We start from the raw sequence: 949230 nt of genomic DNA, 5'->3' as shown, positions 1-949230 counted from the left end.
TGTCCCGCGGGGGTCTGGGGTGTCCCGGGTGGTGAGGGTCCGGGCTGCCCCTCGGGGGGGTCCGAGCTGCCCCCGCGGATGATCTGGGCTGTCCCGCGGGAGTCTCGCAGCCCGCTTCCCACCCTCGTCGCACAGAGGGGCTTCACCTGCGTTCCCCGGCCGCAGGCAGGCATCGATGTGATGAGCTGCGCGGACTCAGCCAGCGATGGCGCCAGGGCCTGCAGCCCCTACCGGCTCCTTCCCCCTTCCACGCCAGCCACTGGGGGCGGGGGGGGGGGGCAGACGTGTGACACCGTCACCCGTGTCCTGCCGATGAACCGTGAGGGGAGCAGGGGGGTCTGGCACGGCCGGGGGCTGCTCACACATCGGGCACCACGGGGTGCTCCATGCCTGGCATCTGGTCGGAGCCGCCGGCACGGGTTCAGGAGTTCAGCCCTTTTCCCCCCCGGTTCCCTGAATATCACCGCCAGCCTGCCTGAACAAATTTTTCCCTGGCTCAGGCAAGACGTTGCAGCGGGGACCCTTCACCTCGTTTGGGCAGCGGGTGTCCGCTCAGATGTGGTACAGAGGGGGCTGTCACAGGGGCGGGCAGGTGTCCTGGTGTGACAGGGACTGGGGAAGGCAGGTGGCACGGCTCCGTGTGTGCCGCACGTGCCAGCAGCTCTCCAGGGACCACGAGACCGTGACTGGGGACATCTATGGGACACAGGTCCCTGTGTGTGGCACTGATGCCTGCAGCGAGGTGGGGCATAGCCCACGCTGTCCCCAGAAGCCAGACATCTCCAGGTGGTCCGGGGTGGTATCCAGAGCCGAGGTGCCCCAGCACTTGCACCAGGATGCCTGCCACAAGATGCCTGTGGTGCCCAGACCCACACAGGTGTGGCCTCCCCACGGCACGTCCCCTCCGTGACATGGTGTCAGCGCATCCCCGCACATGCCTGCGGCGCAGGCAGCGGAACGGGGCAGTGTGGTGACACAGCGGGGACAGCAGCTTGACGGGGGTGCTGTTGGAGGGGGCTGGTGGCCTGTTGGGGGGGTGCGGGCGGTTCACAGCAGGGTCACCCCGCGGCGGTGGCACTCATCAGGGACAGTCTTTAATGTGCTGGGACGTAACCTCTGCTCCTTCTAATCATCGGCTGGACGGGTGATCCTTCACGAGCCCCCCAGCCCCCTCCCCACTCTACCCACTCAGACTCGGGCGGGGAGGGCTGGTACAAACCTCCCTGCCAGAATGTGGGGCCACGGCAGGCACCTCGCCTGGTGCAAAGTGTGGGGTTTGGACCCCCCACCCCGGAGTCCCTGTGCCCTTCTGCACCCCAGGGTGCTCCTGCCTGCTTGTCCGGGGTCCAGGGCTGGGTTGTTGGAGGCCTGGGCACTCGTGGGTGGGGGGCTGCGGGAGGCACCCGGGGCTGTGCAGGTTACCGGGGGGTGGCAGCAGCACACTGCATGTGGCAGAGCACCCCCAGGGTGTGTCGAGCTGGGAAGTCCTACAACGGCCAGACTCATCAGTATGACCAGTGCCCCCTCCAGCATCCCCAGGGTGCCATCCTGTGACCAACCAGGCGGGGACCAGCCGGGGCAGAGTGATGCGGGGTCCAGGGCTGTATTTCGGGGAGCAGTCTATGTGTCAGCCTCCACTATGTTCAGGCATACCCTGGTGCCATTCAGGCTGTGGGGACTCTGGCACAGCTGTGCTCCCTGCTTGGATGCTCTCAGGGCCACTGCAGGGTGACACAAAGGGCTAATCCCACCTGGCTGTCCCTGCCTGCCCCTGCTGAGACCTGGCACACTCGGTGCAGGCCAGCAGGCAGTTGGGACTGTGCTCGCCAGCCGGCGAGGCAGCCCCCCAGGGGTGCTGCTACCCACCGACCCCACCAGCCGGCACTGCCGTCTGCCTCCCTGCCCTTTCGGGACCGGGGCACAGATGAGCCCCGACCCTGGGCACGGCCCCACATGGGGGTCATGGGCACACAGCCACCTGTAAGACCAGCTGGGGGGGGGGCAGGGTGGCGGTTTCCAGGTGCCCCCCAGATGCCACAGGATTGGCATGGCAGCAGGAGCCTACCACACCCTGAACCTCCCGGGTGCTGGCTGTGTGGCAGGGCCGTGGTGCCAAGCCCCCTCCTTGGCCCCAAGCCCCCTCCTTGGCCCCATGCCTGGGCAGCCTGTGGGGCAGGATTGGCCGGGACAGGGCTGGCCCTGGTGTAAATCCGGCCAGGGCTGGCAGAGGATGGGTATCCCGCTTTTCCCCCACACTGCATCCCCATCTGCCCTGGCTCTGCCGCATGCCTGCTGCCTTGCTGACCCCGTGCCATGTGCCATGCCATGCCATGCCGTGCTGTGTCACAAGATTGTGGGTGGCCAGAGGGACTCATGCTCAGCAAATGCCAGCCCTGTGCTGCCAGGGGCAAACAGACGGTCCTGGTGCAGGCGCTGGTGAGTGCCATGGGGGTCGGCACTGCTTTTGGTGCCGTTGCCCAGGGAGTGTCAGTTTGCCAGCCAGGTGCCTGGCATTGCCTCCTTATCTGGGATTAAACAAACCCTCCTTAGATCTGGCGCCCTGCTTTGGAGATGCTGTCCCTCTGCCTGTGGGACCAGCCCTTCCCTACCTTGTGCTCCCATCATGCCTGCTGCCCTTCCCCCATGCTGGGCTGTGCATGAGTTCCTGGGGTGAAGAGCCCCCCAGACAGTGAACCCAACTCCCCTTGCTCTGGTCATGCAGTAGCCCCTGGCGTCTCTGCTCAAGGCAGGCAGCACCTCCAAAGCAAGGTGCAGAGTGGGACCATCTCTGCCTCTACCTTGGGGCACCTCCAAAACATCCCAGCACAAAATGGGACTCACTGGGGGGTCCCCTTGTCCTGCCCTGGCCAGGGGGATGCCCATGCCTTCAGTGTGATGGATTCTGTCAGCCCCAGTGCCGTGATGCCAGGCTCCCCAGAGCAGGGGTACAGCCTCCCTCCCTCGTTAGTCGCTTGTCTGTTATCTCCTGCTGATAAATTATACAACACAAGTGCCTTTGAGAGGCGGCCAGGCCTCCATCCGGTGGGGCGGCCTTTGGGGGGCCCACATCAGCCATTGTAGGCTGCTGCCAGCTGCCTTTGCTGGGGTGGGTGACAGGGACAGGGGTTTGGGCACTGTCCTGGTGACAGGGTGCTGGTGACGGGCTCCTGGGCTGCAATATGGACCCAAAGACAAAGCAGAGGAGCAGTGGGGGTGACAAATGTGCCTGCACCCTTGCCTGCACCCTGTGCTCATACCTGCTGATTGGAACCCTGCCTGTACCTGCCACCCTTCCTGCCTGCACCGCTGTCTGTGCCCCTGCCTTCACTCCTTGCTCATATCCCCATATTGTCTGTCTGGTTTTGGGTGCGGGGCGGCAGGGGTGCCCGGGCTGGCGGCCGGTACTTCAGAGGCAGCAGCGATCCCTGTTATCTGCCGGCACAAAGGAGCCGAAGCGCCGCCACCGTTACGGACGCAAACAAGGGCAGGGTGAGGCTGGGAAGGTGGGCAACCGCCGGCACCTGCGGGTACCCGCCACCGTGGCAACCCTGCCCATCCCAGTGGGGTATGGGGCAGGGTGGTACCATCCCCATGCCCAGGAATGGGGCTCCCCACATACACCCCGATGTCAGGGAGTTAGGGCCACGTGGGCTGCCCAGGGCAGTGCTGCCAGCCCGTGCATGTTGCATATGTGTGTGCACTTATGTGCTCTCCCACCAGCTCTGCAGGTGCCCCCATGGGGTGCAGCAATGTGGCCTCCAGGTGCCCATCCCTGCACCCTGCTGGGCTGGTCCCCACCTGGGCTGGGGGTCAGGAAGGAAGAGATGAAGCCGAAATTAGGCTGTTAATGAGCCCGTCTGTCACCAGGCCACCAATTACCCGGGCTGGGAATGAGGAGATGATGGACCGTGACTGGGGGAGGGGAGCAGGATGTCAGGGTCTTCAGCATGGGGGCAGCTGGGGGGTGTCACCATGTCTCGGCAGCTTCCTCTTCGCCACCTGCCACCAGCCACCCCAGGGACTACCAGACACATCCTGTGGGGTGGGGGACAGAGGAGACCGAGGGGTGACAGGGCCACAGCCCCAAGGGATCTTGGAAGGGATTAGAACCTTCTTTCTCCTTGCTGAGGTCCTGAGTGAAAAAATGGGTTTCTGGGGAAATCAACCCCAACCACTCTCCCTGGCTGGCACCAGTGTCACGAACTGTCTGTTCTCTGCACTCAAGAGCATGGAGAGACATGTGTCTAAGGGGAGCAGAGTCAGCAACTGTACCCTGGAGATGCTCCCAGACCCTCTGGCTGCTCCTGGTCCTGGGAAGAGGTATAGCAAGGAAAGGGGCTTATAGCCCTCCCTCCACTTTGCCCTCCTCCAGTCTGCTGTGGTGCATGTCAGAGGCCCCTGTCCCTGTCAGCTGGGATGGGCCAGGATGACCAAATTCCTCTGGGCTGATGCTGATGTCAGTTTTTCCGCGGCACCTCTCAAAACGGGGCCGGGTGCCTGTCCGGGCTGGCAGAGGGACAGGCCATCTCCCCAGCTGTCATCACTCTTGCCTGTCCCCACAACAGCCCTTAGCGGCACCAGGCCCTGGGAGGGACCCGGGGACTGCTGGAGCCTGGACTGGGAGCCTGCAGGAGCGGGTTCCTGCTCCTTCATGATGGCAAGAGGCTCCATGCTGGACACTGGCAGCTGCCCATTATGCCCCTGCCAGACCCACTGAGCTGGAGGGTGGGCTGGGATAAAAGCCGTGGTATTTTGCTAGGCTTGGAATTAACTTAGTGGCTTTGGAAGACAAATAGATTAGAGAGCTGCAGGGATTGGGGCAAGGATCAGCTAAATTGGAAGCGGAGGAGGGCGGGAGCGTCCTGCCCAAACCCTGCTGCCCCCTGCCCAAAGACCCACCCCAGCCCCATCCCTGCAGCACCCAAGCCCAGGGTGCCTCCACAGGGTCCTCACAGTCCCCTCCCATGACCAAGCTGGTGGTGGGACTGGTTGGGGCAGACTCTTCTCTCCAGCCCAGCTCTTGGCTGCACATCAGCAACCTCCAGGCATTGCTTCCTTACCTTTCCTTGCCTGTCCCTTTTCCTCTGTGCCCCTTTCCCTGCCTTCTCTTTCCCCAGCACCCCACATCCCCACCAGCATCCCCACTGCATCCTGGCCATGGGGATTCCCTTGCATCTCTCCTCACATGTCGTGAGGTCATGGTTCTGAAATAAGTGATCCCAAAATAAGCTTCCTCCTAGGACCCCATAAATCTCAGCAAAGCACCAAGTCATGGTGTCAGTCCTTCAGTCCCTTTGGCTGGCAGGGTGCCCTGCCCCATCCCCACGTGTCCCTCTTGGCACCTCAGAAGGGTTTGGGGTTTTGTTGCCACCCGGATAATATTGGGTCTCAGGGGCAGCTCTGCTCACTGGAGATTGGATCAGCAATAATGAACAACATCTGGGTGTGGAGTCTGGGGACAGAGAAGATGAGGGGACAGCCTGTCCCCCTCCAGCACCCTAGGCACATCTCTGGGGACACTGGGCAGCACCAGACCAACAGGCTTCACTACCCATTTTGGGGCGACACCTTCATGGCAGTATCCCCAGTGCTATTCATGACCCGAGCCTGGCAGGTCTCAGCCAGATTTTGATCGTACAGTGGGGAGAGAGTGCCTGGCCTGGGGGTCCTCGAGGAGGAGGGGGCTGTGGCGAGGAAGGCTGGGTGTGGGGGACAGCCTCCTGCTGCCGCGGCCCCCCCGGCGCCCCCGTCCCCCTCCCGCCCCCGCTTCCTGCGCAGGCGGCCCGGGGAGGCGATGAAAGCAGCCCCAGCAGATGTTTCTGGCTTGTTTTCATCTCATTAACTGTTTCCTCTTTTATTATGGGATAAATTATTAATTGTTCGGTGCGAGGAAGAAAGGAAAGAGAAATCCTGACGGAGAACCCGCAGGCTCTGGGGAGGGTGGCGGGCAGGGGTTGGCACAGCCTGGGGCAAGGGGTAGGCAGAGGGGATTTGAGATCTCTAGGGTAGAGGCAGCCCCTTGCAGTGACACCAACCCCAGCTGTCCCCCCGAAAAAGGGGGGCAATGTGGAATGCAGGAGGTGGTCCAGGAGTGGGGCGGGGGGGGGGGCTGCCGGCACCTGGCCTCTGTCAGCAGCTGAGGAAAGTAACCCAGACAGACAGAGCAACGGGAGGGCTGGGCATGGGATCCAGACATCTGGGCACCAGTTTCCAAGCCCCTTGCTCAGAGACCCCCAATCCCTTCTACCTACCCTCTCTGGCCCCTGTGGGCTGAGAATGGACACACTCGCTTCACCTCCTGGCCAAGGGGTGGGGCTCAGCCCCAGCCCTGCCAGCCCTGACCCCCACTGCTCCCCAGCCCCTGTCCCCCTGAAATATTCATGGCCCACAATGACGAGCTAATTTAATTGCCCTGATGAGAAGCTGAATAATTTAAGTTCTTTTCTAGCAGGTCAGGAGACATCATTAGCAGCTGATCTTTGAGCAGGGAGGGGAAGTGGCCAAGCCCCCATCCCGCTGCTTGGGGACGTCAAGTGGGCAACAGGGACCCAAAAGTGTCCCCATCCTGGAATCCCCATGTCTCCGTGGCATGTGATGACATCTGAAGTACCAAGCCCCCCTGACCATCCTAAACCCCACCGGCACCGTGGGGTGGGAAGGTGACCCCAACCCGGCATGTTGTGGCTCCCATGGTCCTGGGGTCCTGGTGGGCTCTGAGGCACAACCTCCCTCCATCCCCACCACTGACGCTTTGGTTTGCTGCCAGCAGCGATGGCTGGGATGAAATACGGCTGGGAGAAGGGCCCTGCGCGCTCCGGATTCCTGAGATAAGGGGACAGGCGGGACAGGGACCTTTATTTACATTTTTTTCCTGGAAATTTCAGCCTCTCTCTAGCGAGACTCCATCCGGCAGCCATGAAGATAAGAGGGGCTTCTGAGGGGGCTGTTGGGGGTCAGGATGCGTTTCAGGGGGCTTATTCCCTTCCCAGCCCCGATGCTTGCCCCAGTCCCCCTACCCTGTGCGAGTGGGGGGCACAGCTGAGCACCAAGGTGGGGCTCAGGACTGGCTCCTTCCACATCAAACTCCATGTTTCTTCCTCTCCACTGCTATGGTGGGGATCTGGGGGGGGCCTGATCCACCACATCCCCTCACCCCACTGTGTCGAGGGGAAGCAGTGTCTCCTGCTGGCTGGGCCCCACCTTGGTGGGAAAGGCCCAGCCCGGGATAACAGTGTTGTGATGGTCATGCCAGGAAATTTCGGGCCAGAGGCCACGGCAAGGTCTGCAGCCGGCTGCCCGATAACGCCTGGATTTCCTCCCGGCGCTGCCCAGTGTCCGGCTGGTGGGGAGGGATGTAGTGTGGGGGCTGTCCAGCAGCAGCCCCTGGTGCTCTGGCCAGAACAGCCCCAGAGGGCTGCCCCCTGGGGAGCACAGTGGAGCCCTGGGGGGGTCTGGCACTCCGGCAGTGCCGGGGATTCCAGGCTGTGCCCCTTGCAGCACTGGGAGTATCTCTGTCCCAGGGAGGGATGGGTGGGCGAGAGGGGCTCCTGCAACCTGTGGGTGCCTTCTGCACCTGAAGCCCCGGGGGTCCTGTCCCCACTGCCCCCATGGGGTCAGCTGGGGAGGCTTCCTGGGAGGTCTAGCACTGGCTGGAGTGGAGGACAGAGCCAGGACTCACTGTGGCCACCCCAGCTGCTGGCTAGGAAGGGGCACAGCGGCATCCCCACAGCCAGGTGTGCACCCACACGCACACCTTTGCACACACAGACACTAAAATATACACACACAGTGGCACTGACATCCCACACACAGACACAAACACCTCCTCCTCCACACATTCAGACACACACAGACAGGTTCACATGTGTGCATGTACCTCCATGTTTGCACACACGTGCATCTATACACCTGTGCACGTACAAAAATACATACAGATGTGCACATCAGGAGGTGTGTAAATGTGCACACATGGGCACTCATGCATGTGCAGGCACACACCCAAACCCATACATGCACACACACACACACACACACGGGTGGTCCCCATGCACATACACTCCCCATAAGTGCACACACACAAATACACGTGAACTCACACATACAAACACAGCCGTTCTCCGCTGCCTGCACGTGTGCTGCCTGCCCGGGGTACTGGCGGGTGCTCCCCATGCAGCCGCTGCCCCCCGGCCACTCTCCGGAGTTTGAGATCGAGGAGGAATTTTAAATGCATTGACCCCTGACCCGTTCCTGCCTGTGAGGGGAAGCCAGACCCCGGGCTGCCCCCAGCCGGATGGGGATGGGGGGGGGCCGCAGGGGATGGTGAGCCCTCAAAGCCCATGGAGGGCAAGGGGGGCACTTTGCCTCACCCCCCTTTTTTCTGCGCCCCACGTGCCTCCTGCCTTGGGGAGCACCAAGAAGGGTCACACCAAAACATTGCTGCCTGTAGCACTCATGGCTTGGGGATTCCACAGCTGTGTGCCCCACACCAGGGAGGGTCTGTGGGAGCGGGATGCCCCTGCCATGCCCTCTGCAAGGGGTCCTGGGCCCCCTACCCTGCTCCTGCCCGGCTCCTGGCATTCCTGCCTCCCGCACAGAGGGGCTGTGGTGATGGCAGTGTAATTAAAAACGCAATTAAGCGCTGCCACTTAGCAGAAAAGTCATACAGTTTGGGGATAATTATCTGACAATATAACAAGTTGCCCAACATTAATCAGGCGCTGATCTGCTCCGGCAGCTGTGCTCCCTGCTCCGGCCACACTCTAATGGCATCATTCAGGAGATAGCAATAAATCAGGCCCTTATGCAGGCCCCGGGGGCAGCACACTGTCCCCTGCCTGTGTCTGGGGTTTTTGGGGTGCCAAAGCAGCATGTTCCTCACCCAGCCCCAGGGTGCTTCTCTTCTGCCTGAGGGAGCCAAGAGCAGTGCAGGGCAGTGGGGAGGGTCCTAAGGGATCAGCCCTCACCCTAAGTTGAAAGGATGGTGGGACACCCCTGAAAGGGGACCTGCTGCAGGGGGGATGGCTGTGCCTGGGGTGATGGCTTTGCCTGGGGGAGATGCCCCAGGCTGGGGGCTGCCCACTCGTCTCCGGCAAGGGGCATCCACAACTCCTTGCCCTCTCCAGGGATGGCAAAGAGACCCCAGATAGTTGAGGAACATGGGGTGGGAGAGGGCACACTGGCTATCAAACCCATCAGTGATGTGGGGTATTAATGAGTATTTATGGCTTGTGTTTGTCAGTGTTAATGAAGCCTTTGCGCTGTAACAATATTAACTCTGAAGCAGAGGTGAGTCCTCCCTCTGCATCACCCCAGCATTGCCCGGGGACTGTTCCCACACCAGAGCAGACCCAGACATTGTCCCATCCTAGTTGACCTCCTAATGCTGTTCCCTGGCTTGGATGCTGAGGGGTCTCATGCCGCAGGGACCCCTTGGTGCCACATCTCCCTGAGCTGGAGATGAGCCCCTTACCCAAATTTACCCCTACAACCACTGTGTTGGCACAACTTGCTTGTGGCATGTTCCTCCTACGCTGCTTTGCCACAGCCCCTAGCTCTGCCCGTCCTTGTCCCCATCTCTGTCCCAGCCTGTCCGTTTCGGAGTGGGAAGCACAGCTCTGTACAGATCTGACTTCTAAGGACCGGAGATAAAAGCAGAGCTCATTGCCTTTGTTTGAGCTCTGGCCCGGCGTGGGCTGGGGAGGGGGAACCCACCAGAAAGAAACCAGCAGCTTAACACATTCACTTCGCCCCTAATTTGCCGGTTCTGCCACAAAATCCCATTACAAAGGACTTAGCGCTGCGCCCAGGAAGAGGTCACCGCCGGGGGCCCCCGAGGAGATTTTCCAGCCACAAAAAGCGCGAGAAAAGAGCAACCCCATCTCCCTTGAGCGCTTCCCGGCACGGCGAGGGATGGGCACAGTGTCCTGGGGTCCCCTGTCCTCTGCCCATCCCCTCCATTCTGCACCTGGCAGCAAGGAGAGCAGTTGCAGAGGCACAGCTGGGTCAATTCACCTTTATAACTCCCAAAACAAATAAAATGCGGATTGGCATTGATCCACAGGTGTTGAGCAGGGCCATAAAACACCAGTTCCAGCCAACGGGCGCTGCTGGAGAGCCAGCTGCACTGGGCTGGGTCCCTGCAGCCTGGTGGGGGATGTGGCTGTGGTGGTCCCCCAAAATGCATTGGAGGCAATGGGGTGACCCTACAACTGGGTGTACAGGGAGGGTGCTGGAAGCTGTGGTGAGCCCAGAGTCACCCCTGGTATTCCTGTGCCATGGGGACTGACTGTGCTGGGCTGGGCAGAGCCGCCTGCCAGCCCTGGGCACCCTGCTCAGGGTTGCAGGGGGGGGGGATTTGGGGGACCCTGAGGTCAGGCAGTGTGCGTGGGAGTGCAAAAAGGGCAGAGTGGGTACACATAGCTGGAGCTGGCCGTGGGTGGATGGGTGTGCACCAGCGGGTGCATCCACACAGCTGTGTGTGAGGGAAGAACACACACACCCCTCTGAGCAGGGCAGCCCCTGCACGAGTGGGCACACACACCTGTGCGAGTGTGCACAGACACGGGGACCCTCGGTGGGGCCAGGACAGAGCAGCTCACCGACTACTGCATGGGGCAGTGGCACACACAACAGCTCGACACAGTGGGGTGGGGGCATGAACCTCTGGGATTGGGACAGTGTGGGGCTGGGGCACAGCTGTGTGCTTGGCACTGCTGCTGCAGGCTCCGGGACGCTGGTGGAGCGGGGAGCGAGGCCCATTGGTGCTGAAAGGAGCGGGGGAGAAAGCCCGGGCGGGATGGAAATGAGCCCCCGGGGGTTCGCACAGCACAAAGGCGCCTGCTGGGGTGGGCCGGGACCTTCCCAGCCCCTCGCCACAATGTTTGCAAATACCAAAGGCCACTTATGACGGGGCCGCCAGCAGGGAGGGCGAGGGGGGCTCCCAGCATCCCCCTCTGGCAGGGGGCTCCTCGACCCTCGCAGTGCCTCATGGATGCCCCATGGCACCCCAGATGGTGGGGTGAGGCTGGCAGGGGCTGCCCATTGCCCTTGTCGGCGTCCCCTGTGCGGGAGCCAGGGGAGCAAGGAGTGTCGTGGAGGAATGTCCCCGCTCAGTGCCCACCATGCCGGGGCTGACAGCCCTGAAATCGGGTTGTCACATCCCGTCTGGGCAGCCCTTCACCTCCATTTGTGGGAGCTTGTTCGGCTCCCGCCTCATTCAGCCAACACAAACAGCACTTAACCCTCTGGCTCCCACCGGCCCAGGGTGGGGGGCTACCGCCCCCAGGCAGAGCACTGGGCATCGGGATGTGCCTGCCGTCATCCTGCTGCAGCATCCATAGGGATGAGGTGAGATACCCCATGGTGCCAGGTTCTTTGGAAGGGAAGTTTTGGGTCCCCAGGACCTCCCGCCCTCACCTCAGAGCCCCCAACAGACAGCGCGAGCCAGGACCCACTGCCTGCCCCGGGAGGGGAGGCTCATGCTAACCCCTCTGATACCCCACACCCTTCCACCACCGCCTCCCTCCAGCCCCCACGGCCACCTCGAGACCCCTTCCCACCCCCCCGCGGGGACACCCACCCGGCAGCAGCCCCAGCCGCCGATGAAAGCAGGAGCAGGAGCCTTTCCTTTGACACAATTAAGCAGCCCGGGGTCCCAGCGCCTCGGCTCGCCGCAGTGTGTTAAATTAATGTAGCAGAAAAAATCATTATGCGGGGACACAGATGGAAGTGACCAAGCAGAAAATGCGATGTGCAGCGGCAGAGGACCCCTCTTACCCGTGTAAACACCACAGGGAAGAACAGGTTTCCCAGCTCCCAGGCGAGGAGGTGACCGAAGCCTGCCAAGGGGCTTCCCCCCCACATTGCCACCAGGGCAGATCCCGTATGGAACCAGGCACGGGGGTCCCGTGGGTGGGTGAAGAGGGCAAACGGTGGGACCCCCTGGACAGCAGCTACCCCTGGTGCAGGAGGGCTGGCCAGCGAGCCGGGTAGTGCGTGTGGCCGGGCCGCCGCTCACAATTACCATGTCATTATGTGCCGGCACAGCCATGGCTAACGGAGCAGAAAAGCGGCCCCTGCTCAGCAGCCGTGGGGAATGGGGTGAGGGGGGCCCAGGGGAGCACCCAGAAACATGTGTGCATGCACCCATACATGCACTCCGCACATGGCCCTGGGGGTGGGGGCTCATTTCCCAAGTGCCACCAACACTGGGGACCTCTCCCTGGGTGCACACCTCAGTCTCACCTGCCTTTGTGGCCCCAAGGGACCTGCACTCACCGTAGTGACCCTCTCAGTCGCCAGGGGAGCTGCTTTGGAGAGGGCTTCTGCTCCCCTGGCAGATAAGCCCAGGGCAGACAAGGTCCTAGGGCTCTGCTCAGCAAACACTGAGAGCTGCAGGGCTGGTCCCCTAGACCTTGCACACTAGGAACCCCAAATACTGGGCAAAGGGTCCCCACACCAGGACCTAGCATGGGGCACAGCAGGATGCAGAGGGACAGAGGGGTGCTGAGCATGTGGGAAACATGGGGTCTGATGTCATCAAGGCAAACTGTTCTCCTCCTGTCTCATGGGTCCCACCTGCTTCTTGGGCAGGAGCTAGAGCCTTGCAGCATGAACCTACAGATTTTTTAGTGTGGCAGGGGCTGGGACTGCCCCTGTGTGTGTGGGAGGTTCCCACTGTCCCTGTGGGTCCCTAGACAGCCCAGCTCTTCTCTTGGTTGGTTAACCTTATACCCTCCAGCCTCCTCCAGCCTGGATTTTTCCCAGCTGGCCAACTCCTGGCAAAGGAGGGCTAATTTACATGCTTGCCCTCATTTCCCAGGAGCTCCCAGGTGTCAGTGTTTGGGCACTTCTCATGTCACCTCCCTCCGGGGCCTGGGATAGCGGGACATGAGGACGGATGGAGGGTCAAGGGGGCGGCTGGGGGTTGGCCGGGGTTATCACACTGGGGTGGTGTGGGATGATAACCAGAACTCCCTCCTGTCAGCACTGTGGGGTGTGAGAGCAGGATGGGGACAGGGACCATCCCTAAGCCCCTGTCCCCCACCTTGGGGATGCCTTGGGATGGCGGGTGCCTGCTCCTCGCTGCCTCCCTGTCTGGCTTTGTTTTCACTGGGCTGTGTTCCCACCGGCCCAATATTCATGTGGGCCCCTTCCCTCCCCGGGGGGCTGCTAATCCCCCCCGAAACGGGCCAGGGATTGTTGACCGAGCTGCCATATCCCTTGAACAAGCAAGCCTGGGCCCCGCAGCTGCCGCCGGATTAAGAGTCACCCTTTCGCTGCCACAGCCCCCACACCAGAGCCCATGGCCCCCCCATTATGCTCAGCCCCCCATCCACGATGGGAGGGGCAGCCAACGGGACGCCGGGGAGATGGTGGTTTGGGGCACTCCTGCAGCCAAAGCTGACAGGGTTAGTAGGGCTCTGCCAGCACCTGAAATGCTGGATCTGCTGGGTCTAGCTGGGTCTGGCTTGTGTTGGCAGTGCCTGGGGAGCAGGGGCAGGAGCATGCCACCATGCAGGAGTGAGCCCCAGGAGGGCATGCTGGTAGGGTGACACTGGCACTGTCATCAGTGGCTGCTGGGTCAGTCCCCTTCCTGCTGCCACCAGCCATGGCATAGGCAGAGCTATGCACGACAATGGCAGCGGGTGAGGAACAGCTCTCACGCTCCAGAATTGTGGGTCATTGGAATTACAGTAATTAGTGTGTGCTAATGGCATCTAATTAACACCCGACAGTGCTGATGCAGAGCTTGCTAAGCTGGGCACCTGACCCCTGCCCTGCTGCTTCAGTTTACCCACTGGCAGCATGGGTGAGCCTGGCACCTGGCTCCCCATGAAGCCAAGGGACATCAAACTAACAGGGAAATATCACATGGAGAGGGGACCAGCTGCTGGCTTGTTATCAGGGCCAGTCCTGCCAAGTGCCCCTGTCCGGGGCAGCCTGTGGCTATCTCGTTATCTCAAGAGCTTTTTCGAGGTCGGGGTGGACATGTCTGCACGCAGAAGTGGGTGTTGCTGGATGCCCAAGCCAGGGTGGCTTGGGGGTATCCAGGGGTGTCTTGGGGATGAAAAAAAAAGGGAGGGAAGGGCAGAGTACCCTGTTTCTGTTTGCTCCCGCTGAAGGAAGGAACAGTGGGTCTGCCTTTTGTAGGGGGAAACAGGCATCCATGGGTGCTATTCATACCTGGAGAGATTAAAAAAAATGCCTTTTGGTTCCATTGACAAGCCCCCAGAGCCTTGCAACAGCATTCATCCTAGCTAAGTGCACAGGGCAGATAAAGGGTCTTCAAGAGTCCCCAAGGAGCTGCCTGAGATGTTTGCTGTCCTCAGAATGCATTTTTTGGTGGCGAGCACCTTGTCTCTCTCTCGCAGGGACTCCCTGAGCCCTGCAGCAGCTTCAGCAGTGGTGCTGGACACCTACTATTGTGGGTTGTTATGAGGAAAAGCCCTTTACCCACACTGTGCCCATCCCAGCTGCTCATGGAGTTTCTGTCTCCAGGTGACATGTGACCTCTTCTGGGGACACCACCTTGAGGACAAGCCCTCCTCCCAGAGCAACTGGTGTAGTGGGTGCCATCCTCTGGAGGGTGGGCTTGGCCTCTCCCAGTGCTGTGGGAATATCTGGAGGTTGCGGCTAGCAGGTCGTCCTGGCTCCATGGGACATGGAGGGTTTCCCAGCACCAGCATTTAGGGGCATTTTGTGGCCAACCTCATCTGGGCAAGGGGATAGTGCAGGGGGAAAGGCTACTTCAGGAATTTCAAACCCTGGCACAAGCTGTCCTGCCTTCAATGCAGGCAGCGAGTGTGAAGTTAAGAGATAAAGAGGGAATTAGGAGATAAAGTCTGCGTAATCCCAGTTGCTCTATGCAATTAAAATGAGCTTCACCCCGCTGTAATTGGATGGAAGCTGCCTGGCAGCGTCAGCGCGACCGGGAGCGCTGGGCGAGCAGGCGCGGAGGATTCACCGCACCGAGCACCGAGACTTATCTCCCCGCCAGAAAAACTGAGAGGGCAGCGACACAGAGAGCGGGAGTTAATGAGATGAAAATGGAAAGCCTGGCACAAAGGATTAGCTCCCGGACCGCTCTACTGCTGAAATCCCAGGGTTTCCTGGGAAGGCTTTCCTTGCATCACGGATACATCCTGCCTAGGCCTGCTTTGCAGAGGAGGGATGTGCTTGGAGCAGCAATATTTGACTCTTCTTCACTACTTGGACCCCTCAGTTGGGACCGGGATGTCCCGGGAGCTCCACCTGCTCCATCGCAACAGCGCCCCAGTGCCCAGTTTCCCTCCAGAGGCTCCCTGCACAAGATGATCCCTAACAGCATTTACAGCTGCTGGTATTAAGTAGAAATGAAAAAACCCTAGTGCAGATTAAAAGGACACTGATGGAATGCCAGGAGAAGAATTACAGCCCTAATAAACTGCTGCCTTCTGCTGGGGGTGGGCGACAGGGGGGTTTACGAGGCCATTTAAACTTCACTGTCAGAAAGGTGTATTAAAGCCATAAAGGTCTCGTTGCCTCTCCTGTCCCCTGGATGCCGGAGCATGGCTGTGGTCATAAATCCACCTGCTCACAGCCCGAGGCGAGGGGCCCAAAGCCCCTGGTCCCTGGGAAAAGCCAGGAAGAGCAGTGAGGCCTCCTTGGCTGGGGTCTTGGAGGGTGACGTCAGCCCTGGCGCGAGATAAATGCCGACCGCAGGCCGGCAGGGACGGGATTATCTCGGCGCGGAGGCTGGGACATGCCTTGTCCATCACCCACCGCCCACCCGCTGGGAGCGTGTGAACAGGAGCCCGCATCCCTGGTGCCAGTGCACCCACCCTGTCCCCTGCCTGCCACCTGGGCCCAAGGGGACAATGGCTGGGACCACAGCACAGCTGCTGTCACACTCTCAGGGACAGTCTCTGCCCCACACCAAGCCCCAGATGTTCTGTGCTGCGGCTCCATCACCCAGGTCCTTGATCCCATGAGTCCCAGAGCTGAGGGCGTCATGGGACAGACCCTTCCCATCCCTCTGCCTGGCTCTCCCCCATCCCTGTGTGGTCCTGCATGTTTGTTTGCACAAGGCTGATGACGCTGGCTCACACACCTCAGCACTCATGCTCGGGTGCTCCTGCCCCAGGCTTGGCTTATCCTCCTGATCCCCTTCCTGCAAGGCTTGTCTGTGGATGGAAACATCCGCCACCTCCACGGAGCTTTTTGCCTCCCTCCTCTCCATCAGTGCCTCCTGTGGGGACCTTCTGTGCCATGACATTGTGGGATGGGGATGGGGTTTGGCACAGGAACAGGGGACAGGAACAGGGAGAGATACAGGGACAGGAATGGGGATGGTGCTGGAAGGTGCTTTCCAGAACAAACCACCTGGCACAGCCTGACTCACTGCCCCAGGGATGGGTCATGGTTTCAGCTTCATCCTCCTGGGGCGCAGTCCTGGCTCCCCGCCTGGATGACAATGGGGACAGCGGGATGGGGGAAACTACACCAGGGAGGTGGCAGAGGTTGAGCCGCCCTGGGAGGTGCTGACATGAGGCACCCTTCTTTTCAGGCACCAGCGTGGGGCTGCTGGGGTGGCAGGGATGTGCTGGGGGTCAATGGGGCTGGATGAGGAGCCCCAAGAGCAGGCAGGATCCCATGGGGGAAGTTATGGCTGGGTGACAGCTGTCTCTCCCTCCAGTATGCTCTGCTAGGAGCCCCTCTCCCCCTCCACTGCCCCAGTTTGGGGGCCCTTACTCCTTGCTGCTTCCCATGCAGGCTCATTAGCGAGTTCAGGGCGAGGAAACCCATTAATGGCACGAAATGACTTCAGGCTGTGGCACGGGAAGCGGAGATCCGAGCCCAAACCCTCGCACAGAGCGGGGACTGCTGCTTTTCCCCTTCCCTTTGAACTTCCCCAGCTGCCCGGAGCTGCGGTTCCCCCGAGCACAGACCAGGGCATCTGGGATGTTGGGACACAGCAGGGTGCGGTACCCGTATCCCCCACCCACTGCTGCGCCTTCCCCCTCCACGGGCTCAGCCCATCCAGCCTGGCTTCAGGGCAGTCCTCGGGTTCACAGCATCACTCTGGAGCATCTGGTTCTTGCAACAGGATGGGTCACTGGAGTTTTGGTTTTGCCAGGCTCCCGGTCATGCCACCCCCAGGGGAAGAGGTGGAGGGGGCAGGGGCGCTGCCAGGGCCCGGAAAGCCCTGCACTGGTCGCAAAGCCAGCGTGCCGGGAGGTGGCCGGGGGCCCTGCGTGACTCAGTCCGCCGTGGAGGAGGCAGAGGTGGGGTAGCGATACCAGAGCTAAAAAAAACCTGGCCGAGCGCCGGGGAGAGGAAATTTCTCATTAGCCAGAAATGTGTGGCTGAACCAGTCTGACACCCGGGGCGGCCCCCGGCCCCGGCGGCGATACTGGCCCCGGCTCCGAGGGAGATCAAAGTGGGAAGAGGAGCAACAAGGGGCCTCGGGGGCGGGCATGAGGGGGGCAGGGCGAAGGGGTCCCCCGGTGTGGAGATGTCAGATTTGGGTGGCAGGAGGGGCTGGGTGGGCAGTGTCCTGGGTGATGCTGCTCCACAGGGTGCAGGCAGCAATATCTGTGATACTCTGGGGATGGGCAGGGGTGATGGTCAGTGAAACCCGGGCAAGGCAAGCTGGCAGGGACTAGGGCATTTCTAGCTATCGCTCCTGCCCACGTGGCAGTCCTTTGGTCCTCTCATTCCCAAAGGAGTCAACGTTTCTAGCCAGGGCAGCCCTGGGTGGCAGCCTCAGCCCTACCAGCAGGGCCGCCATTGCTTTCCATCTGATTTTCCCCTGCAGACTCAGCCTTTCCCAGACCACACTGGGTCGAGGCATTTCCCTGGTCTTGTTTAATAACCCAAACCTGCTTTTTGCCTCGTGGTCCATCACTGGGTCAGATTCTGCTCCCTGAATAGAGCAGACGGGCGCAGTGTGATTGATGCGGGCGCATTTGCTTGCTGGCTGCTCTGCCAAAGACGATGTCAGCTCCCAGGCATCTGGGAGAGAGCTGCCTCTTGCTCCCCAAGGCAGCCCCCCAGCCCTCAAATCCCCTTTTCCAGAGCATCCCAGGCTGGCTGGCAGCTCCTGGGGGTCTTGTCCCTCATGGTCCCCCTGTGGGGACACGCAGACCTGATGAGGGGGTGAGGATGCAGCCCTGGCAGCAGTGGTCAGGGAGGAGGAACTGCGTCAGCAGCAGAGGACAGACGTTGCACCATGTGCAAATCCCCTGCTAGCAACCAAAGGAGACTGGAAGGAAGGAATGGAAAGAAAATGATTAAAACAATTTCTTTTTTTTTTTTTTAATAAAAAAAAAGCCCTGGGAAAAAGCCGTGTAGGGTCCTGGCACGTGAACAGAGTCTGTAAGTGGTCTTAAAAATTACCAATAAATAATCTTAACGGGAAACAGAAGGAGCAGAGCTGGGGTGTTCGTGGGTGTCTCGCGGCTCTTTGCGAGCATGGGAAAATGCTCTGGGTCCTGTCCCTCGTGATGTAGGGACAGCCCCTTTCTGGGCCATGGTGTGTCCCTGGCTCCGGCCACGAGGCAATGACCCGCCTGGCCGGCGTCCGGCCCGTCCTTGGCTGAGCGGGTGCAGGATGTGACACCCCAGCAAGGCTGTGCTGGCAATTCCCATAGCCACAGTGTGGCAGTGGGGACACGGCGGAGATTGTGGAAGAAGACCAAGCCCTCGCTGCCCCATGCCTCGTGCTGGCCTGCTGGGTCATGGACCAAGCCATGCCGAGCCGTGATCCCTTCCAGCTGTGCTGGCCCCAGGCGGCTGACAGGGCTGCGGGATCCTCTCCCTGCCAAGTCGTTGAGGTGTCAGCCAAGAGTTAGCAGGGAAAACGCCAAGCAGCCGCCAAGCCGGCCAACCCCTCATCCTCAGCCTTCCTCCTCCTCCACTGCAGAGAGCCTCCCACCATCCTGCTGGAGCCCTGAGCCCCCATCCCACTCCAGCAGGGTCCCCCCTTAGCACCCAGTGTACCTTCACCCCAGCTGTGCCCCAGGACCCCCCACCGCCGCTCCCAGGGTGTCCTCCCCATCCTGGCCCCTCCACCTGGGGTGCATGGCCCCCTCCTATGGGTCTGTCTGGAAAGGGATGGTTCCCCCTCCCCGAACTTTCCAGCTCTCTGCAGAGCAGGAACAATCGTAGCCTTTGTCTTCCCTTAATCTCCTGGTTAGGAATTAAAAGGGGGGAAAAAACCCAGCAGCACAAAAGACTCTTTTGCATGGGCTGGGAGAGGGGAAGCCCAGGGCGCAGGCATAGTGCAGGCAGGGTGCAGGCAGGGCTTGTCTTTCCCCCAGCCCAGCCTGGCCACCATGCTCCCCAAGGGCCACCTCACACTGTTCCCATCCCTGTGGCCCCAGGATGTTCCTGCAGAGGCATCCGAGGGGTGAGGGCTCTGGGAGCATCCTCTAGTCCCCTCAGGCCCTCAAAAAGTCCTCACTCATTGGCTGTTCTGGGAGGAGGCAAGGAGCATCTTTGGGGGGCACTCGGGCTGGGCTTGTGGTGCCGAGTGCCTCCTGCTCACTGCCGTGGGCTCGCTTTCACACACACAGTGCCCAAACACATCCTCACCCCCCCAGCGCAGGGCTCCCTGGCACCCAGAGCCCCCAAAGAACCACACAGGCACCACAGACCTCCATAAAATTCCTTAAATAATTTAATTGAAAAAAGTCTTTTTGTTAAAAAATATTTTTACAAACGCACGCTCGCATTGATTTCCCTGGCTGCTGTTTTTTGTTGTTGCTTTTCTTTCACCATGGAACAGAGCTTTCCCCCAGTGTGGATTGATATGGAAAGGGAGGTGGCAGGTACAGCATGAGGAGAGCTGCTGGGTGCACCCCTGGGTGCACCCCTGAGGCTGGGGGGAGAACCCAGGCTGGCTTCAGGAATGCCGCGTCCTGCCCCATGGGAGTAGGGTGTGCATGGAGAAGGCTGGGAGAAGGGGCTTGTTGTTTAAAATGAGCAGGGCCTCTCCCCAAAGCAAAGCCAGGCCAGGATGGAAGGTTGAGATGTTTGAGGTGCACCGAGGCTAGTGGGACTCCAAACCTTGCAGCAGCAGGGGCTGGGGGGACAAGGGAGGAAAGGGGCAGATCCTGTGCCCCACAGTGCTTCCAGGTGGGGGGCTATGGGGAATTAGCAAGCCCCAAATAGGCTCTGACACCTCTTTAGCCACTTGCTCTTTAAAGTCTCCCAGTGCCAGGGTTCCTTGGCCTGATCTGGGAGAGGAGTGAGGTCTGCCCAGCGCTGCTGTTTGGGGTCCCACTGTGGCAGGCTGGGGAGCAGACAGGATAGGGAGCAAGACAGGATGGGAAATCCCAGCAAAATGGGGCTGCAGTGTCCCCAGCAGCCAGCATTCCAGATACATCCTGCAAAGAAGAGATGGTGGGAAGCAGGGAGACTGTTGCCTGGTACAGGACCTGCTGCCAGCTGCCCTCCCGGACTTGTTTACTGTTCTCTGTGGAGAAGGACGGGGTTAATGAGAAACCCAAAGGCAGGCCAGTTCCAAGGAAAGGGGAAAAACAACACCTGCTCTGTCAGCCTGGGAAGGAGGGGAGCAGGGCCAAGTAGTGGGGAGCAAAGGGGCGCACCTCCTCATTTTGGGGAGCAACTGCTTGCCCCTTTGTACTGCCAGCAAAGCACCCCATAAGCCAGCCAGCAAGGTGTACTGCAGCCAAGAGGGACCTGAGAAACCCAGGACGAGCAACTGGTGGTCCCACTTGGCTACTATGGAGCAATCCCCCTTGGACTGAGGGCATGGGATCCCTGGCTCTGTTCTCCCAGGGGGTTACCTTGCTGCCTGCAGCCGGTTGGTTCACCTTGGTGTGTTCCCACCTGGCTCAGCAGCCGCCATTTCACAGAGAAGAGTGAGGCCAGTGATTGAGGGATGCCCAGGGGCTGTTGCAACACTCCTGCTGGGGGCCAGATTCTGCCCAGGGGGAGCAGAGAAGGAGCAGCACCCTGGGGAGAAGCCTCAGGGCTGTGGGGACCCTCTGGCACTGGGATGGGCAGTGTGCATGCCTGCTCTCCACTTGGCTTTCACATTCAGTGTTTGATTCCCACAGTTTCAGCCTGACTTGACGAGGAGATGGGGGAAAAAGTTGCTGAGCACCTCTAGTACATTAGATGGAGTTTCCTGACTGGCTCTGCTCTGGGACTCACAACCTCCACCCTATGCACCCCATGCGGAGCACGCTGGGTCTCCCAGCACTGCAAGGTGGGTACATCATCACTGCCTGGTCCCCGTGGGACAACCCAAAAACATGACAGCAAGAGAAGACGGGAGCAGAAAGGGGCATAGAGCCAGCTTGGGGTTGGCCAGGAGGAAGAAGAGGATGGCCCTGGTGGGCAGCAAAGCTGCAGGCAGCCAGGCCCATCCAATGAGAGCGCGATCGAGCAAAGGAAACTCGGGTAAAATTCTTATTGCCTTTATTCTGCCCATTGCCTCCCACAGTCCTGCGGCCAGCACACACCCACGCACGCATGCACACACTCACGCACACTCAGGCACGCTGGGAGTCTCTCCCTCGGCTCGGAGGAACCGGGCTGCAGTGAATCCTCAGGGAAAGGTGAGTGAGTCTTTTGGCAGCAATCACAGCGTGTGTCAGGAGTGGGCAGCCATGCCGGCGGCACCTGCTCCTTCTGCATAAAAGAGGAGGCTGCGGGAGCCGCGGCCCCGGCGCAGCCCCCACCCCAGCCCCGCTCTCCGGCCCCTCGGGGGGAGCGCGGCTGCCGTCGGTCTGGGGGCGGAGGGTCCCTGTGCAAACGTGCTGACGGCCTCGCTCTGCAGTCCAGAGCCGGCCAGGAGAACCAAGAGGGTAAGAGATGTGGAGCCAGGCAGCTGGTCCCCCTCCCTCCCCTTTCTGCTCCCTCTTTTCTTTTTTTTTTTAATATATCTCTTTTTTTTTCTTTTTTCATTTTTTTTGCCTAACTCCCTGCATAGTAAATCGGGTTCAGGTTCTGGCGTGCAAAGCCAAGAAAGGGAGCGAAGCCTTCCCTTCGGACACGTTCCAGTGCAGACCCTCGGACGGAGGGCTCGCCAGGGCTGGAGGAGAGAAGTGATTGTCTGGGGCTGGTGGCCCCAGCCCTGTCGCCGGCTTGGCCTCCCCCAGCTGCTTCCATTTGAGGACCAGAGTTAGGGAAGGGTTCTGACGTGTCTGATGGACTCAGTGGACAGGTCAACAGTCTGTGGCCTTGGGGAGGTGAGGGAAGTGAGGACTGGGGGGAAAACGGGGTGAAAAGAAATCCAAGAAGCAGAACAACTCTTCAAACCGATGAGCACCGAGACAGGGCGGGAAGCGGGATGTGCCATCTCTGTCCCATAATCCACCTTCAATATGAAGATGTGTTGCTGCCTCGCCGCTCCAGGACACGGGACGAAAAGCTGGGCTCCCTCTCGGCATGAGTGCCTTTGATCCAGGGAAGGGTGTCCAGTCCCATCCCGTCCCAGGCGACCGTCCGAGGCAGAGGAGCGCCGTGTGGAGGGGAAAACGGGAAGCTGGGCTGCACCGCAAACTGAACCTGGTTGGCAGGTTCCCTCGGTCCGTTCCAATGCAGAGTCCCCTGTGGTCAAACCTGCACTGGGAGCGTCTGGTTCATCTGCAGCCTCATGTCCTGAATGCTGCTCAATATCTTCTTCTGGTGCCCTGCTAACGTCACCCCTATCCTCAGCAGGTCCCTGCAAAGACAAGGTGAAGACTCAGCCCCCCACCAACAGCAACATCAGCATGTGGCCCTGCCCCATGTAGCTGCAAGGCTAGGGACCTATCCGTCTGCATTACAGCCCTCTGCTAAGCTCTGGTGCTCCTCTAACACCAGGGGACTGGATGCTGAATCCCAGACCTGAACTCCCTTGGGACTGGATGCTAAATCCCAGCCTTAACTCAGCCAACTACATGCCCAGGTGGGAGGAGGTGGCTGTCAGAGAGGCAAGTGACAAGGGACACTGTGCAGCAGCCCCAGCCCCAGCCTCTTCTCTCCTCTGCAAGCAGGGACTTACTCTGCAGTCATCTGTGCCACCAGGTCAAAGGAGGCAAACCCGGCATTGACAAAGTTCTCCTTGTACCGTCCCATTTTGATGGCATCCAGCCAGTCTCCCACAGTGGTGAAGGTGGTGTAATCCGGGACGGTGCGGTCCAGGAGCGGCTGGGAGATGCTAAAGGACAAGAGAGCCACAGGTCACAGGCAGCAGAGGGCAGAGAGATGTAACTGGAAGCAGGGGATATTTCTTATCCCTGTCCTCCCACAGTCTATTTCCAACCACTCCAGCATTTCCTGGGCTTGGGGGAAGCCCTGGCTGGAAACAGGGATGCCACTGACCCAGACTGGACGCTGGCGATGACTTTCAGGCTGGCAGCATTGCGGATGAGCTTGTCCAGCGTGTTGACGATCTGTGCAAACTTGGGCCGCAGGTTGCGGTCCCGCACCCAGCAGTCCAGCATCAGCTGGTGCAGTGCAGTGGGGCAGTCCATGGGGGGTGGCAGGCGGTAATCCTGCTCCACTGCATTGATCACCTGCAGAGAGACGTAGTCTGTGAGCCACCTGGGCTCCCACAGGCAGCCTACAGCCCGCAGTTCCCCACTCCCCAGAGAGCACTTACGTCCTGGTTGGACATGTCCCAGTAAGGTCGCTCCCCGTAGGACATAACTTCCCACATGACGATGCCGTAGCTCCACACATCGCTGGCTGAAGTGAATTTGCGGTAGGCAATGGCCTCAGGAGCCGTCCATCTGATTGGGATCTTGCCCCCCTGCACAGACACACAGCTCCCTGATTAGCACATACCTGAGGTGTCTCCCCCCGCCCCCAGATCAGTGGATCCCTCACGAGTGTCCCATACCAGGGAGCTGGTGTAGGTGGGGTCAGCCGGGTCATCCTCCAGAAAGCGAGAGAGCCCAAAGTCAGACACTTTGCAGACCAAGTTGCTGTTGACCAGGATGTTGCGGGCAGCCAGATCCCGGTGCACGTAGTTCATCTCCGAAAGGTACTTCATGCCAGCAGCGATGCCTCGCATCATTCCCACCAGCTGGATGACTGTGAACTGCCCATCATTCAGCTGCCAAGGGAGAGATCAGAGGGGCTTGCAACACACCAAACAGACCGAGGAAGGATCCCAATGTGCCACCATCATCTTCCTCCTCCCTAGAGCCACCCCTCTTCTCCCACCCCATGATGTCTATGCAGACCTTAGCTCCGGGGACTCTAGCATGACAATATAGAGGGGTGGGGAAAGGCTTGGAGTTGCTGTCCCCCATTCACAGCAGTCCCCACCCCAGGACAGGAAGGTATGGATGCTCACCCGGAGGAAGGAGTCAAGTGCACAGTTCTCCATGAATTCCGTGATGATCATGACGGGGCGGCTCTTGGTCACCACACCCTCCAGGTGGATGATGTTGGGATGGTCGAACTGGCCCATGATGCTGGCCTCGCTCAGGAAGTCCCGCCGCTGCCGCTCGGTGTAGCCCACCTTCAGCGTCTTGATGGCCACAAAGATCTCACGGCGGCCGGGCAGCTTCAGGCGTCCACGACAAACCTCACCGAACTCCCCTGTGGTGGGGAAGGAGAGAGGAGAGCAGCACAGTGAGCCATGGGACAGGGTGGGAGGTGGTAGTCTCAGCAGCTGCTGTGCCCATATCCAGGACTTGCCTGCTCCAATGACCTCCTCAATTTTCACACAGGAGATGTCAATCTCCTTGGCGAATTCCCGAACAGCTTCATTGGGGTCCTCATATGTGAAGGGGTCAATGTACACCTTCGTCCCAGGGGTAACTGCAAGGGCAGGAGTCATGACCAGGAGGGACACAGCACAGGTGACAGATGCCAAGTTACTTGGCTGGCTGTCAGCCCACCCCTCCTTCATTAGCAAAGGCTGTACCTTTGCCTGCGCACAGGGCAGGAATTGGGAGAGAGCAGGCAGAGCCCATTTGCTGGGCTCTCACACTCACCATATTGCTGCAACTTCTCTGTGTACTCAGGGTCGGTGTTGTTGCGTTGCTTCCTGCCCAAAGGAGACGAGAGGAGGTGTTCAGTAACCATCCCTTTCCTGATGGGGCAAAGACATTCACTGCCAGCTTCGAAATCCCAGCATAGACAGTCTATGCCAGAGAGCCTTCCCTCTGGCAGTCTGCGTGCAGAGCCATCCCTCCACCCGAGGTGCTATGGGAGGAGATGGCCTAGTTGTGCTGCGAAGATGGCAGAGCACAGCTCATGCTGGGGAAGGAGACCGGCACAGTCCTTCCACAGAACCCAAAGTCTGGGATCCCTGCATGGCAGGTCCAGTCCTTCGCTCTCAGACTAGAGCTGACAGAGCTCTGCCCGTAGGTCAGGGGAAGAAAGCTCTGTGGCACACAGGAGCAACCCCCCAAACCCAGCTCTGAACCCACCCTTCCCTGCAAAGCCAGTACCTGAAGCAGACGATAGCGATCACCACCACAACGATGACGAACACCAACCCTGCTGTGGCCGAACCTACGATCAGAGGCAGTTCCTGGAAAGTCTTGCTGGTGGAGCCTGGATGGATGGAGAGGCAGGAATCAAAGTCAAGCTAGGGAAGGAGCATGCATAGGAGTATGCATAGGAGGGCTGGGGGATGGAGGCAGCCCGGTCCTGGTACCTACCACCCTCTGCAGTTGTCTGAAACTCCGTGGGGAGGCTGTAGCGGCCATATCCAGCCACGGTGCGTGCCCGGACCTGCACCATGTACCGAGCATTGGCCTTCAGCCCATCCAGCCGCACCGAGTTCTTCTGGCTGGTGACTGTGTTGGCGATGCCATCACTCTGGCCTTGCTGTAGGGGAGACATGTGGGCGTCACCTCTGGGAAGCCCTCCCCTGTTTGGTGGCTCCCACATTCCCCAGGGACCATCTCTGCAGTGGCTCCCTTCGCCACAGAGCTGATGGCCAACTAAGAAAGGCTGGAGGAGGGAAAAGGCTGCTCCTGCTTTACCTTCTCCGAGTACTTGATCTCATAGTCAAGAATGATGCCGTTGGGTCTCTCTGGGGGAGTCCATGACAGGGTCATGCTGTTCCCAGTGCTGCTGTGCAGGTGCATTGTCGGCACGGCAGATGGGGCTAGGAAAGAGGGCAGAGGAAGAATGAGCCACTGGTGCCAGGCTCCCCCCCTCCACCATCCCACATCAGTGTAGGACCTGCTTGGATGATCTTGGTGGAAAGGCATGGAAAACACTGGCCTCCCCCAAGTTTCTGTAAGGAGGTGTGATCTCAACACCAAGGGGAGCCTCAGAAATAGTACCAAGGCTTCACCCCATGCCTAGCTGCAAACTGGTCTGGGGAAGTGCCCTGCCAGCCCAAACTGGGGCTCCCTCCCCTCCTCCACTTGCCAGGAGCTCCACGCTCCACCCCACCAAGACCCATGAAATCAAATCAGAGCGCAGTGGCTGGGGATTACCAGTATGCTGGAGCAGGGCCAGAGCAGGAGGAAGGAGGGAACGGCAGAGGGAGGGAATGGCTGGCTGCAAAGCTTTGGGCTGGTGCTGAGCCTTCCCAGGCCCACAGGGGAGAAATCTCATTTCCTTCCTCCTTCCTTTGCAGCAGGCACAGCATCTCTGGGGTAGGTCCAGGAGCTCCAGAGCTCTCTGGAGCATCTGCCAACCCTACCCTTCTCCACTTGCATGTGTTCTGATCGCATCTCCTCAGGAGACATGCGTTAAACAGAGAGGGCAGTTCACCCAGGGGATTAGATGCAGACGTGGAGAGCCATTACGCGGCACCACAAAGGACTGCAGCCTCCCAGGCTGTCAGCAGGAAATCTCTGCTCCGCTCTGCGGCGGAGATCCAGCCCCTGCTCCCTTGCAGCTCCACTGACCTGCCTGGTTGGTGGTGATGTTGACAGAGGCAAAATGGGGAGGGTAGGGACTCTTGTTGGAGATGCCATTCACAGCCTGGATCTCGAAGGTGTACTGGGTGTGGGCCATCAGGTTGCTGATGTAGATGCGTCGCTCGGTGAGGCCGAGCTGGCGCGGCACGAACTCCACGTTGTCGTCGCAGCGGGTGCACAGGCGCCGCTCCACACTGCACTTCTTGCAGATGACGTTGTAGAGCAGGTCATCCCGCCCGCCCGTGTCCTGTGGCTCGCTCCACTCCAGCACCAGCGATGTCTCGTTCACATTGGAGATGACATTGCGGGGGGCCGAGGGGACGCCTGCAGGGAGAATGGGGGGGTCAGGGATGGCATGTCCTCATGCCCAGCTCATGCCTGGCGGGCCCAGCATGCTCTTCCACCCCAGACATGGACCCTCACCACTTCCACAGCTCCCCTCGCCTCCCCTCCTTGCCCCGGGCAGGACTCACTGGTGCAGGCGCTGTCTGCAGGGTCTGTGTCTGCCCGGAAAAAGCCATTTCGACAAGTGCAGACCATTGCTGCTCCAGATGTGGTCCGGCTGTTGGGAGGGCAGGGAGAGCAGGGACCTTCCCCCTGCTTAGACTTGAAAGTTCCCGGGCCACATGCTGGAGAAAGGAAAAACAGACCTGAGTTATAAAGTGAACCCAGAAAGCATCCATCACCCTCAACAAGGCTGGGGAGATCCTTCCTCACTGCCCTGCCAAATCTTCCATCAGTGGCTTGAAGGCCACTTACAAATCTTTCCATCACTGTCAGCCATGCCCAGGTATGTAGCACCTCTGGCTGTGCAGAGTGGGCAAGAGTGGGCTGCCAGAGGGCAGGAGCACCAGCCAGCTCAGGCACAGTTCTGCCCAGGAAATGCTGCGCTCCAGCAGCAGGACCAGGGTAATTAGAAATGGGAAGAGCTGGTCACCACCAGCAGTACTAGGGGCAGGGCAGTCCATTCAGGAGACCACATCATCGGTTTTGTTTCTTCACTGCTCTTCCCAAGGGCTTTGCCATGCTCCCTTCCCCAGCTGGTTTCCCAACCCAGCACGCTCCATAAGGTCATTGATCCATTCTCCGGAATTTGAGCTGGAATTAAGGCTCAAAAGGAAAGGATTTCTCAGCCCTGCTTGCAGCAGCCCCTGTGAGAGGCCTCCACCATCCAAAATCAGCCACTCAGCCCCAAACCTTCCGCCTTGGGCTCTTCAGCCACTTCTCAGTCCCGGGGCGGTGGCACCTCCCGAGGTCGGCTCAAGTGGAGCACTGAGCGAGATGAAAACATTCCTGCAGGTCCTTGGCTAAAGAGCTGCTTCAGCATCACTGCCACCTCCCTCCTCCACTTCCGATCAGGGTCCTTCAAGGAGCCATAAGTCCTGGGATATGGCCTGATTGGCACCACAGGGTGTTTATTTGTAACGAGGGGCACGTGAAAGGATTAACAGCACTTGAGCTGAGGAGCAATGTGGCCTCAGGAACCCAACCCACACCTCAAAATAGCCCAATTTATCACAGTGCTGCCCAAGGAAGTGGATTCTGTGCTCTGTGTTTGCAGCCAGATGAGAGGAGAGACCTGCTGGTGCCACCTTTGCTTCGGCATAGCCCTGTCCCACCTGCCACCCCTGTCACACACCACCCTGAAAACAGGAGGAGGTTTCCTGGTGCTTCACCAGGCTGTGGCAAGTGGAAGTTTCCTGCTATGAGGCATCTCCCGTCACCCTCTGTGGAAGTTTTCCGGCTGGTTGCAGCCCCACACGGGGCGTGGAGCGCTGCTGAGTCACACGCTGCCGGGCCGGCCCTGCAGGGACCCGCACGCAGGTCCAGGGTGCTGTCCTGGGCCCCTGGTTTGACCAGACACCAGGAAGCAGAAGCCCCAAGGGAGAAGCCCCACTCCAGCACGGTGCTGCTGGGCAGGGGTATGTGAGAGCAGCCCCTCACAGGGGGTGTCACCCCGCTGCCATAGAGGGGACTGTGTGCTCTCCAGTCCCATTGCCTGCATGGGTGGCAGGAGCTACTTCCTGCTCTCAGGGTGTGAGCCTTCCGGCAAGGAGACTTCTTTGGTCAAAACAGGACCGACCACATGGCTCGACTCACTCCAGTTCCTTGACCTGAGCTCACCCAGCCTCTGGGCCTTCCCTTTGGAAATGAAAGCTTAGCCTGTCTCGACTGTGCAGGCTGGAGGGCAAAGGAGTGTGCAGACCTGCTCCTTGGCTAGCGATGGGAGGCCAGCAGGTCCAGGGCTCCCATCTCCCCAGCCTGGGACACCCTGGCCACCACAAAATGGGTCTTTACGTGGACAGCAGATGCCCAGAGGTCGCAGAGCAGCCTCAGCGCAGGCAGACCCACCCCAGCTGGAGTCCCAGGCGGTTCAAACTGGGTGGATGCAGATTCACACATAAGGAACCAGATTGTTGAGGAATGAGAGATGACTGAAACCTCTTGGACAGGAATGCTCTGGGCTCAGAAAGCTGCCAAACATGCTTTGGTTATGGAGAGGAGCCCAGATCCATCAGGGACAAAACCCCCTGAAATAACAGGCTTGTTGGGGGGAGAGTGAAGTCAGAGCAACCAGAGCTTGTGTGAAGCTGACAGCCCAAGCATGGCATGGCAGCTGGGGACAGCCAGGTACTCTGCAAAGGATGCAGGAGGGATGAGGGCACTTGGCCTCCTGCACATGCAGTGCCAGCTGGTGCCCGGTGGGTTATAGGTATGGAGGGGACAGTGACCTCCCGGATATGGGAGGAAGGGACAGGCAGAGCTGTCCTTAGGCAGGTGCCTGCCACCCCACAGGAGTGCCCAGTGCAGGCACAAGGGGTGAAGGTAATTTCTTCACATTCTCATGCTACCCCGGCAGGAGGGGGGAGAGCCATGTCCTAGCCCTGTTAAGCAGGGGAAGAGCAGGAGAGGGACCGAGGCCCAGATGCACTCCAGTGTTTAAGTTTCCAACTCTGCTTAATAAATCAGAGCATAAAGACCTCGGTGGCAGCATGACAGCTCTCAGCCGCCACATTTGAAGGCTGTAACCGAGCTGAAAGCTGATTCCAGGTCCCCGGTGGATAAGCCGCTGTGTCATCTCTTCTCTGCAAGAAACTGCCTGTACAACAACCACTGTCTTGGCCAGCATGCCGCGGAACGAGCCTGGGAGCTCTGGAGTGGGACCGTGACTCCATCCAGCCGGAGCTGGGAAGCCAGGCTCCCCTCTCCCTACTGAGAGCTTTGCATAAGCACTTTTCCTGCTGAAGTGTCCTCAAATAAAATAACAACTCTGAACCTCTGCACACAGATCACATCTCCTGGTGCTGTGCTGCGGTCACCTCTGGGGAGAACATGACAGTCACTGACAGCCACAGGATAACAGGTCAGGGAACCGAAGCGGAGCTCCCCGGCCTGAAGAGGAGCTGCTGGTTTGATGGGAGGGAGAGGCAGTCTGGCCTGACAGCAGGGATCGGCCTCTGAGGGGATTTGTGTGGGGTGTGGGAGGGAGGAGGAGGGCAGTAACAAAGCCCTGCTGCAAAGCTGCCCCTGCACCCTCTATGGAGCATTGCACAGCTGGCATGGCACGGCAACCTCGGCCATCCGGCTGCTTCTGGCAGCCCCTCCAGGATTTTCATCAGTTGCCCACCTCCAGGGCCTGATCCTGCCTCACAGAGCTGCAGCACGGGGCTGGGGGAAGAGGAGGGCACTATTCCCAAATACAATCCCCACACTGGTGAATAAAATCCAAGGAAGGGAGCTGAAAAAACCACCGAAATAAAACCTTCCTGGCAGCAGCAGAGAGCAGTGACTCATCTCACAGGCAGCCTCCATTATTGCACGGGATGCAGGCAAGCAGCAACAAACCCTGAGTGCATCCCCAAAACTTTGGGGTTCCCTCCCTTGGGAAAGGCAAGGATAGTCGTGACACATCAGGAAACACTAGCCCCAAACTACCGTGTCTCATGTCTCAACTGCTTTCCCATTCACACTACACTATTCCAGCATCCTTCCAGCTATTTCTCTCCCTGTAGGATGAAGCAGAATGCCTTGCTTCAGCCTAGATAAATTAAACTGATCATATCCCTTTGCCCAACAACCCTGTAATTTCTTTAGAGGCAGCAGCCGGGTTTGCTTGGGACGATCTGTGCTTTATGAACCGGCATGGCTTGCTCCCTTCCCGCTGTCATAAGAGGCTGCAGATGGAGCAGAACTGTGGAAGCAACAGCCTGGCTATAGCTGAGGCGGTAACTCTGTTTTTAAGTCTCTCTTAAAAGGCAGTTATTTAAAAAAAAATAAAATAATCACACTTTGGGTGAAAATATTTCACACCAGCGCAGTCCAAAAGTGGATGGAGTAAATCTGAAGGGAGGGAAGGGAAAGAGCCCTCAGGGGTTTGAAGTGGCATCCAAAGAACAGGCGGGAAAGCATTTTTTTCTTTTTTTTTCAAGAAAAGAAAAAAATTCAATAAGCAAAGCTGCCTCTCAAGCCACAGTGGGTCACAGGCAGTACAGCAGGGGCAGATTTCCTCGAACGTGTTACAAGTAACCCATTGTGGAGTTGCCTGGCTATAAACCGGCAGTTCTCCCTGCCTTCCCTGCTGCTGCCTTTGATCTGGGAGCCCGGGCAATTAATCCCAGGCAGTTTCACTTCCTGGGTTTCATGCAGCAAGCCCATGTTGCAATGCAAAGCTGCAAACAGTTGGCAAGTCCAATGCTTGCTTGGCAATTTTTTTTTCTTTAATTCAGGGTGATGTTTCCATTAGTCACTGATTGCAAGGGAAATTTATTTTTGCAAAAATTCTGTTTTTGGCCCCAGCCTGACCTGCACTCACCTAGTGACTGTGCCCAAATGTTCAGTGGCTGGTGCCAAGAGAAAAGGGACATCAAAAAGTCTGAGAAATGGGTCTCAGGAAAGTGTGGTGTCAGGCTGGACACTGTCACCTCAGGTGCTCTTATGGTTCGGGTATCCACAGACTGCACCACACAGCTTCAGTCTCCCTCCTGAGTGAGGTGTAGGCTCTGGGGGCACTGTGGTCCTCCTCCAGGACCCCCATGGACATGGGACCAAGCGACAAGGGGGCTCACTGCTCACACTGGCATGGCAGCCAGCCAGACCTCAAACCTTTCTTTGCGTGAAGCCAGCAACATGAGGGGTGCAAACCCCTATGAATTTGGCATGGGAGCACATGCCCGGGAGCACATGCCCAGGAGCACTTTTAGAGAGCCCCTTGACACCAGGTCCTCTGAACAGTTTGGGTGCTTGCTAACCAAAAGGAGAAGAGATGGGATTGCAGGGCTTGGCGTGCAAATGCAGTGTGTCCCTGTCTGTAAAGGAATATGGGGGCCTTTGTCCCCTTCCCTGGCCAGCAGCTCTTCTTCATCCTGCAAGAGCTGCCTCTGCAGCTCTGTGTGGCAAGGAGTGTGTGGGAAGCGGCACAACCCCCAGAAGGACCGTGTGCTAATTAAATAAAGATAATGAGGCTGAGAATGAGATGCCAAATCAATGCTGTGGCAACTCAGGACTAGAGCGCCAGGTACCAGCCTGGCGTATCGCCTTACAAAGCATGCCAAAGAATCTGTCTTCAGCTGGGCAGGATGAGCCCTCTGCTCCCGAGGGACTGGGATACAAGCTGCATTGTAACAGGTCTGAATGCAAGGCCTAATCTTGGCTCCGGATGGAGATAAAGAGGAGGAGGAGGAGATCTTCAAAGGCCACTGAAAGTCTGGGGAAAGGGGGAGATTTACAACAGGGCTTATCCCATCTAAGCGGTAACAGGGTATTGTTATTTATTAAAATGCCATCTGGCACTCTGGAGTGCTGCTCGCCTGCTCGGTGAAGCCTCGGAGGGCTCCCCAGGGTGGGAGTGATGAAACCCCAGCTCCGTGGGGCTGCATCCACACCTCTCTCCATGATGTGGGGGCCGGGAGCCTTCTCGGTGGTGCTGGACTGTCAAAATGGGATAAGGGAACATCCAGCCAAGAGCAGAAAAGGGAGCTTCAGCTCCAGCTTCTCCCAGCCCTTCTTCAGCTGTTTCCACTTAAAACACACGATCATATGGCGGAAAATCTGATCTTACAAGCGCAGCGCAACTTTCCCAGAGAAACGTGAGGACACTGCCGCTTCTGCCCAGCAAGAAGGCAGGCTGCCGGATGGAGACGTGCCCGTGGCTCAGCATGGCTTCCCTGCCTGCAGCAGAAGAAGCTGGGGTTTGGGGGGAAAATCAAAGGTGCCGGGAAAGCCGCCCACATGGGGGTCTATCCAGCTTGGGGGATGTGGAGAGGGGACCTCACTCTAGGCTCCAGCGATGCCCTGAGCCCAACTCGAGGAGCCTTCAGTCCTGCCTTGGGATGCTCCGGTCAGGCAGAGACCAGATGCTGGCTGGAAACGGTGTCACCTTGTGCCCAAACCCCACTCCCTGCTGGGAAAGAGCCAACACCCTTTATGGTCCAAGATATCCCAATCCAAGCAAGAAGGAAACCAGCTCCCCAGAAGCGTGGACCCCAGAGCACAGTTTTAAGTGGGGATGGATGCCTGGCACCGGTGTCCATCTGCCCCAGGAGGAGCCAGATCGGCTGCTCTCAAGAGTGATGTGGGGGCTGGGACACTGAAGTCAGGGCTGTGCTGGCACTGATGGTGCTGGAGGCTCTGGACACCCGGCAGAGCTGCAGCGCTGTGGAGACTGAGCTCTCCCCAACCAGCCACAGCAGCATGGCTGACAGCAACACCGCTCCCAAAGCCAACGGAGAGGCCAGCCTGGCCCGAGCCCCACATCACGGGCCGTCCCACATCGTGTGGCCCCTGCCAAGAGCAAAGGGCCGGCGCCAAGCATCCCGTCATCGGCGAGCATGAGGCATCCAGTGCTGGGGGCCCAGCCAGCATCCCACTCCCTGCTCAATGCCTCCAGCCAAGGAGAACAGCGACCTTTCTGCCCTAAAACCCCAGCCACTCCAGGGCAGGGTCCTGCCTGCCAGAGAAAGCTCCCAATTTAAAAATCACCCCAAGGGAGAGTAATATCCACTCAGCAGATTTTTCCTTATCAACACACCCAAACTGGGTTAAACTGCAACACCAAAGTTACTGTGGGAGAGCATGGCAGCTGCAGGACCCACACAGAGCTATCCTGCTGCTATGGTGGCTCTCCATCCCCAGCATCAACATGTGCAGGATTGTTTCCCTCTCTTCTGAGCAGGAAGAAGAGGCTTCAGACCCCCTGCCTTCATGCTGCTCCCCACCCTCCCTGCTGCTAGCTTTCAGCACTGTCAGGGGGAGCATGCATCCACATGGCTTCTCCCACAGCGCAGTGGAGCCCCGATCACCACCAGGGCTTCCGAGTGCCTCTGCACAAGCAGCGTGAAATCACACTTGCCAGGAACAATCAATAGGCCCAGCCACGAGCACTGCAGGAGGGAGAGAGGGGAGATGCTGGATATGGCAGCAGCGGCGAGAGAAAGGTTTTGGTAACGCTCAGGGGCTTAGGTGTGCTGGATCCCTGCTGAGGACCATGCCTGGAGCTGCAAGGAGATGCATCCTGCACTGGTGGTTGCAAACTAGTGTGTCACAGCAGACACCACACCAGTCCAGGCCACAAAGGCTTTAAGGTTTCCAAGTCAAACTGCAGGCCAGTCCTCTGAGAAACCACCCTGCTCCCTTCTCAGGGAAGAGCCTCCAAAACCAAACTGAGCTCAACACAAAACCACCTCCACCACGTCAACGCATCCGTGGGGACAAAAGCCATGATGGCTCTGCCATGCGCGTACCTTGGCACTGGGTATCCTTCATGGCCGGCTCGTACCCAGCGGCACATGTACACGCTCCCACAGGTACCATCCACTCGCCGTCACCGTTGCAGTACAGCTTTAGGGGCACAGACACCTCCACCGCGTTGGGGATGCAGGTGCCTGGCGCGATGACCAGAGAAGTGGGCTCGGCCCCCGTTAAAGTCTCCGGGAAGACAGCAAAGCCAGCAATGGTGTTGGAGCATTTCTTGTAGAAAGCCCGGACGGAGATGAGGGACATGCAGGCTCCCAGGTCCTGGAAGGCGAGGTAAAAGCCATTCTTGGAGAGGGGTCCAAAGCTGCGCACCTTGGTGTTCACGCGGCCAGACTCCAGCTTGGAGAAGCTCTCATCTGGGGCAATTGTATCCACTTTGATGTAGGGGTTCTCCATCCAGAAAGGGCTGTTTGCAGAGGCAGAATCCGTATCTGACTCATAATAGAAGAGGTTGAAGGTCTCTTTGCAGGAGCCGGGGATGTTGGGGATGCTGTTGCAGTCCCGCACAGTGAACTTCAGCTCCACGTAGACGCGCTGGACGTCCTGGCGCTGGATGAACTTGGTGCGAAGCCAGTTGTTCTGGTTGGCCTCCCGTACATTGCAGACCTGGTACGTGCGGATGGGGTTCATGGCCTCATCGTAACCGCTGACTTCTTCCCACTGTGAGCAAGAGGGGAAGGGTTAGATCCCCACTGGGGACATCAGTGTCACGGACACATCGTGAATGTGGCTGAGGGTGGGGGGGAACAGGCAACAGTCAACAGGGAAGGGCAGCAGCTGCACCTCCACCTGTCACAACCCTCCTGGTCATCAAGGTGACTAAGAGCAACCCAGGCCAGGGCCCACAGCACTCCTGCTCTGCTGACACAGAGTCAGGAGGAGATAGTTTCATGAGGCAAGGATAAGCATGGGAGGGAAGGACAAAGACACAGGTCCACAAAGGCACTGGTGAGCAACCCTGATTCCTGTGGGGCCAGGGCCAGCTGTGCCCTTTGGAGGTCAGGACCAGGGCTGGCTTCAAACTTACCCCTGTCTCTGGATGAGTTGTCCAGGCCAACTCAGAGGTCACCCACTTCGTGTCCATCAGGGTCTCTGGAGAGAAAGGAAGGAGAGAAAGAAGTAATTGGAGATGAAGGCCAAGATTAGAGGGAAAAAAACAGGAGGAGTGGGGGATAGGAGAGCTGAGCCTGACATTTCTGTGGAAAACAGCAACTTGGGGGGTGAGACATGGTGGGAGGAGCGGGAGTGGAGCAGACAGACTCCAGATTTCTCTTCTCCCATCAGGAGTACAGGAAGAGCGAGGCGTCCCCAGAGAGCTGTGCCGGAGCAGGCAAGCAGGACAAGGAGATGGCCAGGTGGTGAGGGGGGGATGGTGATGGGTTGCCACCCCCAGCCACTGGCACAGCCAGTTGTGCCCCCCGGCCAGCACAGGGGGTGCCAGAGGAGGGAAACCGGGCGCCCCCGTCCGCTCCCTCCCCCTCTGCTTTGGCAGGGTGCGTATTTACTGTGGCTGGGGTTGAAAGGGCCCGTTCCCATGACAGGGCGGTGTGGGCCAGGCAGGTTTATCCAGAGGAGGAGGGACTGGCAGGCTGCTCTCCCAGAGACGCCCCACATCACTCATTTTACAAGAGGGGAGAAGAATTTGACCGTCTGGCCAACATTCCTGGAGCAGACTACAAGACAAACCACCCCGGCAGCATTCCCCAAACAGCCCCAGCCCCAGCCTTGGGGGAGCGGGACGCTTGTCTGGGAAGAGCTGCAATTGCAGGCAGCTGTCGCTAATCCCAGGCAGAGCCGCGTGGCTCCACGCGAGCACTGCGTGCAAAAACCAGGAGCAAAATGCGAGGAAGAGAGTACGGCAACAGGCTGTGGAGCCAATGGCCCCGCTGTGGGCTGCTGGCCTTGTGACCCCCACTCCAGGGATGGCCTCTAGGCTGTTTGGAGGGAAGCAGGCACCTGGAGGTGTCTGGATTGTGGGTCTTCTGGACCCTTTTCTGCCTAAGGGGGGTCTAGTGCAAGAAGTGTGCAAATGCCTGGAAACCCTGATGTGCCCAGAGGGGCTTTAGTGCCTGCCCCAAGCGGGATCCTGGACCAGTGCCAAAACGCCTCCCTGATGAGGGCATCCCACTCCCCAGCTACAGGTATGGCCCCATCCCAAAGCCCATGCAGCTTCCCAAGGGCTGTCTATCCATCTATCCATCTATCAGCCCACTCAGGCCCAAGATGAGGGGCAGGGAGCCATGGCTCTCTAGCCCCTACAACCAGCAGTGGGCTGGGAGCCTCTCACTCTGGCTGGCTGGGGCACAGGACATGCTGGGGCAGCTCAGCTGTGCCGGCACCATGGCTCAGCCCCAGAGTGAGAGGCAGTTTCAACTTCTTTCCCTCCACCCCAGGAAAACCACAGGCTGACCTGGCCAGGGAGGAAGTGTGGAGGAGGAAGGAAATATTCACGCGTCGCAGGGTTTCGGATGAAGCCCGTCTGGAGGTAAACACCTTCCTCCCGCGTCCCACCCCGGGGAGACCCGCCAGCAGCTCCTGCGCCAGCACCCACAGACAGGCCGGGAGCATGGGCTGTGGGTGCCACTGCGGCACAGATAAACAAGCACATTTGGGGACACGTGGGCTCTCCGACCTGCCTCGCGGTTTGCCAGGTTCCCAGCCAGGCCAGTGAGCCTGCTTCTTGCCCAGGCTGCTTGCCTGGAGCAAACACAAGCACGGTCCCATTGTGGGCTGGTGGCACTGGCAATGGACATGGCAAGGGGGACAGAGGGAGGAAAACCCCTCATGGTGTTAGCTCCCCGGTGAGAGAGGGGCAGGGAGGCAATCTCTACAACAGATATCAGCTCTGATTTGCAAACACAGAGGTGGTTACTGGGTAGCGGTTATTTACTGTTTTCCAAAAACACAAACTAGGAGCATCTGGCAAAAACAAAGGCAGAGAAAGAAGGAGCCCTCTGCCAAGTGGGTAACTCAGGAGGGCTGGGGCACAGGATGGGCAGGATGGTGCTGGGCACCCATGAGGCAGCCTCTGCTCAGTCCCATGGCACTACCTGCCCAAGGAACACAGCAACACGCCGTCCCTGTCTCTTCCCATTTCCCACACCATCAGTTATTGAAGACCAATAGGAGCCCAAGTGCAGCTCTGTGTGGTCACAAGACCCCCAAGGATGCTGCTGCACTCCCCAGACCCCTGCATGGAGTGGCTACCAGGGCAGGCGGGCAGCGCCAGACCATGGGGGAGCAGGTTCCCGAGTGGAGCTGCCCACAGCTCTCCGAGGGACAGACCCCGTGCTGGCTGCCCTAATAAGGGCACAGTGGTGCCGTGAGGGCCTAGACGTGCTGTGCTGGCGGCAAGCAGAGCCAAGCATGTGCTCGGTGCTGACAGCGCTGCGCTGCCAAGTCCTGGTGTGGATACCCTGTGTGGGTCCAACCAGTGCAGGGCCCCACTGCCGGCATGGGCAGCTGGTGGGTGTTTCTGCAGGAGGAGTGGAGAAGGGATGCCCTGCGTGCTCAGGGCTGGGGCTGCTGATGGATGAGCGGCTGCAGTGGTGAGTCAGGCTAAGGAGATGGGAATCTGGGTGCAGGGTGTGCCCGCAAGCAGAGCAACACAAGGATCCCGTGGCAAGCCATAGCACAGCTTGGACTGACCAGACCATGGGGGGAGTTTGCTTCCCAAACCTGTCCAGGATGTGCGGGAAGCCTCCTGCACTCCATGAGGCTCCATGTAGGAAGCCCTTGCCATGGCAGACGTCCCCTCCAGCAGCATCCTTCCCCATGAGTGCTGGTCCTGGGCAGAACCTCAGCTTGGACAGGAGGCTTGCTGCCTGCATCCTAATTTGGCAGCATCTGCCATCTGACCAGCAGAGGAGAGAAAAAACTGACAGAGCCAAGTCAGTTGTTGGCGTGAGAGCCACGTAAACCACATGGAGAGAGTGGGAAGAGGAAATAATAAAAATAAAATCACTGAGCAACCCAGCTAAAGGAAACAGGCTGAGTGCAGAGGGCAGAGGGGGTTTCCTGCAGCCACAGGAGTGACCCAGGTGGGGTCAGCGGAGCTTCCCAGACCCTCACAGCCTGCCACAGTGAAGGTCGTGGGTGGATGGCCCCATGGGCTGCTGTGCTGCATGGTCCCAGGGCTGGTGGCACATGCTGGGCTGAGCCACAGAAACTGCTCTCTGCCCATAAAGCTGCCGCAGAGATCTCACAGCGGCCTGGGACCGAACCTGTGTCCTCCCTGGGAGGACACAGTGCCCAGGGTGGGGAGCCCAAGCACTGAGCTTCAGTGGTTCAGGAGCACACAGCTGCTCTCTCCCTTCCAGTGCAGGGTGCCAGAGGTGGGCTGAGAGGCGTCACTGGTGACTTCCCGGCACAGTTCAGGTTTGCAGGTGCTTCGAAGGGACGTGAACGGTGTCAGGGCTGGCTGAACAGTGAGTCAAAGACACTTCAATCCCGCACGCCACAGAGAGAGCCTGGTCCCATTAGTCAACGGGAAATTGGCTCCCAATTTCGCCAGCTTGGGGAAGTCACCCTAAGGCTTGCTTTATCACTGTCTGCAGTGCTGGGAGTTGTCCTCTCCTTACCTTCAGCTGGGCAAAAGCAAGGGATGGAGCAGGAGCCTCGCTATGCTCAGCGAGCGCAGATGGTCATGATCAACCCCACATAAAAGCAGTTCCATGGCAGAGTGGGATCGGGGACAGGGAAAAAGCCTTATTCCTGGGTTAGGGCTTTGAGCATCACTCCAATTGCCTCTTCCCTGCCCTGCAAGTCTCCTCCCAAGCACACCCTGTGCTGCAAAGACAAGGGGTACCCCCAGCAGCCCTTCCATCACCTCCACAGAGTCCCCAGCAGTTCACTAGGTGTTTGAAGCCCTGGCAAGGACCCATCTGGAGCCAGGGACCTCTTTCTCCTGGTGCAGAGGCTCAGGAATGCGGCGTGCATGGTCTGAGGCCAGCGAAAACGTTTGAACTCCCCCCTTAAGAGGCCCAGAGAGCCCGTCTCGCGCTGTTGAGCGGCAGACGCGCGCGGCAGCAATGGCTGAGCCAGGAAAGGGGGGGGAGAAATATCAAAATTCTTTCAAGATGAAGCCACTGGGGAAGACTCAATCGTCTCCACCAACAGGCTCCAATTTGAACGCTCTCTCCTTTGAATACAGGGACTGATGGCTTTTATCAGGATGTGCTGGCAACATAGAACACCAGCTCCTAGACCTAGTGAGGAGAAGGCAGCTCGCGCAAGTCCAGAGCATCCTGGAAGAAGGCAAAGGAGGGAAGTTACTAAAGACGCCCACGCAGCTTTGCTGCAAACAGAGGAACCTGTTCTACAACGTGTCCATGCTCTCTGGGAGTTATGCACACCATGGCACCATGGCTGCAGGAGCTCAGTGTGGGATGACTGGCCACATGGGCTACTTGCCCCATGCTGAGCTCCTGCAGACACCATCGATGGCTGGACCATTTGCCCCAGGACATGCCCCACCATGGTGGCTGCTCATAGTGGTGCTGGATGCCTCTCCGCCTTACTGCCATGCTTTTCTCCTCTGTAAGAAAAAGCAGCTTGTTTAGGGATGTACTTTAAATCTTGGTGACTGCCTGCTAGTCAAAAAGCCACCGAAAGGGGCATCTCCCGGTATATTTTAATTTCCTTCTTGGTTTTGAAGATAATTACGGCAGGAGCGAGTGGCCTCACATGCTCCCCATTCAAGCACCTATCGGTACAATTAATCCCGGCACTGTTCTGAGCAGCGGCACAAAGGGCCTTTGGTGTAAGGTCCTTTATCTGGGAACAAAGAGCTGCCTGTGGGAGAGAACCTGAGGTTGCACTTTTCCCGCTGACGAGCGTTTCCCGTACACAAAAGCTGAGCCACACCGAGCGCCCTGAGAGCACGTCAGGTCTGGGAGACCCCGCAACACGTTTTCTTGAAGCATGCAGCTCACCCGGATCCCTCCTCCTCCAGGAGGGTTCTTCCCTCTCTGACCCCAGCTAAACCCTGTATCCATCCTCCTGGGCAGGGGATGTCCCTGTTCCAGGGCTAGGGGACTTCATGTGCTGCCTGCATTGAGGAAGCTCTCCTGTCCAGCTCGGCCCACCATGCTCCGTGGATGGAGCACACCACAGACAGCAGCTTTGGAGCCTTCGTGTGCACAGGAGGTGGCGTGCTGGGAGGTTTTGGCACTTGGCAGCCCCTTGTGCTGGAGCTGCACTGCAGGGAGGGGAGGCTCTTGCTGAGGCAGCTGAGAGCCAGGAGAGCAGGGAGGGAAACTGAAGCCAGGGAGGGAGGCAGCAGGCAGGACATCAGTGGACTTGGCAGCACCCGGGGTGGGCAGAGGGTACCCATGGCGGAGGTGCCAGGCGTGGGGTTTGAGAGCGTGGGGAAGGTTCCGGCAGGCGCTGTCTGTCAGCTCCCTCTGCAGGGACGGGGCTGGCAGCACTGCCAGCATGCTGCACAGCCCACATGTCCTCGTCCTCCCCTCTCTCCTGAGGACCCTCTGCATGCCTGCCCACCTGAGCATCCAGAGCAAGGCCAGGGGGCTGTGCTAGTCCCACCCTTGCCCTCCTTGGCTGTCAGGCCAGGCAGGCCAGGCGGTGTGGTTCAGCCCAAGGGAAGGGCTGGAGCACTCCCTATCACCGCCCACGCTGGGAACCTGTCCTTATGCCGAGTAGGGCGCCTGCTGCTCCCCAGTGCCGAGGGGGAAGACGCAAGGCTGCCGTGGGAGCTGGCCTCCCACCTCCTTCCTCTCCAGGGGGATACGGGAGCTCTGACCACCCAGTCCCACCAATGTGCACTTGCCCCAGGTCCAGGGCAAGCCAGTGAATTGTCAGTGAACTGGGAACAAAGGGAAGAGAGGAGGGGAAAAAAGAGAAAAAAAAAAAAAAGGGCCTGTATCACAGCTGTGGCCCTTCATGCCAAGGGCGTTTGGCCCATCATCAAAGGGGATCGGATTTGCTGAGGCAAATGATGACACATCCACTTCAAGCGGGGCAGGTTCTGCCTGCTGCTGGAGGCGAGCCACCAGAGTGAAGAAGTACTGTGGGCACTTAATAATAGACTCATTATTTCTGCATTATGGCAGGGCCCAGAGGCCCCAACTGAGATTAAGGCCCCTCTGCACACACACCGCGCATGCACGTGCAAAGACAGAGGCAGTCCCTGTCTGGAGAGCCCAGCCAAGGGTGGGCAGCACTGCCAGTCCCGGCACCATTCACCATTGCTGGTTCCAGCCCTGCCAATACCATGGTAAGTTCACAGCAGGGCCCAAGACTGCCATTCCAAGGATGCTCCAAGGATGCATCCTCTATTTCCCAATTCCACACCTGCACTGGGGTATTAACTTTATGCCAGGAGACAGTCCCATGGCTCTGAGCCATTGGCCTTCTGCATCTTCCTCACAGTCCCCCCATCTGACCCCAACGCCCTTCACCTTCTGCACGGGCCAGATCCAGCTTTCAGGTGAGCGGGAGCTGCCTGGCACATGGGATGGAGAGGGACAGGAGCGCTCCCTCCATCCAGCCCTGCCTTGTCATCGACCCACTGGCCGCTAACCGGCTGAAGAGGGTTTTCCGGTCGTGTGCTCCTCACCAGAAGCTGTTTCCTGATGGCCATGAGACAGACTGAAGCATGTGAGGGAGGACAGGTGCCAGTTCTGCAAAAGGCAGATCAAGTGGCAGTGCCTGGGATGCGGGAAGGGATGGGTGCTCATTTCCTCTTGGTCATGCACCGGATGGAGGCAGGGAGGGCAGATTTCTGCCATTTCACGAGCAGGGTCATGCCTGCTCCAGCACCCACCAGCATCCCACTGTGTGCACCCCCCCCCCCCCCAAAGCGCTGCATTCAGAGCCTGGGACTTTTGCAGGACAGCAAGCTCCCGCCCTCCAGTTGCACGCCAAAGACACGTGCAGCCTGCTGCCCAAACCCTGCCAGGTCCCGCTGCCAGGTCCCAGTCCTGCAAAAAGGCTGTACTGACGCTGGGAGAGGACGGGAGCCAGCTGCTTGAGTCCAGCCCTGCACTGCAATTACTGTTCTATTAATACCACGGGAATTTCGGATGTCAGAGCCCAGTGTGCTACACCAGGGTCAGCTTGGCCAAGGAAGAGCTGCCATCCCTGCCCATGTGGTGGATGCACCCTGGTACTCGCTGCTTCGGCTTGCCCAGGAGGAAAAGATGCTTTTCCTGTGGCAGGCTGTGGGCAAGGGGAATGGACAGACCCCACAGACAGCCTCTCATTCCTGCTGCCTGACAGCCTGCTGCCAGACACACTGCTGGCCTCAAAATGATTGCTGCTCACTTGGGACAGGAATGTCCCTGCTTGGCCCCAGGGAAGGGGCTGCTCACTGCAGCTCCCCACCATGGGGACAACGTGACCAGCCATGCCAGGCAGGCAGGACCTCTACAGCCAGCAGGCAGGACAGATTTATAGGTCACCGTCCCCAGCAGGAATGGCCATGCCTCTGTCCTCCACTGCCACAGAAATAACTCATCCGATCAGGACATGCCAGACCTGTTCAAGCTGAGAATACCATTGACTAGGACATAGGCAGGAAATGGGCCTGCAAAGCCACCCTTGTTTCCAGGACATGCTATGATAGGGACGTTCCTGCCACCTCTCTCTGTGACCCCACTGCCCTGTGGCCGTGGTTTCACAGGGCAGGCATCCCCACAGGGCCATCAAGGTGAGCTGGGCTGGTGCGGGTGGATGTAGAGTCCCAAAGTCCCTGGGGGAAGGAAGAAAAGGCAGTCGGTGCTGCAGACCTGTCTCCGCAGGGCAACTGTTTGCGGCAGGCTGAGATCCAAAAGGCCCCTCTCCCCCTCCAGCTCCATTTTTTCCAGGTTGTACTTTTGGAAAGTGCACAGAGAAAGAGTAATGATATTTAAAAGAAAAAAAGCTCCACCTCTTCCCCAAAAAAGGTTACTCAGTGCACATCCAAAGGCTCGCCCCACAGACGGGTGGCTTGGCTGCCAAGCTCCATCCCATCCCGGCAGCGCAGAGCGGGAGTTTCTGCCAAGATCTCCCTCCTCTCTACTGCCTGGGGCAGTTACCCAAATCTCTGCACTGCTCTTTGCTCGCTTCCTCAGCTCTCTGAGAGCACCAAGCCCATCTGGAACTGCTTAAACCCAAATATTGCCCCCCCCCTTCCCCACCTCCCCCACCCCCAAAGTCAGATTCTTCCAGAGTTAAAACAAGCACAGAGTCAGGAGGGGGTGCCGGGCCGGGCTGACTCGCTCCTTCATTTCAGTTTAATTTCTGGGGAACTAGAATAAATCTGTTCCTGGCGATCGTTCAAGCCCTGCACATTTTTCTCATTAATAAAAAAAGGCCTTGGATAGCACGCCGCGTGTGCATGCCCCCCCTCCCAGCGGGGTCCCCCCTGCGCCCCAGCCCTCGCTGGGCAGGCGCTGAGCACCCGAGAGACAAGGAGGACTGGGTGAGGGAACATGGGGACAACAGTGTCCCTTCCCCAGGACAGGGATGGGTTTTGGCAGCCCTGTGCGATGGCCACACCTCACAGAGGAACAGGGAGGCTCAAATCCCCTTGCAGCTGCCGCTGGGGAGAAGAGTCCTGGGGGAGGGCTCCCCTGAGAGGGGACATCCCTGCTGCCCACCCCTTCGGCATTGCAGCCCCTGCAGGGCCCCCGGGGCATTCCTGGGGAGGGGGGCTGGGAAACAGGTGTTTGTCAACAGTTCCTGCCACATGCATGAGAAACACCAGGCCCTGCAGTGCAGCAGGGCTTAGCGATGGGCAAAAATAAAATTAAGAGACCCCTACAGCAAAATCCCCTCCGCCCCAGCCCGGGACCCACAGCCAGCACACGCTGGCATGCGCATGGAGAGCGGCCGTGGGGCCGGCGCTCGGCCCTGCCGCCGTCCTCCAGCTTCTTCCCAAGATGGCTCCCGTTCCTCTTCAGCGGGGCGGCCATGCGAAGCCAGCACTGGGCTCGCTCCCTCCTGCCTCAGGGAGCACGGGCTGGAGGGCTGGGCTGCACTGAGGGAAAAGAGGGCACCAGGGGAGGGATGCAACCCCTCTGGGAAAGGTGGCACTGTGGGAAGAGCTGCAATTGCAGCAATGGGGATGTCGCCCCACTCCCAAGCTCAGCACCGGAACTCCTTCGTGGCTGTGCCGAGGGTGGGTGATATCAGTGCCCGAGCATGGGAGGAGGAGGCTTCACCAACAGTGCCAAGCCTGTCCCTCTGCAGGCAGGACACCCACCTGCCCGCCCTACAAAATGGCTCCTACATGGAGTTCAGCTCTGCAAGGGAATGGCCCATGCCCTGCTGCCAGCACCGCCCAGCCTGAGCACAGGGCTGGGTTTGGAGCAACAACAACAACAAAAATGCAACAAAAAAACCAAAACACGCATTTGAATGGGACAGTCCCAGTCGGGTGGGAGTGTCACTGCAACAGGCTGCCTGGCCTTCAAGGTGGCCCATCCCCTGGGGTGCGGGGTTGTACCTGGCTCTTCGAGGAGGGGCATCCCCATCCCCACCATCCCCCAAACACTTCATGGAAATACACTGGACCTAGAAACAACGCCAACTCATTATGGCTTAAACCACAGAGAAGTTTGTGGCTGCTCCACCATGGCCCTTGGGTATAGTCCCCCTTTCCCAGGGTTCTCCTTGAGGGGGGAGGCTGACACCCACCCTGCGGTCTGCACCAGCTGGGAACGGGGATCCCGACCCCGGGGCCGCCCCAGCACCCTTCCCCCAGCACAGCTCCCAGGCGGAGACGCTTAATCCTGACAAACCAGTTTGACTCAGCACAACAGGAACAGCTACAATTTTAAAAACATGCAAGTCTGTGATTCAGATTGCTGGGGCTGTTTTAATTAAACGCCAAGCTCCCCTGCTCCAGCGGCAGCAGCAAACGGCTCACGGAAAGAAAATGCAACCAACTGGTTTCCCCAAATATCTCTTGCAGTAAGTCATCGCAACAAAACAAGGAGTTTCGGTTCATTCCTTAAAAACCAGAGGCCGCTATTCCCAATCGCAAGGGCCAGGCAGAAATGGTCCCACAGCCGCAGCCTTGCTGTACATTAAGGGAGAAATGTGGGGCCGCAAACGGACCCCAGTGCTGCAAGTTTTCCCTCTCCTCAGCTCTCCGCATGCTCCGCCTGACACAAAGGAAAGCCCTTCTCCTCCCCTCCTCGGGAACACGGACAGGCAGGCTTCCTTGAGTGCAGTTTTTAGTGAGGAATGGGAGATTTAATGAATCCAGCGAGTGTTGCGGAGCCCCACGACCCGCTTTCCCTCGCAGCCCTACCCCAAGCATCAATAAAACAGCAGGGCCAACTTGCCCCATCGCCCCGCCGAGAAATATGCCATTTCTGTGAAAAGTAATTAAACGGAAAGCAAATCTCCCTGCCAAGAAAATACCTGGCAGTTCCAGCACAGGGGTCAATTAAGTAGGGGTTTGCTGGTGCTGGGAGGAGCGTGGTCAGACTGTGTAACACCCGGCTGGGGTCTGGGAGCTGCCACTGGGCAGAACTCAGATGAGGAAAATCCTGCCTAGAAATCCTCCTGCACTGGGGGCTTCAGCTATTTCACTGGAGCCTGAGTAGGCTTGGGACTACGTGCAGCAACACAGTGCTTCTGCACAGGGGTTCGTGGGGAAGCACGTGGGAAACCCCAAGTTTAAATGGAGTCCTGGATCCAGAGAGGCTGTTCAGGGCAGAAGCTGCCTGGCAGAGCAGCTCCTTAGGAGAGCAGGTCCCTGTCCCAGCCCACCTGCACCCCCAGGGCAACAGGCAGATCCAGCCTGTGGCTGTCCATACTCCCTTGGGCCAGGGTATTTTGAAGCCTGGGGTTTTACCCTCGGATGGTCAGCAAGGGCCTGGAACGCAGCACGTTCCCCATGCTGTTCCACCACGTCCGCTCCCCACAGGGCCTCTGCTCCCACAGCCCTGCTCGAACAAACTCCTCAGCTCAAACCCCTGCACTGGAGAAAGGATCTGCTGTTGCCCCTGGATAGAACATTCCTTCTGCAGCCGGCCTGGGGACTGCTGAACCGGAGAAGAAAAACACATTGTGACTTCAAACAGACCCAGCGCACTTACAGGATCTGGAGAGAAACCATTTTCTCCTCGGCAGCACAAAGCCCTCACTGAGCTGCTGCCGAATGTGGCTTTTCCCCTCCACCCCCGTGGGGCCTTGTAAAGAAACCCAACTCCCTGCCATCCCCCCGGGAATGAGGAGCGCCATCCAGCCCCAAACCCCCTGCCCTTCCAGCCCAGCACCAGCCGCAAGACCAGCCTGTTGCCCCTTGGAGGGGATGGTAAAGTGGCCGGGTCTGGGGACCGCTCGCTGCTGTTCTCTGCAGGACGTGTGTGCAGATTTACGGCCACGCCAGATTTATGATCAGCACTAAAATATCCGAAGAAACGTGCACGCGAGATTTACAGTAACCGCTGGAACGCGCCGGTCCCCATCAGGAAGCAGCGTTGAGCGCGGACAGAAATGCCCAACGCAGCAGAAGCGCGGGAGCTCGCTGACCGTGATGTGAGCAGCGGCTTCCCAAAGCTGGGCAAGGCAGAAGCCTCTCCGGGCCAGCTGAAACTTTCCCTCCAGCTCGACCAAGAGCAAAGGAGAAAAAAAAAATAAAAAATAAAAAAAAGAGAATCCCAGGGGAATGGGGGCCAGCCCCAAAAATGCTGGGTGGCTGCCAGCCAGCCCTGAAGCAGTCTCACTGGGTTGGCACACAGCTGGGCCCTGACCTCTTGGATGGCGTGTTCGGCCCCTGACCCCTCCACACGTTCGTGAAGCTGAAAAAAAATTAGCGACTCCTCAGGAGGGGCTGTTTATTTTCTCTCCATCGGACTCTTCCCATTGCTCCATGCCCGGTCAGTGCTGGGGCTCCCTGCCTCCCCCGGGACACGCGAGACAGTGCCCAGGTGATGCTTGCTGGTGTTGCCAGCTCCCATGTCGGCTATCCTTCCCCAATTCCCAAACCGCTGATGGGAAGCAGGTTGCACAGCACTGCCTGCAAGCCTGGGGCCCCACCGGGCTCTCCGCCTGCAACTTCATCCTCCGACACCTCTCCAGCAGGCAGGGATCCCCGGGTGGGTGCTCGAGAGCCTCCATACCGGGAGGGCTGGGTACCAGTGGCTTCCCCTTCTGCTGCGGGCTCCCGCTTAGCCAGGAGCTCATGGACCCGGCAGGGCCCACCAGCTCTGATTCCTACGGCGTACAAAGGAGAAGGGTTTTTAATTTTTTTTCCCCTTTTAAAGAGAAAAAAAACAAATCGAAGGGAGGGAGGATGAAAAGGAACTCGGGCAACAAGCACTCCCGAAACTTTCTACAAAGCCCAAAGCCGGAGGAAAGATGTCCCCCCATCCACCTCAGGGGAGATGGGGCTCCTGCCCACGGCCACCCCCGGGGCTGCGGCCTGAACCCCGCAAAGCGGGACGACGGCAGCGCGAGCCCGAGCACGATACCGCCTCCGAGCAGCCCCCGCCGCCCTCCGCCCGGGCGGAGGCACCCACAGCTCCGCTCCAACTGGGGCTTCTCCCTTCTCTCCCTCCCTCCCTCCCTCCCTCCCTCCTTCCCTTCGGCAGTGGGTTCGGTTACCGGACACCGGAGCGCCGCCGCTCCTGGCACTCCTGGCCAGAGCCCTGCATACTTTGTGCCGAGACAAAAACCCGTCCGGGCCCCCTTCTCTTCCTCCCCTCCGGCGCGACCCGCCTCGCCCGTCTGGGGATCCCCAGTCCCTCAGTGGGGCCAAAAGCCGCTTTCCTCGCTCAAACCTAGGGGTGCTTTGACACCCCACGCACCGGGGTTCATCCTTCGAGGGGGGAGGATTAGTCCCCGTTCTATTTCCAACTCCACCGGAGCTCAGGGGTGGGCAAGCCGCGCAGCGCAGACCCGCTCGGGGGTGGATGTGGCACGCGTGGCCACTCGCCCCGGCGGTCCCACGCTGGAGCCGCGGGGGTTAAAGCGGCGGGCGCGGCGAGCCCTGCCGGGGAAGGGATGGAGCCGGACACGGCACACGGACACTCCTTCCGCGGCCCCACCAGTTCTGGCACGCCGCGAGCTTCCACTGAAAGAAATATTAATTTTCCAGCCCTCTCGGTCGTGGCGAAAAGCCTCGAAACGTGAACCGAGTATCCAACGAGGCGCCGCTCCCTGCCAGCAGCCGCCGTCCGCGGAGCAGCGCCGGGCTCGGTTCCACGGGGCGTTGACTCTGAAACCCACCGAGGGCGGCGGAGCGCGGGGAGCGGGGCTGCGGCGGCGAGATCCCCGCGGGGACAACCGGCCGTTCGCGGCGCCACGACGAGCTGAGCCACGACGAGTCGGCGGGCCGGGGACACCCCGGAGGGTGCGTGCGCCCGTGCGCACTCGCCCGGGCCCCGGCACGGCGGGCGGGGATGCCCGCCCGGTACTCACCCTCCAGAGCGCGGCGGCCTCCGGGGAGCAGCAGGAGCAGCAGGAGGGGGAGCAGCGGCGGCGGCGGCGGGGGGGCCCCCGGGCGGGCCGCGGCCATGGCGGGGGCGGTGCGGGCGGCCCCGCCGGGCAGTCCCGAGCTCGGCGCCACGCGCGGCTCCTCTCGCCGCCGCGCCACGATCGCGCTCTGGCGCCGCCGCCGCCGCCGCCGCCGCTGAGCCGTGAGGGGCGGGGCCCGCCCGCCAATCACCCCGCCCCTGGCAACCCGGCGCCCCTGGCGACGGCGAGCGCGGAGCCGATTGGGCGGTGCCGGGCTGGGGGGCGGGGCCTCTGCGGAAAGATGAATTGGAGGGGGCGGGCCCTGCCCGGCGCGGCCCCGCTGGCCCCGCCCCCGGCGCGCGAGGCGCAGGGCGGGGAGCGCGCCCCACCCAGCGGCCGCCCGCGGAACTGGGCTCTTAAAGGGCCCGCGCCCCCGGCCCGCCCCGCACACCCCCGGCCTGCCCCGCACACCCCCAGCCCGCCGTGAGCCTGGTACTGTGTGTTGACGGGCCCCTCTGTGCCACACTACCGGCAGTCTGATTTACCTGTGCCACCCATTGCCATCCCATCCTCTACAGTCCCATGCCATCCTCTCATGCATCCCACCCTGGGCCATCCCATCTCAACCCATTGCCCCCTAACCCATCCCATACATCCCATCCTACCTCACCCATCCCATCCCATCCCATCCCATCCCATCCCATCCCATCCCATCCCATCCCATCCCATCCCTCCTAACCCCATTCCATCCCCACCACATCATGATTCCCACCACAGGGACTCAGATGAGTGCTGGGATCCTGGCCAGGGTGATACCATACACACATCCCCAGGATCCCTTCCCCTACCCCCAGAGTGCCTTCACCATCACATTTCTTATGGGAGAAGGTGCTGACTACTGTGCATGCAGCCACAGCTTCCAAGCCTGTGAGTGCTTCAGTCTTCTTCCCCTTCTGTCCCGACATTGCCATGGAAAGGTTTTGGAGCCCTGTGTTGGACAGACTGCTCCCTTGGGGTGGTGTACACACACATTCTGTCCCTGTGGTTGGAGCCACATCATTCAGGACAGACACATACCTGCCGTGCCAGGTGCGGGACACAGGCTGTGACCTGTCCTGGCCCTCTGTGCTGCGTCTCCTCCTTGGATACCTCGGGAGGCTGTGCTTGGGCTTAGCAAAATCCCCCAGGTCCCTGATGTTGGGGCATGTTGATGCTCCTGGTCCCCAGGGGTGGCTGGAACTCCAGCAGGTCCAGGGGCAGTGGGGTGCATGACTGGTTGCATCACCCCAGGCAGCCTTGTCCCCCTGGCACAGCCATCTGGGCTGCCCCCTCCGCAGCCACCTGCCATCTGCCAGCAGCACCTTCCACACTGCTCCTGCCCCAGAAATCTGGCCCAGAAATTCCGTAGCTGTGCAGACCCAGTCTCAGCCCCGCACAAGCACAGTGGGGTGTCCACAGCCCAACGCTCCTGGCTACACTACCTGCAGCTGCTGGCAGGAGCTGGAATTCGGGAGGTTATCAGACCTGGCTGTTGTTGACCTCTCCTCTATGCAAACAGATGCAGAGCATGTCCATATAACCTCTGCCTTCTGCTGCACAAACCAACGCTGTGGATGGGCATTTTCCTTCCTTGTCCTGGAAGGATTCCTATTTCCAAGCCCTGGCCACAGAGATTGGCACAGGCCTGAGCTCTGCCTGGGCTACTGAAAATTTGGAGATGACCAATTCCTACTGCAGGAATTCTGGCATCCTCTGGGAGCTGCAGGGAGTCTCGGCAGAATGCTGTGCCCTGAGGAGTGCCACAGTGCCCCAGCACCACTAGGCACAGTTTCCAAAGGGAAAAGCCATGCCTGAGAGACGTAGTGTGCTAATTTAAGACAGGACATATGACATATGACTGTGATAAATATCTGAGAGGGACAGGAGATGCAGCAAGTGGGGCATTGCACTCTCCAGGTGAAAGGAAGCGGTTGAGGAGCAAAGCAGAGGTAAGGGGATTGCACTGGTGGAAAACACCAAAGTTTCAGCCAACAAGCAGAAGCTGTTGGTTTGGACACACTGTCACTCAAGGAGATGAGCAGTGGAGAAGCGAGTGACAAAGCCAGCACCACTAACACGTGCACTGGGGTACGATGCTGCCCTCAGTGGGGAAGGAGAGGGCTGGGGGCTGATGGAGATGTCGAGACTCTTAACCAAGGGCCAGACTCAGGGTGGGAAGATTTGCTGTCTCCTTATGAAATCACTCCTGGGAAATCCTCACTGCTGGAGACACCATACCAATTCCGGCAGCCAGAGCCTGCTGGCTTAGCGAGATGCAGAAACCTCGTTTATTCTGCAATTCCAGAGGTCTGAGTTACCCAAGCACAAAATTTCTGAACGGAGCACATGGGGAAATTGCTTATTCACACTTGAATAACTCAAAAATGGTTGAACCAATTTTACTTAAACTTTCTCCAAGAATTCCCCTTGGAGCCAAGCCATGCCTGGCAAATTTCAGCCCGAAAGGAATTTATTTCAGAATAGGATGAGAAACTGGAGCAGGCAGCGGGGGGGCGCGGGCTGGGGGAGGATGCTCCATACAATCGAGTCTCTCCCCACGTGCTGTAATTAATGAGCCCCTGCTCTCTCCCACTGGGCTGGTGCTGCCAGCCGACCCCTCCCCGGGGCCTCAGGCTCCCCTGGTGCTGGCGGGTGCAATGCCGTGGTCTTGACTGGAGCCTGAGGATTTTAGGGCAGGTCGATGGCCAGGGAGCCCCGGTTGCTGCCTGTGTGTTGCAGCTGGTGGGCAGCGTGGGGAGCAGCACTGGCAGGGCTCTGACGCCTGCACAATAGGAAATAACTGTGGTAACTGCGTGGTATTTTCTGGCAGGGGCTGGCTCTGTAATGTTAATCCGCCTGCTTGGGCAAGGACTCAGTACTGAGTATGGTGCTGCTGTGGCCCTCAGGGGACCGGGTGATGGCGTGGCTGGGGGACACACATGTTTGTATAGACACGGACATCTCCCGGCCACAAAATGTCCCTGCACAGACACTCAGCCTCAGTCCCCTCCAATGGCACCTCCCTGGAACTTTGGGGTGATGGATGGAGCTGAATAGGGCTGTAAAGAGGACCCCGTTGGCACGACATGGGCAGGGATGGGCTGAGAGCTGAAACACAGCACTGTGGGGTAGGCAGGGGAGCATGTCTGCAGCATTGACCTGAGTTAGGGATGTTTTGCCTTAGAACAGCCTACAGCCTGCATGGCAAAGCTGTGGAGCCCACAGTGTCCCTGGGAGGCATTCCTGTGCAGACAGGGAGCAGCAGAGATGAAAGAAAAACCTCAAAAAGCAGCAACGGCCATGGAAGTTCAGAGGACAAACCTCCCAGCCAAGCCCTCTCTCTGTAAGAAATTTCCTACCTAGAGACCCAATCCTGCTGAAGCAAGCCTGACTTTCACTCCCCATTTCCAAATGCAGTCCTTATGTGCTCCAGTGATGGGTCCACATCGCACAGGCACGTGCACAGTGTGTGTCAGACCATGGCCCCGCACACGGGTGCACCCACACACCCTGCCTGCTGCGCCCAGCCACCGCCCCTCACCTCCTTTGCATGCGGCAACCTCAGCTGCAATTTCATAAGGGAAGGTGATTAGGGAACAATTATTCCTATTTTCTCAGAAGATCTAAGGGGCATCAAATGAAACTACCCAGCAAGAATCTAAAAACAAACAGACGGGAGTACATTCCTCACCAGGCAGCCAGTCCCAGGAGCGCATCGCCACAAGGTAGGTACGGGGACGCGTTTGAAGGGTGGAATGGGGGAAAAAACCCTGCAAGACGCCTCTGTTGTCTGCTCACCTGGAGGACAACTGTGCTGGGGATATGGGAAGCTGGGTGGAGGGTACCACTGTAGTGGGGCCATTATGGCATCAAGTGACATCATCAAGTCCCCTGTCCAAAGGTCAGCACTCAGAAGGGCAACATCTGAGCAGGCACTTGGGGCAGCCATGTGGCTGCTGGGGGGTCCCCTATGCCCTCCCCAGTCCAAAGGGAGCCCCAGGGTGCCCTGTTCCCAGGGCTGGGAGTGCCGCCGGGTGCCAACTTGCCCAGCCGGTGTGTTTCCCGCCAGACCAGAGCGGGCTCCAGCCTGTCTCCTTCCCAGGCTCCCTGGGCTCTCGCCCCTCCGGGAGCTCCTCCCTGTGCTGCCAGGCGCTTGATGCTGCCAGCGGGTTGGGGTGGCTGGCAGCACCCATGCCAGCCCGGCTGGGCCCAAGCAAGGCAGCCACCTCCTGCTGCTCCTGGTCCCCACTTCAAAACCCTCTTCCGTCCCACCCACATCCACCACCCCTCACCTCTGGCAGCTTCAGGATGCAGTTTAACACTTCAGCACTTAAAATTTCAGGTGCTAATTGCTTAGTAATGAAAACTTTAATCACAGGGCAATTAAAACCTTAAGTAGCTGTGGGAGATCCATTCCACGTCAACAAAAAAAGAGTGCCGTCACTGCTTCAGCACCACCGTGGCACGGCAGGGCACTGCACGGCTGGGAGAGCCCATCCTGCCTCCTCCACTGCTCCCTGCTCTGGGGATCTGAGGAGCCCCCCTTCCCATGCCGAGCAGGAGGTGGCCGAGGAATGATCAGCTACTGCCGTAAAACTTAAAACCCAGCTAATTTCGGATTAAGTGCCATATGAAAGGGTTTTGTTATTTTAAATCTCCTACTTTCCAAATTCCCAGGATTAAAATTCTCTGCATTTATTTTAACCACATAACATTTGCAGACAAATCACTTCTCCCAGTGCAAAGTTTGAAGCAGGCTTAGCAGATCTAAAGCCTGGCCACAAGCTCCAGGGTGGAATTGCTGGAAGTGGCTGCCAGCAGCCGCCAGCCTTGTTTGCTGGCACGTGCTTGCAACAGAGCTCAGCCACCATTTCTGCAAGGGGAAAGGGCCTGCTAGGTGCTGGAGCCCTGTGAGGCAGCATGAGGAGGAAGGGTGGCTGTCATCTTGGGTTCTAGGCTGATTCCTGCACTGGGGATGTGCCCTTGGGAAAATCTGATGAGGCTTGTGTGTTTGGAGAGCCAGCCCTGTCCATCTGCCATGGGGTGCATGTTGCAACCATGCTGATGCTGTCCAGGTGACACTGTCCACTTCTGCATCACCCCTTTGTAATCAGATGCTGACAAATGTTGCACCAAAAATAAATAAAAATGCCTTTTCCCTCCTGCTCTGCAGCCCACTGTGGCCGAAAGGGAAAAGAGGCATCCAGCCTTGCATGCTTTTGGCTCTGCAGGAGGCAAAGGCTTCGGGGCTGGGGGACGATGTTTGGCCCCAGCTGCTGGGAGGTGTGGGAAACATGGGTGCCTGTGGGCAGCAAACTGCCCCCTGCTCTTTATCAAAAGCAGCATCAGTGTCTGGCAAATGTCACTCTCCCGCATGCTTCCCAGCTGGGAGGTCCATTTCCTCCTCCCATCGCCCCCTTCCCCTTGCAGCCTCCCAGCCCTGCGGCAGGATGGGGCACGGCAGGATGGGGACGCACTGAGGGGGGTGGCCAAGGGGCTGAGGGGGCCAAGGCAAGGATGTCAATTGGTGACACTGCAAGGGGGGTGTCCTCACCCAGCCTACTCCTCTCTCGGGAACTTTGCTGACCAGGCAATTAGCAGCCTGGCCCCATTACAGACATTTTAGGGGGCTGCAGCTGAAATGCCAGCGCAGAGACTCTTTGCATGCTTGGCCCTGAGCTGGGTCACTTTAGTCATGGGAAGCAGATAATCTCCAAACATGAAGATTTAGGAACTGAAACCTGCCTTGTGCCACAGCCTGACCCCACAAAGACATTCCTAACTGGGTGTTAGTGACCCCCAAGGGGGGTGACAAGGTATTTGGGGTTCATGCTCATATTCAGAGATGCTTGGCAGACCCTTCTGGCTGCAAAAATCTAAGAGGTCTCACCTGACCCTGCTTGTCCTGCAGAGATGGTTGCTCTCCTGGACTGAGCATGCAGGAACCAGCACCATGTCCTCTTGGAGTTGCCTCGGAGTGGCTGGAGGTGATGGTGGCAGCGAGCACAGTGGGGCTACAGCAGGGCTAAGCACAGAGCCTGGACCCCACCAGACTCCATCTGCCCACCCCCTCCAGGTGCTGTGGGCCAGGGGCAGCCCTCAGAGCAGGGTGTCTTTCCTGGACTCCGAGCCCAGGCTTTGGCATTCCCCAGCCTCAGGGGGGTACCCTGGTCCTGCTTCCCATCCCACCTGGAGCATCCCTTGCCCAAAGCCAGCTCCGGATGCTGCGCCTCTCATTGCCATGGCAACCCCCATCCTTGCCGGGTTGCCATGGCTCCCCGGCCCCCAGCCGCAGCAGCATCCTCAGCATTGAGAGGACCCAGTGATTTGGGTCCTCAGAGGCTGCCACCAGAGGAAATGCCATGTAGGGTCTGGGAATGTAGGGATGAGCCAGGGCTGGGAGGATGAGCAGCCAGGGCTGCTGATGGCTTGCTGGCATCTCCACATCATGCTGGGTTTGGGCTCTGGGAGCACATGGGACCTTGGGAGGCTGGTGGGGACAGGGTCTCCCAGGACCATCACTGATGGCACTGGGATGGCATCACTCCATGGGCTACCCTCACTCTTCGCAAACCTGCCTCCTTCCAGCCTAGGGTGTCTCTGCTTGGTGTAGCTGCCATGGGCCTGTAGGGTTGGGTTGGTGGGCAGACACACAGGTGCTAAAGCCCTTTGGTGTGGCTGTGTGCTGGCAACATCAACAGCGCCAAGTGTGTGTGTGACCACCCTGTTATCCCCTGCCCACTGTCCCCTTGAAACACCATTGAACCCATTGCAAACACCCCACCAGGCACTCGGGAGAAACCTCAGCACGGGGTTGCCATCGCGGCACTTGCTGTACCGGGGTTATGGCTGTGCTCAGCAGCAGCGCGAGCCCGGCGGGCTCCAGGCTTGGCGTGCTAAATAAACACAGCCACCGTGAGAAAAAGGCAGCCAGGAATAAATAGTCAAATAAAATAATAAGCTGAAGGAATAAACAAAGTGGGGATGTGCCTGGGCATGGCACAAGCCTTTGACGTAGCAATTCCAAGCCGGGCTCCAGCCCAGCCCCGGTGCCTGCAGGTGGTGGAGCCCAGCCTGCTGGCAGCACGCTGGCCAGACGCACCCCCACCCCAGTTTCCCCCCGGCTGCAGGGATCCCCTCTCCCCGTCACGCTGCATTCCTAGGGTGCCCGAGAATGAAAGTGCAAACACCCTGGGAGAGGTGCCAGGCAATTCCTGGCCTGCCCGGGATTTGCATCCGCTGCCCTGGCGCTTGGCTCGGGAGGGATAAGCCCAGGCTTAGCTATTGCTTCCCCTGGGGCCGGTTGCCAGTTCCTAACCAGTTTTGCTGTAGCCCTTTCCCACACTAACTGGGGTCAAGGGAGTTGTGTGGCCTCCATCCCACCTCTTCCCTCCAGCACTCAGGAGCTTTCATGGTTTAAACAATTTGCTGCAAAGCGAGGGTGGGAAAGGGGCAGCACTGAAGGCAGGGGTCTGTAGTTGGAGGGACTGGAGGGATGTGATACTGCAGAGAATCTGCCTGCAGGCTGCAAAGCTGGTGTGTAGACCCACGGCTGCACCCCCAGAGCCTGGATAAGATTTACGTGGTGGCAGAGTGGGGACCAACTGAGAACTTGCAAACTCAGTGCTTCCGGGGGGAAACCCACAACACGGGGCCCAGGTGGCAGTGGGGGAGAGGGCAGCTCAGAGGACTCTGAGTGTAACACACTGTCCCCATCACCACAAACCTCCTTTAAAACTCTCTGCAGGGCCCTGACACTTCACCTCCCTCCCTCTGCAGCTGGCATCCCGCGGTGCTCAGCCAGGGAACAAAGGAGTATGGTTTAAAGTAGCCAGTTATTTTAAGAGCCTGCACTGGCAGTGACAAGAGGAAAATAGAAAGAAAACCAGAATAAGCGACAAAAGAACATTCCCTGATACATACTTTCCCAGCAGTGCTTCCATGCATTCGGTGTAAAATCTATTGCAGGCAAAAAATTGAAATAAAAGGAAAATTGCCTCAAAGCCCATCCACAAAGCAGCACCTGGGTGTCCCGGTGGGGCAGGACATCGGTGCAACGTCACTGCCAGCAGCTGGGCACTCAGCCTACAGGATTTTGCATGTAAACTTCACATCTGCAGGTTTCCCTTGGCTTTCCAGCCTGAAAGGTTGAGTACAAAACAAATTGCTGGCATGCCATGCTTCGCTCTGCTGGCCAGGCAGATGGACCTGCCGGGGCCCCGGCACAGCCTGGCTCACCCTAGGAGGGAGCGACGGCAGAGCTGCAGCTTTGGCATGACCTGGACATCCTTTGTGTCCTATGGCACAATTCTGCTGAGATTTCCAAGTGAGCCTTGTTTGATCTTTGCCTCCACATGTCTGGAGGAGCAGCTTGACTTCTCCCTGGCTGTGGTGGGATGCTTTCTCATGCTGCTCAGCAGTGAGGCTCCGAGGATTCAGCATGTTGTAAAGAGGTCAGCAACATAAGATTTATCACCTCATGAGTGCTACATTCCTAAAAAGAGCCTGTCACGGCACAGCCCTCTCCACCGTTCACTGATTGGGATGCTGTACTGGCTATCCTGGCTTCCCCTGACTTGGGAAATGGCCCCCAAAGCCAGCAACAGTGTGGGCTTTTCCTGAAAGCATTAATGTGTGCCATTATACTGGGGAAAACCCAGTGAGAAGGTGTAGAGGAATGCAGGATGTGTTGTCCAGCAGCCTCTGGGTGCCAGGGCTGGTTCAGCAGGCCTGTGGTTTGGTGACCCTGGTGTGCCCCTGCCCACCACCTCTGTGTGAGCCTGGTGGGATGGGGAGGAGAAGAGTGGTGAGGGAGGACCTGCCCACTCCACACCAGCATGGAGGAGAAGGCAGGAAAAGCTGACGGGCAGAGAGGTGCACCTGGGACTGTGCTGAGCCCCAAAATGCCCCCAGGCTGAGAGCTGGTGGCCTCAGCACAGGAGGGGATCTTCTGTCCTTTGGCAAGTGGGCAGACCTGGACCTCTTGGCCACGGTGCAGATCAGGGGAGGTTGCTACAGTTCAGCCAGCCCAGAGATGAGGGCCATGTGTGGTGCTCAAATCAGATGCACCCCATCAGAAAGCAGCCACTGCTGTCCCAACCAGGTACGGCTTTGTCCCCTACAATGGCTACTCAGGATGCTGTGGCTCATCTCTGTAGTCCACATGGCAGCATGTTTTTTAAATTTTAACTGCTTACTAACCCCATGTTAAAACACCATGGAAAACATCCCCGACAAGCTGCTGGGATGCCAGCAGGAACATCCCTGCTCACTCCTTGCTGCAGGAACATCCCTGCTTACTCCTTGCTGAAGTCCCAAACTGCCCCTATACCATGCCTGGCAGCATCTTCACCTGCAGCAGGTATAGGAGCATGTGGGATAGACCAATGGGAAATGGAGACAGGGAGAGGACACTGACTTCAACCCTCCCTCTTGGCACCCACACAGACCCCCAGATGATGCCCATAAGGCTGGCAGGCTGTCGGGATGCTGAGCATAGCCTCTAGGACCTATTCACACTGTTTGGAGCAGGGACCCCCGAAGTGCCAGGCCCCCCTCAGCCAGGGGTTTGGCAGGTGCAGCCAGGGGTGCTCCACGTCCACCCAGGTTCTCGGCCTCCAGCAGAGCATTCGGGGGGAGGTCAAGCAGTTTCTTCATTCTCTCCCCCCTCCTTTTCCAAGATGAAGAATTTAATTTTAGTTTTTACAGCTCCTCCTAGGTGGATAAATCCCTTCCTGGCGAGTCCAAGCCCTGGAAAATCTTGTGAATCTAACGCTGGCCCTTCTGGCAGTCACTGCAGCAATTCCTGTTTCTCTCCAGCCGCACTCTGTAAAGTTTTATAGTTTCCTGGTTGTAGCTGCAAGGCCCCAGCCATGCCGAGGAGGGTGGTGGGAGGAGAGCCCAGCACTCAGGAACTCGAGGCCAGGGAGGTGAAGCAGGGAACCGCAGCCAGGTGAGATGTGCCAGGGAGTTGCCAGGTCCCTCCGCAGGCTCATCCGGGCAGAGATGTTTTGTGCAAGGGGTGGCACAGTCCTGCACATGGAGATGTGGTCCATCACGGCTCTCATCCAATCCCAGGGTGGATCTGGGCCAGCTCTGCCTGTGCACACTGGGATGGTGGCACAGAGATGCCATCCATCACCCGGTGTGGGGCACGTGCCTGGGGAGCAGGCAGAGCTGCCAATGGCACAGCCCTGCTGAGTCCAAGCGGGGCCCCACGGTGAAACCTTGTGCTCCTCCCTAATGAAAATCAGCTTTATATCTGCTTTATATCACCTCGACGCTGCTCCAGCCCCAGGGGGATGAAGAACCTGGAGAGCAAGCAGAGCTGCAGTACAGCCCATCACCTTGCCCATTCATCCCCATTGGCCATGTGCACGTCCTTGTACCTCCAGCTTCACAGTGGCGGCAGTGCTCCCCATGGTGATCCACTCCCCTGGGAGCCTTGGGCACTGCATAGAGAAGATGAACCATCACATCACCAAATCTATTGATTTTCTTTCTGATCCTTACCTGAATTTGGCAACTTCTGGTAGAAAATTTCATCCCCAGCAAGGTCAGGGGTGAGAGGATGTGGCTGTGGAAGGCAGAGAGAAGACCCTGCTAAATGCACCATCATGGCTAAAAATCCTGGCTGATGTTAGGTTTTACTAGGGAATCTGTGGAAGACTGAGTGCCAACACTGTAATGCCATCAGCTCTGTTAATACTTAAGCTCAGCCTTTGAACACCAAAGTCACCATGCTCAGCTCTGGCTGCTCTGTTGCCAAAAGGATACATTAAAAACAGCCCAGAGAGAGGCAGGAAGGTAATTTCTGGAGAAAAGGAAAGAGGATTAGCACAGAGAACAGAGGAATGAAAGGGTTGTGACAGTGGTACACAGCCTCCTGTGGTACCAGCCCGGTGCCCTCTCACTGAGTCCCATGGGGCTTCAAGGCATCAGAGGAGACAGAAAATTGTGGTTGGGGTGAGGAGGCTGGGTGGGAAACAGCATTTCCACTGCTGAACTCACACTGGGTCTTTCCCTCGTTCTCCCCAGTCACCCAGCAGCCAGGGAGAAGAGGGTGCCTGTGGATGTCGGGGCACCCAAGGGTGCTGGGGGCCATTGCAGCATGAGTGGGACCTGGGGGATGAGAATGCTCTTGAGTAAGTGCCACATGGGGAACTTGCTCCTCATCTTCCTCTTCATCCCAGTGGCCAGGCTGGGATGTCCCCATCCCCTCTGCTAGCGCCAAGTCGCTGGAGGACATCACGGGTCACAGAGCAGCACAGAGACCTGTCTAACCCTTCACACCCTTCCCAGAAACAACGGGCCGGGGGAGGCGGTGAGTGGGGTCATAAACTCTGCATTACCACTAATTAAGCACTTGGCTGTCACTGAGGCTTCCTAACACACCTCCTTCCCTGACACTTTTACTGTTTGGGGAAACGGTGTCTCGGGCCTTTGATGAACTTGCTATGAAGTTGAAAGGAGCTCTTGGCGCAGTGCCAAGGCCCATCACAATTGTCTCTCGGGCTGGAGATGGGAAATGACCCATTTATAAAAAGTGTAGTGATAAATTAGACCTGGGAAATGGGATCCACTGACTGTGGATAAAAGGCAGGATGGGCTGGACTGGCTGTTGGGTGCCCCTGCCTGTCCCCAATGCTGGTGGGTGCAGGTACAGTCAGGCTGGGATGAACCCAGGGGGTGACAAACCTTGTCCTGCTGGTGATGCCAACCCAGCACCTGGCCCCTGCTGTGGTGGGAGCATGAGCTGGTGGAAAAGGTGACAGACACCCTGCAGGACACCATGCAGAGGAGAACTTCTGGGAGAGTATTTATAATAGGGTATTTTTGGGGCAAAGCAAATTTAAAAGATGGAAATCCAGAGCAGGGATGAAGAGGAACACATTCCACTGTCAGGCTGTTGGGAGGAGCAGACATGATCCTTGTCCCACCATGAAGGCAGCTCATGGCTAGGGCTGAGGCACAGCCTGCATGCTTTGCCTAGGGAATGTGCAGTCCAGGGGGCTATTGAGCCCCCATGCACATGGCTCAAAGTGCCACCAGGACACAGGACCGGGCTGGGGTGCAGGTGACAGTGAGTGTGTGGCCATGCATTCCTGCTGTTCCCATGTGGGGACCCCACACACCCTGCCAGCACAGATCCTCCTGCTACAAGGGGCCAAGTCCATTCCTTGGGTCAGGGTGGGCCATGGGAGCCAACTCCTGCTGGGGTGCAGAGGCCCTACAAATTCGTTTCATGCAACATGAGCCAGGACCATGGGGGCCTCCCAAGCACCTCATATCCTGAGCAAGTGAAGGTGTGACTACGCTGATGCCTGAGTTCAGGAGCCATCACCCACAGCTACACCTTCAGCCACCTTCCGAGTTCTCCCTGTCCCTTGTGTCTGCCCCTTGCGTCTGCCCCTTGTGTCTGCCCCTCGCCCTACCTCCATCTGGCCATGGGTCACAGCTCAGCTCCGAGCTGGAAAAGCAGCCTAAGGGCTGCACTGCAGGATCACTCCAGGTTAGTTCAGGGCAGCTCCACAGAAGGCGGCTGGTTTTGCATGACTGGTGCCTGACCCCAGAGAGTGGGGGCTGCAGGAAGGCAGCAGCAGCCTTCCCTTTCCCTGTCCCCATCCCTGTTCCTGATCCCCAGGCTGGGGTGATGCTGGGCGATTTTCCCCTTCTCTTGACAGGCTCCTGCAGTCAGTATGGGGCAGGGGGACACCAGCTCTCTTCTTGCTTCAGCAGATTGCAATGGGTTCTGTAGGGCTCACAAGTCCACAGGGTGAAAGCCTGCCGGAAAGCTAATTAATGACTACCAATTAGCACTTGTCAGGTCCGGTTGGAGGCTGGGAACCGGATGCAGCAGGTGATAGGATTTGCCGTGCAGTTGAAGGGAGAATCCCTGGGTTTCACATATGCAATTCAATTGCCTATTTGCTGGCTGTGGATGGCCAGAAGCTCAACTGCACAAAGGCACAGCAATGGCTGCATGGGCTTGGACAGCTACTGAGGCTGCAGAGCGTGCTTTGGTCAAGGATGCAAAACACCAGCACCCAGAGATGCTGCTTCTCATCCCTCCTTGGGCTTCACCACCCACTGCAGCACAGGTGCCCACCAGGATTTCACCCCTTCCCCGGGGCAATGCGGGAGTAGCCCTTGGCATTTCCCTCCCTTTGGCATTGTGCATCCCTGCACATCTCTGGGGAAGGAGCTGGGGGAGATGCCTCTGCCTATGGTGAGCTCCCGGGCCAGTTGGTAGGTCTGGGGGTCCCTGCTGCCATAGAAGACAACACCTGTATCCCATCCTTTACACCCCTCAAACCCCCTCCATCTGTCTTTTAGGACTCTCCCTTGTGCCCCTGCTCTTTGCCCCACATTTTCATGGCCGCTGTACCGCAATATTCCCTATACATTTGAGCCTCAATTATTCCTAGCACTATATATGAGTGTGAGTATATGTATACATATATATTCATCTTATCCTCTTTGCATTGTGTTTCTCATTAATTATTCACATCTCATGAAATAGGAATGAAAAGAGATTGCACGATGCTGGCCGGAGTCTCACAGGAGGGAAATCAGCCCAAAGATTTCCTGCAGCCACTGCTGAGCTCAGGCATGAAACCTTTTGCCCCGGGGCACAGGGCACCTGCTGTCAGGGTTCCCCAGGGTGAGAACCTGGAGAAAGAGACCTCAACTGAAGCAAGGTTGCAGGGAGCCCCTCAGCTGCATGGAGTGGGGGACAGAGGGCTCTCCTGGCCCTTGGTGAGTTCCTGCCATGGTGCTCTAGCTCCAGCCTCTGGGTTTCGTTATGTATTTTTGACTGAAAGAAATCCCTTCCCTATGGAGGCACGTGCTGACTGCAATGGAGTCTCATCCTAACCTCCACTGGGATAGACTAAATAGGCAGGGGCCTGCCTCAGCCTTCCACTCAAAAAGCAGTTTCCCATATTCCTGAGCCTTCTCCAATCTTTCCACATCCTTTCTCAAGCCAGGACGCAGCATCCACTCCTAGTCTCACCCGCTGTACACAGAGCTGGGCACATCTTTCTCCTCTTTCCACCTTTTCTCCTTGGACAGTCACACCCTGGAGAGCACACAGGCACTGAGCCCTGGGGTCACTGCTCTGCATGAACGGGAACCACTGCTCCTGCTCCACCCAAATAGCACTTGCTTTTTAAAATAACTCTGTTTTCCCTCCCCCTTCTCCCTTGCTATTTAAAAATCTACTCCATATACTTCATCTATTCGGTTTTTAAGAGGTTATCAGGAAGAGAGGGTTGAAGAAGGTCCCTCATTGTCCCCTTTTAGTCTCTTGCTATACTGTCCTGTGCCTATCACCTTCGCCCTCCACTCCCCCACATGCTAGCTGTGTTGATTTAAGCAGTGGTACTGCAATATTTCCAGTGCTTTGCTCCATGCTCTCTGCCCATTGTAATCTTTTCTTTGCTCTTTTGACCATCAGCATATATTGAATAAGAGCTGTTAATTGAGCTGTCTGCATTGACATGTTGGGCTTGTACTTAGTGGCTATAATTAATTTAGGACAATATATGTGAATTATCTTGATTAGTCTATCCAAGATGCATCATCTTGCATGGGCCCATGGTGAATGTCGTATATCTTCGTGCAATCCTTTCCCACAGCAGCGAAGTCCTTCAGCCTTAACTAACCTAAATATGTCACGTTTTTGCTAACACGCTGCCTTCTCCACATCATTAATGAGTGTAATAAACCACACTGATGCTAACGCTCAGCAGCCTGCCTGGCCCTCCGCTAACCTCCTGCCACAGGGAATAGTGACTGTTCACACAGCCTGGAGGTAGAAACCAGGACCTGGTGATGTGGAGGTGCCTGGATACCTGGATACGTGCTGGGATGGGGGTGGCTTTGTGCAGTGCATGCTGCCGGGGGCTTTCCCTCCTCCCCACTGGGTTGGACCTCATGAGAGGTCCAGACAGGTCTCCTCCGAGGACTGTGCTATAGTTGGCACGTGGATCTGGGGATGCATGGTCATGTTTGCATTTTTTAGTGTCTTTTTCTGGGGGGAGAGGTGTGTCTCTGTCAGCTTTCCACAACTGAGGAAATACAATGGTGAATATGCTCAGCCCTGCTTCTGTCAACTTCCCCACTCCCCTGCCTCTCCACAGCCACATTTTGGCCACAACCTTTCACACCCACTGCTTGACCCCTGAAGAGAGCCTTTCTCAGGGTTCTCCTGGAAGTGTTCAGTGATGTTAGAACCTGTTTTCAGGCACAGTGGGCGATCCCCCACTCCTGTGGGAATGCTGGTATGGCTCTGGAGCCGCCACTGGTAGGACGGGTTATGCTTATGGGGACATGTAGTGGCTCGACCTGGAGAAGGGCTGGTGCTGGCTCCAGGGCAGGCCCTTTTTTAGAAGCGGCGTGTATCACCGCCGAGACCTCCTTTGATAGTTGCGCTACAAACAAACATGCAAACAAACCAACCAGACCTTCAGATATCACTCAGGCAGAAAAATACAATTACAGGGCTCAGGTTTCCAGCATCAGCCTCATGCTGGTGCTTTGGAGAGGCCTGAAACCAGTAAATGCTTAACTCTGCATCCATTTGCAGGTTGCTCTGAATTTCTCAAGCACTGCAGAGGTGTTTACCCAGTGCAATAGCGCACCAAGAGGAAATTTGGCAGTCCTGGTGATGTGTGAACCCAAGGCAGTGGGGAGATGTGGCACACACACCTCACATGCCGGCAGCCTGACCTTGCCCAAACAACCACATGCTGCAGGATCCTGTTTGGGACAGACTGAGCAAGATGGGAGAGATGTTTAGGCTAAGTCCTCGGTATTTAGCCTTCGGAATTTAACCCCGCTGGTTCTGATTATGGCTCAAGAAGTTCAGTTTCCATCACAGACCACCAGTTTTGGCCACTTAAGAGCAGTCGGTATCACCTCTGACCCCCTGACAAGCTTTATTGCTGCAGCTCGCAAGGAAGCAGCCTCATCGGCTGCCTCGTAAACCCCAGGGCTGCCGAGGGTTGGTCCCAGAAAATAAACCCCTCGCAGATACCCTCCCCCCCATGCACTCCCTGGGGTCCCTCAGGGCCACCCACCATCACTGGCCTCATCGCAGGATTCCGTGGTGGTGCGTGGGAGAGGGCAATGCTGTGGCAGCCAGAACAGTGCCACTCACATCTAGTGGCTGGTCTCTGGGGAAGGCTTCAGCAGGGACAGCGTGTCCACCTGGGGACACCCCTCACTGGCATGGAGTTTAGGTGACATTTCCTCAGAATGGCCTTGTTTCAGCTGTGAGTTGGAATGGTGCCGTTCCTGCCCTGTGAATGCTTCAGCTGCAGCCAGGAGAAAGCTTTCCTATGTGATTGCTGTTCGGGGACACGGCAGTCTCCCTCCTCCTCCTCCTCTCCCCAGCCTTGGTTGAATTACTGACACCCAACAGAATCAGGAGGGAGTTAACCTCACAACTATCACACCCCTTTCCTGCTTTGGGGGACCTCCTTGCAGCCTTGCGTGGGGGACGTGGGTGATGGAGGGGAGCAGCTCCATTCCACTGAGTCTCTGTCTCCATTTCCTGGCAGGCTGGGGACCAGGAAGGTGGCCCCAAGAGGTCCCCATCCCCACTGGGATCTCTCCTCCTCATCCTGAGCCTACTTGCTTGACATCATCCCAGCTCTTTCTCTCCTTGGAGCTTCTCCCAGGCACACATGGTCTCAGGGGCTGCCTGCACGTACCCAGGCCCTCAGCGCCACAGGCCATCATCCCAAGGTGCTCAGCTCAGGGATTTCTCCTGCTGGCCTGGGACTTCTGTGAGGAAATCACAGCCAGTGCCCACCCTGCTCCTGGCACACAAGCATCCCCAGCGTCCCCTCTGCTGGCATCTCCTCCTCCACTCCCAGATGCTCTCAGCTGTGTCTGCTCCCCCTGCCATGGCCTCTGGGTCAGGGACGGGCACTGGTGGCACCTTGGCTCCAACGTCCCTTGCTCTGGCTGCAACACTGCTGGGGATTCTCATCCAGACAAGCTGAAGGAAAACCTCCAGGAGCTTTTCTGCTTTTGTACAGTGAGCCAAGGCTCAGGATTTGTTTTGGAAACTCTCCCAGGGGAGGCTTTTTGGCTTGAATTTTTTTTTCCCTTAGAAGGATGAGGTGTGCCCAGTCTGGGCTCCCCGGCCCTGCCTGGAGAGAGTTTGGGTTTCTACTGAGATGGTGAGTGAAGCTCACGGGAACAAAACTGCATGCCTAGGCTGGCCTGCAGGTCTCCTCCAAGGGGACACAGTGCCATACACGGCCAATATCCTCCAGGAGAGATGAATCCCACACTGCTAACATGCACAGCAAGCAAACGCATGGGTGTTTAAATTAAGAAAAGTTAGTCTTCTGGGTTTTCCCGTGCCTCACAAAGCACCATGAAAGGGCACCCACCCAGTGTTCCACCTTCCAGGCCATCCCTGATGCCCAGTGCCAAACCACCAAGTGCTCCCCAGGACCCAATGCTGCCCTGGATGCAAGAGCCTTGAGTGGCTGCGGCCACCATCACTGAGGCAAGGAAGCTGCATCTCTCCCTGCATGAGAGCCAGGGGATGGAGGCACCCCACGGTGCTCGTGGAAGGGAGCAGACCCAGCAGCTCGTACCCAACGGGGCTCAGGACTCCAAGGGACTCTCAGGATGATGTTGGTGCCGGGGCTCCACCAGGGCTCCACCCTCCATCCTCCTCTCACGGCTTGCTAGGAGGAAGAGTATTTTGGCAAGAAGAGTGGTTTTTCAGGGGAGAAAGGGACAATTTAGGCTGATCTGGAGTCCCCCATCTCCCAACCACTGAGTGCACGCAACAGGGATGTGCGGGGGCACTGCTGGCCGCGGGGACGCTCTCCACAGGGACACAACGCTGACGTTGATACTTGAGACGCTTCAAACGGTACCGGCCAAAGCCCCCGAGAGCAGACTGACGGCAGAGCTGCTGGCGCCGTCCCCAGACGGGCTCCTCGGGTCCGAGGAGGGCTGCGAGCGCTCGCCTCTCTATTTACATTACGAGGAATGCACAAAACAGGGGGGCGCAGGATGGGAGGGGGGCGGTATTGGCTGATTGTTCCCAGGATCCCCTTGTCAGAAACCCTCCCTGCTCCGTTAGTGTCTCTTGATATATGGCTTGCATTAGGGGATGAAAGTGAGGCATAGCTTGGGGTTTTGGCACGACAAACCCCATTAAACTCTCTCTGGGAAAATGAGTCCAAAAAGCGTTTCGGGGGGTTGAGTCACTAACGGAGCTGTGAGCAGCATTTACCCGCACCTCCGCCAGCCTGGCCAGGGCAGGAGAGGGGAGGGTGCTGCCGGCGGCTAGAAAGTAGCTACAACAGCTCGCTTCACCCGCCCCCCACCCCCCTGCACCCGCCGTCCTGCCGGGGACCTGGGAGTGCTCAGAGGCAGGGCGACTGGCCCCAGCCCTTCCACCGTGCTGGTCCCAAATTCAGGCATCCCTCTGCCACCTGGACGTTTGGGAGTGGGGGGAGGAGTCGCAGATTTGGGAGTCTTCCCTGCTCTCTGAAAGCTGTTTTTGGGGAGGAGATGAAGACAGTATTCTTCCCCACCATCGCAGCCCGACCAAGGAGGTCACCCCACACCCTTCTCCTTGGGGTGCTCCACGGGCAGTGGGGTGCACCTCCTGGCACTCCACATCCCCAGCTGCTTTTCATTTCCCCAGGGACAGCAGGGCAAACCAGGGGGGACCCAGCTCAGTCCCACTCGGGTGTGCCACATGCTTAGTCTTCCACTGCTTGGAGGTCAGGTGGAGCAAGTGTGAGCCATGCTGGGAGAAATCAATGGGAGCTCTTATGACCTGAACTGCTGGGTAAACCCTCTCTCTCCCCAGCAGCGATAGGACTCAAAGACAGGCAGGAGGAGGGAGGGTCAGAGCAGCCCTGAGCCCATAGCCAGCCTCTGCCTGTCGTTCCCAGCCAGAGGGGCCAGGCAGCTCAGCCACCTGCCTGCACCCCCCAGCCCCACAAAGGCCACTCTGCAGGTGATCCGCTCCAGGGCAAGGACAGAGGACTGCCGAAAACTTTCCATCACCCGGTGAGGGAGCAGGAAAATACCTGTAGAGGCTGAGGCAAGAGTCAAAGCACCAGCAGGGATGGCAAAGCACAGGTGAAAGGAAAATTGCTCCTGGTCGGAGAAGGCAATCCTCTCCAAACCCAGCCCAAATCACCCTCTCTTCCCTGTTCACACTGTTTCCTGCTCTCTTTGATGAGAGGCCACATGAATCCCTGAGTGCCAGTTGTGCAGCAGTGAGAATGTATCAGATGCCAAGAGCAATGTAATAAGAAGATTGAGAAGAGGGACAGTGAGGACATTGTTTGCCTGGTTGCCCCCTGCCTCCCCCACTAGCTACTCTCTTACTATACCATGCTTGCCCCTAGTTTCCTTTTGAAGGGACCAGGAATTTGGGGACCAGGGGCAATGGGCAAAGGCAGAGCATCACAAATGTCTCTGGCTGCTGCCCATATTGGGTTCCTGAGGCTCTTATCTGGGGGAAAGGGTGATCCAAGCCCCAGCACCTGCCATGCTCCATGTGTCCTCAGACAGCATCCCAGGATAGATGGTGCAAAGGCACCAGGGGACTGCGAGTTACACTAGGGTTACCATCCTCTGGGACATCAAGCCTGGCTTCCCTGGCCTGCCAACCCTGCCCAGTGCTGACGCCAAATACCTCCTCAGCATCCCCCAGTGGGGTGATGCTCATGGGTGCCTATGGCACGGTCTGCCTGGGCCTTGGAGGGGAGGGGGCGGCTGTCAGGAATGAAAGGCAAGGCCCTGGAAGATGTCCAGCTCTATTTTAATTAACCTGAACAAGCCAGAGCTTAAGTTTCCGAGCCAAGCTGAAGTCTCCCTGTTAGGAAAAACCTGCAGTACCTGGCAGTAATTTAATAACTCTCATTTCGAGCTTTCTAATAGCAGTGCTGTGGAATGGCTCCAAACCCGCTGGTCTCCCTGCCTTTCCGCAATCAAGTTACCTTTATTGCTTTATAGCAATATTAACAGAGATACCAGTGTTAATGCCTCACCTCAAACTCGGCTGGCAGGAGCCTGGCACGGCTGAGAGGAAACCCGGCGGCACGTGGTGGGGCCGGGATGGCTGTCTCCCAGCACGCATTCCAGCACCCACCCCTCAGCCCCCAATGTCAGGCATGTGGCAGGGTGAGCTGTTACCCCTGGGATGGGGACTGGCTCAGTGGTACCCCAGGAGGTAGGATGCCTGTTCTCAGGAATAGTACACACCATCACTCTTGGATCCAGCCCTTTGCTGCAAGGGTACAGGATCAAATCCTTTCCCAGCCGCCACAGGGGCTGCCAGGATCCATGAGGGATGTGGCACCAGCCACAGCTGGCTTGTCCCCTGCAGCAAAGGAGGAGTTAGGGTGTCCTGTGTGGCAGGAACTGCCTGCCTGCCCCCCACCCCTCACAGGGCTGCAATTAGCTCAGTTGTATTAACCTAGAGGAGGGGGTCCATGGCTTGAGGTCCTTCAGAAATACTCCTCCCTCCCCTCTCAGGGAGGGCAGGATGACTTTCACTTTTGAACTGACAAGCAGGAGAGGGACAGATAGGAGACAAGTCCCTCCTTCATTTTGAGCCCAAATCTTGCTACTCTACCAGGAACACCCCATCACACACCTGGGGCCATGTGAGCTATTTATAGGAGCTCTCTCCTCTCTATCACTCACAGATGTCCCTCCATGGGGCTTTCCCTGGCTGTGGTCTCCCCCAGCTGAACCCTGTCACCCAGCAGCTGATGCTTTAGAGGGGTTCCCCCAACACTCCTGGCTCTGCCACAGGTTTATGATACAACTGTGGTGCTCCGAGAGCATGTTTGGAGAATGTGCTTCTTTCTTGCTGGCTGGACATTGTAGGGAAAGCTTGTCCTAAGGCACAGCCCTGACCAGGGGTACCACACAGGAATGTGGGTCGTGTCACCCTAGACTCCCTTGGTCAGCCCATGTGACAAGGGACAGATTTGTCACCGGTGCCATGAGCACCAGTGAGGAAAAGGAAGGGCTGAGGAAGCAGCTGGCATGTGGCATCTCAGCTCTCCTAACCCAGGCAGTGCCATCAGGGGAGTGGGGTGCTGGTGTGGGGAAGGCACACATGCCTGAGCCCTGCTGGGGCGGTGGCAGCACCACGTCCCAGGGGAGAGCGGGATTGTGTAAAAGCCCCTGGCTGTGGCTGGCCACTGGCATGGGAGCTGACAAAGCAACACTGTTCCAGTTTATGGGATTGGTAACAGCTGTCAGTGGGATATGGATAACCTGACATGGCAGGGACAGGATGGACTGCCCGAGGGGACAGGCTGACAAAGAGTGTGCCCTGCTGGGGGTCACCCAAACCCTACTGGTCCCCACTGGTTTCAGCTGGGAGCTGGGCTGGGGCAGTGGATGCTCCCAGGACTGGTGTGCTTTCCTGGAGCATCTCCCCATTTGGGTGGGAGGTTTCTCCCCAAGCAGGAGAGCAGAGCCGAGTGTCAGTCTGCGTGCGGAGCTGCTGCTAATACCTTCTTTGCTATTTTTAGCTCAGCAGCCTCGTGCTGTTGGTTTCAGTGTATTTTTTTTCCTCCCAGTAAATTCCAAATCTTTTTCCTCTTTCACCTTCTATTCCGAGATGCTGCCTGCACCATTCGGCTTTGATCTGCACTGATGCCAAGTGTGTTTTGAAACTCTAAGTATAGCACATCCCTTGAATTTCTCTTATCTAGCAAAGCAGTAATATCCTCAAAGAGCTCCAGCAGGCTGGTTAAAAACCTGACATTGCACGGCTCAGTCCACACCAGCTACTTCTCAGCCTGGTTCCCAGGCATCCTCCCCTCCAGAGTGCTCTGCAGGCTCATGACCCAGGCTGTGCATTGCTGCTGGTGTCTAGAAGTCGCTGTCAATCTTTTTTTACAGCTCAGAGACTGAAAAGGGCAGCTAGGAGCAAAGAGGGCCAATATTTATTTTTCTTTTTTTGTTTCCCCCCCAAAGATGCCTGAATGCAGCCTTGAATTTTGCATCGGAAGAATGATTGTAGATACAAATAATAACATTTTAGACTTCAAAATAACTGGTTTTCTGATGTAGGCAGGTAACCAGGTGGCCAAATGTAGTCATTTGTGACTGGCAGTGGATTGCAAGGGCAAAGATCTGAAGGCTGCTCTTAAATCCGTCCCCAAAATGTCTAGTGCTCTATACACACACTCTGTAACAAATTAATGTCAGATGCTGCACTTGGTATAATTAGACAGGATTTAGAGTGGCAGAGCCAGCAAATTGCTACAATTTATGTGAAGCCCCTATCCCGAGGTCTGTACCCGTCGCTGCTTCATCATCACTGAAAAGCCATTCATCAGTTGTAGGAGGGAGCCCCTGAATTGCTTGGCACAGTTTGGCCCCAAATTTGGCCCCTATATGGATTCCTGATGCCAGCTCCTTGGGATGCCCTTTGAGGTGTGGGGTATCAGTAGGAGCCCAGAGTGCTGATAAACTACATAAACCAAGAAAGACACGTACAGCATCCAGAGCCAGAATGCTAGGAAGCACCAATCTGGTTAGTAAATCTTTTGCTGCTTTTCCCCAATGCACAGTATGAAATAAAAAAAGGTTAAAAAAAGAAAAAGTGCCTTCATTCCCTAGTTCTCATTAAGAGATAGACCCAATCTGGCTTAACTAACTAAGCCAAGCTCTGGCAGCAGTGGCGCGTGAGTGGCGCGGGTCTGCTCCAAAGTGGAACCAGCTCCCAGCCCAACTCTTCAGGAAACATCTCATCCAGTGAACCTCGTATTTTTCCCACAAACTCCCCTCAAGCTGTAAAGCACATCTGGATAATTTTAGGCAGAAAGGGATTTTCCCAGAAAGTTGGAGGGGGAGGGGGGGGGAAGCAAGGGGCTGGTTATATTTGGAAACCTCTTTTAAGCACGGAGACCCCATTGCGGCGGCAGCATCGTGGGGTGATTGTAAGCGGCGCGGCGGCAAGGGCGGGTGTTGCACCGGCATGGAGTAATGTCTGGCAGCAATTTGTGGCCATGGGTGGGTTTTTCTCCTTGCAGCTTTGTTTTGGAGTGTGCTTCTGCCTGTACTCCCTCGGCTGCCCTAGGATGAAGCAGGGACCTGCTAAAATTCTACGGAGATTTGGTCCAGTGGCTCTAGGGCAGCTCCGGACATGGCACTGCTCAAAAGCAACGGAAAGACAACAAAAAAAGGCATTTTGAAAGGATAAAGTGCCCCGACTGCCTCAGGGCCCAGCCAAGCGTTTCTCGGAGGGGCCGGGCCGGTGATGAGGGTATGAGGAGGCAGCTCATCAAGCCCTTATTAGCACAGGAACTACTGAGTGCAAATTAACGCTCCAGACTCCGTCTTGTCCCAGCCGTATGGTGAGCACCGCGTGCGCAGCCACGCTGAGCAGTTTAATCAACTCAGAAAGCAATTTGTTCTCTCTCTCTCTATAACCTTGACAAGCCAGCAGGTTATTTTTAAGCACACCGGCAAAGGCAAAGGTAATTCCCGGCCGGGAGGCAGCTGGCTGGCAAACCATCGTGCTGGGCAGGTGAGCAACCCTCTGCCAGCTCTGCTGCCGAGCAGGCAAAACCTCTGCCGAAGCTCCAGCCCGTTCACCCCCACACACTCAAGTCAGGGTCACTCTGCCATGGGCACAGTCCGTCACCTTGGGGCAATGCAATTCCCCGATGCTGTTGACCTGAGGACACATGTGCACCCTGTTTGCTCTGTGCTGTGCTACGGAGAAGGTTGGAGGAACCAAGCTGTGTGCAGGGCTCAGGAACTGAGTAAAAACAAATAAGGCATGATGATTTCCCAGAGGATGGGTGAGTAGCTGGGGTACTGTGATGTAGTGGCATTGCTTGCCCTGCTTAATAATTCCTTCCCCCTGGAGAGGGCTGTCCCCAGGCAGGGAGGATGGAGGAGATGGTGTGTTGGGATGGCAGACACCCCTGCCACATGCACCCTGCCACTCAGCCTGCTCCTTCACCTCTCACATCTGATCTCCCAGTGAAGGAAGGTAGATGTTTTGCCAGGCATGGTGCCCACTGTGCAGCGTGCCCAAGGTCACCCAGGTACTGGTGTTGAAGCACCAGCCCAGATTTTGGCCAAGGCAGCTCCCTCCCTCCCTGCCACAGCATCCCTCCTCCCCACCGCAGTGCTGGCTGGGTTTGTCCTGCAGAGCCTCCTTCTTTCCAGAGGCCAACCAGACCACTATGGTGGGAGATATGGTGGGAGATATGGGACCTGGAAACCCGAGAGTAGGCGCAGCTGCCTCTGACATGCTCTGTGTCCTCAGGGCACTGGGCTGTGTTTGCTTTGGCCTGTGCTGCCCCAGCAGCTGCTCAGATGTGCTGGTGATAACATGATTAGCAGCAAATTAGTTAATTCTTTCCCAGCGAGCAGGGTGCATAGGGGCCGAGGCCACCTCCCCATCATGACCACTACGCTACCCTCAGACGTAGAGGTGCTGGGTGCTCTTGGGGATAATGCTCCCATGCTGGGAGCTGGAGATGGGAGCTGGAGAGGACCTGGAAAATGGGACTCCTGCCCCAATGATGATATGGTTCAGTGCCTGCACTTCAAGCTGATTTAAAGCAATGCCCAAGTTTATAGAGAATTAGTGAAACTAAGGAACGTTATTTTTCTTTATTAGGTTAAAGGGTAAGCAAATACAATCAATCTTGTCATGTATCACAAGATGTCAGCAACTTCCCACCTCAGCCAGAAAATTACCAGCTCCTCAGTGGATTGTGGAATTACATTCATAACCACAGAAAACAAATATATCCGTGTATATTTTAATGAAAACACTGAAGGTCGCTACCTCACATCATCATCACAAATAGGTTACTGCTGAGCTAATTTAATAAATAATGAAATCCAGGCTGTGGAGGAACCCCCACTTGGCACAAGATGCAGCCCACATAGGGAGACGAAGGTGTTGGTGAAGGGATCTGCAAGGTATGGAGCTGGCAAACACGACCCCAAACCCCAGACTGGGCTGGGATTTGCTGGCCCAGCCCCCAGCCCTGACCCAGATGAGTACAACCACAAGGTGAGGTGCTCTGCCCTGTGTTCTAATGATGCTCTACCCTGTGTTTTAGCTGTGGGGACATTTTGCATTGTCCCTGCTCTGGCTCAGTTTGGCTTCTTCCTTTAACAGCTTCCTAATTCAATTGCACTCATCCTCACCCTTCCCTTGCCATTCCTGGTGCAGATAACCTTGCTGAACTCCTCTTGGAGATTTACCAGCGGGAGAGAGCCCAGTCCAAACTTTAGAGTTGCTAATCACAGCTAATGAATTAACCAAGAGGGTGTTGATTTCCAATCTGAACATATAGGAGAGGGACAAGATCTGTCCTTCGCTCTGCCACATCTCCTGCATCCCGCCACAGTCCCTTGCTCTGACAGTGCAGGATTCTCCCCTCTCCTCACTCCATCCTCAGTCCCACCTGGCTCGAGGCCAGCCAAGAGTGAGGTGAGAGGAAAGCCCTTTTGAGCTGGGAAAACACAAATAATCATTGTAATAACGGCTGGTAGGATTCCAAGCTGCCTGCCAAGATCATGAGCTGCTCAGACAGCCCAAAGAGCAGAGAGGATGGACGTCAGCTGGCAAGGATGGGGCTGCCCGCAGTGGGGGGGGGGCAGAGGGCAGGGGATGCAGAGAGGCGAGGAGGAGCACAGGGTTGAAGGCTTTCCTGCCTAGCAGGATGAGGGATGTGGCCCAGCAGGGCCAGTCTCACCGTCACGGGCACTGTGCCATGAAGGAAGCTGTGTGTGCCGACCGGCGCTGCCAAGGGCTGCTCCTGCCCTGTGTCTGACCCTGCACTCACCCTGCTCCCCCCACGCAAGGGGGACCGAGTGACAGTTTATACAGTACCAGGCTGACTGTGTCTCTAAACATAAACTGGCGCTCTCCTCGCTCAGCAAAGGGCAGGACCGAGTCATCGCCTTTTGCAGCTCCAGGCCCCCAGCTCCACTGCGTCCACATGTCAGAGACAAATCCCGAAGCAAAAACATTTGGTGACGCTCAGCAAGGTCCCCCAGACTGCAGGCAGCAGGAGGAAGGGGGTGGCCCAGGCAAGTGCTGCTGTCCCCTTGCAGGGAGAGGATGTGGCAGGATTTTCCCACTCCAGAACAGTGCACCCTCCAAGATCTGATGTGCAGGGTGGGTGATGATGGCAGTGCTGTCCCATGCCACTGCAGCATTGTACCACAGTGGAGCTGGATCAAGCCTTGTATTTGAGGTGCTCGTGGGCAGTTAGTCTTGGATTATATCCTTCCTGGAGATGTTCTGCATATGAAGCCGGTAAGGCCCTCATCCCTAGTCAGGGAGGTCACTGTCTGAACCTCTCCCACCCACCTGGTGGAAGAGCCACACTGCAAGGTCTCTGTCACCCTTGTCACCCAGCAGGCAAAGACTGTGTTTCCCCAGAATTTGCTCTCCAAACCTGTCCAGGGAGCCCAGTCATCCACTCCAAGGGTCACACAGGCAGCCTGGGCCCTGTTTGGCAGAGTCATCGCTGCACTCCAAATCCCGACCAATGCCCAGACTGCAGTGACAGGCACCATAAAACGCACTCGCATGAGCAGACGCGCAGCAGTGCCGAGGGCTGGCTGGCTGGCTGCCTCCTCCAGAGAATGTCCCTGATTCAGAAGTGCCCATGGTTGCCCAGGCTGCTCAAGGCTCCCCCGGGAGCCCTGGCTCAGCCCCTGTGAATTGCAGGGAAGTCATGGCAGCTCAGAGTTGAAGAATTACTGGGGTTGCACAACTTGCTGCTTACCCAGCTGATGCAGGCTGAGAGCTGCCGTGCACACGCTGATGCTCACCGGGACCTGCAGCAGGGTGCCGTCTGTTCCCACATGGAGTTTGCCTGCACCACTTGATGCCCATCGGACAACGATGGCTCGAGCGTGCAAAGCCCAGGGGCAGGCGGCATGTGGCACAGCCACCACGTCGAACAACGCAGCTGGGGAAGCTGAAACATGTGCAGACACAGGCACACAAAATATGCAGCCCCCTGCGCCTGGTGGCACATGCAGACCCCCAGCCTCAAGCTGGACTCCTCTACCTGAACCCACAGCTTTCAGTTGAACCCAAACACCTTTAAAAAAGGTTTTCCAGCAGGACATGTGCAGGAGGATGGTGGGGATCTGTCTGCGCCTGGCGCTGCAGGCGCCCTGCATCCGCAGCCACGGCGTGCTGTCGCTGCGCAGGGCGGGCAGCCCCAGCCTGCCCTCATTTATCTCCCCTCCAAATTGTGAATGAACGAACTTTCTCCCAGAATAAATAACAATCGCTCAAAAGTTATTTTAGGGCTGGTCTCAGTCGCTGGAGTTTCCGCGCCTGCCGAGGCCCATCACATTGTTTTCTGCTGCTTTCCTTGGCACAGCCCCAATCCAGGGTTCAGAAGTTATTACTATAAAAGTCAAATTGCTTTGAGGGGGGAAAGGCTGGGAGAGGCAGGGTCGGCGGAGAGAGAGGGGATGGGATTCCTGGAAAGTCTCCAGCCGGGGATAATTGGAGCTGTGCAGGGTTGGACCAGTCCCCGCCGCGCTCAGAGGAGCGTTTCACCTGGCCCGTGGCCAGCGGGAGCTGAGACGAGGAGGAGGAGGAGGGATGGGGTATTGTAGGCACAGCCCCCCCCTACAATACGGTACTGCTGGGGCTCGGTGTGCTGGAGGGGTCCTGGGGGACTCTGGGCTCATTCCCAGCCGTCTCCTGGAGAGCCCCTGCCCATCCTCCTCCTCACAGCCCCTTCAACCTGTGCTCACCCCGCTTCTATTTAATTCTGGTTATTTCCCCATCTACAGCACTAATTACTTTCCTGCCTTTGCACTGAGGATTGCCTTAAGCCTTGAAGCATTAATGTTTTATTTCCCTTCTAAAACTTCCTCTTTCAGTGTTTGCCATCACAACTCGGTAAATTTTGGCCATCCCTAAAAGCAAATGTTCTGTCCCTTCACACCAGGCACCACACTCAGTTGCAGTAAAGCTGTTGACAAGATGCCAGTCCCCATTCGGCACCAAGCAGCATCTCCCTCCATCCTTTGGGCCTGTTTCCCAGCCCCTCTGCAGCCAGGGCTTGCCCTGGACCTTCCTCAGCACAACAGGGCAGGAGCAGCTCATGGATGTGGGATCTTAGTGGGGATGGGGGAACAGGCTACCTCTGTGTCCTCGTGGGATTGTGCCCTGGCTTGTGTCCCACATCCTTCAATCTAAACTCAATTTTTTTTTCCTTTTTAAAATGAATTACATGAAATGATCATGCTATGTGCCCATGCAACCTCATTAGGATTCAGTTTGCTCTCTCCTTCCCTCCAGGCTGCCTTATTTTTATTATTCTCATTATTTAAGGTTGACCTTACAGCAATGACCAGCATCCTCCTGGCAGATGGGGCCTCGGCTGTGCCAGCCCTTCCAACCCACACCCCAGAGACCTGCCCCAGGGTTCTCCCTGCCCTGAAACTGGAACCTCTAACCCACCACAGTACACGGTGCTGGGGAACCACTGCGAGCACCCTGCAGCCGGGACTCCCAGGCTGGGAGCAGGCAGGAACACAGGAGATAAGATGTGGCTCAGCTTTGATACGTGCAGCTCATATGCCTGCAGCAAAATCATCAAACACAGGCATCCACTCGGCGAGATGACCGCTGGCAGTGAGGCTTCAGAGGGACAGGGAGCAAGCACGGGAGGTTACCTGGCAGCAGGATGTGGCAGCAGCAGATGTGACCTGTGGATGCACTTCAGAGAGGACATCTTCATGAAAGCAGTGACTGGAAAAACCTAGCACTGCTCTCACTCCTGTTCCCCGTGCTTCTGTCCCACTGGTACTCCAGCTCAGCTCAGCCACCCTGGCATGGCACAGGGCACATCCCCAACCCCTTCCCTGCCCCATCACCTGCCAGGGAGCTGGGATACTGCACTACCTGTGATGCTCAGTGTGAGCAAATATAAAAGCATTAACTGAGAATAAATAAGAAAAATGTGACAAAAGGAGAGGAAAGCAAGCAGGGTGAATATCAGCTGCCATGGCAGCTGGGAGATAGGCAAGGGACAGTGTACCATGCAGGAGGGACCTCCCTGCCTGAGGGCATGCGGAAAAGCCCTGTCCCAGGGCTGCAAGGTTGCCATTCCACACCTGCAGCGACCCAGCACAAACCCCCAGGCACAGCTGCTGAGGAAAGTCTCTGCTTCTTGCAACTCAAATCCAGCAGAAGTATCCCTGGGGCCACATCCAGCTGGACCAGTGTGTGAAGTGGGCTCCTGGCTCCTCTGTACACTTTTTCCAACTAACTCTTCCTTTCTGTAGAATCACAGAATGGTTTGGGTTGGGGGGGACCTTTGAAGCCCATCTAGTCCAACTCCCCTGCCACGAGCAGGGGCATCTTCAGCCAGTTCAGGCTGACCTTGACCAGGACTGATCTTCCAGGATTGGGGCATTCACCAGTTCTCTGGTGGTGAAACCTGTGCCAGTGTTTCACCACCCTCATTGTTAAAAGAGTTGTTCCTTACATCTAATTTAAATTGACCCTCTTCCAGTCTAAAACCATTGCCAACTTTTCCTGCCCCTTTTAAACCCCCACTGTGAGCCCCTACCATCCCGCAGCCCCTCCACCGCCCCTCTCCTGCGATCGCTGTCCACCAGGCATGGCTGGTTCCTTCCCTATTCCTTCCCTAATGGATCTGACAGCTGCTCCCTGCACTGGGCCAGGTTTCGGTTTCCCCACGCTGAGGTTTTCTTGCACAGTCTGTTGCAAAGCAAGAGCCAGGGCTGGCTCAGCCAGGCGGCACCGGTGCTCCCTTCACCCCAGCACGGCTGCTTTGCCAGTGGGTCACCCTGCCAGTACCCTCACGGGCAGTCACCGGCATGCTGGGGACGGGAAGGAAGGAATAGAGTCGCAGGAATCAGATTATGAACTGAGTAATATCACATGTGGAAGGGCCTGTGGGAAAGGGGCTTCCAGGGCTATTTTTGCCCAACGAAAGTTGCAATTAATTTGCAGAGGAAGTCTCTCAGCATTAAGAAACCCTCCAGGCAGAGTCCGGACTCAGGGACACACATCACATTATTTTCTCGTTTAAAAACCATCGCGGTGGTGAAGGGGGCTGCTCCCCCCAGGCCGGCGCTAACGGGCAGCTGTGGGGGGAGCTGGGGAAGGGGGGAGCTGGCTCCGGAGGGGCAGGCGTGTTTGGAGAGGGAAAGGGAGCCGAAATTAACCTTGGAAAGCATTCAAATTAGGCTGTGTAATAAGAGACCCACTTCTCTGGGTAAATTTGTTAGGATTAGGGCTCATTGAGCTGTTGAGGAGAATTCAGCATGGCTCAGAGCCAGGGCAAAATGAAGCTCCTGGCTTGGTCGGCTGCGGGAAAGTCCAGGCTAATGGGCTTTGGTTCAAACTTTGATACGAAAAAAATCCAGGAACAAAGGCACTAATTCTTCCAAAAGCCCCAAAATCTAAGTTTATACATTTCTGTTTATGTTCATTCATAATAGATATACACAGCTGTTCTTATCATTCATATTCAAATTCCATATGCATCTTTAGCAGTTAGTACTCCTGCCTCAAAATGAAAAAGAAAAAAAAAGGCATGTGGAAGATTAAAGAAAACTGAAAACCAACCTGTCTGGGGGTGTGAATTCTTCCAGCATCTGTGTCTGAGCTCAGGTCCTTGCACTGGGGTCCAGCCTCGGGGCAGGAGAGGAATCCACTGCCATCCTGGGCTGGACATTTTAGGGACTTATTTAAGGCTCTTTGTCACCTGCCATGGACCTGTCCACTAAGCTCCCTCTGCCCTGGGTAGTGACGTGGCTGTGCCTCCAGTCTCAGCACACATCGGTGCACCCACAGATTCCCTGGTGATGCTCTACAAACCAGAGAGGAGTGGGCAAACCTGACCCTCTCCTCAGAGCTGGGGCATCTGTGCTCACACTGCCCTGGGTGAGCAGAAGGAAACTTTCACAAATTCAGTTGTTTTAAGCTAAAAAAAAAAATAAAACTGTGATTTTATATTACTTGGTCTTTTAAAAAAGTTTATCTCACATTCTGGAGGATCTCTCCTCTCTTCCTTTAAAACTTATCCCTGGACTAAGGAACAAAAAAAAAATACATTTAAATCTGGATATATCACAGAATATTTGCATCTTAAATCTTATTTTTTGATCCCTGGGTTTGCTGTTACAGACAAATCTAGTGCTGTTGAGTAAAGCTCATTAGTAGGAACCAGCTCTTAGAATGAGCAGCGGGGACACAGATAGCACAGATACTTAAAGTGTTGTCACTAGGTTTCAGAGTTAATCCTGCTGAGAAGTTCCCCTCTTAACTCTGAGCTGTTGTTGTGCACATCCATGGGGGCTAGAGACACCGCTATTGATTCTTAGGATTATTAGGGAGGGCTGAGGCTCCATCCCCCTGCCAGTGAATATGTGACCCGTGGTACCTCACTGCAGAAAGCAGGAGCTGCAGCAGTGGGACTGGACTGATGCAACAGCCCCTGACTCTCCTCCTGCTCACCTCTGCACACTGCCCAGGTGGGACTCAGGTTCTGAGTCCTGACACGGCCTGAGCTGTTGCAGGTGGTTCTCACACAGCTTCCAGAGCCAGGAAGGGGGCGACGCGCCCTGCGGAGCAGCGCGCTGCTGCCGTATTTACATTCCAGCATAAATTGGCTTCTCCTCTGGTCTCTCACGTGTCCTGTCCCGGTCCCCCTCCTGCTGTGCGTTCCCCCGGCCGCTGCAGCCCCTCCGTCTGGTTGAAATATCCTTTAATCGGGAGCTCATGTGTTCCGGCCACAGCAGAAGGGGGGCAGCAGCCTGGGGACAGGGGACAACTCAAGCACGCGCTGCCCCCCTCGTGCTGCACCCCAACACAGCCCGTAGTGCCTGGGGACTGCACAGGGTTGTACCAGCGCCTTCCCCCACATTGTCCTTGTCACCTAGGACACAGGTTTAACATCTGACTGGGACACGACCCCAGATGGATGTGTCCTCTACTCATGCAGTGTTTGGGTGCCTGTGAGACATGAAGGGGGGCGTCACCCCGAGGCCAAAAGACCCTCTCCACGATGCAGGAGGCAAACCAGAGGAGTGGAAAGCAGGCTCACCAGCCGTCTTTCATTTCATGAACAAACATATGAAGACCTGGAAGCAATAAATCCAGAGCTTGGACTACAAAACCAAACATGACTGCAGCTCTCCCTTGGAACAGGAAAGGGAGGAATGAGGACAGTCACAAAGCCAGCCAGGGAGCACAAGCACCACCAGGATGCTTTAGAGGGGCTGGATCAGGGTGCTCTGGCCAAAAACGTGTCCCCAAAAAGCTGTCTGTGCTGGTGTTTTTGAGCTGTCAGTCACTATGCCTCAGGGATGCACAGAGCACCCTTGGAAGCAGCCTGGATCAACAGGTCCCAGGGTGAGCAGCTGTCCCTCACCCTCCTGGGAGCAACAGGAGCAGAGCCTAGGGATGCAGAGGGTGCACTGGGAGGACACATACCCTCCAGGTGTATGGCATCACCTGCACCCCAAGCTCGAGGTACCAGCCCATGCAGCAGCCAGAGCCCCACGGGGGGCTGTGGGCCACGTGTGCTGTGCCAGTGGGGTGCTGTGCCTGGCTGCTGCCCCGGCACAGGGATGCCTCAGGGGTGCTGCTGTGGGAGGGGGCTGCCCCGAGCTGCTCTCTTGGCAGAGCTCTGCCTGTGCAGGGGCACCCAGCCAGGCAACCCCCAGCCTGGGTGCTGCCTGCCCACAGGAGCAGCGCTGTGCAGGACAACTGGGCTGAATCCCCCCTCTCAGTGTCCCACGGAAAAACAACTGAGAGCCACCAGACTCTGCTGCTGCAGGCTCCTGTCAGGTCTCCCCAGCCCAGCTCTCTCACTCCTGCTGCCAAAAACTCCCTTTCCCCCTCCCTGTCTTGCACCGGGGGCTGAGCTTTTGTGTTGCTGCACTGGCCCTGCCGAGACCATCAGGCTCACCTCCACCTGCCCACACAGCAGGAAGGATAGGTGTGTGCCCAGGCCATAGGGATTGCCCTCCAGCCAACACAGCTCACTTTAGGAAGCCCTGATTCCCATGCAGTGGGGGACATCCCACCCTGGAGCCTTGGGGAGTCCCACTCACACCGGGCTGGAGACCCGGGGAGGAAAAGAATGAGAAAATGACAGCAAAACCAACGGGCAGTGCAAGCCATTAGTGGGATCCCTGGCCAAATCTGCACTTCCCCATGGCCACTCTACAGTAATCCCAGAATCCCCACATCCCTGCCAGGTGCAAGGGAAGACTGGGTGCCCACTGGCTTCCCTCCCCAGAACCCTGCTCACCTGCGTCGATGATCTTACAGGTGATCTTTTCCAACACAGATGATTCTATGATTCTGTGATCTCCCCTGGCAGCTGGGGAAGCTGCAGCAGCATCGGAGCTGCCTTCTCCTTCCAGCACTCGGGCAAACTGCTATTTGTAAAACAAAGGTGAAAACATCAAATCAAATGGATGAGTCAGAGGAGAAGTTCAAAAATGGGGAGCGTGGGGAAGGGGAGAAGCAGGATCTCCATCTCCCCTCCCACCTGCCAGTAGGCAGGGAAGCAGGCAGGGAAACAGGCAGCACCTCGCCCGCTGGCAGCCCATCACGGCTTCAAAGCGGGCGCAGATCGGATCTAGCAGCCGGGGATGCACCGAGCAAGCGCTTAGCGGGGAAGGGAGATGGCTTCTCCGATAATGCAACGTGTGAACTCCCAGGTTTAAATTAACTAATGACTTCAGATGCTGCCGATAGTCTGCAGGGGATGGGGAGGAGTGATTTATGGCGAAAGATTATGCAGACTAATTAGGCCAGCTTTACCACTTAGGAGTTACCCAGCCAGGTTGGGGGCTGTGCCTGGGAGGACACACTGTGCCCCAGCCTTGTGCAAAAGGATGGGGAGCAAACCCAGGCCTCTCCCTGAAGCCACGGGCACCCTGGCAGCCTCCTCACCCAGGAGCATCACAGTATGAGCACAGGAGATCCCACCATGCACTACAGCACTTGCCCACAGCTGCCCATTCTCAGGTGCAGACAGAGGATACTCATGGACTCTCTTCTGCCACATGACCTGCACCTCCCCAAGCTCCCCAGCCAGCACGGGGGGCCAAGGGCACTGCTCAACCCCCCTGGACTGCTTTATGGCCATTTCACCACAGCTGCCAGGTGTCTGTGATGAAGTGTATGGTCAACAGGACTCACACCAAGGCTCTTCCAAATCCCAGTTACGTACACGCCAAGAACCAGTGATTTCCAGTGGCTGGGCAAGCATTGAGCGCAGCCTCATGCTGCACTGACTCACCGCTCTCAAGTGTAAGAAGTTGCCGTGGCCTCAGCCAGGAGAGCTTTTTATCACGTTATGGGAAAGCACTTGCAGTTTCCTTTTCCAGGAGCCCTGGATATAATAAAAAGGCCTCCTCAGGCTTCAAAGCGGGAGGATTTTCATTGCTTCCTGGGCCAAGAACAAAGCACCATTGAGCTTGGCCAACAGTTGTTGTCTCTGTCCCTTGAAGTGCATCAAGAATCCAGTCCTCAGGGCTTGGTGACGGCTTGGAGGGTTCAGTTCACAGGGACGGAGATAGGTTCAGCCTGCCCTTGTGCTGGACCCAAAGCACTCTGAGATGGGTTTGCCCCCCTTGCATTACTCCAGTTTCACCAAGAGCTGCCAGGGTGGCCATGGGTAAGGCACAAGGAGCACTGGTGGCCTGACCCTGGAGCTGGCATCACTTCCCCATCTACCCACTCAGTACCTGCAAGACAACAGGGTGCTGCTGTAGTGCATAACACGGTTTTCAGCAGGGATTGCATGCATGACTGTGTAAATAACACAGAGGTACCATGAAACCAGCTGTTTTCACGTTAAAATGAAAATTTAACAGAGTGACAAGCAGGAGCTGCAGGGGATGCAGCACAGGCTTCCTCAAGGAGACCACACGAGTCACAGCTTAATGCTGGGGCACAAACTTCCCACCACTTCCAAAGCCCAGCCCTGGGGTGATGCTTGCCCAGAGCAGTTCAGGGAAGTGTGGGGACTTCCTGCCCCTTAGCCCAGGGTGCCCACAGGGAGCTGGATCCCTGCTTTCAGCCTGCAGCCTCTGGCACTGCGATATGCCAGGGACAGACAGACAGACAGGGACATTTCCCAGATGCCTTTGGAGAAACAGGAGGTCCTTGTCGCCGCTATCAGCATGAGGCTCCTGAGCCCTTCCTCTGCCCACGCTGGGTCTGAGATGGAGCCCTTTGTCACCAGCGCATGACCAGCTGCCTGGGGAGGGTTCTGCTTGGCATGATGAGTCCCATCGCTGGAGATGGGGTTCTGGGGGGAAGGAACTGCTGTTGTCCTCATGGCTCCTTCTCTCCCACATGCAATGCAAGGAACCAAGTCGAACAGGACTGGGATGGTCCCATGAGCCCCTGCCTGCTCCCCACATCCCCTGCTGCCAGCCCACGCTCAGGTCCAACCACCTCACCTCAGTTTCCTGGGAAACAAAAAGCCTTTACGTTTGTGCAGAGACAGAGGCAGGAAAGTTCGCATGGTAAAAAAAAAAAAAAGAATAAAAAGTCAGAGGAAAGAGCTGACCCTGTGCTGCCCCACTAACACCACACTGCTGTGGCTGCCCACGATCTGCTCCAGCCATGCACAACATTGTTGGCAAGCAATTACTTATTACACAATATTTTTGTTTCCTCAAACCATTAATGAATTATTTAGGCATCTCTAGCAGTTACATGGAGAATGATCAACCGCTGCTCAGTGTGGGCTGCCTGAGGGCCTGCCAGGGAGCAGCTTTTGGGAAAAGCACCCCTACACCAGGACACTCCACGTGCTCGAGCAGAGCCACGGCACTGCAGAGCTCACTGCTGCAGTGTCAGCAGGGCAAAGCACACCACTCCTCCCCACAGAGGCTATCGACCAGGAGTAGGAGCTTTTTTCCAGAGCTTGAAGAGCAAAGTTCACCTGCTCCGCCTTCCCCAGCCCTTTCCTCCTCGCAACGTGCTCCAGGCACCTGCCCAGTGCCAAAACCATGGAGAAACTCGGCACTGATTTGTAGTGCGTGAAGGTAATCCAGAGCTGGAGCAAACTGTTGCACTGAGTCACTGCAATCCTTGGCTACCTGCTAATGAACACAGGGCCAGGATGTCTGAAACCTGCAGAGAAAGCCCTGGCTGTGGCTGCGGGAGAGTTCTGGCTGCTGCCAGCTGCAGCCATGAAACTTCATGAGGGTGATGCCAATCCTGGACAAAACAGTTCCCTCCAGCATGTGCATGGGCTTATCACATCAGCCCATCTTCCTGGAGCAAGGTACCACTCAGCATCCTGTGCTACCACTAACAGGTGCTAACTGGAGGCTCCTGAACCCAGGCAAGCCTCAGGGAAGGAGGTTTTCCAAACTACTCCAAGAAGCATCTTTAGTCTTGCAGATAAATGCATGGAACAATGAGGGGGTAAAAGCACTCTCTAAGAAAACTTCAGAAAGACACAAATTCTTCCATAAAATCACTCTTCTTGTTGGAAAGGCACATGGTGAGGATAGACCACTGCTGCTCCAGTGCTGGCTGGTGCTCTGAAGGTGAGAATAGGACCTCTGGCTTGCCTGCTGCCTTGTTGCCTAAAGATGTGGGATCTGATGGGAGAACTGGGGAGCTGGTGCTGGCCTGCAGCACAGGGAGGCTGTAGGGCTCTCTGCCCTGGAACTAAGGAAGAAGGCTATATTTTAAAGCCAAAATCCCTAGTAAGGGATGGGAAGCTCTGCTCCCGGCTCTCCCTTTCCTGTCAGTATAGTCAGCAGGCTACGGGTGCCAGGAGAGACACCAGTCCTGAGGAATGACAAAGGAGCTCCTGGGTCTTTCAGCTCAACCATAAAGTTTCTTCAGCCCTTCACTCCCTCACTCTCACACCAAGTTCACAACCTCTGCCTCAAACCCATCTTTGGGCTCACCTTGGACGGGCTTGAGGCTGCACAGGGGTCCTGGTGGGAGTCAGCCTCACTGCCTACCATGGATCTCACCCCCCAGCAAGGTCTGCATCCCTCCTGGCAGCCCTCAGCAAACTTGGTCATGGGTTTCTCCCAACACTTTACCCTCTCCCTTTTCCCCACCTCAGCCCCCTGCATGGCCTCAATTACTGGCAAAGGCTCCCAGAGGCCCCAGCCACTTGCAGCCGATCACAACACTCTTCTCAGACCTGGGGACCATCGCCCCCTCCCCTGCTTCCAGCTCCTGAATAATGTCTGATTCCTCTTGCTCATGGCTTCACACCTGTCTGATGTCTCAATCATCCCCAGCCTGCTAGTCCATAGCATCCCGATCACCCCATGAGCCTGGTGCACTCCTGGGCAGTCTTTTACCTTGTGAATTACTTCCCCTATGCCAAGGAAGAGCTAAGGAGGTGCAGATGAGGATGGAGCTGGGATCATGGAAGCCTGAGCCTGGGTACCAGTGTCTGGGTGCTCAGCCACAGCAAATCCCAGGAGAGAGTGCCCTCCCCAGGGAAAGCACTCAGCCCACTTTGGCTGCTTCTGAATTTGGTGGAGCACCTCACCCAGGCTCTATGGTTTGGGCAATTAGACCTTTCCCACAACACATAGCTACCATGGTGCTGGTCCCTCTGATGTCTCAGTGTTGAAAGCTGAGATGAGACCCGGAGGGAGGGACCCTCCATAAGCGAGAGGGAGTTCGCAGACATCACTGCAGGTCCAGCTTCCCCTCCTTCATCCCCAGCCCCACTGTACATCATGTGGGTCTCGCCCGCAGCGAGGCCTCCAACCAGAGAAACACTCGCTTTTTTTGTCGGGGCTGGTCTCCTCATGTTTATTTCCCTTTGCCGTGTGAGCAATTTCCCCTTCCCACACAGGGAGCGACGGCCCGCAGCCGTATCAAACGCGGCCGTGGGGATGGGGCCAGCCCTACCCCGTGCTGGCAGAGCCAGGCAGGGACGCACGGCCGTATCTCATCCGCTGGCATGCAGCACGCCGCCGCGCCTGCAGGAAACATATGTCACTGGTTAAACAGATCGTGAAAGCTTCAATCACTTCCTTATGGCGGAGCCGGGCTGAATTCATACCAACAGCCAGCATCTCCCGCACCTTTTCCTGTGAGTGGGACCAGCCCTCGCCCCTGTAGGGTGCTCCCCTGCTTCGGTGCTCCCCTGTCCCCATGGAGATGGGGCGGTCTCATAGAGAGCCGTGAAACACTTATCCAGAAAGACAAACTGTTTCTTGTCAGCACCTTGTTACCTCCCCGAAATGCTCCCCTCTGCCTGCAAACCCGACCGACAGGGAGCTCAGGGGTGGAGAAAGTCTCCCAAATTCACGGTCTATCACAAGGCTCCCTCCAGCATATTTGCCTGATGCACAGCTGCTGTGTTCGGGTCACTCTGTGCTTGCTAACAGCACATGGTCAGAACCCAGATGAGCCTCACTGGTCCCCGACCCCTCACCAACCCCTAGGGTAGCCTTGTAGGATTTTTTGGGCAGTGCATTTTATGGGCACGGGCTGTGCATGGAGGAAGGGACCCTCAGCTCTGCTTGTCCTCAGGGAGCCACAGGCAAAGCTTTCTTAGGGTGTCTCCTGGGCATCGACAGCATCTCCTGGGGCAATTTGCTCTGGAGCGATGTCAATCACACACTCTCTCCTGCTCCACTGATGGGGTTATGAAAGTTCCCAGTGTCAATAAAGTAGACAAACATAGCTGTCCCTTCCCCTTCAGCTGGGGTCCAGGGCTGCCCAGGCAGGTCCCTCCTCCTGCAGACACGGGTAGGTGTTGGTGAGACAATGCATCATCACAGAGTCTCTGCCTTTACGCTCAGTTTTCTCCCGTGGGCTGGAAGTTGCTTTTTTTGGAAGAGATGCAGGCAGGAAAGCTCATGTGGGCTTTGGTTATGAGACTGGCAGCTGCTGTCATCTGAACCCAGCAGAAGGAGATATCGGCAGGCCAGGCCAGCCTGGCCATGGGTGCTGCTGTGATGGCAGACCACATGCCAAAGAGCTCCCCCAGTTTCCCTGTTTTCACCCTGCCTTGCCCAGAGGTTCCCCTGTCTCCCTCTGCCTTCCTGCAGCCTTCAGCCACCTCCGCAACACCTCTTGCCTGGGACAGAGGGGAGCACTTGGCAATAACATCTTCCTTATGCGCCTGCAACAACAGCCAAAGTCCCAGGCCTTTCCTGGGATTGCATTTCAGTGAAATCCCCGCACCCTTACGAAAGGAAAGAGCAAGACAACAGTGTTATTTCTGCAAATACAAACACCCACAGAGATCCTTTCCCACCCCAGGCACTGGAGCCATGGGTACACAAGCTGGTATCATGTCTGCATGGCTCCCACCTCCCCAAGCTCTGCTCACCAAGACTTCACCTGAAACAGCCAGTTTGCTTAGGATGGTCCTCCTCCCTCCCTGCTCAGAAGCAGCACCAGTCCCAGAGCAGTGCCTGCTCATCAGCTCCGGCTCCTCTCTGCAGAATTGTGTTTCCTTACCCAAAGCACTCTCTTGCTTGTGAAGGACAAGGACCAAATCCCTGCTTAATCTCACTGGTGTGATCCGTCCAGGTGCCTCTGCTCCAGGACCATGCGCTGTGTGAGCAGCCCTGGTTTTGTCAGTATTGGCAAATCCAATCCCAGCCAGTGCTGCCTCCTGCCAGCTCATCAAGGAAGGGAGTAGTACATAACAGACCCCTCCCTACCCACCCCTGCAAACCACCTATGGGGTGCTGTCCTCACTCGACTGCTTTCGAACACACGTGGCAGCAAGTTGGTCCCCTGTGTGGCCACAGTTTCTTATGAGTGATGGGAGCCACCATGGCTCTGCCAGATCCCGTGCCTGCCCCAGGCAGGAGGTGGGGTGACTGCAGCCCTATTCCACTGCTGCATACCCATTCCCTACTCCAAAATCCTCAGGGTCGGGTTTGCCTCCCACCCACGCCTACTGTTTTGATGGGGCAGCCAGAGAGGAGCAGCCACCTTCCCAGCAGGAAGGAGTTGGTGGAGGATTGTGCAAAGGCACCAGGCAGTTCACACGGCTGGTTCCTGCCATGTTGATTGATGTTCCTGAGGAACACACCTTCACTCCAGTTCACCTGCTCCCTTTTATTTCCAGCGCCTGGGAGCCATCTCCCTGCCATGGCAGTTCTTGCATATCAGTATCAAGTGCTTGGCTCCACAGCTAATTTGTACAAATTAAACCAATTTTAAGGGGAAGAAGAGATGCAGACTCACTACCCATAAACATTTTGCTTTGTAGTCTACAACCTGCTCAAACCATGTAGCTCCTCATGGTAACAACATATAAATAACTCCCATCGCTGGTTACCAGTCTGTGTCTCCAAAAACATTTTTGGGCCAGACCCTCTATCCCTCCCCATCTGCCCGCAACTCCAGTCCTTGGAATTTACCAACACTTAAAAATATTTTATACATCCCTGTAAAATCACACACATTTAAAGCCAGTTAAGGCCTGAATTATGTTTTAAGAAGTTGTCCAATTTGTAAGCATCATAAAAACCTGAAACAAGTTATCGTAGAAATAACCACAGCGAAATTACTGTCCCGACTCGCAGCCGAGGAGGCCGTGACCCAGGTGCGGGAGCAAACAGCTCTCCCCGTGGCTAATGCAGCCTGTGAGTGGGAGGGCTGCTGGCACTTTTGGGGGATCTAATTTAACCATCGAATTTGCGGTAACCCCAGGCAGCTTTAGGGCAGTCATTACATAGTTTGCCTGATGCCATGAGAGCTTGGTTTTTCACCAAGCACAAATTTATCACCAGCACAGGCAGAGCCCAGTCACATTACACCTGGGAACCCCATGGGTGCTTGAGGGATGGAGGATGAGGAACTCCAGGAGGTGGGTGCCAAGACAATCCACTGCCCTGGAGCTGTTTGGAAGCATGGGAGGGAGGGAAGCATAACTTAGGCTGACAGGTTTTTTTTCCCCAAAGTATTTCCTGATGAGCCATGCTGGAGGAGATCAAGCCCATGCAAAAAGCTTTCCTACCAAGCCATACTATCTCATGTTTTGCATTTGAACAACCAGGCAGGGGCTGGTGAAGAAGGCTGCAGGAACCCTCAACAACACTAAGGACCAACTGGTACACAGGGTGGCTGCCGCTTCCCAAGTCTCCTCCAATTCATCTCTGCAAGGGACCACTGCCCTCTGCTACATAACCATTTTCTCCATCTTGTTTCATTTCCAGTAAGCATCCTGCTACATCTTGCTTTTTCTCTGAAACCCCCTTGTTTTTGCTGCCAGCTTCCAGAGAAGGAAAGGCACCATGGAACAGGATGCACCAGCTATTCTCAGCACAAGACTTCACTGGGTTCCCAGTCACTCTGAGCAAATCCAGTGCCATATCTGGGCCATTGGCTTTCCACCACCTCCAAGCAGGCTTTGGACATCATGGATGTGCACAAAAGGTGGGTCATGAAATGTGCAGAAAAGGACATGGAGCAGGACCCATGCTCATAAGCAAGCCAGCCCTCTGCATGGTAGGAGCAGCCGGATGCCTTCCCCATGTTTTGCACTCTCCATCTGTCTCCAATGCAAGGCAGAAGCCCAGCCTGGAAACCCGCTGATTCTTTCCAGAGCTGCAAAATGAAGCTTTTTCATCCCAAGGACGCAGGCTGCTCTGCAAGCTGCCCTCCTGCTTCCCTAAACTCTGACCAGATTTCACACTGAGCCTTCAAAGGGAAGGAGCTGGAGCAGCATCCCTGGCAGGCAGCACTATGGGGACTGGCCAGCTGAGCCCCCCGGGGTACCAAGTGGCCACTGGTCCCCTGGGCAAAGCAACAAGTTCTCATGGCAGAAAGGTGTTAACAAAGGCCAACCAAGCAGGCTGCAGCTCAGCTGCTGGCAGGGAATCAGAGAGCCCAGGTCTGTTTTGCTGCCAGGTTATCAGTGGATCCATCAAGGGATGCCTTCAAGACGCCAAATCTATCAGCTCTCCCATATGGATGCCATCCACACTGAGCCATTTCCTGCCTAATCAGTATCAGCCCTGCTCCTCCCTCCCCAAAATCACTCTTTACAGCCTGCTGCAACTCTACAAATATTTTTACAACAGGTAAAAAAGGCATGCAGCGCATCTCCCCCGCCCAACCCTCCCTCGGGGCACTCTGTGCACCATCACCATACCAACTGGGATGCAGGTGTGGGAAGACATCCTTGGGCTCTAACATTACTTTGCACTCTGAATTTTCACTGTGGCTCTGTGAACACCCCAGTGGGTACTGGAGGCCTCACAGGTACCCAGGAATAGGGGTGCAGGTGACAGGGGCTGGACAGGACCTCCCTGGGTGCCAGGGCAGAGCCCTGGTCAGGGTGTGCCTTATTTACCAGCAGAGAGGAGTTTACCTTGCAAAGGTTTCTGTGCCTGATAGCCTGGGATTATTTTGTCTTTCATGTGGTCTCTAATGAAAGGGAGCCTGGAACAGACGCAGATTTGAAAGAAAAGAGGAGGAGGAAATTTCTTAGCATAGGGTTTCGGTTCCCCTGCCTATAAACAGTGCTGACAGCGAGAGGCGGCGGTGATAAACACGGCGATAAGGGCCCAGCTAGACAGGTAATCTGGCACAAAAGGTCCGTCTGGAGAAGTTTACGCAGAAGTCGCCACACACTGTTTAAAAAACACAAAACCCTCAAGCCCTAACCAGTGCAAGTGGTTGCACTAGGGAATTCCCCCAGCTGCTTGGGCACAGGGTGTCCCTGCCAGGAGGGGGTTTACCCCATTACTAAGAGTGGTTCGTTTTCCTGCCTAGCAGCTGTGGCAATTCCCAGCAGAGGGGCTGCTTCCAGCAAAGGCACTCAGCATTCCCTCCACAGCCCCAAAACCATCTCACTTCCTCATCTGATGAGCTGTCACATATTCTTAGAGTTAAACGTCTTCAACGGGCGCCATTCGGGGAAATAATTTCTTCTGTTTAAAGATTCATTGATATTGGTGTTGGAGAGAAAAACAGCAGTTTTCCCTTCCTTGTGGTCAGAAATCGCTGCAGGGCAGGATTGTTTCTGATAACAATAAATAGCACCTTGGCCCAAGGATCATCCCACCGCTAGTGCCGTTCCCAGGGTCCCAGGTAAAGGGACCATAAATCCTAAAGCCTTGAATAAAGAGGGCAAATGTTTTAAGGCAGAAGCAGCACATATAAATTGTGCAGAACTTTATAAAAGCCACAGAAAATACATCCCTGCTGCACGAGCACCATAAGCCTTACACAACAGCCGGGATGATTCACGGGAGTGGAGAGGCATGAATCACCGGAGGCGGGTGAAACAGGTTTCTACCCTGTACCTGTAATGCAGAGACAGCCCAGCTTCGGCAGGGATCTTATCAATCCCATCCTCCTCCCTCGGCAGTGCTGCATGACTTGACTTGCCGGCATAGGCATTGCCAGGGTGTGATGGGAAGAGCCAGGGCAGGCTAAAGTGTTGTAGGAGAGCCAAGGAGGGTTTCTTTTAGACCAGCTGGTGCCTAGCAGGGACAGCAGAGAGATGCCCACTATTTTCAGGTGATAACAACGAAATATTTCTACAAAGAGCAGTGCCAAAGGGCAGAGATTGTATGTCTGGCCAGCACAAAGCCTCTGAAGTTGAAAGTGAAATACCCAAAGGCTCTGATGGCTCTCAATCACCAAGTGACCTGGCTGCTAACAAAAGAGCCAGCGAGGGAAATAGCCTGTTCTCTGGCAGGCATAGAGACGCGTCTCTCTTTAAGGCTGCGAGAACCGAATTGGTGGTTAGAGATGAAGGTGCTCATAAGAAGCTTAATTTTAAAACCTGTAAATTAACTAAGTAAGAAGGGGGCGAGCAGTCCTGGCTTCCTGAAAAGAAGTTCATGCCTCTATCTGCTAGGATGCTTTCTTCATTATCAGGAGGGCAAAGTAAGGAGAACTACTTGACATAATGTGTTTGGGGTTTCAAAGCTCTTTGACAAGGGTCCCTTATGAGAGACTATTAAGGGAATTAAATGCTTGCAAAGCAAATGGAAAAAGTAACTCTAATGGTTGGAAACACAGAGGCTAAACAGTCTATATCAATGAGGGCTACCTTCCAGGAGGCTATGGTACCCATGGGGAGGCTCCCCAAGTTTTCGTGTCAATACCAGTGGTGTTAAAGAGATGCCTTAATGATCTGGAAAAGGAGAATGAAAAATGTCATAAGAAAAACCTGGCAGAGGACTCGAATCGCACAGAGTGTTCAGAACAAGAGAAGACTACGGGAAACTTCAAAAGGCCTGAAAAGAACTTGATGGATGGGCCAGTCAATGGCGGATGAAATCCAAAGTAGACAAATGCGTAGTCATGCACGCTGCGAGGAACAGGCCCCACTAATTCAAACAGAATGTTAAAGCACAGAGGAACAGGAGAGACAACAGGGGAAATGCTCTGGTGCCAATACTTCCATCGATGGCACCCCCTCATTGGGGGTGTCATGCTCAGACCCAGTTGCTTCACTTTGGGGGCAAGAGGCCCTTTGCAGCCCTGCTTTCCCCAGGAGAAGCCCAGGGGCTGCACAGGCACAGAGAAACCCTGCCCATTTTTAGACACTGAGATCAGTGCAGATGGAGGAGGCCTGTCAGGTGAGATTAAGCATCTCCTCTGTCAGGAAGTGCTGAGCAAGAGCCCAATTTTGTGGGTTGGGATTGCTCTCATAGGGACCCTCATCTCCCACAAGGAGAGCCCAGTGAGACCTGCCAGGTGTTCATCCAGCTGAATAACCTCCTGACAGCAAGGTAGGGTGAAATACCTTGCCACCCTCCCCAGGGATCAGTCATCCTAGAGAATGGCTGCTCTGAAGCAGACTGGGAAGATGGGAAGTCCCATATGGAGCCCAGGTTTAACGGGATCAGCCAGTCTGGTGAGGTCCACGTGATGCCTGACCCCAATGCTGTCTCTCTCCTGGGACTGGGAGAGCTGCTTGTTTGCTCAGCTGGGGATGGTCCCAGCTCCTCACTTCGCCCCTCTCCCCCTGGTGCTGCCCAAACCAGCTCAGAGGAACTATGGAGCTGGGGCTGGACTTCTTCAGCCTTGACAGGTCCCCTCAGAGGGTGCGTGGAAGTGATAAACATCTACAGTGTCTTTGAAAGAAATGCAGATGTTGAGACATATCAGTCACTGAGCAGGGGAGCATGGGTGGGCAGAGGGTGCCCCCATGGGCTGGGGGACAGATGCCAGCAGGGTCCCAACAATGCACCCTGGTTTTGACACTTGAGAGGCACTAGGCTTTAGTGGGAGCTTTGCTTCGAGAGCTGGACACTCCAACCCCAGCACTGGCTTTAAAGAGCCCACACAGGCTGGGGAGGGAGAAAGCAGAAAGTAAACCAAACTGAACACCACTGGGCAGTCTGATGTGAGCAGGGACCTTGTGGGGAGCATATGGGGAAGACCTGGTGGAAGTGGTGCCGAGGAGGCAATGCACACACGGCTAGGAGCGGGGATGGGAGCGCTTGTTCCCACAGACAAAAGCAAGCAAAGGCACACGAAGAGCCCTGCCGGGTTTTTCCCATCCACTCACAGCTTTGTCAATGGTTACTTTTCCGCAAATAAATTCAATATTTATTTCCAACAAGTGGCTGGTGGGAGGTAGGGGAAGGAAAGACACTTATTGAATAATTGCACAACCCTCAAGAAAAGCCATAAATTACCCAGCTCTGTCACTATAATTTCCAGCCAAAGTCCTAATGAATCTTTCCCAACAATAGTGTAAGGACAGGTCTGAAAATGTATTGAACCATCTAAGCACTTGGGTAAGCAAAGCAGAGGCATTAATAACCACCACGAGACAGCCCACACTGCAGTGGGGACAGAGCATCATTGCCTGTCTTCGCCCCCATGGCCTCTGCCACAGCCGTCGCTGCCCCATCACAAGGTGAGGGTGGCTCTGGGGGTCACCAGCCCAAAAGAGGAATTGGAGGCTTAAATAGTTCAAAGGTTTTGATAATTATAGGCAAGAAAACTCAGCAGCAGGAAGGCATCACTAACAGAAATCGGTGCCTGAGGTGTGTCTATGTGTAGGAGAGAGGCGACAGTTTTGCTGGTTTACCCTGTAGTTTTGATCCACAAAGCAACAGAAGATGAGAGGTTTGTCCGCACAATGAGTCATGTTTCACCTACAGGCTTCAGCCCAGCACATTAATGTAAGAGCAGATAAAAAATACAGGCAATTTTTTTGCCAGACAATAACAAAATACAGTAAAAGCTTCTTCTGTGAATTGCTTCTCCAAGAAGTGTTTTTTAATTCAAACAGATCTTTTTGCCTTTTCTCCTCAAACTCTCCCAGCAGCCAGTATAAGGGAAGGTTAAAAAAAATAATAAAAATGAAGTACTCAGACAGTGGCAGGTGGGATGGGCAAAGCCCAGTTCTCTCCAGGATTACACTCACTCTCACAACTGTGGCAAACCAGCACCCTGATGGCCATGGGATCCTGGGGGCCAGGGCACCCAAACCCCCTTCTCCCAGACAAACCCAGTCCTGAGTTACAAGTCCAGTCAAATTCCTAAGACCCCGATATGTTGTATGCTTTCACTTCACGTTTCACTTCTGCACTTCAAATGCTATTCCCACCGTGAGGATTTACTGCTGCCGGGTTTGCACAGCCCTCTGCCGTGTATCACGTAATGCCATCTCCAAACCACCAGCACGGCTCTCTCCATGCTTACAGGACCCCCATTACTGATATCCGAGCACTTCACAAACAGTAATGGATCTAAGCCTGCAACCTCCAGCTGAAGCAGGGAAGAGGTATTACTCCAGTTTACAGAGGGGAAACCACGACACAGCAGGAGTGGCTTGCCCAAATCCATGATGAAATCTGTAGTGAAGCAGGTGATAGGGATGTGGTTTCGTATCTTTTGGATTAACATCCTAATACCAAGTTCGCCCTTCCCTTCCCATTCCCATGGATGGCCTTCCTACACCAAGGTTTCAGATGTTATTGCCTGCCCAGCCACACTGCAGCTTTCAGTCTGAAGGGATAAATCCCAGTCCCGCTTTGCCAGAGGGCACAGGCAGCTCTTGGGACCCTGGGGGGCAGCTGTGAAGGGGGGTCCCATGGGAGACCTCAGCCTCCTGCAAGCAGACAGATTAATGTTTCAACTTGTCTTGGTGTGACATTTCCATCTGGTTTGACAAACTAAACATTTGAGTTTGCAAATGTCAAAGTATTTCCATCAAAAATGTCGGTGGTGAAGTCTGACATTTCTTAATCTCTTTTTTGTTCCCATTCTGTGAACATTTTTGATATTTCAACTTTGTCTTGATTTGAGAGGGAAAACACATTGCAATTTTCGACCAGTTTAAGCAATTGCATATTTTAACCTAAGCCATTAGCTAGGTCCTGTGGGCTATTCCTGCCAGGAATAGACATTGATGGTGGCACTGGACAATCCCTCCATGAACCCCGGTTATTTACAGAGCGGGTTCAAAGTCACAGCCAAGAGCATGCTGGGAAGCAAGCATATGAAGTTTCCTTCCTCCAGGCTCCAAACCACATCCAACCTGCCCTTCACCTCCAACTTCTTGCTCAGCTTTTTCATGGGATCACACTGAGCTCCATCTCCAGGGGCCTGGGCAAGGGGCTTCCCACCACCTCCTGGTGCGTTAGTGGAAGAAGGAGCAGAAGTCAATACAGAAGAGCACGTACCATACGGAAATCTATAGTCAGCTGCATTTTGATACAGTTCCCAAAGTACCTAATTATGCAGCTCAGATTTCTCCCTGCTCCTCATTCCAGAGATAGCTCACCCTGAATCTTTATCAGGCCTTCGGGCTTCGCAGACTGAAAGGAGACATTCGGCTCTCCCTTCTTCCCAGCAGGATGGGAGGGCAGAGGTAGAAGGGCGACATACTGCTCTTGTCAGATTTGCGGAACGCGATGTCAGGGAGCAGGCGTCTGTGTGCACGTAACACCTAAAGAAATGCCTGACTTCCCCACGGAGCTCAGGCTCTGCTGGGGAAGGCTGGTGTGGAGCCAAGGAGGCAGCTGCAGCAGCACAGGAACACGCTCCGAGGGGGTCTTAGAGGGATTTGGGAGAGGGACAGCATGCACGAAAATTGCATCAGAGCAAGAGCTAATTGCCAAGATTAACAGGCTCCAACAAGTGAAGGGTGAGCACTTGAAGTATGAAGTGTCGACTGAGATGCGAGTGTTACCCACAGCGCCAAGCAGGGATGATGTGCAGAGGGGCAGAGCTACTTTTGAGTGATGAGGAGGCTACACACATCCATCTGCACCCCATTCCCAGGGGATGGGCAGAGGGAGTGAATGGCCTACTACCCCTTATCCACAGCAGGGAGGGTGGTTTTGGTGGGCAGATGTAAGGGAGCACAGAGCTTTATAAACCATGGTCCTCCACCGCAGGGATTTGCATGTTAGAGGTTTCTCAAAGTTGGGGTCAAGGATGGGCAGCAGCTCTGCCAAGGTGCCACTGTGTGTTATCCATAGCATGTCCTCACCCTTATGTCCCAAGAAAGGTGTAGAAATGCTATTTGCAATTAGGAACTGGTGACCTAACCAGAGAGACTTGAGCCTGGGAGGGAGCAGACACTGGGGCGCAGGTGGATGCCTGCTTGGAAAACCGGAGCCAGCTGCAAGAAAAATAAACACAGCCAGCCAGCTCAGCCGCTCAGCCAAGGGACATATTAACTGCACAGCCAGGGAGAGCTGCGAGGTGGCTGCAGGAGCTGGACAGCTTAAGAGATGGATGAACACCATGGCCAGGAGGATTTGTTGGTGTTTAAATTAAATGAGGATGGACATGGAGATACTCTGGCTTTGGCAGAAACCCCTGGGACTGCATACCTAGCACAAGGCAGAGGCCGATGATGGTGGTGTGCTGCAAGAGGAAAGGAACTGCCTATAGGAGAGGGCAAGAATACCACCACTGCCTCTGTGGATGAGGGGAGTGAAGAGGAACAGCTGGAGTGAGGGCTGCAGCCCAAGTCTAAAAGGAGCTTTGCAGCAAGATGTTGTCACGAGGAGGGAGGAGATGGATGGGTGCTGCCTGGGAGCACTGGACAGGTTGCAGAGCACATACCAGCCTTGCAATGGCAAAACTGTTAGCAAAAGGATTCAAGGGAAAAGCTGAGATACGGAAGTACAACCTGAAGGAGAAGATACAGGGAGCATCTTCTCCCACAAACAGCAGCAGTGGGAGTGAAGAAGGTGCCTGGCCCTGTGCTGAGCTCCCAAGGATCATTTTAAGACAGGGGTTCAGCTGGCATGTGCTGGGTCCTGCACTTTGGCCTCAACAACCCCATGCAGCACTACAGGCTGGGGACAGAGTGGCTGGACAGCAGCCAGGTAGAAAGGGACCTAGGGATACTGATTGACAGCAGGCTGAACATGAGCCAGCAGTGTGCTCAGGTGGCCAAGAAGGCCAGTGGCATCCTGGCCTGGATCAGGAATAGTGTGGCCAGCAGGAGCAGGGAAGTGATTCTTCCCCTGTACCCGGCACTGGTGAGGCCATACCTGGAGTGCTGTGTTCAGTTCTGGGCCCCTCAATTTAGGAAGGATGTTGAGGTACTGGAAAGTGTCCATAGAAGGGTGACAAGGCTGATGAAGGGTCTGGAGCACAAGTCTTATGAGGAGCGGCTGAGGGAGCTGGGGGTGTTTAGCCTGGAGAGGAAGAGGCTCAGAGGAGATTTTATCACATGCTAAATGGCCTGAAAGGAGGTTGTAGCAAGGTTGGGGTTGGTCTCTTCTACCAGGCAACTAAAAATGGAGCAAAAGGACACACTCTTAAGCTGCACCAGGGGAGGTTTAGGCTGGATATTAGAAAGGGTGATTATGCATTGGAATGGCTTCCCAGGGAGGTGATTCCATCACTGTCCCTGAAGGTGTTTAAGAAAAGAATGGATGCAGCACTTAGTGCTATGGTCTGGTTGACAAGGTGGTGTTTGGTCATAGGATGGACTTCATGATCTCAGAGGTCTTTTCTAACCTAGTTGATTCTGTGATTCTGTAAGTGGCTGATACTGCAGCAGGATCAGGAGAGTTGGGCATTAGTGACCCACAGAGGAATGGTGCCCACATTGGTGCCCTTCTAGGAATTTGGGCCTCCAGGCCCCAGAGGTGGGATGCAGACAGCTCTGCCAGTCTGTGTCTCTCCTGCTTAAATCCCAAAGGAAAAGGGAATTGTACACATCTGTGTTTGGCTTGGAAAGGCAGGAGTGCTGTGGAGGAGGATGATGATGAGACTCACACCAAGTCCTGGAGGAAATCAATGTGGGAACTGGAAGCAAAGCCTGGTTTCCCCAGTTGGCTGGCAGCATGCTGCAGGGCACTCACTCCTCCTTACAAGCACATCCCAGATGTAAGCACAAGCACAAGCACAAACCAGGTTTGGGGCAGGCGTGATTCACAAACTAGGGAGAGATGAAGTTCTAACAAACATTATTTGCAAACGTATCATTCAGCCAGCTCTGTTTCTAGGTTACACAGCTGACAATTTTGTAATGCAGAAAGAGAAAAAAGATCAAAACCAGCCAACATGTCAAGGAACATAAGCCACAGAAGACAAAACACAGGGGAAAAAAAAAAAGACCAGTTTTCAAAGAGAAAAGAGAAAGAAAACATTAAACCATGGGGTGCCTGGAGATCTCCGCCAGAACCAGGCAAGCCTTCCTCTGTACCAGGGCTGGGAAGTCAGAGTTGAAGTGATGAAAACTTGAAAACTCTTTGAGGGGGGGTTAATGGAGGGCAGTGAACATGGTGTGGGGCACGAGGGGGCCCCTGGCACAGCTGGGTCTCAGTGCAGGGTACAGTGCTGCTTACCCAGAGCCCAGCATGGGGATGTCCTGGGCTATTCATGTGCACAGTAAGTGGTTTGAACACAGCTGAGGTAGAAAGAAAATGCCTGAACGTCACTGCAGATATTCCCCCAAATGTGTCTATGCATAATGCAGCAGCATTCAAAACCCAAATAAAACATTATAGAATATATAAAGGGTGGGATAGAAAATACTATTATATAAAGCTGTCTTCACATCCAGACTGGGGGCCTTTCCAAAAAGATACACTTCAGCCAAACAAATGATGGAGCTTGGTACAGGGATAACCGGATGAGGTTTAATGGCCTGTAATAGGCAGGAGGTCGGACTAAGTGAGCTAATAGTTTCTCCTGGCCTTAAAGCCTATGAATGTAGGAATAAATCAAGGGAATACTTGTTTAGTTCCAGTCCCCCAGCTGCAAAATTATGATACAGAAGGAGGAGAGGGAAATTAGGGATGGGCAATGGAGGCAGCACGGGATGAGGAAGGGGATGAGGGAGGTTCAGGGATCACAGTGCTGGACAAACCCAAAAGCCACAGATGAAGATGCTGGGCTTTGCACAGCGTGTGACTGACCTTGGAGCTGGTGGATGGGAGGCATTGCTGCAGTGAATTACAGACATAAGAGGACAGCTGGTAAGGAGTGGCAGTTGCTGGGGCAGGAGGATACACACGCCTTGGGCCAGGATCAGCCCATGGCCAGTGGGACTAGGAGGAGATGCAAAATGGGAGCACAGGACACAAGAAGAGATGGCACCAGTCCCCATTCCCTAATGCTCATGAAGGGAGGAAGAAATCCCTCTGCTAAATACCTCATCCTGCAGCAGGTTGGGGCTGAGAAATCCCGGAATAAACATGGTCAGTGAGGAGAGGAAAAGCACCAAAAGCAGGGGCGTGAGGTGAGTAAAGCCACAGGGATGGCAGGTGACTGGTGGAATAAGTTGGAACTGATAAAATGTTCCAGGGAATACAGAGGGCTTATAAAGGCATTGGAGAAAAGAAGCACTAGCGAGACAGAAGGATAATAATAAATGAGAAAGGGACTGGAAGGAATGAAGAGCTTTAAAATGGCTGTTGCAGAATTGCTTTTTTAAATTGCTCTTTAAGGCGATAACTAAAGAGAAGAGGCATGGTCAATTAGGAAGTAATGAAGACCTTGTAAATACACTTACTGATAAAAAGCACGTAAGGGAATGCTTGACAAGCCCAACATACACAAATCAGCCGGGGCGAACAACATGCGTTCTGAATTATTAAGGGAATTCACTAACGAACTTAGCAAGCCTCCGCCACTTCAAAACCCACCACCACCACCACCAAAAATAAAATTGGAGTCTGCCAAATTCCGAGCTGGCGTAACAAATCAGTGGAGGACTCAGGGGGGGGTGGGGGTGGCGGGAACTGTCAGGGAAGGAAATAAGCACAAAGTAAAATTTAAAAGAAAGAAAAAAAAAAGGGAGACTGGAAAAAGAGACCGACAATTAGTAGCCAGGAAATTTGTTTCATCTTCTAGGCAAGGAATGCCACAAAAATTGGGGATTAAGGAAAAGGCATTTGAAGCTCCCAGAAGAGAGCAAAGCCACAAGCAATGCCAAGGATGAATTTATTAAGGATGAACTACGACGGTCAAAGCTGACTGGTATTTAACAGGACATTGCACCCTCTCTGGAGGCAGGGACTTGTGGATAAAGCCTGGCAGGACACACAGCATTTCACCTTGTGTCTCGTAGACTTTTCTTGGAGGAATTAACTGGCTGCAAAGTGAGGCCATCTCGGGAGCCCACATGGTGCAGTGGCTGGTGGAGGAACCAGCACTAGGTTTGGTCTTGCTCGGGATGAACATTAATGATCAAGAAGATAAATGGTAAAGTAATTGCATTTGCAGCTGATGCTTAATTAGGTCACACTGCGAACAGCAATAACACAACAGGAGCCAGGAAGGTTTGAAACACAGGTGGAACTGGGTGAGCAATGAGCCTGAAATGATGCAGGGACCTCAGGGGAAAAGGTATCCTCAATGTAGGTGGTGGGGAGACAGCTGGGAGTGGGGGGACAGCTGGGAGACAGCCCCAGAGTGGGGGGAAGCTGGAAGTAGCAGATTAGGTGGGATTTGTCAATGCATCTGTCCTGTGCTCTCAGAGCTCTGAAAGTCATCACAGTCCCTCAAAATCACCAGTGGCATGGCAGGGTTTAGCCAGGCGTTTTGCAAGGACGACACTGATTGTTGCCTTGCCTGGAGGTTTTGGGGCAGAAAATGTTGTTCTGGGGACCAGGAGAAAAATGCTCCCTTGGAGTCCAGGGGGGCTGGAGTGCTGGTTGCCTCATGTGGCATGGCCAGGGCTGAATGGCCAACAAGGAGAGATGACACCTCTACTCTGGGAAAGGGCACAAAGATTTGCCCAGCGTGGGAGGAAACCCCTTCCCACCCCACCCCACCTCCCAAACAGGGCAGGGCAAATAAAAGGATGGAGTCCCAGCAGAACGGGTGTTATTTGGGAGAGCTGTCAGAGTGCTCACTCCTGGGGCACCTCTGTTTCTCATCTGCCTGATGGAAGCTGACGTTGCATGAACCTTTCCGAGCAAACTCAAATTATTTTAATTTCTAAATCCAAACAGCTCCAATTATATCATTTCCCCTGTGCGAAGCTGGGTAATGCTCTCCCTCTGCTTCCCTGGCAGGGCTACATCAGCTGGCAGTGCTGGGGGCCTGGGGCTTGTTTGGGGGTGCCAGGAGCTCAAACCCCTCCCTATGCACCCCTGCTGCTCAGGGACAGCTCAAGGGGCACATTGGGACAGACCCCAGCAGGCAAGGTGAGGTGGGGTAATGGTGAGATGATTTAAATACACAGATGGAATTTCCAAGGCTCAGTTTTGCACGTGTATCAGAAAAAAGGGGAAAAAATCAGGCTTTTCAAAGAAATTAAAAATCTTTTGGATGAACTGTCCTATCCACAGCAGAGCTTTTTTGGTTTTCTTCCTTTTGCTCCATACAGAGCAGGCTCCCTTGGCAGGCTCAGGGCAGATTTCACCTTAAGGATGAACAACAAACAATTTGGTAGTTATGGAAATAAAGGGGTGAAAAAAGCAATTGAGGAAACACTTCCTAAACAACTCTGCTTAACTAATTAACTGAGTTTCTTCCTGCACTAGCCTGTCCCTCACAGCTTCAGTATCATCCCTTTGCAGAGGGTATATTGCACTAACACTTATGTATCATAATTGTTATTATACATCTCCAGCTGCCTTTGGTAATTTTTTTTCTCCCACAAGGAGCTCTCCCCCTTTTCTCCAAAATTGCTTCTGCCTCAGCACCCTTTTCCCACCTTTGCTTTACCCACAGCCTGTGCAGGGCAAGCAGAGCAATCCCTGGATGCAGCTCCTGCCTTTCACTTGCAGGTCCCTACAGCTTTTTCACCTCCACCCCCAAACCTTGTTGCCTCCAGCATCACCTCTTTCTCCTCTCTTCCCCTTGCTGCCTCCTCTTCCATCCCTCCCTGTGCTATTTTTACCAGTGTGCCAAGGTCTCTGCTTCTAGCAGCTCACAGAGCCTCTTCTCCAGCTCAGCCAAGCCAAAATCCAGGCATATTCCCCTCCTTGCACCCACAACTCAGCTCCCCAAATCACTGAGGGGCTTCTGCTGAGCCACTCGGTGCCACACAGTCCCAACAAACCTGGTCTCACGTGGACAAGCCAACCTGGTCTGTCACACACAGGAGAGGCTGACCCTGCTGCCACCACTCCTGGCATCCCTCCCTCAGCCCTGCCCTTGCTGCCTTTTAGCACCTCTGGTCCTCTCCAGTATCACTGGTTGTTGCTGGCAGGCCCTAAGTCCCCCACTTTCAGCACCCTGCCTGCACACAGATGGGGGCAAGGCAGGGGTGAACTGTTCTTGCTCCCCCCTGGAACCCCTTTGCTCCAGGAACCTCAGCTCTCCAGCACCATCTCCCTTCTAGGCTCCACTAGAGTTTGCCGGAGCACCCGCAAACACCTCTCAACCCCTCCATTTCTGGTTTAAATTCCCGGCCCCTTATCACATTACAAAGTAACCGGGGTGCCTCTGCAGTCCTCTAAACTTAAACACCTTTTATTCTCATTAAAAGGGTCTCTGCTTCTCTCTCACTTCTCTATCTCCCAGTTAAAAGCCAGTTAATTACTGTTGACTTTCCCAGCAGATGTTCTCGCTTCGGCACTGGTCGGAAACGCGGTGATTTGTGAACCGCAGGGCTCCGGTGTGGAGGAGTGAGGACCGGGACACGCAGGCCGGCAGGGAAAGGAGCCCTTCCCAGCCAGCCCAGCTTTTGAAAAGGGAGAGAGCATGGCTGCTTATGAGAAAGTCACTGGCTGTTTTTCTTGGAAAGAAGTAAAATCCTCAGATAGGGGTAAAATCCTGATTCCACAGAAAATGAAGCAGTGTGGATTTCAGTTGGGTCTGGTCAGAGGTTTATTTCCCCTTGTACAAGAAACCTCTCATAAATCACTGCTCTCTCCAAGGGCTTTTCAAAGCAGTGATGCAAAACAGAACTGCACTGTCCGCCAAAGGCTAGCCGGCCCCAAAGTGCGCAGGGAAGTGGGAAGGAACGGTCGGCCATCTCTGCTGTCCCACTGCTCTGCCCTGCCACGCTCCCCACTGCTCTGCATTTGTCCTGCTCTCCCTGCAGCTCACAAAACACCAGCCAAGGGCAGCAGGGATGAGGAACAAATGGGTGCTGGAGTAAGGAGATGGGTGACAGCGATGGATCAGAGGGACCTGGCAGCATGCTGCATGTTCCGAGGCAGAGAACACTTGCCGAGGGTATACTGCTGGAAGGGGGTCTGTAGGTGTATTGGTGGGTATGGGCACCCCAAGGCGCATGGGCACACCAATGGAGATGGGCAACCTGGCGAGCATGGATATTCCGTTTGGCCAGGGCATCCTGATGGGCATTCCAGAAGCCGTCCTCGTGAGCATGGGCATATTAGGGGCAAGGACATCCCAACAGGAATGGGCATCCTGGTAAGCATGTGCAGCTCCTGGCTGGGACTGGCATCCTCACCAATGCCTTTGCTCTGCTGGAGGTTCGGCGCCCTGGTGCAGACTGGGATAGAGAGGTATGAAGTCCCCACCAACAGGGTGCATGTCAAAGGCACCTTTTTCTGCAAAAATGCTGCTGAAAATACTTGCAAATATTGAAGCTCCTGGGCTAACAGCCATGCAAATCCCCCTGATGATTACAGTGACTTTCTAATATCGACAGAAACCTCTGTGCTAATGAAATGCACTGAAGTTAAGCAGCCGTGGAAATGCCAGTGTAAAGGAGAAAGGCCACCAAACAGGCACTAATGGAAACCCAAATCCCCAGAACTAACGGGCTGTGATTGGAGAGGAGAGAAGGGAGCAGAGGTCTCCTGTGCCACTGTCCCTGGACAGTGGTGTGACCTTCTCTGTCTTTGTCTGTGTGGTGCCACTGTCCTCAGAAAAGAGAGAGTGCATGGGTGGGGGTATCACTGAAACTGGACAGAAACTGGGAAAATATGGAGGAGTTAATCCCTTTATCCCTCAACTCAGGCACTTTGAGGTGCTTTTCCTTCCTGGGGAGCCCCCAGTGTGACTGGGAAGTGCCAACTGCGGAGTGAGTGCCTGAGGAATGCAGCCACTCGCAGCCCTGCCTGGCCCTGACAGGCTGTTTCCCACTGAGCTGTGGGTAGAAAATGGGATTTCAGCTTTTCCTTTTCATGGTAAATGTTTCTGATTCTGCCAGCCGATGTGTTCACCTCGCAAGTTAATAGGCAATAAGCAAAGCGTTGTCATTCTTGTTAAGGAGACAGAAAGGGCTCCATTTAAATGCAATGTGCCCGCGACATACGCTGGGCTGGGAGAATACCCTGCGCCTCCCGGCAGCGGTTCAGGGAGCGGGGAGGGCGGTTTGCATTTTCTCTGACAGCAGAGGCAGGCTGGGTGCATGGCTGGAATACACCAGCACTGAAAATAGGGATTTTTCTTATTTTTCCATCAGCACTGCCAGGCACTTGAGTCGAAAGCGACCTCAGACACAGGTTTTCCAAGCTGCTCCTGCATGGTTATCTGGACACACAAGGTGTGACCCTCTCCCAGCCCCATTCTGCCTCATGTGCTGCCACTCTTTGTAGCTGCCAGAGCACCACAGCCCAGGACTGTGCTGCTGCTGTGAACACCATCTTGCTGAAAAGACACAAGAAATAGGGACAGAATCCCTTCAGACACCATCCATCTTCCCAAAAAGGCTGCAAGGTGCCAGCAGCGTGGCAAACCAGGGTGCCCTGTGCTGCAAGCACGTTTGCTGTTGAACACTTTCTACTAATTGCATTAAAAATCTCACACTAAGATGAGGGTAAAGGCACCTGGGCGATCAATGAGAACACTCTCAAATTGACTCATTACAAAATCTCCGTTACTGATAGGGCCCTCTTTTTAAATAACGAGTGCTGGATTCTTCTTGCTTTTTAAAATTCCATTAAAAGAGAAATTGCAAAAGCTTTCTGACTCCTTTGATCATTTTTAAGGGTCCTTCCAATGTGGGAGAGAGGAGGGGAATGGTGCTGAGCTGAGGGAAGTGCTCGGAGGGGTGACTGCACTGGCTCTTCTCACATATCTGAGGAGAAATCCCTCAGCCACGTGCAGAGCACTCTGTGTGCCATCACAGACATGTTCACAGAGCCCAGAATTGCTGCTGCAGCTGGCCAGGCTTGGATGGTCCTGGCCCATGGGACCAGCTGGTGAAAGGAGAGGAGAAATGCCAGGGCCTTTGTGACCGGGGGAACTGCTGGTGCTTACATACGATGTCTGTGTCACCTTGGAGGAGCCTGAGCAGCTTGCTCTACAAAGTTGAAAGGTGTCAAAATTTGTGTCCCAGCCTTGACCCCAGCCATGGCAAGGTGTCTGTGTGATGGGAACGGGGTGGCACGAATGGAGACTGGGTTGTCCTGCCAAAGTTAGTGTTGGCATCACCATATCACCACATCACTGCGTCATCACATCACTATCACCGGACATCACCCTGGGGGAACCGCCACTGCCAGGACCAGGTCTGGGCCGTGCCAGGCTCACCACTGCCAAGGACATACAAGGTCACTGCTGAAAGCCTTCTCATTGCTGTGGCATGTGAAGGATCTGTTTCCTTACAGCCACGCACGTCCTTTGGCTTAAACACCAAAGCCCTGGCAGGCAAAACTTTTTTCTTTTGTCTTTTTATTGAAGGGCAGAATGCGCATGGGAGGGAACGGCAGCCGGGTGTGTTCTAATGAACCCTGATTTCTAGCAAAGCCTTTAATAGTATCTTGGTCTTGTGGTATCTTGCTTGAAAAATTAATTCAAATTGGTTTGGATATAAGCCTTTTCACAGAGGCTGAGAACAAGCTGAAGGATCTGAAACAAAAGGGAACAATAATATCTTGAGCTGGAAGGTGCTGTTCAGACCCAGCAAGGATTGGTGTTAGGCCTGGTTTTATCTAACACCTTCAATTAATTATCTAGGAGAGGGAACAAACAGCACCTTAATTAAATCTTCAGATGACATTACAGTGAAAAGGTGTTAGACACCAACAGGGATGTAGAAAGGGGCTGAAAAAGGCGGTGGAGAGAGCCTGGCTGACTCAGCCATGCCATTCGGGAGGAAGACCTGAGGCAAACTGGGTTCTCCAGGCACCCCTTTCCCACCCCCTGCCTCATGCTGCATTCACAGAGATTATTGTGGAGAGACTTCAGCGTGCTGGCTCCATCCCCAGCATCATTTTACCCCCAGATTCCCATCTGAACAGCTTTTGGTGCTGCCAAAGCCATGACAGTCGGAACAGCACCCACTCCTCCTGTCTGCTGCCCCCATGGCTATGCCAGTTCTGATCACACTGGACCATGGAAGACTTGCACTTCCTGTGGCTCCTTGAGCATCTTTGAAGCTGTGTCTGGGTTGGGCATGCTCAGAGTAAAGCCAAAACCCTTCAAGCAATCTGTTTGAGGTGGCAGAACCCAAGTGAACTTAACAGAGGCACACCTACAGTCTTAACTGGAAATGCCAGGTTTATTAATAAAGAAACTGAGCTAAGGAAGTTCTGGACAAAAAAGTTAATTAACTAAAAATGAAGCTTCCAGGGGAAGCTACATAAATACTTCTGGGAAAAAAAGTAAACACACAGAATATTTCCAAGAGAATTAAGAAGAGCCATAAGTATTTCAGCCTAGAAATGAGAAACTAATATTGTGAGCATAAAGATTTCAGTTCCTTTGCAGTTCATACATTTTATAACAGAAATCCAGACATCTAAAAACCAAAATAAAACACTCCAATAACAATCATAACTCTGACTCTCTCTTTTTCTTCTTTCCTGGCACCCAGACAATGGCTCAGAAACGCATCTCATAACTCGAGCTTGGCACCGGAAGGGACTTCTATAAAGTGGGGTAATTAAGCAAAAGTAACGTGTTATTTTAGAAATTACATCCTCGCCATAACATGCTGGAGGAGGATGCTGGGCAGCCACGGGCTGAGACCGCTGCTAAATGCATGCTGGCACCCTCGGCACTGAAGCCATTGGCATTCCCACTGCGGGGGTTACCCGTGGCTCAGGGTGGTTGCAGTTAGCCCGGATGTACTCAAGCTTTGCATTTGCAAAGACATAATTCTTAAACTAGTGCTTCACTCCCAGGTTCTCTGCTGCTGGGGAGGGCGGAGGGTAGGGCGGAGGTCAAAGCAAGGCTGCTCCTGGCAGAATGATTAATTCAGGCTGCGAGGAGCAGGGTTGTGGTGCTCTGGGATGACAAGCACTGACATCTCCCTTTGCCTTATTCTGCTGCACTGAGGCTGTATTTTGCATCTTGTAGCTTGCATCAGATGTTTTTTGTGTGGTGTGGCTAATAAACCAGCTGCTGGCAATTCCCACTCCCCTTTTCCACTCTGGCATTTTATTGCTGGGGCCGTTGTCCCTCTTTTACATCCTGGTGTTTATTTTTCCCTATTGTTTAGATTAGCTTTAACTTCAGGTGGACGCCAGGCTTTTATTCTGAAAAAAAAACAATCCCATGAGCAGCCAGATCTAACAACATCTTGCAAGTACCTCTAAATATTTCAGGGAGAGAGTCTGTCAAGACTGCAGGGAACGTCTCCGATCTGTGCTCATTCATAGTTTAGCACATCCCTCGCCTCCTCCCGCCTCCTCCCACCTCCACAAGTGATTGTGCCTGAGCTCAAACACATACGCACCTTCCTCATGCTGAAAACATGTCAGCAGCTTCCTGCAAGGAGCTGGGCCAGCCCGGGCTGCCAATCCAACTGCCCTGGCCCTGCTGGGGGGAGAGGAGCAGGAGGAGAACCGCTGCCTCCAATTAATCCTGAGCAAAGTCCCAGTGCAGCCAGAGAGAGCTCAGATTTATCTCCCGACTGCCTGACTTGGCTCCTCTCCCCCAAACATTTGGCAGCGGCGGCTGAGACGCGGCGGCTGGTGGAAACTCGCAAGGGTCCACTGGCGCTGGAGCTGCTTCAAGGAACCTGCTGAGGGTCCCTGTGGTGGGGTAGGACCCTCAGGGCACCCCAGGGCAGAGGTGCCCGCCCTGCCATGCTCTGGTCCCATAGTGTGCTGACTCCTTGCTCTGACCCTCTTGCCTGCTGCTGGGAGCTCCCCCTGGTCACTGCGTGTGCACGGGAACCTTGGCTGGGACCCGCGCCAGGCAGGAATGCCACGGGGAAGGCAACCCGCAGCCAGTGCCTAGCAGAAAGGATGAGCCGGCTGGTTAAAGAGCTGTGAAAATAACATTTTGGTTTTGTTTTGGTTTGTTTTTTTCCAGTAGTCCTATTAAAAGAAAAGATTTTTGAAATCCCTGAAGCCCGGGCAGAGCCAGCCATGCTGGCAGATCCTCCAACCTTAGAGCAAGGACAGTGGGAAACGGTGGCTGGGAGCAACGCCGAGATGCTGCTTAACCTTGGAGATGACCCATCTGCCCAGGCAGCTTCCTCCAGCCCTGCTGCGTGGGCACAGAGGGATAAAAGGATTCATGCTGCCAGCACAGAGCAGTAAGTCACTCTGAAAAAAGAAAAAGAGGAGCAGCAAAGGCAGAGGAAGATTGAAAAAGGGGTGGAATAAGTCCTGGGAAGAAGGAAAGGTGAAGGAGCGTTTGGGTCCAGCACTGCCTGGGGAGGCCTGGCAGGCTGAGCAAACCCACAATCTCCACTGCTTGATTCCTGCTGTGCCAAGAGTAACAGGATATCGCACGTCATTTGTAAATAAACCACGGCATCAAAGGAGTCCTCATCTCCGGCCCGTGCACCCATCCCAGCCCATGACTCTCTGGAGAGCACACCAGTGCTCCCAGGGAAGGAGCACAGGGAAGTATGAGGGCTTTTGGGGGCTTGTTCACCCACTGCACAAGGTGGTGGCATGTCAAAGGGGGTTATCCAGGTGCTTTGAAAAGGGACACATTGGAAGAATAGGTAGAGATGTCTCCATCCCTGCAGCCCCGACTGGTGGTCATAAGCCGCCCCACTGAGGTGCCAAGACGTGCAGTGACAGGAGATGCTCTGCAGAGTGAGGACCTGGGATAAGAAGAAGCTCACGGGTGTCACACGCCTTCCCCAGGGCCCTCCTGCCACCACCTCCGCCCAGGCGCGCGGGAGCCCGCCAAGGGAATAAGAGCTGCTTCGGCTCTCTGACTTCAAAGCTGTGAGGGGAACATAATGATGTGCGAAACGCTGAGCTGCCAGCTCCCCGCGGCCGGCCCCACGCTTCCTTTGGAGTAAATAATGCCGTCTAACGAGATGGTTTAATTGTGTCACGCTAATTCCATGAGAAAGGAGACAAGATTGAGCATGTGCGCAGTCACGGTGGGTGCAAGATCCCAGCCCACAAAGTGTTCCCCTCCCCATGGTGGCCCGGTCACAGCGGTGCTGCTGCATGATGCTCAGCCGGGTGTGAGAGGCAGAGACCACTCTGGAGACAGGGGGGTGGCTGGTGAAGCTGTCCTGTGCAAAAAGGTCCACTGCTCCAGGGCACCCTGGGGTGCACATGGGTGGGTGGTGGAGAGATGCCTGGTACTGGGCAGAGCAAAGAGGCCAGGGAAGGTGCTATCCCACACTGGGACCTTCAAGAGGCCAGGGAAGGTGCTATCCCACACTGGGACCTTCAGTTCATGCCTTGAGAGCCTGTGTGTGCTGCTGGGATGCTGGGAGTGGTGCCAGCCTGGGAAGCTATAGAGCGAAGCCAGAGTTCTGGCAGTGTGGAAGGGATAGCCTGTGGCTCGAGTTTGTCTGGGCTCCACAGGCATTCGCGGTACAAAGATACAGCATTGTCCTTGATCACAGCGCCTCAGGGAAGGATGCTGTTGAGCCTTGTCTGCCACTGAAGCCCTGTGCCGATACCTCAAGGCCAACCCATGGGATGGCTGCAGGCAAAAACCAGGTGGGAAAACCCCAGCAGCAGGACACGCTGTGCCCGGGGCACAGTCATGTCCCTGGTGATGGGCACGGATGCTCACAGACTGAGCAGGGCCATGAGCATCTTCCAGCTCACATCCAACCTGGTTCTTCCAATTCTATTTCTTAAATGAGATCAGGACAAAGGCCACAAGGAGCAGAAATGTGTACGAGGGGTAAACCAAGCCTGGGAAAACCCCCTGGTGAGCCTGAGCCGAGCTTGTGGCAGGATGTTTTGTAGTGACAGTCCCCAGTTTCCATCTCCACGGCAATGTTGCTTTATCTGGTAGTGCTTCCTGTCCCCCTGTGCAGGCATGCGCAGCACCACAATGCTTCTGGGTGGTTTATGGCCACTGTTATTCCTGTGGATTAGCATTTAGTTATTGTCTCCAGGCATCCTGACCCTGGTCCCCACACTGGGATCCCAGCTGGGGCTCCTGGACGCCAAAGCCCCCAGGCATGACTTCAGCCATCGGCCACATGTGACAAAGTGCTGAGAAGCCAACACCTGCGTTCACCATGAGCCTGGTCACCCCGGCCACTGTAAGCTCTTTCCGGGATGTAAACCTTTGGTTTTCAAGGCTGTTTTCTCACCAGATGAATGAAATAAACCAATGATTAAAAGGAAAAGTAGGAAAATAAATTGCACCATGTGCAGTCGTTTGGACACCCCAGATGGTTTGTCAGCAGGGTTTGACTTTCAGGTCTACAGCACAGATGGCTACCTCTGAAGCCAGGGGAAGAGCTGCTACCCATTGTGTGTGGCAGTTCCTGGCCCTTATAGCGCTTCCCAGAGGTCAGGGGCCGTGGTTCAGCCCCAGGGCAGCCCCAGGGTCTCATAGGTCCCACCACAGGGTGCTCAGCAGAGGCTCCACTCGTGTGGTTGTTGCACTGGATGGGTGACTCTGTGCCAATGCCCTTGGGTGCTGCCTCTTGTGCTGCTCTGTTTGCACCAGGTGATGCCAAAACACTTCGAGAGCAATTCAGCCAGGCACTATGCCAAGGGCAGGACGTGTGGGCCGACCTCAGACAGGGAGCACGGTGTTTATGAGGGGACATTGTGTCAGGGGAAAGCTAGGGCAGGTTGGGGAACCTCAGTGACCATGCCTGCCCTTCTTCCTGCACACAGTAGTGATGATGACAGCCGGCCTGTTCTCCATGAGCCTGCAGCCCTCAGAGCTACCTTCCTCCTTTTCCTCACAGATGTATGGTCTAATTTGGAGCAGCAACTCCTTGGAGTGGAGGCTGCATCAGTCTCTGCCTGGAACTGCCAGACACATCAGCGTGGTGGCATCGGCACGAGGGAGTAGCAATAATCATTAGCACTGGGACCGAGGACTCCGTGCTGGCAGTGATGTAGTATTTCCATTAGGAGCCTCACACCGTTCTATTACTGTGGCATTAGCAGGAACATCACTGCTGCTGTGGCAGCCCTGGGAAAGGGAGAGGATGTTGGCTGTGGTGGGGCAACAGCCGATCACCAAACCTCCCTGCTCTATTCCCAGACAGGATGCACTGGCAATGCTCATGTCATCACCCGGGGGAAGAAACCTGTCCCCCATCACCAGAGGGTCACCCCATCACACAGAGGGGTCTGTCCCAATGTTTTGGCACTTGGTTTTGTTTCCTTTTTTCTCCCCACAGCTCTCTGGTTTTCATTGTAAAGCTCCAAACTTTCCCCTCCACTTCCCTGCGTGCAACAACATTTCCAACTCTCCCCTCCTTGGAGACTCACGAAGGCTCCAGGAAGAGGGAGGTTTGTGATAAACAGATGGGAAATAGGGAAAATAGTCAAACAAAGAGAGGAATGAGAAGGAGAAGAGAACAAGGTGCAGATTCCTGGCCACTGGGGTGGGAGGGGGAAGCGGGTGGATTATTACGTTAGGAGCAGCTTCAAACTCCCAATTCTCAGGGCACAAAACCTGCACAATTTAAAGTAGTCAAAACAAACCCTTTGCCGCTATTTATACTTGGGCTGCCTGCAGGCGGCAAAACCTTGACTCCATATTCCAGGCCTAATAGATTCCAGGTGTTTTCCAATAAACTCCCCTCCTCCAGCAAGAAGACTGAATAAGCTCCAGGCACCTTTCGTTCCCTTGTCCCCCTCGGAGCAGCTGGAGGGAAGGGGCTGGCCCCCAGGGTGACCAATGCAGTGGGGCATCTCTTGCTCCCAACTTTCACTTCTGGGGCTGGAAATGCAGGCTGGGAGCTGGGACTGATGCTGCAAGGGGGTCTTTCCTAACTGAGGGGTGCAGAGCAGCTCTGGGGGTAACCTCTGTGAAGCTAGCCTGGCTCCCAGGTGTGATGGAACCAGTTCTATTTCATGGAACCAATGGGGAGTGGGAGATGGCGCTTGCAGAGGGGATGTTGTTTATGCCTGTTACATCCTCATTTCCCCTCCCCACATCATTATGGATGGCCATGGGAGGTCTGCTGCCTCTGGAGGGGGTCCAGCCCCATGGCCAAGCTGCATGGTGCAGCCCTCAAGGGCAGCTTTCTCACCTTCAGCCTCCAGCACTCTGGGGTGAAGGCTCTGTCCTGGCAATGCCTCACAGTGGTGCTGAACAAGGAGCAACGTGGGGAGCACCACAGCACCCAAGGAGAGAGCGCCCACCTGCATCCCTGCCTGCAACCCCGCTCCTGAAGGATGATTAGATCTTGCGGAGCAGAAACTCCCCTTTTTAAAGCAGCGGAGGAGAAGTGGTAAGTCATGCTTAGCATCAGGTAGTTAAGCTGGTGACAGGGGTCATGAGCAGGCTGTGTATTCCCCTCTGCTTTCCTGTTGCTCTCCAAGGGTGCTGGGCACAGCCAGGTTTTCTCCCTATTGCGATCCCTGCACCCTCCCAAGCCCACCCCAGTGCTCCCAGTAACATTTTACATATCAGCAATTATTCCTCATGAGCTAAGCAAGGTTCATTTGCAGCTCCCCAGGAAAAGGTGCAGGTCTGGCTAAAAATGTAATGTTTCAGAAATTACTTGAGTGGGATAAAGCCTAACCCTGGTGCTTTATCTGATTTACCCAGCTCTCTGAGAGAAGGGTGCTGGGACAGGGATACAATCAGACTGAGCCACAAAAACGCGCTGCAAATCCTGCTCCTACCCCCTCCATTTCCAAAGAGGTGTTTGTGAAAGAGCTGGGAACTGGTTTTGTTTTATTCATGTCTCAGAGCCAGCAGAGGCCACAGGCATTAGCACTGCATTGCACGTGGCAGAGAAAACTCCCCATCAGTTCCTTTAGTGTGCGGAGGAAATTAACCCTCAGCATTTGAGCTACACCCACAGATTTACAGACCCCATATCTGAAGGACCCGCAGCATCCCCTGGCTGCAGTGGTTAATTCCTCTCCCAAATAAATATTTGTGCCTGAATTCATTTTTTCCCCCTCCTTTGAAACCTCCAGCTGTGGCATCCTGCTTTACCTGCTAAGCTGGAGAAGCCTCCGCTATCAGATATCTTCCCCTGGTGCAGCTCAGGTCTCCTCTCCTTTGATCAACTGATTGGGATCCTTACATTTCTCACGGTAAGCAGGTCTTGCAGCTCAGCTCTGCCACGTATCTCAGCCTGCTTCTGATCTTGTTACCGTCAATATCCTTTGCAGGAATGAGGTCATCAAAACTGGACCCCCACTGCTCTCCCCCTTACCTCTGGAGTAGCATCCGCCCTGTCCACCCTGCATCCCAGCTCAGCCAGCAGGTGTGACACAGGGCTGGCACTGCCATCATTTCTGTGGGCAGAAACCCTACAGACCCCATGGCTGTGCAGCATCCCCTATGCCTGGAGGCTGCAAAACGCAAGCAAGGGCTGGAGCAGGAGCTTTGGCACCCTCCACCAGCACTTGCACCAGCGAGCTGTGTGCCTGCTCCTGAAACAATCCCTGGTCATTGCATTTATGGTCAGGATTGACTTTCCTCTTTTTATGTGCCAAATTAGCCGATTTATGGAGAAGCAGAGCCAGAGCATCTGAGGCTGCTTGTAAGGGACAGGAGAGGGTCAGCACTCGGGGCTGGCCCTCGTGGCAAGGAAACTACTCGCTCTCCTGAGGAGGAAAAGAGGTAGAGCTGAGCCCTTTGGAGTCATTTAAAATGAGACAAATAAAAAGAAAGCGCATCAGGAAAGACAAATAGTTTTCAGGCTTTGTGTTGGCATTTTGGCCTAATGACTGATTAATCTAAAGTGGAGTCTCCTTACGGATTCATGGGTGTCGATTGGATCAGATCGTTAATTCCAGTGTGCACTGGCCGTGATTAGAAATTCAAACCGGCAGAGCCTGTGGGGGAAGGGTTAAAGACTTGGGCCAGGAGGAGGGAGCGAGGCAGTGGGAAATGGAAAGGCATGGTCATCCCTGGAATGAGGGGAACACAGTGCTGTCACTGCAACAGCTGCTGCTGTGGTCCCAGGACTGATTTGCTCTGCAGCACTGGGTAAACATCTTTGTATTGGTAATGAAGACCGTCAAACACAACCTCAGGAAATTTTGATTGCATCCCCCAAAACTGGGGCGAGAGTGCTCAGACGGGTCCAGCGCTACTGCTCGGAGCAGACACAGCCCCAGAGTGGTCGCCATCCACTCTTCAGCTGTCGGATGTCAACTGATTAATTTTGCCTGGGATTAATTAAGGATCAGCCAGTGACCGCTGTGCTAGCGGAGGGCGCTGTAGTGACCTCTCCACTGCAGGCAGCGGTGGGAAGCTGGGGTCAGTGACCTCCTCCATGGACACAGCCACCACCGGGCCAGACTCTGACCCCAGCGGGGCGAGGTAGCATTGACCCCAAAGGCTGCCTGGGTCACATTTCATCCTGTGGAGACTCAAAGCCAGGGCCGGTGTGCGGGACTGTGGCAGCACATCACCCCCATGTTGCACCCAGACGCTTCTTAGGGGTTTCCCTCCACTTCAGTACTAGGTTTATAGTAAGTATTTTTCAAGGCTCCATGACAGCCACTTGGACAGGATGGCTGCGAGGACAGGGGCAGGTCGTGCCGGCTGGGTTGAGCTTGCTACTGGTTGGCACAGCCAGCTGTTAGGCATGTGCAGGACTGTCTCACTCACAGGTCTGTTGCCGAGTCATCACTTGGTTCAGGAACCGAGAGCACTGGACGGAGATGTTTTGGGGAATCAAAGCACTGAGGCTTTGGCAGACTCGGTGGAAATCTGAAGACAGAAAGGAGGCAGGAGGCAGCTGGTGAGCAAAAGCTGTAGCAAGATGTGTTACACTGGCATAAAATCCCCATGGCAGAAGTGCAGGTGAAAACGTTGCTTGCTCAGGGCTTCCACACTGGCTTACCATGCCCAACCATTCTCCTCCTGGCCCCTGTGGGAGGATGCACTCCCTCTGTGAGGAGCAGTGAGTCCTGGCGGGATGGGGTGAGGATGGCCATGGCAGCTGGCCCTGGGGTCACGTAACATCATGGCTGGAGCTGCTCTCATCGTGGGTGCAGCCTCTCAACCAGGAGCTCGCCCTGCCTGCTCCTCCACTTCAGTGCTCTGGCTTTGAGGGGGTGGATAATGACAGCCTGCTGTTTCATGTGGACGTGAACACCTGAGAGCTGCTCTGGGATGGCAACTGGAAGGTGAATCATCACAAAATCCAGTCCTGTTTTCCTCAGGAGGAGCCAAACACCTGGGTGGTGCTTCACAGGCGCAGGGGGTTCAAGTGACCATCAAACATGAACATGTGATGCACCTTCACTGTGCTCCCAGCAAACTCATCCTCACACCTACAGACAGCTAACACCCCGATCCTGCTCTCTGCAGAGCAATGTGCGGGAGGTTGTAGCAGCAAACCCATGCTGCTTGAGCCCCACCTACCACGGCTCCCAGGACCCCCACACTCCCATTTCCCTCCTGGAACCACCCTGTTCAAAGCAGCCTGCTCACAGCCATCCCAGGTGAGACCCATCTCCATCTGGGAAAACCTCCCAGCAGAACAACTCAGAACAAGGTGGAGGAAGGAGACTGTCTCCCAGGTCCCTGGCACTGAGTCTCAAGAGATGTGCATTAAAAGCACTTACAGGGAAATGAGTTTCATGGCATCAACCAAGACATGGGTGCTCAGGGACCCCTCTGGCAGCATGATGCATATGGGTACTATTTGGTGGAGCACTTCAGATTCCATAGGTGCAAACCACAATGCTTCTGCAGTGCTTCCAGCACTGGACACTGGATCCATTCCGCTTTCCCCTCTTGAGCACTCTGTGCTTGGCTGTGAGGGGACACCAGACACTGTGCATGGGTCCCTGTGCTGTTCCCTGGAGCAGGTAAGGGGGTGGAAGGGCCACACTGCTGGTGGTCCCCAGGCTGGTGGGCAGACCCTGCATGGGGTGGCAATGTGGGGTATCGCTTACAGGAGGCAGGCGCACAGGGAGGCTTGGGGTTCACTGCTCCTCTGCAGAGCCACCTTCGGACGGAAGGGAAAAAAGGAAAAGATGGGAAAGAAAAGAAAAAATTCCACACCATAGGGAAGATTTGCTCGAACTCCCCAGCTGGGACATTACCACTGCTATTGCAAGAGATCCCTGTCAGAGTTTTACAAAGAAAAACTACCAGGAGAAATACATAACCTTTTCTTAACATCAGCAGCTCAATTAACTAATGACAGCAAAGCATTCTCCAGTGTCACCAGCCCCACTGACTGCTAGGAGGTGGGGGCGAGGGAGGCCGCCTCGTATTTATACAGCTGCACCCGGCCTTTGGCTGGGGCTGGCTACTTACGTTTTATCTCTGGCGGGATCTCTCCTGCCTCTCGCACGCGTGCGCGCACACATGCTTTTGAGAAGTGAGTTCCACTCTGCACAAGAAGGTTAACAAATACCAGACTGCCTCTAAAAATACCTCCCCAATCGATTCTGAGCATAAGCCAGCCCAGAGTGCCAAAAGCTGTGAGAAAAGCCATTTGTTCCCTGCAGGATCACCCCTTTCCGTCTCCCCTCCATGCTGCCAGAAGCTCTGGATCTGTCCCGGACACCCATCCCACCTGGGTGCCTCTAAAAGGCTGGACCGTCTCCTACCACTCCGGCAAAACCCTCCATATTATATCATTTGTCTGTGTCGATTGATTCAATATTGAAACGCGACTTGTAGCCACTTGTATCTAAATAGAATCTAAATTGTTATTACGGCTCCATAGTCGCAGCTTCTCCAGCGTTGCCCCTCGTCTTGCCAGCTCCGCTCCACTCTAATTGCCTTCAGCACACTGAAAACATGAGCGCCTACAATTTGCAGGGAAGAAATTATCATCACATCTCCTTTCAGATCTCACTAAATGCTGTTGTGTTTATTCATTCACCCTGTGATTGCTCCCGGGGCAGAGAGCAGCAGGCAGGCTAATAGCAGGCAGATAGTGCTCACTTCTGATCAGAGGCCAAGAGGAACATGAAAAAAAGAGGGTATCCCATCTCCACACGTGCTGTGGGGACAGCTCCTGGTTCCCTGTGGCTGGGTGACCCTGGAGTCTTGGCTGTCACCATCCCACCTGCTACACCCTGGGGACAGCTGCCTTGGTGTCATGGAGCCGTTCTTTGCACTAGGCTGGGCATTGCACTGGCTACAATGGACCCTGGGTCCTGTGAGACTGGGGAGGCTGTGACTCCTTGAATGATGGGGAAACTGAGGCAGGGAGGGCAGTGGAGGTGGCTGGGATGAAAGCTTCGATGTGGGGAGTCCTGCTCCTGAGGCTTCTTTGCAAGGCAAGTTATTTCCAAGGCTGATCCAGGGTGGAAGCATCACCGGCTGCAGCCAGAACAGCTTGCTGGGCCACTGGTCCTCCTGTCAGGCTTGGCAAGAACCCATTGCACTGGGCAGCTCTGGCAGCAGCCACAAGGAGGGGGCACGGGCCCAGGCTGCCCATAAATCACCCACTGCATGTGTGTCCCTCGGCTCTGACCTCAGTGGGGCTGAGATTAATGGACTATCCGTTTAACCCCACTAGCCCTTAACTAGCCGTGAAGCGCAGGAACAGCTCACCAACAGCACCAGTGGGAACAGTCCTGCTCCGTGGGTGGCTGGGGCAGAGAGGATGAAGAGCCTCTCTTTTTTGGAGGAAAGCTGCCTGGGAAAGTCATTCTCTCCAAGCAGGGGGGAGCAGCTCTGCCACTTCTCCTCTGTGCAGGACATTTTTCATAATTACAAGGAAGAGCTCTGTCACAACAGCTCGACACAGCTGCAGTTAATACCTAGCCTGCTGCTGGCTTTTACAGCCGGTTCCTGCTCCACCTTCCGTTAGAGACATGAATGCAGGAGGTGGCATCTCCCCAGCACAGTGCTTCCCACACTGGCAGCACCAGTTATGTGAGAGGAGCCTGTGCAGAGGGGTGGTGCCAGCCCCTATGGTGGGTTCCCACACAGTGCCCCATACAGCTGGGGTGAAAGTATTCAGCCTTCATGGGGCAATTAGAAGGAAATGCACACAGCTACATCCCCAAGCCCCAGCAGTGAGGGACAGCTCACCCTCCCACCACCCCATCCTCTCTGTTGATGGTTTCTCATCTGCTGATGCCCAGCGTCAGGGTGAATGTGTTTGGGGTTTCTCACCAGTTCCCACCCCGGCTGCTCCTCCAGCCTGGGTCTGGCACTGGTCCCAGCAGTACCCAGCCATAGGGTGTCTTTGCACCACAGGAGGAGGCTGTGCAGCAGAATAAAGCCCCCGAGGCAGAGCCAAGATGCTTTTGCAATTGCTGGTGGTGACAGTGGTGGGTCAGAGCCTCAGCTGCAGTGCCGGTGTTCAGAGCCTCCCAGCTGAACCTGCCGCTGTGCATTTTACAGCAGCAAAAGGGATGGGAGATCAGCCTGGTGTGTCCTCAGACTTCCTCACCGGTCCTGTAAGGTCAGGGCGGGGGGCTCCTGGCTCTGTGTTGCAGCATAGTCCCCTTAAACAACAAACTATTCTGCCTTCCCAGCCCCAGCACAGCTCCTGGCTCCTTCCACCATCAATCTGCCCTGCGCATTCATCCATCTATAGCATTACCCCACACCATGAGGGGCACTGTACCAAGGCGTTTTCCCCATTTTCAGGACTCAGCTCACAGCCCTCTAGCACCATCTGAAACCCTTCTGGGTTTTTGAGACAACCGCTTCTTGGCTGCAAATGCAGCATCCTCATCAGTGGCAGGACCTGGGTCCTGTCCCTGTGGCATGGAAGGCTGAGGGACTGGGCTTTGTACTCTGCTCCACCTTCTTCCCCAGCCTTGGAAAGACCTGAGGGGTGATGGCCAGCCAGCATCACAGCATCACCAGTATCTGCAGGTATCAGCTCCCCTCTGTGGGAGCAGGGCTGGCTAGCTGAGGGTGGGAGTCAGATGTCCCCAAAACCACAGTGTTCATTCTTTCAATATTGTTATACAGGAAAATGGAGAGTAAATATGAATGAATTCAATATTAACCGTGTGAGATAGGATGTCGTATATTCACATGGTTAAGTAAAAGAAAGTAAATGGAAATCTTTATCACTATAGACTGCTGAATATTAATAGTTATTGTTTGAGTTGCTGCAGCATGGAAAAGTCAATTATAACCTAAGTGTAAAAACGTCCTGAATTATAGATAAACTAGGCGAGGAAAGAGACGAATCTTCACCACACAATACAAAAACCGTGATAAAAGAAGAAATAACGGTGATAAGAACTTTAAAACAGTAGCTGTCAAAACGCACCGAATGATTCTTTACATTAGGTAATGCTTTGAATAAACTGGAATCCTGAAAGGGTTAAATGCCTGCATGTTAAACACTTGCTTTATTTCTGCAACCTACACAGAGACATAGGCAATGGAGGGGAACTAACATGTTTGCATCTTCAGCACAAAGCCTGAATTTTCCAAACAACTCAACCCCCACACTGAGGTCGGGGTTTTCCAGCACCCTTTGGAGGATCAGAATGGTCAGGTTTCCCAAAGTTTTCAGGAACTGAGAGCTGAAAACACAAGGACGTGTGCCTTGGCAGTGGCTGCTGGGCCCTGAGCATTTGGAGAGATCGTTGTGGGTCCCTGCCTGGAAGGGAAACATCCTCCCTCTGCTCTTGTTAAAGCAGGAGCTGCCTTTGGGATACCACAGATCACTGACTTCCAGACTGGGAGGTGCAACAGAGCTGCTGCAGCCCCATGCCTCCTCATGGTCACACTTGTGAGATCACTTCTGGCAGCGAGAAATTAGGATACACACCATGAGCATGTTTCCAAAAACACCACAGAGGCCTGGATGGGGCTTGCTGCACCCCACATCCCTTTTGGACCAGGAACCAATCCACATTTCTTGCATTTATATCCAGAAGAGACATATGGATATCTCTGGGAGATCATCCTAAAGCTGGCTGAGATCTGGCAAGAGGACAGTTCTGCACAGCACTCTAGGGAAGAAGGGTTGCCATTCCCCACCCACCCCGACATCACTGCAGATGTGAAGGACACTGGTCCCTTGCAAGATGTCACCATCGTTTTCCATGACTGTTGCTGCCAGTGTGCAGGCACAGGAGGAGGTTACACCTTCTTCAAGTCCCTCTGGATCTCACATCATCCCAGCCTGCCCTGCTGACAGTAGTGGTTTTGGCTGGTGTCCTCCAGCCCTGCAGCTGTGTTAATCAACCACTCATCCCACCTGCATTTCTGTAGACAAAAGTGAGCCTTCTGCCAGCCCCATGACCTGAGATCTTGGTTGCCTTTATGGTAGAAGAGGTGACCCAGGCAATCCCTGGACTGTCGAGGGGCCAGGATCCATTTATCACCCAAAACAGAGGTTTCTGAATCACTTTAGCCGCACACGTCATTGCTCCCAGGCTGTGCCAAGTGACCCGTTATAGCAGGGGTAATAACAGCACAATTCCAGAGCGAGGAGGTTTGACCCAACACCAAAGGTGATGTGCTTCCTCTTCAGTAATTAACCCATACTGCTCCCACCCCTAGCCAATGCTATGTCATTATTTTGCAATCTGGATCCTTCAAACAAGTATCTCTGCAGGTCAGCAGCTCCCATCGGCATCATTTATCCCTGGAGGGCAGCACTGGAGTTTATTTATCGGCATTCACAGCCGAGAATTGCTTCCCCAGGGGAGTGGAGAGAGAGTCAGACTGTCCCTCCTGTGCCTGCCTGGGTGGGAGTAGAACAGAGGGAGCCGTGCTGCCTTTGTGCTGGGACTTGCTGTATTGATCCCAGCAGGGAATTACAGACTCTCACCGCTCCTCTGTCCAGAGGTGCTGGGTGCCGGCTGCACAATCCGCTGGCAGTGATGAGGGACTTGAGGCCGCTTACATTCTTGTGTGAAGCAGAAATGGGGCAAAGCCTTAGGTCCGAATGGAGTGAGCCAGAGCTGTGGATGGTGGAAATGAGGAACATTTCCCTTGCCAGCCTCAGCTTGAGAGCCTCCTATGAGTGAGCAGCCAAGGCCACCGAGCCCTCATTGTCATCCTGTCACCATCCTTGGCTCAGATCTGCTGCATATACCAAACCCCACTGCTGAGGTTGCACAACTATTTCCATTAGAAGCCGCAATTAAGGTCAAAAACTATTTCTATTATAACCCTGCTTTACTCACTCAGAACTTCTTGAAAAATTCTCCTTTTGCTCTAATTTTTTCCATGCCCTGAGCCCAGAGGCAAATTGGGAGTTAATGTTTAAATTAAGCCTATTGAAGAGCATCTGAGACGTGCGAGAAGCACACTGTCCTGCTTCGGAAACAGGCTGCATCCCCAAACCAGCACCACGTCCTGCTCTGGAGGGGGGGCTTTGCTAGATCTGAGTGGAGGAGAAAGCTGATTAATATTAAGCTGATTAATATGGGACCATTGTTTAGACATACCCCACAGAGCATTTATATTAATTCCACACTAGCACTGTGCTGTGACCCCATGTACTGTGCCCGTGTGTGGATATTCATGTAGCCTGAATATTAAAATAATTTCAAAATAAGGAAATGTTGGCCACACCCAAGATCAGAGCAGCGGCAGTGAACGGCCTGAGTCCCCTGCCCATGTGGTAAGCTGACACTTCTGCTCAGCCCAGGTAAACATCCACAGCCAAAAGATGAACCAGCACAGAAACAATTTGGCCTCAAAGCAGCCATGAGTGTTGGGGTCTGGCAGATCACCTGCCGCAGGTCCTTCAGCACTGCAGGGTGGGAGATGGGATGTAGGAAGGTTACAGTGACCAGGAGCAGACATTTGGGGGAGATCCTATCACTTCTGCTTGCTGCAGGGACATGGGGGTTGTTGCAATTAGTGTAATTTCCTTTAAGAATCTAAGAAAACACCAGTTCTCCAAATCTGCTGAAATTCCTACCCTTCCAGAAAGGCAGGTTAGCAGCAGCCAGCCGGCACCTCTGCTTGCAGACAGAATTTGTGACTCATTAAGGCAACAAATATGAACAAGATCAATATCACCATCTTGAACAACTCCAGGTATGATTGGCATGGAAAAAATCATCTGATTCAAGCTGTGGGAGAGGAGAAACACACTCTGGGGCAAGACCCTGCAGGTATTCTGCCCGTGCGGGGCAGAGAGGCGGAGATGAGCTGGTGTAAAGGCATAAGAGTGTTCTTTGGAGGAGGTCTCCATTTCAAGGGTAGTTTCTCCTCCCGGAGAGGCCGATCAGAGGTCTCAGGTTGTGTTCAGGGACCGGGAGTCGGGCAGACTGTTCTTGTGTGCATTAATCCCCTCCGTCTGCTCGCCATACGGGCTGCTGCGGCCGGCCCCGGCGGGGAGAGGAATGCTTTTGTTAGCCCAGCGCACTTGGCAGCCGGGAGGGATCTCTGGAAAGCAAAGCGGGCACTTAACGAACCGCGTCCTTCCATTATAATTAAAGTGAGACCCAGAAATCAAAGCTGTTATCTGCCTGCCCGCGACAGGCGAGACACTGCCCTCAGTCGCTGCCAAGCCGGGGTCCAAGCCGACCCATAGGCTTTCTGCCCCAAGGAATGGCTGTGGACACGGGCCAGGGCTGCCAGCGAGCCACTGTCACCAGCTGGTTTAATTTACAGGTAACCCGTCTCCAGCACCGGAGAGCGGCTGCAGGGTGCAGAGAGACCTCTGGCTGTCAGGGATCAATAGTGACAAGCTCCCCCCGTTTTCCTCCCAAGACTTCAGATGCTGGGTCACCTTCAGATGGGAGGAAAGCCATGGGTTTTGGCAGTGGTTCCCAGAATTGAAGTGCAAGCCTGGCTGTCATCCCCTACAGCAGGGCGATGGGGTGAGCATGGGGGATGCAACTGAGCTTTACCCTGCTTTGGACCAGCAGCAGTTGTCCAATGACTCAGGGGCAGCCTGGCAGCAAGTTTTAACCCCAATTGCCCCAGAATTTATATGCACAAGCATAGGATGAGGAAAGGATGGTTTTAGCAAGGAGGACCTCCCCTGCCCAGCATCCCAGGGCATCCCATGGGCATCAGCACAGCATCACACTCCCTGCCAGGCCAGGATGGCTCCTTGCACTGGGCTGGCGTCTCTGTGGCCGCTGCAGAGACCAGACTCGGCAGGACCCTTCTGGTTGGATCAACATCTAATGGCCACAGCTGGGGGGAACAGCCGAGCCGGGGATGAAGGGGTGAAAGGGCAACGACTGATTCACAAACCACCCAGTCACCAGAACAAAATTCTCCTTCTAACAAGGCATGGAGCAAACAAATTATCTTTGTTGTTAGGAAATCTGTAAGCACTTATGGTTATAATTACCATCTGTGGTTTTGCCATTCAGGTAAAGTAGCAGCAGCAGCTCCGATATGGGTTAGGCTCAGCCCTGCGAGCTGCTAATCAAAACCAACCCCTTTGCCTTCAGGTTGAAGATGATGTCAAACTTTATTGAACGTCCACCTTTGATGGCTTTACCTGAGACCTAGTAACATCTGTGTCCTACTCACAGTAGCTCTGAAAGGTAATATGTGTGGAAAAGTGAAGCTGCCTGCCATCTAAGCAGTAAGCTCCAACCGAAACATCACAGCTTCAGGAATCAATAAAACACAATCGAAAAAAAATAGAAAAAGAAAGTGTAAACAACAGAGACCAAAGCCCAAAGAACTGGTCAGAAGATTTATATGCAGCTTAGTTCAAATTTCTGTAATCTATTTAAATTAATAGCCACGTCCCATGCTAAATTGCTTCCAGAGACCAACAGCTTCCAGGTTATTTCATTCTTTGCAAGGGAAGCACAGAGGGGGACCTTGCCGTGGGCTTAAATACATGGTGCAACTCATCCTTCGAGGGCTGAAGTCCGGATGTGGAAGGAACCTGGACATGGCAGTGAGCTGGATAGGTCCCCCTTAACTGCTGCCCAGCACCTCCCTGCAGAGAAGTGCACTGGGAAGCAGGTTTGGTGTTGCTGTACCCTACTATTTGATGCTCTCATTTGGAGTGGGGGCAGGAGCATCCTTCTATGCTCAGTGCCCATCTGTGCTGTGCCCAGCTGAGCACAGCAGACAGCAGCACGAGGGAGCCCAGTCTCCATCAAGGAGGTTGTCCTCACCATGCCACATGCTCCAAAGCTATTTGGGCTTGCCCAACATTTTCCATTTTAAGAGCTTCCCTCAATTCCTTATAACTGTGCCAGCATTTAGCTGGAGTTTTCAAAAATAAGAAAATCCCCCGGAGCTGGGGGCACAACCCGGGCCAGGAAGATTTCAGCCAATGTGCCGAATGAGGTTCTGGAAAACAAAAATGGCCAAATCAAGAAATTTTTGCAGCCGCTTCAAGGAGAAGCTTGAATGCCTCTGCATTTGTGGTGGAGAGCTGAATTCCCCTCGGGTGCTACAGTAATTTTCCCAGTGATAATTCTTCCAAGTTGTTGCAATATCTTGAGCTTCTGAAACTCCTGGGTCACCCGTGCTGAATGAGGAGCTCGCCTTTGCTGACTGACAACTCAGAGGATTTATCCAAGCCCCAACTGGAACTGCCAGGAGAACAGAGCTCTCTCTGTCCTTTGCACCTTGCAGCAGATGAGGTGACTCACATTGCATGTGCAAACTCTTCCAATTCCGGGAAAGGAGAGAAGAGAGAAGAAAATTGCACAAAGGAAAGGGAAAGGGAGGAACGTGCCAAAATTCAGCCTGAGGAGGGCTGGGACTTGGCAGGGGCAGGAATAGTGCCACAGAAGTTCCATAGGAGTTCTTGGGCTGGATCACGGGATCCTCAGTCTCCTACAATGAGAAGGCAAGGCCATTTGTCAAGTACCACCTCTTATTGGTGCTAGGCAGAAACACTTAAATCCCTGTGGGTGAAATTCCCGATGTCAATGCCTATAATTTTCTTGAAATGGAGTAGCATCAGACTACCTAGACTGGAAGCTGCACCCAGCTTTCACCCCTTGTCTGTAAGCTCCCAGGAAGGAAGGTGCTCACAAAAAAAAAAAAAAAAATCAGAAAGGTGGAAGTCTCCTCCTCCCTCTCTCCATCACACACTTGGTATCTCAACACAAAACCCCACCTAAGAAGTTTGATTTTAACTAATTCTCTCTACCAGATACCACCTCTGGCAGAAACCAAGCCCTGGGAATGAGAGCCCCAAAAGCTGAAAGCAGGAAAATCTCCTGGAAACCATTACACAACCCAGCACTGTTGCGACATGTCTGAGGTATAATAAACAAGGTGCTCGACATACCAGCAATACCATCGCTCTGCCCTGCGTCACTGCCACCCACTTGCAGGAGACTTTTGTCTGTCCCCAAACCTCTTTTGAGCCTCAAGGGCCAGATTGAAATCCTACCCAGTATTATCCTGGTCACCCAGCCCCAAGGAACCACCGTCCTGGAGGGAGGTAACAGCCCTGGGAAAATGGTGTTGCATGGATTTGGTGTTGCTGTTCTTCTGGGTGGGACGTCTTCTGAGGTTTCACTGATACCATTTCTATCTGTTAGCACAGTAACCACTCTTACTGTGAGTGGTAAAAGACCTTTCCCTGCACCTTACCTGCTTCGTGGAGTGCAGAGCCATGCACGGTGCCTGCAAAACCCTCCATCCGACAGCATCCCTCTCCATACACCTGGGATCCAGCACCACAAGTACAGAACCTCTTGCCAAGGATGGAGAGGTTACCCCCCTCCCAGGGCAGCTGTTCTGTATAAACCATGTCCCACAGATTACCATCTGAGGGCAATATTTTAACCACAAACTATTACTGTTTACCCGTTACAGCGGCAGGCAGGTGCAGGATGCACTTTACACTGAGTCATGGCCGTGTGAGTTATGGCCAGGGGGATCAAGGCACTCAGTGGCACTGAGAGCTGCCATTGCTCTTCCCTTCGGTGTTACCTGGAGATGTCCTGAGGAGAACCCCCTCAGTTTGCCTGTGACTCTCCACAGCTTTTTAACAAGCCCTTTCCCTAAGCACAGCTTCTCCTTCTGCTTCTCACTGGCAGCTCCCAGAAAGGAGCCCTTCAGCCCCAGCCTTTCCCCAGATTCAGCGACCAACATCACGATACTGATCACAGGTGTCCCCCCAGGAGGGCTCAGCTCCCTGTGTCTCCAAGGAACAGGCAGCTGACAGGCAGAAGCCTGACAGATTCGCAGTCCTCATTTAGGCACCACCATCCCTGAGGGTGGGGGATGCTGCAAATGCTCCAAACTGAATGTGCGCCTTGGCAGGTGGCCACTGTCCCCCCACGCCAGGCTGAGGAGGAAAGCAGCCTTTGATCACCTTGGCTAAGGTGATGCAAGGTACACAGATGCAAGGTACACTTTGACACCCTGGCTCATTGCTGTTACCAGTTCACTGGGGGAAGGGAGGTTTTGGGGACAGCCTGATGGATGAGTAGAGAGCACGGTCTGGCAGCCAGCCTTGTGCTGGTCAGCATCACACTCCCTCTTCCACAGCCCACTGGCAAATTTCTTCCTGGAAATATTTGTAAAATGTAGGCAACTCTTTTAATAACTCCCACATGACATGCTTTTGAAAAAACCAAAAACCAAAAAAGGCAACAGAGTGTCAATGTTTCCTTCAAACTAATATCATGCTAATGCCGAGCACAGTGAGTGGTGGAAGAAGGTGAATTTACAGCAGATGCAGAAGGTGAAGTGCTGAACCCCCTGGGGTTTTGTTCCAGCTCTGTTGCAGACCCACCTGTGCTGGAGGAGACATCTGTGCTTGCATCCCCACCATCTCATGCCTCAGTTTCCCCAATGAACACAGGAGAAGGGAGGCCAGGAAGTGTATTCCTACCCACCAAGATATTCTGGAGATATGAGTGAGGAAAGAGCACATCATTGATGAACTACCCAGGCAAGCCCAAGCTGCTGCCCTGCTGGCAGCAAGGTGACTGGGAGAGAACCAGCCCTGCCATGCACAGGGACTGTGCTCCATCAGGATCTGATGCCTGGCAGTGGGGACAGTAGAGGCTGCAGAAAGCATCTCAAGGGATAATTCCTAGTGCCTGCACCTGGCTGGGGAATGAGCAAGAGGAGATGCTTCAGTCTCCTTTATCAGCCTAGAGAATGGCATGAGCAGCAGGGTCCCAGTCATGGCTTCCCCAGTCCCATTTCTGCCAATTCTCCTGCAGCAGCCCCAGGAGGATCAGCTCTGCCTGGCACTCACCCAACCCATGCAGAATCCCTCCCTGGCCTGGAGGAGAGAGGTGAAGGGGGAGGATGACACTCAGCCCTGTCATCCCAAGAGGCTTAGACCCTAGAATAGAATAGAAGTATCTTGAATTGGAAGGGACCCACAAGGATCATCAAGTCCAGCCCCTGACCCTATACAGGACAACCCTAAACCCTCTCCACTGAGTAACACAGGGGATAAGATTCAGTCCCCAAAAAATCCCCTTCAGGGAGCAATCAGAAAAAGGCTTAAATACTCTGGAAGACCCTCTCCATGCCAGAGAGCACCTCCTGCTCTGCTCAGCCTCCCACACCAGGTGTCAAAAATCCCACACTGCAAACATCACTGTCCCTTTTCCCCCTTGAGGCTTTTCACACCACGTGCCTCCCTCCACATTATCACACTGGCACAAGCCACTTCACCCTGTTTGCTGAAAGCATCCAAATTAGGAGGTCGGTGCAGCCAACAGCTCCGGGATGGAGCAAGATAGACTCACATCTTCCACACCACTGGTTTCCCAGCTTTCACAGGGTTGTGACTGTGCAGCTCCACAATGGCATTCACTGGCACAGGGAGCATTTACTGTGGGTAATGCTGGGGCTCTGCTGGGCTTCCAGACACCAAGATCTGCGTGTCTGACAATTCACATTCAGGAATGCTCATACATTGATATTTCCAATATTTGGGTACTGTAAAGCAAACGCAGATGATGTGGAGTCATTAATATGTAATAAGTGCAACTCCACTGTGGTGCTTTGACAGCCGCAGTTTTTCATAAGAGAATGACTCTTCTGAACACATTTTAAACCCAAACAAGCTTTTTCTTGGCAGCTGCTAGGAACTTGGTTTTTAGGAGGTTTCACTGGCTCAGAAGATTCCAGGGATGCCTTTGCCAAGAAGCCATCTACCTTTAAACCTCTACAAAGGTATAAAAAAGTCCCACAGGGCTGTGGGGGCATAACCAGGATGGCAGCAGCATGATGAGGGACACAGGTGGTTGGGGAAGTTCACTCCACAGCCCGTCACGTGGGCTGGTGGCCTAGCAAAAAGGGGTCCTGCAGCCCTAACCCAAATGGGTGGCACTGCCCCCTGGCCTGGGATCGGGTGGAATTTTTCTTGGGATGCTGTTGCAGGGGTGGATTTTTATTCCTTGGTTGTTTTTTCTTTAATTCCAGAGCCCTGGTTTCAGTCTGTGGGCTGACACTGGCTTTCAGTGCAGACATCAGGCAGCGCAGCTCTTCCTGCATCAGCTCACACCTGCTTCGTAAAGCTGCTCTCCATCCAACACACACAGCCTGTTTGCAAGCTCTGCGTATGTTTGCATAACCTCGGGTTTTTTTGGCCGGAAACCAGGCTTTTGGGAGGATTTCTCAGGCTTTCAAAACCCATCATGGTGCTGGGGCCGTGAGTATGTGTGCTCTAACCACACAACGTGATGGGCAGGAGGAAGGAGCGACGGCCGCGGGAGGGAAAGATGAGTCTGTCCAAGCTGCAAAAGCGGACTTTTTGGGATCACACCTTGCTTTTTTTTCTTTCCTCGGAGATATTTTCTTTCAAACATCATAAAAAGGTATTGGATATTCTTTCAAGGATGCCCAGGAGAGTTAGCAGAAGGGAAACCAGCCTGCAGCGTGGCTCTGTGGATAACTGATTGCTTTGCTCATTTTGGTCTGACCCAGAACAAATATGTTTCATTTTTCCAATGAGGTGGTAAAAAAAATACAGTCCCCTTATTTCTAGTTTACTTAGAGCTGGATTTTTTATTTTTTTCATTCTCTTCTTAATGCAGGGCAATTTCAGAACAAAAAGCCAAAAGAGGGACTTGAAAAATCACTTTTCAGGGTTTTCTTATTCTTGTCAATACAATTTGTCCCGCTCAGCCTGATTTCACAAACCCTTTCAGTCACCTTAAAACACCTTTTTTGTGGCCCTTTCATTGCTCACCACAGTCACCCTGTCCAGGTGCAATCCCCAGTGCCCCCAGCCAGGATGGGACAGCACTCCAGCACCAGCAGCTCCCATGCAGGATATAGCCAGCAGTGTGGTGTTCCCCTCTGCGCTGGGACCGTGCTGGCTGCTCGGCTTGGTGCCGTTTCCCCAGCAAAAGACGCTTCAGACTAAAGCTGAGATGCGGTTTGCCAAAATATTTGACAACACGAAACGCTGCCTGGCCGGGTGCCAGAAGCCCCATTTAAAAAGTGAAATTCGGCATGCTCCAGCCCCAGGAGCCGTTCCCACGCAGTCGGGGAGGGCAATGGCAGTGCCTGGGGGTGGGGATGAGGCAGAGGGCCCATCGCCTCCCCATTTTGACCGTGCTGGAGCATGAGCATCCCCGTAGGTCCCAGAGCTGTGGGAGACAGGCTGCACCTCTCCTGCCCAGATGACTGGGCTGAGGTGCACCCAGGCACCCTCTGGCAGGGCACAGAGAGCTCTCCTGAGATGGGTCATGGCTCTGGGGCAGCCTGCCCTCCTCCAGCAAGGCTTCCCACCGCAAACTCACCCTGACACAGCTTCCAGGTCCCACTGGCTCCAGCACAGCCTGCAGCTGAGATGCCAGCCTGGGTGAATGAGCCCTCACTGAATGCCAATGTTTCCCTCCACTCGCAGGTGGCTCAGGGGGACTGTGCCAGGCTGTCAAATGGTCCTGGCACTGCACTGTTTGCTGGTCCCCATTTGGGAGCTGTGAGCCATATGCCCTCCTTGCTGCAGCTTTCGTGGGACTCCCACCTGCCAAAAGCGATGGCTTGGGTGAGAAGCAGAGCACAGCAGGCAGCAAGGCTGCCATGGGGCAGAAAAACCCCCTCATGTCACTAAAAAAGGTAGAAGCTGCTCAAAGTTCCTGTGGCAGCATGACAGGATGAAGGCCAGGGCACACACACTACTTCTTTCCTTTGTAATCCAGTCAGGATTTAATGCCGGGTAAATCTGTCGCATGGACCTCATCTTTTTCCCTGCACTGTAAAGTGCTGAGCACACATCAGGGTGCTGTAAAACTAACTCATAATAAGAAATAAGGTCTTCCAGAATGAAAATCTAATGCATTATCCTCAGCACAGGGAGAGGTTAGCAGTATATTTGGGAGGCATCCCTGTCTTACGTGCGCTTTCTCCTCCTGCCCTCGCTGTGCCAGGTGTTGGGAATACCTTGGGTGCTCACTCACCTCTGTCCAGGCTGTTGCCCCTCCATCACAGCCCTCACAGGATGCCCAGAGCTGCAGCAGCTGCACAGGAAGATGCTGCCCATTGCCCTCCCACTCCCCCCAGCCCCCACTCGGAATGGCCAGTGTTGGTTTGACTCCAAACCAAACGCTCCAGCCTTTATTTGCATCACTTCATCTCTGTGCCAGAGAGAGAACGACAAAATTAAAGAGCAAAGCACCGCAGTAAATACAAATCTGAAAGCAGTGAGCAGCATCCCCGGCAGCAGTAACACATGTCCAAGAACTCGAAATCCCAGCGTAGAAAGATGGCGCTTCTGGAAAGAGGTAGCAGAAAAGAGGAAAGTCTTCTCCGAGATCCCTGAAGCATAAATCCCCGATTTGAGCTAAGAAGTAGAGCATTAAGATGGAAAAAAAAAAATCCCAACTCTTTGCCAGTATGCTGATGTTCATGAAAAGAATAAATATCTGGAAGGAGAGTAGCTGTTATTGCTGGAATAACACAATCACAAAGGAACACACCGCAGTGAATTACACTGGAACTAAGAGGGATGGACGCTCGCTCTGTACTCAATTAGGCACAGCTCTGAGGCAGGGAAACACACATTTTTCTAGAAATATTGTGCTTCTCCATAGCACAGAAACCACCTCCTGGATGGCAGAATAAAGTAAAAAAAAAAAAAAAAGAATAAAGGGAACAGAAATCTGCAGTATCATAACAGAAATCACAGATCAATGTGTTTGCCCTAGGAAATGAACAGATACACATCAGGACTTGGCAGCTAAAGGAGTCTCCCAAGCAAAGCAGAAACAGCTCAAAAGAGAAGGAACAAAACTGAGAGGGAGAGAAAGGGAAGAGGGAGCGGGCTCTGGAGCAGACACCATCAATCTGCACATGTGGAGAAGGAGTCAGCAGCAGTACCTGCCTCCCGACCAGCAAAAGCTGTACATGCAAAGAGGGAGGACAAACAGCTCTGAGAAAATACAGATTACTTGCTTCCAAGGAGTTTTTCTTGCCAAAATTTACAGGCCTGCAGTTCTCAGTTAATAGATGGAGCTCCCCTTAGAGCTTCTAATGGAAGAGGCTGAAATGAAAACCACCCGTTCCCCGAGGGAGAGGGGGGTCAGATCCAACCGCCTGCACAAATGTGTTCTGCATCATCTCTGCCGGGACAGACCCCTGGACACCTCATCACATGCCCTGAGATAACGAGCTATGTGGAAGTGGGAATGTGGATTTTTAAATTAAAAAGAAGAAACCGCCTAGCACAAAGAGATCATCATCAGAGGGAAATCCCAGTCTCCTGGCGCACCTCAGACATGTGGGGCTTTGCTTCTTCCCGCCAGGACACCTCCAGCCTGACCACTGGTGAATACCATGGGATTTCTGTGCCTCATCTGCCTGTGGGGTGGAGAGGGTAAATCCATTAAACTCGTGCAGATTTTAGCCTTCCAGCTCCGCTCCCCAGCAAAGAGTCACTCAGGTTTCACTTTGGTTCTGGTTGATACAAGGCGGAAAAAGGAGGGCAGAGCACTCAGCTCCTGGGCACCTTCTCTGTGATGATGCTGCCCCAGGTGGGCAAGGGGACTTGGGGACAGTGGCCAGCAAGTGCTGTGCCAGCTGCAGCCATCTGGAAGAGGCACCCACCACTCGTACCCAGCCAGCAACTACTCCAAACACACCGTAATCAATAACTCTGCCCCGACAGAGACACACTCCCAGACCTGCACAAGCTGGCAGGCAGCAAATGACACAATGGTAAAAAGAGGGACCCCAACAGCTATTAAACACAATAGGCAGCAAACGCCTCCATCGATATTCTGGACACACAGCCTAACTCTCACCATAAATCACTCCTGATAACACTGAGAACACAACCTTTGCAGAACTGGCAAGGTGTCGCACAGCTACACGGGCAGCGTTAAATGCAAACTCTTAACGGGATGACATATTTGCAGTTTGCCTGCATATGCCCTGCGTTGTCAGCCTGTTCCCAAACATACAAGGCAGGATGCATTGGAGTCCTGGCACCAAGCAGGGCACTGATGGATCCAAAGTGGTAATGGAAAAGTGAGGTGCCACGGAGGATTGAGGAGACTGGAAGCAGAGCAAAGCCCAACTGGCCCAACATCCAGGCTGTAACACCAACTTAAAAAGGCTGCAAACAGGGTGTGAAGGGACTGACCCTGCCCCTAGCATGTTCTCTGTTTGCACATTCAGCCCCTCTGTCCTCTACAGCCCTTTTAACCCCTGCAGCCACTTCTCTCCCCCTGGCAGCCCATGGGCAGCCAAGCAGGAGACAGGAAGGGGACCAGGACAGAGCGACCCCCACACTCAGCTCCTGGGGAACAAGGTGACCATAACAGTGATTCATCTGACAGGCCAAAGGCAGGTGAGTGAGCTCCCATTGAATCAGGAATATACAGTGAGGTGCCACCAGGAAAGACTGAGTGTAACCCAGGAGTGAAACCAGCACTCAAGACACAAGGGCACACTGTGGAGGAGAAAGGCACATGCAGCCATATATGTAGTATGGAGCATGCATATTTAGTGTATTTGCTTGGCAGATGGAATAATTTTGTTAACAGACTATTTAAATTCCTGAGGGGGTACCTGTAACTATTAGAAATTGATTTTATGAGCCTGTTATACAAACATTACTCTTCAAGGTCTAAAGCATATTGAAATTCTTCCTGTTCTCTCTCAAACAGATGGTGCTAGGAATTTTTCTGAACCTACTCGTATCCATAAATACTACCCGCCAATCCCTCTTGCAAGACAGAAACGATCCTAATTAGAACGGTAAGCCCTCACCATCTTTTCCTCATCACACAGTTACTATAAAATGCTCCAGAATAGGATAGTTTTGGCAAACCCCTCCCCAGGCAGCGGCCGTGAGTACTCCCCTATGTTTGTCATGATAGACAGAACAAAAAGGGCCTCGGTGCCTGGAAACAAGGCAGAGAGAGTGCGTGGGATAGTGACAGAAGTAGGCAGTGTCATCCTGGGCTGAGGATAACAGAGGGCTGGAGCTGGATAGGGTTGGGGATGCAATGCCAGCAGGATCACACCTCCAACCCCAGGTTCAGCAACACACTCAGATCTTCGGAGTACACCAAGAAATTGCAGAGAAATCAATGTAGAGGGTGATATTCTTCTACAACAGATAAAAGGGCTGGAAGGATTGATTTTTTAAGGAAAAATTAAAAGAGCTCAATCTGCCAAGCTTGACTAGGCACCAGCCAGGAGCAGGCATTGGGGTGGGAGAGCCTAATGTGGAGCCTTAGGTGTCCAGGGTATTTACACACCCTCAGGAGCTGCTTTCCAGAGCATTATGAGCCAAAGTGAGGGGGTCAGAGGCAGGTTAGCAGTGTAAATACAGCCTTGAGCTCCTCCGGGTACCACCCGCTTGTGTCTGTGGTCGGCTCGGTGGGTGTTCAACCAGAAAAGAAATTTTGCTCACTGAGATATCTTTCAGGCCTGGCAACAGATTCATTTAATCAAGCAGCCAGATTTGTTGCAGGATGAAATTAATTTTGTTCTGGGTAGGAGTGGAGGTAGTTGAGGGAGATGAGGGCTCCTATTCAGGGGAGAGAAACAATACTTGGTGTGATAAGGTGCCTGGCCTCGCAGCGTGAATAGCAAACTGCAGCTCAGATAGGGCACCGGATATTTTTTTTTTACTATACTGCCATTCATGAACAACCCTGAGCTCAAATACTGACATAAAGAGCATTCACTGAATGGAAAAAAATCATTAAAAATTGTGGTCTCTTCCTGGACAACTCAGCAACAGAAAGTGCCAGCTACATTTGTTGAATAAATTGCTTGCAGGGAATAGTTTTTACTAGGTCTAAATGGGATGAAATTAAGCATAGAGGAATGAATGCCAAGTACCACAAAACTGTTCCTGGGTGTGAGAGGTACAAGGCAGGGAGCAGCCTCTCCAGGCAGACCTCAACAAAAAGCCTTCTCCAGACCCCTGGTACCCCCCTCCACTGGGCACCCCTCAGATTTGGGGCTGTTTGGTCTGAATTTGGCACTTCCGTGTCTCATCAGCAGAGGGCAGGGGCTGGCCATCGAGTCAGGGACTGGGCCATGGCTGGGCAAGTGGGCATGAGATTTCGGGGGTCCCTGCCCCCCAGCAGCCTGGAAGCAGGTTTATCCAGATATCTTCCTGCCAGTCCCAGTCCAGTGAGGAGATTACAGTGGATTGCTCGGATTTTGGAAGGTTGGGCATCTCAGGTGCATGGGAGAGGAACAGAGATTGCAGGAATTAATCCACCCTTTCTCCTCTGGTTCCTCTGCTGCTCAGCTGCAGTAGCTGTCCCCAGGCTCCCATCCTCAGTCCATCCTCAGCATTCCCAGGCTATTTCCTTCCCTGAGACCCAGGATTGCCGCAAGAAACAACCATGGCCCCAAGAGCAGAGTCAGGCCTGAAACCAGCATCAGGTAATGCTTTCCACCCAGCTATTTTCTAGGACTTCAGGGAAGGGAAGAGGGTCTTATTAAAGAAAAGAAAAAAAAAAAGAAAAAAAAATCCCCAAATTATTTGTTATTCCATCTGCTGTCTTGTTTGGTCAGCCCAAAGCAGGAGGTATCACAGGATGAGGGCTGGCGCCCTCTAAGTAAACATTATAAGGTTGTTTCACAAACTCCATCCTCCATGGAGGAGACAACATCTTTTTTCCCCTTTAACAGTCATTAAGACACAGAGCAGCCCAGGGCAGGAGGCTCACAGACTGCAGCCCCCATGAGCAGAGACCTCCATGTCCTGGCAGAGGCCCTCCAGCCTGGCCTTGTGCCATTTGCAGCCAGATCTCAGCCCACCAACACCTCCAGGGCAACAGGCACATGTTGAGTGAGATACCTACAGGGATTCCCTGAGCTTTGGCCCGTGGGTGAAAGGCATCTGTGTGCTCACAGTGAACAACCGGGGAACAGAAGATCCTGCCGTGCCCCTGGGGCGATGGCGCGTCGCAAATTGCCATAGACAGGGGACTGTAATGCAACCCAGCAGCAGCAAAGACAGCCAGCATCCTTCTTGGCTGAATGCACTAATGTGTTGTGCCATGGAGCAGGGAGGTGACAAACCCTTGCCGAGCAGACCGGAGTTGACACGGAGGTCCAGGCCTCCCCTGCAGGGAAGGGAGGCTCGAGGGGAGATTGGGCTAATCTGCCTCAAGATCTCCTCAAGATCCAAGGGCAAGAGGAATGCAGCAGCGCTGGCCTGGTCTCGACCTACTCTCTCCTGCCAGTTTACAAGCACAAGTATTGGGAGTCCCTTGGGAAGCAGCTGGAGGAGGATGGGTATGGATGAGGGTCTGAGGACCTTGGGGTAACAACTCACCTTGAGCCATGTGGAGCTTTTTGACTTGACACAGGTCCCGGCTGCCTCTCAGAGCCATGGAGTATCTCAGGGGGTCCAGATGGATGGTGCACCCACACAGCCCCACTAGTTAAGGCAGGAATTGGACAGCAGGAGAGCTTCAAGGAACAAAGATGCCCTTGACCTAAGAACTGCAGTGGTTTCAAATCCAAGAAGCAGCTCCCTTTCCAATTCAGCACCAGCCACATCCTGCTCTGATCTGACAATCAGATAAAAATCAAGTTGAAATTGTGTCTTGTTGCCTACCCTCAATCTTGCTTCTTCTGTGGACGGGACAAGACCCCTCAGCAGAAGGTTCCTGCTTGTGTCCTCCTCCAGATGCCTCTGAGCCACTCTGGGGGACACTGATGGGAGGTGCTGTGCAAACCTGGGGTAACAGCAAAGCTCTGGATCCAAAAAATCTTCCCAAGAAGCAGAACCGATGGCTGGGTACATGCTGTGCAGGAGGTCACAGAGCTGAGAAGAGTATCCAGGTGCTTCCTCACCAGCTTCATGAGCGTTTCCATCACACTGCTACAGCAATTACAGAATCAGCCAAACGGTTAAAGAGGCTGGAGGGTTTGATTTAAATAAATAATAATAATTTAGTTTCCAAATTGCTCCCGCATTGAGGTGCTTCGGGCTTTGTGCAATGCAATAAAAACCCTCTCTAAAAACAACAAAACATGCTGAAATGTTATCAGAAAACACTACTCATTAAAATTAACAATTAAAACAAATTAGAAAGGCTCTACTGACACGGAGGGCGAGGGAGAGCATCCAAACGAGGAAAAATGCCTGGTAATTTTTAGTCACTGATAAGTAAAATAATGGTCTCATTTAGTACTGATTACCTAGAATTATTTAATTTTACTTCAAATTATTCAATTTTTGGTTGAAGTTACCTAGTAATTTTTAATTACCGATACATAATGCAGTGACGAATGGCTCTTATTTACCTCTGTCTGCACAGAAGCGTGCAAGAAATCAATAGGCATTTCTGGCACATTATTAAGCGACTTGATGAAATGACAGGAATGCTTTTCCCATTAGCAGGAATTGCTGAGCCCCAGCTGAGGATGAGCACCGGGGCTGGGCAAAGGGTGAGGGAGGAGAAGCCAGAGTAGCTCTAAGGCAGGGAGGCCTGGAACACAGAGCAGCTTTCGGGAAGCGATGGGGTCAGAGCTGGGAAAATGCAAATCCACCCCCTTGCACTCAGGAAAGAGGCATTTGGTCCATTTTTAGCAGAGAGCAGGCTCAGCCACAGACTCTTGGCTGCCTCATTGATTTTTCCCTCTTAATGGAAACAACCTGCAGGACTGAAAATATTTGCAAACTGCTCAGGTCAAAAAAGGGAGCAGCAATAACAACAGGGGCAGAGGGGAGGCTCTTCCAGGGCAGAGTTGTTCTGTGCCCCTTTCCCAGCATCTCTAGGATGTTTGCTTTCCCCTGGGCATGCTGCCTGCTCTTTTTTTTTGTTTTCAATTCTCCAGCAAGAGCATTCCCTGGGTATTTGCCCCAGGTGGACCAGTCTTGTTAAAGATATGAGGGTGGAAAGGGTCAGAGGAAGAGGAACTGACTCTGTCCTTAACCTGTGCATGGCCAAAGATCACCTCTTGTCACCTGCTGGAGAGCTTGTGCCTCCTGCCAGAGCCAGGAATGCTCAGCCAAGTCAGCCAGGCAGGATTAGAGCTCAAAATGATCTACATAAATCAGATACAGAGCCAGGAAAAACAGGAGGGTGTTCACCAAGACAAGTTCAAGGTTCAACTGAGCAAATACAGGGCTGGGGGGGGGGGAAGCCTAAATAAATACGGGGAGAAGCTGGCAAGGCAGCTGCTCTGCAGAAAAGAGGTGGGGGATGTAATGGATCGCAGGCTGAACACAAGGCAGGAGCACTGCACTGTGACAAAAAAAAATGAAAATATTTTTAAAAAAGTATTTTTAGGAGATGTAAAAAGAGTATCTCACCTCCAGAGCCCTCCTCAATCCTGCCAGAGTCCTGCCTGTGAATATGCCTCATTTTGGGTGATGCTGGCTGTGTAACACAGGTGGGAAATGAACAGCAAAAACATGGCTGATGGCAGCGAGACCTGCCAGAGATCTGCAAAGCCTTGGAGCAGTTGTATGGCTGGGGTGGGCCATCCCCCAGGGAAGGAGATGAGAGGCAGATACCCAGGCTCCTTGGGTGGTGGGATGCTGGAAGGAGGAAGGCCCTCATCTATGCTGAGTGAGAAACAACAGGCTGAAGCTTCAGGGGGGAAAATCCCCTTTTGGCTGCAATGCTCTTAGCTGCAAACCCATCAGGAGTATCGCCTCCACCTCAGAGGGGCTGAGAAACCTCCCACAAACCCAACAAGGCTTGAGCTGGTCCTGTCTTGGTGCTGGGCTGTAGCCTTGGCAGCTACTGCTCCCCCCCCAGGAAGGGGACATGATGCCTCCCTCCTTGCCATCCCATGGTCACATCCAGACCCATCTCACCCTGCCCAACGCCACCAAGACAGTTTGGCTGCTGAAGTGTTTTCAGCAGTCACTCCTATTATTTTTTTCAAATGAAAGAAATAGCTGTGAAACACATGATAAAAATCTATAGCTCTCACCACCAGCTTGCAGATAGAGTCCCACGACTGCTCATATTGGAAATTCAATTCCAATCAGCGTATTGGCAGGAAAGGATTAGGGTCAGTGCCAAACACATTCATCGTGGCCAGTGCTTTCCTGAGCCTCTGTGTGATCCACCAGCTACTCTGGTACCTGCAGAGGGCCCATCTTGGGAGCTGGATGCTAGAATGGCTCTGTAAAGGGCTCTTGTGTCAGCACCCCATGATGTGCCCTGTGGAGGGTGTGGGCACATTCCTTGGTGATGCCTCCACATGCCCAGGCTGTGCCTGCCTCTCTCCTTCCCTGAAATGCTCCCCTTCAGATCAGTGAGCCCTGAGGCAGCTGCTCTGCTCTCTGCTGCACAAGCAATAGAGCCTGGTGAGCAAAACCTTCAATGGTCCTTCCAACACTGTTCCCCCCACCCTCTGCAAGGAGCATTCCCTACATCAAGATCCATATGGACTAACTAGCACACTAACCAGGATTTAGCACAGAGCAAGTGCCTCCAGGACCCCCTTTCAGCAGCTCTGGGGAACTATCCCATCGAGTATCCCAGTCCAAGCTGCTCAAAGACACCACAATGTACAGCTTGGTGTACAGCAGAGACGAGGACACCAAATTGCCCTTGGGTGCATGATGGCAGGGCCAGGGAGTGCTATGCCAGTCTAAGGCAATACAACAATGCACATTGGGTTCAGGTGCCTCACTGTAAAGGAGATATTGGAAATAGAGTCAGGAGTGGAGAATTTCAAGCCATTGGGTTTTTTAGGAGCCTGGAGATAAAGCTGAATAAAAATGAGTAAGGTAGAGGCATTACCCACAGGGTCTTATCTGATCTGGCACCCGAACCTGCTATTGCCTCCACTTCCCTATCTTGAGGAGCTTTTTAAATGCGCACAGCTACAAATCACACCCTTTCAGTTTAAGTGTCAAATTAAATCAAGACAAACGCTCCCCTGTTCCACATTTCCTTTGGTCCTTGGCTAAGCCCTACAGCCCTTTCCCAAACCTCCACCTCCCACAACCTGGCAGAACCCCAAGCCTTTGCCTTGGGAGACATCTTCAGCCTGAACTTCCCATCCCTCTGGCATGCAGAGCTGCTCCACTGCCAGCCCCTCTTTTCAGCAAGAAAGTTACTGAAGACTTTTTGCAGAGGGAGGCTTGCTGTCAAACTCTTCCAGTCACCAGCTTTAAACCCTTTACCAGAAAAAGTCAGGCAAAACTGAAGCTCATCTTGGCATCCAGCTCACTGCATATAAACGAGTGTCCATCCCTTACGCAACAGTGAAAGTTCTACCGGGACAGATGGCTAAATACAAAGACCAAAAGCTAAAAACTGATAAGAAACTCATTTTTACACCAGCACATGATTAATGTGTGGAACTCATTGCCGTAAGATACAACGAGGCAGAGAGTTTTGTAAGATTTTAAAGAAGATCTGACATTTATGCGGCTAATAGAAGATTCTGTAGCTCCATGAGTCAAGGTAGATAAAAGGAAGATGCCTGGAGGGAAGATAAGGCCATGTGCTTCAGAGCATAAGCTAATGACTAATAGCAAAAGACAAAGAAGAAAGCACCCCTGGGAGGCTGGGTTTTTCCTGTGTACCAGGTGTTTGCTTGTACCTTCTCTGAAGGTCCTGGCACATGTTACTGCAGGATTGGATACGCGACGAGCTGCATCCCAGGCTTGCCCCAGGACAGCAACTCCCCTGCTCCTAAATTTCTACGTTTTGTTTTGGTTTTAAATTAGACCCAGATCTCAAAGGCCTGAGAAGCCTCTATCATTAATCCTCCTGACACACAACCTGGCTGCACGCGCTGGAAATCATTGCTCAGGGGTTGGCAGGGTTCCAGGCAGAGGGGACTCAGTGCTGACTCACGGTGGCCCCAGGGATGCTGACACCACGGGCAGGCACCAAGAATGCCAGCCTAGCTGTACCCACACAGAAAGGTCTTGTCTGAGCAAGAGCGTGGTGCTGCCTGGACTATACCAGCAGCTGGAAGGGCATGGGTGATGCTGGCAGGACAGACAGGTGCATTGCTGGCTGGCTGAGCCCCATCTCAACAGAGGGGCCACAGACCCCTGTACACTCAGGTACCCTCATTTTGGTAGTTGCTACAAAGTGTGAGGCCAACGTGTCACAGTTCAGGAGGCACAGTGGCAACTCACAAGCCTCTCCTACATAGCAGAGTTAGGAAAGATATCACCTATCCCGGGCTGGAGCCAAACCACAGGCACATCTCCACGAATGCTGGGTATGGTGGCATCAGAGCTTTGTGTGCACTTGCAGACATGTATTCCCACATCCCATCTCCATGCTCTTCCATCACACAACAACACAAGTCCACCTCCCACCTCCATCGGGTGTGCTGCTTCACTGCCTTCTCCTTTGAAGCCCCTTGTGCCTGTGAATCAACATCCAGAGCTGTCACTGGCCGCCTGCCGGAACGTGCTTTGTGCCTTGGTCCAACATATCTTACCTTTGCAGACTTTACATGATCTCAGCCTCCTCCTCCCCCAGTCTGTCTGTGGGCTCTGTCCTGCCTGCCAGCACACAGAGCTCTCTTTGTCTAGCTACTGTCCTCTGAGACGTGGATGTTTAGGTCCCAGGACCCATCCCCTTCCCCTACATCCCTGCATCCAACTTCCACTCCATCAGGCAGCTGTAGGGCCATTAACACCACCCAGGGACCTTACTTTGAGGTTTATGGGCCCAAATGCTCCTTATCTACTGACCACTTCTTCCACACAGAAGTGGACCCCATCTCTGGGGCCAGCCTGTTGCTCTCTGCCTGGCCCAGCTCTGCAAGAGGCAGGGCTGCTCTGTCTGCACAGCACCTTGGTGTTACTGGAAAGCGCCTCAGCTGCAAGGTGGAGATGGAGGTCAGAGCACTGGAGGATGATGATGATTTCAGCCCTGCTGTACAGTGCTTTGCTAGGACCAGTCGTTCCTTGCCTTCATTGCTACCTCCCCACACCCACTTTCCACTGTGGTGGGTTAACACTCTCTATCCCCCTGCAGTGGGGGATAGAGTGCCCCATGGGCACTACCACTCTCTTCCTGCCCAGCTCCATCAGCCCCCTTCCTCACCCCCCCTCTCCAGGGCTGCTACTCCCCCTCACACACCCCCATCCCCAGCAGGGCTGGCCTCTTCTAAACTTCCCCACTCCAGGCAGGAGACAAGTTCAGCTGCAGCACTCCTAGTCTAAACAAAAACAAGGGTGCAGCACCCCGACCTTCCCCTCCTCCCCCCAGTGCTCTCCCTACGTGCTTGTTTGTGCCTCTCCCAGTCATAGTCTGTCATTTACTGACAGCGTTTCTGCCTCCCTAATTTGGAGTTGGGAGATCTCTGAGGAAAGATTGCTTTTTCTTTTAATTGCATATCTCCACAGCACCCAGTCAGGGCACCAGAGCACACACAGCCCCATCAGGAGCCAAGTGGGTACCAGCTCCAGCTCACACTTGCGTTCATGCCATGCGCTGAACAGCCACAGACCAGTGATGAGCCCACCTTGACAAGGGCTACAAGCACAAGGAAAGGATAAAACCCTAAAATAACTCCCTCTGCAAGAAGCTGCCAGCAGCCAGACCTGTTGGGGAAACCCATCCCACCCTTCATCCCTATTTAAAAAGGCTCAGCTGCCACTCAGCAGGGAAGACCCAGATGTGGAGGAGCTGACAAGCCTTTTAGCATCCTGGCAGGTTGCAGTGAATGGGTGTGATTTGCTCCACCCTGATGTAGCAGAAAGTTCCAGCTGTGGGTAGCACTCCGGCATTTGTTACAAAACAGCTCTCTGCTCCCCACCCCTTTTTTTTTTTTTTTTTTTTTTTATTTTCTTAAGAGGAAAAGTATTTGCTTCAGACAGCATTTAGCAGAGCGCTGTGGTACCCGCCGGCTGCCCCCGCGTTGTCACAGCCCTGGCTGTGTGGTGCCCATGGCCCTGCTGCCATCTTCAGGGCATCTCCCACCAGCTCCTGCTGGCCCCGGGTTGCCGCGGCTCTGCGGGAGGGCGTTCCTGGCCACGGCTCCTCGGAGACCAAAGGCTGGGGGGAAAAAAGCCAACAGGCAAGTTCTGGAGGACTTTCCACAGCGCGATCCAAGAATTAAAAAAGCTAAACAGATTTTACATATTAAGACTACAACCCTTTAGTGCAACATTAAAGACTATTTACTTAAGAGGCTGTGGATGTTACGCTGGGAAGTTTTCCCTTCCACAGATGCTCCGAGCAGCAATGGCAGAAGTGTTTTATCACGTCGCTGCTGGAGCCAAAAATGCTCGTTACCCTCCGAAAGGGGGGGTTTGCCAGTGCTGTTGTAATGGGCAGCTGGTCCCTGCCTGCTGGCTGTGGTGCTTTGCTGCTCTGCTATCATGTGCCCAGGGTAGCCATGGGACCATCACCAGCAAGTCACTGCCCTTATGGTTAATTATAGAGTGAGGGCCGAAGGGGACGTGGAAGAGCATCCACAAATCCTATCCTGTGCCATTATCCCAACATGGCATCGCCCAACCTTCCCCTCCTCCCCCCTCCAGCTTCTCTCCTCTGGATGACCCTTGGGAAAGCTGGAAGAATTAGGGATTAACAGAGAAAAATATTTCACCTAATCAAAAAAATGATATAATCAGAAGAGCTCACTGCGAGCCCAGAAACCTGATGGGCTTTAAAGCTTCAAGTTCTTCTCCTGACCGCAGGGAGCCATTCCCACTCCTCCATTGGAGGTGAAAAGAAAGCTAACGCCTCCTGCTAAATCCAGATAACCCCGTTCATCTTCTGTGGCAGATCTTTAAAGTTTTTACTGGAGAAGAGCCAAACACCGGGAAACCCAAGTTTCACCTCCAGCCCGCTCTTGGGCCACCTGTACTCATGTTGGCACGGCCACGACAGCCCTGCGCTGCCTCCCGAGCCGGCCTGTGGTTTCCTCCCACCCCAGACGGCGCTCCTGGAGCTCTATCTCCAATTCATTATGCTAAATGGGAGGAACCAGAAAACCAGACTTCAAGTCAGCAGATTTTTACTGGGATGAAAAAAATAAAAAAGAGCAGGTTTGGCTTTTTGTAGACACACTTCCCACTGCAAGAAAGTGTGGGAAACCCCAGTGGGGCTAAAGGAGCCATTTTGCCCCAATCTTTTGATTGCTCTTCCCTGTCCAGGTCTGTACCCGCCACAGACCCAGTGATGTCTCCCGTGGTTTTCAAAGTTACGACCACCTGAAATTGTGTTTAGATGAGAATAGCAGCTTTCATTAATGTCTAACACGTCCCCTGTGTGCCCAAAACGCTCAGAAAGTCGAAGAAAAATTAAAAGCCATAATGTATTTTTTTATTCTTATTGATTTTTAAGCCTATCTCATTTTGGAGAGCTGGCTCATAATTTTGGAGCGCTTGTGGGATAGTATAAGTACCCAAGGCCTCATGGTAGGATTGTACAAAGACTTTTCCTCATGTTTTATTTTTCAGTAACCTTCATAGCTAAACCCAGTCTTGTGGAGAAGAGTTTTTAATATTCAGACTGACAAAAATAATTACTTTTCAGTATTATGTGATAAATCACCTGATAGGGCCATGGCACTGGAGTTCACGTGGGCAAGCTGGCTAGGACAGACCTCCAGTGAAGTGTGGGGACCAGCCACCCAATCCCAGGGCTTCCTTGCTTTTCCCTGGGTGTTACTGTACCACTCTGGACTAAACAACAGAATACTGGGAGCCCCAGGATGCACTGGCATCTCCCGGTGTGCATGAGGAGGCTCGGCTAGCTGTGCAGGGCACACCACGAACCCAGCGGCTCCATGTGCACATCCTTGCTCAGGAAGCCGTGCTTTAATCAAGGCTCTGGGATCCTTCCTTTGCTCGCCTGGGGCGGGGGGGATTTTAACTCTAAACACATTAGTGTGCGAGATTGAAAGGTAACGTGTCCTCCCGGGGCTGCCGAACAACGGAAAGGAGCCTGGGTTTCATTTGCACAGAGTGCGCAGTGGGAATTTCCCTAATCAAATAAAAAGAAAATGAAAAACTCACTCTCTCCAAAAGTTTAATTCTCTTAATTACATTAATTGGAGAAATATAGGAACCTCCTTTGCACGCCTTTCTTCTCTGCAGAGGAGAAGGGCTGCAGGAAGGGACTTTTTGTGCATGAGGGCATAAGCTGGACCTGCATCTGCTGGCAGGATGGGATGGGGATGGAGGAGGGACAGCAGGGATACTCTGTGGTCTTCCTTGTCCCAAAAAGAGAACAAATAAAAAATGTTTCCTCCACCCAGATCTTGGCCTGGGTAACTCTTCCACTGTTAGATGATCCATTCATCCCTCGAAAATGTAATGGGGATTTTCTCTGGCCCTCACTTGATTGCCATCAGGTATCAGAGGGGAGATGGGGAGCAGAGCGACTTGTCTCACCCCTGGCTTCTCCAAGGCAGCTGGGAGGAGGCATGTAGCCCTGGAGGGGGCTGTGCTGTGGGCTGAGGTGCTCTGTCAGCCCCCAGCCATGGGCACTCCCTGCCAGGTGCTGCCCACCTGCACAGCCTGGCCCCACCGCCCCGCCAGCACACGGGCTCCGTTAACGCCTCCTTGGGGAGAGCGGGGAGGTGACATCATGTCGAGCAGCAGAAGAGAGGGGGAGCTGCTTCCGCCCTGCTCTGCACAGCCATGGCCCCCAAGAGTCCCCCCGGGATTCATCCCGTCGGCTTTAACTCCTTTGCTACCAGAAGGAAGGGAGGAGCTTGCAAAACTGCCGGCCGCAGGGCTGGATGTGTGTGTTGCCTGTCCCCACTGCTGGCCATCCTGAGCCAAGTGGGGATGTTCACTGCCTTCACTGGGACCATCCCCCAGTCCCTCACAGCAGGGAGATGACAGGGAGCAACAGCATAAATACATCAAAAAGACCTGCAGATGTGTATTTCCCAGCCCTGCTTGAAAATCAGTGCCTTTGGGAAATGTGGAAGGAAGAGGGGTTTTGAACTTGAGCCTACCCCAGGCTCTGGCTGAAAGCAGCCTGACCCCCACCCAATCTGCCTCCAGCTTGCTGGAGGAAAACAAACCCTAAAGTGGGAACACGCATTGCTCTGCACTTGGGCAAAATGCCTTCCTCAAACAGTCGTAATTCAGGTTTCCTGGGGCACCCAAAGGGGCCTGGGGAGGGTCAGTGTTGGGGTGAGCTGGGGGAAACTGAGCTGGGTTGGACGGCAGCATCCCCCTCTGCACGCCAGCTCCCCGGCGGTCGGCCAGAGGCCTGCTCCCCACTGACACCACAGCAGGAAAGGTGACTCTATAACTATAATTTTAATATATAATGAGAAAAGTCTGTGTTTACTAAAAAAAAAAAATAAAAAAAATAAAGAAAATGGACATAGCCAAACCATTTGGCTGAATGCTTTTCTTGGGTAAAAAAAAAAAAAATAGGAAAGGAAAGACCCACCTTTGTAGGGGAGATCACGTCTGGAAAATTCCAGTCCAAATGACATAAGTTATGAGCAATTGAAAATTTGGATTAGAAGGGAATTGAGCACGAAACCTCAAGAATGAGCATCAGCATCCTGCTCACAGGTCCCCATTGCCCGAGCAGAGGTCGGCAGCGGGATTTTTCCCAGGGCACAACCCCTCCAGGCTGCTTTGGGGCCTGGGGAGGGGAGAAGGGGGAATCCTCAGGTGCTACAGGATGCTGGTAGAGCAGGGAAGGTAGAGGGGAGCCAGGCAAAATCCAGAGCATTCCCACTGAGCTGTGAGCATCAGCAAAAGCAGCTCTAAGACAACATAAATTACTCACAGCAAAACCCTTCACCCCAAACACCTCCTGTTCTCTCCTACCATCTCGGGGCAGGGTTGAAGCTACAGTCCAACCCTGGGCTGCACACAAAGCTGAACCTGCTGAACTCCTGTTGTTTCATGCTGGCTTAGCTCAGCTGGGGCAGCTTTGTGCCAGAAGTCTCCTAACTGAATTTACTCCTGGCTTGCCTCAGGTCAGGCTGTGCCAAGAAATGCACAGGTGCAAATTAAATCAATATACCTGGTGTGGGGAGGGAGGTGGGGAGGCAGGGGTTGTCTCTGTGGAGGGTTTGCACGGCTGTCACCAAATTGGCTTTAAAGCCAAGTGAAGCCAAAGTACTGCAACTTCCGTTTCAAAGCAGCCGTGGGTCTGCAGGGCTTTCCCAGGCCAGCACAGCTGTACCTGCCTCTAATGAGGATGGAGACACAACATGACACCAGCAGGAGCACCCTCAGTGTCCCCACTCCTGGGGGACAGAGACGTGCCCGTCTCATTTTGCACAGCTGCAAGAGTGCTGGCAGCTCCATTGCCCCCGGGGTAAGACATCAGGAGGGGGTTCTGCCCTGGCTCCCTTGGCTCTGCTGAAACCTGTTGCAATAGGTGAGGCTGGATGCAGCAGGGTCTCCACCTGGACAAGGTCCTATGGGATCAGAGAACCCCAGTGCAAACCAGACCCAGTGGCAACAACAAATAGGGAACTGCTCTTTTTTCTGGGCAGGATATAGCAGCTCAGCCCCAGCTCCACCCCATGATGCTCCTTCCCTGGTAGCTGCTGGTGCTGGAGATGCTCCTTTCTTGAGCTGCCATCCATGTCCCTCACTCCCTCAGTGCCCTAATCCTCCCTGCATTTCAGCATCATCAAGAGGATAAAGGTGAGAGCTCACAGTCCTCCTTGCAAGCTCCCATAGTGGAAGGCCACCTCACAAGCCTCCATGCTACGAGACTACCTCGCAAGCCATGGTAGGAGATTATGTTGCAAGCCCCATAGTGGGAGGTTGCCCCAAGCCAGGCCCAGAGCTCTCTTGACAGGGCAAAGGTGGGCCCGTGGTTTTATTCCCACTAGCACAGAGGGTATGGCAGCCCTGGGCATGCAGTGACAACCCTGAGCTCAGCTCTTGCGAGTCCCTGCAGGATGGTGTGGCCATGTCCACATGAACAAAATGGTGTCAGGGAGTGGGGAATTGTTAGCACAGCTTTGGGCTGGGTAGCTCTGCTAAACATGACTTTGGGAGGTGTGGGGCAGGGACCATTCCTGGTCGACAAGGTGGACATGGCCCTATCTGGGATGCTGCGAGAGTTTGGGCTGCTCGGCTTCAGCAGCCTCTCCAGCCAAGCTGTGGCCAACAGCCAGAAATCACACGAGTCTCTGGGTCTGATCCGTACAGGCCAGCATTTACTCTATGATGTAGCCACAGAGGAGGGGATTCAGCAGCCCAAACACAGCAGTTCCTGCCAAAGTGGGTGTCTGTGTTGCCTTCCTGGGTTCATCACAGGGATTAACCTGCCTGTGACACCATGCCCTAAGGCATGCAGATACCCATGGCAGGAGCCACTCTGTTCCCAGGCCCCTGCACAACAGAAACTGGAGATGCCCTTTGTCAAGTGAGGGCTCATTTGGGAGCCAGGTCTTAATCTGGGAGTCAGTGAACCCAGCCATAGACTGTCCCCAGTTTGTTTTATTATCTGCATTGTTTATGGCCCCCCACACATGGCCCTGACAGCGAGGGGGGACGTTGCACCCCTCTGGCAGTGCTGTGCACCCCCTGCACCAGCCCCAGAAGCCAACATTGGAGGGCATCCATGGACAGCATCACCCCCCTTAGCGAGGGCTGGGAGAAAGACGGGATCAGTGGTGTTATTTTACTTAATTTATGACTAAATGCCCCCAGAAGAGTTTAGCCCTTATTACTGAGATATAATGGCCTATTAAGGGAGCAGCATTCCCTGGAAAGCAGCCCAGTGTCAGTGACTCCTTATTGCGATAAGAACTTAATAATCACACGTGGGGTGAGGACAGGAGGAAGCCCACAGCCTGCCCATGGCGCAGCACAGGGGCTCCTGCCTGCGTGGGGAAGGGGGGTGATGGGAAGCCCCTCTGGGGGCTCTGCTGATGGAGAAGGAAATCCCCGTTCTTGTAAATCTGTAATTCCTCACTAAATGCTTCGTAATGACAACAAATGTAAAGTAGTGTCAGAAACCCCTCATTTTCTTTTACGGTAAAGTCATGTCCCGAAGCCAAAGAAAGGAACTAAAGAAAAGCTAATTGCTCACTCACTGTATAAAACGTGCTGGTCTTCAGCATCTTTGCAGCTCCTTCGATCTGTTTTCCATGTTGTCCTATGAGCAGGATGAAGAGCTTGAGCCCTGAGTGTCTCCCACCCTTGCAATCAATTAATTTCAAATTTAACTTTCAGAAGGAGGGACCCCCCTCCTCTACCCTCATTTCTCAGCACATTGTTTGCTAAGTGCGATGGTCTCATTTGCTTCTGGGTTTGTTATTGAACAGGGAACATTTTCTCAGCAAAATGTAAGGCTGAGTGATAAGGACTGGGAAGGAACTGATAGAGACTTTGCAGATCGAATATGATGTTGTTTATTTGACTATGATGTATATTTAAAGGTCTCAGTTACAATTGGCCCCAGGCACTCTCTAATGAGCTGCAGCTGCCTGGACTCTCATTAGCTTTAATGACATCTTCTCAGTACATTTTTCTTGGGGTAAGACCTTGTCCTCTCTATGGTTGTGCACACACTAAAACCAAGAGACATCTCACCCTAAAAGGGCAGCCAACTCAAAACAGTGGAGCAGTGATAAATGATGCAAGTGCCCAGAAGAGACAAACCTTTCCTGGAAGAGTCATTGTTTATTTAAGGCAAACTAAATATAATTTACTTTGGCACGCCTTAGAATTAGACCAGGAGGTATTTGCGCCGAGGCTCAAAAAGTGGGTAACAAAGTCACTGTGTGTGTTCGGCAAAGATCAATTTGCAATTTCCCTGATTTTTGCCATTTGCCTTACTCAATGGGCAACCATCTGCCTTCCCAAGAGCCACTTTCCAAGGTAGAAAAGCGGCGAGAAAAAAGCCTGGATTAGGAAAGGAGGTGAGAGGAGCAAACACAAGCCCCAGTGTTAGGCAGCACCTCCCTGCTCCCGCTCCTTGCCGGCGAGCACTCTGGCAGGCTGCTGCCTATTGATCCTGCCTCTCCATGCGGAGCCCCGTCCTTTTTTTTTTGCTCTGGGTATGTCTTCTGGTGCTCTGCCCCTACCGCCAGCGGAGGCCTTATCCGACTTCCATCTCTTCTTCGGAGAATTGAGGGAGCAGTCATTAATCATCCGAGCTGTCCCCTCCGTGGGAGCACAATGGCCTTCTTTATCCTGCACTTCAACAGCCCTGACATGTACAATAACAATCAGCCTTGACGTATCTGTATTGCACCAAAGAGACTTACTCAAAGGGTTCTTTTGCAACATTTAGGGTTGTAGTTAAAATATATTGGTGTATTGTAAGGGGAGAGGTACAGATCATATCGGAGATGTATACGGGTTTCTAGGAAGCAGGGCAGCATCGCACAAACATTTTTCTGGCTGCGTTGCTAACCCTGGCAGCGGAGGTAGAGCTGACTGGTGCAGGGAAGGTGATACGTGCTTTCATGGGGTGGTTTTCCATCCTTACTGTTTTCTCAGGGAATCTTTCTAGTGGGGAAATTTGGCTGCTTCTTACTGAGACGTGAAGAGCTTAGGAAATTCCTCTCCCAAAATGAGCTCTGCTCCCATGATGGGCAGTAAGGCACCATCTCAGCAACCCTGGGGAAAATCAGATGAAACCAGTATCTCCTAGCTAATGTCTTCAGACCAGTCCTACATTCATGGATTTCTCCCTTACAGTGTAGCATAGTGGAATTTTGTCCCCAGTACTCCCAGCAGAGACATAGAAGTCTGCAGGAGCTGCTCATAGGATTTATCTGAGGGAGTGTTTGGACCTCACCATCACCACCACACATGTGCACCAAATATCCACAGACACAGGGCAGGAGAAGACAAGCTGAGCATCACAACTCCTGGGCATGAGGGGGACAAGAGAGTGGGGAAGAGAGAAGGGAAGGGAACTACAAAGGACAGCGGAAATGCTGGTTGAAAAAGCAGTGAGCTACCTTCACCCATGTTTAATCAGTTGAAAGTTGTGTTAGGAATTTCTAAGCCCTCCTTAAATTCCTGGGCTCCAAAATGCCACTGAACTAGCAGAGGTATTTCTGGACAAGTTGCAGGAGCTCCCAAATAACCAGGGAACACTAAAAAAATACAGAAAGGTGGGGGTGGGGGAAATAAAAACAGGAAACAGGTGGGATTTACTTTTCCCTTTCCCCCCCTCGTCGTTTCACTGCTTTCTGCAGGGGCAAGCTGCACCTCTGAAGCTCAGATTAAATAGTTTGCTACAAAATAAAAATGCAAGTGAGTTAACAAGCTCTGAGATTTAGGGAGACACCACTCCGGGAGATACGCGCGTAGGTTACCGGGGCATTTCTCAGCTGTCCAGACCCCGTGGGTAACTGCTTTGCCCCTTCCACCGCTGGTGAAATCTAAGCCTGTCATTTCCTCACAGCCAGGCAAGCTGCTCTCACTCAGCTGTCCCAGCAGCCAGGCCTCCATTTGGGTTTGCCGCTGAGTATCTGACGCCCTGCTCCGCCTGGGAGCAGCCAGGCCTAAAAAAGCAGCAGTAGCAGAGCAAATATGGGGATTATTTCAGTTTGATGGCCTTTCTTGAAATAACAAATTGGTTTCAGTCCCCTGTACTGGATAAACGGGTGGGCAAAGCAGAGCTGGGGGAGCTGCAGGGGGGTGAAGTTGTCCTGGGACCCCCATGCTCTCCCTGCAAAACTACTGACCTGCTCCAGAGCAGGCAGACAGGGAAGCTTCCTTGGCACCACGCGAGCCGTGCCAAGCAGAGCTGTGCATGCTGCCCTTTTGCTCTTACCCAGGAACCTATATTTTTTAAACACATATTTTCTGCTAGCTGCCTCCATGGACTTTTTTTTTTTTTTTAATATATATATTTATTTATTTCCTTCTTTCTTCCTGCAGAAATGCAGGAATTAAAAAGCACACCTCTCACAGCACACAATGACCTGGCAAGTGCCAGCGCTGGTGCTGGCAGTGCTGCTGGATCTGGTACAGCCAGAGCCATGCTGGGCATGTGCTCTCAGCAGAACCACCCTTGGCAGCAAAAGTAGCTTTTCCCTCTGACATAAACCACACTCAGATCCAACCTCTCATTCTCTCTCCTCAGTTCTTCCCCAGCCTCTCCACGGAGGAGTGCTGGGCGCCCGTGGAACTCATGCTGCCAAGTGCCATGGGCGGACATGGGTGATCCACTGGCTGAGCTGGAGGCCCAACAGATGCTTTCTATTTTATCATGTTTTGGTGCAGTGGTTTGATGCATAATTAGAATTATAAATTTATCCCATCCTTCCTCCCACAGCCATGAATTACCCTGATCTCCTCACCAGTCTTTCATCATTTGCAAGTGTTGTAGAGGTGGCTGAATTTGGGGTGGGAAGGTCTGTGCACCCCTGGCCATGTGGCATCATCCAACCATCCTGACAAGGGAAGGGCATTCCAAACCAAGGATGGCACTCTGTGAGCAGCTGGTGGAGGTGAGTGAGATCGTTTTGGCAAAGCATCCCAGGAGCACTGGGTGAGGTTGAAAGGACTGATGAGCTCTGTCCTTCTCCTGCTGCGAGCTGCAGACCCGAGCACAGACATTTCAGCTGATCGGGACTTGCACATCAACATATCTGTTCCTCCAGGTTTTGTTTTCCAGCCTTTCCCCGAGTAAAGTCTCGTGCTGCTCTGCAGCATGCTCAGGCCCCAGGCTTTTTATTATTTCCAAGGTCATTTGCTCTGCAGTGGGGCTGGAAAGCAGAATTGCCTTCCTTGCGCTGTTTATGTCTACCAGATACACACTACTTGCTTTTTCATTTGGATTCATTTTCTGTGCTGTCCTGAGAGAAAGGAGCAAAGCAATTTTCTATTTACTGCAAAATTCCAACTGAGCAATTTTGTGGATCTGGAGATTGTCAGGAAGAGGTTACTGGACTGTGTACACAGTGGAGGAGGAGAGCAGAAGTGATAGGAGAAGTGCACAGAGCAGGAGAGGCGATAGCTAAAGCTTTTGCAATCCCATCCCTGTCTCAAAAAACCTTTGCCTAAGCACCCAAGACTGGTAACTATTACTGGATGTGTGAGTAATTCCTAGATAATTTTTTAAGTATTTCGAAAAAAACAATGCATAATGAAAACATTACGTTATTGTCGTGCTGCTGACACTGTTGGCCAGATTCTCATCTGCTGTGAATCATGCTCTCGCCTTTGACTTGAGCAGAATTATGTCTTATTTATCCCAGCTGAGGATCAAATCCATCAGCCAGCACTTTGCATCGCAGGTCAGAGTGAAGTTCTGCCTAAAAAGCTGGTGAATTCCGTGGTGCCTGCCCATGGCAGCCAAGGCCACAGACTCCCAGCTACAGCTGGCTGCTGTTGCCTCCAGCCCAAACCGGATGGAAATGAGCTTTGTGCACATCTCCTGGTACTGGTGAGGGCAGGCAGAAGCTTTGCTGGATCCTTGGGATGGGAGTTCAGCAAGGGCAGGGCTGCAGCCAGGGAGCTGAGGAGCGCCTGGCTGGCAGGAGGAAAGGATAAACAAGGACTGGTTAGTAGTTTGCAGATATAGATTAATTCCTATATGTTTTTTAGAACTTAGAATAATTTATTGTAATTACTGTTGACTGAGTTGTGTTTGAAGAAGGCAGCACTGTTTAAAAGGATTTTTGAAAGGTATTGAATTGGGAGGCAATTATTTTTTTAAAAAAAATATGTTTAAGGATTATAAAAGTAATTACTGCCCTCAAGACAGGATGTCTAATTATGTTAAACTGTGGTTTAAGACAGCACAAGTTTCAGTCTCTTCCTTGGGTGGCTCATGCAAGAGCAGAGTGCATGTGGCACAGCCAGGGCAGGGCTCAGCATGAGCAGGGATGTCCCCGTGGCACCACAGCAGTGATGCAGCCCTTGCAGGGACACAGGACAGACACACAGGGATGAGCATGGGGCCAAAGGAAGCAGGGAAAAAGTGGGGGAAAAGGGAGAAAGGGGAAAATCGTGAGAGCAGTGGAAGTGAGGGACTGTGAGCATCAGCCTTTAGGAACAAGCCAGACTGATGCCTGTGGGGAAGAGCTTGCTCTTGCTTTGGGGAACAGGCACACTGACCCCTCTGGGGCCTCTTCCTGCCCTGTTTTTCTCTGTTTTCCTCTGGGAGCCCTTCACAAGCAGCAAGAGAGAAGTATGCGTTTATTTTTCAAGATTGCCTTTTGACTCCAACTCCCCTCTGTTCTTCTGCCAACGTGTGAGAAACAAGTTCAGGTTTAAAAGGCAACCTGAAATGTGCATGCACGCACAAAACAGTTTTATTTTTATAATGCCGTGATTTATGAGCCAACTTGGGGCAGGGGGGGAATTTCACTGGTGATTTCTGAGCGTTTGAAGGCTGCCCATAGCAGGAGAGACAGCCAACATCCTACGTGCCAGGGAAGCAGCTGCCACAGGCAGGGGCAAAGGGCAACAGGGGCAGCACTGGGAATGGCACAGAGGGTCTCTTCGATGGCACTGCAGCTGCAGCAGGAGCAGGGCTGGGTGCAAGGTGGGGAGGCAGGAGTGGGGAGGATGATATTTCAGTAACAGGAATGAGAGGTGGAGCTGCAGGAGTGATAGGCAAAGCTATGCTTTGGGGATGTCTAAAGAACTGCTGAGATCTGGGCTCAGATGAGAGGTGGGGGAATGGGGGGGAGGTGATCTCTCTTGTTGCCTGAGCGGGATGGGGGCTGGAGTGCAGAAACTGGGAGTCCTCCTTCACCATCCCGCCAGCATTCGGTGTTGGAGGTAGGCTCACATGGTTGATCACACACATCAATTCTGAGTATGTATCACCTGGCTGATCCCTCTGAACCCACACCCCTCTTCTCCTCCAGGCAGCAGCAAGCCAGGAGGCCACGGGCTGGTGGGGGGACACACACTCTCCTCTTCCAGCATCTCTCAAAACAAATTCACCCCATTTAACCCAAACTGTCAAGTGGCATTGACCCAGAAAAGGCCGTTCCCGGGGGCAGCAGCACAGCAGGCTGGAGCAGGAGGGAGGGCTGTGTCCCACACAGAGCAGGAAGGTGCTCAGCCCCAGGCTTGGGTGCAGGAGGTGAGTGGTGGCAGCATCCTTGGCTGCTGTTTCACAGTCACTGGGGAGATACTGCAGGGATGGGGGATGCAGCAAGAGGCGACGGATAATATCTGCTTTCTGGGAAGAGGAAGTGCTGTGCTGCCACTGAGAGCAGCAGCTAGAAAGCAAACCAGGAGCTGCCAGCGCTGGGAGAGGAACAGCAGGGCAGCTTCCAGCATCCCATGAGTCTGTCAAGTGTCAGGGCTGAGTTTATCTCTGGCTCAGCTGCACTAGATAGACTGGAGAAAATGCAGTCCCTACACAAGGTTTTTTTTTCAAATATAGAAAATTGTTTAGCATTATTATTGTTGTTGCTGTTGTTATTATTACTAACACTATTATTATTTTCCAGTCTGGCTCCCCAGTGTCTTTGGGTGATTTTCACCCTTGGAGGCTGCCAGCAGAAATACTCGGTGTGTTTTTTTTTCCAGAGCCACACGTGGAAGCAGTTCTTGGTGGTTTGGGTCCTTTGTATTCTATGGATTATAAAAGGTCTCTCCTGTAAGTAGCCTGGAAAAAGAGAAGTACTAATTACTATTAACTCTGCCAAAGCCAATAATATCCTTGGGTAATTATCAGTTTACCCAATTTTCCTGTGAGCCTACTGTGTAAATACACCATTGTAAGAGGCAATTATTTCCTCTGTGCTCCACCTCGCCATAGCATTGATGGTTTTGGGCTTAGTCACGTGCCCGTTGTGTTCAGACTGTTAATTTTGGTGGACGATCACCACCAATAATCAAATATAAGATAGGGAATGGCACGAGTTTATGCGCTCCCAGCACTGTCCCAGTCCAGCCCCTTCTCTCTGCTGCAGCCTCACCAAATGCTTCTGAGCCCTCTTGCCCCAGCTGGGGCCATTTGACTCCTATTCAAAATCCAGCAGGATGTTCCCCAGTGAGCACAGCCACCCCTCCAACCCCTGGGCAAGTGGCACGGCACGGCAGACACCGGCTGCCACCATGCCCGATCCCGAGCATGACTTTCCCTGCCACGCTGAGGTGAAGCGGCGGCAGGGAGCGGCGGGGAGGAAGCGTGTCTCACGGCAGGAGACCCGAGCCGCTTTCCCTTTCATCGCCGCTCATTTATTTGGATTAGAGTCAGGTCTCTCCTGAATCCTTTGTTCGCTGTTTGTTATTCCACATGCGCCCAGTGCTGCGTGTTCATTTTTATTAGCTTTAATTGCTTCCCCATTCTAATGGGATCTCGCTATTCGCATACAATTGAAAGGAAATGTATTCATTAAAATAATTCTCCTCCTAACTGTTGTTTAGAGCTGGTGCTGTCAGTGCCGCTCACCGTGATTTTCTCCCTGCCCACTGCCGAGCATCGGGTGGAACCAGGACAGAAGCAAAGCTTCGTTAGTAACCTTCTGTTAATGTGAACTGTAGGCTTCAGGCTCAGGTCAGTTTGGGTGATGTTTGCTGACACAAGAGAGGTCACAAAGCCACCTGGCTGCTCTTCCTGCAAAGCCTGAGGCACATGTGAAGGGGCAGCACACGTGTGCTCCCATCCCCAGGCACCAGACGGCTCTCCCAGCTGCACCAGTGCTGCGCTTGACCCCACTCACAGTCCCACACACCAGAACTCTCAGACTTCACCTCCAAGGGGAAAGAATTAAATGGGAAAGTGGCAGAGAGAGAATAAAGCCAGGGATACTTGAGAGCTGGAGACACTGTGCTATGGAAAAGTCTCCAGCTGAAATTAGTGACAACAGGTGGCTTCAAACAGCAGACAAGGCATCTTCCCAACAGCTTGGCTTCTTCTCTGGCACTCAGACCAACTTTTCCTCCTTATTTACTTCCTCCCACCACCACTAGTTAAGCATCTTCAGGGAACAGTTTAATGACCCTTCTTCCTCCTGGCTGTTTATGCTGGGCTCTCCCGTCCCTGCCTGGGGCTGCTGAGGTACCATCGCCACTGCAGCTAAGCAACCTGGCCATTAGCACATGGGTAGCTCAGACCAAGGCACCTCCTCACCAGCTTTATACAATTAGCCCTTCGGTTTTTGTCTGTGGTGCCCCTCTGCTCTCCTCCCAACACCTCTGAACGTTTTGTTTCTGCAGCAGTGTCCGTTCAAATGAGTAGATCTCCCTTTCAATGAAAAAAACATCCCCTGCTTTATGACATTCCCAATCCTCTGTGAAAGCTGCCTTCCCTCGCCTGGCATATTTATGCCATAGTTTGTTAAGACCATCATGTAAAGCCAGGGAGGAGAAACTGGCAGTTTCAGGGCTTGCAGAGCTGTTTCAGCTGAGATGGGCAACATGTTCTGCTTGTAAGTGATGCAGATGTGTAGGAGTTGTCCCTGCAAATGCGGCTGCATGGTCCTTCCCTGCTAGGCCACCCCATGGGCTACATTTAAATCACTGACTGGCCATGAGGGAACATCAACCTGGACCAACACCACCATCCTGGGAAAGACCCTGACAGAGATGAGCCCTGCCAGCATCTCCCATGCTTTGTTCACCTCTGTGGGGTGGCTTTGCAATTGGCAAAAAAGCTGAGCCCACACAACGTTTGTTTTCACTAGCAAGGTATTCCTGGACACCCCAAGGCTCTCCTAGTACAGACACAGCCTTGCAATTTTCCTGGAGCTAATCCTGGACTGGAGCTGCTCTGGGAGCTTCGTTTAAAATGCAAATGACTCGGTGTTTCCTAACAGCAGTGGCATTAATGGGATGCAAGTTTGCGCCCGCTAACAGCATCCTGCAGGACTTCTGAAGTCAGCATCTGCTTTGTCTCTGCATTTGTCTGTCACAGAAGAACATTGCCCAGGCCCTGGCTCATATTCTATTAATATATTTGCTTAATTATGCTGTACAGAGTGAGTGCCAGGCTGGCAGACAGACTGCAGAAGCTCTGCTATCACTGGAAGTGCTCCTCTGAAGAAGACAGTGGTGACATCACGGGCGGGTGACATCAACCCTGTGTCACGCTTCTGCTCTTTCCTCCTGCTTTGCAAACTCTTCTGACCTTGCCCTGCCAACCTTGGGCTTGCACATCGATGGGGGCTACTGAGTTGCTCCCCAATAGACGACACATGGTGTGCTCCCCAGCAGCTCACCCTGCACATCCTAATGCTGGCATTCAGCTGCCCAGTGCTGCCTCCTTCTCCCAGCAAGGGCTCGCCATCTATCTGCATTTTAGAAGTGCCTATCAAGCCCCAAAAGACAGTGTTAGACAGACGGTAACCATCTGCCTGCAGGTCAAGTGGCTGTGACAGGCGTCCTCTGGCCACTAAGACAGCGAGACAGTTTTGAGACCGTCTTCGCAGAGACTCCGGCTGACTGCAGAAATCGCTACCTGTTCTGTCACTTTTTATTCATCCTTGGGATGTACTTGAGAGCTGTCAGCTCCCTGAGTCGCAGTGAGGCTGAATGTCTTGCCAAAATGTGCGCTCAGGTAGCAAGAGCATGATGAACTCTTTCAGCAGCACCAGGACCCCTGCCCTGAGCAGGGGCATTCTCCCTGGCATAGGTAGCTCAGTCGTGCACGTGGCAAGGGGGGACCCCAGCCACAAAGGCCAGAAGTCCCCAGGCAGCAGTGAACTGCTGTGGCCACCAGATCCTTGCAGGTAATGGGGTACTTGCCAGAGATGCTCCTGCACAGTGTCACTGTGAGCTGTGTGAGAAGGTTGGTGAAGCACTGAGATGTGAACAAGGTGGGTGGTGCTGACAGCGCCTGGTCCCAGGCTGGGCATCCAGCTCTGCTGATGCTTTTTTGGAAGCATTGCTGTTTATCTGGCCAAGTGGAAGGACAGAATGTGTCCAGCGTCCGAGCTTTCATCTCTAACAGGCTTACTGAGCTGAAGCCCAGGTCTCCCTTCCTTCCCTCCCTGCCTTCTTCCTCCCCACTGAAGTATTTTCCTGATGCCTTCTCTGCCTTCATGCTTCACTTTGGAACCCTATCCTCCTCCTTCTTCTCCTCCATCCCTTCTTCAGTAGAACCCACCTTCACAACAGGTGCTGGTGGTTGACACAGAACACCCTGATGGGTGGGAATTAGTAACAGGTCAAAAAATAATCACCCCTTCCCCAAAAAACCCATAAAGGAACAATTATGGTATCACACAGCAGCAAAGACAGTGGCTTATAGGAGGGACCTCCTGGTAAAGCCATCTTTTGGTAACGCCAAAGAGGTTGAGCCAGGGTTACTAGGGGAGGTGTGGGGGGTCCTCAGGCACAACCCACTGATGAGGGAAGCCAAGCAGGGGTCAGGACAGCCCCACTGTGGGGTGAGAACCTCTCCTGGGCACTGGTAGATCTTTCAGTGACTCATTAGAACCAGTTCCTGAAAGATCCTGGGGCATCTGCAGGTCTGGGGATGTGCCACACTTACAGAAAATAACACCCTCAGGCTCTGAAAATGCATAGTGGCAGCAACAGGAGCTTTTTCTCTTTTGCCTGCCATGAGGAAGGAGGGGAGCCAAGGGGAGAGAGGACAATTCTTGCTCCAAAGAAAGTAAAATGAGATTATTATTTTTTGCCTCATTCTGCACATAAACCTAACACTTCCTTTGAGGCTGTCCTCCAGGACTTCCCAGACCCTGACTTCATCAAAAAGGAGAATATTTAAAAAAACTAAGCTGTTCCACCGGAGTTGGTCTCCTGAAGCTTATAAACATGAGTGAGATTAGAGAGGCACAGGAGAGATGGGGAAACACGTGCCTGATCCTGCAAAGGGCAGCGGGTAGAGAAAGAAAGGAGTGCTGCTGGGGGGGAGATGGGGCTTAGCAGGGAAAAAGCTGGGAGAAGAGGGGCCATCCTTTGGGGAGGGAGACCTTGGCCCTGCATGCAGGGGGGGCATATCTCTGCAGGCATCATGCAAACCCCTCCCTGCCTCTGGTGCCTTTGAATATCTCCTGAGGAAGGCACCAGTGCCACAGCAGGAGAGGCGGCAGCTGTGCCTTATCCTGCACAGCACTGGAAACCTTGGCTGCCCCAAAGCCTTGGGGTTTTGGTGTTTTTGGCTCCTAATGAATCTTCTTTCTAAGCTTTACTCCAGTTACAAACATGCGGGGGTTGTCGCTTGTGTTGCTTTACTATTTTTTTACTGTTTGCCTGTTTTTGTTTCCCTTCTTTGTCTGACAGCCCTGTTCCCTTGCTGGGGTGTACCCCAGTCTCTGCTGCTGCTCCCTGTCAGCCCATGTCCCTGCCTGTGCTCCCCACCCCTGGCACAGGCACTGGCTGCTGCCTTGGACAGACATCTCCCACCGACCCGATGGTTCCGTGGCATCTCACTGCATTCCTGAGCTGAAATAATCCCCCCACACCTTGTCAGGTTTCCGCACCAGCAGCCCCACTGCAGTTTAATTAAGGCAAAATCCCTCCTTGTTGTAGAGATTTTTGCTCACCAGCAGATTTCCCTAAGGCCTCATCAACCGAAACACTTCTCTCTGCCCGCTCGTTCTCTACCAGCAGCGCAGCAATCCCTGGCTGCCCAGGGGAAATGGGCGAAGTCTGGATTTAAGATTCCTCTGAGGGTACCTGTGTGGAATGCCCTGACACCTGGGGATGCACTTGGGTGCATCTACTCATTGAACTGAGACTGGTCTTGTCCTGGGAAATGATGCTTTTAGTCCTAAGCATGGCTTTGCTTTAGGCTCAGTGCATTGTGATTTAGCTATTGTATCTGCAAACGGCTTTATGGCCACATAGCCACTGCACAGGCTGGAGTCTGTGTTTGTTCTCCAAAAATATGTAGAGCTGGTGATGGCTCTGCAGCTGGAACAGCAGCCAGGATTACCCAATTACCAGGGTTTTTTCTCCCTTGAGCTTGACGACAACATTTGTGAAAAATTAAGAGAGGGCAGTGCTCTTCCCTGCTTAGAAAAATGAGATCCTATCTGCCATAGGCTTCCAGATGCCATTTGATATTTTATATAAAATTTATAGGGAACCCAGCTGGCCCTAGAGACACAGTGTGAGGCGCAAACAGCGAACTGCCACTTGGCAGAGGCGACCATGCAGCACGTGCCAGCAGTGCTGCTGCCTTCCCCAGCCGGGGGTTTATGGCTAAAGTGATGCTGGTACCAGCTGAAGCCTCTGTCCTGTGCCAGGTTGATGGGACTCAGCCCGCTCTCGAGAGGGCAGTGGGAGGGCAGTGTGTCAGGAGCAAGGTGGGCTCCTCCTGTGATTGGTGGGAAGGTGGATGAGGCCCCCAGGCTGCTCCTGCTCACCAGCTTTCTGCACTCCTCGCTGCTGCTGGACCTGGTGTTTCTCTGGCAGTCCCCAGCATTGCAAACTGTGTTGGAGCAGAGAGGGGAGCAGGATTGGCCCCTTCTCTGACTTTGTTTCACATTTTTGGGAACATGAATTGCCATGGTTACCGAAGCCTGGGCTCCTCATTAGCAACATTTGCTCTCGATGTCAGATTAACGAAGTTGTTCCCTCACAGCACTGGTGGGTGCTGCAGCTGTTCCAGCGCCTTTCGCCAGCGGGGGCCATCGCTTCACCTACAGCCTGATGCCCAGCTGTGGGAAGGGAAACCAGTCACAGGAACCTGGCACCCCTGTGGGAGGGCAGCACCATGACCAGGGCACAGGGTGCTTTCCAGAACCCGTTCTGTTGCATTTCCACAGATCCAAATTATTTCCCCTGTGGCATGTAGATGCCTTGCACCACCTTATGAGCTGCAGGAACAGATCAGCTTTAATTTTCCCTAACACATGCCGCTGGCAGAACTGTCTTTGAAAGCTGTTCGTATCATCACTCGGTGATGGCTACGCAGCCTCAATGCCACGGCCACCGTGCCTTCCTGACCCGCTCTCTCTCTCCGAAGAGGAGCTATTTAAAGCATCATATTGAACCATATCATGTGTCCATAGAGAAATTTCGAGTGCTCGCACTATTCTACAGCTCTTGCTGGTGCCAGCTATGAAAACGCCGTGCAGGTGCTATTGCCAGCAAGGAGGGAGCAACTGCTGGGATCACCCAGCCCCTGCCAGGGAGAGGAGAGAATCAGTGGACACAATGGAGTGCTGGGGATGTGCCGCTCGGCTGCGCAGCCCTGGGATGTTAATGGGGGGAAGAAACTTGATGCCAGGAACTCTGGACCTGACCAAATGCCTTCAATGACATCAGCACGTACATAGTTACCCTGGTGATGTCATGCCATCAGGCTAATCCCCAGCGGCGGCGCGTAATCCCCTGTCACTAGGACAACACCAACAGAAAGCAAACCTGGACCAATACCTCTCATTTACCCAGACCTACCTAATCCCAGAGAAGCAAGTTAATAACATGCGTCAGCTCAGTATCTGCTGGTTTTTTATTAAACTCCTCGCATAAGTTCTATATTATTTTGATCCTTGCTAACTCAAGCTGCCCGGCTTCAGAGCCAGCAAGGACGTGCTCGCAGGAGATGTTTCATGGGCAGACTTCAGGCTAAAACTTATTTCCTCTCACTGTCTGATGAATTCTTATTAATAATGAAAACATTTGTTTAAATAATTAAAAAAAAAGTAGGTCAGATCCCAAGCATTTCATGCACAGACCAGGTTGAGAACAATTGACCAATCGATGTCACAACAGGTCATTGGAGCAGCTCCTTTGGCAAGGATGTCCTCCTGGCATCCAGTGACTTCCTGGTGCTCACAGGGCCCTTCCCATCAGCGCCTGGTGTGGCATCCACGTGAGCCCTTACCCATAGCTGTATCGTCCCAGTGTGGATAAACAGGCTTTTCCTTACCCAACTGTGGCTTAATAAGCTTCTCCAGCGAGCACAGATCTGTAAACAGCAGTATCAGTTATTCTGTCTGACCTGCAGTACAAAATTGTTTTTCTGCTTGTGAAGGAAATCTTCAGAGCAGAGCTGGGGATACACAAAGGCAGCCCCATGTAGACCATAAATAAATATATTTCAGTGCACGTGCTCTTTTACTTTGCACGCCTGAAAGCTAGAAATAATGTCTGATGCTTAGAAGAAAGGAAATATTTAGTTAAGAGAAAAAGAGAGAGCTGTAAGAAAGCAAGAAAAACACTATATATTTATTTTTATGGTGTAAGGGAAAAGCCCGCGCTTTCAGCTTTGCTGAATTATTTTACAGCATATTTCTGGCAGAAATCGAAAAAAGACCTGCTCGCATCCAGCCCCTCAATTATTGCATCTCGCTTTTCAGTGTGCCAAAATGACATCTGAAGAACTGGCAGGAAGATTTGCCTCCGCACTCTCCCTTGCATGCAGGTAAGCAGCTCCGCCGCGCTCAAAGGTGTCGGGAGATTTTGCAGCTTAGGTCAAAGGATGTTAATAAAGCACTTGAGCCTCCATATGGTATTTTGGCACTAAAATGTCAGCTGCTTTTCAGACACTGTACTTTAATCATTTCAGACAGGCCTCTTTTAAATGGTTTGTTTAGTTTGCTTAGAGAATAATATTTGTTATTTGGTTTTCAGAATGACTAATAAATGAACTGTCTTTGCTCGGGGAGAATAATGCCACTTAAGCAAAACCTAGTACTGCAGTTCAGAGCTATTTAATAAGAAATACCTGTCAGTGTCAGAATATATTTACTGTGCATTAGCTTTGAAGAATTGCAGAATAGGTTTTCCCCTCGCTAAGTTTACTTTATGTAAAATGTAACACATGAACTGTGAATATGTGGACAGCAAACAGACTGTATCAATGAATTCAGCCTCCCCCGGAAAACGCTGACAGTGGCAAGAGAAACACCTCCTCACAGACACAACTGACACCATCAAAAGCGGAACGTGTGACAGCTGCCAAAGAGCCGCAGCCTCCCGCCTCCCTCCCCTTGTTTAAAAAACAAAATCAAATCCAAAATAACACGCTGTAGTCTATTTATCCTCTTGTTTAATCTGCTGGGAAAGCATCAGCATAATTAAACGCTTTTAACCTTTCGGGTTTAACTCGCGATCAGACAGCGGTGTAAAGAGAAACGTGCTGTAGGGAGCTCCAGGAGCTCGGCACCGCTGCCGAGCCCGGCACTGCAGCACCCCCGCTCTGCCCCCGCCGCAGGGCACCCCCACCCTTAGTGCCACCAAAGCACCAGCCCTCTGTGGTCGACCCCCACACAGGAAGAGGTACTGCCACTTTCCAGCAGTTCCCTACTCCAGATCCGGGGCTGCAAGCAGAGAATTTGCTGTACCACGCCACAGCCACACCGTATCTATTATTCATGCGACTCAGCACTTCCTTTCACAGCCCAGGTACCGTCTTAGATGCTCCAGCCATCTGGGGCAGCTAGCTGGGAGGCTGGCAGTAGGTTGCATGAAGAAGCAAGTTATTTACTTAGAAACTGTCTCTGTAGCATCTTGACCATCTGGAAAGAATATGGAAATGAGACTTCTAGCGAGATGGAGCTTCTCAGTTGATAAATTAACCAGGCATCTCCAGAAGCAGGCAGAGCTGATAAAAGTGAGCATTTCTGAGCACATCCCAGCTCGCACACGTGTATATATATAGGTGTGAGCATTTGCAATTTCCCATCTCACCCACACATCTGGGGACCTAAGTCACACTCCTGCAAACTGCCCGGGTTTCTGGGTAAACAAAGCCCAACTTTCAGCTGTAAAACTCACGTGCAGAGAAAGGAGGGGACAGGCAGGGCTGGGTTACACAGCTTTGCCACCAAAGCCCTACTTGCATCACCAAATCTGCCCCAAGGGGACCAAGCCCTGTCCTGCAGGGAGAGCAGGTCTGTGAGTGTCCTGCTGCGGTGGCTGGTCAGCAGGAGCTCCTCATCCTATGGCATGGAAAGTGAGGTGCAAGTGTGCACCCCAACACGGTACTTGCCCACTTCCCAAAGCTACAGCAGCCAGCAGGAGCCTGGTGCAGAGGGGGAATAACGCACACAGCCTGGCACACACACAGGAACCTCTCAGCTCTTATGCCAGCCTCTTACTAATCAAAATATCATGCTAGGCTGGAGTGGATCTGGCTTCTTTGAGCCTGAGTCACATCATTTACTGATTGCCAGGAGAGTTCCCAGGAACTAGGGACAGCAGGACATAAATTGCAGCCGTCCTCCAAGCACTGTAATTTGTGCTGGAGCTAGATGGCTCTCCCAACCACCCTTCGACAGGACAATTAAGGCTGGCTTCAAGCCAGAGGCAGGTCGCTGGGATCAGAGCATGGAGCCCCAAATTAAGCACTGTGAGAACGGAGCCAGGAGACTGTATAGAAGAAGTTAGTGAAGTAGTGAAGTCCCTGGAACAGCCATCCCGCTTTTCAAATGCAAATGCCATCTCAAGGAAAGTGTTTTGTTCTGCAGCCTCAGAGTGCTGACTTCTAATCACTGAGCAGAGAAAGTACACCCAGGAATGCCAACACAGAAAAAAGCCTCTGGGAGTGGCTCAGAGCAGGTCAGTGGTACAGGGAAACACGCTCCCACCACCCGAGTCAATCCAAGGGCACACACGCTCAAGTAAAGCCCTGCTCTGTGTGCACAGAGGGTTTGGTGTTCATTTGTGTGCCCTGTCATGCTGCATAAAATTACCTCCTGGTAATGCAGTCCTAACAAACCATACAACTCCCCAAAAGCAGTTGAGGTATTTGGTACATCTTCTTCTTTTAGCATCATGTACAAAAAGCAATGTACAACAGCAGGCAGCTCCTCCATTGTCCACTTTCCAAGTGTCCCAACTGGACAAAGTTGAATGGATACCCAGCAATCAAATTATAAACTGAAGTTAATAGATGTGCAACACCAACAAGAGCTCTAGAAAAAGCAACAGCTTGGCTTGCCAGCCCTGCGATAACTTCCACTTGGGGTGAGAGTGTTGCTAAACTCCCAAATAATTTTTTAGTTTCACAAAGTCTCCCTTCATCTCATCAGCTCAGCATCAGCCAGGGGTCCTTCTGCCCTAGGATGGCACCTTTGTCCCATCACCTGCAGGTTTTTAAATGGGAGTTATGGGTACGGTGGAGTTAGAGGTTGTATCTGGCTGCACCTGTGAGAGCCTGTTCCCCCTATGTGGGCATTAGGCAGGTGGATGCCACCAGTCTCTGGAGCCCAGGGAGATGAGACCCACCACAAGCTTCAGGAGCACCTGGAAGGGGCTGGAGCTGCCTCGGCAGAGCACCAAGCAGGGAGCAATGTTCCAGGGTGACAAACTCAGACTTATCTGTACAGGGCAGGGGACACTTTAGGAGAAGTCCTGCTGTGCCCAAGCTCTGATGTTGGTCAGCAGACAAGCAGGTTCCTCATTTAAGGCTCAGTGTGGTCTCAAGATCTCCTTCAGACTAGTATTAGTGACTCTTGTGTGCCAAGGGACAAGGTGAGAGCAGCAGCTGAGCATCTGTCCCCTGAGGCTGTGCTGCAGCTACAGCCATCCATTGACACTTTTAACACTTTTTTTTTCTCCTACACATAGGAATGCATCAAGCTCACATGTGCCCAGATGGCTCCAGGAAACCCATGGGACCTCAGAGTGGGATTTACTGGCCATAATACTATGTAAACACGTATGTATTTTGCAGTCTGTGATTCTGTTTTGCTAATTGACTGAAAAAAGCAATGTGTTAAAGCAAAACTAAGATCTGAGCAATGTCAGATGACCTTGGATACTCACAGTGCCAGCAGGGCTTGAAGCTGGAACTAGCAGAGGCTCAGCCCTCTGGCTACTGAGCCAAAGGCTCTCCAAGTGGACTCATCCTCAAACTGCCCACTGTAGCAGCTAAGCAATATGGGGGAACAAAAGCCTCTTCAGCAGAAAATATCCCAAGAGGCTCCATCCTGGGTCCTGTGCTGTGTCCCTTTACTGAGCAATGACTCTGGGACTGTGAGATTTTGCCCTTGCTGGAGTTTCCTGAAGTCATGAGGCCCTCGGCCAGTGACAGGCTCCAGCTCCCTCTGTACTAGCCAGTGCCCTGAATGTTTTCTGGAGCAGGAAAGCTCTAAGAGGAGACCCTCTCCTCTTTCATCCCAGGATCACAGGCGCAGTGCTCACTTTTAGAGGAACAAGGGTCCTTTTTTAACACACTCCTTAGGTTTAACTCCCAAGGCATTCATAAACTCTATAACGGCAGGAATTAACCTGGGTTTTTAGAAAGACAGCAGAGTCTGTAACGCTTTTAAGCAGCGTTTCAGAGGCAGAAATGATCTTCAAAATCTTTAAACTTCCAGTTTTGAAACAGTTTTTTCTTTGAAATTAGTCTAATTAAAGGATCACAAAATTAATTAAAAGGCAAAATGAAATGCAATGCTTCGCATCAGGTCAAATTAAACATTTTCGCAAGCTTTTAAAATGAAATCAGAGCTGGTTTTCATTTCGATTAAAGAAACCTCCCTCTCCCTCCCCAAGCTCCGGAAAACATCGATCCAAAGAAAATCCTCCTCTCCCAAACCTGCTCATTCCAGCTGGTAGAGGGCTACTGCTCTCCCTGCCCTGAAATGTCAGGCACCGGACACTCCACTTCACACTCGACCCTCGGCTCTCACCAAAGGCACTTCGGCTGGATGATATTTTAAGTGCTCCTACTTGGTGGCTGCAGCTCGTTTAAAATTAGCAGCACCCCTAATTGGGCAGGGGGGAGCTCTGCCCGGCAGAAATGCCACCGCTGGCCCCCAGCACAGCGGGGGCAGCCCAGTGCCACTCTCAATAGCCATCACTGTCAGAGGTGCATCCCTGGCCATGGATAAACTATCTGCCTGTTTAAATATAGCAAATCCCCAAATGTCAGGAGTTTTGGAGGCAGCTGCAGATGGTGGCAGGGGGGAGGCAGGGCTGGGTGCTGGGTGCTGGGTGCTGGCTCAGAACCAGTCGCTGGGTCACTCCAATGTGCTGGTGTAACACCTGAGCTTTAATTGCCTCCGATGTGGCCCCGTCCTGGTCCCGATGGAGCTGCTGACACAGCCCACTGTAGCTCTTGGCACCAGAAAATACATTTTCCTCTGAGACCAAAAATTTCAGTTCACTCTAAACATCAAGAGAGCGGCTTGTGATTAAGCAGTCGGGGTTTTACAGCATCCCGAGGATGTAAAGTGCTATTTAAGTGATAACTATTTTTACTGTTGCTATTTATTATGTGGGGCTGGTCAGTGCTGGGGTCCAGCCCCCTCCACTTGGCAGGTGTTCCCGGCACAAAAGGCTGGTGTAATGGGGGTGAGCCTCAGGCAAGCACCACAACAGCAGGTAGCCATGGTCCTCCTGCTCCTTTGGCGGGCTCGAGAAAGCAGGAATCACAGGGGGAAGACATTTTGGCCCTAGGGAGGGTGGTTAAGTCCACCTTAGAGGCATTCATGCTGCTAAACCCATGGGGGAACCAAAGGGCTGCTTCCCCACAGCAAAGCTGCTGCAAGGGATGCATCCCTGGGTTCGGTTGGGCTCGATGATCTTTGAAGTCTTTTCCAATCTAAATTCTATGAATCTGTGATTCTATCCCTATGGAGTGGGGTGAGGCACAAGCAGGCACTTCCTTCGAGAGAAATGCTCCTTTTTTCTCCCCTCACCCTGTGATCTGGCCAAGATCAGCTAGCTCCTCTTGTCCCACAGGGATGACAGCAGGACTGCAGTCTCCAACTCCTGGTACCCGTGTCGGGGCTCAGGCTCACAGCAGCTGCAGCAGTTTGGGTTTTACAGTTCCCTGCCAGCTAACCCATTTTGCTGCCAGACATGACCTCCTCGGGCAGGCTGGCGGCAGCATCCCAGCGGGGCGGCTGCCAAAGGGGATCTGCATGGAGGGAGCGAGGAGCCGGGGAATGCATCACCCTCCCTGCGGCCAAGGCTCTTGTGAAGCCTTATTTGTACACAGAATAACATTTCACAGTATCACTCGTGCGTTGCTGCAGCGCTCAGGGTCATTAAACCTGGAGGAGCCAAGACTCCTCTCCACCAGGCAGTGTGCCACTGCAAATCCCACGTGGACGTGGATACTCCAGCATCATGGCAGAGCCCTGTCCCTCACCATAGCCATGCATCCTCCTCCCCAAATGGGATGATGTGCTGCAAAGGCCCAAGGATGAGCTAAGCCAAAGCAAACCCCCAGACAGCTTCCAAGGGGTTAAGAGGCTGCACACGCCCACTCTCCCCTCTGCCTTTCCAATCTCCTCCCGCAAAAGGCAAACAAAGAGGCTCTCCTAAGAGTACCTCTGCCTGCCATAATGGCATTAGGGGAAGGGCGGAAAGAGATCCTAACTCTCCACTCACATTTAAGCATACAAAAACAAACAACCAAAAAAAAGGGAAAAGTTAAAGCCATCTGAAAGTGCCTCCCTCTCTCCCAGAAGAGTGATAAAGGCTTTTTGGCAGAGCGAGGTGGTGTTTATTTTGGTTTGTGTTGTGTTGCTGCTCTGACCCCCTCAGCTGTTAGCCGGCAAACTTGACAGCCTGATTGTTTTTACTGGACCGCGCCGGAGTTTTTCGCTTTGCAAAAGTGATCTGGGAGCAGTTTGCACTGATTGCTTCAGAGGGCTCTGACCAGGGACCATCGCTGTCTCCTGCACTGTGCCCCGCGTCTCAGCCGCGACTGCAGCCGGGGCTCGGCCTGCAGCTGGTTTAAATCATCACTTTCTTCCCATTTCACTGCACAAGGCAGTGCTTGAAGATTTTCCTTTCTATTCTGCTGAAATGTGACTCTAATTAGATGATAACAAGGCTCTGACATTTTCTAATCGTAATCCTATCCGTGCGACGGGACGTTATTAAAACGATTAAAATTATTGATAAAGAGGAGGAGGGATGCTCGGTCAGAGAACTTGGTATTTGGCCCATGGCGCAGGAGGGGGAGGACAGGTCTGGATCCGTCCCCTGGGATAAAGGCACCGCTGTCCCCGAGGACATGCGGCTCTCCAAACACTTAAGTAACACAACACTGCCCACCAAGCTGGAGCCTCTCATCATGGCCAGGACTTAAAGGAAAGCTGGTTTCAGAAACAAAAGGTGGCTTTCATGTAGAGCTAAGGAAGTACAGCTTCACCACAACTGAGGCTACCAAGGAGGTGTCTGTACCAAGGAGGTGTCTGCACCCAGTATTTTCCACACCCATATGTGCTATGTAGGAGACCCAGTGCAAACATCATCACATCTAAAAGCACATGATGTGACTTTTAGACCCTCTTCTGGGAAGGTTTTTTCTCCATGGGATTATCATGGGGGATGAGCAACTGTGCTCTCATCTGCTCAAACGAAATCAGAGGGCACCACGTCCCTGTCCACAAGGTGAGCAGTACTTTTTAAAGCTGGGCACCTCTCTGCAGGTAAGAGTCAGAATCAGAGATGGAAAAGTCCCAAGGGCTGAAGTTTCCATGAAGTAATGATGAACAAGGCAAGATTTTACCTTTACTGCCTTTGAACCCCCCCTTTGAACTGCTTTTGAACAACTGTCTCTCTGATCCAGGGGACAGGTACGTGATATCCTACACCCCCTGTCCCAAATGAGCCATGGGCTCTGTACTCACAGTGATGTGTGTGCCACGTCAGGGGTATGCCAGCTATCCCAGTGAAGCCTGCTGTGCCACACAAGGGATGTCCCAGCCATCTGGCTACAGCCTACTGACCAGTTCACAAGCACCAGGGCCAGACCCACCACCACCTGTCTCGGGGGTCCCTGACTCTGCATTGCTCCTGCAGGATCCCATTGTTTTGTCAAACACCCTTCTCTTTGTGGGGCTCTGTGCCCAGATCCACATCATTCCTGCCTGGCATGGAGGCAGGCAGTTCTGAGCCAGTTTTCTGCTTTGGAAACCTCGGGAATCTCCCTTGGTGTTTCCCAGAATAGCCCCAAGGCTCCTCTAATTTCCTACAGCTGCTGCACACCAGCGTGGCAGCGAGCCGGCAGCTCCACCCGGAGCATCCCCCTCGGAGGCAGCAGGGATGTCAGTGGCACAGCCCCAGGAGCTGGGAGATTCCTCATCTCTGGGGAACCCCCTACACCTGCAGAGAACAAAGCTCATTTTTTAACACTGAAACAAAGCAACAGCAACCCAAAGGGGACAGGGATACACAGACAGCTCAGCCTGTGCACCAGGGACAGTTTGCAAGTTCCAGCACCAGCCCTCCTCATTCCCGAGCACAGAGGAGACACAGCACTACCCATCCCAGCTGGCACACACCCCTGTAGCCCACATGTTCTTGAGGATGAAACAGAGCAGGAACTTTTGCAGCAGTACCCGCTGCTCATCGTGGTGACCTCCAACGGAGGGGTGCAAGCCCCTGGAGAGGAGGAGGCAGAGGCACACTGGGGTGGGTCAGTACAGCCGGCATGTGCCAAAGCTTGGGGTCCTTCAGATGCCCCCCCTCAGTATTAATCTGCATGCAGGGTGAAACCCCCAGTCCACAAAGGACTGAAGACTCCAGCAAGCTGCAGCACTTCTCAAAGAGAAAGTCCTCTGGAGCCAACAAACCATTTTCAGAGAACAATTTATTAATCCAATTTACATCTTATTTCTCTTCGCAAGCAGATCATAGTCTCCATGAAATTGCCCATTGCTAGAAATTATGCAGCAAATATTTCAGGATAGGAATCTCCAGCAAACTGACTGCTGCCAGTGCTATTTCCCTATCCAGAGTCAGAAATCTGAGCTGTTTTGATAGGACATACAGCTCCCATAGCACGGCGCATTCCCACCATGAAGGCATGATGCTCTGTCAGCCTGGCACCAACAGGCAGCACTTCTTAGCTTATAAATAAAAAGCTACAACAGAAATCAACCTTACAGTGCAAATATTCATGATTCTGAATTTGAAAATCACTTCCTATATGAATAAGCCTGCACAGTTTGCATTAAAATATGCTGCTTCAGCACCATTCCTGACAGTGTACATGTTTGCTAGAACAGCTACAGAGAGCAAACCTGAAAAGGTCAGGAAGGGAAAGGGAACAAATTTACTGAGGAATTAAAACATATGTTTGGTGTTGGTTTAAAAAAAAAAATCTGCTGCAAATACATAGATGGTGTCTTTGTCAGAGAGAGTGCCCTATGCAGAACTTGCTACACAGGGACAGAGGTCTCAGCTAATTGAAATACTGATTAATTTTTACACCTACCACCGTTGATATTTGGAAGGTTTTAATTTATCTTTAAAACGCGGAAGATTCCTTTGAAAAAGATTTAGAATTCATACTGGAAACCCACAAAGGAGTTTTTAAGACTCTACCTTCTTACTTTAATAAAACGTAGTTTAGATTTTTTTTTCTTGGAAATATCTTCATTAAATAGAAGAAGAACTAAAGGGCATGGTAATATAATTCACAGACGATACTAAATTAGGATATATTGTACACGGCAGTGCGGACTGAGAAATAATACAAAGGGCCCCAGAGAGATTGGAAACCTGGGTAGAAAATAAATGAGATTCAATTTGGAAAAACGCTGTCGATGCCTCTGGGGAAAATAATTTGAAACACGCAGAAACCTGGGAAGCAGGACTGGCTAACACGGAGTTTAAAACAATAACAGAGAGAAAATTGTCTGCAAAGCATTACGGACCCCCTCGAACGCCCGCTGGTGTCAGCAAAGAGGTTCCTGCTCGCTGCTGCGATGCCCTGGGGACGGTCACTGCTGATGGCAGAGGCACAGGCAGGAAGGAGAACGGGGCTCATCACCACAGCCCTGGGCAGTGTTTGTGCCAAAATCACACTGAGGTGACAAAACCACATGGAGATGACCAGGGAGAGGATCAAGGCAGGGTCGGAATGACCAGAGCTGGGAGCTGTACCTGTACCAGCCCCTGGCAGGCTGGCATGGAGGTGCAGGGCTGGGTGAGGATGCTCTAGGGGACCATGATGAAGGTGAGGGGGAGTGGGGCAAGCTAAATTTTGATCCACCACCTCAGAGGATATCCCATCAGTAAAGCCCGAAGGCACAAAGAGCTTTTGCGAGAGCACAAAACTCTGTAGAGATTCCTGCATGCAACCCTCTCCTGAAAGGCGACAGACTGGGGCCCAGTTGGTCCCTTCCTAACTCAAGTGTTTTCTCTCTGTTTTGTCCTCAAACTGATATATGTTTATCAGAACTGCAGAGAAGAAAACAGTAGCACAGAGCAAGTGTGATCATGGATCACACAGATCCATCATGGGATGGATCATAACCTTGCTCAAGTCCCCTTTTTCCCCCTCCCCTTCACAAACATGTGCTTCCCCCATCTCTTGGAACCAGTTTTGAGAAAATGAAGTCTGGAGGGTGAGGCCTCTCTTGGCCCCCTCTCTTGGGGGGGAGGGTGGGCCCTGCAGGGTGTCCACTGGGGACAGGGGCAACTCCATCACACACTTGGGTACATCCTGGCTGTGCTGTGTCTGAAACCACAGCCCCAACCCTCTCATGCAGAGTGGCACCAGGTCAGCCCACTGCAGGATAACAACTGATTTTTATTTTTTTTTAAATTTTCTTTTTAAAGGGTTGGGTACTATTTCTCCAGGGCATTCAGAGCTCTGCTCACCTGTCTTCTGTATTTCAAGAAAGCGTCTAAGCCTATATATTCCAGATGATAAACTCCACCTAGCAATTTTCTCCTTTTCATTAAAATTATTTACACCAGAAGAACTTAAAACAAAAATCGATTTCAGGAGAAACAAGGAGGGACAGACCAAGGACTCCTGCTTTCCGCTGCTATTTTTTAGGTTCTGAAAGGCACGCACTAGTTTATGAACTTGAGCATCACATATATATTTTAAAAGGTAACAGCACAAACACTTGTTACTGTATCCATCACTTTTTCTTGACCTTACAAAAAATAGACCTCATCAGGTAACAGCATTTCTGACATTTTGAAGTTGTTTTCTTTCACCTTTGGGACAGAAATAAAATCTTTAAGTATCCTGTTGAATGAGCTTTCAGAAGTGTGGCTTTGGAGACATCTAACCAAAAATCAATGTTTTTGTTTAGATAAGGTTGAAAGTATCCAAGATTTTCCAGCAACTTAAAAAAAAACCCACCTAATTTTAATTCTAATAAAAGTTATCCTCTCCTAAAGAGCATTTCAAATTAAATGCAATTGTTCTTTTTCCCCAGATGAAAATTCTGGCATGGTAGTGGAGCTGAGGATGGTTTTGATGAACCTCCCCAGAGACATCTGCAGGCTCTTGGAGACTTCGTCTCAAATCAGAAGAACTTGTTTACTCTTTTCCAAGACTATTGATTTTTAAAGGCATCTCAAAACAGTTTATAGCTGGTTCTCACAAGAGGGATCCTTAGGAATGAAAGGTGTGGATATACAACTGGCTCTTGAAGACCCTGGGAAAAACCAGAGAGGAGGTTTGAAAGGCATTTTCCTGCACACCAAGAATGCCACAACCCATCCTCTCTCCAGTCAACACCGAGCTTCAGCCAGCAAGTATTTAAACCTTCAGCTAAGGGCATGAGAGAAATGAGGAGGCCTTGGGAACCCTGCCATGCACAGCAAACAGCCACCAACTCACAGCCTTGACTGTCTGCTCTCAGGTCAACAACAACTAGATTTTTAAAAAAAGGCCAGCTTTGGGTGATTTGGGTCAAACATCCACTTGCCATTTAAAAGAAATAACCTGTGTCTAAAGTTGAATGCCACAGCATGCACCAAGGCAAAAATCTGAGTGTAATCTGTTATCCAAATACAGACAAGACATGCTGTCTTCGCTCCTCAGGAGCCTCAGTTTCAGGGATGTGGGATTTTTAGCAGGTTACAAATCCAGAAAGCAGCATCCTCACCTTCAGACGATAGCTTACACTTTGGGTACTCAAGTGCATTGGGTCCCACACTAAAACATCACATCAGTCTTTAGACTGGAACAAAGGGTGAATTTATTTACTTCAGAGTAATTATCTGCACATTTTGTCAAACAGAAAGCTCATCTCCTCACGCCACCAGTTTCCAATCTGGCTACCAAGTGTAGGGCAAGAGGATCTTCACCCAGCCCAGCTCAGATCAACTGGGAAACCAGGGAGTCTTCCTGTCCTTGCTCACCCGGCAAATGAGTCCACAATGGAAGAGTAAGAGCTATAGATTTTAGAATTTCAGAATTTGAAACTCTGTAGGTACTAAACCAGGAAATATAAGCCCTTGGTCTCCCATAAATGGCTTCTGGAAATCCTCTCCATGGCTACAGAGGCCCCTGGACGATGAAAGGCATCATCATCATCCTGTTGTGACCAGAATCTGCCACATTCATTATCTTTTACTCAATCACTTTGAAATGCAAAACATGGCTTGACAAGTTTCATTTCTGTATATAACCAGTTTTAAAAGTATATTGTTTATTTTAATTGCATATCATCCTTTATCCAAGTGCAGTCCAACAAAATTCAAGTTAAAAAATATCTCAAGGTTACGTTCACTTTTTTAAAAGTGAAAAAGCTGAGGTTTTGAATACAAAAATTGAACTATGTAATTGTTTAAATGAGCATTCCTTTACCATATCATCCTCCCTAGTAAGAAGTAGTGCCATTTTTAATGCAAGCAGCTATATTTGGTTACAAATCATGTTTTAGCAATTATACTACACAGCAAGAATGAACAACTCTGTAGTTTTTAATAAAATACACATGAGAAGCAGGATCTTCAATTTACATTTATTTTTATCTTGCTTGTTCATTAAAAGTCTTGTTCAAAAAACTACTTTGCCTTGTCCTTTCATGAGAACAAAGCGAGGTTATGCTTGAGCCCAGTGTGGGACTACATCATCCTGACCAGCTCAGAACGGAGCTGCATCTGGAGGTCTCAGCTCAGATGTGGCACATCCACAGTTTGCAAAGGAAAGGGGCATCAATATTGCAGGCTGAGAGGCACACTTGAAATTTAGGGCTGGGAAGTGGCAGGATCCTCTTCTTCAAGGGGCAGCACCCTGCTCTTAGCCAAGCACAGCATCAGCCACCCCCAGTGGGTTTGACTGTTCTCAGCCTGGCAGGTTCCTGTGATTTCACACACCCAGGACCTCACACCTAACAGAGGTGAGAGCTACCCCTTACAGGGACCTGCCTTCTTGATGTGTCCCATGGACAAACCAAGTATTCCTGGTACTAAAATGAGCCTGTAAAGACAAAATTCCTGTCCTCATTTTAAAACTTACCAAAGGGTCCGATTAATTTCCATTGCCAACAGACACAATGTTTCAGCCCTTAATTAAGAGATGGAGGAAGGAAGAGGAGAAGGAAGGGCATAAGAATGTAAAATAACAGGGCTACCTGGGAGAAAAATGAACAAATCTCCCTCAACACACCCAAGTGATGATTAGTAGCTCACTACCACCCAGAGCACCTTGCTCTGCTGCTACCCCTGTGGTTGGTCTGATGTTGGAAAGGATTCCCACATCAGCACACTTCACTCCCACTCTAGGACAGGCAAGGCTTCACCATCCCTGCTGCAGCTATCCCATGCAGCAAGTATATTCACATTTTTTATTAAAGATGATAATTTAAGTCAGTAACTTGAGGGCAATGACTTTGTGGACTTGGGACCACAGAGTTGGCTACCAACAGCAAGGGCACTACGCTCAGTGTTTTCCCAACAGGCTCTTTCAAGTTTTCCAAGACAAAGCCTTCCCTACACCCAGAACTTCAACAGCTGAGATGAGGATGCTGCAGGTCTCTCAACCCAAGAAATCCCACCAGCAAAGCAGATGGAATAAAAAAGACCCAAGGGCAAAGCCATCGCAGTGCAGTTCACTGCGGGGATTAGCATAATTAATGAACTGTTTTAGAGGCTTTTAGACTAGGAAGCAATGCCACCTAGTGAACAGGACGGCGTGTGACAGACACGGGACACCTCTGACGGTTGGTCCCTGGGTGGGGTGTCGATGCAGCAAGGTCCCACTGCTGCTGTGGGGCGAGCAGTGCGTGGATATGGCATCTGTGCAAGGACTATGCAGGTATCCCACCATCTGCCCCCCGACTCACCAGCTACACAAACACAAGTTCAAAGACATTTTAACTGATGAATTATTTAAAGAAAAATGCATTTTCAGTAGGCCATGAATTTAAATTTTCCTTCAACAAGACCTTTTAAAGCTGGAAAATATACAGCTCAAGAATGACAGATGGCTTTAAAATTAGAGATCAGATTATATGGGAATTTATAAAGGTATTGCAGAGAAAAAGGAGCACTGAATGTTACTAAATTTAGGATAAAGCCTGAGCAGACACCAGCAATTAAATAAAAATTCAAAAAAATCCATGGCCCAGAGGCTGTCACAGCATTTGGCAGTGGCTAACAACCACAGAACAGCCCCAGCTCTCTAACACAGGGCAACTGGTTCCCATTCCTGCTCTGAACCATTTTCCATTAAAAGATTCAAATTGTGAGCAAGTCAGACTCTCCACACAAGATATTTGATGCAGCAGTTTTTTTGAGTTTTGGGTTTGTTTTCTTTTTTCCCCCCTAAATGAATTCCTGGTTTTGTTTAGTTATTTGCAAAACCATGTCAAGTCATAAGCATCTGACCACAAATCAGACAGAAGCTGCTACTGATGTGGTTTCTCCCCCCTCCCAGCATTTGCCACGGTAATACAGAGTTATAAAAATAACAGTTGTGATCTATGGTAGGGTAGCAGTTTGATCAGACTAAAGACTTCTGGTATGCAAGACTTCTCTACCAAAAAATGTTTCGGCCAATTTGTAAAATTGATGGGACTCTGGAGTAATCGCGCTGGAGCCAAACACTTACATGTTTGATACAGAGGGATTTTCAGTGGATTTCATGGCGGGTGGAAGGTGTGGGGGAGGGGGTTTGGTTTAACATACACATTCTTTCTGCAAGTGCAGTGCAGACTTTGCTGAGAAACGTGTGAGAGGACAACCACCAACGTGGCAGGCAACACGCAACCAGGACACCATGGCTTGGTCAACCCATGGGCAGGAGCTGGAGTGTGCGGCAGCACGCGCTGTTCTGGTGGTCCTTGCGTGACATCTGGTGGCCAAAGAGTACCCTGGGAAGATCTATCTGACTCAGGCTGCACCCAGGGAACCCCCCCAGCCACAGGAAAGGCCATGAGCTACAGCCCTGTTAAGAACTGCACCAGAACCCAAATGCTGTGTTCTGATGTTTGTTCTGGTAAAATGATCAAATGGTGAATTTGGGAGCTGAACCTGTATGCTCCCTGTTTTCTAAATAGCACTGATCCCTCAAAATACATCCCAGTTCCTTCTAAAGACTAGGACATCCTGTTTGGGGACAATCAAGTGCCTATAAGAATCCTAAGTGGCCATTAATTTAAGGCAATGCATCTCTCTAGTTCTTAAGCATCTTTTAGCTATATTTATGTTCTAAAGGAAAAAGAAACATTTACCTGAAGGGTCATCCACCGGAGGACAAAACCCAAAACTCTGCCAAAAATTCTGCCCCGAAGACTCTTTTCTGCCCATTAATCGTGAAACAGAAGCATTTCAGTATGCAAAACTGAGAGCAGATGTCCTAAGCCAAGTTTCCTGAATGATTTACCTTAAAACTACCTGTACTTCAGACTTCTTTAAAAACAACAACCCCTCTCACTTCCCTCCCCCCCCGCCCTCTGTCAAACCTAAAACCCCAAAGAAGCCAGGAACTGAAAGGTGAGCTGGAATCGACTGAATCTGTAAGTGCCTTCGGGCAGCCCCGTGTTTGCAGAGGAGCAGCAGCCGCCTGTCAGCTTTTCAATGGGCTGGAGCTGTCAGAGAGCCTGAGGAGAAATTGTCAAGCTCCGAGTGCTCTAAACAAACGTGATGTTCAGCTGAACACTGCAGAGGGAGTTTTCTCCTTTGCTGCAGTTGCTGCCTGCATTAAGTTGATCTAAAATGCATGGGCTTGAGGCAAGACATAGCGTTCCTACAGCCAGAGCAATGATCCCTGCAGAAGGTACCTCTTCCCTACATTTCTCTCCTACTCAGACCAAAGGTTTCCTTAAACAAGATGGCTCCTTGTCTGCAACAAGCTCATGTACCATAAACATGACCTGACCCACATTATCCAGCTAAATACATCTTATTTAAAGCTCAGTTACTCCCCTGCCCTTCCTCCCACAACACATTTATCACAAGGTGGTGCAAGCAGATTCCCCAATGGATTTTTGATCCCTCCTCCTCTCAACCACTTCCCAAAGTTGCCCCAGGTAACCTTAGCATTAGGTAAGGTCTGTAACCTCAAGAAAGTGCTGCATTAGGGGAGGTGAGTTACCAGCAATGCTGAAATCAAACCCAAGAATTAAGAACTCATCAGAATTTCAGGCAGGAGCTGGAGCTGCTTCGCACATGTTCTGCTTACTTGTGTTGAGAGAAAACAAACCAGTTGATTTCTCAAGATATTTCACTCAGTTTGCAACAGTTTTTAGCTCTATAGTTTGCAATATTATATGCTCCAAAATGAAATTCAATCCCCAAATCCTTCTAGTTGGTTACTCATAAAACCCATTAAGTTCAGGCACAAGCAAATCAGACTCATCTCCTTCCCTCCCAGTGCCTATTACATATAAATAGTAATTATTGTTCCTGGCAAGGCTCTAGTGTCTCTTATGATTCTGTACTTTAATGATCTGATTTCTTAGTACTTTCCACTGAAGAATATATTTAACAAGCATCCATGTATCCTCCTCCATGATAGGATTTTTAAATTATGAATGTAATAAAGACAATGATGTTGCCAGTCTCATGATTAATAGCTTAAAGAGACATTTGCTAAGCCTTCATTCTCACCATTATCACAAATTCACAAGCTGTATAGTTTTGAAAAACGTGGCAAAGACAAGATTTAACTCTATAGTTACACGGCTAAATCCACAAGTAATACAAGAAGGGCACTAATATAGTTTGATCCAGAAAAGCAATTTAAGTCCTACGTGTTCTGTTGACAGATTTGTGTTTTTTAAATGCCACCTTAGTATAAAGTGTCTAATGCAAGATTTCCACCCTTATTTATGCAATGGGTGACATCTCCAAACTTGTATGTTGTCAGAAGTCAAACCCCAGTAAGTTGTATCACTGCAAGACAGAGAGCATCATTAGCGTGCAGTTCAGAGCTATTGAACTAATCAACTGGAGAGGCTTCTCCTAATAACACAGATCCCAAAACAAGCTGCTACAAACATTCCCTCAACCATCACATCAGTTGCTTTTAAAATTAAACTGAAACCAAACCACTGAAAGAAAATAGGGTTTATGGTAAAACTCAATTTTATTACTTCACAGGAACATGGACTTCATTCAATGCAAGAGCACACCCACGACGCACAGTTGCTGCTCAGTGGAGTTGACTCCGCTTCCTGAGGTTCAAATTTTCACGATGAATTGAGTAAATGCTACAGTAGATAATGCCAATCAAAACTCTCAGAAAGCAAAGGTAGGTTAAGCATTACACTGGAGATACAACACGAGGCAGCAACTGTGTGCAAGACTGTCTGGCTTGGTAGTCAGTGCATGTGAAACATTCAAAACATCACCTTCACACTCAAGAGAGCCAGGTAAGAACAGAGCAACTGCAAAGTAGATAGCACAAAGGGCCAGCCTCCATTCTGCAAGTACCCACCAGCTCAGCAATAGGCATCTCTCTACTCACCTTGCAGAATCAAGGCCACATTCTGCATTTATTGATTTGTATCAGGGACACAGTCATTTAAGACTATAGATTAAAGCAAATGAAATGGAAACTGATAATTCATTTTCAATTCTGTTTAAGGTTTATTACAACTCAGGTAGCTTAAATTTGTCACACACGAGACAGAGGCTTCACCGGTTCTGGGACTATTTGTATAAATCAGCACAGCGAGACAATCTCTTTGGAACAAGTCGTGAAATTTAAGCATCCACCAAACCAGTTCAGAGTGATTTATGAAAATCTGAAGATCACATTAATGGAATTGCTAACAGCCATAACTACATCCACATAAATGTGCCTCTCATAATAAAAACACTCTACATAGTTCTGAATGTTTTAAGAACTAGTAAAATGACTACAGATTATGGAGTCCATCTCCTTTAAGGCATCAAAGACATTCTCAAGGAGGAGTTAATTAGTCCAGTTTCACAGGATACACCATTACAGAGCCTGAGATTCCGACTGTCTGTGATTAATTTCAACCCTGCACCAACATACTTTGCTTACATTAGCTCTGTTTTCAATTTCCCCTCCTTTTTTTTCAGAGGCCCCTCACTGGTGTGTTCACAGCTGGAGATTCAAGTGCAACTCCTCTGTGCTGCCCCATAACCAACTGGAACACTTGTCAGGAAACCTCTAGATGACAAGAAAGCACATAAGAAGTACTTTCCAACATGCATGTTTCCCCACCCTGTTCCCCAGTTCACAAGGCAGCACATTCAAATGCAATCCCCCTCCCCTCAAACGATCTGGGACACATGCACGTGCTTCAAAGCACCCACGTTAAACACGCAGTTCACAGGAATACTGTGCTTTGCAGATGCTGCTGATAAAGGATCGCGATTAAAGACTCCTCACTACGTCTCCTATAAGAGGAAGATGGATACCTACCAACCAGCAGCAGGCACCAAGCTTTAGGGAACAACTGCCTGTAGTCCAGTGCTTCAGCACATTCCCATGCAATGAAAAACATCCATCAACGAGGCAACTTTCACAAAAAACATAAGGGTCTTTCTCAGAGGCACCGAGTCTCCCAGGCTGATACGGTGTAACGGGACACCTTTCAAGCTTCCTTACCAAATAGCTTAAATTCTGAAAATAAAAGCAACTTGCTTATGCAGTTCTCTTTCTGTATTCCACTCCCTTTCTGCCAGGAGTCTTGCTTGAGAGTAAAGCCTGCCTTGCATGCACCCAAAGTTGGCACCACCTTCATGTCTCTTCCTGGCCACCTGAGTATTCATTCATACTGGTATATACATACAGTGACAAGCTGCATCGAGGTGAGAACTCCTCTGTCCTCTGGGCTAGTTGTAGCCTGGATCAGCTGTCCCACCACACGGCAGAATAAGCATTGGAGCTGTTCACGTGATACCAGAGCAGAGAGAAGACAAGAATGGCAGCACTGGCTCACGTGCTATCCCATATGAGAAACCACATCCCAAATCGCAATTTTCATGGAAGTCACCCTCCATTGCTCGCAATCACTTGCCCAAAAAAGGTGCTGCTGTTCTTCCCAGCAACATCTCAGGGAAACACAAATAAACTATGTGCTGTGCGGTGCTCTGCACTACTCGATGGGCAAATGTATGTTTAGCCTGTCTGGGTCTTAAGGTTCTTTCTGATTCAATAAATTCCTTGTTTAAATTATCTAACCAAGTGCTTAAAGCTTTCCTTATCTTGCTAAATTAAGCCAGTCCTTGCCAGCTGCCAACAAAGGGAAGTGGGAACACGCAAGGATACTGCAGGAACTCCTCTAGCACAGCACAGTGCACATACGCTTCCACTTCCCAGCCTGACTGTGCTTGGCACTCCCTCACTTCCCCCTGCTCCCTCCAGTCCTTTAGGAGGGATTTGCACCTGGCTTAGCTCAAGTCTGAATTAATTTGCAAGACAAGGAAGTCAAAGTGGTTTTCCTCCAGTGGAAGCCAGGACTATGGACAGACACAAAGTGAAGCTGTGCAACAGATGATGTTTAGCAATGAAAATAGTTTTTCTCTGGGCTCACTCCTTTATCTGGCAGAAAAACACAGCAAAGACATTTGCTGGTGTAGCAGCGCCAGACAAGTCTCTTCAAACAGAAGTAGCTCTCTTCAGCAAGGAGCACATCATAGTTTACAGACCAAGGCGAAAAACCAACAGATCCCCTGCTCTCACCCATCCCTGCCCAGTGCAATAACACCACAAAGCTCAGTGCCGGACTCGCAGCCTCCCACCCCTCCGGAGCAGAGTGACACAACCTCGTTGTGTCTGTACAGCACCCATCACAAACGCTGTTATTACCAACCAGACCCATCGGTGCTACTGAACGCAAACAAATCAGGGACAATCAAACAGCAGATGCAGCAGAAATGAATTAATTTATATTTGAACAAAAGCAAAAGCCAACGGGAGGTTAAAGACAACAAGCTTTGAAGACAGAGCTGAAGGAAGAAATGCCAAAATGGTAGGTTTCACTGCATATTGTGGATCTGAGAAATGACTCAAAACCATCTGAGATGTAAACAGTTACAGCCAAGGAGTTTATCTTACTATCTAAGCTGTGACTCTTCAGGGCCAGCTTTGTAATTCTCCTTAATACACACATCATGGAGACTTCTGCAGCATCTAGGAACTTAAATCAATCTGACCGACTGAACACTTCTGTAGTTCCTATTATACAGACAAGTGCTGAAGCTTTATTTGTGCAAAGGCTGCTTTTTATCTATAGGGACAGGCTGATAATGGCAGCCAGATAAATGTTAACAGAACAAACTTTATTATCAATTTGAACTATTTTAAAAAGGGGTCTTCACAAATTAGAACTGTAGATGAGCTTAGCCACCCTAAAAAGTGGTATTCAGTATTGTACAGCCACAACAGGGACAATGTAACTACCAAATAGGTTCTAGCTGTTCTTTTTATGGCATTGATTTTTTTTGATACATTCAAAGCATTATTGCATCAGAAAACATACCATGCATCTTTATGTTTCCAGACAAATTCACCTGTATTTGTCATTTCTAGCTACATCTCAAAGGTGCACCAAATCTACAGTTTTATGGTTTTAGTTGCATGCTTTGCCTATATGCATGCTGAGATAATAAATATTAAATACAGGAAAGAACATAAGAGAACCAAACTGACATTAGGAATATTCTACGGCAGCTCTGTTATGTTCTGCCAGTTAAAGAACTTGTCAAAAAATTGAGGTAACGACAGTGGCCACACCACTCAGCTGAGAATCACTCAAAATTCTTGGAAGTTTTCAGAAATTCAAGTACACAAACACCAGCTGCAACTTGTCAGAAATGCCAGAGAAATTAGGTTGGCTGCATTTTATTAGTCTATTAGCTGGCGTTCACACAGCTCCTTGTAAATCCTTTTTCTCACTCGGGGCATATCTTCCTGGGAGAACTGAAAAGGCTGGTCTAAGGCGAGGCACTTGCAGTACTGGGGAAAAGGAAAAGGCTTGGTTGAAATAAAGAACATTTACTATATGAACAATACAGGCCACTGATTGTAAAAAGCAGTACTCTTACCTGGAGCACAAAAACCCCACAGTCACTGTCATTTTTCTGTTGTGGAATGCACTAAAAAGAAAATAAACAAGCAGAGACATGTTAGATCTTTATCCTTTTACTTCTCCTTTTGTTCTCTAATTCCTGTTTAAAGTCCAAAAGAAGATCATCATAGCGATCAGTCGTCTCGTTCTCAGAGCTGTTCTGCAGCACCAGAAACTGGAGTTGCAATTATTTACTCTGATCCCACATTTTGCAAGGTGACACTCAAACACCTTGTTAGAATAACACCTAACATTTAGAAAAATATATAGTGTAGGACAGAAAATAAATTACAAGTCTTTATTTCAAGTTTATTTTCTTTTAGTGACCTACACAGAACAGCTTCTCAATTAGTTTAAATAAATGTTTGTACAGCATTATCTGCTTTACACAGGACAAAACTGTATCAGCAAAGTCACATAGGCCTAGAGGAAGATTACTCTCAGCACCCATGCTACCAGTAGTGGCCTTCTTCCCCCAGCCACAGCAAAGGGTCTCAGAGAACATGATGAATGGTACATTGCCAGACAACAGGACTGAACAAGGCAGTCTCAAATGATAACTTCCAACCTTCATTATTTCCTCAAACATGCTCAATTTTGATATGCAGAGCTAAAAAGTTCCACACATTAGTGCTGTTATGTCTCCAGCACTTGAAGAGGAGAAGTAATTGTTTTTCCTCAACTCTCAGATCTCTGCCTCACAGAATGCAGGAGAACGAACTGACTGCACAGGTTGTGCATGAGTGCAGAGAGGAATCATTTCATCATTGTATCAGCATCTAAAAATAAACCTGTGTGAGGAGGGAGCTGTTGGGAGTATGTCTAGTGTGCAATGACCTGTTTTATATCTTTGGAGCCATTATGGGATGGCTACACAAATTACATATTCCCTCATTTACACTACACACAAGTTATTCCCTTTTATTGTTGCCAGACTTCGTTTACTTGCGATCAAACGCAATGTGCCACAAACAGCCCTGGAGACCAAAGCCTCTATCCATAGCAAACATAAAATATCGGCAGTAGCAGCATCAGCCTGTTCCCTCCCTCACCAAACCCCATCCTTTTGGCATTCAGAACAGCCCTTTCAGGAGAAGGGAGGAAGCTGAGTATCCAGCTCATTCAGTCCTTGACCTCGTGTCAATATGGGCACCAGCTGCAGGTTTTGCTGCACGATATATAATTGTCCAGAGAAAGGCTCAGATCACCAAGTCACTTGCAGAAAGTGGTAAAGACCTGGTAGGAGCTGAATGAGCAAGAGCTCAAATTCCCACGTGTAACTACCTGCATCGCTCACAGCACCCTCCACGTGTGCAGCATAAACCCATTTACTACTTGTACAAATATATGGGTTTAGAAGCAGCCTCATGAAATCTCCCACAAAGTCAGATTCCAGGGCTCAAAGTGCTGCTATTACCTTTGTCACAGCAGTCTGCCAACCCTGAAGGAACTCGGGGCGATTCTTCTCTTTTGCTTCAGTCAGCAAATACTTTCGAATGTTCTTTAAAGAGGAAAGGAAAAAAGCAACAATATTATTCACCAGCTAAAGAACAGGAGAGAGACATTGCCATCTTGTCTGCTATCCTTCTGACAAGGAGGACAAATTTCATGTGAGCATTAGGAGCTGAGCTCAGATCTAGAGGTAAAGACATGAACTCTGGTGGGTGCTTGTGCCTTCTACCATCAAGGCTCATTTTGGTCTATTAGGGAGAGCTCTAACATCCCTCAGCCCCACTGCTATACTTCATACCAGACTAGCTGTGGCATTCAGACACAAGGTCAGAGTGTTCCCAGACATGCAGAGAAACACAGTGCAGCCTGGCATGTGTTTTTTCCTGGCTTACTGGCTGACACCAAGGCCCTTGCGTTCAATACGATCACATTTTTCCTGCCCGAACCTCAACACAACACGCCTGAGTTCTGTAGCTAATCAACAAAGCTCCAGGGACAGTTTTAGTGACATACAGGAAAAAATAAGCTGACACAAGCGAAGGGAAGGAAGCAAGATAAATGAGACTACGGTCTTGGGTTAAGCAAATCCTTCTACTTCTCTGTAAACAGGCTGGGGGTTTATAGCACAATTTAAACACACGGTAGCACACAAATATTCAGCTTAAGTGTGTGGATCACAGTGGAGTTTGGGATATTGCTCCCCTCCTTCCCCTAGAAAGGGCAGCAATAAAAGTGTCTCACGTTTGTGAGACATTCAGATACAAATGCCTTGTCTGGAGTGGGATGGGAGAGGTCACATTGCAAGACTGCAGGAGAGACCGCAGGGCTGCTGAGAGGGACCCCTGGTTTATGCTGCACATTCAGACACTGGAGAGCATGAGATCTCTTGCTCCCAGGACAAACATTAGCTTCATCCTCAGCAAATGCCAGCAGGCATACTATCTTCATTCAGAAGTCCTAGCTGGGAACTCTCCTGGGTACAATAATTACTACTCTTCTGTAAGCCAACAACTACACACAGTTAAAAGTAGAAGGCTGCTGCATCAAGCAAGCAATTAAGTTGACAAAATTAGCTTTTGTAAGAAAGTCATTACAATTTGCTAGGCCCAGCAAAAATTTCCTGGCTGCTCTTTACCAGGAAGACTGATAATTTAACTCCAGTTTTTAGGTCACAGCCTTTAAAGGTTGCTGGGTTATAACCAGAGGCAAACACCCCGTGTGTACCAACGCAGGCCAAGGAAAAAGGCAACACACTGTTAAGTAGCACGGTTACAAGTAAACCCCACTGGGCAACACTACAGCATCTCAGTCCTGTTCTCTCACCCAGGTAACCTACCCTCAAAAGGACCACAATTCATCATTTCCTAAACACAAGTACCTTGACAGATGAAAGAATAACCCTCACTCTCCTTGGGGCTCGTCTGCTTTCCTACAGAACTGAGCTCTGAGCTCCTGCTTTTCGCAGGAGTAACAAGACAGAGTCACCAAAGCTGTGCTGACTACACGGTCAGCCTAATTAGGCAATAGGCAATCTGACCTCAACTCCCAGCTCTGGTGTGACCCTCGAGATCTGTGCTTCAGACTGCTCAGCAGGACACACTGATTCTCATTTCATACACGGCAGGACAATGACAGACATACTGCATTTAAAGTTTATGGTTGAACAGAAGAAAGGGGGGAGTGTTTGTTTAAGAAAACAGTTCAAACTTCACAAACACAGCTGTCACTCTTACCTCTACACAAAACTTAAAATGAATGCCTTGGGAATCATAAAATGAAATAATTCGACTGGGGATGTTCACAGTAATGAGGGACCAGTGGACTTCCAGGTGAATAGGAATTAACAAGAGAGTCTTTTTGAATAAGTCCACCTGGCAAGAAGAACAACAACATATATTAGATACAATTCCACAGGCAGAACACAGCAAAGCAAAAGATTAATTGTATTTGTCTCCTCTCTGCCACCCCTTAACTGAAATCTTCTTTTATCCCCTCTGCTCTTTCACCACATTATTCACATTTATCTCATACACAATTTATTAGTAGGCAAAAAAAATACAGTTACAGCCCAGAGAGCAGCTGAGAAGCCTTGTACAGTACCACAGTTAGTCATCAGTGTATCCGTGGCAAATCCTGCTCACGTTGCACTACAACATTTGAGTTGAAGTGGGATTTCTTAGGTAATGACAGTAACACAATCGAGCCCAATTTAGGTTAGCTACATATCTTCAGTAATGACACTCCTGCAGTGAGAGCAGATTTTTATCAGAGCTGCCTTGTGGACAGGTGACAGACTTTGGGGCATTGGTTGGTGAGAAGCTCAACGCAACTCAGTAATGTGCACTCACAGCCCAGAAGGCCAACGGCATCCTGGGCTGCATCACAAACACTGTGGCCAGCAGGTTAAGGGAGGTGATTCTGCCCCTCTGCTGCACTCTCCTGAAACCCCACCTGCAGTACTGCATCCAGCTCTGAGGCCTCCAACATAAGAAGGATGCGGATCTGTTGGAGCGGGTCCAAAGAAGGCCAAAAAGATGTTCAGAGGGCTGGAGCACCTCTGCTGTGGAGACAGATTGAAAGAGTTGGGGCTGTTCAGTCTGGAGAAGAGAAGGCTCAATGAAGACCTTTTAGTACGTTCCATTACCTAAAGGGGCTACAAAAAAGCTGGAAAGGGACTTTTGACAGGAGCATGAAGTGACAGGACAAGGGTTTAGATTAGATATAAGGAAGAAATTTACTGTGAGGGTGGTGGGACCGTGGCACAGGTTGCCCAGAGAAGCTGTGGATTTCCCAACCCTTGAAGTTCAAGTCAAGGTTGGACAGGGCTTTGAGCAACTTGGTCTAGTGGAAGGTTTCTTTCCCACAGCAAGGGCGGTTGCAATGAGATGATCTTTAAGGTCTCTTCCAATCTAAACCATTCCATAATTCTATGAAGCAGCTGTCATTACAAACACCCCAGAGAACCAGCAAGCTGTGCAGTTTGACTCCCTCTGCTGTAACACAGGCTGTGTGACTTGCCAGAGGAAGGCAGAGGAGTGCATGACGCTTTGGTAAGCAGAGAAAAGGAAGGGGAGATGGTAGAGCGGATTCATCCTTTCTTGATCTAAACTTTGTAGCAGATGTACTGTGGTCACAGGCAAGCAAACAAGGGAGAAGGTCTTGAAGTACAGAATGAGCAGATCACATGCAACACCCCCAGTGTCTGTGTGGCAGATGAGCCCTTATGCTTTTGGAAGCCAGCCAAGCCAGGGTCTTTCATGATCTTCCTTCTTCCAGCTCCTCTAGAAACGGGTGTCTAATTGCTGGGGTTTTGGTGGTACAGTCCAGAAAATAAGCAAAAATAGAAAGCTGAACTAAATGAACTCATCCTGCGGGAAGATGTCTATTTTTTTTTAAACACTGTGCAATTTGACCAGTACAAAATTGCAACACTACTGGCAAAGACAGGTCTTTTGTAGGAGAGGAAAGTGTATTTTTTGAGTAACAGTGGGAAGTTGAAGAGACAAAAAGGCCTGGGCATTCATAGCAGTTATCAGCTGAGCCTTGCTCACAACAGTCCTTTCATTGTGACAAGCATCAACCCTGCTCCCACCTGCAGAAACTGCTTCCTGACCAGATTACAGCACACTCACTGCACGGCAATCCATCATTCTTGGAGAGAAGCAGACGGATGTCAGCCAGCAGCAAGCTGAGACCACAAAAGAAAACTGGAAAAAGATAAATGAACTACACCTTTTGTGATGTCCAGCAACAGCAGAGCCATGCTAAACTCAAGGGTCCTCATGTGGCTTTAGCTGTTGGATTACTGCAGGTGTGCAAACCTGTAGTAGAAGAGTGGAAAGAGGCAGCCAAAAGCTAGGAAGGTCTTTAGTTAAGACCTGATGTACAGGAAGAACGGTGGCAACCCAAATTCACTTCACTAAGACAGCACAGAGTCAGATGACATGAGAATGGATCAGGAGTGTCAGTTTGGTCCTTGACCAGAAGGGACAGCAGCTCAAACCACTGCAGCAAGACACAGGACAGGATATCCTGTATCCCAGGAGAGCACATATATAAAACCTGGTGCAATACTCTGGTGTGTTTAAAGAGCAGACACAACTTCCCCTTAATTGCATATTGCAGGATGAAGGTGTCTACAGAATCCTTCCCATAGAAATGCTTAGTCCTCAATCTTGCTTTAGAGATTCTTCAAGAATTTTAAATGTGAATGTCTAAAGAGCTGTCCTGCTCTCATCTGGTACCCCCTCAAAAGCAAGAGCAATACAGGCTCTGCTTCCAGAATCTACCTTCATTTTTGGGGTTTTTGCAAAACTTGAGTTGCTGCAGAAAAAGAACTTTTAAAAAAATAATAACTGGGAATATTAAGCACCAATATTCCATCTCACTTTAAAGAGATTTTTAATAAATTATATGAATAGATTTTATATTTAGATAATGAGTTCATCTCTAGCATTTCACAGATGTGTGCTATTTAAGTGCTTCTGTAGAAAGATCATATATTCAAACATGGCCCTTGATTAGTCTTGCCCCATTGCCCACATTAGAAAGGACAAATGTTCATAGAAAAAAAAGAGAGTATTGCTCTTTGTGTTAGCTGCCTCTGAAAATATCAGAGCCCATGATCTGGTACGGGTTCTGGAAAGCAAGGTGAATTCTATTCTTGTCATGAGAACAACAGTTTGGCTTATTAACCATGGGTCTCTAATTTCTGCTTTCTAGTACCTGTATGTGTTACTCAGGAGTAACAACTTGATTTTGTCACAGAATGCCATTTTGAGATAAAAGGAAGCAGCAGAATTAAGTCTAGTCTCCCACAGATTAGTGTACCTGGAACTGCCAGGAGCAGTAGGAGACATTTCTTGCAGTTAAATTAACAACTTGCATGAACATACACAAAGAGATAACCTACCCCTGAAGATTTAGCCATTAGAAGCATATTTTCACAACACCCCCATACTAACTTGAACAGTGCCACACTATTTTTATCAAGCTCTCCCCAATTTGTTCAGCTCCTTTGCCAATCCATCCTTTGCAGATAACACACTGTAACCCAGTTTCAAGTTAGTGATTCAGCCCAGCCCAACAGAACCCGAGAACTAACAAGGATACCTTTTTAGTCCATCGTTTTACCCCATTATATCCTTTGGTTACGAGCTGTCTATGAAAAAAGCTGTTAAAGAAATGAACCTAAAAAAGAGAGAGAGGAGGAATGAGCACAGAAATCTTCATGCACAGTCATTCCCCTTCCCCCAGGATAATTTATACAAAACAACTTGTAATGAGGCAATATTTAATGCAGGTTTAGAAACACAACCCCAGTAGGGACAAACAGAGGCTTTGCCAAGCCTAAACTATTGCTGCTCTTCAGCAAGCTAATAAAATAAGCCTTATTTCCCTGTAATATATGATGTGAGCCACTGCAGCATTTATATTTACATTTTTGTATCTCCAGGCATATCATGTTTAATTTTTTTGTTGGGGACAGACTTGGGAGAAAAACACCATGATAAGGAATTATAGTTTTTGTTGTTCTTTACAGGGATCAAGGAAGAGAACATTGGACTGGAAAAGCGGGGGTGGTGAAGAAGGGAGTAACTTCTGGCTTTAGTTGCTGGAAGCTGAGACACAAAAAAAGAAGAATTCATCAAAACAGTTTCGAGATTTAGTCCAACAACATGGTCTTCTGTATTCAACTACTATGACCAGCTCCCGACAAAAACAATATTCTACTATTGAAAAGCATTTTTAAGGAATGACAGATCCATTTTGTAAGTAAAAATCTACATTTATGACAAAAAAATGTAGGCTTATGTTAAAAAAAAAATTTAGCTCCAGGTTAACACTATTACTCTCTGTGCTTAGCTCCTTGCAATTACAGGAACAGATTAATACAAACAGAAATCTGCAACATCTGCTTTTAATAATTCTGCTAGTGTAGAGGTGGTAGAAGGCTCGAGTTATTACTTGAAAAAAAAAGTTAGAAAATTCAGCATCTGAAAACAGTCTAACACCCATTAGCTATGCCAACAGACTTCAAAACCACATTCTGAGGTACCAGCACAAAACCTCCCATGAGGATTTCAATTATGCACTATGAAGAAAAAGCAGACACAAGCAAACAGATACAATCTCCAATACCCCAACCCCAGGACACACTCGGGAAGTACAGAGAATACTAACGAAGAACTGCCATCACCTCCCAGTCAAAGCAGCAATGATCTTTCTTCTGGGCTTGAAGATTTTAAGAGTTACATTCTGCAGAGCTAATCTAAGAATGGTTTTGTTTGGTTCTTCCTTTGTGGTCTCACCTGAAAATTGTACAGCCCTACTAATAAACAGATGGGGTTTTATAATTGTCACTGCTGCAAATTTAGTCACAGAATGGGGGGGGGGGAGGAACTTGTTTTCTTGATTATTTTTTCTTTGCTTTCTTTTTCTCAAGTGCCACCAACAGGCATTGCAGTTGCAAAGCAGTAAACATTCTGTTGAGGATGCACAAAACAGAGTCCTGCAGAGTCAATACAGCCAAGGAACCAAGCAGCTCCACATCAATTCACATTCACCAGGCAGGCAGCTGACACAGCTTGAGCTGTTACAGCCCCCACAGATACGAGGTGGGCGGGAGGGTGAGTGCAAGCAGCTCATGTGCATGGTTCAGATGCTAACACCCATGGTTTGTCATCTCAGCAGAAATTCATCTTCATCAGAAATTTCAGCTGAAACACCAGACTGGTAAGCAAGGGCATGGACACAGCACTTTAGAAGTAAATAAGCTGGAGACAGAAATCTTCAGGGGAGAGAGAAGAGTGGGATGGGTGAACACTGGCCAAGTGTCTTCTACAGGTACATCAGTAACATTAAGCTACCACAGAGACCACCTGCAGAGCTAATACAAGTTCCTGAAACAAGAGCAACACCACTCAAAAGGAACACCACTCAAAACATCATTGAGCTGAATCTCGATTCTGTATCTGAAATTCAGTTTCACCCTTCCCCCTCAATGTCTCAATAAGGTACATTTGCATGATAGCAAAACCCCTCACCTTTTCAGGGACTGCATCCATTACGAGTTCACCATACATGTTAATTATCTGTAAGAGTCAGTAAATAGTTGAATACATACAGCATAATATTATAAGACCCAATTTCACAAGTTCCCACAAAACACAGGACCCTTCACATTAAAACAGCAATATGGAGAGAAGCCTTTACAGTAACATGGTCTGAAGGACAAGCACTCTGGAACTAATAGTGGCCAGCCTGCAGAGAGATCATAACTGGCTGCTTCAAGTCTCTCTCAATCTTAAATGTAGTTTAATTCAATTTAAATCTATTGGTGCATGCCCTGGGCTCTGCAGCCTTCTCAGTTTTTTGGCTGTGGGCCACAGTCTGCTATTTCACTTCGTTGTTCTTATAATCTGCTCTAGCTTGGGGATGGGGGGAGTTTCTAAAACCTGTATGGGTAGCCACTGTTTTATGAAAATAGTGCAACATCATTTTTTCAAAAGGAACCAGTCTACTGTGACACCTCACAGCTTCCAGACTAACTGCACTTGTCACTGTAAAAGCTGCCCACCACTCCTTCTACTTCTCAAACATAAAGTAAGGATAGTCCACCTGTAATGTTAGCAGAAGATGCACAACTGATATTCTAATACAAATGGGCTAAAAAGGGCTAGAGAAGCACATGAACACCAAGCATTTCTGACCTGGTCATTCAGCCAGTTCTGGCCTTCCAGTGTAGCCAAATCATCCATATCTAGCATGTGCTTATTATAGAAGACCCGGAAATTGCAAGTGGAGGGTTTTGGATGTTTTTCCCGATACTTCATGATTTCCCTGGTGATAAAAGGTTTTCTAAAACGGGATTGAAAACGTAGAGAAAAATTAAGTCAAAGTCATGTTAAACAGAGTTCTGTTCTGCTAGTTGTTAGACATGGAGCATGCAGTAGCAATGCAAGCAATTTGTCCTTTACCAGCTGTAGAATGTGCTACACACCTATGGGAGAAATCTTCATTAAAGACTTCTTTTAATCTTCCCATGACATCTTTTTCACAGAGTGGTACTAAACTGCCATATTTCTTCATAACTTCATCTAGGAATCCTTTAAATATACCAGAAAAAATGAAAGTGCAAACATATAAAAACCTTCTGAGTCCACCACTCCAACAAAGCAGCCAGTTCTTACAAGTACGAGCAGCAATCACTGCACCCAACCAACACACAGCACCACACATGGCAAGCATATATTTAAGAAAACTAAGCTCAAATTGGCAGCGTTATATAAAAGTAGGGGTAGGGGAAGAAGCACAAAAACAGAGACGTGTGAATCTGATCACTCAGCTTTACAGGAAAAGATCAGACCTCGTTCTTGCCATATATACACAAACCTACACATACACGTATCTACATCAAACTTAAATCATTTTACTGCAACATGAAAAGCCATCAGTTCCTGCAACGGGTTTCACTGAAACCGCAGTATCCTGTCCTTATGGCAGGCAGAATTTCTCTCCTCAAACGCAGGCAGCCTTAGCTGGCAGAGTGTTTCCAGTCTGCTCAGTTCTGCTGCTGCCACCACGGCAAACAGAAAAGATGCCAGACAGACTCCCAGCAAGTTTAATTCCTTTACCCTTGTATCGCAGGGATGGTATTTAAGGTGACATGGACAGCCATGTCAGCCTGCCATTGCCCAGGAAAGCACTGGGCGACCACAACAGCAGAAAAAAAAGATATTAACTTGTAAGTAATGAAGAGATGAATGCTGGAGGAATTAAAAACCTTAGAAAATAAGATTTTTTTTTTCTTCTTCAAACATAAGACTGGAAGACTAGAGATATAAATTCCACACAAGCATCCAAAACCACTTTGAGAACGAAAGAGAACGGAGGGAGAACAGGATTTCAACACTTGCTAGTGAACAAATGAAAAAAGACCAAGGTGTCCAGCTTTTTGAAAATGAATTTTCAAATGCAGCAGAAAACACATGTTCTGTGTAAAGAAAGCTCAATCTGAGATCAGAGTCCAGGGAAACTGCACTAATGCGAAGCCCAGGACTCTTCTCAGGCCGGGATGTGATGGCAGAAAACATCACTACACAGTGCAATGTATGTTCAGTTCTCTGCTTACCAAGGCTTTAACAATATTTCCTGGAAACTTCCAAGGTCAAGATAGGAAGAAGCAAGATGAGAGAAACATTCAACAGAAAAAACTAAGAATAAAAAAAGAAAGGAGAGAGACCAAGGAAAAAAACCAAAACACAATGAGTCGAGAAAAGCAGTGAAGATATAACAAGTGTGACAGAAGGATGGCAGGGAGGATTGAGGAGCGAGATCAGACCACAAGGAAACATTCTTCATGGGAAGATAACCTTTCCTGCAACTCTGCCTCACATTTGCCTAACAACTTTTATCCCTTACATCTCAGTACACTGTGACAGGGAGGACATTTCTCACTCTGGGTAGCAGTCTAGATAGACAACGCATGGTGCTTATGAGTGCACCTTATTCTCTTTCAGTATATAAAAATTTAAAAAGCTTTTCATTCATACACTGAGGAAGAACTGTTCTTGCCATTACAATTAACAGCAGCAGAGTTCCAGGAGACTTCTAGCTAGACCCTGACCTCACTTGGGCTGGTGTAACTCAAGGAAGAAACACAAAGTTCAGCCCTGGTGCAAACTCAGATACCCATAATGAACGGGATTTACCACGGGGCTCTGTTTGATACCTAATAGCACATCAGAATGCACTAAGCAGTGCAGTCCATTAATATGCGAGTTCAGCTGCTGCAAAGAAATTTGAAACTTGAGAGCAACCCTAACACTTACATCTCCTTCAAGCTTCTACCCCAGGAACTGTTGCCAGGTTAGCACTATCTTTTAGGGTGCAGTTAATATTAACACTCCTAAACACACAAGAACTCCTATACATAGTTATACCACAACTAAAATTCTTTTTTTTTACAGTTTGTCAGCTAGGAAAACTCAGAAGTGCTATACTAACAGTATATGTGTATGTACAGTACGAATATGTATGTAGCATGGACTTGGCTTCAATCCTCTGAGAGGAAACCTCAGCTCTGAAGAAAACAGAAATTGGTCTCACCTACTTTCATACAGAGGTTAGGTAAGAATTCTCTTAAAATTGTCAAGTGTGAGAAAGTTTAGTGCATCTGCTGTTTGCCTTTTTATTTTTTTAAACTATTCAGGCCTCTCATGAACAAGAACATGACTGCCTACCAGACTACAAAAACTTAACCTTTGCCACTCCCATACAACCTTGGTTCTTGACTGTTACAGAAAGACTACATCCATTTTTCTGATGGACAAACTTCAAAACTCCATTGCAGAAGTGGTCTGTTCACTGGAGTATCACAGTTTCTCTCAGTTTCTCACAGTGTCTGGTCCTTGCTGGATCACATAAAGCCAGTCACAAACACCTCCCACACCATCTCCCATGCAGATATGGATGTGGAAGGCTAAATCCTTTTTTGAGGTTCATTGTCTCCTTTTTCGTATTTTGCTTTAGAGAAACAATTGCAAAAGTGAAGGACAAAAAGGTGGGCAGAATAATCAGAGCATGTCAAACTTCAAACAATCCCTTTAACACTAGTTAACAACAGCTTCAGGTGCATGGGGCTCTATAAAGGCAATTTTTCGAAAGGAAGACTTCAGTTGTCAGAACATCACTGAACTTACATTAATGGTATCAGATGGCACAACGTGTTAGCTTACTGCTCCTTACAATGTGTGTAGTATGCTGCTATACATAAATGAGACACCATTACTATTTTTATCATGTTCCTCTTTGGAGAGACTATCATATACTGCATGCTCAGCATTGAGTAAAAAAATCCCAAAGCCTTTTTGCTGAACCTTTGCTAAGTCTAGTTTTGCCTTTTTAGAAAGTATTGTCTAATAAGATTCATTAAGCCTACTTTATGAACAATCAGAGAGAAAGCTAAGGGACAATGAACAGTATTTGGCTATCAAAACCTGAGTTTAAGCGATTTAGTTTCAGTCTAAGAGAGATCAAGAGAAGAGAGGATAAGGGTGGAAAGTATTAGAATACCTAGGATTTTCAAAAACCTAATTAAGAGTAATAATTTAAAACATTTAAAAAATTGAATCATCTTCTGAAACCACATCAGACATTTAAAATTTCCATCAACAATTTTCCACAAAGATTCCAATTAAATTACATTGTATTCTCTAAAACAAAATAAGCAGAGGCACCCCTCAACTATTCCTCAGAATAGCTTGTCAGATAACCATTGGTTTGTCCTTCCTCCATGCAGCTCTCCTCTTTGCAGCCTCACTTCAGCAAGTGTTATGCCAAGCAGCCTTTACAATTCACGATAAGAAACCATTTTTATAAAGGAATTAATGCAACATGTAAACTCCACAATACATCCAGCAGTTTTCAGGAACTCCTGGATGCCCTAAGATATGTAAAAGGTGTACCACAAAGCCACGTTGCCAACTGCTCATCAGCCACCCGGGAAGCTTTCTGACTGTTCCTTTTGCCTCCCTTCCGAGTTCCTGATTTCAGTCCTGTGCTTTCTGGTGAAGGCTCCTCGAGAGGACTTTTACAGTAAGGGTGATCTAGTAATTTTGAACTAAAAATGTCCAAGGAGCCCTCTACTTCCATTTGGCTAGAGCTGTCCTCATTTTGTGTCAGCTCCATGGATAAAGGTCCATTTGCAAAATTATCATCAACAACAGAATCCTGCACGGAGGATTGCGACAGTGTCATTCCATCTACACCCATAACCTCCTTGGATTCCGCACCATCTCGATCTGAAACAGCAATTTGTTTTTCTGTCACGGGGACAAAAATGTCAAAACAATGATTCTCTGACAGAGCCCCATTGGTCTCCACCTGGTGCAAGGCCTCTGCCTCTGGAGAAGCTCTAACATGCAGTTCTGGTGGGACAGCATCCACACTGCCATCCTGCCCTCCGGATCCCAGACCCTCAGAACACGGCTCAGCAGATGGTAACACGTCCTGTGTACAGCAGATCTCAGGTGCACAGATTTCATTCTCCTCACCTAAAGATTTGGGTGTATTATTGTTCATATCTGATAAGCTGTACCGGTTCCAAAGACGGCTACTTTTAGATTTCCAGTAGGAAAACCAATTACACAATCCACTTTCAAAATCCCACTGAAGCGTCTCTTGATGGTCCCTTGTAGCTTTCTTCACCCACCTTGGCTTGATTTTTCTCAGTTTGCAAGTTTTGCCTCTTGCTCGAAGTTTCGGGGACTTTATGATTCTATACCGAAACCTAACCATAGAAAGTTTCTTATGCATCATAAATAAAAATCTCTTTTTTACAGTATGATGGTTAAATTTGGACCTCTTCAGAGCTGTCAAGAGGCCACAAGTTCCATTCCACTCCCTTTGCAACAGCATTTCCTTTTATAGTTGTTTAAAACTACCAGGACTGTGTTGCCCTCACCATCATTGCTCTCCTCCCCACTATATACAAAACCACCTTCCTTTACAGGTAAGGCAGAACCTTCCAGCGTACCACATGAGACATAATGGATATTGCCAGAGATGCTATTAAGAACAGCAACAGTTTCAAATTCTTCATTCAAGGGATCTTCACTCTCAAAGGGTTCATTGTTGAGTTTCCTTACTGCTTCTCCAGATGGGCTTTCGGTTCTGCAATAGGGACAGGATCCTTTTGCTCTCAGTAGTTTTGTAAGGAAAGCTGTATGATTCAAAAGTAGGTTTTGGACAGGATTCTGCATTTAGAAGCACATGAGGAGCCCACCTGCTTTGGAGCTCAAGTGTCTTCCTTATGCACTGCAGTCTTCTGTACAGTTTGTTGGGATTTAAACTCACAAATAGCTGAGCACTCTGTATTTTCTTCTAAGTTAGGAAAAATTGCTTTTGGAAGCAGTATTTCCCAAGCTTCCCAAAAACAGTGGTCCATCTTCCAGATTGGGCCAGCAACTGACTTCTTTTCCAAAGCAAATGTCTTCTATGGCTTTTCATTTTTCTGCTGCATTATGATCTTGAAAAACAGCTGAAAGAATAAGGAAAATTAATTCAGAGTTATCTGGAGTGTAACATAATAACAAAACACTAAGGCACATTCCTCAGGCCACATGCCTATTTAAAATTCCACCCCTCCTCCAATCACAATCCCACATTCCCTTGGACATTTTCACTTGCACCAAAAGGAAAAATAAGGAATAGCTGCAAAGGTTCTGTGTGCAAACAAGCTCTTCTCACTTACCTTCCCTAAAGGTAAAGCAATAAACAGGTAATTCTCACCCATCCCATGCTCCCACTATATATTCCTCTCTAGCCTGAGGTTAAACCTCGAACTGCCCACGATGTAGGGCAAGCACAGTTAACTACCATGCCTCAAAAGGCTTTTGAAAAAGAAAACTCTGAAGTCCAAGTTATCAACAAGTGTGTGCAGGCACCTGACTCCATCAGCACTGTACAAAGCCAACCCTTGCTCTTGTGCAATAAACATGAGCAGCCTCTGAAAACACTTCACGTGCTCACACAAAATCTTCCTTTAAAGGAACCACAATGCACAAACTGCCACAGAAATTTTGATTCTCTCACTAGATAAATGACAACGTTTACTCCATGAAGTAGTTCCTCTATATTGCCAGCAACAACTCCTTCCATACCATTCTATATTCTCACACCATCAACTTCTATAATCAGTGTTTATCTTTGCATTAATAAAGCAATACCAATGCAGCACACCAGTTAATAATCTTAAAGATCCCTTTTCCCACTAAAAACCTGCATCTCAAAGTGTTCAATAATGATATATCTGAGACTACACAAGAGTGCAAAGCCTGCATAGTAATATCTGTTCATCTTCACTACATAACTAAAAATATCAATTCCAAGTTAGACGAATCCGGAAACACAAGGGGAAGGCATCAGCTGCACACACAACATGGGATGCTTCATGCAAATTGCCCCAGCCTCACCATGTATTTTACAACAGTTTGAATTTTTCTCAGATTCAGAAATGGAATTTGTCCTGCCCCTCTGACTTATTCTGACTTACAGACTATTACAACAGATTTTGCCTTAGCCATGTCTGTCCTAATCATTACACATAGGCGTGACCTAGCTCAAAATAAAGGAGCCTACAAATGAAAATAAAACATTAACAACTGGATTTTAAAGGTAAATATGAATGCTAAACATCTGCAAAAACAGGTATTCAGAGTCTGACTTAAGAACTCTTCTGCATTTTTCACTCTACTCATCTTAGACACAAACAGCAGTTGGAATTTTTTAAATTTATTTTTTTTGTGGAGGAGTGAGAGGGGAGTGGAAATGCAGAGAAGATGGAAAATGTAACTTATCACTTGGATAACATATTCCCATCATAAAGAAAATTGTCCAGAATCCACTAGACCTACAAACTAGAAAGAAACCTGGCCAACTCCACTGACAGAGATGTGCAAGACAGTACAGCTTAACAGTATAAAAGCACTGCAACAGGGTATGGCTCTTTTGTAACCCACTACTAGTCACCACACAATCCAGTTATCATAAAAATCAGGACATAACATCTCACCGTGCCAATTTTCTCACACTTGCTCTTGAGCATTTACATATTTCTCTACACTAGATGCAGTTTATGCCTGCTTTTCCACTATAAACTCTACATGTCTGTCTACTGTGTGTAGTATCTACAAAACATTCCTTGAGTGCCCCAGTAAACATCAGCCGAACCACAGTCTTGCTAGGACAGCTTATTCCAGCCACACTTCATCCAGGTAAAACAAACAAATGCAGCAAAATTGCAGGTTCTCAACGGAGCCACACTCATGAGGGGCTTCTGCCAACACAGGGAGTGTTCAGTACTCCAAGGAGAGCACAGCAGATGAAGGCAACGGTTTCACTGCTTCTGAGGCTCTGCAGTACATGGAGTCATTACTTTTCTCCCTGGACTCTCACAGCCAAGTCCAACGGCCTCCACGGGCACGGCCTCAGACATGGGAGAAGGCTGAGCAACCACTGGCTTTCTGAACAGCCTGGAGTACACAGGAGCTGAAAGGTCTAGAGCTGCCACTGCTTCACCCACTGGAGACTGAACTACTGATCACAGTGAGAAAAACACTGAACTAGATTCTAGCAAAGAAAAGTCCTGACAACAAAAAGGACCTGAGGCAAACCTGAACCGAGACAAGAGTGGTGCCACAGTTTCACTCAATTGCAACAGCAATCAAATCATTTGCTCATCAAGTGTTATGAAACTCAGCTTCTGAAACTGCAACAAAGGTAGATGCTAGGAAAGCTACTCAACCCACCTGTCCTTCTGCTTCATTTTCACCTTAGATCATTAAAGAAAACTTCACATAATAACTTATAAGATGAAAAAATACTTCATGTTTGTCTGTGATGCACACCCCAATTTCTCCACATTGTAAATATTCTCTGTATAAAAAAGTTTCTCCTTAAAGTGGGAAAAAAGTCTGACTAAGCCATTTAATTCCTGCTCTTCCCTTTCCCTATTCAAACATAATCAGTTTTGAGTCTGGATTCCTTTAAAGCAAAGGCCTTCGAGTCCTTAATCCCAGTCCTAGGAGCTGAAACAGTTCACTTTTCTAACAGCAGTGTTACTTAAGAGTGACAAAAGATAATCCATACACAAATATTTAACTAACCATGCTGCTCAAAGAACTTACTTTCCACCAGTGCTACAGGAGTATCAACAGGTTTACCTGGCACCGTAAATCAGCAAGGCAATAGGAGAGCTTAAAAATGCACTGCCAGAAAAGGAACTGAAGTGAGTAATGCAAGACCAAAAATAAAGCAAGCACCACCCAAAGTTTATGAACCTGAAGAGAAAGTGACATATTGGCCCCATACATTGATACAGACCAGAAACCTCCGAAGCAGAGGAACTTGCACCATTAAGAGAGTCATTTGGGTGGTGTAAACCACACCTCCACTGCACAGGGATGCTGCCAATACTACACCAGCAAACCCTAAACCCAAGATGTACACCTTCCAAAGACCACACGTGAGAGGAATTTACCATCATTAGTCCTCACCCCTTCAGCTGTCTGACATACATCTGCAAATGGCTGAATATTAAAAAGCACAAACTCTTTTCCACTGGACAAACACAACCCCAAACTGTTACAGCTCTGTATTAATGGCAGATTCTGATTATAAATTTGCTTTGTACTCAAATTTTTTAAAGACATATTTGGGAGCCATTCTACTTTCACAATAGATACTTATCCCAAGAGCTCTGGTAAGCTACAAGAAAGCATGACTGCATCAACTGGATGCCTAAAATTCACTGAACACTTGCACAGGAATGGAGGAACATGAGGGTGTTGATCCTTTGAGTAACAAATTCAGTGCAGATAATGCTGTATTTTCGTTAGAGCAATTAGCAGCTCACTCCATTTTCAACCTGCACACTGCAACTTAAATCACCTTCAGTGAAACGGAGTACTGGAAAAGACACTATACATTCACATCTTTCACCCATTTTAACCCCGTTAACATTTAACCACTCATTAGTCCCCAGCACTCCTGTTTAGTTTTGGCAGGTTTAGAAAGCCCAGGTCTTAACTGAAAAGCACAGAAATGGGAAAGGCAGTCCCATCAAATGCTGCTGACAGGACCCTAATAAAGGTTTCTAGATGACACCTGAAGTGTCAGACCACAGAAACGTTTTGTCCACGCCAGTGCAGAACAAACCCAGGGCACTGCAGCAGAGCTACTTCATGCTTAGATCACCACAAGCTGTCTAGGGCTGCATCCGGGTGCCTGGAGGATCATGAGACACACAGAAATGGTAACAAATACAGCTCACTTGCCAACTCTTAGGTTCTTATTTTTTAACCCCAGGGTGTCCAGATTTTAATATAGATATGTAAATTATAAAAGAGGCTTGTTCTGAAGAGCATCAGTAACCTAAATAAAGCAAACAGCCTTGAGAGCGTGGCCTTGTGCAGGCAGGAGTAACTCATGCATCACCTGCTCCCATGGGAGGCAGCAGTTCTTGCAACATCAAGTCCAGCCTTTACTGGTGGAGATCAGGGCAGTTCTCAAGGACAGGAATTAAGTAGGGAAGAGAAAGCCAGCCTGAAACTGAGGAGCTGGGATATGCTGTGCAAGGAGATGCCTTCCCTCCCGCAAGCGGAATCCAAAATTGGAAAGGGAGAGAGGAAGCTGGGGAAGGGTGTCTCTCTTCAAACCACCACGTGGCCAGACATAAGCTGGTGATGTCAGGAAGTCTGAAATGACTCAATTAGCACATGCAGAAGTGACACAGACTCAGGGCACTGGGAACTAACTCCTCTTCGCATCCTTTTCTGAGCAGCACAGTTCTGTGAACTGTTTGTTCTAGAGGTGAAACAAGCCCTAGGGAAAGGCACTTTGACAAAACATAACTCACTAGCACAAGACCATACAGAAATGGCCAAAGTCCAAAGGTACTGACTCACAGGAACATGGCAGGACATGCAGCTGATGACCTCACGGTCACACTGCAAGGCTTCAACTCCTGCACTTACCATGGTCTCTTTCCTTCTTTCAACCACCACTTCTGGGAACTAAACCACTGTCTCACCCAGCTGTCTACACATCTACTAGATTTATTTTTGGCAAGATGACTATAATTTACTTATGGAAACATCCTCCTTTGGACTAAACCACATTAGTGGAAATATGTGTATTAGATAACAGAACATTTAAGAGAAATACTGTCACAAATCAGAGTGATGAAAATTTTAGATTAAAGAACCCAAAGTTCCTTTTGTACAAGCAAGGCATAAGGACATAAATAATTTTTAATCTTTGGATTTTAGACTGACTTTAATGGAAAAGCTTTCATTAACTCAAGCTTTGTCCCTTCCTCCCTGAATACCTCTGCAAGGCAGAAGCATGGAAGTAGCTGAAACAAAGTCTACCAAACTTTGCTGTCCAAGTTCTGTGAAAGGAACAGAAGCCAAAATTTCATTTGAGGTCCTTGCATATGTCTGAGGTCAAGGGTCTTGTTGATACTTTCCAAAAGCTTTCCTTAAGAAAGAGTGTATTTTCACAAGTATTCAACACATTTTTCTGCAGCTTTGAAAGATGACTTATCTTCTTGTGTTAGCAACACACACAGATAAAGAAGAGGTGAGGGTATTACCAAAGGGAATCCACTTCTGAGCTAGAAGCCTAGGCTAGAACAAGTGGAGTTCAGAAATGGCTGTAGGGAGAGCACATTAGTTAAACCCAGTGCTGAGCTGAGCAGCCCAGCTCCGCTGTGCCTGTCCCCTGGCTCAGCACCCACCTGTGTCAGCTGCCACGGCTGAGCTCCCGTCCCTGCCCGGCCAGCACATCCCAGCCTGGGAGGGCTCCGGGAGGGGAGGGCAAACAGCACTGGAGCAGATCGGTGCTCTGCTTACACTGCAGAGAGACTGGGGGCCTCTGCGAGCAAAAGACAACCTGGGGGTAGAGCAGTGGGGTCGAGAGCCCCATGATGGAGAAACAAAGCTCTTGTAACAACTGAAAATCCCCTTCTACAGATTCCCAGCCCCAGCAGCGCCCTGACTCTCCCAGGCTGTAGTCAGGGAGAGCCTACCCGTGCTGCGTCCCTGGATTCTCCCCTGAATCCCTGCTCTCGCTGGCCCAGCCAAACCCCCGCGGCAGCGCCAGGCAGCCGGGCACCCCGGGGCGGGCACGGCGGGGCGGGAGGCCGGGGCGCGGGCAGGGCCGGCAGGCAGCGCGGCCACACGCGGCGCCCCGCGGCCTCCGCCCGCCCGCCCGCCCGCCCGCGGCCCCCGCCGGCAGCGCCCGGGCCCCGCCGCTCCGCCGCGCGGGGCCGAGCTCCGGGCGGGCCGGGGCCGGGGCTGGGTCCGCCGCTGCCCACCGCCCCTCGCTCACCTCTGCCCGCGGCGCCGCCCGGCTCGGCCCGGCTCGGCCGCCCCAGGGCCGCGCTCCGCCCCCGCCGCTCGCCGGGCCGGAGCTGCGCCGGCGCCGCCGCGTCAGCGCTGCGACGGGCGGGGGCTGCGGCCGGGGCTGGGCCCGCCCGGGGAGTCGAGCCCAGCAGGGCCGGGCTTTGCCGCGGCCCCGCCCGAGCCCCCCGAGCAGCCCCAGCGAGGCGCCGGCGGGAGGTGTCCGCTCCCGGTGCTCTGGTGCTCCCGGGACCCCGCAGGCAACGGCCGCGGAGATGAGGCGCTTAAAATAAACCGCAGCCTGACTTTTTAAAATAAACCGTTACTTAATATCCCGGTCTGTGGATGTGCTTCTGAAAAGCCCCCAAATTAAAAATAAGAAACTTTAAAATTAGCAACCCGACCTTTAAAAAAAAAAAAAGAGCCGTTAATTAATATCCCGATATGTGGATGTGCTGCTGAAAAGCCGTAATTAAAAAGTTCTGCTGGTACTCTGGCCCCAGCAGTCTGGCAAAACTGTTTCTCCCACGACACAGGGCTTGTTTCTCCATGTGCTTGCCCTGTGTGGGCCATCCAACGTCTCCATATACCAGCTCCCCTGCCTGAAGCCCAGGGAAGAAGGCACTGGCCGGTTTAACTGCTGTGCTGTGTTGTACAGGGACATCATGGAAGTGGGAAGTGCTCCAAAACCATTGCATTTTTGTTGCTGGGTGGAGAAAGGTTACACTTCCTCTCACTGGGTAGCCCCTGTGAGGAGAAGCGAAAAGAATTTCTCCAAATAAAAGAAACCAGTGAAGCAGGGAAGATTGGGAAACAGCCATGATGCATCGTTTTTTGCTACAGCTTTAAACGAGGTGAACTATTTTGTGATCATGCAGTATTCATTATGCTCTGCATTCCTTCAGGAATTACAGCATGCAGGCTGTGGGTTGTGAAATGCTATAACAAAGAAATTTTAAAAAGAAGGGATAAAGAAGACAATGGGGTGATGCAACAAACAAAACGGCAAAGTCCATGCCAAGCTGAGAGTTGCTGGCTTTTATTTGTTTGTCTGAAAAAAGTCCAGCCCGGCTCTCTAGTTAAATACAGCACTTTCCTAAGCAACCGTTTGTTCTTCCTGAACAGTAAATCCAGCCAAAGTTGGGATAAGCAGTTTCAGAGCAACGGGATGAGTCCTCTGGCCTTTATGAAACACACAGTAAACAGGGTGCACAGGGCAATGCTCAGGCCATGAAGTTAAAACAGGAATATAATAAATGGAAAGAGGATTCCTCCCCCCAATCCATCTGAGTGCTGCAGAGCTCTCTGGCTCTCTGCATCCAACAGCACCTCTGCACTCAAATCATGGCCTGACCCAGGCGATCATTAGTGGAGTTCTACGCCAGGCACTTGAGACACATAAATGGGAGCCCAAGTTCATGAGATCCTCTTAAAAAAACATGATTTGATTTTTTAAATGTGGGGTTTTATGAACCTTCTGGTTTTGCCTGTGAGGATCAGCCTTATGACACGTTCCTGTTTCCTCCCTGTCCACGAGGGCTAATAGCAGATCTTTAAAAACTGGAAGCTGAGATTCTCAGATGAGTAAGATGCCTGTAAACACCGAGGCTTTATGGAATGCCTGAAAAACATGAGACTCGTGAAAATGAATAAATAAATAAAAGCCAGACTTGGGAACGCTGACAGAAAGGACTGAATACCAACTGCATTACGGTAACATTTTTGTGGCCAAACTTGCAGCCTCAATGTTTTAATGATGGCAGCCTTTACTGCATTTAACAGAAGCCTGGATTTGATTCTTTCAGAATAAAAGGGCTTTTGAATGCTCTGTAAAGGCAGTTTCCTGACTTCATTGATCGCTGACACAAACACCAGAATTAAATCTCCTACATCTTGAGCTAAAGCAACAATCCCATTAATTTGGAGAGCAGTGAGCTTGTACAGGAAGCAGTTGCTGGAAGAGGACGTGTAGCATGAGCTGAACCAGTTGGCTGCTCTGTGTCTCATGTCGCCAAGCAAGAACAGGGCCAAGGTAAATCTCCTTATAACCATGTTTTATTTGGAGGCTGCTAAAGCCAGTCAAATTCATGAAAGAATGCGAATAGCCACATCAGGAAACTCAGCAAAAGATTATCTGAACTGGCAGGGTTTAAGAAGGAAAATTAAATTTGTTCTTTGTTGTCCCTGCCTGTTTTTCCACTTCTGAATAGGATAAAATGAAGTACCACTCCAAAGACCTTGCACATTCCTTCACATGCTTCAAGTTGTGATGTAAAGACTATACTGGAAGAAATATCTGTAGATCTCAGCATATACTTGTCATTAAACACATTGAAAGGATTGTTGCTAAATTACAATAAAGTAAAAAAGTTTTAAAAAAGGTACATTCATGGCAGATGAACCCTAACCTGAACATAACTACATGCATGACGATGGAGCATGGCTACTCTTTGGCCCATGCTTTGGAAGTCTGAAGTTTCTCCAGGCCATAAGAAACTTCATGAGGTTAATCCTTCTATAGTACAGGAATACAAGAGGTGGGAAGGAAGCAATAATGTAACAAAGATAGCCCAAGCTCCCCTGTGAGGAAATAGTCCCAGTATGTAATCTTGCCTCTGTGCTTTCAGCTGCTTCCCAGTTACCGAAGAGGATCCGTTGGGTCAGCTCTGCCCCTGCTGACCTCCCATGTACTCACACACTGCCCACAGGTCTGGTGCCTCCACCCCTACTTGCTTACTTATTCCTTACAGGAGAAGAAGCTGTACAGCAGCTTCTGAAAAGAAGATCACTTCAGCATATCCCAGAGGTGAATCTTCTAGAATTTAAACATCTCACTACGTGCGAGTTATTCCAAAGCAAGGGCTGGCAATATAATGTATGCAGCAAATTTCAAATTGGATTTGCAAAGTAATCTGATTTAAAAAAAGCCAAACTCCCAACATTTTAAAAGCAGACTTCTCATACCTAGTTCAGGGGTACTCCATGGCCTGCACAGTTCACCCATGGCAACTTCTGGCAGAGGTGGGGGTGAGGACACATCTGACATTTCCATCACTGCAGGGTGAGGCTTTTAGTTCCTCCTCTGTGATTATAACCCAATTATATAAATACATGCAGAGCTTTTAAAGCACAAAACCACCACTACTTTCACATTTACTCAACTGCATTTAAAATATCTGTACTTTCATAATTACAACATTGACAAGGATTTCAGAGGGAAGGCTTAATTTTCTTGAGGGTGAGAGGATGCTTAGTGATTGAAGATGATGTACATTAACATTCTGCTCCACTCCAAACTCCTAGAGTGAACCACCCTGTATCTGGCATTTCAGGACTGTGCTTCCCCCACAGTGGCCACCAGCACAGCTGGTTGGAGGCTGTCACCTCCTATCCCGCCTTGCGGGGCAGAAGAGCTCCTGTTCCCTGTACGCTTTGTGTGCAAGTCAGAGTAGCTTCGGCTGCCCTCACCAGTGGCTGAGCTGCAGATACCCAGGGTTGTGCTGAGGGATGAAGAGCCACAGAGCCCCTCAGCTCTGCTGTGGCAGACGGCTGCCCTCACAAAGGTGGGAGCAGTAAAGTCCAAGTGATTCTTGCTGCTTTCGAGGGCTTCTCAGATCTCCCTCTACAGGACACAGACAGGGCTGCCTCCCTGCCTCGCAGGTGTGTTTTGAAAACAAGCAGATTGAAGTCAGGAGGCCCCAGATATGACTGTAAAAGGGACTGTGGAAGTGAAATAAAGGCACTCCTAAAATAGTGTTTAGCTTTGGATTTGGATAATCCATAATTATACCTTGCTGTATGTTTGTACAGACCAGGGCTCACTGAGACCACATACAGGCTATATTTAAACGAGCTATTCCAGGTACCACAGGCAGTGTCGTCATGGTACCAACGCAGTGCAGGCTGTGGAGCCCACTTGTGAAACCCAGAAAATATGCAGGTAACCACTGCTGCACTCTGTAGCTCACCAGCTCTCTGCTCAGCTGTAATGAAAAGCTAGTTCTAGGTACAATTCCACATGTTTATTTGGGAAGTGATACCAATGGGGGAAGTTCTTGCCTCCAGTCACTTTTTTTTCACTCCTGCACTTCCGTTCTCTTCCACTGTCTCTGCAGTTGTGCCATTACTACTATCCACGAGACTCACTGGAAACTGAATGCTTGAATTTATCCACATGAGAGGGAAAAAAAAAAAGAAGAAAAAAAAGAGAGAGAGAAAAAAATATCCAGCAGTTTTTCTCTGGAGTTGCATAGGGATCACCGAAGGCAGGGGGTGAAGCAGTCAAGGCTGGTAGGGTAGGTGGGAATCCCCCTTAAATATATATAAATGTTTCGAGTCCAAATAGTGTTGCAGAAAGAATAAATACAATTTCTTATTTTCCAGACAACTGCCAATATTCTTCATTAAAGCATGTTGGTTGTGTTCTTCTAGCAGTGACACACCAGGGACAAGATCTGGAAGAAGGCTGCCTCCTGGAAGCACTGCTGCTGCACAGCATCCTACTGGTACATTTTGTCCTTTGCTTTGCAGCCAGACGTGGGACTTGCTTTTGACACTGTGCTGCCTTTCACTCAGATTGTGAGGGGTTGTTTCATCAGAAACAAAAGAGCGAAACGGAATAAGGAATAAATTAGAAGCAGGAACAAGATGTTGTTGCAATTCTTACAACTTGAGAGAAAAAGATGTAAAACACAGCAGAGATTTGATTATTAGCTTCCCCAAATTATACTATTGTTGTTATTATCAAACTCCTTCTAAAACAAGATATAGCTACAGTCACTGCACCACCAGAACTGTACATGGAGAAGGATGCAGAACATGCACTGTAGAACAGAAATGAGGATGTTATAGTCAGTGAAAATCTTCATTATTGGGAGAGGCTGGAGAAGCTGAGACCATCTCCAGAGAGAAACAAGAGTTCTGGAGGGGCCTTCCCACATATTTTCAGAGCAATGAAAGGCAGTTGTGTTTATGCATTTTTCTTAGCCTGGGAGAATCAGCCACAAGAAAGTAAGGTCAAATGGGGAGTTCAAAATGACGTAGGCAAGGATGTCAGCCTTTCCCAGTGTCCTATCAAGACATTCATGCAATATCATCTGAAGCTGCTCTGCCATACCTAAGGCTTTTGAAACATAATGAACTTTGCTTTTCAAATTAGAACTGACAAATAAAATAGCTTATTCATGTCTACTCAAAAACAGGAAAGAAAATCTAGGCAGGTTAGTTGGAGCCCCAGAATTTACAGAAAATACTTGTGATGACAAGTTTGTTATTCAGACCTGTGCCCATTTTCCAAGTTGAAGTTACAAGTGAAAAGGGAAGGCCCTAACCCAAGCTAGGGGCCACTCCAGCTGAGGAACTATCATCATATGGAGATAGGCATGGTCTGATTTAGATATTACAAGAGATGCAGCAGAAGGCCAGCTCTTAGTGTCAGCCTCTGTTTCAGAGACATCAGTTCATTCTGTGTCCTTGAAATTTTTAAAAGCTAAGCAGATAGCATCCTGACATCCTGACCACATAGAGGAATCTGAAAGTGTTCAGACACAACTTTTGATTCCTTGCAGTCCCTAGAAAACCTACAGAAAAAGCCACATGCCACTGCCAAAAGAGCTAAATCTCCTTAACCTCTTTTGTATGAGTGTCTTTAAAACAAATGTAAACTCTCAGATTAGCAGTCAAATGAAAGATTCCAGTGCAGGGCTGAGCCCAGGTGAATAAACAACCTTAATAGCTTGAAGCATCAGTTGCTTGTGTTTGAAAGCTGTCCAGTGTGGCTCACCCATGACTGGTGACTGTAAGCACTTGAACTTCAAACTGATAAATGCTGAAGGTTTAAGCACATAGATTATTGCTAATGTTTGAGACTAAAAAGGGAAAACAGTGTTCATTAATGGATTCCATGTGATCTTTCAGTATACAGAAAAACCCCAAACAACAAAAACTTAACCAAGCAAATCCTGTACAATGTTACTGGAGCTGTGCTAGCACAAGAAACACCATGGATCCTACTGTGCTGAAATTCATTGTGGTATTAACCAAAATTGACTATGTAAAAAGGAGACATCCAGTCTGACCTTGCTGCCAGGACTTCTGAAAATGAACAGCAAAGTACATGCTCCTCCAGTGGCAAGTCATCCCATCTAGAGTAGAAGAGGAATCTCCAGGTGAAGAAGTCATTCCTTCTCCATTCATTATGGACAGACTGAGACAGTTCCTACAAGTTAAAGCTAAGGGAGATGGATCCTACCTTTAGTGAAGAACAGTTTCTTCCCTAACCTATCATCAAAGACAATGGAGAGACATCCCAATCCAGACTCAGCAGCTCCCAGAACAGGGATATGATAGGAGACTGCAGGTGGTAACCTCTGGATCCAGAAGATGCCACCTGAGGCAGGTGTTTACCCTCATGTACAGCGCAGTCACTAGCAAAGCCCAGCTAAATTCTGTAGCCAGACAATCCCTTTTTTAAAACAGAAGTCGTGTCTCTCCTGTACAATGAATGTTTTCTTGAATTATGAAAACATAATGCCTATTGTTTTGAACAAAATCCTGACTCATCCTTGTTTGACCTAGTTGAGATTTTTAGTAGTTTCTCACTTTTCTGCATTACAGTGGTGTCAATACATACCTGCAATAATGTTATAAAGATCAGGGCTCAACTTGCTTCAAGAAGGGTGCCTGTAAATATTCTAGAGGCTTTTATGGGTAGTGATCCAAATTCTGCACTCACTACTTTTCTCTGGATAGGAAGGAAAGGTGTTCATATAGAGTATGTTAGATTATTATTTTAACTTACATTTCTTGAACACTTGTTTGTGATCCAGAAGATAATATGATCTAGAATCTTACAAAATGTGTTAAATTGGTTTAAGAAGAGCCATGTACAGATCCCATCTAACTAACATGTTAAATTGGAATAAAGCCTGATTAACTCACAGGAAGACAAACCACAAACTACTCTAGATTCACAGCAGTGACCCGAAGGCTGAATATCTGCCCATGAAAGATTTTTAAAGTTACTAAAGTTCTGGCTGTTGAGTAATTATTCATCTGCAGTTCTAGAGGACATTCTTCACATTCCCCAACTTCTACTAAAACCTGGCAAGGATAAATAAATGTAAGAAATCAGCAAATTAAAGACTTGAGTTGAGTGTCTTAGCAAAACACACTAATGGCTAATCATTGTGCAGTCCAAGAAGGTGCACTGCCATAACGTATTCAAAAATACATGAGAGAAAAATCCCAGGGCAGTCAAACAAAATTTGTTGTAAGAGGTTTCTAGATAGACTCCAATTAATATCATTTACAGGAGGTCTGACTTGTCTCCATGGGTCCAGACCAGCTGGGGCAGCCTGTTGCCTGCAGGGATTTTCATCCAGCTCACAGTCAATGAGTAGCTGCTGCTTTTGTTTACTGTCTAAGCCTTACCAGTGGGGTTTTCTTTGGATGGAGGCCTTGGCCACCAGAACGTGGCAGGCAGTTTCTTGGGCTTCTCTGCTACTTTCTTGGCCAGATGTTGGCAGTCAGATTTAGAAGAACAGGTCAAATGGTGCAGACAACAGTGGGAACTGTGATATGTTTTTGCACAGGAAAATCACAGAATAAAATAATGCCACCACTACAAATTGTAACTCCAACCTTTTCTAATTCATCTGGCATTTAAGCATAGGTTGAAACACTTTGTAGCATTAATAATATGAACAACCCACATTTGAATGCTTTTTTCACAACACAGTGTCAGACTTCTTCTCAGGAAGAGGAAGGAATCTCAGAGTTTAGAACTGGGATAACCTCATTTGGTAACGTACTGTGATTGAGTTTCCAGTTGGTAACATAGGAGTAACAATTCCCTAGCCAAGGGAGGATCCTGTAAAGATGAACATGTTCTGGGCATTCAGCTAAGACAGACATCATGACTGAACGCACAGCTATCAGAAGAACTGGAGAGGATCTTGCAATGTTATGTTGTCCATCCCCTTGTCCCAGGGTAGTGTCATGGTAGACGAAGTCTAACCCTGTCCTAAAATATATTTTCATGTGCCCTATTTACATAGCCTAATGGCATCTCTAGATTTAATATGGATACCCCTTCTCAGGACTCACCTGCACAAACAACTCTCTGTTTTCACACCTTCCATGTAGTTGCTTGAGATTCTTAAAGAGCAGGTTCCTCTTCCTTTTATCATTTTCCAAGACAAGCACACTCAAATGAGATATTTCAAGCAATGCCTTCTTCCTTTTCCTCCTGTCTGTCTTCTCTGAGCAGTCTGTACATATAGACAAGCTTTATCTAGATGATGCCTTCAAAATGCCTGTCCAAGTCTCTGTTACAACTTGTCCCCTCCACTCTGAAGCTGAATGAGTTGCAGAACCTCCGGAAGGATAAGACCTCGACTGCTGGAGTTCTTACAACTATGCATCCCTTTGATCCATTTCCCAATATGCACAAAATACTAAAATTCTCTCCTGGATTTCATTACACATAAAAAGACATGAAAGTGCAACTTACTCCTTACTCATCAACAACTACCCATCAGCCCTAGCTCCAAGCTAGACCATTCTGGCTCCTTCAAGAAATGGTTTTGGAATTTCTATTTCCAGATTGCCCTGGCAGGTATAACTGTGACTTTGCAAACAGCTACAGCTGTGTGTGCTAATTGCTTTCCTCTAAATTATTTATGAGACATTTTTGACTGATGGGATTTTTCACAACAGCATGTGCTAACCATTGGCAGTGGACTCCTGAACTGGTGGGAACTCCATCACCTGCCGAGCTGCAGAGGAGCCAGCTGTTAGTCCTGGCAGCCTGTGCACTGAGCTGCCAGGTCAAGCTCTACCTGCTTTCATCTCCTTTTCCAATCACTGCTCGATAGAAATTTATGTATAAGCATCATATCTGCACATAACACAGCCCCTTTACTTTTGGGATTAGATCAGAGAATGCTGGAGACTGCCTAATTTAGATAAGGCAGAATATAGGGTGTCAGTGACCTGTGGAAGACAATCCATTTCACTAAACAACACGTTTTCAAGCTCTGGTCCCAGAGGCAGCAGGGGTTCTGTAAAATGCAATTAGGAAAGCTAGAAATCAATAGGCTTAAATTCATCACATACAAGGTAGCAGATTTACCAGAAAATTTTTACAAGATACATAAACTGAAAAAGAATGGAAAACACGAATACAGGCAGTACAAAATATTTCTCATGACCCACCATTTTACCACTGCTTTTTACTGGAGGGCTTATCTCTGCCATGCAGCTAAAAACTACTTTAAAATCTGTCTGAAGGTAACCATAAGCCCTGTCAGTTAAATAAAAAAAACCTAGTGTTCCAGGGACCAGCAAATTATGTCAGTATTTTCCCTTTCCCTTTTAGATATGAATAACTGATAAGGAGAAGCAGTTGGAACCATGTTGGGTAAAAGAAAAGCTGCATGTCTTGAGTTGCAGGAGCTCGACAAGGAGCAGGCAGAGGAATGAAGCAAAGCAGCCTGTTAGAATTACTGTTCACTATTGGTGTTTTGATTACCTTCCCAGGAGACTCTAAAGGTTGCTGGGTGAGCAACCAGTGTGACATCTTCATGAGTTTCACAGCTGTGTTTAAGAACTAAGTTTCAACAGGATTCCCAGCCAAACTGTAGATGAAATTGTGCATTGGACATTTTCCTAAGCAGTATTTTTACTCTGTCCATCCCACAAGTTTTAAAGAATTTGAATTAACCTTGTGTTACTCATTTATTCTACACATGCCAGAAGATTCAGTGTTTTCTGTACAAAAGTGTACTGACCCCAGATATGGGGGTTCAGATGGGAAAGAGAGGGCGACAAAGAGGGCCATGTTCCTCCTCAGAGGTGAACTGGTATTTCAGAGCCAGGTCAGATATTCCTGAGCCACTCTGCTCAGTGCAACAGAGATATAATCTGAATTGCTGTGGGAGGTGTGCAGGGGACAGCACACCATAATCCATCAGTGCATAGCATCAGGAGGAAGAAGGCAGGGCAGACGGTGCTCAAAGAGCACCCAGAAGTTTCATTTCCTTACTCCCTTTCTCACTTCCAGTGGAGTTGTCTCTCCAGCTGTGTCCTGTTCAGTGGGTGGCACTTGGAAATTTAAACAAATGTCCCAGTTTCCAAGCCTGCTCCCTCAAAGAGGTGGACCACATGGACTCCTTGTACTTCCACGAAACAGCAGCCTAGGGATAAGGAAATGGGTTCCCTAAAGAAGAAGATGAGGAAGTGGGAAGGGGGGAAGTTGATGTTCCCATCACAGATGCAAAAGGAGACAGGACAGAAGGTATCTGTCTGGATCTGACACAGACTAACAGCATGCCACAGGTAAGGCTAGGAAGTCATTCATGCCTCATTTCTCCCACCTGTAAATTATTCCTCCCCCTTCATCCCCACAGGCGCATCATTATGATTGCTCAATTAATTAACAGCTTAAAAGAGCTCTGAGACATTCAGATGGAAGAGAAGGATTGTTTTGTATTTCTGCTTCTCCAAAGTTGTGTAAACAGTGAACTTTTTAAGTCCTTCACTGATGATGACAATTTACTTCCTGTTTATGGATGGGGAACTTAAACCATGGAAATGTTAAAGCACACATTTTGAGAAACAGCCTCAGATTCCAAGATCCCACCTTCTGCATGTCCAGATACATACAACCACAGCTTGACTTTCATTCCCCATTCTCCATGTGAGCAGTCACAGGTGAAGATATTCATCAACTGAAGATCATGTGTGCAGGATCCCAAATCAAGTATCTCAAAGTTTGACTCTCTCTAGGAAACCTAAATGAAAACTTACCAAAGAAAACCTGGCTGGAAGCAGCTCACTCTGCCTACACTTGTGTTCAGCCAGAGCTTCAGAACAGCTTCATGCCATTCGGGGATCAGAAACAAGAATAAGTCTTTGGGAATTGTCTATCACATGTCTCTCCAGCACAACAATTGTAAATCAATGAATTACGGGAGTGAGAGTTTCCCCAACCAAAACAATTAAAACTCCCACATGAAATAGAATGCTGAAAGGAAATCTGTCCATTCTGCACTATTATTATGTTTAACAGAAAACCCAAGTTCCTGTCAAAAACAAGAGAATAGGCAATCTCCAGCCAGCTTTAATAGCAAGATCTTTTGAAATATTCAGCCATCTGTCACAGCAGGAGGGCTTGTTGTTCAGCCCTTCTGAAAAAATTTGGCCTTTATTTGGGAACATGGTGCTTTTGAAACTCCGCTCTCAGGCCCCTCCTAGTAACCACTTCTTCTGTGGAAGGTCCTGCTCTTTTTGTGTCTACCAGAGCTGTCCTCAGAGCAGTGCAACCTGCCAGGAAAGCAGGTAGAGATGGGCTAGAAGCACAAAAGTGGAAGATTATCCTGAGCTAGCCCTAAATCCAAGAACAAATAGGTAGATTAGGTCCAGAACTAACCGTACTTTCATTTTATGTTGCTTATAAAAAACATTACAAACATATTTTAGCAAAAGTCAAAATGTGTGTATCTCATGAAAAATGACCACAGAATACTCCTTTTCTCTTAGAATTATTTATTTCTCCCCTTCTCTGATTCTTCCAGTTCTTTCTCTTCTTTCTCTCACTATTGTTGACATCTTTCCCAAGGTTAAAAAGAGGTAACAAAGGACTTCAGTCACCCAACAATGGAATGAACTGCTCCATGCTCATAAAAGATTAACAGTGGGACCTCAATTTGGGATGGAAAAACAGCTTCCAAATTAGCCTGTCTGTGGGTTAATAAAATCTGCTATACAGAAGGGAAAATCCAGGAGCAGGTGAATCATCTCATGTGCTGAGAGCAGGCAAACAGAGATGGCATGATGCACAGCACTACATTAAAACAGGACTATAATCCCACTGTAAACACCTACATCTGGAAGCTGCAATGATTCTCCTCCACAGAACAAACATTTTCAAGCAATGCTCTGAAGACAGCCCAGTGAAGCAGAGCACTAACCTGGACATTTGCCCCTTCTCCTGCTGGTGGTGTGTTAGAAGAACATGTTACTGTTCCATTTTAACAAATATAGATTGGTTCCTTGTGGTTCTCTGGGACAGAGACAAAAATCATGTTATCTTCAATGAAGCAAGACCTCCAGCAAATGGATGGGATATATAAGAACATTTTTTATTTCTGAAGTGGGACCAGAAGCTTTGAAGTTACATTAATACCTCCAGATAAAGAGCCACACAATCCCTCCTGCTGCAAAGGAAACCTCAGTAAAATGGCTACATGAAAGTCAACTGCAAAATTCCCACCAGTTTCACTGTGAACAAGACTTCAGGCCATAAATCTGTTCTGCAAAGGGTTTCCTACCAAATGTTTGAAAATTATTTTTTCCAAAGGGGAAAAAAAAAGTTAATTGTTGCATTGTATTTTCTATAAAAAGCCATAACCAAACATTTCATTTTAGGTTGGGGTCAAATTTCCAGTTCCCACACATGTCTTCATGAAGCAGTGGAACTCAATTGGCTGACATGTTCTGTTGCTAAATTGAACTGACACACAAGAGCGTGATAATGCCAGGCAAAATGCTTTGAACTCTCCATCCCCAGAAAATAAAAAAAATATAGTATATCAAGCTTCTTCTCCAACCCTCCCTCACAAGTTTGCATAGAAATACATATGGTAATACTGCAAGTTTTCAAAGATTTTTTAAAACTGCAATTCACATCAGCAATGGCTACCACCTGGCACAGTCCTACCAAAGTTAAGAAGTTACCCTGGAATAATAAAGCAGAATTTGGAACAGAATTTGTTCTGAAGAGCTCCATGTCCCAAAGAGCCCTTGGCTCTGCTCATTCCTTTTCAGGAAGAACCCAGCGGAAGGGAGGCAGTCACTGTGACTGCCAGCTTTGCAGAGTCCATGAAACTCTTTGGACATGTGACCCCTGTTCTGGCTCTTGGATTTCTAACAGAGGACTTTATTAAAAATGATCCTCTCCAGGGCTCCAAAATCTTCACCCTTAACCTTTTTGAGTCATTAAAGGGTATTCAGCCCATAATACAACAAATACAGTGAACTTCCATTTGCTACAGCACAGGAACCTCAGAAGCCACTGAAACATTATAAAGCAATGGACTAGACCTTGTTCTGCAAGGCTGAAGCCCCAGGAAATGAAAGGAACTTCAGCACTTGCTTAAGCTTAAGCACAAGCTGAAATGCATGGCTGAATAGGAATGGCCTGAGGAATTATGCAAATGCTTAGATGAATCCGGGTCCAAATATGAATTACTTTAGATGATAGAGAAGCAAGCAGTGCAATTTAATCATTTTTATCTCCTTACCAAGAATGCACAAGTTCTTACAGCTAATATTACAGCATCTTCTGCTGCTGCCAGAAGCCAAATGACCTATTCTTTAACAGTCAAGCTCTCCTCATTTTCAAACTGAAGATTAGTCCATTTATGCTGAACAGTGGCACAGAATGACAATTTCGTAATACACAGATTGAGTGCTATTCCACTCACATGTTACATTACCTTGCCCTTTCATCCACTGCACTTCCACTTGCAATTGACTGTCATGGTAATAAGGTGGAGCTGCTTCTAATCTCAAATTGTGTACGTTCTGGGATGCTGGCAATTCATTAGATACTGCCACAGAGTGACCAACTGGATCTGACCTTGAATCTGAACACATGAAAGAAAAAGTGGAGATATAACTTATTCATATTAACAGACTGCAGTAAAGTTACAATGTGAGCTGGGCACTTCCTTAAAATGCTGAATAAAATGAACCTCCAGCAATGGCACTGCCAAGGGCAGGCAGTACCTCCCAGCAGACTGTCAGCACTGTCCACAAGGGATCCCAAAAACGTGAAGGCTGATTGTGAAAATGCTTCTATACATGCCTAGTCTGCCTAGTTCTTACTTCTGCAAATATTCTTGCAGATGTGAGCATTTTCAGGGTCAGATCCCACAGCTGTATTGCTAACAGGCAGTGTCCAACACAGATTCCAGTTTGCCCTCCTTGCAGGAATATCAGTGAATCCATCTGAGTACGTCATCATAGAAAACTAATGGTTTACAGTGGGTTATCATAATCCTTCCACACACTAAAGGAAGTCTTTATTCCACTGTGATCTGAGCAGAAATACATAGGAGAAAGTGGAAAGCGATTAAAAAATTCTGCTACCCAAAAAGAGGATTGTGGTAATTACAGCACAATTTCCACAGAAGATATACAAAAGAGCTCACTGAGAAAACATCCCAATTTAGACTGCACAACTCCAGGGACTGCTTGCTAATAAAATACAGAATATTTTACTTCTAGGTCACTGATTTCAATCTGGCCTCAAAGGAAAAAATGACTGGAAGTTAATGCCAGCTGACAGTGGTGTGAAAGCTGCAGGGTGGATCTCAGCCCACTTCCGAGCAGATTGGAGGACAAAACCCAAGTATTTGTGATTTGTGAAAGTAATACAGCTAGAAATTCAGGCTGTGATTCAATGATACTGTAAATCCAGCTGTAGGACTCTTAGGACAAGGAGCTGATATGACATACACAATTCTGCTGATTCCAGCTTGTCTGAAACCTTTTGACAAGTTAACTGTGCACAAACAGGTGCTGGGGCAGATCAGATATCATTATGCTTTTTACAGCTGGAAGAAAAATCCAGGTTGTGTGTGCCAACCAGTTTAACAGAAATGTAGGTAAGTGCCCACAGCTCATTGAGATCCAGACTGCCTGGTATCAAGGGTCACCAATCCATGACCTCCAAGCTTCATCCTTCAGTGACAGCAGGTGCAGGCTGTGTAGGAGCAGGCACATCAGAACTGTACTGTTTTATTGCTGCTGGTCACTCTCTGAACTGGAGACAAATGAAGGTGTCATCTACACCTCTGTCTGTCCTGTGAAAGGGTGGAGGGTGCCAGATGGTTAGCAAGTCACCCAGGACACATAAAGCCACACAGGCATTAAATAGCATAAATAGCGAGGCATTAAATGACACCATCCCTGCTGGCACCACATCCCTGCTCATCAGTGCTCCATTCATTTAAACACTTTAAAGAGAGCAGGGAAATAGGAGATTAGAGAGATGTGCTGCTGCCTTTGATAAGCCTGAAAATAGAAGCAATGTTTGTGTTAATCCTGTAGCAGTAATATAGAAAAGGCACGATTAACTGCAGTTGCAGGAACAGTCTAGTGCAATCTATTTTCCCAGTGAATTTCTCCACAGAAAGATGGGTCACAGGGCACACCTGCAAAATCCATCCAGACATTTGTATCTGCATTGTGTCCATGGCCTGTGTTCCAACAGATGGTTGGCCAAAGGATTTCTTCTCCTTTTATTTTATTTTGGTTTTTTTTTTTCCTTAACACACAGGAGCAGAGCAAGCCCTCCTGCCAACAGCATAGGGAGTGCAGAGCATTCAGCAATGAAGGGGTGACCTTGATTAGTGTCTAATCAAGTGTAGAAACCAGTTGCTTTTCAGCACATAATAAAGGAGAAAAGTTCTGCGATGATCTGCCAGAGTTCTTGAAGCTGCTCTGAGGAATGCTGGCTGGGATGCTGTCCATGCAGTCTCTGCTTCAGGCACCAGTGTGCCTTGATCCCTCCACACGTGTGGTATCTCCTGCTTCACTGCAAGATCACTCCTAGAGAAGACTATGTATTGCTTTTTACATAACATGCTATTTCATAATCAGCAGCACAAATGTCAGGGCAGCTCTACCTGATTTATACCCACAGATAGAAAATGTAGACAGCTATGGTCTAGGTTCCTTATTTTCTTTCTTATTTCCCTTAAAAAATATTATATCCTGGAAGTAGTATCTATCTCTCATTGCTGCTAGCAATAGAGAGGAATGAATAGCCCTGTAAATAAGAAAAGAAGAAATTCTGGATCCACTGATACAGCGTGAAAATATCCATGCTGAGTGTTCCCCTTAGAACTATACACCTTTGGGAAAGAAGCCAAAAGAGGTTGGATTAGCTGGTGTGAAGGCTTGCAAGATCAGATGTGGCTTGGAAAGGCAATACCATCATAAAGGTCCTACTGAGAATAGAGAGGGATTAACACGGTGTCTGAATGGATCCAGCAAGTCTTGGGACAAGGAAACGTGAACAGTGGTGGCATTATGCGATTATAATAAAATCAGGCTGATGATGGGGGGGGAAAGTGGTGCCTCTTCTCTACTACATTACAAGCAACAGTGCTAGCGAGAAGGCTGAGGGCCCTGCACACACAGCCGTGTTTCACTGGAACTGCAGAGAAAACCATCCCATTTGGGATGCACTCTACATTAGCAGAGGCCACAGAGGAACAGGAGTCATGAACTGGGGGTAGCAGTAAAGAAACAATAAAACAAGGAGTTTCCATGTTATTTAAAAACCCAGGGCACTCACAGGACAAAAACTTCCCTGGGGGCATGGGAAGGGAGTAAAATCTGTGCTTCAAAAGACCGAAAATTCACAGCTTATAAAAAGGAGGGTGAGAATCACAGATCTGGAAGCCAAATTGTAGAATCATAGAATCAACCAGGATGGAAAAGACCTCCGAGATCAAGTCCAACCCTTGATCCGACACTGCCGTGGTTACCAGACCATGGCACTGATGCCACATCCAGTCTCATCTTAAAAACCTCAAGGGACAGTGAATCCATCACCTCCCTGGGCAGCTCATTCCAGTGTCTGATTACTCTCTCTGTAAAAAAGTTCTTCCTAATATCCAACCTAAACCTCCCCTGGCACAACTTAAGACCGTGCCCTCTTGTCCCACTGCTGGTTGCCTGGGAGAAGAGACCAACGCCAGGGGTTACACTCTGCGTGCAGGGGGAGGGGTGTTGCAAATGGGAGGAAAGATTTTGTGCTTTCCAGAGGTTTCTAAACCCAGAAAGCTTCAGCCTTCACTTCTATAAGGTACTTTGTGTTAAACCTGAACCCCTTCTCTTCCATTTCAGAGCTTACCTGGAGAGGAAAATGTTAAGCCCTTAGCATTAAAAAGAAGGAAAAAAAAGGTAAAATGTTTTTAATTTTAAAAAGACAAAACTTCTTTATAGCTGCATAATTAGTTAAAATTTGCCTGTGGTGTTATGTCCGTGTGCTAAGTATCCTTCGGGATCCATTTGCATCTGCATAATCATCTATTTTAATTATAGGTTGCCATAGGGTATATGGTACTATATGGACAAGAAAAAAGACAAGGAGGTGACAGTGGGACAGAAAATAGAGCAGCTACATTTCCATCAGCAAAAATGACTGTTACATGCAGTCATGAGCATGGGATGGGGGAGGGACAGTCATGTGAGATAAGTTACTTCAGTCCTTCAAGTCCCTAAAATAAATTCCTTCAGTCCCTTGTGAGGCAGATTTTCTCTCTCTTCTGTTCCACATCTCAAACCCAGTGTGATTTTCTGCTCCAGATGGTGGCAATACTCTTCAAGGCAGGGCATCCATCTGGTCCAGACTATGACCTCAAGTCTCTGCCATTTTAGAAGCCCCCACCTCACAGCAAACCCCTCCTATCCCAACTCAGAATCCCACCATTTCTCCAACCACCCTGTTATCACTTATACATATATAAACATTGACATTATCTATACAAAAGAGATCAGGAACTTCTGGTATCTGAAAAATCCCAGGTCACTCTTTCCAACCCTGAAATGTTCCTGTTTCTAGCCACATTTGCAATGCAGTAGATCACAGTTGCATGGAGGTGATATAAAGAATGAGACTTGTTCACATCAATCACAGCATAAGGATCTCCAAGTTGGAGAGAGATTGGGGGAATATGGCCAGTCACAGCCAGATCTCTGAGCAGCACATGTTGTTTATCACACCAAGTCAGAGTCATGACTGCATCTCTTCCTGGCAGATGCATCCTTTCTCTTCTCTTGCTTTTCTCCACCAGCAGCAGTTGTGCTCCCCCAGCACCTCTCCAAAGGCCAGCAGAGACAGTGGTAGGTATAGTGGCAGCACATATGCATCAGCCATTTTCCAGTGATCTTTATTAGCTGCTCTGGCCCCCAGAAGCTTATGCAGATTTTGTAATGATGGATTTTTAGGTCTTTTTCTCGAGGTGAATCCCAGCAAATGAGAGCACCGATGGAGGCACAGGGATGAGTAGGGAAGCTGTCCCACCTCAAACTCTTAAGGGCAGCAGGAGGTGGAGGGTGTACCTGAAAAACAGAGCAAGGCACAGGGAGGAGTTTTCAAAAATGAAAATACCTCTAGCAGAAAGACAGACAGTGACATGAGCAGGCTAAAACAGCTGCCAAGAGCTTGCTTGCCAAGGTTTGGTTCTAATTGTCAGCATAGCACATTCTACCACTGAAAGTCAGTTCAACAATATCTGGATTAGTAACTTTAGAAATTCTGTTACAGATTGAGACAGGTTTGGGTGGAAAGGAGTTTCCAAACCTGGAACTGCAAGGGCTCAAACTTAGGTACAGACTGAGACTGTCTGAGCCTTAAGTCCTGACCATACTTGAACTTTGTTCTAACTATAAGACAAAAGATGTGCAGGACAGAACTAAGCAGCTTAAAAAGAATATGCTATGGGGCAGTCACAATTTCATAAAGAATGATTTCACCTACCAAAGTGAAAAGATGATCCTGCAAATGGGTAAAATATATTAAATCGGGAAAACAGTGCTAGCATGCCCTGTAAAGAAAATACCCTGCAATTACCCACAGCCAGGATATGGATAAGCAGTTTTAAAGAGGAAAGCCCCTCTATCTCATTAAACAGCTGCTTCGCTCCTGCATTTTTTCCCTCTTCAACTCTTCACCTTTAATCTGCAGTACTCAGCTATGCTGCACACACCAAGAATGCAAAGCTGACAAGCACAGGAGGGCCTCTCTTATCAGCTTAGGATAAAAGCAAGAGATCGAAAGGATGGATTGTCTGTGATTTTTCATTGCAGACTGGTAGATACTTCATGCCCATTTCAGACAGGCTAAAGATTTGGAGATCTGAAGATTCATTTATCTTTAAAGATTTAGAGGAATATTGGTGGAAAATTACAGGTGAACTTCCACACAGGAAAGAAAGAAGTGCTGTGGTGTTCACACCACCGAGCCGTGTGACAGCACAGGGTTGTTGCTGCTGTGTGGCAGGAGCTGGGGACAGCAGGGCAAGGCCATTCCTCCCCCTCACAGAGAACTGAGTACTCCCAGTGCTGGCTGATGATAAGGGAAAGATGCAAATCAATGAGTCAGTCCTTTCCCTTCAGGGATGCCAAAAAAGGGTATCTGCAGGTATAAAGCCTGCAGTAATACACCACCAAAGAAAGTTTCCTCCTAATCTCAGTGACTGCCTTATGGCCTGTAGAAAGAGGATTTTGATTTTTCCTGAGGACAGCAGGTAACCCCACAACACTGCTGAGCCACTGCGGCAGCCTTGTGCCTGCAAGAGGAGCACAGAGGCTCCCAGGCACTCTCTTCCTTGCTATCTGAATAAAGCTCCCGAGTATGGCCTTCCTTATCCTCCCCTCCCTGCTGTGATCACAGGGAGCTCCCACTCCAGGCCTCTGATGTGTTGGCAGCCTCTATAATTTAGAGTAGCTGTGATTTATGGCTTGGACAGAGTCTGTACTTAGGGAATACAAAGGTAGGGCTGGCCTGACCAGTATAGCTGTGTCGTGTCCGGCCCTTTGTATTGATCAAATGAGTGATGGAAGTGAAGAATTCAATGGCATCTGCTTGCTGTAAGGATCAGCGAAGGGACAGGGAGCTGGGGTGGAGGCAGGTATTTAATTACCCCTCACACTCAGCACTAGCAGCCAAAAGTGTGATGATGACACTCTGTGTATTGATGGGGGGAAATCGCTCTCCTCAACCTCCCTCTGCACCTCCGCTCAGTGAGGAAGGAAACAGAGAAAAGAATGAGGAAATTTTCTGAATGCTTCATCCTGCATTAATCACGTACCATATCCTTCTCCTCATCTAGTCTCCAGGGGAATGCCACAAGCACTGGAACAAGAGAAACGAGGGGAAGTTTACAGTTGCCTAAATCTCAGGGAGAGAGGTGTTTGTGGCACACAGCATGTTGTAGCTCCCACTATAAATTCATGGGCAGATTTCCAACAAGTAATAGGGAGCCGAATCCTAACTACTCAGTGAAAGGCTTGAGCAACCTTTAATCAGACTCCTAATTGGTCTTTTCCTCTGTTTCAACATTTGTTATTTGAGGAAACCAGCAAAAGTTCCCAAATGAGCTTTTTAAAGTAACATTCAGGACATAATCGGGTCTCTTTGAAAAGGGACAGTTCTAAATTGAGCCATAAATGTTTGATACTGTTGTCTGCCAAATTTAACAAATGGTTTTAGTGGGGACCTGTATTTATCAAATTACCACCTTTAAGACAAGTGCTTATGAGGAATGCTCAGTCTGCCTAGACCTTATTCTGCTAATGAGGGCATGCCCCATCTTTTCCAAAACACCACTTTCAAGACAATAGTCCAATTTTTACATTACAGCCATGGCTGCCTTTTACTGGCTGAGTAGCTGTCATTTGGATTCCTCCTATCAACTCTGAATTCCCTTTCATCTAGGGTCTGTGTTATGTGATGGCAGCCCAGAGCAGTGACCTATGACTATGCTTGACTTCTTATCTCATGACATGTGGACTAACTTACAAATGCAGGTAATTAGTTAAAGACGTTTCATGACAAATTAGACTAATGGAATTGTAATGGTTAAATTAAGTCTTGGGGTCAGTTTTAAGGTCCCTTGTTAGGGGTGATAGTTAAAATGCAAGCTGTCAGACTCTGGGAAGTATCTTGTTTCTTTTAATAAAGTGCTTCTTTTGCATGTGAAAAGCCAAGGACATAACTGCTTCGATAGGGCCTGATCCAAGGGAAACAATCTGGTTGGCAGTTTCTGGATAAGGCAATCTCCCCAGTCCTGCCCCCAAACTGTGTCCTGTAGGCAAGACATACAATGGAGCAGAGCAGCAAGCCTGCAGAAGGATCAAAGTACAGCTTTGCACTACTCTGAACACTAATCTCTCACTCTCCCCTTGCACCTTTCAACTGAAAATTTCATCTGACATCTTTCTTCAGGGAGGAAGTTAATTTTGCAAAATCAAACAGTCCAACATAAATTAAACAGATAAATCATGTCCTGTTATCCACATCTTTCCTTCAGGAGGACCTTGCGAGGCTCTCCCTCTAGGCTTTTCTAACAACAGAGCAACTTGATAACTCACACAATGCTAAGGACAAATGGGAAAGGAAGAGACAACAAAATGGAAAACATTATTCTGCAATTTAGTCAATCCCTGGTGTGCCCATGTCTTGAGCACTGCATGCAATTCTGTTTGTGCAATCTCAGAAAGGTGCATTAGAGTGAAGAGAAGCAGCAAGAACACGAGAGGTACCAAATGGCTTCTGTAACTGAAGATACTTCATACACAAGGACTCATTTGCTTTTCAAACAACAGCTGAACTTGGATGTGATTGGGGTATTTAGCATGGAGTGGGATGGAGAAAGCAAACAGGGAGTGATGACTCTTTGCTTCTTGCAATAAAAAGGAAACAAATTTTCACAGTTGGTAGTTGAATGTGGTGGTCACTGATGTAGAGTCCAAAGAAGGAAGTGGGTTCAAAAAAATCAGGTAAATTAATCGGAATCCACTAACAGCCACTACATACACTAGTTTGGATACAGCCTGGAGCTCAGGAAATGCTTCCATACAGAGCACCAGAAGCTGGAAAGACATATCAGAAAAAGGACTCTTGTCTCAGTACCCCCCTTTATGCTCTTTTCCTACCCTTCCAGCACTGCAGTTTGAGACAGGACACCAGGGCATTGTTCTAACTCAACAGAGCCACTCTCATCACCTCATCTTGGGTCTCTTCTCGCTGCAGACAACATATTAGTCTCAGATAAGGTTAAGCCACTTCCCTTCAAAGGCAGCTCTGACCTCTGATGGCCATCGCAAGGAACAGCTCGGTTCAGAGAGCTGTCTCCTGCCCCAGGATCCGGCGGGGATGAGGGGCAGCAGTACGTATGTAAGTACATGCACATACACATGTGACTGGGAATGAATGAGGTCCCTAATTACACAGACTCCATTTTTAGCTCTAAGCACATGCTTTGATCTTTCCTTTTCCAGCATAAACACCGAGCAGAGTACAGATTTAGACAGACATTCCCCACTGAAACACGCTGCTCTGCTCCCTGCCCAGGCGGAGAACAAGACAGCGAGTGACACGAGACAGCTGTAGCTATGTTGCTGTATCCACACTCCTTGGATATAATGGCAACAAAAAAAGCACAGTGCAAGGACCCCTAAGGAAGAGAAAGAGTAATGTGGTGTCTTTGTTCAGATATCATTCCGGAGCCAGTCCAGGCAACTCTGGCAGGCACAGCACCCTTCACTGCTGTTTACCTCGACAAACTAGGATCAGTCTATTGAATTCACCTTAAAAAAACCCCCCAAAACCCAAAAAACAACTCCCAAAACAAAACAAAAACAAAACTCCCAAAACAACAAAAACCCCAAAACAACAACAAAAACCCAACCAACCATAAAAACACAAACAAACAAACAAACAAACAAAAAACCCTAAACAACTCCCCCCCCCCAAATCCAAACTAGAAGAATAGAGCCCTCTGATTTGGTACCATCTGCTTGGTCATCCGCCTTTTAGACAAATAATGTCCTCCCCAGTCCCTCAATGCTAGTTGGCTGTAGGAAATGGAGACCACCACGGTATTCAATATGGATGTAAGATAGCATTTGTAAGATGACAGGAGCAAGTCAAGACAAACGTTCACTCAGTGCCCTGACTTTCTGTATCTTTCATTTCCCTAATTCCTGGCATGTGTCATTTGTACCTTCTTCACATATGCATCAGGACCAAATGACAGATGCAAATGCAACAATTTTCCTCCACAAACAAAACCAGGATTCAAAAGCCCATTAATAGAACAATGCAGAATTGATTGCATTGTGCATCCTTGTAAATGTGCATGCACACTCTTTTTGTATCAGTTCATAAAGGTGAAATAGTAATAAGTAGTAAACATAAAAACATAAGATGAGAAGCTCATGTTGTTACTACACTACAGTTCTTCTTTATGTGAGAGCTTTTAGCATTAATAGCTAGAGGAGTGTACACACAAGTCACTCTGAGTTTTGAGAGAACTCATTAGGTTCTGCTGGTTTCTATTACAGAGATGGGACTATTTGGACCTTGAACATAAGACAGAAAGAAGTGAATAATGATTTATTTTGAACATTAGTGGAATAGCAACAGCTGTTAACTCTGTAGCGCATATATGTATTAGTTTGAAAAGTCTGTAGGTAGGAAAGATATTTCAGCCTCAAGTATCCTCATAAGACACTGACATACTTAAGCTGTAGTTTGCAATATGTTTGTAGAGTTAATGCTTGACAATTTTTTTTGCTTTAGCATTATTATACAGAAGTGATACCGGTATGGTGTTATCAAGTAAATTATTATGTAAGGCACATAACCAATGGATATAATATCAAAATTAATTTGAAAAACGGATAACATATCTAATCTAATATCTGTCCTTAATCTTGCTTTGAGAGAGCCAGAAAGCAGAGCTATTCAGGAGTTTGCCTTTGGTAGAATACTTACTCAATTCTAGCAATACTGGATAATAAACACTTATCTTCTTTGCTTCCACTGCACAAAGATACAGATATTTCCTAAAATAACTTTGATATTTCCATGTAGGACGAAGCTAATTAGAATCACAGAATCACAGAAATGCTAGTTGGAGGAGACCTCTGGAGATCCTCAGTCCAGCTTCCCACTCAAAGCAGAACTACTGCCAACACCAGATCAGGTCAACCATGGCTTGGCCTGACAGCATCAAAAAAATATACTAAGACGGAAATTTCACAACCACTTTCAGTGACCTATTCCAGTGCTACACCACCCTCCTGATGAAGAAATCAAGCATGAGAAAGTCTACTGAGAGTTGTTGTATCTTGTAAAAGACTAATGAAGGTCAACTAAAGTTTGGCCTTAAGAAAGAGACTGTCTGTCCCTAGAAGTGTTGTCTCATTGTTAATTCTCACAGAGAGGGTAAAACCCAATTAAAATATAGTATTTAATTGGCCTGTATCTATTTTACCTCCAAGCACCAAATAACATGGAATATTTTCGTTTCTCACAAGTGAATATCTCCTCAAAATCACCTTCTGATGGTATGGAAATGTTCTTAGTTTTATCTGATGGAAGGAGAGCTGAGATGAATGGACACTGTGTATTCAATTATGCAGGATATCCAAAACAAAGCCAGGAACTGAATCCAGATTTTCTATCCACTGCTTAACTGAATTAACCACAAGATCACTTTACTGTTACTTATTCTTCGTTTCCCAAAAGCTACCACAAAGATAAGTTGCAAAAGGTTGAAACAACCCTCTAAGGGCAGCATGAGTGATGACAGCATTTGTCGGGATCTGAAATTTAGAATCTCTCTTCTTTACTACCTAAGAGTCACTCTTCATAACCCTTATAAATATGGAGTTCTCCAGGATCTCAGTCTGCCACTCCTTGACTTCACCTTCACTGAGATGAATCCTGCAGTTCCTCTTGGAGAATGTAAATCCCAGTCACTGACACACACATTGACTTTAGACTTCTATAAGATTTCAAAGATGCCACTGGAGCCTTTAAGAAGGGTTCAGTCTGTAAGGAAACACCTCAAAATGACAAGAGGTGGTGGGAATGTAGCAGTAGGGGTGACAAAAGCAGAGTGCATATATTTACACTCCTAAAAGGAATCAGTCGGAATGTCATTGAGCATCTTAACTGAAGAGCAAAAGAACAGCCAGGTCTCCATGCTCACTTCCTATCATTTCATTTCCTATCACTGTTGTGCCACAGAATCAGCTCATCTAACAGTAGGAATTGACTTTGTGGAACTAGAATTTACTGCTGAGAATGGGACCACTCAAGCCCCCGCAGAGGTGCTATTTTGTCCCTGCAAACCTTTGCGCTCATCTCGAAGCGATGGTGAAAGATGCAGGATCCCATTACTATCTCTAAACACACAGTCCCCTGTTAGCTGAGATCACGCAGTGCCCCTTTTACTGCAGCAATGTAAACATTTACCAAGAGAAGACAGGGAAATATGATCTGACACAAGAAGATTAAGCTGTATGGGTTTTTCACAGGAAGCCAAGTTCTTTAGCTGTCAGATAGAAGCCACAGAGTGATGCCTTTTGTTTCTTAAAGAGTAATTACTTCTGATTGCTTCCGAGTACACTAATTTGTCTTGATACAGAATGACAGTATAACCCAGAGCAGTGGATAACTGCATTATTACACCTGTGTGCAGGTTTTTTGGGGCTGGCACTTATACCCAGCGCTTCTTTTTGCCAGGGCAATGTACTCACCCTTTGCAGCGCCGTACCCAGGCTGAAGCAAAACCCACTGCCTCGCCTAGTGAGGGGCAGTGCCCTGGCTTAGTGGTGAGATGGGATCTCAGGAACTCCTGGCTGGTCAGGGGTGGGGCTGGTTTAGCACACAGGTGCAGCCTTACAGAAAGGCAAGGCAGGGGAGACTAGAAACAGCTGGTTTCTAGAAAGGAACAACTGAACTGAAAGAATGAATGATAGGACTGCAATTGCTAATTTTCTGATCTGCTCTTATTCTCTTCTATTCTTATATACATTACATGGGCTACTACCTGAATCCATTTGTGCACTTATGAAAAGCCTTTTGCTAATTTCATCCAAATAAATTATTTCCTGTAGTTCAAGGAAGGCAGGAATAGAGAGATAGGAAAAACTCACTACTTCACAAAATTGTTGGAAATGTCAGAATACAATGTGGACCCCACCCAAAGTCCTATTACTCAGGAGTGACTTTGCCATGTCACAATTTTACATGCGTGTTGCAGGGCAGGAGGAACCTCTGCACTAGTCAAGGAATCCTGCTTTGTCAATGCTTTGCTACTGTGGTGTAGTCAAATCAGGAAAACATGGAAATTTTGCAAACCAAAAGCTGAACAAAATGTTCAGGTTAGGTCATTCAGGGTGTTTTGTTGTGATTTTTAAACATTTTGTTTCTATTTTAATTTTTTTAATCTAAATTTTTTGATCTCAAATTCCTTAAAACTTCAAAGTAGAAAGTGACTTCAATTGAAATAAAAATATTAATATTTTAGGTTAAAAATGTCAAAAAATACTGTCATACACATTCTGAATAAGCAGTTCCATGCTTTGGCTGAGATAAAGGAGTAGAAAAGGGTCCTGGTTTATGAATCATCTCAATTTTGAAAAATTAGGATTTTTCTGAGGGGAAAAACAGCAAAAGAAAAAAAATCCTAAAAGAATCCCTAATAGATCCTAAACAAAAGTTCACCAATCTGTCATCTAGTGATACTGCCTATTTGCAGAAAGGAACATTTTTATCATTACTGTAGTTTTAGTAACAGACTATAGCCAGTCAGAATCTGCCCAGGACTTGAAAGTCAAACCCACAGAGCCGTAGTGAGGGGTCATAGAGCTGACCATCATGTTCCCAAGTTTCAGCTGCCATCCAGAATTTCAAAAGGCAGAGAACAAGCATTGCACTGTTTTTTCCACCCTCCTGGCATCCCTCAGATTCTCCTTATGCCACTTTACAAGCCATAGCGGCTCCCTGCTGCTCTTCATGTTTTCTGACACTTTTCTAATAATTCTGTTCTTAAAAGTTCTTCTTTGCAGGAAGAACAGTGAAGGCGTTTCAACATTTATTGCAGATTCATTGCAACCTAGAAAAAACAACTCTCACCCCACATTACCTCTGTGGTGGTAAAATGATTAATATTTAACATCTGAGAGGTCTGGATAAAAAGTTTGTCCTAACTAAAAGAAAACTCCCTTTGACCTAACAGACGGTGATTGTTCCCAGCTCCCCACTTCTGAGGCAAGATAGTACTTGGGTGTGCCACTGGAATGAGCTCCACCAAGAACCATCTCTCCATAAGGTCTCACTATTTGCTGTTTGATTCATTCTTAGAATTGTGGCAGTTAACAAACTATTTAAAGAGTCCATCCCTCCCAGGAATGACTGCCTGCCTTTGTTTGCATTGAAGTGATTGTTTTCTTCACCTGTTTTTTTTTCTGAACCAGTAGATAGGCTGGGTCTCTGCAATCACTTGGAGGAAAGGGGAGCAAAGAGGGAGATGCTGTCCAAACATTCTCTCACTGATCATAGTTAATAAGACTTCTGTGTGGCCTATCCTAAACTGTACTTGTGTTACAATGCTCTTGGAGTCCCCAGTCTCCAACACCTCCTACAGGGGAGCACATCTCACTCTGCTCTACCTGGCCACAGACACTGCAAAGGGAGACAAAATGCGAGGGCCCAGCACCTTATAAATCTCTAGGCATCATCACAGAATACACCAGAGCACCCAAGAGCTGCTCAGGGGGCTGGATGTCAGTGGGTGAGGCAGCCAGAACAAGACCTGTGACTGGTGGTAAGTTCACACCAGTAAATAACAAGGACTCAGCAAAACAAGACCTGCAGAGGATTTACACAGCCACTGGGCAAAATGAATGGCACAGAGATCAGGCAGTGATCATGGCCACTTCCTCCATTCTCCAGAGCCCCTGCTGCCTGCAGAGCAGCCAGGAGCCCACTCTGGAATCACAGCAGACGTGGGCACCAGCTGGAACAGGAACAGGATCAGGTCTGATGGTTCTGCACACACCTGGTCCTCCATCATCCATCAGCATGTCACAGTCATGCACCCAGTCAGTACAGGCCCCAACAGAGTAAAATGTCAGCTGGCTACACTCCTGAAGTGCCAAAGTGTGTGGAAGTGGAGAAAAGAGCCCTATGACTTGTGCAGAGAGATTTTTGAGAAGTTCTCTCCATCTGTAGGGACACTTCAGGTGTCATCAAGCCAAATTCTAATTACAGTCAATACAAGCACCTGTCCAGTGTGCAGCACCCATGGCATTGGACTCTGAAAGCAAATAGTATTTCAGAGTAACTTCAGTTATTTACTCTGCAAATTTTGCTAGAGTAGCAAAGAAGTCTGGCTCATGAAAGCATAAAAGGAATCTCATGTATAATTTTTAGTAAGAATCTATTGATTTATTTCTATCTACAACCAGAACATTTTCCACTGGACATTAATTTAGAGAGTTTTTTGAATTTAAAACCAATAGAGATTAAGTCCCAAATGTGAGATTAAGACCCAGTTCTTAAAATAACCTATAGAAAATTAAATTACATGAAAGTGTTAAAAATAAATGTGCATTTCTGCCAGAAAACAGTATTTCCAGATTTGAATTATGCATTTGAAATAAAAAGAACATAATAAATGTCTCTCCTAAATTATGTGGGCTTCCTGATAAAAAGAACTGATAAATAGGTCAAGATAAAAAAAAAATGGATGCTATGGCTTGGAAGTCTTGTTTTGTGTTATAGACATAATAAAGCAATAAATCAGCATTAACATAAAAACATTTACTCCTCCTCTCCAAAGCAGTTAATTGTTTCACGTTATCAATAAATATGTAACATTATTGATGGTGTTTTCTTTTCTTAAATCAATCCTGAAGTAATTCTATTGATTTCCACTGAGTTCCCAAAGACCAGTTTAGACCCTCTATGTCCATTTAAATATATAACTCTGGAAAGAACATTTCCATAAGATCTGTGACATTAGTTGCCATTATTCAGTGTTTCCAAATACAGTTCTTCCATAAAAGTTATTTACCGGCTTCTTACACTGCAGTTTATCACAACCTTCATTATTCCCTCTAGGACTTGCACTAAATCACCCAGCTGACAGCTCAAGTGATCCAGTTCCCTGACTGCTGGTGCTTCTGAAATAATCAAGGTCCAAACTGCCTTCTATAAAGCTTCCATTTAATCAGTGCTGACATGCACCTTAGATTGCACTTCAGGAGGTGCCAGGAGAGCCTCCAGGGCTTTGTGGCTTATCACAGAGCAGACAGAGCGTTGTTCTGCTGGCAGGTCACAGCGATGAACCCAGCCCTTCATGTGAAAGTCACTGACTAGGAGGGGGACCTGCTTTACCTACCAAATCTGCCTGCACCTTTATGGTTTTGACCCGAGTATCCAGGGGGTGGGAAGTGGTGTTATTTGGTTTTACTACAAGGGAGCAGCAAGAGCAGGAATCCCCTTGCAGTGGCAGGACAGGGTACAGCATCTGAGTCCTTGCCTGCACATCATGTGTCTGGTCAAACCACTGTCTTGATCAGAGGCTGGATATTTTTCTTCTTCTGACAAGAGCAATATCAGCAGAAACAAATTTTCTTCCAGACACAGTTTATGCAATATGGGAAAGTAGTTTGAAGTATATTGGCAAAAGATTACTATTATTCTGCCAATATAAGCCATGTCTGCACTAGGGAGCACTGCCCCCAGTGCTCAACCAGTCAAGCAGCCCTGTGGATAGACTGACAGATATACAAAGAAACTGCCTTGCTTTCAGTGGTGCTAGCATGGATTTATCCTGATAAAACTGTGAAATACATACTGGCCCTCTGTTCATTCTTTGGCACTTGAATGGTATTCTGAGGAGCCACAAGAGTCAGTGCTATAACAGTGAGCCATAAAAACAGACAGAAAATATAAACACATCTGTCCCCATGTCCCATAAAAATTAACAACATTGCACTGAAGGAATACTTTCTAAATTTTCAGGCAAAAAATATATTCCTTGAATGATTTTTAATAAAAAAAAGTGAAATTTTCCCACCAAAGACAAAACTTTAAGCAAAACGAACTTGTCAAGAATCCAATTTTCCACTGAAAAGCATGATAGACTCTTCCTTAATAACAGTAATGGCAATCACTGCTGCCAGTGTGCTAAAGACGGAGCAATGAAGCAAGAAAATAGCATGTTCTGTAACAGAACAAAAAGAAGAGGCAGCATTGCCCTGGACACCGTGCTAATATCAGTTTTTGATCTCGATGCAGCAGTGTTTCCTGCGAGAGAGCTACAGCTGACATGGAGCACTGCAGGCTGCTTTTCAACACCTTCACACTTGCTGCTCTCACTTGGAAAACTGTCGAGAGGGAAACCACTACATACTGCAGCAGGATGAATTTTAATTCCAGTTTTACGAATTTGCATCAGAAAACAATGAAGACTGATGGAAGGAGGCTTATCTGGAGGAAAAAGATAAGATCAAGCAGGAAAAGTCACTTCTTCCAGCTCTTGTGCAGAGGGCTGATGTTTGCAGCAGAGAAATGTATAAAAAACAAATGCATAAATCAAAATATATCACTCTTTGGGATATAGAAACATAGTTGCAGCAAAACACACAAGGTTTGGAGCAGAAGATGGGACAGAAGAAGGAAATGTTTTTTTGCAGCAGGCATGTCCTGCTTTAGATGAGGTACCAGGCAAAAGGCAGAGCTGAAACGGACTGCAGGGCTCAAAAGTCCTAAGATGAACTACAAAGAAAAACTCATCAACTTGCAGGACTCTGAGTAATGCCCTTGGTGGTAAGGAAGCAGAGGCGGGAAATATTTTGTTGGTGGGCTTTTTTCCTGCTTTCTATTTTGTTGATTCATCTATTTTTGTGCTGCTAAAGCAATTGTGCTTTAAAATCCTATGCAAAGCTGGTGCATTCTGTGCAAGAACATAGTCTTAGGTAGCATAAACTGAAAAGTTCTGAGTATCCACGTGTCTGAGACTGGGAAAATCTATGCACAAGTGTGAATAGAGACCTCACACCGGGGCTGAGCACACACTTGCACCCACAGTGGCTGAAAAGTCAGGCCTCTCCCAGAGCAGCCTAGGAGAGGTTTGAGGAAGGGGAGCTCTGCCAGTGCTTTGCGAGTGTCACAGAACTCTTTGAGTATTTTAAGTGCATGAACATTTAAGCAGGCTTGACATATAACCAAGCCTTCCAGATTATGCACTGGAAAGACTGGATGAGGATTCAGCAAGTCCCTCCCAGCTGTGAGTGAAGGCACTGATGCTGGTGCAGGGGCTTAACTCATCACTTGGATGTGAATGACATGGAGCACAAGGTGGCTGATGGGTTTTTCCCTCTGATTTGAAGACTGTAGAAGGAAGTGTTTGACACAACTGTTGTATCATTTTCAGGCTTGGCCCATTTTCTATGACATAACTTCTTGCTTTGCTGCTTCTTACAAAATTTATATTTACAGAGTCTTGTAACCCATTTCACCTGTTGACAACATCAATAAATTGATGGCTGTCTCTTCAGAGTATCCTGGAGTCCAATCCAGCTCTATCTGAAAACAATGGGTATTTTTCCAGTGACACCAAGAGGAGCTGGGATGAGCTGAAAGGGGAGGAAAGAGGTAGATCATTTGGTGGATCTACTTTTAAAAATGCCTTCTAATCAATGGAGAGGCAAAATTGTTATCTCAGTTTTACAGATGGAAACAACAGGATAATTTGGGAAGAGTCCCACACTGTGGTGTCTGAAAGTAGGTCTCTGCAGCAAATAGGCTTCTACAGAAAATCTACACACAATTAAAGACCTAAGCACTTAGAGGCAGATACTCAGAAGTGGCAGGCAGCCACAATTCCTCCTGAAACCACTGGATTTTTATGGATGGAACTGAGGAAGCACTCTTTCCACAAGAGAACTTGCTGACAATAAATCAGCAGCAAGTGTTGCAATTACTGCCCCACACAGTGTGATGCCTTGCTTGATGCTCCCTCCACAGTAAAGAAATTCTATTGATGGTACTTCTCACAGTGGCACTGGAAAAAAAAAAGAACAACAAACAAAACCAACTTCACAGCAGTTTTGGCACAAGGAAAGATCCAGACAACTGCCAGTCTGCACTTCAATACAAAATCCTGACCAGGAGGAAAATGACTCATGCAAAGTCTGGAGCAAGACATGGTATAATGCTTTCATATGGCCCCAGACACAATTATAATTCCTCCCCATCAGCTCTTCCTGCTGACATCAGCTTTCTCATTGGTTTGGCCTAATAATTAGAAAAGTTCTTAGAACTTAACCAGAACATCATTGTTCCCATGGAAAACACCCCACTGCTCCTGTGATGGGAAATAGCTTTTTTCCTCCTTCCTTTTGAAAATTTTATTGCTGATCTGGCTAGGCCAGGCTCCAAGTCTAAGCTAGGTTTCAGTGTGCTTTTACAACACTGGCTTAGCATCGGCATCTCCCACTGCTTCTGAAATCAGCCAGAGAAAATGAGCCTTTGTAGGGAGCGAGGAGAAATGTGTCAGGAAAACAGACGAGCGGCCTGGACGATACATTGGAACCAGAGCAGGAGGGGGAAAGGCTTCTCACGCTGTCCTCCCTGCCCCAGGTCCTGTCCCCTGGCTCCATCCTGCTGGGGAAGCAGGAACCCTGGTGCAAAGCCATGCAAAGGTGACAGTGGCTATGGAGACAGCCATGGAGAGAGGAAGAAAGAGCAGTTAATGAATGTCACTTGAGAGAGTGTGAGCTGCTCCAGGGGGGCTCACTGTGTGGCATGCAGAGAAGTGATCACAGGTAGCAGCAGCTAACAGATATCTGGCAATACTGCTCCAAGGGAGACAAGGCAGGGAGGGAGGGAGAGACAGCCTCCAAGCACCAGAGTGGATGGTCCCTATTTGCAGGAGTCTTGACAGGAGATTTTCCTGCAATACCAATCCTGCAATCACTGGGGGAATGAATTGGGTTGGACTTCTCTGGGAAATGCAGTCTCCCAACTTTCTCCCAATACTTCCATATTTCCCCTTAAAGATTTCAGTCATGACAGGCACTGTCACTCTGTGACTGCTCAGGCAGACACAAGAGGGTGAGATGGCCTTTGAATACAGAGAAGGTAAGGGCTGGCCCTTAACTGTGTCTGGTGGTGTGGGCATAACTCCACCCAAAGCTGCTGTGGTCACACTGTGTTTGCCTCAGGTGAGGATGGGATTTGGTTCTGTGCCTTCACAGGCAGGATTTTAGTGTCAGAAGTGTGCATGAGCTTCCAGCGGGTAAGTTATGACAGCGTCTGTCAGTTAACTGTCCCATTTACTTTTGCATGATGTTATAGGGATTTGGAGACTGGAGCTCCCAGCTTTAAGATGGTAATAACCCTTTTGCAGCTTAAAATAAAAAACAGTAAACCCAGTAGAGGATACAGTTAAGCAGTAAACCAGCTTAAACTCAGTAAACCAGCTTAAACTCAGTATGTTTCATTTGCTTTTCTCACCATCCATCATATCATCTTGGGAGAGCTGAAAGCATCTTATAATAATTTGAAGAGTGAGAATTTTCTGGAAAAAGACTTGCTTGAAAATAGCTTTTTGACCTCTGGGCAATAGCAGTATTACAAAACAACTTGCTTTGCACACTGACCCTTTGCCCTCACCAAGGAATAGTTGTTAATTTTCATTTTAAGGGCTCAATTTCAGATTCTTCCAGCCACATAAGCAGCACTCCCTACCCCAGCTATTCCACTGGAAGAGATACTCAGACCATATTATGGATTTTATATATATATATCTCCATATATATATATATGCAATACTGCTCTTCAAAGCCCGGGTGGTGTAAGGAAGAACATCAGCCAAACGGAGGAGCAGCCCAGCTATGCACCACCTTAGCAGGCACTTTCAGGTGTAATGACATGCTCTGTTCTCTTCAAGAGTGAAGTGACCCCTGACTGTTTATTATCACCTCTGCACTGGGATGTGCTGCCAATAAAGATGATCACTTTGGGACTGTGCTCTGTCACTGGAGTGAGCCGCAGGTGGGAACTCCTCAAGCTGGCAATGGCTTTATGTGCCTGTCTTCAGGAGGAGAAGAGTTGTTCCCAATTTGTGTTAATACTGGAAGAGGACCCTTCCCTTCTGCTGTTCTCGCTGATATGTAGGGTGTGATGTTGATTACTCCAGCGTTACCTGTGTTGGTCTCTCTGAGAATCTGATGTGAGTTTAAATGAATACAAATAAGATTCACTCATATGAACCTTACCCAGCAATACAAAGTTGAACTGAATTTCAGGGGCACCCAGACAGCACATTTTAGCCCTCCATGTGGACAGCTGAATAGTTTAATACGTTTTTTCTGGGAATTGTGTGCTTGTTCTGAAGAGGGCTGAGAAGGAGGATTCCTTGCTGGGCCACTTAACATAGCAGCATTCCTAATAGTGAGTCATCAGAATAAACAACATTCTTCAAAGTGGAGCATAGTTTCCCATTGTGAACACAAATTTAGCTTTTAATTTACTCAAGATATGAGAAAGGGAAAAAAAAAGTTAATTCTTATGAAAGGCAGAAGTAGCAGCAGTCACCTGTAACTCAGCACCAAGGGAATCAAATCACTCTATAATTAACTCTCACAGTGCTCCTGCCGTGAGGATGATTATGCCTTGATGCAGAAACTGAGGTGTAGATGGTTGATGTGCTCAAGACTATGTACTGGGCCAGCAGCTCAACCAGGAAGAGAACCCAGGAGTCCCAGCCCACCAGCACAGGCTGAGGAGTTACCCTGGGATGTTGGGCAGATCCACTCTCCAAAAATTCATGAGTGGTTACTGTCTCCAGCTACCTGCCACTGCCCTGCCACCAGATCAGTAGGCAGACAGGACACAGGCTCTTAAAGGATGATCTTTTAAGCAGTCCCAATCCTATCAATCAAAACAAGACAGGTTTATTTAAAATGGCTTAAGTAATTGCTCTTTGCTAACTGAGAGGATTTTGTCAGAAGCAACTTAAGGACCCTCTTCTGAACATCTCCACAAACAATCTGAGGATGTGATAGCATCTGTCAGGGAGACTCTGACAAACAGCTGGGAGAAAAGGAAGGACTGTGAGACAATAACCCTTTTTTTTAGCACAGTTGGATTCAGAGATGGATATCTGATCCTGGCTTATCACAGTATCACCTGAATCACTTGGCAAGAAAGGTCCCACAGAGGAAAAGAAAGCTTCTTTGAGCACTTACCTAAGAACACCTCCTGTGGCCCACACACCAGGTAAAAACTGTGGCACACTAAACAGAAAATACAGCTAATTAAGTTAGTGTGGGTTTGGGGGGGTGAGGGTTTTTTGTTTGTTTTTTTTGGGGGGGGGTTGGTGGGTTTTTTTCAGGATACAAAAATACCCAGAGGTGCTGTCTCTCTGAGCTTCATTTTAAGCTAAACTCATAAATCAGAAGAATAATTTTCAACCAACCTTAAATTTATGCATCAGTTTAATCCACTGCATTTTCCAGACATAGGCAAAGCTTTAGTTATCCTGTAGATATAATTTATTTTGCAACAAATGATACTGTCTTCCACTAAAAACGCATCACTGATTAGTAGGTGCAGACTCATTTCTAGTTTTGATCCTCACTGTGCCATGGAAAAAGTATTGATCAATTAGTATCAATTAAAAAAACCCCAAACAACAAAAAACCCTCACCAAAATAATAATCCATGTAAACATTTCAAAAATCTCTGCTATGTTTTCCTTATGTTGGTGTTAGTCAAAAATAACTCAGTGAGAAACTGTGTAAAGGTGCACAGGACCAGGTCTTTTATCCGTATTGCAAAAGGATGTTGTCCTGCTGAGGGGATCAGTGAGGCTTTATCCAAGGTCAGGAGTTTAGAAAGTGTAACTGACCCCAGTCATGCTGCTGGATAAGCTGGTTAACCAAGGCGAGGAATGAATCTGTGAGGTCTCCAGAGGTTGGTCATGTTGGCACGAAACAGAGACATTATGAAGCCCAGCTACTGAAGTGCTCCAAGTTTGATTTGCCCCTTAGATGACCATGGAGATTTACACATTGTTTTTTCTGGGTTGACAGTGCTCATTTTCAGGGCTACTTCTGAAAAACTAGAATGTGAAAGGGTCACACAGGCATTGAATAGATTTGGAGAGCTGCAGCAATTAGAGCTGCCTTTCCTTATGGCTGGGAGAGTGAAGTGTTGGAATGGCTCTGGTAGCACAGCTCAGGGTAACTGTGAGATCCTGCTGTTCCCAGTCACTCCAAGGAGACTCACTCTGTCAAAGGAGCCAGTGAGCTGCACTGTACTGAGGGAGCCAACATTTTGCCTAATGGAGAACACAACTGTGCAAGCACAAAAGGCAGCACTTTCAGGTCCTTCTTGGGAGTTCAGTCACAGTGAGAACTTTGAGAATCATGTTTATAGCATGAAAAGATTGATTTAGGGGTGAGTTGTCCATATATCAGAGTTTATACAATGACATCTAAAATCTCTAGTCTGCAGAAAATCTCCTGTCTTAGGGGACAGCTCCTAACTCTACTGAAAGCATTTCAATCACTGAATTCATCGCTTGGCTGTGTTAGCCCAGTCCAGGGCTCAGTCCCTCAGGTTGTTACTCAATCAATGCAGCTATTGATTTCATCAGGAGCACTGTCTGCATCAGATGCTAAGGAGTTCACAAGTTGCCAGGCTGATAAAGAGTTTCTCCATGAAAGAGTGGCTCTCTTTGTAGGAGAAAATGGCTCATAGTTATTAACTGTTAGTGAGCTAAACACAGCAGAGATCCACATAGTGCTGATGGTGTAAAACAAGTGATTTATTAGACCTATATGTTGCAGCAACAGACTGAAGGAGAAAACTCCAAGTGACATGAGGAGGTGGTAAGTACACTACTAGTGTAGTTTTCCTACCATCTACACCCCTGCAGTTTGTCCCCTTGTACCAGTTCAGAGCCTAATTTTACATTCTGTTCTGGCCTGAACCCTGCAAATCTTGGCACCCAAGAGTACTCTCACTGAGCACTATGAGACATCACAGCATGCAAACAGCTAATAAGCAGAAAATGTTTTCAGCAGCAGACCTTGAACTAGAAAGCATCCATTCCACTACCCTTTCAGTATGATGCATGCATTTAAAATAACCACTATTACACTTATACAAGGAGAACTGAAAAGTCTGACTCAAATTGAGGCTATGTACTTCTCAGGCAAAAAATGTGGCAATGGGGAACTGATTCCTCGTATCAAATTTTGTACGCTCTCAATCTCCTTTGTGTTGCAGTCTTCATTTTCAACAAAATCCCAAAGAATAAGAGAGCCATTAGTAGATTGCCATCAACCTTGACCAATTCCAATCTCAGTATCTGAAATACATGGCAAGGCTATTTTTTTGTTTCAGGGATTTCTGTTTTCCATCTTATGCTTTGAATTCTTTGTGGTAGGGACCATTTCTGTGAAGAGTTCGGAATGTACATACTTTTTTCAGACAGCAGTTGCAATGGAATATTTCTGAACTTCAATTAATCTTTCCTCTGAAATAACCTTTCCAAATTATTCATAAGACTAAAGTATATTTAATGCCAGCAATATTTAACTGATCAGAAATGCATAGTTATGAGTTTTCTTCTTTTAAATGTATTTTATGGCTAAAAAAATGGTTCTTCGGGGTTTATAATAAGGACCACTCACACTTTCACAGTATAGAAGTCTTGGTCTTGCACTGATTTACACAGGTTTAAGACTGATCATGAAGTGAAATTCTGGCCCAACACAAGCCAATGGCAAAACATTCATGAGGCTCAGACTTGAGCCATGACACAAAGAGCCTGTCTCTCTGTAGCATGAATGGTCTTTTAGATAGAACTGCATGCAGTAGGACAAGGGTATATTTAGAATAAATATGCATTGTTATTTAATACTAATACTAGTACTGATAATATTTTGTAACTTAATTGCCTTCTGCCCCCAGGAGTTCAGAGCACCTCCTGCTCACATTCCTGAATTAAGTGGCACAGCACACTTAGGGCACAGATATTCTCCCTCCTTTTCAGGTGAAGAAACTGAAGCTACAGAGAGATTAAACAACTTGCCCAAAGCTACAGAAGAAGTCTGGAATACAATCTTCAGACATTTTAAAATATTGCCAGTGGCTTAAGGTGTCCAATTGCTGAGAATTATGATTTTGGAGAGGCCCAAAAACACTAACAGAGATCGGACTGAGGGGAATGTTCAAGAACGTATCTCTAAAGCGTGAGCAGAGCAGCCCAGTGATTATAAATCTCTCAAACTGTGCAGAGAACACTGAGGTTCGGAGTCAGTGGATACCTTCTGAAAACTCTGGTGTAAGGCTTCTAGAGAAATGAATGATCTGATGGAGGGAGAACAGCCTTTTGTCATTCTAAAAATACCAAGCCTCTATGTCACGTGCACTGAGAGAAAAGTTTCCGTGTGAGACATCCTGAAGAGACAGAGAGCTTCACACGCTCCGTGCGATTGCCTCTTTCACGCCTAAACCCGTTTAACAAAAATGAGTTTCACTCTAGGCACAACTCTACCTACATCCAAAGCCTTAATGTAAAAGTGCTCTCATACATTCTTTTATTCTTTACTGAACCAGGACTCATTTCATCTCATGAGATATAGTCTCCACTAAAATCAGTTCATATCTTGCATTCTGCAACAGAGAAAATAATGAGGACAAAGGGAAGCTCTTCTAAACATTTTTATAGAATGTATTTTTGCAAATTTATTTGTTTTCTTAAACATGAGTTCGATATATTAAAAATCCAATATATTATTTATTTGAATTAGTTCCACTTCCTTTTGTAGAAAGATCTGACTGAAAGATGCTCCTTAAGATTAAAATAAGCAGCACCACCAGACTACCAAGTCATATGGGACTCACAGTGTAAATCTCTGAATGCTCAGTTAAGCTGCATTGCTGAGTTTACACCCACTCTGAAGGCTCACAGCCCCAGCCAGCAGCGAGCTGTGTTCCACCCATAAATGGCTTTAGGAGCCAAAGCTCTCATCTTGAACAGCACCTGGCAAGGAGCTGTGAGATACTGCAGTCTACAGAGCCTCAGCACAATATCCCCTTGCAGGCAGCTCAGAAAAGCAAGTGAACACCTCGTTCTGCTTATGCTGACATTTCCACACACAGCATTACATACTTTCTTGAGGTGGCAGTTCCCAATGAGCATAACAACATCCACATCCAAAAGGCACAGGGTAAGTGTGTCCAAGAGCACTGTAAGCTGTGAGTCTTCATCAGAACAGCAGAAATTACCTTGTTCTTTTCCTCATTTTGCAGTGATTTTCTGCATTCACAGGAAATTTCTTCTTTCTATTGATTTCCTTAGCCTGTCCTTAAGATTCCTTTAGACTTCAAAATTACTAGGGAAATTTAGTGTTGCTAACATTACTCTGTAAGTTAGGAATCTGAGGGAGTTCATTCTTTGTGCTGGCAAGCCTTCAAAATATCTTGATTTTATCAGCTATAATTCATGTTTTGTTCACAGGACAAGCTTTTTCTTTTGTATTATTTTGAGTCATCTCTGGAAAAAATCACCTTGCATTAAAATGTAATAAAATATGAGAAGAGATTATGACTTATTAAATTAAGCCAAAGCATACACTGTATTTTGGTATAGCACCATCCCTGGAGGGAAAGCGAATACATTTTCAAATGAGTTCTGCTTCCAATTAGGCAGGAAAACAAGTACCTAAATTTTCAAAGGAACTCAACACACAAGGTGTTCAGAGAGCATAGGATACCAAAAATCCCAGCCCATAAGCAGCACAACAGAAACTGCTGGGTGGAAGACTGTGGGCTTCACAGTGTTATTTGTAATTTTTTGCTCCAGTCCTCCACCTAAAAACTCTGCTTGCTCTGCATGTATTTTGCTACGTGGGTGAATCTGGAAGAAATGGTAAAGCATTTTTCATAGGCATCTTAATTCACACCTATAAACAGCTTAAGAAGAAAATGACCTTCTGCCTGTTGGATATCTGCCTCCTATCACTATGGGTCACTTATTTCAATTATTTAAGTTTGCAACATTAAATCCTCTACCATTGGAACAAACAAGGACTTTAGTCATTGAATTTAACAGTAGCAGGATCAGGCAGGTATTTACTTACAGGCTCAGAGGAAAATGAAATAAGATAAAAACCCCTATCTGTTAAGCATGCAGTGCCCCAGTATTGATAACCTTTAAAAATTATGTCAGATACACATGGCATGGGAGATGACTCAGCAGCTCCTAGATTTTCAGAGCAGATGGAACGTCAATGTCCCCACACAAGAGATTTCTATACACCTGGTTCTTGCTGAAGACACTGGTTCCAGTCATGGAAGCAAAGATTTTCACTGCAAGGCTGGCTTTGCTAATAATAAGTGTGAAATAAGGATATTTCTCAAGGGGATTTTCTAAATTTAAAACGTATTCTGCCTCTTAACACCTCCTATCCTAAGGAGTGCTTTAGCCTACCACAGTCTAAGTGCAGTAATTAAGGGTAAGTGTAATTGTTACAATTGTCTATGGCAGGACAAAAGTAACTGTCAGGGAACTGTCACATCTCCATACTATCCTGCTTCCAGCCCAGAAGTCACAGCTGTTGCACCAAATTATTCCTCCTGATTCCCCCCCAGTTCCACTCCAGCCTATTTCACTTGACTAGTGGTACCATGACAAATGTTAGTTACACTCCATCTGACTCTCAGTCCAAAGCAAGCAGGAATATGCCATATTTCTCATTACACAATCACAACAAAATCTCAACCACCCTCACTGATATTTAATTTCCTTGAGCCTTTTAGTTGTAATATTGGTTGAGAGGAGACACAGAGCGATGTCCTCAACGTGAAACCGAATGTTTGGTTTCCTTATGGATGTTGCATCCTCTGTCCACTCATATTCAAAGAAATGGGCACTTCTACCCTAAGAAAAAAAACACCATTAAGATTCTTTGACACTACTTATGCTCATCTGTTTTAGCTCTATAACTTTATTTTCTGAATTTTTATATGGAGGGAGTGACTATAGCATATAGCCAGGAATGATTTTCAAGGAGTAAATAGTAGGGCTGGGATTTAATCACAGGACATTTGAGAAGGGCCAGTAATCTCTCCTTTTCTTCAGGGTTGTCACCTCGCCATGCTGGCAGTGTTCCCAGCTAGCAGAGAGCAGAGCCAGGGTCTGAGTTTCTTTCCTGACCTGACCAAAGTTGGGCCATTAGCTGTTCCCTGTTCCTTGCCATGTCACAGGCATTGGAGGAAGGACAGAGCTTTTCCCCTGTTTGGCAAAAACATCCATATGGAAGGGAGAAAGCAGGCTAGCCCATCTTGGTGCTGTCACAAGACCTTCTTTCCCCATGGGCACCTGAGGAAGCAGGGCTAAAGGTAAAACTGGCATTTGGGCCTTTCACCTTGTTTCAGGAATCTTGAAATGATCCTGCCTAATAAATCTTAGTGGTAAATCCAATCATCCAGCCTTATTTCATTAGTTTTGCTGCTCTGAGAGTGGCAGGCTAGTTTTTCCTGTAACCCTTCTGAATTTCACACATTCCTTTAACTCTCAGCATTTATTTTCCCACTGGAGTCTGAAGTAATCTGAGAGAGCAACAAGCCACTGCACCATTATAAGCCCCAGTTTCTCTATCAGTGTAGTCCAAATGTGCTTCTTATTGTGCTCACTTCTGTAATAGAGGTTTGTACAAACTGCCAGGCAGAGACTGATGGTACACAAGATTGGTATTTTCTGACCAGAAAACAAGAATTATTATTAGGCAGTGCACAGTTAAGAGCAAAACTTGCTAGGATTTGACTAAACTTGGCTAGTTCCCCCATTTAAGGTGACCAGCAAAAACAAGGGATGCTGTTGTTGCATGTGCACTTCACCATCAATGCAGAGGCAAATCTGGGGTGAGATGAGCTGGCATACGAGTGTGAATAAAGAAATATTGGTCAAGGTTGATTTGGTACAAGTTCTTCCCTTGCAAGTGCACAGAAATTTCTAATGTTCGCACAGATTAAATGGACATCACTTTAAGTCACATTTGGAATCTCCCTGCCTACCATATTGCCTGTCACTTGGGCATTAAAAGGAAAGTTCAAACACATTTTCTGTAAGTCCAGTGAAATATTATTTCAGAGCTTTGGTGCTTTACTCAACAAAAACAATTTTCTCATTTTTAAAGGCCATGCCAAGTGTTCTAACAACTGTAGCTACAGATCATGTAACTGAAAACCTTCCTAATGTGAACTTGAGAATTTTTACTAGCTCTAGAAACAGCTGGTCATGAACATACTAGTCAGAAAAGAACACAAAACAAAACTAGTAAAAAGAGTGTTGATTGCTAGCTCTCTCACGGGTATTTTTAACCATTTCTTAAATATATTTTGCCTGTCTGGAAGTGAGAATATTTACATTATTTATTTCACAGCTATCTGGGAAAAAAAAATCCTCTAAATTCCTAATGAAATGCATTTGTTTCTGACCAGTATTTCCAAACTGAAACCTGGTGTATGTACTTACACAAAAAGTTTATTAATTTTGACTGTTCTAGGATGAAGCAAACCTCCTTGAGGATGAGTCCTAACCTCAAAAATGTTTTTGAACAGGTTTCAGGGATCTGTCTTCTGTAGCTCTGTGTGCACAGACATGCTGTGGGTGTAAAGGTGAGGGTGTGTATGTACAGGGAGAAGAGACATTGATTCTGTTCATCCACTGAAGTGGACAAGCATCCCCGCACTGATTTCAGTGGTATTTGGTCAGACTATACCAATCTGTTTGCTCATACAATCTATAGGAAGCTTTCACTGATTTTGCTGGGATCTGAATTGAATGCTAGCTTTGGTTTTCATCACTAGAATTCTTAGGAACTGGTACCTGGATGTCAGTATTGACTAGAAACTAATACTATATGTGCTCAGTAACCTTAACTTCAAGGGCGATACAAAAACATGATGGAAATATCAGTTAACAAGCATTGGTAAATGGACTTTTACTATATCTTTGCCAATTACTGTGCACATAAGTTGTGCACATTTTCACTGTGCAAAGCTTTATTAGACTACAGTGGTAAGCAGGTAAACAAAACATGATTTCTATGGCTATTGCTGCCACAATAAAGAGAAGTAGATTTTTTAATTTCTCAGACATTTTAATGAGTAGTGGAAGGTTACTGTAAAACTTGTAAAACAGGATAATAGAATGAATCTGATGTAAAGCCATTCCTGAAAGGCAGGGACAGTCACAGTCAAACCATCCCTGGTCAAAACAAAACCTGCTCTTTAAGATCTTCACCTCTGTCTATGCTGTACATGAACTGCGCTAACTGGCAGCAATGCAACCTTCAACCCAAAACATAGCTCACCTTATCACTAAAGAAGCAGAGGAGTCTAGTGGTTCATACTGGTTTGCAATGACCTTTCAGTGGTTGCTGAAAGGAATTGCCATATTGCAGATCTGATTGTCTCCCTGTAATTAGTCCTCACGGCAATTTCAGAGGGTATGTCTAAGAAGAGCACCTGAACGCTTGAAATCCAATAAGGATATTGATTAGCATTAGTGACCTCAGCCAAAAAAGGTCAAAGGGAAAATTCCCTTTCAACTCCTCATCAGCTTTTAGCAAATGAGTGCCAGATCCCATGCTTCCAGCTTAACGGCACCATGGAAACCGGTCCAGGTGAACTGCTTCCCATTACAAAAATCTGTGTTAATCACATGCATAAGGATGATAGAAACACTCCCTGGGCTCCCCAGTGCAATGAAACAATGTGACTTAATGACATTTGCAGGATCCTATACAGAGAGGGAGGAAAGAATAGGATTTCCTTTAGAGATAATTAAGATATGGAACAGAGACATCAGCAGGGTAAAAAAAGGTTAATATAAAGAGTAAAAAATCTATGCTGCTGTATCTCAAGTTTTGCACCTTGGCCTTTCATATCTTTGCAATAATTTTCAGAGTGCTTCCCCAGTACAGGCCAGAGAGAATTTTTTATGAACTCCTGAAAATAGATTTAAAATTCACAAAGTCTCATAACAACCGCTATGCTTCCTGCCACTCTCCTCCATGGTCGTTTTTCAGCTGAGATCTCAGCAAAGCTCAACAGACTGACACGTGGCCGTGACTGGGCTGCTAAACACCCTCTGATGTTGAGGAGATGATATTCTACAGCCTTTGGCTTGTATGATTTTTAGCGGATTCAGATCTAAGCTCCTTTCGGCCTTTCCAATCCCTCAGGAAGATGGTGTTATGGAGATGCACCAGCAACATCTACTGTTCGTACGCACGTACTGCACCCTCAGTCACAGCCCTGCTTCTTGTGCTTCTGCTTATTCATCCTTCGAGATTCTTTATTTATCTTGTAAGGTAAGATTAATAAAAACAGAGGCCACTTAGGCAGGAGTTGTGACATCAACACTCAGGAACTCGCAGGTGGACGCACACTGCTGCAGCCAAAACACAGTCTGGAGTTAGAGAGCACGGGAGATGGAATAAATACATCCCCCATGGCTTGGGAACAACTTTCTCACCTCCCCAGCAAGTACTCACACAATAAACATGTTTCCAACTCATGAAATGAGGAAAGATTTATCTTCTATCACTAATTTAAGCTCACTGAAAAATCCGACTAGCTCTTTTACATAAGGAAATCGAGTGGCTAAGTCTGAAGGTTTTCTGGTAAAAATCAGCATAGCTCCAGGGACCACCGCTCGGGTGGATCAGAGCCAATTAACTCTGCCTTGTGTACAGAGGTCTGATAAGTAAGCCTGTGCTGGGGATTAAGTCACCAAAAAGAGCACAGACAAGGCCAAACTTTATCTGCCGCTGTTTGCGAGAAAAGGTGAAAAGACAGTTGGTCAAGTGAACCAAACTGGGCTGAAAGCCAACTGGAATAACCTCAGCGACTCAGGCAGTAACTCCAGATTCAGGTCTGCATAATGGAAACTGCAATCCAGCTTCCCCCCTGCAACTCCAAGACATTTGACTTAGGTATGTGTCCTGACTGGCACTCCCAAGGTAAACTGCCTTGCCATAGGAGCTGCATCCAGTATACATTCACATGACTTCACATCCATTTATTTTGTCGACCTGTGATGGAAAATCTTGAACAAGCCTTTGCAGTAGATCTCAAGTTTGAGCTATTTTATCAGCATCCTCCAAATCTCCTTTTTAAAGGCTACATAGACAAATACCTATCAGCTCTGCAGTCAGTGCACACCGGCCTCCCACACAGGGGAGATGGAATTATCTCCACATTACTGTTCCTCCTCTTTGCAGTTTCTTCCTTTTCTGAGATAGGCCTGATTAGGGCTGTCTTTGCTCTAACGAGGGCCACTGCTGGGTCTGCAGGGATTGGCGCGTGCCTGGGGCTTCCAGATCACTGCACAATGTGAACACAGGCTGTGGAAGCTTGGGTGAACCGCTCTGTTTGAGCCAGACAGACTGTTCAACCTGCCCAGGGTTTAGTGACTGATAATGTCTGACAGGCTGTACTGTTAAAAACAAAAAGGCCTTCTTTGCTGTTACTTTGCCTTAGTCTTGAATTTCCAAGAATAAAAGAGCTACTCTTCCTTAGTCTGCTCCTGTATAAGGGACTCTGCTCACCTTAGAAGCCTTTTCCTACATCCATCTCCAGGGAAGGTCCCTCCTGAGACTGGTGCCAGACAGGGGTATGGCACTGCAGATGTCATACCAGTTCCCAGGGAAAAAGCATTCACACTTTCCTGTCCTGCTGCTCCTCAAGACACCATCAGACACTGAATTTGTTTTCCAGATGCTTCATGTAACAGTCCAATCGTCCTGAAATCATCCTAAATGCCCACATTTTCCTGTCCCCTTATTTATACTACTGATGAGTTTACAGCACTATGTTCTCAGCCACATGGCTCTGTTTTTCTCTTCTTTCCTTTGTTACTTTTCATTCCTTCTGTTACTCCACTTCTCAAGGTCATCTGGCCCTTTGTGTACCATATCCTGATCCTCCTTTACTAATGGTGCCCTCTAAATGCTACCAGCATTAAATATGTCCCTACCAGTGTGCTGAGGACATTAATGAATATATTAAAGCAGGATCAGTTTTAAGACTAACCTACCTGGGAAACATCACAATCAGTTTCCCTCCAAGCTGATATTTTTCCTATTTATAGCCTGTATTTTTGTGTTGCCCCTTTAGCCAGCAGAACTGTAACATATAAGTAACTCTTTAGTAATTCCCCATATGACAGCTATGAGATTTTTACTAAAGCGTAAGAGATCTACCACATTTTTCCTGACTATGAAAACTCATTATCTTAAAAATAGTAGTGTGACATGACCCAACACTGGTAAAAGCTTGTTACATTTTGTTCCACTTTCTTCTCTCTGTCCCTCCTATCCTCCTTCTCGTATTATTCTTCCCTCCAAAGCCTATTTATAAGTCTTACATGCTACTGCTACAAGTCTAGCAACCCTGTTGTTACTGCTTGTAAATACAGGAATTTTCTTATTTGCTGTTCTTCAAACACAAGCCTGAGGTTCTGTGAGATTAGCTCAGTTGGGTAGAGTATGTTGCTAATAATTCCAAGGTCATGGGCCACTGAGAGTTGGACTTGATGATCCTTGTGAGTCCCTTTCAACTCAGAATATTGCCTGATTCCGGGGCTCTGTTTGCTCTTTTCATGTGTCCATTCTGAAAGGGTTCTATGACAAAAAGTTCCTTGTCTTCAATGCCCACTTCCCTCCATGAAAGTGTACAGATTTTGCTATGCAAATACAGATTTTGCAGTGATATTTTCTCTCTTCCACCTTTGCAATGGCTTTTGTAATTTTTAGGGAAGCAGAAAGCAGGCAATTTGCTGCTAATTCCTGTTATGGTTGGAGTAAGGCTAAAGATCATGATATAATGAAAAGATGCAGCAAAAGGTTTATGTACCATTGTCATCAGGCTTAAATGGACTGGGATTGTCTCTTGGATGAACCACAAACTGCTCCTGTGTGTCTGCAAATATGTAGCTCTTTCCGAGACTCACTCCTCCAGTTAACTCATACCCAGCCTCAGGTCTGCTTGGCTGCTGAAGTGTCCTCACACCACCCAGCAGTCTCCACTTCTGAACCCAATCAACATGGGCTTGTTTTGAGCAGATTTTTATCCCCGGAAAGAAAACCAAGCTCTGTTTCTTCCCCAGCACAGGACTTGCAGGGAAGCTCCCTGCCTTGGGCTGAGGTCACAAACTTTTGTATTTCTTCCTTCTTTCACCCCTTTCTGTCTCTTGCCAGCCTGGCAGTTGTTTTTTTCCAAGAACCCCACAATACCTGTCACCAGGCCCCTCCTTCCTTTAGAGAGCATTCTACAGCTTTCTCCACTCATTTTCATTTATTTATAATATTTTAATATAATTCTATCTCAGACTTCTCCAATAAGATTAGGCTCACCTTAAGATATATATGCATTAATTCTCCCTTCCTGCAGGTAACTTTTTCAAGGCTAGTGCAGAATTTTTGCATGAGGTCTTAAAATATAATAAAAAGCAAGTTAAAAAGAGACTGACCGTGAACTTCTCCTTATTGCACCATAGCCTGATGGTCTGAGTATTTACTAGAGAAAGAAAGTGCTTTGATGTTGACTTAAATGTTGTTCATTAACTTCTCAGTCTCCCATGTTTCAAACTATGCTGAAACACAATATTTGTTCCTTTGGAGAACATGTTATGTAAACTTCTGATGAAAAGTAAATATTTTCTTTAAAGAAACTGGTTATACCTGATCCAGTCTGAAACATGGGAGCTACTATAAAGGAGCAAAGAAGGTCTTTCTATTCTGACATCATTCAGTTTAGGTAAACAAGTATGACAACCATTATCACAACAGGAATAGCTTCCAGGCAATCACTGGTTTTAAATCTACTGACAAACAGATGAATATTTAGGGCTGTGTATCATCCCCTCTTCAATGACATATGGCTGTATTTTTTCCATAAGCTGTGCTTAGAAGTCTTAATATTTGAACAAGTTCAACCTTGTACCTAAAACATTAGTCCATATCACAAGCCTTATACAAAGGCCAGGAGAAACAGAATTCCTATCCCTGACACCCAGTAGCATTGCATGGTCTTGAACATCCTTCACGCTAAGGCAGAACTCGTCACCTGTAGATCTCCCGATGCTTCACCAAACTGGATTTCAGCTCCACCAGTGTGGGGTTACCCCTATTTCACAGGCAGAGAAGCTGAAGCTGAAACAGCCGGTGCTTCCAACCACCACTGTAATGCTGGTGGTAGTCTTGCTTTGTGTCGGCAGTTTGCCCAAATGATCTCCAGAGATCCCTTCCAGACAAATTTTTATGATTCAGTGACTCGACTGGTTAGATTATCCATGTTCCCCGCTGGTGGCTGTTGCTTCCCATGTGCCTTGCTGGATCTCCACTAACCCAACTCCTGGAGTTCCTCTGCCAAAGAGCCAACCTCGCCACCATGAATGATTCATTTTCTGATGGCATAACTCCCTGCATCCCCTCACCGCATGGTCGGATGAGTGAAGGAGCAATGCCAGAGAAGGGTGAGAGCCTGTGGCTGGGAACAGGGCCTGAGACCTCCCCTTCCCAGGGCAGCTACCGGGGACATGAGCTGACCCGTAACGTCAACCCGCACCTTGGGAATTGAACCTGCTCCATTCTCCACGCCTGCCCTGTTTCCCCGACCCGTCACAGCGTCACAGATGTGGTTGAGTACCTCTGATGGACATCTGCCAGACTGCCCCGAGTTTGCTGCGGTTGGGAAGCACTAGGCACCGATCCTGGCATTTGGACTACAGGCACGGAGCTGTGGCTGCAAAACAGTTGGCAGTGGCAGTCCCTGAGCCCAGTGCTTAATACCTGTTAGCACCATCTCCTTAAATTTCTGCCAGCATGTTCACCATCTCACTGAAGGTACAAACCTCTCCATCCAGAATATGTATGCCTCTCTGGGACATGTCACTTGTTCATGTTTTCCACAGTTTTCTGAACATTAAAACTTTAAGCATTAAGAGGGTTTGGTTGCAGGTAAAATGTTCCTAACCCCATGCACAGCACCTCCTCTAGTTCCTAGCTACTCTGAAGCATTTTTTGTTTGTAAGTTCAGGTTCTTCTGCCCTCATAGCATCCCGTCAAAAACATGGGCACCTTTCTGCTCTTATTTCAGATTCGATTTCTTTGACCTTTGTTACACAGCAAACTTGAACTTCTGCTCTAGGAAAACCTGTTCATCTCTTCCTCTCTCCTGCCACAAACATCCTGTAGTACTCTGCAAGTCTGCTTAATGTCGTCTTAATATCTCTTTTGCTCTTGGTAATTTTCCATTCTGTACTCCCTTCAAACTTGCTCAGCTAAACTGGTTTCCCACCTCAAGCTTTCCATTTAAATACTGATCACCCAAAAGCCTGAGCACAAACTTTAGTGTTAACTATCTCACATTGCCCCTAGTCTCAGGGGACAGGCCAGTAAATGAGAAATGTTTTTTTAAATATCTACTTTCTATGCTGGCTCTTCTAACCTGATTAGTTTCAGTGGAATTTGGTGGGCTCTTCCCACAGTTCCTTTCATAGGCTTCAGTTGCTGAGAGGTTTCAATTACTGGCATTCAAGGTTGTAAATATCCAAAGATCTCCACTCCACCTCTCTGCTCTACCCAACTCACCAGTCTGGCTCATTGCTCCCATGTTTTTTCCACAGGCACTGTTGCACCAGTGTTTCTGGTACAGATAAACTGGATGGAGACAGTGAGAACTGGAGATGGAAACAGCTATTTCATAAATAACTCCTGCCCCCAAATAAGATGTTTTGTGTTCAGCTCCAGCTGCAGAAAGGGCCTGTGGACTGGAAAAGAGGAAGTTACTCCTGAATACAGTGCTAATGTGTTGGATTCACATGTTTCTTCTCAATGCCATATTTCTTAAGGTATTACTACTTTTTCTGGATTTATTAGGGGTCAGCTTTGTCATGAGTTATAGTTGATTTCAGAATGCAGAAGAAGCAAATATATTCCTTGCAGAGCAAACTGTCCTTTCCTGACAAACACATATTGATCCTAGCAGTGGGACCCAATTGTGACCAAAATCTATAATCCTTAATAGTTTATTATTTAGTGATGCAAGGAAAAAGGGTTTTCCTCCCTCATTATTGTCATAAAACAGAGCAGAAATTGTTCATTTCAAACTGACTTAAATTTTCTTTTCAGCAAAACTGAATAGAAATTATTTAATCATTCATCCTCTATTTACCTTTGATATCAAAGCAAAGTTAACATAGGCAGCTTCATGATGCATGTAAAACAAATCCCACCAGAGACCATTTCAGGATTTTAGGGGAAATAATTTGCATCATTATTATTCTACCGGGCTGCCTGCAATTTTCAGCTCAAACCCAATACATTTTCCCCCCAGTATCTGCAATGACTTCCAAAATTATGCAGATGATTATTTTATTAGCATGTACCCAGATGGTAGACTGCCAGGCACAGTTACTGTCATTGCATCTAGCTCTCTGTAATGCAAGAATTACTAAGAAAACAGTGTATTTGGCCACTGGTTATATAAATTAAGACCAAACCAACAGTTATAAACTCAATTCAAACAAAATCAATAAAAGGTATGTGAATTATCAGACTAGTAACATTAGACATAATGTTAACGCTAACCTTTTCTTTTCAGTCTAGCACAACACTGAGATGTGGGAAATGTCTGACAGGCTACTCCTGCCCCATATTGCCATTTCTCATTGACTTTATTTAAAGCCAGTTCTATTTAAAGCAGTTCATCACGAGTCTTGCAATTTACTCTCTTGCTATACCTTAGAACATGTCTGAAAGACAAGGACCTAAGAGCACAGCAAACTACAGTAAACAGGGAAAAATGCATATTCACTTTAAAAGATAATTTTTGTACCGTGGCAATCAGGTCCCTTTGTGACATTTGCCTTACTAGAATGGCAGTGATGTTTATTCCAATATTGTATTTTATAAAAATGCAATGTTTGTCTCTTCCTACCTCCAAGGGATAATTACCCATATAGTTTGTAAAACCGTTTCGGATATGAAAAGCGCTGAGCATAACAGCTGAGAGGATAAAGTACCCACTATACTGTAAGATTACTTAGTGAATCACAGAGCCCCAGAACTGTGCTGCTGCAAAGAACGCTGTGCAGCAAGGCTGGATCTGTGTCTGGTGTGCACAGTGGATAACGAGCTGGGTGCAGCAGGCACCCATCAGAGCCCCAAGTATTTCACCACCCATCCTCACATTGGGGTCTTTTCAATTGCTGAATACTCCCCCTCTCCTCTCCTTGCTTTGATTTCTTCCTTCAGGTGTCCATCTCATCTCTGTGGTTCCTCTCAGCAGCTGTGGAATCCTCTTTTCTGGGACCAGCACCAGCTCTTCTGGGGTAGTCACATTGGCCAACTAGCCTCAGATGTGTTTGCCCTTACTTAGCCCCCAGACTACGAAGTATTTTATCCTTGCTGGGCACAAGGATTAAATAGGGACTAGGGATTCCTTCTGCCCTGAAATCCTTCACCTCCCTCTCTTCTTTACAGCACGTTGTACAGTTCACTCCATCTTCCCCCAGACAGATCACAGGGGAAGAATGTGATGGCAGCTGAAGTCACCTGGCTTCCTCTGTCAGACTGTGACAAAGAGGTAGAGAACTGTGACACTGTTTGCTGCTTGGAAAACTTCTCCCCATCTTCTTCGGGAAGAGGCAGGAGGCTACCAGCTTAATCACATGGGTTAAGGCATGCCCCAAAAGTGTGAAAGCATAATCCACAAGAGCAGGAGTTAGCATATCAAGGAGACAGCAATCCGAATACACCTTACACTGTTTCAGAAATCTGTTATCTATCTTTTCAGGCAAGAGTGGGAAGATTGTACTATTGGATCTGGACGAGCTAGAAGCCAAGTGTTATATTAAAATCTGTATGCCACAGGAGGCTTATGAACACGGGGCTTTTGTTGAAATGTACTATATATACTATATGTGCAGATTGGGTTTAGCTTTACACCTTGATTCTTCTGGCGCAGCTGTTCACATTAGGAAAGTCAAACATGATGACAGATCTGATAGCTGGCACTGTCTGATGCAAACATGGGAAGCAGGAAGCAAGAGAAATCAAAGAAGAAAAATGTGTCTCTCCTTTAATGCACAACAGCAAACAGTCCAGCCATATTCTTGCTGAAAGGAATTTGATGTCTCGGTCAGTGCTTTGCCTAATGAGCTACCAACATCAATCTGTCATCATCTGTATTATTTGAAATGGCCTCTGCTGACACAAGGTATATTCATGTACTGGCCCTCCTGGGCACTTGAGAGTTCAAGTCCTGGGCAGTTTATACCACACTGAATGATAATGAAGGGTAACAGAATAATCTTTGGCTTCCTTCTCTCAAGGGTAGGCAAGAATGTTGTTGCAGGGATCTCTCCCAGCCAAGAATGGCTTTTGATTACAGAGTAGGGAATATGAGTTATTTGTTTCTCTGTTTCTCTGTGCACAAATAGTCTCTAGCAGTTCTTTGCAACAGTCCTTTAGCTCTCCAAAGCACATGTAGTGCATCTGTCTATCTGTCCTGGCATTTCCATGAGCCTGCCTCAAGTATCTGACTCACAAAAACTTGCAGGTCTATATCAAAAGTTAAGCAGGAGATGAACACTGACAATAGATGGGAATTTCAAGCAAAGAAATCCCCTTTTAGTTCTCTGTCTCTGTCTGTTCTTATAACACACACAGAACATCGCGCAATCATCTTTAACACCTTCAGCTGCACTCAGAAAATTACTTCTTCCAGAAATACCTACTGAGAGAGATTTCAGATTGCAAGCTTTCTAACCAACACCCAACAGTTATTTCAAAACTGGATTATTTTACTTGTGTCACTAGGCAGAAGCTTCATATAAATGAAGCAAATAAATTGTCAAGAAACTTAAAACAAATGTCAACTACTACATTTTTATCTGTGCAAAGTTTACAAAAGATCTTGTTTCCTTTCAGAAAGTACTTGGGAGTTGCAACACCATAATCCTAGCCAAGTCTTATGCTCTCATGTCAATGGGATACTGCATACTTATAACTGCAGTTGAGCTTCAGGTGAGTTATATAACAAAACAAATAGCAATGTTTGACACCAGTATTAGCAACCTTTCTGTTAGGAACTCAAAGGTTTCCAAATGTATGAACTAGGCCTCATTTCCTCTTCTATTGTAAGTAAATATTGTGTGTTCCCTGTGGTCAGTGGAAGGCTTTCATCCAGCTACCCCAAGGTCAGTCTCATTTGTGAGACTTGTGTGTGAACTACAGGATGGTTTCCTTGCTCCTCCATGCAGGCAATATGCAGGCAAGAGTTAGGAAGGGGTCAGATAAGACCATTTTAAAAGGAACATTTCATACCAAACTGCTCTTGGTAAGCAAAGAAGATAAGACTGTCCCTAGAGTGGCACTGCCACATGTGCTCTGAAAGGCAGATTAGGAAAATACCTGACAAAACAGAAATGCAGCAGATAAATCACCATTTCAGGTGGTTTTCAAACATTTCCCCCTGTGAAGTCCGAAAAACTTTTCAGTGTAAGTACAGCTGCCTGTATAGTAAACACAGGTTTAAAAGTCATGAAACACATTACTGGAGATAACGTGACAAGGGGCAGCTCTTCAGGCCCTGTGAGAATTCAGAGAGGTGATGGCCTCAAGGACAAGCTCAGAAGTGGGATTCTTTCTGCAGAGAGTGAAGGAGACATCTCTGTCAGTGACATGGGGGCTGAATGGCTCAAAGAGATGGTGATGGCAGAAGGGACAAGGTGAGATCCAGGTGAAAGCTGAATGAGAAGTTTTAGTATTGGCCAGGGCCTTGATGATGAGAGGAGAAAATGGATCTTGATGTTCTTATGGATGAGGAACCACTCGCAGAAATTATGACATACTTGGCAGCCTTGCATAGGGAATAGGACCAGTGGTAGAGGAGGTCATCATATGGAGATCAGTGTATATGAATATGCTGAACTACAGTGACAGATAAAATAGGAATTTCAGATATAACTGATGGTAAGAAAATTATGATGTAGATCCAGACTGGTTGTGTTAGACAAGAGGACTCAAAAAGACCCAAGATGCCCTTCAAGAGACAGACCGGGGTGTCAGGGAAAGGGTGCTGCCACCAGCAATGAAGAATGGAAATAGTGGAAAAATTAGAAACTCATTGAGACCAATGATGCTGAAGAGAACAGCAGAGGGGATAACGCCAGAGGCAAAGGCTGAGATGCCCACTGCAAAACCTTGCAGCCTCACCAAAGCAGTTCTGTGAGTTATTTTTACCTGTTTTATTAATAAATCCATGACTACAAAAGCAGCATTTTGCACTAGCCAGTCATATGTACAATTTCTAACAGGCAGAATTTAACATCACCATTCGGTTCAGAATTTCTGGGCTGAATGTAAACAAAGCTACAGCTCTCTTTCCTTTGGCATCACAAAACAAATTCACAAACATATCAGGAAAAAGTGTTGACATGCACCTCTTTATCTGAATGTGACACTGGATGTTGTGTTTAATCAGCCACGATGCTCACATTCCCATCTCCCTTTCTATTAGATGCTAAGGAGAAGGTCACCTGGGCACCCGTGTCTGTTCAGAGTGCCTTGTGTTTATTGCTCTCAATAGCCTGGAGTCCCTGTCTGCTGCGAATCCAATGTTGTGTAAATTAAGCAAGGAAAGCTGTAAGTCTGGCTACTTTGTTGTCATAAAAGTCATCCGTACTTCATGTCTTACATGCAAAATTTCAACTCCTTAAGCAGGAATGTCTATATAAATTCTTTCAAACTAGAAAAACCTGGAAAAACCCACTTCCCCTGTTGCAAATGTGTTATTAATATATCGCCTCTATGCTATTAAATTAAAATGTCCCCCTCATGTTTCCAATCCCACTTCCACAATTTTAGCCATGTGGCTGGAAGGCAGCAGAAAGAATTGAATAAATGGGTGATTTAGGGACATGTAGCAGTAAAAAAAAGAAAATCTTGATCATCTGCCTCACTAAAAATAAATAAATTTAATTTTTTTAAAACTCTCTTGCTTGTCAGAGTTATGTAAATCTCATTGGGATATTGATTGAGTTTGTCATGCCCCTGAAGGAGTGCTCCAAGGTGAGAAAGGATATCAGTTTGCCATCCTCCCACCTGCCATTCCCTAGTCCTGCCTGGGACAGCATGGACCCTCCTGTCACTCATGCCAATGAGACTCCACATGGAAACACATGCATCTTTTTCAAAACAGTAGCCCAGCATAAGTAGGGAACAATTTAATGTTCTCAGACTGCCACAGCATAAGAATGAATGTGCAGTTTTTTTCTACAAAACTCAGTGGAAAAAGCACTTACCTACAGTGCCAAGAGTGAACTTTGTTTCTCACATCAAAAATATGAGCATGTGGGAAACCAGAGTGCACAGCAGGCTCCCCTAACACTTGCTACTAAATTTCAGGATTTAACTCAGCAAGGGAAGATAACATGTGGAGTTATCATGTGGAGTTCTCCATCAAAGAGACTAACAGCGTCATAGAACGTGACAGCATTCAGACAAATTGTGCATTTACATCTTCAAACATTCCTGTAAGTAGAAGGAATTAATGTGGCATGTTTCAATTTGCGTTTTTAAACTGGAGCCATGTGTCTGTGGATACCCTGGTAATGCCAGGACAGTCACTGGTTCTCACAGTGAGTGGAGTTTTAATTCACTTAGCTTGACATGCTGTTCATGGAGACGAGGAGAGGTCAGTCTGACTGCAGGGTGTCTGTTTACTCAATGTGAAATTCTCTGTTTCTGCTCTCTGATCCACTGTTTCCTCCTGCTGTTCAGCTCTGCGGCCCCTTCCCAGGTATCTTGCTTTATTTGTTCTAGGTTATGATACGAAGCAACGATCATGGGGAGCGCCCATATAAGCTGGAAGACCAAACTATAGCATAAGGACATAAAGCCAAAAACCCCACTTCCTTAGCAGCTAATCTCTGATTTCACAGTTGCCACCTATCCATCTCCAACACGGCTTTCCCACACCCATCAAATTGCACAGGCATGACACTGAGAGAACCATGACATCCCTGCAGGGCTGAAGCAAAAATATCCCACTGTTAAGAGTTGCATGGCAACATAAATAACTTTGACCTCGATAAAAGGGTAAAAAACTATAACAAATTTAGGAAGGGGGGGTCTCCCATACCAGGTCAGAATAACACAGAGTAAGTCAATTAGGGGCTTGAAAACCCTCAGCTCATAAAACTGCTCTTGTTACTGATTGCAACATCAAAACACAGAGCAGGGAAAATGCGGAAATGGGGAAGAAAATTTAAATCAATCAAAAACTTCACTAAGACAAAACATCTTATATAATCTTCCCACTGGGAAGAGAAGGAGAATAGACTTTCATGTAACAAATGCTAGTTTTGTCAGTTGATGTACTTCTGGAAGGTGCTCAAGTATTTCAGTGGCATAGACAATAGAAGAGCAAAATAGAACAAGGGAGAACAGAACAGAAATAGACTTGGTTTTGTCTGGGAGAGCTGGTCAAAAATTAAAATTTCCATTTCAGTAAAAATTTAAAAATTCTTGACAACTTTTTATGCTCTTTCAAAAGAAAAGAAAAATAAAGCAGTACAGTTTTTGAAAAGAAACTCCAGCAAATAAGAAATTTATCTGAAATAATCAATACTAAATCTGGGAGACCAAATTTCAACCCTCTCAAACCTCCCACATTTCTTGTAAATCCAGGAATCCCTGAAGTTTTACAGACTGGTTTGCCTGACACTTAGATTCCTCTAATGTTTTGAATAGATCCTTCTACCCAGTGATATCAAAAGTTTTTACAAAAGTCAGTGAGTTATTTTAGATCACAGAACGAAAATAGAAAATAGGTATTTTCATTTTACAGGTAAAAGAAAATAGAAATTAACAGATTGAGATTAGCAAAGTCGAGTGAAATGGAATCTCTAGCTGGGCACCCAAAACTAGAGGCTCCTGAATTAGATGCCATGTGTGCACACTTTATTTCTCACAGTAAGAAATTCACAGAATCACAGAATATTCTGAGTTGGAAGGGACCAACAGGGATCCTTGAGTCCAGCTCTTAAGAGAATGGCCCATACAGAGATGAAACCCACAGCCCTGGTGTTATTAGCACCATGCTCTAAGCAACTGAGCTCATCTTTCCCAACTGCAAATACTACAGCAAAGGAGGGCACATGGTCAGCCTTCCTTCTCTTAAAGACTCTCATATTTAATAAAAAGAAATTAATTAACATATAATGTTCTACTATTACAGTCTGGCAAAACTGTTCAGACTTCACAGTTTTTCTGCAGCCTGAAATTCCTGGTATAGGGGCACTGGGGGACCTGGACTGAAGTGATTCTAAGCCAACTTACATCTGCTGAAGATTTGCCCATGTAGTGGAAAGGGGCCAATAAGACTATACATATCAATTAGTCTAATTTGTCTTGAGATTTTTCTCAGACCTCTATGGGTTTTCACACACTTTATTTTTAAATGCTGATTATACTGTCATTTAAGGAAGCAATATGCTGCCTTGACAAGACTGGTGACTTTAACTATCTGACATTTTCCCTGCAGACATTTTCCTGCCTTTGCGTGCAGGTTTCTGAGTAGGTGATGGCTATATAGGAGACAGCCCTGATGTTCCAATATCTTGTGAACTCTATGATCCAAAAGTAATGTACTTAATCAAGTGTAAAGCAAAAGGTGATTAAGTTTTGCAGTATTGTACAATGCCTGACTGCTCAGAAATGCATCTTTTGATGTGGTGCAGAGAATTGGACCAGTTCTGTCTGCTTTACCAAAAAATGACATTTTAGTAATCTGAAAAGAGAGGCTCAAAAATCCCCACAAGTGTTTAACTTTGATCTGAAGCTTTAAAAAGATGATATTTATCTGTTTGCTTGGTTAATTTGTTTGAATTTTAAGCTCAGGAAGTGTCAATTTGACATCTGTGGAAGCAATTCTTTGTTTTTTTTCCAGATGAGGTTGAGCAGGGGCAGCAAATTTCCAATCATCACTACTTGTTCTAAGCATCCAACCAAAAAAAGAGAAAGAAAGCAAAAAACCCCAAAACCATCAACTCACCTTTCCATTGTGGTTTATATGAATTATTAAGAACTGAGATTCAGTGGAGCCTCAACCCTTGAGCATAGAATCAATACTATATTTTATATAACAAGGGCAGTAAACCCAGCTTGTTCTCCTTCCATCACAGTGAAGCCTTGTCAAGTCTCTCAGGCAACCTAATTCACTAGGGCCAAAGTCTAACACTGACGTGGAAGGTAGATTGAGGTGGATTGAAAACTGGCTGAAGGCTGAGCCTGGAGGGTGCTGATCAGTGGCACAAAGTCTAGTTGGAGGCCAGTAACTATGGGGTACCCCAGGAGGCAGTACTGGGGTCCAGTCCTGTTTAACATCTTCATTAATGACCTGGATGATGAGCAGGTTTGTAGATGACACAAAACTGGGAGAAGTGACTGATATGCCAGAGGGTTGTGCTGTCATCCAGAGGGACCATGACAAGCTACAGAACTGGGCTGACAGGAACATCATGAGGTTCAACAAGAAGTCTGAAATCCTGCTCCTGGGGAAGCACATGTAAGAATATATGCTGAGGTCCACCTAGCTGGAAAGCAGCTTGGCAGAAAAGGACCTGTGGGTCCTGGCAGGCATCAAGTTGAGCCAACAATGTGCCCTTGCTGCACAGAGGGTTAATGTTATCCTGGGCTGCACTGGGCAAAGTATTGCCTGCAGCTTTAGGGAGGTGATCCTTCCCATGTATTCAGCACTGGTGAGCCCATAGCTGGAATGCTGTGCCCAGTTCTGGGCTCCTCAGTACAGGAGAGACACAGACATACCAGAGACAGTGCAGCAAAAGGCCACAAAGATGACTAAAGTACTGGAGCATCTCTCCTATGAGGAAAGGCCGAGAGAGCTGGGACTACTTAGCGCAGAGAAGGCTTGAGGGGATCTTAACGGTCATAAATACCTGAAGGGAGAGTGCAAAGAGGAGGATAATACCCTGTGACAGGAGCGGGGGCAATGAGGACAAGGTGAAATAGAAGGTTCTGCCTGAACATCAGGAAACACATCTTCCTGTGAGGATGACCAAGCATAGGCACAGGTTGCCCAGAGAGGTTGTGGAGTCTCCTTCTTTGGAGATATTCAGAAACCACCTGGACATGGTTTTGAGCATGTCTCAAGGTGGTCCTGCTTGTGCAGCAGGGTTGCACAAGGTGACTTCCCTTCCAAACTCAACCATTCTGTGATACCGTGATTCTGTGAAACACTTGTTCACTTCAGTGGGGTTGAGATGTCACCTTCTGCCCAGGGGATCATGGAATTCAGCTCACTTTCTTGTGCTGTAAGATCTGTCTGCAGCCACTACTGAAGGACAACTTTTTACTATGCCTTGGACATGAGAAAGAATGGATCTGTACTGAGTTCAATCAGAAGATATCTCTGCAATTACTGCCTCTTGAGTAAGGGTACATAAAAGGGTGAGTCGTGATGGGACAACGCCTGGAGGGAACTGACATCAGCAATCCCACTTTCAGAGGGAATAATCAGGCAGATCTGTGTCAGCCTGTATCCAAAAGATGAAAGGCTCCTTTGTCATATCACCTGTAGCCAAACTACCTGACTGCACTTTCAAACTCCTTTCCCAAACATAAAAACCAAATACAAATTTCCTCACACATATTGCAGGTCACGCATTCCACATTGCACTGAGCATAATCATGTGGGCACATTTCTGATCCTCTGTATGCCAGCAAGGAAAGTTCATACGGTCACCAAGAGGGGAAGGGCTTGAGTAAGCCTATTGAGAAACTAAGAGGTACAGAAGGCTTCAAAGTATTTCCTTTTTGTCCTGCTTGGTAAATGGAATACTGAATGTGAGTGACAATGAAGAGGGAAGAAAGGAGATAATAAATCCTGTTTGCTATTTGAGGTTTTAAGTTGTTCTTTGAAAACGGAACCTGAAGTTGACTGAACTGGGTTATATATTATATTTAGGAATATGTAGAGCTTGACTGCAGAGATGTTATACATCCTACAGTATTTGCAACCCTGAAGTAGAGAAGATGCAGCCTAAGAAACTGAGTAATGACCAGACTAAATTTATAAATAATAGTCTAAGTCCTTCGCTGGGATAATTGCACGTCACTCAGGTGAAAAACAGTTTCAATCTGCACCTGTTGGAAGTCTACCTCAGTGTTTCATACCAAAAAAGGAAAAAGGAAATTAAAATATTTACAGGTTAGAAACTGAACTGTGGGTTAAAAGTAAAGAGTAAAATTCTATCTTTCTAAATAAATCTGTTGTGATTCAAAAGATATCCACAAGGAACACTCAGAATGTGTTTTGGGGACACCAAGCCTTCATCCTTTAAGTGTTCTAGGCCAAAGTCAGGAAGACAAATGATAATCCACAAAATAGAACAAATGCCAAACAACACCTGCTTCAAGCAAGGGGAAGAAACAAATCATGCTGAGACCAATTTTTTAATGCAAGAGAGAGGAGAAGCCTTTCTTTTCCCCAGGAATCTCTTCAATATGAAAATTGTAGAATACAAAAAGCACCTCATCCCACACAACTGAAGCAAATCAATCGATCTTTTCAGTCTTTTCCCATCCTCTTTCTTCATCACTTAATCTGTCCACTGAACCATTTCTATTTATACTGTTTTCCCTATTTCCAGATTCTAGAAGAGAGAGGCATAACTCAAGATTGCTTCTTTTACCAAAACTTTTAGCTTCTCTCACAATACCATGCAAGCTGGGAAATACTTTTAAATATGCCAAAGTCCTCCTACTCAACTCAAAACCGCAGGTAGTTCCTTAACTCTTTAAAAATGACAGCAGAGGTTCAGATATTTTAAAGCCAAAAGGGACCTTTACTATTCTGCAGCCTGATCACTGCCATAAAAAAAACCTGCTCTGAAATCCCTGCAGGAAAAACATTTTTACTGGTTGAGGTAGAGTCGACCTCACTAGAATCTATCTAGTCAGTCATCTCAGCTTAAATGAAAGATTTGAATGCTGGGCACATCATAGAAACTATATTCTGCTACATAGAACATTTTCCTTATCCAGTTACTGTTTTGTAAACATGTATACTGTGAATGTAAATATAAGCTGAGATCCAGCATTCCTGAGCATTTAAGCAGTTAATTTTCATTTACATTCTCCTTAAAACACTTTTGTGCTCTTTAGGATCTTCTGCCAAATCCTCAAATCTGTATGACATATTCCAGAAACATTTCTACATTACCTGCTTTGCAAACTAAAACTCCAAGAACAATTGGACATATTCAGAGTATTCAGAGAAAGAAAGAGCTGATGTAAAGGATTTAGAAACTATGTCTCATTTCCTATTCCAAATAAATTCTGTAGCAAAACTGCTATCCGATTACATTTATTGTTGAATGTGATCCTTAGAAATATTTCAAATTCCATTTTCTAATTTATCATGTAACTGATCTCACAATTTAGACTGGTGTCTGGTGAGATTTGGGCCCCAACAGAATGTGTCCTGTTTACAAGAAAGCTTAATTAGCTCTAGCATCTCTACACATTTAACAGGAGGAATCATATTCCTCTTACATGGACAGTATTTGTTTGGTAGAAAAGTGTCTAAAAATTGTGTTACATTTTTGCTGATGCTTCCTCTTAAGCTGCTTTACCAGACTTCGCAATATCCTACCTGATAAAATTTACTTTGGCCAATATTAATCAGTCAGCTTGATGTCCTAACATTTACTTTTCTCTTTTGTTGTTTGCAATGCTTCTTGGAACTGGGACAAATATCAGCCATGCGCTCATGTAAAGTCTGTGGTATGTACTATATAAATGAGGCTGCAGTTCTCACTGCCTAGCTGCCATCTGAACAGTGTTCTCAGATCTTTACTGCTGAAAGGGATCGGTTTTCCTCGGGTGCCATGAAGGCACTAATAGCTTTAATACTGCTTGTTCAGCTTCCAATTCACAAAGCTGTACCAGCAGCTCCCCCTGCTCCCTTGGGCTGTGATGACCCAGAATCTGAAGCAGCAGCTGAAGTTGCTGTGAATTACATTAATGGCCACAGTCACCACGGATACAAGTTTGCCTTAAACAGAGTGGAGGATGTCCGTGTGGTACCGCAGGTAAGTGAGGAGCTCGCGGGCAGAGCACTGTGTTAACCTGGGCATGCTTGGAAATGACCAGTACAGGGATTTGCCAAGGGCTGTATCCTCACATGGGGAAATCAGCATGGCTCTGTTGATTTAAATGGGGCAAGGCCACCTGGTAGCAGTGGAGAATCCAGGTCACTAGAATGTATATCTCAAAGAGCAGAACAGAGGGGGGGAGAGAAATGTTCAGATGTTTTTGTACAATGGGCTCGGTTTACAAATGCAGTGTGCTTGCTAGGGCAGATCATTCAAAGTGCTGATTCATGAGCCCAGTAGATAATCTGGAGGAAAAATGAGGATAATCTTTGAGATGCAGGTAATTATTTGCTGGCTAAATGCATACCTATCGTAACTCCATGCTATTAATGATTTTGTAGTGAGCATTAATTTTACCTAATATCCCATTGAGCTGACAAGGAACCTGAATGGAAATAACTGCAACTTATTTTCATTGAGATCTATCGTCATCATTGTAGGCATATAGAAAAACTGTAGAAATGGTCATGAATACAATGTATGCACCAATTCAGAACCTTTGATTCTTCAAAATGTTGAAAATGGTCCCCAATATTAACATGAATGAACTTCTGAGGCTGTTTTCTACTCCTTATGGGAGAGAAGATACCAAAGTCATTTAGAAAAGACTAAAACAGACATGAATGAGATTAGAAGTGTGCCTAGAGTTACCCACACAGAAACACTGGTGACACTGCTTTGCTAATGCTTTTACAGTAAAGTAACTTCATTGGTTTAAATGGAATCACTCATGAATCAAACTGCAGAAGCAGTTTCAAAGTTAGGGAACCCAAGGAACCATGTCTTATGTTATAGTTGCAAAGGTTCAGAAACAGCTATAAAAGATCCTGCAGCCCATAAAACAAAAGGAGTATTGGAACTCAGGTGATGCAGTTCAGTGTAATCCCAATGGACTAAACAAAACAGGTCAATATGCACCAGTGTTTATTTGTTATCTGGTTATAGAAACATGAAGTTTTTTCATCAAAAAGACAGCTGCTGATTTTTTAAAACTATCCAACAAAATAAAATCAAGTTAACTTAAGAGAATTGGCCCACTATATACAGACTGGACTTTCAAAACTTTATAGGCCTGTTCCTTATTAGCTGAAAAAAATCAGTGTGATTATCTTGACTTACTCCAGATCTGGAGTCTTTCTTTTTTATGAACTTAAATATTAAGGACCTTTTCAGTTACTCCAGTGTATGCTTGGAGCTACCCACGACAGTCAGCAACAGAGACCCCAGTGCAGCCCCAGGGAAGAAATCTGGTGATGTTTTGCGAAGTAATTACAACAATTTCTGTGTTTTGTTATTTTTTTTTCTTCCAGGGGCCAAATAATGACATCATATTTCTTGAACTCGATTTATTAGAGACCACGTGCCCTATTCTCAGCCCTACACCTCTTGCAAATTGCACAGTACGGAGCTTCGCAGAACATGTGAGTACCTAAACACTACTAGCTGGGTCCAAAGGTGCATGTTCAGCATGTTGATGCCAGAGGCCAGGCTATCACCAATCAGATTCCCAGGCAAATGTTGTATCACTGTAATCTCCTTGATGATTTCCTTGCCTTCATGCCATGAAAGGATTTCACTCCTGAATTTCTTTTATGCCCTGTTATGGACAGATCACTGTCAACATAACATCCCCCATACAGTCCATGAATGCCATGGGGTTCTTTAGGGCCTTCAGATTCAGCCCCCCATTATTGGCCCAGATGTCACTGCCTCATTGCAAACCAAAGACTGTTGTAAACCTGTGCAAACATAACCATCCCTTGGCTACATGTGGGGTGTTACCTAGTGAAATTCCATCAAGTCTAGCTACCTAGTCCTGGCTGAGACTGCAGAAGAGCTATTCCCTTCAGATAGGGCTCTGCCTTCAAAGTAATGCTCAGCCAGAATTTACTGGCCTCAAATACTTAGTTCTCATGCAAGTGTGATCCAACTTTGAGAAGCTTTCCCTGACCAAAGCAGCGGAAGTGTTGTCTGAGCACAGGCAGCTCTGGTTTCTAAGCAGAAAGCAGAGTGAGCAACTGACAGTTTAAGCCTGCTGTTTCTAGAATGGGGCCCAATTCACAGAGCTCACTAAATATGAATCATGGTCCACCCCTGTATTCATCAGGGCTCAGATCCCATTTTCCGTCTGGGGGGAGGTAACTCTGACTGTTCCCTCTTCCCAGTGACTCCAGCTTTGCCTTTGACATCTCCTCCCTGCTGGATCACGTTGCGTGTGAGCCAGCTCACACAAGGCAGCACACTCTGCTGTTACCATGGCCACTGACCAGCTGAGATTAGTGAGAATGTTATCAAACAGCTCTGCAGAAGGTCTTAATTCATAACTATTCATATTCTTTGCCCTTTATGAGAGAGGAACCTGTACCCAATGTCCATAATCTGGCTACCCTGGCACTTCTGATACTTTTGAGACCCAGATTTAGATCTGAATTTCGTAGCTCTGATCTGCCTTTTACAAAATCACAGACACCAAGACACGCCTAGTAGTGCCTTTGCAATCAGACCAATAGTGCCAGAATGCTCAGCCAGGATCTGTTCTTTTGAATTTAGTTGCCCTTTTCAGAAAATCTGATTTATCTGAACAATGTAACCCTTTGATTTTTGTCTCTCTCTAGGCAGTTGAGGGTGACTGTGATGTTAAACTGCAGAAGTTGGATGGGACAATATCTGTACTTGCTAGCAAATGCCACTCACATGCAGGTAAAGGCTTTGTTCTGTAGGTTTGAATCCAGAGGCTGGAGTATTATTATAGCAGTGGTTACAGTTCAGTAGCTTTTTTCATTCCAAACTTCTGGGTATAAATATGGCATAAAGGATGACAGTTAATGAGTTTTCTAAATGCAGCTGTTTTGAATGTCATTTCCCCCCCTTTTCTGATTTCATTCAGAAAATGAATTACCATTTACTATAACAATTAAGATACTGTAAGACTAAGTGGGCAGCAGGTCCCAGATTTGACCTAGAGATTGCTTGTCCTGAATCTTTTCATTCAGGGGTTTAACCTCAGGAATTTGATTCCTTGTTGGTCTGAGTTTACTTGAGCTTGTTGATTGTCAGAACCCCTTTGGCAGAAGCAGCTTATTTACTAAACCCAGCATTTTCAATACTGCCATGGGAAAGCAGAATGTCTATTCTGCATGCTTGGTATGAGATCTCTTTGCTCTGTATGAGATGTCTTGTGTACTACTTTCAAAACTGGTGACTGAATGAAATAACACACACAAACACAACTGTAATAAATTGAAATATCTTAATTTTTCCACCGTTCCTAGTGTGAGCTGAAGCACCTTTTTATTGGTGTCACAGACAGTTTGCCAGAAAGCAAATTTACTAAAAACTGAGTAAGAACATTCAAAATGTGCTATTAAAGTCCACAGCACTTTTCTTTGCAGAAAGATTTGAACGGCCAAGTCATGTGCCACACTGCCATCTGTAGCCTGCACTGCAAAAATTCCTGCCACTGTAATTTGGGACAGACGGTGAAACAGGGTTTTGTGTGACTGAATAGGTCTATAATGCCTTTCAAAAGAATTTACAATCTCATCAAAACATAATCCCTTTGGTTCCTCCTGCAGACTCAAGTGAAGACATTAGCAAAGTCTGCCCTGACTGTCCACTGCTGGCAAGTCTGAACAACACTGAGGTGTTAGAAACAGTGTCAGCTGCACTCAATGACTTCAACAGCAAAACCACTGGTCCTTACCTCAGACTCCTTGAGATTGGAAGAGGGAAAATACAGGTAATTACTAGAACTATGTCTAGACTTCCACGTAAACAGAATATTTCATCTTCAGCAACTGTGCACTGATAACTAGTCATGTTTGCAAACAGATTCAGTTTGCTTGCTCTAATTTGCCCTACAGATTTGCTCTTAATTTCCCAAGTATTTTGTGCCATTTTAGCCACAGGATTCCCTCACTCCAGTAGGAGATGAAGACACAACATTTGCCTTTTATCTTTTCTCTGCAGCTCTGCAGTTTCACAGCACAAAGTCACTTAAACAATTTTCCTGTTTTATCAGTATCACCCAGCACATGTTGTTGCTGTTGAGTTTGCTGTGGGTGCCACGAACTGCTCTGCAGAAGAAGCCAAAGTTAATGTGGGGGCTTGTCAGCTGCTGCCTGAGGATCAGTCTGTGAGTATGCCAGCACCAACCCCAATCCCAACAACTCAGAGGTGGAAAAACAGCATCATGCTGGGATGAGCTCGCACTTGAGCAGGAATAGACCCCTGTGGGGATCAAAGTGCAAGAGATGTGTACCATCATGATATGCTTTTCAATATATCATTCCTAAAGCAATATCACACCTTTCTCTTCTCTCTGCAGTATCTGGACTGAATCCTGATGGATTTGAATATATTTGAAAAAGGCTTGAGGACCAAAATGTCCTTAAGACAGAATATTTTTAATCAACAAAATACATATTTTTGTTTACTCTTCTTAACATGAGCACCTGAGAAAATCAGGCTCTTCATACTGGACAGTACACAAACACGTAAAAAAAAAAAAGCAGTCTGTTTCCCCCTCCTACAGTTCCAGTGCTGTCAGTGTGCTTTCTTCCCATATATAGGCTCTTGAGAATTATACTGTACACTTTATCATCTTAAAATTCTTCTGTTTCTGATGAAATTGAGTCCTAAGCAGTTTTAGTGGGTGTGAGCTTTTTACTTAGATTCTTATATATTCTTTCCCTCCCTCATATCCAGACATACAAAGGATCTTACTCCAGAAGAACACAGGAGTTATTTGCTGCTTATGCATTTAAAGAGCTTGGCTTTCGAGCCCAATAGGCTAAAAAGCAAGCACTTCACTGCTCAGATAAGACATGACAACATGTAGCAATTTCTAAATGTGCTGGAATTAAAACTTGTAATGCAGGCCCCCTCTATTTTCTAACTATTTTCTCTTGACTATGTTCTGCTTTTCCAGAATTTTGGTTTCTGCACAGGAACAATGGTAAAACTTCCCTCACAGAACCTTCGTGTGGACTGCCAGTTGTACGGACATCAGGTACCAACTCCAGATATTTCCTTGCTTTCCAGAGTATTCTAACCTACTAGTACTGTTACAAGCCATCACCTTGAGTTTACTTCTTTCACTGTAGACTGCATTAGCTATCTCTGATAACTTGAGTTTAACTTTGTATCCTAAAAACAAGGTAAGGTAGCTCCTGACTATCCTATGGATTTCTGTGCTTAGAATTATGTCAGCTCTGCCATCCATGTTTGACAGTTTGTCCTTCTAACCATCTGGGAGATTCACATGTCTAGTAGGGCAAAGGGAACCAAACTCTGCTCAGCTAGAGGGGTAAGGCAGATAAATGTAAAACAGAAATTAGTATTGTGGTGGAGGAAATCAGCTGGGAGCTTTTAGTAGTCCTTAGGCATGACTGAATTCAGGGACACTGACCTGCACTGCTACAGCAAGGAGAGGGAAACATGCACTCGACCTGAGTGCTCTCCACATATTTTAGTCTACATTTGCTCTCAGAAGGACTAGTTGGTTGAATGCTTCCTATGGACCAGAGCTCTTGGTAACTCAATAGTAGTTAGCTGTCTAGGAGGTCTATGAAAGAAAGAATGAGGCAGCTGGTCTTGAGTACTTCGACAGCTGTGCAGGTGGCCCTGGGAAGTTCATATACCACAGATTTTGGTGCTAATGATCCACCAGCTATAAAAAAAGGAGTTTGTGGGCTTCTGTGTATGTGTTCAAATCCAAATCAAACTTCTGTGATGGTCAGGGACATTTGTACCTGGGTTGGAGGCCTATAGCTAGTTAGGAACAGGGTACCTAGTAAGATATCAATGACCTGTATGTCATAAGCCCCAGGTCACTGAAAGCAAACACAAACTGTTTTTCTTTTCCAGCCTGGAGTTACCTATGTGCATGCAGGACAAGATACATCAGCAGGACTGCCACCCAGTGCTGTAGGTGTCAGCAACCATGATCTCAGGGTTTCCTACCATAACCCTCTTGCATCTGAATCCAGCTCTTCAGAAGTGTTTCGTTCCATGCTCTCGGCAAAACCTGTAACAAAGAGAGCAGTTGCAGTGGCTGCTCAGCACGACAAAGTACCTCGCCCAGTTGGTTTTGTGCCTCCTCCTCCTCCTCCATGCCCTGGGAAGATTCGCCATTTTGATATCTAGGCTGTGCTACAGACATGAAATACAGCTGATTGAAGGATCAGTGTGCAGCAGCAACAGCAACACACAGACCATAATATCAAGTGCAAATAGGTGAGACCATTTGACTCTGAGCCCAAATGAGTTTTACCCTCCAGAGAACAGAGCTATGGCCAGAATCTTGCAAAGACCTGCTCCAAAATATAGGTGATTTCAACATATAGCAGTAGTTTTCTCTATATACTGGGATTCTCTAGTTAAAATATAGAAAATATTGTTTCAATGAAACTGTTGTAAGAGCTATACAACAGTTGTAGCTTTGTAGAAACACTACCCAAAAGGTTACTTCACAATAAAATGTTCAATGCTTTGGTACCTTCTATCTGTATATATTTTCATTTAGTTGTGAAGTATCTCCTTCACAGCATCATGAGTCATATTCTGGGCTTGATTTCAAAAACAGTAAGCTTCTGCACTTCTCATCAGCTTCACTGGGATGTGTGGGTGCTGAGCACTGTGGAAAATCAGGTCAGTCCTTTCTTTTGATCACACACCAATAACACTAAAGAAGTGGCAGGAAAAAATGTACTTTTCTCTTCCACCTGTAATGTTTCCTAGCATGTACCTACTTTTAGTATCCACCAGAAGTACCTCAAAACTTTTGGACATGGTATAAGAGCATCCATGTCTATGAAAAGAACAGAAAATCAGGACACATTCATTGCTGGCAGGCTGAAAGCATCAATCCTTGCAGTCAACTACATGTGTATTGTCTGTCTTCCAGCAGACACACAGGTGTAGTATGATCATGGGGTCCTGTATGGCCTGTGTGCATATGAGGAAATGCCAATTCAAGGGAATAAAAATTATACTGCAGATACATATCTCATCTAACAGGATCCAGACAGTGATGGCAATTTACTATTGTCCTAGCAGTCAAATCTTTCCTGAATTTCTGCCACATGTTAGAGGCAAAATCTATTCTAGGTAGAGAATTAATAAGGGGTTGGGGCCAGAAGGATCTTTACTGCCAGCCAGACTGGAATTCTGCAGGCCCTGGGGAGCAGTCTCAAAGACAGTCATGAATCTTTAACCAGGAACAGCACTTGCTACAAGATAATTATCATGCAGGCAGCAAAAATCGCAGAACACATGTCATTTCTGAAGTGTTTCAAATAACCTATCCTGTTCTCCTAGTTACAACCTTCCAGTATTCAGTAAGCAACACAACTAACATTTGCTCTTGGTGACAGTGCAACAGGTTGCAATGCAGAAAGGTTCTGTGTTGCTGTGTCACTGGGGAAAGGAAAAGCCATAGGCACTTGCACCAGCACTGCAGCTGGGTGTGTGGAAAGAAAAAGGAAAATCAGCCCAAACTCTATAAACCATATAATGTGATGGCAACAGACTGAGGACAAGCTCTGCCCATGAAGGCAGCAGCCCTCACATTTCAAGCAAAGGCTGTTTTGCAGGAAGCATTTGTCAGCATTTGCACCAGTCACTGCCAGTCAATTGCTCAGGGATTTTTTGCTTCTCTGTAAAGCAGTGACTCCAGGACATTCTGCCATTCCCTCGACAAGCGCTTGTACTAAGCTGCAGACATTTCTTGATGTAGTAAGGTAGGTGGTCCTCCCATCTCACTGCACAAGATGCAGTAGAGGATTTAATGAAACAGAGACTATTATGATCTGCATTATTGTAACACCAGATGCATGAGACTTTTTAAAACTAGGGATCACCTTAACTAAATCATAAAAATTGTCTTGTATATAATGAAGTAGGCACTAACTTACAGAGAAGACGGTTTTCCAGGCTTGGAAAATTATCTAACTGTAGAAACAGTATGTTTACAAAAGGGATCCCTGTCCATGAGGATCTCTGAACCTCAGAAATGCTGCATTTTCTTCTTGCCTTTTCCACTGACATAACAAAGAAATGTAGCAGAAACATCTGTGGCCTCCATACTTCACAGATGTTCTCCTACACCTGGTGTAACTACTCCATTGTTTCCTAAAACAGGAAGAAAAAAAAAAGTAGAATTTCTCTGTGCATTCCAGTTGGTAGCTGCACTTCATCTTCTTTCTCCTTAATGCTTTCCCTCTTAAAGACACCTTTGCACTCTTACAGATCTATTTTCCATGACTACTTTGAAGCAATCACTTTGTCTCCCCCCAGTATAGCCCCATATACGTGCACTTGGACCTTAGTAACAGATTCAGCATTTAAGAATAGATTCTCTGGGCAATGAGAACTATGAAATGGAGATAGATAAAATACAAATGCCTCCTCCCTTGAAATGCAGCATGAACAGTTTTGCCAGGTCTGCATTGCTGGCTGACAATGTTTTTCAGCTTTTTCAAACCCTGTTTTGCAAAAGCATATGTACTTCATGTGCTGCTTTGGCTGAACACGCTCAGATTTCCCAGATGTGTTCGTGTTTTGAGGTCAGCTACTTCAACGGAGAAATTTTTTCCTTTCCAGTCAGAGGAAGAATACAAAGAACAGAGTCAGGGATATAACAATTCCCTATTATAAGAAGCACCGACCCAGCCAGTACTAACTGGCACCCATCTCCATAGAAATGCCATGCACTGTAAGGATAAAGAAAATGAGTTATTATCCTTTAGCCGCAGGGGAAGCATCCCCAGGCACAAGGAACAATGTGAGTGAGTCTGCATTGCTGCTTCTGCTGTTCCTGTACTATGGCTACAGCAGTGTTTCTCAATAGTCACTCCTTCTATCCCTTCCCTCCGGGATACAGTCCATGCATTATCCCTCACCCTCAGTTTGGAAAGCAACTGGTGACATATGAGGGGGCTCATTTTGGCAGCCATGTGCCCCTTCTGTCCTGCTATCTGTGTTTTGCACCTTTGTCACCAAAACAAATCTTAGAAGAGTTTCAGTCCCAGTGCTATTGTAGGTCTTCTGGCACGTACAATCCTTCTCAGGTTTCTATGGACATTCCCTGGGACAGGTTCTGCTGTCTCACAGAGGAACATGCTCTGAACACTGCTGGACTAGTAAAAAAAGTGACAATAGATACATTTTTAACCACATCAACCTTTACAGTAGTATTAGAGACAATTATGCCCTTCCTTTGCACTTCTCCATCTTCACTCCATACAACCCTCAAACCGAAAGGTACTCGGTGTCCTCCAGCAGACAGCTGTGATCACAGAGTGCCCTGATAGAAAATGAGGGCCAGGGAAATGGTAACCAAGCTTCCAGAATTGCCCCTTCGTGACATTCACTGGGATCCTCCTCAAGTAATGGTTGCTGTCACTTCTCCAGATCCTCAAGATAACAGCCACTTGTAAAGTTATTCCCCCTTGTCTCCAGCATGGAGTTCCTGACAGGTTACTCACAAGGCACACTGCTGTCATTTCAAACTAAAGTTTCTCAAGGCAGAATTTTCCATGACCCTTGAGGGGTCTCAATACCTCTAAGGGTACCATTCATGTGTAGGTATCCAGCTGAGTAGAAATGCTCACAGAATAAATCCAAACCAAGCTTTCTATCACAATCAAACTGACTGCATATAATAGAGTCAATATATTTGTTTATAATTGGCATTTAACAAATGCAAAGGGCAAAATCAATCAACCTTGTGGGGCTTATCCATTTCCTGTTCGAATTACTGAGATCTTTGTCATTGTCTTATTTGCAAAAAGAACTGGATCACTGACAGAACAGAGATGGAGCCAGACTGTCCTGCATATAGGCTTATTTAAGTAAATCTAGTTTCTTAAGGAAGCAGCTTTGTGTGTGTATTCTTGTCCCTTGTCATAAGGTCAAAGTTGCATGACCTGCCCAGTGAAGTCTGAATTGGAGATGGAAAGCCAAAAGGAGAAAGTGCTGTCTGGTCTCAGAGAAAGTGACAACACTTCTGCAAAACCTTGTAATCATTGACTTAGTGTTTGCTGTTGCAGCTGTAGGTTTAAAGGTGATGGTCAGTGTGTAATAAAAAGGAGGCAAAGTTTATAAAGAGATTTGGCTCCACTACAGAAGTGTGTGGTTTCACTCAGGTCTCAGCCCCTCCATCCTGACTGACCACTCTGATCTGCTGCACCGGCTCTGAGCAGAATGGTTTGGCTTGTTCCGGTGCTCTTTGGCATCCAGGCGCTTTGTTCCTGCGCTGCCGCCCCTCCTGCCCGCGGAGCAGCGGCCGCGCTGCTCTCCCCCCGCTGTGATGACACCGCAGTAGAGGAGGCTGCAGACCTGGCTCTTCGCCAGATCAATGCTGACCGAGCAGAGGGCTACATACTCAGCCTCTACCGAATTTCCAGCGTTCGAGAACAACCTCAGGTAAGTTACCCTCTTGCTCTGAAGCTGTTTCTCCCATGGAGAGCCCTGTGTCTATCGCTATTGCTTAGAAATATCTATTTGAATTAAGAAATATTTTAAAAGGCAAACGTAAAGTTCCATTCACAGGACTCCAGAGGCCATGTCAACTTTATGCACACATGACTAGAAACAGTTTCATCACCACTGTGGGCAATTAGAGAGCAAATCTCAGTCATGGCTCTCTGCTGCCTGCCCCTGGAATAGCTCCAGGCATCAGTTCAAATTTGATATGAAACACCACTACTCTGATTTAATTTCATTTTACACCTTCTTCCCACTGCCTTGAGCAGTTGGAGTGCAAAGGCTGTTAAGTCATCGTGTGTTTTGCACAAAAGATGTAAGCACTAACAGGTGTAAACACATCCCGCTTGGGACCATGGAATTCCTTTATAGACCTCTAAAAGATGACTCATTCTCCAGAAGAAATCTGAAACCAGTTCAAGTGAAAAAATACACTGCAATTACTTATGGAATATCACTCACATTTCCTCAAGTATCTTATTTCTCTATGTGTACTTAATTCATCACTGTTTTGTGTTACAATATCTGAATCTACTGGATCTAGCTAGGGACAGCCTGAAATGAGTTCACAAGGCCCACAACAGATAATGCACTGTGGAAGCATGCTACTAACATTCCCTGCAATGCCTACTCACTTCCCATAAGCTTATCTAAAAGGCCGAGTTCTGAAGTCTTAATGAAAATCAGGCTCGTTGCCAGATGTTTAAAGATCTGGACTGGCAAGGATATGACACTCTCCCTGCTGCCCTTACAAGGACATGGCTTCTGCAGACATGCTGTGGCCTCCAGCAACCTGAGATCTCACAGCTAAAGATGCCCACTGTGCTGGGCTGTGCACTGAGTTCTCCATGTTGCTTTGCTCAGGTGACAGAATGTGCCCAATAAGCAGCTGGATCACAGCTCTTCAGAATTTTTCCACATGTGCTGCCTCTCAGCTGGCCCAGAAGCCACATCACCAGTCATGCAGTTTGGTACTCAGACCCCCCTGCTCAGGCTATTTCCCACTGATAATAACTAGAGCCCCCTGCTATGACCACCCCAGAGTGCAGACATGTTGTAAATCATTCATCTCCATGCCTCTTCCTTCAGCTGTGCCAAGCATATCTCAGTACAGGAGAATTTTGGTCCTTGTATGTGATTTGGTCTGTCACTTAATTTCCTAGACTTAACTTACTGCTTTAGAGCAAGCACCCTTTGTTCATTTGGGGGCTTAATTTACTTTTATTCTTTCTTATTTTTTTCATCTAGTATGCTCTTATCCTGCTAATAAGGTGTTTCAAGACATTGCAATAACAAACCAGACAATCTCAGCCCTTTATCTGATTTTTGCTGCTGCTGCAACTGAGTACCTAAGGATCAGTCTGCCATGTCAGGGGGGTTCACAGACAGTAACAGCCTTATGCCACCTCCTACTCCTCTCAAAAATCTAAAGAAATCCTCAGGATTTTTACCAGTCAGTGGTCCTTCCTCCCACTTCTTAACCAGTACTGAGGATAAAAACATTTTCAAAGTTACTTCAAATTCGATTCTGCCCTTAAGCAACCTGTGGTTGAGTTTTGCTCTAATTGAAACTAATGAGCCATCTGCTATGAACTTATATGCAAGTAGGACAGAGCTTCCTTTCATACAAGATACTCACGATTAACTTCACTGACAGGCACTTAACCAAAATTACAAAACATGCCAAAATATTTCATTTCTTTCCCTTGCACCAGGTCACCCTGCTGCCGCATTTCCTCTGGCTCCCAGGCTGCCCAGCACATACTGCAGCCTGGCACCAGCAGTGCTGAGGAAAGGATCTTTTTTGGCAATGCAGAAAAGATATAGAAGTTTTTATTCAATACTAAGCAGATATCAAAAGGCCTTTGCATAACGGTCTTCTAATGAAAATTAAAATAAGGATGATTAAACCTTCAGTGATCTGCTGAGCTCTAAATAAGCCCCAAATTATCCTTTCCCCAGTGGAGTGTGATACATACAGAAGCAGGTAGACCAAAAGATGTGCAGATTTTATAATAACCTCATCTGCTTATATAGAGCTGATATTATACAAGAGAGCTACAGGCAACAAGAAATACATTTGCTCTGTCCTGGTTGCATGTAGTGTTTCCAAGGTCACCAAGCTTTACAATCAACATTCATGACTCAGGAAACCCATCTAACACCAAACACAAATGATAAGATCATTTCTTTAATGAGGTGTGTGTGTGCTTTTGCCTCCAAATACCTTAACAACCAACTTGAAAGCTCAAGTCACCAGTTCCAGCTATTGGATTCCTTAAAGATATGTATTTTTCTTGGCTATTTCTTCTTCATGCAGGATAGTCATAGTGGTGTTTTTCTCTCACAGAGGATATATTTAAGGTTACAAGCTTGTACCAAATGCTGCATTACTCAAAATCACATTTTCAGCAAACAGTAATTACTTCTTAACAGGTCTTACTTTCTGTTTACTGATTCAAGCTACATTACCTATTATATTAAGGAGACATATCAGCATGGTATTTAGATACCTTGTATGTAAACAGAAAAATATGATTAGTTCCTTCCACAGAAGGGTCTGTGCAGCCAGGTGTGGGGATACTGCCGTGCCACTGTGCACAGCGCTGCTGAACCTCAGCACCACTCTTTGTCAAAATAGCTTTTGATCTTTTCACAGCCTTCAAAATGACACTTATAATTAAACCTCAGGATTAGTGTGGGCAAACCCTGAGACCTCAGTGCAAGACATTACCAGATTACTTCATTGAAAACTTAGGGGAAAAAAAAAAGAGGATATGAAAATAAAAAAATAATAGAAAACATGAGAAGTTGCATATGTAACAATAGAAGTTAGAGACAAAGATAACAAAACAATTTAATAATTCTTTATATTTATTTTCTATTAGTTTTGCTCTTCTATATTGGAAGGATTTAGTATTACAAGTATATATGTTAGAACTCACATAAAATCACCATCCCATAGATCTCTATAGTATGTGTTCAGAATAGTTTTTATCCCTCAATCTCCTCAGAACTCCAGAACACACACCTCCGAGCAGTTTTCTAAGAACTATAAAACCAAAAAAGCCAGCCATACTCCAGCCTTTAGATGCCCTATTGACTTGTCTTTAGTCACAGTTAAACAGAAATGAAAATTAAAGCCAAAATTGCAAAGATACTGGCCCAGACTTCTACAAGACTTGCCCCATTTAATGTTTTCTCCACAAACCAGTGAAATCAGTCAGGGATGAATGAACACTGTTCTCATTCAGTGTTGGTTTTTCTCCCTTTTCAGTAAGTGCTCAATCTCAGTCTAAACACGCAGCTAACACTCACTTCTAAGTTCTTTACGATGTATAAATGACAGCTGCCCTCTTTCCAGCTTTCCACTAAAGATATAAATAAAACATGATCCTACTAAGCTGTATCCTTGCTAAGTATGCAGCAAAGGTGCTTACCCACATCTACAGTGGAAGCAGAATGAGGAGCTGCACCATGCAGCATCTCATCCTCCTGCACCACATGGTGTAATCACTGGATATGTGGAGCTGTACTTTTCGTCCTTCCTTCCTCTTGCATCAAAAGATGTTTGCCCAAAAGTTAAGCCTGAACTGCTGTGTGCACCCTGTGCTGCAGTGAACTGAATAAAGGTTTCTGGACTTAATCACAGGCTCAGAAGTCAAGCACAGGACTGAAGCTTTAAGTGAGTCAGAGACACCTATGTGGATATGCAAGGTCTCTCAGAGCACTCTCTGAGAGCTGAAAGAATATTTAAGCTGTCTGCATCAACACAATCCATCACCTCTTTACAGAAAGTGCAAAGTATCCATACTTGAAAAAGACACTACTCTAAGAAATAAGATATTTCTCTTTCTAATTCCTACTGGGAATGTTCCATGTTAGGAGTTTCTTATTAGTTGTAGTATTTATTGTCTCATTCTTATTGCAGGCAAAGTAACCTACCATTCAAATCTGATAACAAAATGCAGTTGACAATGAAAACATCAACATGTTTAGTCCTTATTCTTGGGTTCTGGTTGGTACCAGAATTAGAAGGATAAAACTGACTAAATGGCTGTTTTTTAACTAAAGCTGACTCGATGCATCACCAAGCCTGTCCTAACAGGGCCTAAATGTCACCTGATTTGCCACTTCTGTCCCACAGAATGTTCAGTTTTCAGGATATCTATGCATCTCACCTTCATGTTTTCTCTTTCTCCATCTCTCCCTTTTATATGTCACTGCTTTATTTGATACAAAACTGGGATGTGACCCTTTTGTTTCTTGTTTTCAGGAGATCACTGGTTCTGTCTTCTATCTCATCTTGGATGTAGTAGATACTGAATGCCATGTACTCAGCAAAAAATTGTGGAAGAACTGTAACACCAGACCTGCTCACTCAACTGTAAGGATTTTATTTTCCTATTTGATCTCAGATGTGATGAGTTACTCAGGTACTACTAATGGCAGCAAAATCCCTACACATGCATTTTTAGTGGGCAACAGAGCTCGGAAGAAATCAAACCCCATTTTTTAAGGTCCACAGTTTTACTCTGTACCTTTTAATCAGTTTATAGACTGCTAAGATTTATTTTAGAAAATGAAAATTAAAATAAAGTTTTCAACCAGAGCTAATAAGCAGACTGAACTAAATAGCCATGCTAGGACACTATTTAGAATAATGTTTTACTTTTTATAGCAACCCTGCAAGAGTTTATTTTAAAGACAGCCTGTCAAGAAGGAAATAAAAGAAACTCACTTTTATATAACATATGATTTTTGGTTTAGTTTAATTCCACTTATATTCTGACAACTTTGCAAAAATTGCACTGAAAAAGGAGAAAAAGGAAAGCTCAGCAAGATAAGCTGCAAAGACAGAAAGTGGCCTAAGACTGTTGCTGCAGGTGACCAAAATGATTCTGAACAAGTAAAGAAAACCCACCTTATAAAATGAAGAATGACAATAAAGTAGTTACATGTGAAAAAAAAGGAAGTTATGATTACATTGTCCTGGACTGCTTCAAAGGTCAATCAGTTTCAGCTTTTAAATGAAAAACTAGGAAAAAAAAAAAAGAATTCTCCTCACTTTTCATTACAGAGTTTTCATCAGGAAAAGGGGGCAAAGCCTATGTGGTCGATATGGCTTCAGTGGTGTCAAGAAATGTATGTTCAGAGGCCTTGATCACATGTGTAGCAATATTTAAGAAGCTCTTAAATATACAGGCACAATGGATAGGCCAGTATTTTTTCTGCCATAAAATCATAGTTTTTTTGTGTGCAAGGGTGACCCTACTGTGCCATAAAACCAATTTAGGGTCCTTCCTTCCACTTTCCTTATGGTTATAGGGGAAAGGGGAAGGTGGAAGACAGGGGACTGGATCCAGACACCCTGAGCTGATCTCCAGGTTTAAGCTCTCTTGGTTCTAGACACAGACCCAGCTCCCAGGGTGGGGGCCTGGCCAGGGAAAGCACTCTGTGACACTTGGGCACTTCTCAGCTGCCAGAAGAGTGGCCCTGTGTAGGCTACCCTGCAGACAAGCATTGCACCTGTATAGCTCAGAATTACACCAGGGAATAATCTGTCCTTTTATTTCTAAAGGAGATGCTTAGAAATGTGCTTCATTGTCATTTGAGTATTAACAAAACTTTTGTCTTGAAAAGAATTTCATGATTGCAAGAAGAAAATTAACCAGTCACCGTCTAGGTACTACACGATCAGTGCAAAGGGTGCAACATTAATTGTTTCTAAATGTTTATGTTGTTTCAGGTTTATGGTCAATGCAAAGCAATTATCTACATTAATCAGGAAAGAAATATTTCTCATCTGAATACTTATGAGTGCACTTTACAACCAGGTATGTTTTTAACACGCTCTTTAGAAAAGGAAAAACACTCTGCCAAATAGCATTACTTTAAATTTTAATTGTAATTATGACACCACTCTATCTCCATTAGCTTCGCCTGCCCTGATTTTCTCAAGTCAGTGATCATAAGGCCAGTGAGGTCCTGCAGCTCAGAGCAGTTCAGTAATAACTATTTTAACCTCTGGGACACCCAGCAGAGCCTTTATATAGGCATTTACCCTCTGAACCAAAAAGCATTTTTATGGGTTTATGAAAGGCAAGTAAAAACAGCAAGCCCATTGTCAATAGATTGAACTTTTTCCTTCAGTGTCTCTGCCTCCACTACAACATTTTTATGGGTCTGCAAATACATAAAGATTCAAAATTGTTGAGGGATGAAAACTATGTATTGTTAGTCCAGGGGAGTGGAGGACAAGTGGGTAGGGTTGGGGGTGCAGGGGTATTTATGGTGACCTCCACTATCAACATGCTCTTATGGTTCTGCCTTCTCTAATGACATTTTTTTCTTGAATAAAAAGTTCCATCCAGATATATTTGGTCAGTATGTCCTGACTGCCCAGCTGATGACAGTCCAACTAAGCCCGAATATTTGGACGCTGCTGTTCAAAGTCTCGCCAAGTTCAACAAAGAGAGTGAACAAACTCATTATTTCTCTGTCCTCAATGTCACAAGAGCTTCAATGCAGGTAAGCCAAGGCTCATCTGACTTGTTTTAGCCCTCAAGAAGTGTGGATCCTCCTGTTCTATGATTTGTTACGTCTTACAGATTGTTTTGATTTTGTATCTGTATATTAGAGAGAATACTTTTATGCAAAATTCTCCTGATCTTCTTGAGTCAAGACTTTGATTCCACTTATTGCAAATAGAAAGGCTTTATGCAAAACTCAAGACAAAGACATGCTTCCAAAGTTCAGGAAAGCTTCACTGTGAGCCCTTTCTTCTTTCACCACCAAGAATTAGCGGCTCCCTACTAGAAATTATTTAATAAAGCACAGTCATCCCTTCCAAACACATTCACTGAATGAGTTTGAGCATGGTTTAAAACTAATTTTAGACTAACAGAGAGTTAATGATCTCATGGCTAAGCCCTGTTTGTTTGCCACAGTATTATCTGGTCTCTCTAAAATTCATCATGTATAGATAACAAAGCAGCTTTCCTTCTTTGTCTCAAACTGTCAGATATTACTACAATACATTATTTCATAGCTTCCATTTTCCAACCCTGATTTCAGAAATAGTAAACTGATTCTGTTCATTAAAACAGACAGAAATTATCAACAAAGCACTGAAGAAGGTATTTGGATATGTAGTTCTACGTGGATGCTAAACTTATGATGAAAACCAAACTCATTTCAACTATAGCTAATCCATGAGTTACTAAGATTGTGCATATATAAGTAAAAAATGATGAGGCAACGCAGCAGCACTGGCAAATAAAAAATATTCTCCTGTAACACAACTAAAGTAATGCCCCAAGCAGAACCTGCTCCTTCCAGACTTAGGAGTTTCATATCTATTTCAAGGTCAGTAGAATTCTTCATTCTTCCTGACATGTGCACAAGGTCTGACTGCCACTGGCCTCTCATTTACAGTGGGTCATTGGTCCTGCATATTTTGTAGAGTTTTTAATTCAGGAGACATCCTGCTCCAAAAAGGACACGGTTGCTGACGTCAAGTGTGAGCCACTTCCATCAGAAGTAGCTGTAAGTACTTTTTTTCCTTGTATAAACACCTGCTTTCCAGATACTATGATTCCTCAGTGAATACTTAGTATATATCTCCTTGGCTCTTTGCAGACAAGAACCAAAACCCACAGGCATCTTTTTATGGATTGTAGCTCATTCCTGTCTTGCAATTCTACAGACTGCTTTTGAATAGAGAAAACATTTCAGTAAAAGTTCTGAATTCTGACCTAGAAATCCCTGAACAAAGAAAAGAGAAAAAAAATACCATCCAGAGAAAGGTGAGGTAGCCATCACCTTACAAAACTGAATGACTCTTAAGAATTTATTCCAAGGAAACAGACACAAACAATAAATCACAAACAATGCATAAGGAGTATATTCATACTACAATTAGGTCAGCTAAGGAAAGCGCTTAGGAACTAAGGAAAAAATTCTATGAGAATCTGGAAGACTAAATGGGCATGTTGTCAAGAGATAACATTTCAAGCCCCATCTTAACTGAGATCCAAGCCATATACAGCCCAGTACAAACACAACTACTAGAAACAACATTTTTTTCATGGTTTCTTTCACTAGTATGGTGTGAAATTGGTTTTATGTGGAAAATGATATTATGTTCCATACACAACTTGCCTGCATAGGGATATTTTGCTGCAGCAGAACATAAGCAAGCTGTTGTAGTTTGGCCTTAAGTGGCCAGCTTATTTTTACTATTGTGTTACCTAACCCTCCTTTGCAAACACAAAGCCTTTTTCAAAATGCTGCCTGCCTTTGTAAGATTGCCAATCCCAAAATAAAAGTTTGCCCAAGCTGTTTATTCCTACAAATACACTTAGAAGCTATAACTATTCAGCCTTTCATAATCACTTGCTTTACAAGACAGGAGCTTAGTATCAATGCTACAATGTGAAAAAATGGTTCTATTTTCTTCTTCCAGCAAATTGGATTCTGCAAAGGCTCTGTAGTAAACAGTCGCATGGAAAAGTTTGTCACAATATCCTGTGAAATCTACAGTCCACAGGTATTTCTTAATCTAATGTTAATATTGCAAGAGTAATACTCCTTTACAAAACAAGTATTGAACATTTGAAAGCCCATTTTTAAGTTTTCTTATCCGCAAAGAGATGTGCTTCAAGGAAGTGATAAGGCCAGATCAGGAAGAAATCTGTCTTGTGATCAAACAGACTGCTGTTAGGGGGGAAAAGGCAATAGAGTAAGTATAGAGACAATCAGACAGAATGTGTTCAGAATGCTCTACAAAGAAATTGCAAATCACAAAGGGAATGCAAGGGGCAATAACTGTAGTTACCCAAGTTTCATGCACCCATCTCCCCTGGCACAAGAAGTATTTATATCTGTCTATCTTTCGACCTTCTGTTCAGTAGCTGGTCTTGACAGGCTGGAATTGCAGCAGATCCTTAGTGTGATGGGTGATCATATCTGAAAGAATTTGGAAGAGCTTCCATATAGATAATGTTTATTCCTTGCTATTTAGGGTCCTGCCACTGAAGAGGAGAAACAGGAAGCTAATCAGACACCTGAAAAATCCAGCCAGAATCAACAAGCTTCCCATTCAGATGCCGATCCTTTCTCCCCACACCTAGAAAAAACAGTGGGCTGGGTCAAAATTCTACCCCCTTCAGATGAGGACATCAGTTTCTATAGCCTAAGAGAAAGTCAAAATGAACATAAAGATGGAAAGCCAGTTCCACCTAAGGCTGTAGGACCTACACCCAGTTTTGATGGACAAAAGACTCAAGTAAACAAACCAGACTTGACCAAACCAGTCACTGGACCAGTTATTCTCCCTTTTCCTGAAGAACTTTCTCTATCAGATTCGTGCCCAGGAGAAGCAAAGCAGATGAATGGCATCCTTCATCCTCTGATAACTAGAAAGCCTGCCACGGTCTAGCCAGCATCCAACCACCTCAGCTATCTGTAACAAAATAACAGCCACCATGGCAACCCAGTCTTGCAATTGTGTAACATCTTCAAGTAAATAAATTGCTTATCACAGTCTTCATCTTTGGAGTTCTCAGTTTTAAGAAAGCACAAGAATATATTAGAAAAAGAAATTTAGCTGGGGCGTTTTCCAACAAAAGTATTTGGCTTCTAATTCTCAAATGCCTCCCATCAGGAAGAGGATGAAGGAAAGGTAACTGTGGAGGGTAAAAGAACTTGCAGGGCTGGGACAGCCCAAAGGCATCAGAAAAAAAAATATCCTCAGTAGCAAGAGTCTGTCAGGGCCCAGTGTGGGATGGCAGCTCCCCAAGGGATTGGTGAGACAAAACTGAGGGTGACAACCAGGCTGGCAGGGCAGGGCCTGTCCTGTGGTGCCTGAGCAGGCAAGCAGGGCAGACCCAGGGATGGAAGTCAGGCTATAGGAGGAAGCCAGATCACTGTGTAAGTTCGGGGTGACGAGGCAGGTCTGAATTTAAGTCAGGAACATGACTTAGGAAGGCATGGCCTGGTTACAGTAGCCAGAGTCAGACACAGCCCACCGGTCTCCAAGCAAGTCCACAGTGACCTGACAGGTCTGAGGAAAACAGGCTGCAGGTCTGGATCTACAGGGTCCATGGCCAGGCACAGGCACAGCTGTGCTGCCACAGGAGCTGGAGCTCAGGCAGGGGCCAAAATGCTGCACCTCATCTTAAAGCAGCTCCGGAGGGAAGCCAGGTTGGGTCAGCCCTGGCCGTGGCCTCCCCCAGCACTGCCCGGCAGCACCAGGGGTCCCCAGGGTCCCCAGGGAACGGCCTGTGCTGAGCCCGGAGCACCGGCAGCCAACCCTCCCTGAGGGGGGATGCTCTCAGGGCCCTTAGACAGTCACACCAGTGAGAGGTTTTGTTATTCTGGGGGTTAACTTCTTATTTCTAATGTGATGAGCTTAGCCTATATTTTTATTTTCCGTGGAAGATCTCAAGAAAGATTATTATTTTCCTAATGCTTTACACCCTCACTTAAAGCACATGGAAAAGGCTACCCACACGTGAAAGCTCTGCATGTAGTTCTGGCTGCTGGAGAACTGAGCCCAGGCTACTCAGATTCTTATGCTTTACCGACCCTGCTGTGCAGAAAAAAAGATGATTTACAAAATCAGCCTAATTCTTCCTTGAGATAGGTCATATTAACTGCTTTATAATAAAAACCACAGGGACACTCCACAGCCTGTAGCTAAGAAAAATCAATTTCATTGAAGTCAGACATAGTAACCGTACTGACAATAACAAATATAAATAAACGAGAAGACAAGAAGAAGAAAAAGAACGAACATAGAAAAGAAATGTAATTTGTGGCCAGGAGTACACTGATATTTGCAATAATTATGGGGCTCATGTGAGACCACAGAGCCTTTCTGTAGTTGCCACTAGATTTGTAAAACCATTTGTTCAAAACAAAATCAATAAAATATTATTGTTTCTGAAGCTTTTATGATACTCTATCATCCCTAGAGATCCCGCATAATTTCCCCATTTAAAGAGCCTTTCAACAAAAAATTATGGTTTTGTCAAAGTATCCTGGCACTATGCAATTCAATTAAAATGTATTATTTTATTACTATAAATAAGATATAAAGAAAAGTATTATTTTACTTTGAGTGAGGAAAAAATAATATTGAAATATTGTATGGAGTTATATTCACAGCAACAATGTTTGCTTTTTCAGCTTGCAAATCTCTTATAAACATAAATTTGATATAAAGGAGTAATCTCATTGCTTTAAAGATTAAAATAAGACAAAAAGTGAAGTGTGAAACACATTGACCAAGCCAAAATTACTCCATTTCAATCCCACGTCATGAAAAATTTCAATATATTTTGATTTCATTCATTTCAGAGTAGAAATACATTCCAAATCGGGTAGGTCTCCAAAAACCCTAAAATTCAAATTCTATCCAATTCTTATTGCAGTTGGAGCTCTAGGCTGCGTCAGCATTCCCCTTTTTATCAAGCCATCGAATTACAGCACCTTGTTTTTCCCTTGGGAAGTTTCACTTTTTCCAGCTCAGGTTTCTCTAACATGACCAATGTGTTCTACCTCCTTGCACAGGAATCACTGATTTGCCAAAATTGGGGGCACCAGGCATTGCTCCATGTCCTCGCACAGAGCACCCACAGCTGGCTCTGGTGCACCAGAGGGCAGGGCATTGGGACAACAGCCTGTCACACTCCAGGCATTTTCAAAATGCTCGGTTTTCCCCTCTTTTCACCACACTTCCCATTTCTGCTGTTTCAGAACACGGTCCTTTTTATTAACTGTTTGCATGTTGATTCTAATCTCAGTGAGGCTCCATCAGTTTAATGACACTACTGAGGCTTATATGAACATACACAACTGGAGCACAACTGTGTGAACATAAGCAGGGGGAGTTAGAGGGGATATCAGAAAGTCTGGATCCACAGTTTTGAGCATTCCATTTGGATACTGTGTAGCTTGTTCTTCAGATGAGGCTCAGAAATGACATTTGAATCAATATTTTCTCTAGCTCAGATATGGAATTTGGGTTCAAAGACTTCTTTGATTTAAAAATAAACACCAGAAGGTGTGTTTATCTGAGCAGTAACTGTATCCCCAGTGCAGATCAACAAAGTACCAGTGGTCAGTGCAGAGTCATGATCGTTATTTGGCCTTTATTTGCTGTGGCTGGTCCAGCACAGAATCCCCTACCCAGTTTCAATGCCACTGAGGCCACTGCCAATGTTTACCATAATTGAGTCCTGGTACTGATGTCCAAGATTAAAATCTTGAAGTGCAAGTAGGAGACTGGATTTGTACAGTTTCTGTGTTTCCTTTGTCCTCAGGACATATACCTGGATTCTGCGGCAGTCCCATATGGCATTGATATTATTAACAGCTGGTAATGTTTAGTCATCGTGACTTCAAATTCTGCTGCTGATTCAGCAGATTTATGCCATCTGTGAGTGGGGCAGCACTGCAGTGTTCTCCCTCCAGTACACCCACATGGCACAGGGTGCTCTGTGTCTGGTCCCCACACCTTGACTCTATGAGACAGCACTGCAGCAAGTCCTCTTAAAAACATGCCCAGGTAGTGCCAAACCTCTCCATCTTCTGGCCTGGTCTCAGCTCCAACCCAATCTGAGCAAAGCAGTGGCAGTAACACCTATGTCCATCCAGTCACACCCCAAAGGCTTTCTCCTCTCCCAGGACCAAATTGTTAAGTGCTGCTTCTCCTTGTCCAGCAGAGAACAGGCCAGTAACACCAGAAAGCCCTCCATGGAGTCACTGGAGATGAGAAGAGGGTGGAATTCTCTATTTGCTTTTCAATTTTGTTTCACAGTTTTTCAACACTTATTGATCTTATATCATGCATTAATATCTTGCTCTGGGCAATGTCCAGCTTAAGTCTGGTCTGATATTTATTTCACAACATTCCAGTTTTACCAGGACAGTGTTTTTTATTGAGGTACAGATAACCAATGGTCAGTGACCTCCAGGACTATTGACATTTTTATCAGATAGGCTTTACCTTGGAGTGTAGGTGAGGCCTCATGAACGCAAAAAAAAAAAAGGACAGTAATATTAAAAAGGTACTGAAGAAGATTTGCTGACTTATTTATGCATATGTTGGCTATGTATTTGTTTAGATTCCTTGGCTGCCCCTCTCCTACACTCATCCTTGGCCAAACAAATAGATTTTTAAAAGCAGAGCTCCGGCAGAAGGCAGAGAACAGTGCTCATAGCAGCTGTCCTCCTAAGAAATCAGGGATATCTGTAAATAGTTATGGCTGTACTTTAGCAAAAGAGTAATTGGTTATTGCATATTATCTCCTTTATGTGCCAGCTCTCCTTTTCCTATCCCCCTAGAATAAAGTTCTATTTATTAAGCATTTCATATGCTGTTTTTCAAGTGGGGAAGATAAGTCTCTTTTTGATGTATTCTCCCAGATCTCTGGAGAGGGTTAGGATGGATGTTTATTACCATATCCTTAAGGTCTGAATGTGGATCACCTCTTAGTGTTGCAAGTCAAGCCTTGGTAAAAGTCATAAACAAGGTTTTGATAAGCTACTCATGAGAAATGCCATGTTTGGATAAAACTTCCTATTCCTTCCAGCAATCTGTTTACAGAGATGGCTTCATTAAAGCAAAACAGAAAACTTAAAAGTAGTATATATAAAAACAAAATAAGTTTTTAAAAAGATACCAAACTGGAGGAGAAGTGATAAAAATACATTATACTAACTTAAATACAACCAATATTTAATTAACTGCTCTTACTGTGCCTGGAGTGCTTGTCCATGCAGTGCTTTAATAATAGAGTCCAATCTTTCTTTTCCAAAGAAATCAAGGACAAAACTCTCTAGAGTGGGAACAGAATCTTACTTTACTTCTACAGTCAGTTTTGCAGGAATTGTACATTTTCCACTGTTTATTCAGACTGTTTCTATTTTATATTTAAAACATACATAAGCTACTGTCAAGAAAATGATCAGTGTCAAAATGAACAGCCCAGAACAAAAGAGGAAAAAAAGAACAAACAATCTGCAAACAACAGACAGCTAAGGGAATTATGTTATAAATTATCTAATCCAATGCCTTTCTTCAGTATGACTGCCCATTTGAAAAAATTAACCAGTATTGTAATAAATGAATTGAGGTGCAATTTGGAACACAGCAGTGATGTAATTATTATTTTTAACTGATGAGATGTATTTCAAATGTCTCTGATTATTTAGACAACACTTATTTCACTGCTTTTTTTGCCATCTTCCAGAAGAGATTCTGAATTCTCTAATGGAACTTTATAAAAACAAAACCAAAAGAAATGCCCTATTTCATTAGAACAGTGGTACATCCACCCCAGTATTCATCTCTCACAGTGGCAAAAGACAACTGTGGTTAGGAGAGACACACAACCTGCCCCTCTTTGTAAACCATTCCCCTTGAACTCTTCCAGTACCCAGAATCATTGTACCCAGGACTTTAAAGAGGACTTTTCTGCTTAGTATTTCTAGGATCCATGGAATGACCAACTGCCAATGGACTATCCTAAGCAATTTCTGCCCCTGCTGATTGTGTCTGCCTCCAGATCTTTCTGTGACAACAAGTTCCACAAGTTCACTACCCATTGTGGGGGGACTATTTTTATCCATTTTCAGCTGACTCATGCTAGTTTTAAGTACCCCTGGTTCTAATATTGTAAGATGCTCCATTTAGCTTATCTACTACCAGAGAACTGTTAACTGTGTCCTGAACTAACTGTAAAAGAAATCCACTGCTTCAGCTCAATGCATTTTAAAATATGATTTCCTAGACACCAGACATGCTAAAAGGTGGAATTTTTTTAAATAAGGGTTAATGAAATGAGGTAATGGTCAAGGATGATTACCCATTATATTTCTGAATGCGTCACAAACAGTAACTAAAAAAACCCTTCAAGGTCAAACATGTAAACCCAAGTCACAGAATCACAGAATGGTTTCAGTTGGAAGGGACCTTAAAGATCACCCAGCTTCCAGCTCCCAAGTCAATTATACAGCTAGCACCTTCTTCTGTTAGAAGCTAATCCAACCTTCACATCAACCAGGATATGGAAAATTCCTCATCTGAGTCTGACCTTGTCATTTTGGACTCACATGGAATTTTTGTATTTTCTTATTCAGTGTTTGAATTTTGCATTCCATCTTCAGCCACTTCCTGACAAGCAATTACTGATGTCTTAAACTATCCTGAATAAAAGATTTTGAGTACAATGAGACAGCACCTCCTCCTTTCTGCATAGCAGAGGATATTGGTGTATGCTGTGAAAGGTATGAATCATAATATTGTAATGCATTATTTTAATAAATACAAAAAAAAAAATACCAGCAATTCTCTAAAGAAGTCTATGAAGGCTACTACAGCCAAAGAGCACACAAAACTGCTCAGATTGAGAATGCAAAGGCAGCTTTATATCACTTCATGCCATGCCTTGATTACATGGGTATTAAGCCAGTCAATCCCTTCCTGTGTTCCAGTCTGAAATGAGGTAAAGCTGATAGAAGTCTCCTCTAAATTTGCTTGAGCTGGAAGAGTAGCAGGTACTCACAAAGAAGCTACAGACCATCAGCCTGTGAGTACACCTTGATCTCTATCCCTTTTCCAACTCTGGGTGATTCCCTTGTTTCCCTTTCACTAGTTCCCTGCTAGGTAAGGATCTGTAAAAACAAGGATAAGGATAGAACCATAATTTGACCACAAATATCTCAGCATATTTTCAGTTCAACTGTTTTAACAGTAAACAGAAGACCAAGATTATTTAATACCTGCACACATAAGTTGCACCTTCTTACTGCCAGGCTCAGCAGCACCCTGTTAGAAGTAAGTACTTTTCTTAGTAAAGCATTATTGCACAATCCCTGCATAAAGAATCACAGACTCTTTGATGAGTAGTACAGAGAGTATTATAAAGCCCACTTTCCTCGAAATCTGCTAAATCACTATATAATCATTTACTTGCTGTTTGCAAATGTTAATCCAGGGTCAAGGCAATGACTGTCTGACATGACACTTCAATTTATATAAAACCATGCCCTTTTAGCATTCCTAACTTTGGTGGACTGTTCTGATTTGAAAGCAGACTGCTGGCTTTATCAGGGCATGGGCAGAAGTGACCTAAAACTGCAAACAAAATGCTGCTTCTAGCTTCAGCTTTTTTTCTAACACTACTGCAGTGTTCTAATGCCCAAAACAAAGCAAGCTTTACACCTGCAGACTGTAACACCATTGAAATACATGCAGGAGTGGCCCTGGATTTGGTCAACAAACACCGCAGAGATGGTTATGTTTTTGGTTTATTCCGTGTTGCTGATGCACATGAACTACATACAGTAAGTATCAATTTAAAGGCTGATTTACACATGATTTTTAAATAATGACCCAGGTCATTAAAAGCTGATGTTTATTGCTTTTAATGTTGATGTAATTCAATGAATCAGCTGTGATTTACACTACCTCAGTACTCATTTGTGCATGATTTATTGCACGTAAGCTTGATTTCAAACGATCCTGAATGCCCTCTATTCTCTTGGCCAGCAGGATGTTGGCATAAGAGTTGCTCTGAACAGCTTTATACAACATTGGAAATTAATCTGTCCTGTCTGTTGTCAAGTCTCAGATGTTATACTCAAAATTTATATTGGGAAGGTTTCTTTAAACCGTGAATGTCTAACATTAACTAGACCAATGTATCCTGCAAGACTAGTATTTTGTTATTATCTTCATTTTGGAGATAGCTGGTTAACTGGCAGGAAGGGAAAAAGGCAGAGAAAGCCAAAGGAGTTGCCACTCTGCAAAACAGGGGAGGGGCTGGATAGAGAATCCATAGCAGTCATTTCCTTTTTTTCTTTCTATTTCTATTTCTGCTTCCTAGAAGAGGATACATAAGCCTTTCTCAATGATTGCCTAAATGCCAGAACAAATTGATAGTGGAAAAACCAACAGAATACAAAATTTCTTTAACTAGTATGTAAAAGAGACCACGGACAGGCAGATTTACTAATGCATGTGGTACCCTTTGGCTGCTTGGCAATGAAGTTGCATCCAGACACAGCATTTCAGAAGTGTGTTACACATCTCAGCATGGCAAAAGGAAAAACAGGCTAGTTTTTGATGAAACTGCTTAATATTGCCTGTTAGGACAAGTAAAGCTCAGGAGGTGACCCAAAACCCAGGTTACCACAGGTCTTCAGGTATAATTTCAAAAAACCTGATGGACTATTTTGCTTTTCAAAGACAAGGATGTGGCAAGTGACAGCATTGAGTTTTATGCAGTAGCCAGGCAGTTAAAGTGCTCACCTAGGAAGGAATCAGTGCATTAAGTTCTGCATTAAGAGATTTCAATCCTCAAGTCTCCTGTCCCTGAAGAATGCTGCTGCCATGCAGCAATGTGTGTGCCACTCCTGTGAAGTGGAGCTACTGGGCAGTAAGACATGCAAAATTCATTGGATAAATGACAAAACTCACAGTTGTTTCTAAACAGAAAAATCGCAGTGTTTCTACATTTTAAGCAATTATTGACTATATAAACCCTATAACCATAACTTGGAACAGGGACCAGCACTGAGGATTCACGCTTCCAGATGAATGCTATAACCACTGGACTACCATGCTTATGTGTTGCTTTCGTACACTTACTGAATTTTGCTGTCTTTGCAGTCCAGGGCCACAGCTTCAGCTGTCACATAGAGTCTACAAGAACAGAAAAGACCCTCCTATCTACCTGACTGCTAAAGAATTCTCCCTGTAAGGTCTCTGTATGTTCTCAGACCCAAAGCCACTAGATGTGTTTCCTGCACACTGCTCATGTACACTATTGTACAGGAACTTTTGTTGGCTCCATTGCCAAGATGATATTAAATATATATATATAAAAATATGTATATGTATTTATAAAAGACAAAAACATTATTTTTCTTACGTCCATGCAATAGTGTGCATCGGGTCTATCACATCAGCCCTCTCAAAAACCTAAGCAGAGCAATTCCCAGCAGCCAGATCTGTACTGGGTTTACATGGGAGTTCTAGAAGCATAAGATACTCAAGTATCCACAACAGAACAGTTCTAGGCTTGTGTAGTGCCCAAGATGCTTTTAAAACAACCAAGAAGGCACCATGTAAGAATTTTGCTTTTCCCCCCAAGAGCTATCCAGCAGATGAACAGAGGAATTTTCTACTGTATATTTGGAGGTAGAGATTTAATGTTACCCAAGATCTGCTTTAGGCTTTAGTGAATCCAAATGCTTTCTGCTGAAGAAAATAAGTATTTGCCAGGGATGAATTGGCTTTTTCAGCATTTCACAAGTTTGGACGACAAAGTGCATCACATATTTTGTCATTTCAGTTTTAGAGGATTCCTAGTGAACAGCACGTTTCACAAAAGACGTCTTAACTATCTTACCTTTCTGTTCAGTGCAATTCCACAAATACTAATCAGAAAATAGTGTTTCTCACTGTCTCTGTTCTCTGTCTGAATTTTAACAATATGTTGACAAGCAGTTTGAAATTATTGAGATTTATAAAATAAAATAGAAGTACTAACTACCCCTAAGCAGAGAATAAACATGTGGCTAGTGGGCAGGATATGTGTTCAGGACAATTTTATTCTTTTCCCAATTCTGCCACTGAACAACATATGTCTTTGTGCAATCCACCTAACCTCTATTTTAAAATTAGAGACAACAGTAAGATATATGTATACTGCAAAACTAGTGTTTAACATGACACTGGTGAACTCTCATTATTAAAAATATCACACTAGACTGCAGCAATTCTTTCTCAAGGTCTCGTCTGTACAGAAATATTGAAAAAGGAACCTGAATGGATGAAACCTCATAAATCCTGAGGACATTTATTCACAGTGAAGGGCTTTGCATGATTTTATCTAAATGACAAAATAAAATACGTATGTGTTCATTCTGAATGTCCATACAAGGGCTGAATGAAGCTTAAATAATTCATTCCAAATGTGAATTAAGATTCATTCCCCTGCAGAAAAATAAAAAACTGCTTCTGTGGGCCACAAAAAATTCTTAGCACCACATCCCATTACACTGGCAGCCAAATTCAAATTTTAATTCTTCATCCTATTCGCTCAGGAGATAGAATATACTAGAAGAATTTCAGAGCTAAGGCTCCTGACTTTGTTGGGATTATTACAGCTTTGTTGCATCACTCCTTGAATAAACTGATCAGGAAGCAAAGTTCTGAAAGACTATCTGATTACTAAAGTAATTTGAAATGGATGTAGCTACGTAATTGGCTGCCTACACAACTGATGTCCTAATAGAACAATGTTCTATGTGAAAATCAAAAAGAGGGAATGGCAACTTTTTAACACTGACATTTTCCCTACTTGATGAATGCCAGGTGAACAACAGACTCTTCTCACAAGGTCTCAACAAGAGGATAAGAGGCAACAGTTACAGTCGCAGGAAGGGAAATTCTGAATAGATATAAGACTAAAAAAAAATCACTGAGAAAATGGTTAAGTACTGGAATGGCCCAGAGAGGTTGTGGAACGTCTGTCTTGGTGATACACAGAATGCAGCTGAAACTTTGAAGTTTTAGCTTTGCCTTGAGCAAGTGGCTGGGCAAGATGACCTCCAAAGCTCCCTTCCAGCCTGAACCCTTTCTACACTTGTCAGCTCAGAAAAACCTTACTAGAGAACTGGAGAAGCTTCATTAAAGATTAAACGTATCAACCTTAAAAAAAGTTTCTTTCAGATCAAACTTCTTGTCTACAAACTCTTTTTTCTCGCACGTCTCTTCCAGAGAAATTCATCAGTCCTCTACCTAACTTTGGATGTGCTGGAAACCGAGTGCCCTGTCTTATCCAGAAAACACTGGGAGTCCTGCGAATACAGTGACACGTATCCCATGGCAAGTAATGGTACCCACACCGAGTCATACACCAGTAATGCATTAACTTCATCTTCATCTCAACTGCCCAGAAATTTGTGTCACAAAATCTCTAAGTGAAGACTGAGCTTTAATATGGCTTATTCTAAAATAAAATCTATTTAATTCTAGAGTTGTTAAACATAAGCTAAAGGCTTGGAAAGGGGTTGACTCTTCAAATAAGTGTAGCTTTATTTAACTAGTAGTCTCAAAGGAACTATCCTCCACATTCCACTGCTTGTAGCAGAACTTATGTTTTAAGGGTAATTTGCTGACAACTAAAGGGCACTGGAAATTATTTTTTAAGCATGTTCCTAGTATATGAGCCAGAAATACCAGCGGTGTATTTTGTCAGTTTTCTGTCATAGCATTTGTGGTATGACAATGTGAAATATTGGTAGTGTCAGTACACGAATGACATACAGCAACACTTGCCCTTTCTTTTTTTCTAGTCCAATGAGGCAGTCTGGGATGAGAACTCCCAGTCCAAAACTTTATTTAAATAGGAGAGTAGTATTACTACAACAAAAGACAGAGCAGGAAGGCCATGAGGAGAGAAGAGAAGGCATTTACTCTTTTTCTTAAGATGGGGAAAAGGAATGGAAGAAAAGGTCCATCCACCTTTTAATAAAGATTTATGAACCTGACATTCTAACCTCCCCTGGTAACTAGTATTATCTTACTGTAAATAAGTATTAGGATGGCTGAGGAGGCTGGTTCAGTTTTCCATTGTCTACTCAGCCATGCACTCTGAGAATTAAAATAAAGGCTCTTGTAAAGGGAGATCCCATTTTATCTGAAGACAAATTTTGAGTGGTACCAGATCAAACATTCCATTAATGACCACATCTGTTATTCTTGGAGGTACCGCACATTAAAAGCAGGTATAATTTCTATGATCACCTACATCCAATTAAATCCAGTGAAAATAACATCATAATCATGTATTCTTTTTTCCTCTCAGGACTTTGGGCAATGTAAGATTATCACATATACAAACCATCTGCTGAAGGAACCTCAACTATATGGATTTAATTGTACATTAAGTCCAGGTAAAATAACCACTGTTGTAAGCCAACACATACCTCAAACCAGCCCTAGTACCACAGCCTGTGCACCACTAGTGTATGGTAACCGTAACAGATTCATTCATCTGCTTGCAATTCATATTTTAGATAATTCAAATGGAATGTTAAGAATGAGTAATAGAATTAAGGTTACCCTACTCTTCTAAACCAGACTTTATTGATGTCAGATGATATCACCATTCCAGTCCACCAAAACATCATAATGAATATCAGAACAAATGTAAACTTGGAAAGAATGCCCATCTGGGGTGGTAAGATTCTAAGGTGTAGCTAAAAGATTTATAAGAATATTCATTTTCATGGGTTTGGGGTTTTTTCATGTTACATGACAAATCCATATTTGTAGAGTGAGGGACAGGTATTTCACTTCCAAAGAAATGCTGCATTCCACTTTCTCATTATGAGTTCACATTAAAGGCACAGGGACACTCCCAAGAGTATTAATATCCACTACAATATTAGTAAATTCTCTGTTTTTACAGTTCCACCTGATTTATTAGAGTGCAAAGATTGTCCTGTGAAAATCGAAGTCTTAGAAGTCACAGAGCAACATAAAGATATTGCTACAAAGGCCCTGAAGAAATTCAAGATTGAAGGTAACCACACAAACTACTTCGCTGTGGACAAAGTTGAAAGGGTTTTAAAGATGGTAAGTGGCATTTTGTCCTAGAATTACTTATAAATGACAAAATTTTGTGAGCAGCTCCAAAACCATGGGACCAGAGCTCAAATCCTTCTAGGAACAGACCTACCAGCACAAATCATCTGCTTAAAATTGAAAGTCCTACTTCTGCAAAGACTTGTCATCAACTTCAATTTAGGCATGTGAAAGCAAAAGGATTTCTTATTCACTAAAAGCTATGGCAGTGTGACAGCATTCAAAATTCAAAACCTTCTTTGTGTGCATATTTTAATTTTGAATGCCTATTTACCTATCTTATCCTAACACACATGAGTTTATTTACTACTGACCAGACTTCTAGATGGACAATTGTGTATTATCATAGTCACACATTTTGTCAAATGAAGACAAATAATTTTTTACTCTTAGAATATTTAGCTCAGGGGTACAACACACAGTGGAAATTCAGAAGTCATTTTGACTCTCTGCTGCAAAGCAAAGCAGCACTGACAGCTCTTTGGGATAGGAGGTGAATTTGTATCTATGCTGTACCTCTTGAAGAACTTCTGGCTCTGGTAAATAACTCCATATTTGAGTGATGTTGACATGAAGACTTATACCTTGGCTGATTTGAAGTATAACCCTCACAGCACCAAAATTTTTGGTGGTAGATACTGGAGGCATTTACTGAAACAGCACAGGATCATTCTGCCAATGTGTGTCAGCTCAGGACACCTCTGTAATGAAGTCCCACAGCCCCTACCATAACACATGTTGATCTTGGAAACTGCCTAAATTACAGCAGGCCAACCCCACCTCCCTGCAGCTTTTAATATTGCTCAGAAACCTGACAGTGTTCCACACTGTAGCCCCATGCAGGATATACCCCCACTCCCATTTAGCAAGTGGCTGTTTCCAGATTGCCTGGATTCATGCATTTCTCCCCAAACACTTTGTTTTCAGCTACATGGACACTTTAGATTGTACCACTGGATTTTAACAGACTGCACAACACTCAGAAACTATGAATTACCATAAAGTATGAGCATCCACTTTTAACCAGTTTAGTTAAACTAGTGAAACTTGTGTGCACACACATGCTATGGACACCTTTAACACAGACTTGAAATAAAGTACTGTTACAGTTGGAAATTAAAATGAAACACCTCCTTATGGATTTTAATAGGATCACAAAGGCCTTCTCCCATATTCGTATGGAGTAATGCTTTCTCTATGAATAACACCCCTGCCATGAAAGAAAGCAACAATCTCACAGGTTTCTCCCCAAATTAACATCAGAACTGTAATACTCTGCACCTCCATCACTGGAAAGGGGTGGTTGCCATCCAGTAGATTTCTCTATTTTCACAGGAACAGCAGTTCAGTTTCAGGAGGACTCTAAGGACACTACTGCCTAAAAACACAGGCTGTAAAAGTAACAGCTTTTATAACACACACATACTAGACAAAGAATTAAAGCAAGCATTTCTGGAACTTGTGAGGGTGGGAGGAAAGTAAGGTATAAATTATCTAACCTGTTTTCCTCACTGAATATGTGTATTTGAACAGGACAGGAAAGGAAAGCATGACCTAGATGGGATTTTGACAACACGATGAAATACGGTTCCTTTGAAAATTACAGGATTTTAAATACACTTACTTAGTTACTGTTTCTTGTTTGACCTCTTGGTTTCAGATTGGCTCCCGGGAAGGTCATATTTTAGGATTCTCTATAAAGGAGACCAACTGTTCCAAAACTGTGCAGCAAGAAGATCAGGCACTGGATTGTGATTTTCTCCATGACTGGCATGCTGTAAGTAAAGTTTTAGAATAAGAACTGATACAATGGATGGGACCAGGAAGATTTTACCAATATATTTCCAAATGTTTCTTATAACCATGAACCCAAACTCAAAATTAAAGATCCAGCGTGTCCAAGCCCAGATCCTAATTTTATAGCTGCTCCTTTTTATTTTATAATGAGACAGTTTGAACTCTCAGATCTAAATGTAACTGGACTCTGGCACATTAGAGGCCTAGGGCTTTTCAGGTTGTGTCTGGCTTTTGCATTCATATTGTGGCTAACCCCTAGCAAATCATCCATGCTATGTTCATAAAAACTTTTACACTAATACACATGTCTTATGTCATCCCGGTGAGCTCAGGGTTACTTTTTTCTCCTCTACTGCAGAGGAATGGAGAGTAGATTATATAAATCAAGTTTGTCTGCAGATAAATATCAAAGTATTCTCCTCATCCCACTTTCCCATTACCATAATAGTCTATACCAAAGAAACAGTTAAGCAAGGTCTCATAACTTCAGAAAAAAATATTTCCCAGAAATTAATTGAAGGAATGAAACAAAAACCTGGAAATCTATGTGAACACACTTAGGTGTCGAGGGAACCAGCCTCACTTGTAAAATGTTGAACTTTCAGTAGCTTCTATTAACTCCATCACAAGAACCCAGATGTACGTTGCAGTTCTTTTTTCCTTTTCTTTTGCTTAGCACATGGGATTCTGCACAGCAAGAGTTATAAGTGATACAGATGAACCTGATGGAACAGATATAAGTTGTGAAATCTACCATCCCTGGGTATGTACTCACTTGTGGACACATCTCTCGCTATATCCTCGTGCAGGTTACAGCAACCTCGCTTAGTCCATGCTGGCAGATGATTGTAACAGTTGTTTATGCCAATTTATTATTGCCTGGGTGTGATGCAGCATGTTGGGACCGATTGACCTTTGAGGTCAATCAGAAGATGAATTGGAATTCATCTACTACTCCCTCCAAGTCTTCTCTCAGGTCAATCACTTGACTTAGTTTAAGAGAGTAAAGACTGGCAAACAAGCTCAAAGGAATTTTAGAAAGCAAGAGAAGGGGAGATGATCTTTATCATATTTGGTATTACAGTTTATATTACAATAGCTACTTTAATGTGGATTTCATTTTGTTTTGATCCAACATAAATGTTTCTCAGCTGGTTATATAATTTTGATATGGTGTACTATTTCCAGAAGATTTTCAGTAATTTGGTATTTTTTCATCTACTCCTTCTATCTTGAAAAAAATGAAGGTTTTTTCCTTAAAGATCATCAGAGCTATAAACGCAGACCTACTAACTCCCACCTCTCTCTTTCTCATCACTTCTGTCCTATCAACATCTGACTTAATACTTCCTTCCCTGGTGTTTTTATAAACAGCAGCTTGGCTTTGGGAAAAGAGGCAAAGGTGGAAAACCACACAGACATCCCCATTTCCGTCATCATTTTGGTCACAGACATCATCACAGACCCTCTTCTCAGCCCAGACCTGAAGACCCTGAGCGTAATCACAAGTTCAGCAAGGAAGATCAAGACAGCCATGAAGGACCTGCTCCTTCTTCTCTCCCTCCTCCCCATGATGAACCAGGTCATCACCATCCTCCTCACCATCATGGACCACACTGTCCTCCTCCCCCTCCTCATGGACCACACTGTCCTCCTCCCCCTCCTCCTCCTCCTCACGGACCACACTGTCCTCCTCCCCCTCCTCATGGACCACACTGTCCTCCTCCCCCTCCTCCTCCTCATGGACCACACTGTCCTCCTCCTCCCCCTCCTCCTCATGGACCAGATCACCCTCATCCTCCTCACCATCGTGGACCACATCACCCCCATCCTCGTCACCATCATGGACCACACTGTCCTCCTCCTCCTCATGGACCACACTGTCCTCCTCCCCCTCCTCCTCCTCACGGACCAGATCACCCCCATCCTCCTCACCATCATGGACCACATCCAGGACACCCTCCTCATCACTGTCATCACCATTACAGACATCACTGCAACAAGACAAGCATGTCAGGAAAGTATTTTCCATGCCACATGACAGGAACTATCTATCGCATTCCAGTTCTAAATCAGCAGGATTCCCTCACACCTCCCAGTGCAAACTTCCTTGAGCTATCCCAGTTCAACACTCACTCTTCCAGCACTGGTGAAGGACTAGAGGAGATGCCAGAAGATCCAGGTTTTCCATATCACCCTACACAATCAGAATCATGCCCAGGAAAACCCAAACTTGTTCTTCCAAAAATTTTGCCGTTATTTCCCCAGAGCTTCATGGCAGAAAATTCTCCTTTATGACCCCAGAGAAAGATGTTCCTGGCTTGAGAGTTGCAGGGCCAATGGCAGTTCTTCAATGAATGAAAACAGCACAGGGAGAAGGGGGAAAGCATTCAATTTCTAGGGAGGAGAAGCACTGAAAAGAATCATGAAGTATTCCAAATTGCGTCTTCATTCTGGCTATCTCAGGCTCCACTGTGACTGAAAGGCTCAAAATTCTGAGTCTCTCAGATATTGTGAATGGGTAAAAAACTCACCAGTAAACAGTGTTCCTTCAGTTCTAACTAAAAGGAAAATTCCCTAATAGTGAAAACTACCACCTAAAATCTTTAATTTTGTCATCATTCATAATTATAATGTACTTCTCAGAGGAATCTGACCAGAGGAAATTTGACTGCCTTCCACAAAAAGTGATCCATGGCACTACATTCATGCTTTATACAAACTAAAAAAAAATAAAAATATGCAAGAATTTTTTTCTTGACAAAGTTGCCTAAGTTTTGTCTTTTTTTTTTTTTTTACTATCGATTTTTAGCTATTAATATTAAACTAATAAATTATATTAAACTACTAAGCTATTTAAACATCCATGAAGCAAACTCTAGCATAAATTCACTAATGGTGTTTGGGTTACCACCTTTACCTAGAAAAGGTCTGAGAACAGTTAATGACTTGCAGTCTCACACTGCAGGGTGGCCCACACAGGTGCTTCCATTGCTACAGCTGCTGGTGGTGATACCCAGAAATACTGCAGTCAAGGACAGCCCTTTTCAAATAGCTCATAATTGCTCTCAGGGGAAGAGGAAAGCAGATGCATGTAATAACTCTTTCATGTAAATGTTTTCTTTATCACTGAACCTTCCTCAATGGAAACTGAGTTGGGAGGAGCAGGAAGCAAGAATAGTGGTGCCTCTTTATACTCCAGCCCAGATCAAGGTTGATCCATTCTGACAGTCCCAGGACCCCAGTGAGCTGGTTCAGAACACCTATCTCATAAGCAAGAACTTGGGATTAATCTCAAAAAATTAGTAATTTCATCCTCAAAATAGCTCTTTAACAACATAAAGTGAAAAACAGTCTTAGGGTTACATTGAAGGAAAAGAAACAAATGGGTACGCAGAGTAACCGAGTGAAGACTGACTAACTTTTAGAAGTCTGTCAACATGTATAAACAATCTTATTTCTGGCACAGTTTATCCATAGTCTCTACTACAGGTCATTTTCTTTAATCAAAACTTGTAGCAAGTGTGGTGGGTTGACCCTGGCTGGACGCAAGGTGCCCACCAAAGCTGTTCTATCACTGCTCTCCTCAGACAGACAGGGGACAGAAACTACAACAGAAAGCTCACAGGTCAAGGTAAGGACAGAGAGAGATCACTCACTGAATACTATCATGGACAGTCTATACTTGGGGAAATTGGTTTAATCTATTACCAATCAAACCAGAGTTAGATCACGACAAATAAATCTTTAATACACCTTTTCCCCACCCCAACCTTTTTCTCAGGCTTAACTTTACTCCCAGTTATGTCTGCCTCCTCTCCTCAAGCAGTGCAGAGGGATGGGAATGGGAGTTGCAGTCAGCTCACCACATGTTGTGTCTGCCACTCCTTCTTCCTCAGGAGCAGGACTTCTTACAGTCTTTCCCTTGCTCCATCCTGGGATCCTTCCCCCTGGACACAGTCCTCCATGAACCGCTACAGTGTCGGTCCTTTCCACAATATACAGTCCTTTAGGAACAAATTGTTCCAGAGAGGGTCCCCTCCAGGGTCACAAGTCCTGACAGCAAACCTGCTCCAGCACAAGCTTCCCACAGGATCATAGCCTCCACGGGGAATCCATGTGCTCTGGTGGATCCCTGCTCTACCACTAACCTCCATGAGCTGTAGGGGGACAGCCTGTCTTACCATGGTCTGCCCCATAGGCTGCAGGAAATCTCTGCTCCAGCACCTGCAGCACCTCCTCCCACTCCATCTTCACTGATGGTGTTTGTGTAGTTTTTTCTCACATATTCTCACTCCTCTCTCTGCTATTGCTCTTCCCTGGTTCTTTTTTTCCCCTTCTCCACTCCGTTATCCCAGAGGAACTACCACCACTGCTGACAGGCTCAGTCCTGGCCAGAACTGGATCCATCTTGGAGCCAGCTGGCACAGGCTCTGTCAGACATAGGAGAAGCTTCCAGCAGCTTCTCACAGAAGTGAGCCCTGTAGCCCCTTGCTACCAAAACCTTGCCACGCAAACCAAATACAGCAAGACACAGCTGGAACACAGGAGCCGAGGCAATCCCAAGGTGTTCATAAATCCAAAGAAGAGCTATGTGGTGCCAAACACTGGAGAAAAGCACCAGATGTTCTCAGCCAGCTCTAATCCTGGCTCTGCCAGACACAGGCAACACTGTTTAATCCTTTTTTCTTTGGTGTCACATATCTGTAATGGTAACAAAGCCCCATGGACTGACTAATCCATGGTGCAAAGGCAGTCTCTGCATGGCAGCAGAGATGGACATCTCCAAGAGTGCTGCGAAGGACAACATTTATCAAGTGTTGTTGAAGACTTACGTGACATTCAACCATATGCATCTGTCCAAAGACTTTTTTCAAACATGTCCTGAGAGCTACAGTTCTCAGAACTACTGCAGTTTGAACACTGAACAGATCTACAAAATTTATAAAGTTGTTGTGCAGAACTTCCTTTCCACTGTGACCTTCTTGGGTGTTTTATTTAAGCCTTGTAGAATTCATTCTCAGTAGCAGTTCAGATGTTAAGAAGTCAGAAAGCTACAAACATTCTTTCTCTTCTCCTCAAGAGCTGTCCTGCTCAGTCTAAACATGTCCCCAGCTGCAGCCATTTATCCTGTTATCTTGATGGCAGGTGGATAACCTTAGTGTCATTCTGGTGACCACACAAAGTTTATTTAGATAAACTCAGAAGTTTATTTGCAGTATAAACAGGCTATGATGAGAACCAACCAACCCCAGCAGCCCACTTGTTCTGTTTACTTAGCTATTGCTCCTGAAAAACAGAAGAGGTGACTAAAACCCTGTCAGGCACTTCTTTTCCATTTGGCTTTTAAAGAGCCTTCTAATTCAGGTGCTCTTTTCATCCAGTTATGAAACCTTTCATTGTACTAGCACTCTGCTGTAGTTTTTTCTGCAGCAGAGCCATCCCTCTTCCATATGAATTTTCGGACTGTGATGATCCTGATGTCTTTAGAGCTGTCGACGCAGCACTGCAGAAGTACAATGGAGACAGAGCAACTGGTAATCAATTTGCCCTATATGTGGTGATGGAAGCCAAGAGAACTGTAAGTAGACTTTGCAAAAAAAAAAAAAAAAATTTGGGGTTGTTTATGCAGTGTGAATCAGTGTATCTCCATCTCATTTGTAAGGGGGCAAGTATGACAGCACAGTGTATTCCAAAAACGTTTTAAAAAATCAAAGTGACTTGCACAGTAAGACACTCGTTCCCATGACAAGCAGGGATGTATATTATGTTCTTATCAACAGAACTATGTGTGCTGGTGAATTGCTTACTAATACAAGGACTAAAGAATAGGAAATTTCTATCACTAATACAATTTGTCTTACTAATCCGCTCTGTTTTCTCCTTTCTTTGCTGGGAATTCTATTCCTTTCCATCATCACTAAGGTTTTCAGATCAATGGCAAAAACCCACTTACTAAAAACATTAATATAATCTTGACTTGGCAAGAGCAGGTGTCACACATAAAAAAGAATTCCCTGATAAAGTTTGGCAAAACTCTGAATTGTTTGTGAATATTATTTGATTGACACCTGTCCTAAGTCAAAGATGTAACTAACAGCACTAGGTGGTATTTTAGTCAAAGAGGGTGACAGCTAAAATTACAGGAAAAAAAAGAATGCAACATGATCCTTTGCCTGGAGTCCTTCTGTATAGCCTTAATCTAACAAAAGAGTATTTACCTCTGAGAAGCATACAAAGATGGTATTACCATAATAATGACAAGCATTACTTGAAAATAACATTAGCATTTTTTTCTACTGGATTGGATTTTCAGATGTAAACCACAAGAAACCCAGTGTCAGAGAGAATATTTTGCAGCTCACAAGACACTCTTAACCAGATAGCAATTGACCTCAGAAAGGGGACGTGCATTCCTTGCCTTACAGCAAACTACCAACATCTCCTGGCACCTGCCCTCTGCTGTTCCTGTTTACACACTGGGGAGATTTAAGCGTGTGGAGACAAAGACTAAAATCAGGAAATCCTTTATACAATTAATATTAAATAAATGGTCTTACTGTTTTCACTGAACTACACATATCTTTAACAATAGCCAAATGCAAACATCTCTCTATCAGAGCTGTAATACCACCTTCTTTTTGCTGATGTTCCCAAAGGAGTTTCAGTATTTTATCTTGAATAACGTTGTATTTTTAAGAATACATATTTATTGCAATTATTATTCATCTTTCCTTCTCTAGATATCCATCTTTCCTTTTCTTAAAAGATCTGAAGTGGAAATCAACTATTACTTTGAATCATTGATTCGATTATGATGTTAAGTAAAAAACAGAGAAAAGGAATCTGCAATTGAAATTTCCTTATACTTGAGATTCTTTTTCTAAAAAGAGTATAGATTTTACTCTTTGGTAGTCTCACAATGTCGAATGCATTAATTAAATAGCTGGTTATTACATATTCATGTACATTCATTATTGATATGGTAATAAAACATAAAAGCTGACTAGTGAAAGACTAAACCTGCCCCAGTTAAAGGCATAGCTGTTCATAATAATAACGAAACAAACCAATAGCAGAAACAATGTCTTTTCTTATGTATTTTGTTTACTCACTGAGCTGATTTATTGCAGATTTAGAACACTGCAACAGAGAACAGAATTTGGCTCTTTTTAAGTCCCAGATAATATAATCTGATGCAGCTCCATAAATGTCAATTTCTTCCTGCTGAGGATTAAGTCTATTATATTTTTAGAGCCCTTTTTATCCTTTTTTACAACCTGCAACCATTATATCAGGTACTTGTACACTTCTTCGTAGCTGTAGCAATACATAACAGGAATTGAGAGAAGGCAGAATATAATTCTGTGTCTCGATCAGTGTAAATCCAGTATATGCCACCCACGCCAGCTCAGCTCCATTTTCTTGGTACCACTAAGGCAAGAATTATCATTTAATTCTCCCAGCAGAGACAGAGAATAATAACTGGTTATTTAAGAATAACCAGTGCTAAAGTACAGCAACTGCCTGTTTGTATTTGAAAAGTCACATTGGCAGAGCATTTTTAGTGGCTGTAAAAGATTAGTAACTTCAGACTTCATACCTTCTCTAACAGACAAACCACAAACTTTAGTGTGCCACTGTCACCTGTAGACACAGGCTCACTACTTGATTTATGGCAAGGAGAAAATGCCCACTACTGATTTATCAACTTCTGAAATACTTCCACTGGCCAGGCCAAACCTTGCTTAATACTTTTTATTTCATCTTATGTGATTCCTGTGGCTGCCTCCACTGCAGCTCAGTCTTCAGTGCCTACAGAAAACTGCAGGCACTGCCAAAGGCTGTCTCCAGAGCACGTGCCCTCCTTGCCCCTTCCCACAGGCAGGGCAGCTGAAGTTCCCCGGCACCAGCAAGGAAAGGCTGTCTGGGCACTGCCAGGCTGCCTGAGGGCTGCTGGCTGCTGTGCCTGGGCTGCCAGTGGAGCTGCACAGAAGGAAAGTAGACAGATCTGGGAGGAGGCCAAGAGTGAGAGTCAGGGAGTCAGACAGGAGCACAGTCCAAGCTGGTGATTATGCTAACTATCCAAACAGCCACCCAAACTGGCTTTTTTGGAGTACATTTGAATGAGACTATAAAACCTAAACACTTCTTCCTGGTTCTAAAACCCTTGGTACTACAAGTTAAAATGAAGGTAGTTGAGCATATTATATCGATTATATCAACATATTGCTATTGTAGGTAAGGGCTCAGTAATATAATTAGATAAGTTAATATTTGAAGTACCATGATCTGGGAGACCAGCAGCCAATATGAAAACATACTATAAAATACAAGGTAACCAATGAATAGTATTTACTTTTTGGAGCTCTTATCTTTTCACTTGATTTATCACTATGCAAATGATGACATGTATATTGTTCTAATCCAGGCAGGTCCTGACCCACAATTCTACCTGAAATACCGAATACTTGAAACTTCTTGTGCCATTGAGGAAAACAAATCCTGGCAACGCTGTCATTACAAACCATCTGCAGAGGCTGTAAGTATCTGTTCTTCTTACAAGTTCTCTGTACAGAAACATCAGTATAATGACCAGGAATGTAATTGCTTGGGGGAAAATACAGTAGAAAAATTAAGTTTTTTAGCTGTGGTGCTTTTGAAAGCTTATATGACTAAGGTACAGTACAGAAATGTTTAAAATTCAAAAGTTAACCATTACAATAATGATTTTTCCTTTACAATCCTGAATATATGCAGAAAGGAACATTTCAGCGCTTCAGTATGAAGGTTGACAATAAACCCAACATAAGATACGTGCACACATGAGAGTGCAAGGGCTGTAAAACTTTCTGTTAATTATATATAATGGAAACTTGCACAATCAAATGCTGACATGGAAGCCACTATGGCAGAAAATTTGGCAGAGGGCTTTCAGCTGTGCAAAGCAGGCCTGGCTCGTGCTCCCAGAGATCAATCAGTAGAAGGTACAACAGGGGGACACACAATGCAGGAACACTGCATGTTCCCAGTAGAAGGTACTGTTCTTTCACACAGTTCACAGGATGATTAATATTATTTGACTCTATATGAAATGTCATGGTCATTGCTGCATGTCTTGTACTAGCAAAGAGGAAATTGGGTAAATATTTTATACAGTCTTTATTCAAGAGGATGTGTTCATTTCCATTATTCTGATTGTAAATTCTTCAGTTAATCAATACACATCATACAAACACAAAGCAATCTTTCAAGTTATCTGCTCAGTTCATCCCCTACTTTCCTCACAATCAACAAAACTGGTCCTTTTCCAGGAAAAAAAGAGCAAATTAGACACTACTACAAATGTACACATCAACCCCTTGCCAAAATCTGTTTGCAACTGTCAGCTGTCCCCAGCTAGAGGAATATATAGCACTGTATTTTCCTCAGCCAGTTTAAGACAGTTGTTGCCATATGTTTTTGCAGCAAACAGGAGAATGCACAGCTCGAGTTCACATGAATGATGCTGAAAAAACAAGTAATGTTTCACAAGACTGCAAAATTTTCTCAGGTATGTAAATATTTGGGACAGTATTCCACAAATACACTGACAAATAAGAATGGAATAAATATAATGCTGAGACTTTCAGGTAATTTTAAAGGTAGCAGTTCCTTATCATTCTATTCAGGCATTTATAAAGAATTTTTCATAAGCAATTACACGTTAAGGACAGAATTTCACTTCACTGTTATACACATGTAGACTAAGCCAGTGAAGCATTGGCAGTTTCTGTCCAAGGTAATAAAAATGAGCATGTGTGTGTAGTACGTTTCTTCAAGCACTGAAATTACACCAAGTTAAAATGAATTTGCTTAAGACCAAAAGCATCCTAGTAACTTAAGAGACTAGATACAACTTGGCACACTTAAAATTTCTGTCCTTACTTGTTTACATATAAAATTGTGCCAGGAATAATTAGAAAAAAAAATTTTGTATGACAAAATTGCACCTCAATTTTCTCCAAACTAAAAATGAGTATTTCTGTTAAAGTTTACCAAAACAAATACTTACTTCAACCAAGAAAAAAACCCCTGAAATTTCATTTACAAAATAAAAATCTAGCAGTGATGTAATTATATGAGACACTGTGATATCTTTTAGACCTTAACAATAAGCATTACTACATTTCTAACCTATAAGATATTCACATATGACTATTATATTCACATAGAAATTTCCTTTATTAAAAAGAGATCACAGTGTTTTAAAACTTTGCAGCTGAGAGCTCTATGCCTAGTGTTCTCAAAGACATATCCAAACTGGCTTTAAAACATCCATCTGTCTATTAACTACAAAAGTATTTACCATGATTTCTGAGATGTTTGGCAATTTATATATATATATATATATATATATTTTTTTTTTTTTTTTTTTTTTTTTTTTTTTTTTTTTTTTTTTGTAAAACCAAAAATGGCTTTACCTACAGCCAGTGTACTTCTAGGAACTGCAGTACACGAACTCCATGTTCTACCGCTTTTGTAAGGCAATGGTGACATCTAGTTGCCAGTAAAAGAATGCACGGGAAATTTGCATTTGAATCTTCGCTTAGAAAGCATTAAGAAACATACATAAATTAAATGAATCATGTATTCAGCCCAAGAAGCTCATCTCTTCTTACCAAGTTGTAGCAACTCTAAAAAAAGAACACACATTTGTTCAGCATTGTCCTTACAAAAGTGCCCAGACCACCGTCGGTCTAGAACTGGGTCTGCTCTTGGTTTATTATCTCCTTTGTGACTACTTACTGAAAACATGGTCACACTTTTCTATAACGTATATATTTGACATTATGGAGTCAAAATAAGTGATGCTAGAAATACTAAGGGCCAGAATTTGTTCATGTACCCCTCAGAGAGTTAAGACTAAATATTACTGCTTGCACTGAGATATTCCAAATGTACAGAGGAGCCAAACCAGATCCAAAGGATTCAAAAAGAAAGAGTAAAACAACAGATCCTGACGGGTGAGGAATTTCCCCACCATATTAGATACCACACTGTTCAGCCTTTTTGGTGAAACAGTTTGATCTAACTGACCCTGGACTAGTTTCCTGGCTGGTGCAAGCTGGCGTAACTTCATTAAAGCCAGTTTGTGCCAGCTGAAGATCAGGCACACAAATTTTACTTCAATTCCACAGAGACCACATATTGTCCCACTTTCATTCTCAAGCTCACTGAATCGTGAAATTAATTTATGTACTGAACTATAAAATTAATTTATGAAAATCCAATCCATGATTACTAGAAAGGAAAGAGAGTTAATAGGATTAGTAGTAGGAAACAGAAGTTTGAGCATCCCTGTCAAGCTTGTGTTTCCACAGCCAAGCCAGCTGGTTGAACCTGAAGGTAACACCAAGTGGTACCTGGCAGCCACAGTGACTAGCAGGGGCACTAGAATAGTCCAACCGCAGTCCCAAGGGCACTCAGAATCAGAACAGTTCACATGGCTGAGCCAAAACGCTCCTGCTGAAGTCCCCATCCCCAAATACTGTGAGGACAGCAAGCAGCTGCCACTGTGGGTGAGCTTTGAAGAACCCAAAGAACATCCCCTTCAAGTTGTAGCCTCCACTGGCTCTTCCCTGACTGAATGAAATGACCCTTCCTTAATGGTGCCAAATGGAGTTCACTGCAGAAACCATGCCTGGATCCTAATGCCATGGATGGACTCTGCCACCACAAACCAGAGCACGTTTCTAAATACAACAAACGTCTTCGCAGGCCTTGAAACTGGAATGTGGAGTTTGCTCATCACACCAGTTAGAAGCAGGAAAGGTTCTTGCTCATTCCCACGTAGGAAAAATTAAATTCTAAAGCTGTTTTACATGAAGTCCTATATTTTTTGGTTTGTTTCTTTTCCAGATGTGTCAAAGATAAGAATTACTCAGGTTCCATGTCTTGGATGCTACCATCCTATATCAAGTGACAGTTCACAAGTGTCAGAAATTCTGCAAAAAGCCATTCAAAAATTTAATAAGGAGGGTGATGAGCCTGCCCTTTTCAAGCTTGTGGAAATAAAACAAGCCAAAAGACAGGTTTGTGCATTATTTTTCTCTATATTTTACCAAAAAAGCAACCAAAAGCAGGTACCTTGTTTGTTTTGTGTACTTTTCTGATATTAAGGTGGCTTATATTTCACAATAAAGCATAGAAAATGCACATAAAGTGTAGACTCTATAAATAATTATCTTCATTTATAAGGAATCATTAACGGTTACCTACTGGATTTTCAGAGCTGACAACTGATAGTAGATGCATTTTTTTCTTTACCTGCAGTTGCATCTAACCGGTGTTTAGCACCAGTTTATTTGCATTCAGTGCTGACATATGCATCTTGTGCCATCTCAGATGCTCCTGGGTACTTCACTTGGCCTCTTCCTGAGGCTGCAGCAGGAGCAGATCTCTCCTGGGGTCTGTGCCAAAGCTGCCAGCCTGCACAGATGTCTCACATACTCTACAGCCTCTCAAACAGCAGCAGGCATCTATGTTTTTGCAAGGCAGTAGGGCCCATATGTCAGCAGCTGCTATACACTACAGGATGGGTAAACACCACATAGGAAAAATGGGAAGAAAACCAAAAAGCCAGAATACCACTCACAGAAATATTTCTGCATGCAGGAATATCTGATTTGCTAGAAATAACTGCTTGAGTTGTAGAAGTTCTGTGTCATCTTGTATTCCATGCAACAATTCCTTCCCTGTGAATGGTTCTCCTATGGACCGGTGTGACATTGCTAGAAAGTAAATTTTCTTATTTAGTTTTTAACGAGTATATAACCTGACACCAAGTACAGACCCTTTTCTTTGAATATGTATGTATTAGTCAAAAAGCATCTTCTGGTCTCATGTCACTTTGACCCATGACTTAATTCAGACTTGTCCTCTTTATATTTACTGAGGGCAGTGATCCTCTTTGCTGAAAGACAAACTTGCACAACATTTAAGCCACATGACAAAATCTCACAGACAGACTGCAATCCAGCAGCTGGAAAGAGAACCATCATGTCACCTCTGGCCAACAGACACTAGTCAGAGCCCTCCACTTTAATTGATCTGGGATGGAAAGTTCCTATATTCGATTATTCCTTTCTAACCCAATGTTACCTGGCCCAACACTAGATATGGAGAGATTTCATGGGTGAGAAGTAGTAGCCACAGTGAGGAAAATGGAACAGTTTCCTGGAGGGAAATTTTTAAAAAGGCTCCCAAACCTGGACAGAACAGTGTGTGGGAGAAGGCAAAGCCTAGACACAATTATGGGTAGATGATAAATGCAGGACACTCAACAACAAATGATGCCAGCAGCATAAAGTTACATTATTCAGATACTGTTTTACTGTGTCCCATGCTCAGGAATGCAGGACTTGCCAGACTGTATTAGTGTACTCATCTATCTAGACCAGCTTCCTGCCACTGGGAGTAATAAGTAACAGTCACTTTGGAGGAGAGTGCAAGAAACCCAGCAGGATGAGGCTGCAGGCTTGCCAGGAGAAGTGAAAACCAAATACAAAGTGCACTTCTCACATATGCAGGACTTAGTTTACTTTTTGTATCACAAGGACAAAAATATTTTTGCTGTCCATGGACACTTTATGGTCAGTGACTGCAAAGTGATTTGATGGGAAAGCACTAGAAGAATAGTTTTGCCTTCTTTGCTAATCACATTTAATAGTTTAACTTGCAATTTTGTATTGGTTTAAATCAGGTATAACCAAAATATCTCTTCCAGGTGGTAGCTGGATGGAATTACAAAATTGAATATGAAATTGAGGAGACAAATTGCTCCAAAGACCAATTTCCAGATTTAACTCCAGAGTGCAGAATCACTTCTAGAGGTGTAAGTAATCTTCAAAACCTGTTTCTCGAGAAAATATCAGATCAACAAATCATTGAGATGCAACTTAAGAAAATATTTATAGTCTTGCTTCACTTTGTGAATGAAGTTTAAATCCAGTCTTATACATAACTATTTATGCAATTAGAACATCCATGTTTTCTCCTGAATCAGTGACTAAGAGGATCACTGAAATGTTTACAGATTACTCTACAGAATCTAAACAGTTTCACACAAATAATAAATCCCTTGAGAAGTTCCTATCCAGATATTCAAGGAGTTACTCATACACAACCCAAGAAGAGATAATTAAAATTAGCACCATTTTTCCAGCTTAAGACATATTTTCTAAGAACAGTAAGTAGCTCAATTATTACTCAACCTCTACCACAGTCCAAATAAGAGAACTTCAAAAGAAATTTATAAACAAATATACATAATCTAGCTAAACAGTGCTGCAAAAACAAGTCCTCCCTCAGTTTCTCTGACCTGGAACTGAAGTAGCTGTACCAAAAATAGAGGCTTCCTCTCTTAACTGACCTCCCTGAATCAGCTCACAAGGGGATCAGACAAACAATTCTGCAAACACAAGGCAGAGGGCAGGAATGCAGAGTCACAATGAGCAGTGGTGGTGAATGGGAGGGGACTGACTGGCATCTGTTTCAGCTGTTGTGGAACTGTACTACTGAGGGTTACATTCAAGAGCCTCTCCTGTTCCACAATTACTCCTTGTACATTTCGAGAATGTTTCATATCTATTGATCAAAAAGGGAAAGAATGACAACACTGTGGTAAATAACAGAAGTGTGAGAACCAGACTAGCTGAAGCAAATCCCTGCATTACCCTCATTTGCCCTTAAACCTTAAGCAACTTACTTAATCTGCTTGAGTCTGAGTTTCCCAGCTGTCACCTACAAGTGATGACTTCTGTCACCTCACCTACTGGAGGAGCTCACATACTCACATACTGCTTTGGTAACCTAGGGTTTGTGGGATTAGATCATTAGCACTTATCCCCTGAACTGTTAAGCAGCCTTGCTAATAGATCATTGACAGATATTATTAGACTACCATATTCCACAAATATTCCATACCTTGAAATGACCAAATTCCATGGCAGCTGTTTTGTACCTTTATTTAGCTCAGTACTATTCATTTTTTAATGGGACAACCAGAACTGCACCCTGTATTCAACACACATGTGAACCACTGAGCTATACTGGGACATAATGTCAGTCTCTTTAACCCAGATAATAAGTCTTGACATTATTTTTTATTATTTTTTCTAAACCACCACTAAGTAGACTTTTTTATGGATTACATTTTCAAGTATCTGTAATAGCACTAAGATCTTGATCCTGAATTTTAAGCCTTCCTTCTTATTCTACAGTTAATTTGATAAAGGATTTCACCAAAACCTTTTTGAAAATCTCTGTATACTTTATCAACAAGTCTCTCTACCCATTTTTGTTGATGCTTTTGAAGAACTCTGACAAATCTGCAAAATATTACTTCTGTTTACCACAAAAACCCCAGTCTCCCCTTGATATATTCATTCCCTCCAGTTCTTTCCTTATTACCATTTCTAATCGCTGGAATGATGGAATCAGTTTTATGGCTCTATAACCTTTTAAAGAAAGAACAGAACAATATCTGCTTTCTTCCAGCCCTAATATATCAAGGCAATTTAAAGCAAGTCACCTATCATAGTTCCTTTAGAAGACCTGAATAAATACAAGAAACTCAGTAATGTTTGATTTGATAATTGCGTAATTTTCTTTTTGATCTGTACAGTTTGAGACAGAAATTCCACAGAGTTCTCCACAAAATAGAATTCTGGCTTGTAAACCTCCTCATTTTTTTCTGTAATGAATATATACAAATAGTTCATTTGGCTTCTCTTTTATGATCTTATTTTCTCCAAGTGGTCCTTTTGAATCCTGATCATTTAATGGCTCTGCAGATGTCTGTCAGGCTTCTGGTTGCCAGTATATTCAAGGAAGGAAGGAATTATTAGTAGCATGCTTGACTTATTCTGTTAGCAGGAAGGTATTAGGATGTGAATTTGTTCCTTATTTCTAAATAACAAGGAGCTGTTTTGCATTTCTTACTCCAGCGTGTAGGCAAATGTGAGGCCAAAGCATATCGGAATCTTCAGGCAGAGATTAAAGAGATCAAGAACGAATGCAAATTTCAAGGTATGTCGTAGGCACTATCAAATTTAAAAGTCCTGCAATTTTCAATGTTTTTTATTGTTATTTAGTGTTACTTTTTTCCCCATGCCATCTATCTGGGCACAGATTACCACAGCTTCAGAGCTTTAGAACAGGGAGCACAGTATTATTCCATGTAGTAAGTGCTGCACTCTCACCCTTGGTTTTCTCCAACACACAAATTCATTGCTGATTTCATGCACCTCTTGTTTCACCTAAATCAGGTCTTCCCATACATGTAGCTGTTCCCTCTCCATATATGCTGGCTACCCACAGCAGGCACACGCAATTCTTGTTTCTATGAAAGAACTGCTGTTAAATGTCCAATGTGACAGTAGATGCTGATGCAGTGCTCTTCTAGATAACCAACATGTGTAACTGCTGATCATATAAAACTCAAAGATATTTTGGTTTCATTCCATAGACCCAAATATGAAGCATTCCAAAAGGCAGAGGTTCATAACTAACTGTTTTTCCTAGCCTTTACGTACATTGAATCTTTTGTTTCTTAGATCTGAAATCTGCTGGTCTCTTTCAGTTGAGGAACCAGTTCATCCTGCCATTTGTCCAGGCTGTCCAAGGCCTATCCCAAGAACCAGTCCAGAACTCCAGGAACTACTGAAGGTTTCTATGGAGAAGTATAATTCGGAGAGCAATGATGATTTCTACTATAAACACGGAGAAATAGAATCAGCGACAGTGCAGGTTGGCATTACAGACATGACCTCATCATTGGTCTGAGCTGAATGGTGGCTAAAGTTTGTATTTAGCTTTGAAATAATGTTTTCCTCTAAGTGTCGATACATTTGGTAACTGAAATATCCATGCAATTTTTCTTGAAAAATTTTATCCATCTTGTCTTGCATTCAAGAATTATTCAAAAATCTCCCATCCCTTGAAATTTAATTTTTTCCTTAAAACAAAATGGTTTTAAAAGCATGGGAAGAAGGTTGACTCAGAGTATTTAATTTCTTTTATCTACCCCACTTTTTACCAGCCTTTGTAATATACCTTAGACTTTTAAAGTATAAAAGATCTATTAGACAGAATTACTCCCTTGATCTCCCTTGATCCCTACCAATACTCTGTAATTTTAAGCAGTGTCCACCCTAGAGTAGGTGTAGCATCCAAGAAATGAGGCTTCTCAATTTACCTTAGAAATCTGTTATTTTATATACTGATTGTTCTGCTAATAATACTCCAGCTAGATTTAGAAAAGGATATCTGTGCATAACATAAGATAAACAGAGAAACAGAGCTGGATAAAGAGGAACAAGGAATCTGGAGGATAATATTGGTCAGCATTTGCATCTGCCTTGTTTACTGCTCCAACACATCAAAACAGAGGTTAAAGACAGAACTGAAAATAAGACGATGAAGTAGTTCAGAAAATACTTGGTCACACCAGAATTTTTCTGAATAGCTCATGTTATCTTATTAATAATATCTGTGCTTTTTCTTCCTTTTTTCTTCTTTCAAACTTTTTTCTCCTTTCTGACTTTCCATATCATACTGATATTAGCACGCACACATTTTTAAAATAGACTTCAGAGAGACAGAATTTCATGTTTTGCCTGCTGTCTCTGAAGCAAGATATATTATCTCAAGTACTGTGAAAAAATACTAAGAGAACTCATAGCAGGCACATTCTTGAACCCTTGCAGATTCTCTCTTTAATGAGTTTGGCAAATAGGTTCATTTTCAGCTGAGCCCATTCATCACACACTTCATTTTATTCACATTCCACTTTTCTTACATCATATTTGGCTCTCTACAGTGCTATCTCTAATGATTTCATCTGTTACTAACAAAATTACTACAGGCATCTAATAAAACAAAGTCAAAATTGTGGGCCCAATATTATTCTGGCCTCTTCTGTTTCCTTCAGCTTCAATGCTGGAATTTTTGAGAATAGGAACTGGAGTAAATAAGTTAGTTGACTAGAAGCAGATAGGTTTACTGAGAAATATTTTAATATTGTTCTTCTTAATACATGTTGGCCTAGTGGTTAGGACTTGTAGAACATAAGTAGTATAAGCCTGTAGAAAACCATCTTTCCTGTGAACTCTTTTCAATAAAATGCTTTTAGCATAGAAAGCCTTTTTGTTACATTTTCAGGTGGTTGCAGGAAAAAATTATGAAGTAAAATTTAGAGCCCGGAAGACAAACTGCTCAAAGAAAGAGTTTGAAAACCTCAATGAAGACTGTGAAGCCACATTAGACGGTGTAAGTAGTGATGATGTTGCCAACTGTAATGTTCCTAATAGACAAATTCATTTGCACCAGAAATTGTAAACACTTCAGTAAAATCACTTCCTCAATTCTGTTACCTCTTTCAGTATACTTTTATTTCAAGAAGAGCAGCTTTCACTGTTTGTAACCCAAGTGACATATTAGGAAACTGAGTCACTCCAGCTGCAGGATCAGTGCTCACTGCAAAGCCAAAGGAACTTTCTTTTTATAATAATCAACCAAAGAAAGGAAAGGATGAGGCTGCTGAGAAATGAAATAGCCGAGATGCTCCTGAGTCTGTGGACTCACAGCTAAGGAAAACATGAGACTGGAGTGTTACCTGTGTGCAAGGGAATGGTGGCTCTGGAGTGCATGCTGCTGATACCGGGAAAATGTCACTGATAGGGCCAGAAACCATTGGCAAGGGAGCTGTTTGGGAAGGGGGGCTTTATCCCCCTCTCTTTTCCCACCATATGAACAGTGCTTACCTGTGAGATTTTAAAATTTGTTTGTGCAGTAGACAGTACAAAACAATAAAAAAAAGCCTTTATCTCTGTTTCACTTTCCCAATTTTTAGTAGGAGAAATACTATCAACAAACGATATTTCTTAGGAATATCATGAAGATTAAAGTTAGTGGTCCAAAAGTGCTGGAGATGAAAGTTCCAATTTTCAGAACCCAATCTCAAATCCAAAGTTGAATTAAAGTGTTCACACAGGCATACTATGACCCCAAAAATAAATATCCGTCGCTAAGATAGATTTCATAAATATTTGGGTAAAGTTCCAAGTATTTTAAAATATTATTAGAAAAAACATTCTTTTTTCAGGCACAACTCTCTTCCTTTGTGTCTGATGTTTTGTTGCCTTAATGTGTCGGTTTTGTTTTGTCAACAGGCATCATTGTCGTGTGAAGCACAAATTTATGTGATCCCATGGGAGAATAAAATCATTCCAAAGCTTAACTGCTCTGAAGAACGGAGACTGGTATGATTCCTCTTCATCACCCACCATCTTAAGTAGAGCAAATAACAAAGGCAGTCATTAAATTCTCTATTCATTCCAAATTATCCCATATTTTGGACCAAAAATAAAGGAACACATAGTTCTTTTAACAACCTCAGTAATGCCACACTTCTCCCTCTCACCCTCTAACTCGAGCAACCTGTCACATTGAAGTCAGCTTCTTCACAAGGTGAGACAGTGGCCAACAAGGTGATCACAACAACAAAGGCCACAGGACAGGGAGAATGTCCTGCCTGTTGACTGCTCCTCTGGATTGTCAGTTATGTTCTGAAGCATCAAGCCCCATCAGCTCCTTTAGATTACTACTCATACTAGGTTTGAAACTTGAAACAAAAATGTATTTGGCAACACAATAATTATATCCCACAGATTTCCAAAGCATGTGTGAACCTTTTCATATCAGTTGAGTGGCAGATCCCCTGCCACTGTTGTCAGTCTCTGCCAGAGGATCTTTCTATTTCTTCCTACTCAGCTCCACAATTAACTAGCCCTGAACATGGGTCAGTTTGAAAATCTCAGAATGGAATATAAATATTTTTATTATCAGAACTTTCTGATGTTGCCAGTTTTTTAATAAATGCAGAGATTCCCATGCTACACTGAATAAAAACAGATTAAGTTGCCCTCGTAATTAATAACTTCACTGTGCTCAGAACCTTCATAACTACATATCCATTATGTATCAACTAATATCTTTCCTCTCTATTTTCACTACAATATTGTATCCACTTCAACTTTCAAATGTAGTTCCATCCCAAATAACTCTGATTTGCAGTTAGATAATGATCAGAGGCTTTGGTGGAGAGAAATGAAACCCATGTTGGACAGTGACTGTGCACCATGTATTCAGTCTTTGTCTTCCAGTTGAACAGTGATAAGGGAGTAGAGATCACTCAATAACAACCGAGTGTTTCATATTATCAGCTTTAATCTGTGTGTTATTTCTAGGCAGTATTCTGAAATGCATATGCCAAATCTAGAGGCAAAAAATTGAATAGTTACATTTTATATAACAAAATGGCACAGATCTTTTGTATATTCTGCTATTGATACTACTCAGAGATGTGTTAGCCTTTAGCATAAATTGGTTTTATACATCTGAGTATTATAATCTAACAATTACGGGGACATCTAGTCCTAAAAATCAACTGTAATGTTCATAAATTAAAACCAGTACATGTGTTTTGCTCTCTATAGTATCACTCCCCTCTTTACCTGGCAGAATTTCAGTGATATAGACATTTTTCTTTTACACATACAGCTGTTAAAATATTCCAGAGTTATTTGGGAGGATATTTATGTTTGTATGCTTATCACAGAGAGAACTATTTAATTTACTTTGAAAAGCTACTAAATTATTCAGGTACTACAATGGGCCAGCTTCTGAATTTTCCAAATCTGAAGCAATTGTTCTTGTTCATGTAACAAATGTGGCTATTATGGCTATGTCTTTTAGGAATTTTTTGCAAGAAGGCCTCCTGGATTCACACCTTTCCGGAGTGCTTCACCCTCACACGCTGTAGAAGACAGTCAAAGTCCTGGCAAAGAAACAAAGGAAGACAATGGACAGGAACCAGAAGGCAAAGGTGAACCTGAGCATAAACATGGGCATAAGCATGGGCATGGATGTAAAAGCGATCATGAGTCTGACAAAAGGCATGGGCATGAAATTGGTTGAGGGTGCAGAATTGGCCATGGGTGTGGGCATAAAAAACACAGTAAAAATGGTAAACAAACATCCAAACCCCAAATCTTCTGGAGAGTCCAGTGAAAGGGGTTTTAATCAAAACAAAACCATCCCATCATCCAGTGCTGAAACAGCACCGGAGCTGGTTAATCCAGGGATTGCAAGAAAGGAAACCAGTACACCTGCAGAGCCACTAATTCTTCCTGACACTTCTTTATTTAATGGGTTGCCAGATCGCCCAGAATCTCCTCACCCCAGATGTCCTGGAAAACCATGGAAACAAATTATGGATCTTCCAGACTCTCCTAGCTTTCCCAGAGAATTCACAAATGAGGATCTCTTGCCTCCTCCAGCAGAAAGTGTTGATTCAGCAACAGCAAACGAAGAGGAAGACTTTGATCTCGCAGATGCTTTACAATAATTCAAACATTGTAGGATCCTTTTCAGAAATGATACATAGAAAAAAAGAAAAATAGTGCCTTTTGAAATGTATAAAATGTGAAGAGGCAAAAGCTCCTATTCTGTTAACTGAAAGACTCAAGTAGGTCAGCAGCACTTCTGGGGACCTAAGACCATATGGCAATACTGTGTATCTGCATATATTTGCAAATATGTAAATCAGTGTAACTCATCTGCCTCAAGTTGCTATAAGCACAAAGTGAATCACTGCATCAAATCTCACTGTATTATATTTAAAAGAATGGCAGAAAGAATTTTGCAGATTACGTGAAGATTCTCAACCAAATATGGGTAAAACAAAAGCAAGACAATAGAGAGCAAGGGAGCCTCTTCATATATATGAAATAATATTTCTCTGATTTACTGGAGTGAAATAAAGACCAAAATAAAACAAAGGAACCTGTTTTACCTGTCAATTTCTTTAAACAAATTAATATTGCCACCAGTCTATCACTAGCAGGTTGGATAACATGGACAGCTGAGAGAATCCTAAATAAAGCACTTTTATTATTCCCTATACATATTATGTTAACTACACAGTAGAAGCGCTATGATTGACAGATTTTCATGTGGCAGAAGGGCACAAATATCACAGATCAGACAACAAAATTACAAACTCTTGAGACACCTAAAATTTGTTTGCCTTCTTCCATTATTAGGTTGTGCATAATTTTGAGACTGGACTGAATTTTCTATTCTGGATATCTTCCAAAGGTTCATGGTTTTGTGGGACACATTAGCTAAAAAGCATCGAATATTTCTTGCAAATTAAAACATGTTTTCCCTCTGTATGGATCCAATAACTTATTCAGCTGAAAAAAATATAATAGGCAGCAATAAACAAATTAATACTATAATACCCAGATCAGTTCACCAGTTTGAGCCACTACTTGGTCCCATAAAAGGTTATTGACAGGGTAAGGTCCTACAAGTGGTAACATTTCACTGATGTTGTTGAAAAAGACCATATTGCTTGAAAGCACAGAATAAGTATAATCCAACACAGCTGCAATTCCCTAAAGTTGCTCATCCCAGCTCCTGGGATTCTGTGGCATCAAGACTATATATTCAACAGCTGGGAATGGATCCTTCATTTGTGTGCTGTGCTTCTATGGCCACCACCTCCCTGGTGAGGAAGAACTAGACAAGTGAAGTCCATTCAGAGAATGCAAACTGATGGATGAACAGGATCAGGAGGTCTTGGCACAACAGGTCCAGGATGATCTTGAAAGAGAAGTAGCTACAAGGAATGGTCAGAAGACACAGAAGTGGAAAGGACAGAAGCAGAGTGGAATGATATGGACAGGGTGAAAAGAACAAAAGAAAACAGCAAATGAGTGGCAAAAATTGAAACAGACTGAATGGGATGGAGAAGTGGGTGAAGGCACAATGGCCAAGGAACTAAAAAGGACAGGAACTGAAGAAGGGAGGTAAGAACAAAAGTAAAATGCAAGAGACATGCAGGAGGGTCTCTCTGAATTGTGGCAGGGCAGTCCCCAACACATCACAGAACTGAACTCATACTGCCTTGAATCTAAACATTCCCTGGCAGTGTAGGCACACCTCCCCTCTCTGGTGCCTTGTTTCTTTTTTTCTAATTGCATTAAAAGCTTTGGTGAAATGTATTGAAAAAGTCATGAATTTCAAAATTAGAAACAGTCCCTGTGAATATAAACTCAGCTTGGTTATGTGCATCTAAACGTTTTGGGATTTTTCACAGTGTAACTGGCTGCCATATAGACAGACAGACATCTGTCATGACTGGTGATATATAACCAGAACCACTGTACTTCCTTTCTTTCTGAAAACTAAGTTACCAATCTTTCAGAAGTCACACTGGAGCCCCATTTTAGAGAAAGATACAAAAATAATAAATCCTGGATCAATCACTAATCAAATCCAGCATTTCTTCCCATTTCTTTCCTTCCAGCATAAAATGCAAAATCTATCTTCTCTTTTTACCATGTGACAATTACTAAACTTACAAAGCTAGACAAAGGAAAGCCTTGAGAGTTATCTTTAGTTCTCTGCTTCTTTTCTCTTTTTTCTGAATTTTGACTTGTATGATTTTGTCTGTATCTGCAAACTCTTTTGTGTATACTGAATTATTACAAAGAGCATAAGCTCAAACCAGTTTTTCTTTAAATCACCCTAGCAATTTAAGTAATTAGCACAAAATTGCAGTAAAAGAAGTAAAGGTGCAAAGATGAGAAAAACAAAGTTTTCTTCCCATTTCTGATGTCCCTGATCTGAATGAAAAGACAGTCACACCCTTGATGTATTCTCCCCACAGAGAATCATGGGGAGTGATCGTACATGATTACGAGTAGTGAGACAGACTGAGTGGTCATTTACCATGTGCTATAGTGATGATGTGAGGTTTCATTAATGTTTAATACAAAGATGACAATTTCAATTTGCTTTTATAATTTACAAAAACTATTACTTTGAAAAAAAATCATTCTGGAATAAAAATCAGTATTCCAGTCTAAAGATCTTGAAACAGAACGTTCGGATATTTTTAGAACGGAACATTTCAATTTCTCACTGACATGTTCTCATTACAACAAAACAGCACCTTCGGAGGGAAGAATCTGCTGTCAGAAAACTACTGACCAGCCTTCTTTCAGCTCTGCTGCTGAGAGCTCTGCAAAGCTCCCAGCTTCTCCCACTGCTGGAATCACGCTGGCGCACTCTGTCCAGGGACCACAGTGGCTAACGATACTCTCCTCCTTGGCCAGCAGATGGCACATTTTTTGCCACAGGGTTTATGATCACCAAATTATGTCTGTTTTGTGATTGCCAGGAAAGGCTTAGTAGGCTTAACACTCAGCGTTTCATTTGGGTGAGTAACAATGTAGATAATAACATCCCATCTGTGCAATCTGTTTTAAATATTAAGCTCTAGCAACAGAGCTCCAAAGTTTGCCAGTTACTTATTATGAGCAAGGTGTATAAATAATGCTCTAAGTGTAATTTCATGAACATAAAAAATAAAGGCTACTGCTGCACCAGAAAACTTGCATTCTTAGTGATGCAGATAGTGCAGGAACTATGACTCTGGGGTATGAAAACATGTCTGAATTAAAGTTCTGTTGATGATACTCCTGACATCCAGAGCTGCATGATGGCCATTCTGCAGCTGTCTGAATTTAATGTGCTCTCTCTCTTGTTCATTCCACCTGTGACTGCGGGACAAAATATGTATTTTAACTGACCATGAAAATTCCTCAGCTTTACTATGGATGGCCTGTTGGATTTTTGCCACAATTCAGACACGACCTTTCAATCGCACTCAGCAGTTCCAATCATCCTCCTGTGCTATGTTGACACAGTGTAAGCCATGGGAGAGAGCTGTGCAAACACCTGACATCAGAACATGGGGAGCATGAACAATGAACACTGGCATTTGATAAGATGTAAGAACCCATTTCCTTCCTTGTTTTCTCAGGTCTCTCAGGCAGCAAGATAATTGCTCCCAATTTAGGAATATCAGCTCTGAGAACAAGAGGCTATAGAATTAGAAATGACATCATTGTGTGGCCATTGTCATGTAGACAGAGCTGTACCAAATCCAAACTACAAATTCCTCAAATATTCTTAAAAAATAATAATGGGGGTAGATATTTTCAATCCTATAACCAGCTACTCACACACAGCTCCTAATGCTGCTGTGTTTACAACACTACATTAGTATAATTCAGCTTCCACAGTTTTAATTAAGCTTTAAGTGAAGTTCATTTGGTAAAATGTAATTAATAACAAAATGTTTCTACTGCATTCTAAAAGAAGAGGGAGGCTGCTTCAAGAAGGAAAGAGGGAAGGTTTTCCTAATTGGGTAAGGCATGTTTCTGCAATACTGGTAGTACTGCTGTTCCTGCACTGGTTTCAATCTGCTACTCAGTGAAGACTCAACCATAAGCTCCAAAGAAGTAACTCCTACTAATATCGAGTAACAGGGATTTGAAACTTGACAGAGATTCTTTTCTCTTCTGCCATGAAGAGAAAAGTGCTGATCTGTGGGTTGAAGATCAGGTATTAAATTACTTACCCTACTGTTTCAGTTCAAACTGAGCCACAGAGAATCAGAATTCTCTGCAGAATCCAGAGATATGCCAAAGAATTATATTGGTTTTAAAAGTGAAGAGCAAAAATATATTTACTAGAAGCACTGTCTGATTTTGGTGGATGCTTCTCCACCTTCCACTCAATGCACTTATCACAGAAGCCATAACAGACCAGTTGGCTTGAAACAAAAAAATAATAATATGAGTGAAAAACAAGGGAACAAGTCTGACTAGGGCAGAGAATGAACAAGAAAGTACCTGTCACTCAGGGAGGACATATTTTTAACTGAAACTTAGATTACTATAAAAAAAACCTCAAATAGTTGGGGTAGACAAGAATTGAGGATTATTGATTTCAACTTGGGGAACAAAATGCTCATCAACAGAACATCCACAGGAGCTATAACATGTTTAAAGACTTTGACTTACATGCCCAAAACAGTATAGTTTAGTACTTTGAAAATCCACCAGACACATGTGAAGGAATATAGTTTTATTTCTTATTCTAACCCCTAAGCATGTCAGCAGAAGTTAATTCCTTGACATTCAATCCAAAAGAAAAAAAGACTAATGCCAAACATCACGTAAAAGTAAATCTACTATAGCTGAATTCTCTTCATTTATATGTGCCAGCTGTTCTAGCAGCTGTATATTAACAAAAGAGTAGAAATGCTCATAAATTAATAAAAATAAAGGGGTATAATGGGACTTAGCTCAGGCTTTACAAAAGAAAAAAAAATCAGTTGCAGAAGGAATCTAGAATTCAGACTGATCATTTAAGCAGTCTTGTGACTGCTAAACTAAAATCTCCTGTTTGAATGCAGAGGCCTGATTTTAAATTGTGCTGAGAATTAACCTTAAATTAACCTTAAATAGCATTATGGGTACTCAGCATTTCAAAAATTAGGCCTTAGAGCACTCAGCCAAAATCTATGGTGTAAAAAACTGATATTACTTGGAAGTGGCTGAGATGGACATTGAGCAGTGCAATGTCTCTAAAAGGTAATTATGGGCAGAATTAACCTTCAAAGTAGCTCTTATATTTTACAGTGCTTTGGGAATTGGTGCAGGTCCTGGTATTAACAACAGCAGCACTAGTGGCTTAACAGCTTTCTTTCGTGGCCCAAATACAGAGATCAGAATGTTCTGGGTAATGTTTTGCCATACTTCCTTATTCTCTTGATCATTCCCACAATATAAACCAGGTGCAAGAAGCAAGCAAACCAAGCATAAACTATGAGATCACCTCTTTCTTCAGAGTTCAATCCAGATGTATGGACAGATTAGTAGATTTACAAACAACTCCTCTGCCCTGTTTAGCTTCCAGTTAAGTTACTTTTCTATTGTAAGACAACTGAGATGCCTCTGGAACTTTGACTCAAGGTGACAGATCTGTCGGTTGTAGCCGACAGTCTGGCACAGGAACAGTGTCAATAGGAAGGGTACAATGTGAGTGCACTCCACTCAAAACATATCAGCACTGCTGCAGCTCTGCTCTTTTTCACTGTAATACACATCAGTCACCATCAACCCATCAACTGGAACCAATAAATACTCATACTGTTTGCAAATTTATGAGAATAACCTGTCATTTAGCAACATTGTGCTTCTGCCACCTGTTTTTGCCAATGAAGAACTATTAAATCAATCTTAGACTGCAACACTAACTGTCCACTAAATAGCTATTCAAAGGCAACTGAATTTTAGTCTGCATAGGGTCCATCCATTCCTTCTTTAACAGTTACTGTACAGAGAGGTGTTTATTATACACTCATATTGGTTTGAATAATCACCTTACAACACTGAAGAACCCAAACTAGTTTGACCCAGAAGTTCAGTGATCTCTTCTGGAATGTAGCACCCAATGCTCTGTGGAAGTCAGTCCTAAGACAAACTCAGCAGGGCACTTAACAACCGTTTGGAGCAGAAGGTGATTAAACCTCTTGCTGACACTGAACTGAATCACAATCACTTGTATTGCCAGGGGGTGCCTCAGACATGGATTAAGCTCAAAGGACTCATGCAAACCTTAACAGGATGTTATCAACCCCAAGTGCACTGGGGACAATAGTAAATAAAAAGAATGGTTCTGAAGACTGCAGAACTATCTGCAGCTAATGAGTCTGACAAAACATTGTCTGAATCACAAAATGAGTCTGACTAGTAAAAACAGACTTAAACATCCAATTCCCCATGATACACCTTGGAAAGGGCAACTGATACATTTGTGTTTGATGTACCTTACCCAGTGCCACTCATGGCTGGGAAATGGCATGTATGAGCTAAGCTCTATGATCTCAAAGAATAACAATTTCACAGTGTGAGATGGTAATACTTAAAAAAAAAAAAAAAAAGTGAATCCCTATTTACAGCCTGAACTGCTGAACTACCAGGCTGCTATAGGAAAAAAATTCACTCTGACCCAAATTGCAAACAGACTGCAGGAGAATAGTCAAACAGCATTTGATAAATGGTGGTAAAGTGCAAAACAAGAAATTGTGAGAAAGGGCTGTTTTATCCAAGCACACTTGATAACACAGCAAACAGATGGTTAAGCAATATCAACACAGGAGTACCAGCAGAGCTAAGACAGCATTATCGCTGCCTCCACAGTTTGTTTTATTCTCTTCAAGGCCCCACAGTTCAAACATGGCAGGTGTGCTGGGTTGCAGTGCAGGGTACGTGGGTTCAGCTGCCTCAGAAAGAGCCAAAAGACTGAGAGAAGGAGCAGGTGAAGGACAGCAAAAATATATAACATGCTAGACAGATGTAGAAAGAGCAGCAGTAGCTTTTGCATGAGTGTTTCACATATAATTCTGCAATGATCTTGAAGAGTCTTAGACTACAAAGCTCACCCCATTAAAGAGATCCCACAGAAAGCATGTCTGATGTCAGTTCTGAAGTCAGTATTCTTGAGTACCTAATATTTATTTTTCATTTATTTATTATACATTTCCACTCAAAAGACATCTACTTAGAAAACAGAAGATGAAAGATCATTGATAAAAGGCAGATAATGCATCAATATACCCCAACAATCTTAGCACAAAAAACATAGTTTCACTTGCATTTTGAAAGGTTTCACAGCACTGCACAGCTGAATGCAACAACTGACATATTTTAATACATACAAACAGAATTCAATCGGCTCAATGTTATGCTGAATTTTTTACCACCACTTTTTCTTCTTATCTCTCTACTGAGTTTTTTCACAGATGTCTTTACCCAGGGTAACAATGTTAATGCCAAAGTAGTATCAAAAAGCAGCTACCTTGAAGCAGCAGTGAGTATTTTCTAAACGAAAAAGTCACTCTTCTTCTCCCTCCTTTCATTGCAGTATTTCCTCCTGAAAGCACGGGAGTGTGCTTGCTTGCTCATCACTCCTGCTACCCTAAACAACTGAGAGAGCTTTGTTCTTCTGCACCAGCAGTTCTGCTCATGAACACTGACACTGAATTTCCTTTTTTAGACAGCAAGGACGCAGACTTTCTTCCTCTTCTCCCCCCCCTCTGCCTCGCCTCCCCTCCCCCTCCTACAGTCTTTGCTGTGCCCTCATCTTACCTTCAACAGCACAAGAAATCCATGCTGCAGTTTTTTTCCTCGTTAGCAGCTCTATGGTAACAGCAGCTCTGAGGCAGCAGTCCTTCACAGTTCTCACTTCTCTGTTTCCTTCTGCATAAAGATACACAGTCTGCTTGCCCAGGAAATTAGCACAGACAATTCTGATGGGATGGAAATTAACAAACACAATTCCAAAACGATTTCAGAAAAAGTGTGCTCCCTGGGGTACAAAGTTGTATTCCCAGAAGAACTGAATATTAACAATGCAAATGAATAATAATAAAGGAAATCAGAGAACTCTTTTTGTGTAATTAACTGTAAAATCATCTTTGTGATAACTACGCTTTCTTGAACACAAATGTGAAAAAAGAGAACTCTGAGCTTAAGATACACAAAATATCACATCCAAACGATGTCCTGAAACTAAAAGTATTTGCCATTGTTTGACTGAGTCTTTCTTTATTTGTTATTAACACATAAATTAAATCAGTGGTTTGTTTGTTAAACTCCTACTAAAATAAAAGCAGTAATGGTATACAAGGATTCATAGTCTTGTAACCCACGGAAAAGTACATATCAGAATACATTTAGAAATAGTAACACAAGCTACAGAGGGCAAAAAGCAAGCAAAGAAAAAATATCAGTAATTGGGTGGTTACTGAGTACTATAGTATCTGCCTGCTTAGAAATTAGGATTTTCCTGACTTTGCTACTTTTAAATTAATCAGAAGAATGAGCTACAAATAAATGTTGAATATGACAGCAAATAAACAGCTCCTTAAGGCTCAAAAAGAATTATTATCAGAAACTCTTTAATTAAACTAAAGTACCTAGGACAAGATAAAAGAATTTTGAATAGAGCCACATACATTTTATTTATTTATTTATTGCAAAAAAACTGTCAGTAAATTATAATCTAACCATTTTCATTATGTGCATGAACTAAATGAATCAATATATTCCTGCAATTCAGCATGAACTCGCATTTCTGTCTCCTGCTGTGTAAAGAACAAAGGTTTCTGGCCACTGCCAATTGCTGTGACATGATGTGTTAAAGTGCATGTCCTGGAGTGGCACGAGCAATGCCACAATTCTTCTTACCTAAAGTAAAAGGATCACCTGCATCTTGTCCTGTCCATGCATTAGTCCATGTCCACGCTTGCTTGTGTTGGTGGATCCCAGGAAAACACAGGCAGCTGTTCCTGGGCACAACCTGAGAGGAAAAGAATGAATTCTCTACTATCCAGCACCTCAAATGTTCATTTTTGCCTCATCTGGCAGTATTCAGTCAGCATACAAAACAACATAGAATAGCATTCTGGGATGGGTTAAAGCACAAACAACTGGGGCTAAGGACTGTCCTACAGAGGCTTCACAGCATGAAATAGAAGCCCCAAACAACAGAGCAGGACAGTTACAATTAGCAGCTCACTTGGCACTTCAGCTTCATGAGCACACATTTCAAACCCAGCCATGACAAGAGCATGAATCCGTAACACTGTTAAAAAGAAAAGCCTTGGAATAGTTATATTTTTCATCCCCAAAAGATCTCAGAAAGATTGAGAAAACAAACAAACAAAATTATTACAGAAGTCATAATGTTTATCTTGATTAAGTTTTTAAACTTTTCCCCACCCAGAGGTCACTGCTTTGCAGGCTGAAGCACAGCACACAAACCCATCAGTCCCAGCTTTAAACAGTTTACAGTCTAAGAGATTCTTCAAAGAAGGACGATAATTTCCATTGTACAAACAGATGAAAGAAGGGCACAAAGCTGAAACTAATTACCTATACTTTCACATTAAACCAGTATCAGTAACAGAAACTGATTCTGAGCTATAGTAACCTGCAGAAATTAATAGTCTCAATTTTCTTAGGAAAAGTAAATCTCAGTAGGAAACTTTCAATTTGTAGAAATTAAGATTTACCTTGAGGCAATACTTTTGACTACACAGCTCATTTTATTAATGACAAAGTATTTAACTTTATTTTTACCTGTTACATGCTGTAACAAAATATAAACTGTAAAATACTGTTTTGAAATTTAAAATGGTCTGATAGAGAAGGAGCAAGAGAATTCATTAACAGACAAGGCTGGATATGGACACAGAAAGAGCTTCTGTTAAAGAACAATGAAGTAATTTGTGTGATATCTCACTCTTGCTGCTTAGGGATGTGCACGTTTCAAATACCCTGACAATAAAGGCCTGTAAGACACTCACAGCACAGTTCTCTGTGCAACACTGTATCAGCTGATAAATCCCTGCCATTTGTTGTCACCAGTCTGAGATGGGCCCTCCCAACTCACAGCTCTGCACAGCACAGTGGGTTTGTCCTGATGTCCAGAAGTGTCATTTGGGTGGGGAAGGACAGAGTGTCTGGCTCTCATCAGTCAGGACACAGAGCACCTATCAAGGTTCATGTATCTACCACATACATAAGAGATTACTGCTTTTTGACCACAAACTGGTCCTGTGAATTTACCCCTGTAAAAATCAAAGTCCTGCTTGGCCTTTTTGGTGTTTTCATCTTGGGCTTGGTGCATGTGCATTACTTCCTCCTACTAAGGACATAACACTCAACTTTTTTATCAATGAGGAAAGGTACTCAGATTAAATAGAGAGTACAGCTCTGCCTGTAGTGGCTATTCCAAAAATTAAACAACTGAAATCATCAATTAAAAACCTCAAGCAATGTCAGTGGATTCCAAATTTGAATAATCATGAGAATAAACAATGTGCACAGATGGTTAACCAATAGCAAAAGGAAAAATGTTTTCTTCAAAATAGTGCACAGGCTCATACCTTCCTCTCAGAATTGGAAAAAAATATTCTTTGCAGACTGCCCCACAGAAATGTGTGACATGCACTATTTCATGGCAGAGCAGAAGACTTCCAGTAGACTTAAAAACAAATGTAACCACTACTGTGTCAGGATGTTATCAGCAGCTGCCACCTGGTTCATCTCTCAGCTTTTCTTTACTTTTGCAATAGAAAGAACAAACTCTATCCTGAAAGTACCTGTAACTTCTACCAAAGATTTCTAGGCCTCCTACCATTACTGACCCCCATGTTTCAATCACTTGCCCACAGGTAACCTCTGAGGCAAATACCATCACCCCACTTTGTAGAGGAGAAAACTCAAGAGCAAAAAGAGCTCTCATTACAAGAAGAGTCAATGGCAAGTGTCTAATAAATGTAATCTGTTCAATTTTAGTGTTAAAATTACATGTCTGTGGTCACACTGGGAGTCCTTAACACAACAAAGAACAGAGCTAAGCCGACTTCATTTTCTGGACCAGACTACAAGCCTGGAAAACTACAACAAAGGATCTAATTGCTCAATCAAGGAGAATATTCAAGACCTAAAACTGTAATTATTGAGTTTTATAGCATGCAGAGGACTGAATGACTACAAAAATCATAGAAAGAAAAGTGTGTTTCTGTTTCAAGTATTTCGGTTAAGATTTTATTGTGCCAACATTTTTCTTATTACCAGAATCGTTACTAAAATTACAAGACCACCACAAGTGATCCCATATGATAGTTTTCTTACTTTATACTCCTTTAAAGAATTAACAGTAATTTACACGCTTCCTCTCAGAAATTAAATACTGATTTTCTAAAATTAACCCCAGTTTTTTATTAGAAGCCCAGTGTAATGCTAACTAAAGTAAAAGGGAAGTTTTTCACGAATTCAAAGGCCATTGAATGAAACTATATATACCTACTATAAAAACAAGTAGTATTTCACTTCCCTTAGTTCTTAAGATTTTTTTACCCTCTGAGACAGAGCTGAGAATACTGGGTTCCTCTGAGGGCTCAGAACACTTCTGCCACTTCCTTTCAGCAGCAGTTTACTAACACTTTCCCACTGCATAAACCAGAGAACTCCATTATTTCAGAATAAGAAATATGTAACAGATAACTTCAAACCTCTGAATGCAGGAAGGTCACTGCGAGGCTGAATTTAAGCTCCAAACTCTAAGAGGAGATGAATTAATGGATGAATAACCAGAAATATTAAATTCACACAACTTTGCTCTTTCTTTTTAAAAAATTAGTCTTAAACAGTTTAACAGATTAATATCATCAAGGAAAAAATCTTACTGGGAATGGGAGAACTTAGGCTAAGAAACAAAACTACAAAAAACTGAAGCAGGAACACTCCTTGGAGACTTGTGCTCCAAGCAACTAGGAAGGACAAGCCACAAACCACCGTGCATACATTTCAGAGAAGTGAGTCAGCTGGCCAGCAACAGGTCCTGTCCACCCCACATCCTCTACACAAGCCTGAATATCATGAACAGACTGAGCATGTGAGACAATTAAATCAACTAAAGCAGCTTAAATCCCACTGTCTGTCTATAGTGCTTGGCACCTAAGGAATTTAAGCATATTTGAAAACGTTCCTTATTGACCTACTGCACAACTATTCAGTGAGACAGAACTTGGACTGGGAGAGAAAGTTCTGTGCTGAATGTACTTTTAATTCACTCAACGGGGACATCATTGAGATTTCACAACACAAATTTGACTACAGTTCTAAAGCATAGAAATATCGGTCAAAGCGTAACAAAGTTGTAAATTAATTTTAAAAAAGGATGACAAAGCAAATGTAGCAGCCCAACATACTAAAGTCATCATAATGTGGATTTCAGATTACATGAGAGACTACAGAATACAAAGCCAGCGTTCTCAGTTCATTAAAAACATTGCATCTTATAAAATCCTATTGTTTAGTTTGTTTAAATTGTAATTTCAGTGGAATGACAAAAAATGCATAAGTTAGCATTAATGAAACCCTGACTACTTTTAAATAACAAGCATGGGACTCCTGGAATTTGGACTTTCTTTCTCCCCTGGAGGTTTTCCAGAGTCTTTCCTATCCACTCCTACATCTGAGGAAGAGCGCTTTTGTTTAGGCAGGATCCTTTGGGACTGACAAACTGAAAAACATGACTTCTTGCTAACAACACCCTAACAAATCATCTTGATCCTTGACACGACCTACTGGGAACGAGCTCTGTCTGTTTACCATTACTTTCTTTGCCCTGCTAGCCATGACAGTCAAATAACACACAGTCCCCACTCTCGCACCAGACTTGCAAATGCAGGAGAGGAACTCAGGGATCTTCCAGGTTTCCTGTGAAGTACGTGACAGTTTCACAGCAAATTCAAATCATGCTATGAAATTTCTAAAAGGAGATTTCTGAGATTTCCTAATGCAAACTGCACCACAGCCTTTGCCAGAATATTGGTGAGCAGGGATTACTCAACTGGAGCTCAGTTTCAGGAGGTGTCAGCTCCTACTGCTTTCTTTAGATACATCATTCCTTACTTCAATCTGCATGAGTAATGACTGGAAACCCAGCTGCTAAACCAGCTAGTCCATCTGTTACCCCCTGTTAATAAATGTATAATTATGTTCACTCTCACTAAAGAGCTCATGATTCACTGGGATTGTCTTTTTGGGAAACATCTACTGAAGTATATTAGGTGCACATACGTATGTGGCCGTGGATCCTATCTTTAGCACACAGACATATTATTTAGTGTCTTCTTGGTATCTCTTCTGCTTGACGAAAACATGAACCTGATCCTCGAGGAGCAAGTTTTCAGCTGAGGCTGCTCTAGAAACCTTAATCACATCTAAAGCCAGGGGACCATAAGAAATCTCAGTGTAATTCCAAGATTTTTGTCAGTGACAAAATCTGACCTTCCAGTACCTCCTCACTATGATGCTTCTTGTTCAAAACACAAATAATTCCAGGCAGAGTATGGCTGACACTGGCCTAAAAATACACAAGTTAGATATGAAATCACATGACATGGCTGCTTGCCCTACTGTAACCAAAGAGACATTTCTCAAACAATGTACAAAGGTTTTAAAGGGTGTAAAATGTCGAAATTTTTTCCTCTAGTACAGTTAGGGGTCACTGCTAGGATAACAATCCTGGATTTCTGCTATCTTGTTTCACAAAAAGAAAGGACTGATTCTGCATTTCCAACCATTTGCTTATCCAAAGTTAATGAAACAAAATTTCTTTCCTCTTTTCATTTGGTGAAACAAGTCAATGATTTCCACTGCAGGAAACATTGGGTTCTGCTCCTCATAGGCCTTGGTGTGAAACATCCATATGAATAAATCTCTTTTACATGGGAACTGATGATTTGGTTCTTAAATCATAATTTCATTGTTCCAGTCATACAACACTCAAAGCAAAAAGAGAGTATCTGCCAAAGGGCCACCAGATCAAGGACTGTCACTGCATTAAAACAACCATGAACCAGAGCAAATAATGAGGCCAAATAATTCAATTCATCAAACTCTGCCAAACTCTGCCACGACCACGTGACAGGAGATGCCAATAAACTCAACAGGCCTTTCTTTACACTCAAGCATCAGGTAAATCAGAGATGAACAAAATCTTCAGAGACACAGAAGTCTCAAGCTCCTCTACAAAGGTTGGTGGTCAAGAGCTGTGGGAGGCAGGCAGCACTGCTTGGCTACGGAGGTGCCTAATTCCAAGAAATCTTGGCATCTGACTGAGAGACTTTCCATTATTTTAGACAGTAAATAACAATATAAATTTATAAAATTGTCCCTTGATTGAAGTTAACAGTCAAAAAATCATTTTCTGAGTTGATTTTTTTTTTAACAGGATGAAGTTTGGTCAAGCAGAATAAAACAAGACTTCCAGGAAGCTAGAGCTAGGGAACAGTTTCTCCTTAAGGAAAGCCAGGAAAGCCTTGTCAGTTAAAAACTGTTGTCAAAACTGAATTCTCAAAGTGATCTGATAAATGGATAACCTGAAATTACACAAATTTCTTTATAGGAAAAGATAAAGTAGATACTTGTTTCTGAGATGTCATTTCAAGTCTGTGAAGAATGATCTTACCTTCCTGAAACTCCCTCAGGTCCCAAAATCTTTTCCACTCAGGTTTGCAAATACTTTAAGACTTAAATGCAATACTTAAATAAATATATATATATTCAACAGCTTTCTTAACAAATATTCAAGATCCCTAACAAATATTCAGCAGTTTTATTTCTCCATTTAGACTCAAAGTCATCTTAGTGGGAAATCTAACCACGCCAGCCATGTATTCATGTGCTTTCTTCAGTCCATCCTGTTTCTTTTACAACCAGAGGTTTATGAGTCCACATAAACTGTCATCATTTATTTAAAAAGCCTCTGGCTATTGTTGAATAGCTGTCTGAACTGCAAACACAAGATATTCTCAATATTTTCTACCTAGCATGGGTGAAACAAAACTTGAGACCATTAGAGTGGGTCACAAGTGGAGTTGCATTTATATAATTTTGCTGGGATATTGGTAAATGCTGCATTATTTCTACAGATAATATTGCCCTAGCAGATGTTACCATAGGAAGATTAAATGTATATATAGTCTTTGCAAGATTCCCTTTATGGATATTCTAGATGGTTCTACACAATTTACAATATTCTAGACAAGTAAAGGGTCGAGAATTTCAAGCACTGCCTTCATTTGTTCATATATAATCACTATGGAAACAGGTTTGAGAAGTGACACATATAAGCACATTAAAGTTGGCAAAAAATTATTACTTACAATTTACATTATTTGCCCACGTATTAAATACTGATGAAGATTATTGTGAAACCTGAGAAGAGCATTATAACGATCAATATTCTTTTCTACCACAGTATGAAAGCATCGGGCACGATCATTGAATCGGTTTGCACAGTAACATTTCGTTTACTGCTTTAAATTGAACTGCACTAACCTTTAAATCAGTCTTGACAGGCTTTTTTTGTGAACGTCGCTGTACTGCGACCTGCAGTGTATCACAGCACTGCGCTTTCGGCAGCGCCCCAAGGACCACCCAGCCCGCCTCCTAGAAATACCCCCCAATACTCCTTCACCCCTTCCAGGAGTGATGCACCCTTAGCGCCCCGGGACACGCCTGCACGATTCAGCCCCGGGCCCACGGGCCTGCACCGCCGGGTCCGAGCGGGGCGGGGGTGAGGGGAGCCCTCAGAGGCGCCTCCATCTTCCCCCCATCACCTCACGGCCCCTCCGTGCGCTCCCAGCACTGGCCCCTCACGACAAATCCGGCCCCGGCCGCAGGAGCGCAGGGGGGAGCGCCCGGGTTGTGTTTCGCCTGTCAGGGAAGAGGGGGCGGCGGGAGCCATTTCTGTGAGTGGGGCCAACCCGCGCCCCTGGAGCGCGGCCGCCTCCCCCCGTCCTAGGACGTTGCTCTTTTCACTCCTCTGTCATCCCTTTACTCTGGGGCTTTAAAAAGAAACAGACACGGTGGGAAAAATATAGCCATGAAAAGGCGCCGCTGTGCCGGCCCAGCCGCTGCCGCAGGGCCGGCCGGTGCCCCTCACCCGACCAGGCCCGACCACCATTTCCCCTTCCCGCCCCGCGCTGCAGCAGGGCCGGCCCGGGAAACCCCGTGCACGCGGTGAGGGGGGCAGGGAGGGAGGAAGGAGTGAGGCGTCGTCACGCACTCAATGGTGCAATATCCTTCCGCGCTCCGAGAGAAAAAGAAGTCCCATGCTCGCCGTGACCTATTGGCCCCGAGCAGCTCAGGCACGACCTTCGGAGTAACCCAAACGGTCGCGTGACGGGAATACCTTGGGAAAGGGGGCTCATTCCGGGGGGATTTGTGCTTTTTCGCCAGTGGCATGCGGTGTATATCCATGCGCAGAGCGGAGCGCAACGAGTCCGGCGGCGGGGCGGGTATATAAGGCGGGCGCCGGGGAGCGCTTGCCTTTTCAGTTGAGGACAGAGCTGGTGATCGGAACATGTCAGGGGGCTCCGCGGATTATAGCAGGTATGGCTGGGGGGCCCAGGCCCTTTCCTCCTTCAGGGGCTCCGTGGGTCGTGCGGAGGCGGCCGGGTAGAGGCGAAGGGGGGTGGATGTGGGCGCTGGGGCGCGCTGAGGGGAGGCCGGCGCTGCGGTCGCTCAGCCCCGCGCCGCGGCCCCTCCCGTTCTAGACGTTTCTGTCCCGGCGCTTCCCTTGCTCGCGACTCAGCGGCGGGTTAGCTCTATTTCTCCAGGCTCGCTTTTCCTTACTGGTTTTTTTTTTAGCCATCCCCTTGCACCTGAATACAGATTTTTTTTTTTTAAATTTAAACCGTAGACAACTGAGTCGCGGCTGAAATGTTTTAACGTCTCCACGAGGATTATTTTCGTTTGACATTCTGCTCCTCCCCCCGCGCCGATGGTTCGCCCCAGGTTGTGGGGCCGCGCTGGGGGCACGATCATTGTGTTTTGGGGGGGCCCCCCCGGGCCATCGCCCGGCGCCGTCCGCCCGCAGCGCCCGGTTTGCGCAATCCCAGGGGTGGAGCTCTCGCGAGAGTTCCCCGGCGGGGCGGGGCGGGGGGATCCGCAGCGGCGCCGGGAGCGCGCCCGCCCCTTCACCCCCCTTCTGCCGCGGGAGCGCGCGCCCATTCCCCGCCGCGTCGGGACCCGGCCCCGGGAGCTGGGAACGCCCGAGCCGGGGTGGGGGGAGGGGGGTAGGAGTTTGCCCGTTGGCAAAATCCCAGAGCACCTGCTGGAATGATCCGTCACGGGTCCCGCGGCGCTGGCAGCCGAGGTGCCGGCGCGCTCCCGGTCGCTGGTTGATCTTAACTAACAGCGTGTTCTGTTCATTGGCAGAGACCATGGCGGCCCAGAGGGAATGGAGCCCGATGGTGTCATCGAGGTGAGCACCTGTGAACCGACCTGAGAATTTAGTCGCTGGTGAAGATGGGTATTGTGTTTAATATTTTCTTTTTTTTTTCCATTACAGAGCAATTGGAATGAGATTGTTGACAATTTTGATGATATGAATTTAAAAGAATCCCTTCTAAGGGGCATTTATGCTTATGGTTTCGAGAAGCCTTCAGCTATTCAGCAGAGAGCTATCATTCCATGCATTAAAGGTATGTAGGCAATTTGTTGATTATCAACATGGAATATTTAGAAAACCATTGTAAAATGCATACATTGCTTCATTAGTGTGCAGTGATACTTATCTTCAGTCTTAAAAAGTGATATGATGGTACACCATCTTTCGGGACTGACCTGAAATGGAGAGAACTTTATAGTACTGATCACTTGATTCAAAGGGAATTTAATAAAACTAAAAACCATGAATGACCTCTGGGAGCAGTAAATGTGTATCCTACTTTTTTTAGGGTATGATGTGATTGCTCAAGCTCAGTCAGGTACTGGCAAGACAGCCACATTTGCTATTTCCATCCTGCAGCAGTTGGAGATTGATCTCAAGGAGTCCCAGGCACTAGTACTGGCCCCTACCAGAGAACTGGCTCAACAGGTATTGATAGTGTAGTTTAAAAAAAATAAATGCTTGTGTGTTGCATAGGTTTCAGGTTTCACAACTGTGAGACAACAAATAGACTTCTCAAGGGGCTGTAATTAATATCCATTCAGAACCCCTTTTGTGTGAAGTAATGGGGGATACAAGCTGGCTTCTGTCCCACAGGTTCTCTGCCTGCTTGAAAAGCTGAGTCAATGCCCATGCAGGGTGTGCTGGGGCAAAGGTACAGAAGCCACCTTCTGTGCTGGATGTGGTTAAGGTGTGGCAGCATCTCTAGCAGAAAACCAGCTTAAAAGCACAGTGTTCTGGCTGGAAACAAAATTTACTGGTTTTGGAAGCTATTGGAACCTGAGTGCAGTTGTGCAACATGAAAACTGCAGTGCACATGTGGTCACTTAGATTTTTATTTTTTTTTTATGTCTTTGTTTGTTTTCTTGACAATGTAATTGCATGTCTGCTTAACCTTCAAGGCTTGGTATTTTGTAAAGCTAAGTGAATGTCTCTTCACAAAACTTATAGAATACTTAAATTTTTAGGGTGAGAGTATTTGTAATGTGGGGTTTTGAAATGTTAAGCCCAACTTGAAATAGAAAACATCATTTTCAAGTAGAATATACTAAAATGCCAGTGCTGTAGTGACAGTTCTTCAAGGTAAAGCTAACATAACTAAATCAGACAAAAAAGAGTCTAAAAATTTGGTGGAACAAGAGCCTCTGATCAGAAGGTTAAGCCTTTGTTCTATTCTGAAGCCATTGGTGAGGTGGGAGTTGTCTTGAAGCCTGTGGTGCACTTGCAAACAGCTCACAGAATAGTACAAGTGCTTAATGCAGGCCTGAGCAGCTGAGAGCTTGGGCTCACTTTGGGAGGCCCTGCCTTCAGCTTAGTAATTGATTCATGGTAGTCACTCTTCCAGCAAGTTCAAGTAGTAAGGACAAAAATGTAACTTAAAGTGCCTCTCTGACTTAAGGTTAATGGTAAATAATGTGCAGTTAGGCAAAGTCATTTTAACAACAGTCTCTTCTAAGAGCTGTGTAGTCTTTGTTTGCTGTCCTGGTTTCCAAAGTCCATAAATGCCAGTGATGATGGTCCTTAATCTTTATTGTACCAGGAACTACTAATGGAAGGTTCTATTTTAGATCCAGAAGGTAATCCTGGCCCTTGGAGACTACATGGGAGCAACATGCCATGCTTGTATTGGTGGCACAAATGTGCGCAATGAAATGCAGAAACTCCAGGCTGAGGCTCCACATATCGTGGTCGGAACCCCAGGGCGTGTGTTTGACATGTTAAACAGGCGCTACCTTTGTAAGTATGAACTCAGTCGTGCTCTTAAATAAATTCCCAGTATAAATCTCATACCCAGTAAGAGCTTTTGCTGGAAAGGATAGTACTAAAGGAGAATGATATTCAGAAAGGACTTGGTGTGTTTCTGAAACCTCATGAGATGCTACTTTTTTTTTTTCCAATAGCGCCTAAATGGATCAAAATGTTTGTTCTGGATGAAGCTGATGAAATGTTGAGCCGTGGATTTAAGGATCAAATTTATGAGATCTTTCAAAAACTTAGCACAAACATCCAGGTAAAAAGCTTTTACGTGGTTAAATTGATGGATGCAGATTTGATTACAGTGTGGCTGAGAACTGAATTGTAGACATTGGTGTCCTGGGTACGTGCTAACACAGAGTAATGTGTTCCAGGTTGTGCTGCTGTCAGCTACAATGCCAATGGATGTGTTGGAAGTGACCAAAAAGTTCATGAGAGATCCCATCCGTATCTTAGTAAAGAAGGAAGAACTGACTCTGGAGGGTATCAAGCAGTTCTACATTAATGTTGAGAGAGAGGTTGGTATCAGTTGTACTTGCTCTGACAGGACAGCTTAATCTCTTACCTTCTTGTTAAAGCACTGTACTAAAATTGCAGGAATCAAGGCTGAGTTTTGGTTTCTGCAATAATGCTAGTAGAGTACATGCAAGAAGAAGAAAAATTCAGCACTGGATCGAAAAGACTAGGGTGGACCTCTTTCTTAATGTCCAGTGTCCTGTGTCTTAAGATTTGGTGCAACAGTTGATGCAAAAATATGACTTAGTCTCTTCGTACCAGCTTTCCAGATCATACTAAATACTGTGTGTGAGAGGATGCTTCATTAGTTGTTGTATTGGAGTTTTATTCTTTGTTTGGGGCTCTTATGTATGAGCTGTCCACGGCACGATGCATTTCCTTATCATCTTCCTTGTTTCTTTTCAGGAATGGAAGCTGGATACTCTCTGTGATCTGTATGAGACACTGACCATTACACAGGCTGTTATTTTCCTGAATACAAGGAGAAAAGTAGACTGGCTTACAGAGAAAATGCATGCCAGGGACTTCACAGTCTCAGCTCTGGTAGGAATTGATATTTCCCATCACTTCTGAAATGTCCTGTATGTACTGGGAAAGAAATGGTAATGAGGGGTATTAGAATGAGAAGCAGGAAAGTTATAATATAGCTGTGCAGTGCTGTATTATCGTTCCCCCTGCTTAAAGTAAAGTGCTTCCTTTCTATCCCTACCTGCTTCGTTCCCACGGCAGGTAGGGACGCTGGGTTTCACACACATGGCTGTTTCTTAGAGGATGTTCCAGTCTGGAGCATTGGAACTGTCTAACTGCAACTGTTCTTTAAATTCTCCAGCATGGTGACATGGACCAGAAGGAACGAGATGTTATCATGAGAGAGTTTAGATCAGGGTCAAGCCGTGTCCTGATCACCACTGACTTGCTGGTGAGTGTTACCTTACACTGAACATGTTCCTGTTATAACCTGGTGCCAAAAGCTTCATAAGTCAGTGATGGCTCTTGTAGCCTGAACTGTTGGGAGCCTTTTGGAAGAGCAAAGACCACGACTCCACTATGGACTGCACAGTTGTAGTTCATAACTAACAATGTGGCTGACAAAAGAACCAGGATAAATAAATTTTTAGGAAGCCTGTGACTTACATTAATGGCTCTGTGTCGCTTTCCAGGCTCGTGGCATTGATGTGCAGCAAGTGTCTCTGGTTATCAATTATGACCTGCCGACCAATCGTGAGAACTACATTCACAGGTCAGTGGCTCTGCCCACCAGTTTGTGTGCTCTGCTGAATGTCACAGCAAAGGCACAGACCCTCGCCTGTTCTTCCCTGTAGTCCTTGTCAAAACCAGGAGGTGTTACTCATCCATGCATACAGTAACTGCTCAAAAGCCAGCAGGAAATAAAGCCAGTTGTGGATGGGCTTTAGAAAAGCCCTGCATTTGCACAGCTGTGATTCTGAAAAAAGGGAGGAGCAGGACTTTGGACAATAAAGCAGTGGGAAAACTTAGATGTTTAAGAAGTTTGGTAATGGCTGATCATTCTTGAAGATGTGGGGAAAATGCCAGCTACTGAACTGCCTTTTATCACATAGGCTGCGATGAGTGATGGCAAAGCCATTACTGGCACATCATTGACAGCAGCATCAGCTTAATTTGGGGTCCTGGCTGGTCTTGAGTTTGTTGCTGCTCAGGGACCAGACAGACCTTGCTACTCGTAGCAAGCGAGTTGTATAGGGCTGCCTTCACTTGCGGAGGTCCAGCTGTGTTCCTGTTGTGTGTGCCATGTTTGCTCTTGGTGGCTCCTCAGTGGGATTCTTTCCTCTGTGGTGTGTCTTCTGGTAGCAGTTTGTTCCCCTAGGTTTAGTTAACTGCTTCTAGTGACTGTCCCTAAATTAAGTAAACTGTGCTTTGTTACTTGATGTAAAAAAATACAGGAGTCGATAGCAGCAGTTGATGACACAAGATGGTGCTCAGAACCGACGTTGACGTAATTTAGGACGTGGATTCGTAAGCGGCACAGTTTGAATAAAGAGCGAGTTGGTATTTATTTATTTCTTTTGTCATGATTATCCCCTAAGTTTTGTGAGCCGTTTCTGTGTGTTAAGCTCTCGCTGGCAAGGTGCTCTACTGTGCAGTGTGTAGGAAGGTAGAGCTGATGATGGTGGGTGTAACTAAACAGTACTCACTGATGTGTTAGTGACCGATGTGGGCTTACACAAAAATGTTGGACTTAAATTTTGCTTTTTAAAAAAACAACAAATCCTAAGTTTTCCCACTGGAAACAGGTTGAACTAAACTTCTGAAGTTCAGCGTGCTGTTCTATGTTACTGGATGTAATTGGATTTAGTAACAGTCTGATTGTTCAACAACGGCCTGTCTTCTGTGTGCCCTGTGCTTGGGATTGGATGCATGAGGGGTGGCTGTGCAGTTGAACAGAGGGGCAAGAGACTGACCCAGGACATTAAATAAAGATCTTACTTTACAGCCTAAGAGTAACTGTGTCTGCCCTGCTGCCATTATGGGATGGACCTTCTGCTATGCTGCTGGCAGCAACTGCTGGTTTTTCCTGACCAGAGGTGACTTTGGTGGCAGCTGGTCCTGTAAAGGCAGCCTAGGCTGGCCAGTGGCAGATGAGAGCAGCAGTTTGTGAGTGGCTCTTGCAAACGTGTAAAGCAGGTTGGAGTGGTTAACTTGGATGTAAATGTGCTTTCTTTTTGTGCAGAATTGGTCGGGGTGGCCGGTTTGGCAGAAAAGGTGTGGCTATCAATTTTGTCACTGAAGAGGACAAGCGGATCCTGCGAGACATTGAGACTTTCTACAATACTACAGTGGAGGAGATGCCGATGAATGTGGCTGATCTCATTTAGTCCCCGGGATGAGGTGGTTGTGAATCCAGTGCTCGCTGTTGCTGAATAGGCGATTCACAACGCGCATTGTGCTTCTTTCTTTGGGGATATATTGAATCTTGTCTCAATGCTCATTACGGATCAGAAATACAGATTTTTGATAAGAGAAGCGACTTTGTGTCGTGAGCTCTTGTGGGGAAAGCCATTGGCTTTGTCCACTTTAGGGTTAGACTGTTGGGGTTGGGTGGAAAGTCATGGGGTCTGTAAATTTTTTCTTTATTAGAAATTTATTTCCTAGTTCCATAGAAGTGGTTGTATTAGATGTTCTTTATCATTTAATAATTTACTTATGGACTAAAAGATATAAGTGCTGTATAAAGTCAGCCAATTATGTTAAACTAGCCTACCTTCCTTTATTGTATGTACTTACACCTCAGATTAAATTGGAAAGGCCTTTCAAAATCTCTAAACTTTTATAAGAGCATTAAAATGCATTTTTGTTTCATATGTATTTATTCAATAAAGTATTTAATTAGTGGTAAGTGTGATTTGGACCCTGTTGCTAAGCCCCAGCAAGCAAGCAATCATACTATTGTCTTAGTTAGGGTTAAACCCAGTAAAATTTGCCATATTGCACATGTCTTAATGAAGTTTGAATGTTCAATAAAATACTTCTATATTCACTTAAACTGTAAATAGTTGCTTCTTGGGTAGAGGGGTCTCACTTAGAAGGGTGCCAGCAGCCTGGGCTGTCTCAGGGTGGGAGCTGAAGGTGACAGGGCCCAGCAGGCAGCTTTGTCATTAATTTGCAGCGGTGTTTCTGGACTAGTACTGGGTGAGCTCCAAGTGCCAGAGGCTGTCCCTGTGTAACACAGCTCAGGGGTGCTGGACAAGTGTCCTTGACACTGAAACACCCTTTCATCAGTGTAGAAAATGGCTCCCTTAATCAGTGCTGGTTGATAAAACTCCCAGCACTGCAGCATTTTAGCTTCATTCCTGTACAAAGGCTTTTTTTAACTGCATTCAGGAAGGTGGAACAGGTGTTCAAAGCATCTCTGAAAGGAAATGTCCTAAAGCTGTTTGACCACCACAGAGCTGTGTTCATCCAGGTCACAGCTTGAAAACTGGGTTTGTGAGCAAGAACAGAGTAACACTCAGGCAGTCTAAGTAACATCTTTTGAACTTGACCTGCCCTTCAGATTTTTTCTTATGTAGCTTGAGTGAAGTAAAAGTTGCAACATGCTTACTAGAAAACTATTTTTGCAACATTTAATACTAAAGCATCAGATACAAGATAAGAGGTGACATGGAATCTGTTCCTTCAGGAGCTGAGTTCAGTCTGAAGCCAAGTTCAATAGGGATGTGATCATTTTGCTACGTCAATTCATTCAAAACCAACAGGGGCTGCAATGAATAACTCTTCTTCCTTTCTCTGCTTGCAGCTGATTATGTGTTCAGTCTATGCACGTTTTTTGATGACTTTACCTTTCCAAGTGTAAGTGCAACACAGAAGCATTACTGACCCCTCTGCTCTTTGACCCAGTGTAAAAAAAATGAATCGAATACTCCAACATGAGCTTTTCCAACTGCTGAAGCAGTCCTTTTATTGCAAAAACAGTACAAAAGTTCATGGGTCCATGTCTCAGAGCTGCAGCCACCCCTGGAACAAAGGGCTGCTGGAGGAGTCAGGTGTTCTGTGTGAGCTGCTGCATCACAAGGGCACAGAGACTCATCAGCTGCAAAAATTCGTCAGCACCATCCGCCAGGCATTTGTCCACTTCCTGCAGACAGAACAGAGGAGGTAAAACCCTCTGAAAATGGTGCTCAGGGCATCTGTGTCTTGGGGTACAGTGGAGAACCCCAAGGTGAAGTTTGGCAGGTGTTTACTGAATTGGCACAGATTTCTCCAGCAGTCACACACTGCACACCCCTCCTACTGAAGTGGGAACAAGAAGCTCTCCAGCCTCCATCTTCCTGGGGAGGCCACAGCATGGCAGCTCCACACACAAAGGGATGTGCCATTGGCTCTGAAACGACCTGCCAGGAGCATCCCTGCAGGGCATCCACACCACCTGCCTGTCTGCAGTGAATTTAGCAAAACCTCCACCACTGCTGCCTCTTCTAGGTCAAAATTTAGCAAGTTAATGAATTTTTTATTTTTTTTTAAAGGCATATTTTACACATCAGAACAAAAACTTGCATTTTGAAGCTCCCAATTTTTTTGAAGTGATGACTTAATTTTGTCCTAATTTTTCTCCCCACCTTACATGAAAAACAACCAAACCCACAATCCTCTTGCTTGAGTCCCACTAGAACAACATAATATGATCAATAATTCACTTAACTGGGGTTCGATTCCTTCTCATGAAATTTCTCAGGATAAAAATTTAGCTTCTACCAAGAAACATTAAAAAAAAATTATGATGTACCTCTTGGGAGAGACCCTACAAACAAAAATTAGTCAGTGAAGATTAACATGGTTTGGTTTTTTTAACTGAAGCTACAGACTCACCGCGAGTTTCTCCACTATGACAGATTTCTGCTTGTCACTGAAATCTTGGCTCTCCACCACCGTGTCGTGCAGCTGGTTTACAAGCTGAGCAACAGCAAACCCCTCATTGATGAGATTCTGTGCCAGGGAGGGAGGAAAATGGAGGTAATTCAACTGGGAACCCAATCTGAAAAATTCTGTCTGAACTGAAAGACTGTGCTGAAATTTAGTATGGAACTTCTACGTTTTGGAGGACAGTTCAGTAGCTTGTGCACAGCCCTGCCCTGCATCCTGCCTGACAGAGACCCAGAGTGAGCAGCCAGGAAAGGCTGCACGAGCAAGGCAGGCACAGAGCAGTAATTTTGCTCAAATGTTCTTCCAACTTCTGACAATTCACATCTCGGGGATTTTGTGAGACATCTCAAACATTTAACAACCTCCACCGAACCTGTCCAATCTTACTCTAAAATTAGGAAAGCCTGGCATCCACAGCATCATGTGGCAGTTTCACAGCCTTCTCATTTTAAAGTGCCACCTACTTTGATTTATTTTCTTCATCTGGTTGTTGCTAGTCTCAGGCATACAGAGATCTGTAAGGCCAAGGCTCTTTTGCTAAAATAAAAACCATGGTAACTAAAGATAGCTTTTTTAAAAAAAGCAGTAGTGCCCAGTTACAAAACCAACAAATACTGAGAACAGTGGTCAATGAAGCCATTTAGGAAGAAAGAAGTTTATGGAAATAGAAAAAGTTGGTGCAACCTTATTTTTCTGTACAGCTAAATCCACTCCCATGCTTTACAGAACTGTGTGTCCAATTGTGCCACCCACCACGAAGCACCTACTCTGGCAAGTGGAGAACAGCTACAAACCACTCCATTAGATTAGATCAGATCACAGCCTGATAAAAGACTATGCCAGCCCTGAAGGTTTGGATAATCCATATCATCACCTCTTAAGATCAACACAGTTTCAGACACTATGTAAGTCAATGTGAAAGTGTAAGACAGGGACATCTGCACAAACCCTTGCACAACAATTTTAAGATCTGCTACAAGTTTACAGGAGAATAAATCCAGACTCAAACCCAAAGGTCCTGCCAAGACTATCCAGTGAGGCTCAGCCAAGCAAAAAGCAGAAGGCTGATCATAGTGACTTTTTTCATAAAGCCATGGAACATTTCACTGGAAGGGGGAGTGGTACTGTGGCTGGCTCTCTGTAGGGGACAACTCCTTGAGTTAAAATCCAGTTCAACACTGACTGAACCTGCTTTAACCTCTCGAGATTAGGAATTTCCCATTATTCAGAAAAATTCTGTATTAAAGAAAATAAACTCACCACTATAAAACAGTAGCTTTTGCTTTCTCCAGCAAGGTCTATTTTAAGTCACTGCAGTTTGTCTTACAAACTTAATCACTAGTGCACCATAAGATTACCATGAAATATTTTAAAACTGAAGAGTTATTACAGCTTTATTCAGATACTTCTCATCTAACACAGCTTCTGAGTAATGAAGAAGGTGACTAGTCCAGGGACTACTACAGTCCTCTGAAGAGACAGTTCTAAAGGCCTGAGCCAAGTGTCTCCCTCAGAAATGCTACTCTGCCTAATTCAGCCTAACAGCTCCACATGCCACCAGTTTAACTCAGGAGAAAACCAGAGTCCCACTGGTAGGGAAGTTTATTTGCAGCTTTGACAGCTTTTCCTCAGAAGGGAAAGCCTGGAGTTCTAACTGGTAAAAGACACTTCCCAAAACGTGCATCCAAACTGATTGAGGCCAATGTTCTGCTGCTGCAGCCCAGCAACAAAGGATTCAAAGGGCAGTGACTGAGGAAAATATTCAGGCTGGAGCACTAAGAGGACTTTACCTTTGCCAGTGTTTCCAGTTTCTCAAAGGAACCACTCTGGCACCCCAAGAGCAGTTCATCAATTGTCTCTTTAGGGATGACCTGTAACAAGAAGTGACATTTCTTAATTTCTACTTTGTAAACTTAAAATTGATGTTGATGCTTACAGTAACAGATACAAACTGCTCATGGCAGAGGCCATTTCAGCATTTCATTCCTCTGCACACCCAACCGCTTTAAGCAAGTATATGACAGACCCACTAAATTCTGAAAGTGAGAGTTAGGCTTTAGTATTTGTCCTATATTGGTGATATTAAAACAAAAACCATAAAGACAGTGAACTGTCAAAGTCACCTTCATGAATCCAACACACAACTGTTACTCAGGACACTAAGTGGAGGACATACTTCAACATTGAGATCAGCCAATGCTTTCTGCACCATTCTACACTAAAACAACACAGCAAATCAGTTTTATTTCCAAAGACACACCAGGGACATCCAAAAAAAGCCCAGTGCACTAAGATCAGACAATAAATCCGAAGAAAAAAGGTTGACAGATGCCATTATTTTGCTCTATGCAGGGAAGAGCTGCCCATTTTCCTCTCTACTCACTGTCATTCCTCCTGGTTGAGTGTCTGGATAGTTTGTTTTCAAAGCTTCTTTATTAATCTTTTGTACTAAGGTCACTCCAGGGTCACAGAAGTCATGTATGACCAAGAACTTCATGTTTTTATGAAGATGTAAAGTTGGGTTCTTTTGGTTTAAACAAGCATGACTCATTCAATAATGGAATTTCATGCTTCTCTTTCCTGTCATTACAGTCAACTTCTGCCAAGTTTCAGATATCTGATATCTATTCAGATATCAGCTCTGTTTTACTGCTAGATACACAAAACTGAACAATGACTTCACTGAGAAAATTGCTTAAAATTGTTCTGTAAAACACTGCACAGAAGCAATTGCCTCTGGTTCCATTAAAGTGAAAACCTCTCAGCCCTTACAATTACCTGTGATGGCAGCACCTTCAAGGGAAATGCATCCGTCATTAAAGCCCATTTATTTTTCAGCTCCTCAACTCCTAATCTCACATTTCTTACTTTAGGGGGTGTTTTGTTGCTATAGGAACACCTTCACATATGTTTTGTTAAATGCACTTCCTCCCAGGTTTCTCCTGTCCCTGTCAGTATTATCTATGTCATTCTAGAATAAATCACTGCTGTTTTGTTAAAAAGCAGAATCTACACAGATCCTTGAAGAGACACTGTCACTGTGAACATTTAAGTTGTAAATGAGCTGCTACTGAAAGTCATTCCACTGTGGAGCTTCCAAACCATATTTTCAATGATCTATACATATATATATACACATATATATATAAAAGCACAAAAAATGTTCTAATCTACTGTTCCACAAAAGGCAATACATTTTGCATTTATGGGCAGAATATTTCAACTTGTTTGAATTATAAGACTATTCTACAGTTTACCATGATTTACAGAAGAAGTTGCTAGAAACTTGCTATGTAGCAAGTGTACAGAATCAGGCAGTCTTTAAAATTCTGGTGGATACTCTGTTGGTACCATACTGCAATGCTAGTAGGTACTGAACAATTTTTTAATCCAACTTTAAGCAACAGCAGATAAGGGTAACAAAATGCTTTTCAGAGTAATTACAGGAGAAACTGCAAAGCATAGCTTACCCCAGCAATTTCAGTGACTATCTTCTCTGTGATCTCCTTGCCACCCATTAGGCGAGTGGCACTTTGAAGGAAAGTAATTGCTTTTCTTAAATCTCCTTCTGACACTTTCACAAGGTATGACACTGCCTGAAAAACAATGTCAGAAAATACTAAATTATATGCTCACTGTTAATTAAAATCTAGTACACTTTTTTAATACAGTTATTTTAAAACATCAAGCAGTGCCTAAAGCAGATTTTCAGAGCCAGGCACAATACACAAGTCACAAAGCAACCTCTCTACTAACACAAATGTGTGCTGGCAGTTTCAGAATGAAGCATGGTTTAATGCCAGTGCACTTAGCAGAGAATAAAGAGCCCTACAGTTTAGCTTCAGTCTTCTCTGGTGGACACTTCTCTGGTTTGAGGACAACTCTTAAAATTCATCTCGTCTACGGAAGGAGAATAATACCTAACTGAGTTTATGTATTGCATTTCGTACTGTTGAGCAGCCTGGAAAAGTATGCTGACTTGGTCTCTTTCACTGCCATGCAATTATGCACTGGATTAAGCAATAAAACTACATGGCAACCACGAAGTTACCTCATTACTGATCTTCACATGTTCCTTCTCAGAAACGTCCAGCAGCCGCTGCTGTTGGATACTGTCCGACAAAGGCTTGAAGCGGAATTTGGAGCATCGAGATGTTAAAGGTTCAATTATTCTGAAAGAAAGGAATGTAAGTGTTTGGAAAATCAATGTGTGGGTAAAATTCATACAAAGAAAGCTATCAAAGTGGAAAAGGTTTAAATAACCTTAAAACTGCAACACTGTAAAAAAAAAAGTTGAAACCTAAATATTGTTTCAGTCTTGCATTCATATAGTCACATCTCTACTGACTGAAACCTATGAAAACTAGATATCAATCTCTTAGTGGGGAAAAAAAAAAAGAGACTACAGAACAGGCAATAAGTCCAAATAAGCAAAAAGTCCCACATGTACCTGCTGATGTAGTTACAAATAAGACAGAAACGTGTTGTTTTAGATTCTTTTTCCATGGTGCGTCTTAAGGCTGCCTGGGCTGCTGAAGTCATTGAGTCTGCTTCATCCAGGATTACAATTTTAAAAGGAGGACACATTTTACCACTGAAAAGTAAGAAGAAACCTGTTATCCAGGAGACATGCAATGTACAGATCAAGGAAAAACCAACAACAAAAAACATAAGCAAAAAAACCACTGCAAATAGCAAATCATATTTTACTTAAGAATGTATACTTGATAAACATAACACATTCAGAGGTTCTGTCTTTTTTTACTATTTTTAGATAAAGGACTAATATTTGTAATTAAGGGTGGGGGGGTGAGTTCCCATGGAAAGACCAACACTTGAATGCTGCAAAAGTCCTCTAAAACACATACTTTTGCTTTTTCTTCTTTCAACACCTAATGTAGCTCATCTTTTTACAGGTTTCCTGATTCCCTGAACTCCAAAGAACACTGCAACAGACTGATTTCAGTACATAAGACTATTTTTTGCCAGACAGTCCTGGCATGCAGTTTCTTCCTGCTACTTTCCACAGTCCACACACATGGTTTGACCTGCACAGGGTTTCTCACCACCTAACGCCAGAATCCTTTTGGCATCTTACAAACTGAACCCATCTTGTGTGAGATCCTCCACTAGGGAAGTAACTTCCACCATGATTTATGCAAAGAGGTTTTTCCATGGCAGTCAAACATCTGCAAAGACAACAATGTGTGACCAAACCCAGAAGTCTTGATCTTACAGGATTTTCCCTGTCTGCCTCCAATGCTAACAGCACGAGCAAAAGATCCTCCCGGCTATTCAAACCCCCCAGCATGAAATTCCAGGAAGCCAAAGCTCAGCCAAAGCACTGTGTGTTGCCAACTTTTGGGCAGTGCTGACCCATCATTTATATTGGAAAAAAAACCAAGCACATGCTTTGTCCAAAGCAAGAGGGGTTTGATCCAGCACTTACTCTGAACGGCTCCCAGATGCAGTGAGCTGAGCAAAAGCCTTCACCTTTTCCCGAATCACTTGTATTCCGCGCTCATCGGAAGCGTTTAACTCAAGGACTCTTTGCCGGAATAATTCAGGCCTGCAAAATTTTTATTACAACATGTCAGCTGCTAACCCTTGTAATGATACACTGTAGAGTATATCAACAACCCTTCAGGCTGCTTTGAATGGCAGGGATTATTTTTATCAGCATTACTAAATAACATTGTTAAAAGACAGTAAAGTTGAGAGCATTAAATGTTAGGTATGAATTTCCATTAGCTATTTTTAGACTCTCCTCCCAGGCTACAGAAAACAATGAAGTATAAAATTACATCAGTTATCCAGGAAAAAAAAAAGTAGGAAGTTGGCTTCATAAGTTCAGAGCACTATATTATCTGCCTTTTTACTTATATCCTGAGAGCAATGTGGAATAACAAGTAAAATGCCAAGGTACAGTCACTGGCAGTACTACCAAATGAATTATCTACAAAGTATAACACATGCAGTATTTAGCAGCAGTATTACACAGCAGCAACTCTGATTAAAAAAAACCAACTCAACAACTAATACACTGGATTTTAAATCCTGGGAATCAAAAGGGACTCACAATGTGAAGTTGTCTTCCTACTACTAAAGTAGAAGTGGTTCTCTCCAAAAAACAATGAGTCAAAAATTAAAGATGATGAATGGGATGGGGGGAGGTACTGAAGTCAGCACTAGATTTGATAATAACATCAAACACCTCCTCATCCATTTTTTGCTTATGGATCACTGAATTCACTACTCAAAAATTCCCAAGTGTTACAAGTGAGCTGATGAATGTACACATGCTGACTCCCAGTACTACTTCCAGACCCAATTCAGTGATGCACAGACGAGAGATTACAATTCAGACATTGTATGAAGTACTTGGAGAACAACTTACTGAATAAATCATAAAAATTGGAATTCCTTTACAAAGTTCAGTAAGGCAGATGCAAGTCATATTTTTTTCCATACCCTGCTATAGGGTTACATGGCTGTTAGTGTTAAGTGTTGTAAGTCTATACTGGTAATAGAATCCAGTGGCTTGTGGTAAGACAAATGAGAAAGAAATCTCATGTTGGAGCAGAATTAGAATGTGAAGATATTCCTGAAAAAATCCTGGAAACTACATAAAAGTAGGCAATGACCAGAGGCACTGTGTCACATGATTAGAAGACACGTGACAGTCAATTACACCAAAGCAACTTGATTTCAGCTTACCCAAAGAGTTCTCTAGCAGCTGCTAAAATAGTGGAAGTCTTTCCAGTTCCAGGTGGGCCATAGAACAACAGATTGGGAAGCTGAAACAGCAAGGCACCATTTTTAAGAAAAGTAAATGAGTAGAACAAACAAAAACCAGCAAAACCTACTGAAAATCTGAACATCTAATAGAACAGAAACTATCTACTCCTTACAGTAAACAATACCAAGTCTTTCACTACTAGGTCTTTAAAGGAGGACAAACAGTTGCTGTTTATAAGGCAGCATGAACAAGCTGTTATTTGGTGGCACCATCACATGTTCTATCAAAACTAATATTCCCTTTTTTTTTTAATATATATAGATACCCCAGGACATGTCTGAGATCACTAAGGCCTTCAGAATTTACTGTTATGACTGCAGTGACATACAAATCTATTCAAGGATGACTTTCAAGCAGCCTGGATAACACTAGCAGTGCACTGTGACAGCACTGGTCACAGGTTAACTACTACCCCTTGCTTTCTCAGCTCCCCAGACTGCCTTGTCAAGCCATGCTGGGAATTCTCCACTGCAGTGAGCACAGGGCAGCTCGGGAATGCCTGTGATGGATTCAGGGAGGGCAATGCAGACACAGGCACAGGGACACTCCCAGTGACTCACTGCACTGCACAGCCCTGCCAAATTCACACCCACCCAAGGAGTTTTCAAAGGAGACCAGTGGCATTTCTTAAAGAGATTAGGTTAATTGATCTTTAAAATAATTTAATTAATGACCTCAGCATGAAAAAAAAGACGGCATTAAGGAAATATGCTGACACAGGAAGATCAAAGCAGCACAGCAAAGACTGCAGTAATAATTACAGGATGACATTTAGCAGCATGAAGCAAAACAATCTCCCAGTTTGAGAATATAACTAAATATCTGTTAGATACCTGAAATTCATCAGCTGGAATAAAAGATGGTTTTGTTTTGTCTGTCAGAGAGCTACCATAAACCAAATTTGTATAAGCCATGACTGAATTTTGCCAGAAATCAAGCTTTCTAACTAGCATAGGAATGATAGCTTTCTATACTATCTCAATTAATCCCTTTCATAAATTATCATTTTAAAACTGCTGTCTTTAACAGTAGATGTTCCAGTTCTACACTCTTAAAACAAGAATCCAAAAGTCCCCTCTGATCAACAGCAAAAAGACAAACCTCTCAGTCTGACTTGATTTCCAGCCCTTAATAAATGTTCTATTTTTAAAAAGAGTCAACTAAAATTAGATTAGAGAATTCTATGCTGAATATAGCACTCAATGCTGACAGAATGGGAACAGCAAAACCAAAACCATTCAAAGAGCAGAGAAAAATGCAGAAGTACACAATCCATAATCAAAAAATGAAATAGAGACAATCATTTTGGTACCAACCAACCCATTCTAACAACTAAGACAAGACACAGAGAACAGATTCAACTGTGTACATACTGTAAAAGTAGAGAGAAGAATTTCAATCTTCCATCAATTTCTAGTAAATAAATAATTTTCAAGTTTTGCCTGCTTTTTCTGCCAATCAATCATTGCTTGTTTCCCTAATTCCCTAATTAACAAGCAAACTGCATCACATACTAACATTTTTTCAAATTGAGACACACACAACATTGTTGTGCTCCTCTATCTTTTATGACAGCTCCAGGGAGATGAAATATGTACTGAATGACAGCTGAAAATTCACCAACCTCCTCAGGTTAGGACACTGCAAGGGCAGATGTTTTCAAGGAGATTCATAATTTCATGACTCAATGCTAATTCACACACTACTAGTTCTCAAAACAAGCATTAGCAGGTAAAAAGTTTTAATAAACTGTTTCTTAATTCCATTACACTTCTACTTTATTACTGTTTGTTTCAACTTCATTTATGCCTTTTTCTCATGGAAGTATTTACACTACTTTTTCACCAAGCACAGCCTAATCCTTTATGTAACTGTGGCAGTATTTTTAAACAAACTGCAACCTGATCTGGTTATGCATTTTTCTACGCTTGCCAGGGGTAAGCAGGACACCTGCAGGCATCACCCTGTTTATGGGAAAGTCACTGCATACAGTGCAAACCCCAACTCCTTTTCCAGAAGTTCTGGCACAAGTGAAGATGCAAATTGCAATGATAATCCTACACTTCACTCTTTTTTCAGTCACTGAGGTACCGTGAAGCAAATGAAAACTAAGGAATACTGTGCCACTTGTCAGATTCTTTGCAAAAAACACAAACAAATGAACAGTCCTGGCAGACAGAAATCAACTGCTCCAGTTCAAACTCTGGTCTCCACAGTTCATAACAGGACGGATGCTTGCTCTTACAGATGGAGATATAACAGGGAGTTACAAGTCCTGCTGCATTTAGAAGCTCCCAAACCAAGGCCCACAAATACAGGCCAATCAACAGAGGACTAGTTATCCATTCTCAACACTAAGGTTTAAATAAAGCACATGACACAAACCTACAGCGTTGTCACAGCTGTTTCTTTGATGCCCCCAGATCTCCAAATTCAGTAAGAACTTCTGAATAAGTACCAGCCACCTCAGAGTTTCAGTTACACTTCTGCCTTTTTGACAGAATAAGTCCTTTCAAGAACTAATAAAAATGTCCAAATTTTAAAAAATGTCAAATATAAAGTACCTGCATGATTTTGTTCTCAAATACCTTGCTGAGTTTGGGTTGCTATGGCAAAACACAAAGCCTCCAACCACAAGCAGAAGTTATGATTTGTCTGCTCAACTCAGGAGGCCAAAAGTGTACTAGTCTCTGAATCCAAGAAACACAGCTGATCCAGAAGCTGTAAGGTTTTAAATAACTGTTGCTCAAAATAGAACTTCCCAACCCATAACCTAAGTGATGTTACATAACTGATATGTCCAGACAGAAGAGGTGGCAGCACCTCATTTTCCCTTGACTGTTAACAGTTCCTTCCTAATTACCCCAACTGTACAAATACTGTAATACAGCAGCATTAGTGTTGAAACACAGATTTCTGTGGGTACAACACTACGTGACAAGGTTACATTACAACAGCATTCTCAAAGCAAATTGGAGACATGAACTAAAGAAACGAATACAAGTCCTTCCAGTTCTGTCATACCAGTTTGATTGTGGCTCCCCACGCTCAAATGAATAAGGCACTTTTGCTTTTGCAAGTTCTAATTAGATTTTCAGAGGGAAACAGACTCACACTAGTCAAAATAAAAACTGCAGAGAAAATTGTTAAAAGTTTCAAGTACCAAAGACTCCCTGTGCATATTGAGCATCAGAGCACACTATGAGTGAATAGCTTCTTGAATAAAACTCTGAAAGGTCCAAATTGCTTCATTTAGGTCGGGGTGAGCAGACAGCCATATCACAAATGGCATTTTCAGAACATCCCTGCCAACCATCTCAGGTGGCACTATCAGATCACAAAAACAGAACCAGCTTTTGAAGCACAAGAATGACAATTCTAGGGGAAGCATGGAGGAAAAAAGGTCTCAGCTCGTACGAAGGAAGAAATTGTTCAGATTTGAAAAAAAAAAAAAAGCAGGGCTATCTCTTGGCTACCTACTTTATTTCTGCCTTCATTCCTTGCACCTCCCCATCAGCTGGTTTGGAAGAAATAACCATCATACATACCAAACATTTACTAAATTTTTATCCAAAAGCAAATGCGACTGTAAACAAATGCAACTGAAAATGCTCTGCTCATCTTCTTTATACTCTTAAGCCACAGAAGAAAACACTGCAGTGAAGTCAGAGCAACTGTCACACTTAGATTTTTAGAGCCAGACTGACTTTGAAACTTTAACCCAAACAGTCTGGGTATCACTATCCAAGTAGTAGGCCTGGCACTTATAAATTAAATTTCCCTCATTAGCAACCAGTTTTAGTGTTTAGCAGTTTCACAGAAGCACTGATAGGTCACTAGAACTGTTCAGGAATGGCTGGCAATCCAGTCATTCTTTCCCCTTTTCTCTTAAACATGAATATCAAAAATACTTGTGGAATAGTAGTGAGGAGACAACAAAGGCCTTTTCAGATTTGAAGCTACCAACAAGAAGTTTACCATTTGAGCTTTTCCAGAAAAACTCCAAACTGTATCATGGAGCTGACACCTTTACAGTGTTTGAAGGGCTGGAAATACCAGAAGCTTTACACACATATCACAACATTCAGTGAGGAAGTCACTCAGCTTGTTTGTAAAGTACCAAAAATGATCATTGCTGAGTTGGAAAAGAGGAATTTTCGTTACCACTGGCTCAAGTGTCTGTCTAAACTTGCTGACTAGCTAGATGTTACCATTACACTCACATCAGCACCCTCCAGGGACTTCTTCAGCACAGCAACAACTTCATCCTGGAAGGCAACTTCATCCACATTTTTGGGGCGACTAAATAGAAAGACATTAAGTACAATTTATTAGCTAACAAAGTTTCAGAAACAAGCTGAAATTGAGAAAAACGACATTACATCAGATAATGAAGAATTACAGTGGATTTTGTAGCTGAGGTCAAAACCATAACAGAAAATCTAACATCTCTGGTCCACGTTACCGAAGCGATCTAATTCCTCAGGAAGCTGTTTGTCTTTTTCTGTTGTAAACACCTGTAAGAGCTGTTTTTAGAAGTGGAATTGCAATATTTTACCACTCTGTGGTAAAGGCTCCACACAAAACCAAAGCATTTCATGCACTTATGCATGGAACCACAGCGATGAAACTGCATCGCTTGACATGGGCAAGAAGCGTTTTCTGCCCAGTAGCATCCACAAAGGGCTCTTATAGCAGCTCACAGTGCTGAGTTTCATCCAGAACAGGGCAAGTTAAGCTGTCCTCCCTGGTGTGGACACCTACAGCTGCGACCCCCCTTGCTGTGCACCCATTGTCTCTCCACAACCCTCCTGAGCCAACCCCTCCCGAGCCAACCCCTCCTTCACGGCCAGCGACCTCAGAGCATCCCTTACTATTTCTCCACCCAGGGGATGGGTTTGGTCCTCTTGCTCTCCCCGCTGCTCCCCGCCGCGCCCTTTTCCTTGGCAGCCACGGGCTTGGTGCTGATGGAGGACGGGCCTTTCAGGAACGCCTGCATGGCTGCGGCGGTGCCCGCTGTGCTGTTCTGTGCCGGGCTGTGCCGTGCCAGACCCGGCCGGACCCCCCGTCACAGACCCCGCTCAGCCGGAGCCCCCAGGCTCCTCAGGCCTTTCCCGCCAACCCGCCGCCGTTGGGGGCGGGGCCGCTTCCGCCCGCCAGGAGCCAATGAGAGCGCGCGGTGCCGCCGCGGGGGGGGAGCGATGACGTCACCCCGACAGCCGAAGGGGAGGGCGGAGACGATGCGCGCGCCGAGGGCGCGAGGCGGGCGGTGCCTCAGGGAGGGCACGCGCCGCCCCCTCATAGGTGGCGGGGCCCCAACGTGGAAAAAAGAACAAAAAGCCCCCATCAAAAAACCAAATATAACCCCTAAAAAATAATACAAAACCCCTGAAAAGAACAAGCGCCGTACGACAGCAAGCGGAGGAGGGGCTTCTCTCTCCGATGGGAGGTCCTGAGGCAGCGGCCTCTGCCATGACGGCCGAGGTTCGTCTTGCGGGCTCTGAAGGTGCCACCGAGTGAAGTGAAATAAAACTCAGGGGAGCCCGAGGCCTTCACGGGCCTGTCCTGGGTCGTACATTTGCGGCTGTACGGGCGTCGTTGCTCAGCCCTGCCCCGTCCCCCGCAGCCGCCGTGGGAGCGGCTCCCCCGGTGTGCAGGCTCGGGGTTATTCGCTGAACTGAAGCGAAAGCGAATCCCTTGTGCTTTCCCGTTACCTCTAATAAACTCCATTACAGTAAAGGCAGGGGGGAAAATTGAGGAGTGTGATTGATGTGACAGATGCCTTTAAATGATGAAAAGGCCTCCTGGTAGATGTGACAGTCGTGGTGCACGCCCACGTTTCCATGTGCTGGGTGGCTGCACCTTATCCTCCACCAGCCTCCACACACCAGCTCTGTGGATAAAAAATGGAAGTATTTCTGCTACCAGCAGCTGTGTATTGTGTGGCTGCAGATGTTCCGCTTTACTATTTTCCCTACTCCTGGCCACGAGGCACAGACAGAGTAGTCTGGGAAGCCGCAGTAGTTAACACCCAGAGGAGAGCCTGCGGAAGGGAAAAAGAGATTGGAAATGGTCTCTATGGCAACAGATGAGCAGCCTTTGGAAAAGGAGATATGGGGAAAAATTTAGGCTGAAAATACATCAGTCAGTGGGACAAACCTGTAATCCTTCTCTGGGCAATTTTAAATAAGCTGTTTCCTCTCATCTGGCATTCTGCCACGAAGAATGAAATCCAGATTGTAGCCTTAGCAAGAAATGCCCACACATATAATTACTGAAGTTGTCTTGTTTTAGATGAAAATGCAATGATCTTTTTTCCCACTGTAATTATATTTGGTACTTCCAAGTCATGGTGACAACTGATTTCTGAAATCAGTTTCTTTGTGAAACTGTATAAGGCTTTGTTGTCTTTTTGAAGCTTAGTTCTTATTTGTGGTCTGTATTCAATCCACTCTCCTTAGTGGGGCCACTTCAAATGTACCTGGCATTTGAGCATTTTGTCAACTTTGTATGAGCATCAAGTTCTGTTCAGCAGTGGAACTTCCTGTCTGCTACATTAACTTAACTTCATAACACAACTTTTTGTTTCATTACCTTAACAAAAGTTTAAAACTGCAGAAAAGAATAATGACACCCAAGCTTTTGTCTCTTACTCCCTGTTTTTCTCTCCCTTCTCCTCATATACACAAGGACTGGAAATTATGCTTGCTCTATTCTATTGAATTACATTCACTCACCATCTTAAGGTCCAACACATTGAACTCAGGCAGCTACCATGTCCTCTCATTTGCTTCTCTCCAGCATTTCCCATGTCATAGGCTGTGGTTTATACCAGCCTAGTCAGTGCTCCTTGAGCTGACCTAAATGGGAAGCCTGGTCCCTTTCCTTCCCAGTTGTTGTGGTTTAACCCCAGCCAGCAACTAATTCCATGCAGCAGCTCCCTCACTGCCCCTGTCACCCTGAAGGGGTAGGGAGGAGAATCAGAAAAAAAAACAACAAAAAGTAAAACTTGTGGGTTGAGATAAGAACAATTTAATAATTAAAAAAGTAAAATATAATAATGCTAGTAATACTGAAGATAACAACAGCAATAATGGTAATAGTAATAACTGTGATGGAAAGGAGAGAGAGAGAAATAAAACCCGAGACAGGGAAGTGATGCACACTACAATTGCTCCGTCCCTGCTGACCAGCCCATCCCTGAGCAGCGATCGGCCCCTCCAAGCCAACGTCCCCTGTTTATACTGGGCATGATGCTCTTTGGCATGGAATATCCCTTTGGCCAGTTCAGGTCAGCTGTCCCAGCCATGCTCCCCTCAAGTTTTTTGTGCACCTCCTCAGTAGCAGAACATGGGACACTGAAAAGTCCTTGATTTAGGGTAAGCGCTACTTAGCAACAACCAAAACATCACTGTGTTATCAACAGAATTCTCCCACTGAATCTAAAACACAGCAGTGTACCAGCTCCTAAGAAGGAAACTAACTCTATCCCAGGTGAAACCAGGACACCAGTTTCTTATGTCAGCATTTGCAGGTGTACAGCCACAGAACGAGGGTTCAAGAGCTCATCTGACAGAAACCCAGTGTGTCAGGGGTTAGGGACAGTAGCAAGGCAGGAGAATTGATTAGGGGGAGGACATTTGTCTTTATAAGTTACTCTGCCTGCTGCTGTGGAGACCTGCTCATGCCTCCATCAATCTAGACCTTCAGTCAGTTGACATTATAGCTTTCTAGGAGATCAGCTCAGGGTTTTTTATGATACTGAAAGTGGACAAGTGGCTTCCTTAAATAAATTACATAGAGTATAGAAAAGTAAGCTGATCCTAAAAATTATAGGATTACTGTTTAACAGCTTTGTCTAAAAAATCAGGCTTTGTTTTAAAAGAGGAAAGTGTTGAAAGAAATTAATGCAATAAAAATATATGGATTTTCATAAAAAATGAACAGCAAACATTTCTCTCTTAACTTTCAGCATTGGAAGACTTCTGTCAAAATTATGTAAGCAACACAGAGCAGACTGATGCTGGCAGTTTTCACTGTCCAAGATGTATAAACAGGAGAAGGTTTGAAGCAAGATGGCAAAACTGTTGAAAGGTATGAATTGACTTCTTTTTTCCCCCTAAGATCTAGTAACTAGGGCAGCATTTGTCTCAGCTCAGCTCAAGAGTGACTGTGGGCTATGATCACTATATAAAAAAGTCATGGCTAAGGTAGATACTGCAAATAGGGAATTATTCATTCCTTCTCAAGATGCAGGAACCAGAGGCCTGATACTGAACTATCAGGCTTCATACTTAAAACCAAACAAAGTATTTTTTTTTCACACAATGCATATTTAAATTGCAAATCTTGTTGCTACCAAACTTTCTAGCTGCGAAAATTAGAAATAGATTTAAAAAATAGCTAGAGAGATTCATGAAGAAATGAAGTATTAAATATTATCAATCGTATGCAAACTTAAGCTCAAAAAGTCCCTGAACTGCAATCTGAAAGGGGAATACTGGAGAGGGACCCTCTTTAAGTGGCCTGTTTCATACACTCTTTCCTAAGGGTATATTAATGATCCTGCTCACAGATGGACCACTGTGTCAGGACAGCTGTTCTGGAGCACAGAAAGTGAATGATTGATGTAAATGATGGTGACAAAAAGGTTTATGATGGGGAACGAAGAAAGGGACAAGAGCAGAGAGCTTTGCTAAAACTAGTGTCTTCAGTGCCCTCTTTTTCTTCAGAGAGGATGTTAGAGGAAGCTGTGCTCCTTTTTAAGGAGCTGAAATGGCCCCTGAGACAAAGCAGGTCAGGCTTTGCAAAGTTGAGGTAAGAGTCTAAGTGTGAGGGTAGAGCCCCTGGTGTTGCCAGGGGAGCTTTGTGTGGAGAAAGGGTGTACATGCAAGTCTTGGCAGAGAAGCCCACATTTGTCACAGCAGTTGACTGAGAGGACAGTGGGAAGTCAAGAACAGCAGAGAAGGACCAGCACTGTGACCCTCTTAGAAGCCAAGCAGAAGCACAGTTCACTGAAATGTTCCAAACAGAACAAAAGTAAGAAAACTCAAAATATGGTGTGCTATTTTCCCTTACTGTGTGATTGATGTTCCAGAAAGGAAGCAGCACTGTGTGCCTTCTTTGTGGTATGAATCAAAGAGATGTCTGACTCATTTAATAGTTTCTTCTACTAATGAAAATGTGCTGTAGGTCTGAGGTGCTGCCATAGCCAGTAAGAAGTGGTGACAGTGTAATTACCTTTCCCAGTTGTGCCAAGTGTTCTGTTTTCGAATACAGCCAACTTGTCGGGATCAGACCGTCTCCCTCCTTAACTATATAGGTAAAAGTTAAGGGAGGGAGAGGTATGATACCGAAGTAGCTTGTTTTCAAAAGAAGAAAATTGGGAAAGGGATCCTAAACTTCTCTGTTATTCCATCAGCCTGCTTTTTTTGGTCCTGCTATGGAAGTGTCTTCAGATGCACTCTGCACACCAGAAGGTTGTAATCTTGTTCTGGAAGGAGATTCTCATGAAAAACTAAAAGATGGGTGAGCTTATAAAGGTTATGTGGGACTGGGAAAATGGAAATAATCAAGACAGTGAAGAAGATAGGCTAGTGTCATGGATGGATCTCATTTTGATTCTCACTAGTTCTTCAGGCTCAGTTGATTAAATGTTTCTTAGTGACAGAAGAAAGATTAATAGCTATATAAGATGAAAAAGAAGAAAAGATCAATTTTTTTTTCCTGTGAGAGTTTCCCCTTCCATCTGGTCAGGTCATAGAATCTTGTAAACACTTTTTGTTTGCAGTGTGCAATTTACTGCTTATTAAAATTGCTTACAATGCTTTGGCCTCAGCTGTTTGATTCAGGATCTAATAAACAGCTGGTGATTTGTCAGGCTGTCACTCTATGGAAAAATCAAATTCTTTTGCCTGTTGGCTATCATTTTAATAGTGGAACCATGGTGTTTGTACAGCCCCTGATCCTGTTTTCGGTGAGACCCCTTCCTGAAATGTAAATCATTATCCTTTGTACCTCTACCACATGTATATCAGCAAGAGCTTTTATCCTTCAGAGGGGAAATCAGTATTTGTTGTGAAAGTACTGTCTTGATTTCACAAAAAATCCCACTGGAAAATGTTACCATCACAGCGATGGACTAAGTTGCTCCAGCACCTTTGAGCTATTTCTCAAGTGGCAGGCACAGGGCTTTCCTTTCTCTCTGTCTCCAAGAGATCTCTGTAGCCCAGGTTCCTGTTTTTCCCCTTTCTCAACCTGGGTCTTGAAGTGTGGATCACTGGTGCTTTTGCAGTATTTTTGACTCGGTTCAGTCCCTGTGGCTCTTTCATTTGGGAATTTGTGATGGCAATGCACACGGTAAACAGCAACCTCTTTTTAATGCAGGCACCAATGAATCTTGGCAGTGTAAAGAAATCATCCCATATCTGGTAAAACTAGTGGAGTTTGCAATCCCATGGCTGTGCCCTGCAGCCCAAACCTTCCCACCAAAATTTCCCCCTTTTGTTTGTTATAACTCACATCATGAGGGAGGGACAGCACTCTCAGCTCGGACTGAATCCCACGTAACCCAGCCCACAGTATAAGCTGGGCAGGGAGCAGCCACAAAACATAATTATTGGGTCCCTACTGTGTCCTTTCCCCCTTCAGACTTCGTGCACCTTGCTGGATTTCAGTGAACCTGTGAGAACCAATTTCTCTCTCCTGAACTGTATTGCAACTGACTGGCAGGTTCAAAAGTTATTGAACGTATGCTGGAAAGCTGCAAAGTAGATTAACATAGTAAGAACAAATAATAACAGAAAAAGGATTCTTAAAATAGCTAATGGCCGTGTGTCTGCAGTTACTGATGCTGAATAACAATGTTGGTATAAAAGCGTATGGTCTTAAAATAACTGAGCATGAATCTAGCTAGAAATTAGACAAAGGCTCTTAACGATCCTTAATGTTCTTGAACAGCCTTGCTGTAGGAGTAGTGAGAGCAAACCATCTACACTGCCTTTCAGTGTGTATTTCGTTTATGAATGGGATTATACAGTGTCTCTCCCTGCAGGGGAAAAAAAAAAAAAGAAAAAAATCTGGTAAATGTCTGGAAACATGGTGACTTTTCTAGTCCCATATTCCTACCTGTAGTCTGTGACTCTCCAAGAGCAAAATAAAGCATCCCAGATCTTTCATATTGCTTAAAAAATTATGGCTGGGTGTCAGTCTGCTTCCCACATGCATTTTTTTCCCAATAATGGCATCTCTTCCCTGATTGAGGGAATCCTTTTAACTTTAGTCAAGAGCTTTACAGTTTGACCTTTACTGCCAAGATAGGCAGTAAAATTAGAACTCAGAAAAAAATGTCTTTTGCTTTAATCCCAAAATGTTGGCAGGTGGGTGGCTCTGAAGTCATCATTCTCACATGTTTTCAGACAGACTTACTGTTAAAATAACTGAGCAGAAGTATGCAAGGAACCTCTCAGCACAGTTGGTCAATCATCCCAAAACGAGGACAACAGCACAGATACTCAGACTGGCTTGTAGGTCAGCCAGCTGATTATAGGATTTTCCCATCACAGAGGTAGATAAACCCTTTTGTATCACTGGGACAGACACACTAACCATGCTCTAAGATCCAATGAGCCCACAGGGGGGATTTTGCAGCTTCAGCTTTGTGTATACGTGTTGTCAGGTTCAAACATGTATGTTTGGAAAGGTGGACTCAAGTAAAACTCTGTGAATGCATAGGGAAATCTGGAGTTAGAGCTGAATCCACTCTGTGGGAATAGAGCAGATCTTGCAGGCAGCTGCATCCTTCTCTTTTATTTCTTCAGTTTTAGATGTGTAATAAGTTTTCCCTGTTTCCAGAAGTGTCTTGTGTGGAGCTTCAGGTAGGCTTCAGAGGAGGAGGTGCAAAGAGGGAATGGAGACATACAAGTCTCTGGCATGCCCTGCCCTTTCTCGCTGGCCTCACCTTCCCTCTTCTCAGATCCCAGCTGGGATCTATAGCTGGGAGGGTTGATGAAGCTTTCCCATAGTTCAGCAGCCAGTTGCCCTATGGCAGCCACGTATCCATGCCAGGCTCAGCTGTGTCCCTGGCACCCAGGGGCATCTGCTCCCCCTCTGCTCCCCACAGACCTACCCTGGCCCACTGAAGTTCACCTGTGCCTGGCTGCCCCACGGGCACAGCTAATCACAGGTGAGTCCTGCCCAGCACCCACGGCTCATTAATTCACTCTGCCTGTACATGTACAGCTGGAGAGGGTCCCATGGGCTCAGTCACACCAGGATCCCTGAAATCCTATCCATGCAGGTGGCAAGCCTCTGGCCACAACACCCCTAAAAAGCCCACTGCCCCCTCCCCCTCCATGTAAGCGGTGGCCCCATTTTTCGGGCAGGGGCTTTTCGAGGGGATGGGAGGAGGGTCTCTGGGGACACTGCAGGGTTCCCCTCGGGAGCAGCCTGCAAGGCACCCGGGCCCCAGAGGCCAAGGGGGAGCACCGGAGGCTCCGAGCGGGTTGTTCTCTTCTCCCAGGCAGGCTGGTAAAGAGAGCGTCGCAGAGCAGCTGCTGCTGCTAGAGCTCTCCTGCCAGCTCCACTCCTCTCGATGCCATTCCTACCTCCAGGATTTTTCCCTGACTCGCAGCATCACCATCCAAAAGTCTCCCTGGAGGAAGGTATCTGCTTGCTGGTTTGTCTCTTTATCCTTTGCCTCATCCGCGGGAGAAGGGAGAAAAAAAAGCCATAAGCAATCAACTCGCCTGCTTCTTTCCTCTTTTTTTTCTCCCCCCTCCTGCTCCCTTGCTGCTGTCAAGGGGGGTAAAATCCCCTTCTGGAAGGAGCTTTACGAGGTCCATGCATGGATGGCAGCAAATTGGAAGAGGTGAGCAGCTGACAGAAGATGTGAGAGCTGGAAGGGCCGTGCCGTGGGAGTGGTCCTTGCTTTGTGTGCAAGTGAGGCAGTGAGTGTGCAGCCTCCCACTCTGGGTGCATCTTTTTTTGGATGCTGTGTAGTTCCCTGTGTGAAATGCTTTTTTGGCTAAAAGAGGAAGAGATGTCACATCAGGAGCTCACCCAGCGACTGACTACGGTTATCACCCATGTGGGTAAGTCATCTTTATTTTTCTTCTTACTATGGATTCGGGGGCCCTGTTCTCCCAGGAGGTGCTGATGCCTTTGTGTGACAGTGTCACACCTGTGCATGAAATAGGAGCCATCGGCAGATTGCGAACCGCTGGCTCTGGGCAATTAGACAGCCTTTTATTGATGGTTTGGTTTGTTTTTCAAGCATGTATTTCCCTGAAAAGCAGGAAGAGTAGGAACAGAGGGTGTCCTACCTGTGAACTGATCTGTGTAAAATACCCGAGCACAGTCCTTGCAGCGAGGTGGTAGAGAAAAGGGGGCGGTGGGAGGATGCTGGAGCAACAGCAGTGCTAATGTGCTGGGCATTTGACTGTGGTACTGGAAGCAGCCCATTCTCAGAGAATCATTTTTATGGCCTTTGATGTTTCAAGGTTTCTGGAAGCTGCTGGGACAGGATCTCAAAAGCTTTTCTCCATGTCAGGCTTGATTTTACTGTTGCTAACCCTCAAATGCCAGGGAATACAGGTGAGGCCCTGTACTATGTGCTGGCATCCTTATGCGACTAAGCTGGCTACATGCTTGCTGGCATTGGTGACTGAATTGCAAGGAACTGACTAACCTGAAACTAGCCAGAGAATAGGAGATGCTGGTGATTAAAATATCAACTGAGCAAGGATTTTGTGACCCTTTTTTGTTACCTATAGTTGAGTTAAAGCAGATTGCAGCTGTGTTGCTTCATGTAAAGAGAATGTTTTTAGTTGAATTGCATGGAAGCAAATTTTATAGCTGTCAGTGTTTGTAATGGATTGTGTGTTGTGAACGCCAAAGATGTTGTACAGGTTCTTGAAATGCCTTTGTCACAGATTTGCTCAATCTGTATATGAAACAGAATGTTACCAAAATCTGGCTTTTAGAGAATATCCAAGTAAGATTTTAGACCAACATTATTCTTTGGTTTGATAATAGCTGTAGCAGCTGAACTAAGTTTAAGAAAGCAAATACAATCAGTACCTTGCCCCAAGAAATATCACAAAAGCAGATTTAAACTGAATAAAATATTTAAGACCAGGTCCTATCTCTGCAAGATCTTATCCAGGGGTCAGCCTTCGTGCTCCTGGTAACCTCAGCAGGAGCTGGGTACAGGACAGAGTATGATTGCCATGAGAGCTTGAGGCAGCAGCCTCTTCAACCCAGTAATGCCAACACGAGCTGCTTTGCAATTGTGCAAATTCAGATTGACACGAAGTCACATGAATTCACATTTTTATTATGAAGATTTGAGATTCAATATGAGGCACATTTAATTTTGTTCTAGGAAGAATATTTCAGTGGAGCCAAAGAGGTTTGTGCATCTTCTGGTTTTCCTGTTAAACTCAGTACAGGTCCCTATCATCCATATTGAGGACCCTCCTTGATGTCAGGAGGGATTTGCTAGAGGTAACATAGCATTATGTTGCCTACTATATAATATATTATGATCTAGTAGAAAATAATTCTAGACACTAGAATGATGTTAATGAACCTTTCTCCCGTTCCCTGATATGTAAGAGAGGTTTCTGGGTCATGTGGCTGGTGCTAAAGAGTGTCATTGGTTTTCTGGAGATCGAGCAGGCCAGTCCTAGGGAGAGGAATCAAGGTCACAGATCTTGGTGTTTTTTCCATTTCACACTGAGGCAAGAGCTGAGTTCATCAGCCTCCAACAGGGAAAGACAATCCCACCATTTTCCCAGCCATTAGAGACCTACAAAGCAGATGCTACTTGTGGAGCCTGCCTGCCTTTTTGTAGGCAGTGCTCATTTTTTATTGAATCATGTAACTGGAAAAAGCAGTTGTGCAAAAATGGAAGCAAGTAGTGTTAAAATATTTATCATTGGCTGAAGGAAGAACATTTCTTCCAAACCCACTGATAATGCACTATATTTATGAATAACATCTTGTAGTGTGAGTTGCCATAGCTGAATCAGCAGTAGCTTATTGAAAGAGTAATTCCTAGGAAGCTACACAGGTCTCTTGGAAGTTCAGTGGGAATCTTTACATCTCAAGCAAGTAAATGGGCTCTCAGCCTTGGCAAATTGAGGGGATCCTCACCATGAACATACTTTATAATGTTTACTATTTTTACAACAACTGTCACCTTCATATTACTGCTTGGACTGATGGGATTCAACCTGTCTAGAATGTTCCTTGCTTGGGAACACAGCTCCCAGCTCATCCAGGGAGCAGGAGGGAAGAAACTTATGCACTAAATTTGAAAAATGCCAAACAAGAATTTTATGGGAGAGTTAAAAAAAAGACATACATTTGCAATAAATTCTTTATGGGATTGTTTTGATCTGTGTCAAGTAGATGACACACCAGTTTATTTTTAGTGTATTGATGAGAGTGACACAAACATAGTTAATTGCCTGGGGTTCATCTTATCTGTCCTGGGACAAAGCTCTCATCCCTCATTAGCTGACTCATGTTGTGTTAGACAGTTCATGTGCTTGCAACAAAAGCCTCTTATCCTGCTACAGACTTCATACATACAGCTACCTGCCTTACCAGGTTACAATCGCAGCATTGAATGTATTTCCCTGCTCTCTTAATTGATACTTTTCTAGTACCATGCACCCTGTACTGTAGCACATCTTCATACAGTGTCAAACAACAGAGGACCAAATTAGATCTCTTAAAGAGCTCTGTGCTCCCTCGGCCTCCCTGGGATTGTTCCTGGTAGCCATGGTGTGGGTGAGGTAATGGGGCCACAACAGGTGCCTGGGACAGGAGTAGTCTGTGAATACTAACAGGCTTTCTGCTTACTATCCGAGATCTGGCACAAAATGCTACCCAATCATGTTACCAAAACTGCGTCAAGATTCTTTTTTTAATTTAACCTACTTTCATTGAACTTGTTTGTTGGGAGGTGTTGGGAAAACACTCATCAATTTTGAAAAAAGTGTGTCCTTCGGGTAGGTGGGCAGGTGGCAGCTCTTCTGTGGTGGGGAGGGAAGAGCTTTGCTGGGTGACGTGCCTGGGGCCAATGGCAGGATTGTTTGCCTGTGGGAACATGCACAGTTCTTCTAGCTTGCAAATCCCACAAGAATATGCTTTTGTGCACTCACTGCCCACCCACACTCAGCAGTTGGTCCCCAGAAGTCTGATGCCAGCTTTGCTATTTGTGGGCAGCGTTCTGGGCACAGTTACACACACAAGCACCTCCACCCAGTGCCCCATTTACTGCGGATTTTTTCTTACAATGATTTTATAATAGGATGGAGCTGCCAGAACCAACATGAGCTGTCTGAAAAGGACAGCAGCTTGGGTCCTCTGTTGCCAGTAAAGAACTCCACAGCATGTTAGAGATGGAGTTTTCTTAGAGGCTCCCCTTAAATCTCAATGACGTTGTAAGAGCTCCTCACATCTTCAAATGTCAGGTGGATCCAGATGAGCTGGCTGTCAGTGTCCCTGGTAGGGGAGGCAGTGATGTGAATTTGCAGAAAGGACTACGTTGCACAAATGTTACATAAAAGAAAAGAACCACACAATCAGCTTTTATCTGATTTCGTATATTCTTATTTGTCCAATTAATGGAAAGAAAAAAGGAATTTAAATAACTTGATGGAAATCAAAAGGAAAGTCAGTGGCAGAAGTTGGTCTAGGATTGACACCTCAGGACTTAGACAACCACCTAAAATTCCTATTTGTTAACCATAGTATGTCAGTTCCCACCACTCTGGACTTAACCACCAGAGTCGAGGGAGCTGTGTAAAATACTTGTGTGTGTGAAGAGAACCTGTGTTACAATTCAGAACAGGAAGTAAAGGATGATACTGCATCCACTTGACTGTGTGAGAGGAATTTAGGTCAGCAGAATGGAATAACCCCAGCTGGCACTTGTCCGAGGCCAGTGGCTTAGCATCACAAGTCACAGAATCTGCTTTATGCTACAAAGCCAGAAATAATCTAATATGTCACAGCTGGAGAGACGATTGCAATGATTCTGGTATTGTCTGTGTACATCAAGGGCACTCAAAAGAGATATTGCAAGAAATTAGCTTTCGAGGTACCGTATCAAATAGGCCCTCTGCTACTTCTCTGCAAAGGCCTAAATCAAGGCAATAGAAATTCCCCTGCCTGCAATAGAAAATGCTTCCCTTTGTTTTAGATCGTTCATGCATTTCAGGAACTCTTTTCGAACCACTGATTCTGCAGCTCTGTCCTACTTACGGATTTCTGGTGCGCAGCTGGGGGCAACTGGTCCTTCCACTGACCACAGCACACCGGGTTTCTTCACCCAAAAGTCATATACAGGATAGATGGACATCTATCCTTGCATTCCCAATGAAATATCACAACGGAAAACTTCAAAAATGTGTCTGTTAAATTTACTTGGGATCTCGTGCTAACGGGAAGTGGTAGGTTGGAGTTCCTTTCCCCATTAACCTACTTCTGTAAAAACACTGAGCTGTGATCATGTTCTCTGCATCTTTCTCTCTGTACCCCAGTAAAGCTTTTGAACCGTTGGCCAATTTTTACCAAATTTGGTGAAGTGGCAGAGGTCAAAAATATTGTGCTCATGCAAAATATGAAAATAGTAACTGAAGAGAAAGGTGCAATTAGTGAAGAAAATACTAATAAGTCATTCTGTTAGATCTAAGAGATTCCATGTGGGAAAGTGCGATGTGGGAAATGAAAGATAATGACAATTTATCTTTTTTAGTTTCAGAGCTTAAAAAAGCTACTTGTTTAATTTTTTATTTCTAGATTCTGGTTATTAATTTTACTCCATTCTATATGGCCTATTTCGTGCAGCTGTTTCTATAGAAACTGTTTAGCAAGGAACTGTTTAAAAGTGTTTTGTTATTGCTGCAAAGTTTGTGTCTATAAAAAGTGGAAATTAAGCTCTCACAAAAAATGTGCAGATGTGCCTAGTGCACGTCCCAAAGTGTAGAATATTACAAGTACCACATACTTGTTTAAAGCCCACATTCTAACCTATTTTGTTGAGACATGATCAGAAATAAAGACTGTAAAAAACTGTTATGAATTGGGGATCCAGAACACTTTTTTGTCTCAAAGCAAAATATTTATGTAATAGTTTTGTCTCATGTTTAGGGAGACAGAGGTGACTGAAGAGCTTCCCAGAACCAGAAGAAATAGTAGCTTGCATTAAGGCTGCTTCTGTTTCAGGAGAGAACAGCTCAGAGATGTTTCTCTTCAATATTCCACTTTAGCTGTGGACTTTTTCATATGAGATGAGACACTGGCATCCTTGAGAGAATTTAAGAAAAAGGTAGAAAAATGTTGCGCTATCCAGGTGTGTTACTGTTAATAATTTCTTTCAGAGCAGCATGCAGCAAGGAGAGCCATGCAGAGCACCACAGAACTGAAAGGCTGCTTACAGCCCTAGCCGTTTTCTCATTGATGGATATTCTCCCCAAAACTGGCTGTTATACCCTGAGCTTTCATTCTCAAGCCAGTAAGAGAGCAGGATGTTGGAAAGAAAAGGGAATGGCAGTAGCTATCCACCATCTGCTTGCTGCAAGGTTTTCACACTTTCTACTTAGGCATGTTGTGATGGCAACTGTTGGAGACAGGGAACTAGGCTGGATGGAACTGAGGTGTGATCCAATCTGTCAATCTGTAAGTCACTCTCTTTTTCAAAAGCCTCCACATTGCTGCTGTTATATCTAATGCCACAGCAGTCTCCCTCTGTCCTTTGTTTTCTAGTCTTTCTCAGTAATGGCTTGTGGGTGTTTGTTTCTTGGCGTGGAGGAGTGTTTAACATCCACGGAAATTAGTAAAGGAAAATCAGATGGCAGAAACCAAGTTTAGCTGTTGGTAGTGGTGATGCCCTTCCACAGCTGTGTGGGCTGGACAGCAGGTCCTGCACATCCCTAGAAAGCTCCACTCACCTCTGCAGTTTTTCTGTTTGTGCCTGGAAGGTAGTTGGGACACAAATGAGTAATTCCAAGATGCATGTTTCAGTTGCAAGGAAGTCTGTGTGTCTTCTGTTTGGGTCAGCTCATGGCTTTCCTGAACCCACCTCTCTCTCAGGACTGTATTTTAGACAGTGTTAGCCCTTTGTGGCAGTTTTAATAAAGCAGAAAGCAGGAACATCTGACTTCTAGAGCAGGCTCTGGCAAACACTACGTGGTGGTTTTCTGTTGGGGTTTGGGTTTCCTTTTGCACTTTTTTGGGTTTTGGGGGTTTTTTTGTTTGTCTGTTTGCTTCTTCTTTTTTTTTTTTCTGTTTTGTGGAAGAAGCAGTTTTGTTATTAAATAACAATTTAAAATAAAAAGGAAGAATGAGATAGCTTAGGTCACAAGCAAGAGAAAAATGACTTTTTACAGCATTATACAATGAGCTAGTCAGACTGTGGCACTTCCCCCTCTGCTCTTAAACACTCCAGAGCAAGCCCAGGGCTACCTGGAAGGAGAAAATGAGGGGACTGTCCAGGGGAAAGCAAGTGTAGGAGGTTTCCTCCTGTGATTCAGGCACAATGAGAGATGCTGATGCTGGCAGAAGTCATTGCTCACTAGCAGGGTGGGCAGTTGTGACTATTCTGCTAAGTCCCGAGATTAAAAAGCAAATAGGGCCAGAAGGAGGTAGAGAGAAGCCCCTGTCTGCTCCCACCTCTGTGGCAGAGGGAAGCTCAGATGGCCTCGTTGGAAATTAAACTGAGCTGACATCTATCACCTTTCCTGGCAGCTCGTTAAATACAAGGGCCCTTTTCCACCTCTTGCCTCATCTTTTATTTAATTCCTTTTTTCTCGCCCTCCATATGGTGCCTGAATCCAAGAGGTTCCCTGAGAGGACATCTCCCTGGGGGAAATAGGTTCAACACTGCAGAAGGTACTTGCAGCACCAGGTCATCTCAATGAGTAGAGAATAAGCTCATCAGTTCCATGGCTGTCACTCTTTTTTTCCTTTTGCACTATGTTGGAGGCCTCTTTTAGCCCCTGAGGTTGGACTCAGTATTCAATCCAGGATGGACTTTTCTGGACCCGGGTGACTGCTAAAATAATTTTGACAGCACAGTGTCTAGTACATGGTACTAGTCCCTTCTGCATATTTTATCCTGTTCTTCAGAGCTGGGCTTGGAGCATTTGGGAGAAGATAAACCATAAATGTTTTGTGTTAATGCTGTGTTTGTGTTAATGCTGTGCTTTAGCCCACTGACCGAGTTTCTTGTACCTCCCTATAGAATTCAGCACAGTAACATCTGGATTTCCCCAGATGGTCAGTGGGTGAGTGGGAGAAATCTAAGTTCTCTGCAAAGCTGCCTGACCCTTCTCATGTGAGAAAATGCTGGAGAATGATATGAAAGGGATAACACGGCACATGGATCATTATTAGTCAGTCAGCTTTGGTGATTCACACTAACCAGTGCAGCAGACACAGCCAGAATGGAAACCAGGGAACAGAATGAAGGCAGGGTGAAGAAACAGCCCACTGTTACATGCCTAGGTGGAAAAACATCAGTTGTAAATACCTTAAGTGCTCTGTAAATCCTGGCATGGAGGGAGGTACTGCTCAGAGAGCAGGAACTCTGTAAAGAAAAGCTGGTGAGTTTAGCAGAGGAAAGGCTCCACTTTGGCATGGGGACAGATGTGTAGTAAAGGTGACTCTCTGGAAGCTTAAATAGAGATACTAAGGTCCTTTTTGGAATATTAGTCCAGGTCTGATTCCTGACCTGGATTACTCAAGCATGGGAGTAAAGGTTAAATTTCTGCAAAAGCCAAAATCCTTTGAAACATTGCAAAGAAGTGACAGGAAACAATGTCTCATCAATAATACAAGAAAATGGCTCTGATCCGGAAAGGTGCAAAGATTTCTCTATTTCTGTGTGAATAAACGGGGAACTGCCGATACTCAGCACTCCACAGCTATTTTTGTCTTAGCGCACTCAGCTCTAGCTGACCCAGCTGTAGCCGCTGCTGCAAACAGGTATAAGAGGCAGCACAGAGACTTAGCACCTACTATCAGAATTTCCTGAGTTCACGTGGGGATCTTGGGTCAGTTCCTGCCAGAGCTCAAGGAAAGCCAAGCTGAGAGGATCTCAAGTCAGATTCCCCACATCCGTGAGCACAGCCTGTAATCCCTGTGCTTCCGGTTACCTCCATCTGTGCCTCAAGGATCTTGGATGGAAACCAGCAGCTCTTATCCTGAGACTGTTTATGCACCCACTCATATCACCTAATATGTGAACACCCCAACTGTCCTACAGCAGGGCTGCCATAGTATCTATCCATATATTAACACCATATGTTACAGAATTGGTAGGAGAAAGGCTGGATCTGCCACTTCCGCAGTGCAGGCTGTTGCCCAGGGCAACGAGATATGAGGGGCTGCAAACCATTTAGCTCTTGCTTCCTCTGCATGATCGTGAGCTCTGTGATTTCCAGTTTCCCTTGGGCAATGAATTGTCTACAGCTGGCCCCGAATACAAGAGCAGTTATCTGTGGTTCCAAGACATAAATACAAGGCAAACAATGCTGATGTACAGCATTGTAGGCTACCTGGCAACAGCTGCAGACAGGATCTTACTCTCCTCATTCAATACATGCCTTGAGCTCCAGAGATTTTATTTATATACTCCCACGGGAGAACCACTTCAGGAAACTGGCATGAGAAGAGGTGAAGAAAATCTAAAACCAGAGAGGGTATCTTTCAGTATTTCAAGAGAGTGATTGTTGCCTTTAAATTCCAAGACCTTTAAGATAGCAGCCATATTTTAATTATACATAGGTAGGGAATAAGCCCACAGTTACTGGCATCTCCAGTTACTATTATTGCAATATCTCCAGTTTAGTTATGACTTTCCAAGGATGTGCACGTGCTGACAGACAGGTACCAGGGAAAGAAGTGCAAAAAACAGACACAGCTCAAGTAGCAATGATAAGTAGAAATGAGATTATTTGAATGTTAAAATATATATTTGACTATACTGTCTGTTAGCTATATGTGTTACAAGCTTGACACTCCAAATGCATTTTTTTCCTAGTGTGGAGTTCATATTCTAATAGAATTGCTGTGGCTAGAATTACTATCAGAAGAGTTTGCCTCTTTTTATCAATCAATAATTCTTCACCTAACAAAACATGACTATAAATATTTCCTCCCTTAGGGTCTAAAGTTCACTGTTATCCATTACACTGTAGTTCCTAGATCTCTGAAGCCAAGGCTTACTTTTTGAAGGGATCAATATTGGTGTTTGCAGCATGAAAGCCAAAGCTGATGACATACATAGGAGCCATACTATTGATCTTGCAACATCCAGAGAAAAGGTTATTTTAAACCAAAATAGCCATGGCCTTAGCATGACCCTGAGCTGTAATCAGGTACAGAACTCAGAGAGCTCCCAGCAATTACATGCCAGTAGTTGGTGCAGGAAGGTTGCTGGGAAAATCTGATTAATCCTTATTATGGCGATCAGCTTATTTTGTGAAAACAAACTTCCCAATTTTTTTAAAGGAGAAATTCAAAGCTGCTCTCACAATTTCATCTGTCTCAGATATTTGCACTGTTATCAGTGTCTAGTATCTTTTCCCATTCCACTCTGAAGAAGCCAGGAGGGGCTTCACAGCTGACTGAAGTCACAGTTCGGTCTGAGATAAAATTTTTGGTCCTTTTTTTTTTTGATAGCTCATAAAAATCCATCTTTTTGGCTTTGTTTTCAGCTGGGAGAGAATGCAGTTTCAGCAGTGTGCAATTGTCATTTTGGATCATGTTGAATTACACTCTGACTATACAGTAGAGCCTTGTGCATATTTTATCTTGAATGGGAGCAGAGAGCCCTGGGAAGAGCAGAACTGGTGGGAGAGAGCAAAGAGGAGCCTGTCAGTGATATTCTGTGCCCATTCTACCCCAGTACCTGCAACAGCAGCTCTGTACGGGCCACACTCCACCTGTCCCACTGTCCCCTTCAGTGCTGGGGTGTCACATCTGTGCAGGTTTTTCCCAGTCCAGTCATAAGAAGGAGAAATGAAACACAAGCCGTCATCCCCTGCACCCTTCTCTTTCCAGCAGGGTAGCAGAGCAGGGCTGCTGCCTGAGGAAGGGGTGTGTGCGTGTGTGTTGTTCTCAGGAAGCAGCTGTGCAGGAGAGGGGGAGAAGGCAGCAGAAGGAGCAGAGGGCACATCAGCTCCGCTTGGCACTGCTGTTTCTACTGTCACAGTCCCTTAAGGAAAGGGTCAGACCTTTCCGGGATCACCTGGAAGGCAGGGTGTTACAGAGATGGGCAGAGGAGCCCTCAAACCCCTTCTCCAAGCGTTTTTAAGCCGGTACTGGTACCCAGGAGTTACTCTCTGTTGATGGAAAGATCCGGGCGCTCCCACTGCTGCCTTTTTGCGGAAGAGCCGCTGGAGGGCGCGGGAGGGTGAACCATTCCCTGCCCGAGCCCCGCGGGCCCGGGGCATCTCCTCCTGAGGCCACAGCATGAGAGTGCAAAATACCAACATCACGAGTTCGGAGAAAGCCATGGTCTCCAGAGACAAATACCCTGTGAGATGGGTGTTGAACCTTTGAAAATTGGGGTACAAAAGTACTCTATCTAAGCTTTTCATGCAAACTGGGATATACTATAGAAGGTCATCACTTCACTACATGTGTGTAATTATTGATCCTTTTAGTAATCATAGTTTAAGTTTTACATAAAATCTATTTTCCTATTTAGGAGTAAACACATCTGTTCATTTTAATATCTAGAAAATATAAGAAAGAGCCTAATCTTATACCAGCTTCTCTTTCAGAAAATGTGGGAATCTGTCATGATTTTGATAATAAAAATTATTAATATTAATTAAACACTGCAGAAGTTACTAAAAGTCTTAAACATCTACCAGAAAATACAAAAGCTAGGAATATGCCTTGCAGAAAAATAAGGCTGGCATTAGCATGGTTTTTCTCACCCCCAGAGCGCTGTCCCATAATACCTGAGCAAAGGTGGTGAGAGACTCAAATGATATATCAGGTCTAAATTAATCCAGCAAGTCTAAACTGCAGGTCACGAACAGCAGAGAAAGCAGCTGGAAACAGCATCACCCACAGCACACAGGAAAGAGGGACTGGGAGCCCTCACAAATGCAGTACCTGAAACATTGGATGGAGGGTGTGTTGGGGGGAGCCTCAGGTGAGAATGCTCTGGGAGTTCAGGTTAATTAATGTACTCAGGACCCTGACTACAATACTGCTGCCAAATGCAAAATACTTTCTCAGTACAGCCCATATGCTCTAAAATACCTGCCATGTCCACTACCAGTGCTGATATTTGGGATCAGTCACTGAACCTGATGTTAAGACTCCTTTTTAGTGTTTTGGTTTTATTTCACTCAATTAGGTCATTCTTAGTAGTTTCAGCAGCCTTCACTATCAGACTTGTTGCCCCAAAAGTGTGTGTAGTAGTAATTAGCCTGGAACAGAACACTGCAAAACCTTAATGAGCAAACCACTGCTTTAAATTACATTGTTGAAAAGACAGAGATACCTACAAATGACATAAAATAAAATTGAGGGTCACTCTGTGTACTGTGCTCAAGGCTGCAACCAAGAAAAGGATATTTCTTAGCATGTCCCCATATATTTTACAGCTTTACTGCAGTAATTGCAATTGATCTTAGGCAAACTATATGAATATCTTGGGATTCGGTTCCCAGCTGAAGATTTTTTTTCTTATGCTTCATCATTTGCATTGAGATTTTAAAGTTCACTGGTGGGTTCTTAACAATGCTTCTGACACAATTATAAATACTGCTTTATTTTTTTTCACAGTTGATTGCTATTCTTGAAGCAAGTATATTTAAACAAGAGACAGGAAAATATTGTGTAGAATTATGTAAGTTTATGCTACAAAGGAGCAGCAAAGAAAAGGTTGAAGAGGGACTGAAATTATTGTTAAGCCAATTCAAAGAGCTCTCAAGCCAGAGGGAGATGTATGGATTTATTTAGCACGTTTCTCCCCAGTTATTTGCTTTTGTGGGGCAAAACTTTCAGTGAAATTATTCATCCCCCCAAGACTTCTTCAAATAGTTCTCAGATGCATACTCAAATACAACAAAAGACAAATATTATTCTTAAAACATATTCTTTTATTGGCAATTAAATAGGAAATTGTCTATTTCATGAGAGTAACAATCTCTCTGTGGTGCCAGAGTGCTCAGCTGAGGTTCACTGGAGAAGTGAATGCAGCATTATTTAATGCTGCATTCCATGAAGTGGACGTACATCTATTGGGACTAAGGTCCATAAACGGATGTGGGATTTAGATACATTTTATTGAGTTAATCTGTTCTGGTCAGCAGAAAGCACTTGCAATGGGGCTTCCTGACAGACTAAAGAGCAATTTCTTATCTCATCAGAACACTGCACCACTCAGCTTTAGGCGATTTAAGTCCATAGTGCTGTTCAAGTCAAAGCACTGTCCTTATTTCATGTGGGCTGGAGGTCTAACTTTGTGCAGACAGTGCTCAGCACATCCCAGCACATGGATGCTTCATGTCCTGACAGCAGGACACTTGGGGTTGACAGGGGAGGCCATTGTGCATTAGTGCAGTGTTACAGAGAAACCCTCGTGCTGCCTTTCATAGGAAAAGTTGTCTCAGGTGGAGCTTTATACTGTTTCTGCACCTGAAGCTGGCTTACAGATTTTTTTTTTACTGTGTGGACCTACTTGCCTTTTAGTAGATATCCCTGAATAATTTTAGGCTTGCTATGATGGAAAATGAGGCTTTGATGCTAATACTTTTTCTATCCCAGCTGGCCATTTTCCATATAATTTTAGCAGCTCTTGCCTCGTTTTGACAAAGGATTGCAACTCTCATTTCCTGTAAATTTACTCTATTTACATATTCAAGATAGGGTAGGGTGACAAAACCCAGTAGTTGTGCTGGCTGGGGAGGAGAGGGAGAGGTCTGGGAGTGTGGCTGTGTGTGGTGAGGCAACGTCTTGCCTTGCTGTGCCTGGTGCATGATGCAGCACTCTGGTTGGGGAGAGGTCAATGAAGTGCTCACACGATGCCCAGTGATGCACATGCTGGCAGGTTATCCATCCCTTCATTTTTCTGCTACGCACCAGGCTTTGGTGGAACTTGGGAAATCACTCCATAGATTGTGTCTTTGTAGAACCTTAAATCTATTACAACTGATAACTTAGAGACAAAGCTGGGGTGGATAAACTGGGAACAGCACAGGGGTTAAGGCTGTGGGTGGATGTGAAGAATGAACAGCTCTGCAGCATCAGGCACTGAGCAGGACAGATTCCTACCACCTGGCTGTAGGCATGTCCAAGCATCCAGCTGCTCTGTGTGGTTGCACTTGTGGGTGCACACAAAGGAGAGTGTTGCAGCCTCTCATTTGCAGGTGCCCAGCATGGAGAAACTACCATGTGGGCAGGTCCTTCAGGACAGACTTCTGGTTTCTGACAGCAGCCCTGTCCTGGGGAAAAAAAGATAAGGTATACTTTACAGTAGCCAGACTAGAGGCAGTAACTCCTCTTTGATGATTTTATCCTCAATTCCTTAGACAAATGCAAGCCATGCCCTAGAGGATGTTAAAGGAGTGTGTTTGATGTGTATCTGCCAGCTGAGAGCCCAATCAGTCAAAAAGGCGTCTAAGAAAGTCTCAGGGGAGCTCCTTTTTCCTTGAGGACTGCACAGAGTGACTGAGTGAACCTCAGTGCACAGATATAGAAACAGGGAAAATCAATAGTCTCTGAAGCCCAATCTCCTGCTTCTCATGGTAACCGATGCTGAGTGCTTGAGAGATGGCAATAGAACACTGAAAATACCTTTACTGTACTTCGTAATGTGAGAAGCTCTTTCTTCCTGTTCAGCTAACATTTGGCATGTGTCCGAAAGCCTTGAGTATCAACAGCCCTTGTGATGCTCACAGATCCTATTTTTATCCCTGTGTCTTTCTGGTTCTCCTTTATCTGCTTCAAGTTATGAATTGCAACAACAACAAAAAAATGATGCTTCCGTCAGGGAATGTGCACAGCTGCTCCTTGGGGAAAGAAGCTGCCCTGGTGGTCTTGGCTGCATGGATCCAGCAGCTGTTCTGCTCTGTGAGTGCTCAGTGGTTGCTTGCCAGGAGGAAAAGGTGAAGGGGGAGAGAAGGAGGAATAGTGCAGTGATTCCAGTGCAGTGCCCTGGATGGCACAGGCCAGGGTTGCCATGGCTCTGGGGGTGACTTGGTGTGTGCAGTGGCAGAGGACAGAGAAGAGAAAAACATGTTCCCTGCTTAATCCAGACTGTCTTTTCCAGCACTCAAGGTGCTGCTGGAGGGCCATGGCACAAAGCCTGTGCCTGTGCATCCACCTCTCAGGTGCATTGGAGGTATGGTCACCATGGTGTTTAGGAGTGTAGGATGATGGGGGCTGACATGCCCAGTTTTATGGGCCACAGCCACTGGTTATCCGGTGTCTCTGCCATTTATTCCTTTTGCATTTACTTGTCTTTCAGTTTATTCCCCTGACTTTAAACCAGGAGCTATGTTTTGGGTGTGTATTTCTCAGAAATTTTCTTGGTCTCACTTAGGTCCTTAAGCATTTTCATGATCAGGATTGGAAGAACTTTTCATCCAAGCCTAAGCCCTGGATCTAGCTGATTTTTACCCCAGTGCCAGTTACAGACTGGTAACTCTGAGAATCTGTTTATCTTGCTGAGCAGATTCCTAGCAGGACAGAAATGCCTTCTATTGGTGATCTGCACTTAGCTGCAGAGGTCAAGAGCCAGGTGCCGCAGCACTTCGTGCCACTGCTTGGCCAATGAAGGTTCCACTCATCTCCTGATCTCCTGGGAAGCTTCTTTAATCCAGCACTAATGGCACTGGCCCGTTTTGGTTTGGTTTGGTTGGTTGTTTTTTTATTTTTTATAATGATGGTAACAGTCCTTGGCTAACCCTGGATGTCTGCACAGCTTTGAGATGGCAAGAGAAGTTCCTTGGCTAAGGTTGTCCTCTGATCTTCACTCTCCTCACTCCACTTTACTCCCTGCTTGCGTGGGAGTAAATGTGCGTCAACAGTGGCAGAGTTGTTGTTTCCTCTGCTGAAGGTGACCAAAAATGTTTTGCTTGTCCGTTAAGAAGTCACTTTAAGCAGATCAGTGTAATGAGATTCTGAAGCCATATGGCACTGGAATTAGTGCCTTCTAGTGCAGGAAATGTATGTTGTAATTGCAACAGTGCTGTATGCTAAAAGTAATTTCAAGAAGAGATGTTTTTTCCTCTGCTTATTACTTTAACTCCTTGGGGCTTAAAACAATGTCTGGGATGTAGCCCATTATTAAAAAAGGAGGGAGATGCAGTCCTGGTATGCTTTTTATTAGAAAATAAATGGAAGTTAATAGAAAAGTTCAGTTTCCATTTCCTAGCTGAACACTGGAATAGATGTTACCTGTAGCAGCACCAAGCATGCTCTGAAAATAAAATTTTGTGTCAAACTGCTGAAATGCCTCAGATTCATGTTCTGGGTGACGGAGAAGGCAGAAAGAAGGTCACATATATGCAAAAGGAAAATATGTTTCAGCATAGCTATCAAAGATCAGTTCAAACATCAGATAAAACATCACATATGAAATAGGAAAATGTGAAGCTGGGGTTTCAGAAATGAAATACAGATTATTTTCTTAGCTTCGATGTGTATCAATCCTAATATTGGCATTGGATTTAGATCACTTATTTCTCAGGCTTGTGGAATGTTATATACATTGGTGGGGGGCTCTACTGGTCTTCATGAATAAATATCTCTTGCTGTTGGGTTTTTATGTTTTGTTGTTGTTTTTAAATCACTGGTGGATAGGAGAGGCAATTTTTTGAGTCTTTTCTACACTAAACTTTCTTAAACTTACAAGGCTGTGATGGAAAAGTGATGCCTGTTTCCCTGCAATTGTTTAAATGACTGTGTGGGTTATGCTGCAAACAGGGAGCATTTTACAGTGTTTTCTAGCTGCCTCATTTACCCATGCAGCAGAAACAGAGTTCTCTTCCTCCTTCCTCTGGCACATAAATACTGTTCCCAAACTCAAATCTTGACTGTTCACAAGAAATTACATCCCTTGGGCTCAGCATCATTGAGATCTGACGTGTTTGTTCCATGTTTCGTGCTTGACAGTGATACCAACCATCAGAGCACTGCTTTTTGAAGCAGAAGCATATTGTTTTATGAGAAGAGATATTGGGCTTAAACTGATTTAACTGAGTTGACTTCAAATTTGTGGCCATCCTCTGGCCACATAGTCATGGCAGGAAGCACTTTCCAGCAAGTGTCAATTCCAAGGTAAACTGGTATTTCTGATGAAAGTCAGAACTAGTGCAGCTTTGCAGGCTGTTTTGGTTAATGGCATCTGAGGATATCTGGGTCATGGGTTGTGGGGTGGGGGATTTTTTATTTTGTTTTGGTTTTTTAAATTTCTGATGACTATTTCATAAATTTATTTACTTGCTTATTCATTGACAGATCAAGCCAGATGATGTTGCTAGGCAATGCTGGCAATTCATGAGCAGAAAATGTCCTCTTCCTTAGGTTTTCGTAACATTTTGCTGTGGTTGTCTGCAGCAGTAGCAAAGTAGCTTCCATTCTGTTATTATGGAGAAGACCCAGGGAAGCCTGTTTACCATTTTCTATACCTGCCCCCCCCCACTACTGCATGCAAAGAGCAGTGACTTGCTGTCAGTTAGACTGATACTTTTCAGCTAACTGAGGAAAATTGCTTAAAATCAATCGTCCACTCTGAGTGTGTTACATAAAAGCGTTCCTGTAAGCCAGCCCTTGCAGCAGGTCCTGTGCAAATACATCCAGAGCAGTACAGAAGAGTGATCTGTGGTAGGAAATAGGGCAGGTCTCAGCGCTCCCATGTCAGAGGTTTCCCATACGTGTCAGGAGAAGCCAACCCATCTGCTGTGATCTGGGAATGAAATGACACTTACAGGAGAATAAACAGATCCTTTTGTCCATCCATCCCAGTCCTTTCAGCACAGCACTCAGTCCCTGAGGTAACTCTTATGTGCCTTGTTGCTCAATGTGGAGCAGCTGCAGTCAGCTCATTTTTTGGTCTGGAGCTGGGTGATGGCAGTGGTACCCCAGGCGTCAGAGTTTTGTATTGAGCATTGTGATGGATCAGGATTTCCTAGGGAAAGACTGAGAGATGATTTTAGATAGTTTTCCTGTTGCGTGCTGTGGCTACCTGTGCTTCCAAAGCTCATACCTAGGGCAGATTTCTTCTTGCATCCCACTTCCAGAGTCAAGTCTCCCACTTGGAACGGAGCATCTCACAGATCCTCCTGTTGCTAAGCCATGGAGATACTGGTGGGAGCAGAGTACACAAGAGTGGCAGACAAGTGTATTGCCACAAATGGATTCTCCCTCACTGTATATCTATATGTGTGCAAGGTTGAAGTGCAATTAATCTGTGTATGTCAGACATGAATATATTGTCAGCAAAGTTTATTTTCTAAGGTACATTGTGTTTGCCTGTGTATGGAAGGACACCTTGAGCCCCTGTAATGAAAGAAAAGATGATGGAAGAAAGATTTAAAGATAAAACAGTGGGGTTGTTTTTCTAGTTTTCTTATCTCGTGATGGCAGTTTTCTACAAATTAATTCTGCCTTCTGTGCCACTGCTCTCCCTATCTCTAAAATATTGCTGTCCCCTGGGGATTTCTCCATAGAAGCTCTAATAAATATTTTACAAATGCTAATGAATCAGGTCATCCAACAGCTCAGTACATCATTGTCCTCTCTTTGCAGGCAGTGTTTTGGCAAAGAGCAGCTTCATGCCATGTAGCAAATTTGGGGGGCAGGATAGCACAAGTCTTTTACCATAAAAGGGGCAATGTCCTTTATAACTTTCTTTGGTCAAAGACGGAGGTCCAGAGGCTCAGTTCTCAAGTCTGGTAGCTGTTTTACTATATGGTCAGTCTGTGTGTGCTGGCTTAGGAAGCTTAAACAGCTCCTACTGTGTGGCTGAGGAGCAGCAGAGCTGGCAGGGGAGAAGCTGCAAGTTTGTGAAATGGGATAGAAGCAGGAATGAGTTGACTTCTTGTGCTTCAGGTTACAGGCATTCAATGCAGTCCAGACACTTATTCACTATTTTAGTAATGGCACCATGTGAGGCTTTTCTCTCCTGAACATCTTTGTTCCCTCTGTTTCATTCTCTGATTTGGATTAATTACCCTTCTCTTTTCCCACTCTGTGCCTGAGGATCAGCTGTGATCTGAGTAGGCCATGAGCTCAACACACTGGATGTTTTTCTGGCACTGTGTGAAGTGCCAACAGGTGTTAGTGATTGAGGCAGAGGAAGGCAAAGGTTCTCAGGCTGTGTGTAAGGTCCTTGCAGGAAGCTCATTCTGTGCTCAGGTCCCTGCAGATGAGCTCTGGGTGGCAGCTCAGCCCTGATTCATTGGGTTCTCACTGTATTCTTTGCACTGTCACCAGTGCTGGCCTTGTGCCTGTTATGCATCTCCTGTGCAGTTCCCTCCAGATCCCAGGGAAGGCTCCTTTTTATTCTATTGCGTCAGGATTGCGTGCTCTCTGTACTCAGTTCCCCAAGTACTAGTTTATTCACAAAGCTCTCTAACCAGTGATTTGTATTATAGTAGTTGTTAAAAAGGAAAAAAAAAATCAATGTAAATACCCAGCCCCTTCAAAGAGATTTAATAGATGTTTCAAATCTCTCATTTTGGTGTCAAATTGATTGATCCAACTTCTTTTTTAAACGAAATTGGTTGGGGGGTTGCACAGCCAGCAGAGCATGTCTGCCAGCAATATTTCCCTTGTCCTCCATTTGCTACTCTGTTCATTTAGATTATCAGATCTTATGAGCAGGGACTGTGCACAGCAGCAGAGGGCTTTTCTGTACAGTTGCAGCCTCCCAGTGCCACTGCCAGACATATGAGTAATTGGTTGAGCAGCTCTGCAGAGCAGTCTCCTTGCACTGCCCAAGCTGAAATGCAGAAGTAAAAAAATCCATTCTGAGAGATGAAGAATCATAAAATCATAAGCCTGAAAGGGACCAAAAATCATGAAGAAAACCCTTTTCTTGAGGAAAAATTATTTGTGAACCTGTCTGGCATGCTCCTTAGGAGTCATTCTGTGATCTTGCAATGTGCTTCTGGGATCTTCTCTCGTCATTGTTGCTTGTAAGGCAGCTTTAAATTAATGATAAGGAAGCCATTCAGGGCATGGGCTGTGCTGAGGTTCACAGCTTTCATTCTGAATGAGAGATTAAAGTAAACTGATATTGAAAGCAAGGAGGGAGAAACAAACACAGTCACTAAGCCTATAAAGTCTTAGCCAATTGCGATGGCGAACATCCTGCTGGCGAGGGTGACCTTGAATGAACTAAGTGGGATAAAGTCACCAGCCTGGACTGACGGCTGAAGAACCAGGCTGGATTCCAGCAAACAGAGAGCAGATTCCTGACAAGAGTCTTCTGAGCTGTGGCAATGGCTTCTCGGTGTCGGAAATGTGGACAACAGGTCCCCAGGAATCTGCCTTTCACTGCTGTCCGGATAACAGAGGGAGAAATGAAATCTTACCATGATTTTATAGGAGGATGCATTAGGCTGGAGCGCATGGCAAAGAAAGGTATGTACAGCATCTTTAAACAAAATAGCATCTTCTCTTAGTGGGAGCTGCATTGCATTCCCAGGCAATTTGCAAAAAAGAGATTATGTTTCTAATGCTTTCTCTGAGGAGTCAGTGACAGATAAAGGCAACTGGCTGGATTTGGATATTAACTCAGGTGTGGCTGCAGCATTTTACTTGGCTGTCTATTTCTGGGATATTTGCAGTGATTTGACCTAAAGGAGGTTAAAATGAATGTTAAGCTCATTCTGAATAAATATTTATTTCACTTGGATGTCAGACACTGACTTTTCTGTATATGTCAGGAGCAGGTATTTGCTGTGCAAGGAAAATACTTTTTTTGAAATGAATGTAAGAAGCTGGGGCAGTGGGTTTCATGACCCAGTTGAACCTGTCACCCTGTTCTCCCAAATTACTATGTAGAAGGTCATTATCTTTCTCTCTGTGAAGATTCTAGTTTCACTGTACTCAGAAAGTTGGACTATGGAGCTTTTTGTGCTCTGTGTGAGTCAGCCTGGGTACAGGGCAGTATTCTGCTCTCAGTGGGTTGCTAGTATAAGATGCTGGTGTTCTGGCAATTTGTGCTAACTGCATGTTAACTCTGGAGTGATAATAGTTGAAATCTAGGCTGTTGACTGCTTAGTCACATATCAAGATTGCTGAATCATAGAACACTTTTTCTTTATGTGACATTTGAAAGAAAGATTAACCAAATAGCCCCCTTTCATTTGCTGTGTTAACTTGAATAAATACTTAGTAAACCTCAAATCCATTATAACATGTTCACTAATACGTGATGAAAAGATCCCCAAAAGCATGCAATATGATTGTATTTTCAAGCTGAATTGTTTATGATTTAATTAGCTCTTCAGCAAAGAGAGTTGCATTCAATGTGGTAAATGGAGAATATTCTGTAGAAAAAGAGGTGGACCAGAAGCAGGACATCGGCCGGCAGCTACTGCCTACAAACTGGGGTTTGCAGATGCTTTCTTTAATAGGGCTCTAACACACAATGTCAGGGTTTGAAAACTGCAAAGCCAGTCCATTGTACCTCTGCTTCTGTGGGTGATCCATCCGTGCTGATCTTTGGGCTCGGTGCCTACCTATGCGTTGCTGTGTTTGGCTGACCTCTCAGTCACACTGATGTTTCCAGTTGCACTCTCTGTACTGTGGCATTCCGAGTTCAGCACAGTATGGTAGAAATGTCTGGTATCCCAATAAAAGACAGCAGAATTCATTGAAGTTCCTTCCTGGATGTTTGATCAGGTGTTTCCAGGTTTCTTATGGCTCTGGGGGCCCATGGGCCTGTTGGAGGCAGAGATCAGGCATCTGCTGTTCTTTTTCTTCCTGTAGGTAGAGAGGAGAAGAGATTGGTAATAGCTTTGCTATGGTTACTGTTCCCAGGGAAACATCTTCTCTGCCTCTCACGTTGAGAGGCTGGCTACCTGGCACAGTATTATGGGAGGAAATCCCTTGAAAAATCATTTTCTGCTGGAGAACAGATAGTGTGTCAAATCACCTTGAGCCTGTTGCCATCTAGTGAGGCAGAAAACATTGCTGCTCCTTTAGTTCTAAATTCTACCAATGAAGTTGCTGGAGGGGTGAAAGCTTGGTTATTGCCAGGGACAAGGTGCCTCCTGCTGCAAGTGTTAGAGCTGGGTGATCTGTGAGAACACACCAGGGCAACTCTGCCTACGGTGACAACGTGAGAAGGGGGCTAAGGAGCTGGCAAGGTGGCACAGGAATTCATAAGAACATTGCCTGGGTTCCTTCCTCCTGCTCTGAACTGACTCTGACCCCGTGCTCATCTTTGGTCCTGTTTTGGCCTGTGTTTTCTTATCTGTAAAGTAGGAATAGAATTACCTGCCTCCATAAAAAGTGGATCTTGATGGTGTAGTTCTGACTATCCTTTGATGATTAGATCAGTTTTCCTTTGTAGTCTGTAGTGCATAGACACGGAGGAATAAAGATGATCTGTCCCAGAGAACTTGGATTCTGCCTGCCCCTTCTTGCTAGTCCTATTAGCAAAGACTCATTGAGAAACTCTAGAGATGTGTGCCTTTTTCCCTGTGGCATGTTCTGACTTACCATCACCTAGGAGTACCCTTTCTGCAATGTAAAGATCCAGCTGGAGTGTTGCTGAGGTCTAATTGGCTGGTACTTACACAGTGCTTCAGGCACTCCAAAATATGAAGCATTTTTCACATACATGCCATGTCTGTTGAACCCTGTGAATATTCTGTGGCAATTTTCTCTCTTATTAAATATTTTATTGAGAAGAGATGGAAGGCATGCAGGTAACTACAGCAGAAATAGAGGCCACGTGGCTGCAGTGGCCTGCAGGTAACCTGCCTTTCAGCAGCAGTACCCCAGAGCAAGCAGTGCTGTGCCAAGCTATTCCAGTCCCTGGATCACACGAGTTTCAAGGCTTCCTTTGAATCAACGTGATTTGTTCTGATGAGTGGTTAGAAGTGTGGTTGTAGTCTCCTGTTCAGGTAAAGAGATGAAAACAGTGAATGCTTACAAAAAGGAAGTGCTGCTGTGAGGGGCCAGCTGAAGGGCATTTTTCCTGTGGCCATGTGATGCCTGCTCAGAGCTCCACAGCCCCAGCTCCCTGCAACAGGCTACATGAGCTGCCTACGGGTGCTGAAGGCCCCTCTGGGGTCTGGTGTGCAAATGGTGCTATTTTGAGTACCAGTACGTGACCTTGAGACTCTCTGGGATCTGCAGCTCCAAGGTGCTAGTTATAGCACAGCTATGAGAACCAAAGGGAAGGAGCCCTGAGAGAGCCAGGCAAGAAATGTGACAGGGACTCCAGTCCAGGGCTGATCCTTGTTGGAGTGCTCTCAGTTCCTCACTAAAGAGATACCGAAGGTGAAAGCAAAGCATAGCCTCTTGTCATGAAATACATCATTCTTGGACTGTGGCTCATGTGCCCTTTCAGCACTGACATGACTACTCATGTCACCCAGCTGCTGATGAACATCTTTAATGCTTCAGGACACCTCCTGCCAAACTGGCCCTCTCTGTCCCCAGATGCTCCCAATTAGCCTGCCTTGTTGTGATGCTCCAGTCCACCAATGGGCCCACACACCTACGGGGGCTTTACATGGATGAATGATTCTTTGCTGGTTACACTATGTCTCTGCATGCTGTGGAGCTTGAGGCTTCATTTGGATTATATATTTTTAAGGGAATAAATGTGTGGTTTTCATCTGTGCTCAAGGCTGGTGGCTGCATAAATCAGGGTAATAAATCTGCAGACATTAAGGAGTATGCAGTTCATTACTGAGGCTATTCAGGATTTTGCTGCTGTTGCAAAACCAGGCAAGAGCCTCCTTGCCAGTGGGGAGGGGACCTGTCTGTTGTGCTAACAGAGGGTTTCTGATTTTGTCCTCTGTAGAGCAGAGGAATGCTGCAGTTCTGTCTGTCCAGCCATCATGGGAACCTTTCCTCAGTCCTACTGCTGGGTCTCTCTTACTGCTGGAGTTGAAAAGCAGTTCTTCATGTCTATCTGTTCAAGGAGGGAAAGGGACTGAAGTACTGGAGCAGTTAATGAGTTACAGTGCTATCTCTGGAAGGAATTCCCATCTGTATTGAGTCCAGGCTGAAATTTCTTGGACTTTTTGGAGCTTCTTCATCTTTAGTAGTAAAATATTAATGAGAACTGCTTTCCTTTCCCACAAGGCTGACCTTTCCACAAAGGTGCTGGTTACTGGAGAAAGTGACTATTTCATGTGAAGACCAAAACCTGCAGTATAAGTGAAAGGAATTTCTAAACCCCTTGAGACTCAGTTACAGTGCCTCCTCGTGCACTGTTCAAAATTGTTCATGTTGTATTTGTGTTCAGTATCTCTTCTTTAATATAAAATGCTATCTAGGGAACCTGGGGTAATTTTTTTTCCAGCTGGCTCTTACTGCAAAGAAAACAGCTAAATTAAAATATTCTGTTTTCCACAGAGGTTTTTCTAAGAGAAGATCTTTATCTTGGATGCTTGTGTCTCTTTTCACCTGTTCCCGTTGATAATGCAGCATGCTTTGCTGCAGTTGAGCAATACTAAACCCTGTTTACCTAATCAGAAAAGTCCAGAGAATTGTGAGGAAAATAGGGAAGGCAGAACTTGATTTCCATTTTAAAAGAATTTTGAGAGATAAGCAGTACTGAGAAGATCAAGAGAACAAATCCTCAGAGGGCAAGTTATAGCAGAGGCCTTCTGGGTATTTATGTTTTTCTCTTCCTCCCAGGATACCAGAACAAGAAACAATTCAGTGAAATGGAAAAGCATTAAACACGGATAGACAGATTGCTGTAATTGGCAATGTTTTGTTAACTTGTGGGACTTATTACCACAATATAATAGCACAGTTTGCTTTTTTTATATGGCTAAATTGTAGTGTAAACTGTCTGGGGAGAAGATTTCAGGGGCACATGGTGCTGAATATACTGGGAGCTTGGAGAGCATCTCTGCAGAGCTCTCACCCTGGTTATGCCCACAGAGCTTATTATCTAATTTCAGCCAGTTCTGATGTTTCAAACCCCACTTAAAGACCCAATTCTGCTGTATTGATCTTTTATACAAATTGTGCTGCTGCTTTATTACCTGAATCTTGCTGTGGATTAGCCTGCCCAGCAAGGTTTCTAAACCACGGACTTTCCTTCTTCACCATCTGTACATTATGTAGTAGAATTACTCATTCTCAAGTATAAAAGAATGATAAATAAAGCTTGGTTGTAGCAGCCCACATATTTATGAATATTTGGACTATGCCAAGTGTCTTATTGCACAAATTTCTGATCCTACTAGTTAATTCCATTTTTCAAGGGGAAAAAAAATCCTCCAGGTTTTTACGACAGACAAGAATTATTGACCAAAGATTTTTTTTTTTCACCCTTTTCTAAGCCAGGATATCTCAGCATCTTTGTTCTGTACAGTCAGTGCTTTATTCATATTCAGAATCTGTTCCTGTGAGTCATTAAGCTGGGGATTGGTGAGTTCAGGCTACTTGTCTAAACTCTTGAGTCACTACCTTGAGACAGTGTGCTGCTGGGGGGGCCTCTGAGGAGCAGGGGACTACATGGCTGAAGATCTGATTTTGAAATTGTGATACTGTTAATTAGTAAGGTCATCATCTGCTAGCATTGGGAAAAGCTGAGCTGAGATGGGAAGAGGTGAAGGAAAGGGATACTCTGTTCCATTTTCCCTTGACTTTACCACTAGACTCAAAAAGTGAGATCTGCCAGAGAACAGATGAAACTGGGGACAACTATTACATTTTTAAGTCAAAACCACAATAAAAAACAGTAGGCTGTAAATGAAAGTGGGAGCTTTGAAGCACAAGCCAATTTCTTTGTGTTAGGTCAGCTCTAGTGGAAACAGTGGATTTGCAGTTGCCTGGAGTCTTTAACATAAGATTAAAGAGCTTTCCAAAATGCTGGTTTAATCCAATTTCTGTGAACATCTTGTGTGTTCAACAAGTCAAACACAATGAACCCAGTGGACCTCCCTGGTCCTGCAGTGAAAGAATCTAGGAAGATGATCTCTGAGTTAGAGGCACTTGGGGATGAGCCATTCCTTGTCAAGCTTTTGTAGACCCACACCCACAGATGTGACCACATGAACATGTGGGGTCAGATGCTCGTGTGGTGCAAGTTATTTCAATCAAACTGAGGTGTATTGTAGCAACTGAGGATCAGGTCCTTAGATATTATTTTTTAAGTAAACTTAAATGTGTACTGCAGATGCTTCCCAGTAACAAAAACTGAAACATCACTATTACTCTATTCTGTGTGCTGAGTGCTGGTGGGACAGTATTTGGATAGTACAAAATACTGTTCTACTGAGGGAGACACAACTAAGCCTTTTCAGCTTAACAAAGACATTTTGCAGATGCTGACTAAAATTGCCTTTACTAATTACCCAAGTAAAAAATGTCTGACATGTGTAAATCTGTTTTATGAAACTGAAAGTGCTGCACGATGAGCTTTCCTTTGGGCATGTAGCGGACCAAGCAGAATTTCTCAGTGCCTCTTCTGTCCTGACTTCATTCCTCTCCTTATCTCTGGAATCCAGCATGAGGTCAGTAATTCACATTCACTTGCAGAGTAATATCTAACTTCACAGCTGGATCTGCTACTTTTGCAGCGTCTCTATACACAGGGTTAAAGTGATTTTTGGACTGTAATCATCTGGCACACTTAGCAGCCACTTAGATGTGACACTTGTCCATAACGCTTTGGAGCTTCTCTTACCTGTACTCCTCGGGAGGCCGAGTCCCGGCAGGAAGGTGGCAGATGGTGCCCGGGAGAGGGCAGTGGCTACCCCAGAGCTGGCTGGGCTGAACACGGGCTCTTCGGTTGTTTTGGGCTTCCCCCGGAGCTGAGCTGGGCTCAGTGCGTAACTGCCCTGTTGTGTGTCCGCTGTGCGCAAGAGCTGGAGGGGAATCTTTCACCTGAGAGCAAAACGTATCTGGAACGGGAGACGTTTTGTAAATTCGTTACACGTGGACACTTACACTGGTAAAGGCAGCAGAGGGTAACATTATACACACCACAGCGGTAAATTCCGCCGTTCAGCATGCAGTGTAGGAGTGGCTGGGGAAAGGAAGTGCAGTGTAAAAATCATACTATGCATCTTGCCACTTTCCTAATCTACCTTTATCTGCCAAGAAGTGTCTGTCTGTAACACTACTCATCTCATACCAGCACAGTGATTCTCTGCTTTGATTTGGCATTTATCTGTAACTACACAGAAAATTGTGTTAGTTTTCTTATGCTGTACTATAAACATTGTGAGAATTTGTGCTGGTTGGCTGATGGGATAAGGATGGAAACAGTGGGTGTGTTGTCCTTAAGACAGATCCACTCCAGTAGTCTGTCTGTCTGAACAACTTTGGTTTGCTGATCATTTTACAGGTGGGATATTGAGGTTGGCTGGTGACCTGGATTCCTCTCCCCATTCCTCAGTTTCCTTATCTATAAAATGAATGACACTTGTCTTTTTTTGAGCCTGACTGATGGCAGGACTTAGAGAAGAAACAAGGTGTTACCACCATATCACACATCCTAGGGGACAGCTGCTGTGCTGTACCCTGGGTGAAGAGTGACTTGTATCCACAGTTACTGAGCTGCTGGGGGTTGTGGTAGTAAAAGAACAATTTTATCAATGAATCTAATGTTAAAGTGGTGACCCAGTATTGCTTCAGACAGCTGTAGATGCAACACTACCATTGGCACACAACATGAAAGCACATGTACTCCCTTCATGCACTGTGCAAACTTGTGTCTTACTAGATATGTAGAAATGATTCCTCCCTGGCTCAAGAGCTGCAGTCATGTTTCCAACCAAATTCATAGTGCAGTCTTCTCTGCCTTTAAATAACAGGTCTATGCTCTGGTGTGTGGGTGTGCCTTTGGGATAGTACTCCAAGACAGCTATTCACAGCAGCACTGCTGGTTTCCATTGGCCCTGGTGCTCTGCTATTTAAAGTTATTTTAATGGAAGTCCTTTCCATGCCTTAGTCTGAGCAAGTGAATCTGTTTTGTTGGTTATTGGGCTGTAGTTTTACTTGTTTGTGTTAAGCTGTGAATGCCTCTGAAGTGTCCAAGGGCCTGAGTGGAGCTGCCTGGGCGGGAACAGGCAGCTGTACCCTGGGGAGGGTTAAAGCCTGGGTACGGTGCGACTCAGAGGTCTCTGCTGCGGTTTGCCTTGAAGCAGTTACTAAGCAATTTGTGCAGTCTCCTCCAGGAGAGCGTCAGCTCTTTGGTGCACTGTTGGTTGGATCCAGGACTGCTTCCACAGAACACTGCCTCCCTCCATCCCTCCCCTCTGCCTCGGGAGAACTCCTTGCCACAGCGGGACTGCCGGGAAGCCAGTCTGGACACGAGGGAGGGCACATGCTTGTGAGTGTGTGTGGGTCTGAAGGGGAGGCATCGCCCTTTGCAGCATCTTTTTGTTACTTTTGCTAAAGGGATCTGAGTTGAGATGGTGGTGACAGCTTGGAGGAGGCTGCAGGAGGTGGCTGGGTCTCCTTGGGCAGAGAGGTCGGCTGTGAGCAGTATTGGTCCTGTTACACATACTCAGAGTGCTGCTGGCAGCAGTGATGGCTGCTGTGGCTCACTGTCTGTCTCCAATGACAGTAACCAGGGAAATATTTTTGAGCTAACTGGCCTCTGCTCAGGACTGAGCATTTCTGAGCTCCTGAGCTCAGAGCTCCTGAGCTCAGAAATTATGTGAATAGGCTCTGAAATGATTTTGCTGGATGCAATAGTTCAGAGCAGAGCCAGTGGGTAGAATTTTTCTAAGATACTGTTTCAGCTGTGAAACTGTCTGCTGGCAAGCTCTGGGAGGAAGGAATGAAGTCTGCTGTATCTCTTGATTAGCTCAGTGTCCAGGCATTGCAGTGAGAGTATTTTAGATTTGCAGATTGCCACATGTGGTTTTTGTTACTCACGATGAATTTTAACATGACATTATGGAAATGTTCTTTTGTTCTGTTCTCTGAGCAGGAATTTGTGTTTTAGCAATCCAGCATTGTTGTGAAGCACAGATTTTGGGAAGATGATGAATTAACTTTTCTCTGGCAAAAATCAGAAACCATCAAGAAGTTTTTACAACTGAGGGACTAGGCAAGAGGCTGTCACATGCTGCTGTAAATCTGGGTTAATTTCTCGAATGCTGAGATTAGACCTTGGTCTTTAACTTCCCTTTTCTTAGGGAAATTTCAGTTTTGTGGATAGTAGGATGTAACATCCCCCCATCATATCCCCGCACGCACTCTTTGAAATCAAGCAATATCTCTCAAAAAAAAAGTTTGCTGAGCAAATGATGTGGAATGGTGTGTTTCTTTAGATCTTTGCTGATTATGGATTGTTCATAATGCATAGTGAAGATTTGGTAATAATTTCTTATCTGTCTCCTATAATTTTACAGAATTATTATAAGAAGTAACTTCATAATAGGCAGGGATATGAAGGCACCTGAACAGAACAGTGAGAGTACTTTAAGAATTTTATAGTAGTTTGTAGAATTTAACTTTTATGGGTATTATTCATGAAGGATTCTTAGATGTGTGCATAAATGTATGGTGCCTTCTGGCAGTAAGTAGTCATCAAAATCCTTGAAGTGTGACTATAGATATAAATTTGTACACACCAGTGTATTTTTGTAGAATGTACCAATAGTAAAGCTAAATACCAGTTTACTTATATAGCAGAAAGATTTTGATTTTTTTGATTTGCCAATCAATTTAAAGACAACTTCTTTAAAAACATACCAAAAAAAAAAAATCCTAGTCAAACAGGAACATCCAAAGATTGTTTTTGAAGTGGTTAAATGTAAAAAGTAGCAAAATCTGTTTCTTCATCCAAGGAAGTCTATACCAAAATATTTTGAAGTTGGCTTAGAAAGCTGACATAAAGCCTAGAGGGTACATGTCAGCAGTAGCAGCACTGCATATACGAGTAGCAGGGACACATCCTGCCTGGACTGGTAACAGCCTGCTTGTCGATTTGACACAGAATAATTAACATTTAAACTATACATAGGCCTGATTGAGAACTATCAACTTCACTATTTCTGAGTCTTGGTGTTCCCCAGGCTCAGATTTTGCATCTGTATCTGAACTTCCTGGCCATCTGCTATCATTTTAGATTAATACATATTTCAGTGTTTAACAAAACAGGACTTCAAGCATTTCCTCTTGTTTCTGTGCAGCTGCATATAGACTTAACTTTGCCTTATACACATGCCTGAGGGGTCTGTCGAATCAGCAACCACCTGAAAGGCTGGATCTAAATTCAGGTTTGAATCAAAAATAACTGTGGTTCACTTGCATTTCCAGTGCAAAGTAGGAGCATGCTGGACAATTTGCGACTTGAAAGTCACTGCAAGCACGTCCGTAGAAAGTCCTTGCAGTTTGCTAATGGCTGGTGTGGTCTTGAGGGTGAACTAGAAATTTCACTTTTATGTAGTGGTGATGTTGACTTGCAAACAACTGGGAATGTGGTCTCTACTGCCTGTAGTCCTTACATTCTTGCTTGGACAGTGTTCAAATGTCTCCTTTGGAGGTTTTTTGTAATGACTGCTTTGAGCCTCTCTTGCATCTTTCATTCAGTAAGCTGCAAACAAAGGGTTATGTTGGGCTTTTGCCCAACATACCTACTCAAGAAACTGGAATTGAGGGGATTTCCAGTTGGGAGGACAAGATTCCAGTTCTTTGACATGAACAGCTCTCCTTTCTCCCCCTTCCAAGTCAGCCACAGTAGACTCCTAACGTGTATTCTGCCTGCCTGTAAAAACAAATTGTTTAAGTCTGTAACCACTCCGGAACACAGGAAAACACAGCCACTAAACAAGTATTTTCAATCTGTGACCTCTCCACTCCTGTAATTTTACATTAAAATGAGTATCAAAATTAGTAAATGAGATTAACTGAAAAAATGCAGTGATCCAAAGTAATTTGAGCAATCTTCCCTGAAAGACTTAAAACCAGCAGAAATGTTTAATGTGTCTGCAGAGCCAAGCTCAGGTAAAGCTGTACATCCATCATTAGGCTGTGCAGAATGCCTTGGAAATACTGATCACCACTTAGTGTAATGACAGGAGAAAACTTGAGAGCAGATCTGCTGTGCAAGAAAAAATCCCATCAGGCACCAGTTCAGCTTCTGCCTACATAGACACTGAGAGTCACAGGTTTTTGAGCTCTTCAGAGAAAGGTGCATTTCTAGCCTTTCCCTCTTCTACGGAGATTGTTTGGGAAAGCTTGTGAGGCAATTCCATCCACACCATTATCTGTCCCCTTTTGAAGAGATTGGAACATATTGGAAGTACATCACTCAAGACAGTTGGAATCTTGCTCCTAACCTTGCTTGTCCAGATTTCTACTACATTAGTGTATACAAAGTCAGGCTGCTGTTACAACTAAACCACCACCTTTTAGGGACACCTAAAATGAACCAGTTACTTAAATATTTTAGAAAAATTTTCTGTCTCTGTAAGTTAGTGAACAAACTTTGTGATGAAGTTTGGTTTTAATGAGAAGAGAAATTGAATTTAAACAGATACTCTTTGTAAGTTTTACAGTTGTACTTGGTGAAAAATTGAGCTGGGATAAAAGATGACATCGGTCACTTTACCTATGCTCTGTTTTGGCTTTTGCTCTAAGCTGATCTTAGTCTGATTGTCTTCTGGAAGGGGTAGTCCTGGCTTTGCCATTTGCCCCCCCTGCATTACCAGCACTTGTACCCTTCAAGCAGCTCTGCAGAGAACTAACCCAGATCAGAAACAATTCTGCTAAGGAAAGGATTGCTTCACTTTATTTACAATAATTTTATTCCTGGCTTGGTTTTCAGTTGACTCAACATGGGTTAGAAAAAAAAAGAGGTGGTGAGACTACGCAGAAGAATAAGAGAAAGGATGGGATTTCCTTTCTGTTTATAGCTGGATTTTAGTTCCTCTTTAGAGAAAACAATTTGTAGCACAGCAGCTTGTGTCTGATCTTGCTGTTTCTCTGTCTGGGCTGTGAGAATAAACAGACCTTTTCAAAAAGTAAACAGAAGGCACAAATGATGAGAAAGAGAAATAAATAGAATTAATTTAAAAAAAAAAAGAAAACCAAAAAGTAGTAACTTTGAAGTTCTTTTTGACCTTCAGGAAGGGAAATGTTTTGCTTAAGGGTTCATACTGGGAATTCTGGTGGGACAGATTATTTTCAAATCCTTTAGCCTGCTTAAATCTTATCAGTGAAACATGCAAATTTGTTTCCTTAATGTGTTTAATTCTTGAAATCTAACTTATCTCTGCTAGACTCATAGCTAACTGTTGTTCATGACAAGAAAAGCAAATACAGGACCTAAGTGAACATTTCAACTATAGGTACCTTGCAACCTTCAAACTCTGAATTTGTATGTTGCCTTTTGGTACTTTTTAAGAAGCACGAGCACATATAACATGAAAGGTGTCCTTTCATGCTCTTAAAATGAAATATCTGGCCTCATGCTAAACTCTCCTTGCCCTTTTCCATCACATCAGCAATCTGATTTTTCTCCAAACCCACAATCTTGATTTGAATGCTCTGAGCATAATTTTTGACTGAGCTTGCACAAAATAGAAGTAGGCTGATGTATTCTACCATTCTAGCAAAGATTTTCTTTCACTCCCATCTGTCTTCCTTCCCTGTGAATTACATATTAGGCTGTCATTAAAAAGAGATGAACTTTGCTCTGGAAATTTGTAACCCATTATTCCAAGATTAGTGACTTCAGATGGGGGATTGATGCAGCCCCCTCCTGTCGTCAGCAGAAGGCCAGGCAGTTGTACCTTCAGTCACTGAAACACAAAGAAACCCCAGTGTCCTGTTGTGGCTCTTTTCCTTTGGTGTCCTCCACGGAGCAACAGGCACTGCTGTGTCAATCTGCTCGGCACCGTCCAGTCCTTCACTCCAGAAGGTCGTATTTCCAACACTGTTGGAAATTATTAGTTGCCATTAGCATGTAAACTAGTTTCTCTCTGCTCAGAGAAGAGACAAAGAAACAAGACTATATTCATTGTTGCTTTTAATCAGCTGCTGCTGGTGTAGCTCCTCCAGACCTGCTGTGGGAACACATACAGCTGGGTGAGGAATAAAATAGGCAAGTGTGCGTGTGGGGAAGCCCAAGCATGTTTCATTTTTGAGTGAATTATGAAGCATTACTGAATGGCTTTCCCCTTGAAGATTAGATAGCACAGTTGCAGCTAGTCTCCCTAGAGAGCAAGAAGGGAGGAGAAGCTGTGCCAGACAGATGGCTACAGTAATTGCTTTTCTTTTTCTCACCCTGGGTAGAAAGCCTTTGGAAGCAAAACTGCAAGGCCTAATTCTTCTGCAGTGAAACTGGCCTCTGCTAGGAATTCAATTTATGGTAGTTTAAGAGGAGAACCAAGAGTAGATGAACTGACTTGTTTGTTTGGGGTTTTTTTGTTTTGTTTTGTTTTGGTTTTCCCTCTTCCGTCACATTCTTATTCACATTTTAATTACCTTGGCAAATTAAATTAGTTCAAGTCATGAAGAACTGTATGGTATGTGTAAGTACTCAGTTTTGATGGCCTGTGTAGGGGATTGGCATTGTTTCACATAACACCATTTGATCAATTAAGCTTTTTTCTTTTTTTCAATTTTAGAGACAGTTAAGACCACAGGAACATACACACAGAAGCTGGGAAATGTCTGAGTCAAGTTTGCCAAGATAAACATGTTCCAGACATTTGGCTGGTGTAGGTTTTGATATGATCTTGAATGGCATTGCTCTACAGACTTTATCAGAGGACAGGGCTGCTCTGAGGTGATCAGGGGTTATCCAATCTCTTCTGTAGATATTAGCAAGGTGCAATGAAACAAGGCAGTTGTTAAGCTCTTGAGGCTTTTCAGCTTCCTGAAACCTTCCTATTGACCTCTGGGTCCCCATGTAGTGAATTAAAACGTGCCTATCCTCAATAGGTTTTTCTGAAGTAGCCTATGAACCTGCAGCTGTCAGCTCAATATCAGCTCATGTCAGCCTGAAGCAGGGTTTTCTCAGCTGGAATATCAGTCCCACAGGGAAGTGGTACATTGCTTCTGTCCAAGAGGGTGAACACCACTTCCTTCTGGCTTGTGGCTTGCAGCACACAGACCAGAGAGGCTGCAGAGCCTCCTGGGATAAAGTTAGTGGAAGATATAAATGGATTAATGCTCAGTAATGCTAGACAAAATGTCATGACTTTGAAACAAACCCAGACCTGTGTCTTTAGGTTTGCTTATAAGATTTTTTTCAAGCTTTTCTTTTAGTCGAAGGTTAAAAACTTCCTTCAGCAGCTCCAGGTAACGATGTTTCCGAGGGCTGCGACTTCTTTTGCAAGCTCTGTGCTGTGATGGTGATACAAATCCATCCATGTTGGAGAGTAACTACCTTTGAGCACTCTCCTAGAAGAAGTTGCAAATGGGCAAATGGGACCTTGCGTGGTGTTGGGTACAGCTGCTGACATTACATGGCCATGTGATCTGATTTGCCATTTGAGCTCATGAGGCACCTTCCCTTGTTTGCTCAGATTTTCTCAGTTTCTTGCTAGTTTCTTCTGCTACAATTTCTTTTCCCAGCATGTCAGTGCGTGAGCTCTACTCACTTACTTGAATGTGTGATTCCTAGTCACCAAATGTATTTTGTACCACCTTTCTCATCATCATAACATCTCCTCCTGAGTGTGGGTTTTACAACAAATCCCATGTGTTTTGTCTTGCCCAGGCAGGGAATTTGATGAGAATTAATTGGCACTCTGCAGTTCTTGTTTCTGTTACTTCATCTGATCCTTACATCCCAAAATTCTTTTGGAATAAAAATGATATTTAGGAACCTGAAACCAAGCCATTTTTAGAGCAAGCTAATAAAGCTAATATGGGGGTGGTGGAATTTCTATTTTGCTCAAGACTGGTTGATATTAATGATGCCTTCACATTGGGAAACACCAAATGCAAACTGAGGTACTGACAGATTTGTCACCCTGGAGGGATGAGCAAGTCTCTGAGAGGTGTGAGATGGTGGCACCTTTTCTAGTTCATTGTCTGTTTCTGTCGAGCCTCCCTGTGATTGTCTCATCCACTGCAGAAACCTTTGCTCTGTTTCTGCAACTTTTTGGCATAATCTCAGTCCTGGTCACCCAAACCTGAGAGTACCTGACTACCTGTGGGACTGCACAGTTGTCACAATATCTTTGTATCTTCTGGATCCTGAAATCAGTAGTGTTTTCTTCAATGGATGCCCTAAGGTTTCCCTGTTCTGAGAGTCTGTTTTAATTATTAATTTGATTTTCTTTTCCCCTACTTCTGTGTTAGTTTTTTGGTGGTTTTGTTGTTTTTGTTTTTGTTTTTTTTTTTTTCTTTTTGACTCAGCTATAGTCAGCTTTAAACACCCATTTTTCTCTCTTCTGTCTCTGTCTTGCTGCCAATGCGTGGCTTGAAAAGGGCAAATCATGGTGAATCAGAAGTATTTCAAGTGTAATTTCTGAAGGATGGTATAATTTTTTGACCAATGACCTGGAGATGCTGTTGAGAATTGTGTTCATAGGTTACAGGACCTTTTTGCTGTTGGTTCCTTGGGTGCAGTATCTAATTCACTCCAAACAGGGCTGTCAACATGCTGTTCTGAAGCAGCTAGCAGAGAAATCAGGCTTATGGTATTCTCTGCTTTCTAATAAATATTGTCTGCTTTCTAATAAATAACCTTGTATATTCAAAAAGATTTTATTTTGCCTTCCTTTTTTTGTTCTGTAGTTTCCCCCACAGATCCCATTCTGGATATGCATGGAGGAAACTGCAAAAGGGAAAACTTAAGGGGTTACTGTTATTTTGTTTGCTTTGGAAACATATACTGGTCCCTGACACCAAGGTCTTTAGCTGTGATTCATTGCTCTGCTCTCCTGATTGCTCTCAGCCACCTGCAATGTCAAGAATCAGAGAGCTGATAGACAGAATGGAAATGAAGGTCCCACATCAAAAATTTCACTCATTCCAGTTTGAGTTTTCCCCTTTTAAGTTTAAAGGGAGATTTTGCAGAATCAGCCCCCTTGACATTTATTTTTTCCAATTGCTTGGAATCACTGTCTTTTCTTGTGCATCAGCCAAAATTTGTGCAACTTCTTTTCACATTGTGTGTCACTGTCTGTCTGGGAGAGAGCAATGACACAAGCCCTTCATCTACTTCATCTCAAGGCATTAGTGTACTCTTTGAAAATGAACAGAAAACTTTCCAAATGAAGTTGTATCATTTAAAACCTAGAATCCCTAGTTCTGGAAAGGATCAGAGTGGCTGTCTGAAAGCAAGAGAGATGATATTTTGGGCAGTAGACTAAGAGGCAAGAGAAAGAAGCTAATCTCTAACCTCTCTGACCTCCCTCTCTATTTTGGGACAGTTGGTTTAAAACCAAGTGCACCAAAGTATTTCAGTGCCTGTATTGTATTCACATCAGTGAAGATCTTGGTGCTTAAATAGGGCAGCTGCCTGCCTTCCCTCAGATTTGTGATCTACCTGGACCCAGCTTCCTTCCTCCCACTTGTTGTCTGGGCAGTTAGAAGTGAGTTGTACAAAACCAGGACTGGTTGTTGTTCTGTAGCTGCACAGTGGCTAAAGGAGTAGTTACAGTAGGTGTTATTATAACATAAGCCTTGATCCTGCCAGTTGACTTGGCAGATATTCCCCATAAATACTGTTGCTCTAGACTGGGGTGAAGCGTGGGGAGAACAATTGGGTGCACCTGCTTCGGAAAGAGATCAGATTAGTTCAGTGTGAGATTATAGTTGCTTGTCACTTGATAGATCACACAAAAGTTGTGGTGATTTTTCCCCAGCTACTTGCCAAGTTACTTTTTAACTTTTCAGTGTTTACTGTAAAAGAGCAGGCTTTGTTTTCATGAGAAGAAAGCCTCACAGCCCCTTATTTCCTCCTTTTACTATGTATTTGATTGTAGCGGAAAAAGCATCAGGAAAGGAAACAGTTCTGGATTGGTTGGTTACACAAAGTCCTCCAGCAGAGATCGGGGAGTCCGGGGTGGAACATAGCCCTGAGTGTGGAATAGACTTCACTGTTTCAAAGACTGAAAAGCTGCTGTACTGGGAGGCCAAATGCAGTGACTTAATATGAAACTTGAAGCAGTAAAGAGCAGGTGTCAGCTTGAGCAAACCTGTGGCAAGCCCTGGCAAATCTACTGGAGCTGGTTTATGGAAAGCTCTCTGTGAAACCACAAAGCAATAGCTGAAGTTAGTAGGCTGAAGAGGAGAGAGACTCTGTAAGTATCATAAACTTCTCCATGGTAGTCATATAATATCTCAACCAATAGTCCAGCCAGGGTCTTTTTCTGTGAGAGTCATGTTTGTTTAGCTGGGTTCTTAAAGGATGCAAACATTGTCATAGAGGCTTTGTTAACTCGTTTCTGTTCTCCCTTGCACAGATGAAATCATGCAGCAGGAGATACGGCCGTTGGTAGCAGTGGATATAATAGAGCAGCTCCACAGGCAATTTGCTATCTTGTCAGGTAAGAAGTTGCTAGCAATCACACTCCAGCATTCTCTTGGAAACATATTGGAATCTATTGTGCTGACTGTCACCCTTCAGCTCTGTACAGCAGTTGCAGTAGTATTTTTATATTGCTAATGAAAAGTGCTGTTACAATCAGATATTTGGGGTATTTGGAATTGCTAAAAGCCAAGTCACTGTGCTTGTTTTTCTTAGAGCAAGTCAATTTTCCTTGTTCTCCACAATGGGCTGGGGAGAATAGATATAGAGGGTAAGAAATTAAACAAATCTTTAAACAAATCTTTATACACATATCTTTCCACAATGGCTGAGCATCTTGTTTGTGGGAAAAGACTTTGGTCTATCAGGGAGCTATTCATGACCTCCCCCTTCCTTCTCATTTGCCTTTGTTTTAGAAATGATTCATTGCTAAAGTGTAAGGTTCTAATCTTTTAAAGATATGATTATTACATATTCCTTTGTTTGCCTGAAGTTTGCAATCACACAAAGTGACGCAGTTCCTTTCCTGAATAAAGAGCTGATACTGAACTATTTGCTAGGTTATTTAATACACTTATTTTGGATACTGTAGGAGGTGTCTATCATAGAATGGCCTGTGCTGTTGACTGCATGGCTGCTGGCAATTCCTTTTGTCTTTGTTTCTGCCTGTTCTGCAAATAAGGGAATTCAGAATTTGCTTTTTGTCTTCCCCATAGATACACACTGAAGTATCATGAATTTACATAAAATGCTGAGATCATCATAAGAAGGTCCTCTTGAACAGCCTGTCCCTCTTGTCAGAGAGAAGCACTGAGAACACAGTGCAGAGAGTGCACAGACCCAGCTCTATAAATGGTCAACTCGGCAGGCCGGCCCTTTGCTGCATCTTTGCATTTTTAAGTACATTCCAAGCTGCCAAATGAAATCCAAATCTTGAGTTACACAGAATTCTTTATGAGGCTCTGAGTATTAAAACCTCATTGGAGGCTTCTAAGTAGCATCTTGTGACAGTTTAATCAGTTCAGTAACTAACAGGTTTGCATTAGGAAGAGAGTATTGACTGGTGGAACCAGCTGCCTTCTTCTCTGCAGTAAAGCATCTCAGGGTCACATCTTCCTAGAATTCCTAATGAACACAAACCTCCAGGCAGGACAGTGTCTGTAACTGCATTAAATTGCTCAAACCTATTTCATCCCACTGTTGTGCTCAGTGCAGGATAACTAGGAATTGTTGAGAATTCCCTGCCTCACATGCAGTGCTTATCCAGTAAAATGTGGGGGGCTGCCGTGTCTGAACCCCATTACTTTGTAACATTTGGGACCATTAATGAAAGCTGTATATGTCATGTAATGAGCAACTTGTGGAAAGTGGTTTACTAAACAGGAAGAAAAACCCATTTCCAGTTCTATCTAGAACATTAAACATGGAACAAAAATGTCAAGGGTAAACATAAAAAAGCATATTCATATTTCTTTATGCACTCAGCATTCCAGCAGTGCCTGTGTTTTCACCTGCTGTTTTAGCAAGTTCACCTCTTCACATTTGATCTAGTTCTTTTATTCTTGCAAGTGATGAGACAGATGTTTAAATAAAGCAATTTAAGTGTAAGCTGCTTAAAGACTTTGAAAATAACTCTTCATAGAAGGCAGGGCTGAGGGACTTGTTTGTTAGAGGTTGGCAAATAACTGGTTCATTGACATACAAGTGCTAATAACCAATAACAAAGGTGAGTGAGAAGGTGTCCTTCATGGCCCCATCTACATGAAAAACAAGTCCCATCTGAAGAACTTTCAGGCTTATCTAAAATCTCCTCAGTAAAGTCCAGAAATAATAGTCTAATAAAAACCAAGGCAGTATAGTTCATAGTTTCCAAATTGATTTCAGTTTGAAGTCTACCGCTAAATTTGGAAACCTAGGTGCCTCCACTCCAAAATCCCCATGGCAGCATGTGAAGAAGATCAGAAACATTAAATCATCTACTCAGAGGTCCGTTCAGCCCAGTATCTTATTCTGTTGGTGACCATAGGTAAAATACATCAGGAATCTTCCTTACTGTCCCTTTATTGCCTCCTGCAAGCAGAGGTTAAGGTACAAGCCAGAAATTACTATACTGTTCAAAAATGCATTTCTCTAAAGAAGTGTAACTTTCTTTTTCCTCTAGCAAAAGATTGGTTTTCTCATCCAATGAAAACAAATCTGGGCACTCTTCTGTCTCATTTCACTTATTAAAGTAATTCACACATAAATGACCTCATTTGATTTTGATTTTTTTTTCCAGATGGCTCTGTAGCTTTTCCTCAAAGCATGCTGCTTTGCTGCTTTTCATTAGGTACGAGCAACCACAAATATTTTGGTGCTTCAGTGCTTGCCTACATGGTGACTGAAAATTTGATACTTAGCCTATTTCCTGGTTTTCCATACTGAAAGGTTACAGTCAGTAGCCACTGCCTGGAAAAAAAGGTCTCACCATTGTTGGCAGTAAAAGGCAATCCCAACTTTCTTTTAGAGTATTATGGACATATATTATGTTTTTCTGAACAACTTCATAACAGTGGTATATGCTGATTTATAGTAGATGGGGTTGCTGTAGCCCCCAGAGCACAGACAGACCTCTCTTCCATGCACATGCAGAGCTCAGAGGATGTAGCAATGAGTCTGGGTTTTGTTGCTCCAGAGCCTCTGGCTTTGTCAAGCTCTGCTGTTCAATCCTGTGGACCCCAAATCCATTTGTCCAGTGATAGCAAAAGTAACTGGTTGACTATTGCAAACTTTGTTATGAATGAGTATTTCTTTGGTTAATACCACCTTTTCAGCAACAGCTGGCAGCTAAGGCAGATGTAGTGAACACATAATATTCTCTTGCAGTAAAGCAGAAAAGAAAGAGGAAAGTGATTGAATCAAAGGCTCTTTGTTTTCTCTGGACATGACTCATTAGAAACACTTTTCTCCACTATTGCTGTGTACAAACTTCCTAAGAGGATCTGACTGTCTTGCCATCTCTGAGCAGATGGTAGGAATTATATAACAAGCCTAATGAGTTTGGTGTTTGATTGTGCCAGGGTCTAGTTATAATGAGTGTATTAGCTACTAACAGCCTCCTGATTGTCCTGGCCCTCCTGACCAGACTAACCAAGACCTTACTGTCCATGCCAAGAACAGGGAAACTCTCCAAAGCCTTCCCTGGTCCACTGAGGTCGTGGAAAAGGCTGCAGTGTAGTGTGACAACGTGCTTAATCACGTAATTTTACTTTAGTCATCTTTTTCCATGTGCTGATTTAGCCCTGCTTAGCTTGTGAGATCTACTAGGAGTACTGGTTCTTGTGGTTAAACTCTAGTTTTGAAACCACTACTGCCTCTCTCCTTTCCCTTAAAACCAACTCCCAGTTATGGGACTACAGCTGTGACAACACAGGAGTGCTCAGCTAGGTTTGTGTGTTTCCTGTTAAGGGAACTACATCCCAAAGTTGGGTACTACTGAAAACCTGGTTATTATCACACACCAGTTTTTACTGAAGAATAAAGAACCACTGGTACTATACCGTTTCTGTCCTGCTGACAGACTAATAACCTGCTGTACCAATCTGCACTTGAAACTACTACTACCCCCCCCTTTTTATCTGCAGCCTCACAACCTGTTCTTATCTGTAATTACTCTTTCAAAGAGCCCAATCTGCCATTTGCAGCAATAATGGATCTTGTTACTAAATCACGAATTTATTACACAAACTGTCATGAAGCGTATTAGCAGAGAGTCATTTTCTTTGTGTTCTGCTCCTGTTAAGTCAACAGGACTGCAGTGAATGGGAGACTATATCTGAAAATGGTAACTGACTCAGAAGCCAGTTTATTTAATTTCCAAAGCCTGGAGGGTATTTGGCCATCTGCTTCCTGTTTAAACTGAGCCTTTTGGAAAACCTGGCCTGACCTTGCCAAAAGGACAGCTTGGAGCTTGTATAAAAATTGAGACCCAGGAAGCATGATTTAATAAGAATTTCAGCACTCACAACCCTTAATCAACATGAAAAACCAAAACAACAGAGCATGGAAAAAGCAAGACCTGACTAAAGCAGTGAAACTTCAGCCAAGACATCTCTGACCTTTTTGGCTGTCTGGCCTGGGAGATGAACTGCACTCAGGGCTGCTCTGACTCAGGGAGTTCTCCGCACGTGGGCAGGCCCGAGCAGTGACCTGCACGTGTCAGCAACATTTGAAAGAACACTTTCCAATACTAACTGATGAGTTAGTGTCTGTGGCAGGCTGGGGAGGTGTGCTCTGTAAACTTGCAGACAAACTTTTGGAACTTTTCCCGACCATGGCCTGTTTGTTGGGTTGGGTTTTTGTTTGTTTTTCTTTTTTTTTTCCCCCGGGAGATTCAGCATATTTGGTGATCTCTAGTTAGGAGAGCTGCTGGCTATGAAATAGCACTTCAGTGTAGCCTCTGATTGTCTAAACCGTGGATATTTTGATGCCCAGACAGGAGGCATAAGTGGGCTAGAACTGGGGAGTGGAAGATTTTCTAAGATCCCCATCGTGTCCAGGATCTTGGCCTGCAGTTGTGATTGCTTGCTGCTTTTACATCAGTCATACAACATGCAATGTCAGCTGTGAGAGCTCCCAAAATTCAGCACTCACACCTCATTTGTCAGTCACACCCTTTACACTGCAAAGCAAAATTAAATTTTCTCTGCTGCCATAACCCTTTCTCTCCCATGTATATTCCTTCCCCAAGCACTTCAGCTGTTTTGTTTCCACAGCTGAATTCTGTCCCTGTCTTCACTGCAACAGCTATCCAGGCTGCATTGGCAGCTGGAAAGGCTGTCTAGTAGGGGCAACTATGAATGGTGCTCTGTGTTCTGGGACTTGGGGAATTGGCACACATAAGAGTGAGCAATGGTCCCATTACCATGCCTTGTACTACCCTGATACAGCTTGTGTGCTGTCTATCCTACATTTCTTTCCCTTTCACATTCACTCTGACTTCTGACCTGTCACCCAGGTTCTTCCTTTCCCTTTGCCCTTGGGCCAAAAGTGAAGTGGAAAAGTTGAGGAAGGAGCTGGAACGGAAAATAAGGAATGTGCCTAGGAGGAGGAAAGGGGTGCTGTCATTCTCATTCGGAGAGGCAAACCAGGCACAAGGTCAAGTTGACCATAATATTTTCCTCATAAGTCTTGCCTTTTTTCGAGCAGCTCAGCCTCTGCTCATGTTGTTTGACTCAGTCATGCTCCAAGTTGTTGAGTTTGATGCATCTCTGATCAACTATCAAGGGTTTTAACCAGAATGCTCTTCCCCGAGCAGCGGTGGGTCCATATCTTTGACACAGTGAGTTTGGGTTGGATGCAAGGCAGGATGTCATCTGCAGAGGGAGAGAGCAGAGAGATGGAACTCCTGAAGGAACCTGAGGGAGCTAAACCAGGTCAGCAGCATGTGTTACATTTGTGGGTGCTACCTGGGAGGGGAGCTCAGGTTTGCCTAAGAGGTGGCAGACAAAATCCTGTTGGGTTTCCTGTGCGGGCAAAAGTATGGAGCTACTTATACCCCAGAGCAGTCTGGGGTCTGACAGAGGAGCAGTGACCCACGGGAGACTGCCTGTGGGATGACCTGGCTTCCCTCAGGCAGATTCAGGAGTGAGCCTCATGTTAGTTCAGTTAACAGGGGATAGCCCTGAACCTCCCCTGCTGCCAACTGAACCTCCAGCTCTTGTGACTGCTGCTTGCAATGGCCACTGCCACCAGCTGCTGTTTCCCTGGCTGGGCACCAGCACTTGGAGCTGTCAGGAGGCATTGGAAGTGGCTGGGTTGCCTGAAGAGTGCTGCAGGGTGGCATCTAATGGTGCCTCGAAGAGCTGCAAGTCGGAGAGGCAGGCCTGTGCACTGCATGAAGACAGCTGCCAGGTATGGCCACACTCTTGATATCTATTTTTTAGTGTGTCTTTGTTTCTGTTTCTGACTGCACTAAACTCAAGGTATTTCTTGCTTCTCCCATTGGGCTCTTTAGCTCAGTTCATGCCTCATGTTGCTCTGGCTTCTCTCTGAGCTTCTTTTCTCCTGGCAGTCCTTGGGCCCCCTTAACCCTGCTGGAATAGAGCAGACACAGCTCAGGTAGCCATAAGGTAACCTCTCTGACCTCTCTGCTGTGTTCATGTGGCTCACTCTGTTCAGCACTTCTGTCTCCTTCTTCCTGCCCTCCCTTTCTAGTTGAAATATCTTTTTTTTTTCTTCTTTTGAGGACTATCTTTTTTTCTTTTGGCCTTCCGTGGAACTGCTGGAGCTTGTCCTGTCCCTGTATGCCTGACTTATGATGGATTGTAAATTTTCCTATTTAGCAATTAGACTCTTCTCACAAGTGATCCTCAGGAGCATAGGGGTTATGCACAGTCCCATCAAGCACAAGGATTTTATACAGAGAGTCCTTGGGGCCAAATTCCATGTACTCAGTCCTTGTGGCTGTGGAACTGATTGAAGGCTGTCCCTGTTGGTTTTTACTTTGTGCTCTCTGTCCTTCCAAGACATTGAGTAGTATCCAGCTAAAGTATTTCAAGGACTGGAAGAAATCATGTGGGAACTCCCTGGAAAGCAAGGTTGATGGCCCTGAAAAGATAGGGCTGCAGCTTGTCAATTTGCATTCTGCAGAAATTTGCATACTGCAGCAAATCTTGGTTTAGTGTCAGGGGAAAAAATGTCATTAACATTTAGTTGTATGGAACTGCTCTGTCATACAGAGGAGAGAGTTTTCCAGACACCCTCAATATTTAAGGAGCTTCCCTTATATCCTTTAACATCTCCTCTGGTTATCTTGCTATATGTAGGGATAGATGGATATAGATTATTTACCTTTGTAACTCAGCTACTGCTTGAGGTTCAGATATGGGCAGGAACAACCCATTCCTAACATATTTCTGTTATTGCTTGTCACTCAACACTTCAGATATTCCTGCTCTCTTCTTGTCATAGTATTTAACAATTTCTGATCGCAAAATTCCCTCAAACTTCACCCTAATTTCCTAGTCTGGCAGGAACTGAAGGTTTCCTTGTTTGTTTCCCTGTTGGAAATACAGCTGTACTGAAAAACCTCTGAGTGTTCTGGTTTGGAGAATGAGATGGAGCCCAGGAGCTGTTAAGGGTGTGTGGCCTCGTCAGAGGCAGGAGCTTCTCACTCTTAGCTGAATGTTCAGCCTTAGGCTGCTCCTAAGTGTCCTAGATTTGTTCCCAGTGGTAAAGGGAGGAAGTTAGTGTTCAGTCTGCCTACATTTATCCTTGGATGACTTTTTATAGAAGATCTGGTCATAAAAATACTTAGCCACATACATAGAGTGCATCATCAGCCTGCCTCACCTAGCTTGGGGAAGAGAGGCCAGAGGAAGAAGAGCACATCTACAAATGCAGAAGCAAGAGAATAAAAGGGATGTAAAGAACCCTGGTCTTGAGGAGCCTTAGAAGTACCATTTGAAACTTGTAGTTTAAGCAAATCTTGAGTATAACTGCAGGTAAACAATCAGGCTTTGAAGGAGGGGATCCTCCAGTGGCAAATACTGCTGCTTTAAACCAAAATATTGCACGTTACTACGTCTCCCTCATTTAAAGTATCTTCACATATTTGAAATATGAGAATGGGAAAGCTTGATGCCCAAGAATCATGTGAATGCTCATAAGATACCAACCATGAAATACCTCGGCATGCACTGAACTCTGCATGAAGAGACAGAGCAGACAAGCTCACTGTTTAATTTTCCTGGCTGTTACTGTTTGTGTCCAGGAGATGTCACTGAGAATCTGTAACAAACCAGCCTAACTGGGGACTGGCTGGTTGGAGTTCCTGGTCTCTAGAGTGCAGCAGTCTGGGGGAAATCTGACTGAATTTGCATGACAGCATATTCTCTGTCACTGCTGACTGCAGACAGTGCAGCTGGAATGCCCTGGGATCCAGCTGCTGTGCATCAGCACTTGGCATCATCCCAAGGCCAGTGTGGAGGTCAATGTGGAGGCTGAGGCTCTGCTCAACATTTGAAACGCAATTCAGTGCAGTGTGAATGATGGTATTCTTGCTTTGCATTTTGGCTGAAAGCCTTTTCAATCTCTGTAGGCCTGTTTTCTTCCTAGCGGGGTCAGTTTAGTGGATGATCTCACTCAACTGAGTCATTTTCAGATGTAATTAAAGCAATAATCAACCGTCAGAAAGGAAAATAGAGGCTAAAGGTAGTGTGCTGACAAAGCCACCATGATGTCAAGAAAGTGGGAGGATTGGGCAGAGGCAGGTTCAGGACTAGGAATGGACTGTCCCCTCTACACACAAATAGCTAGGAGTTCCTGGAGCACCTCTTTGCAGTGATCACCAGCACAGGAGCAGGAGAAACTGGCTTGTGGCACCAGCTGTGGTTAACAGCAGGGAAATGCAAGGAGCAGCCTGGAAACAGGGTTTATTTGTGGGGATTTAGAGGGAACTTTCGAGGAATGAGAACTTATTTTTTTCCCCCCAACTGATTCTCTATTTCCTCCCATGCTCCTAATGGGATAATTTATTGGATATTTTCCTTGAGGAAGGTAATTTACTGTCTCACAGCTCTCCCTTCACTAAATGGAAGCCTCTGACATGGCTATTCCATGGGCAAGAATCTTCTGTGGGTGATAAATGATGAGAAAATCTCTGTGTGCTGCAGGACTACCCTCAGTATTGGGCTGTAGAGAATTCCTGAGCCTGATGCAAAAAATGGGTTTACATAGAGATTGCAGAGAAAGAAGAAAGACTCTGGAAAAGGAATGTCCTTAATGTCCTATCTAAGGAGAACTGAGCAATAAGACACTTGTAACAAATGCTTTGTTTCATCCTGTTCCTTTATGTGCTCGTGCCTCATTAGTGAGCTCTGAGTCCAAGCTGGTGAGAAAACCTCTCTTAACTTCTGTGTGGTTGGAGCAATGCCCAGATTTATTAGCAGAACCACATTAGGATTGTACTGTGTACTACAACAGCTCCTAGAGCTGAGCATCGTGTCGGGAGAACTGTAAAGGCTGCTTGGTTATGAGGAACTTGGCTCCATGTTTCCTATAGCTCTACTAGTGTCTGGATCAGGGAATCTCTCAGAAAGAGACTCCTCTTGACCTTGTTGCTTATGACCCTCCTGTCCTGTTTAGTAGAGGTTTGATGCATATAAACAAGACAAGAGCAAAATTCGTTGATTAATTCCTCCATACACTTTGAGTGTCTTCTTGTTAAAGAAAGACCTAAGACCAGGTTGGTCCCAGGCCTTGTCAGGGGTTATATGTGTGTGTTCAAAGCTTGTATGCCTGGTTATTTCATTTCCTTTAATGTCTAGAAGGAATCAGAGAGTGCTGTACTTATATGTAGACAAAAGTTTTAATATTATCACAATGAATTACTTGGAAATGGGTAACAAAGAACCAAAAAAAGCACTTAATCAGAATTGTGAAGAAGGTTCTCAAAAAAGCTGGGAATAAACAGAGGCTAGAATCTCAGCTGGAGTCAACTGAGGTAATGAAACTACAGTGAGTTATAATTTCAAATGGGAAGCTGATTCATGTTTACTGGATGTGGATGCTTTACAAGGAGGAATATACCATTGAGTACTGACCAGTCTGTCCAAAGGCATAAAATCACCCTCTAAACTTTGCAATTTCTCTTTTGCAGGAGGAAGAGGGAAGGATGGGGCACCCATTATAACCTTTCCAGAATTCGCAGGATTCAGTGAAATACCTGATGAAGATTTTCTGAATGTGGTCACGTATCTAACCAGCATTCCCAGGTGAGGATAAGCACAAGTGTCTGTTGATGTCCTAGAGAGTTTTACTTCCCCAGTGGCTCGCTGCTTTTAGTGATGCTACCAGGATGTACCAGTGACCCTGCATCTATCCAGTCATTAGGAAACTTCCCTATGTACAGGGGGCCCGAGGAACCGTTTTCATGATTTTCATTGGAAAGAAAGCTTCACACAGGGCAGGTTGAGCTGGGTGGGAGGGGTTGTAGATCTGAAGAGCAGCAACAAAGATTGCAGATCACAGGGGAGCTAAGAGGGGCTGTTTGTGAAAACCCTCAGGGGACCTGGGTGCAACAAGGGAAGGATTGCACCTAGAAGGAGACAAACTGGCACGGGTCCTGTGACTGCTTATTTTCTGAGTGCATCTTTCTGTGCAGCTTTCCCTTTTCTGAGAAAGCAAGTGAGGTGCTCCATTGACAGGATTCTGGCAAGCACCATATGCATTCTGATGCTTTGTTTCTTTGGAGATTGCTCCACAGCTAGGATGTTTTCCTTGCTCTTTGCCTGCAGTTGTGGAAGGATAGTGAAACAAACTGACTTCCCCTGCTCTGAGGATCTGTGCTGAGGCATGGCTGCTGAATTACTTCTTGTTTATCTAAGAGAGCTTAATATTTTTTCAGTCCCCTGATCCTGTCTCTGAACCATGGCTGCTTGTGCTAGTTAGAAGCAAGCAAGGATTTATTATTTCCTGTGGTTTTGTGTAAAAAGGTGCTTAGAGGATCATAGGGGAAAATGTGCTCCTTCAAGTTTGAGTGAGAAGTTTTCCAGCTCCACCTACATGTATTCCCCATACTGACTTGCCAAAGCAAGCTGAGAGAAACCACACACTGTGAATTTAACAGCTTCATTGTTTCACTCTGCTCTGTGGGGCTTTTGTTCTGCAGGAGAAACTCTGTATTAAGTATTTCTTCACTAGCTTCAGGACTGGGAGGGTGATCAGCCTCAGGGTTCATAAAACACCAATAGTAGCTGCAAAAAACATAAGACTAGTTTTTCATTTCTTTGTACTTGGTATGCTGGGGGGTGATTCCCAGTAAAGTTGTCACATGTTGGGGAACTAGCATGTTGCATTGTCAACATGATAGACAGAAATGCTTTATGCTTCTTCAGCCTGTGTGAAACTCAAAAGTACAGATGGGTTCAAAAGAAATAAGCCAAATTCATGAAGGATTGCACCATCAATGGCAGCTGAACACAATGGCTCAGATGCAAACTCGGGCTGAAGAAATCCATTTATTCCTCAATGCTGGGACTTGGGAGAATATACCAAGAGAAATATTGTCCTTCTCATTTTCCTACTGCCTTTGTCTCAGTAGCCACTGTCTACTAACACTGCTGCCTGCATCCATTCCTCAGTGCCAAATGACATTCAGACCTTGGTATGGCTTTTCAGCATGCTGACTGAAATAGGATCACTTGCTGACACTCTCTCTGTTTCCCTGGCTAAATTTAGGATGTAAATCAGACCTATCTAGTTAAAAAAAAAACACAAAAACAAACAAAAAAAAACCAACACCAAAAAAACCCCCCCAAAACCAAGCAAACAAAAAAGCCCCCCAAACCAGAGGTGCCACCTGGGGGTCTGGAGGCTGAGGCTGATTTTCCCAGGCCTTTCCTGCCTACCAGACTTCCAAAGCAAATTTTGGTTCCAATCAGCAGAATCAGTTTGATAAATCCAATGCAGATTTTTAGGTTGGTTGGGAAGACCCCGGGCTGAGAATTTTGTGTTTAGTTTCTTACCCTTCCAGTAACAATCTGCAACACACGCAATTTCTTTGTTGCCTTCCTCTGAACCTTTTTTTCCTGACACATACATACCATGCTGGTGACTTTTTTCCTTGAAATATTTGTCAATGCATACAGTTGTGTATATATAAGAGGAGAAACAGATGAAGTCTCTTCCCTGTGCTTGAGGGGCACTGCTACAAACCACCTTTTCTGTCCTCTGCATAGAGAACTGCATGTTGCACTACTAAAGAGGAAAGGTCATGTACTATCATTGAATTTTATAATCCCCAGAGGATGCTGTAAAAATATTGAAGTGGGCAGTTCAGTGTGTTTTCCTGTTACCAGTATGAATTATTGGGAAGACTCACATGGCATCCCACGTTTGCCAGAGAGTCTGGCTTTCAGGTTGCTGTTCTTGATCCAGCAGAGGTGCATCAGGAGCTCAGAGTTGCTACTGTTGGTGCTCTTAGTGGATTATTGACACAAGTTTGCACAAAATGAACCCATGAAAAATCCTGGGTTGCTCCTTGTATGGACAATGGAAAAGGAATCAAGGAAGTGTTTTAATAATTTTTTTTTAATTTTGATCTGTGGATAGATGTTTGATCTCAGTATATCCTTTGATTATGACATTTATACTCTTCCCACTTGCCTCTGGTTTGTTCTGAGTTGACTGAGCCATCCTCCTCCAATGAAGTTTCTGGACACTTTTTTCAGTGTGTACTTCTGAGGACTTCTCTCCAATGCTGAATGCTCTTGGAAAGCAGAATAGAGCAGTCACACTGAAACCCTGAACCCCAGAGTGGGATTTTTGAGAGGGAAAGAGAGGATGTGGTATTTATGAGGTCTACATTCGTGGGATAGAGCACCAAATCAGTGCCTCCTAGATCCTCCTTGAAAAGCACTGAGAGGGACCAGGAACTGTTATCTTAGACAATATATTAAAAGGATAGTTTTGAATGACTTGCAACCCTGGAATGAGTTTGTGGTTGGCAAGATAGAATTCTTCAGTTTCTGCTTTGTCTATCAGAATTCCTGGGGCTTTTGTACACAGCAAGGTGGTAACAGTCAGGGGATACTGACCCCCAGGAGCTCAGTGCCCCTGTCAGATGTCAGCATACCTGGAGAATGAAGACTGAAGTGGGGTGTCTAATAGCTTGAATTATTTTGCAGAGAAAACAGGATCTGAGGGTTTTGTCTTCAATACAGCACAGTGGAATTTGTGATCCTGAATGATTCATGTCACCTAGACTGGCAGTGGAGTAGCTCAGCAGCTCAGAGATTTAGCAGATAAAATATTCATGTTTTGTGTAAGCTGCTAACCTTACACTGGAAGGAGAAAATTTGCTGGCTTTCCCTTTTGTGTGAATTTCAGCCAAATATTCATTCTTTCCACTGTACGTTGTTTTCATAACGAGCTCAGAGGGTGATCTGAAGGAGGCTGTGTTTTGCTGCAGTAGCTCTTCCTTGGAATAGGAGTATCTCTGTGTAACCCTGCATACCTATTTCATCTGTTTTGCAGTCTGGAGGCTGCCAGCATCGGATTCATCATCATCATAGACAGACGACGGGACAAATGGAGCGCAGTCAAGGCATCCCTGACACGGATAGCAGTAAGTGCTTGCTTTTGTTATTTATCTTCTGGAAATTAAAATCGTCTGCTGAACCTTCAGCACATGATATAGTCTCCTGTGCTCATTTTAAGCTCCCATTTTCTGGCCGTGGATGCAGACTCTCCCCTGCCCTGAAGCTCATGAGTGTTAAATAAGAGAGGGAGGAAGCTGCTGGAACAAATTACACAGCCTTGTTTACTGCTGAATTAGGACAAATTCCTTATTTTCTGGGTTGACTGCAATCTAAATTCTAGTAATTTTAAGTTGGTTCCTAGGAGAGTATAAGAGGTCCCCTTCTGTGCCCTGAGGAGGAATTGATGTGGCCTGCTCATGAAAGAAACAGATCCCAAGGGACTTGTGTTTGCATGGTAGTAAATGATCTCTGTCAGAAACTCTTAATAGCTTATTATATTTCATTTGCAAAAGTCAGAGCTGGGCGCTGATTTTCATTGCTGAGAAAAGCAGCTGCATTTATACATCTATTACCAGGAACGTGCTGTGTGAGGAGCAAGCACTTATACGCAGAGGTGCAGGATGAAGGGGTGACAAAGGCAACTTTAAGTTCTTTTGAGGTATTTAGACAGAATTGTTATTTATTCTCAGGTTTTTTTTAGTTGCTCTCTTTGAGTAATTGTTCTTTTTTTATGCTTGATGAGCTCAGAGGAGTGTGTGAAGAGATGTAAGCTGGGTGTTGCAGACAGGGCCATGTCTTATGAATGTGTTGAGTGTCTGGGTGTGTGTAGAAATATGTGAGGTTAACAGGATTCAAAACCCTTTGCAGAATGAGAAGGTAGGTCAGCCTGGGAAATCCGGCTGTGCCACCAGCTTCCTTCACCACGTCAGACATGGGCAGCCAGCTTTGCCCTCTAGTGGCAGCAGCCTAAAAAATGGGAAAACCTATGGTGTGGTGGTGCAAAGGAGCTTGGCAGGGTTCAAATCTGGGGGAGAAAGGCCCTTGTCAAGAACTTTGCAGCTCTGTGATAAATCCACATCAGAAAACAATGTGTGGCTGGGCATTAAAATCCATGGGCCAGTCTTCCTGCTGGCTTTGGAGACAGTGCCAATGGGCACATGCAGAATGGACCAGCTGATACAGAGAGCAGCTGGACTCAGCAAGATTCAGCAAATCTTACCTACTTTGCCCTGTTTAGGAAACACTTGGCTGAAAATTCCCTAACAAGGCAGAGTTGTGCCTTCTAATAGTTCTGTATTTCTTGCAGGGAGCATTTCCAGGAAACTTGCAGCTGGTGTTTGTCCTGAGACCCTCCCGCTTTATCCAAAGGGCGATCGCTGACATTGGCATTAAACTCTATCGAGATGACTTTAAAATGAAGGTACCGGTAAGCATGCATTTTTTGTCCATGTGTTTTCTCCATATCTGCAGTTCTTGGGTGTCAGCAATTTCTCATAACCCAGTAACTGAAATTTGATTGCAAGTGGCAACTGGGGACTTTCATCTGGGTCCATATGATAATACCTGTATGGTAATGCCAAAATGTTAATTAGCAGTGGATGCTTCACAGTATTTAATGGACATGTTCCCACGTGGCAGGTCAGTCTAGCTATAAAATGTGGCTCAGTTTTTAAGTATTGACATTTTAACTCAGTGGAGCTGTTCCTCTGAGGTAGGCAGAGGTAGATCTCATTCCAGTGACAAATGTTAACTATTGAGGACTACAGAGCAACAAAAGGCTGGGATTGAATTCTGCACTATTTTATGGATTATCCATGGGACTGCTGACTTTGTTAAGTGCTTCCACAGCATTTCCTATTCTGAATGCCTTTTATGATCTCCAGGCCCTCAAGATTCAAAGTTTGTTTTCTGTTTCTTTTTATATTCACTTGGCATATGCAATAGGTTGATGAGACTGTGATTTGAAGATTATCAATCCTGAAAGAGTTCAAGTTTTAGGTTATTCTATGAGAGCTCTTTTGGGAGTTGTTCCTAGCTGCATGTTTGCATGTGGTTTCAAGTGTTTTATAAATAGACTTGAATTATGATTATTGATGATATTTCATCCTGGATCAGACTCATACTGGGTTCTATAATGACTTTACTGTAGGGATTCAGATGACTCTTTTGGATTTTACTTGTGGTTTCATATTGTTTTGCAAAAGACTCATAGCTCTCCACCAACGAATTCTAGCTCTGTCAATACCCAAGTTTGAAGTTCAGGTGTTTAAGACACCTTCTGCTTCTTCTGAATGAGAGACAACAGCCTATTTATTACAGTGCATGCAGGAAAGGAACCATGAATAGGTATTTGGTTAATGTGGACTAAATTGTAACATTTACTGTAGTTTGGCAAGCGTGGCTTTTTGGTAAAATGCAAAAGTGATGAAAAAATATATCTTTGAATCCAAACCAAAATATCTTATAGTACTTCAAAAAATGGATGTTCCTATATTTAATAAGCCATGATCTGTTACTATAGCAACTATTGTAGCAGCAACGGCAGCCCAGAAAGGGCAACCTCATCTAGGATTAGCATTTTCCAACAATTCAGCATCTTCCACACTTTTAGCAATTTATTTGATGACAGTGTTGCATTTCAAATCCAATTTGTAAGAGATGGAAGTTGGAAGGAAGGTTAATTCTAGGCAGAGGTCAAGCACTGCATTAAGCATGAAATAGTAATTTATCTTTATTATAAGCAGGAAAATCAAGATATGAGTTTAGTTTGCGGTTATCTTGGATATTCTGATTTTGAGACATCCTGGGTATGTCCACAGAGCTCTTAGAAGAGCAGCCTTACAAAAACTAAGAGTCTGCCACGCTCTCTGGAGGGACCTTTCACCTGTGTTTGCAGTCCCATCGTAAAAATACCATCTGGACATGCCCCTGTGTACATGAGTTTCAGAGCAGGGAACTTTTAGGGATCAGTGCCCATCTTCAGTATCACCATCATCTTTTAAATTGTTTACAGGTTGTTTGTGTTGTGAGTTTGGCACTATGGCAACATTAATGTCATAACTAGGCCATGGATGGGTGGTATTTCCTATCACAACTGTAAGCGAGTCAGGACCGAGACATGAACATTCAAAAGGAGCTCCAAGAATATTGTGTGCATTTGTCAAAAAAACATTTGTTTAATAGTTTATCTGAGCTATCAGACTGCAAATATGTTCAGTAAAGTAGATTTGCTGGGTTAAGTCAACACTGGATTGAGTAGGAACCAGAAGATCAAACAGGAGCTGGAAATAAAGGCTGAAATAACAAACCAGACAAAATAAGGAAATGCGGCTTTATATCACATTGGCATACAAATGTGGTTCATAAAACCTCATAAAGTAAATCTTTATTGGGATAGTGATTTGATTAAATATCCTTATCCAGGAGCAAGATAAAAAAATACAGGAGACACACCAGGGTTCATCTGAGATTAAATTCTGGGAATTCAAAAGGAACACACAGAGATTTACCTAAGGAACCTGCCATCACAGGAAATGAATTAAAGCATCCTCACAGCATGCACAAAAGGCTGAACAATCTGTCCATAGCAGGGACTTCTTTGACCTTTGTAGGCTGTGACTTCTTTCAGGTGTCCTAACCCATCATGAAGCAACCTCACCACAATTCTGTGTTCTCTGCTGACCTGCTCATGCAGACCCTCCTCTCCTAAACTGCTGCTCCCTTGCAATCTCAGCTTACTGACCGTGACTGTCTTTAGGCTGGCAAGCAGTGTGGGAGATGCTAATGCTCTCTAAGATTGGTTTCTTAGATGGATGCTGGATTGCTCCTAAGCTTTCTCCTGCAGAAATGCCTGCAGGGTGAAGACCCTGTGCACTGTTGGGCAATATTAGCCAGCAATATTAATAAGTTTGCTTTGTGGCTCATTCTGACAATATTAGATTAAAGCAAACACAAAATTCTTCTTAAGAGGGAAGTGCATGACAGTGTTCCTCTGTAGTTTTAGTGAAGTGTGAAGTTTAAAAAGATTTCCAACTTGTCAGCAACATCTCTGGTGGAGAAGAATTACAAAGCAGTTGAGACTTACTTTCTCAAATGTAATTTGCAATTCAGAAGTAGTACATAGATGTCAAGTTCCAGTCTGAGGGCCCTTCAAGATGATGCAGCTTTTTGAGTTTTCTGACTTTGATCATAACAAGCAGTATTTCGTAACACATTCAGGTAACAGCTTTTCCTCTAGCTTTGGCTGAGGTACTCTCTGCTTTCTTCACCAACAAGGTCTCCTGGCTTCTGTGTTTAGAGATAGAGTTCAAGGAGAAGATGAACTGGAAGTGAAAAAGAATTGAGTGAGGGCCTACTTGAGAACATTCAGCCTGTACAGGTCCATGGGGCCAGATGCATCTTCCACTGCATTCTTGTATCCAAGTTAGGTTAAAGTCTGGATAGATGGACAACTAGATGTGGATTTAAAAACTAGACTCATGATGGGCTCAGAGGGTAATGATGAGGCTCATGCTCTACCCGGAAGTGGGCGACAAGTGGAGTGTTGTAGTGATTCCTGCTGGCACCTGCCCTGTGTAATATCTTCATCAATGACATGGAAGAGGCAACAGGCTGCACTGTCATCAAGTGTGCAGGTGACACTAAACTGAGAGGAGCAGTTGATACATTCCAAGACAGAGTCACTGAACAGAAGCTCAAGGAATGGGCTGACGAGCATATTATGAAGTACAAAAGGGACAAAGCAAATTCCTGCAACTAGGAAGGACTTCTTCCTCAAGAAAGAAGAATCCATGTTCTTCCCTCCCAACAACACAACAGTGTTGTGTTGTTGACAACAATGCAGACTGTAGCCTGACTATCTGGGGAGCATCTCTGCAGAAAAGGACCTGGGAACTTGGTAGACAGTGAGCTGGACATGAGCCAGAGTGTGCCCTGGCAGCAAAGGAAGTCATCAGTGTCCTACTTTAACAGGAGCATAACCAGCAGGTTGATACAAGCACTTATCCCTCCTTACTTGGCTCTCATTAGATCTCACTGAGTATACCCTGTCCAGTTTTGGTTCCCCCAGTAAAAGAAAAATAATAATCTGGAATGAGATCAACAGAGAGACACCAAGAAGGTCAGAGCTTGGAGCATGTGCTCTATATGAAGATGCTGAGGGAACTGGGCTTGTCTACCTTGGAGAAGGGAAGGCGTGGGAGGGTTAATATGACAAACCAGCAGCTTTCCAGTTCCTCCAAGAAGGTCACCGAGAGCACACAGCCAGGCTGCGCATGACAGTGGGACAAGAAATAACTGATATAAAGTGAAACAAGAGCAGTTCTGACTTGGTATAAGGAAAAACTTTTCCACCACAAGTATAATCAGGCAGCAGACCAGCCTGCCCAAAGAGGTTGTACAATCTCAATCCTTAGATGTTTTCAAATCTCAGGTGGATAAAGCCTTGAGCAACCTGCTTTGATCTCACAGCTGACCCAGCTTTGAGAAAGAAGCTGGACTAGAGATCTCAGGTTCATGCCAGCCTGAATTATTCTAGCATGATTCTGTAACAAGGATCAGCTAAAAACCTGTTCAGGTTTGTTCTCAAGGCTTTTCCTAGAGCATTATTAGCCTAGAATGCACATCCTCTTGTCTCTACATCTTCACTCATCTAATTGTCCAGAGTGTTTGCCAGTGTATGTACCACGCTCCCTTGGAGCCTGCTGACAGGCAGAGCCCGTTAGCCTTTCTTTAAAGAGCAGTCAAGTAACACGTTTGACTTATTTTAAAGTCCAAGGCTTAAAATTCCTAGTAATTTGTGCTCAACATCTTGTTCTTCTGTTGCTGAAATCATGGCATATTTTCTAGCTGTTAGAACAACAATACATGTGTTTTATTTGTGTAACCACTTGTGTTGGCAAATTTACAGTGGTAATGCTGCTTATCTGAAGCTGACTGCAGATTTTTTTGGCTTTCATTAAGCAAGTCTAATGGTAAAGAGACTCTTTAATGTAAGAAAATGAATTTAGGTTTGTCTCTGCTTTCTCTTCCATCATGATTTTAAATTGAATAATGCCAGTGAACCCAGTGGACGTACAGTGCCAAAAAAGGATTATAAAACTGAAAGGGAAATCTTATTCTCAATGATTTCATTTCAGCACTTGCCTGGATCAAGTGCTTGGGTTTGAAGAAGCTGTTTTGACTTGCCTAAGCCTCCATTTCTCTGTAAATAACAGTTATCTAGAGAATAAATTATTTGATGGAAGTTTGTGTGAACATTATCAATACTATACTTTTGCTCTTGAAGCATGTGCCAAATGACTCAGCCTAGGAAGGAGCAAGATGATGTCAAACTATGGTTAGCTCAAGAATGGCCATGTACACATTAAGAAGGAAAAATCTAGTGAAAATAATCTGTGGCCATTGCATGACCAAATACATGCTGAGAATTGACAGCCTGTGGTGGAACTGCAGTGTTCATACGTGTTAAGGCAAACCCAGATCCTAGGAACAATGGTTTAAAGGGCTCATTATTTCTCTCAGTCCAGTGTGTTTGGATTTTTTTTCAGATCATCATGTTAAACTCTGTCTCTGATCTGCATGGCTATATTGACAAAAGTCAGCTGACCCGGGAGCTGGGAGGAACTCTGGAGTACGGCCACAGCCAGTGGATCCACCACCGAACTGTGAGTGCTGGTGTTCTTCACTTGTCTGCACCAGAACTGTCCAGATGACCAATGCAAAGCAACCATTAAGTAGTAACTCTTCAGGGGCATGTCAGCCTACTGATTCTGCCAGGGACTCATGGAAGGAGGAAATCCATGACTCAAATAGAGAAAGGCAAATTCCCAAAAGTTTGCAACAGAAGCAGTAATCTGTATCTCACTGTGTTCCTGGCCTAGGGCCGAACACTGTCAGGGTATTCTTACTCAGCAAGGCCCCTTGGCACATTCTCTTGGCTTTTGAATAATTGATGGGATTCATAGGTCTTCAGCTCATGGTTGAAGTTGAACATAGGCTTTAGCACTTTACTGAATCAAAGGTCAAAATTATTACTTTAATGATTAATTATGTCCCTGCTTTTAAGAGAATAGAAACACTAGATTTTATTTTACCTTGTTTTCATTTCTGTGCTATGTAAGCATGCACTCCAGCTGGGTCATATTTTGGGTAACTGAAGAACAGTTGTAAGTAGAAAGGCAGAAAGACTTTTTATTCTATTGAGGAAACTTGTACAGGTTTGATTGTTCCATTTTGGGGCTGGTTAATGCATTTCAGTGTTTGCTTCAAAACAATGTAAACAATTCATTATGGTGCCCAGAAAAGGTGATAGTTCACAAAAACAGACTCCAAACTCTGGCACATTAGCAGCTAAAATATTGTCTCATCCTTCCAGAGCAAAAATGGGCTAAGCTGGGACATGATCCTGGAAAATTAATTTCACAGAGACTCTATGCAGTGTTTGCATCTGTCTTTGTGGGTCTACTTGCAAGATTGGTATGTTAGAGCTCACATCTAATGTGAGCCCCAATACTTTGCAGAGTTCTGATCAGCCCTGGGCTCTATCTATTGTTGCTGATGGACAGGTTACATCTAACACTCATAAAAAGAGCTTTTCTGAGGTAACTTTAGGTCAAGTCACTTTTGTCACTTTCTTGATATAATTTTTTATGCTTTTCTGTCCTTATAAAATTGAATTTTATTCTCCTTGAAAACCACCAAATATTTCAGGCTTCTAAATGTGGAAACACAGAATTTGAATTCCCTCTAGCACTGATTTTCTACATTTATAGCTGTGTTGACTACAGTGAGGTTAGAATTGAGATAGGTGAGCAGGCTTACGTGTTAAAAGTGTCAAAAATATGAAGCTGTCCTTGCAGGAGGGGGGAGTGTGAAGAAATGAATCATCTGTATGAGCTTTCACACAGCTAAAGGCTTGAAAATATGCGGGAGGGGAGTAAAGAGAGACACAAGAAAGGCTGTATCATTTATTAATGAGAGGAGTTTACATAAAGTAATAATATATAGTTTGTTAAAATATGCAAATAAAAGTGAGCCAAGATTTGAGGGGAGTGTGGCTATATAATCCGCAGAGGTTTGAGTTAAATTTGTTTGAAAAACTCTTACCAAGCAGAGAGACTTGGGAAAAAACCCAACAAGCCACAGATATAACTTAGGTACATGAAACAATTTATTAGACATGTGCACAGGAGAGGGTGGGGGCAAGCATGCTATTTAGTGAAACTCTGATAAGCTCCTGGTGAGTGGTGCAGTCAACCAAGGAATATCTGTATAAGAGGTTGTCATTAGGGAAGTGTCAGCCTCCATGGCACCTTGAAACAACCTGACTTTGAGTCTTGCTGAGGTATGGTCTTCATGTCCTTTGCTGCTTCTCTCAGTGTTCTCCTATCTCGTCCTGCCAGTGCTTTTTTTCTGAAACAGCTTTAAACCGTGGCTAAGTGGCAGTGACTCAGTGATCTCCCTGCATCGTTCACTGTTTCTGCTTTCTTACCTGGGTTGGCAGGAGCCTGTGAGCTTTTTTTGCCCACAGAATACATTTTTGGGCTTTCAGGAAATTGGTTGTGGATGGCTGTGTCTGTCAGAAGTGTGACATTTCAGCCAACTCTAATCCAATAGTTTCAGTGCTGAGAACAGCAGGCTACAGCTGCTGGGCACCAACCCAGAGCATATGTGGGTTTGTACTGCTTATGTTGAAAGCAGGTGTGAATTCATTGGGAAAAAGGGAAGGAGGCTATGGACTGTGCAGGCATTGCTTCATCTGGGGCATGTTTCAGATCACATATTTGGACTATACCTTTTGAATTATGATCTACTTCCTGTTTGTTTTTCACTGAGCACACAGCAAAATTTTACTGTCATGGTTGCAGACAAGGAATTTCCATCATTGCCAGAGAAGGGAATGCAATGTGCAACAACTATGTAGCATTTGCCTGGATGTCAGAGCATCCCTAGTGCTGCTGACTGACACAGACCATTGAGTGGGTTAGATCACAAAGTGCAAAGAATAACGAGCTACATAGAACAATACGGTCCCCCTCAAAATTTGGGCATAATCATGAAAAAACATCCCATGAAATTACTTGCTACTAGATATAAAAGTTTTACTCACATCTCACAGGTCTGAACAATATATTCTCAGAAGGCAGCATTGGTTTTAAGGCTTCCTCTTTTGCCTTTTCTTCAATAAAACCACAGATTTCTGACAAGTTTTGTGTTAGTACACCCAAGTGATAAAACAATACTCCAGTGAATCTATGCATTTTAACTGTGTTTGCTGTAACTTGTTCTTGTATTTGTGTACTAACATGAACAGATGGGAGGGAGTGACTAGAATGCATCTAGTACAGATAGGCAGGATGGAGATGCACATTTTCAGAAGTCAGGGGGAAGACAGATTACTGCTGAGTGAACAATGGCTGGGTAAATATAAACACAAAAAGACTTTGCCCTATATACTTCAGGAGTGTCCTCAACTTAAAGCCTTCATTAAAATTTAAACACAGCAGAATTTCCCAGCAAGCATGGGCAGAGGATCTGAAGTTCCAGGCCTGGCTTTGAAGCTGATGTCCTCTGTGGTTTCATTATGTCCTCTAAGCTCTGGGAGTTCCCAGCTGGCTCATGGAGATGACAATACTTTGTGACAGAGGATTCAATTTGTGACTTTTAGCATATCCACCCCAAAAAAGGCAACATGACCTGCTTTACAGGCATGTAATACTTGCAGCACAGTGTGCCTGAAGGACTGAGTGTTGTCAAAGGGCTGTTGTTAAAGTTTGTGACTTTATGCTCCTGCTTTTCCAGGCTATTGAAAACTTTGCAATGACAGTAAAAACAACAGCACAGATGCTACAGACCTTTGGAACAGACTTAGCAGAGACTGAACTTCCCAACGATGTGCAGTGCACAGAGGAGCTCCTCTCCGCACACACCGACCACCACAGCAAGCTGAAGGTGAGTGTTGTCTTCTCATGATGGCTCCAGCACAATAGTACATGATTTGTGACTTAACAAAATGTTCTGCCATCACTTGAGAGTCCATTGTCTGGAAGCCACTGAGGAGGACAGAAACCTGGATTCAGGAGGTCAATTTGATTCAGCTGTGGAAAAGGACATTTTACAGCTTCAAGAGTGATGGAACAGGGAAATGTCACTTCTAATGTATGAGGGGGTGTGATGGAATCACATCTGGAATAGCATGGGCTCCTGATGAAGAGTTCATCAGAAAGGATGAACTGGAGCAGATAGAGACAACTGTGAGGATAATTAGGAATAGATAGAATGATCTAGGTAATCATGGTTGTTTTATTTAAAAACAAACAAACAAACTTTGGGGCAAGTTTAGCTTTGCAGAATAAGAATCAGAAGAAAACATTACTGCTGTCAACAAATACCTTAGGTTAAACATAAGAGAAAAAAATACTACTTAAGCTATATTAGCACAACAACACATTTTATGGAAGAATGTGCAGTGATGTGGGGATTCATCGGCTGATATAATAATGTTTCAGCCTCATTGCCCTTTTCATTACTTATCTTTCATGCTGGAAAGACTCTTCTTCTGTGGATGACTCCTTATACCTGTTGTACTGTGGCTCAGCATGTCACAATGTTGTTTGAAGGAAATTCCATTAAGAAGTGCAACGTGTCAGCGCAGGCTCTCAACTCACTGAACAGTCTGCAGCACACATTCAATTTGTGGTAGAATAATTTATTTTGCAATAAATTTCTGCCTGGTCAGAAATGCAGTCTGCTCAGAAATTGTACTATTTCTTTTCTCAAAAATAGATCTACTATTCAAAGTGAACAGATTTAGTCTCTGCATTTTCTAGAAAAACGTATCACCTTTGGTAAGCATTTATATTTTGTTCCAAATATTTAGTATCTATGAAAGCATCCTCCCGTAGCATTACTGTGTTGTCCATGTAAGAGATGTGAGTGTTGTTAGAAGTACATACAATTTGTTTTCTGGCTTGTTTTCTTTCCCTCAGGATGAGCTGAAACTAGCAGTGAAGCAGGGGGCCACCCTGCTGACATGCATTCGGGAGCCAGTCACCCGAAGTGCCAACAGCAAACTCAGTCCAGATGAACTGGAAAATGTAGCCACAGTAGAAAGGTCAGTGAAGCTAGATTACCTTGTGCAAGTTGCTAATTTATTCCTAAGAAATGCAAGTGTAATTTAAATAATTTAAATATGCGAGTTATAAATTGCCTCCGGTTCAACCACTCAGGATTTATTGGACAGGGAACTCAGAAGGGAATGGCTTTGAGGAATTTACTTGATTGAACTGTCAAGGTGAGTTCAAACAAGTCCTGAATTTTGTGGTAATTTTTGGTCAGACCACTAACTACCTGGGCAGAAGATTTAACATGAGACTTACTTTCCCTGTAACATATGTGTCCTCCAAACTTCTGTACCTGATTTGAAGGGCACCTGAATCTCTGTGAGATGAGAGGGTGTGTGTTTGTGTATGTCTGTGGAATCACTGGGGGAGAAACAGATGAAGTGATACCCTGCAGAGAGAGAGAGAGAGAGAGAAACAAACCCCTTTTCCTTCCTACAATGCTAGTTACTACCATAAAGCTTTTAGTCACCATGTAGAAGTTTCTGCTGTGCCATGTGATGCAGTGGAAAGAGAAATGCCATGCTAGTGTTTCAGCATGTCTGCATTCACTGGGAACAAAGCTGCTAAAAGTAAAGCTGAGCTGATATTTTTCACTGAATACTTTAAAATCCTTTTAACAGTCACACCAAAGGAATTTGCGAATTCATCTTGAATTCAACAACCAGCTTTGATTAAAACCACATTTTCCAGGGATAGATTGAAAACAGAACTTTAGTTTTGAGAGAAATAGGAGGGAACTATTGTCATTTGCCCTAATAACTTGATCATTTCAGCACTCACCAATCCCTACTTGCCCAAAGAGTGCCCATTTATTGAAATACAGGATATTCACAGAAAACTTTCTTCTCATTTTTTCTTCTTGTTTAAACTGTTCTACTTTGTAATTAATGGATCATTGAGAAACTGTGCAGATGACTCACTAGTCTGGTTTTAGACATTTTACTCAAGATGTATGACACCTTGATATTAATTTCTTTGCAAATAAATGTTTCATCATTTACACAAAATAATGTCCATGGGAGTCATTATGAGCTTCTAATGTATTGTTTTTAATGGACTGGGAAAAATGATTCAGTCCTTGCCTGTTTCTGATGGGTGAAAAAAATGAACAAGTTGTAGAGTCCTGCTTTAAACATTCCATAAAATAATAATTGCATCACATTCAGTCTGCATCAGTTGGGGGTGAATTATCTTTGAAGCATTGGGTGGAAGCTTGGGATTACAGTCGCCCTTGGCTGCTAGAGCATGGAACAGCTCTGAGTCCTTGTTGCAGATCAGGAGGCAGGATTGCAACTGCCACAGTGGATCCATGTAGCTGTCACTCATCCATCATACTCCTGCCTATCCCACTGCAAATTTAATTCTCTTTTGCTTAAGGGAGAGTTGACACAGAGCCCTCTAACATGAGTGTAGGCTCCCCGCCATCTCCCTGCTCTGCTTTCTGCCACCAGTTAGTGTAACTTAAAAGAAATGAACCATAGGAAATAAGTACATTCTATTCATTATAATTTCTTAACAGGTTGTTGGCTCAGTTGGATGAAACAGAAAAGGCTTTTGATCAATTTTGGACCAAACATCATCTAAAACTAGAACAGTGCCTGCAGCTTCGACACTTTGAACATGATTTTAGAGAGGTACTTCATTTGTTCATGCTGTCTAGTCTTCTCTGGTAAATAAGGTCAAATTTTACCCATACCTAAAGTATACTGGCAATCCAAAAAGAAGATTGGGAGAGAAGCCCTTCATTATGAAATAAGAACTGAGTTTTCAAAAATTAAATTTTTGGCAGCTATCAGATATCTTACAACATTTGAATAAAGCCCAGTGAGGAAAGTGCCAGACTGTGAGGCCAAAATGTGAAACACCCACTTCTTGATAAACCATTTTACATTTACGTGTGAAGTTATCAAATATAATTTCTTCTGTGATGTTAAGTTGCCAATTCCACCAGAGTCAAGGGAATACAGTTCAGAAAGCCCAACTGTCAGCCCAGAGACTGGAGTAATACAGATTCTGGAGTAATATAGACTCTGGAGTTACAGGTTTTCAAAACTGCGTGGGCCTAAACAGTGAGAAACAGGGCAGCTCTTTGAAGAATAGTTGATTGTTGCTTTATTCCTCGGTTTTTCCATTTTGGAACAAGCTGAAAGACTAAATTTGAGATGCAGACTCTTTTCAAAGATATCGATGAATGTTTGTTGTAATTTTATGAGTATATTGTGGTAAAGTTTTGGGTGGTTTATTTTGTTTTGGTTTTATGCTTTTGTTGTTACTGTTTTTTTAGGTAAAACTGACATTGGATAACCTCATGGAAGCACAAGCAGGTTTTGCTGACATTGGGGACAGTGTGACTCGAGTGGAGCACCTCCTAAAGGAACAGAAACATCTGGAAGAGAAAGGACAGGTTTGCACTCAATTTAGTATTCTAGCTGCTATAGACATGGTATTCCAGACACTTCTTTGTCACTGTCCTTCCATCCCATTTACTCTCTTCTCTTGAGTCATTATTTTAAATTGCAAACTTGGATCCTAATTTCCAGAAGCCAGGGTTGTTGAGACCCAGTAGTTCCAGTTTGTTTCTTGGAAAGCAGGGGGAAAAAAGCAGGGGAAAAAACTTGTATAATGAATGTCCCTGGTATGGAGAAAGAAGAATTGGACTCCACAACTTCTCTGGGCAACATGTTCCAGTGTTTGTTCACCCTTACAGTAAAAAAGTGCTTCTTCATGTTCTGATGGAACTTCTCAAGTTTCAATGTACTCACTGACAATAAAGTTGGTCTTCAATGTAAATATAAAGTGAGACATCAGCTATATTTATATCCCAAACCTTTACCCTCAGGCTACAGCAGGGATTATAGAGATGGACTGTCATTATTATAAATGTCATTCTAAGATCTAACTTTGGATTTTTCTCATTAATTTCACAGGAACCTTTGGAGAAGGCTCAGTCTCTAGCTCTTCATGGAGAACAGCTCATCCAAAACAATCATTATGCAGTTGACTCCATTAGACCAAAGTGTGTTGAACTCAGGCGGATTTGTGATGACTTTACCAATGAGACCAAGAAAAAGTATGATATTTTGGGAAAGTCTCTTGAGCTGCATAAGCAGTTAGATAAGGTGAGCAAACCTTCTCAGGTAACAGCCCTGCCAAGGTTCTACCGAAAATGAATGTTTTTATAAGCTCAGGTAATTACGATGAAGATAAAAAGTTGTGTTTGTTTTTTCTCTGTTTCATTCAGTAAATATAACTAGAAACATTGGAGCAGTAGATTCCCATAAGTATGGTCTTAAAATGATGAAAAATAGAAAATAAACTAAGGAAAATTGAGCTAGACCTAAATTTGAAATGAGAACCAAATGTATTCTAGTGCTTAAAAATTAACAATTTACTGCGTGTTAGTTTTCAATTTCTCTGATCTAGCTAGAATAGCAAGATAAATGCTTTGAGAATGTTTGTTTGCTATTCCAGCAATGTAAACCTTCTTTGGAGTATTTCTAACTGAGATTCATAGGCCTAAAAAGTTTTGGAGAGTTTTGATATGGTTTCAATTTTTGGGTTAATTATGTGACTGAACACTCAAATGAGGTAGTACAGCTGAGAGATTTGGTTTGCAGTAACACTTTTCCTCTTTGCTCAGAGTATTATTCTTTTACATGTTACTGGACCATCTAGCCCATGAGAGCTGAACTGAACAGCAAGTTCAGTTCAGCAGGTCCAGTTCTACATATCCTGGTGGGATGACTTGGGCAGGAACTATGGCATGCTAGAAAGTAACATCCATCCCTTTTAGTGACATATTAGGGCAAATCTGTATTTCACAGAGTAGAAGCAACACTTAACAACATGGACTGTCAGTGATGATGAGTCCTTCTTTCCCCATTTTTCTTTAAAGGCAAGCCAATGGTGTGAAGCTGGAATCTACCTCTTAGCTTCCCAAGCTGTGGACAAGTGCCAGTCACAAGAGGGAGCTGAAACTGCACTCGTTGAAATTGAGAAGTTCCTGGTAACAGCCAAGGAACACCAGCTCTCTAACCCAAAGGAGTTCTACAATCAGTTTGACATGATCCTCACCCCTGAAATAAAGGTAAAACCCCTCAGATGTGCATGCACTCACTTAGAATTTAAAAATTACCAAATGCTTTGTACCTGAGAGTGTACTGGGCTATATATTTGAGTCTGCTAAAATATGCCTCTTTCCCTATTCCAAAAGGGCACAGAGGTGAGCCCTTGGGGCAATGAGTTTTGTTCATATAAGTAGTCATGGAACACATGTGATTTTCTTCAAACCAGTGTCAGAAATACTGCCTGAGTCACCATGTCTTGGTCAGTGAAACTGTGATGTGTATGGAGTGCGTGGACTGGGTTGCATTAAACTGCAGCACAGTGTCATCTTCAGCTCTAGTCTGTCTGGTAACACAAGTACTTTCTTAACTTAGTCCAGCACTGACAAGTGTTTGTTGTTTGCCTTTTCTTTGTCAAGGCCAATGCCCAAAGAATTGTACAAAAACTTGAAGATGTACAAGAAATGTTTGACAAGAGGCAAGTAAGTTTGAAGAAGCTGGCAGCCAAACAGACCCGGCCAGTACAACCTGTTGCTCCACATCCTGAATCTTCCCCAAAACGAGCATCACCAAAGATTACCAGGCCAGCAGCAGTAGGTAGGCCATGAGCAGTTACTTTCAGACACACACCAATGTTTTGTCCACATGGTGATGTTTAATTTTTGTTATCAGAATGAAGACTTGCACTTGATGTGCAGTGTCAGCCCTGTAGGTCCAGCTATGAAAAATGAATGTGAAATATCTGTCACTACAAACATACAGACAAGGGTGAATCAAAAAAACCCCAACAAACCAACAACAAACCAACAAAAACCCTCAGGTTTCTCTTCCTAGGTCTAATCTACAGAGTACATTTCTATACTGTTTCCCAGTGTGTCTTATATTGCCAGTTCTTGAATACCCAAGCCAGGGTAGTCACTGCAAGCCTGGAAAGTAAGCACGAGAACCTCTTTTATATTGTATATACTGTAATGTGAATATTCGTCTTTAAAAGGGCACAATACCTCAAGTTTCAATCAGATACTTGCCAAATGAAGGGTTTGCTAGTGACACTGCCTCATTTGTGGAAGTTTTGCTTTTTCCCCTCTACACAGATGTTCATTCACTTTCTAGCTTGTCCTCTGCTAACTATAAAAGTTGAACGTTGCTTCTGTTTGGAATTTACTGAAAGTTCCTGATTTGAAGTTTTCACGTGCCTTTAACCAAGATAGCTGTTTTCTGCAAAAGGAACATGGGTGAAGCTAATTTGAGACACTGCATCTTGGAGACCAGTGGCTGTGCTTGGTGGCAAGAAGGCATTGCCCCTTTGGAACCGTAGGGCTTTTTAAAAGGGGAGCCTTTACCAAAAAGCTTTTAAAAAAAATCAATTTGCAAGAAGAGCTTGCAATAAACTGCTTTCTCAACAGGAAGATTAGGATGGCCAGTAGCCTGACCATTTTGCTTTCTAGGCATATCAGCAGGAGGTCACACCAATGTCCCTGTTCTCCTCTGCTCTGCAACCCTAATCCTTTCTTACCAAGGAAAATCATCTTCTTCCTGTTACCATGTTAGTTTGACATCTGTACTTCCCCCCTACCAAACTATACTAGCTTAACGTGTTCTTAACATACAGCTGCTACCTCAAGTTTCAGCTTCAGTATTGGCTTAAGGCAAGCTGAGAACACAATGCATGTGAAGAGGTCCTGCTCTGCCACACACATATCCTCCAGCAATGTGCTCTTGCACTGAGGTGGGCAGTCAGTTTGCCGTAGGAGTTGTGATTTGCCTTGAAAACTCAATCAACAGACTGTAAAAATGTAGTAGTTATTTTTCCACGGCATGAGTTACAGAAATGCAGGGAGCTGTGGAGTTCACGCACCCCAGTCCCCTGCTCCAACCAGCACTAAGTCAGAGTTGATCACATTCACTGAGTGGCCACTAGTGCTGAAGAAAAGGAAGATGCAGAAAATGGGGTTATGGGGTCAGCAGGTCAGAGGCAGTTAGTCCCATCACTGCAAGTACCATTTGAGGATGGCTTTCACCTATTGTGAAACTGCTCTTCAGGCTAAAAGCTAATCTTGCTGTTTAGTTTATGCATGCAGTCTCTGATTTTGTTTCTTGAATTTCTTTCTTGTCATTTTAAAGCACTTGCAGATTTTTTTAATTAAATTGTTGGTATAGATAGAACCTTATAGAACAGTCACTAGTATATACGTGACAGTGCTCTAAATTTTGATTCTTGTTTATACAACCAATCCCATACTATCAGCTCTTTCACAGAAAATCATGAGATGCTCCATTGCTCTGTCCCTTGCATTGCAGTTCAGGGTTTTACAACCCAATACAGGATAACTGTGTGACAAGGATTAGCCTCTTAACGTCCTGTTGCAAAATAATAGGTAGATGAAATTTATTTTTAAATGTTACTCTGGTTGTTCTTTTAGAAGGTGCAAAGTGCAACTCAGTCCTGTTCAGACACTGATAAGTAGACTGTAAAATCTCATTCAGGTTCCTGAAGGTGCCTGACCGAGAGTACCTCTGTACAAAGAAACAAACCCTGACTACCTACAGCTTATCCAGGGGCTCACAATAACAGCTTACTTTAGCAGCTGTGAATAGTACATGTACATTCATATACTCTGTGTAATGGCATCCTTTGGGTGTTATCCAGCTGTCAGCTACCAAGAATCATACTTTGAAATTCCTGAGTGCCCTTTCCCTCAGAATGCCAAAGCACTTGGCAAGTACTGGTCAGTATTTTAACCTCTTTTTTTTTTTTTTTCCGAAAGAAAACTGAAGCACAGATAAACTGATTTACCAAGGCATTTTACAGTCTGACTCTCAAATGTGTCTGAGAATAGAAACAGGGACACTGAGTCCTATTCCAAGCCTTGAAAATGAGGCTGCGAAATTCTGCTCTTCTTGGAGCTACCCTCTTTTGGACTTTCCTCTGTGTCCTTTCTTCACATTCATGGGATCAATGCACTATCAACATTTACTTATGGGGAGAATTTATTGAGCAACATCTTGGAAACATGAGAGAGGCTTAGAGCAGCTTTTTGAAACAGATAGTGTAATTCATTGTCATTTTTTAGCCAGGACTTACCTGTATATTTCTAAAAGCTTGCAAAATAGACTATGGCAACAGGAAAATGCCATGTTCCTAGGCTGCATAAATATAAAAGCAGGCAAAGGCAATAAAATGTTGTAAACAGAAATAGAAGACTAGAAAGAAAGGCTTTTGTCCCCAGGCAACAGAGTAACAATACCATGGCAGCACTGCAGTGGTTGTCTGTGAAAGGAAAAGAAGTTATGTTTGTTCCAGAATAGATTTTGTTTTGTTTTTCCTTGCTGACTATCCATTTTCCAAACAAGGAGTGGTAGGGAAAATTCAATCCAATTCAGGGTGCTAATGGAAAAATCTTCACAGATATGAAGACTCAGGCATAAAATACTGTCAGACTCTCCATTTTACATGGACAAATACATAGGTGCACACAGGCAGAGCTGATACTATGTCTGAGAGCAAGGGCAGGTTTCCATCAGGGAAATGACTGTCACAGGTTATGTCTGTGTCCTTATGGTTACTGGTGACTGACTCTCAGCAAACTCTAAGCTTAGTGAAGATCCAGAAAGGCAGCTCAGAGCTGCTGTAAACTCTCCCTCACTCAACACTTTTCACTCAACACTGTGGGTCTGGAAGTTCTGAAGCAAAATTTTAGATTAATCTCAATTTTGCTTGAAGCTTTTGGTTTCGCAAATGAACTTTCAAATTTTGCAGGGACAGGCCTGTTCAACATTGAAAAACTAGTTTTGGAATTATTGTGATGCTCCAAAGTCTGTGCCAACTGGACTTGGTGCACATTTTAGCTGTGAGAATCTGCTTAAGTATTATTCACAGATCAACCTAGAAAAGGCATAATTGACCTTTTTATAATGAGTGCTCTGAAAATATTTAAGTAGTGTATATAACACCTTATTTTAAGGACAACTCTCTTTACTCCCAATGGAAGCTGCTTGAATACTGCTGATGGCTAAACTTGTCCCTGTATGTGTTGGGAGAATTGGCACTTCATAGGGAAATATTTTTGCTGATTTATTTCTGAGGGCATAATTTTTGATGATTTGACTACATATTTGTTTTCTGCATTTCTGTACAAAACTCCTTAGCTGGAGTGAATTGGGATAGGTCCACAAAGTCAAACCATGCAGGCCAGAATTGCCTCTAGGCTGTCAGGCACAGATTAGAGACAAATTACAGAACTGTAAAGGAGAATACAAGCTATTAGGGATGATTGCAGTTAGCATTTCTCTATTTTAATTTGCTTGTAATTCTCCCAAACTCTAACTCTTCGAAATTGTGGTGATGACAAAACAGAATGTTTAGGCAGCTAAAGAAACACCAGAGCATCTTTGCTTTATCATTCAATGGCTTAGTGCAGACTTTTCCATTTTTAGGCAATATAATCTATATTTCTTTGCTCTAGCAAAATTGCTGTCAAACCCCTGGAAAATCTGCCAATATAAGAAGCACAAAGCAAGGCTCCTCTATGTGGAATATTATTCTACAAGGAGACACCCCACTTGTCTTCCTTTGTTCCTGTGCCTTTATTCTTTCAGTAGGCAGCTCAACACTTTAACTTTCAACTTCCTCAGCAGTACAATACAGTACTGACCTTGAAACAGCCAACTGTGCTGAATTTTATAAGGGAGTTTCCCTTATATTTCCAGTTCCACAGTAATTAGTGCAATAGTAATTGGCAGGTATTTTGGCTGTTTCTTTCTAAGGTGCTCCAGAAACTACTTAAAGGTAGTGACGTGCAGCAGTCTCTGACTATGGGCCAGTCAATAACTGACAAATTCTCTGGAGCATGACCAAAACAGATTGCTGCCTGCTCTCAGTTCATTTCTGGGTCAAATTGGAAAGGGAAGTTTGCTGTGTCAATCTGAATCAAATTCATCTCTGAAATATATGCAGTTGAATTTGTGTTTCTTATCTTTGCACCTGCCTCCTTTCCTGAAATATCTCACACTGAAGAAGCCAAGACTAACCTAGTGAACTGACCTGAGTAATTGCTGCTGGATCAAGGAGCACCTGCACTTGGGCTTCTTGTGAATGTGCCATCTTTCACTTAAGCTGTTCTGGATCACCTGGAGCTGTCTGAATTTGCAAGTTGTGATCCAGACATCAAAATTTTAACCGATTTCCAATTTTTCTGCTGGTTGCTTTCAGCCAGGATTTTCATACCAGTATCAACTGTCCCCTCAAGTCTTCTGATTAATGAATAGGTCAAACAACATGGTATTGCTGACTATGCTCTTCTAAGCAAAAGTTGTCATGTTTTCTGAAGTTATTTCCTTTGCTTCCATTTCTTTCCACAACACATCCATAAAATTTCTGAATTAGCTTTGTAGAACAATCCAGTGGACTGAACCCAGATTTAGATAGGGCAACTAGACCTTGGCAGAGTATCTAGGGTATTCAGGATGCCTGTGTGTTATTAAGAGTATGAAACAATGTCTTGGTAGTCAAGTCTTACATTTATTTCTTTTACTGCTGATTTTTCAAGGTATAAATAGGATATAGTTGGGAGAAGCTCCAGGAGATAACAGTGTTTAGTGTGATACGTATGATCATAATCTGCATTTTGTCAAGATGGTGGTAGATGAGAATTTAAGGCTAAATAGAATCTCCAGGGTGCATTAGTATGGAAAAGAGTGAATTTGCTAATGCTTATAACCACTTTACTCAGGCATTCATGGGGGAAACCATAAAAGGACCCATTTGAAAACTTATCAAATAGTTGATGAAGGTTGGTATTCTGGTTTTGCCAACAGTATAAATCATGCTTCTTGCAGATTAGAAAGGTAGGAAGAACTTTGACAATGAGGATCAATAGCTTCTATATGCTTTATCTTGCATCTTTTTGTCTCCTTGGTTTCAAAATGTCAGTACACCACTTTTGGGGTGAAATAAAAATACCTTTGAGAGAACAATTACTACTTCAGGGAAAGCTTTCTTGGGGTGGGAAAAAGGCATCTGTTGAAAGTAGTGCTCAAAATCAAAACAAATCCCCTGCTGTATATTCTGAAAGAGAGTGATGGAAGAGCCAAAGAGAGACGACATTTGCATTTCAGCTCAGTCCTGGGAACCACGAGAATCCTCTAGCACTTGATTATAGCTGCTGGTGGCTGCCAGATTTCACTGTTCCATTGAGGAAACCTTCTAGTATAGAGTCATTGTGCAGAGGTAATAGGCATGAAATGGACATTGCCAAGTCCTCATGTCATTCAGCATTGGATAAATCCAAGAAGATTTAGAGAAGAGTTGGAGAGAAGCCGCTTTAATTAATTCTCTTCCCAGCTGTGTGATAAGGCTGCTGAAAAGACACAGAGTAGAAAAAACGTCGACTTCCATTACTGTTGTCTGTGAAACTGATATGTTGTCTTTTTAACTGAATATAATTTGGGTGCTTCTATGTGCCTTTTTTGCCTTTTCTAAAACTACCTTGAAAGAAGAATTTAATTACAAGGGCATCTGAAACTTTGTTAATGTGTTTCTTCTCTAAAAAGTGTTCAACCCCCTCCTACATGAATCCTTTGATACTACATCCTCTTCATTCAAAGATGTCTGCATCTTTGTTACTGCACCCCTCGGCTTCTCCCCAAAAAGTTATTAATTACCACCAGGACTCTCAATGCCTCAAAACATTAAACTTGGTGAAACCATCTCAAAATGTTACCAGATGCATTTGAAAACAAGTTCTTGTTCAATTAGAAAGTTTCCCCAGGATAAAAATGAAACGGACCTTATCTCAGAATTGCAGCAATATTTTTTTTTCTTTTTTCTTTTTTGTTCTTCTAACCCAGGTTCTTTCACCATTTCTTCTGGCTTTGTATGTGTTTTTACCATGACATGAATGGTTGCTCATATCAATTCAGCAACTAAGAAGAGAGGTGATTGCCTTGTGCTTATATAGTGTGTGCTGTGAGCTCGTTACCAATTTAAAACAAACTGTAACAGAGATTATTTTCTTCTCAAGCAAAATATATGATTCCCCTTCTCACAGTTCATTGTAAACCTTTCCTTTGGACAGCAGGCTCAGGACAAGTGGTTATGTTGTTAAGGATGACTGTCCAGTAGCATCAGACACCTCACTGTCAGCTGTGGTTTGCAGAGCCTGCAAAGTCCCTCAAACCTGACATGACAGACCATATTCTGAAATTGCTTCCTCAGGTTCACTGTTATTATATCCGTGTCACAGTGACTTGCTGAACTCCTGGGATTACTCTTTCGAGACTTGTTCATGTAATGAAAACATTCAGGGAACAATCCTTTAATCCAACATTGCCAAACCATTACCAGAACCAAAATTTCCTTTCTTTGGGAACCCACCCAAGCAACACTGTGCAAGTGACAATTACCCAAGTGATGATACAGCTGGCTAACATTTACCTGTGCTGGCCTAAAGATGGTTTTTCCAGGGGAAGCCAAATCAATCATTACACTGTGGAGCTTTGGATGCCAATCTGAGCACTGAACAAGGTGGCCCATCCTTTGTGCCAGCTGGTCCATCGCCACCCCAGCCACAACTCAGTTCTCTAAGCCAGGTCTCAGTTGCTACTGATGTGTTGGGATCTTTGCTCATTGCTTTTATTAGGAAGTAGAATTTCAACTTTCAGCACACATTTTCTAATGTTACTCTCTTTTTGACTCCTTCAGCTACCAACAGGAGGTCCACCGAAATTTCCTGCCCTCCAAAGACAGTTTCTGAAGTAGAGTTATCAAAAAAGAAAAGCATTAAGAAGACTAAAGGTGGAATTAAGGTAGGATTACCTGTGATTTGGGGACATCCCATATTATGAGAGAACTCAAGACCACATAAATATAGGTTTACTCACTTGGAATTAAAAAAAAAAAAAAAAAAAAATCGAACATTTCTAAGTTGACTCTCTGATAAGGATTTTTTTTACACTCCACATTGCAGTTTGAAAGTTACTCAGATGATAGCATTAAAAAGCATTTATGGAAAACCAAGTTACACTAAAGGAGAAATCATCTTCAAAGGATGGAAGTGGAAATGTGGAAGAAATGTCCAACAATAATATACTAAAATGCAGCCAAAGTGCCCATCCTCCCTTATAGCACGTGAACTACTTTGTTTCTAAAACTGTAATCCGATTCAGCTCAAGTTGTGTTATGTTCAGGGTTTTACAAAGTTATAGATTTTTCCTCATTTAAATATTTTGTATGGGTAATTTCTATGTAAAGGATTTAAAACTAGACATGTAATACTTAGGAATAAACCAGCCCAAACCCAAGAAAATCCACTGTTACCTGTGCCTGCATAGGCAAGTAACCTTCAGGGAAAGCTATCTGGCATTTGTGTCTCTGTGATGAGATTTCTTGCATTATTCTTTCCACAACAAGAATCTATTTAAGATTGTTTGGACATCTTTATCCTTTCCTCTCTATTCCCAAGCCTGACAGCATGTAAGAATCCTGCCCTTACAGCAGAGAGTCTTTGCTTTGAGCTGTAGACACTGACGGGGATAATAAGCTACCAAAAACAGCTGTTTGGCCTTCCTTGAGTATTTTAACACTGGAAACAAGTTTCAGATACTCCATTCATCTGCAGGTCTTGAAACTATGATGAACTGCAGCTGCATCCTAAAAGTTTTCATTCGCCCAAGCTAGCTGAAATAGCCACTTTCAGAGAACAGACTTCTTTCTTCTTTTCCCCTGTCAAATTCAAGCAAATACCTCATTTATCTTATTTAAAATGTTTGGGTTTAGACCACGTAAATACGCCTGGGAGAGATAAGAAGAATACCAGTGAGGTTATATTCTGAATGGTCTGTGCACAAATGTCATACCTTTGCCAACATCCCCTTCAGTTAAGTTTACTAAAAATAAGAGGTTAAATCATACACAGTGCTGTACACTCACAACCTTTTAAATAACAGTAGCCCTTTGCCCAGATTTTCTTGCAACTTGCCTGAAGATTCATATTATTGGCTCTTTGGACCATTATATCATTAAAATGGTAATAAATGCAATTTAAGGTATGTTTTGAGAAAGAAAGCATAAGCCCTGAATGTAAGGGAAACAATGCAATGAATGTTCAAAAAGAATTGTGAAACAAGTTGGGTAGTATGAGGTATGATCTTCATTTGGGTGCCTCATGAAAGTGTGATGGAAACAGCAAGTAGCCTTTTTCATATTGTTCAGCAGCTTGGGGGAGAGGAAGAGGAAGGGAATAAGCTTTTTCAGTACATCTCTGGGGAAAATAAATACCTCAATTTAAAACAGGTTATTTAGAAGGAGAAAAGATGACACAATAGTCCCTGCACTTACAGTTTTTAACTTTTTCATAGTTCATGAGTTATTTTAAAAGGGATTTTTAAAGGTGAGCTCTATATGAGAACACATCCAATAACAGAGACCACATTTTATTAGTTCTCTGTGCCTTTTCCAGTTTAGTCTACTATTACACAGGGTTTTTGTAAAATAAGCATTTTAGAGTTTCTGATTTTAATTAATAATTCACAGACCAAAACTCATACACTACTAGCACTTCTTACACTAGTGACACCCAAACATGGATGTGCTACTTTCATCTAAATATTAAAAAAGGGTTTAATCTTGTTAGTGCAGGAATTCCACACAGGCCAAAACCAGTTTTGGGGTTTTTTTGCTTGTTTGTTTGTTTTTCCTTTTCTGGGGGGATGGGAATATTTAGCAGGGAGGAAGTGTTACCAGAAGGCCTGAAAAGCTAAAAAATGTATCAAATGTCTACCTGGCAAAATTCTATTATTCAATTTTTGATATAATACAAGCTACTTCAACCCAGCTCTTCTGTTATCCACACCCCTGACTTGCTCATACATTTCATCTTAATTTCCCTGAAGCTGAAACTAAAAATTAAACTTGGTCCATCTTCTGAAATGGCCAGAACAGTCCACAACTTCAGCAATAAACACAGAATAAAATTCAGTTATCAGCAGGAACCTAGAGCTGGTTCTCCTTTGTTCTGATAATAGTTCAGGTGAGGACAGCTTATTAATGGATCCATCATTATCATCAACCACCTAAATAATTTTGCAATATTGAATGTAAGATACTTTTCTTCTCCAGAATCAGCCATTAAAAATGAAAGTGCTCAGGAACTAAAAAAAGCTGGAGTTTAGATATTGGCTTGGATTAACTGCAAACTCAGAGGCTGGGTTGTTTTACTGAATTTGAAGATTTTGGCTTTTGAGTAAGTCCAAGTAGTACTTGGTGCTCTTAAAGCAAAAGGAGGAAAAACCTGCTTAAAACTTTCCTGGAGCACACCTGAAATGATCCAACTCTGCAAGACTGGACAAGGGAGAAGGTTAGTGTTTATCAAAATAAACACTGGAGCAATCAAAAAGCTCCATTTCAGCCTGGGGACAGCCCCTGCACACAAACATGTGCTCAGCACTGTCTTACCAACACTGCTCCTGGGACACAAACACTTCTCAGAGGCACAGGATGGATTCCCAGCTTTCTCCATATGCACCCGACAAAGAACTCCGAAAATGTCAAGTCTTTGGTTTGGCTTGAGACACAAACCAAAAAAACAGCATTTCAAAGTCTAAGTAACAGACTATCATGCCTGTAATTATCTACACAAGGAAATAATTCACCTTCTATGGTGCAAGAACACAACGACTTCGCCTGGAGTCAGGAATGCCTCCCATGCCAACACTGAGCAAGGAACAGGAATAAAAATAGACAAGAGGTATTCTTGATTTAAAACCTGCACATATAGAATTCAATTATTTTAAATTGTCTAGTGACTTGCTAGGTTAGGTAGGATCTGTTTTTTATTCTTGCAAAGAGTTAAAGTGCTCTAAATAAAGCATCAGCAATTAAGTATTTTCACTTTTAACATGTCCTTTTTATTCAGATTGAGGTGATGCATGAAGCAAGTCAAGGAGGATCTAGCAGAGTCCTGGTGACCAGTGAAAGTGATGAGAACTTGTCAACAAGGAGGAGGTAAGGCTGCACACATGAGCTAGTATATTTTTTTCTTCTTAGAATGCAAATTACTGCATTTATAGTACACTCTCTATGATTTCTTTGAAGCTCATCAAGATTAATAAATAATTATCTGTAATGAAGTCACTGAAATGCTTACAGCCATGCATTTATACCCAGTCTATCAGATGGAAAAGCAAGAAAGATTTATCTTTTGGTTGGGTTGGGGTTTTTTTCCATTTTTTTTCCTTAAAAACATTAATTACAAGATGTGAGAAAATAAGTCATTAGAATAAGCCTTGCATGTATGTTCAAAAAAAGCAGTATTAAAGACCATCTCAGTGTTCAGAATGTTCATATTTAACTATATGCCTCTGAGAAGCTTCTGGGTTTTTTAAATGCATGCTAGAGTTTCTGCAGTCTTGAGAAAAAGATTATTAATGATATATTCTAAAGCACCAAATATTTAAGTCGCTTAGTTCAACAAAAAGTACCAAGTAAACAGCTTAATTTAGCTGAACTGCACAGTTTCTAGGCCAAAGGGAGCAATTAAAAAAAAAAAAACCCACACCAAAAAACCCACAACAAAACCCACCCTGCAAGAAGCCAAATGACACAATCCCCACTGACTTCATTTGCTTTGTTCTCTTCTTCACTATGATTTAGATAATTCATACTTACATTATGCCTCTGTCTCACACAGGTATACACTGAAGTTACTTGATGCAAAAGACTCCATTTGTAAAAACCTTAGGTTGATACATTATGTTAGACAAATTGGAGAGACATACAAATCATCATTATCTGAATTTAATTATACCCTAGGAAAATACCATGTCTGGTCCCCAAACTATCAACTAGTTTTCAAAAAGTGCAAAGTAGGACCTGAAATCTTGTGGAGATAAATACACATCTCCAGAGGAACAACTGCCTAAAGAGAACATACAAATAACAACAGGTTAAGCTTCTAATATCTAGCAGTTCTACACAACTTTAGACCCAGAAGCTTGGTCAACAAATTTGTGAGCTGTCTCTTTCCTGGGAAACACCGATTTTGCCCTTTGTTGAGGGCAGGTTTGGAGCAAGGTAGAACAGAAAGGAAGGTGGGGGACGGGACAGTTTGAAGCTCTCTAGAGAGGGAACTCGGGATAACACTTAAAAGCATCAGAGCTGATGCTGTCAGTTACAAATAAAGCAACAAGAGATATTTACCTCTGCTGTACTGTTTGGGTTTTTTTTAAAAGAAATAAGTCTGTTTATTCAAAACAAATTTTACAAAACAATTGTCTTTCTGTGGTACAGAGCAAAGTTTAAGAATAAATACTGAACACTTTGTATAAAAATTAGTAATATCAAAGGGAAACTGATGCAAACCAAACAAATAGGTAAAAAAAATTTAGCATTAAATATGCTGTGCAACAATGTCAAACTCTTAATGAGGAGTGACCATTCAGGCTGATACAGTTTTATTTGCTGAAGTAAAACCTGACAGCCCTGCATTGGAGCACCGAGACTATTGTTAAAAAAGGTTCCAGATGAAAGTGTACAAATATTGTGTTTAGAACCAGAAAATAAGAAGTTTTCTAGTGTCTCCATTTTTTGAAAGGAGTGCCTTCATGCTTTTCTTTTTATTCAACAAGCAACTTCTTTTCACTGCAGCAAAAGAAAATGCATACTACAAACATCAAGACCCTTTTAAGATTAGGAAACAATCCAAACAAAACTCAAACCAACTGTAAAACAAAATATTTCAATGGTCAAAAGTGACTTTCAGAAAATGGCAAACTACATTTAAGCAGCGTTTTAGATGTTAGCTAGTTTAGGCTACTTAAAGCTTGGTTTACTTTTGCTTGTATGAGTGAAAACAAATCCCAACACAGAGTTATGCTGCAAAAACTGTAGTCTTACTAGTACATTTTGGTTGCATACTGCATATGAAGACCCTCTTTCCCTACAGTGAACAGGGTGGCTTTTTCTAGCAGTGCAGTTTTGCTGTGCAGCTTTGTTGATTTAAATGGCTCAAAACAAGTCAGAAATCTGATGAAGCAGCTTTCCTTCAGTACAGAGTAATACTTCCTCTATATGTGCATTTATCTTCTCTGTAAGCAACAGGTCATATAGATCTAGGGTTGTCTTGTGGTTTTTTTTCTTTTAGAAAATACATATTCTCAGTACTATAATCAATGTTTAGGCAAGAACAGGAACTGGATTTGGTTTTCTCTGAAGTATAGCTGTTATATTCTTCAGTCATTTTGACACTGATAAATGATTTATTTGTCGGCTCTTTATATGCCAAACATTTGGAACCAGTTAGGATTCTTATTATCTTCCTTCTGGAAAATCCATTATAGAAAGTTACATATTTTATGTAGCTACCTATCATCCATCTGAACAGCTTAGAGAACAGTCAGCAAGCTCACTCCTGGATTCTGTCTACTCTAAGAGACACCACTGTCCATTCAAACCATAAAACCCGCAGCACAGCTCCAAGAGCAGTAGCAGTTAGTTAAACCAAGTTTACTACTCACAGCTTAAAACTAGCAAGTCCTGTACAGCTACCACAGGTTTTGCAATTAGCAACTAAGATATCTGTCCTGAGAGTCTGTGGAAGCACCATTAGTGAGCTGTACAAGAAAGAACTGCAGACACCCTACAGCTCTGGTTCTCTGCAGTATCTCTGTGGCACCACAGTACAACTCGTGAGGGCTGGAGGTCGCACATCGCTTTGTTCTGGTTTGATTTACAATGCACAGGTGTTTTGTTCCTCTGCAGGTGATATTAACATCGAAACATATTCGAGGTACAGGGTTTTGTGAACACAAACAACCCTGAAATTTTAAAGACAATTTTGATGACAAACATTTTAGTTATTTTGATTTGTGTACTGGGTTTCTGTGAATCACCATCTCCCTATCCCTTCAATGCGAAGTCAAAGTTTGTGCAGAAAATATCCTCCCTCTTTGCTAGTACCTGCTTAAAATTTTGCTTTTTTTAAGTCTTTAAAAGCTTCACATTAGCTCTAAGTAACATTCTTGGTGACTTTTGCTTGCTTTTAACCTTTAGAATCGTGAATATTGGAAAACAGAAGCATTCTTAAAAGAAAACTCATTTAGCTTGTTTGCTTATTAAAGATTGGACTGTTTAAGTACACTGATTCAGTTTTCAGAAGGTAGAGAAATATTAGCCAAACCTGTTACATGAGTAGTATTTGATTTTCATCACTTCAAGTTCTAAAGGGAGCTCCTTTTTTTACTTAAAACCACCAAGTCAGAGGGCATTCAAACACTGTTTCCCTGTTTCAAAGATTTAGGGAACTTAGAGAAAACGACTGTAGCAGGTCTTCACTTTTAGCACTCACTGGCAACTGTGCAGGTCCAGACTGACTTTCGATGAAGCACTGAAAATGGTGAATATTTGTAATGAGTTTACACTGCCTTAAACTACTGCAATACTCTCATTCATCAAGTCAGAAGTTCCACTTTCCTCATGTTTTGAAAAGTCTATTCCATTTTGATATAACAGATTTTTGTCTTGCCACATGCCTTAGTTCACACAGCTTTAAAAAAAACCCTCAAGACTTACTGACAAGTTCAAAGTAACAAACATTTTCAACAAGCATTTCAAAGTCTAGAAGTCTATTATAGTTCATTTATAATCCAGACTTGCATCCCTTGAAGAGTGTAAAAAAACAGGCTACAATGTAAAAAGTTTCAACAGGAGAGCTATTCCAATAAGTTTCTGAACAAAATCTGGGACCATCTTCTTCCTCTCCCCCTGCCCACCCCAAATATTCACATGTAAATTTTACCTCTTTCCATGTTTACATATATTTTGAATAAACACCTAAAAAGTTGTTGCTCTGTTTTGGCTCAGTGGATCTTCTGTGCAGATATTCAAGTATTAAGAAAATGCAGCTGAACAAGGATATGTGTCCTCATAGTACAGTTTACAGAGAAGCACAATATTGACTAGTCTGCAGTATATTCTACCCCAAATCCCTGAAGAAATCTTTTTAACTTTGGGATCTGTAGCCTGCTTCCAGAGCTGGCGAAGATCATCTACGTGTCCGTGAGATGTCATCATCTTGTTATAAATGCAGGGATGATATGGAGCCTTTCCTTCCCCAGAAAAAAATACATGATATTGTGGTACAATTCCCATTTTATTGGCACAGAGACCCATGAAAACATCATCTATATAAAGACTTGTATTGAGAGTCAGTGAAGCCTCATAGACTTTAGCTGCTACATCATTTGATATTACATATGCAGCTCCTGCTGTGTAATCAGGGTAAGAGGGCCACTGGTACATTTCATATGGAACATAGTATTTGCTACTCTTGTCTCTTACGGGAGGGGATCCACGATGGACACGACCAATCCAGAGATCTTGAACACCCATTTGTGTTAGACTTTGGAGATAAGCAACAAGATTTGGCATATGGATAAATATATCATCATCTGCAGACATAATGAACCTGGCATGAGGACAGTAGGCATTCACCCAGCTAAACTGCAAAAGCAATTTTAGAGTAAGATTGTGAAAAGTATCCAAGAAGTCTTGCTGAATCAAATCATGGTATTTCTGGTCTTCAAGCTCAAGTTCCCTTTGCTGCCATGTTTTCTGCAGATGGTCTGTTGGTCGTCCTAAAGCAAAAAGAGTTTTAATGTTGGCATTAAGTTGAGAACGAACATACTTCTCATTACCCCAAGTTTGTCTAATTGCATCCCTCCGATGACGGTTTTCAGGAGAAGTCTTCACAAACAATAGCAGAAGGACATCCTGCTGCTGACATTTCTCTCTGTGGTTGATCAAATATTGGTAGCTTGATACTCTGTCCAGGTTATCCCTGCTGATAGACAGGCTGTCATTCACAAAATGGTAGCTATTTATGAGGTATCTGTATGAATAGGACTTCATATGGCTCACAATGTGATTATCAAATGGTCCCCAAAAAATCATGAGACACAGTATGAAGCAAGTGGCAAATATTTGCAAAAAATGGCATTTTCTGACTCTTCTGGGACTAACAAACATTCTGATGCAGTTTTTATAATCCTTATTCTTGTTCAGGATCAGTGTTTTTCAAGTGCCTTTGTTTTTGTTTAAGAGCACAGTGTCACCCCTTCAAGATAAGTGTCCCTTGTAAGGCATGATGTCTTTCACTCAGTATCCTTTTGAAGCCAGCTTTGTTCACAAACTTCATAAGTCATCTTTCTCAAAAAACATTTTTCTTTGATTGAAGGAACACAGGCAGTTTTGAAAGATGAGACTTGCAGATGAGTATTTTCCCTTTGGGGCATCTTGAAACAAACACTGCGGTTCTAATCGGATCTTCTCATGTGTTTCCCTCCTTCATGAAGATTCATGCCAATTCTAAGTGGGGGAGAGGAGAAAGGTTTTAGTGAGCTGTTATTAACACACTTGTGATTAGGTTTGGTCATGGAAATGGCTGACTACTCAGACACGCCCCATCAACAGCCACACACCCCCACACCCCCTCCCAGCCCCCAAAAGAAAAGAGTAACCTGACTGGCAGCAAGTCAGAGGTGATCAGTGGCCCAGAGCAAGCTTGTGGAGGCCTGGGAAGGAGGAATCTGACACAGAAACCTCTTTCTTAGAAATGCCCAGCGCTGTTAACCGACAGATGGCATTTTATTTAAACTATAAGCTCGGAAAGAGAGGCAGCCTACAAATGTCCCGGGTTACAGATTGTCTTTGGGCGGTCGGTCTGCTAAAGACACAGACCAGGCAGAGCCCCGAGACGGCTCCCGGGGGAGAGAGTGCTGGGTGAACGCTCCGGCCGGAGCCCTGGCAGCCCTCGGTGTCCCTCACCGCCGCCTCCCGCCCCCCCCTGCCATGCCGTCCCCTTGCCCGCAGAGCTCCATGCCCCCCAGCCTCATCCAGCACCTTCCCCCGCGGAGCCCCAGGACGGCCCCGCTGCTCTGCCCCGACCCGCTGGAGGGGAGCGGCCGCTGGACTCAACAGCTGCGGGGCTCGAGAAGCGCCACGAGGTCAAACGTGCCCGGATCGGCCGGTACCGAACGGCCCAGACCCAGCTCGGGACCGCCCTTAACCCGCCGTGCAGACAGCTGGTCACCTGAGCTACGGTTAAGGGGCGGGCTGACAGAGAGACAGGCTGCACCCCTGTCAGGACCAGACAGCTCACACTTCAGGGCAACTGTCTCTGCTACCAACTAAGGTTTAGTGAAGAACCCAAAGCACAAAAAACCACCCGAGTCCAGCCTTCTCATCCTGCAGTTTAAAATTCAGTTCTTGTAGCCAGAGTTGTCTCTTCTATGTAATAGACAAGAACAGCCTGAAGTTGCAACTACTTGTTCATGCCACAAAAAGACGACAATTAAGAGCTTTGTCAAGCAAGAAATGTAGGACTAGCACCTAAGGAATGACACCCCACAAGCTAAGCACTTGTTGCATAGAAGTAACTCCTGAAGCAAGAGAACACAAGCTATCAGAAGTTCTGTGCAACACAAACGTTTTGAGAACGTTTTACTCATCTCAAGTCTTGCAACTAGATAACAAGGAGAACACAACAAAGTCTAGAAATAAGAAAACTTGGAGCAGTTTTGTGGTGCTCCACGAAGGGAACTGGCTCCTCAAAATGGAAACCGCGCATTGGTGTATCCGAGGATTGCAGATTGTAATGCATAACAGAAAAGCTGTATGGGCAGTTTGGTGATTAAAAGTCAGTCAGCGCTTTTTATAGTATCAGTTTAAACCCTTTTTATTTTGGAAACATGAAGTTAAACAATGCACCTCAGAGTTATGAACTCAGCAACTTTACAATAGAATACTATTGTAAAGCTTACTCTTGTTTCAGAGATGCAGACAAGCTGGAGTGTTACAGAAATCCAAACATTTGGTAGTGTTTTTTGGAGGAGTTGGTCTGAAGATACCAAGTAGTCAGGCTGCCCACTGCCATCATGATAAACTTAAAAGCAGAGGACTGAAAGTTATCTATTTAACCACCTGAAGCAAAGTTTACCCTGGTAAACACGGGCCTCCTCATCACCAAATACAACTTCTTTAGATTACACCTGGAAAAGAAGTTTTGGCAACAGTCTGCAATTGTCCATGTCATAGGGTAAAAGGAGACAACAATCAACACTACAAAAACAAAGGACAAGGTCACTGAAATCTAGCAGTGCAACTAATCTACATGATAGTTTTTCCCACTAGGAAAAAATAAAAGTCCTCAGAAAAAAACCAAAACACCAACAACACCCAAACCAAACCCACAAACCAACCAAAAAATCCACCACAAAACACAGAAGTCATCATGGACACAGCTTTAAATATGGAGCAGATAGCAGGGGACAAGAGAGATGCATAGACTCAATTTTCTGCTACCTAGCACCCCCCCTCCCGAAGTCAGGGATGCTGGAACAAGAGCTCAAGCTTTTCCTTGCAGAAAAAACAAGCCATTAAATTAACTGAGTAAGGGCTGGAACAGTCTGGTCTGTCATTTCCTTGATCTAGTTCAGGGGAATTAAATCAGCCATTAGTAGACACAAGCTGTTCAGAATCCTCCTCAGAAATACACCTCTCAGGTAAAACTTAAAAATGTGACTATAGATGAACAACACTGATGAAATTTATGGAGACCTAAACCCACTTGCCCATCTCTCTCCAAAAAAAGTCTGGAGACTTGCACTGAAGGTACTAATGCACAAATAGAGACTCTTGGACTGCCAGAACTTTTTACACCCCATTTAAAACACCCATCCTTTGGGCTTAGTCATGTTCTCCTTCCCTTAACAGGAAGTTAAGGAAAGCAGGTTGAGTCACCACAGGAGCTATCTGCTGCCAGGTGAATCTCATAATTCTGACAAAAGAAAACAATCCAACACACCAATGTGTTCTCCCTAGCAAGAGGAAGCACCATGGAACAGAGATAAAACCATGCTTAACAGTCATTTTTCTGACCATAATTAAGGTGTTTTGCCTCTTGATGTGCATTTTCTTACTTGTGGCTTGAAAGCTGTTAGATTCACTCTGAGACTGGAGAAAGACTGGGAGAATCAACCAAACACACTCCCTCCAACCACCTTCTTTTCCAGCAGATTTCAGATTCATAACTCCATGTGGTCTTCCTCCTGTTGCAAGTACTGGAAGCTTCTGTCATCCTGCAGCAATCCTGCCTTTCTTAAAGGAGCTTTAACTTTTCAGTATTACCACAAGTATGACTCACTGAATGTAGCAGCTGTTCTGTTCTGTATTTTGCATTCAGAATATATTCTGGTATGAAAGTGGAGCTAGCATGGGTTGTCTTTCAAACTCAGTAGTTCATAGAGTGACCACTATGGAAAAGAAGATCCTTAGGCAGCTACTTTAAATATCCACAGAAGTCAATATTTGAAAAAAAAGTCAGTATGAAGTTTATTACAGGATAGAACAGTTTTGGGAAGTCTGCTGAGGAGCAGCAGACAAGAGAGATCCTAAAGAAACACAAAGACACCCAGGACATGAAACACCAGAGACACAGACCCTTGCAGGAAGAACCATGAAGAGACAACATTCACACTTGAGCATGGGGATTTTTCCCAACTATTACTACCCTGATAAAAACCTAAACCCAAGAGAAACCAACTAAGACTGCCCAGAGAGAACATCTCATTTTTCTACTTTGTCATGTGGTACCAGACGCAGGCTGGTCTTCAATACACCACATCCCTGCACAAGGTGTGTTTTAGGACAAAGATCATAATGTATACTTATTTTTCACTCTTTCCACCTAGGACAGAAGATAAGTTTAGATCACAAGTGGCTTTGCCAGACAACAGGATATAACAGGAAGCACTATTTTAAATAGAAACATTTTTTACAATTTGTAGCAACTGTTCCTTTGACATCCACAACTCTTGGATAAAGTTCAGAAGACCTACAAGAAAGATTGTAGAGCTGAAACATTACCTAGTTTCAAACACAAGTCATCCGAAGAGCTGCTGATCATTATGTCCATGTCTTTTGGCTGTGCCAAAAAGCCACTTGAAGGGTGCAGTTCTATGCAATGGTTGAGTTCAACCAAAAGCCACTGCTGCCAAGTGGGGACAGCCTCACACTCGCTCTTCCCCCAGTCCTCACCACACCAGCCTTCGACAGCTCTGGAGTTATACAGTTGTTCAACAAGCCAAATTCAGCTTCTCCAACCTCTTCTCCTCAAAAGACAACTGGCTGAAACCCTGAAGAAGTATCAGAAAGTGGCTAACTGAGGTCAAGCTGTGCCTAACCTAGGTGCGCAACAGGATTCAAGAGTTTCCTTTGTAGAACCAGATGTAACACACTGTTTCTAAAGCTTTCAGTCTTTTCAAATCTAAAGCTCTGTCACTACAGAAAACTTGAAGCCCTAGGACAGGCTTTTGCTCTAAAGTCAGGATAGTCCTGTCACATGAGCTACTCCATATAAGCTTGTTTGACAGTGGAGTGTTATAAGGCACATCATAGAGGTGCCCCATCCTGCTTCAGGTGGGCTTCATCCCGACATCAGATGTCACAGGGACACCAGTTCTACAGTGCTAAAGGAATGTGCCCAGCCACAGAGGTGACAGAAGCAGACATGCTGCAGTTAAATCTGCATGGGCCAAGATTAGCATTGCCTGCATGTAAATTTAGACAGATTTGTTAAGCCTAGTGTAAGGATGAGACAATCCTGAAAAGAGTGAGTTGGATTTTCTTGAAGCTTTCAAAATCTGTTCAGAAAGAGGCTGCAGGTTTCAAAGAACATGTGTTTAAGTATGTTTTAGAGTTTTGTTTGTTAAGTAGAATTTAAGACTTTTTTTCCATGTTTGGAGCAATTTAAACAGTTATAATTCCTCTGAAATTGAACTCTTCCATCTCCAGCATTATTGATTTATGTATTGCTTACACCCAAAGACCAAAGGAAATCTAGTCAAGTTTGCACATCAAATAAGCCATCAAAACACAAGCTTATCGAGATTTTCCCTTCCAACTGTTAAGAAAGTATGTGTCTAAGTTAATGGGAGCAAGACCTGAGTGGAGTTTGCTGCTTACAGCTTCAGCTACAAAATTATGTAACCCAGGTTGCTCTGATCTTTTTCCTTTGCTGACATGTCTTCACAAGTCATGTTATCTGTCATCTCTACCCTGGCCTATGTCCCCCTGGTTCACTTCCCAATATTTGAAAAACTTTTTACACATCTTAAGAAGTTGCTTTGAAACTAATCTTCAAGTTCTTTTATATGAGTTGTGTCACAAGAGAAAACAGAATGGAAACACTGAGCAAGTTACACCCTGACACTTCTAGGACTTCCTGTCATAGTGACAGAAGGTCACTTTTAGGAAAAAAAGATGCAGTAAGGTACTTAGCTAAGTCTGTCTTCTTACACAGTTTGCAAGCACCAAGATGAAAGGAAATCATTAACAACTTGCAATGAAAATATTTTAAAGTAATGTCAAAACTTTCACTATTACACCTTGTTCTGTTCTGTACAAACTGTTGAGAAATGGAAGCCAAGTTCTGTAGGAAAACATGGTCCCAATGGCAACAGGATTTGGAAAAAGAACATGATACAAAGGTCTATGAAAAATTTACAGTCAGGTCATGGATGTTGAATCAATAAGAAATATAATGCCGGGATGACTGACAGTAGCTTTTCAGACTTTGTTTCAAGAACATATAACCCATCTTCTGCAATCTCCTTTGCCTGCAATCTCTTTAGTTTGCCTGGAACTTCTATTCAGGCAATGGTTTCCTAGGATGGGAAATCAGCATTCTTAGATGCTCTTTGTGCATGCATTGAGGACTTCTCAGACTGAACAGACACATGATTTTCTATGAAAGTGAACATCCAACACTTTCCAAAACATGAACTGTTTAAATGATTCCAAAGTTGCTCAGTCAAGAGCAATCCCTTATTAAAAAAATGGGCATTCAACATCCAGGGGAGTTTTGTATCACAAATAACTACAACAGCACCCAGAAAAATGAGCCATTGAATGCTGTGCCCACTTGCTGATTCTCACTGATGTGTAAAACTTGCAAGTGCTGAGCAATCTCTGAAGTCTTGGTTGGCAGAGAAATCAAAAGGATGGCAAAGCTTTAGATGACTAAAGCAGTTCAATCCTTCAGGGCTAGAAGCAGAAACAGGTTGTAAATGCTTAGCACTGCCAGAAGGCAGCTAAATGCCAGTAGAGATTTAGTTTCTACAGAGGTTTTGCACTTATTGTAACTATTGGGTAGAAAGGAAGAGAGTGGTTTCTTCAATTTCCCTTAAAATGAGCTGCAAGCTTCCCAGCTGCTACAAGCCAATCTAAATGGAGACATCTGCCAGAATGGACAGACTTGCCTTCATGAAGATCAGTTGCCCCAAACAGCCACTGTGGAAATGGTAGGAGAGGAGCATCTTTTAAACACCAGTCTACATTTAGACTGCAATTCTCAGTTGTTTAAACCTGCTATATCCACTGCAGACTCTTCCCCATACAAGCTAGAAGGAAGAATGGTGTTTTCCTGAATGGAAGTCTCCAAAATATGAGTCATTTCGTTCAAGTGATTTTGCATAAAACACACAAGCACCAACATGAAATCCTCTGTTTTATGTGAAGCAGATTGAGTGAAAAGAGCCCGATCTTTGTACTGACTGTAAGGATAATATTCAGAAGTTTCGGTCTAGCAATGACATGACTGACCCCACAAGCCTCATTTTCTGAGAAAAGGGATTAAGTTAAGCATTTCCACATAGACAAGTCAGAGCTCTTAAGACACAGCTAAAAAGGCTGTAATGGCACCTATTTCACAACCCACTGCATCTGTTTTGGCAGCAATGAGTTCTAATGCTACACTGAGCAGCAGTCTGCATTTATGTAAATTCACTTTTACAGTGCCAGTGTTTAAAGATGGGTCAGATTGGCACACATTCCTTTCTAGTCCCATGTACTAAGGCAGAAAAAGGCAGTAAAGGGGCAGAGAACATTAACTGCATTTGTTAATGTTACCCTGTCAGGTATAACCTCTGCAAAGTCATCTCCCTCCCCCTTTTATAGTAGATCATTTCTGTTCATATTTGGAATCTTATCTGGAAGCTTGTGTACAAGTGTTTTAATGAATTTTCTACTGACTATATTTCACTTAATCTCAGAATATTATCAACACACCTTGCCTGCAAAAGTGGGCAAAAAGAGGCATGACAAAGGGCTCGCTTGCCACTGCTTTCTATCCCACATTACTGTATCCATCTCTTTACAGAAAAGTGTATTTCAGACAACCTTGCAAGAAGGATATCCCATTACACATGGCAAGCTTTGAACTGAACATTGAAGAAAACTGTTTTCCCCATCCTAGATTAAGCAATTGTGAAATATCAAGCAGTTAAGGATGCAGTGCAAGGCTCAGCACTGGAAGACAAGAAAATGCAAATTCCCTAGTTACGCATTAATACTGAATCCCTGTTTCATAACATGTTCTAATTGAAGAGCTACAACATCATAGCCTCACCTAATCAGTAATTCTTTCTGCTGCCTGTTTTAAGATATTTATTTTCAGCTAGATCTAGAGATGTTATTTCCTGCCTATTTTCCCCTCAAACCTAAGGTGATTTCTGTTCCAATCTGCAGGCCATACCTGAAGATCAAGCTGAACAACTATCTGAAGCAGACTTTTTCCATGCTAACTGCCAAAGTAAAAGAGGAAGTCAAATTTCAGACTGACACAACTAATTGTAAGACTAGTTCAAGCTGCCTTTCCATGGGGCCTCACTTAGAAACTTTTCTTTTGCCTACTACTTTAAAAAAATGCAGTGAGTTACAAAGTGTATGAAGGACACACTTAAACAGAAGACTAACACCATTGTATCTCATCTACTCCCCAGTCTATCCATCTTCTTTGAGAATACTCTAGCTTATAACCCCAATTCAGCATCAAACTCCAAATGGATGTCCCATATTGCAGTCAGAGTTTGCAGTCAAAATTTGGATGTTACATGAGTCACTAGCATGTGAGCAGTAAGGCAGGAACACAAACAAATAAGAATTTGTAAGTTCAATTTGCAGACTAGGATACAGGGTGTTTTCATGCCAAAGGATTGTGCTTTTTTTCCTTTCAGTTTGACCAATGATAATAAAACATGTTGGAATCATAAAAGTCAAAATACAGTTTAATTTACAGGGTACAGGAACTGGTGGGGTTTTTTTTAAGTGTTCTATTAGACAAGTTTTCTCCTTTCCAGATATAAGTTAGCACAGATCAGATATATGTGACCTCTTGAATCCACATAGCAGAATATCATCCCGTCTAGACTTCCCAGTTCAGTTCAGCTGCATAAACTTGCCTGTCTTTCTTAAGCATGGCTTATTAACCTTAGCCAAGTATCATGCTGACTTACCATCCAGACACCATTTATGCCCTATACATAGCTGAGCGTGACAGAAGTCCTGGATCACCCTTCTCTGCATCAAATCTTTTCCTCCAGGAGTTTCTGTCCCTACAAGTAGAGTCCCGGGAGACAAAAACAACATATACAAGAGTTTGAGGAAGGTGGGCTGCAGAACACTAGTTCTGGTTCCCATCCCATCAGTCAGAACCATCACCACTCCAGCTAAAAACTCTTCCATCTTGATGACTCAGGTCACACAGTCAGGAACACAGCCTGATTTTCAGTTCTTTACACACACTGTAGAAATTAAGGAGGAAATCATCTCCCAGTCCTATGCATAGGGATACTAGACAGTAAAGACTGATGTTCTCAGTTGTTGGGGAAGTATTCAGGTCTTTAGTTTCAAGGCCATGCTTTCCACACCACATGTACAGACCCAGCAAGCACAAGGTCTAATGCTACACTAATGCACAGAGCTGTACTTCAAGCAAAGCACACACACAAAGGTCTCCTAGTAATTAAGATAGTCCTCTTAAAGCAACTGTAGGATCAGCCTAGAAAAGAAGCTGCTCTGTGGAGAAAAATAATACTTCTATCCATATCTAAGGAAGCATGTGTATGTATAATTAATTTTAAAGGTGAGCTTTCTGATGAGTGAACAATCATGAGGAAGAGGACCTCTTGAAGATGACCCCTAATGGCTCACCCCTCCCACAAATGTAGTGGAGCTGCCATTACCACAACACTTCAAAGGCCTCCTCTTGAGATCACCAACAGCAAATATTGCTTAAGCCACTTCATCTTTCCATACACCCACAGATGTACATGCACTTAGGAACTGACAGTCACTGCACACTGTTCCCTTGGCCCTGAACAGAATCAGGCCTTGTTCATTCTCACACCCTCCTGTTCTCTGCTGTGCAGAGCTGCCAGTAACTCTTAAGCTAAAAAAGAGAAATTCTGTATTCTGCTTGAGGCTGGGGAAAGAGGGGAGTTGTTAAATGACCCTATCTGCTTCTTGGAGATAACCCCATCCAGTGGGTTGTCTTCTTTTATTAATAGGAAATGCATCTATTCAAATCAAGCAAGCAGCCTATCTGACCACACACTCACTTCTTGTTTAGCATTTGTACTTTGGTTATTTTCTTAAGAGATTAATTACATTTGGGGTGGTTCAGCAATAATTTGCTAAAACTGTTTCAACACATGCAAATTCTGCATAAACATGAAGTCTGTATATACAATATACACACACACACGTTTTCTATAAAAGCATGAAGTACTAGTCATTCAAGATATACCAACAGAAGTTAAAGAACTGAAATTTTTTAATGTCTTTAAATTAAAGTTACATAAATGGCACCTTGAATTCAATTAAAGAGTCACCCTAACTTTAAGCAAATCATTATCTAGAAATAGCAACACATCAGACTGTCCATTTCTCCTAACTTCCAACCCACAATTCTGAAAGCATTCACACAGCCTTCACTGGCATAAGAAAGCCCAATTAGTGTTAACTTTTAAACTGAATAAACATTATGTTAAGAGGAACAGGTAGTTTGAGTAATCAAACTCCTGATCAAACAAGTACCATCCAAACCTGTAAGGTTCAGGCACTCCAATCTCTATTTGTATCAAAATACATCACTCCTTGTGAAGTGACTGTCAGTATGGGGAAAAGACTAAACAAAACAGCAAAGTTTTGCTAAACCTAAGTGTACCAGATGAACTGGCCAACAAAAAGGACCAGAGGGGATAATGATTTAGCACTTCTGTGAGATCTGGATTCATATATCCAGCTATCCTTTTCCTTTAGTTCAGTAGTGAAATTTTAATTTCAATTATTTTATATGACTACATAAGTTTCAAGGCCCTGATGTAGTTTTCAAGACAGTCAAAGATCACATCAAAAGCTGATGGTTCACTGAAAATTTAAAAACAAATTCAATAGCAAAGGCACATAAATACATATGGGGGGTCCTCATGGTTGCTTCAAGCCAGCCTGAAAGGCATAGACATCTCAGATTTTAGGATAATGTGGATCGAGAACCACCTCATCATATACAAAGGAGCTGCAGATTGCCTGGAATAATAGCGGTGCAAGGCTTTGTTTAAGCCTGTCTGCAAACCGGGTGGGATGAATTCCATTAATCCTCTCCTACTTCTGTGGGAACTAAGAAGAATTTTGGCCTTTTATACAGCCTCTTCTGCAATGCAACAGGGCCAGGGATTGAACAGGAGACACTCATCTGCTTTTTGTTGTTATGAAATATGGGGAGCAGGAGCAGCACAGCTCATGGCAGAAAAGCAAAGCAAAGCACCAAGCCCCCATCACGCACTCATGAGAAACATGACAACACAGAGAGCTGCGGCCACTGAAGAACAGCACCCTGCAGTTCCAGCTTACCACGGCTCAAGTGCCCTCACTGAGAGCTGCTAACAAGCCACTGGCCATAACAAGCCACAGAACAGATGACTAAACAAAGAATTCCTCAGGCCTAGCTTCAAGATTCAAATCAGATAAGAAAAGTCAAACAAAGGAGCTGCAAAACATTCCCAACATGTTTAATAAGCAGTGAGATTTTTTCAAGACTACAGTCTTTGTAAATTAAATGAAGGAACTTGTGTATTTGCATTTAACCAGAAGTACTTGTCTCTGCTTAGGTGAAATGGATAATAGGTCACACTATTCAGTAATATCAAAAGCTAGTAAAAATAATATTTTTATATCTAAAAATACATGTCTATTGTACATATGTGTGTATATATAAACACACTTCTTTGCAAGACTAATGTAAGGCCAAGTTTGTAACTGAACTACATACAGCACTTGCATACACACAGTACCAGAATAAGAACTGCTGTGAGGACAGTTTAGTGAAACGGAGTTAAGTAGAAAATATAAATGGAATTCATTGAGACAGACCGCAAAACACCATGCTGTGGACTCTAAAAGGAAGCTACAAAGATGGGAGCAGAAGCTTGCAAGGCAGAAAGCAAGACAGAAGGAAAAACAAAGACATCACTAAAGAAGCCTGATCATTTTAGAAAGTTGAGCTTTAACTACAGTGCACCAGAAAGTCAGTATTTTTAACTGCCACAGGACTTTGCTCAAGTCCTGCTGACAAAGCAGTCAGAATCTTGAAAAAAAAAAATTAGTCATAAGAATGACTAATGAATGACCTTTGCCACCCTTAGTACCCCCTACACGGGTTTCCTACTGGAAAATATAGTGAATAAGACTTTATTGGAAAGTCAGGAAGGTTACAAGGATGAGTTGTGAAAGTGAGAGCACTTTGTATGGTCTTAACAATAAAACACATGGATTACCCACTCCAGTGTACAATGCAAAGTTAAAGACTAATCTTCCTTTAGTTAACCAACTCAAGCATCAGGAAATCCATCCATCCTCTGTCTGTTTCCTACTCCGTGGAAAAACACAACTACGGGGTAGAGGGCTGCGGTGATGTATGATGAGCAGCAGTTAGAATACCAAGTTTCCTCCCCTAAGACAAAAGGTCAGTTTTGCCCGACAAGCCTCCTCAGGTCTTTGCAGAAGTGAAACTCAGAAAAACAAACCTTGCCGGATCCAGCAGCAGAAGAAATGTGAGCAGACTTACTGGGCCAACAGCATGTTCAATTTGAAGCAACTTTCCTCAGCTTGAAATGTAAAGGAAGTCTTAAATCCCTTCCTTTGCCACCATGTCCCAAAGTATCTCCAACAATATGCTCTATGTTGACAAAAGAAGCTCTTTATTCCAAAGATGTGGCCTCACCTGAGTTGGTGAGGTTGAGCTGCTGCACCTGGAAGGTGACAATGTACCTTCAGAGCATGGCAACATTCCTGTGAGTTTTGAGTGACTGAACACTTTTTATTCAAGTTTAAAACTACATCTGGAAATCTGGAGATAGTATCAGACAGTCAACCCTGACCTCATGAAACTGGTTTGCAGGAAATCAACTTCCTCTGTGCTACAAGGCAGGAACAATATGTAGATGTATGTCCCTCTTCAACAGTCCTTCCAACTAAATTGCTTTCACTTATAACATTCCCTTCCTCTGTTCACAGGTTGTTTAAGCAGTTTGGGGATCTGGGAGATTTTCTGAGTTATTCGGACATGCAGTAGCCACAGCATCTCCAGGCCACAATTCTGTCTAAGCTGAAGATCAGCCTGTGCAGCCAGCCAAGCAATAAGTAAACCTCAGGACTGGTAAAGGTTCATTCTGAAAAGCTGCAATTCCAAAGCAAAGGTGTTTCATCATCCTATTTCCATACATTGTGGTGGTTTCCCCATTGACTATAGAATTTAAGTCAAGTGTCATCTTTCAAAGGTACTTCTGTAGCATTCCCCTTGTTGCTGCCAAGGGCAAATGTCCCATGAAGAAAGTTCATGAAAGAGACACCAGAATCTCTCTAGTGTCCATGACTATTATTTCAGTTTTTGAAGACTCAGGAGTGCACAGATCTCAGTTCAGGATCTGGACCACGATCTTCCAAATGTTGCAAAGATTCCAACTATACAGTGTCTCCTTTATCAGTGGAAAATCTTCCTTTCATTTCCAGCCAACCTGACAGATGTAGACCATGCTGCTTTCCACAGGATTGCAAAGATAAGTTATTACTGAGCTCTGCTGAATAATCAGATAGCCTCAGTCAAGATGCACATATCCTAGGAAGCTAAGGAAGGTATTTGACTAAATTCTGCAAGTGCCATATGGAAGGAAGAGCCAGTAGTGCAATGCTAATCTATGACGTTCTGACTCCCTCCACCTCCTTCTGCCAGTTCCAAGGCCCAGCAGACCTACCGCAGCGACAGCAAAACCACAGGGAGCTTTCCCAACAACAAAACCCCCTCAGTACTTCTGTACTTTCAGTTACCAACACCTTCGAGTTAAAGGATTACCTAGGCAATTCCTCAGGCCTAGAGGGACAACCACGGGAGAGGCCATGCTCAGCACATCCTAGATGCTGTAACACTGTAGGTGCAGAGTAACACCAAACACATAAGCCACTGGCATTTTACACGATAAGCGATGACTTGCAGGGTTTTCCACATGCTTCTCCCTAATCTGTAGGCGAATTACCATTCCTAGTGTCAGTACTCACTACTCCAGTTTGGCCAGATGTCAGAGAGACTGTCCCAACTACTGCTTTGGGCAGCAGGAGCAACCAGTTTGTTTCTCAATAATGTAGGATCTTAGAGAAAGCAGAAAGTGATACAGTTTTGATTCACTCAATGGAAGACAACTAGTAAGCACATACTGCTATTAGATTTCTAAGCAGAAAAACAAACTCCAAAACCCCTACCAGTGAAAAAGCCCACAGTTTTACTGAGATACTACATTTCTGTATGTAATAGATAGACTTCTATAAAACTAGTTGTGTGCAGAACAACCAGTAACTTCCAAAATACCAGAGCAACATCCAGTTCTATGTAACAGTTCAGCCTTCTGGAATACTAGAATATTCCATGGCTGTTATCAACAGTGATTTACTGTCTCCTGCCCTCTTCAACAAGTAAAGAAAAAAAGCCCTGGCATTTATCCTCTCTTAGAGTACAGCTATTTTCTCTCTTTAAAAATTAATCTATCCCTTTGCTAACCCCATCTTTTTCCCTTTGCAACTGCTAGGAGAAATGCAAGAATTGGGGAGGAGAAATGAGAACAAGATAGCATCATACAAAACAGATTTCAACAGCTACATTAGTAGTTCCAACACTAAGAGATCCTCAGGCATAAGCCTGGGCAGTTCCCAGATGAGGATGCGGCAGCACAAGAGAGCAGCACGTACCGAGTTCTCCACTGCTTTGCAGAGCCAAGATAGTTACAGGGGTTTCTCACTGTCTTGCACTTGCTGTAGTTGCTTACACTGGCGTAATGTCAGTCTCCCATCTCTGGGTACTCCCAAGGTCTTGCGCAGGAGCACTTAACGAAGCTGCTCCTCCCAAAATAGCCCAGGTGTTCCCTGTGCTCCCCGCAACGCGGATGAGCCAAAGCGACTCCCCCTGTTCTCGGGCCCCGCCGCCCCAGCCCGCGGCTCTGCCCCGCACGGCGCCAAAAGCATCATAAGCACTCCCGAAAACCTCGGAAACCCAGGAGAGTCGAACATACTGGGAAACTCTCGGGCTGAAGGACAACCCGCCGCCTCCACGGGGTTTCCCCGGATAGTTGTTGCCGCCTCCCGGCACCCCCACGAACCCCCAGACCAGCGGAAAGCGATCGTGATCCTTCCCGCCGCCGCGCCTTCCCCCATCCCCATCCCCCGGGGCATCCGCGGAGCCCGGGAGTGGCCTGGGAGGGGCGGGGGGCAGACAACAACTTCCAGCCATGCGGCTGCGGGCGCCCCTTCGGGGGAACAAAGGCGGGGGCCGGCCGGGTCCGTCCCCGCACACCTCCCCCGCCGGGAGCTCCGCAGCCCGGACAAGAGCACAGGCAAAACATGATACTCTTCTAAGCTTTGCTTGGCGCAAAGGCGCGTTTGGAAAACGTTCGCTCTGCCTGTTTTGCCCAAAGCTTTTTCTCCCGCCGGTTTTCCCTAAGGAGTCCCCAAAAACTGCTCGGGAGGGCTGCTCCGGCACTAACGAGGCCGTGGGGGGAGCGGCTGCCCCGTTCCCGGGGGCGCGTCCCCGTGTTGCAACCCAGGGCTGCGCGGAGAAACTCCCAGCCGGATTTGCGAGTTTCTTGGGTGAGAACAGTTTAGGGGGGGGGAAAAATCCCACACTTTTCCTGTAGAAAAAAAAAAAAACAGTTTGGAGAAATACGAAGCCGGGAGGGGCTGCTGGAACAAGGGGCGGGAGGAAACGGCGCTGCTTTGAATGGGCTGTTTCACCGCAATGCTCGAGTCGCCGCGGGTTTTCCCTCCAAGGCTCAGGGCATGAGAAAGACCCTGAAAGGGCCACAAAAAGTTTGATATTTTTCCGCCTTTTTTTTTTTTTCTTAAACATAATCGACTGCCAGACAATCAGAGGTTTGGGGAGAATCTCCTAAAAGGCTACATGAACAGACATTAAAACTGCACTAAACTTTGCGTCTCGTTTATCACAGAAATTTGAAATCCCAAACCCCCGAAACGACTCTTCTTTCGGACGGGAGCGGAGCAGGCGCGTAGGGCGTTAATGGATGCGGTCTGCACCGAAACCTTGGAAACAAAGCAGTTGGAAAACTCGTTTGTCCAAAGCAGGGAACCGCAATTCCTGAAACGCGGATAAGTAAAACACCCTCCTCCCCCGAACAGACCAGCTCTTACAATTCTCGAAGCCAGACAGAGGAGAGGGGGAAAAAGCATTTAGAAATTCAGAATATTTTCGCTAATTTTAATTACCCGGCTACTCGCTTTAGTCATCAGAGGAACGAATAACCCGGCTGCTCTTAGTTTAGAAAGCGGGAGGGGGAACGTGACGACGCTCAGCAGAGATTCCCGCACCTCACCTCCAGGACTGGCCGGCGAGCTGCTTTCTCCTGCGCTTCCTTCCTCGGGGAGAGGGACCGGCCGGGCCGCGCTCCCCAGCAGCATATGGGCTCCCGGGCCCGGAGCCACCGGCTCCGCCCCCTCCCCGCGCCCGGCCCGGGCTCCCTCCTCGGCTCGGGTGTCCCACTGTTTGTAAACAGCCTGCCCCCCCGCGGCACTGCCGCCCTGGGCAGCATCCCTGCTCCCGAGGAGGTGGGGAGGGTGAGACTGCTGTGTGTTGCGTGGGGAAACTGCGTCTTGCGACGACACTCGAAAGTGCTAAAAGTAATGCTGCTTAGAAGTTCGAAAGTACTTATATCTTAAAAACGTCTTACTTTCTTAAGTTTAGCTAATTGCTGCTCTAAGTCTCCGAGGTGCCAAATAACATCTTACTGCTAGGTAGTTAGTTTGCAGGTCACAGTGAAACTTATCTCACTTTTTTGTTGGAAATCTTCAGAGGGGTAAGAAAGAGAGTGATTTAGGGTTTCTTTTTCTCTTCTGCCTTCCCCACAAACCTTGGTGACTTCTTACACCACCTTAAGGGGAATGCCTGATTCACTGAAGGATCAACAGTAAGTCTCCATGGGTGGTAGACTGAGACAGAACTATTTGAAAACCAAACCAAAGTAAGTGCTATGAATACACCTTCTTTAAATACTCTTTTGCAAACTTTTGCAATGAGAAAAAGTGAGTTAAAAAAACCCACTCATTCAAATTCAGTTGAAAAACCATTATAATGCTGTGCCTTGTATGGTTTCATAGAATCAGACAGATTTCTCACTCAACAAAATATCAAATACAAACCCATTGTGTATCTCCCATTCTTTCACATGACTGTGATTGATCTGAATCATTCCTGACCTCATCACTGACTTCACAGAAATTTTAACTATTGCATATCAGGACAATTAGGGTCTGTTTGTCACTTTATAACCATAAACCTGACAACATCTTTGTGAGGCAAGGAATTGTTTTCTTTTCACACACAAGAGAGAAAATCAGAGATAGGAATACTGTTGTCAAGGTCATCCAGCAAAAGTAGAGCAAGGGTAAAATCAGAACAGCTAATGATCCCACAGAAGGATGTGTTGCTTTGCAATACAGGTTTTGTTTGGAGAAACTTCAAGGCCTATGGAGTTTTTCACTTAATCTCTCCTTTCTCTTGTTATACGTCTTCGTATGACTAAGTACTTTATAGCAGCCTTCTCAGATTTCTCTTTGTCTGTTTGATTCTCCAGTAAGACAAAATATAATTCTTTACAATTGGCAGTTCATCTTAGAAGGAAAAGTTTGTAGATCATTGTGGAAATTTGACATGTTATCTAAGCAGTGTTTAAATCGTAATAGAAATAGCCTTATAAACCAAGCATCGTGCATTTTTCTTATCAGAATGATAATCACTGATTCTTTCCCTAGTTCACAAACGTAGGAGTTTTTTTTCCATAAGTTATTCTTCTTTCTTACTTTCAGTTATCATTTGTGCCTTATCTGTGTCTGGATCATGCAGCTCCCAGAAAATACAGCTTCAATGAGTCACATTTTCAAAATCAGGAGATACTTTTACAATGCAAGGTGTGTGTATGTGGAAGCATGATTCAGATATAATTACAAGTTTTGAAGAATTGGGTACATAGAAAGCAAAGTCAGAGGTATTTCAATTATTGAACAAGAGTGACTGCTTCTAATCAGCACTGCAAAGAGACTTAGTTTGGTATGACTGAGTTTGTCTTATAGTTATGTCCACTTTTCTCCTGAAAAGTGATATCTGCTCAAAGGATCAACAGCTTTTCCTTTGTGCTCACTTATGTCCCATCTTGATTGATCTGAATTTTCACCAATTTAAATGCAGCATCTCTGTCAGTGAAGTAATCACACTTCCCCTCCCTCCCTCTTTCTCCTTTCTCCTTTCCTCCTTCCCTTTTCCCCTTTTCTTTCTCTTTGTCTTAAAACAAAATCCTGTAAGGGTCAGGTCCTCTGTTAAGATAAAATTTATTAAGAAATAAAGCTCTACCTCTTCTTTTTTCCCCCAGTGATGTTGGAAGGGAGGGTTTTTCAACCTTTATTTGTTTATAAATTAGATCTTAAACATCCCATCTCAGCCATATCTTGCCCACTCAGCCCTGGCAGCTGCAGACCAAGTTGCATCTCTAAACCAACAAGAAAGGAACCTGCACGATCAAGCTTACTACTCAGAAAAGCCCCTCACACGTGCTTTTCCACAGGAAACACCTACCCTGGCTGTGATTCTGCTGTCGTGCAGTGCTACAGCACACACAGGTCACAGAGATGTCTAGAGAGAGCAAAGTGGTTTATTGGGGCAAGGACTGATACTGGAGAACGGATGCAGGAGAGGGCAGCACGCACTTGAAGGGGTAGGGACTTAGGCAGGCAGATTCCTTGTACCCATACAGCCATCCATCCCAGTTGGCCTCATGTCTGGCTGGAGATGTCAGGCCCAATATCAGTATAAATAATGAGTTGATAAGATTCAATAGAACAGGGAGAAATATTTAGATGTTATGGGTTTGTAGTGTGATCTGTAATTCCTGCAGGTTTGTGTTAAGCTGCTCTGCTCTTACTGTTTCATACTCTCAATATGAGCAACATGCTTTTAGCTATTCTTGCCCAGTGGAAGAGGAAGATAGGAGGGAAATTCTGTTAAACAATTTGTTTCTCCAAAAGAAAGTAACACAGAAGCCTGTCTACCAATGAAGTATTTTCACAAGGAGGTTGGGATCAGAGATGTGTCATTTATTGCTTCTGAGCCTTTGAGTCTACAGGGAGCCCTGATGAACCTGCACAGTGCATTTGGAGAGGCTGTGACAGGTGCCTGTGTGGCCTAACTGTTGTGTTGTCCAGTGCAGCCCAGTATAGTCTGGGCCCAGAATTCATGAGAGGAGATGTTCAATCAATAGAAAGATGATCTAAAAATCCAGAAGAACAGTTCTGTTTGATAAGCAAAACCAGCATCTTTCTGTGTATCCATGAGATGTTTCTTGTATGAGAAATGTGATAGTCTTACACAACTACATGACTGTGCTTAGAGTGGAAGTATGAATGAGTTGGGCATTTTTGGTAAAATCACAAGAAGAGCAACCCTTTCTAGTTCATTTACACAAATGGCTGTAGGCAGCCTGTTACTGTAGCAAACTGACCAAATCCGTGGAGTCCTAATGACTGCATTCCTTAGTATCTTGTATGCATTAACTACATTAGTGGGATAGTATTCAATTTATGTTCAGATGTTATTGTGGGGAGATGATCAGATGTTCTGTGGTATTATTTTATGAAAAGAAATGTGATTCATAGGTCTATTCTGATGTTTCATAATCAGTCTAAGCTCATTTAGGGCTGCTGCTGCCCCTTCTGCTTTCTCTTCCCACACGCACTCCATGTAGTCCTTTTGCATCCCTTGTACAGGGCTGGCAAGCATGCAGCTGGGATGACCTTTTTTTTTCTTTCTTTCTTTTTGTGAGATTAGTTTTGAGTTGAGTCAACTCCTCTCGCTCAATTTACCTGAGTGTGCATGCTGGTGTGCCCTCACTGTCAAATGCAAGGAAGAGGGCAGGATGAAGTGAGTGGGAGCATGCGAAGGTGCATATTTGTTCCTTCATAGTAATGGAGTGGATAAACTAATCAAGGAACTCCACCCAAATAGTTGATATTGATGATCCCCATCAGATAAGAAAATTTGAAATATTTCTGTGGTTGATTGGCTTTGGATCTGACTCACCTATCATTTTTCTAGTCACCTTTGCAGCACTCTTTTCATGAGATGACTCCCCAGATCTTCCATGTGGTGTTGATGTTCTCAGTGAGTTGTCAATGTGGCCTTGCAAGTGGTCACTTATAAGCACAGTAACCTGTAAATTGAAGCGATGGGTGTGCAGTGGTAGGAGTGACAGTTGTGTTATTAATTTAATTTTCATTCATGTCTATTACTACTGAATAATAAGCTGGAAAATTGCAAGGCATTGGTGGGTTTGTACTCAGATGTGGCATGTCACATAAGCAGCATAATCCTTGCTTTCTGAATTAAATCCTCATGAGACTGTAAGCTCTCCTAGAGCTTATATTCAGACAGAATTAACCTCATGAATGACCAGCTCTGGAGTTTGGACTCTGAGGTGTCATTTATGGGACTTGAATGAAAGAGAGTCAAGTTTAGGAATAAGGAGTGGCCTCAGCTATCACATATGTATGGAGCACTACTGTATACATGCAAAATAGTTTCCAAGCATGTACAAAGACCAAACTCACTGCTTGTCCTCTGAACATGCATTTAAAGTTTGCTTTACATGCTGAGGAAACCTGTGGAGCATCTGGGATCACTTCTGCACACCAGCAGCCAGCTGTCACTTTGCAAATTTGCATTCTGGAGGGTGCAACCTATGGGTCTATGCCTGAAGGTGTTTGTACCCTTAAATGACAGGTTCCAACTGCAGATTTGGATATGATTTAAATTTAAGAGTCCTTTAAATTCAGTGTATCTTAATATCTGAGTCAGGCCTACCCTCAGTGTTATTGATCTAACAAGGACTGGGGAGCTTCGTAAATCAGTCTGTGCATCACCCTGAACATAAGTATATCACTGAATCATCAGGTTGTGTGGGTGGAGCAGGACAGCCCTTCTGCCCTGGGTAAAGAATTAGAAGCTATTTTCAGAATGAGAATATTGTGCCAGAGCACTATTCTAAATCAGCAATAGCAAAGTTGCACTGACATTAGGACTGGGAATTGCTAAATTTAGGTGTGGACTGGTGTCAAAAATAATAGTAGCTCAGGGAATGCTGCTGAAAGCTTTGGTGTCCAAGCGCTTGTTGTAATCGTCAGAGCTTCATGTGGCAGGAGAGAACTGAGGTTCCTGATTTTATTCACTATTGGCCTAAGGTGCAGTACTTCTACAGGAGGCAGAGATAAATATTAGAATCATAGAACAGTGTGGGTTGGAACAGACTCAAAGATCATTTAGTCCAACTCCCTACCATGGGTAGGGAGCCTTCTACTAGACCAGATTGCTCAGAGCCCCATCCAGCCTGGCCATGAACACTTCCAGGAATGGGGCATCCACAGCTTCTCTGGGCAGTCTGTGCCAGTGCCTCACCACCCTCACAGTAAAGGATTTCCTTGTGATATCTGATCTAAATCTACCCTCTGTCAGTTTAAAACCATTGCCCCTTGTGTTGTCACTACAGATCTTAGAAAATTCCTCTCTCTGATCAGTCTCCTGTACATTTTGAAAGGCCATAAAAAGGTCTTCCTGGAGCCTCCTCTTTTCCAGACTGGACAAGCCCAAAAAGGGAAATTATTTGCCCCTTTTATATGGCATATGTAGGATCCATTGCAAAGGTTTCCATACAGTGTATAAATGGAAGATATAGCAAATTTCATAATATAATGTAATGTAACATAAAACTTCTATTACAATGGAAAGAAGGTGATTCTGGTGAGTGGTTGAGACCTAAGTATTACAGTAGAACCCCAACAGCATGTCTTTCCAGTCTAATTTCCACTTTTATGAAAACTTTCACCTGGTAGAGGGGAAGAATTTGAAGCCTACATTTTAAAAGAGAAGCTGTGGTCTTGACTTTATTGATAGGCACAGAGAGCTGGGTTTTTTACCAGACTTAATGAAAGTGCAGTCAGCAGGAGAAATTTCAAGAGGCCACAAGCCATTTCTTGTTTGCCATCGTCTCTTTCAACTTTTACTAAATCTTTGTTTTCAGAGAAGGTTCCCTGTTGGGCAGATTGGCTCCAGCACTTACAAGTCTAATTACAGCCTAAAGGGTTGGGAAGATCTTTGAAGTGAAGTGTATGCTGCCATGTATGGAGATCTGGCTGCTGATAGAAATCTGTGTAGAATAGCAAGAGGAGATGTATTCCTACTATAGTTCCAAATAGTTCTGGGAACTGGGAAAATTATTATGAACAGGAGAAAAAAATTCTTATTGTTATAATACAATAGTTTACTGAGCATTCTGGAGGCTTCTTGAAGTCCTTGTCCTTGCTCCTAAAGAATCTGGGAGGTAGAGAAAAGCTGAAATAAGCACTCTCAATATTCGCATGTTTTCTTACAAAATTTGCACTTTAATCGAATATCAAAGAGGATTAAGCAGTCACTCCTGCTATTATCTCTCATACCTGCTTTCTATTGGAGACTAAGGTTATTTTAATACTCTTCAGAAATTCCAGGAATTCTTCAACTTGTTTTCTGTGCTGTTGTTCTGCTGCCTGTTGGCTCTGGGCAGGCTCCTGGAATGCAGCTGGCCACATGCACATCCTGGATGGTTGGTTTGGTTTAGGCCCATGGGGTGATTAGGATCAGAGGTATCTTCTGTCTTGCCCTCTGTCACAGGAACGTGTGTGCTCCACTTGAAAAGCATTGGAAACTTCTGCAAACACGTAGTCAATGAGGGGCCATCTGCACCCTCTTCCTGCTTCTTCTGCCCACCTAGGACATGACTAAAGGTCTGCTCTCTCCCACCCCCGATCCAGCTCAGGGTTTACAGAGCACATGCAAGTAAAGGCAGCTTTGTTTTGGCCTAGGACTGGATGTATCTTCTCTGAAGAAGCACACGTGGGCCCGAAGACTTCTACGGTTGTTTCTCCCCTAACTGTAGCTCTGTCACCTCTCCGTAAAAACCCCTTTGCTCTGACACAGCAAGTCCTTGGCATTTCTGTATTTGTGTGAAGGACACTTTGAAATCCCAAGTAACAGGCACGAGCCAAGGAGCAGAGGATGTTAGCCCTCTTATCACTGCCAAGCTGATGGATGAGGAAAGACAAGGAGAGGCACTGGTGTGATTTTACAGCACCTCAGTTCAGATGGTGCAACCTTCTCTTTAAAGGGCAGTGCAGTGACTGTCTTCAGGCTAAGAAATCATGGAAACAAACTAGGAGCAATCACACCTCTCAGAGTGTAAAATTCTTCAGACAGTTGCCAAAGCCTTCCCCTTGCACATTCATGCCAGTTCCAATGAAATCTGCTCTGAAACTGATATGTAGTTAAAAACACGCATCTTCTGTGTGTCAATTAGCTCATGCAGGAGTGCTGAGCACTTCTCATTGTTATTTACAGCAGCACAAAGAGCACGATCATGTTGCCTAATCAGATGTCAGTGACTTGCACCCACACTGGGCTGATCTAAATAATTGTATAGTTTGCAGGACAGCAGCAGGCAGGACAGGGCAGATGGGAAATCACTCAGTCCTGTGTAGCTAGTGATGCAATGGAGCAGTGATTTATCAACTGCACGGGGCAGTAAATCACTGCTGACTTTACTTCCTGCATTTAACAAGCTGCTTATTAACTGGGAATATAATAACTAGGTTTGGAAGATTTGTGACATAATCATGTTTAGAATTCTGTGTTTACTTCTGAAAATTCATGTAGACCTTTTTCATGCAGCAGGAACATTCTTTCCTCATATGAGTCCAAACAGGAATTCTATTTTATATAGTATCACTTGTCTGTCAAGTAGATCCTCTGCAGGTCCTGCAGAATTCCTGTGCATATCCAAATTATTCAACACACTGTTGCTGATCTTTCTCTGTAGCCTCTATCTGGAAGGCATTGATACTTTATTTGCATTTCTGGTTATTACAGATGTGTCTTCAAATGCTGTTCTCTGGTTAATAGCCATGTTGGGCAAACTAGCATGGACAGTCTTGTCTTTATGTCATCTGACCTGAATTACAACTAAATAATGTGGTCCCAAGCATGCTCTTCTTTGTAAAAATGCTGAACTTCTATTTGTCTGTGCTGGCTCCCCCACTAGGACTGTCAGACCAGACTTACTGTGTGGCCAGAGGACAACAAGAGCTCCAGTCTTTGTAGTAGCTGTGGCTGGTGTGTGTTTACCTCTTCCAGTCAGCACTGCAACTGCACCCAGCCCCAATTCTACATACAAACACTGGAGAGGCGAACTAGGCCTTTCCCCGTAGGCAAGGCTTGTGTAAGACCTGTAACAACCACTGGGGCTGATAAACCAAGCTCCCTATTCTTTTTGGGGAAAAAGGAGAGGAATGGCAGTCCTGAATGAGCCCAGAAATTGATCTGTCCCATTGTATTATCTTGGACATTGGCTATTAGCAGCTGTTTAGAGAAGAAGGTAAGAAATCCAAATGCTGGGTAATATCCTCCCAATTTCTTGCAATCTGCAATTGTGAGAGATTCCTGTAAAGTGGCCCTGTGAACACCCTCTCCAACTGTAACCTACAGTTCTCTAAAGCTGCTTTCTAAATATCTTCCAACAGACAGTGTCTCTCCCTGTTTCTCTAAGTTTATCATTAAATTCTGCAAGCAGTATTTCAGAGGTGTGGCAGACAGGATTGTCCAAAGTATAGTTTAGTAAATGGATGTGGATGTTGCCAAGAGCTGTGATTCCCAGTCACTGCTGGGTGGAGTGTGGTAGTTGCAGATGGCAGGATCCTTGCCCGCCCCTCTGTCCCAGATTACCACTGCAGAGCAAGTGTGACACACAGAAGAGAGATGCTTGCTCCTCAGCCATGGCTGTTCACAACTTACTGACTGAGGTAAATGTGTCAAGAAGAGATTAACTAAAACAGAATATGTGTTCCAGTTATTCCCATAAGCTCTATTTTAGCTTGTCAGAATTTTTGCTCCCTGTTCTATTCCCACTGTCACATAAATTACACCTTGGTTTATTTCCCCCGAGCCCCACAGAATACTGATTCTTGAGGACATTTAAAAGCAGGGCATATCCAAGAGATCTACCAGAGCTTGGGCTGGAGGACTATAGAATATAAGTCTGGCAAACTGATGTGTCCTATTACAGTGAGAAGCAGATTTAGGAGGATGGAGTTTCCTTAGGGTCATATGACAGACTGAAATCATAGAACCACAGAATCATTTTGGTTGGAAGGGACCTATAAGATCATTGAATCCAATGATTAATGCAACATTGCCAAGTCCACCACTAAACTAAGTCTCCACGTGCCACATCTACATATCTTTTAAATACCTCCAGGGATGGTGACTCCACCACTTCCCTGGGCAGCCTGTTCCACTGCTTGAAATACAGGCCCTCAAAGGACGAGGCATCTTCACCAAATCCATCCCCTCCCTTCCAAGTGCAACATGACCTTCTCTGGTCTGCCCTTTCCAACATAAACTCATTAATTTTAATAAAACCAATTCCTCATTCTACCCAAATGGCCTTCTGAAGTCTCGCAGAACAAAGCTATCGAAGTCAGATGTGCTATGAGAATCAAAACCACTGAAGCTCTTCTGATCCTACAGCAGAGTGGGCCCTTCAGGATAGAATGTGTGTTGCCTTTTGCAAGAAGTGAACAATAGTTTCATGTTCAGCTTCTCTATCCCAATCTGAAAGGGCTCTGTATGGCACAAAATGTCCTCGCAGGAAGGGAACGAGTGAGTACCACAGGCATGAGAGATGTTAGTCACAAGACCTAATGGAGGTGCTCTGGAGTAAGACATTAGGGTGGTGTAGGAATCTGTGTGGAGCAGAGTCACAGGTGCCTAAATCCTTCTCTATCCCACCAAGATAACACCAGCGAGGACACCCACCTGAGATTACACAGAATTTTGGAGTCTGTAGGCATGGTTCAGGTTCACTTAGAGCCCGAGCTCTAGTAGTCAACATGAATTCTCAGTATAAATAGTTCCCACTAAGGTTCATTTAACCTACTTTTGGGTTTTATTTTATTGGTCTTGTCTGTTTGACAGTTTCGGGGTTTTACCACAGTAACTTCTGCTGTTATTAAGAAAGTCCTTTTCAAGTATTGTGCTTTACCACTCTGCATGGGAAAATCCACAGCACTACCAGCCCTTATCAGATTTCTTGCTCAATGAGGTCAACTGGTGTTTGGATATTATTGTATTGTGTCTACAAAGGAATGGAAAAAATACTCTACATGTAATCTGAAAGTAGTTGCGGTCTTAAAAATCAGGTTAAGCACAGAAAAAAAGGTGTTAAATATTTTTTGCTAAAGTCAGAAACTATTACATATCTAGAGATCTTTTACTTGTTCTGTTTCCAACCTTTAAGAAAAAAGCAGACAGGAAAGAAATTGCTTCCAGGATGCAGAAACCCTGTGAATTCCCCACACCGGTAGGACATGCAAAATTCAGAGTGCTTCGTTTCAAGGGTCTTAGCTTTTAAATATCGGCCTGGACTGTATGTTCTAGTCCGTACTAGCTAGAAACAAGAATGAGGGTAAATCTAAATATAAGTATATTAATAATATTTATTTAGTTTTTAGACATATATATATACACATATTTTTACATTTTATAAAACAATGAGCTTCCTTCATTGGCTGGTAATCTTGAGTGCTCATAATGGCTTCAGTTGAACAGATCAAATCCATCCTTAAGCAAGTGTAGTAAAGAATTATTTCTTTCTCTCTTGCCCTCACTTTAAGCCCTTTATGCAATATACTTTGCTGCCATACTAGATCTCTCTGGCTCTAAGAAATCAGCTGGTCTGCTTTTGATTGGGTAATGTTTCTAAGGAAGAGTATTGAGATTTGAGTAATTAAGTTAAATCTGTGGCCTGCATGTAAATATCCATAATCTCAAGCAAACAAAGAATTATGAGAAATTACACGGAAGTCTGCACAGTGTGGAAGCAGCCTGTTAACCTGCAATGTCTGGGTTGCATCAGATATTTTACAAGCAAGTATGTGTAGCAGCTTCTGTGGATATCAATCTGCTGGCATCCTACTACACTCTGTTGTATTTAGCAACAACCTTGCTAAAATACAACCTAATACTATACCACTTAGCAGTTATAGCTAGTAGTAGGTTTGATCTATGAATTATTCACCTGCTTTTAGCTAATTGATTACTCAATGTTGAGATAGCAGAGAGCTAAATAAATCTTTATCATCAAATAGAAATGGTGCAGCTGCAAGGTTAAAATCACAAGGTGGGCCTGATGGGTAGTTCACAAATATGGGTAGTTGACAAACATTTACACAGCTACGTGGCCTGTTATTTTGGCCACAGTAAGGACCAAGCTGCAGCATCCACATCAGCTAAAGCTCAGATTTGGGTCCAGAGCTGCTTCATTCAGTGTAGATGCAGAGCTGAGCTGAGAGACAACTCCTGCATGACTTTTAGTCCTCTATTCATATTATTCCTTTTGGTAGGTGATTTAATTAATTTGCCTCTCCATTAACAACTATTCCTATAATGTAGGTCAACTAATTAAGATATATAAAAATATTTCCCCAAGGTCATTTGTTTTGGGAACAATGAATGTGGGACAATTCCTTATATATGAAGAGTTCAGATCACTTCAGAAGAAGCAAAATATTATAAATTGTGACTTTGATGGTGAAATACATTTCAAACAAAGATGCAGTCCTTCTGCTCAGAACAATTTCCATAATAGGTGGAGCAAATCCATTTGACTTTGCAGCAGAACAGGATCACCGAGGCAGGCAATTACAATATCTTCAGGGGGCACTAGTTTTCAGATGAGATGGAGCATACTACATAAATCCCTTATGCTTCTCAAATTTAGTTAGCTGGGGTTTGTTTGCAGCCATGAAAGTTACTTCAAGAACAGTCATTGTTCTTTCAAGGCATTGCTCTCATTTGAAAAAAAATTGAGTATATGGCAGAGAAACAAAAAATGTTTTCTATATCAACTAACAAATACAAACAAATGTTCTTAGGTCCAGAATGATCTTTTATTCCACTTTAGGAGGTAAAGTACAACAATTGACTCATTACTCAAATTTCACTTGAGCTGTTGCACAACCTCACCTGAGAATACTTTTCAACAGGAAAAGCACTTTTAGCACTGTGGGAAATGAAAAATAATTCCTCTTGAACGTAATTATGTAGATGGAATGGAAGTTTCCTCTACACAGCAGCTGGCATGTTGTCATTTCTTTTGATTCCATAGCACCAAGATAATTTTGAGATTTTAAGATTAGACCAGTCTTAGAATTTCTTGTAGTGATTTCTAATTCAAAACTGGATGTGTTGTTTATAGCTGATTCTGCTTCTACTGGAACAGCAAGATTTTCACCATTTGATCCCTACAAAAAAAGATACCAATGCAAAAAATATAATTTTGTTATATTTTATTTACATTTGGAAATAGAAATTTCACAGCACTTGAAACTAGCCAGAGTGTTGGGACAAAAAGGTCTTTAACACTGTGCTCACTTTTCACTCTCGCTTCTCCTAAGTCCAGCTCTATCCAATGTTGATATTTATTCTAAGGTTATGTATCCATTGTACTGTACACAGGTTCATTCAGTCCTTTCTCTTGTTTTTGAAGCCTCAGGTATTGAAAGAGCCCGGGTATTTTCAATTTAAGTAGACATCTATCTATATTAGATACATTTATAAAAGTGGTGGGTGGGGTTTTTTTTAATTAGTTTAATAAATTCCACTGAGTATTTTGCTCTTGCACACTCATATTCTGCTATTTCAGCTGTTGAACATAGTAACTTTTCATCTTCTAGGCACCATGCATTTTTGCAGGACAGATACAGAGTACTCATGCACAAGGGCCACTTTTGCTGGCTCCACATCTGTCATGCAGACAGGTTTTCTGCACCACCGTAATTTTGAAGCATCAGTTATGATTTGTAGTGGGGTTTCTTTTCAGAAAAGCTCACCATGGTTTAATTCTATTTGATGGCTCCAATTCCTCTTCTGGGAAAAGACCCCTTATCAGGACAGGCACCTGTGATAGCAAATCCTGGCATAGAAACAAGATCTGTCAGTGGAGGTGAGCCAGTGAGTTTGTTAGAGAAGCAGCACAGCAATGGAAACAAAAATCCTGAATCAGTTTGTGTTGCCATCTGAGCAGGATGCACAAATAGTAACTGTATGAGCACAAAGCAATTGAGATTTATTCAGAGGAGATATTAATAGGTTGTGGTAATCTCTAGATGTTATTTCTGCTTAGTCTTGCATTATATTAGATGGGGTCTTTTAAGGCAGCTCATAGCACAGCAGAGAAACCATCTGACACTGCTCCTACCAAAATCATTGTGATACAGACCTGCAGAACAACCTGACACCTCTGGGGAGCTTGTCCAGCCATTCAATTATATTTCCTTTTTCTTCTGTTACTGAAGAAGAAAGAAGGAGAAAGAGTTATTGACATAAAATGGTCTGGTATGTGTCTGTTTTATGGTCACTGGGGTGATGACCTTCCCAGCAGTGTGCTCTCTGTTACCAGAGGAAGCCAGCTCAGATAAATACCTATTGAGAGAGTTTTGTTGCAAAGGGCAATACAGTGCAGGGTAACTTTATATTTAGTTAACAACATTGATAATTGCTATTTGTACTGTTCATGGCAATATAAATAGCTAAGTTTGATCTAAATGTCAGCACAGGCAGGGGCAGATAGAGAAATGCATGGCTGTAAGTGAAGGGTGCTAATTAATACCAGAGTTTACCTCATTTTCAAGGTTTCACTATGACCTTCGCTAAAAACAAGTCTCTTCCCAGTGCTTTGATGTCCATTGCAGTTCCTACATTCTCACCCTTGTTGAAAGGAATTCTTTGTGCAATTATTTTTTTTCTTCACTCCAGCATGTCATGACTAACTTTCCGGATGTCAAAGAGAGCACTAGTAACAAAGCAGAAATAGTTTTCCTGTTATTTTCTCCTTTCTTTTCATCCTTATTGTGCTTCTCAAAGCTAGGAGTGGTGGAGACTGGCTCAATGTGTGAGATCTCAGTAGTGCTGCAGGATGCCATGGCTGCTGAAGCAAGAATAACCTGCCCAAAGGAAACCCATGTGAAATCCCACTTGTGGGAAACGTGGTCTTAGTGTAGCCAAGGCCATGATGTTTCATTAGAAACCGAGATCAATCACTCAACGAAACGTGAGCTAGTTCATGCATTTAATTTTGTTCCATAACAAGAAATTTCCTTTGCTGGAGGAACATCTGACAGTATTGTATCAAGGAGCCTGTGTGTGATCCCTGCCACAACCACGTCCTAACTCTGCCAAGTGATGGTGGCAGCAGAGGCCCTGCCATACAGAGTCCTTTGCCAGGTCAGTGGTGGCTGAGCCCCCTCTTCTAGGGCACAGGAGAAAAGCTGGCCTTCATCTCCTGAGCAGTGTTTCACTATTTCCACACCAGGAAAGCTGGTGAGTCAGGTACTATTGGGACAAGAGTATTCCACCTTTGGCAAATTCTTCTAATTTGGTGAGTTTATTTGTTTCTTTAGAGAAAGAGCAAGTATACTCGAGTGGAATGAAGATTTACTGGCAACAAGGATGCCTACAGATAGGACCTTAGGGATTTCTCAGATTCCATGGAAAACTTAGACTTTCAGGTCAGATGCCTAATCCTTTACCATCCCTGTTGAGATGGCCTGTTTGCTTGAGAATGATCCTGGTGAGGAACTATCCTTGTGAGAGCTACCCATAAAATTCAGCCAACTCAGTTTTGTTGTCTTTGGACTGCTGCCACGCAAACCTCCTAGTCTTGTAAAATATCTCTGAAATGAGACATACCTCACACATCCCAGTTACACTAGAAATGACTTCTAACCTAGTCATGCATGTCAAAGGGGAAAAAGGAGTTGGAAGGACTGCTTGTGACAATAGTCCTGTCAATTGCTGTATCATATTTCCCTTAAACATGATCCTTGCAGCAGGTGTGTGCTGAGTTCCCCTTGCTGCCCCATGACAGTCACCGAGGTCAGCAGCTCCAGCAGTGGCACACTCGACAGTGGAACAGAAACTGTAGAGTTTTTAGACATGTCTCTCTCACAGTGGAAAGTGCACAAGGTAGAGTTTCCCAAACTGGAGAAACCACAGGGAGAGCAGAGAGAGTCACCAGGAGCCCACAGCTGGAGCAGGAGTGGCTGATGGGACCTGAGTGTGGCCAGGAGCAATGGCAGCCAAGTCTCTCCAGCCTTTCTTCTATAAACGAAAGTCCCAGGGAATGGCAGCAACCAGGAGTGCTACAAACAGAGTGGGTAAACAGGGCCTGGCATGACAGTTCATGCAGCAGTTTGCACAGCAGGGTGTGAAGGGTGGGCTAGTGAGGTCCTTCTGTCTGCTGTCTCAGTGGAGGTCAGGGATGGAGATCCATGTGGGAGCAAAGACCCAAGTGTTAATGATGAGTTAGAAACCACAGAAATGCCTGAGAATGGTTATGTAGGAATTAGTGCTTCTCCCCCCAAAAAGGTAGTGGGATCAGTAGCCCAGCTGAAGTACATCTACATCAGTGCACACAGCACGGGCAACAAACAGGAGGAGCTGGAAGTCACCGTTCCCAGAGGGATTTAGACGATATGTAGATGTGACAACTGGGGACACGGTTTAGTGGTGGACTTGGCAGTGCTGATTTAAGAGCTGGACTCTGTGATCTTAAAGGCCTTTACAATTCTATGACATAAACAATTCTGTGACATCTCAGAAGAGATGAACTTTTCCCATTTCACCCCTCATGTCTTGATATGAATCACATCTAGGCTGTTAGACTATCTCAAATGCCATCAAATTCCTTGTGCCATATAGTGAGCTCTCTACTTCACCATTTTCCAACCCAGCATGCTCACACAGCATAAAAGTGTCTCCTTTAAACCTCTCAATGCTTTCCCCTGCAGCAGCAAGACACACTCACATAGCTCTTTAATTTGCTGCTCTTAAATTGTGTTTTTGTCAGGGCAATTCTAAGGTCTGTGGCCAAGTGCACACTTTGTATTGTTAACAGTTTGACAAGAGGGTGATTCATGTGCAACAACCTTTAATATTTTAGATTTTGCTGCTGTGGTTATTATTTGCAGAGCAATTGGGGGAACTTACTCCGGGAGCACTGGAGCTGAGAAGGCTCTTTTTTGATGGCTTTGTACCAAGTGTTTGTGGTGGCTGCTATAGCAGCAACCCTGTCAGAGAAAGACATACAGAATAACATTTTCCAAAGAATAGCGTTATAATCATGTAAAATAACATCTGGAGACTGTGGGATGGGCACAGATAGAGAGACAGGGCTCTCTAACATGGGTTAGGGTCCAACACAGCTTGGCTTGGTGAAGTCATGTAAAGTACTGCAGAAGCCCTTTGCACTTTTGTTTGTTACATAGTACTATTTAGTCATGGAGGCCAATATATTGCTAGGTGTGGCTTTCCTGTGCATAAATGTCTCAATTTGGAGATAATTGGCTCAATGTGGAGGTCAAGTAATTGGAGTCAGGACTCCCTGAGTGTGCAGGGTACAGCCCTGACCCATTGCCCTACCTTGTGGTAGACACTGCAGTTCTGTCTTTATTTAAGGCATTATGTCAAGATACCTATGAAATCCTAGCTATTTTATAACAAAATTTGAAACATTATGGATCAGTTGAAGGTAAGATCTCATTTCTCAGTATTTATAATGTTTCTCAAGCAGTGGTGCATAAAGCAGTAATAGCCTATGAGACCAGAATAAGTGGTTCAGATCCAGTCTGCAAAACCACATTGCCTTGAAAAAACTGGGGAAATCCAACGCAAACCAATGAATCTATTTTGGTAGCCTAGTAAGGTTTTAGTCAGTGCTTTTGCATTTCAAGCTGCAAGCTGAAATGTGATTATTTTACTTTCAAATGCCTGGCCAAACCATTCAAATGAGGCTTTATCAGAAGTGTGATCATTCTTTCAGTCACAAAAAGGACATCCTAAAAAACTGTGGAGGATGACAAAATCCACTTATAGTGGATGCAACAGTACAGATGGGGTTCATGATATAAAGAGCTAATGGGGTCTGGCTGATTATGTGATGGTTGTGTGATATATAAAATCCAGGTAACCAGACATAGGCCACATGTACAGGGAGGTGCTGGGTGAATGCACGTGCTGGAATTGATGCCAATAGTTGCCTACACTTTACTGGCCTCAGTTTGTGTGCTGCTTGTGGCTGGCCATCCTCCAGTTCCTTTGGACATTACTCCCCAGTGTCCTTCTGGGATGTGTTTTTGCTTGAGGCAGCTGTGTGCTTACAGACTCTTGTGGAGCACGGACCAGAAAAAGAACACTGGGCACTTGTCCTTTTCTACTGGGAGAAACTGCTCAAAACTCTGAAGGAGCTACCCTGAAAACTTTGTTCATAAGAGCATTAAAGACAACACTTTCTTGATAATATGGGACAGTTGATGCATTAAAAAAAAAATAAAAAATTTGAGAGACCAAATGCAATTTTATTTTAAAATTCAATTAGTTATTTGTCCAAAAGTCAATTGGTTACATTCATATTTCTATGAAATGCCTCAGGCATCTTCAAGATATATGTGGTATAAATATTTTAGTCTAACTTACTTTCATGTTTCCAGACTTCTGACATCATCCTGTTGCCTGTTTTTGCAATGTATTAAAGAAGTCTAGTCACCAATTTTGTTTATTGTATAAAAGAAAGTAAAACAGAAACATTAACATAGCTTTGAAATATAATTTCATTTTATTGAGTATTGTTAGTTATTCTTAGAAGAGAAACCATTTTTTGTTTGCCTTCTGGGGCATTTTAAATATTTTTTTTTTTTCAGATTTGCAGGTATAAAAATGACAGAAGAAACCAAGATGAAGTTTAAAATGAGCTGAAAAAAAAATTACAGTCCAAGAAGTGTTTAGGTCTTTTAATCTTATCAAAGCACAATATTGAAGTACTGAGAAATGACCTTCAGAGGGTTTTTTTGTGTGTAGTCAGAGGCATAAAAAAGAATATGCAAGGAATACAATTTTTTTCTTTCATATGTGCTTTGTTGAACTGTGGATAAACACTATAACCCTCCACCTTTCTTTTCTTTTAGCCACATAATCAATGAGCTGATAGAAACAGAACGGGTTTATGTAGAAGAACTTCAAAGTATAATAGAGGTAAGAAACTCTTCTGAAATGACTTCCAGTGCTTAACCTCCAAATCATCACTGCAGGTGCACATCCTTCCTGGGCTGAGCACTCCCACCTCCTGTTTATAACACAAGGCTGTGTTAGCAAGATAGCTCAGCCTTGGAGATGGAGAATGGGAAGGATGTTTTGAACATCTTTCCTCAGGGCTTAAAGGAGGAGGCACCTCCCCTGGCCCCAGCCCACAGAGTGATACAAGTTGCATGGTTCTCAAAGCTATGGACAGAGGAATAGTTAATGATGTGCCTTTTCAATCACCAGTAGGTCTTAGAAGCAGCACGCTTGATTTCAGTGGGACCAGACACTAAATTCTGTAAATGTAGGGTTGGAAAATGATTGAGGAAAAGGAAGGCCTTCCTCTTGCTCTTCTTTATTGTCCCATGTAGTGCATGAACACAGCAGCTCACGATGCAAATATAGTTCTTGAACTTTTGAAACTCATATGATATCAGCACACTTTTTTTTTTTGTTTAACCCAGTAATCTATCCATTTGTGGTTAAAAATGTGTTTGCACAGTTGCTTGGTAAAAGCTCTGGGGAAAACCAGAAACAGCAGAAATTCCTGGGAGCAACAAAGCAGCAGGCATGAGAGAAGCCTTTGTATGCTCTGTTGAGAACACAACCACATAGACTTTGGGGCTTTCCAGTGTATCAGACATGGTACTTCTTCCCCTAGTAAAAACAGGCTGGTTTTATTTTCCATTCTTCTCTGCAGGGGTACGCTTCAGAAATGGACAATCCCAATTTATTACACCTGATTCCATCTGCACTTCAAAACAAGAAGGAAATTCTTTTTGGGAACCTCCCAGAAATCTACGAATTCCACAACAGGCATGTGGGAACTGGTGGTTGTTCTGTCCTTGGGTGCTATAGTCATTTCTACTCCTTTTTTGTTGGGTGCTTTATCATACTCATGTGTACACTGGCAGGAAAAGTCATCCTCACTCTGCCCCGTGTGTGTCCTGTAAAACCCATGTGTAGAGATCATGTCTGAGACCATTGTATTTCACCTTTTCTTGTGAAAGATTATGCCCTTTTGTGCATTTACTAGTGATTTCCCCTGGCATTATCCATTTTGAATGCCCCTTGTGGTGAGTATTTTACCACCTCTCTTGGTACACTGGTAAATATCACAGGACTAAATCCTGATGTTCTTTCTCTGGCAAAACCCCTCTGTGAGGAAGTTTTCTTAGTGTTCAGCTTATTTGTCCTATATTTCTGTTATCAGGTCAGAAGAAGTGATATATTTCATAGCACTTTTCATAAGGAATTTTATCCTTCATATGGTCATACACCTTGGTAGAAGCCTTGTCCATACTGTGGACAAGGTAATCTAGAGCCCATAACTACAGTTAGGAACAAGATCAACCTCTTTTCAATCAGCTTTCAAAACACAAAGCTTAGGACTACTCCTGTAAATTTCCTGCTTTTCCTAGCCTTGTGTAAGTAAAACTGGCTGTAACCAAAGTGAGAATCCAGGAATTATTTTGAATAATAATTCCCTGTAAGATATAACAAAGAGTTGAACAAAATAAATATAAAAACTCTCTCTTTTGCAAATCTTAATATTATGCCAGTGTAGTCAATACATACTAGAAAAATTATTTTCCGGTTTATATATTATTTATATATTGTTTTGAAAGATTGTGTCTTTCATTTGGAGAAAGATATTCCTCTCCCTTTGCAAGGCCAGTGTTTCCCTAAAGGCTTCATGCATTGACTGTGACTGCAGAAGCCTTTGGACTACATCCCATATTTCCACTGCTTGCTGATTGAGCAACTGCATCTGACAGGGCTTTCCTGTCTTTTCTAGCTGTTCTGAAAAATCTCATACCCAAATGGGTTGCAGGTATTTGGGCTACATAGTGGAAACAAATCTCAGTAGCCAGAGGAACCAGATGTATCAAATGCTTGTGATCACATGCAAACATGAAAATGTTGGTGATTTAGGGAATCAGCTGTGAACCACATCCCATTTTTCTAAAATATGTATTTCTCTGTGTGTCAGAATTGTTACCTTCCCCACTGAATCCTAGTACTACAAACACACAGGCTTTAAGCTGGATTTACATAGAAGCTAGCATGCAATATAAGTAGAATTTTACATTACTCTTTGCTCTCTTTTTTCCCTCTCAGGATTTTCCTTAAGGAGATAGAAAATTGCATTGAAAACCCTGAGCTTCTTGCCCGATGCTTTTTAAAAAGAGTAAGTACATCCTTTTGCATGTTTGTATCTATGGTCTTATCCTACAGGACTTACAGATTTACTCCTATCCTTTCCCTCCAATTGCTTTTGTGAATGAGGGCAACTCCCATAAACAGATATTCCCAAATTAAGCCACAGATAACAAGGATGTATTCTGAAATCTAACCCTTTACCTGGTTTACTGACAGGAAGAGAGCTTTTACTAGTGTTTTACCAAGTAATTTAAGTCCCCTTTAAAAGAAAAAAACAAACAACAAACCAACAAATAACAGTGATCCAAATGTTTAACGTGCTTTTCATATCAGAAAAATCTATACCAGCAGTCTACTGTAACCCTGACAACAACCTGCAGTAAAAAAGCACAGCACAGTATCACAGAGGATTACTCTGAGTGCAGACAATACATCCTGTTCCTGCCTTATCTTATCCTTCTTTTCTCTGCACAATTCAGGACTTACTCCCCTAGACCTGACCCAGCAGAGTCTGCTGCCATCCTCGCATGGACCCCACCAGCTCCGTAAGACTCTGTGAGGTTGATTCCCTTACTTGTTCACATAATTCAACAAGTGGGATTCTCCTCACTTGTATGAAGTGGTGGGGGTCAGCTGTTCGCTTAAAAGTAAAGAGAGCTCATTTCTGAGAAAGCCTCAAGCCATCAGGCAGTGGTGGCTTTGGTCAGGTCCATGTGTGTTCGCTTCCTGTGGCTCTCAGTGCCCAAGTTCTACAGCTTTTCCCCGAGAGCTCCCAGTCATGTCCCTCCTCCACCCCCCCCCTCAGCCTGACTGTTAGTTCTGTTTCCTGCAACACAACCAAAGGTGCTTGTTTATATGGCACTCATTCAGGGGCCCTACTAATGAGAAAAAAATATCTCGGTGGATTGCTACTGTTTTCAGAGTCCGACAAAACTGCTTGAATAAGACTCTGTGTTTTGCACAGGAAATGGAAGAGGCATGAGAAACGGAAAAATCTGTCCACTGTAGTCAAAGGTACCTCCTGCCTCTCCCATATACATCTAGTATTTGCTGCTTTTCCAGGGTACACATTAAATACACACAGATTTGCATGTACCAGTCAGAGATATTGAGCACTCCCACATCACTAAGATTTGATGGGAATTATGAACATGTGATACTTGCAAAGGGTATGGTCCCAATTTACAAACAGGTCAGACTGAAGAGAGTCATATGAATGTAAACATGATTATATGTCCACTGAATTATTTTCTGTTTAACAGCGAAGCATTTAGGGCTTGAGTAAATGACACTACTAAGGAATGTGTTGTTATCCTAAGATTCAAATGCTGAGCAGGAAAATATTGTGGTGAAATCATTATGCAAAAGAGGATAAGTGGTCTTTGAAGAATGCAGACCTTTGAAATCCAAGAAGCATAAAATAGTCCATGTGCTGCAAATATCCCTGGATTTACAGCTAAAGAAAAATTCTTGATATAGAATTGATACTATAATTCTGCAGAAAGTTCAAATTCCATATTTAAATATTGTAGCTTATGTCTCTCTCTGTAAAAACAGCGATGAGCCCAATTCTCCTCACTATTCTACAAAAATGAAAGCAGCATTGGTTCAGGTTGGTTGAAGTGAAAGAAAACCAGTCTGTCATCTTTGCTCATCAGTTTCTGTGGCCTAGTCAAACCACGCTAAGTCCATCAAATAAGAGGTTAAATCATGCATTTGCTTTCTCCCTATTTCAAATTTCACACTAGGAAAGCACAAGCTTCTCTCTTGAGATGTCTCTGCTCACACAGTAGCACCTTTGATTCAAGAACTTGCCCTTATGTTCTGTTTTTAGAAGAAGCCACATAAAGTCCAGAAATGTGTTGTTTCTGTTGGACTGCCTTTAGGAGGCACAAACAAAAGTCTAGTTGTGTGTTTGTGTTCCCCATGATTTGGCAGCTTTTTATGCCTTCCTGCTGAGCAGTGGCTTCTGGCTGCCCCATAAATTATGCCTGTGCTTGCTATGACAGGGGGAAACAGAAGCAGCTGCTGTTCCAGGTGATGCCGGAGTTCTGTGAGGAAACTCACATTGTTGCAGATTCTCTTCTCTATTTCTCCTTCTTTGTATGGGTGTGGCCATCCTGCCACAACATCGTGGTGGGCTTGTGATTAGAAATAAACAGTTTTTTTAGATTCATACTTGAAGAGCTCTACCCTGTCTGATCATACTGGGCTTTTTCAGCCCTGATTCTAGAGTTTCCTGAAAGCATCCTGAGAGCTGCAGTGAGCCAAAGTCCCTCCATCCCCTGCCAGTCATTCCTCTGCCATATCCCTACACACTCTCCCACCTCCACCAGTGCCACCAGATCAGTTGTTACCCTGAATGTGAACTCTTCTTCTCACGTGATGGCAGAAAGGCTGTGGAGTCATAGCCTATTTCTCCTCTCTGGCTTCTCTCCTGGAACATGGTAGAATCAGGTAAAAGATGAGCCAGAAATGCCCTTCTTGTCCTCCCTCCCACTTTGCCTGACCTTGTTTAGGGCACGATTTTCATATGAACTAAATTGCAAGTGAGCCAGCTCAGCTTTGCCCACATGGCAGCTATTATACCATCACCAAAATGCTTGACTTATTTAAAGCTCTGTGTGGTCAAGGATTATGCAGCTGTTTGAAGAGGGAGGGATGTGCACTGAATAACCTTGCAGGATGGGTCTCCTAGTGCTTTATCAGCAACAGGAGGGGCAGTCTGGGCTGATCTGCTATACAAAGGACTGGGAAGAAGGAAAGCTTACCAAACCAAGGCAGGAATGCCCAGCATGAAACCAAAGGTCTGTCAGGCTGCTTACCAACATGTGCCAGGTGATGTGTCTGGCAGGAGTGGTTCACTGTGGGTCACCACTGTTTACTTATTCATATTGCTAACCTTAAAAAAGGGAATAATTTAGTAGGAACTGGCAGTTAGGGCATTTGGTGATTCAGGGTGAAAGAAGCATTTAGAAAAGGAATCTATCTGTGAAAGGACAGTAGCAGCTGACCAGAAACCTGTGAGTTGGATTCAAAGGGCTAAATTCTGCTCTGAAGCAAAACTTATTCATAAATTAGCAGTCAAAAGATAATTGGAACTGTGCATATATGCCATGAGCATTGGAGCTTACAGAGATCTCAAGGTGCAAATCAGTGTGGAAAGGAAAAGCATTACAGGGGAGATGAGCATGGTGTAAAAATACCAGCAAGAAGTCAGAACCTTTGGATTTGAAAGTAGATATGAGCTGAACATGTAAGAGTGGGATTTGAATAATGAGGCAATTAATTATTTCTTGGCATTTTAGAGTCTGATCCTAGTAATTTCATCAGGAATTTCCTATTCCTAACAGTATTGCAAAACTTAAAGCTGTATTTAAAGATGTAAGTATCTGCCTGAGCAGGTAGGTGTCAGTGATCTAGGTAGGAGTAGATTGCATTGGCATAGGTTGGTTCCACTATGGCAAATTACTGGTAGATTGTTGGTTATTGTACCTTTTCTTTAAATTGAAATTGGTTATTTTCTCTTACTCCTAATAGTGCTCTTGACTGTTGCTGTCTCTGTTCTTCTTGCCCAGTCCAGTTAGATTTCTGTGGGCCACGAAGAGATTGTAATTCTTGATAATGCTTTATTCCTACTTTTAGTTTTGTGGGTTTGACCCCCTGCTAACTTCCCTCCAAGACAACATGTACAAACCATTCTATTTTTGTGAAGAAAACACTGCACCTCTTTTGAAACTGGACCATTAACCCTCTATTTAGTTGCAACAGAGCTTTTTGTATTGCATAATCCTTAACACAGCTCGGTGTTCCGTGGCACAACTTTGCTCACAGCTGATTCCTCAGGGTGATGTCAGTGTGGGTCTGTAGAGGAAGACAGCAGCAACATTGATTTCTTCTAGTAACTCTATACAATAGGAAAAGCTTTCCCTGCAGCAGGAGTGTATAGGAACTGTCTAGTGGACTGAAAGCACAGAGACAAGAGCCAGGAATTCCCGAGATTGATTTTTGGTTCTGTCTTTGATTCACTGAGGTCACATCCCCCAGGGTAGGTGCAAATGAAGATGGGGAGCTCCCAGCACAGCTAGCCCTGCTCCATGGCCCTGTGGCTTCTGGGCTCCTGGGCTTCCTGGGTGCATAGCCAGTGAGCCCCGAACCTGCCAGAGGAACACCCATCTCTGCATCCACCCATACAGCCCAGGGAGCTTTTATGGAGATTGCCTTTGTTTTCACTGAACTCAATGAGATTTTTGCTGTGGATCTCAGTGTAGTCAAAGCTAAACAGAGGTGAAGTGAATCCACCCACTATCAATTTGGATAAGACAGGGTTAAGTATATCCCCCTGCCTGGCCTGGGACACCAACCAGACAAACTTCCTACTTTTTTATTCATCCGTATATTTTTGAGAGCCAGCACTATTTTCAGGGTGTGCTGAACAGGTAATCCTTAGCTACGTGGTGAGCACTGTTAACAATTACAGTCTGTGCCAGTATTGTTAATAAAATTTACATTTCTAATGTGTCTTTTTATTTGTTTTCAAACCATCTATTCCCCTCTCAGAAAGATTATGCAATTAGACTGTGTGTCTTCCAGTCTGCAGTCTCCTTGCTTTGTGTTAAGAGTGAGGAAAAAAAAATAAATCTTACTTTCAGGTGTATTTAACTTAATCAGGAGTAAAAAGTAACTTTGGTAGTTTTGGTATGTTTTTACATACAGAGTTATCTCCGTGTATTAATTATTTCATGTCTTGGGATGGAAGGTAAGAAAAAGTGTAATTCAATGTAGATGCTCTATGGATTCTTTTTTCTTACCTTACCTAAACTCTCCTTTTCTTGCAGAAAGAAGACCTCCAAATATATGAAAAGTACTGTCAGAACAAACCAAGATCTGAAGCTCTCTGGAGACAGTGTGGAGACAGCATCTTTTTTCAGGTGGAATTTCATTGCAGGCTAGCAGTGCAAGACTCATAAAGCTCGTTTTCCTTCTGTATCTCTTCTTTCTTTAGAAAGCTTAGAGCAATACACAGACTTTTCTGCATGCTCCTTATACTGAGGGCAGGTGCTCAGAGTGTGTCAAGGTGCTCTGTACAGGAGATTGGGCAGGTAGAGCAGATTTCCTGCTCAGGAGCCTGACTGCAGGCTATACCCAAACCAAACAAGTGCTGGCTTCTTTGCAAAGGCCAGCTGATTGCAATCTCATCAGCAAGGAATGCCAGATTTCAACACTAAGTCGAACCTTAACATTAGCTCTTGTTTAGATGTATTTTCACTGTGGCATAAATAACCTGGAAACTCCTATGCAGATTGAACAAATTTTTCTCTCACTTAGTTCACAGATATATAATCTCAGATTGTCAGATGATAATGATCTTGGTGTCTTACCTGTGTTTCAAGAAACAATTGTGTTTTTCTACCCTGTTATTTCTTACAGGAATGTCAGCGTAAATTGGATCATAAACTCTCACTAGATGCTTATCTCTTAAAGCCAGTCCAGAGAATCACCAAGTATCAGTTGCTGTTAAAGGTAAGTTCTCCAGGGCAGTGCAAAGATTTCCAATGCATAGCATTTTACTTAAAGAGTTGCAAATCAGTCAGGACTACCTGGAAATAAATCCTCGCTCAATTCTTCAGCAAATACTTTGCAATGTTCAGTTGTAAAATAGTAGAAAACAGAAAAAGAAGGGACTTGCATTTTAGATAGGAACTGCTATTTCTTAGCAGTACTTACATACTAAGCAATAGAAGTGTACTATTATATGTATAGCTTTCTCTATATAAAGATATTTTACACAGTAAATAAAAATATTGTCTTATTTATTGTTTTATTTATCTTTAAATAAAATCTATTGTTTTATTTATCTTTAAACAGAAATTGAAGTTAGCTTTTTTGGGTCAGTATATGGTCTTACAATCTGAAAACAGGAACTGATGCCTTAAATTGTGTCTCTAACATCTGTCCCTGTTTAACAAAACTCTTTCAGCTCTCTGAACTGATATTTTCCCATGGTTGTGACTCAAACCTTTCAAAGGAGCCACTCCCTTTTGCTGTTTCTTTTTAAAAGACCCAGCTAGGAACAAATTGTAACTTTTCCAGGAGATGAATATGTGAAATTCCCTCTTGATTTGGCTGGAACCCTGAGTGGTCCATGCTTGAAATTGTGGTCTGAACTGGGCAACAGGAAATATATAACTCAAAACAATGACTCTTTTTTTTTTTTTTAAGATGATGGCTTAAATTTCTATCTTCATTTTCTCAGTTCTTAAAAATAATACTTATTGTCTTTCCTTATGAGAAGGTCATGAAGGTGAATTACATGCTGTTCTCAAGCTGCTGGGATTAATGTAGTGTTGTGCACTGTCAGGAAATTTAGCATTGAAATTTGCAATGAAGATTTTAGGCTGCCATTTAACTTGCTAGCAGCTACCATGGCACTGCTCAAATTGTGCCAGTGCAAGTCATGTGAGGACCTGGCTGGCCCTTCTTGTGCAGTATTTCTCCAAGCTGTTTATTGACTTTATGCAAAACTATAGAATCCAAATATTGAAGGGGGATATTGACGTGGATAAAACTTCATGGATTCCAGCAGATTTACATCAACATACTCCAGAAATAAATTTGCCTCTATTTCTTGAAACTAATCTGCGAGAATGAAAAAAGTGTCAAGGTCTCCAGAAAAGCAAGAATAAACCAGTTTCTGCTTTTAGTTTGAAATATGACTGTAAATAAAACCAAGATTAGATCAAGGAGTAAAATTCTCAGGCAAAACAGGTCACAGCCATTGGGGTTTGAAGCTGGTCAGACCAGTTTCATACTTAGCAACAACACATCGGCATGGGCATTTACCTTGTCAGGGATTATGAGATCTGTGAAGGTGATGCACTCTTTTCCTGATAGCAGGAGCACTTAAACATGTAGAAAAATTGAAGTCAGTGAAAAATTGATAACAAAGAAGTGCTTAAGAAGCTGTGTGCCTTGAGTGGTGGGCAGACTAGATTTAAATTTTGGGTCACAATTATTGCAACCCTCTATTTTCAACCAGTTTAGCTAATATGCTCATGCTGATGAAAGCAGCATGCTCACTGTACAAGGAGCAAAGATCCATCCTCATCCTAGAAAGTGTGCAACAGGTACTATAGGAATGAACCCTGCTTTTACCTTCTAATGTCTGGTTACCCAAGCACTTGAGGAGAGGCTGCTGCTGTTTGGGGTTTGCAGGAACTACCTTCTTGGGGCCCCATTTTAGGGTAACACAAGTGCATCAGCATTTGGATTAAATTATTTCCAAACTCAAAATGTGGAATGTCGAACCTGCCAAATTCAGATTAGAAATTAGTTTGTATTTTTAACAGTGGTAAGTACCTTGTGGAACTACTTGCAAAGGAAAATGGAGAATTCTCCAGCATCTGAAATAATTATATTAAGTTTGTTTTCCAGCAGATGTGAAGAAAAAAACCCTGGAAGTAAAACCCTCTGACATGCAAGAAGTTCATTGTAAATATGTCAGAATGGTCCCATCTCATATTAAATGAACACTTGAAAATGGCCAAAAAGTCAAAATGTGTGTCCTCAATGACAATCCTGGTGAATGTCCTGTTTGGTTTTGTTTGGGGTTTTTACTCCCTTTTTGTTTTCCCAGAGCTCTGCTACTTTGTCTATACAGCACAAATTTCAGGGAGGATTGTCTTATGGTGTCTTCTGGTACAAGAAGTTCTCAAGTAGTTTCCATATCTCTTTTTAATCAGGAAATGCTGAAGTGCAGCAAGAATTCAGAGGGTACTGCTGAATTGGAAGAAGCCCTGGCCACGATGCTTGATATCATCAAATCAGTAAATGATTCCATGCACCAGATAGCAATCACAGGATATGAGGTACTATTTGCTGTTGCTCCTACTCTGATCTTGAGTAATCCAATGCTCCTCCCACCACTGATTATGCTGTGCCTTTGGCTGGTACACTTTGCAGGAGCCTGTGCCACATTCCTGAAGGATGCCACTCAGTGGCATGTTGTGATTGCCAAAAATACTTGTCAGCACACCTGTCATGTGGAGGTGGGGTGTGAGTGTGGGGAGGTAGTGGGACAAATGTGAGACTTCTGCCTAATTGCACCCAAAACTCATTTGTAGGTGAGAGGTGCAAGTGTGACAGACATAACTTAACAAATTTGATGAAACTTTGTGACCTCTGTGCAGCTTGACAGTTTTCAAGTCTTTTGCACTGAGGGAAGAAAATTTATCTTCCAATTTAAGTGGATAGTAGAATCCATCCCAGTCACTGGCAAGCTTGTTATCTGAAATATGAAATAACAACCACAGTACAAATCAAAGGGAACAAATCTCTCTCTCTCTCTCTATCTGCTGATGCTCCATTGAAGTCATATGATTTTCAAGAACTAGTGTTGCCTACATAAAATAAGCCCTTAAGTGAGAAGTGGAAGTGATTGACACATAAAGGAGAAACATGCCTGGCAAAATGAGGCCTGAGGGTCATGTGGTTGCCCATTTTGAAATAGCTGCAGGGTGAAAATGTCAAGAAAGAAATAATATACTGAGAAACTGGGTTCAAAGAATTATTACATCAGACTAACGGTTTAGTCTAGACACCAGGAAAACTATTTTGTGCAGAATGCAACTTCCTGAGAAGGTGCTGGGGTCTACAGAGACTATGTGTGGGTGGGAAGTTATTCTGTTTTTCAGGATGGGAGTGGCTTCAGAGTTTTGATTTCTATGCATGCAAGTGCATCTGGTGGCTGAGGAACCCATGCTCTTGTCAGCATGAGTTTATAAATAAATTTAGCTGCTTACTCAGTGGCATGTCAGAGATCCACTGCTGCACAGAGCTGGAGATGCTCCTGTGGACTGTGCATTACATTTGAACTGAGAATGTGAGTTCTTCCTCCAGTAGCTGTACTGGTTGAAGGTGAAGCAGTGGCCACCTCATTATACTGGTAAACACAGACTAGATGTGGTGCCCGTGGATCAGAGAAACATCACAGATCATAAGCATAACCTTAGATCCCCCAAACCTGACAAATTTAAATAAAGCATATGTTTACCTCATTCTGGTTATGGCTAAGTCTAAGTGTCTCAGAGATTCATTTTAGAAAAACTCTTTAAAGCCTGGATATTATTATTGCAGACTTGAACGAGTCAACATGGGTGTGAGAGGCTCATGGATACAGGACACAGTTTCCACTGTTTCTTATTCATTCCCAAAGAGAAGGGTAGCTTTCCTCCCGTGTTTCCCAGTTTAAATGTATGAAGTTACAGCAATTTCACAAAAAAATTTGGTTTTAAACTGCTCCGTAAGGGATGGGCAGAAGAGCTTCCCCAAGAAAGGTATCATGTTATCCTAAGCAGAGGGGTTCTAGCCAGTTTGCTGTCCACATAAATGTTGAGGTCATCCTTTTGCCTATTCCTTGCTTTCAAATCTCAGAGTAGTTTTGTACTCAGGAATTCAACAGAGCATTCCTGTTCCTTTTAAACTTCTACTTTTGAATTTTCCAGCCTTCCATGAAATGCCAGATAGTAGCTCCTAGGACTAGATTTTTGCTTCTGGTTTCTTAGCTGAACTGAAAAAGCATTGCAAAGGGGGACAGAGCTGCTCTTTAGCCCAATGCTGACAGCATTCCTGAGATGGTTTGTTACATGATTATTCAATGGGGTGAAAGTGTCAAAGAGGATGCACCCAATAATTACTTCTTCTCCCTGTTCCACCTGTCCCAGGCGCTCACCTGTGGTGCCAAATAAACACCTCCCATAGCTGATGAAACCACACCCCATCTTGTGGAGTCTTTCCCACACAGCCATGATAGAAATACTTGGCTAGAACACCTTTCAGGGAGGGATATTATGCCAGCAGGAAAGCAGGTTTTGTGGCAGCTGATAAATGCTCCTAATTGCATAGGATATTCTGCTTCTTGGACTTGTGCACATGTAGACTTGAGGAGCTGAACTGTTGTGTAAGAAGTTTCTAACACGTAAGTCTGGGGTTGGTTTGGTGGTTTCTGGGTTTTATTTGTTTGATTTTTGTTTGGTTGGTTTTTGTTTGTTTGTTTTTTAATTTTTATTTTTAGTCAAAGCCACAAAAAAAAAAGTAGAATAAAGCTTGGAGAGCAGGAGTTTTACAGATGTTTGCTATTATTATCCCAACATTGGTATATAATCTGGCCTGCAAAGTTTGTCCATGAGTTATCATGGGAGATACATATGAGTTATCATATTTATCTCTCATATTTAATAAATATGAGATACAGTGTATTGTTCTTAGAGAGGATAATTATGTTTGAGATAGTGATCAAATCCTTCACTTTAAATTAAGTTCTTTTAGGACAAAATATTGCTGCCCACTAGAAGAAATTACCAGAAACAGCATCCTCCTCTGCAGTTGCTGCCCACACTAAAGAGAGAGTCCAAGGCTTGTGGACTGATATTCAAAGGCTGCCACCCCTGTCTATCCTCTTTCTCTCTGCAGTGGTAGCGTTCCACTTTACTTGCTGTATCCCAATCCCAGATACAAGACTGGAGACAGACCTATGACAAGAGTTACACTGAGCTGGATCTCAGTGCTGTACCAAACAGTGCCTGGGGTGACAGCAGCTCTCACCATTGTCAGAACTGTGTAGAAAACATGCTTGTTTGTTTTTTTAATTTAGCTTTACGTACCAATATGCTTTTCACAGGCTTGCAGTTTATACCTGCATGCATGTATAAATACAAACATCCACAGTCCTGTATGCACAAATAAAAGATCCAACTCTCTATATTAGAGATTGGAGACTCTTATTGAAATTACTGAAGTCCTGGTTTTGCAGCAGGATCTATGGTAGAGGAGGGGGAGTGAGAGAGAGAACAGGTTGCAATCCGTAGTTTAAGAAGTTGGACATTCCTGCTTGGAGCCAACATCTTTACCTTATAGTCAACAGAACATACAGATGTTGAAAATAAGTGCTTCAATAATGCACTGGGCTTATTCCCTCAACTTATTATACAAAGCATTCCTAGGAAAAACTTGCTGTAGGATAATTATGTTTATCATTACTTGTTGAAGCCCATTACCATAAATGTGTTGCCATATCCTTTATCCACACTTTACTACACTCTTAACACTCAACTGTGCTGGTGGCATCAGAGCTACATATTTGTTGATTAATATCAGTTGAGGTATTTACCCATCAGTGGTCCTCAGACAATTTAGAAAGGTCTTGTTACTGCTTAGTTTCACTCTCCCTCAGGTACTTTTATAGCTCCTTGGTGCATTCACTCCCTCTTTGCCCAAGGCTGTGCAGGGTTGCATAGTTTGCAGATAGCGAGCCAGGAAACTATTGACAAAGCTTATAAAAACTATTTTGCAATAGGAGGGAATCACACACCTACATACCTCTGGGCACCAATCCGTGACTTCAGACATCTAAGCTCTTTCAAGGTTTTGCCCACGGATGGAAGAAGCTCCAGAAACTGAAACTAGATCTTCCAGAGCCAGGGCCTTTGCTTGAGCATCTGGACTGCACTAGGCCTTCATACTGCCTTGGAGTCAGGAGCCTTGAAACCCTTTTTTGTCAGAAGAAGTCTCCTCTGAGGTCACCAAAGGGGACAGCCTGTCCTGAGACAGACCTTAGATGCTAACTATGAATGGGGAGACAAACTGAGAATTATGGACATGGAAACCAGTGGTTAATGGTTATATGAAGAAACCACACAGGTTTAGCAAGGGGACATGTGCACTCTCCAGCACAAAGGATGCCCAGGCACATGCCTCTGCCTGGAAGCCTAAACACCATTAGAGGAATGAATTGTGCCTGGGATTACCCTATTGGAACGTGATGTACACTCTCTTGGTTTCTAGGGCGATGTCAGTGAGCTTGGCAAGCTGTTGATGCAGGGTTCCTTCAACGTGTGGACCGACCACAAGAAGGGGCACAACAAGGTGAAGGACTTGGCTAGATTCAAACCAATGCAGAGACACCTCTTCCTCTATACAAAGATGCTACTTTTCTGCAAGAAACGGGAGGAGAACACAGATGGCCACGAGAAGACAGCTTCGTACAGCTTTAAAAATTCATTAAAGGTAATAAATGCAGTAATGGTGGAGGAGATAAATAAGTCTGGTGTTCTCATAAGACAAGGATGTTTCCACGTGGAGTTTAAGCAGGTGCATATATCTGGGGCTGTCTCACACCCCTAAGTAAGTTCCCATTTAGTTTTGGTCTGGAGACAGACCAATCCATATGTCCTGCAACCCCAGACATGAACCTTGTTTTTTGCAACTAGATACAAATGGGCATCTTGTGTATTCTTGCCCACCATCCCATAAAGAGAAGCAAGACTGAATGGACCTGCATCTCTGGTTGTTCTGCCTGTGGGTATCCTCTAAGTGTAATTCTACTGCAGGTTTTACTATTGAGATCAGTTGAGCAGGTCTACTCTGTGACAGTAATAGCTACAGATGAATCAGTGCAGTAGAAGTGCCCTTTTATTTGCAAGAGTGGCATTTCCAGATATGAGTCAGGACATTTTATGGTGGGATTCACAAGTAGCCCAATTTTCCCTTTAAGCACATTGGTGTGACACTTGTGACTTTAGCCAACTGATATGGATCATGAAGTGTAATGCTGCAAACTTACTACAGGATAACCAGACAGGAATTGTAATAGAACCTGGTTCAAGAGTTGAACCAATTCATATAAACATTTGTAGTTTCTTTCTGTGGAGAGAGAAGGAATGGTGGCCTAACACTGTCTAAATCTTCAAAGAAATGCTGAGGTAAATCCAGAACAAGAAGGATGAACGAATACAGGAAGAAGATGGGAAGTAAAGCAGCAACTGAACTTCAAAATTGTGGCAAAGAATATTTCATTTAAGAAATCTAGAATTATTTCCTTCAGGTTTTTTGTGTTTGGATTTGCAGTTCAGTCATTAAATCTCACAAAGCCCCATTCCATTCCTCCTCCTCTCCCACCTTAACAGGTCAGTGATGACAAAGGAAAATTCAGTCTTCCCAAAACTGAAAATTTGTCTAGGTGGACAAGAGCCAGAATAGGATTGAAAACTGACCCACAGATGAAGCAATGAAAGAAAAGAGGATAAACTCAGGAACAGACATTAGCTTGGGTTACTTTTGAACACTCTTTCCCCTCAATCAAAAAGATGAACAACAAATTAGATATTGAGAAATAACATGTTCTGACTTTTAATGACTCACTAAAGTGTATAAGTGAATGCAGCCTTTTCAAAATGCTTCTCAGAGGATTGAGTTTAAAGACTACTGAAATTTTCCAGATTTCAGCTTCTTCTTTTTTGTTTTGAAACAGATGAGCACTGTGGGCATTACAGAAAATGTGAAAGGGGATAACAAGAAGTTTGAGATCTGGTATAATGGCAGAGAAGAGGTCTATATCATTCAGGTAATGACAATAATTTTTTTTCCCAAGGACTATATACTTCCTTTCAATTGAATTGTTTTTAAGAATGTTTACTGTCCTGTACACTCCAGAAACAATAGCCATTGAAAGCTTCATTGTTGTGTGGGCATTGAGATTGCCAATTTATTATTGTGAAAATGGTCATGATTTTGGCTAAAAGAGGAAGTAGAGTAGTGGGAAATCTCTTGGAATGCTAGACAGAAGAGCATAGACAGGACCTTAAATTCATTGTAACTCTTCCATCTCGAAGAGCATCCTCTGCTTTGCTCAAAGCTGGCCCCAGTGTTCCAATCCTTGGGAAAATTGAGAGCAAATGTAGGTCAGGGCAGCACAGTGATTGGCAACACATTTTAACTGGATCTGCTTTGCCTTGTCCTCTTGTGTTCTCAGGCATCTTCCGTTGAGCTGAAAAACACCTGGATTTCAGAGATTCGCAAAGTCCTGACAGGACAACTGGAAGCGTGTAGAGGTAGGACACACAGAGCAGGAGCTGGTAATGTTGCCTTCCTTCTGGAGCTGTGTGTGACAACACTGAGCTGGGATGAGTCACAGGCCTGACCTGTGCCACCAGTGAAATGGGCAAGAACAGATCTCCAGTGTGAGGACCAGCTGGGTGGTTGCAGCATTGCTGGGATTTAAACCCTTGTCCTGGTCAAAGAAAATTTCTTGGAACTTTAGAAGTGGCATTGATAATCATTCCATTCACAGTTAGTCCAAGGGACATTCTTTTCCTCTGTTCTCCCTCTCAAGCTACAACTCTAGGAACATCCATTTACACCAGCATGTGAGGAGAAAAGGTGCTAATCCTCCATGTGTGTTTCTAGGCAAAGAAAATGAAGCTCACAGATGAGCATTTGTGAAATATTTGTAGCATAAAAGACCTATTAGCTAGAGTTACTATGCATTCTCCAGAGAAAAATACTCAGAAATCAAGATTGAAAGTTTTTAAAAGAATTTATGTTTTGATGTTCTCTATTGTTTTGTCTTAAATCATAGAATTCTAGAATATTTCTGCCTTAAGATCATAGGATTCTAGAATATTTCAGATTTCAAGGGACCTCAAGACATCACAGTCTAAGGTCCTGCTCAAAGCAGAGTCAGTTATTGGCCAAACCACATTACTCAAGACTTTATCCAGTCTGGTCTTAAGAACATCCAAGGATGGCTTTCATCCTACTCTATGAGTAAAGTCAAGCTTCCCTGCATTGTGAATCCAGCAGAACAGCAGTCAGAGGGTATAACTTGTATCTCATACGCTGTTGCAGCTCTTCCCATTGCCTTTTTCCAAATGATCACATGAATCAAGGCCTTTATTACAATACTGATGTCAGGAAGCACATGCTTTGTCCTGTGGTTTTACACAGTTATTTCTAGTTCCAATGACTCATGAAAGAAGAGACTATAATCCAAGACTGGATATTTCTCCAACTGTGCATTGTAATGAGAGAAGGAAGAGGGATATATTTGTATGTCTGGCTGTTTTTAATGACTGTTGTTAGGAGTTGCACAGGCGGTTGGGATGTTGGAAGGAACCAGCTGAAATGAATGAGTGAGTGAAGGGCAAAGAAGGTGGCCAAAGTATGTGATAAATAGTTTAACACATGGGTCATTTGTGTCCAACCCTAGGTGTATGTACAGCCCCATCACATACTGCAGTGAGCATGGAATGCCAACAAGGCTTTGGGTAACACTGTGGTCCCTCAATCCCAAAGAATGTAGTTGTCTCTTGAAGGCAAAGGAATTACTGATGCAGCTTAAGGGATCTGTGCAAGGCTGTGGATCAGTTGCCAAAGTCAGGAATGGAGCTATTTCCAACTCCCCACCCAGAATGCACATTTCTCCCCCGCCAACAAAAGACTTCATTGAGTTTAATCTTTTGGTGCTGCCCCTCAACCCCTTATCAGTTCTTCTTTCATTGAAAGGAGATTCATCTTCTTACACAGCAAAATAGCCTTGGGATCTCAGCAACCTGAGAGTTTGAAAGCAGCTCCTTCCATTGCTTCCTCACTTCTCAGAGTCTGACTCTCCTGGCCCTGAAATACAGGCTGACAGCATCTTCCTTATCATTTTTCTTCACTCAGAACTTACTGGACATAGGTACAAGTTGTTGCTACCTGACAGCTATGCAGAAAGAGTGAACAAGTGGCACCTAAACAACATTTTCTTATTTCTGTTTGTCAAGGATGCTGAGCAAAAGCATTCTGCAGAGGGATGGGGGTATATCCCACTACATGGCTGTGTGTGCAAAAGGACTGGTGTACATGCATTGCTAAATGCAGAAAAACCCGTGAGCCACAAAACCTGTATTCTGGGAAAAATGCCATTATATCCATTCTCTAGATCCATATAGTGCAATTAGCTAGGAAGAGGTACAGAGGAAAGAGAAGGAGGTAGAGCAATAAATCTCTTCTGCACTGAAAAAATATGAATGGAAGAGGTGTTTGGGTGAGCTAAGGTTTCATTAAGATCATCATATGCCTTTTCTTCAAGTACAAGCATTCCATTTTGATTGCAGTGGCAGTCAAAATCTCTTCTCTCCTATTTCTCTCTCTTTCCCACCTTCTACATAAACACAGAAGCAATTTATACAATTTGGAGCAATTTCCTTTAATTTTTTCTTTACCAGAAGCAAGTCAACTGCACCAAAGAATCACTGAGAGTGTATACCATGCACCGATGGATTCCAACGCAAGCAGGTAACCACAGCTACCATGGCACATTCAGGGCCATGTTTTGTCTTGCCTTTGTGCTTTTGCAGTACAAAAATTCTGAGGGTTTTGTATTTAGCTTCCTGGGTATGAACTTACTTGGTTGTCTTCAAATTCTTTAAAGATAAATTCATAGTAAATACACATAAAGATTTTGCTCATGGGGGGACTAAAATCACACTTCTGCATTGATTAGCTCAAGTTTAGGCAAAATGTATTGGAACATTTCCAGATGTTAAATGGAACTGTCAGCAAATTTTTGTAATGGCCCAATTGCTGGGCAAGTTTAATGTAAGTTGGCACAGGATATCACTGTAACATTTTAGCAGGATCAACCAAACCAAGAGGTCCAAGGTAACACAGCCAGCCTTTGAGGGCTGTACAACTCCATGCAAGAAATATTAAACACGTGTAGTGCTAAATCCTGCACCGTATTTTCTCTAGGCTTGGTTACATTTGCTTTGTTTAAGATTTAAGGGTGGAAATATTTCAGCAGAACCACCTTGGGGATAGGAGAAATTTATCCCAGTAAGATATGAAATGCAAGCACAAAAATGTTTCAAAATAATCCAGACGTGTGTCCTTCTTATAAGGCTCCTAAAGTGAGATTTTTTTCCAGAGCAGAAATTATAGAAAAAATATGTAAACAGCAAATTAATTAACTCCAGAAAGAAAGGCCATGTGATTAGCTATTTGTCCTAGAATGGATTAAACCAAAGGAAAAATGAAGCACTTGTTGTCCTCACTCTGCCAACTGTGCCAGAGAAGGAGAGGTCAGATGCTCCTGCTCCAAATGCCAGGTTATTATAGGAACAGGAAGAATACAGTAAGTCTTCATGAAAGAACGACATTCTGAGCTGTCATGAATGGAACAAGGTTTGGAGTGTAGTGTGTGTCTCCAAGAGAAGCAAGGACAGGGGAATTGCAGCAGAAGTTGGCTTTGCACTAGCTGATGTGAAATGCTGGATCCAGAATTCCACAGACTGTGGAACCCCTTCTGCAGCCTGTTTGAGATGCTGGGTGAAGGAGGAGAAGAAAGGAAGCCACCTCGTGGGCACAGTCTGTGTTTGTGACTGATATGGCCAAGCAGCCCCAGTTGTGAAAGGTGCTGTAGGTAAGCCAGTGGCAGACAGTATTAGCTAGAGAGCAGACATTATCATCAGAACTCTGCCAGTGGCTGGAGTATAATTCATCATTGAAATTTTATCTAACCAATAGACACCCTCTTCTGGGTTGCCTGTGTGTAACAGTGACTGTTGCTTATCGGGAGTCGTCAAACCCGTGCTGTGACATTAATGAAATCTGTTTGCAGGATGCTCTCCCCTCCCCAGGCTGTATCTGTTCCATGACAAAGACTATCCCCTTTACTTGTTTATGTGCCACCACAACACTTGGGACTGCAATTCCATGAGATAAGGCAGGGCTGGTTTGACTCAGGATTGGAGCTGAGGTGTTGGCAAGAGGGACACTTAGAGCCAGTGCCCATAATACAGGCAGTTATTGAATGTCCCCGAGTCCTGTTCAATCTATTTCAATTCTCTCTCTCTGTAAATTCTTCCCCAAAGTTTCACTGTTAAATCCTAAAATGAGATGCCCTGAGGTATCTATTGCTGCTCTATCTCTCTCAAGGGATGGTTGCTGCATTTCAGTGATAATGAAATGATCCCTTTGTATTGTTTTCTAATCTATTTAAACATATGAAACTTAAATAGATTGTTGTTCTAACTGCTTAACTATCTTCTTTGTTGGAAATGACTGATTCAGTCATACATCCATGTAAAAATATCCTCTGCACATAGATAAACACAAACACTTGGAGTTTGACTGCAGATGCTGTTTCAGAAAAGCTCGTGTGTTTTCTTGGTGACTTTCCCACAGCTGTAAATCTTTAACTCTGTCAGCTGCACATCTCATAGTTATCTCAGCCCAGCTGAGAAGGAACAGAGAAAAAAGAATAAGGAAATGTGACTGTGCTTTGGATTTGTTCCCATATTTATTTTAAGCCCAATTTTGTACCTGACATTAGGCTGAAAAATCACATTTTGATTTAGTACAGGAGGTAACAGAGACCTTGCTAAGGTTCCATCAGAAACAGATCAGAGGTTCAAATACAAAGCAATGAGTCCTGGGCCGCTTTATAGTTATGAAAGTTATTCACAGATCTCTAGCGTTCCAAATGTTTTAATGTTTGTAATGATATCTCAGGCCTTCCCTTACAGCAAAATAAACCCTATGAATGTTCAGTTTAACAGTTCATTGTTAATTGTAAGCAGCAGTGTAATTGCTGATACATGTTAACAAGCATTTTGGCAAAGAGGATTTCAAGTATGTAGATACAGTGAAACGTATGGAGCAATCTGCTAAAGATAACAGTCAAACCCTCAAATTAAACCACCAGACATTTGCAAAACAATGAGGATAAGAAACATGAGAAAATCTTGCAGCTAGATTTGCACCAAGGGTGGGAGGGTCCTTCCCGTTACAGACACAAGGCCAGTACCTGTGCCAATCTGTCCAGGCGGATCCCCTGTGGTCTGTGGTTCAGCTGTAGTCAGGGATATCCCACTGGGATTCATGTGTCCGAAGAGAAGAAACAGAAGTTGGGGGAAGCCAGTGGAATTCACATGTTCCTCTATGCATGGTATGACCTCTTCGTGACCATCCAGTATCCATTTCTCTCCTGGAGACAAATGCAAGCTACAAAGGATGGAAAACTGGGATTTTCTTTCCTAAGCTGGTTTTCCCCTCCTTCCTTCCAAATTGGTTGGACTTGCAAAAAGAGCTTGTGCAGACAACCAGCTTGTTTCTCTATTTTTCTCAGCTCTCACAGAGCACATCCTGTAGTGTGTGGTGTAGAGAGGAGGCAGGGGCTGGGATGACTTTTATCCACTACAGATGCAGGCTTCCGTAGCATAGAATTTTAAAACCTGCTCTTTGTTCTGTAGGCTTTCATGTCTGAGGAGAAAAAGAATTCTTAGTGCTCAGTGCTCTGTTAGGCATTAACCAGGAATGTAATTATTTTTATATTTCTTTTGTCCCAAGGTATAGCAGGAAGTCATCAAGTATTTATGAAAACAAATCCGAGACATCAAATGTGGAAGCATCTAACAACAAAAACAGGAATTCCAGTCCCAGCGCCAAACAAAAGAGAGGTAGGAGTTCTGAGACAGAGCTTTTGCTTCCAAAGGGTAATATTTTTATAATTACACATATTTGTGGTGTTTGATGAGGATACTTTAATAGTATGTTGTTTAAACCCAACATCAAAAAAACAATGCTGCAAAGCTGAGCAACTCTACCATGAAACCTCCTGAACACCAAGAAGTGTTACTTGTTTAGGATTTTTAAGTCTGAATTTTGATGCATTACGGTGTTCTTTATGAAACTTGTGTTTTTTAAAAATAGAATTTTGGGGACAATAGTATATGTATTTTAACCTTCTGTATCCTGGTGAAATTGGTTTCTAGATACATTTAATTTTAAGACTGTCTGTGGACTTTGCTAAGTGATTTCCTTGCTTTATGTCTGAGGCTTTTTGCATCCTCTAACTATAGGTTCCCTCTGGTGTATAGTGAATACACTCACACACTGTCACAGAAAGTGCCTTCACTGTTTGATGGCATAACTACAATAGATATTCTATACAGTGTAGGTTAAAATGAACTGAAGATGAGAAACTGAATCACATCTGACGGTAGCAGGAACGGAAAATCTTTTGACAGCAGTTTCTCTTTCAGGCAGTATTTCTAAATGCTAGAGCAAAGAATTTTCTAATAATATAAAATGAAAATTGTGAGGTCTTAAGAGACTACTGCCCAAATGAGGCTTAAAGTAACAGCCCCTTCATAAATAGAGATAGTAAAAAAGAAAGTGGAATATATTATCTTTGAAAAATAGGCTATTTGCCAAAAGATTTTTTCATTTCAATAAGTTTTCATGGTGAGAAATGAAGTTATGGATTCTTCAGTTAAAAATCCAATCTGAAAAATTTTTTTCAGTATATTTTTTTAAATATAAACTTTTTAGAAATTAGGAAAGTGAAAAAGTGGCTTTTCATTTGAAATTCATAAACCGCTTTAAAAAAAAAAAATCCAGGAAAATTATTGATGTTTTTAACTGGTCCAGCTAAGCAAGAGTGTGGGAACTGGGATCACCCTATGTACTGATTGTCATTCTTCTGTCTTGGCTTTCCCATGACCAGCTCCTCAGGGCTCTGGCTTTGATCCCACTAGCTCAGCCCAAAGCCTCCTCATCCTCTGCTGGGTGGCTGCTCCTGCAGAGCTGGGCAGTGAGGCCATTCTCGTTTTGGGATTCGGGTGTCCTGTGCATCCTGGGCTGCAAACCAGGCTCCACAGAGCCAGCAAAGAGCTCTCCAGCTTTAGATGTCCCACCAAAACTTGTGTCCCTGTGAGGCACCTCTGGCTGCTCCTCTGCAGGGGCTGAACTGAGTTTTCTACATATAAACCCGTGTTTGGTGTGGACCTGACTGGTGGAGTCACTGCCTTGAAGCCATATGGGAGCAAGTCCAGCAGGACAGTTGGAGCAAGTTGCTCACAGCCATGTCCTGCTGGGCTCTGAATAGCTCCAAGGATGGTGACTCCACAAATGCCTTGGGGATGCTGTCCCAGGCTTTAACCACCTTCACAGTAAAAAAGTTTTTTTTCACATTTTAGAATGGAATTTCCTGCATTTCAATTTGTGCCCATTGCCTCTCTCATCCTGTCACTGGGCTTCACTGGGAAGTGTCTGACTCCATCTTCTTTGTTTGGCATGATCTCCCTTTTTCAGCCCCTTCTCCAGGCTGAAAAATCCTATTTCTCTCACTCTCTTGTCATGTCAGCTGCTACAATGCCTTAATCATGGCCTTTCACTGGATTTACTCAAATGTCCATGTCTGTCTTGTCCTGGGGAGCCCAGGACAGGACAGCATTCCAAGTGTGTCTCTCTCGTGCTGCAAAGAGGGAAAGCATCACCTCCCTGGTCCTGCTGGCACAGCTCTCCTAATGCAGCCCAGGATGCTGTTGGCCTTCTTTGCCACAAGTACACATTGCAGGCTCATGTTCAACCCACTGCCCACCAGGACCTAGTCCTCATTATGTTTGGAAATGGCTTCCAGGGTTATCTGGTATACTTGCAGAATAAAGGAAAAGGTTTGAAATAACTCAGGTTATTTCAAAGACAATGTGAATTTAGAGACCAGTGTATAGTGCTTTGCTGGTGCTGAAAGGCTGGTGGGACTTGTGAGATCCTTACGGGGTTCCTCAGTGCAGTGATGTAACTGCAGAGCTGAAGAACCAACATTGAAACCTGACCCCTGCAGACATGCACTGCTGTATTTACCGTGGGACTCTGATAATGAAATGCTATGGATTTTTTTGCCCTAAGCAAACAGAAAGTAAGTGCATTTTATATACCAGTTTCTGGATTCTTTATAAGCTACAGTATCTTTACAAGGTTGCCTCGCAGTGGGAGCAGCCGTGGCAGGGAATGGTTCTTAGGCCAGCACAGATGGTCTGACAGCCAAAGGCAGCCCCACAGCTGAAACCACCACTCAGTAGCAATTCCTCACCACATGCATCTGCCTGGCCCAAAGCTGGCATCAGGACACTGGGTAGCAGGAGCTGAAGCACACTGACATAATACTTCTGTGTTGTTGAAATCTGTTAACCTCACACCCACCTATGCATGCAGGCACCTTGGATCCTGGATTATCTTGGCTGCAAATCAGAAAGTGATAGGATGCACTTTCCTTTGGAAGCACAGCTTGTCTGTCGCTTGTCCACCAGTGTGGATTCACTGTCTCTTTGTGTTCCCTTTGTACTTCTGGTCTTCATTTGTCCCTCTAATGATTTTCACTTGGCAGTGTATGAAGTAAAGAAGAGGAAAAGCAGCCAACACATGGTCTTTGTCCTGCTCCTTTGCCATAAACCTTCTGTGTGTTACCTGCCCACACTAAGAGAGGAGCAGATGCAGAATTTGGCAGGAATGTGTGGATCTGGGGGTTTGATCTAGGTCCACCTGTTTCCTGCAATGCAAGTAACTGAGTATCTTTCAAACCCAGAGCCTCAGGACGTCGATCCCTCTGTGACTGATCCCTTTAGAGGTGGCTGTCAGGCGGCATGGCTGGCTTATTCCCGAGGGAGCCTGGCATGTAAGCTTTGCTGGCATGGCATCCTTACATCCCAGCAAAGCATGAGATCAGTTGCATGACCATGTGCCCGCTTTGGAGGCTGTTAGGAGGACTGTAGGAGGTAAGGCTGAGAGCACATCAGCTTTAGGGCAGACAAGGGCAGACTGCTCAGTATGAGTGCTGGATAGCAGAAGTGGGACTGCTCACAACACTTGCATGTCTTGCACTGCAAGGCTTCTTCTGTTATTTCTCCCTACAACCTTGTTGTTCCAACCACAGTGATGTGTTTTCACAGTAAAAGGCACTAGATCCTTTTTAATGAGCTTGCTGCTAAACTGTATTTTCCTTTGATGAGAGCTACATCCCTTCACCTGTTTTTCTTTGGTTTTGTTTTGTTATTGTTCTCCATTAAAACTCAGTGAGCCAAACTCAACCCAGGGGCTCTGTTTGGCTCAGCTGGTTTAATCACCCTGACCTCATGTGACCTTTCTAATTGATTAGCTCTTGCTCAGGCTTGAACTGAATCAAAATTTATTTATTTATTTTTAGTTGTCATCCAGTGCTAACCTTTCCTTTCCCATAAGCTGAACAGCTGACCCTTCCTTCCTTATTTCTCTTCCCTCTCCCTCTCTCTCCTAGTTGATGCTTCCACCAGCCTTAACCTTGAGCGCACAGCGCTTGCTAGAAAGCGATTCACATTGCAAGGTCTTTCCAACCGCAGAGCTCCACCCAAAGGTAAAATCACCCATGCAGCATTTGGTCTCAGGCCATCTGTCTCCTGCACTCCCACAATGTTCTCTCCATCCCATAGTGCCATCCATCACTGTTTCCCAAAGTGCTGCTGCATCTCGCCCAAACACTCCTGTCTGATGCACACATTTGGCTCCTCTTCTCAAAGACACTGTTACCAAAAATTTCTCCCACAGCAGCGTTGGCAAGGCAACCTTTGAGTTGGCCAGTTCGGTCTTTTACTAGTGCACATCGCAAGTAATGGAAATTTCCAGTTTCTCTCAAGGGTCAAAGTGTGAACTGGTTTTAAATGATCAACCTAACTTCTTTCAGCAACTTACAGGCTTGAAGGGAAGAGTACCATCTCTGTGTTGTGCTACACAAGGTTTTCATGTGTTAAATCGTTCATCGGTTGGACTTCTTTGTTTTTTCAAATGTTTCTTATCTGTGGCCTAGTGGTTACTCCGGAGAACCAGAATTCAGGAGATCTCGGGTTTATTGCCATTTCTACTTAATTATTTTATATGGTACTGTAAAACAGTGTGTTCTGGGTCTTTGTGCATGAATGTTTAACAGATATTTAATATCCATGAGCAGAGAGCACTGTGTGTTCCTGTACAAGGAAGAGACTTCAGAGCAAAGAAAGAAATATGAATAGAAATTAAACTGGATGACTACTTACAATCACTTTCTGAAAAGATACTACGATTACTCCTTTTATTGTTATTGTGTGGCTTTTCTCCTGTTCTGATCGATGATATTTCCTTCATGAGACAAAGGGTTAGTGTGCAGTGATGGAGAGGGTGAGCATCAAAGGAGGAAGAAGCAAGATGAAATAATAAGAAGAGAAATCCAGAAGCAATAAATTGTATTGTTATAAAGTAGATGACAGTGTAGCAAGAGCCGTGACAGCATAAGATTCTGGCCACAAGGCTAAGGCTACACGTGGTATTAAGATCTGAGGTACACAAACTAGTTTGGTGTCTGAATACCAAACCCAGTGATTTCTAGATCCTGTGACTTGGGGAAATTAATTACAAAATACAGATTTCAGAAATAACGTAATTTGTGTGAGTTTGGATCTACAATTTTGGTTTGGGCCCCTTTTGCTTTTTTATCTGAATTTTTCTTTTCATATGAAATGTCTTGCCTTGTACTCAGTGTTCCAGACAGTGAAGCACAGCTCAGAGGAGTTCATACCCCCTCAGCTGTAGGCACTCTCAGCTCAAAGGCTTGCAAGGTCTGGTTATTTGGGATTCCTGTGAAACACCTCCATTACCCAATGTGGTGTTTCACCTTGTTGTGCTGTTTTGTCACCAATCTGGTCCTGGCCTAGAGGGAGCCATTGGCAAACAGGCTGGGTGATGGGGTCATTCCTTCAGGCAAAGCCATATTAGCATGACATGGGCTGGCTGTTAAAGCAGTTGGGAAGCTGCGAGAAGGGAATGGGGAAGTCTCTGCAATCAGCTTGTCTTGCTCTTGAACATTTTGTCTAAAGATTCATGACTGGACGTGGCAGGGGATGGTGCATTGAGCTGAGCACACTTTGGTTCACACCTACTGTGTCTGTTCATGTCCAGAACACGCAAAAGGGAAGGTCTAAACAAGAAAATACCAAGACTAAATAAGGTGAAAACAAGATTGCTTGATGGATATCAACTGGTAGTGGAGCATGGATGCTCAGAGAAATGCTGAACTGTCTGACTAGGTGGAAAATGTTGTATATAAGGACCTCAGTGTTTTGGACAAAGAAATGCTGATGTCAGGAGGAGAAACTTTACCATCCTGCACTCCACTAGTGCAGAGATCCCCCAGGCAGCCTTAGCAGAGCTGGCACCAAAGTCTATCAAAGTCCACACTCAGCACTCTGCATCTCCCCCATCCTTGGGTCAGCATTAGCCATCCTGGTTGGCAGAGCCAAGCTCCTATTACTTGGTGTTGGTACAACTCCAACACATCTCATAGTGAAATCTGGGGAATTTGTGTCTTCTGAGCAGACTTAGAGAAAAGGCAGGGTCCTAATTGGAGTAAACAAAAATCTACTCTGTAGCCTTCACTGGTTTGTCCTGGTAAGGATGGAGGCTCAGAGAGTGTTTTCAGGCATTCACACAGTTAACTTCTAGAAATGACATGTGAACTCCAAACCACTCATGTTTCAGTGTACTTCAGGTCAGTCATCACATCACAAGCAGTTCAGTGTCTAAAATAATCCAAACCTCATCTGTAGACACACACCCCATTCTAGTCATCATGCTCATTTCTCTGTGTTTTGTAGCTGTACTCGGACACTAGTTGGTTGCTAAAATAATAATTGGTATGAGCCTCCTTTCTGAAGTATTAAAACTGGTGCAATTGGAATTGTTTTGAAAATATGTCCATAGCAACTCTTTTCTGTGCTTCTCACTTTGTTGAGGGTATTTTTCCTGTTTGTTTTAGAAGAGCAACCCACCTTTTTACCTACCCTTTTCCAGCTGCTGCTTTGCTTTGAACATCTTTTACCCTCAGTGCTTATTAACCTCTAACCCTGCCCTGCATTGCATCTGTCTGTTCTCCCAGATCCAGAGTCTAAGGACAGAGAAGTTACCCGTCGCTTTTCCCTTGCCTCCTCCATCAGCACCACAGTTAATGCTTCTGCTGTGACCAAAGGTACTGTCACACTGCTTGCTTAGCTCCCCCTCTCCCTGCCTGCTGGCTGATACATTCACTGCCAAATGCTGTTCACAGAGTGAGTACACCAGGCTCAGTTTTTACAAATGCAGGAGGTTCCAGTAGAAGAAGAGTCAGGACCAGTGTAACACCTGCAGGGAGGCAGCCCAAGACATTTCAAATGTATATCCAGGTGTGCTGCCAGCACATAGAATGACTCTTCCCAGTTTCTCCACAGTAGGCTTCAAAAAGTGTTGCTGGTTTCCATGGAAACTGCATTAATTTTTGGCTGATGTGGGGTTAGGTTTCCAACTTCTCCCCAGTTTGGATTAGCTGAAATTCAGTTGAAGTTATTTCTCTGTTTCCTTAAAGCTCTTCAAGATTTTTGATTTCAAGAAGGAGAGAATCTCCTCATTGTGCAGCAGACATCAAGAAAGTCTGAAATCAAGCCAAAAATAGATGCCAGTTTTAAGCATATTTAGCATAGTCACAGTTATGATTAGAAATTATGTTTGCAAGGAATTTTCAGACATGCATGAAGGCACTGACCTCTATGCAGTTCGTGTGGGAATTTATGAAAGTTTTAGGTTTGAACTTTATTTTGAGAAAAGGCACTTTTACAAAATTTACTCTAAGTTACTGCATTAGTACCTACATTTAAACTCTAAATCAACCCATGCATTTGGGCAAGCTGGTTGTGCTGAAAATCAGTAAGTCTGTAGGCACCTATGCCTACGTGTCAGAGATACTTTTAAGAACAGAACATATGGTCTTACAAGGAATTCTGAATATACTGTCTTTTGGCAGGTCTTGGAATGAAGCAAAGGAACTGATTTGCAAGTTTAAGATTTGCAGGGGCAATTCACAAACCAAAATAGAAGGAAAAAATGTCTGAATTAATTTGTATAAAAATCTTTCCTCTGTATTTGTCAGGAAGGAAGTTGCACAGTATTTGGTGCCTTCTCAATAGCTGTGAAGGGTATGAACAGCATCCTTGACTGTCATGAAGCTGTCAGGAAATGAGACTGTGGTGGGATTGATGGGCAGAGGAAGGATGTGACAGTTCCACTACCTACAAATGTTTCTTTGCCAGCCCCTTTAGACGGTAACAGTAAAACATCACCCCATGAAAGCGATGGGCATAGCACAGAAGAGGTTCTTAGAGCTTTCTGTCCTTGGCAACAACTTCAGATATACATGGTCAGTTACTAAATTATGGGAAGACTGAATTATTTCCTAATAATTATTTTGAAAGCTGAGGAACAGAATGAAGCACATATTAAAAAGAAAATGGGCAACAAAGGGTTGTTCTTTAGTGTGGTTTAACAAAGAGAGCATGTGTGAATTGCAATGAAATTCAAACTCTGTTACAGTTTCATATCAGAAAGTCCTGTCCTAGAATCCTGTCTGCCACAAGACTGTTGGCAGTCTTTCGGAATCCTGAGAAAGCAGCTTTTGTAATGATTTTAAAAGCTAGGAAATAAAATCAGTGCTTTTCAATTAAGTATTTTATTTACAGCATCTCTTTTAAGAAACTATTTCAGATGACAAAAGAACTGAAGCCTGAGTCTTGCCTCAGCATCAGCCCAAATTCAGGTCTAGCCAGGGTATTTGGATCATCACTTTAAAAGGGTATGGCTACTGCTGTGTCTGATCCTCACTGCTGACAGTTCAGCTCCCTCCACATGTGGAGTCGGGGCACAGGAGAGGCTGTGACAGGTGTCCTCCACTTCCGTGGGGTGTAAGTGTTGGCTTTTGTGGGCTCTGCCCTGCCAGTCTCACGAGTGAGAGCTGGGATTGTGAGTCTGGCTGCCTTAGTGCCATCTCCTGGTCAAGAGTGAGAGGGAACATCTGTGAGACCTGATGGGAAGCAGATACTTTTACTGTGATGTCTCAATGTCTTTTGCCAAAAGGGGCCTGTTTCCTATCTACTTCACAGAAGTGCTTGTCTGCACCACCTAGAATTTAGTGGTTGACATTTTTTTCTGGGTGAAATGGAGAGTCCTAAGAAGGTAGTGTTTCCAGGTAATGGGAAAGCAAGTTTCTCCTTTAACAATATTTATACAGCCTTGTGACTTTGTAAACTTCACACAGGTCCCCTTGTTCCTGCAGTTAAAGTCAAGAGACATGAAATAAAGAGTGACCCAACTCCCCTGGGGTTTGAAGGTATGAGTATTTCCATCCTGCATGAAAACCTGTTTGGTGATCATTTGATATTATTCACTGAATTCACATCTCATCACAGCTGGCAGATGACACTGGAGTCCACTGGGGCTTTGGGGTCAGTTTATCTGTATAACTGGGATAAAGACAGCTTGTCACTTCCTTGCCTGTCCCCAGCACTCATGTTATATTCATCTAGGGATGGGCCTGAATTAAAACCCCAATTCTCTGCCTGTTTTGGGAAGTAGTGCCCTAGACTATCACCTGGATCTGGATTTTCTGCCTAGCTTCTGCCTCTCTCCATCAAGTGTAGCCGCAGGGAGCCAAGGGGCTACTTTTCACCCTCACCTGCAGTCTGGCCACTTGCATCCCTCTTCCCTTGTTAGTGTCTATACCTAGAGAGAGGAGCAGGAGCCATGTGCATGAAGACTACAGAAGAGGCTAGACTGTGCATCAACAGCCATTTTAAGGTGCAGTGTTTCATTTCAGACAAGCAAGATTTCCACCTATTTGTTGCAGCAGATTAATCAATTACTGCTTAATAAACAATACAAAAGAGTTAATTTGGGATGCTGTTACCCAACCACTGAAAGATCACCAGCTTCCATTGTCAGTTTTCCCCTTTACCAGAGTGTTTGCCAGAACCTGGGACACAAGGAGCCAGGTACTCCTGCTGCAGGAGAGGGAGGAGAGAGATGTAGGCTGAGGAATTCTTTCTTAGCCTTGTGTCATTCTGCACAAAAACTTGGTAGAAAGAGCACGTAAACAGGTCAGTGACAGAATCAGTGACATATCAGACCTGTGTCCTGTGTCACCCTCAGCAGGGAAGAGACTGGAACAGAGAGGTTGGAAGAAACAATTCAGAGACAGCAGAAGTAGTTTTGCTGTTTGCAGAATATTTCCTTTTGCCAGTGACCCCTGGCACTACGTTTAGAGTCATCCTGGCACCCGGCACCAGAGTTTCCCAAACTGTGGTGTTTATACCTCACTTTCCTCACTGACAGATAGCTCTGGTCTCAGCATACCATGGGGCTGCAGAGGTAGGGGGGATTTCAAAGTACAAGGACTAACTGTAGCATAGAACTGACTTGCTCCTCATTGCTTAAAACCAAGGTCCTACTGCACAACATCCATCACCAGACTGAGTTTCTTTAAGGAGGAAACAATGAACTTTATCACCCCTTTACCAGAAGATACTGCTGCTATTGCCAGGGCTCTAACAGAAGTAATAATACAAAGGATTTGATGTACTTAGATAAAAATGTCCCCCCCAACATTGCATTGCATTCATCAAGAGTGAAATAATTCATTTCTGGCCTCCCTGGTCCCCTGTTGCTGCATCAAAACTATAGACCATCACCTACAGAATGATTTGAAATGCTGCAAGGAAAACATGTTAAAAATGGGTAAGGAAGCTGTAATGAAATAGAACACTGCACTGTTCACCCAGCAATCGTTTTCCTTAATTAACATCAATATATCTGTTTGATTCATTTGGCTGTTCTCTGTCCTTCTCAGACTTACAGTTTTTCTGTGGAATGCTGCTGTCCTTTCACTCATTTGTGCTGGTCATGTGTCTCCTCTTTTATAACTGTTGGACCCCAGTCCACCTGTTTGTTAAAAAGACTGCCAGTAGCAGAGGTGATGCAGGAATTCACTTTGTACTGGTTGTCTGGTCACTATTTCACCCTGAAGACACAAACTGTACTTCCTGTCACAGATGCTTTTGAGAACACCATATTGGCCCAGACTAACTCTAATACCGGTTCCACCATGAGATCCGTACCTAGATCTGCTTCACAGACAGGTAAACACAATTAAAGAAGTTATAATCTCAATTTGAGAGTGTAATCTAAACTTATGATAATATTTACTCTCTTAAACATAAAGAGATTTTTCTCTCCTGGTGAATATAACTTCCCATCAGAGCAATGAAAGAACAAGCTTGGATCACTAGCAGTATAGAAACAATGCCTCAGATTCTGGTTTTCTGAGGTCAGGAACAGATGAAAATAATGCTGTTAATTGATGCCAGAGAGCTCAGAATTTGATGTCTTATTTTATAGCTTGAATTAAGTATGTGAAACTTGGGCTATTTCTTAGTCTCTGAAATTAGAACAGCAATTTGTATGGAAGAGAAAGGCTGATGCATATATTTGCAAGGAATCCTTGCTGCTGAGGTTTCTGCCTTGGATGCTTTCTGTAAATGACAGTGGCAAAAGATTACAGAAACTTTGTCTAAGGGGGAAGAGGGATATCTTTTTCTTTTGGTATTTGTAGCCCAACCTGTGAATTTGAACTAAAATTCCTGTAGCAATTTGAAGTTAATTAGCATCAATATATTCTTGTATGTTTAGACACTTGCCAGTATTTTGCTTGTGTGAATAAACTGATAGAGAATAGTGTCACTTCAGAGGCTGCTTAACACCCTTAAAAGTACAGATGACCAAACCATACCCGTGAGGTTATAGCTGGGGTCACAGCTCTGGAGGAAGATGGTTGCTGTGTCCCTTTTAACTGGATTGCAGCTGTGGAGCAGTCATAGCCCCTGGGAAACAGGAGGGAGGAGAAGGGGCTGCAGAGCAGCATGACCACATGTTGCACCAGTGCCTATAGCAGGGAGGATGTGCATAGAGAGGGATTAAATAAATCAATTAATAAACCTATTTCTCCCAGATCACTTTTCTGTTTGCTACCTGAACTACCTGGCTTAGTTTTGTATTGTCCCAGGCCAGGTTTTGGTGTGGGTTGTGAGTGCTGGGATATGTAATCTCACTATGTGAACGTCTCTGTGCACTGTAGTCAGAGCACTGCTTTGCCTTGTCAAGCAGTGGCCCACAGGATGCAAAGAATTTGGTTCAGCATCTGCTCAACCCAAGTCCCTCTGAATCAGCTGTTGCAGAGCAGGTACATTAATTAGGAAGCACATGGTGGTTTGACTGACTGTTCAGCTTGTATCTGTCAGGGCTGCAGAAATCTTTGGGACATGGAAGGTCTGTTTCCTCTGAGCTGGACTGTAGTCATTCCCATCCCCACCAGAAAAGGGACAGGCATCAAGTGAAGGAAAGTGCAAATCATGATTTCTCTCTGTACAGAAGAGTCTGAGTTACTTTTGCATCATGGGAGCCTCAGACAGGCAGATCTTATAGGGCTCAGCCTCAGTTTCCCTCAGGACACATCCTATGGACATACCTTTGTAGGTAAAGAAACTGGGGCTGTTGTGCTTGAGCTGGAAATCTCTCATTAAGTCCCTTCCACTGGGCTGGGGTGGTTCTGGGTGTAAATCATGCAAGAAGACTCCTAGGAGCAGAAATTTGAATGAGACCTTCCCTCCGTACCCCCAAGGTACGGAGTGCCAAGCAAGAGTGCCTTGCTCTTTATCCTGTCCCTTTCCTGCAATTCCAGCCTTCTCCAGGGTATAGTTCTGTAAGTTGCTTGGGTGGTAATATCCCCTTGGGGTGAGATGGAGATAAGAAGTCAACAAAAATTCCATGGCTTTGGACTTCAATTTATAGATAGACACGTGGAGGTAAGCTGGAAACGGAATGAGTGTGGCCTTCTGAAAGTCACATCAGCACCAGTTATCATTTGCTCCAGCGCTGGCTCAGCAGAAATATTCCTGGTCCTTGCTTTTTGTACCTCCTGAAATGAAGGGATTTTGCAATGCTAAACACTGGAGGCATTGATGGATGTGCACACTGTGGCCACACAGTCTGCCCTCCTAATAATGACAGTGAGTGGTACAGGTTTTTAGAGACAAAATAATGGCTGTGACACAATTTTTGTGGCAGAATCAGGGAATAAGCTATAAAAAGGTACAAGCAATTCAGTAAGTAGAATAGTGAGAAGTGAACCTGTGACATTTATTTTATAAAGACTGATTCTGAAAGAGGCTAATGACTGATAGCTAACTCCTCTTGGTTTTTATGTCCTTTGAAAAGGTTGGCCCAGCAGGCAAATGCCTTCTCTAGACACATTTGAAGATTTTGAAGCCATCCCTTCCAGTATGGATGAACTCTCGAACTCCTCTGACTTGGAGGAAGAGACCAACCCTAACAATGTAATTCCTTTTTCAAATTACACTGCCCTTTCCTAGCACAACTTCCTCCCCTCTAAGAATCATGATGTAACCTGCAAAGTTTGGGTTCATACCAACCTTAAATTCATAGACATGTGGGAATACAGAAGACGGGAATTTGATCTGGGTTATTGGGAGATTATTCCAAGACTATTTGGTTGATCAGAATGAGAAACATAAAAAAGTCACTCTTACTTGTAAGCTGTCACTTTACTTTTTACAAAAGTGAGGGAAAACTCTGAGCCTTTAAAAAAGTAACTTCAGACTTTCCCACATAACTTCACCTGGTGTCACAAAACCAATTTTTATGTCAGAATAATGGCTGGCTGGTTAATCCTAAAGCCTGAATGCACAGCACAGTTCTGTCATAATTTTGAATAATATTTAACCTGGGCATGATAAAAGGAATAAGAAGATACACAACTCCCTACAGAAGAAATCTCTGCCAGCTTGAAATGCCTAATTTAGTGTTTAACTAAACTCAGTCTCTCTTGCACTCATAGTGACTCTCTTTCTGGTGCCTTGTTTCATTCATTTTAGGGGAGCAATCTTTTTCGGGTAGAAGGCAGCTTTGACAGCTGTTTCCCGGATTCTCTGACTCTCGAGGATGGAGATTTGGTGCAGTTTGTGCAGGAAGGAGAGAACGGTCAATGGTAAGTACAGCAGAGAGACAGGGTTTGACAGGTGAAACAGCCATGAACTCCTGGAAAAGATGGAAAATATTCAGAAGAATGTCAAAGTCTCTTCAAAATCAATCCATATCCCCTCACCCCATTAACCACAACATGAAAGAGGCAGTGGGAGGCATGAACACACAAGCAGCTTTGGTTAATTCCACCTGGTTGGCTTTCATCCCAAATGCTTGTGACAGGAGGCTTACGAGGACAGAAGTTTGTATAAAAGAAATGGAGGGGATTATCCAGAGTTTTGACACTTTCTAGGCAGAAGGGCACTGTCAAAGGCAGCACCCCCCTATAGGATACATCCATAAAATCCCCATGCCTTCCACTGAGAGCATTTTTTACCTGGAAGGTTTTGATATAAGATGTGACTGACAAAGGAGAATGAGTCTGGCCTCCCCTGAGCTCACATATGTTTTGGTGCATTTATTCTCTCTTACTGCAAAGTGAGTGTTAGGAGCCAATAAGTGTTAGTGCCCAGACCTGCCTGCACATCTGAATTCTCCCTGCATGGGCAGTTTGGAGGAAGAAGATCTGATCTCTTTGAAGTACCTATGCAGTCAGACCCTTCACTCAGAACTGACATGCAGCTGAGAAGGGAGCAAGTTCCATAGGGTGAAGTAGTTGGGAAGCGAACTAAACCCATCCTCCCTGGTATTTACAGCAAGGGGGATGGATAATATGATATATTAATTTTCTTTAGCTTTGAATTTAGAATCATAGAATCATTTAGGCTGGAAAAAATCTCCATGGAGTCCAACCATTAACCCTGCATTTCCAAGCCCAAGGTCAGTGTCTCAAACACAGGCCAAGGCTCTGCTTCTGTGTCACAGTCTGCTTGAAAGTGATCTGGGATTCTGGGTCACCATCGGAGACTGAAGAAACTTAGTCACCAGGTACCTGTAGGACTGCCTTGGGTCCTCTGCCTTCTTCTTCAGTTTAGGAAATAGCTGCCAACATGCACCTCTAAGAAACACAACCCAGGGAAAGGGAATGTAGGAAAATTCACTGACTGTTCTTTGAGTTTCAGGTTAGTGAAGAAACTGGTCTCTGAGAAAAGCGACTGGGTTCCTTCCAGTATATTGCAGCCAGCAGAGGGGGACAGTAACAACATAATTAAGAACAGCAATGCAGGTAATAGAGAAAATGTGTTACTGGCATTTATTTTTTATTTCCATACTGAAAAAGGATGTGATAAAAAAAGATGTGATAAAAAAGTGCACTTTTTGTTTTAAAGGACTCACCTGAGTATATGTGTCGCAGTCTCTGGTGATGTGACTGAGACAGCCTGAAATTTGGTGCCTGGGTGTCAGAACTAGTTAAGGCACAGCAGCTTTCTTTGGCATGCTTTAATTGTTTACCCCTCCCTGGGCAGAACTTGAATCTCCCACCAAACTTCTGTGGCTACCAGTCCTTTACAGCCAGCCCAAGTGTGTCATATGGTGGGGTGTGCCTGCAGGATAGCTTTGATCCTGACATGGATAGCGTTTTGGATGGAGATCAGCATCAGGGCTGTGGTTCTGGCCTAGGTTTGAAAACATTAAGATTTCATGACCCATTACTGCTTTCATCATATTTCACAGCTGGCTCCAAAAGCTGGAGGAAAGGCTGCTCTGGCACAATTTCAGCCAAATCAGCACTAAAAGTCATCCTTTCTTCAGCTTTGGTTCTGACCTAACACTCAAACAGGTTGCACTGGAAAAGCTGAATCGCAGCAACTCTGCACATCAAAGGTTTAAAATTTTAGACTAATTTTTGCCCATCCTTAAATATAATTTATCAAAATGTGTCCTGCTTGTCTTCTGGTAACAGAGGACAACAAAATCTGGCAGAGCCATTCCCTGGGGACCTGCGAAAGAGAGTTACCAGCACTTTATTCTGAGTTACTGGTCTCTCTTGATTTTTTTTTCTTTGGTCAGTTTGTTAAAGTGGAGGAAACCTTTTTAAACCTCAGGATTCTTTGCTGTGGTTTAAGGGGAGTTTAGTGCTGCTCCTTCACCTCCACAGCAGGTCAGTTCTGTCTTCACCCTCAGTGCCCAACTATAGCTCTCATTTCTTTGGCATGTCTAATGCTTCAAAAGAAAAACAAAACCACACACACATTACAGTTCATTATATGCCAAAAGAGCCTCCCTTGCCTTTAGTGAAGGAATTAGGAGAACAGTGGAACTGTGATTATTTGTGTTTTATTTTATTTCAGGCTTTTAACAAAGAACCTCAAGACTGTAGATGGAAAATCCTATAGACATATTGTAGTGACAATGCCCATGTCCTCCTTTTCAGACATGTACAACGATTCCTGCAGTACAGCCTCAGTAGAGTCAGACACAAAGGAAAGTGAGGTGGCCAAAAGCTTCCCAGCAGAACAGAGGGCTGGCAGCTGAACAGCAGGACCAGCCTTCCTCAGGACCCCATCCATCTGTCTTTATTTTGGGTGGACACTGGATCAAAGTTGCCTTTCTCACAAGCTCTGAGGTTCACAATTCACTAAAACTTTATCACCATGAACAGATGAGAACTGTGCTGTCCACCTGGCAAGCTGGAAAAAACAAAGTTGAAAGGAGCATTAAACATCCAGAAAACATCAAACCTACCTTCAGTGTTAGAGGAGAAAAATGCTTCTTGCATTGGTTATCAAACTGTTTCAGAAGATGTGGCCTAAATTAGGTCGACAGCAGAGCTGAAGAGTTTCTATGCACGCACCTTTTGGCAACTTTGCTTGACCACCACGTCACTGCACGGGGCACGGGATGGTTACGAGTTCTTGCTCACCTGGACGTTTTTCCATTTGCTTGCCTCTGGCTGTGCCTTCCCTGTCCTCCTTAATTCCAGCTGATACGTCATCACAAACGTGCCCTTTTTGCTATGGTCAACACCAAAAACATCCAATTTTAGGGTGGCTGGGGAAAGGAACCTTCTGACTGGGACCATCAGAGAGGCTCCGCGCAGCAGTGACGTGACTCCCTCGCGATGGCACTGCTGCACACAGCATTCCACAGCTTGGAATGATGCAGGTGGCAGCTCCTGGCTGACACGGAGGTGCAGGGCTTAGCAGGGAAGTAAAGATGTGTAACAGCTACTGTGACAAAGAACATTTTGAACTGTTTTTACAATCTAAGTCATTCCTCTGCCCCCTCTGCAGTCCTGGTTGCTGGATCACAACTCTTTGCATTTGGTGCCAAGAATTCAATTGAATGCCATTTACTGTCACATGTTTGGGTAGACTGCATGCTTTCCTTGTGTGCTGGGCTATGAGTAGATACATTTCACCCCCCATTTGGAATATACTTAAGCATTGCAAATAGGCAGTGAGCATTAGAGTGGATAAAGTGTTGTTGTTAAATACTTCTTTCCAGGACATTTGATTAAAGGACTGTACCAAATCTCTGCCACATAAGGATGTAATGTATAATATAAAGTGATTAGAGATGTTATTATTCCTATACAAGCCATTAGCTCATTTAGAGCAGCTGTTAAGGCATGAAGGCATTTTGATGGTAATTGGGTCTTAGGTCCCACAAAAGCTGCTAATACTGTAGTAAAGATAAGTATTGACTAGGTTTGCAAACAGGTAAAGATCAATCTGGTAAAAATGACCCTAGAAGAAGCTCAAGAGTGAGTGAGTGGCTTTCACTCTTAGGGATGTTTTGTTGAACCCTCAGTGGTGCTTTATGTAAATAACAAAGGGGACGAAAGCACTAAAAATGGAGATGAAGCAAAACCAAAACCCACTCTTTACTAACTGAGGCTCTGAGCAAAACAGTAGGTGTCTGTCTCACCTCGGCTATCACCTTTGCAGGGACCTGAATGTTTTTCTTTTTGTCTCAGTGGAGGCTGGTGTTGCAAATATCTTAGTGTGTGAGTCAGGATAGCTGTGACACAGGTAGATAGTCCCATTCGAGTAGGTAAAGGCTTATTCAGATTTTTTTTTGCCTGTGAAGCCATTGCTTGATTATGATTTGCACTGAGGTGATTAATTCCCATGGCTCTTCTAACCCTCCATATCTGATCCCTGTGATTTTGGACATTTTCTGTTCACAACTAAAGGACCTGAGAGTTCTGTATCTTTTTGGAAAATGATTTTGTTGTATAGAGAGTGGAGCTTACCTGTTTTGTGCTGGTCATTTACCTCAGAAATGACACATAGGCTCTCAGGAACATGCATCCTCTTGGTCTACAGTAGTTCTCAGCGTCTTAAGGGAAGAATTCATTCCTTTCAGGAATGAAACATGTGGTGATGTTTTCTTGTAGTGCAATTCCTTTATCCTCTCCCTAAAATGAGTCCATTTTGGTTTCAGTAATTTTTGCAGTGCTGCTGTCTACTCCTGCCCTAAGCATAGGAGAGGGAAGGGTAGGGAGCATTGATTGCATGTTAATAAGTACAGTAAGCTTTTGTGTGAGGGAGAGAGAGATGGAGAAGGGTTATCCTGGGTATATGAAACTGCCAAAATGAAGATTTGTGACATTGCTGAGAGATGGAATGATGAAAACCTGTACTTTGGAGTTTTCTCTTTGAGGAATCTCATTCTTATGATGAAATGGCAGTGAGAAGTCTCTGTTTGATCTGAGGATGAGAAATCAGATACTGCCAGTCCCTTTCCTATCTCTGCTGTGAGCAGGGTGACAGTGTGCAAGTCCTATATCCCCTATATCCCTGCAATACCCTCCTGTAAAATGGGAGCTATTGAATTTCCCTCCTGTTGAATTATGATGCTAAATTTTACCATGTATGCAAAAACTGGGGACCCTTCAGGGGAAAGCGAAGCTTTGAACCCCATATGTCCCACTGTGCCCTCCATGAGTGCCAGTGGCAGCACCCTGTGGAGCAGCCTAGAGCTGGAGCAGGGAAGAGGATTGCTGATGAAATGTCTCCTCTCCCAGCTCACCATCTCATTGTGACAACTGCAAAGGTATGGGCTGGATTATCACAATTCTCCTCCCTACTTTGCTTTTGAAAACATTTTTTTTTCCCTAAAAAAATGTTTTATCCTGCTAGACCAAAGTTTGAGTCACTCCTGCTCCACAAGTGTCCTGAGGATGACAGGTAACTCTCTGCCCCACTGCCACTCAGCAGTGGCACAGCACTCTGCTCCTTGGGAGCTGACTGTGCCACAGCTACTCAGACACACTGAACCTGAGCAGGGAGCCCACAACTATTAATTGTGTCTTTAACCCTCCAGCAGTGCTGGTGAGCCAGAGGCAGCTCCCTGTTTCTGTCTCCACGTTCCAAACCCAGAGCACACAGCAGCCCTGGCAGCTGCTGCTGGGCAGTGACCAGGCCCTCTGTCAGGGAGACAGGGTTTGATTTGAGAAAGAACAAAGTTCAGGGGCAGATCAGGCTGCTGACAAGTCCAGGAGCAGCCCATAAAAAGTAACCCTCTGGCTTTGCTGATGAGACAAAATGGGGTTTGATGACTTTTTGTTTTGTTTTGTTTTTAAAGGGTAGACAGGATAGTCTTTTAATTAGTGTATTTCTGTCAAGCAAGGTGATAATTAAGGGAATGGCTTTCCATGTACAGTCTAGATTATGATTTGGTAATGTCCAGCAAGACTAATGCCTATGTTAAATACACTTTGTATGTAGGCCTTTGACACTGTCCTTTTCAGGTAGACACACCTAAAAATCATAGTTTTCAAATATGGATTTCATTTCAGTGTTGTTTGGAGATTATATAGTGACCAGAAAGTAATTTAAAAGTAACAGCTGCCACTAAGTTTTGGTTGTAGAAGACACAAGATCCCAGGTAAATCTGGGCTGTAGCAGCACTTGTGGCTGAGCAGTGCCCTTGCTGCTGGACCAGTGAGTCCGTGCCAGCTGCCTGCTCTGCTCTCTGGGGCTGTGCTGGTGAGCCCTGCCCTCCGGGCTCAGGGTCCCCTCTGCTCTGCTGCTCTTCTGTGAAACTTGCAGGAACTTCACATCCTCAGAACTGCCCTCTGCTCAGGCAGCTGCAGGTGGGCAGCACAGTCCTTCCTCACCAGCGGCAAAGAGACGGGCAGTTGCCATGACACACAAGTCTTGATTTTAGTAAACCAGGTTAACATTTAATCAGGGCTCATCCTTTCCTCTCACCTTGAGCCCCACAGGGTGGAGAATCACACCAATGGTCGTTGTCTTGATCATAAACAGCTGCAGCCAAACCACCACGTCTGAGCTCTGGCTCTTCTTGCCAGTGACAGCAAAGCTCTGTGTGTGTGTCTTATGAAAAGCCATTTTATTATCTATGATTTTCTTAGACTCTTGATATTTCAAACAGGATTGGGTATGAGAAAGGCCATGTGCTTCCTTTCCAAAAATATACTCAAAGACTTCAAATATATATATGATTAGAAATATATAAGAATAAGAAGAAAAAAGAGCCAAAATGTGTATTTCTTCTTGCAGCTGGAGCTGAAATAGCTGCTAAGATTTCCTCTCCCCAGCTGAGAATTGGTACAGTTTGTTTTTCTTACATGATTTCCATGGTGTTGATAATGATGTATTTGTATATTGTGACTGATGAGAGATAATCAGACAGGGAAAGAGCACAGAATTACCTGTCCTTTTTTCCAGTCAAGACAGAATGTATGAATTTATTACAAGAAAAAAGTGTGCAAATGAACTTCCTGTAATTAGGCCATTCTGACCTGTGTAGAACCACACTTTGTTTGAAATTTATAAAAATTATAACTAGTACAAAACCCTGTGGTTGATGTCTCTATATGAAGCAACAAGTCAAATGAGGTTTTTCCTATTCAAAATAAATGCATATTAGTAAAGGCATACCATCACAGCTGAAAAAATCCTCATACCTGTTCAGTATAACTTTAATTTGCCCAACACACGTCACAAAAGGCACAGCCTTTGGTTTTTTTTCCCTTTACCCATCTCCTTTAGTCATGTTCCTGAATCCCTAGGACTTTTTGGGTAAGTTCACATAGCTCAGAGGAAGTTGTAGGATGGCTTTATTATAGTTACCCCCGAGATATCTGCATCCCTTTGGCTACCAATGTTTATTAGGGAGCAGTAATTGACCCAAATACATGCTGTGGATCATGCAGAAAGGCAAACAGGTAAAAATAAGAATGCAGAAACACAATTCAAATTGAGCAAAATAATCTGGGACTAATTTCAGTCAGCTTCCAGATTTCTGGGAGCAAACTTCACCTCACTTGAATTTTCAAGTCATTGACCCTATCATGCTATTGCAGTGCAGTATTGGTATGAGAAAAAGAGAAATCAGGAGCACAGCAGATGCCTTTGTCCCCCCCACCCAGCAGTCCCCATGGCAGCAGCCCAGGGCTGGGAATGCAGCCGTGGGGGTGAGCAGGAGCGACGCTCTCCTGTTGCAGATCCCTGTGTGCGGCTCGGCAGGCTGGGACCTGCCTGTGCAGCTCCTGGCCCAGCCTGGCATGGTCTGCAGGAGGCACTTCGTGGGACAGAGGTGAGGTGTTGCCATTTGCTGAGGAGTGTGTTTGGATACATCACTAAGGGTGAGCCCAGCTGATCCACCTTCTACAAGCCCAGGCCTTGGAGCCAGCAAAGGCTGCTGACGGTCCCCACCTGAGACAAGAGCCCATCTGGGGCTCTGCTCTGCCCTGTCTCGCTCTTAGCAGGTGCTCTGTGGAGACGGCTTGAGGTCACACCTCTCCCTTCTGTGCCTTAACATAAAAGGAGTGTGGCCCTAAAGAAAAATACTTTTGTAAAGAATACAGGGGAGGTACTGATTTACGAGCTGTGACCCTCTGCTGGTGCAGTCTGCACCAGGTTATCAGAACTGGAGGGATCTTTTGACCTGGCCTTGCAGAGCCTCACATTTCAGCTGCAGAGTGTGAGCCTGTATCCCCCCAGCCAGCCCAGCACTCACTTCTGTTTTCGCTTTCTTTCCTAACCATCATTTATTTCCTTCTGTGGTAGTTTACAGACAAGAAGCACTGGCCTCCCCCTCCCTCTCCACCTCCTTCCCAGCCATGTGACTGAGCACTCCCTGCATCAAGTGAAACTTTTCAGTCCCCAGGAAATCTTGATTTTCTCTCCGCCTGCTCCACGGTGAGAAGCAGCATCTCTCCCACCTGCAGCCGTGCTGGCCATGGGGAGGAGTGTACGGCAGCTCATCCTGCTGACCTTTGGCTGTGGTGAGTAACATCTCCATTTCTATCTGAGAAATCAGACAGATTATGCCAGTTCTGTTTCCTGGCAGTCAGGACAGCACCTAAAAGACTGAAAACTTTGAACAGTTTTGTTGCTAGCACTAAGGGTGCTTTTAGTGAAGTCTCACTGCTAAGAAATAACCATAAGTACAGTGAATTGCAGCTGTTATAGATTTAGTTGGATGTTTTCCTCTGTATTTTTCCTTGCACTATGTGGTGACATAAACTCTGACTCTGTGAAGGAGTCAGCTTAAAGTAGTGTGAGAAGCAGACTTTTTTGGCCTTGCTTTTCTTAAAAAAAAATAGTTTCCAGACCAGCAGAACTGACTGAAAATCTTGAGTGAGACAAGGAGGAAAGAAAAAACTTAGGAAGCATTGCTCTAGTCATTAATTCGTTTGCATTGCAAGATGCAGAAGCTCCTGCTTCTGGAAAGCAGGAGTGAGGCAGGGGGCTTGGAGAGCCCACAGCCTGGGGTTTAACTTAATGACAAACCACATCAGAGTCACTGTTTGACCCTTAATGCTGCTCTGTGAAAATCTGTGGAGCCGGCCAGACCAAGGACATCTCGCAGTGCTTGAAGTCACCCCTCAACGCCTGCAGCAGTACAGAATTTGCCCTGTGAGGAAGGACAGAGCGTGATTTAATCTGTGTAATGGCTGAGGGGGTTTGAGCTTGCTGTTGGGACACTGCACTTCTGTGGTGGGTTTTGCCGTCGGCACACAGGGATCACACCAGTAACAATCCCCGTCCTCCTCCCAGCGCATGAACGGGGAAACTGCCCAGGGACTCAACCATGTGCAGCTCCTGCTGTATCTCTCTGCATTCCCACGCCTGCTTCATAGCCAGAGTCTGCTGAAGTAGCCCCAAAACATACATATGAAAGGAGGGCAAGATCAGACTGAGAAGTAACACTAATAACTCAGCGGTCAGCAACCACTTTTGACCAGAAAGAACTTGTTTCCTCAGCTCCTTATCCATTTTTGATCTTTCCTTTAATGATTTGTTGTGATGTTTTATTAATGTCCCAAAGCCAAGTCTTCCTGTGCAGACAGGGAATTAAACATAATTAGAGTTTAAGGAATAAAGGTCAGATGGGTGGGAAGCTATGACAGTACTGAAACCTCTCAGAAAATCTTGGTGCTTTTTCAATTCCTCAAAGCAAACCAAAGCAGCTAGAGATGGTGAGAGTGTTTTCAGTGATTACAGGAGCTGGGTCAGGTTTTGTGTCCACATGGAATCAGTCAGCTAAACATGAGCATTTCTTCTGGCAGCAGAAAGCGGAACGAACCCACTGGGCAGCTGAACAGCATGAGTGTGGTTAGATGAAAAGGGGAAAAAATCCTCAGTAAGAGTTTCTATCACCCACCCTGTTGCAAGATGGCAAGCTGAGAAATGTCCCAGCCAAATCATGGCACTGAGCACTGCCCTTCCCACCATAATGCCTGGGAGCAGAGCGGTGACATTCCTTATGACTGAAACGTGTCACCAAAGCATGAAAACGGGATCTCCAGGCTCAGACTGGGAACAGTGAATTTCTGAGACCTGCCCTGATCGGTTCCTGAGAGTTTTGTTTGGGAGCTTTGCATGGAGGCTGCCTGGACTCAAACACAGCCCTCAGCATGTGTGACATACAGCTTTGATGCTGAAGTAAGATGAGGGATTGCAGCTGCTTTCTTTAGGAAGATACACCCCTGGACTCTTGCAGCCCTCAAAATGTTGCTTGTATGAAGTTTTGAGTTGGCTTCATGGGAGGAAAAAAAAGAAGACTAAGGGGGGGGCAGGTGGGGTGCAGAGCTGCCATTTCTTGTTGTTCTGCAGCATTTGTTCTGTTCCCATTTTGTGGCAGAGCCATGGGAGAGGCTGTGGTGGTGAGAGCTCTGCAGGCGGCTCCTTTGCTGAGCTATGCAAGCTCCCCAAGAGGAACGTGGCAGTGCTGAGGGAGACACAGGGAAGCCTTTCTGGCCTTAGCTGGAGGGCAGGTCAAGGACCCCATGTGCCCACCTCCCCCTCACACAGCAGAGCTACTGACCTACCTCCAACAGCCACCAGAAAAGAGCCAAGACCATGAGGTGCAAACGGAGAGCAATCCTTACCCATCCCTGGGAGCTCCCATGGCCAAATACCTTCTGAGAAGACAGTCCAAGCCAAGGGGTTTAGCAGCATGGCCATGCACTGACAGAAACTCCAAAATACTTGGGAGAGCCCGGAGGAGTGGTCTGGTAGGTCACCCATTGAGCAAGAGCCACGGGCCACCCCAAAGACATTTCTGGCCTTACCCCTCAGTGACCCTGTCAGGCTGAATAATGAAAAATTGTTTGGTTGAAATTACCTTTTGGGGATAACAAAGTTTCATTTAAAAGCTATGGGTGGTATTCCAATGTCAGTTAAATAATATTTCTCTCCACATCTGTAAAGTGTTATCTGGTCAGTAATCAAAACCAACCTATGAACTAACAACTAATAAGTACTGACTTTATTTAAGACTTGTGTAAATTTAAATATGGGTTGTTTCACAGTCTTATGGGGAAGAAAGAGTGAAAATTGCAACTTCTTCTTTCTTGTTTTTATCATGCTGATACACTCAGATGCACCTACCCAGAGTTGGTTTACGGCAACTGCTCTGACTTTCCACTGGCACACAGAGGAAATCAGTTATCTGCTTTTCAGCTCTGTGGTAAAGTCTAGAGGAAAGTGAGAAAATGAACTAAGGTATCATATTAATTACACATTTTTATGTTCATTTTGATAAAAATCACAATATTTTTTGAGGTTTTTCAACTGTCTCAAATTGCACTTCTTTGATGTAACAAGCTACACTCACAGTCAAGTGTATCCTGTACAGCACAAGTTTTAGGAATATGAGTATATGCACTTCTGCTCTTCTCAGTCATAGTCATTTTTAAGGGAAAATTGTAGTGTGGGTTAAGATCTATACATCTGCTCTTGTTTCTTTGACTTTTGTCTTAAATTCGATTCAAAACCCAATAGGGTTTATTATTCTTATTTAGTTTATATGTCTCCTAAAATGGTGAGATTTTGTGAATTCACCTATTATTGAAGACCTCTGTTCTTCATGATGAATGAAAATAAATAAAAGGAAGAACCTTTGAGATTTCAGCAATTTTCACTCTGAATGTGCTTTTGGCCTTAACCTATTTCAAAAGCCAAATCTCAGCAACCTGCCTGCCACAAACTTTGACACCAGTTCATGAGAAGTTTCTTTGAAAGAACCAGTGTACAATAAACTCAGGCAACATGCTGTGGCATCCTGTGGAGCTGTACTGCCAGGAATATGGCCTGTCTTGGAATTCTGTGTCCCTTCGGTCTCCAAACTAGAATGCATCTCTGTCCTCCAGCTAATTTAGGCAGTAAAGCATTTAACAACAGCTGAAGCTCCATGCACATCAAGGAATATGTCAGTCATTGAGTTATGTTTTCTTTTAGCTTGACCTTGCCTTTCCAGAGTCTTGTTGCATGCTCACAATCAAAGATTCAAGCAGAAGAGTTGTGACATTCTTCTATCCTACAATGTACTTTCCCATTTTTTGTTCACTTCTTTATTTATATTTAGGAGCCAGATTTTTTTTTTTTTTTTCACTTCAGCAAGGGACATTTTTCTGTAAATGTTATTAGAGGGAAGTGTAATTTTAGTGCTGTGACTATTTTCTAGTGTGGTCCAAAATGCCCCTGGATGCTGTACCCTGAAATTGTTCCTCATTGCTGAAAGCCCATCACTAAGAGGGATGGTGTTTCTGTGGGTTCTTCCAGGAGGAAGGGCTTCAGGGTTCAAGCTGACATGGCTACAACAAAACCATAAATAAATATCTGGAATTTCCCTGTGTCCCAGACTGGTTTCCCAGACTATTGTGAATCACTGTAAGACCATTGCTCTGCCTTCACACACACGTTCCCTCTCCCTTTACTTTGTTAGTAAGTAACCAACAACCCCTTTGCCTGTAACATCCTCTTCATCTTCCTTAGACCTCAATAATTTACTTCCAGCGAATCCTGCTGTACTACTGCCTGCAGGGAACTCTTGTGCTGCCTGAGGATTGTGCACGGTCTGCTCACACCTCTGGTGTCCTCTGGCTTCTTCAGTGTGTGGAGAGCTGGGAGCCAGTGTGCTGCCACTGCAATGGGTATATTCAGAGGTGTGAAACTTGGGGGAGTGGTGACAAGTTATGGATAGTCTTACAGGCTGTCTACCTTCACTCTCCTGTCATGACTGGAGCCAAATGAAGAATAAAATCACGTCACATCACCCATTTGATAACAAAACAGTGCAGTTTTGTTGTGGGGATCAACAGAAGTGTTAAAGGTAAAGGTTTCCAGACTACTGACTTTAGTTTCTTTGCAGCATTTTCCTCCTGCCTTGCTGAAGTGGCCTCGAGGGTTGAACTGTCTCCAGAAACCACGTCCTTCCACCATATGGCTACTTCTGCTCAGCCACTTTCCCTTTATCATTCCTCACCCCATCAAAGCACCACAGTTCACTTTAACAGCACAGTCTCTCTTGAAACAACACCCACGAGCCAGAGAACAACTGTGCAGACAACAGAGCAGCACCAGGAAACAGCAGCTCTAGGCCAGCACACGACAGCCCAGGCAGGAGCTGGAACACCCATCACCACCACGACACCAGCAGACAACACCAGTGCAGCTGGCCAGGCCACAACCCAGGCCATGCACAGGGTCACACCTGCAGGGAAGAACACAACCACCCCCTCTGTGTCCTCCACACACGTGAGCACAGCAATGACAGCCATCAACACATCCCTAAACCACACAACAGCAAATACTCAAGTGACAGCTGCTGCCACCACCTCTACAGCCACCATGCAGACGGTCAAAGCCACCACACAGTCAGGAAAACAAACAACAGCGACCAGAAACTCAACAGCCACAGCCATGACCAGCACAACAACCGCCCGTCCAGGGACACAAACAGCCATCCCATCTACTGCGGTGACAGTGAGACCCACTCCTGCCCCACGGCCTTCTCCCATCCCCACTGGCACATACACCATTTCCAGTGGGAACAGGACCTGCATCAAAGCAGTCATGGGTCTGCAACTGATGGGTCAAAATACACAAAAGGTGAGGTGGGAGCTGAGCTTTGTAATGACTGTTTCTTCATTAGCTGGAATTTATTCTTCTTTCCAAGGCATTTTCAGAAGTTAGTTCTATGATTAAAATAAGTGGCTTGCTGCCAGTAAAGCCCTTCATGTGCCACAGCATCTCAGCTGCTGAAATTTGGTTTGTATGATGATGCCAGGGGGACATACATGTGCTTTCTGATTTCAGTGATGTGGAACCAATACTAGAGCAGTAGATCAGCCTGAAACATTATTTGTGGGGTTACATCCTCAGGCTCTGGAGTTCATATGCCTTGAGCCATCCCCATTACAAATCCAAATATTCTTGTTTGGAGTCTGGATATTTCTAAGGTGAGATGAGTATCTAATGTCACTAAAAGTAATTTTCATCCCTCATCCTGGCAGAAGCCAGGTAGGGAGCATGATTCCTAATCTCAGCAGACCACAGTGACATGTTTATAATAACATAAGGTGTGTTTGAGATGAGACTGAAAGAGCAAAGCTCCATTCAGGGCTGCAGAGCTCTCCTTTCAGACTGCAGTATGGGTTGTTAGATGCTAAAGATGATGTGCAGGACCTAATGAGGAGGTCGGGGTGATATGTGGAGCAAAGGATGAAGCCAAACTAACCCCTGCCTGCTTCTGTCTTCATCTTTCCTCTGCCTTCAGGCACAAGTTTCCACTGCTCCCTCCTTATAAATTACCATTTGTACTCATCTGATGCTGCTCTGAATCGTATCAGTCCACTGAATGAACAGAAACCAAATATTTTCATATTTTCACAGCTCAGTGATGTGTCAGAAAACCACCAGTGCTGGTTTACGAGTGGGGAACGACCCTGGCAGGCAGCAATTCGGCTGCCACCATCACCGGCCTGTTCATTCAGCCACACAGAGCCTGTCTGGGGGGGAAAAAACAAAGCAGATATAAATCTCTGTGAGTTCCTACAAAGTTCCCCTTCTCTTCATCAGCAGCCCTGCAATGTCTCTTCTCTCTACAGGAGCAGATGGAGTCTGTGATTGTCAACCCCAATGCGACACAGACATCTGGAAGCTGTGGGATGGTGCAGTCTCAGCTGAACTTAACTTTCAGTGGAGGATTTGTGAACTTCACTTTTGTAAAGGTAATTGTTGCATGTAGAGGGAAGGAGTGTTTAGGACTGGGGAGCTATAACTTAGATTCCCTTTGACCCATTTCATCTCTCTCCATGCTTGTTTTCCACCTGTATATAAGGCACTATAACTCCTGTCCTTACTAAAGGGGTAGAACCACAGATTAGTTCAGGTTAAAAAAGGCCTTTGGAGACCACCTGGTCCAACATCCTGCTCAAAGCAGGTCTTGTTTGTTTGAACTTTAAGTTTGGAAAGGTTCATACCTGCAGTGAAGGGTAAGCATGGTGCCTTGCCATCCTTGGACAGAAAGTGCTAGAGAGCAGTGTTAAAGCTCCCCATCAAGCAACACAAAGTCTGCAAATAGCCTCAAGCAAAATCTGAGTCTCTTTTTTACATAGTTAAGTGTCAGGTCTGCTGTTTGCATTGGAGTGGTACAGAGGGAAAGGGTTTGGGACTGGAGTCCCTGTGCAGGAACAAGGGGTGTGTGCCCGGAGCTCTGACTCACTCTCAAGCTGCCCTTAGTCATTTGCTTCCCATAAAAGCCAGCTGGGGTGGTTAAATTCAAAGGACAGCCTGTGCAGTTTGAAGTGCCCAGGAGCCATGACACATCCACAGCTGAAGGAGCCTCATTTCATCTAATTTCTGAGTGGAAGATTCCAAACAAGTGAACTCCAACAACAAAATTGTAAATATGCAATTTGAAATGCACCACACCTGGGAGACCTCCAAATAGGCACAGAAACTCGGACAAGATGGGAGGTCCTGCTTGCACAGTGGGAAAATGAGCTTTCTTTTTGACATTGTGTCTCTTGATACCATGGTCCCACAGGGACCACGTTGCATGTGAGTGAGGCTTTAACACAAGATACCAAGAGTGCTACAGCTGTTATAGCCACAGGAGAAAATCCCTGAGTGCAGCCATCCTCTTGCTTCCTCAGGAATTCACACATTTTTTTGGAGGCTGTAAGGGCTGGGTGGTGATGCCAGCAGGGCTAAAGACAGAAGTTAATATTGTGTATAAAGTGATTAATGGGCAGGGAGGAATACAGGGTTGGATCCCATCAAATTCTGATGAGTGTAATGTGCATCAAGGCCATGTCCTGGAGCTCCAGAGCTGCATCTGGCCATCACTGCTGATCCAAGCCTTTCAATTAATCAAGCCAAAGTGTCAATCTTACAGCCTGGCTCCAAGCTCAAATTAAAGATAATTAAGAAAAGTACAAATGCTTAGTAATTTTCATAGACAGTCCAAGAGGGAACAGCAAATTGTACCACACGTGAGTCGTTAATTCTTGAACAGAGACAATATTTCAATTAATAATCCTCTTAATTTTAGTTTATGGCAAAAAGTTTTCTAAAAGCTACAGAGGAAAAGTGAGGTAAAAAATGAAGGAGCTGTTTTTAAACAAAGGCTCAGTTCAGACCATGAGTATTTGCTTTAAATGTGTGCTTCCTGCATCAAGGGGAGCATTTTGGTGTTCCAAGAATCCTTAGAGAAAGGCTGGGGATTCAAGTACCCATGAAAGCCCCAGCTTGCAGCAGTGCTAAGGAGAATCATGTAACCTTTAGGAGGTGCTTGACCTGTCTTGCCCTGAAAAGGGTGGGTTTGGCACAGGATTAGACAACCTGCCCTTCACTTAAAGATAAGCCTCAAGAGCACAGCAGGGTTTGGCTTGGACTGCTTTGAAATTCGGGTTAATAAGAAATCATGCTGCTGCTGGTTTTTATGTGTTTGGCCCCCACAGCCTCCCTCAGTGCTTTGAACCAGGAGTGCTGCAGCAGTGGCACTTCTGTCTGTCCCCATGTGAGAGGAGCTGGGTCAGGGGTGGCAGAGGAGAGTGGCTGGTTCAGTGCTCACCACTGCCAGGACCTCCAGGAGAGCTTGAAATAAAGAAGTTGTGTAACCCACCCACAAGAAGTGAAGTAGGAGCAGGTGTTTTCCCCAAGCAAAGTTTTTAACTGTGGCTAAACAGAACATAGTGCTACCTCCCAAAAATGGTCATATTTAACCTATTTGTGCCTTGAAGTTGGAATAATGCTGAGAACCTCTTCTCTGGTGTATTTCTTTCTTAAATTTTCCTACTCCATCCTACCAGTTTTTAAACTGGATGCACAGGAGACATATAAGTCTGCTGCCATTTATGCACCAGCTGCACTCACCAGTCCCTGTGTGCTCACAGCTGAATTCAGCTGAGCAGTAGGGCTGCTACATATAGACTCACATTATGTTCCAACACTGCTACCAGAGAGAAGCTCCCAGGGCTGGCTCTCACTTTGTCATAGACCAAGGCAGGCCAGTATTCAGGCTGCACCTCAGTTTCAGGGCAAAAGCAGGCAGGACACCTGGCTGGAAATTTTGCTCTGTGTTGTACCAGGTGCTTTCCATGTCAGCAGTCTGCAGGCATATGAAAACAAGCCAGCCAGAACCAACACTGTCAGCAGGGTGGAAAGAACAGTTATTTCTCCCCTACACATCCAGGTTGTTGTGTTCTGGTTTGTAGAGACCATGGTTGGCAGACAAAATAGGAAATGAGTGGTACAAGCATGAAATGAGCTCCTGGCTCTCAGCTTGTTGTTGACCTCTCCCATCATCATCCCAGTGGTGGCCACAGAAGTGCTGCTGCTCTGTGCAGTGAGCTCATGGGAAGGGCATCTGTGCATAAAAACACGGTGGCTCCAAGGATCCCCAGAACTTCTTGAAGGTGTGGGATGGGTCCCACAGACAGGGAGACTGCAGGGCAGCACTGCTGGATTCAGTGCAGGATTACTCAGGAGAGCACTGTAGGGGCTCAGCATGAAAGTGAATAGAAGTAAAATGGCCTTATGTCATGCCTGTTAATTTGCAATGTACACTATTTATTGAACTTCTTCCTACTTTTGGTTATCACAAGTATCTCACAAATGTCCAGTTTGAGCAGTTAGTTTAAAATGACACCTGCATGGTCCTGTGTCAGTGAACTGAGCAGAACTGGTGATGTAGCTGAGATTTGAAAAAGAAAAATACATCCAGAAGAGTTGGTTTTTGGGTCTTGAAGGTGATACTTTGAAATGTGCTTCTTTGGGAAATTGTGACCATTTTTCTGTGGTGAACTGTACTTTTTTCCCTGCAAATACGAGTATGCATTATTAATAAAGATATATCTTCTTTTGCAGCAAGCTCCAAGTTACTTTGTCAGTAACATTGAGAGCAGAATACAGTTATCTTCTGAAGGTCAGTGATTTTACACTGTCTTAATTTCATATCAAACTGTACTGAATGTGGGATAAGCTTTCATATCTTTAAAACACTTTCTTTTGCAAATAGGTGTTTTATCTGGCTTTCAACGTGCCATTCATCTAAACCTTATGGTATGAAAATGGAAGAGAAGGGACCAGGCTGCAGTTACATCAGTATTGTTACATTTTCCTTTTGACCTCAAAAACTTTCCCTGCCCCATCTCTTTCAGAATAGAGATTACTTCAAACCTAAATTTAAGATACAAAACAGTCCTCAGAATTTTTATCTGCAAACACACAACAATGCTGTGACTTCAGATGCATGTGTCTTTCCAATCTAATCAGCAAAGTGAATGAATACAGTACCTGGATCACAGAAATGAAGAGTTAGATACAGATTTCAGATAGGCCAATATGGAGAGGAGGCACATTTGACATTTTGGCTTTGCAAAAATAAGAACTGAACCCAGGCTGAAGTTCTTCAAACAATTCTGAAATACTAGACTCTGTCTGTGCTCTTCTCAGGCAATTGGATTTTCATTTGGTCAGGAGCTGCCCCAGGTGCTACATCCCAAGAAATGCTAAGGGAACATCATTTAAGGTAGAGAGAAAAATTCTGAGCCATCACTTCACATTTTCTCTGACATTAATTTTGCACAAATTCTTCCCAATATATCAAATCTATAATGACACTATTATGTTGCTTCTCTGTTACTCATAAGTATTGAATTGACTTTTTGTCCCTGAAGGAAGAAAAACAAATCAGGAGCTCGACCAGGTGTGTCCCAGTAGCACTGAGCTCAATGCCTATTTTCATTCTCACTGATGAACATTTTATTAACTCAAGTGGAGTCTGTTCTGATCTATAGGAATGAAAGTAAAAGAAAAGCTGATCCAGAGGATGTCTCCAAGGAATGTTCTCAGTCTAAATGACCATCATTTTCCTGTGCATTGCTAAGTGCAAATTGCAGCAAATACAAACTGATCAATTTAATCACGTTTTAAAATCCTCAGCTATACTTTGTGTCCCCCAAAGTGGTGCTGACAAGAGACATTGCTCTCCCTGGATGTCTCTCTGCCTCTCTGCCAAATGCTGCCATTTCACACTGCAGTATTTTTGCAGTGAGCAAGTCCCTAACTTTTTTAATATAAAAATGACTGAATTAACTGTACCAGCAGACACTGGTGTACTGATTTTGACGGAAGAGGACCAAGAGGATGCTGCACATGATGTGCTGGCAAGATGTGGTTGAGATACGCTGAAGCAGAGATGGTGATATGGATGATTTTGTCTTAAACTGGCCTATCTGCTTCCAAAGGAGGATGTGCATAAAGAATATAAGCAGGTCACAAAATCTTTTCATGCTTGGAACTTGGGCCATATTTTTCATAAAGTACTGTGACACTGAAATATATTTAAAAATATATTTAATACATAAAGTAATACAGACTAGTTATGTCAAACTCCCATGCTAGAGATGGTATCTCTTTTTTGTTTGGAAATAACTATGCTGGAGACCTAAGATAGTTGCATGCTCCTGAGAGAATTCTAACCCCTTTGCAGACTCAAGTTGTTGAAATATGATTTGGAGGAGCACCTGAAATTTTAGTCACTTTTTTAGACCCAACCTCAGCTGAGTCACCCATTGATACTTAAAGCACTCACTTAAACTTGAAAAAATATAAATCATACTTTATGGGGAAAATATCCATGCTTTAGTCACATCAGTGACTCCTGCTCTGACAAAGCAACTGGGGATCCTTCATTTTATCTCTGTTGCTTCCAACACAGTGAGTTGAATTCTCATTTGCCTCTTTCTGGCCTCCAGGTATGTTTTACTATGCAGCCCTAAATGAGAAGCTGTTTACAACAAAGCTGGGGAATTCCTTTAAGTGTGCCAGCAGGCAAACCTTCACCTTGGAGAAGAACTTCCAGATCCTCTTTGTTCATATGCAGCTGCAGGCGTTTGATATTGTTGGTAACCAGTTTGGAAAAGGTAAGTAGAAGGATACCTTTCCACCCTTCCAAGATCTACATGTCAGCACTCTGGTAGCCTGATAGATATATCTGCTAAATTATACCCATACACAGGGGGTGATCCTGCTACAGCACAGTCACAGTTTTGTATTTCTTCCCACATAATGTAACCTGCCTGCTGCTCTATTCTCAACCTTTTCTGAGTCACTTCCAACACAGTGCTAATACCTATGGAGGATAGAAAAGTATCTTTCCCTCCTGCATTCAGTACCTTCTGTTTCACCTTCTCATGAAAAATGTTCAACTCTACAGCCAGAATTTTATTCTTCACCCATTTTCTCCCAGAGCAAGCAGAGGTGTTCACCACCAGTGCACTGCCAAAACCCCAACTTTACAGTTCAGTCCCAGGTCACTGTTCTCAATATAGTCATATTTTAGCTATTTTTAAAAGCTCCTGACACTCAGGTTGTCTCACAGCTGCAGCAGCAGAACTGCCAACTAATAAGGGATATTTGTGAATGCAGGATGATACTTTCAGAGCAGCTGTGTCTAGAAGTGACAAAATGTGCTCCTGAGGAGGATCACAATTAGCACACTCAGAGATTCAGAATTAAATGTGATGCTCATCTCTGCACTTTGTCTTTTCTTGGAGAAGCACCACAAAGAGACAACCAGGTCTCTTAGTAAAAGACAGATCAGAGAGGTGGACTAGGTGGAACCTTGTTGTCTCTTTCAAACTGTACATCTTCTCATTTTTGTCACTTTCTCTCAGGGTATTTCCATTCAAGAACTCAGGTGAACAGAGGGGTTGATTAGCTCTCCAGCCCTTCAGATGCACTAAAAAACCACTCCCTTTTCTGACACTTTTCCTCTCTGCATGCTTACAAAATATTGCCCCTGTATTCTTTTTCCTTTTTCCTTGTCTTTTGACTCACTTTGGCTGTGTTTGACCAATTCTTCTTCTGTTAGGTCACCATTTTGGCTGCTTTTCTCATTCTAAAAGGAATATAATGGGAAATGACACTTGGGGCTTTTTTAGTATACAGACCTTTTAAAAGCCACACTGAGAACCCAATTTATGCTCTCATTCTTGTGAAGAATCTTTTCATGGGATAACACTGAGCTGGAACAACTCATGATATCCCATCTGGTCTCTACACTCCCATTCAGCTTTGTACAATGAGTGATTTCAGTTATGGGATTTGGTGTGGCCTCACCTCTAGCAGAGACTGAGTTGAGAAAGATGTTCTCTCTCTGTCTCCAAGATCAGGCTAATCTCTGCTAACCAATACCATATACAAAGTTAAATTAGTTTTGCTCCTAATCAGAGAGCTGAGCAACCAGTTCTCACTTCTGAAATAATTCCCCAGTGGCTGTGAAATAGTCATGAAACTGTTACATACCTTGGCTGTGTATGCAGATTTTGATAGACAAAATCCCCACTGAAAGAATGGCTCTAAATACATCACCAGCCACCTCCCTTGGGTGTCTCAAGACTCATAGTTTCACTTCTGCTGCTCCCGATGTGCTTATCTTTAAAAGGGGAAGAAAAAGAAAACATTAATGGTCACTGGTTTCAAGTTCCTTACAATTTTGTACAGACTGCAGCAGTGTTACATCAGTAGCTTGGCCTGTTAGAGTTTGGAAAGTTTAGAAGTGCCTTCAGCATATCAGAAACAATTCCTAGAGTTCATAGCCCAAGGTTTCACCAAATAAAAATGGCCAATTCAAACATCTCTGGCTTTTATAATACTTAAATGCAAATATTTTTAATCTCATTTAACAACAGGTTACATTAACCAGACAAAGCTTTTAAAAGGCAACATCTAGTAGAGTGTTGATGCCTTTGACTTTGTGGCATCACCATGTGGATTAGAGAAGAAGTGGATCAGCTTTTGGGAAGAGCCATGTGGAGGCTCTGGAGCTGTGACATGATGTCATGTACTCCACATGCTCCCTGGGCAAACTGCCCACTGTCAGTGTAAAGATTCCCATGGTGGAGAAGCCCAAGCCAAGCTACAATCTGTGCCAGCATAGTCACTGGAATAACAACAGGGGCTTTTATCTGAGAGTGCTGTCAAAACCTGCCTTGGAATAGTCACAGGGAGTGAGAAGGGCAGAAGGAGTTGGATCTCCCTCATACCCTGTCTATAAACTGGATTCACTGCTCAGCTGGGATATACTGAAGGGTTTATCTGACCACGATGCCCTGAGTCAGACACTATGATTCACAAATATTCTGAATTAACTGGGAGAATAATCAGAATTTGATTTTTCTTAGGAAACACTGACTTAATGAGGATCCTTGCTGTGCTAGTGATGTGCTGGACTATGGGCTCCCTTCTCTGGCCTGATCCTCTTTGCTGGGCAGATTAGATGAGAAGCAGTTTTTGACCATGCAGGATGTGTCTTGCTCTTTATTTTTAGACTGGCATTTTGTGGTGTGATGCTCCCCATCTGCTACCAGCAAGAAAGCTCCTGCTGTGTGTGTGTGCACTGAGTGGTAAAACAATTCCCACAGACATGAGGGAGTAGAGTCACTCTCTAGTGAAGCATGCAACTACTGTGAAAGGGGCAAGGATGGTTTTCTTGAGATAAGGTTCACCACAGATAAAAATGTATAAAATATAGCTCAGAAAAAGAAAGAAAAAACTAAAAGAAAACGTTTTGAGAACATCTGTCTTGTATTTGCTAACTTTTCTGAAATATAGATGTATAGTCTCAGGGTACAGTGTTCTGCTATAACACAATCTCTGATCTTTTCCTTTCAGAAGAAGAATGTTTTCCTGACAGAAGCAGCAAAGCAGCTCCCATCGCAGTGGGCCTGAGTATCCTGGGGCTGTTTGTCATTGTGTTTGTTACTTTCCTGATTTCCAGGAGGAAGCCACATAGAGGATACGAACGCATCTGAGGTGCCCTTGTTCTTCCAAATGGGTGTAGCAAGCAGAGAAGTCACGGGGAGTTTTAGCTTCTGCCTGGCAACCTCACTGCCCTGAAGCCGCATTTTTAAGTGAGATGACACCATGTGTTTAAATCTAATGAATATTTATGCAAGTAGTTTCTTTAGGGTAGGAAGGAGACAACTCACATCCTCTACTTAAGGCTATTCTTAGCATCTAATTTAGATGTAGCCCAGATGACCAAAATGAGGAGCCTAAATTCTCTGTGTTATCAACAAAGGAGATAATTCAGACCACCTAAGTCAGATTCCTAGAAACAGCTTAAAGCAGTATTGGTATCCCCAAGAAAATCCATCAGGTTTGTTAATTATAATATTTAGATTTATTAAAATATGTAAGTCTGGTGATATGACTTTCAAATGAATAAAGCAGAGATCCAGAGGTACAGACAACCCTGTTAAATTAAAGCTCAGTGAAAGCCTTGTGGGAACACTGTGTGTGCCAAAATCTCAGAGTGTCAGTGTGACTCCATTCACAAGCAAGTTCTCAGCAGTCCTACAACAGAGTTACACTTCCTAAGTGCTTGGGTTTTTTCCTATTAAGCCCTTTGCAAAGACACAATGGTAATATGTGACTCTTACTCTGGAGCTGAATATGTCACAGTCTTGTGAGAGCTCACGAACCACCCATGTCCTGTTCAGACATGGACCTGTTACAGTGACCGCCACTGAGCCCAGTAACTGCCCCTCTTCTGAGATGGCAGCACTGGGATCTCTGAATCTGGGAAGATGCCACACTCATTGGAAATGCCTGGGATTCAGTGACCACCATTGTGGCAGATCTGCCCAAGGTCCCTGAGAAATGGAAATCCACTGACATTGTATGTTCAAGGCTTCTCTAAGAACTAAAAGCTTGCACAGCCCTTGGACAAACTCTCTGTCCAAAAGCGAATGTTATCCAGCATGCTGGATTTTCATGTGGAAATAATTTGGAGTTGCTTTAAAGCACATTAATTGATACACTCTGCAGTTTATTTCCTGCTAAACCGATGATGAAGGCATGAGAGTAGTAATTGCTTTTGAGATTAAGTCCAGCTCATGTTCTTTGTTGTAAAAAGAAAAAGCTCCTTGTTTACAAAGGAGATTTACAAAGCAAATGTGCACACACACACACACACATACATGCATGTGCACACACCATACAATCTGCTCACTGAAGCCAGTGATGTCCAAATGATAAGAAATTATATACAAAACTATTTGCAAAAGAGAAAATAACATTAAATAAGAGCACGCTTCCCCCTAAGGAGTCAGGGTAAGGGCTTACATTTTACTAATAAAAGTTTGGCCTGGAAAAGGACTGTGGAATGGTACTCATTAACCAAAAGAAAGACTGAAATCATACGCAAAAATACACTGCTAGTTTAATCTGTATCTAAACAAAATATAAATGCTATGAGCTAATTTCATTTCAGTGAAGAATGGCCCAAATCCTGAGCAGTTGTGAATGACGATGCAACCTCACTGGATTTTCACTGGGTAAAACTGGTCATTTTATCTTGTCAGTTTAATTTCCCTTAAGTATTTTTAAACAGTTTTGAAATTTTACTAGTATTTAACGATTGTGAATTGACTTCTTTAAATTGAGAATGAAAGGAAATATTTTCATTCCATGAATTACTAAAAGATGTTGGTCTGTGTGAAGTAGGAAACATGGTCATGCTGTTCCATAATCAGTATAATGTGTAGCTGTAGAAATAATTAAGTCTCCAAAAACATTCCCTTTGAATCCGAATGAACCAATAAATGAGAAAGATAAAGACAATTCCGAAGCACTTTTGCACTTGGAGAAACATCAGAGAGAAGTCAGAAGCAGCTGTGAGCACAGGGGCAGAAGAGTACGTCTATAAGGTAAATAGCACAAGCAATGGGATACCAAACTTTCCAACCTTTAATAGGGAGACAGTGATTTAACTGTATTCAGTTTAAAGCTCAGAATGGTCTGACCCTGAGCTGTTCTGCCCAGTGATCAATAAACCTCTCCCACTCAAAGCTAAGTCGTATTTCACATGTTCTTTGGATTGCTGGGTTGCATGATCTGTAGTGTGTTTCTTCTGCTGACATGGAATATTTGCTTGTTGTGTTCTGAAAAATCACTTTATGTTAATATTCAGTCTTTTAAAATCTGATATCAGGATGAGGAGAGAAAACTGTTCCTAATGACTGCTAATTCTATGTTTAATCTTGTGACACCCTCTGGCATTACCAGTGATGCAAGATAAATATTTTTCCCCTGACTTTTTTTATTTCTACACTGAATCAACCTGGTGTTATTGAACAATGTTCAGATTCAGGTTTACGAGATTTGTTCTTATGCTTTTTATTGCTGTTGTTTGCTATATTAATGAAGCTGCATAGCCCTTTCTAGATGAATAATACTCTGGGCTTGCTCTAAATGTCACAGAAGTGCACGTGATACAAACCGATGAAACAACAGGATGCTCCCAGGAAATGCTGCCAACATGCAGCAAAATTAATCCAATGTAGTTAGTGCTTCACAGTAGTAGAAGATCCATTGGAGAATTCCTTACTGCATCAGGAGATCCCAGCCCCTAAGTGCAACCTTTCTCCCACCTCTGGCCCAGTCTGCATCCCATCACATCTTCCTGATCACAAAATACAGCCAGCCTGCAGCAGGGATGTGTGTCAGCACACCAGCAGAACAGGGAATGTTGCCTCTCCAAATTTAATGCTAAATTAGAATTAGACAGCCCAGCTGCTCCCTGAGCTGCCATGTGCAGCTTTAAAAGCTGATGCCTGTATTTATTTTCTGCCAGAATTTAGGTAGATGTTTAGCTGGTACTTTTTTATCTAATGGAGCTGCCTTGAGGTCTTCCTCCCATCGGGAAGACTCTACAGGGCTAATGGGCCTTGCTCTTGCCAGACCTGCTCTTTTAAATATCTTGTCTGAGGAAAGATTTTGAGCAAAAACTCCCTAAAAGAGCACAGTAGGAAAAGAGCTCTTATGATAAACTAGTTGTACACTAGGTGGGCCATAATAGTCACACTGTGGGCAGAAGGGCACAGTTTTGTCTGCTGTGGGAGGGGACAAGGCTGCAGTGGGTCCCAGAGTGACCAGTGCTGGTCTCAGCAGCCCCAGCTCACTTCTTCCCCCAGCTGCAGACTCAGATCAACCCATCCCTGAACCAGAGGATACTGATCAGGATGACATGATGCACTAGGGCAGCAAAGCTTAACTTCTGTGCATGCATGTGCTGGTCAGGAGACAGTGGGGCCATCACAGGAATTAGGAGGTGAGCAGATCCCCACATCCCAAAAGCTCCCACCCCAGACCATCCACCGTGGCCTCTTGCACACCCAAGGCAGACACAAGGACATCCCATCAGCATGACGATGTCATACTTAGCCAAATCTCCAAGGAGTTTATAAAGCAAGGTTTAATTTCTTTCAGTCCTTTTTGTTCTCTGATGGACAAGTCCAAATGAGGGAACAGCTGTTAATTCAGCTGAAAGAGGAAGGGAGATGTAGATCAGCATCTGGAGTGTCTGAAGGTGGTTTGGTTGATCACTTTTAGCTTGCTATAATGTATGGTTGCTAAAAATAACTTGATATGAGAAGTAAGATATGCTCTTTATTTTTCTATTACTGGTGTTTCTATAATAAAGGTTGTATTTAGTCATTAGAGTGTGCATTGCTGTGGAATTAATTTATCTTTTGAGTGCTGTTTCACTTGAACTGTTTAAAATACAAGCACAAGCTAACAAACAGGGAGGATCCTATGAGCTCTGGTCACAAACCACAGACACAGTTATGCTTATATCCTAACCATAACTTTGATGAATATTTCTTCTGTGGCTTGGGCAGCTCCTTTGACATTTCTATAGTTGTTTTATCAGCATTATTTAAAAAAAAAAGGCATTGAAAATATTACATGATTTTCTGTTAATCTCCTCACAACTTCTAGAGAAGCTGAATTCACTGTTTCTTTATACAACCAGATCTCTTCTTTCCTATTGATCCAGTAAACACAGACTACAACCTACAGCAAAATGAGATGGATGCTTGTTACTTCACATTTAAACTGTTTTCACAGATAATAATCTTATGAATTATGGTAAGAGTCTTTTGAGGAGAATGCATCCTTTCAGCATGCAGTTATGGAAACTGGAGGAAATAAATAGCTTGGAAAATACCATACATAAACTTGAGAACTCAGCAGCCACTATCATGGTAGAAGGAATTTCCCAAAGGAGGCAGGCTGGACAAGATCATCCTTAAAGGTCTTTTCCAACCCAAACCAGTCTATGATTCTTTGTGACTTTGCTGAGATTTTGCTGATTGTCATATCAACAGGCAGCCTAAAATATCATAACTGCACGAGGTAAACTTCTCAATAAAAGGGGGCACTCAAAAATTTTTCAGCTTCATCTTTAAATATTTTTCAGAGGAACTTCAAACCAAATCTCTCTAGATCTACATTTGGTGAGCAACTGCAGCCAGAGCCTGTTTGGGGTGCAGGTTCCTGTAATGCCTCTAAGGCTGTTGTTGGGGGGATCACATCCTAGAGCTGGGCTGGCTGGGAGAGAGAAGGGTGGACAAGGACAATGGTGAGCAAGGTAAGGCTCTGAAATGGCTGAGTGAGTCTCACATGTCGTGCTCTTCATGGCTAAGGAAGTAAAGGTTGTAGATGGACTGCAGGAAAGCAGAAGATGTGGTAAAGATGGGGGAGAAAACCCCATCTCTGCTGCTGGCAGCTGATGGAGGAACTCGGCTGTTGGAGAAGTGCCAGTGAGGGCAGCAAAGGGACTGTAACTTCCCTCAGTGATAAACTATCAGAATTATGTTTCACTGCTCATTTCTGATGTCAGTGCACATCCCCCCATGATAGACAACTTATGGCTACAGGTCAGAAGTTGAAAACTTCACAAGCCCCTTGATTTGTCCCTCAGCAGAAAAGCAGGGCTGCCTGGGGATCAGGGGCAGTTTGCTCTGCTCTCTGGCACTTGCTTAGTCTGGTACAATAATAAATTTGGTGCCAGGCTTACAACTATTTAGTGGACAAGGTTCCTTTCTTATTCGTGTCAGTTTTAGAAGCTGGGCACTGGAGTGTGTGAAGCAGACCCTCAAGGGCTGCTAGATGTCTCAAAATTCTCTTTCTTGGCAAAGTTTAGTGATAGATGAAGAAAGAGTCAACCATTTTTAGTTTGAAGGCAAAAAGCCCCCATCTTGTGTCCAAGAAGCACAAAGGTTTGGAATTCATTGAAGAAACCTTTACATCACTAGTGTCTAGAAAAAAATATAGAGTATTTATTTAAGCATCAGTTTGAGCAACGTAAAAAGAGTAAGGAAAGAAAGATTTCTGAGGAGTTAACCCTTCACGACTAAGGTGACAAGACACTTGCAGGCTACACTTTCCCACAACCATCAGAATTGCATGCTAACAAGGCAGGGGCACGTGTGTCTGAAGTTATCAGCCACAGCAACATAACACTCCGGGGCTTTCATGGGCGTCTGGGCTTTCCCAGCCGGCCACAAAATGTCACAAAACCTACATTTCTCTTTTTCTGCAAGTGTTATTGCCTATGAAGTTGGTAGATCCCAAATACTTTATTAAATTATAATCTAATTGGCTCAGTTTCTTACTTACCTTTTCTTCACAATTTTAAAAAAGAGTAGGTTGCATTTCCAACATGCAAAACCAAAATAAATGGCTGTTGGGAAAAACGGAAGTGTCCAATCTGAGGAAGAATATCTGTGTTTATTAGACACACAGATCTTGGTTTTGAATCTCAGGTTTGCTGGCGCTTTCCTATACCACAAAAATTTTTTGAAGATTATGCATCATGAGTCCAGCCAAAGTTTAACCTCATTTATTTTGCCATGGAATGACATTTTTTTCATCTGCTCAAGGAAAATGATTTCATATTTCAAATAATGGTTTACACAATCTGCTCATGGGAGAAAAAGATAATGAGAAAACTACTCATATTAGTAATCAAAGCAGCTTTCAAAACATGCCAAACTTCCACAATAAAATTTAAAATGTTGTCCATCCAACCTACATGCATCACTAGGCTCATCACAGTGCTTCTGTCTGTGTATGTGCACGTTAAACATATTACTGGTGTCAGTGAGAAAATTGTTATTTTTTCATTTCAGTGTTATTGCACTGCACTTTCAAACATCTGCATGTACAATCTGGTGATTCCACTAGACTTTGCGAGCCCTAAAAGCCATGCTTGCAGAATGCCTTCCACAAGCAGATTTGTAATATAAATGAATTTGTCATTTCCATTAGTTCTGTTAAAAGCATCAAATCCTCCACCATGTCTGATTTAGGTATTATAAAATATCTATAGCTCTTCCCAATATTCAATAATTAAACTACATAAAATGCTGCCATCTTGTGTTTAGAGATAAATTAAACATGCAACTTTAAAAATCTGGGTTTCAAAAGACAAAAGTAGGATTTACAGTGTCAGCACATTATGTGAAAAAGATTGAAGTGAATGAATTACGGAAAAGTGGAGGCATCACTTAATAATTTTGCTTTTAAAATCTTATCCTTAGAGCAAGTGCTGAGCCCACCACCCCTTGCAGTCAGGGCCAAAGGACTGTACAATTTCCCCAAGCTGATCTGGTGTCTGTTTAACCTACTTGAACCACCCAGTCCCTGGTGTGAGGGGTCACCACGGCAAATTAAAAATAGCAACAGTGGAACAAGCAGAGATTGCTTGCATATGAAGAATGCTTCTTATGTAAAAAGCTTTGTTAACGCTTCAGAGTACGAGAACACATAAGACATGTTAAACGCTGCAGCTGTTGCAATTAATAGCTTGTGTATTCCTTTGGTGAAAAAGCACGGCTGCGTCACCATTTGTAAAAAACAACTAGAAATACTTATTTTGACTGCGCTGGGGCGGGCCAGGTGTAGCAAGGCCCTGCAGTGGGGTGAGCTGGGCCTTAAACTAACAGATACTGGGAAGAAATTCTTCCCTGTGAGGGTGGCGAGGCACTGGCCCAGGTTGCCCAGAGAAGCTGTGGATGCCCCATCCCTGGAAGTGTCCAAGGCCAGGTTGGATGGGGCTCTCAGCAACCTGGAATAGTGGAAGGTGTTCCTGCCCATGGCAGGGGGTCGGAACTGCATGATCTTTGATGTCCCTTCCCACTCAAATCTATGAGCTGCAAAGCTCCGATGCCTGAGGGAGCAGAACGGACCCGGCCGGCTTTGTGTCCATGAGCAGGCGGAACGTGCTGATCCCACCGCTCCGTGACCTGCTTCATCCACACGGCGCAACTCTGATCCAGGGATCTGGACCTGAGCACAGGGACCTTGTGGTACGCTCGGATTCCCGTGCCCTTCCCAACAACCCTCACGTTCACGTGTCGCTATTCCCATCCCAACCCCGGATGTCATTCCCGACGGAGCGCGCTCAGCCCAGAGTCCGCGCACCCAGGAACTCGGCAGTCCTTGGGCGGCGCGCATCGCTTCGCATTTATAGGAAATTTATGTTGTCTGCTGTTTGAGCGGCCACTTTCTCGGCGTCATCCAACCGCGCCATTTCCCCGCTGTCCCGGAGCGGACACCGGGCGCGCTCGGGTCCCCTCCCCGAGACAAGCCCCGTTGCCCCTCAGGGCTCTCCCCGGTCCCCGCCCGCCGCGACCCGCCCCCGCCGCGCAGCCACTGCGGGCCGGGCAGGGCCGCACACACCCCCCGCCCACAACATGGCGCTGGCGGCGGCGGCCGAGCGGGGCCGCGGCGGCCTCGGGGCGCTGAGGCGGCTGTGAGTGCGGGCCGGGGGTGGCTGGGCCGGGCCGGGCAGGGCCGGGCCGGGCCGGGCCGGGCCAGGGGCAGGAGGGGCGGGAGCCGCCCTCAGCGAGCCCCGAGCTGGCCTGCCGGGGGTAGGAAGGGAAGGCGGCTCCGCTGGGCGTGTGGGAGGACAGCGGCGCCCCGGGCTGCTCTGTGGGAAGGAGGAGCGAAGAAGCGCCCCCGCGGTTGAAGGGATCGCAGTCGCAGCTGCCGCGGGTCCCGCGAAGCTGCCCCGGCCTCGGGGGTCTGTCCGCAGGCTGTGCTCACCTGCGACACCTGCGTGTACAGGCTGGGGAAGGGAGAAGTTTGGGGAGTGCGCAAAAATCCCTCTCTCGTTACTAAAACTGAGGTTTAGTTGTGTGGTGCCTTTTTGCTCCGACAGAGCTTCAGAATTGTCTGGACTTGATCCCAAATTCCAGAGTTGATTTATGTACTAATTAACTGCTTTCACAGTTTCATCCAGCCACCTCACCTTGGCTACCGCTTTTTGTTAGTATTAGTCGTTTGAGGTTTAGGTTTCTGAAAGTCTCCATAGCTTTTCTTTCTTGCTGCCTTCACATTCTTTCTCTTGCACTTTTTCTCCATAGAAAAATTGCCGTTTTAAGCGTTTCTATTTTGTGGTTGTCCACATCTTCTTTCCCAAATACTTTAAGTTGGCCTCTCTGATAAATGCCAGATGTTGGCTGTTCTGTCCACTAAAAGACTTTTTTAAAGAAAAAAAAAACAAAAAACGTGACTATTTATGTTTTAATGCTGCTAAAAAAAGTAAGGGGATAATTTTCATTGTATCTAAATGAAAGCACTTTGAGGAGCCATCTGGTGAAGTTTGTACAACTTTCCTTGTTGTACCTGAATACGTAAACAGATGTATCAAAAGCTTCAGAGCTATTTCAGTGCTGTTGTTCTCTCACCTGAAAATAAAAGTAGCTCAGTTGTCACTTCTTCATATGCCTTTGTAACACTTCTGTGTGTTTATAATTGCACAGGCAATGGAACCAAGTACAAAGATTTGTGAAATGGGCCTCAACGATAGGTATGAAATTTAATTTCTTTGGCTACTAGGTTAAATTACTGTTTAATGTGGATGGTTTTACAATTAGTTTTAGAACATTAGTTGCTGAAAAACGGTAGGGTTTTTTAATAAATATTCATATCTTCGTAGTTCTTGAAAAAAGTAGCTTGCAGCTAACCTAGCAGAAATCATCTTTAATGTTTAAACAACATTTTGAATAATTTTAGCTGTCATATTTAGGTAAACTGATCTTAATGAAAACTATTTGGTTTTGTGATGTTTTTCTCTGCTGATACAAGTGTTGCAAAGTCTGTGAGAATTGTTTTTTAAGGCATAATGGTATTTAAACAAAATATGAAGGAGTAAAAGTATTTAGCAAGATGATTTAAACTCATTCTGGTGTCATGTTGATGAAAAAAAAATTTTAGAATTCAGAGATCTATCTTCATTTTAATTAGTGAGTTTTAAGCTACTGAGTTCTGACTGTGAAGTCTCTGGCAGTGCTGACCTTACACTTTTATCAAGTTGTAGTTGCTGTTTTGAGACTTTGTAGGAGCTTGTAAGTCACTGCTTAGAAAACCCAAACAACAAAAAACTTGATACCTTGTTCTTTCTTTGTGACTGTGTATGAATGGGGAACAGTGCTCTTCAAGAAAATGTCAACTGCTTCTACTGGGGGGGACACAACACAGGTGTTGATTGTTTCTTAGTTAGTCCAGGGAATACACAGCAAAAATATAAGCATCAGCTTTTATGTTTAAGTGGTTTTTTAGGGTTAGAATATGTTTCTTGAATTCTAAAAAAGGAAGTTCTTAAAAAAAGGCTTAAACATACTTCTGCATAAGGACTCTAAGGAAAAAAATCCAAAAGTAGCATGGAAATGCTTTAGGATGGAGTTTTGAGTGAAACAACTTCATTGTTGGAAGAAGTGCATAAACACTATAAATTATGAAAAAAAAAGTCATAATTTTAAAATTGCTGTGTTTCCAGGAATGTTTTTAAGGATCTGTTTCTTACTGTGGTTCATCCCTTTAAACAGGAGGTCACAGCATAGGGAAGGTTCTCATCGCAAACCGAGGAGAAATCGCCTGCAGAGTGATGAGAACAGCGAAGAAAATGGGTGTGAAGTCTGTGGCAGTTTATAGTGAAGCAGACAGAAATTCCATGCACGTAGCAATGGTGAAGTATATTCATTGTGCTTGTGACTTATGTTCATTCACAACAGTATTTGCCATTGACAAGTTCCCTGTGAAAACAGATTTGGGTGCTGGTGCAGTTGAGTTTCACCTCTGTAGAGTTACTGCCAAGTTTTCCTTGAACTGATGAAAGGTTTGCCTGGTCTCTGTCTCAGCACCTGACAGCTATACAGGAAGGGATATTAAATTTTGTCTCTCTAACTCCAGAGCAGCCAGAGGTTAGAGAACGGACTCTGATTTTGGGAAGAAAGTCAGAATTTGTTTCACTCAGTTGAGCCTTTTCATGAGGAGAGGCAGTGATTTAAACTGCTGTGTGCCAGCAGTCTGATAAATAATATAATCATCTCAAAAAATTCAAATTTGCTAATAAACAGTCTGTGTCCTATGTATTTCTTCTCAATCAGGCAGATGAAGCATATTGCATTGGTCCAGCACCCTCACAGCAGAGCTACTTGGCCATGGAGAAAATACTGCAGGTGGCCAAGGTCTCAGCAGCACAGGTGAGTAGATCAGGACCTACAGTTTTCTCATACTTTCATGTCTTTAGTTCTTTATTTTTACCCATCTTGAGTTTCCTTGACACTACTGAAGTTTCTGAGTTTTCTAAGCTAAGCTGATACAGAAATAGGCTGGTAACGTTATTCTGTTTTAGGCTGTTCATCCAGGTTATGGTTTCCTCTCAGAAAACACAGAGTTTGCAGAGCTGTGCAAGCAACAGGGAATCATCTTCATAGGTCCACCTTCATCTGCTATCAGAGATATGGGTATTAAGAGGTATCTATTTCTGATTTATGTGGTTATCCAATTTACAGCTTGGAAAAGCTAATTTTGTTAACAAACGACCAGTGTCATAATTGTTTTATTCTATCAATTTTCACTGTATATTATTTTTATGGCTTTCTTCAAAGGAATAAACTCTAGGTCTATAGCTATGGGATTCCAATAGACATAGAGACAATCGACCTTGTACAGTCATTAGGATTTCAGTAGTTAAATAAGTAATGATTCTGCTTTTCCAGAGCTGGGGCATTCAGCAGTCAGATTGGATGTTTTGTATGTTAGTCAAAAGAGCAGTGGAAAAGAAACACCACATCATTGGGGTTATTGTGGCTCATGTAAAATGGGCCATGTAAGTTTAGTTCATCACTGAGGACCTTAGTTACTTAGATCAAAGAAATGCTTTTAGGGTATGAAGCATAAATCAAGAATGTGGAAATGAGGTTATTACTAACACATGAGCTGTATAATAGTAATTTGGGAGAATTAATTTTTTATCACTTTGTAATGCGAGAGTAAATTACCTCTGTAATTTAACGAGCTCTGCATGTGTATTTGAAGTTAGAGTTGTTACGCTCAAGCGTTTGATGTGTTGTGTGAATCCAGCTGTATCATGAAAAGTGTTTTGCCTTTGTACAACTTCAGATGTAGTTTTGGCAGGATACAGTGTTGTATTTTGAAAATTTTAGGGTTTGGCCTCTACAATGTGGGTCAAAAGACAGGAAAGAACAGTAGAACTGAAACTTACTCCTGCTTTTATGTGGAGGGCTTGGAGAAAAAAAAAAATCCCTGTTTGAAGCATGTGATTAATTACAGTCCAATCCTATGTAACCCACCTATGCAAGTAGTCCTGTTGAGGTCTACTGTGGAACTGCTTTCAAGAAGAGAGTTAGCATTGGGAACATACACAGGTTTGGAGCTTAAAGTAAGAAAAAAAATATTATTATCATTCTAAATATTAAACTGTTCTGTCAAAGCACTTCCAAAGCTATAATGTCTGCTGCTGGCGTTCCTGTTGTTGAAGGTTATCACGGGGAAGATCAATCAGACGAGTGTCTAAAGGAACATGCCAAGAGAATAGGATACCCAGTCATGATTAAAGCTGTTCGTGGGGGTGGAGGAAAGGTAAGGAACTAATCTTCACATTCATCACATGCCATAAAGTGGTCATGTCTCAGTATCTGCAACTGAATATTCTAAAAGAAATCTGAAAACAAAGAAACTGGAAAAGTACTTTTTGTTAAAATTCATTATTGATGTCCAGTCTCGCACTATGAAATCTCATTTCGTTTGTCGTGCAGTCAGGCAGAAGGTGAGTAGCTGGAATAAACTGGGAGAGTTTTCTTTGTTTCAATGGATCTCCAGCAATTCACATAAGCAGAAAAGTTGTCCTATGGATTTGTGTGAAATTAGATAACTTTAAATTGTTACTTTGTGATAACTTCTGTTACTTCTTTTGTTAACAGTTTTAAATGTTGTATAAGAAGGTATTAGAAATACCATTTAAATATTTTTGTCTAGACGCTTTTTAATGTGTGGTGAACTCCCAGTCTAAATCTGATTTTACTCTGAAATGTCTATAAAATGACATGCAGAGAATTTTATTTTCAAAATAGCTATATTTGTTTTGTAATAAACAAGTTTTTCTTTGCCAAACTTGGAAAATTCCTATTATATCTGAGAATAAAATTGAATTTTGTACTCACCCATATCAATGAAATGATATATCTATTTTTCACACTTTTTATGGCACTTTGAGTGGGACTTAGAAGGATTATGTTACTGGAAGCTGATACACAATTTTAGTAAAGTTTAAGAAAGGAGGGAAAAGAGTTACTGTTAAGCTCATTTCTTGCTGTTTGTGTGCAACAACGATTTTCATTGTATACCCTATTTTCAGACATTTAGAAAGGCTTTTTTCTGTATTGTAGGGCATGAGAATTGCTCATTCAGAAAAGGAGTTTCTGGACCAACTAGAATCAGCAAGGAGAGAAGCGAAGAAGTCTTTCAATGATGATGCAATGCTGATTGAGAAATTTGTAGATAATCCAAGGTGAGAAACAGATATTTCAATATAAACACTATAATGTTTATTCTATGGTTGAACAAACATAACTGGTTTAGTAGTAGGGTGAAAATTGGTCTTGTATGTTTTATTTGCACTATGGCAGTTGTTAATTTGGTCATATTTTTTTATAATGTATTGAATTTTTTGTAGTGACCTTGTTTTGAATGCTAGGAATTAAAATAAAATTGTTTGGGAGACGTGGCAGTGCGTGAGCTTTCTAAACTTGATTTACATCTAGGAAAAAAAATCACTTTATAATACTTCAACTACAGACGTGAGTCAAGCTGTCGTGATGTTTCTGCTGCCCTCAGGTGTCCTAAACTAGTTATTTAATCTTCCTTTATTTTGATATTTAAAACAGAAGGGATAGTTTTTATTTCATGTCTGGCCTGTGAAACTGAGCTAATTTATTTTTTATAAAGAACTTCTCGCAGAGGTCTGTTTGATAATCTTGCACTTTACATCTGTTTTTCTTGAAGCATCACTATAAAGAAAGCATTTATTTTAAAGAAACTGAGGGCCTCCTTATGCTGTCAGATGGGCATGAGAAAAATCTCATTCCTGGGGAATTTCTTTTGCCAGTATCAGAGGATTGTCACAATGGTGACATATTTTTTTTAGCTTTATATATAGAACAAAATTCTGCCACCTAATAGTTGTCCTCTGAAATGGTGTGTTGAAATAAACAATGTTATTGCTGAGCCAGGGCTGCTGCTGCCCCTTGTGCATTGCTACACAGTAAATGATGGGGGAAATCATCATTATCAAATAACAGTGAAGTGGTTTTACTTTTATAGTAATAACTGATAAAGAGGAGGCAGCCATGGGATATGTACCTTGTTTATCCCACAACTTACAGGATTTCAATGCAGTAGTTGGCATTTAGAATCCTGTTTCATTTGGGACATCAAGGAAGCCTAAAGGAATTGAGATCTTGCATAATAGCAGCCTCACTTCTATATTTTCAGCATTTATTTGAGGGCAGACACTTAAACCTTTGAGAAGTCCTACTGGAGCACACAAGTACAAGGCCATGTACAAGTTCAAAGTCTGTTTGAGTGAAATCCGTCACGGGATTGGGGTTTTTTTGAAATACACTGAAACATTTACGTTTATGGAACAGGCACGTTGAAGTCCAAGTATTTGGTGACCAGCATGGCAATGCAGTGTATTTGTTTGAAAGAGACTGCAGCGTGCAGAGGAGGCATCAGAAGATCATTGAAGAGGCACCAGGGGTGAGCAGAAAGTTCTTAATATTTTTTATGAACCGACATATTTTTAAAGTAATTAATAATCCCCCATCAAGTTTATTTAGTTGATAGTACTTTATCTGTAATTCTCAGACGTGTTTTAATTTTGCTGCAGAAAATGTTCTTTAGGAACTTTCTTTAGGAAAAGGATTCTCAAGGAAAAATTATATAGGTGTCTTCACTACAGTTGTTAAATACTGCAAAATATTGACACGTACTAGGTTTATTATCACCAAACTTAACAATAATTTATAATTTTTTCTATTATTATTATTTACAGCCAGGAATTAATCCAGAGGTTCGGAAGAGACTTGGAGAAGCCGCTGTCAAAGCAGCCAAAGCAGTGAATTATGTGGGAGCAGGTAAGTCTGTGGAGGCTTTTAACTTAATGAGAGTTGGAGTCACAAGCAAATGGCATCTGGCTGAGTATGACACACATGCCCCAAGTTTTTTGCGGTTCGAGCAAGTAATCACATAGTTAGTTCTGATGTAATTACAAATTTAAATTAGCATACCTGAGCTCAAGACCAGTGGCAGCTGAAGAAAAGGAAGAAGAAATTTCAGAGCAAATAATTCAATCAACTCGACTGTTGGAAACTGAGCATTATGAGTTAGTAACTTCAAAAAATAATTTCATTGTACAAAGAATAATCCTTTATATTCAAACACTAAAGCCTTTAAAAGAAAAAGACAAATCAGTGTAAAGTCCACACCATTTCCCAGATGAAAAATAACCTCCCAGAATTATTTGTGACTTTGTTTTCTCACTAATTTCTTTGGTTACTTATTTTTAAAAAATAATTACACAGTCTATAAATATTAACAGTACTTTAGAGAGTCCTGATGCACATTTTAAAGTGCTAATGAAATGCAGCTTTTATTGTAGAGGAAAATGCCTGCTAAACAGCACAGGCCACGTAAATGTAAAAGGAAACAACCCTTCTGTTTTCAGGCCTCAATTTTGTGACCCTTTTAGATAAATTGTATAGAATTTAATGAAATTCAGTCTATCTGATTTGGAAATAATAGTGTTTTCCTGGCATAATTAAATTAAGTGTCATAGATACTATTTGGTGAAGTGTCCTTCTGTTAAATACTTCAGGAACAGTGGAATTTATTATGGACTCCCAACATAATTTTTACTTCATGGAGATGAACACCAGACTGCAGGTAGAGCACCCAGTTACAGAGATGATCACTGGCACTGACTTGGTGGAATGGCAACTTAGGGTGAGTGTGAATTGTTTTTACATGTAGGGTTCCTCCTGAGTGGTGAATGGTGCTCTGTAATACTGCCTGTGAGAGAACAGATGGGTTTCCAGATCCTCATCTCCTGTTCAGCTAACAGGGTAGAGTTTCCTTTGCTCCAGAGGAACATCTCACATTGCTGTATTTGATGTGAGCGTTGTGTAGATGCTCTGAATTTCAACCAAGTCTTCTCCCACTTGTGTAGAGAAAAAACCATTTTTTTAAGTGCATTTAGAGACCTTACAGTTTGTGCTGGTAGTGCTGGCTACCAGTAACCCATTTTATCATCTGCTTTTCGAGCAATTTTTGTCTAATAAAATCTTGTCTTAGTTGACCAGGCTGTAACTTAAATAATTTACTTTTTGACATAACCAGTAGAAAAACATTCGACTGTTTTTTTTCCATTATGTTTTAGCTGTCTGAAATATTAGGCAGTAAATTTACACAATAATAATTCAAAATCCTTTGACTGGTGGGTTCCACAAAAAAAGAAGGAGTGACTTCAGAATTAGCCTTTTATGACCTACCATTTTTTTCTCCTTGTGCTTTTTTTAATGTGCTTTCTAGTTGTTCGTGTTTAGAAGAAAGATATTTAATATTTCATACATCAGCACTCCAGAATATTGATCCTGCTGTTTTCAGGTTGCAGCAGGAGAGAAGATTCCCCTGAAGCAGGAAGAGATCCTGCTCCAGGGCCATGCATTTGAAGCTAGAATATATGCTGAAGACCCTAATAATAACTTTATGCCAGGAGCTGGGCCGTTGTTGCACTTATCCACCCCTCCTGCAGATCGTTTCACCAGGATAGAGACTGGAGTCAGACAAGGTAAAACTGAAGGCTGTGATGTATAAGAAATAATTAACATCAAAATGTTTTCTTTGTAAGCATTTCCCTCTTTGGCCTAAATAAGTTAGTCTGACAGGGTGTTGCTATAAAGACAAATCCGTACAGAATTATTCTTCCTTGTAATTGCCCATGTATTTTTGGTCAATCACTAACTATTTTATTTACCTCTTTATTTACCTATATCCATAGTAAAGTCCATTGGATCATGCTGCCTATATTCTCCTCACAATTTATCAGTCCTGCATTCTGCTTGCAACAAAGAAAACTGGATTTGAGTAGTGTTATATCTACAAAGTCTGCACTGAAGTTGTCCTTGAAATTGAAATGCCAGGTCACAACATCATGTCATCGAAGAACTTTAATCTCTAGAGAAATGTGGCCATGAATTGTGTTCCCCTTTGATGCCATGTGGTGTCCAGTACCTTGCATTACCAACTTTCAGAAATACTTGGTTTAGTGTTACAGCATTTCTTTCACTCACATATTTTAGGTGATGAGGTTTCTGTTCATTATGACCCCATGATTGCAAAGCTGGTTGTTTGGGCTGAGGATCGGCCAGCGGCGCTGAGGAAGCTGAGATACAGTTTGCACCAGTATAATGTAAGTAGAAAGAGCCCAGTATGATTTCAGATCTTTCGCTAACTTTGTGAACACCTGGAGCTAACAAAGTATGCATAAAATACTAGAGTAAAACAGAAGTGATTTCTAAGAGGGAGCCTGCATTGCCACTACCGTTTCAAATTCATTTTTTGTTTGCAGAAGTTGTATTTTTTTCCTAATTTGCAAACTGTTTTTATAGGTGGTGTGAGTAGAAATAAGTGTGAAGTCTGGTTTTACACAGAGATTTTTAAGGTTGTGATCTCTTCAGCTGGATGATGCACCTGAGACTTTGTAGAAGAGCAAGGCTAAACAACATTTTCAATTGTAGTGTGAGCTCTCTCAAACTTAAAGGAGTGGAATTTGTGTTTGTGTTTGCCTCTAATTTCTGATATGTAAAAATAACTAAATTTGTAGACTATATCTGTGGTAAAGAAATATGATGTCAGTTCTTTTTAAGAAACATTCCCTTTCCCCCCTATAAAAACTTACAGGTATTGTATCTTTCCAAAAGCGGAATTCAGAAGGTTTGACTTGACATGAGACTGAATTAATTTACACTTTTAAACCAACAACATGAATGTGAGTCAAGTATTGAAAATATTGGGCCCCTTATTGTTTTAGCTACAAATGAAAATTACTTCAAGGGAAAGAGATAAATTCTGGAAAAACCCAACAGAATTATTTTTCTTAGCAGTTCTGTCAGTTCATATTGACAGCATAACATAGTTACCAGTTTCACTAATTTCTCTAAAATAATTGTGTTGTTTGCTTTGGTATTTTGCAGTACAGGAAATGGATAGTGTCTAGTAAATTTATAAAAGTCCCTGTTCCCACTTTTTACTATTAAAAGATCAAATATGGGATACTGACACTATTGTAACTCATTTTTTCATAAGAAGCACTTGTCAAGTTAGGAATGTTCTTTTAAATACTCAGACCATGCTTTTTCAAAACAGTAGAGTTTTTTCATAAATTACCTCCCTTTACTGTTGCTGGGAAATCTTCCTCAACTTCACAGTGGACAAAGGTGGTGTTGAGAAAACAGTGCTTTTGGCAAGGCAGCTCTTCGGAGTTTTTATTTGGTTTGTTGTGTTTGTTTTTTTTCTTTTTAGAGTCATTGGTTTAACTGGTAATAAAACAGACCAGTTGAATGAATTACATTTTATTGCTGAAGTTTGTTTCGATGGTGCTATCTGAAAAAAATACTCATTTCTTATCTATACATAACTTGAGCAGAAAGCTGCATGCTCATTCATAACTTCAGTTTGCACTATGCTTCTGTTTCTTTACAGATTGTAGGATTAAGCACTAATATTGATTTCTTACTGAGCCTGTCAGGACACCCACAGTTTGAGGCTGGAAATGTGCACACTAATTTCATTCCTCAACACCATGATGAACTATTTCCGACCAAAAAGGCAACTCCACATGAAGTTATGTGTCAGGCAGCTCTTGGGCTTATACTGAAAGAAAAAATGCTAACAGATGCTTTTAGAGATCAGTCAGAGGGTAAGGATCATTCTTTTGCTTTATTTTGTGAGCTCATGTGCAATTACTTACTTTGCACGTTCTTTCTTTCACCTACTTTGTGCCTGCTCAGGGTTCTGCATTCTGGCCTCTCTCAGCTATTTACAAAGACTCTAAATTTTGTGAAGGGGCAGATATGGAATGTATCCCCCCTGTAATGGACACAGTACTTCCCACAGCACTCCAGATAGGCACTATCTGGAAGACCTTGGGATTCCTAGTCAGTGACACTGTGCTCTTTGCTCTTGACCAGCACAAACTGTGACCATCTGCCTGTGCTGTCCCTACAGCTGGCCCAAGGTCTTCAGATGTAAAATTGACTCTGCTCAGGGTGGGAGGGGCAGTGGGGTTTGATGGAACCTTCACCTAAGGGTTAATCTGCTGTGGTGTAACTGAACTCCCACACATTCTTGTCCTGTTCAAGGATGTGTGCATGGAGAGCAGCCAACGCCCCCTTCTTAGTGCTGCTGTCAGCATTGTGGTTTTTGTAGGTTACACAGCATCAGCTTATTCAGTGTTGAAGACTGAGGATTTGTCACTCTCAGTGACTACAGTGGTTCCCCAATATTTTATGTGCAATGTAAAACTATAAGTATGATGGTAATAAGAGTAGGACAGTGATTTAGTGGTGTAAGTTCTGGGTATTGTGTTTTGTTGAAGTAGAATCAAAGTAACATATCTGTGTATTTTGTGTTTTAGATAAATTCTCACCATTTGCATCCAGCACTGGTAGAAGAATAAATATATGTTATACTAGAAAACTGTCTCTGCTGGATGGGGAAAACAGTAAGTTAATAAGAAAGTGTGTGGAGGGAAGGGAGGCACTTGATGGATAAAATTATTTCAACTGATTGAAATAATTCAGACTAAGAAACAGCAAATAGAACCAGGATGAGTTCTGTGCAATTTAAGCTGAGAATTCACAGAATTTCTTGCTTAATCCACACTGTTAGATCTTGAGGAGATGTAAACCAAATTCAAATGACACCATTGTTGTTCATCATTTAAATGAATAAGGTTGACTTTTAAAAAGTGCCATTGGCTTTTTTTTTTTTCACTTCATTTTGGTATGAAAGAGCTCAGAACTTTTTCCCATCACAAACTTGTTTTCTGTCCAGATAACACAATACAGATTTCAGAGCATAACTTCAGGTGCTCATCTTTGAAAAACTTATTGTGTCTCAAATTCAGTATGAAAGCTGCAGTGTCTACAAAGCTAACCTGAAAATACTTGTTCTTTTCTTAGTGGTGGTAGGTCTTGTTTTTATTAAGAAACATAAACTAAATATTGTGTATATGTCATCATTCTCTAGATACTGTAATTAATCTACTCACATATACATGATTTGTTTTATTCAACAGTTGTGGATGTAGCTGTAAGTTACAATCAAGATGGGTCATACAAAATGCAGGTACAAGTCCATTTTTTCAGATATTTCATTAGATAAAAGAATCTGTCTCTTGTAGACTTATCTTAGTATTAACTGTTACTAAAGTTGCTTGGTGATTACAGTTACAGGATTCTATTTTTGGCTTACTTGCAGCCATTGCTGTAGACTGTTATTTTAGCCTGAAATTATCTTTGGTAGATGGTGGATTGGCAAGGAAGAACTACTAAAATACTTCTGAAAATAAGGCTAAGAAAAGTGTTCGTATTCTTAGTATTTAAAGATCTTATTCTTCATTTTCCTCTTCCTTAAATTTGTCTTCCTAAAAGTAAGTAAGTAAGTTAGATTTAAATATGCATTTAAAAAGACATTTTTTTCCACAGGACTCCTGCTTTATTCTGTGCATGAGATGGATCTCCTGTGGGATAAATGAAAGCTTTCTAGAGCATTATCTGTAGGATAACATTTATTTTATTTTGAAGATGGAAATTGAGACATGATTACCAAATGGGATGAGGAATCTTCCGGTCAGATAATTGAATGATACCCCATAGAATTGTCTTCTTTGTGCTGTAGAGCTCCTATAGGATACAGCTCAAGATGCTTTAAACATAGATAATTTTGTGTGTGCACATGTGATAGTCTCCAGTTGTGTGGCTTATGGGGGTTGTGTTTTGCTGAGTGTTAAATATCCTTCTTGTATCACTTGTAGTCGGTGTTTTTTCTCTCAGATTTGTCACCCAGAATGAAAGCATCTGGAGAATGCAGTCTCTCTGTAGTTCAGCTTCTTGTTCCCAATATTCAGAAAAGGGAAACTGGGAGAATAAGTATTTATGAACTGCTTAGACTGTGTAGAGATGAGCCTACCAAAAAAATAATGAGAAAACTACTGTGCTTTCGAGGGTATAACAGCATCTTGGGTAACTCACACCCTTATTTCTATGGATACAAAGACTGAGATAACCCACATCCCTCCAGTAATACCCAGGTTATTTTGGGTGTATTAGTTACATATGTCATGCTGCAGAGCTCTTACACTCGAGGTTTGTCTCATGTAAGTCATGTCAGCAAAAGTAAAGAGAGGCTGGAAGGGATGTGGGGGCCATTTGTGGAGGGAAGTGGAGCTGGGGAGAATGTAGACTCCTAGGGAAGAAGCAGGAACAGGAGTTGAGGTAGAAATGGAGAGAAGCTGGAGATAAAGGATGGAGAAACATAATTGGGAGCTGATTATGAGGAGGACGTTGCCTCTGCAGTGTTACAAAACCTGTGCTGAGGCCAGTCAGTTAGGGCAGGTTGCTGGGCCATGGATCTGGGCAAGCACTCAGTGCTTCCAAGGGTGTTGCCCTAATTTGTGCCCCTGCTCAGGATACTCATCAAGCAAATGATTTTCCTCTGAGGGATAAGTATCAGATCAACAGTATCTTTTCAATGCATGTTTTCAGTGGAAGAACAGTATGTGACTACCTAATAAAAACTGAGTTTTATTTCTCCTCCTACCACCCTGAAAGACCAGCAAGTCTCTGATCCTTTGCTCGTTGATGGTAGACTTAGGAACAAACATATCAGTTAAATGTAGTGCACTTATGTTTGTATTCTTGCAGTCTAATTTATATGCTGAGGTTGTGGCAGAGGTGCAGTTTCCACTGATGTGGATGAAGGGTTACTCACAAATAAATGACCTTTCCATCTGGTCTGTCTTGTGCAGTTTTGGTGTCTAACTGACACTGTTTCCATTACTGCTCTGCTCCTTTGTAGGTTTACTGAATATGTTGTAGTTCTTGTATTGCAAGCTTCCAAGGCAGAGGAAGTTACCTGTGTTTTGGAAAGCATTGTGGAACGTGATGTCAGCTGAGTAGTATGGATTTTCAGTTTGAAATCAAGATGCTACAACAAATCAAAAATATTGGATGTTAGTAGCATCACTAAACTGATAATTCTGGGGTTGTTTTTATTCTTCTTGAGAAATAGTATATCTTTGTTTAAGATAAAAATTGTCCTGGGGGAACAATTTTCTGAGCTGTTTGTATTGGATACAGAATACAGTCTCTTAACTGAAAAATAAAGGATACATAAGATTTAAAAAGATTTTTTTCTTTTAATTCCAAAATTGTCTATGAAGAATCACAGGTTATGAGTGCACAAATGCTGTCTTTTGGTTTATTGGTAATAAAGGGTTAACCTTTGTCCTTATAAAAGCATTGAACTTTCAGATTCAAGATAAAACATTCCTGATTTCTGGAGAGATGTTGAATGAAGGTGATTCACTTTACTTGAGGTCTTCAGTAAATGGAACAGTGTGTAAGGCCAAATTGGTCATTTTGGACAACACCATTTATCTCTTCTTTCCGGTAAAGTTCCTTTCTTTATTATCACAAGTTTAAAATTTCAGAATTCTATCCATGAAAATGAGGAATATAAATTGCAAGAGAATGTGAATCATAATTTCAGTTTCTTACTTTGACCTGTAATGTTTTGATACTTGCTGGATTTATAGGTCTAATTAGAAGTTCACTGCTTATGGTCCATGAGTGAGAAAATTACTTTTAGAAAGATAAAATACAATTAAGTGAATTGCAAATGATGGCTTAGGAGGAGGGAACACAAAATATTAAAATTGTCAGGTATTTAAGTTTGTCATAGAACAGTAGCAGTTAGTTCAAACTGACAATTATTTGAAAGTGCTTGTAACTGTTATTTTAATTTCATTTTTTAAAATTATATGACAAGAAATGAATTGATACTGGTCTGAAGAAAGATAACTTCAGGTAATATTAAAAGAATGGAATTATGAGCTACCATGGCATTATATCTGTTGCATATATGCAAATGGCATTTGAAAGAAGATGTACCCTAATTTCCATTATTAGGCTGCTAAATTTTTGTATGCAGTTCAAAAGATTGCAAGGCCCCTAAAGTAACTTAATAAAAATGTAATCAAAGTAAGTAAATTATTATGTGTTAGTTTCAGTAATTAACCTCTAGCCCTGAGCCCCTTAAGACTTCCTGCAGAATGCAGTGAAAACTTTGCTGCTCCAGTGGTGAGGACTAAGGAACTCGTGCTGGAATGGCAAAGCTCAATTCTCCTGTGACATCAGAGTGGAGTCATGGGTGGGGGATTTAGAAGAAATCACAGGAGTTTTAGGGTATGGGTAGGGTGTGGGGGAGAATGAGTCTTTGGGGAACTCTGGGCACCAAGTGTGAGAGCACTTAAAGGATTTTGAATAACAGTGAGAATTTATTACTGAATTAGCACTGAATTCATGTTATTGTAAATTGTGAAGCTCTCATTGGCAAGGAAGATGCCAATGTCTCTCTTCTTTGTTGCAGCAACTGCCTGCCCCTTTTGCCTTTATACATTTTCTAAAACCTTCTGCACTGTTGCTGTGTGAATAAGGGAGATACAAGATGGGTTTTGTACAAAAAGATCCATGTGAAGCTGCTTTTCCACAAGGAGTTCCTTCCTTGCTGACCCTTAGCAGCAGCAGCCTGACGTTTAAGGCCTCAGACATTGGCAAAGCTGTTGACAGCTCCTGCTGCCCTGACCCCAGGGCTCTGCCACTCTCAGAACAAGGCTGGATCTGTTCATTCCTGAATGTCAGAACGTGTATTGGTGGTGGGATTTTATGTTGTTAACTCACCTGTCCTGGATTTTCTCCCTGTAGGAAGGCAGTGCTCAGATTGGCCTCCCTGTGCCCAAGTACTTGTCTGCAGTGAGCTCAGGGGGAGAGCAAAGTGGTGCTGTAGCACCCATGACAGGCACAGTGGAAAAGGTAATTATAAAAACATGGGTGGGAAGTGAATTCTCCAGTATATATCCAAGTTCACTTCCAGAAATGGTGCTTCTGTACTGCCAGGAAAGAATCAGAGGCTGAAATGCCAGTGCTGTATGACTTCTAATTGGAAAAAGCCTTGTTTAACTCTTGAGTTTTCAGCAGCCATCCAAAAGTTTTTAAGGCTTCCAGTCTTCTTTCTCTAGAGCTCTGGAAGTTCTGAATATTTAACTAATGCTACTGCTTAACTAATTTTTTTTTCATCTTAATTACTTTCTAAGTTGAAGGTCCCTGAAGTGTTAGAGACTGTTTGATTCATTTCATCTAACAAAAGAGCGAGTTAAGACATGCACTTGCAAAAAAGGAAATACTCAGAATTGCCTTTTTGTTAAGCTGAGTGTTTCTTTTTCTTTAGCTCAGCAAGTCTTGTGTATTTCTCTGTACAGTGACAAAGTTTCCACAGAAGAGATTTCCTGAGAGTTTAGTGGTTAAGGGATTCTGGTAGCAATGAAAAAGCATGAACCCTTTCAGAGAGTCAAGTACCTTGAACATGGATCTCCTACACACTCTAAATCAGTTATAGCTGAATAACAAGGTGGCTCTGCCATCTTCTTTCTGGGTGTTGTTTTTTAAAAGACTTTAGGGACTGGCTCCAGGAGGAGGTCCTGCACTTTCTCAAAATAGAAGTGCTTAAGCCAGAAAGGGTCAAATATACATCATCTCTTCTAGTGTTCCATCTTTGATAGGTAAATGTCTTCCTGCTTGTCCTGGCAGCTGGCACTGAACCTCTCTCTGTAGCTCTAAGTTCCCTTGAGTGTCATCTAGAGAACTCTCATAATAATAAAAATAATATGAGGCTGTTTTGCAAAACCACAATCACTCTGTGGATTGAGCTAGTCAAGATCCAGCTGATGATTGTTAATGGCATAGACAAGAATAATTTTTTTTTCCCCAATTTTCTCTTGAATTTAGGTGTTTGTGAAGGCAGGGGATAAGGTTCAGACTGGAGATCCTCTAATGGTTATGATAGCTATGAAAATGGAGGTAAGTGACATATAAAGGTTTTAATTACTGAGAAAATAAAAATCTGGTCAGAATTTTGTAATTTTCGGTTGCATTACTGACGTATGATGTAGCTTGCAGATGTCAGTATCACTTCATCTGCTATGAAAGGAGTGTTGTGTCTGTCTAGATTTTAGAGGATTATATTTGCTGTGATTTTGCTAACAAATGATGATTATATAATCCATGGTATTCTGCAGCTGTTTTAGTATGCATTTGGTGAGCTGTGTCAGGCCTTCTCTCCCCTCCTCTCCTTTGACTTCTCTAGCAGAAGACTGTCCAGGTGGATCTCTTGCTCACTGATTTGATCCAAGCATATGGAATATCTGCAGTTACTTCAGACAGAAATTTAGCTAATGGAGACTTTGTAAATATGTACAGGGTTCTTTGTGTATAATCTTTGTTATTTACATAAAGTTTTACCAAGAGTACACTCAAGATTTTGTGTAATTGTCCACATGGCATTCAGTGGACCACCACTTTGGCCATTTTATCTTGTCACAGTGTTTGACTGAATTACAGTTTTTTTAGCCTTAACTGATTTGTCTTGACTATTAGTTTAAAATAAACCTCAGTTCGTGGTAGCAGAACTAACGTTGCTAGTTGAGAACATCTACCTTTCCCTTATCGTGTCCTTTTTTAAATTATACTAAAATTACATGAAATAAACCAACTGTGCACCAAAAAAAAACCTAGACCCCAAATCCTTTGCAGTTGGATACTAAATGTGTTTCTGTCTCTCCAGCTGATACCTCAGACTGACATTATCTGAGGTGCTATTTTTTAAGTGCTATTGAAATATAAATTGTAAAATTTAAAAAGCAAATTATTATTTACATGAGTCTTGGCTTAGATGTGAGGATTTACTATCTGGTATTAAATGTTTTGATACTAGACTAGCCCTATGTAGAAAAATGCCAAGAAACAAAGCTACAATGGAAAACTAACTTGGTACAATCACAAGCAAACCAGTTTGGGGTTGGTATGTAAACTTATGCTGTTTTACTGTCATTAGTAGCTGTATTTGTATTTCAGCTGGATTTTGCCAAATATCTGCTCAGTAAAGACCCCTCCTGGCCAGAAAACAAAAATATCTTTAGTAAATCTGCAGATTTCTCTTAAGGGAACAAATCTGCTGTATGATTAACATTTTGGATTAAAACTGTATTATTTCTGCTTGGTATTTATTACAATAACAAAAACTGTTAGTGAAGTAAAGTAACATTCAGCTGTTCATACTTCATAATATAACATTATATAGCATTTTTTGTCCCCAGTATACTTATCAAATATTCATGAGAAAACTTGAAAATGGACTAGTATAATGTTTTAAAAGAAGTTTTAAAATAAATAAATAAATAAATGTGTCAGAGGAAGGAATTCAATGTTTTGCAGTTCTAATTGCACCAAAGAGTAATATTAGCATTTGCTGGAGAGAGAGAGAAGAAAAAAACCAGGTTCTCTGCTGGTTCACTCTTGCTCTGTTTTGTGCAGCACACCATCCGGGCTCCAAAGGCAGGAGTGATAAGAAAGGTTCATTTCCAGGAAGGTGCTCAGGCCAACAGACATGCTCCACTGGTGGAATTCATGGATGAAGAAGCCGAGTCAAAATAAAATTCAAGGAAGGTCCATTTCATTTTTTCTACTTTGCTGATTTTCTCCCAGGAGAAGACTTCTTTATATTTTCAGCGAACTGTTTTGTATGAGAGACTGGGGAATTGGTTTCCTCTGCACTTCCTGCATAGGTTGACTGTAAATTATGCTGACTTCAGTGGAATTTGGGTATCACTATCCTGTAATTGTATTTATAACCTGTGGACCTGTGTGATTGTTGTTCACTGGTTACATTTGCCTGTGGAAAGGCACTGGAGTGGAAAAAGATGTGGAACTCTCAAAGGATGGGAGAGGTTAGTAAGGACTGTAAGGGACAGACAGGTTGGGTTCTTCTGCTTCTTCATTCACAGCTGCCTTTTTCCCTGAGATTTGAGAAGACTGATTTGAAGGAAATCTGAAGGAAGACAATTGTTTTATGAATTCATTTTCTGGCAAAATCCCTGATTGCGGCTTATGTTTTTGCCTTAATAGGGAATTGAGGATTGTTCCTTAGCCCTGAATCCCTCTTGGTCATTTCTATTACATCTTTTTTTCCAATTTACCTCAATGAGTAGTGAAAATTTGCATTTCAAAAATTATTTTAATATACCTCAAAACATCTGATACAATGCATTTTTCAAATACATTTGCTACACTTATCAAAGTTGGAACATAAGTTGGTTTCTAAAAATATCATTTGAACTTTAAATATGAAGTAGTAACATAGAAAGATAAGCTTATTTATTACTTGGAAAGTGTCCCAAAATAAAATACTGACTTCAAAATCCTCATTACTGTTCCCATATTGTTCATGTTCTTCTATGTTACTTATTGGCTGGAATGAAGTACATCAAAGTCTTTGTAATAACATGAAATATTACTATGAATAATAGATTTTTTTTTTTGTATCTGCAGGGTTTCAGAAGGGAAAATTGTTAGGTTTTTTATATGCAAAGAAAATACTTGGACTAAGCATACTGATCATTTGCTATAGATTTATTTTAACTTATTTAAAAGCCCCTCAGAGAAACAGGAAAAGGGAAAGAAAAATATGTTTTAATTGTTGCAAACTTTGGATATATTTTTACCTTTCAGTTAATGTGATGTTCTGGTTGTCATGTGAAGTTTTGAAATGCTAATTTAATTCAATAATATGGTCTGTACTGCAGAAAGGAACACATCAGATGCTGCAGTGATCCCAAACTTGTAGTCAGATCTGTGCAAATGGATCCTCACACTTACCCAAAATCTCATTTCTGAATCAATATACAGCATCATGGGGAAGTTCTCTGATCTGCTTCTATAATTGTGCAGCCTTGCCTGCAATGCAGAAAAACATTATAAAAAAGAATTGACTCTGGATGGACTGTATATTAAAGCATACTGTAATACTTTTCAATGTTCCTTGTAATCCTGTGGCCACCTAACAAAAAATTCCAGTGATCATTTTGTAGAGTATTGCCACAGTGATTTTTATTTACTGCCAAATAAAAATTAAGCTTAACTTTCAATGTTTGTTTTTGTTTTTCTCCGTTTTGTTCCTTCCTTGGTTGTTTCTGTCCATGCATTACTTCAGAGGGTTTTAAGCAGCTGTTTCTGTAGCATCATCTGATGATGACCACAGTCTGCAGATCACATTTGGGAGGCAGAAATCCAGACAGTTGTGATGGGCTTCACTGCAGGTAAGGTTAGTGGCTTGTTTTATCTAGAAATTGGATCTACCTATAGAAACATGAGCCTGTGCAGCCTGGCATTTATTTTTTGCTCACTACATGACAGGGCTGTGTTTCTGCACTGAATCTGTACCAAAACACTGAAGCTCACAGCATGAGGTTCTCTGCCTGCTGAGGCTGCACAGCTTGTGCACACAGCCAGTGAAACAAGAACATGTTCCCTGGAAGCTGACAAAATGTCCTCCCTTAGGAACGAAGGGAGACAAATAATGTTACCAGTTTTCATTTTCCCTCACTTCTGAAAATTAGCTGTTAAGTTTTTATCTCTCTAGGTTTCTACTGAGATTGATTTTTCAAATAATGATGGTTGTGTTTATTTCAGAATAAAAGCTCTTGCAGAAATCACTGTCATAGTTTGCACACTTTAAATGTTTTACTGCAATGTGATTTAATTGAATTTAGAGATGCTCAAAGAATTAATAAAGTCAGGTTTTTCCTCTAACACAGAATTTACAAAATATTTAGAAATCCTTGGTTTATTAAAAATAAATTTTTGTGTTATAAATGTGCTAAGAAGCACATGATAGTAATAGCTGTAACTAAACTTTGTCTCTAGAACACTTAGTGGTAGATTAAGAAAGAAAAAAAAAGTTATTGTTTAAAATCAGTATTTTAGTATTCGAGCTAAAAGGGTCATCTCTGCCTGTAATTTGTTATCAATATACCTTTTCAAATGGTGCTGCAGTTAGGAAAAAACAGTCATGGGTGTTCCACTAACAATGAATCTGAACTGATTCTAGTTGTAATGATTTTCTCTTGCTGCCATGGGAGAGGGGGGCCGGGTCACAGAACACGTAGTTCAGCCCCAGCTGATAGTCCCCAGGGAAGAACAAGGGTGTTGGTGTTCAGACTTGGCCTTCTGTGAGACAGAATCAGAGAGTAACACTCTCCATGAGCCTGCTGGTCAGCCTGTGGGATCAGGTGTGGATCATCCTGCCCAGCAGTGTGAATGTTACCAGACCCAAATGAGAGCCTTTAGTAAACCTCAGTGATCCCTGTGGGATCTCCGTCTCTCTTGCACTGTCCAGCGGCTGCCAATTACTGTGGCTTTTACCCAGGGAAGATCTGTGGTCTGGAGCCTGAATCCATGCTGGATCAGTGATTAGGACACAGGGAGTGGAAAGCAGGACGGCAGGACTGTGTTCTTATTTCAGCCACTGATTCATGGTGGCTTCAGGTAAGTCACTTGGTACATACTTACTTGTGTTTCCTCTTATTTGATGAGGTTGATGGTAACCAAAACACTGCAAAATTTGTGAACAAAGTGATTTATAAATAATTTTCAATGCTTGTTGGTAAAGTTGTAATTCCAGTTGTAGGCAATTTCTACTTGTAGGTTGTTTTTTAAACTTTTATACAGCAAATATCAATACCAAAGTTATAAAGCTTCCAATGTGTATTGTATCCCTTGTGGTAATGGTTGTACTAGGTATTTACTAGAAAATCTTTGCTTCTGTCTTCATGCTGAGTAAAAAACGAATATTGGAGTGTTTTTTGGCAGGACCTTTAAAATTTAGTCAATGGTAGGGAAAAACGTTAGTTGATCTGGGAATACAACTCTTTTACTAAAACAAGCTGTACTATTTCAAAGGACATATCAACCAGTGCACTAACACAGGTATATTAGTTTCTGTTGATAGTCCTTCTTTTCAGTCAGATCAGGAGTTATTTGTCTGTGTTCTGTTTGTAAAACGCTGCACAGTGCTGTGTACAATGTGTTTACTGTTTAATGTTATCTTAAAACCTGTTTATTTTAACATGGATTCATTGTATAATCAACACAGATTATCTGGTTGAATACTCCGTATTTTTTATTATAGGAGCAATAACTAAGTAAAACATGTCTGGAGTCCTGCTGGGTTCTAAAATTGTGATAGTAGGATTTTAGCTTTAATCTGTGTCCTGGTTTCAGCTGGGAGTTAACCTTCTTCCTGGTTGCTGGTACAGTGCTGTGTTTTGGATTCAGTGTGAGAATAATGTTGGTAACAAACTGCTGTTTTAGTTGTTGCTGAGTAGTGCTTAGTCTAAGGCAAGGACTTCTCAGTTTCCCATGCTCTGCCAGCAAGCAGGTGTACGAGGAGCTGGGAGGGAGCACAGCCAGGACAGCTGACCCAGACTAGCCAAAGGGATATTCCATGCCACAGAACACCATGCCCAGTGTATAACTGGGAGAAGTTGTCCAGGAGCCACCAGTTGCTGCTTGGGGATGGGCTGGGCATCAGTCAGTGGGGACTGAACACCTGTATGGAGCATCACTTGTCTGTCTTGAGTTTTATTTCTTGTGCTCTTTTTGTTGTCTTGCTTTTCATTAGAGTTGTATTATTTATTCAATTTTATTTCAATTATTAAACTGCTCTTTTTCCCATTCTCCTCCCCATCCCAGCGGGAGGTGGTGGGTGGTGAACAAGCAGCTGCATGGTACAGAGGGGACCTTGCTGCTGGCTGGAGTTAAACTATGACAGTCCTTTTTGGCACCCAGTGTGGGGCACAAAGGGTGGAGATAACGACAGATCTGACCAGAGCGTGTAAAACAAATTTATTACAAGCATTCATTATATTAATTTAATAGTCATTGGACACAATGTTGATTTGTTTGTTCTCAAGAGGTGTTGCTCTTTTCTCAGGTTTGCGTCATGCAGTGCCTCACTTGGTGTGTGTGTTCCCTTTGTGCTGTTTTATCACCTCTGGGGGCTGGGCTAAGGTTGTTTCTGTTGTACTTTGTAACACTGGCTTATGATATGATAAAATTTTAATTGTGAAAGAGAAAAACAATCACAAATGGATGTTCTTCCAGGAAAGTTGCTGCTCCAGTGTCCAGTGGGCAGTTCCAAGACAGAGAGGAAGGGCTAATCTTACTCTCTGATCCTATGGAAAGAAAGTCATTTTACTACCCTTACTTTTTATGTCTGCATTACTCCTGCAGTCTGCCTACCTCCCATACATGCAACTTAAAAGTACTGTTTCATATATTAATACCAAAATATGTGCTCTGAATCGGGATGGCTTATTTTTATTAAGTAGAACAACTAAAGATGGCACATACAGAAAATCACTAGGATAGGGGAATAAGTGTGTCTCAGTCTCCTAAATTCTTGGAATCACCCGTAATTCTTTGTAGTGAGAAGGGAAAGCTGCTTACAGTTCAAAGGTGTAGGTTTTAATCTTGAAGCTGTGATGGCACTGTCTGGATTACAGCTTGGGAAATTTCAGACCATTCTGGCTGCAAAGATCATGCCTTGTTTTACAGAAGTTTTGAACTAAAAAATGTCTATATCTCATAAAAATCAACTAGCTATGTCTTACTGCCCTTCATTTCTTAATCCATATTACTTGAAATGTCTAGATTTTAGTATATGTATCTCAGTACTAATGAGTTAAAAAACAAAACCCAGAAGTCCTGCATTCTGTTGTCTTTTAGGTGTCCTGGAAAGTTTCAATTTATTCAGGCCTGCCAGGGTATGGTTGAGTACATGAGAAATGTTCAGACTTTCTTAGGCTCACTGACCTGACTTTCCTTCGTCACATTAATCTGTCCTGCTTCCTCCCAGAGACACTGTCATGTGGAACATGGCTCCTAATAGTGCCTTGGACTGGGTGTAGTAACTTGTTAACCTCTTGTGTAATGCAGGAAGGATGAAAAACTTAACAGAGGGTCAACACCCTACCTTGCAACCTATTAATGATCTTCTGATATTGGTGGTGTCACTTTGCAGCCTAAATTGCTCAGACACCTACAGGAGGACTCACACTGTTTACTTCTTCTGTGCTTCTTTCAGAGCAGAAAAAAACCATTATGGGCTGATACAAACATTCCATCTGTACCAGCTGAACAGCACAACCGAGCAGAGCATTGGGTCTGTGCCTGTGGATGCCAAGGAACCTCATGCCTTTAGAGTGGCACTGAATTTCCTTGTGCAGGACAGTTCATGAGACTTTGTCCTCTTGGTTAAACATGTGGTCAATTTGCAAGCAAAGGGCCAAAGTCATAACCACTTTATGACTGTTCCATCAGTGTAAGATGAATTTGTGGTTTCGCTTTCTAGTGCATAAAGTAGCTGACAAAAAGATGTGGGGGTTAGAAAGACATTTCCAGGCCAAGCTGTCCCAGGTTATTGTTACACTTCATAAAGCTTTGAGCCTCTTCCTCAGAAAGTGCTCTCAATGGAAGTTCTCAGCAAGGAGATTACACTAAATAGATTCTACATTGACTGAACATGAGACTTGCTCATCTGTCTGCTCAAGAGCTCTAGTGAGGGTAAAGCAGCTCAGTGTTATATTCAGAGTTATGCATTTGACACACTTGGATTTAAAAAAAGATCACTGCCTGGTTCTCCCAGGGTTCACATGAGATGATAAAACATCATTGGCTCACACAGCAAAACAAGGCAAGCATGTCAGCCTTAAAATAAATTAAACAAGTCATCATGTTACTGTGATCACAGTGATTATGCTGCCTGCAGATTGCACAATGACTATTTCCTTCTACTCTGTATCACTGGGTGCACGTGTCATGTTTACAAGCAGCAGAGCTGTGTATCCCTGCTCTGACCTGGGGTTCATCCTGCAGGGAGCTGTACAAAGGGAACCCGGAACAAGCCCCATTCAGACACCTTACTCTGAATACGAACAAATACACCTTTTGGCAGCCTCGTGGTGCCTCTTGCTTTGCAAAGCATCTGGTTTTGCTCAGAAATGCTGAGGGTGAGGTTCAGACAGCATACACATCACAGAAATGCAGATCTCCATCTACAGAGGTACAGCCAGCCCGTGGGTGTGTGGATATGAGTGGAATTGGGGCAATCTGGCTGTGTCTGAAGTCTGTGCCTGCCTACTGCAGAGTGCCATGTATGGAGAAGGTAACTCAATCTAATCAGACTGGCTCAGGCTGAGGCACCAAACAGCCTGGCCATGGTGGCCAAGAGCTCTGGGTAAGTTAACTTCAGGTTCAGCAATTCAGACATACCCATGGAAGCACTCTGGAAATCAAGACAGAAGACTGCAGCTTCCACTAAAATCAGACACTAGACTTACAGCTTAAATGGCAGTAGGAAGCTACTCCTTTTCTCAGGTACAGTTTCATCTTATAAGTAAAAAATAGGGAAAAAAACAACCAAAAAACAGTAGCATGCACACTGGGAATAGCATCAATCTGCATTTCACATATTTTTTTATATTTCACCTTCATATCACTGAATCGTCTTTTTATCATATTTTTATCTGCCTTGCTTAGAAGCAGTTAAGTATGATTTTCCATACCTTTCACAATGGGAATTCATAATGTAGAGGGATTTAGTAAGTTAGGGCGATCAAATCACGAGTCAGTCAAAACACTAAACACAAACACAGTGTGCCCCCCGACACTCCAAAAACCCACCAAGAGACCCTGCAATACAGGAAACCAGCAAGGCTCACAGGCATTAGGGAAAAAACAAGCCACTTAAAAATCCTGCCTCTGTCCTGAGGAATCCACTGCAATCACAGCTCATCTCTCAGATTATTGTTACATGTCGCAATAATTTTCCAGATTTGTCTCCAGATCACAGGTGGGCTGTCACAGCACGGCAGAGTGATGGCAATTAGGTAACTTGATGAGATAGATTTTCAGGTTTGGCTTTGTCTCCCCTGCCGTGGTTCACGTGGACTGGGCTGATGTGCAAGTGTTCGTGGCTGTTCACACAGGCCACTCTGCAACCATCCTCAATTTCAAAAACATGCTTTTGGGGAGGGTTCAAGGTATGCAGGCAACTACAGTCTCTCGGGGTAGCTGAATTCACACATATTTCCATATGCTTAATATCCAGACAACTTTTAATTTTCCTGTTCAGAACAGTAGCACAACGGGACACTTCACAGGACAGGCCTGATTTTCCTCACCAAACATGACTTAACTCCTCACACTCCATTTAAGTTCTTCTTTGATTTTTAGCAAAGTAAGCAAGCAGCAAATTAGACCCTTTTCCATAAAAATAGACATATAAACCCTGAACATCTATGATGAGGAATGTCTTTTTGAAGTCTTAATTTCCTTCTAGTGTGTGCAGTCATACCAGTCATGTAATATAAATACAGAAGCTTACTTTAATAGCTCCCAGCTCAGCAGGAGATGAGAGAATAAGATCAGATCTCAAACCTTTGTCCTTTACAACAGCAGTTTGCCACGGCTGTGAGTTTTATCAGCAAATATTCTGCTTCCCCAAACTTCTTCAGCTGCCAAAAGCCTGCGGTAGGTAGAGTAAGCTTTCCTGGGAAACAAACAACTGTCTGGGATACTGGTACAAACTGTGATTTAACCACTGCAGCCTCTTTTGACAGTACATCTGTTTTACTGCAGAAGGGCTACTTCTGTTCACAGCCCCCAAAGGGGATCCCAGCCAGGAGCAGGGAAATCAGGGAAATCTTACAGGTGTGGAGGTGCTCCCGAACGAAGATGCCTGTAAAGCTGCTGCTCCGAGACCTCGCCTTCCCCAGGTCTCCGTGGCTGCTCCGCAAACGTCTTCTGCCTCCCTCGCGAATCCATCCTGGAAAAACCGAGGGACTTTCCCATCGCGCCCCTTTCCAAGTCCAGGCCCCCGGGAACAGCGGCCACGCCCCTGGAGCCCGGCGGGGCCGGCACAGGAGCTCACACCTGACCCTTAACTTTTGATATTGAAGAAATAAGAACATACAGGGAGCTTTCCCGACCGAACACCCGGTCCCGGTGTGAGAAGCCGCTGGGACCCCCCACCCCCGATTGCCCCCTCCGAGCCCACCCCCGACATCCCCAGGAGGCCGGGGGGGACTCTCTCCTTCCCTCCCCTTTCCCCCCTTCCCCTCTCGGGCCGAGCCCCCCCGGTGCGGTGCCCCCACCTCAGCTCCGAGCGCTCCGGGCGCTCCGGGGACAGCGGGACGGGCCGGCCCCGCCAGGGCTCGCGGCCCCGCACTGCGCATGAGCGGGGGAAGGCGGCGGAAGGGCCCGTGAGGAGCCGGAGCCGCCGCCGCCGGAGGAAGCGCCGCCGCCGCCGCCGCCCTCAGAGTCCGCCCGAGCCGGGAGGGGAGAGGCCCGCACAGCCCCCACCATGGTGAGCGCCCGCCTGGGGCCCCTCCCGGCCCGGCGCGGCGCCTCGGGGCCGGCCGGGGGCAGCGGGGCCTGCTCGTGGCGCGCTGAGTGCCCGGGAGCGGCCGAGGCGCCGGTGCGGGGGCTCCGCAGCCCGTCACGATGTGCCGGGTCGGGGGTTCCTCGTCCTCCCGCCGGGCAGGGCGGGGAGGGCGCGCGGGGCGCGGGCCGGGGCCGCGGGGAGCGCGGCGGGGGCTGCTCTGGGCAGGGGCCTAAGCGGGGGGCGCCGGGATCCCGCCCAGGCCTCCGGAGGCCCCGCACGGCGGGAGGGGCGCGCTGGCACCTGGTGCGAGGGCTCAGCACCGCCGGGAGGGACGGCGCGGGGGAGCCGAGCTGGGGGCAGCCCGGTGTGTGCCCTGAGCCTGCCCTGTGCCCGCGGCAGCGCTGGGAGGGAGAACAGGGAGCTGCCAGGAGCCGGGGGCTGCCTGGGGTTTTCCTCAGGATTTCGGGCGGCTCAGAGCCCATCAAGTGCTGTCAGTTCGCGGGGAAAACTTGGGTGTGTTGATGCTCCTTAAGCTGGGGTTATGTTGGAGAATTTCTGGATAATTGTTCTTATGTTTTGGGGAGGCTCCTATTCATAGAAGGGTTGTAAATGAGGACCTTGCAAAGGTCCTCCTGGTGAAGGTCTTGGGACCTTGTAAAGGCCCCTCTTGCATTTTCTCTGTGATATTGCTTTCGTTATAGCTGAGGATTTGCTGTGGACTCCCAAATCAACTGACTTTCTCCCTTCTCTCTTCTAGAGGGAAACTGCAGTGGTTGGAACAAAATTGGCTGGTTTTGTTTGCCTAAACAAAAGAAAAATACATTCTTTTACTTTAAATAAGAGGGGTCCATATTGGTTTCTTCCATAGTGTCTTATGCACCAGATGGAACAAGTTTATAGTTGTACTTCTAAGCTTTCCCTGTATACAAACGTTGTACAGCTTTAGCTGCACCTGTACAGTTTAAATTAGTACTTTTCTATAGCAGCAGTATTGTCTTAGGAAGGGTGTAGGAGGGAGTCTTTAACATCTGCTGGTGTACACTTACTGGTATAAGGATATCTTATACCTACTGTTAATACTATTCTGTCAAGTTGTGTTAAAAACATATTAAAAAAATTACAGTGTCACCTTTAATTGATGGAGTTACCTTGGCATAAAAATTTGGTTAGCCAGCATTTAAATTAGTGGTGTGTAGACCTCTAATAAACTTGTCACTATGTTACTAGTATAATTTTTAATTGAATATTTTGATGTAGATATTCACTTGCGTTTTTTATGAGAGCTTAAGACTGAAGCCTGGGTAAACTTCAGCCTGTAAAGGTGTCTTATTGTAATTCTGCAGGTCTGGGACTGTCTCAAATAGCACTTACACAGTAATGTTACACAACTTTTTATGAAGATTTTTTTCCATAAAAATCACCTAGAGCTGTCTCACAGTATATCCAGTGTAGGTATGCAAAGTAAATACACAGTTGATGTCTTGTACATGCATATTTTATCGGCTGGCTCCGTGGTTAGAAATTTAAATTGAACAATGCTGTAGCAAGTGGCCAAGTTACAGAAATAGTAAGGGACGTTATTCTGAGAATAGCTTTTTGTGAGAAACAGCAGAATCCTCTCTCATGCTTGGTCTTCTTGGAAACACTAAACTGAAGAACCAGCAGCCATATTCTGTGTAGCAATTCTATAGATTGGTATTTATCAGACTGGAGGGAGAAGGTGGATACTCTGTCATGGCCCCGAGCAGAGTTGTGCAGCCCTGCACAAACAACTGTGTTCAGGTTGTGCTTGTTGACTCCCAACACCCAGGTGAAAGGATGACCTAGACACTGAAGTGGAACTAAATGACAGGCTGCAGCTTGTAGAAGTAGTAAATACAGGATTGTTTCTAGTGCTTGGGCACAGGATTCTGTACCTGTACTTGTGGTATGTCAAAATCCTCTGCTTGGTTAGGGAAAAGGTAGGGAGACTTCTCCACAGAGATCCAGAGATATCCCATTGTCCTGCCCATGTGCACTACTGCTCTGGCTCGTCCTTCCAGTGGCTGTGCCTGGTTTCTGGGGCCAAGTAACCTGTCCAGCACAGTAAATGCTGTTATGGTTTGGGGCCTGGCTTCTCCTTGCCTCTGCAGCAGTGCCAGCTGGAGCACTGCTGGCTCTCACTTGGTCTCACCAGTGTCCAAATGGCCAGTGCCTTCAGGACAGAGGTTTCCTGCCTTAGAACTGTCTGTGTCCAGCACCTGGAATAGACACCCCACAGCCTGGTGGGCTCACTCTGGCCTTTTAGGCAACTTGGACAGTGTTTCTGTTCGGCACTCAGGGACACCCCGGCAGAGTGGCTGCGATTGCTGAGAGCAGTCTGCCTCTTTCACCCACTCTTTTGAGCTGGCTGAGCAGCTCCTGTGGAAGTGGTCTTCTTCAACTTCCCTGGTAGGGTGTTCCTGCTTCACCTCATCAGGAGGACAAGTGCTGTGCCCACAAATAAAGGCAGAGCAGTAAGCTGGTCCATTTTACTCTCAGCCATCTTCTCCAAAGAGAAGAGCTACTACCTGTACTATTCTGAATAATTTAAGAAATTTAGGGCTACGTGTAGTACTCCAGGCAAGTTTGTGAGTATCCATATCTGTATCCAGAGCCAAATGCTAACATTGTCTCTGTTTACATTATCTATCATACTATCCAGTTTGTGTTCTCTGAAGAATATTTCTATGCTGATAAATACATAATTTCTTACTGTAAACCTCAGCTGACAGGAAGTTGTAAAATTCAGTATTACAAGAATTCCATGTCTGACGCTGTCTTCTGTAATGTTATTGTACTTCATGACATTGTTATGCAGTGTTTAACTCAACAGGCTGTTCTGCAGGGCTATTTTCTGTGGTGCATATTCATGTCTGTAGCAGTTTGTTGATATTAAATATTTTGGGGTTTGGTGTCCCATAGTAAAACTTGTAGATTCTTGGCATTACACTTAGAGTAGTTGGAGTGCTAGACAAGATGGTGCATGATGTTGTTTCCTCTCTTAGCTTACCAGAGATCCCTTTGAACTAAGGCTGTAAAATCACTTTTAACTAGAGCCATGAAAAAATTATTCAGAAATATGAACTACTCTGAGAACAAGGTGTGAAATTTATTATGTAGCTCTTGATATTTTACTCATGTTTTATGGTGCCAATGCAAATATATGGTATGAATGCAGCTTCTGAGGGCTGAATAGAGCTTCTGCCCCATACCAGAGCTAAGAATGCCAAGCAACTGACTGCTTTATTTTGTCCTTTTTTAGTTGGAAAAGCCCTGATTTTTGGCATTTCCTTCACTGTTCAGGTTAATGTGACCATTACATCTTCTGTCTAGCTATATATTGACCTGCCTGCATGCAGGTACTAAAATGATTTTATCCACTAAAAGAACATTAGAAGGTATAAAAAGCAGTTTTAATTTTATGTTGCTTGTGGTTTTTTCCTTGGATTTTGTATCTCAGCAGACTTTGTAAATGGTTTTGTTCTGTTCCACTGCAGACAAATGGATTTCACATCAGTTTGAAACTTGAAGCTTAAAAATGTCCTGATTGTCTTACTTCTTAGAGAAACTGCTTTGGAAAATAAAATGTAGTTAAAGCACATGTTTGTTTACATTATGCAGAAACTATGGCTATCCACTTTAATTGTTTTGTCTTTAACTTGGATTTTTTTTTTTTGGTAGTACACATGTGTGCCATCACAGTTGGTGGATTCAAAATGCACTCCGGTGTATTCATAGATTCCTGTTATGATTAACTTTTGTTTTCTTATCAAACATAAATGCTCACGGTTTTGCCTTTTAGGCTTTAGCCGTGTATTTATTGAATACCAGCTGTAAACCGGGCTATTTGCAGGTGTCTTGTCGGTTCCTTTAATGGATAGGGCCCAAGGTGGGGTGATTCAGGCCCTGTCGGGGGTGATATTCTCCTGACCATTAGTGTCGCAGAAAGCCGTGACAGAGCTGGAGTCGGGCGAGGTTCTGGGATGCCGAGCCCGTTGTGTGCGGGCTGGCGTTACTCCGGGATTGAACTGACGTCAGTGGGGTCCTTAGGAAGCACAGGGATGCTTCCCGCAGCCAGAGCTCTTGCTGGAGTTTAAATGCAGGCAGTACAAAGGCCTAGACTTTGTGGAGGTTGATACTATTTTAGAAAAGGCTTTTACCTGTCACGTGCATGAGAACTTAACAGGCTTTTCTGTGAGTCCTGCCTGAAACAAAGGCACAGATGTCACGTCGTTCAGATTCCCTTAGTTAGCAGTGAAATGAGCAGGAATGGGATCAGCTGTATCGATGCCTGGGAAGGGAAGGGTTTAAAGCAGTTACTGGAGTGACTGTGTGAATGCCTTCTTTGGGGGCCTGAAGAAATTCTGGGCTGCAAAACTGATCGTGCACTGCTTGTCTGGCTGGTGGCCACATATGACCTTTGAGCAAAGTCCAAGAGCACAGTTCTGATGGGGATTCCCAGCTCTCCAGTCCAGGCAGTGTGGGATGTTGCTCTTTCCCATGGCCATTATCCAGGAGAGTGGAGCCCTCGTTTGGCTGTCATCTATCCAGAAAATATTGATGACCAGTGTGCAGAGCTGATATTTGAATCTGAGCTGACTAAAAACTGAGTGTAAAGATATGGAAAAACAATGTTGTGGTCAGAGTTGGTAGATCAGTTCTAGCATTTCTTGTTCTCTAGACTGGGGAGAAAACTACTTCAGGAAATAAAAGCCCAGGTATTTTTTTTTTTTTTAAATTTGGAATCTTTCACTGAAGTATCTGATCAAGGAAAGGTTATTGAATTAGAATATTCAAATTTGGTACTTCATGGTAAGAGGAAGATTTTAATTTTAAAATTAAATTGGTGTTGTACAATCAGATGTTCATTAGAATTAGTGTCGTTTTATTAATCTGCATAATGCAGCTTTTCATTTGGAGAAGTTACTTTGTGTTTGAAAAGTAAGGTCACCTTCTCTCTCTTGTGACATCCGTATTATGAGAGGTAGCTTGGGTACCACACAAATTTGATCAAAAGCTTGAAGATCTGAATTTTTCCTTTTACCCTTAACCCAAAGAGTAAGACTAGGAATTTGTTTCATTTGTTTTCCATTGGATTTTATTTGTATATATTAGCAAGACAGATATCTGTTAAATAAAATTCTGTCTTCCTTTTCAGCTGGTGTTAAACTTGAGATGTTTTAAGTGGATTGAGTTGCATTGCAGTGCTTACAACTGCAGTGTAAGGTATTTGTTGCCTGATGACTGTAGGATTAAAGGTTCTGGGGTGCTCTGGCTGCTGTGTTGCACTTAAAACAATAACAGACTGTTAGCACTCGGCTTCTAGAAATAGTCCTTAAAAGTGCAGGTTTGGAACCTGTTCCTGCTTGAAGTGTGGGTTTTTAATGTGCTGAAGGAAGAGCTATAACAGGATAATAAAAACTCAGCAGTAAATCCATCTCTTGCTGTCCTGTAGTAGGCCTTCAAAGAGTGTCCAGTCACTTAGGATGTGGAGCTTCTGCGGAAACATTCATCAAATATAACGAAAGGGCTTTGGCACTTCTTTACTAAAAATAAACTCATATTTGACCAGTAAAAATATGATTATTCCAGAAAAAGATTATGGCTGAACAGTGTGATTTATTGCATCTTAATATACTACCAAATGCTGTACTGATTAGTGTAATTAGCTGCTTGACTCTTGGCACTTTTGATCTTCTTTTGAAAAGGTTCTATGTTGTCACGATGTAGGGAGCCCCAAGCACGGGAAAAGGTCATGTGCATATGTAGCATTTAAATTTTATCATAAAAGGGATTTAAGCGGCAATTTTTTGTAATAAATTGCTTTCTCCTTTTGTGACAACATGTAAAACACACCACCTTTTGTGGTCCTGAGCATCCACAGTGAATCCCTTCCAAACCTTCTTGACTTTTAGTGGTCTGTCACTGCTTTAAGAGTTTACCCTTGCCAGGAGCAGGGCAGAACAAAATCTCTTGAGGTTTTATGGAATAGTCACCATTCAAAGGGCTATGCATACTTATGTGTGCATGTTAAAAAAAACCCAAAACAAATAAACTAATGATTAAAGGCACCAGCTTTGTTGAAAAAAAAAAAAGGAAAAAAGAAAGAAAAAAAATAAAAGCTATGGTAATTAAGTGTGACTGCCCTGTAGTGCAACTGAGTCTGGCGAGGCAGCAGTCTGGCTCTGTGGAACTGATTAGAGGAAGCTGGTAATTGATAGAGAACATTAAATTTGGGATTGTTTCATCTTCATTTGGGATTTCATTCAAAGGTTTGTTTTCATATATCTGAGTTAACAATACATTTTTAAAAACTGCAACTAAAAATGCATTAGTCATTTCTGGAAGTCATTCCACATGGATTTGTCAGCGTGGTGATTTCTGTGGCACTCTGAGCTCACTTTGCAAGGTGCTGAATGTCTGCTGTGGAGCCAAGTGTGCACAGACAGGCAGCAGTGGGTCTGCACAGGAACTGCTCTCATGGCCTGGCCTTTACCTGGAACCGCTTCAGAAACGTGTTTGGAGTAAAAGATCCAGCTTGAGAAACTTGTTCAAGAGACTGAGTTAAAGCAGCAGCACATTGTAACTTTAAAAATGATGTAGCCTAGTATCACAGTGTGTTAGGTCTGCAGCGTGAGCTAAAATTTTGGCTTCAGCAAAGTGTTGAAGATGTAGAGTGGGTTTGGTTTGGGGGGGATTTTTTTTTTTACGGGGAACTTAAAGGGTATTGGTGTGTTTAGTGTATTATGTGGGTGTTGGTTTAAACCAGATGTGATGCTCTTGTATTTTTTTTAAAGTGAAATTACCTGGAGCTGGTAATTTCGCTATTCTTACAAATAATAGTGTTCACACTCGTTGTTATCAAGGCACAGAAAACTGTATCTGACTTTTAGGACAGATGAATTTGTGTTCTGAAGTGTTAATTCTTTGTTTTAATGATAATGTGCTTGGACAGTAATTATCCTTTGGAATGAAGAGCTTGAGCTCATACTACTCCTAAACCATTCATTCTTTGGCTGAGGATAGTTTATCATGTCTTGGGATTTTCTTTGCCCTTTTTCTCCATACTCCTTGAGAGGGAGCCATGGAAATTACAATAATGAACAGAACATACAAGTTTTGGTTGAATACAAGGTAAACGAAAAATTAAATATTTGCTCCATGTAAGAAGTCCTGACTTAAAATTTTGTCGGAACTTTTATTTACCAAGTTGTAGCGTTGAGAGTCCTTTTGCTTTGACTGCATTGAGTGAACTTTGAAACTGAATTTGGATGTAGCTCAGGATCTGTGCGTTTGCTCTCTCCTGATCAGCACTTAGTTTTGTGTAACTCATACCCTTGAAATACTAACTGTGCTTCTCCTCATCAAAAATATCCTTGGGAATCCCTCTCTGCTGATCAGTTACTGGCAGCAAATTCTCCGTTCAGTTCTGTGCTAGAGCAGAGGGATGTCTCTGGGTCTGGGCAGGAGGCCTGGAATTCAGAGCTCTCACCTTGGCTACTCACTCCCCCACTCGCCTCTGGCAGAATTACCTACCCTTTTTTTTTAGCTTCAGTTGCTGCACCTGTGAAATGGAGACAATGCCTCCTCACAGGAATGTTTTGCAAATTATGTAGGTGGAGTTGAGGACTTTCAAAGTGAAAAATCTCATAAAAAAAAAAAAAGTCTTTAAGGTATTTCGGTGTGTAGCTCCCTGAAATGGATGACCCAGCCTAGTCCCTTGTTGCCATCAAGGGGCACTTCGGGAGATCCTGTTCGAGGTCTGGCCCTGGTCCTGCAGTAGCTGGGAGCCAATGGACACCAACCTCCTGCTCAGGGATGGTGAGCTGGTCAACAGCCTGCTCTGCCCCAGCCTCGGAGCCAGTTCATCAAATATTTTGATATCTTAATTGCTTGGGAAAATTATAGAAGTCCTGATTTAAAAAACATAGAAAGGACTGATTTTTCATTTATTTGTTTATTCTTCCAGTAAATATTTCTACTTATAGTATTGTCTGTTTTCACTAGAACAAGTTGAAATCATCACAGAAGGATAAAGTGCGTCAGTTTATGGTCTTCACACAATCTAGTGAAAAGACAGCAGTGAGTTGTCTCTCTCAAAATGACTGGAAGTTAGATGTTGCAACAGACAACTTTTTCCAAAATCCTGAACTTTATATACGAGAGAGTGTTAAAGGATCATTGGACAGAAAGAAGTTAGAACAACTATATAACAGATACAAAGGTGAGTACCCTGAATTTTAAGGCTTATTTCCTTGTTGTATGTATATATTCTTAATTACAGTGTGTTAGTGCTGCTATGCTCCCGTGCTGGGAAATCTTAACCAACTCTTTCAGCTTTGTTTTTCTATTACTGATAATACAAGTTAGAAGGGGAATATGTGTAGGCTTCTGCTTCACAGGGATTACATATAGGTGCTTTATGTGCTGTAAGTGTAAGTACATTTATACAAGATGAGGGTCTGGAGCTGGAATTGTGTGTGCAGTGAGAAATTGTAGTGGTTAATGAGGATTTCAGGTGATTCTTTTGGGGAAAGCAGGACTCAGGACTTGATCCTGACAAAATGAAGGGTGGCATACCAGGGATGGGTTCTACCTTAATTTTTATTCACCTTGGGCTTATTATCAGATAATTACAAAGAGTGTAACAGAAAACAAAACCTCTTTATCTGTTACATCATCAGTGTTCAACCGATGATACTGTACCACAGATAGCACAGTGAATTCAGGGCAGTAGAACAAATCCTGTGTTTTAGCACTTAGAAAAAATCTGAGTGCTGTGTTTTCTGTCAGTTTTCATATGTGTGCATAATCCAAATACCATTTTCCTGAAGTCTTTGTTGGCTTGCATTAGTAGATCTTTGTTAGTGCAGTTGAAATATGAGCATCTCACTTCCAGACCAGATGTTGATTCCTCCGTGGAAAGAGGAGTGTGACTGGCTGACTTGGAATCATCGGTAATGGGGCAGTGTAACTTCCCCTTGGAGGTTACCCTGTCCAATCTCCTGCATGCTGGTGGTGCCAGGAAATGCATAAAACTACAGTTGGGGTAGTGGTTGATGGGCAGATTTGGGTATTAGTACAGCTTGCAAAGGGACCCTGCACAACTGCTAATAATGGGACACAGATCATCAGCCTTACCAAAGATGCCAATAATTAAGTGTCCTGGGGGGAGAGAACCACTGTGCTCTGTGTGGAATGAGTCAGAATATCATGCATAGTATTAGGCAGAAAACAAATGTTTGTGGTGCTTCTTTGTCTCTCAGTGAAAATAACATGAGCTTCATTGTATGGGAGGCTTTATTGCAGTAACTGCCTCAATTGTTAAAGCTTAACCATTGAGAATACAATTTAATTTTGTTTTTAAAATACTCGCTTACAAAGGCTGATCCCAAAAATGGCTTCTTGAAAATGTTTCCTTATCTTAAATATACTTGAGCAAATTGGCTTTTTCAAATACCTGTTTTTCTTGATACTTACTTTTATGTCCCAAAGATCCTCAAGATGAAAATAAAATTGGTATAGATGGTATACAGCAGTTCTGTGATGATCTAGCTCTTGACCCAGCCAGCATTACTGTTCTCATCATTGCATGGAAATTCCGAGCTGCAACGCAGTGTGAGTTCTCAAAGCTGGAATTCATGGACGGAATGACTGAGCTGGGGTAAGTGTTTAATGTTGGATGTTGACAGTGTGATCCAGTGTCCTGTTCTGGGGAATTCTCAGTCACGTTGCCCTCTCAGAGACTTTTGAGAGTCCAGCATCACTTGTCTCCCTCTGTAAAAATGCATCTGCTGTCTGTGTGCTGGATAATTGGAGAAGAAGGGGGTGAGCTTTGAGTGCCCCTTGCCTTGGTTGTGTGAGCATTTCAGGCAGTTGCCACAGAGCTGCTCAGGGTGGTAAAGCAGGGATGTTGGTTTGCAGTCAGGCATGCCTGGGTTTTCTCTGAGAGCATAGCAGTCTTTATCACATTTTTCTAAAAGTCTCGTAGATTATAGGATCTGATGTATCAGGTAGTGTGTGCAAATGCAATGTGAAGAAATAACAACAAAGAAATGAAATATTGCTGCATAGGTGCAGACTCATTAAAGGCATCCTGAGTTTTGTTTTGATAGTTGTATTCCACAAACAGTTCATAGATTTTTGTTTATGTTATAACTCATGTTTTCATGGTAAAATGAATAATACATGAATAAACATGCTTCTTAAACTGCAGATGTGACAGCATAGAAAAACTGAAGGCCCAGATTCCTAAAATGGAACAAGAATTAAAAGAGCCAGGAAGATTTAAGGATTTTTATCAGTTTACTTTCAACTTTGCAAAGAACCCGGGACAGAAAGGTTTAGGTATGTATTCTTAATCATAAGCATTTGTTCATAAACATAGGAAATGGCTGATTAGAGCAGGAAGTGAATGTGCTGTTGTGATCCAGTGAGTCTGAAAGATAATCACCCCTGGGATAAAATACATCTCTGTGTTGTGAAAGATAGATGTCAGTTTAAGGTGTTCAAATTGATAGAAATATTTGCATCATTAATAAAGGCTACAAAATTTTATGAGAGAGGGTTTATTCTTTCACTGTGTGTGTGCAGTGCTCAGTAAGCACAATGGATTATGGTTTTACATTAAAGACATAATTGCACCACTTAGAATTTGCAGCACTGAACAGATTAATTGAATTTCTACTTTTAGGATAAATTGAAGCTGTAAAGCCATTTTAATAAGCACACACTTGTGCAGTCTCTCGCAACACCAAAAATGCTTGCAAATGTCTTGGCAAAATAGAATTGGAGAAGTACAAATGGATTACTGTGTCCTGGGCCTGATGCCTATTGTTGTGCTATTGGTAATAGGTGTCTACCTACAGCTTTTTTTTCCCCCCTTGTTTCATTGAATGCTTTTTTCATTATTTCAGGGCTCATGTGCCGACTGTGGCTTTGGTTAGTGTAACAGGTGAAGTGGAAGAGTCACTTATTAAAAATAATTTCAGAACATTACAGTTCAGATGGAACTAATTGAAAAACTGTAGCTCTGTCTACTCAAAACAGCAAAAATGAGGGAACAAAAATTTCTTTCAAGCAGTAATGTTAAAAAGCCAGAATGCACATTAATTTATATACACTGTAATTGAGATATCAGCCATAAACTATAATTTCATGATTCTGTAGCTGTTAACTTCTTAACTGTTCTTCTTTTGAGTGAAAGCAAAATACTGAAAGACCAGTAGGTTCTTCCTTGGCAACTTGTAAGTTTATTTTCCCTAGTAAAGAAAATGCCCTAATACTGCCACAGAAAACTGCCACAGCTTTGTACTCACAGGCTGTGTAAAGATGAGCCTTCTGCTTTAGTTTTATATGCTTTTATGTAAGGACCAACTTTTGGCTTAAAATAAGTATTGAAAAATAAGTAAATAACCAAAAACTCTGTGTCTTGGTTTCAACTGTCATTGTTAAACATCTTTCTGTATCTTGTTTTTTGTTTTCAATTGGATTATGAATTTCATTGTCTTTAAAGAAGCTTCAGAGTACTGTGAAGCAGTAGAAAATACTTGTGCATGCTTGTAGTCAGATCTGAATCATGCAAGTAAATGAATGTGCTGATTCTTATGTCTTGTACAAAGATTAATTTTTTTAGGCTGCTACAACACGGAAAACGTGGGAAGGTAGAAGTTAGGATGTGGGAAGTGTCAGTGTAGAGTTTGTTCTGCAGTGTGAATGGTTGCAGGGTTTGTTTTTTTTTTAATGGTTACCATTGTAACATTTGTATGTTGTTTTCAATCTTTAAACAGCTTTACACAACAAGGAGCATTTTGTAGAATCTCTGTAAGGTGGTAAAAATGAAAGGAACAAATTGCAACGATACCATAATTACATGGCCCTTTTTAGTTAGTTTTCTCAAAGCTTCAGAATAACAGAACTGTTTGATTTAGTACTTACCTTTTATTTTCTTTTCCATATTTTAAGGTACAAGGAAGACTTGCATTCCTTTTCTAAATCCCTCACAAGTCCTGTATAGAAATGAATCTGTTGAGTGTCCCAGATGGAACAGACTTCCATAAAAATTACCAGGAAAACTAATTCCCTTGCTTTATTTCTCATTCATCATAAAGCTTCTTTATGCAGGTTAAGCTCTAACAGTGACAAAGTATAGTTTTCTCAGATCTATATAGGATATATACAGTATAAGGTGGGTTTTTTGATTGCTTTTGTTTTCAAGTCTGGGTCTGGAAGTGATGTACTGAGCTTAAAATCCGGATGCTTACCAGCCCTTTTGGTGCTCATAAATACACAGTTCTAGGCATGAATTTACAACAGGGCAGAGTAATTCTGGAAACCCTGAAGGAAAAGAATATTGGGAGAAGTACAGTGCTGCAAAGTAAGTGCTCCTAGTTAGGCAATTCATTTTGGTGTGTCTGAATAACTGCTTGTAGGAACTTGCAAATTGATTTTAATGTATATTGGTCTCTAATCTTGCAAACATTGTGCAGTAGTTCAGGCACAGCTCTGGAAATGTATTTCCTCTGCATAATTCCTTACTGCTGTCTAAGTACTTTGGATGTCTTAAAAGTTCTTGTGCATTTTGCATACCATTGGAGAACCCCTTGTAGCTGGTGTTCATCTCAAACACTGTTTGCTTCTCTTGCATGTCTCTGGATAAAACTTAAAATGGAGTATATACTTGGAGGCTTTCCTGTTTGATCCATGAGGATTTTCCTGAGCATTCTTACATTTATGAAAACCTAAAATTATATCTTTAACTTCCAATTTTGTTATTTCATAAAATTTCTTTTAAAACATGTAGTTTGTCCCAAGGCATTATGTCTACTCATACAATAAGTTTGAAGTTGCAGTATCCTGAGATTTTTTAACAGCCTTTGCTTATCCACAAGAATTATCTCAAAACTGGATAAGCATGTCAAAATGCACAGTGTGTTTATAGTTTGTTTATAGTTTATAGTTTATAGTTTGTTTACAAATCACTGTAAAGACCTTGCATTTCTGTGTGCATACCATTAATGCAGCACAGGTAAATAAAAATTAGTTTTCTAATCTGTTTCCTTGAGGAACTGATCAGCTCCATCAGAAGTTTGTATCTGTTAATTTTTAGAAAGACAGTAGTTTTAGTTGAGAGCTAAAATGCATGTTTTTGTGTCTGAATCTTCTGTTGAAGAGAGATTCCAAACCTTTGCAGTCGAATTATGTTTGCCATTTTCACATACAGCTTATTTACCGAGGAGTACTGACTTGTTTCTAATCTGTCTCTTCTTCTCGAGGCTCAGACTTAGACTTTTGTCTGAAATCACACCCCTTTGCAGTTGCTGGAAAATCCTTCATGAATTTTATTCAGAAGCATTATAATGTGACTCTGCTGTTCGAAAAGAACTTTTAATTTCAGATATTAAACAATTCAGAAACTCACAATCACCATCTATTTTCCCTTCAGCAGTGCAGATTTCATGCTTTGTTTTGTTTGCTGTTGATTTCATCTCCAAGATCTACCTCCCCGGGTTTTCTTAAATATTTGGGCATCCTGGGGGAAGGGAGTGGTGGTGTTGGGTTGTTGGTTTGGGCTTTTTTCTTGAGGTGCAGTTGATCCCGTGCCTTTTCTCTTCGCTCTCACAAGAGGATTGTTTATGGAACAAATTTGCTAGACTGCAAAATATATAAGAGCTTTTTTAAAAAAAATAGGCCACTTACATGGGCAGGCTTTTGGGACCACTGTATGTATTTGGCTAAGGATACTGAATTTGGGAATTCACAGTGAGTAGTGTTTTGTTCTGCAGCACAGAGGAGTTGCTTGGTAATTCCTGGTAATGCAGGTGACACTGGGCAAAGAGTTACATATCTGGGTTCTAAATTGCCTTTGTCAGCTAACAAGTTACTGTCTGCCACTACTAAACAGTAAATGCATGTCAGTTTAGCCCTTGGCACATGCCAGGGAGGTGAGTTGTCTTTCTTTTCCCTTCCATGCCAGACTAACCAGGCTCTTTCTTTAACTGCTGCACTCCTAACAGCACCCGTGCCTGAGAGGCTGCTCTGAAACGGGTCAGGTCAGATTTCTCAGTTGTCCTGAGAAACTGATTCCAAGCAAACAGAAATTTCACAGGAATCTTCAGGGAAAAAACAAAACAAACAAAAAAAACCCAAAAGCAAGATGCAGAGACTCCCAGCAAACAAAAGAAAAAAACCAAACCAAACAATACCCCAAACCACCAACAAAAAAACCCCAAACAAAACCAAAACCAGCCTGACCAAAATAATGCCAACAAACACACCATCAACTGTCTGTCTGCTTAAAGACACTACTTAAAGATCTTTTTTTCCCAAGGAAATCTGATTGCAGAAATGAACACTTGACAAAAGCCTTGTTACAAAGGCAGGACCTATAATAAGGTTGTTCTAAAAATGAAATCATGAAAGGCCAGTTTTATGTAAATTGTATTTTATATATTTTAAAAAAATGAAAGCAGACCTCACTACAAAATACTGCAAATTTTCTTTTCAAGTCAGTAACATTTCTAAACCAAAAATATTTCTCTGATATTTAATTATGTATTGCTATATAGCAAAAGGCACATGAAATGTCCTTGTGTGTTTTGGATATGTTAGATATTAATATGGGCAATTTTCAGTTCTATATTCAATAGTATCAAAATCTAACATACTTGTGTAACACTTTATTTATGGTTGCCTTTTTGTAAAGGATCCATGAGTATATTTGCATTAGTTTAATCTTTTCACCTTTATGAATATATAGTTCATCCTAGTGTTAGATACTTGTGGAGATTATATATTTGATATGTATATCTCTAAAAGTAATATATTTTAATATTACAGATTTAGAAATGGCCATTGCCTACTGGAATTTAGTACTTAATGGAAGATTTAAATTTCTAGACTTGTGGAACAAATTTTTGTTGGTAAGTTTAAATCTTTACATAAGCTGGATTGCAGTATTTTCAAAACTTGGAAGATAAACATGTTTAAATTATCAAGTAGATGAAATAGACTGTCTTGACCCAAATCCCAGATGTTCATAGTGTGTACAAGAGAAATACGTTTTGGGGATATGGATGTGTCCAAGACAGTAAAAATGAATGTGTAATAAGGTTTTAATTTATTTTTTTAAAAATATAAATTTTCTACCCCTCTGAACAGGAACATCATAAAAGATCAATTCCTAAGGATACCTGGAACCTTCTTCTAGACTTTAGTACAATGATAGCAGATGATATGTCTAACTATGATGAGGAAGGTAAACATTTCCATTTTCTTTCATTAACTTCTAACTGTGTTTAATGCTACATTCATTAATGTGTGTCTGCTTTGGCACAGCTGTCTAATAACAGCATAATTAGAATACCCCCAGTGATCTAAAGCCCAGTCAGAGCTGCTTTAATGCATGTTGTAAACATCTGTTTGTTACTGCAGGTTTAAAAAAGAAATGCTGAAACTTCTATAGAATCCATTTTCTTTTTTTCTTCTGTCTGAGCTCAGACACAAATTCTTTCTTATTGAGACAAACCCTGATATTTGTGCATTTAAAACCCATGAATTCTCTGTCGGTGGGAGCAGTTCTTGGCATCTTCATCCAAGGAACTGACCCATGGCCCAGGCAGTTCTGTGTAGGGTGCTCTGGTTTTACTGCATTTCGTAGCTGAGAATGTTTTTTAAGTTTGGTTGCCTCGGTTCATGTGAGGGTTGGCCATGTAAGGATATAGAAGTGAAGCTGGCAGCACCCAGGGATTGCTAAACATAAGTCACTTCCTACCAAATGTGTTTCTTGTAAACTTCTATATCGATCTTCCTCAGTCCCATCTGTAGCCAAGAACAGCTGATCCCCCTCAGTGCTTGGCAGCACATCAGTTCCGTGAGGGGAGGAGACTAAACTTGTGATACCTCCAGAGCAGAGGGGAGCAAACTTCTACAACTTCATTTAATAATTATGAGCAGTTCTCATTCCCCTGTCATCGAGAAAATGCTGCTGCCTGTGATAAATCCATGTAGTTTAAAAAGACTAAAGGTAGAAAATACATTTGAATGATTTGGAATAAAAATATTCGAAGGAGAAAAAAGCCCACCAAAACCCCACCCATGATTATTTTTAACCTTCACGTGACCATCATGTACAAGACTGGGAACTCTTTGGTTATGGCTGCCCATAATGTGTAAAATATTGTTATATATTTCAACTGCCTCCTGGTGAGGAATGTGGAGGAGTGTATGGAGTGTTACAGGAGCCTTCTGGGGCATCAGACTGTCAGGGTGTGCTTGGCTGTGCTCAGGTGTGGCTGAGTGTGCTGGTTCTAACAGATGATGAGCTTGGCATTGATACAAACCATACTGTGAGCAGTAAATGCTGTAGAATGTTCTGTTTATGCTGCTGCTCACAGCGTGAACTGCTCCATCCAGTCTTCAACACTCCTTAAGCAGCTACTGCCATCCTGCAGGTCAAGTTGGAGTCCTGGTGCCTGTTTTGTTTTGTTTTGTTTTGTTTTTTAATGGAGGTGGCATTTTTTTTGTTTTATTTTGTCAGGAAGATGACCTTTGAAAGAGATGGGTTTAAAGGAAGCAGAAATCTTTAACCAGCTCTTAAATTTCAAGCAAGAAAATCAAATTCTGATTTTTTTAGGTAGAAACTCTGCCTGGTTTAAGACTGGAAAGTAAAGAGCTTGTTTGGAACTGAAGCTTTTAAAAGAATGGCTTGTTGAACAGAGTTCTTATGTTCTGGTGTTTTTATCTTTTAGGGGCATGGCCAGTTCTTATTGATGACTTTGTGGAATTTGCACGCCCTCAAATTGCTGGGACAAAAAGTACGACAGTGTAGCACTAAAGGACCCTTCTAGAGTGTACATAGTCTGTACAAATACCTGAAATGGAAAATTGCACAGTCAATTTCTGCTGGCTGGACTGAACTGAAGATCAATCCTCACAATATGGCTGAGGGTTGAGACAAACCTTTAAGGATACATCTTGGACCATATCATATTTCATTCTTCTCCTGGTGGTTTGGGCTTTTCTTCTAGTCTGGACCACTCTTGCCCGTTAAAATTCCAACATTGTGGATTTCATCATGGATTTATTTTTTGTTGGTGGATCACCCTAGTTTCATCTCCCATAAGTCCTAGAAGCTTTATAATTATTTTGAGGTTTCTGGTTTCACATAAAGCACAATGCTGGTCATCATCAGACAACTGTTGTATGGCATCTGAATTATACAGATCAACATCGAAACAATTTTTAAACGAATCCTTAAATATACACTTGGGGCTGGTTGCAAAGACTGTACTGAGAGCACTTCCTGCAAGAGTGATATATTTAAGTGTCCTGGGTCCGAGTTTTTTCTTTTCTGGAAAAGTGCAGGTATTGTCTAAGTGAGTTTGAGTACCTGGTAAAAACAAATACAGAACTAAGCAAGAAAGCCCAAGGTTGTTGATCCTGGGGTCTCTCGGTGCCTCCCTGCCTGGTTTGATCGTGCCCAGCTGGCTGCGAGGGCAGCTGAGCTACGACACAACTCTGTGCACTTACAGCACCCACGTGTGATGTCAGAGCCCTCAGTGACATCAGTGAGATGAGCTGTGTGTGTCCTCATAGCATCCAATATTCCCTAGGTTACTGTCTAAGAAATCAGATTTCATTGCAGTTCTGAAATGCTTATCTGTCTGTCAAAGAAAGGTTTTTCATTTCTGTGGAAATCGAAAACTTGAATATACTGAATTTGTGTCTTAACTGTTTGCTACACAATACAGTATTTTAAATTGAGATGTGTAACTTTTATGGTTGAGGTATGATGAAGCAAATGGCCCTGTTGTACAAGAAGCTGGTGAGTTTGATGTGAATCTAGGTTTTGAAACCATTATCCTGATAAGTTAAATCTTTGTAACATAGAGGTACTGCCGTTACGGATGACACCCTTTTTTCAATTATTTTGTTGAGTTTTCCTTAAATTGACATATCACTGTGGTTGCCAAATATAGAAATTAAGAGTAAAGCTTTCCCAAACAAGCACAGATCAGATACAAACTACTACACTGGCTTTGTTTGTTTAAATTATTTTGCTGATCACTACTTTTTACTGTCTTATGCGTTTGACTAAATCAAGTTCATTTGGTTTAAAGCAGGTTTTATCAGATGCAATTATTCTTTATCTTTAATATTACAAGAACTTTTGAGCTGCTTTTGTGGTCTTTTACTCCTCACTTAGTTACTTGTGAAGAGATTTGAAAAATCCTGCTCTGTAAAACAAGCTGGAAAGAACAAGCTCCAGGAGAGGAGACAGACCGGAGTCACAAGTGAGGAGAGAGGGTTGAGTTTGTGCTCTAAATAGTGCTGTGATAAGGCCAGAATTATTTTTGAGATGAGTCACTGGTACTTGCACTAAACAGCAGCACACTTTTACGCAGATGCTAAAAGTGTTTTAGGGAAAAATTGAAAAATATTAAACGGATGAAAATTTTTTATTTGTACTCTCTGAAATTGCCCTTAAGGCTGGCTCCCCTTCCAGCAGTGCCCTTTTAGCAAATCCACTTGTGCATTAATTCCAAAAATACAGTTCCACAAAAACATTGCAAACTTGCTCCAGCTACTGGAATTGGCTATGCCAAAAACTGTGTGTTTTGCTGCTTTCAGTATATCCTTTCTCAATTTTGTGTAAATATAAATGGGGACTTTAAATTACAGGGGTGGGTGGGGTGGAAAAAAGCTCGACAAGGTATCTCTGCGTGCTGTTTTCTGTCTTGAGGGTTTTGGTACCGTTTCAGATTGATTAGTTCAAGTATTGCTGTGTTTGGAGAGGAGAACTGACTTGCTTTTTATCCCAATACAGACTTGTCCCTCCAAAAAGTCTGAGATTGGGCAGTGGCGAAATGCCGTGGTGTTTTAAAGACTATTCCTTTTGAATGCAAGATCTTTTCAACAAAATAGTGTTGTCATCAGTTTGGTACTACATGCTTATAATTACTGTGTAATTATAAAGAAATACATAAAACTTCGACTTATTGCAGAAAAGGGGTTATTTGTGCTATCATGGCATCTTAAAAGTTTTTCAAAATGACTGAAGTTGAAAGAAACATTGATTTAACAGGGTGTTGTTTTAAGGACAAAATGCCTGATTACAGGGAATATTTTGTATTGAAACGTGCTTGGATGTGGCCATGTGTGTTTTTCCTTTATATATTTGTGTGGGTTTTTTTCTTTTTTTTTTTTTTTTTTTTTTTTTTTTAAGAATGCAGTCAGTTGCTTCCTTGGATTGCTTTAATTCGTAAGTGCTTAATGTCTTCAATTCGATGATCTCCCCACAAATGGATCGATTTAATTTTGCCAAATGTCAAAGAAAAAAAAAAAAGAAGGCAAACATCAAGTTTGTAACCTGTTTTTATACATTAAAAAAATGTACAAAATTAGAAGTGCCCTGATATAAAACACTTAATCTCGAGATTATATTTAGTAAAAAACCGTCATTTACATATCTCTGTAAGTTCAAATGTAACTTCTTACAATCCCTCTCATTACCAACAGAGGCAATAAAGCTCCAGTGAAATTGCCATGACTGAGGCTTCTCCTGCATTGTTTCAGTGTATTATTTGTAAGGCTTTTTTCTGGAATGTTCTTTTAAGGAGTGGGGGGGGGGGAAAAGCATGGAATACTTGTCTTCTGCATAAAATACAGTTTCGTGGTAAGTTGTTTTTTCTTTTTGGGGAAAAAAATAATCTAAAAAGTGCTTGTTGTACATGTGTACAAGTCCCCGTGGAGCCGGTGTTCCCAGCCCTCGGCATTGCCATTCCCTAGCATGTGAAGGAAGACACCACACACACTGCAGTGGTTTAAATGTGGCTGAAGACCATCCTACAGTAGTGAAGTGACTTTTTTTTATCGACCTGTTAATAAGTAACTTACGACCTGCTTCAAAACTGTTTTACAATGAAATCCGCGCTGAGAAATCCTTATTTAAGAAAGATATAATTTTTTAAGAATGCATTTAATAAACTTTTGTCATTCACACTTTATTTAAATACCGTTGCCAGAAGTCTCTGTAGATTTTATTTGAGTATGGTACAGTGACTGTGTTTGGTTTTTAAACCATGGTGCCCCTTCAGTCCTCTGAGCTCTCCAAGAGTTGACTGCAGCATTAAATACTTGATGAAATTATAATTTCATTTATCAGAAATAGGTCTAAGCTTTGTAGAACTGTAGCTGGTTTAGTACCAATGTGTAGAAGTATCTGCTTGAGTAAAGACCAAGAATTTTGCTCCTGATGGTTTAAACAGGCACCTGTAACTCAGGCCCAAGTCCGAGCACTTTAACTGGAAGTTTTTCTGCTAAATGGTCTTCAAGTTCTCAGACTAAACAAAAGCTGCCTGAATGTCATTTGAATATTTTGCAAGAAAATTAAAACTCCTTCTTTTCTAAATTCAAATTGTACGTGTTCAAGAATATAACATTCCAAGCCTTCCTCAGTGTTCAAAGGACAACTGGCAGGAGTCAGAGGGATAACCCTGTAAATCAAATTAGGACCAGGAACCTGAGAGGGTAAGAAATGATGGGGGCTGTAAAGGTTGTGTGTGGAGAGGACCAGGCTGTGGTTGGGCAGCTGAGTGAACTCTGGGTTACATTTACTGTTGGAGAAATGGGAACAACCCCCAGGCTGGAATTCATCACTGATCATCTCCTGGTGGGCTCCAGGGCCAGCGAGTTCCTGGGTCAACTGATTTGAGCTCAGCTGCTGGAGGGACACCCCTGCATCCCCTTGCACACACATCTATGGGTGTATGTAAGTGTGTGTCTTTATGTACAGCTGGGGGGGGGTTTGGTTTGGTTTTGCTTTTCTTCCTGGTGGACTTCTTTCCAGCCTGAGACTGTTGGGAATACATCTACTGACTGATCCTGGGCCTGTGGCACAGCAAGCCTGGCTTTACTCTGCCATATTTTCCTTTAACACATAATTAAAACAATGACTCAGCTAGAAGTGAAAGTTTTATTTAATAAATATAATTTTCATAAACCATTTTCAAAACAACTTCTACTGACCAAGCTGTACAAGGAGCAAGCACACAGCCTCGCTGTCAGAGGAGCAAAACCAACATGAGGCAGCCACAGTGTCAGAGGTCCAAAATTCTTTGTACTAATTATTGCTAGTTTCCAGTTGGCAATGCCCCTTATTTGCCTAAAATTAAGGATCAACATCTTTCAAATAGTACTTCTTGCAGAGATTTTTATCATTCCAGTTTTTTTTTTCCTTCGGAAAAGCAGAACTTGATCACGCTTCAGTGAAAAAACAGGAGACAAGATGATCTGTTGTTTTTGTATGCATAGGATCCGAAATCTCTCATGGGACTGCGACTAGGAATTGTAAAATCTATTCTTTGAGATATAAATAAGATACTCCTGCAGCAAGGTGAGCCTCATTTTTAACCATTTTCCCCTTTCTATATATGCCCCAGAGATTATCTTCTAGCCCGTTCTCAAAACGTAAAAAGGTTGAGAACCTGCTGATGGATGAAGTAATTTCCTTTAAACCTGCTGAGGAAAAATTATTCCACCCCCCAGGCCAGGCCAGGGTTTCTTTCAGACAAGTCACACTCTGTGCCACAAACAGCAGCACATTTATTTCATCACGTTCCAGGCACAGCGTCAGCCCAGGGCCCCTCCGCTCCCATCTGCGCATTTACAGCCCCGGAACCACCGCGGCCCCTCTGCAGCGATGATGGGATGGACTGAGGGCAGCACAGCCGGAGCCAGGGAGCGACAGGAACATCCCTTCAACCAGCGCCACACGGGCTCTCCACCCAGACAGTCCCGATGCCTCTGGGAGCAGGATTTAGCTGAAGGAAAAAAAATCTACGGCAAGCAGAAGCCTCGCAAATACCGATGCAAATGCGCTTCTAAGACGACTGATGGCAAGAGCTGATAGAGCCACGAGCATCCCGTTCTTCCCTCCTCCTGTTACAAACTGAGTCATTCCCAGAGAGCAGAACCCAGACAAATCATGCCGCTGGAAGCAAACAACAGAAGCAAAGAACGTACAAAACAACCAACAATAAAAATGTTTGCAAAAAAAACCCCCAACCCAGATCTGCAAAGAAGAGAGTCTAGTTGGGAACTAATTTAGGAGCAGAATAAAGGCTAAAATTAGTCCCTAGTGAGTAGTTTGCCCAGTTCTAGGAACAACTGTAAGCAGGGACATCTGTGTAACAAACAAGGCAGTGGTGAGTCCAGCAATGATGGCAAGTTATTAGGGATTCTACACCAAAAAAATGAGAATCCCAAAATAGCTCAAAAATAAATGGTTCAGAAGCACATTATGTTTGAGCACTTTAACACTGAATTTCACCAAAATCACAACTCCTTAGGAAGTACAGAAGTATCAAACTATGAAAAATGATTTAGACTACAGCTTTGAGACACTTCTAACACTAGAAAATGATACATTATTCCAATATAGAAGTTACACTGTCATAAAAAACATGTTTGAAAGTACTAGCAAAGGTTTTCAGTAAGACATTGTAGGTGCCTAATATGCATTCTAAATTGCATGAGCTTTTCTCAAATCACCTTTTGCACTTGAAAACAATAAATCACTCTGAAAATATAAAGCCAAAGTTTTCAGGGTTCCTTCCTTTGCAGTTTTTGTTCCCCCTCCCCTATCTGTAACCTTAAAAGATATACAGAATACTCTTAAGCAGAATATTTACATTTTAGTTTGTGAAACAATTCAGAACATCTTTCCACTGAAGTCTTTTCCACTGCATCCTTTTAAAAGCTTAAGCTTGGCAACTAAAATTATGTTTTCCTAAGTAACAAAACCAAACCCTGTTTTTTCCAGAACGAGAACTGACCTGCTGGGAATGCAATCCCATTTGGGAGGGGCTGTGGAGAAGGTGCTTCTTCAGAGACACTGCATAGTAAAGCGAGTGTACACCACTCTTGCTTTGAACTACAAACTCCTACTACAGCCTTTTATGGATTTTGAGGCTAAGAGAGAATAATAAGATATTTCCTCCCTGTGGCAAATTGTCCCCCACCCGTTCCCGCTCTGTCTCAGGGACGAATGCCAGTGTTACACTGAATTAGCTGGATTTTGTTCTGGCTTCTACACGAAGGATTCTGCACTGTACCCAATGCACAGTGAATGGTTTCCTACACTTCAGCTGTCAAAGAAATACACAAAGTCTTTCTTCCTTGAATAGAAGTGTTTTTAAAAGCTTTGTGACATCAACACAAAACCCCAGTCACTTCTTCCATCCAAAGTATTTGTCACACCAAAAAATCTGGTCTAAGGCAAACCGTGTCTATGTTCTGAATGAGACATTACTGACTTAGATTTACTGCAAATAGAAAAATATACCTTGGCAGACAGATGGATTCTTAAGTTCCTCCTTAATTGTTTAAATGCATGTTTCTTCGGTAACCTTACAAACACTGGGAAAAGGAAAAGTAGGGGGGAAAGGGAGGAGAGGAGATGGAAGGTTTTAAAGAAACATAATGAATGTAAATTATTCTTCAAATATAGGACTGTGCTGCTTTTGTGCAAATATAATTAACACATTTTTGTGGTAAAAGCCAAAATACATCACCCACAGAGTTGAGCCAATGGAAATGCTTGGAGTGGGGCTGTACAAGGCCTCTGCTTCCTACTGCACAACGTTAACCCCAGTCTGTATTTTGGTCCAGGACACACGAACCACACGGATGGATGAGGTCACACACACTGACGGGACAATGCTGTGGCTGACATGGACAAACAGGTACTGCTGAAAGGTGGAACACTGTGATTTAGGTGTAAAAGATACAGCTAAACAGCAGATATCTGATTAGAGCACATAAGTCTGCATTTCCTAGGTAACCGTGGCAGTGTGAAGACTCTGAGAATGAGAAACCACTACAAAGAAAATAATTTTAAACCCATGTATAATATTATAGATATGAAATATAAAGTGATAGGAGTAGATGAAATCCAAGTGTATTTTGCTAGTAGTGCATATATGGATAAGTTTTTTTGGGGACTGGAGAGACAACAATCAGGTTATTGCATCTCTGCGCTGGATCCAGGTTTCAAGCTGCCTGCAGTGGGATGAGTCACATGTTCATACCTGCTGCATGGAGAAGGCAAGGCTCAATTTTAGTGATTCCTCATCCCCTGGACACTTGCTGTGGGGATCTAGTGTACACCTGACATTTTCAAGCTCAAGCTTGTTTTTAGGTAAGGCACATGCAAAGGATCTGATCCAAGGAAAGCAGGATCTCTTCAACGCTTCCTCTCCTCATTGAACTCGGGAGAATTTGGGATGAGGGATTTGAGAATGAGGGATACACTCCTCTGGCAGCAGCCCAGGCCCCTACTGAGATGTAAGCAGGAGGGTGGGATGTGCCTGCCTAAATCATGGAATACAAAGGATTTGCTGTGAAATGTGCTCGGGGGACAGCACTGAGGGCAACGGCAGCAACTCACCCAGGCAGGGGGAAAGCGGCTTTGCCCGAATCCTACACTTCCCCACACCTTTACTGAAGAAGTTCTGTAGGTGATATTTACAGTCTGTGTTTGATTTACAGTTTATTCTACCCCGAGTTAATTTTAAATACACAGCCTTAGAGCTTTAGCTGCCTGACAGGGAGAGTATTGAAGTTATTGATGGGACTTCAGTGTCAGAGGCTGACTTAAAACAGGATGTCCCAAAGCAGCAGCACTTTCACCAGCCACAACCCACAAACACCACTGTGCCCAAGGCAGTGCTCTGCAGCCATCCCTGTGGCAGCACCTCCATTTCATCTCCCACATCCAAAGACAACCATTCTGGCTGAAGGAACATGTAAATGTTGCTGCTACCCAGCCCCAAGCCTGCAGACACGTTTATACTGGGACAACAGAAGTACCTGCAAGATGCACCATTCAAACCTCCAACTGTGCAATTTGCTTTTATTGGCATACTCAGGTATCAAAACATTGCCATCAAGGTCTCGGATCCTTCCGATATAACGAAGATAATTAAGCATTAATTATATCTTCAAAGTACAACATGACCAAATATAAATACATGAAAAAGAACAAAACATGCAAAAATTCCCCAACTTTAAAAGATTAATAATTCAAAAAATTTATGCTAGTGAGACTTCTGCACAATCCATCAATTCTTTAAACAGCTTTCCATGTCGGGATCCGGAACTGTTAAAAAACCCACACATGGCATAATAAAGGATGACTGGCTTCCGAATTATACTTTAAGAGAACAGTGAACTGTTATATCCCTTAGTATTCCAAATTATTGATTTGTCACAGTTAACAGTGTTTTTCAAAGCAATGACTAATGTATTGCCACTCATATACCAGCATAAATATTTGAATTGCATTTAACTCTCAAAAATTACTAAACTGATTGCTCACAGAATATGGTAACCGTCCACAGAAACAAAAAAACTGATCCGCAAACTGCTAAGACAGCATCTGAGACACAGCTCAAAATGAATGTGTGTGTTTAAAGGGAAGGGTCATCATGAAAAATGCAACTTTTAAAACTTCAATTGTGCAAATTCAAGTTGATTCAAATTGGATCACTCAAATTTGGGAGGAGAAAGATGTTGTCATTGCGCTGCAGTGACGTCTCAAGTATTAAATTCAGGATTTCAATCTGTTCATACGGTAACAAAAAAGATCAAATGGTCAGAGGTAAAAGCATTCCTTACCTCCAAAAAAATTATTTAGCAATTTGTAGATATAATTAGAAAAAAATACTGGAAGCAATAGCTGTGCAGATGCCAAGCCACAGACAAGGTCTGTGCTTAGGAGTCACTCTACTCTTTCCTAGGGCAGCGACGGACACTGGACTCGCCTCAGAACCTACAGGTGTGTGAGCACCACATGGCTTCCACAAGGCATTTACAAATGTCCCTGTCAACAAGTGGCTGAGTCCATTGTGGAGAGAGTCAAGATGCTTCTGTCGTTGGCATAGAAGGGATCCGAGGAACTCCATGATCTAAAGTAACAATAAAAGAAAAGTTTGGCTGACTGGGAACTTATACTCTACAGAGGTGAGGAGAAAAGTCTAGGAAAGCAAAAGATAGAAGTGCTATGAGATTAGGCAAATGTTCCTCTTTAAAAGACTAATCTATTCATCTCATGTAGGCACCTGCAATTCATTCACACCTTTGAGAACAGATGCCAACTCATGTCTGCTGTGTAATTAACAATTTACTCACAGCTACGGATATTTTCCTCACTATGAACTAAAACAACCAGAGGTTTATATGCCCCTTTTGCCACTAAAGTTTCAATACTGTGCCCTCAGGGAGACTCTGAATGCTGCCTGTGTACACTGAGGCACCACCTGAGGCCATTCCAGCAAAGCCCTGTGGTGCACAGCTACCCCAGGAAATCCAGCACACCCATGTCCCAATGGGAAACATCCACACTGGCTGGAGTTGTGGGCAGGCAAAACTGATCCACAGCCATGAATCTGTTTCATCCCTTTTACTGTTAAATTTTAAGACATCAGGAAAGCTACCTAAGACGTCACAGCTTCTGACTGAGATGGGATCTCACAATGTCTTTCACTTGAGGACAAATTACTGCTTGGGAAGAAATACTGTTCTTGGCTGAACAACGTTATGAAAACTGTATGTGAAATGCTGAAAAATAGAAGGCTGGAAGGCAGGAAATCAAAACATAATGAACTTATCCTCCAAATTAGCCTCTGTCAGAAATCTGCTGTTTCTTTACAACTGTTACATGCAGTGCCTTGACACAAGTACCACTAATGGGAGATCCAACAATTCAGCAATGAATCCTACTGTACAAGAAATGTGATCCAGCATTCTTAGTATCTGAGTGACTGACAAGCTGACAGACAACTTAATGGAACAGACAGACAAAAATGCATTTTTTAACATACCACACACACATTTTATAGCCTAACTGGTGAATGGAGCTATAGAAAATACTTCTCAAATACATTTTACAAGCAGTAAAATAAACACAAGAGAACTACACTCCTGTGGCCCACTACTCCAAGCATTTGTACAACTTTGATTCATCAAAGCTTCTATCAAAATTTGATACCATGTTGGATTTCCTGTTCAGTTCTCATATTTGACAGAATATCAGGAGCACAGAATACAACACAAGCTGCTACAGCAACATTATTTAAAGAAGTGCTCTTCATTCTACAGCACTTGCACAGACAACGTATTTCTCAGCATCACTTCATTCAACAAAAATAATTTGCAGCTACCTCCTGGTTGAATAATTTGCTGCTTTATACAGCACAAGTGCTCAGGAGACCAACCTGTTGGGGACTGCACAATTTTCTGAAGATTTAGATACAAAACACAGCAGCTCAAGCTCGTGAACAAAGCCTAAACAATTTTACAAGCACTTTAAAAAATCACTCGAGAATTCTTAACTGTACCTTCAGCATTTCACGACTTGTAACTGCTTTGTGTGATTCAAGCAATTCATGGCTAGCCATGGCTTTGCTAAAAGATTCAAGCAATTAAGACGTTAAAAAATTAACAAAGACTTTCTTATATTACTAGGAAAGTGTAAGGGAAGAAAATTACTTTTAGCCTTGGTTTTAAGTGTCAATGCTGAGTAGAAGGAGCTGAAGTCACTGAAGACAGCAAGTATGACACACTTAAAAAAAAAAATCTCTTATCTAGGTGTACTGTACATAAATTTAAGTGAAACCAGAAGATTGTTCAGAGCAATTTCAACCAGAGGCAGCAGCAAAAACTATAGAACTGCAAGCCCTTAGTGTAGCACCAAGATAGTTTTGCATATTCATTAAACGTAATCCTATTGTCTGTATTCTAAGAACTCTACAATTATTTGGCTTGATGGAACTTCATCTGAAAATTACATGAGGTAAGCAGACAAGAAACCTGAGCAAAAGCAGTCTTCAAAGACTGTTTAATATTCTGTCAAATATGAGTTATCTTCAATAAGTATTTGTAAGTTCTCAAGGAAAGAAAATTTAAGTGGAACAAAAGAGAAAATCGTAAAACTGTGAATGCATTAAATAAAACACAGAATACCTACCTTATAAGACTACAGGTTACTAAGGCAATTGTTAACAAAAATCTTAATTAGATAACAATAAATGGAAAAGAAGTAGCATGAGAAATTCCTCATTTGGAAAGTACAGTTTTACAGAGAAGTGGAAAAAAACATCAAAAAACTTAGAGCAACTGCTACCAAAATGTTGATTTTTAGACCAATTAAATGCTCACCTTGTAGATTAAAAATTCTATTAAATTGTTTATTTTACACATCATGCCCGCTTTCTATACAGCAAGTTTGAATCAAAAATGTACTTAGTCATAACAGTTCATATTTCATATGGAATGAAACATTTTGCATATTCATAACCTAGGTTTGTAGAAACACTGAATAAATTTCATAAGCAAGCCAGAAGAGAGAGACTGACTGAAACCACAGACACAGTGTTCAACACAAGAGTTCCAACAGAGATGAGCTACAGACCAGGCAATACCTAAAGGCAGAATCAGAGCTGACAAAGCTGTCAGTGGAAATTACCCACACCAGACTTGATACCCAGTGAATGATATCACAACCTTTAACAGAAAGAGACAAAGTTGTCCAAATACAAAATGAGTTTCCTTGAAAATGTGTGAAGCTCAATGTTTTCAGGTTTGCCTTTTGACCAGTGAAGGACCATGATATCATTCAGAGACTGAGAGATTACGATGTACAAAAGACTATTTTGACTTCTACCCCCAAATATTTCCATGTTTGTTCACTATCCCTCTATTTGGACATGGGGAGATGGCACATTAGGGGATTCAGTGAGAGCTCCTCTGACCATAAGAGCAGTATTGCTCTTTAGACATATTCCATTACTCTAACGTGCTTTTATCCCACTGATGTTTGTTTCACACATGGTTTGTGGAGGAAAGATTTATTTAGCACATACTTTGGAATGGCACACATGATTTTGACAATATACCTTCTAGAACCGAAAAAACATTTAAAATTCTTAGAACCTGAAGACTCTGTTCTGTCAATTACTCTGATTTTAGAAATAGCTTATAAAAGTTATACTACAAAAATATTTCATCTTCATATCAATCAATGGCTGAAAGATTTAAAGACTCTCCTTCTAACAATGAAGTTATATTTAAGGGGGGAGTGTGAGCCTTTTGTATATCTTCAGGAGTAATTCAAGCTCCAAGGTAAATATTTGGAGGTTGTACATCCAGAACCAAAGGGAAAAGTCTTTTGACTTCATAAACAACTCCTGATTCGTGAAGGCAAAAAAAAAAAAAAATCATAAAAAGGAGAACAAAAACAGCAGCAAGGCTTGATTTTCTAAAGAGAAGAATGTACAAATCAAGAGAAATTACGATAGATACAACACAAGAACTTGTAGTAAAGCCAAACTAAACACTTTAACAGAAATCTTTTGAAAACTGTTTTTCCCCCTCCCCATCCCAAAAGAAACCACTCAAAAAGAAACAAGAAACTAATCTTTTAGGATGAAAAGAAGTACAACAAAGAGTTGCATCTCCTACTTAGGTAAGCAAAACCTGCAGCTGATTTCTAGACATCTATTGCTGCAGGCTCATCGGGTTCCAGTTTATAGGAGAATCGTCTGCAGCAAAGGCTATTGAGAGAAATGCCACACCTGTTGACCCGGGTTGGGCTACATCTTCCCATTAGTCGTTCCAACATTCTTCTAACAGATGTGCATGCTGTTTCCCCATCTGAGAAGCAGCACATGGAGTCCAAGCAGTTGATACCTGAACCTGCCTCAGTAAGCTGGAAGGAAGGAATAAAAAAAAAAACAACAAAAAACAAATAAAAAAAAAAAAAAAAATCAGTACTCACAAATTCTAGCAATGAAGATGTTATCAGAAAACACTTAGGAAAAGCAGATTTTCTTAAAGTTAGAGTGTTGAATATTTTTCAATTTTATAGGAGAACTACAATGAGGAATAATATTCCCGTGCCCCGAGGCCTATATACACTAAAATTTGATCTTTCCAAGGTTTGTTTGCAGCCTTGGTGAGCTCATGGAAATGGTTTAACACCACATCTGGCTAAAGCTGGAAATGAACTGGTTAGGAATTCTCTGTGTCCCAGCTCTAACAAACCCCACAGCAGAGCACATGCAGTTTCAGCTGGGATTCCCCTCAGTGGCCAGACAACAATTTATACAAGCTCAGCTCTGTCCTACTTTGAGGGAAATCAAGAGAAAAATTCAGGCTGGGGCTGCAGAATACAATGAAGCAACCTGATCCTATGTAATATTTTTTCCTCAAGAAGTGTGGAATGCAACTTCCTACAATAATTTACAGATTTTCACTACCATAGATACCCTTGGCTTGGTACAGAACAAAAGCACATTCCTGATTTTACAAACATTGTTTATCCAAATGCAAACAAGGCTGATGTCAGAAAGGTTCAGTCGTGTTCATGCCAACACAAAGAATAATTCAATATTAGCATAATAAACTTTCAACAGCTGATTTTCTGTAGGTGAGAAAAAAAAAGCAATAGAAAGAATAAAGGGAGGAAAAAAAAGGCAGTAAGAGAGATGTATGGGTGTAAGTGCCACCTACCAGTGTGCTCCTTTACAGCACTGCTGCACACCAGCCAACTGCAGCAACCTGAAATCTCCCTGAAATCTGGCATTTTTAGAGAGAAGAGCCTAAACTGACTCCAGTAACCTTTCCAAAAGGAAATAAAAATGTGAATGTGGAGTGTGGGGATGCTTTTTAATTTAATTTGAAACTCTCCATGAGGGCATCCTGTCAAACAAATATTGAACACACAGACTTAAGCATCCATTATCCTGTCCTCACATCACTGAATGAAGATTCTGGGAGGAGGCATCTTAGTCTGTGATAGGACACAGTTCACTTAAGAGCTTCCCACAACTTTTCACAGCGTGACCAAAGGTCACTGACTGTTGTCTGAACTCTGGTTTCCAACCCCAATTTTTTGCACAACACTCACACTTGGTGAACACTGCAACAAAAGCAAAGAACCTCAGAGTTCCCTGTGGGAATGGTTTCCTGTGAGTGGACACAATCCTTCCTAATCCCCAAAATAGGCAGCCAGACACATTTACAGCTTCATAACAGAACAATTCCCACACAGCAAAGAAGAGGCAGCAACAGAAACGAGGCATTTGGAAATCCAAGAGAAAAATCCCAATTGGTAGGGCAAGGAGGGAACACTGGTATTTCCATGCATCTTTTTGCTCCATGTCTGTCCCTTCCTCAGCTCTGTGCCACATTCCCCATGGTCCCTCCAGACCCTCCCATCACTCTGCTCAACGTGATGCTCACAGGACTGTCAGTCAACAGTTGTCTGAACATACAGAAAGCTCTAAAAACTGGAACCCTGGATTCTGTGGACACTGCACCTGGGAGGCCATGGATGAGCACAGGCAGAACACACACTAACTCACACTCATTTAGGAGGTCTTGGGGACACAAAAGGAACATTTATTATGACAATGAACTCCTGAGAGACAGGAGCAGAAGCACTGCAACCCACAGATCTAAAAGGGGTTTGGTTAAAACACAAACAGAACAAAACACACCTCAAGAGAGCCTGAGTCCCTGAACACCCTCATTTGATGGCCATCACATCTGGTCACAACTGCACTTTCACAGAAAATCAGGAATGGCACAATTTGCAGCACTGCAGTACCAGCAAATATGACCTTCACAGCCACATCAGACTGTGCTCACAGAGTTATCAGACAAAGAATTACACAGAGCAGAAGGAATTCCTGTTTGGAGGTCAGCAGACAAGCTCCCTGCTGCACATGGCAGTGATCTTCACAGCTGTGTTCACAACAGTAACTCCCAGCATTCCTACACTTAGGATTTCAAAAAGAATATTTAGTCCATCCATTATCCTGAAGCAGAACAAGTTAACACCTTTAAAGTTACTTCAAAAGGTCACATTACAGAGGTTTTACTTAGGATCAGATGAACTAGACAATTTTCTTCCCTAGAATCTGCTGAGAGCTAGCAGTCCTACATATTGTTCAAAGACTGTCAGAAAGAAGAACCAAGAGTAACCCAAACTTGTTTCTAAAGAGTGAAGCCTCAGCTCTGATTTTGGAGGGGTGCTGCTTCCTTTATTCTTCACTAGTTAGACACAGAAAACTAGGACCATGCTTGAACTACGATTTATGGAACCATTAATATAATTTTAAAAAAACCAACAACAACAGCATATAAGCCTGGAAACAGCAATTCTGTTTCATCAGCTTCAGAGTTCAGTGTAAAGTAACACTGGGTGAGCTCCTGCCTGGTGAACACAGATTTTTATATTTATATCCACTACCTGGAAGGGAGATACACACGAATCCCTCTTCTCACTTTTCTCCCTGTGGAGGACAATTATGACCATAGTTTCATACCACAGTAAAACTTGGCATGGCAAGGCAGTAATATTCTCTGAAAACCTAATACACACCCTTCGGAAACACAAGGCAGGAGAGACAATGCTTTAGAAAAAAAAAATAGTATAGAGAAATACAAGATATTATTAATAACTGGGCTGCAAATAAAGTATTTTCATAAGGTAAGATCCGGGATCTCAATAAACATAATACTTTATATGATAATGGCCCGTTTGATGTAATAAATCAAAAAGCAACTGGAGTGCAGAATGATTCGGCTTGATAAAAGAAAAAAAAAATCATACTATGATGCAAATTTTCTTATGGATGCCAAAAATATGGGTATTTTGGAATGGCTCCATGACTGTCTGTATATGAGATATGTAAATATATACACACACACATTAGGGTAGAGTGGGAGTACTACCTAGTGAACGTAAGGACTGTCGGGCAGGCTAGATGGCTCTAGCAGTTGCCTATTGTCCTCCCCTCTGTGCCTGCCTTCAGCAAAGTCACCTGCTGAGCTGACTGAACCCTTATCTTCTTCCATCTAGAAGGACAGAAAAGCAACAAATCTTATAAAGCACCACGCTGGCATTGCTTTAAAACAGTTACCATTGGCATATGAGCTTGCAATTCCCAGATCTGCTCTCGAGAGAACAAGGCATGTTTACAAGGTAAAGAGGCAATTTCTTCCCGTTAATCCGTGGATCAAACGCGGTTTGTCAGCGCACAAATATCAGAAGTGTTTGGTCTCTTTGTGCACCACAGAGTACGAAAGGGGGAAACCCAACAAATTTGAAATCTGTTTCAAATTTTCAGATTTTGCACTTTTATTTGTTTTCCCCCTTCTAACAGAAAGGACCATTTCAGTTTGTTTGCCTTATTACAGGTTATTTTACGTGCCACAAGACGGACATTTCAACTCAGAGTTAATCACACTGAGATATGCAGTTGGGACTTTGTGGAACAGGAAATGTATTTAATCCTGTACACCAAGTTAGGAGCACTGCAGCATATCTTACCGAGCCCAGGTCTTGCTGCCAACATCTGATGCCACATGGACATTTCAGAAAATATATGAAATGATTATTACTATTCCACAGCTAAGTTACAACGTGCTCCCTTCTGTAAAGCTCACTGTCCTTAACCCTTAATATACTGTATAACAAAATCCCACGCAATTAGCTTTAAAATTTTAAAATATAAGAATATTCACATCTAACAACTTGCCTGGCACTTATGTTTTCAACACTTCTCTAGTTTTTCTACTCTTTGTCTCTTTGAATCAAATAAACCTAAAAATGCCAAATTATTTCACTATTTCAAAGTCATCAGACAAAAGTATCTTCAGGTAAGTAATATGTGCACTTTTGTGACTGAAGACAAATACAAATGGTAGATTTTTTTCTCATTTATCCCCTCCTCCTGTGATAGATTGAATGGATTAGCTAATGGATCAGCACAAAAGTATGCTAACAAAATGTACAGACCTATAAAGGAAGAGATTACCCCTGATCAAATTTTAGCATATTAAGGTGTCCTAGTACACCTCACTAGTGTGCTTACACTTGGATAGTCCTCTTGGGAATTTCATGTTCCTTACAGAAAACATGCTGTAAAAGGACAGAGACCTGTCTGCTCTCAACTTGACAGAGTTGGGCTGGGTCAGATCTGAAAGCTGTCAGGAGGAGAATCCTATGAAACAGGAACTAGAGTTAAAAATACAAACAAGTAATGAAGGGCTTAAAGCCAGGGCCAGGAGCCTGGAGTTCTGGAGACAGAGCAGATCTGGACAGAGATGAAGGGAAAACCAGGCAACAACAGACTCGTGGGCCTGTAGATGGGGAATGAACAGGGCTTGACTGTGATGAGGCACATGCTACAGTCAGAGTCCCGGATATACCATTATGCACTGACAGCCTTCTCTGTAAATTGACCCCTTTCTTGTGTTTGACATTTCCCTGTAGCTCATAACACACTGTCCAGAAGTAAAAACTCTATAAACACAATTAATCCCATCAGCAAGCAGAAGTAAAACATCTGTCCGAGCAACACTTCTCACATGTGGCTTAAGATTTCTGACAGTTCTTATAAAGCAAAGAGACATGTAGACATACATGCAGACACAAAACTTTATTCACAAATAAAAAAGTGGAATGAGATACAATGGGGCCCAGTAAGTCCCCTAAGATACATATTTCACACATTCTAAGAACAGGAGAGACAGCTATGGAGGAAAGCAGTGCTCAGCCAGACTCCAGCTGAGGAAAACACCTGCACCTGAGCTCTGCTGCCTCATTTCCTTTTCATCCCAAGTTACAAAAGTGATAATAAAGTTCAGAGGCAAAAGTTTAACACACAAGACTGCAATTCTGACTCACAGGAATCACATGGACACTTAGAAGACTCCCTTCAAAACTTCTAACTCTACATCACAAATGTATTCAATACAAACTTGAACATTTTTTGCACACTGTGAAGCCTATAGACATAAAAAAAATATTATAACATCATACTTGTCTTTTAATTTGCATTCATAAAGGGATTTTTTTTTTGCATCTCAACAGAACAGTAAGCACATTGGCAGAACAAGGCGTAACTCAGTTTAACCTGGAGTTATGGTCCTTTTGAGGATTTTAATACATATTTACAAACAGAAAACTGCCAAAGTCTGTTCATCAACCCACATGGATTCTGCATCACAAAGGATGCGATTACTGGGTGGGCAAGTACAAATGAGGTGTGACAGATTAGCTGCTCACAGCCACATATTCACTGAGCAGCTGTTTTGTTTCCTGCTCCTACAGTTTTCCTTGCTTTTTCTGCCCTACTGCTTCAGGAAAATAGCTGCCCTTGACACCACAGAAACTAACCCGTGGTCTTCACTTTAAATAGGCTTTATTTAGTATAGTGAAGTGAGCAGTTTCTGTCTACTAACTGATCTTCCTTTTTTACTATTTTAGGTAAGGATCCACAGGATTACTTCTGAACTTTGTCCAAAGACAGAATAAAGAACTAGAGAAACTCAAATCCTTTTTGTTTCTTGTTGCACTTTACACGTTCAGTTCCATAGTATAAGGCACTCAGTGCTTGTATTTCAGGTATTATTAGATGCTCAAGTGTAAAAATTCTGACATACAAGAGAACTGGATTTGTATAATCATTTGTTACTCACAGACAAAACAAATTTCCCATTTTTTTCAACCCCTTCCCTAAGTGTAATATGAAGAAAATCATCTCAAGTTAGCAAGAATTCTCCTGGTTTTAGCCTTATAGTAACTACAGGGCTGCACTCCTAGACAGCTTTATTTTTCTTTGACTATCCAGTTGCATAACCCTCAAAATGTGTTTAGTTTTGGAAAGTTTAACAGAATCTTCTGTTACAAAACCTTTGGTGTAGATCTGATGCGCCATGTAATTCACTCTAATAATTCACTGAGAAAACAGAGACTTACTGGAAATATATTTGTCCAAAGTAACATATTTAGATGACGCTGATAAACCAAGAAATTTAAAAGCTAACTTGTAAAGGCTTTTGCAGAGCAATTCTCCAACTCAGTTATTAAGTTTACTAATGTTAAATCATTTACTAACATACAGCACTCTGCCTGTTTTGATAGTGCTGAATTAAAAACAAAACCAAACTAAACCACCCCACCACTACCTCCCTGGGTGTTTGGAAATCCAAGGTGATGTGTTTCAGAGTGGGGCCACTAACAGCCAAACACAATGGCCATTTCAAGTTTTGCCTTGTAAAGATGTAGTGCACTCTCAGAGGAAATACAAAACTCTTCTCTTTTGGTTAAATAAACGGCAATTAAGTCCCAAAAATGTAGGTTGGTTGGTTCTTCTAGCACCTATTTGCACATTTTTAACAACAAAGTCATCTTAAAAAAATATTTAAAAGTAATCAGATCTTTGCCTTAATTCTTGCTGTGGAATATAGAAGTAGATAATGATGGGAGCAAACAGGTGGAGACGTTGCTGATGCATATGAATGCTTAAGTCTTACAAAAGAGAATCAGCATTTGACAGCATTTCATGTGCTGAAGTCGGTGCATTTGAAGAGTTTCAGAATCACGTTTTACCTACACAGACACATGTACACTTTGATCTTTTTTTGAATAATTTTCTGGGACTTTGTAGCCAAATGCCTTTAGGAATATGTATCTACACACATTGAAAACAAACAACACTCACTTTATAGCTGCACAAAACAAACACAAAAAGCCTTAGCTGCACAAGGGTATGTAAGCACCCAAGCTTAAAACATTTTCCGCTCTTTCAACACAACTGAAAAGCAAATTAAAATGGACAAATAACTCGCAAGAAACTGCTGCCTGAAATACATGGATTTTCCTGTCACGGCCTCATGAAGCTGAAATTATCCAGCATGCAAAAAGCACTGTTAATTTTTACCATAAAGAAATCAAAAGCATTATAACCATGCTAGAAACTATGATTATTTAACAATGGATGCACGAACAGCTAGATCTGTATTCTGAAAGTTGAGCATCATGCTAGGGATGTTTTTTCCTACAAAGAAAAAGCACGTCTAACACATGCTACTTAGGAGAAGCATTTGGCTCAAAAAACACAGAGCAAAGCCAAGAAATAACCAAACTGAATGTTTCTGCACTACAGGTATTGCCCTCTCAACCCACTAATATTCATGCCTCTTCCCATCTCTCTCAGCACTGGTTAGTTCACCTTCAGCATGCATAAGAGTTGATGAGGAACTGTCCCTCCTACTCTACCTAATTTTGCTCAGCTGATTCCTTGCCCTGGACAATGGCTGCAGTGCGATGAACTCGTCACTTAAAGCAACTCTGTTGGAGTACATCTACAATTGGACAGAGAAGGGATGGAACATACATGTCAGTAAGTAGCAGCAGTAATTTTCTAAGAGAAAGACACAGGACAACACATTGTTATTTAAGTGGAATACACATCATATACAGAACACAAGCCTGGTACCTTCAAGACAGCTCCTGGGATAATCACAGCCAGTTACTGTTTGGTAGGACCAATCTTAATGTACTTGTGCTTTCAATACTGAGAAAAAAGGCCTATACACCTCTACATCTGTGCTTTATTCTGCATTACTTTCTTCCCTCAATAGTGCTGTGATTTATATTTACCCAAAGATTTATATTTTGATTCACATTTACCTTGCTGTCCATTTCCCCCTATATGATTCTGTAACAGACCTACAGTGAGAAATTGCCCATAAGCTACTTTAGGGCAACTGACCTCAGACAAACACAAGATGGCTTTTCTTTAGGTCAGCAAAAGCCCCTTGGAACACAGCAAAAATAAAATAAAGTAACACATTCACCTTAAGTGCATTAGTTAAGGTAAAGTTAACAAAATTCATCCCTCTATAATAATCAACTCATACTTGCCTATCAAATTTTTAATATGCTTATTTCCCAAAATGAAAGGGCGAGATATAAGTTGCTGTGACAGAACAACATTTACATTTAAAAGTTTATCAGGGGTTTCCCATATCAGTTGCATTTCTTCGCTTTGTTATTAATAACTTTGCTACAGGTAACATCTGACTGATCAGACAGACTGAATGTTGATGCTATGACCTTATACTAACAAAAAGATAAAATCAGGTTTCTTATATATTAAGTAGTGGTAAGGCAGGTGCCTACAGATACAGTGAATTCAGAGCAGTAACTCAGGTAAGATGCACAACTAACATGCTCTTGGAATCTGAAAAATTAAAACAACAGAGGCAAGTGTTTCATTTTCAGCTGAGGAACCTGTGTTTGCAGAGTGCTCCTGGGAAGAGTTTAGAATATAAATGATGGCAGTCAGAAACAAATAACTGAAATAGCTGCAATTTAAAACCAAGTGACTAATTCAATAACAATTTATCTCACCATGATAAAAATGTAGTAACTGTAAACTTTTTCTTTCCCCCAATATGAAAATATAATAATTCAGTCCTGCAATTTAAAATAATTAAAAATATTCAGCTAGACACAGGATGCATCTTCACTATGAAAAACAGCATTTAAGAAAGCAATATAAAAGTTTCATATTTACTCTTTTAATGACTCTTTTAGTTGCTCTTTGATGACTTCCACAGAAGTCATCAGCATTAGTCAGCACCCCTTGCATTTGGGACATTCTCCAAACCCTTTCTATCTCAAAGTTAGAGCCTCTTCCTCTGCTTTGAAACTGAAATAAAAATATTTACTAGAAATTTTAAACACATATAATGAAGAAGCACAAATGTTGTCAAGAAGGGAAAGAACGCTAAGTTGATCATCTGCTCCTCTTCACTTATTTGTACCTTCTCACTTCAAGAATAGAAAATGAAATTCAATGGAGCTGATTGTCCCATTAAAAGTCAGAGTGGGAAAATCTCAAAAGATTAAACCTTGAGAAGGGAACAAAGAGGTGTTTTCTTGTCATAAATACATTTTTAGCTATGATTTCACTATCAGACACACACAGAGAAACTAGTGGATGGCTGCTGAAGAATTTCTGGTCAAATCAGATTGTAGCATCAGGAATTAAGAGTTTTCAGAAAAAAAGACAGTATTTTGGTAAACATACACCCTACTGCTGACTCTGTCAAATGCAATGTAGAAAGGGAGTAAGAAAAAAAACCAAACAAAGAAACCCCCAACCGACCAAACCTAATGGAGATGCACAAAGCAAAATCCCCATGGCTAGGAATCAAGCTATAGCCACAGGAAAGATGTTAGACATTCATCAAGATTCCTTTTTAAAAATAAGAAGTCCTACTGTGTCCTTGACAACACAACTGCAATGGAAGTAAACTGAACGTAGAAATTCTTTAGAACTGATTCAGAAAGCAAAAGAATGCAGCAAGAAGTATAGGGATAAAGGTAAATTGTGGCTTTTTGGGTTTTAACTCAAGCACTTCAGGAACATGAGAAACCTCAACAACCACACTGATACAAAGCCAAACAGCAACAGCTGATGCACAGGAAGGAAGGAAAAGGAAGTGTTTGATAAATATTGCCACTAGTTTTTCAAGAAGAAAAGACAGGTAAGTATCATTACCTACTGCATTTTTCCTAAATCAAGACCCTTTAATCCAAGAAGTGCAATAGTGTGCAATCCAGAGTCTGATCAAGCCTAACTCAAAAGTCTTCTGAAAGCTAGTGGTTACTTACCTTGACTTTTAGCTACTAAATTCTGAGACAGAAAAAAGCAGCTAATATTCCAGTTTTGAAAAGGGAATAATGGGATATTTTAGACAGCAATAGGCTTGTCAGGATAATGTTGATCTGAGGCAAAGTAAGAGAATGTCTCACATGGATTTTTTTTAAACACACAAATTAGAAGTGTAATATAATTTAAGTAAATCAACATGCACTTACATCAAAGTAATCACAAGGTTAGATGCTAAAGATAACAGCACTGATGTAATGTAGTCGGGCTTCTGCATGGCACAGAGCTCAGAGTAATTTGGATTAAGCAACTAGGACACCACAAAATCAATCTGGCACACAGATGGACTAAAACCTCTGAGAGGTTTCAGACCATAGCTGTGTATGGAATATCTTTGTCAACTGGGTTCTTCATTCACTGCCACTGTTTTTTGGCCCTGTGCTGTTTGACCTCTCATCAACGACCTGAAAGAAACCAACAGCAGCACTTGCAGATGAGTAGAAGAAGCAGAAGATAACAGGTTATTGATGTATATTATTCTGTGAACTGAATACAGCCGGGGGATTCACTATTTCCATACTTGGCACTGATGTCTGCTGTGCTGGAATATGCTGTCCACTGGCAAAATCCAAAAATCAAGATGAGGTTGATAATGTTGAAGAGAAACACAAGAATCATGAACAGACTGTAAAACAACCTTTTTGACAAAAGATGCAAGTCCAGTCTACCTATTAGTGTGAAAATGAACAAACCTAACTGATCACAAACTAACCTTGATCACAAACCTAACTGTGAATAAACAAAACACTGTAACAGAAGGCTTCTCAGTTTAGCAGAAAAAGTCTAAAAAGATGAGATGGTGGAAACTGAAACCAGAGAGAGAGTCATTATGAGAACAATGGGTCAGGATGACTTCTCCCTAACTGTCACTAAAAAGAAGACAACAGTCAGAGATGAGATATTTACCTAAAAGACAGCCTAATTTCAACAGAATAATTTAAAGGATTCTTTGAAGACTGTGTCAGGCAAAAGAGAGATTCTATTATCACAGCACATCTCTAGACCTCGTCTATGAACCTGTGGAACTGCCACATGGGTAATTAGCTTTAATTACAGGATCAACAATCAAATATATAGCATATAATAGGATCGAGATTTAAGAGATACTAATTAAAAAAATCCTACTAAAGTAATTTTAAAAATTGTTTCCAGCACATTTTAAGAACTATTCCATACTAATTACAGTTGCAGCTTCTAATATCTAGACAAAAATGAGAATAAGTTACTGTCTTTAACACAGGACAAATATGTGCAGTATGATCCTCTCATACAGCTGCAAGTTGAGATGTAAAAGACTGAGTGACCTCTTCATATATAATTCTGTTCTTCTTATTATCAAATACTTAAACATAAACATTACTGCCTTGTAAAATGGTGTCCTCACTTTTGTAATTTTAAATTAACAACTGTATTCTGAAATGAGAACACTTCTATGCATTAAACACGACAGCAATGTAAGAGGATAACTATTGGTCAAGTTGGATACAAAAGCATAGTATTACCTGAGCTTTTTCAGTACTTGTTGGTTGCAGATGTCTGTACAGCACTTTCTTCACAACATCAATAAACAAACAAGCAACTACTATGAGGATTATGGCAAACCAAGCAGAACCACTTGACAACAGTTGAACAAATACAAAGTACATGTCCTGGGTATGTAAAAATGGCCTGAAAAGTTAAAAGAAGTGGCAGTTACTAAAAGGAACTTCTAGAAACAAAAGTACAGCACAGGCTGTCTCAAGTGTACCTATTTCACATCAGGCATTGAGTCTCTCAGGATGCAGAGTCACAACTGATGGTGCCCATGTACAAGTCCAGCAACATGTTGGACCTGACCTGCAAAGAAACTCTGGGGAGGGAGGGTACTTAACTTTGGAGGGAAAGGTTCTGATTTAGTTTTAAATTGTGTTGCAGGAAATAAACCATCATCCTATCCCCCCAAGACCCCAAAAATACAAAGCAAAATACCCCCCTTCACTGATTCAAACCCAGCATCTTCATTTCTGTTGCAAATATTTACCTATTACATAGCACCTTTGGGAACCTATCTACTTCTTATGAGCAAATATGCCTTCATAGTCACAGGCTGACAGAGACAAGCCCTGTCTGTCCTTGAGCACAGGACAGTGTAGTAGCACTGCTCAAATTTTTAAAAGGATCACCAAAAGAAAGTGCCTGCTCTAGGTTTAATTTTTTTTTTTTTTAAAAACCTGTCATAAAATTAAGAGCATGATGGTACAAGATAATCCTACAGTGTTTTTTCATAGTTTCATTGATCTTATGTGCTATAGAAAGGGGGGAAAAAAAGAATCACTCACCAGATAATTCCCCCATAAAACAAGGAGAATATGAAATAAAATACAATGGATCCCCAAGTAACAAAATGGTTTATCCATGTCCAGAAGTGAGTTTCTAGTGCCATCTGAAACAGAGATAATGTCAGTGAGCTTCCTTTTTTCACCAACTTCACAGAAAATTATAAATACCAGTCTGAACATACTTATGAACTTCCAGCCCAAACACTAAACATTGTTGTGACACACAAAAACTAGAGAAACATTTCAACCACCATTGAAACTAAATGTAAAAGTCACTTATCTGGAACCACCAAGAATCAATTACTTCTGTATAACTTTTGAATCAATTTTAAATTATTGCTTTATTACATATTTGCCTATATTTCCAAACACAGAGAGTAGTCTGTGCAATATCATACCTTCATTGTGACAGTTATAACCATAACGGTGAAGACCAAAGTACCAAATGTCCAGTTTCCAAACATCTAAGAAAAGGGCAAGGAAAAATCATGGAAGATAAAAAAATCAATTAAGAGTGTTCCCAGTAAGTAAGTTAAGATTCTTCTCAAGTCAACTACACTAAAGAAATTAGTCTGTGGACATAAGCTTGTGACAAGTAATCATCATGAAAAAGCAAGGAGGATACAACACAAACTACTAGGAAAATAATACAGCTTATGATAAGAGCAAAATTAACAACCCAGAAGTCATCTTTCTTATTGGTTCAAAATAAATCACCACAAAGGCTACATGAAATATGAAAAAAGTTCAAAATAGTAATATGAAATGACAGGAATATGAAGATATCAATTTGATCAGTTTTGATAAGCATCCAATAGAAAGGAAATACTGGGTGGAAGGTATTCATTTTCACATAAGTGCAAAACACTTTTGAGTTTAAACATTTTCAGATAATTTCCAACATGCAGCATCACCTGAAGGTTCACTTTTTACCCCAAGCACAATTTTACAATTCAAAAATAATGGTGCCATTGCATTTTACAAGGAAAATTGTAAGGAAAAGACACTTTGTTTCAAGGCTAATAAACCCCAAAATAAGCTTACATTCTAAACCACTTAATCTGTCACTTTTGTATTCTCCTGTGCATGAAAATTAAACTATCAAAACTCTGAACAAGGTCTACAACAATAAAATCTCAGCTCTGACAACCAAGCAGGGATGCTGAGGTTGTATCTATCTACACACATGCTGCTCACACAGAGCTGCCACTCTACAACAGGTCCAACTGCTCTGCTCCGGGAAGCAGGCTGGGTGCTGAAACAGAAAATGTTGCTATTTTGCAGCTATTTTTGCCACTGACAAACTTAACAATGACCAAATCCTCAACTTTGTATTTCCTGGTAGCAGATTAAGCAAGCAAGGAGGAAGGTACCACATGCAGACAGGCAGAGTCATCCTACAGTTGATGTGTCAGTACGGCACAGAGGCACGGAACTGGGATTCACACAGTTGTAGTTCTTGTTACAGAGCTCTGACAGAAAAATCCCAACAGCCTGATGACAGATCTCACAACTGCTTTTCTTGTCTATACACTAAGTACAAAATTGAGGCAGCCATGAGTCTGGATTTACTGATAATTTTAAAGATCTCTGTTACAACACGTCTTCTGAAGCCTTCGATTTACTTGTCATGACGTGCTGGTTGTTAACTGCTGCAATAGTAACCTTAAAAGTGAAATTAAACTGCTCCTGAGTGACCTGTGAAAGAAAGTGTCTTTGCTAACACTGCTCTCAATGGTCACAGAGTTAGAACACAAAACACAAACGGGTTCTTGCCACCATTTTATTTTTGAACACGTTTACATTGCGGATGCTGCATCCTTCAATCCTATGAAGTAACAGATACAATATTTTGTATCTCCTCCTCTTCTAAACTCTTACCATTTGCCTGTTAGGTTTCAATATCTGACGACATGCACAGCATGAAAAAGGGGGGAGAAAAAAGAACTAAAAGATCAAGTAGTTGCACAATGGGTTGAGGCAAGCCTAACAAACACCAGGATTAACAAATTATTTACAGTCTCCTCTATTCTGCTGTGCTCCAAACCACGAACCTGGAACAGAAATGTGAGGCCTTGCACTAACACTACCCTGTATCACAGATTTGCACAGGTGACCACTTCTTGAGGACTTCTTACTCTAGCAGCACACTAGGTTCTCTTGCCCTTAAATTTTGGCTTTTTCACTCACACGTTAAATTTGCAAGAAACTTTAAGCACTGCAGATATCTTACTGCAACACACAGCTCTACCAGTTCCAATAACCATCTTTTAGCAAACACAGAAGGCACAGTAACAAAAAACCCAGTCTCAGAATTTATCTGAAGTCATATCACATGAGAAGCCAAAGGGCATCTGTCAATTCCCCAAACTAAACAGTTGTTACTAAATACAATGGAGGAAGTCTGTTCCTGCCTTGTGGACATTTACTAAGCAATTCTGAAGTGAGGTGCTTTGACAAGTTAAGATGGATGCACCAAGACACACTGATTCATAGTCTAAAATTACCTCGTTAGAAGAGTTCTGAAGGACCTTTACCAATTCACAAGAATTTCAAATCGCACAGCTTGTAACAAATGGCAAGAGATGACACACTCATACTTCAGCTGGAAGAGACATTTTAGTCTCAGCACAACTATTTTAATGTTCTTATCAAACACCTCAAATGGAATAGGTGCTCCAGCTGCACCACTCCACTGCTCCTCTCTCTGCAGGGATGCTCAGAACCACCAGCTTTTTGATTTTAGTTCTCAAGACAACTCTGTCTACTGTCTGTAGATCACTACATTTTTAACTAAACTTCCTGAGCTCCCTGTCACCAGGTGACCACTGTGAATTCAGCATGATGCTATTTCTGTACCTTGTGCCATAATCTGCAACTCTGCCAAGCACTACATGAGAATCAGCAAGTGCTCCATGCCAATATTAAGAATGGCATAACGAGAAGCAAATGTATTTTTCCATTACTACCCAAGTTTTACAAGGGAAAAATCAGTATCTAATTGTTCTAAACTGAGCTAAATAACTCAGAACCAGGGGAAATGAGGAAACAGACTTCTAATGGTTTCATCCAAGCTCTAGGGTTTTTTCTGAATAATTCTTCCTGTAAACTTTAACATCTTTAAAATAAAGTGTCAAATTAGTATTTGATTATGTCATTAACTTATTGTCTTAAAAACATTTATTGAATAAAAAGTATAACTTGGAAGTAGCTTGCACCACTAAATTAAAAAAAAAATCTGAGTAATATAATTAAAATAATACATTTTCAGGAGAAGCTTTAAGACTTTTGTCAACTTTCAGATTTAAGCCTAGCTTTGTAACAGCTACTAAAGAGAAGCCATTGCTTGACAATGCAATTAAGTCCAACTCAAAATGAGTTTTGAATGAATGGATATAAATACTCATTTACTGACATGAAATACAATTTTGACAAAAACAGTATACAAAATCAAACAAAGTCTAAGACAACCATGACACATTTATTATCTTGAAGGGTATGTTCTTCAGGGACATACACTTTCTGACAATGTCTTACAATTTCCACACTAAGAAATGTCATTCTTGAGAGCAGACACTAATATTGACAAAGACTCTTTGATAATTATGTAGTCCATAAAATTTTTTGGACACAAGAGGATTTTTTCAAAAAAATATTAAGAAATATCACCACAAATACAGTGGTATAATAATACTTATGATATTGTACCTGGCCATTTCCCAGCAGAGAAGTGTCTTCTCCCATTAGAAGATACGAGCCATAAAAGAAAACAAATGCATGAAAGAAGCCCAAGATGGTCCAGTAAAGAAATGGTTTAAACCCCAGATGGGCATTTTTACTGATGTCTCTGCAGAAATAAAACAGATTTTGGATTTCATACTGTCTTTGTATAAACCATGAGTTATTCGCATGACATTAGTGCTACTGCTTTGAATAAATGTAACTTTCAACTGCAGCGAGACACATTTAACAAATGCTGACATATGAAAAAATACATAAATCATGGGCAAAAAAAGGATTCTCAGCTCTCATGATTTGGATCTGATTTAAGCAGTGGTCACCAGTGGCAAGGGTCTCTAATGGGTCAAATTCAGAATAGCACAAACTAGAATTCTTGTCCCTGGAGGTGGAATTGCAAGGGGAAGAAAAAGTCAGATCTCCTGATACTTACCCCCTGTTCCGCTTAAAAGACCTTTACAACAAGAGAAACATCTGAGAGACATCTCTTTTTTACAAAAACAGATGCTTTTTTCCCTCCTAAAAGCACTATGCAGTGCAACGTGTTGCCACTGGGAGGACATCTAATTCTACAAGAAATCACTTCTTTTCCCAGTAAAGGATTTTTTGTGGTGATTCCCGTAATCAGGTGTCCTAGTTTTTCATTTGCACGTCTGAGTCATTTTCACCTCCCACACGTAATGGAGGAGAAGGCTGCCAATCATGTGAGCTGACCAAGTGCTCAATGCTCTTACATTGTTAACATGACTGACATAAAAAGATCCTTCTCTTAGAATACTCCTGTTAATTAACATTTAGGATGAAAGCTAAGTAGCTGCCGTTCTACCTCATCAAGACAGTTACTAAAAACGCCTAAGTCACAGAAAAAATATTGCACAAATGTCTAATAGCAAGTTCAGAACTCTGCAGATGCCACTACTGCTGTACATGATGTGCTACTGTAAGATGCACGTACCTGTAGAGCACGGGTTTACTCTGCAATACATGCGGATGCACATGCTGCTCAAAAAGACTGTATATGAGGACAGGCAGGGAAGTGAAACAAATATTGTACAAAGTCAGGTATACACTGTCATAGAGCGTCTGGAAAGGAAAACAGAAATTATTTTGAGTCTTGTAAAGAAAAAAAGGTGCTTATGCACAGTAAGAGCAGCAACAAATCATTACTTATAGGAATTTACTTGTTAGGAAAAAACTGTACTCTCATAACCACCTAGTAACATCGAGCTATCAAATACAGAAAATCAGCTGGATAGGTTTTAAGTGTAAATCTGTGCTGCTCCTGTGTAGTTATTTACTAATTTAGTTACATATTTATTAGTTATTTAATATTATTAATAATTAGTGATTATTTATCATTAATAATTAATATTAGTACATTTACCAAGATGTAAGGCATCCAATACTTACTTGTTGTGAAAACAAACAGAAGAACTGATATAAAAATTGTGGTGTAATAAAGCACACATTCTGAAATAAAGAAAAGTGAAGGAAATAGTTAATCCTTAGTATATTCCTCACAACTCTAAAAGAAACTGTTAACTCTTACAAGCTGGTAAAAATACACATGAAAACCATAAAGCATTTCAACATTTTACAGGGCCAAGTGAAGCAATATTCTTTACTTGACAGCACATTTTGTTTATTTGTCCTTTGGGACAATGAACCTGGAAAGCATAAACTTAATTATATCTGCCTGATGAACACATCTCATATGAGAGTCTAAGCAGTATTAAAGGAGAAGAAATCCGATCATTTTCCCCTCAGTTTCTTTTTAAGAATTTCCTTGCAAAATAGATTCCATATTTCATTCAAGAAAGCCATACCCTGCTCACAAGAGCTTGTTGCATGGGAGCAGACAAAGCAGGAACCAAAACCCAACAACATAATGTTGCCTTTAAAGGAAAGGGAACAACTGAAAAGAAAAAGTGGCGCGAACGCGTTTTTCTGGGAACTCCACTGGCACTCTTGGGAAACTCACCTTATAAAAAAAGTACTGTACAAGGGTTGCTATTCTAATATAGTAAAAGTGCCCATGAACAAAAAGCAACTTGGAGAGGAATTTAAACCGAGCTATTGCATAGTCACTGTTCCTTACAGCTTGCCTTCCTTCCTTGCCCATGATTCCTGTAATGTTTGGGAAACAAAACAGAAAACAGGTTAAGTATTACAAAAACTGAAGTTTAAAAACCCCAACAATGTACATCTGAAGCTACAGTTCTGTTTTCCTGCACTTCAACATTATAAAGACTTAAGTAACTTTGCTGCAATAGAAGGTATTGCTTCTCCCACTTACAACTAAGGGAAACTGCTCATTTGATGCTGATTCAAATTAAAAAAGCCTTTATTGCTTCAGACAGAAGAAAGTTACCTATGCCAACATGTGCTTCTTGTATCATGCTCACATCATTAGCACCATCACCGATTGCTAATGTTATGGGTTTCTCTGGAGACGTTTTTAACAGTCGCACTACCTGAAAAGAAAAAATTAAACATTTTAGATTAGACAGTCTACCCACAAACCATGTCACCAATTCCCAAGTATCTTACTAGTTCCCTACCTGTAAATATAATTAATACATTTTATGAGCATGGATGCTTGGGTAAAAAACATCTTTTGCATATCACAAGCACAAATTCATCCCTTCTTTAGAAAAGCAGCTCATTTGGGCACAAGACTTATTTAAGTATTATGCCTGTCTTGAACTTGTTCTTCTGTTTTTATTTCAATATTCAGTTACATTGCTTAATTTGCTGCTTTATCACATGAAACAGTCAAGTGAAAGTTGGAACTGAAAATTTACTTATGGAGTAATACAGATTTAATGCCCTTTACTAGAAGTGCCTAGATTCTTCATATTTGTAATTAATGGAACTAATCCAGGTAAAATGCAGTAGCTAAAAGATCAATATGCTGTTATTAAAGAAAACAGATTCTTTTTAAAGCAACTTCATTATCACCAAGGGGTATTCTCAGTCGGAAAAGACACAGAAGGAGATAGGACAGAACAAGGAAAAAAATTGTTGACATACAAGGCTGTAAGATAATCAAAAAGAGGAGCAGTGAGACCCTGCTCTTTGCAGGAAAGAACTGGATCTTTAAGTAAATGCCAACACTATCTAAATACAGAGGAGATAGTTAGATGAGGCTTTTGGTTAAGGAGAATTAGTAGTTCATTAACCTCCCAGAGAGCTCCAGCTTAAGGCAGAAGCTTCACTAATTCAGTTGTAAACAGGTTGCAGAGACAAAGGTAGGAATGCAGATCAAGAGGCTTTCCAAAAACAAGAAAATAAACACCTATGAAAAAACGTTTCCCCCCTGAAGTTCCAGAAAGCCCAAGGTGGAAATATCAACAGAGAAACATTGGCACGAGGTAAGTAGAACCTGTATTGGAATAATTGAGTTGTAGTTGGCAATGACAGGGCACTGATTCACAGGAGCAGGAACTCACTTCACATGAGGAACAGAACAGTGACTAAATACAGTCCACAGCTCAGAGAAATCCACCTGACTGTGGGAATACATTTCCTAATTGCAGGTATTAATATGCAAGCTTAAAGGTTCCCCATTTTTAAGAGGTAATTACTTCAAGTACATTTAGCATTAGATCCTAGCAAGCAGCCCTACAGAAGTAACAAGGCCGCAGTGTGTCACCCAGATCAGTCCTCCTGAGATCCCCAAGGCTGGGGTAATTCAGACAGACAAACATCTATGTGAAAAGGTCAAGACAAATCCCCTGGCAAATTTTAACAGCAGCAATCAGCAGCAGCTCTGAATGACTGACATGATGATGTTTAAAAAGGTTTTCGAGCTACAGAACATGTCAAAATTAGTAGTGAGACTGCCAGCCATCTATTAACACGCATTAAAGTTAGTAAAAGATGCAGGGAATACTAAGCTGAGTTCCAGCTTAACCTTGGAATAAGTCTCACAAAAAGGATGCCTACAGCAAAAGATCATGTGCAAGGCTAGACTAAACTGCCCTGGACTTCCTTGCTTACCCTTCATGTTGTACAGCATTTGTCTCAGTGATTTATATACTTCAATGTTTAAAATTAAAATGTCACTGCCATCAAAATTACATTTTACTGTACTTCATGAGGAAAGACAGGAAATAATCTCCATTATCTGCTGGACAGGATAGGAATTATGGGAAGCAATACAAAGCATTATAAATCAAGTTAAATGACAAAATAAGAACAAGGACACAACAATGGCAAATAACTGTACCTTAAAGAGAGGGGATGGCAAAAATTTCAGCTAAAAGAATGGACAGAAGTGGACAAATGAAACAAACTGTTTTACTCATAGTAGTTACAATTTGCTTTTAACATTTTATTGAAACTAACATTATACCAGCTGAAGAGTTCTATACTGAAGGGATTCTAAAGACTGCATTAGAACTCTGATTAACTGCTGGAAGCAGGAAGAGTGACCTCAAAACAGGTCACTTGTGCTATAGTAAAACAGCCTGCCCTCTTTTGCACATCTAGTACCTCATATAAGGGTTTCCCAGTGCTTTAAGATGAAGAGATGTCTTTTCCCAAAGAGAGAAAATTTCAAAAGAAAAGAATAAATATTCTAGTCCTTTAGAGCTTAGCTTTCCAGACTGAAAAAAACTAAATCACAAAATCTAAATTTTAATTCCATCCACCTTGTATTTGAGTAAAATTAAGTACATGTGAAGGAAAAATGGTCTTAGAAGAGCATGAAGGAAAACCTCCCCTGGACACTAGGCCTCTGCTTCTCCTCCCTTTTACTTTATCCTCAAACTTGGGTATATTTTTTAAAATACTCAGAGAAGCACACTTCTTCCTTACAGGTCTGTGAACTTTCAATTTGGCTTTTTTTCTGGAGAAGTGATGTAGCAGGCAAGGCTAAAGCATGCAGGTGGCCAGGACAGCTGCTGCCTTACACAACACTCAAGAGGCAGATTTAAGATGAGCCTTTTGCTTGCACGGTGGCAGGATTTTGACTTTTCCATCCACTTGCAAATTTTCAAACACACATGTAAGAAACTTCTGAGCAAACTACTCCAGATCAACTGAATTTAACAAGGATTCAGAAGTCAGGCAAACAAACAAAGCAGTTTCAGAAATCCTTGCCTCCTCAAAGCATGGTAAAAGTACTTTAAAGGCAATCCTGATTATATTTGCACTTACCTTTGCTTTCTGAAGGGGTGCCATGCGACAGCACAACACTGCAGAACAGTTTTTGCAAACTTCCATGAACAGTTTTTCATGTTCCCTGAGTGCAAGAGAGAGGCTGGTCCCATCCACAACCAGTCCATGTTGGATAACATGGTCTTCCTTTATTCTATTCGGGGACAAAAATGTTAACTTTGTACCGGTGTCATAGAAAAATTTCAATTTGCTATAAACTCTGCTGTTGGCCAGACAGTAAGCAAAGAACTTAATCTGTTAGACAGACTGCTTCTTCAAGTCTGTTATTAATAATTTTTCTAAAAAGGCAACTTAATTTCTTTGGCACATTCATAAAAGAGATTGTCATAAAATCTGCAAATGAAAGAAAACCAAGCTAAGATCATCACTCAGATAGCGACATCTCAGGTACTTTACCTCTTGGCAAGCTGCCTCAGTTGTTCTGCACAGGTACTGTCTGACTTGTGCTGCACAAGCTCAAGGATGTTCATGGTTCTGTGGAAGTGTCCACAGGACAAACTGACACTAACAGCTGTCTCGTGCTTGTCTCCAGTGAGCACCCACACTTTGATACCAGCCAACCTGAGGGCTTCTATAGTTTCTTGGACTTTCTCCTGCAGTCTGGAAACAAGAAAAATCTCAAGTAACCAATAAAACACTTTACTAAGAAAGAGCTCACACTGTAACTCCATGTTACCACTGTAACCCCACTGCCATGACAAGTTAAGACTGTATTTCCAATGTCCCATGTATGGTCAGAGAATCACAGCCTGGCAGATGATACTCTGTTACCAGCAATAAAACAAAGGCCTTGATGAAACAAAAACTGAACTTAATCCTGCTAAGGGATCAAAAATTTGTCATAAGCATACCTTGATTTAAATTATTTACTGCAACTATTCCATTTCACATACAGGAAATCTCTCCTGATAAAACACAGCTGTACAACATCATTGTTATTAAGCCAAAATCAGTTGGTACAACTTGTGTTTGGAATGCTCAATCCAAAGAGTGGTAAACACACTAAACAAGAATAGCACAAAACTTTTGATCATAGTGGGAGAGTTTTTCACACGTTATATTTCAGGAGTAAATCCTAAACTCGCTGGGATTGACTGTAGTTGGCAGTAGCTCCATTGCATACTTGTCTTCTACTCCTGTAGCCCCAAGTAATTCCAGATCCCTTTCTATGAAGTTGAACACATCTGCTAATCTTTCCTCCCGTTGTTGTAAGGCAGTCCTGGCCTCATGAAGGCGTTTGCCAATTTCTTGATACTCCTCAGGTGTGAATCTTCTGTAGGCTACGCACAAAGTTCTTAGTCCTTTCTGTGAGAAAATAAAAGACTACATTCAGAGTAGACAAGATTCTGATCTAACAAGAAGGTGTCACCTGTAATTTGTTCACTTCAAGCTACAGAATTTATCCCAGATGAATTTTCTTCTGATCAGCTGGGCAAGCACATACACTTACCAAAGCAAATTCATCCACATGTATCCTTGTTTTGTCTATTTCTCCACTCTTACTACGAGGAAGAATGGAAGATTCTGCTCCTTTTGTGAATAAAAGCTTTTCCCCTACAAAGTAAAATAGAATAGAAATTCAGAATAATGTCATTTAAGAAGTTCTCAGCTGCAGCTTTTATGTTTTCTGATGACCTACCTGAGGGACTCTCCACAATGACACTCATTCGTCTGCGATTTGGATCAAACTCCAACACATGAAGCAATTTGTACCTGTATTTTGTGTTTTAATAAAAGAAGGAAGGGCAAGAAAACATTTTTAGAAATAGTTTTCCAAAGACAATTACTTATAAGCAGACTCTTACACCACAGACCTTTCCTCAACGTGTCATTTTAAACTCTAAAAGCAATGCTACCACTGATGAACAACAATCACTGCTATTAGTCATTGTGCAATTCATTGCTTTTCATCACTTTATATACACTTTATTCCATTTTGTAAGAATAAAAGGCTCTACCAATAGGAATAGTTTCCTGAGTACTAACTTGATACCTGGAGATTACAAGCAGCTCCTATTTCTTTATCCTTCTGTCATTATTTCAAGTGTAACTTTGAAAACTACATTTTGTTTCTAACATTTGTAAACAATTCACACTGTCAAAAAACAAGTGTGCGTGCCCTGATAACTGGACTAGTTTTTTATGTTACCACTAGTGCAGAAAATTAATTTTAGACATTTAACTTTGAAGTACTGCCAACTGACACAGATAAAATGGGTAAAAGGAGTTATGACATACTGCAGATATACAGTTATCAATAACATTTCTACTCATTTTGTGAAAGTTTGAAATATATAATTAGATTATGCACAGATGAGAGTGATTCTGGAAACTTCTAGAGCTGAAAGCAAAAACTCTAGGACTTGAATAAGCAGTTCAGTTTTCCAGCTCTACTACAGTCTCAACCTTTGAGGAATGGGAAAAGATACAAACTGTTACAACACACACCTACACAGAGTAACTCACAAAATTCTTGCATCTCAGCTACTATTGGTAAAGAATAAGATGCAAGCTGTCTTGAAGACATCAAGGGAAAAGCATTAAATAGAGCACGCTGTGGAAAGGCAAGGTTTGCTTATGAACAGAGAGGATTAAGAAGAGAACTTTACATTAATCATCACTACTGTTCTGCCCTTCAAAATAAACAAGGAATAAAAAAAAATACCTCTCTGGTTTTCCAAGGCTTTTTACTTCCATACTGTCTCCACTAATTCCAGTAAATACTACTCCAACCCTAAAAGGAAAAGTAAATAGACATTTAAGTTCCACTTTAGACAAAATGTCTATTGATGTAGGAAGGGGAAGGTGGCAGGGAAGAAAAAGAGAGAGATTCTTATACCCCATTACTGTTCTCTACTTCTAGAGAAAATTAAGAATGCTCACTTTCTGCAGTATTTTATTTGCAACACACTCTGACCACTATGATTTCCCAAGGATTTCCATAAATATTTTAAATGAGGACAGGACCCCTAGGGTTTTGTGTATTTTATATTTCCATGTTTTCCCAGTAAGCTGACAGTGCCAGGCCCTGGGCTTTACAAACGTCCCGAGCAATTTTTACGGCTGCTTTCAGCCTGGACTGCCTGCCCTAGGAAGCAATTCCTGTGTTAGGCACTTGTGGCAGCACAGCTCACCGGCTTGCAGCTTCAACTAAAGCTTTCTCATCTGGTGAAGAAGCATAATACTCCAACGGGGACGTTATTCCATTGGCATGCCAGGGACCGTCAGCACCATCTGTCTGATCTGCATTGATCTGCACTGTATGACAAAGACAAACTGCCTTCAAGAACAGTTCTTCCTCTTTCACCTGTAAGAAAGGAAAATCTTGGTTTTTAACATTTATGTAACAACCCAGTTTTGAATGCACTCAAAAAAAAATGTTTTTACTTAAAAATCTGCCAAATATTTCATGTTAAATAATCTCATCTCAACATGTTTAATAAATATTATTTGTTCAGTAGCACTTAATAGCTTCAAACTATTCAGAAATTCTGATTTATGTTGGGTTTTTTTCATGACAGCGGTGCAAGAATATTTCTCTGAAATAAAAACCACTTTCTATCTAGGATGACTAATGGTGGGAAAATCAAAGTCTCTTACCAAACCATGCCTATTTCCATCTGGAGAATCTTCAGAAAATCCCTCTGGAGTTAGTTTACCATTGACCTCTTGGTACTTTATGCCATTAATGGAGCACTCCCGAAACTGCATCTCATTTTCAGTTAATGTACCAGTTTTGTCTGTAAACACATACTCTACCTTTTGTGAAATAAAAACAAAAAAAACCAGACTTGGAATTGCATATACTTGTTATAGAAAAAAAAATAAAATAATCTCAACTCCCACTTTCTACTACACATGTTGTTTTGATCATGTAAGAATTTTAGTTTTTGCCATCACATGTCTAAACCTTATTTTAAAATTAATCAAAGCACAACCAATAAAAAGTCTGCAGTAATGAATTTTAATATTAAAAACTAAGTAGAAAATAGGTTAAAAAAAAAAAAAAAGAAACTATGTATTTTTTACTCTACCTGTCCCAATTCCTCATTGAGGTCTGAAGTATTTACTTGCGCTCTCTGGTTTGTTTCTTCATGATAGAGGTCAAGATCCCAGCCAATAAAAAAAGATCCAAGAAATTTTTGCATCTCGACAGTCACATAGAGTGAAATAGGTATAATGAAATTGTAAAGTACCAGAAAGGCCAGAAAATCTGAAATAAATCTCAGGATCTAGAAGAGAAAAAGAAAAAATGTGAAGATTACGACAGTCATCAGGTGAAACACAGTGACTTAATTGTGTTTCAATATGCATGAGGAATGACAAATTGAGAGAGCCAGAGAAGACCAAGTCCCACATCCACGAGAGAGAGACAACACATCCAGTGACAACGCAGGCATTCCCAGGTTGCCCCAGTAACACGCCTTCAGACTGATGCAAAAAGTCTGCCTTAAGCTATGACTGGATGTTTGACTTCTCAAGTTCATTAATCTTTGTCTATCCACTGAATCTGTCAGGAGGGCTGCCAATTAATATTAACTGTCAGGGTGATTCTATTTTCAAAGAGGGTCTGAAAAAAGTAACGTGTTCCCCATTCCAAACAGCATGACTCATTTAGGCTTATCTAAGGAACCATAAATTGTGAAGGCAAACAACTGATATTCCGTGCTGTCAGAGGAATCTGCAAGGACTCTGTGTTGTTTTAGGACAGCAGAGTGACAAGAGGGCTCCTGTCTGCTGGCATTCCCCAGTGAGGTGGGTGATCTGGACTACATGACAAGGGACCATGTGGATTTCCATGGCACAGACCTCGTTTATGCCTCTTCAAATCACTGTGTTCAACACTTACAATTGAGGCAAATGCCTACATAACAAGATAGAAACTTCTCTTTATTAGGTATGAAAATTTTAACAAACTCTGAAATGCAACACTACAGCCTCTCTGAAGTTTGTTTTTCATCTGGACAACAAACTCACTATCTGAATTGTACTTTGCAAAGACTCTTAACCAACCTCTGAATATTGAGCAAGGGAGATTAGAGATGAGAAAAAACAGGCCATTTCTTTCAACTCTACCAGATATTGGCGTAGAAGAACATTTTAAATAAACGGTAGATAAAAGTAGTGAACAGTCTGCAAAGCTAAATAATGTCTGTTCTTCCCAATTAGGGAGTGTTGCTATAATTACTTAACAAAAGTCAGTAATTAAGGTGTCTGACAAAAACTGAGCAAGTTCTGTGCCTAAAGAGATCTTCCATAGAGAAATCAAAAATTATGCAGAAAGCAGAAAAATACAGTGATTAGAAAAAGAGATACTTCTCAGAATTGCAGATTTCAGGAATACTCCAAAGTATCCCTCCAACCTCTACAGAAAGTGAGAAGGGCAAGCAGGAGCTTGAGCAAAATTATAGCCTTGCAAAATTGCCTGAACCACCTCAACATCACAAAACGTACAAAATTCCTGAACTGTGAAATTACTGTAATAGGACACACAAAACAGCCATCCTCCTCCTCTTTTCATTTATGGAATGACAAAAGACACCCTAAACAACAGTAACAAGAGCACAGAACATCAGAAATATGCCCTAACAAAGCCCAAAATTTTCAAAAATCTTGGTCTTTCCATAAAGGAAAAAAAAGTCCAACCAGTAACAGAGTAGAGATATTCCTACACCACAGTGAGGCTACACAGGACTAACACTCTCAAAACCACTGAGAGAGCAGCACAGAGACTTGGATCATGTGATACACCTATATCCAAGAACAGAGACATAATAAATAATACATTCAGTATCTTAATTGAGTGTTCCCCAGATATGCAACTGGGTAAACTACATTACCTTACTGCTATTTCTTTCGTGCTCTGTTTTTTCATTGTACCAGGGCTCATCCCATTTCTCTTCAGCTTGCCATGCATACTTTAAAATAGTGCTCAGAATGGCTTCAAAGAGGAGGATTATTAGATAAATAATCAAAAAGGAATTCATGGACCTATAAAGAAGCAAAAAAAGAAAAGCAATTTCAGTTTATTTTACTCAATCTGTTGACACACTGTGATTACAAGAATTAACTTACTGGACACCACTTCAAAAAACATACCCTGTGCTTGATATGGATATAAATTTTCTGTGTGACAAGCAAGTAACAGAATGGAAAAGAAATCCTACACCTTACTAAGACAAAATGTCTATATGGCAATATGAGGACTAGATTAAGGTGCAAGAACATCCCAACAGCTGACTTGTGTCACACCTGCTATCCAAGATTTTGGGGGCTGACTTATCCTTCTCTTCTTCCTTGAGTTTCTAGCAAGGCTGTGAAGGCAGTACAACCAACCACACTGGAAACCCAAGGTTGCACCTTTTCCTTCAGTTAAAAGAGCACTGCCACGTGCACCTGACTATTTAACCCAGGCCATGCTACACCAGGATACAGTCACATCTGTCTCTATATTCTGTCACATCAGACAGACCATCTTTCCACCCCTTGCTTTGATGACTGAATGTTCACACTCCAGTTCTGTCTGTATGTAGCTATAGAAGAATAATCAATCCCACGCTTGCCTAAGAATTCCAGGAGGCTCTCTCACAGTTTTAGTAACTGCAATAAAGGCAACATAAATCAGAACTTTTCCCTTTAAAGTAAATCATGAAATTCAACATACAAATCTCTACTATACTAACAGCTATCCTGTAACCTTGAGCAAGCTTGGGTATTTCCACTTCATACACGACTAAAGAATCAATAAAGGATGAAATATTAAGAAATTAATTTTATCTTTACAGCTTCCTACCAAAGGCAAGGCAATCAACACACTCTTCCCTTGCCTAAAACCCAGTGAACCCAACAGGGTTTTAAAGTTACAGAGGAAAAACTAAGTTAAAGCTCTATGAATAAGAGAGATATCAGAAAATAAACATACTTTTCTACTGCTGACCGTTTCTGAGATTTACTCTTGTAATTTAATGCCATCTTTGTCTCCATACCTGTATACACTGCAACACCTGGGAAGGAAGGGGGGGAAAGAGTTATACTTTACTTTCTGTATGTATAATTTGCAGAACTTTTCATTTTGAGAGACGCAGGATAAAATCCAAAGGTGGTATTACTTTTGTGTTTACTTCAGTATAGTGATGAGACAGTATTTTGTAGGTATTTGCAATATTCTGCTATAGTAAAACAGTACTACTGAAGTAATTTTAACACCTACTTTAACACTGTTCATTATTATGACTGTACTGCTCAATATGTATTTTATGGAAATCAGAATGGTAAATCTCAGGAGAAAGTCTTGAACAATGGGTAGCAGTAAGAACAGTCATTTATCCATTGAAGTTAAGTTATTCCTTTATCAAACCACTTCAAATATTTTCACAGAACGGAGCTGGAACTTTATATCCTTAGAGATTCTTCAGCATAATATCATTACTTTCATCTATAATCATATCCCCTCAGGTAACAGGCAGCAAGATTATTACAATTTCTTCAGTGCAAGTAGAATTAAAGCACAGTTCATAATCATGCTTTAAGAAGAGAATACTCTTTAAATATTTAGATGTCTACAAACCAAATATTTCTTTAGTGTTTTTTAATCTTGCTCCACGAAGTAAGAGACTTTCAGGCCCAAGAGGTCTAAAAAGAAATAGAAATATCAGCATTTAAAAATTAGTTGTTCTGTATTCTGTAAAACAAATGAAATCCAGTCTCCTATGCAAAGCTGTCCTATATTCCCAGTGCAGCAACTTCAACCCCACCCTCGTTTAGGTCCATCTTCAATCATCTTACACGCCTCACCCACACATCTCTACAGAGCTCTCTGTTTCATTTCATGTCTCCTTTGGACACTGCCATACTCTCCCACCACTGTTACATATCCCATAATTACTGATTGAGTTAAATATTCCAAATGGTTGGTTCAGAGAGACCTGCAAGTTACTCAGGAAGCAAGCAGGCAAAAAGCCAGTTGGGCTCACAGTACGCCAGGAATGCTATTTTTAGGTTTGGCTAACTACCCATCTTACTTCTACCCCTCTGACAAACTGAAATGATCTAGAAAGTTCAAAATTTTTCATACCAAACAGAGACAAACAAGTAGATGGTCACACCACCACCACAGCAGTGCAAATTTTGCTTCCTAACACAGGAGTAAAAATTGCATAAATATTTTTTTCCTCACATCTATCGCAACGCAATAATACATTCATTTCTTTAGCTAACTCCAAACAGGGCCGGGACAATAAAGGTCTAATTGGAAACAAGGTCAGTTTAAGGTTAGAGCCATATGTTCTACTCCAGCAGTTGTATCACCTTTAGAAACTATCAGCAGGGTTGGTGTGAAATTAAAAAAAAATGTATTTTTGCCAGTGTTTCAAATGAAAGCAGAAATTTAACAACTGCAGTGGACAGGTTGACATACCAAGTATAAGCAAAAGAAGTAAAGTTCATATGCTAAGTGCTGGCACACAAGCCCTTGGGTTTGCCTTGCTTTCCCTTTAGCTTTGCCACAAGCAGTCCGTGATCACTATTACATAAACAAAGCTCTTATACCTGAAGTTCCTTTGAAAGCATAACCTGGAGTTACTCAAAAAAACCCCCAAAAGCCAAATCCACAATCCACCTCCCACAGTTAAACATTTAACTTAATTAATTTAACTTAAATGTTACTGCAAATGTGACAGTTACCATCACAAATACCATGTGCACCAATTATACACAGATTATGGTGAGTTCTTTAAATTACACATACATATGTTAATGTTTTAGGCTAGACTCAAACTTCAACTGAAGAATTGAACTAAAAGGGACTAAATGCTCGAGCATTTTAACTTTTCATATAAGAAACATAATTTGTATTTCTGGATCCAAGTTTGTAAAACCAGTCTGACAAACCCAAAATAAAAAACCTGAATCACTGCAATACAGTCTAGACAAGTTTATCTTTGAGAGACAGAAGATATATCTTTGCTAGAAGTCAGAACTTGCAATTTTTTTTCCACACTCCCTTTAAACTGGCTCTGTTTTATGTTGTCAAATTATTTTGATAGATTATCCCAAAGCTGAACCTCTCAATCTTGAGAGTAATGGATCTTGAAAAGCTCAAAGTGAAGTATCACATAAAGTGACCTTAGAAAACAGCTGAGTGGGGTATTGGGGATGGTATGGGTGGTGTTTTTTTGGGGGGTGGTCAAGGGCACTGGACTTGTGGCCAAGTGACCTGCCTTCTACACCCCCATATTTCTTGCAAAAGCCATTTACAAATCCTTGATTCACTCTGAACTCCAGGTCACTCCTATCTAAAACTGACAAACATTTGCAAACCTCAAAGGAGTCTCTCAGACTGAGACTTTCAGTCCTTCAGACTGAAGCACATGGAAAATAGCTCAAGCAGAAATTTCACAAAAAAAAAAAGTGTAATAGATAATATTTTGGACTTTAGAAGAGTGAAAGAATCATAACAGATTTACCTGTTTCTATGACAAATATACATCATAACACAGCACTTCACCTTTTCAGAAGAGGTGACCAGGTTTTTTGAAAGCGCGACTATCCACAACCCACATGATAAAATAATTAAATAACTTAAATGCTATCTATTCCTGAAAATCTGGCCATTTCTTCTGAGTGAGTTCCGTGTCTTTATTTCAAACCATGATCTTTCTCACTCCTGTTCTTCCTATTTTCCCTCCTGGTAAACAGGATCTGCTGTAGTTTACATAATATACCACTGGAAATTGTTTCAGATCAATAAATGCTTTAATTAACAACTAGCAACAAAGCTACCAGCTGATTACCAGAGCCTAAAAATTACCCATTTCGGAGCGGCCAAGCCTTTCAGAACCATTATATTAAATCTGAAAAACTGGGTAGTAATGAACTTTCTTTCACTAATTTTCTCTCTTCTCCATCTGAAGTATTCAGCTATAACTGACAACTTTCAGTAAAAATACCCCTCCCTTTTACATATTCAACAGTAACTCTTATTTGTGATGGTTGTGACTTTAACCACCTTCATGTGTTCTAAATAACCATCTTAGAAAATTTGACTCACCGTACTATTTCTTCAGCTTGTTGACTTACAGTTATTCTTCCAACAAATCTAAGAGAGATGGGAACGTTTTAGAAATATCTGCATAAAGACTCAAAAATGTAAAAAGTCTGTATTTACAAAAATGTCTTTAATGGTTCACAAGTACAAAATGGAACAATATGGAAACACTGGCACTAATTTTACAAGAGACATTTAACAACAGAAACATTTATCTGTCAAAAGAACAGTCGTCTGAGAAAGCCTATTAGGTTTCATTAATAACCACAAAAGATTATATTTCTACTCACTTAAAACAGATTGTGACTTTTTGATGATTCAGTAAGAAATAATTCCTCAACGAATGTAAGTTAGCATATTACCAACCAGAAAAAGTATTTTTTCTTTCACTAAAACAAATCTACTCTGCATTTAAAATCTGACGTTTGCATATTTAGCATGACCTCAGCTACAAACAGGGACATAAACTTCCATAGCAATTGTACCTTAATGTGCTAAATATCAAATATCTGAACTGCTGCTCAAACTGAGTATCTTAGTTTTAATGAATTTAATATTTCTCAAAGATCCCAAAGTTTACTGAAGAACAGCTGTGACACTTGGATTTTAAAAACTACTACTTAATAGCTACCATTTTCCACTATACAATTCAGAAGAAACTTGGATGGGAATATAACTTTTGCTCCCCATGATATCTATGACATTGATTGCTGATGTTAAAGAACACTCAGATATCCCTGTTTTTAATCTAAGGTTTTACTGTTGAAGAATGGAGTGCAAATCTTGAGCACACGCAAAATAAACATGGTCAACACATATCTTTGGAATTAACATAAGTTTACAACAATTTGCTATGATTTGAGTTAATTTCACTTTAAAATATCCTATATAGTACTGAAATCACCTGGCAGAACCTTATACAACTCATTCTCCAAACTGGTCATATTCACAGGTCATTTAATTTTTTTAAATCTGGAAACAAGTTTACTGGTTAGAACAGAAATGTACATAATTAAAATATAAAAGATAAATAAAAACTATAATTTCTGGTTTAATATCAAAATACTAAAACTTGCCACTTGCAGCTTTCAGTAAGTACATATGTATAAACACAGGCTAATTATTAAAATCTAAAATTCAAGCACATGTCTGAAGCTATTTTAATGGCAGCAAGACCGATAACATTCATAATATTAAACATCTCATTTTGAGGTGTTTAATTTCAAAATATTTACTACTAAAGTGATACCTGTACAGATCTGCTTCTGGCTGCTGACATTCTATAACAGCTACCAGTTTGTCCAGGTTGGCAACAGACTGCAACACTGCTGTTTCTGGGACCGCAACGTGCGTCTGTAAAACAGTGCCCCTTAAGTTAACACAGGACTGCAGGCAGCAGGGGGGGTATTTCAACAGGCTGAACTAAAAATGACATCCCAAATTAACTGTTTCACAGAAGTAACCCAGACCTTAAGATTGGTCTCTCCATCCAAACTTGCAGTGGTGACATGGCATGAACCGTCCACTCGATCAGACGACAGAAGCACCAGGTCAACAGGAAAAGTCTCATCTTTGGCTACTCTGACAATGTCCCCCACCTAATGAAGTGAACACAAATGAGAAATACACAAAGAGAGTTTGAAAAGAGCAGAATTCATTTCAGCACTGTTACCTAACCATGATCAAACAGGCCACAATGATTAGTAATGAAACAAGAGCTGTACTTATGTGATAGAAACACAATTTTCAGTTTGCCCTTAACCACATACCCGAATGTTTTTAGATCTAGTTTTCACAAGGCCACCACTTCGAACAACATAAACTGGAGCACCGTTGACTTCATTGTCTGCTTTATGTCGTAGCCAATCTTCATAACCCTGTGGAAAACACACAGAAATTTACTTTTCAAGCAATAAACCTAATTACTAAATAGCTTCTAAGCAAATGCGCTTCAAATTACTTCCTGCATAATCTGAATATAGTCACTAATTTCTCTTGAGTTTCTACTAGAGCTGTTACTCAAGAACCTGGGAAACCTCTTAATTTTCACTCACAGGGACAAGTAAATGCACATAAAGCAGCAAAAGTGGTGAAGAAACTTAACAATTTCATATTCTCTGAAAATAAACAGGCAGTGATATTTTCTGCAGATCAGATGACCAAGCACTCATTAAATCGTTGATCTGTATGGATTATTATACCACAAATCTGGGAAGAGTCAGTCCGCAGGGTCCTTTATGGATTCCTTTTTTTTAAAGAAGTAACAGACTGAAATTACTTCCTCAAGTCATACCAGACAGCACTTCTTATACTTACTGTCATAGCCTATGCATGAAATCTTAAGATTTCCTAATTTTGCATGACATGCTGTTGACACATCAGCTCTGTATAGCAAGAGAAGATGACTGAGAAGGTTTTAATTCTTTTTGAGTCCTAATGGAACAGTTTGCAGCAACTGAGCTTTTAACTGATAAATTAAGCAGTTTTTCTTTAATTGATATTCTGCACCTCTTCAAGCACCCTTTATCCCATGCACACAAATGTGCAAACATTCCTGATCATGAATCCAGGTATATTATCCCCATCTTATTTTCCTGAAGTATTTATACATTGCTTATTTAATCTAATAGCATTAGATCATAATAGCATAATAATCTCTAATCCCCAAATCTAAGTACTGTTTGGAAAGCCCCACAAGCAGTGCAAGAAATGGATCCATCTATGGATCAGCTGCCTCCTACATCCTGGCAAAACTCCTGCAACTCATTTGCAATAACAGAAAGATTTCCTAAAATGCTTTTCTGTAGGTATAAAATCTGTGAAAGAGTTAAAAACACTTCCTTGTAAGTCTGCAGACAGAAGGAGGGAGCCGTATGAAACAGCAGGCATAATCCCAACTCATCCTACAAACATTATATGAATGTAATAATACAAAGAGTATTAATGCAGATGCAGTTGGAGAGTTCTGCAGTTGACTGTAGTCTGTAGGGAAGTTAAATGATGAATTTTGTATGTTAAAAGTACAGTTTGGCAGCTCTACCTTCATGTACCTCCACTGTTACTAGCACAAATGAATAAGGACAGCACAACTGCACTGCCTGGGTTTGAAAAGAAAGGGGAGAGGAAACAGGGAAAAGAAAAGAAGCTTTATATGCCAAACGCTTAAAAATAAATAATTAAGAAGTGTCTAGTAATAGCAGCCACACACAGACATTCTGGGAAATCAGAATCCTAAAACTCCTAAGTAAGACTCTTTTCAGAATCCTTCCTAATCAATATGAAAAAGCAAGAGTCAGTACCTACAGTTCCTTGTTAAAGGTGACTGACAGAAGAAAACAAAGGTTTAACTAAAATCCAGTAACCTTGGGGCATTTGTCTCATAGACCTGAACAGCTGAGCAATATGGGCATTTGGCAAAGAACTGAAATTTACCTTCTTTAGAAAGTACAGATTTCAGCGCTTTCCCCATCTGACATCTACTGCCTACAACCCGAGGGTGACACCTCACACCAGGGAATTCTTAAGAGCCAACTTAATCTGGTCAGTTCAAATTCCCCCAAAATTTACCTACTGTGGCATTTTTGAGAGTTCCTTATCCTCACTTGCAACTATTGGAAAAATACTGTGACAAAGAGAGATGCAACAGGAACACAGGGAATGTTGCTTAATTGTGTGAAGAGAAACTAAGATTAAAATCCCTCAATTAAATTATATTCTTAAGTCCTGTTTAAATAACTTCATCAAATGTAATTGAGAAACAGCCTGCATTTTATATGACGAGGGTTTTCATTGTCAGTATTGGTCTATAATTATTCAAAACCTTCAAAGTTCATAATTTAACTGACAGTCAAGTAAACATCTCTGTTCAATCAGCTAAATACCTATAACTTATTGAAATGGACTAAGTTTCCTAAAGCTCCTTGGGAAATACCTTTATTTTATTGTGCTTTGGCTTGTTTTTTTAACTTTTTATTTTTATTTGTTTGCCAATTTTGGACTCCTCTGAGGATTGTATATAGACCTTCACAGGCACAAGGAGGAAAGTGCTCTGGCTAACAGGACAGATAAAATGACACAGCATGAGTTGCACCACTTTGCAGTCTAGTATGTCCTTCTTCTGACCTAGGTGCAATTACACTTCTAAGAAAAAGTTCTGTCTCCTTTGCTGAGTTTAAAATCAGGCTGAGTTCTGAGGTTTGCTAGAGGTTCCACATTAACTGGTCTTCTGGAAGCAGGGGAGAGTTCTTCCACCCACTGCTAAGCTTCTTAAACCTGTATATGGTTAATGCTTCTATTTTTCACCTTCATCTTTTGAGAGAATATTAAATCATAGTTTAACATTTATCCTAATGTAACTTTGTACAGAACTGGTACCCCACAGCTTTCAAAAAGGGGTTTCTTTCCTTAAAATCTGCTTCCTGTGAGAGAAAATGGGAGCTGATTTTGAGGCAATACTGAGTATTTTCCCCTCTGCATTCCAACAGAAGGTTTGTCTTTCTTCCCTGTCTGAAGGCAGCCTGTTGGAAATAGCACACTTAATTGTCCTTCCAAGGTAACAGCTTGTGAATATTTTTTGCCTTCTTTGCAGCATGTTGGAAAAATGTGAGTCCAATAGATCAGCTTAGGTGGTTCCAATAGTCCTTGCAGAGATATTGAGACAGCCAGGAAATCTCCTGGTGCTTTGCAAGTCATGAATGATTTCAAGTTTCTCCAGAAGGAATGACAGAATCTCTATTCTTTGCAATTGATGATAAGATACTTAAATTTCCCAATATAAGATTGGACATCTGGAACCAAGGTGGTGTTAGATTATTTTGGCCTATTTTAGACTTACACAAGTCCAACTTCTTCCTGGAAAAAATGATCTAATATTTATAACTCTGTTTCATAATCTCTTTTAGTTCACACACCTTTAAGGGATATTATCCATTGCCTACTTATCATTCTAGCTCTTGAATATGTGATTTTCTTGCGGGGATGATGGTAAAAACTGCAATTGAATAGGATTAGGGCACTCTACATACAGAAATTGCACAGTAACAAGATGAAATGTTAGTCCAAATATTACTCCAGCATTAAGAACCCCTCTGCCCCATTCTACCCAGTTGAAAGCTAGAACTATTTTTACTTTTGCCCTATTTCTGGGTGCCTTTGGGTGTTATTGGCACAGAAGGCAAATTGAAATTCCAGTTGTAGCTCTGTAACAGTCTCCTGCTTATTTTTCAGTTGCTAGACTGCATCTCTTCCCCAGACAGCACTGTCAAACCCCTTGAAGGGGATAGTTCCTGAAAATAACCTCCCTGCAGAAGAGATTATAATTTCTATTCACATCACCTCTTTATTTATGAGCTCGTTTCTTTCTTCTCTTGCTTTAAGGGTTTAGAGAAAACATAAGATTTTTTTTTCTTTTTCTTCTATTTCTACATTCTCATTACCGGGGCTCTAGGTCTCAAAATGGTGCTTGAACAAGATTTCTGTTAAACTCAGATTTTTCTTATTTCAGGTGCTATAAAGCACTTCAAAATGTTTTATGCAATCAAACAAGAAGAAAAGAAAACCAGAAGCTTTCTAAATTGGAGCTTTTACCTGGTACAGGATTACATTTAATACCTACTTTACACCATGGAATGTACTCCTTGGGGCCAAACTTGCCTTTTAACTACTGACAAACATGGGCTGCACCACTGCTCCATCCACCCAAGCTCCTTTCTCAGTGTGTGATGTGGGAGGACTGGTTTTGATATGCAGTGAGGTGTGCCAAAGGAATAAGCGAGGAGCTTTCACAAAAGGTCTTATAACAAGTGACATGTAATGTTTAGACAAAAATGCTGCCTGACATCATTCACTGTCCATTTAAGGGTACTGCAGTGAGTCACTGGGCGCTCGACAACTAACCAAATGCTGAAGCTCAAGCATCTAAAAAGAAACATTAAATACAAAATCCTTTCTAAAAATTACACTGTTTTACGTATTTTTAGTATCTAAGCATTTTCTTGGTCAGACTTTGTTAAGTAACTTTACCCTCAAAAGCCTTCATGCCACAAGGTTTTTCCCCTTTACCTGTTTTATGGCTGTCACAGTTATGACAAAGAATAATGGCAATCCACTGGTAATAGGACTGGTAGGGGTATCTATCATGAGCTAAAAGGGAAGAAAATATGAACATTAGCTCAAATTTTATTTTTACCATTGTACTTTCAAAAAAAAAAGCCAACAAAAAACCACCCTAATAAAGTAAGATGACAACAAGATGATACTTTTCCAAGTATCTCATATATGAGTGTTTTTACTGCACTTCCTGCAATATTTCTGGAGCAAAACTCAGTTTCTGACACCTAAATACATGTCAATAATGATGCAAACAAAAGGTTCTAGGTAACAGAGCAGCCTTAGTCACATTTATAATGCATGTGACAATTTTAAGAGTCCTTAGTAAAAGGAAGACATACTTCCATTCTACAGAGATGAATTTGGAAGTATATTACAAAGGAAAGAAATCTACATTTCATGATGCTGTTTCAACATTCTATACAATCTACTGCTTACCAGCAATGTAGAGTATAACATCATCCATTTTAGAAGTGAAAAAATAAAGTTAAAAACAGTAATTTCCAATGGTTTAGATATTAGAGAACATTTTCTTTTTCAGACTGCACCTTTCCAGTTCCCCCAAGTTAACATGCATTTTTTACAATCTGTGCTATTGTTGCTGGCATGCCAAAAGTGCAGTGTACACACTAAGATTCTGTATGTGGGGGGATGTTAGTGCTTCTCCTCTGCTGCAGGAAAAAAACAACACGGTCAAGTGCTGCAAAGAAAATATACACAGGAACTATTCAAAACCACAGACACTGATTGGATCCACTTTACCTGAGACCTATGGCATTGCTTTGGGAATCATTAAAGAAGAAAAAACAAAATCATACATGAAGTTTACTCTCTTAAGAGCCAAGAGCCTCACAGAGAAAACAGATTATGCCACCTTACAACGCATGCATGAGTTTATTTCTTTTGCCATTGAAACAGACAATTTATGGAACACAATAAAAATGAGACATAGCCTGCAATATTGTTCTTCAACTGTAGCACTGCAATTTCAGCTTGGCAGCATGTTGTCCAAGAAGACCCATGCCAAAAGCACCTGATTTAGGTGATATGGATGACATTTCTGCCATCTATACTCTCTCACTCTTTATCAAGAGAGGCTCATATATGAAAATGAAGCAGGTTTTGTGTTGGTGGAATTGTCATGGCAGCCTGCTCCCTTTGCCTCTTTCACCAGAACACCATGGTCCTTTGCCTGCCACACAGCTGGACACACATCCACACACACCTGGTGTCACCAAAATGCAGTCTGTCACCATGTTTTGGGCATGCACGTGTGTGGTGAACAACGTGGACTGGACTGCACTGCAAGGTTAAATCCCACACTGAGACTTTGCCCCAGCTCTGCCATCCCCAGTGGAACAAGGTGGTAATGACAGATTCTGCATCTTGGTCACATGAGATTTGTATGACAGGGAATATACCATGGTGATCAACTTTAAAAGGCACCTTTGCCTTATATAAAAAAAAATAAATTAGATATTAATGAACTTCCAAATGGGATTTGAATAAAAACATTCTAACAAATGAACAAAAACTACTGCAGCTTTTCTCCTGTTCTATTTCCAAGAATGCAGGCACATAGACAAGACATTTCCCATACACATGAGGGCATCCACTTGTCACAAAGAAAACAGGATTACACTCAAAATAGAAGTTATGCCTTTAGATCTCTATTTGTTCATGGACATCACATTTAGATATTACTGAACTCAACAGTTTGAAAGAAATGTGACACAAAATTGAACTAAAGGGGTAAATCTGCATTAAAAAGAAATAAAAGCAATACTGGCTGTGGTTACTTTAAGTAACATTTATGTACTATCTCCAGCATGTCTCCATGTTCCTCAAGCTACAATATGTTTAAACAGCATGAAACATCACAACAGGAATGACACAGTCAATACTCTTAACTAGGAAAATGCGATGGACAACACATTCTGTCAGACAAAGTTAGAACAGTATGACTTTAGTGACTCCCAACACAGGAATTTTCAGCCTAGAAAGGTCATTCTTTCTAAATGTGAAAGAACAAGATCAAGGGACACAGGAGGCAATGGATTCAAAACTACAGAACTGGACCAGTACTGACATCTTGCACAATCACAGACAAATTTTATGAACTCCTCACTATCCCTGTTTTTTGTCAAATGAGGTGCCATATTTTTCAGATGCATACTATTAAATGTTGGTTAATCACTGTGGAGGATTGCACACGTTCAAAGCATTCTATTTTATAATAACAGAAAAGTTTGTGTACCCCAAAATCTTGTCTCTGCCTCAGATATTAATTTGTCTTTCAAAAGTTACTATTTCTCCTTAGACTCTTTCTCCTTTCACCTGCTAAGCCTACAATAGCTCCACAGAATTCAAGTACAATTACAGAGCTGGGGGTGCAAAGATTACCGAAAACGTACAGACTGTCATAATATACTCGTGGATGTTCTTCATTAAAAGAAGAACAAAAAAGCTACAAAAGCCACAGCAGTATTTCTGACCTGTACTGTAACAATAACAGCATTAACTGACATCTTCAAAACTGACAAACTGTCAACCCAAATTGTAACACCTGTGGGTTCATTTCATCTGAACAAATTGAATGTCAGGATCTTAGAACTGTGTCACAATAGTCTGTTGATTTACAAAAGCGAGATTCCTCCTACACTGGGAATACACACTAATCTCTGCTCAGCTCAAGAGCGAGCACACTGCCCAGTTTGGTGCCAGTGAACCTGAATGTCTGCGTTTCTGCACACAAATGTCCAAGAAGCACTTAAAAACACAGAGTAAAACTCCTGGCTTATTCAACCACCAATGTCCACAAAAATAAGAAGCCTATTTGGAATTTCGTTACTACCTTACAAGATTTAAAATTGTATTTTGAGGCAATTGAGTCGCTCTGCTGTCAGTGCAATGGGCTTTAAAGCTGCACACTTAAATACACTGGCATTCATAATAAAACCTAAGAATAACACTTAAATTTGGACATAATTATTTTTAAAGTGATGTTCTTTTCCCAGAGAAACTGGAAATGTGTTCTTTTTATAGGCAGAATATGTAAGTAGAGAAGCTAAATTCACAGAACAAAAATCAGTGGCAGATTTACAACATAAACTGCAATTTCCTGAGTATTATTCAACTTACCTGAACCAAAAATATAATGAGAAAATAAAAGTTGGCTACTCTTCTGAACTGCTCAAATAAGTTTTTTGGAACAAAATTCCACACTGTATACTGAAGGGAAAAAAAGAGAGAGAAGAGTAATTATGACACACTGAACAATTTTTCAATGAAATTCAGTTCCAATCCCATTAAAGTCTGTTAAGCTAAATCTTTTCATTCTCCATCTCCCCTCCCCCAAACCTTCTCCTGGTCTTGGTCTTCTCCCACACAGAGCTGCTGTATCCAATTTTTGTTGTTTTTTTCTCCTTCTGTTTCAAGTACAGCTAGCAGGGAAGCAGGGGTAGCAACTGCATTGCCAGTACAGGCCACGTTTTAAATGTTCTCCTACCCACTGGGATAGGGGCAGCTGGAGTCATTTGGCTGTTTGCATCCTGGGTAGCAGGGAAGAAATTTAATTCTTGCAGCTGTAACATTCTCTCCAACACCACAGTGACAAGGCACATCCCACCACCAGCTCCACTGATTTCAATCCAAGAACACACTAGGAGGGAATCTGCAACTGCAGTCCACTGCTGATTTATTTTATGCAGAGTATTAGCTTTCAATTTGGCTAATTTAAAAACTCTCACAACCAGCTTCACCCTTCCTTTTAAGTAGTTTGGTGCATCACATCCAGACATGACCAGCACTGGTTTAAAACCTACTTTCCTTCAGAAATCCTGACCAACAGGCTTGATTGCTCTGTACTTTAATAGGCTTTGAGGAAAGAAGGATGAGAGGAGAAAAACTACATAGGAAGCAACCTTGCTTTTCCCTCAAAAACGTTTAGAGTTTGTTTCATTTTGAATATTGTATATGCACCACTAGACATCATACACACCTGCACATCTACCAAACAACTTTTTAAGTAACACATCAAGTGGTTTTCCCACAAGAAATTGATTCCTTACCTTGGATGATATGATTCTGTTGTCTGCAAACTTCTGAGGAACATAATGGCCATGCTGGGGAAAACGATTTGCTATATAAATAGTTCTTGTATCGCTTTGATGTGGTGGGTCAAAACCCTAAAACATAAAATAAAAAAGAGGTGATTGAGAAAGGTTGTTAATAGCTGCTGTTTTCTAAAACTGTTAACACTTTGTTCTGAAAAATGATATACAGATATCAAGCAGCAGTTTCAGAATAGTGGCTCTTGTATAGTAAAGAAAATTGATGTACAAAATTGAAGTCTGTTTTGTCCATAGTATTTTCAAAAATTGGGAAAAAACCCTCCCTCAATTCTGAGGTTGTGTACTCATTCTGAAAAATAAAATTAAAAAAATCCTTTCTCAAGAAGGACAGAGATGCAAACTTGAAACCTTGTGAAACTTAAAAAAGAAGAAATAGAAATGAAGATGAAAATATAATTAAATTACAAAACCTCACAGTTGCGTTCATAAAACTGATTATTGAAAAAAATAAAAGGTCAAAATAAACAAGTTATACTAGTATGCTGTGATAACTGGATTTTGAAAAGATTCTCACCAGCTAAAAACCAAAAGCATATGCATCTGACTAGACAATACTGTTTTTCCAAACAGGTTTTATCTCCAAGAAGTAACAATTTGTCAAATCTCAAATGTGATTTCCTGTCATGACCACCAATTCATCCAACAACTCTGAGTCATCCATGTCATCCCACTGAGGAAAAGGCCTTCAATGCTGAGGAGGCTGGAGAAGAAGTGGGAGCCACAGCTAAAGCACTGGGAACCCACTGGACAACACCCAGAGGACTGGAACATGAGCCACAAGGGATCCTAAAAACATGACTTATAACGCAAGGCTGAACAATCTAAAAGGCAAAGAGCAAACAAATTAGAGTCATTTAGCCTAGAGGAGAGGAAACTTGGGATGTCCTAGCAAATCTTCTGATATATAAAAGACTGTTCCATTGAGAAAAGAGGTACTTTAAAGGACAAAGAACAACAGAAGCAAGTAGGCTTAAGCTGCAGGTAGGAAAACTTAGTCTGGATATTGGCAACCAAACCAACATTCCTTTCTTATGGAAAGGAAGAATTAAAAACCAAAATAAGTCATGTGGGAAGGTTGTAATGTCTCTGTAACACAAGGGCTTGTATCTAGGTCATTCAAGTCTATCTTTAATAGAGCCTTTCCTGGGGCTACATGACTCACCAGAACTCTTCCTAGCAATAATTTTTTGACCTGGACAAGCAGGTGATGCCAAAAGACAACAAACAACACAATAAAACAGTAATAATTCAGACAACAGGCCAAGAAAACTACTAAAATAAAAAGAGAAAAGCTCTAAGACATGAAATAAACCAGTGAAATTAAATCTGGAACTGTTAATTGTTCAATCAGGAATCAATGACTGTCTGTGAGGTGCTGAATTTCAGCGCCAACACCACCCACATTCCTAATCTCAGAATTGACTTTGCACTGTGTCCACAATCTCCTTGTTCTTTGATGCCACGTGCAAGGACAACTGGTGGAACAGCTAGGAAGGGCATTACCAATTCCACTACTGCAGGTGAGGAAACGACATTTGCAGTTGTGTTGCTTCACATGTGAAACCAGGCTCAGACCCTGAATGATGACAAATAAAAACTGACACTTCACAGAACTCCAGAAGAAGATACTTCTGTACCAGTTAACTACAGATGATAAACAGTGAGCACAATGAGTGACACAAAAAGTGGTTGGTTATAACCCATCGAGAATTTTCTTTAATCCATGAATATCTCTAACACAGGGCATTAGGTCTGTTCACATCCAGGATGGTGTCATTTTAAAGTAATGTAATAATAAAAAGAATCCTCTCAAACATACAAATTTTTGTGTTTGACATCATTACCAGAGAAACCTTCTCCATCAGAAAGAAAGAGGTCCAGAAAAAAGAAGGGAGAAAGAAAGGAAGGGGAATTTTTCAAAGAGATTTGAAGGAGAACAAACTTTAGATGACAAGCAGTGGAAGGCTGGTCTAGTCACAAGCTCCAGGGTGAAAACTTGTTTAAAGATAAGAGTGGAGCAGTGAGACAAAAAGTAGATAGGGGAAAGGACAGGAGAAAATACATAGGATGCCAAAAGCAAAAAGAAAGGAACTGTTCACAGCTTTAAGAAATACAAGCATGAAAGTAAGATGAAAAAAAAAGTACCTGTTAAATGATGACACAAAATTTAAAAAGAGAACAGTGTTTGCAGCAGAAACATTTTGGATTCCTGACATTAGTGACACATTATTTCTAAATCAATCCAGAAGATGCCACAAATAAAAGGGTTTTGCAAGCAAGAAAAAATGTGCCTAATTAGTAAGACTAGGTACACAGCTCTCTTCTATCTCAGAAAATGTCTGGCACTCACAAAACACCAGACATTCTCACTTTGGAAAGTCATACTCTACAGCCTGAAAAAATTCAAACAGATGTAAAGCAAGGGAAATAAAACCAGAAAAAGCAAAGAAAACAAGTGGCAGTCTTCTTTCTGACAGTGAAAAATGCTAATCTCCATGCCACTTGCTGAAAGTTATTAAAAGATAAACGAAAGATTTCAGAGTGACTACAGTATCACTGAATTTTTTATATGCCCTTTTTAGGCAACTATCTGAGCACCTGAAAGTTGATGAGTTTGATGACATTTTTATTATGAAGAGTAAAGACCTCTGTACAATTCCAGCCTCACTGCACAAGCACTTCTATCAGAGAAGAATACATCTGCTGAAGCAGACTCAACTGATTAAAAGAAATCTATTTTCCAAATCGGAATCTCTGGCCAAACAATTTTACAGGTGCAGTTGTGCAGTTAAAACAGCTTAAAATTGCAGTCTTTACACATTTAATTCCATTTTGTTGACATTTGCCACAGAGAAAGCTCAGAAGCTGAGCAGTCAGCAGATCACCCAAGGCAGGCTGGGGACAAAAACCCTTCAGTTGTCAGAGCTGTGGCTGGAAAAGGACATCCCTGACAACCTTAGTGACTTGACTGTAGTCACAGTAGGAAATAAGTGTCAGAGCTGGGAACAAAACCCAGATTTCTTAAATTTTATGACTGTAACTTCTAAAGATCATTTGAAATTACCCAGCATCCCTGTCATCTCATAATTAGCCAGACCACAACCAAGTAGATCTGCCAGAGAAATTTTCATTACACATCTCTCCAAGGAAAATTCTGCACAGACAATGAACTTAATTTTCAAGAACTGAAATGTCTTTAACACTTCTCAAACTACGTGACTGGTCATTGAGCCTGCTCCTGACACAAACTGATTTGTAGTCCAAATTTCTGCCCGGCAAAGGGATTTTGCACGGTAACTGTACACAGCCAGCAAAGCAGGCTGAAGCACACTGTCTCCTAATTTCACTTATTAGACAGTTCTCTCTTTCTAACGTCATTCTCTAACTCAGCTGCAGAAGTAGGGTAACATGCCCTTGTCAAAGGATTTCTGCAGCTGAACAGCATGAGCAGAGAATCCCCAAATTAAAGTTTGAGTCTTGCAAAACGATTGTCACCAATATCTTTCAACAAAAGTTAGTTTTCCTGCAGTTCTCTCGTGAAGTGATTTCTACCCAAGTGCACAGATAATTGATGACATCACAAATGATGCTGAATGTATTACAGAATCTGATATTTAAGGCTTCTTGATAAGGTATATTACAGGCATATATATTACATGAGTCAGCTTTAAATAAAATTTGACCATAAGATAAAGTGACCTGATTTTCCCCCCTTCATGCTGCAAGTTAAATCTACATTTATTAGCTAAAGTTCAGCCCTTCAGCTGATTTATCAACACAAACCAAGAGTTATCTACCCTTGGAATACATCCCTCACTTAATTTCAATCTACACATTCCCAATAGAAGTTTTGCACCCAGATAAACTTGACATGTTTGTTTTTGAATATAGTTTAAACACATACCACTTAAATACAATACAAAGTGCCTGAGTGAAGCTGATTTACAAAGCACAAATGAAAGTAACTTTTGAGGAAAAAAAAGAAAAAGAAGAAATAAGTGATTCAGAGTTTTCCTTTTTTATAAATTTGCAATGACTCTAACCAAAGACGAAGTAGTTTTTACTAAATTCCTTCAGCAGTGATTTCGTTACTGTTCTAAAAGTTAGACAAAGACATCCTCTGTGCAATAATTAGGTCCCTTTAAAACAGCACAGAAAACATACCCTGAGGAACTGAGGAGAAATATTTGACTGCAATTTTATGCAATTTATTTCATGAAAGAAATGGGATTCAACAGCCACCCCCAAATAACCCCTTCCTACATTCTGTCTCCATCTCAACCACTGTACCAGAATTGCCCATGTAGCCATCGGATAAGGTGGATTGGAAAACTGATCCAACCAAACCCCCACCATTTTTCCCACTTGTTTTTTTTATTATTTTTTATTTTTTTTTTAATGTGTCAGTTCCCTAAAACAATTGCATGGTCATGCCAATTGCCTGGTGACAAAAGCTTTTACTATGAAAGAAGAGTTTTATATTGCTGCTGAGGAAGCATTATTAACACACACAATGAGTTAGGCAACCACAGAGTAAGCAAATGAGAAGCTGCACTACAAAAAGAGACCCTCCCAACACCTGCAAGCGTAAAGGAAGAAAAGAAAAACAGCTTTTGTGGTCAACTTGTTGATATAATATACACATATACTGCATATATATATACATATATACACATATAATGCTTCAATACCACTATTAACGTAGGGCAGTGTGCACGTACACCCTCCCCACACCCTCCCCAGCACTGTGAAGTGAGACAGCAGAAATTCATGGATCTTTCAGCAAGGATTAGTGACATGAGACCAGCACACAACAAACCAATCGCTGTGTCAAGCTTTGCAATACAAACATCGATAATTACGAATCATGTGACAGGCAGTTTTTGCCTGTGACTTGAATAAAGCTGGCATGGTTGAACATCATCTCCCAGGGTTTCTCATTCATTCCTCACAGCTTTTACAGGGGTAAAAAAAGCAAACTTATATTTGCCAAAAGAACTTCTGCTATGTGACCACTTTTCAGTGAAAGGGGTTTGAAAGAAGAAGTCTCATTTAGAGCCTCTTCCTCATTTCAAAAACCACACTGGACAGTGCTAGGAAAAGTAGTAGATCCCCCATAAGCCATCTGATTATCAAGTACTACCCAATAAAACTAATAAACAGATGAAAACCTGGTCTCAGAAACCCTTTTTCCCCAGGAAGTGACTTGACTGATCGTGGCTGCAGAAGCAGAACACCACATCTCCTGGCAGACAGCCCAAAAGTCTGCTATTACACTGCTGTCAAGATATATTTTGATTAAAGGTGTTTTGAGGAAATGGATTTTCTTGCTTTGGATTTTCTTCTGAATATACATAGAATACTTTTCCCTCTGTCAGATAAGATGATCTATTCACACTCCATGCCCATTTTCAGAAGTCTGTGTAAATTTGTACTCTATACAGTCAGCCAATAATTCTTTCAGTCATATAACTAGGCACTGGTCAAACTGAATTTGCCATATCAAAGGTTAGCATGAAGGAGGAAACAGCCTCTCACAGCAATTTTAAACACTGCTCTAACAACTAAAGTAGTGAATCAGCTGAAGCACCCTGATGTGTACATGGTTTGTTCCTCCCCTTTTAAATACCACTGCAGTAAAGAAATAAAACTGTACTAAAAGCCATGCACCATTCGTGCAACTTCCTCTTCCCACTTACTGTATCTACGGTTGTTTAAAATATCTGACAATAAATCATGCTGTAACCTTCTAAAAGACCTATAACCAGACTACATTATTTTGTGAAAACACACCCTCTAGGAAAGAAGGCCTGAGAAATCATGAAGCAATAATCTGTCCTTTTACTACATTAAAAAATCTGCCTCATGCTATATTCAGAAAAGTTGTACTCGTGCTCATCACAAAGTCCTGGTTACATATAGCTCAAGTTGTTCTTATTTTGCCTTATTTTTTCAAAATGTCCACAGAAGTAACCTGGGAAAATCCCTACTTAAAATTAAAAAAAAAAAAAAATCATTTGTCTTCTCTTTATTTATCTGCAAACATAACAAGCCAGGTCAACTGGCCTCATTCACTGCTAACATACTTCCCTGCGCCAGTTCCTCTGCTCTGGTCACTGATGCCAAACATACTGGTCTTGTAACATCAATAAAATCAGAACGGAAAAGGGAGCTGAGCAGGCAAGTTATGCTTTCTAACACAGTGCTCTCAAGACTGTTATGGCATGGTTGGTTCCTGTGAGCAGCAAAGAATTTTAACAGAGGTTCAGGTACAATGCTTAATTCTAAAATAGTCTGACTTGCATCAATGCAGGAAATGGCTTTCTTACCCTCCTCACAATCCAAATCACAGTATTTACAAAGCATTTTGGATTTCATATGATAAAACAAACCTAAAGCCTTATAACAGCTACTTGTGACTGTCTTCAAAAGAATGCCAACATTCACATTTGTCCTACAGAATTATTATTCCAGCACCCAAAGGGGGACTACAAGAAAGCCAGGGAGGGACTGTTTACAAGGGCATGTACTGATATGACAAAGGGTAATGGCTTTAAACTGATAAAGAGCAGATTTAGATTAGATATAAGGAAGAAATTTTTCCCTGTGAGGGTGGTAAGGCTTTGGTATGGAAAGCTGCTGATGCTCCTTTCCTGCAGTGTTCAAGGCCAGTTTGTATGGGCTTATCCTCTTGCCTCAATGTATTTAACCAATAAAATGTCTGTAATACATTCCTCATTCATTGCTTTATTTTAGGATGCTCCCTGTCATAGTCAGACACACAGATTATGAAGATTATCAATAACAGATCCAGTGATACTTTTGCTCAGATGCTGTTTGGCAGAAAACAGTCTTCACAATAAATGTGTCTTCAACTCAAATGAAGGAAGAAACTTAGTTAACAGCCAGATTCTAAGAAGCAAACCTCAGTCTCAGACAGGGCTAGTCGCTACTCTTCAAGGCCAGTCAGTGCTCTCTTTTTCTTTATAAAAAATGTTAAAGTCCAAGGAGTTTGTGAGAAGTTGAAGTTTGACAGGATCTGTGGTCCAGAATATTTGGTATTTTGCCATGCTTCCCAAAGCACCCATTCCTCTAAATAAGTGGAAATGAAGATGCCTTTGAAGTTCCAAATACACAGTTTTTTAATCTCAGAACTAAAAGTTTGCCTCTGTGGGCTCCAGCAATTAGTTGTTCATATCTGCAATATCATCTCCCCCTCAAGCATGAACAGAGACTGGGCAAGATTTTCAAAGCTGACGGGTGATTTCAGATACCTCTCAAGAGACAACTATAGGGCACCATATTTTGTAAAATAAGAATTGAGATCCCCAAAATCACAAATCACTTTTAAGAACGCTGCTCAAATATAAAGTACCTTGAATATGGAAAGTGCCACAATTCTGCAGTAATCAATCAGACAGAAATAGCAGCTACTAAACAGGTCACACTAAGAAATACAGAACCAATGCAGTAAATGAAACATTTAACATACAAATCCTTCATCTACCTTGAATAACCATGGTATCTCAGAAAAAAGTAACAAAACCCCCCACACCCTAACTGTATCCTTTCTGCACATTCCCTGTATTCATTTAAGTAAGGTTATAGCAGATGTTCAATATTTAATAAGGCATTCCAATCTGTGACAGGTTATGAACTTTCACTTAAAACTAGAAAGCAGCTCCAATTTTGTAGATAACAATTTCACCATAAAAACATTACATTTGTCAAGTCCATGACAGGACAAATACAGAATTCCTTCACACATTTGCATCCTATATGCACCAGTATCTTAAAATGAAATGCTGTTTACTCACTGCTTTGAAGAGTCATTTGTAAAAGTATTTTACACAAGCATGAAGGGCTCCTGTTCTGGGCTACTAATACGACCGCTATCCCATAAGAATACTGAAAATCACTGTTTTCAATATCTGGATTGGTTCTAGCAGCAATAGCTACTTATGCCAATCAGCTCCGGCACTGCAAGTCTAATTCACATTTTCCTTCAGCATGGGGAAAAAAAAACCTTTCCAAATATCTCTTCCCCCAGAATCACCCCAAGATAATAAATCTTACGGCTTTTTCAAAATGTGTGCCAAAATTACACTGACAATTGCTGACAGTTGCTGCTCAACAAATTTCACAGCAAGAGAATTTCGTTCATAGCTAGGACTGTCTAGCTCTTCCTTTTAACACGCTCGGATAAAGCCTGATCTGTAAAAACACTAAATTGTGAGTCTGCTCCATCCATTGAATAGCACTTTAAGTTTTAATTCCATTTCAAATATGATTTATGACCTAAGTATCAGTTTAATGTCCTGCTTTCAGACATGTGTACAAACTAGTTTATCCTTAAAGCCTACTAAATCTTAAGCATCCTTTCTACTTTGTTGCGATTCCCCTTCCAAACAGATATGTAAAATATCTGAAAAAACTGGCACAGCCACCCATAAACTAAGCACAAAAATGTGCAAAGGAGTAACAAAATGCAGCAACATATAACAAGATATTTTTTTTGGTTTAAACCATTTGAAACTTCTTCCCCTGGTAAAGTATTTCAGGATGAAAACAGCCAGCTTGCCTTTTGTCTACATCATTATGTCTCCTTCCCATTTACAGTAAAGTTTTCCTTTCCCATGCTTATTTTTGCTCAAAGTAAATAAGGAAAAAAATCCTCTTAAGTCACTGCATGTGGGAGGCCAAGGAATTGCAGGGGTTTGTTTTTCAAATCACAGTGTAGCTGTCAGTCCCACTTTCTATCTTTTCTATCATGGCCCGTACTATTGCTAAGTGGTTTTTTCAACAGCAGCTGAAAAGAGGTTTGTAAAAAAAAAAGTAAGGTTAAAAAAAAGTCTAGCTGCAAATATGTCACCTGTGTTTTGCTGAAAGATATGACCTTGCATTTACAGAGGCACTTTGTCAGATCTATCTTGCTGCAGTTCTTATCTGCTGGCTTAACAAACAGATTTTGTGCTAGAAATTAGAGGATTTTTTGGAGAGGTATAATGTAGATACCTTTTCCCTGGTGAAATAGTTTAAAAACGAGTTGTAACTACTGAGGGCATTAAAGTACAATAAAGAGACCACCAATGAAAGGCACAAGTCATGAGGCTTTCAATGAAATTTAAATGCTTTATTATAGTTTTCTTTTATAACTCCTATCTCTCCATCCCGAGGAAAGCAAATGTCAGTTTTAATGAAGTCAGTCAATCCATTTAAAACTAGAAAAACAAATACCAGTGATATTCAAAACACATGTTGAATGTTATTAAATTTAGCACATATGTACTTGCCTTAGATTATGAATTTTACCTTCTGGTGAGAGGTCATAAGCAACACTAAGAAGAGGCATTCACCCTGAACCACCCCCCCAAATACTACCTGCTGACTAGAACACAAAAAGTTTTTGCTCTTTGTCAACAAAATAATATTTTTCTCCCCTAGTCACATAAAACATAAATAGATGGTAGTTAGTGAGGGAAGAGGACCTGTTAGTGCAGGAATATCATACAGTCAATTAAATAGTCATATTATTGAGCGACAAGTGGAAATTTGGCACAACAAAAAATCTGCTGCTTAAAAAAAAGAAATCCAAGTCTCACAGCAAGGCAGCACATTGGACAACGCTGATCTTCCTATTTTTAAAACAGTCTTTGAAAGACACAGTCTCATTACTGCTTTGATTAAGTTTGGGTAGGCAATATTTAAATTTAGGGTTTAATTTTTTACGAGGTAAGACTTAAAAAATCCCAGAGAGGACAGAGCGGATGTCTCCATTGGGAACACACAGCTGGCTGAAGGCAGGGCCAGGTTCTGCACGCTTTGGAACACACTGTGCTGAGAATGTATCAGCCTTCAGCAGTCGCAGAATACAGAAAGAAAATAAGGGTAGAAGACTCAAACACAATGGGAGGACTAGTCCAGCAGATCAAAGAATATCTCTAGCAGAAAAAAAACCAGGCCACATTTTCTCCTGACATGAGGGGAGTCACCAACCCCCAGCTCTCAAGCTACTCTACCAAGGCCATAATGCCACCTTTGGCCTGTTCTAACACGCACCTCGCTGATCCTGCAGTGACAATTCAGAAGGTATTAGCTGGGCACTCTGAACCATGGGAACTCTTCTGAGAAAATATGCATTTATTTTTATAGTATACAATAACAAACACCCACTTAATTTTAGTCAAAAAGGCTAAGAGGCTTCGATGACAAATAAGAGGGGGAAAACGATACTCCAGAAAAGCAAGGTGATTTCAGAAGCTAGATTCTCAGTCATTAGATTAGTTTAAACTACTTTCAGCATTCAAAAAATACAGGGAATTACTTTTTTGGGGGGGGAGGGGGTTAACTGTATTGATTCAATTAATTCAACAAAATGATTAAGTGACAATAATAAACACATGCCAGGGCAAACAGTGAGATCAAATGCTGTCCACCTTGCTCACAATGCCAATAACTGCAAGTTATCTCAAAATACCGTCTGTTCTCTCAGAACATCTTACCAGATACCAACATCTGGAAGCAAAAGGGATGTGACAGAGATTACCAAAACAAAACAGTCAAAAACATTCTCTATGATCACCCCTCAGTGCAGGCTATGTAGAACTTTTGGACTAGACGAACTCTAAACTTTCCTCCCAATCTGAGCCTTCCTATAACCATGAAATAAAATTTAGTCTGGTAATTAGGTTTTCTGGTTAATCTATATTTTTTATTTTTGACTTACAGCTAAATAGTAAAGCTGCATTTGCCCGTATACCTCACGTAAAAGTTGCTGTCAGTGCACAGCAGCACTGAGGTTCTTAAATTGTAAAGATCTTCTATCAAATACAGCTCAACTTTGCTTGTCTTGAACTTGTCATTTATAGAAGAGGGACCAGGCAGGCAGCTCTTAGGTTTTCTCCATGCAATATCTTTTGTACATCATTGAGATGACAGATAACAGATCAAAAGGCTCAAACTCCTCATAATAGCAACTAGAAGGATAAACCAGAGACCCTTCTTCACATGACAGGACTAATAGTTCAAAATTACACAGCTAAAATCACACATACAAAAGTATTCTACAACAATTTTTGGATACCACTTCACCAGACAACTGAAGGTATCATTATTTTCTGTCAATACCACTGCAACAGCTCCTACACTCCATGTGCACCACCAGGACCCCAGCACAGTCCAAACACTGTCACAAACCCACAGAGCTAGAAGCGGAACAGAAAGTCACCGAGCTTTACAAATGACATGTTGTACTCTCGTTCTGTGTTGGTGCTGCACAAACTCGACCGGGGGAGCCACAACCCCCCTCTGCCGTACACAGATCAGCTGTCATCTAACCCATCACAGCTGGAAAGGCAAATAAAACATACTATGCTATTCCTGAATACTAGTGATGCTTCCTATCAACTGTTGTTTATCCAGTTGCTTTTTTCAAGCAGAGTTGGCTGTGCCTGTGGCTTTATGCAACACTCAGCAAATCCACATGCCCCCTGCCTTTCTGAGATCTCAAGGTAACAAGAGTTGGAACTCAAGCATCTTTCCTGTGCAAAGCTTGTCTTTGAAGTACCTCAGGGTATTTTACTCAAAGCCATGAATTGTAACTCCACTTTTCTCTACATTTTGCATTACTAAAACTTAAGTACATCCAACTATTAACTAGATAATTATATCTTTTTAATATTAACTAGAAAGTTAATGAATTACTATACAGTCTATTTAAATGGGACAGCAACAGATGAAGAAAAACTGATAAACTGTCTCTGTAGAGTGGTGTGAATTCTTCCTAAACAAAAAAAACAGACTGAGGGCCAAGATACCAAACAACCTGACAATTTGTGTCACATAGGCACTGAAGACTGAGTAAGAGAATTACTGTCATTCAATTCCTGATATACAACAAATCACTGAAAAAAATATGTAACACCTCAGTTAGAAAACTGTTAAGGATTTGTAAGATCATTACAAAGATGAAGGAAGTCTTACATTCTCAGCATGTCTCCCCTTCTCAGAGGACTGGGCATCCCTTTCTGTACGTCTACAGGCATGCATAGGTCTTCACAGACTAAAGCACAGCAAAATCACTTAATATATCACTTAAAAATCACCACTTAAAAAACTTAGCTGAAATAATCTGAACTCCATACCAGGTCTTCTCATTACTTTAAGATCACCTGTTTAATTTTCCATGTCCCTTTTACAACTCTTGAAAATGCGAGTTCTCAAGACCATATACACTCAGGACACTTAGTATATTAAATACTGTTCTCCTAAACAAATAAGAAGTTGCAAAACAACTCACTGGTTTCATATAGAGAGTACTTAATAACTACCTAAAAGCACCTTCAGCAAAGCATCAGTCCCTCCCCCTTCCCCTAATCTCTTACTACTTTTTGAGCATTTCTGCACACCAACGTTTTTCTTTTGTATTACTACAACATCCCACTTACATCACTCCCACATATTTGCCTGGTTCAACCCTCCTGTATGGATGAGAACACTTTTTTTAAAGCCCATTGCCACATCAAGCACAGGTACAAATGCATGCTCTAAAGGTATCCAAGCCCACACATTCTTCTCTTCTATCAGACACAAACTTTGGCACCCTTTGATTCAGATATTTCTGTCATCCCACTTCTCACTCTGGTTATTTTGTCAGCATTTTTCCCCATGTTCTTGGCCCTCTGACATTTTTTCAGAACCTAAACATCACAGCCACGAGAAGAACCAAATGCATGGTGGGCTCTATGTTAAACCAACCATTACACAGAGGGATGAATTGTCTGAGTGTCCTTAGGAACTAAAATGCAGGCCATTTTTAGGCCATTTTTCATCCTTATGAGCTATGAAACAACCAAGCCATTAACATCAGTGACATCTACAAAAACACAAAACATGTATCACTGCAGTAATTTTTCCCCCTTAGTACCATATTTAAATGTCTGTTCAAGACACTTGACCTTTTATTATCCTGTTTTTCTACTACACTAATCCTTCCCTGTCAAAACTAGTGCAAGCTTTAAACAGTCATTTTCCCATCAGTCTCCTTTAGAAGCACAAAAACCTCCTAGTGCCAGGTTTATTGCTCATCTTATTATACGAGGCTTTTACTTTCGATTATGGGCAAACGGATTTCTGGAAAGCTGGTCAGTGTACTCCCTGGGAGAAAAGCAACCATGTTTGATACATGAATTGCTAGCACTGATACAGTTCTAATCTAAACTCTACAGAAGACTGCATAACGCTGCTTTGAAAACCACAAACACAAACCTCAAGCCACCTTCAAGTGGAAAAAATGACAGCTATGTTACACCAAGCAAGCTTTCTTCTAAAAACCGTGTGTATGACTGTAACAGAAGAGTACAGTCAGAGCTCAAACAGAGCAATTAATTTCCAGGTCAGTAACTCTTGGTATTGGACCAAACTAGTGAGCACTGTCAAGCTGGCACTCAGACCATCACCACAAGCTCTGTGCTTCAGACACAGAACTGGGAAAATCTATGGGCCATGGGAAATGAGGTCAGGGAAGAAACAGGGAAAAAAAGAAAACACAAAAATTTTTATTCTTTTTTTTTTTTTTTTGTAAAAAGTGATGCAAGAACTTACACAAATCATTAGTGGGACAGAAGCTTTAACCATTAAAATCTAAAACCCTAACTAATGTAAGCTCTCGTACTAACCTGGGCAACATCTGCGATGCAAGGTAACGGCAGTGAGTGGAAAAAGTTATTTTACAAATATATTACTTGGAAAGAATTTCTCTTTTAGAGAAAACGCAAGAGGAACAATGCTGGACGTGGCAGGAAACCGGCCAACACTTCAAATGAAAACAGTCAAACTCGATGTATTTCCCTGCTAAAGCAGCACAGCCTCGGCCGCCTGGTTTCCTTCGCTCGCTCTAACACTGCACAGCAAGTAGTGCCTCTGGGGGGGGACAGGCACCCTCACCGCTGCCTTTTCCAAGTGCTTTTCGTCGCCAAACGCATTTCACGGACGTTTTCTTTCCATTTCTCGTCACTTCCAAAGCCTCTGCACGCACAGAGCGGGTGCAAAGCTCTCAGGGACCGGGAAATAAACGAGATGAAAGCACGTCGGGTTAAAGAGCCTTGAAAAGATTTCGCAACGGGAAGGAGGAAGAAGCTGCGAATCTCTGAAGTGCCGGCCCAGGGAATAAAGGCACCGTCATTCCTCTGGGAAGTTTTGGGGAGCTCTTCCCAACGAGAGGGGCACAGGTAAGGGGAACGCGCTGTCCCCTGTGACAAGGGGGGGTTCGAGAAAAGGAAACGGAAAAAAAAAATCAACAAACAAACAAACACCGCAAAACCTCCTATAAAAATAAAAATATAAATATAAAAGTAATGTTTTTAAAAATGACAATAACGATGCAAGTGCAGCCCTTGCGGGGGGAAGGACTCCCCTCCCTCCCGCACCCCGGCCCTGCTCTCACGCTGCTCCCCGACCCCGCGGCCCGCGGCCGAGCTGGGGCTCCGCCGGGCCGGGGAGTGCGGGGGGCTCGGGGGGGAGGCACCTACCAGCTGCTGCCGGACCCAGCGCAGCATCCCCGGCGAAGCGGGTCGCGGCCCCCGCGGCGGGGCTCCCTCGGCACTGCCGCGCCCTCCGCTGTCGCCGCCGCCTCAGGCGAGCCGCCCGCCGCGGCTGCTCCCCATGGCGCGGGGCCGAGTCAGGAGCGGCACAGCCCCGCCGGCGCGGCCCCGAGGAGCCGCCGCTGCCACCGCCCCGCCGTCGCCGCCATCTCAGCGCGGCCGCTCAGAGCCGGCGGTCCCGGCGCTGCGGCCGCCCCGGGAAGTGACGTGTCGGGGCGGGGGAGGCGGGGAGAGGGGCCGGGGTGAGGGGTGGCCAGGAGGGTGCAGGGCGGCAGTGGTGGTCCGCCTCGGGCCGGGGCTGCGGGTGGTCTCCATCGCTTCACTGCCCCGAGGTGCCGCTTCTGGGTTGCAAGGGCGGTGCGTGGGCCCGAGTGACCCGAGTTCCAGCAGCCTCCTGCAGGGATTTGGGCGAAATCCCACCTCCCTGTCAGGGCTCGGCGCCCTCAGGCAGAGCCTCAGCGCCTGAAGACTCCCCTTTTCTACCGAAGTGAAGCTGCTTCGCAACTTGATTGTTTTATCTCTTTGCTTTCTTGTAAAAAATGCAAAGCGTGCACGCGTTGGAATAAAGAGGCTAAATAGCCGCTGGTTTGAAGTTAAACACAAGTGCACAGTGTCTGGGTATCCCAAGGCAAGGAACAGGTGCTGGGAGGATCTGGCGCCCTGCTCTCTCCCTGCTGCTGCAGAATTGTCATGAACTGTTGCTTGGTTAAAATTGGGTGTTGAAACGTGTTGTCGGGCAGTGATTTCTTTGAAATCTTCCACTGGAAGAGGTCTTCCCAGCTGGATGTGTTCGTATGTCACCTCCGGGTGATTCTGCCTTGGCCAGGGGGGTTGGATTAGATGATCACAATTCTGTGATTCTGTGATTTTGCTCTGAAAACAGCTGCTGCTTAAGAAAACGAAACTCTGTTCAGCACCAAACACTTGCAACACACCGATACTAGTCTGCAGCTTTTGGGCCTGTGTGACTAAGAGCCAAAGGAGATTATTTTAAGCAGTAAAGACCTGAGCATTTGTGACCAAATGTAGTTCTCAGTGAAGCCCATGACGACTTTGACACTGACTTAAAGGGAAGTGGTTTTGTGTGTGAAGAGCACTGTTCCTGTTGTTCCCATTTGTTCCCAGGGAATTATGATATACAGCAACGAGTCATAGTCGTATCTGCCATAGTGTTTAGTGTACAGTTAAAAATTTAGAACATAATTCAGGATTAAAATAGATGATATAATGTCTGAACAACTAAATCTTGTGCTGAATGCTGATGGTTTAAGCATCTGCATTTAATTAGAAAAATAACATTAAAACAGAGGGGAATAAAACTATTTTTATCAGGCGCTTTGGAAAGCTAATGTTAACAAAACTCTGTATCAAATGCTAGGCATTATTTAAAAACATTTAAATACATCAAAGCTGAGTTTCAAACAGCTTGCACTACCCTATTCATCTAATGTGAAGTCGAAAATAACAGTGATTTCATAGCTATGGCACGTTGCCTGGAGAGTGGCCTTAAGCCAGAAGCTTAACTGATACACTCAATATTCATGCTCCTTCTTTATCATCAGATGTAGAACAGGGTCCTGACCACTACACTAAAATTTGTATGCCTTTTCTCTGAACTGCAAGTATATTTGTCTGTCCCTCCCAAATTCAAGTACGAGTTGCACTTTCTGCAAGGCTCTGTTTCCATGGCTTGCAGTTGTGTTACATAAAGCTGCTTTGCGCTTTCTGTTCCACATTGCTGTAATGATACTGTTTCACCAGACAAAACTTGGAAGCAATTTGCAAGTGATTTGAACCCTGCAGTTCGTATTTTTACCTTTAAGAAGTATGTATCTTAGTGAATGAAAGTATATTGATAGGATGATATTATTTTGCTGCATGCAAGAAATTTGCAGCAGCAAATTTCCACCAGAATAACATCCTTTCCAAGCATCCTGCCCAGTAGAACCTTGCACCTTTTAAATTGTCTAAAAGCTCACACTAGACATTTATGAAGTTTCATCTCACCCTTGAGAGACAAATAGTTTTCAGAGGAGAAAATTGAAGCAGAGCATTCAAGCCAGATATTGATTAGACAGTAACACTCCAGCACTTCTCAAATCAAAGGTCAACTGTATTAAGAATTAAGATTCTCACATCAGAGATCCCACTTTAAAATACTGCCCTGAAGTCTCACCTGCATTCACACAGCTGGCTTATACAGAAAAAAAAAGCAACTGCTGAAGAAAAGTCACCTTCTGATATGAAGATTAGGTTTAACCCATCACTAAGGCTCTCTTAATGAGACTCCAATCTTCCCAGTTAAGTATCTATGAGAGCAATGATTTCAAATGTTTGTTTAGCAAGATCAGGATATAAATGTTGTCTGATACAAAAATGCGTACACAAACATAAAAACATACACTTAAATGTTGGGTTCAGCAAGCTTTTAATTAGATGTGCATGAGTAATTCTTATGTAATGAATGGTGCTACTTTTGGGTTTGTAAAATTAAGCATTGGTAACCACAGAATCATTGCCTGAACACGCAACCATCAAATTGACATTGGGGGTGCTGATGTCACTCCCTGAGCTTGTTCCTGTGCAAGACATTCACGCATTTCCATTATTCTTGAACGGTGTTTTGGGGCTATTCTTCAGCAGGAGCTGGTGAAGTGCTGTCGTGCTGTGTGACCACATTTAGTACAAGATGAGATGAGATGGAAGTGCAGCACTGATGCCAGAGGGTGAGCTGCCCCCAGCATTTCTGCCTTTGAAACTCTGAAGTGCTTGGTAGCTGAACCCTTTCACCTGTCACATCCCTCGGTGAACCAGCCCCATCCCAGGTTCCCAGGTTACTGCTGCAGTGCAAACGGGGCACCTGATATCAAAGGGAATGGTGTGCTCTGGTGCTCTGACATTGGGGCAGCCCAGGTCTTGTGCTGCAGCTGAAAAACACCTCTGTCCTTTGGGGCCAAACAGAAAAACAGCAAAGCCTAAGAGGTGCGGAGCAGGGATGGAGGTTTGTGTAGCAAAGAGCAGCAATACTCCTTACAGTACACTGTCTTCCTGATGGAGAATTCATCTCAGTCATTATTTTGGTTTTAATTAAATGTAATTTCTTTAAATGAGTATTTTAATCTACTCATTATTTACTTACATAACTATGGTGCTAATTAAAAATGTGTACTATAAAAATGCCTGTTTTCTTTCTAATCCATAGAGACAAAAAGCTGCCTGAGAGACACAGGGTTTCTTCAAGGCATCTTTCCACAAGCATTCATTTACTGGCTGAAGCATTATATATAGATAATAAGTGGCTGATTTTCAGTCACAAGGCCCTTCATCTAAAGACACATGGGAATTCTTACCTAGAGCAACCAGTCTTCAGGGAAAAAGTAAAAGCATTAGAAAATGAACTGAACTTTTTAAAGGAAAACCTTGTGTGCAGTTTGTCACTCCTTTTTTTGTGCCCTGCAAGAAATAGGATCAGATTAAATTGCAGGATGCACAAGGTGACATTTCCAAGACACTTACTGGATCTCCACAATAATGCATTATTTTGTTATTTCTTCTTACCCTTTCTCTCAATTGCTAAAACCTGGATCCTGATGTAAAACCTCACCTTTCCGTTACTGTTTTTTTCTTCTCACTTGAGAGCTTTGTTTGCAGTGTAGAGCTTCAACTTCTACCCAACACATTCAGCCCAATAGAGCTGCATCCCGGAGTGCCAGGTGAGGGGCTCCATGTGGCACACAGAAGGTCAAACCTGTTAGTCCCCTTCACACACACACACAAGACTTTGCACTGCACCACACTGCATGAAAAGATGCTCTACACTTACCTCATCTCCTGGCAGTGTGGAATAGCCTGGCCTGCTAAATGCAAGTCAAGATCAGTGCAACCCATTTTGCAAGGCCCCAGGATAACAGCAAGCTGTGGAAAACATAATAGTTCATCTTCCCTTTCAGCCCCACTGTTAACTTTTTAATTATGTGTTGCCTGTAGGCCACAATGTTTGGCTTGTGGCTTTCTCTAGAACTGTTTTGTTTTCTTTTTCCCCAGGGAAACTGTCCACAATTAGACAAAAGAGGAAATCTTGAAAAGCCATCCCTTATCTTCATAAAGCTGAGCATGACCAGGATGAAGAATAAACCCCTGTTTGCTCATACCCCTTTTTTCCTTTCTTCTGTTTTTTTTAAGGGAAGAGATGAATTTTTGAATCCACAGCTCATAAAGTTTGGAATGTCTCCAATGGTCCTGTCTTGATGGAAAGTGCAAAACAAAAGTTTAGTGAGGAAATGCGCTAAGATAATCAGTTAATTGCTATTATATCCTGGACATTGACATAGGTTTTCTATGTTTTAAACTTGGATATCCTTATAAAATGTGATTTTTTTCCCCAGACTTTATTTAATGATTTATAAAAATACAGTTTTCCAACTAATTCATTCTTATCCTCATCCTGTTATAACAATTTCCTTTTCTAAGTTATTATTGACATTCACACATCCCTTCATGGTTAATCTTAGAAAAAGTACCAGACAGAAAAGGATGCAAATCAATGTTGGGATTTCTTAATAAACACTCATAATATATGGGATTTATGGGGATTTTTTTTTTTCCTGCTTTCACCTCATTTAAGACCATGGAGTGCATAAAGAAAGATTCAATCCTGGAGAATAAACACAGGGACTAGCATCCAGGTCCCTTGACACTGGTCTCCTAGGACACTACCATGACAACTGTAATACAAACAGTTACACACCTGGATATGTTCCTTTGGAATGGAGTTTGAGAACTTTGTGGGAAAGGAACACAGGAATTCTGTTCATGGCTGTACACTCTCTCTTGGCTTAATAAGCTTATTCCGAAATAGTGTAACATCTACGATATGGAATATTCTCCAGGTAGTGGGAGGTAGGATTTCAAACACCCTCATGTAGAACCTCAGTATCCCGTGTCTTGGAGGACAAACTGCTGAATTGGATAGAGGGCTTCTGAGAGCCTTCTGATTCAGACTTTACAAGTCACGTAAATCTCTATGGGATTTAGTTATGAAGTAAGCTTGTCATAAATAACATAACGTAACATATTTTTTATCTTTCCAGGCTTCAGCTTTTTAGTATTTGAGCTAGCTCATATAAAGCCAGCTGACATGTCCCTATACTGCACTCCAGTTATGAGGTAGATATTCCTGGAGGTGTTCCTTGCTGTGCTGTTGGCTGGGTTGTAGCCAGCTTGAACGCTGAAAACCTAACCTGGGAGCAGATGATCTTACCTCTCCGAGCAGCAACCTGCTGTGATTACATGAGCTCCTTTTCAAGGCTCCTCCCTCACTAGTAAAGGCAAAAGAATTTAGGAGAGCCTTATTGCAGCACTCCTAAATTGGGAAGCAAATAGTCCCCACCATTTTAATATGTGCATCAGTGTTAAGTGCTGGGTATTACCCAATATCAGTGAGTTTGCCCCTTTTTCAATAGTGTGAGAGATTGAACTGGTGGACATGACTTTGGCCTGTCTGGGTTACACAAGTGCCTCGAGAAACAAGGCAGAGACAGTTTTGAGGGGCAAGACAGACACTTTGGAGAGGTGAAGAAAATTTCAGTGCCTCATCTAAAACTGATACAGCCACCTTGGGCTGTAAAGGACAAAGCAGAAAATCTTTGCCAATGTTGGCCATGAGCACAGGTTTCAGATGTATCAGTGGGAAGGAGAAGGTCTCACCGATCAAGACAAAATCATTAGCTTGCACTTACTCAACACTGGTGAGGCTGTTCATTAGTATAGCTGTAAAAGCAATTTTTGCTAACAGAGATGCATTTTATACAGCAAACGGGTTAAGCAAAAGCATTTACCAAACAGAATAAGCTGGCAAAAACACTTCTTCCTTCCAACACAATGTTTAGAGTAAAGTTTTGGCACTTCAGAAATTGTAAATTAATCACATCTCTGGCTGGTATTTATGATGAGACCTATCTTTCCACCTGCTTTTCTTTAACCACCATCCTTCCTACCTAAACTACGTGTTAACATGTGAGTTTGTAACCCACTCCTTATATCCAGGCAAATCTCCTGTGTAGGTGTGTCCACCAGCAATGCTGTGCTGGCTCCAAGCAGTTCCTGACAACAGGACAAATTGTGTATCATATAGGCAAAGTATATGTAAAGTCTAATGAGAAATCATGGTACCACTGATTCCACAACAGCTTCCCATTTCACTTCTGGCTAAGCTTCAAGAAAAGTCATGTAGGCTCAGGGTTTTGAAAACCTGTCTATGATTACAGAGTCAAACTTCATTATAGAATGAATAAAACCATAGGAAGTGTTTAGCACTTAAACTCAAGCTTTATGAATCTGAAGCTGGATACTCAAAATCTGAGAATGTGTGTGTATATATTTATTATTTTTTAAAAATCCCTTTGTGGCCTACTATTCTAGAAGTAGGGTGTGATAATCTACCATGCAGGGATGTCTGTGGTCTCTGCAGACAAAAAAAAAGTAGCTGTGAACATGACAGATGATGTTCCTGCAGCCATATGAGACAAACAAACATATGGCTGCTCTGTCTGAAGTTCCTACAATGCTTTATGTCTTCAAAGTGTAGCAAAACATTGCCTGATTAACATAATTGAAGCATTTTACAAATGATTCGTAATTATTTTTGCAAATGTAAATGATGATACTGACGTGAAGTTTTTTGCTGTGCATGATGAATACTGAGTTCTCATTTTACTGAGTACTGTAATCAAATTTAGAACAAACGTTATATAAGTGCATAAGCAATCCTAATCCTAATCCCTTTTCTGCTGTCTCACTTTCTCCATCTAGGCCTGCTGCAGCTGTAAATCTATAAATCTCCCATATTTTGTGATTTCCTCACATATTTTTATTTTTTGTTTCCCAATTTCCCGTCTTGTTCTGAAAGCATATATTTTTAGTTGGTAGTGGTTCTAATGGAATGAGAAGCCTTCTGCCAGCTTCCTGTACTGTATATTTGATCACAGCAAAGGTCCTTTACTGATGCTATTGCTGTAAGATGTTCAGCCTCACCCTGCTGAAGCACCTATTGGAAGAAACCTAGAGGTCTTTAAATATTTTTTACTCTGTCCTTAGCTGAATGTCTATTGTTTTCACTTTTTTATTAATATCAGTAGAAGTTGGCCGAGGGTATGTCAACAATGCATAATTCAAAGTAGCCAGAAGATATCAAAGACGGCTATTAACAAACCAGTTGGTAATAAATCAGTTCTAGCTTTGGAACACTAAATTCCCTGTGGGCAACCTAACCCTGTTTCTGATTTTACTCTAGGATTTGTGCCACTGGTATAATATGAAATTGTTTCACAGGCTCCATGAAAAATGGCCAGGAGGGACAGTATCCAGTGCAGATTTAAATGCTAGGCTCAGAAAAACAAGGGAGGGAGTGCTAGTGATTTTGTTTTGTGGTACATTTCCAGGAGATGTTTTGGAATTTACTGGCTTAACAAATTCATCAAAAACTTTTTAAGGTAATCCCCATATCAATGAAAAAATCTTATGACAATTATAATTTTTTTTTTCTAAATCACTTTTATTGAACTGTATCTTTTACTTGGAATATTTCTAAGGGTGCACATTAGCAAAAGATAACTATTACAGCTGAGTGGTTCATAGCATATAATTTATCCAGTTAATTTAATTTCTTTGTATTTGTCTACAAATTGCTTATAATTTTATGTAATTAATTCTTTATGTGAACCTAATTGCTAAAATAGCTGTGAGATCGTCCAGCTGAAATAAATAGCAGGCTTTTCGATGAATTGAGTGGGAACAATGCTAGGCCACTGGAGGTTTATCCCTCCTCTGTAGATCTTACTGAAGTTATTCTTGGGAAGTGCTGAAAGAATGAGCTATTTCACATTTGACATATTATTCCTTCTACTTCTTACTTGCTAAAAGAGAAATCATTCTTAAGCAGAGAAAATGCACATTTATAAATTGGTGAATGAGACCTACAAATATTCTCCAATTTTATTTTATTTTTTTTATTATCATACTTCCCATGAATCTACTTGTTAAAATATATCTGGACAAAACCCAACACAATCCCTGCAAATTGAAATTGGGAAGCAAATAGTCCCCACCATTTAAATATGTGCATCAGTGTTAAGTGATTCCAAGTAAAAGATACAGTTCAATAAAAGTGATTTAGAAAAAAAAATTGTAAATTTACAAATTGAAATTTATATTTATGGTAATTTTTTTGTGTGTGTTATCCACACAGATTACCTAAGTTTTGCCTTGCATAACTAACCTTTAGTGACACAATTGGCAATATTATCTGGTCAGAGGCTAAAAGAACACATGCAGTCCAAACCTTAGTGCCTGTCAATGGAAATAAGATCTCAGGTGTCTGTCTTCTTTTCCAGTTACATTGATCAGTTTAATTACTGCTATTGCATTCTACACAACTCATGCTTCTTTCACAACCAGGGATATAAACATCACAATGATAATGGTAGTGACATGATTGCTTGTATTAATTATATGAAGACTTCAAATCTAATATGAGATTATAGTTAATAGTAAAGTTTCTTGACTGATGAATTTACTAGCCACTGGATAATTTACAGGTTCCTTGGCAGGTACTACCATACCTGCTAAAATGTAAGAGAACAGCTCAGCATATAGTATTTATGTTATTTGATGACGAGCCATTGCAAGCAAAAAACAGCATTTCATGTTTTTTAAGTTAATATATTTCCTTCTGTTTTGCTTATCCCCAGTTTTGCTTCTTCCACAAAAAAATATATTCAAATACTTCAGTATCACTGACATCAGTTGTGAGTTAAGCAACTGTTTTCTAGAAAATAAAATGGGCAGCAGTTTTCCAGCTCCACACTGCTGCCCAAGGCCTGCTGCACCAGCCAATCCTGGTCATCCAGCTGCTCCTAAAAATCAATTACAAACGCTCAATATTCCCCAAAGCATTACATTCTTCTGAACTTCTAACCTAGATCTGCTTCACCAGAAGGTAAATTTTTTTGCTTCTTATCCTGGCCCAAATATGAGGAACAATACTGAGCAGTACCTTTGTACTATCTGAAAATAGCCCTTCTTTAACCTGCAGAACACCCAGTTTCCTTAAGTTTTTCTGATGAAATCCATGGTTATTTTTGTTGCTCTCATCTGGACTTTATCCAGTTGGCCACCTCCTTTCTGAATTGACAAGTACCAAACAGAGCTTGTACTTTAACTGAGGCCTTATCTGTGCTGCACGCAGTGGAAAAATAATTTCATTTATCTCACGTGTATTTGTATAACCCATAACAAGATATGGTGTGTTTTTCCCCTATAGCTATTACACTGTTGACTCCTGGCAAATGCATGCTTTTTTTTCTGGCAGGCCAAATCAGTCACTTTATATCTAATGTTCAAGCAATTATTCTTAAGTAATTCCTATTTTTTCATTGACCATTTTTTTTAGCACCGCCCAAGCTATTTATCTATTTTACCAAGATTGTTTTGAATTTGGCTTCTCTCCTTCAAAGTTCCTCCCAGGTTGTTATCATCTGCAAATATAATAACACAGTATTCCCTAATCCAAATACTTAATAAAAATGCTGATCAGTATTGGACCCAGAACAGATTCCCATGAGAAGCAGTCTTCAATTTGCACAATGAAAATGGATTTCACCAGCACTAGCTCTCATTATTAACATGGATTTGAGTTATCCTTAGAAAATAGATAGTTTCCAGTGCACCTGACTTGCATGGCTGCCCTGGAGCCCTTCTGGAGCCAAACAGGATTCTGGGTTAGTCAAAGAATTCATTACAGAGCCCACAGATGGCACAAACAATTGTTATCGAACCGCATTAGCCCTTTGGAGAAATGCCACCTGCAAGTACCCGAAAGTGATATGGGCAAAGTGCATGGTCCAACTTGTACATTTTTAATGATATTCTGCAAGGTAAATGTATGCAGTGCCAGCTGAGTTTGCCCTTCTGCATATTGCCAAAAAGATACTGCAGGTGACCCAGAAAGTACAGCAGTGAACAGCTGAGGTTAGAGCATCTACATCATTGCAGCGCTTCCTTATGTTCCTTTTTCACTCCTCATTTTATTGCAGTTCCAGCTCTGGTGCTGGGCTAATGGTGTCCTCAGGACTACAGATCTTGTCTATAAAACCACTGTGAAAGCCACCCCAAAGAGATGTGTTCCCATCTGTCTGTCTGCCTGTCTGTTATAGTGGTCAAACTAGTAAGTATTTCTCATCAAGTTTTGAGAAAAAGACCAGAAAAATTGAAGCATTCATGGATATGTTCAAAATTTATCAACACCAACCCAGACAGGATTTACTTATTCTTAATATATTTTTCTTTCTCAAACTTATCCAACTTCCTATTTGAACGTGTGTGTCTTGGAGCTGAATAAGGAACTGGGGATTTGCCTGTGTGAAGGCACACAGAAATTAAAGGAAACAAGCACCTTCTTTCGAAGAAAAGGCGGTTACTCAGAGAAATATCTGTAAAGAAAGAGTATTAACTCCTTTATTTCAGATTTGAGGATCTAATTTTCATTCTGAGATTGAAGCACAGTACTAACAGTATAATTTAGATATCAGATTTACCTGTTCCCTTCTGCTGCCAGCCTGTATTTGGTTTCAGCGTTCTGATGTTGACTATTAACCTATTTAAATATTCATCAACAGCCTTCTGCCAAGGTGGATTAATTCACCATCTCAGGACGCTGTCAAGCTGTCAATTTGTCAGATATTTTTCAGTTGCCAGTGCCCTTTATAGTGACAATGATGGCACACATACAGCTGAGAAACAGTTTTTCTGTTGGTATCTCCTGCTATAGAAAAGCTCTCCAATATTTGAGTGGGTAAGGATTTCTGTCATGGCAGGTCTGAAAAATAGTCTTTTAACCAGAAAGCAAGAAGTGTGTATGGAAAGGAGCTGATGTACCATCTTGTTTGATTTATGGCAGTGAGGGCCTGTAACACCAATATGAAAGTTGCCTCTGAAGCTAAAGAAACACTGTCAGTTTTTATACCCACTGTATTTTTCATCCAAAACCATGAATAAAAGACAATTATATTAATCATGGAAGGATTCTGGCTGTCCCTTCAATGCTGGCCAGAATTAAGCCCTTGTCAGTCTTTGATAGTATACAGAATCATTAATTTATTTACTGAATCACTAATCATTAATTAAAATGTAATATTTATTTAATATAACATTGTTAATGTTATAATTCGTATCAGTGCCTTAAGAAAAGCCCAACCAGATTTCTTTTGGTTACCTCAACTTTTAGAACATCTTTCTGGGGGACACTTTAATCAGAAACATTCAAGACATATTGCTGCAGCTGATGATTAGTATATTTTTCATGATGGAAATGAATTCAGCTGCACTGAGTACACAAAGCTCCTTTTATAGCTCAAGTACTTCCAGCTTCCAAGTGAGCGTTAAAACACAAATTAAATAAAACAGTTTTCCAAAGCAAGGAAACTCTGTTGAAATGTATAGAGACAAATGCTTATTTTTGTATTCTGGAGGCATTTAGGAGCGCTAGTCCTCCAGGAAGAAGTCTAGGTAAGTATCAGTGGAGTTACAACAGGGATGTAAATGGAATGAGGATGAGCCCTTGGGCTTTAGGTCAACATAGCACAGCAGAAAGGGATTTTCCCTCTCTGAGATGTATCTGATGTGGAGGGCGAGCAGAACGTGCCCCAATATGACAGCAGGTCAGAGCCCATGGTACTTCATTGCAGCCACAAGAACCCCAGAAAGGCACCTCCAGAAAGTGGTAACCCCAACATGGCCTTTTGAAGCTCAAACATCTCTAAATGCATCTCCAAGGACATGCACACAAAGACTTAGAAGAAACTCTAGCTTTAGCGAGAGCTTTGGCTGGATATTGAATTTTCTCCCTAATTATGCAGAGGCCCTGACTCTTGACAGCCACTGACTTCCAACAGCTTCATTCCAACTCTAGCAAGAGCACCAGTTTTCATTTAGTTAAACACAGCAGAAACTGAAAAACATTTAATCTGTGTCAAAAAAGTCTTACAGTCCAGATTAATAGCTGTGTTAAAAAAGATGAACACACAGAGATATGCATAGTTAAGCTGGGCAGACAACCTATCCCGTTTGCTAAAGGCAGTTTGCATACAGTGATTGATTTCAATGTAGTCTGCAACTCTGTTGAGCAGGTGCTGTATTAGCAGATATGTCATTAAATAAATATGACACAAATGTAATTCTACACATGGGGATGCTTTCACAAGGCTTTGGACATGTTACAAATTGGTACACAGATAGACTGTACTATATAAGATCAGATAGCTGAGGCAGCAGCCTGTACTGTATACACTTCCACTCTGCTAGCAATGTAATGGTGCTGCTGGGTTAAGTGTAAAAAAAGTCCCCTCGAAGATCTCTATTTCCTGCAGAATAATTTATCTTTTTTTTTCTTTTTTTTTCTTTTTTTTTTTTTTTTCAGTTTTAACAAAAGCTGATCAACAATGTTTGAATCGGAGAGAAGAAAGGAAGGAAATGATGTGTGGACAGGGAGAGTCAATCATCTGAAAGATCAGTTCCAACAGATTCATGGAAATTAGCCTCTTTCATCGTCATCAGGCACCAGTGATGCTCCTGCAGGCTCTTGGCTACACAAACAAGGACTGGGCAAACCAGGAAAATTCAGGACCAAAGTTAGTGGGGTGCACATTATTTTAGCACCCAAACTGAGTTCCAGGAGAAAAGCCAGTATGGTCAAATAATGATTTGTGTTTGTTTGCATTTTTTGTTCATAATTAGTCCATATTGCTGTGAGTTGGCTGTACCAACAGAACATTTCCTGAGGGACAACTAGTCCCCATCCTTCCAACGCTTCCATTTCAGGAAAGATGGTTCTGGCAAAAGTTAACAATACTTGAAAGAATAGATTTTTAAGTCATTGGTGTTTTATTTGCCTCAGTGAGCAGATCTGCTACACAGAGGTGCTTTTCTGAGGTACTTCTCATACACCAAGAAGTGATTCAGTTTCTCTTTAGGGTCTTCAATGGCCTGGTGAGTTGGGAGATTAGGGTTTTGTGTCTCATCATAGTGTTGTTTTCATTATATTCCCACTGTTCATTTTTTAATGCTCTCTTCAAGAGCTGATAAAGAACTACAAAGTTACTTTTAAAGCATTTATTGTAGTGGTTGATGATAATGTAGCTTCACAGACCAGTCAAACGTACTAGCCTAAACTTTCTCCTGTTACAGGCCGGGGAGTTTCACTCAGTATGTGCCATATGCAGATTCTACTTTTTGGGTGAAAGTAGGTATTTTTAGTCTGTGATAGAAAAAAAAGAATCTATTATTTACTTAATGACTTCAAACAAGAAGCAGCCCAGATTTCAGAGTCCATTATTATCAGATATCTTATTTACGTAAATATTTACAGACTACTATCTAGTCACTTCGTCTTTGTGTTACTCCACTAAAAAGATTAGGCTTTCCACAATTTTCACTGGGAGCTTTTTTTATTTTCCAGTTTACTCCTCCAGCCTGGTTTGCAGACAAGTAGTGCTTTGTGGGCAGTCAGATGGCCAGAAGTGGAGTGAATGAAGTATGTACAGATCAAAACCAGAAAGAAAGAAGCACATGTGAAGGCAAACCAACATTTAAATGCTTGGTGTGGGAAAACAGAAATGTTACCTGGCAAGAGCAGGGATTTTAAGCTGCTGTGTGGTGCATGCTGCTGAGGGGGTTTTGCAGAGACCTCACACCTTAGCAGTTCAGATGTGAAATAATCTTTGGGATTCTGCACAGCATAGGGGGGGAGAGAGAGAGAGACAGAGAGAGAGAGGGAGGGAGACAAGCTTCCCAAAGTACCCAGTTGAGGTGCTGTGAGCTGGACCCTCTGGGACAAGCACAGGGTGATGGTTTTGCAGCAGGGAAAGATGGCAGGAGCTCCCCTGAGTCACTGGTGCTCTGCTCTCATCTTACACTGGAAGAGGACTCAAACACCTATCAGGCTCACACCTGACTGTCTTATTTATTTATTTTTTTGCTGCCCAGACCAGCTTCCCCACTGAGTTTGCTGTTAGCTGGGCCAGTATAGAGAATACAGAGCAGGCCCAGGGCTGCACCTACGTGAGGCACATCCTGCCGTTGCAGCTGCGGTGTGAGCTGGGTGAACCCTCACCCCTGCGGCTTCCTCGAGCCTCCGCACAGGAAGCACAACAAGGATGTCACACCCTAAAACCAACCCTGTCCAACAGTCTCCTGACACCAACATAAGTGCAACCTCCTCCAGGGAGGGACGACAGGTTGCTCCCACACCTCGGCAGCCCTAGGTGTACCTTGGTGGATCCGGCTTCTCCTCCTACTGCATGTGAGCTCATTAGAAACACCTTGCTGCTGGGAAGCAGCAGTTCACAGTGGAGAGGTTTTACAGGCATAACTGTGACTCTGGACCTGCCCTGTCATGTCCAGGTTGGAGTGGGGCTCACCCTCCCTGGCTCGCTCCGGTGCAACCCTGAGTTTCAAAACGAAACGGAGAAGCAACACAATTTTTAAGGGGCAGAGAAGTAATTGAGTAATTGCCTTCACAGTTACATGCTCAGCTTTCTACTGTTTGCACAAATGAATCACAAACAGGAAGATTGATACCACGGGAAACCTTGGGCTACCTCTCGAGGCAGAGATAATCGTTCATCTCATGCTCAGGCAGTCAGTAAACAAACAATAGCACTTCACACTTCATTTGTCAGCCTACAAGGCACGGGTTGTGTTCATGTTTTATCTCTGCACTCGTCTTACACAGTGCTGTCATGCAATTTGCACTGATTTTTTTTGAATTAGCAATAATTATAAGTAGAAACACACCACTGAGTAAATTATAGAGTCACTTGCCATTTCCCCAAGCAGCACACTGCTGCTCTCTGCTTCAGTTCTTATACTCATCTGCACCTGCTACAGGGAAAATTTCAAGATGACGCAAATTCAAAATATAATCAAAAGCAAGCTGAACCAGTTCAGAGAAAAGTGGTCAGAAATATTTGTGCTTTACCAATACTGTGCTATGAGCTGGACTAATCAGCTTTATCTGTATTTTTCAAGCTACATTTTCAGATCCTTGCTACAAATACCTGAATGATACGGCAAGATTTTTTTCAGTTTAAAGCACAGTGCCAGTCACATGCATTTTTGTAAAAGCGTTGATGTCTGTTTGCTTGCCCCAGCAAGGTCCCAAGAGCTCTCTGGTAATTTCTAAGAACTCAGAAATGTCACAGGAGGACAAGCAGCTCCCTGTGTGCAGCAGAGATCACTGCTTAGTGCCACTCAGCATCTAAGTAGAAGAGGATGACACAACATTAAGCTTTGGGGAATGCAAAACCCAAAGAGACATTGGCTCTAGTTTGCCATTCAGTGGTCCTTCTCTGAGGACCATTCTCAGGAGCACTGAGTGATTCCTGGCACCCTGAAAAGCTAATATAAATATTAATGGCATCAACCAACACCTCGGGACTGAGGTGATGAATCTCTGTTCCTGTCACATCATAGACTGTACAAATAGGGCATGATCATTTACTCTGAAGTGCCTGAAATAACTCAGGAGTCTCTTCCAGCCATTTTTGAATGCCTTTAAAATTCCAGCCATTATGCTCACAAGAAACTGCATTTGCTCAGCCTGTTCTTTGTTTCTGGTCCCTGAACATGATCTCCACTCAAATACAGTCTCAGTTTCAAAGCCTATGGAGGACGTAGTTCTTCCATAAAGCATCTGTAGGCTGCATAATATCTATAAATTTCAGTATGTAGCCTGGAAGCCAAATACAGGTAATGGAAACTAGGACACTTTTATAGGCATGAGCTTATAATAATTTAAAACCTGAATACCGAATGGAACAACAGAACAACTAAAACTCTCTGATTTACACTGTCTTCTTTCAACACAGCCATGAGTAAGCACAGTCAAAAATCATAGTCAGGAAAGTATGAGACAGGAGTGAAAGGTAGTTATCCTATGCCACTTGTTGGCAGCCAATATACTGGGAAAAATGTTTAATATTGTCTAAGGAAGAGCCACGTGGGAATAGCAGGGATTACTCTTTAAAAGCACATCTTCAGCTCAGTCTATACGAGTAGAAGTCCTGGCTATATGCACACCTTAGCAGAATTTCTGCAAGGAAGATGCTGTCTTAAAGATATCCATAAACCAGTTCTGAAAGCTGATTTCATAGAAACATTTCTCTGTTGAGGAATATTTCTATAAAAGCCTTGGTGCTGTGGAATGAGATCCACTCATTTTTTCAAATAACAGATGATCCCTGAAGTGTCTTGCTCTTCTATTACTGCACCTTAGTGTCGTGTCCAGTGCCTGTGCCTATTTATTTCCTATACTGTGATGCTCCAAAATCTGTTAGTAAGCTCTTCAAAACTGATATATGTACACATATCAAATGCATCATATTGGATCATCAGTGAGACCACAGTCCCCTCCAGTTCTACTGGAACTCAGGAAAACCAGATCCCACTAATGCTGTTACCCTGTTGTCAGCAATACAGGGGTACGAGCAGGATCAAGCCTAAGACCTTGGCTTATAAGGCTCTTTATAAAATAATCACTCTGCTGAAAGGCTTCAGTGAACCCAGTCTTGTGTTACAATAGACTTTCTTACAGCCTCCCTTGCTTCTGGCCATTCCTTATTTATATCACTCAAATTACTCGGCTCATTAGTCTGCCATTCTAATAGAAGTCCAGTTGAGTTTAGTTTATTTACTGTTTGTTAACAGCCCTTTCTTTTAAAAACAACATACATTTGTCTGTGTTTGCAGAAGTCTGGAATAGAATGGAAGCAAGGGAGTAAAAAAATTCATCAGGGCTTTTAAAGACTTTAATCATTCACATAAACAGCCAGATGACTGCAGTCATTCAAAATAAAAATAAAATCAAAACACACAGACTTCCCTAGGCAAGTGGATAGCTCTTAAAATGACTAGCCAGATAAAGGAACAAGCTAGTTAAAAGAATATTGACTGAACCATACTGCTTTTAGAAAAAACTGATAATGAGAGAGAGCACAGAATAAGATAGAAGGATCTTCCAAGTATTCTGGCTGCACTGAAACATAACAAAGCAGATTGCTTCCACTAAGGAGGCTTCAGTTCTTACTGTTCTTCTTAAAGGGGTTGTGTCACCAGGATTTATTATTAAGGTGGACATAAGCTTGCCAAGGCACTCAGCTTTATGTTAAGAGGCCTCAGTGCAGACTTAAGGTACCAGTTTGATATTGTGCATAACTTCAAGTAGATGCTCAACTTCAAGCTCTGTTGTTCCCTCTGTTGATCCTAATGAAATTATCAATTTAGATTGCCTACATTGGTATGGCAGCATGAACTGGAGCCTCTGACTTAGGGGCTCATGCCCTGCTCGACATGTGTGGTGTATCCTGTCAGGAAGACCATGTCAACACATGGGCAATTGCTTCTGATATCCTTGCAGATGGCTTCAAAGGACATATGTTAGAGAGCTGAGTCTGGGCAGTTGGATTTGAAAACTGTGGCCTAAACAAATTGTTTAAAGGAGTAAGGCCAAATTTTCCATGCTAAAATTTTTGCTGTGACTTTTCATATGGGGATCTGCAACAGGCCAAGTTCTGTTAAAAAAAAACAACAACAAACCTATCTCTAGACAACTTCAGCCAGTTCCAAGAACGGAGCTGGGAAAAAAGAAAAGGCTGTTTGCCACATGGTAAGAACTTCAGGCAGCCACTTCTTTGCAAACCTCCTGGTGCAGAGGCTTGGACAATGGAATAGGGTTCACCAAGCCATAGATGTGCCCTTACACCAGAGGCAGCTAAAAGCAAGAATTAAGGGTTGTCGTCCTTGGCAAGTGTTTAGTTTCACACTGATGGATTGTTTCAATTAGTAAACCATGATCGTTTAACGTTGTACAGGATGTCACATGATGAGCTGATGGAAATGCCAGCTCCTACCTGATAACTTGTTACATCTCTCGTGTTACGCAAGATGTTGCTTTATGGATTCTTCTGTGTAGTAGTACATCCGATTGAATTACTTTACAAAAGTGCTCTTAACAAAATGACAATGCAGCTAGGTCAGGATAAACTAAAAATATCTTCTAGAACAAGCTATTGGAAAATTAATTAGTTTTGGGTCTAACCCAGTATTCACTGCACTCCATGGAAAACCATCCACTGGTAAGGAAAAGGAATGGCAGACCAAGCCTTTGCAGGATTCTTTAGCCCTGGCCAAATTATTACATAAATGCAAATTCAGGATAGCACCAGTAAGTAAAGAACTGATGACAAAAACTAGCTCTGTCCCTAATAGCCCATTTCAGGCATTTGTTCACTAGTAATGTCTGTCAACTGAAACCAAGTTTTTGAAGTTATTTTACACTTGTGCTGTACACTGCCAGAGCCAAAACATCAGTTAAGTTTGCTGCTGTGTCCTTAGAGTACTCTGCTGTGTCATGAAGGCTCCTTTCCAGCTCCAGATGAGTTAAGGACAATGTCACCATTAACTGTGAAGTTTCTTGCTACTTTGGTTCATGATCTCAATGCTACCTGAACTAGAAAGGAGATAGTATTAAAATACATGTCTAAGTAATCCAGAAAGAGAGTGTGAATGACTTCCTAAGTTTTATTCATATTCTTTCATATTCTTCCTGCAATATTCTCCTTCTGTACTTGTGCTAAGCAGCCCTAGACCTCACAGCTATGGACTGCTTGCCTCCAGTTTTAAGCATTTAGATGTCAATTATGGCATTGAATTCAAGGACTGAATTATAGTGCTTTTCTTTGTTATAACTCTGCTGGGAAAGAGCCACAGTTGCTATGAACTCTGAGCCATGGTTATAAATCAGTAGTGATGTGCTGATCTCCATCTGCTCTTAAACAAACCACTCCTCAGTTACACCAGTGTGAATGAAAGGAGAACCAAAATGTAAGTATCAACTACTAATGATGACTGACATGCACAAAAGTTTCTAAACTTCTAAGGCAAAATTTTTTATAATATGAAGAATGCATAAAAATAATGCATTTGCATTCCCTGGGAACCAATATAAGTAGGAATTGGGCAGCTCAGTAGCAGGTCAGTAGCTCACAGGATGAAGAGTTACTCTAGAGTTGGTGGCATACTCTGATTTCTTCCTTTCTCTTTTCTAAGCCTCAATACAAGGACTTTCTTCTAAGCATGTTAAAACACTTCACAGTGGATATCCTTAGGAACCAAGTGAAGAGAGCAAGCTGAGCCAGGAGCGAAATGCAGACCTGAATCTGCTTAATTTCTATTCTAGGATAAAGCTCTGACTAACAAGGAGCAGTGTTCCATGGGATGCAGCCTGCCTACTGAAATGGTTTTGCTGTGAATGAAAACAGTAACTACTGGGACAGAGCGAGAGTCTTGTTTACAGCACGTGGTAGTTCGGACACACACTTGAGATGTGTGTCCAGATCCTTGTTCCACAGAAGTGTTGGACACCTCTGCAGTACATGAACAGAGGAGAGATTTAGAAAGATTCCCTCTCAATAGTCCATAGCCCAGTGACTACATGCCTCTAAGTATCTCTGCAATGTAAAACAATAATTGTGATTAAAATGAGAATATTACCGCACTTAAGTCGTACATAGAAGCTCCAATACTTTTTATAAGTGATGTAATTCAGATGGTGTGTTATTGAATCCATTTAATTTTCTGTCCTTCTGTCAGCTTGAGTATTTGTGCAAATGGGACTGGTGACTGACTTCCTAATAATCAAAATGTAATGATTCCCCTACTTCACATCATAGAACTGTAACTTTTTATTTAATCAATATAAATGTTTAAGTAATAACATCAGGGAGGAGCAGCTACAAATGAGCTGAGCTATAAGTGACCTACATCAGTGGTTGATCATGCTTCTTGATTAGTGTAAGCTTTAAAGCTCATAAGCTGTATTCTGCACTAAGGCAGACATTTAATAACAGTGATAATTAGTTAGTAGCTTGCAGTTTTCTAGTACTAAAGTCTACCTAAAAGCATAAAAAAATCTTTACTTATCTCTGTACATGGTATTAACAACAAATTTTGGGCTAGTCTGAAATGACATGTCTTCATCCATGACTCTTGGGTACAATTCTTTCCTCATCAATATATACTATTAACAACATTTATGTTATCTAAACCAAATTGCTGATTAAAAACCTTTAATAAACCTTGTCTGGAGTTGATGGCTTTCTAGAATCTATCAGGGATAACCATAAAGCAACCACAGATGAAAATACTTATGTATATAAATACATACATATGAACAGCTGGCCTGAATCAGACTTCCAAAATAGTAAGCAGCAGATTAGGGAAAGAGACTAAGACTGAGGGACACATTCAAGGAGCCCTCCTTGTAATCTGGTGTTGGGTTTAGGCAGTATATTTGGACACTGAAGTTGTCAATCATGGGGATTCTGCAGGGCAGTCGTTTTGAAACCGATCTTGGTTACGTGGGAGCAAAAGGAACCTCAGGGCTTTTGATTTTCTAAATTTCCTAACCCCCACTTCCAGTGCAGATACCCTCCCTGATTTACTGCCACATATTTCCCTCGCTCATGGGTAGTGTCAGTCTGTCTGCAACAGGAGGAGTGAAGATGCAGATGACAAGGGAGGAGAAAGAAACCCCATGGCTGCAGGAGAAACTCCTTGTCTTAAAGGCAGATTCCCCTGCACCGTGTCACTCACTTGCCTTTGCACCCAGGGTACTGGCTTGGTGTCCAAGTGAAAGGAAGTTGCTCTATGAAACAGGGTCAAGTACTAAGGGGATAAATTTTTTAAAACTATTTAAATGGCTTATGGTGTAGACAGGCAATTAGTGAGACTTTCAAACTGCATTTCCTAATTGCATAGTCAAGTACTTGAACACAATTCATAAAATTTAGTCTTTATTCCTTCTAAGATCAAAGTGAGGGAAGAGCAGGATAAATTACAAGCCAGCATGTAATCAGCCTATTTTTGTGTGCCTAAATAAGATGCCCATGTGAGAAGTGCAGTTACTCATCTCTGCCCCGATATTACCAGTTCTGCCTGGCTTTGCAGTGCTGAGCTGGAGGCTGCAGCTGGGCTGGAGCTCACCCACAAACCATCTCAGCTTCCAGGGAGCATGGGTGGATGGACAGGCAGCAGCAGTAACCCCAAAAGCCATCCTGAACTCAGCCAGCTCCACCTCTAAATCAGATCCTTAACCCCATCCCCAGAATGTGAATTGGAGCCACTTAGCAGGATTGCAGGGAGTAAGTAGGGGGAGGCTTATTTTGAGACAGTTGTCATGACTTCTTCTCCATCTTTCACAGATTCAATTAATATTCCAGGTTGGATGTGCTGATGATGCAAAGGCTTCCTCCAGACTGGGGGGGGGGGAGGGGGGTAGGAGTGGGACCTTGAGGGTGAGACAAAATGGGGAGTGAACACTCAGACCTACAACACATTCAAAAATCAAAGCCTTTCTGTGATTCAGAACAGTTTCTCTGGCTAGTTTAAATATCTGTGCCAGACACTGGCAGTTACATGATGTGAATACCCCGTCAGAGACAATTATTTTGCCGATTTGTTCTGTGACAGCTCAGTTTTATACCAGCACTTACAGAGAATAACAGAACAAAAAAACAACTGAAAGCATAGCTTGAAGTGCACTGACAAGAGAGATTTATCTCTGGGGAAAATAATAAGGAAATACATTTGAAAACAGGAGCATCAGAGGGTTCAGAAAGTCACTGCTGAGTGTGGGAGGGCAGGGTATGAAGGCGGCTGACAAACTAATGCAGCGATTGCAAGGTGAAGCCCTCCCCTCCAGAGGAGATGGCAGTCTTTGAAGAAACACAGCCCAGTGCCCGAAAACCTGCTACATGGCTTTGGCTACCACTCCCTCTGACTTCCACATTCATCCTTAGCACTGCTGTTGCCCTGTATCTTGATCCTTAATCCCCACAGGTGAATTGCTCCCCGCCTTCTAACTCTTCAAATATACATCTCCAGTCTGTCCTCCCTGGAGCCTGGCAGTTTTATTTATGGTACTCTCTGAAACGGAGTGCCTCACCCTCCTTGGAGAACTTTTCATGCTCCAGCTGAGAGGTGCAAATCCCTGTGGGTATTATCATTACTTCAGGCAGGTAGGTGGAAAGATGGCAGATTAAAAGGAGCACTAGGCACACTCTTCTCTCTTGCTGCAGCCTCATTTGAAAGCAGAAGCACCCTTCTCTGTCCCTCTCTGAGCATACAAATAGGAAAAAAACAGGAGTGTCAGAATGCTTTAAATAGTCAGATCGGAGATGTCTGTCTGACAGCTCCTGTGCTCTGTGGGGAGGATGTGTTCTGGGTATGTGATAGACTTCTTACCTCCCTTTGAACAAATCTTGGACTTTTTCTGACTTCAGTCCTAAATGCTCTTGTCTCCCCAACTTTCAGACAGGACTTACTCATACAGTCAGCCTCAGTCTTGTTGATCTGAGATGCCTTTGAAATCACCAAAGTCGAGCGATATCATTCAAGAACTTTTCCCTTCAGAAATGAGTCTTGGAAATGCAAAGCAACACTGTGGGGATGACCCTGACATGGTGATATGTTTGTTTCTGAGCACTCACAGGATGACATTTCCATTGCTTTTCCAGTGCAATAGCTGACTCTTCAGGTGCCCTTGACAAACCAGCTATAAGAGCATCATCCAAACATCAGGTGGACCATGGCTTTACCAGTTCTCAGTCAACATTTTTTCCCCACTGCAGCTACACATCATTTTGAAAGCAGCTTTCTTGCAATACTGAGTGGCATTTCTCTCTGTCATTATCTGAGCCCAGTTGTAAAGTTACATTTTTTCCAGAACAGTTATAGAGCATTAGTTTAAATCCCTCCTATTTAAAAGTACAATGGCCAATCAGCTGACTGGCAAGCAAACAATGTCGCCATTAGCTCTGAAACCAAACACACTTTCAAAATAACCAGAGAACAAGAGAAAAAAGGCCATGCTTTTTGTAACTGAAGCCTGCAACACAGGCAGGCTCTAAAAAGCTCACCCATCACTTTGGGTAGTTCCCAGCATCCACTGTTTATCCCTGTAATCAGTACATTGGGGGAGCTCATGTGACAGATACCGTTCATGAGGACACGCTTTGCTGGAGAGGACAGTGCACAATCGACTGATCATTTGGGGTTCAGTCACCATTAAGCACTTTGCAAGCAGAGTCAGAAAACTGACACCCACACTGAGCTACTCTGGTGCCCAGGGAGGGCTCAAAGGTGAGCAGCTTGTCAGGCCCACAGATGTGCCTTGGCTTTCAAGGATGACCAGGGCAGTTTTGGCCAAAATCTTCATTTGCAGCAGAATGACTGCTATGTCAACAGCAAGTTTCCAACTCCCCTGTTCAAGAGAAGGGAAAACACCTCCTCTACAGAGTTTAACGTTGATCAGCAAAATTCAGCTTGAGGTGCATCTTGAATTTTTCAGCATAAATTGTCTGGTAGCTAAAGTCTCAATTTAGAAAAAAATAGCCTGGAAATAATATCACTATCTGATGTTTCCCTAAGGAATCCAGCTTTCTCAGTGCACCCTGCAGTTCTGTACACTTCCTGTGGGCATTACTGTGATTTACAAGACATTTGACTTTGAGTTAGGTGCTGTACAGAACCACCCAGGTGAGGTCAGTCCTGCTCCCGGTGTTCAATCCTATAGTTAGAATTGTTGAAAATTACAAAAGCATCACTTCCCCTCAATTTTATGCCACAGATTTAATACAGATACAGATTAACAACAGATTTTTCTAACTGTATAAGAAGCAATGCTTAGGAGAGGAACATTTTTGTGAAATAAACAAGTTCTCTGCTCTTACCATACAGAAAGGACACGGTTTTTTCACCCTATTTATATTACTCCCTCAGCAATGTAGAGTCCCAGGTCTGAGGAAATCAGCAACTTCACTTTAAGCTTTACTCTCCTAAGCACTGAATTCTTTCTGCGGCTGGTAGTTCTCTCCTCCCTGAATAACAGAAATCCCTTTCCCATTCAGAGAGCTCGAAGATTTCACTCATTGAAGTCCAAATACACAGTATAAAAGCAGCTAAAATTAGTGTATGCCAGGGTTAAGAAGGACACATACACAGTATTAAAAACTCCTTTTGATTTTTCTTTGTGGACAGTGAAATCAGATTATTTTTTTTTTGGAAACACAGTTTCCAAATACAATAAAATGATTATCTGTTTGGTCTTCACAGAGCCCCTCATGGAACAGTTTTCATATCTGTCTAGAACCATTTGCAGTGAATTTTAGTACTGACATGAATCTACTGTGACTGAGCTCCAGATCAGCCTGACTAGCCTGCATGGATCCTTCTCCCCACAATATCATCACTAGAGGTCTGTGCATTCAGACAATTCTGCCGTCAAATAACATTGAACCAGAACAGATCCCAGCCAGATTTTGGAAGTTACTTTCCCAAACCATACAACCCAAAGTTTATGATGGGACACAGCTACACTGAAGACTTTGAGACTTGCAAATTGCATGATGGTGCTCTACAAACAAGCGTCTGACTTAAGGAATCCTCTCAAGGAATTAGCTCGTGGTGTCTCTGGCTTTCCACTAAGAAATAATTTGTTGTTCTCAGCAGAGGGAAAAAATGATATGGTTTGGCAAGCAGGATGCCAACAGTGCAGGTCAAGAGCCATAACTGCACTGCTGGATGCGGCTGCTTCCAAGCCTTGCGCTGGGCTCCCGGGCAGAGCACGGATGCAGGGAGCTGCAGGGACGAGCGGTGAGGAGATACTCAAGCTCCATCTAGTGGAAGAAAATCTGTGTAAGGTCAGACTGGGACAAACACGGTTGTTGGGAGTGGTATGCACTAAGGAAAAAGAAATAAACCCGGGTAAGGACTTGATTCCCTGGCAGGGAATGTTCCCTTCTTTTCGGAGGGAGTCAGGGTATGATCATAATGGAGAAAACAAGTTGCGGTTAGAAAAAAAAAAAGGAAAAAATCCTAATTACCTTCTGGGACATAAAGATTTAAGCTTCCTGCACATATATTTTACTCTCCATTACTCCTGCCATATCGACCTTGAGCTTCTCACATGCACTCACCGCTGTTTACAACCTTCTCCGGTCAGGGAGAGACCATGTGCTGACCATGCCAGCAGGACCAAGGAGGGTTAAGGAAAAGCTTTTTGTTCATTTGGCTCCATGCTCCCATATCAGAACAGGGTAGAAAACCACCCTTTCGCATGCAGTGGCTCAGTCTCTGAGTCACTGGCCTTGTTCTCCCAGCACACACAGGATCCAACAGCACAAGGGTCCTGTTAGCTCTTTGAATGTATCTTTATGACTGGGGCTGTCCTTTTCCTCAGAGGGTGGTACCAAGGACTATAAGCAATGGTTGGTTTTTCCAGTGGACACAGTCACTATGGCAGCAAACACCTTGCTCAGCTGTCACAACACAGAGGTCTGAGATGGAGACCTCTGAGGCTTCTGCCAGATGGCATTAGGAACACTCATCCATGCTGTATTGGCAGGATGTGGAGAGCCAACCTAGCAGAATTATGGCCAATGTCTCTGTTTTTTCATCTATTGCCACCTCTGCTTACTGCAGAATTTGTCTCACTGGGCCAAGACACTCAGCTAAGAACCTTCAGAATGTCTACGTTTAATTAAAAAAATCCAACCAAACAAAGATTTTCCCCCAGAAATGTTCCATATTGGTTCTTTTGGACACAGAATGCATGTGTATCAGTTTATAAACCGATGATTAATACAATATTAATCTGTAGAATATTGTATTTTAGCTTCACAAAGTTACTACATGTCATTTACTTCTGAAGTCAGACCAGTTATCTTCAGCATTGGGTCATGAAACTGTAGAGTATTTGAATATATTTCTCTCACTTTGCCTACAAGTTTTCCCTGAGGACAAGTCAGCAAGGGAAGTCTCATCATGACCGTGGACAGCAGCAGCTTGGTGTAACTCCAGTAGTTACACCTATTTAGTGCCATTGCCTGAATATCTTTTAAGGGTTGAGATGAAGACCTACAGAAAGGAAACACAGTCACATACACCTAAGATCAGTGCTTGCTATAAAGATGTTTTCTTCTGGATCCTGTACTGATGCCAGGCTGATTTTTTCCAATTTTGGCCTTGTAGCCAAAGAATAGTAAACAATTCTATGAGCAAGAAGAATAAATGGATTCTATGTTCTGTTTGTTGCAAAGGGAGAAATGTCTGTGCTGGACTTGCACAGATCCAGTCTACCTTGACGTTTGAAGGTCAGGAGCCAAAACAGAACAGTGACCCCTAACAGGGCCATGGCCCAGCCTGCACCCTGGACTTATATGATGAGAGGAACCACTAAGTTTGAGCCTGACTTGTCTCAAGATTCCTGGAGTTTCTGCTCAACTTCCAGGTTCCATTAATAGATGATGTGTGTGTGTAAATCCTCCCTATGGCTCCAAAAACCTGTGATGCAGAGCTTTAGAAAAACGGAGATAAAAACTTAATACCTTAGGTTATTAAAATCTCAGCACTTCTTTTACCGCAGCAGCTTTTTGCAATATCTACTAATCCTTTTCCTCCATAAAACTCCATATCCTATCTCACAATATACTTTGCTGTGATATTGCTAATCTTTAAATTTGTGCATGTTCTTCAGTAGGTGAACATTAACACATGCACTATGAGAGCATTAGACTTAGGGTATGCTGGAAGTGTTGCCTGCAGCTGCAAAGTCAGGGTAAGACAATTCTCCTCCACCTCTGCCCACCCCACCAGCACCACCAGCATCGCGAGGCTGAGGTGGGAACTGCAGCAGGGAAGTAAGATACAGCAGGTTGTATAGGGGAGGGAATTTTTAGCAGGGCTTTCCTGCCAAAGCCAGGGTTTTACAGATGCAGAGACCAGCATCTCTTAGAAACCACCTTATTCTGCAAATGGTGAATGTTCTTTGCACGTTGAAACTGCTCCTTCATCTCTGCTTTACAAGAATGAAATAAGAAGAGAGGGAACTGCAAAGGCTGGTGCTACAAAGCCACAGGTTGTATTTACAACACTTACAGGTTCAGCAGTATCAGCTTGAGTTTTGTTCATATCTCTACCAGCAAAGGTAAAGAGAAACTTGCAATTCTTTTCCTGAAATAAAACCCACCATAGTCTTTTTCCCTTCCAGGAATTTTTTAAAACAGAGATAAATTATAATGTTTGAATTAAACTGTATGTGCCCATGGAAATAATATTTATAAGCTTTGTGGTAGGCCAAACACTAAACAGAAGTTCACATTAAGTAAGGTACTTGTCCCTGTAGAAACAGAACATTGTTCCACTTGTTTGCTTAGAGAACCTGTCTCCTTCACTTTTATTTTACAGTGAAAATAAAATGCTTGTAATAGTAAAAATGCAGTGGTTGATCAGATTCTAAACTCAAAATCTGTTTCTAGAGATGAAACTTTTCAGCAGAGGAAAAGGAACATATCAAACCACAGTTTAAGTACTAAAAAAGCAGTTAACTATGAAGAATAAAGGAGAAAGTAGGGAAAAACCCCACAGAATGTGTATGGCATAAGAAATGAAACCACAAAAAGTCTTAATACACCAGTGCATTCAAACAGACATAGGCTGTGGCATGGCCAGGCTTATACAGGACACAGGCACAGCTCTGAAGTTTAGGTCTGATCATATTTTTAAAGCATTTGCTTTAAAATCTTTCCCCTTCTCTGCCTCATCCCATTCTGTCTCCTGCTGGAATCAGAAGAAAAGGAGACGCTGGTACAGCCAGGACAGTGTCCTTCAGTGTTTGGGCACTGCTCTTTTCTGCTTCAAAGGCAGCTGCAATCTCCCCCGCCTTTGTTTTGCTTTATCAGTAGTGGAGGAGTTCACATCCTCCAACACACTCAGTAACAGAGAGCTTGTCCTTCCTCTCGGGCCGCTGCCGTATTATCAGAACTGTGAGAGAAGGCCTTCAAAACGCTTGTCCAGCACTTTCATTTGTTGTGCCCTAATGTGGCTGCTCTAGTCGCTGAATATGTAGATTTAGAAGTAAGTTTTTAAAGCAGTGCTCGGGTGGTATGCGTGTTAATCCCATTATCTGATAAACGGATTTGTGAACACACCTTCCACCATCCTGCATTAATAACTATCCCTCAGTGTCACTAGGAAATGTAATTTAAATGCTTGTGAGAAGTTGATGGACCATATGTTCAAAACCGCAGTATTAAACAGAACAAGTTTATGGGAAGTTGCAAAATTGTCGAGATCTTATCCCTTGCTCTCTCCTACCAGCTCCCCATCCTTCAGAGTGACCAATTAGACTTGCTGCTGATTTCCTGTCCATTTTTGAAAGTGCTACCACATGCAACTTGTCTTCCCCAAAGAGCACTGAAAGCTGAGCACTCTGACACAAGACCTGACCACTCCTGGGACTTAGGGAATTTAGATTCTCCTCCAAAGCCACACACTGGCTTCCTACACCCGAGGAAGCCATTCATTCTTTATCTTTTTCTGAAACACAACAAATCCTATAATATGGGAGGTTCAAATTCACATTTTTACTTTAATATCCCTGCACGTTACCAGTATTTTTCCATGACATCACTGTGAAGGATGGTAAAGAAAAACTTTTGGGGACCAGGCAACCAAAGCAATTGATACTGAAATCAAACATTTTGCATCCAGGCCATCAGTCCAAACTCAGTACAGTGTGCCAGCAACTCAGACTATTGGTTTTCATTTGTCTGTACTGAGTGGATATGGAGACTGGACTTCCATTTGCCTTATCAAGAGATATTTTCAGGGAAGAGACACTTATCTATGTCCTCTGAATATTTATTATCAGTGCTATAGATTATTTCAGTGAAAAGCAATGATGCCATACACTGCAGCGTTACAACAAAAGGATCCTACACCATCAACTCAAGGACTCAATGACAACGTACACAAGTTGCTGGGGACAGGCTGGAGTACAGACGTGCTGACTGTTCCACCTCACCACATCGACAGCCATGGTGCACAGGAGAGGCTTGAGTAGCATCCACTGGCAAAGCAGGGGCTTAGGTGAGCAAAGGTCACAGGCCAGAGATAACCACCTCTGATAAACATGAGTTCCAAAGACTCATCGTTGACATTTACTCTCCAACATCCTCTCCTACTTCTCCAGAGAAGTCAGCACAGTCTGCCCGTGGGGTCAAGAAGGGGGAGAGAGAGAGAGAGAGACCATATAGTGCTCCAAATGCCCAAGGTGCAGCCACCTCCATAAGTGGGGAGAGGGAAGGTGAAGCAGGCAAGTCGTACACTCAACACTCAAGATGTGACAGTCCTGTGGTGTGTCCTTGTAGTGACAGGGCAAGTCACACCCAGTGGAGAGAGAAGGCTATTCCTTCCCTTCCACCCATCATTTGCTTCTGATCAGTAAAAGAGGCCATCTGGCCTCTTTAAATCTCCACAGATAAATACTCGGGTCCTGAGGTCTCCCATTGCCCTTGGCTGGAGCCACACAGTAACAGCACATTTGTTTTTGTAACCCAGTTGAACAAAGAAGGAAAAAGCCATTTCAAGTCTCAGCAGTCCCAGCTCTAAGAGTGCAGCACTAAAGAGGCACTTGCTTTCCAAATCAAGCAGGAGAACCAGCTCAGCTGGGGGGCTCAAGTCCAGACTTGCAGCCACCGAAGGAGTCCAGACTGTTGTAAATGAAGGACCGGCTGATGCTCCCAGGCGGGAGTTGGGAGCGCTGGCATCTGTCTCCATTTCGAACTGAGACTTCACTTTGAGATTCCTGTGAACACTGCTGACAAAGGGGGTTTCTGTGAGCAGTTCCACGGGGGTCGGGAGCTGTGCTGGGGGACGGCGCAGCCCCGGGAGCCGCAGCCGTGCACTGCCCGCCGCGGTCGCTAAAGGGAGCTCCAGGCTCAGAGCTCGGCTCTGCCTCCCGCTTCAGATGGCACCGAGCCCGTTCGCTTTCCTCCTGCGGTAACCGGGTGCTGAGAATTACTGGGGGCATTTACAGGGACGTTTGAGAAATGTAAATCTGCTCCGTCACTTTAGGTTTGCAATACAGCAGCTACAAACTCTTTGGGGAACTGGGCACACCTGGAGTAAGTGTGAGGCTTATACAGCCTCAAGATATATTGTATTTTAGAGCTGAACACTGCTATAGAAACAAAAAGTGCTTGCAGCCTAAGCTTGTCAATAGAGACTCAATAAACTCCCAGTCCTACTCATGTCTTTCTGAAGGCTAAGATTTTAAAAACACAGCTATGTATCCATCACATACAGTGACACAACAGAGACATATCTGAAATAAGGTACATCTCTACTGATAGTGTGAGCAGTTTTGAACGGGTGATATATAACACTGGAATATTTTAGAGTCACACATTACCCTTTCACAGAAAAGCACAAAGCAGTTTTGGATGCCTGTGGCATTGTCAGTGCAATCAGTGCCTCTTAGTGCCAATACATTGCAACAGGTAAGCAGAGCAGTTCAGCAGAAACACTCCTGGACTCTTGTGACCAACAAAACATCACCACAAAAAAAAAAAAATAAAAACCACCACAAACAAAAAACCTCCAAAACCAACCAACCAACCAAACCAACCTAATTGGTTTGCAACAGCAGCGTGATTTAAAAACCAAGCAGCTAAACTCCCCAGGGAACGGCATCTGCTGCGTGGCAAGCACAGCCTCGTAATTCAAGTGTCCCTGAGGAAAAAAATCAAAACCTGTAAGGACTTCCAGAAGTGGAGTGCTGGTTGGGAAGGTCTACTCCCAGGGCTGGGGACTAGGCAGGAGGGTATTTCTCATTTTGTTTAAGTGTTTCTAGCAGGTGATGGAGCTATAGAAGCAGCTACTCTCCTGGTATGAGCAGTGATACCCTTCCCAATTTTGCTGGCCCTCCTAAGGGAGCTCTGATTAGCCAGTTTTGTTCAGTCACTGCTGGAGTCAACTGTTTATTAATAAGTGAAATACCTTGTTTTCTACATTCTCTTCCTATAAAAAATAAAAATCTGTGGACTTCTTTGTGGAACTGGTTAGAAACAGGTGACCTTCAAGTACTTATGGCATGTTCTTTGTCTTAAAGAGAGTCACGAGTCAATAATATTACCATTATTCAGTTAATGCAAAGCAGTACATATGGTGCAGAAAGCAGCAGGGACAAGCAGGCAGTCTCAGAAAGAGTTGAGAAACGTTTGAGAGGAAGGAAATTCCCACCACCAGCCTGTCTGTCATACCAAGCCTGTGCTTGTATAGATGCAAAGTTGTTGGTATTCCAGACAAGTCATGATTCACTTGCTTATAATTATGGCAGGCATTTACAGGAAAAAAGGGGGTTTGTTTTTCTTAAGGGCTATATAGGAGCTCTGGCTCCTCACCTGAGCAGCCCTGCTGCAGCTACAATGAAGATAAGGGACAATTTCTAGCCCAAGTTTGGAAAAAACCCAGCCAACTCCACCCAAGTTGGTGACCTACAGGTTATTCAGCCACCCATTAGGGAGAATAAAATCCTCCAATCAAATCCCAATAAAAAAACCCTAAAATCAGGCACTGCACGTAATAAGACAGTTATCTGCTGCTAACCCTGGCTGACTGCTCTCCACAGGGCATGAGTAGATGTGCCACCAGGAGGGAGGTGGGAAAGAACAAACCCCCTTAGTTCACACAAGTGCAGCAGAGCTCATTATATGCCCTGCTGCCTATTGCTGCGAGAGGTTAGAAATGCTTCTTTATTTCCCCCTGCCCTAATGCACTTGCTGCCTTCCCCATTCTGTTTATTTTGTGCCACCAAAGCAGTGACAATCAGGCATGTGAAGCATTATTCCCTTATTCCCCAGCCTCTTTTCTGAGGTGAGCACAGCCCTGAAAACAGGAGCAACTTCCAAAAAAAAAAAAAAATTACTGCCACATCAATTTCTATTCAAATCACTTGGCACATTTCTCTAGTTCTTTTGCTAGAGACCAAGGTTCACTTCCAGCTCCCCAGCCTTCAATACCTCGGGACAGTGAGTGCTGGCACAAACTGAAACCTGGTGACCTTCCTTTGAGAATATTAAGTCTTGCTAGAGTTTCTGTGAGGTTAATCGATTCCACTCAGTCCTCTATTGTGAAATCCTCGGACAGGAAAAAATAAGGAGAGAAAAAGCCAAGGGAGATTTTCATGCAATCCTTACAGCCCCAAGATTGATTCAGTTTGTCTCAGTCTCACCATCCTTGGAAAGCATGCTGCGAAATACTCATATTAGTCCTTAAATTAAAAACCCCAAATACTGAACCTCACTTTTAATTTGCCAAGACCTCCCGGTCTGTGCCGTATTTGAAATACTACACAGAAAGGTACGGTGCAACATCATGCCAGTTATCAGAACCATTCCAGCTCCCAAAACTCTGTGAAGGGGTTTACCTTGTACAGCCTGGCACCCAAAGAGCATCAAGTGCAATTCTGAGTGATTATAGACACATGGAGATTGGTGTGTTAAACACTGGTCCATGGAACCATCCAGGCAACAATGAGCCTAATCAACTTGCCAGTTTCTCTTTCCTCTCTGCCACAGTTGCCAAGACAATTCTGTTGAGTGAGCACTCACAAATGCAGTTTTGTTACTGAAGGGCTCAAACTCCTCATCACTTTGCAGCTCACTGGAACCTCTGTATTTCTCTGTTCCTGATGGGACCCATGGACTGGCCTCCAGACTTCCCTCATGCTCTCTCTCACTGTGACCTGCACCATACCTGGGGCAGTGGTAAACCTTTGTCTAATGTGGACATTTCACCTGCTGCAAAATCAAATGCTGCATCAGCTGAAGTGCTGAAGGAAACAAAGTCCTAATATCCCCTTAGCTCCTCCCTGGGTAAACTGGTCTCCAAAAGGCTGTCCAATCAAAGGCACTGCTCGTGTCAAAGTTTGGCAATGCTTTAGGTTGTGTACAATACTGGGCACATAAGTTCTTGAGCTGAATACACAGAACTGGGCTGAAATGGGGTCACAGCGAGGTGCACCAGTGCCCTCAGGGCCCCAACACATACAGAGGTGTGGAACAAAAGGCATCATCAAATACAGCAGATCTGACCAAAAGGATTTTTCTGCTCCCAAAACATCCCCATTCTAATGTCTGCATCTTGCCTTCTGTGATCAGTGCTGCCTTCAATTTGATCAGGATCGCTTTATCCCACAGGTCCCCAGCCAAACTGACTGGCAGCATTGGCAGGAGAATCCACATGGGATAACTGGGCAAGTACTGCTGGCACAGGCCAGCTTCACACAGCACTCAAATCCCTAAATAGCAACATGAATAAAAATAGTCCAATTTGGATATCAAAAAACCAAAATGAGGTAGGAATATATTTAAATTGAGAGGTAGTTTCTAAAATGCAGAGCGATTCTTAATTATTTGCCACTGTTCATGAGGTTGTACTGAGATACTACTTCATCTCTTCATTTTCAACCCTCCGAAATGCTGCACAAATGTCACGTGAGTAACTGACATTTTGAGAACCGATCTTTCCATTCATTCAGTTTAAAAGAATCTTAATTTTTCTTCTAGGCTACGGATACTGATTGAGAGTGCTACATAATCTTTGGATTCATTTGTCCAACAAACATCTAATTAATTAATAATTGATAATTAAAATGACCTCCTTTTGACTGATACCTGATCTCAGAAAGGTTCAAAAGAAACTTAACACACATTGTGTCATGTTCCAGCATAACCCACTACAGGTATGTTATCATGTTATGCCACATCTGGTTTCCAGAGAACAAAATGAACCACGGAACAAATTAAAGGAAGAACCAGTTGTACTTGTATCAGATCTAACCAGTTCAAATGTCTGGCAATTACAGGAGCAGGTGAACTTGTAACAGGTTAGCATCATTAACCCCAGAAATGGCATTATTTGTGGATATGTCCAAGCACGGATATCTGATAATACCATATTATCTGTGCAATCACTGCTGTGCTTAGGTGCTAGAAGAACCCTCTTAAGAGAAAATCTAAAATCTCAGCTAAACTGACAAAAAGGAAAAGTATTCCTCATGTTTGAATTGGAGGTGTGCAAACTATGAGTGAAATGAACGAACTGGCCATCCTACACCTCCCTGATTTTCTTTAGCAGCTCCATATCTTACATGGGATCTGCAGACTGACCCACACCTCCTCTGTTATACTTTCTGGTCACTGTGTGATGAGGGGAAAAAGGTTCAGGCTCCCAGGTGCCTCAGATAAAATATCACCATGAAAATCTCAGTTCTCCAACCACACTGAATACTACTGTTCAGGGAAAGCTGCTGCCCCCATCCCCTGGGCAGTCCAAACCTCAGACAGGGAAAACAATATGCTGCAAAGGAGCAGAGTACTCAGCTCTCATTTGCCTTTTCTAGGTATTTCCTCTCTCAGTAGCATCTACCAATGCACAGCCCTGACTTCACTCTTAAAATTAATTAAAATACAGAAATAGCATTTACGTCTCTCTTCATGGATGTTTTGCCAATTTGAGGAGGAAAAGCATTTTGTGGGAACAGTAGTGTCAGCTATGGAGTTGGAGTCCTGCCCTCCTTACAGTAGCACACTTGAGGGACATTTCCATTGAATAGGTTGAATGGTGAAAACAAAAATAAACATTTACCTTTATTTTATGCTAAGGCTAAGTATGTGCTTTTTTTTTTTTTTAAAAAAAAGAAACAATAGTGAACTAAGGAGTTTAGATGCAGAAAATCTATGGAATTGTAATAAGTGGTGGGTCTCCTCCCAATGAGATATTGGTTTTCAGTATATAATTAATAACAAGAAAACTGTATCCTGACTTTGGGGTCTGCATCAGCATCCTGGAACAAAAAGGGCCATAAATTAGCATCAATTATGTATTAAAGTTCCAATTAACCTGGCTGACACTGATATACTTTAACAAGGTACACTTAGACAAAAGAAGCAACTCTCTAATTACTTGGAACGGGACCTCATGACCCATTCTGCTCTTTTATCCCAATGCCAACCTAATGAGGAAGGAAGTGAGAGATAGGAAACTGCATAAGGCAAGGTTGTAGCACCCCAAGATGCCCCTTGGAAAATGCTTTTACCTTCATAAAGCTGCCAGTTCTTAATACTGTATTGTTCTCAGTGACTTTTAACTGTTTTCAGAAAAAGTGGTTTTGAGGCTGAAATTGCTAATGTTCATTTTAATGTGGAGATCTGCCAACTAATGAGGGTCCTGATCACCTGTTCCTGCCCTGTGACACACCACATATACAGTATTTGTGATGAGGCACCCAGGGTTCCTGTACACAGATTGAAAGGATGCTCCTTGAAGTATTTTAGTCTAGGCAAGAGAGACAATCACAATTAATTTTACACCCTAACCATAACAGTTGGGTTAAGCATATTTTTCAGCACTGAAAGGACCTTTTCCAGCACCTGTGCAAAGACCAAGAAGAGAAGGTAGACCTGTATAAAACTTGTGCTGCCTGTAGGAAGAGCAACATCAAGGGGAGGATTGAGGACAGAGTCAGGAAGGTATATATAGAGCATCTAGTAAGGCACATCATTTTTCTTCCTTTTTATGTTTGCTGAAATCAGATAACCCTGGATACCATAACCAGGGGCATCTCCTCTCCCTTAAAAAACAACAGGTAATTTAGAGAGTGTACAGCCAGGCAGTCTGCTTTTGTTCAGTTCTGTTCAGTGCTCAACTCTTCTACCTCAGATTGACCAACCAGACTTTGAACATAAGCAATTATACAAAGGGCAAAGGGGGCTGTTTTTTTTGGTGCTGTGGTTTTTTAAATCACTTAAATGTGTTGTACTTTACTGTCAAATAATAGTTCTCCAGAGCAAGACAATTCCTGTAATGAGAACTGCAGAAGAACTAACTTGTCCTTGAAGAACAGTCCTTTCTCAGTGCTAATTCTTTCTCTGTGTCATGTTATCAGCATTGTGAATAGTTTTAAATTAATGATGATGCTGATCCCTTTTTTATGGTTTTCCAGTGCAATACAGTTGGAGTCTTGGCTTTCACAGTTGATCTCCCACTAGCCACACAAGTCTGACTTCTGTCCTTTCAGAGAAGAGGTGTTGGTGGAATCCATCAGAGGCACCTCTTAATTGTAGTCACAGTCTTCAAAACTCGGAGGAAAGTAAACTCGTCACTGAGATTTCAGCTGGATGACTCCTGCAGTGAGTGCTTTCCTGGGTCCTTGCAGTCAAAGGTTATCTTTCACATAAGCCATGTCAAAATTTAAACTTAAACACATTGGGTCATGTTCTTCCCTAGATGGAATTTCTGTGCAGAGGGAGGGAGATTTTCTGTAGTACTGCCAAAACACACAGTGCTGGAAGAGAAGCTCAGCAGCTCAAGGCCTGGAATTGTGACTCCCTTTCCAAGAGAGAGGTGTTGGATGTAATGTGCTCCATTAGCAAAAGCAGTTAGAAGACAATTGCCCAAATTACAGCTTCTACAGTAAGATTTTCAGGATTCCTTTGCTTTAGTTGGGAATTTTGTCTTTACCATTTTCCCCATATCTTTGAGTCATTCTTACAAAGCCAGCTGAGAATGAAGACAGAAATGTAAAAGAAATGCTTTAGTCGCTAAAAGGGTCAGAGTCAGGTCACCTTCAAGATTTGAACAGTTCATCGATGTCCCAAGCTAAGGCTGCCACATGCATTATCCTCCTCCCCTGTATTTTCTGCAGGAACATGTCTGGATCATTCAAGTAGTTTGTGAAGATTGAAAAAGAAGCTATACAATCAATTTTGGCCTTTTGTGACATCGCCAGTGACTTCAGTAAGCCCTTGTGGAAAAAGACATACCCATAGTTCATACGTGATGCATACCCCTTGATCCATCTCCATTTAAACCAAGGTCTAGTTTAAACATCTGTGGGAATTGAATCAGACCGACAGACTATTATATGTGCACCATAGGGGACTCGCTTATAAGTCTCTTGTGACAAACATGCTACTTATACAGTATCCCATTCAGATAAGTGACCTACTTATTGGTTGCATGTTGTAAGCTATTTTGATGAGAGCAATGTGATCCTTGCTGTTCTGCTTTGAGTAAACTTTAGCCTTTGGGTATAAGAGGAAAATTTGACATCCATGTAATAGAAGACAGCCATATACATTCAGAGTGGGGATTTTCAAAACCACTCATAACTGCAGAAAGGAGGAAGAATAAATTCACAAAGCCTTGATTCTCACAGGAACACAGTCACTTAGTAAATATCGAGGTGGCTTTATTCTCTATCACATTGGAATGGGCCTAGTCTTTTTGGGGAAATAGGACAATTATTTGGTACTGCTTGGCTGCAGGTGCACAGGAACATTAAGGAGAACTTCCATCTCTATTTCTACCATTTGAACGAAAAAAATCTGATTTTAGTAGAATATCACTAATGTGAAAAGAGGGTAAATGACAGGGCTTCAACTTTTTTTGGCAGTTTATGCTATTGATTAAATAAATCCATCATCTTTCTCTTCAAGACTTTGCTTAAAAGTGAACAGATGTAAAATCCACCATAGCATATCCAAAGAAAAACATCCTTCTAAAATGACACAGAGAAGTGAAAAAAAAGTGTTCTCCTTGAGATCTTATCTCTTTCCCTTGCAGCTTTAGCTCTCCATCATTTTATTCAAAGCAAAGTATCATCAGGCCCCAGTAAGAGCTATCCTTATCAGTCAGGGCTGCCGTGGCACACGTGGCCCTGCACAGTATAAATACACACACACCCTGGTTCCCAGTTCAGATGACTCCGTCCACTGGTGAGTAGCTTGTGAAAGCCCTTCAAATCTCTTCACTGAGCCAAGGGTGACAGTTTGCTCAATCTTTTGTACCTCCTCTGACCCTGCCTCGTTCAAAGGAAAGCTTTTTTTTTTCTTTCCTAATTCCTCCCAGTCCCTCTTTTAGAGGAATGAGAGGAAAATTTAAGTGCCCTGCTTTGACACTCAGCTTGCTGCTTGCGTGCAGTCAGGCCAGCTGCCTCCCCAGATCTCCACTGCATTGTCAATACATTCCTCTTGTGCCAAGACAAAATTTATAAATAGATTTGCCCAGTCAGTAAGCCCTTTCTCTTTAGAAAGACAGGGATTCAGGCAAAAAGAGGATTATTGATAACATGCAACATCTTTATTATAGCAGAGACTGCTACTGCTACTATAGTTAAGGACCTGTCAGCATTTCCATTGTAAGATTTTTTTTTTGTGCAAGGGTTTAACTTGGCAGTAAAAATTTAAATATACTTGAAGCTGGACTTTTTCTTGCAAGAATTCAGCAAGAGTGTAGGCACAAGGCTCTCTCCTCTCTCTCTTCTTAATTGAGTGAATTCAATGAGTTTTAGAACTTCTCATGTGAATATGTTTCTCCTGTTTTCTGAGCAGTGATGGGTAACACCTGATCCACCATTAGTATAGAGCAGAGAGAAGAGCACAGGGCAAACAGAGGGCCAAATCCTGCTCTCATTAGTAATTGTGCTTGAATGACATTTGGCCATTATAGGAACACAGTTTTGGCCAACTTCCCATATTTTCCTCTACCAAAAAAAAAAAAAACAAACCAAAAAAACCCAAAAACAAACAGCTGAGGGAGATGCTAAAAAAAGTCCTTTCAAAATCATCTAATTTAGGTAGTTAATTTTCCTTGCAATGCATGCTGGTAGGACAGCATAATCTGGCAATTGATGTATGTGTCTTGGGAGTCACCAGCCCCACCTCTTTCTCCTTGTAGTCTCTGACTCTCTTCAGCCTCTGGCAAATTGCTTAATTTCTGCTCTGTCTCGATTTCAGGATTCAGGATGGAAAACAGTAAAACTCACGCAAATGGTTTTGCACACAGAATTCATTCTGCTGCAGCTCAAGCACTTTCTGGCAGGAAATAATCCAGCTCCCTTTGACTTCAGCAGTGATTAGCCCAAGTGCAAAGCCACGGCTTGTTATTGCAAAGTTGCTGGCACCCACAGACTTGTGTAACTTCAAGGAGTCTCAGCAGTCTTGAAGACAGGACTGCTAAAATATTGCAGTGGAGCACACATGAGTTTCATCAAAATAAGGCCATCTTTGCTTTCAACCACGCTCACACACACATGGAAGTAAATAGCAATGTGTCCTCTGATGAATTTTCTCCTCTTCTTCAGGTTTAAAAAAAGAAGAAGAAAGTATTCATGCATTTCATGGTTTGCGCTTTTTTGGGGGGGGGAGGGGAAAAGAGAGGTACATTGAAATTCAGCCACTGAGTTTTGCTAAGGGCAGTAAATTGAGAACCAGGAGTCTGTGCAGAGGAATGGTAGATGTATTCTCCTCTGCCATGCTTCTCAGTGGGATGCTGCATGGCTTTCAGACAACCAACACAGAAGAACATTTTGCTTTCAGGATCTGAATAACTTTACTCTCACAGCCTGAAGTTAAACCCTTAATATGAGGAGAACATGGGCCTTTAAGTCCAGTGTAAGTGACAGAAAGTCCTTTACACACATGGCACAAAGCATTCTTTTGCTTGTTTCTCTCAACATTTGTATTTGCGGTCAACTGAGTAGTATCTTTTGTGTGCTCATCCTACAAAAGAATAATGCTTGTCTGTTTTGTCTGTTGACAAGATCTTCAAATCCTACTGCTCCTCTGACACATTAAAACAGTACATTTCTGTATAGTTTTATTTTTATGATATGAGGATTTAGCTAAGACTTTGACTCCATGGAAACAAGTCACAGGACACGATCCTGTTCTATCTAAATATATCCCCCGACTTTCAATCACACTTGCCTCTTTTATATTTCATGAAAACTGCTCTTTACTTTCCTCCATCTATGCAACTTTTTTGGCCAGCAGGATCACCTTGGGCCCATCCCTTAGCTTTCATCACCAGCTATTACCACTTGAAGGGAGAATTGCATGCACTGAGTGGAGGGGAGGCAATGTAAGAAAACAGGCCTTAAGAAACTGGATGTAGCATATCACTGGGGTAATTCTCAAGGAAATTAAATGTTCAATGGAAAGCAACTTTAAATCCTCCTGTGTGCCAAATGCAACTTTAATTAAGCAAAGCAGATCAGCTTTTTCCTTATGCTGTAAAAAGAAAGGACTGTCCATTTCTTAAGCCATCATTTCCACTATAGGTCTTTGGCATTTTTTACTACTGTTTTTGGCATTAGTTTTTATGGCTTGTTATAGCTTGCAGTCATAACACATTTGCACTTCTTATCTACAGGGCTTCAACATTACCAGTATTTTTTTTTAAGCCACCAAAATATCCCTTTGTTGTAGTTCACACAGATCCTGCTTAAGTAAAGGAGGTGGGAGGGACAAGTCTGAAATGCAATTTGATGAAAACAAATTTCCCATTTCATTGTGGATTCAGATAGCTGCACTTCTGGAGACAAAAAAGCTATCTATACCTGTCTCTTAAAATCAGCTTCCAGGGCTGATGGGGGTTTTCCTACCACTGGGGAAAGGGGACACAATATTGAGGCCAGAGTCAGGAAACAATGTAGTTATCAGGTAGCACTGGTGCAAATGTGCGCTCAGAGAGTCCTCAGCATGGAAGATAGAGCTGGCTCTCCATTCCAGTCCACCAGACACAGCAAAAAGCCCTAGGAAGGCCAAAAAAATTCCCCTCCAAACAAAATTCAGTATTTTCCCCACCACGGGCTGACTGGCTACTTTTAAACAGCTTGTTTTAAGTGCCAGTATGTGTTATTCTGCCTGCACAAGACAACTGAGCTGATAGCTGAACGAAGCAGGCAAGACACGCAGAAGGAGTTGGAACAAATGTCCTGAATTTTTGAACCTCTCTGTTTTGCCAGTGACCCATACAGTGAGGAGCTATGTCAGCTAATCACTTAGCTAGTCACTGCTGACAGACAAATACCTTCTGGTGACATCTGATGGAGTTGTTACAAAGCACCAACCTTTTGGGGGCTCGCACACTTTGAGCTGCAGGTTGTGCACAGGGGCACAGCACAGCCCCAACAAGTGCTCAACAACACACATGCAAACGCAGAAGTGTTCAGATGAATTTCTTAAAGAGAAAGCATTTGTGTTTACTTGGGCATTTTTATTTTAAACCATTGATGATAATTAACTAATGAATAATATCAGTCATCAAAAGCAATAGCCTGTTTTCAAGGAGCATGCAACAATAGCTTGCTGCTTTTGTGGCTTTAATTGTAAAAGCAAATAATTACATCCTTTTTGACTCTTGAAGAGAATTGCTTTCAATTGTAAACAGAAACTAGGAAAGAAAATTCTCCAGCACAGTACCCATTTTTAAATGGACACTTTTTCTAAAAAAGCTTATAACGGCTGTGTTTCAGGTGCATATTCAAGGAGTAATTACTGATATGGACAGTACCCAGACAATCAGATGAGACTCTGCTCACCATCAGGGTGTCTTGACCCATGGATTGATTTGGCTCACATCCTTTTTTTTTTTTTTTTTAAATCCTTACAAGGCTCCACATGCAGTGGAGGAATGCAGATGACCTCGGGACTGAGTCAGTTCCTCTATCATTACTTTACAAATCACTGCAATGGCTGGTTCATTTTTCTTCTTTCCAGTTTCCCTCCCAGCATCTGACAAATCTTATAGTCTTTGTGCACAATGAAATAGGAACTCATTGCAAGTTCTGGATGCAAAGCATAGAGGAAGGCAAATTGTGAATGCAGCTCTGTTTGCCTCATCAATCTTTTATATTCTGATGGGTTCTGGTGCCTGCGAATGATCTCTGTATAAGCAGCCCAAACAAAACAGGTCACAAAGGACCATCAAACAAATAAACCTAATTACTGATACCTTCCACCTGACACACTCAGGGTTTTTATATCAACTTCCTTCTACACCAACTGCTCTGGAGTCTGACCCAATCTACCCCAAAGGGGCAACAGAACCAGATTTAACTAGACTAGAGTTGGATGGAGCTTTGCAAACAAGTGATAGCCCATTCAGTCAACAATGTTTGGTCTCAAAACTCAAGTGCTCTAAAAGCCCATTTTTAGCTGCTTGCACAGGAACAGGCTTGCCAACCTGTATGTGAGGTATGAAGTGCATGTGTTATATGGAACTAGACCAAAAGTCCCTTTCACATCAGCAATCTTAAGCACTCAGCACCGAGTATTGTTGCTTTGAATGTTTCCAGCTCCTGAAGCAATTCCAGGCAGACATGCTGACAAAAGAATAATTTTATCAGCATATGGCTGATCATAGCATCCAATTCCACCAGTATGAAATGGCCCCGTAGCGCACACTAGCATTTCTGCATACAAATGGAACAGATGCTGCAGAGATTGATGTAATAACAGTTTAATTAATTTTAGTGTCAAAGTCAAATGCTTCCTTATTTCCAGTTGACACGTCCCTAATTTCATGGTTGGCTCTATAAATTTTGGAAACAGGAGAAGAAATTTGATTCCAGAGTTAAATACTGCAGAAAGGCCTGATGAAATGCAAGAGAAGCCCTTCTCCCTGATCTTTATAATCTTGAAGCCATGTTATTTTCCATTGTCCACACTTTGTTATGAGTGTTTTACAGTTACAGTTTCATTTTCACAAAGCAGACCCCTTACTCTGAGCAGTCCCCTTGCATAAAAACGTAGCAGCATCCTGGAGCTCCAACTGTAGATGCCATACTGGGCTAGGACTTGAGACACTTGGCTCTAGCCCTCACTTTGCAAGTGAAGTTTTCTGTCAGGAAAAGGTACACCCATTGGACCTCCTGAAAATCTATTTACCACTAAAAAACTCATTGTATTAGAGTGAGATCTTTTATCCCTCAGCACTGTGGGATAACTTTATCCCAGCTGTCAACATTGTACAGCTCCTATCCCAAAATGCTAATGGTGTTCAGCAGATGAGCTGGAGAGGCAGAGGAGGAGAGGAAACATATGGCCTTGGACAAATTATTTTATATTTCAAGTCACTGATAGCACCAAACACTATCTGTGTATTACAGTAGTGAGAAGGCTGCACATCCTGCATCTCCTATTAGAGTTCAGCTCTTTAGTTCCAGGTAACAGACAGGGGAAAAACAGCACAGTAAACTCAAATACATTCAACCAGGAAATATTGTACCCTGGCTTCTGGTCAGGGGAAGTGAAGTTAAGCAACCTATCAGTAAAACAGTCCTAGGAGTTATTGACATAGTTGTGGTCTGCATAACGTTTGGATTGTCACAACAGCGAGAGGCAGAGGGTGGTGAGCGATTGCCTGCTGCACAAAGTGTTATTATGCCAAGATGTGTTCAGCAAATGTTTATTCCACAGGCAGGAACTACTAGTGCCTGTAGTGGTCACTTAGGCCCGAAACCCAAGATTTCAGTGATTTTGTCTGAACGCATTTGCCGAGCACTGGGTGACATTCACCAACACAGGCAGCTTCTCAGGTTTCAGCAGGAACTAATCTACCATCCTCCTGCATCTATCACTTCCAATGACCCATACCAAAGAGCATCATGCACACCCTGCCTGCTCTGACACTCAATGGGGTATCACCTCACAATTAGGACTCTGCATCCCAATGTATTTCATTAGCAAGAGGAGACGGTGGCCAGGACTCTGCACACGTTGTCAAACAGAGTGCCCAGATCACAGCAGGCAGCACCACAGAAACCCCCCACCTCTCCACCAGCCTCCTCCTTAAAACAAAGGCATGTTGAGGGGAGAAGTGATGGGGATGGGAAGGAGGGAAACCTTAGCAATGCTTAAGCAAACACATTTGGAATGAGGCTTAGGTTACTACACATGTCAAGGGGATTTTTTTCCTCCCCCTTCTCCTCCTCATGTTGGCAAACTGTTGATGACCACAGGCATGGAGGCCTCTCAACAGGGGACCAGCAGAGACCAGAGGTAAAAGAACCGTGGGGTTCGTTGTGCAAAGGAAAGCATCTGAAAAGGCACATCCTCTGGGTGCTTTTGTTTGAGGGCTATGCTTGACTAACAAATCCTGTTGCACTAAGATTGCAGGCTGCAGATATCCTAACAAAAACAAACCCAGAGTACTGCTTTTACATCCAAATGATTTCAGGGAAGAGCTGTTAACAGCAGGATGACAAACACCACAGTCCTTGAGCTCATGTGTGCAAATCCGAAACAACTCCTTGCGTTAGGATATCAGAGAAAAATCCTACAAATCAAACACAGTAATACCAAGTGCTTGTATAGCATGTTTTACCTGCAGCTCTTGGAGCGATTACAAAGAGAAATGAAGAAGAAAGGCTCATTACCACCATTTCACAGATAAGGAAACTGTGGCACAGAAAGGAAGTGATTTGTCCTGCAGCCCAGTGGAAGAACAGGGCAGTCAAGTCAAGCCTCTTAAGTCCCAGTCCGATGCCCTCTCCCCTGAACTATTGTAGCAGACTCTGACCCTGCAGGAACTTCACATTTGTCATTATGCTTTACACCTTGATCATGAGGCTGGGTGTCTTCAAAGCACTGCCCTCAGCTCCTTGGCCAGGAGAGGAAAAAGCTCCCATGTACCTAATCAAATATAATTGCCATTCCTGGAGAAAAGAGATTCCTTCTCAACTCCTCTGGATGATAATTCACCCTGTGTTCAGGTGTAAATGTAATGCTATATGTAAGCCAAGATAAAAGTAACTCCTCTGACCACTTTTAACTCAACATCCCTTATGCAGTAAATTTCATACACAGCTATTGAAATAGTACCAGGAATTGGCTGTAATTTTGTTTTCTGTTAATATAATTTCATACAGCAGTTTTAGACTATTCTCACTAAAATGTAGGCTCCAGGGAAAGCTTGTTTAACAATAAAAGCCTATCACCTTTAAACATACAGATAGCAGAGGATTAGTTTAACTATTGAACTTCAACTGGGGGACCAGTTTCCAAGAAGGCACTGGCCCAGCATAGATCCTGCATCATTCAAGGCTCAGGAACAGCACTTTACTTGCTACAGCAGCAGTTGTGTCGCATGGGAACAGAGAAATAGCCAGGACAGGAATATGGGTCAAAATCAGCACTTAAAAGTTAACCTGGAAAGCAGTAAATCACCAGTGGAGATTCCAGAATGTGAGCACAGAGCGCTTGAAAAAAAGGACTCTGCTTAGCGAGTCATCTGCAGAGTGTCTCTCCCACGGTCAGTGGTGTGGGTTTAGGATGTGCACATGAATACAATCTCCTGAGACAGATGAGAGCATCGTGGTGGGTAGACAGCAGGTTTCTTCCCTGTGTTGCTTCCAAAAGGTCATTACTGTGACCAAGTCAGACAGTTAAATTATCAAACATGAACAGCTAACAAACAGGGCCAGGGAGGAAGGGATGTTTTCCCTTAGGTGCCTTGTGTAAACTTACAGCCTGCTACACTCTAAAGGTGGCCATAGGTGACTTGTAATCCAGGCCAAAAGCAGAAAATCACAGGATTAAAAGTGGGTGGTCAGATCATTCATTTGACTTGTAGGGGAATAAAACCCCACGATATCTGCTCATAGACGACAAGCGGTTTTGCAGGGAACAAAGAAATCTCTCTCACAGACAAAATTGGTCCGCCAGGAACTGAGCCCATCTAGCTCCTCACCTCCCCACCACCCTCCCCATATCTTCCCCTCTAAAAGGATCTTTTCTGGGATTCAGGGAATGCGTGTTTATAAAATAGTTCCATTCAATTAGGGCACAGAGTACAGCAGCTTTATATCAGAGGCAACCCAGAGCGAGAGCTCTGTGGAAGTGCAGGTACATGGTAATGATGACAACCCTGCACTGGTTGTAGTGTCATCACCTCTTATTCTTAATCAAAAGGCTTCCAATCCCTTCTCGACGTGTGCACTCGGAAATGAAGGGACTGCTGGAGAATCATTTGAATGTGGCAGCCCTAGATAATGATGAAACGAATAAAAGGCTGACTTTTTTGTTTAGGTTTGAGGAAGAATTCAGGATTCCTCTCGTGAAAAGGCAGCAGTTTAATAGCAGTGAGGCAGAAGGGCTTCTCGTTATCCACAGAGGCTGCTGTCGGCGCAGCACTAATGGCCATGGCACGGGCTTCCCCAGAACGCTCCCTGTGCCGCGGCACCCTGAGGAGGCTGTGTGCCAGCAGGGCTAGTGGAGACTGCTCCAAGAGACTTGGCATGGGACTGGAAAACAGCACAGGGCTCAAGTGCACAGGCATTCCCTTGTGGAAGAAGCAGGGACAGTTTTTCTGGGCTGCCCTAAGCAGTGCAAGACACACAAACCCACATCTGGCTGGCCAAGTGTGGGGCCTTGGTGTCTCTGCCCCCAACTTCTTCAACCCCTGCTGAGCAGCAGCTGCTTGAGCAAATGTAATGCTGCACACAGTGAAAAGGCCATCTAAAGCAACTATGGGGCAGGAGTTGCTTCCACGAAATAGGATGTGCCTCCTTGGGCAGGCACATAACATCACTGAGCCTGGAAGCTGTACCTTCCCAGACACTGCCCTGCAAGACTGATTTTGGTGCTGAATTTGGGTGAAAAGAATGGAAAGCAGCTAAGCACTTCGCTTCTCCCTGTAGCTCATCCATACCTCTCAACACAATTTTATTAATATCTCTTGCTGTACGTTTTTGCAGTGTCTTTTATATACTCCAGGAACCAGCCACTATAAGTCATATTATCTTTTGTCTGAGGGAGGTCAAGAGCTGTGCTGTGCTGAATGACCTACTGGATACCTGCTGGTTCCATTTGGGGAATACCAATTGCATGCCAGGCAAGAGCAATAGTAAAGGGTCTTTGTTTGGTTGTTGATTTAAAAGAGCATTGTTTCAGAGAAGGAAGTTGAGTAAGAATCCTTTTCAGTGACTTAAGGAACACGTGGAAATAATTTTTGCTCATATTTCATTACTGGCCTCTGTCTAAAAGTGAAGTTTTCACAAAAAAACCCAATCTCGATATTTGCAAAATTGCAACTGTCTTTAGCAATTTACCCAACACTTCTGAGGCATTCACATTTATCTATACCAGAGCAAAACACACAAACCAAAATTCGAAACAACTTCTGTTTAACACCAGTTAAAGTGATTCTGTTCACTGCAGTAACATTTGCCCCAAATGCAGAGCTGGCAAGGTCAATAGTTTCACTTTTTGTGCTTCAGCTACATTAATATAACAGTTTGCCATTCCTCTCTATTACTATATATGTTCAAAGCTTCATAAGCTATCATGAGCAGCCTGATCTCTGACACACAAGACATGTTAACAACAGCTTTTGCCATTCAGGAAGCCAGCAAGGAAGAGAAGTCAGACCTTTCAATGTATGTTGAGTAACAAATATAAGATCTCCATGATGTCCTACATGATGAAACACCTTACAGCAGGTTAGAAAAGGAAGTATGTGGAATCAATACATTTCTTCTCACAGTTACATAGCTGCATACATCACCACTTTTAACTTCACTGTCTTCAATCCAGCCCACTGTGTCCACAAGTAATATCACAGGGATAAGGCTATAGAAAAGCCAAGGACATTATAAATGAACAATGTGGTTATTCAGTGCATACATCTAGGGTTAGGGCAAAGTGACCAGCGATACAAAGAGCCCAGAACACTATGATGAGATTTCACTGTATAGCAATACCTGTTAGAATGAACACCTAATAAGAAAAAACAGCAGATAAAAAGAGCTTACAGACAGCACACAAGAACATATGGTTAGTCAAGAAACTAAACGTAGTCATGCATAAACATGGTTTCAGGATTTCCTATCCCCTACCCCCTTCACTAAACCATAGCATATGAATTAAGACAGTTGCATTGCGTTTATGTGGCAAAGTTTGGTAGTAGGGGAGTGAGCTGAAGGGGTGGCACCTGTGAGAAGAGGCCAGAAACTGCCTCCATATCAGACAGAGCCAGCTCCAAAACTGACCCAGCACTGGCCAAAGCTGAGCCCATCAGCAATGCTGGTGACACCTCTGTGAAAACACATTTAAGAAGGGGTGGTAAACACTGCCCAGCAGCTATGATAGAGAGGAGTGAGGAAAAAGTGCAAAAGAAACAGCCCTGCAGACACCAAGGTCCATGACGAAGGAGGGGGAGGAGGTGTTCCAGAAGTCAGAACAGAGATTCCCCCACAGCCCATGGAGAAGGCCACGCTGAAGGAATTGTTCCCCTGCAGCCCAAGAAGGACAACATCAGAATAGACACCCACACTGCAGCAGGGGCATGTGCCCTGAAAGAAGCTACAGTCCACGCTGGAACAGTTCTTGAAGAACTGCTGCCACATTGGAACAGTTTCTGAAGGACTGTATCCCACGGGAGGGACCCCGTGCTGGAGCAGTGAAAGGGTTCAGGGAGGAGTGGCAATGACAAAGTGTTATGAGCTGATCACAACCCCCGTCAATGCCAAATGTGGAGAGGGGGTAGCAGAGTTGGAATGAGGGAATGAAATTGAGCCTGGGGACCACATGTGAGGTGGGGAAGGTGTTTTTTTGTCATTATCCTTCTCTATTTTTTAAATGAAAACATGTTAAATTAATTTCCCCCAAAAGCTAATTCTTTCTGGTTTGCTAGTGATGCCCATTGCTCACTAATCTCCCTGTCTTCATCTCAATGCATAAGCTTTTTTTACATCTCATTTTCTTTGCCTGCCCCAGTGAGGAGACGGAGCAAGAGAACAGCTTGGTGGGCATCTAGCAGACAGCCCAGGTTATCCCACAGGAACAGCATTGTGCCTACATGATAAAGAACAAAACAAAGCTACACAAATCCCTAGAGAAAGAGGTTTACTCCAGACACGTGCCTTAGACCAAGAAAAGTAAAACCATTGTCAAAAAAAGAAAGAACATATTAGAATTCAAATAGCAACTGTTTGTTTTTGGTTTTTTTTTAACTGCAAACCCAAGTGAATTAAAGCATGCCATTCAATAATTCTTACCTTTTTAAGAGTTTAAACGCCAGAGTTCTTTTTTTTGTGTCAAATTACTCCTACATGCTCATTCCCTCCTTTTATAGCCTCACCACCATTCTGATATACAGAATGAGTGACCTCACCTGTGGGTTAACAAGCCCAGAACCCTCTTTTTCTATTGGTCTGCTCCTTCGTCAGTCATTTTCAATAGAGCAATTAAAAGGCTCAACCAGCAGACAGTGCTCTCCACCTGATTTGCAGGTAGCTTGGTGAAATGCACAGCAAGGGGTTAGCAGATGAATGTACACATGAATTTCAATCAACACAAATTGCTGAGGAAACATTTTAGTCTTGGATTATAATAACCATGTTGGATTGAGACTGTTTCCTAATCATTTTAAGCTTCATCAGTTGTAAAAATGTCCATTCACTTGGGCGTGAGTTTTATGAAACCAGCCTATGATCTCATAATAAATCTCTTATAAACTAGTTGAGGATCAGACCTGATTATGGGCACAGGAAAGATTCAGCAAATACAAGACATGAGAAAATAGATTGTATTTTTACTGTGATTTAGTTACTGGATGATTAGCTGGAGAAAAGCCGAGTTGAGAAGGCCATTTTAACCTTACCTGGAAAAGTATCTTTTCCTACAGCAAACACATCAATGCCAATAAAGTATCTGAGTCTTCTCCTATGTTATCTGACCTTATTGGCATTGATGTGCTTGCTGTCGGAAAAGATGTTTCTCTAAAGCGTGATGAGATCCTTCTCTTGCAGAGCTGCTGGGTGGATGTATACTCTTACCAGGGTAAATGAGCACCTTGGTTAACTATAAATTACTGCAGACAGTTCAGCACCCTGCTTAGCTGTAATCCCCTGTTTGTATTACTGTGCTGCTCCAATTGCATGTGCCATTTTGGGTGCTAATGAGTAAAATACAGTGTATTTTACTTAGACTGAATAAACATCTTGTAATTAGTACTAACCCACCTCATTGCAACACTGTGTTCTCCCACAGATGCCAGTAGCTATTGCTGATTGATAATTGCAGGGGCATGTTTTGGCCACAAAACAGCAACTTTACAGCACAGTCCTTATATTCACTTTTGACAAAACCCGTTGCCATCACCGGCCTCTCGTGCAAAGGACACTCCATGGAAGCTCCCTTGGAGACTATCTGGACCCCTGGGGAATGGAAAAATGGAAAAAATAAATCTTTCCAAGGAAGCCTTAAACTGACCGACAAATAATGTTTCTGAGGCATTGAAATGAAAAACTTGGGTGGAATTCAGTGAATTATGCAAGCTTTAAAATATCAGTGTGTCAAAACATCAAATTTATGTAATGCCATGTTCTGCTTCAGAAAATTCCAGTGTGTCTGCTCTAGAGGCAAAATATTTCAAGGCAAAATACTTAGTGATGTAGAAACCACCAACCAAGGCAATTTGCAAGAACACACAGTGGCAGTTGCTGCTCCCACAGTCCTGGTGTGGGCAGTGCTCCCAGGACGGAGTCAAGCAGTGCCAGCTCCTGGCAGGTGCTTCCCACAAGGTGTTAATCCAAAAGCTCAGTGACAGAATTTTAATATCACTGCTCATCACCACAGCAAAACAGCCACTAGTCTTGTTACAAAATAGGTGTATTTTAAGTGCACTGGCCTATTCTGTTCTGTCCAGGGAAGAGAGTAGGGGTGGACCTGTAGCCAGACGTTGCTTACACCTTGTGGTATCCTTTCTCCAGGAACTGTTCTTGGCTTTCCCTTATTTCTTTATGAGTGTAGTAAAAATGCTCTGGAGAGGCTCTCATGTTTTGCAACGTGCATAAGCACAGCTGACACAAAGAGGTGAGTTTCAGACTATTTTAGAGCAGTGATAAAAACCACATTGCGCTTCTATTTGCTTCGGTTTAGATGATATCTGCTGTGCTCACAGATACAGGAAAAAAACCAGAAGGAAACAGGACAGAAATAAAAATCTTCTGAAAAAAAGGTCTGAATTTGGTCCAGAGAATCAAACCCCAATGTGTCAACATAAATTAAGCAGTTCCTCTTCAGAGTATCCATAACCATGTTGCAATAAGCTGTTGATGACAGACTGAAAAGAAGGTAATTTTGTCACCTTAATTTTCTTCCTATTTAAGTGGGAAGCAGTGCTGGGAGATGACACCTGCAGGGCTGTGCCATAGCAGTTGAGGCTGAGGAAAGCCTGGCTGCCCTGTATGGGCTGGGAAATCCAAAGCTTGGAGTATTTTCTAAAGAGGCCAGCAGATGGTTCTCAGCTGTGCTCTGAGGCCCAAAGTGGAATAGAATCAGCAGAGGTATACAGCCTGATTTTTATTTATTTATTTATTTATTTAATACATTTATGTCATAATTAAACACAGCAGGGGTGCCACTGATTTTTTTCTTTATGGTGAATTCCTTGCCCCTCAGTTTCAGAGTTACCCAGTTGTTAGGCCGGGAATGCCTGTTTTTCTGGAAACTCCCCAGGAAACAGTGCTGTCAGCCGTCATAATTTCTATATAGCTCCTGCAATGGGACACATGGCATGAGGGAGGCCAGGGGAGCTGCAGGAGTGAGGTGCCCTCCTGCAGAAGGAGCTGTACACCAGCACCTGGAGCCCCTCACTGCCACCCACCTGCTGCTGCTACTCTGTCATGGAATGTACAGGAACTTTAGCCAGTGAAATGTATGGAGAAGCATCCTTGGCAAAAACAAATGAGCAGTTTTACATGTGAATGGATTTGTGGAAGTACAATGGGTAGAAAGAGTTCTGCATTCCCTGGATGTGTCAGCAAAGGCCTTCTAAGAGGGAGGCAGTGGTGCTGGGAGAGGGGAGTTGGGAGGGAGCAGACTACTCTGATTGGGACCCTGGGATGCAGAAGTGGGTTTAGCCTCTAATTCCACTAGATGGGTCCCACGTGACCTTGAGAAAAGCACATACTCTGAGTTTCTGGGCTGTAAGAATTCCAGATCAAATTGTATATTTTTCTTCCAACTTTCTGCCTCGTCTGTTTAGGTTGTATGCTTTTTTTAGTGGGCAGTTACATGGGGGCCACAGTCTCAGAGGGGACCTTATTGCTTCTGGAATACAAATAACCTTGGAAAGGTTATTCTATGACTGTGTGAATTGCTTTTCCTGCCATTTTGGTTGCAAAGTGCTAGTGGTGTGCAGTAGAAGATTTTCATGCTACTGTGCTTTTATTTTGGACTCAGATCTTATTGCCTGAAAATTCTGCAGCTAATGCTTAGTAGGATGTGATATCCTGCATTTTGCACATCTGTATCATTAGCTGGAGGAGAGAGGGAAAAGAACAAAAAAAATCCACCTTTGTGTAACTAAAAACCTCTCGGTGGGGTTTGTTTAGTGTGAAAGAAGGATTAGTAATTTTTAGTGATTAGCAATTTTCTCCCTCAGGTGGCTTTTCTGCATTCCCTTAGAGCTCACGTACACAACTGACCTGGCAAATGGGAAGGCAAAGCTGAGACAGAAGACATGTTGCAGCAGTGAAAACTCTAGCAGGCAATTAAAACAGATATATTTTACTATTTTTAAACAACAAGTCTAATCAACAGAAGGAATATAGCCCTTTTTTCCCTAAATCAGTCTGTGTTTGTGCAAAATTTCTCCTAAAAACCTGCAGATTTCACACTGCTGACTTAACCTAGGAAGCACAAATATATCTAACTATATACATATATGATTATCTACAGATATCTATATTTAGATATATTACAGATATAGATACAGGGAAGAAGGGAAAGCAGAACTAGATATCTATATAGATATAGATGGATATAGACAGATATAGATATCTAGATTTGCTTTCCCCTCTTCCCTGCATCATTTGGAACTGAACAGAAATGAAAGAAACCTCTTGGTTATGCCAATTCCCCCCCCCTTCCTCTCCTCCCTATGACATGCTGAGGAAATTGTACTCTGGTTTCTAGGACTGGTTTTCTCTGCCCCATTGTGCAAGAAAAAAAGTGATTATTTTTAATGTGGGCAAGAAAGAAGCATTTTTTCTCTTCTCCTTTTCCCAATTGATTCTGCTGCAGGAGGGATCTTGCTTTATTGTACGAGTGAGGAACATGGGGCCAGACTCACACGTGGATAACTCTTACTGACGATGCTGGAGTTGCATCAGGGATGGATTTGACCCATGATCTGTTATTTTTTGCCTTAACTGCAAAACCTCAGTCATTACACCTGGTTAGACTAGAGACTTAACAACCTGTGTGGCCTCAGCATTTCCTTTTATGAATCATCCCTTGTCTCATATAAAGAAATCCAAGACAAGCTGAACACGGCTGCTTAGTTTGATGGCAATCACACACTTGGCCAACCTCAGGGCTGTGTGTCTAACCCTTTCCAGGAGCTGGGAAAATATTCTCAGCTTAAAACATCCCATTCAATGCTGCCTTTAAAACAGGAACAAGAATATTCACTGCATTTACTGGAGGGAAAGGTGCTGGAATGCAACTATTGGAGACTGAAGTCATGCACATACAGAAGTGGTGCCACATCTTCCTGGTTGCCTCATTAATGTCCTACCCTGCTTTCCACTCCAAGGAACAAGAGGAAAAATTAGGGTCTACAGCCAGTCAGCCTTAAACCAGTAAAGTCAGAAGCAGTGATGGGTTTTCACATGGTTGTTTCACGTGCAAATGTCCTGAGATCTGCTAATATTTTGGAGATGCCTCTGAATGATCCCCACCTTCCAAAGCTGCCAAGGGTTTTCTCATGGTAAGGCACAAACTCCTCCAGGACTGGATGTGAACTAGTAATGGAGTTAAAAAGCTTATCTCATAGCATTCCTGGAAAATCTGAATGGGCAGCTGGGAGGGAAGGTGAGGAAATGTGGAGTCTTTCATAGTTTCTCCAGGCTTTCTCTTCAAATTTGTCGAAGTTCCTCAAGCCGATGCCCTAAGCTGAGTCACCCTGAGAAACTGCTTATGGGATAAACAAATGCTGTACACACTGAAAAGCAGATTTAAACATGGAGCTTCAGGAAGATCCTGAGTATTTTTTGTTTTGTTTTTGCTTTGCTGTTTTGCTTTTGAGTCAGAGGAAATGATTAGCTCCTCAAATTTCCGCAGTACTCAGGAATGTGACTACTTAGAGGATGAGGCCACCTTGAAGGACAGGATGCAGACAGCTTGGAAGCCTCGTGTTTGGCTTTTCTTGTGTGCTGATCATTTAAATGGGTAAAATATGGCCTCAAACACAGACACAGAGTGTTCCACAACCAGCCCATTTCCTCAGCTTGCTGCTTGCCCTGGATCTTCATTTACCCAGACAGCCTGAAGAATGGATGTTAATGTGATTATATTTTTATGTCCTTTCCTGGCTGCCAGAGGTTCCTCATCTACTTGAGCAATGCAATTTGCCTTTTTGGCTCAAGGTTTGCCCTCACAGTTGTCTTCTCCTGCCTTTTGGCTTATGTGTGTGTAAACGGGTCCAAATGGGGTTTGGGAGCTCTCCTGTGTGCTGCTATCACAGAGGGAAGGGAATGTCATATCCAGGCAGCAGCACTCTCAGTTTTAGGCAGACTGCCTGCCAAAAACCCTCTTTAGGCAGTACCTGCACCCCCAGGGGACCTGGCAGCCCACCCTGGGCTGGGAGTGGTGCCATTGGAGCACATGGATATGGGAGCACATGCAGCCAGGAGGACAAGTAAGAGCATCCAAGGGGTTTGCTGAAAGCAGAGCTGGATCCAGCCTGGGAAGGCTAAGATGTTTAGGCTGTCTTTGCACACTGTTACAAAGAATGCCAGCCCTCCTCAGACTCCAGATGAGATGTTCTTGGCTGAAGAAATGACAATTTCCTGGTAGAACAAGAGTTATGTTTAAAAATTATTATGAAAAATAAAGTCCAAGCTCTTCTACGAGTGTCTCTGTGAAAAAAAGCAAAAGATGATTCCACATAATGGATAAATTTCTATTTGTTTAATATTAGAGTTAGCAGATATTTGCAGGGGAGGAGGCCTCTCTTGATGAGAGCAGCATTTTCCAGGTGCTACTTCTATTTCTTCCCTCTGTTGTTCCCAGGAGTGGGATCCTTGACCCATTCAAGCTTTTTACTCACTGTTTTTTGCACTTGTAACTCACATGGGAAGATTCTGACCTCATGCAGTGCTTTTACATCTCATAGTATCACTGAACTCAACAGGATTCCTCTCCATTTACACTTTAATGAGCAAAGGAATTACTATCATTTTATCTTTGAGAAGGGAAAAATGGTAAGTGTCTGATTTAGTAATGGTTTGACTGTCTGAGAGAGGATAGCAAAGAAAATTGCTCTGAGGTCCCAAGAATAAAAGCACTGTGGAAGAGTCAGAGTAGAACTTACATTAGTGGAGGAGTAAACTGAGGCACAGAGCAACCAAAGTGATGCAAGGAAGTCTGTGCCTGCCAATACCCACAGTAAGGACCAGTAGAAGGTGGTGCCTTCCATGGATTCAGTCAGTGGGAACTGGTCCAAGAAGACTAGTACAAAAAAGAAGCATGAAATACTTTGAAGGAAAACTGCACAAACTGAGCAAATACAGTTATGCCAGTGTTTGTTTTGGAAACAGAGTGTATGCTCAGGTGAGAAAGTGTCCCGACTTGCAGCATATTTTAGCTTGCCTGTATACAGAGCTCCTTTGGGCTTTACACAATAATCACTTTCCCCCTTTTGGAGAAGAATGACAGACCATCCATTTGATACATGACAAAAGTGAAGAAAACAGAGGCCAAACACTGACTTAGCAGAACAATCTGCCATAACAATCAATCACTATTTTCCTTTTATTTGGAAGGTAATTAAGTGCTAGAGCTCAGGTTTCCTGACCTATGAAAATTAGATATTTATCATTTTGACTACAATTCTAAAATGCATTTACATATTCTTCAAAATGCTTGACTTATTGCTTTGACCAAATCCATGTCAACATAAGACCTGGGTCTAAATGTTCACTCTGGAAATGTTCTCACAGTCCAGTAATACAGGAATCCTGCTCTTCTTCATGACTGGTCTCTATGTTAAGAAGAAGCTGATAATATTCTGCAGGCCAACTATTGAGCTTTTGGACAGGCAGTTTCACTTTTTCCCACCTGCTGCCTCTTGGACAGGGAAGAGTCACCTCTGGAACCATTCTTTTGCTCTTCTTCACATTCCTTTTCAGTGTGAGGAAAGGAGTAGGGATATCAGTGGGATTCTCAGAAAAAACAAATGCAGTTGTTAGAAACTGCAGAGATGACGTTACGGGAGGAGGAAGAAGAGGTAGAACATAAAAGCTCCACTTCCCACCCAACCTGCACAAACCCAGCTGAATACCTGTAACTAAGTTGCCTGAGTTCTCACCTTTGTTGATTGAATTCTAATTTTTTTTTCCACCCAGGAGTTTCTAGAAGTGTGAAGAACATTTCTCCATTTTTGTCTCAGTTCTGTTTATATTTATTCCTTCCTCCAGTGCTTTGGTTCAAATTCATCTTGACCCCAAGGGATCCTGACAAAAAGTTAATTAGAAAGCAGAATCCTAAGTGCTGTTAAGTGGTCTTCAGGATATCCAACTTCATTTTAGTTTTCAGGAGCATATTCATCCTTCTGGAGAATTTTACCCTTGTTTGAGGCTATCGTGTCCTGATTTTCTGACCTGTTAATTCTAACTCAGAAGGCTCTTCAAGCTTATCTTGTCTCTTGCTTTCTCTGGGCAGCTTTTCTCACAGATACCTGCCACCATATCCCCAAAGTCATCATTCCACCCCCTCAGGATGAGAGATTTTTCCATGGAGCCTATTCTCTTTCTCCTGCATTCAGATGCTCTCTGCCAAATCTCTCACCTCAAGGACTTTGCAAATTTTTTTTTACTTCTGCTGCTCAGAAGGCTTGGCTAATCTCACAGCAAAGGCACCTACTGACATGCTTTTGTGAGAAAATGAGAGGGGCAGCTGATGGTGCAGGAGATAATGTGGAGCCCAGTACACCTCTACACATCCAGGAAATAAACGTTTCAGGATGTGCTGCTTTAACCTTTTGGTATTCAGGCACTGAGCTGGAGAATCAGTTCTTCCCTTTGTATCTGCTGATGGGACTGGATCTGTGCCCATGCACATGACAAATATCCCTCTCAGTGCTGGCCACTGCTTTATGCGTCTTTGGATTTGCAGCCATTTGGCAACGATCCCATTTCTCAGTACAGGACTCTTTCCAGTTTCAAATAATATTTTTTCTAGGACAAAATGGAAAACCCACACGGCCAAACTTCTTCCACGCTTTGGGAAAATCGATGCCAGTTATCCACTAGGTGACACTGTTTACCTACAGATCTTGTTCAATTTGTGTGAAACCCCACAAATCTTTCAAAAGTAGGATACAATATGTTTTGCTCTTAAAGAAAAAGGAGACTCGTTGCAGAGGAGAAGGAAAATTGGCTGTCAGTGAAGTATAATTAAGTACAAACCTACAGTTACGAGACTTTATGGTCTGTTTTCAAACTATTTACTAAAATGCATTTTAAAAGCTGCTTTTTATCAGCCCCATTTCAAAGCCTTAAGAAATTGTTTTACTTAAAGAAAGAAAAAACGAAAGGCAGGCACTCACCATCAACACAAATCTCAGTCTGGCTCAGATTTTGTCTTGGAGAACAGTGTGAACAGAATTGCTTGGTAACAGAGCCAGGCAGGAAGAAGAAAACAGAAGAATTTCTGCAATCTCATCCGAGGAGAACTTAGTGGAAAGCTGTTTTCCAACCTTGCAAACATTTCAGAATTTTGCATTTTCTCCCCAGTCTTAAATAGGACCAGAATTGGTAATCTCAGTTTCTGAACATTGGGGTGTCTGAAAGAAACAAAAACTGGTTAGATGCTGATTTACTTCATGCTTAGATATTATTTTATCCTTAAAGCATTTTTCCTATGGAATCACGTGTTTCTCTTTGAAAAAGAATATATTTCATTATGAAATGCTGATCAAGTAAAAATGTTTAAAACTGAAAATGAGGTTGGTCAAAATCAAGAGCTTCCTACAAAATGTATCAGCTTTTAATTAATATTTTTTAATTACAAAAATACAAGTCTGCTTCTGCACGCTGCTTAGCTCAATGCAGAAATGATATGATTGGCAAAATCTGTGCTAGACTTAGCTGTGATCTGGGAATCACACTTGCAAGGAAGCCAGATGAGTCTGTTTGAATTGGGCATGCATTTTGGAAAAACTTCGGAGAATTCTGTTTTCTTTCTTCTGTTTTGGCTACTGACAGGCCAAAAGAAACACTTCTCATCTGCAGCCTTCAAGTTGATCTTTCAGAAATACTAATGATCTGCAAGTGTCCAGGGAGGTATATGGGAGGACTGGGTGTCCAGGATCTCTAGGAACAAGCCAGACACCTCTGGAGAGCAGGGAGGATTGCATGGGAATGTTCCAGCCTTGTGCTCTCCCACTGTGAGTCAGCCTTTTTTTTTTTTCTTCTGTAACCACAGCCCATAAGAAGCTTATGGCCTAGTTCGTGTTTAAACATGGCCAGAGATCACCTTTAATTCCAACTGTCTAGCCACATTCAAATCTGGGATTTGGCCACAGCTCCCAGTACTCTCACAAAATACAGTTTTGGGGAACATTTCTGTACGATACCGTTCACATTTGTACAGCAAGATCTTTTCGTTATGATTTGGGCTATTGGGCATTTTCTCTCCTTGGTTCTGAAGGAAACAACTAGCTAAATTAAAGTTGTGAATAGCTAAACTAAAGTTGGGGGTTTGTTTTCTGAAGCCCTCTTCTTCATGTGCCCTCATCAGATCCTCCCCTTTGAAACCCTGAGGTGCCCAGCCTTGGATAACGTCAGTGGGGCAGAGCATCAAGTCTCTGGGATGCAAACCCACTTTCCCACGCTACTTCCAACATACTCTGGTACCTACCACAGCCAGAAGACTGTCCACATGACCCAATCAAAGCAAGGTCCTCCTCATGCTTCCTGCTGAGCACTGGGCTCTCTCTTTGTTTCTCATTGCTCACACTGTAACTCAGGGGTTTCCTAAATGTTTGCAGGTATCTGGAGATATTTTAGGTTGAGTGCCCCTCGTCATTGCTGACAAAGTTTGGTTCACCAGCAGTAACGATGGAACAAGCTTTGCTTCAAAGCTCTTGTGATCACGCACAGAAGATGGGAGGGCAACAGAGGTACGGGGATGCTCCAGGGATTCTGCCCCCGGGCCGGGAGCTGGCAGCAGAGCCGAGGTGTGTGTGGATGTCCTGCGGACCCGGCGCAGCCGCGCTCCTGCTGCCGTCTGCGCGATGCACCCGCATTCCAGGCACTGCCTTTTCTGAAATCCACACAGCATAATTGATAAATGTGCTAAAAGCCTTGGGGGTTGGACAAGATAATAGCAGTTTTACAAGAGCCTGGAATACATTGGAAACTTTTATGATGTTTTTGATGTAAAATTATTATTTTTCCCTGCTGTTCAATGCACTCGGTAGCTGCTGGCTCGGTTTCAGTGGTTAGGTGGATGACATGTTATTTTTACAGTTTTGAAGTGGTTTTTGGGCCTGGCTCACACACACATTACATGGAGCAAAAGAGGAGCAGGGGCCATGTTAAGAACCAGTGAAGCCTCTGATTTGTCTTGCAGTGTGGACAGAAACCCCTAATTGGACTTTTGTCTGTGTCACTCTTCCAAAACTGTTTCTACAGCATGGGGAAATGCCCAGGAGAAGGCACTGAGGTTAAGTGCCTTGATTTAAGAAGATGTGGAACAAACTAGCACAGCAGGAGCTTCTCCCAGCAATGTTCCTCAGTCTCAAATCTGAACACATCATGTATTTCAGCCCCAGTTGGGGCTCTCCTTCCTCGTGAGTGCTAGAGACAGAAAATATTTCAAACAATGTGAAAGCTTTGTGAGGCAAAGTGGGGGGAAAAAAGGTGAAAAAGGAACTAGTTCTCCAGAGAGCTGAGTCTAGCAAACTCATTGCATTGGTGACACCATCCAGATTTGAAACTGCACCTCCAAAGGCAAAGGGCAGGAGCTAGTTTGTTTAATTTCGAATATTTGCATATCTTTTTCTCTCGCTGCATTGATATCAGATCTGCAACAACCTATTAAAGCTTTCATTTGAATAGCCATTATATGCCTGAGAATGGAGACTGGGCTCCTTGGGGGTGCTTAGGAATAAACAAATCATTTGTGGCACATGTGTTGTTCAAGCTTCAAGCAAGGTAAATGGAAAATACAGATTATGGTGCCTCAAGTCCTCTCCATTTTCCCCACTTGTCAAACATTCCCAGATTCTTCAAAAGAAGAATCTAGCCATATTATTAGCAATAAAATGGCTTATAGCTGAAATTTTGAAAAGATTTAACAATGTTCTTTGCAGGAATTGTGTTTCTCATTACATAAATCTCCAGGCTCTCAGACAAACCACCACCACCACAGCAAGTCATTATGTCCTGCTGTGGTGGTGTCTCCACTTAAAAAAGGTAAAGATTCAGGGCTTTTTGACTTTCTTGTTTCCCATTCTTATTCTGTTTAAAGAAAAAAAAACCCACCACAAACCCACAACAAACCAAACGATACATTCACCACAGAAAAGTCCCTGCAGATTCATCTGCACTGGGGCAGATTAGTCCCCATTTACACCAGTGACCCATGAAAGGCCAGGGATGGGCTGGAAAGAGGACATGGAAGTTTCTAGACTACCACTGAGAGTGAGTGCAGACTCCCTCCCCACCCTGCTCTTCCCCACCTCGATGGTGCTGGATGCAGATGCAGGTTCCAAGAAAACCAACACACTGTTCAACAGCAAAGCCAGGAGAAACCTCCCTTCCCTCCACTGTGCCTCCTGTGCCTGTTCTTCAGAGCAACATAAAAGCTGAAGCTGCCACTTATCTCCAGCCAGAGTGTTTCCATTGATGCTTGTGGCCTTTCCCAGACTGTGGGATGTGTCCTGCAGGCTTTATCCCAGCTACTGGTATTTGTCCTGGTGCCTCACTTCTGCATGTGGGCTGCTGAACCTGAGATGTACCTGGGCAAAGGGAGGGTGGGGATCCTTGGTTGGCAATCAAATACTGAAAATAAAGTAAAATAAGATAAAGTGAAGTCCCAGCAAACAAATGCTGAACTGATGCACCTAAATTTTATGATCTTCCATTGAAAAATAAGCTATTAATTGCCAGGCGAATTTCTCAGGTTGATATGGCAACTGGAAACACTGGAAATTAAAAAGCTGAGCAAATGTTCTTAAAGGAGAAAAATAGTCTCGCTCCTGATCAGCAGGGATTTCCATGCTCCCTTCCTCAGCCTGCCTTCTTTTAAATTCACAGCCTACAGGAACAGCAGTGTCATGAGATGACGCTGATTTTCTTTCCATCACCAGAGGCTGTTTCTTGGAGGTTGCAGTAACAGCTTTGGGCTTTTGTGTGATGGATCTATAGTCACAGCATAGCTCTTAGTCCCTTTTCAGCAGTGACATCCACCTGCTAGCATGGCCCCATGTCCCCACCAAACTAATGGTATTACTCTTTCAGTTAACACTGTCAGTATATGGAGGGTAGGGTGGGAAAACAGACAGAGCTCCTGGTTATCCATATTATGACTGTATCACTTATATCCCTTCTAGTTTCAGCAAAAAGCTAGTAATGTCCCAAGAGTCCTGATGCCTCCTGAACACATCCTGTAGCATGGCTCAGTGGGAATAGGTCAGCAGCCTGCACAAAGGGAGCAGGTCACATTGGCCAGGAGAACTGCTAGCTGGCAGGTTGATTAGAAACAAAGAAATTAATGACCTGTAGGTGTCCAAAGAGCAGCTATAGGAAAAACATAAACATTATTTGCTTAGTTTATGCACTGCCTCTTCTCCATGTTCAGCCAATTCAGTATGAAATAGGAGGATGACCTGTTCTGGATATGCCAAGAAAAATGATAGGTACAGCTGCCAGAGATACTGGGCAAAGGAAAACAGTTCTTGACATAAAATGTTACGGTCTGTGATGGGGACTTGTGCTAAAGTTTGGGGCAGGCAGAAAAAGGTACCTGCCTTGCAAGGTGCAAATGGCAGCATCATCTAGAGCTCTGGACAAAGCCCAAAGACACTTATGTGTACTGTGATCACCATGGGGCTTGACTGGAGCACATAGTCCCACACTGCCCAGGATGCAGGGACAGGAAGAAACTTGTGGTGCTTGGGGCAGTTTTACGCTTGGATTCTCCCTGCCAAACCTCAGAGAGCCCCATGCTGCTTCCTGTCACAGCCTCCTTGCTGATTAATTAGTGTCCTGGACAGGGGGCTGCCTGCTGTGACTGTGCCAGCGAGGACAGCAGTGGTGCCGAACAGCTGGAGCTTGCTTCCTGGGAGGACACCTACTCAAGTGGACAAACCCTCCTTCCCCCTTTGCTCTCTACCTTCACAAATACTGAAAGCATTTGATAATCATGTCAAAGCCTCTCAGATCCAACTGACCATATCTTCTCAAGCCATAGTTCCATGAATCGAGTCAATTAATATTTATCCTCTGAAGGGGACAAGAGAATGTTTAAGAACCCACCTCCGAAAACCAGAGGGGGCAATCAGCTCTGATTTTATATTTATTTTATCTTTTCTTTAAGCGAAGGGTTGCTATTCTTTTCTCTCCCCACAACGAAGTTAATAGATTTATTCATCAAGTTTTCTAAATTTAGACATCAAACTGATGTTTTTCTCCCACTGCTAATTTTATTCTTAGCAGCGCTTACATAAAGGCAAGTATTGCAATATGACAAAAATACAAACCTCCTCTGACCTGGAATGTACCAGCAGGTAAAGTACAGGGGAAAGTACAGGCAACTTCTTACCCAGGCTCTCCAAAACAGCAAGTCTTAAAATAGAACTGAGTTTTTTCTTAATGCTTAGTGTTTTATCTCAAGACCTACATCTGACCTATATGCCTTTGTAGTCTGGCCCTGGCCTATCAGGTTATGCCCTCACATTACCACAGTGGTTTGGGATGATGCTGTGTTTTGCAGGAAGGCCAGAGTTCCTGGCCTCAGTTCAGCAAGTAGAATTTGTGTCTGTATGGGGTATGTGCCTGTTCATGGGAGGCCATGTCCGTGCTCTCAGTTCTTTAGGTGTCACTCCTGATTTTCTCCCAGCCTGTTTCTCTGCAAGCACAGTCACACTCGGATTGAGGCTGAACTTGCAAGTGTCTCCCCTACCCTTCTCATTCCCCAAGCTGATGAAGTTCAGTGTTGGTGAAAAGGATACTGCCTGCCTTAACCACTGGACTGTCTGCTAAAGAGCCAAAAATACCCCTGTGCACATGCCCCAGAAAAAGAGCCACAGGGCCAAATTCAGATCCTGAAACGTAGAGAGACATTGAGCAAGAGCCAAGACCAAACCAGTTTTAAACCCTGCTGAGCACACAAGACACTCTCACATGTAATTACCACTCAAAGAGGGCAATTTGGGGTGCTGTCATCAGCAGTGTGAACCCTCTCTGCACTGTTCATGTCTGTGACAGCACCTGTTCCTGTACACTCCATCCCATGGCATCCCGTGTCTTTGCCTGGCATAACAAAACCCAGCCCCCAGCAAAGCTGCAGGTTTCCATCAGCTTTTGCAATGCCTGAGTCCCACACATTCCCATTGGCCCTGGTCGTGCCTCATTAGTTTGGCTTAATCAAGTGACGAGCACCGCTCAAGGCCAGGGAACTGCTGTAGTCAATGGGGTCTATTCTCCGCTGGATAGACACATGTCACACCCATTAGCGTCAATGGGAGTCACAAATGCACAGCGGAGAAAGGCCCCAATGTGTCTAATGTGCATTAGGAAGGAACAGAGGGGCCAGTTCAGCCCTGGGGTAAGAGCCTGCAGCTCAGTCATGCCTTGCAGCAGAGCCAAAATTCGACTCAGCTTCAATCCAGCCCAATGGGATAATCACCAAAATAAAAACAAAACCAAAAAAACCCACAAAACAACCAACCAGAGAAGAAACCAGTATCACCTGGTAGGTGGCTGAGTCCTGTGTAAAAAGGCCAAGCAAGTGGGCTGAGGGCTGTGGCATGTGCAGCAAACAGGTGTCCAAACCACCAGTGGGCTCTCGCTGCGCCCCCATGCTGAACAGCGCCAGGGCTCCGGCCTTCCACCATGCAGGAACCTTTCCCCTCTTTCCCCTTCTGTGGTACTTCTGTGGCAGATAAAAAGCTCCCAGTCTTTTAAGGCTGTGGAAATGATATTTGGCAGCCAAACTAAAAAAAAAAAAAAAAGGTGGGGCAGAATGGAGACCCTGAGGACAGGCTGGGGGACGGCCAAAAGGAGCAGGCTGTGTGTCAACAGCGAGTGGGAGAGAGGAGCCACTGCGTCCTCTGCGCGCACGTTCGGGGCCCATCCTTAGTGGACAAAAGAGGGATTCTTCATTGAAATCAGCTTGCCCCTGCCAAGGATCTGGCCTTGTATGAGTAGCATCTGAGCCAAAATAGTCAACCGGATCTTTGAGTTTTCCAGTTTTGGGGAGGGTTTTTACTTTCCTATTTCTTCTTTCTTTTTACATTCAAGTTGCTATTAGTTCTCCTTGAGATTTAAAATAAAATTTAAAATTTTGAAAAGCCATTTCTTCAAATATTATCCCAACCTGGGAGTTCTTGTCTATGTCACAGTGAGAGAAGAGTGAGCCTGGAGGGAATCATGGCACGTTTTTCAGTGGCGTGCATAGCAGAGATGTCAGGTAGTTACACCAAATGGTTTTTAAACATTTGCTTTTCAATTTGTACTTAAATTAATGCAACCCTATAAATACTATCATTGGACACTGGGGTCATATTTATCCCTCATGACACTGTTTCATATGTTGGTGTATTACCTAGACGTGGGGCACGGTCCCCCTTGCATCTGCACCTTTCCCATGGAAATTTCTCCTAAACGTCAAGTGATGTTGGGCTTGACTTACCTTTTATGAAAGAAAAATCTAGTCCAAAATATATAGCTCTATATCAGACTACAGGTACTTCACTGGTACTCCTAGAGTTAATAGCCATAATATATATCCTAACAAACTGTCTTTATCTTTCTCCATATGTTAATTCCCTCTAATCCTGTTATCAGTACAGGTAGTTGGACAAACAGTATGATAATAAAGCAATATTTATAATACATGTCCTTCAGTCCAAGATTAACCACAAGATTTCCCAAGCACCTAGGGATTCAATTTACCTACTGTGTGCAAATCACCAGTAAAAAAAAAAGTATCTAGGAGAATATATTTGTTCCCACACAGTATTGTTTACCATCCACTTTCCCCTTGATCTGTATGTGTGTCTGATCTATGCAATTTATTTATTCAAACCCTCGATGATAGTTTAAAGCAGGGTCTAAAGACCTGGGACATTATCAACACATTGAAGGAGTTTTCTATGAGCATCAGATGTACTCCTCATTTCCCAAGTGCTGCCCCTTTCATCACAACTAAGAATTAAAAAAGCCAAAAGAAGGAAAAATGAAGAAGCTCTTTTCCTCATGACTGCTACAGGTGCTTACTTAGTTCTGGATAAATGCAGCCTCCTTCCCCCCCAACCCACCACCATTTTTTTTTAATTCCTCTCAACGTGTCGTAGCTTTATATGAGGCTAATGGAGCAAGGAAATGCTCAAACGTCAAATTAAACTGCACAGCTCTGTAATCACTCAGACTGACATGGCATAAAAGGATAATTAGTAGTTCATTACATGGAACATTGTTTGTTCAGCTAAATTGATTTCTCTCAGCTGCCCATGTTTTCTGTTTACTTAGTGAGTGCTCCACTGCACATTCTTATTTGTGAACTAGGAAATCCCTTCCCCTGAACTTTTTTTTCCCTCTGTCTAATCAGCACTGAGGTTTTTAAATATAGTTTGCTGGAGGTAGACGAACCTCCAAAATTACAGACAGGTGCATGGCAACAATGGCCTGCGTGGATCGATCTGAAGTGCAAAACAAGCTGTGGTGGCTAAGGAGACATATCCAAGTATCCCAAAAAGGGCTGTGTGTGTCCATCTGCTTTGTACGTAGAAATTCCTAGCCTGTTTTTCAACTTACAGTGAACTTGCCTTTCTCTCATAGTATAAGAGAAAAAAAAAAGGGCAGGGGGTTTATAATCTTTCAGTGCTGGGAGTGGAAATTCTGCAACAAAGTCTTCTTTAAAGCCTCCTTTTTGCTCACTGGGACCTGGAGAAAACCGGAGATTGTTGTTTTAAACATACTTTTCTCTCCTTTTGCAATTAAGGCTGAGGCACAACTACTCATTTTCAAATGTTTCTAAACTAGCTGCCTCATGAAATCTCTCCACTCAAATGAATTTCAAAATCCTGACAGTAGTTACAAGTAAAAGTGTTGGAGTTATCGACTCCCACACTTCTAGTGTCAGTCTCAATACATTGTATTTTGCTTAAAGCCCTAACTTCTGTAGTCATTTTCATTACGTTTTAAAAAGAGTTCTTGTTTAGGTAGAAAATCTGATCCCTAATGAGTCAGAACACTGGAGAAAAACAGACAAATTACTTATTTTTTGAAGCCTATTTAAAAATTTTCACTTCAATGCTGCCTACAGCATCCTAGACACCACCAAAAGACAGCCACCACACCCCTTTCCTGTGGGCCTTGCAGCTACTACATTTTTGGTGCTGGCGTGTTTGAATTGGATTCTTTTAACCTGATTTCTGAAAGAAGTTTACACAATTTCTCACAGTGCCCCTGCAAGAAAAATGGTGCTCACTTTCTCTCAATTTCAGAGACATTTATGGGCAGGCTCCTGCCTTCGATGGCGATATCAAACCAAGATATTCCCACGCCCTGCTGCTTGTTATGGCCTCCAGCCCCCCTTGGATGTGTTGCCACAACACTGCAAAGTTGATTGCAGAGCTGATGCAGCTGAAAAAAAATAATTTCCATTTGTGCCAGGTTATTTTCCAGGAAGATCAGATGCCTCAGCCAGCTCACAACATGGACCCACAGACAACTGTTTCGTGAGTCAGGAAGGGGGCAGGGGGAGCAGCTAGGATGAGCCAATGGCTGGGAACTGTTTGGGCTCACGGTATCGTGAGAAAATGAACTTGGATCTGTGGGTGGATCAACCCCTTGCAAAGCTTCCACCCCAGTTTTACTCGTCACTCTGTGGAGCCTAAGGCAGTGCCATGGTCCCCAGCACATCCTCGCCAGTCACGTGAAGAAGCAAAGCAATTTTCTCTCTCCGGATTTTTTTCTACTTTACCATCTCCTCTCAGTCACGTGGCATGAATCCCTTTACCTATGTCCACAGCAACAAATCATTGTCTTTTTGCTTTGAACACTATCTTTTTCTACCTATTGATAGCTGCCACCAGCATCCTAAACACCACCTAAACACAGATCATCTTTAAACTTAAATTTTTCCTCTCTGAGCAAACCATTTCCAACCATGTTAGGAAGATATCAGGGTTTCCCCTTTGGGAATCCCTAAGCAGGTCTGGAGACCGTTTTGGTGACAGCACACCCAGTACTTCAGCAACAAACCCATGCTTGCATATCTTAACACCCCAGGGCAATAGGAATCCCCTCATCTCTTTTGGACACATATATTCCCCTGAGCAACTAGTTCTTTGCTTACTTGGTTAGGGCAGGTTTCCAATTAGTCTCCCAAGGAATCAGTCTGCACAGGGTCACACCACTGCCATGTACATGCTCGGGCCTGCCCAGCACCATGGAATGGGAGCACCCCACTTGCTCCAGCCCCCTCTGCATGTCCATATCTGGAGAGCCACGGGATGGAGATAGGTTTTCTCCTGGCTGCTGAACCAAAACCTGTTTAGAAAAGGACAAAACACAACCAGGGTATGCCTCCTTTCTTGACAAAACGGAAAAAAAGAAAAAAAGGAAAAAGTCATCTGAGCTTTATATAGAGGGATATGATTGGTTTGGCTTCTTCTGTCCTGAATTGAAATAAAAACAAAATTCTGTTTGAGTAGTTGTAGGAAAAAAACAAAGTATGAAGGATAAGTCTTGAAATATCTTGTCAATGGTCTCTTCCTTCAATTACCAGCTCAGTGACAGAGCTCACACCAAAAAGGCATCAGTGATTTCCCTCCAATTCTTTCCTCTGCTGAAACTATTTGAAAAAAATGACTTGAAAAATTTGATTTCCACCTGTGATTACCTTCAGTGTGATGGAAACCTCAATTTTTGAAAGAGGAAACTATTTATTAAACGAAAATAGGTCCAGAGTGCAGCCTGACTGCAAATACAAGTGTCAGCAACAACGTTCCCTGTGAGTGACACTGACACTGCTCAGGGACCGCTCCCAGTGGCACCTCCTCAGCAGCGACCTAGTTCCTGTAATGGAAATGGAGTTTTTCCGCAGTCAGGTATCACACTTTCAAGGCATTGTATAATATTTGTACTATTATCTTCTCCAGTAGCACTGAGAGGCATTTTACTATAGGCTGATTTCTCTGTTTTGGTTTCGGGTCCTGCTGTGCCCCTGCTCCACACTGCCCAGAGCAGAGCCAGCAGCTGCTTGTCCACACAGTCACAGCTTGATCTAATTCCCCCTGCTCCCCACCATGGCTTGCTACTTTGTGCCACACTAATGAAGCTTCTGGCCTGGATCTGGCTGGCGCAGAGCACGGGTGGGCTAAACTGCTGGGCTAAACTGCAGGCTTCCCAAAGTGATTGTGCCACACCCAATCTATGGGTACAGCTCTGCAGATGAACCTTTTGATGGAAGCCCTGGTAAATCACCTCCTTCTCCACCTGTAGTGGTGTTTCCTTGATTCTCAGGTTCACTCATGCCACTGAGGGGCTCCTCTCTGCTACTGGTTGCTTGTCAGAAATGTGAATTTGGAAAATGGGCAGGTTCTGCTTCTGCTGCAGGTCATCCTGAGCTCACACGGCTAAAATCCCCAGTAAAGTGCTCAATCTTTAAACTGGTTTCAGTCTTTTTTTTTTTTCATTCCTGGAAAAGTCCTTATTACACTGGCTGCCCTGGACAATTTGTTCACGGCAATTAATTGCCTGCAAATCATTTGTTTGATCCAAGACACATCTTTAAAGGGAGTTTCCACAGACTATTCCTGGCATTTAATACAAAGTTACCAGTCATAATGAAACACAAACCAATCATTAGCTCATCTGCTATCTCAGCTATCCAGACTTTTTTTTTTGCTCCAAAGGTCCAAATTTCTAAGTATTTGGACAACTGCACCATGCTCCATAACTGTCTCCATTCTAGGGCAGTTAGGTCATTTGGGTTTGAACACCTCATTGCATGGATTTCTGAATGTGTCTGGTCTGGCAACAGGTCTGCTGGAGCCAGTATCCACCATCCCCACGCATTTCCCAGATCCTGCTGCCCTTTCAGCAGGCAAACTTTCTCATACGGTTGTTTAACCACTCAAAATGGAAGAAGTAGTTCTGCAACTTAACAAGCTAATGAAGCCTGGTTTCCTACACATTTACCTCTCATCATTGCCTTTAGTGTCTGAGGATGAAGTTCCAGCAGAAGTATTTGACATAATTGGCCATTTATATGGGCTTTTTTTCCTCTCCTGTATTGATTTTCTACAGTCTAGGCCCCTACCTCAAGACTAATTGAAAATCTCTTGAAACCTGTAGGAACTTACTGACCTTTGATACCTTCATGCTTTTGGCAAGTTTAGATGAAATCAGCAAATAAGTTAAAAAGGCTTTATCAGGGGACACACAGATGGACATGGACATCATACCTTTGTAATCCTTTGGTCCCACAGGGAGACAGAAGTTGAGACCACAGAGCTGAGCACTTCAACTCCCAGTGTGCCATCTCACCCTGGCAGAAACCCTCCATCAGACTGGGAGAAGGATGCTGACAGAAACTGGTGGAAGTCCTCCCTGACCTCTAGCAGTCCTCAATGTGATATCTTTCACAGTGCTGGTGTGTGAATGATTCCTGACCATTAACAGACATATATTAAAACAACAACAACAAACAAACAAGCCCAAACATGTTTAAAACACATTAGTATGTACCAAGTAGACCAGAGCAAGTTTTAAACATAATTTGGTGCTCTCACAAAAACATTGACTGTTCCACAACATTTTCCTTGCAGACAGAGGACAAGAACAAAGTACAAGTACAAATGTTGGTGAGAAGTTGCCTTTACATCAGCAGAGCCAAAGACCAGAAGACTCACAAGGTGGAGCAAACTCCCTGTAAGCTGTTCTGACAATAAACAGTTGATTTTAACTAGTGACTTTGAAGAACTTTAGCCGTAGGTGAAAAGATCTACAAACCATACATAAAGCTCACTAGTGAGAAGATATTAAACACCACCAACCACAAAAAGTCCCTTCTCTATATGATATCCAGCTCCCTCCCTTCTTCTGCACAGAACAGCAGTGCTGCAATGAGTAATTTTTCTCATGGTGATGAATACATAATTAGATAATAAATGCATTTCAATCTTTGAGAGTAGAGTTGCCATCCACTCTGTATAATGAAAGCTGGAAAGAAGCTAATTCACCTGTAAGTGACTACATTCTCAATTACTTAAGTCTGTCATATTAAAATAAAAGAGCAGCCAGAAATCCAACAATCTCTTCAGACAATGTCTGTGCCACTTGCTTCTGCAAGAGGACTGCCTGTCCTGAGCCTCAGAAGCAAGTCCCTGTTTCCCACCCCTCATCTAACTTACTGCTTACTGACGTGAGACAATATAACTTCTGTCATCGCACCAGTAACTAATGAAGTGTTAAAGCTGTGAGCGCTTGTGCGTCTGCTGTGGAGGCTGCACAGGGAGGGAAACCCAGCCCTGTGGCAGAGCCAAAACCACAACCACCGACAGCCTTCCAGAACTGGGTGGCAGAAACTCGAGTCAGTCACTGGGGCTTGTTGGTTCTCCTGGTTTTAGACCCTGATCATACAAAAACTCTCATGCGCCTGAAGTCATGAATACCAATGGTGTCCCTGAAGCCACGGGAGCTTTTCACGTGAATAGATTTTAAAAGAAAATGCAAGGATTTACAGGATTAGGGCCTGAAATTCTTGGCTTTATGTCTTTCAATAGAGTCGTACAGTGCCAGTTACACTCCAGAAATGCTATCACTTTAAGAGACCGAGTGTCGTCAAATGCTGAGAACTTTGCTGGAGATGAGGTTTAGGGTCTTCTTACTTGGCCAACCTGATGAAAGAGGATTAAACTCCAAATGAGCCAAATTGCAAATTGAGGCTATAAAGGTCAGTGATCATTATTTTCTGGCTGCTGAAAATAGGTGCTTGCTCCTCTGACTTTGGTAATTTTTAACCCTTATTAATGCGTTGATCCAGAGCCAATATATAAAAAAATGCTTGTTCCTATATTCAGTTTATAGTACAAGACTTTAGATTTTAGAAATAGCTTTCAAGGAGAACAGCAGTGGCTAATTGTTTCTGAGCATAGTGTGCTTAGCCATATACTAATTCAAGGCTACATCTCTGGAAACTTGCATAAGATGATATAAAAAATGCCCCAGTAGACACAAAAATCAATAATGGGTTGAACAAATACACCTTGTTTCTCCCCACCAACAGGCCTACTTTGGCAATATCCAAAGGAATAAGGCTTTGAGCCCTCACCCTGATTTCACAATGTCACCTCTCAGTCTTCTCCTCATCAATTACCAACATGTTGCCTGTCAAAGGATTTTGTGTCCAGACCAGGTACATGATTAAGTAAAACTGCTGTGGGGTCATCTCCAAACCTCTCTATTTTTTTGCTATGTGAAACAGATTGCAACCATGTCAACAGTAATTAATCTGTTCATACAGGTTTCTATTAATAAAATTAAAAAATAGTAAAATTTGACTAGAAAAGCCAGCATAAAACAATGTACACTTGCAGAATTGCTTATTTTGGTCAGGAATAGAAAGATTAATTACCTCTCAATTTCTTACACTGTAATAGAAGTGGTTTTTTGGGCCTCCAACTTCTGGCAAGCAGATCCAAGGCGGGGGGAAGAGAGGGGCATGTGAGAGTGTAGAAGGCACACAGGGTGCAGACTCCAGGAGTTAGGAAATGGGAGTTAGGGAGCAAGATGGCCTATTTTTTGTACTCTTTAATGTGAGGCCTGTTTTTTTTAAACCTCTCAGCAGGAATAGCAAAGTTTTCCAAGTCATCACCTAGCAACAAAACCCAGAAAAACATTTGCAAAGCAGTTTTGCATCACTGCCATCCCTGGAAGAACTAACTTGTTGAAGGCTGAATTTGCTATGGAGAGGGATTGAATGCTCTGTTCTTATTCAGAGTGCTGAGACGTGCAGTCCTCTTTCACTGAGAACAGAAATTCATTAATGCACACACACACACACACACACACACATTAAGGGTTGCTTTGGAGGTGTTCTCAGAGTTTTTGAACTACAAGGGTGTGGTTTCAACTGAAAACTGTGTAAAAACAAATTAAAATAATTTCTTCTTTTACACTATATCATTCTGTGTTACAGATTGCATTTACACACTTTCTGCAGAGTAGATAATAGGATCAATATTTAACATCAAAATCTATTCTTATAACATTTAATTTCAAACTAAAATAATTTTAGTAGCACCTCTGTAGCAGAGGTATCTTTGCTAGAGCTGTTTGAAGTCACAGTGAACAGCCCAGGTTAATATACACTCTATGTATTTTATGAAACTAAATAATTTCCAGCAGCACATTTGAAAAAAAAAAAATTGTATTTGCTGAAAGATCATCTTTTTCTTGTGAGATTCTTCCTCTTCCCTTCCCACTGAACACAAGGACTTTTCATGATGGTGAGGTCTATAACTGTCATGACCCTACAGAAGCTGCTACAAAGGCTCTGCCCACACAGTGCAAACCTGAGCTTTCTTAGACATCCTCCAGTGTGTTCAGAGCACCTTTACAGCCATTTCCTCTCAGTCAGCAGAGACCAGAGTTCAGAGCCCAGAAACAATATGACCATGTCAGTGCAGTGTTAGGTTGTGTACCTAGGCCCACTCCCTTTGTGAGGCTCACCAGTCCAGTGGCATTGCTGTGCTGACTGGTGCTTCTGGTTTTCATTAGTACCACTTCTAAAGTTTCTGTACCCTGTTGCACAGTGCAAGCAAATAATGAATTAATTTTTCCATATTTAATGGGCAGAAATGGTATAGATATTATTGGGCCAGGAAAAAAAAAATTCTAATACTGAACTTACTTAGGGATAATATTACTTATGTTTACACACTGATCTTCCTTTACTGCTGTAATGGTTGGAATACTGCTAATGGACCAGCTCTATGACTACTATGGACATGGCACACAGAGCTGGGCAGAATAGTTACATTAAATTGAGTATGGCATTTAACCTCAAAATCTTCCCATTTCAGGTTGTCGATACACTTTTGAGAGGCATTAGATGTTCTCCTTAATCACCTTAGACCAGGGTTTGCAGAAAGAAGAAGAATTTACTGGATGATATGGATTTCATCCCCCAGTGGTTATACATAATCACTATGCAGCTTTGTATATGGTCTTATTGCAGGATTGCTTACATCCCTTATCGCTGTGGGAGTTTTACACAGCTTCCAAATATTTCCTGGGATGTTTTTGGCTATCAATACTTGGCTGCTTTTCCTAGCTTTCACCAGCTAGTGAAAAACATTTGGAATTCCATGGGACTTTCAGTGAACAACAACTCACTCATCAGCATTCCCATTTTATAGGGAAATGTTTGCAAAGATAGAGCCTGTTCTTTCTTTTCTTTGCAGTTAAATAAAGGGTTAAATGCTGAGCTCTTAAAATCTTCCCAAAGTGTTCCCAGGCCTTGGGGAACAAGGATGTAATCACAGGTTTGTGACCCACCCAGTGGGGGTTAAGTGCTGCTGTACAGTTCACTCAGAGGACTCGCTGCTCCTTTGCTCCCAGCTTTATGCACTGCAGTCACTGGGGGTGTCACACACACAAACCTGGTGCAAGAGTGGGAAGAATCAGCCCCTTGAGCCCTATGTCTGTCATTCTGCTTTGTCAACTGTGGCTCCTTGCACAGCCAATGCCCGAACTTGCAAGCATAAGAGGGAGGACTGACCCTTCGAGTATTCATTTCTCTCATTTGATCTCAGCAAACCTTTCATCCTGTCACCGCTTCCTCTTGTGTTGTGTCTCATCTTTTTAACATCTCTGTGTAACCTTGACTAAGTCACCATTCACAAGGCTAGAGAGGGCAAATGCAATCTATGGAGGGGTTGCTTTCCCCTCCCGAATCATCTTCAGCTTTACCCCTTTCTGTTCCTCTTGCTCTGATTTTTTACCTTCATTTTTTCTTCCAAACTGTCACCAGGTGGACAGCGGTTGTTACACTGAGATGGGAAGATGGGCCTCTCTCAAAAATCGGCATTTCTGTGGGACACACACTGCTGTCATGGGCTGCAAATTTGCTCCTGAATGAGTTACCCGCCAGGTTGTGGAGAAAACAACAACACTACAAATATCACACATACACCTGAACTTTCTGTGCTTTCTACCTGATACCAACTTAAGATCACAAGCCAGCATTCTAATAATGCAGTACATATTATAAGTACAGAATATGTGGCCTTCAGGCAGGCATGTGTCTGCAGCAGGATGCTACACTCAGAGAAGCTCATTTTGGAAAGGCCAAAGTTGTCCAGCAATTACAAGGGCCTGGGCTTGGCATCTTGGCTACTATTGCTTATCTTTAATCTCTTCTTGCAAAATACAGGTAATGTTTTCCTGTGATATTCTTTAGACTATTGTGGAGTAGAATTCTATTCAGAAAGATCATCATAAAGCAGAATTTGATGAGTAGGGGCCTTGGTGAAGAGAACTGTACATCCCAGACAAAATTCCTATCTTCAATCTTCATCCAAATCAAAATGAAAAACTCTTACCCTTGTTTCATCAAGTGCATGTGAGCTGTTGCTCTGTGCGAGCTGTTGCTCTGTGCAAGCTGTTGCCCAGGTCAAATGCAACTCTGGGCCTGTCTGCCTGCTTTAGTCTCTATGCATTGCTCCATATTAATAAATTCTCATTTTCTTGTCTATTAATATATTCAGAGTGACAATTGACATAGCTGCCAGCTGCTTCATACTGAGGCAAAACCACAAACAGCAGCATTTTAGTGCCATATTAATGGTTTATTATAATAAAGATGCTATCTTGGAGCCCTCATTAATGTCAGTATTGCAGCTGTACATACTGCAAGTAGATGAGCGATATAAAGTGTGTATACAGCAGATAGAAACAAGATAAGGTAAAATCAAAGCTGTAAGCTTAAATATCTGATCGACTGCTCAGTGAAGCCAACAGAATTCCTGAAACATCTGTGGTGAAAAGACCTGAATATACGCATTTTAAGAAAAGCTTATTAAGAACACACAAACTATGGGTCACACATATGATCATTACTAGTCAGAGACAGAGAAGTGCTAAATAGGTATGTAGAAAAAGGCAGGAACTGTCTGCAGTTACATCTGTTCTGTGGAGAACAGGAGGAAGATGCCACTTTCTTAATAGGATGCTGGCGTTGGACTAGAATAAGTATGGGACAGAGTACCTACCAAAAATAGACATTTTGCAATAAGAGTGTAGTACACTTCAATGTGTATGTAACACACTGCAGTCAGTGTGTATGGAAATAGTTGAGAAGTGCTACGTTAAACCTAGTCCAGCATTAGAAAACGGTGGAGATAAAGAGACAAGCAACACGCCGAGATATTATTCCACTAGTGCCATGACACTTACAGAGCCAGCTTTCCAAAGGTCTTCTCTTAGGAGAGGTCCCTGGGATCCAGTAGGCTTCGCTGAACAATGGACATTATGTTGAGCCGCCTTCTTCCACTCTTTTTGTTGGAACTTGTTTCCAAAGCTCACTGCTAAGAAGCATCTCTGGAACATTAGTCTTGCCAGGAAATTTAGTTCAAATTGGCTCATAGCTTCAATTATTGCTGGAAAGAAATGAGTGATGTCCAGGTCTGACTAAATAAAATTTCTTTAGAAAACCAGACTTTACAAAGGTTAGTTCAAGAGAGAACCCAGACAATAATGCAACACTTTGTTTAGGATATTAATAACAGATAATTAATGCCAAGGACATAACTCATACCAGTGTATGTATTAGTCTATTTTTTGACACAGGTAAAGAATTAGAAAACCTGTCTGGGAGATATTTTTGGGGGTTAGAGGGGAGGGTAGAAAGATTATAGGCAGGCTCATGAAGACAGTTTGTTAATATAGTTATTCTTGAACTTTTTGACTCTAAGTGAAATTTTGAGTTAAAACTTCTGTTAAAAGGAATCACATAGTATATGTTTTCTACATCTTGAAAACATCTTTGAGATAGTGCAATTTTTAAGGCAGAAATACCAATTAGCAGGATATCTGTACCAAGAGACATCGAAAAAGAGGTGAAAGTATTCCCCTACGGTCTGGAATGGCAGATTTTTATTTATTTTTTTTAAATAGTGATTTAAACATTTTTTACCACGAACCTGGGTGATGATATATAATTCTTGCTGATAAAGTTTCAGCAGACACCACTAAGATTGGTTACTATTACAGAGTGAGCCGAATCTCCTGGTCAAATGATTGTGATTCAGTGTGGCTGCATTTAATACAGCCAAATGCAAGGTGATACATCTGGGAACCCGGAGGGCAGATTACAGCTATAAGATGGAAGATTCTGTCTTGGAAAAAAGTGACCCTGAGCGAGACTGAAAAAGTCAGTGGAGATAACAGCTTCAACATGAGCTCTCAATGCAAAGCTGCAGCTCAAAGGGCAAGTGTGTCTTCTTAGCGTGTGAAAAGGGAGGTATCAAGTTAGAGGTTGGGAAACGATCCTGCCTCAGTAGGGACCTACACTGAGATCACGACAGCAAAACTGTGTCGAGTTTGGTGGTCCAGTTGTGTATCTGGAAACATGGAAAGACTTCAGATGGGAGTCACACAAATGATGCAGAAGCTGGAGAACTAGACCTATAGGGATCTAAGATCTGAGGAGCTTAGTACATTCAGGTGTTTGACGAGGAGCTTGGGAGGAGACTTGGTCATTACAAATGCTGAAGGAAGAGGTTCTCAGAGGAAACGGGCAATTTCTGCTCCCAGAATTCATTTTAGCAATAACTGTTCCCACACGAGCATAGCAGAGCCTTCTGGTTTCCAGGGAAGACAGTGCTACCAGTACCTCCTGGGAACACATTATACCTGATAAAATACACACTGGCACATACTGTCTGTTTTACCTGGGCTCTGTGTAACAGCAGAATTATTTTATTTCACTACAGAGAAAGACTGTCAAAAGAGAGAGACACTCTGCCATAGACTACACTGCCATACCCAAACTTTTATCATCTGGCCTTCTATTGACTGCTAAGGAGGCCAGGTATAGAGTGCCATCAGCTGTAAGGAATTAATGACTTTTAGCATTATTATTAATTTTATATTTCATCCAGTGATCTGGTCAGTCTTTAGTTATATATATAACTGCATGTAAATACAGTAACATATGTCAGCTGAAGAAAATTGTGTCTGGGAAATTATTCTAGTGGTGCAAATCTCTTTGTAATAGTCCTAGACCTGTATATATCGATGGTGTGGGGGGATATTCCATTGATTTCCAACATGAAAACAGGCTGTGAAGACCATGCTCCTCTCAGATTCCTTCCCCTCTCAGCTATCTCAAAGAACAGAAATCCTAAGCTTTAAATTTAGAAATTACACTGTTTTATAAGAAGATGCTGAGTTAACTTGATTTTCTAATTGTTTTTGTGAGGATCTACTTTCATTTCTAGAGAAGCCAGTGTGGCTCAGGGGATGTTTGGGGTAGTTCACATGACTACCTTAAAGAAAGTCACAGAAGCCTGTACTGCCCATAGCAGTCACTATTTTGAATTTCTGCTAAATGATGCTCCCAGTTTTGCTGAGTGATGTGCAGCTAATCCCCAAATACTTGCACTGGTGTGGATAACCCCACCCACTAATTGCCTGGAAAAAAAGATATCCCATGTCAGGTGTTCCTCCTGCAGTAATACCTGGCAGCAAACATAAACCAGACATTGTTTCCTGACAAGCTATACATGATGCATCATGTTGCAATGTGAGGGAAGAGACATTTTTCCATGTTTACCACCCACTGTTAAACTTGCATAAAGAAATGCTGTCTCCATCTCTCTCGGCAGAGAGAAGCTCTTCAGACCTTTCAGTCCTTAGGCTGTCCAAACATTTTAGGAAGCTAGTGACTGTTCCCTTAGAAAAACAGGTCAGAGGCTTTTAAAATAACCCTCCTACACAAAAATGTTTTCCCTCGAGTTCTAGGAGTTAAAGAGATTCCTTCCTGCCCCCTCATTAGGGATTGTTTTGATAGCCTGCATGAGGTGCAGCACCGATGGCTCGGAGCAAATCCCCTAATGGCAAGTTCCCCCCGGCTCCCCAGCATACAGGTTTTACTAGTCTAGACATGAGGTCTAAGCCCACTCTCACTCTCAGCTGCCTGACAGAATCCAGCAGACCAGTCTCTAGGCTTCCATTTCAGAGATTGTGGCATTTTGGACACCTAAAAAATATGTCAGTTGGAGGTGCTGAGCTGCATTCAACCCGGTCCCTGTTTGCCTTGCCAATGCCTTGGGAAATTGCTGCAATTTTGCAGGGTGGTTCATTCAGCAAGGGTTACCCAGCTTTCCATGAAAACACAGCAAGGATGTCACAGAATATGTTCATAAATTGCTGTTCACTTCAGATTAAGGAAAATGAATGCTTGGGTTTGGAAACTGAATTGCTTTTCTCTGTTTTAACTCAGTGGCAAAGACAGATTTCAGAAGACAGCTGAAATGCCAAAGTTTTGGTGGACATAGGCTTGATTTTTGCTTAGCTGAAGTCAGGAACAAAGGCAGAGTAATGTTTGACTGCTCTGAGGAGAGTTGTTGATTGCACATTTCAAGTTCATTGTTGAAGAGTCCCGTTCTGTTATTATGGCATTAACAGAAGGCTCTTGGGATCCCTACACTTACACAAATTTGCTTTCCTGGGAAGAGAAGCTGGGGGGCTTGCGGAAGTAAAGACCCAACAAGAGATTATACATAAGGAAAAGAGAATGTTATGAAGGAAATATCTTCAATTTTTTCACTCCGTCTGTTGCCAAGGAACCTTGGACCAAGCCTACACAGGAACCTTCCTTGGATCTATTTCTTGTAATAATCCTAATTGCAGCACAGTTGGTGTGTGCAAAAATCCTTCTCCCCATTTAGCAAAATGAAAGGTTCCATCAGAGCAAGCACATCTGCATGTGCTAAAAATGGAAATGCAAGAGCGATGCAAAAATCTATTAAACAAATATTTTTTGGGGGGGAGGGGCAGGAATCTAAGAATGCCAGGGCTGATCCACATAAAAACTGAAGCAAGATGAAAGCCTGCATCAGAAGTTTTCCTTGCCAAAGAGGTGTGCACAATAGTTGGAAGTACATATTATGCTGCATTGTTGTAGTGTAGATCGGTCATTATAAAAAGTTTCCTTTAACTATTCAGTCTGAAAGAACGCACACGTAGTTTGCACTAATATGGAAATGTCAAAATAACCACACATGTCATCCAAATCCAATGAGAGACTGTAGGAAGAAAATGAAACAAAAATGAAAGTCATATTTCACTCAATCCCTTTCCTATCAGTCATCCTGGCATCTGTCAATCAGTTCCTCCAGCTGTATATGATTGAAGTGTGCAAGGGGCAGGGCTTTCAGAGTAGTAATTGTGAAAGTCCCCCAGACCATCCAGCCTTCCAAACATTAAGTGAATTCTGCAAGAGAAAGCCTGAATACAAGTGAGGTGGCTTGAGCTACACCACGACACCAAGAGCCATCCCCCTCCAAGCCTGCAGGTTGGTATTTCATGTTCACGTGTTTCCAGATACAGGGGAAATCCTCTTGCTGCTGCAGTACTTACAATTTGTTAGTGGTGCTACTCTCTCCAGGGTAAACAAGACCGATTTCTGCAGTTCTGAACTGATCAGCACTAGAAAATCACTTATCCTTAAAACACACAGAGAGTCCCATTTCTGCAGAGAGGAAACCCTTGAAGAAAAAGAGACTGAAAAGTTAAGAAATCCAGTATCTGGATTCCTGATGAGTTAAAATATTTAGAAAGGAGAAATAAACACTCTCATCCTCTTAATCACACGTCTAGCAACACCCATAATAAAATTCTTATTATTTCTCCTATTGCTTCTTTTCAAGTGGAAACTGCCTGATCCTACTGAAGTCTTTAGGGATCAGCTTTTTTCTCCCACAGTCCTCACCTGCCTGGCCATACCAAGCACTGTGTCCCATATCAGCAAGAATCAGATTTGTGACTGATATAAATAAGGCTCAAGATACCCTTTAGCCTGAAATGTTTGGAGTTGAACTGCTGCAAGCATGTTACTTAGTACGTGAGAGGCACATCATGTAGGTTGCTCTGTCACATATTTGGGATACCTTCATTTACTCTGCAGTTCATTCAAAAATGTGGTTGCCTTAGAAACCACAAAAGTGCAGCATAATTCTAAGATAAACCCAACTGATAGAATCACTCAGCAGTGGCTCAGAGGTACACAGACTTTCCATAAATTCAAAAAGAGATATTCCATTAAAAGCAGGGGAAAAAAAATCATTTCCTCATTAAAAAATAGGGGTAGAGAGAAGTGGCCGATTACTCCGCAGAAGATGACAGATCACTGTATCGTGTTACGTGTTCGGGCAGCCTTAGCCTGGGAAATGCCCATGGCCATCAGGTTATGCCTGTGGGAAAGGAGGAGGCTGTAAAGGCTGGGGAGAGCTCAGAGTCAGAGCAGGAGTGGTCTTTCAGGCCACAATATCCCTGCAGCTCTAGGAGGATGAAGAAAAGCAATATGTGTGTCTCCATTTCCAGATGTTCCTTACAGAACAGGCTCCCTCTGCCTGCTTCTGCTGGAGGCATTTCCCCATCCATGTGAAGTGCTTCATTTAGGAAATATAAATCTGCTCCCCTTCCCTGCCCCCCCTTTCTCAACCCCGAAATGCTGAAACTTGTCTGCACGAAGGTGATGATTTCCTATCTGAAGAGCATAAAGTGAGCTCCCGAATGGAATGTGATCTCTTCCAGCTAGTAAAAGTTTTATAACCAAGGACAAAAAACCCCTATAAAAATAAAATAAAATAAATTCAGGCACCTCAGCTGGTGTAAATCAGCACTGCCTAACTCCAGTGGAGCTTGCCTTAGGCAGGGGTGGAAATTTTGAGGTATTTCCAGTACATGGATGGCAGGTTTATTGGAAGTCATTAAAACTGAAGCTTTATTCAAAAAAAAAAAAAAAAAAAAAAGAGAAAGAGAGAGAGAAAAGTAAATATTCCAGACTTCTCCTGGGACCATCCTCCATCAAGACCCCTTCAGAAGTGCTTTGACAGGGACACTGCTAGGAATAAATTTTGGGTTTTTTGAGTACATTAACAAAATAATTTACACCCATTATGGCTAATCTCTGGTTTAACATGAATAAATGAGAACTATCCTTTCTGATCCTCTTTCTGTATTGCTCCTTCCCATTTGGCCTACGTGCTCACTTTCAGCTGCCGGAACTTAGTGCTCTCAGGTATGACTGGTATATCATACTTGGGGCAAGAAATTAAAAAGCATCCCTTGGAGGGGAGTGAAGGTCCTCAGTTTTTCTCAGCTTTATGGCATCATTCTCCTGCTGCTTCAAATGCAGCCACACTTTCTGAACAGCTGTCAGAGGCACTGCCATGTGCGAGATCACACCCGTGGCATCTCCAGTAGTTTCAGCAGGGAGCAAAACTCACTAACTTACTGACAAACTCAGATGACTTGGAAAAAATTGGTTTTGTTCAGAGCAATGTCTGCCTTGGTTCCTGCATTGCAGCAGATTGATGCACCTAGTGCTGAGAGGCAGCAGGAGTGGGGGAATGTTGGGAACAGGGCACTGTAGCTCCAAGACAAGTAAAATCTGATTTATTTCTTTAAACAGTTTCTGCACCTTGAGTCCTGCTTTAACCAGCCTGAGAAGAAAGCCAGTACCATCTAGGATGGCAAAATGACAGCTCATCCATGGCTTGAAGGCTGCATATCAAGAAGAGATGCCTGTCCTCAGGGATGTGCTAGCTGGGTTAGGTTTTTTGAGTGCAGCAGCCCCAGCATCCAGTTTTACTGGACACTAGAGCAGAGATCCCTATGATCCCCTCTGAGCTAAACAGCAAAAGAACCTCTGCAGATGCCCAGCTCTATTTGACTACTAATGACAGTAACTTGCTTGCCTATTGTGAACATTAAGCCTTGAATAACTACAGAAAAGTCAAAGCAATATATATAAGCGAAGGAGCCACTTGTAAAAAAGGTTAAGAGAATTCAAACAGTGCTTTATTTAATATAAACAAAGGAGCTGATCCTTCTCTTTGATCTCATCCACCCTTCCCTCCCCTAGAAAATAGAGAAGCAGAATACAAAGACCCAAGCATGCCAAGTAGGGGAGGGAGAAAAAAAAAAAAAAGCCAGATCACCAAGGTAAATGATTGACTCTGAGCTATTCACTTCACAGGCCGCTAAGTTTTGTGTGGGGATCCTCCCCATTTGAGACAGCCTCTTCAAAGATCCCAAAGCCTCCTGCACCCATTTCACATCCCCTGACCTGCTGCCAATGCTGAGGAAAGAGCCATGCAGCTTCACACTTGGACTGAAGAAAAATGAAGTATGACCAGAAAGAGAAAGGCTGAAATAACAATCATTAGGAAAGGGCTGGAGAGCAAGAAATATTCCCCATAAGGGAGATGGCTTGGCAGGATAAAAGATGTCATGGATCCACTTATATGTGAAGTCCTTCTGCCAATCAGATAGTGTCTAGAGGTGCAGCTTGCCCCCCTGGGGGAATCTAATTTCAGACACAAGATCACTGGATTTCCTTTTTCCTCAGAGCAGGCTGTATCTGGAGATCAAAGCCCCGCCGGGAGCTGGTATATAGAATATTCTCACTTGGATGGAACTGTAGCTCCTGTGAATGCAAACATGGCAAGAGGAGAATACATCCTTTATGTGACATTTCCCATGTTTTTCTGACCATTCACATTGCTGGCCAGGAGAAACAGATTTAAAGGGCAGATTTAGTCAAATTCTGCTCTTTGTGCTTTTTCTCTGCTATTATGCTGCTTTATTAAGGGTGATGAGGGATCTATTCCTTTGCTACCCCACCCACCCCAGCCATCCTCCAGACCAGGTAATATATAACTCCATTCATTGTGATGCTAACGAGTTCTATTTAGCTGTATTTAACTGGATATCATGACTCCACACGATGACCTTTCACTCCTGGGAAGTAGTTTTAAATTTGATCCACAGCAGAGGAAAATCCCTCCAATTCATTGGCTGTGAAAGGTCACAAGTGAAATGTGTTTTGATGGTATCTGCCTGTGGTTTAGTTCTCAGTATACCTGAGCATCAAGCTGGTCTGAATCAGCTTTTGTGCTGGCAGTCTGAGTACCAAACACCCTGAAAAAGCACTGTGGAAAAGGCAGCCAAGCCTCTGGCAGTGCCAGTTGATGTAGGCAGTGCTTGGAGAGGAGATGTCCCATTGAACCCAAGGCATGGGCTTCCCAGGATGAAACACAGAGACCCTACTCAGCTTGATTTGATATTTTGACATTCCAGTTATAGGAAAGATTTTTCTGAAGATGTTAAAAAATGCAATTAAAATTCAACATTAAGTAGAAACACACAAAGGTCTCATATAAACATCAGACAGCAATGCCACAGAATACACTTGTAAATATGACTTCCAGGACAGAAATGGATACAGAGGAAAAGAAAGAAACAAAATTGTGTTAACACTGTGGTGTTAAAACTTCACTGGCACCTCTTCTCCCCTTGGCTAGCAAGTTCATACAAGCCATTTGACTTGGAATTGCAAAATAAAAGACTGCCAGAATAATTCATCTTGTCTTTCCTCCCTTCTTTGTGGCCATTTCCCATGCAGAAGTGTAGGGGCTTGTTTAGCTCTTCTCATAAAAAAACCTCTTGGCACTCTGATATGGTGTACCACATACAGGGTGGGAAGGAGTACTGTTTTACTAATTTCTCATTACTTAATGTTGGCATTATAGCAAAAACTATCAGTCAAAAAAGCCAATCAAACAAGCCACCCCATCAAAACAGTAAGAAGATTATCCTTCTAAAAGCTTTCAGTTAAATGGGGAAGGGGAAAGTACTGTCAGACCACTTTCACAGCAAGATTAAGGGAGACACAGGTGGTTGAAGAGAATTCCTCTCTCACACCAGCTTGTGGCAAAGCTCAGATCCCAACTTGGACACTCCTAGCCTGAGTTACTCTTCCAAATTATAACAGGTGTATCAAATGTAACAGAAACCAGAACTTAAAAACAATAAAAGAACAACAAAGCCAACCTTACAAGGGGAAAGCTTAGTTACAAAGTCGTGGCAGAAAAGCAACTGTTTTTGTGGTGGCTCTGATGGCATTTGTACAGCTGTGAGCCTATTGCTAAAGTATTAAATGAGGTCTTGCTGTATTTAAACAGGAGTTAAAGGAGTGCCCTAAAAGTCAGTCTGAAAAGACCTTTCCCTTCCATAAAATCTTAATGCATTTGCAAACCCCTGCTCAGACTGGGGTGTTTGAAGTCGCATTAGCCAATATGAGGAAAAAGAACAACCTTTTTAGACATACCCTGGCTATACAGCCAAACTAAACCAGGCTCAAAAAGTGAGTACTGTCAGTCACTGAAGCCCCCCGCTGATTTCTGACTGTGAAAATACAGAAAAAACCTGCAAGCAAACGCCAAGCCTGTCAGAGACACTGAGCAGCCTCAGGGGTCAGAATTAAAGGTGTTGCTGCCACCAGGGTGTTGTAGTTAAGGTGAGTCTCAGGACGGTGAGCAACCAACCTCTGTTGCCATCAGCAGGTGGAATCTCTCCTTACTAAGGGACCAATGACAACTATGGGGAGAGAATGTGGAGCTCAAGGCTTCCCCAAAACACACTCAATTCCCAGTGAGCTCTCTGGGCTTGTCCGAGGAAAGAGCACAGTTGGGAGTTATCACAGAAGATAGTCCTACGACAAGATACACCAAAAAGTCCTGTATTTACCACACATAAGAGCTGTATCCAGAGCACTGTGCAGAGAGCGAATCCTTACTTTACTCTTGCTATTAACTGATAGCCAGAGGGTGGCTGGCACCCAGTGCAGGAAAAATGGGACAGGGAAAATAAGGATGCTACATGTGTTCTCAGATCAAAATTCAGGGTGGCTCTAACGCACGGTTTGGTACAACACTGGGGAAGGAAGTACAGCCTATATTCCTACCTTGACACCTCCGCTGTGGAAGAAGAAGGAGCTGTGCACAGCAGAACAACTCTAGCTGAGAGCTCTCAATAATCTCAAGTTCAGCCAAGTTTCAGGTTTTAATGCTGTAAAAAAAAAAAAAACCAACAAACAAAAAACCCCCCCCTAAACAAAACAAAAGCACAACAAGGGCTAGTCCAAAGGTGACCCTGCCTTTGTACTACAGTCAGAATAAAACATAAGTAGACCAGGGACACCCAGCCCTTGAAGGTTCTGACCTAAAATGCAGAAGAAATATACAGGGAGGTGAGTTAATAAAACACACCTGCAATAACTTCTTTTGGAAACATGCCTCAGCTGAGGTACTTGGCTTTACTCCCAACACTTAGCAACAATCCCCAAATGTCACGGACTGCTGTTTAACAGACAGCACCATTTCCAGGGGGTCCTAAGAAAACCTGAACTGACAGATTTCATTTTTTGAAACACTGTAATAACTTATAAAGCTGTCAGAGTGGGGTTTTATTACTATTATTTAAAACATACTCCTATGTAAGTCCTTGTATGACAAATTTTAGCCAGCAGGTAATTTTTAAACTCAAGTGATAAACTCCAGAAAGCTGAGAATACATAGAAGCTCTGACACAGCTTTAATTAGAGGGTTGTAACCAGGTACAGGTAAATTAGTAAAATGTGTTGTTTAGAGGCACTTCACTGTTGAAAAATCACTAACACCTCTGCTATGTTGTTTCTAAAATGCTTTTATGCAGATAAACAGATAGATCTTCCTAAGTATAGATCTTCAAAAGTAAAATCATTCTAAGGAGTCCTTATCTGCCTTTTGTGCCTCCATTCCTCTTAGCCCTTAAGTAGTACTGAAGGTTAAGTGTGGTTAAACTGTAGCTCTTCCTTCCGAGGAGAAAATCAAAACACAAAATACAGTTGTGACTCTCCTCACAAAGCTACTTTTGACCAGTTTAGACATAAATGGCCAATGCCAGAAGGGTCTGCGGATCCAACTAAACTGCAAGTCGCCTTTGCCTTGGGGCCTTTCCCCTCTGAATAAATATAATTATGTACCAGCAATTAGAAGCTGCTGCTGAGGTTTCTATTTCAAATATTCTTGTCATTGCTGCTTTTGTACAACTTTTAATTCCTCCCTGCTCCATCTCAGGTATTTCTAGAGGCGTGCACAAACCATTCTGATTGATCTCACCTTTCCCTTGGAACATCTTTTCATTTAATTCTTTCCTAGTGAATTCCAAATCTTGTCTCACTTCTGATGTATAGCCATCATAAAGGAAGGCTTAGTCTGGCTTGGGTTATAAATTAAGAAATAGTCAGATGTAGGTAAAACTAAAGATTAAAAAAAAAAAGGGCTTTACTAGTTGTTTATCTTTAGGGAAGCTTTCCTAATCCTTAAAGATGTCTTTTGTTTTCACTTCTGTCAAGTACTTTAATTTTCCCATTTAATTTAAAACCTCAAAGTCTAAATAGAATAATGAATGGAGAAAAGAAGTACTGAATTCTTAGGATATATCTGACTTGTAATGTAGTGCAGAGATATCTGAGTCAGCCTGAATACCAGAAGTGATGTACACACCTGGCCACTGGTACCTGAGCTACCTCTAGGGTCACATACACATCTTTAAATTTTCATCTCCATGCCTTCACCTTGTCCAAGAACAGCCCCTGGATCTTCAGGTCCAAACTGGGACTGTAGCCATCCCAAGCCACGGCCTCATCCCTGCAAGGTGCTGAGCACCACAACACTGAACAACTTCAAGAGGAACTGAAGGGGCTCAGCACCCTGCTGGGTTGAGCTCAGGCTGACAGATGTCGTGGGTGGATGCTTCCTGAAGTGCTGGTAAATTCACTAAGGCTTGGGTTTTCTGCCAAATAAACGCCAGCTGAGGAAGTTATGGCTGCCCGGGGGCTTTCTTCAGTGTACATGTTCTACTTAAAAAAAAATTTCTACTGTAAGTTTTGCATTCATAAACTGATGTTCTCCTTTTTCTTCCTCTTCTGCCCTCTCTGACTTCTGCCCTCCCTACTCAGCTGCCAAGAAAGTGCCCCTTTGTGTGCGGAAATGCCCAGCAGTTCACAGAAGTTAACTAGAAAAGACACATTCAGCCACTTTCTGTCAAAATGCCTTGACACTCTCTTTCTGTCCAAAAGACCCTTTTGCTTTGGAAAGGCCCCCATTGAACACCTCCCCCCTTTCACCTCCCTCTTGAACTTACCCTGCAACAACAATGCAAAATAAATAAGTAAAAGAGTCACCCTTCTCCCCTGCCCCCAGCCTTTGCTGCAGTACTTTTTTGTTGCAATCTTCGCTATGAATTTCATGCGGGACACTCACAAAGTCCAGACCAGTGCAAACTGCTGCCACTCAGAGTTATATTCACAGACATTCTATTCCGCTTTCACGATTTTTTGCTTTTGCCTCGATGTTGTTTTTTTCCATGGCTTGTTTCTTTGGCTGTGGGAAGAGATCCTTCCGTGCACGAGACCCTGTGGGTCTGTGAGTTAGAGGGAGGGACCGTGTCACACGCAGTACGAGCACAGTCAGGAGCGCTGCTCTCCGGCCGCCCCTCGCCCAGAGCACCGAGAGCTCCCAGGGCACAGCCAGCACAGTCCAGAACAGAAACTCAAGGCTGCTCTTTTGGGTTGAAAACAAGCAAGTAGCAGATGAACTATCTCCAAATTGAAACACAGCACTGAAAGTTACAGGCTGCATCATTTTGATCAAGGTTTCAAAGTCCTTTGGATGCCCATCTCTACTCAAAGATATTGAGCATCTGGTGTGACTCCTATTAATCTGTGGTACGTTAAGACAAGCACTAATGCTACTGTTTAATTAAATCTTGGTTTTCTTTGCGGTATAAAACTTTCTGAGACAGGCCCAAGAACAGGTCCTGCAATGTGTAAAACAAACATTTTGACTCAGATCCAGTGTTAACGGGTGAATTTATTTCTGGATCCACTTTGGCCAGAAGTTGAGGGGCTCTGCTCAATTTGTATCATCTGGCTAGAAATTACTGGAGGTTTTACAGGAGGATGAGCTCTTTGGAATTTGTAGCTATGTATTTTTAATACTGTCAATAAACTACTTCCTTGAGACACAGAAGGGCAATAATGGGAGCTGTTAACAAAGTGTGAAAAGAAACGGGCAAGCAAAGGTTAATCACATGGCTGTCCACTAATGACCTCTCCAGCCCCGAATTTAAACCCTCCGCTACTTGTAAAGACCAATCACGTGAATAATTTCCTGTCTGAGGTAGTCTTTATGGTTAAGAATAAAAGCTGAGCTTATTGTGAAAAGAAAGTGCTCAGCAGGGGAGAAGGTTATTATTTTTAAGCTGATCTAAACACCTGGGTTTCTCAGTAGACCCTATTAAACTTCCTCCATTATGTCTAAAGATTTCAATCATTCCTACCACACTAGTAAATTAGTGTATTACTGCTTAAAGCAGATAAGCTTTAGTGATGGGGACATCCTAAGCTGATGCTGCTCACCCACCCTGAAGAGAGACCTATGCAGCCGGTTTCTTCACCATAAATAAGGCAACAAGGACTGATGCCATCCCAGAATATTGTCTCCTTCCAGTGTGCTGAGGTGTGAGAGGAACATTGACTCCTCCTGCTAACAGGGCCACGGCACAGACCGTGGGGCATGGGAAGGTGGCTGTAAGCAAGTTGCTTTTGGAGCAAGGCTGTGCAAAGCTGTATGGCACGGGAAAGCAGATGTCTTGCTGTCATCTCTTCTAGGTACCTTCAGTAACAGTCAGGGATAAAGCAGAAAATACAGAAATGTGAGATATTCCTGCTTGAAGGTTTAGCTTTGGTAGCAAAAGGAGTTCAGTTAGTGAGAAAAATAATGCTGTCCTAGCCAGTGGCTCTCTGCCCTCATCCTCTCTTCCTTCTCCTCTCACTGACACATTATTCATGATATTTGTTTTCTTTTTTCTCTTGGAGTTATGATCCTGGAAAATGCTTGGACATCAGACTATGCACAGAGGGAGTAAGCAGCCTCCCTTCTTCCCAGCACAGGTTGCTGCTGCTGGGATCCCCACAGCTCACCAGCACATCCCCACAATGCAGCACTGGCCAGGTGCTGTTCCTGTCCCCCCAGCCCTCCCAGGGCTCTTTCGTGAGGGTAACAGAGCCCAACCCCTGGCCAAGGAGCCCTCCTGAGGCTTCACACAGCGTGTGCACTGTCCTGACTGTGGTTTGTTTATGGGCTCATATATAAAGAATGCCAGATCCTCAGCCAAGTCCAATTTATCTCAGGGTAAACTGCACTTATGCCATTTATTTCAGTCCCGATTTACACACGTCAAACAAAATACCTGCAGATCTTTTCCCTTCTCAACTTCCCCAAAACGACTCCTCTGGCACATTTAAACCAAGACAATCTGCAAGAGTTGTAAAACGAGTGTGAAATTTTAACTCGGGTCAATTTAAAGTGCACACCTTACAGTCTCTGGAGGGAATGATTTTATACCTTATTAACCTGTTTAAAATGCTGCCTAGAAACTGTTTGATATTGCATGGGTGGTGGCATTGCTTTTTCTGCTTAATAAATGGAGTCCTTGAGTTTTCCAAGCGAGCGCGAGAGAGAAACTCTTCTGTTCTGTAAACAACTGTGTGTCCAGTTTCCATGCACGGATACCCAATTTGTGCATGCAACTGTAGTTATTGTGCATTCAAATGGGGCACACCACTAGTCACGGGCCTGGGCTTCTTGCCAGTTTAAAAGTCAGCCCTTCTGTATGTAGAAAGAGAAAGCAGTATCCAATAGAAACAGTGCTCTGCATGCACTCACAGCTCTTATTCAAGGCTCTCAGAACAATGTCTAACTGTTAATCTTTCCAACACTGCCGTGAGGCAGGGAATATTTTATCTACATTTTACAGTCAGAGGAAACTGAGGTTAAGTGACTTGCCCAAGGTCAAAAGACAGATTTAATGACAGGCTCAGGATCTAGCCATGAGAATATGCTGCCCTGACACTGGCTGCTACACCTTGGGGTGGATGAGGAGTAAATGTGTCCTTCCCGCAATATCGGAGCAGTGCCGTTTGCTAAAGGTCTAATCCAAGGAAGCGCAAACAAAAATCCGCAGTGGTGCCAAGATTAGGGAAATATCTCCTCTGTGGTTGGGCTCTTTTTGTGTTGTAAATGCAGAGGCTGAAATTTCCAGAGATGTGGATGCCCAATTTCCGCTAACATTAATAAGCTGATGTGTCCAAATCCTGTAGGCAGCTTTGAAAGCCTGTTTGTGCTTTCCCTCTTCCTACTATTCAAGCATAGAGTAAGGTCAGGGCTTTCCCATACCCTCTCCCTTCTCTGCCGGTGGAAAAATTCTGGCCATACCTTCACTTACTCTGCAGTGAATGGATAATGTCACTGGGGATTGATTGATCTAATACCCACAAAAGGCCAGAGGAGAGATTCCCTTGGTTGCCACAGATACTGGATCAGGACCTTATCTTTTTATGGCACTCATATCTCTCTCACTATTTTAATATCTGAACATCTTGTGGTTTATAATATATTCCACTTCCTAACTCACCCATGAGATACAGAGGTAGCATTAATCACTTAATCCCATTTTACAGATGATGAACTGAAGCACATCAGACTCCACACTCATTTCAGTTTGAAGTACTCTGAGACACTCTTGGCATAGGCAAGAGGATGAGATAAGCACCTGCAGCCAGAGATTTAGACACTGTCTTAGGAGGGGATAGTGCAGCAAGAACGAGCAGCCCTTTGGAAAGTGCCTTTTTTTAGGTTTACTGTGAAGGGAGCCCGGATGACGAGGTAGTTAAAATCCCTCCCTTTGAGACAGCTACTGCTAGGTCAGGTGAATACTCTCCTAAATGACTTGCCCAATGCCATGGAGAAAGGTTGTGGCAAAAGAAGAAATCGAGTCCCAAACACAATCACAGGGCTATTTTCCTTAGACTGAGAGTTGATTTTGCGTAGAGGATTTTTTTTCGTTAAGGCAGGAAAAATAGGAGTAAGTTTAAAACTATCAGCTTTGCTTGGATTAGTCACTGGGAATCTCAGCAGCCGAGCTCTTGAGCTCTGGCCTCTTTGACTTTCGTATGTTTAGATGTTCAGGCCCTAATGAGTTGATCTCGTTGATCTTTAGGTACCTATTCATATGCAAATCCTGGCATTCTACTTTTGCTAAATAGTCTTTGTATTAACACATGAAATAAATTTTTAAAAAAGAAAGTCAGGCTGTGGTAAATCCTCATACTTAGGTTTGTTTGCATTTGGATAAATGATCATGGTCCCTCTTTATATGAGCTTGCTGTACCCCTGTTAAGAAAAGGGGGGGGGAGATGTGGGTGAGTATTGAGAAATCCAACTTTTAATCTCTTCCACATCATTGTAAAATGTTTTGTCAAAGAAAAAAATTGTCCAAGAACCAAGAGACAAAGATGCACAAATCTGTTAATGCCTCAGCTTTCTCTTTGGCCAGATTTTTAAAATTAACACAGAAGTGCCCTCATCCCAATGTTCCTAGGTGATTAGTGTACTAAAAAGACCAGATCTGTCTTCTAAGGCTCCAAAAATCATGGCTTGCCACAGGGAGGATGCCTTTTCACATGGCATTTTGCAAGTTCACAGTGCATGTGCGTGTGTGTGAGATGTGTACATCACTGTGCCATGCCAGAGCACACTCGAGAGATTTTGAGCATGAATCCTGACCCCAGTAGTGAATAAAAAGCACTCAATGACTTCAAAGGGTCCCGGATTTCACCCATCGTTTTTCAGACTCTGAAGCTTGCAATCATTAGTGGTTTGCTCTAAAAGTGTTGGTTGCAGTGCCATAAAGTCATATGGGAATCTCATTCAACTCTGTCACAAACTTCTACTATCTCTGTTTAAACCCTGTGTATGATACAGTTATATATATAGTGCCTACAGTACTGTCATATATATTTAACTAGGTTAGTCACAGAGAATAATCTGAAATGCAGAAATACAAGAAAACTGTTGCAGGGCCTTGAAAGCTACCCTGAGAACTACATATCCGCGTGTATGTATTTACAGATGTGTATATGCACTTAAAACTTTCCAAAAAAATCTCAGCCTTAATTTGAACAACTTGCCTGGATTTGTAGCTGAGTTTCATTTGCTAAAGAAAAGCTGTTTAGGAGCAAATGCAGGTTGCAACAAAATGTTAGGAACAAACTGTCCAGGATCTTCTTTCACAACAATCCCACGCGCTTACAAATCTCCCTTTAAGAATAAAGTGGTAGTGCAAACACCTAATTAAAAAAACGGCTTGTATTCAGAGTTACTAATTAAAAATCCTCATGTTCCCCCGACTTTTTCCCCCCTCTGTGGAAATCTGCAAGTTATTTAATTGAAGTCCCATTTTGTCGGTGCAGATGCACGAAGTGTCTGAATCATCAAACAGATTTAGGGTGTTTTGATTGTTGTGTGTGCCTCATTGCTATTCCCAGAATGTCGAGCTGAGCTTATGCTGATCGGCAGGACTTAGAAGCATGAAACAGTAAAAGAGTCCTTTCTTCTCATCCCAGCCCCATCCCCCTTGCCCCCCTGGATTTACATTGAAACTTTGCCAATCTCAGATCGCACTCTGTCTGCTGCCTCTGCATTAAAATGGAGCCGCTTGCCTGTTTCTTTGGCCCCACACTCCATCTTCAGATTCCCCTTGGCTGCCCTAAGACGCCCCTCATGTTGCTTCAGTGAAACTTCTTTAGGAAAACAATTTCATTTTATCTCCCTCTTTTTATTCCCCCCCCCCCCCTTTTTTTCTTATTGTAAATAAAAATCCTTCTCTATTTTTACGTTTCTGCGCTGTGTGAAAAGAAAGGAGACAGAGGAGGAGAGAGAAGCCTGTTTTCGTCTAGAGGTGAAAACAGCCTGGTGAGCAGCAGGTGCAAAGCCCCAAAGCAGCTGCTTACTGCTCTCAAGTTGAAGCGCCTTGGTCCCCCACCCTCCACGCCAAGAGCACTTCATATAATCCTCTCATGCAATTCACACTGTAATTGCAGATATCCAGACTGCTAGGGCTCATTTTATTATTATTTTTACTGATAACAAGATCTGCAAACAGGGGACCAGTCATAGTAATTAGTTGTGTGTCGCTAGGCAGCTTCTGCTGAAGCAACTTGGATTCTTTTCCGTTCTTTTCCATTCTTTTTTGGGAGGGGAGGGCACGACTGCTTTGCCCCCTCCTACCTTTTTTTTACCCTCTTGATGGCCACTCAAAGTAGCACATGGGGAACTTTCCTTCTAGCTCTCTATGTCCTTTTATTATCTCGCCTGCCTCTTTCACTCCTTGAGACACAGGCTGCTGGATGGGTGCTAGCAATGAAGATTATTGTCTTGAGGACCAGCTTGTTTTCTCAAGGCTCTGCTTGTTACATTGCTAATTATGGGTCTATGGGATCCTTTTCTGATATTTGACTAAGTGGCATGGATTACTGTGTAATCATTTCCCACTGGGGAGGGGGATCTTTTTTATTATTATTATTATATACCTCTGGACAACTTTTCAGTTGCTTTTATTTAGGTAATTGCTCTTCCCTGTAATCCAGGAATTCTTATTTTTTTAATCATATTATGGATTTCACCAAACACTAGTTAACATGTTAATTACTGGTAAATACACACTTCTTTTTCCCTTCTGTTCAGACTGAATACAGATCCTATGAATGTGTTGTTTGTCATCTGCACCCCTTATGTGTTATCTCTGTCTAATAGGACACTGTTGTTTACAGAATGAAAAGACAGAACATGAACATTTGGCTCTAAACTTTTGTTTTAGATTAGGGCTTAATGAGTTTATGCTTTTTTTTTTCTCAGCTTTATTTTTCAAGCCAAAATATAAAGGAATAAAAATCAGTTTGATGACATAATTATTTTTAATAACCTGAACAGATTTTGCAGTGCTGAGACACTATGAAAAAGCCTGGAAAATGGGATCCTTTATTTAGTTAAAGAAAGCTTGATCCATCTGCCATGAAGTCAAGGCAAATTTTCCACTGAGTCAGAGAAACTCACATCAGTGTGGAAGACCAGACGAGTTTCTTCCAGAGTGTCCTGGTAACACACTGGGGTCCGAACAGACAAGTATGGTTCAGGCAGAGGGGAGCAGAGGGAGGAGGAGATTCTTGTATGATCCAATTACTAGAAATGTTTTCAGTTTGCCCTAAAATAGCTGATTTTCCTGACTTATGACAACTGTGATTTTTTGCAAAACTGTAAGTTACTGAGATCTTTCTGTTATACTGCATTTCCAAGTTTTGTTAAACTATTGCTAAACTGACCACTGCAAAAAAAAAGATTGAAAGACTCAAAAGTTCCAATAACCTCACTGCAAGAGTACTGCTAGGAAAATGGTGCTTGGCTATAGTGACTTTAAGAAACCTCAAGACAGGCTGACACAGAACTAGAAAGGTCAAAGAATACCCTATTCTGGGGACTGGATAAGTGAATTCTGAGCGAGGTGTAAATGAGAACCTTCTAAGGCTGATTTAATCTGTGCTGTGCTATCTAGGATGTCAAAAACTCATTCTGGCAATGAGGAACACCCAAAGCATTGGTACTCTGTGGGGACACCTGCTTCTCATGGGCCACGGCTCATATGTCAGGATGTCGAGTTTCACACTTTTTGTGGCTTTTTCAATCACTCCAACATTGGTACGGCAAAAACTTCCAGCTGAAATATGCAGGCCAACTGCAGCGTTAGAATGTTGTCAGCCCCCAGTGTCACCATGGACAATAATCCAGCCAAAACTCAGCCCAAAGAGCTGCTGGACTTGGAGCAAAGTAAACACAGTCCATTACTGATTCTCAGCAGTCAGTCCTAAAGTGCTTTTCTCTGGGGGGGCCAACAGGGATGTCCACAAGGTTTCAAAATAAACATAATTCAAGGTGACACTGGCACACCAGGATTTGCATTAAGGATATGTCAGAAGAAGTAAATTGCAAACTGGCAGAGTGGGAGAGAGCAGGTCAAGTGATATGGTGAAAAATCCCTTTGTTGGTTCCTATAAAACTTTCAAGCAGTTCAATTGGTTCAGTGTAAATGCTGTTAGTCGCACAACTACTGTGAATTTAATCTATACTGTCAAAAGAGTTTGCATTCTTTCCCATTAGAAATGTTAACATCTTAGAGACCCTCCTGAAGATGAGATTTATTAGGCTAAAAAGCGACAACGCCTGAATATTTCCTTGAGAAACATATTATTCCATCTCAACTAAAATTAAAACAGGTCAAGTAAACAACTCTGAAAGCTGGAAAACTCAATTTCTTGCCCATCCAATTATGCCTAGCTAGACCAGCCTGTACAATTTTCCATTATGACTGTTATGAACTGTGTGTGGTCCCCTGACTGTACCATACGAGCTGGAGCACTGGAGCACAATAAGGCATGTTAGGGGCTGTCAGCGTGTTTTAGGATCTCCTAATTCTTGTTCACTGTAATCATACCGCTGTATACAATATAGCATTTGAGATGACCCTTTGAGCAAAAAATTCTGCTTTACATCCCCAGACTCTGGAAAACTTCAGTTTGAGAGATAAAAAAATGTTAATTAATTTTTTTTTTAATTAGAAAAAATCAAAACCCTGAGTGCCAATATATGAGCTTTCTCCTTGGTCCTGGGCTGTGGCCATAACTGTGCTTTCAGGCTCCTCTTTTCATGCCTGTTTATTTATATATGGATTTTTCATTTTTTTTAATACTGTCCCACTTTGTTTCGTGATCACCTATCCTGCATTCTGGTTGCTTTGCTGTAATTCATTTGTTTACTGTTTCAGTGCTGCTTGAGTAGAACATCATAAAATCTTACACACCAAAGAACCTCCAGCTTTTGTAGAGGAATCTCTTTTTTGTTTAAATCAAAGCAATAAAATCTAACCAATTTTTCTTGCTCTTCCTCCTCTTAATGCACACATACTTTCCAGCAGTTGCAGAACCATATAGCCACCCTACAGAAAAGAGCTGATATTTTCACATCATCACTTACCAGCTTTTTTAATAGTGCAGATGGGCTGCGAGAACAATCCTTCCACAGCAAATCAGGAAGTTACAGCTCTGGCTTGGGAAACCAATGACATGAAGCAGCAGCACAATCAGGACTTTTAGAAGGTGAGAAATCCCTCGTCACCTGCAGGGGTATGGAAGGTATTTCAGAAAGGCCAGCAATGAAGGAGGAGTAAATGTTCAGTTTTGGCACAGTCCCAACTTGATGCCAAGGGTCTGTGAGAGGCAATGTGCTCTGGCTGGGAGCAGGGTGGGATGTACTAACTACTGAGAGATGTCTGCAGTGGTGGGAAAGGTGTAGAAGCCCTTGGATGGGCATGCCCTGTCTCATTTTGGGACACCACTGCATAGAAGGACAGGGCTTCGTGTTGAGAGTTTGGACTCAGCCAAGGCAGGATGAATTCTGGAAGGCAGGAACAGCATCCACAATCACATTAATTACAGTCATTGGAATATCATTTGGGAATAAGAAAGGCTGTATGTTCCAGTGTGTACACCTCTGTGTTGCCAACAGCCCTTTCCCTGCAGGTTAGCAGCACTGTGGGTTGTGTGCCTAGTGGACTTTATGAAAGAGGACTTGCTCTCTTCTCCCCTTCTTTAACTCTGCCCTGGGGGAGTCAAGGTCAGGTACCCAAAGAAGTTTACTCACATGCCAATTGTGATTGAAGTGCCTCCTCCATAACTGGTCCCTTCTCCCCATATCACTATCTCATTAAGTATTGAATGGTCAACCCAGCTCCGGGTCAACTCTGGTCCTTGTGATGATTTCAAACAAAAATCCCTTTGGGCTATGCCTCTCACTTGGAAGGATGCCATCTGCAAAAATTCTCCCACCAAACAACTCAAAAGGGTGGGCAATAACTTGCTCACTGGTGTGCTACCCTCAACCTCAGCCTGCTGCTGTCAGGAGAGCTCTGGTGTCCCCACATCTGCCTGCATCTCTCTGCTGTCTCCTGCATCACTACAGCATCAGAGAAAACTGGTGCTTGCACAAGTCCTGCTCTGTGCCCACAGCTCTTAGATTCTATAATATTGCTACAAGATGTAACATAAACCTAAAAAAGAGCAGTATGTGGGCAGGGAGACACTGCCCAGTGATTTGCATGTGCAAATACTTGTAGCAAATTTAAAGGCTGCTTGAAAAACTAAGGCTGTAAGTATTGCTGAGGCTTGAAAGCACTAAAAACCAACATTAAAGCAGTCTATTAAAGCACAATTACATACAACAATAACACACCTAACTGCTGTGGGCCCAATATAGCACAAGCATTCCCAAACTGGTCTGAAGGATTTCATATGGCAGACTTCAGATTTTGTGCAATTGTGCTATGCTGGTTTTATCTCTGCTTATATTCAAACAGCATGGGGAAAAAAATCCAAACAGGTAAAACTAGGGCCCCATCCTGGTAGACGGCATAACATGCCATAGGAAGAGAGAGTTATCTTCATCAAAACAAATTTAAATAGACACATTGGGGCCAAAAAGCGGGAAAGGGAACAAAATTGGGTGAAGGGACTTGCCAGAAATTATAAATGAAGTCAATACCAAGGCTTTAGGCTGCCGGTTCAGTGACACATCCACTGCACAGCCCTGCCTCACGCTGACCCAAACACTGGGAGTTTGGTTTCCTCCCGTCTACATAACACTTACAACACCTACTAATTTTCTATTCTCACTAGCAATGAGGACAAAGGGCAGATGACTGGATTTTGTTCCTCTGTGGCTGCCAGCTTTTCACAGCCCTTCCACAAGCTTGAATAACACATGTAGCATCTGGAGTGCTGAGGGCCATATTTTAAAGTGCTCAGCACCCGTCAGTGCCTCTAGGAATGCTGGCTGGAAGCAACCGCCAGCCAGATGTTCAAAATAGCACAGTACCAACTTGCTAAGATCTTGGGCCATTTATACCGGGGTCTGAGAGAGAACAGGACAATTTTGAAAGTCTGCAAAATGTAGCCTGTTGGGTATTTTTAATATAAATGTGCTTCAAGGTCTAGAACTTGTAAGCCAAATATTTAAGGAGCGTTGGTATCTGAGCTTTGGGGTATCTGGTTATAAAGCTCATCTATCTACGGGAAAAGCAACTGTTTCTCTTTACCAAGTGCACAAATATGTACATAAAAAAATGTGCCATAAGAAAAAGGCTTTTTAAGAATTTGCAAATAGTAATAATTTTTAGAGACAAGTAAAAGACCTATTATTAAGCATCATTCTCCCACATTTTTGCAAAGGTATCCCATTCCTTAGAGTGACAGAATTGTGTAGGTGGGAAAAGATCTGTAAAATCATAGAGTCCAACTGTTAACCCAGCACTGACAAGTCTACCTCTAAATCATATCCCTAAGCACCTCCTCTACAAGTCTTTTAAATACCTCCAGGGACAGTGACTCCACCACTTCCGTGGGCAGCCTGTTTCAGTGCTTGACAACCCATTTGGTAAAGAAATGTTTCCTAATATCTAAACTAAACCTACCCTGGTGCCACTTGAGGCCATTTTCTCTTGTCCCATCACCTGTTCCTTTGGAGAAAAGCCCGACCCCCACCTGGCTACAACCTCCTTCCAGGTAGTTGTAGAGAGCAATAAGGTCCCCCTGAGACTCCTTTTATCCAGGCTAAGCACTCCGAGCTCCCCTAGCCATTCTGCATAGGACCTGTGCTCTGGACCCTTCCCCAGTTCTGTTGCCCTTCTCTGGACATGCTCCTGCACCTCACTGTCCTTCTTGAACTGGGGTGCCCAGAACTGGACACAGCACTCCAGGTCTGGCCTCACCAGCGCTGAGTACAGGGGCATGATCCCTTCCTTAGTCCTGCTGGCCATGCTATTTCTGGTATAAGCCAGGATGCCATTGGCCTTCTTGGCCACCTGGACACACTGCCAGCTGATTCTTAGCCATAAGCACTCAACCCTATTGTCACCATCATTAAGCTCTAGACAGTTGAACCTCTCCCTAATAAACAGGGTGACCCAAGGTCTCTCCTTCTTTCCCTGTCCTTTTGGAGAGTTTATAGCCATTCATTGCAGTACTCCAGTTGTGTGAGTCATCCCACCATATTTCCCTGATGGCAACTATGTCATAGTTTTCCTGGTGCACCATGGCTTCCAGCTCCTCCTGTTTGTTGCCCATGGTGCCCGCACTGGTGTCCCTCAAACATTAGTGTGCTTCCTCCAGGCTTATCTCTACTGAATTCGGGGGCTTGCACTCACCTCTCCCCTGTATCAAACACAAGGATGGCTCCCAATGTTAGCAGTGCTTACATTCACTTCCCCCCAGTCAGAGCCAAACTGTGTAGCTTTTAAGTGCTTTTATTCATTTTTGTAAGCCAAGAGGGACTTGTTCAACAGAGTTCATCACGGTTCTATTTCCCCACAACCCCCCCCTCCCCGTTTAATTTTAAGAGTGGGCCAGCCCCAATATTTGAAACTCCTGGTCCATTTCTTTTCATTCTCTTTTTCTTCCTTCCTTCCTTCCCCCTCGCCCCCTCCCTCCATCTCCTACTCTGTCCCCTTCAGAAGCCCCCAGGATGACACCGCTCATTGATGCTTCTCCTTCATTAGCATTTCAGCAACTTGGCTCAGTAGTTTCAGAGACAATCCGTCATGAGAAAACTGAAGAATGTGCCCCATTTGCATGATTCTGTGCCAGAATGCAACTTTTTCTCAGCTGTTCATTGTGTAATTTCCCCTTGAGCCTTCAACTTTCCCATGAAGTCCCAGAAATCATATTATAGAATTCCAGACCAGCTGCACTGCTCCAAAGATTAGTTTTATGGACATTTTAACCAACCTCACAGCTCTACAAAGAGAATCACATACATAAGAAAACACAGTTTTACTTTCTGTTGTTAGGAAAGGCAATGTGCCTGGTTGAATAAAGTCCTTTAAAACTACGAGAAGGAATTTATGCCCCATGATGAGAATGATCCAATAACTGTTGTGAATTCTTAGGCATATTTTTAACTTCTACTTGTCCTTCCTTAATTATTTTATTCCTCTTACAATTACATGTTTGTAATCCATTTTGAGAGTCTTTCTGAAATGAATGGATATGCAAACAACTTGATTGAAATGCTCAGTGCATATGACTAAAAGTTACTGGCTCTCACACATCAGCAGAACAAATCAAGCTTTTGGTTAGTTGGTTTTAGAAATCAAAAAGTGGTTTATAAAAAAGGACAGGCAGATAAAACCTGCTTCTAATTACTTTCTAGAGGGCATCTGAGTTGGTGGAAATAAAAGAGTTTATTATATTAAAAGTAAGCAAGAAACTGAAAATTGGTGTGAAGCAATCAAACTACTTTGTCAATTAAAATGTATCCCATTAGGAAAATTAGGCACCTGTTCCACAAAAGTTAGACAATGGAGCATGGGAGGAGAACACTGCATTTTAACAATCTGGTTGCTAATTAAATTCTTTACTTTTTCCTATGTACGCCAATAACTATCATTTTTCCCATGTCATTTTTAACCTACTGAAACAGAACTTGCTGTTAATTATTCTGCCTCTTAAACTCACCAGATTTCTTCAGTGTTTTCAGAGACACAGCATGTAAAATGCAAACATTTAGATAAATATTTTAAATACAGTTTGGATACTTTTTAATACAGATTTTTGCTGTTTCCCCCCTTCCCCCTGCCAGTGGGGTTGGCTGTGCGAAAAGCATCCTTACTCACTCAGGTAAATATAAGAAACAAACACAGAGACACGCTCACACTATGTGAGTGTATACTTATATATACACTTGCATTTATATATATAAATATATATCACCATATATATGTATATATATTTTGCTAAAATCCCGTGGAATTAAAGCTTGCCAAGATTAAGAGTTCATAAACAGATAAATTAGGGTTCTTCCGATGCAAAAGATAGGGGGTTTTTTTGGTGAGAAGCTCACACGGTGATTAGAGTGAGGTTGTGGAAGATTTCATTAATTATAGGTGACTGGTTTTCCTCTCAGAGGACAGCTCAGGTCCCCCAGCTCCCCCTTGGCAGCTCATCTTAAATTGTTGTCTAACCTTTCCCTTAATTCAGCTCATCTTGAGCTGATGGGAACTGCTTTCATTCCACCTCTTGTGGAGGTAATGAAACAATCTTCTTATTCACTTGGTTCCTCTGAGCCGGTGACACACAACAAAAAACCCAGGGCCCTGATTAATGGCCGCTAATTAGCAATGTTAATGACCAGGTGTCCAAGAGCATGGCCAGCTTCTCTCAGCATGGAGTGATCCCTCAATGAGGGCCCTGCAAATCCAGCCCCAGTGACCCTTCCCCTCAGCTGCCAGTAATGAAGCTGAGCTCTCTCATTACACCCAGGAGAGGCTCAGGGGGAGGCCCAGGCCTTGAGAGCCAAACCTTTTCCTTCGGCTCTAGTGGGCCTTCCATTAATTAAGGTCAGCATTTTTGCTCTCCACCCCCCCAGCCTCAGCCTTTTCCCCCTTAAAAAAAAAAAAAAAAAAAATCCACCAAAAATCCCCAGCCCTCAAAGGTAAAAGATTTGGGTGAAGGGAGGCTTAGCTCTTTCAGCTTTCTCTGCTTTCCCAGTGATAAAGATGCTGTTTCCCAGTGTGTTGGGCTGCTTGCAGCCCCTTCTCTTCCCCCTCAGATCCAGTTATTCACTGTGGGAAATCTCTGCTGGCTGCAGAGTCACTCCCTGTCAAACCCTACCTGCTGCCTCCTGCAGCAAAGATACTTGGAAGAACAAGGCGGTGGAGAGATGCTTGTGCCAGCAAATCAACAAAGTCATGTATATCAGCTAAAAAGCCAAATGCACATCTCCAGAGGTCAGACTGGCCACACAGAAATGTATTTATATATTATTTCTCATCAATAATTTAGTTATATTTATTATTCTTAGCGTTAGACATAAAAAGTCACCTTCAACATAAATGTCAAGTAAAATATGCCACTTTGCCAGTTTACTTGGCTGTACTTTGTAACACCTTTCCTCCAGCAGAGGTGGAGGTGTCCTCTGCTTTCTGCCTGTGGATTTGGGAAAGCAGAAAGGGGAGTTGGCCCTGTCCAGCTGTTTTGCCAGCGCAGGCAGAGCTTCCTGGGCTGCCAGCTCCTGCCTGAGCCTCTGATCATCATGACACAGCCCCAGTCTGTCAGTACAGGCTGTGGGCAATGACAATATTTCATGAGTTTTAGAAATCGATCTTGTTTTTTGTGGGAGGGGGTTTTTAAGGATGGGAGGATGTCTTATCAGTGTGCATGTAGCATATGGCTACAAAAAAGAAGTGAATGTTTAAAGAAATAGAGAACTGTTTTATTTTTGCTCTGTTAGCTTAGCAAATGTAGTGATATATGAGTGAGAAAATACTCTGTAGTGCACCTGTCTACAGCCTGTATGGTAAGGCTGTGTGCTCCTTAATATCTGAAATTTCTGGTAATTTTAAGTTGGCTTTATTAGCTTTAACTCTGACAGTGCAAATGTTTTCTTTTAATTGGAAGAATCTTACTAGAAGTGATAATTTTTTTCCTGTTGTGCACTGTGAAATCAAGGCCCAAAATTAACATGCAATGAAAGGGACTAGTTAAGGGAGCTGATGGGGTGATAGGAAGCCTTTTACTCTAGGTCACATCTTGAGCTGGAAGTGACAGAAAGTTAATACTGAAAGAATGCCATTTGGTGGACGTTCTAAGATAAGGGGGAGCCTAAGTCAAACTTTAATGTGTTAATGCCTTCACAAATGCATTAGCAGTAGCTGGGGAGGTAGCTGGACACCATAGTGCACCAATTGTTTTCCTATAAATCCTTACAGGGGTGATTTCCATCTAACTGTGTAATACTGTCTCCTCCCAAATGACAATTATTCCCTGCTGTCTTGACCGTCTGGGCACTACAGCAGTGACGAACATGGCTAACATGGCAAATTAATATCAGGATGATAATGCATTTGGATTTTTGTAGTAAAATTTAATGAATGACAGAAAAGGTGCTGCCTTTTGACATGACTGAGAGCTCAAGCACAGGAGGTGATGCTTCACCGACAAGGCTGCACTTCAACTACTGGACTTCTGTGCATAAATAAATTACTAAATTTTCATTTTTGCCTCTTTAGACTATTTTACTGGCACCCAACTTGACTAGAGAAAAATCCTGCAAGATGTACTGGTTCATTCCCAGTCGATTAGTCACTCTCCATGGGATCATTGGACTTTCTAAGGGTATGCAGCCTTGAAATTGTGCTGCTTTCCCCTTGCACACAGCAGGTTATTCAGTAAGGACCTGCTCTGGCTCTGGCTTGCTTCACCTGAAACTGTAATCCTACAGTAGGTCAGCTGTTTTTTAAAAGGTGGTTTTGAACCAGACATGGATTTTGAATGAAAGTTTACATCTATTCCTTATCTAGGGAGGTGCATTGATTGGCATCACAAATGATTCTGTTCCCAGCTCTCTCAGTGACCTCCTCAGAGATTTTGGGCAAGTTACTTACAGCCAACGAGGGCCATAGTGATGGTGAAGCACCAAAAATTAAAATTAATTTAAAAAGCTGATAGAAAAAAGCCCCTGACCCAAAACCCCCAAAAAACCCTGGAATAAGAATTAGCCTCCTCCTCTGTGCCTCAGCTCCCTGTGTATAAAGCAGTCATAACAGCATTGCCTTTATTTTCCCCCATCAAGGCAGACTGAAGCAATGACTGAGCCTTCACATGTATTTCTGTGGCATCAAAATCCTATGGGAAACCAGTGGCAATTGAGGGCTTTAGCTACATCACATAAAGAAGAACAACTCAGTTTTCAAAATATCATTCACTCCTTGTAACATCATTTCTAGCACTGTGCTGTTCATACAGACATGAAGAGCAAGCAACTCCTGAAAACTGTAGGAGCTTTTGTAACTCCATCCTACACATCTAATTGATCAGCTATGCCAGAAAGAACAAAAGTCTTTCTATAGCTATAGTTATTCTATTACAGGTTATGCAGATAAGGTTACAACTAGAGCCAGACACATTTTTTTTTCCAGATAAACCTTTTCCACTGACAAATACACCTTATGATCACAAACTTTTCATGAATGGACATTGAGTTGAACTCTTTCCTAACTAAGAGTCTGAAACTGTTTTCAATCTAAATTTACTTGCAGTTCATCAGAAATGTCTAGAAAGCTTCAAACTGTGAAATATGGAATATTTTTTTGGTGTTCTAGTTCATCAAAATTTTGCACAAAATTTCACTTCACGCCTTTACTCCTGTTACCTGAACAGCTTCTCTAGGCTCCCTTCTGCCTGTTGTAAGCTTCTCCTTTAAGGCAGTGCCTGTAATGCCTTTTAAATGTATCATCAAAAATATTTTGTCCCCTTCATTAGAGCATTGCTGAAGCCATTGCTTAAACAAAACAACCAGTACTGTGACTGCTCATTACATATTGCTAATCCATTTATGAAGACCATAGGGATCAAAAGCAAATTTTTGCCTGGTTCCAAACTTTCACAGACATTTGGACACAGCTTCTGTTCTGTGTCCCACAGGGAAGGAAGAAATGAGAAACACATGAGGGTAGTGACCATCACATGGGCCAAATCCCAATCACTGATGCCAAGGAAGTTCTGACACTGGCTTCTGTAACAGCAAGAGCAAGAAGCCTTGGAAGATAAAGAGAGCTGCATGGAGTTGTGAAATTAATTGACAGTAAAGATGCTCATTCTCCTTAATCCTGTATGATCCGTTTCATAAAGTATTCTATTTAGTAAACTCTTCAGCAACAACAAAAATAATTCTGCAAAACTATTGAAATCTTCTTGGCACTGGCAATACTTTGCTTTTATACCACTTAGGTTTATGCCCCTTATAAGCTCTCAAGAAGGATAAATCAGAGGACTGCACAGCAAGTGTAGAGTTTGGAATAAATGTTTGATTGCTGGGTTAAATTTCTGGTTTATCTGGCAATTTACTTTGCAACTGTATTTTATCAGGATTTAATAGATGATTTTTCAGTTGCTTTTTCTGATCCCTTTCCAGGATCAGAATCCTTTGCCTCAGTTTTCCCCATTGAAAAATGGATGTGGCATTACCTTTTCAACAAGACAAGGTGAAACTTCATTTGTTAATGTTTGTGAAGCAATTTGCAATGATTGTTTTGTAGCTCTGCTAAATACAATGTGCAATTAATGAAGTAATTAAATAAAAATAAATAAGGAAGGAATTATGTGGATTCTGATAAAAGGCAACTGGTAACAGGGAAAGAATTTTGCCCATTATTGGACCACATAGCTCCATAGGCAAATGAAAACAAGGGCTCTGTCCTCAGAGTTTTGGGCAATCCAAGCTACATAATTGATTTGAGAAGAGCTACTCCAGGCTACTGTGTAATTACAGAAGTATTCAGTCTTCTGGCTCCCACTCTCCTTGTCATGTTCTACCTCATTGCCCTTTATGCTAAAGCCTTTGTTGATGAGGGAACGGAAGCAGTAAGGACAAATAAAGCAATTAGCAGGTAGGGGGAATGCTACCACTGTTTAAGGATAACACACAGCTTTTATTGGGACATTTGCTAAGTAGAAGTCTAGAGCCAGCAGGTCAGAAGGAAAATACAGGTAGTCCAGAAAAACAAACAAATTTTTAAAAAGACCCTTTCTCATATGTACGTAGCATTGAAGAAATCTTGGCAGGAGGAAAACTTTTTAAAATAGTTTATATAAAAACAATGATGGTTTTACTTTATATATTTTTAGTGAGATTAGCTTCCAAATTTCTAATTTTTTTTCTTTTTTTTTAAACCAGAGTCTCAACACTAGAGTGCTCTTCTCTCTTGTTTCAAGTGTGCATTGGCAGTAAGCAAACACTAATTTCTGGAGGGCTAAAATCTTATTTAAAGTTCCTGCAAAGCCAGCCAGGAGAGGGAGCCAAGACCTTGAACAAACCTTTCTTCCTGGCTCTCTGACACCCTGGGAAGGAAGCTGAGCCATTTTGGCCAGGGCTCCACTGTGCTGACAGGACTTGTGTGAATGCATTGCATGAGGAAGGAACAAAAAGTGACTGGGAAACAAAATTACCTATGGAGTCCCCAGGCATCAGATGTTGGATGACTCATGGTGTAAGGGAGAGAAGAAGTCAAAAAGATAAATGAGGACTAGTAAAAAAAACCAGTACTGTAGTTTCTCACTTTTGATGCCTCCATCGTTCATTAAGAGACTATAAGAGATTGTTATAATCTGTGGATTTGAGCTCTCTTCATAATTCACTATCAGATGAATTTGAGATAGGTATGAAGAAAATAATAGTGTGGCAGACTGGAGGTCGTGGCAGATCTAAACTTGGATCAGAACTGCAACATCAGGCACTGCAATGCACAGAAGTGCTGCTGCTCCTCCACTGTTTGGGTGGAGTTTGAGTTCTGATCTCCAGAAATAAGTCTAAGCTACCCTTTATCTCTGTAACACATAAATCCAAGGTGCAAGGAAATTGCTAAGATGCAAGGAAATTACTAAGATTATTGTGAAAGAAAAAAAAAAAAGAAGAAAGCAGTGGGTATGAATAATGTTAGGGAAAAAAACAACCATATTTTAAATTTTTAAGAGGAGAGATATTAGAAATTAAAGGGACAACTTCACTCAGGGCCATATCTTTCTAGCTGAAAATCTAGAAGAAAGGAAAAAATTCTGAGTCCAATTTTATGTTCTTAATTTTTTCCATTTTCAAGCTTTCAATATTTGTAAAAATCATTTCTCCTTCTTTTCCACTAGTGGGAAGAAAACAAGTAAAAGGTATTGAGACCAGTGTATAATGGAGAAAGCAATCATCAGGAAAATTTTAATTTTTTTTTTCTAACTAAACTGAAAACTGTATTTCAAACTAAACTTAAGAAAAAATGGCTTAATTTTTACTCTTTTGTCTTGAAACTTCACTCTGAAATAATAAAAAATAAAGTGTATAGTTTTGGTTTTTTTTCTAAAAATCTATATGATTGTTTTTCTTCAAAAACTTTTAGTAACTTTAATTATTATGATCTCTTACAATCGTTTATTTGTAGACTCAGATAATAAATTAGTTACTTACTACCACATTTTTTACTGTATTGTTTTGGATTCTTATTCCCCATTGTGCAGGTAGCAACTTCTCAGAAGTGCATCCAAAATAAACTAACTATGAATAGTGACGAAATGAATTGAAAACAAAAAGAACTTTTTGTTATTTCTTAACTATTCTTATCTTACAGATCAAAGTATTTGGATTGGAAGCAAACACATTATTTGCTGAACTCTTTTCTCTTTATAGAAGCCTGGCTGTGTTTCTTCAGGCACTTCACTCAAGCTATGAGACAGTGAGTTTATCCAGACTCCTCCAACAGGGAGTGAGGCATCAGCTTGGAGGTATTTCAGAACAGCAGCCCCAAGAATAGCAATCAGTGGAGAAACTTCTCAGGACTCTTTTCATGCAGCTCAGGGGAAGCATCTTAATATCTGCGCCTAAAGTTGGATGCCAGGAGTGGTTTTTACTCCTTTTGGTCTCTGCAGAGCAAGGTCTTCCTCAGGCAACAGATAGCAACCTGCAGAAGAGAAAACTGAGGCACATGGAGAAGCAACTCTCCATGGAAATGGTAGCTGGAGACCTGAACCAAATCTCTGAAATCCCATTCTGGTGCTCTCTCATTGAACCACACTGTGCTGTGGTGCAGGGAAATCTGCCTTGCCATGATTATTGTATTTCCAACAAGTGGGAATAAAGGGCAGAGCTATTTGAACCTGCCAGTGGCTGCGTGGCAGCATCAGAAGCATTAGCATGAATCCCCAGATTCTTATGTAAATCTTCATTAAAGTCAGGGGGACTTTCAGGTCTGTTATTAAATGGTCAGTTACACTCTGCAAGCAACACAGAAGCTAATTGATAAAAATACGGTAGGAGACAACAGCTTTTGAGCAAAGGAGACCACTAAATATGTTTGTGAAGAGAGCCTGGAATGATATGAATAATGAACAAATTTGTAAAAATCAAAGTCTTTTCGCAGGTGAATAATAAACAGAGGAAAGGGCAGAATTGGTTGAATGAATTATGCATTATGAATCATTTAACAAGCACTGATATCTATAAAGATAATGGTTCTAATGTAAATAACAAGCCTTAAATATTTATGCAGTCTTAATAGTCTGGAGAGTCTGAAATGATAGGTAAAAATTAAACCATCTCCTCAGTGTTTTTCAGTGGAAAACAAATTTATCACAGCATCACGAACCCAAAGCAGTATTACTTCATGCTAGGTTTGATACACCTTTACTCCACTTGGGACACTTTCTGCCCTAATATTGGAGTCTGGACAGAACCAACACCTCTATATGACAGTAATGCCATGGAAGTAAAATCAGCGCCTTCTGATATTACAGAATATTCCTAGGTATTACAGAGCACTCAGTGACAAAACTGGAGATTTCACTTTCCTTTCTGCTTGAGATAAGGATCTCTGTACCAACTTAGTGCAATCACAGCAGCCAGACGAGAAAGGAAATGAAAAGCCTCTTCCCCTCCCCTGTACGGAGTTATGTGTGAGAAAAGGAGAGAGGCCATGGAAAGCCCTGTGCAGTCACAGCTGGGCTGTTAATTGCTTGGCCCTGTGCACAGTCACACCTTGTCGCTCCTCTGCCCTAAGAAAGGGCCACCCAGCCCAGCAGCCTCAAGGCAAAGGCAGGAAGGTTTCTGTATTCACCTGTGTTATCCTCATCTCACGGAAATGCCCATGGTTTAGCACAGGCATGGCACTGTCTGGGTGCCCACAGATGACAGCAGTGCTGAAAGTCAGGGAGTGATCGTGTGACTGAGAAAGGATTGGGTTTCTCAACCCAATCAAGGTAATCAAATTTACAGGAAAGGAAAAATCATTGGTTCACAGAAGCAAAAGCAGCCAAATGCAGTGCCACACACCCAGCCACTGATCACAGCAGCAGAGGGCCCAGCTGTTAGGGAAAACCCAGACTTTCCCAACAAATATGTCTCTTTCAGAGCTAGTACCTTATTCCTAAAGAGTTTTTACATGTACCATGGGGAGACAAGGTTGCCATGTCCATTTTCCTTCTGTGTGGCCATGGATTTCTGCAAAACCTACTTACTTGGAGGTCTGATCTGGTGCAATTCCCTGGCTTTTAATTCAGATGCAAAACTGGCACATACTAAGTGTGACACTATATTGAATTGCATAGAGCCTGCAAAATATGTTGTGTTTTTTAAAAAAATAAATTAACTTGACCTGCAGGATATTGATATAGTGGCAACTACCCCTGCAGGATATAAAACTGGCACCAACTGTAAGAGCTTCCATTAGGGTTGTAGATTTCTAGTCCTAGTAATGGTCATTTCATCTGAACATGTGGAAATAAACCCAAACCATAATAGGACTTAAAAAGCATTCAGTGCATATTTGTCCATAAACACATCATATAAATAAAAGCTCTTTAAAAAAAAATGTGTCAAATGAATCAATGTGTATTCTATTACAGAATAATAATATCCAATACCACATGTGTTGCTGAAGCAAATAACTTTAGCTGGTATAATAGTATTTTCCATTTTGTGGTACAGCTTGTATTTTGATCTGTTGATTAAGGACCTGCCCCTGAGGAAGTCCATGACAAGAGTTCCCCAGGCTTAAAAGGAGAAGGAAAAATGTGTAAACGATTTGGCTGCAAATAAGGAAACAAATGTATTTTCCCCCCTTTCTCCTAGCGTGAGTGAACACTGAATACAAAGCCAGTTGAAGACAGTGGAAAGATTTGCTCTTTGCTTCATCAGCTTTGGATCTGGCCCTAAGAACGTATGTGTGAGATAAATTTTGGCACTACTGGAAACCCCACCTCATACCTCCCACTGTGAATATGTCATCTTTCTATGTGCTCATGCATGCCAAAGCTTTATCTCTTTTGAAATATTGCCCAGAATCAAGCTATGTTTACTTAAGTAATAGGGAGATTCACTTATATGCAATAATTTCTTCAATGGAGAGGCTGTCTTTCCGCAGTTCTACTTTGGACTTTGTTCCTAGTTTAGCTTCTGTTTTTCTAACTTGATGGTTTTATCCAGGTTTGACAACAGGGTTGGATTTTTGTTAGGTTTTTTTTTTTGAAGTTACACACCTGGAATTAGCTATTTCTGCCAAGAATTACAGTGCACCTGGAAGTACTAAATCATTTTAATCTGTTTTTTAGTGGTTTTGCACAATGGAATTGCATCTCTTTAAATCTTTCTTACCTTTTACAAAACTAAATTGCAGCTCTAGACAGAGCATTTTATGAGTATGTAGATACTGATATCATGAGATAGTTGTGCCCTACTAGTGTCTGCCTTTACTCATCCTAGACGTAGTTAGCTGAGAACTACGTCTCAGGGTTTCTTTCCTCCGTGGTGGCTCTGCTTACCTACATAACATATGGAAATGTGAGCATACACTTACAGCAGATTGTTTGCTATGTTTACACCAGTTCTAACACTAATCCCCATTAATGTTTGATATTGCTCCCAAAGAGTTTAAGTAGATGTCAGGCCTCAGATCCATTGCATATGTGTTAGGCATCATATAAACTTCAGATGGAAAGATACTAAAATGCTGTAGGATGTCCTTTTTTTAACATTACTTTTACTGACTGGATTAACCACATCGAGTGTATGCAAAGCCCTTCCACTTTCATGATTTCTGTCATCACATTTAAGAGTCCTATTTTCAAGAAAAACATAAGCCAGTTTCACCTCCAGTGTCTTGCTTCTGCTCTCGGTTTCTTCCATTTGTCAAATATGTCTATGAGTGCAAAGTGAAAAAACAGCCAGATGCACACAAACAAACATAAAACTCTCTTCCTCTTTGTTGAAGAATTTCAGACACAGCCATACCAGCTGTGTTTTTCTGCAGAACAATAACCATTAGGGTCATGGCAAGGTTTGCCCCAGGCTCCGTGGCCCATCCAGCAGCAGCCTGGGTGCCCCAGCTTGTTAGAATATATTTAACTGCTGTGCAGAGAGACGTGGTCCCTTCTGCAAGGGCAAATGAGAACAGCCTCAGAAACACAGAAATGACAAGTGCCAGGCATATCCCCAGCTCAAGCTGCTCCTTTGCTCAGTACAAACTATGTGTACTTACTGTGATTTTATGTTTCAGTAGAGAGAACTCTTCATTCATTGCCCACCACGTGGAGCTGGTCAGGCTTTCTCCGTGCCAGGTGTTCCCTTTCCCCAGTCATTTTAATTATTTTACATGAGGCTGTTTCTCAAGCTGATTGTTTTAAAAATTACTGTCTCAGAAGCTCAGCTCTGAGGCTGCAAAACTTTGCTATCCAACAAACCTCCTCTGTTGGAGGTATTTGGGATGCAACCACTTTGCATTTAGAGGACTGTTTCTCAATTATAGGCTTATATAGCACCCAGTTAAACAGGATCCTGACCTTAGCTGCAGCCTTTCTGAAACCCTTGTATTGTCATACAGGCAATAACAACAACATTAAGCTACAAAAGTCACCAGCACAAACAAACAACACTGTGTGAGAGCACTTGGGGACAGCAGACAGTCAGGACCAGAAAGTGGTTATTGAGACAGGTTTGTAATTGAACAGAGCTGATCTGCTCCTTTAGGCTACAGACAACTAATTCTCACTTCAGCCAACCACAGAAAAAGTAAATAAAAGCTGTAGACATATCTCTTAAAACACAGTGTTGGTTAGTAACAAAAATAATTGGACTTCACAAGTTAGTGTGTTTCACAGCAGGGGATAATTTAATGTTAAATGACTAAGCTGTGTCTCAACCTTTGCTGGGCTCATTATATCCTTTAAGTAGTTCAAGTTTCCAGATAACCAGCAGCAGAAACAGGTAAGCAGGCAAAATTAGTATGGCTGGGAAAATTTGTATCTGTCACACAGGTCTGGTTCCCACACACTCTGGTTACATCATTACTTAGTCTGTTAACTAGGAAACCAATTAGGCCAGAGAGCTACTGTCAGGTGACCAAAACACGAAAATGCACAAGAAACCCTACCCGAAAGATGGGATTTCAGCAGAGGCCCGCAGATAGCTGACTCCTCTTCTGCTGCACTGCAATTTTCGTATTTCGTTTCACCTTTGCTTCCAGGCTGAGCTCTGAGGTCCCACAGATTGATAGCTGCAGAAGCCTTGTTTCTTCCCCCAACAGGTGCACTGAGAAAATTGTTTCCTGCATCAAAAATTACACAAAATTATGTAATAATTTCTCTCATTCACTCCAGAAAATTTCCTTCTCCTTCACACCTTTTAATTTATAAGGTGAGAACAAGGCAACAGGTACAGAACAGAATGCTGCCCTGTGGGTAACAGTATGCTCATCTAAAAGGAAAATTGTGTGTAAGACAGTTAAAATTCAGGGCACAAACGCCTTTAGCAACTATTGTTTGCTTTCTGCAAATGTTGAAGACATTTCTTCCCGCACAGAGGAAGCACAAAGGTTGCTGGGGTCATCCTCAGGAGAGATGCGTGCATGGGCAGAGGAGGCCAGCATGGGGCACTGGGAGGACAGGTGAAAGCCAGTTTCCTGTAAAGCATGCATAAGAATGGCATGTGTGTACAAATAAATACACCTAATCTCTATGCTACGTCATTGATCTGGCTAAAATACATCTTACATAACTATAATTTTTTTTATACACACATATTGTGGACACAAACTCATTATATATAAACGTATATGTTTTGCATACTACGAATGATGAGGGTATTTTTTAGGTTGCACATCTTTCCTGGTTCTGGGATCACCTAAAGAGCTCACTGACTTGCTAAGTCCTTCCTCAAATCTACAGAAAACCTGCAAACAACTCCAATACCATCGCTGTGGGCCAAGAGCACTAACAAGCCATATGCTCTTTCTCTATGTTCTTGTTCAGATTTGTTTTCTGTTAGGACAATGAGAAAGAGGGAAAGAGTTGATTAAACCTCACCTCTAAAGCCTCAATAAGAGACTTCATGAACAAGGTAAGGGCAGGCTGAGGGCACGGGGGGTCCTCACCCTGAGGAGGATGATGCTCAGGTACCTGCACTGCTGCTGTTTGATGGTAGCACAGTGCCATCAGTTTAAAGGGTTCTCCCTGCAGTGTGGCCCCCTCCATTTCTGATGGCCTGTCATCTTTGGGGTTTTTTTGGAAAATAATCATCAGAGGAGGCAAACTAATCAGAAATACTTTCCTTCCCAATGATTTTGTTGAGCAGATGATTTGATCCCTGTGTAGAGAAGAGCAAACCAATCTCTGCCGGACGCCTGCCAGCTCGGGGAACCAGGCTCTCGCATGTTTTCCAGCACAAGCACCTCATTATTAATTCATGCTCCAGGTCCTCTGTACATGCTGTTACTAATATTAGGTTTCGACAGAGTAATGAGCAACAGCAATAGACTGACTATCTTAATATATTTTAAATAATGTTTGAAATATTAAATTTGAGTTTGGATTTTTAATTAGAGCCTGAGCAGGGTATTGACAATCTTCCTACTGTTTTGCAGCCAGCAAGCAAATAAGATAGGGATTGTTCTGATCGGGACACTGAAAGCCAGTCTGATTTAGGGGATGGATCTGAAATACAACACCAAACTTTAAAGCATGAGGGAAGTTTGGCTCTGACCCATCTGTAAACTAAAAAAGGACTTTTTATATGGGACTGTAGTAAAAGTAAATAGTTGTGAGACCAGGTCTTATGGATATGTTCTGTAACATCCTGTCAGTGAGATGCTCAGGGACAGTTTGACTCTCAAGGACACCCCTGTTATTAAATAAAGGGGACGCAGTGTAGCTGGGCATAGAGAAAAGGGGTTGTTGTAGTATAAATATAAATATATAGTATAAATTGATACCATAAGGATATATACAGCAGAAAAAAATTAAGGCAGGCTAGCTGTGGGTCCAAAACCCTATAGGGCTTCAAATGCCTTCCCCCTGCTGTCTTTCAGACAGGAGCATAGGTCAGCATCTCTTCTTTGGTTGGATTTACACATATTAAAGAACTCATGTAAAATTTGAGCTGGGTAAAGAGCTAGAGCCATTTTTCTATGAGTGTGCTGTGCACATTTCTGAGTGTGCTCCCTTTGAGAGGGAATTTGCAATGAATATTTTGCTGTTCTGGAACTCACTCCTCCCACTTGGTCTGTTGGAGTCTGAATACATTGACCTATGGGGCACATTGCAAAGCCTAACTATTTTCCCAGGATTTTTCTGAATGAATGACTTGAGTAGGTAGAGAGAAGAACGTTTCATTTGTACAGTACGTGGAGGTTTTTAATTAATAATGTTCCCATTTGAATGCCTATTGTATTTTAAAACGTGCTTTGTACATAGGCCTAGAGTGTTGGATAACTGCAGGGTTTTTTTCCAGATTAAAACAAAAAGAAATCCCACAACAATGTGACATGGCTGCCACAGGTCTTTTTGTGATATCTTTGTACAGCGTCTAGAACAGTAGCCCCTGATCTGGACCATGACTTCTGGGTGCCAGCACCACCCAAACTACAACAGGTCTCAAGGAGATGAAGTTTCACACCAGTTGGAAAGTTTGACACTGCTGATGATCACTGTAGGGTTGGGGATGTTCTACAGTCCATCAGTGACGTTAGAAGTGCCTAGGCTCCTCGTGGAGGTTTTACCTTCTTCCTTTCTGGATTTGAAGCTCTTGAGAGATTGGGTCTTTTCTTGGGTACATTGGGCATTTCCTACTTTTATAATGAAAGAATCAGCCTGGTGAGTTGTCTCATAGCACAGGGTTTTTTTTGTTGAAAAGAAAGGTCTTAATAGGAAGTGAAGTTGGTGCCGGTTCCAGTTTGAGTAAGAATTTTTAAGTGTATCTAGTTGTTGTTGTAAAAAACCTTTCTTCGTAAAAAAATACACAATTTGCAATATTTTTTCTGCTTTGTCCTTCCCCAAACACTCTGACATAGCCTGAAGATAAACATTTTATTTTTTCATTTTAAAATATCTCCAAATTTAAAAATTTCCTATAGGTATATTTATTTTGCTGTTTGGTCCAGCTAGTGGTCTGTGGGTCAAATATGACTCAGGGAAATGCCTTTGTATGGTCAAATTCTTTCTCCCTGTGGGAGATGCAGGCAGCTTTACCGTAGTACGTGCTTCCAAAGCACGAGAGTACATCCTTCTGTGCCTGGTCACCACATCTGCCCTGGATATGTTCGTGCAGAAGAGGTCACCTTCCAGTGTTGGTTTGTGTGTGTGGAGCAGGCACAGAGCAGTCAGCATCACCCCATCAGCATAACCATATTGACAACGTTTTTCTGATTTCAGTTTTCTCACTATTATATTTTTTTTTCTTTTTTTTAGATTAACACCTGGTCCAGTGTCAAATATTTTGTGAAGACAGATGAGGGCGCTGCCACCAAACTGGAGTACTATTGCATAACTTATTGTATTTGAGCTGTTTTCTTGATGAAGAAGCTGTTGTGCAAAGACAAGTATCCAAAAAGGCTTTTTCCACACACTGCATTTTCCCTTGTTGTTTTAGTTCTCTCTCTGTTTTGCTGCTGTTTTTTGAATCACAAGAGAAAACCACCACCCTTCCCGAAAGCCTTAAAAAAACCCTCCTGCCACCTCTGCTTTTTCATTCCTTTTCACTGAGTAGGCTGCCAAAATTGATTTTTGATTATTTACTGCAAGATGCCATGGGACCTTCCCTCCCTGATCAGGCAAGTGCAGGGCAAAGGACCAGGTGAACTCAAACCTGGCTCCAGAATCTTAGTGCAGAGCTCCTTTGAGAAACACCATGGACAATCACACTGTTTTCTTCTTCTCTGAAAACACTGTGAGAATCTTACAATTAAATCAGGTATTGTAAAAGCTTCCCTGTGCAGCTCTGTCAGTGCACCACAACCCTGACCTGCACCACTCTTGTATTTTCTATGCCCCTCAGGAAAGACAGCATGGTTTGTACTGAACTGTGAGAAGAGCTCAAATTTGTACAAATTCTGCCTTTACATGAGAATACACAAAGGTCAGTTACAAGGTGAGGGCTGGATTTAGCTTTAAGCCAAGCAAAAATATGACTCTACAGAAGAAAAGAGCTGATGAGATGCTTTATTCCACAGAATAACTAATCTATTGCAGGTACAATGACTAGCATCTCACTCTATTTCTTCATGTTAATTTACATGATGCATGTACTGCAGAATTAAGGAAAATAATAGTTTATTGCAATTGTCTTTCCCTGAAGGATTCCTCTTGCAAAACACTTATCTGAATACATGCTAGAGGGGAGAATGTTATGACTGAATTATTCAATCTATTCTGCAGTAAGAAATTTGTACACAAAGTCTGAGAAATGTGATGGGCAATGCCTGCTCTTCTCTGATTATGTTGAGAATCTGGGACACAGTCAGGAAAGAACAGAAGGAATTACTGTCCAGAGTCCACAGCAGATAACACCATGTAGAGTCCCCTCTCCAAAATAAGCCACACAGGTAGTGATAACGTGACAGATACCTATCTCCTAACAGTAGAAAGATACAAGTGATGTTGGAAAATGGCTTACCATGGGTGTTTGTAACAGCCAAAAGCAGATTGTTATCCTCCAGCTAAGCTGGACTGCAGTTTTAGTGTTCTGAGGTCCATAGAACCCATGGATATTTAGATATCAACTGTGGCTTGCTATGTCCACTTCCATCTCATCTGGCTGTGAGGTGGCAAGATCTGTATCACATTGCTATGAGCTGCACAAATGCTGCTTCCAGATTCAGCTGCTGCAAAACATTTTACATGAGTCTGAACAAAGAGATTCCAGCTGGTCCAGGCTGAAGCAACATGTTTGCTTCCTTCTCCCTTTCATCTCTAAGCTCATTCATGCTGAGAGCGGATATAATTGCTCTCTATAAATACATTCAGGTTAGGCACTAAAGCGAGAGAAAAGATACTTAAGCAAATGGACAATGATGACACAAGAACAAATGATTACTAATGAGCAATGAATAAATTCCACCCGTAAATTAAAGTTTCTGATTATCAGAAGACTTAAGTTCTGAAACACCTTTCCACTAAAACTAGGTAGAAAAAGAAATAGTTTGGGGTTTTTTTTGTGAAGCTTAGTAAATGTATAGACTATGAGATACCATTGCTTACAGCAGCAGAGGAATGGACTTGGTAATCTAGAAGATCCCTTCCACTCCTATGCAAACAGTGAACACAAAATCTGCCTGGAGTTTATGTTAGTCTTCTGTTTTACTTTTATTCCAGACCCGTTGGGATTTGACTTTTTTAAAGTTTAGTGAAAGTTGCTCTTGCAAAATGTCTTACAGGTTCTTGTTAACACCAACACCTAATAATTTTTCTATCTGGTTTGCCAGATATGTACTACTTGAGCATGAGCAACCTGATGGCTCATCTTCTACAACTTTGGTCACTGTCTATGAAGGACTTTCTTCATGTGCCTCTTTCTGCTCTAGAAATTCTGCAAGTTCTGTTGTGATTCTGTTCTCATGTCTCTTTACACCTGACCTGAAAATGTACCCCTTCACAGATGTATCACAGACACCATTCTATTTCAAACTACCTCCATTTGTCTTCAGGCTTTGCAATGGACAACTAGTTATCATCTAGCATGGTAAATACTACTTGTGAGCTTCCCCTTGCAATCCATCCATGCAGTGACCCCTTACTCCCACCTACTTGCTTGATTTTCAGTTCTGTTTTTGTTCTGTTCCACCCACCATCTCTGGGAGCAGCTCTCTGGTAACATCAAATATTCTCATTATCCTGATTCCAAATGCTGATGTAAACTCTTCTTTCACAATACCTATGCAAAATTAGACCATAATTTCTAAGTTATGTTTCTATAATTTTTGTTTATTATTGTGATCAATAGGGTTCAACTGTTTCTTTGTACCTCCTCCTACCTTGTCTCATACGTAGTTTGTAAATGTTCCAGGGCAATGGCTGGCCTCTTAATCTGTATTTATACAGGAGTTAGTTCAGTGGTATTCTGGCTCTTGACAAAGACCTATGCTGATGTTCAGCTGTAACAACAGAAAAAATAACACTGTTATGTCAGAAACACTGTTCTTTCTTTTGTTCAAGCTACTGTCATTCCCTGTCCAACAGTGAATACTGTTCAGGTGCTTCTGGTCTTTATTTTTTATATTGGCCCTCTGGGACTCCTTCTGCTTTGCTGACATTCCTCATAATGATTTTTTCTCTGGAAGAACAGAACTATCAATATATTGGATTAAGAACCAGGATATTTTTAGTGAGAAGACCATGGAGGTAAGTTCAGGTCATCCAAAGAGCAGACTGAGCATCTGACTGTTTGTAGGGAATGTAAAATAGGAAGGAAACCTGTGGAGCTGTGGCCTATTCCCAGGTCTCTTATCCAACTTTACTGGTGAGGTTGAAATATTTCACGCTTTTGGGAGTCCACTTCCATTTGTGTTTTGATTGACTTCCAGATTTCAACTAAAAGCTTCCAAGGGAAGGGACAGTAACATAATGTTTTGAACTCCCCAGCAAAACACTTATAAGTGCTACTGTGACCTCCTGCACCGTCACCTTTGTTGTAACTCAACTAACACAATTAGACCCTAAAAAATGGCCAGTCAAAAACTCCCTCTTTTCTAAGGGGGAAACTGTGCCTTCATTTTGGAAAGATGGATATATCACAGAGCTGGAAGGAGCAGCTCCCACAGAGAAGGTGGGAAAGGGCAGGCAGAAGTCAGCAAGGCATTAGAGGGGTAAGAAAAAGGGATTTTCTGTAGCCTGGACAGAACTAACTACAACCAGAAGTCCCCAACTCAACTCTTACCAGGTATGGAAGTAAGGACCTGCCTGCCAGGATTTTTTAGGCAGGGATATTGCTGTACATGACTCATTTTGATTTTAGTTCTTACCTAGCAACTTTGTGTTTCCTCTCTGCAAAAGATTACACTTCTTGTTTGTGCTCTACACAACCTGGCTTTGTGAGTTTAAAGCCTGACAGACTTCTCTGGGGAGCTGGTCTAGAAGGCAGCTCCATCTCAAAGCTCTGGCCAAACCAGAGTCATATCACACCTCCACTGAACAAAATCCTTAATTTAACATTTTTCTTCCTTTCCATATGGTGTAGTAAGAGGGAAGAAGTGGAAAATATATTAAATATACCGGGGTATTGATCTTGATAATACTGTACCCCATATACCAGAAGCACTTTAGTGCCATAATGACTGCATTTACAGAGAATAAGTTCAATGAGAAAAGGCAGGCACGTGCCAACCAATTCAACAGAAGGGGTTTCAAGTCTGCCAACAGGGTGCAGAGACTCCTTCTGAGCTCTTTTCCTGCCCCACGATAGCCCTTAGGTAAATGTTTGCAGGAAATTCAAATACTTGTGAGCTGGTGGAGTTGCTGCTTCACCAGCCCTAACAAACGTAAACACTTCTGCTTCAGCACATCTGCCATCGCAATACCTACAGCTTTTCCAGAACCAAAGGATTAACTTTATTGTGCATTTGCTCTGCAGATCTGGTAACACAATATTGTACTTCTAAGCGGACAGATTACTCACAAGTCTCTGGATGCTACATCTTTAGAAACTCACTCTACTTAAAGATAAGCGTTGAATCTTGCAATCCCAGAAACATCCAACTGATGTAAAAAACAGTTATACCAATGGCCAGATGGATGCTATTTTTCCTCAGGTTATTTGGATATTCCAAAGTAATGGTTCTATTATTATTTTTTGCACTTTAATATTAAACAGATGCAGCTTGTTTGTAAAGACTGCTATGAGCTATTTTTTCTTTAGATTTATAAAATAAATTTATTTATAAAATAAAACAAAAAAAATGCAAGGAATTAGAAGGGTTTTTGTATTTATCATAAAAGGGAAAGAGAGACATTACATCAATACAGATAATTACATGGGATTTATACAGTATATGTATTAAAGAGCATTTTATGAACCTGTACAGAGAGCTTCATTCAACATTTCTAGAAACCAGGCATAATGCTACAGATATTAATTATTTTATTTTGGATAAGGATAGACTCAAATCTAGAAAAGTCGTATTTATGTATGTGTGTCTGCATGTGCAGCTGAGCACATCAGACACACTTTAGTAAATACTGAGAAATTTTAAGAAGAGTTTTCCTGGAAAATAAGGTGCCATATTATCTTCTGGCTTATTTTTCAGGACGGCCATCATCCTGTCCCAGTCTGGGGACTAATCATGAGAAGTGCTGAGATCTCCCAATTTCCACCCTACCCCATGACAGCTGAGAGCTCTGCCCTGCTGTACTTGTACTAACAAGGCCTAAAGACACTAAAAATAAACATGCATTTATATCAAAGGAATCAAAATGTGACTGACAACCCTCAGAGCAATTTGCCTGCTAATCAGTTGGGAAGTTTCTCCCATAACCCTGGTCTGCCCATTCAGTTGACCTCTTCTGTGGAGTGTTTCACCCTTTGACCTAAAGAGAATCTGAGCCCCCAAGTGACTATATTGAACCAAAATTTGTACTGTATGTGACTGATTCATTTACACAGGCGTGATGCAGTCTAATTGCAAAGGCTTGGAGATAAACTGTCTCCCTGAAGTAGATGCACAGTGAGGATGTCCACTTGGCTGAAGGCATTCCTTTCCGCACAACCAAAGGAAATTGGCCAAACTGATGAGCTATTTAAGTGTTTTGTGAATAGGCATCCTTGAAATGTGAAATATTTAATCACAAGGAGTATTACTATTGCTGCTACTTATTTCACTTTGTCTCCAGCTACTTTATTTTACTAGAATATGAGGATTTCTTCTCAATCAGATTATAAAGCACCCTGCATTATAAAACCTTAGGTTCAGATAGCAGTAGTTTTTTTAAACATTCATTTTGTCTGATAATTTCTATGGTGAGTTCCCATTCAAAACAACATTATTATTATTGTTGTGAAAATTCAAACATTAAGATTTCAAACACCTTAGTTTTAACAAGTACTCTGCAGCCAACATGAAATGGATCCTTTCCATTCTAGTGTGGCAATAATCTTAGTTGAGGAATTAGCATTTAGTCTTGCTGTGGAGGAAACTGAGTTTAATTGACTGAGTTTTGAAAGTTTAAAAATCCAGCCTCTGAACCTGTTAGGGAAACAAATGAAATGGACTTTAGACTTCATGTTACCAACATGTTGAATATCTTCCCTTCCCAGGGGCTTTAACAGGAGTTAAAGCTGAGTGCTTCTCAGAAGTTTGCTCTGCATTCAGAATTGTGTCCAAAAGATCAATGGATTGTATGTGTGGGTAAAGCTTACTTTGCCATGCCGTCACTGACTAGTCCTAACAATAGTTGGCCTGAACTTCAAAGTCTTAGAATAAAAGGATGTTCTGAATTCAGGTGATGCCATATGACTTTTAGAACAGTACCATAACACAATCCCTTGCTGCTTTTACAGAGCACTGTCTCTGCCTCCATGTCCCTGACACAAACTGAAATTTGTTTGTCAGTTCTCTCTCCTGCCCTGACAAAATATTTCCCTGAAAACCTAATTTACCATTGAAGCAAAAGATCCACAGTTCTGGATACAGACACTTCACTGACTCAGTAGGGATTAATAGTTAAACATCCTTTTAAAAGAATTGAAGATACAGTCAAGCTGAGTGGTCCAGATCCGAGCTTTTCTAGACCAATCTCAATATTAACATCTCTATAATGAGCATGTAGACAGTTCATAATTTGCATCTGTGTGACAGATTTTGGTTGGACAGGAGTTTGCCTGAAGCAGTATGGAAAAACCCCAGTAGCATATATACAAAATAGAAACTAGTCAAGATGACTCTGAGCTTCATGATTGCCCAGTGGCATGGTTTTGGGCAGGGAACAAAAATGGGCTTTGTGGATAGTCAGCACTGTCACCCTGGAATTACTATACACTGTGTTACTGTCTTGCCAGGGGGACACTGAATATACCTGCTTCATTCACTGCAAGGATGAACATGGTAAAGTTTAGCTCATCTTGTACAATACGGGAGACTTGGCTTGTGGTACAATTCCTGCCCTATCAAAGACATCAGCTGTGAGCTTAAATAACCATGGGAACAACAGCCCTTCTTCCTACCAGGAGCTGGGGAAGGCAACAACACAAACAGAAGTGACATCTGGGGGTGTGTTCATCGTGTGAGCACCAACCCCTAAAGTCAAGAGCATGATTGTGTTGCTGCCTGGACCCTTGCTCCCCATGCATTCAGGAGCATTTATATTTGTTGCATCAGAATGGACCAGTCAACATAGGATAAGTGCACTCCCAACTTCAAAAGGTATTTAAAGTTGAGATCAAGCCAGGCCATCTGCCAGGTACTATAATGAAACCTCTTCATCAGCTGTGAGGGAACCAAGGCTCTGTACATTTCCACAGCAGATACTCCAAGAGGTCTCTTTAAGTTAGGTAGATAATGCAAAAGATGACTGTTACAGACTTTGATGAAGTGGGCATTATGGATATTGAAGAGAGAGAAGTTCTCAGTTGCTCTAAAAGCTGCCAAGCACTTCATTTTACTTCAATGTTCCATTATCTTGCATTTTCCCTGTGGTTATATTTGGCAGAGTTTTTCTACTGATTCTCTGGACTAGTTGTCCTCTCCTTTTGGCAAAATTATTATTTAGGACTACAGACCCAGTTCTGCATTAATATTTCGCTTCTGGATATAATGATCACACTAATAAATATCTTCTATTCCAATAGCATTTATCCACAATCAAGATGGAAACCTAACATGCCCAGCTGTGAGCACAGTGACTTACCACTAGTTTTATAAAAGTACCTGATAGAGACCTGAATCTATTTTGCACAGTTGGGTTTTTTCTTCTGGGAGAAAAAAAATTTCAAGATCAATTGCTGTGCCAAAAAATATGGACAATGAAAACAGATGTGAGCATTGACTCTTCTGGCCCTGCATTTGGGAAAGTGCTCCAAGAAACAGAGCTCTTCAAGGAAAAATTAAAATTATAATAAACTCCTGTTGAAAAAAAAAACCAACAACCTGTTCATCTGATTCATAGTTTGGATGATTAAAAACCAATTTTTCTCCACTATCTTGAACTCCAGATTCGGACTAAGGTATAAGGTTTTCCACGACACAACAAAATAAGCAAAATCTGTAGTGACAACCAACACCAAAGAGAGCCTCCACAGAGTTCTTACAGAAGCGGAATAAAAATCAAAACTGCTTCAGAGAAATACAAATACTGCAACAGCCAAAGCTTTATGCTGGCTTGAAGGCTCAACCTGCTGAAAAACAGCTGCTTTAGGTACTTCTGTGGCCTCTTTACCATAATATCCTGAAGCCTCACACCTTCTAAATGATCACATTATCAGAGAGAATTGTCTCGATTTTGCACAAGAGGAGTTGAAGCAAACACAAAGTTTAAAGGCTTTTTCAACAAGGTATTTAGGTACTTATATCCTGATTGCTTTCAAAGGAAAGGTAGGAGCCTGAGTACCTTCAGATTTTCCAGGTCTATGTGACCCTCTGAAGGCCACAGGGCAATTATGCAGCAGAAGAGGGAAGAATTTCAGCAGGGAATTTTATCCAAATTTATTTTTAGCTCTCTTCTTCCGGCTACTGGTAATACCCACTCAACTAGATCATCTTCCTTGTGTTTCACATCCTCCTTATTTCCTAACCCTGCCCTACCTCTCTATGCAGGCACAAATACTCAGTGGAGCCACAGCAAAAATTCTCTTTACACCTCTTTGCAAGTTACAGACACTTGTCACATCAACGCTGCCACACACACTGGGGCTCTATGAAAGAGTTCAACACAAATTGCTGAGACTGTTCATATTAACCAAAGGGCTTGTTGACACAGCAATTGGTAAGGACACAGGGCACAGTGAATTGTATTAGAGATTTAAGTAGAATCTTTTGAATAAATTTAGTTTAAAAACATTTTTTTCCTGTTTAATCAAGACACTATTTATAATGAAGTGAACCAAATAAGAACCAAATTATTTTCTCAGGTGTGTGTACAGCACCACAGTGATATCACATTATCTGTGAAAATCTTCCATGAGCTTGATCCAGATGTTCAGCATCCATACAACAGATGATTTTGTGGGAGTTGATGAGTGAAATCCTGTCTATTGACCTCAACAGCAAAGAATTTTGCTCAGTACTACTAAATGAGTAGGCCAAATACTAAAATCTAGTTTACTGCTAGGTTATTAAAACTTTCAAAATAAATGAATAAATGACACCTCTGTTTAAATACCTGGTCAATGTTGACTGCAATCATTAAATAAATATCATGCATTGATGGATGTTATTAAAGCCATGTCTGTCTGCAAAGCCATTGAATTGTCCACAAACACCAGACAAATTAGATTAGTTTGTTTAAACATAATTTTAAATTATTTATATTTATTTTAATAAATGTTGTCATATTTTGAGATAGATATTCAAAATAGAAGAAAATAAATGTAGAGTTTTTCTACTTTATTGATAATTAGGTGATTGTTTCCTGGTATATCCTATTCCTCCCACAACTTGGGCCAATCCAGAATTGTTATATGCATTAGTTTCTTCTATGCAGAAGATGCTGTTTTTCAACAAACTAAACGAAAACTCCTTTATGTGCATTGACATAGGAAGCAATTGCTAAGAGAATGGCTTTCTTGTTTTGGCTCACACTGCCCTGGGACTGGGGAGACACCACTTGTGATCTTTTTCATTTACTGATTATAAAACCTGATAAGAAAAGAGAAAAACCTTTTAATGAGGTGAAATCATAATCCCTTCTTGAGCTACTGGGTAACTGAACTCACATTGCTAATGCAGTTAGATATAAATGTTTCTTTCCTTTAGGATGGAATTCAAAATAGAATTTCAAGGTGATTACATGATTTGAAAAGAGTTCCTAAGTAGTATTTACAGGATATCCTTGCTAAGTAACAAACATTCATTCAGAAGACAAAGTGCCATAGGGAATATACCAACACGCAGGTTAGGAAGAGACAGATTAGAGATAATAATTAAGTTTGTGAAAAATATCACTTAGGAAAAGAGTATCAAATGAAGAGATCAGTATAAACAAAAATGGTAAAAAACAAACAAAAAAGACTCAAGATACGAGAGACAAAATTTGTCCAGGAAGATGTTTTTGGACAATGAGGTAGCAAAGGAGTGAAGAGAGAGGATTCAAGATGGCATAGGAAGAGAGGAACTCTGCTGATGACAGCAGAGGACACATTTGAGGACTTTGAAGGGAAAAGAGAGATCTTGCAGTGCTGGAGATAGATAAAACTATGGGACAATTGGAGGACAGATGAGACGAAAAATATCTGCATTTTTAGGAGAAAGAGACAGAAAAGGAGGCTAATTAAAATGGTGGTTAGATGAAAACAGGAGCAAGAAAACAGAGACATCAAAGAACAGTAAATACTTCAAATATGTCTGAGTTAGCTCCCAAATGAAAAAAGTCAGGAAGCCACAATGATGGTCACAAAGAAGGGTGGTCATCAAGAGGGAATCAGAAAAGATGGACATTAGTGGATATTTTCTTTGAAGAGGATGGCAAAATCCTCCTTGAAGATCAAAGGAAGTGAAAAGATTTATAGGCTGAGTGTCACCCTTAGCTCACATACACAGTTGTCAAACTAGAAAATAAGTGAAATTTTTGGTCTTACATAATTTCAGATAAGTACAAGCAGAATGTTAGCTCAGAGAAGATCCACAGGAATATCTAACAATATATTTCTTAAAACTCCTACAAAACAACAAAAGAAACTTCCTTAGGATGCCAAAAAGGTAATTTTACACATACTATGGGAAATAATTACATAATATGTTATTTGAGAAGAACTTTAACACTGGAGCAAAGTTGAAATGCAAAAAGATTAACTTTTTATATGGGTAAGTTTGAGCCCTTCTGAGCTAACTTTACTGATATTTGAGATTACTTTTTAACAGTTCTGTCTGGAATTTTAGTGAAGCCACAATCCTGTGCCTTACTTATTTCAGTACAATTTATCACAATATTGTAAATGCACAACTTTAGCAAACAGACAAACTATACCTGAAAAGAATCTTCTCTGCATTTGAAAGGTCTCTAGTATATTCAGATATTTCCTTACTTGAGAAATCATTACCATGATATCCCATATTGCAACAACAACATTGAATGTGTTTTCTTCATTAGAACTTTTCTGCATGGCAATACACTATAAGGATCATAGGGAATGTGTTGCTATACCAGATCTAGGCACCAGTGGGCTTTCTGCAAGAGTTATGTCTGTAACAGCATAATCTGTGCTACACTGACATCCAGCCCCAGTAAGAGTAAGGATTTATTAAGCTAAACATCATAGACATAAAATGCCGAGGTGGAGTTTTTGCCCCAGAGGGCTCAGTCAGTGGGTAACTCAACAAAGAAGAGATACAGAAAATAGGGATGAAATGAAGTTTTTAAGGTCTTGCAGTGAATCAGATTTTCTAGGAAGACAGTGAGGATATGGCAGCTTTGGTGCCATTTTCTAATAGGGTACCATCATCCAGGCTGATGGAATTAAAGAAGGATCCCCCAGTGTTTGCCACACCAGCATTCGTTCTTCAAAGTGCTTTCCTTCAGTCAAATCTCTCATCTGTTTCCCTCTTTCTCTTGCTCAAGTCTCTCTCTTCTCTTCATCATTGCTTTATATCCTCTCTTGTGCCCTTCACCACTCAGTTCTGAGGCAGGGAAGAAGGAGAGAGAGATATTCCCTTCTTGGTAAAAGCTTATCCCTAGTGAAACAGTATCTCCAGGGCAAAGAAAAGTACCAAGCTCCTGTTCACAAAAATATCTCACTGGACAATTGCACATCTTGCACAGGCAACTTGTTCCCTCAAAACCAGGAAACTTATTTGTATGAAGTAGGTGCTCTATTATGGGGATGGCAATCAGCACTGCAGTGATTTGTTTATTTAGTTTTCCATAAGAAAAATTGTGTCAGTTTTCATATACATTTGTGACACTTCTCTTACATTGCCAACCATCAGTAGAGTTAGTGACTGTCATTAGCAAAAGAATCAAACACTGACTGACAGTAAAAGCCAGTAAAATATTCACTTGTCAGTAAAAATGGCAAGATAATTTAGAACATTTCATTGCTTTGGCATAAGTTTCTGGACTATTTGAGTACTTTTAATATCAAAGGGCTTTATTTATCATAGTTGAAATGATGGGTTCTATAAAAATCGACACGTATGACCATAAACAGAAGTAGTAAGAATCCCAGATTGCCTTGAAAAATGTACTCCAAATTTCACAAGTTAAATCAAAATTCAAGCTCTGGATATGTGTGGAAAGACAAAATGCAAATGGAACAGGTTGCCCAGAGAAGTTGTGGATGCCCCATCCCTGGAAATGTTCAAGGCCAGGTTGGATGGGGCTCTGAGCAACCTGATCCAGTGGATGGTATCCCTGTCCACGGCAGGGGGGTTGGAACTGGATGAGCTTTAAGGTCCCTTCCAACCCAAACAATTCTATGATTTTATGTGTTTGAAAAATGTCATTGTTTAAATTGAGTCAATATTTTGATGAGTGTATTTTTCCCCTCCCCACTGACGATCATTTTCAAAATCAAAAAATTTAGGAACCTCTGTCCTAAATCCTTTGAGAATGTACTCCCTAATGTTAAAGCATGGGTTGCACAGGCTTAAATACACTGGTGATTGCTTCTAGGCATCAGTACTTGTATTCCCTGTGACCACCACACGAATTAACAAGGCAAAGTTCATTTTCAGCACCACTGTTTGACTCATTACCGTAGCCCTCCTAGTAAGTGAGGTGCTTCACCAGGGACCTGTAAAACAGCTGCCCTCTGGGTGTCTTGCTTTGGCGGCCTTTCCCATCTGTTTTACCTGTCTCCTCTTCTGAATAATTTATTTCACCGTCTCCCTAAGTAGAACACCTGGCCTAGGGCTAACTCTTTCACCTAAATTATTCAGAGCTGAAAACTCTTTGGTTTATACTCAGATAATGTAATGACTTAACAGGACAAAACCCTTAACTTTGGAGCAACTGTGAGGGTTTCTAGGCTCTGGACTCTGTTAGCAATTTGAAAGGTTGGCCGTGTAAACTATGTACAAAAGCTCCACAGAAATCCTTCATCCTCAAACATCCCCAAAGCCTCTTTCAGCAGTTGAAACTTTCCAAAGCAGGGTTGTTTTGCCTTGATGCCTCTCTGTCACATCTCAATCCTGTGAGAAGCCATAGGATGCCTTCGTGTGTGTGCACTGCAGCTGGCTTGTTCCTCGTCTTTATGCAGGAAAAGACACTGAAAATTGGCTTCAGGGATTGAATTTTTATCCTCATATGCAGGTTTTTCTTCAGAAGCACCAAAAGCCTCCGCTGTGCAGAGCTCCCATCCATGTTCCCTACTCCACTAGCTTTATCTCATGAACTGCAGTTAAAATAATTCCTCCCTGCCTCTGCTCATAATAGCATGGAGAGCTGCCACACTCCAGCAGAAAGGGGCTGTACAAGGTCCTTGGTTTGGATGCCACAAAATCTCTGCTCTCAGACTGAAAGCTCAATGGTAATTTTGGGTGCAACTTTGACCATACCTGTCTGTATTGATGTGACTGAGGCAAAGTTTCAGCTTGTTTTTAGGCACTTGTTCCATTTATTTTCCCGCAACAGCACCACTGTTTTTACCCTTTTCATTATGCTCAAAAAGTATAGACTAGCAGTTTTCCCATTATTTTTGAAAATCTTCTGAAGCTGTTTAGAAGACAATCAATAGAAGATGATCTCCTGTCTTATAAGACGCTAGCTTCAGCAAATGTCTTTATCGCTTGAAGAGGTATTGCTTTAAAAAGTCATGGTATCAAGGGCATAATTTGAGATTCCAGATCAAGGGATACGTTAAGGCCTTTCCCACTTCAGGTTAAAAGGAATGATAAATTGTCCTTGGTGAAAAAATGAATGAACAGAATATTCATAAATGAATGAACAGTTTTTGAGGAGGCTATTTCCAAATGGCCTTGCAGTAAAACATTAAAAAATTTAATTAGGACAATTTCTAGGTAGGTTACTCTGGATTTACCTCAGTTTCACAAAGACAGGCATGGAGAAAGAAAAAGAATTATTAAAATTAAATCAGTTTTGAAAAATCAGTGCCTTATCACTTCTGCAGTCAAGAAATCTCAAATATTTTTCATATTCATTTCCAGGAACCAGCATAGATGCTGTATTGTAGACTAAAAAGAACATACAGTAATCTTTATCATATCCTACCCAGACAAAGATAAAGTTATTGTCAGTTGGATTTTTGTCTGCATAAGTACCAAAGAATTTGACACATTTTGCAGCAACCAGCATTGTCTGTAGGGATATCCATAATGCCCATCTCTGTAGCTCTTATAGGCACTATATGAACTGTTTCATTTTCCTCTGAGAAGTTTATCAAGTATCAGGTATTTGCTTTTTGCTCCAGCTCGGGAAATCAGGGTCATGGATTTCAAACGAAGTGCTTTGTACTCTCCAAGGGCAGTGAGAAAACACAATAGTACAGACAAAATCTAATCAAAGTATTTTGGCTTTCTGCCTCCTTTTTATTTTACAATGGGAAAAAAAATTCAAGGTGCGACTTGAATCCCTCCAGGAGTTCCCTTCCTGTGTGCGCTGTCTCTCGCCAGAAACGCGAGACTGACAGAATGATAAAATGTGCTGCCAGGTCCTCTTGCCCATTCAAAGACCCTCCCTCAGGTATCAGGTGCCTTGCCTGAGCTTTGAGGTCAACCAGACACCTCCCCTGAGGCTTACCTGGGCTGAAGGATCCATCTACCCGAAAATCCGCTCAGGTAGAGCAGCTGTTATCTGAGCTAGGATCAAAGTCCCCCTCTGCACTCCAGAAAAACATCTTCCAAGCTGGTCTTCTTTCTCCATGATTCAAATGAATGTTGAATGAGTCTCTGGGGACAACAGTTGTTGTGCTGAGGAGCGAGCTGTCAGAAATACTTTATCATGAAAGTTCAGTTCCTTTCAGGGCCTTTTATTATTAATAGTCATCACTGCAGGAGAGCATTAAACACAGACCCTATTTACTGTACAAATTGTCATATTATAAACCACAAAAGCCATCCTGGTGCTTTGCTACTTTACCTTCCTTTTCAGCATGCTAGCACAAGGGAATCTTTAACCTTTGTCTTGCTAGAACACAGACAGTGAATTTTGGTTTGCCATGGCTGGGCTGGACTGCTCAGAGCAGCTGATTTTTTGAAGGTCATTGTCTTGAGGAGTGAGTGGAGGACCATGATATCTGTACCATATGAAATCTAAGACATTGTGCTCCATAGTGACACTGGGTTCATCTGCACAACAAATCAAAGGCATTTATCCTTCTCTGAAGAGGCCACAGGATGTGTCCCACAACAGCTTATGTTTTTGCACTATATTTCTAGCAGTTCCCACAGCTTTCTGCTGCCTGCTAAGGGCATTACAGCTTATGCAAAAAATGAGCGTGTTATATGAAGGTGTATATATATACATACAGATGGATTTCTGCAGCAACAGCATGGGATAGAGGTGAGAAAATAGCTGCTATGTAGCATAAGAAAACATGGCAAGATAAGTCCCAGCTGTGGACAGAACCCAGCCCTGCTCTAGCCCACCATAGCTGTGGTACCATAGGCAGAAGAGATTTTGTGAGGTCAGCAATGCAATATTGGATTTTAGCAGCCTGGCAGAAAACACTCAGAAACAAACTATAGAAGAACCAGTAGAAACAAAAACCAACAGGACAGCAACAGCCCAGAGGCAGGGCAAGTGATAAACAAAAAAACACCAGGTTAAAAAAGACAGCCTATTGCACTTGGTAGCAGACAGACCCTTGGCTTTGCGCTTTCTGTCCTCTGCACTTTGGAATCAATCTTAAAATACCTCCCAGCCCTCTTGATAAAGTTAAAATCATGTTGAGGAGAGACAGTGCTCTCCCACAGTCACCTGTGAGCAGCCAAGGGGCAGGGGGTGGATGTGTCACAAACACACAACATGGCAAGTTGCGAAGTCGTGATTCTACAAGTGGCACCTGAGCAAGTTGCAATTTTGTGAGTCGTGAAGCATCGATTCAGTGAGTCCTGGTGTCATCACACAGCAAACCACAGGGCACACAGAGGTGACACGGCCAGCCCAGAGGTGCTGAGCCAGCAAGCAAGTCACAATGCACCTCCTCAGCAAGACACGAAGGCAGAAAGTCACAAGGGTGACTCTGCAGTTTTAAATAGCTAAAAGCCATTCTAGATAGTTTAAAATGCAATGCAACCACACCAAAGAGGCAGCACTGCATGGCAGACAGTGTGTGGCCCCTGTGATGTGCCTCAGAATTCAAGAGAGGTTTTTCTCTAAACTCAACTTCACAGTTGCCACAAACTGATAGTACCAGAAGAGACCCAGGGAATGGGAGGGATGTGATGGTTCCATTGGTCCTGCACTCCCTGAAGTGGCGTCCCTGGAACAGGTTTAAGGCACAACCCCAGGGAGGGTGGATTGGTGATCCATTGAGCAGCTGCTCTGTGTGGAGAGGGCGTTGTTCTCCGAGGCTGTTGATCTGGTCTCTCTCATGAATATTGTATTCTGTGCAAAAAGCCAGACAGCAAGGGGGTGGAAACAGCTGCTTTTTAAAGTACAGAACATGTACCCAAAAAGAATGTTCAGAAGTGCTCCTTCCAACCCACAGTTTGATGCTCAGTACATTTAAAGGATGAGAAAAAAAATCACACCACTCAAGTATAGCTGTGACTATTTTCAATTAAAAGAGTTACTGACATTCAAAAATGTTACGTGTGCTTCTGACTAATGTCCTTAATAACAACTGAAACTGTCACAAACTTGAGCCTTTTTTTTTAGATAGAGAGCATTCTGAGTCTCCTCTTGTTACAATAAAAAAAAAACCAAACCAAACCAAACAAAAACAACCCTGTACTTTTGTAACCAGACTTGGACTAACTTCTGAGAAGGACCACACACCAGATTATTTAGATTTGTTGTGAGAGTAGTTGACATGTGTTCCTTTCCCATTCTCTGTCCAATCTTTGTTGTAAAAGTGGACTCATGTTGTGCCAGTTCAGATTAATATTATAACATGAAAGGGCTCTAGGTTTGTATCATTTTCCATGCTAGTTACATTCACTGATGTGGGAATAGAGTTATATTCTACCTGAGCCACTTTTTGTTTTATGGCCAGGATTAATAGCCCACAAATACCTCACAGTCTTAGGTGGGTATAGCACCTGCCTCTTGGCATCAAATATGGGAGTGTCAAAGTATCTAAAACTTTACTTCAGGCCGTGAAATATGCTTCAGGTTGCTCTAGAAGATCTTGGCATGTTCTTTACCCTGACACCTCTTTTGCTCTTTTCTTAACAGGACATGGCCCACGACTTCTTTCTCTGCCAAAAATTCCCCCGATGTGTTCTATTCTTTCCATTAAAGACTACATTCAACTCAATGTATTCCTTTGACCATCGTTGTCATTGGATATAGAATTTGTTATGAAGTTTAACGACACTTTTAATGAACCTACATTGTATTTCCTTGTACTGCCCACTGCTCATTGGGCACACCACCTTATCAACATGAAATAATCCTCCATCTCACAGCCATAATTTCAAATATTTCCACAGTGTTCAGATAGCTGATGCTATTTGTAAAATCAGTTATTAGAGAATTTCATTATTTTCATATGCTACTTTTAAAATCTAATTTTCTGCAAGTGCTATTACAGTGCAGTTTATTCATTAAAATTAAAACTAATGTTTTATGTATTTTAGGTGTAACTTGAACTCAGAAAATACCAAACTATTTAAATTTATATAAGCCCTTGGAAACCATTTCAAAATGATATAACAGAAAAACAGTTGATACAATGGTAAGATAACATCAAAGAGTGGTTTGGGAACACAAACCATGATCCTTGTGAAAACTGATTCCTGAAGAATTAGCCAAGAGAGTTCTGAGTGCATTTCTTCCTATTTGCTGAACTATAATGTTTGTTCTCATTCTTCAGGTAGAACCTGACGAGTCTGTATTTGCATTTGTTGATCTTTCCCAACATAAATCTCTCCATTGTAGTCATATCGACAATTACTTTAGTAATAAAATTTCTTGTAACATACGCTCTTTTAGGCTCTGTGTGCAGTATTTATCAAGTTATTGAGCTTACAGTTACAGCCCATTTCAGTATAACATGCAAAGGACAAAGAAGCCTTGCACAGGTGTAAGATCTCTCTGATCTTCTTTTGCCATCATTTAAAACCAGCCTACAGGTGTAAGAGCTCTCTGATCTTTTTTGCCACCTACTAAAAAGAACATTATAGGAGTATGCCCTAATAAGCATAATGGTACATCCTTAACCATAAGACATACACTGCTCTTATAACCTCTTTAATGCAATCAGTTAACAGACCTAATCCAGTATTTTGCTGGAATAATGTCTGGATACATAACTCTGTAATGGATACTGTAATTTCTCTGACAAAACATCAGCAAAGTTTGGGACACTAATCTTCTTATGTGTAACTTTTAATTTAATAACATATTAGGCAAGTTTTTAGGGGAAGAATTGAATATGAGCTCCCCATTTTTAGGAAAAAAAAAATCTGAAAAACTTGCTCCAAGGTTGATCTCTGTTTCACTTAACACTTTCATAGAATGACAATTACTTTGGAAAAGTATGTGTGGGGAAATCACCTCTTGTCCAGACCCACTTAAGCCTGAACTGATCATCTGGGATGTGCCTTTCCTGATCTTCTTTTGAAGGGTGATGAAAAACCATCATTATCTTTTGGATATGGTTTGTTCCAAAATTCCACTGTAAATGTATGTAAGTACAGACATGATCTTACCCAAAAATGAGAGCTTACCTATTTGCATGTATATATACAACTGAAATACACTGCCCCCAAAAACACTTGGAGGTGATTCTTACTGACGTGTCAGAGAATCAAGACTATGTCTAACTCTCATAACCCCAGGTAAAACTCAGGAGTTGAATGCACTCATCACCATTTGGGATGGCATCAGTTGGGATGCATTTGAACAGATGAAGCTGTATTGAGGATCTCATAGATTTAGCCTGACCTCACTAGGTATGCTAAGTTTCATTGGGATTTGCTACATAACCAAACAGGAGAAAAAAATCACAAAGTTCAGTAGTTCCTGAGTTACATACTGAAGAATCAAAATTCATCTCCAGATATGAGCAGGAAGTGCTTCTGGCAAAAATATTGACCAGTCTATATGGAGGATTTAGAATGCAAATAATGAATATTCTTCCAGATGGGTGGAGAGTTACCTTTCAAAGGAAAAGTTCTAGAAAGTACCCCAACAAGGTAATTACTCATATTTTGATAGTGCCAACAATGCAGTTGACACTATCTGGTTGACACAAGAAAAGACATAGGTCTTACAGGAAGATCTTGCCATCTAAAAAGATAATCAAATTGTGAAGGAGATGAAACCACTGCTTCAGAAATAACAACAAATATGAGATATACCACACTGAAGAGCTTATTTTGTATCCAGTAACACAGTAATAGATATTTATCTCAAATAAGCCATTTAATTATTTACTCTTTTTGCTCTTGATAGAAAGTGTATGTCCATGCATGTTTCATAACATATTCAGAATGCACCAGTGGTCTAAAAAATATTTTTAAAATAATCATCGAATTATGCTTTTGGGAAATTGAATATGAAACTTGAAATGTGAAACAAACAAATAAGACAATTTAGAAAAGATTAAAAGCAATTGTTCTGTTACCTTGGCAACACAACCGAGGTGCAGCCAATCAGCAAAGTTGATGTATTGTTTTGACATACATGCACATATTTCTAACATAAATAGCAACAGAGACTTAATAACAATAGGTTTTAAAACTAGGAACTGATGTCATTTTAAATGTGTCAATCAAAGAGAACCTATGAAAGTGTTTCTTCTTTCAAACTGACAGTAAGTATATGCTGAAATGGCTTTATAAGAGATAGCAGACTTCTGACAGGTCATACAGGAGATGCAAAATCTGTAATTACATTCTAGTTTCTGGGATTGTGTCCTCTAGTATGTCTAAAAAATTTGGGAAGAAAATAAAACTTGAAGGCTATGATATATCATTCATTTCTGTAAACAAGTAAAAAAAGAGGCAGCATATCTGAGAATGGAGATGAAATATCAGCCTGAAAGAATCTGCCTAGACCTCAAAATAGATGCACTTAAACTTCTTGTCTTTTTTTATGATTGACTGGTGCCAGTGAGGTTTTGCAGTGTAAGTTTTCAAGGACACTAAAAATTAACAATAGAAGAAATGTTCAGAGGAAGATTGCTAATGGGATACAGAGCCTTTCACCTCTCAGTCTTTGGTTTGAATCTGGCCTGTGTCAGCAGTAACAGGAAACCATTACTTTTTGACAGGTGTCAGAAGTCTGTATGGAAGGAGTGCATCAGCCATCCTACTCCAGATCCTGATTGGATGTGTGCCCAAAAACAACCCTCAAAACCAGAATTCTTCTTGACAGCCTAAAAAGAAAACTCATGTCTCCTCCCTTTGCCATAAAGCCTTGTCCCAGCTAACTCTCAGAAGTGCTCAGCCACTACATCTGAGACCACACTGCCATGGACTGGCCTTCGAATCAACACTGGGGTTCGAGAAGGAACTTCATTTCTTATTGAGCAACATTTTCAAATCTCATTCACAACTAAACTACATTTTAACACATTTGTACATTTCTTCATGGGATCAATATTTTTTAGGAAAGCTAGGGTTGTACCAGCCTTAAATCTTCCCACTTCCAAAACCCCAACTTTAACAACAACAACAAAAGGCAGCATTGACAAATGATTCACACATTCATAAAACACTCAGATACAGAAACAAGCATCTTATTCTGTCATTCAGTGGGATTAAGTTACCCATTCTGGCACATCATCTTTTTTCTTTTACTTTTTCCAGATTTATATGACTCTCATCATAGCAAATACTCAGAGTGAGGAATTTCCAACTGGAACACATTGAAAATAGAAAGGAAATAACTCACTATAAACAGCACTGAGGAGAAACAAGTGAACATGCAGGGTAGATCTCGCTTCTTTGTCAGAATATGAGTGGTGTACTTCTGTCTTGCACCTATTATCTTTCCTTAAGAAATACTGACTTTTACTTAGAATTTTAATCTATATTTTGATTGATTTTGTTTTCAGGTTATAAGAAGAGTGATGGAAAGGAATGGGCATAAGGACAAGGAGGAGTAGAACTAGATAAAAAGTTTCTAGTCATGCTGTCAGTTTTGGTGAAAACACCCTGATGATTAACTGTTTCAGTGCTGTTGAACCTGCACGTTAATGGAGGCAAAAGAGATGGAAAGTTTCCTTGTGCATCAAACTCATGACCTTTAAATTGGCAGCCTTGTGGCAGAATCTCCCTGCCCAAAACACTGCTGAAGTGGGGACACTGACAACCAAAGACAAGATATGACAGCAAAGACTACGAAAACATAGTCCTTAAAACAAAAGTTTTATCAATAAATTATCACTTCCCATTGTTGTTATTTGACTTTCTGCAACACATTTTAAGGAGCCTGAGGTAAGGCAATGCCAACCTATGACACAAAGGGAATGTATTGCACCAAAACACCTTTTTTGAACAGTCTACTTGTCAGAATTTGATTTGCAGGTCAGTGTGGACCTGAGAGCTGAGCTTTATATGCTGTTGCAATGTGTTTCTCCACAGCCAACATGCTCCCTATGCAGATAGGTGCATTATCTCAAGAAGTCCAGGCTCTTATGATCAGAATTTGATTCCTCCCTCTGGTGTTGCTGCTTGAAAGTCAATTAGCAACACTCCTCTCCTTCCTTCTAAATAAATATTTTTATGACCCCTTTGCACACTGTTTTTATCAAGTATTTGTTCAATAAATGGATCAGAGCATATGGAGTCAGAGGTTTCCATAGAGAACTGAGCCCTGGGATGATGGAGATAAACTATATAATTTTGTAACTGGAAACAGAAAAGTAAATTCCTTTAGCTAGAAGTGGGGCAGAGTACTGTCCATGACAGCCTGATCACCTTTATCTTAGAAGCCAATAATCACACATTGTAACTACTAGAAAGAGATACCAAGACTCGATTTAAGAGGTTGCCATGGCAGAGAATCCAACATCTCCAGGTATCACAGGTTAATTATCCTTCTTAAAATACACTTGGTTCTATTAAGAATGTCTTTGGTTTCCATTTTCAAGCCACGTATCTTTGTATCTTTTTCCTGTAAGATTAAAAAGTTAACTAATAGTAAAAAATCTCTACACTCTTTAATACCTATAGTCACCTCTTAAGCCAGGTAGAGAGTGATATATAGCAGGCCCAGTGAGGAGGAGGTGTATATGATGAGGAATGTATACAAGGCAGCAGGAATTCAGTAACTTAATATTTTATCATTAATATTTTTCATAACCTATAAAAAGAGGGATTTTTTTACTGAACTCTTGTACATGTATTTGCTTGTTTTATCAAACATTTCAAAAATCTAAATAAGCGATGACTTATATTTCTATAAACCTAGTTAGAATTTACATCTTCTACAGTCTTCTCCCCTACATTTAAATCTCCATCCCACACTTTAATGTCTTTTGTTTCCTGCTTTTTTCCTTTTACCCATTATTTTCATATTAAGAAGCAATGATGGATCTAGTGGAGCTCTCTGTGACTCAACTGATAAGTCTTTTCCTCTAGAAAATTACTCTTGGAATTGCTCTAAAAGCAAAGCCTCCAGAAATGATGACTCAATACAGGAGGTCGGACCAAACAGCACTGCACAGAGCAAAAAAACCCTTCCATTCCACAGTATCAATAGCTTAAGCTTTGCCAGCCTGTGCATATGAGTTCATGGGAATCCACTGCTGGGCTGCTTACCAGTTATTTCCATTACAAAATCCCTCAAGAGGTTCCAGCAAGGAATGAAGTCTCCTTGGGCTGATTAAACTACCTGGGAACTCCCAAAGATGAAACAAGTACTTCTACTCCTATGAGGTTCAAGGCAAATTTTGGACTTGGACATCAAGGAGGTCAGGTCTTTGTTGCTATTTAAATATAACTGCATGGAAAATGAAATCTTGCTGGAAAAGTGAGTGTAAAGATGCCCAGACAGGAGAGAAAGCTTCAATACAGTACTTAAAGAGGGATTTAGTGCATGCTGGCTGCTATTCTGTTAGTAACATTTTTTGTAATCAAATCAGAACCAGAAGAAAATGCTACATCTTCCATTATGAATGAGTTAGTAAAGGAAACAGCATAAAGAAATCTGAAGAAAAGAAATTCCCAGACAACAGTGAACTAAAGTCCTTAAACATCATAAATGCCCATGAAATTTGCACAGGGTTGTATCTTGTACACAAGTCTAAGCCAAACATAAAGAAAAGGGAAAGATATGTACCTATGCTGCCATGCAGGGGTTATCCCCTGTCTTTTACAAGCCAAAAAACCCTCCAGCTTTAACTTCTGGATCTTTCATTGAATTATTCCAGAAGTACCAAGACAACACAATGCCTGAGTCATTTGTCCATAGCAATGTTGCTCAGTGTTTAGAAACTGTATTTTCGTTCTGTTTGAGACTGAAATAGTTTGCAAACACTGACTAAGCCTTGCAAACCCTTTACCAAGAGCTCTCTTAGGCCCATTGCTCAGCAGATAGGACAGACAGACAATACACGTCCAATGGAGACAGGTAAGGAAACAGGTTCAGGAGATCTGCCACAGACTTCCACTTTCCCCTCAGGCAGAGCAGTGAATTTCTTTGGCCCAAAATGTCACAGTGGTTATTTGATTAATTACACCAAGAGGAAATAGGATAAATTTGATGATATATGCCTGAATTCCTGCTTGTTAATGGGGACAACACAACAGTGACTGTAGACCTAGAAACATCCAGAGTCATTATCTACATTGAGATTCCTGGTAGTTAGACCCATTCTTTAAAACATCAAATCTTATAATTTATGATATTACTGTAAAATAGTTAGTTTCCTAAGCTGAAACATATCTTAATATTATGACCATAAAGTTCCTACTGATGTAATTTGCCTTTTCTATAAATCAAAATGAAACAAAGTATAATAGTTGTAATTATGCTGTAAAAAAGTGAAAAGACCTAAAAGAACAATAGATCTCTTAAGCTGTTATCTACCCCTAATTGTAATCTCACCTAAACTAATGAACAAGGCATTCTACAGTGGTGAGCAAGTGCCTGCTATATTCTTGGCTGCATATTCTTTACACTTTTCCTTCTCAAACTAATGTATGACATCCTGCAAAACCCTATCTTTCCATAAAGTTGAGTACTGTGTTACATGAGACATAGTCCAACAGAAATGTAGGTCAAATTTTAACTGTCTTTCCTTGAAATGGAATGGGCTTGCATTTTACATACAAAGGGCCACGGAGGAAAAAATAAATTGTGTCTAATAGTCTTTACAAGTCTACTAGGCCTGTTAGCTTAAAAGCTTCCAATATGGAAATAATGGGACATACTAAATCATGTAAAACAGAACAGAAATGATGAGATAAAATGAGTCTGAGAAGTGTGAAGGGTCAGGGAGTCACTGAAGGATGCTGAAAAAGCCATTTCAGGTTAGGTAGGGTGAGTGCAGAAAGAGAACACTGTGGAAAACTAAAAAGATTTCCCATAGCTGGGCTAAAAAGGGGATTACACAGATAAATAAGCTCACCATAGTAAGCAGTCCCCACAGACCAGAGTACCTGACCCACCACTTGCTCTCTCCTTCCTTTTATAGGCCCTCCTGATGGAGCAATTTGCTCCAACTGAGCCCTGCATACCTGGGCTCCCTGTAATCCCTGAATGAGGGCAGACACCTGTGGTAGCTCAGGGACAAAATATTAACCGGTTGTTTTCCAGACTGTGTGGGATTTGTACTTGAAAAGTAGAAGTCAAAAAGCTGGAGAAGAGGAATTGGCTTTTGTGCTACTGCTTTAAGACTGGCTCAAGTAAAAAAGTGCTTTCACAGATAAAACTTCACAGTTGATATTTTGGCTACCAGAGAACTTCGGCAACTTTAGCTACCAAAGAATTCTCATTAACTCTAAGTTACCTACCAAGACAGGCCATGGTTACCTACCACCCGCTCAGGCCATGTGTCTCCCTGCCAGGGAGAATCATCTCGTATCCACATAACTGGCAGCAGTTTAGTGATTTCTGGCAACTGACCCAAGACCCCATCACAGAGCCTGACTTTCAGAAAGTGCAGAGGATCCAACACACTGAAAATCAGGTCATATAAAAATAACTCAGAATTAGATCTCCCAAATCACCAGGTCTTCCTGAAATCGGAAATCCCAATCTCCTGGTTACACTTTCTGTCTCATTGTTTCTGTGTCATCTCTCAACACCCTCACCTGAAACAAAACCCCGGCTTCAAAAGCCACACAGGCTCTGTGAGGTGCATATGGTGAACCTTTCGGGATGAATCAGATGAAAGAAAGAACAATTGTTTCTTCCAGGACTTCAGGGTGTTTGGAATCCATGCCCCTCTGTATTCAGGACATATTTATTCAGCCTTTTCAAAATGCAAGTCATATTCCTTTGATTTGTGGGAGGGGTTGCTGCAGCCAGGAACTGAAGCCTCCCTTTTATTGTTGCACAAAATCTAAAGGAATAGTAAGAATTAATAACACCAAAGGGTTGAAAGGAAACTGTTTCATCTGAACCCATAGGTGAGGTTAGGTGGATGAGTCTCTTTAGCTTCAGGGTCAGGTTTAGGACACCTTTAGAGCAGGCACTGAGGCAGGTTTGCAGTGTTGCACCTGGTCTGCAGCACTGTGGTGGAGGAGCACAGGCAGTAAATGGAGTTCTTGGCTTGTGCCCTGATGGCACCTCACTACAAACCATCCTCTCTGAACAGCATCTTTCACTGATGCTCCCTCAAACCTTGTGACCAATATCACAAAGCAGGTTGGGGACAGAGCTGGGCTTGGAATCCTGATGCTGTGCTCCCATCCCACAGCTCTCCATTTGCAACAGGAACTGTGGGGTGAGTAGGTTTGGGTGAGCAAGTTTTCCCACTGTGCCAGTGATGCTACAAACCAGAAGAATGAGAATCTGGCTACTAATTTCTCTAGAAGACTGATGAATTGGAATTTGAATACCTGCTTCAAAGGGAGAGTTTAATGTCAGAATTTTTATTCCTGGGTATCCTCTTTTATCAATTAAAATTTAGATTCTTTTAAGATGACCACATTCAGAAATGAGAAATTCCAGCAGCTGACATTTAAATAAAGGCAATGAATTACATGCATGTACTTGCATTGAGATGTTAACCCCTTATGTACATAGGTCCAGTTGAAAAGAGCAGCCCATTGATTTAAGTTTCCTGTTTTTCTGGTAACTTTGACTAGAAGTGACACCAGTATATATTTCATTTCCTGATATGAAGCTCCTGAAACCACCCCTTCAGTTTAATGTTCCCTCTCTTCTTCAATTCTTTCTTCACCCATTTCTTGCAGGCACCTTCAAAGGTGGTCCCCTGCCAGCTAAATGCTGCTTTGAACTCTCAAAATCTTACAATAGTCATTGGAAATACTTAACTTTCACATGATCTGCATTAGTTCTGTGTGAGTTGCTGTCCATCATTGTTAGCTTCATTTTTTAATTACTTTTAAAAAACATGTGGTCTTTCAAGAGTTTCTCTCTTTAAACCATTGACTACTATAAAGAAAGCAAATGTGCAATGACTTTTGAAAACCTCCAGAAAAAGGACCACTGCCTGACTACTTAGCTCCAAGTGCTTTGCTAATTTCAGGAGTCATATTTTGGTATCTTTAGATTCTACCCTAAAGCTAAATCTGATCTTGACACACACCAAATATCAGCAACCTCTCTGTGAATTTCTCAAGACTCTCATCCCATCACAGCCATTAGAGTGCTTACAGCTCAACCATAACGTATTTTGACCAAAATATATTATGCTGTTTTTTTTAGGATAAGGTTTAGGATTTGTTGATGTGGACATTAGATATTCTGCCCTAAAAAAAACCCCCATAAACAAATGAAAATCAAGTCTAAGGTGTTTTTCAGAATACTTGGATTTTACCCTAAAAGAATAAAATAAAGTTTTTTGTTTCACTTTATTTTAGATAGCCTGGGAAAAGCAATCAGTAACTAACTCATTGAATTATCATCTAGAAATTGTCCTGTAAGAGCCCAAGTTCATGTAATACTCCCTTTGGGCTGTATTTTGCATTCTTTTTGCTTAGTTGTCTGTGAAAGGATTAAAACCGGATAGATTTGGATCATTCTCATTTTGTTTCAAAGTACCGATCTATATTGGAGACCTCTTGTCCATTCCCAAATAAAAGAAAAATCTTGGCCTCAAAGATCTTCACTCTGAGCACACAGGAGGAGCAAGAGAGGTGTTACTGTATCCATTTCATAGCAGGGTCACAGAACTTTCAAGTGACTTTCCTGAACTTATATACCCCAGGTGTTAAACCAGAAGACTAACATCAGATGTTATAACACTAAGCCCAATGCCTTATTTGGATGAAGATCTTCAGTAGTTTGAAATTATAAGGTCTTTTTACTCTATTATCAGTTGCTGAGTATGCTCAGTAAATTATTTTGCTAGTTATTAAACTGATAGATTTGTTTTTCATGATTTTTTTCCCCATTTTGTAGAGATCACAATGTATCTCCAAAAAATTATGGAAAACTACAGAAAGAGAGAGGCTTTGGAGGACCCAGGGAATGCCTGAATCTCTCCATGTTTAAGCCTGGCAGTTAAAGTAAGTCCTTCAAACTCGTTCCAAATTTTCAGAACTGCACAGCATGCAACTGAGAGAATGATTTGACCGCAAAGATCAAGATGTTGTAAGTATTGTTCAAGAAAAATCCAGTTGAAAAAGATTCTAAAAAAGTATCAGGGACACTTTTAAAGTCTCTCTTTAAAAATAAAAATCATAAAGCTACCTCTGTTGACTCCTGCTGCTCATGTGCTTTTATTCAGGCATTTGGAAACAATATTACTTTGCAGAGTAGACAGCAACTGTCAAGGACAGTTTTCTCATCTGTGGTCACTTGTTATGTACTCTGAGTTTGAGAACTAATAATATGCATGCTTCAAGATGGTAGAGAAAACAGGCCCCTGACTGCACAAGGAGGAAGAATAATTCAAAATAGTTGGTAACTTTGATGCTTTTGAAAATTTTAGTGAGGTAACTTTTAATTAAAGCTTGAAATAAACGTTTAACTTGTCTTGCCATATGAAGTTGCTTCACAGACATTTATCAGCACATGTATATTTAGCAGCTGCCATTCAGTGTAACATCTGTGTCTATCATTGTCTTCTCGAAGTTCTTTTCATGCACTTCAAGTGTATTATGAAAGAGCAATTTCCTTATTAACGAGCAAATTCTGATTAAGTTATTTAAGCAATCGGCCCAGTAAGTACTGAAGCCAGAGGACAGACTGTGCAATGACCCTGACTCAAAAGCACAATTGAGAAGGACAAGTGAAATTGTTAGGCTAGACAGGGAAAGCTGGTACTCAGTCCCTCTTCCATCAGGGAAGATCCGGTTCACCCTTTTTGCCATCCTGCAATAGATGCATACAGCTTCAGCCCCATGCTATCCCCAGGAATATATACGTGTGGATAAGGATGAGCCCTCTGAAAAGCATTTACTCACTGAGCTTATTCTTAACATACATCAAAAATTATGATACTATATAAGCTTTCTAAAAAATTTTTTTTCATTCTAGTTGCAGTTTTTAGCAGTAGAAAAATTATTGAACAACAGAGTCTTCCACGCAGCATAAGTTGCTCACAATTACATTTTGCTTTTCTGTTTCTGTTACAATTGCATTTCTGTTTCCAAATGTGGAAGAAATACACATCATTAGCATTATTCCATATATGCCATGGATGTTGTTAAAGGTCAATTTGTTTAAAGAAATAATTTCATTGAGGATTAATTATGACACTGTTTTGACCTCTCTGACCTTGATGAGCAGGAATGTACTTTTCAAGCATCCATAGCCCCTCTTCACAATTTGCCTAATCCCACGTCTCCCCTGCCCTTGCAGGCTATTTGCTGTTAGTGGCCACAATAGACAAGCAATAGTACCATTATAGGCTTCTCTAACAAAAGACTTTCATGATCGTTTTCTAGTGCCTTGAAGATTGACAAGATCCCCTCCTGTTACCCAGATGCATTTCCCCCTCCTTCCCGGTGATTTCTTTTCTTGTTTCCAAGGAGGAAAGTGCCTCCCTGAGTAGCGACCTCTCTCTCTGCAGAAAGACCTGCTAGAAACAACAAACATTGCATGTTAAACCTCCTCCGAGAGGGCATTATGTACAAATGGAGTGCCAGCTCTTCTTTGATAAGGTGTACACCCGTGGCACAACTTAAGAATCAATTCAATTATAAAGACACAAAAATGCCTTTTGAAGAATGTTCCTGAGTGAGTCAGAGGCAGAGAGCACAGCACATATATGAGTCTGACTTTGCCAAAGTTATTTCAAGGCAAGAAGTTGCACAGAATTGCACCAGCAGCCTGATTAACTAACTGGGCACTCATCTGTTGGTGAAATCCTGAGTGTGAAAATTAAAGTTCTCCCACTGACTTTATCACATCAGCGGCCCTTCAGTGCACTCAGAATTTCTCTTTTCTGCAGCTTTTGCCTACTTGCTGTACAGAAACTGAGCTATCTGAATAGTGTGTTTATTTTCCAGAGATGCAGAACATTTGTACCTCTCACAGGTATGTGAAAACATATCTGATAATAAAGCCCTCTATCACTCAGGCTGGATATTCAGAAAGTGAGATGCCCTTTCTCTGCCCCAGCCAGTAGCTACTTCGGAAAATTTCAGCTGTGCTGCCTTTGTGCCTCATTTGTAACATGAGCGGGTAATAATACCGGCCCATGCTAGAATATTTTCTGAGGGTTACAAGTATTTTGAGAACCCTCATAAATAATGGTGCAGATTAAAATAGTAATGCAAATGTTAAGTCTTGTTTGTTGCCTATGATTCATATGTAGAAAAAAAAGACAGAAGACCAGTGCTGACCTTTACACATGCGGCACTTTACAAGGTAATGTGCTTTTCAAGTGTTTGATATACTTTAGCATACTCTGTACACTTTACAGAAGTGTCTAAATAACACTTTGTTTGCTTTTCATTTACTAAGAATAAACATTCCTCTGTATTGTCATTAGTAGAAGAGGAAGAACAAGAAAACCACAATCTACATTATTTCAAATCCTTAGATTTCAGTTTCTTCTCTTGCTGTAGAGTCACTGATGTCAGAGGGTGGGGTTGCTGGGTGCCCGCAGGGTGAGGATTGCTTGATTCATCTTCTGTTGGAGCTGGAGAGGGAATCAGCAAAGGATTTCACCGAAGACAGGATGAGTAAAGAATATTTTGTTTAGATTTGAATTAGGCTTAATAAGAGATTTTATGAGACACACAGGAGGTCTACATTCAAATTTAGGCTCATGGTTAAGTTTTTTATGTGAAGCTATTTCCCTAAATTCTGAAAATGCTTGAGCACTGCTGCTGTCACAGGATTACCATTACACTGGTTCAATATTTTGTTGTTCATAAGACAGTAAAGAGTTGAGCTAACACCAAGAATCCATAACACAGTTAGATCTAAGGATGAGGATCCAGCTTCTACTGAAATTGAAAAATATCCAGATTTTAGGTTGAGTCAAGGTCACCATCTTACTTCTTTCCTTTCCTTCATTCGAGCAATTGAATTTATTGAATGGCTCAATAGACCCACTCTCAATGAAAAGCTCAGTAATGCACTAAGATTTAGTAATTACCTAAACATAATTACACTGCTGAAGAACAGAACAAACTGAGCTGTCCCCAAAACTACATCTTTTTCCTTCATGCTCTTCATATTGGGACTGCAGTCACAAACTGGCCATTCCTTGGCTTCTCTGCCTCCTACCACTTACAGCATTTTCCATGGAACCTCCTGCAAGGAGACTTTGAAGATATCTCAAAAGGAATGGTGCAGCATGGGCAAGGATTCAAATTCCACTAGGAAAAAAAAAATCCACCACTCCTTGGAGTCTCCTTCTAGACCTTTAAACTGGGGACGCAGTCCTGATTTAGCACTTAGCCCAAAATTAGTAGTTTCCCTCAGCTGCCTAAATGAGTGTTGTTCAGTGGCTTTCCTATGGCTGCCCTGACATTTGCTGCCTCTCAGTTCCTGGGACATGCAGAGCCATGAACACCGAGGTGTTTGGTACATTTGCTCTTGGTGCATTACATGGCTCAAATCCTTGTAAGGCAGGTCCATAATAGGCAGACTCAGCAATTTTTAACAGAGAGGCACATGGCTTATCCTGATAATTGCTGAAGAGTTCTTTAGCTAAAGCATTAAGAACTTCTGATTTTAGAAGAAATGATACATAAGAATGTTTCCATCTCTGTATTGTTGTTATTTGGTTTTATGCTCTCTAAGGTAAGTTGTTCATTGGAAAATTCTGTTCCCAAATTAAGATGATGGTCTTTAAATCAAAAAAAATGGCAGAGTGCTGACCTCTACCTCTAAGTTATGAAGGAAGAAAAGAATCACAGCATATCAAGGCCCATCTAAAAGTAATGAAAGCAGTACTGGATTCATTTGTTCTAGCTTCTTTTGCAAAGACTTTTTACTACAAGGGTTAAACTAAGGGCAAGGGAACAAAATTTGTCTCTGTTTTTTTTTCCTTTCTCTTTATTCTGTTGATCTCCTCCACTTACGTGCAATTAGTACTATCCTAAATGTTGCCTTTTTATCCATATCCATGGCTTCTCATCCTACTGTTTGCTCATATGATCCTTTCAACCATAAGGACATCAATACACTCAGCAAAATTATTAACCAGCTATGGGCCACACTATTCTGTCTGATGGGGAGGCAACCAAACAGCAAAGAAAGGCGTGAGTCACTGTAAGCTGTGAGACACCAAGACTTTGAAGCTGCAGGAAAAACAAGCTGCTTCATGACACAGTTTGTAGAGTATTTGCACAGGAACAAAATTCTGCCACAAAGCATACAGGAAAGTTTACATAGTGCAGCATAGGAGCTAAAGAGCATCCTGCAGTATGTGATATTTATGCACATACAACGACTATGAGCTTTCTTTAACAGTGATGATGCCTCTCTGGCAGATTTTGATCTTCCTTGGATCCTTTTCTAACATGTTGACTGCAATTACCAAGGACAATCCCAGTTTCTATTCCTTTTTCAGTGCTATGTTCAGAAGAAACATCTTCAGGTGTCAGAAAGAATAGATTGGTGTTGCCCATGTATTGCCCCTACTCTCTTGATCAGTTCCTTGGTGCCATTTCCCACACAGCCTCGCTGGGCTTTTCTTTGCCCAGTGTCAAAAAGCAGAGAAAGGAGTCATGCTGGCTCCTGCAGCATTATCCTGTTGGCAGCATTGTTCCCAGATGGGAAAGCAGACCTGTAAGTACTGGGAAAGCCTTTCACCAACCTTGCTTTCCCCTGAGCTGAGACACTTTTTAGCAGTCTAACTACATGCAGCTACACTGCACCAATGTGGAAATTTAAGGAGAATACGAGTAAAAAGCCACTGAAATCTCGAAAGGAGGTAGAAAATAATAAATACTCCAACTGAAATTTGGCCTGGACACAAGCTATTTGGTCTAAGTGCATGTTTACATTTCTTTGAAATGTTCCTAAACACTCCCTCTGTCTGAAAAGAAATTTTCGAAACCATGATGAAAAATCTGGTTCAGATCATGTGTATTGGTTTTAAAACCAGGCATAACATTGCAGCCAGTTCTTTTATCCAGAAAAGGTGCAACTGTCATATCAATTTAGAACTTCAGTCATGTTATTTTAAACCTGCATTAGTAAAACCTATAACAAAACATGTCTCTGTTGTCCACATTTTGCATCTGGAGCAAAGTTATGCTGAAGTCTGATCTCTAAACCCAGTATGGAAATTATATCTGGTATGTTCTGCACTTCGTAACATGGTCCATGTGGACTTTTTCACTGTAGTGATAACCCAGCCCTATAGCTCACCTGGTAAAAACATTATACATTAAAAATGACAGTCAAAAGAAGCTGGTGCAAATATACTGGAATTACATATGAAAAGGTTGCAATGTAAGGCTAAAACCAAACATCTACATTTATAGGCACAACCTGGCACCTTACTTTTATACAAAGGTATCTTATGGTGTCATTTTAAAGGCTTAGTCCTGGGTTTTCAAGACTAGAAACAGTATAAGACCACTGAATTAAGGAGCTGAAGTTTTGCTGACATTATAGAAGCTCTTGCTATTTGGTCCCCTACCACTTGATAATAGTCTACAGATGCTGTGGAAAAACACTATCAAGAGGCAACTCTTACATATAGGACCTCTCAAATCATAGCCAAACATGACTTCACACAAGTAATTCAGGAACTTATGTAACATATGGCAGAAGTATTTATAAACCAGGGTTAGAATACAGAGAGGTATCCAGACGAGACTTTGCTGTCACCTTCCCTCTTTGCACCAAGCAACAGGAGTAAAGGCTCTCACAGTGCTGTAACAGTAGGTGCACTGATGATGCCTTGTTGATGCCCATAGTGCCTGGTGTAAATGTCACACCAGAGATGAGACTCGGGGTAGGCCAGCAGTAGCACTGAACCTTATGATTTCTATCCTTCCCCACTTTATCCTAGGAGACGAGGGCACAAGGGTTCAGCCCATGCTCTCATGTTGAAAAATCAGGAAGCCAAACTGATCTCATGGTGTAATGCTTCAAACAACATCCTTTTCTAGAAGAATATGTTTCTTCCTTGATTTTATCCCTTCTTCAAAGCAGAGTGAAAGTTCCTGAGACTGAAATACTAACTGAAACCAAACTGTACAATGAGGATAGGGTGTGAGGCTTCAAAGGAGAGATATTTCTTGGGATTATTCTTCTTTCAATAATTCTTGTCATTCCTTGAGCTCACAGCACTCTTGGGGGCTCTGGGCACTGGGATTTGCCACCAGCCTCAGATATACTTTGTGCAACAAGTCTCATAAATCCAAAACTCCTTGCTCCCCTGATACTGAGCCCCAAAGGACTTTAGATTTTTCCTGTAGTGCTATAAGCATCGTTATATATTACATAAAACAATTTTCTTGTGAAACACAAAGGGAAATCCTCTATTCGATCAATAAAAACTCCACTTTGTTCTTTTGAGAAAGTTCCCCCCAAAAAACTATGTGAGAAAATGTGAAAGTTGCACAGTACTGCCTCCAATAACACAGATTCCTGTCCTCAGTTTCTTCCTATCTGAAGGACTACTCATACTGCTAAATGTTTGCAACAGTAGCTATAAATCTACCCCCTTATTATATGATATATACACAGAAAATACAAACGGAAGTACCTAAAACTGGTAAAAACACCTGAAAAATATTGTAACCAATACAGTAAAATAGATATTTTATAATTTGCTAACAAACAAATTTAATTTTGCCAGGTACAACATATCAGCAAATTCCATATAAGTTTTTTTTTTTTGTGTGTAGACCTTGTTTTCATAACTTTAAAACTTTAAGTAGCTGACACGGTGCCAACTTCTGGGGGTAAAGAAATCACCTGCCTTATTTCCAAGCTGACACAACATGTTTTAAGTAGATGAAGGCTCGGTTTCATTACATTAACAGTGTCTCTGGGTGCTCTTTGATGCATCCTTCCAGTGCTTAGTAATTTAGTAACAGGTTGGAAATGAGCAGAGGGGTAAAACGAGACTCCGTTGCCAGAGCAACTGGTGCACACCTCTAATTTTTGAATCAACAGACAGGAGAAGTTGACACTTTGCCACAGAGTATGAAGAAATATCTTCCAAAATATTCTGTGAACGCAAACTTGTTTTGTTCGAGGAGTGGCACTTCTAAGAAAACAATTTCCTAAACATAGCCCACGTCTGCTATTATTGAGCTAAAATGCTAATGGGAAATATTTAACATTATTTTGACCAAAAGTCTGGGCACCTGCTCAAGTGCAAAGCCCTAGGAAATAATTCTCTGAGCTATTTTATCTCCTAAAAAAAAGAGGAGCACTTCCTAGTAATGTTGGAGCTCAAATTTTGCAGCCGTGTGTGACATGGAAAGGTTAACAACAACAACAACAAAAACCTGGGTTTATTAACCCAGTGAGTACATAATGTAGAGAAAAAAATCAGAACAAAATGAGTAAGAGCTATTTAAGATTTCTGCCATTCCAGTATTAGGGATGCCAGAAGGAGCTAAGGTCAGACTCCCTCAAGACACACATCTGACTTACTGTTGCTGGATGACTGGAGACTTTGTCCCTGACAGTATTTCCTTTGAAGAGATATGCTACTGGGAAAGTATTTTCTTATTGACCTGGGGGAAAACTAAAGGCTTTGCCCTCAATTCTGCAGTGGGTTCTAATGAAGTGAGCACAGATATAAAATGAGTTGAGGTTGGACCAAACTGGGGCTTTGCTCTTTTGTGACTTCTGCTTGGTCTTTCTGTTCCTCAACTTCCATATCAGGATGTAAACCCTTGCACCTCATGAAAGACTTCAGATGGAAACATGAAGCCATTGCAGTGGAAGTGCAAAGCCATCAGAGCAGGGACATTGTGCCAGCTCTAAGGCAGCCTCTTCCAAACAGCTTCTCTCTTAGCACAGTGATGGAGCCCACCTTAGTAATTACATCCCATTGGAATTGTTCCACAATACACTGGGATAAAGACTTTAATACCACAGGAGACAGTGTATTTAATAATCTTTGCCATCACTTTAAGTGCTGTTATACATTGACTTCTACCAAAATTCTTTAATTGTACAGAAAACACCATAATTTTAGGGGTCAGAACTCTTGCAACATATTCAAACTGCATTTTTGTGTATTTCATGTTCACTTAAAAGTGCATTATCATCAGTTCTGCTTCAGAAATTACTCAGCAGTGAAATAGAGGGTTCCTGACAATCTACTGAATTACAGCTGATCTTAAAGTGTGGGCAAATTTTTTTTTTCTCTCACCCCTCATGTCCCCATCAGGTGCAATAATTCCCAGTACTGATAGCAGCTTTCAAAGACAACCAGAGTTTTGTCATTGCCTACTTAGCTACTGGAAGCCGTTCACTATGGGTATAAAATTCTGCCATCCTGAGAGGCTCTTTGCTGCCACTGTGACTGCCTGTGCAGGGAGTCATCTTTCCCCTTATCAGCCCTTTGGTCTAAGCTACTCTGCTCCTTTTATAATCTGTGGCTGTACAGAGAAAACCTCAGAAAGGGCAGTTCATCACAGCTATTTAGACATGTATCTTAGGATGGGATGCAGTTCCCTGGAGAGGTATCTGTTTCTCTTCATCAATAAAAAACAACCTCGCTGAGTAGTTTAGACTCCACAGCCAGCTTTCAGGTGCTGGGGGTCAATGGGAAGAATCCCACTCAAAACCTGATCCAAAAGGAGTCAAGACCCTACAGGGTCAACAGGAGCAGACCCCAGTCCCCAGCAGAGCACCCAGAACATGGCAAGCAACAAGCAAATTTATGACCTCTGTTGGTGGAGAACTACGTTGCTTTGTACAGCTGTTTTCCAAAGGGTAAATCTGTTTTCCTCTTCCAAGGAAAAGAATGTGTCAGTAGGTATTTGACTAAGGGGAGCTGGGGAGAGTGGAATGAGTAAACTCTGATCTTTCAATCAGGACATCCTTACAAAAGAGTCCTTGCAAACTTGCACCTCTCTAAACACACATGTGATGCTCACAGTAAAAATGGCAGCACAGAGGCACATTTAGTGACAGCCTGAAACAGGGTGCACCAGGCAGTGGTGACCTGCACAATACATAGTCCCAGTGACTGAACTAGAACTCTCCCAAGAACTACTGATCAGTGCCACAGATGGTCAAAGGAGACAAGACTTTCAGCATAGAATCTGACAGCTGATATAATTTTTTAAAATATCAGAACAGAACATATGGAAATACAACTCCACTCCCTTGCTCCCCTGCACTCTCCCAGTTTAAACCTGGATTACTGTGCTGAACCAAACACAGCTATTCTGGCATAAGACTAGAGTCAGTAAAGTAGAATCCAGCCCCTGAGATTTAAAGCATTTGGGAAGAATTTTCAATTATTGCCAGTATCAGTCAAAGTGCTGTAACAACCTGTATAAATCACAGAAAGGAAAACAAAGAACTACTCATACAGATGATCCTTTTGTCAAACTGAGTATGTGAATGTGTCTGAGAATCTGCCTGCATACCTTTAACACAAGGACTTAATATCTTAAGAATATAACTCCTTCAAATTCCTTAAATTTCAAGAAGGTTTTACTTTCCATGTTGTCTTTTAAGAATGGGATGCATTAATAACAATGTAGGCAGCCAAATGCTTCTTTAAGCATTAAACGGTTCTCCAAAGAGGAATTAAAACATGAGATTTACAGAGTATGTTGCCTAATATATCAACAGAGCAAGCAAGAAAGAAAAAAAAAGATCAGTGCTGGTACTTTTAAATGCTTCTACTAATGTGTTTTTATGAACAGGCCTGCCACACTTGCTGCCTCACTAACCCCAAGAAGCAGATGCAATTGCACTGCATGCAAACACACAGAAGCTGGACAAAGAGGACTCGACCATGCAAAATACTCATTGAAACCTGTGGCTACAGCACAGATAACTGAATCCTAGAACTATCGAAGTCTTTCTCATCCATATTTAAGACCAACGATAGTATGTAAAAAAATCTATCAAAGGCTGGCATAACCACCGGGCAGTGAGTCAGCAAAATTCAAAACTGTTATTTACTGAAATCAGCCAAACGCCCCCTCACCAATCTCTTGGAGCATTTTGATAGTTCAGTTGGATGATCTCAGTTGTTGGAAAGGCATCATTGACGCTGACATTGCTATGCCATCACACAGCTGTGTTTTCTGTATAGAGCTCAACGCATTTATGCGTTGAGGGAGGTAGTTGAAGGGTAGTTATAATACCTCAGGTGAGTGAAAAAGCATCACACTCGGGGTCATGTTTGTCATGAAGCTGCTTCAGTAAAATTTCTCAAACTTAGTGACACCTCCATAAAAATTGTCATATTTTCAATTAAAAAATATATTTCTGGCTCCCAATTCAGTGCAGGCTTGGACAACAAATTAATTTATTTGCCTTTTAGACCTGTTAGACCACAATCCAGCAAAACCAAGAGAGAAGGAGATCCAGTCTGTCCCCTCTTGCACAGATTGTTAATACTACTGCATTCAGCCTGGGGAGTCTCTCTGAAAGGAATGGGTGGCACAGTTGTCACTGTGAGTCTAATTTGACCTGTAAAACATTAAATAATGATGATAACGTGCAACAAGGAAAGAAGCTAACTGGAGCTAGAAGCAGTGGCAAATAGATAGAAACCTCTTTGCACCAGCAAAATGAACCCAGTGAGTTCGTTTGATGCAAGAAATCAGTGAGAGACAAGCATTGAAGCCCCTGAAGTTACCCTGACATTCCTTTCTTAAAGGAAGAATTATATATTTTTTTTAAATTGTTTATAGATTTCCTTGCATGGGAAAAATTCAAGTCCAAAAGCAAAGGGTTTGATGTAACCCCTGAACAGTCACAGCCGGAAGACAGAGATTGGGATGAACTGAACAGGAGAGCCAGTATGACAGAGGGAAGAAGAGTGGTGAAAGATTTCAGTTTTAGTCAGAATTGAGTTTGGCAAAAATTCTCATTCAATTCTCTTCAATCGTATGCTTGAATAAGTTATTCACCCAGGCCAGTAACATCTGTTCAGGAAAGGGGCCAACTCTAAAATGTGTTTTTTCATCCCACAAAACAAAGCGTAATCTAGGCTATAAATATACATGCTTTTACTATGCTGGATAAAGTATCTCATGAAGAAAAAAAAATCTTTAGTTTGGGACTTTTTTGTTTCTAGAGACATTACTCATCTGATCCTGGATCCTTTACATATTCAGGAGTCTCACTGCTTTCAGCAGGATACTTAGGACTGCAGGGATTTTTCCCTGGGTAAGCAGGACCCGACTCAGAAATGTTCTTGCCCCTTTATGAGATCAGAACTGCTCGGGTCACTCTCCGTTGACACATTTTTCACATTGAGCATAATAAGAGCCATTTAGTCTTTCTGACTCATCATCACAGGCAAAAACTACTCCAAAAGCCCCATTGTCACGTGAAATTAGTGACAAACTTTGAAATAATTCCAACCAAACAGAAAATAAGACATTTTCCACTATGGATTTTTTTTGAGGTGCTTGATGAGGTCAGTATATTTTAATGAGACACTTTCAAGCAGACACACACACACACACACTTAAGACAAAGACTACAGTGCCTCTAAAAAATTATTTTTAAGTGACAGATGACTGTTGGCTTTGCAAAAGGTGACCATGCAGTGGCTTGATAGCACAGAAAGAAAGCAATCTACAAGTGCAAGTCTGTTTCTTTTGGCTGCAGGAGGAATTGTTAGTGGATTCATCATTTTCTGTTAAGCCCTAGTGTCAAACAAAAAAACATTTAGGGCTCTATTCATCTGAGTTTCCAGGCCTACACTTGCCAGCCATGGAGGCTCTGTGGCTTGGTGCTCCAGAGCTCCAATTCTGATTTGTGTCTCCCAGGTCTGGAAGCAAAGGCCCCACAAGACCTGGAAATCAGTCAGTCCTTCTCCTCCCCACCAGTATCCTCCGTCTGCACTGGTGCAGAGGTTTGAGGTCCTGCTTTCCAAGCACTGGCTGCACCATCAGTACAGCCACTGACCATCTTTTCCTGGTTTACTCATCCTGTAACAAGTTCTTACATGGCAGCTGACTGGTAGCAACAGATCTTGAAGCTGATCAGCCACGGAAAGCCACAGAAATGCACCCACCAGTTAAGAAGAAAATTGCTAGAATATTAATTGCAGTGACCAACAGAGAAATGAAAGGACACTAAAGGAGGAGACTTCCAGCAAGCACTAAACAGGGCATCAGAGAAAAAGGAAGAGAAAAAAGGCTTATTAGTGCAGAGGCTGTTAAATATGTTTGCACGTTACTGTGCACACACACAGGAACAAGATAAAACACTGACACCAAAAAACAGATCATGCATTTGGGACACTTCATCCACTTCTAGGCAAGAAGCACTTTTGTCTTCTGCCTTCTCAAAAAACATCTGAAAATAAAAAAGGTGAAACTACAACATCTCATCTTCACTATTTACTTTTTGTAGGGCACTCACATGGTGTCTAATGTGCTTCAGATGAGTATTTTCTTTTTAATACATTGGAATCAGCAAGATGGGTATTTTCCTGATGGAAGGATGGAATAAAGAGAAAGGGTCTTACTGGAAATCACTTCACCATTTACTAGCAAAATACTTTACCGTACAACAGCAATAGTTCATGGCAGGGGCTAAAATTACAGCATTACACTGAAATATGTCATTAATGTTGGCTTGTTGCTGTCATTTTTTCCTTGAAAAACTGACTCTCTACAGAACAATTTATAAGAGATTTCAGACACCCAAAATATTACTTTAACACTACAGAATCATATTTTAGATGTCTTGTTTCACTGATAGTTTCAACAAGGAATGCACAGAATGATCAAACCACATATAGTAGCAGCAATTATTGGTACATTACAGATGAGCACAGCGTGAAGGATAAGTCTAAAGAAAGATTAAGACCCAAATACTAAGGGAGGAAAAAAAAAGAAAAGATGGAGCAAAAAGGCCTGAAAAGCAGGAAAGGACTAGCTGTCTGCAGGAAGCTTGTATTCTTGTGTGAGTGTGAGTGACCCAGTGTAGGCTGGAACGTTATCTCTATGTGATCTACAGAATTTCTCTCTTAACTGTAGCAACTGAGGAAGAGTGAATTAAAGTCTTAGAGAGAAAAAATCAATAAAGAAAAAAAAAGAAAAATATGACAGAAGAGCCTTTCAGTGGCTGTATAAATTGTCACTCAAATGATCATAGGGAGCAACTCAAAATTTTCATGCTTGCAACAGAAATATGTTGTAAAAACAATCAAAACAAAAAAGAGGATCCTTTTCCATTTGTTTTGAACTATATTTGTCAGTGAGTCTCTCTATTGCATCACTAGGGATGACTTATTAGATCATAGTGGGCTTTTCACTGACATTTCTGGCCCCCAAAGTAAACTTCTTGTTCTTCCTTTAGGATCTTGAGTTTTAATTCAGTTTATCTGTTGGAATAGACAATATTTAGCTGGAAACTCCAGTGAAAAAGTCCAAAGGATAATATCTGGGTCCTTGCAGCCTTGCAAGCAATAAAGGTCAGAGGAAAGGTTTACTCCAACCACCTTTTTCTACATTCAGTTTTATCTTTAATAGACAAGTCCTGCTCTCTGTGCATCTAACAGCCACCCTCTAATAACCTTTGTAGGTTGGAGCTGCACTGAACCCTGCTGTTCAGGCTCTTGCTGTAAATCTGTAGCCCCTAAATAGACCACCTCTCTTCTGAGAGACAAGGCTTTGTATACCTGCTGTCTGCAGCCAGCTGGAGTATTTCCCTTTTCCCTCCAGATTTGTCTTAACCTTTTCCCCACCAGCTGCAGGAAATGTGATATATCTTTCATTACAACATGAAGATTAGTTTTTTCTTAATCAGTAGGAATTTGCCATTTGTATTCTGCTGGGTGATCAAGGTCCTTATGAGGAAAATGTACAAGAAGGTCTTAGGTTCACCACAGCACTTACTACCACAGGAATCAAAATAAACAGACCAGTATGTCCATGTGTCCCCACTTCTCATTCCTGATTGCAACTTCAGGAGAGGAAAACCTTTCTAAAACTGTTCTTTTTTCAGGTCCTCTACTGAAAAATCAAATATTATTACAGTACAGTGTATAGTCACAAAAATAACATTCCACTTCCTCCTACCTGCCAAAACCCCATGGAAGACCAAGAAGCCCAAGTTCAATAGGACCACTAATTTTAGAAAAGCTAAACACATAACTGAGCATTTGAGAATGGCTGCCAAAACAAGAACATCCCTTCTTAAAACCTAGGGAACAGGATTTAACTCTACTTTTCAGGGCTGAGAACACAAGCTATTCAAAAAAGTAAGTGCAGAACTACCTTTGCTTGTCATTTAATGGAAACAAAAAAAGGCAAAAGTGTCTGAGAAGCTTTAACAGAAGAAAGGCTTTGTTTTTAAACAGAGCAAAAGAATTCATGGTATATTCCTTCTCAGTAATAATCAACACCTACCACTGTATCTGTTCATGAGGAACTTTTTAATAAAATAAGCAGATTTACAATAAGGTCTATTCTGTATCAGTGGAATAATTCCTGTCTACTCAATAACACTGGAATAGCACCACAGATTCACAAACGCCCTCTTGCACCTACAGGCAATTACCTCATCACCCAAGCTCCATGCTGGGACTAACCTCACTTCTGTGCCCATTTCTAACACAGATGAAGTAACTTTGCACTTACTGCCCAGGGTCATACGTCTGGTAAATGATTCAAGAATTGAATACAACTCTCAGTGCTGCTCAATAACCCCTCAATGTGTGATTACAGAAATTTGCCCAAACAAAAAAAGAAATGTATGAGCAAGAGGCAGAAATGAGAAAGCTGATTTAAAAAAAAAAAAAAAAGGCGGTGTTAAGTGTGTCTCATGTGGCTTTTCTAAACCAACAGTTTAAATATACAAATACTGCTGTTCAAATTTCATCACTCTACAAAGTTCAGGGGTCAAAAACAGGCCAAATATGAATCACAGGTTCCTATGTTTTACCAGATGCCTGCATTACCAGGTGCTGAAAAACATTGGGTGTTGGTTTCTTTTCTTAATTCTTTCTTTTGGAATCTCTAGCACATCAGTATCATAAACTGAGTCAGTTGTCATTTTAAATTATAAAATAAAGAAACATTTATTTGTACATTATAGATAGGTGGATTATTTAATAGTGCTACCCACATTCTTTTAAGGTTTGGCTTGGAAATAGAGACAAATGCAGCCAGGGTTTACATATAACATACATCTACACTGGTCATGGATAAATCTCATCTATTTTACAAAATTGACGTTAAAGTATTTGAAGGTCACTCAAAAAAAGCATAATTATTGTTGGGCTTGAGTGTTCCATGGACCTCAGCTACAGGTGTAGTCATTCAATTTTATGAATTACCAAAGCAAATGTAAGCAGAAATATTTTTTTATTCATCCAACAATTTTACTGACACAGAGCCTCTAAAGAAAAATGCTAATATTTTATAGAGTTGTGATTAAATAGAGAAAGTCTAAAAGATGTTCAGTGAAAAAATTCAAGTCATTTTTGTTAGTATTTGCCATGTTTTGGAGGTGGGAATGCTGCCAGCACCTGGTGTGGGAAACAAAGGTCTTTAAGTAGAGGAGAAGACATTATGAGGGCAAATTGTGCTGACAGGTGCTCCAGGGTATTCCTTAGAGCTGGGTGCTGGGAGTAGGACAACAAATAGCTGATGGATGCTCCAGGCAGATGGAGGCAATGTCTTTATTACCCACTTTGTTTATGACATTGGAAATATTAGTTTGCTGGGAGAAATAAGCATTAATTAGACCGGTTGCCATAATTGCATGCCTAAGAGTCGATTGACTGGGTGGCAGCACCTCACCCCAGGGCTGTGTGTCACACAACCAAGCTGAAGGCTCTGTGGGGCTGCTGACAAGCCCTTTCTTCTCCCAAATGCTCTATTATACACTTTAGGAATGAGCTCCCCAAGTTAAACCAAGTCAAATGACACGTGGAGCATATCTGGTACAAAGATTTCTCTGGTACTCACATTTCTCGCATGCGAGAGATAGCAAAGGCAAGGAGTACAAGTTATTGCTGGTAAAGAACAGGTTTACCATATACAATATTCAAACAAGTTAGGCAGGTTTTAACATGATCATTTTATATGTCATGACAACTTAAGGGCAAAACAGTCACCACAGCAATTGTTACATCAAGTTGAGGTGGCTGAAGCATATTGGGCATGGAAGAGCTGTCACACAGAGAAACACAGCTACTAATGATCTGATGTCAGGTATCAGGCTGAACTAGTATCAGGTCATAAATAAGTAAAAATTACAAGATTTTTAACCCAGCTGTGCTCTCCCATCGTGAGAAATTAAAATTCTGTGTTTCAATGCACATATATTGCATTTATCAGGTACAAAGGAGGTAAAATATTAATAATTTTGGGCTGGAAATCAACAAGCTTCTCAAGGCACTATGATTTTGAGGCACCTTCCCAGTGTAAATACTGGAAGGAATGAGTCTAAGAAGCTCAAAATGGAGATTGATATATTAGTTTTCCATTGGAAATTAAGAATTTTCCACTAAAAAGTAATTTTAATTCTTATTTCTCTGTCAATTTTTTTCTTTCTACTTTTCACAGTAAATTGCAGCAGCTGGCTGCCCTCTTTGGTGGTGCCCAGGACAGCCCAGTAAATCCCTGTGAGCTGAGGGAGAAGTCTGTCACCCAGTCAGAAGTCCAGAAACCAAGAAATACCAGTTGCACAAGAGGGAGTGAGAGTCCCAGCTCCACCCCAGGATGCCAGAGCTGGTGGCTGACCACTGGGTAGCCACACCAATTGGCACTGGATCTTGGTCTGGTTTGGCGAGTATGTCGTTGGAACTAGGACTTCTCCATTTTTTAACAAATATGCATGTTCTACTCAAACCATATCCTACCAAAATACTCCCTCCCATCTCCAAGAAAGGCTCTCTCAAACTTTGAAGAGATTTTGGGGTGGAGGGAAAATGGGAGGGTGGGTGAGATGTGAGGAGCCAGCCAGTGAAGCATTTCAGGACTGGGGAAAGCTAGAAAAGTGTAAGTATGGAAAGGGAGAGAAAGAAAACACAGTTGAAACATGAGAAGATAGTAGGAGAGCTACACCTGGGGAAACAGTTTGCCAGCAGAGGTAATGGGAATCAAGGAGGGAAGGTTTTTTCTCTTCTCTTACACAGTGCTTTGATTCTTGAGTGCTTTATCTGGCAATTGAGGGCTGCAACATGATGGTTTTGCATTTGCTGTATGCAAAAGGAGTGGAAGATCCTGTCCCAGTGGGATTACCAGAGTGAAACTGAATTTACAGTCTGTAGCAGCTCCTACAGACAAGGTCAAATCAAATCTCTCCTCTTAAGCGTTGGATTTAGCTGGGAGCTCAAGAGCAGGACCGCTTCACAATCCCAGCACTAGTTCCCCATCTCAGATCAGCATCCTCAGAGCATCTTTCCAGTGAATTACCCTTTCTAGATCCCATCACCTGGACAGAAGCAGGAATACAACCTAAATTAAAAGAAGAGTGATGTCTTCTAGCAAGATATGCTGACTCAATGACAGTCTCTGTCTGTCCCCTGCTAGGAGAAAGAATGCCAGCTGCAAAAGAAAGAACTGAAAGAGGTGTCACACGCAGCCTGCTTAGTTGTCTTTTGGATGGTGACACGTGAACACAAGCATTGCACCCTCAGTTGGCTGAGCTAGAGCTGGAGCCTGGCTGTGCCCTGCCTGGATGGAGAGCCCTGACAGAGCAAAGCAAGGTAGACACAGCCCTCTAAGTAGCCCAGCCACTCAACATTAGTGAAGCCCTTGGTTTCTAAACACTGAGTTGCACCGAATTTGAATGCTCCACTGATGACTGAACTGGTAAGGAATACAACCGAACAGCAGGCTGAATACCCAGCGAGGTATTGTGGGTAATTAGAGATTAATTACAATCCCATAGTTTGTATCATGGTTCAGGGTCAGCACGGGGTCAGTGCACATGGCAAACTTAGAGAGCTGTGACTGGATGGATGACGCCAGCTCGGAGTGGCTCAGCAAAGTGAAGTGTATAGAAATGAGGAGCCAGCGAGGCTGGGGAGTGGACTCACAGCCAGGGCACTGGCGACAGCAGTGACACGGAGTTGTGGGGCCTTGAGGCACTGAGAAAATGTTAACAAGCAGCAGAGAGAATACAGCTGCACTAACTATCCAACTGCAACCCTGACTTTTCCAATTAACCTTTTCCAGGCTTTCTAAGATTTGGGAAATCTGGGGCACTGTCCTGTTGTCAAAGAAAGCTCTTAAAGAAAGAAAAGTAGTGAGGAAAACTGCCAAAAGAGAGAGAAAAGAGGAAAAGGGAAAAGTAACCTCTGCTATTTAATATGGCTATTAAATTTTTATTTAAGGCTAAATCCAGAAAAATGTTTTGTCAGGCTGCAATGAGCTTTTCAGTAGATGGCATTCACAGAAAATGTGGAATACACGCTTGCAGTTCAAAACCCATTTATCATTAAAACCCTTCCCCTCCCATTGCCAAGAACAATTTGTCATATTTTTATCAACAATCAAGATATGCAAATAGCCCAAGACAGCTGAAAAGGCAAATTCATAACCCCAATATGCAAAATAGACAAGTGATAATGTAGCAAGTGGAAGATACAGAACAGAAGCATTTGGTGGAGAGAGGAATAAATCAATATAAAACTCCCAAGTGGTCATTTTTGGCAGTTAATTATTTGCAGGAAGTTTTTCTCCTTTAAATAAACCATTTTTTTTTAAAGATCATTAAACTAAAAAGCGAGCTTGTAGCATTCAGAGGAGGGTGAAGAGGAGACTGGTTCTTGCAAGGGACAGCTGGTATGTAGAGGATATACCCGTTCTCTTGTGTGCCCCCAGCCGTATCCGCAGGTGGCTACTGCCACCGTGCCTTACTGAATGAGGATCTGTGTAAATTCCCAAGCATATGAACATCAGTTCCTTTCTGTACAACAAGGGAGTATTTTCCCTTCTGCCTGGATTTGATTTCCAGAGGCATCTGTGGATTTGCCCAATTCCTGCCCAGTGCTAGGAAGCATTTCAAATTATTCTTTTTGATTTCTAGGGTGGTAGTAATATTTACGCCATTTTAATAATAGACAAAAACATTTTTCTTTTTCAGCACCAGCTCTCTGGATATGAGGTGCTTCAGAAAGGTAAAGTTCCTGGTTGCATTGACAAAATAACACTGGGGTTTTTTTCATAAATTGCATCCACACATATCAGAGATTTTAACACAAAAGCAGGTCTCTAGCATTACCTCTGTTTGCAACTGAAAACAGCAGAGAAATGAAGTGAATGGACCTTGGTAATGGAAGAGGCAGTAGCAGAGAGGAGATCATTACTGATCCCAACTTCTAAACCTCCATCCTTGCCACCAAACCTCAACAATAAAAATCCATAAGAAGTATCATTATTTTTACCTTCCAAAATGCTCAGGATAACCTTAAGGTCTTTCTTCAATACCTAAATCAGAGAAACGAGCCTATAGAAACCTCTGACTCCTGAACGGGGAGAGGTGGGAATGGCCAGAGAAGTTGACTAGAGAAGCACAAACCTGTCCAGAGGGTTGGGAAAGCCTGAACCTCCCAGGGGAGAGGTTGGCTGACTGGAGGGAGCAGCACAGCTATTGCAGAAGGAGAAATCTTGAAACACAGTAGTTTGAAGACCAGAAGTGGCAGCAATAGTAGCCTGTCTAGCACTTTCCCACTTCTGTGTCAGCTCTCCCCTGAGCATCCAGAAGTCTTCTCACCTTTCAAGTCCAAACAGTGTTTCTGCTGTCTGCACCCTGAATGAATGCTACACAGTTTACACAAAGGGACTTCACACCATCAAATAACTAGTATTTGAATTTCCTAGGTATAAATACCAGTTGACCCTTTCAGTCTTATCAGACGAGCATCACAGTTATATTTATGAGGCTTTCTCTTATGCTTTCCCCGATGACAGATGATTTGTGTTCTTTCATCCCAGGGTTACCTAGCCCCACAGAGCCATTACAGTGCAAAATCAAAGAGCTGTGTTTAACATTCTAAAAGTGAATGAAAAGTACATGAAGTGGAATCTGAAATGCTTCCTTTAAAAACACCTATTTTCTAGTCACATGTAAGTATGCTTGCACATTTAAACATCCTATCCATGGCTCTGGGAATCAGGGGATTCCTGACACTAAGCACTAACTCTTAAGTGCATTAGTACTTAACTTAGTGGGAGTGCCTGACCTGCTTGTGCCAAGGGATTAATCCAAATGCCACATTTCTGCTTACCTACAGCACTGAGCTGAGATGCGAGTGAGGGGTGATGGGTTAAAGAAACTGCTGGACGGACATCACTCTCCAGTTCCTTCCAGTATATCCAAAATTAATATACAGTTGAACAGAACTGCATGGCTGAGGTGGCAATGCTCCCTTCTCCAAAGATTGGTGCAAGTTGTCCTTTGGTATTTCATTACCACATCATTGCATTCGAAGTTCAAACCAAGCAATGTCAGTCACCTTTGCATACCTTGGGCATACACAGGCACAAATGGCAGATACAATTGCATTTTCTACCTTTTAAGACTGTAACAGATTAAAAATAAGGAGTGATCAGGTCTATAGGTTCAAACCTCTTAGATTTGGAAAGAACAGGTCCATACCAAAGCCTAATAACCTTGCATTGTACCCAAATGCAACAAGCTGTCTTATTTTATTTAAAAAACACAGAATTATGCATTTCCCTGTGAATCTCTCAACCTCATAGGACACCAAGAAAATCTGACTTGTAACTCTTACCAGTTTTAATAGAAGATATTACTGTCTGTGAATAACAATTACTTCATATGAAATATCTTTACTGTTGTCTTCTTCTCCAATGTAGCCAGTGACCTACATTACCTGTGCAGAAATCCAGCCCTGATTCATTTTTTGTCTCCAGGAGTCACCTTGGGAAAGGTGTATTTTTGGCCTGTTCCCAGTACACAGTTGGATCTGAATGCCATAGTGGATCTAAAGATACTCATTGCATGCAAACACGAACTCTTTTGACTAATCTATTTCCTTGATTTCAGGGATGGTGAGCCAATTTGTTCACAAAGAAAAGAATATTTCTTGCAAGTGTTTGCCTTTCCTCAGAGAGTGGTTCTCCAGGGGCACAAGAGAATAAAGTTTGCAGAGCATCCACAGAAACCTGCCACTTCTTCTAGGGTTCTTTGTTCTTTTCATGAAAACCTCTCCAGCTATAACAGAAAAAGGAAAAACATGGGCCAAAATGTTTGTTCCACTGAAATAAATTGCAAAATCCCACCAATGCCAGGATTCCTCCCTGATTTTCCAGAAGGATTGAGAATATCCTCAAGCAAAGATTTATCCTGCAACAGCAAGAGAATTGGAACCAGACGTTTAATGCAGTTCAAGTATGTAAAGCGTATTTGTAGAGTAATGGATAACTGCTTGTAATTTTCCACTGATTTTCCATAATTTTTCATAGAGCTGTGCAGTTAAAAGAAGTTTACTGAGGGGTTGTGAAGGGACAAAGCCTTTTGCAAGCTCTCTGTCAGCTGATGACAGAGTTGCATTTTCCCTTCACTTCTCTTGCAATATCACTGTTGGCCCTGCAGTCCTACTTGTGACTGAAACATTTATCATTTCCAGATCAGCACCTAAATGTAACAGCCAACAGAGGAACATGGCAAAACTGGCCATATGTGATAATTTCATCAAAATGATCATTGGTCTGTACCTCTGTAGGTGTTTTCAGAGGCAGAGCAGGCTCCTGTAGAGCAGAGAGCCATAAGGCTCTGTTCAGACACAGAAATCTGCAAAAGCAAAAGCAAAGCCCAAACTCAGACTAAACTGATGGTACAGCTGATATGGGAGAGCAAAGTCAAGGAAAGAAGGCACCTTCTACTCTCAGGTCCCAGGGCAAGTACAGGAAAATCTTCCTCAACAAAGGAATCAGAAGAAGAACAATTTCATTAAAAGGCAAAGAGGATTAGCTGTGCCACACCTTGGGAGCTGGAGACAACCAAGTGAGCCAAGCACTGCAGGGCACCCTGGCATTGGGTCCTGACAACTCTCTCCATCTGGGTCTTACACACAGAGATCTCCAGGAGTAGGTTGCATGGGCTGTTTCTCTTCCACAGACCTCATATCACACTCTTTTCTGCCTTTTGTAAAGATTATCATCCCAATGCAGTCTTCTCAGATCAGAACAGGAATTGTTTTAAAATGTGAACTTTTTGATGCAATTTGAAATGTCCTAGAGAATAGAAATTCTGAATTTCTCTAGAGTCTATAGGGCACTAGCCAAGGGCAGATGGAAGGAAGAGAAAGCAGGCACAGCTGAGGATTAGATAATATAAATTGAGAAAACTCACCAAAATATATACCTTAGACCCTTTTCTTAAAGGAAAGCTCATTGTACCAAGAAAAGCTGCTTCAGTCATGAAATAAAATGATAAAAGAATGGGAAGTTGTAAAATTCTCTGAGCCCTATTTAATGTCTTTTGATACACACTGGTCTGGTTTGAATTCCTACTCCCATGCAAGGTGAACCAGTGTATTTTTTTCATGTATACATGATTACATTGATATATTATTAAAACAAGCTAATCAATACTGTGGAAAAAAGGTAATATAAAATAAATAATAAATAATTTGAAAGTAAGGAGCATATCCATATTTTACCATCCCTCATTCAACTACCACTAATAAACTTTATTAATCATCACTGTTGGCCAGCCAGTGGCTAACCACTGTGTTACTTGAGACTTCCCAGACCATATTTCAGAAATTTAAGAAAGACAACTCATGTTTCATGGAAGTAATTAGACAGGCCCAGTAGCTAATTATCTGGGACATTGCAAGAATGATTGACTGTCATTTACTTACTATGAGATGGGGTTTATTTTTTTCCGGAAATACATCTTGATGTTGCATTTATGCAAAAGATCAAGCAGCCACCTTCAGAGAGAGGTGAGAGCAACAGTGATCAGCAAAGAAATCCTGAACAAATCGAATTCCTGGTGGAAGCATCCAAATCCGAGCCTACCAAACACTATTAGTAACATTTGTGATCCCGTCACAGCAGCCTTGTAATTCAAATGTCCTCACATCCTTGCACCATCTCGACCTTGCTCATTGACATTTGTGACAATAATTTCAACAGGGATAGGTTTGTAATACAGCAATGATAAAAGAGAAAAGATCATGAATGACATGGTCTTCCAGAAGAAGTCAAAGAGGAGAGAACTGATGGATTCTCTGTTCTCATTGGTGGATTGATTCCCTTTGGCACCATGGTAGAGTCATGTCTTCTGGGATGTGACCTCAGCATACAGAGATGGATTTGGGTTTAAACTAAAATTTGCCTCAATATATTTTGGAATTGCAACCGCTTCTTTGTTCATTCATATCATTTCATCTAAGTGAAATCCTCAATTAAAAGTCGAAAAAGTCTTAAAAATTTGAAGGAGTTTTTGGCCAACAGTAAAACAGTCACATACTTTTCTTAATCAGGTGTGTAACTATGAAAAACTCCTGAAACTCAATTTGGTAATTTCAACTCCAAACCAACTCCCTTTGGAATTATTTTTTTTTTTTACTAATTTAAAAGCAACTTGCTTAGAAGCACTGGAGAACAGCTTGTTGTCTGATATTACTTTCTACTTTATTTTTGCAGGTGGCATACCAGCAGAGAAAAAAATTCAAACCAAATCACTCTTCCATCTGCTTCTGTCTTTTGTAGGCATTTAAGCAGAACTTACTTATTTTAATCTTTCTATTTGATTGACATTTTCTAAGTGGGAGAATGACATACAGTACCAGTTCACAATTTTTTAATGGCCAATTGAGAAATTAAAGAAAAATCATGATCTCTGAAAGAATTCCTGCCCCAATAAGATTAATACTGCAAACACTAATTACTTTCTTATTATCATTTCTGTGTGACAGGAGCATCTAGCAGCATTACTTTACAGGCAAAAATCACTGACAGCTGCCATCCTTAATCCCAGTTCAGGCCTGCTCTAGGCAAATCTTACATCCTTATTACTGAGAATTTGATTGAATAAAGGCAAGGTCAGCACTTTCAACATAGTCCCCAGGATAACTCATTTTTCACTTATCATTTTAGGTTTGTGTGTGAACTACCTACATTATTAAAAGATGAAAATTGTTTATGAAGAACAAACATTTTTATGAGACCCTATCGTTATGATGGTGTTGTTTGTTAGGGGCAATTTTGTTTACTGATCTTATTGATACACTCCTATGTTGATGGACAAAGTTATGCAAAACACAGACATTTGTTTCATCTGCCACATCTACAACTTCAACAACCTTACAGTGCATTTAGTGGTGCCTCAATAAACAGGTATCTCAGTGTGGATGAATTACTCTCAGAAATGGGAGAGTTTGCAGCTCACCAGTGAGCTGCACTCACCCATGTGGGCAGTGCTCTGATATTTGCTCAGGTATGACCCCCAAAGTCCTCAGGCTCACATGTTAAAAACCCTGCTTTTGCTTTCATGATGCAGCAAATATAAGTAATTTCAATTTTTTGTTTACAACCAAAACAGGGAGGTTCAGAGTACAGGGGAAGAGGAGGTCACACAAACTTACAGACAAACCAAAAACCCATCAGTAGCAGGGATCAATTCTCATGGTGATAAATTTGCACCCCAAAGAGATTAGAAGTCTATGGGCTTCAATAATACTGATGAAGTTCATAATCTAAAAACACAGGTGATGAACACAGTCTTGTAGGATTTTAATGAAAAACAAAATGTATTTTACTTTTGCATGTACAGTTTCTGTGTAACTGCGTGGTCAGAGAAGTACAATTGTCATAGATATTACTATTCTATCCTGATCAAATGGGGATTTTTAATTATCAAAAACTAGAAAAGGAATTATTTTAATTTTATTTTTTTAAAGAAAGTTGCACAACTGATTTTCTAAATAAATATTTCTTTAAAAATGGAGTAAATTACGCTAAGTTTACAAAATCTACCTATTTGATTACCAGGCTTTTCCTTGGTGATCAAATAAATCACTTTTTGATTCAACCTCTCATAAATATCATGCCAGTGCAAGTACAAAATCTACTTATCTACTGGCAAATGCTCATGACAGCTTAGTAAGGCTGAGTGATTCATTTGCACTGTGGTATTCACATACTATAGATAGGCTTCATAAAACCTTCAATGATTATAGTTAATAAAAGTGAGTTTCAGTGACAGCAAAATACACTGAAGGTACAATTAGAGACTATGTATTGGGTGAGTAATGAATATGAAGCTAATTAAAATTCTACTACTCTTCCAAAAAATGGCTGCTAAACTGTGATTCAGCTCTCCTAATCATTTGTTAAAATATTATACATTGTATGTTTAAATAAATCCTGAGGTGGTTCATTACCTACTTTATATAGTGGGATAAATCTCAGTCTTTCTGAGTCCATGGATATTTTACGCTATTTCTAAAAGCCTGACATAATTTGGCAGGATAGACAGTCAACAGAACTTTAAATATCTATTTCTGAATATTTTCTAACCTTTTCTCCTTCTTATATATGGCAATGTAGCTGAATTAACTGGGCTTGTGATTGTAATTCAACAATTTATTGGGTAGACTTTTTCCATCATTTTCTCTTTGATGGCTGTTAAACCCAGACATACAGGTCATATCATGTAGCTCTGAAAAATTACCCAGGTCGGAAATCCAGAGGTGAAGGCACCTCCTTACATGGTGCACTCTGCCAAAACATCCTTAGTTAGCTTGGAAGGATGATACACTATTCTTCTATTGCCTATTTCTACCTCCTACACAGATATTGAAGGGGTAAATCAGAGCAGGATGGTAAGTGCTGAAATGCCCTAGAAACCCATTTTTCAGGCTTGGATGATCATACTTTTTTTTTCCGTTTCAAAAGTAATTTCTGTATACATTTTTCAACATTCACTTAAGTGGTTTCTTAGGTGTCCCTGCCACAATTAAAGGGGTCTTTGCACAACCTAAGTAACTTCTCTGATAGATCTAAGAGAGCGAAGAGAATTTTGTAGAAAATCAGTCGCATCATTTTCACACGTTAATTATCCAGAACTGCTTAGCCTTGTTTGCTGTTCAGGTAGAGCAAGAGACAGATTTGTGCTTCCAAATAACTGCTGCTACCTTTGGGAAAGTTGTACACACAGCCTACCATCAAGCTGCAAGGGTTTTGCCTTGGAAACAATGCTTATGAATAAAAGTATTCCAAAACATAGCAAGAAGAACATTTCTTACACTCTTCATGACAACATACCAAGGTCCTTAATAGTGACACAGAAAAGTGCATAGAATGTGCACAATACCCGGCTTAATAAATTACAAAATACTAATTTACAAATTCTTTCACTTAATCTTCTCATGCTTGTCACGACTAAGGTAAATGCAAGCGTTATAAGCTTCATCATGCCAAGCTGCATCTTAGATATATCCTCCTAAAGAAGCACCACAGAGAAAGGAACCTGCTAGGAAATACCTCACCCATTCCAGCCCCAGATCTCCTCCTCTGGAGTGACCAGCAGGAATTCTGCACACACTCCATCGTGTGTCCCGGCACTATGACACACCTTCTACCACAGCAGCTCAGGAGTACGGTTTAACTAATCAGGAAACAAATCAGAAAACCTGGATGCCTGTTTGCATCCAAACACTCTGACTTAAACTGTTAGTTAGGCACAGTACCTGTCTAACTCAGAGCTGGTCTGACTCATGGTGTCTGCTCCCAGTCAGGGTGTATCTTAGGAAAAGAGAAACACAAGAGTTACAAGATGGAGCAGAGCAGCCCACAGAGGCCTCCAGAAGCCAAGTGAAGTGGCTGTAGGTCAGCCCTCGCTTCAGCAAAAGCTAATTCAGTCCCGTTTGGCTCTGAGGCAGGTACCCCAGGGTTGGACACTGCATCAGGCAGAAAGGCTGCCTTAGGCCTGTATGCACTGCTACAGCCAGAGTAGGGGAGGCACACCAGGCACAGCAGTGTCTAATCCTCTCCTGATTAATAATTAGTGCTCTACCTGGGACAGGCACAGGATTACTTTGGAAAAAGGAAACAATGCAAGCATTACTCAAGCAAGTCCAGATGTTACCCACAGTATCTGGAGGGCATACATGCGCAACACAGAGGTTTTCACCAAATGGTTTCCCAAACACACCAGAGCTACTGAAAAAAACCCACATTTCTAAATGATTTTAATACTCCCCTGTTTACAGAAATGAATGGACAGAGTCTATGGCCCCCTTGCTCTTAATAAGTGTGACCCAGAAGTCATTTGTGACCCATCTCAGTGATGTTTCTACAAGGGTAGTGGCCAACTGACCATCATCTTCTGTCAGTGCCAGCACAGTCTTGTCACTGGTGATTTTATTTAGTCAGTTGTTCAGAGCTCTGATACTGGACAGAAAATGAGACAAGAATCAATGGTGAATAATCTATGGATATGTTCTTTCCTTCCTATAGATAACAGATGTCTGGAGTGAGCCTGGACTGGGGCTGTAGTCAGTGATATCAGATATACTTTTAATGGTTTTTAGATCCCCTACTTTAGACTGTGTGCATTACATTATATTACAATGGAAGCTCTTAAGAGGTTTGACATTTTATTGGAGGCTGAATAGTTACTTCTAACAAAGCAGAACCGATCCTTTGCTTTGAGATCAGACACATTTTTGTTATGGTCACTGTCAATGGTCACATGGTGTCTAAAGCAGATTCAAAGAAAAAGCAGGAAACAGAGTCTGAATCTGTCAATGCAAAATTTTCCCTGAAGTGGGAAAATATAGGAAGTTGAATTTCTTTGCAAATGGGCTTTCTCTGTAGCTCTCCTTACTCCAAACAAGGTGCATGAACAGGACGCTTCTTTCCTATGAACTGCTGGAGTTGTTCACCATTCAGTTTCTGTTCTGAAAAGCTCTAGCAGCCGATAAAGCTGCAAAGATGTCAGCATTTGCTAAAGAAGTCACTGGCCTGTGCTGGCTTTCTTTGCAATGGTAATATGCAAGAAGGAAGAAAAAAATCATCCCACTACAGTTTGCCTCTGAGAGCATTTGCTGAATGGATTTGCCTTTGCTTGGTCTTTGCCTTTGTCTTCTTATTCACAGGTATAAAGGCAACCCTGGACAGTCTGAGGTCAAAAGAAACCCTAATGTCTGGAGCTACCTCTGCCCTGTAACTTCTGAGTCTTCCAGGATCATCTCCTCATGCAGAACTGGCAAATATTATACCATGCATTCACAAGCAAGTATTATGGTGTCAAAAGTGAATCTCACCTCTGCAAAATTGCAGATGACCAAATTTTGAGCAGGAATTAGGATAGAGTAGGTAATAAACAACTACTAAGAATTTTCTTTCCTTCTCTTTGTATCGGCTAAGAAAGGGACACAGAATAAAACCAAATGTTGTTCTTTTACCAGACTAGGTATTTTTACACACTGCAATACTGTGCAGTTTTTGCTGAGAAAAATATAAGCAGAGAAGTTTACTTTCATAAGCATTCGTTTAATTTTGCCAAACTGGCAACAATTACATTCTTTGGCCCAGCCCTTAATATCCATCTGAATATACCAACTCATGATAATTTAAATTTTCCAAGAACTATTTGGTGAAAATCAAACACTTGAATTTCTGCTCACCTTGCCAGTTGCCCTGCCCTTTGCCAATAACAAAAGGTTTTAAGATAGAAACTGGACTATTTAACCTTCATTAATCATTCATACTGTTCAAACACATCATCCAGTAACTGAAGAGGGGTTAATGGTAGCTAAGCTTGAGGCTGTTGTCAAAAGTAGGTTTAACTTTCTATGAACTCACTGGACACAAAGAATGCAGCCTGCTCACTATTCTGAATGTCACCAGCTCGCAGCAAACTGATGACTACTAATGGTAATTAAATACCTCTGCAGCTATTTGTACCAATAACAAAGAGTTACTGTCAGAACTTGAATGAGGTCCATCTGCCCATTTTTAAAGAATGTTAACATTCTGTAAGTGATAAAGCAGATGGCAACCCAAAAAGGGGAGACAAAATCAAACTTCTGTATTATAGTCCCTTTCTGGACCTGCTCTGGATTCCCTAATGTTTCTCCTCAAAGACAGAACTTTAAGAGTAATACTTCCATACAGATCTGTTTTCCCATGGCAGATTCTCCCACTATTTCCTTTTATTACAGGTTGTAAATCCTCAGTCCCAGTGAGTTGATGGGGAAGGGTCATTCTACTGCTGCTCTGTCCATCCTCACTTCACCATGGACTTGTAACTTGGTGCCAGTCAGATTTGAACAGAGGATGAAAACACAGTTACTTCTCTGTCTTTCTTGGTAGGCTGCAAGTGGTGCAAGGTTTAACTGTGTATATTTGCAAAGATAGTGCAAAGGTTCCTCCAAATTAGTCCTGTAGAGTTTTATTAATGCACTTGACTCTCATGACATTTGTGAGTACATACAGAAAAGAGCTTTTCTTCTTTGCACTTTTAAAAATTATACTATGTATTTTTCTAATATCTATCACCTTAGGATTCACATTTTGTTCAGGAGAATTATTTAAACTGAATCCTACTGGGTTTGTTCTGTTAATTTCATTTGCAGATAGATTAAGTGTTCAACCATTTAGTGACTCTCTCTATTGATTCAGTAGGCAGTCCCCACACAGCAGGCAAAGCTTTGATGGGCTGAGCTGTTTCCCACTGTAGAATAAATGCTTTATCCAAGTGACTCCTTGGTGACAGAAGCAGGGTAGTGATAGGGAAAGTCAAAACTTCTGCATTTATTTACTGTTCTTATTGATACATTGTTCATTAACAGACATTTATGCAAATAGAGAAAAACACTTGTTTCATCTGCCACATTTAATCTCAACAATCCTACAGGGTGTCAGAGGTACCTTAATAACCAGCTATCTCTCTGTGGGTGAGATATTCTCACTCTTGGTGCAACCATGTCCCCATCTTGCACAGGAGCTCTGGCTATAGCCCACCATTGCCCCATCTCAAATACATTTGTGATGCCCAATCTGAAAAGACATATTTCTATTGTCTCTGTAGGGTCACCTTGACAGATTTCTGTATTGATTCAGTATTGTAATGAAAACACTACCTTATTAGTACTATGTTTTAAATACCATATCTGACACCTCAAGGGTTTTTTACTGTAGCAAATAACACTAATGGCTGTAACGAAACTTTCAGCTTTCAGCCAGGATCAGAAACTGTGAAAACGCTGGTTTTGATTCCAAGATTTCTATTTTTAAAGGAAAGAGAAGCATTGAGATAATTAATTTAGATACTCTTCACATTTCTTAAACTTCTGCCTCATTTTTAAATAATTATTCATACTTTTCATTTCTGTGCTTGAGAAATAGTTAAGAATTTTTTCCCTGAATTAAAACTAATTCATTAGAATAATAAATGAAATTATGCTCTGGAGCAGGGAAAGCTAGGGACAATTTACAGACAAAATTCTCATCTTTTGTAGCATCATCTTCAACATGCCAACTCTTGTTCAAATATAAAAAAACTCAGCCTTTCCTAGGTCTTAGTTCCAAAAGGATCTCAGCATATAATATAATTCCATATAATAGTCCTGCTGCCCTGGAGCAGTGAAGTTCTCTGAGGTCAGTAGAACCATCACTGTACCCATATCCATCTAGTTTATCTGTATGTCTTGCTGAATCAGAAGCTGATATCTGACATCCTATGTCTGCATTTGTGCCTATTGCTGGTTCTAAGGTATGTGCTCTTGTGATGACTGAGGCTATTACTGAGTTACACCTGTTGAACACTAATTTAATACTGTGCAAGTTGTCAGATGGGATGTTTACAAGTACCAGTGCACAGATGTCCCTCTGCCATAGGTGCCTATAGAGATGTGTGCTTCCTTCCACCAAAATCTACAGAACACACATCTGAACTGGTGAACATACTCAACCAACTTCTGTCAGTCCATTTTGACCAGTAGGAGTACAGCAATCTCCTGAAACTGCTACAACAAGCACACACTCAAAACACTATCAATTTCATACTGATTTGTATTATTTATATTTTTTCCTTAGAAAGAGCAAAGTTTGTTTTATAAGCAGATCAGAAATCCCATGATCATTTAATGCAAATCCTTTCATTGTGTCAATTTGTTTTAAAAGCAGGTTGTGGGAACAACACTTGGGTCTACATTCATTCTGGCAGATTTAGTGCTGTACACCCCATCACCCCGACAGACTGGCAGAAATCACGTAGCTGACATTACACTGGTATCAGACTGTGTATCCAGACTGTGTATCCACAAAAGCTGTATTATTTTACCTAAAATGTCTTGAAGTAAACTAATGTAATTTCCAAGTGCTGGTTGCTTTAATGTTCAAGGTGAAGGGAAAATAGTTACTGACTTCGCAGACCACTCATTTTACAGCAGACTTTTTTCACCACCATTTGTATTTGACTGTTCTGCATATTTTTAATACTAGTGTTGAAATATAGAAAGTACTAAGATTTTTGGCTGTTCTAGTGAGGTAAGTGCTCATCCACAGTCACACAGATCCTCAGGGATGAAAGCAGCTGTGGCCTAACTGGGTTTCACTGACCTTCAAGGACTTACTTCATAGATTCCATCCTCAACTCTTTTCCCCCCTTCCTCAGCCAGCTCACAGTGGCAAAGGTGTTACACAGGCTATAACAGACCCACAACCTCCCAGTACTTCACAGCCCTCACAGTACTGCACACTGAGACTACCCAGGATTTCGGAGACACGAGCTGGTGAGAGCTCAGACCCCACTACTTCAATAAAGGCCCCCAGGCTCTTGAATCTAAAGAAGAATAGGACTTCACATGAACTGAAGAACAGCTGACTTTCCACACAGGGAAGAGCAAAATAATTTTTTTAAAAGTTAACTGAACTTTTTGAACTTCACCAACGGTTCATCTTTGAGATCACACTGAGCTCCCTGTGAAGATCTGGGCAGCTTCATATCCTGGCTGGCAGTATCACAGTGAGTCATTACTGAGCAGGTAACAATCCAAAAGGAGGAGCATACCTCTCCTGTGCTGATGTAAGGAAAACGTATGGAGATGTCAAACCACAGTTGTTATACATCAGGCCTGTGTGATCCTGCAAGTAATTGCTCCAGAGTTAGATACACTGTATGATTATTAAGCCCTCTGTGGCTAAATATCATAAAATGCTCACAGCCTTCCCTGTGTGGCCCAAGGCTGATGCATAAAGGAGATGCTGAGGACACTTCTTACCTGATAAATGTCAAAACTGAGAGGAGGAATCTCACCTCTGCAAATTTCAGAGGACTTGTCTCTCCTCAAGTCTGCAACCTTTCCCTGAAGGGAGGCTAAAAACCAACACTCCAGAAAACTAAAGCTGCAGGGTTACTCTGCCACTTCCTCCTTGGGGAACCAATCATATCAAATTTTCACATTGATTTCATTAATTAACTAACTCAAACACTGTGTGGATAGCTGTAAGGCTCCAACAAAGGCGTGCACCAGGAAGGCACAAGGTGGCAAATGAAGTTACAGAACTTCTTTACTGAATGATTTTTCCCTGTGATTAGATTGATTTATGTGCTGGTAAGCATTTGTTTCATTAAGAACAAACTGTTGATATGTCTGCAGGATGTGTATTCACAGTGCTCCTGAATGCCTTTTGAAGCTCATTTGTGAAGTTGTCAGGCTCAATACAGATAAACATTGTGTTTGATATTGTTTTTGCTGTGAGGGATTTGCAAATTACATTGTTAATCCCTCTCTGAAGGAAAGAAGCATTTATCGGCTAAGAAAAGTGAACTTGTTTGGTGACAGGTTTTTTGATATAGAAGTTCAAGCGCACAGTATTTTTCTCTCACATCCCTAGTGAACGTTGCAAATTCTGCACTGAGAAAAATAAGTAAACACTTTCCCTAAGTAGAAATAAGAAACTCATCATGATCACAGTTTACAAGAACCCTGTACACATTCACACTGCTTTCTGTCTCATTGTGCTCACATGGTTGTGATTTGGTCTTTAAATTCTTCAGAGCACCAAGATGCAATGTACTGCTGTATAAACTGCACGTGACAGTTTAAATAATGCCCCCACACTTAACTAGAGATCGACATAACATAATAAAACCAAGTATCCAACTTGATCCTACAAGGAAACACATAAACTTTATAAAAGACATTCAAGTTCTTTTCTCTGCTCTTTTGTGTAGTTGTACTGACCTACACGGTGCTGAGGAGCTCCCTGTCACCCTTTTTTCAGTTTGTCCAACTCTTCAGAAATTAAGATACTGTTATTTATCGTCAATGATATTTTTATTCTAGTGATAGGATATTTGAGACTGGAGAGTGACTTAAGACTGTCATTTTGTCTATGTACAGGTCCTGTGCACTTGGAATTATCTCCTCTTTTCTGAACTACTTTAGCTGATTTGATCAAATGTGTTATCCCTCCCTAAACACCTTGTTTCTCTGATACCCTTAGATTAAGATGCAACATAAATGCAACCCTTAGTGATTCTATGATTCTGTGTGTTACCCTGGACATAAAAATAGGTGCTTTATTTCTCACTGGTGAGATGAGACACATGTGAGACCTATTAGCAAATTAACATGTTACATGGTGAAAAATCTCTTGTCATAGTCCCACCACATGGTGCATGTACACATTCTATCCATGGGTGCAAAGTTTCTTACTGGTGCTACTACCAAGCTTACTCCCTATGTTAATTTCTGAGCAACTCAAAATGGCAGTTTTTCCTCAAAACATACATGCAACTAACACTAGTCATGCAGAAATCAACACTGAAGAACAGGTAACACCACAGAGATTTATCAGTTATGTTTGTAGTTCACACTCTGTAGAAAGAGCTGACCTTATACATAAAGCAAAATAATAGAGGTCATGCACATCACAGACAAGAGCCATAAAGGTTTTTCTGCCTGTTTGTCCTCTCTGCCATTATTAGAGTGTTTGCAAATACCCATGAAATTCTAGCACCTTGAGTTACCTAATGAAGTTAAAGAGACATTAGTGGTAGAGTCATGTCACCTAACCTTAAATCCATAATTCAGTCAGATAATCTCAGTTATTCCTTTAAAATCACAGGCTTCTCCACAGAATAAAGCAAGGCTCTGAAGTCCTGCTGCATAAGGTCAGCCAGAAACTTCTCTCCTCTGACTGTAAAGGAGACATAAAGTGACTAACTTAGCCAGCTGAGAGAGGTGCCTAAGGCTGAGGTATAAATACCTCCCTTAAGATGAGTATTTTTAGAAATGGGTTACTAGAACTATTAATTCTTAAAAAAATATTATGGCTTCAGAGCTTATATTGCTACTGGCGACTTAGTGTATAAGATGGATCCTCTTTCACCCTCACGGTTTGCTGGAGTTTGGTTTGATTTTCTGTGGTCAAGAATTTTCTCTTCCTTTATTTTGCCCCGAATTTTTCTACAAATTAAGACCTCTCTAGCTGCAGAAAGACACACTGAGTAGAAATTCAAAGGACCTGGTACAATTTGCTAAGAAAGAAATTTACATCTCCTCACACCTGCCAGCACTGAAGGAAACCTTCTCAAAGAGAAACAAATCTTGAGTGATGCAGACTAGAGACATCTCTGTGTAATGAACAGGTTCACCAATATGCACTGCAGCAGAGATATCTCAGAGAAAGTCCATAAAAAAGAGTACTTTCTCCTCTGCCTGTTTCCATTCAGGTTATTAGATTGCAGGGAGCAGGATGTGGAAGGGAGGAAATGTTATTCCATATTACAGACACAAAGCCAAGTGAGAAGTCCAGGATTACACAAAAACTGCCACATTGCAGTCAGTGCTACACCTATATGACAGACAGCCATGCTCTAAGTACTGGATTGTTCTTCCTCTCATGAATTCTCCTGCACCTCCATCTGCCCTGGCACAGTCACATTCAGTAGCACACACTAAAACAACTCCAATAAAGCAGGCCTGCCTTGCAGCCTTTGCTTTCTCTGCAGAGCAAATTACCCTGAAAACAGAAAGAAGAAGAAATATGTGTCAGGCCTGCCTCTGTGCTGCCTGAAACAGAATGGAGAAACAGGGAAGTATTTCTACATGTACTTTAAGGAGCCCAGGAGATTACTGTTACCTCTGAACAGCACTCTCTCCTGGCAGTGAGCATGATCACTACTCATTGCTACTTTGTGCATAAGCTAACACCAAGAAAGCATCAGTCGTGTTACTGACATGACTAGTGCTTTGGAGGGATCCTTGAACACAGCTATCTCTTGTTGGCTAATGAGGGCTTTGAAAAATTGCTCATCTTGGCCAGTACAAAAACAAGCATTCATGGAATGGAAACCTTCCCCCTTTAACTGAAAAGCTCTATGTAAGCAAAAGGTTGCTTCGTGTTTGACACTGTTTAGCTAAGCGTGGCAATGAGTGAAGTCGTTTCCCCCTTTACAGAGCTTGGTATTTAGATGCACTCTCTTTTGTGCTAAAAATAACAAAGGGACCATTTGGAAGAAATCAGAATAGATGAGCTGATACATTATTGATAGAAGTTTCAAGCAGCCTGCCACTCTTGTTATGTGGTTGAAGCTCAATTTTTAATGAAGCAACCTATGAAAATCTGATGGGGTGAAAAACATGACCTCTCAATGATACTGTACACAGAAGTTCCCATCAGATAGCTGAACTGCCCCCTTTCACAGCTCATCAGAGATCTACCTCAGCTTGACCCTAAGGTTTACAGGCAAAAGAGACAATACCCTGACTCAGACAGGAAAGGTGGCATTAGAGGGATGCACAACTCTGAAAAAGGACTAAACAAACTAGACTTTTCTTCTATTGTGTGGAGTTTCCATCATGTGCATACTGACTAACGCTCCATCCTATTAGAAACACACCTCCAATTCGCTGAGAACATTTACTGAAACATTGTTTGTACAGAAAAATCCATGGGAATCATACCATTAAGTGCACCAAGTGCAGAATAGCATGACAAGAAGGTACACTGAATAACCAGAAAAGACTAGCAGAAACAGGTTTTAAAACATATGAGCATAGGATTATCAGAAGCCAGTTCTGGAGCATTTGTTCTCAAGGAAGCAAGAATGGAGAACTTATGCAACTGGGGTTTTTTTGTAAGAGGTGGAGTCTTTTGTTAAGATAACCATTCCACTGTCATTTTGACTGGTTCCTTATTTCCTACAACTGTGATAACATCGTCAAACTGCAATCAGAGAACCTGCTCAAATGGGGATCTTCTAACCCCATTTTCTGAAAACTAGAAATGAAGCGCATATAAGTAATCCTCTTTCAGTCATTTACCTTCTAATCTGATAATGAACCAATATATGCTTCTGTTTACCAAAATGCTAACACTTCCACTATGAATACTGGCTAATTTATAGTTGCTGCCCTGTATACAAATGTAACTCGCTGGCCTGCAGTAAAGTTACATTGATGATTGTGGCCGTGACAACAATAAAAAGATGACATTCACGTGGTTGTATTCAAGAGTTCACTACTCAGAATAAGGAAAGAATTAAATGAAAATGATTTCTTAAAATTAATTATAAGATGTGCTCATATGTCGGGGACATAAGTATAATGATTCAGCAACACAGTGTGTAAAAATGGGATGCTCAACAGCACACTTCACAGAAAATATTAAGTCATGAATACTGACCTTTATATAGTAAAAGCCACATTTTTCCCTAGCATTCATGAATCAATTTTAATGAAGGCAGTGGAGTCACACCTGCAGATTCCAAGAGGGCATTGGCTGTATAGGGCTTGTTACCTGTCCAGATAAACTGTCCTTATTCAGTTCAAGTTCTCAAAGGCATCATGGGCCAATAGTGCAAAATTGCTGATCTGCCTTCAACATAATTTCTAGTATATTTTTTAATTCTTTAACTTTTATTATTGCATTTCTAAACAGAACTATATGTTTCTGTATTGTGCCAGTCTTCAGAGAAAAATTAGAAATACTACAGAGCATTCACTGGCACTTCATAAGTGAAATTGTTAGGGTACAATACAAACATACTATAAACCTCCCATCTTATAACTCGCAAGTGTGAAAGGTATTCCTAACATATTACTCAAAGAGCATCACTTGTTATCAGTAATCACTTCACAACAGAATATAATCACTTTCACAATGGAAGAACAAGGAAAAGGGGAAAAGAAGGAAAGAAGAGAAGTGGAACAATACTTGTCAAGAAAATGTCAAAATTAGAGCCTTTATCTCCTCTGAGTTATACTACCATAAATCCATCAAGAGCAGAGAGACTATTGCTAAGTGTTGTGTTCAGAAATCACCTGGCTCTACAAAGTGACCTACATTCAAGTCATGCTTAATCACAAGACCCCTCTTTTTGCCAGACTTCTGAACTCAGCTCCAGCAGGATATCTTTTCTTTCTCCAATTTGTTTTAACCACTACACTTATTTGCCTCTTTGGTCGAGATTCACAGACATCTCTTTTTAAATATTAAGCACCAAATTAAACCTCTTGTTTTCCTAACTCACAGAACAGAAGAATGACCTTGTAATTAAAAGGGCTGGACTAGGATTCAAAAGTGGCTTTAATTCCTCACTTCAACACAGGATCCTTGTATGACTTCATACAAATCACTTACTAAATCTCTTTCCACTTCAATTTCTTGTCATAAAATAGGAATAAATTATTATATTATCCATGGGGACATGCCACAAAGCTTTGCACAGCCTCTAACTGCCCATTGCAATGGTGTCTCAAACACAGCAGCAGGCTACAATGATAACTTACATTCCCTTCCAGGAAGCTGTCCCATGTAACTTGCTAGAAAGCTCAGGACTGCTACAAAATCAGTTAATATGATTCCCTTCAAATAGAATGAGATCACATTTACAAAATGGGAGCCGAAGTCAGGCCCTCAAACCCACTGAAGCAGGCAGAGCAGGATGTGCCATACACACACAACCATTTGCAGACAGCCACTGCTCTGCAGTGGTATCATCACTATCACCATTCGTTGGGACTGCACCCCACTATAAATGTTTTGTTTGTAGCAAGGGACCCCACTGTTTGATATGACTTGTTAAAGTGTTACAGCAGAAAGTTGTCTCAAGCCTGAAATAAATCTCACCAGAAATGGTCCCAAAGGGAAAATGTGTATCCCATACAAACCATGCTGCAAGCCCTGGGCTGCTCCTGCTGCCTGTGTCCATTGTGACCAACACAGGACTGGCCTCCCAGGATAGTTTGTGGTGTCATGGATAACTGAATATGAGCAAGGGCTGCAGGGTGAACAACGCTGCTCCAGAAACCTGGGGTCTGGGATTCCCTCCCCCTCCCCTGATGCTTTTAGAGGGTTAACTTTCTCACAATCAGATATCGGGACAATCTAGAGTTTCAGGCCCACAGTCCGCCCAGCAGCTTGAAGCGAGGGAGTTAAGCGTGATGCCCCTGATAATTTGTGTGTTTCTCATGCAGTTCTGTTTACCTCAGAGAATAGCTCAGATTCATGTGGTGGCTCATCTGTTTGTTTCCCAGGAGTGTCCTCCTCATCAGGTACAAATGACTTGTTGTTTCCCCGTCCTGTCTGCCTCCTTGGTGACGGATAGATGAGAACCGTTCCCTGTGCTCTGGGACTCTAATGTGATCTGGGTCTCGCTTGTGGCAGGCGGGGGTGGAGCGGGGGGAGAGGAGTGCAGGGAAGGGGCAGTTAACACTATGAGAACTAAAATCTCTTTGTAGGTGAGCATGTTTGTGTGCATTTTCAACCTACCTGCAATCCACTGCCAGCTGCTTCACCATCCCCAAGCCAGGGGAACAATGGCTCAGGAGCAACGCTGGCAGAAAAGAGAGATCTAAAAATAGATCTTTGGAGGGCTAAAATCAGGGGGCCAACATTTCGAGAAAGCATTGTTTGATTGGGCTTAGTAATAGGTGTATTTTCTGCAGAGTGCAAAGTCACCATGTTTATTGCCTTGGAGTCTTTGAGTAGTTCTGATGGCCCAATTCTACTCTCACTTAGAGGTAAATGGGAAGTCATCAATCCATTTCTTTTACTTATTTACATTTACAATTATGCAACTTACAGCCCAAGTCACAATCCACTGTTTTGGTAGATGCCTTCTTGGTGACAGTAGATGCAACTGTATTTATAAAGCCAGCCCACACTGCCTTTCACTTTTTCTTTACAAACTCATTTTTATAGGCAGTCTTAATTTGGCAGTTACACTTCAGCAGGGATCACATGCACATTTTTTCTTTTGATTCACATAGTTTCAAATGCCCTGAACTCCATTCAAATTCAACTCCACACACAGTGAAGCCAAGTTTCACCAGGACTATGACTGAAATCATACATTTCTGGGAACATCAGAGTTTCAACGGAAAACCTTAAACTGACCCCGTTTCTGCTGAATCTGGCTAGAGATTCATCAAAAAAGTTCACAAACTGTTTAACAAAACCTAACTAAAAGCTCAGTCTTGACTCTTAATGATATCCACAAGTCGTGTTGCTGATGGCAGAGACAGGATTGGGATCCCAGTTAATTAACCTCCACGTTTTACACTGTGCACAGAAAACATTTCACACAATCAACTTCCCTCAATCAACTGGCTCAATTAATAAAAAACAGATCTGGGAAGATTCTTCCACTGGATTTTGGGCAGCATTTTGGTTGCTTGTGTTCTCTGCATTCTCTCAAGGAAATCCTGTTGATTTCATTTTCCTCTTTCTCTCTCTCTCAATTTGAAAATAGAATCTATGATTTTCCATCATTTCCACTTAGATAGAAATATGTTGTGAAAGGTAATTTTATTGCTGAGAAATAATCTTCCTAATGTCAGCCATTATTTCACTCTCAGTGTGACAACTAGGGTAAGTGTTGGAAATCACTGTATGTTTCAGCTAAAGTATCTTGACAACACAAACGAAGAAGAAAAAGGTAGTCTTTTTGTTAATGAAAACTGCACTGTTATTTTGGTCTATAATGGAGAGATTCATGTAAATGATTGCCTGTCGTTTATACTAAAGAAAAATAGAAAAAATAATTCAGCAAGCAGGAAAAGTGGTTTCTTTCCTTACTCCTTGAATTTGATCTTATATTTACTGTAATCAGCCCTTTCACAACATTTTGCCTCTGAATAATGTTCATGACTCCCTTAGTAAAATAAATCAAAATCCATCATCAGACTGGGGCTACCAGCTTCACAAAAACTAGGGAAACTTTAGCCTTGCACTGTTAAGAGTAAACATTATTCTATTTATAAATCTATAGGCATTTGGTATGTAATACTAGACAGTAAAATCATCCTAGCCCATACCTCTGCAATTAGCACAACCACCTGTATGTCAAATCAGAGTGGAGGATTCCTTCCTTTGGGGATGGAGGGACAAATGATATCTCCTGCTGCTCTCATCCCTCAGGGCTCTTCTGCCGTGCTACATTTCTCCCCTTCCTCTACTGCACCTGCAGACAAAAGAGCTGTCCTACTATGTCAGGAGTGCAAAATTCAAGTTCAGAGACAGGGAGAAAGAAAAATGTCAATGAAGTTGCATTATTTGATTTTTTTTTTTTTTTACCTGACTTGAAAGTTGAATAAAGAAGAAAATTTAGAATTTTTTGGTAGCCTACTCTTCTTTCATACCTAGTGAACAAGAACATTGATATTAACTCCCTAAACAAATTTTCAATGAGCTTTAGCAATCAGGTCTGCAAAGTTGAAGCAGCAGAGAGGGCTGTGAGAGAACTGAAAGCACAAATGGACTGTCAGTGGGCAGAACTCTGCAGCACCTTCAGTAAAGATGCTCCAGTATCTCAGAACTCTGTCTACTTCCTATGCCAGTTACTGTTCTCAGCAATTTATTCATGTCTTAAAATTCTAGGTCATGAGATCTACTCTGTGCAATCATATTACAATTTCTTAAATTTATGCCTTCAATTCAACGGAGAATTTCCGATGAAGTTTTTCAGCTTGATTCTCCAGCTATCCAGAAACTCCAGCCAGTTCTTCAGCAGATGGAATATGTGACATTTTTGCTTCTTGGGTTTATAGATTGAAATGATGAATGCTGGTATTGCATTTGGGCAAAGCTTACTCACACAAGTAGTCTTTTCTAATGGAAATAGCTTCATTTAAGGGGGAGTGAGCAAAGAATTTGCCGAATTGGATGAGAATTCCCTGAATCTATTCCTGGTACAGATCTAACTTTCTTTTCACTGCCTGATGAAGAAAAACAAGTAAAAACAAATTAAGAAGCACTTCTAGAATTTTAAGAGATTGAGGGACACAAATTGATGGAGGGCAGTGACTCACAGCATTGCAGCTCTGTAGAGCAGCAAGATCTCCCCAGGCTCTTGATTTCAGGAAAGTGATCCTGAGTTACCCAAAGGGGAAAAGATAGACAAAATCCACTTTGGCTTAGTTCCCTAACAATGTTGCCAAATATATATATATAGGTTGCCTACGAAAAGCACAGTATAGGACGGTGAAAGTGCAGTAATTCTGTATGAAGAGTTTGGACCAAGTCTGCTGGCAGCCTGTTGATGAAGGTAAAGCTGTCTTTTGCTTTGCTGAAAGACACCTTTTTTTTTTTGCTGGGACAGTGAAAGAGACTGAGCAGGTTCACCTGGTGAGGAAGAGAAACTAAGATTTGTGCAGTGATTTGTCTTGTTTCTACAGGGTTTTCTTTCTTACATGAAAAACAAAATCAAACCATCTGGAAAACCTTGGGCAACAAAGTGGAAGCATTTCCCACCTCAAACAGCATCATGGAGAGAAGATCCATTGTGTACTTTTCCTGTACTTATGTTTTACTGCAGCAATTTTGGAAACAGGCTGGGATGTCATTAGCCTTTAGCAGCTCTGCAGTCTTTTACCTGTCAAAGTCTTGAACATCAAATTCATTTTTGTACGCTAATTTTAAAAGGAAAGACAACCCCTTCTTTCAAAGGATCACTCGTCCCACTTGAAGAACTATGAAAAGCCTGTTACTACTGAATGCTACTGTTCTGTTAGCACAGAAATGAACATGAAGAGGTCTCCCATAATGTGTCAGTCTGATAATATCCAGAGGAGTTCCTATGGCCCTGAAAGTAAAAATTTGAATCTCTCCCTCTGCCCAAACATGCACATGGTTTCTGAGCCTAGGAGTGGTCTAACAGGGAATTTCCCAAAGAAGTAAGAAGTTATAGCAGAGACAGGCAAAGACCCACGGTTTGCCTCAGGCTGTTTTCCAGCATCGACAGACTGCATCTGCAGGGGCACGTATCTGAATTGGGGGAGCCTTCACAACAGGAACTTAACGAGCCACAGGAAACCTCCACTGAAAGAAGACGTTCATGGAGGGCTGAACAATCCCACCAGTGAACTCGTACAGGGCCCAATGACCTGTCTGTCTTCCACAGCCTGTCTGGAGCTCCTGCCCAGGAAGGGAGACCCTCTGGAGCCTGTTTGCACACAGCTGCCCACCTGGACTCTGAACACAGGGAAACATAACTTACTTGATCCTCTGCAATTTAACCCAAGCTCCATAGCACGAAGGAAACAAAATTTGTTATTTCTAGTTTTTCAGGCTTCCTGCCTGTCCTCTGCTGTAGGCAGCATCCCTGTTCCCATGCCAGAGGTGCTCCTTCCCTCTCTGCTCTCTGACCCACAGCTTTTTGCTTTCACTGGTCATTGCTGGCCAGGAAATGAGCCTTCAGATGGTGAGGCAATTCAGTCTTCCCACTAACTCTTCAGCAGCAGTAGTTTTAGGGTACACATGCCTCAGAGCAGACCCACAAACCAAATTACAGCTGCAGGCAAAGGAGCATTGACTTGTGGTTGTCCACATAACACAGTCCAAACTCCCTGCTGGAGAAGAGGGAAAAAGATGATGTCAGCGTGTGAAACACTTGCATGCAACATACAGCACTAGTGTGGTAAGCTCTGAGTTTGCATCAGAGGCGATTTACCAGCAGTTTTCAATTTAATTGCTGTGAAGGCAGAGAGCAGGTGGTGAGCAGCAAAGTCTGGGAACACGGGCAGCATGTGCCACACCACTGCTGCCCTGCACAGATCAAATGTTCCCCCCATAGAAACATCTGTGTTTTGTCTTCTTCGTCTTTGTGAGTATGGTAAGAAAATGGTCCAGGAACATACATTCATAGAATCATAGAATGCTTTGGGTTGAAGGGACCTCAAAGATCTTCTAGTTCCAACACCCCCCAGCAAGTGCAGGGAGATCCTTATTCTTGCTGCATCATTTGAGGAAAATGAGGATTTAAAGCAAGAAATCTTTCTAGAAACCTACAGAGACTGAGGCCTGACCCTGATGCACTGTTACATGTGACTAATGTTAACTGGTGCAAACAACCCCACTCATACCACTAGTAAAAAATACAAACAAAGATTAAAGATTTTTCATGTACAATTATGGCAGAAATTTAAATATGAATTTGCTCCTGCTTTCTATTAATAGCAAGCTACCAGGTTTAGGTGACCCAAACATTCTTGGGAAGTTGTTGTAAACCTCATACTCAGGCACTCCTGTGTGTCAAATGTTAAACCAGCATGGACAAGGGCTGATATATTTTCTACAGAAAAGTCCTTCAGTACTTAAGCCAGCAACAGAAAAGGCTTTCCCAACAAATATTCACTGTTGAGATTAAGTGGTATTTCTTGAGGTTCACATTTAAGTCAGAACTATAGCACCAATAATCAGAATAAGCCTTTACAAATTGAACAGATCTAGAAATATATGGGCAAATCTTAGTTTTCATATAAAATTAGATAAGGAAGAAGGACAAAGGAAGCAAAGGCCTCAGTGCCTTCAAAATTCCATGGGAATTATGCACCCAACATTGCACTCTGAAATGTCTTACCTAATTTTTTTTCAGCTTCTTGGGATTATCTTTTTAAGATGTTTTGAAAAACAAAAGCCCTGTTTACAAATCCTACCAGAAATGGTGGCGGCTGCTTCCTTAATATTGGGAATGCAACAAAACCTCCAACACCACTCCACCTGCCTGAGACAAAATCTATTTCTGCTCGAGACCTTTGCACTCAGGAGAGGTTACTCCAGAGCACGGGAGGCAGCAGAGCACACTTGACTGTGCGAAGCACTGGTCCCTGACTCCAACATCAACTGGCTCTTGCCACCGCTGTCAACTCGAGGCAACCTGGTGGTTTTGGCAGTATTGTGTTTGTCAGCAGCCACTGCCAGGACTCACAAAGAAATAAAACAAAATATATCGGAAATAGGATGGCCCAAAACTTTAAAAGCAATTGGGGACCCTTTTTAGGGACAAAACCAAGGAGGTTTAGGGACAGAGGATTACTATTCACTACTTGTTTATATAAAATCCAGTCTCATGCAGTTCATACTTAACCATATACAATGGAATGTAATTGCAGGGAGCAACTGTCTCATTTTTTTGTGCAGCATGTTTATGTGTGGGTGGATAATGGGAATAGCAATGTGTTGGTTTGGTAATAGAATACTTTGCAGGTATGGCAAAAAAACTAAAACACAGCAATTACCAAGGTCAGTTTGCTGTTCCTCAGAACAAAGTCCTTATAAGCACCCAGTGAATTAAGAAGAAACCAACAGTGTTTGGCACCTGCATGAATATGTAACAGAGGGACCATTTCAGGAGGGTACTTGTTCAGCATCTGGCAGACAGGGCAGTGATTTGAGATGGGGACACCTGCATGCTGCTGCAGTCTTACTGGTTGAAAAAGTTGCAATTTGCTCATGGATGATGTATGACCATGAAAATTAGCTAATTTTCATAGCAAATAATTTATTGCAATTTATTTGCTCAGTGTCATACAGAAGCTTGCCTGATTGGGAATACTTTGTGGTCTTTTCAGAATCTTAAAATTTATTATCATAACTGTTAAAATAAAAAAAAAAAAGAGGGAGAGAGGGTCTTTCCCCCCTTTTTTTTTTCAGATCCAATAATTTTATTTGTAGGAAAAAAAAAGTAACAGGTTTGAAGGAAGGAGTTTTCACATTCTTTTTAGAAAGTCTACTTATGAGGAAGAAAAAACTACTTTTCAAACCTATACTTAAACTTGAAAAAGGACTGTTGCCTAAAACTAGCCATTTTCCTATTTTCTCATGCTAATGTCCTGTTTATAACTGACACCTTTACTGCCTACCCAGTATATCAATTTCACTTCCCCAGAGAAAGAAAAACCAGATCCTGTGACTAGTGTACTGGATTGATAATCTAGCCTAATGCTGACAGATAAATGCACTAATTTTCTTCTGTGGTTGGCTCCACATTGCAGAGTAAATCTGCTTCTAACAACTGCCTCAATAGGCTCTGTAATCTGTCCAAGAGATGATGTCAAGTGCTACAAGGGCCTAGGGCTAGTATGGCAGGTAAGAGTTACCACTGGGATAAAGTTACAGGTGAAGTTTTGAATGAGTGGGTTATTTTAAACGAAAGCCTGGCTGGAATACAGATTGCTTTTTTAAAAGTTGAAAGGGTAAAGGAATAAAGAGCAACTTATATAATTTTGAGGTCTACATCTTCAGTATGAAAATCAGCATGTTCTTACCACTGAGTAAGTATTGCAACGTCCAGGAAACATGAGGAGTTATTACTCTGGGTAGTGGTGCAAGGGAAAATGATGTGCCTTGCCCTGCCTTTGCTGGATTTGGTGGGAGAACAGCAGAGTTCAAGCCTCAACAGCATTCCCTGAGCACAGGAGGATACTGGAGGATGCTGGTGACTGCTCCCACCTCCCATGTTGCAGGAAGGCTCTGATGCAGGCAGGTACCAGGTCTGACTAGATGCTGTGCAATCTGATGGTTGTGCCTAAGGTTCACTGGACATACAAACTACAGACATTGGAAGGAGAACCAGAGGCCTTTTTTTTAAAAAAAAGAACTAATTCCAATAAAGGGGGAAAAAAAAACAATGTAAAACAATTTTTTTTTTAATGATTTCATGCCAAATATTTAGGTAATTTCTAAGAATTTCAGCAGCAACAGCAGAGCCAGGAAGATCCCAGTGTTGCTTTGCTCTTATTGGTTTTCTTGTTGAATTCCAGGATCACTTCACCAATTGCTACCAATTTATAGCACTTCGATGTTCATTTACCATTTTGACCAAAAGAGCAAGTTTGGTGGACATTTATTGATTCCCTCTTTGGAAAAGATCACAAGCAATAGCTTTTTAAATAAAAAGGGTCTTTGGGTTACATGGATAACCCTGGCACTAAGGGATACATCTCTTACTCTGCTCTCATGTCTAAAATGTTCAATCAGCTCCCACTCCCCTAACCTGAAACAAAAATAAAACTTCATTTTAATCACATCTTTTTCTCCTGATTTTCACTCCCCACCTCCTGACCTTTCCATGTGAAGAGGATCACGCAGAACATTTCAGCTTTTCTTAGGCCAACTTTTTCTCACTTTGAATAGCACTTATATAGGTCAATAGCATCACTTCCACTCTCACCCCCCTCCCCATCACAGAAGAAATACAGGATCTAACCTCTTTAATGCATCAGTTAACAGGATGCCTTTTTGTTTGTTTATGGCACAGGAAGCTTGATATTTGAATGAAACTAAATATTCAGGAGAGAGACTTTATAGACTCTGCTTTCTTCTTTTTTTTTTTTTCATATTTGTACAGCACCAAGCACATCTGGCTCCGAGTAAGGCTCCTTGGTGCTATTTCAATATGACTAACAGTAACAGCAGGAGTCCTCAGACCACAAACTACAGGTATCACAATGGTGAACCTATTCTCATTACAGAATACGTGGAAAACATATGCCATATTAATAGTGTGCACTGCAGCATGCACAAAACCCCCTGTATATTGTAAGAAAACTACAGTTCATTGATTTCAGTGCTACAGAAAAATGCTAAAAAACAGCCAATCCCTGAATGAAGCAGGTCACTGGTTTGGTCATATTCTAATATGATATTTTTGTGTCACAAAGAGATGATGAAACGTCTGTAGGAGGTCACAGAGAAAAACTATGTACAGCAAAGGGGGACATATTTTGTGTGTTTTCTGAATTTTTCTACAACTAATATACATTTCTCTTTTCTTTTTCCTTTTTTTTTTCTTTCTTCTTTTTCTTCTCTGAACATTTCTGAATGCCCCTGTTTCCTGAGCGAAGGAAGCTAAAAGTTTCGGTAACATTTCAGGCTGGCTGTTTATCTTTTAATTGTGTATGACTATTCAGTGAACCCAATCCTGCTCCTGTGGAAGTCTAATGAGAACTTGGGTACTAAATTCCCTGGGAACTGGATGAAGCCTCCAACTACTGACTTTGTAAGGCTTCAGCCATGCAAAACCCTGCTGGCACAAGTAACGCGTAAGAGCAAAAATAAAAATTCTGCCTCTTTGAAATGTTTAACCACAGCTCATTTGTTAATACAGTAGTTGAAAGGTGAAAAAACATCCACTGATTCTGAAAAGTATGGGAAAACGTATTATTTTTTGGACTGCGACGCCTTCACTAGCTGTTAGCTTTGGAAATATTTAGACATAAATCAATTTTGTCCCAAAATAGAGTCCAAATGAAAGAATTGTCAGGAAGTGGAACAAAGTCCTGCATTGTGCTCCGTGAAATACTTGTAGGGATGTGTCACTAGAGGGCACTACCACATCGTCCCCAAGGCACCAGGACAAAGGACACGAGTGCCCTGGCTGTTTAACTTACACTCACTGCTTTATGGTTTGAGAAACAAATTTTAATCACATCGCAAAAATGATTTATTTTTTTTTTTAATAATAGTGGGACCTCAATAATCGGCCATATTATTAAACAGTTAGTACGTGGAGCCTTCACATCATAGAGTTCTGACTTCAGACTTCGGAGCTCATTAAAAATAAACTGCACTGAGTTAGCAGTTCTCATCAAAACAATTCAAGGAGGCTGTATTTGGGAATTACGCTGCTGAATTAGCACAACAAATAAGGAATAATATGGGGCATAAGGCAAAGGAAACTTACACTTGGGCCGCTTCCTTTCTTTGTATTCAGTGCTGCTCACAGGCACCCTGCCCAAATGAGGCTGGGGGAAGAGCTGAAACTGCGAATCACAAGGGGGAAGTAAGGAGAGAAATATAAGGGAACTCTGCTTTTCTCTCAAATAAATGCTATTTGCAACAACCTGTGATAATTGCCTAATGGCATTTATTAAAATAAATGCGCCTCACTGAAGGGAAGGGGCAAAACCATTTAAATGTTCCAAGTTTTGAGATTTTCTTTTAAAAAATTTTTTTTAAAGTGCTTTCTTTGGTGGGTATGCAATGCTTGTTTCACTCAGTGTTAGAGGATAAATACAAATGAAGGTTTTCTTTCAATGCTTCTGGCTGAGAGAGAGCACAGAGGTCGCTTTCAAGGTGACTAGATTTGTTTGAAAATGGTGAGTTCCCTGTTTCTCAAGAAACTCTGCTTTGTAGTCCATTGCTATGCACCTGAAAACTTCCCACTGACTTCCAGGGGAAATTTGGCTGCTCAGGAATGCAGGATTGGGCTCTGGAATGGCAATCACATATAGAGAACTCAACAATACCCAAAAATTTAACTCTTCAATGGAACCAGTCATAAGCTTAAAGCTATTCATGAATTTATTGCCCTGCTTAATATGGAAGACAGCAAGCAATGCATTTGCTATATCAGAAAATTATAAGGAAAAAAAACGGTGAGGTGGTTTGAGGTTTTTTTTGAAACCGTGTGGTTCATCCAAACATCTAGTTTCTCGAGCCTTCATCCGATCTAAATCTGATTTCTGAAAACTCTTGAAATTTAGCATCTCTTTAGGGCACAATCCAACTCCCTTTTACCAGATAAGAATTCAGCCATTTATAATTGCAGTTAGGGGCAAGGCCATGATTATAAAAAGATGCACTAAGTTCCTGCACTGTGCTTGGAACTCTGCAAGTACTTCGTTAGTGAAATGCTATTGCTAAATTTAATTTTTAAATAATTTTATTGAAATTATTGAAACTGACTTGCTTATGGCACCCGGCAGGTGGAATAGTAGCCTACTAAAATGGTCTCATTTGAATGGGGTTGGGAGAAAAGCAGAGATGCTTCCGACTTGGAGGCCTCCTATGTCAGATCACAACAGGCATCAACAGAAGTTGCTCATAAGCTGTAGACAAAACGGCACCAGAGCAGGGTGAGTGAGTTGCCTATGGGGCCAGAATGTCTGAACTCTACCAAGTGCTGCTAAGGAAAACAGCTTCAAGGCCAGATGTGATAATTGGGAAGAGAGTCCAGCAGCTGAGAGGGGATCCTTTGGCTCATGGGATGAGCACCAAGCTCTATAATATCTCAATATGACTCTTCATTTAAGGACCAATAAAAGACCCTTTGGCTATGAAGAAAGTGCAACTGGGGTAATATTAAAAAAAGAAGCCAAGTCCCAAGGTTTTGACAATTGTGTGTTTTCCTATTATGAGTTATGGAAACCTAGCTCTGTGCAGACAAGCCTGTGAAGGGATGAGTGAGCAGAATGCAATGTCTTTCCTAATATAAACAGATTATTTTGCATTATGGCAGCTTTAGGAATGTAAAATGTTCACTCTGTAGCTAGTTAAAGGCTTACCATAATTGCTCTACTACTGCTATTGCTACAGGATTCCCTGTCTTGTCCGACTGGTGGATGTTGCTTGGTTTCCAGACTCTGTTTGCAGGAGTTTCTGGAGAAGGAAAGGAGGAGATCTGAGGACAGATCCTCCATAGCTGGTGCCACAGACATTCTGCACCGTTCAACAGTTCATAACTCACTTAATCCAGGCTGAGAATACACCTTAGAAACACACAGAATCCAAAACATGAAAGAGAGCCTGTGCCTCCTCCCTTTCCAGGTGAGCAGCTGTTTGGGCAGCACAAAATTATGAGACAGGGAAAAACCTATCTAAACTGAAGTCAACAGCAAAACATGTCAGAAGATTCAGAGTTTCAGCCCAGACAGTACCAGCTGAGCACTGCAAACTGAATGAATTCCCTTTGCCCGAGCTGCAACTCAGAGGTCTCAAGCCCAGTGATTGAGCTGGGGTCAACATAATTCTGGAATAAGAAACCCAACAATTATTTGTTATGTCCAAGTGAGATACTTTGCAATCCAAGGTCAAAACTCTAGCTTCAAGCAACCCAAGCATTTTGCGTGGAAACACAGATGTAGGTACCAATTTAGTTACTAATTCATGCGTCAATAAAAGATCAACCCAAAAGCAGAATCCAAGCACTCCCAAAATTTGGATAAGAATTCTAGTTTGGGCTTGCGAGCAGGTCTGCACGTTCAAATGGATAGTCAAAGACAACCTGGCTTCTTTTGTCAGAGAATCACTTTCTTAACTCTGCCAGCAGCGCTTCAGACTGTCTGACATTTCACGTGGTATCTTTTTTTTTTTAAACACAAAATTAAAGGGAAAAGAAAAAATCCTTAACTCAATATCTTTAGAGCTTTTGTTTTGGTTTTGCAACTTTTCTGTTTCTGAAAAGAGCACCAAGTAATCTGTTGATGAGAGAAGGAAAAATATATTTCAGTAAGGAAAAACATGCTGCTACAGTAAAACTGTGTCAGATTCTATTAATTCAGTTTTTCATTGTCTGATATTTCCAGGCACAGTGGGCTTTTTGGTAGACCTCTGAGCTCTGTTTTCTAACAGAGGCATAGCACAGGGCCTGTCAGGAAGAGGCAGCGCTCTCATTGTTATACACCTCAAAGAGACAATATAATCCTCATGCCTTCAGAAGGGCCAGGACTGAACCCCAAAACAACAGCCCTGTCTTCCTTTAAAGGGTGAGCAAAGCTCAGTCAAAGCCTTGTTAGTGCATGCCTATGAATTATTCCCTCATCGAGTGGCCGATCACACCACATTAATATCGTGGGCACATTCTGCTTTGTTAGCAAAACTGAATTCCACTGCGGCACTAATGAAGGACCAGTCCTCATGTAAGACATGATATCTCCAGGATGTGTCTATTCTGCTATAAAATTATTTCCTTTTGTCAAGAGTATTATGAGATTAATAACTGGAAAATATTTAAACACAACACAAGGGGGAAAATGTCTCTCTTTTGGAGAAGTTGCATGAACACACAGCAGTGTAATTCCAATAAAAGCAAATGTATCTAGTCAATATTAAGCATCTGTCCTTGGTGTGTAAGTCAGGGAGGCACTGAGCCTCTTACAAGGCACTCCTGTGGAAGTTGGTTCTTTATCTGAAGAGACTGAAACAAGAAGAGGCTTTGGCAGTCCCCGGTTCTACCCACAGTGTTTTGCAAAGTTCACCTAAGTACCATCACAGTTTACCTGTCGGATTAGGTGAAATTGGATCCTTTCCAGCTTGATATCAAATTTCATAGATAGCAAAATGAAGAATAACAACAGGCTCATTGGTATTATTTTGGGAGCATCCCACGAGGCTGAGGGCAAGCCAAAAGATACAGGAAAAGAAATCAAGTTATAGCCAGATGTGTTGCACTGAATTAAAACACAGTGACCCACAAAATAAGTTTCCTGAGGCTAACTTCTATTTCAGGCTCAATAATATCCATCTATCCGGAGGAATATCTCTAAGATTGGATGTCCCTCAATAACATCAGCAATAGTGAAAGAAATTATAAAGACTATGTGCGGTGAAAAAGTGCTGAATCTAATCCGTATCTCAGAGAAATCTCTACAGTTATTTTAAATTTCAAAGCAATATGAATTCCACTCTCAATGCCACAAATGTAAAAGGTGTAACTGGTACCAATCAACACACCCAGTTCTAATGCACCTTTGCCTGACTGTTTTGGCACAAAATAACCAAGTTCATCCAAATAAAAAATAATTCCAAAACTGATCCAAAGCTTTTTGAAATCATCATGATTTTTTTCACAAATGTCAATCTGGTCTGTTAAGTGATTCATTAATCAGTTTTAAAATTGGGAGACTGATTTAGCATGCAGTTACGGATTTGATAACATGTACACAAAACCCAGTAGGATTTTCTCAGGTCTTCACTGCTGTCCAAGCTCTTCTCTCATTTAGGTCAGCAGAAGTCCTAACACTGAGTGTGTTTAAAAATTCCTCCATGCTGCATAAATTTAGTCACATTAATCCAGTATTGGAAAAAGACTACCATACAGGGCCTGATCCTTTCCAATTTGCACAGGAGTAATTTCATATGCTTACAGGTCTTGGTGGGATTATTCCTCAGTGTCCACTTCTACAATATAGAGAATAATTTATAGAAATTCCATATCAAGATATGTTATCCTTCACGGACTGCTGCATATATTCTTCCTTACTGATTCTATCATATTCCTTGCTGAAATGTTTTGGGTGTATTATATTCCAAGCCACTTCTTTTTCCTTTATTATTATATCATTATGTGAAGTAAAACTCAATAATAATTTTAAATAAGTTTGTGTATTCCACTTCACCAGTACTGACAGACAAAATGTCACATATTGCTTCTTCTTTGCTAAGAAGGTACTATTCTCTCTCAGTTGCATAATCCTAACACAAAGTAGAGAGTATTTGAGGGTTTGTTTAAAATTATTCAGTTTCATTATACTGCTACAAGTGGTGCTGACAGCAAAACCACTTGCTTGCCTAGAATAAAATGAAACATAAAGGATTTCTTTTCTTGTATATGGAAAGTTGTGCAGTCTACCTTACTCATTTGTTAGTTTTTCAGAAGTAATCTCATTACCTCAGATTTTAGTCCATTTCTACCAATTAAACAACAAGCTTCCAGAATTTTTGCATAAAAGATTTTTAATTTTCATGGGATAGCAAACAGTTCTCTCTCCTGTTCATTACTGATTTTATGAGGGGCAAATTCTACCTTAAAGATTAATTTGTCTGCCTTCACCTTAGTAATAGTCTACAGGAATTCAACAAGCAGAATTTAGTCTCAGCTTGTCCAAGACTTAGATGAATTTGAAAAGTCTACCATTTTTAAAGGAAAATTGTAGATGAGGGAAATAAGCAGAAGAAATCCTTTCAAACTTTTATGGTTACAATTAAAGAAAAAGGTGCTCAACTATTTATCATTTGAAAGGAATGTTTACTTCAGCAGTTGCCTTAGCCCTGTCTCTTCCCCAAGGATATTAATCTCACTTCTGACACCTCACCAGTCAAATAGGAAAAGACCAACCTACTGCAATGAAGGGGACAGTATGTAAGTAATTTTTAAGATGTCATGCATGCAGGTCCAGCTGCTCAGCCATCATGGTTGTTAGCATTTGGCCCTTTGCCATCAACTGACAGCCAAGCAGAAAATAAACCATAAGGGTTAAATCACATCTATTTATGGATCAAACTTGCTAGCCCAAGACATACTGCAGTGGTGGCCAAGAAAAGCAGGAGCACAGAGAATCTGCCTTTTACCATTCGCACTCGCAGTAGGAAAATGGCAAGATCATCATGAGGTAATTCCTTTTAACTAGCTGTCCCATAAATTTCTCATGAAACCCAGAATAGTTCTTTTGCAGTGCCATGTTCTTGTAATTTATTTTATCTGTGTCAGAGTTTTTATTTTTTATTAAAATATGAGTTGCATAGATAAAATCAGTCAATTCATCAGCACTCTTTTGTCTAAAACCCACTCTCAAAAGTTAGTTTTTGCAACATGAGCACACTTTTGACAAAGATAGAAATTAGGCTAGTAATAACACATATACATATATATAGATATTACCTCCTGCATAGGTTGCTCGGGTTTACATGTTTATTTGCTACTCAGTTATTTTTTTATGTGGCACTTGAAAATCCTAACTAAATGCTTTGAGGAACAAAGATCATCTGGAGAACTTTCCAGCTCCAGACTAGACAGTTGCGGGCTTTGGCACCACAGAAAAGTCTGTGGAAACGTTAGTAGTCAGGAGATTTAGCCCCTCTGCAACTGATTTTTTTGTGCTGTACAGAGGAAACCCTCAGAACTAATAACAACCAGTGGGTGTTCACCTTATCAGAAAGCATCTGATCAGAAAGATCTTAGCACTCTCTGCTACCCCTCACACAGATTCAGAACATAACCCAAAGCACTGCTATGATTTTTATTACTATTTTTCAAGAAGATGCAAAAAAATAAAAAGCAATATAAATTCAAGTGCCCAAATGAAGCCCATCAGCTCAGGACTACAGGAGAAGGATGTTTCTTGACCAGGATATTCTACTCTTCCAGATACTCAATTATATAAGACTATTAAATAGATAAAGAACATTCAGTTCACAATCCCAGGTTACAATGGAAGGAGTAGTAATACAGACATCTGATATCAAGAAAGGTACACACAGGTAACAAGAAGATGTGCTCTTGTGCTTACATGTCCCATTCATCACTTATTGAAGAACACTCACAGGAGATCACATCGGCTTCTCGTTAACATCAAGAACCAATGAGCTCTCTGAGCCTCACCCTGTCCTGTGCCTCTGCCACACAGCAAGGCAGACAGGCATGGATGCAAACTGATTGTGGATTTTTAAAGCTGAGCAGCAAGTCGCTGCTGTGTGGCTTGGAAATGAGTTAACACTGCGATAATTGGAAATCCCATAAATGAGGGAAGTCACTTCTTTCTCTGCACAGCCAGCTCTTCCCTCACACCTGAAGGGCTGTGATGAAAGAAAGGCTGTTTTCTTCTTAGAACAATTTAAGGAGAGCTATTTCTTCCAGTAGACGATAGTCATTCAGGTGACACCCCCCTTGCTGAAAGAGAAAGAGAGTCCAGACGACTCGAGAAACCAGTGAAATCAGAAAAGCTGCAGAGCGGGCAGTGGCAAATAATGCAACGGCTTTGCTGTAGTGACAGCCACCTATGTCCAACTAAGAGCAAAGGATGAAGAGATCCCACAGGACCAAACAGAGAGGCTTGAGGGGACTTGATTGAAAGAACACACATGGTAATGCTAAATCAGTTCAGGAAAACATATTCGCTTGTTGTTCAAAAGTACACACCACACTACATATGAAGCACTGTTACTGTAACTGGAAATCATTGTCCCTTTACTTTATTTCACTATTAGAATACCTAAAACCTTGTAGTCCCAAATAATTCAGAGGATAGGGTATAAGTAAATCTTAATTGATAGATCAGGAATATTTTTGAAGCCATAAGATGTGACAGATTTTACTGAATTAAAGACAACAACATTCAGGCTCTTGGAAAACCTGTTTTCTAAGCATCCACAAGGTCCAGAATCACTGGGACATAAGAGAGTAATATGTACAAGAAACAGAGCCGTATTTAATCCTCACATCTGTGACAGGTGGAGATTGTGAGAGGAATGCTCTTATAAATAAAAGAGCCCCATGTTGTTAAGCTTCTCTCATCACTTCAGGCCAGGTAAATCTCACAAGAGAAATTTGTGTTCTGAAAGCGCTGGAGATTATATGAAGAACCAGAGAAAATGCGAAAGCTACACTGACCCAAAAAGACACATGGGCAGCAAACAGTACTAATGTTTCTGTGGATGCAAAGCTGAAGGAAACTTTTCCTCTTTCATTATAACTGAGTGGGATCTGTTCATATAAACTTGGGATGTTCACATATAAAGAGGTGGTTGCACGACCTCTGATTCATGGTAACTGTCTGTGCATGTGCTCTAAGCTGGCAGCTCAAGTAACTGGAATTAGCTAATTCCTCCTTTTATTCAGAGCAGAAGGCTAAGCCAACATGAATTACTTCACATTTTCAAGAGCTAAAAGCATACATGTAAAATTGTGATAGATCAGTTGATGGTGCTAGAAATGTTTACCATATATAAGCTTTCACTTGTGTTTATGTTTTGGGTTCCTCTTTAACGGTGACTGGGGCATATTTCTTTTATTTGCATCTTTACACCTGTTCAAAAGGAGTCCTTGACACACATACTGGAAAGGAACAATCATGGCTGGTAGATACTAGGACATTTTTTTCACCTATAACACAGATACAAGACAAGATACCTGGCCTTTTAAGCAAGGGTGAAGGACTACATACTCTATTGGTGCTGTCACCTGGGGTGCTCATCATCCAGGGTTTCTCCCTGGTTGTGCTCAGCTCTGCTTCACTGTGGGTTTTGCATGCTGCACTCACTGGGTTGATCAAACTTCAGCTACCTGTGTCAGACCAACTCTCCACTTCTCATCAGTTTCTCCTATTCCACCAAGTAAGACACTTCAATGCTCCCTCACTTCAAACTGATTTTCAATAGCAATTATACAGCATTTTGCTGGTAACCACCAGCCAATGCTGAGTCTTTTGGTTGGTATCTGACAGACATTGGATGTGAGGGGTTGTGTTGTGCTCCAGCTTGGGAGGTACATCCTACCAGCAGGACTCTGTCACCACTTAAAGTTTCATTAGCTTTGAATCATCAGAATAATATTGCTCCACAAAGCAATTTCTAAAAACAGAAGCTCAAAATTTAAGTATATTCTTCCCAGGCTGACATTATCATTCAAATATAGCTTCTTTGTGATATTTTTCATTTATGAATCTGAATTTACTGTCTAAAACTGAGGAAACTGAGACAAGAAAGAAGTAACCTGTTTCACCAATGGTGCGTGAAAGGACAGAAAAAACCCCACAGAAACAGAAAGATCAAATCTTGCTCTTTTACATTCAGAGCTACTCTGACAGGTCCTGCCTATGTACCAAAAAATTAATATCTAAAATTATTTGCAACTCACTTGCATGTGGCCCCCCTAAGTGAATAAATAGATCATAGAGAAGCTTAAAGACTCTTACAAATGCATTCCCTTTTTTTCCTATCCAGAATATTTGAATTGCAACTTTTCTTTCCAATGCCTAAAGAGACATTCAAATTATTCTCTTCTAATATCTATGTACTATAAAGAAAGATTTTCATCATATCAACAATTTAAAATCAATCCTAAAAAGACAGAACCCCGGGGGTTCACTGATCTTTTAGCTCTTTATAATTTTTGGGCAAATTCACACAATTATATTACAATGTCTTAATATAATATAAAATGTAGCTTGAAGAAACCTTAAAATAAACTGAACCTGACTGTGTTGGTGAGCTATTGTGATAAAAAATTAACATGTTTGGGGAAGTCTGATTTGCATTACACAGTGCCTGTAATCAAATTACCTCTAAATGTTATGCCATGTCACACTGTGTTTGAGATGTTGCTGTCAAAAACGCATACATACGCTTTGCAGTTTGACTCAACCTGGCTTCCTTTTAAGCGATCATGTATGCCTCTGAGCCACTGCAGCCAAACGGTGGTAAAATACAGAGGTTGGCAATTCAATTTCATTCAACCTTTCAAGAAGGAAAGAGCAGATAAGCTTTGCTTGTTCGTGTCAATGATAATATTCAGCGCAGCCTAAATCTAATTCAATAGGTTTGCTCCCGCTCTCTTGTCACATTGTCATTTCTGAACCAGGCCCCCGCCACCCCCTCCCCGCTCCAGTTGCAGCAAAACTTTCTGAAGTGCTTAAGCCATGGCTGCCTTCCCAGTGGATGCACCGTGGGTCAATCCCAGCCCTGGGGTTTGTGCTCAGGGCTGGGCAGCTCAGGTGGCGGCTGCCGGACCCCATGTCCGCTGACCTCATTGCAGCCACAGATGTTTACTGCACTTTGGGTGATCTGCAGAAAGCAGAGCAGTAAAGTAGGCCAGCTTGCGGGAAGGCTGTTACCCACAATTCATGGAAAAATGCCGGATAGTTCCCACTAGGTTGTGGTCGGCTAGGAAACGGCAACTTATTAATCTTGTGTCAGAGGGCCAGCTGCAAGCCTGGCAGTTACCATATTTCACCACCAACTCCGTGTCTGGACAGCCATTGTCTTTTTTTATGAAAAACTCCACAAATCAGCTGCTATTTTCCCCCCCCTCTACGTGCAGAAACGGCGCTCGGGGGCTGAGGTGGCTCTGGCGCATCATCCACACGGCGGTCAGGTTTGCTAATTCAGAGCGACTGCTTAGTTTCCAACTTTAATGATATTCCCTCAGCATATCACTATGGTTGCCTGGCGACCGGATTTCAGCTAGGCCTCTCATTTGATTCCCACACATCAGACCCTGAAAAGCACTTTTTTTCCTCCCTCCGCTTTTGATTCCGGCTCCTCTGAAACCCTTCCCCCTGCGGTGTCGGTATGGGTGGGCAGCGCGGTGGCAGAACAAGGCCAGGGGTGACGGGAGGCCTGGAGGCTCCTGGTCACACATCAAGGCCTGGAAACAAAGCCGCCAGGAGCCCTTCCTGACAAACACAAATTCCCTTCAGAAAAAGCAAATTTGGTCTTCCCTTCGTAGCGTGGGTGTCATTTTAAGACTTTCTTTAGACACTTTACTAAATCTGACGCTTTCCATTGTTTTTTGGGCCATTTCTCACAAAAGGCTTCCTATTATCAACAAGTTGCTATTGGAGTAAGCAAACAGCTTGTGAAGGCCTGAAATAATCTAATAAGCAACGGGCTTGCGTGCTTTATGTACCCACATCTTTACAGGATACAAAGTTTGTTTGGATAAATAATTTTCCACTTTTTACTCAGTTTCAATTAAAGTACCCTTTTAAAATTAATGGTTTTGCTTAGCTTCGAACCCTGCCCCCTTCCATACACAGATACTCACTCTACATAGCATAGCATAGCCATAGATCCATCTTTCTTAAACTGTTCTGGCCCAAACAAAAGAATTTTAAAAACATTCTGTTTCTTGGTGCAATTACAGGCCTGATCAATAAGATGGGTACAAGGACTACACTGACTTTCTTATTCTTCTCTTGGCTATGACTGAAAGTGTTCACAAAGTTAAAGGATTGACTTCACTGGAAGCCACATCAGCTTACACCAGCTTAAGGTTTAGTCTTGAATCTTTAATATGCCATGGCAAAAACAATATTGTTAGCTATAACAAATGTTTGTTAAAAAGTTCTATAAACAAAATAAAGATTTCAGTAACTAAAAAAATATCATGCTAAAGTAACTTGTGTCAGATGGGGAATCACCAGGCATATAATACCTAACATAAATAATTTTCAAAGATTACTGTAGAGGAAAATGCAGTCAGCTGGATAATTTACTAAAGGTTTGATATGAGCACCACAGAAATAGTTTAAATACAATGTTCTGTGTCTTGTTTGCATGGATTTCACATCATTCCCTGTACAGCCTGATGATGGATATGAAAATCCATAGGTATTTGTCATAAACCACTACTCAAATGTCTACTAGTGCTGACCACAGTCACATCAAAATTAATGTCGATGTATCAACAGCAGGAGTACATCAAACCTTTTTAGCCTATACAGACCTGAATTGTCTCATCTTTTATACTGATTACAGTCTTGTGTTGTTTAGAGATCCTCAAAAATTCCCAACTCTTCAAGTTATTTTGTTACAGAAGAACCTTAGTTCATTAGTTTTTAAAGGAAGTTCATGGCCCTTGTGTTTCAAGAAAATGGGGATTTTTGTTCAAAAAGCTCCAGACAGCTGCAAGTTCCTTATGCTTAGAGGTTTTGGGCTTGGGATTTCTTGATTTTTCATAAAGCTTCTACATTACAGGGAGGGACATGCAGTTTCTCTATATTATTTGGCAGTCCTGACTATATCCACAATGAGAGACATTCAGCTTTGACTGAATAAGAGTGCATTGGGCATGGAGTGTCCAAGGACCAACTCAGACTAGAGCTCTCAGTTGTGCTACATAGTACCATTTGAGTATTGCATGGTGAAATAATAAAAAAAAAAGCAGTACAACTATGATATGAAAACATGTTAGTTTACAAAACAGGAATGATGTTGCAGGATTTCACAGCATGAAGCTTCTCTCCCTCCCTCTGTCCACAACTAGACCCCCACTTGTCAGTAATGTGATCTGACTACAACGCGGGGAGGACTTTTCAAATTATTGTCTCACAAGGGACCGTTGTTCTGTGGTCCAGACTGAAGAGCAGAGCAAACTGCTGGGACTAAACCTCCTCTGCACCGCTGCAGTAGAAGCATCTCATTCTTTTACACATTATCCTGGGCTTCACAATCCTCATGGAATATAGAGCTGTCTACTACAGTCCAGCCTGTGTCCTAATAATATTAGGGTGACCTGACACCTCATATGTTTTGCACTACCTGTTACATTAGTATGCTATGCCATTTATTGCTTGTTACATCCTCATTTGAGGTTCTCAGCTGAGGAGAAGTTCAGTTCCAGAAATGGGACTTGCAATTGAAAGTAGTCATATCTTAGAAAATCTACTGAGAACAGAGGTCACCAGGTCACTAGGGCATGTAGGATATACATTGCTAGACCTCCAAAACCATGCAGAAAAGTTTTAAGGGCTAGTAATGTATTTGCACTCTGTTTGTCAAATAAATCTTCCAGGGAATTGTAGACATATGAGACAAGGAGTTTATTTCATGGCAGACAGTGCTGCTCATGAGAGTTATTGCTGAATGGTAACTCCCACAGAACAGAAAGTATGTTCTGGTGCAGGAGTAAATTGTTTTGCAGGTCTACACTGAGACAAATTGTGTTCAGTTACCTTAATAACAACAGTAGCAGGGAAGTGTCCTCATTTTCACACTAGTGGGAAGAAGAATTTTGCCCACTGCATAGCATTTCACAGGAAGTGAAACTAAAAAGAGTCAGCATACTGGAACATTTCAAAATATGTTTAGACTACGCTATCTCTAATTAAATGTACCTCAAATGCACTTTTTGAAATGTATGCTCACATGAACATAGAAAGGGTTTAGATGTGTAGTCCCTGTTACTATTTCACATTTCTTCATTGAAAGAACAGATGATTGATTTTGTGTTAGAGCTAAAAGCAGGACTTCTAACCTGTCCCTCTCTCCCCTAACCCAGAGCAGGTATCACGTCTATATCCTTTACTTGGAAACAACTAAGTCTTCACAAGTCAAGAGATTTAAACTAAGTCTTTTTTTTTAATCAATCATTTGCAATAACTGTTATCATTGAAGATCCACTACCTGCTGCAACATTTCTCACTTACTTATTAAGTTGTTAAGGAAGTCGTTTTGTACAGTACACTCCTGACATGTTAAAAGAGAATGTTTTCAGATTAGTGTTCAAGCTTCATTTTTCTTTTCCCTGAAAGTTTTAATTAATACATTAAACACATTGTAGCTGTGCAGATGGGTAAAGGAGATATCTATTTATACATTCTCTTGATTCAGTTATTCAAATGTTTAGTAGCATTATGCTATACATGCAAAAAGAACATGGTGCCCTTTGAGAATTGCTTCCATATTGTTGAGTCTAAATTGAAATACACACACACAAATCCCATCTGCAATAATGGGATGTATACCACATTAAATTACCCTCCCCCATCCGCTGGAAGTATTTTCAGGAATGAAAGGTAAATGTTCAATACTGCTTTGCTGCTGAAGGCAGGCTCTTGGTGCACTCTGGAAATAGGATTGCCCTCTAGTTATCTCACATCCTTCTTGCTCTGGGAAGAACACCCAAAACAGGTAAATTTGCCAAAAAGTGCTTTATCTGAAAGCTTTACTCTTTCCTATTGCAAAAAGCTAAGACATTAGATAAGCTTAATTTTTTTTGTTGCTGTTCTTTTGCAGCAAAACATTACAGTTCTGGCTCCGGGTTTTCACTCCAGGTCAGAAATTTGGTATGGAAACATACTGGGCACTGTGATAATAGACTCTGGATTTTTTCCTATTATTTAATTTTATGATATCCAGTGAACACTGGGAACTGGATTTGATAACCTGGGGAGGTTCTGTTTTCTGTGATCTGAAATGAAGTGAACATGGCTGCAGTCAAAGAGGATAAGAGACTTCATGATTATAAAGAATTACTACTTTCTTCTCTACCCATGAAATATTTTAGTTGTCTAAAAAGCCTCATAACTATAAAAAAAGATGATTAAGTCTTTTATTTTTAACAAAAATATGATCAGAATTTTAATACAAAAATAGACATCATCAGCTTCAGAATTGCTCCCTCAAAAATAAAAATAAAGAAAAGTAGTTCTGGGCATACTCTCTATATATGTGTTGCTATTCATGGTACATATAGAGTCTCAGATTTTAGAAAAATCTTTTATGTTGATTGAACAATAGGAAATAAAACTGACCAAATATGGAAGGTGCACTGCATGCCCAGAATCAGGCAGTCAAAGGGAAGGGAGTGGAGAAGTAGTACATCCTGTTTCTTGCACCAGAATTCTTGTGTTCTAGTATTCAAGACAGGTTAAGAAATTCTTTGCCTAAAACATGACTTTTACTTTGATGTGATTCATTATAGGCCATAGAAAGTTTGGCCCATTTTCCACTGATTCGAAATCCAACCAATAATGATTCAGAAGCAGAACCAAGAATAGATCTAAGGAGTTCTGAATCACAGGCCACCTCTTTCTCAAAACACCCACTCCCTCCCAATCAGACAGACGTCCCTTGTTTCTAAATAAATGCATCTAGTTACAAAATGGATTTATTTATTTTTAGCAAAAATTGCTCATAGTGACAAAATTGTCCACTCAGTTAATGACAAAATACATTCTGTTGCATAAGTTTTGCACTCGTGCATAAAATTGCCTCTCTTACCACAATTAATGTACAGATTGAAATTATAAGACATCTAGAGTTGCTGATGTGTCACTTAACACCCCCATTTCTTTTCTCCACTTTTCTCTCACCTTTTTAGAACACGACAGAATATCTAAATACTACAGAAAGTCACATGCACACAGATAAATTGCATTTGTATTACTTCAAAATGCAAAAACCAGTTGCCCACTTGAACCCAGTACAACTTTGTCACCCTCCTGTGGTAGAACCAGCTGTACATACACCCCTGAGCTAACAGAGCTTTACTTCTTTGTCCAGACCATCGAGAGACTTGAATATCTAGAGCACACAGTGCTCCCAGGTATCAGCTTTGCTATTGCCAACCCCTGGCAAAGCATTTGTGTTGTGCAAGCAAATGAAGAAAAAATCCTGAAATGGTTCTTATTTCTTACATCACCACAGATATCTCAAGTCAGAAATCTTTCATCTGAACGTGCTGTTAAATTAAGATCCCTGAGTGATGCACAGAATTAAAATGAAGATAAAATTATCTCACTGTGATTTAATTATCTCAATTATCTGAGTGGAATAGTGCACTGACTTCTACGATGCAGAACCACCTCTGATGAACGAGCTACACTTGATAAAATAAATAGCAAGTCAAATCACTCTATGAAATTTAAAAATAAACTAATCCTAGGGATAAAAGACACTCATTTCCTGTCCTCCATTCTTCCCTTTTCATTTGTGTCTCTAAAGTAAGAAAGTAAAATATCTTACCTTGGCAAAAACTTAAAGTTCTGCTCTAAATAATACATACATATTTAAAGTACAACCTTACTGTAAAAGAATCCCTTAGAAAAAGCATCCCTTCCTAACTGCCAGTTGCAAGGATTTGGAGTGTCTGGGAGAATTTTGAATGAACCTCCAGACATGCAGAAAACATCCTCACTTAGAGCCTCTGCTCTAAGACTCCCACACACACCCTTTTTTTTTTTTTGAGTCATGGAAACAAAAAATTACTTGCCTCAAATTTGTGCCAGAGCCTGGCCAGTATCAGGCCTCTGTCTGTTCATTCTCCAATAGTGTGTTTTAGATCTGAGACTGTCCCTTTTCCTGGCACTCATTAAAAGACTGGAATGCGCTTATGCTCAAAATTCTCCCAGTCAAGGGCAAACACATGAAAAAAAAAGGAAAAAGGAAGATACATAAACGTTTTCTTTTTAACATCATTATATTAGGTGCATTAGAGAAATGAAGGATAGATTTGAAAACAGAGGTGAGACAAGTGATGTTAGCAGCAAAAGCTGAATTGATGCAATAGGTCTGTGGACATTTTCCGATTTAACATGTTTTCATGTAAGCAATAGGTTTCCAGAGCCTGCTATAATTCCTTGAGACTGCTCTGTCACTTTATGATGTGAATGAATGCTAAAAATACCACACATTTTATACTGTGGCTACTCAGTACGGATTTCATTCAGCCTGGGTTTGCGATAATTCCTGTTACGCCTTCACAGCACCGACACAGAGGAACTGTAACAATGGTCTATTTTTGTGTAGTGTGGATCTAGAATACAGATTAAATCTCTTTAATACACAGCCTAGTCTTGATCTCCTTAGATAAAGAGTTACCCTAAGACAATGAAATTTCATCTGACACAACTTGGCCAAAAACATTTAATTACAAAAGAAGACAAACCATGGTAGAGTGCCAGAATATAGCCATGAGGAGATGAGCTTTCCCAGTAAAGGTATCATATCACAGAAGCAAACCTTATACTTTCAAGACAGACCATGAGCAAACAAAAACTTGAGTCAACATATTTCTTAGGGAATGTTTATCCTTTATGCCAAAATCTACTTCAACAGATATCTGGTCCCCTTGAAAGCTTTTGGTTAAAGCCAATCTCTGAGCCAAAGCTTTCTGTCTATTATTTAGTAAACAATTAAATCTGGAAGAAATTAATAAGAAACAATGCATATTAGGATAAAATTGTTCCATTAATTACACATAACAAAATTTGCTCTTATCTCTTACACAATATGTACATGGTCACAGGGAGGTTGGCAATGCATCAACCAGACAAAATCCCTAAATGAGCAGAGATTGCTACAGGCAGAAGAGAGATGTTACGCAGAAGGGAGTTGCCCCTAAGTCACTGCACATGAGACAGAAGTTCACAGACTGTAAATGCAGGATTTGGTCAAGTCAAGGCACAGGGCCAGTGGGAAGTCTACTTTATAGATCCTAATTACACTCCCTGGTAGGACCTCAGGAGGTACTGTAGCTTCAGAAGGACTGCCTGGACTCAACTTCTGCACGTTATGGATAATATATTGCCAGATGAGCATGCAAACATGGTCCCAACACAGAAGCTGGGGAGGACTCCTCAAGACTCAGTAGAAGCTCCTTTAGGACTGTGTTAGCCCTAAGCAGAAACAAGCCTGTTGGCACAAGTCAGTCATGCCCAAGGTCAGCATCACTTCCCATATTGCCATCAGCATGATGCACATAGGAGATAAACACTCAGGAGCATCCTTGTCAGTGAAATAATGAATTGTCGCCTTCTGAAAATTCTGAAGTTTTGAGGGGGTTTAGTTTTTGTTTTGTTGGTACTGGGTTTTTGTTTGTTTGTTTGTTTGGGGGGGTGTTAGTTTTTGTTTTGGTGGTGGTGGGGTTTTTTTGGGTGGTTTTTTTTGGGTTTTGTTTGTTTGTTTGTTTTTGTTGTTGTTGTTGTTTGGTGGGGGGTTTTGTTTGGTTTTTTTGTTTGGTTGGTTTTTTTGCAAGGAGGTGTGTGTCACAAACAAATGAAATATGAATGGCTGCTCTAGAGAGCTTGTTACAGCTTATAAGGACAGTAAGACTTTGAAACTACATACTGCCTCCTCATTCCACAAGAAGCAGAGAAAAGACGGTGGATCCACTTAAGGCAGCACCAAGGTATGGAGTTTTTAGGAATATAAGTAGTCCCCTTTTAGGCTTACGTGCTTTCTAGAAACAAGACCACATTAAATCTCTTCAATGGATCAAACTTGAGATACAAAATGGGACATGAACATAGCTGAGGATACAACTGAAAACTGTAGAAAATCACTTTGTGCAGAAGTTAGGAAGACAAGTTTGAAGCTGCTCTGCTCCAGTGGCTGAGACGAGTGATTACTTTTATAAGAAGGAATTATCTACCTTATTAAAACTTTGCAAGCTTCTGTTGTCTGTGGATCATCTGACTGGTACTCAGCAAATAGTGCTGAGGTTTTCTTTTTTCTACTTTGTAAATAATGAATGAATAAGAACTTACTATGAAGTGCCAGTTTAATTTTAAGGGGCATTACCAGAGGCTTGGTAATGCTAGAGTTTTAGACAGTTTTTTAGCTGAAGTCTTGCACACTCATTTGGCACCAAGCTCATATTCTAGACTTTTTTGTCTAAGTTTAACGTATATTAACTACTGATTTACCTTGTGTGATACTGTAGAATTCAATAGGAGTTCTACTACTGATTTAAAGAGAAACAAGACTGGGTAGACAAGCACAACTCAGCTACTGTTAAAAAGAAAATAAAAAACATAAAATAAAAAAGAAAATTAATACCTTAGTTAATGATATTTGTGTTCATAACAACTAGCCTTTAGAAAACAGATACCAGAATGACGCCTAGAAGAGCAAATTCTCTACAGTAAGTTCAAGAAAAAATTTAGTTTACCTTTTAAACAATTAAAAAATAACTACTCAAAACAGGTTTTGCTTTATGCACTGGAATATTGAAACTGAATACCTGCATGGGCACAGTCCCTCTCTCTTATAAAGTATTGGGTAACTACTGATTTCAAAATTACTATCTAAATGCCTTGGGGCAGCAAAAAACCCAAATGCCCTGATTTATGACGACTGAAAGCATGATCCACAGTTTTGTATCTAATCCATGTATGTATTCCTACAGCCTCCATCTCCATCAGCTTGGTTTTGTGTGCACCAGGCATCAATCCCCCAGTTTGTCTGGGTTCCTTCCAAATGCCCAGAGCGCAAACAACCCGAGAGCGCAGGCCCCGCGCTGTGACAATGCGCTCTTGTCACAGGAGCTGCCACAGACCCTTAACTTCGCACTGGCAGGTCTGTCTGCGATGTGGCCCGTTCCCTTGGCTGTCCCCAGGCCGCTCTACCTCGGGATGCCGATGGACTGATGTAAGCATTTGAAATGAGCTTGCTTGGGAGTGCCTAGATTAGCTGTGTTGCCAGGCTCTAGCCACTCTAACCCCCTTTTCCACTTCAGTGGGCTGAGCTTTTGACACTCTGAAAAGCACCATTTAAAATTAATTAAAGCTCCTTATTTTGTACCAAATCTCACCGCTATCAACTCTGTTTATTACGTTTTATGCAGGGTGGGGGGTACCAGTCAGCAAGGTGTTCTGGGCTGGGCTACCAATACTCATGGATGAGGGGACATTTGCAGGGCAAACACAATGTGAAAGGTATTTCCACAAATCACAGCTTTTGCACAGATTACTGGACTCCTCTGGTGGAATCCACATGTCACACTGCTAGGCAAGGCAAACTTTCTGGCAACAGCTTTTTATGGAGATTTATTCCATTCTTTTACTACTGTGCACAACATTGCAAAGTTTTACTTGTGATTTTTACCAAGTAACTTTGTAAAAATAATTCACTGTGAACTGCCACAAAATAGGTTAACACACATATGTTCAGGCCAACTATTTTTCATTCTATATGCTACAGCTGCTTTATGAATGTTTTTTAAAAGCTGGAGGCAAATACTGTCTTTTGGTTTTCTTTTCTGAAAGACCTTCTGCCTATCTGATAAAAAACAATAAAAGAATTTAAAGATTATTTTACTGCATGTTTGAACTCCTACCTACAAGATAGCGCAATGCAGTCATGTAAATTTGTGCATACAAAATTTTATTAGATGGCTGCTCATTGTGAAGGAGATCACAACAGTGAACTAATCCAGCACATGAAGTGTTCTTCAACACTTCATATTTGGCAAACATCAAATTTCTGAACTATCCACCAAAATGTAAATGGCATACTTGATATTCAAACTAACAGCAGGTTGTCCCATACAAAATAGTGTTCTTTAAATGTTAGGCATTGATTGTATAGCACTTGGTGCTTCTGTGGTATTTTTAAATATGATGTTGACAAACACTGAGGAAGAACAAAAATGTAACACAAAAGGTGCAAAGTAAAATGATATAAAAGCAACAGTTAGAAGCAACTCTTGCATTCAGAGTGCAGGGACATGAAACCTGATGTAGCTGCTGTATTCATGATCCAGCGAGCTCAGAGGATGCCCAGCTAGTCAAAACAATTAGTCTGACACATCATTACTCATACTGGAACAGCTTCACTTTACATTGCTTTAGACAGGGCAGTAGCATAATAGGCTCTTCAGGGTTTTAGAGCAAAAAAATCTCTTGGATTCAAAACCACTTACAATTCTGTGAAATTCTCCTTTTTGAACAAAACTAAAAAGAATGGAATTTTTAGATGGGATTTGAGCTATACACAGACATGACTGCAGAAATACAAACATTAGCAATTGTTGGGGATTTCTGAAAGGTGTACTTTTTTTGTAGATCCTGCTTTTTCAGTTACTCACAGAGCAAACAACAATTTACCTACTAGAGAAAATGTGTCAGAATCTAGCCCTAAATCTAATACATCTCAACTCTTCTACTGCACAGTCTCAATTTTAATTCCACTATGTGCTTATGCCAATTGCCTGTTGGCAGTATAGATAAGGCAAGGGAAAAAAAAAACCCCAACACTATAGACAGAATTATTTTTTTTTGGCAATCACTTGTGGAAAACAGGAAAGGTTTCCTTCAAGAGGAAAATTAAACATCTGTAAACATATTTATATCTGTAAATATCTATAGTGCTTACTTAAAATAAGTTAATATCCTTTCCTTTAAGACTCAGAGGATTCTTCTCTGCTCCTAAGCATCCCAACTTGTACAAATGTCCTTACACTGGGTTAAACCCCCTTCATTGCTCTGCCCCTTGTGCAGACATCTGTACCTGTGATGAGAGAGTATGAAATGCCTCCAAATCACAGAGCACAGTTTTATGTACCAGTGTCGGTATAAACTAATAGCAACACAAGACATTAGGCAGGAAAGAACCAGGCACTGAACACTACAGTCCCATAAGAAAGAGCATCCAGAACATAAATGCTGCTACAAGTTCCTTTTTTAACCAGAAGGAGTCTTCCCATACTTCTCTCAGAGAGCTGAATCAGGTTAAGGACAAATATTTCTGCATGAGATACACAAGGGTAAAGAGTCCCAAGAGGTCTCACTGAAGATTAATAGGAGTTCAAAAGCACTGGCACAGTACAGCCTGAGACCTCAAGTCAATTCCATTGCGAATCCAAGAGATTAAGATAAATAAATTGCAAACAAAATGTCTCTGCATTGTTTCCTAGTCACCCACAGACCCTACTGCCACCATCTCCTCCGAGCCCCGTGCTGCCTACTGTTGGGACATCACAACAACAAACTAACTCGGGAGTGGGTCTCCAATTAAAATCTCTCTCACTCTCTATTATCCTGATTATTTTTAATCTGGCAAGATCTGTGTCTGAGCATGCTGCCTTCTCACCCACAACACACTCTCATAAACTGCCATGCCAACAGGATCGAGGGGGAAGCCTGGATCAAGAATAGGTGGCCAACAGTTTTGTGAGCTGACATTGCTCCGCGAAAAAAACTCTGCACAACACCTTTGATTACACAGAAACTCTCACAGTGAATGAAACCTGAAGTCCAGCCTACTTTGTGTCTTGTCCAAGAGTTATGCTGATTTTTATTTTTATATATATATATAAAAAAAATTATATAGTCTTATGCAATGCGAGGCATATTCTCTGATACTTAAGTAAGGAGTCCACAATTATTTTCAGAAACATGCAACTGTTGGAGCCCACTGTTTGCTCTGTGAGCATTTGCGCTGATAGAGTTCATCTACAAACGTGCTTGCGGGGACTGAAAATAAAGTGGAAGCCAAACAGATTTTGAAAACTGACCTGGAAATGCCACCCTGGATCTTCAAATAGAGTTTCCTGCTATCATCGTAGAAGCCTCTTATATAAACCAGTCAAGATGCATTTAAAAATACGTATTAGTCCATTTTCCCCATAGGGAAAAGTTTTTCTGATGATGAGTCTTATCATGTTAAGCCTGACCAATCATGGCCAATTCCTGCTAATTTCTTCTCATGGCATCACTAGTTCTTCACTACGCCTCCATTTTGCTTATCTTTCTGATAAGACAGAAAATGTCCCTCTCAAGAGAGAAAATAATTAATAAAAAAAGAAGTTATAAAACATTATAGATTAATTTTGGACTAATATTATTATTTTTTTGAAGCTATGCTAATAGAAAGTCTTTTAGAAATTAATGTAGGTCCCTATGCCATGCAAATTTCCATCAGTTTTTGGGTGTTCATGGGAATAAAGAATGGGACTTGACTGTCTCATAAATTTTACCTGCTCTCCTCAGAGAAACAAGCATCCGTAGGGTCCTTTTATCTCTGTAGCTAAAAGGAATAAAACCAAGAGTTTCAAATCAAAACACCATGGAAGAAATGCCTCTTGACAGTCAGATAGATACATTATTGCCAAGGAAATTTTTATGTTAAGCAAAACAAAGAAAAATCTCATCCTACCAAGGACTCATTCTTTTTCATCACTACACTCATCAGTAATCATCTGTCAGTGATGTTTCTCCTGTATGAGAAGACTGAAGTATCTGAACTGAAGCTGTAATCCAGCTTCTATGTGTAACTGATCTGTTTATAAGTAATCCATTGGTTGTTACATCCTACCGACATGACAAATTTTCTTCCCTCCTCTCACCAAGAGTAGCACAAATACATATCTAAACAAAAGCAAAACATCATCAGTGCACATTCTCTTTTCTTGTCGGAATGGAATTGACAAAGGAATAATCCCTTGTTGAGAGTTTTCTCTCCTTCTCCTCTCTTTTTCCCCTCTGCTTAAAAGACTATGAACATCTGCTTCCCTTGTTTTCCTAAACAAGTCTTTGAAAAACACCAATTCATCCTGCAAGCTTTAGGAAGTTTACTGATCCTATCGGCTTAATAGCACACTGCTACACTCAAAAGAAGGCACTAGTGCTCTTGACTTTTTAAAGCATGGCAAAGACATCAGGCACTCCAGCACACCCTTAGTCGCGTACAACAAATTAAATAACGAGATAGCCATGAATCCCTGGGACCAGCTAGTATTTTTTTTGCTCCAGCGTTATATTTTACTTATTTATTCACACCATCAGTAGGAAATGATTGCTCAGCATCCAGCTGGGCCTTCAGTTGTGCTGTTCAAAGGGAAATCCTTTCAAATGCCAATACAAAGATCAAGGGTTAAGGTCCCGGTTCTGCTTCACTTGCAGATGCTGGAAGTTGCTTATTTCAGGAGATTTTGGCCCATCAAAAGTAAGCATATCATAACAAAATCTCCCACTCTCCCAGGAACTAAAAGGCCTAACCTCTGTATTTCAGATTTGTCAGGAATAATGGAATTTGGTAAAAATCCCAAACTTGTTCTTCTCATTCCTGTTACAGTGATGCACTGGCTCCATCATTTCCATACCAGCAGGCATGGCAAGAAGGACAATCTGAATAGCTTCCTGACTGAGGACTTCTGTCACTACCTCTATTTGGTATTAATGGATATGACATTTGTTGTACTCATTGGTGTTTGGTACATACTACATAGGACTATTTTAACAAATGATTGGTTAGATAACAGACTGAAAGGGTGGGGAAGAGAAGAAACTAATTACTTAAAATTAAAATTACCCCATTTTCTCACAAAACCCCAGCTATTTTACACCAAATTTAGTTCAATGTTAGAGAAAACGTTTCATAACTTCAAATGCAAAACCCAAAAATAAACAAACCCCCTTCAAGCTGTTTAAATATAATATTGTGAAAATAAATTTTGCCAGCAATCCAATTTTATTAATTCTTTTCAATGCAAAAAGCTGTGAAAATTCAATATAAATTTATAAATAATTTCAATTAAATTAAATTGACTGGTTTTAGCAAATAGAACACATATTTTGTTTCACTCTAGAGTTTGCAGTTCTTTAGTATATTTTTTGAGATTTTTCATAAAAGGAAGCAGTTATTGAGAGGTCTTGAAAAGGGTTTGGAGTGTGGCTTCTCCCTCCACCTCAGACACAGGTTGTAAGAGGGTTTTGCTGCCAGACAGTACATACTAAATTTTTTTCCTGTGCCATTATAGGTACATGGTTATACAGAGGAATTAATACGTCAATCTGATAGCAAAGTCCAACAATGTGTCTACATATCTCACTGCATAATCAGACATGTAATTGTGACTGGTTTAAGACAACTTATTTTGTTTTAAAGGGGTTCTTTGCACTGCAGTCCATGGCACTTTTGGATCAGGAGGTGCTGCCCCTTTGGCAAATGGGGAAGTTCAATCTTGCTTTTCTCAGATGAGTGGTATTATGAACTAAAAATGCATGAATTCTTGCAAGTAAGGTAAGTCTCAAGAGTGTTACTTTCCAAATCAAAATTATTAGTTGTTCTCATCATAGGTTGTATTTCTGAAGAGCACTGTGGTATTGAAATAATATAAACGAACACCTTTTGAAAGATAAAGGAAAATACACAACATTTAAAAAACATACATGTAACATAACACTGGGTACAGTCCTTCTTTATGACCTCTCTTTACATAATTTCAGGGATTCAAAAATTCTTGATGAGTCAAACTGAAGCAGATGTAGAAACTATTCAATATCAGTGAAATGCAGTTTAGAGTCAATAGGATTGGCCATCTAATGACTATTAAGTATGCTATAAATTTAAATCTTTGAACTACTTGTTGAGATTTATTCAGGCAGACAAACAAAGATAACAAAAGTCTTTTGTGTGTTCATCACTCATTTCCGTTGCTCTGTTGTTGCAGTGTCAAATAATGTCAGTTATTTAAGCACAATTAATGTAATTTTAAATTCTCAACAAATTAAATTATAAGGACTAGCAGTCCAAGGAGGACCCTGCCCATTTTTCTTGTACATTTTCCTTTTTTCTCCTAGTTTTGTGGCAAATTTTAAATTGATGGAAGGTTAGTTTCAATCTTGATTCTTAGAGAAACAGCCTATTTTGATATAAAATTAATTTTATTTTCATGAAGGTATTTCTCCCTGGTTTTGGAGTATAATTGAGGAATATGCAATAATTTTTAGAACATTTGGAAAAGCCAGAGAGGAAGAAGTGATGTATTCCAAATTACTTTTACCTGTGCCAGGATTATTTGTTTTAATTTATGAATGTATGTGTTCATTCAGTGCAGGGGTAGCTACATTTTTAAATCCTGTACTTGGCTGGCTACTAACTTCATTTTAGCAGAATTGGAAGGCAGCATTTTAAAACAATGCCACAATATAAATGACCCCTTAAGGAAAACCGGAGGCTTGATAAGGAAACATACAGTTGTTTTTATCTCCTTCATAAAAGAATGTTAAGTCATTCATTTAGAAATCTTGAAAATTAATTGAAGACAAAAAGATCAGCTATCTCTAGTCTTGCTTAATTAGATTGGGATCAGGAAAGTTATTCTTTAAAAGCAACTTAAAGCTGGTCATCTCAAAGAAGCAAAATTATCACCCATTGTGCCAAAATTATGTTGATTATGTTGAATGTTGTATAATTTAGGAGGAAGGGGGTGAGATATTTTACATTTTGTGAGATCATACCTCAAGATTTAGTACAGCATCTAGAATTTCTTTGCAAGTTATAAAGACAATGATCCATTGTGTACTTCTATTACTAATTATTCTGTAAAGATTGTCTGTTCCAAAAGATAATTAGAAAAGGTGAAATTTAATTCCATTAAACAGAACTCAGCTGGGACATAATGAAATTTTGTTGCGAAGTAGCAGACTCACTTTGAAGCCAAATAAAAAGCTTTTACATTGATGGAATGAATAAGATTGTAAAAGCTGACACCTTTTTTCTCCTGCACAGGCAGCATTTAAAAATAATTAGGCTAAGACTGAATTATATTTACAAGAAGTTTCAGTTCTCAGATATTTCAGGAAAAAGAGATGTCTTCTGCTTTTTACACAGATCAATCTTTAGTACTTGCTTTGAATAAGTCACAGAATATAAGAAACCAAAGTGATCTATACTTATACAGCACCAAACTCCCCCAATTCCACAACTTGGCCTTCCAGCTATTACTGGGAAAACAAATAACCTCAGTGCCTCCCAAAGAAAACCCTGGCTCACCCAGGCAAGCTCTGGGTCTGAGGAGACCATTAGACTGGCTCCATGTCTTGATGCTTTTCCCAGAGTCTCTAACTAGAACATACTTGGCCTAGTGATGATTTGGCAGTGTGGACACTTATTTACCCAAAAATAGCCTGAGATCCAGTGCAGAGCTGGACAACTTCACCATGTTGCCCAGTCACCCAGAGAAGCCAGCACTGCTGCACGGAAGGTGTGTTTGAAGTTATGGCTGTGACTGGGTTCAGGTCTTTATTGTCTCATTTGTAGGTCATATGAACCTACTTAATGGCACAGGTCTTATTGTAAAGAAAAGAATGACCTGAATACATTAGTAACCCATTTCTTTGAGGCTAACCACTAAACACAATGCACCAGTAGATAATACGCTTGAGAAAACTCTTTGGGAAAATACTTGAAGCTGCTTGAAACCAACTTGCTTCAGTTCACTGGACCAAGTCCAAACATTACAGGCTTGAGTTTGGCTGACCGGAACGTGGAGCTGCTCCTGCAGTGGGATGAAAACGTTTCACACCACAGTTGTCATGTCCTGTGAGAGTCCTTTACAGGAGCCTGAGCCCTGCACACCCATCACGGGAGGAAGAGAGACTGAGAAGGAAGAATAAATTAAGAGCTGCCTAGTCAAGTGGAGCTTGGAAGATGCAGGGAAGGGACAGAAGCAAACCTCTAAACCAGACTCCTAAACTGCATGTTCAGTTCCAGCATTACTTTTACCTGCCTTTACATCCCCAAATTAGATGTCTGATTGCCATCAGCAAAACAGAGGGCTTGGGAAATATTGCACAAGAGGGCATTTTCATATCAGATTTTAGGAAATTCACTACTGCCTGTCTAGCTTATATGGACACTTGCATATATCTGAGCACATCCCAACACCCCAGCAAAGAAAGGAATATTGTAGTTACCAGTTTATAGGAGGGAAACTAAAATATGGAGAGACCAAGAGAGCTGCCCAAAGTCCCATCAATAAGGCTGTGCCTTCCTTGATTCCAGGTAAGTATCCTGAGGACAGGGTAACTTTCCTCTCAAGGATTACACTGTTTCATGAGGCAATTGTTGGTTTTGCAAAAAAACCCCAAGCAGCTCTTTTCTTCACAGTATGCTGAATTTATTTTTTAAGGTCAATTCCTATTTTAACAGAAAGTTCTGTTGCTAAATTCTGAAATTGATAAGAATTTCATCATACTGCAGCCTAATGACAGTGGATGCTAGGAACACATGTGGTTTTTTGGAGCTTTGTGGAATATTCCCATGAAGAGATACTTAGCAAATGCAGCTTTGTGTACATTTCACAGAACTCTGCCAGCGTTGCTGACTTTTACCCAGGTCTGAGCCTTACTCTATACTGAAGTCACAAAGAGGGGATTAGTAGGGCTACACTGAGGCTGTCACATACATAACTAATTAACTGCTGATTGGACACTGCTAAATCCCTATTTCCTTTGCATTTTATACACCCTCCCCATACAAAGCGGTTCTCATCTAGTAGAAAAATTAAAAAATTGCAGTCAAGGGTAGTAATGAAATAAGCCTCTTCTGAACAATAGTTGTTATATCAATAAGCAACTAAAGCAAGTTAATATGTTGCATCCTCCCGAAGCTGATTTAATTACCATGCTCAATTCACCTCTCCTAAATATGAACAAAAAGCGAAGAATAACAACAAGACCCCAAGTTGATCTTCAATAAAGTCTTTCACTGCATTCTTTATAAAATAAGTTTGAAATCTATATGCTACCTGTTGCCTCAACTCAGTAGCACAGGGAGCACTCTAGAGCAAGTGGGAGTAAGATATGAGGTACAAACACAGTGAAGGTATGACAGAGAAAAGAAATAGATTTATTTACATTTCAACTCACATGTTTTGGACAAACATGATTTAAACCAGATTCAAGGCAATCAGAACAACCCTCCCCTTTCACAGAAGCAGGTTTACACCAAAAGGGGGGTGTTGGGAGATTCCTCCCCACAGGTAAAATGACAACTCAATAGTCTTCCTCTGATACATTTCCAGTAGCTGCCTTGTCTCAAGGCATGTAAACACTTACTACATGATCTGAATTTAATTCTTTTCCATTTCCTGAATGTCAGTTTATTATATTTCATGCATTTTCTAGATTGTTGATTGGAATAAATAAAAGAACAAATGTTATCCTTCCACATTTTTGGAAATATCAGTTTCCTGAAGTTCAAAATAAAATAGATGAAAATTATGGAAGTGTATGGAAATGTTTGCTTTAATTATTTACACTGCTAGGCACTTCAATCAGAACCAGTAATTTTTTCTTTTGGAAATATGAAGCTAAAAATTTATTTCCCAGCTGCAAGGAAAAATTGCTAATACATTATGTGTCTGATTTTCTGAAGTACTAGGCAGCTACCTTGAGGTGCTTCACGCCCTTCATCCCTTCTGTACATAAGACCAAGCTCTTTCCTATATGAACACACATCAAATGTTTACATCACCCTAGCGAAAGAGAATTTCAGAGGTGAGAATAAGAAAATAACAATTTTAAGGACACATCACAAGTGGGAGTGTTAATAAACTACAAAAGCAAATTACTGTTGAATAAAGTAAAGTTTCTCCACTTGTCAGAATAGAATGTGCCCCTCAGTCTGAATCACAGAGCAAATTGTTTTCATCACAAACTCACTACAGAGCCTTTGGTTCTCCAGCCCAAGATTGTTACTCAACTTAAAAAGATAATATAAGTTACAGGAAGAAAGAGGTAGACATTAAATGTGAGCATAAGGACTAAATGACAAGGAAAGTAGTTAAAACTGAATACAAAGATTGGAAATCCACTGAGTGGGAATTTCACTCACATTTTGTTCATTATTTATCTCCTCTCCATGCTACTGGATATCACAAATGGTTCCCAAAGTCTGAATTATAAAATTCATTTTTTGTTATATCAGGAATATTTCTACATTAACTGTGAAGTATATAGGAAAGGTGCTCACAAACCATGGCTCTGATGGCCTAGCCAGTTATCCTAGAGTTGGTAATCATGACACTGATGCCAAAGACATACCAAAACCTACACAACACCTCAGCAAGACAATTTCTGAACTGCTTCCCTCATATTAGATTTCAGTTAATGCCAAATTCAAGTATATGAATGCCTGACATGAAGGTGGAAGAGGGAGAGAGAAGGGAGGGAGCAGTGAGAAAATATCAGCTGCCTTCAGAAATTAGGTATTACATGAAATAAAAGAGCACGAGACAGAAGGTCAGGTATCCTCTGTTATTAAGAACAAGCAGATTTAGTCATGGTTCCAAGGCTCTCATTAAAGTGAAATTCAATAGTCATTATTTTATTACCAGCTCTAACCTTCCAATGGATATGCCAGTCCTACCACTGTCAGTTTGTTGGAAGCTTTGGGAAGATGCCTGCTGCAATCTGCAGAGATGTAAAAGAGGTCACAGAGGGGAACACAGGAGCAGGCTGCATTTCCCCCCTTTTTAACAGCTTAGTATTCAAAGAGTGAAGTAAAGCAAAACACAAGTGTTACTTGTTTGAATAAGGAATATATTCCAGTCGGTGAGATATCCAACATTTGTATGACACCTTTAATATGACAGTGCTGCATGTCTTAGGATTGTGCACAGAGCTCATTTCTAAAAGACCTTAGGATACTTTTCGCATAACCTTTTTTTTGTTAATTCTGACTTGTTTCTTACTTGTTACCCAGCTTCACTCCATCAGCACTGCCTGCATGAGAAGGAGGTCTGAGGACTGGATTGAAGAAGCCAAGCTCCCTGCTATTACTCTTTCTCCTTGAGAAACAGCAAAGGTAAAATTCCAGCTATGTTGCAATAAATGGAACAGACACCAAAATCTTGAAGGGCAGAATTTCACTGTAAGGCTATCTGTAGCATTAATGCAGCCTTCCTATACACACACCCTTCAGAGGAGAGGGGCTTGCAGGTAGGTTAACAAAACCCAATGCCAAAGGCAGGAAAGGGAAAGGCTTTCCAAAACATCTGTCCCCAGGGAATGGGATTCCCCACTACAGACACCTTCTTCACCTCCAGTCTGTTATACTTTGTCCTGAAACTCCATTCCTTACCTAAGCAGACAGACCTGCACAGTAAGAACCTCATGAACTTCTAGTACTAATTTTGGGCTTCTAAGATTCTTACCAGTCTCCCAAGACTGATGTTTCCAAAGAAAAGTACAAAGGAATGAAGTCTGCAACAAGAGTTGCATTTCTCTTAAGGTTTGAGCATGTTCTATGGGTTTCTAGTATACACCAAGGAACGGAAAGCCCACATCTTGTAATGAGTGGGGTAAATCACTGCTAAAGAGGAAATTATCCCTGTTAGACAACATGAATGAAATAATTTTTTTTGGTGATTACTTGGTTTGGGGTTTTTTTACATTCTCCATTATTTTTAAAGACCCTTTCCTTATTCAAATGAGCATTCACTGATTAGTACCAGTATCTCTTTACTTTTGGTATACATTAAGAAAATTAAATGGAATATTCTTAGAAAGACATCTGTGCCTGGGGTGACTCACATTTGATCAATCCATATGAACTGTTCTTTTCAGAGGATGTGCAATTATTTGCTCAGTTAGGATTAAACTTTTTATTTATCTAATCACCCCCCTGTAAAGCTTTGATCTGAGCTTCCAAAACGTATTTTTCTAACCACTTTAGCTACATATTTTAAGTCTTATTGTCTAATCAACTTCAGGCTGTAAAACATGCAATGTCCTACTTAATACACCCTATTAGGAAATCAAGCTGCCGCATGGATTTTTAGATCCTCATTTTGCAACCCCGTGAGCCATTTGGAAGCATCATTAATGTCATTATTCCAGGAGAGAAGGAGAAAACTGGCAGCAGAGTGAGCCCTCTACACGGCTGTCAGCTTTGCCCTGCTAACATTTGCAGAGTGACTCAGAGGTGAATCACAGGTTTCTGCAGGTGTACACCAGGGAGAGCTGGATGATTTCCATGTCACAGTGGTTGCAAATGTTTACTTCATTAGTTCATGGGGTTACTCAGCAGTCCTAGCCAACTCAATTTCTCAATCTTACTGTATGGCAGTTTAAAAAAAAAAGAGAGTAGATAGCAGCTTTGAAATTAAAAACGCAAAACCAACCGTCAATTTGTAATTAGAAAATCTGAGCAATGATGGAATGTGAATGGATTTACATGTAGCTGTCATTAAACACACATTATGAAATATTTCAAACTGTATCCAGTGTTAGGTATGTTAGGCTCTTCACCATAACAGTAAAGGATATAATTACTATATCCTTCTCCAGAGCAGTACACCCTGCACAAGGAATGGTCTCTGAACTGTGCGTGGATGGGGATCTCTATCCACTGAAAATACATTTGTTGTAAGAAAACTTACAACCATGTCTCTACTTGGGAACTAATTCAAGAGCTTCTTCCAAGTGTCCAGGTATTTCACAACAAGCCTTTGCATGTGTAAGAGCAGTCACTTGGGATTTATGATGGCATTTCCCACTCACTGCTTCTGGTGTGGCTGGAGATTAAACTCCCAAGCTGTGTCTTCTTACATTTCAAGTTTGTCAATGGTCCACCTGCCATAGGTAGGAGAAAATTCCTGTGTGCAGGACACCAGGTAGCTGTGTGAACCTCTCTACCTTCAGTTTCTCTGAACTAGATTCCATAAGCTACTTATTTACCCACTTTACTAGTCTATTCCGGTCATTTTGAATTTTATTATCTTTTGACTTCATGTTAATTCGCTCCCCACAAGATTGTGTCATTGGCAAATGTTATCACTTGACTTCATGTTCCAACTTAAAGGCTATTAGTGTGTAAAGTGAATAAAATCAAGTCTCCCAGGACTGATACTTGACCTGTGCCATACTATAAGCGACCTCTAGTCAGCATGAACTCCCAAATGTTTCCATTTACATGAATTATTTGTCTTGGATGTAGAAACTTTTCCCCCATGGTCAAAGAAAACCCTTTCCTTGCCTTTTCATTATTTTACCTTGTAGATTATGTTTTGCATACTTACCATACCCAAAGGATTCTGGAAATCCTGGTGGGATTTTCTCTTTGATACAAAACCAGTAACAGGTTGCAACCAAGTCAGCTCATTCCTGCAATTAAAATTGATCAAGCTATCTGATACTCAGTAGAAATACAGACACTAAGGTCTAATTTTCCCTCAAACAAGCTTGACCAGTTGTAGGGGAGTAAAATGCTGACTAAAGATGGAAGTCTATGAAGAGAAAATGGAGATAAGAGACCCACAAAAGCTGAAAGTTCTGTTTATCCCAGATTTCCTCCACATTTTATGCAAACAGCTGACATCTTCAAAAGATCTCATGAGAGCCTACCCAACCAGAGAAGAGAGTACTATGCCAGCTATGCACACAGTGCATGACTATATCAATGACATGCTTCCTTAAGGATGTACTTTCAACCTCTGAAACACTTGTCTACCTGAACTATGATCTTTAGAAAATAATGTAAGAAAAAAATGCAAGCTTGTGAGAAAAGAGACACTTAAAACATATATTCTGAGCTCATCCCAATAACCTAATGTGAGTTCTGCATGCTCACACTGAAACAGCAAATGAAATCCAGGGAATCTCTCTGGATTCAGAATATCTCAACACAAGAATGGCCACGTAGTGTTTATTAATAAATCTAGCTGGATTATTCTGGCCAAGGATCCTACCGGGTGTCATCTACACATGAAAGAAACTCCACAAACACTTGCAGTTACAGCAGAGCAGTCCTGGTAACCCTGACGATCCTTTCCAATCCTCCACTCCCAGAAGAACAAACAGTGCCCTAAAGCACCGGGTGACCAGCAAAGAGCAGGGATGACAGTTGGCACGGACAGATGGAGGCTGCCTGGTGGCAGGATCTCACAGCAGGAGGCTCAACACCCCTCACCAGGCACCACCAGGCTCTGCGGCACCAGCCAGATTGTGCTCTGGGCAGCACAAAGTTTCCTGGACTAAATTACAGGAGCAGTGTTTGAGTTACCAAGGGGAAATCCAGGGAAGGAAAGCCTCCAGCTCTCCTCCTTGGCAACAAACAGTATTGTCACAGCTAATCCAGGTGTGAGGGAGCTCCTCTGCCCCAGCAGCAAGGAAAGGGCAAAGAGAGAGTTCCTCCAGGATCCTGCATTGCAGGGTGTAACAGAGGTGTGAAGACACTGTACATCTACCTGGTCTTTATTTTATGCATTACTTTAGTAGTTTATGTTCCAGGCCCCACAAAAAACAATCAGATGAGGCAGGTACTCGATATGATGCAGGCTCATAGTCATGTTTATTAACATCTCCCCTTAAAAATATCTTGCTTCTGACTTAGATAAAACAGCATCCCACCAAAGCAATGACTGCATAAATACCCATTTTTACTCAGTAGCAACTATCTAAAAATACAGTTGAAGACAGATTTTTAAATCCCATTAGGAAGAGATAGTCTCTTAATCAAGTTACCCTCCTAAAACTGGTATCAAATACTTTCCAGGTCTTAACTGCAGATGACAATGCAAGAGAGGAAAGAAATACAGCTAAAATTATGAGAACACTGTGCTAAGCCATAAATCACATGGCACTGCAAACCAATTGTTTAGATGTGCTTTATTTAAAACCTATTAGCATGTTATGCTATACTTACTTAAGTAAACTATGAAAATATTCTCAGAACTAGCACTAGATATTATGAATCCTTTTCTGCTGTGAACACACTGCCCCCAGGGTAAAGGAGCACTAAAACTTACTACAGCTATAAATATCCTGGTTTTCACATGGCCTGACTGAAAACCATGTAGGTGTGCTTGGCATTTAACTTGGGGAAGTCGTGTCAGCTCCCCTCCCTTCCTCCTCCCCATGCTAACAATGCTGTTTGGCAGCTTTTTCGCTTTATCTCGCCACAGATCTTTGCCAAAACTTGAATCTGCTCCTGACAGATTAACTGCCACCATAAAAGAAACTGGCTTCCTTTTTTTTTTTTTCCTGTGGATTCTGATTGAAAGGATAAACTTGAACGACAATCTTCTCAAATGCCCTGGTCCTCTCTCAGGCCTGGGGTTGGGAAATGAGAACCAATACAGTTGGAGAGGCTTTAGTTAGTCAGTAACCACACTTTGAATTCAATTATTTGAACAGTACAACAGACTGTGAGACCAGATTCCCAGCTGTTTTGTAACTTATGTTGTCACTTGCACCTGTGCAAAGTGGGCACAAAATACTTCTAATTTGGCAGTTGGGAATTAGACCCCATATTTACATTTGCTTCCTGATTCCTGACTTTATTCATCAGCCAGCATGTGGTACACAAGCTGATGAATTATTGTTTAGCTTGTTTTGAAAACACATCACTTGCAAACATACTTTAAAAAGCTCTGCAATAATTAGCTGCATTTTATTTTCTATGCTAACTGCACCTTTTTATGCCTTTTTATGTATACAACCATACGCAAGTACATTTATGTTAAGTTAAATTTAGTCCTTTAAGATTAATTTAGGGTCAAAATCAGGCCTGAGTGAACACAACCGTGAATACAAAGATTTCAACAGAATTCAATAACCTGAAACTAGGCCTTAATTCTGCCTTTTGCCTCAAAGAACATTTCAGATTTCCAGTGTACAGGGGACATTTTAAAATATTAAATATTATTTTTGCATTCATGAAATATAGGCAAGATTGCAGCCTACCCTATCCATATGTCTTGACCAAGCTATGTTAAATTATCTTGCATTTTCTTTGGATCAAGGCTCCTGAATGCTGTTATATTGACATACAGGAACCTGAATGGGCACCTTTACCCTTAGCTGTGTCCAGTACTGAAGATCCAGTGCAACAAACAGCGTCCTGTTCCTTCCTGCACCAAGTATTTTACCTCTGCCATAGCACATGAGGAAAGTTATTCTCTCTATATTTGGATGTTCACATAAAAACTCTGTTTTTCTCTCAGTTTCTGTATAGAGAAAAATTATCTTTCAAGTATTTACATAACTGGCTGCTTCCAGTCTCTATGCTTTACAGTTCCTAAGTCTCATCTGGTATATTTTTTTCCCCTCATTAAAAGAGTTTCTGCCCCTTGCCTTCAGGGGATGCTGAAATGTCACTATCTCTGGGACGTTACAGCTTTTTCTGGGGGTTAACTTTTGTCCCATTAGATTGGCTTCAGCATAAGACTGAGGAAAGTTGAGGTATTCCCAAACTTCATGAGAGAGTGCTTGAGCCAGTGAGCAGCTCAATCACCTTCGTGTGCCACTCTGAGGCTTCCACTGTCCCAGGACACCTTCTCAGCAGCAGGGCTGGTGAGTGGCAGCACACTCCATCATGGGCCAAGACACACAGCACACCTGCATATCCTCCAAAGGAGGTATCAACTGAGCTCACACTGATTTCCATCATGAGAAGTTTCCTCTATGCAGAGGAAACCTCACTTAGCACTCGGGCCAACACTCAGCTTAATGAACGAGGCTGAGAATCTGGCCCATCAAAATGAGCTTTATATAACCAAATTTATCTCAGTTCTTCACCCACACTCATGCTCATCCTTCCCACAAACATCACCCCTTCCCTCACTTTAGGCTTTCTTTTGACACCTCTCCCACGCTCCGCCAGCAGCAACATTTGGGCCCCTCAAGGTCAGGGACCTGTATTTTCTGCAAAGCCTTACAAACAGTAATACAGTTGTATTAATAATAAATAACAGCAACAGTGATTCTATAACAAGTTATCATCACCTTTAACAATTCAAGCTGCAAGTGGTGATGAGAATTTACTGCAGGATCTTAACATCGGTTCTGTTGGTGCAGACAATGAAACTAACTTCAGACTGGGGAAAGATTGATCAAAATCCTTCATCTGGGTTAATATCTGCAAACTGGAAGTCAGATCATCATTGAAATATCAGTCACATCACCTAGGATATTGGTGCCACAAAAAACCAGAACTGTAACAATGCACAGGATGTAAGAAATGTATGAGGCCACTTAGAACCAAACCTTGTCTCTTGAAGTGATATTACATACAAAAATTCTATAAAGTGTCACACCAACATAGGGAGCTGAGAGAGTAAAGATATCCACACAGCTGTGGAGACACAGCTGCTGCATTAGTATTATGGGTAGAGAAAAAGATTTGCACTCCGTTGTATAAATTCTTGTTAGATTTTATTCCAAATAGTGCACAAGTATATGTATAGCTTTATGTACATAAGTGTGTACAGACATACTCACATATGAAATTCAATAAAAATTATATGCTGTCTCAGTCATGCAGTACCAAAATCCTGGGAGGCAGGGTGGGGAAAGCTTTTATCATCTTCCAAGATTTTAACCATTCTCCAGGACAAAAAACACTCCTAACATTGTCTAAAAGGTGACATTATTGCAAAGCTAAGGACACACAAAAATACTTGAAGGGGTTTGCTTGAAATACTTTGAAATGCACTCTGTTTTTTTGTTTTGTTTAACTTGGGATGGACAATTGACTATTGTGCAGAGGTAGATTGCATCCACAACTCGATATTTGTAAGGCAATTTAAAGGTCACTTTAACAATTCCAATAATAGTGACCATTAGTGATTCTGCAAAGAAAACAGACATTGCAAGATAAACCAAAGTGCTCTGAAAGTAACTGCTATTCTTTCTTCTCTATGTTCCTCAACTACTCCATTCTTGTCATATCTGATACCTTCCAGCAGCATAGTAAGGGATGTGACTACATGTATTGCATCTAGTGTACTTGTTTCCTTATTTTCTCCCAAACTGCTATTATGTGATGATCTCACCCTGTCTAGAATCAACAAAACCATGGCAATTTGATACAATTTAATACTCATACTCACAGGGCTATCAATACAGGAAACCCCAAAACTACTGCATATATTTATTAGACTTTTTAAAAAAGTGTCTGAATGAACCTGACATTTTTAAAGAGTAGTTTTTTGTGGTTTGTGTTGTGGGGTTTGTTTCTTCAAACTGAACACACTTCACTATAGTTCTATGAAAAGACACAGGAATGATATTATAGCCTTTGCTTTAATCTTACCTAACATAAATATAAAAAAGAATTACTTATAGTCATCCTCTTAATTGCAGTTGGTACTCCTGACAGTGATACCTAGACCGAAAGTTTCTCCAAGTATAGTTGCATAAATATATTTCCTCATAAATAATTACTCAGCTTTTATATAGCCTCCAGTTTCCAGAAAGAATTAGAAATGTGACATATGATCAGGACTGCAAGTATTTTTTCAAAGTTGGATTAATTAACATCATCTCAAAACCAGAAAGAACAAAGCTACCAGGTATGTGGAACATTAATCACATCACTAGTAATTAGTGCTAGAATACAGAAATAAAAAGACAAAATGAGGTCATAAGAAATTAGTCTAATCCAACTACAATTTACCAGAAGTATGTAACAAGTAAGCTTGAAACTACGGAGTCACATTTTTGAAATGAATAGAAGGGTGGGTAGGGAAAAGCTGGCTGTCTGGGCCAGCTGAGTAAGAATGCTTGAGAAAACCAGCCATGATAGGTGGGAAAAACTGCAATATGTGTGATTCAACTAGATTATGATACCACCAACATAGAGGTATCAGAGCAGCAATATACACCCATGAAGTACACGGTAAATTTTAACTCATGCAGTCCTTAGGTTATGACAAGGCCTTAGACATGACAAGATCAGTAACACAGCAAAGCACTGAACAGGCCCACAGGGACCTGGGACTGGTAATGGTTGATATGGATGCAAGGCAATCAAGTTTGTGCCCAGAAGGTAAAGTTTAAGCATCTGCATGTTGGTGGATCTCCCTCAGATGGAAATCTATTGCCTATTCATATTTTCTGTCTCCTGATGTTTGCTTCTACCATTGTCAAGCATTCTGCTGTATCTTGCCTCTTCTTCACTCTTTTTAAGCTGACAGGCCTGTTACCGACAAACGGTAGAGGTGAGCTTCCAGGAAAAATCTGAACTCTGGCAGATGTAGAAGAAAATGATTTTAGCCTGAAGAATTAATTTGTATATTCTCATCCATTTTGATTTCTCAGACCATTGCTTATTTTGATATATGCTTTCCTGTATGGTCGAGTAGGTTCTCAGTTTGAATTGCATATGGCAAGATAATAATTAGGGACTATAAGTACAGAAGCAAGGATTCCCTGCAGTAGGTGAGTCCTTTTTGAACTTCTCACTAGGGCATATGCATCTTGGTTATTCCTACACAACGATCTCAACCTCAGCAAGACAAGATATACTCAAGCATTTGAACTGACAACAAATTTTTTGAAGCACAAGAGAATCTTTCAGGTTCTCAGTTCACAACCTGATCTCTGCAAATGTATTCCTAGGAATGAATGTTATCTCAATGCATATAAATAGGTTTCAACTTAAAGAGAGATTGTAAAGCTGACTATTTGCTCTGCATTATTTGTTGTACTTCATTAGTCACCTAAGCCCTTTGAATCTGAACACAGTTTACAGCTGCTACTGCCTCATGACATTCCCCAGAAAGTGGTGAGCATTCCCAGCCGTACACAGCAAGCAGATGGGGCTTAGGATCAGCAACTGACCAAGGTTGCTCTCCATAAGTCAGTGATACAGAAATAGGAATAAAGCCAATGTCTTTTGCTAGTATGAAGCCACCTTTTTCCTCCTTGGGACGCAAAGCTTTAACTTCCAACAGAAGTTTGACTTTTCATCATTTAGACTCTGATTCAAGAAAGCCCCAAAGTTTACTGAGCACCAGTGGAATGATATGCTTAAACATCTGGCAGAATCAGGGCTTCTGTGTCTACATTGTAGCACAGCTTTTATCAAAGAAACTAAATATAAAATCCCCGAAGTAAAAAAGATCTTTTCTTCACTTGTGGCTTATTGGTTTTCAGTAGATAACTGCTTGGTTCCAATACTAATTTAAAAGAAAAAAGGCTAAGATACAATCAGTATAAAAGCAATTAGCCAAATTATTTAATGGATTAATATAAATTACATTGTTTAATTACAAGATCAAATAAAATAATGCTGGTTTCAATTAGAGCAATTCAAAACAGTGGTGAAGTGAGGAAACCAACTGATTTTTTGAATACTGTCTTCCAACTCTCTCCAAAAAAGGTTATATTAACTACATAAAGACATAAAAATCTATGGTAATGACAAGTCACTATAAAGATGCTCTTGAATGTAATTTTTCTGCTATTCAGCAATTTGGATTTTACTACCAAAACTTGCAATAATCACAATAAGGTGCAGGGAGAGGCGGGAGGTGACAGAAAGAGACAGAGAGAAGAGGAGAGAGATGTAATCCCAGATCAGAACCAGATATTGTCTGGTTCCTACACAAAGACAGTCCTCTTTGTGTATATGCTTATGCCACTTAGCTTTAAATCTCTACATTGCTGTCAGACTTGTAACCCATCCACCTCACTGACCTTTTCTCCTGCACTTCTTTCTCCACACTGCATGGTCCTCCTCATGGTCTTTTTACACAGTATAAAGGTGCTCATTTTCAAGTATTGTCCACAAAGTCTGATACCTTGATCTCTAACTCCTTGTCTTATCCATCCTCGTGTTCGTTCTTCTCCAGTTTCTGTATCAATTAATCTCCCCTCCCCCTGTTCTGCTCTTATCTGCATCTACCTTTGTGGCTGTGTTATTTAATGTGTCTCTTTGCATAAAAAATGCTACAAACACAGGCCTTTTATCAAGGCTATTCTTCATGAGGGGAAATATCAGATTTCCTACAGCCTAAACTAGCACATCCAGCTTGAAGATGCATGGTCCTAGCTGATGTGTCCCATTGGCACTCCACTGCACCATTTCAGTGAGTGGTCTGGACAACAGCAGGCTGCGAAAATACCACCTCAGTATAAGTTGGGTGAGCTGCTTCTTCTTGCCTATATCTGTATGTCCTTCCCTGCTGTGGGTCTGCACACCACTTCTGCTGCCTGAATCCAACCATCAGCAGCCACACACAACCTGTACACCACTCCTGCTTCTCTCCCAGGCCACCCAGCACAGCTGCAGCAATGAGAAGGAGTAAGGCAGGCAGCCTGGGTTCAGGGCTCTTCCACTGCTTCCCCTGTCACCAAAGATTGTGTCTGCCCTCTAAGCAAAAGTACTGCAAGAGCCATCTAGACCCGAGCCACAGAAACCTCATGACAAGTGTGACTCTGCCTGCACCCCAGAACAAGGGATTCTGCATTTAGGCTGTGCAGAAAGAAGCACCTGACTGTTTGATTAGGATTTTGTGTGCTGCTTTGAAGCACTCTGCAGAGCCCCGGTCCTTGGCCCAGCACAGCTTGCTTCCTACCCTTTCAACATTACAGCACCGGTTGTTCCATCACAACCTGTCCTCCCACCCATTAACTAGGGATGCAAAAGAAATCCCAGGCTAAAAATGAACGTGCCCATCACAAGAAGCAGCTTAAATCATTACCTGCCTAATGCATTTGTAGAAAGGAACAGTTGTAGGACCTGAAAAATAAGTATCACATTTATATAACGAACAGCATGACCTTCACTATGGTTTTGCTTGCTGAAATTAAGGATACCATCTCAGAAATCACACAACATTTTCTGTCCCACCAAACTTCCAAAACAAGAGCCAAAATAAAACATGGGTGAGGAAGAAGGAGACCAAAGAGGTGCTGTGGCCATGCTGATGGAGGCCACCAGAACGGAGTTCAGAGCTCTGACAGCCAGCTCCCAACTGCTTGGCACTGACTTCACAAAGCACACAGGCTCAACAAGTTGGATTTTCCTGTACAGATAACAGCAACCCAGATAAAAAAATGGAACTAACTCTCTAGTGAGGATTTTAGTCCACCAAGATTAACAAAATGCCAAGCAACAAGTTTTCATACTGCTTTCCGATACATTTGAAGAAATATCTTCATTTAAAGCCATCATATATATCAGCACAGCTATTGGTTGCAGTGTTGTTTCAGCAAGGGCTGGCACTGCAGTTCAGGTGAACTGCACTCACTCCTCATTTTAAAGGCATTAAAGATTTTGGAGTGGGTCATGGGGCCTATCAGGGATGGTTCATCAAACTTCATTTCATACAGGAAATTTTAGGCTTGTTCATGGGCTGAATGTGAAACAAATTCAAAAGGTGTTTAAAATGTAAACGAATCATTTGACTCCAGGAGTCAGTGGAGATATTTCCCCAGTCAACCTGTGGCTTGAAAACTTCATATTAAGCTTGTTAAGCTTATGTAAAATATGATTGATTAAATAGACTTAAACAACTCTCAAATCTAAATAATTTCCCCTTTATCCAATGTTCATTATTTGGGCTTCTGTTTGGGGGGGGAGCAGAGGGGTAGGAGGGTGGTACGTCTGTGAGAGAGGGAAACCAGAAACAGAGCAAGCAGAAGATCTCCAGCCAGACTAAGCCAACAGGAATTATGCTAACTCGCCCCTGTGAATCTCTATGTCATGTTGGTTTTGCTCTACTCTGTTTGTATCCACAACAACATGAGGATGCTGCTTTACAGAACTCCCTGCACAGTCAGGGCTGGGGGAGTGCTCCTGGTTTCAGTATCTGAGCTTTGCAGGAAGAAAAAAAAAAATCTCAAGCTTGAGCTCGCTGCAGCTCTAATTAGAAATAAAATACAGATGACTCATTTCACTGCTTATTGTTAATGGTTAAGCTACTGGAAGAAGCCCTACCAGAGCTCCTCCTGGTTGAACAAACTCCTGTGCTGGTCTAGCAGGGAGCACATTTTGTTGAGAGCAGGAGTACTGGTCTCAGGTTAACAAAAACCATTTAGGGACCCATAGTAGAAAACATGTTAAAACAGAGGTCTACACTGGGGGAGGAAAGGGCAAAATAAACACACACCTAAAGTGCAATTAAAGTAATTTCTTCTTGCATGAGACCATATTTTTCACCCACTCCTTCCAGCCCAGAGGTGAAAGACTGTTTCCACTGCAGAGAAAATGAAAGCAACATCAGTGGGCTTTCACAGATGTCTATTTTTGTGCCACGCTCAACTCAAAAGGAGCAGGACTTACTGTATTTGATATCCACTTCCACTGTAACCCTTTTGTCTCTACTGTTAAACTGGGAGGAAATTATATTTGGTGCAAGTCTGTGTTCCAAATATTTCACCAGTATATCACTGTGGATCCAATGATTACACCATTATCAGAGCCATAAAAGCATGGTTTCCTATTACATCTACAGAGCAGTTACCTGAGCCAACAGCAAGTGAACTACCTCATGTATCAGAAATAACACAACAACATTAGTACAGACTTCCACACACACTAATCTACCCTTAAATTCACCCTCTGCAGTAACTCAGGAATAGCTCTCAAGAAAGGCAACTCTACAGTGGACAGTCAAGCCAGCTCATACACTCTTAGCTTCATCTTCACCATGCTGCACTACAGACCTTCTTCATCACACACAAATACAACCTCATCTTGTCTAGAATGCATATAACTACACTGTGAACATTTAGAGTGCACATTTAAAGGTTTCTTTTTGTCATAATGACATTGATAAGTGAGTTTACTGTAAATAAAATTGTCTTCATGTTTCAGGTTTCTTCAGGTATTAATTCACAGAGTGACTTGTGTGTTATACATCAAGAAGTCCTTATTTTAAAAAAAAGCAAGAACAATAATTCAGTGCCTGACATTTCATCACTGTCATACTTCAAAGTTATCATCTGTAATTAGTGAATGCATTAGTCCATTTATATTTTATATTCTACTTCTTATAGGTTTTCAAATATATTTTGGTAACACTGTCCCTTCATAGATGGTATTGCTTGAGAGAGAAAACATTTCCAATGTCAAGATCAAGAGTTACAGAGTGGGCTATCTATAGCAGAACCGATTGTATTAACAAGACAAGATTTGTTTTAAGTTCAATGGAGAAAAGACACCTTTGAATTTGAGAAGTTAAAGGGTGTTGCATTACCTAGGCACAATAGGATAAGCTAATGATGAAGTTTCAGTTTTAACTTGGAAACTGCTGGTTTTTGTAGGCTTCAGCCTGTCGCTAATAGGTATATTTTAACGAGATACATGGGGATTTAGGGGAACAACTCCCATTATTGTTAATGGGATTCACACAGCTAAATCCCTGAGCTGGAAATGTTTCTTCTAATATGTCTTTAATAGAGCCTCTGTGTGTGTGCACATATGTATGTGCATGTCTAGTTAACGGTTAAATGTATAAATAGGAACATTAGACTTCCAAGTGTTACTTTTCATTCCATGATGTATAACTAAAATGGAAGCAAAATACAGGTTCTGAAAGTGTGATTTTTTGGCAGAAGCAGGTAAATCTGCTCTGAAGGTTTGGCAGGAACGGGGACATCACATCAGTTGCACACCTGTGTGCTCGTAGGAGTGAGGTCTGCATCCCTCATGCCCTTTGCTGTGTCTTAAGACAGGGTCATTTTTGAACAGTCACTCTTCTAATTCCAACTGGGTTTCTGGCAAAGGAGGGCTATTGCAAATCTGGTCAATGGTATCTGGGAGCAATTGATATTGAACTAGAGAGAAAATCTGTGAAATGTCTAGATGCCCTGCTGATCTGGTGTTGACCAGCTGCAGGCTCCTTGGATAGGATCTATGTGGAACTTGGATTGCTACTGGGAGAAAGTTTGGCCATTACACCGGAGAGCTACGTGCACATGGCTACTACAGCAGCAGCAGCAAATGAATTGCAACAGCTCTGTAAAGAGTTTTCTGAATAAAAGAGAGGGTTTAATTTTAGAAACATGAAGTACTCTCATATTATTACCCACCAGGTGGTGGGCGATACGTGCAGGAAGCAGCCAACGTAAAAGAGACACACGATTATCTGAGGGGCCAAGCAGCACCTTGAAACAGAGCAAACACACTGCATCAAAAGGAGTGACCACCAGGATGCTGGATTTTCAGAAATACACCTGAGGGCACAGCAGAACTGAGACTTGAATCAGTACAGAGAGCTGAACATTGAGGGATGAAAAGAAAAACAGAAAGTTAAAACTTTTTTTTTTCCTTACCATTTAATCAGTGAGAAAGAATTAGGAGCAAGTAAAACTCAGGTGTCAAAAATAACATCTAAAACACTGGAACACCAGATAGAGGTATTTGATGAGAAGCATCAACCAAAACAGAATGACACTATGCAAAGGGAATAGGGCTTACAGGTGGAAAAAAAAAAAACAGAGAGAAGAAATTTTAAACCCAGAGCTGAAAGCAGTGGTATGCACGTGTAATCTTGGAGACCTATATGAACTTTTAGATACTGTTCTGATTTTGGCAGGAGTGGAGTAAATTTTCTTCGTAGTAACTATCATGGGGCTGTGTTGATAGTACAGGGGTGTTTTAGTTATAGCTGAGCGGTGCTTACACAGAGTCAAGGCCTTTTGTGCTCCTCACCCCATTCCACCAGTGAGGAGTCTGGGGGGCACAAGGAGTCAGGACACAGCTGGGACAGGGTCAGGAGTTAGACTCAATATCCTTGTGGGACCCTTCCAACTCAGCATATTCTGTGATTCTGTGACAGCTGATCCCAACAGACCCGAGGGATATTCTGTGCCATTTGGTGTCATGCTCAGCATATAATGCTGGTGGAAGAAGGAAGTTCGGAATGATGCTGTTTGTCCCTCCAAGTCACCATTAGGAGTGATGGAGCCCTGCTCTCCTGGGGATGGCCAAACACCTGCCTGGCCATGGGAAGTAGGGAATTAATTCCTTGTTTTATATTGCTTGAGTGAACTGCTTTTCCTTTACCTTTTAAACTGCCTTTATCTTAAGGCACTTTTAGATAGTTTTCTCAATCTTACTTTTTCATATTTCTTTCTCCTATCCCACCAGGGGAGAGTGAGCAAGGGACTATGTGAGGCCAGGTTGCTGGCTGGGATTAAACCATGGCAGTGGTTTAAGAGTGGAGTATGGCTTTTGAGATTACAAGGAAGATTCACAAGAAAAAGAAGTGTTATCCAGTGGAAACAGGAATCCAGATGAACAGGATTTCCCCAAATTTGGAAAGCAATGACAAGTACTAGAGCATGAGGAGGACATAGTTTCTAGCAGAGATAAGGGCCGATTAATACAGTGCTCATGACCCAAGACATAGAATATGCAAGGCAAAAGAAAGACAACATATGCCCATAGTGACTGTGGAAAACAGAACTCTGTGTCCCAATGACAGAGGCATCCAAGAAACAATATACAAATTTACATGCACTTACTATGGTTACAGAGGTTTCCAATGATAATTAAGACATCTACAGAGATCTGTAGCCCGTTTAACAAAAACTAGCAGGGTGTGTGACCTGAAGGAAAGACTACTGCCCATGCTCCTGCCTTATTTATGACTATTACATGATCAGTGACCAATTTGCTTTCATCTGTATGAACCCAGCGGTAATTTAATTCCTGAAGCACTGATAAGCATCAGTCTCGAGACTAAACAATGGGGTCAACAGAAGGATATTCACTTGCAGATGGAGAAGTCAAAGAAAAGTGACAATATTTCTTTTTCAGAGGGACTTCTGTCCCACTTGTGGATATGGGACTATCAAGCAATGCCCAGGTTGAAAGACATGAAAGACATTTGGTCATTTATAGAGAGGTCTGTCTCCCTTTCAGGCTCTCTGCAGGCCGCTCTGAAGCAAGTTCAGAGACTTTAAAATGCAAATTGAATTTAGACTAAGAGAATGTTTTTATCTCTGTGCAGGAACTAGCAGTGCCATCAGTCCTGAGAGATGCTTCTGATGGTCGGTGTGATACAAACAAGTCAAAAATGAAGTGTTTTAAAATAAACCAGGTACCTACTGTCTGAAAAGTTTGTCATTGTCCCTCCAGTTTGTCTGTCTTTTCCTGCTGAAAGTGAGGAAAGGTCATTCTTCGTGGCTCTAAACCCAGTAGAGTGGGACTCAAGCCAAGACCTGCCATAACACCCAGGTAAGTGACCCACCTTCTGGGATACAGTATTCCCACCACTCCACTGGTGCTCTACTATTCTCCATCATTTATTAAATATAAACCGAGTAAGGAAAGAAGTTACTCTACAGCCTGATGTTTAGGGCAGTGGCACAGAAATTAATCCTTGACTCAAAACACAGCCATGTAACCTGCAGCTGCCTCATGCTGGCTGGGTGTGCTGGCCAGCAGCCTGTTCTGTGGGAGCAGCCACTGCTACAGAACCTGCCTGGCAGTGTTACCTGCCACTGATTTCACAAATTTACTGGAATAGCAAGCGTTCTCCAGCAGCCTAAATTTACCTTGAAAATGCATATATTTAGCATAAAAACTTACAAAATGGATTCAGACCTGTCTAAAACAATCACCGAAGTGAAAGTATTTTGACCATTCAAAGTAAAAAAAAAAAAAATTCCCTTTTGGTTTACTTTTCTGGTTTCTTCTGCAAACTTCAATTTTGATTTGAGTGCCATATTCATTTTGATAACAGATCACTCTTCTACTTTCATATCTCGCTGCCAAATGGGACTCACCTGTTATCTCTGATTGCAGGCAATTGGAACTTAAAGCAAGCTGTCTATCAACTACTGTTTTAACAGCTGATTAATTAGGGCTACAGGGATCCTGTGGAGAGCTTTATCTGAAGAGCGGCTCAACCATTAGTGGAAGAAACTTCCTTGTACACTCCTAGCTCAGATAACAAAGTAAGATAATAGTTCACAATCCTCCTCCAGGTAATACAAACAGAGGCACTCCCTCTTATCCTAACACATGAGTCAAACAAATCCCCACGATATAGTACTATAGCACTGAATTCTCCAATGTTTCTGAAAATGAATATCAGACAACATGACACATTGTTAATCAAAGTGTTACTAACAAGGATAAATTGCTTCTCTTCCTTTCCCCTTCTGGTTTTTTCTCTTTTTTTTTTTTTTAACTTTCTCTCTCTCTCTTTCTCTTTTTTTTTTTTTTTTTTTTTTTAAACTAATGTTGGAAGTATCCAGTTCCTAAAGAAATATGAGGATGCACTGTGGTCCTGGAGCCATTTTGGGCTACCACTACCAAACAATGAATCCTGTCTTTGCCTTGCAAATACTTTTACTCACTTCTTAGTATTCTTTCAGATGATGATTGGTGATCCAGACCATATGATATTCATAGTTTTTTCAGTGTTTATTCCTCTAGATTCATTTTCATGCACATTTCTGCATCCAGCCTGTGAACTGTCCTTATCTTTTCCTTTGGATTTGGAACCCACACAGATCTCTATAAGGCAGGTGCATACGTACAACACATGGATATGCAGAACTCAGTTGTACAAGGCAGTGTTATAGGATGCTCTTGAACCCAAAACATGAGTTGGCTCCAAGAGTAATTAAACAAATTAATATGAAGAAAGGCCTATCAAATATGAAGGACATACTGGATCAGATGCAACCTGCATCTCAGAAATTCTTTAAATTCTTGGCTTCCAGAATGTGGCTTCCCTAAAATCCACTACTGGTCATCCTCACTGAAGACAATTATCAGGAAAAAGGAGCTTTTTGTAAAAACAGGCTCATATAGACTCAATGTCCTGCTGCTTCCTATAGGGGATTTTAATTCTAGTTAAAAAAAAAATAAAACCCCAAAACCAAACCTACCACACAAAAAAAACCCCAACTCCTGCTTTCTTCCTTCCTCTTCCAAACAAAAAACCCAACCAAAATACAAAAAGCAAGAAACAAAAAGGCTATAAAACTACACATTTTCTTTTCTTTTTTTTTTTTTTTTTTGCTTTTAATAGAGAGCTGCATAAAGAACTCAGCATTTGCCCATTTCTGAAATTGCAGCCCATCAGCAATAAAAGCAGCATTTCCAGCAAGCTCAACATAAAATCTCATTGGCCATAGCCACAAAATCATCTCTCATTATCTCATTATCAGTTAAAATTTCAATGCAGGTTTTTTATGGTACTTTTCCAAATTCCATCTGTATTGGCTGGGTTTCAAGTGGCTGAAACAACATGATGTTTCTTCAGGATGCATTCCCGCTTAAATGGATCTACCCAATGCACTTACAGATGTTACACATCCTGCAGCTAGGTAGGAACTTTTCAGGCTTTTATAGGTGAGAGAAGGCACCAAAGGACTTAAAGGCACTGCCACCTTCACCCAAAACCTTAAATAGAGATTAATATTTCATTAGATCTTTACCATCAGGAAGATATTGCTATATCATATGGAAAAAATAGTCAAGGGATGTGTTTCCTGCAGAAGTGAATTTTATAGCACAGAACTGAAAGGAAAAGAGAAGGAACAAATGCATCCATATCCTTGATAAGACATCTACTTTTTGAAAGTTCTTTGTACAGAATGTCAGGACTTTTGGTCTATTTCATGCATATTTTACCAATTAAATAAGTGCCATTTTAATCTTTTCTAAACAACCTCACAATATCTGGCTGTTTGAATGATTTCTCAAGAAGAAGATTACAGATTTTAATGCTTGATTCACAGACATTACTGAAGGCATTAACCTGGCAAGTTGAAGCAAGTGTAGAAATGCCAGCAAGGCTAAAGGAAGGTGGGTGGTTCAGACCTCAGTCTCAGAGGTCCAATATACCACCACTGTGATTCACTTGCTACTCTCACAAGCAGAGATTTATTTTTTTTTCCCACGTATAACAACAATGAATGAAGCATCAGCAAAGCTCAAATTCCAGAGAACCTTATTTCTGCCTAAGATCCCAGCCAGGTGTTTCCCACAGTTAGGCACCCCTGGCCTAGAGGTGCTCATTAGGGAACACTACACTCACTGGGTGCTGGGTAGCATTTGCATCACCGTTTCTGCAGGTCCCATAGGGCCAAATCCTGTCCTCATGGGTCAACACAAACTTAACCCGAATCATCCTCCAAAATGTGCACTGTGATTGAAATTATATTCTACCTGATCTGTAACCATTATATACTTATGTGAAAGACTGAGGTTCAGCTGGACAAAGATGGAGTTCCTTTGTCTTTTTCAAGGGAAAAGGCCTTGCGTATATTTTAGTGCTTCGGAGAACTCCTTTTGCCAGAATCTGTGCCAGGGACTAATGACATATGGTATCTTTCCTAGATTTGCAAGTTGAAAAGAGAAGGAGAAGACCCCTTTCATTACAGCATAATAGCATCTTTGCAATAGTTCAATAGCTATAATGAAACATGACAACCCAGATCTGCTTCCAGTGATGTTTCGAGCCAGTGTCTGAATTGCACACTTTTGAACATGTGTCAAGCCACAACGAAATGCAAAATTCCTATACATTTTAGGGGAGGGGGATAATCTTAATCTTCATATTTTGTAGTGATTAGCCATTTTCAAATCACTGGTTTCCACAAAACATCGTAAATTGTTACTTGTTCTAAAATAAATGTATTTTTTTCCCTTATTATCTTGGAATGCTTAAAAACATTTCCCTGAGCCCTGGCCCTCTAATCTGTGGCAGTGATCATTATATTTAAACAAAGAGCAGAACATACAGTCACAGATGAAGGGCAAAAAGAAAGAAAAATAAAAAGATAAAAAAGAGCAGTGCGCATGTATCTCCTGCCCAGCTGTAAGATGTCTGAGTTCAGATCTGACTGCTGAAGCCTCTCTTTAGGTGTGCTTCTTATGAATGTAAAATGTAAATATATATGGTATGCTGCAGTTTGAAAGTATACACATGTATCAGATACCAAAATGCAAATCCGCATCCTCTTCTCAGTATCCTAAATTTAGATTCTATTCACCCAACTGGCACAGGTACACAGATTTACAACAACTTTATACCAGCTAAGGCTTCTGAGTATGGGTGACTAGTTTGTTTTACATAGAACCACTTGCCTCAATATTTAAATATCACAACCTAGATCAATCATAAGTCACAAAATTTTCTTACTACTCATTGGGGATGGTCCTGTGCAGGCTTAAGAGTTGGACTCGATGATCCTTGTGGGTTCCTTCCAATTCTGCACATTCTGTGATTCTGTGATAAGATTTACAGTGACGGATTCTTTATGGTTAATGTCCACTTGGAAACTACAAAGGTGAAAAATTTACCACTTTCATTAAGTGAAAACTCACACTGTCATGTTAACACACGACTCCAAAAGTTATGACTTGAAAAGAAACATTAAGTATCTCTATAAAAATACCCACACCTGATGACACTGACTCTGCACCCACTGCAGGCCTCACACAGGCAAAAATCTGACTCGGGTCTCATGCAGACATATGAGAGAAATCCTGCAGAAACAGAGCAGGGTTGTATCTGATGAAAGACAAAGCAAACTCTTTCAGCTTGGCTCCTGAAACAGTGGGCTGGAGCCCAGACTTTGATGCTTCCTGGTTAAGAAGTGAAAACACTAAAAAACCAACCAAACAAACCCCCTATAGATTAGCAGGACTGCTGTAAATTAACACATTTCAAGTTGCTTGTGAGCGCCAGGGTTCTTCCACGTTCCAAGCAGACTGTACACACAGAGTGGACAGAGTCCAAATTCAACCATTTGCCAGCCTCCATCTTCACTGTTAGATTTAATTAACAAAACAAAGGTTTCATCTAGTATTTCTCAAAAGTTGATTTTTCTTTAAAAATAATAAAAAAATCTCTTTGCCCTCTTTTTTCTTTTTCTTTCCACTCAAACCTTCTTAATACTCCTGTGGTGGCACTAATAGGATTCCATTATCTGACACATAGTGAGTCATCACAAAGAAACAGAAAACCTTGCTTTCCTATGCAGGACTCAAGTACCTGCCCCTTTGTAACAGAGCAAAAAGCTCTCTGTTCAAATTAATTCCTCTCTTTAATGCCATGTTATAAAAATAGGGGTGCCTGAATATTAGTAAATAAATCGGGGTTGCACAAAATTCAACAGAAGTCACATACACAGAACATATATAGCAGTTGAATTTTTCATGGCAAAGTCCAGGCCAGTTGGTCCAGGGTTCAAGGACTGTAGTAATTTTTTCAAATATGCTGACATACACTTTGATATCGTCCTAGGCCTGGATCTGTGATTTGAGCATAAAATGGAGAGGGCCTTGGGCAATTTGGCTTTGCACTCACATTTTAAAATGTATACTTAAAACTGAACACAGAAAGGGAAATTAGATAAAGATTATTCAATCTAGAAATAACTTGTACAAACCCATTGAAATGTAAGCTCTGGAAAACACAAACAAATTATGTATCATTTTAAACATTATCATACTAATAGGGTCAAATTTTAATCTCAGTGCCCTGGTCCATCTGCTTTGATCTCTCAAAAGGTTGTAGGCATTTGCCTAAGAATGGTCTCAATAATTATGTGGTAGCTGTGAGCAGAATCCGTCACAGTGAAAATAAACACCTGTAATTGTTCTCAGTTCATGGCTCACACATTCAAATATATTTTACATCTTTTAGTTTGGAGTCTAACCTTCCTGCAAATTTGGAGTGATACTGCTGAAGACAATGTGGATTTCTATTGATGTAATGAAGGACAGAGTCTGTCCACAGAGACATATTTTTAATAAAATCTTCAAACAGCCATTTTAAGTGAATTTCACAATGTCTTTACTCAAAAATGAGCTGTTCACTAACTGAAAGTAACAACCAAAAAGAAAAGTTAAGGGATGAAAAAAAAAAGGTTGAAACTGTAGGGACTGGGATATTTAATCATTGATAACACTGACTGAATTATAAAGAGGCTCAAAAGAAGGTGTATGTGAATGGAGATGTCAGATTAGCTTTCCTACTGGTGGGGATTTCAATAACTGTCAGTAGATAAGGTACAATTAGTATTCATATATTGAGGCCAGAGATTTGGAACCAGTTTTCAAAGTATTGTCTAGCCTTGAAAAAGTACGAGCTGCTTTATTAAATTTTTACAAAATATATATTTTAATAAAATGCACTTCACTTCACAAGAGAAGGAAAAGTGCTGGACGATTGTCTTAATGTTTCAACCACCAGAGAACCAGCTGAGAAGCAAATGATTTTTGAGAGTCCTGGAAACTACACGACTGATCTGTCAAGACTTCCACTGTACTTGAAAGGTCCGTGGGTCACAACCACAGGAAGTCACATTTTGAGACCCAGCTATGAAGTTATTCGAATGGCCTGAAGATATACCCACATCAAATGGCTGACCTCCTGCACTTGCATACTACAGGTCAGCTTACATTTTTTAGCCAGAGGCTCTTTCTGATTCCCTTTCATAATACCCTGGAACAAAGAAACACACTCAACTTTCTGGGAAGTCTCCCTGGGTTACCTAGAACTCAGCTTGGCAGAATTGAGCACAGCAGATCTCTCACAAACAAGTTCATCCCTTTCAAATGGAGGCAATGACATGGTACATGCAAATGCTGCTTCCCAGCCATGCTTTTCCAGACCACCGAAAACAATTTCCCCGAATGGAGTCTCTGACTGCCTTTAGTAACTTCTGCCCCAGAATTTGCACAGCAAAAGCTCTTCAGATTATTTGGCTTTGAAGAAGTGAAATGATGACTTGCATAAATACGTTTCTAAAAATCTATCAGGTCAGCCTTTAGCCCTCCACAGTTAAAATGGTCTTACCAGCAGAACTTGCAGCAACACAGCCGCCTTTCTACAGGCAAACAATCCAGTATGTAAAAATTCTGATAAAACAGAAAACTCTGCCACTATATGTCGTATGCCCCACACAGGACATCAATTAAATCTTTATTCAAATGTTGGAGCTTCATTTACTTTTTGAATTTCTTTGGTCTCTTCATAAATGTTCACTACAGTGAAAAATGGTACTGAAAGTTCCTGCAACATACATTTGACTAAAAATTCTAGAATACTTTTGAAAAAAACGATGGAACCATTAATGCTGTCTTCCATTTGTGTACCATATCAGTGCTGTATGTTTTTAGTTAGCTACATTAACATGTGGGACTGCATTCTCCAGTCTAACCACCACATAACATTGGATACTTGCATAGCACTGGATTGTACAACATACAAAAATTTCACAAGTGGTTTAAAACATTTATTGGTGCTATCATTCATTCACGCTATTCACTAGTGTTCTCCTGGATTAATTTCAGTCAACATTAAATGAATAATTTATTGCTTTTAAAAATAAAACATAATAAACTATGTAATTCTGTTAGCTGTTCATAGCAGAAAAGTACAATATGTCATAAAATGCAGAAAATGTAAATATGTAAAGATATGTCCTCAAAGTTTTCAAATGTCCACAGCCTGGACACAAATGTCCACAGCCTGAATTTTCTTGTTTATTAGAAAGAATAAAGTTCACTTTTTTTTTTACTATTTTTTTGCTTGTTTGGCGTGAGATTGTGTTGTCTATATCTAATACATTAAAGGTTTACAACTTAGTATTCACATTTTAGGGTCATCTAGCCTCCTGCCTAGGTCAGATTTAAAAAAAAATGCAAAAAATAAAATGCAGGAATTTATCTACAGAGACACTGTCAACAAGTAAAACAAAAAAGAAAAGAGAAGAGAGCCAAGAAAGAAAGAAAGGCACAAACAGAGAAGACTGGAGCACATGTAAATACTAAATTAACATTCAGACTCAACTGTTTCATTGGACATTAAAACACTGCCTTATAAAGAGAAACAAATCAATACATAAGAAAATTATTTGCATTTAAATTTAAGTTCATCTATTCTGCATGAAAATTAGGTAAATTTGCTGCAGAATTACAAAGACACTACAGCATGAACAATCTTGGCTTTCCTCAATTTCATATAAATGGACTGATATGAAGATAAATTGCATTGTCTGTGAGTTTATTACATTTATTTTTCTCTTATACAGTACATGTTTACAGCAATAAGCTAAGAATGAACTGAATCTCTCTGCTCTTTCTCTTAGCAAGGGCACATACAGTGAAACCACCACCCCTCAGGAACAGAGATATATGTAGCTGGGTTCTCAGTTAAGACAAGAACCCCACAGAAAGTTTTATCCCACTGGAAACTGAACTTTTAAGTTCATTTTTCAAACGTAAATTTTTCAATCTGGTATTTGTGTTTTGTTTTTAATTTCTCCAAACCTAAGTAAAAAAAGTTCTCGCAGTTCACTTTAGCAGACCCTGGTTATCCAGCTCCCTGGGCTTCTTCCAACCTCAGGGACACCTAAGCACCTTCAGAAAGGATACAGCAGCTGACTTAAGGGATGACTTCATCCACCTCTGAAGCTCATCACCCTGACAGTGTGAAAATGCACCAACTTCCATGAGAGCAAAATAAAGCACTACACAGGACCCTCAGGCTCCCAGCAAAGAAAGCTACTTGCCAAATACAGACTAACAGAAGTTAAAGAAATATTGCAAGATCAGTCCAAGCGTTGGGAAGATTCTACCATTCAAGTCATTGACCCATCTCTATCATTTGCTTGGAAGGTGTTTGATTTCCAAATGCTGCTTGAAAATATAAGGCTTCTACTGTCAAAGGCTGAAATCTCATGAAAACAATTACTTAGAAAAGAGTCACAAATGTGCAGGTTTGGTGAAGATAATGTTGGAGGCACTACAGTGCTGCTGGTAAACACCTTGTCCCTGATAAGAGTCTGTACCAAGCAGCTCCCAGTAAAAGCACTGCACTTCCTACCACAGGGAGATCCCCTCAGTGAGCAACCAGGCAGCCACACCACTGGAAACTGCTTGCATATATCAAATAAGAAAAAAATTTTCTGGTTATTTCAAGCAGTAAAAAGAAGAAAAAAAAATCAGCCTGTACTCGCACCTGCACTCACATCTAGGAAAAAGAAGAATTGAAAAGAAACTTTCTATATGTGTGTACATACACACACAGGTTAGCTATTAAAAATATGGGTGTGCTTAGCAGCTGAATAGACCTCTTCTATTTGGAGTATTTTTTAAATACAATTCCCAAAGCTTAGTCCACATCATTAATGCTGTGAAAAGTGAGGCTACTGTGTGGCTTCAAAGCATAATCTTTTTTCAGAGGAGTAGACATCTGCCGCATTCATTTTACTGCAGAGGTTTTTATAAAAAGAAATTAAATAGGAGAGAGGCAGGCAGGGGGAATGGGTTTTTTTAATGCACAGGAAAGAGTTCTGCCCTCATGTTACTATAATGGACATCAGTAAAAGAGCACTGGGACAGGCAAGCTGGGCTTTGCTCTCCACTTCGGTGGGTCAGATTAGTTTAGCTGAGGAGAGTCGTTTAGGTGCTGTGGCCGGGCTGCAGCCCTGGGAACCACCACTCTACTCCTCTCCCACAGTGCCTCTGAGCCTGAAAAGTCTGGGTTAGAGAAAGCTATCAACCAAAAGCATTTTTATTAACTGGTTTCATAGAGGAATAAGTGGACCTGGGAGCAAGCACATGCATAAGGAGGCTGGTGATCTGAGAAGAATATTACACAGGTAGACAAGAGGTTGCAAAGAGCAGCAACTTTTTTTGTCTGCTTCCTCTATAAAAGGACAAGACACATAGTTTCAGTTTTGCTCTTCTTGCCCTTCTCTTTTCCACTGTAGTCTGTTGGCCCCTGGGCAGACCCTAAGTCCTTCAGGGCAGGCTGTTCACCATCCTGTGCTTGCACAGAGCCTAAGGAGGGCTCAGCTGGTGCCCCATTACAGCTAGAACAGGTCTATAATAGCAACTGCAGTGTTAGAGCCTCATCCCTCTACTCTGCTGTCATAAGACACCTCCTGTCGATGTCACCAGGATTTTAATGCTTAGGATGCAGCTGTTACTTAGACAAGGTAGATATATGCTTATCAAAGTATCTGAGCTACTGTGCTTAGAGCCATTGACAGACTTCTATTGTTCTGCTGCTTACAAACTGACAAGCAGGAGGGAAGACAGTGCAGCTGCCCAGGCATAAAAGGGGATTTTCACAGGGATACACCAACAGGACATTTTTCCATTGCTTTTCCCTACACATCACTTGTCACTCAGCTCTATTACACAAGCCTGCTGTAGCTTGGGTTTCCAAAAACAACATTCCAGGAGACTGCATCATCATGGACCAGAGAGCAAAAATGAGTGTATGATTTTACCTAGCCCTGAAATTATATGTATGAATACAGGAAGGTGGTGATTATTGATTTCAGAGTCATATGATATTGTCAGAGGTCTGAAAAACATGTGGAAAGGTAGAACCGAGGTTGTTTTTCAAGAGAGGAAACCCATACAGAAGATGACCTTAAAATGAAATGAAGTTGCTGCAGACTGGGAAAGGATGGTCTGTTGTCCATGACAAGGCAGACAGACCAGGTAGAAATGGCAAGTGCAGTAAGGAAAGGGACAGGTTAAACCTGAGGGAACAAAACCTGCTGGTGAGACTGTATGTCACAGATCCTTCACTACAACAAGGCTTCCAAAGGAGTCTGGGCAAACAGCAGCCAGGAACAACATAAATACGGATGTGTCCTTCGAGGCTGATGGACAAACCAGATGTTTTCAACACCACAACACTACCACTTAACATCATCACAACTTAAATTCACTTCCTTGCTTTCCATCAAGTACCACATCCAAGGCTCCTCAGGCTCACAAAGACACACTGCTAACCTAGAGAAATTTAACTTATTGCAGTCACCTGGGTCTCGGGGAAAACAAAATAAAAAACCTTTAATTGCTTTAAATATTTTGACGCTAGCAGGAGACTTCTTAAATAACTCATTCCAGGAGAAAGATATTTGTCAGTATGCTGTGACTATGATTTCTATACAACAATCAATCCCTTGGATTATTTTGCCTTCTTGAGAACAGTTGCAGCTCAATCATTTACCAGACAATAGATTATGTAATCTCTCTTAAATCAGCAATAAGATGATGAGATTCAGAGTCAGCTTCAACCTGATTGATAATGTTTTAAAGGCAAAAAACTGACAGTACAAATGCTCTGAGTTCAGAAAGTTGAGGTAGAGAACAATGAATGAAAATAATAGGAAACGAAATTGAGCTGCACAAGAAGTTGCAACACAATCACTGCTCCAGCTTTTATAAGGCAAAATGATGAGTTGAAGTATACCACTACCATGAAAATATTACCCCAAAGTTAAGAATATTTCTTGAATTAACCAATATTGTCCTTAAAAGAAAAAAAAGGTATATATTTTTATACCAGGTAAACTGAAATTCTTTACCATTCTGCCTCCGCAATAAGGTTCAAATTTCCAGACCTTTTACTACTGACAGATTTCCAAAACAGCTGTGTGTTAGTTAAGTAGAATGAGATATATTGAAAGGCTGGTGCTTATTATGCGATATTTAAATGACAAACTTTTGAAATAGAAAAAAGGGGATGTGCTTTTCTATTAGAGCTCTCTCAAAGGGAGCATTAATATCCGTTGCTCTGCTCCACTATCACTTTCTGTGTAAAAGACTCTAGTGCCTTCTTTAGAATAAGATGCACCCCCACATTTTCAGTCAGGCAACATCCCTTTAATTTTCGTTTTAATATTTTGCATCAAAACAAAAACTGCATCTTATTGTAAGTAATATAATTTATTTATACTTGATATCATTTGAAAAAGTGATGACACACCAACAGCTCAAGCATGAAGCATTTTTAATTCTTCAGATGAAGTGGCAGATGATTATCAAATAACATTTATTAAATATTAAATAATAACAAAAAAAGTCTTTTGCTTTTAAAAAGCATATGGAACACAAAAGAAAATTCTTATTCTGACTGTTTTCTGTGGTTTGGAGGATACCTGGGGTGACAGGTCACATAGTCATAGAAACTTGAGCAATCAGTCTATCCCACTGTGTGAAACAGTTTCTGCTATGTATTGCTTGTTTCTTGCCAAAACTGTTACCAGTCACTCTTTTCATCACTCGCCTTGTGTTTATCCATCTCCTAACTCATTACTCTCCCTGACAAGCCCTTTCTTGCTCAATAATTTGCTTTTTTCCCCCCACCTGGTACCATCTACTAGTGATGATAATTTTCTAAACATCCAGTAATTTGGGCTTTAATTACTCAATCTGCTTTTTAAACATTTGCAGTTTGCTCAGGTGTGCCAACATTAAAATTAAAAAAAAAATATTAAAAATTAAAACATCTAGTACAGTAATTTAATTCTGAGACTAAGCATCATGACTAAAAGGGGGTCACCCACAGGATGAAAATGCAATGGAAAAAGAAATAGGAAAAATAGGATAAAAATCTACAATGGTATCAAAAGTAGAAAAATCCAGAAACTGCCTAAGTACCATAATCTCCATGTTCAAACATAATCCACATGGCCAAAAGCCCCATATCCCCATTTTCATGTTGTGTGTTGGCTTTTTTTCAATCCTAGTGTTTAACATTGGTCTGATAAAGTGAAACATTTTTGCCAAGAAAATCCTGCTCTCATGACAGTTTGATCTAAAAAGTTCTTCTGAGGCCCATTCAAACTTTTGGCACATTCTCCAGTTCTGTCAGGTCTCTCATGTATCCAACAAAGACTGTTTTCCAATGTGCTTGTTGGTTACAGAATTTAGCAATCATGCTGCTTCTTCAGTGGCATCACAGTAAGAATAGACTGTAGGGGCTTGTTTTTGCAGAGAGGGACTGGATGGGGGAATGATTTTTGTTAACAGAAGATTTTGGCTGGGAGCCTTTTGCTTTGGCTTTTTTCCAGAAGAAAAATGCCATTTGGCATCTGAGAACAGGGTTTCTGTTTACCACTTTGGCTCCTCCCATAAGTAACAATAACCCATGATTGGTTTATCTCAGAATAAGTTCCAAGGAATTTTTCTCTTCCACCAATGAGCAGGAAATGATGGCACGTGTGAATGCAGGGAATTCAATCTACTGGAGACATGGTTTGGATTTATCCAACTTGTAGTTGAAAACTGAATTAATACGTGGGTGATAAAATTTTATGCAAATACTCACCCTCTAAGAAAAAAGGAGATATATAATAACCTTTTTATGTGTCAGAACTGATGAGATTTTGGATACAGAAGAACAAATTTGTGAAGCTCCACAGATTCCAGAATTGTCTATCTTGATAATGTCAAAAACACAGAACAGCACTGTCTTCACTTTACTTCAGTCCTTGTAGCTACAATAAGCCACAGGTCAACAGAATTCTGACAAATAAAATATTTATTTTAATATATGTCTGTTATTAAACCCACCTCCTTTTAGAATAAAAATGTAAATAAATTTTCAGTTTAAGTAAACAATTCCTTTGATCTCCATGCAGACAGTGCCTGTTGTCCGGAATGAGAATTAATATTATCTAAGTGTAGAAGTAATACTTTTTCTGTAAAAATCCACTGAATAAGTGTCATCACTTAGTTTACAGATGTAGTGACCTATAAAACCCTAAAAATGTAAGAAACAAAGAACGAAAAATAATCCCCACCTCCTCCAAAATCCATGAAAAAATGGGGTAAGAAAAGAAATTATACACATTTAAACATTTTCTCTCAGAATGAATAGAAAAAGAATGTTTAGAGAAATATTCAAAATTATGTTACTTCTGCTACACTTAATTTTTAAAATGCTCTCTGTGACTGCCTAAGTTCCTTTGACAGGAGTGCTTATTTCAACACTTACTGTCTCAGACAAGAGAAATCCCTACATATGATGAACCTTCATCCTTTACAACAAATTTAGTAGTGGACCTTAATACTGTGCCACTATTAAAAACATTGTGATTGTGCATTAAAAGGTCATGCTCATTTTCTAAGCTTTCCCTGTAGAAAACATGCATTTCTACTGCATCTGCACTGTAACTTGAGGGCTGCATTCACTACAATTTTCTGAGCTGTGTGGATATAATCTTTCTTTTTGTTTACTTGTCAACAATATTAATGCTTTCCATTTTCAGCACTTTACTCTCTTCCTACTCTGAAGATATGCCAATAGGCAAAAAGTACACTTAGTACTTGAATATGTAATGCAGCTTCTTATTTAACTCTAGGCATATTTGTCATTATTCAGAGGTTAAGAATTTATATACTGATGGTATATTTATGAAATAAATATGTTAACTAAATTACACATGGTACATTTCTCACACTAAAGTAGAAAATAAAATTTATTATCAAGAAGTGAGTGGGTAATACAAATATTTTCCAGCCACTAGATTCTTTCCACGTATTTTTTCCGTGCCTTAAAGGACCCCAAAATTTGGTGTTGCTAAATCACATAATCACAAAAATGCTGAAAGTTCACTCTGATAAAGAATATCTGTTGTAGGGTGCAAAGAATACTGAAGCCCATTAGTGTGATAGGTAGTTGGATCACTCTCTCTATAGGCCTGAAAATATTTCATACAAGCTGAGTTAAAAGTTTCCATTAATCACTGTCACCAACAGAAGCCAATTCCCATAACAGACCATTAATTTATGCTGTACCCCACTTTGTTCATGAATGTGGCATTTCACAGCATTAGTCAGAAAAAAATGACTTCAGCTCCAAGATTTTTGCTATACTCCTTTACAATGTCACTATTTCACTATTGGCAATATAATCCATAACTCAGAAATGCCAACAGTCTTTCCTTTGGTAAGATCCTGATCTTTATCAGAGTATTACAACGAGTTTAACTCTTGGCAGCATCTTTTGGAACTCTTGGGAATTTTAGCACTTCCCAATCAAAGGGTCCAGATATCTGACACACCATAATGCTTCAGGGCTATTTCTTGAACTGTGATACCTCACAGAACATGATACTGGCATTTGGTCACAATGTCTTTTTTTGATATTTAAGATTGACACTTGCTGCAATTACCCTTTCCACAAGATTCTGCTCCAGAGATGCGCAGCCTCTCAAATTACTGACAGCCCTGTCACAAACCTGACTTTGTTCTCTTAACCAACTACTCCCCATGGCATTTCATTAGAGGGACATTTTGACTGAAAGCAGTCTTGCCAAATACCTTTCTACTCATAAATTGGTTTGTCATTCCACTTCTGGCTGTCTTTGTTGAATGACGTGCAGATTTGGAGGTAATCCAATTAACAAGTGGAGCAATTAATATCACAAACTATTTTCATGCTAACTTTCTGAGCTAAAGTGTTAAACATTTTCTACTGACATGAGATCTAAACAGTATATTAACAATTCTTACATTTATGCAGCCTTTTCCACCACCAGCTCTCTTCCAGCATCTTAAAAACTGTGATTTGTTGCCAGTCATTGTTTCTCATGGAATCCTCCTGGGAACTCAACAGGATTTTTGCATCTATGCTCAGGTCAAAACTTATTTGTACGGAGAGAAAGACACTATCCTCATCCGCCTTCGAATGAAGCACCATTTCAACAAGTTACAGAAACAGGAGAGGACCAGCTTAAAGGAAAGGAACTGAATTTTTCTGTTGATCTTTCTGTTGGTGATCAGTTCTGAAGCCCCAGTTTGCACAAACTTCTACCACTTTTGAAATATTACTGCTTCATCTCTTGAGAAGGGTAGAGGATATTATGCAGTCATCTTGCCAGAGTTCATTATCAGTCCAGTGTGTTTAATATTAGAATTCCTCTATATTCTGAGAGAATGGTCCAAATAACAAAGCAAGTTTCCTCCCACTGACTTTTCTGGAAGCTAAAGTCAAGTAAAATATTATTTGTGATAATTTTACAAAAGAAAGATTTTTGATTATTGAAATGTCTTCCCAGGGCAATTTTGTGCTTGCCTTGCTGCTATGATAAGCATCAGGGGAGGAAAAAAAATCAGCTCCTTACAGAGGAGAAACTGTGTCATACCCACCTTTTAAAAGTGAGTCTTCCAGGATCAAAGCAGAACACAGTAAAAGCTTTAGAAAAACTGTGCTGTTTTACATCTGGGCTGAATTTAGCTCCACATCTTTGGCTAAGACTTTAAAAGGTAGCAAAAGAGAATGAAAAACAAGGACAACACAAGGTCACTATGACGGAATGGAAATAACTGCTGAGAGCTTGCTTTATTTTTTTTCCTTCAAATGTTCAAAAATTGTTGTTTAATTAGTCAAAATGCTAAATTCACCTATATGGCAAGAAACAAGGAATATAATAATGCAATGGCTCAACAGAACTGTGTGTTTGAGCAGAGGACGAAGGAAAAACTTTCCAGAAAACGAGCTAAACAAACAAAAAGAAATCATTAAACCAGTTGACTGCCCTAACTGTGGCTTCTCTCACTTCTGCCCTAGATAATCACTTCTAGGTGTGTTATTTTCCATTTGTCCCAGTTGGCATTCAGTGTGTTTGGATGGTTAATTTCTTGGCAAATATATTGAAGATACCTTGAGAAACTGCTTATTTCTATCACAAATTCCAACCTCTATAGTATCAGCAGCACACCAAACAAATTACTGCATCCCAGGATATGGACTTACGCTTGACCACTTGATGCCAGTTGACACACTTGTTAAAGTACTCAGTAGGTCTCCAGTGACCTATTGTATGTCCTGAAAGGCATTCCTGCTGACAATCAGTCTGCATTTCATCCCCTTGCCAAAAGGGATGGGCAAAGTATGGTTTATTTACCATAGAGATGTTCTCTCACTTTCACATGTTCCTAGAACAAACAGCATATCTGTACTTCTTAACATTAAATATTTGGACTTGACTATTTCTTTTCATTCCACTTGAATTTCCATTCAGGCCTGGAAATACCAAACTCCAGCTTGGTCTCATGAGCAGCTGTGAGTGGATCAGCTGTGACACTGCTTGAAACCTCACAAAGGCAAAAAACCAGTTTTCTAAGATTCACAGTTCAATAGTTTCATGCTGAAGAAACTTGAAAAAGCATCCCTGAGCATAAGTGGCAACTCAGCTGAGAAAAACACCACAACTCTCAGCCAAAACCTAAATGAGACAAGTCTCATCGAATGTCCTGCTTGTACAGCTGAAGAGAAACCTTGGACTAGTTGTGGGAATGTTCTTGCACTGCCTTTCTGCTGTCTCCCCTAAATTCCAAGCTTTCTTGAAAGGTTTTCAACACTTACAAGAGTATTATGAAAAACAAAGGGAAGAACTGTTGTTCTTGGATTACTTAGATGTAAATACGAGTCAAGACTATATTGACTTATCCAAACTGTTCTTACAGATCCCTACTAATTCAATATCCTCACTTTGAGATCTGGTTGCAGTCAGAGAGTAACACTCATCCTAAAACGTCCAGAGGTTCCTCAATCTTTTCTTAGTCATCCTCTTCCTTCTAGCAGAAAATGAGGTCTAAAGGGCACAGTACTACTCTTCAATATAGATTATATAAACTGCAAAAGTGCCTCAAAGCTGTTTCCAAGACACTTATGGGATCTTCACAGCTGTAGTGCCTTCATCACTGTAAGGCATTGTAAGACTCCTGTAACATGGCAAGTGAGTGATAGAAATTGTAGAGGTATTTATATGTCTTTGGCCATATCACAACTTTCCTCTGTATTTTTTTTGTGTAATCTTTCTCTAATTTGCATGTTCTAGATCTAACTGCATACCTCTGCTTGCTGACTGGCAGTACATTTCAGTGGGTTATGCCTCCAGTATAAAGATAAAAATCTAAACACAGAACAGTCCTATTCTGAAGAGAGAGTAAAGAAATCAGACAAATACACCTTGAGTTGCAGAACACTGGGCACCAATATATGTAAAAGAAAAAATGAACTCCAGTTCACTTGCAGACAAATCCTACTGCCTTGGCACAGTTAGTCTGACAGCCAGAGCAGTACTACGAGAGAGCATAAATCAGATCTTAATCATTTCATCCCTTTTTTTGGAGGAGCACAGCTGGTAGGATCAGAGCACACCAACTGGGACACACCATTTGATCACTTCTATTTCCTAAAGTTTGAGGTTTAAAGGGAACCTGAGACCATTGGCTATGTCTGAGTTAGTAAATTCTTTAACACTGAGGCCAACTGGGGAAGAGCAGCCCACATCCACACTATTCATTACCCTGCCCTCTGAAACAGGAGGGCCATGTCCAAAGTGCTTATTGGTCATGGTTTCCAGCCCGTGCCACCTCCAGACCTCATGGGTGAGTGTTATTTGTCATGAGCCAGAGGCATCTTATTTTAACACAGAATAGAAGGTCACGTAATGTAAATAATATGTATGTAAATAATATGTATGTAAATAATAGCATGGGAATAGAATAGCCTCAAGAGTCTCTTCCCAATTACCATGTGCCATTATATTTCATACACTTACCACAGAACTGGACATAAAAACCAGAAACAAAAGATAATTACTATTTTTTTAAGTCTAATTGATTCTCTTTTCACTTTACTGATTAAGGTCTTTAAAGTAGTCACAGCATGACATTTTGTTCAGCCTTAAATACAATGAACTCTTTACCCAATTTTCAATATCTTTTGGGATGCAGAACCCCGTACAGTAAATACCAGGAAGTACCAGTTTGTCATCAGCCCAGCCAATATTAGTACTGAGAGCAAAAACTAATCTGTTATGTGCCTTTTTAGAAATTATACTCCCCTTTCTACCACATTGCATTGACCATGTATTTAATTGTTCACACTCTGATCACTGTGTAGGATTCACAAGCAGGAGGGAGTAGAAAAACAGTTTAATGATGAAGAAACCTCAGAAATGATACCTATTAATTTTTACTCTGTCTTCAGAAAGAAACCAAACAATGCAACCTATTGGTTATATCACCAATCTTCCACTATCTTGCCCAGGATGGATAAGTGATGTATCAGCTTGTTTTTACCACTGTAATCCTGAGCGCTGGCAAAACATCAACAATCTTCCTGACTTCCGGAACTTTGTCAATATTCCAATATACAAGCACATCCCATTTTGGGGTCTCTTTTCTGCTGGACAAAGACCAAAATATCACTGCTTTTGTGTGTATCAAACAACAGATATTTTCCCTCATCTCTGTCCAGTAACAGAGCTATGCCACCACGTCGCTCTTCATAAAAAAAATACGTTTGTAACTTTCTTATTGTCCTTTAACATGGCTTTATCCTGGATGCTTTAGTGGCTGTTATCAACTTTCTACACTTCATAACTTCTGAACTATATCAATTGTTGTTAGTGTCCCTTTTCCTATTCATTATAAATTGCTTTTTTATTTCTAATCTCTGCTTTCACTTCAACACTGAACCAGAAAAGGCTTTTAGGCTTTTTTTCTTGGCTGTAGAGTCATGGATTTTTGGACTATCTAATGTACCTGTACTTTATAAGAACCTTCAATTTTCAGCAACACTTCTCATGCTCTTATGTCTTTGTGGAAATTATATCACATTCTTCCTCTTTCTGCTGTATATAAAGTTTGCCACAGGTTTTAGTGGATTTCCTTACATGATCCTTTCTTATGGATAAATAGCTTCAGGCTTGGAGTGGTTGCTCTGGAGATGTTATTTTTGCGTTCTGAAAATAACCTGACTAGCACCACTAGTTTCTCTTACATATCTGCAGTGCAGGGCCACCAGCTCAGTGTCTGCATCACCCTTCTACCACCAGAACTATCTGATTTACTGCCAAACCGTTACAAAACCCCACTGATTAACTAAGATCAGGTTAAGGTAGGACTGTCTGTAAGCATGTATATATGTGGTAATATTCTGTCAATGTCCTATCCTTAGAATAAAGCAGGTCACTCTAGTGCCAAGCTTGAAGCACTGATAAAGAGTAAACTCTTTGTGCACCTTTAGTGTTTATGAGACACCACATAGTCATAGAATGGTCTGGGTTGGAAGGGACACAGTATCACCATAGTATCATAGAATAACTTGGGTGGGTAGGACCTTAAGGATCATCTAGTTCCAAACCCACCACCATGGGCAGGGAATATCCAGCAAAACTATCTCTAAATTCAAGTTAGAGAAAATTCCAGAGGAAAATTGGGTTCTTTGGAGCTCAGGATGGGTTGTGTTTCCAAACACCTCCCTTCTCTGCAAGAAGACAGATTCTGGTTTTGAGCACCTGTGAGCAGCAGTGTTGATGGAGAGCACCCTGGAATCCAGATCTGAATTTCGAATCCCAAGACCTTCAATTTTGAAGTCACTTAGAGGAAAATGGACAATTATCGATTTTATGAGGCCCTTGGGAAAAGTTCAAAAAGTGTGAGGTTATATTTGAAAATTGTTTGCAAACAGAAAAAGGTGCCTTAAATTGCCTCTTCAGTTCACAGAAATAATAGGCTTCAGCAGAGCTAGGATGTTAGGTGTTTTCGAAGATGTCACTGAAAAAAATAATGGAAAATGCTCAAAATGTTGGTACATCCTTGTAGCTCAGAGTGCAGTATATGCCTATTGTCACCTCTGTGTGCTAATTACAGTGAATGGAAAAGGGCAACAATAAATAAAAACCAGATGGGGAAATGTCATCCAGTTAATCCAACTCTGTATCCTTCTAATTCACAGGAAACATTTTATTTGTGGCTCACAATACTTAGTGCTACAGCACATTTTAGATGTTGGGAGTTTTTACAGCAGAGGGAGTTCTTACATTACATCTTTTCCTGATGTTTTCTGGCACAGATTTTCTTTCCCCTATAGAAGAGGTTGTGTAGGATACACAAACACACACGAGTCTAGAGAAACAGGCTAACTTTGTTGACTTTTCAACTCAGAAAAAACAAAGTTTACAGGTGCATGTTCATGACTCGTGTTACTAAATCCTGCTCCTACTACGTCCATCATGACCACCCAATGAAGGAGAGGAGTGGTTTATTTAGTACAGAATCACATCACTAGAGTCTGCTTAAAATTTTTACAAGGGGACCAATTCAAAAGTGCTCAGCAGCCAAGTATCCTGTACCCCTCACTTTCTGACTGTTGGACTTAACCTAAATAGCTTCATCTTATTACCTTGTTTTGGATGACATCAGCTCATTGATTTCTAAACGAGGGACTTGTAAAATTACCAAACATCCCATATTTTGTGTATAACACAAGCCTTTCATCATTGCTCAAACTCCAAACCTCACAGCTGATTGCCAGGATTTACTAAAAGCTATTGTGACACTTGAGGGGATGACATACAGGAGCACAACCACCCCTTCATCACATTAACACAGAGCATCAATCTCAGGCTCCTTCCACCTGCTCCTCCATCAATAAATGTGCCTTGTTTTACTCCCATTTCAACTAGACTATATGCCAAAAAGGAACAGGAGAGATCAACCCAGGTTTCATCCCACATGGTTCTACTGTTGTTCTCACAGGAGGACAATGGGCCAAATCTCAGTTATGGTGGGAAAGGGAAGTCAAGTTCCAGCCTTTCTGCTGCAACTTGCACAGACTCCTGCATACCTTGCCCTACTCTAGGGTTGATAGTCCTGGCTTTTTGGACCATTGGCATTTATGCATTGCTCTGGAAGGCTGTTAAGGGCTTCCTGAGAGAGTGAGAGCCAGAAAAGGTAAGTGAGGATTTTCAAAAGTTAGGAACTCCGCTTAAGTTGAACAGAATCTCACAGATAAGTAAAAGACTCTAGTTTAGCTTGGCAACTTGATCCCTGATGAATCTAAAACATCTGTTGCAAAAAAAAAAAATGGGCATACTTAAATTGAGGATTTCTTTTTTTCCCCAATAAACTCGTCCATATCATACTTATACACTTCAGCACAGTAAAAGGTATGTTGAAATGCAGACATTCTGTTCCATGCAGTTCAGAAGATGCACCTAGCTGTCTATAGATAATTAACACAATATTTGCCTTTTCAGTTTAGCAAAAGTAGTAGGAGTGATAAGTATCTTTTTGGTGTCAGAAACTCTGATTTACATGCACAAGGAAAACAGTACAGAAATGCAGCTAAACCAAAACCATTATTATCATCATTATATTTAACAAGAGTAATTTTAAAGCGTTGTTTCAGAATCTGAGAATTCACAGTCCATCTACAATCATTAAGGAGTGGAGGGCAATAACACACCTGCTGGAGTTAAGTACTGGGAAAGGATCTGCACCTTGATCAGGATAGACAGCAGCTCTATGGAAGCAGCAAGAGCAGATAACTTTTCAATCAAATTCTCATACTCTCATATTCTAACCAGCATGATCCACCCTCCTTTCAAAAATGTACCAATGGGATGTTCTGGAGAGAAAGGGCAAGTGCCTTGCTAGACTACGTGCAGTGAATACTACCTTTTTTTTTTTTTTTGGCTTATCTCTGGAGAAATGGAAAACAAAACATTTTGGGAGTTTTGTAGGGTATTTTTAATTTCATACCTTCCATAAGGGGAAAAAAATATTTCTGTGATGGGGTAGATAGGGATTGAGGTGCTGAGTTTAAAATAATGTGGTACAGAGGTTCTGTTAAGAACAGCTACCAGCAAGAGAAACATATTTGAAACTATTTTGAGTGCACAGTTGTCCCTATTTTGTTTCTCCAAAACATCTCATTTCTTCTGTTTTCAAGCCTTATAAATTCTGATCTTGGATCAAGTACAGCAGCACTGTAGATCCACTAGCTTATGATCAAAAAAAAAAAAAATCAACCCCCAAGGCCCCTCCAAAATGACTTCCTCACTCTCCAAATTCCCTTTTCGATGGCAAGAGTAGATTATATTTAGCCTTGGTTCCATTAAAAATTGCCTGTCTTTAAACAAGGTGCTGTTTTTTATTCTTTCTGTCTTCAGTTATATAAGACTTCACTGCTATCTTCACTATGATAACACTCCAACAGTCTAAAAAATACATTTCAGGTGTTCAACATGAAGGAGGTTGTGTGAGTTTAACCTTCCTTGGGATCCTTGTGAGCTTTTTGTATTTAATACTTGTTTTATCTGAAGCCTGTGGAGGTTCTAAAATATTAGAAGACACACTTTCTGAGAACTACCTTTCTAGTAGCCTGAAGATATAGCCTTGATGTTGGGCAACAAAGTTATTCTCTGTAATCCCCTTGATGTTGTAAATGAAAAAGGGATGGAGCTAACATCATCTGAACTTTGGGCAAACCATTTGCTCAAAAGCACCATCAAAGAACCAAGCCCTGCCAAAAAGAGAAAAAAAAAAAAAACTTAAAAAAAAATTCCCAAAGCATACACAAAATGAAATTGGTGCAAATTAACTTCATTGTATTTGGAGACCCATACAAAACAAAACCCACCACAGTCTATAAAGGAAAGTCAGAGAAGACAAGGATTGAAGTTGTAGCTTCACAGTAGCTATCTTTTAACAGCTTTCCTTTTTCCAACACTTTAACCTAAAAAAAAACTTCCCATTGTTATGCCCCTATTCAACCTCCATTCGAAGTCATTCACTATGCATTAATTACCACTTTCTTCAATGCACCGGGAAGCTCCCAAACATGCTCCTGTTTTCAAAGAGGCACACTTCCATGGCTCAGCTTTTTATATGCAGAGCCTGCTGAATTTTTTTCCTCTGCATACTTTGAGATTCCCCTAAATTTTGCATACTGTAACTGTTCAGAAAGGGAGGGGTGAAAAGACAAAAGGCAGATTTCATGCCTCCAGAACAGTTGTTTGCATCTCTTTCATTTTTCTTTCCAGCTGTGAGAGGCAGCAGAAGGTTCTTTAGCAGGTGTCCTGCCTGCCCTATGGTAATTTTTAACTTTCCTTCACTTTCTTTTATGTCTGTTGCATTCGTAGAGATATTTTCTCTCCTCCCAGTGCTTTATTGCTGTTTTTCCTTTCTTTTTTTTTCCTTTAAAAAATATTTGAATTTCCCCTATTATGTCATTCTGTTCAGCTGTGAACTCAGATTATAAAAGTGAGCAAGGTATAAATGTTCAGAAGTCCCAACATATAAATTAAATCTCAGCTGTTTCCTATTCATTCTACAGACTTTCATCACTACTAAATCACACAAGTGCCACACAGACACAATTGACAACATGACAGACAAAACCATCTCTGATATCAAACCCCAGCATCCATACCCTAATCTTAAATCATACAACCTCTCCACTGTTAGCCTGTCCTAGGCTCTGCATATCAGTAATTGTAAGGACTCCCATGGGCTGAATGTGTGAATGAAATTAAGCATTCACAAAAGTCTTTGGAAAGTTACACAAAAAGAACTAGTTATTATTTAAATGATCAAAAGTATATTTTTCTTTGAAGAAAATGAAGTCTTTTCCAGGGAAAAGCTGATATTGATTCCCTGTACTGATTTTGGTTTTATTTGTGAAGACTCTACCCTTAAGAAAACATTACGAAAACAAAAGTAAGATAAAGGAAATGAGAGAAAATTAAGTGGAGCACAGAGAACTATGAACCTTTTGTAGAAGTTCAAACACTTCCATGAGAGGGAGTTGTCTTAGATTTTAAAGGAGAATCTCACTGCAAAGCACAGGCCTACATGTTTCCCGTGCAATATGTTCCATTCTGACTTTGCAAACATAGTGTATCCATCAACACTGAAAATGCATTTTGATAAAAACCCTACAGAATTTTTGTAGATCAATTCTGCACACTTTATTCTATAAGCTAAACAACAACACGATTTGAAGCTGAAAAGAGGGATGGTTGCTGATGTTATCAAGGTTAAAAGGTCGCTGCCATCCCCATTGCTTATGGTCATTATGGTCGTGGTAGTTTGAATAATCACATCACAGTGCAAATGCTCCTGTCCTCATCCTGTACAAAAGGCCTCATTCACTGACAATCAGGCAGGTGATTTTTAATAGATACTGATGCATTTTAATAATTTGCAGCATTGTTGCTACAGTCAGTAAGTCTTGTAAGAACAATATAACTTCTCTTTAAATGATTGTAAGGTAATACCAAGGATTATCTTATTTGATGACATTTCCTTATTCAATATAAAAAAAGTATCTAATATAGTGTAGTGTCTTTACAACAGAAATAGGTTCTTTTAACTGCATAGCTCTGGGATTATTAATTTTAAAATCACATCAAGTTTCCAGTTTATTTTTTTGACATTTTACGATGGCAACCTGCTCCTTAAAAAAACCTGTTTCCTACCTTTTTCCTGCAGTGAAAGTAGCATCCAAAAAAGAATAAATGAGGAAGCAGGTGGCATGAGAGGTCTCATAAGAGAAAAGTTGTCTTTCTGCTGAAGGGGAGGGTAAAAAAAAAAAGGAAGAAGAAAAAGAAAGCCCTAGTTCAATCAACATAGTTCAAGTGCAAAGAAGCATCCATATAAGAAAATATTTCTATTATTGAAATACTTGCTTACAACTATTTTAATTACTGCTTTTTAATGGTATCTCAAAAGAAATACGTGTAAAAATTATTTGTTCATAGTCCCACTGATTATTTTTATAATAGTTTAATAGACACATTTCTAAAATTACTTTTTTTTTTCATTTTCATAAATAATTTAAGTGCATTTTGAAATGTAAACCCTAGTCCTTCTACAGAAAAATACTGGAGAATGTCTTATCCCTATCTTCTTTTTTAAGTACATCCAAAAGTTTTCATGTCAATTTGCTTCCCCTACTACAAATGTGTGCTCACATTGAGCTACTGGGTTTAGATTTAGGATTAGTGAAGCTGAGATGACACATAGCCAATGGTCCTCATGCCCCTCCTGCAGGATCCGACCACAGGATAAACCCACATCTCTTGTGCATGTGATTCCAGGGACATCACTTCTGAGTGCAGCTGTCTGCAAGCAACTGTGAAAGCTGCAGGGCTAATCCCTTGAAAACAGTTAAGTATACAGGTCATGTCTTGCAAAATCACAACCTAGCTCTGTATCTGCTCCTATCAGACTGTACAAATTATATTTTATGGTGAACACAACAGATTTAAAATTGCAACAAGGACGGACTCTTTGTTTCACGATTAAGCAGTACTGAACACAATGGATTTCTGATTCACAACTGGGATTTCTGGGTCTTACAGTAACATAAACAATTTGTATTATTTCATAATTCTAGGATGTCTTCCATGTCTGAGGAAATCCCTCAATTGCTGATTGACAGACCATGAGACCTGTTCCAGGACAGGATCCACTATATGATCCAATTTCTCATATCTGGTCTCTCAGAATTGTGAATTGACAAATAAGATGCACCAGCTTAGATGGATCTTTGATTTGACATAGCAGGGCCATTCTGACACACCCATGATCTGACTTTGCTGTTCACTGAGTGTATCTTACAATATTTAATAGCCTGAAGGACACCACTGCTGTTGGTTAAATGAGAACTGCTGAGTATAGGAGAGAAAAAACCCAGGCAGTTCTACCATGGGATATTTTATCCCATTTATTGTTACATTTTCCCATTATAGCTCAACCTCAAATAAAAATTTGTTTACAAGAAGCCCTGCCTAAGCTACTGAGTTTCAATGAGCTGTTCAATTTTACCATAGTTTCTGAATGACTGACATTCTCCTACAGCCACAAGTAGTGAAAACAATAATTTCAATCTTCATTTTAAAAAAATGTCCAGTTCTCCAGGAAAAGCTTGAAAACCCAGATGATCGCACAGACTATAATCACAGTAGAAAGAAAAAGGCCCTAAACTAAATGTACATACTACTTTAAACCATCATAAAGATACAGAGCCCCCCTGAAGGAGATTTTAGCACTTGGACTTGGCAGTCCCGTAGGCAGACATGACTTTCTGGCTGCGGGGTAAATACACACAAAAGATAACAATTGTCCCTAAGCCACGTGCTGAAAGAAATCTCTGATTTCCTACAGTCTCAAAGCTCTAACAGACTTCTGCAGGGGCAAAACTGGGTGCACATACTGAAAGGATCAGGACTGAATGTTTAAAGGGATAACAAAGAAATTCAAAAAGTCAATCATGCAACTATATGAACCCCAAACTCCCTCTTTTCCATCTTCATTTTAACTTCAGTGTTTTTCCAACAGTTTGTAGTAGGTCCTGAAGCGGTTTTTAAGTCAAAAAAACATGTCACCAGAACCAACTTACACGATTTAATTTCTTAAACCAAACAAGACAAGAATGCACTCCCATTATAAATACAAAAAGTGCATTCAAAAAATAAGTGTTGGGGGGACCATTCTTATGGAAACAAGACAATATGTACAGACAAAAGGTCTTCTGGCAGCCTTTAGCTATTATTTTCCACTAATGTACACTTTCACAAATTACAGAGCACCGCAGAACACACTCCAGGCAGTGTGGAGCAAACGTCTTTCATGAGGAGGTACCAAAGGGCCTATTAAAACTGAACTTTTAACTAATTTGAAAAACAGATCTATATTTTTGTTTGTGTTTTGATACGGAAGGTAAAACATCTTCTGCTGTTTTCATTACACTGTTGACTTTAAAGAGAGGGGTAATCGGGGGATGTTGTGAATCTGCCTCTGCCTTTGATTACAAATAAATTTAAAATAACAAAAAAAATAAATGGGAAAAATCTGCTACCTTATGTAGAGCCAGAACAACAGTCCTGTACTACAGCTATTCTGAAGGATTGTGCCTATCAATCCCCACTCAAGAGCAATGCTGAATATTTTGGCCATTTGCTACCACCCAACAAGAAATGTTGTCGGGTGGTAGTGAGTGGCCAAAATATACAATAACCTAACTAGGACAGTGGTAATTTCTGTGCATTGAAAGCTAGATTATTTCAATTATAATTCTTCAGTGTGCACATGAAGAAAAATTTATATAAAAAACTGCAATCTAATCATCACCATTTAAAAAGACCCTTTCCCTCTCCAGGTACACTGTAACCATTCCCTTTCTCTGCATGGACACTCTAATCCTTTTAAACCAGCTGTTTCTGGAGGACACAAGGTCTGATTTTCTGCTGAAGTGAACTTCCAGGCTCTCACCTGTATTTTATGGACACAGGCCATCTTTGCAGAATTGAGAAAAGGTCCCTTTTTAAATTATCAAGCAGAATTTTTGCCCGGGAAGATCAAGAAAAGCTTGAAGCTTCCTCTTCAGATGACAAAATTTGCAATTTCCACCTGAACCTTGGTAGTCACCAATCACCTCTGCGAACGCTGTGCACGAAAAGGAGTTGGCTTCTGACCCCTGGCCTCCCATGCAACACTTAAACTAACAGCATTATACTTGGTAATTCTTAGGGGTAGTGTTTGTTTGCTACTTCCCCTCTGAATTGCTGCTGTTTGCTTTGCTGAAACCCCTTTTTTTTCAGCGCTGTTGTAGTGCACGCAGATGGTGATGGAGGCATTTACACACACAGTGGCAAGATTCACAACATAGCCATTACTTGCTAACTGTGATGCCAAATATTAAAAGCACTGACGTGCATCATTTTTATGCATATATTTACAGGTCTAAAATACAAAGCCAAGGGCTAAAAAAGTAAGTATAGGTCATAAAGAGAGAAACACAGGTTAATTTATTCACTGCAGTGTTGTAGCTAGTTCACAAGACTAGAAGCTAAGAGACTTGAGGGTAGAGCTCTGCTGTTGAACTTTTATTCATGTTTCATTTAAACCCACCAGCACTGACCTGAACTAAAAGTGTCAAAGCTGCAGGGAAGGCAATTTTCTAGGCTAGGAATTGTAAATGCTTACATCGTTCCACTGAATCAGCCCCTTCGGCCTCTCAAACTAGAAAGCCTTTGGGGCAGGCACATTTTAGGGCAAGCTACCTTTTTAGTGTCCAGCACAGTGGTCAGACTTTTTTTCCTCATTTCTTGGTGCTATTATAATGTACTGGAATATACTGTTTTCAGTATTTATATTGAGAAAAAAAAATAACCTTGGCAGGAGTACCTTAACTGTGAGTGTACTGTCACTTCTTTCCAACTTAAATACTTCAGTGGCAGTACCAACATTAGCATTTAAGGTCAAGAGTGTGCTTTTGAAGCAAAACTCCTGATGTCCTCATTTGCTGTGCTTTAGTTCCCAACATATTGACTTTAGTGCACACAAACTTTCTTACACACGAAATTGAACTGGAAGGGGTGGTCCACGACTGCACCTAATTCCATTTCTAATTTCTTATGCTAATTTATCACACGGTTCATGGAAATTTATGTAAATATGGACAGGTTGAAGGGAGTTTTGAACTATGTCTACTCCAAACTATGCAGTGTGCATGTCAGGTCCCCAGCACCAATCACTCTCGTATTGCTATGGTAGATATAACCTACAGCATCTGGATTTCACAGTCCCAGAAGTGCCTCCCGGGCACTATTGAATCCCCTTACAACTAGTGAGCTACAATTGTCCCTCAGTATACAGACAGGAAAGAAGGTAAATGTCCTGAAGACTTTCTCACTGCTATGAAGGAAACCATTCTTTTAATCTTCTTACAAGTTCTCACTTTACAATCATACCTACCAGCTTTTTAAAGCAATTAGCTCAAAGAAGAACAAGTAAACCACTACATTTGAACTGGGGTAGGGGGAGTCTGAATACCATGTGTGTATCTAATCCATCTTCTCATCTTGTACAACCTATCTTCAGTACTATTGTGCCACCATCACCACAAGGTCTCAACTTTCCTCTGTATTTACCATACATCTCTTTTCATGTGAAATAGGATAGTACATTATTCCCTCCCCTTTTTTTTTTTTTTTAACAGGAAAAAAACAGACACAAAGATGAATCCACATGACCAAAGTTCATATGACGTTTGGTGACAAAGTAGGAGTTCGGTCCAAATATCTGCAATTAACAACCATTCTATTCTGTCATTTATAGTTTTCAGGCTTAATTTCTGCCACGGTCCTCAGATATTTAACTCTCAAGCTGATTACATACATTGATTTTTAAATACCTACTTTCTTTCTATACTGAAGCTATTGCATTTTATTTCATGCTTTATTATTGGAAATATCTGCACATCACACAAAATGTTCTGTAAATCTCAGTGCACTTCTGAATAGCAAAAAAGAACCCCTCAGCACATACATAGATGTAAATTTGTTATTGTGGTCAATTACAGGAGTATTAAGAGAACTGAGAGTAAACACTCATCTAGTGTTAATTGCAACTGATTAAGGAGTAGTAAGCACAAACAAACCTTGAGTCTGACTGTGCTAATTGTGTGCTTATTTTCACCTGTAACCCATTACTACTTTTTCCATCATTAAAGAGGGAAACTCCCTGAATAAATGAGAACGATTTTCCATGCCCTGAATTAAAAGAAACAAGAAAGTGAACACTATATGCCACAAGCACAGCCAAATACTAAAAAGGCTTTAAAAGTCTGTTATGGGAAAAGGCACCATGAAGCAATGATCCCCGAATACGGCAATACAGACCTATCCAACTGATATGCAACCTCTGTCAAAAATCAGGACCACTTAACTCAGAGCAATTTACAGTGTTTCTGTTCTAGATCAAAAAGGCAAGTGAAGCCTCTTGCTTTTGGAACAAAAGGATTTAAAAGTTGCTCTAAAAAAAAGGCAACAAAAATAAACCAAACTCAGAACATATGTCCTATATGATCTGGTTATATTTTTGCTAGAGTTGAAATTGTTGATCCCAGTTACTTATGTGATCTGAAAGACAAAGTGCTACCTACGCTATCAGTAACATTAACCTGCTGAGAGAAGGACCAGACACAGCAGCTCTTCCTACATCTTGTTTTATAACCAGATTTTGTTGTTACAGCAATATAGAGTATGCATCATGCTACCCGAGTTTCTAAGCTCAGTTTTGAGAAGAATCAAATCTCTTGAAGGCCGAAAGATATCATTTTGTGGGATAAACTCTGTACACCACAGACTATATAATTGTGTCCAGTTAATCCTGTGCTGAGACCAACGAATACCTGGATCACATATCTTCCCCAGATATCTTCCCCATATCTTCTCTTGGGAGCTTATGCCAACAGTTAACTGCTCATGCTACTAAAAAAAACCAGACTTGTTTCTGACATATATATTTGTCCCACTACAACTTTTCTTTGTTGATTCTTGTAACAATGTTTCTTGCTAAATAGTCCAAATCTGAAGCATTCCCAGAACAGTATTACCTGGACTACAAACAAGGGTCTGCTTTTTTCACCTACTTGACACAGTTTTTGTATGATCTGCACATTATGAAGTTAAATGTTGCGCTCCAGCTGGGGTTTGGCAGAGGGATCCTTTCAGCCAAGCTTTAATATGCAGTTCTCCTGCCCCCAAAAAGGTGACTACCCATCCAATCATATCTTTATCTTCTTCCTAATAAGTTAAATAGACAGTATCCTGAGGGCAGAGACATTTAGATAGCTTTTTTTATTGCTCTCTCTTCAATTTTCAAGAAGCCAGACGCTAAAATACTGTCTCCCCACGTATTGTAACATATTTCTCCAAGATAGTTTGGTAATTCATCTTCCATATTGTGCTTTCAAATATTACTTGCTGAGCCTGTCTCTGCAAAACAGTTTTATCACTTCATTCATAACTGATTGATTAGGGAGAAACTGCATGCCCTCTTTTAGTTCCTCTTTTTTTTCCCTTGAGCTTTATATCTGTTTTGTTTGTATCTATTCGCTGAAACCTCTGTATTGAAAAGATTTACTCAGCATTCCAGCATCAGCAAACATTCTTTCCTTTGTGAATAAAGAGACACCTTCTGTATCCCTTGCCATCAGCCTCAGCTTCTTAGAAGATTTTTTGTCCAAATGCAACTGAAATTCATAAATGTGCATTTAAAAAAACCTATGTTTAAATATTTTTTTCCTCCACAGTTTTTTGTTTACTCTCATTTGAAGTAAAAGGAAACTCTTGAGTATTTTCTAGTTGCCCTTGGAACATTTTTTTCTTCACAGGTTATTTGACATGAAGGTTTCTCCACAATCCAATCTGCTTTGTTTTGCTTTCAAGGCATGATGGCTGGGATCGTCTGTTCAGAAAACCAATTGGTTTACTGAAACAAAAGACTGTAATTTCCACATTTTCCAGTACGGCAGTTTAACTCCTCCTTTGTCTGTTAAGCTATATGAGTCCAATCAAATTAAATGAAACAACTAGTCAGACCTGCTGTGATATAAAATGTAGAACAAGTCATTTATGTCACCAGTGCTTAGCTCCAGAGAAAATTTGCAGAAAAGATGCCATGCTGACCAGTACTTTAACCATAAAATCCCCTTGTTAAGGCTTTGACTCAACATTAGGTCATTACTTACCTATCAATGCAACCCTTTCCCAAGAATTTCATGCTCTGAGGATAACATGGTGCTGCTTTCTTGTTTGTATCTCAGTATCACAATTATTCACCTGCTATTCCCAGTCTTCAATTGAGAACTGATGATGTGCCAGATTTGTGTGTACAAAACTTGAAATACTAGTACTTATGGGCCATGTCTGAAAGTCACAACAAAAATCAGTGTTCTTTGAGACCCAAAGATTTGTCTCACTCGTGTCTCAAAAATTCTCAAAGGACTCCAACCTGTGCATTGGTACTTGTCCTAGAGGGCTATATTGCAATTCATTACAAAATCCAACAACTGTAAAAAACCTGTCAAATAGACAGGATGAGCAAATCTTGGTATCATCAGGTCTAACAAGTGTGGAATGCTGCTCATTCCACTGCTCGCCAAAGCTGTGCCCTCTTTGCAACAGCCCACATAAAACCATCTAAGTGTGTGTCAGGTACCTTTTGTTCATTTTAGAGCTAGATATAAAGATCAGAATTGAAAAAAAATTTCCAGCTTTGAAAAAAACAACCAAACAAATAACCCCCCCCAAAAATTCATTAAAATATCTTTTTTTTTGTTTTTTTGGGTTTTTTTTTTTTTTGTACTCATTCAGTTCCCCAGCTCTCCCAAAAGCAGCACTTTTCAGCCAAGGCAACAATTTTATCAGATCTGGAATGTAACCCACCAGCACCACTTCTTGCATCCTTGCAGTAGCCAACAAAGAGTTTGAGAATCACCAGGAACTACAGATATTGAAAATCCCTTCATCTTCACTAACTCAGGGTACCCACACCCAGGTTAGCCCAGGAGGGCCCTGTTTTAGTTTGAGGAAGGAGCCTGATAAAACTGTCCCCTTTCCATCGTAAACTGAACTTTGATATTGAATGGAGTACTTTAAATACACTACCTGTTTCTAAGTATGCCAGACACCTCATTATGTGAGTCACATAAAGGGCTAATACATAAACTTCTTGCTGTTCCTGATTGCTTGTGAGAGACATCAGGTCTTTCATATTCTAGTTCTGCAGGAAAAGGGAGAAAGGAGTAGCAAAGGTCCAAAACTCGATGTCCTCATGCTGAGCCTTGCCTCCCTGTTTCAGTCTTCTCCTCAGTCAGCTTCCAGGGGAATTCTGTAAGAGTCTGTTAAGGAAAGACCATCCCAGGGGTGTGGGGCCAAGGATGCCAGGCACAGAGAGCTGTTCACTTTGCTACTGCTTATTCCCTATCCAGGAGCTACTGAGGTTTTTGCAAAAAGGTCATCGCTCTTGGGAAATACCATCAAGAAACTGTACCTACAGAGGGCTGGTGTAGCACTACAAATGTTACAATGGGGCAAGAAGTACTAAAAAGAGGAATTGGATTCAGGGGCTCAAAGGCTATTTCCCCATGGCAATGAAAACATTTATTTAAATCTCCTTAGACCTAGAGGCTGAAAGCCTCTGGCTGTAAGCAAATATGCATGGGTATGTGAACACACATATACACACATTTATTTTCACACGAGCCATGAGTATGAAGGAAGTAGTGTCAGCTTTGTGTAATTCCATCTGTTGGGAGATTATGGTAAATCCATTTTATCACAGGTCTTTTATGCAATGTGACAATTAACATTCCCTCGTAGGAGAGTGTTTTGTTTTTCACAGATTCAGTTGCTCTGGGATGATATTGTATATATGCACAGATCTCAAAGAATGCAAGTGGACTTAAAAATCTAAACGTGTGTGAGACTGAAGTGCTTCCATGAAACAGGGCCAAACTTTCGAATTCATAGTTTGGAACTGGGCTTGGATTTGTCATAAACAAAGTAGTTGTGTTTTTTAGTGAATTCTGGGTAGGTCAGTTTCCTGCCAAGGTTGCTATACTGAATTCCTCTTAACGGATCCTTCAGATTCACAAGCTCTTCTCTTGCCAGCTGGTGTGACCCTGGAGTGCAAGGAAAGGATGCTGAACTGGGTCAGTATCAGCAAAGTTTAGTGGTCAAAGAAAATTTCAACACTTAGTCCTCTCCTGGTAGGGATTTCTGTACCCACCATTTCAGTCACTTAACTCTTCTAGGTATGAGTCTCTGCTCTGAATAATAATACCTACTTAAGTTGATTTGTTCATTAGTGTTTCACATTTTTATTTAGCCGAGAGGCAAAGAGGAGGGACAAGTGGGTGGAAAAGAGAGTAAAATTAACTCTTCCCCCTCCCTCAACCCCACTACTTATCTCCACCCTAGCAATGCCTGAGAGAGGCACGAATATACCAGGGCTCACACAAACATACACAATGCCTGGGAACCTTGAACAATGTCCCTTTCTGAACGGTGACATCTCTGCACAAGCAGTCAAGCTCCACTTCTCCTCAGTACTCAAATGAAACAAGTCAATTATTTCTGTGAGCCCCACAGAATCATCTCCATAACCCTCTCCAGGACCCTCAGGCCAACCCTTGACACAGGAGTGTAATCGTACGGCACCGGAATCAATTACACTTTTGGAGAGAGGCGTGGAAAAAATGACTTTGCAGGCCCACCGCAAATTGCTAAGGCTGTCCTCTGGCTCTCGCACGGCTCGAATGCAGGAAGTGCCTCTCAGCTCAATTTTCAATTATGTTCTCATCACAATTTACAACAGACAGTGTGTAATTTATGGCAATTACCTCTTCTGACATCCCCCTTTAAAAATTTCAGATAAAGAGACAGACAAAACCTGAAAGTGAGCCAAGCTCACCTGGCCTGCCTGCTGTACTGAGTTGACATTATGGGGAGAAAAAGGTATGTCTGACAAGGCTGTGAAGGAGATACTTTACAGAGCCGTGAATGCGTGCTGACAACTAAATCAAGCAGAAGAGGAACATAATTGTTGTGGATGCATTCCTTTATTTGTTAATGCATATATACAATATCATAACAACTGAATATTGTGTAAAGGGGTAATAGGGAACACAGTCAGTCATTCTGGGTAAAAGACCTGTGAAAAAATTACTTTATAGTAAAGTCATCCAAGCTTGTTTGGTTACCTCTCTGCTGCAAATAAAATCCAGGGTTGCCTCCTTCCCCAGCAAGATAACAAAGTCATAATAAAAAAGCAAAAACCCTAAAACAATGCAGGGAGTTTTGGAAGGAAAACTAAATATTTTAAAGAGCAACAAGCAATCATTTTACTTTCTGTGACCTAAAATATTTGAATAATTTTCAGGTGTTATGCAGGTATCTTTGCATTAAAAAAGACATACTGTGGTATTTTTCATTTTCCAAGATCTGAAAAGTAAAACTGAAAAACCTCATGAAGCAAAATTAATGTAATTTCTGGAATGAAATCTAGAGCTGGTAACAAATATTTTGACAGTCCTACATCTTCATTCTACAAGAATACCTAAAAAAAATTGGATCAATTTCACAGTAACTTCATTATTTTTACAGATTTTTTTCCTTTTTTTGACAGTGTAAAACCTTCCTATATCTATATTTTCAAAATAAAAATAAAACTCCTTCTTCAGGAGTTTTAAATCAGGCAGTTCAGTCTCAAAAGCCAAGGTGAAATCTCAGAATACCCTGTGAAAGAGAGACACCAGGAAAGGCTCTGACTCACTGAAACCTCTGGGAGTTTTGCCACCAACTGCAGCTGAGCAAGGTTTATACACATATAAACTTATACATACGTAAAGATTAAAAATCATTTGAAGCATTCAGGAAGACACCTATTTAGACTGAAAATTATTTTACACCGTAATACATGTCTGAATTTATAGACAAATCCTTGAGATACAGAATTTCTCCTCAACTTCCTGTTAGAAAAAAAGAAATACATCTCAGATATTCATCTGGAACCACAAGGACTACTAAGACTTTTCTAGTGAAGCTGTCTCATAGCATTTTCAGAGCCCTTACTACTGTGTAAACATCATTCAAACATCTTCAGTAATCTGCTGCTTAATTTTAACCACTAGTTATTTTAAAACACAGTGTTTATTAAATGACAAAGTCTGAATCACATATCTGAAGCAAACTGTGAAAGGAGGCAGGTGAGAAAGTGCTCAGAGAAAATCCATAGGATACTGTAAAGCTGATGCTTCATAAGAGACAGTTCCTATGTATGTAAGTACAGGCCACAGGAGACATGGGGGAAAACAAACCACTGATGCACAAACTTGTACACGTTTGTTTGGCGTTCAGCACCAGCTCAGCAGTCAAGCTGAGAACAAAATCTGGATCCCCTACTTGAGTATTCACTTTCTTGGTGGAGAGTACAGAGAAATAGTTACAGAATGTGTCATGCTAATTACGACAATGCAGGTACTTACTAGCAGAAAAGAAGGAAACTGGTGGGATTTTCCAAACTGGGGAAACTCCAGCAAAGAGATTGTAACCAAATAAAACAGCTTTAGCTCCAAGGTAACACATTCTTAGTGCTATGACTTGAAAAGCATAATAAGGCCCTGCATGCTCCCATCTGTTAGTGGGCTCAGGAGAACATCTACGTGGTTTACAGAAAACCCACAAAATCCAGCACTATTTTACAAAAGGCACTGAGGGGCCTTCAAATGAGAGGAGGTTAAACACTGACAGGTGGACAAACAGGTGCTGTTCTGAGTTTCTGCTGAAACCAAACAACTACAAACACTCTCCCATTTGAGTCAACACTGAAGAAAATCATCCACTTAATTCTCTCATGCAGCTTCAATATCAGCAAAGAATCTCGTGAGATGTCATGGATAAAAAAATAAATTTGACAACTATGAACAAGAGGCACAGGTCAGGTTGCAAATAGGTGAACTTAATCACTTATGAGTAACAACACACCTTCACAGCTCCTACCTACCAAACAATACCATCACAGAGTTAATTAGCCCAAGTTTCCTGCTGTAATGGAGACCTACTCCCGTTTTATGTCTCCTGGTAGCCAGACAAGTGGCTGTCCCAGAATCCACGTTCAGGAAACACCACAAAGAGAGAGCAAAGGTGAGGAGCACTGTGCATACAAAAGCTCAGTAGTTTTCCTCCTACCTAAGGATGTTGCATCAGTTCATGGTGAGTGATGGGTATATTCCCTTCAATATGCAAGATCTTGCAACTCAACTCCTTGCTTTGCTGAAGTCAGTGTAAGCTCTGAGCTCTGCATGACTGCACGTGACTGAAGCCATGGTCTTCAGTCCACAGTCAAATGAAACACATCACAATCTCTTCACTCCTTCCATCTACAAGGTTAACAGTGACAACTCTATTTGTAAAAGTTCAAGACTCTGAGTCATCAATTAGTGATGTGAAGGAATAAGCCTATCTCTGCTAAAAGATGCAAGAAAGAGAACAGACCACAGGAACATTTTAATTCTCCTCTTTGGATAATGGTCAAATAAAACCTAAAATATCTTATGAAAACCTCATGGATCAGGGCAAATACAACTGCAATTTCACATGAATTGCAATTCCCCTTGGAAAAGCAAGGAAAACCTGACTACACTACAACAGAAACTAAAGGGTTATATGCCTATAAAGTGCTTCCTTAAGCTTAAAAAATAAAAAACTTAACCAGATCTAGTTGTGGCTTGCTGGCAACAGCAGCAGAAATTGTAACACAGAATCAGGGTAGCCAAAAACACAAGCAAGCCACTCTCGTGTCATCATGTGACTCAAATGACTGTTTATAGAAAAGGGCTGTTCTGCGAAACAGCTTTTCTGTTTAGATTGGAGGAGCTTTAAGAGCAGCACTAGCTGCGTGCTGCAATAATGATTCAGCACAACAGGATCCAGAGAGCTGGACTGGAGCCTTGAGGCATGATGACAACATAAATAATCAATGACAGCCACGTATTTTGGATATAGTCACATGGGACCCAGTCCAGGGCTCACCAAAGTCAATGGAAAGATCCCCATTGTCTTGGGCAATTTATGGGAAGCAGAGATAAGTATCAGCCCTTGTTTGAGCTCTACCTCAGCACTTGTTATTTGCCACACAACACATTTTCCATGTCTTCTCACCATAAAATATTAAGAGTGTATACTCCAGTATACTCTGTGCACCACAGGCTGTCAAAATCAGCAACTACAAGATTTTTGTTTCATTTTTTAAATAACAATGAAGAAAATCTTCAGTAAAAATTTTAGCACTAAAATAAGACCAGAGCACATATGAACAACAAAAGGTATAAATCTAATTAATAGGAAGCAGAAGTCTCTTTTCCAAGATGACCAGCAAGAACTTTCTAATGAATAAAGGAGGGGATTGAGGAGAAGTATAAGGCACACTGCAATACCTTGAAGCATCTAGACCAACAGCTCCCAAAGAAACATCATAACTACAAGTGGAGTCATCAAACCAGAAGAAATTAATTATCTCCTTTTTTAATAATATGATTTGAGTTTGTATTGCTAGTTTACAGTAAATTATCGGCCTCTAAGTGGGATGACAATAAAAAAAAGTTTAGCAATTGCTGAAGTAGACATACTTTAATCTAACACACCATCAGGTATGAGAGATTTCAGGTCAATAGAAGTAAACATAATAATAGAAATAAAAATTGTCCCTCTTCACGTGGACAATTTAATTTAGATCCCTCATCTCTGGTTCTGTTGCACTAAGGTGAAATTCTGATGTCAACAGGGAAAAGCTCAATAAAGCCAGAACACAGCAGAGCAAGTCACAGCCTTCAGGTCTGAGATTCCATCTGCAGTAAAGAATAGCTTAGATCTGGAACAAGGTTTTACTATTCCTTACATCTTTTCATTATTGACTAGTTTGCATTTCACTTACAACAAAACAGGGGAAGGAACCAGACACAAAATGAGAACTTTGCAATCTATCACCCCACAGAACCATTGGAAGTTTGGTGGATATTTGCGGTTCAATTACTAGTAAGAAGTAGGAGAAAAAATAAATGTTACAATTCAAAATTTTATTTGTCCTGAGTGGGGGGAGAAGAAGAGAAAAGAAAAAATGAAGTCTCCAGACCTTTACCTTGGAAGCTCTCAGACCTCTCTGCAGCCTAACTCAATAATTACATTGTACTGCCAGCAACAATTCAATTTTTTTTTTTCTCGCCTGAGGGTTCCAACACATTTGCACCATAGGGAAGCCTTTTCTCTTTACATCTCAAAACTCTACCACAAACTCTTCCTTTATTCATAACAGCCAGATCCCCAGCTGAGATAGGCACTTTCGTATTGCTCTAGATGACAGTTTTCTGTGTTCTTTCCAAGCTCAGGGGGTTTAATAAACATATCTGGCAATCTTTCGATAGCTGGAGGGCCTGGGATGACACTGTGTGCAAACAATATGCTCTCACTGCTAGGGAAACAAGTTTATTCAATTCAATTAATAGATTACAGTCAAGATACTTGTTATCCTGCAATGAAAAATAGGAAAAGAACTATGATAATTAAGGTAGGTCGCGGAATTAGCACCTGGCAACACAGCAAGCCAGACAAAATAAGACAAAACCCCCACTTGTTGTATATTACATTTTTTTCTGTTTTTTTTTTTTTCTTTTGCCACATAAACAGTGGTCCAGGCCAGTGATTTCAGTACAGAACTGACTTTTAACTCACTTTAAAATGAGCTTGACCCCCTGAACCTGCAGAGTCTTGGGTGCAGCACTATAAAGATGTAGCTCTGTTTCCTCCTACCAAATGGGGATGTTCCTTTTCATTTACTTAACTACAAGGGGTGTTTTCCATTAGAGATGAGCGATAACTCTTTCTTGCTGAAACTCCACTGTTTACAAGCCAACTACAGCAGCCAGGACATGGTTCCACATTTGGAAGAAGTTGAAGTAAAATTCTATTTTGAATTTAAACTCTATTTAAACTAAAGCATTTTTTTAACAACAGTTCTTGGAATACAGAACTTACTTCTATAAGAAATATTCCTAGTGCAATCACACTGGTCTAAATAAGGGAAACACTTATGCTTTCTTGAGGAGAAATGCTTTTTCTTCAGGAGCTGGTGGCCCTGTGTATTCCTTACTTTAAGTATGGATCTGCAATGACTTGTCCTTTCTGATATGTTCTCAGAACAAGTTTGAACTTGCAAAAGTTACCACAGCAGAAAATCTAATTTAACTACCACCATGACAGGTAAATTTGCCTGAAGGATAATTTGTGGTTAAGGTACATACAGGAACACAGTATTTGAGTGCCTCAATTCCTCAATTTCCAATGTAAAACAGGGTTAAAAGACATTCTTTTGTCTGGTTGGCCTATTCTCTTTAGTAACAGGGGCTGTATCTGACTGTATGTCTTCTCCATGTCACAGCTGCCCAAGTGGCAATGGCATCCTCAGCTACCAGTCAAACTAAAGCTTAGTTCAAGGGCACAAATAATAATCATTACTTAAGTAATACTATCCCTATTTCAGTAAACAGGGGATAATTTGTTTTTCAGAGTCTAGTGTGGCATTATTAAAAAAAAAAAAGTTAAATTAAAAATAACATATTGAAGCAAACATAAAGCTAGCATTGGTGCTGGCAATCCAACAACCTGCATGATATGGTGCAAGGGACAAGAAGATAGAGAAATTATGAGAAAAGGAACTATGCTTGGAGATTAGAAAAATGCCCCAGAACAGTGACCAGGTTTCCTTGAGTTGTTCTTGTGAATGTGATATTTGAGAGAAAATTGACCTTTGTTAGCTGGCTAAGGTCACTCATTAACCTCTCCAGCATCTGAATCCCTGCAGAAGGGGCTCACCCTGAAGTCAAATGTGCCTTATTCCTGCCATGCAAGCCAGGGAAGGAGGGAAGAGTTTGCAGGTCCTGGCAGTAGTAAAGAACTTCCCTATGAAAGGAAAACCACTTCTCCTCTGCCACAGCTCTCAGGGCCCACGAAGCCACAGAGTCAGGGGCTACACACTTTATGCTCCTCCAGCCTACCATCGCTCCTAATGGTTCTGTCCTCTCGGCCTTGAAACAGAAAAGCCCAATGACTCACAGCAGAAGAAAGGCCAGTGCAAGGCCCCTGCTTAAAATCTCACATCACAACCCAGGATATGCAGGAGTTGCTCTCAAACACACGTGGTCAGTGACTCAAGAGGTCAGACAACAGGTTGTTTCTCTCTAACTCACATGTTTTCTATCATCTAAATGTTGAAGTTTTGTTTTAACAAACGCCTGACAACTACAAAGTATCTCACTGGGATCCCTGACTGTTTAAGAACTGGGTCACACTAATTAGTACAGTTGAGTGAAGAATCAAAAATTAATTATTTATTTACCTAACTTAGCTGACTCCTTTGTTCCTAGATTAGCCAGGAGCTCACTATGAATTTCCTTGGACTTCAAGCAGTTCAGTAAATGTCTTAATAAGTTTATTCTGTGGCTCAGGAATTTTCAAATTTTCACGTGTTTCAGTGTGCAGCACAATCTTATGATATCATTGCTCATCTACAACTCAAAAATACTAGAATGCAACTATGAATTCATGTAAATTTTTAAGTCAACTGTTAAAAAATTCCAAGCTAAAGATATTTTAGCCCATACAGTCCAATTGCTTGAGGGTTTGCAGAAATCGAAAACACATACAATTGGAAAATTGTTGCATTTCAAATAAAATACAGTATTCTTATATTACTGATTTACCTGTTATAATTATTGCATTGAACACACTCAAAACTGGCCCATATCCAGAGCAGTAACATTCCTCCACAGTTTTAGGTTCTTTTCACTAATGGAGAAAAAAAATCTATGGTATTAATAGGGATGTGAAATCAGTCTAGATGAAATTTTTAGGTTTCCTTTCAAACTCCAACAGAGATTACTCTAAAGATCCACAGTTTCATGCTTTCCACTAAATTTTACTCATTGGGTTACTACTTTTACAGAGGATACAGGGGTGGGGGGGAGAGGGAAAGAGGGAGGGGAATAATCAAAACTGTCCTGGCTATCACTGATTTTTTTTCCAATTGTCTCACTAGGAATCTGATCCTGAAGTAAAATATAAAACTAAAAATGCTTTCAACCAGTGCTCTTCTGTGGTCATTTAAGTACATGTTTAGATTTTATACACTAGAACCTGCTGACTTTGCGGGGAAAGTTTGGACATTTTTCCAAGATTATGGTTAATTTCTCACAAGGGTAAGGAAATGTAATTTTTTCTTTTTTCTATATGAAATACAGCAGAGAAGTGAATCTGTATTCTTTAATTCCTGTATAAAACTCAAATTCTCCTTCCATTTCAGTCAATAATAAACACTAATTAGCTTTCAGCAGCCAGGATCAGCACTGAAATGTTAAAATGTGATACAACAGAGGAAAACTGAAAAACATTATACACTATAGAGCAGGAAAACTAAGCAGAGAAATAGCACAAATACATTCATATTCTGATTTCCCCTTCACTTTCAAGAGCACATTTCTCAGCTCTATAAGAATTTGCTAGCTACTACAAGAGTCGTATGGAAAATCTTGATATTCTGATGTGCTAAGGAAAAGGAAGCCTTGTTTCTTTAACAACAAAAATCTGCAGATAGCAATTAATCTTAGCATTTTTAAGAAAACAAATGTCATACTTAAATTTTAGGTCTTGCAAGGAATACTAAACAGTATACTGATTGAATGAATGAGTGAAATCTATACTACTTACCTATGTGGGGTGGGTGTCTGTTCTCAGAACAAACACTCCCTGAACTCAGTGTACACTGTGTTTGAGGAAGCACTCAGCAACTTGGAACTGTATATTTGAAAATACTTTGTATCTGTAACTGCTATTAAATGGAAATCAGAACATCGCTGGTTGGGCAGCTGCTAAGATTTTATAATCACACAATAGGGAGGATTAAATACTTGTAAAGAGTGCATTAGACTAAATTCTGTGCTCAGTTGCAATTGTATGACCTTAGGAAATCAATGGGGTTCCACATTTGCAAATGATGAGGTTGGTCCCTCCTAAAAAAAAAAAAAAAAAAAAAAAAAAAAAAAAACCAAAAACCAAAACCTTGAGAAAGTTCAATTTGAGAGAAAATGTTTGTGCTTCTCCCTCTACTGTTCCACGTCTCATAGCTAACATCTGGTGAAAATTAAGAAGCAGTTTTCCCCCCTTCCCCCTCACCCCCCCAATCAAACAAAAAAACTGCACAATACAAAACCCCGCATATATATCTGATGTATTTTATACATATTCATCCTCATAACTTGACAGATGGGAGGAATCTTGCAGTCATTTCTGAAAGCAGACAAAAGGCCGTTGGTTCTGCTCCACATGATGATTTGTGAAGACAGAATATCACCCGCTTCCGTTGATGATTATATAGTTCTATCCATCTGTCTGCCACTGGAGGTTGTGAGAGTGAGATACAGCTCACACCGTCTTCATAAACAAAAGTAGACTGTGCTGTCAGTAGTCAGACACGCCAACTAATTGGAGCTGTCGACAGACACAATATTCTGTGTCAACAGCTCTGGTAACAGTTTGAAACAGCAATGATATGTTGGGTGATGGTGAGGATGACACATATGTCTCTAATAGCATGCTAGAAATCTGACATAACTAGAAAAGAATTACTAAAATGTAATTCCCAGCCTCTAGTTCTGCTGTTAAGAATTCCCAGTCAGCACAGAGAGGAAAGAGATGCTTGTGTGTGTTCATGTTCTTGCGCTTGTACTTGTACACATCTTCTTCTGTATCGCTTCATATGCTGACAGCTTAATTTGATACTCATAATGTCTAACTTAAAAACTAAGCTTTCTACTGAATTTCAAAGAATTCATCAAAATGCCTACACAAATTTAAAATTTAGGAGCTGGAAACAAACTGAAACAGGTCAAACAACAGCCATGTTAAATGGAGAGTTCTTACTACATCTGTGCAGGAAGGAAGAGTGCTATCTTACTGAAAAGTGGTTGGGTGGACTCATCCAAATGATAACTTGTCCTCTGATCTTGCAAAGATTGATGAACATTCTTCATTTTAAAGTTAAGCCCAGGAATGAATATTTGCAGGATTAGGGCCTCAGTTTCTCTTTAGCAGTAGATAAGAAAATCCTTCACCATCATCACTCCTTTTGGATTTGAAAGCAGAAGACCAGTGTAAAAGGTTGATAGATAAAGTATTGGGGAAAGAGACAAAAAAAGACATTTGCTTTGCTCTACTCACACATGTATCTGCTCATCTTCCACATTTATGTGACTCACCCCTTGCCAAATATAATGTAACACTGGGCAGACTAAGTTAAATAACTATACAATATAATAGTTTACAAAGATACAGAATTTTTTTTTCCAAAGGAATTAAACAAATGTACAAACAACACAGCAACTGTGATAGTAAAATGAATAGTAAAAAATCCTTACACAGGGACCTGCAACAGCAGGTCTGGTGTGTCACCTGAAGACCCAGAGCACAGTAAACTCCAGTGCACACTCCACATCAGCTCTGATGGCAGAAGGACCAAGCTGATGCACTACTAGATTTAAATACTGTCCTTGAAATCTGATAATGCCAAACAAGTGCAATCATGAAGCCACCCCTCCTTCTTCAGGATACAGCAAAACACGCAGTCTGATTCCTTGATGCTCTGCACTCATATATTAATTAAGGCAAGCTAAATGCAGGGCAAGTGTCAAACCATCCTGCCAGGTATGACAGCACTGAGGTTTAAGGCGGGGACCAACCTTATTTTTCTGGGTTTCTGCCATACTCAGAACCCTGACATCTGACAGTCACCATAACACCAATAATAAAGCAGAGTGACAGCCCTTTAGCTGAGGCACATGACCACATTGTAGCCAGGATTTGAACAACAAGGTCTGAAAAACTTTTCATCCCGAAGAAGAAAGAGGAGGGAGCAAACTGGAAAAGCCACATGAGAACCCAGATGAGGTTCTTCTGCAAAGCCCCTGGGAATGAGGCTCACGATGGCAAGTCCACAACCTACCAAACTACAGTGATCCCAGTTTGGGAGGAACAAGCTGGATCCCAGAACCTCCTTTCCCAATCTTCACAGTAAACTGCAGCAGAGCAGCTCTGCTCCCAAGGGAGGATGCTGGCATCTGCATGGCCACGGTCTCCTTAACCAACAGCCCAACAGTGGGGAGGTTGAGTACACCCCATCAGCTGCCCTCACGGCTTCTTGCCAAACTTGGAGGGACAGAGCTGGAGGAAATATGTTGGAAAAGACATACCCGGAGGGCAGGAAGTGTGTAGCATTACTAAGGAATATGCAGTGACAATAGCTGAGGCTACAGAGGAAGAGCCTAGTCTTGTTTGCTGCATAAATCCCTATATTATCTCTTGCTACTTGACCTGCTCGAGCAGCCAGCGGCACAAGGAGCATGGCGTGCTGGCCTGAGCTGGCTGCTTCCAGCCAGGAGAGGGCACACAAGGCAGTTCCCTGCGAGACTTTGCTTGGCATTCACTTACTCTTCCCATCTTCATGTTATTTCTTTGCGCTGATGTCCCTTGTGAACCATCCAGACTGACTGCGTTCAAAATCATAATGAAAAAAAAAAGACTAACTGAAAAGATAAGCCAATATCAGCTGTTGCCAAAGCCACAGAAGTAGGAAAATCTGTCAAAATATTTTAAGGGGGAGAATTTAAAAAAAAAAAAACAAAAACCAAAAAACCAGAGTGTGAAAAATAAAGTCAAACAATATATTATTTTTTCCACCTAACCACGCAGCAAGTTGCTACCCAAGAAGAAGTGTGTATAAATAGTGTGTCAGCCATTTACTGTGAGTGTGACTCCAGCAGCTGGGCTGCTTGCATGAGATGCAAATTTGGAGCCATTCAGGGAAGGAAGAATGAAAGCTTTGGCACTCGCTGGGCAAACACTAACGGGTTTGGGAAAAGGGCCAGCAAAAGACAAATCACACAAAATAGTGGGTGGCCAGACTTAGGACAAGGAATAGTTGGGCAAAACACCTCAAACGATCCAGCTCAAGGCAAACACTGGACACTTCAAAAGTTTTGCTTTTCAATTCCAAAACATAAGCAAAAGATCTCACTGCAATCACTCCATTGCTGGATACACAACAGCCTTCACAGCCCACAGACACTTGCTGATATTCATCTTGCATTACACTTATCCATGCCTACTGTGTCTGGCTCTGAGTCATCACTAGTCACAAGGACAACTCTATTAGTTGCCATACTCAAAAGTTAGTGAAAAAATACCAGTAAAGCTTCTACCCCAGAGATCAGTTGAAGGAGTTTGGAGAAGGTCAGGTTGCTTACAACTTTAATCTAAACAAATAGGTGGGTTGTGACACTGAAATGGTGCTTACAAAAGACCCCATAGTTTATGAGTAAGGTATGAGGGTATTTCAGGACTCTATCATCCTGCTACTTCTGCGAGACACCAAGGTTTTATGGAGCCTGATTTCTGAGTGCAGACACTTAGGGCGGAATTACACCAGGTCTGTTTTGTGTTTTACTTTTTCTTATTGAAGTGAATCTAGGCACAACATCAGCACTCTCTGTGTTAAATCATGTGCATTTATTTCACCAAAACAATCCAGGGCCTAATGCATTTGAAGATAAGTTCATTATTCAATCTTCTGATGCCTTTTCATGCTGCTTAGGCTCTCTGCCTTGTACCACATCAGTATTTAATAATTATTCCAGCTGTCTCCAAAGCCCTTTCACCACACCTTGTGTGGCACATTACAGACAGCTTGGATTTTTCAGGTACAAATTGCTAAACAATTACTGATGAGAGAAAGGTCATAATAATAGGTTACAGAAGCCTTTGCAGCCTGCCTTTACTTCATGGCCATTTATAAAGAACCATTTCATCCCATTGTTATAATGATGAGAAGGAAGTAGTTTAAGGTAGTTATAGACAAGCAAACAAAAGGCAGGAGAGCAGTGCTGTATAACTTCTACTTTCACTTCCTGCCTACTCCATTACTTCTGGCATTATGGGAGAAATAACATGATTGGAATGACCTAAAGGTTATAACGGGTGGGCAAGGTTTGCCTTGTCGAAAGCAGCGCGAGCACTGTTGGCTAAACCTTTTAGAAAGCTGAAAGTGGTGCCGTTTAACAAAAATACTAAGCTGTCATTGAAAAAAGTACATTACTTAGAAATAGTATTTCTTCATGGGCTTTCTTATCTCTATTTTCCCCCCTCAAATGTTTCTTTTTTTTTTTCCCCCCAGAGGAAATAAAAAAGCACAAAGATGAAATCTCTCTGAAAAGTTGAAAGAGTAGAGGACAGATTTTGCACTGATAGAAACTCCATTAGCTATATATGAATATCACTTTCTTTAAAATGGCAAAACCAAACTCCCAATGGTCCAATCTACAGTATTACAGATCAGGCAGGCAAATTTCTTTGGGTTCCTGAGAACAGGGCTGATATGGTCATATTTATTACCCTTAATTTTTTGCAAGAAGTGTCTTTGCTGGCTGGTTTCCTTAGTATTTGAGGATTTGATCCAAATAAATCACAAAATTTCAAGTCCAGTCACAATTCACAGAAACATCTGGGTTATTGAGTAAAAATCTGCCTTTGGGAAGAGAAAATTCAGGACAATTTGATTGACCTGGAGAAAGAAACCTTGAACTCAACCAACAGAACAGTGATGGAAGCAATAAGACAGTAATCCAACTAAAGGATAAGACTTCATCAGCCTTCCTTAAAAATTTCTAAAAGTGATGCAAGTTATGAAAGAACACAGTACTGATGGCAATGAACCACTGATACTTCCTAACACCACCACCAATGTTCAAGAGCAGCCCAGTAAGCAGGAGGCAAGTCCACCTGAAAGATACAGTGATACCACAGGTAAAGCACAAGCCAAGACCTGAATCTCTATCAGGAGGTGCCATGAGCTTCCTCCTTTCAGAGAAATTTCATGTTTCATCCCGAGAAAATTGCTGGGGGTAGATCCCCCCAAATGCCATCTTCCATTTATTCACTATTGGTTTTTATTACGTTAGGCCTTCATCTATCTAAACTTCACTTTCCCTTCCTGAAAAATTGAGATTAAGACAAAGGTTTACCAAAAAGAAAAAACTGATCGTTGGGCCACCCCCATGCCCATCTTATATTCACATGCCCAAACTTACCCTAGGTGCAAAGCAGACAAGGCGGATGCCAGACAGACTTCTGAATAACTTATCCCAAAATATCTTGAGGCTACATCACATATTCAGCATAAATTAGGCATGACTAGCCAAGCTTTTTTATTGATGGATAAAGCCTCACTCACTGTAAGGGACTGCAAGAGACACACATAGTCAGACTGAATTCACGTGGCTGCAACGTGCACGCGGTCACACTCCACCTTGCTCTCAGCTCCAGACCACAGAGATAGAGTTGTGCATCCCAAAAAAATCCATAAGAGAAAATTTTACTACTTCTATAGATCCAGCTTTAGAATTGGAAGAATTGTATTCCTTGCTTAGTCAGAGCACAGAGCAAAAGGATTTCATCATAGATAATTTTTATATTGGCAAGTATAGAATACAAACAAGCCCTGACTTTCAGCAGATTTCCATTTGTGTTCAAAAATTAATCAGCTTAAATTGATAGTCTGCTATTAGTTTATTTTGGTCAAAGGTTATTTAAAAAGTAAAAGCAAACAAGTCTGTAAAACAACTTAAATGCAACGAAGTTTATATCTTGCGTTATGTAGTAAATCCTACTCTCCTTCAGGAATCCAGCCAGCCAAACTTTTGTTCCCTTGGCCAGTTGCTGGAATAATAGCCTCTCCTTTGTTTCATCGTGACTTGATTACTATAATTATTTGCCCGCTAGACTTCCAGCTACTGCTCCGATTGTGAGGAGTACAGAATACAACTGCTAGACTACATGCTGCATCTAAGTCTTTCCATCACATTACCCCTATATCCCCATATTAAGAGAGCTCCATTGCTTCCCAATGCAGTGGCGGCCCGATTTTTTAGATCTTCCTACTAATTTACAAGGCTTTACATTGGAAGCCTCAGATAAATCTTTTGCTGCTCCATGTCTGAAGAGTCTTAGGGCTGTACTTGTATATGCTTTTGTCTCCCCCATAGTGTTTTAGACCCTGAACTTGTTTAGCGTTACTCACATGAGCAGGTTTACAGACTTCAATGAGACTACTTACATGAGTAAGAAGTACTCATATGAGTAGATATTTGCAGGCTCAGACCCTAAGTGACTTGGAGAGCTTTACTATTATTCACTTCTTGAAAAGCACTTGCAAAGAAACAAGAGAGGACTTACCGTATTTATTCAGAGTTATTATATATTCACCATGTCTTCTTCTTAAGCCCTCTTTGTTCTTGAGTACATGTACTCTATCTACAGTAGCGATACACAATATTTCTCTCAGGGGATTTTCACATGCGAAAATAGTGAGGGTTTGACATGTTGGACTGTTGGGGGTTTTGTGTTGTTTTGTTTTGTTTCTCCCTGTGAGAATTTGTAGATACCAACTTGAGACAAAGAGGATTTTGTTATTTCTTCTACTGGAGCAGCACTAACAAGCTTGTGCCAGGGAGTAAGGCTGCACTGCATAAAAGCATGGTTCACACACCTCACAACAAACCATCTCTTCCCCCTAAAGTGTTAAAGCTTCAATTTCTCTACAGTTTAAATTGAACACTGTCATTCTCACCTTAAAACATTTGTTTCCTTCATGCATTTTCAGCTATGAGGACAATCAATTTTGTCATCAGACTTACAGCACCCAGGTCTAGAATGGTTTGTTTTTATTACAGTTCATATTTCCCACCTATATGATACACACAACCAGACACATGTATTTTTTTATATGATGAAAGATGTTCTCTTCTCTGGAAGACTTGGGAGAAAGAGGGGCAAAGAAAAAAAAGCCACATTGTTCTGTAGCTTGCCATGCTAAGAAGTTGCCCTTGCTGGGAATGCTGGATATGTCACAAAAAATGTGCAAACTGGGCTCACTAAACCCCCCAGATCTTTTAAAATAAATTAAGTGTCTTTTCCAGCAGAACACAATGGAAAGGTACAGATAGATCATTAAAAACTAGAGGCTTTCAGAGGCTCTCAATGGTGATTTTTTTCTTTCTGAAAACACCAGAAGAGATGACAGACTTGATCCTTTGCAGTGCAGAGTGCTCCTGAGCACCCTCTATTACTGCGAATGGGATGGGAAAAGTGGGGGCATTCAGCACTGAGGATTGCTCATCACCTTGCAACATTGTAAGCTGCTAGAAAATTCTTGCATTCCACACATAGCAAAATCCATCCCAGAGTTCAGAGTGCCTACTACCTCCAGAACAGAGACCTGTCAATTGTTTCCACTGGAGGTTTCTGTACCTGGTTGGCAATAGCAGCCTAGCAAGCCATTAGTATGGATTTGCATTGCAACGTGCTGACAAAAGCAAGTCCACATTGTTTTCCGTCCAGGATGAGCTGCACCCTAGTCAGCATTAAGTCTCAACAACACATCTAGTTTGAGGGTCTGCCCTAATGTCTTTGCAGTAACACATACAGGAAACAACCTGGATAGACAAGGTGAGAGATCAGAAAAGGGAGGAGCAACATATGAGCATGGTGGAAAACTCTTACTACTGTCTTCCATCTATCCCTATTTTCCATTAGCAGGAAGGGTACTGGCTTTCTTCACCAAAAAAAATACTCCAGTGAAATAAAGAAGGTCTGACATGGGGCAGGCACAGCACAAGACAGTGACCCAGAGCTTGCACTGGTGTGGTGAGGTTGTTTTGTTTCTAACAACTCCAGACCTAGACTACTTTGCATGCTCTCAGCTGAGTACTTAGACATAGGAAAGACACCAAAGCTCCTCAATACTGTCTACCCATCATCACATACTGCTTGCTTTACTTTGAGTAGGTAAATCTAAGCAGGCAGGGAAAAAGTACAGCCAATACAAATGCAACACAATTCTACTGGTACTGAGCCCTGTCAGAGCATGAGCTACCCCGAAACAGGGCAGCAAATGTCCAGCCATCTCTCAGTGCATTCTGCACTACACAGATCTTTCTCCAATTTAAACTAGATCACAAACCTGGGAAACCTTCTGCTGGCTGGGAGAGAGAAATAAAGCTTGCTCCCATGGCTTCTCTGAGTTCTCAAAGCTCTAGTAATAAACTGTTTTTCTTTTAAGAAATGCTGGCATACCACTGCCTTGTGACAATTTTCATGGGTCACCATGAAGACAAGATGGGTGGCACAAAATTAAAAGAGTTTCTGTTAAGCTTGCAGGCTTTGAAATCCTTTAGGTCTGAGAGATGGCAACTTCTTCCCTTCCCCAACTTATGCTTCTGAGCCACAATATATTGCTGCATAGATAATACTCCCTTCTTCTCAAGGGAGAGAAAAAGCCTTCTAAACCAACTCGCTTGGCCACTGGATTTTGGCAAGCAAAATGTACCAAGAAAAAAAATTAATACTTAATAACAAACTTAATCAATTAGCTTTAATCAAAGCAGTTACAGTTTAAGATTCTTACAGAAAATTCTAGTGGTGTGTCCTACCAGTATTAAGCCTAAACAGAAAAGGTAAATGCAGGCACAAGTATAGTAGTAAGAAAAAAACATGAACTATTTTCTTTAAAAAGTCTCATTCTGCTAATTAAATCTTTTATCAAACATTTTCTAATGCCGACTTTCACAGTTTATATTCTCTGCTCATATTTAATATTCCAGTAACAAAACTCACATTAACAATAAGAAAATACTAGTGTTATCACTAGTATTCTGAGGCAATGCAATATAATCCACTATGATAATATCTAATGTTTTAGATGCAATAAATAGGCCTGATACTACTAATAGTACCAAACAGCAGCATGTGAATTCTGAAATTACTTCCTCAAAGTCTCCCAGAAGTCTGAATTTTTTCCCCATGTCTAACACAGGAGCAATGAAATGCCTCTGTGTACTCTAACTCATAAATCAGTACTAGGGTTTCTGAGAATGTATATTTTTATCTCATAGTATTTTTTAATTCTAATTTTAAATCAGGAACTTTACTTTTTTTTTTTGAGGTGCCTCAAATCTGTGGTGCTTTATTTGAAATCCTTTCACTTGAATCACAGTGCAGTGCAGATGCAGCACGTCATGAAAGAAGAGACCTGGAGTGTCACAAACTGACCATACAAAAATGAAGCTCATCAAGCAAGAGAAATGGGAAGGCTTTTGAGAACCTGGAGCATGTATTTTGAAGAACCAGTCATTGAGAACTAGGCTTTCCTTGGAAACAAAGGTATATTTGGTACAATAACTCTAGCACTGAGCATACTTTTCTACTGCTCAAACCCCTTGCATTTCAACCAAAACACCTCAGAGAAAAAGACTTAATCTTATTAAAAGTGACCAGAATGGCTACATGTGTCAGTGTGAACTGCATTGAATTCACTGGTGGATAGTCAAAACAGAGCTAAAAAACTTGTTTCCTGTGATAATTTTCTAATCCAAAGTGCTGTGTTTGCACAAATGAAAAATTTAAATATTTCCTACAGAATTTAATAAAAAAAAAATATTCCCTAGATACAATGCTTCTGTTAACCTTTCTCCTTATTAAAATGACAAGAGTCTTCCAAAGGAGAGGAGAAACAGGAAGAAGCAAGGGTAAGAGTAGTGTGCCAGAAACAACTTCCCTGGGTTTCCACTGCCCCTTATCTTTCTGCTTCCTTGCCTCTCTCCCCTCTCCAGCTCTGCAAAATTCAAAATGGGACAGGAGTTTCCAGACAGCCAGCTAATATCCCATAAATATGTTCTATTGTTTGCTCTCCTAAAAACTGGATTCTCCAAGAAGCTCCTGGCCACCCACTTGCGTACACAATGACACATGTAAAAGGTTGGATTTTTTTTTCCTAATGTTTCATTCTGATTCACCATTTAAGCCATTTTAAAACCTTGACTATTTTTCTGTAGGAAAAGATGCCTAATTCCCAGCCAGTTTAAGGTAGAAAGCTGCCAGCTCTTCTGAAGTTGAATGCCAGATTTAGGAAACACAGACAGTGTGTGAAAATCATCAGCACTGGAGGCATTTCAGAGGGTTGTGCAGCACCTCCTGCTCTGTAAAACACTGGGAGACACACTGAACCAGAGCTCCCTGAATCCCTTTG

The 949230-nt window shown here is 43.2% G+C and overlaps 14 protein-coding genes, 2 long non-coding RNA genes and 3 other non-coding genes across 63 annotated transcripts; 13 read left to right on the top strand and 6 right to left on the bottom strand.

The window, feature by feature from the left end:
* Positions 1–19642: 19642 nt before the first annotated feature.
* EPHB3 (EPH receptor B3) lies at positions 19643–82752 on the bottom strand. Of its 4 annotated transcripts, XM_064665993.1 has the most exons (17): positions 82645–82752; positions 82361–82490; positions 35614–35678; positions 34574–35246; positions 27308–27463; positions 26823–27158; positions 25944–26068; positions 25617–25785; positions 25404–25509; positions 24945–25042; positions 24646–24768; positions 24299–24546; positions 23840–24055; positions 23600–23749; positions 23320–23513; positions 23000–23155; positions 19643–22678 (listed from the first exon to the last, which is right to left on the bottom strand). In XM_064665993.1, the coding sequence occupies exons 3-17, from the start codon at positions 35668–35670 to the stop codon at positions 22570–22572; spliced, it is 2916 nt and encodes a 971-aa protein (XP_064522063.1). In that variant the 5' UTR covers positions 35671–35678; positions 82361–82490; positions 82645–82752; the 3' UTR covers positions 19643–22569. The 4 variants fall into 4 exon arrangements, with proteins under 4 accessions (XP_064522063.1, XP_064522064.1, XP_064522061.1 ...); XM_064665994.1 differs by lacking the exon at positions 82645–82752 and having other exon boundaries at positions 82361–82628; XM_064665991.1 differs by lacking the exons at positions 82361–82490; positions 82645–82752 and adding an exon at positions 48963–49138.
* Positions 82753–125212: 42460 nt separating this feature from the next.
* Positions 125213–330043, bottom strand: LOC135419513 (sentrin-specific protease 5-like). 6 transcript variants are annotated; one of them, XM_064665971.1, is made up of 10 exons: positions 329889–330043; positions 197784–199357; positions 194318–194423; positions 194028–194175; positions 193362–193409; positions 191428–191505; positions 188049–188186; positions 186281–186364; positions 184841–184891; positions 125213–126336 (listed from the first exon to the last, which is right to left on the bottom strand). In XM_064665971.1, exons 2-10 carry the CDS (start codon positions 198733–198735, stop codon positions 125821–125823), a joined length of 2121 nt encoding a protein of 706 aa, XP_064522041.1. In that variant the 5' UTR covers positions 198736–199357; positions 329889–330043; the 3' UTR covers positions 125213–125820. The 6 variants fall into 6 exon arrangements, with proteins under 6 accessions (XP_064522041.1, XP_064522040.1, XP_064522038.1 ...); XM_064665970.1 differs by lacking the exon at positions 329889–330043 and adding an exon at positions 213327–213414; XM_064665968.1 differs by lacking the exon at positions 329889–330043 and adding an exon at positions 205210–205293.
* Positions 266758–273609, top strand: AHSG (alpha 2-HS glycoprotein). The gene is made up of 7 exons (XM_064665988.1): positions 266758–267043; positions 268417–268527; positions 269722–269806; positions 270682–270845; positions 271128–271241; positions 272037–272117; positions 272975–273609. The coding sequence occupies exons 1-7, from the start codon at positions 266840–266842 to the stop codon at positions 273251–273253; spliced, it is 1038 nt and encodes a 345-aa protein (XP_064522058.1). The 5' UTR covers positions 266758–266839; the 3' UTR covers positions 273254–273609.
* FETUB (fetuin B) lies at positions 277196–287147 on the top strand. Its single transcript, XM_064665983.1, has 7 exons — positions 277196–277534; positions 281871–281981; positions 283344–283431; positions 283959–284125; positions 285032–285142; positions 286062–286145; positions 286620–287147. The coding sequence occupies exons 1-7, from the start codon at positions 277313–277315 to the stop codon at positions 287034–287036; spliced, it is 1200 nt and encodes a 399-aa protein (XP_064522053.1). The 5' UTR covers positions 277196–277312; the 3' UTR covers positions 287037–287147.
* HRG (histidine rich glycoprotein) lies at positions 293655–303826 on the top strand. 4 transcript variants are annotated; one of them, XM_064665977.1, is made up of 8 exons: positions 293655–293950; positions 297393–297500; positions 298483–298570; positions 299089–299255; positions 300925–301041; positions 301738–301824; positions 302436–302730; positions 302809–303826. In XM_064665977.1, exons 1-8 carry the CDS (start codon positions 293753–293755, stop codon positions 303357–303359), a joined length of 1611 nt encoding a protein of 536 aa, XP_064522047.1. In that variant the 5' UTR covers positions 293655–293752; the 3' UTR covers positions 303360–303826. The 4 variants fall into 4 exon arrangements, with proteins under 4 accessions (XP_064522047.1, XP_064522046.1, XP_064522045.1 ...); XM_064665976.1 differs by having other exon boundaries at positions 302436–302799; positions 302839–303826; XM_064665975.1 differs by having other exon boundaries at positions 302439–303826.
* KNG1 (kininogen 1) lies at positions 306339–322945 on the top strand. The gene is made up of 11 exons (XM_064665979.1): positions 306339–306642; positions 309493–309603; positions 310530–310614; positions 312963–313135; positions 314830–314937; positions 317051–317132; positions 317686–317852; positions 319266–319373; positions 320276–320365; positions 321861–321990; positions 322325–322945. Exons 1-11 carry the CDS (start codon positions 306448–306450, stop codon positions 322510–322512), a joined length of 1437 nt encoding a protein of 478 aa, XP_064522049.1. The 5' UTR covers positions 306339–306447; the 3' UTR covers positions 322513–322945.
* An 8814-nt stretch (positions 330044–338857) lies between the features above and the next one.
* EIF4A2 (eukaryotic translation initiation factor 4A2) lies at positions 338858–345861 on the top strand. The gene is made up of 11 exons (XM_064665982.1): positions 338858–339007; positions 339836–339881; positions 339969–340101; positions 340357–340496; positions 341636–341804; positions 341969–342078; positions 342197–342340; positions 342744–342881; positions 343168–343257; positions 343499–343578; positions 345049–345861. The coding sequence occupies exons 1-11, from the start codon at positions 338979–338981 to the stop codon at positions 345191–345193; spliced, it is 1224 nt and encodes a 407-aa protein (XP_064522052.1). The 5' UTR covers positions 338858–338978; the 3' UTR covers positions 345194–345861.
* Positions 340208–340278, top strand: LOC135419976 (small nucleolar RNA SNORD2). The gene has a single exon (XR_010433247.1). It is a non-coding gene; the product is annotated as a small nucleolar RNA SNORD2 (small nucleolar RNA).
* LOC135419974 (small nucleolar RNA SNORA81) lies at positions 342386–342565 on the top strand. Its single transcript, XR_010433245.1, has one exon. It is a non-coding gene; the product is annotated as a small nucleolar RNA SNORA81 (small nucleolar RNA).
* On the top strand, positions 342964–343091 carry LOC135419966 (small nucleolar RNA SNORA63). Its single transcript, XR_010433235.1, has one exon. It is a non-coding gene; the product is annotated as a small nucleolar RNA SNORA63 (small nucleolar RNA).
* Positions 345862–346745: 884 nt separating the features above from the next.
* Positions 346746–359676, bottom strand: RFC4 (replication factor C subunit 4). Its single transcript, XM_064665987.1, has 10 exons — positions 359412–359676; positions 358761–358839; positions 354456–354535; positions 353188–353307; positions 352189–352332; positions 351790–351910; positions 351209–351334; positions 349529–349609; positions 347685–347801; positions 346746–346953 (listed from the first exon to the last, which is right to left on the bottom strand). The coding sequence occupies exons 1-10, from the start codon at positions 359534–359536 to the stop codon at positions 346858–346860; spliced, it is 1089 nt and encodes a 362-aa protein (XP_064522057.1). The 5' UTR covers positions 359537–359676; the 3' UTR covers positions 346746–346857.
* Positions 359677–359845: 169 nt separating this feature from the next.
* On the top strand, positions 359846–523432 carry MCF2L2 (MCF.2 cell line derived transforming sequence-like 2). Of its 16 annotated transcripts, none has more exons than XM_064665941.1 (35): positions 359846–360021; positions 362510–362631; positions 404118–404201; positions 413823–413937; positions 417200–417290; positions 418511–418630; positions 423753–423869; positions 427006–427155; positions 428193–428317; positions 429847–429961; positions 430612–430731; positions 431255–431446; positions 432223–432414; positions 432811–432988; positions 440094–440197; positions 443305–443393; positions 481929–481995; positions 482741–482856; positions 484162–484231; positions 489042–489134; positions 489634–489726; positions 491946–492071; positions 496045–496266; positions 497510–497602; positions 498011–498089; positions 500247–500316; positions 503371–503480; positions 507098–507193; positions 509744–509833; positions 511928–511999; positions 513717–513803; positions 515938–516056; positions 516615–516727; positions 517785–517888; positions 519038–523432. In XM_064665941.1, the coding sequence occupies exons 2-35, from the start codon at positions 362613–362615 to the stop codon at positions 519136–519138; spliced, it is 3732 nt and encodes a 1243-aa protein (XP_064522011.1). In that variant the 5' UTR covers positions 359846–360021; positions 362510–362612; the 3' UTR covers positions 519139–523432. The 16 variants fall into 16 exon arrangements, with proteins under 16 accessions (XP_064522011.1, XP_064522007.1, XP_064522020.1 ...); XM_064665937.1 differs by lacking the exons at positions 359846–360021; positions 362510–362631 and adding exons at positions 367181–367199; positions 367338–367628; XM_064665936.1 differs by lacking the exons at positions 359846–360021; positions 362510–362631 and adding an exon at positions 367226–367628.
* On the bottom strand, positions 444170–464218 carry B3GNT5 (UDP-GlcNAc:betaGal beta-1,3-N-acetylglucosaminyltransferase 5). Of its 2 annotated transcripts, none has more exons than XM_064665985.1 (2): positions 464156–464218; positions 444170–448751 (listed from the first exon to the last, which is right to left on the bottom strand). In XM_064665985.1, the coding sequence occupies exon 2, from the start codon at positions 448410–448412 to the stop codon at positions 447276–447278; it is 1137 nt and encodes a 378-aa protein (XP_064522055.1). In that variant the 5' UTR covers positions 448413–448751; positions 464156–464218; the 3' UTR covers positions 444170–447275. The 2 variants fall into 2 exon arrangements, with proteins under 2 accessions (XP_064522055.1, XP_064522054.1); XM_064665984.1 differs by lacking the exon at positions 464156–464218 and adding an exon at positions 449286–449421.
* A 131-nt stretch (positions 523433–523563) lies between the features above and the next one.
* LAMP3 (lysosomal associated membrane protein 3) lies at positions 523564–542885 on the top strand. 2 transcript variants are annotated; one of them, XM_064665980.1, is made up of 6 exons: positions 523564–524866; positions 529240–529979; positions 530978–531100; positions 534243–534300; positions 536135–536302; positions 539055–542885. In XM_064665980.1, exons 1-6 carry the CDS (start codon positions 524821–524823, stop codon positions 539192–539194), a joined length of 1275 nt encoding a protein of 424 aa, XP_064522050.1. In that variant the 5' UTR covers positions 523564–524820; the 3' UTR covers positions 539195–542885. The 2 variants fall into 2 exon arrangements, with proteins under 2 accessions (XP_064522050.1, XP_064522051.1); XM_064665981.1 differs by having other exon boundaries at positions 523564–528812.
* A 3824-nt stretch (positions 542886–546709) lies between these two features.
* MCCC1 (methylcrotonyl-CoA carboxylase subunit 1) lies at positions 546710–566862 on the top strand. Of its 2 annotated transcripts, XM_064665966.1 has the most exons (19): positions 546716–546987; positions 548000–548046; positions 549065–549204; positions 549626–549721; positions 549874–549995; positions 550976–551123; positions 551930–552051; positions 553190–553301; positions 553597–553678; positions 554419–554546; positions 555207–555390; positions 555902–556011; positions 557304–557520; positions 558238–558324; positions 558901–558950; positions 561137–561274; positions 562589–562696; positions 563669–563740; positions 565253–566862. In XM_064665966.1, the coding sequence occupies exons 1-19, from the start codon at positions 546929–546931 to the stop codon at positions 565370–565372; spliced, it is 2142 nt and encodes a 713-aa protein (XP_064522036.1). In that variant the 5' UTR covers positions 546716–546928; the 3' UTR covers positions 565373–566862. The 2 variants fall into 2 exon arrangements, with proteins under 2 accessions (XP_064522037.1, XP_064522036.1); XM_064665967.1 differs by lacking the exons at positions 561137–561274; positions 562589–562696; positions 563669–563740; positions 565253–566862 and adding an exon at positions 559310–561130 and having other exon boundaries at positions 546710–546987.
* A 1089-nt stretch (positions 566863–567951) lies between these two features.
* DCUN1D1 (defective in cullin neddylation 1 domain containing 1) lies at positions 567952–594193 on the top strand. 2 transcript variants are annotated; one of them, XM_064665990.1, is made up of 7 exons: positions 567952–568261; positions 582189–582405; positions 583677–583845; positions 584398–584528; positions 589020–589102; positions 589341–589437; positions 590930–594193. In XM_064665990.1, the coding sequence occupies exons 2-7, from the start codon at positions 582231–582233 to the stop codon at positions 591007–591009; spliced, it is 735 nt and encodes a 244-aa protein (XP_064522060.1). In that variant the 5' UTR covers positions 567952–568261; positions 582189–582230; the 3' UTR covers positions 591010–594193. The 2 variants fall into 2 exon arrangements, with proteins under 2 accessions (XP_064522060.1, XP_064522059.1); XM_064665989.1 differs by lacking the exon at positions 567952–568261 and adding an exon at positions 573987–574142.
* Positions 594194–595141: 948 nt separating this feature from the next.
* On the bottom strand, positions 595142–660051 carry ATP11B (ATPase phospholipid transporting 11B (putative)). Of its 15 annotated transcripts, XR_010433035.1 has the most exons (33): positions 659832–660050; positions 645241–645357; positions 644312–644401; positions 641123–641203; positions 636832–636939; positions 636532–636660; positions 636312–636415; positions 635066–635113; positions 632585–632649; positions 631940–632021; positions 630858–631008; positions 629052–629249; positions 628618–628776; positions 628152–628324; positions 627683–627751; positions 626657–626730; positions 626468–626571; positions 626141–626322; positions 625414–625617; positions 624997–625150; positions 622205–622307; positions 621815–621960; positions 621244–621303; positions 620789–620916; positions 619804–619942; positions 617977–618000; positions 616494–616559; positions 616096–616199; positions 615280–615445; positions 611314–611399; positions 603815–603948; positions 597526–597599; positions 595142–596172 (listed from the first exon to the last, which is right to left on the bottom strand). XR_010433035.1 is itself a non-coding variant. In XM_064665960.1 (32 exons), exons 1-31 carry the CDS (start codon positions 659856–659858, stop codon positions 603846–603848), a joined length of 3444 nt encoding a protein of 1147 aa, XP_064522030.1. In that variant the 5' UTR covers positions 659859–660050; the 3' UTR covers positions 595142–597599; positions 603815–603845. The 15 variants fall into 15 exon arrangements, 13 of the variants coding, with proteins under 13 accessions (XP_064522030.1, XP_064522033.1, XP_064522032.1 ...); XM_064665960.1 differs by having other exon boundaries at positions 595142–597599; XM_064665963.1 differs by lacking the exon at positions 611314–611399 and having other exon boundaries at positions 659832–660049.
* Positions 658231–680099, top strand: LOC135419524 (uncharacterized). Its single transcript, XR_010433037.1, has 3 exons — positions 658231–659531; positions 669995–670125; positions 672376–680099. It is a non-coding gene; the product is annotated as an uncharacterized LOC135419524 (long non-coding RNA).
* A 34222-nt stretch (positions 680100–714321) lies between these two features.
* Positions 714322–745011, bottom strand: LOC135419509 (uncharacterized). Its single transcript, XR_010433033.1, has 6 exons — positions 744932–745011; positions 720399–720720; positions 718574–718978; positions 717261–717497; positions 716022–716166; positions 714322–715834 (listed from the first exon to the last, which is right to left on the bottom strand). It is a non-coding gene; the product is annotated as an uncharacterized LOC135419509 (long non-coding RNA).
* Positions 745012–949230: the final 204219 nt, after the last annotated feature.

This window comes from Pseudopipra pipra, chromosome 10 (assembly GCF_036250125.1).
Source record: "Pseudopipra pipra isolate bDixPip1 chromosome 10, bDixPip1.hap1, whole genome shotgun sequence".
NCBI lineage: Eukaryota > Metazoa > Chordata > Aves > Passeriformes > Pipridae > Pseudopipra > Pseudopipra pipra.
This window is presented reverse-complemented; position numbering and strand designations above follow the sequence as displayed.

Coding starts and splice junctions, on each gene's coding strand:
- DCUN1D1 (XM_064665989.1), top strand. Junction 583,846..584,397: donor GACGGAATGACTGAGCTGGG/GTAAGTGTTTAA, acceptor CTTAAACTGCAG/ATGTGACAGCATAGAAAAAC. Junction 589,438..590,929: donor GTCTAACTATGATGAGGAAG/GTAAACATTTCC, acceptor TTTATCTTTTAG/GGGCATGGCCAGTTCTTATT.
- EPHB3 (XM_064665991.1), bottom strand. CDS start 49,059: ATGGCCGCGGCCCGCCCGGGGGCCCCCCCGCCGCCGCCGCCGCTGCTC. Junction 35,247..35,613: donor CAACTCATCCAGAGACAGGG/GTAAGTTTGAAG, acceptor TCTTGCTCACAG/TGGGAAGAAGTCAGCGGTTA. Junction 27,464..34,573: donor GAAGGATACCCAGTGCCAAG/GTACGCGCATGG, acceptor TCCTTTCTCCAG/CATGTGGCCCGGGAACTTTC.
- B3GNT5 (XM_064665985.1), bottom strand. CDS start 448,412: ATGTTTGTTAGTCCCAGAAGAGTCAGAAAATGCCATTTTTTGCAAATA.
- KNG1 (XM_064665979.1), top strand. CDS start 306,448: ATGAAACCTTTCATTGTACTAGCACTCTGCTGTAGTTTTTTCTGCAGC. Junction 314,938..317,050: donor GCAGAATCACTTCTAGAGGT/GTAAGTAATCTT, acceptor TTCTTACTCCAG/CGTGTAGGCAAATGTGAGGC. Junction 319,374..320,275: donor GTGAAGCCACATTAGACGGT/GTAAGTAGTGAT, acceptor TTTTGTCAACAG/GCATCATTGTCGTGTGAAGC.
- ATP11B (XM_064665951.1), bottom strand. CDS start 659,858: ATGCTGCGCTGGGTCCGGCAGCAGCTG. Junction 635,114..636,311: donor CCAGAAGCAGATCTGTACAG/GTATCACTTTAG, acceptor CATCTCTCTTAG/ATTTGTTGGAAGAATAACTG. Junction 632,022..632,584: donor AAACACTAAAGAAATATTTG/GTTTGTAGACAT, acceptor CTTCCTTCCCAG/GTGTTGCAGTGTATACAGGT.
- FETUB (XM_064665983.1), top strand. CDS start 277,313: ATGGTTTGGCTTGTTCCGGTGCTCTTTGGCATCCAGGCGCTTTGTTCC. Junction 277,535..281,870: donor GCGTTCGAGAACAACCTCAG/GTAAGTTACCCT, acceptor TCTTGTTTTCAG/GAGATCACTGGTTCTGTCTT. Junction 286,146..286,619: donor GTGAAATCTACAGTCCACAG/GTATTTCTTAAT, acceptor CTTGCTATTTAG/GGTCCTGCCACTGAAGAGGA.
- MCCC1 (XM_064665966.1), top strand. CDS start 546,929: ATGGCGCTGGCGGCGGCGGCCGAGCGGGGCCGCGGCGGCCTCGGGGCG. Junction 548,047..549,064: donor GAAATGGGCCTCAACGATAG/GTATGAAATTTA, acceptor CCCTTTAAACAG/GAGGTCACAGCATAGGGAAG. Junction 549,996..550,975: donor AGAGATATGGGTATTAAGAG/GTATCTATTTCT, acceptor GTTCTGTCAAAG/CACTTCCAAAGCTATAATGT.
- MCF2L2 (XM_064665934.1), top strand. CDS start 387,027: ATGGCTTCTCGGTGTCGGAAATGTGGACAACAGGTCCCCAGGAATCTG. Junction 418,631..423,752: donor ACTTTAAAATGAAGGTACCG/GTAAGCATGCAT, acceptor ATTTTTTTTCAG/ATCATCATGTTAAACTCTGT. Junction 500,317..503,370: donor ATGGATTCCAACGCAAGCAG/GTAACCACAGCT, acceptor TTTTGTCCCAAG/GTATAGCAGGAAGTCATCAA.
- EIF4A2 (XM_064665982.1), top strand. CDS start 338,979: ATGTCAGGGGGCTCCGCGGATTATAGCAG. Junction 341,805..341,968: donor GTTAAACAGGCGCTACCTTT/GTAAGTATGAAC, acceptor TTTTTCCAATAG/CGCCTAAATGGATCAAAATG. Junction 343,258..343,498: donor TGATCACCACTGACTTGCTG/GTGAGTGTTACC, acceptor GTCGCTTTCCAG/GCTCGTGGCATTGATGTGCA.
- LAMP3 (XM_064665980.1), top strand. CDS start 524,821: ATGGGGAGGAGTGTACGGCAGCTCATCCTGCTGACCTTTGGCTGTG. Junction 534,301..536,134: donor AATACAGTTATCTTCTGAAG/GTCAGTGATTTT, acceptor TCTGGCCTCCAG/GTATGTTTTACTATGCAGCC. Junction 536,303..539,054: donor TGGTAACCAGTTTGGAAAAG/GTAAGTAGAAGG, acceptor TTTTCCTTTCAG/AAGAAGAATGTTTTCCTGAC.
- AHSG (XM_064665988.1), top strand. CDS start 266,840: ATGAAGGCACTAATAGCTTTAATACTGCTTGTTCAGCTTCCAATTCAC. Junction 270,846..271,127: donor TTGGAAGAGGGAAAATACAG/GTAATTACTAGA, acceptor CTGTTTTATCAG/TATCACCCAGCACATGTTGT. Junction 271,242..272,036: donor TGCTGCCTGAGGATCAGTCT/GTGAGTATGCCA, acceptor CTGCTTTTCCAG/AATTTTGGTTTCTGCACAGG.
- LOC135419513 (XM_064665971.1), bottom strand. CDS start 198,735: ATGCTGTTGCAAAGGGAGTGGAATGGAACTTGTGGCCTCTTGACAGCT. Junction 194,424..197,783: donor GTTGGCAACGTGGCTTTGTG/GTACACCTTTTA, acceptor GTATATTTAAAG/GATTCCTAGATGAAGTTATG. Junction 194,176..194,317: donor AATGAAGATTTCTCCCATAG/GTGTGTAGCACA, acceptor ATCCCGTTTTAG/AAAACCTTTTATCACCAGGG.
- RFC4 (XM_064665987.1), bottom strand. CDS start 359,536: ATGCAGGCGTTCCTGAAAGGCCCGTCCTCCATCAGCACCAAGCCCGTG. Junction 358,840..359,411: donor ATCCCCTGGGTGGAGAAATA/GTAAGGGATGCT, acceptor CTTTCTATTTAG/TCGCCCCAAAAATGTGGATG. Junction 354,536..358,760: donor AGTCCCTGGAGGGTGCTGAT/GTGAGTGTAATG, acceptor TTGCTGTTTCAG/CTTCCCAATCTGTTGTTCTA.
- HRG (XM_064665974.1), top strand. CDS start 293,753: ATGCTGCTTCTAGCTTCAGCTTTTTTTCTAACACTACTGCAGTGTTCT. Junction 298,571..299,088: donor TAATTGTACATTAAGTCCAG/GTAAAATAACCA, acceptor CTGTTTTTACAG/TTCCACCTGATTTATTAGAG. Junction 301,042..301,737: donor TTCTCCATGACTGGCATGCT/GTAAGTAAAGTT, acceptor TCTTTTGCTTAG/CACATGGGATTCTGCACAGC.